The sequence below is a fragment of the Anser cygnoides genome, chromosome 4 (genome assembly GCF_040182565.1).
Source record: "Anser cygnoides isolate HZ-2024a breed goose chromosome 4, Taihu_goose_T2T_genome, whole genome shotgun sequence".
Taxonomy (NCBI): Eukaryota; Metazoa; Chordata; class Aves; order Anseriformes; family Anatidae; genus Anser; species Anser cygnoides.
Window position 1 is genome coordinate 11,210,730 of NC_089876.1, and position 1,010,653 is coordinate 12,221,382.

The 1,010,653-nt window shown below is 38.8% G+C and overlaps 7 protein-coding genes and 3 long non-coding RNA genes across 51 annotated transcripts; 4 read left to right on the forward strand and 6 right to left on the reverse strand.

Moving 5' to 3' along the window:
• Positions 1-13,064: 13,064 nt before the first annotated feature.
• On the reverse strand, positions 13,065-37,361 carry HTRA3 (HtrA serine peptidase 3). Its single transcript, XM_013179211.3, is given in 10 exon segments — positions 13,065-14,068; positions 15,028-15,123; positions 16,751-16,799; positions 22,069-22,183; positions 22,820-22,852; positions 25,531-25,725; positions 26,401-26,623; positions 28,370-28,469; positions 36,792-37,178; positions 37,181-37,361. Coding segments are annotated over 10 exon segments (1,398 nt in total). The 5' UTR covers positions 37,215-37,361; the 3' UTR covers positions 13,065-13,902.
• A 32,890-nt stretch (positions 37,362-70,251) lies between these two features.
• SH3TC1 (SH3 domain and tetratricopeptide repeats 1) lies at positions 70,252-106,502 on the reverse strand. Of its 8 annotated transcripts, none has more exons than XM_013179231.3 (18): positions 106,163-106,502; positions 95,343-95,612; positions 93,026-93,100; positions 90,444-90,571; positions 87,269-87,374; positions 85,331-85,474; positions 84,449-84,626; positions 83,559-83,632; positions 82,508-82,703; positions 81,472-81,599; positions 80,511-80,552; positions 77,368-79,056; positions 76,486-76,666; positions 74,862-75,012; positions 72,628-72,750; positions 72,187-72,337; positions 71,080-71,276; positions 70,252-70,859 (listed from the first exon to the last, which is right to left on the reverse strand). In XM_013179231.3, exons 2-18 carry the CDS (start codon positions 95,569-95,571, stop codon positions 70,629-70,631), a joined length of 4,023 nt encoding a protein of 1,340 aa, XP_013034685.1. In that variant the 5' UTR covers positions 95,572-95,612; positions 106,163-106,502; the 3' UTR covers positions 70,252-70,628. The 8 variants fall into 8 exon arrangements, with proteins under 8 accessions (XP_013034685.1, XP_013034691.1, XP_013034696.1 ...); XM_013179237.3 differs by having other exon boundaries at positions 106,053-106,502; XM_013179242.3 differs by lacking the exon at positions 106,163-106,502 and adding an exon at positions 105,570-105,661.
• A 7,428-nt stretch (positions 106,503-113,930) lies between these two features.
• Positions 113,931-265,205, forward strand: ABLIM2 (actin binding LIM protein family member 2). Of its 15 annotated transcripts, none has more exons than XM_013179255.3 (22): positions 113,933-114,236; positions 160,177-160,320; positions 174,659-174,842; positions 184,541-184,656; positions 189,056-189,182; positions 190,612-190,705; positions 208,583-208,670; positions 211,961-212,019; positions 215,195-215,272; positions 219,970-220,116; positions 222,985-223,017; positions 225,758-225,878; positions 227,556-227,654; positions 233,456-233,557; positions 234,694-234,747; positions 239,755-239,807; positions 240,415-240,562; positions 246,292-246,350; positions 248,630-248,684; positions 250,040-250,104; positions 250,278-250,358; positions 263,445-265,205. In XM_013179255.3, the coding sequence occupies exons 1-22, from the start codon at positions 114,131-114,133 to the stop codon at positions 263,556-263,558; spliced, it is 2,127 nt and encodes a 708-aa protein (XP_013034709.2). In that variant the 5' UTR covers positions 113,933-114,130; the 3' UTR covers positions 263,559-265,205. The 15 variants fall into 15 exon arrangements, with proteins under 15 accessions (XP_013034717.2, XP_013034709.2, XP_013034747.2 ...); XM_066996547.1 differs by lacking the exon at positions 113,933-114,236 and adding an exon at positions 114,293-114,528; XM_066996546.1 differs by lacking the exon at positions 113,933-114,236 and adding an exon at positions 152,462-152,620.
• Positions 138,865-146,897, reverse strand: LOC136790635 (uncharacterized). Of its 4 annotated transcripts, XM_066995620.1 has the most exons (3): positions 141,997-146,897; positions 141,510-141,614; positions 138,865-139,709 (listed from the first exon to the last, which is right to left on the reverse strand). In XM_066995620.1, the coding sequence occupies exon 1, from the start codon at positions 143,706-143,708 to the stop codon at positions 142,752-142,754; it is 957 nt and encodes a 318-aa protein (XP_066851721.1). In that variant the 5' UTR covers positions 143,709-146,897; the 3' UTR covers positions 138,865-139,709; positions 141,510-141,614; positions 141,997-142,751. The 4 variants fall into 4 exon arrangements, with proteins under 4 accessions (XP_066851721.1, XP_066851722.1, XP_066851720.1 ...); XM_066995621.1 differs by lacking the exon at positions 141,510-141,614; XM_066995619.1 differs by having other exon boundaries at positions 141,510-146,897.
• Positions 140,343-147,036, reverse strand: LOC136790636 (uncharacterized). Its single transcript, XR_010830952.1, has 2 exons — positions 146,897-147,036; positions 140,343-142,068 (listed from the first exon to the last, which is right to left on the reverse strand). It is a non-coding gene; the product is annotated as an uncharacterized lncRNA (long non-coding RNA).
• A 2,773-nt stretch (positions 265,206-267,978) lies between the features above and the next one.
• On the forward strand, positions 267,979-272,747 carry LOC136790773 (uncharacterized). Its single transcript, XR_010831380.1, has 3 exons — positions 267,979-268,921; positions 270,010-270,122; positions 272,111-272,747. It is a non-coding gene; the product is annotated as an uncharacterized lncRNA (long non-coding RNA).
• A 3,240-nt stretch (positions 272,748-275,987) lies between these two features.
• On the forward strand, positions 275,988-395,965 carry AFAP1 (actin filament associated protein 1). Of its 6 annotated transcripts, XM_066996541.1 has the most exons (20): positions 275,988-276,112; positions 327,975-328,103; positions 332,868-332,965; positions 346,127-346,235; positions 350,905-351,116; positions 354,043-354,222; positions 367,651-367,743; positions 368,734-368,818; positions 371,686-371,835; positions 375,121-375,332; positions 377,160-377,305; positions 380,887-381,004; positions 382,513-382,770; positions 384,309-384,423; positions 386,200-386,364; positions 386,914-387,104; positions 387,858-388,019; positions 389,830-389,892; positions 389,986-390,036; positions 392,587-395,965. In XM_066996541.1, exons 2-19 carry the CDS (start codon positions 327,977-327,979, stop codon positions 389,989-389,991), a joined length of 2,490 nt encoding a protein of 829 aa, XP_066852642.1. In that variant the 5' UTR covers positions 275,988-276,112; positions 327,975-327,976; the 3' UTR covers positions 389,992-390,036; positions 392,587-395,965. The 6 variants fall into 6 exon arrangements, with proteins under 6 accessions (XP_066852642.1, XP_013034802.2, XP_066852643.1 ...); XM_013179348.3 differs by having other exon boundaries at positions 389,830-390,036; XM_013179353.3 differs by lacking the exon at positions 275,988-276,112 and adding an exon at positions 321,496-321,665 and having other exon boundaries at positions 389,830-390,036.
• A 13,669-nt stretch (positions 395,966-409,634) lies between these two features.
• On the reverse strand, positions 409,635-954,284 carry SORCS2 (sortilin related VPS10 domain containing receptor 2). 13 transcript variants are annotated; one of them, XM_066996538.1, is made up of 28 exons: positions 953,762-954,284; positions 776,758-776,825; positions 643,423-643,522; positions 519,955-520,119; positions 515,341-515,414; positions 505,677-505,741; positions 503,400-503,518; positions 499,231-499,320; positions 487,550-487,729; positions 481,725-481,871; positions 480,242-480,344; positions 469,899-469,975; positions 461,337-461,428; positions 460,176-460,283; positions 447,118-447,238; positions 445,511-445,644; positions 444,784-444,912; positions 442,542-442,713; positions 438,853-439,039; positions 434,141-434,274; positions 432,647-432,770; positions 430,606-430,718; positions 428,860-428,985; positions 423,930-424,029; positions 422,308-422,410; positions 414,343-414,446; positions 412,014-412,075; positions 409,635-411,664 (listed from the first exon to the last, which is right to left on the reverse strand). In XM_066996538.1, exons 1-28 carry the CDS (start codon positions 954,248-954,250, stop codon positions 411,641-411,643), a joined length of 3,510 nt encoding a protein of 1,169 aa, XP_066852639.1. In that variant the 5' UTR covers positions 954,251-954,284; the 3' UTR covers positions 409,635-411,640. The 13 variants fall into 13 exon arrangements, with proteins under 13 accessions (XP_066852639.1, XP_066852638.1, XP_066852634.1 ...); XM_066996537.1 differs by having other exon boundaries at positions 411,996-412,075; XM_066996533.1 differs by having other exon boundaries at positions 414,301-414,446.
• Positions 954,285-962,217: 7,933 nt separating this feature from the next.
• Positions 962,218-965,266, reverse strand: LOC125179968 (uncharacterized). Its single transcript, XR_010830953.1, has 3 exons — positions 964,949-965,266; positions 963,174-963,314; positions 962,218-962,492 (listed from the first exon to the last, which is right to left on the reverse strand). It is a non-coding gene; the product is annotated as an uncharacterized lncRNA (long non-coding RNA).
• Positions 965,267-1,000,010: 34,744 nt separating this feature from the next.
• Positions 1,000,011-1,005,995, forward strand: GRPEL1 (GrpE like 1, mitochondrial). Its single transcript, XM_048047291.2, has 4 exons — positions 1,000,011-1,000,168; positions 1,000,629-1,000,797; positions 1,002,380-1,002,461; positions 1,004,783-1,005,995. Exons 1-4 carry the CDS (start codon positions 1,000,104-1,000,106, stop codon positions 1,005,127-1,005,129), a joined length of 663 nt encoding a protein of 220 aa, XP_047903248.2. The 5' UTR covers positions 1,000,011-1,000,103; the 3' UTR covers positions 1,005,130-1,005,995.
• Positions 1,005,996-1,010,653: the final 4,658 nt, after the last annotated feature.

Genomic DNA, 1,010,653 nt, shown 5'->3' on the forward strand with positions numbered 1-1,010,653 from the left:
AGGAATCAAAGAAAACTGAATAAATCTTGTCTTCTATTTTTCTCCTGAAAACTGGCTTGCTCAGAAGTCTTGCCAGTATCAAAATAGCTGCCTGAAGAGTTTATACTGCATAATGTGCACAAATTACTTGCCTTATATTAAAGTCACCTGTTGCTATATCATTTCGTGCATAAAAATAAAGAATACCAGCCAGTTTGTGCATAATCTGCTTTCTAACAGATTTACGAGGAGGCTGACAGGTGACTCGTAGTTAGCCACTTCCAGCGCACCTTAAAGCTGTCAGCTGTTTTTCATAGCGCAAACACTCCCAGCTTTCCAAACAGCTCCCAGATGTCTCCGACCTTCCAGAATCAGATGCGTTGTTAACGTGCGCAGATATTTATGAGGATTTTTTTGCTGTTCCTGGTTGTTCACATGTTGAGATACTTTGCAGATGGCCGATAATGAAGGCTGTTTGCCAAAAAAGCCGACCGTTTCAGACAAGCGCCTGCTCTTGTTGTTGCGGATCGTTGTGCAGATAAGATCTGTCAGCACAGGCACAATTTCTGCACAATAACACTTTACAGAGTCAGCCAGGCCCTTTTGCTACTGGCCACGGGCACACTTCTACCTGGTTGAGATCAGTCTGGGGGACACACCATGTTCAAGTTCTTGACACAACCTAGAGACGTGATTAAGGCCATGGACTTCAAGAACTTGCCATTATTTGGTGCCCTTTTATTTTCTTGGATGGTAACAGATCATATTAATGGACCTCTATATCCAAATATTAATGCAATCTTCTTTAAATATTTCATAACATGTAGGAAAGAGAGCAGCAGGTCACATTTTACAAAATATTTCCCATTGGAGGGAAATTTCATTTGGGACTTTTTCCCTTCAAGTCCTATAAAAATGGAGGGCATCCTTTCCCTTTGACTGCTTCCAGTTTTTATTCAAGTACTGGACATTTCATCTCACAAAGTTAAAAGAAAGTGGAAGATCTTCAATCAAGTCTGAATTTATCTTGTTTGGCATTAGCTCTGAGTTTTTCCTATGAACTACATTAGTTTACAGAGGTTAAAAAAAGAAAGGTTCAAGGGATACTTTAATTTTTTTACTATTCTATCTTAAAATTATAGGAGCCTTAATACCCTGTTTGAATTTTCTGGCTGAAAATTGACACAAACCAAACATACATAAAAGAAAAAAAAAAAAAAAAAGTTTTCTGACAAAGGAGAAACAGAGAGCATGAAATGAAGCCAGGAAAGCAAAACCCGTTGGACAACGGATTGTGGCTTATCAAGATTAAATAATAATAATCAATGAAATTTAAATTGTCAGCTGAAATGCAGTCCAAATTAAACATTGGGAGGCTTAGAGACATCATCCTGGGTAATTGGGCACGTTGCCTTTGCCCCACTGAGACACTGAATTCAGACATCTATAAAAGCACATATTCACAGTCATGAACTATGGTTTCAGTGACGAGACTGAAAACCAGAGAGGAGGCAATCTCCATTTAGACATCTATCTTGTTGTAGACCACACAGGCTCACTGAGCCTCTTTTTTTGGTGGTGGTGGTGTTTTTCTTTTTTAATCACACAGAGACAGCATTTGTGATTTGATAGCAGAATATTATTTGCCTGAGTGCTTCATGTCAGTAACCAGTGACAGTAAATGGATGGGGCTGAAGCATAAGGAGTGTTGAACAACTAATCCAGCATCAGTCACACTATGGAATATATTTGAATTGCAAACCTCCTAAGTTTCAAATGAGTTGCAGAAAACGTTTTATCTGCACTAGAGTTTATTTACCTTAGCCACCTCCTCCTTTGCCTTCATACTGTCACAAAACTCATTCCTGTGATCTGCATAAAATGCAATCAAAATCTTTTTTTTTTTTCTTCCCCCAGACATTCAGATCAGTTTATCATTTCCAATTTCAGCTCATTATATGAGCTTCTAAGTTATTAGCATGACTCAAAGATCTCATCACAATCTACCCTTGGATGCTTATTTATATGCTTATTAATTAGAAGACCTTAAAAATGTCAGGGATCTTCCAGTCTCACCTGGAGCAATCCATGGAGAATCTACAGTTCAAAGGTTTACAGAAAATTAACATGAATCATTAGACAGCTTATAAAACAGCTGGATAAGAGTCATCTGAATCTGCTGATAAAATAATAAAAAATAAATAAAACAAAAAACCTAGCTCTACATATAGTTGTCTAACTGCACCCTGAGTTACTGTTAAACTACAAAGAATTTCAACACCATCCTATAAACTGATCACCACATGTGGTGTAATCTCATTTGATAATACCTCTGCACTAATCACAGAAGGAAATACCTGTCAGACGATGTGTTTTCTGCACTACTGCCAATACTCTGAGCAGGGTGTTTTATCTGACAAGGGTCAGTTAGGACAGCTGTTTTTAAGTTTCCAGTATCAGATATGTTAACATCTGCAAGGTACAGAATTCATCTTTCATCTTTGTATTTCCCTGATAAATACCTCTGCAATTCTTTTATTCTTCTGCATATTCATCTCCCTTTTTATATGTTATAAACGTATAGACTGTACACATGCATGTGAAACGAATAAAAGTGAATGCATCTTGTATGTTTTATAGTATCTATAACCTGGGGTTAATTAGATTTGTGTGCTATGTTGTCACTCATAAGATCAGTGATACCATGGGCTTGCTACCAGTGGCAGACGAAATACTTGTTGGAACAGCAAACTGTGATCATTCACTTGCAGAAATTTGCAGGGATGTTTTAATATTCACATCGTGAGAATTGCAGCATGGCCCAGACTGCAGAGTTCACTGATGTACTGATCATGTGCTTAACTTCTAGCATATGTTTTACTTCACAGATTTTAGGATCAGGCCCTAGGTTTCTAAGGTGCACTCATACTGGAGCCACAGACAGACTGTTTATTAAGCACACCCAGCTCCAATGACTGGAACTCTTGGGAGCAGATGAGTATTAATTTAATGGATAATTAATCTACCTGTTTTCTCTTTCAGCTTTTGAGCTGTATTACTTTGTCAATAATTCTTCCATTTCAAACGAGTCAAGGTGGTGTTTACCAAGGCTCTTGAGACTGCATGAGGAAAATGAGCAGAGTTATTTTGATTCATTGTTGTAACAGATTGTAAACCTCTCCTCTGTTTTTAGAAACATTTACCATAGCAGCTGAAAAATGATTTTTCAAAATACTATTGCTACTGCCATGGGATTAGATTTTGGGTTTAATCCAAAACACCCTCTGTGCAGTTAAAATCCCCTTTCCTAATCTTCCTAATCTCTGCATACACAGAAGAAGAAAGTTAAATAACACATTTACAGGATTTTTCTTTTCTGTTTTGGGTGGATAATTTCAATCCAAACCTACCGTACCTGCGTAGCACATTACATTCCACACAACTTTCTATTTGCTAATCTTGGCACAGAAACAGGTGGGGAATTATCAGTGAGAATGAGATTAATCATTTTTGGTACCAACAGCAGAAACACTTCTGCTACACAGTGTTTGTCAACCAGTAAGCCTTAACTTCATGCAGTTCTTTCGTATTTTGTGTAACTTTAAAAACTGGACATGAAGCAGATTCTCAGAATGGTGCAATTTAATTTAAGACTTTTATTAGAGTGAAATTCGATTTGTTTCCTATTATTAATGTATACCTGCCATTAAAAACCTGATAAATTGTGTACAATGTCAAAATATGACTCTTATGGTTTTCTTTTGCTTGATTGTAGGAGACCAAATATTGGTAAGATTTCTTTACCTACTGCTCACATATAGTGTGGGATTAAGATATATCATATACTTATTAAAAAATTTCTGTGCATTATAATAACTACCCATACACAAAATAAAAATGCCTCCTCTCTCCCTATCTTCAATCCATGGTCTCAGTGGGCTCTGTGTTGTAAAGTACTCTCATTTCTGTCTGAGCTACTGCTCTGGTTTTGGGAGATAAATACATATATTGAAATGTTTCAGTGTGATTGGAATTGTCAAAATGAACTGGTGGGAAATCTTAGCCCCAGGAAAGATGTTTACATTCTGACTTTTTCTCCCATAAATCAGGACACAGACCAGTGCTGTGGTGTCAGAAATTGTCATACACATATAAATTTTATTTTATGGTCAGTCTCTAGCAAATATAGTACCCATGAGCCACACACGGTGAATCACATAATCTATAAGGTATTCAGAACATACCACCTACATCTTCTGGAGAACCTGGAACTCAAATGCCATCGGAATAGGTTTGTATAAAGACACAGACAGATAAATAAATCTCTGCATCATCCAGCCACTCCTAATCCCAGGCAGAGCCCGCTGACACTTCGCTTCCTCTTCTTCTTCTTCACCCATGTTAACAGAGGAAAGGGGTCAGCGTGTAGCTCTTTTTTTTTGCTCAGAGACTTCTTCCTTTCTTTTTCTTCTGTAAAACAAACATACAAAAACAAAACAAAACAAAACAGGACCACAGAGGCTTGATTTCACAGAGGGCGCATCTGTGACTCATAAACCCTTGCTTGCACATACAAAATTTAAATGCATCAACATCAAAATCTTTTCTGTTCAAAACCTAGGATTAAACAGCAAAACTCCTTGCTGTCTGTTCATTGACCTGAGCAAGACGATAACTGTAGCAAATTTTTACCTTATAGAAGAGGAATGGCAGTGTCATTAAAGGGGAATTATAGTTTTATTGGAAAACAGAAAACACTATATTTTATACTATTTTATCATCTGCAGAAGCACATTCCTGAACTTGATCAGATGGAGGTGGATAAGGAACCTCTTTTACTTGAGTAAGCTGGGAGAGATAATTTCTGCCCAGATGTTGTAATTAATAGCAATTGCTGCAAACCCCCACAACCATTACAATTACCTATTGGCATCAGGCAAAGGTATGCCTGACCTGCAGCAGCCCACAGAATTACGGTAATCTACCCAAAATCCAAAGAGGGTTTTGCTAGTTGATGGGATAATTTTTAGGTGTCCTTTAGAGAGCCATTGTGCCTTAATCTTTCATTTGCCTGACCCCATGCCATTATGGTTGACAGCATTAGCAATTAACTCTACTGGCTCAAATTTCCTCAGTACTATGCAAAATAAATGTAGTGTTATGAAAATATGTCCCAATGAAAAAAAAATACTCTTAGACAAGGTTCACTTTTCTGTTAAGAAAATAACAATTTTATTTAATTACCTATCCTGTTTTGGAATACAGTTGTTCAAAAAGTATATTTTGTAAATATTGTCCCAAGTTAAGGTAAAGCCATAATGCCTATCAGTGCAAAACGAGTACAGATTCCATTTTTTCTTTTCAACACTTATTAAATTGCTTCAGTGGTACAACTAATTTGTAGAAAAGCTTGCTGTATTTTAAAGGGCTGGTGGTGATTTACAGGAGTTAGGCAGGCTGCTTTCAGAGGCTGCTCTTTTTCAATTTGCCAGGATTTACTCATGTCTTTCTTTTTTCTGCAGCTGCCGTTGCAGATGTGAGGCCAAAAAAAAAAAAAGAAGAAAAAAAAAAAAAAAGAAAAAAAAAAAAAGAAGAAAAAAAAAAAAAGAAGAAAAAAAAAAAAGAAAATAAAGAGCTCCCTCAGCTCCCTCATACCATGCTAGATTTCTGTTTGTGGTTGTTTAGCCTCATACCAATAACATTAATGGTATTGGTCTGCAAGAAATCAGAGAACTTTTACTTAAAAAAATCTCACTAGTATTCAGATAATTTATTTAAAATAAATAAATAAATAAATAAAAACAGCAAAACCAGCAAAAACATAGACCATATGTATATACATTTTGGTGAAAGAAAATGTGGAACAATGGTACATATTTATCACTGCACCTCTCATCACTTTCTCACACTCTGCCCACTGATTTCTTCTCTTCATATAACATCTGACATCCCAAACCACTGAGAAGCTGTAAAGGGCTTTTCAAAATATCAGAACTCCCTTGACTGACCACAACATTTTTCCTGCTTTCCCCTGAATGTGGGATTTCATTGTAAGATTTATAGGCCAGAATGGCAATATTTTAGTACACCAGAATGGCAATATTTAATCCCAGAGGAGTAACATATTTCATATGTTGAAATCTTTCTGTAGAGGCACAGCTGGCAGCTTTATGCCCCTAATGTAAGCAATAGCAGGTTTTTCAGGGGGATATACAACTTGCAGGAGGTGACCTGCACAACTTGCAATGAGAAACAGCACCGGTGTCTGATCACAAAGACTACCAACATAATGGACTTTCAAGCTCAGATATTTTTATGTACATAAAAAAGGTATTTGGGAGTATTTTTTGTGGTTTAAATGTATTTTTCCTATGTTCCTTGCATCTGGACTTACAGATGGGAAAGAAACAGCTTGAGAAGTAACATGGCTAGAAAGACGAATGTAATTAATGTATTTCAGACTCTGATCGGATAACTTCTGTCAGATAACATTTTGTGTAAGGTAGGAACCATCATTTTGTTACCTTCAATTAAAAAAGGTATCCAATGCTTTTCTGAATATACCTTCTAGACAATACCATGAAATATCACTTATTACTACACTCAGAGTTCATTTTTCCCATTGCCCCAGAGCTTTATGAATTACTTCTCCTGGACTTGAGACAACATTCAGAATTTTTTTTACTTATTTGAAATTAGGATTGAAATTATGCTGGTAACCAGAGGCAAAACCTTTGTTACAGCCTGCTGTAAGATCATTGGGTTGAAAGTCACCTCACCAACCTTGAGATTTGTATGACCCAGACATGTACATCAATTCTAGTCATCTGAAGTTCTCTTTACGGGAAGGACGCTTGTAGTAAATAGCTTTAGGATACAATTTTTGGATCTGTTTTACACTTTCTGAGGAGAAGAAACTACCATTTCTTTATCTTGATGCTAAGGGACATCTAGACAGGTAGCTCAGATGAAACAACTGGCAGTCTACCTGACATCAACCCTGATGTGGGTTTCCTCCTGCCCAGAAGGAGAGCAGACAAGTTGGCACTACTGCTGTATCAGTGCATATCTTCAAGACCAGCTGAGAAGCTAGAAAATCATCTTCAAAGACATTAGCACTGTATTCTCAAACTTTACTGTCTCTGCCATTTAGGATCTTACTGAGAAGATTGTTGAAGGCTTCTTGTTTTCTTGTTGTGCATTGGGTTAGTTGTCAGGGTTTGATTTTGTTTTATTTTTCCCAAGCTGTATCTGGGATTTCAAGCTGCAAACCATCGTGCCCAGATATTTATAGCTATGGAGGTAGAAGTTCTTTTCATAGTGGAGCACAACTTCAGATGGATGCAATCGAGAAGTCATTGAACTTCGCAGCTGTGCAGCTGCGTCACCAAACCCCTCATGCTGCCCAATTATTTTCCTTGGCGACTGCTTCCTTTAAGAACTTGTTTTTTCCTGACTATGCCTCAGTTGGCTGTTTGCGAAGGCTGGCTGGTGTTTGTTGAAGAAAGAAAGAGTGAGCAGTTGCTTCTGTTATTCTCTAGAGAGCCTTACAGGGAAAATGCTGTTTAATATTGACATATTCTCACAGTCTCCAAAGGAGCCCTTTGACGGAGAGGGAGGGGAAGAGGAAGGAGGAGTGGGGGAGACCTGCTTTGTCTGATCTTTCTCTCCAGAGGATAAAAATCAAAAGAGAAAAAATAAATACCTTTTTCTCTCTCTCTTTCTTTTTTGTTTGTTTTGTATTTTGTTGAGCACTTTTTGGTAGAAAAATGCAATATAACATTGCCCTGCATGCTTGCCAAAAGATAGAGATTTAGACCAGCCAACAATCTCTTCTAAACAGCTCTGCTTTGACTGCTGGTGGTTCTGCTTCTTTCTGCCTAGGTTTACACTCCATGGCATGGCCAATACGGTTTTCTACTGCACAACCCCAACAAGCTGTGTCTGCTGATCCAAGCACGGGGAAGGTCTGGATACAAGACCAAATCTACTATTTGTGGAACACCAAAGTTGCAAAAATAATCTGCTACTGTGGGAAGAAGGATGAGGACAAACACAGACCTGGACGTTTCCCCAGGCACCTTCAGTTAAACGAAGATTACAGGAACCCAAGTAAATAAAGGGAATAAAATAAAATAAACATGCTGCTACACCCCCTTTTCCTTCCCTTTTTTGGTCTTCTTCCCACTTCAAAGCAATCCTCAGACTTTAGCCCTAGATGTGGGTACAGGGAGCACACCCATACTATCCATAACACCACCTCTGGGATAAACTCTCAATCTTGCATGTCTTTGAACACCAGTTCCTGGCTAGCAGTGCCTGAACAGAGGCAGCATCATTTTCTATATCCTGTAGTGTCTTCAGTTTAAAAATAAAATAAAATAATTCACCAAACCACTACCCTACACTATGTTATGGTCCTGAAATGCTCAGCAAAGCACTCCAGACTTCAGAGCTTATGAAGAAATAAATAAATAAATCATATTTATTCTTGATTTCTGGTAAACCAACAAAGCCCCAAGCAAGAAACAAGTAGTCAAAACAAAATTAAAATAGTGTGAAACTGCTGTCTGGGATATATGGTGCTACTGAATAGCTGGTGCAAAACCAGTGGAGAAAAACAAACAGAGCAGCTGCTGTAGAGGGCAAAATGCAGAGGTGCAGAATAGCCACGTTAGAAGAAGCTGTGCAGAAGAGCTTTGCAAAAAGGAGCCAGTTCAGGAGCAGTCAAAATAGATATATAGAAAGGAGGGACTGCTGGCTGCCTGTGGTTGTGCAGAACAGATACAGAACAGCAAGCAAGGAACAGGTTCTGCAGAAGAGCTGCTGTGCATTTTCCTTTGTGACCACTGAAGCTCCTCAATAGCTCATATTTCCGCAACTTTTTCAAGACTTTACAGATCCCCAGAGGACAAAATTCCTGGAGGTGCGACGGGTACGGCTGTCTGGTGTACAGCTACAGACTGCAGATCACTCGCTTTCCTTGCCTGCCTTTTACATGCAGCATGCTGCAACTCATGCACCTTGTTTCATGTCAGTTCCTTCACAGAGCTACAGAATCCTCTGGAAGCGGAAGGCACTCCCTTGTTTTTCATTGCTTGCAAATAGAAAAAGCCTGTCTCTCCACTGACATCATATTTTTGAACTGATATCAGAGGTACAACTGTAACGGAGCACTTGTATAGTGGAGGAGAAAATAGGCAGAGATCATCAACCACAGGAGCTGCTGCTGAGGATGGGGCTTAGGAAAGGTGAGAAGGCGTGTGCCCCACTGACTGCAGTCTCTCTCTCTATTACCTGTTCCTCTCAAGGAGAGTTGTGCATGTTTAGGGATGTTACCTCTCCCTCGAGCCAAACTGCTCTGAGGTTACAGAGATAATAATAAGATGCCAACCCTGCAGAGAGGGGTTTTCAAATACCTAGTTGAGGCAGCTGTACAGCAGTCTTGGCCCAGTGTCATGCCCATGTAATTATATAAAATATTTTTTTTTCTTTAAAAGATTTATCTCCTACAGGGAATATTTTTTTTCTTGTTATTCCATGCTTCATCCCCTTCTTGTTTTCTACTTCACGCATACTTTGTAACAGCCACCATTGCCATTTACTAATGGTGTTGTATGCATGATACCATCTCATTCCTGTCTTCTAATGTACACTGAACCTGGAAAGTTGTCTTTAACTTCCTCAGTCCCACAGCAGCCACAGGTAGGCAAGGACGGTGAGAGGGAGCTTGGAGTCAGGGGTTAGACTGCTACAGTGCTGTGCAGGCCTTGCAGGCCTTGTAGGCCTTGCTGGGTTGCAGCATAGAAACTTCCCAAAATGCTCATGTCCTTCAGATTGCCTTTCAGCAAGGCTTTTGATACTGTCTCCCACGACATCCTGCTAGCAAAGCTGAGAAACTGTGGGATAGATGAATGGACAGTAAGGTGGGTTGAGAACTGGCTGACTGGCCAAGCTCAGAGGGTGGTGATCAGTGGCACAGGGTCCAGCTGGAGACCTGTGACTAGTGGTGTTCCCCAGGGGTTGGTGCCGGGTCCGGTCTTGTTCAACATCTTCATCGACAACCTTGATGAGGGAATAGTGTTCACCCTCAGCAAGTACGCTGATGATACGAAGCTGGGAGGAGTGGCCGACACCAGAAGGCTGTGCTGCCATTCAGTGAGACCTGGACAGGCTGGAGAGATGGGCAGGAAGAAACCAAATGAGGTTTAACAAGAGCAAGTGTAGAGTCCTGCACCTGGGAAGGAACAACCGCATGTATCAGTACAGGCTGGGGGATGATCTGCTGGAGAGGAGCTCTGCGGAGAAGGCCCTGGGGGTCCTTGTGGACAACAGGTTGACCATGAGCCAGCAGTGTGCCCTGGTGGCCAAGAGGGCCAATGGGATCCTGGCGTGCATAAAAAGGAGCATGGCCAGCAGGTCAAGGGAGGCGATCCTCCCCCTCTACTCTGCCCTGGTCAGGCCTCACCTGGAGTACTGTGTCCAGGTCTGGGCTCCCTGGTACAAAAAAGACAGGGATGTCCTGGAAAGAGTCCAGCGGAGGGCCACAAAAATGATACAGGGCCTGGAACATCTTCCCTATGAAGAAAGGCTGAGAGACCTGGGTCTGTTCAGCCTGGAGAAAAGACTAAGAGGGGATCTTATCAATGTTTATGAATACCTGAAGTGTGGGAGACAGAGGGATTTGGCCAACCTCTTTTCAGTGGTTTGTGGGGACAGGACAAGGGGCAATGGCCACAAAATGGATCACAAGAATTTCCGCACCAATGGAAAAGAAGTTCTTCACAGTGAGGGTGACGGAGCACTGGTACAGGCTGCCCAGGGAGGTTGTGGAATTTCCCTCTCCAGAGATATTCAAGGTCCGTCTGGACGCCTACCTGGGCAGCCTGCTCTAGGGAACCTGCTTTGGCAGGGGGGTTGGGGACCCAATGATCTCTTGAGGTCCCTTCCAACCCCTACAACTCTGTGATTACTGATCTCTCTACTTCCTTACTTTTGCTCATTAGGCCTTGCAGAAACAATGAAGTGGCTTTAGAAATCTTTGTGGTAATAAAAGGGTTGTTGGACAAATGAATACCAAAAATTTTCATCTTCCCAGCCCAAACTTGACTTGGAAAAGCTGTAGCTGCCAGTTTCTTTGAAAGATTGAGATCAGACTTCTGTAAATTTTTTTTTTTACTTTTTTTTTCTTTTTTTACCTTTTTTTTTTTTTTTTTTTTGAATGAGGGACAGGCAGTAATTGCATACTGCAGAAAAGTTGCCTGAATATTTCTTTTTGTAAAGAGACACCAACTGCCATTTTATACGCCAAAGATCTTAGCCCAGAAACAAAGATAATAAGGCTGTATTATAGATCCAGTGTTAACTGCTGGCATCGGTGATGCTGACTCTGTCTTATGACAGAGCAATTAACCTTTTCAGGGAACAAGTGGCAATTAATAAAATCCGCTCTCATATCTCAGCAGCTAAGGGTCACACAACAGCTGAAGTGACACATACACTATTGTGTAGAAAGGAAATGACTGCTTTTTTGTGTTCTGTTTTCTTTTTTTTTTCTCCTAAGAGAACCACATCTGACACATTTCCTCAGAGTAAAATCCCCCCAATGCAAAGGCACATGACACTGTTGGATGTGTAAACTCCACAAGATTTTCAGACAGAGTTTTGAAAAATGGGAAGTGTTGGTGGAACACAAGAGTTTTAGATGAGTAGTGTCTCTCCTCTGTAGTGTGATGACTGAAAGGCCAAGGCACTCTACAGAGTGCACTGCTTAAATGTTAACATTACTCTGTCACTTTCAGACTCTGTTCAGTATTATTGTAACAAGAGTTGTAAGAAATTTATTTCAAAGTCATTGTTGTGTTACCAGGAAGCAATAAAGCTTCTGTTACAGTAAGAAGCACCACAGATATGGCTAATCACTCTGTTGATCTTACCATATACTCGGTCAAAAATTTGAAAAATTAATAACTGTTGAGAATATTTAAACTTGTCTAATATTAATAAGTGGATACAAACAGTCCAGCATCCTTCATGAACTATAATATGGTAGTCCTAACATGGTACACACTTATGTATAGGCTTGAATTTAGCTGTGACAGTATCTTTCTACATGCCACAGTTATCTTAAATTCAACATACTTATGTTTTTTGCAAGCTTAGATGCAAAGTTTGTAACTCATGGGAAAGTAGTTAATCCCCCTGAACAGGGAATACTATACAGATATAACTAAGTCACATTTGTTGACAGGGTTAACAGTTCACATTTTAGTGACAACATGGGTGTCATGCCATTACCAAAGACATAGGCAATAATGTGATGGAAGAAAAAACACATTCACTTTCAGGATTAATATAACCTATCTTTCAACTGTATAGCTGCAGTCACAGATAGCCAGCATGTAACATGTAACAAGATTTCTCTTTTCTACATGCTTGCTATCATACAAACACAAAGGCACAAGACTTGTAACAAGTTAGTTGGTATAGCCTGCATGTCTAGAGTTGACTGCTACCTAAAGAGGAGCTTCTAGTTGCCCTAAGGATTTTGGTTTGATGAAAAAATGTCTTAAATAAAGACACAAGTAATCTAGACGCAAGTCTAGAAACCACAGCTAGATGTATAAAATGCTCTAGATAAATACTTGCTGTCTCTCTCTTTGGTAATGGTAGCAATATTCACTAAGAAAGAAGATAGGTATCCTAAGCCTCAAAATTAGATCTGGATTTAGCTTTCAGCAATTTCTGTGCTGTATTTATTACACATATCTCACATGCTCTAGCTGGAGGTTAATAGTGCTTCCTTTCTGCTTCTTGTCACGTCTTTGCAGAATAGAGCATAACAGGAACCCAGCTAGATAGTCTCTAAATGACATCAAAGCATGATTCATAAATATGGGAAAAAAATAGTGTAAATAAATGACTTGTGTACAAAGCATTTCTAAACATAGCCTAAATACGGGCTGAATAATCATACCATAGGGTTGCAAAGGGGTTTCATAGCATCAGGGCCCAATTTTCTGCAAGAAGATTTTGGCTTGAGAGAGTCTATTCCAGTCTGACAGAATAGGGAAGGTAGAAAACACTTGTTTAAAAAGAGGTTTACACCAACACTTTATTTGTGTAAACTTTAATCTCCTTACAGTAGAAACTTACACAGTACAAGCCAAAAGTAGTATAACAATTTTACAGCAAAGCTTACCAGTAAAATGCAAAACTAATTTGTATCAATTTTTTTAAAAAAACTGTGCACTTTCTCAAACTTAACTTTGTTCAGCACATTGTTTTGATTTATATATAAGGCATTAATTCTATAAGAATCATTTACTATATTCCAAAATCGCATGACCTAGGTGTAACACTCTATAGCCTGATACCATTTTTGTTCCTTTTGATATTTACAGATTTAATCTACCTGCGTTGACATGTAGCATACAAGCACTAAGAACAAATACAAGCTTTGCCAATAGTAGTTTCACATTGAAGAAGTTATACAGAAAAAAAAAAAGCTCAATTGCAATAGCTTGGTTCTGCTGCAGCTATGACTGTAATTTAAGAATAATTTACCCCTTTGGCGTGTTTTCTAGCTTCCAGTTGTATTTTCATCTTTCAAAACGAAGAATTAAACCTGCTCTGAAATCTCCTCAAACTGGAAGTAGGCACCATTTCCATCAGCTACCCAAAACTTACTTTCCTCCTCCCCAACCCCAGAACCTGTGTCTTAAATTGCTTTGAAAGTCAAACCTGCAATACGTGGCATAATTGAATTCATTCTAGCTACTATGTACAGAAATGGTTCAGGCAATTAAGTTAGTCCACCTTGTCATTAGTCAACAGGAAGTATAATTACTGTAGCTGTAAAGGAGGTATCTAGTGTTCCAGAATAAGTGAGTTTAATTATGGTGGGAGCTTCCTCAATTCTATTTACATGACAATTTCAGGCTCAATGTTAAATAACAAGTCATCATTTCCTCTTCGGACTTCAAGTAGTAGAGGTGATTCATTCATCACAGCCTCCTGCAGGTCACTGGAAGTCATCAAAGGACGCCCATTGACTTTAACAATAATATCTCCATCTTGGATCCCTCCTCTGCAAAGACAGAAGAAACAGACAGTAAGTATGCCTTCTGTGTAGAGAAGTACCAAAACTCACCACCTCTATGGCTGATGAAATGAATTTTTGTGTGTTTTAGTTTCCACTGAAGGGGAATTTCACCCTTCTGACTGGAACAGAATAAACTGTAGTGCTGCTAAATGCAAAGTTAGTCTTGCAATATTTCATTGAGGATTTTCTTCTAAAACAGAAAACAGACCAACAGCTAAAGTAGTCTAATTCTCTTTGTCTTCATCAAAACTACAGCAGAGGAGAAATAGAAAAGACTTTTAGCCAAGACTTCCTCACTCCATCCATTTACAAGAATATGTTTTTATCTCTAGAGTATGTACGTCAGGCATTGGAAATCGAACACTATCAAAATTTCAAGAAAAGCAGTGGTGTACCAACTGAACAATAGGCAAATTATTTTTCTCTTGCTGTTCAAAGGTAGGCCACAATAGCCAATTTTATTGCCTTTGCATCTTTTCAATAATTCCTGAAATAATTTATAGAAATGCTATTTATTTTCCGGTTTTTCTGTAAAATAGTCTTTTCCTCTAAGATAAAGCATTGTCTCAGACAATAGTTCAGACAATATCTTATGTGAGTGCTATCCTGTTTCCTGTTTAAACTCAGTCCAAGTTTCTATTTATAAATATTCAACATACTTTTCCAACACAAATTTGGTTCATTAAATGTAGGGTGTTGTTTAAATTTGCACACTGTTCAATACTGCCTGGTGTCATTTAGAATAGTTCTGGTATCGGAATATTTCACTGCACTAGAATCTTAGCACAATTTTTTTTTTTTTAAACCCACAGGCACTATTTTAAATTGTTTAAACAGAAATCAAGACTGCTATAATGATGTACTTGAATACGAATAGGAATACTACCTACTAATATCTATTTGGAAATTTGTTTATGATGAAGAGAATAATGTGCTCTACATACCTATGAGAAGGTGAGTTCGGAACAACCTCGTGTACATAAATTCCACTTCTGACATCAGGAAAATCAGCATTATTGTGTTTCAGTTCTTCCACCAAGCTAAAAAGAACACAATCACATAGCATTTGATTCCACTACAAAAGCAGTAGCATTCAAAAATTCATATTTAATCTCAAATTTATTTATTCTCAAATGTTTGTGACTAAAAATGAATGTAGCACAGAAATAGTAGCACTGTGTCCTACGCGCTACAGAGGCAAAAGACATTTCTGCCCTAAAGAGTTAACATGGGCGATAATGCAGAAATTTGCTAATGTTTTTGCATTTTTACATTTTACAAGATAGTCTTAATTCATATAACAACATAGCTTTTGACAACTTCAGTCATCACGTAGGAGATTAGAACTGTGAGTTTTCCAGGGAAACTTCATCTTCCTCAAATTTTCTCACATATAAAACAGGTTGTGCTTGCCTTTTTAAAGAAAGACGACAGGAACCAGCTGCAAAATAGAGGCACTAAAAACATCCTCTAATTTCTGAGATGACAACATTATTTCAGTTCTGTGTACTGTGTGGATTAAAACCCACTTCCAGAAACAGAGAATTTTTAACTAATGATGGATTTCTCTGCTGTCAGTCATGAAAACCTGGGATCCCTCAGATTGAAAGGAAGCTCACATGGCTGCACAGAGCTTCACTTTGTTTTATTTTTTATTAAGAAAGCTAACATAATTACATGACTAAAGCAAACACATGGAAAGAAATAGCCTTTTCCTGAAAATAGGCCTGGAGACATCTTACACTGGTTCATTAGACACCTCAAAGCCAGTAAAATCTCACGTTGTGTTCATGTCATAGTTACACAGAGAAACATTCTGAGTTCCTCTTTATTGGTGGCAGTCCAGTGATGTTAATGCCATTCCACTGATTTGTTCCAGCTGAGGATCTGACACTTTGGGGAAGATTGCAAGAGTCTAACTCAATAAATAAAGATGGCTTTACTACAAGCCCAGCTGGAAATTGTCTTGTTTAATTTTTTAGTCTACTGCCACTTTGGAAACGTGCCTACTGCTGAGAAAGAACAAAAGTGTAAGAACCCTCATTTGTAATCCCAGGATCTGTCTGGATAACAGCAAGACACAAAGCAGTATGAGAAAGAAAAGAGTAAAAAAATAAAATAAAAAAATAGGAGGAAGGTGTCCATATCCTGCTTTTGTTAACATGTAAGCATGAAGCTTTAGTTTTGAATTTTAGCAACTACTTTCTTCCCAATTTGTGGTTAGACATAAAATCTCACTTCATATAGCCTCTACTGGCACTGAAAAAAACGTCACCAAACCCTCAGGCAGCTAATCTGCTACTGGCACTCAGAGTAACCTGAATGCAGCAGCTTGTTTAAATAACACCTAAAACCTGGTGTCACTGCAGACATCCTTGTCAAGAACAAAAGGAAGTATTCAGGCCCTCCCTAATTTCCCTCAGCTTCCAATAGGTCATTCACAATTCCCAGTATTTAGAGGCAGTGCTTTTTCAAGTCTGAGAACACACATTTCACCAATACAATTAAAATGTTAACAGGCTTCCAAGAAGCTAACTGTGTAATCCACATACTTCTGGATTCTCTGGAGATTTATAGCAAAAGCTGAATGGCAGAGTTCTGAACCACAACGTATCTTGCCATTGATGCTATGCATAGTCATACAGATTACCTTTCCAAGATACTTACGCAGGTGTTATTGTCAGCATTCGGATGCCAATGAAACGCTTCTTGCTATCTGAAAATAACATAAAAAATATTGAAGAAATTCAGACAAATACTGCAAATATAACTATTTTTCCCCCAAAGTACTTGTCAATTAAAACAGGAAGTATCAAATCTAAAAACAAGTCATACACATCTATACTGAGGCCATCTTTTCTTTCACTTAACCTTGGTATATGGAATGACAATCCTGCTCTCTGCCAGCAAGTATGAGAAACTCATTTATGCTTTGTAAGAGTTTTCCTTCAGGAAATTCAGGAAAAATTCAGTGATTTAGTATCATACGACTTCAGTAAATAGAAGATTTTATAACCAACTACCATTTCATCTGAAACTGGTCAAAACAATTTAATCATACAGTATCCTCATTAAAATTGTAGAAATGGGATTTAAAGAAAGGGAAATTTCCACCTTTCAGAGAAAAGACAGCCTTATAAAGATGCAACTGAAAGGCTCACAGTGAATTCTACTCCAAAGAATGAAAAGTAAGTTTAAAAAATAACAAAACAACAGCATAGACCTTACCCAGGACTCTACAGAATTTTAAATCATCCAAATTCACTCCTTCAGGAACAGCACCAAACTCCTGTAGTTGCCTTTTAGCAGTCATGATATTGCACAGCTGTTTTGTGAACAAATGCAGTCTGATGACTTCCTGAAGTGAGTGCTTCAGTAGTTAGTTATATCCGGTATGAAACAATATTTCCCCTTACTTGTTCCAGCATAACTACTCCACAATTTCTTTGAGCTTCCCTATATTCTCATGTGAGGAAAAAGATTGAAGAGGAGTTGTAGAGCCTCCTCTAACTCTTATTCTTTCCAAGAAAAATAGTCCCAAGTAAAAGAATTAGTCCTAAATTTTACGCATGTCCAATATTCCCATTAATGTCAGTGAAAATCTTGAGTACTAAAACAGGGAATTTACAACACTCTAGACAGTCATATCTGTAACCGTCATCTCTGCTTTTCCCTGAAATATTCTGTCTCTCTTGTATTCTCTTGTATTAGTGAAACTAATGAGATCACAATCAGCTATAGCAGAAGCATCATGACGATGTCCTATTACTCAAAACTGAAGTCTCATAAGCTTTGGGCACAGCCATGAACTAGCACACTCATAGTGCTTCACAAGTCTACACAGGGTATACAAATCTTTAAATGTTCACTTTAAGAAAACAAAAACAAAACAAAACCTAAAAATGGTAACTCCAATACCTGAAAAATACCCCACCCCCCACCTCCACCCCTTTTTGCAATGTGGACAGTTAAATGATGAAATTGTGAAATTGTCTTCCTTAGACTGCAGTCAACCACATAGATGACATATTCTCTCGGGACAGTTTACTGTCTGTATTAAATACTTTGCTGTCAGTCATTGCCTGTGCAATGCAGAATACAAACAATAAGCTATGAGCTATGGGTTATTTAAGCTGCAGAATCTAGATTCCTCCCCTTCCCAATCACTGTCATTTTGTAAACCAGAAAGCTTCCGGTAAGAAAAGTAAAGAAAGTTTTAAGCCTTTTGTTTTGCTCATGTCCATCCAATTTAAGCCAAGTGAAAAGTCTTACGCTAAGTTTTCATGAACAAGTAAAATTGACTGCTTGTTGTTGTTGTTTGTTTGTTTTTTAGAAATATGAACAGAGACTGAATGGGCACAGACAACCAGTTATACTATCTTATCATCACAAGGGGCCTTGTGATGGGTCAGGATTGAGTCATACAGGCAAAACAATATGTGGCACCTGGAACTACCTGCCAAATATTATATTTCCTCTGCAAATAAAAAGACTCAAAACCTGTCATTTTGGCAATTTGTGCAATCACGAGGCAGAAGAAAAAAATAATTGAGAGAACCGGAATAAAGGGAGGTCATACATTTAATAAGCACATCAACCAGCGTGAAGTCCCAGCAGAGGTTAAAAGAAGGTTAATATATTACAACAGTCAGGCTGGACGATTGTGAAATCACTGCAGCTTAAAGTTTTAGTAGAGCATGGCAGAGGGAGAGATTCAAATCACATTTAGTTTTTGTGAACACCTGGTCAGCTTGAACACTGATTCCAGTGGTACAAAGTCAAGTAAACTAGCCTCAGCCATCAGCTTAAAATTAAATCTGTTTTGTGTTAATAGAAAGTGACAAGCAGCTGACACCAAGTATCTAGATGCAGTTCATTATTTAAGGAGCTTTCTGTTGCACAGTAAGGAAAGCATTTATTTTACTGTTAAGCTGTTTTTAACTGATGCTTCTAACAGTATACATAGATTGTATATAGATATACAAACCAGCTAGATAAACAGAGGCTGAAGACAGAAGTGTTTATAAACTAGCAAAAAGAACCAATAAATTTAAATTAAGGAGTCAGTCACTCAGACTCTTCATGGACATGAACATCTGTCACATGAGCATCCCCACTACAGTTAATATCAGTGGGGCCAGGATATCACCAAGGTCTGAGTGAAGGAACGAAACCTGCACTCTTTATTCAAATGGCAAACACAATTCCTACTTCTCCACTTGCTCCTTTTACACTTAGATCATCTTGCAGGTTGCATGAGCAGTCCTGAAAGCACTTACAAAAGATATTCCACCGTCAAAAAGAAATCAGGAAAAATAACTCCAATCTATAATGCTGAATTATGTGCAGTGTATCTTCAATACAAACTGTATAGCTTAATTTATTCAATAGCAAGAAATTCCTATTGGTTACTAGCAAAAGGCACTGAAGTAAAAAAAAAAAAAAAAAAGTGAATGCCAAAATATATAGACTGATTTCCACACGTAAAAACACAACACACAGATGATTAAAATTGAGACATAGATGGAAACATTTAATTTCATGCACCAGTTTAGGAATTCTTAACTATAGAAGTAGGTTGACATTATGACTTAAATTCAAAATTAGCAAAATTAGCAAAGTTTCAGACCTTTCAAGCAGTAAGCATAATCTGTACAAAGCACAGTAATTTTTTGGTCAAAAATACAAAATAATTTCTAACGTATCAACCATACAATACATTAGGTAACAAAGAATGTTTAGATAATTCATTCAAATGCCATTCTCTTCTACTTCCGCCATGCCCCGTACTTAGGTAGATTATATATTTGTATATTTCCAGGTATATAACGGATGAGACTTCGAGAATTTATGCCTTCTACATGAAACTGGCAGTTAACTGATCAACTGAAATTTAAAAGACTCAAATCAGACTTATTTAATGATACCCTGAGTATCTCCTATAAGCCAAAGTGAATCTGGAAAGAGATGTTTCCTCTGGGAATTTTATCATCTTCAGGCAATATGATATTTACAGCAAGATGGTAATACCCTTAAACTTATTTCTATGACCTAATTGTACCATAAGGGTGGATCCCACTGAAACTACTGAAATGTAACTGGAGCAAAATAAAGCATGATAAAAACATCCCAAAAATTCTACTTACATAAATTCTTTATGACAAGAAATAATGTCTATAAAACAAAAATTAAAACTATTACCAAATGCCTAAAAAATGCAAACTAAATTTCAGACATTATGAAAATATCTGCTAGAAGTTCTCCTCCTCTATGCATCAAGGGCTTTAAATGACTACTCTTCTAACTGAAGTGAAAGTACAGGGTTCTTCAATAAGTAAAAAAAAAAAAAAAAAAAAATTGCCTGTGCCAAGAGCCTATGCCAAGCAGTGGAACTTGATGATGCTAAGAGTCAGTGTGAATCCTTTTCTTTTGATTACAGGGTAAAAAGAAGCATCAAAAATCATGAGTGTCACATGCCACCTAAACTTAAATCCTTCACTATTTTTTTTAGGGGTCCATAGGCGGTACCATCTCTAGGTCCTCTAGCTGGGCCTAGCAGGTACACCACTTTGCAGAAGCAAAGGTGCCTGAGGGTGCCTAAGGAAACAAGAGGGCTTGTTTCAGTGGTGGCATATCCAGCCTTCACCTTCCAGCCACAGTGACCAAGAACCCGCTGGCAGGTGGTAGGCTTTCAGCCTCTATAACCTGCAGGGTAGACCATCACTCTGCCTTGTCTTGGAGCGAGCAGTTTGGTTCTGCAGGGCAGCATCACCAACAATATAGGCTGCTTCTCTCAGAAGGCAACAGAAATGGAACAGTGGTAAACTGAGTAAAGAAACAATTTTTTGACTTGTTGACTGAAGTAAAATTATGTCAGCTACCTTGAAATGCACTTTTCAGTACATAATTAGTAACTATTTTCATCATTTTTTTCCAAATCAACAAGGGAAAGCAACCTGATTTGGGGAAAGCAGCAAAGCTTGAATGAAGGAGACCCAGTCAGAACAGTGATGGTCTCAAATATATAGGCAGATGCATAACTTTGAAGTCTCTAAGGGAAGTTTCTGAATTAAAAGTGTCTGATGGAACACTGAGCGGACAATGGTGTAGGGAAGCAATTCTGGCATCAGAAACTGGATGAACTGAGGAGGAGAAGATTAAAATCAAAAAGATTCAAGAAAAGCAGCAGCCAGCAGTCATGAAGAAAGATGAGTAGCGTGTGGACAGATAAGTTGGCAAACAAGGTAAAAGGTTTGGCCTGGATGAAGTATTGCTAGATCAACGTTGGCTGTGTAGCACATACTATGACACCTACTAGTACAGTGTTAGACACGAGGCACATATGAAAAGCCCAGAGCACTGTAGTCGCTGATACATTTAGAAGTATATGTTCTTTGGTTCTGAGATATTTTTTTTCTCTCCTATGAATCCCGATAGAACCCACATAGTTCTTTAGGAATTAGCACGTAGTTGTTCTTCCCCATGGGTCTGAGGATCTATCACAATATTCAGTTACATAGCACAGACATAGATGACCAGGGCAAAGAAAGATCAACAACAGATAACGTGCACACCACAAACCATTGTTGGATAAATGTTTTATGAGTTTGCTCCTTATTGTCCACAGTACATCTTAATATCCTTTTCGCTTGGACAATATGTGAAAGAGGAGGAGAAGACTCGTTGAGTCACCATCTGGTCTCAAGGTCATTTGAGACTGTCATGACTCATTTGTGACCACAGAGGTCCTTTTCCCCAGATTAACACAAGTAATATCTACTCTTTGGGGCTGTTAATAATAAAGCAACACTCCCTCTTCTATGAAGAAGTCTTCTATTTTCAAGTCCAAGGTGTTCTATATGGTAAAATAATGCTACTTCTTTCAGCAGTAGGATCCCAGACCTGTGCCTTTTTGCATTTCACCCGGACTTCAGTTAGAGTAATAATTGGAAGATAACAACATCACTGTATCTTGCAGACCTTACCTTTATTTTGTTTGTCAAGTGACTCTGTAAGGAACTGAGTGATGCGGTCTGATGGAATAGCAAAGGAAATTCCAGCTGTAACCTTCAAGGTGTTAATTCCGATCACTTCACCATCCTGTTGGGAGACAGCACTCAATTAATGTGCTCCTAAGTGACAGGATTCAGCTCACAACCTAGCCTTTCATTTTAAAGTCTGGTGTAAGTAACTGTAGAGTGTTGTAATCACTCAAGAAATAAACATTACTTCTAAGGGAGGATCTGGGCTCTGATTCACAATCCCTCTCACATTTATCTGTGATGGCCAGAGAGATTACAGTACAGTTTGTTCATCCAAGGTACATCCAACCACTCATCAAGATTTCCTCTCTGCCAAGCAGGCAGTGGAGTCAGAATTCACTGATCTACAAAATCAGAGCTGGTTTTAAGTAATCTATTTTAAAAGCAGTTGTGTAGATTGAACAAGTCCCATCTTTGCCTTGTACCCCAGGTTTCAGATCATGAAAGAAAATAACTGCTCCTACCAAAACCTATTTTCCTCATTGCTGTGTAAAATTTCCTGTACACTACAGGGGAATGTTTCTTGAAGGTGTATGAACTGAAACTCAATTTGCGTTGCTTGTATTAGCTTCAGGTTATCTGCCCACCATTAGCCTGAATAGCTGGAGGTTGGTGTAGTCTCTGAACCTTTTGAAAGAAATATTCTTCCACTTATTTCAAACACTTTCTTAAAAAAGAAGTCACCTGGACTTACCAGATTAACTAGAGGTCCTCCAGAGTTGCCATACTGTAAAAATGACATAAGGGAACAATAAATTTTTGCTTCACTGTAGGAAATGAAGATTGCATTTCAAGTAGTATTTTGTTTGTAAGCAATTGAAAGAGAGCAAGACATTTCTTAGGCAGCACTGAAGGATTCAATACTGATCACAGAAGATTACAAGTAGGTTTTACCCCACCTGCTCACATCTCTTATGATTTTTTTTTTTCCTTTTCAGTAAATGGCATTAAGCTAGGAGCAGTAACTTAAAACTCAGAATAGTTCTGCCTTAAATTTAAAGAAGAATCACTAAATCACTAATTAAAATGGGTATTTTGATTATTCTAAATACTGTTAGAACAAGGTTTTGAAACAAGTAATTGCTGGTTAAAGTTATATTTAATTGAGGTACATTCAGCATATGCACAGTTTTTAAGTAGTTTTATTCATCAGTTTGGTTTGTGGCACTGTCAGTCTCTCATTTTCCACTGGGGAGAACACAGTGCTTTGGAAGTTTAATCACCTATGAGGTAGGTTCTACATGAGGACTGATTTAATAGCCACTGAGATGCACTTCCCTCTAGGGAGAGCATATAGCAGCTCTGAGCAATCTGAAATTACCTAATACCTAATGTCCTTCAAAGGAAACATCCAACAGGACTACAGGAAGTGGGAGTTGGAGAATTTCCTTGTCCATCTTCATGTTGGCTCAACAAGTTTGCTTTTGAGCAAGGCCAGACTTTTCAAGTAGGTCTACTGAACAGCCAAAAGCAGCAACTTACCACTCAAAATAAACAAAAGCTAAGTGATGCATGACAGCAACATGAGCCATATAAACTGTTTACACTTAGATAGCACTGAACAAACCTTATAGATTCTCAGAACAGTAAAACAGACATTAAAGTTTTAAAATAAGCTTCAAAGTTCACGTTTAAACAAAGAGATCAGTTTCTTACAATGTACCTTGTCAGTGATCAGAGGTTACACGCTTGGTTTGTTTTATGTCTCACTGACACAAAAGAATTGAGACTGATTTTTCAGCCTTGCTCAGCCTACCATCTTTGATCCACTTGTCCTCTGCTTGAAGGATCTGCTTAGTGAAAGAACTTTAGCACAAGCAATATAGCTCCATTTGGGAGCTTACGGCCCTGTTTTCTCCTGCTCCATGTTCCTGCTGTCCTAGCATTTCTCAGAAGGCAGCTGCATGCACATTCCTACAGTAACGTTTTGGCTAAGCCACAGGAATGCTCTAAGTAGACCAGCACTCAAACTCCTCCCATTCTCAGGAGAAAACTAGTGCATTAGCTAAGTACACAGCATCCCTATGCCAGGGACTATCTTCATGTTTTGTGGTCTCTGATGGCAACTTACACATGTTGTCATTTTTCTTACCTACTCTACTATCAGTATTCCATTTGCTCTAGTATTATCTGATGCACTGTTATCCTTGTGTAAACTTGTCCACTAGCTTTTGAGTGCAGTGAATGCCTAAGTATATGCAAGGAAGCAGTCTGATCTTGAGGAATGTGCACAGGCGTGAAGTCAAGAATCCCATGTTCTAATTTTGCCTCTGCCACCAATTCAGTGTGTACTTCCAAGTAAACCATTTTGCATAAGTTTTCCTGTCTTCTTTTTACAACTGAAAAAATTAATTCCAATTACATGTCTTAGGACCTTCAGCTTCTGAATCATACGAAGACCTTTTTCAAAAAGTTCATTTTTATGTCATATCTTAGCACAAAAGTATAGTTACCCTTGTTTTTTCATAAAATTTATCTCAACAGCTCTGTGAGAATACGTATTTGTCAGGAGATTTGCATGTGTAAATGAGTCATAATGCTTAGTGTTTATGTGAAATTTGGTATCGAGGTCCAGCAAATAAATGCTGGAAGTATTTTTCTTTTAATGTATAACAGATTTAAGCTGTAAAATTTCAGGCCATTTCCCACCTCAGATATGCATGCAGTGCTCTTTTTAGAATCACTACAAGTTATATACACACCCAAGGACTTCGCTGAATCACTCTGGATCTCTCCAAGCTGAAGATCTGAAGAGGTATTATTTTCATGTTTTTCTATACAACAGGCAACACTAGGGGGCTTTAACTCTGTACAGTATTTCAAAAGTTTAACTTCTTTTACATCTAGACTCTTATTTGAATTATGTGATGCTCAAAGGGAAAACAAAACATGAAAACACCCTCCCTCCCCCCTAGTCTCCTTAAAGAAAAACAACAGAAAAAAAACTTTTTCTTAAGTTCTTACCTTGGTGTTCTCATATTAAATTCAAGCAGATGCTATCAACTTGATTGCTCCATCTGGTTCTAATGGATGGAGATGAAAGAAACTTTGGCTCTATTCTACAGTATGCTGGGCCAGACCAGCTGAACAAGCACAGAGAGAAATGTGTTGATTTACTGTGGGTCTATATAATCATGTCTTACTGCACAAGATCTACAGAATGAGATGGGTCTGTCATATGTAACATCTTCATGGACAAACTCAGAGAGGTCCTTTTTATTTAACATCCCTTTTATGACATTAATGCCTGAGTGCAACTAACAGACAGTGTGTAGTCTTATAAAAATAAGTGCCTATCACTGATTTCAAACACAGGGTTCATTTGGTGGATTTATCTGTTAAATACGGAGGGATTTCAAAGTCCCAGGACTGTGAAGCTCAGTTTCTCTTGTACCTAGTACTTACATTGATAATAGCATCTGTCTGAATGTAATCCATATCAGAGTCCCGCAAGCCAAGTTCTTTGCCATCTCGCTGAGCAGTGCTGACAATACCTGTTGTCACAGTGTTCTGTAAGGCAAAAGGGCTTCCAATTGCCACCACAAATTCTCCTGGTCTCAGATCAGCAGAATGCCCCAGTAACAATACTGGCAATTTTTTCTTAAATAAAACACAGAAGAAAGAAACAGCCATTAGTTTATATTGATAGTAACTTGCTTAGAAAGATAAAAAACTAGCATGAACTTAGGAACACATACTTTCCATTACATTAATGTAACTCTCTAGCATATGCCCAAAACTTACATCAGATACCATTAGTATACTACAGGGCATTACTGCCTTAAACTGTCTTCAGAAACAAACTGCTAGCAGCAGTAATTTCAGAAAAAATGTTAACAAGATTCTGAACCAGATTTCCCCATTTTCCAGCAGATTGTTCCCTCCTCCTCCTGGAAACAGCATATACACCAGCTAGAGATCAGCCTGCCACTCCCCCTACATTACCTGCCAGGGCATGTACTGGCTCTAAGCTAGAATGATTAACTAAGACATCCTGTGTCTTCAGGTAAAGACAGGAGAATATAGCCACATACTAGCTGAGCTATATTCCAATCTCCCTCCCCTTTTTATTTAAGCATTTTCTAGTACAAAAGACAAAGTAATTTAATTCTAAGAGAGGAAATTTTTTCCAGCCCAAGAGAAACTGTTTGTTCAGTACATTGTTGTCTCCAGACAAGGAATCCCTAAAGTACATATTCCAGTCAATATGTCTGCACTAAATGAAATTGAGATAAAGTTACCAAATTAATTCATCCAGGTCTTTTTGCTACTCACCTTAGGGTGAATCTTTATTGTTGCAATGTCAGATTTCTTGTCAATGTCTCTGATGGTTGCTTCATAGGTGTCTCCATTCTGTAGCTGCACTTTCAACTGTTGTCTCCCTGATATAGCGTTGGTACTTGACACCACGTGGGCATTGGTCACAATTAAACCAGAATCAGACATAATAAACCCTGATCCACTGGAAAGTGGGACATTTCGACCGAAGAGAGGGTGCCTATATAAGAAGCAAGTAATTGTAACTCAAAAGGGAAACATAACTTAGAGATGATTACATCAGAAATCATTTACCACCTTTTAGCCAATAACAAAGCATTTGATCACCGATGTTATAACCATTACCAAAGCAAACAACAACCCCACAAAAAAACACATTGATGGAGAAAGTATTTCTTGCAGACTGATTGCAGTCAGCCAGGGAGATAGAAACTGAGCTTTTTGGATGCCTGGCATGGTCCTTTTCCTTTGGTTTCCAATTCTATCTTTATAGGTTTCTTTGCAGAGGGGCTAGGTGACAAAAATGGAAGGAGGAGGAGCCCATCTGACCCACTAATTGCTGCTTCCATATGGGAAGAAAATGACAATAGTAAGGCTGACAAATGGACTGATCCTCTAATGGGAAAAAGCTGACCAAGGACAAAGAGGAACCTTGTGGCTGGACAGAGGAGCAAAGGAAGAGGTGACGTCTCAGGGAATCATGAAGCACAAGTGGAGAAAGGCAGGAAAAAATATGTCTGGAGACTGAAAGGACTGGGAATGCAAAAGACAAAAGAAATGAAAAACACTAACAATGGGTAAGATTTGGTAGAGAATGACATTTGTTGCAATATAGACAGTTAAGACTTTATAAACTGTTTAGAGTACTATGACTTTTCTCTGTGAACAATTGACGTTATGACCTTAAATTTGTTAGGGGAACAGAAAATGCTGCAGGAGATGAGAAAAGGTCCACAAATTCTTCCTTCTTCCAAGATGTGGTCCGTATTAGGAAATTGTTTGAAAGTTCTGGGCTATTCAGCATTAAAGAACTGGAGTCAATCCCAGGCAGAAGGCAGTGCTACAATTAGCACCCAGCAGGCTGCTGGACAAACATTTACTTATAGGGAAAGAACAAACAATCTTTACTACATATAGAATGCAAAGATCTTGAACATATTCAATTGTAACGTTCTCTCATAAGACCAATAGGACTATGTGCATAAAGCAAGGTCTCAGAAAGCCTGATTATCTTGATTTTGCGTAATAAAAAAGCCTGTAAAAATATCTCCTGGGTAGAGAGATATTCAGGTAATGGAACATCTATAATATTTGCAGTAACTTGTTCTGACAGCTGGTTGGCTTGAATACTCAACATCAAACCTGGCTTCTCAGCTTCAGTAATACTGAATATCAGTATGTCTTGGTCAGCAAATTTAGAACATTTTTCCCTATCAGAAATCATTCATGTGTTTAGATAGGTTAGAGATGGTCAACAAGGCTCTTAATGTTCTCCCTGACAAAATAAAACCAGCTGACATTATGTCTCACTGAAAGTGGAATAAACAACAAGGTGCTATGTTTTTTCAGCTTATTTTTGGACTTGTTTTTTTAAACTCTGGAGATATTAAACATAATCTAATAAGCAACACATCTTAGTTAAGGCTGAAGAGACATCCAAAGATGAAATAGACTTATTTTTTTTGTAAAGTACTTTAAAGACTCTAAAACCAATATAGTAGATCTACTAAAGAGGAGCAAAACACAACTTGGGAATTGTGTTATTCATGTTATACCTCAATTTCACAATCTTTGTATCTTCCTTCTCTGAATAAACGAGTCTGCTGTAATGTTTCAGATTATTTTGTGAATGTCAAGAACTCAAAAGTTAGCACACCATTCAACTTGGTTGCAAACAGAGGAAAAGGAAAATATTTAGACCTTCATTAAACTATGCAATTACAACTCAAAGACTTCAAAGCATTACCTGAGGAAAAGTTCAATGTGCACAACTGCAGGTGCAATCTTTTCCACCACATCCGCTATGAAGTTGAATTTATATCTTGGGCTGCTGGACTGTAGGTGACCTATACTAGCAGAAAGAATTGGATATGTTAATAAGACAATACCATTTTTACTAAGTAGGTGAGATGAGGAAGAGGCTCTACATTCTAATTTCTAAATGACATCAAATTATCAGAAGCAATGCTTTGTGCCACCATGATTTGCTCTAAGTTCAGCTCATGCTGAAGAATGACCTCACAGTAGGTCTTGTACTCCAAGTCAACACCTGGTCTTCAGGAGTACTAGATTTGCCTATTTCTAGATGACATAACATAGTAATAGGTACAGATAAAGTCCCAAGTCTTTAAAAGGAAAGGGGGCATGGGGCATCACCCAAAAAGGAAAGATACACAGAAAATAAAGAGAGAAGTTTGATAAAGAGATCTCGTGCATTTTGGTATGCTGCATAGTTCTTAATTTAAAGGTCACTTTCACCAATCCATATCTACAGATGTATTACTGACCATCAGGCCGCACCTCGAGTACTGTGTTCAGTTTTGGGCCCCTCGCTACAAGAAGGACATGGAGGTGCTCGAGAGAGTCCAGAGAAGGGCAACGAAGCTGGTGAGGGGTCTGGAAAACAAGTCTTACGAGGAGCGGCTGAGGGAGCTGAGGTTGTTTAGCCTGGAGAAGAGGAGGCTCAGGGGCGACCTCATCGCTCTCTATAGGTACCTTAAAGGAGGCTGTAGAGAGGTGGGGGTTGGTCTGTTCTCCCACGTGCCTGGTGACAGGACGAGGGGGAATGGGCTAAAGTTGCGCCAGGGGAGGTTTAGGTTGGATGTTAGGAAGAACTTCTTTACTGAAAGGGTTGTTAGGCATTGGAATGGGCTGCCCAGGGAGGTGGTTGAGTCGCCATCCCTGGAGGTCTTTAAAAGACGTTTGGATGTAGCCCTTAGTGATATGGTTTAGTGGAGGACTTGTTAGTGTTAGGGCAGAGGTTGGACTAGATGATCTTGGAGGTCTCTTCCAACCTAGACGACTCTGTGATTCTGTGATTAAACCTTTGTATTCAAGTTGTTTACAAGTTACAAGATTACAGCACCATGGAGTCTAACCCATTTCCAAAAAAAAAAGTCTTCACTGATCTACCCGATTCTTTGAATTAATTCATAAGATACTAGGTAACAGAGAGCTAGCTGTAATAGTTTACATCGTCTTTCAGATGGCTTTCACAATAAATTGTTAAAGGACCTACAAAGTCAGAAAGTGAGGGACTTTACATTAGCACAATATCTAGACAATATCTTGAAGCAAAGACAGGAACTTTGGAACTGACACACCACCAGTATGAAGGAAGAAAGTATTAAAGAAACCAGATCAAGACAATTAGGCATTTCTCCATAGAAGTCCATGAGTTCTTTTTCCTGTTACTGGACATGGGATTTACTTTTGAGGGTAAAGAAACCATGCTTACATTTACAAGCTAAATTTATATGGTATGGTATAAACAGACGGAACAACTTGGCAGGAGCAGATTCAGCCTATTATTTCTATGTACATTCTCACGCACTCTGAAAAATCCTTCCAACCAATTGAATATACTTCTTTCAGTATTTGGTTTAAAAGAAACACTGCAAACAGGAATAGCAGAGGTCAGACACATGTAAGCACAATACACTTATTTATTTTGCTTTCTGGGGCACTGAAGATTGATCTTACCTTCAGCTCACAAGCAGCTTGCCAGATTACGCAGTATATCCTTTGAAGTCTACTAACATGACTTTAAATGGTTGCATACACAGCAGTGTACGCTGACAGGATATAGTATTATCATCACACTTATTATAATAGAAATGGCTACACATCTATGAAAATCAGTTGGCAGGACCCTCAGCTGATGAGCTATCAGAAAAGTGGGGGGCAAAGCATTGTGAAGGCAGGCTTTTTTCAGTTGGTGTACATCAGTGAAGCTCTATGTGAGTCAGGGCAACTACAACGCTTTGTATCTATTGAGTGCTGAACTGTTCCACCCATGCCAAATTGTCACAGCACCGCACTCGGCCAAAAGCAGAGGAGGAAGCCTGCCAAAGAACTCAGCTTCACACTACTGCTGACCCACCACCACGCAATCATCATGGGTGGCAGTGGCTTTCCAGGTACAATTTGGGGTAAGCAGAAAGATAAAATCTGAACGAGACAGCGGATTAATGTAAATATTGAAAGAGTGGAAGAAAATAACACGCAGTAAAAAAGAGAAGAGACTGTAAAACTGAAGCAAATCTTCTCTTCTTTCCACACCACACTGAAACCATTTCTGTCTGAGCAAAGTCCAGAACCTTGGTGCTGGGGTGAGAAAACATGAACACTCAGACCTGAAGGTGAATCCAAACCTGTCTTCCTTGGAGGAAGGGGAAATTTCAAACAAAGGAGATTCAAGAATAACAGACATGCAAACTTTGAAGGAAAAGTCTAGCTGAAGATCTCCTGGCCTGATGAAAGATGAACTGTTCGTATTAGTTTCTGGTGGGGGCTAAATACTGCTGAAAACTAAGTTACAATCTTGAGATGCTTGCATAGAAACTGACTTTTCTTGAATCATTTTCTGCAAGCTGGGAGTGACAAGAAGCTTTAGCCACATTAGATGGCATCCAAGGAAGCTCAAACTGTGGACCAGGAAGAAGTAACTGGCAACTAATACTTGGTCTCAGATGTACAGACTGATTTAAGGGAACTAAAGTGTTGGTTATTATTAAGAAATAACAGTGCATTGCACAGTTGTTAAACCACTGCTTTTCATCAGAAGTTCTCAATCTGCTTTAAAAGGCAGGTATTGCAGCCTGAGAAGCAGAAGAGGGAATGAATGTACAGCGTTGCCTAAGCTGTATAAAGTCATCCTCAAAGAAGTGTCACAGCTGGAGCAATAGAAACAGGGTTTTATGTCAGACCTTCAATCTATCCTTTAATTTGCATTAGGTGGTAAGGACTAGCTACTGTTCTTACTAAAACATAAAACTAATCACATCTTTTTCCTTCCTCTCCCCTGCCAGACATTCTTGCTGTCTCTCAGTTTCATGCAGCTCTCAGACCTCTGCTGGACTGAGAATGTAAAAGCTCCACTTTTACAGCAGCTTCAGGTTTTTTGACCTATTGACCTAATGAGATTTCCTGCATATTTTTTTTAAAGGTCTCTTAATAGCATCCATTCTTTTCCATGTTATTATTGCATGTTCAAGATCATATCACAGCAGTCAAAGCTAATTTATCTTGGCAGAAAGGCAGAATATGATGCAATTAACTCTCTGTAGAACAGCCAAGACATGAAAAGTGTTGTGAGCAGGTTGTACCTGAAGCAAAAACAAACGTACATTGTCAAAGTCTTTAGCTCTCTGCATCTTTCTTAATCAAAATAACTAGATTTTTTTCCAATCCATACCCACAAATCAACCAGACTCAGCAGATCTGAAATCTCATCCTACCATTTAAATCAAGTGATTAAATCTTGATAAGCTTTCAGGCACCTCTAACGGAGAACTCAAATTCCAGACTTGGGTATAAGTGTATGAACTGAAGTTAAAGATGTTCAGTCTACTCTGTTAAATTTGATCTTGCGTTTCCAGTTCTATGGGTTCCAACTACTATAGATTTACATCCAATTGGCTAAAGCTAAGCAACCATCAGGTAAGAGCCCATTATTACCAGCTAAAGACTTGGATAGTAGCATTATCTACAGCATATGAGTTCCTTTAATAGCTTTATATCTATTTTCTTGCGGAGGAAATAGACTCCCTCCAATCACATTAGCACCGATGTAAATCAGGAACAACTTCAACAAATTTGTGGAGTTAACTAGTATGAAAAGAACTGGAAAAAAAAATTAGTAGAAATAAATTGTCATTATCTCACTGAAGACAATAAAGCTTGAACTGTTTACAGTTGCAGAAGACCGAAAGTTTCTGAATATCTGCCAACTTATTCCCTGTGGAATCAAACCAAATTGTATTCAACGCCTTCTTAAAGACAATACATTTTATCAAAATCCACAAATTTAAATTCATTAGGAATTTGTGAGCCTGGGAAACTCATTCTTTTGAGGCTGTTCCGCCATTACCCTTCTAAAACCAGCTTCAGAAAGGATCTGTATGTTCAGCAAAATTATTATGTCTAAGGGAGGACTGCAACCTGGCAGATCCGATCACCAGAGATAAACACTGTCCCTACTGCGCTTTCATAGAAAGAAACGAAAGACAAATAAAAGATTATAACGTCTCTGCTTAAAAAACAGAAACATCTGCTGGAAACATAGGTTCATGGGCAGCTTTTCTGATGAATTCAGCATTAAGATCAAGTTGCATAGCTGTGCACTGACCATAAAGCCTTGGTGGGTTTAATGCCACTTTATGGTTCAGGCAACTTGCTTATACAGTGGATGTCTACCATGCACAGATGAAAACAATTTTGTGACCCAACACCAAAGTGGCTTTCTTGTGCAGTACAGCAGTCACAACAGCCAGACAGAGAGAGATTGGCACATGCCTTCCTGCACAGACACCTAACCACCTCACTGACTTCAGAAGCTTGTTATTCCTCCTCCTCAAGTGACTCTCTTAAGGAGACGCAACAAGAACATCTTTTTCCTGTCAGATATCTTTTACAAAAACAGTGAAGTGCTACACTCTGAATATATACCAAACATTGTACTATGTTCATCCTCACCTGCAGGAACTCAAACCAAACTCAGACATAAAGAAAACAATCAGTAAAGGAATGTGACTAGAGTTTATTTCCAGCTAATACCCTGCAATGCATTTCCCTAAATACAGCTGGAGGCAGGTGTAAAGCTTTGATGACAATAATACCATTAGGAGACCTCAGTATCTCTTACTGGGCCAGTTTTTCAGAAATGCAAGTAATGATGTCCTCAGTTATTCCTCTGCATCTTCAAGGTTACACTCTTGCACGCTCGAAATGCCCTAGGCAGAACAGTGTGCAATGACCCTGCTCAAATTTTAACTGTATTTTCAAGTGTTTCTTTTCAGGAATGAAACTTCTAGACTCCTCGCTTGCGAAGATTTGACTGACATGGGTAATGTTTTATATCACGACTGCTTTCTGACAGTGACTTCAGTTATGACTTCAATTCACAATGCAGAGGGCAGACTTTCTCAGGCAGAACCCTGCGAAAGATCAGTATTAAGGCCAATGGGTCTTGTTTCCTGGAATTTATTGAATTTATTTCCTCAAAGGTTTTCTAATTTTTTTCCTTGTTGCACTGATGAAACAACACCTTTATTTTTCAAACAAATTCTTTTTGTTTTTTCCTTTGCTTCTGCATCCTAGGAGAGAAAACCCAAATCGTTTGACATATGACCTGCCTTCCAAGAAACCATTAGCAAAATAACATTGCAGAGAATTATTAACTGTACCGAGAATGTTGTATTGAGATCTGATAAACAGCCCTCTGTGCAAGAAAAAAAAATCTGACATAATTTGGCAATAAATCGCAGGTGACCTCATGAATACGTTGGGTGAGGAGTTTGACACTTTAATAGATTGATATGTGACATTAAAATTTCAATTTGCTACAGCGGTAAACAGATCTCTGTAAGAATGGGTCTTTGACTACAGAGGTTGTCTTCCATAAATGTTTATGCCACTACTTACGCGCTAGCCTGTACTGCTTTGTCTTTGTGACAGAACGTGACAAAAGGCAGGTAAAAGCTAGCTGTTTCAGAAAGCTACCATACCATAAGGTACCTTGTGTTGAACAAGGAAAAAAACAAACACACAATTATATGTAGTATATAGTTTAAATATGTCCATAAGTTCTGCATACTATTCCCATCGGTGTCTTCAATAAGTCCATGGGTTTGCTCAGATGCATAAGGCTGATTGCATGAATAGCCATTTCAGCACACAGGCACACTGAAGAAAACCCATAACAGAGTTCCTGCATCTCCATGCAGTGCCCGCCACCTTGCAGTTCCCTGCATCTAAAACTTTCAACGTAGCATGGTGTTCTTCAAGCTAATACAGGTCCTTAATAAGGAAAAAATCATTTTAAGGTTTGTCAGCTTTGGAAATATCACTTGCTTTGTCATTCTAGACACCTCCCTGCCTTTCTGTACCTACTACTCCTTTTTTCATGAGCTCATTCACCAGACTTCTGTCACTATGAAACAAGGGCTAAATTTGCTTAGCCTATCTTGGTTTATCACAGCCTGAATCTAACTTAGCTTCAAGGTAAGCAACTGAAAATGGACACAAGCGGAAGTTTCAAGAACTGCTCTCCAAGTCATTGCATGTTCCGAAAACAACCTAAGTCCTGCTATGTAAGGCTACCATTATCTAAGATTGTTTTAATGTATGCATGGTTAAGTAAAATTGGATTTACATTGTAACTAGTTTAGGTCTCCAACCTCTGAGTCATCTGAGGCCAGATTTCTTTCATGAACAGGGAAAATAGAGAAACTCAACAGCAATTTTAAACTGTCGATTTTCTTCTAAAGCCTCTCATTACAGCCATTGCATGTTATTGTTTAAAAAAAAAAAAAAAAAACATAATTGAGTTCTATTCCTGGCTCAACCACCAACTCAGTTTGACCTTGGGCAAGACACTTGGTTTCTTTGAGCTTCAGTTTGTGCAGCTGAAGAATTGAATAAAAAAAATTAAAACTTCACAGAGAACCAGATGCTTCATCTAAGCTGTGGTTTACTGGGACAAAAAATAAAGCCAAAATAAAGCGAACACTAAAATAGTTGCTTGGAAAAAAAAATTGTTACCTCTACCTTACTGCTCTGAATTCCTAAGCCTATTAAACAGTATACTCAGGAGGATTCCTTAAAGAAAATGTCATGTATACCAAGCCCCAAGCACTCTGTAAGCCTAAGATGCAAGCTAGCTCACCCATTTTGGTTAAACATTCTTGTTATTTTGAGTGGATCAGTTCCAACCAAATATTAGGAGTACTAAAGCTAACGGATGCTTATGAGAAAATGAACAGACAAACAGCAATTTATGATTGCTAAACACTGGAGAGACTGATTATCGCAGCTCCAGCTAGCATTGGAGCAGTTTTTGGCTCTGACAAGCCAAGAAGTAACTTCAGGAATACCATTTTACCCCCTCCCTCCTTCTGCCTCCATTTACTTTCTCAGAAAAGTGGGATATATGAAAGCCCTCCTATTCACAGAAAGGTTTTAAAAGGCCAACAACAGTTGCCCTTTTCCCTCCGACTCCTCCCAATAATTTTTAGCAAGCTTGCAATCTATGAATAAACAGAATGGTTGGTGGTTCACCTGACATAATGGATGCACTAATACATGATTTAAAACCCCACTATGCATATGACTTTTCTTTCCAGGAACGGTATTAGAAAGCTAGTAGAAGCACACCCTTAAAATAATATACAAGGAAGTATGGAAAAAGAAACTAGCAATGTTAGCCCTTCCATAAAGTGACCAATTTTAGTAACAAAAAACAAAACAGAACTCCAACATGGGTGATTACTAAGCTTTCTGATGTTATAGCCTGAAGTTACCACTGATATTACAATATCGTAGGTCAAGCAAAGGCCTTAGTATGTTATTGCAAAACAGAAGACTGCTTGGTATCGTGAGTGTCGTCATTTTAAACCATAAGGAAGGTTTACAGGCATCGTTCCCCCTTTAAACTCCACAAGACTCTAGCTATAAGACTTCTTGTGAGAAGAAAGTAAAAGAGACAAAAGACTACATTTAGATGTTTTACATACTACCTGGTGCTTTTTTTGCACTGTCTGAGCTACGCTACTTTAGCAGGCACTTTCTTGCCAGGATACGTGTCAGGGGAATCAAACTAACCTCTGATAACATCCCCAGGGACAGTCCCAGAGCAGAGGCATTTCCAGCTCGGCACCCTGTGCAGGACATGGCACCATGGTTTTGCAGCACAGCCCACGCAGGCGATGCCATTAGCAAGCATCAATAATGAAATAAACGTGATGCCAGCAGTACTGGAGCAAGCTTGTAGCACTGCCCGGACAGCGTGCCTTGCACCCTGGCTTGAAAAGGGGCGACCGACCTGAGAGCCTAACGCCTGCGCTCACTGCCATGCGACAAACCACGCTCGCCTCATGCTCAGCAGCATTCACAGCACTGAGGTGCCTATGGCCATGCTATCCCAGGGCAGCCTTCCCAATCCTCTAAGCCCACCCAGCGGACAAAGGAAGGGGATTTGTGCCGTTCAGAGAGGACTTGAGCCCCCCACTAACCCCTGCCCCGCACCACAGCGAATGCTGACAGCAGGATGAGCTGCCTTGCCCCTGGGGAGCCTCGAAGCCCTCCAGAAGCCCCCAGCCCCTCATTACAGCCTGTCAAGCAGCACTCCCCACACCACCCACCCCAGGCAGACCCCGCCATGCTCCTACCCGATTCACAGGCTCCCTTCTGGACCTGGGCGACAGCGGGCAGGCCGTGCTGCAGCGCCTTGCGGCTCACCGCCTTCAGCTGGCAGACGTTGTCGTAGGTGCGGCCGTCGCTGCCACACACCTGGGCGCTGAGCTTGCACTGGCAGACCCCCTTGGCGAAGCGCTTGCCCATGGGGTAGCGGCAGTCCAGGCTGTCCCCGCAGGGGGGGTCCTCCTTGCGGCCGCACGAGTCCCCCTCGCCCGCGGCGCAGATGAGGCAGCAGTTGCAGCGGTCGGGGACGTAGCCGCTGGGGCAGCTGGGGCTCGGGCACTTGGAGACATCGCAGCGGGTCGGGCACTTGGCTCGGGCCGCCGGGAGCTCGGCGGAGCCTCGGCTGCAGCCGAGGAGAGCAGGAGCAAGGGGCTGAGCAGCGACACCCGCATCCTCGGCGGTGAAGGGGTGCGAGCCCGCCCGGCCCGAGGGGAAGGAAAAAGGAGGAGGAGGAGGAGAGGGGAAAAAAGTGCGATCGCGGTGCAGCGAGGGAAGGGAAAGTCGGGCTTGGTGCACACACGGGTGGGAAAGTCCGGACTTCCCCGAGGAGGAGCGAAAAGCGGCAGATGGAGAGGAGGAGGAGGCTGCGGGATGAAGAAGACCAGCTCCGTCCGTGCGAGGCGCGGCGCCCAGCTGCTCCCCGGCACTAGCTGGCAGCGCTGAGGCGCCCAGCCATGGCCAAGCCGCCGCGCAAGGTGGCCGGGGGAGGCAGTGAGGACACACAGGAGCGAGAGGAGCAAGGGGGGTTTTATGGGGGATGTGCCCCGGGCCGCCGCCGCCTCCAGCGGCAGTCGCCGGAGCTCGGTGACCGCCAGGCCCCACCCCGGCCGGGGAGGGACGGCTCCCGGCGGACGGGCGGAGCGGGGAAAGCCTGCTCCCCGCAGCCCGGCCCATGCCGCCCTCCTGCTGGGAAATCACTGGCCAAAAGAGGGGAAAGGGTGAGGGGGTGCCCGGCTGCAGCGAGCCACACCGGGGCAGGAGGTCGAGACAAAGCGAATGTCCGTTTGTGTGGCAGTACACGTGGGGTTGTGCTCTCTGGAGAGCAGGGGGTAGGAAGCCAGCCATTTTGTCTCCCCTCACGCTCGACGTTAACGCTGGCAGCGTTAGTAAGAACTTGTCCCCACTGCCACAAAAGATTGATTGGGGTTTGGCCCTTGCCTTGATGGCAAACACAGTGGTGGATGTGAATCCCCTTTTGCAGCTGGGAGGGACACAGCTAGATGTGCCACCTGATGATCACTTGTATGGCACGAGGGCAAGTTGTACGGGACACCTAGCGAAGGGCATCCATCTCTCTGTTGTAACTTACTTCAACAGAAGATCTGGTAGCTTCTGTATAATGTAATATTAACTAGAAGTATTGATGAAGTCCTAATCCTTGGGTGATTGTTTTCTTTTTTAAGCTATCCTTTACTACAAAGTGTTCAGCATCATTCTCATTTGGAAGAGTATCCGCCAAGCTCTATTAACTAGCCACTGACAGTCTTCATAATGTGCAGAGTAAAACTTACTGATGTGCACCATCCTTACCAACAAAACGTGCTTTCAGGTAGCTATTAGTTGCAGCTTTCAAATTACTTAATTTAGCTATGGCTCCCAGAAACCTTACCCTAACTTAAGCAGAAAAACTTCCAACATAACTCATCTGAAGACCATAATGAACATGATAAGCAAGCCCTACTCACTGGGTATGACATACATTTCACTTCTGGCTGCAGTTCACTCTTCATGTTGGGGATACAGCTTGCTGAACCCTGCAAGGCAGTGCCTTGGACTTTCTCCTGATGGGATCCCATGAACCAGCTGTAAGTTGGCAATGGATGACTACAGTTTACTGACCATCTGCATCTGTCTATAGGGTCATACCAAGGGAGAAATGCTGTTGCTGTCTTCTAATTAAGAACCTTGAATGCAGTAGGCAGACTCTAGAATCCCCATCCACAGTTAGTGTTTTGTTGTTTCCTGTGTTATACAGACAGAAGTGGTTCAAGACTGGATTCTCCAGACAGCTGCAGTCCCATTTACAAAAGAAAAAAAAAGGTTAAATGTGATAGCTAAAGACATTAAGTGCCTTGTGATAAGAAAACTCATAGACTCATAGAATAGAATCATAGAATATCCCAAGTTGGAAGGGACCCATAAGGATCATCAAGTCCAACTCCTGGCACCACACAGGTCTACCCAAGGATTCAGACCATATGACTAAGTGCACAGTCCAAACACTTCTTAAACTCCATCAGGCTTGGTGCCGTGACTACAACCCTGGGGAGCCTGTTCTAGTGTGCAACAACCCTCTCAGTGAAGAAACTCTTCTTGATATCCAGCCTGAACCTCTCCTGTCGCAGCTTGACACCATTTCCCTCAGGTTCTATCACTGGTCACTGAAGAGAATAGATCAGCACCTGCCCCTCCACTCCCCCTCATGAGGAAGCTGTAGACAGCGATGAGGCCTCCCCTCAGCCTCCTCTTCTCCAGGCTGAACGGGCCCAGTGACCTCAGCCGCTCCTCATACACTTTTCCCTCTAGATCCTTCATCATCTTTGTAGCCCTCCTCTGGACACTTTCCAGCAGTTTCACGTCCTTTTTGTACTGTGGTGCCCAGAACTGCACACAGTACTCGAGGTGAGGCCACGCCAGCGCAGAGTAGAGCGGGAAAACTGTAAAGCTTTGTTGTAGAACACATCTTGTCATTTTTATTTTTATTTTTTTGAAAAGGTAAGATTTACTTTTTCGTATAAAGCAGTACATAAAATATGAAAAATGTCTATGTTTTGATACAAACTTGCCCTTTAAGGAGACAGGAGACTCATAAAATGAAAAGTGTTAGGTCTGAAACATAGATCAGAAGGAAACAAGGGCTCTGTGTGTAAGTAACATGAATATTTTCGTTATTTATGATGACAGTTACAAGGAAGAGGTTGGGGAAAATGTTTCAAATTACAAATAGCAGTCTGTGAGCTATTGCTGTTAGGCTATGGTTACCTCTTTTTTTTTTTTTTTTACCTCTATTGGTTACCTCTTTCTGTAGTCATTCTTGGAGACCTCAGACAACATATAGGATATAAAGGACAAATACAGACAGAGAAATAGAGCAACCTCAGCTGAAGTGCTTGCGATCTAGGATGAGTGTAAGGACTTTCACAGAATCTTCCATAAATGGCATATTGGTTTGCATCTTATTAACTTAGAATGAAAAGAAATCAGAAAGGTATTTTCTCTTGCCTGTTGTCATAGCCAAAATAAAACAGATGCAGTTTCTTAGAGAAGCTTCTACTGTTAAGGCTAAGCATTAGTTATATTCTGAGGGGTATGTGTTAGGCTCCTGTTTATTATAGGAGACAAAACAAGAACAGTAAAGGATATTTAAGTCTCTGCAACTATTTTTTTTCTTCTTTCAAAAATTATTATTCTCCCTCAAAAAAAATGACACATAGAGCAAGGCTAGGAAAAAATAAATAATAATAAAAAAATATTATGTCCAGTATTGGGTGCTTTTCTTTGGAAAAGTGAGTAAGAGGTTTCATGGCTCAGTACTACTTGTTGAATGCCTTTCACTTGAATTTTAATTCATGCAAAAAATCAAAAGTGGTATTAAAACCTATTCAAATGATAACTCATTCAGTAAGAGTTCTCCATCAGTTGGAAAAATGACTGTTTCATGGGTTCTGAATCACTTCCGTCTGGTGAAAATGATGCTTACTGCATAGCTGGAAGGGAGGTGCCTCAAGACAAATCCAAAGCAATGAAGGAAACGTTACTGATGACTCAGTGGATCCTCTCCCTTAAGGGCCAAATTGTGGTTTCATGCAAGCCCCAAAGCACCAGGAAGCATGTAGTTGCCTTGCCCTTGAGAGAACACCATGAGTTCGTTCCAAAATTTACCTACTGCATTCTAAAACCTCTTCTTCCCTTTCTCAGATTAGGAAAATAATCCCTGCTGGTTTTCTATGTCATTAGTTGTGCTATTTTGCCAGCTTATTTTCCCCTCCTGGTGTATATGTAGGACAGGTATATGTTTCTAGGTATGGGAGCCTGGGATATGTATTGGAGACATGGATACTGATGTATTCTGTGCTGTGTAGTCCTCATAGTCATGGCTGCAAAGTAAGGCAGCACATGACGCTGCATAGAATTAATAGTGATATAATGCCTCATCTTAGCACTGCAATAGGGATCTATATGCTGCTGATAAAGAAAGTGCCATTTAGATGATGGCAAATTCTAAATACATGGTCCAGTAAGCATTAAAATGCATACTGAATAGCTTGAGTATAAGAATATTTTCTCCTCTGGCTTGTCCCAATCCAAACTGGATAGTTAAGTATCAGCTAATTTAAACATCTGTTTGTCTGTCTGTCTGCCTCTTTTTCTCATTTTAAATCACAGCATATTCTAATCCACACACTCTCCTAAATCCTATTATTCTAATTCATCTCTGCATATTGATAAGTCTTATAAGCTTCTTTGGAGTGAATCTCTATATCATTAAAATTTGTTGTTACTGTTTCCTTAAAATGGTTAGAGTTCAGAAACATTCACTTACATTATAACCTCGCTATACAAATTGTGTAATTTAAAGACCACTCTGACCTCGCCATTGAGGTCTCTAAATTAGGAGCACATGTTTAATATTCATTCTCAGTTCCTTGTAGTATTTTGAAAAGAAATCCAAAGCACACTTTAAGCTCGGGTAATAAGCACTGTTTGTTTATCAGATTGTCCACATTTCATTTCCTGAACTAAACAGCTAAAGTCTGTTTGCACTCCTGACATTGCAAGTCTCACAAGCTGATCCAACAGAACATCTGTCAGTTTGTTTTCAAGACTGGACATTGCAGGAGAAAAATAGGGGTGGGGGAAAAAAATAAGACTTCCACAAACACATCGATTCAAACAAAGCGAGAACTTTCTCGGCTGCCTTCATCAACCAGGCAAGGTGTGTCTTAGAAATATACTTTTAAGGACAACCTCTTTCTCTTTCCCCCATCCCCTAACAGCAGTTAAATATCACGGCATCATTTTTCTTCTCTATGGTCTGCTCAAACTGATGCCAATAAATAATGTTTTGGAAGTGTTGATGAGTCCAAGTCATGCATTCAAGCAATACTTCTGCAAAGTATACTGAAAGCAAATTAAAAAATCAATTGGTTGTTCTCCTTTAACATGAGAGACAGCTAGTCTGAACTCATTGCACTTGGTGCAAGAGAAAAAAAGGTAGGCTTTTGGCACAGACACAGGATTATTTGAAGGAAATGCCACAGCCTGCTCTGTTCTTCAATATTTCTAGCCAAAAGAACAGTTTGTGTTGGTATGCTTAAGGGGAGGAAATTCAGACCGTTAATAGCAGAACTGGCCTAAAAATCATATGCTTTAAATTCTTTCACAGTCTTAATAAGTCTTTTTCTAACTGTAGAAGAGGGAATTCCATCTCAAACTTTAATCATTAAATGTAAGATCTGCAATGAAAAGGTAAGTGTGTATTTGAGCAGATGTCTGGGGCAAAAAAGAAGTCACTTCTGCTAGAAAATACTGATTCATAAAAATGAAGGGTATCTAGAGGAAGAAAACTTGTGTTTGGAAGAGCTGTTTGATGTGTGACAGTATGTATAAGAAAACGGGTAGATCTGGTCAAAGCATATGTTTGAAGAGATAGGGATGGAGAATGAAAAAGGGTAAGAAAAGACCCCTTTGTCTTTCTCCTCCAGGATATCCAAGAATGAAAATTTGGAGATTTTCTTCTGAAATATAGAAAACTCAGACTCAATTCTCTGATCTTTCCGGTCAATAGCAAGGACTTGAATTTAGTGTTTTTTGTGTTGTGGTTAATTTTTTCATTTGTCTTGGAGGATTCATTCATTTTTCTTATATGAGGTGTTAGAAGCCTTAGTTTTTGCAGAAGCAAAGTGAAAACAAATATCAAACCTGTTGTCACATGCAGACTTTTTCACATACACTCTCCTATAGGGACTTCTATGCCATTCCATTAGTCGGGCACAGGGGTTGTGTGAAGAGCCTTTTGAAAAGGGCCATCTGGTTGTGCCAAGAAAGCACTCCGCCACTCTGTAAGAGTGTAAGAGACATTGCACCAGGTCTGAAGATGCAACGTGCAAGCTCAGTTAGCTACTGAGAGGGGTTAGGTGGACAAGTCTGACTGATGGCAAAGGCACTGCTCAGCCGGATACGTGAGTTTGCAGTTCTCTAAAAATGCTGCTGCCTTGCCTCCTGTTAGCTCTCCAAAGAGATATTGTGACACCAACTGCTATCAGTTTAGCATGTGTGGGGCTATCTGAAAGAAAAAGAAATCTCCTTCAATTCAAACCACGCTTTTGTGGGTTCTTCAGACAAGACACGTCGCCAGAACCGCACCGCAGTCTGCTCTAGTTCATAGATTTGTGTGTGTGATTCGAATTTGTGGAACCAGCAGTCGCATGGAAATGATCATGAGTCACAGAAACGCCTTATTCTTCTAATAAACAGCTAGAGTGGATTGGAGGAAAATACACAAACGTAAATGGAGTTTTATTTTTCTGTGTTCTGCTTCATTACTGAGAAACTGCTTCAAACCTCATCCCATCTGATGTGTTCCTGTGAATACATGTGTCCTGCAAGATCCTGCCGATGTGTGTTAAAGAAAGAGGAATAATTTGAGTAGAAAGAGTTAAAGAGTCACTTTTAGATGTTTTCTATTCATCCAGGCCCAATAAAATTCACCTTAGGAAGCACTTAATGAACTGTCAGAAGCAGCTTAGAAGTGCTGTTCACAATAGAGTGAAAATAAAGTGAGCTTGTAAGCCTCCAGAAGACAATAAAGTGGTATAAAACAGTCATTATAATTAAGAACATATCATGTCTCACCAATCAATTTTTTTCTATAATTGAAAAATAGGAATTGTAGAGAGGGTAAAAGCTGTGGATGTCATAAATGTACATAAATAAATACATTCATATTTTTGCTACTGTGTTTTATTATACTATTTTTGTAAGCCAACAGTGAAATTCAAATCTGGTGAAAAATCATGCTGTATCATTTCTGGTAATTCTGTTGTCCAGAAAGTCATCCTTCCTTCATCGTCTACCTGGCATGTTGTGTCAGGGGTTTCCATGGGGACATAGCCTGAGTCCAGCACTATTCGTATTAAATCTGCAGTTGACCACAAGATAAAAAAATAAAAAATTGAAATTTAAAATGGTTTTTTTTTTGCGAATTGGAGGCATTGTTCTCCATAAATATGATGCAATTCAATAATGACAAGGGCAAAGTACTACATTTTGGCACAACTAATGAGCAACCCATTAATAAAACAGGGAATGACTGGCTAAATAGAGTTCTCCATAAAAGTTTTCAAGTTTACGAGAGACCATCAGTCTACATAATGGAGGGTGAAAAACATCAAAACCATCAAAGCCTCCCCCCTTATTGAAATACATAGATCCTTGGTACGTCTTACTAAAAACAAACAAAAAAATCTTTCCCTTTTCCTCACTGATTGTAAAGTTTCAATTGGAATTCTCTGCCAGTTTTGCATCTCCCACTTAAAAAAAATAAATAAATAAAAATAAAGTGAGTCAGTAGGAGAGAAACCCCAAGACTAGATCATTAGGGATCTAAAATATGCCTTACAAGCTAAGCTTGAAAGAACTGAAATTGTTTAGTCTAAACAAAAGACAAAAAGGGGACATGATAACAGTCTTCAAATATGTAAAAGGTTGCTGAAAGATGAGGGTCACAAGCTGTTCTCCATGTTCATTGGTGTATGACAGGAAAAAAGCTCAAAATGCTGCTAGGAGTTTATGACTGATATTAGGAAGAAATTTTGAAATATAAAGGTAGCAAAGCACTGGAAATGACTTTTGTGGAGATGTAGAATGCCCGTTTTTTTAAGACCTTTTGTATAAGAAAGCTTAGATAGCCAACGTTGAGAAATTCTTTGTAATGAACCGACCCTGCATTGAGTAGGTAGAATGTTGAATTCCCCTCTTGCTTTTTTTTCTGATTTTGTGATGTTAATGCAGACAATCTGCCATATTAAATAGTATATGATCAGATAGCTGAAGTCCTACAAAGAAATTAGGAAGCTGACTCAGAAGTTCAAGAAGAAAGGAAGAAAGAGGTTAGAATTTGAGATGAAAAAGGATTCAGTTAAGAGTATTGTAGGGTAGTAGTTTCAGTCGTGTGATAAAACCACAAGGCAAAACCTAAATAGAAATACATTGAGATTGAAAGTGAAAATGGTTGTACAGCTATGTGAACGAGCACATTCAAGAGAGTTTGAGGTCTAGGGATGATCATAGGATAAAATGCTGGGGGTGGGAGAGATCAAAGAGAAATAAATAACAGATGGGACTGTGGGGGAAAGAGAAACATTTCCTCCAGATGGCATGTATTATCTCCTTGAAAGATTGGCAAGATTAGAGAATCTTGCCAAAAGGAGGATGCACTGTAAAGAGAGGTATAGCAAGTGTATTATATTAAATTCTATTCAGCAAGAAAAAGCTTCCTGCAAATGAGTTAATGTTTTAAATATGCCAATTCTATGTCTTAATCAAACTCCCTGTGTGGCTATTGTTATTGGTATCACTAGTTATTCGATATATAGCTATGAATATTATCTAAAGCATCACAAAATTAAATTCCTTCTGCCTTCCTTCTCTTCCCTAATTTTTCTTGTTGATACTGTCCCATTTTCTGTGACTGCTTTTTTTCCTCCCTGACAGTGTAACAAGATTCAGGGGCCTGCAGATTTTATGGATCTTTTTATGGTGGCTTGGCATCGTAGCAGGATGGTGTCGATGTCACTGGATATCAGCCAATCTTTGTGAGAGGGTCTGCAAAATGGATGCCAAGAGTGATGAGGGTTGGAAGGCTGAAATATAATTATAGAATTAATTACAGAAACAAATATAGAATAAATTATAGAAATCAGGGTAAGTAGTTTAAATTAATGAAGAAAGCTTTATTCTACTTAATCCATGAATGGACAAATGGTTCAATCTCACTTGGAAAATATTAGATTTGCCATAAGAATATTTCCTGCTTAGGGTATGCAAAAAGCCACGATATGACTGGCTGCTTTTCTCATCAAATTTATCTCATTAATCAGTCCAAAGGAAGACTGATGAGGAAAGGTGGGTTTAGGAGTACTGCCAACCTCAAGTTCCCAAACTCCTGACCCTTTTCTAATTACGAATTTGAAAATTAATAATCTTTATTCTGTTTCTTTTTATAGGCCTAGAAGTTATGTTTTTGAGCTTCTCTCCATCAAGTGAGAGCTGGAAAAGTGTTTTATTATGGAATGGAGACTCTCAAGTTACTGCAGGAGTTAATGTTTTAAGAAAAACACTACATTTTCAAGATTTGCAGTAAAATTATGAGAGTTGGAAGCTTTAGTCTAAGTCCTAGAACTTGAAGATAAGTAGAAGTACTTATGGGGAATTAAAGGCTAAGTCAACATCTGAGGAAAATTAGAGTGGTGCCTGACTTTTCCCTGTGAAGGCTGAATGACGGCTAAAGAGAGACGCTAGCAGAACTCAAAAGCAATGGTAGGGGGGCTGATAGGATGGGTGAAAGCACGGACTGGGGAGCAGTGATTCAAGAAGATAAGAACGTAAGTGTGGTATTACCAGATCAGTCCAGAGAGATGGTGTCCTCTCATTTATGGTGCCTAATAACAGATCCTTGGAGAAGAATAGGACAAGGCTGAACTTGCCCACCTTAGACAGTACTGATTTGGGAGCAGCAGTTTGCTCGCATCCTTCCACCTGTGTGACTCTTTAAACTGGAACTCTCCACCAATGTGAACCAGCCTAACTCTGAGCAAAGGCTGAACTGCAAAGAAAGATGGTTGTTAGAGTGTCATACCTGACCTGTGAGCATTTTTGTCAGCTTAGCCCTGTGAAATAGTTGGCCCAAGCAAGTTAGGAAGACAGGTGTCACTGTTAGATGAAGCTGTTTGCCATAGGGTTTTATTTGCTTACCCTGGCACGATTTATATGATGTCAGCACACAAAGAATGTCTCTGCAGATAAAGCAAACAGCAAATGATTTCATGAGCCTGTTTGTGACAGATGTGTGCAGTGGGAAGAAACGCTGTAGCACAAACTGCAGTACTCATCAAGATCGTGTTATTCCAGCTCATTAATCACATATCTCTGGTTCATCTCCATGCATGGTTATCTGTGAAAACTCACTAGCAGTCCTGACAAGGCTTTCTGCTTGCCACCCCCTCTGCGTGGCTGCCTGTCGAAATTCTGTGCATCATTACCGAGGCACACTGAAAGGCAGAGATGGGCTCTTTCACGTCTGCTTCACAGTCCTCTTCTATTCAAGGCCAAGATCTTCCCTGTACTTATCTCCCGCAGTTTTTCTTGATGAAAAGATTGTCTTAATTGGTATTCTCAACCAAATATTTTTATCAATGTGCTTTAACCAGATAGATTAATCTGTTACGATTTTTGATGATGACCAGAGAAAAGAAGGGCACTGTAAGTTAGATAATGACCTAATGAAATTACTTGCCTAATTAAATTAATGAATCTTATTACTACAGTGCACAAAATATATTTGGAGAAGTGCTGAAAACGAAGGGTCTTTTTGATTGGGGGGGGGGGGGGGGGGAGGGAAGAAGAGATGCTTGCTTTCTCTCAACTCCAAGAAACCCAAGGGAATGCATATTTAGTGCTATCCCCTGGACTTCTGTGTGCTCCTGGCCCAGTCTTTGGAAAATTTTACTAGTCAAAGAGTCATGCATGCCTGTTTTCTCATCCCTTACTTGTCATAGTGCAGCTGCATTTCAGAGTTGTCAGAACAGTGACTACATATGGAAGAGAACAAGATGAATATATCAGTATTTACAGTTGAAATCAAATCTGAGAAGAAAATTAAATAATGTGGTGTTCATTGTTTCAAGAGAAAATCAGGATTCAAAAATTCCATTTTTAGCAGTGAACAGACTCATGAAGCTTTTGTCCGCAAATGTTTGTGGCAGGATGAGCCCTGGCTGGAAGGACAGGTTCTTTTCTGGATATGCCAGTGTCTTGTTATTCAGGGACAACAGCAATGAACCAGCCGGGTCCCAAATGTATGCGTTTCTCTCCATTGAGCTACCATTTGGTTAGCTCAAAGATTCTCAAAGCTTTGTGTTCACTCAGTCCCCTAGTCCTTCTTACAGTTCTCTATAACAGTAAGAAAGCACTGCACTAATCTACAAATCCTTTGTTCATAGTTTCATCTTTCACAGGTTGTAGAGCGTTACACTGTGCCACAAAGGCATGGGGAACTGAGAGGAGTTGAATTCATGATGAGGTAGCTGAAAATTTTAGGAATAGGCCATGCGTGATGTTGCTGGCTGGCAATCACAGCAGTGAAACAGATTGAGGAGTAAAATCGCTCCCGTGCTTGGACACCTGAGCGTTGTCTTTGGACATGTTTGCCTGCTCCTCTTCAGAAGGACAAGGAGGGGTATTCATGTTTTATATAACAATATACTGATCAGAGAACTCGTCCAAGAAGCAAGGGGCAGGATTCTGGACCATTTTTACCCAGAGAAGATTTTGGCCTGCATCTCCCACTGTTTCTTTAGACAGGCTATTGGCAAATGTCTTTGAGAGCTCCCACCATTTTCTCCGACCATAAAAATGCAAATGTCCAGATGGAAGATGGCTTCTATAGTCTAGTGTTTAGGATATTCAGCTCAGTGGGACAAGTGTGGAAAAGCCTTCTACACAACGTTTGTGTCCGGTAGCCTAACAGTGCCAAACAACTGTCTTCCCTTCAGAGACTTTTTTCTTTTTTTTTTAAATGGGTGTCTCCCTACTTCCCCTTTCTGTGAGACCTTATCTAAAATAAACATATGCTATAAAATTCTGATGTATTAATGGTTTTATGCATGTGTAAGAGGAAGCAAGACAATGCTTTCATGTTTTTTGTTTGTTTCTTTGTTTTAAATTGACTGAAGAAATAGAATTCCAGTCTGCAAAATCATAGTAAATGGTAGTCTACAGCAAGATCCATGTAAATCTTGGATCCACTACATAGACCATGTATCACAGAGTAACTTAAAGCAATAATGTCTTAATTTCATTTATAGGCAACATCATGGGTTAAGGGAGATATTTTAGACTGTCCCCATGTGGGATTTCAGAGGTATTTGCTGTTGGTGCAGAATGCTGCCATTTTGCAGCGTGACTCCCTCCGCTCCCTCTAACTCATCACCAGGCACACTACTTGAAACTTTCCTACTAATGGCCTCTCATTATACACTTGTTCTCCTGAGTTGAAATTCACACTTCTTATTCCTATTCCAGTCTCTAGAGACATAATTTCTTTTCACCTCATCCACACCAACTTCTCTTGACTCCTTATCTAATTACTATCTAATCACAACTACTTCCACTTCCACAAGTTCTTGAGAGGTTGCCTCATCAGAAGTACTTTCTTCAACCTCACCTTTGTCTTTTCATCTGGCTTCTTGAAGAATCCCCCTCCCCCTTACCCCATCTCCTCCCCCTCTTCTTTCCCCACATTTAAAGAGGTGACTTATCTTAGATATCCCTGACTTAGTTGTGATGAACACTCAAATAAATTACATTATTTGTTGAAGTTAGATCAGTCCCTTTTCAATCTATAGCTAACTTTCCCAAGAATTCTGTGTAATGATCTCATATTATAGTGTTTCATAGCAGGCTGAAAAGTTTTTTGAATGGCAAAATATTCCACGCAATAATGAAAAAACTATTCCTAAAGGTATATGTCAGCTTAGGGACAAGTTGAGTTTTCAGTGTATATTCACACTGGTATCTCAAACACTTAGTGCAAGTATCCCAAAGTTTTAGTTTGCCATAGTAGTCAGTCAAGTCTGCCTATTGTGTGCCCCATCAATCCACTGAATTGTGACTGTATTTGTCCCTACATTTCATACTAAAGATATTTTCAAGTTTTGCTTGTTCATATATAAACCAACCTGTCTTCCTTGTCTTTCCCTTTTAAGTATTCCACATCTTGCAATGTTTCACAAAAAAAAAAAAAAGGAAAAAAAAAAGAAAAAAAAAGAGAAAAAAGAAGAGAGAGAGGTGAGAGGCGAAAACCTTTATCACTTTGAAATGTTTTAATCAACAAATGACAACTCATCTGGTATTAATATTTAGCAAGTAAATATGATTTAGAAGCACTAACATAAAATGTTTTCTTTTTTTCCATTTTTATAGTGCTATTTTCTTGGAATATACTAAGTGCCAACTATCTGTTTTCCTATTGTAATTGATGCTTTCTTGTACAGGCTTATTAATTGCAGTTTTCTAAAAACATCTGCTTATGGATGCAGTCAATTGGGATTTAGCTTGCTTTTTTATTTCCACTTCTTCCATTGGAGTTCAAATAACTCCCACTCACCTGACAGCATCAAAACCAAAACAAGACAAAAAATCATCTGCTTCTGGTGAATTTCCCAAAGCACAGCTGACAGCAGATCTGAAAGGGAACTGCTTCTAGGGCCAAATCCTATGCAGCTCTAAGTTTGTAGAACTCATTTGAATTCAAAGGATACCAGGAGAGATCCTGGCACCCAGCTCTGAGTGAGGAATGCACAACTAGGCACAAAATGTTGGGGACTTGACTTTATTAACACCACTTAATTTGGCCAGGATACAAAGGTTAATATCTTTCCCCCTGCAAAAAGTTCCATGAGATCTTTAATTGACTACAAGTCACCAAGAGTCGGGTTTATCTTTCACAACAGAACAGGGCCTCTTTGAAGCACACTGGGCAGTAGTTCAATGCTGAACCTGTCGAGAATCACAATGCTGCATCCTTCATTCAGAAGATGCTGTCTTCTGAATCACAACCACTGTTTTCCTGCAGCATCTGGCAGTTCTGAGATCCCAGCTTCCATACGGATTTTAGCCGCTCTGAGCCTGCATTGCTTTACAAGATCTGGAAGGATCATAACTTGAATTTGTGTAGTGACTGACTTCAAGAAAATACCTTACAATTTTAGAAACCTCTAAACAAACAGCTGATAACTACACTCATTATTATGCAGGCATGCTAAAATTTAGAAGAGTATGTACGAGTTCCACAATGCAGATACAGCTTTCAAGGCACAACTAGGAATATCAGACTGAGTTAGCTAGTCAAAAGACAAAATGTACAGGGAACTTAGATGTCCTGTTAAAAGTTTGTCTCTTAAAACTGACAGCTCCCTCTTAGATAGGTGATTCTATGCTTAAACTGACGCAGCTTTACTCAGTTTGGTGGAGATACAGAAAATGATATGAGTTGGAGAGCCATGACAGTTTCCTGAGGAGAGAAAATCTTTACGTTGCAGTCTGGAGGCACTGGCAGAGAAATGAAAACTTGAGCACAGTGTCAGTGGTCAGCCATAAACCAAAAGCTCTTTAGCTGTTTTTACCATTGTGGACTTCAAGTTACAGAAGAGCAGAACATTTAGTTCTTTTTATCTGTATAGTCAATGGAGTATAAGGTTCAATTGATTTGATCAAATGTGTCTGCCTGTTTAAGGATTAGACAAAACTTTCAGTGACCTTCAGTGCTGGAAGTTTTTCTGCAGTATCATACATTACTTTAATCCTGCTGTGCACAACCACAGCTTATAGTTTCTCATTCCCTCTGTGATTTCTCTGTATTGTCATTTCCTCAGATTCCCTTGTTACTTACATTCTGTGACCACCTGATGTCCATGGCTTTAATTTTGCCATGGATGGAAGATATAATTAACAGTAGCTCATCTCTAAGCTTTGAAATAAATAACATGGAAGTTCCTTCAAATGTTCTTTTGAGAAAGAACTTACTTATGAACTAAACATTTTGCTTTTTCTCCTGTTCTGAGAGTTGTTCACATAGGATCATGTCGGCATTGCTCAGATGGGATTTAACAGCTTTAGATACCTGCAGTCTAAGTGTGTGTGTAGATTTGATAATAGAGTAGGACTTTGTAATTTTCCTTGTTGATGAGATTCCTTGTGTTTTTGTTCGATTTTCCTTGTTCATGAGATTCTTGTCAGCCCACCTCTCCAGCCTGTCGAGGTACCTCTGGATGGCAGCATGACCCTCTGGAGAATATTTAGACAGCTGAATTCAGTCCTTGAGGTTAGGTGATAGGAATAATATGCATTATGTCTTGTTTCAGCTGAGAACTTCAAAAGGATTTAGGTCGTCTTTCACAAGACACTGGCAGTCTTTCCATGTGTTTTGATGGGAATTGGCTCAACTATCTGTAATAGCTGGGAGTCCTCATAACTGTCATTATTCCTTTTTAAATAAAAGTGAAGCTTGTCAGAATCAAAACTTACTCTCATCTAATAGCTGTTTGGTATCTCAGTCCTGTAGACACATATTGACATCCCCCCAAAAAACAATGAAGTTCACACTAGTTGTGCATACAAGACTCAGATTTTATAATAATGAGAAAAATGAGGTTTGATTCAGCTTGCTAGCCGCAGAGTTCTGTAGTTGGACACTAGTTGTTAGCGTCAGTATGCAAACCAGTAGCAAAGGCCAAACAGGCATGGCAACTACCCTAATTACCCTAACAGCTGATATTTCTTCCACTGTGGTTGAGACATATTGTGTATTGGAAAGATGTTCATATGACAAAGCCTGATGTACCTTTTCATGAATTTCTGCCAGAGACTGAACATCCGTACTGCTTATCAGATTCATTTTCTTCTCACAGATAACCAGCAATAGGACTAGAGGGAATGGCCTCAAGTTGCACCAGTGGAGGTTTAGGTTGGAAATGAGGAGACATTTCTTTTCAGAAAAAGTAGTCAGGCATTGGAACGGGTTGCCCAAGGAGGCGGTGGAGTCACCATCCCTGGGGACATTTAAGGAAAGGTTGGACGTGGTGCTTAGGGACATGGTTTAGTGGCTGACGTTGGTGGTAGTGGAATGGTTGGAGCAGATGATCTTGGAGGTCTTTTCCAACCTTAATGATTCTATGATTCTATGAAAGAGGTTTGAGAAGAGCTAGAGGAGTCTTAAAACGTGCCAAATGACCTGATAAATCCACTCCCTTGCTGACAGCAATGGAGGCCTTTCCAGTATGAACAGGAGGGGGACTCAAAAGCACATTCTGCTGCCAGAACTCTCCATGCAGAAGCTCATTATAATGCACCAAATTGTATCATGAGTTGAAATGCAATACAATTTTCCTGTTAAAACTTCCATATGTATGTAAAATTGTGTTCCTTGGGATGTGTAAAATTGTACTGTCCTGGCAAAGCAGGACATCTAACTGCCCCTTTCCTGTTAGAGCCCCTTACAATTCACACTGTTGGTATCTTCATGCTAAATTCCTTTGATGCATTTGTTTTGCTAAGCATGTTTGTGTATACACAGAGAACAATGAGCAGCAGCCACTGTTATATTCATTCATTAGTCCTAAATTCATGCAAAAACTCAAAAAGAAGAATGTGGATTTAACATAAAATTAATATCTCTTTTTTTTTTTTTAACTGTATTTCAAATTTGGCTTCTCTTTGACAGAAGAGAGTGGTAGAACACATAGGGTTTATGAATTGTCCCTAGCAAACTTGTTTCATCATTTAGCTACATTTTTTTACATATGAAAATAACATCTGTTCTTTCCTTTTACTCAATAAGACTTTTTAGAAGAGATTAAATGCAACAATTTTCTAAAAGCCTAGTGTAATGAAACAGCTGAATGAAAAGCTTAAAAGAAGGCAACAGAAAAATAAATGCATTCCCAACCATGACTATAACTCATAGCTATATTTTGTGAGAACTCTAACAAGATAATCCATCTGGTTTTGGTTTTCAGTCACAGATGAACTAATAGCCTCTCATTTAAGTTACTGCATGGAACCACTATAAGCTTAAAGAAGCATTAGTCATTTTATGTTCTGTTGGTTTTCTTTTTTTCTTTTTTAATGTGTAAGGAATATCTCTTCCCTTAAGAAAGGAACATAGCCTGAATACCAAGGATTACCAGAAAGGCAGGAAAATCTGTGTTAGCTAAAAAAAAATTGATTACGTGGACTCATTTGGTTTAGACAAGGCTTCTACTGTGTCATCAATTCCATTCTACTGCTCCAGTACCAAACTGATAATACCAGTTGGATTGTGGGATTGAAGAAAGCATAATTTTGGAAAGAACGAACCTAAAACTATTTCAGTGTATGTGTATGAAATCAATGACCTCAAACTGTTCTGGTATCTCTCCTGTAGAAAACACTGGCAAGATTTACATCATCTTTTCCAACTTTCTCCCCGGTTTCCTACTTTGATACTCAAATGACACATTTAAATTCTAAATATTTATTGTCTCTCTTCTCACCATTTCTTTCAAGAATGTTATGAAAAGCCCTTCAGCAGGCAGTCTTGAGTCCAATACTTGAAATGTAGAACTTATACTTTTGCCACACAGCAAAGTAGGTAATATAGGACTTCAGTTTGTCTGCTTCACTAAGGCCCACAGCAGTTAACATTGCTTATAAAAACAGTTTTATCTATGGAAATATGCATTTGTTGAAGGAAACCCATACCATAAGGAAGGAACTTTATTCACAACAGATTTCCTCCTCCAAGGACTTTTTCAATTCTCACTGACGGCACTCCTAGTTTTTCCATTACTTCTGTTTGGCATTGAATCAGGCCTCTTCACTGATGAGTTTGAAACCCTGATAGATAGGAGAATATTTACTCTATGCAATAATAATTCCAAAAATTACTATGTTACAGTGGAGTATAATGAAGAATTTTGCTGTCATAGGAGTTCTGGTCCTTCATTTTGGTTTTGACCTAGAAATTATCTGACATGCTATAGACAGATAAATTGCTGCCAGTTTTTGATTGTATATGTAGTTTTAAATAGATCTCATGTTTGCTTAATCAGCTGTTCTTTAATGTGCTCTCTGTTTATTCATATTAGGCTCATAATCCTTTAGTCCAGTGCTATCATTATAGATTTCATAGAAAGGCAGAGATTATCCTAAAAATAATTTTCAAATTACACTATCCTAAATTTACCACCAATGTTCTTAATTTTAAAAAATGTCATTTTCTCAGAGGCAGATAAAGCAGTGTATGCTAGGTTCAGGACTGCGTTACCTTTTATTCAACATATTCCTAAGTCAAAATGTATTGTTTTTCTGTAGACACAAAACCAACCAGATATATATACGTGGCAATACAGCTTTTGTCTCCCAATCTCTTACATTGTTAGACATTTACTTTCCCATGGAACTGTGGGAGACAATGTCTTTGATCACAGCAAGCATTTTTAGGATATCATTTTGTGAGATCTCAGGGAAAGAGACTGCATGTGTCTACCTTCTCAAAAAGCTCATGGAAAAGGACACCTTAGGAATAACTTAAGTGAAAGGTGCCCAGCCTATTGAATGGAAGGACAGAATGAAGCTCTGAATTTCTGTAGCTTCTGTGAAATACTGATTTCTCTGGTCTATAGCATGGCATTTATGATGGTCATTATTTCATTTGTTTGTTTGTTGGTGTTTTTTAATGTGTTCCTTACAAATTCTCACTAGTGGCTCTGTGACTTTCTTAGAAGCTTCAGTATGGTGTGACTTTTTCTGTGGCCCACATCTATCATTAGCTAATTTTTATCATTTTTATCATTTTTATTCTATCATTCTATCATTCTATCATTTTTAATTCTTAAAAATTATGTCACAGTTGCTATTGGGTTATAACTCTTTAGAGAAGGAAATTGTGGTCTTATTTCTACAGGGACAATTTTTGCGGCAGACCCAGGAGTACATAAACATCCATGTCATGGAATTTCTTTTAATACCTTGTAAGTGCAATTTTTGTTTCTCTTTGCAGGCTTCAGAGATCTCTCTTCTGTGTGGTGTCTAATCTAGGTAATATTGGTAGAGATCCCAGAAGCTGTTTTTGTGAGAGGGTAGAAACTCAATTACTTAAGCTCTTATTCTCACAACCAGCTTCCTAGTTCTCTGTTAAAGAAAGTGTGTTTTGTTTTGCCTTGCTTTAGGCCTCATGACGTAGGTCAACATTTTCCATGGACAAATATAATCAGACTGGTATCATTTTGTAACTCAAAATGGCTCCTAGGCCCACAGAATTTTTCCATTGAAGAGAGATTAAAATCATTCTCAGAAATCCATTCTTATGAAACACACAGGCAAAATCTTCTTCAAACCATCTCCTTTTCTATACAGGGTAAAAGCCATTTTGTCTGAGGGTACATTTGGAATTGTAAGATTATCAGGTTAGAACTTAATGGAAAAGAGTAAATTTACAGTGAAAACAGAAGGGTAAAGAAAGGAGTTTCTCAGTCTTCACACCTCTGCCCTCATTAAGTCACTAGTTCTATTTTAAGGCAAAAAGCTGCACATCTCTAAAACTGAAAATACTAAATACTCTATTTCCCCAGTATTTTATACATTTACCTTTTTCACTAAGAAGACAGTAATTTTTTGATCAAAAATGATTTGGAAATAGTGCTTATAGTAGTAGACAGACTATTCTCACTAACAGAACCAGGACCACATTTTCTTTATGCCACATAAGGGCAAATATGATGGTTGCAAACCATAGCCACGGTGTTGTCTTTTGTTTTGCTACTGTCAGGCACAAATATGGATATCCATTAGAATTAAAGGAGTTTAGTAAGAGTAATTAGAAGATTGTAGTTAAGATCAAAGGCTTCTTATAGGCATATACTGTGAATAAGAGCAACCAAAATAAAAACTGAATGCAGTAATTAATATATATATATATTGCTACATTATGTCCAGCACCTGTGAAAGATAGCAGTCAGCCACCAGCCTGTAAATTTCATGTGTTTTTATCCACATAAGCAGGTCTCAGTTCTTGCAGACTTGCTTCTTAGCTTTGCCATTACCTCACTGAGGATTTGTGCTCACGGGTGTGTTTGTGTTTGTGTAAGCAGTGGAAATTTTTTTTAACAAGTATGAAAATAAAGCCTGTGTGTTTTTCAGTTTTGAAAATATTTTCTTTGGCAATGAAAGTGATAAACTCAGTGGCTAAAAGTGGGTATATTTCTAGGGTATATTTCTTGGTTTATACCTGAAATAGGACACCAAACTCAATGACAACAAATCTCTCAGCTGGCAAAATTAGTACAGTAGCATGAACTCTACCAATTAAGCACAAGAAAGCTGTCATTAGTCTAGATTTTTGGAGGTATATAATGGTGAAGACAATGTACTGCTCCTATTATTAAGTTGAAACTATGGAATGGTTGATTTTATCTTTGTAAACTTCACAGTGTTACTGGTATAATACCACAGCCACTGAAAAAACAAGCAGTCATCATTTAGTCTTTAGAGTGTTTGCTTGAGTTTTCATCAGCATCAAACCACAGTGTCCAAAGCTGAAAGGCCAATCTAGGTAAATCAACAATGCCAGTTGGAGGTGTAATGGAAGTTTACAGCACTGGGGTCATTGTACTTTTCATGCAGCTGAGACACAGCAAAGGGAGGAATATGGTAATTACCCCACTGTTTTAGTGGTGTCCTTCCTCTTCCAAAACGACTTTTCTTCAATAAGAACCTTCTTCTGGAACTGCAAAGCCCACATATATTTATCTGGGACTTTAGGATAAGTACTGATATTCAGTGGCGGTGCCCATAAGTTTATGCTAAAGGAGTACCCAAACCATTAAGCCACAGAGATTCCATGTGATTTCACAGTCTTATTGGTCTACTGGGGGCATAGTTGCCCTATTTTCTACCAGCCCTTTCCCAAAAGTAACAATGCCTCATGATTAGGATGAGAAACCTCTTTCAGTTATTCTTTTTGGAAATAATGACTTATTAAGAAAGTTTGAAACCGTTTTCTGGACTGAGATGTCAAACAAAATAAGCAAAAGAATGTCTTGTTAGCAGACTGATGGAACCTAGATTATAGAGAAGTTTTGAGCTCCTCATGATGCCGTAGCTATAGTTGCATCACAAGAAGAATATCTAGTCAACAGAATGTAATGGCCAAAATCATAAGGATTTACAGACTTCAGAATGCTTTATGCAGCTCATAAGCAGGAGTTTGGAGAGCCAGAGCTTTGGTGTCAGGTGCCTAGTGTCTGACGTACTCATTCATCCATGTAGCCCACACTTTAGTATTTTGAAGTATTTTCATTGAGGATGACAGATGGAAGAGAGATGTGAGCCAGCAGAAATACATAACAAGAAAGATTACTGGATGAGCTTATGTCATGTTTGACTCACTACTGAATCTGATTCTTCCTGACAAGTACTGTAAAAATCAGGAAGTAGCTGCATTTTTCAGTTAAAATTAGAGCGTTAATTCTGTTGAAATAAAACTGTGTGTATAAAACAATTCTGCTTATCAAAATTGTTTTAAAAAGGAAATGAATTGCTGAACAAACCAGTAACAGGCAGTGGATGTTAGATTTCTTTTCTAAATTATAGATTTAAATTCTGTCTGAGATGTTAGTGACAACTGTTTGTTAGCCTACACTCCTTTCAATCTCACTTCCTAGTGGACAGACATCTTTATCAGAATCATCAGTTTCTGTTAAGTAATTGTTTCTGCTTCAGCCTAAAGACTAAACTATCCTCTCTCAAAACTGAGAAAAAAATTTTAGCAGCAGTATTGCCACTGTGGTTCATACTGTGCTTGTGCAGATAAAGAAATAGTGTCTGTCTCTTCTGCTGTCATATCTCGTTTCATTCAGAAGCACTAAGCTTGTCTGAGCTCAGCAAAATCGCGGTAATAATACAATGAAAAAGCTAAATCTTCCAAAAAGATTTTATATTGTTTAGCTTGGGTAGACCAAAGCCCATTCAGTCACTGTAGGATATGGGATTCCTTACTAAGCATCTATCCAGTGTTTTGGTATAGCCACCATTCAAAATCTCTTCTCAACAATTCAGCCTGATTAAATACCATGTATGCTTATGGTTTTGGCACTGGTCACATACACATCAGCACTGACAGTGCCAAAGAAGCAGCTATACTCTTACAAAATTGTCAGAAAACAGGTTTCCCATACCTCTCACTCCACTGATCTAAACATGGTTTGTCCCTGCAGAACACAACCAAATGAGCTGTGATTCCGTGATTCTGAGATAATGCCCTTTTACTTAGTGGTTGGAGGGCTAGACATGAAAGAGTCTGAATCACCATCTCCCTTGGCTTATATCCACTTTGCTCTTTGACATTTAGACAAATGTCTTTTCATCCCTTCATAGCTTACACTGTTCTATTTTGTCAAATGAAATCCTGAAAGCATGAAAGTTCGAGGGATCACCAAGAATCCAGTGAAACTCTGGTGCACAGAGGCAGAAATGAACATAATTAGGATATTTATCTAATGTTTTTAAAAAGCTGCGGTGAAGGAGATTCTCCTTCCATAACAGATTCTGGTGCTTCATTACCCTACTATTATGAAAATACACAATATAAATCTTATGTTTCTTTCCCTTGCAGATGAGAAGAACTATCTTCTTTAGAAAAGGCATTGTGAAGACTGTTATATCTTCCCTCAGTCTTCTCTAGACTAAACAAACATAGCTCCTTCAACCCATCTTCAAAGTTCATATTTTCTAAACTTTGTATCAGTCTTATTGTTCTTCTTTGTACTCTAATTTGTCAACATCTTTCTTGTGTTGTGTTGTGCCTAAACTAGACAGAGTTCTTCGTCCAAGGCCTCGCTGGACAGAGAGTAATTTCCTTTGTTGTCTGTGACACATCCACTAATTTGAAGTTTGCCGTTTTTGCATTACCACCCTCAACAATGCATTTTACCCTTTCCTGTTTGCCATCTTCAGCAAATTATAGACATCCAAATTTCTTCAAATCATTTAAACAGGCCCCAAAATTTTGCTGTGCAGGGACCTGTTTGAAATCCCTTTCATTTATAAAGTGTGACGTCCCAATAACTAATTTTCATTTTTTTAGTAAATCACATGTTCAGGTCATGGAAGTTTTGAGACAACATCCCATATTCTTTTACAGGAGAATGCATGATGTGAAACTGTTATACATTGTCTGGCATTTATGATTTCACCTTCATCCGCTGTCCCATTAGATAACGTAGTTGTCCCAGAAAGCTCTTTGACATGTGAGTTCTAAGACCATTTACCATCATCTTGGTATCAATACTGCCAGTTGCAGTCTCACACCGGTGGTGTATAACATGTTGTGTTTTTATAAAAATCACTTGTGAAGTCTTTGGGGTTCAGAGGAAAGGTGGATACCTAGATTAGTGCTACAGATTTCACAAAGTATAAGGACAACAGTAATCTAGGAACTGCAAAGTTATCAAATCCAAACTGTAGAGACTTTGCGTTTTTGTACTGGCATCCTTATAATAATAAAAAAGTCTGCCCAAGAGCAGCCTCTTGGGAGTGAATCAAATTTGTATGTTCTTTGGAAAAGGGTGTGTGAAATAAATCTGTAACAAGAACTTTTATTTTAATAAGTTCAATTATAAGTATATACACTTATTTCTAAGTGATGATATAAGCCTCCGTAATAGTGAAATGGTTTATTTGCACAGTGAGTTCTTCCAGGGAGTTTTATTAGTTTGTTTTTATTCATGAAAGATGAAGTTAGGGAATGAACTTGATTTTAATGTACGGTAATGTATGGACTAAATGAAAAATGATACTTGACTCCACCTAGCAAAAAAGAACCACCTCCCCTTAAAGGATTGAGCATTCAAAAGGAAGAAAAATAGCTTCAGGATATTTTCAGATGTTTTCTAAAATTGGATGAATTTCATCCACTTTGTTTCCCACCATTTATTCAAAAGTATTGCCTCAGGACATAGATGATTTTCAACATTGATATACTACCACACCCTGTAGTATGAGGTACAGCAACTGAGCATGCTAGTAAAAATTCAGACATTGGCCAAGATTGCTTCCATATCTGAGATGCTTACACATGGCTGACTGAATCTGTAGATCTTGGGAACTCAAGGGTCATAACTCTGATACTTTATTCCATGAGGTGTAATAGCTATCTTGTTTTCCATATATCTTCTTCTATAGTGATCCAGTCCTCTTTCTCCTTTATGAAAATAAGTTTTGCAGTCATAGAATGGTTTGGGTTGGAGGGGACCTTGAAGATCATCTAATTTCAACCCCATTGCCATGGGCAGGGACACCTTCCACTAGACCATGTTGCTCAAAGCCCCATCCAACCTGGATGTCACTTCAAGAAAAATAAAAATAGTGTTAAAAATCTTAAAATGAGTTGTATGTTTGCAAAAAAATACAAACACGAAGAATTTCTGAGCTGGAATATGAGAATAGAAGTATCTAAGACCTTGAAAATAATCAGGTTATCCCAAATCCTGGTTCTGCCATCTTCTACCTTGTTATGTCTTTTTTTGTACACTTAGTTTTCACCAAGGACTTCATTGAGGAATGTAGCTAATGAATGTTTGAATCTTAGTGGCCTGCATTTTCTTCAGTTAACAATTTAAGCCTCTTCACTTAAACTACTTGACTGCCAGTGCAGATAGTGGTTTTAATGGCTTTGTTCTTTACTTGCTCTGGCCTAAATAATTGATACCATGAGAAAAAAATTATAATGTTTTTGAAGAAGTGATGAAGATATTAAAGATCTGTTGCTCTCTTGTGCTTGTCTAGTTCACAAATTTAAACTTTTTAAGTCTGAAAGGAACCATTTGAATAACTTATTCTAGACATTTCTGTTTGATTTTCATTGTTGAGCAGGAATAAAGCCAATAGAAGCAATGCAGTGAAACTGTATTAGACAAAAATGAAAAAAGTGAGAATCTTCAAGTGTCCTGAGACTGTTTTTCTTATGTTTGAATTCTCCAAAGTACTTTGACCACAATGGAAAAACACTGCTGATTATCCCACACACATTGTTACTTTAATAAAACACCAGACTAGACACATATTCTGTTAGATGCTCATAAGAGTATTTTAAACTAGCTGAGTGACACTGAGAATACATGTGCTTGCTTAATCTGAAACTTTATATTAAACTGTTTCAGCTTTAAGTTAAAATTTCTAAAATTACAAAAGCATAAACAAAAATAGCACCCTCGATAGCACTTTTGAGAAATGAAAAACATTCAGTTTCCCTTATAAATTAATTCAGGGGAACTGAAGAGTTAATTTTGCAATTTCCTGTCTTACTGATATTCAAAATCAAATGCAGGATAATTTTATCCTCTTATTGATTGTCTATCAGTTAGTCATTGACAAACTGTATGTAAAGTTTCTGCGTAATATAACAAAAGAAGTAGTGAAAAATCCAAGCTGAATTTTTTTAATTGCACTACAGTCAAATCAGCCAAGCATCAGCTTACCTAAAATGTAATCAGAGCAGACACTATTGTGACTTACAAAATCTGGAATGGAAGAAGACTACAAAAATACAAATTAGCCAATAAACGATTACACTTTTTTTTTTTCCCCCAGCAGATAGAAAGAAAAAATTCTGTAAGATCTTGAATAAAATGGAAAGAGAGGATTGTTTTAGAGCACGCACTTGTAACCTTCTTCCAGAATCAGACCTCCCTAATGGGTCTTACAAACCAAATCTTGCAAAATGTGGCCTACTCTGTAGCCCTCTTCCCAGTAGAGCCTCTCACACTTTGTACAACAGTAAAGGGGAGGGAGAGGTCATGGAGAGGACAACCAAGGAGGAGGATTTGCAGGAATATGCCAAAACTTTGGCATCCTGTGGAGCCGTGTTCCACGTGGCTTAGTGCAGACACAATGCTGAGGAAGTCTCTCCAGTGTGTCCATGCCCACACATCCCGCTCCTCTAGACTCTCACACGGGAAAAGAACCACACAACAGAGCTGCTCAGCAGCTATCGGATGGGAGGAAGATCGAGTGTCTCAGCCCACATACACTCGCTGGTTGTAGGAGTCCCTTTGACTTGGACCTTTATGCAGGACCTCAGCATTTCATTCTAATCTCCTGTGGCAAGGGAATGTCATGTTAGACACGGACCTTTAGCCAAATCTCAAATTGTTAATTTAACCCAGAACTGGAGTTTTATTTTAATGGAGCTTAGCTGATTTATGTGAACTGAGAAAGTGGCCTATTGTCCAAATCAAAATTCCACGTCAGCAACTGAGTAAAATAAAACCTTAAATAGTGCACGCGGAGGTCCAAAGGCAGCAATCTAAATATTTCTAAATGCTTAATCTAAGTTTATGTTAGATTTTGCTTGTTATAAAACATATCCAGAGTATTTTTATACAAGGCCAAGAGATAGTTTATCAAAATTTACTAAAAAAAAAAGAAAAAAAGAAGATAATTCAGAAAAGATGAACAAATGCATTTGGGTAATCCAGGTACAGGTTTAAAAGGGAAGTTCAGAAGAGCTAGAGGACATGGAGCTTGCAAAACTGAAGATGTTTGCCTGTTACAAAGACAAAGACCACAGAGAAACATATTCAGGACACTGCTTTAAGTTTTACCTCTTGCCATTTAAAAAGGATGTATTTCGGTCTGTCTAACAAAAGACATCAAGGAATTCTGAAGGTTTTAATATATCATTGTTGTAATTGTGGGAGACTGGATGTGATGCATCTTCAAAAGTATCTCCCTTCCCATTCAGTCTTGGTATCTGCTACTTCAAAACTAACATAACTTAGAGTATAAGGGGAATGCTAGGCAATAATCCTTTACTAACATAAATAAAGATTGATATGGGATACCTGCAGTCTAAATGCAATTATTAAACATTGTTAAGTACTCAGAAAATCCACTAACTAATGTTGTTTATGCATGTTTACTGTTGTTTATGCAGTGTTTACTGCTATGATACAGCCTTTGGCAGCATGGTCAAACATTTTCCTCCCAAATTCTTTCTCATTTTGGCCAGAGGGTAAGCTTAGCTCATACTTCCAAAAACTAGTCTCTTATTATCTGTTGCAAGGCTCCTAGCTTTATTTCCTTTACCCTTGTAACAGCTTGAAGCATCATACACATGGCAAATCCTACTCAATTGTCCAAGATACAAGTAGCTCAAGCTCTCTCAGTAAGCATTAAATTTTGGTAGCACATGTCAAAACATCTTTACTACACAAGTTGTAATTTTTTAAAAGCTTATGATAGGAATACTTTTAGATGGGAGAAAGTCCGTTCCTAAATCAACCCCACTTTGCTGCTAAATCCCTGCTCCTGGTCAGTCAAGCTTTGTAGAAAACAGGTAACCAGACTTCACTCAGTTTAAAATAAACATTGACCAATTAGTGTACTTTTTTCCAGACTCATTCTTAGAAATAGGAATGGTTTGTTTCCAGTATTAACTAGTATGTGGCAGACACCCAGGACTCAGCAAGGGTGATGAAAACTCTGGCAGACCTAAAAACAAGTAAAGATGGTGGCTAAAAAAGGAAAGCAATAGAGCAAATATAATTGGCAAAAGGTGCAACATGGACAAATTTTCTCTGCTTTAATAAGAAATTGTGATTCAGTGACCCAGAAAATCCCAGACACAAATTTATACACATTGATCAACTGGCAGACAAAGAAAGGAAACTGATAATCTAACAAGGTGATTCTATCCAAAAATTCCACATATCTGAGAAAGAAGAAAAAACATGTCGGAAACAAAGAGTCTGTCAAAATCTGTTAATAAAATACAGAATTTCAGACGAAGATACTTATTGACATGCAGCTCAGTTTTCCTGAAGCTTCTTGTAATCACAAGTCTTTTGAGATTCTAGCAATCATATAGTTATCAATAAGTAAAATAAAGTGAGAAACTTAGAGTGGTTGCTCTCTGAGATAACAAAATAATATTCAAGTATTCTAATTATCATTACTTTGTGGTGAATAACATTTACTCAGCTATATGTTTGCATGTGAGACTATTGTTATCTATGGTATGCAGGAAAAACAGGAACAACATTTTTTATATAATGTGTAATTGACAGACCTACAGCAGAGCATAAAAGGGAATCATTTTTGAGTTACTTAGTAAGCAATTTACAATTGTTTTTTCTTGAGTTCAATTCATCAGTATGAGAGAGCACAAATTTTAACCAAGTAAATCTTGACCAATATGAGACAAAGGTTTAAGATTTAAAGAAAATTGCAGCATAGCATTTTTAGTCTACCAGGCAAATAAATGCAAGTATGTCAAGAGTTATGAATGCAAGAAGTAATGCTTTCTCACGTGCAATAGGTAGAGGGGATGTATTTGTTTTACTATCCTGATTCTTTACAGTCTAGTTGTTTCTACATAGTTAATACTAATAGCAACTTTGAAAACAGGAAAACAAAATTATAGAACCACATATTTCAATGATGCTTCATACTTCTATTATGTGTTGAGGATCAAATTGCCTCAAAAAATCATATGTCATTCATGGCTGAAGATACTCTTTAAAAAGAAAGTAAACTAAAAGTAATTAGAATTTACTTCAGAATTTCAAGCAAATATGGATAATTCCCTGCATTGGCACTGAAAAATAGCAGTGTAGCTCTATTGAAATTTTTTGCATGTTATTAAATGGATAGGAATTGCTGAAAAGAAATTATGGGAAAGTGAAGAAATTAATTTAGGAGTTCAGTACGTCACCAGATCTATGCCACCAGTTGCCATAAAAACACATCTCTACGCCTCCATGAGTATTCATGTCTGAAGGCCAAAATGTACAACTACTACTCCAGGAAAAGGTGATGGCATTTTGGGTCCATTTTGGGTCAAGGTCACTTCTTGGGTGTTTCTTTCTATGTCCTAATACCCATATGTTGTTGCTTTTTGATATTACACAAAGTGAGCAGTTATACTGTGTTAGAAAAACCCTCTTCATGGAGAGAAAGAAACAGGTGTGTTGTGTCTCACACACATGGCCTATACTAGTTAAGGCAGGGACACAGAAATGTATCTACACTTCAAGCAGAAAATAAGCAGGTGGATGATGGTCAGTAATAATTCTTGGTAAAGTTCTTTCCTGCTTTGCGAATGGATTGGCTTCTGTGAAGTTTTACTTTTCCCACAGTTTATATCTTAACTCATAAAAAAAAAAAATGTTATATGATGTTTAACAAACAGCCAGTGGTGTTAGATATAGCTCAGAAAACATTCAGAAGGGAGCCATGTTATTTTTAAAGAAGCAGAAATGCTCCATTAATCATACTCTTCACAACTTCCAAAAAAGTTAAATTCCTTGCAATGGTGAAATTCCCTTCTGTTGACTTGGCAAAGAAGGAATACTTTGAGAGCAGATTTTGTACATCTGCCACATCAGGAAAAACACCTGCTGAAAATTTTCAAGAGTTTCCCAGCACATAACTCTTTAAAATAATTGTGTCTAAATGCCACATAAGTTTTATGATAATATAAGTCAGAGTAATCTTGTTTAGTTTGCTTTTTTTATGCAAAGATTCAATCCATTTAGTACGTCAGTGCACTGCAAGGGAAACTTAACCTGCCCACTTAGTGATCAAAGTGCTGGCTGGAGAAAAATCTGCTGAGAAATTCATTATTATCACTCTTCCCTTCACCATCTGAAATAACAAAAATAAAGCAGAACAGCATTAAAAGTGAAATATTTAGGGCAACATCTCCTTTGCACATCAGCAGACATTAACACAAGGAGGGCAATTTGTATGTACAAAACTGCTACAAAATCTGCTAACAGGTTTAGTATATTTTCCCCCCAAGAAAGTGGTTTGCCTGATCTCCACTTGTTAACTATTTTGAATATCACTGCCTAGAGTACTATAGCACCAGGCTCATACAAAGGAATTCCGATGGCATTTATCTTAACAAAACAGGTAGCTGTCAGAAGTTGACCATTTTAAAGTAACACCATCAGTTTGCAGTGCGTGCCTGCCTCTGGCATCATTTTCTAAGTTTCTCTTCTATCGCAGTATTCTATATTTGCACCCCAGTTTTCTGAGTACCAAATAAAGACGTGCAATACCTCAGAGCTGCTGACTTTATCTAGGTTGGCTGCAGACAAGTCAGTCACAACAGCTTTCAATATTTCAAAGTAGTTTAAAATTATCTGCAGCTCTTACTCCTTGCCTTACTCCTTGCATGTGCTCTGTTGCTTTCCTGGAGTATGTTTCCTTTGTGGAAGAGCACACAGATGCTTATCTGGGGAAGATCAATGTTTCCCTTGCTCTGGTAAAGGGGCTTTACCAGAAGAGTCCCTAGAAAGGACCTCAGACATCATTTTTGAAGGGCTTGGTTTGGTTTTACAAGGTGTTAGCTTTTGCTTGGAAAGGAAGAGTAAAGGAGGAACCATGTGCTACATTTTCAGGTTTCTGAATTCTTTCCTTAGCCTCCAGGACTGGAAACCACTTATTTAAAGCTAGAGAGTGCCACCAAGTGGCTACAGGTTTTTTAGGCTAGCAGTGGCTTAGATTCTGGTCCTGGAAAAACTGAAGCGTTAATATTGAATGGCTTAGGTCCTGCTAAAACCAGCATGAAGCAGGTGTAACTTCTCTGAAAAGGCCAAAATTGCAACAAAACAAAACAAAAACAAACAAAAAATGGTACTCTTACTCTAATAAAATTAATTAAATAATGGACACCCAACATCCAGAAATCCTGTGTGCCAGTTTCTAATCCAGAGAGTGTATGTTATGCAGAGGTGTTAAATGCAAGTCCTTCATAACATAGGTGGTGGAGCTCAACCTTCCTTTACTCCCAGGTGAATTCCTGAGAGGACAAGGTCGAGCTCCCTATTCACAGGCAGCCAGAGGGCATGCAGAATTTGGCACATCTTTTTATCTAACCAGAAGAGATGGAGAGAAGGACCAGACCAAAGCCTGCATGTCTGTGTCTGTGTGTCAGGGAGACCCCTTTCTAGTAATTATGTATTCTGTACAATGATCATAGTATTACATCCTCCCTAGTCTCATTTTCAAAATGAAGGGATGACACTTGATATCCATACCTGGATGAGGAACCACCACAGGTGTGTGCCTATATTTGACAGGGTTCTAGGTATGTAGCTGCTCACAGGCACCAGTTCATAGTTTCCTGGAAATAGAAGCTTGTTATTTTTTCAAGTAGAAATACCTGGTGTGCCAGTAGCCTGCAGAGCTTTTAACGGCCCAGAAGGGCTTTTTGGCTCATTAAAAGAATATCAAACTTTTTCTACTGTCTGGCTATATAACTAGCATTGAGTGTAAGCCCACTGAATCTGCATCTGCTTTCTGTGTCTTTTTCTTCATTTAGTAACCAAACATCCTCTTCCTCAGTGGCTTTTCTAACAAACATCCTCTGCAGAGGTATGTTTTTTCTTTATCCCCATCTAGTAGGCATCCAGATTCCATGCTGTTCAGCCTTTTTGCTTCATTAAGCTTGAAGAATGTTTGATCATTTACATAACAGCTGTGGCAAAACAGAGTGGAAGTCTGATTATCTGAGACGTTATATAGACATGCACCAGAGAGCGTGCCAGGAAAGATTCATCTCACCCACCTGTAGAATTCTGCCTTGTAGCCTGCTGACCATTCTCTGATGCTAAGGGGAGCACAGCCATCTGACAGGTGTCTTCCTGAAGGGAAGATGAATCTTACCATTCCTGATCAAAGGGAACACAACTAAATAGTAAAATCCTTTAGCCCAGATTCAGTTCCTCCCAGAATTTGTAAATTCCAACTTTGCCATTCAACTGCATTGCATTTGCTCCCACAGAATCATAAAATGATGTTGTACTTTCTGGAGAAAAGACATACTTAGAAGTCCAACAACTTTTGAATACCTAAATGCCATTTAGACATCTAATAGAAATGCAGCTCTTTGAAGTTCCGTGCCTATGAATCACTTTAACCACGTGGAGTAGAAAAACACAGAATTTCTCAGAGCAAGGGGAGAGAATTCAGGTGCTATCTTTTCAAAAGTTAGCTACGTTTTTCATGCTGTTCAACTGTCTTGAATGCAGGGCCCAAGAAATGGTTGTTTTAGACACTGCACAAGCACAATTTAACATTAAAGTGTGAGTTAGTAATGAAGGACTGGATTGCTATGAAAGCAAAAATCCTGTGGAATCAGGGCAACAAAAACTTTATCTAGTCTGAAAACCCAATGGAGAGTAGACTGCCAAGCACTGAAAAAAATCAAGCTATTTTACAGAGAGCAATTTTCCCAGCTCTACGGAGAGATACAAGATTTACTGGAAATACAAGATTTCTGTTGAGTTTTCAGGCCAAGGCAAGGAAGAAGACATTTCCAATGCTTATTGAGACAGTATGACACCAGAGTGAATGTGTTTATGCCTTTAGTGTAAGTTCCCAAGCTACCTGAACATTAAAACTTCCAGCTTTAATGCTTAGTTCAAGTCTGATTGCAAGTGTTCAGAAAAATTGAGTGGAATTGCTTTCAGCAGTACACACTCCTACAATCAGGGGTCTGATTCATTGTCCAACATAATGCTTTTTCTTTTTTAAAAGCAAAGTGCTAAGCTATATTTGGTGAGTGACATATTTACAAGCATACTCTATTCCTTTAGTGGAGGAAGTCAACAAATGAATGAGGAATTCACAAGGTCAGGAAGATGGCAAAAATCAAATACCCAATTGCATATGTGTAAAGTTTCAGAGTCTGCTGCGAATGATAGTTTTAGGAAAGAAAATAGATTCTTGGGCAAAGAACCAAGACGATGAGAATACATAACTACACAGACCAGAAAATAAGTTGTTTCTTGCACCTCTCACTTCCCCCAGGTTTGACAATAAAAAACAAAATACAATACGTAGCCGACCCTCCCCCCCACTTACTGAGTCTGTGTGCATATCTTCCGTTGAAGCTTCCATTCTTTCTAAAAGTCCCTTAAAAATATGGCAAAATATAGCAAAAATATAGCAAACTGTTTTTATATGAAATTGTTACAGAGAATGAAGAGGCATGATTTCAAAATTTCTCTGAATGTTTTAATTGAAACTAACAGACTTTTTCATAGATATACACATTCAGTATATACAATCTACAATGTTATTTCTAATAAAGCTTTAATAAGAAAGTGTTTTGAGGCACAAAGATTTAGAACTACCAAAATTAACAATCTAGTGTTTTTGCAACTAACATGAAAGAATACATTTTTCTGAATATAATGTAATTATATGTAAAATTGTAGGAAATGCTGTGTTAAGTCATTGCAGACAATACTGACAATTCTGAAGAAGGTCAATTAAAAATGTCTTTGGAAAGAGAGAAAGAGAGCCTTCACATGACAAATGAAATCCACGGAACAACATGCATATTACTGGAGACTTCATTTCTGAGCACCGGTTAGTTTTTACAATATACAACATCAGGATTTCACAGATAATTAGAGGCTCTGAGTTCTGCAGTAGGTTAGTTTGTTGGGAAATGAGGGGTGATTGATTGCTAGGGAACTGGATCAAACTAATTCTCAAATACTGCATCTAACATGGTTGCGCAAATACTTCTTTGGCATCAATTAAGTTAAATAGAGGTAGGTCAAACAAGAACTAGGTCATACAAAGAAAGCCAGCTTGTACGGAGTGCTATTTCTCTACAATGCTTTATTAAATACTTTTCATCACATATATGCATTGATCATTTTCCAATATGCAACTAGGCAAAAAAAGATAGCAAAGAAAACTTTAATATTAAAAAAGAATAAAGGCTGATGGGTTTTGGTTTTAGTTCATAGGCTGATCCTCAAATAACAAGTGCAGGACTGTATCTTAGAAATGATAAAATGCAGTCCACTGTCATGAAAACAGGTAATTTATCTTGGGATGCTGAACTCCTGCTCACAGCACATGCAGTTTGAGACACTGAACTCATTCTGCATGCTCCTGCCAAACCCATGCAATATTTCTTTAACTATTTCTGTAATTGCTAGATTGCATTATTTCAAAGTTGTTTATAAATTCTTATAACACTGATCAGGAGCTAGATTTATTCTTCTAACATTCAGCTCTGTTGCAAACATTCTTGCCTTTTGATAAAAGAAGAGAGACATTTCCCGATCCACAAGGAAGTTGTGGTAGATTATTGCAAGTCTTGTGTAAATCTTCAGTTGAGCTTTTTTATTGCCCAAGTCCATGGCAGCAGCGAGTGCCAAATGATAATAGCCTGCTGCATCAAAGGGATCCTGAAATTAAAAAAAAAGAGGTAGTACCTTCTACAGTACAGCTGTGTAAGAGGACATCCAAGCTCAGTTTGTTAGGTAACAAACCAGAAAAATATAGTTTCAGATCTTCTCCCACCTTATTAGTTACATTCTAAATGCATAACAACAATTTAGTAAAGTGATGTGATGAAACATTACTCAGCATAATGATTTTTCCACAGCATTTTTTAGTATGTCTTACCTTAAGGTCATAGAATATTATGTCTCCTAAGTTCAAGTACACCTTGACATAATACAATGTTTCCTCCTCAAACTCCAGGGGAGAGGAACAGAGGGACAAGGCCTTTAAATAAAAGTGTTCAGCTAGTTCACAGTGACCCAAATGATGATGGATGGCAGCCAGACGATGATAAGCTATTCGTTCATTTAGCTGATTTCCTAATGAGATAATGTACAAATCAGGATAAAATCAAAGAAACAAAAGTGAAATTTTCTCAAACCAGGATATATCGGTAATATTTATTTTTTTTTTTTTAGTTTATTTCTATACAGTATTTTGTTGATCAAAACTATTTTTGTTTTGATACATGGCCAAGAGATACATGGCCAAGCCTGCCCTTTTCCTTAAGAAAATTCCCAGAAAATATCTGATTTTTTTCGCTGTTAGATTTGACTGTCTCTGGGATTTTCTAAAATAACTGCATTCATACCTTTCACGTATCACACACTGTGTGTATTTACAAAGAACAGATTTTTTTTTTTTTGGAAGTTTTCAAAAGGGTAATAGATAATGGGATTACAAACTTCCTTAACCTCCCCAGTGAAAACTTTATATTAGAAATTATATGAAAAAAGATCAGACTGATCAAAATGATCTGTCCGTGCACGTACAGAGGGACAGGAGCATTCTTAATCAGTTGAACAGTTCTCAAAAACAAAGAATATCATTTTGGAATCTAGCCTTATTGTTTTTAATTACTTTTTCCTTGATCTGTTCACCAGCAAGGCTACAAGCAAATCTGAATAGAGTACATGATACTCATAAGCATCTTGGCACAAAAGTATTGATCAGTATTGCAGCTTGGCTATAAGAAAGCACATTAAATTTGGGCTTGGAATCCCACACTTAATTCTGTGCTGTACACTTTCCATATGAATTTAGAGTTTGAAGAGGCAACAGTAACATTATTTTTTCTTGAACAGAGGCAAAAATAGCAAGGAGAGTATTGTTATGAATTCCTGTCAGGAAATCTGACTGAATTTGAAGGACGAAAACATCTTATTTTTAGATTCCTGTCTTAAATTGGAGATATCACTCATATCCAGCTGTAACTGAAATTGGTCTTACCTAAATTTACACTAAGCATAAGAGATGCTTTTGCATATTCCAGACTTTCCTCGTAAACCTTCAGATTCACCAGCAATTCCACCAGTTTATTATATAATCTGAGCTCAGTGTTTTTGTTGCCAATCTCAACAGCAAGTGGAAGAGCCCTGTCCTGAAATGCACAAGAACAAGTTAGGTATTTATGAACCCCAAGTTGTGCGCTGAAAAACTTCTGTTTACATCATGTCAAGCAATTTCTGGTTTTCTTTTGCTCTTTGAATATATCACATCTTAAACAGAGAAGAAGAATTACAACAGGTGAAATCTACTAATAGCATGGCATAAAGTACTCAGTTACAATAGGTTATAATCTTGTTTGCTGAGAGATTCAGGATTTGTAGAAATCTGTGACAAAGGGAGAACATGTAATTATCGATGCTGTAAAAAAAACAACACACAAACCTTGTAGAAAGTCACTGCTTTCTCCTTTTCCCATGAACCATTGAAAAATATGTCTCCAGCAGCTTCAAACAATTCCATTGCTAAATTGGGATCTCCTGTATGGAGAGCAGCATCCTGAGCAACCTGAAAACAAGGAATGGGGTAAAAAAAGAAAAAAATCTTGGTAATTTCTTGATTAAAAAATTATAAATACTATTGATTGAAAAAAATGATCTTGTTAAGGCCCCTCTTCTTATTAGAATATAGGAAGAACTCTACTTCATGAGACCATACTTTGTCTTTTTTTGGTACGCTCTTTTTGAGTGGTAGATGCTGAAAAAGGAATATAGGAACCAGGGCACATACAGAATTATAATTTCCCTTTCTCTGTCAATAATATCCTACTAACTTTTTCAGCACACAGCGGAACAACAAGGGAAAAAAAATGTACTGTTCTCAATAGTTGTAACACTAAATTTAATTGAAATCAAGTTTATCATAGAAATAAATGATTGTGAGTTAGATATAGCTAACAGCACAGATTTAAAAGCCTATGAATTCTGTAACTAAATGCAGCTCTACCATCCTGGCTGCTCTGAACTAAATGTATGCCACATTAGCAAAAAAGGCTTAATGAGAGGAAGCATACACCCGCCCCAAAGAAAGTAAGTGATATCAGGATACTCAGTTACTGATAGGATAAGTAGTAATGGGAAAGGGGACTTGCACACAAAGCAGGATGTATCTTGTTTTGTTTTTCAAGTTGCATCAAACTAATACAAGTGCAACTCCCAACTTTGGCTCAAAGGCAGTGCTCCTTTTCAGAATGTTTTGGCTTTAGGCACCTAAGAACTATTGTTTTACGTTTTTGGAAGTTGTACTTTACATGCAAGTTGAGTTGTGATAATTTGCACAAATTACTGGCCCTGTGGTCTGCCTTCTAGTGGGCAGATTCCTCTTTTAAGATTTTCCTTAAGCAGAGGTACTCAGTTCTAAATATCAGATTCCATATGTACATATTTTGGAATGTACGTGCATGTCCCTGACCCACCCTTCCTCTTGAAGAGGAGTGTAACAGAGAAAGCCATCCCACACGTTGATTTAGGTTTTGCACCACCAGGTGAATGACTGACTTGGAGGCTATAAGATAAAACCGTTTAGTAAAAGAAAAAGAAATAACACGTCTATAGCACAGTTCCTTCCCATAAATGCATTTATTCGGTCTTACTGGCGTGCATTCAAAAAGCTAACAGAAAAATTAATTAAGTTAGCCAACAATGTGTCTCAGCACATTTGAAACATGAATTTGTTCCTTATGGTTTCCTGCGTCTTTGTGTATTTTTTTTTTCAAAACATCTTAACAGTAGGTGTCACGTTATTTTATTTCATGATCCTATTTTGGTACCACTCATACACCAACCAAGACTCAGATCTTGCTATGTGAAATGCTGTATATATACTGTGCTACAAGGCAGCACTCTCCCTTACGATGGGGAGAAGGATTTTTAAACCCTTTAACAAAAGCAAGAAATTAATTTCCTAAATACCTAAGTGATTGGCTAGAAGCTGTACAGATCATTACAAGACTCAGGTCTATGCTGCAGTGCAGCTCCAAAAAAGACTCCAGACAATCCAGCTGCAACAGTCAAGGCCTGGATCCCAGCTTCAGGTCATCTTTCAGTCTGCTAGCACAGCAACAGAAGCAGCAGCAGATCCTGCTCAGCTGCGGGGGGTCCAAGCTGGCAAACCACCAGCTCGAGTGCTGCAAAGGCAGCAGCAGCTCCAGCTGGCCCTGTGCCATGCTGTGCACAGCCATGGAAGGAATGCTTTAGATGCTCTGGAAATGCTTGCTGAAGAAGCTGCTCTGTTTTCCTGAGGATCTGGCCTACAAGCCAGCACACTATGCTAATCATGTTATCCACCAGCACATAGCACACATACATGATTCAATTGCTGTGGTGCTGCACAGCTGTTCAGACAATGAGGTAATAGGATGAAGAGATGCACAGAACACAAAATTTGCAACAAAGCAGGCAGTAAAGGTCACTGCCCAAGATCTTTCCAGAGTCTAGAAACAGGTTAAAATGGAACACCACATGAAGATGCTCAGACTTTCAGCTGTTAAGCTTACTACATGAATGGTGTTACTATGTGTTCAAAACATCAGTTAGCAAAATCTCTGGGATTGTTATATTTGTTTACCATGCCACCTGCTCCATGCCGATGACATGTGTATGCTTGTGCTGACAACATACCTGAATATAAAGATCCACAAGCTCATTCTGCCTCAGAACGTAATATATCTTTCCTGCCCGTAGCCAAGCGTATGCTTCTTTCTCTTTTTTCTGGAGATCTATAAATATTCCAAGGCTTCTTTTGGTATATTCCAGAGCTGATCTGTAAGCCCTGAAATGGGGGAAAACTCCTTATCACGGAATGGCTCTTCAGAATGGGGAATGTTTTTCATCATAATTAGAGAAGTGTTATATTAATGTAAAAGACTGTTGGTTCAAATCTGTTTTCTGTTAGATTGTTATCACATTATGTTATTTCAGAGTGATTTATTTAGTTTTATTTAGATTTTTTTTTTTTACCCTACCTCACACTAGTGACAGGTAGAAAAAAATCTTTCCTCATCTTCATCTCTTCTATTATTTACTCTTTTTCCTACAAGCCTCAGAAAGAAATAATGTTTGTAATTTTCTCTTTCTAAATATCATCTAGGGCTTTGACTTATGCACAGTTCAGACTAATCCACCCTTGTACAAAATTTGGGAGTGAGATAGGGGGGAGAATATAAATTATGAGGTCACTGGGCAGCACTGATTGCTGCTTACAGTGCTTGATACCAGCCACAGAAGCCCAGCCACAGAAGCCCCAGATTTCTTTATTAAATCCTTCTCTATCTATCTTATGGTAAATTCCCATCACCATGACCAGATGCACTTTCCTCCAAGCACAAGGCACAAACACATTAAAATATACCATGAAGTACATGGTTGCTTTTACAGCAAATGGAAGCAGTTAAAGCAGAATAAATTAGATGGCATATTAGAAAAATTAGACGCTTGAGCTTCAGCTACTTTAAGCTAAAATAAGCATCTACTCTCTCCCCACAATCAAGCATAATTTTTTCCTATACTGAGGTATGCCTAAAGATATCTGAATCTAAAGTGACTCCAAGTGAGATACAGTAAGAAAAGAATTCAGACAAAGCAGACACAATCTTAAAAAAACAATCTTTGTTGTTGTTGTGAGAACCCCTTAAGTTTCTCAAGCACCTGTTAATCACTATAGAGCTGTGCAGTCTATTTTTTCTTTAATGATAAGCCAAAAAATGGTATTCCGAGAACAAGAACAGGGTAGAAATTTCTGGAGACTGACACTGTGCAGTTATGCACATAGGTTTTCTGTTTATATAAATTTTGAAAAACATTTCCTCAAAGGGAAACACTTAGACAGAGACAATTTGATATCTTACTTGGAATATCCCGTTCAGTTTCCAATGGAAAAATTGTCATGGAAAATTTATCATCGCAAACTAGTCACCTACCAGCAATAATCCTAGTGATGTCACAGTGAAGTGTTGCATAGCATATAATTTTTTCAAGCATTTACTTACATTTTAAAAATATTTTGGCTCTTGAAGTGGTGCTAATCCCTGTTGAACATCTTGTCTCCCTTGGGAGATGATAGTTACTTAAAAAAGCAAAATCAGAAGTCTTCACTAGCTCTGGACCCCCTTCAATTATAATAAAGTGTGTTGGCAAAGCAGAGAGAAAAAATCAGTCACACTCAACTGCTGCAAAAATTGAGATCCTTTAGCATGGCAGAAAAGTTAAAATCAGGATAAAAGCAAAGTCATTCAGCATGTCTTACCTTTCTGTTCCTAAAGACAAGTAGAGCTGACTAATGGTTTCCAAAATTTGTCCCTCCAGAACTTTATTGGACATCTTTCTAGCTAAAGATAGTTGATATTCATTGTAGATGACACACTGAGCCTCATTGGGAACAACTGTACTGTAGAACTGACACAGCAGTTTAATTGCTTGAAGCTGACCTAGGGGAATAGATATGAAATACTGCCATGAATTTCTATTTTAAAATGAAAGTTAAATTATTTTTAAATTCCTACTGTTTCATAAGCTCAGAAGTCAGTGAATAACAATATAGAAGTCATGACAAGAAGATTCCACCACCAGCTTCTTCACCCTCAACAAAATTAACCAAGGCTAGAGGTTACTTAAAACTTGATTTCTAGGATAAAGTGATAAAACAGTCACCTTACCCGCATAAACTGCCTAAATCAGCAAACACAAATATAGCATGGTTCTTCTAAATACAACTATTTTATGCAAAAGTAATCCAGAGTATCCATTGTTTTCATATATTTATATTTGAGTCTTTTCCTGTTTGTACAGCCAATGATATCGTAGCTATTATAAATATTATTGAACATCGATATTATAAATAGTATTGACCAAAGAAGTCTCTAGACTTTATAGTAATTTATTTAGTTGTTTCTTAATGTTTACATTTTCTCCATCATTTCTGACAAGCCTGAAAAGTACCAGAAAAACAAATAAGTATTTATTTTCTCCACCATTACAGAATGGAGCAGACTTTCATCACAGCTGTCATGTAACTGAACATAAAATGTTAAGGAAAAAACATTATGTATGGTATAAACCATTATATATAACAAACATTCCCAAAGAGGGTATGTTTCATAACTTCAAGAGACAAAAAAAAACAACTTACTTTCCAGATGACTTGTCTCCATTGCAACTAAAAATGCCCATTCATAATAAAACCTTCCTTTTTCTCTTTGAGTTCCACTAATGTAGTAACATCCCAGTTGAAGGAGGACTTGGATAAACTCTTGGCCACAGTCCATGCTTGAAAGTTTGGAGAATAGCTTCACTGCCTTGATATAATAATGTTCTGCCAGCTTATTGGCTTCTGCATGCAGGCAGAGCGCCCCAAAATTAGCCAGGGCTATAGCTTGGTTATGGGTCATATTTGCCTCTTCAGAAAGACGTAGAGCTTTGTAGCAGCTTTCAGCAGCTTCCTTTGTGTTGTTTGTTCTTTTCAAAGCAATAGCAAGCATATTATAAGCAACACCTAGTTGTCGAGGATTGCTCCATGAGGAGTCTACAACAGCATTTAAAATGGTTACTGCCACATCGTATTGCCTGTAAAGAATGTATAACCAAGCAAGTGAAACCAAATAGTTAATAGTCTCCTCTGGCTTCGCAGATGTATCAGAGTCCAGCGCTTTCATCATGTAAACAATGGCTTTTCCATACCGTTTGTGGTGGCTGTACAGTTTTGCTAAGCTGAGATAGATGGTGCTGCATAGTCCTTGTTGCTCACTTGTAAATGCAGAAGACAGAGCTTGTATCAGGTAAGGTGCAATTTGGGATGGAAGTATTTGTTTGAGTTTTCTCAAGCCATAGAGCTTCGGAGCATTTTTGATGACTAAATCAATCCTTTTCAAGGAATCCATTAAAGTACTTGAGCTCTGGGAAGAGGAGACTTTTATGCAACTTAACACAATGTGTGGCAAACACTTCTCATTGTAGGACTCTGCTAGTTTGAAATAACAGTTTTTGGATAAGTTGTTTTGTAAACCCAAATTATTAAGCAACAATTGCAGCCTTTCTAAGAAGGGCAGTGCCTCTTCATGCTGTTTGCGTGCAGTGTAGTGTTTTACCAGTAGAAAGCACGCCCTTGCCTCCGCATGTTTGTTCTGGCTCAAAATTGTCCTCTTCAGAGCATACTTCAGAATATCTGACTCTAGGTCAGCACTGCAAATGTAGTTGGGAATTCCCATGAGAAGAGATGTAGCCTTGTCAAAAATATGAGCACATTTTTCTTTGTTCTTCTGTGTCAAGTAGATGGCTGCTAGATTTGTGTAAAGGGCAATTACAAAGTATAAATCACTAAACCCTCCACTTACTGCCCCCAACGCTTCCTCAAAATAAACCCGAGCTTGGGAAAACTTCACCTTTTTAAAACTTAGCCTGCCTAATAGAAAGCATAGCCTTGCTAGTGCCCAGGACATACCTGCTTTCTTTGCTAACTCCCTTGCTATGCTAAAAAAGCTAACCAGTTCGTCTTCTTCTGAAAAGCCATAAAACATGCTATTAATAAACGGATAAGAGAAATCATACAGGTTTTTGAAATCTCTCTCATACTCTTCCCTATTTAAGAAGAGTAGCAATGACTCAAAGACATCAGATGCTTGACCATCGTCTTGATAGATGTAGAAGCAAGGTCCTGCAGGTGGAGGAAGGATTTCCTGATTTGGAGACTTGGCAGAATCCTTTCCTTCAGTAGCTGGCCCTCCTGCCCGTGTGACCTCCAAATTCTTGAAGTTCTTTAAGAATTCTTCTATCCTGCCATTCTTGCTAGTGGATACCATGTTAGAGTGTGAACATGGAATTTCTGCAATTCAAAAATAATTCACAGATCAAAGTTTCATGGGTGCATGTACACAATGATCTTTCAGACCAACAGAAACATTTATCAGTAGAGGATGTTGTTAGAAAACACTATATAAACATAATGCTTTCTCAACAATATGTTTAGGAGACAATCCAAAGGTGGGGAGAAGAGAACAAGATGGGTCAGGGAGGAACAAACATGGGAAATGGAGGAATGGGGATAAAAGGACTTGCCACACCTAAGCACACTGCTGATTATTACAATTATCTCACCTGTTCCTGATCACCAAAGTCTGTTCCATCCTATTTAACTAACACAAACTTTTTTTGTGTTTGACTCAAAGTACACTTCGAGTGTATATTAAAGCAAGAGCAAGCACTACCAGAGAATTACAATTCAGACACCTGGTAAACTGGAGACCACCAGAATCTGGAAAAAAACAGGGTCTATAGTGGAGGCTGAATAAAGGGCCCAAGGTCTGGGCATGAATATGGGATAGATTTAAGGTTTGAATAAGGGTAAGCCTAAATTCTGCTAGAAAACTAAGGCAGGTTAGCCAGGGAGGGTGAGATGGAGCTCTGTGTGTTGTTAAAGTCTGAAGTGGGCGCCTGTGAAAGTACTGTACTCTTGCCCACGTTATTTCCACGTGGACAGTCATGCCTGTGTAATAGATGTAATAAGATTCCGTTGTCAGATACCAAGCCTGCTTCTCTGCTGGTGCAGATCATCTTTCCTAGAATCACAAAGTTTGTGGTTATCATTGTGGTCACTGATCTAAATTCTTCTAGAACTATCACTACTGAATATATTATAAACACAAACAAGACAAACATGCTATCATTTTTCAGTTCTCCCACTGTTATCAGGTTACATTCATAGTCAGTGTAAAGCTTACAGCTGAGTATCAACAGGAGTTTATTGACCTTGCAAATTTGAAGAGCTCAGTTTCCTTAGAACTCCATTTATGAAAGTGTTCAGCAGAATCATAAACATAAAAATTGATATTTAGAAAAATGTTAGTACAATGGAAGTAATGGTAGTAACAGCTTAGTAGCTAAATTCCAGTGGGAAATAATTCTGCATTCTCGAAGTGTCTCCTCTAGGGAATATATTTATGGGATGTTTTCTAACAGACTGAAGATATACTAGAATTCAAACTGGGCACTTGCCAGGTGTTCCATAAAAAGTACTTTGCCTTCTTAAACAAAATGTGTGGTCACATCAGTAAAAATAAGTCATGTACTTTGCAGTAGGATAGCAATGTCTGAGAAAGGCATCTGATACTTGTGAAAGCTACAACATCTTACAGCCAAACCTAGTGATAAGGTAGAGAAGCAATGAGAGAAGAAAGAATGTGAAAAGACATCAGAAAGACAAAAGCAAAAAGATTAGAAGCTACATTAGTTTTAATAAATAAAAATATTTTAATAAATAAAAATTTGCATATTTATTACCACATTCATGAGTTTTCTGAAATTCCTGTTCTTCTAACTGGTCTGTAAGAAAGAAAAAAAGCCATGTTAGCTTACCTCGTATCTTACTTCTTTTTCATCTCTAAGTATTCTAAAATATAACTTTTTTTTTCCGGTTCCATATGGTGGAAAAATTGGATGTTCCCTGTAAGTTTAGAAAAGATTAATTTCCTAAGTCTGACCCAAAGATCTAGATTGAAATGTCTAACATAACACATCTGTAGAACATTTAAGAATTACTTTCGTATGTAGAAGATATTTCTCGGGATATGCCAGTTGCCATGCTGATTATTTTCACTGTCTTGCACAGCCTGTGGTGGGATAAGAAATTGCTGCTCCTGGTCAGTTTAGCAAGACAGTTAATTATATTGACTACCTTAGACCAAGTCTCTACAGAGGAAACCCCGATTGTCGCAATTACTTTATGTGAAGCATAAGCACTTCGACAGATAACAGCTGTAGAGATGATGTAGCTAAAAGTAAATTATTTCTTTGTATGAATAGATTTTTCTATGCCTTTGATAGTTAAATGAAACACGAGGACGTGTGTGTTTACACTACCCATCAATAATTATTATGCCACATTTTCTAACAAAAATGCAAAGCAGATATTTAGCTGAACACAGCCTTTTCTAATGCAGCACTCTGTCATTTGAAGGCTTAAAGATCTGTTCAGCTCAACAGCAGTATTTGAAAGTCCTGCTGCTCAATTCACTCAAAAATGGACAAAAGAGGATTTCTAAATGCTCTGCTGGGAAAAGTTTTGCATCAGCAGGAAAATAAATCTAAATGACGTATCTACAATCAAACTGAACACCAATATATTTCAAAGGAGCTACAAAGTCTGGAATCTCATTAAAATAGAAAAAAAGTCACTTACAACAAGGATATAGGAACAATACATGTATCCTGGGCAGCAAAAAGGAGTAAAACACGTACTTACCTATTCTATACACAGAACAAACATCTGTGATAGAAGTTTGCTTCAACAAATGTATCACTTCTTCTAATTGTTTTTCCTTTGAAAAACAAGACAGCTCTTCTGCTTTAAGAAAATCCAGGTCTTGTGCTCTAACAAAGAAAGAAGCAACTTAGAAGGTGTCTCAAAGCAGATTTGGCTTGAGGAGCTTAATGAAGTTTGAATGCCTCACTAAAATTTGAACTTGTTAAGAGAAACCAATACAGGCTTCCCATTACAGGTCCTGTTGTGTTCAAAATTAATATCAGTCATCATATTTACAAACATATATAGAAACTAATGATACCTAATGATGCTTGCAAGCTAACAGTTTCTGCCATATCAGAGTAAGTTTTGTCTCTATATCACGGTATAGCATTTTATGAGAGAATTTATTAAAAGCACAAATATTTAAGGACATTATGAAATTGATTTTCTAATAAGCTCAAGGTTACATATCAAACTGCAAGCAACATCTAAGAACTCCTAATTTCAGCATGCAAGCAATCCAGACATAATAAGAGCAGCCTATTTGTCCCAATGCATTCTGAAATGCACATTTTTACAGGTTTCTTTTTGCATTATGAACAATTATTCATAAGTGAACCTCATATGAAGCAAATTAAGGCCTATGGTGATGGTACTAGCAAAATCAGAAGTTGGATACTTTAACATAGATCTTGACACCAGTAAAAATGGAATCTTCTGAAACAGTAAAAATTCTTGGATTATGTGATCCAAAGAATAGACACTGAACCAGACATACACAACTACAACAATCCCTTTTCCCAGTAAGAAACTCAGGTACAATGTGACAACACTTCCCAATATCTAAGCTAATTTCATATTCCCATTTCTTTGTGTTTGTTCTGACTGATACACACTATGGCAATTTTTATCAACAGGACACACAAAACCAAACCAAAAAACTGCAAACTTAAGTTTAACATTCAGTATTTTAAAGCTCAAGAGACTCTTCCTAAGCCTCTTTTGGTTTCCAAGCTAAATACGTAACACTTACTTATTTCCAGGTAAGTCCAGTTTAACATAATTCGTCTTTACAAAACCTATTTGGCCAGTAAGCAGATGTCTTCCAACAAACCATTCCATGCATTCAACGAGGTAACCAAGGATCTCAATTTTGTCTCCTTCCTGGAAACCAATCTCTTCAGGCACAGTACTTTCATAATTCATCACAGCTAGACAGGATCCCGTTGCTGTGTAATAGAGATAAATATTATTTGCAGATACAGTAGTTTAACAATACACTTACTATAATAGCAACTCAGCAGAGAAATGTATTTAGTGAAAGACATTCCTGGAACCCGAGTTGTATAATCAATGCAGCAAGATTTAAAGCATCTGTATGGAACCAGTTTGGTTTGAGCAATTAAAATTGTGAATAACAGCATAAAAATCTATACTAGTAATTTCCCAGCCATTAGAAAGCAAAATCTAAAATCTTTTCAAAAATCTGAAACAGTGACAAAAAGGAATTGCTCTTAGTCCCTACTTTGTCTTTTGTGCTGCCAGGCCACAGCACAAGCATTTGAACCAATTTATAAAATCTTTAAGTAAATATGCAGTTATATACCATTCCATACAGTATTGAAACTGACTTATATGGTAGAAAATAAGCCATGTTTACTCTCTAACCTGAGCCCGACTGTATGTGTTATTTTTCTGTCAGTATTAGCTAAATCAGTACGTGTGAAAGATCCACAAAAATTACAGTGGTGTGTATTCCTATTTAAAGTTTATCATCAAATCTACAGAGGCATCAAATTAATTACTTTGTATCTACTTAACACAACATATAGGAGACAAAAAAAGGAGACATAAGCCTAAGAGTTTAATTCAAATTAGATATGTCGAGCCACTTATTTTGTAAAACCCCTTTGTCATAGACAGAGATTTATGCTCTCACTAATTTTATAGCAATGCAATTTTAAAAGCTGTTTTCCCATCCTAATACAATGAAAAGAAATATTGAACCCTTCAGAGTCTGTCCTAGTGAAATCATAGAATACATTTTTTTTTTTACATGTTGACATTTGAATGGAATTTCTTACCAACTTGCCTGATGGATTTACATTCAGTTTTGTATGTAACATCAATAGGATCAGAATACACTTTAAGAAACCATCTTTAAGTAGAAAAAGAAATTGTAGTTAGTGCACGAAACACCTTATTAAATCTTGTAACAGTAACAGTTATATTTTAAATGCATTTAAAATCAAAAAGATGTACTCCTCCCAAATATCTTTCAATTTCAACACTGACTAAACTTCAGATACAGCTATATTTTGAGCAATGTTAGCACTGAAAGAAATATTACCTCAGTTCCTCATGCAACCTAGCAGAAAAAGCCTAGCTACTTCTCCCTGCCCAAGATCCACAGAAAAAATTACTGCTTTTGAACTACTGAGAACACCAAGAATGACTGATTTTTTGATTATTCATAAAATAGGGAGTAGATTAAGCCCACTGATAAAATTTTGGCTTTCTAGCAATTACGAGATTGGATATGAACTTGAAAGAAACTGCAATATAACTGCAGATGGCTTCTGCTAATAACATTGAGTAAAAACACTGCTGTCTTGTCCTCATCCATATTTCCAAGCATCCCACCTGTTACCATCCACACTTCCAAGCATCCTGAAAAATGAGAATTGTCAATTTAAATTATTTTAGAAATACTAATAGCTTATATTTCAGACTCAGAAAAAAAAGGCAATATCTAACTTACAAGATGGTAAACCATCTTCATTAAAAGCTGCACTGCAGGCATTGGAATTAATTTCAATTACTTGATATGGAAGGAAATAGAGCATTTGTTCCCATTGTTGATAGAAGATGGATGTTCCATAAGAAACCGCCATTTAGATGGACCTTTCTCTAAGCAGATACATACGCATGAAACAGATGCATATAAAAGAGGTAGTTAGGGTCAGGTACCTACTGATGAAAAGGGATCAGTGGCTCCAGAGAAACGTTAGACAGCACGGTCATGTCACCATCCACAGATCCATCTGTTACATCTTCAGTAAAAGCTGCAGTCTCAAAATAAGTGTTTGTTTCGCAGTCTGTAGCCGTTATCTTTGTTACCAGATTGTCAGGATGTAAAACAAAAAATGCCCCTAAAAAGAATGCAGTGTAGCAGATGCCATTTTATATAATGTTTTAATGCCGTACAAGCTTTAAAATTCTCTTCAAGAGCATCTGTAGCATTCAATTAAAGATGGATAATTTGAGATTTCACAATTATTTTCTCTCTCATTATTTATCAGATTTTCATACATTTCTGCCTAGTTTCTATTTCAGTAAAATGAAATGTTCTGTGAAGTGTAGAACCCTCTTCTGCATTATTTTGCAGCAGATTACCTGGATACGTGTGTCTATATTCCCTGCAGAACACAAGAAAAATTCCTATTGCATTGGTCAATGAGCTATCTAGCCCAGCATTCTGTCTCTGACAGTGGCAGCAGATGTTACCGTTTAAGAGAAGCACATAAACCTGGCAACTATTTGTAATCCCTTTTACATCTCCAGGATCTGCAGTAATATTAACCAAGTTGGAATGCACATCCCTATCTAATCCTTTTGGTATCCATTCATGGACCAGTTGCACTTGAATTTATCTAATCCCCCTTTGATTCTACTGAACTCTTTCTGAGCTGCTCCTTTCTCTTCTCTTTTTCATACACTTGGATTTAATAGATTTAAATTTCCACTTAACTAAGTATTTGAGTATATCTTAAGATTTACTTTCAGGATTTTAAAAAAGAGCTAAAAAGAAAGGCACTTCTCTAAATTTAACCTTAGCGCATACAGTCTTCCTTACCTTCTTGTACTAGCAGACTTCTGTACATCAACTTCAATGATTTTTCATTTACACAGACTTCAATGCCTGTTTCTTCATCCTCTTGAGAACAGAGCCAGAAGGACTGATCTAGGAATAAATTCTCCATGCAATGATTTATAAAACCTAGGAGAAAAAAAAAAAAGGAATTTGTTTTCTTTGCAGTGTTACTGTATTTTAAAGAAAATAACTTTCAAAAAGTCAAACTGGGGTATGCATTCTGACAGCTCCATTATTGCTTAACCCATAGTGTATAACCCTATTGTTACAAGGCAAAATTACATCCATTGAGTCACGTGCATTACAGCTACTTTTGGTGCTTAGTTATCACAAGCTACACCTAAAAGGCGCAGAAGTTCTTTGTCTGTTCTCATTGCTGAAAAAGCAGATCATGTCCTCACATTACAAGGGTTCCACATGGTTTAGCTGTATTTCAAAGGTTTTCACTAGCAAGCTTTGAATAACAGCTGCTTAGCATCCCATAATAACAGGTGACTAGAAATAATCTCTTCATAAATTTCTGTTGCCTGAATCAGCTATGTCGATTTAAGTAGATACTGTGCCTGGGAATCAAATTCCTGAAATTTCTTTGAGACAGAAATAATACTGCATATCAGAGTTAAGTAAGCCACGAGACAGTGCTTGATCTTGGAAATTGGGACTCCTTACATAAGGATTTACAGCTTTCAAAGCTATATCATGGTTACAGGAACATCTGAGTTGATGTAGTATGGTAGTAGTGTATAGTATGGTGTAGTATGGTAGTATGTTATAGATGGTAGATTATTACTTCAGGGACCAAGATTAGAACATTAGTTGATCCTTTGAGTATACAGTTACAGTGGAGAGGAAGGGGTGGACAGAGCAGTGATCAAGGTGCTACTCTGCAGTTTGGAAGATGCTAATTGATTTCCTTTCAGCCAGTCTCACATAAGAAACTTCATCTTTTTGTGCTTTCTCTGTGAATTTGGATAAGAAAGGTATTTTTTCTATTTCACTAAGGAATGTCTTAAAATACAAAATGACAAATAAATAAAAAAATTAAAAAAAATTCATTAGATTAAATTTGTCTGATGGAAACAGACAAAGAAGTAGTGCACACAAGGTTCTCTATACACAAAAGAAAAATATAATCAAGTGAACAAAATTAAAAGACAAAATCTGATTCAAACTCTATTCTTCAGAAAAGACCCGTGAAGTTATAGGTTATTAAAAATGGAACTCAAATCAACAGCACCATACTGCTACAAAACATATGCTCAGATTTAGAAACAGGACCAAAGCATGCAAATCTGTTTTACTTGATATTTCATCTGAAGCCTTACCAACTCGGTCCAGTTTGCTCATTACTACTCAGGAAAGATGTGGACCAACTAGAGGAGTCCAGTGGGGAACATGATCAGAGTTCTAGAAAATACACTCTGTGAAGAAGGATTAAAGGAATTAGGGTGGATTTTCCTAAAGAAAACAACACTGAGGGAAGCATGAGTTAGAAGCCTTCACTTAGGTCTGAGCCTGGTGCAAGGAAAGAATTATAAGTTCTCCATATCTATGGTGAGCAGAAAAAGCTGTGAAAGTATTTAAGTAGCAGTATGGATTAGGCACTACGGCACAAACACTTGGATTAGAATAAACTGCTTGGAAAGAAAGCATGATCTGATGCGAGGGTATTTAGACTAAACACCATCCAGAAATGATAGCTGTTACCTGCTTTGGTACAAATGCAGGTTCTCTTGGAGGTGGGGGATGTCTCTCCAACCCTATCCCCAGTACTACATTCAAGCACGTTATTTACTGCTATTAGGAGTTATCACATTGAAAATCTCAAGATCACATTCAACATATTCCCAGTCAAACAGAAATTATGTGCAGAGGAATAAAAAAAGCATATTGTACTGTTGTATGGTAAAAGAGCTTTACCCAATGAATGATAAGTTAGAAACTTCCATATTTCTTCAAAAGTTTTAAATGTCACCACTATTAGATCTTGATCGCTGTGAATAGAGAGCAATCTAGCAGAGAGCTCCTAAAAAAAATCAAAAACAATATTTTAATTACAATTTTACCAGGCTCAAGCAAAATTTCTCACTAGTTAACATTTATACTAAAACATTATGTACTAAGAAGGGTAAAAAAAACAGGATTTGGCCTATATAAGATACCTCTTCTTTAACACATACCTACAACATACAGCCAAACAAATTTTAGTCCGATTTATTCTTACCAGTTATGCTAATAATTACTCTGTAAATTCACAACTCTGGAATTAAGACTGGATGAGACCTAAAGGCCTGTGTTTCAGACCTGTCTCTGTACAGTGGCCAATATTTACCATATGGAGTGTGAAAGCCAGGCAGGCATCTAGTGATCCTTTCCAAGAATGCCCTCCTAGCCCAGAGCAATTTACAGCTTAGGAACTTCTTTTGCTAGGAGAACAGGCATTAATATTAAATACCAGAAGGATTTTTTTTCCCTGATATTTTAAAATATCTCTAGATCATTTGAGCCACTGTAAATTTTTAGGATCCACGGCATCCTATTGTAGGTTCGCCTCAGAGCTCTGTACACATATGACAACATACCTCCTTTGATGCATCTTTGACCTCAGTCTTGTGCCAGAGGAGACATGGAACAGTCATTCCCTTGTTCACTGGTTCCATGCATTAAAACTAATTAAATATGTTGGAATATTATTTTTTAGAATATGCACTAAGATCCTTTCCTCCTCATTTGTAACAGTTCATAATGTTGTGAATTTAACAAAGAACAGCAATAATCTCATTATAATTTACAATGTTGAATTTTATAAGGACAATGCTAACGGTGAGAACTACATAAACTTTCAAATTAGTGTAAGAAATATACATTTTAATGGATTCTAGCCAAAGATCGACAATGAACAACTAACTGACGTGCAAACAAACTGTTTAAAAATGGGGCTCTCCGGTGCTGTTGGTTGCTATCTTTCAGGGAAATACAAAGAAATGTGGCACTTTATGAGTCAAATATCTGAACCAGTATCTCAGAGAATAAATCAGATGCACAGCTAAAAGGTATAGTCTTACTGTATCATTTCCCAGTACTGTACCTTTGATCCTGGCACATCATAAATTGAAGTGCAACTTTAAAAAAAACAAACGAACCCTGCTGGGCAGCTCAACTCCACCACAACTGCGCCTTCAATCCCCCTCCTCAAAGGAAGAGGGGAGATTAATATAATTTATTGCCTATCACTAGCAGACTAGAACAGTAAGAAACTAAAAGCAAACACCTTGCCCCCATCCACCCTCTTCCACCTCCCCCCAGGTGGTGCAGGGGAACTGGGAATTGGGGCTGAGGTCAGTCCCTAGCACTTCATCTCTGCCACTCCTTCAAGGTCACTCCATGCCCCTGCTCCACGTGGAGTACCTCCCACGGGATGCCATCCTTCCTGAACTGATTCTGCAGAGGCTGCCCACAGGCAGCAGCTCTTCAAGAATTTCACCCCTATGGGTCCATACCATGGGGTCCATCCATCAGGAGCAAACTGCTCCAGCACGGGTCCCCCACGGGCGGCAGCTCCCCCCAGGCTCCCTGCTACTGCGTGGGCTCCTCTCCACGGGCTGCAGCTCCGGCCCAGGGCCAACCACCACCACTCAGGGCTCGGCTCTGGCCAGCAGCAAGTGCCTTTTGGAGCCAGCTGGACATGGGGCAACTGCTGGGCTCTGTTCACAGAGGTCACCCCTGCAGACCCCCTTCTACCAAGCCCTTGCCACGTAATCCCAAGACAGATCTGGAAATTGATTTTAAATCTACAAGTTCTCCCTCAAACTTTTTCTGTAATCTAAGCACGACAGAATTTTATCCACTGTTTATGACTTATGTCTTGATTTTAAAAGTTCTCTGAAATAATTGTTTAATTTCTATCTTTCTAATTCATGCAACATGAACACATTAAAATAGTAATTCCTTTTTGAAAATAAAAGTCCAGTTTAAGCCTCTTCCAACAGGCACGCCTCATCGCTACTTTGATCTTGTGCATACTCTTTTCTTCACCAGATTAAATATTAACAAGAGCCTGAAATCTATTAATAAATTGCCAACACATGCTAAAATATCTGAGCCTCAGGGGCTTTATGCACTGCTGAATATCAAAACAACATTCTAAGGAAATTTATCATTATAAATCTTGTTTCCTTCAAAGTTCTTTTCCCAGTCTGTTTCTAATAAGGCCACGAATCTAGCCTATTTGCATGCTCTTTTCCTTCTCATCACCCGTCTCTTCCTCCATCTCCTCCTAAACAAAAGTTAGAGCAGAGCAGCAGGAGTACAGACTGTTTTCACAGTCACAAAATCAGCAGGCTGGTGATGTAGGGTTCATAACATATGAAAGGAAAATCATGTAGGAACATATATATCTAACAGTCATAAAGTCATAACTAATTAAGATTTCAGTGTTTGGCTTGCTAGTGAAGGAGGCTAAAACAGAAAGAGGATGCCAAAGGTCAAATGGTATCATCCTGCTTTTTTCTTCAAGAGGAAAAGGGAGACTAAGTTGTATTTCTAGCAAACCTCAGTGGTTGTACAGAACATGTTTCCTATATACTAACAAATTAAAGACAGTAATAAAAAATGTTTAATGCTCATGTGCAATTTAAACCTATAGCTATCTAGCCCTATGAAGTCCAATATTTATACTATTCTCCTTCAGACTTCCACTTTGGCTTTGCAGTGGATTTTCTAGGTAACTTACATGCCAAATGACTATAAGCAACTGTAAACTGAAAAGCCAGTATGAGGGCAAATTAATAAATCACACAAAAGACAATTTCCTGTGATGTAAATCAAAGGAGAAGATATTTTAATTAGAATTCTTAATAACTTATTTAGCTAGGTTTATTTGGCATGAATTTGGTGTTGCTGTCTCTTTCAGTGGTTTGATATTTCTAATGTCTGTACATCATTTTGTGAACCAAGAGAAAACTCTGGTCATTCAAATTCAAGGATACAGCATGCAGATGGGCATGGAACCCAAGCATCTTGCTGATGAGTTCAGTAGCATAGAGCTGTATTCTCTGAACAAATAAACCTCTCAATTCCAAAACAGTTGACTTACACTGAAAACTGCCATGACCTCCCTGCTGTCATTTTCCAGAAGACGGAGCTGTTCTCTGAGCTGTCTTTGGAGTCTGGGATCGGGACATCCACTCTTGCGCCTTACCATTGTTAACTTCAAGGAGATATCTGGAGAAGGATATCCATTTATAGTGCTACAAGTTTGGTGATGAAGAATCAGCTTTGTAGAGCCAGAAAACCCCTCAAAAGCAGAGAATCTACATTAAGAAATATTTTTACAGTTTCGGAGACAGACACACAGAAAATTGAGCCGCTGCACACATGGAATTTTTTCTTCATTTTTATTATCCAGTAGGAATAATGATCTAGCATAAGACAAGATTTTTTGTGGTATTATAACAAAGGCTTCAGCTATGCAAAGGATTTGATAGTCTGAAGAAAATTTGTAAAACAACTGTCATGTTTGGGGATGGAGAAGAGAGAAGAGGAAAAATCAAGCAGATTGGTAATTTATCAAATCAGACAGCTCTACAGGCATTGAGAACACGCCCAGATTTCCAAATATCCTGTGCATACTTTAAAAGTCAAGGCAAACGTATTAGATAATGGCATCTCAGGAAAAGACAACCATAGTTCAGTGTGTTACAACAATGCTCAATGCTAATCTTAAATTCATGGTTATCTGACACATCAGCCCCACTACTTCAGAAGGCTTCTATAAATTGAATATGGGAAAAGCTCTTTCACAGCTAAGCTGGTTGAGCAGTAACAAACCAAGATAAGTGGCCAAACTAAAGGCTCACTTGCATGATTTCCTCATCACATGTGAAAGAATCTGGATACCTATGCTCAGACCTTAAAGTGGTAAATGAGAAGCTTTTACAACAGCTAGGGGTATAGTTGTTGCTAGCTCCTCTCAGATAAAGAGGATCTTCAATAAAGTTGCTTTCATTCTTCTGGTCTGTTAATTTAACTCAATAACAGTAAATCATATTCATAAGGTTTCAGATACTTTGATAGGCACATAAGCCAACAATACCCACTCAGGAAGAGTTCCAATTGCAAGCATGTGTATAGGTCACGTTTCCACCAATAACTGGGGTTGTTGCGCATCCTAAAATATTCCAGCTCCTCTGAGTTTCACCTTTTAATCTAGTAAAATAGATACTTTCACATTCTGAAGTGTTGCATCTTAATCTGTTTTCAGAGTGCTTTCTGTTTCTGGAGTTTTAAGACTGACTTGAACCTGAATTAGTCATTACTTTAATGTCAGTAAGAAGGGTTTCTCAGAGATACAAAGCAGTATTACTGAATTACAAGACCTCTCTGTATAGCTGTGCTCATACAATCAACTGTTAGCGCAAAGAACACAAATTAAAGCCTTTGAATGTTACTCAGATCACTTTTAGGTAAGAGCATTGTTGATCTTTTCATTTTATTCAAAGCCATGACAGATGCTGGCACAAGAAAAGACTTACTTTAAGAAAAGTTTGCCTAAATTATTTTACATAATCAAATTACCTTCAAGTTAAATACTTAACTCTATAAACATGGTTTAAGTCTTATATGAGTTAATAAGACTGAAATAATAAATGCATTGAACGAAAGGGACTAAAATATGTCTGCTTCTGCCAAGAGAACAAATAATAATGGCTTATGGGAATGAAACAGTCCAAAACCCAATTGCACCTGTGGTAATCTTCCTGTCTGTCCTGATCCATACCTTAATTAAAAACCCAAATTCTGTGTGGGTTAGGCAAGCATGTGCTTAAGCATGAATAATTTCCCTACAAACCACCATATGCCAGAGCACATCCCAGTGTTGTTTCCAATTTCTTTATCTCCAGAACAGAATCCAGGAGACTGGGTTCAGGGGCTGCTTTAAATTCAGTGAGTTAAGTCTGCACCCTTCATGCAAATACTGAAGCCAGACAGACTACAAAGGACATCATGCACAGATATTTCTCAGATATCAACATCTCGCAAATTATCAGAGAAGTAATTGATCTGTTGGTATAAGAGCACCTAGTTTGCTTGCAGGAAGGGAGAAGAAACTCCCAAATGATGAGGAATTCACACATTTCCTTTAAGAGTCAAATATTTTGATGATAACAACCAGTCTGTTTTTTTCGTTTTCCATAAGAAAATTTAAACGTGATTACACCCTCAATTCACAGAGTAGGCCAGGAGCCCACCTGAAGAGAAGCCCGTTGTACCTGCTTCCTGAAGAACTGCACTCAACTCCAGCTTTATTAAAAATACAGCATTTTAAATTTTGAGACTTGGAAGGGCTGCAAAATTATAAATAAGGCATTTGAAGAACTGAAACCCATACATAAAACAGTGAACTTTTTATTTGTTTTTCTTGTTTTTCTTAGCCATTCCAGTATAGTCCATAAACAGTTTCTAGCTTTTATTGCAGTTAATAAATTACCTTTTTTTATGAGAAATTGTCAATCATAAATCTTATGTAGAAGTTAGACACTTCATAGGTGCCATGAAGCATATCATAAAATTAGAGGAGTGACAACTGCAAATGCTGTTGTTGTAGCTGTCTCAATTTGAAAAAGCAATGAGAGAGCATTGTATGATTGCATGATATAAAGGCAGAAAAATTCTTACCAGTTGGAAAATTCTCAGCTTGACTGGGAAGGGTCCTTGAACTGACATTTGTGCATTTTTCATTTTGTGGATAATCTGTTATGATAAATAAATGAACAGTTAAGTGCATTTTTAAAGTCCACATAAAAAATATTTCATTTGATGCACTGTAGAAGTACTAGAACAAAGATTTTTTTCCCCCTTTCTGCTTTATAATTCTCCAAAAATATGAAAAGTATCTGAAGATCATTTCTCTCCTACTAGGGAGAAAGTTAAATCTTGGTTTGATCATTTTAACGTGAAGCTTTAAGATGGAATTTTCCATCAATTGAAAATTGATGGAAAAGAAAACTGAAGTCCCATTTGGGAGGGAGCAAAAGTCAGACACCATTGTCTCTTCACTTACACCTATGCTAAAAAGTGGCCTCCGCTGAAGTTTCAGTGGTATAAGTTACAAATAGTATCAATGACCCATACCAATGCATACACAAGGAGAAATAACCTTCTCTTTATAGTCGTTACAAATTTAATACTTGGGAGGGGGGGTAATATAAAAAAATGAGTGATATGAAGTTTTAAAAAATTAACACAAATAGTCTTTTTTTTTTTTTGACTCATATTTTCCAGTCCTTTTGGAAATAGTAGGTTTTTGTGCTAGAAAACACCCACCCAAGCGAGTTCTGTTTTCTCAAAGTTCCCTGAGCAAAAAATCAGTGAAGACAAGGCTTGATATTTCTAAGGAAGAAAGTGGTAAAAAAAAAAAGTCTATTTTTTAAAAAAAAAGAAATTTTCTGATGCAATTTTCATGTATCTTAAGCCATTTTCCACTGCTCTGCTTTTAAGAAAATGGTTGCAATATAGCAGGATGTGGAAATATCTTCCCTTTCAGTGCTTTTGTTGATGTTATGTGAACAAAGGCACATGATCAACTAAGAATACAGAAGCACAGAATTTTCCTACTTCGGAAAAAAGGCAGTAGGCAGTAAAAGTGTCATCTTCAAGGCTAATTACTACTATACTAGCATTAGAAATTGCAGTTCCCAAGCACTTTAGATTTAGCAGGAGAGCAGGTGGTGTCATAGAATCAGAGTCACAGAAATGCTTGAGGTTGGAAGGGACCCCTGGCGTTCCTCTGGTCCACCCCCCTGCTCAGCCAGAAGTACAAGCAAGACAACTGTCAAAACTCTAACAACGTGTTATCAATTTTATCATTATCCAATAGTCAATAAGGGCAATTAATTAACAGATGTTTCTGGTATGTGAACTAGTCATTATTATTATTTCTATAGTATCAGATAGAGATTTTTCTTGAAAGGTATTTGCTGAGATGCTAATACCCAGCAGGTAATATTTTATGTTAAAACTAAACCTAATTTCTGTTACTTTAAGAGAAATCAAAAACTATGAGTAAGCATTGTATTACTCAAGGGAGTTTAATTACAAATAAGGGTTTGCTATAAAATTTAAGTTAAAGCATAAAAGTTGCTATAAATACATTTTAAACATTTTCTGAAGTTCTATAATTAGATTCAAAGATTTAACGTGCATTCCATGCCCCATTCTTAATGAATGGATGACTTGCATGCTTTTTGGCAAACTGAAAAGAAACTTTATACTGCCCTGGGATACTTGTACCTGGTATTCCTGGATGTCAGGAGAGTTGCAGCTGTGAACAGAAAGACATTGTCTTTCTAAGCCATAGGACATACAATTTAAAATGAAATAAGTTTTCGTGGTTTCTCAAAGTATTTTCACATTCAGAAAGCTCACATTCAGACCTACTGTAAAGTAGGATTCTGGCCACTGGTTTTGACAGACCTATGCCACTCCACCAGTCCACCCAGAAAGTGTTTCTGACTTGCATATTTTTACAGTATGAAGTATGTTTTCATTTGCAGAAAAATAAAGATGGTATGGTAAAATGGAAACATGCAGTCTAACTCATCTTTACTTCCAGCTCTTAGAGATTATAGTAAAAAGTGCTAAGCAAAGTACCTGCACTTCACTCTTCTGGCTCTTGGGTTCTGATAATTTTCATCTCAGCTAATTTTAACTAACAGCTAAAGCGGGTTTCTATATAGATCATATAGTTTGCCAACCTATGCAGCATTGTCACAGAGGAAATACAGCTGTTGGCTTTTTACTGTAGATGTAGGTCAGAAAAAAGCTCAGTGGAAAAACACAACAGCTCTCTGCTTGCACACTGCAAGCAATATTTTAAAAAAAACAACACTCACTCCCCTCCCCCCAAAAAAACAAAAACAACGAAAAAGCAGCAATTTAAATGCAAAGGTAAGTCAAGAGCAGAGTGATCAGGATGTATCGATAGAGGTCTTACCCATTTGTTCTTGCAGTGTGTCTGTCTTGCCTCCATCCCTGGCAGTGCTCATGGCAGCATTGGCTGCCTCACATTCCCAGCCAGGCACATACATTCCCTGCTCTGTTTCTTTCCTTTCCAAGTTACTGCCTTGCTTTCCCTCTGGACTAGGAGCAGGGGTTCCCTCCTCCATGGTGCCATCAGAGCTGGGCACAGACACGCCACCTCCTGCTGCCAAACTTGCCATCATTTGCAGTTCCTCACAGTGATGCAATTAACATTGTCAATGATCTGGGGGGAGAAAAAAAAATACGGATTTAAAAAAAATCTCAGAATACATGCACATATGCAAGAGCTGTCCCTCTACTGTGGGAGTTATTTTTAATTGTAGAATACATTAAAGTATTATTTCACAACCCAACAGGATTGGAGACCCTGTCTACTAAGTAATAGAGGACAGAAAAGAGAATAAAGGAAAGAACATAACAGAGAAAAAGCAATTACTGTGACAGCACCAAGATGATGTTGCTTTGTTGCAAGGGACAGTTGATCTGGGATCAGCTGTACAACGTGACAGGAAGGGAAGAAGCACTTGGAAACACAGCAGCTGGCAGGGGAAAGCACTCAAAGCTATTCTGCTGCTGCTTGAATCTGAAGATACAAATAGGGGTGGGAAAAAGAAAGGAGTGCTTCCCCAGGCTGGGTGTTGTAAAACATCCCACAAAAGATATCCAAGTTTCATGTGTAAGCAATCTGAAATATTCTAGAAATTTCTCTAGAAACTACTCTGGAAACAATGAGGAAACATCCTCATTTTCATACCTTAACCCTAATCCCGGGCAAGACATTTTACCGAATGAACACCTCAGTCTCCCTCACTGCACATCTGGAGTGAGGAGGAAATTAACATTACTACATACCTTTGGGGACAGGGAGGTCTGAGATTCACTAGTGTTTGTCATTTCCCTTTTGAAAATGCTGCTTGTCACCTTCTGATTTACATTTTAGACTTCTTTCAGACAGAACTGGTGCATAACACCCAAACTCATCCCGGAAGAAGCTCCTGCAGTCAGGTGTCATTGGTGCTTTAGTGACAAAGCACTAAGTAAATCTGACTAATAGCAATCCAAGGCCTGAAGTGAAAAGTACTTGTGTCCACTGCTAATTATTCATTCCTGGCCAGATCTAATGCAGAGCCTCCAAGGGATAGCATCATTCATATTAACATAGGCAATGCAGGAGAAAACATTTTCTGAAGGTGGCAAGGATGGAATGGGTACTGCATGCTTAATTGAAACAAGCACGCAAATTTTTATAAATCCAGTTAAAGAATGAATCCTCTGGAGGAACCCCCAGTGCTGGAAGACTGGTATACAAGCATCCAAGTATTTCTTTGCAGTAAAGCAGCAGAGATCCACTGAAGCTTGAGGCTGTTGGCAGCAATACTGTTACTGGCATGAACATCAGGAAAAAGGAATAGAAATGGAAGTAGAGCACAAGTAGTTGCAAGCTTCATTGCTCCCTTTACAAGTTGCTGACTTGAGATGTCCTGAAGATCCCATTTCATGGGTACAAGCTACTTCAGTTTCAAAAGCCAGTTTTAAAGGTTGGACTAAATCTTAGAGGTCTTTTCCAACTGAACGATTCTATGTAAAAAGTGCAACAGCCATCATCCAGTGCACCTGCGAAGGATGCAGCTCATGTAGCCAGCACATGTCCCACTGATATTTAGACCCATTTCCTCAGTGGGTTCTCACATGCCTCTTTAATTGGTTCCATAAAGCCACAGGATAGATTTTCCCTTAGTTCTGTCATTCGGACTTGAACCCAAATTCCTCTGTGCTTACTCCAGCCATGCTCATTAACAAGCTACTGTCATTGTAAGTATACCAAACTTGTAATCTTTGTGAAATTTCCTCTGCTGCTTCTTTTCCAGCAGAAATGGGTTAAAACTGAAGCTGCAGATGAAAAATTGTTTTTGCTCTTCCAAAACCTCAGACTAGTGCCCAGTGACCCTAGTGTCCTGTTACGATCTGCCTTCAGACTAGTCTACAAATCTCTCCCTTCTCTATTGTAGTGGGTTTATGTGGGCAGCCCACGCAGGATCAGTTTGGGAAGGATGGCATCCCATGGGAGGGACCCCACGTGGAGCAGAGGATCCATGAAGGAGTGGTGGAGATGAAGTGCTATAGACAGACTGCAACCCCCATTCACTGTTCCCCTGCGATTTTACTAGCTTTTTAGTAATAGGCAATAAATTTCTCTAATATCCCTACAGTGAGTCTGTTTTGCCCATCATGGTAATTGTTGAGTGATCTCCCTGTCCTCATCTCAACCCTTGAACCCTTTGCATCACATTTTCTCCCCCTTTCCCTTTGAGGAGGGGGAGTGAGAGAATGGTTGTGGTGGAACTTGGCTGCCCACCTGAGTAAGACCACCACATCTGTTCACTATGAAATGGGGTATCTTAAAGCACGTACGTTATTCTAGTTTGCCCTTTCACACACATGACTTCCAGCACTTTGCTCCCTACCAAGCCTCATGTCATAGGTCCCAAAACCTGAGCAAACTGATGGCCATTGTGACCAGTGTCACCATCCCCTCTCTGCCCGCTGTGGTGGGCAGACACACAGGACAAGGCAGCGATCTGTTTGCACAACCTCCATCCTGTTCTGCAGTCATGAGAACTTTAGCCCACAGAGCACTTGAATAAACAGTAAAATATGTATAGACAGAAGAATGTTACACAATTATAACAAATTAACAAGGTATACGTGCAGGTAGTATGACCAACTGAGAGAATTAAACCACGTAAGTTAATGAAGTATGAAGAGATCTAGGACGGACATTGTTTTAATATTTTCTTTGTCCCCTTTCACTAATTAAATATTTTTTTTAAATGCCTGTCAGAGCAGCAAGGCTGGTTTTCAGAAGACTGTGCTGTAGCTCCATGGTTCTCAACATAAAGTTGTACAAAATTTTATATACACTTCCAAAACACAGACAAACTCAAACTCAATGGATCTTAGTGACTTCTCCCAAAAGAGTATTTCCACTAAAATATCTAGGTAACCTTGCAGTTCTTACTTCATATCTTAATTTCTTTAACTGTCCTGTAAAACTTCCAATCTGCCCTTATGATCTAATTATAAATGATTAAAAATACAGGCCTGCCAGAGCCTGAACTTACATTACTAGAGATATGCTTATCCATTTATATAGCTGATCTTTTCCTTAGAGTAATATCAGTAGCTAACACCATTCCTTTTCGTATCGTACCATGATTATATGTATTTTTTTCACACTTAACAATTAAATGCTTCTGTATCTATGTGTGGTGTCTCATGAAGAAATACTGTGATATTAAGGATAACTAAATTCCAAAGGTAGTTTAAAATACTGTTCTATGAATTCCAAACCCAATTTTTATTTTTAGATCAGATTATCCTTAATCCCAGAAGTGAAATTCAATATTCAGAATATTAATATTTTCCATCATCTCCTATTACAAGCAGAAATATCTTCCTTTAAAAAAATTACCAAAAACCATACTGTAACTTGTATTCTTAGAATTCAGGTGAGTTAGAGAACAGATATTGATTAAATCTTCCTGTCTTCTGCATGAGCGCCTGCCTGTTGGTAAGGGTAACATATATAAACAGGATTATGAATGAACCTATAGAGCATGGCACTGCAAAAACAAGAACAAGTGGGACTTTTGAATGAATCAAGATAGATATGATCTGTTTAAGAAGCCATAGTATCTAAGAGCCTAAGGCAAGGAACAAAATCAGGATGGGGGAAATAAAAGTGATAAATTATCAACATTTTCTCTTCTTTTCCAAAATACACAGAATTAAAACTAAGGTTTCAAAAAGCTTTGACAGCCATGCTCAACTCTGCAGTTTTGTTTCCCATCTGTAATGTTTACCTTAAAGTGTCTGCCTATGTAGCTATATATAAGCACTGAGAACAAGATTGTAAATCACTTCACTGCAGGTAGGCACCTTCTCTACCCACACACTTTAGAATGATGCCTTTTTTTTTTTTTAACATCTAAACACATCTCAAGGGATACAAATTTGAACCCAAGTGACAAATCTTTCACTGAATTTTGCATCACATCTATTCTTGTACTGTTCACCTTTGACTATCAAGTACCCCAAGGAGAAAAACTGTAACATAAAAACAATGCTAAGGTATGTCAGAATCTTTATTATGCTTGATGTTCTCTTATCTATTATCAAATAGTTCCAGTACAAGTTAAAACAGATTCAGAGGCACCGAAGCAGGGAAAAACATTTCACTACTATAAGATTTAGAAAATATTAACCCTCAGTGCTTGAATCACTCAAGTTTTTCATAAAAAATTATGGATCCTAACTTCTACTATTGTATTTACTATCAACTAATTAGTTATTCATTGATAGCAACAAGTACAAGATGACGAAGAAATGGAGTAAAGATTTTTTTTTAATATCTTGAATACTAACTTTGTCTTTTATAACTAGTTCTATATTTGTGTGCACTGACAAAACATTTTACTTATATCTCATGCTCTTTGAAGCTCAATGAAGAAATTCATATTTGGTATAGGATGCTGTCCAAAAAAAAAAAGCTAATGATCTTCCCATTTTTCAACACCAACCTCTATTCAAAAGCCGTGCACACAAGAGGTGGTCCTCCCAGCTGGTCTGGGCAAGTCTCACTTTCTAAGGCAGTGGAGAGGAGTGGTGGGAGAGGAGGGGCGATGCTGGACAGTTCAACAGCCCCTGTGGTAGGGCTACAGGGTTCACTGGCATCAGACTGAGCTCACTGGACATGCTGCCCTGCACAGAGCCACTGGCAGTACCTGTCCAGTCTTATAAGGCTCATTCTGCCTTCTCACCAAGCACAACAGTCTGGAAGGCTCTTGAACATAAGACACTTTATCCCTACTGGAAGTTAAATAGAACAATTCCATTATCATGCAATTTCCTTCTGTTGCTGCTTCCTTTTCATTGAGTGCCTGTATCTGTTTTCAAAACACAGTTAACCAGAAGAAAAAACACATAGCTTGACATTTTCCATTCCCCTGACTATGGAGGTGGAGGGTTTTTTCCCTGTTTTTTTTGGTGTTGTTTTAAGAGAAGTTGTGGATGACAGGAACACTGATTTTCACTTCAACCAATTTCTTCCAATTAAAGAGGATTGAAAAAGAAAACTAATAACATCTACTGAACAGGTTCTGTCTGTATCTTTAAAGGTGTATTTTTAAGTCTGAGAAAGGTGCCCAGTATATAAAATTGGCTGTATTTTAACTAGTTGCTAAAAAACTGCATGCAGCAAGTTATTTCTCTTTCACTTACCTTCCCGCTGGGAGGCTCAGGACAATTTATTAACCTGTAGCTTCAAGTTACCAGTGGCAAACGTAATTCTTTTAGTTTTACAGAGATGGGAATAAAGACAGATTATTTGTGGTCATACAGGAGTGCTATAGAGGTGCTGGAGAAATAGCCAAAGAATCCAGAAGTAAATGTAAAGTTCAATTAGTTTATCCAAGGGGATAATTCGTACATACTGGGAATGTTGCTGTGATTGCCCCTTTTGTGCATTAATTCCTATCTCTAAGGCAAATGAGCAACTGCTACTTTCTTTCCCTCCTCATCTCAGCTCACCTGCGCCCCTGGTGGATCACGGACAACTCTTCTATATTTAAGTCTCCAGCCTCTTGTGTACCCAATACAACAGAGCACTGGTAGCCCCCCAATTTTTACTCATATTGTGGTGCATTGCATTCCTGAGGGGCTCCAAACCAAGCAAGGCTGGTAATGAAACCTGCATTACACCTTCATTTGGAGCACATTTGACTGTATGCACATCCTTGATCTTGTGCTCTGCTTGGATCCAAAGTTAAAAGAAATGATTTTCCCAAACTGATGCTAGATTATTTTATTATTCCTTCTTCTGTGTTTCTCTCAACTCACATTTGCTTCACATCTTCTCTATTAGGCTAGAACCATCTTATTACAAAGACCATTACAAACTTTGTACTTAGAATAAATCACAGCCTTGATCTTCATGAAAGTCAGTCATGGGCATGACTTTAAAAAAAATCCATACTATGTACTACGTAGGCAAAAATTAAAAGTGAGCTTTTTTCCTTCAGTCCTACTATGTATTACACAGAAATGTAAAGCAAATCTGTAATCAAGTTACATGGATTTAGACATCTGAGCACTCTCCAAAAATGTAAGACAGACTCCTTTATCCCTGAAGTAACTTTAGGTTAGTTATCAATTCTTAGTAAACTCTGTTGCAAGCAGTATCATTTCTCATGTTTAGTCTACAAACAAAAAAGCCCCAGCTTCAAATCTGAAAGGCACGATAGATTTCTTCAGAAGTTTTAACCCTCTCATGATTCATTTTCTTCATACCTTCATAGCACTGAAATATTCTTTCCACACACGGTTCAGCTTTGAATGCACAGTAAGTCCAAAACTTCCAAGTTTTGACACTGAGATTTGTAGACTCAAATCTAGGACTGCATAGCTGGTTAAAAATACACAGAAGTTTTATGGGTGCTTCAAAAGAAAATCAGATCACCACTAGAAAACTCTAAAAGATATCTGTGAATCTCAACACTTCGTTTTATGTGTTAGATCTGACAGTTTGGCCTCTGGCAGCTAACACAGCAGAATGAAGTAGGAGGAATGCTGTTGTCACAGAATAGCTCACACAACGTACTCAGCTCACACAACACTGCCCAGAACAGCTTCTCAAACCCACAACAGATCGCGTTCACACATTTTGCAGTACATTATTGGTACGCAAAAGTATTTAACTACTAAAATGATCCCCCTTAACTGGCTGCAATTCTAACGCACTGATGATAAACCTCGAGTCAAATGCTAGACCACAAGTACCTAAATGATGGTGAGAGGCAGAGGTACAGACACAGAGCACTGATTTCCTACCTTTTCCACGTCTGATTTGCTGCAACATGCCAGTAAACAGCAGGCAGATCTGTGCCTTCCTCCGCTCTGCTCAGAACTGACTCCAGCACAGCTCTTCCTGTTTGACCTTCTTATCTTTCCTGTTGATTGCACAGCCAGACCGGGATGTGGTATGTACAAAAAGTTGTCTATTAACTGATACTGTTAATTGAAAAGCTTTTTTTAGGGGAAAAACCAACATTCACGAGCATGGAGTTGAGCTACTAAAGTTCATTATGCAAAGCAGAAATGTATCAAATGTGCTGGAAGGTTCATTCATTTATTCCTGCTTTTCAAAGCAATAATTCATTTTGACATTTTGCATTAGCTGCTAAAAGGTTTCATGGGACATATCCAGGCCCTTGTGCTAAGCAAGCGTTGTTCAGACAAAGTAACAAATAGACCTTTAGATGAAGCACCAGGCTTTGTTTCCCCTTTGCTTTTGATCACAGAATTAGATTTCTTCCTATCATTCCAGCTACAATAAGCCTCATGAAGATTTATTTGACAGTGAACTCACTCTGATACACTTGGTTTTAAATTGCAAAGTGTAGGGCTTTGCAGCTTAATCATGCAATCTGCAGCCACATAGCATTAAATAAGTTTTGGAAGTTAAGGAATACATACACAAGGCTTTATCAATGATCCAGAAGCCACAGCCTAAAGAAATGACCCACAAAGGCAAAGGAATAAGAATCCATCCCACTTTAAATTTGTTGGCTTTTTGTCCTCTACACTAAGATGAAGATGACTTTATCTTCTTTTTCTGCCTAACACAGTGAAAATTCCACACATGGTCACCTTGCTGGTAAGCACTATGTACTCCCAAATGCCAGTGGTGTGGGCTGTCCTCAGCATTGCAGCAGGCACTAAATGAGAACAGAACGAAGAGAGGGTGTCTGCCCCAAAGTCCATACATCTGGTATCTCAGACATCCCCAGACAACAAAATCACAACACACATTTAAGTTGCTTCTTGACTTTATAAACTAGTGATTAATTACAAATCACAATCTTGTTTACCTTACTTCAGCCAGTTATACTATATTAACATGAATTATAAATGCTACTTCACACGGATTAGCCAATCTGTTCCCACAGTATGTTTGGGAACACTCCATCCTTCAAGACATTATAAATTTGGAATTCTTTTCAAGTGAGTGTATAAATCACACCTAGTCAACCATCCCACAGGACTTTTCTCTCATTGCCATCGATATGATATTGCTCTATAACACCATACACAAACTTGTGTTCTAGTGCCACTTATAGCTACTTATATAGTAGCTATGCCCACAGCATGAAATACCATATTTCTTTCACTATTTTACAAACAACTAATTTTCTATAACTTTTATAAATGTCTAAATCTTTTTAGCACATTTATTTTGTTTGTATACTAAAGGATAATCTTTCATCACGTTATAACCTCAGATCTTTGCTGGTCTTCCTTTGACCTCTTTTTTTTTTTTTTAATGTAAACCCAAGATAATTTAAAAAAAAAAAATATCTAAACCTGTTTTCCTCAGTGATTACCAAACTTCCATCTTATGTTTCTATGCCCCAATCACTGCAGAATCCATACACATCTATCACTGATTTGTGTGTCCCTAAAATCTCAAAAAAGCACAAACAATTATTTTAGAGAAGTGAAATCGGGAGAGACACATCTTGCTTAAGGAAACAAGTTACAAAATATCAGCTGAACTCACAGTTCCTTAACTTCCTTTTCAGTACCTTTTTCTTCATCTGTCTTCTATGATTTTACTCTAAAGTGCATTTCATCATGCCATCCATGGTGTATAATTTCTTGGGGATGTCTACTGACATGTAGTTTAAGCGGAAGCAAGAAAACAAATTTTTCAGCTTCAGGGTAATGCTATCAGAAGTTTGCTCCCTCATTTTTTTAAAACAGTACCAATCCACATGAGATGTTATTCAACATTACTGAAGTTGTGAACAGCTGCTCTCATGAAATAACTCTAGAGACCAATATACTGTAGCAAACAGGAAGAAGACAAAGTTAGCAGGGTGGTTTCCGTATTAGTAATCACATCCATTGGATTTTAATCGCTAAAATTGCTGTGTGTGAGTTGTGCCACCTGGTCAGGTTTCCTTATGTGAAAGAACATGCTTCAGAATCCATCTTGTTTAACTATTAAAGTTACAAGCAGACTTGATAGCCCTGTTTACGTGTGGTTGTCCCTGAGCTTTTCAGGATCATTAAAAAAAGCTGCCAGGAGGACATTGCGTGTTGAAACAAGAAGCTTCCTCTAATTGTCTCTCTCTGTCATTGTTTTTCATTATCCTGTTTGTCTGCCCTTCTGCAGCTGCTCCAGCAGCTTTTCATTAGAGCAGCTTGCATTGGGAAAAACAACACATTTTAATATTCAGGCCAGGCTACACCTTCCATTATAACTACTCTTCCGTCACAGTTGGAGACATACCTATGAAAGAATATTTTAGCCTGCTACTAAAGGGACCAACTTTAATGCTTAAGCACATTGAAATGTAGCTCATTTGGAACTCCTGTTAACTGATATCTTGTAGTAAATATCAGATTTAGAAGGGGTCTTTCTACCCGCTTTACTAAATTCCTGCCTGATACTCTTTCATCTCAAGCTCACTAAATGTTACGAAGCCTACTCCTCTTTGCTGAATCCTATAATAAAAAGATTCTCTTCCATTTAATGTTTTGCTCAAATTAGCATTCGTCACTTCAGCTGGCATGACAAGCTTGAAGTCATGCAACATACTGCTTTTTTGGCTGAATTAGTCTCTTCGTTTTGTTTCATCCAGCAGTTGAAGTATACTCACAAAACAAACAAACAAAAGCAATACAATGAAATCTGAACTGTGAATTTAAGAGAAATATCAACTCAGCACACAGATGTAAAGTCTATACAGCTTGGAGTGTGAGCCTACAGTAGCAACATTTTTTTTAAGGAACTCACCTAAATAACTATATATATTTTTAACAGGCTTACCAATATACATGTTGGGTTCAATGTTTCACTCTAGGGCTGCATAAAACTTCCTTATAAATAGGTTTAGCCATATGTTTCCTTTTGATTAGCGCGTTATCTCACCACAGTGATTGCACATAGAGCTAGGTAAAGAGTTAAAGTGCTTTCTCCCAGAGTCCTGTCATCTTTTCCCCTGCCTGGTTGGAACCCAGATAGCTTTACTTCCCCCAGGGCTTGGAAAAAACACCACCCCAGCTCCACAGGCTGGGTTAGAAAGGCAAAACAGAAAACATGAAAAGAAAAATATACTCCCATCCATCTGTAAGGAAATGCCGTCGCCTTGTAGTCTGCAGGAAAATGCTGAGTCAAAACATCCAGCTGTTACACTGCTTCAACACTGTTCCTTAGCTATTTACCTAGCTCACTAAATAACAGCTAAATTTACTCACAATTATCACACGTTACTAATAGTTTCTATTGAGCTCGTTATCCCTCAACAAACCACAACATGGTACACTCCTGACAAAGCTTCCTCCTAAGTTTAGCAGCTCCTGAGAACCACTGTTATTTGCTTGAGAACATTTTTGGCCACAGACCAAAAAGCCAACAAGATCATACCAGTGAAAACATTTGGGCTCATATCCCAGTCCAGGCAGGCAAGAAGGTCATGATAGGACTCCCTGTTCTGTTTCAGCCATGACACGGATTTTAGGTCTCTCACATGTTACAGAAAAAGAAACCTTCTAGAATAGTTTCATCAGCTCACAGTAAAAATCAGTAATTTACACTTACCACTCAGAAGATTTATCATTTCCTTCTTTCTATATCACCAAGATTTATTTTCTGACCCACGGGTGTAACAACCTCGCATAATCAGGCATAAACTTTTGAGTCACACGTACCGCAGAGAGCTTTTATTTCTTCATGACCCCCAAACCAAAAGCATTCAGGGCTTGTATTCACAAGCTCCAGTACAGGGAATGAGCTTTCTCTATTTTATTTTTAAAGCTGTTAAATAAAATTGAATTCCGTATATCTTTTCTTAACCACTGCAATTAAAAAACCACCTAGAAATTCAGGTCTCTAAAAAGCCTTAAGAATTTAGGAAATGTATTTTGACATAGAGACAATAATATTGCTCTTCCACAAACCTACAACTATTAAAAGTGGAAAGCTGAAATAGAATTATCTAAACTTAGTTCATTTTATACTTTAAATGCCATAGAAAACTTTTTTTTTTTTTTTTTCCCCCCTAACCCGAAGAGACACCTTTTAAAGTATTTTGGATAACTTAAAGGAAAATGAGCACTTCCTTTTATAGCCAGGTGAATTGATTTTTTTTTTTTTTTTTCATTAAAGGCTGACTTATGCAGCTTCTTAAAGTTTTCAGGGAGAAATAAGACTTTATTCTTAAGGACAAATTTGTAACCTTCCTGTGGATTTCTAAGGAAAGCTAATGTGATAATATGTTATCTACTCTGTTCAAATGAATGTAATACTTCTTTTCCTTTGAAGAATTCTCTTCTTTTTCATGTTAGGCATTCAGAAAAGGACACTAATCAAGGTTTTTCACTGAGTGAGTTTTCTTATTTATGTTGTCAGAGTTTTTCCTCTAGTTTTTAAAACATAGAACTATTTCAGTATATCTGAACGTGTTTATTGTGAGGACTTAAAACCAGACTGGAGTAGGAGGCCATGGCTTCTACTGTACACTGAAATCTGCAGTACTGAAATTTCAGCAGTCTGTTAGGTGATTCTGATTAATGCTGGAAAATACAGTGTGAAGGAACTGTACTTATTGGAACCTGAATATATACGGAATACTGATATTTTATAAGCTAATTTTGGTATTGAGCAAGTAAATTTTGACTTAGGCATCCAAAGTGGAGGAAACCACTATATATAAATATATATTTCAATGTAGATTTATTTAGTAGGAACAAAGGTTTGCTTTTGTCTCTGCTGATGCTCTCCGAAAGGATATGCCTGAAGGAATACCTGGAGGATCAAAACAATAGATAGCCACCACACTAGAAATGATCATAAAACTGTGATTTATCATCATGTCATCTTTGTGCCACATAAAAGATGCAAGACAAGTTAGTATAGGTAGCTTCTGTGTTCAATGAAATGAATACTGGTGGTAGGCATGCCATATAAGGATTTTCCTTTTGATAAATATAGCATAAAATATTATTTTCTTATAATTTGGGATTAATGCCTCCAGTCCCTGAAATGTCTACAAGATAGAAAATCTTATATTGATAGTTTTGACTTTAACAAATGACCATAAATTTCTGCACTCATATAAAACTAGCAGAGAAAACTGGGATTTTTCCAAATTACTGCTGCCCTCTAGTTGAGACCTGAAGAAGGGCTCATGTGTGCAAGCGTCCAGTTTTTGCAGTTCTGTCTGTAAATCTCAGCTACAACTTCTCCTAGGAACACCTTTCCTCTCATATGTATCTCTATTGAACAGTTGTCCAAAGACACCAAGACTAAGAATATGAAATGATGGCAATAAACATAACAAGCCCAACATTTTCTGCTACTTAAGTGTCCAGCCTTGGCATGCTTCATGCAATATTTCTTAGAAAAAGAATAAAATAGTTAAAAGACACAGTGAAATCAACAGTCTTGTGAAATATGAGGAAAGATTTTCTATTTAATAGAGAATATCTGAGGCACAGTGGAGGATTTGTCAATAAGGATCTGAAAATCTTTGGAACTCAAAATGCTTCCAATTTGAATTTCAGCTTTTGAAACATCTTACAATTCCATTTATGGACTTTTGATTAAGTGAAATGTACTTTACACAAACATAAAGCTTTTAGTTTTGAGACTGGAGGTACTTTATTTTTATTTCTGTTAGTGCCAACAGAAGCTGTAATTATGTGAAGGTGTGATTGGGGAGGGGACACGCTATAAAGATATTTTTACTACATTTAAGGGCATGCAACTGAAAAGAAAAAATATAATAAGCATTATCACTTGCTGGGCTCACTGCATTAAATGCACAGTATGTGTCTTATGTCCATACATTATATTCAGTAATGATCCATTTTTCACCATTTTGGAGAAGTAAAAAAAAAAAAAATCCTTTCTTCCTTATTTTCTAATTGACTTCTCTGCATACATTATCCACAACCCTCAGCCACCTTTAAGTTTTCTTTTTGGTAGGCTTGGCCCAAGCCATTACATAAAAACTAGGGCCTTCGCTGGTATCATTAAGCCTGGAAAGCAATACTGATAGCACGAGACAGCTTTGATGCAGTTGAGGACATCCACAGAAGCGTTCAGTCACAGCTGCATTTTCCTGGGGTCTGATGCTTTCAGAACCAGGTATATTCCCTGGCAGAGTGCGGTGAAAGGTTCTGTAAACTGTCATGAATCTCAGGCAAGGCCTTGCTTGCAGATGGTGCTACGTGAAAATTTTGTCACCTAGTAAGAGTCTAAGTTCTGCTAACACGGTGCAGAATTTTTTTAGATTAGAACAGTGTTAGAGATGCAATGCAGGATAAGCAACAGCAAATCTGCATATATCAGCTTGTTCTTCAGAGTACAGAGTTAAACTGACTCAGGGCCAGTGGGCTGTAATATCAGCTACTTGAAGTGAGAAGTTGCAGCTTCACAAAGGCAGTAATTTTCCAAGGAGTCACATCTGCAAGAGATCACACTACGCTTAATAAGTGCTAACCTCTCTGCAACAGGCACAAAGGGGACAGTATTAGAGTTCACGCTTGTTTACTACAGAAAGCACAACATTATTTACAAATTTACAGACAGGGGTACTGATTTCACTGGCTACATAAACTGTGTAACATTGCACTGGAATTCTTGCAAGCTTAATCTGCTGTTCTCAAATTCAAATTATTTTTTTTTGGCCCATGTTTTTGCACGTGTAGTTGTGACTTTTATATTATCCATGCCTTATCTTGACTCTTCCCAAAGCCACTCTTTGTACTTATATTTCTGCACACCTCATTTCTATAACCTGTGTGGTTGTCATTCTTGGGTATAAATTATATAGCATTACCTGCTAGACTTCCTGTCATATGCAGCAGTCTCTGATATTAAAATTTATTTGTTCTGACCAACTTTCCAAAAGCTGACTGCTGACATGAGAGAACAGTCCCTGATTGTCTCATTGTAACAGAGAATTCTTTCATCCTCAGCCATTGTTCCCTTTGATGTTATTCCATTCTTTCTGTTTTCAAAGTTTGCCTTGGAGTTGTATTTGACCTACTGATCATAATGCATTTAGGTTTGTAATGGATAATTGATGTCTAAGTTAAAACTGCTGATGTAATATTTATATTCTGCCCATGGTGTGAGAGGAGCTGTACATAAAAGTTGTTACAGACATCTTGATATTGCAATGCAGACATCTCCATATAGTGCTCTGTTATTATTTCATTACAGCTGCTCCACACTAATTCATTAGTTACAAACATGTGTACCTCTGGCTTAGTAAATAGCTGGCAATTTATTTTCATATCCATAATCTCATTTTAAGAATGTTATTCTTTGTAAACTTCAGACTTGACTTACATCTTGTTTACTATCAATGCCCAAAGCAACACGCAACAAACCCAGCAACGTGGTGAGGTACCCACTGTCACAGGCACCAACACATTGCAAACACAAGCCTGGCCTATTTTGGCAGCTGTCCCAGAGCCAGCAATTCCCTGATGTAGTAGCCTGAATATAGTAGCCTGAATGTTGAACAAGTCATAACTTGAACTGGAAGTAATAGGAAAATTACAAATTTCTGGAACACAATTGAGGGACAATTTGTCATTTAAAACATAAGCTCTTCAAAATAAATTACTATGGATTGCAAGATTACTTTTCATCTTTCAGGAGATCTAATAGTTGTCAAAAGACAGCAACTTAGAGTAAATACGAGCCTAATAATTAAATTTAAGGTAACAAATTAAAGAAATGCCAAAGTTTCTTGGCAGCTTAAGCTCAGTTTTCAGGACTGCCTCACAGACTTCAAAGGCATGAAATACAGAGATACACAGTAGATTGTGTTTTGGTTTGTTTTGTTTCTTATTTGTTTCTGAAAATCAGTTTAGGTCATTTTTTATAGGAATTTGCACAACTAATAGTATAACTGCCACAAACTGACTCTGACTAATCTTTTTTTTTTTTTTTTTTTTTTCCTTAAGTTTCACTCTAAGTTGCCCTGAATACCCTGTGGTACTATCTCAGCTTTGAACGTGAAGCCAAGGAACAACTTCATATCCTTCATCAGGTATTTGAACTTGTGGTCTCCTCTATTCTGGACAAGAATGTCAATAACTTCTAGTATCTGTCTGGGTGATTGGTTTTTCACAGGTGACTGTGTTGTTTTTTTTGTTTGTTTGTTTGTTTGTTTTGTGCTGAAGAGACAAGGATTCTGCTTCATTCCCCATGCAGAGCAGCAAGTTCATGTAGATTGACCTTCCATCATTGGGATGCTTTTAAAATATGAACCCTTTCATACTCTACTAGCGATGACCTAAAAAAGCTTTGCAGACAAACAATTAAATAAAAGTAATAATTTTGTTGCACTGGGGAGCCTATGGCTTCCCCATTGTTGGAAAGATCAGGAATTTCAGAAACAATCTTTCTTTGTTTGCTTCAACGGGACTTTCCCAAGAAAAATTCTGAATAAAAATATCGTATGGCAACCTTGCTGTGAAACTGAATTTTAAAATGCTAGTATTATTAATTGAATACCACCCCTATTGAACTCTCTGAATTTTAAGAGCAATAAAAAAGAAAAAGTGAAGAAAGGTAAATATAAGCAATGTGCTTAACTTCACTTAAATACGCAGAAAAAAAAATAATGGGGCAGCTTCTGAAAGAATGTATATTTTGTCAGTCCATAAATCTGCAGTGTACTTAAGATACAGAGGCATACACAAGAACAAGAACATACACATTGTCAAGTGTAATGCTAGTATCTATTCATGAATATATGCTATTTTGATTGTTTTGTTTTATATTTAAAGTGTTCACTCCTTTTTCTTTTACATGAAGCCGTACATAATTTCAAGTCAAGCACACCACAATATCACAGAACTTGCCTGGCAGTCAGAACCTGACTATATCCATCTGTTTTCTGGAAGCAGAGAAAATGAAATGTGAGATGTATTCCTTTATTTGTCACGGATTCATTTCTGATATTTCGGGCGGTTAGCAATTCAGCAGAAAGCAAAGATTTTTATTCCAATAGGACTAATGTAATAGAAGAAGATGTATGAATATAAGTAAGAAACACACAGTTTAAACACCCAGGGACAGTAAAATGCAATGTAAGTTCCTAGAATCATGGAATGGTTTAGGTTGGAAGGGACCTTTAAAAATTGTCTAGTCCAATATCCCTGAATAACATTAGTGAAGAAATGTTAGAAAACGTTCATATACTATAAAAGTAAAGTTTTTGCCTTGCACAGAGTTTTTTAATCTCTCCCTGGATGGCACTGAGGGTTTGGTGGAAGCCAGCCTATCAGGACTGTCAAATGCCAGTTCAATTTCCAGTAACGACAGAAGTGGTGCAAAATGCTTACATTTTGGAGGCTGATCTTCGAGGTTTCTTCCAACCTAGATGATTCTGTGATTCTGTGACTTTTCAGCCTTCTTCGCAGTGGCTGGACAAGCTGATCACTTTTACAAACATTGTCAGGAGATGACTGCCTATTAGCCTGAGATTTTAATTGGTAACACGAGACTGAATCTTGCAGTGCCTTGATGACTGTGTGCCCATTCTCAGGATGCATCATTGTCCTGAAGGATCTCAGCTGCTTTATCTATGAAACAAAATGCTCAGTGTAAATTTGTAACATTTAGTGTTAACCTTCTTGCCAACTCTTTCCGGATGGTTTTAAAACTACTAGTATTAAAGTACTTCCAAAAGTCATTCAGGCAGAGCTTTCCTTTGCCCTCTGTGTCCTGGATAAGGTTATTTTAGATGATAGGCCATGAAAGCAGGGATTGCTCCATGGTCTCTTGGTTGGAGTAGTGAGGTCCTACCCAGTGGTAGCATATGACTTTTGCACTGGGTCACAGGATCTCCTAATAAAGCTTGTGGCAGGTGGCATTGTCTTAAACAAGGAGAATTTTGAACTCCAAAACCTGTTTCTTACAGCATTTCCTAAAGCACATTTGTGCCATGTGCTCAGCGAACCGTTCTGAGCATTTGGGGAGTAATTGGGCCTTTTGGTTGTTTCCATGACCGACTGAGAGAACTTCAAGAATGCACCCACAGACCTGGGGTTTTCTCTGCAATGAATAAGCAAGGGTTTTAGTGTTCAGTCTCCTTCTGCACTACTGCCCAGCAGAAGGGTCCGACTTTAGCAGCCTTGAAGCCCAAAGCAGTTTCCTCTTGTTATACACCCAGTACTGATTGCACATCCACCATCTTCAACACAGTAAGTTATGTCTAATTTAGCTTTCAAAGCAACATTTCTGCATAGCCACAGGCTTACTAGCATCACTCAAAGAATGCCTTGAACTCATGATGGTTATTATATGCAAAGATATTTCATGATTAAACTGTTACACAAATTGCAGTGATGCTGGAAGCCAGATCTTATTAACATGAATGCAGAACAAAGACAAGATGGATGCTGCTGCATTGCCACAGTTGAGATGCTCTACACATTTGTGCTACTGTGATATGTAACAGACATAAATAAACACAGATATTCTTGTACCGTCTGCAACCTAGTGAAGTTCTACAAGGCCAGCTGCAACTCCTCTGGCATGCTTCAGCACAATTGGGCAGTGCAAGAAAGCTTTCAATAGCAAATGGGTGACAGAAGGTTGAAGGATGGAAAAAGGGCAATAAAGGCAGGTAGCAAAACATGCTATTGAACAATTAAAGATGAACTCTGCAAATGACAGAAAGGGATAGCAGCATGCTACTGAAGTTACAAGTCATGAGTTTCAAGGAATGACTAAGCAGAGTAGGAGTGAAGGGTGGCATCTGATAGGACAGATTCATGAGTGACACAGAGAAAGTGAATAGGGAACAATATGTTTGCTCTCTCTTCCACTACAAGAGTGAGTTGGCACTGAATAAGATAGCAAATAGCAGGTTCAAAACAAAAGCAGGTGGTTCTTTGCAGCACCCATAGTTCAGCTGTGAAATGTCTCAAGCAGGGTGCTGCAGTTGCTTGAAGTGTGCATGGGTTGAAAAACAAAACAAAACAAAATAAAAAAAAATAAAACAGTTGGGCAAGGTAATGGAAGAAAATGCATGGAAGGTTCTTAAACATGCAGAAAACTCATTTGGCTCAGCAAGTCCCCTCTGCAGATATCCACTGCCAGTGCCTGTCAGCAGTGGGGCACCAGCTTGGATTGTCTGATCCCATATCACTGTGATGCCTGAGTGCAGGTCCACAGTCTTCCCAGTGGCAGCAATTATCTCCAGGATTCGCCTCATTTGAGCACAGAGCAGCAGTCCTCTGCACGCTCCTGCTTCCTCACGCTGGTAGTGTTACGCCAAGCTGCCCTGCACGCAGCTGTGCAACACGATGTGCTTATGTAACTGCATCTGGATCTTGCTGGGTTTCTTAAAATGGAAGTTTGGGTGCTGTTTTATTAAAAAAACATTATTGCTATCAGAATTATAGCAATTATTTGTTAGATAGATGGAATACTGGACAGGCTGGCTTTCACAAAACATTGTGAGTCTTTCTGATTTCACAAATGAAGGATCAGTGAGGTTCCCCTGCTCCAGACAGCACTCCCTTCCTCTCCTCAATAACCACACTTGCTGCCAAACGTCTTCCGCGGTGCAGCGCTGCCTGGAGTCCGGGCCGAGCTGAGGAAGAGCTCAAACACCCCCATCCTCCTTCCCTGGCCGTTCCGGGGACATGCTAAAACACCTGTGCAGCGACCCGCTTTGCACAAACGTCGGCGACCTCACCAGCCGAGCACCAGCAGGAAAATGCGGAGGAAGGGGAGCTGCCGAGGAAAAAGGTGCGAGCGGGATGCGGCTGGGGGGAAACCGGGGGGGGGGGGGACAAGGAGGGGGGTCCCCGCAGCCCCGTAGAGGGATGTAACCCCCTGGAGGAAGCACGGAGCTGCCGAAAACCCCACGGTGCCCGCTGGGGTGGCCGGGGTGCTGGGCACCTGCGGCGGGGGCGGAGCGCGGCGGCGGGCGGGGATGGGGCCGGGGCCGCCCGCGGGGCCGCGGAGACGGGCGGCGGGGACGGGCGGCGGCGGTGGCGGCGGTGGCGGCCCCTCCTGCGCGACATGAGCACCGGCACAGGTAGGAGGCAGCGGGGGGACCCCCCCCGTACCCCCACATATGCACCGAGCCAGCTATCGGGAGGGGGACGTTGTTGCTTTTTTTTTTTTGGGGGGGGGGGGGGGCAGATGGAAATTGCGGACTGTAAAGATTTTTTTATTTTGATATATATATATATATTTTTTTTTTCGTATGTATTTGCATCTCCGAGGAGAGCTCGGAGCCCGGGCGCCGCCCGCACACCGCAGGGAGCCCCGCGGGGTGGGCTCGGCAGCCGGTGCCCCCCGGTACCCAGCCGAGCGTGCCCCCAGCACGGCAGCCCCCAGGGAAGAAGCCCGCAGCTCATCAGATGGGTTTGGGGTTGAAATATTGGGGTTGAAAGCTCGGCCTCTGCTCCCGGCTGAGATTGCGTGCTGGCAGGGGAGGTGAAAACCACGCAGGTTTCGTCGGAACACCAGCTACGATTTCCACCCAGGAGATCCAGTTGCCCAGGGCAATACAGAAGTATTTTTTTTATTATTATTTTTTTCCCCCTGTGATACATGCAGGATTTGTGAACGGGCTTGGAATTGTGTTTTCCAGCGATTCAGCATTCGTCTGCATTGGGTGGCACTGGGGGGTGATTGCTTCAGAGCTCAGCTGATCGCACAATATTACAGTCTTTAAGGCAAACACAGGGTTGTGCATAGGGAAAGGGGGAGGCTTTCAGAGCTGATTGTATATTTCATTTCTGAGCATAACTGTAGCTGCTAAATATACCCTCTGCCACAACAACGGGGAGACGTTGAATAGCTACAATTACGTGGTGACTCTGTATGTCAACACGCTTAATCACACCACATCCTCGCAGCGAGCCAAATGAGAGCCTACTGCAAACAAAGAGGAAGACAGGCTCCTTGTTAGAGCAGTGCGAGACCCAGGGTCAAACACCTGCTGGAGGCTTCAGATAAAAACGGAGCTTTGCATTTCCTCAATTGAAAGCGTAGCAATTTCCACATATGCCTATCAGCTGTGCTCCCGTGTGGTCTGTGCACGGAAGGCACACTTCCAGCCTGCCAAGTGCCCAGGCTGGGGCAGGTGGGAGTAGAGTGAGCGCGTATTCAGGGGTGCTGGAAATCCCAAGCCTTTCTTCTGCCTCTAAAGGGATCTAGATGGTTAACGCAGATGGTGACATCTGCACTGGAGATGATTAAAGTCGAGCGCAGAATCCTGTCCTGTTCCCCATCTGTAATCTCCAACAGAAGAATATGCAGCACTGTGAAGCATTTAAATTCTGTAGCAGTAGAGCTGAGGCTGAGAGAGGGAGTAGAAAATTCCAGAGTTGCATCCTGAGAATGTTTTAAACACAAATTTGATAGATTGCAAAGTCAGAAACACAGAAGAAAAGTTAGTGGGTAACAGTCTAGTACAGATGAGACTTGACACAATTCTGTCTCCATAATTGCACCAAATACAGCATAAATGAAAGAGCAATAATGAACAGTGCCAAGATAAAAATAACATCCTGGGAAAAAGGGTGGAAAAACCCCTGAGAGTCCTTAGCTCTCATTTGAAATTACAACTGGCAGTTTTAGGAGCGTTGTTTTTAAGTATCGCTTTAGCTTTGATGTTTCCAGATTTTTGATTTACCGTGTCTGTGTGGACTATGTAAACAATTTACAATCAATTTCTATGATAAATTAAATGTGGTGAGCCCACCTCTATTCTGCAAAAGCAACGGAAATTTTCTGTTAACATCAGTAGGGCAACTATCGTACAGCAAATGTAATGCCACAATGCACTTGAGTAAAATTACTGCTTACAAAAGATTTCCACCAAAATTGCTCTGGAAAGGCTGTAATTCAAAGCTTAGTGGTGGTACTGTAGCAGAAGGATGTTTCTGTCTCTGCCAAGAAAACCAGGGTGAAATGTGGCATCAAAATCAGCACCACATAAGGTTCAGGGCATTGTTGTCATGTTTGGTGATCCAGGAGTGATCCATCCTCATGAGCTGGAGTCAACCTTTGTGGATCTGTGCTTGCTGCTCCAGAAGCCTTCGCTCAGTCTGAGTCTCTTGTGCTGATGTGCCACATCATTAGTATCCCTGCCTGGATCCCTGCCATGCTGCCTTACTGTTTTAACCATAAGGTTCGGCTTTAGATGTACAAACAGTTACATTTGGTACTGTGATTTAGTTTATGATACATAGATCCAGATAATACCACTTAAAGTGGCCCTATAGTACTTGCTTTGAAATGTCATTCTGTATCAATGAACTACAGAATCATGGTGTAGTTTTACATCTAGAAAGCATATGATCATGTGGCATAGGAAAACACAACTCAAATGTATTAGTATTTATGGCATAATTAGATTTTCCCACACGTGATTATCCTCAGCTGAATTCCGTATACGTACCTCTGACCTCGTCTGAAAACATTTCTAAGCAAGGGCTCATTCACAACCCCTATATACCTAGGAGAGTTGCATGAAATGGCTGTGTATTCAGGATTCTGAGTGTATGTTTAATAATTTATAATATGGTTATCAGCCTGGTATCCCAGTTCTTCGCTGTCTTGAAATCATAGCAAAAAGAACAAAGTAGGTTAAAAAATAGAAATTGAGAAAACTAGGTTCCCATTAGTTCCCAGAAATAGGGTAAAATGGTGTTGATTATTTAAGTGCAAGAAGAATCACAGAGCTAATTACATACTAGGTGAATTATCTCAGATTAGATTAAATTAAATGTCATGACACAAATTAGCTTGGCTCTTTAGTCTCTAAACTGTTACATTAGAGGGAAAATTTGGTTGTGTGGATCAGAGAGCTGCTGACAGAGGTTCACAACCCAAATGGCACACGGCCATAGTGGCACTGGTTACAAAAGAGGTTGCACAGGCTGGTCACACTGGTTTCTGCCCTGCCGGGGAGATGCTTAACTCCTTTTCAAAGTTCACATGTAAATAGGCCAGCAGGAACCCTCCCCAGAGACAATAGCCTGGTTGTTTCAGACTAGTATATTTTTCTGTTTTAATTTTGGCCCTTCCTTTTGAGCACTGGTAGCAGAGAGCATTAAGTTACTTGATGGGAGCAGCAAGAGGTCGCCTTGCCTTGGAGTTCTCTAACTAATGAAATATGTATGTGTGAAGATTATAATGTGCGGTCCTCCAAGTTTAGTAATTAAACAGAATTAGAGCTACTTCATTTCCTTGCCATTTTAGCTATGGTACGATCTCCCTGAGAAAGTATACAATGGCATGTAACTGCTGATAGTAATTCTTGCTCTGAAATTGAATTGCGTGGAATATATATATATATATGGATTGTAAAAAACCAGGAAGCTGTATCTTAGGCTTCCTTAAGGTTTTTTTGGCTGAAGATTATTCTTTGCAACATCATGTTCTTTGATGGTAAGAACATACAGCACTGCTACAAGAGGGTGAAATAGGTCAGACGAGATTATCAGGTGATAGCTTCATCAGCCGGTAACTTCTGACTGCAGGACATCCCGCCTGCCACAGGCCTTTCCGTGCTACCCAAGCTCTGCTCAGATGGGAAAGGTAGCTTGTTCCGCTTTAAAACACCCAGACATTTTGCTCCACGAGTGAGGTCTGCTTCTTGCCAACCTGCCCGTCTTCCGCGTGGTGTCTGTGCAGCACCGAGCACTCTGTGTGGCTGCTCTTCTGGCTGCAGCTGGCTGCCACTTCAGCATGGTGATAAAGCACTGTTGGTTTTGCTGCACGGGGCTTACATACTTAATGCCCAATATTCAACTTTATGATAAAAACAGAGGGCCAAAAATGTAAAGAGCTAAAAAAATAATTGAAAAATCAACTGAAGTGTGGCTGTTGAGGTACCTTTTTCCCTCTTTTTCCTCTTTCTGAGACATGGGCTGGCCAATATTCAACCAAAGTGAGGAAACCCCAATCATAGTAGTTTTGCTGATTTTGACAAACCGTTCACCTTCTACCCTCCGCAGACCCCCAAATCCAGTCTGTGGAGATGTGTCTCTCTTGACTGTTGTTAACTTGAAGCTCAGCAGCGTTTTCCAGTGCTGCTGGGGGGCTGCCGGTGCCATTAACTCACCTTCATACCCTGGGTTTTCAAACCAAGGGATCACAATAGTGAATGAAGTGTATTTGGGTGGAAGTGGAGCATGCTGCTTAGAGCTTTTGCAGGTCAGGGATGACTGCTGGGATGGGAGCGGGCTCAACCATCAGCGCTGCTGCGGCTTCCTCATTCATCCCTCCAGCAGGCTGGCGTCAGACATGGCAGCGGAGGGGCCTCAGAGATTATCGGACAATTTGCTGGCTCATTGTCTGCATCCTTAAATATATCCTTCAGGCAAATATTTCCGAATTTAGATGATTCCCTGTGTCAAGATCTATTAGTGGTGTGTCAGGGCCTTGAGCTGTTACCGCCTGAAATGTTGGAGCTTTTTTTTTTCACAGCTGGTTAGTTGATGCTCGTGCTCTGAAATCTAGATAGAGTCTTGTTTTGCAGGAAGGACAGTTATTTATTTTTCCATTCTAGAGAAGGAATCTGAGAGGAATATAAACTCCATTCAGTGAATAGTTCTGTCTGCGTTAGGAACATGTTTTCTCCTTTTCTCTGTAAAAACAATTCTACTGGCATTAGCCATATTGATCAATACCTCCATTTTGGAGATTTTCCTGATAGTATAGTACAAGTTGCTTGATCTGTAGTGAAGGAAATCAAAGTGTTACTGCAATTAGCCATGAAAAACAAAAATAAACATTTCTGAATAGTAAGATATCACTAAAGATGTTTTAAAAAGACCTTAATGTTCCCATAATATGGATTTTTTTTTTTGCTATTTAGAAACCATTACTTTTTGAATTAAGCAATATTGTCACTGTTAAGCATAACAGACCACAATTGCTCCTCATGGTAGATAGGAGAAGAAAGCGTGGTACCTTAGTTACTACTGTATGGTAACTGTTCACAAACACAGCATTCCTTGGAAGTTTTTAAGTATCTCTTCTGTCATTTCATTTCGAGCATTGGTCAGTCTCTGAAGCATCAAGAGAGGATGACATATGATTGTCCTGTGTTCTTCTTCCCTCTTCCCAAATTCTTATTTGGGGGACAAAAATAAATATAAGTGTTAAAAAAAATCCTGCTGGTTTATGGAGGGAAATAACTGAATATAGCATAAATGTGGAGCAGTAAGCATACGGTAGTTGCGTTCCTTCAAGCCCGTTTCAAAGGATACGAAAGTAAAATCAAATCCCTATGGCTGTTTATAGGGTAAAATCCTTGGGGAAGAGGGAGAAGTTAAAATTTGATACATATCATACGCAGAAAAAGTCAAAGAACCTGTTATGCTTGAGTGTGTCATACAGGAGCTTTGGCAACTTCAGAAAATAAGTCATTAGAGCTCCTTCCCCTTGCAGGTGTGTGACTTGTGGATTCACAGGTGGCAGCAAACCTCAGAGGTAATAAGTAAGGCACTTTACTAGTTGTTGTCTAAGTACTGGGATCTTCTCTAAGCAACGCTAAATGGAACTAAATGAACATGCGGTGGTTAATTCAGGGAGTTCTTGATCAGAGACCAGTTTTTGCTTGATTTATTTCTACTTCTGTCAAGAGAGTTCACTGAGGTACATTTATAAATCCCAGATTGTTGCAGTATTGCAGTTTAAAATTATGTGAATGATCTAGAAGTCATGAAAAATATTTTTACAGTTTCATCTTTGTTTTCATCTCAGTTACTTGTGTTTACTTTGCCCAGTTTACAGATACTCTAGGTCCCTTTTCCTTTCCTGTTGGTGTTCCCAGTGTTGCAAACTTATTTTGGATCTGCAAGTTATTTCTCTTCTTTACCTTGTAACAGAGCAGTGAGGGGTTTTAATAGAGTTCAGCTGACAAGTTTGCTTTTAATAGTCTGGTAGAGTTTGCCTTGCTCCTGTGTTTCTTTTGGCTTTGCAATACCAGCAGTGTTAAAACAATTGCTTGATCACAATTTAAGATATAACACAGATACAGAGGACCTAATCTTTAAGGTTGTATGTATATAATTGTGTAGGGCATGGAGACCGCAGAAAACCACAGAAATTGGCCTTGATGACAGGAAGGCAGGAATGGAGTAGGATTTGCAGCCAATTCACATAAATGGAGTTCAAGGCAATCTGGAACAGCTGGGCCTTCGTATGTCTGTACGGCGGCGGTCTGGAGCGAACGTCTGGCAGCGCCTCCAACACCTTGCCCCTGTGACTCGCACATATGCCATCCGTTCTGCTATCTGCTAACCTGGCTGCAAGTCGGGCTCCGGGTGCCAATTTTAGGGTTTCTGCTTGTGGCCTGAGTTCCAATGTGCTCACCGGTTCCTGCCCTACTCAGGCTAAATAAAGCGTAATGGACCCGAAAATAACGCGCTCTGCCTTTGCCTGGGGAGCAGGCCAGTGCTGCACCTGAGCATGGGTTGTGGGTATGCGGTGGTGGTGACAGGCCAGCATGGGTTTGCGTGCCATCTGGAGCTCATCCATGGCTCAGTGTGCCTTTGGGTACAGAGTTCCCACCCGCTTGGTTAACAAATCCTGCACGAGGGGGAATCTCACTGCTCTCTTCAGCTGGAACCACCCAGTGGGTGGCTGTAGGGAAGATGGAGCCAAGCTCCCCTCACAGGTATGTGGAAAAAGGGCATGAAGCGACAGCTAGGAGTTAGAACACAGGAAATTTGTGCTGGCTGTAAGGAGAATAAAAACAGCAAAGGGAGTGCCTGAAATCTGGAAGAGTTTGCCTGGGGAGGCTGTAAAACCTCCAGCCTCAGGGTTTTTCAAAATATATTTTGCAAAGGTCTGAGCAACCTGACCTAACTTTGAATATCGACCTGCTGCGTGTTGGACCTCTGGGTGTCCTATCCAGCCCCAGATTTTCTGAGGATCTCTCTGCTGCAGAGACATACAGGCAGATTTGTTTTGAATGCCTTGCTTATTTACTGACCAGTGTTCCTCCTGGCTAGGCTTTGGTGGTTCATTCCTATCTCAGGAAATTGGAGGAAGAAATCTGCTTCTTCTAGTGTCAGCTTTGTGTAGGAGCATTTCTAAGTTCTCCTGCACCAGACCCTGTGGAGAAAGTAATTTTATGGACCACAAACCTGTTGAACGGTTTCCCAAAAGATGCAGGCCCACTCTCACGGGCTGCGTATGCACAACCGCAGAGCCCAGGTGTGACAGACACCAAGCGTGGTGTGAACATCTGGCTTCTTCATCCGTGGTGGGACTTTGAGAAATGATAGCACCTGTGGTTGAGATCACTGAGAGCTGCAGAGTGTTTCTTCCCTCTGCAACTGGGGCATTTTTTTTTGTGACTAACTGAAGAATCAAAGTAAAGATTTTAACATCTTTAATAACCACAGCTTCTCATGATACAGAACTAAGATAACATCTCAGAGACTGTCTTAATGTCTCATCAGCTATGTCTTTACAAGCCATAAGACGAAGCATTAACACTTCGTTTTGCTGTATGTCACATTCGTTGCCATTATTTAAGATCATAGCAATGCCTATACCAGATCAAATGCCTGTGTGGCCCAACACAATGTGCCCAGCAGTGCCCATCACCCAGTGTGGTTAGCAGTGGCTAATAGTAGTATCTTGAAAATTGTGCAAGACCAGGATGAACTCCAAGTGATGCTTCATCCAAGTGCCTGATTTTAGCTCTTTTTCAATATCTTCGCCTAAATTTCTTTCTCTGCAGAAAGGCAGCATAACAATAAACTTCAGTATATATTTGTATCTTAATAGAGCTACTCTGAAAATCAGTTATACTGCTGTAGATTTGATTTTGTCTGTATTATTTATTAATTGGGATAATTGGGATTGAGCTAAGAGTGAAAGATAGGTTGTGCTGAGGACCCATAACTCCCGTTACTTCTAAACTCAGAGTTAAATAATCTACCCAGAGTGAACATTGTAGTACACTATTTTTTTTCAGGAAAACTGCAATAGTGGTAGGCACTCATTTCAGATTCAAATTTCTTTCCTTAGAGCTAAAATTTTAATTTGTGATATGCCTGAGCTTTTTTCAAGGTCAGTGTTGATTTTTCCATAGGAACAACGTGGTCCATGTCCTGAAAAGAATATGGGACTAACATTAGAGTGATGCTGCCAGCTCTGCAGAAATGCTCAGCTGGGCTTTCTGCATCCTGTCTCTGAAGCACATAAGGTCTGCATAGATCTAGAAGCATGCCATAGTCATGGCTATTTTAGAAGGCAATACATAGCACTTGCTGTAAATTGAAGTTGGCAGAAAAAGCCTGGCTGTTAAGCTAGAGCTGTCAGAAGCTGCCATAACGTTGGTTGGATACTTGCTTGATTCACCCGTTACAAATTAGAACAAGGCAGCTTCTCAGAGTCTTTGTGCATACAAAGGTACTTAATATTTTTGGAAATATATAGGAATGCTATATATAGGAGGCACTCTCAGCTTCAGCTCTGATTTTGATTTTGTGCATGTTTCCTAAGTGTTGTTGTGATCCGTTCAATTAGGAATGGATGATTTCAGTATAGCTTTTGCACTGCAGACATCAAAACAATTCACCAATTTCAGATCTGGAATTTAGGCTGACTTTTTGTTTAATTCTAGTTATTAGTTTAAGCTATTTTTATAGCATTGTGTAGGTTACAGGTCAAATTCAGTTGCTTAATCATCTAGTCTTCTACTACTTCTCTGAATAACTGGTTGTTTGCACTCGCATATTCCAGAACCGAGTTAGAAAAAACAGAGCTGTCTTCCCTATACACAACAAAAGATAACAAACCTACCACTTCTCCTGATAGTCTTTTTCTGTACTAGTCACTCTTGTGCTTAGAAAGTACTGTTCCCTTTCATATTTTTAGAAACGTTTCATTTTTTGTTTTCTCTAGCTGAACCTATTTTCTTGAAGTGAGCCTGTGAATGTATTTTAAGTTATGCACCCAGTGTTACTTAGAGAGCCCTAAGGACAGTTGGTAAATAGCAAACCTTGACACGGTAAAGAAAGCTGCCTACTCTTAGCCTGCCCTGAGGCTTCTTGCTGTGGTTCTGGAAGGCAGGTGGTGGCTCCAGTGCTCCGAGCATGCTGGAAGGCAAAGGGCCGCAGGTTAACAGGAAACTCCTAGGAATTTGCTAGGGAAATTCTGGTAATTATGGTGTGGAAAAAAACAGTGGTATGGAAAGTATTATCACTGCATTGACATTATCGGACTGTGAAGAATTAACAGTTACCGAAGGTCCTATATTGGTCACAGGCTATTTGACATTTCAGCTTGACAGCTATGTATAGCACTTGAGCAGTAGGGAGCAAGGACTTCTGATGGACAGTAAGAGCTACACGTCCAGGAGAGTGCGGTGGTACTAACCCACGAATTGGTCGTCCTATGTGTTTCACTCCATCCTTTCTCTAGGCTGTGATCTCTTCAAAACTGCTATGTCTGAGATAATGTTGCATCTCTATGTTGGCATTTAAAGCATCTTTTTATCACTTCATTTTTTTTGTTGTTGTTGCATATTTCGGTGTAAGCATCCTAAAATGTTATGCCCTAAAGAAATTGCTAACGCAATAAACAAATGGAAAGCTCTTCTACATACAAATAATGTAATTAAGAGGGTAATTACTGTTGTTAATAATTTTTCCTATACGTCATCTGACTGCAGTTTATTTAGCTTGTAAACTTTGAGGAGGAGGTTCTGTCTCTGTGTACCGCATAAACAGCCATACTATTTTTAGTCCCAAACTGAAAAGTAACTTCATCTACTTAGGAAATTTCTCCTCTATTTGGCAAGAATTCCTTCCATTTTTGGTAGGATGGATCACTCTTTACATTTATGCTCTCCGATTTTAGGGTTTCCTTTTGGTAGAATGTTATTGTGGTGCTGTTGGAGTTGTGTATTTTTATAAAGATGTTTAGCTTTTTGCTAGTACTGTTCATCAGTGTGCTACAAAGCTCTCACAAGAGAAGTAGTGACTTAATTCACTTATACACCATGGGGAGCTAAGGACAGATTTGTGACTTGTGTTTTGTAGGATTGATCAAGGGGAAAAGAATTAGGAATACCAAAGTCTGAGTTAAATGTTGCATCCATTAGGTCACTGGCTTCATAAGTATAAAACTTGATATATTTGGGGTTGTTTTTGCCATTGATGTAAGTGGCTGACATTTGGCTGCAGAAGTAAGAAAGGAAAATGAACTCTTGTCACCTTCCACCAAGTTTTGAAAAATAAAATCTGGTCCTTAGGTTGTCCAACAGCTAAAGGAGGGAAAGAGAAAGGGAAGAATTGGGCTTGCAAAAAAAAATTTAAAAAAGAAATTACAACAAAGCCAGTTTCCAGCTGCTGATTCCATGCACTGGACAGCCTGGGTATTCCCCTCCTTGAGCTTTGTTTCCATCTGGCTAGTATCCATGAGACTTCATTCCACAAAAAAAATCAGGATTGCAACCGATGTCACCTGTCAGACATGGTTGTGCATGGAAAATATTTAAAGCAAACAGACAAAAACAGATACAAAAAGCTAACCCTGGGTAACATTCTTATTTTTACGTGACACGCAAGGGCTGCATGTGCTGGCACACGGGCTGCAGTCGTGCAGCCCCACCAAGGAATCTGCAGCCCACAGCACGCTTGTCCCAGCAGACCCCTGCCAGCAGCTGCCACTGTCACTTGCTAGTTGTTTCAAGCTGTTTAGAGGTGACGTAACGTGTCAGAGAGATAACATGCCGCTCTTTGCTCTAGGGGCAGGGTTAAGCTAATATTTCCCTAACGCCGAAGGCCAATGTTGTAGATACATGTAGAAATAAGGCAAAGCCCCTGCTCTTTTCTCTGCCCATCACCATTTCCTAGCCAGGTAAGGAAGCTGGGCACTGGGACTGGTGACCTGGTGTGTGCAGCAGTGGGAGCAGGACGCAGACATCAAGGCAGGTCAGCAGTAAGAATGGAGAGAAGCCAGGGTTCTGCTGGAGGGTGTCAGATGGCTGAAGGTTTTTGTAGTCCAACTGAAATAAGAGCCAATTCCTGCAACTTCCATCAGTCATGGTCACATTAATACAATAGGTAATTTGGAAAATATTTTCGATTCAGACTGATAATGCCTCTAAGCTTTTGTATCCCCGGTAAGCTGAAAGCTTAGTTACTGGGGTGGAGATTATGGCAGTCCTGAGGGCTTGCACTGAGTCAGACTTGTTTACTGGGTAAATTTGTCATGGTTCCAGAAGAGTATAACCACTGATACCAAATATTTGTAGAGGAAAGAGCATCTCATGAATAAGGAGAACCATTCAAATAAGACTAGGAACACACAAGGTCACACCAGATGTTGTCCCTTGGAGACTGGTGCAGTACCAGCATGGCGTGGTTATAGAATCATGCAATAGTTTGGGTTGGAAGGGACCTTAAAGATCACCCAGTTCCAACACCCCTGTCATAGTCAGTGACACCTCCCACTATACCAGCTCATCCAGCCTTGGCCTTGAACACCTCCAGGGATGGGGCATCCACAGCTTCTCTGGGCACCCTGTTCCAGTGCCTCACCACCCTCATCCTGAAAAATTTCTTCCTTATATCCAATGAAGAACTGAAACTCACTTCAGCTTTCTGTGTTGTTTGAAGCCTGTTTATGTGCTTGGCCTTTGTTCCAGATGTGGCTCACAATGGTTATACCTTGACCTAACAGGTATCTGGGTCATTGCAGTCTAGTTGGTGAGGAGGAGTCATCTGGCAACAACCAGTTGATTGGAATTGATGTAAAGCAGAACGCAGACAAGTATTTCTTTGCTGGAAACTGGACTTCAAACAACAGATGTTTCAAAAGCTCTGTTTTGAAAGGTGTTCTCAAAAGTTTGTTCAAATTTGTAGTTGAAGAAATTTCTTGAAGCTTATTTTCAGAGCTGTGCTCTTGAAGCCACAGATGAAACAACTGCCAGTCTTGAAGCTTACAGTCCCCATAAGGAATAGCTGTCAAAACATGCTGTGGCAGAACATCAGAATAAGGTGCTGGCAAGTTAAAAGTATCTTATGCATGTCCAGAGAATCTCAAGAAAGCATAAGTGCTAATGCTGGGGATGCTGTCTTATCAAAGGAGTGCAGCTATACGCAAAAGGATTAATTTTACATGCTTTGAGCTAAGAAGGCTCCACAACCTCAGATGCAAATCCACAAATGAGTTAAATTTAGTACGCATTTTATTGTGCCTTTGTTTTGAAATGGGTGCTGTTCACGTTTACAGCTTGGCGTTCTTCATTTGTAGTGCTCATCATGTTTTTTAAGTTATTCTAAAATTGATTCTAAAATGGATGTTTTTGAGATTAATAACTTTCAAGACTAGATATGCTTTTTGTCACTTGTCCTATTGAAGCATAAGAAAATATACAAATATAAAACCAAAACTCTTTTGATATAATTATTAAAAGCTATTCCTTGTGTTTTGCTTTCAAATCTCTAAAATCCTCTTATTTGAATCAACATTCTTGAAAAAGATTCTTCAATTTTTGATGTTACTCACAGACCATTCCAAATATAGCTTTGGTCAGCTTCCTTGTGCAGGTATAGATACTAAACTGTTATCTCCCCAAATCCCTCATCTGTGAAGTACTGTGTTGCAAATTATTAACTGGTTACTTTATTCTGGAAGTTTGCAGATGTTTATGTCATTTAATGCAAATAAATTGTAGATAAAATATGTTAGGACATTAAATGTTTAAATGTGCTTTTCAGATAATAGTTCTGTTTATTCAGCGTGTGGAAACTATAGGGGAAGTTGTGAGCACATTAAAAAGCACAGGTATGAAGCAAGAAAACAGAAGGTTTTGATTATTATTTAGAATAAAATTAATAAGTAAATAGGTCTAGAATAAAATTATGGAAGATTGCTGTAGGTCACTGCACTGGTATGTTAACATACTAAACTATTTGGAGGACGACACATTTTCCACATCAGAATTAAACAAACAGCAGCTTAATGCATTAAGTCATTTTGGTAACATCTGCTCTGTCAGTTGCCTACGGGCTTGAAAATTAAGTATTGTGGCAAAAGCTGCGCAGACAAATCCAGCAGCTCAGGATTTAATGCTCCAAGTGGTGAGGCCAGTTTTGGGTCCTTCGGCTCAGGTCACACTGGTGAGATGTTTGTGGCCCCTTCATCCTGCCTGGGCTTGCAGGAGATGTTCAGTGCTAGGCATATCACTGCTGTCCTATTTCTCCTCCTGCCACAGCACTAGAATTGGTGAGGAGCTTTAGGGGGCTGTTTCTGGTGTTTCTACTGTGTGCAGTTCTAGGCCACCAGCAATGAGGAACAGGAATATAATGAGCTGTGGGAGGATTTTTTATTATTATTTTTTTTTCTGTAATACTTTTCCCTGTTGCGGGGAGTTGAACTCTCCAGGTTACTTTGCTCTTCCCAACACCCTGGGTAGGCGTCTTTACGACAACACTCATGAGACTGTAATTCTTGCTCCAAAGCAAGGTGTCCGAGTGTATCTCTAGGACTTTAAATAGTTTTCTACAATTTCTTTAGTAATTTTAGTATCATAAGTTTACCAGATAAACAGGATACATATTCTTGTACTGTACAAGCAGAAGTGAAAACCTTACACTTACCCCTGAGATGTAGCTATCAAGTAGGGTAGGGACACAAGCAGGGAAACTGGGGGAGAGATTGCAAGCAATATGATCTGTATTTGAAAAGTAAAAAGTTGGAGCATCTTTTTTTTGCCATTAGGAATTTGTGTTGTTCAGATGGGAATGGCATGAGGAGACTTAAAATGGTAAAAAGTTGCAACCTTCTTCTGCAACTAGAACAGTTACAAACAGATAATAGTAATTAAAAATAAATAAATCATAGAACTGTTTGGATTAGAAGGCACCTTAAAGACCATTCAGTTCCAACCCCCTGCCATGGGCAGGGACACCTCCCACTAGACCGGGTTGCTCAAAGCCCTGTCCAGCCTGGCCTTGAACACTTCCAGGAATGGGGTATCTATCATTCCTCTGGGCAACCTGTTCCAGCGCCTCACCACCCTCTGAGTAAAGAATTTCTTCCTAATATCTAGTCTAAATCTATCCTCTTTTATTTTAAAGCCATTACTCCTTGTCCTATCACTACACTCCCTGACAGAGTCCCTCTTCAGCTTTCCTGTAGGCCCCCTTTAGGTACTGGAGGGCTGCTATAAGGTCTCCCTGGAGCCTTCTCTTCTCCAGGCTGAACAACTCCAATTCCCTCAGCCTGTAGATTTCTGCAATCACTAATCTTGCAGTGATGGCACTTAATTTAAAACATCACGTATTTCAAGGCTGTGATAAAATTGTGAGACTTAACAATGCTTCTTATATTGCAGTCCCAAAGTGGAAGAGTCAGCCAAATTTCAACAAGCATTTAGATAAGCAGCGCTAATCACATTGCCTAGCATTTGAATTGCAAGGGAGCTGTGTAGCATGCAGAGCCTCAATGCTGGATACGTGTACAGTAATATCTGTGCCTAAGATTGTGCCCTGTAGAACATGTGGTTCACTGGGATCCGTATTTACTGCCATAAAATTGCTACAACTTTTCTAATGTCTAGCCCTGCAAAATGCAGTGTTAAATGTTTAATATTGTAAACCAGATTCATGTCTTTGTATGTGTGGTATATGCATAGATTTTAAAAGATGGCATTGTTTCTCCACTTAACTGTGACTTTTTGATGATGGCATTTCCAAGGTCATTGTGAGTCTAATATTTTATTTGTAGGATTGGAATGAAATTCCTCCTGAACTCTCTCTGGGTCTAACCTGGAGCTAGACAGCTGCAAGTCTGAAGGCAAGCAGTGTAAATGGAAATACATATTCATTGTGACTGACAGCACTATGGGATAAGAAATTCATTTTGACATTTATATCTTAAAACAGCAACAACAACAAAAGAAAAAGAAATGTCATTCATTTAGTCACTTATATGAGTGTGCCTAAAAGTAGATTCTGTTCTAATAGAATCCAGTGGTCTAAAACTACAAGTTCAGATGAGAAAAGTTGACCCCCTGCCAGGATATCCCAAATTCCTTATGTCAGATCGAGAGAGAAAAGTTTGGCTTTACTACTTGTGTTCTGTAGTATAATATTATGATGGAAGATGGCCTTGTAAAAAAAAAAAAAAAAAAAGATTCTGCAAGTTAAAGGTGTTCAGCAGCACTGAATGCCACACTGCTTTTTCCATAGATGCTGAATATGAATTTGGGAGCCTAATTGTTAGCGCCTTGCTGCAAAGAGTCCTCATGCATTTGTGGTGATGTTCACGCTAGAGAGTGATTTTAGACAAGTCTGTTTTGCTGTCATGTGAGGGTGTCATGCAGAGTCCTGCCCCTGGCACAAAGTGGAAGAGGTCCACGGGCTGCTGGGGTCTGGGTGTATGAGGAGAGGCTGTGGAGCCAGGCTCCGAGGCGAGGCTGAGAGGATGTTTACATCGCTGTCTTCCACTTCCTCCTGGTGGACTGTAGAGATGGTGGAGCTTCTGCTTCTGAGATCTGCTCCTCAGAGGTGCACGGCAAAAGAACAAGAGTCAGCAGTGCAGCATTGGAACTTCTGATTAGATATAAGGGGGGAAAAATCCCAGGGGACGTGGAAAAGCACTGGAGCAGGTTCTTCAGGGAAGTGGTGTCCTTCCACCCTTCTGTCAGATCAGAACCGGACAAGGCCCTGGGCAACCTGATCGAGAGGGATCCACGCTGAGGGGAAGGCAGGACTCGATGACCTCCAGAGGTGCCTCCCAACCTACATTATTCTGTGGTTCTAAATGTAGTGTGTGGGTGTGCTAAACTTGACTTTGGTGTGATTAAATTTTTATTTAAAGCTAGAGCAGAAGGGTAAGTCAATGCTTCTGGGACTCTCATGCAGCGCTTCCAAAAATAAAAGAAAAACTTTCAATGGAAACTTAAGTTCTTCTTTAGCATAATGGTATCTCAGCTAAGAGTTATGTGTCTGTTTTAAAACGGTAGCCATGTCTCAGAGAGTGTGTTATGCACCTTGTACAGGGTCAGATTTAATTCTCCAGGTCATAAACTGAAGAGCTAAATGGATTCAAGACTTAGATTTCCCATTCTGCAACAGATAATTAAAAGATCTAATCTCTTATACAACTGACCTGAGTATAAAAACAATACATTTCCAATATTCTGTAGATTTTCTGCATAATAGAATACTCAGCTTTTAATTTTTAATTTAATGCCATTACTACAGCTAGGCCAATTTTAAGATAGTGTATTGATTTTAAAGTTGAATCTTGAGATCATTATTTTCTTGTGGACTGAATGGAAAGCATATTGTGAATTCCTAGATATCTACTGAGGAGAGGTAGAAACTCATTAATAGAAAACCATCTGTAAAATGATTGTAAAATATATTGTAGACAAGGAGCTGTTTAAAGATGAGAAAAAATCAGTTTTAAAAGAGCAATATTTATTTTATTACATTTTCCAGTTATGGCCACGCTTCATCATGCAGCTAATAAATGGATTGATGCATAACTGAATTTAGGATTAGCATATAGTCATTAAAGTCTTTGAGTAGATATGAGTGTTTGAAAGGGTTTGGATTGGTTTTAAGTAAAATAATTAAATCTTTCTGTGTAAGTAGAAGAATGCATTTTAAAGGGATCATTGTAATTCTGCCTCTGTGCAAATGTACAAAAACATAATCTCACTGCTTTAAAAAGAAACATAGACTATGAATTAAAAACTTTGTCTCAGTCACCTTCAGCTTGATTAGAATTATTTTATTTTCTGTCTTTGCAATTTCTAATAATTATTATCGGACCAAATGTGGAAATGGTAACTACACAGCAGTGTCAGTCTGCCAGAGAATCCCTGGGGGGCTGCTATCATACTGCTGTAGTGAAGGGCACATTGGTTGCATGTCTAGAGAGCAAAGAAATGATTTAGAGTCATTTTCCTTTATCCTTCCCCTTCACTAAGTGGAGCTCACAACTGAAATCGGCCCAATCAATTGGCAGCTAAGTGTTGATTACATCAGTATAGGGATAACGAAGCTAGAACTGATTGCATGACTTAGGTGGATTTGACCTGCAACTGCAAAGAAAGTGAAATGGGAGCTTAAAAGAAGCCGTTTGTAAAGCAGAACAGAAAATATTCTTGAATATAGGTGCAGGGATTAGGCTACTTTCTCTTGAATGCCACACTGAATGGCATATTTATTAATAAAAATAAAATTATTACTATATTTATAGAAAACTTCCAATACACCATCTTGACCAATAATGTTTTATCAAAAACTCGATGGATTGTAGAGTGATAGATGTCAGTCATCAAATGATACAGTATTGCTCCTATTTTTTTTCTCAAATGGTAAGCCAGCATTTGGAGCGCTTTTTATTCTTTTGATTAGGAAGAAGAATTGACTAATGGATGCATGTATTCCTTGAAAAAAAAATAAGAAAAGAATGTGAAAAAAAGACCATTTTTGTTGAGAACAGTAGGGCCAAAAAACAGGAGGCAATCTTCTCAGTCAGAAATGTTGCTTTCAGCTATTTCCCCACTGCAGAGTACCTGTTGCTCTTCTATTCCCAGGGAGATGAGTAATTTTGAGTAATTTTTTTTTTTTTTTGTCGTATGGGCAATGCCTGTGTTTGCATGCATTTACCAGGTAATTATATGCAGAGGTTTCCTATTGTTTTCCAAACCTTACTCTAAAAAGGCCAACTTTCCTTTTCACTGAAAAATCATTCTTTTTCACTTATCTGTAAAGTTTTCTTAAGAATGTATGTTAAAGAGACAGTTTACACATGTATTTAATATATCCTGAACTTGCACAGTCAGGATCTGGAAATAAAAATTTGTATCATTTGGGGAATATTTATTCAGAAAGAGAGTTCCTTTTTTTTCCATTGCCTAATTTTAAAGCTAAGAGGTTAAAGATGTTTCACGTTTGTGATATAATGCTACATATTGTTAATTCCTGTCCAAGAGTTATGCTTAAACCATTATAATACCTCTGTTTTGAATACACATACACAGTGGTCTTTGTGTGGAAATTACTTTTTTCTGATTAAACTTGCATTGCTCTTGGCAGTATTATTTCAGCAAACAAAAGCTGGCATCATACAGAGATAAAATGTAATTATGAACTTGCCTCTGAAGAGTTGATGTTTTGACCTGCCAAACCTATCAAGATAGGTATCTATGAAGGTCTTTACATATAGGAGTATTTCAGCTGACTTCAATACAACTGAAATATTGCACTAACATTTTTCATATTCATTGATGCTCATGTTAGTATGCACTCTGTTAGTATGAGCATCCAAAAATATGAAAGACAATTAATGAATTCATGTCTGCAGAGGAAAAACAAAGAAAGAAACTAGAAAAAGACTCAACCAGTAATTGGGATAATTCATGATTAAAAGTTCATAATTATCTAGAGGTACTCGAAGGAGAAAAATAGCACAAAAAGGAAGAAAATGGTGCAGTGCGTTGGTGAAGTAATAGATTGAAAACTTGGTTCTGAGGTCTTATCAGCCTCCAGAAATAATGATATTTGTTTAAAGTAATTATATACATATATATATATATATTATTTTTTTAATGACTTTCCTAACTCTTGGATGCTTAGAGTTAGGTGAGATGATGTCCATCCCATCAGACAAGGGAAGACAGAAATTTCAGCTTATTTGTCTATTTGTATAAAGCTTGTGTTTTTGCACAGTGAAAAGCTGAAAACTCATTCCTTTAATGACTACAATTGCAGTTTGAAATGTTACTCTTCCTTACAGTGCTTTGAAAATATAAAACTGTCTAAAAACATTGTCATTATGATATCAGTGGCACAATCCATAGCGTTAAAGCCTCTGCCTTCATTTGTCAGTGTGGTGTTAGGTGGTGAAACTGTGATATGATGTGGGTCATTAAGCTGTATGGCTTGGGGCATAAGTGCACGTCATTCCCATCTTCCAGACTGAAATTCAGACCATGCTTTTCAACTCTATTTCAACTCAGTGCAGGAAGAAATTGAGATAGCACTGGAATTTCCAACTCTTAGTGAGACAGAAAGGTATTACTAGTTGAGTAGCTTAAAGCGATGGGACTGATATGTGACTGACAGTATGAAAGATGTTGTTAGAATGACTGAGTCTTCAAGTTAGCTCAAATTAAGGGCTTCTGCAAGTCATGATGGCTAATTTAGGGATTTGTGCTTTTGGTACCTTATGTGTCACTGGCTGGGGTGAGTGAGGTGGTTAATGAGCAGACAGGTACTTCCAGAAAATGTCTCATTTTGCACAGCAGCAATGACAGTTGGAGCTAAATTTATTAGAAAAGCAAGGATTGGATTGGATTAAGGAATTGCTCCTAGTTCTTTGCTTATTTAACATGTTAGCCATTACTGTGTCTTTTTTTTTTTCCTAGCTCTTATATAAGAAATTGTATTGCTGAGATAATTCAATCACATCCTATCATTTTTCATACCCTGAGGACCTCATCAGTCTTTTCACAGTGTTGGATATCATGCTTTGAATATGAAATTGATATTCACTTCTTCTAGCTTGATCAGATTAACTTTATTAGACTATGTTTTTTTAGGTAGCTTACTTAGTGCTGTGCTCATATCCATGCTTTAAGGAAGTACTCAGAAAAGCAAAATAACTTTTTGAACTTCAGGCCCGTTTCTAGAGAGTCGCTTTTAAAACCCAGAGGTTTTGAAATATAGATACTGATAGTGTTCAGCAGTGCAGAAAAACTAGTCATACTGGCGCAAATGTTTATTTCATTCATTACAATGCAGAATTGTCTATCTTATTCAGTGGGAGCAGGGCTGTCACTCTAAATGATAGAGAGGACCGGGGTGCCATAGAATCGGTATTTACCCTCTGAGTCATGACTTGCTTTATGACTGTTTGGACTGGGAGGAGAATTATCTTTGCTTATATTCTGTTTTTGAAATAAACACTGGAAATGTACTGTGGTAGCATGGATCGCTTGCTTTTTCTGTGTAGCATATTAAACTGAAGTTGGACTGCTCTCTTATTAAAACCATTATTTTTGTGTGATACCAGGGGACTAGAGCAGGGCTGGATTGTGCCTGATGCTCCTTTGGCATGCGGTCCACAGTGGGGAAGGATAAAAAGAGCTCTTGTGTTTTGCAGTCCTGCAAGTCAAAAGGCAGGCCAGCCTCCTCCTGCTCCCCTGCCTCCCATGGTCCACCAGGCTTAGCCAAGCATCATTTATCCAGCTTCTGCAAAATACCAGCTGGCCACACATTGAGCAACAGTGTCACAGGTTGGCTGTGGCAATGGGAGCCAGACAGACTGAGTCTCATTTTAGCAGGTTATAGGTCAAGGAATAGCTACTTGCATCCCACGTAATCGTCATCTTAGTATATTGTCATTAAAGACCAGAATCTGTGGGATTATTGGCAATTGGAGCAAATTGCAGGCAGATGAAGATGCGCAGCTCCTTCCCCTCGGTGTGACCTACATCTGCCAGGAGCTGCGGCCTGTGGGATGGGTGGCGGGGCATTGGCCACCCATTGGCAGAAATTCTTGTCTTGGGGATGGTAAGAAGGGGGTCTCTTGAGGCAGAAGAAACTGAAGGTTTTCCTAATGCTCTTGCAAAGACAGCTGGTCAAGTTCAGGCCTTGGCTGTAGTCTTAGGTTCCTCATATTTTTTGCATGCAATGAGAGAATTTACCAGATTCAGTCACAGTGAAACTAAAAACACATTTAGATTAAGAAAGTTCCTTAAAGAGTTCTTTAAAGTGTTTTCCTCTGCTTTCTTTTATTTTGAATTGAAAAGTGCTCTTTAGTGCTGTCCTCCAACCATATTTTACAGTTTTCCCCTTGACGAACAGAAATCAGTTTCTGAATCCCACTTTTCATCACACAGGTCTGCATTTTTTCCTTCTTTTCCCTCTCTCTAGACACACTGACACAGGCAGCACCTGGTGGTGCTCCCCACAGCCTCACCCTGCCCCGGTGCTGGGACCAGGCCGCGGCACCAAGTTCCTGCACCTCCTCAAAACAGAGGCCTCTGTGTAGAGCAACCTGGGCACAGGGGCTGGAAGGGGAGTAGAGGCTCCAGCATCTCCTGCCCGCACACAGCATACATCTTGCTGTTGTTCCTCTGTCATGGGGAACATAATTTGTCCAGGTTTCAACCCTATTAAAATCAGAGGACTCTTCTGGCACAGGATTTGGTATTGCGTTTTCATCTGTCCTTCAGTGAGTTGCATTTCTGTACATACCTGGGAAAAGTGCTGTGCAATACCTTTCCAACAAATAGACACTTTTTTTTTAGGTGATGTTTCTTTTTCCCCTTCTTTCCGTGACAGGTTTGTATAAAGCTCCTGACCAAAATATTTGGTTTTACGTGAATCCACTAACAGTATAAGCTGGCGTGTTGCAAAGTAAGCAAACCAAAAACTCGATCTCGTGTGCTCAAAGACTGTGTTGTAAGCAGCTAATAAACAGTGTCTGGAGGCAGTAAAAATGTGGTTGCAGAGCTGTGCAAGAAGTAGCACAGTGGCTCTAAGCTCAGGGGTTGTGTTTGTGTGAATGTAACACGTTTCTCTTATGGATGCAGTTTTGGAAGACAAGTGATTGCAGAAATTGTGTAGCCCGAATGTGAAAATGGAGGCAGTGTGTTGATATATCTGGTGGGAATGAAGCATAATTTGACGCGTATGCAACTGAATCTAGGAGGTTTCATGCTGTGACCACAGGCGGTGACAACTTCACCAGTGTTAACTAATTTGCACCTGTTAAAGTGGTGTGACTTCAGCTCCAACATTTCAGTAATGTGAATACCTTTATATATTTGAAGTAACTGTGTGATTGCAATAAAACAGTGGTTAATCCCATCTTAATGCCAAATTAAGCATAGCAAATAAAGCCAGGAGGAGTTCAGTTTTATATTGCAGCATTAATTATTCAAGACATTTTTATATTCAGCAGAATAATACATAAAAAAGAAAGAACCTTTGGAAAGGTCCTTAAATTATTGTTTGTAATCCTTTTAGAAACTCCATTTCATATAACATTAATGGAAAGTGAGTACCTTATAGAGTAATCAATGGTTGAGGGTAATTCATTGTGTCTTAACTAGCAAGATAAATTACTGGGTTTTATGTTATTTTATTTTTATTTGGCTTTTTGGTGTTGCTATAACAAGTAGGCATGGCTGTTGTTACTCTGTTTGTACCAGGGAATGGAAAGAGAAATGAGCCATGGAAATTTGTTCTAAACTGTTTTTTCCTGGTTCCAAACACTTGCTCATTTCCTAGCCAGGGAATTTGCTTGTTCCCCTCCTCTGCTCTACAACACAGCTGAGAGCAAATATCACCGTGAAAATGAGGTGGGAGGATGCTGAGCAGGGCCATAGCCTGGTCAGTACTACCAACCGGAGGGTGGGAACCAGCAACAAAACAGCAGGTTCTGATCTACAGCATCTTCTCTATGGTTTGTTACCCTAAAGATGGGCAAGAGTGTGGCTTCAGTAACCAGTGGAGGTACTGGAAGTGACTGTGGGGCAGCCAGGGAGCTGCAGAGCAGATGCAGTTCCAGTCCCTCCTTTACTGCCCATCAGCCGCAGCCTGTGTGGGTCTGAAACTGTCTGACAACAGCTGCCTTCAGCAGGACACTCGTATCAACAGCCCTTTCCATTATCTCGAGGTTACACATATTCTGCAGTTTCACAGCTTTCTGTGAGCTTCCTCTTATGATAAATCAGCAGGTAGTGTTAAAGTGTTTTGAGCATTTATCTCAGGTTCATGCTGATACACTGGTAATAAGAGTCCAGGGTTTTTTAATTGATTCTTTAAAAAAGAGGCAGTTATTAATTTTGGAGCTACTTATGCTGGCAGTGAACAATAAAGAATATCAGTAAATATGAAGTACTCCAAGAAAAAAAAATCTTTTTGCTTTGTTTCTTGGTATTAAAGTCAGCTCAGAGACAATTCCCTTTCAAATGCTGCTGATGAGACATTGTAACCTTAGGCGAATAGGGAAAAGGCTGAACTTTCTGGTAGTGAAAAATAAAATGCTGAGATCAAAACTTAGCTGAACTGAGATGAGAAATTAATGCTGTTTAAAGTCTTCCAACTGAATCAATAGTAGTTTCGCTGGTGGGCATCACTGGGAGCAGGGTGAAGTCCAGCAGCATGAGATTTCCAATGATGACTTCTTTTTTATCTTTGCTTTCTAAACAACAGGCCATACTGTTGGCAAATTCCTCAGTGACCATCAACCAAAATTAATGTATTCAAGCAGGCTTTGGATCTGTCCTGCTGTTTTGCAGCTACATTGTTTTATGGAAGATGGGATTTGGAAAGCAGGCAGAAAATTCTTTTCTGGCTTGGTCACTGTGGGTTTAAAGTGCTAGGAGTTGGGTGCACATGCAGGGGACGTGGAGAGCACTCAATCTATACTATCATTTGATGATCCTGTACAACAGGTAGCTTATGACTTCAAAATTATGGAAGTGGCTGTGTAACTTTCCAGAAGAGAGCAAAGCAATTAAGATCCTTTAAGTCTATGTAATTACTTAGTTAATAGTTCATTTTATTCTCTATTTAAGCACTGGAAATTTCCATTGATTAAAAATCCAGGCAATTTAAATGGTAATTTTGTGTGTAAAACAATGATAAAATAATATTTAGTGATCTCTTTCTTTCTTTGTATGCATGTGTAACATCAGCCCACACAGAAAAATCCATCCTTACAAACCTGCTCCGTGCATTCATTTACTCCCAGAAGAAATACCCCCAAATGATCCTGGCATCTTCACAGGGCCTGTCTTCTTTCTTGCACTGTTCGCGATCCTCTAAATGTCACAATTCACACCGTAGTATAGTTCCTCCTTTATTAAAGGTATATAAATTAGCTCTTCTAACTTCCAAGCCTTCTAGGGAGAATTTTGGTCATGCTGACTGCCATTTATTGTCTCATCTGCTCCTGCCATTTCCCTCCCATAAAGTGCCGAGCTTGGATTCTGGGTTTTATCTTGACAGTTCTTGTTACGGTACCATTTTATTGCTGCCAGGATACCTTCCCTTAACACAACACATCCCATTCTCCTGATTGTGTTCCTCATTTAGTGCCAGCTATTCAGCAGAGGGTTTAAGTTTCCCTCCCTCTCTCAAATCCTCTCTCATTAGTCCCTTGTAGTGCCTGACCTTTTAGTAACGAATACCTTTTGTTCATTCTTTGCCTCATCCATATTACATGGCAGTTTTTCTGCTCTAAATAGCACATGTCAGCCTATGACCTCTACTTAAGCACGTCTTGTCTTTTCTGACATCTGCTCCGTTTTCACTGGCCATCCCTATCAGTTTCGCAAGGTCAGCAAATTCTCTGTGCTGCAGGTCTATTTGTTAGCGTTCATGAAGACACATAATCCACAAAGTGATTATATGAAGGTGCTTTATTAGGCGCCGGAAGTTAAGGGCATGCCTGCCCAAATCTAACTTCGTCCGATTTGTTTTCTTAGTTCTCTTTTATCTGCTAAGATACTACATATGCATTAGGTTTCACAACTCATCTATGCATATTCATTTCCTAGCTCCACCTAGCCTCGCTTCGTATGCTAATTATCTTATCAGTCCTTCTGCGCTTGCGTATCACTCTCTGGTGGTCGTCCGGGTGGTCGTCGGGATGAAGTAAGATGTCTTCATCAGAGTTGAACTTTTTAACCTTTCCTTTTCACGCATGCTCTCTGAGCCCTTGGTCTCAGTCCAAACCGCAAGGTTGGTTTGACCCAGTTCCCAGAGTCCAAGAAGCCCCAGTTATCTAGATGTCTTGCAAATTGAGCATTCTTTTAATCCTCCTTACTCCTCATCATGAATTGGTGCATTCTCATGTTACCCTTGCACATATATTTTGTATCTTCCAAGCGCAGCCTCGTAACAGTACATCGCAAATGTAACATACTAAACAATATTGTATTATTTCTTCTTCTATTACTAACATTTCCCCCCTTTGAAAGCATTTCACTCCTTTCGAGGAGGGCAAATGCTTTCACTAACTAACTAAAATATTTTACACTCAGTGCTCACCAATAATATAACCACGGAAAATTACATCAAGAATCAAGGAAATTACAAAGATTAGGATTGTCACAACATTTCATAAGTCCACCACTTCTGCTTTATGTTACATTCGCTCTTCTGGTTGGGTTCACTTGATCTGAAACTGATCTTGTCTATTCGGTTTTCATTCCATTTCACCTCCTGGGTTCCTCAGATTCTTTCTCTGAAATCCAAAGTTGTTAGATGCCGGTGGAGGATATTGAGGATGTGGTTCATTTACCGAGCAATAGTTTGCATCACTGTCCGGTTCCAGGTTGTCTTCCTTAGAATCAGACTTTTCAGCATTATAAATGTTAACCAAATTAGTACCCCTACAATCACCAATATAATTATTGTCTCCAGTAAGGACTTAACCCAATTACTAATATTCCATCCACTAAAAATTTTATCCAACCAGCTTGCTGTCATATCTTTCTCTTCCTGTTCTGCATCTTGTTCCACTCGAGCCAGTTGTTCTATGTCATGTTCTACATCAATAGTCACATTTGGAATGTGGATGCAGCAATGATCAATACGATCTTTTAGAAATCCACATACTCCATGTTCCTTTAATAACAGTGTATCTAATGCCAATCGATTTTGTAGCACCATTTTAGTTGTAGATTGTAGTTGGATATTAAGGTCTCTAAAGCCTTCTTTCGTGGCTCTCGTGCCTACTCACTTGTCCTGTAAGTTTATAAATCATTTCCCTATTTCGATAAGTAGCTACCTGTGCAAATAGAGATTCTAACGCCCAACTGAATTTTACTCCATCCGAGGGTTCATGCCATGTATCTTCATCTGCCCCTTCTTCTAAACTTCTTTTTGCCCTACTAATTTGTAGGGTTTCCAACTTTCCCTTAAAAGGAGACTTTTTCCATATTGGACGCAGTGTGGGGAGGGAGTCCTAGAGTTATTTCTTTTACTTCCCCATCTATCGGCGGGTGTGTAGTCCAAGTTCCATTACTGGCTGCCCATACAAATTGTCCTGGACTTTGTATGGTACTATAGCTACAATCCACTGCGACTTGACTAGCCTGGCTATTTCTTTCCGAATTGTACTTAATTCCTCGGCAAGCACATCCTGCCCTAAGAGCTATCAATACCGGAAGTAAGTGCTTGATATCTTCATTATTACTGTCGCAACTATATTTCTTCTCACAAGTCCACCAAGCTACCTTTGTTGACTCTTGTCTACCACTACTGTCAACCCGGCTTACTGTATAAAACTGATCAGTTCCATTCTGCTTTCCCTGCCATTTAATACACCATGATGTATTCCCTCCATACTGGAATTTCTGCAATAAACTTACTGTCCAATCACTATCCCACCCTTTCATTCCTTTTGGCTTATTTTTCTCTTGACATTCCCAAACAATCTTTTCTCTAACTCCTTCTACTACACGTAGTTCATCGTAATAACACTGTCCCACATTCTTAAATCTGCCTATCATTATGAAATGGTAGTTCTTCTTCTTTTCACATTCAGACCTTGATGTTGGGGGGCTCAGTTTCCTATAGTATTGTGTAACATTTATCCTCTCTAGAACTTTCACTTCTTTACATTGAATTGTTTCATTTCCTTTTACTTGGGGCAGTGGCAGGTGGTTATACCCCACTCAAGCGGGTCCCCTGTTGCTTTTGGAATGGGCAAACAAGCAGTAATTCTATCAGTTCCTTTCATTATGGCAAAATCTTTAATCAATCCTACCAGTAAATTCTCTGATGGTTGCCTGTGTGGGATCTGTACCACTTGTGTCCATGGTACCTGGCCCTCTCTTTTTCTTCTAGATCCTTTTCCGTGGGCTACCAATATTCCTTTATCCAATTTCGGATATACCAATATTTCTCTTATCCCGTAATCTGTGCTATTTTCATGTGTTACCATGCACCGGTAGTTTCCTTTGTTGACTTTAGTAACACTAAACAGGGTTCAGGTGGTAGCTCCTCTCAGTTGTTGGCCCAATTCTATGGTTTTACTTACGTATGCCTTCCCCTTCCATCCAGCCTTCAATCCTGTATTGTCCCTGGTTGTGTCTACGTATATTTCCTGGCTCTGTCCGGAGTCACTTATTTTTTCCCAGACCACCTGTAGAGAGCTAATTGTTATTGGTTTATCGTTGTGCATTCCACATTCCAAAGTAACATTTTCTCCTTTGAATATTTCCTCTTTCTTATATTTTTCTGGTATTTCTAGGAACTCAATTACAAGGTATTTACACAAAACAATTACTGTTATCGTTACTGTTGTTAAGAACCCCAACATTGTATGGTTATACGCGCTTCATCTGTAGTTTTATATCTCCGATTGCTCGCACTGACCAAAATTCGGGAACCTTTTTCACCCGAGTATAATGAATCCAAGCATCCACCCCTTCTACCTTTAAAACTAGTCAATAATACTTGATAAGGTCCGGCCCACCGTTCTCTCAGGGGTTCTTCATTCCAGTTTTTAATGTACACTTGGTCACCTGGCTGAATGTCGTGGACAGGATTTTCCAGTGCCAACGGTCGGTTCCACACCAGAACACTTCGAAGTTGAGCTAAAGTTTTACCAAGAGACAATATATAATTATAAACATCCTGGCTCCCTGTTATATGCATATTAGGATTTGGTTCTGGGGATTCATAAGGCTTTCCATACGTAATCTCGTATGGGCTTACTGACATTCCACTCCTTGGCTTTATCCTTATTCTCAGTAAAGCTATAGGCAAAGCTTGTGGCCATTGTATTTTGGCTTCCTGGCAGATTTTACTGATCTGTCCCTTTAGAGTTTGGTTCATCCTTTCTACCTGTCCACTAGATTGGGGTCTCCATGCGGTATGTAAATTCCAAGAAATTCCTAATAGCCGACTTACGTCTTTAACCACAGATGAAACAAAGTGCGGCCCCCTATCCGAGGATATTCCTAATGGTACCCCAAACCTCGGAATGGTTTTCCGCTATATAACCATTTTACTGTCTCTTTAGCTTGATTGGTGCGACAGGGAAGGGCTTCTGGCCATCTGAAAAAGGTGTCAACCCCTACTAACAAATACCTACATCCCCTAGTCCTAGGTAATTCTACAAAATCAACTTGCCAGTAATCTCCTGGTTCTATTCCTACTCTAACTCTTCCCATTTCAGTATGTTTTCTTGCTACTGGATTATTTTTCAGACAAATCTCACACTTTGACATTACTGATTTTGCCATTGTTAACATATGTGTAGAGATAATGCTACGTTTTAAAATGTTACCATTGCCTCTGCACCCCAGTGACACTCATTATGTCTTGTCTGAAGTATTTCTCGCATCACCAAGGGGGGTATTACTACCTGGCCCATAGCAGTTACATAGCGTCCATCAGAGTTCTTTCGGGCCTTTAGGAGATGTGCTAATTTCTCATCCTCTGGTGAATATCTTGGTTCCTTGGGAAGATTAAGACAAGTGGGGCCTACCTTGAGTGGTACCAAAGCCATTACATTCCACACCTCCTGAGCAATTTGTCGAGCTGCTCGATCTGCCAGCCGATTCCCTTCTGATATTTTCAAGGTTCCTCCTTGATGAGCTTTACAGTGCATAATAGCCACTTGTTTTGGTTTTTGCACCGCATTTATCAAATTTAACACCTCCTCTTGATATCTTATATTGGCTCCTTGTGAGGACAACAGCCCTCTTTCTTTCCATAATGCTCCATGAACATGGACTACTCCAAAAGCATACTTTGAATCTGTCCAAATATTTACCATCTTTCCTTCACTCAGTTCCAGTGCTCGAGGTAGGGCTATCAGTTCCGCTCGCTGTGTTAATGTTTCAGGTGGTAAAGGTTTTGCTTCGATTACTGTCTTCAGGGTTGTTACTGCATACCCTGCATATCGTGTTCCATTCTCCACAAAACTACTACCATCAGTAAAAAGTTCCCAGTCATACCTTTCAAGGGGTACATCCTTCAAATCCTCGCGGCTCGCATGGGTATGTTCAATTATTTCCACACAATTGTGTTCCAACGGTCCTTCTTCTGGAACAGTTCCTAGAAATACTGCTGAATTTAACAGGTTAGTTGTTTTCAAGGTTACATCATCTTGTTCAGTTAGTATTGCCTGATATTTCATCATTCGGCTGGGTGATAACCAGTGGCCCCCCTTTTGTTCTAAAACAGTTGTTACCATATGTGGTACAAAAACTTCAATATGTTTTCCCATCTGAAGGCAAATAATTTTCTACTATCTTTATCAAGAGGTATGCAAAAGAAGGCATCCTTTAAATCTATCACAGTAAACCATTTATATATCTCTCTCACAGATGTTAACAATGTGTAAGGATTAGCCACTACCGGGTGAATGTCCTTTGTTATTTCATTTATTGCTCTAAGATCTTGTACCAATCTATACTCACCATTCGGCTTCCTTACTGGAAAAATTGGAGTATTGTATTCTGATTTACATTCTTCCAGAATCTGATGTTTGAGAAATTTGTCAATAATTTTCACTGTCCCCTGCCTAGCTTCTATCTTAAGTGGATATTGTTTGATTCGAACAGGTTTGGCTCCTTCCTTTAATTCCACCTTTACCGGTTGTACCAGTTTCAACTTCCCTGGTATATCTGTTTCCCATACTGTTGGTATAACTGCATTTTCTACTTTTCTTGGAATATTAACAAAGGGTTTATCTTTGATCATTAGAATTTGTCCTACTTTGGACTCAGGTACCTTCATTATTAATTCTCCATCCTCAAAGGTTATTGTTGCATCTAATTTAGCTAATAGATCCCGTCCCAAGAGTGGAATCGGGCATTCTGGTACATACAAAAATTCATGGGTTAGTTCCTTACCCCCAAAACGCAAATCAAGGGGTTGTAAGAATGGCCGTTCCTCCTCCTTCCCTGTGGCTCCAATTATTGTAGTTGTCTTAGTTCCCAATCGTCCTTTTAAACTATTTAACACTGAATATGTTGCTCCTATTACATTTACAGCCTAATTAACACAGAGAAAGAAGCTCCTGTAACCAACAACAACAAAAAATTCAAGCCTCTCTCTTCGTTTCCTAGCTTTATTTCAACTAGTGGACCTGCTAGGGTAGATGTCCCAGGTCCCCGTCATTTCTGACTGTTGTAAGTTTATTCTGCAGCCTAAGACAAATTCTTTCTGATATCAGGGGCTGATTGCCCTAGAAAGAGGCTAGCCAATTGCCTCTGTTTGTTTTCTGAAGCCAGGTCCAAATTTTCTGTCTTTTTTTTTTTTTTTTTTTTTTTCCATTGCATTTCAAAGTTGGTCCAAAAATTCAAAAATTCCATAGGGTTTTCTTTTGGACCTTGTTGGAACAGATTCTCAATTCCCAATTTAACCAGATTTTGGTATTTACATAATTTCCGGGGTGGTAAGGGTCTCGGGGGGGGGGGGGGAAGGGGTCGGTCAGGGGAATGCAATGGTTGAAAGTTCCCTGAGCGGTCCCATTGGCAATCTGAGCTCACACAGGAACTCAGGTTGTTTTAAGAGTTAGCTGCTTTTCTGTTTCCATGACAACTCTCCCGGACCCATCATGGTCCCTCTGCCCCAGAGGGCTCACACCGCGATTTTGAGATCTCAGCCTCGGGTTGAGGCAGAACTATTAACATTCCTACATCCTCTTTCCCTGCTCATTCAACTTCAAACAGCTCTGTTAAATACTACATGCCACACAGCCTTTAACACCTTCAACAACCCTTTTAACACTTCCTTTATCTTCCGCCAGCCTGTACTTTTCTAATGCCAACACCAAAGGCTCAGTCAGGGGCCAACTTAATTCCATACCTTTTCCCTCCAAGATGCTGAAACAACATATCAGTATACAACATTTCATCCTATTTTCCTTCTCTCCTCAAAAACAACATTAATTGCAAGACACTGTTATAGTCGATTGATCCATAAAGCGGCCATTTAGTTTATATATTGGCCACAATTGATTGCAATACTTAGTGGAAATCCTCTTGCTTTCCGCGCCCCCCCCCACTCCCCCTTCCGACAATATCCTTGCAATGTGCCAATATACACCCAAGGAGGCTTTCTTTAAAACGTCTTTGTTTTGGATATTACCCATTTCCTTGATTTCCCATTCCCTTTTATTTATTTATATTAATTACTGTCCCTTGTTTCAGTTTCCACGCAAACCTTTTTATTGCAGGTTTTTACTGTGTTTTCCTAGTCTTCTCAAATGTCCCAATTCTCTGGGATTAAACTCCACATACAAACTTCACTATTTCAGATTATTAATGAGCCCCGTTCCAATCGTAAATCCACAGGACTTCGGAAAAACACCTGAAGCACTCAGCCTTCCGTCTTCTAGACAAACAATACCACCTTTTCCACAAAATTTACATTTCAACAAGGCCGAATTTCAAGCCGAATGCTAATTTTTCTCATGCACTTTGTTAGTAAGCCTACACAAAACAAGGAATCACTCCTGTGTATCCATCAAGACGGGGGTTTAAAAGGTATTGAGGCCTAAATAAATTCGCTCTCCCCCTTCTTACCAAATTCTCAGGGCTCAGGCCCGAACCACCAAAGAAGTGGCTCTCCATTCTACCGCTTTGATAATCAGTCAGCCCCCTTCCCCCGATACTTGGGAAACCGACCAAACACCACCGCAAATATACCGAAACTTTTAAACTGTTACTTAGATAATGCTCCCACCTTCCTCCTTGTCACACTCAAAACATTTAAGAACGAAATAGGATTGCAAGATGCACCGCCGGGCCCGTGTATTGGGCACCACCAATCAACATTTGGATAAAGCAGCACTTCTTTTCGGTCTGTCATGCGCTTCGTTCGTCTCCGGCCGCTCCCCTCGCGGAGAATACGGAACCGCGGATCGGAACTCCGCACTCGCTTCGCAGCGATGCTGCGTCTCACTCACAACACAATCACGCAATCACACAGAGGGGCCCCTTGCACTCTCGCTCACAAAATAACATTCATTGTAAGATAGTATTGTACTGTAAGGTTCCGTTTTCTGGCCAACTTTCTTGATCTTCTAGTTCATACTGCGGCCACCAAACATTACAGTAATCAACCAGCTTACCCTTTCGTAACTCCTGCCCGAAACACCCCTCCTTCCAGTGTGCTAGTAAACAGCCCAAAGGGGAGGATCGCGGTACCGAAGCATTACCGCCCAGAATACTTTTAAGTTTTTCCATTATCAGCTATAGCTTTTACCGAACCGAACCAGATGCTGAGCCTGCAGCAAAACCAGACCACTGATGCCGAACCTGCAGCGCTTTCGCGACTGTCTGACGGACGGCGCCTAGGCTTACCACGGGAATTCCCTAGCCCAACCGTGCGTGGCTTTCGCCGCGTCTGACCGGCAGGCTCCCAGACCAGATCGGTACCGATTACCAGAAAGCACCTTTTTCTTACCCTTTCAGAGGTACGTTGTGAGCAGCGGGGGTCGGTCGCGGCCGATGGCTCCCCGAGAAACTCCTCGGTGCCGGCTGGAGCGTGATCAGTTCGCGAGCCGCCTCAGCAGTGCCCACGAGGTCCCATCTGGGTCGCCAAAATGTTAGCGTTCATGAAGACACATAATCCACAAAGTGATTATATGAAGGTGCTTTATTAGGCGCCGGAAGTTAGGGGCATGCCTGCCCAAATCTAACTTCGTCCGATTTGTTTTCTTAGTTCTCTTTTATCTGCTAAGATACTACATATGCATTAGGTTTCACAACTCATCTATGCATATTCATTTCCTAGCTCCACCTAGCCTCGCTTCGTATGCTAATTATCTTATCAGTCCTTCTGCGCTTGCGTATCACTCTCTGGTGGTCGTCCGGGTGGTCGTCGGGATGAAGTAAGATGTCTTCATCAGAGTTGAACTTTTTAACCTTTCCTTTTCACGCATGCTCTCTGAGCCCTTGGTCTCAGTCCAAACCGCAAGGTTGGTTTGACCCAGTTCCCAGAGTCCAAGAAGCCCCAGTTATCTAGATGTCTTGCAAATTGAGCATTCTTTTAATCCTCCTTACTCCTCATCATGAATTGGTGCATTCTCATGTTACCCTTGCACATATATTTTGTATCTTCCAAGCGCAGCCTCGTAACAGTACATCGCAAATGTAACATACTAAACAATATTGTATTATTTCTTCTTCTATTACTAACATATTTGTAAGATGTGAGGTACATGGTGGCATCTCTGCGGCTTTCACTGTCACTTTGCTGCTAACCAGAGCATATCCATTTACCCTCTGACCTGTGTCACTTAGCAAACCACTTTCTGGATGTGCTGGCACGCCGTGACCTCATTATGAGACAGGGATTTTTTTTTTCCCCAGTTCTCTTAAGAATCTTCTTGCACCTCTTTGTATAGTATTTTTGCTATTACGAAAGCTTGGCTAAAGGCATTGCAGGCTGTATATTTGACCTCTGTGCACCATTTTGTGTGTATTAGTACGTTTTTTCCAGATAAATCTGGAGGCTGGTGCTTGTGTTGTAGTTGGGACAGTAAAAGGGGACAGCACGTCCTTGAGTCTGATCTAGGTCTGCTGTAGAGGGACCCATGTGAGAAAGAAGCTGGTAGTGGGAGAAGCTGCGGTTTCATTCATCCGATGGGCTGGCCAGCAGACAAGGGCTGTCATCACCAGTTTCAGGGCTGAAGAAAGCTCTTTATTCCCAAGAGATAGCAGGGAGCAGGAAGGGACTCATGACCCAGTTACCTCCGGAGCGAGCACAGCTACGTGCTATTCTATATGCAAAGCTCAGAGTGAATTCTCTGCCTCATCTCACATTTGAAGTTTTTCTGCTTTATAAATATGCAGCATGTTCAGCATCTTATAATTCAATGCCTTGCACTACAAGAAACCACAAATTGCTCTTTTTCTCAGACTTGCTTGTGTGTGTGTTTCAGTTAGAGACATCCATGTATGTTTCATTGCTGTGCAGATGTTTTCTCTTGCTTGAGGATGGAAGTGTTTGATAGTCAGAAGAGAAGTTAGAATTTGGGCTACTTCTGCACAGGACAGATTTGGCAGGGTATGTCTGGTCCCAATGGATGCAGTTGGGTGGTGCTGCAAGTCCATTTCCAGCAGGAATGGGAGCTGTGCTTGGTAGCAACAAGAAAGGATGGGCAGAAAGTCGGAGGACATGGGTTTCGTTGTAGATGCACCATTTATCCTACTTTATCTTGTTAAACCTTTACCCTTTTGTTGTTTGTTTTCACTTCCACCATATGTTTGTCGTCTTTGTTTAGATCATAAGTGCTTGAGGGCAAGGATCATTCAGCAGTAGTGCCAACTTTGAACACAACCACTACAGATTACTTCAACTAACAGATGATGATAATTAAAAGGAAATATGTTTCATTATTTTTGTCCTAGTGATCAAGCATTGCCAAAATCTCTGTACTTACATACAGGGATGTACTCCTATTGCTTGCTTGTATGTTTGTTTGCGATCATTCTATCCTCAATGGAAAATCCAAATAAACACTATGCTGGGTAGCACTGCAGCCAGTTTTTGTGACCTAGGAGGAAAGATAACTTAAAGCATGCTGTGAACAATCTGTGAAATATTTCTTGTATTTTCCAGTGTACTCGAAGTAAAATTCATCAATTACAGCTTGTGTATAAAAAGTAATTCTTTTTAATATCTAGCGAGAGTGAGCTCTGTAATTTCCATGCGCTGTTAAAGTCATATAGTTCAGGGACGTTCAGACCTCAAGCAGCATGGGAATTGCTGTGTGCAAGCAGGCACATGTATGTAGTATATTGCAAAGTCCCTGAATCTCAGGTGTTAGGTTAGCTCTGATTTTTTTCTTTAAATTCTCAATTAGATAATAGCTCATTTTTTTGTAGTGAAGAACAACTGCATTTTTCCATATTTAGTAAAATAAATATTTTTATTTTGTAAAGTAAATATTTTTTCTAAACATTTTCTAAAACAGGCTATGGAAAAAAAAAAAAAGCTCAAGATGGGTCTAGAAGAGTGCTCTGATCATGGGAGAATGGGAACAGTGTTAGATTGTATACTCTCTCCATACTTGCTGCTCGCTTTTAGTGAGAAGAGTGAAGTGAGTATAGAAAAAAAGTGAATTAATCAGGAACAGATCTGAAATCTTTAAAAAAAAAAAGCCATTTATAACCAATGGCACCATCAGCTCTAGAGAGTTTTCAGCCTGCTAATCCATTTCAGCGTGGCCTGAATTTGTTGCTAAGCTGTCTGGCTGCCATCAGCAGAGGCATTGACCTCAGTGATGTAACCTTGGTTAAACAAAACCCAAAGCAGAAAGATGGTGGGGGATGCAGCGAGGGCAGTGCTGTGGCTACCAGAACGTGAAGTTTCAGGAGGAGCCAAGGGCCTCTTCTTTTTCTGTACCAAGGGTGGTGTATTGTTACTGCCTTTACAATGGAGGAGTTACAGGTGTTTGACTTGTGTTGAGCTGAGAAATCAGTTTAAACCTGTAATGTTTTATGTCTCGTTTGCAGCAGGAGTGTCAGCGGTTGGTATACGAGCTGTCCTGCTTGTGCTGCCATCACTGTTATCTCTTGCCATTGCCTCCCCTTGTCAGTAAAGCACATGAATGAGGGGCAATAGTCTGCTAGTTTGTGCCTTTTAAGCCAAGTGCTGGAGTTTCACTGTAATGCTATCAAAAACATTTCAGTTATTCATGTATGAGTTTTCTTCTGCTGTAGCCAAGTTGTGAGACCATAGGGGAGGCTCAAAGCTTACAAGCGGAATTGTAAATACAAATTACTACAGTATTCGCCTGTGTTATGATTGTCAAAATGTAGATGATATAGCATTTAGCCTTGAAAAGCAAAAGGTCTGGAAAGTGGAAGGAAAGGCTGTATTAGAGGGAAAGCTCTTTCACATTTCCTGCCTATTAATTTACCTTTCTTCTGAGTGGTGCTATTTAGCAAAGTGCTTTCTGCCTCTCTGCCAAGCTGAAGCAGCCTCTGGGAAAAACTACAGAGGCCAAATCCTGACAGTGTCTGGAGTGCTCAGCCAGGACGTCTGGTGGGGATCCAAAAGACTGCGGGGAAGGATCTGGCCAAGCACAGACAGCACAAAAGTATTGAACAAAATAAAGTACTGTCATAAGGTTTTAATGCCAGAAGTCAGCTCCTGTAAGATAGGGCATATATAATACTGTTAAAAGTGAATTCATGGCTTTAAACTTACTTGATTTCAGATATCACACCTCATGTCTGCAGCTTGTGGTGCACGTGAGATTATGGTTTCAGTGTGCAGAATTTGGGCTCAGGAGCTGAGATCTTGAGGCTTGCTGTCTGAGTCCCAGGCTGTGTCTGCCAGGGGCTCTGTGAAGTTATGGACCGTGTCAGGCATGGCCCAGCGACACCACAGGGATCTCTGAAGTCCGAGCTCCTCAATCGTCCTTATAGACAAGCTTCTTCCATTCCCCATAGTCAGTACTCGACAAACAAAACAATGTTTTATTTCATATCTGTTGTGAAATGTAAAAACATTTTGTGTAAGTAATAAACTAAAGGGCAACATTCTGCAAAAGTGGTGGAGTTACTACTAAGTGGTGGAGTTACTACTAATTTCTGCTTTAGTTGATAGTCAGGTCTGTAAGATCTAAAAACCATCAGCTGATTCTGGCTTATCATCATGAAGTATTTTGAAACTTGATCATAATTGTATCTCGATGCTTATGAAGCATGGATGCTTTTGTTTTGAAAAAAAAAATAAAATAGCCTCCACCTACCTCTTTCTATGTAGTGTTTATAACAATTCATCCATAGTGAGCTAGTAAGAACTTAGAGAAGTTCATAAGAGCTTCACTGAGCCTTCTTTAAATTTCCACTTTATTCTGCACAAATAAGCTTGAAAAGATAGCTTTTTTTTTTAATGGAAATCGGAAGATTTTGAACTTTCTATGAAAAGATTCAGCATCATCTTTAGATGTTGGAGGAGAATCACCTTTAAACGTACGTGCAGCTAGGATCAGTTCAATAGATTTTAATATATTTTGGTGCAAAATATTCTTCAACCTGCATAGCACAGTGAACTGTGGCTCTTGCACACAGTGCTGCATAGTATGTGTTGTTTTCCCAGCCCTCCCTCAGCAGCATCGGAGCTGAGGGGATGTTTTCACATTTACACCCCTGATCAGTTTCTGTTTGTTGAAAGAGAAAAGAAACTGTTTCTTGGCAGCTTTGTAACCAAGCAGGCAATGACAGGATAGAGGATGGTGAACAGGGGAAGAGGGGAAAGTATTTTGGTGGCTTCAGAGACTGCAGGAAAAAATAAAATCTTCATGTAAAAGGCAGATGCAGTCCTATTCCTGTCCCAGCACTTTAGCTCAGGTTTAGCCAGGTTGTTCTCCCTGCCATCAGTCCCCTTTTGAATATACAGGCCACCTTACTGCCTTCACACAAAGTTCGTCCAAAGCAAGAGCTACAGATTGTAACGTATTCACATGATAACTGGGTAAGAAAGTATTGCTTTAAATAGCTCAGCACATCACTGTTACTCCAGTGATGCACAGTCCAGCTCCATATGAGCAATCAGGGGAGAGATTTTGGGCTGCCAGTTATCTCTGTGACTGCTTTTTGGAGAGAAGTGAGCTCTGAGCATCTCCTTCTGAAATCAGTGCTGTGCCTTCCTGTGCACAGGGACGGGGAGCGGGACAGCCTGTATTGAGGGGGTGGCTAGAGGGGTTTCTTCACTTGTGCTAAATACCATATGTTTAATTTGTCAGCTGCCCGTATTTTTAATTTTTGTCCAGCCAGTTAGAAGGTTTTCCTTCTTCAAGCCTTTTTTTTCTGGTGCTGCCCTGCAGTGCCTATAGGAGGTGGCATCACCGGTCCCTCTGTGTCCCTGCCAGCGGTGGCCCACCGCTGGACGCCCTGCGGACGTGTGAACATTGAGCCTTCTGCAGGGCGCTATTTTTACACGCCGGCGAGGTTTTGGCTCGCCTCCCGCCTGTGCGTGGGTGCTGCAGGAGTCATCTGAGCCCTGGCCGCAGTTGTGCCGGAGCTGCTCTCGTGACAGCGCACTGCCGCAACGCCCGCTCGTCCCACCGCCGGCAGCTCCTCGCCACGAGCAGGACTCGGGAACGCGTGGGGGCATTTCCCACGTCCATGTCCCAGTAGAGCTGGATTAATGCGGGAATGCCGGAAGATACAGGTATGGTTGGATGACTCCACGTTTTTGGGAGCATGGACCTGAAATGACTTGTTTTTCATCCAGAACCGTGGGAACTTAATCACTGGTATTGTCACAAGAATGTTTATTTGGGGGTTACGTGAAAATTCTGTAGAGTAGAGAAAGATAGTTAAACATTTACTTCAAATTGTTTCAGATAATTTAATTACATCAGTGAAGATTATGAAGTTACGATGATACTAGCGCTTATTAGTTGACAGATCAATTTTTAAATTTCCCTATTATTATTGAATATTAATTGACTTTAGACTTCATTATATTATAATGGAAAAATACCGATCACTTCATGCAGATATATTGGAGAGCTGTTGCTCTATTCTTTCTCATTGCAGTCTCACTAGAAGCCATGCAAAAATAGCCTTTATATTGCTGCACTAACAGTTCCTAAAATTCAGCAGAGATTTCTTTCTAACTGTACTTGGATTCAGTAAATATTTTATTACAATGATGAGGGCAGGAGGTTAGCTTGTGCTAGGCTTGTTTATGTGATGCAAATTTTGCACTGAGCATATGGTGAGATTTGGAACTCTTGTGTGATGAGTGCTTGTGCTGTATTGCATGTCTTGTGTGAGCATTGCTTCGCATTCTGCTGGGCAACACTTCTCATTCATCTCTGGTGCCATAAACTCTGAAATTAGCCAAAGAATCACAGGTTGTTTCAGTCTTTATGTTAACTGCCTGCTGTCCTGTATCAGCTATAGATTTTTGATTTGATTTTGATCCATAGGAAGTGCTGGAAAATGCATGCAATCCTCTCCCTTGTCCCAAAGGAAAGGCACTGTGCAAGCTGTTGTTTATAAACAGTAGAAACAGGTTTGTGGTTCAAAAAGGAACATGATTCTCAAACTGTGGTATTTTGTCTTTTTGGACCACATTAGCGAATTTAATTAAATAGAGGCCTATCACATAAAGATTTATTGAATTTGCTGAATCGCCTGTCTTACAGAATATGAACTAAAGAGGGGAGCAGTAATAGGAGTAGGAGTCACGACAGAGGTGCTGGGAGAAGCTGTGAGCATTTCTGCAAGAGCAACCACAGGTGGCTGGTGCTGCAAAGACCTGCTTGGGAGGGCAGCTCACTTGTGCGTGCTGGGTGGGCACAGTTCAGCCCTCTGCATGGCTAGCTGGAGTTCTCAAGGGGCTATGTGATGTGGAAACGTAAGGCAACACTTTAGCTTTCCCTTTCTCCTTGTTAACTGTCTGTTTTGTTGTGATGGGCGAAAGGAAGAGGTATTGCATGATAATGAAAAGGCACCACAAAGTGCACAAATGCATTATCCTGAAAAAGGTTTTAACACAAACCACTGAGAAATATGTTAGAACAGGCCACCATGGGATATTTAACGTGCTGTTGCAGGACCATCAAGATCTTACAGCCCCACAGAGCTCCTTAATGAATCACAAGTTCTTAGGGAAAAAAACAAAAAAACAAAAAAAACACCTTGTCTAAGGGAAATTTGTAGCTCACGCCCATATAGTTCTTCAAACACTGTGTGTATTACCTTATTATTTACTTATTACTGTATTATATTATCCCTGTGCACGTGCCAGCATTGGAAGTGCTCCTAGTCGCTGTATTTTACACGCAAACATGAAGTGGGGAGGCAGCAGAGGCCAGCTTTAGACACCTAAAACCACAAATAATGCCTAACAGGACATTTACGGGCACTTCAATGCTTGTTTCCTTTGCTTTCATCTGGTGGTTTTGAGTCCAGCTCTGAGTGTTTTGATTGAAGCAACACCAGAAATGTTTGGCAAAATAATAACTTGAGCTTCAGTCTCTAATTCTCATCTGATTCTCCTCTAATCTTCCTCAGAGAAGATTGCAAATTTAATTCCCCTCCAGGCTGTCCTGAACCACACCCTCCCCAAGTTGCTAAAAACAGGGTTTCAACAATCAATACTTCTGTCCTGTTTCCCAAACACTTAGTAAGTAAATGGTATTTGTGTATCCTATTTGTTTATTTTGATTTTCAGGAACCATCTCTAGCTGTAGACATGACAAGGTTCAGTGTCAACACTGCTGAGATAATTTTCTCTTAATCCAGTTATGCAGAACAATATTCGTTTTCAGAATGATAACGTGTGGTTTTGGTTTGGAGTTGGAATGTGGCCTTTGGCTTTGCTGTATCTTTTATGAACCAAATATCTGATATTGGTAACTTTATATGTTATTCTAGATATTACAAATTGTTTTTTCTTTTTGCTCAAGCAAAATGTTTCTGTCTCATGAAATGAATAAAATGGGTTGTGAAGTAGGAATGTTCCTGCTGAATTTACAGACGAGCTAATAGTGCTGATAGTTATTGACGAAAAAATCGTGTAACTTTTCTTCTGATGGAGGGTTGCTATTTGAAGACAAATGCATTTACATGAGCCTGAAATGAAAGAGTTGTCCCTTTTGAACCCAATTTCAAGAAGAGAAGGAAAAAAAAAAAAACCACACACACACACAAACAAAGGACAAGCAACCAAAAAAAAAAGGCAAAAAAACAACCAACACAAAAAGAACAGGAGAGGGGAACCACCTCCACATCCCAACAAATCCCTCCCGTTTCTCTGGTTTTCCTTTTACTTTTGACTTTAGGTTCTGGTTCTACAGTATCCATCAGAGAACCTTGCTGAAGAATTAGCACTTTCCATTGATTGAGAGGTAATTGTTGGGACTGATTTCTTTAGGAATAAAGTATTTATTCACATCAATGTTGCCTATCCATTCAAAATGCGCTTTATTGTTTCTCTCACAACACTCTCGAAAATATCTGTATCACAGAACAGAAAGCAGCTGCCAAACCAATGGTTAAATTGTGTAATTTGGTCCTTTGTTATTTCATGCTTCTATAGTGACCAAGAGTAGGAAGTCTAATAAACATTTTTTTTTTTAGAACAGTGTCAAATAATATGGAGTAAACGGGATGTGTGTCCTTATTTGTGTCCATACCGTGGTCAAAACAGGTGGAAGTCTTTATTATTAAACTTCATATTCGAGGTCTGATCTGAAACTGAATGTATATTCTTAAGCGTGACTCTTCTTAACTTTTCAGTACTTTGTGTCTACGCTCAGTAATAGCTTCTGTGGGTCCTTATGTTAAGTTAAAATAAAAGCACAAAACTGGAAAAAGCATTAGGACTATGTCAAATTATGTAGTTTCTGTCCGTATGTTTCTTCATAACGTTTGTAATCCACTATGAAGATTTCTGTCATTTGGTTAAAAGACAACATGATAGCAAAGTGGTTTGTCATCCTCTGCGTGGACTAGTCCTAGATGAGATCTTTTGCCAAGGATTTGAATTCTCCATTCCAGGCTTCAGAGCAGAGCATGACCAGGGACTCGCAAATCTCCCTTTCTGCCACCACAGTTTCCTTTGTGCTACTTCCAAAACACTCCTGTCTCAGCTAAATTTCTTCTTCAGCCCCCATTGTTGCTGAATCCTATTTAGTTTAGCAATGCTGAATGAGACAGGTTTATTCAAAGAATTGGGGGGTTTTGGACCACGTATTTGTGGATTGTTGCAAAACTGTGTACCTGTCAGAAAATCCATCTCCTTGTCAGCCTTCACTCCAAAGTACTTCCAAGGTGCTATTCTTTCTTTTTAACATTGCAGTTTAATATATTTTATCCTATTCTAATTTTTCACCTTTATAAAAAGCTTAAGCAGTTTGTCTGAAATTTCCTGTAAAGACATGAGATTGAGAACACCAAATATGAAGAATGCCAGTATAAACGGGTGAAGTATGGCAAAGACATAAGAACATTGAAAACATGATTTTACAATTGCAGTAAGATTTGTAAAACAGCTTTAATAATGTGTGATATCATTATCCTCTCTTCCCCATAGTGCTTGTAGCAAGTGTGTATGTCTAGAGCAAACAGAAAAGAAGTAAATCTATCTGAGGAAGTTATCTTATTGCACTTTTATTTTTTTTATTTTTTAAACAAACCATACTTTTGCCAGAGTAGAATGCTGCCAAACTGGGAGGACGCAAATTTTGGAAAATCAGGCATTTGTTTGTATTTCGAGTCAGAACGAATCATTCAATGTTAGGAAAGAAATTTCTAGTTTGATTACATTCTGCAAACCAAGGTATAATGTAATTGTTTAGTTTTTAATGAGCTCCTTATTCAATTGTGATCAGATAAGTAGTCTCAGATCATTACGTTCCATCAGTAATTCACTATTTCACTCATTAAATGTTCATTGTAACTTCTGCATTGAAGACTGATTTTGATATAGAAAGGCATAAAAGAAGAATAGTGAAAATTACCATTTGAACATACTTACTTTAAAATGACTCAGTACACATAAGCTAAAATTTTACGTTGGCAAATACTCTCAAAATTATGTCAATTGTTATTTCAACATAAAGCACAATATATTTTTAAATCTTCAAATGTAAACAAATATATTATTAATTACATCATTTTGTTGTGCTAGAAGAAAGTATTTGAAACTGTTCTTCAAAAGAACAGTTTTATAAAGAGCCCAAAGGCACTGTATTCCTTCTTGGTTTTTGTGTGAAATATTGATTAGTTTAGGTCTGAAATGAGAGGAAAGCAAAATAATTATTCATCTAACATGCATATTTTAAATATGATTTGTGTTACTTCAATATTCGTAGAATTCCAAAAGAAATACTACATCTTTTTTCTTACAATTTATTTTATATCCGAGGTTGGTTTGTTTGTTTGTTTAATTCTATACCTTGATAAGAAGTCATGCATAATTTCCCCCTTCCAGTACCTAAAGGGGGCCTACAGAAAAGCAATAGGAAAAGGGATAATGTTTTTAACTAAAAGAGGGGAGATTTAGATTAGATATAAGGAAGAAATTCTTTACTACGTGGGTGGTGGGGCACTGGAACAGGTTGCCCAGAGAAACTGTGGATGCCCCATTCCTGGAAGTGCTCAAGGCCAGGCTGGATGGGGCTTTAAGGTCCCTTACAACCCAAACCATTCCATGGTTCTGTGATTCCTGATTAGCTAGGAAGCAGAGGTTATAAAAATCATCATTTGACATGAAAAAACAAGGGAAAAAGGTTGGGGTGGTCAATTCTGTATATGCATAGTCAGAACGTTTTTTGTGTTTTGAAGAAGAAAAATATAGTTTCCTCTGAAAAGATAAGAATATTTTGACTGCAGTGAAGAGCAGTTAGTCTTGCCTGGCAGGGTGCTGCAGGACTCTCTGGTGGCGTGTCCGGCACCTCTGGTATCTTCTTTTAGGCCAACGTGTTCTGGCTAGTCAGCTATTTTTAAGTCTAGTATTTCATGAATTAAATGCTACAAATTTGATGCTTGTGTTAATAATTCTGGAGAAAGAAGGTTCTTTCCTCCACAGTTATAAGCTAGTACTGTGCTCAAGAAAATAAGTTGTTTCAGTTTCTTACAGGGCTGGTACTTCCCATGTTTCGGGGTGGGTAGTTTTGGGCAGGTTGCAGTGAAGAGAAATTGTCATGTCAAAAGTTAAACACTGCAAAGTTCAGTTTCCTCTGTTTTCTTTGGAGGAGTAAGGCAGATGCTCATATTAGCTTGAACTGTGTGCACTGTTTGTGTAAGTTTGAGCATCTGCCTTTCTATAAACTTCTAATTGCTTTTTGCACTGTGTTGTTTTTATTGGATATGTACTTAATTATAACCAGGTCTTCAGTAATAGCTCCAAAAATCACATTGCTTTGAACAGGACTTTTTGACAGTCAGAGAATGGGTGATTTTAGTAGACAAGACAGAATGCTAATGGCTGGTGAATAATGCTACAGGCAGCTCAGTCCCATGCATGTCGTAGGACAAAAACAAAACAAGCAAACCAAGCAAACCAAGCATAAAAAACCCAACAACAAACACTTCTGTTTATGGGAGTATTGTGTGTCAGTTTGGGCAAAACTTCCAGAAACTTCCCCGGGAAGGCTGAGTGGGAGGTTCAGCATCTCACAGAACTGCTGACTTGGTGGACACGGAAGGGGCTCTTAGGTGTCTAGAGGTGGCAATGAGGGTGAGAATGGAGGAGGAAGTGCAGCAAGGACAGACATTAGAAAACTGAATGAGACTCTCTTCCAGATTTTGGTGTAATTTGTTATCATACATGTTTATATGACAGTACCGTCACAGCCTCTCTGTATCTTCCATACCTATGGTGAAGATACAGACATCACTGTGGGTTTTAGGTTTTTGGTTTTAATTAAATCAATTCTGTGTTGTTGTTGTTGTTGTTTTTCCGTCTTATTATTATTATTATATTTATTTATTTATTTATATCATACATCTTTCTGATGTTGCAACTCTGATATTGCAGTAGAAATAGAAATTAAAGGTCTTGGCCAATCTTGAGTTTAACTCAGCCTCTTATAAATTTATTAATCATGTTGCAGCAGTCTCACAAAAAAAGTTGTTTCATTATGTGTTTTTTTGTTGGTGGTAATGGTGGTTTTTTGTTGTTGTTGTTGTTAATGGAAGAAAAGGGTTGTGCAGCAGTGACATTATTCCCTCACTAAAACCTGAAAGGGAAACATGTTTTATTCCCTTTTGTACTTAGTGTATTTGCCTATGAGAATTTGCACAATGGTGTTAAGTTTATTTTGAAGTAAATTTTTTTAAAAATGAGTCACTTTGAAATAAGCAATCCAACCATGGAATAAACATGCCACATTAAAGAGGAATGTCATTAATTATGTAATTTACTTAAACTGTGATAAATTCTTCTGTTACTAATTTTTCTTCAGCTATGAAAAAAGGACATCTTTCGAATTACAGTACAGCCCCAATATAATAACTGTCATGATGTTTACTCTCTAGACTCTTACTTACTACAGGGCAATATAAAAACCATGCATATACTGCAGCTGAATTGAAAGAATAAGGTCATATCTCACCTGTTCTGCATAATATGTTGTAATGTCAATTTATATGGTTATATCAACAGTCTAATAAATGCAATTTCTAATTTACATCACAAGATGGCAGCAAATTTTTAATTCACTTAATCTTTTACTAACCTAAATAAGCCTAATCTCTTGAAATCAGTTTTCTTACAAAATGGTTATTTAATGATCAGATATATGTGTTTACAGGCATGTTAATGTTTCAAAGTATAAACTCAAAACGTACAGAAATGTATTTCTGCCTTAAAATCAATTAAAAAGGTAATTATCTTGAATGGTAAAGATCGGTAGCTCACAGTGTAGTAGTTATTAAATCCCATTGAAGGTATTTTGTATAAAAATAATAGCTTTCATCTGCAGTTTTTGGGTACCTGAAAAGAACATACAACAAAGCAAGCAATTCAAATTTATGTTTGAAATGTTTGTAGTTATGAGCTTTGAAAGTTATGAAAGAGTCTCAGCTCATTCAGAAGATATTTTCTCCTTTGCTGGCCAATTACACAAACTAAAACTGTTCTATTAATATGACATGATTTGTCCCAAGTGATAAGTGTCATTATTTGTAGGTCTTACAGAAGATGGCTTTATTGCAGTTATGCATCTGATGGCCTTTAAAATGCTCTACCTTTGTTTTACCTTGCAGTTTCGCAACCCCAGGCTGTACATAGCCAACTGGAGAAGCCATCAAGTACTGCAATTCTCTGCAATACCTGTGGAAACCCATGCAAAGGAGAAGTTTTGAGAGTTCAGAACAAATATTTCCATATTAAGTGCTTTGTTTGCAAAGGTAAGTGTTTGTGACAGCTGTTACTATGAATAGTGCATTAACACAGGACATGTGACTTCATGGTATTGGAAACTTCATAAAAATAATTTACAACACAATCCATGCCTGAGAGGATTTATCGTAAACTGTACAACTGCTTACTGTAACAGTGTAAACATCCTAAATACTAAAAGTGGAGTATGTTTTGAATGGATATAAACCCTTGGATTTTACTATGGAGTTGGGACCTGAAGAAGAGCAGGTTGAGGGAACTGGTAATGAAGGATAGTATGGGGTAGGAGAAAGCTAATATTTATGGAGAAACTCCGACGTTAGCTCTCTCCCAGCTTTCCAGTGCATGCCATGGGGTGAGCCATTGCCTTGTTTGTTCAGACTGTCTTGTGTCACAGTGTGATGTTTGAACCCTACTGTGACCATCTGTGCTTTTCTGTTTTGGGGAGGGAACTACTTGGTTTGCTCCAGATAGGCACCTGGAAGGGATCTAATATTATATTTCTGTCATCCACAGTGTGTTGTGTCTTGCAAAGAGACAGGGAATTAACTGACAGACAAACATTCTGTAGGTACATGGTTGTTTGAAAGATTACCTGGAAGTTGCAAAGATCTAATCTGAGTGTACAAATGAATAAAATGTTAACTGACATTTACTGAATAGTACATCACTAAGCAGTACTTAAAATGGCATTTATCTGTGCCTGTAGCACCACCTAGAAATAAGAACATGGTCCCAGCTCTGTTGATGTGACTGTTTCCAAGAGACACTAACTTCATAGGATAGAAACAATCTAGAGGGACAAAGATAGGAGAAGCAGGCAAAAAAAGTGATGAATCAACTTGCCAATGGTAACAGAGCTGGTTACTGCTAGATCAAGGTTTAGTAATTTCTGCACTGCACCTGTCTACCAGGCAATGTGTGCATCTCAATAATAAATTGAGTGCTTCTTCAATGCTGTTTAAAACTTGAGCAAAAGACTCTCAAGGAAATAATCAGAAAGAAAACTGTCATTATCTGTCAGGTACAGTGATACTTTTATAAATCCCATATATCGTGTTTAATACCTGAGTCAGACTTTAATGAGTAAGATAGATGGTATTTAATGTCCAGCTCAGTAATAGCATTTGTTGCAAAATTACACAGCAGAAAAGTAAGCATAATGTGCTATCCTAAATAGCAAAAGTATTTGGGTTGCCTATTCAGAATCAGAATGGTATCTGAAGCAGCACACAACCCATACTTATTCTTTTCTTTTTTAAAGTCACCTGTTCTTTAGGCTAATTTTATCATCAAATTAGTTTTTAATACCTTACTTGGTAGGAGAGCAGCTGAATTATTATTCAAGAGTCTTGTTTCCTTCCTGAAGTCTCAATAACATATTGGTATATCCTCCGTTTAATTGTCTTGATGAAGTCAAGTCCCCTTTTATACAGATCTGCTATGAGAAAACAAACTGACAAGTCCTATGGAAGGGACTATAGAATACATCCATGTGTTCATTTCACAGAGCACCTTCTTTTGCAGGCTGTCACCCACAAATGCAGCAAGCTGATTCTGAAACTTTCACTGATCCTTTCACTAAAACCTTCCTGGATTAGGAAGTACATTAATCCTACCTCTCCTACCTGCCTGATAGAGATCAGTGGTAGTATGTTCACTTCAGGCAGATCTTGGATAAAATGAGAAAAAAGAAACCACCCCACTATATTAACAAGCAAGAAGTAGGGCAGCTTCTGTCAGCCACACATCAGACTCCCAATTAGCACACGAGAGATGGTATAAGAGATGCATGGTTACACTGCTTCATGGTATTAGTAATTTTGGTAAATACTAAATTTACAAGTGATTTTTTAAATTAATTTTTGTTTTTCCTCTTTAGTTAAATGCCATAATTCTTTTTGTTACTTTTCATTTCCATCAGTTAGCAGACATATTTCTGATATCTGTTTTTATTTTGTTTCTGGTGTTTTATGTTATTTATGAATGGTAAGTTTATTTCCAATGTGGATTTACCACATTGTTATGTGAGATTAGAGATAGACCAGAGAACTGAACATACATTTCACCATCTAATGTAATGATAAAAGAAAACTAGGTTAGACAAATGTGATTTGGGTTTTTAATCATGTGCTTAAATCAGTGGATGTTAAAATGTAGTTAATATGTTACGATTTAGCAAAAAATGTTTCTCAGTTCTCTTGGTCAGTTAACCACTTACCTCCCTTTAGGCTTGAAGGAGAGATTCATGCCACAACCCCTTTTCTGAACCCTTCTCTGTCATGCCACTAGACTGTTGTGCATGGACAGAGAGACTACCCTGAAAATATATTTACATTACAGTTGACTCCTCCCTGCAGTGCATTTATTTTGATGGTACTCAGAAATGTAGTTTGCCCCCTTTTGCTTCATCTGCCAAAGATAGCACCTCGAAAGGGGATGTCCATCCAGTGCAGCAGCAGGACAGTCCCAGGACAGCTAATCCTGGGTGTGGGCTGGCAGAGCTGTGTGCTGCCTGCGTCCTTAGGTTGACTGCCTCCATATTAAACCATCTCATAGCCGTCATCAGACAGCCTTAAGCTTAAGATCCTTTCAAGACTGCAGAAAATTGTTTCTCCACATGTATAGGTGTAATAGGACGAAGACCACAAACTGACTAAGAGATCATGAAGAAGTACAAATGACCATGTCTTGAGAGGTGTCTAGAGGTATTGGAAGTATGTTTAAATGACTTGATATGTTAGAAGTGATATTACACTCAAAGAAGTTGTGTATACTTTTTGAATATGTGTGAAATGTGAAACCACTTATCAGATAGTGTTGGAGTTTTGGATAAAATGTGAGGTTTAGTAGACAGGGCAGCATAGACATTTAGGTGTTTCATTTTTTTGGGGGTAGAAAGATAGTTTTGTGTATCGCTGTATTGCCATCTGATTATTCCTATGAGGACTACGAGTTTCAGAAATGCTCAGAATGGTAATGGCATGTATGTAGGTGCTGTTTACCTTTAAAATAAATGATACAACCATGCAAATCTAAGGAAGGTTAGTATAAAGTCACTCATTCCCATCCAGCTCTTCCTGAATTCCCTAGATAATGCTTCTAAAGAATTCTGAGAAAAGTTATCAAATGCTTCTTGTTCTTGAAATGATTGTTGTTATTATTCAAGATTCTTGTTCTTATTCAAGAATGTGAGGTACACATCCAGGTTAAAATAATGTAATGGAAATACTGTGAACACCTGCTATTTTTGTCTAACATCAAAGTTTAATAAGATCTATGGAGGTAAATATGCATGATTAGCAATGCTTATACTCGTATCTATTTGTATATATTATTTACTGTTAAAGTGCACAACTAATCTGCTAGTAAAAGGCTGTAGGGAACGTGCCATTGAGTCCCACTTCAAATTTTCACTCAGTCTTTAAAATATCTCCCACTTTAATCAGGTTTAATAAAAGTGCAGTTACAATTGAAGAAAATGCCTTTGAAATATAAGGCAAACATTTTCTTCATTAGACTTCAAAATATTTAGTTCCCTTACTTGCAAATTTCAATATTATTTCCTACTTCTGTAATGTAAAGCAACAGGGAAAACGAGAAGAGGTGATCAAATATTGACAACTCAGACAATAAAACTCAAACTAATTGCAATGTCTAGTTCATTCTGAGAGTGTCTGTCAGGACTGCTTCTCATACTGCATACTGTGTTAGGCAAATGCTCACCTGGAGCTCATTTACAACAGCATAATTTAGTGATCCCTGAGAGGCACAGACTAACATAAAATTGTAGATAGGAGAGATGTAGGTGCTGTGATTATATTATCCTGAATAACCTTTTTGGCCCTACGTAAAGATAGAAATTACCTTGTTCATAGATGTTTCTCAAGTTTTTCTTCTTTTGTGGTGTAATAGCATCCTGACATTCACAAGGTAGAAGTAGCCTATGGCAAATGCAGTATTTAGGAAATAAGGAAGTCTGAATCAAAGCCCAGCATTTCTAAGGGTATGGGTAATATGATTACTATTGCTTCATATAAAACCAGAAAACATACTTTACAGTATTTTATATACTCTCTATATATAATACTTTATATACTTGAGCAGACTAAATAATGGAAAATCCATAGCAAGTTTGCAAATCAATTTACATGCAAAATTTCTGTAGCCTTCACCCGAGTTAAATGGGAAAGTCCTGCAAAGCTTGTCTTTGTACAAGATGGCTCATATGTAAGATGAACTGGTTTGGTCCCCAAAAAAAAAAAAAAAAAAGAAAGAAAGAAAATAAAAACAATGCGACCATTGTGCTATATAAGCTTCACTATGTATGTATCCATAGGTTATGTCGCTTGACCCCTAATCAGAATTCCCTGGATTGCTGTCTTGTTACGGATGCAGAATGTGCAGTCTTTCATGGCAGCATGGCTGTTAGGTTCAAATACACTTTTTTTCCCCACGTATTCTGATTTATTAGTTTAATTAACCTGGTAGAACATTTCACATCTTCAGCTGGAGTTAAGTAAGTGGGTCAATGTTTATCTTGCAGCAGTACAACTTCCTGGGAATTGTGAAAGAGCCCTGGTCTGGGTTTTTAGATCAATATTAAGGCCATTACATGCATGCGTTTTTCATTAGAACATACAGTGCAGCCTGGATTTATACCATTTGTTGTGAAGCCATATTAATGGGAAGGGCTAGGGCAGAATATTTGTTGAAAAGGTTTAAAAAGTAAAGTAACTTGGTAGTAGGAGTGATTTGTTTGTTAGATCAAATGCATCTGCTAGGATATAAATAAGTATGTTAAAAGCTATGCTGTGTGATCTGAGGGACTGGTATCTGAACATAGCTAAGGGGTTTCACATTTCAGAATGGGAGTCATTTACGGGAAACTCACTCGTAAGATTTCTGAGTCCCAGCTTTTGGCAAAGCAGTGGGGTTCGTGGCATGTGTGGTATCTCAGGCATTGGGTTGATATGTGGTGGCTCTTGTTCATCAGGCACTCTCAGCAACATGCCCATCACTTCCGAAGTCCTTTAGGATCTTGCAATTCCACACTAACTCAGTATAATAGGGAAAAAACACACTTTTGACACAATACTGACAAAGTTTTTCTTTGACAGTACGGTTGGTGTAGGGCTGATTTAGGAATGTCGTGCTAACTTTACATTTTCTATCACTGGAAAAAAAATCACTTCTGCCAACGTACAAATGATCTACTGCAGTGGCCAGTGGTTATGTTGTGGTTTGAGATTTTTAAACTTTAAAAATCACTAATCACTAGCTTTCTAAAAGCAACTTAATAATTAAAGCTTGCTTTTATTAAGTATGGAAAAAAAAAAAAAAAGGTAAGTCAATCACAGAATCATCTAGGTTGGAAGAGACCTCCAAGATCATCTAGTCCAACCTCTGACCTACCACTAACAAGTCCTCTACTAAACCGTATCACTAAGCTCTAAATCTAAACATCTTTTAAAGACCTCCAGGGATGGTGACTCAACCACTTCCCTGGGCAGCCCATTCCAATGCCTAACAACTCTTTTGATAAGGAAGTTCTTTCTAATATCCAACCTAAAATGAGGTCTCTGTATCATAAAGTAATTGATAATTTTTCTGTTGTTTTAATCACTTACTCTTATTAGTTGCAACCTTTCTTTGGATTCATAAAGAACATACTGAAGCCCCTCAAGTCTTGGTGGTATAGCAACCACATCAATGCTTTAGTGAAAGCTTTGCTTCAAGGCGTATATTTCATCTACAATCTAGTGATATATTTTTTTAAAGTATCATTCATTAATTTACATAATATTTGTAAAGTTTGGTGAAAGGGACAGAGTTACAAGTACCATGGTTGCAAGCACTGGAAAAGGAATATCTTCCTAATATTTAAATAGAGCTTATCTAACCATCAAACACAAGAATCCAAACTTTTGTTATTTCTGGTTTCCCACTAGGTTCATTTCATTTCATAAAAGACACAGTGTGTGGGGCCTTAGTTTTTTTAGGGCATAGTAAAGCTGTACTTGCTCACTCTAGTCTTTACACCTAGGATACTGCCCAGTATTTTCTTACTAATAGACATATACATTTTTCTTTAGTCCTTCCATTGCCTTACTTTTAGCCTTAATCCCACCCTTCTAGTCCAAAGATGGAGCAGTTATACTTGAAAGCAAAGTGCTTGTTGAAAACACGGATCAGATTTTTAAAGAAGTTATTGCTGAAACTTCTGGGGGATGATCCAAACCACAGATACAGCCATGTGCATAAGGCAAAACTGAATGCATTTTAAAATGATGCTTGATGTTCATTAAATGAAGTGTTGGATGGAAACATAAACTTTGCAGGCAGTAAAGTTATTATTCAAATAAGGCAATTTTGAGCATACATAATTTCAGCCCACATTAGATAGTGTCACCCCCATGAAAAGCCTGTAATTCTGTTGAATTACTCAAGTTCTCTTCTTAGGGTGAAGTTTTTACCCACGCAAAAGATGTCAGTGCAAAGTTGCCTCAATGGAGAGGGACTTTGCATCACGCTTTTTCACACGGAGGTACAGCAAGGATACAGACACCATGCTGGGGTAGTTACTGGGCATTTCAGTGTGCCAAGGTGATGGGAGGTCTGCACAGAGACACAGAGCTGTTGCATAAAATTCATCACTGCCACAGTACTGTTATTGCACCTCCCGCTTTCTGCGACTCATTAACACCAGACCATCTGCCATATCGGTGCGTAGTCAGATGAAGCACTATTTAATTTGCAAACCTGTAATTGGCACCCAAAGCATCATTATAAAAAATTAGAAAATATTTAATGTTTTCGCTTTACATGTTTGTTTGTTTGCTTTTAAAAAAAAGGAAAAAAAAAAGAGACTCGCTGTCTTAATTAGTCTGGCAAATGAGAGCAGTATTTTGTCAGAAATGTCAAAGGTGTTAGGAGCTACAAACCGGACAGTTTTTCTAGATTTCCTGGTAGTTGTTGTGGTATCTTGGAAGAGCCATGTACATAGTGCTATCTCTCACATGTAACACTATGTGAGAGCTTTTATAGGACCGTTATGCCGTCTTTAAGCTATTGGGAAATTCTGCTTTACAGGAGGGAAGTGGAAAATTGACATGCACTAATGCAAAAATTATTAGATATGTAGTTCCAATAAATTAAAGGAGTCAAGTTACATAATGCACAAGAAACTCCCCAAACTCTCCTTCATTTTAATTAGTGCACCTGAGTCTTCAATATTTCATCAATCTCGTAAGATCACTCAGGCTCTCTAAGGGTTTTCCTACACTGAAGTATGTGGCTCGAGAGCTAGACTGTTACCAATGCTACACATGTACGGTGAAATGTTGCAAGATGGAGAAGGTATATTCCCACAGTTCTCTGTGTCTTATCTGCTCCAGAAAGCTGTTCTGGTTGTACCATGCTAAAGCTGCCTGCTTGTGTGTTCCTATTAGGAAGTGGGGGAAGGGTCCAGCACACCTGTTCTGATGCTGCATGCTCCTTCTTTTGTTTGCCACAGACTTTAAGAAATGAGATGAGATTCCAGTCCTCGAGATTACAAGTATTTCAGGTATTATGAGGCAGAAGACTTCTCCAAAACTTCTGTGAGAAGTTTACCAGGACTCATCAGCACCAAAGCACAGAGCAGAAAGCATCACAGTTATCTTCTGGAAACTGGTTTAGACCACTTCAAATTAATTGCAAGTCAGTTTGAAGTTAAGTCAAAATTGTAGCAGTGGAAGCTTGCCAGGTGATTGCTGTTGTTTCTCACGGGCATAGTGGCCATGAGAAATGTTCCAGAAATAATAATGGGCTTTTGGAGAATGGGCTCCCAGACTGCATCAATGGTGTATTTCTGCCAAAAGAGAACTATGTTGGCAGTATACTTAGCGTATCATTCTTGGGATCTTAGTCAGCCACCAGGATCCATCTCAGAGATGGAGGGGAAATGCTAGAAATGGACTTAAACCACGGTGCTGAGGAAGAAAATTTCCATTTAGCTGTTGGGAAAGCAGCTGTTTTTTTCCTTGTTTAGCCTGTAACATTATGGTTGTGTTTTTCTTCCTTTTATTTTCAGGGACTATGCCTCTCTCTTCTGTCTTGTTTTCATGCCTGGTTGCTTGCGTCAGGCAACAAATGGGAAAGGAAACAATTTAAAACAAACAAACAAACAAACCACCTTCATACGTGCATTTACAGGTTGATAAGCAAAATGCTTGCTTGTTTGGCAGACTGAAAGCAGAACAGCTCTGCTTGGATGACAAGAGGACCAGCGCATTTTACTGTTACAGCCTGTTGTAGCATACAGCAGCACAGCAAGCGCAGCATCCTCTGAGCCTCTCGGGACACAGCTGATTTTCAGGCCCTGCACACAGCCAAAAAATTAATCTTCTTTCACTAGTCTCATTTGAAAGCAAGGAAAATAGAGGAGTGCAAAAGGAATACTGATGGAATGCAATAAAAGGGCTAGCAGTGTGCTTAAATTTCCCTAATTAATTGCTATTATTTATCTTTATAGGATGTAGGCCTTATGTGATGAACCACCCATACAGAATTGTGGATTTAGACTGTGAAATCACACAGCATAAATGACGGTGCTCCAGGTGCTGTTACAGACACCAGGCTGGGGGGAAAAATAGCCTTTTTCTAGCAAGTAGAGGAACCCCTCAGATCCGTAGGAGGTATTTTGGTGTCAGGTAACTGGAAACCATCTCCATGAGTGGAAATACCGAGCTGTGGGAGAAGGCATCCTGAGGTACCCTCTTCAGAAACAGTGCAGCTACCTTCTTCTCAAGTCCCCCACCACATGCTGGTACTGGTTTGTTGCCAGAGACCATAGCAGGACACAAACACTTGTTTATTCACCGCTTAAAAATTGCTCCTAAAGCCAATTACCATTCAGTGTGGGGCATTGCCTGGCTGTGCAGGGTAATGCCATGACAAGCAGCTTAGTTTCTCAGTGTCACTGTCTCTTTATTATCACAAGTGCTATATTTGCAATGCTTTCCTTGTTTCAGTAAGAAGAACTTCAGTAGTAGTGGGAAGCTGTTTCTAGGTTTTAAATAACCCTACCTCCAGATACTCATTTCGGGTGACAAGTGTTGGGTAGGAGTGGATCTGTGACATAACGCTGATTTCCTATCCTAGAAGAGTGAGGTCTGGTGAATGCCTTCAGATGTGCTCCCCAGGCCTCCTTCAGGTTTCCTTTCCCTGATTTCTTGTTTCTGCAGGTGTGCAGGACCATCTCAGCTGGGCAGTGTGTCTCTGTCCACATCTGCAGCAGGAAAAGGGGCAGCATCTCACCCAAGGGAGAGCCATTGGGTCTTTTTTCAGATCTTCTCTTCTCAGCTGTAAACTGGAACTTCTTTTAATATTTAAGCCAGTGTTTAACTGGATTCCTAGTGTTGTCCTCTGTCAGCTGGGTATCAAGTTAAATCGTATCAAATGGTTCAAAGAGTGCAGGATGTAGTGAGGACTCATGACTTGGGCTGTAGGTGGCAGAGCATAGCGGGTGGGGGAGCAATGTGCCAGGAGCAGAGGAGGGTTGTGGAACTTCACCCACACTGCTAGGTCGCGGGGTGAGTGGGAGGACATAACCATGGCGACTCTGTCGTGTGCCCCAAAGTCACTCATGAGCTACGTTTTTCCCCATTCATGAATAAATATTAAGATTTTGCAGAGGGTAGCACCTCTGTGCACTGTCACATAAGTGGTGTCTGTTATGGACACGTTCTAAAATAAGATACAAAGGAAGGGCCAAAAGCCCATTCTGCTCAGTTTTCTGTGCAAAAAAAAAATAATAAAATAAAATAATTATATATATATATATGTTAATAGACTTTTTTGCATAGCTGTTTCATAGCTAATCAGTTTAGAGGAAAGTCGTAGAAGGACTGATGACCATTGTCAAGACTTGAGATTAGGGGGACAAATGTGGCATCAACATTTATTAAAAATTACTTTAAACTGCTTAGAATGCTGAAAAAAATATTAAAAGTGATGTTATTGATACAGAAAGTAAACTGTTGTGTGATAGCTAAGCCTGTTTGAAAACTTTTCATCCCAGCTTTTTTCTGTGATTAAGTATCTTACAATGTACCTGGTGTTTTTGCCTGAAAAACCTCTTTTCATTTAAAAGCAAAAGTTAAAAAAAAAATCTTTAGTATGGCACCTGTAAGATTGCTTCAGCCATAATCTTCACAAGCTGTGTTTTAACTGACATAAAAACAGCTGAGTTTATAAAAGAAATATTCAAGGAAGTTATAATACTCTTCCATAAAAATGTTCTTGTAATAAACTGAATCTGTAGTTACAAAGATGTACACTGATGAGGTAATAGCCTTGCTGAGCGGAAGAGGTTATCAAATCTCCAAAGAAAAATAAGTATCTCGGCCAGTAGTGACATTTCAATTTGTTACAGATCTAATTGGTTCCAAATAAATTTTTACTATAACCTATTTATATCAGTGTATTTCTACTACTGTATTACACAGAAAGCAGTATTATCCCTTCCTATGCACTTTCCATTGTAAGTATAGCATTCAAGAGGTTGACATTTTGTGCGTTATTGGGGAACAGTTGAATAAGGCTGTTCAGGTTTTTCTTATATTGTAACATTAATTAAGTGCTGATTTATGGAGGGTGACAGATGCATCTGCTTAATTAAGAAAAAGCATTAAATGAAAGAAATGTATTTTAAAATGTTGATATTTGTATTTCACGGATGTATTGGATTTAAGGTACACAATCCCAAAGATATTTAATGTATGTATATTTATAATTATATGTATTTATAATTACCTCCTAGCTCATCTCACACTTCATGCTTTTTATTATTCTGTGATATTTCTTACCCTTAAAAATAGTCTCTTTAAGCTAACATTTCAATCAATCACATCTCATAATCCCTTTTTAATATTGCTCAGACTTAATACCAAAGCTGTAGAGATCTGAGGCCTTTTTTCCTTTTTTTCTTTTTTTTTTTTTTTTTTTTTTTTTTCATACTTACTGGTTTCCTGTTCCAAATCCACTTGCCTGTGATGGTTAGAAACACTTCTATTAATTTCCTCCCTTGTTCTTGTGGCAACATTCTCACTGGGTGTAAATACCTCTTCATCTTTTCTTTAACTCACTCTGTTTCAACCTCAGATTTATGTTTAGATATTAGTTGTTTTCTCAGGTTTTGCTACATTTTGTTTTGGTAGGCTAAACAAGCTAAATTCTGCTTTTCTCTTAAAATAGGCTTTCTTTTTTTCATGTCATCCTGATAGCCATCCTTACACCTGCTCTGGTGTGAATCAGTCTTTTGTGAAAATAACTGAGCAATTTATACCCTATGTGCTAGATGAGGTCTCACAAGGTATAGTGCCTCCAGTACTCGCTAACTCCATGGGACCTACTTGGCACAGTGCATCCAAAGCATTAATGACTTGTAGTTCTCTGATTGCCAGTATTTGCAAGTTTTTTCTTTCCTTCTGCCTGCTCCATGTCTCAAGGCATACAGCCCCCCCTTACTGTCATGATCCTCTCCTTTGCATTAGTGCAAAGGGATGTGGAGTAATACACAAGAAGCCAGGGTAATTGTAACCTTTGTGGCAGTGATGGGAAAGGCAAGTACTTTCAGGGTGAGACAGGGACCCGTCTAACTCCAGTGGCAGGGCTGTCACTGATGCCACCTGCCCAGAGCCTCAGCAGTGGGGTCCTGTTGACAGCAATGAGACAGAGCCTGTGTGGACCCACGTCAGCAGGAAAAATATTGGTTTGTGTTTGCTGCATAAACAGGTGAGTATCAGGTGGGTAAAGATTGCAGGACAGAGTAGCGACAGATAATTTATGAGTGCATTACAGTCTCCTCATCATCTCCTTGTTTTGGAAGCCAAGCTCCAAGTTACTTTTGGATGGCGCAGGCAAAAATGTGTAAGTCATTTCCTGCCCCGCATCTCCTGCCAAGCTTGGTCTGTGAGCGGCTGTGGCAGAGGGCTGAGGGGTGCTGCTCACCTGGTGAGGGTGAAGGCAACGGGCAGTTAAAGCTTTTTGGAGCATTACGAACATCCACCTCATTCTCCAGACAGCTGCTACTTCATTGTGCATTTTGTATGATTTTGTATAAAATCTGTCTTTACTTTTTGCCAAAGCATCTCTGTCTATGTTGCAATCTTGTCTTCATAGTTCAGATGGCTATAGTAACTATTAATCTTATGATATAATCTTGCCCAAAACAGTTCTGGGTGGCTTTTTCCAGTTGCACTCTAGAAAGATATGCCACTGCTGGCATAAAGAAGTACTCTATAGGGAAGCAACCTCTCCCTGGTCCCTTCAAAAACATAATTATGTCCTTTAAATTTCTTCACTTATGACCCACTCGGCAAGCTTAATCACTATCTAATACAATTTAGAACTATTACATCATTAATATCAGCTCAGCATGCTGCTCATCCTCGTCTTAAATCCGTATCTGATTTGTGTTTTTGTCACACCAGTACATACGTGGGTGAAATATATCAACAAAAAGAAACTTGTAACACTTAGCAAGTCTTGTGAAGAGTTTGTACAAAAAATGTGTCATTACTAAAAATTAGACCAAAGGCGAAAGAAAGGTGAGGAAGAAAAATGTTAATGCATACGTCTTAAGCCTGTGAGGTAAGGCACACGAACAATGTACTGCAAGATGAATCATCTAACCTATTGTTGTTGTCCATGGTAAATGCAATATAATTGGAATTATTTTGGCTTATAAGCCAAAGAAAGGTTAATTAAGAAAGGTTAATTAACCCAGGTTCTTTTGTTCTTATTCATATACTAATACATTTTCAGCATGATTGTTGTTTTGTCATGTAGCGGTTAGGGGCATCTCCAGGGAGAAAGAACGAGATTTAGATGCCCGCTCAGGTTTTAAATAGGGCCTTGAGTCCAGGCCTCTTGTGCCACAGTCTCTAGCTATTAAGCAAGATGATAAAAAAAAAAAAAAAAAGACATGACTGGATATGGTTTTGAATGAAAACAACAGGGTCCTATGCTTTCTAGGATTTTCTGTGTTGTAGGTACGTTACTCTGTGCCTCGAGCATGCTTACTGGACTCGTTTCTCATTGTTTACGTACAAAACATCTGATTTTGGCCATGCAATCAGGCTTTGGTGTGAACAAGGAGCTTTACTTTTAAAAAACAGATTGTCTGTGGACTCTGGTACCTAAGCAGGAATCTTCGTCCGGAACATTTTTGATGTTTAAGTACCTCCACAATTTTGGGACAGCATCATTTCCACTCTTCTGTGTGCTGCATCTGAGTAGTGACACTGTCACAGTCTGCTCTGCTACACATCTCAGACTCATTTGACTGTAAGCACGGTTTGCTGCTGGAAGCACTTCCCAACGTGCATGTCCCCAGGAGCAGAAGACTGTAGTAACATGTATTATACTGTGACTTAGAATAAGAGAAGTGCAGTGCAGAATCACCATTTTCAATTTCAGTTGTTGTAAATCAGTTTGATAGGTTTTCAAAGATCTTGGTCTGTATGGATGAAGATCATCTCCTGCATCTCTGTCTACTTCAGCCACACAGGAGAGAGAGAGAGAGAGAGGCTGTTGTCCCTCTCCTATTTTATAATCTCAGGATGCCAGCCTAGCTCCATTCCTGGTGCAATGGAGAAAGCCTCTTGAAAACTCTCACAAATAATTGGTTAATCAACTTTAACCCTTTCCTACAGCTTCAGCTTTAAAACTATAAATTGACAGATAGGATTAAAAACTCTGCTTTTGCTAGGGGCAGATGGTTCTGGAGATCTCTCCAATTCATGCTTGGTGCATGACTTTTATCAGGTAAACCTAAGATCTGTTTTAAAAGATTTTGCAAACTGCCACAGAAGTTTACAGCAGTTGTCATGCACACCAAATCCCATACTTAGAGGGAGTGGTATTTTATCCACTTTTGTGTCCAGGAAGAATATCAAGCAATTGTAGAATAATTTCAGAGACATTGGTTGTAACATTGGTGCTTTGGATTATGAAGGTTGACATCCCTTATGCGTTTCCTTTAACCTATTAAATATAATTGTGAGTATTGTTTATGCCAGCCCTGTACCCAACTTTTAAAGACTTAAATCTGTACTAGCAACATCTGCACCGAAGTTAGTATTTTTACAAGGAATAAATCTCAACTACTGGTGTACAAAATACACCACTGGTGTAATTTACTATAAAAGCGGTGTTTTTCAGATACAAAACTGTCTGTGACCATAAGCCCATGTATTGAACTGCTAAAATACTCCACGAGGAACCCTACTAATCAGCATCATCTTAGAAAGAGAGCTTTCCTTTTTCAGCCTTCTGAGTCTGCCTTTTTTCTTCCTGCAGCTTGTGGATGTGACCTGGCTCAAGGAGGATTTTTTGTGAGACAGGGAGACTACATCTGTACTTTGGACTACCAGAGACTCTATGGTACACGATGCTTCAGTTGCGATGAATTCATTGAGGGAGAAGTGGTCTCAGCACTGGGCAAAACCTATCACCCAGACTGTTTTGTGTGTGCTGTGTGCAGGTATGTGTTCTCTGAAGCTGTATTTCATTTAAAAATAGATTTTGAAAGACCAATGCCAGGCATTCAAACTTGTAGCATATATATATATATATATATATAAAAATCTGTTTTCTATGATCTGTTCCATAAAAATTAGCAGATTAAAAAAAAAATCCAAATTCTGAGTACCTCATTTGTTTTTTTTCAATGCTTTCTCTGTTTTATGGTATTTTATATATGAGGTTTTCAAGGTGCTTGAGAAACTGCCACTGTGTCTACAGTCAAACATTTTTCCCCAAATATTGTCTTATTTCTCTGATGTCTTTTATTTTGTATTTTGTTGACTGAAGTTACACAGGATTCAGAAACCATTGACTGAATCTGAGGCAAGCCAAATGTATACAGTATGAATAGACTTAAACTGAAATATCACAGCGCTGCTTCCCAGAAACTACAGTAGTCATTTAAAATAGAACAGAAAGGCCCTGGGCTCACAGACACTGATGTATGTGTTGGATTTCACGAAGATTCTTCCACAGGAGTGTAGGTGACAAGTGACACAGCATACAGGTTGTCCCCTCCCTGAGCAGCCTGGTGGAGTTCACTGGGATAATTTCCTGTGCATGCACATGTCATGTTGTGACCCAGTGTTGGTGGCAATGTTTGCAGGCTCTGCAGTAAAATATTGATGTTTATTGGAACCATATCTTAACCCTCTTCTGTGGAAATGGCACAAACATATGTTGAAGACTCCTGGAAGAAACTTTACATACACCAAATTTCCAGGAAATGCACTGTTGTTGCAACAGTTTGAAGTAAATGCAAATGCTCTAATAATTTCTCTGTCTAAACTGGAGCCTGGACCAACACAAGAAGGCAATCCCACATTTAAAGAGAAAGCACAAGCTTTGTTGCTCTGAGTTACGGGGCACTGAGGCATCACATTATAGATGCCGTGCAACGTTCAGATAATTGTGCAGCTCAGATGTCCTCCTGTGCCCATACAGAAACAGGACTTGCTTCAAATTCCTGAACAGCCATGCTTCATGGCAGGATGTCTGTGTAGCCTGAATATTTCAATTGCACAAATAATTAAATAGCTACGTTAAGGGGAAGTCTCCAAGACTGACAGGCCTTTGTTAGATTAAATTATGTCTGTTCAGGTTGTGCCATGATTAGTAGGAGATATTTCTTTTTGCATAGTTTAAAAAAACATGAGGAGTGAAGATAACAAATAAGCTTAAATATATGTGTATATTTAATAGGAGGTAGAATGATTTACATGGCTATTTGTGACACTTGTGTTAAATGCTGACTGTACATGCTGTACTGCAGCCTTTCAGTATTACAGCTCATCTGCAAAGGAGCACAGGTAATTCGTGGTACCTTTCTTAGCAGTAGTACCTTCTTGTAAAGTGAGGTACTTCTTCAGCTAAGAGGAGAATAAAAACACATCAATTCTACTTTCCTGCTAAGTGTAGTGACATCCTCAGCTACACGATTAGGGCTTAGCACTGGGGCCTAATTTATGTGCCTGTGTGTTACTGTACTTAGAAACTTGTTAAATCACACAGGTTTCAATCAGGCTGTTGCTGAACTAACCTCTTGCTGTATTTAGTCAGTCCTTCAGCTGATAGTAGGGAGCTTTGTGGTACAATTTGTCTCCTTTCCCTAGAAATTCAGAACAAGCTTCCATATGACTAAATTAGTTAAGTACCTAACAATTCAGGTGAGCTGAATTACAATACAGAGAAGATACTCACAGGAAAATGCTACAAATATCACATGTAGTGAAGACATGCCAAACCTAGGTTACAATTTTAAACATAAAGTTGCTGATACAATATTATTTCATATTTAAAAAAAAATAAGAGATATTCCCTAACTTTCATGTGTAACTAAATTATTGGATTAAAAGCTGTTGTACTGATAAAGCTTCAAATTGCTGCTGTCTAAACCTTCATTAGAAAGACAGATATGCTTCCTTTCCTTAGAAGGACACGCAAATTCATGTAGTCTTCATGAGAGCTAACTAATGTCCAGCTGACTTGCAGGATTCAATTTGTGTCTCCTAGGGGGGTTGTAACACTGACTTGTGGTGTAGATCAACAGAAGAATACTATCATCTGTTTATATTAAAAACACCAGACCAGGTTCTCAACTGCTTTAAATCAGCCTTGCTTCAATTATGCTAGTCTTTGTAAGCCAAACGTAATTCATGTTTTTTATGGGAGTCTCTGATCTAAACATCATCAGCATTTATTTTATTGAGTATTTATTTATTTTATTGATATTATTACTCAGCAAAATTCAGGTGGGTAGATTGTAAATACATGTGGTTTAAGCTGACATAGAATTAGGTTATGTTTTGTGGTTTTTTTTTTTCATTAAATAATAAAGAAAAAAAATAATTAAATAAAAAAGGGCAAAAAAAGCCCCAGAGACATTTGATTAGGGGTACAAAATTGCAAAGCACATTTCCTTGGCCTTTTCTTTGGAGGAAAGGGTCTGGAGTACCATTTGTGTCCTTATTTCTTACAGATGGTCAGAAATATTAAATAATGGACCAAAAGCACACCATCTTATGCAGCTGGCTGATCACACAAATTGTGTCTGACATTGCCTATTGCAGCTGAACTTTAATGTGGGCTCTCTCTTAAACGTCTGACAGCTAGAACAGTGGTGACTGCCCTTCCTGCTCTAATGGAAAACAAGCATGGCTCTTACCAACTTCAGCTGCAAAAGAAAACATTGACAGCAGAAGGCACTTGGTGCTCATGACAAGGGTCTTCAGCATATTGCAGGATTGTTATGGACTTTAAATGAGCACTTTTGCAAACCATATTTCTGTAGCTGCTGAAGAAACTGTTCTGCATCGAGTAGTAAACCAGTGACACTAGCAACTCTTTTTTTTTTTTTTTTTTTCCCACACAGAATCTCTTGATTTGAACAGAAACCGGTAGGAAGTATGTCTGGCTTCAGATGGTAAAATCAGTGAGAAAATCTAATGTGCACACAGCTAGGTGGAGCAGGGGGAAAATGCCAATGAAATAGCTCCATTCACTTTCTGGAGCTACTGACATTACTACTTTTGAGTGCCATGTGACCCAGTGTAACACAGAAGAGCTGTATTCCCTCTTACCATCTGCACTGTGTTGATAAGCTGCTGCACTGCTCTGTGAAAAAGCTTGTGTCAGAAACCCAAATCTTCCCTGAGGCATCCATTGGGACTCGGATGTTCTTGCTCCCTCAGCTGCCAAAATTTGAAGTGAAAAAATTCATTATCGATGAGAAAAACTGACTGTTAAAAATACAACATAACCTAGTGTCCTATGTGATTTTTTCTCTCTATCTTGCATTGATCACTTGGCTCCTAAACAAATTCAGGTTTGATTTGTGTTTGCTCTGCTGGCATAGTTTGAGGGCTTAGCCCCTTCTCCCAGTGCTGAGTGTAACTGTTTGCAGCTGTCACGTATTGTGATGATATTGCCTAAAACCAGGAAAGCCTAGAATGACAATTTAGATTGAAAAATGTTGCAGATTAACTTCTTACTCTGAACTCCCAGGAAGAGGGTAAGCAGACCTGTTCTTACATTTTCATTAACTGGAAGTGGCTGTGTCCTGCAGAGGACTGCCAGAGACATCTCCTCTGAAAGGTCTCATATCTGTAAAAGTGAAATAAAAAGAGGGAGATAATTAAGGCTATCTCTATCAAGAGAAGCTGAGCTTTATTAACATTGTTCTCAGAATTCTTATATGGTGATCAGAGACAAAACTTTATGGCTCACAGGAGCAGCTTGTGTACAGTGTGGAAGGCCAGGAAATGGTGTTCAAAAAGCAATGGGAAATCATTACCTGTGATGGTAAAAAAAAGTACTTTTTAAAATGGAATTTTCATGAAAAGTCTTAGTGTGATAATAAGTTATATAGGTATATTAATCATATATAAGATATATGGTTAAACTATACATAGACACTGTGTTGGATTTCAGTGTTACTAACATGTTATGTGTGCATAGGGCATCAGTCTAGGTTTTGGTAATATGTGTTAATATAATTAATAAGGTTTGGGATGGGAGTTATTTATTCACCCAGTTGGATAAATGTATGTAATTGTCATCCCTATACTTTCACAATTCTTATAATTAGTTATAAACATTTTTTGTGTGACATGTAAATGATGAAGAGGGAACAATTTGACTCTTAAGTGGGTGATAAATTAGCATGAATGTTTTGGGTTAATGTCCAAACAGCTTCATGTTTGCTTTACAGAATTTGACGATACAAGTTCTGTGTTTCATCTGAATTTAGAAAGTTTTCTCTTGAAGCAGTGGATCGACAGAAGTAGAATGCGTGCCCAGAGGTGAATGATGGGGGGAGAAGGAAGAGGCACAGTTACCTGCTCTTCAAGGGGCTTGTGCCAAATCCATACCTAAAACTTCTCTCAATCCATATATATTTCTGTTATCTTCAAGAACGTAACTAACTGTAGACAGGCAGTCGAATATAAAAATTCAGAAAACTGAAAACTTTGAAAAAAAAGGCGTTTCTTTTTAGTTGTATATAACACTGCTATTTCTAGAAAGAATTTATGGGCTTTTGTATATATATGACTTAAGAATTGAGACAACACTGAAAATTAGAAGTTAATTCAGTTCATTCTGGAATGTAGCAATTATGTCACATTTTGAATATGCTAAACCTTTTTAATTGCTCACTTTCTTAGTGCTGCGGAAAAATGAAAGAGTTTGGCTCCCACTTAGGCAGCACTGGGCATTTATTAAAGCATCTCATAAAGCAGACTTCTTCATCTGGATGTGGACACCAAAACTTTGAAATCAAACTGAGTGTTCTTGGCATTGTAATTGGCATTACAATCATTGCATTGATTGTAAAACAAATGCATTTATAAGGTGCTTCCTGAACAAATAACTCTTACTGTCCTGCTCTTCAGGTTTATGCATGGAGTCTACCTATACCGTAGGCTCGTGGAAGGGACCTTAGGAGGTCCTGTGGTCCAGACCCTGCTCAAAGCTGGTCCAGTTTGGTCAGGCTGCTGAGGCCATTGACCAGTCACATTTTAATTATGTCCAAGGATGAAGATCCCACAGTCTCTGGACAGCCTGTTCCAGCGTTTGAATGTGCTCAGGGTATTTTATTTTTTTTTTTAAACTTTATACTGAGTCGGTATTTCCCATGTTATGGCTTATGTCTGCTGCCTCATGTCCTTCCACTGTGTACCTATGAGAAGAGTCTGACTCCAGGTTGTATACACACTATCAGGTAGTTTTAGACAGCAGTAAGATCTCCCCTGAGCATTTTAAGGCTGAACTATTCCATCTATTTCAGCCCCTCCTTGTGCATCTTGTGCTCCAGCTTTGGGCCTAGCCACCTCCACCGGCCTTCCTCCAGTATATCAATGTCTGTCTTGTCCTGAGGAGTCCAAAACTGGGTACACGACTTCAGATGCAGTCTCTTGGGTGATGAACAGGAGGAAAGATCACTTCCCTCATCCTGCTGACTGCACTAATGCAGCCCAGGATGTGGCTGACCTTCTTTGCTGCAAGGACTTGCTGCTGACTCATGTTCAACATGGTGTCCACCAGGACTGCAGCATCTTTTTATGCAAAGCTGCTTCCCAGCTGATGAACCCCCAGCATGTACTGAAGCACAGGATTGTTCTTCCCCAGGTGCAGGCTTAGCTTTTGCCCTTGTTGAACTTCATGAAGACAATAGATAGCAAGTAATGTTCACTTTGTCTCATCAGATTTAGCATCCTGGGTCACATTCTGCCCTGTGGAGCAACCTTGAGGGATGTGATTGTACCTGGTACAGATTAGAGTACAATATGATCCTGTAGGTCCTCAGGTTACAGTCTGACATTACACTGACCCAGTGTAACTGCAGGCTGCTGCTGAAATGGATAGCTTTGCTCTCCTCACATTCCTGATCATATGCTTCTGTTAATTTTCTTATATCAAATTTAATTGACTGTTCAACCACGCAGTCAGATCAGCAACAGAAAGAACAGAAAGCCATCGGTCTGCTCCAGAAAAAATGAACATCTTCGTTTTGGCCCAGAAAGTTTGAATGACTTGCCCTCAGCTGCATGGGCTGAGGCATGGTGCATGGACAAGACGAGGGCCAGACCTTTAAGTGTCAGCACACAGTTACCCTGGGTTAGGCTGGTGGTGGTTTGATGTTTTACAATATAGTTTCATTGGTCAGCCCCAGTCATTGCTGGCTTTACAAATATTGGAGGCAGGTGGATAAAACAAAATTCACTGGGAAATAAATCATAAAAGATGTAACTTACAAGACATTTCAGAGAACTGATTTAAAGATACTCTTAATTCTCATATTAAAAATAGATTAACCAACTGTGAAAATCACACTGAATATTTTTTAAAGGGATGTGTAGCTAATTAAAACCCATACCTAGCAATGTTCAGAGAGTAGCTGGTTGTGACATGTCATTATATTCAAAGGCAGATATGCTGCTCTTAACCTACAATGCTATATATAGTCCTGCTCACAAGTTAAAGAGCTCAGAAACTGAAACCTTGTTAATTGTCTGTTCTCACATTCTGTTGTGCCTTCACTCCTACTGGCATTGAAATCCTGGAGTGGGGCTGCTTGTGAAAGGGAGAGGTCAGATGTTACAGAAATGCTCTCAAGTGTATGGTGTATGAATTTTGGATTCCCAGTGAATGAGATAGTGGAGCAAATGCCAACATTTACTTATGAGTTTAGAAAACTAGACAGTTGCTGGTCAGGCCCTGCTGCCCACGCTGAAGCAGCAAGGGACAGAAATCTGCTTTTGGGAGGATAACCTCCAAGGAGGATTTCCCAGCTTTTATAGAGCAAGGTATCTTGCAAACATGAAAAACTTAATGCAGAAGTAAATTTATTGCCCTTTCCCCTATGAATGAAAGGGCATGGTGATTAGTTACTAAACTTTGAGAAAATAAAACAAATGTTTATGGGATAGCAAAGCCCCCCACACCTTCCCCCTGAACTAGACTCTGTGGCTTGTTGTGGTGCCTGCGAGCATTGGCATGTTTTGTGGGTGTCATCTACCAGCTGTGTCTTTGTGCCATAGGAGGTCAGTTATTCTGTTAGTCTCTTCTATCTTTATTTGCATTTGCTTTCAGATTGCCATAGATTGCATAGATGAGTTAGTTTAAAGTGACTGGCCCCCGCTTCTGCTTTACTTCATGTTTAGTGCATCTGTTTCAGATGGCTTCTATGTTCAGCTGGATTATTGTCAAGCAAATCAAGTAAAAAAAAAAAGTGATACTTCTTCAAAGATGTGAATTATTCATGGCTTCCACAACATCATTATCCGTAGGATTATAAACAGTGCAAAGACTTTTGTTTTACTGAGACCTCACATGATAGTCCAGTTGGCTCATTAGCTGATTCCCAGCCTTATTCCCATTAAAGATTATGGCAAGCCATAATGGATGGTAAAATCCTGCCCAGGGAATTCAAACATTCATAAGAATGAAAGATACTGGGGTAATTGTTTGGCAGTGTAGTTGTGTGATTGTATCTGTGGAGCAAGTTACCTTTTTGTGGGGTTTTAATTTACAGCAGATTACCAGCGGTCCTGGTAAATGTACGTGGATCTGTTAATCAAAGTGAGTTTTCTTTCTAAAACCACGTAGGAGGTTTATTACGAGTTCTTGTCTCAGTTCTGGAACAGTTGAAGTTCCTTGCCTTGTGCCTTTCAAAGTGAATGAATAGTGCTTGGTTTTAGACTTGGTTTTGTAATATCTTATTAAAATGAACATATGATTAAATGGTGTCTTTCACATTGGCAGTAGAAAACTAGGAGAGCACTTGAATTATATCACTCCACTGTTGAGACATTTTGGGGTAATTAGTCCTTAATTTTCGTTATCTATATAGAAGTGTATCACATATAGTAATTTTTATTCAAAACACTTTATGGTTATTTCAATAAACTTCTGCTTTGTACCAGATGACCTCCAGAGGTCCATTCCAACCTCAACAGTTCAGTGACGTTCATGAAACTTTTTTATTCTACATATTAGAAGGCTCTGTGACTTCAAGCAATATAAAAATCCATTGTGAATAATAATATTGACCTATAAAGAACATTTTATATATATAACAAAGGAGCTTGCTGTTGTTGCATTGCTGCAAGATGGGACAGACTCACTGCTCACTGGAGCAGTTTGGCTCCATCACATGCAGCCTGCTATACTGGAGGCAGTGTTTTCTTCTTCTAATCAGTTTATGGAGTAAAATCAATCATAGAAAATCTTCTGTTGAACAGGTGAAAACGTAGCACTCCCTTATCTGTACTGGCATGGTTTTGGGACTCTGTATCAGAATCACACATGGACTATTTAGTTGAATAAAAGAGCAAGACAGTTTTAAAGGCTATTGCCGTAAAATATTATTCATTAGCTCAGTGTAGGTAAGAAAGAAGGAAGCAAGTATTTTGAGTGTTAAGTCATTAAAAGATGAAAAGCAAAATCCATATAACAATAATTAAACTGCTTGCGTCCTCATAATTTTTTAAGTGTTGCCCGTGGTCCAAAATGGACGACATTGCTGAACACTTATCTAGCTGGGTTTAAATAGATTTTAGCAACTGTATTTACAAACAAAGGATGGCATAGCTTTCGTTCTCTTTTTAAGCACTTAAATTTTTCATTTAGATGCAATTCAAATGTAGAATAACCTACTCTCAGACAGTTTAGAGAGCAAAATAGTGTTTATACTTACCAAGAAGTATCTGTGTGTCTTGTAGCAAAGACAACCTCTCCTTTAGTATGAATCTGATAGCTTGTGTGGGGGAATGTCATGCAGATTTTTAATTAAATGTTAATGAATTAATCTGGTCAGATACACTTCACAGGGAGGCAGAAGGTCTGCCTTATGTTTATGCCCTACTTAAGCCATATTTTGGTAGCTCGCTTGGGATTTAGTTGAGCTTTGAGTAGAGTGAAATGTGCTTCTAAACCCTACCATTCTTTGTTGAATTATACAGTGATTTGTCCATCTGGTCCTCCTACAAAGAGAAAAAAACCTTTGTGTTTCCGTATGTAGACAAGAAAGCTCATGGCAGAAAACTTGTTGTTTTAAGGACATTGATAAAAAGGAAAGATTTAATTAAGTGTAAGGAGAGCTGTTCTTGGGTAGAACAAACAAGTGATATAGATGCTTCTGTTTTTATAAGAAAGATATGTTTTCTCTGATGAGAGTCCACTAATATTTGCTTTCTGTATAAATGGATTAAGTGAAGGACTTTGATATGATCCAAGTTGGGAGGACAAATGCTGTCATCTTTAAGGTATAAAATCATCATCCTCAGGCAGCATTTTCTTACTTTAATAACAGATGCATTTGCTGGTACTTGTTCCCTGTAAATCCAATTTTATTTTCATTCCATAGCTGATCCTGTTAATGACCAACCATTGCTGATACATTTCTTATATATGCAAGAATTTGGACTTGAGTGCTCAGTGTCTTTTTGTATCTCTTGATATAAGTAGCTGTAACAGCAGCATTTGCAATTGTCCCTTTGATACTTTAGTCTCCAAGTGGCTGAGAAATGGGGAATGAGAACTGGGCAAGTAGAGAAAAAACAACTAGAGTAATAATCAGTACCTTTATGGAAAGATATTTCATTTCAATACAAGTGTGAGAATGTAACCAATATGCTTTTGTTTCCTCTGTTTTAGGTTGCCTTTCCCTGCGGGCGACCGGGTAACTTTTAATGGGAAAGAGTGCATCTGCCAGAAATGTTCCCTGCCCCCTTCCAGCAGCACTGGCTCTTTCCCAGTACAGAACTTGCGAAGTAAGTGGGGAGTTGCGCTGTTTTCTGTTGTTACTTTCTAGCCTTCACATACTTAAAGAACAAATTTTACACCAAAATGTGTAACTGCATAAAAGCTGTCAACAAATCCAGTGTAGTCGTATGATGAAATACATGGCAATTTTCTGAGAAATCTGATTTTAAAATGAATCACAAATGGTGCCGCTGTAGAATTAGTAATACACAGAACCTCTCAGAACATTAGTTTAAAACTGGAGTAAATCAAAACATTTGGAGGAAGGCGTAATATAGATGTTAATATTTTTGAGGGTTTAATCCAACTCCAGCTAAAATAAAATCCAACATGAGATTTAGTCATTAGTATGTTTTCCAGGATTGATTTAAAAATATCAGTGACATGGTTGCATGTCTAAATACTACACAGAAAGGGTTAATGAATGCAATGTAACCAAGGGGACATTCACCACTGTCATGTAGTATTAGAAGATACAAACACTACAGAGAAGTATGATTGTTTCATAGCACATTTCTTGCAGCAAAACTGAGGTTTCGTAGATTAGCATTGCTGGTCTGAATTCTATCACTGTGCTCATTCGTTCATGAGCAGCTACCACACTTTAACAAAAAGAGTAATCAAACAGCAACAGCAATTTAATTAAATGATGAATACAGAAATATTTTTAATGACTATCACATCACATCAAGCTGAATTTAGCATGACTGAGGAAAAAACACCTAGATTGCTTATCTTTGTATGTAAAGAATCCAGCTCACTTCAGGGAGAAATCTCTCCCCCCCCCTTTTTTTTTTCCACCATTTTTTCCCCACAGCTCTCCTTTTACAGAAGTTTTCACCATCTCCTTTCTTCTGTTTGTCACCAAAGCTGCTGTGTAAATGCATTGTGAGACTCTATGCTGATTCCTTTCTTGCTACTGCTATTCTCTTTAGAGGAGGCAATATATGTCTCTTTTAGGTGCTTTCTCTTGTCACTTATTCTGGAGACGGATCATCCTCAGCCTTGAATCTAATCCATTTTGTCTGGCTGAATGTGCAGATCCATACTTTATGGCCTTTAATTGCCTGTCTCTTTTTCTTAGGGGAAAACTGGCTTTGACTTTAATGGAAATGATTTGCCTGCTTAATTACTGACAGAACAAGTTCATCTGATTATCTATGATACAGAATCCTTTAATGTACTTAAATTCTTTCTCTGTCCACACACACGTCACAGAGACTGCTTCCTGTGTTGTATTTCCCCAGTTCACCTAGGTCCCTTCACCATGCCACCCCAGTGCACAGCTACTACAGCTCCTTACCTGCAGACCCTTAGCAAACCACGTGCCTCCAAGAGAATGAGCCCTGGAAGCACGCCTTTATGGCAAAACCTGACCTTTGAAAACAAAAGTTTGGCTTTTCTCCAAATAAAACCTCAAATACATGCAAGTATTTAAACCTCAAATACAGGTCTGCTTTAAGTCTCATTAGAAAATGAGGAAATCTTTCTACAAGTTTCAGTGGAATTGGGTAAGAGTTGAGGTTCAATAATATCTTTAATATCTGCCATGGTATGTCCATTCTTGTCTTTTTCTTACTCCACTACCCTGGTTTCTTGCAGTGCTGCTGCAGGGCAACATCTTCTGATTTCAAGGTAACATGCAGCACCCAGAAGCTGCAGAGCTTAAGGGCCTCAGGGAACTGGGTTGCAATGGTGTGGGAAATAGAGCTTTGAGGGATTAAGGGGAAACACTGCAGACACAAATGTGTGGAAGTGTGTTTGTGTATAAGTAGCTGGATACATAAGTCTGGCAAATGATGATATGCAGGAAATTAACCAAATAGCTAAAAGAATAACAATGAACCTCGACAATATTCAGAAAATAATGCAATATGTAAAAGAGAAATGTGGAATAACAGCTGTTTTTCAATCACTTACTAATCCTTAGGATAGAACCAGCATTTCAGGAATAAACAAGCAGTGACAAGACAACTCAAGCAGTGTCAATGACATCATGGTTGAAGTGCAAAATTGAAAGTCCAGAATGGTTGTCTGGAGCTACTCTACATATTACATAATGCAATAAATAGCATTAGTATCTTCCTGTTTTAACAACAGTCTTCTTGGAAAAGAACTTCATGTTTTAAACAAACAATTCTTTTTATGAAAGAACAGTAGTGCACAAAAACGTGTCCTCAAGCAAGCTAAGTAAAGGAGTAATATGTGTTGAACGACTGTTAACATGGTTTTGTTCTTGCCTCTGAATGCCTGATGTGTGCTATGTATGCTATTTGTTAGTCTGTTTATCTCTGAATTGAGCTCAAGAATGCTTTGAGGAGATGTCTTGGGACTTACTGAGCTCCCAGCATGACAGCCACCTCTGACCACATCCTCTGTTTTCGTCTTCCCCATTTGGTTTTGACCTCTTCTATACATTACATTTAGAATAAATAAAGAACGTGAAATACTTGCTTTTTGCCCTAGCCCTAGAATTTCTTATGATTATATAAATGCCTACATACCTCTGTTATTCAGTTTATAAAACACTAGCTGTGAAAACCCCTTGTGGCAGTGATGATGCTGAAAGAGTACTCAGGGAAAAATATCAATATGTAGCAACAAATTGGTGTGCTCTGCAGAGTTATTGGTTGAGATTAGGTGAGTCACCAAAGAATGCTGCATCCAAGACAGGAAGACAAGGGCATCACATCAATAGGCAGTGTTGGCATAGCAACCACAATATTTGTTTTTACTTATCTGGAACTTAATAGAGAAAACAGCAGCCCCCAGAATGCTGCATTTCTGCACACCCAAGCTTAAGCAATATGAAAGGCAAGTGACATCTCAGCACACTGTCGTATTAAGTTTGCAAAATAAACTTTCAACTAGAGAGATTAAATTAGATTACCAGATAAACCCCTGGTGCATGGGAGATCACAAACAAATTTCTGATTGCAGTTAAAAAATAGATACTGAAGTTTTTATTGTCTTGTGGGACTAAATGTAGGCACACACCCAAATGTTCTCTCTTATTAGCAAAATTCAAATGTTCTGATCTGTTCTGCACACACTTTTGTGCTGGTCTTGTTTCCACATATTGGTGCTCTACAGAGTGATATTAAAGAGACATGGTATTACTCCCTTAAACCATTCCAAATCCACTAAAGGAAAATAAGAACTATCCTTTATTGTTTTGTGCTCAGAAATCAAACATTTACAACTGCACTAACAGAGTGTCTCATTAGGGTCATGTAATGAACTAAACAGAATCTTAAATCAGAAAGTTTTTAAGAGGACTGTTTAAATCTTTTAATGAGATCCTATGTTTGGAGCACTTTCTTAATAACAAGATAAATCTTTGTTGTTGTTTTTTCTTTTTTCTTTTTTTTATGCTTTTGTGTATCTTTCTCTTCCATGTAAGATGGTTTCTTTTTTCTCCTCTGGCATCTTTAAATGACTCTTTAATGTATCTTTCAGGTTTTGTCTTTTCTCTAGCAAACTGTATACATGAAGAATTCCTCCAAAAAAAAAAAAATATTTTCAGATAAGATCATACAAATCAGAAGGATTACTCTGTTGTTCATACTAGAATCAGTATCAATCAAAAGCATCCATCTTTTTTTCTTAAAAATAAATAAATAAATATTTTTTAAAATACAATTATCTTCAATTAATAAAATAATTTAATAATAAAATAAATTATCTTCAATTACTGTTCCTGGGCAGTAAAGCACTACTTCACGTGCAGCCTGTTTAATCAATTTAGTTTAGGCTATATTATCCAGTTACAACATGGTTTGCTTTTAATTTTTCTTAGGACTTTTTGGAGCTTTATATAAGTGAGTTTCTATAAATGGTGTCTATATAGCCAGCCATCATTTTCACATGTTGCATATCCAATGTCACTATGATTCAGGAATTTCTAATGCCTCTTAAGTTTTGGTATACTTTTCGTGATTGCAGAAGCTCACATCAGAATTTCAGCTTATTTTTTTCCAAAGTTGCAAAAAGAATTTTGAAATATTAGCCAACTCTCAGACCTAGAAGAAAGTCTTACATATATATATATATTAAAAAAAAAAAGTTATTTATTTTAGTCTTGTAACTTTTAGTCTTTTTTAAATTATTTTTTTTAATTGATTTGCTATATCTTTAATCAGCAAAACTTCTTTTTTACATATTTTTTAAACAGATTGTAAAGAAATTGCGATAAAACCTAAGTCATTAGGAAACCTAAGTTAGTAGGGTTGTTTGTTGAATGATTTGTTGTCATCTAGGATATTAGGACAGGACCACAGCAGTAAGCTGTAGAGCATGCACAAGCTGTTACTAGGAGAGCAATGGATTCATATACTGCAGCGATGTGTATTGTAGCTTGAGCATGTAAAGCACGTGATGCACTCATATTGGATTTTTCTCTTGCAGATTGTGGAGGCTGTGGTTCAGAAATAAAAAATGGGCAGTCATTGGTTGCCTTGGACAAACACTGGCATTTGGGCTGTTTTAAGTGCAATACATGCGGCAAGCTACTGAATGCAGAGTACATCAGCAAGTAAGTTGAGTGGGAGAGCTCAGAGCATTTTCCCTTGTTTTCAGCAGTCCAACGATAGCAAACGATTCATTCAATGCTGCATATCCTTTAGTTTGTGTTTATCAGTGGTTTTAGAGATATTAAAGATTAGCAATCATTATCTATGGTAAAAGCAAAAAAAAAAAAAAAATCAAGTAGAAGTAGAATTTGTCCGTTTACCTGGTATGGGACTTACCAAAGCAGCTATACTAAAGGAAGGCAATGGGTGGAGTATGCTTCAAAGCCGTGCTATTCTATGCATTCTGTGCAGTGCTGCAATGTGAATAATGTTTCCATGTGTTTCATGTAAGCAAAAACATTCTCTAAATGTTCATTAAAGAGGTATGTATCAGACTTTTTACACTACTACAGACCCTCATGCTGTCAGACTTGGACTGAATTTGATGACAGCAGTGAGAGTCAGCACAAAGCACAGACACAGACAAAGTCTCATGTCAGCACTCGTATCAGTCTGATGAGATACAGGGCTTTCACTGGCCAACGCAACTGGGATTAATTTCTCCTTTGGAGAAGTGTGTTGATACGATGAAATTTTCCTAAACAGCTAACAACCACCAGCGCCCAGAGATTCAGAGATGATGGGATTTCACAGCCAATGTCCCACTGGCTTTCAACAATTTTCTGGGTTTAGATTAATACAAGTTAATTTTACAGAATGAACCAGAGACTGAGAAAAAAATATTTTTAAAAAGGGTGTTCTTAAACATGGTTTTGCATTATCTCAAATCCTATGTTATTCTGCTGAATTTTGGTACATTTTGTTTGTTTGTTTTTGATTTTTTGTTTTTTTTTTTTTTGCTTGCTATTTGTTAAGGAAAAAAAAGTGTTTTAAATATATAGTTACTGTGAAATCCTCTCTTTAAAAAAAGCTAAATGCCAAACAAAACTGAAGAAACATCCTTTCTTCAAACAATTCAATTAATTATTGTGGTAACTTATAGGTTAGTCTCTAGCATTCCAGTTCATATGCTATAAAATTAATACTTATTTTTCTCCAAGGAAAAGTCCAGTAAAACTGTGCCTCTGCTAATCTATCTGATCATCGGCTCTTTTAGCATATAATGCACTAAACACATTTAACTATGTTTAATTTGCATTTCACACAGGAGAACAGTCTCCAGTTTCTTCTAAAGCATTTTTTTTCATTCAGTTGTTAGTGATCTAAATGTAAAATTTTGAAAACTTGTGATATAAATGCAGAATTAACAGATAGGTTAATTTCAGAGAAATAGGCCAGGTTCCCTGATTCCAACTTTTTAGGAAAAAAACAGCTAAGACTCCCATTCTTCATACTTTTAAATTGTAATTGTTAGCATATTTTAGCTGTACAATCCCCCAGAATACCTGTAAGCCTATTTAAAGCTCTGTGTTGCCTGTCCTTCTTCCCTAGAGATGGCATTCCATATTGCGAAACAGACTATCATGCAAAGTTTGGTATCAGATGTGACAATTGTGAAAAGTATATCACAGGAAGAGTGCTCGAGGTAAGGAGAATCTGTCACTTGAACAAATCTCAAAGTATGCAAAGAGACTTGCTCGTTTCCACATATTCCTATGCTCACAAATGAGTGTTAATGCAACGATTTAATGTTATTTTTATGAAATACTAGGAATTACTTCTATAATTGTTTCCTGTTTCATCTGTTAATGATTTGATAATGCACACCCTAAATAGATGTTTGTGGTACTGAAGAACATTCAGGTAGCAGAAGTGGGATGTGAATGGGTTATCAGGCAAATTTTAATACTTACGCTAAATTCCTTTGTAAATTCTGCTCTTTGATTCTGTTTGACATTCTCCAGAGTTATGAAGAAGACGGTGAAAAACTAGAATGAGTTTTATTTTTGAGCAAAGTTTACAAAATTTATCTTTGCACCCAGAAATGAGCTATGCTGCAGGGTTTGTTGTTGGGAGGTTTTGTTTGTTTGTTTTGAGCAAGGAGATTGTTTATTCTAAGTGCATGTTTATGCTTTAGCCAAAAGAGATTTCCATGTAAGTGACCAAAGGTTCGAAGTTAAATTTCTTTGATTCAAATAGAATTTTGCCCTGGATCCAAGTGTGTGGTGATCCAATCAATGTTATCCTTTATCCACTTTTTATATCTGCCCTTTCCCTGTACCTTGTTAAGCCTTAGAAGTACTGGAATTAGTAAGAGGTTCCCCAGATCTCTGCTTCCTTCTTTTCATCAGCTCAGAGAACCTGGAGAAGTCCCAATGGACATCCGCCAGAGAAATAGCTGCTAGTCATACAGACTTAATTATCCAAATGGTAGACGATAATAGCTGTGGAAGGAATTGAGAGGCAAGTGGAAGGAAACTATGAGTCTGTACTTGTTGGCATAATGTGTTATTGGGGTTAGTGCATGGGAAATATTTCAAATTATTATTGTCAAATGTTTTATGAAATATTTCAAATTATTATTGTCAAATGTTTTATAGACATCCCAGAAAACAGACTTCTAATAACATCTGTACAAAAATATTATTTTTATTTGGTAGAATTTTACCCACAGTTTGGTTAACTGGTTAATAACATGTGGTGCGATGTGCTTAAGAACTGGGTCCTTACTATCTCTCTGGATGAAGAAAAAAACAGTTATAAAGAAGGCCTGTGTAGTAACAGAGCTCAGTTTGCTTTATGGAGTCTGGGGGCATGTACATCTCTATCCATTTCTTGTAATTACTTGGTGAGAGTGTATTGAGCAGCACAAGAATTCCTTGTTTTTGTTGCAGATGGACCACAATAAACTTGAGAAAAGATAATTCTTTAAAGGCATTGTAGGAGTTTTACCATCACTGATCGATTGACTTTTGGTTAGTGCATGCATGACCTCCCTTCCCCTGTCCTCCCTGCCTACCCCCTGTAATGTGGCTCTGATGAAAAAGCTGTAGCATCGATACTCTTAGTATTTTGGTACTTGTGCAGGTTGGGAGCGACTTTGATTGAAGTCTGTAGGATTTAACTGTGGATGAAAATATCAGCTCTGATTCTGAAAACACTTCTAAGCAGAGGGAGCAGATAAGTAGGAGAGAGGACTTTTGCAATCTGTAAAAGCACAGCAGCAGACTGTCACTTTCAAATAGGAAAGCTAGGATGAAGTTAGTATGAAATAGGCAATGGATTAGAACAGGTACATTGATATTCAGCAACTGGAGGTTTGTTTTAACAGTCTGGAAACTGGACTGTCCTGTGTCCTAGCATTTTGCTGCCATGATAATTCCAGCTGTGCATCTTGAACTCTCCCAAACCTGCTCATTTCCTCTCAAATATCTCTAGTGTTTTTCCTTTACATTTCCACCACGTTTACATGGGCAAGAGATGATAGATAATGTGATACCTACATGGTGATCAGTCCACTGGCTGGAGAGTTACCACTGGTGCCTCCCCCTGATTTGACTCTCAGCCCTTTACCAACCTGTGATTTCCACCAGCCTTTGGAGCTCTTTGAGGGATCTCACAAAATTCCCATTGAGTTCTTGTGTCAGCAGTGGAGAACAGCCAGATACGGAGGTAGTGCATACACCTTATTTTATGAGGAAGAGAGATTAAAAGTCGTGACTTAAACAAGCAAATTTGAAAGAACATGGAGACTACATCCATCGCTAACACAGTTGTCATTTGTTGTTTGCCTGTAGCAGACAGATTTATTCAGAAGGCTTGAAGTTGGGGCTGATCTCTTCAGTCTGTCTGGTATCAAACTCAGGGTGTGTTTGTCACTGGCCAGCTTGTTGGGACATTTGTGTACCTCCTGGTCAGGAAGACAGATAAAGGAAAAAAGAAAAAAAAAAAAAAAAAAAAGAAAAAAAAGTAGCTGTGGCTGCTTTTCATTGTATGAGGTTTTGGATAGAATTGTGTGGAATCCTGAAACATTTTTCAGTACTTCAGTATTTCTTTTTGTGGTCTTGAATATAATCTGGAGATACACAGAAATAATAGGGCAAATTACTGTTAAAGAGAGGAAGAAATCTTGACAGTGATACTGTCTAAAAGTATCTAAAAGTATCCTAAATACTTTTTAGTATTTAGGAATAGTCCTCCGGGGAGCTGCTGGAAGCTATCATTTAGATCATATTAAAACTAGATTGGACAAGGCATTGGAAAATCTACGTTAGGGAACAATCCTGCGATGACAAAGGGTGGGACTATATGACCTAATAGGATTTTTTCCATCTCTGATTTCTGTGATAATGTCAGGAGGACAGCTGCTTCCACAATTATTCTGTGTCCAGATTTTATAATACTGTCTCCCTTTCCAACACTTGTTCATTTTGTGTTTATTCAGCAGAAGAGGAAGGGAGAGTCAACTAGTGTGAATTACTGATAACTTATTAAAAATATGGCTGTTTTTGTAGGTTGGCAGCCAAATACAACGATGATTTAGTTATTTAAATTCTTTCTTCAGCCCATTTTCTGAGGGCCAGATCCATTTCATGTAGTAAATAGGCTTAAATGCAGGATAGCATAATTCCTTTCTTGTGCCTTCTTCCTCTTTAGTCCACCTTGTCTTGCCCTCAGCCTCCCAGGGAACTTGTACTGAAAAAGACACAAAAGGGGCCAAGCAAATGATTTATGGAGACCATAAATTATTCTATTGCTTTAAATAGCAACAATTTTGCTGTTATTTCTACAAAAACCCTTCTCACCAGTGATTGTATCGATAAGGTTTGGTTTGCTCATGAAAGCCTAAAGAGCACTGTTTAACGCAACATCAGCCCTGTCCTGCTTTCTCCTCTGAACATATATATTGATAAACCTCCCATCTAAAATGGGCAGGAAGAGGTGGCTGGAGTTTGCTTTGTAGTTTGACTTAAACTGCGGTGTATCTGAGAGACTTTAGGGAAAAGAAGGCTTTATTCTTTGTGCTATAGCTATCACACGTAGCATGTGCCTATGTTGCAGCTCTGTTCCCCATCCAGCAACAGTGGACACCATGCGATAGCACAGAAAATAAACACATTTTAAAATAATAAGCTGTTGATTTTTTTTATAACCATTCATTTCCCTTTTGTTGTGTTGCAATCTATTCCTCTTCATTTGGCACTAAAAACATTTTTTCTCTCTTTTTTTTTTAATATCACAAGCAGTTACTTATTAATTAAATGTGCTAATAAGCATATCATAAAAATAGACAAAATAAGTGTAATTGCTTTGTTATGAAAATAAATATACTGTATTTCACAAGATAATCCAAATGCTGGTACAAACTCTTTTCAGTCCAAAGAATGCTTTCCATTTATTTAGTGAGCTTTTATTGATCTCCTTGTTGTGTTTTGCTCAGAGGGAACAGAGGTGGGTTCCCTACCTCCCAGTCCTTCCCACAGGACAACCTGTGCAGAGGCTTGGAAGGCTGATGCGGTGTGTAGAGGTACTGTGTGGCAACCAGCAACTTCTGGTCCTCTTCTGGGAATTGTGGCTGGGTTTCCTTAACCTGTGATAATTAGAAACTTTATCTGAATTCCAGCACCTTTCTATTTGTATGTGGTCAGTCTACAGTTGCTAATTCTGATAAAGATTGGTTTTTAGCTTTTTTGATCTTCTTCATTTTAATTGATGAAGTCTAAGGAAAATTTATAGAGAACGGTCTTAGTTCCTACCAACTTTTGTTTGCTAAAATGAACAAGCCAAATTCTTCTCTGCTTATAAACCAAGCTCCAGGCTCATGTTGTGATGCTGGTAGACTTTCTCAGTGCCCACTGCCAGCTGAAATCACCATCTCTCAGCATGGATGGACATTGTACTCCAGATGATGTCTCACCACTACCTTGTGCAGTGATAGTAACTCTTTTCACTGTTTCTAAAGGAAGTGCCTTCCCTGGAACATCTCACACTGAATGTGGTGCCTGTATTTTTATTTATTTATTTATTATTTTTTTCCGTGGCTTTGTTACTACTGACAGCCCATAGTAAGATATAACTTGGGGATGTACCTCTTCATCTGCTGTTTCAGCTAATGATTTCCTAGGTTGATAGAGAAAACTTCATATCCAATATTAATCTCCTGGCGATGTTTTGATGGCAAACTCATTGTAGACTGTGAGGAAATCAGGTGTGCTTGCTTAAATAGGCAACTGCAGCAGTTATGGCCAGGCAGAGCTGCGTCTTAGCAGCCTCCATGACCTGTAGTGGTAGCTGATGAACAAGACGATTCTCTGTCACTACTAGCTGGTGTTTTGCATTTCATGTGAATAAAAGTTGATGGTGTAAAATGTTGGAGGATATTCTTTGGAAAGGTCTCTTGGGACTTATTTGCATGCAACCTAATTAACCTAATTGCTACTGCAAGCACTGAGGGATATTTTCAGCTCTTGACTAGACTTTTGTCTACAACTGTCCCCTGATTTACAGCTACATGGCTGTGGCATAAACGCGTCCTACATGAACTGGTGATAACAGCCATATCATTTGCTAAACATAAAGGTGGGTCTAACCGCTGTGTCTGACATGGCAGCATGGAAGTCAGTATATGGGGAAGAAAGGGTTAACATTTTGTTGTTCTACATGTATGCTTAAATATGTAGAAAATATAATCAGTGTATTTTTTAAATCTATTAATCATAACCGTATGGTGCTTTAAAATGAGGTAACAAATGCAGTAGGCACTAGACAGGACTGAGACTAGAAATGTCAATTATGTATATGTCAATTAAATGGCAATTATACCTCAGTGGCATATTAATTAAAACATGAATCTTTTTCTTTGTAGTTTGCTTTTTTCTTTCCCCTAGGGTTGAGCTGGTTTTTTTATTCACATTCCCATCCACTTTGTAAATCAATTGCCTTTCCCTTTGCAAAAGTCTCAGTGTAGCAGAGAGACGAGACTAATTCTTTACAGCAGGGTGTACGAATTTCTGCCTGCAGTGTGGAATAATGGTTCATTCTGAAATGTCTGTTCCCCTGCTGTTTCACTAACAACAAAACCTAGTGATGTGTGAAAGGTACTTCAGCAGCTTATAATACAGGCATTAATACTGAAGCACGCAATAAATGTGACTCCGTCTATTTGAACAAAATATTTCCTGTAGCATGGACAGCCTTGAGAAGGTTGTCAGAGCAGCAGAAGGATCTAAGTGTCTGTACTGATCCTCACTTAGAAATTGTTCTGCACGCCAGTTTTCTCCATCACGAGAGAAGAAGGAAAACTGTTGGAAAAGATACATCTAAATAAATCAGCATTAGCTCTTGCCAAAGGAAACCATCAAAGGTAGGAAACATTAACTAGCACTTTCAATGACTAGTGTTTGCTAAGGTGCAAGACATTTTGCAGTTTGAGAACCATCTCTGTTTCGGTGCCACTTGCATTTGTCAGGAGCTGCTGGTTTGCAAAGGCAGGTTAATCATCAGTGCATTGTATCTGAACTTGACTGGGTGAGATGACCTGGGCTTTTTGCTTTGAAACTGCCATCATTACAATATTACCTACAAGCATATAAATAGCAATGCAAACATTTTTAAGCTTAGTTTTTAGCCTTTTCTGCACCCCAATTACAATGTTTTAGGTTCATTCACCTAATCTGTCTCCCACCCTCATCCTTTCCCTTTTTCAACAGCCTCTTCCCTCCAGAAGGAGATACAGAGCTACTCTTATCTATACTTATTATCCAAACTATTAAAAACTCACAGCTCTTTAGATGTCAAGAAAAACTAGCATCTATTACAAGGAACTGATTGCAGAATTTTACCCTGTAAGTCATTTTTGGGGGGTTCTTGAGTAAGTGCAAGCAGTGGCATTTCTCAACAGCTTAAGCCTGCTACATTTTTACCAAAGTAAGAGATTCTGAAAACTATTTCTGAATAATACAAATGAGAAGTTCAAAATATGAGGGAAATTGGTTGATATAGAGGTAAAACTTACTATGGTAGATTTTATTTTTTTTCAATTGCATGCTTTCTTTTATTGTAAGAATTCCAGTTGTATGCATGGAAAAGGTCCCTGATAGCATTGCTGTGCAGTTTTGCCCATGTGGGTTTGTGTGTGATAGAGTTCTAGTGCGTAGTTAGACTACAGGCTCATGGTTAGACTCCTGAAAGGCAGGTGAGTGATGTCCACTGCTTTTCATTATGCAAAAATGTAGTATCAGTTCACTGAAACTGCCATAATTAATTAATTACATTAGATTATTAATTAGTTTTGAATATCTCAATCAATTAAGACCATTTTGCATCAAAGCAGTGGCTTCAGTATTCACCCTGTACCTCAGATACAAGCAGCATACAGTATGCCAGTTACAATGCCCTTCTGAGCAGTGTTGCTGTGGTGATGCATTATTATCTAGCACTATTTGCCAGCATTTGAATATTTTGACAGTGTGAAATGTTGCGAATTTTGGACATCTTCAGTTCCTCATCCTATTACTTTGCATAATTTCTCTTATTGCTGTTTCTCTTCTGATTCATGCCTTGGGCGCACTGTGGTCAGCTAGACAGCTTCTCTGCTGTGCTCTGTAACACAGCCACGATCCAGCCACCAGCACGCAGCCTCCCTCCAGCTCTATCCTGTAACCATGACAGTGGTGTAGCAATAAGTGCACTTAGTGACAAGTGCCTGTGTTGATAAAGCATCTCCAGTATGCTCTGGCCCATGTGACAGTGGTTCCACATATCTGCTATTAGCAGGAAAGCAGCCTATATGACTTATTTCTTGTATTACTAAGTTTTTTCCTGCTACCAATCTTTGGCTTTTTTTTTTTATTATTCAAATCTCTTTTTCACCCCAAAAAAGGAACTTGTGAATTGTACTTTGACCTAAAAATGTGCTCATGAATCTGAAAGCAACACATTCCTACTCCCAGGAAGTACTATTAATGTCAATTCTGTATATGACAGTGGCATTTCTGGTCCCAGCTAAATCTGGGGATCCAAAATATCAGCCCTTACTCAGGCACGTAATGAGAGACAGCTTCTGTCCTCAGAAGTTTGCAGCCTCGATCACCACAACCGACATGAGAAGAGCTGTGCAGGCTTCATTTGATAAATCATCCTGCCTCTCCAGGGCTGTTCAGTGTTGGTTGTGGCTTCATTCTTCCTGTCTGAAATGGGTGGGTGAAATCCACAGCTGCAAAGTTGAAAAGGAAGGGGAATATGTCTGCAAGCCATCTTTCTCCTTCTTTGCTCTCTCTCCCCTGTCAAGGGATGGCAGAAGTGAGAGCCAGCTGCAGCTTGTCTTGGCCCATAAGTGGGTTTGAAGGAGTGGGAGAGGAAAGTTGAAAAGAAACGAAGGAAGTTGTTGAGCAAATGGAAAACAGAAGGCTCTTCCAGTCTCAGTGGGTGGCAAGAAAAAATTGCAAAGCTAAGTAGAAAAAGACAAGAGATCACTCATTGCATAACAAAAGCAACTGAGTGCAAAATTAGTGATTTTTAGGCATGTTTGACCTTCACAATATCATATACCAAGTTCTGTAGAAAAATTGCTCTGCTGGCCTTTCTCAGCTTTTGCCTGACTGCGGCAGGGATGAAATTGCTCCTGAGTCAGAACTTGTTTGCAGGTGTCACAGAATGAGATTACAGTTATAACAGTGTTTAGCTTTCTCTATTCTTTCTTTTTCTTAATTATTCCCTTTAGTATTTATTTTTATTATTATTATTAACCTCCCCCCCACACCCAAGCATTAGAAACTTCTACTTTAGAGCAGCCAGTCTATCGTAAGTTACTATGACTCTGAGATATATGTCCCTGTTGGTACATTCGATTCTGCATTTTATACCTGGAAGAATAAAAAGTGTGTGGGAGGCAGTAAAAATGACTCAAATGTGGGTGGGAATTCTCAAGGCTCTGCAAAGTACAGGGGGATGAGCCAGAACCAAGACAGTATGAAATAGCTGCACATGTGAGAGAGCTAGAGCTGTAAGTAATGCTGCAGATGCATGTGCTGAACAATTCAAATGACTGTTTATTGGCATCTAATGGGAAGATAAATGAATCCAATAAGGAGAAAGATGAGAAGAATTTATTCAAAACATTACACAACATTTACACTGGTGTAAACCCCATTGAAAACAGTGCACTTGCCCTGGCACACTGTTGAAATGACTCAGTGGTGAGTCAGGTGCACTGTGACTAAGAGAATTAGTAAAAGTTTTCCTCCACATAATTTTCTTTTTGTCTCGTGGCTGTCACATTTTTCTCTCCTCAGCACTGTTGTATAACATAAGCAATTGATATTTCACTGAATATCTCTGCATTGTTAATGTTGCCTGTCCCTTCATACTCAGTAGATGACATGAAAGCTTTTTACTAATTTAACCATTACTGTATGCCCCTGTTACTGTTTAAAGTTTCAGGTTCTTCTGTAGAATATGCAAAGTTCTGACTTTGCTATAAATGTGAATGGAGATTTTATCTGGTTACTCCTAAAGCTGGCAACCCAGCACAGTAATATACTGCGAGCTGCAGTGGTTATCTGATTTTCTGATCATCACCACACTTACTTGATAATGCCCCATAGACTCCAGTTTATAGAGACAGTATAGTCCACATACTGTGCTGCTATGATCGCATGCAATGGCAGAGTTATTAGGGTGTGGCTGCTGAACAAAACTTGATGGCATGGTGCTGTGCACCCTCTCCCTAGTACTCTTGAGATAAAAACAGAACAACAATAATAAGCAATAAAAAGTCCTGATTTCAGACTGGTAGGTGGAATACCTAGGTACGAATGTGTTCTGGGCTAGTTCTGTGCTGTTAGGTCGGTCTGTAATTAAATAATAACTAGTATATTTCTTGGAGCAGGATCTAGAAATTTAGCTCAGCTAGTCGGAACTGCATTTACTTACAGAAATTACACGTTCCTCTATAAATCAATGCAATGACTGGTTGGGTTCATTAACATTAAAAAACTGTATCTCATTTAAAAACTTAATTGAATTTCGTAAAGATAAAAATCTGAAGTTCCTTTTTATACCTGTATTTCATTATCAGTTTCCTGTACATTTCTACCACCTGAGGGAAAAAAAAAATAGTTCATTCACATAATAATTTAATTTCCCAGTAAAAACAGTCATTTTAGGAATGAATGAGGAAGTATAAACAAGATGAATTAAATATCAATTAAAGGAGTTTAGCTTTTTAATTTGCGTGTTCTGTAAAAATTCTCAGTGAAGGTAGATATTTCTTAATGCTGAACTTAAAATGATAGATAATGATCTTCCTTTACTGAGTGTTAAGATGTTGCTTTTCTCCCCAGTTCGACTTATATGAATCCATGGAGATAAGTTGAAAACAGTAGTGAATTTGTTTATCAAAGAGCTATATCTTGATTTTATGTTCTAATTCAGTGTGATGTACAATGAAGCACATCTTGATTTATTCTTTTGTCTTGTATTAATATATCTGTGCTTGGAAATACAAATAAGATATCTGGGGTCCTGGTGGACCATCGTCTAAACCAGAGAGTAGTGTGCCCTGACAGCAATTAAGACCAACAGCATACAGAGCAGTTTCAACAGGAGCACCCCCAGTAGACTGAAGATACTCCCTTTCATTCAGCATTTGCTAGACCACATCTAGAATACTGCATTCAGTTCTGTGCCCTCCCATACCAAAAGACACTGAATAGCTGAAATGAGTTCAGTGAAGGGCCACAATGATATTGAGGCCGCACCTTGAGTACTGTGTTCAGTTTTGGGCCCCTCGCTACAGGAAGGACGTGGACGTGCTTGAGTGAGTCCAGAGAAGGGCGACCAAGCTGGTGAGGGGTCTGGAGAACAAGTCTTACGAGGAGCGGCTGAGGGAGCTGGGCTTGTTCAGCCTGGAGAAGAGAAGGCTCAGGGGCGACCTTATCGCTCTCTACAGTTACCTTAAAGGAGGCTGTAGAGAGGTGGGGGTTGGTCTGTTCTCCTACGTGCCTGGTGACAGCACGAGGGGGAATGGGCGAAAGTTGCGACAGGGGAGTTTTAGGTTGGATGTTAGGAAGTACTTCTTTACCGAAAGGGTTATTAAGCATTGGAACGGGCTGCCCAGGGAGGTGGTGGAGTCACCATCCCTGGAGGTCTTTAAAAGACGTTTAGATGTAGAGCTTAGCGATATGGCTTAGTGGAGTACTTAGTGTTAGGTTGAAGGTTGGACTCGATAATCTTGAGGTCTCTTCCAACCTAGAAATCTGTGATACTGTGATACTGTGATATCTGGGAGTCTGGAGCACACCTCCTGTGAGTTGAGGCTTAGGGAGATGGTTTGTTCAGCCTGGAGAAAAGAGATGACTCGAGGGTATGCTTGACCTCAAGCATTCCCATAGCTATGATGAGATCCTCAAGAATGTGGAGACAAGCTCCTTACAGAGGTTCATGGTGGGAGAACGGGAAACAGTTATCGTAAATTGAAAGAGGGGAAGTTCTCACTAGATAAAAAGCAAAAAAATAATAACTTCAAGGATAACTTAGCATTGGAGCAGGCTGCTACTGCTACTGGCTGTACAGTATCCATCCTCGAAGGTGTTCAAAACCTGACTGGACAAATTCTTGAGCAGAAGAGTCTGAATTGAGCATCAACACTGCTTTGAGACGGAGGTTGGATTAGAGGTCTGTTCCAACCTGAATTGTTCAATTATTCTGTGTTGCGCTTCCTGTCTTTAAACTGAATGATGTTTCTGCTATTAGCTGAATTACAAAGCGTAACTGCAGAAGTCTCAGTGACCTTTAATGTAGTCCGCGTTAATGGAAAATATTAAGAAAATTGGAGATGAAGTATAGAAAAGAGAAAAAATTATTTTCTAAGTTAAATTTTAAATTTCTGTCCATCGCTACATTACCTAAATAAACTCCCAATTAAGCAGATAGCAGGTGTCAAGCCGTATGTGTTTAATAAAAGCTTTCGTACTTCTCAGCGTGAGAAGCTACCTGATGCAAAGGTGTTGTTTGTTGGTATTTTTGTGCTTTATTCTGTTTCCCTTTGCTTGAACAGGTGGTTTTTTGGTGATGACCCAACTCTGTAGTAGATTTGTACCATGGAAAAAAGACTGTAATGAAGAATCCTTTATATGAATCTTTTGTTGACTTTGTTTCTGGTTCACACAACTACAACATGCGTCAGCATAACAGCAGGTTCAGTGTTTTGCAGGCTGATTTCCATTATCTTTGCCCAGAATAGGGTGCAATCAGGACCTCATCTGAACATTTTAGAGTATGAGGATGACAGGATTCAGACCTGTATCAGTAGATGAGACTGCCGCAGTCTAACTTTTTTTTTTCCATTTACATGAGCTCATTACTCCCAGTAGTAAAAGAGGTCAGTTGCTATTGTGAATTTTGATAATGAGATAGATTTTGTTGTTGTTGTTGTTTTAAAGGAGGAATTTCACTGAAAAATTAATTATAAGGACAGCAACCCAGTAGTTACAAGTTTAATTATTTAACACATTAAAAGATTTTGTCTACTTTCTGTCTTTCCTTTACAGACAACTTTACTAAGTCAATAATGCAGTGAGATGGTATGTACTTATGCTTCACTTGTGAGACAGTCATCAGAAATCTTGAGTCTTCTCTCTGGTACTTAGTTCACTCTTTGAGCTCTAGGCCACTCTGGTTTAGTCCTTCGAGTGTCAATCCACAAGCAGCTATTGCTCATCACCTGCAGTAAAAAAATGACATCTGTCACGCTTCCAACAATGGCATGAGAGGCCAAAATAGCAATGTCATTGTGATAGTTTCAATTACTGTACATACATTCTTTTATATATTTTACCACTTCATCAATTATTGCAGCCATCGCAGAGGTTTTCACTGAGCTGTCTATGATAATGTAATATCTTTTCCCTGAGTGATGACAGCTAATTTAGAACCCAACTTTTAGTAGTTTAGGTTGTTCTACCTGGTACAAATTATATCGTATGTTTCCCAGGCATGATGTTCATGCTGTTCTCGGTTCCCTACAGACGCTAGGATTACTCCCCTTATTGTCTTCAAATTGTGCTTTAAATTATGTGATTCACACTTATCACATAAAATTTATTTTTTATCTAGTTCAGTCCCTAAAGGTATGGGAAGTAAGTAAACGCAGTTGTACACGCTTTTTTTTTTTCTTTTTCTTTTTTTTTTTTTTTCAGAGACTTCTACTCCTGTTCCTAGTGAAACTTGGGTTTGGTTGTTGATGTGCTGTGGGACGGACAGTAACTGCAGTGTCCCTCATGTTTTGAGTGGAGAGTGTGGATAGTTGTCAGTGGTCTTTATCCAGTGTGAGAACATTTCTTATGTTGATGCCATCCAGAAAACTGTGCTTACTACACAGAAGAGAATTACCATAGGATGCATTCCTTCATACCTAAGAAGAACGAAGTAATTCATAACACTTTTTTTCTCAGAGTTTAAGGACTGTTTTGATTCCATCTTTAAATTGCACACCAAGACTTTGACTCAGTGATTGTGGAAAGCTGGTGTAGTCACTTGAAAGGAAATTAAATTGTTGGTACTGTACTGTGTTGCTCAGGACACACTTTGCTGTTCAGGTTTGAGGAAGTCTCATTTGCAAATTAATCTTTAAATTGATCTTCATAATAATACTTTCTTCACATCCGAATGCCTGGGCACAAAGACCAGGTGCAGTCTTGAAGGAAATGTAGGATACGGAGAAGGAACTCAAATGGTTAAATGGTTACAGTAAATAGGGTTACATCAGGCTAGCAGCCAGTCGCTAATGGGGTTCTCCAAGGCTCCATTTTAGGGCCAGTTCTCTTCAATGTTTTTATAAATGACTGGACGCAGGACTGAAATGCATACTAAGTAAGTTATGGACCATACTAAATTGGGAGGAGCTGTGGACTCCCTCAAGGGTAGAGAAGCCATGCAGAGAGATCTTGACAAATTAGAGATCTGGGCAGTCAACAACCACATGAAGTTTAAAAAGAGCAAGTGCTGGAATCTACAGCTGGGAAGGGGCAACCCTTAATATATGTATAGACTGAGGGATGAGAGGATGGAGAGCAGTCCCCCAGATCTGGGAGCTCTGGTTGGTGGTAAGTTAAACATAAATCAGCAGTGTGTCCTGGCAGCCAGAAGGGCCAACCGTTACCCCGGGGAGTAACAGGCACAGCACTGCCAGCCGGTCGAGGGAAGGGATTGTCCCACTCTGCCCTGCGCTGGTGCGGCTTCACCTCAAGTACTGTGTGCAGTTCAGGGCACCACTGCATAAAGACATAAAACTATTTGAAAGTGTCCAAAGGAGGGCTACAAAGATGGTGAAGGGTCTAGAGGGGAAGGGTATGATGAGAGGCTGAGGCCCCTTGAGTTGTTCAGCCCAGAGCAGAGCAGGCTGAGGGGAGGCCTCATGGCGGCCTGCAGCTCCCTCACGAGGGGAGCGGAGGGGCAGGCGCTGAGCTCTGCTCTCTGGGGACAGCGACAGGACCCGAGGGAACGGCATGGAGTTGGGACAGGGGAGGGTCAGGCTGGGTGTTAGGGAAAGGTTCTTCACCCAGAGGGTGGCTGGGCACAGGGACAGGCTCCCCAGGGCAGTGGTCACTGTACCGAGCCTGCCAGAGTTCAAGAAGCGTTTGGACAATGCTCTCAGGCATATGGGCAGATTTTTGTGTGGTCCTGTGCAGAGCCAGCAGTTGGGCACAATGATCCTTGGAGGTCCCTTCCAACTGGGATATTCTATGATTCTATGATAATCTACCACTTGAACAATAAGAGATCTCTCAGAGATTGTTGTTGCTTCATCTGTGCTGTGTGTGTGTAGATATTTTATTAAATAAGCAACACTGAGGCAACAATCTGTCAAACTGATCTTTCAAGCTGTGCAAAGAAGAAACTATATGATTATTTTAGCTGCATTAAACTCCCTCACATCCGTATAACCAAGAAAATGAAAAATAACAAGGCCATCATTACAACTAAATTGAAAACATAAAACAGTTACTGCCCTAAGCTTATAAAATTTCTGAGTTCTGCTGGAACCAATTGCTCATCTATGAGATGAAGCATCTGAAATAGCCTGAAGAGGGACACCAATGAAAGCCTTTTTGGCACGTACCCAAATGAGGTTATGGTTTGCATTCAGACCCAACGCACCCAGGTCCCATGGTCTAAATGCAATTCATGGTATCTAATGAGTCTAATTGTATAAACCTATTACGGAATATTATTAGTTAATTCCTGCATGAAGTTTGTAACCTCAGATTTAGTTATCACCTCTCATTTAGAAAGATGGTGTGATGTTTTAAATACTTAGTGATAAAGAGTCTGGCATGTCTTGTGTTATGTGCTTTGGTTAGAAGAGGGGTGTAATAAATTTAGTAAAGGGTGAAGCAAAAAAACAATGTCAGCACTAAGAGTTATATGAAAAGTTTGAGTATGTCCTATTTTAATTCATAGGTAATGATACAAAATCAACTGGAATTATTCAGATGTGAGCATCAGCAAATGGATCACTGCACCTTTCTTCCCGTATTTTTCTGTTGTATTTTTCATAAAAAGAGGTCTCTCTGACATTCTACAGCTAGTCAGTATTACTTTCTGTACAGAGTGAATTAAAATGATGTATTTGGTTATGTAGTTATAGTTGGGGAACTATATTTTATTCTGTGATGCATCCAGGTTATATGAGAATGTATTCTGACAGTTTATTTTAGCAAAGTAGTAATTGAACTCCCTTAGGTAGTGTTAGCCTGGGAATTATATCAGCTGTGTCAAAGCAATTGAATTATTGAGGCTATACATTGCATTAGCAATGCTTGTGCGATATGAATCTTCCAGGGGAAATTATATTTCTTTCCAGCTTAATATTATAAATTTAAGTTCATCTGGTGATAGTTAAATACCCTTCTGTGGCTAAACACCAGCATTCATGCAAGCAATTTTAAACCTCTGAGGTTTAAACCCAATACTGATACTTAATGGCATGATAACTTAAGGTGTTGACATAGTAAATAGTGTTCAACTTCCATTCCTTACGTTGCAGAAATCACTCAGCAGTTTGCATAAATGGTATCATAAAAAAGAAAAGTGAACTAGAACAAAGCTGTTTTCAACATGGTAATTCTGATGTGATGCGTTGCTCTTCCTCATTGATGGTTTAAAAAATAGGAACAAGTTTTCAGGTGTGCATGAAGTTTACATTGGTTAAGTTTGAGCAAGTTGGTCTAGTGGATGGTGTTCCTGCCCATGGCAGGAGGCCTGGAACTAGACGATCTTTAAGGCCTCTTCCAACTCAAACCATTCTGTGATTCTGCGTTTCTGTGAAGTAGAAACGAGATTTTTTAACCTAAATTATGCTCCCATATTTCAAATTGCAAATGGCAAAATAGCCCCCAGACCCAGATTATGTTCTTCAGCATAAAAACCTCTGGAGGCTTTGGCATTCGTTCATTGAAAAAGATTGATAAGCCATCCCTGTAGTAATAGTGTCAAATTTCTAGATTAACAGAAGGTGTAATACTTTGAGAGCATATTTACATGGTGAAGATAGTGGGACAATACTTGATAGTAATTTGTTAAATGTACACAGAATTCTAATAGCCCTTTCAATCATCTCCAGGTTAACAGGCTCTGAAATATTCAACATAAACTAAATTTTCATATTTTTAACTCAAGGAGAACTTCTGTTGGAGTCAGACTCAGCTTTAGAATTACTTGGTCTCTCTCTCTCTTTTTTTTTTTTTTTCATAATGGAAGCCACATTGACCTCAAACCCAAAACCATGAGCCATTCTGTTGCACGCAGAATAATGCAGGGTGAAAGAGGGAGAAGATGACAAGATTTGGCTTTTGGTTCCATAGGGGTTTTGAAGAGCAAGGGCTGCTGGGAGCACATACAAGAGCTGGCTTTGGGTTGTGGAACCTAACACGGATCTGTTATACATAGGGACCACATGAGTTGTGGGTGAGAACTGTGCGTTAGACGGTTGTATACCTGAAAGGAGGGTGTAGTGGGGACAAAGCAAGGCTATTTTCATTGGTGCCTGGTGCTAGGACATGAAGCAATGGGCACAAACAGGAACACAAGAGGTTCCCTCTAAACATCAGAAAGTGTTTGTTTTCTGTGCAGGTGACCGAGCACTGGCATGAGGTGCGCATAGAGTTTGTGGAATCTCCCTGTTTGGAGATATTCAAAAGCTACCTGGACACACGATTGAGCAACCTGCTCTAGGTGACCATGCTTGAGCACAAGAGCTGGACCAGTTGACCTTCAGAGGTCTCTTCCAACCTAAAAAATTCTATTGTTACATGTATGTGTATACACAGCAGTGCAGGGAGAATATTTCACACTTCATTGTTTTAACATTTCTGTTTTGTGAGTGTCATCTGAAAGATGGTTCAGGAGGTACATTTGGCGAGATGGGGGAGCAAGGGATGTCACTTGCCCACTTTGCTTGCTCAGAAGAGCACAACTCCCTGGATGCTATTTTTGTCACTGGCTCATTGCCTTGTGTTGCTGCTGTCCTTGCCAACAGGAACCAGAGCTAACAAGTTTGCCCACAGTTGACCACAGAACTGAATTTTGGCCAAAAAGTTAACAAAGCTACCAAGCTTTTTTTGGCCAAAAAGTTACCAAGCTACCAAAACGTTTGCTGCATAAATCTCTTGTTCCTGTTCTTCTTTTTTTTTTTTTTTGATGTCTCCTCTTGAAAAACACACTGAAATGAGTGGTGAAACAGTTGAAATTAATGGGGTTATAAGATAATTGGAAATTGAAACTTATGAAAGTTGATGACCTACTAACCTTTTCTGAGCAAATTTCTGTTCTCATTCCAATAAATGAAAACGGTGGTATTAAATTACAGAGATTACTTGGCAAAGCTCCTGGCTTATCTATGTGAGGAAGTTAGTGCAGAGTACCTGGAAGTGTAAGCTCTGAACTCACAGTGCTATTGCCCAGCCACACACATCCCTCATGGATGAACTTCAGTACCTGTTAACCTGCAAGACACTTCACTTTCAAAGCAGATACAAACATTCCTTGCAGAAGATGGTTCTTGATAAGCATGAAGAGTTTATGTGTAGGGGGGTTGTGAGGAGCGTGCAATGAATTGCAAATCCATGCTCAAGGTTATGACCTCCCACCTGCCTTGTGCAGGTAAGTCCTAAGCTACCTTGCATTTGGTGCACAGTATGATTGTTTACAGGAAAATGTGTTCTCTATATTGAATTGTTTCTGTTTCGTAAATTCACAAACTTAACTAGTGAGTGTTAACATTTTTTACTTTTTGGTGTATGTGTGTAGGGAAAACGACAATTTCATTTTATAAAGTAAAGTGTCTATAATCAAAAATCAAAAATAAGCATTGTGACTCTAGAAGTTTGTTGAACTAATTAACTCTATTAACTAATTTACTGAAATTAAAAACATTCTAGATGATGAAAGAAAAACCCTTCTCATAATAAAACTGCAAAACTGGTCAGTATACTTACTCAACTGTACATTTTTTCCCAAACAGGCGGGAGAAAAACATTATCACCCAACTTGCGCACGATGTGTCAGGTGCAGTCAGATGTTTGCAGAAGGAGAAGAAATGTATCTTCAAGGTAAAATAAACAAACAAACAAACAAACAAAAAAAAAGAAAGAAATAGAACAGTTACACCAGACAGCATGCCCTCTTGTCCATACCTGCTCACATGGCTGAACTTTATTGTGCATATTCTGACTTCATAACTACCAAAGAAAGTGGAGAATGCAATATGTAGGCTAAGGAAAAGCAACAACAACAACAGCAACAAAACTTATTTATTCTTATTCACTATTATTTCTCTCTTGATTTAAATCACAGAGCAAGTGGGAATCACAGGAAGAATGAGCAGTAGCAGTTTTTTCATGCAGATGGAAGTGCTTGACAGTGAAGATTATGAACATTTCCATTTACTAGAAAATGTGACTTTTCTGCAGTGATAAGACTTCCACATGAAACTTAACACACATGCAGGACAGGACGTTTCCTAAAGCTACCATTGCTGATGTAACACCAATTCTGTACCCACTGTCCATTTACATACAAGGAGAGAGTCTATAGAACCTTATCTGAGTTCTTAGTCAGGCCTAATGACCCTCAGAGAATGGTGATGATGATGCCATGGATCTGAAGTCTGTATCAGACAGTGCCTGTACTGGAGACAGCCATGAGCTTGCACAGAAGAAATTCAGTGTTTCTTGTCAGGGAATTTCAGTGGTAATAGGAATGACTTGGTCTGTAATTTATTCAATAATAATAATAATAATATTTAACATAGATATAAGCTAAAATCTGCGTTTCAGGTGTAGCAAATTTTAGCTGTACTAAATTGATCAAAGAGAAAAGCTGTATACACAGTTAAATATAGGGTTGGTCACCAGAGAAAATGAAGGCTTTTGCCTACATTTTTGACTGGGCCTATGTTTTCAAAACAAAACAGAGAAGAGGAACTCAGTAGGATGTGGGAACTGCAAGGTTGGTGTATTATCCCAAAATCACATGCTTGCCCAGGTCTGTATTACAACTTATGCAATTGTCCAGAGTTTTCTAGAAGTGTACTTAGAAATCATTCTTTAAGCTGGAAAAGTTTGACTTTATTTAAAACAAAACAGTGGTCTCAGTAAGATCTAATTAGAATTTAGTACGTTATTCAAAATGACAATTTTATTGTCACTTTGGTTTACAGCAAGAACTATCTCATTAAAGGACATAATGATCCTTGTCTGTGCTCATGCATTGTCTCTCAGGAGCCAGAAAATGCTGTGGTTCTTCCAATTGCAAAGTAGCTTAGCAATGATAAAACCCCCTGGGAAATCAATACTTTAAAAAAAGATACCAAACTGCAGGTTTGTTTCTAGATTTCAAACCATCTGAAATTGCCTTGCAGTGAATCCTTTTAAGTTTAGTTTGTTGTAAGGATGGATATTAATTTCGGTCCAGATTTTCAGTTCAATAGCTAAAAAACTATGCTCTGGTCCTACTAACTTGGACCCATCTTATTCACTTTATTTCCTGATACATGAAACATTCCTACCAACTTGTTATCATACACTTTTTGTCTTCATGTAAAGAGGAGTTTCCATTAGAAACTTTAATGAAAAACTTAACTTTGTTAAGTGTTAACTTTGTGAAAGATCTGTGATTAGTTATTTGAACTGCCTGACCTGATGAGTTAGATAATTACAAAAAAAATCCTAGGGGTTTATAACATGTTCTTCATCCTCTTAATAAACTCATGTAAAGTTCCCTTAGGTGTTGCACGTTCCTTAGCAGAAATTGAGTCTTCTGTAGACATCCAGCAGATGACTTTGGGGTGAAATGACTTTTTCTTCTATATGAAAAGTTTCCTAGCCTATTTCATGTGACCACAGACAGGAGTAAGTCATTCAAAAAAGTTGATCTAATTACTATTTAGAACCACTTGGAAGATTTACATCAAATTATGTGGCATTTGAGACAAACTCTTTCAGTGGGCAAGCTCAGACCCATTCATAATTGGAACATAAATTAGCATTGAATTCGAAGGTGTTATAAAACCATTTCTTAGTGGTTCAGTCCCTAGAAAACTTCAGTAACTTATTAAACTTAATTTATCCAGTCAGGAATTGCATATAATCTTCTACTGCTTGAGTCTGGGTTCATCTGGATTATTCTTGTGAATTGAATTCTGATGATCTCCATCTGTCTTCTGGGAAATAGACTTTCTGTTTCTATCTTGTTTCCAAAATCTACTGGTGAAACTGCTATCAAACTATCTGCTGGAAAACTATCAAACTGCTGTGAAAACAAAGCATTTCCTATAAATCCTCTTGGTGCTCTCCACCCAGTCTAAACACTAAACGTTTATAACAGAAATTCTCAACTTCCCAGTTACTCAGAAAAAACTTGCAGTACACTGATGCTATTTATCTGTGTGGAGAAATGCTTTAGCTTGTGTCTTGTCCTATGTCAGCCTGGCATAAACATAAAGGTTCCTTTTTGCTATTAAAATTTGCATGTAATTTTTCATTTTATATAGGTACACACATTCCACTCCTCTGAATATTGAACACGAGTACTAAATGTTATGTTGAACTCTTAAAAGATTTTTTTTCTTTCTGACAAATTCAAAACCATTAAGTTTCTTTCTCACACTTCTGTTGACTTATATCTCTGGAGTTTGTAGTCCTCTATTCAACACATATATACAGTATAGGATTGGTTTGTTTGTGTATTTTCTGTTTATTGAGGATGGATATTCCCCTATATTAAAGCAGTTCTTTAATACTTAATTTATATGACACAAACATGTAGTGCAAAGTCAGTACAGTGAAGAATTTAGAAAAAAAAAAAAAAAAGGACGATTTTCAGCTAGTTTTAAATGCCACAATGATGTTCTATTCCATCACTAGGTCCTCCTTAATAAGACCTGGGCCAACCTATTACAAGAATAGAGAACAGGAAATTCTGAGTACGTATAAGGAAATACAAAATTACCACGAGAGTGGAAAATGTTGTCCAGGAGTGCTGTGGATCTCCATCCTTGGAGATGGTCAGAACCCAATTGGGCACAGCCCTGAGCTGCCTTCTGAAATGTGATCTGCTGTGAACAGGAGGTCAGGCTGGAGGAGTTCCAGAGATCCCGTATAATGTTTCTTAGGACACAGGTTTTGATGTTAATTTCACATATTGAAGTCCATGTAGCTTTCTGAAGTGCACGTAGTCTTTAAAATGTATGTGGTCAGTTTTACTGATGAGTTGTGGTCATTTTTAGCTTTGAAAGTATCCACAAAATTGTGATGGCAGTCAAATCAGTTAGCATGCTGTATTTTATAAAAGCCTCTTATTTGGTAACTGAATTGAGCAAAACTTTAAACTTACTCTCCAGGTACATCCATCTGGCATCCAGTTTGTAGACAGGCTGCCAAGGCTGAAGAAAAAAACAAGGTAAAAATACCTTATTTTTACACTTTTATACACTTATTTTTACACTTTTAAAATTTTATTCTCTATCCCTCTTTTTTTTTTTTTTTTGTAGTAGTAGATGTAGAGGGAAAGATTTGGAATTTTTTCACTACTGGAATTTTAAACTTTAATGACAGAAATCTATTTGGTTAAAGTACTGTTTTATATTCTGCTTTTACTAGTGATTAAAGGAGAATCCTGACCTAAGAGTTATATATGTAAGCTGAATAGGAAAAAATATGAAAATATGAAGAAATAAAGTTAATTTTTAACTTCTATCTGATTATGATATAATCAGTGCATGACCTTTTCTCTTTTTATGTGGCTCCACATTTAAAAGATCAGAGGACTTTCACTTAATTTATTTTTACAAAAAAAAGAAAAAGTACCAATTCTCCTTGGAATTTCTTTTTTATTGTTTGTAAGAAGTTGGCAAGCCAGCCACAACTTAATTTAATCTCTGGCTTGAAGTACCTCCTTAAGTTGGATGATTTGTGCATCTGTCTGTGTGCAAAGGGAAGAGGGGGTTGTTCTGGCAACTTTAATAATTACAAGGTTAGCAGATGAATAAGCTGCCCTTAGGAAATGAAGAATTAATCTGTAGCTGGGGAAATGATCTCTCAGAAGTGGTGGGACTGAGATACAGCTATCTCATTTAATGCAGAGGCCAACTATGGAGCTTTTCAGTTCTGCTTTTCTCTGATGCTCCAAGTGGTATCCTTGGTATCCTGTTCAAAAAAAGCCTTGCTTTGATTCATGAAGGCTTGGACACAAGTCACATGGGACAAGTCAGAACAGGAGGCAGCAGCTATAAAAAGAGTGTTTACAAATCTGGTGTGTTAGCAAGTGCAACTTTGACTAAATTACAGTTTTGGAAAAATCTTTTTTGGGCCTTACCCTGAAGGATCTTGGCTGTAGTTTTTGTACCCATGTGTTAGGGAAGTGATTGCTCTGGCATTCTGTGGCAGGCTCTGAATGCCAAGTAAGTGGTGTTTCGGTATGTATATATATATAAAAAAATAAAAATAAAAAAGTGTATTGTCAAAATATTTCAGTTTAATAAGTTCTGCTGATTCAGTCTAGTAGCATTATGCAGCATTTCAGGCTTCCTAAGGATTTTATTCTGACTGAGTAACTGAAATTGCAGGACTAAAACCCAATGTACTTTATTGAAAGTGTAGTGGTCCTTTTTTTATCTCTTTCAAAGACAGACAGTGGATACTATTGTACAGGGTTCATACTGGCTGTCTCTTCCCCACCAAGGAAAAGAAAGCGTGCTTGTAATATATTGTGTAGAGGCTGACACATGTCATTCATGACGCATCTCTCCTGAGTGCTGGGAGTCTGCCCCTTCCCCAGCAGAGGAAGATACCTATATCTGAAAGTCAGTGGGAGTCTTACCTAAGTACAAATAAAAACCAGAATGAAACTCAAGGAATTTTTCCAAGCCTAGTCATTTTTCCTTTTCTTTGGGGTTTTCCTCTCTTCTTTTTTTTCTTTTTTTTTTTTTCCCTGATCATTACATTCATTAATAAAACAAACAAAAAAAGAAGAAGAAAGGTTGCTTTTTCAAATTGGGTAGTAAGGGACTTTTCAGCATATCTAGTAAAGCTGGGAATAGGATATACTGGTGGTGCAGTCTTCTGGTCAATCTGTGAAGAGTGTTGTTTCTAAAAAGTCATCTCTCTATGTATTTATACAAATATAAGCACAGCATGTAACTGAAGTAGGTAACAAAAGTAGGAGGAGTAAGTAGCAGCACACTACAAAACTTTGGAGATGGAGTAGAAGGAAGAAGAAGTGAAAAAGTGTGACAGCAACAAGAAAAATTTTGGAAGAATGAGTAAACAGAAGAGATAAAGCTGGAAATGGCAGAAGAAATCAAAGTTCATCAAAGTGATGAAGAATATATAGATATATTTGTATGATTTATGGAATTTTTACTTTTAGCCATTCTTGCTACTTCATAATTAAAGAGTTTTCTGTTCCATGTGAAAACATTTAACAATTACAAATAATGTTTCACCCCTCTCTGTAAATGCTATGTTATGAAGTGATCATTGTTTCTCTACTTGGTAAGGGATTGCTGTGTTAAACATTTGTTTTATGGTTCTCTGCCAACAAATTGAATAATATGGGCCTTTCTTCAGGTTGTGTTAATACCTGCCATACAGACACTTCTGAGTTAAGGTATATTCACATATCGCTTCTAAAAGCTAGCAAGTATTTCAAGAAAGACAAGTAGTAGGAAGGGTGCCACCTTGACCTGACAGCTTAATAATGTTAAAAGGGTTTGAGCAGTTGTAACCTCCAGATAAGAAGTGTCTGCATTTGGTGAAATAGGAAATAACAGTCATTCTTAACAAATGGCAAAATTCTTACTTTTTGCAATCAGGGACAGTTTTAGATAGATGGGAAAAAAATATTTTATGATAAATTAACATATCTGGGTAAAAATAGGGTATAAAACTTTTAGTAAGATTTGTATAAACTTCAGTTAAGAATGTCAAGTCTGTTCACTCATTGTCAGTATCATTGTTTCTCACAACCCTTTGTTACTTATCAGCAATTATGTTTATCATCATAAAGGAATCTACCAAAAGCAATAATGATCTGTCACTGAATGCCAGAATGATTGAAAACAGAAAACAACTAGCTGAATATTGAAATGAATCTCTTACAATCGGAGAGGGCAAAGCTAACCTATTGGTTTTCTGATTCAGGATGTTCTGCAGGATGTCATGCTGTTTGCTCTGAGTGAATGACACAGTACCATGACACGTTCCAGTAGCAATGTGAATTGGTTTGACATTACAACCATAGAGTAAAAATACTGCAAACAAATCATCTTGTGACCCCAGATGCAGTGCCCCTGTAATGTCTCTGATAGTGTCCAAAGGCTGTCCTGGTAGCCTAGGAATGCCCCAGGCCATTCTCTTCTGAAAGGAAGAGGGGAGAGCAAGTTATATGTAAAATCATTTTGCATTTTCAAAATTATCAATTGGATTAAGTACATTTTTTTGCAAGTTTTTGATACGCCTGTACATTTTTAGCTAAATATAATATGCCATTTTTAAGTGGTAAACGTTAAATTAAAAGAAATGTCTCTGGCCTGTCTCCCTATTTCCTCTGTTTCACATCTCTTCTCCTGCCACAGGAAACAAGGACTTCCTCTGAGAGTATTATTTCTGTACCTGCTTCAAGTACATCAGGTTCCCCAAGCCGTGTGATCTATGTAAGTATTTTACTGTGAAATGCATTCTGTGAGATCGGGAAAAAAGCCCATGCTTCCTCCTGCAGTTTAACATGTATGTAAAGTTAATGTATCCAAACCACTACAGTTGGTGATTCCTCTAAAATGGAATTTACTTACTCATGTTTAAAATGTTTGAATACTGCCTTTACCATAACAGACTTCTGGCAGTTTCTTGTTATTTTTTGTGTGTATTTATAGCACTTACATTACCACTAGAACTGTTTTGTACCACAGCAAGCAAAATACCACAATGCTTTCTAAAAAGAAAAGTTTAAGTAAACAGTACAGCCCACAGGTAGATTACAAGCTTAGATTTGAATACTACTCGTCTAAATCAAGCCTTTGAACCTGCCTCTGATGGCTTATGGAAACACTTGTGTATGATTACAGGACTCAGGCCTCTACAAATTCCAGTCCCTAACCTCAGGGGACCTTTGATGTGTTTCTGGTCTAATAAGTGCTAGCTCTGGAAAGCTCAGAGAGTTTAAAATAACTTCACAAATATGATAAAAGCTTATGCTGAGTATTTTTTTTCAGTACCAGGTGTACCTTAGTTGTAATAATTGCTGTAGATATTGTTCATGAGCAGAGTTTCAAGGCTACCACTTGGTAAGCAATAAATGAAAAAAAAAATACAGAATTGTGGCATCTGTGTAAACATCTCTGTGAGGTCTTCAGTATTCTCAGGACTATTCTTTGTCCTGTCAAAGATTTCTTTGTCCTCAGACAGGTAAGTCATTGTCACTGAATAGTACCAGAGGGAACTGCTGGAGATGCGATTGACTGTCAAAGAGGTTGTTATACTAAAGATAAGGAGTTTTATTTACTGCACTGAGACAAGTGAAACAGTGCCTTGAAGCCAACTTGTCTTCTTTCTTCAAACAGAAATAATTTTGAAAGCAATATACCCTTTATATAACCTACTAGTGTAGGAATTGCCCCTTATCTAAAAGGCCATCAGTGCTTCTGAGTTCTCCTTCCAGTAAAGCTCCATGCTTTTGTATACCAGGGTATATTCCCTCTTAAAAAAATGTCATTTCCATGACTGCTATGAAGACAGTTCATTGTGGTACAAGACTATTATCATGTAAACATTTTCTTTGGCCAGATGGTCTCTATCTCTCCAGCCATGTGCTGCTTCATTGCTTTTATAAATCATAAGCATTCTTCTAAGATTTATATATTTCTAATGACATTTTTTCTGTTAGATGGTACTGTTTTTCTTGGTGTTTGTGATTATCACTTTAAATATGCTTCATAGGTTGTTAACAGTCAAGGACAAACCTCCATTTTCTTTTTCTGTTTTTTCAAAGAGTATCATTAAGTTAGCATACAACTCTAGTGCTTGTTACTGTAATATACTTTTTTAGAGGCATCTGGGGCTGTGAAAGAATAAAGTTCTCAACCAAATATGAGCCAATTACGAAAAAGAGATTTCCCAGAGGTGTGCAAGTTCTTGCTATATCTGTCTCACATATGACTGCTTAATTGTCAGAAGGCTGTGAGATCAATTAAATCCTATTTCAGCTTTTATGAACAGAAAAGTAAGAAGAATCAAAAACATGGTTTTTAACTTCTATATTATCCAAACGATCCTTTGGCTATCTTTTGCATCTGTTTTTTATTACAGGAGTGTTATGACATACAGACATGCTCAAAATTTGTCTTGGGTCCTTTCATGATTGCTTTAGCCAAATCTAAATACATGCTGCCACTGAAAGGAAGGTCCCTCTTACACATGGTCCTGTTCCTCTCCAGCCCTGCCTTCCTGTCTCCTCTTTGGTGCTAGTTGGTACACAGAGATCAGTCAGCTTTTAGACTATTTTCAGCTAGAAGAATAACCTCAGAAAAAGATTTTTTGTTATTGTTAGAAAATAACCCATGAAAAAGACCCAGCTGTCTACCATGTTTCTAATGCTAGCGGAGATGAGGGAAGGCAGAGCAGAGTGTAAAGCACATGCAGGACAGGCACTTTCAGCAATAACATGCATTTGTGTAATTAAAACAATTAGTGAAAATGTACATTAACAGCTGTTGAACTCTTTGAAGAACTGTGTTTGACAAAAGAGCATTTTGAGAAACAGTTAAAACTTAGGAACCATGATTCTGTGGTACTTACTCTTTCAAAGGCATCAAGTCTGAGCGACTTCAGACTTGTTCTGAACCATCTCACGGGTGATGTGCTTCTGGGTCATGGTTTACTGGTCAGCTAGGGAAAGAGTAAGAAAGCATGTTTTAACTAAACCTGAGTGTGGTTCATGCAGAGTCTTTACTAAAACTGTATATCTTTTTTTTTTTTTTTCCTTCTGTTGATATCAGGCTGTGGTGTATTCTTGTACTGAGAGAGGGCATAGGTTAATGCCCTTTGAAGTTGACAGTCATCTTTCCATTAATTTCAGTGATGGCTGAGCTATATCCAGACTGAAATTTACTCCAGTGCAAACATTCCTTCCGACTCACTGCATACCACTTAAAAATCAGTAAATTTCTAAATCACGCCATTAAATAGGGTTTAAACAGAAGTCCTTTTTTATATTTAGCTAAATTCTAAGTAGATTTAGGAGTTCTCTACAAAGATAAATCTAACCAGAAGGTTTAGTTTAGGTTACAAAAATGTGTTGTACATTCTTATACTGGGAATATAAATCACATTATATTTTCATACAGAAACATATTTGTTATTATACAATTGTAGAAGTACATAGTCCAAATGAAAAAGATACTCTAAACTTAAAGCATGTTTTTAACAGAATCCAAAATACCGGATTATTGAAAAAATGGCTTAAAGACTCTTAGCTGTAATTTGAGTCATCTCTAGAATATTTAAATTCCACTCAAGTATTTGAAAGTAGGTAAAAATAAAATAGAAAACGTAGGCTGAATGCTTGTAGAATGGAGTGTTTAGAAAGCAACTGTATCTCTAAGGCATTTTTTTATCCAAATTTTCCTACATTTGGATATTTAGAGTGACATGAATTTTGTAAGTAGGTAAGTTTTACTCTTGGTATTTTTGAAGTTTTGTGGGAGGATCCAAAACTGCACTTCTACACAGAGAGATAAGGGCTAAAATTACTGTAATTCACATATTCCCAATTTTGAACTTTTTTGTTTTCACTAGAATAATCTGCACAACCTGGATACCTTTAAAGAGAAATTATCACAGCCCCCCTGGTCCTTCCTACAGTTCTGCCCAAATTTTTCCTAGAACAGACCTGCCAGACAGGCTTCTGATCTTTGAATGACCTGTCCCTGCATCAGAGGTTGCCACTGGCTTCTCAGCAGGGAGGGATTTTCACTAAGGGGCTCTTTCAGTGGTCTTTAGCTTCTTGAAGTAGATGCAAGAAAAGTGATATCTGTAGGACACTGTCATCTTTAAGAATCAAATATTTCATTAAAAAACATTTTATCATTAGTTTTGAAGATGAGAGTATGTGTTGGTTATGGTGGCTTCATTCCACTTTCTTAGTTAAGAAAAATCTTCCTCCTTCCCATGTTGCTTATGTTTGTACAATTCATACATTGTTTTAGGAAAAGGGATAAATGAAAGTTGTCATGCTAAACTTCTGTATAATTAATCTAAAAGAAAACTTCCCTGAAAAATCTATTGAACTTTTCTTATCTCATACTGAGTAAAGAGATAATCACCACACACATAAATCTTGGATACTTTCATATCTTTTGCGTTTGGAAAGCATTATTACAGTTTTACAGCTGATCGTACTGAGAACAGTGAGTTCTCAGAGAAAAGTGAGATTCAGTCATCATTTTGCTGCCAGCGAAGAACTTATCATTCCGTAAAGCCCGAGGTAGGAACTAGGCAATTTTGCTGCCCATTTCTCTCCTCTCAGTGTGGGCCGGCTTGTCTTCATATCTACAAGCCTAGTACATACATGCTGGATACAGTTTTACTGCAAGTTACCATTATCCTAAGGATAATCTGTGAAAATGTGGCTTTTGATAATCATGCTTTTGGAATAAGGATAGCAAGAGGAGAATGGAGAGTGAAACAGCTGGGAAAGAGCAAGCTTTTTTCCTCTGTTGGTTGTGTGAGTCTCCCGAAAGGATTTGAATTTTACTTAAGTGGCATCTGTGATCTTCCAACTAATCTACCACAGTGCAAATCCGTCATCTGCTGGTTTGTGACCTGTAATTAAGGACTACTTAGAAATAGTCAGGAAAGGAGGTGAAGTTGTGGGATACAGCTGAATGGAAAAAATTAAAGACCTGACTAATGTTTGTCAGCATCTGGAGAGTATATGTTGGAAATACACATGTGATTATTCACTACTGCTTGTGGTAGGGGAACCCTGCACACCAAAACCACTTTAAAATGAAGGGTGTTTTGCCTGAAAAAGACTTCAATATCTGTCCCACATGTCTCTTTATGCAGCTAACAGTAAGCGGGATATAACCAAGGGAACTGGAATTGTGCCATGCTATTCCTATTAGCTAAATGTGAGTGAAAAAGAAAAGGAGAAAGCACCAGTATCTAATAAGAAAGCAACAGTAATATTTAGCATTGTGTAGTAAATATAAGATACTTAAATTTGCACAAAGAAAAAGATAGCCTATTACTATGATGATGACTTTTCTATCTATATATATCTGTCCTTTTCTGATTGTATTCTGATCATATTCTTTCTTATTCTCATTGCTTTCTTTCCTCCTTTTCTTAGGCAAAGCTTGGAGATGAAATTCTTGACTACAGGGATTTGGCTGCTCTTCCTAAAAATAAAGCCATCTATAACATTGACCGCCCAGATATGATCTCCTATTCTCCATATATCAGTTACTCTTCAGATGACAGGCATAGTTACGGGGAGGTACTGAAACATGGGTATTTTTTTTTTAATATGAATTTGAGATTTAATGTCATCATTAAAAGTTGCTGAACACTAAAATGTGCAGAATTAAAAAATACATATCTTTTATAACTTCAATTAATTGAGTCATGTCATCCATTCACCCACAAAGCATTTTAGCCTTCTAAAAATACAAGTGAGGCTTTCATTTCACTTTTTAGTTCATGGAAATTAAAGAATTGCTTTCTGTGATCATTTTTTAAACAGATGACATGTAATTAAAATATGTTTTTCTATGAGAGGAGTTCTACATGGAAACACGAGCCATTGCTAATTATAATGCAAAAATCAGAAGCAAAGCCAAATGTCTTTCATGATTTTTTTTTTTAAAGTGTACTATGTTATTTTGGTAGCACAACAATGGTATCACTTTGCTATGCACAAATTTCTTTCAACTGTCCCTTACTAAAGTTCATCCTCATGTCACACATGCATTTCAATCTATTCATATGCAGAGCTAATGTTAAATAATTTGTGGTAATGAAATCTAATTTAACATAATCTTATTAATTCTGACTTTTTTTGTGAAGCATATTTGTATATAACTCCTGTCATTCAAGTTTGCTTTTCTTCCCTAATCATACCTTCCTTTTGTTTCAATTTCTAATTTATTTTATAATTTTAGATGCTTTTTGCAAATTAAACCTCTCAGATATACTAGATATGTTAGTAAGTTATATACTGTCTAGAATGGAAGTCTTTTTTTCTCTATAGGTGTAAATGGATGGATAGAAATAAATACTAGAAATAATAGCAGTACTATTTTATAATAGTCCCAGTCTTGCTATCACCATTGCCTTTTATGCTTAATCAGTACCACTGAAGTCTCCAGTGCTACTCTCAGGTAAAGTGCAGTACATATTAGTTCTTGCAAACTCACTTCCAAATCCTCCCCGTACAGTGCTGAACCACAGTAGCTCCATTATACTGAGTGCTAAAAAAAATAAGGTTATATTTGGTAAAGAGTTTAAATGGTATTTAGTGGTTTCTGAATTCATAAAACTGAAAGCTGCTGCCTCACCCTGAACCTATACAGTGTAAACACTTCCTTTCGATGTCAAAACTTGTGGGTGCTGATAATGTTTGTGTCCTTCCTCAACTGCCCATTCACATCTGACCTTTCAGAGGTGACATCTAGATTTGACAGAGGTGCATATGCTCTGCAACTTTCTGCCCAACTCCTCTGAAGACTCAGTCATTGCACATGCTTCAAGGAGATGGTTATAAAACCATCTCACCTGCCAAAACCTATGCTGCTGCTGGAGGGAGTTTCTCCCATCCACTTTCAGCAGGTCCTTGGCACATGCTGCAGTTCCTCTCCTTTGCTGGAGTGTCTGTGTGGCTGAGCTAGGCACGAGGTTTTGTCTGGACCCCTGGAGTGATCTGACCCCATGGCTGTCACTCAAAGGCTGGAGATGCCAGAGGTGGGACAGCCACTCAGAGGTGCAGTGAAACTGACTGGTTTGGCGGAAGCCCAGTTTTGACTGGGATCCAGCGGCTGCAAACTTTGTAAACCTCAACACTCCAATTTTAGCAGTGGGATAGGAGGCAATTGCAGCTGAGCTCTTAAAAAAAAAAAAAAAATCAAAGAGGGTATTGCTGCCTTTAGTGTATAGCACCTGCCTTTAGTGTGTAGCTCAGTGGTTATCCTGCTATAGGAAAAGTTTATTAGGACAGCTGGAGTCATCGCCCTTTTCGTAAGATAAATACGATGATAAAAATGACCACATCATAAAAGAGGGCCTTTTCCCTTGGGGCAGTAGGAGATACACTGGTTCACTTGGGACCAGCGGCCCAAAACCTGCCTACAAAACAGCTGTTTTCTTGCTTGCTTCCAAAGACCCAAGTGAGGCTCAGGAGTGCATGTCCCCTTCAGCCATGGTTGCTAGCATACAGATATATTTGAGCAAGCTTTAAGCTAGATATATTACTTACCAATAACAATTAAGATACCAGTCTTAACACAGACTTTACAGCCAGTTTTCTGCCTTCACTCATGGACATGCTTTAAAGCATGCACTGAGTTTCATGTTGCATTTGTTCTTCCCCCCATATTTGTAGCACTAGATTAAAGCTTGCTTAGGTAGGTCTATGTTGATGTAGCTATTTGTGTCAGTAAGACCTCAGTGATATCTTAAAAAAGAAAAAATAGGATCTGGTTTCTAGATGCCTATACAAGGAAGAGCATTTGGGGCTGTGCTCTCAATCCAACGTGCACGTTTTTGTGATGCTCTAAATATTTTACATCCTTGATTTCGGGATGGTAAAAAAAAAATTAAAAAATCCTGATTTTCAAACTTCAGCATCCTGGCTATATGTACAGCTCCAGGAGTTTCAGTAGAGTTGTGCTCAGATAATCAAGCTTAAAACCCACTAATTTTGAAAGGAAAATGAGTGAACAGTAAATTATCAAATTACATGACGTTTAATTAAAAATAAAATAGTACAGGAATTTTTGTTTCCCTTAAAGCAGCTAGCTCAGAGTAACAAAATCATAATCCAGATTTTGGTAGTGCTTCAGGCAGCTGCTTTAAATGTGGGTTTTCTACTAACAGTACTCTGTGATACAGGTCTGGCCTCACCAGGCCACAGGATTTTGTAGTAATGAAATCAACAACAGCTGTATATGCAAGGATTTATAACTTATTCCTTCTTACCTTGTTTAAGAACAAAGAAAAATAAAAAATTATTCTAACTTACCTGACAGTTATTTTTCTTAACTATATCATGTGTTATACATGGATATTGATGTTTTAAGAGTAGTTCTTCTCACAAGTAACATCATGCATGAATTTGTATCACTAATTTGTTGTGTGTTGCTGTTTGCAGTCACCTCAGTTGCTCTCTCCAACACCTACTGAGGTAATCCCCAGTGCCTTTGTTCTCCTGTTCTGACCCATTTTGTGATGCATTAACCTGGTCATACTGATAACCAGCAGCGTCTGAAATGTGGGGTTTGCCTCCTGCCTCTGCAGTGCATGGGGTTTTATAATTTGTTTTTAACAGTGTTACTTGTGTTGAATATGTGCTCTGCTTCTGGATTGTCATCTGTATTCATCTATCTCCACTGTCATCCATGTTTCAGCTTTCCAAAATAAAGGTTGTATTGTGGTCACTTCTACAAGCTCTACTGAATAAATTCCATTGGGAAACAGGATTTATTTTAACATTTAAAGCTGCCAGCATGAGTTGACATGAATTAATGCTTGGTATGGCTTTCTCTTTTATTTAGTTTTATTTTTTTATTCCACAGCCAGTTAAACTATTTATACTATTTGTACACGTATACTGTTGAATCATGTGCACATACCTGAACTTATAAGTGTATCTTGATGTACGTTAATGATAGAAGCCTGTCATTGTTTCAAGAAGTATCACCTTATTACAGGCAGTGAAAGCATTTCACATAACTTCCCAGATATCAACTCAATTAAATATCACAGGCCTGGCTCATTTCTCCATTATTCCAATTATATGTAAAGAGAACTGTATTGCAGAATTTGGGTAGTAGAGAAGAACTGGAAATTTCCATTAAAGATTACAAATCACCAACTGTTGCTATGAACATTGGCTAAGCAGAGAATTTAACCAATCCAAATGTAATTTATTTGATACTTTAAAAATAAAAACATGCTTTATTTAATATTGGATTTCATGAACTTGATTGACTGTTCATTACAGAGACCAAAACTACACAAAAGGTAAGGTCTGAAATAATCGATATGAACTCTTGGTGTTGTGGAAGATTACAATAATTTCCTTTCATTAGCTATCAGTTAGCTAGTTGTCATGCTGTTTAATTCCAGAAGTGGCACTAGTATGGAGGTCAGTGCTGCTGTTACCTATGTCATACGAATTATCCCAAGTTATCCAGCTTTGCTGTTTCCCGTCTTTCTCTAAAGAATCTATGATCAGGTGCTTAGGCATCATCCTCTGCAAACTTGTCACCAGTTTTGTTGGAGAGGGTTTTATCAGAAAAAAATATTCACTGTGCCATACAATTGGAACTTCAAAGAACATTAGATAACACTCATATGGTATGAAGATATCACCCCAAGACTTTCCAGGGATGTGGCTATACTGACATGTAACTCTTTTTGCATGGGTTAGAATGGGTATTAAATAATATAGCTACATAGAGGGGGAAACATTTCAAACTGAGCGTGGAGGAGTTGGTGGCAGAACGCCTGTAGAATGCCGCATGCTTGGGAAGGCGCCAGTTGTTGTTCTTCCTTTCTTGGATAATTTCTGACTTTGAAATGGATATTTAAGCAATAATGCTATTTACTAGTATGCAAAACTGATCTTCAGTATTTTTGAAAATGCAGTCACTGAGTCTGGGGTGATGTGGAAGGAACAGAGGACACTTCAGCTAGAGGAGAGAAAGTGGTGACTGAGATGATGTTGTACATCCCCAGTGTCAAGGGTAGTCCCAGAGCAGCTAAACTGGAAACTGCAGGCAGGAAGAATCTAAAGATGAATGGATAGATATAATTAAGTTGTCCTGATAGGAATCTGGAAGATGATGATGGGGCCAAATAGGACCTTCTGTGTGTTTAAATGATGACTGATCCAGTGGGAATTACAGATGCCTGAAGATGTCCCAAAATTCATGACAAGTGGCTAACACCTACTATGGGATAGCATGCTCTTTACTCACTCCTACTGGAATAGGAGGAGGGTAGCATTTTTTGGAATAGCACTTTCCATAAGGGAGCATCTGTAGGTTACATTGATTTGCTCTAATCTGAAGTTAACTGAAGGCATTCCTCAATTTCCTTAAACAAGAAAATTGAATTTGCTTTTGTAGCTATTTGACAGAAAGTCATTTCCTTATCTAATTCATTACTTAATGTTTTTTACTGTTAAGACACTGTGCAAATTACAATTGTAATTTAACTAGCTATAGAAAGTGAGGGGCTTTGCATAGGTGTACATGGTTTTAAGTAGTTGAAGTCAAGGATTTTTTGGGGAAATAGGTTATATATTGTACAATTTTGCAGTGTTAATTCTAATGATATTTATATAAGAGTATTTATTATAGGTTACCTAGCTAATAATGACCATGTTTTGCTTGTAGTACAGTGTGCTGGGACAATTTATGCAGCAGACACAGTAGTTTCTGCGATGTAGTAAAGCCAGCAAGTGCTGATGTTGTGTTGTCTGTGACCCTTATGCTGTACAGCCATTTACATGGGTACAAAGTGACCATAGTACTATCACGCTAGCCTGATTTCACCTTCCACCTACCCATGTATGTTACGTAAGGTGGAAGAGAGTAGCGAATTATGCTGCCCTGAAACAGTACTTCTACAGTGTTATGTTCTTGTCAAATGATACTGTCGTTTTAAATTCATGTATGTGTTGACTTTCCTGTGAACACGACCATTCTGTGAAACTTGGCAGTTCCAGAGCGCCTTTGGTCATACAGCAGTTGAGGTGCTTACAGCTGAAAGCCACCTTGTTTCATTGGGATTGCATGGAGCATTACAACAGCATCAAGTTCCATCTACACAGCACAGAAACATGTGAAATGGCATATTCTGCCTGCTTTGGAAGTGATTTATATTCCCTAATGATAGATTTCCTCTCTTCCTCTCAGGGTGACCAAGATGACAGATCTTTCAAACAGTACAGGACATCAAGTCCTAGCTCTGCTGGCTCACTGGGTTATGGTCGCTACACTCCAACGTCCCATTCTCCTCAGCATTACAGTAGACCAGGTAATTGAGAATCAGCCCTATTTGTTCTCTAGATTTTTCCCCTACTTTGTCTCATGCTGTAGGCAGGGTAGACTCCAGGTTTTTTAGGTGGAGGCGTAGTTCATTATAGTATTTTGTTTATCGTGAACAGATTGTCCCATGGGGAGGAAGGAGAAAATTCCTCAGGTATAAACAACTAAGAAAAAGAAAACAGGCATCCAGAAGGCTTGATTTTATGTATCTGTAAACAGAAGATAGACTTAATCCTGGTCCCAATCTTCCTCATATTCAATCCACAGCTCTTTCCTGGTTCAGCATAGTACCAGTGAATGCGCACAAAGCCAAGAGGGTGCTCAGGTGATATTGTGTCCCTTCTGTACTGCAGGTTTATGGTCCATAGTGGCTCTCCTCACCACAGTGCAAGAGCTAGAGGAGCAACTAGAGGCACTAACGACTAGTTTTTGAAGTCCAGATTGCTTTAGATGAGAAGCTGTCAGCAATGTTTATTGATGTTCTTCTGCACAAAGAGGAGGGATCACCCTCTTTTGATCTTTGCATGGATGCTCCATACTAATGCCCATTCCTAAATGGACACTGTGCAGAATTTTATCCTTAGAATGATCAACCAAATTGCTCAAAATTCATTCTAATTTTTCTCCATTTCATCATCTGAACTGAAAACACAGAAATTCAAAAAATTTCTATTGTTTTCTCAGTGTCTACCAATTTCATTGGGGATACATTATAATTATAAACTAGTTTAGAAAAAAATATGGAATTATTAATCTTTCCAATGGAAATAAAAATTGTATGGGTAACAGAAACAGAAATTATTTGTACTATGTAAAGTCTTTGGTAAAATGAAGATGAGATTGAGGATCAAAGATCTATTAGAGATAGGAAGATTAGTCTGTGCTGAAGGTCTGGCAGCTGTGTCATACCTAAGCTTAGCTGCACACTATTAAAGGAAGGAGCAAAGATGAAAGAAATTCCAAATTAATTCTTATGTCATACAGCTTCACTGAAAATTTAGTCATCATAATTGCTATTTTTAATAGTTGTCTATTTGTCCTCCAAATACATTATCAGGAGGTTGTTACAACACAGCAAACAAAGAAAGTGACTTCTAAGAATATTTTTCTAAGTATTTAATTACATGTATGACTTTCAGAGCTGAAACAACTCGAGGACGTTTCTTCAAGTGCTTAAATTAGCCATGCACTTGAGTGTCCTGGTACATTGTGGTCTAAATCCTACCAGTATGCACCGACAGCAGTGAGAACTGGACCCACTTGTAAAACAGTTCTCATCACAGACAAGGCTCTCCCCATTTCATTTCATTAGATCCATTATAAGCATATATCATTCCCTCTTGCAGCTTTTTTAATATGCAGAATTTCCCTGAGTGCAGCTATGCTTTTTGTGGTTCCTTTCTGGAATATTTTCTGATGCATTACATTATCAAGGCTTTATACAATAACTCTCTGTTGAAATCCTTTGTCCATGGCCAGCCACGTAGTATGGCCACTGTGATGTTTTTAAACATAACCAGAGAAAGATGAAATCTTACATATAAAGTATATGTTTTTGAAGCATCAGGAGGAAAATGTTCCTGAAAAGAAAGGATGGCATTGTAATTTGTGGCTTTCAGTAAGTGAACTAAATAGTTTATTTTCACTTACTCTCTGTTGCCCCCAGCTGGTACTCAGAGTCTTGGTACCAGTAGCTGCATCTCCCTGCCCCAACACCCAAGCCCTACATCTACATTCAGACATCATTACATCCCTTTCTTCAAAGGTAAGGTCCAGGAATGCAAAACCGTGCTGTGATACTGTAGACTTATTCAGATGTGTTTCACTTTTTTTTGTCTGTGCAAGCATGGCTTCCACTTGGATAAAATTTGTCTTAATTTTTTGCAAGTGCTTTCTTGACGTATTGTGTAGTTTTAAGAAATGAGTGGGTATGAGTTGTTTTATTTATTTATTTATTTATTTTCAGTGAGTGTTAAGTGTTTTTCAAAGGAAATAGATTTTATGATGAAAATGAGAGAGGGAAATAATTTTAAAACCTGTTTGTTCTAAGATACAATGTTTATGTTTGCCCTATTTTGGTGTTGCTAAATAAGTATTATAACAAGCTTATATGTTGGATCCAACATCAGACAATCAGTTATTTAACCTTCTAACTTTCATTTAGAGATTATTATTATTATTTGCAGCATTACCAGAAATCTTTCCAGATAAACTGGTTAAATCAATATAGTTGCACTGATTAGCAAATAATCTGTGCCATGTATTTTGAAACAGAGTAATTGAGACTAGTCTCCTTGCCATTACATTTTTTTGCATTGGATATTAACTGTTAATGAACTCCATGTTGCAGACAGGAGACAGTAATGAGGAATACCCGTAAGCCTTTCAGGCAAATGCTGTTCTTTCAGCTAGCTACTTAAACATAAGAAAGAGAAGACATTCAATTACGTGTCTTCCCCTGATTCTGTCCTCTCCAGGAACAACATGAGCGTGGAGGAGACTTGAATGGCAAACATTTTCAGTGCATGTTCCCCAGCTCTTATGTACCATTTGATTTAGTAAAGCAGAACTGTTCTCCTTGTCATTGTAACCTTTACTGAAAAGGAAGTGACCCTCTGCAGGAACCAGATTTACAAATAGGTCTGACATACAAACTCAAATCAATTGCAGATGCTCATTGCCTTTGGAAAAAATAACTAATGCATCTTGATTAGTCTCTAATGTATCCAGAAACAGTTCTGTTCAAAGTCAGATGAATTTCACCAACACAAGTAGGAACAGAATCAGACTTAAGTGCTGCAAATGTGATCCTTAAGAGAAAATTCTGGAAGAAAAAGCTGATGAGATTAAACCGATTGTCATTTTAAAGTCTACCGGCAAAGCTTCTTTCCCCACCCACAAACACATACCCCCACCTGCATTTCTTGGAAGGCTGACACACACCTGTAGCACTGCCTGAACATTTTTTTTCTATGTCCTCTAAATTTGGACAATATTATCCAACGTGACGTACTGAGTAAGAAAACCTCATCACTGTGCTGCATTGCCTGATTTCACTGTACAGAAAGCTCTTATTCAAAAGCTTGCAGTTGCTTAGCAGCACTCTTGCTAAAATGAATTTCTGTTCAATGCTACCTGCTGTTGCTCAGAGCAGCAGCAATTACTTATTGCTGATGTTTGTAGGAAGAAATCCTCAAGTGGCAGCTGTTTTTGCCCATACATTTGTTAGTAGAGTGATCAAAATTATAATATTTTGCAATTCTGCAACACTTTTTATCAAGAAGCTAAAATATCTTGCAAGCAGTAATTTATAATGCTTCACAGCACTCCTACGAGGCAGGCAAGCATGTTTATAATTCTTCTTTATAGGTAATTCTGAGCCCTGCAGAGGTTGTATAGATTATCCACTGCTTTACACTGAGTTAATGTCTCAGCCTGAAAGGAGTCAGAAGATTTGCCCTATCCTCTTCAAGTTCTCTGAATTCTTTTCTCTGAGTTGAAGACTGCATTTTTTCCTTATCTGGAGAAGTCCTTTGAGAGTGTTGATGTACTATTTTTTTCTCTTCAAAGTGGTTAGTGTGGGAAGAATGGAGTTGTAGGACTCCGTGCTTTGTATCCAGACCAAGGTTATTGCTGCCATTTCAGCTTTTAAAAAGCGAAATCAAACTAATTTAAATAAATAAATAAATAAACTTTGATTAAATCCAAAAATAATACACTGGTTAATAATAATAGAACTAATCTTTGTAAAACTAGCTGTCCACAATCATAATAAAAAATTTTCTTTAAACTTCTGGCTCACAGATTTTTTACTACCCAAAGAAAAAATAAAACCTGCCAAAATATTCCTTTTGATTTCACTGAGTTTGTATCATGTTCTTCCCAAAAGCTACATAGTTCATCATTTTTCCAACAGAAATAAGATAACTGAGTTTCTCTTCTTTCTTCAGTACACTTCCTGTAGAAGTAGTCTAGCTTCCATGAAGAGTAATAGGATGAGCTGCTCTTTATCATGCAGATAAATTACTTGTGTGTTTTTTTTCCCCCTTTTAAGAATTTCTGTCTTCAAAATATCTTCAAGATAAATTCTGTAACAGTCTTGCATCAAGAAAGCATCACAGTTCATGCCCTTGAGAATCATAGTATGTGATCTCCAGAGTACATACGCTTGGTATAACTCTTCCTCTTGAGTTGATGGAGTCAGTGAGCATAGAGTCAGTGAACATAAAGTCAGTGCTTAAGCCCCAGTGAAAAAATGCTTACTTGAAACACGGTGGAAAGCATCTTGCCAGCTTCCAAAGCCCATTTATTTGGCTTTGAAAACTTGGAGAGAGTTCATAATTAGACTTCAAAAAACTTTGTCTAGTTTAATGCACCGTGTGCCAACAGATATTGAAGGATCCAGTTTCAGGAGTAATCTCTGATGTCTTTACTTGGCCAGTGGTATCTGCTTGTTGTTCAAACCCAAGTCAGGAAACTTAGACAGCACTTAATGTAACATGTTATCAAATTTCTTATCCTACCAAATAAGATAAAAGCCAACAAGGAAGGAGGTATAAGCAATATTGCACTTTTCCTGACAGTCCCTTAAGCACTATGAAAAAGGAAGCACGATTTGAGCTCTGGTCAGTTGTCTACAAAAACACACAAGGTTAAAAGAGCAGCCTACCCTCTCCGCAGCCAAAAGACACAAGAGTTTTGTGGTTGATGCTGAAGTTCAAAGTAAACTTTTCCAGATTCTTTCCAAGTTAAACAAAATCCAGGGAATAGTTTGTGATTCTGGTTTTTCACTCTACGGAGTGACCAGTAGATCAGATCACATCCTGCAGCTGCTTGTGGTAGAAGACAAAACCAAGAGTTTGAAAAATTGCTCTGTCCAGTAGTTCTGTTTTCTCAGAGACCTTATTTGAAGTTCTTCAGTGTGTACCAGGCAAACCTTGAAAGAGACAAATTCTTGGCAGGGTCTTATTTTAGAGACTTATTATAGGCTAGATTAAAAGAGTGTCTGGAGTTTCAACATGTGAACTTTCTACCCATATCTTCACTTTTCTTTATTATTAAATACTTATTTTCATATGCATAATGTGAAATGCAACTATTCTTTTGTGTTTGTCCAAATCAGTGGCAGAATTTTAAATATAATTTAAATATACATCAACTTGTACGAGTGAGCTGCTAGAAGAACCTTTTCCCGCATTCCATCCATAATTCTTCCCTTTCAAGCAAATTAGAGGTGATCACTCTGCTAAGTGCTCCTTGCAGGTGATGCTTACATAGAGGAGTTAGCATATTTGTTGTTTTCTAGTACTTACTCTTGCTTCCTGTATTCTTGCAAGTTTATTCACCCTAATTAATGCTTCCTTCCGGCTCCCTGAATATGTTACTGACACCCTACCCCTGAAGAATGACTTTATGGGTGTATAATGCCAGCACCTGGGGGTCACTGGTGCTCACTGAAGTGGTTTTTCATGTAGATCATATATGAATATGTTTTTAATAACATGCTAATTTTTAAGTAAATGAGGAATAAGTACTCTGTGAAAATCACTTGAAAACTTTCCTTTTCTTTTTAAACTAAAAAAATTCCAATGAGTAGTCAGGAAATTTACTTAAGTAAGTAACTACCACTGCTCTTTGTATTCAAATTTGGAATGAAATTGAGGCTTCTTTTGCTTAGAAGGGATGGCCAAGCATCTAAGCAGCAAGCAGCAAAGAAAGAAGGAATTAATAAATGCACAATGAAAACCTGTCACCACTGCTTTTTTTCCAAGAGCAAAGTGGGAATCAAGAAACTGAATAACTGTCTGGTTCCTTGTCTGAAGACAACTTGACTGCAAACTGATTGTGGTGTACCAAATTTTTAGTAATTCTGTAATTCTTCCCTTACTTTTTGGAAAGACCATAGGCCACCACTGCCCACAGTTGTAATTTCAATTTCTCACCTGTTCTGATTATATTTTCATAGAATCAAGGAATGGTTTTGTTGGAAGGGACCTTAAAGACCATCTAGTTCCAACCCCCCAGCCATGTACAGATATGCCACCCACTGGCCCAGGTTGCCCAAAGCCCCATCCAGCCTGGCCTGAATACCTCCAGGGATGGGGCATTCAGAGCTTCTCTGGGCAACCTGTTCAACTGCTTCACCAGCCTCTGAGTGAAACAGCCCCAGCTCTCTCAGCCTTTCTTCACAGGAGAGTTGCACAGGAGAGTTGATGAGCTTTGTGGCCCTATTCCAAATGGAAATCACTGTTCTTGAGTATGCAGTGTTAACAGCCAAATAGTTTTCAATTTCAATTTTTCACCAACTGTGAAAGTAAGAATTTAGAATGGATAACTTAATGTATCATCATGATTTCATCTGGCCTGCTTCTGCTACCATTGAACTCAGTAACACTACCCTATTGATTTCAGTGGTGCATGTCCTGGCCGTGTTTGGTTACAGACCATTGATCATACACCACTGCTAGTCAACAGAAATCTGGCAAGGGTTCAGTGGATACGCCCTCCATGGGCATAGCCTAGATAGTTATGGCAATCCAGTGGTTTTATGGTTATAAAACTTCCACTCCCTGAAGGCAGAACTCAGTTACAGATCTAGCACTCTGAACTGCTGCACTTCCTTTCCCCAAAAAATCTTGCTATAATTTCATTATTACTATCCATTAAATTTGTGCTCCATCCGCACTAAAATAATAACAGCAAATTAACAGCCCTTTTATGTTAGAATAAATGTCATGTTTGGCTTCCAGTTGCTTAAAAGTGCTGTAAATTAATTGGATTTTACAAGTCCCAAAAAAGTAGTGCTTTACTTTTTTGTTTGCCAAGCTGTGCTATAATGCCATAGAGTGTGCTTCGGGGAAATAAACTAAGAGGAAATGAATGGTACTTAATGAGTATTTGACAAAACAAGTGGAAAAATGGATACCGATCAATGTTATATATGTCTTCAAATTTTGTCAAGTGACTATGGCATTATAGATCTATGACTTGATAATCCAACTTTGCATAAATATAAAATGCTGTGGCATGTTATCTGTGGGGAATGTTTGCAATTTACGAAAAATTTCAACATCTAGTTTTGTCACTGATATATGCAGGGGCATTTGACTTAACTGTAACATCTGTTTTTTGGTCTAGTGCTGCTTTGAGGTATTTTGAACAGTACTGAATAATTTCATTACTAGTTTTAAGGGCAGGCTATGAGCCACAGCATTAAATTTTTCAAAATCTTGATTGATAGGTTATTCACTTAACTATGCAAAACATACTACAAGACTGTGGATGTGCTCATCCTTTTATTTTGTTCATTATGATGTTTTTAAAAGAGGAGCTTTAGTTTCAAAGAGTGGATGCAAGACTGCAATTTAATCTGATATTATCTATCAGATATTAAGTGTTGATGAGATGTTTGTAAATTGAGCCAATTCGCTGTGCTGAAAATGGTTTCCCAGTTATTTAAAACTGTTGGATTAACAAGTCATTCTGAACAAGCTTTTATGCTTGAAATACTCTACTTTGCCTTCCATTTTTTTCTTTTATCTGCTTTCTTTGCTCTTCCCCTTGGAGGCAGTGAAAGTGGTCGGAGCACTCCAAGCTTATCCATGTACTCAGACAGCAAATCTTCATCTTCTGTCTATCAGCAGGCTCCTAGACATTTCCATATTCCAGGTAGGCATTCACTGCTTAGTGTTTGATCTTCAATTGCTGACACCTGTTTATTCTCTTCTAAATGTTGTTTGTTTGTTTGTTTTCCCATTAATTTGTGAATTTAGAGCTTCAAAAGAAGAAAACTACTGAGTGAAAATCTGTAAACTGTCTCAGAAATAAAGGAGTTAGTACTGCATTCTTAGGTATAAAAATTTGCATTAGATGATGGCAAATGTTATTAAGCCTAGCTGCAGAGGTTTTTTGTTTTACTTTTTTTCTTTATCCATTCACTTTCTGAACTAGAGAGTCACACAAATACAGATTTTGAAAACTGGTGAAAGACTTTGGGCCCCCGTGAAGCTCACAGAGGCTGTGTCTTTGCATACATACTATGCTGTTTTCAAGTTCACATTCAGTTACAAGCATACTACATTTATATTCACACTGCTTAGCTTTTGACTGCTAAGTACACTGACTGCTAAGCTCAATGGTATACTTTGTTTAATTATGTTTAGCTTCTGGGATTAGTGTTTCTATAAACACACTGTAATTAGGAATTGTATTTGCCCAGGTCTGTAGGTCTAAGTAACATCCGACATCTCTACAACATGATATGTGGACTGTGGCTTTGGGGGCTTTCCAAAAATTCCTGAAAGGCCAGGTCAACTATACAACTCAATATATGGACAAACTATAGAATTTCATATTAGAATATTAGGCATTTCCAGTATAAACATCTATATCTTACCATGTATACTGTCTTTTTAATTAATGGAGAAATAGTCCCTTTTCAAGTTTGACGCTTTTATAGTAGTCTGTTCTACCATTATATGAATTTTATTTTAAATAGTGACAAGTATATGCAGTTTCTCTGTTGTCTATATAAATTGGTAGTGCAGCACTCAAGGTATCTGAAAGCATTTTGAGGGACTTAAGAGCGGATTAAGCTATTTAGGTAGGCATAGGCACTGTTTTAAACAAAGTTGATGGGTAAGGCTGCATTCTCTTTTAATAAGCACTGAATGACAAACCAATGAAGTAATCAGTAGTCTTTGCTCAAGTGTTTGCATTTTAGTGTTGTTGAGAGGAGACGAGCAGCATAGTCTGAACTGCTTGCTTACTCTTTTATTCTTTCCTTTCTCTTTCCTCTTCCTCAGACACTGGTGTAAAAGATAACATCTATAGGAAACCTCCTATCTACAAACAGCATGGTACAGTCTGCCTTTCTCTATTGCAAAAAGATATTTTGTCTTGTCTTGGTAATTTAGAGCAGATATTAAAAACAGTTTTCTTATTTATGGGATGGTATAAAATATGTAAATATAGGAAGTTGCTCTCCTGTTTTAACAACATGCCTTAGAATATCCAGTTTTGGTAAATAACTCTTCTATATTGCTAGAGGGAAAAAAAAAATGTTTATTATTAACTGGTGTATATTATAGAATCATAGAATATCCTGAGCTGAAATTGGCCCACAAGGATCATTGAGTCCAACACCTAAATGAAATACCTACTTCTCATCTGCAAGTTCTTCAAGCTGTATAATATTGGGATCTAATGTAATCACACCATGGCAGTTAGGAACAAACTCAGTATATGATAACATTGGCAAGATATGATTGGAAAACTTCTGATAGACACAGCAACAAGGTTTCTGTCTGAGTTTCCAAACCATGGAAAGAAATATATGATGCTTTATGCGACTGAGGATCTGCATTGATGCTCTAGTAAATATAAAAAAAATACAGGATTATAAGGTCAGCATTCTTCCATTATTATTTAAAAATAATAATTTATATTATATTATATTATTATTATATAATTTATTTTATATTTCACTAATTAATATCACTGTAATTTCTTTGTTTCGGTGCCTGCTTCTGTTCTCAGTGATGTTTGATAATTATCTTTGTTTGTAATACAGGCTTAGTAATACAGAATTCATTTTTCTAGACTAAATTCCATTATTAATCTGTGGAAGCAAATGTGTAGGGCATATGCTGTGATAGGATGTCTGAGAAGTGCAGAAGTGCATTTCTGATGAAAAGAATCATGAGTACTACTGCCCTAAACCAAAAGCCATGATTTATTCCCCTGTTTCGGAAGACGTGAGAGAATAAAGTAGATGTTCATCACACTGTGAGCAGTACCTAAGACACTTTGGAGATAAAAGCAATACAGATAGCTATGTCACTCTTCATGGCAAGGATGGGTCTCTGTTGGAGCAACTTCTCCCATCTTACTAACTCCTGCAACACTTTCTGCACAGAGGTGACTTCCCACTTTGTATACAAGAATGAGAAAACCACGCATATGTGTTCTCACATACTTTAACTGGATAGTTGATAGCTTTCCATGAGTGAAAGGTTAGGAAACTGCAGATTTATCACTGTCTTCATGATCAGAATAAGGATAATGCATTTTAAATATTTTCCCGTTGTTGTAACAGAGGGCTTTAGCTGATTTTAAAATGCTCAATAAGCATAGTCAAAAGAACTATATTTTTATGTAGTTAAAATTTTTATACTACCTTTCATGGAAAACAACACTTATTTCTGTTTTGGTTAAACTTCTGGTTTGTATCCAATACAGTATTAGTAGAAACAAAATTGACAAATGTTATGTCCCAGCTGGGTGAAACACTCTGCGTACATTCACTGTAACTGAAGAGTTTCATGCTCAAGTAACTGCACATTCAAATCCTTAATATTTAGATGACCTCTGTGGTGGTTCTGGTTTTGAGCAAAGTCAGACTTGCTGATGTTTCAGTGCACTTTAGATAGATTTTCTGCTCACAGTATCCTAATCTTGGTCAAACTAATGCTACCTCCAAGGGAAAAAGATAATATCTGTTTGATTTAGTGCTTGATTTAGTGTCATCTACAAAATTTACAGGCTGCCCAAGCTGTCCAATTCTTTCTTCTCTTTAGATACACAAATCATTAGTGTAAAGTACTCAAACTGAGCAAAAGAAGCTACTCACAAAGGAAGAAGTTGAATGTTACAGTGATGTTTGGAAAGAGCAAATGCAAAGTTACAAAATAAGTGTCAGAACTTACTCTGATATAAGTCAACATAGCTTCAGCGATTTACAAAATCTGATGATAGGGCTCCTATATTCTGGCTGTGTCATTTAATTTTACTGATACTTTTGGTTTGCAAAGATTATAAAGAGCAGCTTTTTTTTTCTTCCAGGACAGGGTTTTTTGTATCAGTTTTCAGTCAGTTGGATATGCAGTTGAAGTCTGGATTTTGTCAATTTTGCACTGCTCTATGTCCACTAACTTCAATGGAGTTGTTCCTAGTAATCACTGGAGTAAGTGGAAAGTGAAATTATTGAGTCAGCAGTATCTATACATTAAGAAGGATCTACATTTTAAACTGTCTTTTATACACTATAGATATTCTAAGTGTGTGGATTGCAGATGTGTTGAAAATATGTGCTAGTTGTGTTTCTGCTGAGGAGCAAAATTTAATTTACTCTAATTCAAAAACAAACAAACAAAATAGATCAATGAACTTTCCTTCCATTAAAAAAAAAAAATACAGCGTTTACCTTTTGTTCTGGAAGAACTCCCAGCAGAAGTTCTATAAATCTTTCTACTAAAGCATGAACACATGAGCAACTGATGATTCAGCTCCTCAAGCTAAAGGGACACTGAACTAATACATGCTGAAAGGGAGCCAGAGAACATTCCTTCGCTGAAGAGACCAAGTTTGAACAAACAAGCACAAAAATGTTCTTTAAAACAAAAAGTGCAAGAAGCTCTTCCAAAACATTTGGCTTTGGAAGGTTTTAGTTACAAGAGTGCCCAACAGATTTGCTATAGCTACAGCTTCTGTGTTTCTATTATAAACACTTAGCTGCAGAATGGAGAAAAAAAAAAAAAAGCTGGTGGAAAACTGGTTCATACAAGAGATCAGGCTGAGAGTTGGTGTTAGAAATCGAAGCATGCTGGAGCCTGCATGGTCTTTATTTATTTATTTATTTAGCGCATTGATATTTCAACAACATTTGAACATAATACAAAATTAAAAAAAAAAAGTTTGTTCTGCAGCAGTGTTGGCACTGGTCTAAGTGAAATGTGTAGTTCACATCAGGGTTCACAGCAGAACCAAGTATCCCTTGTATTGGAGAAGCTAGTGCTCAGTACTGATGAAATTCAGGCCACTTGGATTTATCTGCCAGTAACGTCAGGAACTTGGGAGGGGCAGGCTTTGCAGGCCTCTGTTGATTTTCATTGGACTCCTCTGGACCTCTGTGTAAAACTTGGGTGTTTAACTATTTTGAAGATCGCATGGAATGTTTGGAATTTCTGAATAACACTTTGGATACCACTTTTTTTTTTTTCTGTAAAAGCAGCAATGTCTTGAAACAAAAACAATTGCAAACATGCATCAAATTCTCTGCATGGATTTCTCTTGAGTGTGAAGGAGATCCATCCATATAACCTGGAACAGCTTGTTGACTGGGGATTTAGGGTATGTTCCCAAAATATCAGTAAATCAGGTCCAAGACCTTCTTGCAACATAGCGTAGGCACTTCAATTTTTCATCTTTCTATTATTTCTTTCTCAAAGAAACAGCTTGCCATATCAGAAAAATGCCATGGTCAGGATGCCATTAGCAAACTGTGAAAACAGAGTTTTTTCATAATGTTGTTTTTACTTTATGACCCAGCTTTGTTTTGCCACATTAAGTTGAGGAAAAAAAAAAAAAAAAAAAAGGCATTGAAATATTTTCACCTCTAACTCATGGATATTTCCAAAATGACAAGTAAAAATTTTTCATTTTTCAAGTATCACTTTCTTGACAAAACCAGTTAAGGTCTAGATGCAAGCTGTGTAATGGCACCTGAAAATGAAACAGAAGAGCACTGAAATGCTAATGGTAGTCGCCTTTTGACTGTGTTGTTTAGATGCAGGGCAGATCGTCTGCAAACATGCTGGCTGGGGAACTGGAGAGGGCAAAGTTGTTCCCAGCTAGATGGGAGTGTTGCAGCACTTCTGAGGGTGCAACTTGATCTCCTCCTCACCTCTGTCTCTGAGCAATCTAATCTGTTCCTTAACTTTTGTATTCTCATGCTACTTTTATTGTTAATAAATATATTTTTCTGGCTGCCTTGTTGTGCATGGAACTCTTCTGTTGCTCTTGTACGAAGATATTGCAGACAATTCCCTTGTTATAACCTCTCATGGGTTTAAAATTATGCAAAGACATTGCACTGCTCCAGTTTTGTACCATTAAAACTCTCCCCACAACAACAGAGTGATACAAAGGCAAGAAGGGTTCAGATTTTTGGAAGTAATCTGAAATGGCATGAAATTTGGCACAAAATCTTTCTGTAAAATTCTGAGTTATAAATCAGTCTCTGATACAAAACTCTGGTAGAGAAGACCAGGAAAAATATATTTAATGGTTGGGAACTATTCAGTGAATATCTTGTAGGTTTTCAGTTTTTCTTCTCAGGAAGTTGGCAGGTTACAGGATAATACAACAACAGGTAAATATTTGTTGATAATAGACTCTTACAGAGAGCAATATAGTTGAAAAAATTGAGAGTTACACTGTGAATTTGGGAGTCCTCTTTTACTTTATCTAAGAAATGATGAGTGTAGCTATGTGAAGGTCAGGACCACCCCACCCTTACCTACTCTCCTTCACTCTCACTTGTGCTGACACAGCCTGTCTTGCAGGTATCATGAAGAGGTAATACTAAATTTGTACCTATCTTGTTTGCCATCATTGCCTGTCCTTCTGAAGAACGTAGGAGGCACAAATGTGCAAGACCACCATATAGCTATGTAAACACATGTTCTTTCATGATCATGGTAACAAAGAATAATGGAGATTTGCTTGCAAATGACTTGCTCCTTGGTGCAGTGACTATATAGATCTGTCCCTAAGTTATGATGTAGTTTTTTTACCACCTGTCATTCCACAAAAGTAGCTTCTTCCTAAAACATAGCTTAAAAATCCACCAGGAGTAGATTTTCTACATTTACTGTATGCCTACAGAATTAGTATTACCGTAATCTTTTCCAAATGTTAAGTAGTTCTGTGACACCGTAGCCCTACATATCCAATTATCTGCCCAACTTCAGATTCATTTTGTATTGTTTTTTCCCCTTTTGAGAATATTTAGAACATTACTTTTTGTTTTCTGTTTTGGCTGTGTTAATATCTTCCAATTTTTAAAATTAACTTTAATCTTCCAGCATCAAGAAGATCAGAAGGGGAGGATGGAAGTTTGGATCAGGACAGTAAGAAGGTAATGACCAGAAAGAACAAAAGGTGGTAGTTTGTTTGAGTTTCTTGAGGCAACTGTTATGTAAAACCTGGTTATGTTTAAAGGTATTATTTTATATAACTGAAATAAGCATTACTGATTTTAGGTCTTTACAAAAGACAGTTTCAGGAAGATTTATTAAGCATAATGTCTCACCCAGAGTGTTTAGATTTTACATTTTGCAGTAAAGAAAGAAATAAGGATATTAAAATAAGCAACAATAAGTTTGTGGTGATTCAGCTAAGGCCGTTGGACCCTTGCTTAGTGTGTGTGTTAACATACAACAAAAATGTTATAACAGATTAGTAGTAAGAACGTGACATAGCACATCTTCTAAAGTGGGCCATGGTGGACAACTTATTTTAAAGAGAAACTATCCTCAGCCCAGATGAAAGTTAAAAGTTTTCAATAGCCGTGGCATCTAATGTGGAGTCCTGTTACATAGTCAATGTCTATAATTTGTTAAGTGTTGGTACAGGCTGTACTGAGCATAAACATTCAAGTTAGCAAGACTTCCCAGGCTGGTGAAGTAGGACATGCATTTGGATGTTAAATCCTGACTCATTTAATTGTTTTTTATTCATTTCAGCTAAAGACCAGTTGGCTTATTCTGAAAGGGGATATGGACACCAGAACTAATTCCCCAGATTCAGAAACTCGGTCCCTGTCTCTCACTCCTGGAACTGACAGAGAAAACTTCCAGAGAACACAGGAGGGTACTACTGCCACATACTCCCGTGAGTACTGCGTCTTGGGGCTGTCATAGCGGGCAAGAAGGAGTGTGACAAAGGAAGATAGCCCTGCTGTAGACCTCTCCAAATAGTTCCCTAGTATGCTTTATGCTTCATTTCCCTATCATGGTTACATATATTTTCCAGTTTAGCTATGGCTTGTAAGCATTCAGTACCTTTGGATTTCAATATTGAAACTATTTTTAGTCCTCTATTAATGAAAGAATCATAGAATTGTTTGGGTTGGAAGGAACCTTAAAGATTATCTAGTTCCAACCCCTCTGCCTTGAGCAGGGACACCTCCCAGTAGACCAGGTTGCTCAAAGCCCCATCCAGCCTGGCCCCAAATACTTTCAGAGATGGGGCATCCACAGCTTCTCTGGGCAACCTGTTTGACTGCCTCACCATCCCCAGAGTAAAGAATTTCTTCCTTATATCTAATCTAAATTGACCCTTGTTCAGTTCAAAGCCATTCCCCTTTGTCCTATCACTACACCCCCTGACAAAGAGACCCTCCCCAGCTTTTCTAAAGGCCCACCTTAGGTACTAGAAGACCACAATGCAGTCTCAGAGAGCCTTCTCCAATCTTAACAACCTCAACTCCCTCAGTCTGTCTTCATAGGAGAGGTGCTCCAGCCCTCTGATTATCTTTGTGGCCCTCCTCTGAACTGATTCTAATATGTTGATGTCCTCCTTATGTTGGGGGCTGCACCCCTCCAGGTGGGGTCTCACAAGCACAGAGTAGAGAGGGAGAATCACCTCCCTCACCCTGAAGGCCATACTTATTTTGATGCAGCCCAGGTTGGCTTTCTGGGTTGCAAGCACGCATTGCCAGCTTATGCCGAGCTTCTCATCAATCAACATCCCCAAGTCCTTCTCCTCAGAGCTGCTCTCAATCCATTCTCCACTTAGCCTGTATTTGTGCTTGGGATTGCCCCAGCCCATATCCAAGCCCTTGTTCTTGGCCTTGTTGAACTTCCTGAGGATCACAAAGGCCCGCCCCCTTCTGTGACTTGGGCAGTGTGGCTAGAGCTCTTGCCAGTGAAGAGTGACGCAAAAAAGGTTGTTGAGTATCTCAGCCTTCTCCATATCCTGGATAACCAGGTCTCCCATTTCCTTCTGAAGAGGGCTTGCAATTTCCGTAGTCTTTCTTTTACAAAACACTGATGTAACTATAGAAGCCTTTCTTGTTGCCTTTGACGTCTCTGGCCACATTTAAATCTAATAGGGCTTTAGCTTTCCTGATCTGATCCCTGGCTGCTCGAATGATTTCTCTGCATTCTTCCCAGGCTACCTGTCCCTGCTTCCACCCTGTATAGGCCTCCTTTTTCTGCCTCAATTATGGCCAGGAGCTCCTTGTTCATCCATGCAGGCCTCCTGGCGTTTTTGCCTGACTTCTTCTTTGTTGGGATGCATCGCTCATGAGACTGGAGAAGGTGATCCTTGAATATTAACCAGCTTTCTTGGGTCCCTCTTCCCTCCAGGGTTCTATCCCATGGTACTCTACCAAGCAGATCCCTGCAGGGCAAAGTCTGCTCTCCCAAAGTCCAGGATAACAAGCTTGCTGTGCTCCCTCCTTGCTGCTCTCAGGATCCTAAACTCTACCATTTCACGGTCACTGCAGACTTGGCTGCAGTGCTTATATACCATAAGAGGCATTGCTTATACAAAGAAATTGTGTTATCTCTCTGTGGAGGAGAATTTCCTTACAACAAAAACCTGCCCCTCATTAATACATAAAAGCACCTATCTATATGCTACCTATTTTAAATAAACAGGATAGTAGTATCAAGCATATTTTTGACTTGTGGTAATTACTCCTTGGTATAAATTATGTCTTTTGAATATTAGTACAGACATTTTTTCCATATCATGATAAAGCATAAGGATCACTGAAAGTTTAACAGGTAACTTGGACATTTATCTCCCTGCATCCTCCACTTTATGTCATAAAACAGTAGAAGGTCATCTGGGGTGAAAAAGCTGGGGAAGCAGTTTTCCAAAAGAATGTATCCACTGTGAGGCATGTCTGGCAGCAAGGCTAAGATGTCAGTCTTGTGGGCATTTTGGTAATGTGATAGCTGGCTCCATCAACTTCTATTAAGGAAGTTATGGCTTAGCTATGCAAGGAAGAGGAAAAACAGTTGATACAAAGCCTGTCACAAGGGTGTGACAAGATAAAAAAGAAAAGTTATTTTGGGTCATCAGTCTCACTAGTCTAACCTGAAGGGATTTGATTCCTTAGCTATCACCAGACATTGCATGCATGTGCTCAAGATGTTTTGTAGAAAATCCTGAGCAAGAAAAACTCAGGTCTGATCACCTCTCACACCTGACATCTATCATTTACAGTTACTAACATCTGTAATTCATCAACACCTAAACAGTAGCTTTTCTCCCTCTTGCACTTATGGTTAAGAGTGGCCTGATCTTTAACCTGACCTGTTTCTGTGGCATAGTCAGTGAGTATCAGAGAAAATAAACTTTTCAGATAAAGGTTTGGTGCAAACAGTTACATACAGAATAGAAGGGTTAGCAGTCATCTGACTGTGAATCTCTGGCAATGTGTCCAAACATTGTGCAGAGCACTGCATTCGTTCATCTAGCCTCTGAGCAAACCAAAGAAGGGTAGTCTGCTCTAGAAGATATTTAGGTACATTACTCTAGCTACGTTCCCAGAAGAATATATCTGACATCAAAGTACTTAAGTATGAGGCTTGTATAATTGGCAGATATCTGGAGTGGCGCTTGCTTGTGTCCAGCCATGTTGAAGACTAAGTGACAGGGACAGCATCTCCTTACATCCACCTGCATAAATGTGTCTTGTTTCTGTATGTGTATATTTTTTATTGTTTACCATTAGTCATTATTTTAACTTCACATGTGTAGGACGTTAGATATCTAACAAAGTGTGTAACTCCTGCTGTTAATGTGTACCTGATGTGCTGAGAAACAGCCTCAGAATATCCAGGTTAGAGTGAATGTCGTATTGGAAAAAGCGGGAGCCATGCCCATGCAAAGAGTATCTGATGTTCAGATAGCACCTAATTAGAGAGACAGATTACTGTATCTTGACCAGTTACCCCAGAAAATTTGCTATAGAGGTACAACTGCATTTGGATGTGATAATGAGCAGTATGTGGTTGGTGGGTTTTGGTGATATATTTTACCTTTATATTAAAATAATAATAATAATAATAAACTTCACAAATAAGTTCTTAGGAACCAGAAACTAAGTGAAATGTTTTTCTGGCTGGAGTCACTGTCTCTTTTCTTATTACTATGGTCTGAGTTCTTTCAGCTTTATACACCTCTTGGGTTTCTTCCAGCCAGCCACACGATGTCGCTTGTGCCTGTAAATGTGGCTCAGTCCTGGCAGCCTGGGAGGCAACTCCTGAGCTTTTACGTGCTAAAATGAATTGTGTTTGTTTTCAAACCATGATCTTTTCCTTAGTGTGTTTTTCCCTTGTAACTGACAAATTTGGCAACAGAACAAATCCCACTCACCTTCTCTGTAGCCAAGATGCCAACAAATTGAACTGATGTTCAACACTGGCATCTTTTTCCAAGCAGGAATACAGATGACTATTACATGACACTTTCTTCTCTAGTGTCACTGCCATTCAGATAACAAACAATGACAAATTTCCAGTTTCCAAACTGGAGTAGGTAAGTGGTCCATCTAATTCAATATTCACCACTATGTCTCTGTATCAGATGTCAGAGCCCACAGTGGGACCAACAAAGGAAATTCTGCTCACAATTTATACCACTCCTCAGATGATGTTAGATTTTGTTTCTCTTACTTTTATCTTCATTTTGCTAGATTAAAAGTCAATTTCCTAAAGCCATTTTACCTATGATGAGCTTTCATTGCCCCAGTTATCCTGTAGACCACTGTTCCGATGAAGTTAATTTAACCCACCTGAACAGAACATCCTTCCATGATGTCCTGTCACTACAATTATTTCCATATCTTGAAAGTATCAAGACAGCCATTTCCAACTTTTGTCATTTTTACACTTAAGTTAATAAGTGCATTTGTTATGGTCACAGCCAAGTTTATTAGCCCATTACTATTTTTGGTGTCCAATTTATTAGTGAAAATATTCAGGAATTTTAACTCGACACCAGTCTATGCTGACATTTCCCTCACTCAGCACTGCTCAGTTCTCAGTATCTATTTCTCACATTTAATTTTTTCCTTACTGACCCTATAATTCCTCTGATAAACTCCATCTTCTTAAGTTTTGCTTTAATTTCATCTTTGGCAACATATGGAATATTTTAATATTTCATTAGATGAGATCCAATAAAATTTATTTTGCGTAGAAGCTGTTTCTCTTAGCAAAGAAAACTACCAGGGGAGTGTGACGCTGTCTCTTTAACTTATGTTAAACCAGTCAAAATCTACATGAATATAATTGATTTTCTGTTTACTTCTATGTTTTTGTTTAGTATTTCCTAAAGTTTTCTGTTGGAAACAAACTGATAGGTCTTGAGTACCTTTTTCCCTCCTTAAACACAAAAACTGTACTTGCTGTTCTCTAATAATATAAGCAATTGGACTTCCAATCTTTTGTGAGCTTATTGGCTCCCTGTTTAAGTAGAGAGTGCTTTGAATTATGTTTCTGTCACAGTTGTGATTTATTTGCATACGCTTATTGCATTAGGTTTTTCTCTCATTGCTCCATACTCTAAATTTGTTCCTAAAAGCTGAGGTGAAATAATCCTTTAGTGTTGGAGTCCTACCTAGGTTTCTTCTTGTGTACTGACACAGCATAACTCCCAGTGATCCCATTTCTTCTTTCCTTGTTCTCTTTTTGTTTGTGTAGCTGCAGAACCTTTTGCTATTTGTTTTAATATCATTTTCAATGTTTAACTCAGCTTGACTCCTGGCAGTTCTCACTTTATCTCAGCACACCGTGAGCTCTTTGCTGATCCATCTTTTGTTTTTTCTTTCCATGTTCTTATTCCTAATAATCTCCTTAGGGTATTTATTAATCCGGTCGGGTCTGAATTCCCTTCCTTCATTCCCCTTTGGACACAAATTGCTAACATTTTTGTCAGAAAGAAGACTTGCACATTCAGTTCTTTGAGCTAAGTGACTTCTCCTAACTCTTTGCCCCAGTTTAGCACAGTTTCTTGTACTGAAATCAATAGTGTTTACTACAGACACATTTCTTCATCTTCTGTTGAATTTAAACTGATTCAACCTGCCACTTCTATACAGCATTATTTTTATAAACCAAAAACTAGTCTGAAATACTTTTTGTCCATTTACTGACAAAGAGAACACCCAAACTTTCTTACTAGCCTAGATATTAAAAGTAAGGCTTTTCACCATATTAAATTGAATCTGTTCATGGTAACATCACTTTGTGAATTTTATCTATGTAGAACCTTTCTCTTCAGTATTTATGCTCTCACTTACTTCCTTTTTCTATTGCCATACTTTCATTTATGCTTTTTATTTTTTTTCACTTGAAGCAGTAGAAATTTTAAAGAATTCAAAATGTGTGTTGTTTTCTTGTTTGTTTGTTTGTTCTTAAGTGATAAGATACTAATCCTTCTGATATGAGTAGTACTCAGTTATATTTCATCCCATGAATACAATATACGTAGTCACCTTGCAATTGCTGTTTCTGGCTGTTTTCCTGATTTCTGTGTTCTACAAAGTTGTAAAGGACTTTACAAAAAATATTATTGTGATATATATATCATGTCTTTTACAGGATTTCCATATTCTAAATCTGCTTCTCTACCTGGTTATGGAAGGAATGGCTTGCATCAGGTAGGTATACATTTAAATGTGTTCTCCATGTAACAGTTTTTCATAAATAGGCAACTAGTTAAAAATCTACACAGCAGTAACACTTCACAGTGTTTTGGCTGCCAGCCCTGCCTGACAGATTCATTCCCTGTGAGGGTTACAGTTTTTCTGCCTGCAGGAGTAAGACTGGGTCTTTTCGTTTTGATTGTGTGTGGCATGAGCATTGGGAATCTTGATTCTCCTTCCAGAACCAAGGTCCAAAATGTACAAGCTGCATATATTAACAGACCACAGTATAACTTGAATTAATGATAGGATGGGTTAAACCTTTCATTAGGCAAGTAATGATCTTAGAGCAAAGGTGGAGCAGCTCATAACCTTTGCATTTCTTAAACCACTTTTTTTTCTTTTTTTTTTTCTTTTTTCTTTTTCTGGTTTGTGTGTATATATATACACGTAGTCATTATATAAGGCAGGAGGGAGCAATGCAGAGAGAATGGCAGGAAGCAACCTAGAAAGCAAAATACATAAATTTATGATCAGATTAAGACTAGGAGTTCATCTTCTAATTCTTTATTATGTATCTTTTGTAATTCCTCAGGAAAAATCCATCACTGATACTGTGGTCTCTCTCTCTGGCATTCGACATTTTGACTTCTCAGTTCATGTCTCATATTTTTTGGTAAAAACACAGTATAGTTAATAGTGATAAATTGGGAATACGTAGACACACTTGCATTTTGAAGATTGATTTGTGTCTAAATTATATGGATAAGACCTCATTCAAATTTCCTCCTTTCTCCAAACAAAGATAAGAAAGCTTCAGAAGTATATAAGCAGGACTAAACTTCTCCAGTGATGAGTAAAACTATAGGTTATTAGTAGGAGCTACAGGAAAGTAATTGTAAGAGAGCAGCTGAACTGATTTTTCTGTAGTTACTGTCCATCCTTTTGAGTTAATATTACAAGACTAAATGTGCCTGTGATACTCCAAGTACCTGACTGCTTGAATTCCTCTCTGAAGAAACCAATGGCAGCACAACTTGACCAAATTAGATTTATGAATTTGAAAATGTTTGGATACACCCGTCCCCATTTAGGAGTCAATAGCTTTTTTTCTGACTTTTCAGAATAACCGTTACTAGTAACCTGGACCAAGCGAAAGATCAAGTTGCGCACAGCCCCTGCACTGTTGAGGAACCAAAGCCATCAGAAAGTATAGATGCAGTGTTTGCTGTACTTTTGCAGGTTTAAGTCATGTAATGTGATAGGAAAGCAGCAGATGGCAGCATTTGTCCCATATAAGGGGTGCAACCTCATCTCTGAAAATTTCAGGAAAGTTGAAAATGATCAAATCCTTTAGATCAAATTCTTCTGAGAATGAAAGTGCTCTGTTTAGATTGAAGATTCATACCAGCTTTTTTGGTATGTTTTTTTAATCAACTATCCCATTGGTGCATAATGCAATAAAACAAAAACAAACAATAGGGAACCTTGCTGTTTGTTCTGAGCCTGGATGTGCACATGGTGTATATGCTAATGGGGAAAAAATAAAAATAATAATAATAATAACAATAATAATAATAATAATAATAATAATGCCTTTCTCCTGTAATAATTGTCATCATCATAGCATTTGCCAGCAAAGAAAAAGACAGTAGATCAAGCAAAGCTATGATACATATGGACAGTTCTCCCTGATCTTAGTGGCATCTGCAGTTGTGAAGCAGAAAACATAATAAGACACACAGGTTTCAGTGCAGCATAAGTGATCGGGTCTCCTGGGATGACTGTCATAAAAGGTCTGCATTGCAGGGGAAAGCATTTGTGGCTTACCTTCGTACCAGGTCTTCAAATGACAGTGGCTGGTGGCTTTCTGACACCTTTCTACCTGATTGGAAGTTGCTAAGAATCAGAGCTTAAATCATCCACAGGACTTAGGGGTGAGATGGGCTGATAAGACTGTGCAGTTGCTTCCCTGAATGACACCCAAGCACCAACTTTCACTGGTTCGTGGAAATTCACAGTGTAGACAGCACACTGCACCTGCACTACTTCCAAGTTTGATGCACACTTATTGACACTCCATCCACTTCTGCAAGCAAAGCTCCTTCTTTGCTCCTGTAGATTGATGGGTGTTGTGAGTGCTCTGGATACCCACTTAGAGCAACTAGGTCAAGTTCTAATGAAACTGCTCTCTTTCTGTCTCATAAGGATCTGTATTTTGATTGTACACGGAGTGGTGTGGGTTGGTTTATGGTGTATTTTGCTGTTACATTGCTTCTTTTCTTCTCTTTTAGCCTGAAAATATGGGCCAATACGAAACAGACCAGGAGGCGAGCTGGGGGATGAAAGGTATATTGCAGTAGCATTTCCACTCCACTTTATGTTTTCGTCCTTTGAGGATGTTTGTTAACATCTTCCCAAAAGGGTTACTATTCTGGTATCTTCCCATGGTTCATGTGATAGTGATAGCTAGCTAGCTCAGTATTGTGTTCATCATAGAGAATCTTCTTTTTGTCTGACTGAATATAAAGGCCTGACACCTGCATCACAAAGTGGTGTAACAATGTTGAGTTTATCCCCGTATTCTGAATATATGGCAACAGCCTCCATGATTCTCTTTGCTTAACAGGTGGTGTTCTCTTATCAAAGAGAGGAAGAAACTTAAGCTAATCACTCCTTCGAGCCATATCTGATAAAAAGATATAGTTCATTGTGCTTCTTTTTGGTCCTGCAGTAGGGCTAAGATGTACAGAATTCAAAAAGCAGAATTTCATTACATTAATTTATTTTATTACAGTTTAAGTGGACTGTATGCTTAATATGGAAGTTGGGTTAGGATTTTCAAAAGAGATGAGCAATTTAGGAACATGCATCTTTTGATGGGGAAGAGTAGGGTGTTTTTTTCCAAGTCACTTAATCTTGTTTTTGTTTTTTAAATCTTACTCCAATGCTTCACTTCATGCCTCTGTGTTGATAAAAATCTTTGTCTGAGTAATTGACAGTATAGATTTTGAAAAGTAGACTTATCTTTGTTTTTCATTTTTTGACCATAAAAAAAGTCTATGGAAACATACTGGCTGTCTTGGTAGCATTTAATCATTGATGTATATGAGAATAGATGAACATACGGTAGTAATATCTATTAACACTGGCCTAGCTAGAATACTCTTGTGCTAATTTAGATGCGGGAGCACCCCACCCTACCCCCCCAAAAAATAGAACAATTGCTATCATTATTTCCACTGTAGTTGTCCAAGTGCAAGGTGTTGGCATCTTGGAACACTGTATTAACTTAATGATTTTTGTGTATGTTCACAAAATGACATGCCTGTAATAATCAATATATTTTAACTGTTTTCAGTAAAGAACAATATGGGCGGGACTTTTGGATGACAGTCTGACTTAACTCTGCACAAAAGCCTCTTATAAAGAGAAAATCCCAATTTTGCCATACTCACAGTGTATCAAGAGATGGATTTTCTGTAATAAACCTTTGATTTCAAGGACTGTTGCTTCAGTGTTATAGGCATTGAGACCATTGGGGTCAAATGCTTACAATGCATGCAGTTATCCAACAACTATTGAAAACTGTAAGAGAAATGTAGTAGGATAACAAATTACTAATGTACCTATATGTTCATTATGGTGACTTCAAAAGCAGCCTATAAATTCTAAACTGTGAACCTATTCTCATTCTCTTGCAGAATACAAGGTAAGAAGGGCTTTTCCAACACTGGAAGAACAATCAGATTCAGCACTTCCTAGCAAGGTTACATGTGTTTCTTTTTTTTAATTTTATTTTGTTAATTTTGTCCCAGTGAAATATTTGTCAAATAAGGATGCAAGTATGTACCATTAAAATTAGTAAGTTCCCCACGCAGTCATTTCCACACATCAGAATCAGATTTGTCTGGAGTTCATATGTTCTTGTCTTTTTAACAGATTTATCCTTATGAAACCCTTATTGTAACAAACCGAGTTCGTGTGAAATTGCCTAAGGATGTGGACAGGACCAGACTGGAGGTAGGAATGATATTTGCTTGATGGCTTTGCAAGTCTTTGTCCTGTCTGTTTACCATCTGAGGTATTCCTAAGCTCACGTTAAGTAACAGCAATGAAAGAAGAGCGAAATAACACTACATATAATAATTTATTTGAAAACACTAGTATATCACAGAATCATAGAATGGTTTGGGTTGGAAGGGACCTTAAAGACCATCTAATTCCAAGCCCCCTGCCGTAGGTAGGGATGCCACCCACTCGATCTGGTTGCCCAGGGCCTTGTCCAACCTGGTCTTGAACACCTCCAGGGATGGTGCATCCACAGCTCTGGGCAAGTTGTTCCAGTGGCTCACTACCCTATGAGTGAAGAATTTCCTCCTAACCTCTAATCTAAATCTCTCCTTTTTTAGTTTAAAACCATTCCCCTTGTCCTGTCATTATCTGACTGAGCAAAAAGTTGCTCTCCATCTTTTTTATAAGCTTCCTTTAAGTATTGAGAGGCTGCAGTGAGGTTTTCCCAGAGCCTTCTTTGCTCCTGGCTGAACATTCCCAGCTCTCTCAGCCTTTCTTCATAGGAGAGGTGCTCCAGCCCTCTGATCTTCTTCATGGCCCTCCTCTGGACCCACTCTAATAGGTCCACATCCTTCTTGTGCTGGATGCGGTACTCCAAGTACCTGGATGTGGTACTCCAAGTGGGGTCTCACAAGAGCAGAGCAGAGGGGCACAATCCCCTCCCTCCACCTACTGGCCACTCCTCCCTTTATGCAGCCCAGGATGCAGTTGGCCTTCTGCAAGTGCACACTGCTGGCTCATGTCAAGCTTTTCATCCACCAGATGAAAGTCCTCACCAAGTCTTTCTCAGCAGCGCTGCTCTCAATTAGTTCTTCTTCCACTCTGTGCTCATGTCTGGAATGCCACAACCAAGGTGTAGCACCTTGCACTTGAACTTATTGAACCTCATTTCACATGGGCCCACTTCTCAAGCTTGTCCAGGTCCCTTTGGATGGCATCCCTTCCTTCTGTTGTATCAACTGCACCACTCAGCTTGGTGTCATCTACAAACTTGCTGAGGGTGCACTCAATCCCAATGTCTGTGTCATTGAAAAAGATATTAAATAGTACCAGTCCCAAGGCAATTGTACATATTATATATATATTATATTACATAGGCAATTTAACTGAAGTGGAGTAGCCCAAAACCCCCAAAATATGTGATAGAATGGTGTTTCACAAAGACAGAAATGAAACCCTTTAGTATTAGATGATTTTACAGGGTATTGGGAATCAAAACTGGTAGGTAGAAACTTATTCATTTCAGATCATATAAAAAGACTCTCCTAGAATAACCTGAGAATTATAAAATAAAGAGAAAAGCTCCAATTGTCCTTCTAATATATGGACCTATGTTTCAGGTCTGTTATCTCATTCAGCCTCCCCTTTTGGCTGTATGGTCTATGATCACATGAGAATGTACCATAAGTTTGCAGTAGCATCCACCTCTCTCAACGAGTAGTAATGTAAGCTGGAGAAATGCAGATATAATTTATTATAGAGGGGAGCTTTGTTTCCAAAGGCCAAATCGTGAAAGTTATGTTCAGGCAAAATTCACAAAGTTAATTTTCTTGCTTGAGTAATGATAGGACTGAATAAATTACTAAACTTTTGTACCTTTGTGTTAATTATTATTAATAAGAGATTTCAACAATAAATATGTGATTAACAATGTTGGACTTTGGGGAAGATTTATATTTAAATAAATTTATGGTATTATTAACTTGATAACTTTATAAGAAATGAAGAAACTAATCATAAAGCAAACAAAAACAACAACAAAAACATGAAGTGGCAGCAAGTTTCTGCTTAGAGATCAAATTAAATAAAAAATCATATATAGAATTCTTAAACATACTGTATGTTTTGGAAATGCTGTACGTTCCTTAAATAGTTTAATGTGCTTATTGCTTGATAACCCCACAAATGGTATGGATTTGACTGTAAGGATAAGAGAGCCTCAAAAGTGTTCTCTTTTAAGCCTGATATATAGCAAGGTATGAGATCCATAATAAAAAGCATAATGAATCCAGAAGAAGGAGCAGGGCGTTGGAGGGATACTCATCTGGACACATCTTATAAAGGATTCTTTTATGTACACATATATATGTTTGTGTATATTAAAAAATAGAATCTTTGTTTAAAGACATCAGGCTCGTCTGAATACCAAATGCAGCTCCAGCTTGCTTTTTTAAGACAACATATAGTTTGCTTTGGATGGATCGTGCATGTCCTGGCTGCCATTATCAATAACTCATACACTGTCCTCAGCTGCGACTGCTGTTTGTTTAACATTGGAGTTGCTCAGTCTGCTTTGCACCAGGTGCAGCTCTGTGCCTGATGGCTCAAGAAGCACAACCACTTCAAAGATCTCACAGAGGTTTGCAAAAGAACAATAAACAAGGTCTGCTTCAAACCTGCACCAGAAAAGCGATAAGGGGACCAGACTGATCTGCTGATTGTTGCACTATGTTAAACATGTGCGTCTGCAAATGGCCCCTTTGTAGACCATCTTACATTTATTAGGGATTGGTAGGTGTTTTATTTAAACAATTAAATTAGCAACATTTTAAAAGGATTATAACTACTGGAAAAACAGAGACAGGAGCTCATCTACGCATTCAAGCCATATGCAGAGTTGAGTGACAGGAATAAACTGTTGCCTTCCCTTGCCAGCCTCTTCCCCTCCTCTCTGTCCCACTCTTTTTGTGTTAAAGGATTGCTGGAAATAAGTAGCTTTGGGTAGAAAAGCAGTTTGTCATTATTTCCTCTTGTGGCAGAAGAAGAAGAAGATTGTAACTTGGTTGCTGACTTGTGCATTCAGTGCATTTCACGGTTGGGCAAGACCCCGGACTTTGGAAGCCCAAGAGTACATGGGTTTATAGGTTTTCACAGGAACAGACAGAGATTAGACACACATGCACATGCATATACACAGCCCATTAGTAGAGGACCCATTTAGCATTTTTTGATATCTTCAAGATTTTGGAGGCAACACTGTGAATACTGGAAGCAAGCATTAAGGTTAGATTTCTAACCTTTCTTAAGCTATGTTTCACTTTCACTAAAAAGTGTGATTCGATGCTCACAAATCTCCAGGAGGCAAGTGCTCCCTCCGAGCAGAATCGGTTGCCAGCTTCTGTTTTCATCCTGCGGAGCCAATTCACTCTTGAAGGGGCTGTATTTTGCCTGCAGAAATGGTGAGGATGATAGCACGGCCAAGCCTATGTATTATCCAAACTGTAGAGTGGTTTATCTCGGAAAATATTTTCAGAGTCAATGTTCTGATACTATGGCTTTATTACCATCAGTTTCTCAGGCTGAAGTTTTACATTGTTGCAAATGTGAACTAGCTCCTAGGTGTGATGGATGTGGACAGGAGGATAGAGGTGATGTTGGCAAAAGGAAATGTTAGAACCATTGTATTTAAATTACCTGTCAAACCTGAAAGTGATCTTGCCTTGTCCTCAGGCAGTTAAAATCTCACACATCATATCACTGATTTCCTCGTCTACTTAGTCGCAGTAAGATCAGTAAATCTGCATGAGCTAGATTTCTTTAAAAGCCCTTGTAAGTTGACTTGAAGCAAACTCCTCTTTGTGAAACAGGGTTTGTTATGAACTTTGAATGATACAGCATAGATGTCATGGAGAAGGCAGTTCTCCTCTGATCCCTTATTACAAGGGAAATTTCCTGTAGAGAATGTTCCTATCACGAAAAGTGAACTCACATAAAAGGTATTAGCTCCTTGAGTGAGATTAAGGGAGGCAGCTGTGAAAGTCTCTGCTAATGGTCAAGGATTGCAGGAGGGTGGGGTTTTAATGGTTGGTAGTGTTTGCCTATCTTTGCTCCCATTGTGAGTATTTTTTAGATTACTTGTTGTGTAAGAAATCTATTTCAAGGCTTATAAATAATATTTTTTCTAAAAATGCATATTTTTCTAAGCCTAAGAGGCATCTGGAGATTAGGAGGGCTCAACTGGTAATAAATGCTTTAAAATAATAGGAATTATTTCTTCAAAACCACATATATGTAAACGTAGAAACACTCGGCATGTTTTTGTTTGATTGTTCTAGCTCAGCAGTGAGGCAAAAGTAGCTCAGTTCTTTGTGCTCCTAGAGGAGATGTTTATGCCAACAGTGAGCTAATACACACAGCATTGAGAATCAGTTATAATAAATGACCTGCTGATTTTTAAATACATTACCAGCACTCTGACTTTTGAATGAATAGCCTGGATCTTCTGATATAAGCTGATTAGAAATGTGAGAAATTTACAAAAGATAAGGAGTTGGCCCAGGATTTTTTTTGAGAAGTTTCTCTTTACCACACTGCTTTTTATTCTAATGTTAGATGAATGCAACAGCATTCCCACAAGCAATTCTAAGGGGAAATGGTGAAGAACAAGTTAATTTAGGTGATATAAACAGTAACACGGGACTGGATTATACAATGTGGGTGAAGAAAAGGAATTGCACTTTCACCGTGTTGGCAGATGACACAGACTGGAGGGAGAGTAGTTGATACTCTACAGAGCAGCTCTTTCATTCAAAGAGACCTGGGCAGGCCAGAGGAATGGGTCAACAGTGACGTCATGAACTGCAACAAAGATAAACCATGATTCCTGCTCTAGTGATGGAATAATGCCATTCAGAAACATAAGATGGGGAACAGCTCTGCAGAAGGGGTCCTGATGGAAAATAAGCTGAATGTGAGTCATCAGCACAATTTGGCAGTAAAGGGGTTATAGAGAAAACATGCCCATCTCAGATGTAGGCTCTGAAAGGTTGAGAGGCAGCAGTTATGAGTTGCAGGAAGGCCAGTTACAATTAAATATAAGGAAAAAGCTCCTCACTGGGAGAGTGAAGCACTGGAACAGGTTGCCCATGAGGCTGAGGAGTCTCTATCTGAGGAAGCATTTAGAATTCGGCTGGACAAGGCCCTGAGTGATGTGATTAAAGTCAGCCCTACTCTGAAGACCTTCATAGCTCCTTAATTTGCTTAGCATGATATATTCTGTGGAGACAAGGCCTTAATGTAAAGTAATCTAATCACAAAATAGGATTCTAAGTTGCTTTTGCTGCAATAGCATTTGAAAAAAATAAATACTTTGATGCATTTGGAACATTTTATCAAAAGGTTCATTTTACTATGTTAAATATTGACGTTCTGGGGCTAAGACATCACCTTTGGATGGTATAAATAAGCACATTCCTTACCTGCTCTTTTTCCAGTAGTGTTCCATGTGATCTGTATTTTTTCCAACAGAAGTTAGGCTTATGGACACTTCTGAAAATACTTGTGCCACTTTTAAGCACTTGAATACCTTTTAGGGTTTAGTCCTTGGGCTCCTAAAAGAATGTGCTTGATACTTTTAGCTTACACTGGATATTGCTTGCCTGTTGTTGAGTATGGCTCACGCACAGCCACATAGATTGATTTATTTTTCTCCGGAAGTTGCTTTTATCACAGAGGATAAGATTTCTTTCATGGTCACAGGCTGGTAGTTTTGAAAGCCAACATAGTTAGAGTCTTTTTTGGGAAGTCCATTTGGAAAGCATCATTTATTTTTTTCTTTTGATTTTCTTATCTTGATGCATCTTAGTTTCTTTAGCCTTTTCTTTTGAATGTCAGAGTTAAAAGCATTATTCATTCATGCCCATCCAATACAGTAGAAAATATATTATTCCACTTTTGTTTGAGCCTGTTCATTCTTTGCTTAACTGAAACAATTGCTAAGGAAAAAAATATTCTGGAATGTCAAGTAGCAAACCTTCATCTGCCACCTTGTTCTCTTGTAAACAGAAATCAGAGATTTAAACATGGGTGCGGTCTTGTTTGAACAGAGCACTTACATTAATTCAAACATGCTTTTCCTCCTGAAACTACTTGTCTGGATCTGTTTTAAGGATGAGATTTTTTCCACAATTTTTATTCAACAATTGCCCTGGGTTCTAGCCATTTGGGCTGCAACCATTTTAGGAATGGATTCCAGTAATTCAGTTTGAATTTATAACAGCCCCAGCTTGTAGATGTCATTCATACAAGTAATGTTATGTGTGCCACCTCCTCTATAGCTCGGCTGGGGAAAATCAGGGCAAAAGCAGAATGTTGCGTGTTTTAACATGGAGAAGAGCAGTTTGTAGTTTGGAGCTGAATTTGAAATTACGAGTTCACTTCACGATGAAGCTCATAACCTGGCATGAAAAAGTACATTTCACTGACTTTAGTGGAACTTCACACTGTTTAACTTGCAAAACATTCATGCTGTGTTTCTTATTCTAAGCATATGCTTGTGTTGTAATCAGTGCTGGATGTCTACATCAATTTTCAAAGTCCTTATGAAAGGAGCCATTGTAAAACAAAAACACACGTTAGAAGTGACATGATATGTAATAGAGCTAATTCCTATCAGAGTGGAACCAGTGTGGAACTGAAGAGGGATCAGATGTGGAGAATTAGTATTGTGGCGACACAAAAGCCGAAATTAAGGGAAACTGGAAAATCTGCTTTAGGAGCAAGGTATTTTGAACCTAAAGCAAGTGTATGTGGAAAGTTTCATGTTGACTTCAGTGTACTTTTTTTGGATAAGGCCCAAAGACCACAGACAAATCACCAGAAACCAAACCTCTGAGCCCCAGGTGTGAGTCTGGGACAAATATCCAAGCAAGTGTTAGCACTAGCATTCATGAATACACAATAAATAACTTCATTGGATTTTCCAGTTTAATAATCATCTATGTCTACCTCTTTTAAGAAAACTGCACTTACATGTCTTAAATTTTTGAAACTCAAGATCTTCTATATATTTTCTTAATTTACTATGGATTCATAGTTTTAATTTTATTTATGAATCATTTTCTTAATGATACAACATCCTTATCAGCAGTAAGTTGAAGGCAATTACTTACATAAATGGCAGTGTATAAAAGCTCATTTCGTTGAATGACAGAATGATGGGATAAGTTATCCTTAGAGATGTTCTACTTATACTACTTTGTAGTTAATGTATTGATATCACTGAGTGAAATACTTACATCTTTTCAGCTTCTTGCATAATTACTCAAACATGAATGTACAGGGCTACTACAGAATATTTTGTATATGCCTTCTTTTGTGACAGGTTGAACTGTAAGTACCCCGTAGTAGTGCTGTTCAGTGGAATGCAGATTCTCTGTGGAGTTTCATGATACCGTGAGATACTAAATGACATATATTCACAGATCCAGGAGCCTTGTATGGATGCTAGGTATTACACTGGGAGGGGACAGGGGTTTCAGACTCACTTCCTTGCTGCTTCTGTTGTACTGCTCTTTCTGGGAGCCTTCTTGGGGAACCCACATTGCTATGGGGAAGCAGAGAAGAAAAGGGGGTATACACCTCCTGCCAACACTCGATTGAAGAAAGTACCCCAACTAGTCATTTTTGTGACTAAGTGCCATGTTCCAGCAAAACCACAATTGCAGCACCTCCTACCTTATTCCCTTATAAATGGAGTTGCCCTGGTTCTCTCTTCATACTTTTAAAGTTCATGAGGTGGCAACTCCTGCCATTTCTTAACTTTCTTTTCCTGTATCATATAATTACTTAATAGTTTAAAATATTTATTAGGCATGAAGCTTAATTACTCAGTAGATGAGGATAACATTCAATACTCCCTTGGGAACATGGCACATGGCTAATTATAGCTTTGTAATGAGCCATGCAGTAGACTTAAAAGAAGCCTCTGAAAAGCCTGCTGAGCCCCTGCAGTGCAACAGAAAGAAGGCAGAAGAGTGTGCATCTTGATGCTGCAAAATAAGGATCTGAAATTCAGTACATCAAAGAGATTTTTTTTCCAAAAACATGTTTGGGCATCTGAAAGTTACATTTGGTCTAAATTCTAGAGGAATGGGAGAAGGGAATCAGGGGACAGGAGGGGAAGAATGGAGAAAGGAACAGGCTATTTTTATTCCAAATATATTCAGTTAAGATACGTCTAGCGTCCTAAATTTTAATACAGGAAGTAAGATTATATCCCAGCAGTACAGTCTCTGCATTACCCTAATGAACTAAACTTTGTTTATTTACATGAATGCATACCCATGGATAATTTTTTGGATAAATTCAAGTTTAGTTTGAGTATTTTGCATTTTCAAGACTCTGGTAAAGATCCTATAGCTTTTACTTCTAGATTTTGTGGAGCAGAAGTTGGAAGTATTACAAGGACTCTGAACAAAAATTAATTGAACTGGACAACTATTTAAAATTGCATTCTATACAACAGAGTGCACAGTAGCAAAGGCAATATAATGCTTAGCTGCAATTTCCTATGTACATAAGGTAACAAAAGCAAAAACCAGACATTTTAAATAAGCCCTAGGAATTAGGACTTTGATTTTTCTCATCTTCAACTCATCAACTCCTGCCATCCACTGTGTTGGTTCATTGGTTCAGTATTGACTCATGAGGAAGTATGATATCCTCTGAATTTCCTACATCAGCAAGTTTTCACTTGAGGACTCCCATACAATTACTGACACAGAATAAACACGGTTGTGTAGCATGACCTGGTCACAGCTTACTACAGTACAGCTGTAAGTTAATTGCAATTTTTCCTTACTGTGACTTATTCACACTAATGCCATGTTCCTAAGTATTAGTTTTGAAGATCTCTGAATTTCATTAAAAGCACAATTATTCTTGTGCAAAAGAAATCTCATTGAATTAAATAAACATTATAACTCTATTTAGAATGATTAGTGGCTTTTTAGCGTGCCACAGAAAAACAGAAACAAGCCTCATTAATTTACAGCAAAAAGCATCACTCCTTTCTGAGTTAACACTGTGTAGCAAGTATTTGAATGTGCAACTGATTACTTTTCTTCTGGGAGATTAAAATTGAGCACATATCTATATCGCTCATTTTAATGATCATGCTTAGTTGAACATGAGGATTTTCCATTTTAGTGGTTGCAATGCAGTAGACAGATTTAGCTCAGCCCTTAGTTCTGTATATCATATTATTAAAGCATTTGCATTTAAATTATTTTGCATTTAATTCTATATGTTTTAGGAGAGCTAGCTACATGATTACAGCAAAGGTATGGTTCCCCTTTTCACACAGTACTGTGCCACATTTCAGATAACATCCAAGTGAGGAATTACGGATATAGTACTTTGCTGAGCTTGAATCTCACTGTCTTTTTCTCTTTTTCCCATGCAAGCTGACAAAAATGCTGTCCAGAAGAAAAGACTGAACACTACTGACTTTAGAAGGCTCCGATTAATATGATTTTATCAAAACAATGTGATGCAGTGGTCCTTTCCAGTGTGACAATTTGACACTTAAATATATCCAAAACGTTTAACGTTGCAACCATCCAGTGGCTTCAGGTTAGCAGCCATTTCAGTGAAGATCCATATTTAAGTTATTTACATTATCTGTTAGGAAGGCTTTATGGCAGCATCATGTTAACATCATTATGCAGCTTCCAACCTAAGCTAGTCTAAATACAGCCAGTTAGGATGTGTTCAGACAGGGGCCTTGTCCTTGTCCTGTGCACCTCTCCTCTGTGTCAGCACTGTGTCCAACTTTGCCATTGAAGCAGAGCAGAAAAGTAGATTGAATTGAGCTGTCTAAATGTGTCCAAATTGTCACAAAGGGAGTTAGGAATTGGTTCCTGGCATACCATAAAACACCCAGACTTCCTTTGTAAACAAGGCCAAAACTAGGGAAAAAAAATAAAAAAAATGAATGAATGTTAATTTTGCTCATAACTTGGGCTTTTCATTTAATGGCCCAATTATGCAGCATTAACATAGCTGGATATTTTAAGCTGATCCAATCATAAAAATAAAAAGTAAAAAACAAATCTGAAATCACATTCTTGGCCTCATATGTATCTTATCTCATACCTCAAGATGAATATCCTGCCCTATTCCCTATGCATGATTTTCAATTTCCCTTCTTTTGTTTGACTAATGAGATAAGGCCATGCTTCCGCATGAGAGCATTTCAGCTAACACAAATTAACATTCAAATACCTAAGAAAAATCAGTCTAATATTTCTTAGCAGTCTATTTTCTCTGCCTTTGGGAAGAGCTTTAGGTCTGAAAGCTATAAGGTTTAAGAAAGTCCAACAACAGAGCAGACAAAATTTAACATCACACATATAAAGAAAAGTATGAACATAAGCTTCCCACACTGGCCTATTCCCATGGTGTTTAGACCCTTCAAGTACTTGTAGACATTTACCATATTTTCCCTTAGTCATCATTTGGCTACAGTTTTACATACTTAGGCCTTTTAGTCTTTCCTCATAAATCAAACTGCAACCCATGATTATATTTGTTGCTTTTATCTGAAATGTCGCCAGTTTGATGACATCTTTCTGGGATCAAGGGTTATTCCAAAATCTGCAGACAGAACTGTAATCATTGCTGCTTCTAGGGTTGGTCCCAAAGCCCATGATGCTTAAAAAAGGAGTGGTGAAAGTTCCTGAGATGCAGGAAAAGCAGTGGGAATCATGAGACACTGGGCATAGATGGCTGTCCTCAGAGAGGGTTCAAACCAAAGAGAAAGTTTTTCCTTCTACTAGAATTAATTTTGCCTTCTACTAGAATTAAGTTTGAGTGTGGGTATTGCATTGATAGTGTAAAAAACTTTGCTGATATTGCAGTCTGGTAGCTTAGTCCTTGAGATGAGGGACAGTATATAGAGCAGAATTAGAAGCAAAAAGTAACTTAGTAGAGTGGGAGGTAGAAAGAAGAGAGCTCATCCTTTCCCCGTCTCAATCTCTGCTACTAGCTGGTATTCCTGGACTGGAAACTCTCAGCTGCTTTTGGAGCAGGCTGCACCAACTGAGAACTTCTGTGAGGAAAAAAAAATGTTGCTGGTATAAAACCAAACTTTAGTAGAATTAGAAAATTAGTGCATGCAAGGAATGAAAGTGATGTCATCTGCATATAAGCAGGAGTAGAGAGCATATCTAATTTATATTGGCTTGGATAGATGCATGTGGACTGAAAGCTCATTAACTCTGAGGGCAGAGCAAAATGATAAATATGAAAGTTTTGCCTTGGAGAGGAAAGGGAGAATTGCAGAGCTTTTTTTTGAGGTTGGTGGCAAGCTTCTTGCGGTGGTGAGCTGTAGCAAGTATTCGGCACCTTGCAGAAAGGACGTGTGGCCTGATGTAGCACTTGTGTTTTCTTTCAGTGTTGAAATAGATCTGATGAGACCATAGCAATTCCTAGGAAGAAATCTTGTAACACAATTCAGGAAAAAAAAAAAAAAAAAAAACAGGAGAAAGCATTCTTTTTAAAATCTTAGTTTACTATGGTTTTGAATAATGGTCACTGGATTTACCTGCAGGGTATAAACTTTCTGATTTTCTTCAGGAATATGAACTACAGTTTGTCGCTGATTTCTCTTGAGATGATATCTCAAGAGTTATCCACAGTCTAGAAGCAAGATAAAACAAACTATGATACCCTTTGCTCATCCAGACTTTTTTTTTCCAACCCCACAGCTCATAGACATGTTCCTTAGTTTGAGAAAATAAGTTAAGCTTGCTAGAATTTATCCACTAGGTTACCAGAAAAATACAATGAAGTTAGTGGAGAGAGACGTTTCTTTTTCTTTCCAAACACAGTAGAATTAAATTCTGTCAGTGAGAGATTGTTTCTAAAATACATTGTCAGATGTTGCTTATTTCCATGTGAAACAGGATCTCGTCTGCCAAATATGCATGGCGTATTTGTTCCATGCTATGCATAGTGCTTATGTTGGGTTGCTATCATTGGTCAAATGAAGAATGAAGGCTCACTTCCAAACTCTTAGTCAGTGTTGATTTGAAAATGTGGAATCTCAAGGGAAAAAAAATAGAAAGGCTGTCCTTTTTTAGGAAACCGTAAGGGCCCACAGTGACCATTCAAAGTAATTAAATATAGTCATATTTTGCAAACAATTTCATTAATTTTCCTTGTGTAATTTACATTACAAAGACAAACTCAATGTTAATAAGTGGAAAGTAAAATTTTGCTTTCAAATTTGTCAAAAAAATAGCTGTGTAAGATAGGGCCAGTGAGGTCATGTCCACCCTAGTCAGGTAAACCATTGTGGCATCATCAGGGCATATTAGCATGCTCCCTGCCAGGATTTTGGATAATAACAGAAAGGTTTCAAGGAAAGTTTTGTGGAAAAGGAGAGGATGTGTTAAAAAAAAAATCAATTTGTAATTTTCATTGCACTGAATCTGTCCCTTTTAGATGGCGCGTGCTTAAGACAATGGAAGCAGAACCTTGATTGATAGTACTAAAATGCTTGAATAAGGGTTAGCCCACAGTTATCGAAAGAATTTTGTATGCTTTTCATTTCTAATTCACACATTTATCTTTTCAGCCTTTTCTGCATGTATACTAGTAATTGTTAGGCAAACTCTATATACATTCATTATCCTACCTCCTTCTTAATGTTGTTTTTCTCTCCTTTTTGTCTTTGTCTCATATATGAAAACATCAAATAAAAGCATAGTTCTTGGCATTTCAAAAAAGCTTTATCCAACTTGGGCTCCTGGTACAAGTCTATCCCCATGGATAATCACATTCTGGATTTAAGAATTTAGCAATGTGCTCTCTCCTTTGTTACAAGGCTGCTATTAACGAACCAGTGTGATGTCCATTGCTCTCATTAAAGATCAAGGCAAAACAAATCCAACTCTGAAATTACATTGTTAATAGTTTCTTTAAAGTCCTGGAGTCACTTAAATTTGTCTCAGTGTGCTCTGTCATCGCACATCATGTATAAATACATCTTCTTCCTGAAGACTGTAACTTCTACTTAGTTGGAACTAAATTGAAAAGATTTGTTTTTTTTTCAGAAGTTGCTAATGCTAACGATTTCATTTCCCAGCTGTTGTAAGCTGGTTTGGTTTTGATGTGTTTTCTTCCAGAATTTGGGAATTTAAATGTAAATACAAATGCATTATTTTGTGGTATGTTTTAAAACTTAGGAAGGGCAGAAATGTTCCTGTGCACAGAAGAGCTTAATGATACCTTTGTATTTTCATTTTCAAGAGGCATTTGTCCCCTGAAGAGTTCCAGGAAGTCTTCAAAATGAGCATTGAGGAATTTGATCGTCTGGCACTTTGGAAGCGGAATGACCTGAAGAAGAAGGCCCTGCTTTTCTAGTCGCTCATGGATAAATATGTGCTTAATCAAAACAAAAATAGTCTTGCCAGAACTATCACATGCACTTGCTGTTCAACCATTGTCCAGCTTCATTGTGTTAGTATGTGTCAGGGGAAACAGGACAGATTAGATGGCAATGCGTTGGAATACAGAGAATTTGCTAAACATGCATGACCAGCTGGTTTTGTCAGTAACTCCTGGTCCTATCCAGTTTACAACATGCAAAAATCTAGCTTTAAATTTATTGTTGCTTGCAGTTATTGCTTGATGCAAATCAAAATTCTGAAAGGAAGAGAAAAAGTGTAGCTGTGACAAAGGAAATGCATCCAACATTTTGTTTCATTGTGTTTTACAATACAATTTTTATGAAATCAAGTGAGTAATTACTATAAAATTCACCAGTGGGGGATCACATGCTATTAAAAATGCGGTAAAAGCCAAAGAAAAGCATGTCCACAAGCAATTATTGCAGCTTATGTTTATGTGTGGTACTTTTTAAGAATGAAAGAAAAAATATGGAAGCACCTTAATTCTACTTCTTACACTTTAGACACAGCCTACTCTCTAAAAGGTCATATTTGTCTAAATGGTAACTAGCTATCTTTAATTACAGCACAAGAGTTTTTATTTTATTAAGAATATATTGTGACATAAAACACTTATAATGACAAAATGTATACAGAAACCTCCTTAAAAATGTAGTCCCATTCGTCAGGAAAACTGAAGCCTTATTACAATACTGGCATAGGAATTTATTATGCTAGTAAACTGTGTTTTCCTACTATTTTAGGATGTTTGGGGGACTTTTTTTTTTACATTTCATGCTGATAAAAATGCCATGTAATCTTAATTATATGTAGATAGATATCTATCTATAAAAGATTTTTTTTCATTAATATATGTTCTAAGTAAAGACATTTTTACTTTCTCCACTATCTGGCTTATCATGATAAGCCATGAGAACTGTAATAGCATTGGTAGGTGTGGAAACGGAACAGTTCAGCATAAAATGTAACAAAAAAAAAGCTTGGTGTGCTCTATCAATAGTCTATCAAATTATAATCAAATATAGGAAACCCTCATGCATTACTATTTGCATGTTTCTGTACAAATCAATTAAAAAAAAAAACACAACAACCTTATGTGATACCGGTGCAGTACCTTGAAACTATCTTAAATAACAAAGCTAACAAAATCTAAGCATTTGATATGAGCGTTAGATCTTATTATCTCTTCCAGCTGAAAGACTGTATTAAATTTAATAATTTCATATGGTCACAAGTATGGTTGCTGACAAAGAATGTTTTAAAGTGAGTTGCTAGTTTTGTGTGATACTAAAAGAGCATTACAAAAGTACATTTTTCAGCCATGTGTCAGTATTCTGTATTTTTACTGCCTTGAATGTTTGTACTCACTTCCTATTTCGCTATGTCTTTTTGCCATTTCCTTGAAGTAACTGGTTAATATATGCACTACTACACACTGTTTCAACTGCCCCAGCATCAGAAAAATCATAGCATTGAACATGCCTTCTTCCAATAACTTTCAAAATCCATGCTGTTGGAAATAAATATTTTCTCATGACCTAAATGTTTTGTCTGATGATACAAATGTTTAAAAAATCATTAAAACAAAGACATAACTGGATGACTATACTAATATGTGTGTATAATTTTTTGACTGTATTGCTGCTCTGGATAGGTTCTTCCAATAATATTTATGTTACTAATACGTAATTTCTGTTAGATTTGTCCAACGAGGATAAAGGATATCTTTTATTGTGAAGTATACCTTTGAATGTCAATTTACTGCAAAGTTTGTCATGATTTAAATGATCCATTTAGCAATGGGCACACCTCACCAGGCAAGAGCTGTTTTGCTGGAGGTGTTCAGTGTATACGGCCATAAGCTAGTCTTAACTGAGAGCTCCTGATAACCTGCAGGCAGCATCCCTAATGCTTTTCAACCTCAGAATAGCTTGTTATGTGTTGCATATTTGTGAGACCTGGCTGCGCACTGAAATTGACCAATTCAAAATGTGACCAGCAAAGTCCATGGGATACTATGAATATCTAAATCCAGGAGAGCAATTGTTGGAGAATGGTGATTAGTATTTTTGACGTTGGGGAAGACCACCCTCCTCATTTATACCTTCCTGGGGCATCAGATTGATTACAGTCATCTTCTCAATGAGAAAAAAATTGCAGGTTGATTGTAGAAATCCACATAATGGTACAGATCAGGTTTAACATGGATCTTCATAAATAATGTGAAAACTGCGTAACCACGGCAGTTATTGTACCAGTGCAAGGAAAATGTGCATAGCTAATCAACACGTGATCAAGATCTCCATGTTGCTGTATTGAGTTGCACAGATCCGTGGCAGATGACAAGTGAGGACAATCAAAGCATGTGAGCTCTGTTTGACCCATTTATACTGTTTTGAGCCAGTTAGTCTGTCACAATGCCAACAGCTTAAAAATGTTGGAGGTTCTCATCCTTATTTTTATCAGAGCTAAAACAGACGCAATTCTTATTTTGCATACCCTCATGTCTATGCTTTAGCTCGTGAGCACCAGTTATGACAATTCACAACTGTACCTAGGAATGGTACCCCGTTATCCACCTATATTTGCTTACAAGTCAGTGGGCATCATTCTGTGTTCCCTTTTATGGTCAGTCAAGAGAAAAAAAAAGCACTTTGATCATATCCTAGTGTTAAAAAACAGTTGTATGAATTGCACCTATCATATTTCTGTCCACTGTGTATAAAGAAAGCCAATCCAGCTGCAGACATATGCATTGCAAACTACCTAATCTTAGACAAAATTAATTTTTGTGCAAGTGAAAGCATTAAGACAACAATCTCACTAATCTGGTGAAATATCAATGTCGCAACCATTGGCAGTTCCTAGCCCATGTTACCAAATCACTTTCAAGCCATCAGGATGGTACTTTGAATTGCACAGATCTCATAAAAGGCCTTGATAAAGTAATTCCTTGTGTTCACTATATACTCACCAAACAGGCATGTATTCAGTGCCAAACACACAAAAATGTCTCAGAAGACAGTCAGTTTATCAACTTAAGTTCTACTGCCAGCCAAACCAAAAAGGAGTTTTGGCTTCCATACACAAAACCTTTGCTGACATTAGATGAACAAGTATGCTTGTGTATCCTTCTTATTTCATTTTCCCCAAAGTTTGAAATGGTCTGTAGATGTCTGGTTTGTTCAAAGTTGGCATAGCTCAATAAGCTGTTCCGTTTTTCAGGTGGTACATGGCAGTGTATCACTCTATATTTAAAGCATCTACTGTCACATGTTTTATAAACCTAGTTAGTTGTGCTTTCTAGCATATCATTCTCATTTACGGCATGCTACTGAATGCTGGATTTGGAACCAGCCAGATATACCTGTGCAAAAGGGCCATAAAGTGTTTTAATTCACTTCACTGCTACTTCTTCTGTACATCACGTAAACTCCATAAACCAGAACATGGCATACCAGAGAATACAACATTTGTCTTTATAAAATTTATTATATTTTCCCCATTTTAAAATTGCAAATTGAAATTTTAGTCATATTTTCTACTTTCAATAACTTAGAGTATCTTGTTACGCATGAATAGATTAACATGTGCATAATCAATGTTCTGGTTTATTTCTAGAATTCCATATATTAATCTTAAATAGCATTATGAAATGGAAAATGCATTTCAGAATAATTAGATAAATCTTTGCCAGAATTTTCCATCTAATAGCATGTTCCAACATTGGCAGCAAGAAACTCAGTGTCTCAGCAAATCATTGGCTATTCTTTAGGATTATGCCCTTTATCATTAGATATTGTTCCATTGCCTTGTTTTCAAGGAAATGCTATCTTTCAGCATTGTGGTAAGTATGGGTTCAGCTGTGCAGCTCAAAAGGATCAATTTAATTCTTGAAGGAACCTCTCTTGATATATGTTCAAGAAGTAAGGGAATTCTGTCAGAGATTTCATTTTCATACCTGGATCTGATTTGTATGTCTCAGCTGTTCATGACAACCCTGATGTATGACCTAATTCTCACCTCATGTATTTTAAAGGCATGTCTCAAACACAGCAATGAAAGAGCCAACTTATTTCATCATCATACTCTTTGAGACAAAGGAACACATGGCTTTTTGTGGTTGACTTACTAATGCTGAAGCATATCTGACCAACAATTCCAGATAGGAAACCAGGCATGCCAGATTACTATTATAGCTGTCTGAGAAGGCTGGACATTTTTGTCTGACCTTCTGCTATTTCTTTTCCTTGCAGTTCAGTGGAGTGCTCTGAAAACTGGAATTGCAGAAACAGGAAAATACATAATTTTCAGAAGCTACCTGGAATCTAATAATCCCCTAAGACAAGGCTAGTTTTACATAAGCAAAAAAGATGCAGCTCACAGCAAGAGAGGCACCTTGTATTAAATTCCTCATTTTGTTGAGGAGCCACCTATTTAAATTTTCTCAAGTGTGATCAACTCAGACTATTAATTTTATTAGCCTTTTCACAGCTCTGCTATTTGCAGTGATGAGATCCTAGGCACTGCCGTATGCGTGGTGCATGGGCTTCAGTGTCATTTTCCTGTCCCTTTGACTTGCGAGGAACAGGGTCATATTCTTCTAAGCTTTCTAATATCTAGATTGACGTGACCAATTATTTGATAGCACACAGGCATGGCTACCATTTTTCAACTATCTTGAGTATCTGAAAAGACAAAAAAAAAAAAAAAAAAAGATGACTTTTTAGTATCCTAATAACAGACTGCAAACCTCCTGTACATGTTAAATAATACTGTAGGTTTGCATTTTTGTCATATCCAGACTACCTCTGACATGACAAAATCATCACAGGCTCACTGTGCAAGTACTGGAGGTGCTTGCTCAAGCTCTTTGAGTCTTTGCATCCCTTCTCACTCTTTCTGTTCTGAGAAAGCCATGTTGGAAAAGGTGATATTCATGAAGAACATATGCCTTTGAAACGGTAGGACTCAGTAGTTTACTTCTCTGGTGGTAAAGCTGTGAGCACACACAGCAAGCTGAAGTTTGTTTGATGGATTACTGCAGCTGGTTATGTTTTTCTCCTCACACCCACCATCTATCTGATTAAAGCTAAGAGACGTAAATAATTTCACCTGTTTTTCTAAGTGCTCTTTGATCATTTAGCACGTTTTCATCTTATTCCTCAGTGCTGGATATCCTGACATCTATGTATCCAGGCATTTGTAGTATGAAGATTCCATTTTTAAATAATCAAACAAATCTCTGCAAGATTCAAGAAGTTTTGACCAGCCAATAATTCTGTGCCAGACACCAGCTGCTCTAGAATGATCTAGGTAAGAAACCAAAATCAGGCAAAAGACAGCTGTCCTAGGTATCATCTACACATACAGTGATTCACAGATTTAAGGATGAGTTTTTCCTGTCTCAGCTATGTTATATTTACTATTTGTTTGAAGAAATCTGCATATCCTTGATTTCCTGTCCTGAATCATGTTAAAACTGTGTCCTGAATGATTTGCTGTTGGTCTGTTTTCTCCACTTTTTCTGATGAGCATTGCATCCCCTAACTCATCTTTCCAGTAAATATTGTAATCTTTTCAATCTTTTTTTGAAATTAAAACCTTTTTGTGCCCTTGATAATTCTTCTCAGACCGTTGTACCTTGTGTTCAGGAGGTGGGCTGACCCAGAATAAAGGCATTACATTGTCTGTATTATGTCAAACATTCTAACATCCTTCAATTTTTATTATTATTAACATTATTATTTTTGACGGGGAAAGAAGAATGACTTTGACTTTTTTACTACAAATTTGCATTTTGGAGAAACTCTGCTATTGCAAGCGTCTTTGCCTGAATGGACATGCTTCTGAACTCTAAGAGTGTTTTTAAGTTTTTCCACTGCAATCCTTACATTCCCTTATAATAATTAAATAGATAACATGATAGATGCTAAGTCAATCCAGGTTTCTAATGGATTTTCTGAATTTCTTTATCTGGCCTGGAACAATGTAGTTGGGGAACCAGGTTAATACTATTCTTGTCAATTGACGGTTTTGCTACTTGGGGTTTAAAGAAACTCTATCAAGTTAAGGACACAGACGCTTTGGACACCCCACTTTTTCCAGTATTATACTAGACATTTTTCATCTCCCAGCTAGTATTTAATAAATGGCAGTATCTGCAGCACTGTATGAGTCACTGAATAAAATATAAACAACATCAAATTTTTCAGATGGCATTTTTTTTTTCAATCCTTTCTTCAGTGTAATAACTGGTTATTTGTTTAGTGCAATAAAAATAACAGTAATCAAAGGTTACCAAATGACTTTTTTTTTTTTTCCAAATGACACATGAGAATATAAATGCACAGTAGAAGCAGAAGCTGAAAGTATTTTTTACTGTTTTTTATTTTTTTGAGTAGGGGCTAACATGAAAGCATTCTGCGGAACATACTGGTGTTGTAATTAGCAGGACAGCTGGTATAGGTTGTTGCAAGGAGCTGAATTTCAAGACAGATATCTTCACCCAGAGCCTGTAAGTGTTTTTGAAAATGTCTTATACAAATATAAATATCAGATTACGTGCTTTCACGTTTACTTTACATTTGTACCTCTGAAATAGGCTCTTATATAAATTAGCACATTTCAGGTCTTCTGTGCTTGTCAGATGACTAAAATCAGTGATAACTAATAATCATAAGTTTGGCAATACTAACTCTGAAATTAGAAGTATGTATGAAAAATTTCTTGACTCCTGTCTTGCCTACTAAAAAATTAATGGCAAAACATTAAAAGGAAATGTAGGAAATTCCATAAGAAATGAGGAGGCCTACTACTTGTAAAGCAAACCTTACAAAGATGCCAAGTCTGCATCATCAGACTTTGATTTCCAAACACTACAGAAAGCAAGCATTAGAGTAGCATGTGTACAACCACAAACAATGTCTTTTTCTTTCAAAATCCTTCTAATTCATTAGCATAAATGGAAAAATCAGAAATGTTTTTTGGAGCAGAAAAACCATAAAAAGCATGGCTTTATTACTTTTGAAAGGATCAAAGTAAACCTGGCTATGCTTCCTTGAAGGACTAAGAAAATTACTCATGTTTTAAAAAAAAAAAAAAAAAAGAGACTGATTGTACCACAGTCAGTCAACTCAAGAGTAAATAAGATATAAATAAGGAGTAACTTGAAGTAGCTTTTCCATTGCTTATGTAAGTGAGCTTCAGGAGGAAAGAGTGTGAAGAACCAGTGTTGTAAAGCAACACAGTAGGTTTAGCTGAATAGTGGAGATTTTCAACAGATTGCCCAGGCATTATTTTGACAGATTGTAAGTTTAAGAACTGGTTGTTCTGTGATTCTGATGATAAAGGAGAAGAGGGGTATAGAGTTTCACATGTTGTTGAACAATGCAGTTTAAAGAAGAGGCAGGGAAGGACTGAGATTCCATTTTTGGCACTGTCATGCCTCTGTTTGAAGAAACTGGAGACGAGGAGGCAAGTTTTACAGGAAATCTTATCCTGCTATGTTTGACCTTAATGTAAAAATAAAAATAATGAGGCCAGCCTTAAAAATAAATAAATAAGTTACATTCATACTACACAAAGGTGGAGCTGCTTTTCAGTGATTCTAGGAGTTTAATATGCAAAAAATAAAAGGATTTTAGCATAGCATTTTAAAAATGTCAGTTGTTAAATGCTAAGCCCACTGGAATCAGTGGAAGTATTACTTGCTCAGCACCGCAAAGGTCAGGTTGTATAGAACATCTGAAAGTGGCATCAGAAGAGGGGATTGTTTGTTTGTGCTTAGCTCAACCAGAAGGGTGTCAGTGGGAAGTAACCCCTTCAAGCTATGCATTCAGACTCTGGAAAGCATACAGCGCTTTTGTGATTCCTTCACTCACACTGATTCAAAATCAATTAATGGTGGAATGAAGACAATAGTTTATTTTACATTTGTGAAGAGAGTATAGTTGCAAGTACTTTTGTTACACAGGAGAAGATCTACCTGTGTAGAGAGTCAGGAGAGGCACATGTGTTATTTAAAAGCTGCATAATCTCTCTTCTTGAAGTTTCTGTGATGCACACTTTTTAAAATTTGCTTTCTGCAGAAGGGTGAATGGCATTTCTGTAACAGGGAATTTTACCTATATAAGAAATCCTTGCAGGACACATATATACTCAGGGCTAAGTGAGAGTCCTCAAGCAAATTTTGAATGTATGTGTAAAATTGATTTTCTTCCCCCAGCAAACCTGTAAAGTATGTGGGATTCCAGATAAAAACAACTTGTTGAAGAGCTACTTCAGAAAGATACACTTAAAAAATTCAGAAAGATGCTGAGCGTTTTGTTATTAACAATAATTGAGTCGGTAGTAACAGGATCACAGTACATGATAAAAGAAAACAAACAAACAAATCCTTGTCCACAACAAATAGCTTTCTGTTGTGCTTACAAGACATTTCTTCGAGTTTGTAAATGTTTCAAGCCTCTGAGACAGCTGAAAGGATTTTTTTTTTTTTTACAGAAAAATCACAGTTTCAAGGTGACAGAAGATGACTTTTGTTCTAAAAAGCCGTAACATGCTTTCTGTTTTTGAAATCCTGCCATCGTTATGTTTTACTGAAGACAGTGGGAATTACCATAATATTACTCTGTGACTTGACAGCCCAGATTGCACAGTATTTTTGCCTGCTTCTCAGGCAAAATGCCCTGAGACCATCCGTTCGCGCCCCTGCCAGTAGGATGGGAAGACAGAAGGTTGGACACTGCTGGAGGCAGTGGCATCAAGGCTGCCACCACGAAGCCCTGACTCCCCTGCCCCAAATGCCAGTGTCTGTGATGTGGAGCAGTGTCTGGCCACTACATGAAGTGTCAGTTCGCCAGTTGTGGGTGGGGGGGGGGGGGGGGGGCAGATCGACTGTGTTGACAGCCTTTTTGGTACCCAAATGACAAGAACGTACAGATTGCTTCTTACAGCTTTGATTTCACTGAGGTACTGACAAAACCATATTCTTGTTTAGGCATCTAGACAGGTCTTACTGAAAAGTATTGTGCAGACTTTTGGGGGATGCATCGCTTACATCATTCAATAGCTTTTCTAAAATATTTTCTTTTTCTCTTTCCTTTTTTTTTTTTTTTTTTCCACAAGGATTTTGCTGAGGTTTTGGGGCCTCTGATTCTAGCAAGTTGTCTGTTCATGGACTCAGTCCAAGGCAGACTTGAAGTGTAACTGAGTGTATTTTTAAAAACTGACCCATGCTTTTAAATGCTTAAAGTACTGTTTTCCTGCCTTTTTACGTTACTTAAGTGAGCCAAATCCAAATTGCTCGGAGTTTCGTACAAGACATAAATCTCAACAAATGGTTGGGGATTTTTTTTTTCTCATGCCTGTGTTTCTCAGATTTCATCCAATGTTGATTTTCCAAGGGAAAAAAATCTTCAAACATGCATAATAACTCTCCTAAAGATAATAAATATGGCCTGTCATTGTCATAACTTTCTTCCTTCAACACACTGGGGATTATCTGATAGTTAAAGACCAATCTTGTAAACAACTATACTGAGATATTTTACTGCCAGGAGTACTCTTTTTTTTCTTCTTTCTTTTCTTTCTTTTTTTTTTGCTATGATTCTTATTTATTGATTTTTTTTTTTTTTGTGATAATCAGTACTAAGAATGCTAAGAAGATTATAGGAAGATAAGGGTATCAAGGCTTCACCAAGTATTGCCTAAAGCTTGCAAAGACTATTCCTACATTAATGAAGTTACTCTTGATAGAGTAGCAATTTATTGTGAATTATTGAGAACAAAGATGGTATTCGGAACATCACATGGATGTTTGTTATAACCAGTAACTTGTCATTTTTGTAACTTAAAACTAGAAGGCACTTTTCAAAGGTGGAGGACGTATGTTTCAAATGGGGGGATTTGTACCAATTTACCTTGTAGAGCTTTGTGTTAGAAGATGATTAGTTTAAGAAGTTTATTGGGTGCAAGGTATGACGTACAGTTACTGTGAACCACAGGTTTCCTATTAATGAAGTGACTTCAGCTTCCATGCAAGAAACTCCTTAGTAATCAATTGATTTATTTTGATCATGTTGTGTTTGAGGTGAGTTATATGCTGTTCCTTTTAATTGTATAGAATAGATTTTGTGTTTAAATAGTGTCATTAAATACTCATGGGTAAGAAATTCACTGAATCTCTATGGCCTGTTTTGCAGCTGAGGTAGCTCAGAGAATGCACATGGCCAAACACAGAGTTGGGGGGAAAAATGCCATTTAAATATGATGGATTGTGGAAACTAATAATTCAAATGAGAAAAAGTTCTTTGAGCCCTTTAGCTTTAAGGGGAATTTGTCTCCAAGAGGAATGGTTTGTGCTGGCTAGTGTTCATCTCCATGAGAAACAACCCATCCTTTAGTCCCTATGGAGTTACCACCAGAAGACATGAAGTCCTTACCAGCCTCTCCAACAGCCTAAGGACAAGCACCTTGTTATCTCACTCTCTCACCCAGCATAGGGCATAAAGTGCTTGTTGTCTTGTCTGTGTTGTTGCAGAGCTTTTAAGTCTCTGAATCCACTCTGGAAAGGCTGCAGAAATTACCATTGGAAGTTTGATTTGTTTTGTTGCCAGAGCTGGGACACTAACTAGTAATTAATCTCACTGTCATAACAGCTTCATAACATCTTCAAGACATTTCTTTGGAAGAAATGCTCTGCAGTATGGCTAGCCCCAGGCACCCCGCTTACAGACTGCAGAGGGGCCACACAACTTAGGCAGAGGCTGAGCATTGAAACATTACTTAATGTAATGTGTGCATTAAAATTCATCTGTCCAGAGGCAGCAAAGCCAGCGCATCCTAGAAGTGCTTACTGCAATTGTACAAGTCAGTGGTACTCTGCACGGATTACACTGCATGTGCCAGAGCAGCCAAGACCTGTTCTGACTTTTCCAGCAAACTGTTTTGGACTGTTCTTGTTAGCTCTCACATTTTGCAGGTCCTGATACTAATCAAATAGCTCTATGACATCAATAGCTGAAAGCAATTGAACTGTGGAGAAGAGGAGCTACGGTTTAATTTTCCAAGGCCGACAGAGCCGTTTAATATTGCCAGAAAAATCACTGCTTCTAAGCACTCCAGACCCCCTTCCTGCCAGCTCCCAAGAGGCGTAATGCAAAAAGGCAGGTAGGAGCAGGCTGCTGCTTTTGGAAGAGCTCATCCTGGCAGCAGTTCCTTCCCTGCCCATACCCAAAGGCATGCAAGGAAGGGAGCAGCTGGAAGTGAGATTGAGGCTCGATAAATTGTCCTGACAAGGCGGGGCCATGAATTAGGCACTCCTGTTTTAGGCCCCAGAGAGCTCATCCATTTCCTAGCTGGTCAAGCACTGTAAATGCTGAATAAATAGAACTTTCCCTGGTCTAACTTATTACTTTGGTTATCACCCTATTGCAATGACTGAGGATGATAAAACTGGACAGCAGACCCCATCAAATTTGGTGAGATCAGACTGAGTTTTATTCACCAAATTTAAAGATTTAATGAGCTGTATACTCACAGATGAGCTACATGCTTGTACAGAAGGATGAACTTGCATATAGTATGCTGCAAAAATACTTGTTGCAAGAGAACATTTGTGTAGCCAACTGTTACAGCTGAAGGAGAGCTAAAGATACTCTAACACCCAGTGGACTAAAAATGAAGAAACATGCTCTTGCTTTAGCAACGTTTCTGTGGCTTCAGTTTTCCAATTTCTTTATGGAAAGAGAAGAAAATAAAAATGTGAATTTATCAAAGCTGCAACATGTTTACCCACCATGGCACTGTGCACAGGTTCAGCCTGCAGCCTTGTCAAAAACCAAAACCTGCTTTAAGCTCTCCAAGGGAACTTTCAATAAAAATTTTAATCGATACAACCAGCCTTACCTTGTGCTTTTGCCTCACCTCTGTCTTGTGCCAAAAGTAGATGACAGCGCTTGATTTTAAATCAATGTTGGCTCTGTGCGTGATTTTACACCGTTTTAACAAAAGGGCTTAAATCGTGACTTTAGACAGATGGCAACGTGCTCGGTGTGCCCCGCAGCCGAAAGCTGGAGTAGAGCATCACCTGGCCGGGACCGGGACCGGGACCGGGACCGGGACCAGGGCAGGGAAAGGACCGAGCTGCGGCGCTTTCCCGGGGGCTGGGGGCAGCCTCCATCCCCCAGCGGGCGAGCAGCCTGGCAGCGGGGCTGCTTGGGGCTGCCCTGCCCTGGGGTGCTGCGCCCTGCTCCCCCTGCCAGGGGGGCAACCGCGCACCTGCCCCCACCCCCCCCAAATCCCGTACCGGGGGCCTTTGTTCCGCTGGCTCCTCCCCGGCCCTGTCCCCTCCCTTGTCCCCCCCCCCCCTCTCCTCCTCCTCCTCCTCCTCCTCCCGCTCCCGCCCCGGCGCGGCGCTGGCTGCGCTCCGCGGGGCTGCGCCCGCCCCCGGTACTGCGCGGAGCCCGCTTTGTGCCGGCAGCCGCGGCGAGGACGGCCCGCAAGGTAGGACGGCTCCCGCTGCCCCCGGGCAGCATCCCCCTGCCCAGCTCCGTGGGCTGGGAGGGATGGAGGGAGGGGAAGGGCTGGGCGCAGAACGGGGCTTTTTTTCTGCCGAGGCTCCGCTGCTCCGGGCTCAGTGCTAGCAGGCAAAGCTGTGGGCTTGCTGGGAGCTTTTCCAGCCCAGGGGCGAGGAAAAAGACGTGAAGTCTCGGTCGTTTTCTCGGCCGGGAGGAGAGCACGGAAAAGGCTGCGAGCCCGAGCATCAGGCGGAGGCTGCCTCCCCTCGGCCCCGGCACCGCCGCGCCGTGCGGTGCTCTCCCGGGCTCTGAAGGGGCAAAAAAACCCGGCTGAGACCCCCCGGAACCAAACCCTCCTCCTGCCGTCCCAGAAACTCGCACCTCTGTCCCAGGGAAAGGCACCAGCCTGGCTGCCGGGGGAGCCCGGCGCAGGCGGGCTGCTGCTTTGTACAGCTGCGAGTTGCATTATTTTCTGCCTTTCAGGGTGGGAAGAGGTGGTCTCTCTGCAGACTTTGCCACTCAAACCCGTTTCATCATAGCGGGGAGGTTGCATCATGTTACAGTCCTGGACTCAGTAAGGGCAAAGGCGAAAAGAACCGTCCTTCCAGATCTATCCCATTGGCTTCACCATCTGACCCCCTCCTTTTTATTTCCTGTTTAACAGAAAGGTTAAAACTAAAAAGCAGCGTGTGATTGGTAGAAGGCTATTCAGTTCGCAGCGACGTATTTTGATTTCTTCCACTGAGAGGTTTTTTGGAAACTCGATTTTCACTTTGTCGGTTCTGTCTGTGTATGGGGAGGGAGGCATGGAGGAAACTTGCCAAAGATTTAGCCAGTAGGAAAATAATGGGCGGCAAAAGACAGAGCTGGATAAACAGCCAAAAGCAGACGTTGCTTTATAAACTATGAGTTCTGGAGTCGAAGGAATTGGTGCATTCAGGCAGGCAGCCCTCAGAAAGCAAGGCATTCACCTGCCCCCAAACACCGTGTGGGTGAATGGATGCACGCTTCCGAAAGGCAAGACAAGGCAAATGTCAGGAAAAGTATTTAGCTAATCTCCCCTCTGGATCCTCTGTGAACAGTTTGATGTAACAGACACTTGCTGTGTTTGTGCCTGTTTTATGTGTCGTACCTGTGCAATGACTGATCTTTTCAGCTGAGGTCTGCCTATTATTTTATCAGCTTTCTTGCTTTGAGAAAGATCTAATTCAATATCGTACAGCAATCCAAAGCTTCCTCAGCCGATGGGCTCTGCTGTTCTTTGTGCAGTTCTTTGTTTTGTTCCAGGGGAGGAAAAATGTCACAGCACAGACTGGGTCGGCTCTCAGAGGTATTTTCTTTCCATAAGTGTGGTGTCTCACCCTCGCAGGTGCTCTGTGGCCGTGGGCTCCAAGCGTTGCAGGGCCACACTTTTTTTGTATGAAAATGGCAGTATTATGAAAGGCTTCTCCTCTGTTTCCCTTGGAAGGGCTGGGGCAGAGGGACAAGGGAACAGCTTGGCAGCCAGATGGATCCATCCATCAGCGCTCTCCTATATGGGCACTTGGTGCCCTTCAGTCATCCCTTATGCCTCCTGGTGGTTTCCACAGGAAGAGCTGCACAACTGCTTTCTCCTTTTGAACAATTCCTGTTTCCTTGTGGAAATGGGGTGGAACAGAACCGAGTCCTGTATTAGAGCCGGAGGGAAAGCAATCCTGTCTTTCTAGGGCTATAGGGCACCAGATGGGGCTAAGAAGATTTGAGATGAATTCTGAAAAAAAAGCATCTACGTATTTCTTTGTGTGCCTGAATACCCAGTGATCGCAGTGACAAGCCTGCACGCAGAACAATGAGCAGACATGCACTGCCTTCGGTGATACACGGAACTGTTTGGTGTTTCCCAGGAAATATGTCAGCAAAACTCAAAGTGGTGTGTGATGCTCCTGGTTCTCAGGTAGATCTATAGATAAGGGGATTTGGAAGGTCTTTGGGGTCAAAATCACAGTGTTTCTTAAAGCAGTGGCAGCAAAAAGGGGAAAAATACAGACAATTCAATAGGTCAGCCATTCAGATGACTTAAAATCTTGCAACCTCTGTGAAGGGTTTTTTTTTTATTTTCATCTGCTGCAGCTTTCAGAATTGAAGAGAGACTTTTCAGAGACATCAAAAACATTTGCAAGTGTCACTGCAATCTCAGTGGGGCCAGGCTGTGTTTGGTACACGTGTGACTAATGGTGCTGCTCCTTTCAGTGGTGCAAAGGGAGCCTTCTGTAAGGTCACAACAGGAACTGTCTTGCCCAGCTGCTCACTGCAGACTTCCTTGAGACATTGCCTCAGGACAAAGAGCCAGCATTTCGGGGCTGGTTTATGCAATCTGGAGTCAGCCAATTTAATTTCCCTCCTTTTTCAAAAGTTTCATATCTGATACCCCAGTCAATGAGAGTGCAGGTAAGCAAGGGCCTACTTGGTTAACTGCATTGTTCAAAGCTGTGCTCTTTGTGTGGTGTGGATGGGGCGAGGAGGAAGAATGGATGTGCTTTGTGTTCATCTGTAGGAAATCTCTGCCTGGCTGAAGTGGGAGGGTGGGATGCAAGGACTTAGCTTCCAAACTCCCAAACAGTTTAGTTAACTCTGTGTTATTGTGGTTCTAGTCGCACCAAAGCCTACGGTGTTAAACTCCTTGAAAAATTCGTGCATCCTGAAGTTACGCAGTTCAACTTGTTTTACATGTGAATGACACCTAGCTAGTGGTATGGCCCTGGATTTCCACTGATTCATCAGTTTATTGGCAAATACCATGTCTCATTTGGCACAGGAACTTCTGTCTGGGCAGGGCAGGTAAGCATTTTACACAATCAGTAGATAATATTCCAGGTTAATATATCCCAATACCAAATACTCTTAGGCTCCCAGAACCCTAATATTCAGACCCATGAAAGATAACAGAAAAATGGAAGATAATCAAAGCACTACAGCATTACTGTGAACCAGGACTGAAAAAAAAATGAGTCCTGAATGTGCTCCTAAGTCTTCCTTAATTGTATTGAAATTTTGGAGGAATTAATTTTTTTGCTATGAAGTGTCCTAAGCTGGTCTTAGAGCAAAAGTTTTTAATATCATATCAGATGTCTTTCTGGGGAGTGTCTGCACAAAGCAATACAGAGAATTGTCCATCAACACTATGAGGCAGTAAGATAATGTGTAGCTGTGATCACATGGCAGTGACGTACATGGCTGTCAGACAGCACCTACCCATGCACGTATATATGAAGGTCTGGTATTTGTACTGCATATGCAATGGTATCAATTTAGAAGAACTCATTGCTCTTACTCTCTGATTAAAAGTTAACTCTGGACTCTCCAGGTCATGAAACACGTGTTGAAGCTAGCAGTGCTAATGGATACCATCGCAGAACCATAATGAGGGTTAGTGGAAGGGAAGGTATCTCATAGTAGATGACAAACGACACAAGGGACATAAGCTCTTTTTTCACATATGGCAAGAAATGAAGTCCTACATGGCAGAAGAATAGAGTTGTCTGCCTTCCATTATCCCATGCTACCTTGACAGAAAGTTGCTCACAACATACAGAGTGTAGTGAGATTTTGCTGTGTGAGCTGCTGAGCACCCTTAACACACAACACTGTCAAAGTGAGCTAATGGGTATCATTTCCCTTAGAGTAGCCCTGGGAGATTACCCTAGGCTGTGAAAAGGATGAATCAATATCTGCTATAAGTTTCACTGCTGTCCATCAAGAAATCTAGGAAAGAAATTCCTAAGAGGATGTTTTATAAATTTGCTTTCGTATAGGTGTGGTGGTATCTTAAAAGTCGATGCTGTATGCTTGTCAGTAAAATAAGCAGAACTGCATAGGACCGTCTTTTTTAAATGTTTTTCCTAAACTGAAAAATAAACATTTTTAAAAATCAGTACATTATTCCTTTCATGGTGACATAGTGGTGGATGTTTTTTTATTATCTGGGGTTTTCTGTTGCCGGCATCTCTCTGCTACCGTGTATTTTTGAGTCGTGTGATAATAGCTGTCTTACTGTAGGACAGATGTTGGTAATGTCCTTTTTGTGCCAAAATGTTTGTGAGTACAAAATGCTGAATAATAGTATGTCCATCCATTGATAATAAGCACCATAAAAGAGTGCTCAAGTGATCTCAGATTTAATCCGTAATCTAGCTGATGTCTCAAAGACTTTTAACCCCAAAAGGTTTTTACCTCAAGAAGTACACCACTTTGTATATGTGAGGTAATTGCCATGAGTTGCACTGAATATGTATTATTCATTAGGGGACTGCCATTATATCATGTTTGTGAATTCCCCAAAGTCTCTTATCACTTTCCTAACCACATCTAAACACTTAGGGAAGACAAGATTTTGGTGTCCTTCTACTCGACTGACTGATGTTCTGGCTCAGTGAATTTAGCCTGTGCTGGTAGCCACTGCTAATGAGCATGCTGGCTTGGTTCATCTAAAATAAACAGACTCTGAGAAATTAGCTTAATTCATGTGAATTATCAGGGACAGCGCTCTTTCTCAAAGAACATGTAGTATTACGTTATCTCAGATTTGCAGAGAAGCAAATAGTAAAAGCTCTTTAATGTGTTGCTTTCATGCAAACTACTATAATGAACTGTCTTCCAATCTATTAAGGCTCAATATTTGACCGGTTGCTGTGGGTGTTTTTTATTTTTTTCTCCATTCAAGTATGTTTAAGTATCTTTTTCAAACTTATGTGATCTCTGAACGGTTGCACATGCTTGTGGTGTTGCTGCTGTCCAAACAGGGAACTGAAGATAAGGAAAGGTAAGGAAGGAATTTCCACATTATTAGCAATTAGCAGACCCAGATTTTATTTTGTTCAGCATTTCTTACCAGGAGCAGCTGCAAACAGAGAATTACAACATGACCTTCACTGCATTTCCTAGTGCAGTCATCAATCAGATCTGGCACGAGCTTTATCTCATCTGTCAGTGTGGCTCATGAGCCACATGCTGTCTAGTCTGGGGGGAAAACAAACAAACAATGGGAGCTACTGTAGGTTTTGTTTGAAATAAAACAAACATGAGTGAGCTTTTCCCATGTATGCCAGCCTTGTAGACAGACTTCATTTTTTAGCATGTGCCGTTGGTCTGATTAATAAAATACGATGGTTGGAAAGCAGTGAAAGAGACTCACACTAAACCTCGGTGTCCCTAAGACACCACTCACAAACCAGGGCATCCTCAGCCTTTGTAGTCATTGTTCTCATTTCGTGCTAATGCTGAGTTTTACTTTTACCAAGGAGTTAATGCAGTTAGATTATTTTAGGTAGTTTCTGCATACATAAGCATGAGGGAAGGAAGAAGGGTTTTCAGTGTTGTTGATTCTTGGATGAAATAACGCAGCTCTGTCAAACGAAGCAGTTTGTTGGTTTTGGTGGGAATGTGTGTGCCTTTACAGGCTTTTCTGGAGTTTACATTTGGAGGCAAGTTTATTATAATGGCCAAGGTCAGCTCATGAGCTGCAGCATCCCACTTTCTAACATGCAAAGCATTATTCACACAATGTTAAGTGCTTTGTTTGTTTGCTTTGTGTTTGTTTGTTTGTTTTTCCCTACCGGCCTTGGTCTGCGTTTAGAGTTCTACTGGAGTTCAGACCAATTTGTGTTCTTAGATCACTGCTACAAGCCCATGCCTTTTTCAAGTTCCTTTGCTATCCTTTTTGTGCCAGCTGCAGGAAGTGCAACCTTCTCGCCTTCTTTCTGAGGGCTTGGCACAGGGGCAGGTTGTCACTTCGTGCTTTGCTTCCAGTTAAATGGGAGAGCAAGGAGCGACTGGACAGTCAGATGTACTAGTGTGCAGTCATAACTTCCTTGGTGAGCCTATGCTTGTGTGTGGACAGGTGGACATTGAGAGAGAGTGTGTATATGTATAGGTGATATATATCACAGCTGCAAGTGTCACAGGTTTTTTGAGAGAAATGGCTAATTACTAATATATATTTACTCTTGTTTCAGCACCAACTACATTGAGGCTCTGAATTGCAAACTGGTAATGTTGCTGGCCAGGAGTGGGGTATAATCTCTAATTCATTTTGGTTTTTAACCAGCCAGTTCTTGGCAGAAGTTACCTTTGTACCAGATTTGGGCAAGGAATCTGAAAATGCCATAAGAAATGTGCAATTGCAGGTGTGAGGAAAGCACTCAGAAAATGTGAAACAATGTTAGGCAGCCAGGGGGAAGGGTTCTGAAGTGTACGTGGCTGGTGTTGGATGGTGCTGCTAGCCGCTGTGTGCCCGTGGTGCCACCCTCACTGCTGAGCCAACATCACTCCTGGGTCCCAGCCCAGCGCCTCTGCCTGAGCTCAGGATGGGGCATCGGCAGAGGCGTTTTGGGAGACGAAAGCCATCAGCAGGGCCCACAGCAGCAGGAGGCTGAGGTGGAGAGGGGAAGCTGCTAGCCCAAATCAGAGCCGAGCCCTGTGTCATCATTTGGGTGCTTCTGCTTCATGTGCTTCAAGCTGGCTGCTTGGCCCTGGCATAGACTGAACAAAAAGGTGCCCTTTCAGTAAGGCAGTCAGGATGGGCTGCAGTGCGGAGATGACAGAATGGCAGGAGCTGAAAACAAGATAGACGATGTAAGAGGCAAAGTCGTTAGGTAAGGAGAAGAAGGGCTGCTAAATGTCACCGAGGCTGGGGTGGCCAAGAGCTGAGCTGCAGAGGAGCCACTCTGATGCTGCTCCGCCACTGGGGCTTAGCATAGATCAGACTGAAAGAAATTTACCTTGTATGGAATTTATGTATGGTATGGAATTTATTTTTTTAAGCCAAGTCTGTGATAGGGAATAGAGTTAAATACTCACTGGACGTTGTTGCTGGCTGTAGGAGATATAAGCAGAGGAAAAAAAAATACATTTAAGTGTAAAAACAAAACAAACAAACAAAAAACCACTTTTAAATGTTTAGAGTTTTCAACTTTATCAAAATATATTATCAAAGAATACCCTCTGGAATTAAAAGGCTGAGGAGCCTCTGTGAATATACAGAGCTCTTCTCGCCTCATCCCTCCATCTGCACCATGTGTTTGCAATTAATTAGGCCCATGAAAATCTGCAAGTCCCCTTGGACAGGGGATGATAGGTGCATGGTGGGTCCTTCAGGAAGAACCGGGAGAGCTGGAAGGAGGTAGAGGCTAGGTCAGGCCACAGCATTTTGTTTTGAGCTTAACAGGAATGAAATCCACCCTGAAGTGTCTTGGGGAAAATTCTGGATGAGGGCCGGTGTGAATAATGCTGAGTGCAGTTGGGTGGGACCCCACCTGGTTACAAAAACAACCATATTTCCAAGGTTAGTTAGTTCTGCTGGGAAGGAAAAAAAAGAAAAAAAATGGAAGAATATTTAATAAGTACAGTTTTATCTGTAAGGAAAAACCCAGTTGGAAACCTTAAAAAAAAACACACACACATAAAAAAAGGCAAAAAAACTAAGTCTGGCACTTCAGAAATTAATGAAAGCAAGCCCCCAAATATGCAAACAACTGAAATCACACAGCAAAAACCTCAGATAAGCAAAACAAGTGTCCTCCAGGGAAAAGAAGTGCTGTTCCCTCTCTGGGAAAGTTTGTCTGTTCCTGTGGCTTGTGAACTTTTCATCTTCTCTGGGATTTTCTGCTGTCCTTGGTTCACTTTTTGCAGCTCCTTGGTCTCCTGCACTTCTTTCCCAGGAGCTCTGAGAAGTGTTGATGCAAATGCCTAGCTTTAAGTCAGTGAATCACCTCATTTGATGTCAGTGAGATCAGTGCGTTGGGTTGTACGCGTGTTTATGTTGCTTTGCTGAACGGGAGCTCCAGCAAACACCAGTCAGCTGGGCTGTTGGGTACCTGGCCAGCTGGCACTGACCTTTCTGCCCCCCAAATCAGCTGTCCTACCAACCTCTACTTCTGCAGATGGTAGCCAGCCTGACGCCTTTTCCCAGAGCTGATCTGGATCAGACCTTGTCCAGCAAGCCTGGAAGACACAACAGTTAATTTTAACCTGACTCAAGGTCCAATTAGTCTCTTGGTAACTGCTGTTCCCATCTGTCTGTCTGCCATGACTGAGCCTCATACCCATTCAACGCAGCCATTTCCTTCACATCCCTTCGGATGTTCTCCCTTATGATTGTTTACAAAGCACTCAGTCTAGATTTTGCATATGTGGAAAGACTCGCTGAGAGCTGTCACCCCGTTGACCTCATCGTCTCCAGATCTCTCATTTTTCTTTCCTCTTGCTTATAGTCCAACTATGTGACTTTTGAAAGCAATTTGAGTGTAGAGGTCAGCTACCCTGAAGGCTTCCCTCTATACAGTAGCTCTCTGTACAGCCTAAGGGCAATTACGGGTATGTGCACGAGGCCCATGCACTGCCTCCCCAAAGAAAGAGCTGAAATCCTGATTATATTGCAAGGAAAGAAAAAGCTGTCTTGAAGGGTATGATTTGGGGGGTTTTAAGGGATCATAGTGATTTTTAGGGATCTTCTTCAGCCCTCCTCTTCTTCTGTGTCACAGTAATATCATTTTAATTATTATGGGACTAGATCTGCTGTACTTGCATTTTCTGTTTTTTTGGTCGGCATATCCATAGATGTGCTCCAAGTCTCCAAGATCTAAGTGCAAAATCGGATTGCCCTCAAGTTTATTGTACTTTATGAGAACAAAGGGTAAAATCAGTCTTTGAGACTTGGGGTCATTTGGGATAGGTTTCCTGACATACCAGCCCTTGCAAAAAAACAGCTGTTCTGAGGTTGTCATTCTGCCAGCCTTAAAGAAAAACAGCCAAACAAAGAAAAAATACCCTGCCAAATAGGGATTAGACCTTAGCGTGGCTTGAGTGTGCTTTAAGTAGTCTCAGTCTTTGCATTCACACTCATTAAGTTCTTCTCCCCTTCAGGGAGCTGACTTGGAAGCAGTATTTATGAACGAGTCCGGCCCTCTCCCTGCACATTATTGGAGGGAAGGGCTGCTTCCTACTGAGGTCTAAATGCTTTTCTCTGTGAGTCACTATCTGGCCAACCCAGAGCAAGATCTAACTGTAAATACCTGAAAGTACAGATATGTGAAATGAAGGTGCACACCTTGCCTTGGTGTGACTGCGGAGATGTTCTTGGCCAGGAGGCATCACCTGCATGGTCCTGTGGCCTGGCTCAGCCAGGACCAAAGCTGCCTAGAGATAACAGAGCAGGAATGGGAACTCACCTGAGATATAGCCTGAGCTATACAAAGAGCCAAAGAAGTATGTGTCCTTCTAGTAAGTTGTCATTAGTGACCTACAGAGCACCTACCTAGAGCAGCTCTTTACGTGTTAATAACTCATAAAAAAATTAACGACTTTGTGAGATGGGATGGGGATTAGGAACTGGAAATGGCAGATATTCAGGGTGCAGAGGGAAGAAGAGAAGTAGGTTGGTTTCCCTGAAGGCTTGAAACAAATGCCTAGCAAAGTTGTGAGGATTTTGGTACGCTACTTATCTCTGGTCAGCCCCACTAGTGACTCAACACTCACAAGATTTCAGTAAAAAACCCTAATCAAACTACATTTTAATGAAGTGTATAGGAGGGTAAGAAGCATGTAAGAGTCCTATAGCATCTCTTCCTGCTATAGTCACCTCTCTTTTACAAGTTTTCATCTTAACTCCTGAAACTCAAGTGAGTTCAGCAACACTTCTAAAAGCTGGGATAAACAAGCATTTATTTACTTTACTTGGGAAACAATTTATTTAATAAAGGTGGATGTTATATCCACAACACCATTTGTCACACTACTTTTGAGCTGCAGTTAATTAGAGTCTAGCCCACCTTGCCCTTCTGTCAAGCAATGTGTGGAGAAAAATATCTCACCTGCTGTCTTACAGCCCTGTTCTCCTAACATGAGTGGTGTCACTTAATTCGATATTATTTGCTATTAAAATCACAGACTAGCAAGCCAGTCAAGAAGAGACGTGTGAGTTATCTCACTGACGTGAGACATGCTGGGCCTCTCCACACATACATGTGTGTTTTTTTCTTTGATTGTATTCACTGAGGTCATCTATAGGGAGGTCAGGACCATCCTAGATCAGTGCCTTTCTCCATAGCAGTCTGCCAAAATAATCTTTCCCCTGTTCAGTTCAGCTCTACCCAGTGCAATTAAGCCACTAAAATTATGCATACAGTTCTTGAAGGCTCTTGTCGGCTTCAAGAAGGGTGGGACAAAGTGTGGCTCTGTGTATCTTAGCACTTCACAGTGTGTACTCAATTTTTGTTTCAGAAAGGTATAAAATAATTGTAGGCAACCATGCCTGTGCGATAACAGATTCTGTTAGAGTATAACTATGTGAAAGCAGACAAAGAGCATTACAAGAAGTTTTTTCCTTGGATTGGAAAAATAGCTATTACTGGCATAATTTTTCAAAATTGTAATCATTGGATATTTTCTGAAAATGTGAAATTTCTTTTGTTGTTGTTTCTATATCAAATTGAGAATTTCCTCCCAGTGAGATTTTTGTTAAATTTGAAAATCATGAGGAAGTGGATACTCCACATTCACCAGTGGAAGCTGTCCAAAGCAGAAGGGGAAAATGCCATTTCAAACTGTTAAGAACAAAATGATAAAAGCCACCTGAAAAAATAAATGTTCAGTGGTTACAAATTTCTCATTTAAAGTGCATTTTCTTTTGGAATTTTAAGCAATTATTTATACCGTAGAACACCTACAGTTTATGCTGTAGTAAACCTACAGCATTTAATAATTTATTCAATTTTTAATTCAGAGTTGTAATCAGAGTGGTGATTCGTTCTTGTGCTTAAAAAATAGCATCCATATCTACAATAAGTCCCTCTCCCTGGCCCCCTTCCCCACCTGTAGGAAGTGAATTTTTGTGACTGACTAATAATCAGAGGATCATTGACTTAGGACCCAATAGTAGGACTGCTGGAAAATCATTGAACTCCAGCAGAGTGTGGATTTTCATTGTCTGCTGCCATTATCTTGCTTTACATTCAGCTTGTCTTCTGGCTTGCTACTAGTATTAAAGATTACTAGAAGCTGTGCTTTTGAGGATACCATTATTTTCCTTTCTTTATCTGATCACACCATGGAATTATGTCACTAAATTAAAATTCTGGTGGTGGTAGGCTGCGTGTCCTCAATGATTAAAAGTGTCATCAGCACAAAGTCGTGTGTTCTTTAATTTAAGGATCAGAAAGTTGCATCCCATCTGTTCCAAGTGTGAGAGCTAAGAAATGGCATTATTAAGCTAGCTAAACAACTGTAAAATGTATATGGACATTTGCAAAGGAATTGATTTATGCAATTTTGTGTTTCCAGAGACTCTTGATCTTCCCATTTTTTTTCTGCCTTCTTCATATGTGCACCAATTTTCAGACTCTTTCAAGGGAAGAGCTGTATATTTTTCCGGTATACTGTATAAGATAAGTAATCAGTAATATGTCACCTTTCTTTTGCTGTGTTGTTATTGTAGGATTTTTGCAAAGGTACTTGTTAGGTCAGATTACTAGCAGTTTTCCAGATTGAAAATTGAAACATCTGAAGGGAATATTTAAAATGGTGTATTGACTGTGACTCATAGCTACTTGTCCAAGCATATTTTCAAATAATAACCTATCAGCATCTACTCATATAGGATACTCTACAGTGTAGGTTGAGCTTGATCTAACTGCGTTGTCCAAAAATGACAAGATTCCTGCTGGATTTGGAAAATGTTAAACTGATTCATCTCCACAGTGAAAACAATGCTTGTAAATATCCTACCCCAGAATAATCATAATTATTATGTATATTTACCTTGTTCTTAAACAAAAGTCTGCCCTGTATGTCTCTTTGCCTTATCCTCTGTATAACTGTCTGATAATTGCCTGTCATATATATACATATGTGTATATATATATATATACACATTTTGTTTTGCCTTGCCTTACTCTGTATTTGATGGAGACCTGCATCTGTTGTGAAATTCCATGTGATAGGAGATTATGGAATCAGGATCCTGACAAATTGCTTTATAAGGTAAAGGATGAGAAAGTTCCCCATTGTAAGAAATGTGACCAAGGTGCTCCAGCACGGTAATTTTCAGTCCCACCATACAAAGACTTGCCAGTGGGAATTTGTTTGGGTCTGATTTTATTTATATATTTATTTATTTTTAATCAAAAGGCCATAGACAGAAATTATTTAGGGGATTTCATTTCAGATTATTTTCAACCGCTGTCCTTCAGGGACAGCATGTGACTTGACATGTGCCAGGTCTGCAACCAAAGGCAAAGTGAAGCAGAGGGCAAGCAACTTGGATATTGATCAAAGGATGATTTCAAACAGTAACAGAGAGGGAGACTTGTGAAATAAATGCATTGATGTTTTTCATCGGATGTAGAAAAGTAGTAATGGGTATAGAACTGTTATTCACTGCACTGTGGGATCTGAAGCTCCATTGATGGAGCTAAATTTGTACTGAAAAGCAAAGCAACTGAGTGCAGTGTAAGTCCCTGCTTATCTGTGGCACTTGAGGTAGTATATGTGACATTTGTTCAAATGATTTTCCTTATTGTTGTGGTGGCTGTTGCATAGGTTGTTCCTGATGCTCAGGAGACAGCAGTACTCTCTATCCCTCCTTCCCTTGGAACAGTGGGATGAAACCTCCGCTGTGATCCTGAACATGACAAAAAAGGGCTCTCAATGTTACCAAGTAGTATGTACTTCAGAAAACCTAAGTCTAGATATTTCTCTCATTTCTATTCCCTGTAAAACTGGTTGAGCACAGGTAAAAGATGTCATAAAGATGGTAGGTAATATTTGCACTATTAAATATGTGTGTGAAAATAACGTGGCTGTATTTAAACAGCTGTCTTATTATCTTTAAAGAGCTGTCTCATTACAGTAGAGCTATTTTTCACTTTCTCTTTAGTAAATATGGGATCAGATTTTCAAATTAAATGCCTGTGAAAGCCTATAGGCACTTACAGTGGGATCCATCCTGCCAGACCTGAGACATACACAGGAGAGCAGGTCTGTAGCTGAGCTTGCTCCCTATAGACTCCCTTTATGATCAGTGGATAGAGATTTGTTTCTTGAGGATGTAATTAATCTGTTCTGTTCTATATGTCTATTTTAGGAAGCCTAAACTTCTCCATTGACTGTACAGTGAGCCTAGGGCAACTAGCTCAAATACAGATGACTACATTGTAAGTGTTGGCATTTAGTCAGAGGAATGTCACCTCTGAAGTTCGAATGGCCTGTCTCCCTACTTTCAGCCATACAAAATGAGTAATTCTTCTAAAGTTAAATAATTTATTCAGGAGTTATAAAACAAGATGATGGCTCTTTGGATTTGCAGAGATAGTTTTTTTTTTTGATAGTTTTTTTGTTTTTTTTTTTTTGTACTCTCAATTTAGGCTGGCGTGGCACTTACAAAAAAGTTTATCACAATGTACTTATATGGTTACTTAAATACTTAGAATAATCACAGGACTAAATGAAAACATCTTTGAAAAGAGATTTGAAATGCAGGAATGATAACAGAGACAGATTTCTGGAAAATGAGTTTTATGATATAAAATTCTTAGCTGTGTATTTCTGAGAATTGCTGTTTAATTTTAGTTCTCTGTTTTACGAGAAATTTGCCACAGTGCTCTCATAGAAGATTGTTTGTTTGTATACCAAATGTTCGTTCATTCAGCTGTGAGATTTTTATTTATACTGCTGTGCTCCACGCCTCACTAAATAAAATGTCTTGTGTTTTGATGACCAAGGTTCTCAGGATTAAATAGATAAAATAATGAGCTTTATTATTACTGCTAAGAATTAAAATAAAACAAAAAAAAAAAAGTGTGCTGTCACATCACGGGAAAAAAAAATATTCTGAAGACAGAAAAAGTGAGAGGAAACTAATTATATTGTGCCTTGGTAGCAATCACTTGAAAGTACATGGGAAACTATAGCTAGAATTCGGGAAAATTTTGTTGCTTGTGTACTTAGAAAAAGTGCACATCATAGGCAATGATTTCAAGAAAACATATTGCTTTAGGCAACAACATGTTAATCAATTTAAACATGAACCCTACAACTGAGTAATGTCAGGGATTCAGGATTTTGCAAGGAAGTCCAGGGAGAACCAGTGGCTTGAATTTATTATCAAAGCCTGTGTTGTATTAGTGTACTTCAGATCTGGATATAGAAATACAGGCATAGATACAGGGAATGGCTTTCTTTAACAGAAATTCATATATGAAGTATTATATTGCAAGCTGATCTCCGTAAAGGCTGTATATTAATCAAACTTTTGTTTGGTTTTCAATTGTATGTCTAATATATTACATATTATGTATTTCATATTTTGTAAATATTTATGTATAACATATTTTTCTCAGGAAATTTAGTACAGCATTAATTTTCACAGAATTTAGCAAGGAGATTTCTGTGGAAGTGTCTGGAAGTGCTGTTTCTGTATCCCACCTGTAAACATGCAGTAGCACTCAAATGACTCCAACAGGAGATGAACACCTATGAAAATAGGGTTTTGCACCCAAGAACCAATCCAACAACACCTTTTACAAGTGTGAGAGTTTTCATTTAAGCCAATGGGAATATTCAGAGGCTGTTCATGTGCCAGAAGGTCAAATAAAACAGAAACTTCTTTGTACCGGGGTGAACTTCACTCTTAAGTCAGACAGTGTACACAATCCTACGTTCACTGTTTCTTTTCCTGTTGACATTTGTTTACTGGTATCAGTCCTTGTCTGCCTTTCTGTTGTTGCTGAAGTCTTAAAAATAGTTCAAAGACTTAGAAATAGTTTAAACTATCTTTGTAAAGAATGTAGTCTTCATCACTATTTCAGGCTGAATAATTGCTATCTAGCTACATCTTGCTTATGTTACCTTCTGTGGGTGACATCCCGTTATTGTTCAAAACATGACGATTGCTGTACTGTTTTAACTAAATCATTTTTGTTGAAGGAAAAAGATAAGTTAAATATTGTAAGGAGCTGGAGAGGTAAAGCGTTTGTTAGAAAGTGCTATTCATAAACACATCATATTCACTCAAGTGTAGACCACCACATGGTTGCTGTTTAGTTTAGGCGAGCATGCATTTATACATTCTTTACAAGGGCTTATGATACACTGAGCAGCTGGAGTTCATGCTAACATTATGTATTAACCACAAAGACAAGACAGAGCTAAGTGAGGGCATCAAGTCTTAGTAGATGTTTGTAGTCTTTCTCCAAAACTGTATCCAGATCCTTAGCAAAACACCACAAGTTTCTACTAGCTTTGGTAGAAAGAGATCTATTGAAGATATTCACACCACCCTCCTTGCCCTGCTATCCAGAGAACTGCTGATATCTGTTAAAGATCAAGACCCTAGATGTAGCAGATTTAAAGGACTGAGCAGGGATTAAAGAGTTTAAGTGCAAGGAACAATCTTCTGGAGATACCTAGCTTTTACTACTGGCCTTGATTTGGAAGAAAGTGGTTTGTAACTACAACCATACAGTGTATAGATGCTTATACCTTTTTAGCCCATTAAGATGTTAATACTACTACTTTGGATAGGATTTCTTGGCTGAAAACTAAGTTGCATCTAGTCGTCTCCCAGGGAAGGTAATGAAGTTTGACCTCATAAATCTGGTAAAGTGTACTGCAAAAAGTGTAAATCTGGAATAAAGTCCTATATTATTCAATAAACCTAAATCAAGACAGCACTGACAGCACAGGCTTTCAGTTTCCAAAAGGCAGAAGCATCTAAATTATTTTTCTTCAAGCAGCCTCATTTGTTAACCGCAGAAATGTTTGTGGAGAATTGGTGCCAGCTTCTTATCAGATGACTAGCTGGTGCCCATCACTTTTCCCCCTATGTTGCTATTCCACTATCGATATCTTACAGAATGTGTGCATATATAAATATGTAAGTATATATAAATGCGTGCAAACATAATACATAGTGACAGCACCCCTTCTGTGAGGAGAGAGGAGGGAAGCATCATCACGTGTTGTTTCCTTGGATGTCATTGTTGATTTGGTCAAGCACATCCAGCCTACTGACAGCTGGTCCTCTTTGCTATGTAAAATGTAACACTCTTTTCTACACTATTTCATTTTGCTCATTGCTTGCACTGTGAAGGTCTGCAGCAGGGATTGGTGACTGCTGTAGGTGTTGTTCCTACAATCTTGTGCCTTTACTGAAGAACCACTGTACCCCAGGAGCTCCTCATGGGTCAATGGAGGATGGCTGAGAAGGCATGCTGTTGAATGACATTCAAATCCATGTCTGCACTCACACTGCACTGCCTCATCCTTGGCATTGAGATTCTTCTTAACTTAGGCAAACCTGCCCCTTTTTCGTGAGTCCATGGTGGAGATGTGGGATTTTCCTGGAGAAAAAAGAGCACTAAGGAAATACAGATAGTGTTTCCAGCTCATGAATTTTTTGTACCTTGAGATGTGTCAGAGGAAAGACACAGTTACTTGTGTTATGAACAGCTGGTCTTATATACAAATTAATGTACGTGTAGTCTCTTGCATGTAGTCTGTGTGCATTTATGCTGTGTAACAGACTCCATACGTAAGCTACTAGAAATACACTATCCTAACCTGTTGCAGTGGAATTCTGATGAGCAAATTCTTCCTATCATTTCAGATATATTTCCATTTTTTCATCTATTGGAAGCACCAAAGCTTTACTCTTGGTACACTCAAGGGGTTTCTTTTTGCTTGCTTATCTTTTGTTCTTTCTTTCTTTATTATTTTTTCCCCTCATTTTCTACATTCATTTTCCATGGTATGCTTGTAGGTTTCAAAACCTTGCCAGGAGGTACTTTAAGAATTGCTGACTTCTCCTTGTTGTTACATGTCAGCACAAATCAAAGTGTATGTCAGCTTTCTTTTCCAATAAATAGCTTTATTAAATTCATCTTATGGTGTAGAAATGTGTGTTTATTGCATATTGCTATTACTGTTTCTGTAAAGGTTGAATAATATGTTTGAATCATACTTCTAGGAATAGAATAATGTAGAAGGAACTGTATATTCAATTTCATCTGGAGGATAACATTCTGAGAGTTAAAATACATCATAAATTACACAAGTCTCCTTGAAATGAAAGATTTGAATAACTGTGTACATTGCACTATAATAACATTTGCTTATCCAGTTTCAGTCTCTTCTGTTTAATTATCAATGAGAACCACAAAGTAAAAAGGTAAAAAGGAAATGGTGGGTGTGGCAGCCCAATGCTTCATTATTTTATACATATTATATATATGTATGTATGTATGTATAAATCTCTACTGATGTTGTATTTATTGACTGTAATACAAATTTCAGAAAAGAAAATAAACAATCTCCCTAACTTAAAACAACAAATACTACTAGACTGTTTAATTCTCATAGAGATGTTCAGAATGAACTTTACTATTCTTTGCATGGTTGCTTTGTAGTCTTTAAAAGCACAGAGCTGCATTGTTATCAGAGCAGCTAATGCTTTCCACACAGATGCAGGATAACACTCGTGTTTGGAATGCACTGCCCCAGGGAGGAGAAAGCTAAATGTGAGCCTACTTGCAGCTATTGCTTTCATTTGAAAATAATTATAACTTTTAGGCTATTGGTGACATTGCCTCCAGTATTTTCAGCAGTTTATAGTGCCTGAATGTATTTCACATATACGGATACACACAAATATTTTGCATATGTCTTTAATAAATAACATGTTTTACCTTCAGGTGTTTTGTTACAGTATGGTCTATCCAGCCCAAAATTTCCAAGTCATGCATGCTTCAAGAAGCTGAGTATACTTGCTTCAGTAGTCCTCTACTGCATAATAAAACAATTCTTATTCTTGCTTCCACATAGTTACTGAGTCCAACATGTAAACAAATAAAACCCCACAGGAATAAGAACTGTGCATGAGAAGTGGTTCTCTGAGGACCTCAGGGTGAAACGCAGCCTTCCTGCCATGCCCCAGAGTGCAAGATGGAGATGTTTTCTTACTCCACTCACATCCTGATAGTTGTGTGTCCACCCACAGCAACATGAAGAAAGTCACGTATGTACAAATATTAGTATATGCATACGCATGCGTTTAGGACTAGACCATCTGCAGAAGTCCCTTCCAACATTAACCATTGTGTGATATCTATACTAGAGACAGTGGTTTCACAGCAGCTTTAAATCTAATTATAGGCTGCCACTAAAAGAGTCAATCAACTCTTGCCCCCTGTTCTTTGCTGCTTGCTCTTGCCCTGTGTGGGTACTAGTGATCCTGCGGGCATGTGGTAAGCTGGGTCTGTGCCCTGGAAATGAAGGATAAGAGAGGAGATCAGCGCCTCTCAGCAGCAGCCCAGACATAGGTTAACTTAAAGTTACTGTAAAACCACAGCTTGCTGGGAAGACAAGGCGAAAAAAGGCAGAAATAACCATCTCATCTGAAATACAAACATATTTGCACACTTGTATGTGCTTCTTTCATTCATACAGACTGTGTTGAAAGTCATCTCAATATCTAAGAAAGTGACTCTCAATATCTCAGAAAGTGACTGTTTTCACAGTGGGGAAAACAAACAAACAAAACAAACATTGGTAACTGGTTTTATGCAGAAAATCTGGCCTGAGCTAAGGATTGCAAGTTCTCTTACTAGGAAATAGTTAAGCTGAAAGTACCCATGAGAATCTTGGAAGGGAAGAAGAGAAGTGAATGAAAATCAAGAAAATCAATGGGAGGGTTGTTTTATTATTTATGTACAATTATACATTATTTTCTCACAGTTATGTTGTTTATCTGATGTCAAAGTAAAGACAAGCAGATTAATACTTTTTGAATTTAAACTGTTAGCAATGTCTAAATTAACCTTTTTCTGATTTTTCTGGCTGTATTATTTGGATAATGTTACACCTAATGTCTAAATAACTGCTATCCCATTTACAAGTATCAGATTGATTTCTTAAGAACTTGGTTTCTTCCTACTTCAACAGCACTCTACATAATCAAATCTAAATAATTAATGAGAAACACTTATTTTCTGTGAAAATGATACCGTGTCATAAAGCTAGCAGCAGAGAAGAGGGTCTTAGGCAAAGATCAGTTACTTGAAGTTCTGCACAGACTTCCTTACTGGTAAACCTTTCAAACCCTACTTGATGAAGAGCTATGGTGTACCTTTCATGACCAACTGAATTTAGTACTACTTGTGTGTGGCTTAACTACCTGAAATGCTGTGGCATTTAAATTCTGACCAAGAATGGGGACCTTTTAAATTAACATGACTCTTTCAGCTGCAACGGCTCATCAGCTGAAATAAGACCTGGTAGAGCTTCCAAATATGAGGAAGAGGGACAACAGTATTCCTGGCAACTGTACCAAGGTATGTTCAAGCCCTGACAGACCCATGTCATTCTTTCGAGCCGAGCTGATTTTGAATGGCATGTATAGGATTGCATCCTATAAATATTCTGCATCTTTCCCTTCTTGCTTGAACTTTTGGAACAATTCAGGACAGACTGAAAGGAGCCTATAACCTATTATCTCCATGTTATAATAAGGCTTTGTCCAGTGTCCACTTATTTGCAACCTATTAATCTGTCACAATAGCACATCAATATTTCCTCATCATAACCTTTTTTTATGATGAACAGATAAGGTTAGTTGTGTTATGTATATATTACCACTGTTAATACTTCAGACAGATGCACGCTGCTCCTCTGATTAAAATGATTAAAACAATACCAGGAGGCGATAGATTATATAATATTATTTCCCCCAGTGCTGACCCCATTACTCTTCAAACATTCTGTAAGCAGAAACATAGCAAGGATCCTCAATACAAGTCCAGGATGAAGGCTGTTCTTGGACTCCTAAGCACCCGTATTATCTATTTTACCATGCAGTCCCACCTCTTTTCATCATTATGCTGCTCATAAAACTGACTTCTATAACACTGTGAAGGAGTCTTCTCCAAATTCTGGGCATGTGGGAAGGGGTGTCTCAACCCAGAGTAAAGCCAGGTTAGGAAATATATTACATATATTACATAATGATACTGGCCTCCAGCTTTTCCATATAACTTTATATTTGGAAATACTATTCTTTTTCTTTCTTTTTTTTTTTTTTTGTGTTGAAATTGAATTCTGCAATTCTTAGCAAAACTGATAGATTTTTTTTATTTTTAACTTTGATAACAGCTGCAGGACTAATTGCTTTGTTACCTCTTCTGTCCAGCAGCACTTTCTTTTCTCTCCCCCCTATTTGTGTCTGAAATGGAGCTGGTGTCAGTTCAAAGACAAGGCCAGTGGCCTACTGGGACATGCTTACTGTTCACTTCTTCCAGTTTTTAGGGGATGGCATTTCTCATTCCCTGATGAAAGGAGCTCATTGGGGTCAACCCACTACTATGCTTATCCCTGTGAGATGCAACCACTGAGGGATGTTATTTGCAAAAGACAGTCCCCACAGAGTAATTGAGATTATTAAAACTTGTTTTTTTGGAAGAAAATATCCAATTGAGCTTTTAAAGGAGTGAATGAGAAGGATTTGACTGAGGGCACATCTCATTCTAGTGCTTTGGGGTGTCCTTGCTTCCCTCTGCATCTGTTGTCTCTTCCTGCTTTCTGTGATTGCTGTTGCTTTAGAAGCAGCTTTAGTAGAAGTATTGTGAAGATACCATTTCTAAGAAAACATGGTAAACAAATTTTGCTGAGAGAAGTTGTGGATGCCCCATCCCTGGAAGTGCTAAAGATCAGGCTGGATGGGGCTTTGAGCAACCTGGTCTAGTGGGAGGTGTCCCTGCCTATGACAGGGGGTTGGAACTAGATGTTCTTTAAGGTCCTTTCCAACCCAAACCATTCCGTGATTCTATGAATACCTAGCTTTCTCTTCCTTTTGCACATCCAGTTATCTTGTTACAGTATAGCAGTGATATCTGTGTTTTTCCCACTCTGGTATAACTTGAAAACTTTCAGTGACATTTATGATGCAGTTACTTTTGGCAGACATTGGTTCTCCACGTTAGACCCACACACTTGTATAAACAGGACTGGCTTCAAGCTGTGTTAAATATAATCACTTAGCTACAAAAACAGAAAACAGATATAATGATGAAGATTAAGATTCCAATTTTTTTATAAACACTTTGGGCTGAAAACAATGGTTTGGAGTAGCGATCACACCCTGCTCACAAGTATTTTCCCCATTAAATTTTTCACCTCTTGCATCTTTTCCTATTGTCATCTGCTTTCTCTCCGCTAAAGTACATTTTTTTCTATCCTAAAATCCACAGAAACAGAGTCTGCCTAAATCACATCTTAAACACAGAGACACATGACAACAGGAAATATAAAGCAAAACCTGAAATATGACACCACCACTCCATAGGGAAAGGAATATTGAATATTAATTGAAATCCTGGGCTTGAGCTGCTGCCTAGAAGCAGCTTGATGACTGGCAAGCATAAAACACTGAAAATGTGGAAGGGACACAATCAGCAAAACTATCCAAAGAGTACTTTTGCTTTATTTTGATGTTTGTTTGTAAATGTTTATTCTATGGTATGAGTGAAATAAGAAAAAAGGAAACTAAAAAAAAGAGTTTAACAAAAATAAAATCAGTGTGCTGGGAAAAGAGGAAAAAAGGAGAGAAAGAGGAAAAAAGGAGAGAAAGAGGAAAAAAGGAGAGAAAGAGGAAAAAAGGAGAGAAAGAGGAAAAAAGGAGAGAAAGAGGAAAAAAGGAGAGAAAGAGGAAAAAAGGAGAGAAAGAGGAAAAAAGGAGAGAAAGAGGAAAAAAGGAGAGAAAGAGGAAAAAAGGAGAGAAAGAGGAAAAAAGGAGAGAAAGAGGAAAAAAGGAGAGAAAGAGGAAAAAAGGAGAGAAAGAGGAAAAAAGGAGAGAAAGAGGAAAAAAGGAGAGAAAGAGGAAAAAAGGAGAGAAAGAGGAAAAAAGGAGAGAAAGAGGAAAAAAGGAGAGAAAGAGGAAAAAAGGAGAGAAAGAGGAAAAAAGGAGAGAAAGAGGAAAAAAGGAGAGAAAGAGGAAAAAAGGAGAGAAAGAGGAAAAAAGGAGAGAAAGAGGAAAAAAGGAGAGAAAGAGGAAAAAAGGAGAGAAAGAGGAAAAAAGGAGAGAAAGAGGAAAAAAGGAGAGAAAGAGGAAAAAAGGAGAGAAAGAGGAAAAAAGGAGAGAAAGAGGAAAAAAGGAGAGAAAGAGGAAAAAAGGAGAGAAAGAGGAAAAAAGGAGAGAAAGAGGAAAAAAGGAGAGAAAGAGGAAAAAAGGAGAGAAAGAGGAAAAAAGGAGAGAAAGAGGAAAAAAGGAGAGAAAGAGGAAAAAAGGAGAGAAAGAGGAAAAAAGGAGAGAAAGAGGAAAAAAGGAGAGAAAGAGGAAAAAAGGAGAGAAAGAGGAAAAAAGGAGAGAAAGAGGAAAAAAGGAGAGAAAGAGGAAAAAAGGAGAGAAAGAGGAAAAAAGGAGAGAAAGAGGAAAAAAGGAGAGAAAAAAAGAGGAAAAAAGGAGAGAAAGAGGAAAAAAGGAGAGAAAGAGGAAAGCTTTTAGCTGTGAGACAGAAAAGATTACAGTTTTTATTTTTAAAAAGGATCTTCAGATGTTAGTTAAAGCACCTCCCACACAATCCTCCAAAGTACTGGGTCATTTTAGTGCTTGTTTGAAAGTTAAAAAAATTATCCCAAAGAAGGAAAACAAAACAAACACAGACACAAAAATCCACCTCTGCTCTTTGAAAACTGACACTAAAAGCATGGAAGTGTTTTTTTCTTACAACGGAGGTCAAAACAGCCTCATCACTCCCCCAGCATTGCCCAAACTTGAACTCGCTAAAAAATGCTTCCTGAAATTCAGAAAACCCAGTTGCATATTACATGAACATCACAAGCTGTAACAAGAATTTAACTTGCTTTGTATTTGTCTTTGTAATTCCAGCCTTTAGTTTAGACAAAAAACAAAAACAAAAAAACTACTGTGCCAAACAGTAATATTAAGCATTGTGTTACCTCCCAATTAGTTGTAGTTCTGGGGGTACTCAGACTCCAAGAAGAACTGAAGGACAAGCTCTTTAGGTGCTGCTTCTACTGAAGGCATCTCTCCAACAGTTACCTGGGTATGAACTTGTCTAATGCACTTCCCAAGCACACTTGAAAAGTTCTGACCTGAATTTGGTGCTGCTTTTAGTACAAGCAAGCAGGTTGGTATGAACAGATAAACTGAACTGATAAGTTGATTGATGCTGTTGTGTGACTGTGATGTGGAAGAGTAGTTACTTTTCTTCTGCATTCCCATAATTTCCTATATTTGCCTGAAAGAACATGCTGTGCCCATAGAGTTATGCTCCCAGCATCCCTCCAAAACCCACCTGGAAAGGCAAGGGTTATCTTATACCTGGTAGGCAGGTATATCCCACACCTGAAACAGGTTAGTCCATCTAGCAGTAGATCAGATGTTCTTAGAGCAGAAGATATGTTTTAGGAGATTTAAGTAAGAGTTCCATGAAGATCATGTCTTAGTTGGTTGATTATAAGAAAGGCATTAACTACTGAACAGCCTCTAAGAATTTGTTTAAACTGTAAAATTCATAGCAAATTTCACTGAAATGTTCTGAGCAAGAATTGAATAATACTTCAGGATCCTTTCTAGCTGTTTTTATGACCTGGGTATCAATTCAATTGTAAGTTGCGTTATTATTTTCTTAATGGATGAAAATATTCCAAATTTCATAGCAATATAGTTCAATATTTGAGTATTCCAGAGGGTTATTTTCCCTGTGATCCAATTTGCTCTGTTGATGAAGAGGAACATGTGTGGTTGTTATTACTAGAGAAAGTACACACTTTTTATTGATGGCACTACTTTAGTTTGCCTGGTTTTGGAAGACGTGGATTTACTTAGGGAAGATCCAGATGCAGATGATTAGATGAAAGGGAAAGCTACCAAAAACAATAGGATGAGTCTAAATCTGTGGAGCCACCATAATATATCTGCGTATCTGGATTGCTATTCTCTCATAATGAGTAACAGGACCCGGAAACCCTTTAACATATGTTGCATTCATAGTGAATCAACCCACGGTTTTACTCATATCCTTTTTATACTTTCATAAAACAAAATTTGGATCTGGTTCCAGCAATTTAAAAGAGTTTTATGGCAACTGAGTCAAAGAATTTGGCATGTTTTGCAGGTTGGAAGGCCACTGGACTGTTTTGCAAAATCTCTTCTAATGTCTTAGTAATAATGAGGTAACAGTAACAAGCTTTTATGTGTTGCAAAAGTAGGGTTCTTTTTAATTTTTGAGTATTTAGAGGCTATTCACTCTCTAGGAGATTCCTGTCTTTTTTTTCTTGCATTTAAAATGATAGATACTCTGTACGGATAATATTTCAGGAGTCCATGGGAGATTTCTTACCTTTTTTTGACATTTAAATTGAGATGGATGATTTGGACTGTTTTGTTAGTGTCTTTGTTCAGAAAAGCTTGTTTAAAAATAATCGCAAAAATTTTTGGCCTCCTTACTTGTAAAAATTAGCAAAAAATAATGATAAGTGTATACCGGTTTTCTAATCTTGAACTAAGTTTTTCTGGGGTGTAACTGCAAGAGAGTATAGGATAGAGTTTGTATTTTTAATATAAGGGTCAAGAAGGTGCATAGTGCTTTTTCTGACCTCTCTGGAAATTGTGGGATTGTCATAACATCAAAAAAGTCTCACCACTCTTCCTTCAATACATAAAAGTGACTGTGAACAACCATGTCCAAACATTGAATGTTGCTGACATGTTTGGCATAAATAACAGGGTGTTTTTTTCTATTAAATTTGCTCCTTAGCTTTCTTTGGGTATGTGTGTTTTTTGGCTGTAAGTATTAATGATTCCCAACAAGCAGAATCAGTCACTGATTGTGCACTTTTCCAGAAGTGCTGAGATGAGAAATGAAGCAACAAAAATGGAAGAGGACAAGGAACTGATTTCTCACTGCCACTGTATTGTGCTTAAAATTTTAGGAATACATCTGGATCTTCCTTAGATGAGAGTAGAGCAGGGAGTAAATTCATCAATGTTAGCAGAATTGTATGTGTTTGAAGTTGCTGTGTAAAAAGTGTTAGTTTACTTACTCCATGATATCAGCTAATTTGACACATTACAACCTATTTACTTTGTGTTCATACCTGTAGTATTTATATTATCCAGTAGGTGTATTTAGTGTCTATATTTGAAAAGATGAAGAGTTTGATGTGATGGCTTGAAGAGGCATGTCGGCAGTGTGAGCACTTCTGGCACTTTAATTAGAGGACTTCAACTCATTGTAACACTTGTGAAAATAAGATGGCAATGTGTTAATGTTTTCAGAGATGTTAAATAGTATAAACATGGGCTGTACTGAAAGACCATGAGGAACCTGGGACTAAAATGCTGCAATCTAAATCTCCAGCCTCCCCTACATGATCATTGAAACTACTGGTTCCTGATTTTTAGAGGAATAAATCTTGAAAACAACCAGGAACACAAGCAGCATTATTCCATTTTTACATTAGCTTAAGTAGAACTGGAGTTACACTGAACTCTTCTTGTACCCACCCAAAAGGTTACTTCTTGGCTAGTAGTGAAACTATCCATTTTTTGTTCTTATAGACCTTGTGACTCAACAATAATCTGTGAGTAGCCTTGAGGCTTTGACCTCCTCATTATCTGGTATCTGTCAGACATGTATGCCGCTGAGACACATGCCAGCTCTCTTTTGGGTTTCGTATCCCTTCCTTTCTTTATACTATCAGGATTAAAATATGCTTGTGATCTGGTGTGCAGACCAGACTTCCAGGTTGCCTGGGCATTGTGTTTCATAAGCAACCGATATGCATAAATGCAACTACTCAGAAAGGAAGAGTGCTTTCTCCTTCATATTTTTGAGAGTTAACAGCACTTTAGGGAAAACTAATGTTTGTTCGGCATATTAGTATTTTGTCTGAAATTGGTAAGTCCTTTATTCCAGTTGTTATTCTAGGTGATTAATTTATCACTTTTTTTACCCTCTTTTTTTTCTTTATCAGCTGTTAGTTTCTGTGAGCATGTTTATTTGCAGGATATGAAGCACATTACTGCTGGAGCATTAAGAAGGAATTAGGTCCAATAACAGCAACAGACTTTCAGAAATTAGAAACAAAGAAGTTAGGGAAAGCAGAAGAAAGAGCAGACTTAGACTAACCTTTAGTGTTTAAAGAAAGCTGTATTTACCTCAAAGCCTGTCATTTAAAATATATAATAGTAGATCATCATACAGTTCCCTCTTTGTTTTTGTTATATTTTTAGTTTTGATTACTCTCTTTTTGGTGACATATAATCTGAAGTAATTTTAACTAGCACTCACATCATAAACAATCTCTACAGGTTTTCTGTTCTTGCAATTTATATTTACCAAATACTCATTTTGTTCAAACAGTTTTGGTTTATTCATAAATTATTTACTTATATCAAAACAAAATGTGAAATTGGGTGTGGTTTCATTAGATGCTCAAGAATGAGATAAGAAAGCTGGACCACACAATCATCCTCGGGAACTGTTCTGATTATTATTTTATATTATAACATGCTCTTATTGAATATCTTTTTGATCGGTCACCAAACCTTCCCTGAACTTTTAAGACCTGAAACTTGAGTCAGGCATGTCATTAGAAAGATTATAGTCGAAATTTGGAATAAGATTAGAATTTTATGTGGATTTGACTTTGTGGCAATTCTTTTTTTATTATTATTATTTTTAAATAATTCTTTAAACCAATAAATCTATTACTAAGTTCAGTTTTGAAATAAAAGAAATGGTTTCTGCCAGCTCAGCTAAGATTTTTTCCTGTTTTCTCTCTGAATATAAAGATAAGTATTCATTTAATGCCCATTTGAAGGGACGCAATTAGTAATAGGATACACTGTATTGTTCATCTTTGGGTTATTAGTTGAAATCCAGCCAGCTTCAAAGCTATTAACATGGTTGAGGCTGTTAGTAGCTACTGCGAAATGAGCTGGAAGTCTCATGCAGCTATTAATAGGCATCTACAATAGTCATGCTGCAACTGGTGTAGAAAATGTATTTCTAGTTGGTGTAATTAAATACATGAATAACAAAATAATGCAACTTCCTAGAATGTGAAAATTTTTTTTTACCTAGATTTTATTTTATTTTTTCTCCAAATCACATTTGAGGTCTGTTAGTGCAGCATCCTCTGAAGTTTTCCATTATGTTATCATGATATTCCTGTTGGGCTTCTAAAAAGAAGTCATCAGTTTTCAAGACTGAGGTACATTTTAGACATAGTAGACTAACCTCACTATAATTACTGTCTCCATGCTTGAATGTAACCTTGAGATGAATATAACTTTGATTCAGAATGGAAAGGATGTAAGAACTGATTCTTTCTACACTAAAATAAGTATGGAAGGCAAACATGACAACATGCAGAGAAACCAACTTAAGCATCCAATCCTTCAAGTGATGGTAATGTATTCTTAACAATAAAATAACCTCACTTCATTTCAGCCCATTTTGTAATTTTGGGGGAATTATCATAATGAAAATAATGTAAGTATTGTCAATGTGCTATAACTGTCAGCAAATGCTACTGAGCCCTGTGGCTGTTCATCAAAAGGCTTGTTCTGATGGCATAAGACTTCTGCACAAAGATCTCTGTGTGTACTTCACAGTCCAGGCATTGGCATTCAGATAAATGAATTGAAACAGATTAAGTTGAAAAAAAAAAAAAATATATATATATATATAACATTGTAGTTGCAAAATTGTAGAACTAAATGTGTTGAAGTTTAGACTTGTTAGTGGGATGTGATCTTTTACAACCATAGATAGTAGAGGGAAAAAATTATTTGCAAATTAGACATGTCCCTCAGTTAACTTACAGAGACATTTTTAGCCTGAAGACAGTCTTTGGCATTGGACGGGAGGACTGAACCACATGAAAGAGACTTGCAGTAGTTTTCAACCAGTGAGACTAAGAAGAGACAGGGAGCGCACTGCCTCTTTGTCTTGACTGAGCAGGAGCAGTGCTGGGACTGTGGAGAAAGATGCTCCCTTTTTCTGGAGCATGAGTGATAGGTTGAAAAACAAAACAAAACAAAAACAAAACCAACCAAACGAAAGCACTTGAAGATCTGCAGGACACATTCTCAGCCCCCAGCAGAAGTTGTTCAGTGCCTCATGAGATGCAACTTGACCAGGATCAAATCTGTAGTTTCCAACAGACAGTGACTGAATAGCTAGCAGGAAGTATTTAATAAAAGCTTAAGAATCTGTTCCATGAAGACAGCTCATAATTATCTCTGTCTTAACAAAACATTCTCTTAAAATAATGATGACCTGCTGAACTGCTTATCATACAGAATTTAACTCTACCCTCTTTTGTAATTTATTAAAAGAAATTCAGGGTGGTACAATTGAACAAATATTGGAAGAATGCACTTTTTAAATATACATGGGTTTTGTGATTAAACCTGATTATCGAGAGATTGAATTCTTGACTTCAGAGTAAGACATTAGCAAGCAGAACAAAAAGAAGTTGGAAATTTAGTAGCTGCAGCATCATTGTAAAATTAAAGTCAGAAGTCCTGAAGATTACAGCACCTGACTGGACTGCTTTCCCAGTGACTTTGTTGGATTTGTGATGGATGCACCAGATCTTACAATTGTGCAGCTGTACGGTGAGTTGGTTCTTATTCAAGGAAAATGAATCCTTCCATTTGCACTGAACTGAGGCACTCTGCAACTATTCAGTCTAGATCTTTTTATAGGGGAAAAGGCAGAAATTGAGAGTAGAAAGTGGGATCAGGGCAGCTCCACTCTTTCCCAGAAGTCCACAACTACAATGCAGGAGGAGCAACAAGAAATTGCATTTTTAGGTAAATGTGTCATAGGAGGACAATTCAGGTTAACTTTGGGGTTTGCTACAGGTTCTACAGATCTGTTCAGAGAAACATTTCCCATGTCTGAAAGAAAGAGAAGTCTTTTTAGAACTCTTTGTTTTACTACAATTGTCTCTCTCATGTAACGGGGATTTTTTTGAATGTTAAACCATATAAAAGGAGTACATTGTGGTATTTGCTCTAAGACTATGTCCAAATTAATATTTTTATTTTATTTTAAAAATGTTCCAAGCCAAAGGCAAAATACCCCAAATCAGCTTATAAGAAATATAACCCAAAGAAAAAACTGTTCCCTGGATGCAGCCCAGCTCTGGGAACAGAGGGAATTAGATTATCTTCCTAACTGGCACCAGGTCCTGCACAGCATTTGGCAGATTAGTTGGGTCAGACTTTAGGCATAGTGTTTATGATTAAGTGGATAGGCTCTGGTTTCCAAACATACTAATAATATATAATGATATTTTAACTGATATTAAGGGCCAATTCTCAAAAGTGCTGAAAACTTTGATCTTCTGGGGAATTTCAAAATGAATCAATGTGATTCATTAAAAAAACAAACAAACAAACAAAAATGTAAATACTGATGTAAAGATACAGACTTCAGTATCATTCTATTTCCAAAATTATTCAAAGGTGTTGTAATACCAAAAATTAATAGGCATTAAAAATATATATATATATTGTTGTTAAAAAGGTACAAACCAGCCAAAAATAATACCAAAATGTTCTTTTTTTTTTTTTCCCCCTCCATAAATAAATAACTTCAGTATAAACACTACAGTTAGGAAGATAGTGCAAGTTGAAAAAAACTTTATGTAATTTATTTTGAGATACAATTGAAATTAATTTCTGCTTTAGAACAAAAGTTTAGAGGAGGAAAAATGGAGTTTATCTTACGGCAGATGATTTTAATATACTTTTAATGAATCTGACTCGTAGCATACTCATTCTTCTGGAGTCTTACTGGAGACTGCCAGGGCAGAAAGTTCCTGAAAAGTCACACTTCCTTCTGGATATGAGTAATAATGTGTGTGTTTATTTAATGAAAAAAATCTTTTATTTTTAAAAACTAAATAAAAGACTTCTTCAAAGACGAGAAGCTGGCAAGAAGCAGATATTTGCTAGTAAAACACACGTGAGGTTTCCAGAGCATCTTTTTCTAATATTTAATACTGTATCATTCTGAGGTGAAATAAAGTGTTGTGCCTTGAAGGCATGAAGAAATAGCTCTGAAACACAGACTATAAATGAGGAAATCTTCTGACTCTATCTCAGTAGCTCAGGTTGGTGGAGTCTTATGTTTTGGCTTGATAAAAGACTTTTGAACTGGTCTTTGGTTCTCAAAGGTTTTCATAAAAATGCTTTTGTCAGTGTACTGACCTGGAATGGAGGAGATGGGAGCAAGGAGATGTGCCCCATCCACCTCCTACACGTGCCAGAGCTGAACAAGCCTGTCCCCAGGCTGGTGGCACTCTGTGGGCATCCCCAGGTGCCTGCTGCCCATGCTCGGTGCTTTCCAGCTTTCTGTCCAGACGGACCATGTGCCTGGCACGGTGTTGGTGGCCTCTCACCACTTTGTGTGATCCTGCTGTGTTTGGTATGTTGTAATCTTGGTGTGGAAGGACGGAATGATGGAAGGATAGGAAGCAGAGTAGATAACCTACTCCTCATCATGGCATTCAAGTCCTGCTGAGGAAATGATCATCTAACCCTTCACAACCTTCAGCAGAAGGGGCTGTGAGGCTGAATTCAAATGAGTCTGAAGCTCTTAAAGACCCTTTGCTGTGATATATGTATGTGTTTATATACAACTGTCTTATACTGGAGGGTCTCACAACAGCTTGATTAACAGGAATACGATGTTACAAATAGGGAAACCTTGTACTGATGCATCTGGTTCCTTTCATCCATCCCATTTGCTGCCAGGGGGAAGTTGGTGGCTATCACATGCAATTCAGCATATCTTTCAAGCAAAGGGTGTAGCTGAACGTGTGCACTCCCACCAGGCTACTACCTAAATGCCTGTCAAAATTACAGTTTACCTGCTTTAATGTACGTAGGTCTTACTGTAGAGGAGAGTTCTGTTTTCATGAGCAGAGCATATTCTTTCCCAATGCCAAAATAAATAAAGGGTAGGAAAGAGGGATGAAACAGAGCTAACGAAGATTTTTCTGCTGAGTGGATGTTTGGATTGTAAACTCTACAGGGGTTTGGACTGTATCCACACTTGTGCTCGAGGAGGCTGATCTCACTATCAGTGGCCAACAATAAATAAGGTTTTGCAAAGAGAATAAATAACGCTTTGCAAAGAGATAAGGGTGAAGCCTGTCCAAAACCAAAAGGCAGCAACAAGTCTCATAAATAGGTGCAGAATTCATAAGAAAACACAAAAGTACAATGCTCTGAGAAAACATGCACAGAATTTAATAGAATTCAGTGAAAGACTAAATAAATAAATAAATAAACTATGGCCCAGACAATTAATTGCAGTCAGCTTTCTCCCTTGTCATCTCTGCTGTCCTTTCTGCTGATTCCCTGGCACCAAGACATGCTCCCAATGTAGGAGCCCAAGAAAATGAAGGCAGAAATAGAGACAGTAGGAATCAAATACCATCAATATGATGCCAAAGCAAATGCAAAGCTTTCCTCATATCTGCCCTTTTCTGAGTGCATTGTTGCCAGAGATCCACCTCATCTAACAAAATGCACAAAACAGCATGCCTCAGTCTGTGGTGATCTTGTCATAGCCCCCCCTTCAGGAAGTTTCTTCTTCACCTACTGATAAACGGAGAGCCCTATTTGGTCTTTGTCCTACCCAGAATTATTAGCAAAATGTATATTCTCTGCATCTTTGCTGACTTTTTACTATTCATAAATTTCACATGAAAATTTGATGCAGTCTTAAACAAAAATTTCTTTTGTCTGTTGACTTTCAGTTTTATTATCTCCTTGCTCTTCAATTATTCAGACAAGTAAATAGGAGCATACCAATGTTGTGTTTTACATCATTATCATTACACTTTTGCCTTTCCTAAAACAAACAGCTTATGTTTTTGATATTTTCTCTGAAGCAAGTTTACCTGGTCTTTTAAGCATTTTAATCATCTGTATGTGGGTGCTGTGAGCAGCATGTAGCATTATAAAAATCAGTGTTTTTTTCTGTTCCATCGTTTACATTCCCTGTTCTGTTGCTGAATGTGGTACATGAAATAGACATGTTCACTGAATTTACCCTTTTGTCTGTTGGGATGGAGTTTGGACTTGAGGGAATGACATGGAGCTGGGACAGGGGAAGGTCAGGCTGGGTGTTAGGAAGAGGTTCTGCACCCAGAGGGTGGTTGGGCACTGGGACAGGCTCCCCAGGGCAGTGGTCACAGCATCAAGCCTGCTGGAGTTCAAAAACCATTTGCCATGGCTTGCTCTCCTCCTGGCTCTTCCACTTAGAGACACGCTGAGGAAGAGCAGGAGGGAACAAGGCAGGAGCCCTCAGCCCAGAAGATCTTGTCAGAATGGGCATTTTGTGGTTGCTCGTGGGTGGACATGAACAACCTTTCCCAGCAGCATCAGACAAACCCACAGCTAAGGCACCCTGCATGTAAAAAACAGCTTTTCCGAGCTTCTTTTTTATATACTTCCTTCCAATTTTCCCCTTCACAGACAGCATTTTTAAGGTTTCTACCATCTGCATTGCCTCACAGCCCTTTTTCATTGATTTATTTTTACTCTACTTAAAGTTCTTAGGTTACTTAGCTTCATATTGTTTACTTTCAAGTGGGAAAGGCTTGAAGATATGTATTTATTTGTTCATTCTGAGAGACCTCACCATTGCTTAGACCACCTAGAAGTTTAAATCCTCTCAGGGTACCTATGACCTCTTCTGTGTCATTTACTCAAAGGAATAGATTGCAAGTGGGGTTAAATAGCATCTTTTTTCTTCTAAAGCAGGGAAAGTTAGAAAGGACTGAGGGAGTAACATACATTTAGTTGCTTGCTGGCAGAACTTTGGGATCATACTCTGGTCACCTATGTTTGCAGCACTTTTTCTTATTGCCATAATTTCATATTTGTGTGGTTGAGAAGTCATTAAACTGTAAATTTGCATATACAAGAATTCTTATGTTGTTTTCGTGTGCATGGTTTAAAAAACAAAGCAAAACAAAACAAATCAGTATAATGGTGTCTAACTCTAATGTGGTGTCTTTCTTTAGTAGATATCAAGGCTGATAACAAAAGGGATTAAAATGATTATTTCCAGTGATGGGGGGACCTAGAGGGTAGAGAGGAGATACCACTCTCTTCAGTGCATCTCACATGAAAAAGCTGCAGCTGATCTACTGAGTCCTCCAGTATCTTCCTTTTAGTCCTCTCCTTTCAGGAGAACTAAGGTGTTGGAGCACAGCACACTATTTGATTACTTTCTAGGCTTTCCACATAGACTGCAGCCAGGATTTTTTCTTCTCAGAACAGGTATTTGAGAAGTTATTGAAGCAAAACTGATTGCCCCAGTGTTTGGATGGATTCTCTATCTTACGGTTAAAAAAAGCAGTTGCACCTGGGGAAGTGTTTTGTCCTCAGCTAAAAATCAGTATATATGGGGCTTGCATGACACTACCTGACAAAATACTGCTTTCCAAGCTTGAGATATTTTCTGAAAAAATGCCATCTGATTGTGATAATTGCCAGAGAACAACGTTTTTAAGGTATTGTTGCTGAACCTAAAATTTATGACAGGATCCCAGTGAACCCTGTTCTCTTCCCTTTTAATTTGAAGCTCTGTTGACAGCACTGCTTCATTGATCAGCTGCATGGATCATTGCACTGTGGCCTTACAGAGCACACTTTTGGAAACTGCCACCAGAGCTCAACAGGGCGACATTAGCTCATGATTTGCTACGGTTAAGTAGTGCTCCCAAAGGACCAGGGTACTGGAGTGAGTTTTCAGTAATCTGCATTCATTTCTGGCTTTGCCATTTATTTTTGTAGTGGTCTTAGGTAGTTGCTTTTCTCCACAGTCACTTAGCTGTTGCTCTTTTTTCCTTAAAGAAAGATGATAATTGGCAAAAGTACTGATGAGGCTTTGGAGTAACTGCAATCCTCAAGTTCCACTTAGCTGTCTGAAGCTGCATTTTTATGCCTTGCTTTTTCCTTCTGTAAAGTGAAGATATCAACACTCCAATCTGAAACCTCCTAAGCTGGGAGGTTTAATGAATATTCATGCAGTACTCTGAAGAATAAGTGCATAAAAATTTTCCAAATAGTAATCACACCTGCTGGCTTTTATTTCAAGCCCCTTTCTATCCTTCTTCTTTCATTATTTAAAATTAATTCTGTCTGTGCCGCAGAACTGAGGGCATGCCTTGGAATTTTATAATGAACATTTTGGAGTTGTGCATGTGGTTTGCTTGTTTATGATGATGATTTTCACCTCTCATTTTACTCCTCCATGTTCTTGTTTCATTGTTGTAGGCTGAACTGATAGGAGCGGGATACAGCTTCACTGTATACTGTGAAATAATTTTCTAAGTGTCATCATTGCTGAGAATTATGCCAGCCCCATGTGTGCAGGCTGCACGCTGGCACGTGCAGCAAGCAGCTGGGGGGTAGTGGAAGAGGGAAGATGTGTTGGCATGGCTTAGCGTTTTTATTCCAAAACATTTATTCTTTCTCAGTGCAAGAGGGTAAAAAATGAAATCCAAGTAATTTTAATTAATCCATGCTGCAAATTATGATTGGCTTGGCTTGAAACCCTATCCTATTCCTCACCACTCTTGGACCTAGGTGAGCAATTTGTCTGCAGGCTAGTGCAAGCCAGGAAGGTAGTTCTGGGGACCGAATGTGGCCATGACGGTCCTGCCGGGCTGGCCTTCTTGGAGTCAGTGTGGTCACTGTGTGGTGAAACTGGGTGTCTCCCCGAGCCTGCGGCACTGCAGCCTCCTGCTCCGTGTCAGGATAATTCGGTGAGGGGCCCCGGGGGCTGCAAGCGCTGCCAGGACGGCTGTCAGCGTCTGACTTCTCGCCAGCGGCGTGAGGCAGCTTGGCGCTGGAGAGCGGGGAGAGGCTGGAAAGGAGAAAGTCGTGAATGCTTACATGGTTCTGCCATCAGCATCGTCATTACTATTATTTATTAGGCAGCTGTACATCTGGTCAAGCCGTGCTGCAGCATGCACGGAGCCAGGTCCTGCCCTGATCCACAGGGCTGTGGTTCTGGGAGAGCCCTGCAGCACCAGGGAAACCTGCCAAGTGGTATAGACGTTTATTAATGAAATTAAATGCTATTAAATATATTAATAGCGTAATAGGATGTTCTGTGCATTTTAAATATTTTTATCTAATTCTCTAATGCAAATACCTAACCATTTCGTAAAATGTATAGTTTGTTTTGTTTGTTTGTTTTCAGGTTCAGCGAAAGTTTATGGCTTTAAAAAAAAAAAATCCTTAAGGCCTTCCCACCACATCCAGGTCACGTGACTCAGATCCACATTTTAGTTACAAAAGCCAGAGACAAAAATAGCCAACATTGTCAAAAATGGATAGAGTTAGTCAGATAGCCGGGGAGGGCCACAGTATGATTTGGATTTTCAGATGTGCTGAGGGTTGGAGATTATCTCAGCAGCCGTTGGCACTGGGAGAACTTTGCCTTTAATGGGAATGGTTAGACAAATGCTGAGCAGCTCTGAAATTTTGTCTCAAACAGAGGATGGTACACACTCAAGATGGATACAGTTGGGTCTGTAGGGCTAATTGGGAGCTATAGTGCAGCAGTGGTGGTGTCACCAAGTTTGTACATTTGGAGAGCTGCAGAACACGCAGTTTACCCCTTCATTGCTGGTGTTCCTAGGAGGGAACATGAAGTTCTCCTGCTTTAGGATACGCACAAAACTGGCCCCACGTGCAGTGTGGATGGGACACTGGCTGCATGCCTGTCCTGTCCATCCCCGGACAGAGAAACCGCATGATTCTTACAGGCACAAATTTCCTGCTGTTGCCTGATACCAGAATAAAAGCGATTTCTAAGCAGCCTGAATTTGGGACTGCAGTCCCATGAGGTTCCACAGAGCATCAACATAAGATAAATGTAGTCTGTATGCTGCTGTTCCACCATGAAGTTATTCTAGCGTAGCTAGGCGTTGCACCTCAAACCGTCATCATTCCCCTGCTCCAGCCATCAAGTAGATATGCCAGCACAAAGAAGAGGTGGGAAGAACAGCCTAGGCATGGGAACGGCACATGTGGCTGCTCCTCTTGGTGGCATTGAGCCTGCCAGTTTCCCAGCTGTAAACTAGAGAGTGGTGCTCTGCAGCCCAAAAGAGTGGCAAGAAAAATGAGATACTTAATGTGTCTACGGTACCTTGAGAGCATAAATTGCTTTCTAAAAGTTAAGTGATGAATTATTTGCTCTCCTCCTCTCACCTGAAAAATTTCAAAGGCTTTTTTTAGAATCCATGCTAATTTGTTTCTTGATTTGGCTTTTCACCAGTTTGCCATTTGGAATGAAAAGAAAGGATAATATGCTTTTTTTTTTTTTTTTTTAGTATGTCTTTTAAGAAAAATTAGTTGTTGGGGGGGAGGAAGCATAATCACAAGAAAAGAGATTAAAACAGCACAGAAGAGAAAACGTACTTAGCACAAATGCATGTTTGTAACATTCCTATAGACAAAACATTGTACTGAGATAAACCTTTTTGTTTTTCTTGAAGGAATACCGTTAAGGTTCATGGATGCTGGTTGTCCCATCTCTCTCTTCTTTTGCTTCTCTTACTATGGGATCACCTGGCCTTTTTGAAGCACCTTTCTGCCACTCTCAAATGGTCTAAAACAAAGGCTTATTTAAATAGTTTCCATTTTCCCTGGCCTTTTCTGCCTTTTGCCAGCTGTCTGTCATTGGTTTGCTGGTGGGCGGGTAATGGAGATCATCTCGCATTATTTTTCTGCTAATGTGTATGCACGTCATGAGCCTCTGCAAACAGGGGGACAGAACTGGAGAGGACTAGGACACAATGGAGCATTTTATCCTTTCTTACAATTTTGTTGGTTTTAGCACCTTATTCACTATAACCATGGTGCTCAAAGTATAGTTTAAAAAAATTATTGGCAACTTTATTCTTAGAAGGTTTCTTCACTGCATTTTATAACTTCAAACAGGAGGTAGTGCTGTTTTGTTTATATATACATTTTTCTGAAATTCCTCTAAAATCTAAGAAAGTGGATTTGGCTGCTTTCTTTCTTATTGTAAATGATTTCTAACTCATAAGAAGAGGCTGTGAATGATGACGAATACATGTTATAGGGTTAAAATGTTCTTACTAAGAGGCTGTTTAAAAATACGTAGTTTGCTAATGTTCCTATAAGCATTTTCCAGTGTGACTTACATGGGAACGAAGGTAAAAGATTTCTATCTCAGAGTTTTTCCCCTGAATTTTGTGAAATTAGTCCTTATGTAAAACCAGGATGTTGTAATTTATATCTAGGGAATAACTCTTTGAGACTTTCTTCAGATTAAAGGCTACAGAATTGGGATTCGTATGAGTATGCTAAGCTTAAGGACTTTTATGACAATATACACTCGATTCTTCTCACATTTTCCCTTTTGCAGTGCAAATCAGATGCAAATAGGAAACTATTAGGAATAAATGAACAAGAGGATAAAGTGAAATTTCAATTGTTTTCTTACTGTCCAAGACTGGCAAACAGCCCCTAGAAATTGGGCTGGGAGATGTTATTTATACAAGCAAGACCAGCCCTGAATTTTCCATACATTTGCTTATGAAAGACCTTTTTGTGTTCTTTGAAAGAGATTTACACTTTATTCATTTACTATTTAACTCTGACCAAAGTACATAGGGGAAGAAGAAAAAGAAGGGGAAAAAGGGAGCAAAGAGTAGTAGTAGGAAGATTCACTTCAATTTGTTTCAGGGTCTGCAATTGCAAATGAAGCATTTTGGTCTCTCCTTATGAAGGAAGGAACCTGTCAAATCAGAGGCCATTGTCTCCCCATTTGAGTTGCAAAAAGGGTTGTATGCATAGTCTAATAATTATCTGTAATGTTAAGGAAGACAGATGTAGCATTAACTCCTGATTCAAGCAACATCCGTATTAATTTTCAAGTGAGCAGCAGCAGAAGCAGATGGTGAGATGAGGGAAGCATTCAAATGCTGGCCATCGATAGCTTTTACCTTTGTGTCGTGGATGTGGCTGAAGCTGGGCTGATGGGTGCCCCGGTCGCACCAGCTGCTCCCTGCCCATCCTGGCTGCGGGGGGCTGCTGCACACTGGTGTGTGCATGGTGGCAGGCGCGACACGTGGTGTTTGTGTTCTGATGCAATGGGATAACATTTATATAGTGTCAGCACATTTTTGATAATACTGAGACCAAAAGATGCAGCAGTCTGCGGTTTCCTAGTTAGGTTATGAGTCTGTGAAAAGCAATGTGCATAAACCCAAGAAAATATGCAAACTTGCTATAAACTAAAATCCTGCTTTTTTTGTTCTTGGGGGAGGGTGCTGGCTTTTTGCTTTTGAGATCTCAGTGGGAGGATATTTGGCAGTGCATCTTCTTTGTTACTTAGGAATACAGGAAGAACCAGGAAGCACCTTTTGACAAATATTGTTAAACAAGCCATTTGGGAACATATCCAGGAACATAAGGCATGTGTTGGATGGCTTACCGAGCTCTTGGAGAAGCTCATATTGATCAGGATGTTTCCTCAGCCATGACAGAAGTCTGATGAGAAGCGGAGCCACAACCTCCTAATCACAAAATGTGGCTTCCCTTCCTGAGTAATACCACTGAAGTCTGGTCAGAAGTAGTTGCATAATTTGAATGGAGGGTTTTGCTCTGGACTCAATGGTCCATTTTTATCTTCACGGTATACATCAGCTGATAGAAGCAGGCAGTCATGAGGAAAATATGCTGAGGATATGTATAATGTAGCCAAAAATGAAGTTTCTGGGTGGTGTAACGGTGAGAAACTGGTGTTTGTCATGTTGCTCGGTTCGGTGGCAGCACATTTTACAAATGGTAGATTAGCTCATTAACCTTAAAAAATGCCCCCAGACTCATAGTGAGTAAGAGTCCAGGCCGACATCCGTTACAGTTCTCCTGGAATGATTTTTTGCCCTGGACTTTGCTGCCTTGGCTTCTTCAGCCACAGCCATCACTACTGTACACCCCTGGTAATGCTAGCATTTTGGACATAGACCCTCAGAGCTTTGCAATGCTTCTGTACAATGGGAGAATAAGATGTTTTTTCATGTGCCTTTACTGCCATTAGGGACCAGCTCTGTGCAGGAGGATGGAGCCGCAGGGCAGGGCCTGGGCATCACTGCCGAGGGCAGTGCTTCCCGGCCGCCGACCTGTTCTCTCCTGCTCGTTACTACATCCTCCCGCTTTTGGCAAGGCAAACAGGCATCCAACTGTTTGTGTATTTTGCTCCCGTTGTGCAGAAGTGAAATTACTGCTTTTTAGCTGTTAATAACTAAAACACAGATATGTTTTTTTTCTCTGCAACTCATCTTGTTGAGGTTAGTGGAACCGATCAGAAGAATGGGGACTTTTTTTTACCATGGGAAAGTGTGTGCAAGGTCTGGCCTAAAGGTAGATAAAGAAACCAGATGCATGACGAGACACGGCCCAACCGCTCGGTGAGGGAGAATGTGAGGATTATTGTTGAAGGGACTGCTGAAAGAAAGAGGGATTTCATGGGAGTGAGGAGGCTGCTTGGCAGGGAGAAGGGAGGCTGATCCAGACATATGGGGCAGTGTAACCAGATGCAGAAGAAATGGATAATGTGCAGAAAGCAGAAAGCGGCCAAGGGGAGTGAAAACCACAGAGGTAAATTTTGCCTAAGACCTGTAGGTAAGCTGTCTTACAAACCCCCTATCACAAAGAGGGACAAGGGGCATGAGGATCATGATCAGAGTGAAGAGGAAAGGTGTCTACAGCAGCCCAAGAAAGGCAGCAGTTTAATAGTGTTTGTTAAACATTCGTTTTCTGTTTTCACAATAAATTCAAAACACATCTGTCATTAAAATGAAATCTCTACAATACACGAGTATTAGATATATGTCCTAGGTTGCAATGAATTAGTGCATCACAGAAACTAAGAGAACTACACCAGCTAAGGACCCAAGTTTTTAATTGTGTATTTTTCTTTTTCTTCTCTCTGACTCCCCTGCCTTTTTTTTTTTTTTTTTTTTTTGATAGTGGAATTAGCTCATTTACTTATTTCACTAGGTAACCTTAGAATATAAATATAGATTTATGTTTGTTTAGTCTGGTGAGGGAAGTTCAGTTTTAAGCCCAAGTTTTGTATACAGGCAGATCACATATAAACCCAACAGTAGCTAAATAAATTTGTAAGAATCTGCATTTTTTCAAGCAAAAGTTGTTCCTAGATTATCGTTCTCTAAAGAAACATCCCAGCAAACAGAACTAAGAGTGCTGTAGATCACTTTGGTGTCTGACCTAGCACCTCATCTTTCTGCTCATACAGCTCAACACGAGTCTTCAGAGTAACTGAAGTTAGGATGAGAAAGATGAGATTTCCTTTAAAGGACAATGTAGCATCCAGGGTTTAATGTTTCAGGGATCTGCTTGTGCATAAACTTTACCAATTACAGTCATTTGAACCACCTCACAGAGATCCACACTGTACGTTCAGTGATTAAAACAACATACAACTTCAGGACTTTTAAAAAGGAGTTCGTGGTTTTAATTTTATGTCATGACCTGCTAAAGTCTTTTGAAATCTAATGTTCTGATATTTTGTTTTCTGCTTTATCAGTGCTGGAGATAAAATACAACATGTATCAGTACTCAGACTATTGACAGTATATAGCTTTACAATTAATTTATGTCCTGTCTCATTGTTGGTAACATAGTAGTGTCACAACTTCTCACATCAGAGTTGTGGGGTCTAAACCCATTCATGAAAATTGTTCTGGAGTGTTTGTGATCCTTTCTTTGCAATATGCTCACACATATTAGTCTCAGGCCCTCTCACAATAATATTGTCTGACAGTGTTTTGCCAAGGAAGTGAACTTCACATGCATACAGCTGCTTTTCTTTAAAACTATCATAGGCACCTCCAAGCGTTGTCTTAGACTATTTAATTGAGGAAGTGTTCCGGCATATTTTTAAAGCTGGCAGTATGAGTTTTTGTGATAAAATAGCATTTTTGAATTCTCACAAAATCCTCAGCTCAACTGGCAAAATTTCTGTTGACTTACTGAGCCAGCTTATCATTGGTGCAGTTTTAGCACCTCTTTTCTAGTCAATATGAAAAAATGCACTTTTTTGACTTCTTCTTCTTTCTAAGGAAGCATATCATAATTTAGTTTCTTGGACCCACATTTTCATGGATTTTTTTTTTTTTAAACTGTACTTGCTAAACTTATCTTCTTTTAGAGTGAAAGACTAACCTTCACTTATAAACACATTTATGGAGCTGAAAAAAAAGGGGCCTTGAAGTTTGGTCGTTGGAGCTCCATTAGCAAGTGTGAATTCCACTTTTGGCTCATCCCTCATGTCAAGTTAGTGCATTTGCTGTGGCTCTTCTTTGAGCAGTGTCTGCCCAAGCCCAAGGCAGCTGGACCAAATCCAGGCTACCGGCACTCACTGTGCAGTCGGCACTGATGAGTTACATCAGGAATGTTTGGTCGGTCTTGTTGGGCATGCTGTATAGCATGCACTGAAGGAAGGAACTGAGAGGAGTAATTTGGCTCTGGGTAGCTGAGCGTGACTTGATATATATATATATACAATTTTTATTTTTATTTTTTGAAAGAAACTATATAATTGAAAGTTGATTTGCTTTCACTGTCTGTGTAGTAATCATGAAGGAAAATCAGAAAGAGAAGGCAAAACCAGGGAGACATTAATCCATTTCAGTGAATTAACTCAAGGGCTACAAGTAACAAAGGGAATTGAAATTCCCTGTTAGATAATCAAAATTTTCTATTTTGTCAGAGCTAGCTGAGTCCACTGTTGAAATGCATTTATTATTATTTTCAGTTGGGAATATGCTTCATGGTTACATTTATGAATTGGGTATATCAGAGGTCCAAGTGAACTGTAGCAAAGTGATGTATGTTGTGTATGTGCATGCTGGAAAAAAAGCTTAGAAGTCATAGCTTAGGAGGAGAGCTGTTCCATGCCACCCATTGATGGATTTGCTTAGCATACAGGGTCTGCCACCAGCCTTACCTCTATGTCACCAAATAGTATGTCCTCACTTTCATTACCTAGCTGGTGCTGGAGATCCTGCTGTCTTATCTTCCACTGCAGACTGGTGTCAGCTTTGATACCAAAAATATTCTCCATGGGTACCACACAATTCCAGTGTGAGGGGCTACATGCTGAGCCATATATTATAATCATCATCACCATCGTCATTATTACATTATGTGTGCTTCTTCGTGAACACTTCATTTACTGTTATCGTCTTGACTGGGTCTTGGTTTGTGAGATGTTTGCAACATACTGATTTTCATCTCTCTATAAACCTACAAATTGTTCCTCTTTGAGCGTCTGACTGGGAAAAGCTGTTGAAATTATAGTTTAGATAGGTGCTTGAGAGAGAGGCCCACTGTTACGTAAGACGATGCTTCCTGCTAGGTATTCTCCCTTAAGGTCTCTTACATTTGGAACTGCTTCCCACTTTGGTCTCTGAAAGTCTATGATAGTGATGCAGCAAAGCTCACTTTCTTTCTGGCTTGGAAAAAATGGGTAAGGGTACAGACTAATTAACAAGGAATCTTCGGTGATATTATCACGATAGTGGGATTTTATGAAACATGTTTCATAGAGCAGAGATCTAAGATGAGTCAACTTGTGTAGTGGGAGAAGGGATTGACTTTAGGGCACTTGTTTATGTGTCCTATAAGTTTTCAAAGGAGGCAAAGAATTGCAGCAGAGAAAGGATAACTAATTTTTCTGGCAGTCTAACATTGCCTTAGAGCAATGGAATGGATCCACTGCCTGGATCCTCTGTGTCTCCAGAGTTGTATGAGAAGCCAAGTATTTTAGACCTGACTTCCCAGGAGGCTGCCAGAGACCAGGTTTTTGGCATTCTGCCCACATAGAAGTCAAAGTCCTATGACCTACCTGATAGAAGTGCAGAGCAGTCCTAATCAAGTGATTAGGAAAGGTGTGCAGGAATGAGACAAGTTCTGCATGGTTCCAAGTATTTTGAAAAATCAGTTATTTCAAACGGGATCCAGAACCAGCAGCTCCTTTTCTCTCTTTCTCTTTTCACTCTTTCCTTATTCTAGTTCCATATCTAAAATGAGAAAATATTTCCTGTGAAATTGTGCTTTGTAGCAAACTTATTTTGCAAATCACTTGGATACTGTAAGGGTGAATACCATAGAAAAGGTCACAAGAAAACTAATGTTTCTGCATTCCAAGTAACACCTAAGAGAGTATGAAGTCCCTAAGAACCAGAGATACTCTTGGATAAGGAAGAGAGGGAACAATCAGAGAATCATATCATGGCATGGCTCAGGTTGGAAGGGACCTTAAAGAACTTCTAGTTCCAACCCTCCTGCCATAGGCAGGGATGCCACCCACTAGATCAGGTTGGCCAAGACCCCATCCAGCCTGGCCTTGAACACCTCCAGGGATGGGGCATCCACAGCTTCTCTGGGCAACCTGTTCCAGTGCCTCGCTACCCCTACAGTGAAGAATTTCCTCCTAATGTCTAGTCTAAATCTATCCTCTTTTAGTTTATGACCCCCCTGCCCACCACCACCACTTTGTCCTGTCATTATCTACCCAAGTATATGACTGCTATATCTTTAATATTCTAAGTGTTCGAGCATTTTTTGCTATGAAGGATTTGCTGAAACCTCATGGAGCATTACTAGGTATGTCAGGATGGGTTCTGTTGGGGATTCCTGCTGCGATCTGATAACTCTGATAATGTAGTGTTCATGAAGTGTAAGAGAAGACAGGAAACTGGAAATAGGAAAGACTTACAGACTTTGTTTGCCAGATTTTTGGTTTTGCTTTTCCCTGGCATTTAATTTGCTTATCATTCTGTATATAAGCTATGCAATCGTCTTTTGAAGTGCAGCAGTACATGTTGCAAGTAGTATTAATACAGAGTGCAAGTACAACATTGCTTGTGCACCTTCTTTACAGATTTAAAAAACAAACAAACAAACAAAACAACAACAACAACAAAAAATAACACATTTTTTTCCATGATTCTTCACCTATGGATCTTGAGTTTCAAAGCTACCTCAAGATCTATTTTTTTTTCTGTTGACAATAATCTGTCTCATAATGAAATTCTCAAAAAATAAGAATGAAAGGTTGCAGTAAATTAGACAAATTTCTTAGGATACTGCTGGAAGGTTGGGAATTTTCCACATGAAGGAGTATCACATTTCTGACCATTCTATTCTCTATTTGTGTAAATAATGTTTCTTTGATCTTATTTTCTTAACAGAAGGCAGTATCAGTGTGTACATCTATTTAAAGATTTTTTTAAAAACCCTAAAAAAAATCAGAACATGCTTCTCTCCATACAATAAGCTATGTATAGAAGTTACTCATTGCATAATGGACCCTGCAGTGAGAACTGTGCTATAAAAAAGTGTTACAGAATACAAAAAAAATATATATTTTTTTCATCTTCACATTAAATTGTGAGGACTTCTGGATCTGTTCTTATAAAATACAATATTATCTCATTTCTGGCTTTAAATTAGCTGCAAACTAGAAGTCTTTAACACCAGATCCATGATCATACTCAAGACTTTTTGAATCATTTTTAAGTTTGGTATTCAATATGTATAATAAAAATTGTATTGATGAATAAAAGGAATACCAGATGCAGCTGTGCAGTTACCACATACAATTGCCATATTTGTATTTCTCTGTCATTGGTTCACTACTCTGTTTTTTCCATTCCATTAACTTCAACAGTTTACTCTATTACATTTCTTCTGGCTACGTATCCAGCAGAGTCCAGGTATATTATCCATGACTTTGAAAGAAATTCTAACCTACAAACAGATCTGTGCACAGCTGAGGATCTCAGTGGAAGAGGACTTAAAAGGTGTCCCGCAATGCTTTTCTTTCTTTTTACTAACTTGAGTTATCTATTTCTGTGTGTCTCAGCCTTAGCTGAGCCTCATCTGCTCTTGGGACCTGGAGTCTGGAGCAGACTTTCACCTCCTGCCACAGATTTTCTGTCTCTTTTTTGCATTATGAGGAGACTGTTGCTTGTTTGGAATTGGAGTCTGTTTATTAATACTGTCTGTCGTGGCTGCCTATCTTTTGTGGTTTGGAGTAATGGAGGAGTTGAATTAATGCCGGAGCCAGCAAGCAAGACCTGGGATGCCTTTTCCTGACAAGATGATGTCACCTGATACATTTGGAGATGATTAAATGGAAAAAAAAATAAAAATCTCCATTTTCTGCCCTAGTAGGGTAATGAGGGTCTGAAAAGGAAACTGAAACTGAATGCTCTCTTTGAGCACAGATGCAGGAGGGTGAGACTTGCCTGGGCTGCTGAGCATGCAGAAGGAGTGAAATCCATGTTCTTTCGCTTTACAAAGTTTATTTTGGGAACAAAAGGAATCTGATGTGGAAAATATACTTTTAGAGAAAGCCTTCAGCAACTTGAAAAAATTGACTGTAAGTTTCTGTTTAGTTAGTTATCAGTATTTTCTTTTTCTGGCTAACATCTTGAGTTCAATGTAGATAATTAATCCTTAAACAGAAACAAATGCCTGTAATACTAAATTCTTTCTTTTTTTTTTTCTTGTGAGTCTATGAACTTGCTTAAAAGGAGGCATTCCTTTCCGAGGTCTGTAGCAGTGCTTAAACACTGGTCTGGACTTCAAAAAATAAACTCTTTATCCATCTACCTCATCCTAATGGATTACACTCCTGCATTGCTGTCACTCATTGCATGGCTTTAGCTGATTGAGTAGGATTTTTGGCAGCTTGTTTCTTGTCCAAACATTCCCTAATGCTTTCCTACCTCTTGTTTTATCACCCAAGCACTGCAACAGCAGTATTTGGAGCTCTGATAGCTTTTACGGAAAGCTAGTTTTGTAAAAGCCAATTCCTCAGAAACTGAAGAAGAAGGAAGAAAGAGAAAGAGGAATACATGTGGGTTGTGGCTGAAACGATCCCTTGACACTCGTTGAGGCTGATCATAAATATGCATGAGACAGGAGGAGTTTTTAGTAGCTGTGTGTTGCTTCTCTTGCCCTAAGCTGTCTGGAAAGAGTCTGTGACAGTCTGGAGAGCTCCAAATTTTAAACAAAAGATCATTGTTATGATTTTTTAGAGAGGCTCAAATACAATTATTTTTATGTTAAAACACCCTAATGACATTCCTTGTATATGTTTTACTTGCTCCTTGTTAATTCTTAATTTTTAGGGCTTCATTTGTTATTTAGGGTTCAACCCTTTTTCATGCCCCTTTGCCATTGTTTCTTGAAATACCATGCACACCCAAAATGGTCTTCTCTAGTTTATAGAGCAGGTTTTTAGTATACTTAACAGGATACATCACACCTCATATACTATAGTCAAGAGAGCAGCACAGAAGGGACTGTGTGAGAAAACTGTCCTAGTGAAAAGTCTCATCTTCTCACTCTTCCTCCCCCTTCCTTTCTATATCACAGATCCCTTTTCAGAGAGACTGGGTATTTAACAAAGAAGTCAACTATGAGGAGCAGGAGCTGAGGGCTGGGATGCAATGAAAGGATGCCCTCAGTAGCAAGAGAAACTGTCTCCAGGCAGACCAGGCACCGTAGTGTTGTTTATCTTAACGTTTAAGACCATACCAGTTGATTCTATTTGCTTTCTTTTTCTCTTTGATAGTAATGCAAAAAAGAATTTGGGTCCACTAAATCTTTCTCTCCTACTATCTCGCTCTGCAGATTTTACAGTGAATACAGAGTATAAGGAACAAGAATTCACTTTTCACAAGTACTGTATTCATTGCCTATAAATGGTGTGTCTGCTATCTGTCTGTAATTACCCTTTCCTCTACAGGAAACATCGTCTTATGGTAAGGATATAACAAGCCCCAGGGATGCACTTTCTATCCCATCCAGCCTTCTTATGTGATCTTGGGCTAATGTAATGTAGTCATGCAGTCTCTGTGCCTTTGTTTTTCATGTGTAAAATATCAGGGATTCAGCACCTTGTCATTTGTCATAGGCTTTAGTCATCTCAGTAGCCTTCACTCAGCTTTGTCAATATCTCCTTTGTACCAGGAAGGCCAGAATTGGGCACACTACTCCATGTGTGGTCTCTCTGGTGCTGCTTAGAGGGGAACGATCACTCCCCTCCATCTACTGGCTTTTTTCTTGCTAATGTAGCCCAGCAGGTGGCCCCCGGCTTCATGGGCAAACCACTGACTGCTGCTCTACTTCTCCTCCAGGCTGGGATACCCATTTTGAAAACCTCTTAATGGTTACCCAATGTAGTGTGTGTGTATGTGCACGATTGTATGGAGTTGTATTTGGGTTGAAGCATACCTATTCTCTGTAACTGATTTTTGCATGTAGCTTAAAGGTTGGCCTCAAGATGATACGTAAATCCAATCGAACTTTTTTTCAGGAAGTTAAATGGGATCTCCCACTCCACACCCCCCAGCAAAGTAGAGCTCAAAATGGTGGCACATGTTTTTTGGCTTTTCTGGAAGAAGTGTTTTTAAATATAAGTTTCTGTGCTAACAGAGGATTAGCTAGATGAAATTCTCTAGCCTGAATTGTATAGAAGATCAGATTAGATGATCTCTTCTAGAAGATCTTAATTAGATGGTCTGTTCTGGTCTTAAGCATTTGTAAATCACAAACTAAATGGAGAATGAAAGATTTAAACCCAAAGAACTTTTATTCAGCAATGTGCAAGGAAGTGATCAAGAGCGTTTTCTATAAAAATTAAACTCAATTTTAATTCATATTTCTGTTATAGTTTTGTTTACTGATAAATTTGAATACTTGCATTTACAATAGATGTGAGCATGAAAATGAATTTACTTTGTTTCAGGTTTGTATTGTACTGTTCCTAAAGATGTTTTAATCAGTTGAGTAAAATATTTTATATTCTTTTAAAAAAAAATGATATAAACTAGTGCCCTTAAATGCAGATTTGGAATAATTGCATCATAATGCTGTTTCAATTCCAGTTGGTTTTCATTTTGGTTTGGAACAAAAATTGCAGCGTGATGTAATTGCCTCTCTATGATTATTTTTACCTTGGTGTATTCTTCTGCTGGCTTGTGTGTATAGTTTTTATGTGCTGTCATTTGAAAAACTTTAAAACTCTTGAGAGCCAGACCTGGAAACCCTTCTGGATGTATCATTGCTTTTTATTTGTACATGCCAATTATATCAGCACATTGGGGGCCTATTACTCCTATTGAGCATAGAATGGACTTCTCATCATTTAATATGGAATGTGATTTTGCTCCTCAGTCGAGATAAAATCTGCTTACTGTTGTGATTACCATCCCTGGGCTCCACCCCGCCTTTCACCACCTGCCATTTACAAGTAATTCCTTTGACAATGAGAATTCAGCCAGAACTGTCAAATAAATTTGCCCCTTTTGGAGAACCTTCTGATTATTATTCTTATTTTGTGGTGATGTCAGATTTCCAGGGGTAATCTCTCACTAGAGTAGTATGTTTTTCTTTGGGACTTGCATCACCCTCTCATTTTTAGTCTCCATTTCAGAAGTAATGATTGCTTACTGAAAATATGCATAATGTGGATTTTCTATTATTCAGTTCCATTACTTTTTGTGAGCACATCATTACATTTCTAGGAAGAAGAAGAGAAGATTCTTTAATACAGAAAACAAGCCAAGGGTTGAAAACAGATAAACATGTTTTTTCCCAACAACATTTATTTATTTATTTATTTATTTATTTATTTGTGTATCTTAAGATTTTGCAGATCCTTCTTATTTTAAATGCACTTAATGTACTTCATGATAGTATTTCTATTCTATGCCTATTCTATTGAGCCAATACCAGCTCCCAGTAGTCTCTCCAGCAGCAGTTTCCTCTTTCCTCTTCTTTTGCTTCTTTTTGTCTTTGCCTTGTAACTCCATCTTGGCCTGTTTTCACTTCTCATTTTGCTATCTATCTATTGCATAATAAGCTCTCGACTACAAGGGTCTGATAATTTTTAATAACTGAAGAAAGTTACACACACTGCACACTGGCATTTGCTCTTGTTTGTTCCTCCTTTCCAGAAGCCAAGGTTCTAGGCAAAGAAATGGTATTCCTCTTGTACATTATATTCACTGGGAAAGAGGAAAAAGGAGAGCTCCCTTTCAGGTTATTTACAGTCTCTTGCCTTAAAGAATCCAGAAAAGATGCCAGTTCAAGTAAATTTGATTGAATACATGCAATTGAAACTGCCCTATTTTCTACGCTTGATGCCTTTTTTAAGAACATATATTCTAGTATGTACTGACAGTAATTGATATGGCTATAAAAGTAGTTGAAAAAGTACACTTCTAGTACTGTATACTGATTAGATTTCACAATGATTGCCTAGGTTCTGTGGTAATGATTACTTTTGAAATTAATATCACATAAGTAAATATTAAAAGATTCATATATTCCATGATAGTTTAAAGTAATCTTATAATCAAAGTAGACCTAAAAGCAAAAGACAACCATAATCAGACTCATTTACATATTGGTATACCAGTAATAGAATATACATCTTATTTCTAAAAAAACCAAACAAACAAAAAAAAACCCACCAAACAAACAAACAAACAAAAAAACACAACACAGAGTTGATTACTTGTATTTCGTGGTGGTGGTGGTTGCTTGGTTGTTTTTTTTTGTTTGTTTTGGTTTTTTTTTGAAGTTGTAGGTCTTCTTTATTTGTTTTCCTTGAGTCTGTGATCTTGCTTACTGGTCTGCAAATCAGATTTAAATAATCGCTCTGAATCTCTTCATTTTGCCTTCAAAAGCTATATGTTCATCTGTAATGTGAACAGCTAGAAGTAATGTAGTAGTCCTGAATTATCTTTGGATTTCTAACAGACCCCTAGTCAGCTTCAAGTATGATTGTAAAAAAAAAAAAAAAAAAAAAAAAAAAATTTTAATGAGCTGCTTTGTCAAGTGATGTAAACAGGTTTACTGTCATCATTTTGGATACTCTTTTTAGTCTATATGTAAAAGGCTTTGTAAAAAACTTTGAGAAACGTACTTCATGTAAATGTGTACTGTTTACATAATGGCAGTGATAGTAGTCAGTTTAGTAGAAAAACATATTCACCAAGAGAAAACTTGATCAGGATGGATATGTATGTGTAAATTAACAGTGTGTTTCAGAAAGATTTGCCCAAGTGCACGTTTGTAAGTGATTTTTTGGTTGTTGTTGTTAAAACATTATCATGCCTTAGCATTGCCAACTACCATGTCTTCTGGTGCCTTCTAAGAGTGTGTTGATTTTGCCAGTGTACGCTGAGGTACAATCATCTGTCAATAAAAAGTGTCATCTGCATTCATGTGTGACAAGAAGAAGCAACAGCCTCTTGCAGGTGTATAGTAGACATCTGCAGGTTTCCCTGCACTGTCCTATTTTCGAGAATCAGATAAAACTAATGTATCAAGACCAAGGACCATTTAAAAACCCAAATGTTGTCAGAAATGGAAGAAATAGATTCCAGGTTCACTTGGGTAAACAACCATATCAGAGAAGGCTTTAAGAGTAGGGAAGAGCTGGTAAGGGAGTCAGCAGCAAAGAATGTGCTTTTTAGAAGTCTGAAGAGACTTAGCAGCAGTCTCCCTGTTAGGCCCTGAAAAGACTATAAAAACAAAAGTGAGTAAGCAGAGAAAAACTTAAGTAGAGGCATTTTGGAATGAGGTTAGAACTGAGATTAATCCTAGGTGCGGCCCTGAAATGAAATGAATGTTTCCCCTCATCTTTTAATGAGGATAATGTCCTCAGATACAAAAAGTATGGAAATGTGAACTATTCCATCCAAGCTGAAACCATAAATAAAAATAGACAATCCACTTAAGTGAAGGGACCAAGGAATCTCAGAGTTATGAGTGAACTGAAGCATGAAAATGTGGTTCCAATACGCACATACTATAATACTATATATTAGGGCCCAAATACTATAGATTTCTCATAAATCTGCTGAATAGGTATCATATGATTAAGCTGTAAAAAATGTGTTTAGGTATATGGTCTGAGCTGCTACAACTATCAAATCAATGCAAGTCTTCAGGGGTAATTTTAAAGGAAGGAAGTGAAAATTTACTCATAAAGTTTGTTGATAACAAAAATGAGAAAAATTGTGAATATGGAGAAGGAATGTGATTTTTTTGTACAAAGAATTGGAAAGCCTTGAGATCTGGAATAGCAGAAGTAGGGTGAAATAAGAAGTGCATATTTTCAGTAAATCTAGGGAATAATAAGAAATTATGTGACAGGTTGGGAGCTCGAGTTTGAAAAATGGTAGGAATATGAGTCACTGTAAAAAATGACTTTCCCACTGCAAACAGAAGAAATAAGGTGAGGGAAGTAGAGACTTTCACTACAGTTTTTGGAAAATATCAATGTGTCTGGAAGTTTTATCAAGCTTGAATTTTGTTGCGCAGTTAGAAATTGTTTGTTAAAAGAGAGGAACCAGAGGGGCACTGCTAGAAAAACTTATTGCTACCACTCCCGCACTTTTGTGCAGGACTGGCTTGATGACGTGGTATGTGAAAGAATAGTGTCTTTTCTTCACTAATTTTGAGGTAATTGCTAGATACACTTGTAGTGCTCACTAATGAATTAGTCTGTTGGTTTTGCCAATTAATGCAGTCTATTTCCAGCAGGGAAGAATGTACACTTTTAAGAATTGCTAGAAAATAACTATGAATATGAATAAATTACAGTTAACTCTGTCTTTTTTTCTAATGGGATTTCTCAGAAAAAAGTAATTTTCTTATTGTCTTTCAGCCATGGAAGAGTTAATAGTTGAGCTGCGCCTGTTTCTTGAACTTCTGGACCATGAATATCTGACTTCGACTGTCAGGGAGAAGAAGGCAGTAATAACTAACATTCTCCTGAGGATACAGTCATCAAAAGGTCAGTGTCGGGTGTGTTTTCTTGATTGCAGAATGCACAGAATAAGTCTGTGCTCAGTGAAATTGTTTTAAGGGGTAAAGACAAGCCCTAAATTGAAGAAAAACAGAAAGACAGGGTGAATCCAAAATGGAATTTTCCTGAATGCTTTCCTTCACAGTCAACAGTAAAATATAGCAAAAGACATAAAGGAAGTAATTTCATTGCACATGGGTGAATTCAGCCATAAAATAACGTGATAGATGAGTGTTTTCACCTCTGTTGATATAGCAGTTACTTCATTTTATTTGTGGCAGCAATTTTATTTGTTAGTTTTGATGCAAAAGTAAAGGAGTACTGGCTACAGCACTGTGCATGGTGCTACATGCTACATCTCTGCCATATGACCCAAATCAAAGAGCTTGATTTCGATGTGGACTCCAGTGCGTGACTGATACAGGAGTGCCAAGGCAGAGCTAGGAAATGGCTGTCAACGTGTTTGGTTTGCATTTTGCAAGTAGAGTAATATTCACTTTCCCTTTGTCTTCCTAAAAACATTTTGATTGCACAATCGCTTTTATCTCCAGCAAGATTATGGAACTGAATGCAGCATGAATGATTGGCTGTATACATCAGCCTTTCAGCAGAGCTTTTACAAAGAATGTTCCTCACTATTTTTCCTAACAGTACTTTTATATTTCCTTACAAAATTTCATTTTTTATAAAGAGGCATCAGGACTATGAGACCTCTGTGTCTCCCCAACATTTGACAGAAATGCTGTCACTGTAAACCCCCGTTGTTTAGATTTTTAAAAATACTAGAGTGTTTTGAAGAAAAATGCCACTTTGCAAGTAGCTGCATTTCTTAGCTTTCTTCTGCAGTGCTAAAAAAGATATGGTGTTTTTTGATGCAGTGAATAAATGTAAACAAATCACACCTGCTACAGGATTCAAGTTCAAGGAGATCAGCCTGGATGTGGCACTTAGGAACATGGTTTTGTGAGTAATATTTGGTGATAGGGAAACAGTTGGACCAGGTGATCTTGGAGGTCTTTTCCAGCCATAATGATTCTAAGAGCACCTGTCTAAGAGCTGTAAAATGATCATTGTCCTTCCTTCTGTTTTCACATTCTTAAGGACCCATCATTATTTTTTACTTTACTAATAGCAGAAGGAGGCAGGTAACAATTTCACATGTTGTGGAAGGAGGCTTTGTGCTCCAAAAGCTGATCAAAATACCCTGCACTTCTCAAAACAAAAAACTGTAGGTGAGAACTTGCAATTTGATATGTTTTAAAGGAGTTCAAAATACCTTCTACAATACTGACCTGACAGTGTATGTTTTTCTTTTAATCTTTTCAACTAGATTTATTAAAAAAAAATTTTTGACTTTCTCAAAAAGTCAGACAGCATTCACAGAATGTGAATGTGCAAACACAGAAAAGAAAGATTGTCGTATCCTTTCGTTCTGGATTGTGTGTAGTTTTTCAGGACATAAAACTACAGCTGTTGTAGGAAATTAAACGGTGCTGGGTACATTTTTGGACCCTGCAAGTCAAGCATTGACACTGTGAAATTATGGAGTGGTACTTGGCATGGGTTTGGCCTGCACTGACTCGTTTTCTGTATCAGTTCTTAGGTGTGATGTGGGAGTTATCACAGGCAAAGATCTGTGCCTAGCAAGCAGTTCAAAATTGCCACCATCCACCCTGGTTTTGAGGGTGAGAGATTTTAAACGTATGGATATGGCTTTCTCTGTATCAGAGCATCTTCCCAGACATGTTTAATTTATGACTATAGATGTGGGTGATGATAAAAAGATCCAAGGCCCATAGTTTTCCACCTTTCAGCACCTACATCTTACGTTTTAGAGCCTATTTCAGAATCTGTGACAAGATCCATTACATGTTATAATACAGGAACAATCCATTAACAAGATCCATATAAGATCCGTATATTAAGTGGCAGAGCTTGGTTCAGTGCAGTTGTTACTGGAACTTTATACCCACATCCAGTGCCTGTATTCAAGGAGACACAATTTAGACATGTCAAAAGGAAGTCATAAAAGTGATAGAAGGTCCAGAAATATGCGTTCAAATTATCCTTAAAGGAGGTATCATAATTAATCTTGATGTAGAAAAGGGATGACTGAGAATGAACTCTTAGACTTACACAACAAAAAAAGCAGTGTGCAGTTGCTGGATGTTTATTTCAAAGTGGAAATAAAGCACATGTTTTGAGCATTGACGATATGAACTAATGGAAGAACTTAGTAAGGTCTGCATGCCATTGCTGGCATTTTATCAAGATGGAATATTTTGCTAAAAGATATGCTCTAGTTCAAAAAAAGAATTAATTCAAGGAAGTCCTATAGCTCAGTTAAGCAAGAGGTCATAGGATTGTACGTTATATGCCTATAAACTCTAGTTTATGGAGCTATAGTTTAAATAGAGTTTAAGCCAGCATGGCCTCTAAAAACAGCATCTTGTTTCTCTCCCCAGGCTACTCATTCTTGCTCATCGTGTACTGTAGCTTCCTTTCTGCTAGCACAAGCATTATTTTGCCCTTTTTTTTTTTTTTTTTTTTTTGCTGGTTTATTCCTAACCAGTGTCAGTTCACTGCTCTGGTTCAACCTGAGGCCACACACATGCTTACGCTGGCACAAAGGAGAGGTTGGTGCAGGGACAGGAACAAGGCAGGGAAGGAGCTGTACTGCCTCCTTGGGAGCTCGGCCATCTCATTCCGGCTTAAAGTGTGTGTGAAACTACAGAGGGAGTAATGCACATTAATGGAGATGACCCTGCTGCTTTTTTATCAGCTGTAACATTCAGTACTCCCATTCCTTTGAAACTATTCATCTCTTCATTAAAATTAAAAGCAGTAAAAGGCACATAAACCCTCAGTACTCTGTAACTGAGCTGAACTGTCATTCTGAGTCTGTTTTTCAAGATGTTGCTTTACTCCACCCACATAACTCCATGAGAGCTCTCAGATCGCTGGCATGGTTTCACAGGCCCGAGGTCTGTGCTGAGTTCAGACTCTTTATAGGCATTTGCAAAAATCAACTGCCTGAATCCAACAGTGTATTTTGATTGCTGAAGCAAACCATTGAAGAACAACAGGGAAAGGTAATGAAGGATCAGTGCAGCTGGGAACTGCCCGGATTCTTTCTAACATCTGGAAGTCAACAATTAAGTTTTTCTTTGTAAAGGTGTGGAAATTATTATAAAGTTGAATTTTGGTAAAACACTTTAAACTGCAGCTTTCTTTTCAGTAAGTTCTTAGTTGTGGAATTCTTCAGAAATCTTTTGCCTTGTGTTCTTATATCTCCTAAATGCACACCGTTATCTTCACTTCGTGTCCACCAACCAGAGCGTACTGGGCCAGTCAGATATATTCTTCAGGTTGTAGTTGCCTGGCCTCAGCCTGCACCATGTCCAAATCAGTGGTTACTCTGATGAGCTGGCAAAACTATGAACTTTTTTTCTTTCTTCCTGAATCTTGGTATGCCCAATGTATTGTAGGCCTGGACAAAACACTTGGCATTTCCTTCTGAAACTTAGACTTCTAAAAGGCAAAGACACAGTTTATTTTGGAGTAAGAACTGTTAATTGATTCAGTCATTTATTATGACCATCAGTGTTGCCTGTTTTCCTTAAAGGGTCTTGATGTCATAAATCTATAATGCTGACTTTGTTGTGTAGTTTGGTAGAAGAATACAAATATTAAAGAGCAGGTCCGTGCTTCACCAGACATAGTTTTGGAGGGAAACTAGATTTACAGAGGAAATAGAACCCACTTAGAAAACAATTTTAATTTTTTTTCCCAGTAAAATGTACTTCATATTTGACTTTTGGTTGCATGGGGGACTTGGATATGGATAGCAGTCATAGTATGGATTCATCCTACATAAAGAATAACAAATGAAAGTTATATTAAAAAAAAAAAAAAGAACGTTTCTTAAGACTAATCACCTCTTCTTTTGTAGGAAGAAAGAAGATTCTATGGCCCTTAGCCCTTAGAGACAGTTTATTTTATCAGTGATGATTTTCAATCCAGGACTTCACAGCCAGTGGGATTGGGTTATTATGACAAGAAACATTTCATCACTGATTACATTTTGGAAAACTACATGATCTTGACCAACTTAACTAAACATGAGGAGCTAAATTCAGTCTAGGGGTGCACAGGGTACATCCCATTGACTGATTTTTTTTGTCAGAGCATTGAGATGCACTCTAATCTTGCTTTTGATTTTTAGAAAAATAAACAATACCATGAAGTGTGTTCGACTGGGATTTAAATGATTATGCCAAGAAAACGTGGAGGTAGTGTGTCACTCCTTTTTGCCCAGGGATTGAGGGAACCCTGTTTAATTTGCTCCAAGTTGCCATTCGGACATTCACAAGTGTGCTGTCTTCCCCTCATCAATGGTTTTATCTCTGTGATAGATGCCAGGCAAATTGTTTGAATTTTAGGTCTTTCAGTTCCAAATGGGTAGGCAGTTCAGCATGATTTCCTGTAATTTTCTTCTCTGTCTGGTATTTGTTAATCCAAATATCATATATGTCATTATCATATATAGTAGGTATGTGTTTGTTCTGCTTGATTAAATTCCTGAATTCCCAGCATTCTTCCAGTTCTTCCTCAGTAAACAGGCTTGGGAGGTAGGTTGTGAGCAGGACTGCATGTCAGATTCCACTATGTGATGGTAGTGTCCACGTGTAGAAAAAAACGTCCCATTTGCCTCCACCAAAGCATTAAGTGACATGTGTTGCTCTTCCACAGGTTTTGAAATAAAAGAACATGTGCAGAAACCAGAAGTTGCCAACAGTTTGCCAGCACCTCCTCAAATGCCTCTGCCAGAAATACCTCAGCAGTGGCTGGTGAGTGTTAATTTAAGTACATAAATATATATGAGAGAATATTTTAGTGGTAAGCACTAGCAGAAATGCTTACAAGGGGAAGGAGCCTGTGTGTCCAAGGAAATGATTATTCCTCTCAGCTCCACCGTGGTTGAGGAAATTGGGATCAACTTGCAGAAGAGAAGGCAAAAAATCCCCTGTGGTGAAATAAGCCCAGGAATAGGTCACCTGCAAGTGCTGTGGAATTGCAGTCCTTGGCAGTTTTCAGGATTAGAGCAGCAAAAGCCCAAGCAACTTAATGCTGTCTTCAGAGATTGACCTGCCTTGTGGAGATCGTTGGCCTAGCTGAGCCCATGGGTCCTAGCCAGTTTCTTATGATTTTAAGGACCAGCTTTTCCTGTAGCAAGTCGTATGAGAACACTCATGAATAATGAAGTGTAGAGTTTTAAAGTCCAGAAAGAATGCTGCTTTTTTTTCATAAAGTCCTTGGTGCCCTTCTGTGCTTGGTCCCTTGGTAGGAAATTCCCTGCAGAACAAGCAGCAGTTTAAGTTCTTGGTGATGTTTATATGTTTACTGGCTGCAAATTCAATTCCTGCAGTTGAGAGCAGCTGTCTTATTAAGCAGTAAACTATAAACAAGTTTTAATTCTCCTCTATTACTGCTGTGTTACTACTTTAGATTTGAAGAAAACATTTGCAACTTTTTTTTTAGAGAAGCATATGCAAATAATGGTCTATCCTGTTGAAAGGTGAACATAATCTTAGCCTTAATATTGATGAATTATCCATCTTTTTATTAATTTGTGGAAAATTTTATGTATTGATAAGGACAATCTAAAGCTGTACCGAGGAGGCCTTCATTCATTGGTCTGAGGCATGAAGTACATGTGCAGCTTACGGATTAGCAGTCTGTCTTCTCATGGTGGAGGCAGAAGACTCCAAAAAATGGAAAGCATTCTTCATTTTAATGTGTTACTCTGTTTTTGCATCTCTGCCCAGATGTTTAAGCAGCTTCCCTATTTCATAAGCCAATAACAACTTATGAAGATAAGTACTAACTTATCAGATCAAAATCTTGGCCATCCTTTTGAAAGTGAATAATACTAGATACAGCTGAACAAATTAAAAATAAAAAAGGATATTATATAAAATATCTTAACCATAGTTTGTTTCTAAGTGCTGCCAGCTGCTGATTTGTGACCTGGAACAAGATTTCTTTTTTTTTAAATTTCAATTCTATGTAAAGTAAAGAAGTATTCTCAAACCATTATAGGAAGGGAATGTTTGTGCTAGAAACATCCATGTTGAGAGCCATACATATTGTAGCATAATTCAAGTAAAATGAATGTTAGAAAATCATTATGCACAGATTTGAGTGGATGCAAAAGTGGTCTTATTAATATGCAGTGAAACCTAGAGAATCCATTTCATGGTTAACAGTGCCTGAAAATGATTTTTTTTCTTTAATTCAAGATGCACGTAGCATAAATTACAAGGCAAGTTGTTGATGACAGGGAGGAAAATTATGCAAAATATACATGACTTTGAAATGTAGACTGTAGGTGCGAGCTTCATAAACTCAAGCCAGTTGAGTTTCTTATTCTTTCACATTTGTGTAGGTTCAGTTTAATAAATTGCCTACGAAGAGTCAAGTTGTTTTAAAGACAACTGACCTGCATTTCCTTTCTCATATACTAATGTGAAAATTCCCTTAAAGTTGGTGCAGCTGCACTGAACAAAATGTTGTGAAGTATGAATTTGGTCCAGTAGGTCACCACTGTTTTGCAGGAGTTATATTCAGTTTGGATTTCAAAGTAACAAAAAATATTTCTCTGAGATACAGTGAGAATTAATGTGGAAGTTGACACAATTAGAGCTGGTTGATCTGGGGCATGTGCTTGCTACACAGAGTCTGGCAAAGTGGAGTTTGGACATGGCCTTCCCCTCTGACCTGAGAGTAACACTGCAGGCACTTCCATCTCGGTGAAGTTATGAAGCTGAGCTGTTTTTTTTTCTGTAGTGGTGGAAGCCCATTTTGGCCACTTTTCCTGTAATTCTATTGATGCTGTCAGGCAGTGGTGGTCCGTGCCTCCATTTCTGGCGTTGGTGTCACTTTGAGATCAGCTGGAAAATGTTCCAGGCTTCTTTTTGTCTTCTGTTGTCCAAATACAGACTACAAGTGGTGTTATTTTAAGACACTAACAGATCATAATTTGAAAAAGAGATGACAGACTGCTGATGTCCTGCAAAAGATCAGGTGGAGCCAGAAGGGAAGGGCAAAACTATTAGCTTTTTGACTTTTGAACACTGATGCAAGCTCAAACCCCAATTTGACTGTTAAAAAAAATTAACAGTCAATGAGACAATGGAATTGATCTTTTTTTTTTTTTTTGGAAACCTTTCTCTGCTAGAGGCTTCTTTGGTAGACTCTCATTATCATTAGATATGACCAGATTTATCTGCTCGAGGGAAGGAAGGCTCTGCAGGAGGATCTGGATAGGCTGGAGCGATGGGCTGAGGTCAACTGCAAGAAGTTCAACAAGGCCAAGTGCCAGGTCCTGCATCTGGGGCATAACAACCCCAAGCAGCGCTACAGGCTGGGAGATGAGTGGTTGGAAAGCTGCCTGGCAGAGAAGGACCTGGGAGTACTGGTTGATAGGCAGCTGAATATGGGACAGCAGTGTGCTCAGGTGGCCTTCTTGGCCTATCCAACAGCATCCTGGCTTGCATAAGAAGCAGTGTGGCCAGCAGGTCTAGGGAAGTGATTGTCCCCCTGTACTCGGTTCTGGTGAGGCCGCACCTCGAGTACTGTGTTCAGTTTTGGGCCCCTCGCTACAGGAAGGACATGGACGTGCTCGAGCGAGTCCAGAGAAGGGCGACCAAGCTGGTGAGGGGTCTGGAGAACAAGTCTTACGAGGAGCGGCTGAGGGAGCTGGGCTTGTTCAGCCTGGAGAAGAGGAGGCTCAGGGGCGACCTTATCACTCTCTACAGTTACCTTAAAGGAGGCTGTAAAGAGGTGGGGGTTGGTCTATTCTCCCACGTGCCTGGTGACAGGATGAGGGGGAATGGGCTAAAGTTGCGCCAGGGGAGGTTTAGGTTGGATGTTAGGAAGAACTTCTTTACTGAAAGGGTTGTTAGGCATTGGAATGGGCTGCCCAGGGAGGTGGTTGAGTCGCCATCCCTGGAGGTCTTTAAAAGACATTTAGATGTAGCCCTTAGTGATATGGTTTAGTGTAGGACTTGTTAGTGTTAGGACAGAGGTTGGACTAGATGATCTTGGAGGTCTCTTCCAACCTAGACGATTCTGTGATTCTGTGACCAGAGACCGTTGCATCATCTTTCTTTGTACACCAGGCTGGACATCAGTGATAGTGGCTAAGATCTATTTTTCCCTGCCATTAAAGCTCCTGCGTAGTGATTTTCAATCTCCTCTTAACCAGCGGGCTCCTAAAAATGGGTAGATGATGTTGTCAATCTCTATGGAAATTGTACGTAATTACATTGCTCAGTGACACCAATGTGCTGCCTTTCATAGAGACTTTTCATAGATCATGCTTTCACAGCCCAGAGAAAGAAAACCATTGGGCTCACCTGAGGATAGGAAATTCTGCTCCAAGGTGCCCTTCTTCCCATTGCAAGTTAGAAGTCATATTATATGTCACCTCCTTTTGTCAACTATTCAGCACAGAGACCAAGTTCTTCCAGTTGGTCTCAGCCTCCGGTAGAAACACAATGTGCTGCTGGAACACAGCAATTTACTGGAAGTGGGAATCAATAACTTTAAATAAGCTATGCACTGTTTAAAATCTAAGTTTTTAGCACATCAGTTATTGAGCATGCTGGAAATTAAAGTTTCATTTACACCACTGTTTCTTTTTATGGCACTCAAGGGATTGTGCATTCAAAAATGTTTAGTCTGAATTGATGTTTAAGCTTTTACTTATGTAAAGATGTGTGGGTGGGAAGGAATTCAATCCTCCTTAAAGTAGTGCCAGGAGCCAGAATTATGTGTGGGCAGGTGCTGTGCGAGGTTTCCTTTTCAGATCTGTAAATAGACCTGCATATTTGCTCAGGCCAAATCTTATATCAGTTTTGTTATTATTCATCAGCCTGTGAACAAAGATCATAAAATTCATTTTATTTAGAGACATGCTGTTAATATTTAAAGTGAAGTCTCCAGTTATTAAAATGTGTTAAAGCCCAGAGAATTTTCCTGGACTCAGTGGGCTTTGGACCAGGTCTTAAAATCCAGGGACAAAATTGGACCTTACATGTACTTGAATAAATCACATGATCTCTTAGAAATTCTTTGTCTGTATACATTCCCTTGCCCACATCTGGTCTAGCAGACTTTCTGTCAGGCTTAGAAAGCACAAATCTTCCCATGCTTTAGCCCATGCAGACAGCTCCTTCAGATGGCCAGCAAAGTAAAAGCTTCAGATAAAGAACATGAGCATGAGAGGCATGTCCGAGTCCTGCTGCAGAACTCAACTCTTCCTTAGATATGAGAGAGAAGGAGATCATCTTTTGAAATAAAGTTGAGATGCTTCTCCATTCTTTTAGCCTGCTTTCTTCCTCTCCAAATCAGCACCCACTTTTATGATATATCCGTGCACTGAAAGGACAGGCAGCAGTGCTAGATGAGGGGTTTGGAGCAATAAGAAAGCCAATACTCTGTGTGTAGCCCTCACAGTGCTGCCGGGGTTTAATAACTGAGATCCCATCACTGCGCTATCACCAAGTTGCCTTGAAGTCCATTTTACACTGAGGCAACAGAATAATATCCGGTATGTCCTGCTGCTCTGATGTGCCGGAGGAATACTGGCATAAATTATCCACAGCATGACAGTGACAGAATACTTCTAGCCTCCAAGCATTTGGTTGTCTTAGTACATCTGACATTAAGTGATTTCAGCACATTGTGCAGTCCAAGAAAATCAAATACGAACAGCACACTTAGCTCTTTTGCATGATTTTCACTGTAAAATTGGATATATGTTTTGTTTTTCCTGGAATATTGTCAATTTAATGATTATTTAACCGCAACAAGTGTCCAGCAAGATGCCAGAACCCCTGTAGATGTAAATCAAAAGCATAGGTCATCTTCCTCCAACCCTTTCTTGCAACATACACAGTCACACCGTAGGAGTGTTTCATATAAATGGGCTTCCTATTGAGGAGAAGTGATATGACAGCCCCCCTTTATCTGGCTGCCTGTCAGGTATACTCTCAGATATTTATTAGAAAATGCTGAGAGGAAATAGCGTCCTTGGAGAAGAAAAAATCATCCTGAAATCAAAAGGATTTTAAGGTGATATATTATCAATTGTATTAATCATTCTTCAAACAATCAAACAAAAAATGCCAGTATTCAAGATTATCTCAAATGTGCAGTTAGTCTTGTGACAGCAAAAGCAAGGGGTTTGTGTACCCGGTGGGTACTTAGGAATCTTTGTTTCATCTTGTTTTTTTCTTCTGATACTGGAAATCAGTTGTTAGTACTTCTTAAAAAATAATCTTAAAATAGGGTTGGCTTTGGAGTTTTTTTCCTCTTGAAAAATTTTTAGAAGCAAAAATAAACAATTCAACAAGAAACTCAATTGTTTCTCTCAGAGCTGGCTAGTAGCTTCAATCTGAATGAACAAGTCCTTCAGTAATGAAGGAACAACTAGAAGGTCCTTTTTGATTATTGAGTCCAGTTGCTCTTACTGCGGGCAATTAAAATACAAGCTCTTTCAGAAACTTAAAATCTATTTCTTACCATTTTAGGTTTCTTTAAACCACTATTTCAATTTAAAAGGCTGTTCCACCATGTTCATTGTCAGCCTTTGTCCTTATGTCTAAGTAGTTTTTTTTCCTCACTTTGGTAAATCCTTTCCCATTTGAAATCACAGTCATATTCTTCTCAGGTTTCATTTCTATACATTGCATGTAAGACAGGCTCTGTTAGTTTCAGTTTTGAAGTATAGTTTGATCCTGTTGAACTAGTTTCCATTATCTGTATTTCTCCTATGCTCTAGTTTCATATTCTAGTTTGACCAGAAGTGACCAGAAGAGCCGTCCTCAGGGCATGATTTCATTGTGGAATATTTCCAGTGTTTATATGTGATTGAATAAGGAATAAGGACGAATAAACATTTACAGCCACTGGGTTTGTTTGTTTGTTTGTTTGGTCTTTTTTTGTTTGTTTTGGTTGTTTTTGTGTGTGTGTTGATCTTCTCTTGCAGGACACCACATTTGCCGTTCACATTTTCTCTGGGTAGGGTTGGTGTATTATTGTTGATTATTTATTTCACATTTGCAAACGGTATCACAGAAAAGTTTTAGTTACAACAATTTCCTTCTTATTTAATTTTTAATATTCCTTTATAACAGTGACCATCACAATATTTCAAAGCTTTCTTGATGTCTAAGCTGACAAAATGACTGTTCCCAACAACCTTTACCCAGAATTTGCATTTAAACTGGATGAGCTCTTTGGGCTTAGAGTGGGATGGAACTTTTTTACTTCAGATTCTTCCTATGATCATTGTGAAGCTATATGACCTCTTCTCTGTCTTTACTAGTTGCTCATGGTCTTTGACCTTTGTAAAAGGAAGCTATGAAATTACCAATGCTACAGATTTGGTAGGATATTATCCCACCATTTTCCATAACATGTTCACAATTGTAGTCTTAGGTTTTTGGTTTCTTCTTTCTATGTTATACCTGTCCATAAAAACACCCTCCCTATGCTGATAGTTAGGAAGCAGCCTATTTGCTTTCCTAAACCTGCTCATTAGTGCGCTGTGCACAAATACACGGGAAAGGAGTTAGGCCAGTAAGTACCAAAGTCTCTCGTTTTTGTTTGATGCAGTTCAGGCCCTTAGAGAATATTGCTCCAGAGGAAATGGTGTTTCTTTATTCACAGTGCTGCTTGTCTTGTCTGCACAAGTACCTGGATGAGCTTATAAACTCCTGGAGTAGGAAGGTGACTGGGGAATAAAGGCACTTCTTTGAGCTAGAATAACCACCTCTGATTGAGGGCTCTGTGCTGCTTAAATTCAGATTCTTCTTTCTCATGTAATACACATGAAAATGTTTCTCAGAATTAATTAAAGACCATTTCTTGCTACACCCAGACCCTTTGCTCGATATGAAACAACTTTTGTTTAGTCTGAGTGACACTTCCAAATAGTTGTGTAATAATCTTTTATTACAGAATCTGAACGAAACAGAAATACCCTGTTTGTGTTTCTGCCTCATTCTTTTTTGCATTTTTTTTGAGTTATTTCCTTAGATCTTCTGTTACTTACATGGGGTCTGCTGTTTATTTTCACTTCTGCCTTCCATAGATTTGGGATGAAACTCTTTCTATGGTGCATCCTGTGCTGCAGTTTTCTCAGTTTTATTTAATATCTTAAATATCAATGAATTAAATGCAAATTAATTAAGTAACTCTGGTCCTGGTGTGATTCCTGTGTAAGTACTCTCCAGACAGTCTTCAGATCAAATTGTGGAGCCATAGGACGCCTTGAGTCATTCTTTAACTGTGACTAAGTCTGTTCAGATCCTTTCCCCATCATCAGGTTGTGGTTTCTGAGGCTGGAATCTGTAGTCACTGTAAATACCAATCACTTTTCCAGGGATACCTTTAATTAGATATTCACTCCTGCGTCAGCAGGCACACTCCTAGACAGTCTCAGACATATTTCCATTCTCAGGAGCAGTGTGCAAAGCCTGTACCTTGCTGTTCATCTTAAACCTTCCACTGTTCAGAATCATCCTGAACACAAGCTTTGCTTGTGCTTATTTTCATCCTCTGCCTGGTGGTCACTTCCACTAGTAGGCAATCCTGCACCTGACTGCTTCTCTGAGCACATCCATCTCTTTTCTGTATCTGCAAACACCAGACTACCAAATGCTGTTGGCTGATAGTTTTGCAGTATTAAAAGCCTTATTCCATCTTGGAGACAACTATAAGAGTCTCTTACTACTCCTTACTAGTCCTGTGAGCCATACTTGTTTGTTATCTGCCTGTCTGGTTTGCTGTCCTTTGTCAGATGTGCTCAGAGTCTGAAAAGTGGAATTGTTAGACTTTTTTTCATGTTATTTGGCTCCCAGTTTCTTAGGGTCCAGATGACAACCTGAGAAATTGTCAACCCTGAAAACTGAAACCTTGGAATACAAAGCTGTGGTCGCATGAAGAATTCTCCTTGTCTTCTGCATCTCTGCACTCAGGCTAATATTTCACTCCTGCACAGCGCAACATGCTCTTAATATCCCATGTAGTCAGCGTTTTTGACCTGAAAAATCCATGGTCCATCCACGTCCTCAACTGCTGGCAATAAACAGCAATTTATTTTTAGTGCCTTAGTGATTTTGAGTTTTTCTAAAGACTTTCATACCAAGTCCAAGTGTGTGGTGAGTACTCATGCCCAATTTCCAGCCTTTACTGCGGTGTGATGAAGCCTCGTTGAAATGTACCGTCAGGAATTTTGCCAATTGTATTGGTGCTCAATTTCTCAATTCATTTTGCCTTCTGGACATTCACTTTTTTTACATCTGGGGAGTGCGATCATAATTGCACGAGCACTCTTCCCCCTCCCAGACTGAGGATGCCACAGGGCTGTCCGGAGGTCAGCTCAAAGCTTGCTCTGGCACAAATGGCACATGCATGTGTCAAGGTCTCTTGAAAGCCCACATTTGCCTGCTGGCTTCTGAATAGCTTTATTATGCATCACCAGTGTGTGACCACTCTTCCAGTCTCATGTTGCTGCTTTGCAGCATTGAGGGGTAACATAGCAGCTGGCTCCACAGTCCAGCTGGATCTGAACTGGTGGCTGATCTAATAACACGTGTGAGCACGGCTGTGGAATTGCTGGCAGCCCTTGGCTCCAGCATGGGTGTACTGACAGTCTTTTCCTCTGGTAAAGTCAATGCTTTTCACAGTAAACTTTCACATCCTAAATCATTGCATAAACAGAGGTGTTTCTTTCTATTTCCTACATAGTGTAAGGCTTCATTGGGGTGTAAAGTGATTTTATAACCTCAAACTCTGGAGGATGACATTTCTTTTCCTCTGCCTTTTATACTACTTTTCACATTATATGCTAGCATATCTTCAGCAGGTATCAGATAGACCATCCCTAAAATAAATAAATAAATAAATAAATAAATTATTACCTACCTTGGTAACCCCTGGACAGAAGAGGGAAATGAAGTATTTTGTATCCTAGGATAAAGAAAGAAAGAGTGCATTTGTGGTCCGTGGAACACAGAGGGGCAGGTGGAGAGGTAGACCATAACAGACCATAAAATTAATGTCTCCCTAAGTCTGCTTCATAGTATCCAGTAGAATAGTGAGTTTTTATATCTAGGTAAGTATTGCTTATTTGGAGATATTTAATCCCTCCTGTAAATTGTTTTTGGGCATCCCATGGACAACCCGATCTTTAGTGTCTTCAGAGATCTCAGTTCTGTAATATAATTATCACCCCTTACGATTCTTCATTTCAAATAAACCATCTCTCATTTTGTCTCAGACCCAGCTCCTGTCAAACATCTTTATCTGTTTTTTCAGCGTCACTGGTGTTATTGTGGGCAACAATGTCTCACTCATTTTTGTCCCTTTTCCTTCAGTGATATAAAAATAATGGTAATTTTTTTCTAACTCAGTTCTTATTCCTGTGATTGAACAAGATTATTTGTCTTGAAAGGCAGCATTCTCTCATTTTCTTCCCTGTGGTCCGTTGTAAAAAAATAAAAGCAGAAATTTGCGCTAATGCTTTCTTTGCAGGTTGCCAGGTCTTTCCTCCTGATACCACTCAAACTACACATGTTCTATGGTTGTTTTTTTTTTTATTTCTGAGACTTAATCCTTTTATATAATACGTAAATAGTTTAGTGTTTTTATGGACTTTTTATTTTCAGATAAACTAATGAAAAATTATTCAATCAAGAATTATTCCAGTTCATAATTCATAACCTCACCACAGGTCTTCCACTGAAAAACTGCCAGGTTGCCAGGTTAAAAACATTAAGCAGTACAACTAACAATATTAAAAAAAAAAAAAAAAAAAAGTAAAGCACTGTAAATATTAGTAAGTAATATCAAAATGCTCACATGTATTTTTTATATTTCTGGATGCTCAAAGATATACGTATTCCATAGCTCCCCAAAGATGTAGTTGTTTATGATACAAATTTGAACAAGGTATTTTTGTTTTGTATTTAATCTGTTGGATTTTCTTTCAGGATTAAATCAGCCTGCTTTAATCAGAAAGTATTCAATGTTGGATGTTTCTGTTTCTCCTAATATATATATATATTTTTTTTTTTTTGTGAAAATGAAATCTTTTTATAATTGTTTTCAACTTTGTTATGGCAAGCACTGCAAAATGCATTTCAAAATCAAGGGCCGGTTAATTCAGCAATGGATTCCATCTGTGTTGACATTGGCTGCACAGCCCAGCCCGCCCCAGCTGCATGAAGTAACTGGTGCTCCAGCAGGGTCGAATTCAGACAAGCACCATTTGTGTTTCATTTCCTTTTTTCTTTCTTTCTGAATAACATTTTGTCTAAAAACAAGTATTTTTTTTCCTGATCTTTATTGGAACCTCTTATTTATTTCTGGATAAAAGATAGCTTTGATACCTTGTTGCTATGTCAAGTCAAAATTGGAATGACTCTCAGGATGGGTATTTCCTGGGTGAATTAGGTTTAATAATGATAGGAATTTCATATATCATCTACACACCTGGCAGGGAAAATAGTTTAAGGCTAGACCAAAATATTAATATATCTGTCTTATGAAAGGGGTAGTATGAATCTGCACTGCCCCAGGAACAAGCCTTGACCCTGACTCACTTGAGCAAGGCTCTGCCCACCTGCCTGAAAGAAGAAAATGCATACTCTTTTGAGGAAGTTCTCCCTATTGTACCCAAAAATTCAGGCCACACAGACCAGACTTGTGCAGGTGTGTAGGGTAAAATTCACAATGTGCTGTCAATTTTCCAATGTTAACTAACATGTAATATTATGTAATGTCCCTTATGTCTGTTGCACAGCAGCAGGTAACCTTGAAAGGCTCATTTATTTTGTGATGATGTGCAGATTTGCAATTTGTGTTTTTCAGCAGAATCAAAAGGAAACTACAGTAAAAGTTGTATTTTTTCATCATTTTGCTTATTCAGTGGATAACTTCTCTAGCAAAACTGGTCTGTGATGAAAACTCATTTGGTTCACACTGTAGATAACAGTAATTGCTGTCTCTGAACTGTAATTGACTGTGACATACTAAGTTTGCTACATCATTTGATATAGAAATAATATTAGTGTAAATGTCAATCCGGCCAAGAATGTTTGTGTTTAGGTACAAATCAGTTCATTAGTCACACGGAAATTTTTGATTTTACTGGGCAGCTTGGTGTGCGATGGCAAGTTGCTGCTCGATCGTCTGAAGTACAGATTTATTCCTTGCCTTTGTGCAAACTGGGAATTCATAAGCATGTACCTGTGAGGCGGAATAGCCTACTGCATATAAATGTAACTACAGAGTGCTCTAAGACTCATCTTGCTGAGTAGCTGAGAATTAGGTGTCTGGCACAGTTGTTTAGTCGGTGTGGAGGTGTCTGGCTATGAAATGTGGAAAGATGAATCCAGCCCTGAAAGTGCCAAGGAACTAATTTCAAAACAGTCAATGTCACATGTTATTAATGCTCACGTTCCTCTCAGGTAATTTTAGGCCTATAGCCAAAGAGGAACATAGTTACAGCGGCTTCACCTACGTTATGTGGAAAAAGGCTTTATGCCTCTCCTAGACTATTCAGCCCACCTGAGATCTGAACTGTGCTCTAGAAATGTTTGTCCATCAGCAAAGCCCACATGACTAATTTCTTACTTAGATATCTCTGTTGATTTCCTGATGTTGAGTGGATCAGTCCAATGAAGACAAACGCCGTTACATCTATTTCATTACATGACAAAGAGAAAGATGTATTCAAAAACAGTTACTGCAGAAATGAGACTCTGCTTACAAGTTACATTTTTGTAATAATGCAATAAACCACTCGTATTGGAAAAAGACTGAAGTATTTCCTCCAATATGAAAATATGGATCTAAAAACTTATGGCAAATATGAATGAGTTCTATAAAATGCAGTTGTTTTGGTCCTTGCTAAAGAAATATAACAGTAAAGTCATATGGAAGAAGTCATAGAGTACTAAATTTACTTTGTTACTATATCAGCATACCAGCAGTTGGTCAGTTTTAAATTTAAAACAGGCTTATATTTAGAAAAGAAGCATTTCAGAATTTGACCTGGTATTTGAAATATTTATTTTATCATATAATAGTTTCTTGATGTTCCAAACTATTCATCGTTTGTGTAGCTCAGTTTTCACCAAGTAGAGGTACTTTTTAAAAATGAATATCTGTATTAAGAATTGATTTGCCATTGAAAAACAGAATGCATCGTTAAAACACGATCTAGATTATCTATCCTTGATCTCTGCCAGACCAGGCTATTTAACTTTTCTAAACTGTGCAACCAAAGCGATGCTTGCTACTGTAATATGAATTATTTTAGATGTAGAATACTAATAAATAAGCCTAAACACTATAAAAAGTCCTATGTACATAAATCACTTTGGTGCATAGATCCTTTACTTTTTTAGTCCTTAAATAAAGAAGTATATCTTTTCAACATGTTAGATCGTATAGTATTTATATCCCTGAAGGACTCAGTTGGAGTACATGCAAGAAGGTTCTGCTTCCTTTCCATGAATGGAGGTAAAGGGATTGGCAATAATGATAGGTTGTGAAGTGTATCATTATGTTTTGAAGCATAAATAAGTCACTTCATGTCTTCAAATCTCAACCTCTACGTATTATTTTTTAATTATAGCATCATAAAAGGAGCTTGAGATTTAGATTTTTTTTTTCCTTCTAAATGCTGCTACCCTGCATGTCTTATTCAAAGGACAACATCTAATTCACTCCTCCAGAGATTTGCCTTTAGAGATAGTTAAGATATAGTTACATAGTTATATATATATAAACCCAGCAGCTAGTCCTGACTATATGTATATATGTGTTACTTGTAAACTGATAATGAGCAGACGTTCCAACGATGTTTATTTTAACACCTTTAATTGCTTTCTCTTTTTTTTTTTTTTTGTTTTCCTTTTTCCTTCCTTTAGCCACCAGATAATGGGCCTCCACCATTACCAACATCTTCCCTTCCTGAAGGCTATTATGAAGAGGCAGTGCCACTTAGTCCTGGGAAGGCTCCTGAGTACATCACTTCCAGTGAGTAGTGTATAACCAGATCAGTTTCAGAGCAAATGGTAATTCTAGTGTCCTTCGGCTTTTTTTAGGATTCAACAGCTACATCTCTTTTAGTGCCATGGTAATGTGTCATATGCGTGGTTTAATTGTCCTCACTGTCATAGGCTGTTTTGGTGTGCACAACTGTTTTGGTGTGCACAAACAAGGCTCGTTTTAGAGAAAACTAAACCTGCAGCTCCAAGTTAGGTGCACATGTGTTTTGACTGCTATTGGAGACAGAGTCCAATTTAGCCATTAATCCTTTGGACATATTTGAAGCATGAATGTGATGGGGACATTTTTACTAGGGATCCAGAGTTAAGTATTGTCCGGAGTAAACCCCTCTAACCTACCAATAGTGCAAATGTAGATGCCTCAGAACTTGGTGCTGGTCTGCAGATCTCCTGGTATGTTCCTATTGCACTGAATTACTTGCCTAAGTAGACAAAGAAAATAAAAACCACCTTTTCTAAAGTGAGTAACTATTGAAAGGATGTGATCTGCAGCATTTCTGATGATGTACTGTGGTTAGGGGTAAATCATTCATACTGGCTCCCATAAGCCATGCTTGATGAACATGTCACTATTTCAGTGACTAAATATAGAACTTAGAAGCATGATTTAGTGGTGGACTTGACAGTACTAGGTTAAAGGTTGGAGTAGATGATCTTAGAGGTCTTTTCCAGCCTGAATGGTTCTATGATTCTATGACTGCTCGTTTAGTGCAAAAAGCATAGGGTTGTCTCCCAGCTGACCACCAGAACTTCCTTCTGCAACACAAACACTCTTTACCAAATTCCGGTACTTGTCCAAAGACTGATTGCACTTAAGAGGAGACAGGATGAGAACACTGATGAAACGATGAAATGACTGCTGTGAGAATGTACACAGGGTCAGTCAACCCAGTTAGCTGTCATTATGTACTAACAAATTGAAAAGATTTTCCTTTTGCTGCTCTTTTTTATTGGCTGGGGTAATTTCTTACTTGTGTATGGCTGATTTATCACTAACAGTTATTTTTTTGTGGCCCAAATATTAAAGGGATATCAGCCCCCATTTTATAGCTGTTTTTATTATTTTAACCAGAGCAAATGAACAAAATAATATCTCTGTCCTTAAAACACATGCATAGGAGTCACCTTGGAACATTAATTATTCTTTTGTACACTGTGTGGCAGGGAAATTTGTCATTGTGCATTAGCTCTAAACATGATAAACAAACCAGGGTAGTTGGCAGCTCTTAATTTACCTAGGAAATTGAAGGTAAGAAAGAATTTTATATAACGCAAAGTAATTACAGGAACTTAGCAGGGCAGCAGAATCACTCCTCTCCTCATGTCTTCCCTTGGTGGGTGGACATGATGGGTGGTCCTGCTATATACCCTGTGAACTGCTGACTTGTGTTTTGTCATTAAACAAGAGCCACGCTCAGGCAGAAAAACATTAGTAGCACAAAAATTAATAGCACTGCTAAAGGATTACCTAGGAAAAAATACGGCACAGTATGAAACTGATATCTTATTGTACTTAACAATCCAAACCCATAAAAATATTTAGGATATCAGTCTTAAAAGTTCATTAGTAATTCTGTAATATAAATGTATATATATACCCAGATATCTAATGCTTTTTTTTGTTGTAACTTATCATCTGCCCTGCTGTGATTTTGTTGTACATTCTTATGTCCTGAATTCATCACCTTTTAAAATTCGTATTAAAAGTTATCTATTTTTCTTTATCCATAATAAAGTTGCTTTTAAATTCAATATTTATCTTCATTCAAGCAAAACTTCCACTGAATCTAGTGTGTGTGGTAATTAAAATAACCCAACAAAGTACTATATTAACCAAAGATTATAACTATATTAACCTGTACTTTATCAGACTGATTGAGATAAAGACCGTATCAAAGAAATGTTAAAAGTATAAGAACTGCAATAATAAACTGTTAAGTAACTGTAGTGATAGATATAATTATCTTTAGTAAATATTCCCACTGAGTCTTTTTGTAATATCATTAATAACAAGGAGGCTTCCGTACTATAATATAATACCTATAAATGGTTAAAGTCAATCAGACTTTATTGATTTGACAAAACTGCTTCATTTTGGACAGACCCTTTTCATTTTTTTCCTACAAAGTCTCTCCTTTCTCACCACCACCTCCACTCCAAGACAAGAGTGTGTTTACTTGAACATATACACAAGACGTTTTCAGATCTTAACTGTAATTTCTAGTCCAGTCTATTCCCTTAGCTGTTGTGATCAGGCAATAAGAGACAACAGGATTTAGTCACTAGTAGCCTTTACGCGGTTTAACACAATTTAGCATATTTAAAAGGAATTTTGCCCTTTGCAATTATACATACATGCTGGATTTTTCTGGATAACTTTCTGAATGTCTGCTAGATGTATTATGTATGAGTAGTAGAATGCCTATGCTATTTATGTTAAAATAGTCACTTTACCATGTGAAAGGAAGATAGTCTGTGTCTCAGAGCCTAAAAGCTTTGTTTTGGTTATCATTTCAATGTTTAGAGAAGCAAAGAATAGAAGTGGGATGTGGCAAAGAGCAGCAAAGGCTTCAGCCCAGACTAAATGAGTACTTCACAGTGGACAACCTTCTTGGTGTGAGTCACACAAAAACCTCTTCATCTAGCCAAGAGTCCTGAGACCCAGAACAGAAACATGAGCATTTTCTGGGCAGGATATGGCAACAGGTCCCCAGAGATCCTCTTTTTCTCTCTGAGGACGGGAGTCCAGAAGTGTCAGCCTCGGAAGTACCTGTTGGCTTTCATTCTCCTATAAACAGAGATTTGAATGAACCTGCAGCTGCTGTGCCAGCAGAGTTCCACTGCTGATCATACAACTTATTCCTATCATGAAGTCTGCACTTGAGCTGCTTGTGAGCCACTTGGGAAGTACCTGTATGATATCACATATGGTGACAATATCTTATGTAGTGAGATATGGTAATACTACTCTGGTGGCATTTTTTCATTTAATTGGTAGTACAATATTGGCAGAGTATTATCTGAACAGTATTAACATATCTCCGTATACAAGTAGTAACTTGCTCTGCTTCTTGTCAGCCCGTATAAATTTTGAAGTTTAAGAATGATCTTATGGCCAAAAGTGGAACAATATCACAAGTGAGGTAAAAGATGGTTGTAGAAAGGAAGCAAACATTAAATGAACATTATGACAGTGGTGTAGCTGCAACAAAAGCTCACTAGTAAATCTGAAAAAGGGACGAGGAAGTTATGTTTGGACACCTAAGTATTATTTTTCTTGGAAAGGGGGAGGGTGAAGTTAAAGATGAAATGCTTTATGTGAAAGACTACCAGTTCCCAGAGGGACAGCAACTCTAGGTTTGTCTGTTAGCCCATTCATGCCTTTGAAAGACGGCCTTCTTGAAGATGCTGATTTAGTGACTAGATCTTACATCTTCATATTTGGTAACACCACATGAAGAATTCTTCCTCTAGTCCAAACAGGTTGGCATTCTACTCTGTGTTTGAGTTTGGCCGATGAACTGCCAAGCATTTCCTGATGTTTCTGTGTGAATGTTTGTGGATAGCCACTCCAAAAGGAGGTCAGAGGGAGAACATTTTGGTTTGGTTTTGGTTTGCGTGTTTCTTTCCTTTTTTTTTTTTTTTGTTTTGTTTTCTTTTGTTTGTTTTTGTTTAGGATTTTTTTTCTGCTTTATGGGTAGAAAGTTAAAGAGAAGAGTCTGGTGACTTCTACCAAATCTTACACATTCTTTTAAACAAATAAGAAAAAAATAAATGCTCTGGAATAAATGTTTTCAAATCTGTCATTTTAAACATCTAATCTACATTTTTCCATCTGTCTCTTGATTTTTCTAAAATAGGTGAAAAAAAATGTTGTGTTTTCCCATTGATAATCATCTGTGGCATTTACCACTTTCCCATATGGAGCTGCCCCAAACCAAATCCTCAATAGTAGAATTGACCAGAAGACAACAATTCATTGTCAAAAAAAGTTTCATGAGCTTGAAATATATATATTATTTTCTCTTTGAAATGAAGATATAGTATTCTATATAAGCTTTGTGAAACTACAAAACATATCAGAATATTTAAGCTTGATTTGGAGTTGTAGATAATCTGGGTATAACCCATTGTGACTCTGCACATAGGTGGGGACTGTTTCAGAATGAGCTCTCCAGCCATTTGATCTCTTGTTCCCTTCCTAGTTGCTGCAGGTTTCCCTCTTGCGTCCCGAATTGTGTCCTCAATACCTAGCTAAAGCAAATGAGAGATTTTCTTCCTGGAAATATTTGGATGAAATTTCAGCTATTGAAAATATTCCAATTGTTTCTTCTCCATGAGAATGGAGAAGCACCACCTAAAATTCTAGCTATTTATTCCAAGCTCATTCTTTCAGTTAAAATTCCCAAGGCGTCAGCACAGGTCTTCTGTAAAACTTCATAATGGAACTGCATCTTTTATTCAATTAACTTAATGTAGTGATATTACTAAGCACTGAAACAGTAGTTTGTTGGTGGCTGACATACAAAAGCCTTAACTCAAAAGGAACCCTGTTGAGTTTTTCAATTATTTCAGTATACTTCATGGCTAAATGTTTTAACTTGACACTTTTATGCTTAAAAATCCTTTTCTTAAAGATTATGACTCGGATGCCATGAGCAGCTCTTACGAATCCTATGATGAAGAGGAAGAAGATGGAAAGGGGAAGAAAATGAGACATCAGTGGCCTTCTGAGGAGGCCTCTATGGATCTGGTGAAGGATGCCAAAATCTGTGCCTTCCTGCTTAGAAAGAAACGATTTGGGCAATGGACCAAACTGCTGTGTGTTATCAAAGAAAACAAACTACTGGTAATTTTTATTTTTATCTGGCTGTATTTTCTTTCTACCTTTTAGATGATGTATTTATTTTTATAGGAATTTAGGTTTTGGAATATGTTCTGCAAACAGTGGCCAAGTCTAGAGTAACCTTACCAAAGAGTTCGGTTATGATTTACCCAAGAATCAGAGAACCACTATAATTATAAGTGTATCATGTAGCCACTTAGAACTTAGATTTTTATTGCACTTAAGCCCAGTCAGTACCCTGATACAGGAAAGAAAGTCTACCCTATTAGCTTCTACTATATTTCATTTGAAAAAAAAATATGCTGAAACTGTAAATCCAATCTTTCATTCCCTGTGGACCAAAAATCTCATAGGGAGCTTTGTGTATGAACTGTTGGATCAGACTGCTGGAGAGAAAAGTCCCTTGTTAGACTGAGAACTCACTTGGCAGCATATGCTGTTGTAATGTATACACTTTAAACTAAACCTACACCATCTGTTCTGCAGTAATTACAGATGCAGTATTCACATGATGCACAGCTGCATTATAGAAAGGAAAGAAACAAGTGGATGTATTCTCTTAAGCAAATCTGTTATGTTTCTTTCTAATGGCAGGCACCAGTAAAAGATTCTGAAAGTTAGTAAATTATCTGCTCATAGAAGTCTTTTTGTTTTTTGAAAAGAGTCTAATTAATGGAGACATTCATTTCTTTGACATTAAAAGCAACCTAAGGCGTACCATAATAAATCATTTGGAGTCTTAGACACTCCCTGTCTTCCTATCTGGTGCCTGCAACAGTTATAGCTGTTTATGTAACTGGTATTTACTGTAATATCCCAAGTATTAAAAGCTGATTAACAGAGGATAGAACATTTTCTGTAGAACCTCATCATTCCATACTAGTACAAGACAACTTAGGTGTGTTTGTTTACAAGTACATTTATGCTTATGGCTGTGTAGGAAATAACAGGATATGAAATAGCAATATCTGGGTAAGAAGTTTCTGAAAATATAGTTGGAATTCATTTCTAGTTTCCCATGGTTACAGAGGATTTAATTTTTGCATCCAGCTCTATTTAATTGATAAAAGGAATGTTGAATATGATTTAGTTTGTATTATATTGTTGTAATGCCATTATCCTTAGCCCACATTTTTATCAGCATATAACAGAATCATGTCAGATTTCAGGACCATCAAATAACAGCTTGAAGAGAAGAAAGAAGAAAAAGGGAAAGAAACATTTTCTCAGAAGTCACACAGTATTTCTTATAGAATTATGTTTGTTGTTCTATATAGAAATATGCTATCTTTTTCTCTTTTCATTTCCTTTAGCCACATGTGTGCTCTGAAAAGCTTTTTTCTCTTTATAGAGAGTGTCTTTCAGTAATTCTATAATGGGGATTAAGAAAATAAAAATCCCTATAGGAGTCTAATGACTAAATTACACAAGATTGGTTTATTGTTTGAAGGAGATATAACTTATGAGATATGCAAGTGAAACAAATAAATGTTCTTAGGGATTAGTAGTTGCCTGCATAATCATGCAGCTGTCATCATAAAATATTTTAATTTGAATTAGACATTAAGAATAACACTTAGTAGGGAATTGTTTTTCATGTAAAGTCACTTATACATAAATACTTCAGTTTTAGTAATTATAAATAAAATTTCTAATTTAATGTAAAGGAAAACATATGCTATTGATTGCTTCTTGAAGAGACTAATGCTATATGTTTTCAAGGTTTCATAGCTTGAAAACTTAAGTTTTTTAACGTTACAAAATTAAAATCTGTGACCAATCTGGAGAAATTTTAAGTTAATTGGCCTTGGAGAGGAAGGGAGGATCATGAATGGTTTGCAGAGAGTGGCTCTATTTGTTCAGCCTAAGTTGAAGTGTTTATAACCTCTAACAGTTACTGTACTCCTGACAGTTGCATCATGGCATGAACACTGCCTCAGACATGTAAAATCTGTATGTGTTTTTCCGTTCACATTCATACTCAACTATTCTATGTATGCATGTACTAATCAGTGCTTAATATCAGATACCGTTTTAGCTTTCATGCTTATTTGTATGAGTAAAAGCCCAATTTACATTAGTATATAAAATTACTGGACATTCATCCACACAGTTAAACCTTGCTCTGTAGTCTGGCAGTCTGTGACAGCTTTACAAAACTCATCTATACTGATGTGTTAGAGGAAATAGGGACTAGTTCAACAGGACGAGTGATGCAATGTGAAACCCTGCATCTTCAAATCACCAATTCAAACATAGAGCAAGTCATCAGTGATACAGCATGAAATGACTGTTCATTGGCAGCACTTGCTACTGAGGGAAAAACACTGGACAATTCACATAGTTTTAGGCAGGACCTTAAAGGGTAAACCAACATTTATGTGATTTTGTGCAGTGACAGATTAAACCAAATTAGTTGAAAAACTACACTCCTGTGATTTTCCCTCTTCTCCAGACTGCAACAAATTTTGTTACTTATCTCAACAAGGCATCTGCCTGCTCCTTTGTGAGGGCAGCTTGTGAGCACTGGTGTAGGTTTGCCTTGATATGCTGGAGGGCAGGGTAAGCATCTGGGTTTGAAAGTCGTAAACTGTACAAGTGTATTCTGCTGGTACATGTGAACAGATATCCAAAATCGCCCTCTTCCTACCTGATGAAGGTCAAGGTTGAGTCATAAAGATAACACAGAGAAGCTTAATGCCCTCCATATGTTGTACCTACAATAAAAGATCTCTATTAATGTCAGTCTGGAAGCAATTTTGCTTTACAAAGAGGATGAAGAAAAATGCAAAGTTAGCATTGGCTGAACTCTGGGGTATGTGGTAAAGAGATGTGTGGAAAATATTAAAAATAGCATTTCTATATAATAACAGCTTTTCCCTAAAGTTCAGAAAGGTGAGATTTAACTTTTGACCTTTGCATTTTGCAGTGTTACAAAAGTTCCAAGGACCAGCAGCCCCAGATGGAGCTGCTCCTGAATGACTGCAGCATCACGTACATCCCCAAAGACAGCAAAAAGAAGAAGCACGAGCTGAAAATCTCGCACCAAGGAGCAGATGCACTGGTTCTGGCAGTACAGAGCAAAGAGCAGGCGGAACAGTGGCTAAAGGTAAGGAGTGACTTCTGACCAAGAGCTTTCCCACCAACAAAGCACTTCTATTGCCTGCTCATTTGCTGTTAAATCGGAGATACAGACAGTAGTTTTCAGGTAATCTAGACCACTTAAATCCCATCCAGTCTGGGACTGCAGAAATCCAGACTTAATGCTCAGGCCTTGAAGCAGCTCTTTGGGCAACCGTAAGCTCATCACTACACAGCCGCTGTGGGTGCATATGTTTTTCACTGCTAATTGCACAATAGTCTGGCACCAAGAAGGGAGGTGGCAATTCCCTTCCATTTACATCTCCAGCTCATTATCTGGAAAGCTTTGGTGACTCAGATTCCCTAATATGAAGGGACCTGGCACCCAGCTTGCTTTTTGGAGTGGTGCATAAGCATTGCTGACAAGGCTGTCTTGCAAAAATTCAACATACCACCGTCACAGCCATCATTTTTTAAACAAGCTAAGCTTGAGGAGATACCTGTCTGAATTGTTCTGGAGGGAGAAAAATTATTCAAATTCTAGAAGTCAATTAAAGTTGGCTGACTCTCATTGAGCAACATATCATCTGTTATGGTTTGTTCTGGGAAGACAGAATTCTGAGAAATAGGATTTTGTCATCTTCAACCCTTTTCTGTTCAGTGTCTGAAAATGTGGAAAATCCTGGTGCAAGGGCTGCAGTTTTACATCCCAACCAGATTACTAGTATTTATACTGGACTTTGCCAGTTTCAGATATAGAGGTCAGTGAATTAAGTAGTGTGGGAAACTATCACTACATTTTTAGTGGCTTGTTTTAAGACCTTTAAATCCAGCCTTTTAAATGCATATTAAAAATCTGAATGCATAAGACTCATCAGGCATTCTCCATGCTGTGCTCTGATCTAACCTTATATGGTACTTATGTGCTAAGAATAAATTGTATTTTTCCAAACACAATTGAATTAATCACGTAGGAATTTCCTGATGACAGTTTTTTTCTGTAGAAGTGGGAAGACATAAAATGCAGCTTAGGAGGTATGACTTCTGCTGTGTGCTAATTGACCAAGTGGAAAATTAATCTGTAATTTCCTATTTTGCAATATTTGAATATACCTTTGGGGGGTTTGCAGTATGTCTGCTTTTGGTTTTGACTGGGAGTTTGTATCTTATCTTAAAAATGCACTTTGTGTTGTCATTTTAGTGGAAACTAATCTGTATTTGTTAGGCTTCTTCTAACTCCAGTATCTTGTTTTAAGTTGTAAAATATAGTAGCATCCAAGTGTCCTATTAACTCACCTGGAGTTTGAGAAATACTGACTGAGATGAAAAGAAATTCATCAGTCATATTCTTTTCCAAGGGAATTCCACTTCAGTTAGATCATACTAACTCCACCATTATTTCCTGTCTTGTTCTAAACTTGAGTTTAGTAGAGCTGAATACATTGGCACTTATCAGACTTTATTTCATAAAAATTGTTGTGTTTTTGTTTTGTTTTGTTTTGTTTTACTTTGTCTTTAAAGCATTCTTCACACAGGCAGAACAGTGCTAGGTTTTTCTATATCCCAGATGCACTCTTGCTATTTAAAAAAAAAAAAAAAAAAAAAAAGGTTTTGCACATTGCATGTTAGCACAATTGTGTGTGCCAGAAGTGAATGGCTGGAAAGTATGCTTATCTGCAAAGCACGTGGAGACAGTCTGACAACACTTTATGTAGTTTCTTCATGCTGCAAAGCTCTCTATTAATAAGCCTCTCTCAACTACATGGCAATGCTACTGTGTGCTCAACTTCCAAGTCCTCAGTGCTGCTGCATTCTGTACAGTACAAATTAAATTGCCAACCCAGCAGCTAACCAAAAACGGTTTGCGGAGCTCTTGCAACAGCACCAGGGTTTTCAAGAAATATGGCTCTTCAGAAAACAAGAAGCATTCATTCTGTGTTTTTAAAAATTTAAGAAAACTTTTTTTTTTCTTTTTAATTTCGAATATATCTTTTTTTTCTTCATGCATCTCTTACTTAAAATGAGCTTCTGAAACTCATGTGTAGATTTATGTAGTAATTTCTTATACCAAGCAAGAGATCACTGTTTTGTCTTTGAAGAAGTGGTATGAGCTGCTTCTGCCTGTCATTCAATAGGGCATGAGCTCTCTGTCCCCCCAGCTCTCTGTCATCTATGCGTGATTTCTGTAGGTAATAAAATGGACAGATTCAGAGACTAATGATGAGAAGGGTCTCTGCATCCATATTTTTTAATCCTAACACACCTCTGTCAAAGATACTGTGCCAATACATGCCAGTGGAGCCATGCTATCACTTGGCAACAACAGGTTCTCATGAATAAATTTGTATGTAAGTAACAAATTAAAGCTTTACTCTTGAGCCTGAAAAGCTCAAAATGGATTTGGAGGCTAGACTTTCCCATGAAAGCTAAAACAGAAGATCTTTTTAAAGTCAGATGTAATCAGTATAAAATACATTTGCTTAAGCAAATAATTTAAAAATATCGTTTGGAAGACAAGAGATATTAGAAGAAGTAGAACTGAAGTAAATGCAGAATATTTTAGACCTTTTTTTTAAAGATGACACCAAGAAAACAGCTGATAAAGCTACTGCAAATTGAAGTCTAGACTGGAAACCACAAAGGGAGTTTCAGGTTTACCAGCTAACAAATGCTTGATGAAGAAAAAGATAGCTGATGTCACCAAAGAGCCTGTCAAGATTTCAGAGCATCGAGTGTAACTAGTATAAAATCCAGCCTAGAGCTGAGATCATAGCAGTAATACAGTGTGCAACATAAAGCGGTGGAATTTTCCAAACTTGAGTCCTAAAATGTTCCCACAAAAATGTACATGAAAAAATGTATGCAGTTACACACTCTGACCCAAACATAAGCTTTTTCCATGTGCGCTTGAGTATATGGGCATCTGTGTGCACTTTTGTGCATTTGTGGTCAAGTGAGGTCTTAAATCTTCCTGTTTGTCTCAGCACATCCAACAGACCCATGGAAACTACACACTTATTTGTCAGGATCCCTGGGACATGCTACATTAAAAATAAAAGGACTACTAAGAAGATTACAAGAAGATGCTTGTTTAGTGGCTTCATTCATCCAGATGAATGTGTTCTGTGTGCAGGACCTTCAGACAAGGCCACAGAAAACTGCTCTTAGTATTAAAAATAAGTGGATGCCAAAGAAATTAAGTTCTGAAGCAGCTTCTTGTAGAAGACCAGCGGAAGAAGGAAATGGTCATGGTGTCCAACCCCAAGGCCTTCCCTTCCTCCTAGCAATGCCTCCTGCAAAAAATGTATTTCTGATTTATCATTCATCGTTTATCTATTGTGCATCAGAGGTAATCTATCATTTGGAATCCTGGCCTTGATTTTCTTTTTTTTCCTAACATTATGCACCCTTGGCTAACTTTTCTTGTTTATGGTGTGCAGCCATTTTGCATCATCTCTTCATTTTAGGGTTTGTAAGAAAGAAAAAAATCAAGATTGTGTCGTTCATAGACCCTGCAACACTCTTCAGGACAGTTATCCAGGTTGACCTACCCAACTTCCATCTCAGATAATTGTATGTCATCTCCAGTAAAAGTCTTTGAAAAAAATCTTTTTTCACTACACGGAGCTTAGTGAGGGAGCCAAGTAACTTCTGGGCTCCAGTCTTAATGCGGACTGAGTTTTACTGAAGAATAAACTACTGTCACAGCTCTTTGTTTACCAGTTTAAATCAGCACAAAACTGGGCTTGTGACTGTAAACATTGTATGCTTGCTTTTACTTTCTGTGGGAATTTCCAGCCGAATATCTCAAAAGACTTCAAACATTACTTTCTTGGCTTAAGTAATGTTCCCCAAAGAGGTTATTATCTGTGTGGCGTAGCTGAGTAAAGTCAAGTGCCTTTAGAGTGACTGGATAGAAGTGTTAGGGGATGCGTGCTCAGTACAACTGATTTCCATACAGTGCTTCTTGGTTTACAAGTAACTTCAGGAACTCACGGTGTCAGGCTGGGCTCATTCTGCACCACACATCACCGCCAGCAATGGAGGCATCACCTGGAGGTTCAGAGGGCTGAGCTGCATGTCAGAGCTGTGGCCAGCCTGCAGGATTACTTGTACACTTGGACAGCAGGAATACCCTGGCTTTGCAGGGGGTGGCCAGTGACCCCGTGAACCAGTGTGTTTGTATGACTGGCACCTTGAAAAACAATGTTACTTTAAAAAAAAAAAAAAAAAAAAGGAACTACAAACATCCTATTTGCTTGTTTTCTCAGAGATAAATTTTCTTTACATTCCTGGGTAAGATCTCAAATACAAGCTGTTGCAGATCTCAGAGCAGAATCTGTGAGGGCTGTGACATGTTCCCCTGCTTTCACCACTAGACAGTATTCCTTATCTCTCCTACTTGCAGCTTGGGATGGTAAATTATTTAAACCATACCCAGCTCAGATGTATGGCCTAAAATGCAGCCTGCATCTCTGTGCCACCTTGCAGGGGCAATGCTCCCCGTGCAGCAGCGATGCCTCCAGCCACCCCATGCCTCCTGCCCTGTCTCGTCCAGGGGCCATTATATGGCCAGTCTTTGTGGTAGTGATGCAGAAGAAAGGATACAGGGTTCGTTTTGTTCAAACATGCCAGAAAAGTATTTTTAAGGGGATATACAGACACTAAAGGCTTGCTGACTACTAGTTTGCTGGAATCTCATCCCCAATTTACTCAAATGGCAATAAGACAGAAAGATGAATCTTTTCAGGCTTGAGGATGTTTTCCAGTATACAAGGTAAAGGACATTTCTTTTAAGGACTTACAGCACGGGTAAGGTGAAAAATTTCCGCTTTTCCTCTAATTCCTGTAATTTCTAAATTACAAATTTCATGGTAAACTCCATGGGGCGTCTCTTCTACTTCTCTGTAAAATGCTATTAGAGCTTTGGTGCTCTGTTAAAGAGGATAAGATTAACACTAACATATGTAGTGCGTAATGAAATTAAGCAAATGTACTTCAAGAAATGAAGCAAAACTATCAGTTTTCTCCCTAATTACTTCTGAACTTACTTGCGATGTTACTCCTTTCTTTGCCTGGCACGGGAGACAGTGGCAGTCATTAAATTCCTGTGAGTTTCATGAAAACAGGTACTGGGTGGACAAGAGATGCTATATGATCACACCCCTGTGGTAAGCACAGTCTGTGCCTGAACTCATCCAATGGTATCCACCAGGACAGAGGTTCACAAGCTCCTCAAACACAAGGCGGGGCTTTCAGTCTTATTCCTTATCAGGTACCAGAGAGATTAACCACAACAACCCAGCTGCAAACTTAGTACCTTTACTCAGAATTTGCTGGTCTTTGTGGGAGAGTATGGTTAGCAAGCAGCTGACTCTTTTGGTTTTACTGCATAGCTCATGTTTTTTTTATCTGGTGACATGGTGTTTGAAGGTAGCTTGAAAAATCAAATTTGATTAATCTGACTTTGCAAGTAAAAAGAATGAAAGTAGGGTAAGTTATTTTGCATGCAGTCATAGTGTGTCATTTAAAATAAAAAACAATAATTATATAAATTTGTAGGTGAACGCAGGTATGAAGGTTTTATAGTAAACTCTACTGCTTTTGTAGTAAGATCTTTTAAAACAAAGAAATATTCCAGACGCACCACATGGCAAAAATTCCACTGACGTCACCCTTCATTGTCAGCTGACTCGGGCAGGGAATCTTTCCAGCTGCGTACCTGAAAATATTTCCCTTCTGTTCCTCATGTCAACAAAGTCAAAGCAATTCACTTCTATATCCTAAACCAGTGGGGGATTCAAGACCTTCCTATAAGATAAATAAGTAATTGCAATACAGTTCAGGCTGCACAAGCTTTTTCCATATCTGCATTTGAAAGAGGCAGTTCTGAAGTCTACTGACTGTACTATTGTAACAGCAATTGTCATATTTAAAATTCTTGTGATGGAATAACAGATTATTTTAAATGCATTTAGTTTTGAAGCTATCCAAAGATATGAAAGGTCTTCTGTTTTCTGATTATATTTTCTCATATATTTTAAATATTTCAATACATAGTGTGTTTTCCTGGCAGATCCTGTGCATGAATGTGTGTGTGTACGTAAAATACAATGCATTTGTGGTAAGAAAGAGAATGATTTCCCTTTTCTTATGTGTGGGAAAATTTAAACTATTAATGGAGCATGGTCCATTACAAAGTATTCTCAGAACAGCCTTCCAGTTTGTGTCATTTTATTAAAAATCACACATTTGGGGATTCCTTTTATTTGCTTTCTAGTTTTGGAACCATTGAGATATTTGCCCATATATTCATATGTTTCATTGCAGCAGATAAAAGTTTTCTGACCTCCTCTCCCCACTCCTGCTCACAAGTATTTTTTAATGAAAATAGCGTTTTGTTTTCATATGACTCCAGGAGATGGAACATCATAGAAAAAATTGACAAGGACTCTGAGTCTTGTGATTGAAATTATGCAAGTTGGCAGCACTGGTGGAATGTTTTATCCCTAAAATTTTGAGTTAAAGCTATAAGCATGTGAAAACCGCATTTATAATGGCAGCTGTCTGCAAACGTAATTATAGAGAGTGCATCCAGGCAACCATTATATATTAAAGACATTTCATCCTGGTGAGCTCTGAAAGTATGAGTTTTACGCTGTGCATAAAACTCAATTATACTGCCTATAGAAGGTGATAAGCAAGTCTTTGCCAGCAAACCCCTTGAGCCGAAATGAAGTGTGGAATCCTTAGATGTGCATTTTCTTCATATCTTGATGTGAACTTCTATTTGAGAGTGTCATTTTTTTTAATCAAAATTTAATTACAACCCAATTAAACACTTTAGCTTCTCCTTAAATATGTGAGGTATGATAAGAACCGTATTTACTTGAGTGCATGACTTTGCACATACTATTCAGTTAGTGCTGCCAAATCATTTCCCTCTGTTCTGTCTGTAACTCCAATTACTATCTGCCTTTGCCAAAATTAACTAACTGTGTGGTGTGAGCAGATGCTGAAAACATGAGCCATTGAATCAGGGTCATGCAGGAGACAGAAATGAATGTTCCCAGAAACTGTATGGTCCCATTTCTCGAGGAAAACAGCAAGTTTACACCAAACTGAAGACCAGCAATTGAAAGGAAAGCAATATACAGAAACAATTTCTAATGTATTTTGGGAGAAACTTAGGGCTAAGTTTAACTCCAAGATGCAAATATTCTGGACCAGACACATCTAAATTTTCTGTTACAAAGCATGCCAAGTGCCATGAATTTGATAGTACTGTGCTTACATTTCTGAGAAAAGATACAGAGAAATTCAGACAGCCAAGAAAGAATACTGAAAAATTTTAAGATACTCGCTCAGAAATAAAAATGTAGGTTCATTTCCCTCCTCTGCTTAGATTTTTTATGTGACATTGAGTGAGTGATTTAATCTTTCTTTCATTCCCAAGTTCTCCATCTGTAAAACAGGGTTGGTTTTCTTCCTGTCTTTATGGGATATAGTGCCTTTAATTCATGATGTGCACATGAGTTGTATCATTAGGGTCTCTGTAAGCCCATAAGCATTTTTTGTTTGTTTGTTTTGTTTTGTTTAGCTTTACCCTTAAATAGAATTTCAGTGCTGCGAAAGGAACTTTAAAACTGTGTTCGGTAATGTCTTCATCTCTTTAATGGTTTCCACATCAAAGCTGTTCAGTTCAAAACTGGAAAGAGGTTGTTTGTTGTTTTTCTTCTCCTCCCTATTTAAAGAAATTTGGATTTTGACAGTAAGCTAATTGCTGTTTTCCCTGGAACTGGAAGTTCTCAGGCCAGGTCCTCCTCACTGCTACACAGACTTGCTATAAACAGGGCTAAAGGAGGAGCCATGTGAATTTAAAGGGGAAATTTTGCATGTCTAGCAGGAAAGCTTCTGGCAGGATAGAATGCCTTTCTTTCTCAGCTAGCCTGTCTCTGCTGTCCTTGTGTGGCTATGTGAGTGTAAAGAGTAGTGTATATAGAATAGAATCACAGAATCACTTAGGTTGGAAAAGACCCTTAAGATCACCAAGTCCAATCATCGAACACTACCAAGTCCACCACCAACCATGTCCCTCAGCGCTACATACAAACGTCTTTTAAATACCTCCAGGGATAGGGACTCCACCACCTCCCTGGGCAGCCTAACCACCCTTTCTGTGAATAAATTCTTCCTGATATCCAATCTAAACAACCTCTGGTGCAACTTGAGGCCATTTTCTTGTGACCAGTCACCTTTCACCTTTTCACTCTCCTCACTGCAGCCAGCCTGCTGGGCCAGTGCTGTTAAATGGGCTCAGTGTCCTGGGCAGCCCCAGCCAGTTTTAAACTCCCTAAAACTGGTGAGTGACCTTGCTTGGTGGTGAGCAGGGCTGGGAGCCTGGCTGCTGCATCTCCCACCTGCCCACAGAGTGTCCAAAATGGTTATTCATTTCCTTCTTACATCCGTTCTGGGATGCCTGTAATTTGCAGCGTTAGCAGTGGTTAGATAAGTCCGAACTGGGCCCAAATGGTCAACGGGGTGAGATGTTCTGCCAAACGCTGCTCCCATCCCGTAGGGCTGTAGGACTCCTCTGCTGGTACCTCCAGCTCCTGGAGCCGCTGCTCTGCGTTGGCTTGTCCCTGAGGCTCGTGCTGGTGCAGCAGTCAGCACAGGCAAAGTCCTGGTGTTCCCTGATGGCACTCACCCCTGTGCAGGGGGCTCCCCACATGGAGAGCTTGACCTCTGCCTCCCCGCAGTCATCCTGGGCAATGATGTTGGGCTCCCAGGGCATGGTTCATACTCAGATTCATACAGTACACTGGCAACATGCGGCACTGTGGAGGGTTCTGAGCTATTCTCCTTGCCCTGCTGGAGGAGCAAGGACAGGCAGCAGAGCTGTAGCTCCAGAATGAGCGATGAGCGCAGTTGGAGCCCACGGAATCAGCTCCTCAGCAAAGTCCTCCCCGATGCTGTGGCAGCCAAGCTGTCAGCACCTCATGCCCGCATTTCCTGACCAAGTGTAGTACAGACACTCACAGACAAAGCATTTGTTCAAGTAAAGAATATATATTGTAGTTTTTGCAGAGGTCAAAGCTCACGGAGTGAATGGACACTTCCCAGGAGGCCAGGTGGTCACTGTCCAGCTGGAAAGAGGAGTCTCTGCTTCAAGCCTCCCTGCAGCAGTCTCTTCAGCTGCATGGGGTGTGCCTCTCCCAGGGGTGGTTTTGCTGTGGAGAGGACACAGAGGAGCAATTCCCACTGCCCACTGAGCAGCATCCTCTCCATGGGCAGCATGCTCAGCTCTGGGGCATGTGGCAAGCAGGGTGTCACTCAGTCATCTTTGTAGCCACCATAATCATCGCTGGTGTGGGGCTGGAAATCCCTCCTGTGCATGCTTGCCACAGAGATGGTGGTCAGGAGGTGCGTGACAGCTGTCTTCAAGGCATGGGTGGCAAAACTGGTGCTTAACAGGATACAAACACAGAGCTGCAGATGTCTGAGGTGGAAGGTGTGCCGAGCATGCCTAGGTGTTTCCTGAAGAATCTCTGGCACAGCGCAGCTCTGTGGCCACCTCGTGGTGCTGCTAACAATGGCCTCTGCCTACTCGAAGGTCAGGAAGGTGTCTGAGTTGTGTTGCTTTACCCCAAGCATGATCTCGATGGAGAGGGTTTCCTTGGAGGCGTTGGTGAGCCTGAGCTTGCAGAAGCGGGTGGAGGGCAGCACCATTAGCTGCAGTTGGGATGACTGAGGCATAACCACGCAGGCTTCTGTCACCAGCTCCTAGAACCACTTTGCCATTTTCTGTACATCCAAGTAGGAGCCACTGCAGAGGGTGTCCAGGAGGTTTGGGTCCTGATTTTTCAGCTCATCCTCAGGACGGTGGAGGAAGCACAGCATGTCCCCCAGCAGCCGCTCCTGTGTGCACATGCACTGCAGCTCCACGCGGAGGCAGGAGTTCCTCGCCAATGTCTCCCCTTCGGTGCCCAGCTCCAGTCCCCACACAGGCCCTGGCATAGCCTGAGTGTCGGAGCTCCTTGAGCTCCCTTTGCACGGCCTGTGGGAGCCCCCAGGGCCGTCTGTGGAAAGAAATTTGGGTGATGGAGCCTGTGGATGCTGTGCTCCTCATGTGCCACCTGGTGAGACGGGTCGGCTCCCTTGGTGCTGGCCTCGGTGCCTCTGTGGCAGTGGCAGCTGGGTTCTGGTGGCCATGCAGGTGGTGGGATGGGGCCTCTCCCTGGCCAAATCTGTGTGCCTGCTGTGCCGGCGCAGTGATTCGGAGGAGACATTTCTGAACGGGGACAAGGCTGTGTGGGAGGGGAGGTGCCCTGCGCTGCGGGATGCTCGTTCCTCCCATGCCTGCCTGTGAGGAAAAATCTCAATAATTTTTTCAGACAGGATCTTCTGTGAAGCTATTTTATTCTCAATGGCAATGTTGAGCATCCTGCATGCAGGAGTGCCCAGTGAAAGTCTATCACAACCTTGTATTCCCTATTCGCAGGACCTCTCACAATTATTTTTCAATGGTCTTGGGAATCTGGAGAGGTCCCAGCTGACTGGAAGCTGGCAAATGTTGTGCCAATTTTCAAGAAGGGCAAGAAAGAAGACCCTGGTAACTACAGGCCTGTCAGTCTCACATCAGTGCCTGGTTAAATTATGGAGAAATTTATCCTGGGAGTTATCGAAGCACACCTGGGGGACAATGCAGTCATAGGTCCCAGCCAACATAGGTTCATGGGGGGTAGGTCCTGTTTAATGAATTTGATTTCCTTTTATGATAAGATCACCCATCTAGTTGATCAAGGGAAGACAAGGGATTGTCCCGCTCTGCTCTGCACTGGTGCGGCCTCACCTCAAGTACTGTGTGCAGTTCTGGACACCCCAGTACAAAAAGGACGTGAAACTGTTGGAGAGTGTCCAGAGAAGGGCTACAAAGACGGTGAAGGGCCTAGAGGGGTAGACATACGAGGAGCGGCTGAGGTTACTTGGCCTGTTCAACCTGGAAAAGAGGAGGCTGAGGGGAGGCCTCATCGCTGTCTACAGCTTCCTCACGAGGGGGGTGGAGGGGCAGGCATCAATCTATTCTCTTTAGCGACCAGCGATAGGACCTGAGGGAATGGTGTCAAGCTGCAACAGGGGAGGTTCAGGCTGGACATCAGGAAGAGGTTCTTCACCAAGAGGGTTGTCACGCACTGGAACAGGCTCCCCAGGGACATAGTCGTGGCACCGAGCCTGTCAGAGTTTAAGAAGCGTTTGGACTGTGCTCTCAGCCATATGGTCTGAATTTTTGGGTGGAGCCAGGAGTTGGACTCGATGATCCTTGTGGGTCCCTTCCAACTTGGGATATTCTATGGTTCTATAGTTGTAGAGTGATCAGGTCTCCCCTCGGCCTCCTTTTCCCTAGACTACAACAGGCCCAGTTCCCCGAGTCACTCCTCGTATGTCTTGTTTTCTAGTCCTTTCACCAGCTTTGTTGCTCTTCTCTGAACACATTTCACGACTCAATGTCCTACTTGTAGCATGGGGCTCAAAACTAAACACAGTTCTCAAGGTGTAGTCTCACTAGTGGCAAGTACTGAGGGACAATCACTTCCTTAGGCCTGCTGATTACTTGATTTCTGATGCAGGCCAGGATGGCATTGGCTTTCTTGGCCAACTGGGCACACTGCTGACTCACGTTCATTTGGCTCCCAACCAGCACAGCACCCTCAGGTCCTTTTCTGCCAGGCAACTTTGCAGGCACTCTTCCCTGAGCCTATACCACTGCATGGCATTATTAGGACTGAAATGTAGCACCCAAGACTTACTGAATGCCATACAACTGGAAACAGCCCATTGATCCAGCCTGCCCAGATTCCTCTGCTGAGCCTTCCAGCCCTCAAGCAGATCACCTTCCCACCCAACTTGGTGTTGCTTGTAGACTTACTGAGGGTGCACTCAATCCCCTCATCAAGTTTGTTGTTAAAAATGTTAAACAAAACTGCCCCCAGTACAGAGCCCTGGGGAGCACCACTTCTGGCTGGCTGCCAACTGGATTTGACTCCATTCACTGTGACCCTTTGGGCCTGGCCACCCAGACAGGTTTTAATCCAGCTGGCAGTATGTCTGGCCAAGCCATGAGCAGCCAGTTTCTCCAGGAGAGGGCTGTGGGAAACAACATCAAATGTTTTGCTAAAGTCTAAGTAAACAACATCCACAGCCTGTTCCTCATGCACGCAGCAGGTCATCTTATCATAGAAGGAGATCAGGTTAGTCAGTCAGGACCTGCTTTTCATAAATGATAAGATGTGGTAAACACTGATTAGATATGCTGAACACTGAAGAGCTCTCCCCACACACAAAGGGTGTGTTCTAATTTCTCTGTCTGCTGCTTTCTAATTTATCTGCCCAAATATCTACTTAAAATTTTTATTTCATGTGCGTCTGAAAAGCTTTAAAAATGATAGTAGTGCTTATTGCTGCTTTCCCTAGCCCACTTTTTCTGACTGCTCATGTAGACCTTAAGCCTGTATGTCATCACAGTCAGAAGGTAAGTTGACAAAAAAAAGAGTAATGAGTAGCATGTGTGACAAAAAAAGTGTAATCATTCTCCACATTAATCGACGTGAAGATTCAAGATCTTTCCTCGTCAGCGCTAGCAATTTCAGACTGATAATGGTCAGGTGGGAACCTTACTAGAGGGGAAAAAAAAAAAAAAAAAAAAAAAAAAAAAGTAGTGATGTCCATAGGGAATCAACAAATGTCTTTGCTCATTGCATATTTTTACATTTATTTAGTTTCAGGTTTTGAACTTCTTCAATTTCTATCAAAATCTCAGTGATTTCTAGGTTCTGGATTTTTATTTAACATTTTAAAAACAGGCTTAACGCCATTCCCATTTCTGAAAACACATTTACAATTACTTTGACCTATACCTTTATGTCTGTATGAAAGTATAAAATGAAAATATCACAAAATACCACTCCAAGGTATTCATTGGCACTTCCTTAGATCTTCAATAGACACCACCACCACCACCAAAAACAGCTGGGTAATATGCTATGCAAAACTGTTCTCCTTGTCATCATAGTGCAAGTAATTTGGTGGTGTCAGCTGAGTTCATATTGCAAAACTAGCACATAGAAATCACTAGCACTGTTGGTTTCTTTACTCAGGAGAGCCTCGGAGCTTAACTTGCCTAGAAACTGAAACCTTCCACCTCTAGACATTATGTCTCCTCCAGGTCACACATGAAATGACTTAGGGAGGCAGCATGGAGAGCTTCATATAGTGGCAGCCTGCCTAACACATTGCTGTGGACAGGGAGATTTTCACATTGATGCTTTGCTAACCTGCCAGCCTACTAAATGGCTGTGTGATTCTCCTTCCTATTTCCTCTTAACATTCATACATAATTTCTCTGATTTGTATTTGGTAGCTAATTAATTTTTTTTATATTTTTTTTTTGTCTCCTAAGGTTATAAAAGATGTGTGCAGCAACTGTACAGGCACTGTAGACTCCGATGGGCCGTTGTCTAGTTCTCCAGTACACAAGACAGAACTGGAAAAGGTAAAGTTATCAAACCGATAATGCTAACTTCCACAAAAACTGAAATTGGATTTAGTTTCTGGATTTGTTTCTGGATCAAACTTCTTCTTGTTATACCATATTCTAGGGAGGTTATAGATAAATATTTGCTGATTTGTGTTGCTGTTTTAAAATACTACCCCCTGCATTCTCTTAATTTATTTGGATATGTGTGTATATCCTACAGTTAAAAATTCTGCCCTGTCTATTCATTTGGTCATGAACAACCAACAGACTGTCTTGTGTCCAATATCAGCTTCTCTTGAGCTGCTAAATGGTGCAGACCAAGTAGCTGTGCTGTGTGAGCTGCATTGCAGAGACACTCTGTATAGTGCAAAGTGCAAGCAAGGCTGTAACACTCAGGGAAGAATAGCCGAAGATGATAGAGGAGTTTTGAGGGGAAGTCTTTTCTTTTTGAGAATTTAGTTCTTAAAGATCTCCCTAGGCATGCTGTCAGTTTCAGCAGACCATTTCAAGCATTTGTGCCTTAACACAAAAACTTGTAAGAAGCTACCACAAGTAGTTGTCTCTGCTTCCTCTACTCAGCAAGATATTTGAGCAAGAATTAGGAAGGAGAACAAATCTGCAGTGAATGGTCAGTACTTTACCAGCACTGATTAAGCCCCTCCTATGTTAAGGCATCCACATGAGCAAATGCCTCTGTAGGCCCTACTTAAAAGTCCTACTGACAAAGGCTTTATCACCAATTTCCTGGGAAGGAAAATCTTTTTACTGTACTTCCAAATACGAAGTTAATTTGTAGTTTCTGTGCTATTCTAAAGCCTATATGGTAGTACTAAAAACAAACAAACAAACAAAAAACAAACAAACTTTTTACAAACTTAATTTTGTCTTCAAGTGGATTGGTGCTTAGAAAGTGTTTTACTTCATAGCAAGCATACTTTTACTTTGACTCATGACACTTAATTTGATGAAGGTGACATTATATGGCAGCTTTCTTTGTCCTTGCAGAAGTTGTCATCTGAGAGGCCAAGTTCAGATGGGGAGGGTGCTGTGGAAAACGGCATCACTACAGTGTGCAATGGAAAAGAACAAGGTAAGTCTCAAATGTTGGAGTCTTGCTGTAAAGAGTGTCTGCAAATACAGAGAGTAGTAAAATAAGTATTGATTTTTATTTTTTTTAAATAGGTAGTAATGCTTTTGAATTGTTATTGTGCGGGTAAAATCAATATAATTAGTACAAGTAAATAGAATACAGAAATTTCAACTTGGCCTTTTTGTGTATTCAAAAGTACATTTTTTTCAGGACAAGCGCAACCACTATAAGCATCTAACAGTTGCTTGTGGTAATTGTATACAGCAGCAACATGAATAGTGAATGTAGATTTTAAGCAAAAAAAAGCTATCACTGAATACTAGAAAGACAGAATTGTGCATATTATATATGTATGTATAGACATACATGTCAGTCTATATGCATGTATTTATACACACATGTAAAAATGAGTACTATGTATGATTATATGTATTAACATATTAAAATATACCTAATCATGTAATATCAGTGGGTTTATATAATAATATAATTTTACACATGCTACTTTGGAGCTGTGTATATTTTGTATTCCTTATAATCTGACAAAGGCACATCCCAAACCCAGAGGGAATTTTGTCTGAGTTATATGTAAAAAACTCAACCCCTATACTTCCATCCCCACATCTCACCCTCCTCCCCAAAACAAAGAAACCTCTGTGACTTCCTTAGCTTGCTGTGTAGCAATGGTATCATTTAGATACACAAAACTGACATTTTTCTACAGCTGTGAAGATGAGGGTAATGTGAGCCGCAGAGAACACAATGTGTCAATACTGGCTTTGGTGCCAGCCCTGTCTCGCCTTTTGACTCTCTCACTGTCTTCTTCCTGTGTCGTTTTCCAACATTTCCTGACCAAAAATATTTCTTACATACCCAACAGTATGGCACAATGCCAGCTATGGTGGTTTGTAGAAGTTGCAGCACATGGTCAGATTCCACAGCATGAAGTCTTCCACTTAGCTTTCAAAAAGCTCAGTACTGTTTTAACCTCTGGAGCCTGCTGAGCACCTCAGTGATACACAAGCTGAATGGGTGTTGTCCAAGATGTCCAAAAGTGGCTGGTAGCTCAGGTGGGCTGCAGGAAGCACGCTGTTGGAGCATGCGCTGCTAGAAAGCCAGCACACCTCAAGATTTCTCAAGAGGGGTAATTAAAAATACCATTTGCTTTGAAAATTATGACCTTCAACTGTGTAGTAATAATATTAACAGGCATTAGTGACTACAAAGAGATTAAAATATTTTAAGTGGTTCTGGGTGAAGTTGCAATATTTTTAATTGGTTTTAAACAATGGAAAGGAAATACTGAAGTGAGCTTGCTTTGCTGTACATCACCCATAGACCAGCCTTTCTGCCACTCTTAACCAGCTTCTTGTTTTGCTGTGGGAAGGAGAAGAGAAGAAAAGGCTTTTGTGACAAAAATCACTTGCAGTCATGCAATCAGTATATCCCTGAGACTCTAAAACATAAAGCCATGAAGGCCTTGTTTCTGCTGCCTCTCAGTTCTACAGCAGAATAAAATAGCTCCCTCAACCATGGGAGTTTGTTTCATGTTTGGAAAGCTCTAGGTAAGTTGTAAACAGCCTTTCCTTAGGAAGAGAGAATTGGACCTTTGCTTGCACACACTGCACTGATGTTTGCTGGAGCAAAAGCTATCCACTCCCCAAAAGCACCTTTTCCCCCTCAGCACTGCACATAGCAGGTGGCAGATTTATTTGTACAGTCTTGGCTACAGATACAATTTCTAAATTGTTTTCCATGTTTGCTAACAATTAAACTAAACATGATAAATTGTGCCATTGTGAGTCCCAAACTGCTACTCTGTTTTCCATGCATTCTTCTTCCCAGTTCATCAGTTCATAATTATTTTTCATGTGAACATTTTGTCCTATTTCTCTTCGGCTTACACAAGTCCATAACCACTAAATGTTCTGTTTTGGGGAAGTAGCAAAGGGAGTTGGTAGGTCAAGGATAAACTTAGAGCAGCTCAATCAGTAACTATTTTAAATGTATCAAAATCATAAATCAGTGCAAGTTCATGGGTAAATTTGCTACCCTGACAGTTAACAGAGTAACTTTTGCTCTGTTGATGGAATTCAAATCCACTGAACATCGTTTCTGAAATGAAGACTATTTCTTTTGGGGGGATTCTGTTTTGCAAATAAAAGATTTTTTTTTCTTCTTTTTTAATTCTTTTTGGCTTTAGAAACTTTTTTCCTTATTTTTCAACTAGTTAGTTAGGGTTTTAGTCAGGTAGGCACTTCTTAAAATGATACCTGTTGTCTTTGCCATGTTACCTTCAGTAGCTCACTATGGTTCAATGCATACAGCTGTAATTTTACTAGTAGCATGTTAATGGAAGCATAGAGTGGCAGTTGACAAAAATCCTTCCTTTCAGCAAGCTTTTTCTTGTAAGCCTGCAAGATAGCAAAAAGTGTGAACTTTTAATCATTGAATGCTTATACTGATCCCATTAATTTAATTGTTAATTGCTACTTTATAAGTCTTGTCTTTCTAAAAGGCCCATTGTGTTTATATTCCTTAATGGCAGGGCCACTTTTGCTAGGCAAGTATATTCTGTCTTTGTTAAATACTTAACTGTTGAAATATTTTGAGGTAAATGTTTAGAACGGTAACTGATCATCTGGCTGGATTTTTATTCTTGTGTATATGAGGTAAGTAGTTCATTCATATTGATAAGTTAGATGATGACTGTTTTGGAAAGAAACTTTAAGCTTGATTAAATTAAATTGAATTAGAAGCTTGATTTTTGTTTTTCTGGATATCTGGACTACTATTTTTAGTCAGGTTCCCTCTGTTGATTGGATAATTTAAACCCACTAAAATACACACTTTTGCTTTCTTCATAGTGAAGAGGAAAAAAAGTTCAAAATCAGAAGCCAAGGGCACTGTGACGAAAGTAACAGGGAAAAAGATAACGAAGATCATAGGTTTAGGAAAGAAAAAGCCATCAACAGATGAACAGACCTCATCAGCTGAAGAAGATGTTCCAACATGTGGTAAGTGATTTTTCTGTTTAAGTCTGAAATGCAGCTTGTGACTAAAATCTTATAAAATTCTAAGCTAGAAATTCCTATGAAGTTTACTTTAACTGCTGTAATTCTTACCCCCACATCAGAAGGATGCACCTGATGAAAGAGGAGGAGAGTGATCAAGAGCTTATCACTTGAAAAGAAACTAGAAGTGCTTGACTTTTTTAATAAAATGGTAGCACAGGCTCTGAGGGAAATGAGCTGTTTTCAAACAAACTGGTATAAAATGAATATAGACTAGATTATAAACTAAGTTTACACTAGGATTTAGAATAAGGTTCTTGGGAAGGCACCAGGTCTTTTTTTGATGAGGTTATATGCGATGGCAGTCATGAGAGCAGTCAACTGGCCTCAGCTAAAGTGATTTGACTGTAGTTGTGGTTCCCAAAGTGGTACTTAGCGGCAAAACTTGAATGAAGTAACAAATTTAGAGTAAGCTATTTTCACTGATAATGTTGACTATTCCTAATGACAACTGTACTGCTTGGCAACACCAATAAAGTATATTTAAAAAAAAACATCCAGAAAATGCCTATGTTATGTATCTGAGCCGTTAATGTTTGCTTACCACTTAGGACTTTGTGTAATGCATTTAGCTGATGTCATCACAGCTCTGCTATTTTCAAACAACGCAATATATTTACATTCTCCTGTTCTCCAATATTAAGTAACACCTATTTATTTGAATTAAGTTGATCCCACTCTTCTTCCAGCCTTCTCCAAAAAAGTTCCATAGCAAGATAGTTGTGAATCAGTTGCACTGGATTTTGAATTTGGATTTGCCTGTTCCCCTTTAATTGATTAGGAAAACTCCGGGAAACACAGAAATCTGTGATTAGGCAGCAGCTGGCAGAACTCCTTGGTGCACAAAGTGTGATGGATGCTTACCCAGTGTGAAAGAAGCAGATCCGTAGACCACCAGCAAGAACTTCATAGATGGCAGGTGGCTCTCAAGCCACACTTTGGGAATCATTCCCATAAGCAATCTGTGATTAAATAAGTGTATGCGTATATGTCCATACATCATCTAAGTACAGATGTGATTTATCAAGCAAAAGAACAGCTGGTAAAAGCTGTGTCCAGCCAGATGCATTGTCCGAAGCATCTGGCTTCCATAAAACCTCTAACTTCCTGGGTCTCATAGTCTGTTGATTATTTCATATTATGTGATATGTTAACCACAGCTGTGCAATAATTCCTAGTACTTCTATCATTATTTCAGAAATGGACATAAATACAGCCATTACTATTGTCTGCATTTGGCTCTACTCTACACCACTTGCAAATTTTATAGAAAAATATATTGTAAGTGTCTAGGCTTTGGTCATTGCAGGAAGTCTTTGCAAAAGGAGTTTCTCACCACCAGAAATTTGGCTGAGTGCAATACCCTCTGGGAGGTTGCTCCATAGTTGAAGGCTTTTACACTTTAGAAGGCTGTCTACCATGAACAAAGGGAAAAGTGCAGCGGGGCTGCAGTGGACACCCAGCTAGAGTGGAAATGGAAACCCGCCTGAACTTGGACTCATGGCAAAGTTCTTCCCTACAGTATCACTGGTCTTTGGCCACCTGGACTAAGATGAAGTGATAATGCCCCAACTGGAAACACACTCAAGGCATTTTGGTTATGTCAAGCTCTGAAGCTTTAAGTAGGGATATTGTGGAGGACAAATATGCAGTCCTGATTATTTAAGTGAAGTATGAGAGTTTGGAAGAGTTTTCTTTTAGAGCTGCACTGGGAGCAGAGGTGGGGGAAAAGTACTGTCTGAAAAAAGGACTCTCTTCAAAACAAGCCAGCTGGATTGCACATGAAGGGTTTTCCATTTCTGGGGATTCTATTATAATGCACAGCTATACAGGTTTTTGTTACAGGAGGAGGAAGGAGAGTTGGAGTGTGATCATCACAAGGAGCCAAAATCACAGGATTGTGCACATCCTCCTTTTTTATGGCACCTTCCAAGATGTGCGCAATTCTGATCTGCTATATCCTGTTGGATCAAGTTTTGACATTGGAATCATAATGTTGGAAGGGAAATCCAGAAAAAATAATGATAAGTCATAGTTTTAATGAAAACCAAAGAGATAGTTATCCAATAAGATTAAGTGCTTAAATGAAAATCAGACCTGAGAAAGAAGAATTTTTTTTAAATAAATTCTGGCCTGTGCAAGGTATTATTTGTCTCTGTACATGCTGTATTCAAATAACTGTAATTTGGAAGCAAAAGATAGTTGGAGGATTTTTTTGTTTGCCTTTTTTTTTTTTTTCTATTTACAAGTAAAACAAGACAGCAATATTGGACGTTCATTTTCCTGATTTTAACATCTGAGTCTGGAATGATTGTCGCTATGGGACAGGGAAGGAAAGACACTCCCCATTTTCTGACTCTATATGCCTAGATACTGTCTGCATCTGTTACAGAGCATGATATGAAAAGCAGAGTTTATTTAAAATGCAATTTAGTCATGAAATTTTTATTTGTTCTAAGGGTATTGTAGTATCCTTGGGGAAAAAAAAAAAAAAGGGAGAAGAAAAAAAAAGCTTGTGTAAACTGTAGTTAAATTTTATATGTATTTATTTCTTGATTTTTAAGCCAATATTAATTTTATTTCTGTTGGCATCAGTAGTGACCCTTTAAATTCTTCTTTAGAAGTGTTGCATTCTTCTTTCTAAATGAAATCAGAACAGGTAACATCATTGTGTACAGTTAACTGTGCTAATTGTTCCTTCTGGCAAAGCAGAGTGAACCGTCGTTGAGTGGAAGGAGCTTAGTAGGTCTTTGGGACTCTGACTGTGGATGTTACAGAAGCCAGCTCACCACCTAATTATATAATAGCAACTGTGGTTTTCCCAGAAAATTTGGGCAGTCACAGTTATCAAAACCATTATACACTAAGAAAGTGGTTCTTTTATGAAAAAGCTGTGTGAGCACATCAGCTGTGTATGTACTTGTTACTACTCTCCCTCTTCCCTTCTTACTAAAGTCTTGGGGTTTGGTGAGCTCCTGCTCACCCAGCCACTGCAGTGACTGACACAGAAAGCCATTTGCAGGTGAGCATGATCACATCTTCATGTGCTTTTTGCGGGGCAAGGTCATTTACTTGTCTTCATAAAATCCATCTGGCCTTTCTATTGTAAGAGCAATAAATTGTTTAAGTTCTAGCATTACATTGAAAAGTAAGTTGTAGTGTTCTTTTTTTTTTTTTTTCCAAAAAAAAAGTCAGGAGTAAAACATCTCACATTTCATTTCATTGCAGGATATCTCAATGTGCTCTCAAATAACCGTTGGCGTGAACGCTGGTGCCGAGTGAAAGATAATAAACTCATTTTCCACAAGGACAGGACAGATCTGAAGACGCACATTGTTTCTATCCCTCTCCGTGGCTGTGAAGTCATCCCAGGACTGGATTCAAAGCATCCCCTGACCTTCCGTCTTCTTCGGAACGGGCAGGAGGTTGCTGTGCTTGAGGTGCCGTGGCTGCTAATGGCTATGACTTGTAGGGACTACCACAAGCTAAATTAGAGAATCACTTCCATACTAACTGGCTGTTTGAAAAATCTTTGGAGTAATATTATTACTGAGATGGATAACAAATACTGGAGGGAGAAAAAAAAAAAAGAATTATAGGCAAAGGGGGAACTGAGATTTAGGGCCAAGTTGCATAATGCAGTTCAGAAATCTCTGTAAGATTTTTTTCCCTGCATTGGTGTTCCATTGACTTGGTACTAAAATCCCTGTGATCCTTCTCTAGGCACACTTTTGTATCAGAGTTACAATCACTTTGGGTAAATAACTTATTAATAATTAAATAATGGACCACTGTTGATGGGAACTCGCAAGATCTTAACCCTCATTTGTCTGTTACTTACATGAACTACTTTTGTTCAGCCTGAATTCCAGTTAATGTAGCGCTACAGTAAGAAAAGACATTATGCCAGCAACTTGGTGAGTCTCTTTATACACTGCATGTGTATTCAGTGACGTACTTCTAGCACCACAGAAGTCATACCCTCACCCGTGTTAGCTGCACAGTAATGATGTGCCTGGATGGATGGGAGCAGAGAAGAGCTCAGTGGTAGTCCTTGCAGCCTGGACAACTGCTGATCTGACCTGGGGAAGGATCCAGGCTGATGAGATCCCAGTTCTAAAACAGTAGGCAACTGCTGATGACTGGCAAACTGGTATAGGAAACCCATCTGATCTAGAAAATTGCCTTCAGTGGCTATGTCTAGTCTTATTTAGAGCATTTAACATCTCTGCCACAAATTCAAGTGCAAGATATGATTGAAAAGCCAACATTAAGTTAAACAACTATGTCAGATCTTGTTTTCAGATCTTGTCAAAACTGAACTTTGAAAAGTGATTTTTGCAGGGGGCTGTATTCATTATATTTTGAAAGCTGAAATGCAAAGCCACTTAAAGTGAAGCAGAGTGAAGATTTAGCAGGAGGCAACCTTTTGTTTTCATTGGCACAACAGGCACTTTGACCACTTTGGTTTTCCCACTGCAGGTCATACTATTCTCATGTCCTTGCAAAAAGTCCTATTGCATGTGAGCAGTTCAGAGAATTTGAAAAACTAGAAAGCAGCTGAAGAAGCTATGAAAGGCCACGAAACGTTAAAAAAAAAATTAATAATAATAATTTAGAAACCACACACTTTCTTTTTTCCCACCCTTTTTTCAATTATTTATTTTGCTGCTCTTTAACTTTGCAATTGGTGACTTGAAGTAAAATATGATTTTAAAAAAATATATTTTAACAGTATTTGTTTTTACTTGTGCCACTAGGAAAATAAATGCCATCAGCTAGACAAATGCAAGTGGAATTTTTTCAAAAAACAAAGCTAAAACTTCTTCTACTGTTTCATTATTTTCTTTCCTTGTTTCTACTTGGCAATAATACTTTATTCTCAGGATTCATCCTAACTAAAATCCCCCAGCCTATCCTAGGAAAATAATTCTGTTACAGTTTTCAATTTTCTGAGGTCTAATATAAGCATGACTTGAATTTAAATCAACTAGCCGTAAGTGATTATTTTTTCTTCGTTTATGGAGATTGCCCACTTTGTATTACATCATAACTGATGAGCACATGGCTTACTTAAAGTGCACTTCTAGCAAAGCAGATTTAGTGAGAAATCCTGGGTTTTCTAACTTCAGCAGAAGAAAGCCAGAGCTTCTCATATAATATGGTAGCAATTTGTCAGCCAAGAAGAATGCAACATTTTGAAATAATTCTGTGACAACCCCAATTTAGTGGCTGACTAAAGACCTTATGTATGCTTCTCCTTGCAGGCATCCTCCTCTGAAGACATGGGCAGATGGATAGGGATGTTGCTGGCAGAAACAGGATCTTCAACAGACCCTGGAGCTCTGCACTATGACTACATCGACGTGGAAATGACAGCAAGCGTCATCCAGGCTGCAAAACAGACCTTCTGGTGAGAGGCATTCAGCTGCCCGCGTGTTTTCAGTACTGTGAGAATTTATATCTGCACATTAACTCTGGTGCCAACAGAGCTTATCAAATCCCCCCAGCCCTTTACCAGATTTTGAAATCCTTAAGTGTCCCAGCATCACAGCATGATAGATGTGTTTAAGATTATCTTGTTGGCATCCTGCTAAAGTTCTGTAAAAATGCAGACACAATCCAACTTTACTCAAATCTTGACTCATTTTTCATTTTTTTTTAAGTGTCTCCTTATTAAATGCTATATTTTAATATTTTATTTTGATTGAAGCCTTGGAGTTATCACTAGAAGAGGACAAATGCTGAAAAGTAAATAACTATGCATCTATGCAGTTTAAAATTATTTACTTCTTGGCTATATTAATATTTGTATCTGAACAGAACCACTAAAAATGTGCAGCAGATTTACATCTTGAGTAGTCACCTTCTCGGTGTTTCCTTCTTAAGTTCTTTTTTGATTAATTAAAAACTTAGTCAAGCTCCAGTTCAATTTATTTCTAGTTTTTAATTTAGGAGGTGGAAATTGGGAGGGAGTCTTGGGTACAGCCCAGAAATTCTGTTTAAAATGCAAATCACTCCAGTGAATTCCCCATCACCAATCCTGTGTTGAAAAAAGTAATGCATACTTAGCATATAGAGTGATTTACATGTTCAAAGTAAATTAATTAATTAATTTTGGCATTAAAGCAGTCTCCAGTGGGATGAGACTGTCATTTTTCCTTGGCTAGATAAGATTGTTTAGAAATGGGAACGAAGGAACTAGTGGGACACACGACATCTCCTGCTGCAGATGTACTCTGGTTTGCTGGGGTCACAAGAGGGGTGGCCTGGCAAGACAGTTTGCAGAGGCGTCATCCCTCATCTCTGCCAAATGAGACTTCCTTCAAATTCCACAAATATGGAATTCGCGTGACAGTACGTTAGAGAATCACACCCATCTGCCTGTCATAACTTTAAACAGACTGAATATGAAAAAAAAAAAAGGCAAAAGCTTCAGAGTTTTCCAAAAGAAGGCTCTTCTTCCATTAGCTAGGTGTTAAAAGAGCTTCAGCAAGGGAAAATGCAGTTTCATTCAGGATCTAGCTTGAACTTCTTTTGATAGGAAATGACTCAATGTTACCACAATCCCAGTTTTGCAAAAAAACAGATAATTTTGATAGAATCAAAATGCACTTCGCTTATAGACTTATATTAATATTTGAAGTTTATAGGGTTCAAAAAGTTTATCCTATGTTGACATGTATTTTTGCTTCGGTCAGCATCTCGCAATAACCACATTTAAGAAAGAAACAGAATGGAAACCTTTTCCCCTTGAATACTGCTTGGCTTTCCTTTTCTGAACAAATGTGATATTAATTGGAGCCAAGTGAAAAAACATATGCAACTAAACCACATGTTAGAAAGGAATGTCAAACAACTTGCAAAATAGCAGAATTCCCCTATTAAGAATTAGTTAAAATTCATTGGGTGTCTTAAAAAGACTGTAAGAGCTTGTCAATAAGCAAGTAGATTAGCCATCTGCTGATTTTCAACTACTCCTAGAAAATAAGGAGAAATGACAATGATGCTTGTGTAAACAAAATATTATTGCCACTCTTTATAGGACAAATATCAATATTCCAAATTAACAACAGTTATCATTACAGCATTGGTTATCATTCAGTCACTTCAATTTATTGGTTATTCTTTTCCTGAGGCTGTTACTGTGCCGAGTGATCAGCTCTTCATTAATAATCCCATCAGTTTCGTGTATGTAAATCATTAGGCATCTAGGAAAGGCTGAATAAAAGTTGTTTCCAAATTTTTTTTTCCATTGGCTTTCCCATCTAGCAGTTTCAGAATACAATTAATTTACATGGATATATCTGTAAACTGGTTTAGAAGGGCTTAGTGAAATAATGCTTATGAAGTGTTTGCAGATACTTATATAAATGTTAGCTTACTGTGGTGGTGGAAACAGTTAGTGCAGGTGCATCAGATGTTGTTAATGAATATCCCAGTTTTCAGACTTGGCTATTATGCATTACTCTCAATGAAGATACTTAAATAAATAAATAAATGAAGCTACAATAACAGCTCCAAATGCAGTCCTTTAGACTAACCAGAAACACTTGAGTAATGTTCTTCATTAAGAGGAGCAGTAAACAAATGCAGCCCTTTAATAATGTCTAATGAAGTATGAGATATGATAAACACTTTTATCATGGCATTTATCTTAGGCTCTTTACTGTTTGTTTGTTTTAACAAGAAAAGCTTGTGGCTAATGATTATTCCACCCATGCACTGCCTGTGCATTCACTGGGGCTGTGGCAGACCTAAGAGGCTCGCACTCAACCAGGCAGGTTCATCCCTCCTGTGAACCTGGCTCTCCCATGGCTCAGGTGAGCCATAGCTGGATGAGGTCTGTCTCTCTCTGAATAACAAATTCAGTGAACTATATGTTATTCCAAAGCCAAAAGAAAGCGAATGTTGAAACCACAGAACTTTTGAGCTCCAGCCAGCACTACAGAAGACCCTCTCAGGTTTAGTAGGGCTTTGTCATATTTTATGAATATCACCACAGAGCCTGAATGGTCCCATTGTTTGAGATGGAAAGCTTTGGTTTCCCATTCACATATACCCGAATCTGTAGGAATTATTTGGGATCTCACTTGATACCTCATTCAATTTCAGAGGTTGCTAGAAAGGACAACTAACTCTTGAGGTCATTATTGCTATTGGGCCTGATTCTGTCAGTCTCTGCATTGTTAGATCTTTGCTCCCAACACAAAGCCCACTGTAGTCTGTGATATTCTTCAGAATTCCAGTAACACAAGCTACAAGGTAGAGTTTGGGAAGAGAAAACAAAAGGAAAAATATATATATCCCTTTTGAAGCATTCAGAGGGCTCACATCCACTGTGTGAAACATAGCAATAATGAGAATAATGAATATTTGCGTGCAGTTACCCAGAGAGCTGGGAAGCATAGTGCCATTGTGCAAACTCTACCTAGCCAAAAGTTCTGACGTGGACATGAAAAATCCCCAGAATTTGGGGAATAAATTATTCTGCAAATTTTGATGGATGTGTTGACTCAGATTTTATCCAAGTTCCACTTCTTTTTTCATTTTTTTTTTTGCTGGATTTAATTATTGTTCCTCCGGATTCCAAATTCTCATCCCCCCAGACATGCGTGCACTCAGAAACACCTGCTTCTCCCCCATGCAGACAACAAGGGAACATTTATGTGACACTGGCAAGCTGGTTTATAACATAGATCAGCAGGTTCCCATGTAAACATGCCACTGAGCAGTTACAGCTGTTGCCATCCTGGCTTTCACACAGCCTTACCCCTGCTGTAAGAATACAGTACAGAAACATATGGTGTAATATTGGCTGCTAGCAGTAACATGTGAGTAGCAAAGGGAAAACTGTCCTCAGCTTTCCTGCAGAAGGAGAGAAGATATGTGCTTCCAGACTACAAAATCAGATACAGGGAACATACCACTGAATCATCATTTAGACTCGGTTCAAGTGCTGTTTTTTATTATTTTTATTTCGCTTTTTTTCAGTTTTATGAACAGGCGAGTTATATCCACAAATCCGTACCGGGGAAGCACTGCCAATGGCTACGCATGTCCGAGTGGAATGGCACTTCATTATGATGATGTTCCCTGCATAAATGGATCGGTAAGAATTGAATTTACACAGAACAAATGGTTTGCATGTGTTGAATGCATGGACATCTGAAAATTATATTATCTAAAAAGGCCCACTGGGCAGTTTCCAAATGAAGTCCTATTTTTTTGATTGGGGACTGCAAACTTCTCTCACACCTATAGGGTATTAGGGGCGTGGGACATATTGCTTACATTAACCTGCATGTGAGCCAACGTGCATTTAGAAAGCAGTTGCCTGTTGACGATTTGTTGCCAAGTCCTTGAATACAGTACCGTCTTAAGAGGGTATTTTTCAATCACACTGGACCTGGCAAAATTGAGTACTCAGTTACACCAGGCATTTGTTGGTCTCAATTGAAAACAAACAAACAAAAAAACAGAACCCTTTTCCATCCTTGGGGCTGTGTTCCTCATGAGAGCAGGTACTGCAGATCCCAAAGGAGAGCCACAGGGCTCACTTCCATCCTTCTAACTTGCAGAGCTGATCATAGGCAGCTGTGTAATAGCACTTAACACATAATGGATATTAACCCAAAGTAATATGTGGTCCTCAAGAAAATTTACAGGCAAGATATGGAAGCCCTTAAGTTGGGCTGCTTCATAAAGGTCCCCACTAAGGCTGAGCTCAGAAGAATTCATTGCTTCAAAGTGCTAAGCGGACTGCAAGTACAGGCGTCCATCATGTCTGAGTAATGTCAGAAAGATGGTAGGAAAAAAACCCTGTTGGGAACTGCACGCAACAGCATGGGGGGTGAGTAGTCTCTGTGTGTAGTTCTTGGATGTGCTTAAGCCTTTGTATGAGTAGCATACTGCCACAGCCAGGATGGATTAAGGAAGGATATTTGGCAACCAGGCCTTTGGTTTCTTTCAAGATTAATTGAATGAATCACTGGAGTATTGTTGTTGAGCTTTTCATTTTCTGAAGAAAAAAAAAAAAAGGAAATGGCCAAATGGCCTGTAGCTATTTTAGATAGTTAGCTCAGAATAATAATCCTCCAGCAAAGAAAATGTAATACTAACATTCCAGCAGCTGGTATTCACTGGAAAGACATAAAACCTGAAGAAAAAAAAAAAAAAAAGGAAAAAAAAAGCCAACAATTCTTAGCTTCAGCTAGCTGTTAGGCATTATTACTTTTACCAACTTATGTACCAGATGTACAGCCCATGAGTATCCCTTGTTAACACATTCTCCTTGTGTTAACACAGTCTCCTTGTGCCCTCTCAGTGTTAGAGATAAAAACTGATGGTACAATATGTGAACAGGGAGAGTGCTAGGATAGCACTAGCTTGCTCATTCTGTTTGAAATGCAAAGGCTATAAACCATGTAATGCAATGCTTCCTTTCCACACTGTGCCTTCTCCCACCTTACTAAGTAGTTAGCTTCAAGTGTGAGCAATAAGCATATGCTTGCTAAATGCAGAGGGCTTGCTATGGTCAAAAATCTTACTAATGTTTTAATTTCATTTTGGTTCTGCATGGTGTATTGTTTACTAACTGCCAAAGTGTGTGTGTTGCAGTGGGAACCAGAAGATGGCTTTCCTTCTTCCCGTAGCAGGAACATTGGAGAAGAAATGCTTTATGATAATGCAGGCCTGTACGATAACTTGCCGTCTCCAAAAATCTTTGCACGCTATCCGCCAGCTGACAGAAAAGCCAATAGGTTGTCTACTGACAAACTCTCCTCTAACCATTACAAACACCCTGTCTCATCCAATCTGTCTTCTGCTCAGTCTATCACTAATACCTCTGCTGTGGGGAGGGGATCAGTCTCGCAGGTACTGTACTATTTAATACTTGACAAAACTTTTTTTGTTTTTTGTCTGTTCTGTTTATCTGGTTGTTATCTTAAGGATGTTGGGCTATTTCAGTCAATCTGAGCACTGAAGTGCTTGGGGTTTAGCCATAAGTTACTGGCCATAAAACAGTTTTGCTAAGCTGTAAATTCTGCTGTGGAAGCATTGTCTCCTCATGGCTTATGGGGAAGGCCTTCCCAACACGCTCTTGACAATTTACAGATTGCAGATAACATCAAAAAATAAAATATAGCCTTCCAAACTTAACCTGAATGCATATTGTGACACCTTCTATCTCCTTAGGCAAGGAATAATGACTAGAAAAAAAAAAAAGTGATATATGGCTTGGTTGTGACAGCAATTTGGTTGTGACAGCCTGTAGCCAGTCTCCGAAAGCTGGTCATTGGCATAAGCCTGTCAAAGTATCACAGAGATGTGTGGCCTTCAATCTAATCTGAAACTGCACAGTTAGATAAGAGTTATTTCCCTTGTGTCAGGTACCTGTTTTATTGTGCATTAACTTAAACCCTACAAAAACCTCATATTCAAATAATAGCATTCAGTGAAGTTGCAGAATCAAAGATAGGGCTTCTACAATAAATTTCCCTGATTCTAGTCTGCTGCAGCAGGCTTCTCATTGCACTCTCAGTTCAGTCCTCAAAAGCTTTTAGAAGCAGGTGAAGATACTGTGTCACGGGTATGCCTCATGCCTGGCTAACACTTTCCAGATTGAAACACCAGGAGTAGGCAGGACAGCATTTCTCATCCTAGGTTTCAGTCCATACTGCTCCCCTTGGATGTAAAACATACTTTTTCTGGTAATTTTATAGAATCATAGAATCATTTAAGGTTGGAAAAAGACCTCCAAGATCATCTAGTCCTGTCTGGCCATTATAAGAATTTGCCTTTTTTTAAGTAGGAAAACTTTTAACTAGTAGCTAGAGATTGTAGAAGAGAAGGTTAATGCATTAACTCCTAATATTTTAAAATGTGTAGTAATTTTATCATTAAAAAAATTAATAAATAAATCCACATACCATGGTGATGGAAAGACCATATAGTAAATAAGAAGGTGTCGAATTTTTGTATGGCAAACCCTGTTGGATCTTTCTGTATGCAATTAACCTTGAAAAACCTGTGTTTCAAGAATCTTTACTGTGTGAAATTATTTTGAGGTAAAACTCTTCTGCCTCATAATGACTTAGTACAGTAAATGCCAGAGTTTTGAATAATTTGGAAACCAGGATACCACTAGAGATGGGGTGCTCATCCACTCATTATCCTGTGTTTCCTGGTGTTTTCACTTCTGGAATCCTGCTGAGCAGGCAGCTTTCAGAGACAAAATTCCTGAAGGATGCACCATCTCCAGCTGGATCAATGCAGTCTGTAAAGGTTCTTTGATAAGGCAACTCTTTTTTTTTTTTTTTTTTTTGTCAAGCTTTGCCCTTGATGAAAGGATAACTGCAGTGCTAGTGGCACAGGAATAGCCAGAGACCATTTGTACTTTTGTTTTCAAACAGTTTAAAGGCAAGAAACCTCCTGCGACTGCTAATGGGATCACAGGAAAAGTGAGAACATTAAACAGCCAACCGAAGAAACCTGAGTCAGTGTCTTGTGTGAAGCGCACAGCCTCCAGTAAGTATATCTCCTCACTGGTGCCACTGTGAATGCAGACATGACGATACCCAAGGCAGCTGTCTTCTTGGCAGATGATAAAGAACCACTGTTTTAATTCAGTGGCTGAGAGACTAGGCAGGAGATGCCCACCAAGATTTTGAATAGGAGATACTGTGTACATCGGTTACTCAGTGTTACTCCAGCCATGCCATGAGATAAAAGTTTGTCAAGGGCAGAATGATAAATATGAAATGTGGCCCTGTGGCTGCAAAAAGTCATGAGAGCAGAAGGGAAAAAAAAATATATCAGTAATGATTCTTCATTTGAGGCAAAGAATAATTCTGTATTCCTGTTTAAGAGCAGGATGAGAAGCTAGGAAAGATGTTAGAACATTATATTGTTCGTAAGCAGAATTACTGTTATCTTTAATGAAAAAGAAAAAGGTACAACAAAATAATGAAGACAACTATAAAGCTCAAAAGCTTCCTTAGAAGAGATTTCAATCCATAAACAGCAAATTCAGAACGTGGATTCTTCTAGGCAGGTAGATTGCCTGTAGGTAATATGAAAATATGCTTTGTGAGATGAAGGCTCAGTAAAGGAATTTTAGGAAGAAAGGAATTTATGAGGAGAAACGTATCTAATTCCCAATACTATAATTTTTAGCAATTAAAAACAAGCCTCACAATGACAGTTTTCCTTAACGAAGAAGAGACAAAAAAAGAGTTATAATTTTTAAGATATAGATTCCAAAATTTGGCTTCTGCCAATGAAGGAATGAATGTGGCTTTTTCAGCTCATGGTAATTTTTTAAGAAGTCGTGGATTTAACTGGAACATGGGAAAGTTGGGTTACACTTTAGGAAAAAAAAAAAAAGTGTCTTTCTAACTGTACAGGTCAATTTGTACTGGAATAGATTGTTGGAGTAAAGGTATCTCAGATGCTAAAGACCAATTAAAACTGGTTAGACAACTGTTGGTCAGGAATGGTTTAAGTGAAGTTGACTGCCTTCTGTGTGGTGACCTATTTCCTTTGGGTCTGCAGCTGGAGCAGAGGTATAGAAGTGGCTGTGAAATAAATTAGAACACATACGTGAGCCAGGAAAAGAAAGCATTTGTATGGAAAATTATAAAATCAAATAAAATAAAAGAAGAAGAAAGAGAGCTCTTAAGTATCATTGTGTTCTGTTCAGTCAGGTGAGAAAAGATGTGTGTTGTAGGTACTTGAAGTAGAAATGGAAAATAGGTAAAAATGGCAACCAAGAAGTTTTATCTTTGACCACTTCCAATTAAAAATCAAGGGTTCAGAGATAAAGAGAAGCTTCCTTTTCTTCCTCTGAACTACAGAGAAGGGCAAGGCCATTTTTAAAAACCAATGTGCTAGAAAATAACTGGTATTTCTCATCTTTCACGTATAAACCTAGAGAACAAACTATGTATCCCATAGTATTTCTGTAGCTGTGCTTCAGAGCTCAGCAGGAATCACAGACCTTCAGAAAAAGCCCATGGAAGAGTGGCGTTAAACCAGTTTCTCAGAACATGAAGTGCTTCATGCGATGTTCAGATATAGGGCATAGTTTTGGGTTTTACTGTTATTTTAACCAAGTCATTGAGGTAATGAGCTGCCTGAACAGCTGAGGCAGCATCTGTACAAAAACATCTATGCCACAAAACCCTGATTAACCCAAAGTTAAATTGAGAAATCTACATTTTTTTGTCTCCCATTTTAAACTGTGATCAAAATTTGAATGGGAGCAGGCAAATGAAATAAATAACTGCCATCTAATATGTACAGACGCAGAACAGTACAAATATGGCAAAAATCGTGTGGAGGCAGATGCAAAGAGGTTACAGAGCAAAGAGGAGGAACTGCTAAAGAAGAAGGAAGTGCTCCGGAATAGGCTGGCCCAGCTCCGAAAAGAAAGAAAAGATCTACGCGCTGCCATTGAAGTCAATGCTGGTATGAGGTGCTTTTTTTGTGCTGAATTCTGCCCACGGTAGGCTTAATTTCCCAACCTTGCACTGTGGGACGAAGGTGTGGTTCTACACGAGGCTTGGCTTTGATGTTAAACTATACTCTGTAATAACTATATTTGTTTTTTATACATATATACATACATAATGTATGAATATGTGTGTATATATATGAATTGATGTGTATATATACATATATATGTATACCTATGAGCTAACAGTAATGGTGACTTAAGCAGAACACAGGAATAATTTTATTGCGACTAGCTAATTATATTTTCATGACATGGGAGAGTAACAAAACAAATACTGATTTGCAACTAGACTAGAAATCTTGGGAAGCAACCTGAAAGAAAGCATTTGGTTTCTGTTACTAGATTTTTACATGGAAAAATGTTTTTTTGCAAAATATGCAACATTTTTGTGAAGTCATTGATTTTTTGAACTCTTGTTCTTTACTTTCTTAGAAAGAAAAAAAATTTTTGAAAGTGTCAGTTTAAGCTCATTGTTGAAATAACATTTCTGTGGATGACAGGCAGGAAGACCCAAGTAATTCTTGAAGACAAGTTAAAGAAGCTGGAAGAGGAATGTAAGGCAAAGGAGGCTGAGCGTGTAAACCTGGAGCTAGAACTCACTGAGGTGAAGGAGAGCCTTAAGAAAGCCTTGGCTGGTGGCATCACACTGGGCTTGGCTATTGAGCCCAAGTCAGGAACATCAAGCCCACAGGTATGCCAATCCACTGAATATGCAAACCCTAGTACCACTGGTTAGAAGGGCTCCATTAAAATGGATGTTATGTGAGAGTTTTCAAAAAGTTTGTTAAGCACACGAAATAACAACAGAATTAATTATTTCCTTTCTGCATTGCTTGCATTCTTCACTTACATCTGGTATACTTTCTAGAGCAATGGGAGCAGGAAGACATGGGAATCACAGGTAGTATGTATGTAGCTATTATTTATGATACGATAAGGCACAAAAGTCGATGCCTCATTGTCCTCAATTTTTGCAAGAGCATAAACTGAGACATTGCTCCATCCTAAGGAAAGTTTTAAATGCACCAAATCATCATGCAGTGGCTGAGACCTACTTGTTTTGGTCCCACTGTCACCCTTTGCAATGGCTGCATCTCACACATTCCCGATGGAATGTGGCAACCTGGCTCATGCTATGGAGCTGTGCCAGAAGCAGCTGGGTAGCTGTATTAGAGGGATCTAAGAGAGATGTCAATTCCTCCCTATGACCCATTGTTACTTCATGACAGAAAATGAACTTTAGTTTTCATCACATTCTTTTTCTTTTGTTCTAGCCCCGTTTTCATTTATTCAACATTATCATGAGTATGATTTCTTTAAAAATAGTTTCTGGATTTCTAAGTCTAGAAATCTAAGATTTCTAATCTAATCTAATTTCTAAGTCTAATACTGCCTGTGTGACTATTTGGAGGAAACTCAAGGTAGGGTTTTCACTCTTTATTAGTCTCCAATTTTCAAGCACCGAACTTTGGAAAACTCTCCAATCTCCAGTTGTGATACCAGTGATACCGAGTGCTCAATACCTGTGAACAGCGCAGCAGCTCTGAAGCGACCTCCTTCATCAAATAATTCTCCATGTCGAGGCCATGTACTTCGAAAAGCAAAGGTGAGAAGATGTGTAGCTTTCTTTCTCTGTCCTTCTTCTTACTTTTTTTTTTAAAAAAAAAAAGTCTTATTTGCATGTAGAGGGACAGAGGTAGAGAGAGGGAAAGATAGGTTCCTTCTGCTTCTGTTGGTAAAATTTAGGTTTAAGAAGAGACTGTACAATATCTAGATTATTTGTATTACTTTATAAATACTGCATGCTCGTCCTCCAGTCAGGGTTGGTTTCGGGGAATTGTTTGCAGAAGAATTGATAAGTACTTTGACAGACAGATTTAGTTCTACTTCCCTCTCTTCCCCTGTTTTTCTCTTCTCCTTTATAAATTTAATTTGCGAGGTAAGTGGTCTGTGGTGTAGACAGTCCATCCAAAATCCACTAAGTTACACTAACCAGTATAGCTGAAAAGTGGCTGAAAAGTTACAGTAAGTGCTCTGATGCAACACATTTTCAGGTTTGGTATTTGCCAGCTGACACAGAACAGAATGGTTCTGCATTACAGTAATTGAAAGTGCATTATGCAATTTAACTACTCTTAATGTACATTTCAAGTAGAAATTAATTTAATGTAATCTCACAAGATCAGGCTGAAGTTTGCATTCTTGTTGTATTGTTACATTTTTTTTTTTTTCAAGTTTTGTGCTTTACGTTCAATGAGATTTCCATGACCATTGGGCTAAATTTGCCAGCAACATAGGCACGTGGGCAGCATATAACCAAGGGTGACAGTAATAGCACTGCCCAGAGCTGTTGTTGATTTAGAAGTTCACTGCTTATTGTAATCATAAACAATAATAATCTTAGACGTCTGTCTTCTTTGAAGTCCCTTTCTGTTCTCAAAATAATAAAATACTCTGCAAAATAGGGATTTTTTAAGTAACTTTCATTAAAAGTATTTACAGTCTTCATTGATAATACGCATTTACAGTGATAAATGTGTTAGGCATAAGCCTGGCACCTAAATGTACTAGATTATAAAACATCATCAGCTTACCAAATGATTTGATTTTATGACACATCCCAGTTTCTCCCTGTGTTTCTCCCAGCGCCCATTAAATTAAGCTCTCTACATTGCCCAAGCCATGAATTAATTCTCATGCTGTACCTTATGTGAGCACTTTCCCACCCACCTTCCTCCCTCTTTTCCATGGGCATCAATGGCCTTTTCTGTCATTTAAGTCAGATAACAATAATTATAACTGGGAGTAATTAGTTTCAGTGCTATTTAACTTTGAAGTTTGGTGTTTGTTTCAAAACTGAAGAAGGATTCATGTACTCTGAAGCTTATCTTTGTATGCCAATTATACTATAATTTGTCCCATACAGATGATCTCTAAAAACACATTTTGTCTTAGATTTGCATGTTAGCACAGCATTACTGGTAAAATATGGTCTAGCAGTTAGAGCACAGGCCTGACGAAAGGGAGTGTGGATTTGTTTCACACGTGCTACAGACTAGACAGGCATATTTAATCTGTAGAGCGGAAGAAACCTGGGCACTATAAAAACCTGAAAAAAATTGATGTAAAGAATACCTTCCAGCTGTAGTTAATTTTTGTGTGCAACTTGCACCATACAGGACGCAGCCTGCTGTGCTGTTTGACATCACTACACTTTGGATGGCACGATATTTTGGTCATGTCCTTTTGTGGAAGAATCTTGCATATAAAATCAGGCTAATCTGAAAGGCTATGGAGCTACTAAGTGTATTTCCTACCCTGGGAAAAATAACTCGAAAGTATCCAATTCAGCTTTAACAGCTTTTTCCTAAAAACCTCATGCGCTAAATATTAACGGTGAAATTTTGCTGAATTAGACGGTGCAACCCAAGCTGTGCTCAGCCCCTTCGCAAGGAGCAGCAGCCAAATCCTGCCATCAGGTATGCATCTGCAGCACACCCCCCCTTCAGTGGGAGTTAAATGTGCATATGCGAGGGTGGAATTTGGCTCTCAATTCTTTTGGCCTTTTGCAGTTATGAGTGAGCCCAGGCCTTATAGATGTGGCTAAACAAAGGGAGTCACACGTGAGTATCCCAGAGCAGAACTTACTTGGCTCTTGGTGCATGAATGTCAGTGCAATGTGTGGGAGTGAAACGGATTTCATGTCCGTGCTAATGCTTGTGTGTTCAGCAACTGGCAAATCGCCCACTGTTATGGTTGTATAAGCATTCAAAATGCCTTTTTTTTCTTTCCTCTTTTTCCTCTCCACTATGCATTTAAATGCACTGAATGCCTCCCTTCTCACTCCACCCTTGCACCCAGGATGCTGAGCTTGTCACCAGCCACCCTTTTGTTTGCAGCCACCCTCTTGGCACTGTTGTGCTCAGCAGCCCAGAGCACTGCGCCCTTCTCTGCTGGGGCAGCTGCTGCTGCAGAATGCGTGCGCTGTCCAGCCTGCTGTGTTAGAGTGTGTGGCAGAGTGCTGCCCCCAGGGGGGTGGTCTGCTCTGACAGAAATCTCTCCAGATGCATCACCATGAGAGGGGAATAGAGAGAGGAGTAAGAAGACAGATCTAGGGATAAATCTAAAAGCAGCTACAAGGTGGTTGAGTACTTAAGACAAACACTGTACATATCTATGCATACAGTTATCTGGATTTTTTTAGCTTTTCGTGTTGTAACATCTATTTTTTTGTTTGTTTGTTTTAAGAAAAAAAAGGAAAGCAAATTTTTCAGCAGTCAGAAGGATTTTTCTCATTGTGATTTTGGTAATCTACTGTGCTGGAAATGGAGAATAACTAAAATGTAGAAAACAGCAATTTGCATTAGCATTGTGAGTTAAGTAAAATACTCCCAATATTCTTGCTGTGCAAGAATAAAATGATTATCTAAGTAGGTCAAATGACTTTCTAAAATCAAATTTTTATGTGTAGCAAGGAGACTGTAGTGATTGCATCTAATTTGTTTTCAAAACTGTTGGATTGGTGAAGGTCAGCAGTTTACATTTTGCTCATGTTTGAGGCTTGGAGAAGAAAATGAGCACTCCTGGTTTCCCAGCTCTCATTCAATTTGATAATGTTGACTTAAACATTCTTTCATTGACTTGAAGCTGATGGAGCAACGGAAACAAAGGAGATGTTCCTTCTACACCTGCAGAAGAAACTGCTGCTTTCAAGGCTTATTTAACACATCTTACAAAAAAAAATCTCTTCCCAGTTGCTCAGCCAAGGACTTCCTTTAGAGCTTTGGCAGCATAGACTTAGAGAATATATATTTAGCATCCTTTTTCAAAGTAATCTACAGTTCACCAATCCTGTGTTTTAAGTTTAGGTTTACCATAATTTAAAGCTCTAATTGAATACTTAAAAATGCTTTATATCTTAATAAATGGAAAAAAAAATACCCAGGATTTAAAAAATACTAAACTGTTCTATACCTGCTCTAAACCTACTGTTTTTTTTTTTTTTTCTTGCATTGCTAAAATCACTGACTGTGAGTTTAGTGGTGCTTTACAATGGTTGAAGAGGTGTCACGGTCATGCAGCTGTTCAGCCAAACTAATGCTTTTACTGCTTTCAGCAGCAGAAACAGATATTTACATACATAAGTAACAGTTTTCAGCTAGAGCTCTTAAATAGTGTGGAATGAGTGTTAAACTCAGGAATTCAGCTTGGGAGCCAACTTAACAGGCTGCCTGCAGAGTATCTCTGCAGAGTTGATGGGTGGGAGAGGAATTTGTAGACCCTGGTTCCTGGCTAGGAACAGCTGTGGAATTGCTCCACAGAGATTACTTCAGCGAGAGGCCAGCTCCTTTGGCACTTCATTATTTCCTGATCTCTGTACGGATGTGTTTAAGGGAGTTGGTACATCATGTATGTCCTAGGCTCAGCCCATCCTTCTTCACATCTTCTGTTCTGATGTAATATTAGGAAGTACTGTAGTTATCATCCCAAGTCAATAGCCACAAGTTTCATTAAATGAGGTGTTTACCTATAGCGATCTCATTGTGACTTTTCACTTCTGTGGCAGAAGAAATGGCAATAGCGATACCTTTCTCTGAAATACATGGATGAAAGCATTATAGATCACATGCTTTGCTGTGGATGGTAGGTGTCATTATCTGCAATTAACAGGCAGAGAAACTGAGGGATGGAAAAGCAAAGGGATTTCTTAAATTTAATAAGCAATCGGTCAACTTGGATTCTGTATATGGGAAACAAACGCAGTGTCAACTAACTTTACTCTACGCTGCCTGTAAGCTTCTCTTTTTAGCCATAATGTGTGCTTACCAGGAATTTTACAGTAAAAAATTGAAGAGTATGTAGAACGACTTGGTGTCAGCTATGAGAGAGATTGAGTGCTTACTTCTCTCTCACGTAGGTAACTTAGAAAGCCCTAGAAAGTACTAGAAAAAAGTTGCCATATGTAGTTGCAGAGGGGTGGAGGCTGTGCACAGACCGTATCAGGACATACTTGTTAACGTTCCCTAACTAATTTGTGGGTAGGTGGCTGGATCCAGTAGTCAATGGAAATACTGTTACTGACCTCAGCTGGTTTTGGCTTAGCAGATCTGATGACATCAGTGAAATATCTTGATTTTTCTAACATTTTCCATATCTTTCTTTCCCCCTTCCAGGAATGGGAGATGAAAAATGGAACATAAGTATAGAAAAACCACTCACTTTCCATAAAGGCCTTACCTATTATGGACCAAGACATAGGCTGCAAAAGACTCATCCAAAAAGTGGTATCAAGTGATACGCCAAAAGAGGTTTTATAATTCTGTTAAGTTAATGGTAGCTTGGCGCTAATTTGCCTGTATTCCCTCTACTGTATTCTGTGTAACTATGTGTGCCCCTTTTTATTACCTGTAACTCTTTATTTCCAACTTCATTGGTAACAAAAATGAAAACCAAAAAGCAAAAACCAGCCATAGTAAGTAAAAAGAGGCATATAGTTGCAATTGGAAGTTTACTTTGCTGAAACAGTATAGAGCAGCAATGTTAATTACATTGCATCAGATGGCCTGAACAGCACTGAAGATCAGTGCATTCTTAAAGAATGATGTGAAATCATTTCAGATACGTGCTCTTGCAGGTAATACTGCCTCGGAGAGCTCTGCTTGCCACAGAAGTTGCTGAGCCAAGGCTTGCTCATTAGTAGTCACACTGCTGTCCATGTGGCAAAAGAAAACTGAAGAGATGTGTTCACGGGGTCATGACCTTCTTGAACCGAGAAGTCAGGAGCTCTTCATTGCCACTGGCCTCAATGGCAGTGAGAAACAGTGGAATGACACAACTCAGCTGTGAAGAGTTCTCTGATACTTTTTAAGACAGTTGCTTTTGTCATCGGGAGATAAAAAGCTGCCCTACTTTGAAAAAAAAATGCATTTTAGTACATTCTCTTTATTCCGAAGCACCAGTCATTTTCAAAGGTCATGTTGTCAAGCAATGATTTGTTCCTGACTTTTTTAAATGGCAAACAGGTATTTTTAGATATTGCTTCTTTTCTATACTTTTTGAAAAAGAAAAATAATTGAAATTAATCAACAGATAATGGCAACTCAGAATAGCTTATGTGGTCAGTCTTTTTTTTTTTTTTTTTTTAAATAATATAGTATTGTAAAACTTGAGTTATAGAACACTGCTGTACTTAGTTTCCTTCGTCTTTTCAGACCTCAGCTATTATTTTTGAGGAAGATGAGACTGAAAGGATGATAATTTTAAGGCTCTTTTTATAAACCTTTTTACAAGGAATTGGGGATTTTTCAGACAGGAGTCCATTTCTGTTTACTAGGAAATTGTGTCTTGCATTTTAGTCTGTAAAATTGTAGATATCTGTTCTTCTTTGTCTCTATCTACGTCACTCCTGCAAAGTTACGTGCAGTAAAATGCCAGCTGAAGTCCTTCAAAATCTCAAGATTGGCTTAAAAAAATCAGGAAGGAGAAAAAAATATATAATGAGTTGGGTTCTTTTAATTTATTCTCTGTGGTTTTTTTTTTTTTTAAGACTTTGGAGAGCTTTCAATCACATTCTCAAGATTTTTTTCCTCAGCTGTGAGGATTAGAAAATTACTTTAATTAAAAAAAATTAAAAAGTACTCATATTTTAAGATTATCAGAGATATTAGTGCTGGAATCTTGAGAGTTACTTAAGACTTGCAAGTAAAATCACAGAAGTTGGCAACACAGTAGTTATCAGGGATCAAATTCCCATTATGGTCCAGCGGTCCCGTTATGGACACCGAAGGACTTCCTGAAGGAACTGTTAGGATTGGCAAACCCAGAGCCCATGCGCAGAGCTATCAGAAAGACCCAGCACTTAGCAGCTTCCCCAAATCAGGTGTATGCCAAGTGGTTTGAAAAGCGTGTCCATAATGGTGCACACAGAAGTGCTAAATCCTGTTCCCAAATGTGCCAGGCATCACATTGACCCTTAGCAGAGGAGAAATGGGGTCCAAGATTGGAAAAGGCTCTTTGCTTCCTGGGACTGTGCAATTGTACAAAGTGCCGCAGGAATGCAAATACTATAGGGAAGCAAGTGTCAGTGTGGTTTTCATTGAAAACAGGATTTTTTTTTATATTATTTTCAGTCATCTGCTTACTTATTATTGTAAGTGGAGGGCACATTCTATGCTGTATGACTATGGACTAAACATTACCAAGTTCCCATAAATATTAGCAGAAACAAATTTGAAGCAAAAATAAGTTCATTTAGGCTTTTTATTTCAAATTAAGTTATTTATTTGTATATTTCAATAAATATTTAATTTATATCTGTACATATTTATGATGCAAATTAGGCTTTAGTAAACATTTGCAAGGATGTAACAGTTACCATTAAGAAGTGGTCCCGCATCAAGTAATGCAGAGTAATCAAAAGCCAAATTCCTTTGAGTCAGTCTTATTTACCTAATATTAGCATTGTATCTTCCATCCCCTTTCGCCCAACCTCCTGCAGAGGCTCCTTAAAGCCACTTCCCCACCCCGTACTGTGTAATGGCATGTCTCTAATGGTAACATTGCAATTAGCCTTTAGTGACATGTCTATTCTTTGTAATGGCCAAGGTTTTCAAAGGAGGAAACAAATAAACAAAAACCCTCTAGAAATAATCTCTCAATGGACCACATCTAGTGCTGTGAAATATGTTCCATTTTTTTTAATAGTACTGTTGCTGTGCAATTTTTATAAAAAGCAACAGAGCTTGTATTTTCAATGTTTTCAGGATTTCAGGGTCACCAGGCAAAGTCAGTAATAGAGCAGTATGACTTTTTAAAAATGAAATTTATTGTATTTTAAAACATTGCATTTCTGTGTCTTTTGAGAAAACGTTACACTTGTGCTTCCTCAACAAACTCCTGTTACTATACCAGGTGCTTTTTTATTTTTTTTAATGGGTGATGCTTTTTTAAAAAACAGATCATAATCTTAGGGGATCAAAGTGTTTTTTTTTTTTTTTTTTTTAAGAGATGATTGTGGCAATTTGAGTTTTGAAATAGAGAATACTTAATTTAGTATCTTTTTTTTTTTTTTTTTTTCATTTAAGACACTTTCAAACTAATTGGCCCAGGCTGTATGTTGTAAGATAATGTTCTCATATTAAGAATGTAATTATTTCCTTATTGTATTTTTTAAAAAACAAAATCATATTTAAAAATTTCTGTGAAAAAAAGCATGAAAGAAACACAAAAAAAGTTTTTGTTTTATTTTTGTTATTGGATATGTTGGCAGTGCCCATTATAATTGACTGTAAATATAGTCTTTCTACTGTATTTCTCAATGTATTTAATATTTTTGGCACACATTCATGGAAACTTCTGTAAAAAAAAAAAAAAGTCCAAAACAGACCCACCTACAAATGTGTGTCTTAGCAGCTTCAACTAACTTTATGCCTTTCTAGTTTATTCTTCAGGAAGTCTTGCAGAGTGTGAAAAAAGACTGGCACCTGGTAGGTGCGACAGATACAAGACCATTATTAATAAAGTTACCTGTCATAAATAAAAGAAGTATTTGCATTGTTGTTTCTTGTTACTTGAAAATACAAAAAAAAAAGTATATAAAAGTAAATATATTTCTTTGTGTCACTTTTGTCCCCATTAAACTGTGCAATTTTTCTTCAACTTGAATACACTATATCTAAAAGAAAGCCCAGCAATGGAAAATGATAGTTCAATGCATTTAGCGCTCATAGCGGAAGGTACTGTTTATCTAGTATCACTATATCTGTTTGCTTAGATGTCAAACCAATTAATAAGATAGTGTACATTTTTATGTACAGCGATAAAAATTACCCCTGAGAAATTAAAATAGATCAGAATCAGACTGCACTAATTATCAGGCAAGATAACTGTGATTATAGCAATTCCTTATAGATGACTGAAAGATGAGATTACATAATGATGTGCCATAAGCATTCCTTGTTGCTTTTTACTAGATTTAGCTCTCACCACCACCACACTAAAGTTATTACTAAATGTCGAGTTTTAGTAGAAAATACATTTCATCTTACTAAATTCATGGAAGCAGCCTAATTGGTTTCCTTTCTGTACTCAGAACCTCTTTGACCTAAGGAGAAAAAGATGGTCAGCGTATGTAAAACATGTCATGGTTATATAACTAATAAGAATTGTGTCACAAGTAGACACAGCTTTTTGTTTACTTAATCAAGGCTTGTAACATTTCACTACCCTTCATGCAATTAAAAAGCCTTCCACCTCAAAAGCAAAGCAAATTATTAATATTTCTATAGAGAAAGTAAGAATTTTTTTTTGTAGAAAAGATAAAGAGAGGACAAACTGTATATGCATATTTTATGTAAAATGTATTTATTTAGAATAGTTGTAATAAGTAATATATTCTATTATTACAGTATAATAATATATAAACAAAAATTAGAAAATTAGTATCTTAAGTTACTTAGGCTCATGGCCTAAAAATGCCTTATAAACAAACTTAATGGTGTTTTAAACTCTATGGTATTAAATTATATTTAATATTGTGTCTATATAGTTGCATACCAAAGGCATTCAATGATGTGAAAGACCTCACCAACACCTTAGCTTACTCCATTGAGGCACTGAAATTATAAGTATTGCAGTGCTTTAATGTTAGATTCTTTACCACCCCCATGACCTTTTCTAAAAAAAATTGTCTGAAAGTTGAGAATCATCAGACATTGCTTTTACTCTGGGATGTCATTAGTCATGAAGTTCTAAGAGGTCTGTGAGGCTGTTAAAAAGCATCTAGAAAAATAACATTCTGGTTGGATTTTTCAATACACTTTTGACAAGGTCCATCACAAAGGAATCTTAAATAGCTACTGGATAAAAGGAAAAGGCTTAGTAGGATAAATAACTGGTTGTTTTAAAAAAGAAAAAAAAAATACATAAATTCTTTTTTTTCCACTAGCCCTGAGCCTTGGGATCCCACGAGGCTGGGCTTTGGGCCTTGTGCATATCAGAATATTCAGAACTAACTAAAAAAAATAGAAGTGAGATGAAAAAATTTGCTGTTACTGTTTCAAGACATTAATGCTAAAATCCAGCTACAAGGATTTGCAGATACTTCACCAGTGATTAAAATGTCAGAAGAAATACAACGTCAATAAATGTAGAAAGAACTGCCAAAGGTAAGAAAAGATAAACAATTCCACAAAATAATCCAGATAATTATGAGTGCTGACATAGCTCTGACTACACCCAAAGATGGTCATGGATCATAGTTAGGTCCAAGAAAATATCCATGTATTGATGTATTGCATAGAAACAATGATAATGATAACAAAACAACCAGCAAATACCCTGTGGTCTAAAATGCAGCACAGAGTTCTAGACCCTGCCTGGTTCAGACATATGTAATAACATACGCTGTCAGCAGCAAAACATCTTCAGCTGTAGCAATACGTCATCCAGGCACCACATGTCCCCATGACAAAGATGAAGATAACACTCAAACAACTGCTGTGCACAAGAATTTGCACAAAGTGGTAAAAGAAGAAAAACATTCTGATATCTCCACTGACTTTTTTAGGATTTAAACAAAGTCTGGACACTGAATGGAATAAATAGATATATTGGTGATGGTACAAGAGCAAGAGAGACCCCATCATACAGGGAAAAATATTGATATTAAAATGAAATCCAAAGGGGGAAAAAGATAAGGGCTTCTTCTGAAGGAAGAAATCTGGAGGAGGGGGAGGAATGTGTTAGGAGGTTATAAAAAATGGAACCAGAAAGAGAGTGTGACTAGGGAACGAAATAGTCTGTGTCACTAATAGTACAAACTCTCAGGGTACCAAAATTAATGGGGCAGGTTCAAAACTACACAGAAGTACTTTCCCTCATTGCATGATTCAGCTGTGGAACTCATTGCCACAATGTTATGGATGCTAAAAGCTTATACAGGCCCATAACAATAAAGAAAATTCATGGCAGAGAAGAATGACTCAAGGCTATTCGACACAAAGCTACCACAAAGCTACCAGCTCTGCTGCAGAGAGGTCCAGCTCCACAGTAAATGGAAGCTGGAAGCACGCACTGGGTAAGTATTATTGTATGCTTCCTCCTCTTCCCCTGCCATATTCCTATTGATAAATGAAGCTGGTTTCTCTCAGAACGACTATGTAATTTTTCCAACCACCAGTTACAAAAACATTCTTTCCCATAAAATAATGTATCATATTCTTTTCAATTTGATTTTTAATGCAAACATCTGTCTCAAGATCAAGACAATGCAACATTATTGCTTCAGAATATATTAGATAATTGAAATAATTAGAGGAAAGATATTCCTCTTCAATGAGCTCTCTTGATGACAGGGAAATAATTTTCCTATTAGATTTTGCTTCACACAGTAGAATTATTACTACATGGTCTCAAGTTGAACATAAGTGAAAAGCTTCATTCCTGGTTTCATTATTAATTTTTCAATAGATGATAACTGCTGTCACTGAGTTATTGATTGGAGTTACTACTTTTTTAACATTTTTTTTAGCATGTACTTTTTTTTTTTTTTGAGGTCAGCTTATGGTATGATGCTGTAATGATGAAATGATAAGAAAGAACCCTTTTATCATGTTAAAAATATACTGGGCAGCATTTGCAGCATTTTGCATCATCTTCTGAAAACCATGAAGGTCAGAGTACAGTAACATTTTCACCACAGCAGCTGGAATCATATAAAAGCAAAGTATCTTTCAAGGCATAAATCACAAAAAGAAAAAAAAAATCAGTCTCTTAATGGAAAACAGGAAAAAATATTGGCTGATGTTTATGACTCAGAAGTTTTATTACAGAGACATAATTCATGATGATGTTGAAACCAACTAGACTTCAAAATAACATAGCAATTAATATGGCTTTGAGGAGGACAGCAAAGAAAACGGAAGTGAAGCGATTATCTTATCATTTTTTCCATGGCAATTGGTTTGTGAAGTAAAGTAGCCCTTTAGGTTAAATGCTGGCAAGTTTCTTGAGGTGGCTCATTTACAGGAGCATCTTGTCTCTGCCTGTTCTCACTTCTGTCCTTCCAAAGCAGCTTTCCTCTGAAAGAGCTTGTGGAACATCATTAAAAGTAAGAGGGTTTAGGGTTTCTTTTGGTTTTGTTTTTATTTATATCAGAGCATGGAATTTGGAAAATGAAACACAGTCACTTGAGATTCAACAGGCTGCATTTTTTTAGTGACAGATTTAGTTTAAAGTCTCAGCTAGCCACAATACAGGATTAGAGAAATTGAAACGACAATCATCAAAATGTCTTCAAGCTGAGCCGCTCAAGTAGGGAAAGCCTCAAGCTCATTTCTGAACCCAGCTTTACATTTAGCAGGACGTGCCATGGGGTAGGATCCCATTCCCCATCCTGCACGGCTCCTCTAACTGCTTTGTCTTCTGGCAGTGACCATCAGAAAGTGCTGAACCAGGGCAGAGCATTCACCCTAAGAAAATTAAGTTTTTTTTTTTTTTTAATTTCAGTTGTTCCTTTGCTTTTTATTTTACCAGCTTCAGGATTTCACTGGGACAGCCAATCTGCACAGCAGCAACCACCTATCAGCAAAACTAAAACCGTATTACAGCGGTAAATCTGAGCTAAGTATGTAGCAGGCCTCCAAGTTTTAAACCAGGAAGGAATTTCCATATTGCACGGCTGCACAGAATATTCTGGCCTTAAAAGTACAATGACTTTAGCAAAGAAAGACAGTTCTTGCTAGGATCAGTCACAAGAGAGCACTTTGAGAGCTGGGGCCAAATCCTTGCATACAGCTAGCTCAAGGACAGGTTTGGATTTGCCGACCCTTCAATTTTGTAAGGAGGATGCAGCTCCTACATAGCACAGGCAGGAAGTGAGTGGGATAAAGAAAAGACAATACAGGTAATAAAGAAAAAAGGAGTAAATAAGAAGTAAGTAGTGTGTGAAGAAGCCAAAGAAAACAGAAAAGATTGAAACAAAGACACAGGAAGGTCAGAAGAACACACAGCTTTGTTCTACTTATGGCTGTTTATTGCTGGGAGATCAAGGTTAAAACCTGCTGAATTCTTTCATTCTTTAGCTAGACAGAAATTTTCAGCCTTTGATTCAGTGGCATTCTAGAACTAACTTTTCTTTGGCTGTAATTGCATGGCTTTCTTCTCACCACAGAGTGTCACCCTCACACCAGTTATATCGCAGCTCACCTCCACTAGGGGAAAAGGCAAAAAGAAGAGGTGCTGTTCTATGTGCAGGAGGATGAGATGAGGCTTTGCTGCAGCCTTACCGTACAAGTTTGCTGCTAACGACTGACAAACCTAAGCGCCCACAAACTCTGGGGAGTGCTAAAACCGTTTCGCCTCCACAAAACCCATAAGCTGCTTCACTAGAAAACAAAACAAAACAACAAATAGTTTAGAACCAAATTTTATTAAAGAAAAACCTGTAGTGCAGGTTCTCGGGACAAATGCATACCTTTGGATGCAGTGGAGTACACAGGTACGTATACAGTAGTTTGCCTGCTACATGTTTGGAAGCTGAAAGAGACTGTGATCAACTGCTCTGCACAGTTCATCATCATCATTAGAAGTTGTCAAAAACTTGGTTGTGGACCACTAACAGATACTTGGTTATGTGTGTGCACTACATATTGCACAAGACTTCTGATTAAGCTATTAATTGTGCAATTGAATCACAGTTAAGTGTTACATTAAGCATATTCAAACATATATTTGTTTTTTTTTTTTCTTCTCAAAAACAGCACGTCACTACAAAACTGCCATTAAATGTTACATATTTACAAAAATATACAAATAACACTTTTCCCCATTTACGACAATGCACCAGTTATGGATTAATCTTGTTCTTCCCTTAAGTCCTGATATCGTATACAAAGAAACCTGGTCAAAGTCAAGGTCTCCCGAAAAAAAAATAAAATAGGAAAAGTCTTGTATGGATTTCACAAATACTAAAATGTGCAAAGGCAAAAGGAGAGGACTGCACACTTGCATCCGTTAAAGGTATGGACTACAGCATACTAATTACTACTAAGAGCCTGTACCTGGACTGGAAGGGCCGCTTTATCAGAAATCCATTTAGAAACACAGTGTTAAGCATTTGTAGATCACACTCTGAAAAAAGCAGTTGTGATTAGTTCAAAAACTAAGTGTTGCCTTCATTGTAATTAACTTATGTGTATACAAAATACCCATGTGCTAACCATGGGAGTAGGAATTACAGGTGAACATCAGTCGCTCACCTGTGTGCATACGGATGCAGTGAGATGACAACTGGTTTTAGCCTGCAGGTAGATTTCAAATTCACTGTGGATGAACAGTAAGCGTTCTTCTGGAACAAAAGGTTTACCTGACAAAGTCTGTGAACCTGCTTGGCCATAAACTAGGGCAGAATTTGGCCCTGTGGGGCCTAAAAAGTAATGCTGCACATGAACAACGTGGCAGTGAGGAACGCTTTGTGAATCTTCACAACTAGCATGTCAAGCCTACTTCTTACTTTATTGGCTTTTCTATCTTTACCAAGAGCTGAAGCTCTAATTAGCCTGAAGATATTATTTAAGCTTGGTTTGAATGTCTTTTTTCCCCTTTATTCCCATGGGCAATGCCAGCAAATCTATATGATTTATTTGTCCAAGTCAGGAATGAGAGATTTTGGACCCGCATGCATTGGAACAGCCACAGATGCAGTGTAAATAAGGCAGCATAAATCCTATACTCTTAAAATGGAAAATTCTCCCATTCCAACTTTCAAATCTCAAAACCTTTTTCCAATACCTAATCCAGGGTGAATTGATATTCCTAGTGTAGATTCATAAGTGCAGAGTTATGACACTATCATACTTTAATTTAAGTGAGAAATGGTGATAGCTGATGCCTTCTAATGCCGCATTTGCAATATACTGGTGTGATATTCTTTAGAACCACCTTCCCTTTTGCAAAGAAACACGCCAATGGTTAATGGAAAGACAAATCACAGTAGCTGTACACAACTGTAAATTTAAGTGGTAAGTAAAGCACAAAAGGTGTAAGCTTCCCAAAGAACCCTACCAGCTAATCAAATTCCCTACCTCTTCCATGCTGCTATTCCCTTGCAATTTTTTCCTTGTATTTTTCTCAGCCATACAAAAGAAGATAAAAATGAGTTAATCCCCCTTTTGACTTCAAACCAGCTGGCTGGCAGAACCACAATCAGAGCAAAGTAACTCAGAAGAGACTGGGATCAAGAGGGGAGAATTCAAGCGTACTTCTCCATGTGATTAGGTTTTCCCTCCAAAGTCCTCTGCCCTGCAGCAAGTGCATCTCATGCCATACACCCATGCAGAAATGAATCATAACATGTCAGTGACAAATAAAAAAAGGAGCTGTACTCAGATGTCTGGTGTGTATAGGAAATATAAGAACTCTGTGTTCCTGAAACTAAAATGTCTAGTCACATGTTCAGAAAGTCCAGTGTCTGGTGTTTACCCTTAGGAATACTACGCCTACTCACCAGCTCCATCCATCCTCTCTAAACTTTATAAAATTACAGGTCATAGAAGGATTTTAGCAAATTACATTTAATCACTATAAATTCAAGACACATAACTAATCCATAAAATAACTCTTCTCCCTTGCCTCTTAGTTCAGTGCCATGCTAAGGAGGAGCATCATTAACAAATGGCCTACAATCATCTCAGAGGTAAAAGCTATATTGGAGCTATCTCTGAAGCACACATACATGCATCCTGGCTGCTGGGAAGCAAACACTTTTCCATGTACATTAAGCATGATGTTGCTGTGTGTCAGATCCCTCTAAATTATAAGTAGAAATTAATGCTGATAATTTAGCATTGTCGTGTTCCTGGTGCTGCAGCAATTTAGATTCACAGTTGAAAGCCTCTGTATGCAACCAACAAAACTTAATATATGTGTCATTACAAATTAAAAGAAGCTCCAAAGCTTAAGAAAAATATAAAATAAACAACTTGTGGAAAAATCATATACACTGATCATATTGCCTTTCTCCCTGCATTTCCCTGTCCCGTATAATCTTGTGCTCCTCTTCCTCCTGCATCGCTCTTACACTTCCTCTCTAGCCTAGGTTCTACCCTACAAAAATAGCTCTGAGCTTTTTAATTACCTCTTCCCTGTCATTTTTTGCAAGCTCCTCCACAAGAAGATTCCACCAAACCCATATGGTTACAGCTTAAACTTGCATATTAATGAGCTTAAAAGAAAGCTATTTGCCTCTGCATCCAGGAAAGGTTGCATACAAACCCGACAAACTATTCCCAAGACTGCTCCTTGGTCCTTCTTTTCCCTATAGCAATGGACTCTATCTCACCTATTCTTCATCTTCGGGTTGTACCATTATACCTAAAAGGCTATGTAGTACCTTGGTTCTCAGCAGCCCATACTGAAATACATACACAGCCTAGTGGCTGTCAGGATGTCCCTGCCCAACTTTGCTGCTGCCCTGTATCTGCCACTTTGAAGGGCAGGCAAAGAAAGCCAGCCCTTGCTGTGCTCCAGAAGGCTCATGTAAACACCATGTCTCACCCTCGTAACCTGAAGTGAGGCAGAAGGGGCTATTTGGTAGATCATGGGTTTAGTTGTCTGCCAATTAAATGTATTTCTTCCAATGCAGAGAGACAGTAAGGTCAAGAGAGAAAATGGTGGTTATAGTTTATCACTCCTCCAAGGAGGACAACACTGATCCCAATTTCAGGAAGAAGTATCTGCTCCCTGGGACAAGGAGATGAGAGGAGGGCAGGAATGGCAAAAGGGAAGAGTTCCAGAAAGATTTAGAGAAAACGAGAGCCATAATTTAACATGAAAATATTAAAAGAAATGAAAGTGGGAAAGAAACGAGAAGAAAACGCAGAGAGCCAAAGTGTAGGGAAGTACATCCGCTGAGATAATACACCAGAGCTGAGAGAAAAGACAGGGATGGGGAAGAGATGGTGATTCCTCTTGTTAGCATTCAAGACACAGATAGAAACAGAACACAAAGCAAAACAAATGCAAGGAAGAAAGAAAAGTGGACTGTGGAGAACTGTCATCAGAAGGAGGTGGCAGGCAAGGCAGAGCAACAGGTAGCAGCAATAATGAAACAGAACAGCAGGAGAAAAAAAGAGTATGGAGGGAAAACAAGGAAAAATAAAAGAGAATGGAAATTCAGATAATTTTTTCTATATAGTATCACCAATTACTGAGGAAAAACAAAAGAGAATGGAAATTCAGATAAATTTTTCTATGTAGTGTCACCAATTACTTATCAAAAAGTTCCAAGCATTAAACAATGCAGGTCACCTCTCTGAAGGCAGCACCTCAAAAGATAAACCACAAAAAAAAAAAAAAAAAAGAGAGAGAGAGAGAGCAGTGCATTTACCAGCAAGTAGAGATGGTAAATTGAGCGTTTTCCTACGTTTGTGATGATATTCTGTAACTGTAACCATTTAAATGTCCTTCTGTGAATCTGGGGCATATAAATAGTGTATTAAAAAGTTCTCTAGTTTTATCATTTGTGAATTGCCTACTGCTGTTTTGGATGTACACCTTCTGCATAGTCCTGCCTGTTCATAATCCATAACAAGACTGTCTGTCTCAAAAAACATGTGGATACAAGTCTGCTGTTTTTTCTGTACGAGCTGTTCTCATTAAAAAGCATTGCTTTCACAATTTCAGAAAGATTTACTTTCTAAACTCTTTTAACTTAACAAGCAAATGGTGAGAATGAATATATATATATGTTTAAAGAGAATAAGCCAATTCTTGCCCTTTGATCTGCAAGAGCAGACAGTGTCAGACAGAAATAAATATAAGTACCAAAAGCTGGCTAAAATTAGCAACAAATTACATAGAAATATAAGACATGCTAAGAAATTTACTTGGAATGCCTGAATTTACCAGCGATCAATAAACTCATTATAGCATTAAAAATATGTGCATCAAAGGCATCTACTGCTGCATGTATTATTGCTGCACAACGAGGCTTTATGTCCACTGCATTGCAACAAATTGTTATAAAGATGCAAATTCTACAGAACCTCAGAAATCAAGTCTGATTAATAAAGCTCAAGTTTACGTAATGCTTTCAATGTGTTGCAAGGAAATAATTTTACACTAAATTACTTGTGTGAAGGAAACAATCTACTTCTTTTTCAGGACTACTAAATGTCATTCCTAAAAAGAAAACTAACCTAAAAGAGGGAGGGACAAGAATATGCAATTAAGTATATGTATTTGAAGAGATATTTTATATCTATATATATTAAAAGAGAATATTTGAATATAAACCATAACACCTCTTTGATAAGAATGTCGTTTTGTCCAGTATATTCATAGCCTAGCACTGCCTACAGGGCTATATCGTGCATACAGAATATGTATTTCTAAGCCTTCCAGTATTTCTTGTCTTAAATACTGTCTCCAGAAGATCACCACAGCTACTGTCTTGTAAACTAGCTGAAAATAGTAATTCTGACAAGCCTAAAAAACAAGGAAGAAAAAAAAAAAGAGAGATGAAAACAATGAAAATCTTTCAGTTGGTCATACATTGCTTAACAATTCACATTTTACATACTTTGTTACTCCATTTAACAGGAGAAAAAAAGTGAAGTACTGAAGACTTAAAGAAATAAGACCTTGCATATTAAAAGGCATGAAACTCACTCACTGTAGGTATCAATTTCAGGAAAAAAAAAAAATTCTGAAAATACATTCTTTAGTCTTCAGACCATCATGAAGAACAATTTGTGCAGATTACTAGTCTTTATTTTCCTGACAGTATATATAGTCCTCTGCACTCTATGCAAAATATTTGAAATGAAAGGAAAAAAAAAATAGTCCATCAAACAGTTCCTGTTCAAATTTGGGAATCGACTTGTAGGCTATCTAGGCATTGTGAAACCCTTCTGCACTCCCACCAGCTGGAGGCAGCAAAAAGAACGGGAAGAAAAGTTGCAGAGGCGGTCAGCCAGGTAGGAGGGCTGACTTATGAAAGAAGATTAAAAAATTAAGGAGTGCACAGCTTGATATTTTCCAAAGACTGCAGGGCTCAGCTTCTAATAGCAAAAGCTAACTGGAGGTCTGAGATACTTCAAAACTTGTCACTTTGATGACTGTAGTCTGAAAATAAGTGAAAAACATTATATATGTAACCACGAAAGGAATAAACACTTATTTAAATGGCAGTCAGAGGGCTAATACTGAAATACTGAAAGGAAATAAAGAATATGAAAATATAGACAATGTTATAAAAATGTTCTAAGCAGACGCTTTAACTACTTCTAGGCACTTAAATGTTCTTCTAACGTAAGTTTTAGAAAGACTTTCACAGACTAGTAGGATTAGGCTATATGCCAGTCTCAAAGAAAGTTGTAGAATAAATAAGCAATTGGGGCTAGAATAGAGAAAATATGCTAGGAAGCTACGATGGTCTAGAATATCCATCAAAGTTTTGCATCTCAAAAACTAATATTTATAAAGGTAAACGCTAATAAATTTCTTTCTGGTGGTAAGCCAGTATTTTGAGAGAAATTTGCACTTTCTTCTAAAACTCTGAAATTAAAATGAAGATGGAAACAACACAGCAATATCAATCGACATATAAAATCAACTCCAACTGTAAATAATCAATAATGAAATAAAAATTCTAGTCTTCTTTTCCCCAAAGCCGCATTAAAACTAACAGCCACATCATAGTTTTAGAGAAAACAAAGGAAAAACCTTCAACTGACATTGTCATCAATGCTACTGACTTAGCAACGTTGTATTCAAATTTAAATAACGTCAAAATTCAAAACATATCAGAATCATTGCTTTGTCATCAAAAAGCTACTACAAACAAAGGCAGTAAATTTAATTTATTAAAAATGAAATATGTATATATATATCTTTGAGCATGTATTTATGTAAGGAGGATAGAAACCAATGCAGTTCCATTCTGCTACTCTCTATTAAAGAAGCGACATGCCATAATAGAGTATTCCCACTAAAGGGATTTCTCAGTGGACTTAAAACAGATAACCAACATAACAACGTCAGCTGAAATCTGCTTTGTACTTCGAGCTAGTAATCACAAAACATTGATTTGTCTCTGTCTGTCTAGAGGACAGTAATTTAACAAATCATCTACTTTACGTGAATGAATGCTGCTCTCACTGGTCAGTGAAAGCAGAAAACTCGTCAAGAATAATATAATATTCAATGAGAATATCCTCAAAGAGTTCAAAGAAATTGGGTATCAATTGGAGCTATAACAACATCTTGCCTCAGGCTGGTGTCTTCTATTTCTTCACAGTTGCTTCCACCACCATCTTTTAAAGGGTATAAAAATATACATTGGTTTATATTGCTTTTATTTTTAAGAAATTAATTTACACTGTGAGTGTGTGGGTGTCTGTAAATGTCTTCTGAGCATTTCTGAACATGTTATATGAGTAGACGATCCTAAAGCTGTCTCAAACGTCCAGTGTCAAAAGGGAAACTACAGTTAACAACTGTAAATCTTGATGGCTTCATATCAGAACTCATTGGAGCATTCTTAGAAGTACCTGGTGTTTTTGAACTTGCAAATACGTGCGAGTTTAAGAAGGCCACAAGTTCTAAATGATACCAATACAATACCAGTTTTGTTGTTTCTGGTTTTAGTATAGTTCAGTGTCAATGCTGATAGGTATCATTGTACCCATTGTATTAGGCTTTTGACCAAATAACACTGCAGAAAGTAAGTTTAAGATACTGCGATGCAAATTAGCAAGATCACAGCCCATGTTGCAATGCTACTCTGCATATGGTCCAATAACAGCTTTCAACTGAAATTACCTTTTTTTCTTTTATTTTTTTCTTTTCTTCTTTTTAACAGTTATGTACCTGTTTCGTTTATGGATTTTTTACGTGTACATATAATTGTGGTTGGTTTCAGTATACTACCTTAAATTACAGCAATAGTAAGAAAAAAAAAGAAAAAAGAAAGCTAGACTATTAATATTATATACTCACATAATTCTTTCACTCTAAAGGTCCTGAACGAACAGTAATTAATTTAGCTTCACAATGCTCCTGTGAGGTACATAATTACTATCAGCCCCATTTTACAGGTGGGGAAACTGAGGCACATACAGGTTAAGTAGCTTGTCCAAAGTCTGGGTACAGAATCTAGGTACCTGACACCCATCTTCCATTTCTTAGCCATCAAATCACCCTTCCTCACTAACACGTTTAACTGGAGTACATACGAATACTGCATGTACAAATGCATACATGTGTGCCTAGCATTTGTGCACAGAAAGAACTCTTTGTTCTGTATATGCATGTAAGAGGATTTTAGATATATATCAAGGATGTGTATATATTTACATAGCCTTTAAAATGCTAAGATGTCCTGGATGTAGTTCAAGAGATTCAAAACCTAGTGCTGTGAGAATTTTCATTTAAAGATAAACCATGAATGGGAAAATGGGCATGGTATTTTTCTCAATTTCATAATAACTCATTTTAAAGTTATTTTTTCCAAGGAATCAAAGGCTTCCTTTATTATATGCTGGGTATTGCTAATACAGTTACGGCGACACTGACATCCCTTTAGAAAACAGTGCTTTTAAGACATGACAAACCAACCTCACACAAGTGCTGCATGAATCAGATTAATTAGCTTTGAAAAACATTATTACAGGCACTATATTGTGCTGTGTTAATTAGAGTATCGAGCAGTTAAATATTCTACGGTTTTCCAAAAGACTCCTGTTGTCAGAGACACAAATCACCCTGTATTACACATACAAAAGTAGTTGTTAAAGCATAAATTAGATGTATGACCTAGTTCCAACAGTGTCCTTCACTAATCAGATAATCTGTGGAAGAACGATCCCAAACTAGGATTTCCACCCTACTCCTTGTTCATGAGGCTAATCCCCCTACTCACCTGCCCCATACCTACTACAGATTTATTTCACAGGTATAAGCAAGCTCTTTGCAATACTATTTTACTCTTTTCCAGCTCATTCCCACTAGAAAGAGCTGGTGAGAAGGGGAAGCCTTTGGTGCAACAACCGTGAGAGTTTCCGATGCAGAGCACTTTTTGTATTTGCACTTCTCTTCAAGAAATGCAGACTCAGACAAATGTAACACCTTGGATTTAAGCATGGTCCTTCCTGCGTACACATCAGCTAGAGCACTGCTCCTCTCTGGATCAATTTGCACAGCACTCTACCACTACTTAGGCTTCTTTTTTTTTTTTTTTTTTTTTTTTGAAAGATTTTGGAAATTATTTTCCTGAGCAGTTTGCAAGCACTTTCAGAATCTTTAACTTTTCCACCCAGGTCCTTACATTACGTTTCTAAACTAGAATTTCTTGTGCTTTACACATACATCCTGTAGGGTTTGTGAGAGCCTACAGTACTGCACTGAATTACTACATCCCAGTCTGTTGCATTTGACAACCATATGCTTTAGGCCATCAACAGATACATGGAAGAATGACTCCAATGCACAGGGTAATTTAAAGACAGGTCTCTTCTGTCTTGCCAGCGCTCACTATTTACTGTTTGTTTATTCAGAAAGATGCAGATAGCTATCTGTATCCTCCTTAAGCAAGGTGGTGTGGGAGCTTGCCAGTAGCATTGGTATGACATTCACTGAGTAAAGAGCTATTTATTCTCTATTGAAGGCAAAAAGTGAAGAGATTATATAGGTTTCTGAGAGGAGCGTCCTAATTCCAGGCAGCCGTGACACAAAGGATGCCAGATGTTTGAACTCATCACACCACAGTCCATTTCCTACACAGCTCCATCAACCGCGGGGAAACCAGCAGCGAGGTGCGGATTCACCGCACTGCCTCTGCCTGGGGGTGCAGAGGTTGGGATTTGGAAACTCTGAGCTGATCACAAATCTGGAGCGGGGAACCTCCAGGCTGACCCCCGAGACCTTCTGCAGGATGCTCCTTCAGAAGCCCCACTGCCCAACCTGCAGGCGTAGGGACCAGTGCTGTGCTAGGGACCGAGTGACACCCTGTGGTGAGAGAAAGGAAATACGAACTCAAACCACAACCGGTGCTCCCCAGGGCCCTACAGACTGCCAGAGCAACCCAAGCAGAGTTCAGGTCAGGGTTTGCCCACCCCTGCCTCCAACGGCCCAAAGGCAGGGGAAGCCCCAAGGGTGACACGGGTGGGAAGGGGACTGTGGTGTTCCACCTGGAGGAGAGCTCTGACCTTCCTGGCATCTCTGCCCTAATGGAAATTTTTTAAAAAATAACCATACAAAGAAAGCAACCTAAAGAGGTATTTACACTCTCTGGAAATTTAAAAAGAAACAGGCCATCAGCACCGTTTTTTTTTTTTTTTTTTTACATGATAACTGATCTGGCAGCTGCCATCGTCCTAGAGGTGCTCGCTCAGAAGACAATAGGAGAGCAAATGAAATGACTGTCTGCAAGTGAAGGCACCTGGTCTGGGAAAAGCTTCACGCTGGTGTTTCTCTTTCACATGGGGTGGGATCGGGGGATATACCTATGCTGATGGTTTGTCAGGACTTGCTACACTTAAAGGAGAATTATCCTATAATTACGAGATATCCTAATTAACACTTTACTTCCTGTAATCCACAGAAGGGCGTAAGCATAAATTCATTAGATTGTCTCACACATTTTTAAGTTAAGAGCTTGTATGGCCTAGGAGTACATAGGACTCCTTGCTCAGTCCTCTCCCAGTACAGAACCACTGCTGAGTTATGGCCTTCTGACACAATGTCATCGTGAAAACCATCTATTCTTGTCTAGTCACTTGTTTAGAAATCACCTTTTCAGGCTGAAGAGTCCCAGCTTCCCACTGAATACCTCAGTTAAAAACATAGTTAAAAAGTTACAGACAATCGTCCTAAAAATAAACATAGAGAACTAGAGCATATACAGGAAAAGAAAAAAGGAAGGTGGCATTGAATGTGCCTAGGGCTACAAATTTGCTACCATAGTTTGAATTTGAATTGTAACGAGTTCCCAGGCCATAGAGTGAACACAAGACGTATTATCCTTCTCCCCTGGTAACTGATGATGGACGCCTTTTTTCCACGGGACTGTTAGGGAACCTTCTCTCCACCAGCATTTACAGCCATATTCGCAATTTTGTGACATCACCAGGGAAAAATAAAACGATACAGAGAAGAGTCTTTCGGTTTTTGTGTTCAGCTGTAAATATCAGCTAACCAGGTAACTGTGCATCTCTCTGGAGTTGATGCTCAAAACCACGCCTGAGTGATTGCCTATGAAAATACAGAAACAAGAGGCCAGCATTAGTGTATTTCAGGTACTTCACAAGAAATCCCCCTTTTATTGCAGGGACAAGTCAATCACATAAAGAGAGTGGCTTTATCAAGCAGGTGAAGGCTGGTGCAACAGCTCCGTGTACCTACAGGATACTTTCACTTAAAGCTTTTGCTCATGGTGGTGAGTTTGTGGCGAATTCCTAGGGTTTCTATCCCAGTGACAGCATAAGGTGGTTCTCTTTGCAGCTTAAAAAGGTGTAGTTGTCTCGAGGGGTGCAGGTGAGGTGGGAGAATGGCACCTGAGGCGTCCATTCAACATGCCACTGACCTGGGACTGGACACTGACCGGCATCAGCAATAGGGGAACTCTGTAGCTGTTCAAGTTGCCACTTCTCCCAGAAGGAGTCACTGCAAGGTAATGGTGTTGAGGAGTCCCAAGGTGGGGGTTGCGATAAAGTAGGCAACATAAAATATATAGAAAACAAAAAAAGTGGATGGGTGAGTCTGGAAATACTGTACTGTGGAAATTCAAAAGTTATGAGAAGAGAGAGAACAAACAGAACCCTAGGCCTGCAAAACCCTGCTGTGCATGGGGCGGGGGCTGTTACAGACCTCTCACAACAGGGAGAGAGAAAGCTCACCAGAATTAGAGGGGATCTCCATAGCATAGGAACCTTCTGCAAACAGTGTTGTAAAATGGAATTTAATATAGAGCAGGGATTTTAACACGTTTCATACTCTAGCCAGATAAAATAGAAGAGTATCATTAACAGGAATATTTTCTTGGCAGTAGTGAGTGATACCGGAGCTAGTGGAAAGCATTGCAAGTAACAAAACAGCACAGTGAGCTGAAGTATTGTTTTACATCTTAAATAAAGTCTTGTGTCTAAAAACTGTACAGTAGCTGATGAATATAGATGATTATGATCCACAGAAGTGAACTCTTTACGCTCTGCTTGAAATGCTTCTGGTGTTGACAACCTGGCAGAAGCACAAATCATCTCGAGATCTGCCTTTGCTTACTGTCTTACATTTCACATCAAAACATCACAATCTTGCACCCTTTAACCATAACAATACTCTGCCCAGATACAAGATTTCATTTTTTTTTTCTCTGTGTAATGAGTGCAGGATCAGGCTTATGTAGCCAGCTATGAGCAAGTAGAGATTATTTCTGAATGTGTCACAAATTAGGGTAGCATTTCTTTATTACAGCATCACCAGCTGCATTATATAAATAGACCAAGAGGGATTTTCTACCATTAAAAGTAATATTTTTGCACATTACTAGAGGTGTTTGAATGATCCACATTAATAGGCATGTCTACATGGACTTTTGTTAGCAATCAGCTTTCTCCTCTAAAGAGCCTGGAGATAAGCTGATCAAACAATTTTAACACAAAACTTGTTTTTCCAGGCTTGTTTTTGGAATTAATTCCAACAGTCAGAGGTGAGATCAAGGCCTTCTTGCAAAATCTGAATAAAACACAGTGATATGCATATACAAAGTTTGTCAAACAAAATATAGAAATACACGAAGTTACACAAAGCAAAGCTGGAGGATGGAAGCTCCCCTTGTGCTTAAAGCTAACAACTTCAAGAACATAGAAGCAGCACATGGTTCAGCAAATGCAAATGAAGACATCTGCAACAGAAGGTAAAGATGAAACCAGGGACAAAGAAATCTCTCCTCTGCCAAAATTCTGTCCTACCTCAGGTTGCCTCTGTCACAACTAAAATAGATCCCTTTCTGTGGGTACATGAAGACATTACAGTTGCCTGTTACAGCATGAAGGGACTACCACAAATTCCAAAAGCTTTGGAATATCTGATTTATTTTCACAAAATTTGTATGAATGAAATCGGAGAGCTTTTCCCATTGTCCTACACCTTTCAGACTTTGACTTCAGTGAACTCTGAACACAATGGTAAATTTCACAGGAACTTTATGGCTCAGTACTCTATGCTACATTAAAAATAACCACTGGGGGCCAGGGTATACACTTCTACCTGACACTGAAATCATTACTCAGAGAGTTTCACAGGAAGTTTCCCTTACAGGTTCCTTATGACCACCCCATGAATACTAGCAAATTAATAGCTAAAATAGGGAAGACTCATAATATTTTTTACACAGGAATAAATTTAATGTTTCTAATAATGAAAACTTTAAATGCCACTGGAATATAATGACCAGTACAGCAATGGATATAGTTACAATTCATCTGAAATCTTGGAAATATTGACTGTAAAAATCCTTCTGGTCTTCTTGATTTTCCACTAATTCAGGGGATTCTTGAGTTAATTCAGATATTACCAATTATATCCTGTTCTACCAAATATAATTTCTCTAATTATAAAAATTGTCTGTCTCCTGACATTAAACTCTATTGTCTCTGTACCTGTGTTCTACATAGCATGCCATTCATACATTAGCCTTCATTACAAGCAAGCAAAAATAAGATAATTGAGATAATCCTTTGTCAGTAGTGTACTATTTGCTTCATCCCAAGTCTGAGCAGAAAATGAAAAAAGAAAACAAAACAATAACCTAAAATGAAAATGAATATCAAGTAAAAATCAATTACTTACGAAAATTTATAGACTAAAAATGAAGTTACCTCTTGCGTTACCTAGTGTTTGAGAGTCCAGATCATCATCAATAAACTCCTCACCCTGGATGATGTTCTGGGTGTCCTCACTATGATTGACAGGGCTTGTCATCTCCTGTTCTTTTTCGTTGTGCATCTGGGCATAGACATTCCTGCCTGGCAGTTTCCTAAATTGGACAAGGAGAAAAAGTCTTGTGATGGAAGTCCTTTGTGCCACACACATGCTGGCACCAGAGCAGAGCTCTAGCAATGACACAGTACCAGAATCACATCATAGAACCAATCATATCCATCCCTAATTTTGTGTTCACAATCTCAGTCATAAAGTCATCAAGACTTTATTCTAAGAGTTTTATTTAACTCTCTTGAGCCTTAACTGCTCAAGAATTCTGCACTGATGATTTCTTGACTAAGTCTGATACACAATAAACTATATTAAAAAAATAAAATAAAATAAAAAATAAAACAAAACAAAATAAAATAAATAAAACCACACAAAAAGTGATTTTTGTGAAATAAAGCAATAAAAAGGCCCAACATAAATTCTTTTCTGGTACCAGACATCTTTGCAAACATTAAAGCTGGGTCACAATCAATTAAGCCCATCTCCCTGGTCAGGTGGGCTGACACTGAAGGTTGGTGGTAGCATTCAATGGCACTCTCATAATGTATTAGGGTTGAGGAGAGAAGCAGGAGAAATCCAGGAGACAGGGAATGGGAAGGGAGAAGAGAGCGATGCAGCAGGAGTCCAGGAGAAAGAGGTGTAGAGTAAGGAAGTAACCCAGCATTGGTAAGGGCAAGTAAGAAAGTAGTGCTTCTGTGCAGGGTTAGTTGGGTAGAGATAAGCAGGCAGCACTAAAGCACTACTGGGAAGTGCCGATTTAAACAAACTTTCCATGGAAAACAGCATTTAACTTATTCGTTCTGATATGAATCTAGAAAAACAAAAAGCATGTTATTAAACAGCTTTATCAGCTCTAACAGACAATTAGCACCATAGCTGAACTTGGGAAGCTTTAAAGTAAGTATGGTAAAGATTTCTTAACTAGATTTACTTAAATTAGACTTTGTAAAATCAAAGGGGATAAATCAGGGGTTTCTAACTTTTGCAGCAGAACTCATGGTTTAAACATTTCTAGAGAGTCATACCCTCTGTTGTAGCTGTGTTCATCTGAAATCGGCCTGGGCACACAACAGCATCCGTTCCTACTCACCAAGCAGACACTTCTGATTAGGGAGCTGCAGGTTATGAGCTCCTTGTCCCACATAGTAAGCAGCAGCTTGACAGCTTGATCAGCATGACAGCAGATCATGGCTGTTGAAGTCTGTGCTCAAAAGAAATGGTTGCAATGGGCAGACAACAAGAAAAAAGGGAAAATGGGGTTCAACTGCTGAGGTTAAGCTGGGGTTTCTGCTTTGCTCCTTTATCTACAGGGCAAAGACAGAAAAACTGACAGCAATTTTTAGGTATCCCTCTAAAAATGGCCAACTTCTGCTCCATATTCTGGCAGCAGTATGACAACTGGATAAATACATGAGTTGCTCTGCTTTCTTTTGGCTTTCAGAGATGACCTGTGTTTAAATGTTATGTTAGAAGAAAGGTTCTGTTCCACGTGGCACCAGTTTGAGGTAAAAGTTACTGCAGCATCCTATTTTGAACAGCAGCTTTCATTGCATCACAAATAATTACAGAAAAAAATATATTGTTAAACAATGAAACATGAATGAAAGGGATCTCCTCCCTATTGATGAACTGCATCCTATATATCTAAATATGTAGACACACATCTGTATAGCTATGTGTGTATGCACACATACACACATACATGTATATTTATAAATCAGGCATTTTATCCCATTATTTAAAAGCAGCACAGAGAAAGAAATATGTTTGGTTTTACTATTTTCTGTACCCCACTGAGCATGGAATAAATAAAGCACAGGCACTAACTAATCCCAAGGATGGGAAAAGGGTCTGGTAGCACAATGTTATGCTGGTATGACTGCTTTAGGACGTCCAAAGGCTCCTCCAACACTAACATACTTTGCCAAGCCCTGCATCATTGTCCTCCCATTAACTGGAGTAAAAAAGCCACATTAAAATGGAGAGGGACATTCCTTCCTCATTACAAAAACAAATGCATTAGGTAATTAATTGTGATTTTTTTCTCTAGGGCCAGTAACTTCAGACAGTTTATAATGTGTCTGCTAATGAAACTAGCCATGTGAAAACAATATCTGTCTCAATCAGACCTGCACCAAACCTGTCAAATTGCTTTCCTTTCAGTCCACCATCAAATGTCTATGGGAAACAAAACCCAAAAGAATGACTTTGCAGCACATCTACAGAATTAGCACATACCTTTCTACAGGAATTGGGAGACCTTCTCAAAGATGTATTTCTGACAGATTTGGAAGCATCAATAGCATTACCAAAATATTTTTGACATAATGACAATGTTATCCATCTCAAACCCATATGGCATTCCAGATCTTTACAGTGAGAGCTGCTAACCTACTTGTTGTCTGCCTGTGTTTTCACAGGCTGAAGGACCTGCCTGAAACCAGGTCAACAGGGTGCATCCTTTGGTATAAAACCTGAGGTTTCAACTGTTGTATTCAGTAAATCTTACTTAGATCACCATAATCCCAATACACACTATTAAACATGCCTGAATGAAGAAACCTCACAAGTTCACAAGTAACCATTAAACTTCTTGTTGTTAAGAGCACTCCTTTATGGGTTATGGATAAAAGGAGAAAAGACATAAGCTGATATTTCTCACTCAGACCTCATGAACCTGGTCCTGTTAAGCACAGATCCTTAAGGGAAGGTATAAAGTTGAGATACTCAGAGTAGTATCTTAGATTGTATCATGGAACATGGATGGGAGGAGGGGGAATATTACAAGTCTTGTGAAGGTCATCTGACCTTTTATACATTATAGAGATCTCTATGTGTTTTATATTGCTTCAATTTTACAAGAAAGAGATTTATCCGATCTCAAGAAAATGCCAGTCCAAGTCTTTTCAAGACGCATTTTTTAACATGTGCCAGATGTTCTGTTTACACGGGACAACCACACTGTGGAATGAAACAGGATGTGGATACTGAATCCTTGCAAAAATATAGGCCTAATTCTGGCAATTTTCCAGTTGCTCCACACTGCTGTAATATGTAGGAAGGAAGCTGCTATCCCTAATTATTCCGGAAAAAAAAAAAAAAAGTGCGTACCCTGATGTGTTTTGCTCTTCTTAAGGAAGCAATTTATGTTGAGTCCATTGTAAGTGTATGAAGTAGGCAGAGCTGAAATGCTTGGGTCTACATAAAAGACTACTGTGAAAACATGACAAGACATGAAATTTGACCCAAGAGATTTATATCAGCAATATGAAAATTGAAAGCATGTTTTATCAGAACAGAGAAAAAGATTGTGCAATGGTTTCTTTTGGGGGTTTACTCTTCAGCTGCAAAATGCCTGTGCTTTGCATCCATCACTGGAGACAATTACCTCTGCTGTACTGCACTCTATGGTTTACATTTTTAGTTCCTATTGTTTTCTCTGTAGCATTTTATTTCAACCATGAGGAGGAAGAAATATTCATGCCTGCTTTGAGAACCATAAAAACATGAACAGGAGACTTCATTCTGCACAGAACTATTAATGAGCATCCCAGCACATGGCTTTGACTGAGCTCTCCAGGTCCCAAACCTTTTAGAAGATATTCTAGGAAGCAACTTTTTTTCTACATTCACAAATTCTAATCAGTCCATACCAGGAACTGTTTGTACTTAAAAATGTTCAGCAGTATGAAACAGCAGGAGGGGGATGAGATATTGATTCTCACTCCTTTAAACTCTCTAGTTTATTTGGCTTTCAATTCCCGCCTTGTGGAGCCAATATTCATTGGCCTTTATACAGCTTCACTCATTTTCCAGAGGCTTGATTAAGATTCTGTTTAGTATAAAAAATAGGAGCATATTCACATGGCAAAGGATATGGAATAATGCATCATGCTCTTGGAACTTAAATAAAACTAACAACAACCATAATCCATTAAACAGAATATTTTATTGTGGTGTTGGTTTTATTATGTTTGGATTAATGTTCAGATGAATGGCTTCTTTGTGCTTTGAGATGCTCCTGATTTACTTCCCTCTTTCATTTTGGAAATCTTTTATACAAGCTATTACTTTGATTTCAGAGGAAGTTTTTATGAAATATTACAGATCATTAAATTAGTGCCTTTATATATATGTATATAACTAAGTGGCATGAATTGGGACTAAACTTGCTCTCATGGAACATAAAAGTAGTATAAGCAAGGTGGGGAAAAAAGATAGCTTTTCTTCAGAGACTGAAAATGAGATAGTAAGTCAATGAGGCAGAAAGATAACACAGTTCTGCTCCACATTGTGGAAATGGCCCAGGAGAGGGTTCATTTACCAAAAGTGGCACTTGACAGTCCCAAGAAAAAAAAGAATTATGCATGAAATGGTATAAATTTGATTGAAGTAGACTCACAGACATTTCTGAAAACACAGTATTCAGCTTTAGGATACAGGCAGTAGTTTGCATACAAATTAAAAGAGGAAGATTTTCATACTTTTTTAGAGAATCAATTTTTTTTTCCTGTTAACCAAGTAAGGCACTTAGGCAGAAAAAATTCTTATCTGCTCTGGTTTGGTTAATCTAATACCCTGTTGTTATACAGAAGTGAAAAAGTAAGAAAAGGATGATTTCACATCTTCTACTAGTAACATAATGATTATATGGCAGCTTTGATGTGGCTAAAATACAATTTTCCTTTCCTCCACTTTGCTTAGTGCAGACAGTGCTATTTGCTTTCTCTATAATGTTGCCCAGGACCCCTCACTGGGGAAGTTTGCTCTGAAAGGATGAAGAAATCTTTTCTGGGTTGTGACTTGAAACCCACACAGAAAAACAAACATTCTTTCAAAGGGAATGGAAAACGTTTACCTTTACTGAACCAAATTTAGTAAAGATGGGATGGTACAGAAAAAAAATATATATGCAGGTCTCAGATCTGTATTAAAAAAATGGGCCTGATTTCTCAAAAATATTTTCCATCTGCTTCATATTGTTCTGGTCTAAAGAAGCAGCTTTCTGGTCTAAAGAAGCAGCAGCAGTAGTCCATTTTTACCTGGATGGTTAAACAACTTAAGCGTGCTAGTGAGTATTGTAACACATTGTTTGCTTGAGGCATCAGATTGGTGATTTCCATACCCAGAACGTAAAAGCAAAGAAAAAGAAAATTATTCTTGGCTTGTCCAATATCCATGCTTGTTGTCTGCACTGTCTCGTGTCACAGCCACAGTGAGATTTAGCAGCCTGGGTATTACTTCTCTTTCCTTACTGCTATACTGAAAATTTCCCCTACCCAAAACATGTAAAACCATCTTTGTTCACTCATGGAATCAGACTAGAATTAGTTTTTATAAACCATCAACATTAATCATTTAAAACTTACTTCTCTTTTACCAGGTAAATCTTTCCAGATACCAAATTTAACATTAAGAACTATTTTTCGTGCTGGCAAAGAAAGAGAATAATCCAAGTCATGTTCTTCTTTGCCTGTGTCCCAATGCCAATTGCAAGTCCTGTAGACCCACGTATTGTAGTGACAAAACTAAGATTAATAAACATTTCTCTGAGGATAAATGGAATTTTAACGCTTTTCTGAAGGAAGTATCTGCCTATCAGCTTACACAAATGAAAGGAAATCACCACCACACCAAATCTCTTACTTGTCCTCCTGTATAATTTTCTGAATTATACAAAAATTATGGACAGTATTAACACTTCAACACCTTATACATGCCTATAATTTATAAGTGGAAATAATTCATATTTACATTTGCATGTGTTGTCTGAGGTACCATAGGGCTTAGAAAGTGTTATTCTGCTGAAATAATCTCACAAATTTGAACATTTTTTGTTGCATATGGCATTCTTTCAGCAAATTCTTAACACTGACAAGCCTTCATGCATTTCAGGTTGGTTTATAACTAACGAAGGACACCTCAGTTTCAAAACCTCAGTCCCTATGGGCCAGTTTGTAAACTTACACACTCACTGTTCTGACTTTAAAGGGACTGCACTTGTAAGAAAGTACTCCATGGGGATCCAGAAATTTATTGTAAGTCCACATAAACACAGGAAAGATTTCCTTTTTAAGGGATTTTTTTTTATGGGATTAGATATTTGGGTGGGAGAGGAGTTCACAGGAAGCACACAGGGAAAAAGTGATTCTTCAAACTGAGCACTGATTAGGCACTCAACATGCTTTGAAAACCAAACTGTATGAAAAAGATGCAACTAAAAAAAAAAAAAGGCATCTTGGAAAAGCTTAGCAGGAATGTTTAAAAATAATTCTGTCAAATATCTCAGAAAGAGATATGGTACAGACCCAAACTGAATATTACTGCATGGTCATTCATCAATGCCAACAGCAGTTTTCAGGCTACTGAGAAGCATCTGAATATATCTCACATTTCTGCTCACTTGCACTAAAATTAAACGCCCATAAAATTCAAATGCAAATGATTTTCACAAATTACGTATGGAAGTGTGCGAGACATTAAAGCTCACAATTTGCAAATGGTACTGTAGTTTCCTCCTTAATAAAAGCTCTATTTATAAAGCAATGGTTCATTGGGCATTTTAGATAGGACTTAAGGAATATAATTTTTTTCTTCCTTTCTTGAATATTTTATACTTCTTTTGCCACACAGTAATTGTGTCTGTTATTTAATTGCTCTCATTTAAGAGCTAATAAAAGATATAAATCATACTGCTTTCGAAACATATCGCAAGCAAGTTTTATGATTCCGTACTACAACCAACAAATCCTCCATGTATTGCTACTGAAATAATATAATTACATCACATCAACCATTTTTATGCCTTTTCTTGCTGCAGGCACCTAAAATAGGGAAATGGATTTTTATTCAGTTATAGACAGTCTGATACAGCATTATGTACTTTGTGCTTTAGAGCAATCAGTCACCATGGGCCCTAAGAAACTTATGTTCTGCAGGGAGAAAATGAAGAGATTCTTGACAAAGAAGGTTTCTCTATTGACTTAAAAACGCTCATCTAAACAAACTCTCACTTAAACGTTACCTATGCTTTTTGTCATCATAAACATGGTGCCATATCTACTTCTATAAACATGCTCATTTCAAATAAAAATCAACCCTGAATAATATGACAAATTGATAGAAATCCTGAGTAAAGATTTGATGATAATGAAGGTTTCTTTCAATATTATCAAACTCAACAGCTTCTAAATGCCCCAAAGTTATTAAAATGCTAAGAATATAGCCAGTGGTAACACAAACTCATGAAAAAGAACAAAATTCTTCTTTAAATTGCACAGCATCCAAGTAGTTATGATAGAAACCCATTGCAGACTAAAGATCTATCAGACTGCCGAAGACTAGCACAGTAACCATTGTCAATTTTGAGGATATGTCTCACATAAAGGCCACCTCTAGAATTATTTCTTCCTTTAACACATCCTAGTGTCAAATTAATGCTTATCTATTACCATCGTTTATTCTATGTGGCATTGTCCCAGCACTTAAAACATAATGTGTGCAAAGAGAAACTCCTCAGAGTTGTACATTTTGATATATATATATACATATTTTTTTTTAGCAAAGTGCATTGCAGATGCTTGTGATAACTAGGCTTCATTCATAACTGCTAAGAGTAATGAGATAGAAATTATGAGATAGGAATTAATTAGGAATAATATTTTAGTTCATCTTTCTTTCGTGATGATATTATTTAGACAAGGTGAACACTCTCCACAGTTCCCATATTGCTACTGTTTCCTTGATGTCAGTTCAGAATGAAGCTCAGAAAAATATGATTTTCAAAGCGGTGGACTTCTTGCAGTTTTTCAGTCTCCTTTTGGAACAATAAACTCTTTTTTTGCTGATCTGCGGGTAAGTCTAAATCTCAAAATGTATATGTTGTTGATTAAGGTTTTACTTGCCTTTTGAACTTGTAGAGGATGAAAGCCCCAACTGCAACTAGACAGATAACAAAGAGAACCACAATAGCCCAGTAGCCACTGCCTCCTCCAATCCTCTGAGAGTCTGAAATAAAAAACAGCACAACAGCTTAGCATGCCCTCTTTTAGATCAGTCATAGTCTTGGGGTTTCTCTTCTATTTAATTGGTAGGTCAAAAGATTTGTTCCTACTTGTGTAACCTCTCCAATCCATCTGTAGCCTCTTCAAAAAGGCAACAACACAAAATTAATTGGTGACTTTCCACTAAAGAACAAAGAACCAATTTGAAAAAAAAAATACCCTGAAGATTTAATTATTTGCACACTGAGTGGGGTTTATTTTTTTTGTTTTTTTGCTTGTTTTGTTTTCTGTGAATCTAAAGTTATCATAGGAAATATCACATACCCTAAGTAAATATCATGCAAAAGCAGGGCTGTATTAATTTCACAGATGGAGAAACTAAGGCTCTGAACAACAAAGAAGCTCATCAAGATCATATAGTGGTAAACACTGGAATGTATGTGGGATTCTTTCAACTCTAGCCTTTTAAGCTGGTAAATGGATGTTATTCCTTTAAGTGAATGTTTTCTAATGAGATCAGACATGGTACCACAGTGAAATTTATAGCATGATTCTACCTTAAAGAGACTAGATAACAAAAAACTTTATCTTCTACAGGGAACTGACAAATAAAGTATCATTTACATCAGTATTAGCATAAATTGATTGTGGTCAGCTAAGCTTTTGTTCCACAGCACATTCAAATAAGAGACAAGAGTATGTTACTAGAGATGATACACCAAATCTATGAGACATTCTAATATGTGGTTTAAGTCAAATTTGAACTTTCTGGTTAAAATATCATGTTAACACATCTCTGTTCAAAATATACACACACATATACATATACACACGCACACTCTTCACCAGGTCCTAACTACAAAGGTAATCTGGAGATGGAGGAAATGCATTCCAAAAAAAATGTTTCAATTTGTTTTAAACAGAGAATACGTAGATCATTTGTTTCAGTATAGGATTAGCAGTGCAACACTCTGTGGAGACCCTACAGCAAGCTTCAGATCTGTAGATCCATCTGTGTGACACCAAGCAGAGATAGAAAGCCATGTCACAGATGCATGGAGTTATATTAGGAGAGTTAATGGCTTCAGAAGATCTACTTTCTCAGTAGCTAGTGCAGTCAAAGTGCCTCTAGTTCAACAAGTGTTTTTTTGAAGCCTTCCTTCATGGCACTGTTTTGTACAGAATAGATATTAATGTCATGGCTACACAGAAAAGATCAAAAAAGAAAATTTGTGAGACAAATCATGATATATGACAAAACAGAATTATGTAAAAAACATGTATTTGGTGGTGATGGTTATTCACAACTATCGAGTAAAAAAATATATACGCATATACATATATAAACATACACATACAAACGTGTGTGTGTAGCTATACGTCCCAAGTAAATATATGTACTTGTGTATGTATATATATGTACACATACATATACTGTTACGAAAACTTTCTCCTTCACCTATCACAGCTCTAATAGGCATCCAGAGGCTGGTCTGTCAGAAGCTTTGTTGATATATATTTACCTGAATCGGAGTCCGCTAAGGTCACCAAGACCCAATATCCTCCCCTCAGAAAGAAACTGATGTTGTGTGCATTCAAGGCCTGCTTTATAGTTGCTATTCTCTGAAAACACAATAGAGAGAACGTCTGAGACATCTTTTACTCGGTTCTACTTTGAGAGACAATGCTCTGAATAGGACAACCCCTGGTTCATTGTAGTGAGAAACTCAGAAAGCACTTGTCATTGATGAGCTGAAATCTTAAAGAAATTCCATAGTTAAAAATCATGTAAAACTCCAGAAGCTGTAAATGCTGAAAATGTCAAATCCTTATAGCCAAATCTTTCTGCTTACCAAACCCTTTAGGTTTACCGAGTATGTGACAGACAACATGTTATATTTGCACGCACTGTTGGGTTTATCTCAGTCATAACTCAAACTATGCATAAGCCATATTATAAACTCTATCCATTTTCCTAACCCTATCAGAAGACAATCTGCAATGTCACTTTAGATTTCTTTACTATGAAAAGTAACTGTTATTTGATAATGAACTGCATGTTGTAATTTAACTCATCTCTTTCGCTACAATTGGATGGATTCCATTTGTATCTAATTTTTAACAATACTCTATAGAAATATATACATCCATCCATGTGGAAAAAATAAGGATTCCTTCTATTTTTCTCCAGTGGACAGAGCATACTAATATATGGTCACTTACATTTTTATGGAGCAGAACCATTAAATATACCATCATATCCTAACTCCAGATGAAAAACTGGCTGAATTTTCCCTTCTACTTCCTTCTGTCTTCAACACAGGCAATTTTCTAAAAGATCAAAGCCAGTTTTATACTCTATGCCTTATAATTTAAGATACGATTTCCCACAGTATGCCAAATTAGAAGTATGCTTTATATCCACAAAACCTTCACAAGAAGCTCCTTTTATGATATTATCAATTACGGTGCTCATCTTTGACAAGCCTTTGCAGCATAACACACAGAAATCCCTGCAGTCTTCCTCGTATTATGGAGAGACTTCACAAAAGTTCAGATTCAAATATTCTTGCTCTTACTGAGGAATATCTAACTTCCAAAGTCATTCCATTGACTTTATTAGATTTTTTTTTTTTTTTTGGTGAAGGAATAACTCGACCTAAGGATGATGTGAGCATGGCCACAGTTATTTCACAGGAAAATTACTCCAGATAGCTTTTAAGTATTTATCTTTTTACCCAGTGTCTGAAAAGAGAATGAATATGAAAACTATATTGATTAGCAGCCTTTAAAGTGACGCTGACACCACTGAAATAGTCAGTTCAGGCTCAATCACTCATTCATGGGATAAAAGGTGAGAGGGAGCACTGCTTTAGGCTAATCTAACTTTCATCCAGTAAATGCAGTTACTGAGCCCTGTAATTTACCTTTGGAAACATCATATTTTCCTGGCAGGTATTTGAGGAATCCAACATTTGCTCTGTTTTTTTTGCTCAAGCAACTAAAACTTGTTCATTATTTCTCACCCCACCCCTAGGTTTCCACCTAGGTCTATGTAAACTACACTTCCACAAGTCAAAGATATGAACTCCACGTGAATCCAACCAAAGGTTCTGGCATATGTATTTCACTGTTAGACTGATGTTTGTTTCAGCCCTGATGGTTTTTGTTTGTTTGATTGATTCCCTGCAGTAGGTTTTGAGCACAATGATTCTACTTCAACTTTAAAAAAAAAACTAACCCAGTGTTTAGAGCTCCTAAGGTTCTTATAATGGCATTTTAATTTATCTTCTTTTCCTACATCCTTTCCAATTATAAAATTTGAAAACAATGGATCCTATATAAGAATGCAGAAATAGCTTTACTATTCAAACTCACTCATTTGGTTACACACCTGGGGATCTGACTCACCCGTTTTATAAAAAAAACTCAGTGGGAATTTTCATACAGTAGTTTGTCTAGATACAATCCTAAATTTTCCTCAGAGCCACTGCTTCCCAGGCTTTAGTTTAAATGCACTTTAATTGACTCAACTAGATTTATACCACCATTAGACATGTAATAGATGTGCATAAATTAAACAACCAAATCTTTCTCTAAAGTCAATGATATAAATGAAGCACTTCTGAAATTGCTGTGTTCTTAAAACCAGGCAAAAATCACCCTCACACCCTCACCTGTTACTTTTACATGCATAAATTTGAAAGAGAGCTTTTGCCTAAATGGAACCAAATGACAGAATTATCCAAGGGGCTCCTACTACTGCCCTGCCAACTTATTTACAATCTTTATATCACCAGCTATTTTTACCAGTACTGACATCTAATCTAGATTGCTAATAAACTTAATAAATAACATCACATCACAACATGCCTTGTAAAATGCCATCACAAGCTCCACCAAATACTTGCTCTCTGCCTGACCTAGAAGTTATTGCCTTTAACTATCCTTCTGAAATTACATAATATCCCAACTCTAAAAGGGTGTTTACCAAGAAGAAATAGTTTCTCTTTAAGGGAAGAAACTTCATAACTATGTCTAAAATAAGGATTTCAGGGGTACTCCCATCAAACATGCAGGAAACATTCTGAGTTGATGAATTCTGACAGGAACGCCACAGGACTGAGTTTGAAAACTGTCAGTAGCAGCATGACAGAGCACATCTTTTCAGTAAAACATGAGAAAAGGATTATGATGAAGACCCTCAAAATTCTCTTAGTTCATATTTAAGCATGTAACACCAAGACTCTTTAACTGTTGATTTAAATAGTTAACGCTTCTAAGTTTACATAGGGTATATATTTTCAGAATTTTTCATGATTCACCACAGATAAAATACATATTCCCCCAAAATGATGACATTCAATTCTAAATCAACAAATTTATATACACATATCCACAGCTAAAGTAGTGTCCCTATGCACCTAGCACTAGAAGATTGACTCTAAAGCTTTGTACTCTATAAAACAACCAAACAGTTAAGATGCAATACTAGTGTAGCTGATTTTTTACCACTGGATAGCATAGGCCACTGTAATTGCTCCTGTCTTTCTTTGTTCCTACTCCAACCAAATGCAGGTTGAACCATATTTGGTATTCCCATACAGGTAATTCCCAGGCACCATTTGCATGACCCAGTCTAACCTAAGTATCAGAAATGTACCATTCTTCTCCAGAAATTTTACGATTTCTTTCACCTTTTCACTCTAGTTTCAGAAAACCTTTGCAAGGTCTTTCTGGAAGAATACTTATTACAGGAAGTGTGTTCTCCTAAACTAGTGTAATTTCTTCATAGCCCACCTAAACAGAAGTTTTCACAAATAATTTGCAACATATGATTGTTCTTCTTTATGCTATAGAGTAACTCACAGGGCATTTCACATAGAACACAAAAAAAAAAAACAGAGACAGCATTGATTATAATAATATTCTTCAAGGTGCCTTGAAGAACAGTGCTAATATAACAGTAGAGATTTAAAGGGAACTAATATACATAACATTTTGCACTGATGTAAAATGTTTGCAGAACCCAAGAATCAATCACCATAGTTCATTTAAATTATTAAAGGGATCCATTCTATATACACTTGGAATAAAGAGAAAGAATTTCCTTTAGAAGCTGCACCTTGCCTCCTAAAGTAGAAAGATACAAATAATTTTGAAGAGGTAATGCTCACCTGGCCAAAAGCCATAGTTCATGGATAGCTCATTACTAAGGAAACAACCTATTATAATTAACTGTTTCCTGCAATATAATCAGGATTTTAGACTCCCAGGAAATCCCACTATGATTACAGAGTGAGAACAGTAAGAATTTGGGGTTACCACAGGGTGAATATTTTGTTTATTCACACAGCTCTCTGTGTATTTCACACCATTCTCTGTGCAAAACACCTGTTCAAGTACTTGGACAACATCAGCTTACCCCTTTGGACCTTCCAAAGTGTACCCCATCAGTACCATAAACACTCTACTGGTATCGTGTTAATATGATGAGCTTTGTCTTATCTACTTCTCCAGCCCTTTGAATACTGTGACCTTGCCTCAAAGAGTAGTAAAATGCCCTTCAAAATTAACAATACTTCACGCTGTGATTCTTCATAGCTGCCAGGACTTGAACTGCAAGATACTGGCACGGAGTTGGGATCTGTTCCTTTTCTATCACAGCAAAAGGACAAGTATCATAAATAGTAATTTAGAAAAAAAGACCAAATAGTATTCTGATTTTCTACTGGCATATAGTTTTTATTATGGAAGGGATATGGTTTAGAAAGAGGGAGGGTGGAACTAATTTCTGATTTTCATTTGTTTCTTGGCAATTGAAAAGGATATTTGCTCATAAAGACAGAAACTACCTGCTTGATGCTCTTCAGGTCAACTATTACAGGTCTACTGTTAAGGTTCTTTTTCTATTGGGCCTGAAATCTAATTTGCTTTTGAAGAAGTGAAAAAAAAGTTTGTCCCTCTTTAGAAACATCAGTGTTCTGAACACACTCTTTGCTCTATCTGATCTTCACGGACTGACATGCTATCGCCATTGTTTCTGTTTAAAAAACAGATCAATATTATTTATTCTTCAGAAATACAGAAATATCACTAGATTATGCTGTGGAGAAGAACATGGGCTACTGTGAAAATGCTGTATGTCTGAAAAAGCATTAAGAGGGAAGAATGGTTATTGTGGGTTGTCATTTAGGTGAATAATAATAATTTCTTCTCCTCCCTCTTCTCATGTGGTAGAATTTGTTCCTTAATATAGGAAGGTGGTCTAAACACTGCCATACACAGCAGTCATACTTGTTGCCAGCTTTTACATGTCTCTTGTCAGGTGGGAATGAGATCTTTACATAGTCAGGGAGAAACTTAATTCCACATAAAGACGATGAAAGTACAGCCAGTGATTTAAAAATACGATGAAAATTAGCCTAACCAGACATACATTGCTCTGGTTACCTTATCACTAGTTACACTTCTCTTCCTTTTAGGCTGGTTTGCTGGTAGCAGCACGTGCAAGTCAGCAGTTGTGGGCAGACCAGGTTTCACAACTGTCATAAGTGTTTCTTCGGGTATATTGGTTTCCTGGGAAGACAAAGGTATATGGCAAATTATAGAACAGGGTGCTTTGTATTTTATATAAAATACACAAGCAATTCCTCATGGGTCTTTCATTCTTTAGTCTTCAGATCCCTAGCATTTAGAGTGGACTCCACCAGAAGCTAAAACATGAACAAAGCCAAACATTAATTAACTGAAATGTGAGCTGCTCTTTGAAGATTAGAAGAACTAAGCATTGTTATCATATTGAAAAAGATTTAGTGGCATCATGGAAAGAAGCAAAATGAAGTGGTATGCAGTTTTAGCAAAACTCTGCAATGGCTTTGAATTTTTAGAGTAACTAAAAATAATTCCTAAGCAATTTAGGATCTTTTGTCAGCTGTTCAGACACCTAGTAGACTTAGAATAGGAATTATAGCCAACGTCAGCTTAGGGAGGCTACTTTTCCTTCTGTGTTTAAGGTACAGGGAAAAATCTCTCAGGGTGAGATTAAAAGCACCTAGGCTCAGTTCCTGAGATTGGTATGAATACGTGCACCCCACACTGAAAGTCAAATCCATCCCTTTTTAAAGTAGTTTGTGCAAATTTTGTTTTCTGACTCAAATTCCTCCATGTGTTATGTAACACAGTCACAAAATTCTAAATGACAACACTCAGGGCATTTCCCATTGCCTTTCTCGGAACAGATACTGAAATTGCATTAGATTGTCCATATTCTTTTGCAAATGATTTAATAACTAAAATGCAAGGGCAATTTTATAAAGTGGTAAAACATTTGTTAGACTGAAACTGGTTATTGAAAGTGTGTAAATGGGAATTTAATTTGACATTTGATGTGAAGTTAAAAAAAAAAATAAGGCAGGAAATTGTATAAAGTCAAAATTCCAAAATTTGATGTGCACTACTGCAAATCAAGGAAAAGTCCAGCAATTTCAAACACAACCACTTTAAAAAACATCATCAACCTGCAACTCAGTGATACCATCTTCACAAAATGTCTGTATGTGCATGCTCTGCTATGGGCAGTGTGTATAGCTGAAGAGTATAGCTCTAAACCTCACAGATTTTATGGAGTCATCTTCGTTTAACTCACAGAACTGTTGCATGGCTTTTTACTTGATTTAATCTACAGGATTCAACTGCTCCCAGTCCACATTTCTTTTGCAAATATGGTCTAAAAAATACCCACAGCTGTAACAACTGTTTGCCTGTTTATTCTATCTAATTTTTGACTACACATCTGACACTGTAAAGTCTCTCTGCTTTTTTTCTACACAAAGACTATATCTTTATATTACACAGTATCCTTTGCTTTATGCTACATATATCACATTTAAACTACTCTTGCTGTTTTGGAGTCAGCAGTATTTGCCATGATGTCTATTCCTAATCCCAGAGGGCAATATTTAGCATTAATTGCCAATTAGGCTGTGTTAGAACTAAACTTTTGTATGTTACAATATCATCATCTACAGCTTGCCCATAAAAATGACATTAGGCTCAAACTTGTTTGGAATGTGGCTCATGAGGTTCATTTTGTTATTTTGCTCTGCGTCCTTTTTTTTCTAAATGAGAAGGCATTAACTTAACCTTCAAGGTTTACGTCTGGAGAGGGAACATTTTACGAGCAATCTGAAAGAGCACCTTTGCAAGAAGTCGTGTTACTACCCGCCCTATGTCTTCCCTCCACTCTGGTATGTCGGGGTTGTACATGTCCAGGTGCTTAGTGAACTTCAGAGGAAGAACATGAAAATGATCTAGAAAGACAAAAAGAAATGTTTTTGAACCATTAAAAAAAACGATTTCAAAAACAGTTTTGTATATATTTTCATATTTATTAATTCATATATATATACATATTTATACATCTATATGTATATGTGTATGTATATATATATATGAAAAAGAATGTCTATTTTCTGTGCAGTGCTGCAGTATGTAGGAACCCCATTGTTATCTGTTGTTCAAAGAAGAAAAGAAAAAAAGTGACAAACCCTTCCCCAAGGAGCCTACAGTCTACAGCAGCATGGAGCAAAAGTACACTCCTGTCAGGCACTCAATTTCTTTCTGTATTTTCGTCAACATCATCAAATTTGTGCCTAAAGATAAAAAAAAGCAGTAAGAAAAAAATAAACCAAGCAGATTTACATTCATTTTCTGGGGTCATAACATTCCCAATAAATTTTTTTAAAGACAATACACCACACAAACATGGTTGGTTTCTTTTATTTTTAATGGGAATGTGCCAATGGATTCTATTGTCACTGAATCATAAACATATGTTTTTTTTGCCTATTACATGTTCCTATTTGTCATGCAAAACGAATACCTTGCGTATTCCATAAACTAGCTACAAAAATAAGAACAGAAATGATATGCCAAAGGCTAACTATTGCCCTCTCTGAAAAAAAGAAAAATAAAATACTCCCACAACATTTATCTGGATATTTTTCAAAATATCTGAAATACTAGAAATGGGCTATTTCTCAGTAAAGAGTCTCTAAACTCTACTCTTTCTCCTTACGGGCTCCTTGGAAGAACACCTGGGGAAGTTAATGCAAAGCAGAGAAAGAGATCCTTTGAAATGCAGGCATGACTCAAACGTGCCCTCTCAAACAGTTTGGACAGAATTGTATTGTGTTTTATTATAATTGTGTTTTTCTTTTCCAAGGCTTTCTTTGTTTCCATCATGACCAGTACTTTCCTGCTCTTTGGATCAGAATTTGACAACATGAACAGCAGAAGCAATGTTAGAAAGCCAAAGACATTGATTTCATCTCACTAAGAGGGCATATACTTTCCAAAAAAGTGGATGCACTTTTAACTTGTAGCAGAAATATTAAATCCATTTATCTTAGGAAAAGAGAGGGTTTATAAAAGCTCTGTTTAGCATGAGTGTGGTTTTCATCATTACTTTAAAAAGTATACTGAAAGCAAAACAATCTTCTTTCACTGTTCAGACAAGAGATACGTCTCATTTTGTGTATTTCATGATATCTGAAAGCTTTTAGGCCTGTATTAAAGAGAATTTTTTTTTTGCATATCACAATTCTCACATGTGACAGCACAAATTCAAATGTAAATAATTTGTCAGCACTACATTTTTCACAGTATATTATGCCTTGTCACCGTATTATAAGACACAGAAAACACACCAGGCCACAATGTGAAACATGAATTGAAGTTCAGCTTCTTCTATCGAAGAGTTCAATATTTACAACAAAGCAACACTTGATTAAATATTTCAGATAAACATCAAAGGAATGGTGGTATATTGTCATAGAAAGCAAATATTTCATATTATTTATTAATACTGAGAGCATATACATAACTTTTTTTTCCCAGAGATATTTAGACTGTTGTATTTATAAATTCTAACAAACTCTTTAGTCATAGGCCAAAATACTATTTAAATGTTATTGCCACATATAGCAATTGGGAACCACAGCAACTTTTACAATAAGCAAAGGAAAGAAAAGGTTTCAAATGAAACCCTTCTATACAATCACACTATTCAACTTCATGAAGTTACCAAGTGACACTTTAACCCTCTAACTTTAGGAATTAAATGTGGCATTACATATAATTGTACAACAGGTTCAGTTCTGCCAGGACTGGTTTAAAAGTTATATAAAAACATGCACATGTGAAAATAAATAAATAAATAACAAGAGTAAAGTCTTACCAAAAACATGGACAACTTTTGAATCCTGAAGCATGGAGTTCCCACAGGAAGCTTGCACTGTCACTCTGATGTCACCTGTCACAGCAAACTTCGTTACCAGAAAATTGTCCAATGTAAGAAGTGGCTTTAAAAACAAAGAAAAGTTGAAAATAGAATTTCAACAACAACCACAATAATAGCATCTGAATAGAGAGTCACTAAAAATATAAGCAGAGAAGGTTTCATACCAATTACTTTTTAGAATGCTGATCAACATTTTATCAAATTACTTGATTATAATTTTCAAAGACTGTTTATTTGCCCAGATGGATCTTTTATAAACAGAATAACCGCCAGATTGGGCAAATATTTCTGTTAGAATAATTGGTAGAATATTAGGTTTTCATACAGATCCCACTGAAGTAAATAGATTTTGAGTCAGGCTCACAAATCTTTACAAGATCACATTCAGCAAGTCATTTGCCTCAAAAAATGTGGGGTATAGCCAAGGTCAGATGGATTACTTCAGTCAACTGAGAGCATGACCTATGGAAGTGCGCCAGTCTATTGTAACTTCCAAGATGGAGCTGTTAATCTGCTCACTGACCACATCTGTATGAATTACAAAACCCTCCGCAGGACTAAATCTATCTGCAGTGCCTGTTCTGGCAATGGTAAACCCAGTAACAATGAACAGATACAGACAAGGATTATGTTAGACCACACATTTGCAAGACAAAAGTTTACTGCACTTATCTGAAATCATTCCTGTGTCATACTTTGTCTCCCTCGTAAAGAAAATATTTTATGTATCTGTTATTGAAAGAATTGCCTTAAAAAAAAATAACCCAGCTAGACAAGTATTCCCAATGGCAATACTTGGTTATTTATTGCTCTAGGCTATGTGTATCTAGACTTTGTACTCCCAAATAAATAGCACTATATTTTTTAAGTGCTCTGACTGTTTTGATACCATTTTTTGATATCCTCGCTATTTTTGATATCACCGTTTAGTTTAGACTCCCTGTTTTAGGCTCCCAGAAAGTACTTAGGTATAAAATGAATATATACATATATATATTTCTGTGCAGTATTTAGATTTTCAGAACTTCACACAATCAACATGGAAGTTCATAAATCCAAGTTTTATCATTCACCAGTGCTGTGATCCCAAATGCACCTCTTTCCACAAGTTGTTGTTCTCCCCTGCCCCCATCAAGTAATTAAACACAATTTTTCCTGCAAAATGAATATGGTTTGGAAATTTAAACCAGTTTTAGAAGAGAAATTTCCATTTCCACATAAGTAGGAATAAAGGGAAATGAACACCTTAAAAGCATGTGGTAAAGCAAGGGATGTTAGTTACTCCTTGCACAGGATATAGGTGTCTATTTGGAATGAAAGATGGTCCAAAAGAAGTCATGTAACATGGTAGTATTTCCATTAAAATAAAGTGTCACTCAATCTTTACTGAAAAGAGATTGAAAATAATCTCAGCCAAAACAATTCATGTACCTGAAGATTGTTTCCTATCCACCAGTAGAAGACTGTCAAATTAGGATTCTTGGGCAATATGATGGCTGTCAGATTCACCTCCTGGTTTCTGCCAATGACTGGAACCACTTCTAAATTTAAAGCCTGCAGTGGAGCTGAACAAAGTTCCCAAAACATCATTGAACCATCACTAAAATACAATTGAATCCATCAATTTATTACTGCTTTTTTTTTTTTAATAATTATTTTTTTTTTATTTTATTTTTTGCCAAAGGCTTGTCACCTGTGCAACATAAGGTCCTGAAATTATTTTTCTCTTTCTCTCCTGCCTTTACCTCTATGTTGAAAGCTATGGGTATAATTGGATGAACTTAATTTCAACCAAAAATGAAATAATTCACAAAAATAAAAATAAAGAGAGAAAAACATACAAACAAAATTGTTGAGCAATGTGATGGATCATAAAGATGCACCTCTATGTTGTACTTTTTTTGGTGCCTGTTCAATTTTAGAGACCATATGCATACATTTCAGATAAAAAATAAAAAGGCAATCTCAGCTTTATTTTAAGTAATAAAGGATCAAATGAATAGAAATCTAACAAATCTTTCAAACTGCAAAGTGAAAAGCAGAAAACTGAATAAAAATGTTGCTGAGTATTCATTTTCATTATAAAATATCAGCTGTAAGGCTCACCACACATAAGCTCTCATTAATGCCTGCTTTAAAATAAATGGGTACACCAGGGAAGCATTTATTTGCAAATCAAGACAGATAACCTCTGTACTCTAAGTGTGCATTTTGAATAATTTTGTCCCTTTCAGATTTTTTTTATACAAATGCTGTACGCATTATTATTTACATAAAAGGTGTATATAAAGAGGACTGGAGTACCTCTCCTATGAAGATAGGCTGAGAGGGCTGGGGATGTTCAGCCTGAAGGACAGAATGCTCCACGGAGACCTCATTGCAGCTTTTCAATGCTTAAAGGGGGCTTATGAAAAATGGAGAACAACTTTTTGCTCGGGCAGATAACGACAGGACAAGTGGAACCGTTTTAAACTAAAAGACAGGAGATCTGGTTTAGATGTCAGGAGGAAATTCTTCACTCAGAGGGTGGTGAAGCACTGGCACAGGTTGCCCAGAGAAGCTGTGGATGCCCCATCCCTGGAAGTGCTCAAGGCCAGGTTGTATGTGGACTGCCCACAGTCTGGTATGGTGGGAGGTGTCCCTGCCCATGGCAGAGGGGTTGGAACTGGGTGATCTTTAAAGTCCCTTCCAACCCAAACCATTCTCTGATTGTATATAAGAAACACATCATTAATTAAGATGAATTTATCTGATTTTATCTTAATGGCATATTTTTCTTCAAAGTACAATAGCATTATTTGAAAGTATATCTTTGTCTCAGAGGCCTCTGAGTGTATATTTTTCAGAATATCTGATGATAATTTTTTTAATATATTATAATGTGACAACTAGAATTTCTTAACTTCAGCTGCACGATCTGTTCAGGATACAAAAATGCTGTGTAGTCAAAAACGCATTCACTACCCAGAGTGAATACTAACACATCCTTTTTTGTTCTACTTTAAGTATCTTTTCATTCACACAAGGTCTTTCATCTCATCATTTCAAACTTAAAGGTAATTAACATTGGTTTAAGGCCTTTCTCTCACTCTCTTTCATTAACTGAATTCACTTCCCATTCACTTCCAATGCACTGACTAAATTGATTGAATTTCTCTGAGAGAGCAAGTTGTTTAGACTGTGCACATCCTCCTTTTCCACCTCACTTCAACCTGACTTTGTGCTGCTTCATCCAAACATGAGGCTCTACTTTCATTCTGCATTTTCACTGAGGACTCTTTAACCATCTACATGAATTCAAGTTCAATTCATTCTAGATGTTTAAACAAAAGGTTTCTTCAATAGTTTCTTTACCAAAGCTGAATTAAGATGCTCATTCTGTTGCTGGTGTCTTGAAGAAAATTCAGAAACTGTAGGAATTCCATTAAATCTTCTCCTCCTAGAAAACAGGTTTTCTTTCTGATGATGCAAAATACATTCTGGAGAGAATCTGCATCACTGTTTGATTTTGCCATATATTTCCATTCTCACAGAGGAAACTGATCATTTTGAGATACGGCTTTGGTCCTGAAGAAGGTTACTGTCTTTTTCTAAATTTTGTTTATAGGGGAACTTGTTTGGCACTTGAATCATGAGTTTGCCATTTCTATACAGGAAAGAGCTAATAATAATTACTGCAAGTCGTTCTGTTCTTCTCAGTCATATCATTCCATAATGCATTTGAACAAGCTTCATAGCGCTTTCTAATGTTCATAATTAGGAATGAAGTTGACTTATATTATTTCTGTTTAACCATTTAACCAAACTATAATTTCAGTGCACTTTTAAAGCTTCCTGTTATATCATTTCCATATCCTTTTCTACTACTACCGCTCCCCCCCCCCAAAAAAAAATATATATATATTATATATATATAAGCTTTCATAGTCACGCACTATAGTGACTCTGGTTTCATGTCATGAAGAAGAAAATGTATGTCTACTTCTTCTTGCGTTCTTTTTATTCTGCGTTATCTATTCACATTTATACTATCAGACTTGTTCTAGTCTATCTTACAGTTTATTAACAAGTTGTAGACTTTGTCATCAGGATCAGAACGCACAAATCACAGGCCAAATTTTATATAATTGTCCTGTATTACATGGCATTTCATACCAACAGAACTTCATGGGATTTAAAAATATTTCATTTGCCATTTGTCCCTCATAAAATTTCTCTGTGAATACATCAGATGGAAATAGAGTGAAAGAAGGACTCTGGACTTTTTGCTTTTATGATATTCCACAATAAAAACTGGCCCTGAGCAGCTATTATTGTTTCTCTAAAATGTAGAAATATCATATTAATTTGTGCCAACTAGTTTCCTCAAATCTCATAATTTACTTTAAAAAATAAACACTGTAAATCCCATGTGAAGTGTTTACTCAAGCATGCTGGGTAACATGTGTCCATGTATCTTCTGGATCATTTGCAACATCCACAGAGAAGCTCAAGATGAATTCAGAAATAACCAAGTCTGCTTTTAGTGCTCCACTGCCTCTGTACTTCAGTACCAAAGTCCTCTTAAAGACCCTGCCATTTTATTCTTGAGAAAATACCTCAGGCTACTGCAATTTGTAAAACCACTGCATAAAACACAATTGACGTATTTTATTTTTACTGTTTATCCAGATGTAGGTCAAATCAGAACCACATTTTGAGAAAGCAGTTGTTCAGCTTTCCATCAGGGCTTGTTACCATTTGTCATCCTCTGAACAGTTAGAAGATATTCTCCTGGGAGAGAGGATGTTACACGTAGTTTTTGCTGTTCATTGCTTGTAAAGATCTACCAACTGTGCTTCTACCTACAGACTTCTGTGTTTAATCTACTTCTCAATTTGTATAAGCTCCTAAAAAATAAAGGTAAAACTGTAAGTAATTTATCTGAGCTCTCTGGAGTTGTCAAATGATTTAAAAAACAAACACAATGAATAAGCAGATAATGAAACAGAGATGGAGAATTAGATTCTGACCATTTCCATTTGATCTTAATAGGAGATTGGACATTAGCATTAATGGATTGGGCTCCATTTGTTAATCAAAGCACAACTGGAAACTCTGCACTCAGATTCTGAAGAGCAAAATGCAGATATAGCAGCAGCCCACCAGAAAGACTGACATAAAACACAAGGATTTGTGCACAGCCTTGTATGAGGTTCCAGTGCTTTCTGTTGCTTTGGGATTAGGATGGAAGATACCACTCCCACCAGTGGAAACAGACACCTGAAGAATACAAAATGAATATATCTTTTCCTTTGATGTTACTTGTTTCTGAATTTTTGACACATCTGAAAACAGACAAAGCAATGGCTGTCTTGAATCTTGAAGGAAGAGGAAAATTCAGTTCCAGTTATGAGTTTCCTTCTTCATTTCAATTATGAGATGACTGAGGTACATTAAGCCTGTGATGGTGCATGATACTCCATGTGCCATGCTAGTCTTTTCTTTTGAATCTATTTGTCTTTTCTTTTGAATCTATTTAATGTGGTTTTTTAGGTCTTAATTAAGAAGAGAGGGAGACAGGTTTAAGTCAAGTAATACTGCCTGCCAATATGAAATTAAATTCGAGTAACACTTTAAAACTTTGTGAAAATTAATGATCTAAAACTAGATTCAAGGACTTTAATAAGTAACCTGACTTTTAGAAATGTTGAGATTTTGATCCTTCCATCAATTTATACTTTGTTAAAATTGTATAAGAGATCATACTTTCCTCAATATGTCTGTTCACTTGCTTCATACAGCACCTAAAATCTCCTAAAAAGACATAGCCTGAAGTGCTAAATTTTAGCTGCTTAGACTGACAATAGGGTCTTGAGTTGGGAAGAGGGTTCAAACCTGAGATTTGAACTGAGGAATGCTTGCTATTTAGAAGATCAATACATCATCCTTCTTCCAAATCTAAACAAAGCTAACTCTGACCTTGTTATACATTATGTTTACAAGCCTCTACAGTAATAACATACAGCAATGGAAGATTGCATGAAGCTACTGAAAAAATATGTGTTTTTTCCTAATTGTGACTAGTAATTCTTTACTTCATAGTTGTCACAAGGTTTGTATGCAGAAGTAAGAGTAAAAATAAAAATAAAAATGTAACTTACAGTTAACTTGGATGAACACCACAGCCTCATCGCGCCCAGCAACATTTTCAGCTTTCACGGCGACACGGTAAATCCCAGGATTCTCATAGCGGTGACGAATGGGTTCTCCAGTCATTGTAAGGTTCACATATATTGCCTTAAAGCCATCACCAAGATCTACCTGGTACTTGGTATTCAATATGTCACCCTAAAAGGAGAATATATCAAAAATATTTAAAATGGTCAGAACCTATATAGACAAGACGCATTATTTTAACCATTTCCTGAATCACAGCATTTCTAGCCCCAGCCAGATGTTTTGACTCAATTGCAGTAGCTACAGTAAAAACACTGAACTCTTTGCAACGATTTTAGAGCAATAAATGCTGTATGCTAACTTTCTGCAGTAAGGCACTACCTTAAAACAAAACACTCCAGACCACTAAGCCAAGTTGTATGACACAGAAACCATCAATCCTATCTTAGTGTATCTGGACATTAATTAACATAATGGTGCAAGGCAGCCCTAAATTCTGGTGTTATGCTCTTGTGATTGCAAATTATGGCTTTTCCAGTGGCTCATAGTAACTGATTGACTGTGAACTTCTAGCCTATGCAATTATAAAGTAAAATTAAGTGGGCTAGACCATCTTCACAGTGCCTTCTAACCACACTCTCCAAGTGTCAACTGTATGGCCTCCAGAATTCAAGCTGATACCTTCTTCAGTGTTGTACTGCATTACACAGAGCTCCCAGCTTGTCTAGAACTAGCATGGTCTACTGCAAAATTAGATGCATGTTTAATGAAGCAGAGCATTGAGCTGAGTTTGGGAAAAACTTTAAAAGACCAGCCAAATACTTCTGACATGTTAAGCATCTCACATAATTTACAATTCATTGCACTTCTGTTAAGTGCTCCTTTAAATGATACTGTCTTCCTAAACTTAGGCCTAAAATACTGCAATGACTGATACTATTGTCAAAGGACAAATATATGCCCATCACTCATGTTGTCATGGTGTGGCTGCTCACGGGAGAAGTCAGGCCTGTGCTACGTGGACTGGCCATATGGATGGAATCAAATGGAAATTCATTTTAGCTGTGAGCAGCAACACTGTCTTAATACTCCTAGCAGCAGTGTCTTAGTGAGTTGCCTTTTCTCCTCTATCTTCAGCAACATGCTCCTTCCTGCATCTCACAGCACACTGCCATCACAGTCATGCAGTTAAAACAGGTTGTGGGACCAGGCTTCATAGAAAATCCTTCATATTATAAAAGCACAGTGTTGGTTTAAAAATCATCAATGCCTCCAGGAAAGGAATAAATACACTAGTAATGTGACCTAAATGGCAATCAGACCAGAGAAGGATTGACACCCTCTGAAGGATTCAAAAAACACTTCACTTCCCCATAAGCCATTTTCTGAAATAGTTTTACATCAAAATCTAATACCAAATAGAAAACATTAATGTAAAATCAAAGGAGGCAACAAAGTCTAAAACTTTCAAATGCTTGCATTACAAAGGGAAGGAAAACAGACTATTTTTTTTTTCTCCTTTTATTATTTTGCAGTTTGGTTGATTTTCTTCCATGTTTTATCAGATGAAAGAGCATTGCTTATCATGTAAAAGAATACTCATAATAAGGAACCTGTAGGGTTATCAAACACCTAATACCATATTTCAACACATATAAAGGACCTTGAAAGCTTCTTCACTGTGAATATTTTTTTTTCCAAATAGCATCTTTATTTTGACAACAGATGGGTAGAATTTAGCAGAGGAGATAATATATTATTAAAGTTTAAAGCTAAAGAGATGTCTTTTTGCTAGCAATGTGCCAGTAAGTTGAATCCATTTAGATGGCATTAACTTGCAAATAGTTCTTGTTAGCTCTTTCTTATGCTAACAAGTATATATGTATATTTTCTCCAGGTGAAACAGAAACCAATGTTAAAAGCCAGTGGATGTAAGTTTCTCTCAATGTTTTATTCTAATACCTTCCCTAGTGTAAAGGTGGGAGTGCTGTCTCCGAAACACCAAGGCATTTCTGCTTCCCTGACCAGGAAAGGCAGAGCAGTGGACAGACGAAAAAAATAATCACATAGAAGAAATTCAGCCTAATTCCCCTAATTCCTAAAGGAATTAGGACTTTCATTTCCACACAAAATTGATTATTTTTATGACATTAATTATTCAATACAAATAGCCAACAGAATTTGGAAGAAATAATTGATAATATAAAAATACATATGTATAATATAAAATAAAATGTAATATAAAAGTAAATTATTATTTCTAAGGTCACTTGCAAGCTGCCCAAACATACACATCCTGCTTTCTTTACTCCCTGATGCCTGGCATTCCCACATCTAGTAGCATGCCTTCACATAAACCAGTAAATTAATGTTGTTCGGCAGGGAAAGTGGTATGTTTTGGTTTATCTTACTGTAGTTTCTTTTTAAACTCGCTAATTGTTAAGAATGCTCATGAACATGTCTAGGAGTATTAAGACAGTGTTGCTGCTCATGAACAGCAATGTTCAGGACTTTTGAGTATAAATATTATTCTTAACCATAGGGGGCAGCAAACTGTTACATTTCTTCTAAATCTCCATTCCAGTTCTGTGTACTGAGCAAAGGCTTGAGGAAACACAGCACGGGATTCCCTTCAAGACATCTGACTTTGGAAGACTTTTGAATAGTTAAGTTTTACCTATTGCCAGCAGAGATTCATGAAAGCTTCAGAACGTTTCAGTAGGAAAAAAAAAAAAAAAAAAGTGAAATTGCCAATCAAAATCATTAGATTCCAAATTACAACCAAATGCTCTAGTCTTCCAGTAAACACTTCAAAACAAATTAGAGAAAAGAGAAGGAAGCACAACTTGCCATGCAACTGTTACTGCTCTGCAAGCTTTTGGAACCAGAACCTGTGATGGGTTAGCCAGCACTGTGTCCTGCACATAACTCTCCTGATTCTCTCAGAGAAATAAATCCCAAGTGCTTGACTTATAACACACAGATTTGCCGAAATATGTGAAGTTTTTGCAAATAGTTGGGGTTAGGCAGGAAATACTCCTGTAACCTGAGCATAACAGTTAGAACCTAATACCAAAAAAAGCAAGCGTTAAAAAACATACCCAGGGCAAACACCACATCTGAAAGTTACTCCTTGCCTTTGGTCAGGGCCTCAGGGCATTGCCTCTTCCAATAAAAAGTAAAAAAATGCAGTGGGAGGGAACCTTTGGCAACATAACTAATACATAATAAATGTACTTATGTTGTGCTATTTGCTGATTTCTGTAAAGCTTTGCCTGATTCTTTACTGAAAGGCAGATTCTCAAAAGCACTTAAACGAAAATATTAAAGGTTCTCTGCATTTCTGATCTTCTCTGATATAGCAGTTGAATTTTTCAGTTCAAGAAGACTTTGGTAATTTAGTTCCTTTGATTTCCAAGAAGCTGATGCTTTTAAGGAATAATGTCTGAACATGCTGCTGAGGAGGCAAATCCCCTTCTCTGGACAAAACTTTGTGGTTCACTGAGTTTACAGGATTGCCCGATTCACTCGGAAACGGAAGTTCCAGTATTTAGAAAGTCATTCATCTTTGTCTCAAGCACAAATTAATCTCATTCAGCAGCAAAGCAGGTAGGAGAGAAACGAACCCTAAAAATAGCAAGGAAACTTTCATAAAGCCAATGTTCATTACTACCTGCTCTTGTCTGACAATGAAGGTGATGTCTTCCCCAGGCTTAACAGCCAGGCTTTCTCCTCTGATGCTGATCTGAAGTCCCTTGGGAGCAATCAGTGGACACATATGCTGTGCTAAGTTCTGCTGCAGGTCTATGCCACCTTCACACACATTAGAAACAACTTTCCTGTACCTGCAAAAACAATAAGCAGCGAGCACAGTGAATTGGAGGTGAGCAGGAGAACACCATCAGAGGCACTGAATGTGGCAGTAGCTAATGAATATTACTTGGGTTCATAAACAGGCAAAGACTGCAGATGATAAAAAAACAACTTGTGATGCAAAAAAAATTCTCAGGGACATGCCTCTACTGAGTGAAAGCTGTTGAAAAAGCAGACTGAAGCATGATCAGGATTTAATTTGTATGCAATGGAATTTTCAAATTTAGAAACATACCTATCAGCCTTCCAGGATCACAGAATGGCTCAGGTTGGAAGGGACCTTAAAGACCATCTAGTTCCAACACCCCTGCGATTGGCAAGGACACCTCCCACCAGACCAGGCTGTCCAAAGCCCCAACCTGGCCTTGAGCACTCCCAGGGACGGGGCATCCACAGGTTCTCTGGGCAACCTGTGCCAGTGCCTTACCACCCTGTGAGCAAAGAATTTCCTCCTAACATCTAATCCAAATTTCCCCTCTACTAGTTTAAAATCATTCCCCTTGTCCTATTACTATCTACCCATATAAAAAGTTGTTCTCTGTCACTTCTATAAGCCTCCTTTAAGTACTGAAAGGCCGCAATGAGGTCTCCCTGGAGCCTTCTCTTCTCCAGGCTGAACATCCCCAGCTCTCTCAGCCTTTCTTCATAGGAGAGGTGCTCCAGCCCTCTGATCATCTTCAGGGCCCTCCTCTGGACCTGCTTTAACAGGTCTACACCTTTCATGTGCTGGGGGCCCCATATCTGGATGCAGCAGTCCAAGTGGGGCCTCACAAGGGCAGAGTAGAAGGGGACAATCCCCTCCCTTGACCTACAGGCCATGCCTCTATAGATTTGCTATCAACAGAGTATTCTCCTGTCCTCTCTGCCATGCCTCTTCCTAGCTTTCATCAGGCTTCAGTGCTCAAGAGATCTTGGCTCCAGGATTTTGCTGTTTAAATTTATTGTCAAACTCAGGACTCTATCCCATCCCATTCTACTTTTGCATTAAATATGGTTGGTTCAAATCCCAAAGATCAGGAAGAAATTAAACCAAGAAACATATGTCAAAGTAATTTCTTATCTATGCTTATCTACTCCTCTCAAATCTATGCATTTCTTAGAACACTTGTAGCATTTATTTCACATAACAATATAAAAGAAGAGTAAAAAAGCTAACACCTTTCAAGAGCTAATAAAGAACAACTTGGAAGTGTACAATAAGTATTTACAGATCAGTTTCACTCACGTACATTATTTTTCAAACGTCCTTTAAAACTGGAGTCAGATTTCACTCTACTGAATTCAAACTCTGCATATCACAGCTGTCAGCCACAACCCAAAAGGCATCATTTTCCTCAGTAAGGCAAATATACACAGAGACCATGATTCTATTGCCAGATTTGACATTTCATCATTTGGTTCTCATCTCCACAACCGACAGAGATGATGTTATGATAAGCCAGAATAGATGCCAGCTGCAAGTTATTCTCAGCACAGACGTCAGACTACATTGTAGTGTACATTCTATGTGATATTGTTTACAGTTACTAAAGCTTTCCTTTGATTCTGAGTGTCCCATATGGTCATGAAAATAATCCGTTCTCTGTAGAGCTCCTTACCCCTATGGAAGTGAGAGACAGTGGAAAATTCTGTGAGATGTTACTTATTCCGTGGAGTAAATTAATTGGATTCAGCCTGAAAAGTGGTCTGGGGGCTAAAAGAAAAAGCTTTGAATAGGCAGTTGTATCAGAAGTATAGCAATGCTTATTAGCTGTCCCTGCAGTTACTAGGAAAAAAAAAAAAAAAAAGGAACACGACAGCTCCCCCTCTTCTCAAATTGGTTAGTTTTTGAGCTGCTGTGAATGTGTAAAGTAACATTTATCTTTCATTAGTCTGTAGGAAGCCTCTGCACAAGCTATAAGTCAGAGCCAGCGCAGTTTACCACTTGCATTTAACATTTTTTTTTTTTTTTACAGTTTGCCCCATTTACATTTCCTTAACACCACTCCTCCACTGTGGAAGCCTGCACTCTTGCAAGCCAGTCAAATACAAAATCAACTTACCCAGTGCTGCTGGTGTATGCCTGCCCCAGCACACAGTCTTCGGGAGGTGCTTCTGGATTAAACCAAAAGTCAGCGAAACACTTGCTAGACTGTGACTTTAGAGGTGCAGAGCGCTCAAACCCATAATCACTGAAAAACATCAACACCAAATGCATTATTATCCCCACTTTATTCACTAATCTAATTGGGATAGATGAGACTACTTCTTTAACAGCAAGGGAGATTTGTTTAATATTATCTCCTACTAGGTGGACACATATCTTTATGAAGGTAGTTCTGTTTTAAGTGTAGTTTTAACAGGAGTTGTGTACCCATGGGGGCAAAACTGGTTGCAATTACTTTGTCAGTTCAGCAAAATTAACTCTCTTGGTAGCTTAGATTTTTAAAACGTATCCCTTGCCACTTGGACCAATGCATTTCTTCTGTTGTTGGCTTAATTTGTAAATAGAATGGGTTTGCTTGCCCTATAAATCAATCCAATGGTCATTTTTGAAGTCTTGATCAACAGAGAGAAACATCAGGATTTGTGAGACAAATACTTAAAGCATGGTAATGTTTTTAAACAAAAGCAGACACAAAAGCACCCTGTTATTCTATGTATTGCATTGTTTCTTGGTTGTTTGCACACAGCTATGCAGGGGGAGGTGCAAAAGGAGGAAAACAAACCCATCAAACTCTATGTAACATTTCTCCAGTGATAAATCTGAAGGTCCACAGACAGACTCACCATAAGAAATCAGAGCTCATGCATTCACAGACTTTGGATGTGAGAGCTGATGTGAAACTTCTCCCTTTAATGCACCATGATGAAATCTTCCTCTTCCGAAAGCTCCTCTGCTGACCCATGATGCATCGATCACCCTGGACATCAAAACACCAGACTTACTGCACAGCATAACCTACACCATGCAGATGTGATTTTAAGTTGTCATGGGAAAGGCTGGTCTTATTGCCAAGACTGGACACTGGTATCAAGCCTCAACTCAGTCATCAATTTCTAGAGCAATCTATAGCAAATTATCTATGACAAGAGTATAAATATGTGATCAATATATCTGGAACTTGAGACTGTAGGATAACAGACTCATCAAAGGAGGAAAAAAAAATCAATTCAATTCAAATGTGTAAGTATACAAAGCTTTCACATCCACTGCTGGGACATTATGGGGTTGTAACATACACCATATTTCCGGGCACAAATCCAAAGATATGCATGAAAATTCAAGTGCAGTTTAACCCATGTTTCACGTGTGCATAATCTAGGCACAAGCCTACAAAAGTACATTTAAAAATTCAGTCTTGATTCAGATGGCTGAAGTTCTATCTAAACGACCACATCTTGTGTAGGCAGCCAACACGAAGCACTAGGCACATGTTTACAGGTAGAATTAAGACCATCTGAATCTAATACTCCACTGGTAATAGGGCAGCTGTAAGTATGCTATCAGAGTCATTTTAGTAGCTTTTATTTTCTGTAAGACATTTAAATGTTGATATCCCAAGAAAATGTTACTGTCTAGGCTCAGTTGCACATTACATCCTTTCAAAATACACAGCAATTTCAAAAAAGAACAATAAAATTATGCATGAGAAACAGCAAGTGAAAGTTGGAGAAATATAATAACACAAAGTAGTATACAAAAAGAAAAAAGAAAAAGAAACATGCAGAGAGCAAGAGAACAAATATACAGGAAGAAACATAAACATAATAATTAGAATGATTAAGAATAAATATGACTAATTCCCATTTAATGCAAAACTCCTCACATTAGTCTGTTTAATCAATACATTACATAGAGAATGTAGCTTCCCAAAAGTGGAATTGGCCAGAGCACCAGGATTAGCACAAACTTAATGCATTATTTCTGCAGAAATGGTATTGCACAAAACAACTGGACTCTATTATAGCATCAGTCTACTGAGATCCTAAATTATGTCTGGAATGGGCTTTACATATGGCAATTTATATATGAATACAGTATGTGGTCAAGAAGTTGGCAGAACATATGACTGCATGTTGAAATTGCTTCAATCAATTATACAGATTTTAGTTTACGGTACATTGTTCATAATCCAGTAGGACCACCTATTATTATGGCAGACCACCACATATATTTCCACTTTTCCCAGAACACAGTTCACACAACTAAAGGGAACACAAAATCCTCCCACTTTTTAAACAATTGTAAAATCAAAAAAAATACCAGCCTAAGGAGATTAAAGCTTGTGAGGTGTAATCCAAATTCTATTAGAAAATATTTTCCTGGCACACAGCAGTACATGAATCTTTCAGATACATAAAAGTTATGGCATTTAACATAAGACAGTGCATACCTGTAGATTTGTGAGATCCCAGGATTCATAGTCATCATCAGTACACTCCCTGGGGAAGGATGGCCTGAAGTCCACCTTCACAAGTTCCCAGTCTGAACGGTAACTAATGTGTCCGAAGACTCTGAACAAAAAGATCAAATGTAAAATCTTGAAGGAAAGAAACACCACGCATCTGAGATTCCAGTTTTATCTTCTGCTTTCCATGGTCATGGTTCCCTACTAAAAGGTCCCTGTTTTTTTTTTTTTCTACTTTTACTCATCTTCACATACAATGTGTCTAGTTAGAAAATACTTATCAATTGTCTATGTAACTATACAAAGAAAAAATATAGCTCCTGGACCAGAGATTTTTTTTCCCCCCAGCAAACTGTCCGGGAGTTTAAATGGAAATACACCACCTTTTCTAATTTGGAACCCAACATTTTTGTCTATTATCTCATTACATGAAACACCCTCTGATTTTGACCTGGATTTTTGACCTTTCTGATCAGGGATCAGAACTCAGGAATGCTGAATTCAGTTTCCAACTCTGTCACTAATTTCTTATGATGATGGTGCAACTTCTTCACTTTTTATTTCTTTTTCTTTTTAATTTCTACAGATTTCAGATGGCAATATTACTATTGTTCAAACTCACAGCAGTATCATGAAATTGCATTCCTTTCTAAGGAATAGACTGAATATACGCATTGTGCTGGAGAACTCTGACTCTCCTCTTCATTTCGGATAGTCCAATCTCAAACTAAAAACAGTCATAAACTTTAAATTTCTTTTTGAAAAAAAAAAAAGTGGAAATCTCATAGCTTTAAAAACATGGCTTCACTGCCAAAGCAGCCAACATTTTCAAAGCCGGAATATTTATTTCCAAAACAAAATGGGCAAGTATGACATTCAGCAACAAATTAGAAAGGATAAAGACTCTATCTGGGCAAAAGTCAAATGTATTTGTGGTTTGTATTAGGCTTATGTGTCTTACTTGCCAAGGAATTTAAGGTTGATTCTGAAGCCAACAATTCCTGTGCAGCTCATGCTGCACAGAGTTCATATTCCAAACTTTAGTAGCATTCTCCAAAACTAATTCATTCCTTTTGTTTTGTCCTCTGTTTTGTCCAAATCCAGACAGAGCAGGAATGGTATAGTTTTGCTAAAAGCATTCTGCCGCTTACACGCATTTCTGTTGTCCTGAATACCAGGTTCAAAGTGGAACTAGGGTAGAGCAGAAGCGAGGAAATGGTGAATTCTTGGTAATAGAGGCAATATCTTTGCACCTAAGCCTCTTCCCTGGTAGATGGATATAGAGGTCTGAAGTCCACCAGAGAGGCTGAAAAAAAGTTGCAGAGACTAAAGATGTACAGTGATTTCTTCCTTTTTTTTCTGGTGTCTTTGCTTTTCGGACAAAGCGCAGAGATGTAGGTATAATTGATAGATTACTGCCCACACTGCCCATGGTTGAACAATCCATGCTCACAGGAAACTTCACCATCAGAAGTGTGCTTATTTAAACAGAAACATCGGCATTTAGTTCGCATGTTTTACTCTTTTCATAGTAAGGTTCTGAAATTAAAGGACTTGCATCATCTACTCTATCTCCTTTTCTCCCTGTGGTTCAGAAGTAGAAACAACGCACAAAACCAAAAAAACTGTGGCTCAGTCCACTAATTGTATGTGAATATAGGTGTGTGGTCCCACTTCTCTAAGCAGGACAACTGTCCTGCATCGAGAGCTACAGGTTTGGTTCCTTTTTCTGGTTCAGCTGGATCCTAAGAGCTGCTGTCACCATATGCTCTTATTCACTTGTACTTACATATACAATAAAGTGACTGCTTAGGTGGTCTCATGCTTTTTCCACAATGCCTGCTTCAATATGACTGTCTTTGCTGACAGAAATTAAGTGTCTTTTGCATGCTAAATACCTGTTTTTTTTTTTTTAATCTTTTTTTTTCCTCCACACAGGGTACTAAAGTAAGGCAGACTTTACCATGTTTTTCTGCAGCTACCTACCTTAGTGAATGCTTCTCCAGGCTCCAAAAAACTTTACAAAACAGCTACATTTCTTTTATTAACTCATTTATCAACAAATACATTCAAGTACAAGGATCCAATTCCTCTCAAAGCCTCATTCCTGACTCAAGGAAAGTATTTTCTACTGAAGAAAAAATTTTCTTCATTTGTGTTAGCTATCTCAGGTAGGTGAGTCAAGGGAGAAGGAAGGAGATGGCTGGTTGAATTCAAAGTAGAAGAGAATCAAAATTCTCCTGAAAGCATGAAACAAAATCTATGGACTATCAATAAGTATCTTTGAGACCTTACAGTGGATGAGGTTGATTCCAGATGACTATAAAATAGAGAATATTTCACCTATATATTTAAAACAAAAACACAGCTCCCCCCAAACTCCCCCAATAAACAAAAACAAAACAAAACAGAAATGATGTGAAAAAAACTAGAGCCCAGGGAGTTACAGAATTCATTTTGATACCCACAAAGATACCAAACAAATTATTAAGCTATCCACTTATAAGCACCTTGGAGATAATTAAAATGATAACAGCCACCATAGATTTGTCAAAAACAAATCATGTCAAACTAATGTAATTTCCTTCTTTTACAGGGTACATGGCTTAGTAGATAAAGGAAAGTAGTAAACGTGGAATATTTTGACCTTTGTTAAAACAGTTACACAGTTCTAGGTGATATTGTCTGAACTTAAAAAAAAAAAAAAATCAGTGCAGATAAAATCATAATGAAGAATGGGATTGCATATCTAATTAGGAAAAAAGAAAAAACATTTTCAGAAAGTAGTTATTCAAAGAGGAAGACATTTTGAGATATGTATTACAAAGATATGATGGGACTACATTCAATATTTTCATTAGCACCTTCATGGTCAAAGAACAAACACGCAGAAACTTTTCTGTAGATAACACAGAAGGAAGGGAACAAATGGCAGTGCCAGATGGAAGGAATGGTCAGAAATCAGCATGATAAAATACTCCAAAACCAAGTGCAAAAAATACTCCTAGAAATAGAGAAATCAAAGATACAAAACTGACATGGAGAATAACTTTCAAAAAACAAAAGAAAGACTTGTGAATTATATCAAGAACACAATTTTGCTGCAAAAGAAGAAAAACTAATTCTAGGTTGTATTTAGAACCGGAAAATAGAAGACATGGAGGTAATTATTTTGATAAATTTGGCACTGATGAAGCCTGTGAAAGAACATGGTGTCTGATTTTGGATGTTATATGCGTACTTATACATCAACTAAAAATGGATTTGAAGAAGGGCAAAGATGACTCACAAGCTGCTTAGAAAACTTAAGCAATAAAGATATATGGAAAGAATTATTTTTTTCCTCTGGAAAAAAATGAAAAACAACAAAATGTCTTCAAAGAGTCTTTCTATAGGTTGAAGAGCTGTCTTCAAAGAGACCTGGAGGAGGGGCATAAAGGAGGAAGGGCATAAAGGAGGAAGAACAAGAATTAATAACTTAAAAGGTACAGCTACAGAATTATTCACAGGCTATTGAGGTTCTATTGTTTCTCATAGAAGTGAGATATTAGTGAAACATGGGGAATACAGATGACATTTGGAGATATTGCCCAGTCCAACATCTTATAATGAAAAAAAAAAAATTAAATTAAAAAATCATGGAAATTACTATAGAAATCATGAAAATTCCACAAGAACAATATAGATGCTATGTGCAATCTATATGTGTATATTGCTTCACTAAGCAAATCATAAGTCTCTCTTTTGCAGACTTTTATCAAAAGACAGAAATAACCTTTCTGCCTTGTAGCTCAGCCTCTTGTAGGAAAAACAAACAAACAAGCAAAAACCCCAAAACTTATTTCCATTATGTTTCTTCTGATTCTATACACCAAAAACCACGTTCTGACAGAGACAGTACCTGATTCAAACATTCTCTCAGTGAAGTAAAATTCCTGAGATACAAGGAAGTGTCTCATCATAACCACAAACTCCATGAAAACTGCACGCATACAGCTTTGGAATTCCTGGGACACATTTCCAAAGGAATCCAGCAATTTGCACACACCCAGCTTTACAAACTGTTTGAAAACAAGGCCTCATGATTATTAATGCTGTTGCTGAGATAAAAATTGTTGCCTTATTGAGGACGGGGTTTTGCAGACATGTCACAAGAGTCCACTCAAATGTATTGCCAAATATCACTAGGATTAAAAAAAAAAAAAGTGTCTTTCCAAAGTAAAAAAAAAAAAAAAAGAAAAGAAAAAAAAAAAAGGCATTTTTATAGTAGGATTCAATGGATTAGAGAAAAACGTAAGCTACAATAAAGTGATACGTAACAGCAACCATAATCTAATGGCTCAGATGCAAAACATACATGTCCAATAAAATCATATGAATGGAAAAAACTCATACAGTGCAGCAAGGGTAACCAATGATTAAAAGACAAATATCAAGAAGATAATAATTCATAAGCTACTAAAACATTCTTCTTGAATAATTATATTTCATTAGAAAGCCATCAAATCAATTCTGCTTAAACTATGAAAGATGATGCTGTGATACGTAATTTTTGAAAGAAATTCCAATTACCTTAGAAATTCATTTCCGTTTTATTTGCAAGGATTTGGGATCCATAATTTTAACTTCAGTATTTCAGTTGCCATAACAACTTTTTACATTTGTTCCTGGTTCATTTATGAGCACATCATTTTTAAATTTGATTGCATCATTTGATAGCTAAGACAGTTTAATGCAGTTTTTAAGCAAACTCATTTAAACTATTTGCTGGAGGATTGCTTTATTTTTATTTTTCTTTCCTGTTCTTGATAAAGCTCATAATCAGGAAGAGCTAATTTAATAGAAATTATATGCAATGATAATCTCTTCCAGTAAATTCATATTTCTATTCAATAGAAAAGGGCATCTATTCAATTGATGTTCTTAGTTTACATGAACAGTAATAGCTGCATTGCCTGCTGTCTGTGTCATTAGAGAACCACCTGACTAAAGCTATGATGGTGCTGGTGCTGAAGTCTCCCAAAGACTTAGCAGGTAAACATTCAGCTTTCACGGCTTCATTCAGGAGAAATGAGCCAGATTTTCACACTACACTGTTCATCTCAAATATCACAGTAGCTCTTTATATTCGCCATGCTTGCCTTCCTCTTTTGTTTTTCTCCTGTGTTCTTCAAGATTTTGTTCATGGGTTTTCACAGCATCAAAACACATTCTTTGCCAGAGCAGATGGATTTTATCTATTGTGCCCCATATTGTAGATCTAATGCCATATAAATTAAGATATGCCTTGAGCAACTTCTTTCATACTACATTGGTTTATCTTTGTGCTGTTAGCCCTGTTCTAGTAGTCTGGACAAAGGAAATGGTTTTGAGCAGCCTGATGTCCGACAGACCCACCAAATACTTGGAGCAGTGTACCTGAACCTGCAACACTTTTGCTTTACCGCTGAATATCTGAGAACAATCAAAGATCTCTGAGTGGAGGAAGTAATCCTGCTGTACCTCAGCACCAAGGTCATGAAGACAGCAGATGTGGAATTTACTCAGATGTTTAACGTGGCAACTTAAATTGTCCAAGTTTTCCAGTTGTATAGAAGACTGGTGATGACAACTATGTGATGCATAACTACTTTTGTTTGAAATCAGATGCCTCTTTCATTCTAGACGCGCTCCTTTAATCTCCCAAGTGCTGCATTAGCTTTTGCACTCCTCTATACATCTTTGTCATCAAATGTGATGTTTGAAACAGTATGCTGCCAGGTAACAAAATTTGCCTGCACAGTCCCTGCTGATACACACTGCTACCTTCACATGCCATCTGGGAGTGGAAGAGAACCTCTAGTTTTTTGGGAGATCCTTCAAATGTATAAAACTATCAACAGAATAAAAGCTAGGATTTGAATCAGGAGTGCCCATATCACCTATACGGAAGGTCATGTCAATAGCTCTAACTTGGATAACGCATCTTAAACCATTCTTCCAGGCAGCACCAAAGCAAAGATGTCAAAGCATTGGATGTGTAGGCAGGCACCTGAAACTCTTTTTGGATCTTAACCTCAAAATTGAACAGTGAGTGTGTGACCAAGCCGAGAAAGGAAATGAGACTTACAGAGCTGCTAGCTACCTATTTTAATAACTCAGTCTATCTCTTGGAAAGTATTTAAATGGAACTAGTCACAGAGCTATGCTAAAAAAGTGGTATTTAGATTTTGTTCCTGATGATAAGGCTTCCTTTCCAGTAGTAAATCATATTAGTAGGAACAACAGTTATCAGAGAATTTACTGTATCGTTACAGTATTTTTCTAATTGTTACATCTCCTCGATTATTTTTATAACACAATTGAAATTTCAGATTGAATGCTTAATCTGCCTTATGGTTCAGTAGATATCAGAGGCCACTTACACTACCACAGCAACAACTTTCTCAGCTGTACTTTACACAAAAGCAATACTTTGGTAGAAGTTTCTTGTCAGTTTATGATGAGCTCAAAGAGCTGAGACTCCTTAGCTTCGTTTAGATCTTTACTACAGATTGTGACAACATAACTGAAACAACAAATGTTGCCAAACAAAGGTCACAATCATTTTGTTGTTGTTTTGCCTGTTGCAGTTTGTATTACTATAGTACCTTTGAATATAAAGCAAGACACATGGCCACCCCATGCCAGGATCTCTAAAGAAATGATCAAGTTGAGGGAGTAAAGTGATAAGGTTCTGGCACTGGGAGGATGCACTTTATCTCTAGTGTAACCACTGCCAATGCATAGTGCTCTTAACTCACAGAAGTGGTGACATTATTAATGAAAGATTTTCACAGGGATATGGGCTAGAAGAATGTGTTAGCCATGACTATGTATACAGTGCTATTTTTGAAATGTGACAAATGAATTTTTATAGAAATGCTTTATAGACTTCTAACAATTGTCTTCACTTCCTTTACACCATTGTAAAATCAACAAAAAATGTAGAATGGGATCATACTAGTAAAATGGATGAAAGTAATGTCACATTCAAACTGCAGTCTGTTACGCATCAAGATCATAATTCAGCATATTTTTCTAATTGCCCCAAAAACCATAACAGAGGTCACATTATCAATGGCCTTCCTAAATTGCAACTACAAAAGTGATGAATGCTTCCATGTGCAAAAGTAGACACCTGCCTACATAAAACAACTGCATATAAACAGTGCTTGTGTACACAACATAGCATGTGCAAAAATGCTTAGACACTTATGATTTAAGTGCTTTAAACTACAAACACATGCATATACTTAATGCACTAAAGAGAAGAGTTTTTCTTTTCTTCCTTTTTTTTTTTTTTTTTTTTTTTTTTTTTTCCCCTGGTTTAGCTGCCAAAATGAAAAATGAGGGGAGGAAACAATTTAGTTGAAATTGAACCAAAATATGTTTTTTCATGTTCCCTGCCCCCCCAAAATAATAATTGCCAATCATTCTTTTATGCCAGAACATCTTGGTTTCAGCTCTCTTGGGGAAAAAGAACGGAAATGAATGCGTAGGTTCTGAGAAGTGTAGGGGAGGAGCAGGATGAGCGCCTCTCCATTTTATCCAAAGGTTCAGTGGCTCCGTGATGTTTGTGAATTACCTCCAACATTTTTTTTCCATCTATTCAGTAAAATCCTGTCCAAGAACAATCTTTTAGCTTGTAACCCATTTGGAAAAAAAATGTAGATTTAATGCCTAGCCTGATGCCTTATGCAGAAGTAAATACAGGGTGGACTATGAAGAAAATAGATTAATTTAAGGAGAAACATATGGCATTATAAAAGATAGCTTTGCATCAATCAAATCTCTGGTGTCATCTTATATAAAGATCAAATCAATCTGTGTAATTTACTATATTTTATAATTAATTCTCTAGCTAATAAATTTTATTTTTTTTTCTACTCACATATTTAAAAATCAGAGCTCTTTTATTACAGATAGGAAATTCTTTATTCAGACTTCACCTGGCTGAGCCAGAGTAAATAGCTTATGGTCACCTAAATAGGAGGAGGTAACTCCTTCATTTTAAAAGCAAAACATAGCAAAATGAAGTTTAAGGCCCCACCTAAATTTAAGTAAAACGTTTGAATAATTTTATTGTTGGCCAAAGTTTCCAGTGTCTACCTCATTATCACCACTTGTAAGAATGAGAAACAACTGTCTCCCTGGAAGCAAAGTTAAGAGCACCATAGATACAGTTGCTCATTTAATGATAGATTCCCAAAATGACACGAAGACTCCGCCTGAATAAAAGAGTCCTGTGTTACCCTTTTTAGCTCCTTCTGTCCTTTAAAAAAGGACAAGGTGAAAAAAGATTGTTTCAGGACACTGATTCCTAATCTTTTGGTTCCTCTTATTTAAACATATTTCCAGGTTTGCCCTCAAAGTGCACTAAATATGGACTGTAGTGAGCCAACAAAAGCACCATGTTCCATTGCTTCTGAATATTATATGCCAACTTTATGGAAAGGGGAATACAAACAAACAAACAAACACTAACCTTTACACACTGGAGTTTGAGCAGATAGAGACAGAGGCAGTCCCATGGTCTTGGCTCCAAGACCACAGGTTGGCACTACAACACACTGACTTGCTCTGCTAACACCTGTGCCCACAGAGATAACAGAATTAGCTGAGATTTGCCACTAAACTATCATCCATAAATCTGAGTTAGCTAACTTCTAGATTAGATTGAAGTCGAAGGCACCATTTTCTTGCTGGCTTTCTCTGTTTCCTCCTTCTATTGACATTGAGGCATGTATATTGTGCAGAGAGCAGAACAATCATTTCATAACTGAGCAACACTTATTCAAACTGCACTCAGACAAGAAATCAGATGGCTGCAAATAAAACCTAGAACTCACCCTAGGAAATCAGCTACTTTCTTACGAATTGAGGTTTTATCTACTATTTAGCCACCTTTTTTAAGGGTTACAGTAAGAGGTTAATCTACACAAGATCTTAGGAAAAATATCCCTCAAAAAAAAAAGAAAAAGAAAAAAGAAAAAGACACTTGTCCACACGGAAGATTTTGGTTCTACCTGACACAAAGAAAAGAAGGTCTTTTATGTAACCTCTTACTAAAACATGCTATGGGCTGAAGTACCATGGTTATTGTGCTTACTAGATTTAAACTGCAGTCTCAATAACCTGGTTTGGTTAATGTTTCCAGAAGCTGAGCTGTGATTAAGAAATCATTTTAACAGATTTGAAACTTTCATTATATGAACTACTTCCTTTGAAGAGGAGCAACAATATTTCAGGAACATACAATTCTTCCTTTTTCCACTACGTTGGGCCATTACTCAATCCAGTGTTGTGTTTTGTTTGTTTGTTTTTTCACAAATATAATATGTTGCAAATGATAAGATTGAGTTTCAGTAAATTTCGCTCTTAAAGAATTTTTTAAAAAAGTCTACTAGAACACGTACTATTTTGATGAATTTAACATATATCAAATTAGTTGAGAACATTTCTGAGCATACCTTACTTATTCATTTAGCAGTAAATGATGGATTTGAGCTCTTCATTTAGAAAATGATTTTACACAGAATTATTTTCCTAAACTGTATGAATACTTTATTGCTCAAAACTCCTAAAACTCGTCACTAGGTCTATTGCAGAGCACAATGGAATAAAATATATTTTCCTTGGCATTTGACAGTACATATTTTGAATACTGCAGGGGATGTGGGTGAATGATTTTGATTAATGTCAACTGGCAGATGACAATTCAGTTTTCTGAAAACTTTTGACAAGTCAACAACATTTGCTTTTTCTCTGTTTTGGAGAAAACACAAAACTTTCTGAAATGAAGACTTGAGGCAACCAGGTTCATATTCCCCTGTTGCTTCAGTAAAGCTTTCCAGACCACTTCATTTTGGATAAGTTAGGACAGAAGAGAATTCTAATGACCTGTCTTGAAGGGGACTTTCAATGTCCCAGTCACCATGCTGGAGAACAGGAAGTCACGATGTTACTGGGTCCCTTAACGCTTTTCCCAGATAGTGTTGTTGTTTTTCAATTCAAATTAAAAATGTAGAAGGAAATCCCTAACCTAATTTCAGTGGAACCAGGATTTGACCCTACAGTAACAGATGCTTTCCATATAAGTAAAATATTCTTTAACCCTTTTGTGAGTTTATTCTAGAGGTTTTAAATGCAAAAGTCTCTGTTCCACAATATTTCTGTACACTCTTTCAGTTGTTACCTTCCCATTTCAGAATTTTGTTCACTCCGCTAATCTATGCTGATTTTGACATTGCACTCTTTATTCAAAGCCCTTATTCAAACAAATTCCCCACCAAAGGGAGAAAATCACAGAATCACAGAATTGAAGGGGTTGGAAGGGACCTCAAAAGATCATCGGGTCCAACCCCCCTGCCAAAGCAGGTTCCATATAGCAGGCTGCCCAGGTAGGCATCCAGACGGGCCTTGAATATCTCCAGAGAAGGAGACTCCACAACCTCCCTGGGCAGCCTGTTCCAGTGCTCCATCACCCTCACCATGAAGAAGATCTTTCTCATGTTGGTGCGGAACTTCCTGCGCTCTATCTTGTGGCCATTACCCCTTGTCCTATCCCCACAAACCACTGAAAAGAGGTTGGCCAAATCCCTCTGTCTCCCACACCTCAGGTATTTATACACATTGATGAGATCCCCTAAAATAGGTGAGATCCTCTAAAAGGGTGGTAAGGCACTGGAACAGGTTGCCCAGAGAAGCTGTGGATGCCCCGTCCCTGGTGATGTTCAAGACCAGGTTGGATGGGGCTTTGGGCAACCTGGTCCAGTAAGAAGTGCCACTGCCCATGGCAGGGGGGCTGGAGTTAGATGATCTTTAAAATCCCTTCCGGTCCAAACCATTCCACAGTTCTATGATAAAATGAAAATCCTGTACAAATAAAAACTGTCAGACTAGGTCCTTAGTAATGGATTTCAGGATTGTTCAGGGTGAAAGGCACTGTATGAATTTATTTCCATTATCACACATAAGTTCATCTTACCATGCTCTCTCCAGAAGTAAAAACACTTCTTATCTAAAAAAATGGAAAAAATGGAAGAGTTGATTTTTTTTTTCCCTCCTTCAGGCAGTATGTATCAGAGGATGGCATTTCTGAAGAGCAGCAAATTACTGTAGATAAAGTCATGCCCAGCAACTCAGACCAAGTATGAAGTTTTAGGAGGAAATGACCTAAGCCAGAAAGAACAATGAAAGGCCCTGATAGAAAGTCAGGCAGAACACCACCAGGCAGACTGTCGCCCTGAAGGTAAAACCCTACCAAAAGTGGCAAGACAAGGAAGCTGATATAACAGCAAAAGGGAAACACATACTGCAGGTTTATTCTTCACAGTATCTTTGGAGTCAGGTAGGAACACTGCAAGTGCTTTCAGTTCCCACCTATGATAGTAAGTGCCTGACATCCTCCATGTTCAGTAGAACCAGTTGCAAAGTAAGATCCTGCAAGACTGATGTTGAGATGATGGAGTCAGACTCTTGTTCAGCCCTTAGAAACATACAAACCATATCATGCTTATTTGTCAACCTGGTCTTGTATCAAATCAAGCTGCAGTTTGGTATATTTCAGATGGATGATTTCAAAAAAGGTGTTGTGTTTTTTTAACATGAGATCTTTGGCTATTCATCCAGATATTTAAATAAATTTTCACAAAATCACTGTTTTTAACAAAACAAAACACTACAACCACAAACAACACCACCAACAAAAAATAACAAACAGAGCATATAGTCATCACATTCTTTTCTATCTGCCAGTAAGTATAGTTTAGTATAAGCTTTTGATCCCTGAACTTCCAATGAAGGCAGTGGAAATCCTTCATTCAGAGTCATAAGTATCTCTGTGTAGAATATATTATACCATAAAAACCTATGCTTGAGAGAAGAGGAAGATGCTGGAATAATGCTGCTGTTCTCAGATCATACAAGTTAAAATGGAAGAGAAATGAATGGGATAGTGGAGAAAGAAAGAATGGACTACCAGTATGCCAAAGTCATCCCTGTGCACTACAACATTGTGAACATGGCACAATGCTTTTAAGTACGTTGGGAAGGATTTATTTATTTATTTATCTTTCTGCAGATCCTTTAAAAACTCCATGCTTGGCTGATTTTTTCTTTTTTTTTTTTTTCCTTGGGGAAAAATGCTACTGGTGCACATTAAAGGCAGTTCTGCTTCTAATTCCTAGGAGAAAAAGTGTGTCATGAGCATGCTGAGCTCCAATATAAAGGGTTGCACAAGCTGTTCTAACTGATAAGAGCAGGCATATCATCTTGCACATCTCTGAGTGCAGGTATATATATTTTTTTCTTGAATTCACCTTTACTACTGCAGTCAGCCTGTCCCTTTCTCTAATTGGCAGGTGTTTTTTACTCTCAGACACTTGTAAAAATTAGCATTTATCCTGAGACAGAACAAAACCTGCAGCTCAGATCCAGCTGTCCCGAGCTCTTTGGAAAAAAGACTGACAAATGTGGGCTTGAGTTGCAGAATTTGGTTATTTTAAACTCTATTTGCAGCATATGCCTCAGTCACTGCACAGAATTAAAGCATGTATTTGTTAGCATGGTGTTTGGTTGCATAAAGTAATGCAGTTACTAAGACAACAATATAGTTGTTTACACTGTGAAGACAATTTTCACAAGAAAGGATTGATATTTAACACTTTTAAAGTCTGCCTAAGAATCTGTAGAAAACAGGAAAAATGCAAGCTATAGTTATTTTTACCTATATTTCTCAGATTTAGATCTGTAGTCCTACTATTCCACACCTGGTTGCAACTATGTGAAATCTCACACAAACAGAACTCTTCATCTTTACAATCTGAAATATTGCACTCAGGTAACTTCAAAGACAAGCTGCATAGTGCTGCTATTTGGACATGATCACGCTAAGAGCCTGTGTAACTGCAGGAAGCAAAAGCCAGTGACTCAAGGACTATCTCAAACATCCACAATTTAAAAACTGCTCAAGTGCATATTAAGAGAGAGTCCTGAAAAAAGAGGTGAAAACAGAAACCTACGTCATGACCAGTGTCTCATCTCCAGGTTCACTTAGTAATCCGTCTACGAAGACTGAAGTGCTGGTAAAATTATGTGTACTCCAAGTCTGGCCTTCGTCTATGCTGAACCTGTAAAAAAGCAGAAATGGATTTCATTTACAAGTATTATATAAATCAGAATTCATACACTCAAAAAAAAAAAAAAATCTCGTAACTATTAAAGCCCTGGATTTACAATCAGCAGAAGACAGTTTGCACGGGTAGTATATCTCATTAATGTGCCAGTGACTCACATTATTAGGAGGTATATAATAAATTTGTAACAACAGTGGAAATTCTAAGGCAAATAAAAAACAAGTTCTGCCAAACAAATAATCTTGCTGCTTTGTAGGTTCAAGAGTCAGTAATTTACACTCCATTCTTTCTAGTAGTCCCCAGGCTAGAGACCTGTTAAGCAGAGGTCAGTGAAACATAAGTAGGGAAAACAGCTCAGTTGCTAAAACACGTGGGAGGTGCAGTAACTGCAGGCACCATGATGATGGCCCCTCACAGCTATAACTATCCTTTTCATTTTTTTTTTAAAAGGTGCTGAATAATCAGCAAAATGTATTTCAAATAGTCTCTGCACCCAGAGTTTATGACTCCAATTCTCTCGTCTTGTGTACTTTTCTTCCAGGTCTTTGGATTCTAGGTTAATGATGACTTTCACTCCAGCAAACCAAGTGTACAGCCATGATCATATTAGTGTAGGGATTATCACTGAAAAACGAGCTTTATTACAGTATGAAAGCACTATTCTGACTGGATACCTAAGCCACATATGCACAATAGGTGCAAAAAAGTAGCAGACAATAATCATGTTGAACATGGTTGTACTTTAGAGTTCCAGGCTGTATTAATCATTCTTGTACTTCAGAGTTCCAGGCTAGCTTTTTAAGCAAACTAAAAAGATCTACACTGATGCAAGAAAATCTTGTTATAATTAATGCATTACGTCATGGTACCAACAGCACCATAAAGTAATCTTTAAGAAAACATCCACCTGAATTCTGTCAACTTAATTAATGTCAAATTGACTCCACTTGCATTTCATACATGATTACATTGAAATGTTCATCTTAAACTCTGAGCTTTGTCTGAGGCACTGAATACACAGTAACTCTACTCTGATTGTAGGATTACTTGAGGATTTTCAGTGGGATGGAGGTGTCTTTGATAGCCACGATAACTCCGCCATGGTCCAGGTACAAGATGTGATGCTCTTCTTCAAAGACCTACAAGTCAGATAGAAAAAAGGCCAACTAAGCAAACGCACAAAACAGCAGAAATAAAATGTATGAGCAAACCAGGGTTAAAAGACTTATATAATGTCCACACTTCAAATTGAGAAGGACATAAAAGTCAGTTTAACTCATACTTCCCCAGCTGTAACAGAAAAGAAAGTTAAGCAGGTGAATCAGAAAACGTTCAGGTTCAAATCACAGTCAGATAAAACTGTCGAAAGTGATTTTATCCCAAGCTTATATTTCTCGCAGTGTGCATTCTGCATTCCTTCCTATTATATATCACCAAGTGACCTATCACCTCACTTCAGTATTTGCCATATTCTGTGTATCTTGTAAAATGACATGCTTTGTAATCTAATTCTAAGAAAAATATGAAAATTATTGCTGTCTGTGACTTTCTTGCATGTTCTTCAGGCTCCATAGAACTTGAAATAATGGGTGCTTGCATGTTTTCTGCATTTCCAGTGTCAATGATTTATTTAAATTCAAACTTTGTGTGATCTCACATGGAGGCTGCTCTAAGTTCTGAACCAAAATATATGCAATATTGATGTAATGGTATTCAAAATCTCCTAAATTCTATTCATTCATTTTCTAGAGGCCATTAGCAGTACTAAAATAAATGAATAGGTAAATATCCTCCCTTTTCCACATCTGACATCAGTTTTAAGATATGGTTTACTTGTGTTATTAGTCTATGAAAGTTCATTTAACATAAGAGCAGGTAATAACATGCGAGTTACTACACATGCATAGCAGTTAATAGATGAACATACAACCTCCTACACACTTTGACAAACAATGGTGAAAAACATAAAGGTTAGCTCTACTTTATCTTGTGAATAAGAAAATACAGAGAACACTAAATGCTTCTTTTTTTTTTTTGACAGTACTGAATGCTGTATTTAGAGAGTTTATCAGCAAGACTGAAATAACGGGGGAGTGGGGGGAGTCTTTATCTTACAATACATTCACAATTACTTCAAAAATAGCAAGCATTTAATTTGGGTTCAGAATTCAGTCTTCCTCTCCTCTAGTAAGAGCATATTTTACGGGAATCCTAGGTCTTCAAGTGTCTGATCAGCTTTTCAGTATTGCCAATTTACTGGCAAAACCCTAATATGAAGCATTTACAGTCCTGTCTACTTGTTCCACACAGCTGCATATTTTAGAAGAGAATACAGTAAAAGGCAGACATTAATTTTAGATGCAGTTCAAAAGGATGAGATCAGTTGGACTCAGATAAGCAAGCAGAGTTTTGATCCTCCTCTAAACTTTGTTTGAACACCTGCTTAAATCAAAATGAAATAGCAATACCAGAACATCAAGTCTCCAAAAGCTTCACCTTCATACTGAAGATAATGGAAGCTGGTATCTGCACGACTTCATCCAAATCAGGTTTTCCCAGTTTGCAATTCCTAGAGCACCATTTCAGTATGTCAGCTTTACCCTACTTCCACGTAAACTATGGCACACTACAAGGCACAGCGGACTCATTACAGGCATAATAATACCATGTTTATACCATGCTCTTCTTGCACACATTTCAAACATTTTATAAAGAAAATGTATAAATTCTTTCATCTTCAGCAAATCAAAGTGTATTAATAAATTCATGCTTGTGGAGATCAGTACAGAAGTAAATATTTATCTCTACTTTTTAAAACAAGACCTAAAACCAAAACCAAGACAAACAGTTTGCAAAGATGTTGTGGTTTAACCCAGCAGGCAGCTGAGCACCATGCAGCTCATGCTCCTTCCAAACCCCAGTAGAATTGGGGATAGAATCAGCAAAAAAGGTAAAAACTCATAGGTTGAGATAAAGACAGTTTAATAGGAAAGAAAGGAAAGGGAAAATAATAAATAATAATAATAATAAGAAAAGAAAATACAAAGAAAGTGATACACAATGCAATTGTTCATCACCTGCTGACTAATGCCCAGCCCGTCCCTGAGCAGTGGCCCCCCATTTTTTTTTTTTTTTCCTGTTTGTTTGTTTAACACGATGCCATATGGTCTGGAACATCCCTTTGGTCAGCCTGGGACAGTTGTCCTGGTTCTGTCTCCTCCCAGCTCCTTGTGCACCCCCAGCCTCCTTGCTGGCAGGGCAGCATAAACTGAAACATCTTTGAGATAGTGTAAGTACTGCTCAGCAACAACTAAAACACAACTGTGTTATCAGCATTATTCCCATCCTAAATCCAAAACACAGCACAATACCAGCTAGGAAGAAAATTAACTCTATACCAGCCAAAACCAGGACAAAAGGGTTTATGCAAAGATGGTCCTGGTATCAGAGCTGAAGTCAAAATCCAGGAATAAGTGATATGCATATTCACAGTCAGCCATGAATTCTGTCCTATGCCTCTCCACTAACTGAAGTCAGGTAATATATGTATTATGACCCTTACAAGTAGCCAGCCACTACAGAACTTGATTATTATAATCTATTTCTACATCTTTCCTTCTCTGATTTTTTTGAGAACTTTATGTCATAAAGTCAATGTCTTTTATCTCCCTCTGCTCTCTCTGTTTGTTCCTGTGTCTACTGTAACAACTTCAGCAGCTATTTCAGGCCAGGTTATCAACTGGGAGAAATTAAGAGATCTCCATGAAATAAATGAAACACGTTTAAATGATCCAAGAAAAAATTATTTCACACAATTTTACTCTGAGATGTCTAAGTTTCAAAGGTAATCCAAAACACCTGAAGTCATTTTCATCTCATTTTTAAGATGTCTGCAGGAAAAACAAACAAACAAAAAACACAAACACCTAATCTTGCTTAAACAAATACATTCCAAATTACATTGATACAAAAAGATTATGAAGCAGTGGACTGGAGATCGGGATATAGATTCAGTTCCTAGACACACAATAGACTTTCTTTGTCACCTTAGTAGGTTAATAGAGCATTTTGTGGTTCCACTAGATACTTCCGCAGCAGATCCACCATGAAAGTTTTTTTGTTCTTGTCTTTTATTTAAGCCATTTCTTTATAGAACCATAGAATGGCTCAGGTTGGAAGGGACCTTAAAGATCACCTAGTTCCAACCCCCTGCCATGGGCAGGTATGCCACCCACTAGATCAGGCTGCCCAGAGCCTCATCCAACCTGGCCTTGAACCTCCAGGGATGGGGCATCCACAGCATCTCCGGGCAACCTGTTCCAGTGCCTCACCACCCTCTGAGTGAAGAATTTCCTCCTAACCTCAAATCTAAATCTCCCCTCTTTTAGTTTAAAACCATTCCCCCTGTCCTCTCATTGTCTGCCCAAGGAAAAAGTTGTTCTCCATCTTTTTTTTTTTTTTTTTTTTTAAGCCCCCTTTAAGTACTGAAAAGCTGCAATAAGGTCCCCCCAGAGCCTTCTCTTTTCCAGGCTGAATACACCCAGCTCTCTCAGCCTTTCGTCACAGGAGAGGTGCTCCAGCACTCTGATCATCTTTGTGGCCCTCTGGACCCACTCTAACAGCCCCACATCCTTCTTGTGCTGGGGGCCCCAGACCTGGCTTCATCACTCCAGGTAGGGCCTCACAAGGGCAGAGCAGATGGGCACAAATCCCCTCCCTCCCCTGTGGGCCACCCCTCTGTTGATGCAGCCCAGGACGCAGTTGGCCTTCTGGGCTGCAAGCACGCACTGCTAGCTCATGTCAAGCTTTTCAACCACCAGAACCCCCAAGTCCTTCTCTGCAGGGCTGTTCCCAAAGAGTTCCACCCATTCTGTACTCATGTCTGGGATTGCCTCAACTCAGGTGCAGGACCTTGCACTTAGACTTGTCGAACCTCATTAGGTTCCATATGGGCTCACTTTTCAATTTCTTCCGAAAGCCACTCTTACTCTGCCCTATTTCAGACAAAACGTTGTTAACACATGCAGTTGAAATAGCAGTGGCAGCCATAACGTCAACAGAAATTTTCTTTAAAAAAATAAATAAAACGTACTCATATTATGCATAAGGTCATTCTTAACATTTAGCAGAGCATCATAAAATCTCATAAATCAGGACTGAAAAAACAGGTCCCATAGGGAAAAACAATGTTTAAAACCTGTATGTTCTGAAAATGTGTTCAAAGATGGTCCATTTCTCCCAGGATGCAAGATTTATTTATCTATCTCACTCACTATCATTAACACATTTTACGATATTGTTTTGCTGGTATAATAGACAGAGAAATCTTCCAAATAGACATATCTATCCCATGAGTTCACCTTAGGCTACATCTTCATGGTTCACTTAAGATGATCTAAGCCCACGTAGTTCATAATGTCAAGGTTGGGGTTGCCTCTTCTCGCATACAATCCAGATCACTGCCACTGCATGGACATTTAAGCTACTTGTCAATCAGCTCCTAAACCTCTGCTGTTTACAGTGCCATGTTGTACAGTACACCATCACAAATTTCATTTTGCTATAAAATGTTATACAGTAAAGCAACAGCGTTTTCAACACAAAAGTGTTTTCAAAAGATGTTAATAAACAACTCAGGCATCATGCAACAGAAAGGCAGAACAATTGGAACCAACCCAAGTTGTATCGTTGCTAATGAGAATTTTTTTTCTTTTTTTCTTTTTTCTGTTTATAAAAAATATTTACTTAATTTTACAATTTTACAAAACTCTTGTTTTGTAGTGGGTTTACGTGGCAAGGTTTTGGTAGCAGGGGGCCATAGAGGTGGCTTCTGTGAGAAGAATCTAGAAGCTGCCCCATGTTAGGTAAGGGCCCCGCTGCTGACCAGAGCTGAGCCAATAAGCGATGTTGTTTTGTACCTCTGAGAGCATATTTAAGACAGGGAAAAAAAAACGCTGCGCCACACAGCAGCTGGGAGCGTGAGAGGAGTGAGGAACAGCCTTGCAGGCGCCAAGGTCAGTGAAGAAGGAGGGGGAGAGGTGCTCCAGGTGCCAGAGCAGAAGTCCCCTGCGGCCTGTGGTGAGGACCATGGTGAAGCAGGCAGTCCCCCTGCAGCCCATGGAGTACCACGGTGGAGCAGGGTTCCACGCTGCAGCCTGTGGAGGAGACCACGGTGGAGCAGGTGGACCTGCACCGACGGAGACTGCGGCCTGTGGAAGACCCCTGCTGGAGCAGATTCAGGGCCAGACCTGTAGCCCGTGGAGAGGAGACCATGCAGCAGCAGGTGACCTGGCAGGAGCTGCTGCCCGTGGGGGATCCAGGTTGGAGCAGTTCGCTCCTGAGGGATGGACCCCGTGGTACGGACCCATATCTGGAGCACTTCTTGAAGAGCTGCTGCCTGTGGGCAGCCCATGCCAGATCAGTTCAGCAAGGCCTGCATCCCGTGGGAGGGTCCCCACAGCACAGGGGACGAGAGTGACCGAGAAGGAGCGGCGGCGAAGAAGCGCTATAGACTGACCATAACCCCCATTCCTTCATTCCCCTGCGCCGCTCAGGGGGAGGAGGTGGAAGAGGGTGGATGGGGGGGAAGGTGCTTTTGGTTTCTTTGCTTTGTTTCTCATTTCTCTACCTTGTTACTAATAGGCAATAAATCTTACTATCTCCCTATGCTGAATCTGTTTTGCCATTCACGGTAATTACTGTGCAATCTCCTCATCCTTATCTCAAACCTTGAGCCCTTTTCATCGTATTTACTCCCTGTTCCTCTTTCAGGAGGGGGAGTGAGAGAGCGGTTGTGGTGGAGCTCGGCTGCCCACCCGAGTAAAACCACCACAGGGTATTTTTATTTCTGCCTATCAACGCTAGCTATACATCCTGCCATGAATGGGACTCATAGTAAGTCTTCCTGAATTCTCATGTAATATTACCATACACAAGCTATGGAAATACAGGTTGAGTTGAAATCATTCCAAGTGTATAAAATCAGTTAAGAAATTGAAGAAAAATGATGAATAGATGTTCTTTAACCTAGGGATGCACTACAAATTCAGTAACTCAGGGACTGGTCCCTGTTACAAATCACAAACTGAATCTGAGTCAACAATATGATGCTAGTGCAAAAAAGAGAGATTTTCTGAAATAAGGTGACAGAAATGCTAAGACAGCAAGGGCAGGCATTTAATTCTGTTTAGTAATGATAAAATTTGTAATTTTGCATCCGGTTTTACCATGCTTCAGGGAGAGCCGTCGTATTAGATAGTCCAGCTGATGAGCAACAAAGGGGAAAAGCAGTTTAGAAACTAGATCCATTAGGAAAATTGGTGGATTTGAGAGGGCTTTTCTTCCAGAGGGGAGAGGAAAAAACAAACAAACAAACAAAAAAAACCAACCATCAACAACCTATGCTATGGGTAGACATAATTGCCTTTCAACATCTGAAAGGTTATTTAAAGCTGACAGGAAACCACTGCTCTCCAAAGACAGGAATAAATCAGCTTACCTTGCATAATTTATGAAACTGCAAGAACAACCACAAAAAACAAGGATATGCAAAGCAGCACAAAAAGCAGCTTATGCTAAATATTCAGAAAAATCTATGAAGAACAGTGAAACAGCACATAGGTAGACTACAGAATCTTCTACAGTGAAGGTTTAACAAATAGATCTGGCAAATCTCTGTTAAAGATGTTCCTGGTACGTTTGATGTTGCTTCAGAGCAGGTGGTAGGATTACACAATCTTTGACCTTCCTCCCTGTCCTATATTCCTATAAGTCTCAGTGCCAATATTGCTATGACTTCAGGAAAGCTTTTATTTAATTCCTTGAACTGCCTTTTCTCCTAGGTTCTTTATATTTACTTTTCTATGTTGCTCTTTCACTATACACAAACACATATAGCTTTTCTTCTAGTAGAGTTTGTAGACAGCTCTGCAATGTCATGTGTGGAGCGTGAAAAAGGTGCTGGGCACTCACCAACCACAGCCGCAAGGTTTCTAAGCAAGTGACTTAAAACCTCCTTCGGAATTGTAACAATACATGAGCTTTGCTCTCCTTTTGCCAGCACAGGAGACCTGTAATTTACTCTCTAAATAATTCCCATATCATTTCACTTGAATCTAAATTTTTATTTTGATCACAAATATTGAGTAAGCTCTTTCAAAGGTTTCATAGCAGCTTTAATTAAAATCAAGCAAGCAATGGTGTTTTTCATTTTGACTGTCATAATGAGGATCAGTTTGTTGCTGGTTTTACAGCTTGATCAGTTATCTTAAGGTCAAGTTCCATCACAGATCATTTGCCTGAGTGCCTCACAAATAAAAGCAGCAAAAATACAAATTTGATCATTTTTTCTCTTTCTGTCTTGTTTTTCACCCCATCAAGACTACAGAACTCTGGAAAATGGTGATGGTAAAATATTAGAGAGACCTCTGTTAAGTATTAGATAACATAGTACAGGCTGTAAATCCTGGAAGGCTTTTGCATTTAACCACCTCTTTATCATCTGCTAGAATACAAGAAAGATTTTGGCATGAACTCTCATCTTTTAAAACTCGAAGGACATTATCACGACAAAAATAATATATTTCTTTTAAAAAGCCCTTCTGTGGAGTATTAATGGCACCCTGCAACAGCAATATAAGAAAATGTCTGTATTTTGCTCTTTTTATCTCAACAACACTAGTGAGAGCATTTTCACACTTACTTGTACTTAGATTATAACACGACTGAATTTTAATTCAGCTGAACACTAAAACACCACTTTAACAGAAATCAAATGACTTTTTGATGCACACTTTGGAGCTTTGAGGGCTTTTTTTCCTTCTTTTTCTGAATATACATCAGAAGTAGTTTAGAGAACTTGATCATGCCTTATGATCATTACTGTTGTTGATATTTACACTCAAAAAGAAAATATCCCAATGATTAATCATTGCTGAGACAGAGCAATTTAAGATAAAATGAATAACAAAGGTACAATGCTTAAATCAACGCTAAGCACTGGAAGCATAAGACATCCAAAAATCAAATGCCATTTCAACTACTACAAGACTGTGTTGTTTGTTGTTTGTTTTTTTTTAATACTTTAATGATTGTAGTCCTATAACTGATTAAATCATACTAAAAGACATTAAAAGGTTTATTGTTCTTTTCAATCTCTTTTTGCTTTTTCATTTTCAGTGGAGAACAAAGTTTAAGCTTAAATACCATTTTTTAACTGTGAAGTAGAATTTTTCCCTTTCTACCTAAACCACGTCTTTCAGCTTGGAATATTTGTACTGCAAGATTTAGCCAAGTCAACTTCATCATTAGCATAGGAAGATTACTGAAACTATTAAAAAACCTAAATGGACTGCACGTTTCTTATGCAATATATTTGCAAGCTCTGTAAAGAGACCAAAATATTTGTTTCAGCAGAACCTGACAGCCTAACCAATTTGAGTCTTTGTAAATCACCTCCTTAATCTCTCAGTTTCCAAGTGAAAGGGGAATAATAATAGCCACCTACCTCAAAAGAGTGGGTGTATGAAAATAAGTTAATCATTATAAAATACATCATATTGGTTAAATTAAAAATATTTCCAGTTGCCTTTGACTATTTCTGTTTCCTACCTGACGCCACGTGTTCCCACAGTCAGATGTGATGTACATTTCTTCTTTATACTCAACCAGCTGTGACCCCAGGTTACCTGTCACAAAAGAGAAGGAAACAAGGGTGCCACCCAGTTAGCAAGAGAGATTGGATCCCATTCTGACACTAGTCAGAGTAAGAATTAAACTTAGATGATTGCTAGAGCCTCTTAAAAACATATGCGCACCTTTTTAACTTTTTTTTTTTTTAACAGTGCTAGATGTCTATAGGTGGGACCAATGAAGTTTAACTGTACTAAAATATAGGCCAAAATAACATTTTAGTTTTGTTCTTGCATGCTTAAAAAATTGGTAAAAGAACACGTATTTAAGATGCAAGTATGAAATGCACATCAACTCAGAAGCCATACCTTAATCACATTATGTAAAATTATTCATACTGAATTGTTAAAATAAAAAATGTTTTCTGCAAGACTTCATGGAATGGTAGGAAAAAATCAGAATCAGGATAAGTATGTAACACTGAAAAGAGGGGGGTTGGGATCTGAAAGGCTCTGTAAATGCAAGTCTCAAGCAGAATTACTTAATTTACCTAATTATTCACCAGGAAGCTATGGAATATTTTTAAAAATAGCACTGAAGAGCAGCAGCTAGCAAACAAAAGTCTTAAAATGAGCTTGTGAAACAAGATCTTAGAAGATGCAATCCCAAATAGCAAGATCTCCATCTTTTAACATTTTTTGTTTCAAACGGCAAACTATTGAATCACCAGACAGTTGTAGTGCATGCTATTCCTTCTAAATGATGTCCTTCAGGGGATTTTGACTTAAATATATGGTTTGCGTTCTTTTGCAGTAAAAAGGCAAAAGTTATCAGATTCTCTTAAGCAGAAGAGATGAGGAAGCAAAACACTTGAGATTAGATTAGCAGTATGAAATTTCATTTGTGTTACATAAATAGCTGTTTTTACCACCAAAACAGATCTGTCTTGACAGAGTGTAGTCATTAGTGCTGAAAGGTTCCAGAGAGGAATGACTCTGCTTACTGCTCAAAATACACACTCTATTTAGACCATCAAGACTGCATGTGTTTCATTACTTAAAAGTTTAACTACATTATTTAACCATGCATACAGCCTAGATAAGATTATGCTACTTTTTAAGTAGGATCAGCGAATTTATAGGAGGTTGTTCATTTCCTTCAACTGCATCAACTGTTTCAGAAGATCCTTCTTGCTTTTTCCTCTTCCCAACTAACTCCATGCCCTCAATTTATTGAGTGGTTCAGCACAGATTTAGTTGGTTGTGTCAATTTGAAAATAAAACCCTGTTCCTGTAAGCCATTAGGAGATTTGATAAGGTCGGTATAGTATGAATGAAGGTGATGGGGACTGAATACTCATCTAAGAGCCAGGCTTGTATGGATGAAGCGTATATATATATATAATGAATATATATATATTGCAGCTTTTCAGTACTTAATGGGGGCATATAAAAAAGAAGGAGCTCAATCAGATAATGCTCAATCAGATAATGACAGGATAAGGGGGAATGGTTTTAAACTAAAAGAGGGGAGACTTAGATTAGAGATTAAGAAGAAATTCTTCACTCAGAGGGTGGTGAGGAACTGGAACAGAAGCTGTGGTTACCCCATCCCTGGAGGCGTTGAAGGCTGGGTTAGATGAGGCCCTTAGCAACCTGATCTAGTGGGTGGTATTCCTGCCTATGGCAGGGGGTTGGAACTAGATGATCTTTAAGGTCCCTTCCAACTTTAGCCCTTCTACAATTCTATGATAAGACCAGTAAGATTAAAAATGTGCCAAAACCAACTTAGACTCAAAGTGCAGAGATGACCCTCATGGCTGCTACTGGATGTGACAGCAGTTGTACCAAGCCATAAGGAAAAAGAAAACGAAGCAGGTAATTGTGGAGTATACAGCCCCTATTCCTTCCCTGAAAAAATCAGTCTTCAAAAATGGCCTAGCACCACATCAGCAACGAGGCCATGGGGCCTCACCAGGAGATCTCACCTTCCCACAGCTGTCTCTACCAACGTGGTCCATGTAGTTGGGCTAGTAAGAGCAATCAGTTGGCTTCACAACAAAGTTATTGCTTTCACATAAGGCTGTCTAGATTTAAGAAAGGCCCCATGATACCAGCATTCAAAATGAAACCCCAGTGATGGAAATGACAGTAAGTTGCAAACACATTTCATGCAGGCAGAACTTCCAGTATAAGAAAAAAACAAAACAAAACAAACAAAAAAAAAACTATTAAACATTGTTAAGTCCTGAATATTATCAAATGATACAGATGCAAAATGAAAGCTTCACCTTTGAGTTCAGTTATATTTCCTCCCAAATTTTAAGTTTATTTAAAACTATTTGGTTTATAGCCATTTTCACTTTATCATTACTTTGAACCTTAAAAAACCCATGTCAGCAAAGATCAGGAGGGTTGATCTGATTTTCCTGAGCCTTGAAGCTCTCATAGGGAAGTAGGACCAGATTCCATCAGTTTTGTGTAGCAAAGATCAGTCTGGCCACTAGAAGGAGGTGTGAATGAGAAAACATCTTCTCAGGATTTGTAGGAAGGGAAGAGAGATTTGATCTGCTGTTTAAACAAAATATATATTTCTTTACTCTTTTGATATTCTCATTTTCATTGCTATTCTTACTTTCCTTATACAGTTTTCACTGGCATATGTTCCTGTAAATGCTTGTGATTCTGCAATTACAGAATTTTTTCTTCGGGATAGCTGGGGATCAAAATATTTATTTTCTTGCTAGGTTGCAAAGTATTTCTTTCAGTCTACACCTTTCTTTGCAGAGATACCTTTTAATGATTGCATTGTTAGTTTTGCTCTTGGATAAATGCCAATTATTCTGTCTTACCTTTTACTGAACTCTACTTACATGAGTCGATCTTTATTTTGAGAAGTGATATGGAGATGCACCTTAAAAAGTGCAGTGGTAAATTGCCTTAGCTAATGGAGAATTAGTCTGTAAACTAAACATCATCAACTTCTGCTTCATTAGAAAGCCTCTTACATCCAGCTGATATGCTAATGACAAAGATATTAGCAAAAGCTTTGTAATTGCAGCTCTGTAACAAGACAGATCTGACTTCTCCTAGCTTTGTTTTTACCTTTATTGTCTTTTCTTGGTAAACGAATAAAAGACGTTGGACTCAGTTGTACTTACAGAGAAATGCCATTCTGTCAAAAAACACAACTGATGACAAACTTGGCATGGAGGCTGGTGTACTGCTTTGGGAAAAGGCACTGCTCTTTGACCTTTGAAAGTAGTCCATCCCCAGTTCAAGGGTTAAAAAAATAAAACAAACAAACAAACAAACAAAAAAACGGAGGTGATGCCTGCAAGGACTTCTGATTGCTGATGTAATAATGCTCTGTGCATTAATTAAGGCTGTAATTTCTACTACCTCCAGATTTTTTTTAAAAGTGATTCCATTAATTTTGCAAACTTTATAAAGTCAAGTCTGCAAGCATATAAGAAAACTCTTTTCAATTTATTTGCAGTTTGCTATTTGGTAACTATATATTCGTACTCGTTGAAAAACAGTCTCTGTGGACTGGGAAGGAAAAAACAGGAGAAACAGCAAGCGGGAAACCTGCATGACAAATGGAGACAAGTCCTTCAAAAAAAAAAAAAAAGTGGACTCACCACAGTTTTGTTTTCAAATCTTTCTATTTAATCTATGTCACGAAAGAACTAAGAGCTCTGTATTTAAATAGTTACATTGATTTAACTTTTTTTCTGTATTCTACTCTATTTTCTATTCTATTTTTCTATATTCTAGTAAAATGTAACTTCAAAGATACAGCAGATTGTTATTTTTGAGTGCACATTTTAACTTCAAGGCTCTAGCTACCTCACAGAGTGTCACATTACTGAATTAAACCTGCTAACTAGACAAAGCATACATAATAACACCCCATAAACTCATCTGCAACAGCTCCAATTCACTTCAAACAAAAAAAAAAAATCCTGACATTAACAACATTGCAAACAAATGACTGCAAAGTCATACAAGCACTCAGAAAACACAGCTGAAACATCCTAAAAGTTTCCGTGCTGTATCTGAGTGGAATTATGAACTATAAGTGTGGCAGCCAGTAACACATGTGCACAACTGACATCACAATCAAGCGATGCAGAAGGTGAGAAATAGCCAAATTATACTCAGCCCTAAGACTAAAAGCCAACACTTCAAAGACATTAAATGTCTTACCCCAAAAAGAGCAGTTCATAAGTACCACTCTGCTACCCGCCACACACTGATGTGTTCTGACAGTAACGCAATCCACAAATATCAGTGAATCATTCCAAAATCTTTCCTATAGCTGTAAAAGTCCAAAGTAACTCTTCAGATGTGCCACTGCAATATGGAAACCTTTTATCATTTTATTGGGTCTGTGTTAGATCTCAAAATCCATCTGTGGTAACAAGTAAACGTAATAATATACTGAACGCAATTCAGCTTCATACTGGAAAAGGTCCTGCATCTTTTTGTAGGTAACCAGCTTCAGACTATGTTAGCCAGAGTTGTGATCGGTATCATTCTAACATATTTTTTTGATGATCTAAATGGCCTGAAAAATCCTCCGACACACAACACAGTATTTTGCCACCTAGTCTTAAAACTTTCACCTGTGGTACAGAACCTTCTCAAACCCGGGTTATTTTGTCCTTTCTGCAGCTAAATGACAAAATAGAAAAGATGACCCTTCAATTACTGAGACTGTGTGTTTCAACTTTGCTTTCTTCATTTCTTATTCAATTTTCAATGTATTGCCTCATCTTTTATCCCTAATGACGAGGTGGCATTATTGCAAACTACATACATACATTAAAATAAGGGAAGGACAGAGATGATCCTGCAGCCCTGAGGCCAGCTGGCATCACTCACCCATGTTCACAGCGTATAACACAGCCCAAGGTCTCACCAGGTGGTACTGCCACAGTAAATTTTTTTGTGTGTGTGTCTGTGAGGATTTTTTGCTTTGTTGTTGTTGCTGTTTTGTTCTTTTTTTTTTTTTTTTTTTTTTTTGAGGGGTTCTAATTACCTAAAAGAACATGAGGGTTATGTTATAGGCCATGAAAATGGGGTTCTTGTGTCATGAAACTGAGGATGTGTCATAGCACGACCCTGGTCGTGATGGATGTGTCTGAGGGTGAAAAGCCAAAGTATGACAGTTTCAGTGCGTTGTGTAGGTGAGGGAACCTAACCATGGTAGATTTTTTTTCCATACAACTTATCAGAAACATTCCTGTGTGTGTGCTTTCTCCCAAATCAGGGCCGGGTTACAATACACACTTTCACCATTCTTAACTACCTCCCCAAAAGCTTTTGCTGCCAACAGAGCCAGGATATTGTGCTAGAGACTCTTGGTGTGAACCAGTATGGCTCTGCTGTTATGTTCTGACAAATTGTTTGCTGAATTTAGGAAACACAAGGAAACATTTTGCTAAGAATTTCAGATTTTTTTTTTTTGATTAAACAGTCTTCTTTCATCTCTGCTATTTGCATTCTTAAAAAACCTTTCTTTGCATTCTTAAAGACCTTTTCAAACTGTGCTTTGGGATATAGTAAATCTTCACTCCTATGCTTTCCCTTTACCTTTCCTGAATAAAGGATTAGGTAAGGTAAATGGGTAAAATCACATTCCATCCCTGCAGGGGTGGCAGGCCTGCAAGTTAGGCTACAGGGGCACCAACTACTGTCCCACATATTTATCTAAGCTACTCATAATTTTGCACGTCAGATTAGCAGTTGGCAGTGATCTGATTTCTGAAAGAAAATAATGCATTTTAATGATGGCCAGTGGACAGCTAAACTCTCTGGAATTGTGGTATAGTTGTGAAAACATATGCAGACCTCAAAAGAGTTAGCTAATTAGAGTTTTTCATTGCTCAGGCATTTTGGCAGGTTCCTGCTGGGTCACAGAAATATAGGAGATTAACTTCATTTAAAATTTACTACTGATTTATGTGTTCTAACCACTACTTATCACTGCATTTACCCATATTTTTTATGTGATTTTAGACATGCTTACTCTGAGAAGAAATAATCCCCACATGCAACACTTTGATAATCCTTCAAATACGGAAAATATTTTCCAGATGTTTAAATTTAGCATACAGACAGATACCTGCACCAAAAAGAGGAATGCACCTTACCTGCATTGCCTGGTAATCAATACATCCATAGCATCTCTTTAGCCAATGAACAAGCTAAAAATTCATAGTTTGTAAACTACCAGTCAGTGTAGAACAAGCATGTGACCAATTTGTGTTTCAATGTCCCAGATAGGCTGTTTTTGCTTGACAAACTGAAGTAGTGTTTAGCTGAGAGAGTGATTCACACAAAGTCAAGGGACATGTTGACATGAGAAAAATCTTTAGGAATTGCAGGATCTTCACTGCGAAGAGCACTAGGAAATGCTCTGTCATCTCCTTGTTATCTCATCCTTTTTGTAGTGGCAGCTCGGTATGCTACTTTGGTGAAAAACTATATAAATTTATCACGATGCATGCAATGTATTTGGGCCAGACATGACAAAAAGTAAACTGAACTTTCCATCACTTCCTGAATTCACACAAAAGTGCAAAATTTACTGTTTGCTTGACTTGCCATCTGGATTGGAGGCTAAGCAGAGAATTATAGTAAACTAGCACCTGAAAAATCTACACTTCTCTAAACATTTTTCATAGGAAAGTCTTTCACAAGTTTATAGTAAAAATTTACACGTCAATTGACACACATTTCATAGCTGATGCTGTGAAAAAAAAAAAAAAAGCTGCTGCCAAGATTAAAATGCACAGAAATCAAATGTAAATGTGAAATCCTATTACATTTCTTAAAGGGAGCAAGCCAGTTATTTGAAAGAACACTTTAAAATGCAGCTATAAAGTTTAATATTAGTCTGCACAATTTAGATATATATTTATAAGCTACAAATATACATACCTCATAACTATTTATGCAACTTTAATAGAGTGCAATTTTCACTTGTAAATGTGAGTTTGAAAAGGTGCAATTTTAACATCATATTATTGCATTTTTCCCAAATGCTCAAGGCTTTAATGCTGTTTGCCACTTAATTATTCTTTTAAGTTAAAACAATATTCAGTAGTCTCTGTGCTCTGATTTTCAAGCATAGTATCAAATCTATCCACAAGTCACGGGTTAGGTTTTCAACTGTTACAAGCGTGTTATATAATGTTTCTATAATGTACCCAACTCCATTTTAAAGGATTTTATTATTATTGTTATTATTGTTGTTATCATTATTATTTTGGCTTGGCCTTTTGATTAGTAAGCGCACTGCTCTTATTGAGAGAAGCAGTTTCACTGCTCTTATGGTTAGAAACTTTCTCTGATTTCCAGTTCTTATCCAGTTGTTTACATCATACATTAAGCATCTCTTTACGGACATTTGTTTCTACCCCATGGTTACACTTTCGAGAAAAATCAGATTCTTTACCAGCCTTTATTTTTCTCAGCTAATGAGGATCTCCATGTAAATAGAACCTCTATTTCCATCAACTGCCAAGTAGTCCTTAGCACCTGCTCATTGGTCCTGAAAATTGATTATCAGAGTTGTACACGCTGTTATTAGTACAGTATTTTGCTGGAGTATTAATATTTCCCTCTCTCTGTTGGCAATTATTTACCTACTTCACCCTCAGAATACATTTCCCTCTTCCACAGCACAACACACTCATGGTTTGTAGTCACACTGTGATCAACTGACATTCCTGGATCTTCATTCTCATCTGCCATTTCCAGATGATGTGCTCTCACTAAATCTAACAGTAAAATTGCAACAGTGTGTGATGTGGCCCAAATAATCTGATTTCTGTATGTGCTAAGAAACTAGTACTTCTGTTGATTTGCATGTGATTATCAATGTTGAGAATCAGTCCAGAAGAAATACAAGCTCGTTGTATATAAAATATTTCTGATAAGAAGGTAAGTTTACAAGAATATCAGGTTTTCCAGATAAGACTGAAGATGTGCACTGAATCTAGATGATCTGAGCATCTAAATAATACAAATGCAAGTCAAAATCTGAGCTGAGACAGGTCATCTGCTTACAAGGGGCATGCAGCTTCTCTTTGAGATTTTTAAGAAGTCCTTCTGCTCTGTTTACAACTACATGACCTTCTACCAGAGAGAGGATGTACTGCCCTATTCCTGGAAATATTTTTTGTACTTTCACACCATTCTTCCCATCTTTTTAGCCAGCTGCTATGAGTGGTGGTACCTCTACCATTTCAATTCTGTTAGAGGTTGCTCAACAATCAAGTCAAATTTAACAAATCAGTCTAGTTCTTAATGATATCTGGATGACATTAGAAAGAACATTTCCTTATGTTGAAGAAAGCTGTTGGTAAGTTTACCTACCAGATATGCTAAAACAAAGTCACAGTGATATAATGTCACAGAATCATAAAATCATTTAGGTTTGAAAAGACCTTTAAGATCCTCAAGTCCAGCCATCAACCTAACACTACCAAGCCCACCACTAAGCCATGTCCCAAAACAGCACATCCACACATCTCTTAAATACCTCCAGGGACGGGGACTCCATTACTTCCTTCTGCAGCTTGTTGCAGCATCTAACCACCCCTTCCATGAACAAACTCTTCCTGACATCTAATCTAAACCTCCCCTGGTGCAACTTGAGGCCATTTCCTCACATCCCATCACTTAACACCTCTGAAAAGAGACCGTCACACTGTCCACTGCAACTGTCTTTCAGGTAGTTGTAGAGAGCGGTAAGGTCTCCCCACAGCCTCCTTTTTCTCCAGAGTAAATCCCAGTTCCCTCAGCCACTCCTCATGTCTTTTTTTCTAGGAAATGCACTCTAGGAAGGAATTAAGGGCAAAGTATTCTTCTCCAACCTGCCATCCCCGATATCTCAGGACTGTGCACTTCAAAAATACACACAAAACCCAGCCGAATGAAAAAAAAACAAGATCTCAAAAACTATCAGTTTACTACATCAGATTGTAATGCAAGGACAGAGAAAAAAGAAGTGGAAATAACAGACTCATTAATCAAACTACTGCTTAATATGCTAGTAAAAAGTGTGCAGGTTCAATATAATAAGGCTAGAAGTAAGAACCTACATTAGAATAGGAGTACCTTTATGTAAAAAGAAAATCCTTGAGAAGAAAGTTATTTTCTGAATTATTGGAATATATTAAATGTGAATTAAACACCTACTTAGATACTTCCCAGAAATGTAAGTACAAAGGTACTGTATAAATTCTTAGTCTCATTCTTGTCACTAAAAACATAGCAGCATTTCCCCAGGTAGGTCTGCCTCCAGTAAAATATTTTGAACTCCATTTACACTAAGGGAACACTTGAAATCTTCAGTTAAAGTAATAGGAGCTGTCATTCTCATTCAACAGCAAATATGCTTGTCTTGAAATTCTTAGGAAATTTTCAATTTAGAAACCTTTTTATAAGACACTATTATAAGCTAAGGTAAAAACAGTTATTGATTAAAAACATATATTTGTAGGAAAAGATAAGTAGTACACTTGTGTATTTCACCTAAACATAATCTAGAACATAAGACTAAAATAATGTGATTTAAAAAGCTCTTATAACAGTTAGCATTTCAAGACTTTTGAAACAAAGAAATAGAAAATCAAAAGAAATAAATAGATGAACTACAAGGGTACAAAGTAAAACAGAGTTGTGAAATTTTTTTGTGATGAGTAGTCAATAAAAGAAATTCCATTGGAATATTAAATTTCACTTCACAGTAACATGGTACAATATGTATGTTATAATGAAGCAAACACAACCAGCATTGTTCCCAGCACCAAGACACATTTGCCTCAGTCACTTCATCTCTCTTTAGGTGGAAAGGTATTAACAAATATTACAAGACAAACTATCTCTATGTAAGCTTCAAGAACAAAGGCTTAGCCACTGTTTAGATTAATTTATTGGATTTGCTGTGCTATTATTCACGCTGGAGGAGATGTTAAGGCTTTTCACTTCCACAGAAAAACAGTGCAGGACAAGTCCTTCAGCCTTCATCACTGCTTCATACTGCACTTATAGGGAAGGAGATACTACACAGCTGAGAGAAGCATAATGTATAGAGGCAACTGTTATAGATCTGTCCTAGAGCTCTTGGGACTTCAACTTTTACTAAATTGCTTGATAAAGGGATGCCACAAAGGAATATTCTGCAGGGAAAGCCTAATTTTGTTAACGTTTGTAGCTCTATAAATGCTACAATCCAAAAGACTGGATCTACGCAAAAAACTCCTGCCACATTCCAGCTCTTACAAAATAATGTCATGCATTTACCTGCCCCCATGATGAGCCCTGGTGCAGTATCCTTTGTATGGACTGTTCCTGACACATATGGATTGTCTGCCCAGCGGAGATGGAGGTGAAGGTAGCAATCAGGCTTGTAGGGGAAGAAGAAGATGACAGGTGTTAAAAAAAAAGTTAATAATTAAGTTCATATGATAATGAAAGCTCAGTCAGAGAGCAGCTTCAGCTATGTGAGTCTCTATAGAGAAAGAGAATGGCTGTTTCCCATGGAGCCAAAGTCCAGACCAAAATATTAACCTAAACTATCTAACAAAAATCTCTGATGCTGTCCATAGTCCTCTGCTGTCCTCTGATAATTTCCATAGTATTTCACTGCCTCAACAAACAAGATTTGCAAACTCATAGAAGTCAGCATGAAATTATTGTATAAAAAAAATCCTTGTGACAGAACTGCTTAAAAACTAACTAGCAGCAATGGCAACAATTGTTACTTGTTTGTTGGTCTCAGGTGATTAATTAAAATGATGATTAAAAATGAAAAAAAAAATGTACTGAAATTTTTCTTTTAGAAAAAAAACAATGTGAAAAATAGCTTAATGAATTTTGGATGATCATCGTCTCTGCTTGCTAAGCAACTTACTGTTTCTTGCTCTTTCTACTGTGGCACTTGGAAGTTACTTTTGCTGTCAGTGAAGTTCACAGCAATCTGTCCATGAGCAAGCAGCCAGCACTGCCTGGGAGCTGCTTCCACCGCCATCCTTCCACTGATCCCAGAGAGCTCAGGATCAGGGCCTGCAGTCCGTATAGCACAGCCTTGTTCCCTTCAGAAGGGAACCAGCATCTCCAGCCCTCCCTTTCTATGTGGAGAAGGACCAGGTCTCTGCCAGTGGCAGGACTGAAAGCATTTATTTTGCCCAGCAACGCAGAGCTTGGAGTCCCCAGGAGCAGAAAGACAGTGAGAAAAAAAAAAGGTTTTCAGCACAGCCTAACAAAGAACAAAATATTATGGGTAGCTGGGACACATAAGCAAATGGAAATAACATCCTCTTACAAAAAGAAAGGATTTTTTGATTCAATTGTGATGTTTATTTCCAAGCAAGAGTTCCCTTTAACAAGATTATCTTGGATTAAGATGAAACAAAAACATGAAAGATGGAAACAGAAAAAGGCATTGGTAAAATATGTTTGACTGACGATGCCTTATGCCCAGACACAACTTACTGTTGTCATGATTATCCGAAACTGAGTTGTGCGGTTGGCACACAAGAAAAATGTCATCTTTGTGTCAAACTAAGCCCTAAAATATTCTGCAGTGCTACAGACAGTCATGACTCACTCTACAAGATGACTGGACTAACAGTGTACCAAACCAGTGCTCGTGTCATGTAAGTAGATTTGTCTATTAATTTAGCTAGTAAACACTGCACAAAGCTCTTGGGCTGCCTGCACTACTGCACATCCCGCCCATACAAATAATCCTTGTGGACTTCAGAGAGAGGATAAGACCACTTACAGGTTTGCAGTTTGTCGGTTTGCCATTCATATCAATGTCTGGAGGGTTTAGAAAATCCCAGTCACGGCCTTTGTTGTAGGTTATTAAAGTTGTAACTTTCCCATCAATCTTCTGGTTAGCCAGAAAGACTCCTTTTACACCTCTGACCTGAAACATAAATGAGAAAGCATTAATGACCAGCACATACACATTTTTTCAGCAAGGATTACTGCTGATCAGCTGCTCTTTTGTGGCTCTAAACTGTGTACCTCTGGTAGTTTCTCCACTAGGAAAGTGAATAATACCTTAGTGTCATATTCTACGCTACTGGCAAAATTCCCTAATACATTTCTGCATTTTTATTTTTAACATGGACATATCTAAAACATTATTCTGCAAATTACAGAAGCAATTTATAACTGCAACATGACTTCTACACTGCAGTCATGTGACCCACATCACATAAATATTACACAGAATGGTTAAAATAACAAAATATAATGTAACATCCTTTAGAAAATAACACTGAATTAGGAAGCACACTTATCCACTGCAGTAAATAAATGCAGACAGATCTTCTGGGGCAGAAATAGTGAGGACTGAAATATCCTTTCAAGCATCTGAAATGATTCCAGACCCAGCCTAACTCCACAAACTCCCTCCATGGGTTTAACCTCTGAAAAAAAAATAGGTTACAGGCTCTCTCTTTTCCTGGACACATTTAGTTGTTTTATTTCAAAATTATCTGTGTTAGAAAGCTATTACAACTTAGAGTGTCAAAGGTAATGTGTATCATTTTTCAGAAGTGCCCTTGGGAGTATTTGTACCTTAATGTGTTTAGTTCTAGCCCTAGCATCATCCCTGATCTTAAGAGACTTTCCTTCTATTTAATAAAAAAGTCAACAAAAATGAACTGCAAGAAACAAACAAAAATCCATATGAATCTTTCTATGGATTCTTTCATAACTCCCACTGTGCTGACAAGATATACTGGAGTATCTCTCCTTTGTAAGCACCCTCGGCCTACTAATGAATTACATCGGTCTTAATGCCAGTCCGTCTCCTGAGGAAGGTAAGACAATCAGGCCCAAGACTTCACGCTTCCCAGTGGCAGCTCCTGTGTCCTTTCCCTTCCATGACTGCTGGTACTACCATGGAGGCAAAACCCAAACCAATATAATAATGCCCTTAATATATAGCACATCTTTTATTATAGGATGTTCAATATAATATCTATGCTAAAAATAATCTTATTTGTACCATACCTGCTGCAATTCTGAGTTATAAACCAGGCTTTTGCCTTTGCTTACAAGCAAAAAACAACCACAAAAACAGTACCTGGGTTCACATATATACCACAGGCTGTGAGATTGTAGCAGTATGAATGTATTTACACCAATTGACACCTTCTAAGGTCTGGTGCTAGGGATTTGTATAGTTATGTTATTACACAACAAAGTATACTCAAGCTCTTTGGTACTCTGCGTGATCAGTACGAAGTGTTTAAAAGAAGACTCACCAGTTAAGATATATAAATATCCCAGGACCTGTTCAGTTCAACACCCTGACACCTCCACAATAAGAGTCAACCAAAAAAACTATGACTGGCCAAGGCCTGGGATTTTTTTCACCAAGAAGACACTTATGTGACAATAACTTTGCCATGCACGTCTGATACCTTCCATGGGCAAAATGCAGTGACTCCAGATGGGAACATTCTGCCTAAGAATGCTCTGATTTCTATAGATTCTAGTTTGAGTCATATAGATAAAGTGCAAGAGCATCAGTCATGGTGAGCATTACCTATTTTTCCCCTTTGATAAAAGGTTGTCAATATTTTAAAAATCAAAGAAAACTTGACGTTGATGTTAATGTGGTAATGTCTTTGTGTTAGTTACAAGACAGCAAATTCTGACATTTACTTAATATTTTAATATTTCACCCAGTGGTGTGAGGTAAGATCTTGCATTAAGTTTGAAGGTTTTCTTAAGAGTGCCCCTGTTTACCTTACAGTTATTTACAAGGTTTTTTGAATTTTGGAAAAATTCTAGAAAACGTGTATCAACTTACACCAACTTAAAAATGTGTATCATCATTTACAGCATAGTATAGCAACATGTAGCAACACTGAAGCAGTCATTTCAACTAAAGGCACAAGACAGCCAGGTCTCAGCTTGAGCAGGAATATTTGCCTCTTGCTGACATGATTCAGTCTTGGACTTACTATTTGCTTTTTATCAGAAACACTTACTGGCTTTTAGTTGGTTTTTTTGTTTGTTTTTTATTTTTTTTAATTTTTTTTTTCCCCACTACAATTTATTAACTCCCTTTGACATTCATTTAAGAAAAGATCTACATTTAGGTTGAAGAGAAAGCATCTAAACAAGCAGGCTACAGACTTGATACCTACTGTTCATAAATATATGATTTATTTTGTTTTCTTGACTGAAATCTACAGGGAGTAAGAGAGTTCTGCTGGTTACTGTAATAGCCTAGAACCTAGAAATATATTTAAGTCTAGAGAATCAAATTTTCTATAGATCTTTTGCTACTCTCTCATTTTACATCTCTCTGATGAACTCTTTCTTACTTAAACCCCATGCACATGTGATCGACTGACTTTTCCAGGATGCTAGAAGCTCAGCATCACCTCCCAGTCAAACATAACAGTAAGGTACTTGGCAGTGCAGGTGATAAACTGAAACAGAAGGAGAAAATAAGGAACGTGCATTCTTTACTTTCAAAGATATTTCAGCTTGCTAGGGATTTATTATGTATTCCACCTTCTGAAGACAGCACAGAGATGAGTATGAGTGAAATGCCTAGCAGTTCAAATATGTGCTGGGAAAGGTAGACTTGGCTTTCAATTTCTGCGCATGCAGTTTTTTGCAGTGAAGACTATTAAATATTTAAACAATAATTAGATCAGGGACTGCAACTGAAGTTTTCCTCTTCGTATGTGGATGGCAAAACCAGCAATGTATCATGAATATTTTTGTTTCTTCTCTCATTCTTGTTCAATGAATATTCAATCATTCCATATAATCATTCAGTGAGAGTCAGACTGAAAATGCTTTCCATTCCCACTCCCATCTCTAACCTAACCAAGTGGCCAGGGTAACCTCTCCTCTCCAGAATGTGGGAGATAGAGATTTGAATCCTATCAGGCACAAAAAGGCCATGAAAAAAAATTATTCTTCTGTCCCAGTTAACTATTCTCACAGTTGCTTTGAAAGATAAAAGCTGACCAGGACTTCAGCAGCTTTATTTTGAACGAAAGGCATAACCCTGCCTGAAATAATGAGATTCCAGGCATCTATCTTCAAAGAAAATTCAGAAGTATGATATTTGGAGAGGTGTATTAAGCTAAAAAACAAACAAACAAACAAAATATAAAAATTACAGTACATAAAAATGGCAGCTTTAAAATACCTCTCTCCCTGTATAGCATTTTCTATTGTATTTGTCTTGTGACCTTTGTAAATTCACACCTGACTCTCTGTAAATATTTTAAGTGCTATATGTCAAATTTACCTTCTGGATTCAAATGTGACGGCAAGGCACCAAAATTCTTCTGCACTTTCTAATTCAGTTCCCTAGTCTAACACCATGAGATTAGTAACTTTCTATGAAAAAGGGAAGAGTCACATACAGCAAATAAGGTGCTATGTGAAAGAGGACATTTAAGCACTGGGGAGTGCTCAGCTACTTTGATGAGCAGCCCAGTAGTTACCTAAGATACAAAACTAGAAGCTATCTAGAGTAGTTACCCAAGGTAGGAAATTCAAAAATGTCTTTCCTTTGGTTTTTCTTGGACCTTTGGGTTAGGTCTCAGAGCACCTATTTTTCAAAACAGTTCAGGGGTTAGTGGTTCCCCAGCAATTTTTGAAAAGCCTCATAAAACTATTTTATAAATGGTTTTGCTGCTATGGCTGTGTATTCAGTGACACATCATTTTCTGCACTGTTTGATTTTCTTTCAGTAACAGTTGAATAATATTCTATATTAGTTGGGAACCAAGAGGCAGTATTCAGATGGTCCCAGAGTGTTTATTAGCAGCAGTTACTGAAATACAAAAAATACAACTATATAACATAAGCTTGTGATTAAAATTGAAATACCTAAGATTTGTTGTTTAGGAAAGAAAGTAAATATGAAGAATGTATGCTGCCACTTGTATAGCTCTTTTTCGTATAGGAGGCATAACAGGATCCAGCTTAGAAGTAGTATTTTCAAACATGCTTGTGTCAAATTCCTTACTGGTTCATAGTTTGGCAGCACATGATACAAATTTCAAGGGCATGCTGCTGTTGTGTAGTCACTTAATACTTTGCCTTTCCTTTCCTTTTTTTTTTTTTTCTTCTATGATGGAAATATTTGACAATTATTTCACATTCACACTTGCAATGTGAGCAGAAATGAAATATGGTACAAAAGATAAAGTGTATAAGAGAAAATTAATACAGACAAGTAAAAGAGTTTATAGCAGATGTACAAGTAAAAGATGAAGTGAGGTCAGCAAAAGATAATGAGGACAGTGCAAATTTTAAGGAGAATTACACACTTGATAATTTTGGAAATTATCAACCATCAAGGATCATCTCTGTGTTGCAATGGAGATTCCTGTCCCCAGGTTGGGATACATGCATTAAGATGTCCAAAGGGAAAAAAAACAAACAAACAAACAAACATGAATAAACAAACCAACCAAACAAACAAAAACAAAACAAGCAAACAAAAATAAGACTAAACAGTATCTTGATCCCAAGGACTGTAACGTCTTATCTTTATTACCTATACAGCGTAAATTATCCATACGTTACTTGTAGATATGATCAGATGATCACTTTTAATAAAGAAGATGAACACTATTTATTTATTGTACAGGCTATCTGAAAGCTGTAGGCTTTCTTACTGTAGATAAATAAATTTTTCCTCCTACAATGCAGCTCTAAAGACATGGAATTGTCTTTCAATTATTCTTTATCATTTGCACAACTTCTTTTTAATGCAACCCTACAAATTACTCGAGTTTACACAATAATCTAGGATATCTCCCTCTTGTGCATTATCAAATATATCTTCAGTAACACTTGAAATCCTTGGTGAAACTGAGTTAAGTAAATAACTCTTGTAGACAAAAGGACAGTGAGGGATGGCATCTCCGTACAAGTGATGTGAAATTACATGCTCCGGGTTATGCAAGGAGAAGAGATAGTACCTGACTCCCTTTCAGCTTTGCTTCCTGCAGGAGTGACCAGGAGCAAAGATCTGCAAAATAATGCTCTCGATAAATCACCCTGTGGGAATGTGGCTACACACAATGTGTAGATTCACTCATTAAGAAGACCCATTTCTAAATAGGGACAGCACAGAAAATAATCAGTGCCTACATTGGTAATTGGTAAATGTTTTACTACAGCCATTTGATAAGTAAAAGCTAAACAAAGATGAAGGAGATAAAGGCAACAACAACAAAAAAACCACTATCGTTTTCCCACACCAAGAAGAACCTAATTAGAGCCATATGTAGGCAGCTACATACTTCTTACTTCAACAATAAATTACACTGCCAGATTTCCTATCTTACAGAAACCCTTGACCAATTCTGGTCTTGCACATCCTTGTAACCCAATCTAGTTCTTGGAGCCCACAGCACACTACAAGGGAAGGAAGAAAAAACATAAATAGAAACGATGCACTATCAACGAATAAGAAATCCTAGTCTTTTCACATTAAAGATAACTGTGAAAATCTACTAACATAAAATTAATTATATCCCTAATCAAAATAAAAGAATGAAACCTCCACCCAGACTACAGACACTGGAAGAGATAAAAGCCTACCTCCAGAATATCTATCAGGACATTCTCTTCTGGTTGCTTTGTGCTCCGGACGTTCTCCAGCAGGATGGAGTAGTAAACACCTTGTGGGTCAGACTGGTACAGGTTGTATGTGTCTGTCTGGTACCATTCCTGAACAGCCACAAATACCTGGTTTTCGTCTGTGCTGATTATCTGTAAATCCTGTAGAAAAAAAAAAAATAAAATAATTAAAAATATATATATATATATAGAGAGAGAGAGAGAAATTACTCACTTTTTCATCATTTCTACAAAACAAATAAGCCTACAAGAAGAGCTGAATACCAGAAGGAGTGGAGGGAGCGTGGGGGGTGGTAAAATGCACCTGAATGCTAGGTGACAGTAATCTCCCAGTCTAGTACTAATCAGCACACTGCATCCCACCACTCTAGGGTGGTCAGGCACTGCCTTCTGGATAGAGGTTATCAGAGAGAGTACAAACCAGCTTAGTAAAGACCAAAAATCACGACTGCGTGAAAGCTGCAATCTGCTTTGGCTTTTACATAATTGAATAAAAATCATACCTACTGGGTTTCAACATTAAAAAAAAAAAAAAAAGCTACCAAATCTAGCAACGTCATTTAGGTCCATGGGTGAGAAAGAAAAGTGAATGATTTTCCAAGCTCTGGATGACAGTTGATAGAAAACCTGTATGATTCATAACACCATACACAAAGCTAACCTAAAAAAATAATCATCAGATACTCAAAGAATTAAGAATTATTTCATCCAGGATAATGCATAATATAGCACAAAGACAATCTGATACAGTTTCCAGCAGTCACACAGAGGAAGGAGTATGTATTATGCACACAGCTGATGTATATTATAGTCTGTAATGTTAACCTATTGACAAATGTAGAAAGATTCAGTCAAATATTCAACAGTAATAACATGAGAGTCAACATTCTACATTCATTTCTCAAGAATTTCAGGCATGGATATTGCAACAGCTTTCTTTTAGTTTCTCCATCTCCTCCACTCCAAACTTCTTAGACATTAAAAAAAAACTATACAGCCGGGGAAAATAATTTAACAATAACATTAAACAGAAGAAATAAATCAGGAAGTGGTATCAATGAACTAAGCTTAACAAACAAGAAAAGGACTTAAGTTTGTAATTGGAAATTGCAACCAAAAGGCAGATGTTGGGGCTACACATGAAATGACTTCCAGTCATAGAGATAGAAAGCTTGTAAACTCTTCATAACCTTCTTGATATTATGTATACAGTTCTGGCCACCTTATTACCGAAAAAATCACTAAAGTGATGGAGTGAATAGGAAATAAAGCTACCAAAACTGTTAAGAGAACATGAGTGGGAAAAAAAAATCAGCTTTTTAAAAAAAAAAACAAAAACAATACTTCACAGAACTCTTTCTTATAGAGAAATAAAACTAAGTCTGTAAGAATCAAGTTTAAACTACAGAAAATGTGAGCATGTGCAACACTGAATACTTGGCAGAGCATGGCAGTCACACTTCAGGCAAGATGCACGATGTGATTGAGAAACTTAGATTCAAAAAAGGCATTAATAGAAACAAAAGAGTACATTGGAAAGATTTTAACATGAACAAAAGATGGTTACTTACTAACTAACCATGCAGTTAAAGATTTTTTTATTTTTTTTTTTAACATATCTGTCATCTCAACACAAAAGAACCTAACTGCAGTTTTCTATCAATGACAGCTCCCAGAGCTGTTTTCAAAGTCTTTCATGTTGAACTTTGTACTACGGTAGATTTTTGTTTAACGTTCCATTAGTGAATCTCTTTTTATCTTATACTCAAAAATTACTCAGAAGCAGGGAGTCTGGCAGAACTTTTGATTCTTTCCATCTGAAAGTTACTAAATAGTAACTGTTCTGGTGCAAGAACGCCAGCAAAACACTTCAACTGATCCCAATGGGTTCTTTAAAAAGCCTCTTAAATGTACACAGTGCTTCATCTCCTGTCTTAAACCACATCTAATATTGAAGTCACCTTTTCTTTTACAGTGTGAGAAAAGTTGCCCTGATTACCCAATAAGTAGACAGAAGTGAAGCAGACTCAAACAAAAGAGTGAGAAATACAGTACTTTTCTTCTTTCTTCTACGTGTAAACCTCTAAAAAAACCCTTACTCTTCTGTGATGCCAGGGCTTGCAGCAAAATTATCATTTACTTTATTTTGTAATTAAAATAACACATCCATACAGCCCCATAAACAAATGCAGAACTCTACTGAATGCAGAAAAGGCCCCTTCCTTGCCCCAGGTACACGTGTGGTGGCAGTAGCTGCACGGGGGGCACTTGCTGGCAGAGGGGATAGCAGATGAGACAGGCTCATTTGCAGTTCTCATCCCTCAGGCTGTCGTAGGAGCTGCAGAGCCAGTGGAAGCAATACACGAAAAGCCAAAATGTGTGGTGCTGAACGGAAATATTAATTTTGGAAAGACTGGAGAGATTGGGTGAAAGCAGGGTTAGACTGGACTATTTTACTGCAACAAATGGAATTTACTTCTCTTTTGGCTGTGACTGTTATCAAGAAAGAGGCCCATACACTTAGCCTTTTTGATGGTATATTTTTCTGAGGCAAGAACTTATAAGATCCTGGTTTTAGCAACTGAAATCACCCTTCCACTTCCTTGAAGTTTGCTCCTTTCACTTATCATTTACACTTTCAGATTTCCAGTTCTACTGGAAGGTAGAAATTTCTACTGGAAATTTCCAGTTTCACTGCTATTTCTTTTCACAGTGATTTCTTTTTCCCCAGGAAGCAAAACAGTCCTTCAGTTATACTACCTTGCACTAATCCTGCACAGCACTTTCTGCCCACAGTTATGACATAATCCCCTGTGAAAATTAATTGACAAAGTAAGGAGAACTGCAAATTTCATGACTGATTCTTAAATATCCTTTAAAATTACACAGACTGTTTAAAATGTAGCCGGAAGAAATCTATACTGTCTCTCTTTTACTATTCCTATTGCTGTAAAATTTAATTTAAAAAGAAGAAGAAAAAATTGATTAAGGAATACAACAGGTCTTCAGTGTGCCAAGTCCAACCCATCAGCCCAACTGCCCACTGTTCAACAGAGGATAAGCTCACGTCAATGGGACGTCAGCAAATATTGCTAGACATAAATTACTACCACTAAAGAGTTAACTAGTAAGGACATCTGAAAAAGAGGAAATATCTTGATTCAGGGAATGCAAGTTTTTATTGCTCTACCTAATTCATGGCCACAGATACTGCCTTAGGCTGTAATCTCAGCAGATCCTATAAGGAAAGCATTCGTTCTGTGATGATTTCATGCTTGGACTGTTGCAATTGCCTTCTTGCTGGACACTGTGTTTTCTCTCTCCACATTCTGCAGGCTATTCAAAGTCCTGCTGATCATGTAATTTTCCTGTAATTGTGCTATTCACACGTGATTTATTCAAATTCATTTATAAAGACCTTCTTTACTGATGTTACAGCACTTCAGGATTTGAAACATTTCTGATTTTTGTTTATCTCCAAGGTGCTTTTTTTTTTTTTTATATATATACATTAAGTATTTGAGATCCTGTGCTTTCCTTTCATTTCCATGCTCAAATGAGAGTCTGTGCTCTTTTAGGTGTCCCCATGCAGAATCTTTCTCCAGGTTTGTCATACCATTGTGTTGCTTCCTCTACGGCATGTCCATTACTCCGTGGACATCCTTTCTCCCATTCTACCTACCACTTTTGCTTTTGCTCAGTCCGGTTTGTCAGCTATTCTGATCTTCCGTGTCTTGCTCACCAAACATCCATGTTTTCAGCATTCCCACTTCTCTCCATCTCTTTTTATATTTTTGCAAAGCTCAGCAATGGTAACTTGTATGAGAAATAAACTGTCCCTCCCAAATACAAAATTCCTAAGACCAGCCAGCTAACTTTCTTTCTGCTTTATCTCATCTTTTTAGGTTATAAACTCTCGTGCTGCTCTTAGAATACTCATGATACTGCTAGTTGTACTATCCCAAACACCATGAGACTTCTTGGTTCTGTTTGCTAAGGTGCTTCTTGTGCAGTACATTCTGCAAATTCCATTGCCATAATATTTCCTTCATCTTCCTCTCTTTAACGTATAATGTAATACCCACAGAAAGCACAGATATATGTATCTTCATCTCTAAAAATCTGTGGAACTACTCATAGGTCCAAAACAGTGGCCAGAGCCAGAGATAGGTTTACAGTGCAACCAAAGAAGCCCTACAAAGTGATCCAAAATCCACTACTCAGTCGGGTCCACACAGTTGTTTCTCTGTGGATGGATGAAAGTAGACATAAAACATCCTTCAAATAATGTAAACAGCCACCCTGAGGAACACAGAATAAATTGTGTTTTGTGTCTACCTGGAGTTAAGCAGTGAGTATAAATCACAGCTAAGGAGATTTAGGTTAGGCATCAGAAAATTCTTCCATAGTAGGGCCTGGTCATAAACACTGAGGATAAATGTTCAGGAAGGTAAAGTACTCTTCATCCTTGGAAGCTGGTAAGAGTAGATCAGACAAGGAACTGTCAGGATTGGTTTAGATGATCATGCTTTGGAAGAGGACCTCTCAAGATCCTTTCTATGTCTATTGTCTATGATTCTGTGAAAATGGGGAAAAATAAAAACACACCTTACTGAGATTACTTGAAATGTTGCACATACAAATAGGAACATCATTAAAAAAGACAATGTCTGTTTTTTATTTTGTTCAAAAGCAGAAACAGTTAAGAGTCAGGGTTTTTTAGAGCTGAGGGTAGGAGGAATGCAAGAAGTTTAGAGGAGGAAGGGAAGAGAAACGGTTTGTTTTCACTGTATATGGCCACGTACCATCTACATTTAGTAACTCAACTGCCTTTAAAACTGCTAATACCTTCTAGAATTTTATATTCAAGAAACACTCAGTATGGTTTACTATGTTACTAACTGCTAAGAAAACCTGCACTTATTACTGTGCTAAGAAAACCTGTGACACAAATAAATAGGATTACACCCTGAAGACGGAAGGATATAAAAGATGACAAGGATCATAGAGCAAGCCACTGCTCCTTTGTGTAAAATGTGCTGATGACATAGGAAATGTCATCAAATGGAAACACTGCAGGCAAGATTCAGAATAGGCTGTATAGTGCTACATAGACAGGACTGTGGCACTTTAGTCACCGAGGAAGGTTCAAAAATAAACTCAAAATTCTCATTTTTCAAATCTTATAATTCTTAATCCAATGTCAAAATTCCACCCCTTGCCCTGCAAATGGTTAATGCTTAGGCTGGGGTACACTTTAACCTGAACAAGTGAAAAATTAAACAGAGAATCATAAGGAGTAAATTTATCACAAGTGCAACAGATGTAAGCACTCAAAACTCTGTAGTCTCAGCCTTGACCTCCAGATGCACCACATTTATACCCCTGTAATCTCTTAAGTACAATCAAGGTAACTGGATGGCACATATCCCAAAGATAATCTCCCTAATCTTCCTTGCCTGGCTGAGTAAAACGATGCAAGGAGAGAAATCAATAACAAGCTATGCTGTGAAGAAGAGTTCCTTGAATCCACCTTAAAGGGATTTGTGTGACTTGTGAGCCATTCAGAGTGACGGCTGCTACAGCACAGGTTCACTTGCTGGTACCATGACACCTCCCAGGAAAGGAATAACTCTACTGCTTCAAATATCACCACTATCTGTATTTCTAACACTAGGTGTTAATCAAATAAAAAGAAAATATGGAGTCGGTAAAAAGCAGGTATAGGAAATTCATGCTACCATGAATACATTAAAGACATTCACTTATGTCTAAGGTAATGAGATTTCTTTTTCTTCTTTTATTTTTATTTGTTCCATGTACTCTCTTTTATCTTAATTACCTAAAAAAATTCATTTTAGTGCTTATTTCATAAGATAGAAAAGACGTACAGAGATCAAGATAGATGAAATAAGCTTTTTCCACATCATATCTTTTCAGAACTAAATATATTACTTTCTGAATTGCAGTAGGATACAACAGACAATATAGTTGCTCCATCATTGAGTTTTTGTAACTGGCATGAACAAATGCAGAATCAATGAATGTCTTGTATCAGTTGATAAAAGGAGATCATTATCAATGGAGTTTATTTACCAGTGCTAGCAAAGGGACTCAGAATAATTAAATTCTTCCAAACTGCAACAGTAAAACTAACATGACTTGCAGCAAATTTCTTGGTTTGGTCAAGATTTTTTAAGACATTTTTCACTTAAACTGAAGAATGAAATAGTTCCCAGTTTTACTGTTAATCACATTAGGGAATAACTTAACATCCCAAATAAGAACCAGAAACCAACACAATTCTCTTCAAATTCACACTCTTCCCGGCAAGGGCAATCATTGCTGCAGGACCTTTTGTGCAATACAAGGGTGATGACGGATGGGGCTACACCCTGTTCCCCTTAGCAGAACTGCTCTACCAGTGGTAGCTGCCGAAACCCTACTCTGGGCTGAAAGCAACCCAACAGGGATTGCTGCATATACCTAGCAGATCTGGGTCCCCTGGAACATGTTTTCATGGACAGGCAGCCATCTAACAACACAAATGCAATCCTGCTACTCTTGGCTTGATTTTGGTATTTGCTTCCTATGAGTTACTCACTTCTGATCTAGCTTTAGCAGCAGAGAACAAGAAATCTTGGTAAAACAGAATATAGTTTAAAGCCAACGCAGTTTTAAATCAATAGCTCCAAATTTCCTCTCCTGTTCTGGGGAGCATAGAGGCAGCCTTTGATGCTGACCACACCAATCTGTGACCATTGTCTGGCAGCAGTCGGCACATGACTCCTGACAAGTACAGGAGACAGATGTGTGATTTGACATATGTCACTGTCAAACATGCTACAGAAAATCTCTCAACAGCAGGGAAAAGAGCTAAAAAAAAAAGAACAAAAAACACTGAATTCTGTTCTTTAGGTGGCCACCAACAGCTCTGTTCTGTACATACATGTAGCTATGATGTGTTACAAAAAGTCAATCTAAAGTGCACTGTAAAGCTGGAGCATAAAAGAAACAACAAATAAAATGAAGCTTAGAACTTGCAAAGCTTGGCTGGAAGCTGCTTTTATCAGCCTTTGACTCACGAGTAAGGAGGCCTTGAGATATGTCCTTTTAATCCTTTTCTGCATTTTTACTTTGAGGCTATATTTCGACAAATACAAACACAAATGCAAATACAATTAAAAAAATGATCTTTTTTTTTTTTTTTTTTACAGATTTACAACATCTACATATCGAAACGAAAACATGAGACATCAACAACATTTTTAATCACTCAATTTGAAAGCGCTCATTCTACCTCCACATTTAAGATCACTGTGAAATGCATCTGTGCTGCAAAAAAAGGAATATCTGAAGAGCCCAGTGCTATTCCCTCAGGCTAGAGCCTGGGGCTCTCCTGATGTTGTCAGACAGATTCTTGACCAGCCCGCAGTATCTTCTGACAGTTTTTCCTTCCCTATACACAACCACTGCTCCATCCAGATTTTTTGAAGCTTCATTCCATTCTTTTGAGAAAAAGGACATATAGCCTATTTCAGTCCTGCTTCATATCTGGGTTAGGCAGAATCTAAGACTGAAAAACCCTGAAACTCAGTTCTTTGAAAAGCTATAGCTTTTAATCAAACTTTAAAATTTTTCTTTGTAAAAATATTTCATTTTCTTTATCTCCTATCACCATAAAAGTAGCAGCTTCACTGCCATGTCCTAGATGTACTGTGTACATGTCAGTGTCTTTGCTGATATTCTGCTTCTTTCCAAAAGTTCACTAGTAATTTACTGATATTTATCTTTTCCTTCTGTTCAAATTAAACTGAAACATACATTTCTACTGCAGTCTGATGGTTCCCGCTGAAATTTAGTGGGATGAAAAATTTCAGAGCTGTGTTCTTATTTTGTGTGGTATCTAAAATATCTGCTATAATGTAAAGATAGCAAATCACTTCAAAAAAAAATGGATCTTTTACAGAAGGCATTAAAATCACTCACATCTACTGCTGTTCTAATGGATGTCTGGCTTCCAGGCCCTCTTAGTGAAATTCTCAGCTCTGCTGCGTGCAGACACCAAAGCAACTTCTCTTGGAGGTGTCATCAAAATGCTAAAAGGATACAGTTTATTTCGTTCCACTCATCGGGCACTGTCTCAACTAGGAACAACACAAAAACACCCTTTTCCAAATGACGCAGTCATCCTGTTCCTAGCTAGCTATTTACTCTATCCAAAATGAAACCATTAGCTTCTAATTTATTTATTCAGTCAAGCCTGGAGTTAATCTGCTTAGAAGTTAAAAGACAAATAAACAAAACCCACATTTTCCAAGAATTAAAGAATTCAGCATGCAGCACTATTTCAAACAATCCAGACAACATACAACAGAAAGACCAGTGAGTTACGACTGACACTGAATATGTCAGAAATGCACTCAGTAAGATCATATGCCTAGTAAACTAAGCATCCTTTTCACATGGACTTTAAGGCTAAAAGTGATTATTAGATCCCTTAGTTTTCTCTCTTCACTGTCTTTCCAACCAGAGAATTTCCAACTATTATTTCTGCACAACTTACAAAGCGCAGACAGAGCAAATAACTTATGTATGGTTACAGCAAATCCCCCAGAAAAGCACTCAATTATGATTTGAAAACTTCAAAACCTAGAATATCTGTCACTTTCCTTGGCACCTTTTCAAATAATTAATCACCAACACTATTAAGAAGCTCAGCTGAGTTTCTAATTTGAATCAGACTTTCTTCAGCTCCCCTCTATGGGTTTCTTCTCTCTACTAAAGCACTTTTAAGACTCTTAAGTATTTTCTCCCCACAAGGAGACTTCTTCACTATAATCAAATTGCTTCTTGACCTTCCTTTTCGAAAAACAAATTATACTTTTCTTAAGGCTATTTTTCACTGCACTGATCTTGTTTGTATGGTGGCCCCACAAACACTACAGAGGTCACAGTGGACTGCAGAAGAGCGGTAGAAATGAATGACTGAAGTGAACTTCTTAAACTGGGTTTGCTGCCAAGGAAAGCTCCATGGGACTGTGATCTAGGTCCCCCACTGTGTGGCTTGTTTCTAGCCCTTCAATAACATTTGCTGCTGTTCTTCACAATGATGCAAGCCTATCTACTGCAAGCATGGATGACTACAAGAACTAGACAATTCATTTAGTTCTTGGATTCTGACAACCTCCGCCCATTTATTAAGATGTACCTCACAGCTAGATCTGAACCAAAATAACACATCCTTTACTAATATAGTGTATGACAAATATTGATATTTAAATCAGAGACATCTCTTGAAGGAGGTAAAGTCTGCATCCTGCTTATTATAAATAATTCACTTTCTTGAATGCCTGAAGTACTCATCCACATAGAATATGAACTACTGTCTGTAATCATAGCACACGGTGCAACTCTCACAGACTTAAGTTAGATGTTCATCTCCTTTGTGATGGCAGTAGCAGGAAGCACAAACTGTGCTGCAGTAGATTACTGGGAATCATAATGAAACTGCAGTGGAAAGGTACAGATTTGGTGGTTGGAACTAGATGAACTTTAAGACCTCTTGTAACACAAGCCATTCTATGATTCCTGAACAGGCCATGCAAAAGCACGGGAAGAAATGCTCAGCTCTTGCATACAAGATTTCTACCCTTCCATTTCACAGAATCATAGAACTGCTTGGGTTAGAAGGGACTTTAAAGATCACACAGTTCCAACGCCCTGCCATGGGCAGGGACACCTCCCACTAGACGAGGTTGCTCAAAGCCCCATCCAGCCTGGCCTTGAGCACCTCCAGGCATCCACAGCTTCTCTGGGCAACCTGTTCCATTTCCCAACAAATAACTGTTTTGCAACACAAATTAGAATCGTCAACACTTGCACTAATGTGCTGGCGCTTCTTCAGGAATTTTGACAAAACATTCAAGACTAAGAGAATTTTACTTGTTTTAATTTATTGACAACACATTATTAATTACTGATTTGGGTATAGAGAAAAACAAAGAAAAAACAAACAAACAAAAACATTTAAACACTTAGGTAAACACCCTTCCTCTCCCATATCCAGGCTGAGCTCATTGAAACACCTCTTCTACCCTCTTCATAGCCTCAACTTCCTTGTTTCCACTTTGTGTAATTCAGTCCCACCAAACTACTTCAGAGAGATAATGGGCTGTTGGAGTCATCAGCCAGAAGGTTTATTTCCTTGCTTATTCCTTGCTTTCCTCCCTTGCTCCTTCCCTCTTTGTTTCTTCTGTCTTGGCATGGGTCACCCATAAGCTGAAGTCATCTGGGGGTCCCTGCCCCAGCAGGAGTTGCTTGTGGGCTGTAATCAATCAGGATGTCCACATTTGGAACATTTTAACATTTACATCTGGATATTCTTCTGTTGTTTTCCTAATTACAAATTCCTCCAAGAAAGCATAAAGGGTATGCTGAAGGCCTTAAAACATTGAAATAATTATGTGGAAGGGCTGATATATTTACCTGTCCCTGGCTATCCCTTTCTTTTCAAAATAAACAAACAAACAAACAGTCATCTGCATAATGTTACTGAAAACATAGCCAAATTTCAGATCCTTGTCTAAATGGTATCTGAGGATTTGATTTGAGGGTTTTGTTAATATGCTGTATATTTGAAAGCAGAAGTCTTCAGACCATCACTTAGTTTAAAAAAAAATAAAATGCTAAAACAGCATTTAACAAATCCTTTGCTTTGTAAAAATAACAAAAAAACAAGTAAATTCAGTGTACTCCTTTGTCCTTTACTACTTGGGCAGTGAATTAACCAATGCATTTCAAGACACGCAACGGTGATATATTCTAGTTCTCTAATATGTAAAATGAAGGAATCCTAAAGAATCACATGAAAACGGAGAGACATCATGAGGTCAGGAGAACAATTTCTTCATGGAAGCAAGGTGAACTGTGAGGCCAGATCAGGTTAGCTGGGTTTTATCCACTGAGTCTTTAAAAACCTGCAAACTATTTCAGTTCAGGATTGCAGATGCTTACTAACTATACCTAAAAACATGAAACATATTGCGTGCAGTACAAAATTTCAATTGCATCATTCAGACTGTATGTAAATATCTGTCTGTGCTTTACTGCACAAATATAGAAGCCTTGTCACTATAAAAATATGCTAGACTGAAGGAATCTCACAAAAAACTCTGCCTTTCTGTTAAGTAATTAAAGTCCATATTGGGACTCTTTAATGAGATAGAGACCCATCCACTGCTAAATTTCTCCAATATTACTATTCATGCTTATACCAGAAAACACCATGTGGAATTAAACTGTAATTGATTCTTGGAAGAACACTTGCTCAATATCATTATATTGCCATAGGGTATGTAGCACAGCTTCATGGAAGCAAAGCTCAGAAACTATTGTGGTGACTGACGATGTATAAGCTATCCTATGTTCTTGTCCTCTATGGTTCACAAGCTATTACTTTCCTAGAATAAACATACAAACAGTAGGGGAAGAATATACCAAAAATGGGATTTAGAAATCCATTACAAGGAGAAATTATCATCTCAAAATAATGAGGTTTAAAAAAGAAAAGAGCAAAGCTAGTTTACTGTGAAAGTGAAGAAGAAAAATACAGAAGTAGAAAGAAAAACATGTATACTTACTTTTGGCAATGCATATTTTGGCAACTTCATCTGTACAAAGCCATTTCGACGGTAAGATACGTAATACTTTGTCCGATTTGCTGATGTTGTCTATACAAAGGAAAAACAGAACCCTGTGATAGTTTATAGTTTATATTAAATGTAAAGAGGAAGATTTTGGAAGATTTTTTTTTTCACTGGAAGATTATTTTTTTTAAATCTGCAATTGAAATACATAGCTATTACTTCTATTACATAGGATTAATTTGCACAGTATGCTCCTAAAATAATAAATCAAAAGTTGTGAGAAAACAGACTCCAAATAGAATCAACCCCCTCTCCCCTTCTTTAGGAAGACGAAAGAGATTTAATTCCCTCTTTTTGTCAATTCAGCTGCCTTGAGTGATACCTGAGACTTCAGCATCTCACTGACCTCAGTCCTTCTGATATCTCTGTACACTGTTCTCCCATTGGCCTTCCACATTTCTGTCCTTTTGTAGAAACCCTGGCAGCAGGACTCACCAGACAGGAGGCAGGGAAGTGGCACACTGGCTGTGAACGCCGATACCTCAAGGGCAAGTGGTTCTCCAACACCACAATTCAAGGCAGTTCATAAAGGACTGAGTAACTCATGCTAACATTGTACAAAGAATTCACTGTATTTTACTGTTATTTTCTATACAGGATAAAACATTTCCAGTGCAAGATGCTGACATGCAGCATGGAAGATAACGACGCAATTCCCAGTTCATTGGTCAGTCAGTTTGAAAATCAGTTACATGTCCTGAAGACACAATTCTACACTTAAATAGAGAGGTAAAACATATTTCAACTGTTTTCATGCATGGAACTGAAGATAGATTAGGTTTTATGTAACATACCTGGGGTTTTATGAAGATTTCCACCAAAGCAAGCAAACAAATGCACATTGAAAGAAACATCTGTGTATAACTATTATTCATTAGCACCCATTTTCCCCTTTGTAATAGGCAATACAGTGGTAATTTTAAGACTTTTATGTAACTCCCAAAAAATCAATGCAAATATTGTTCCAAAGGACCAAAAGAAAGATTTTAAATAAACACTGTTGAAAATATTCATCAGCATTATTTTTTTTTCTAGTCAGAAATGTAATGCCAAAACCTCATCTGACAAAGTCATTGCCATTGTCACGGGCAAAAAACATTCTTATTGTGGTTTTTCACTTCCTCTACAAATATGGATCCTGTCTAGTTCAAGCAGTCAAATGAATTTTTACTAAGAAAGATAGAGGAGGAGATGCCAATTTTAGAGGTTAATATGAGCACATCTTTATTCAGTTTTTCTACTTCACTCTCCTATATAAGTCATAGCAGAGCAAAAGAAGGAAGCAAATGGAGTAAGCTGATGGCTAAATGAAAGGTAGAAATTCAATGTAATTTATGAAAGAAAGGCTTAAAAAATAACCTCATTCAGGGAAGATACATCTCAAATGAAGATTCATTGTTGATTTCATAATACTAAAAAGAAGTAAAAAATCGAGGTTTTGCAGTTAATTGCTACTATTTAAATCAAATGGTGTTTGCCACAATGAACAGCATATTTGGCTGTAGGCCATCACATACTTAAAGAAGTATGTGTTTATAAAAGGAACCTGATTTGGAGAACAACCTATCCCGAAGCAAATAAACTTGACTTTTCTTGGTAAAAAATAAAGTTAATGTATGACAGCAGGTCCACCTGCCTGAATATTTTAAAATTATTAAAGTATTTAACACTGAAATCATTTTCACTCTTTAAACCAGTCTCCTTTTTTGTGGTAGAAAGAATGTGATGCCCTTTAGGAATGTGATTTGTTAAATGATGGATTAAAGCAAAAAGGTCACCATTTATTTAATTACTATTAAATATCAGTCTTATCCATCTTACAATAGCCTTCATGTTCATTATGCATTTATTTTATGTCACTCATTTTAAATGACTAGAGATGATGCAAGGCAGCAGAGAACCAAAGTTGAAGCAGCTAGTTGTGTCAAGCCCCACTGACGTTAAAGGCTGGTCTGTGCTTTCAAACAGTGTCAAAACTTTAATCCTGCTAAAATCACCTCTGAAACCATCTGTCTGACAGTGCAAACTGAAGAAAAGCAATGAGCGTTGGAAAGCTGCTGATCTTTATGAATATAGACATACTAAAGAAATTGGGATGAGAATTTCCTCTAAGTTGGTAAAAGTCTGTGAGCGGGGACAGTATTAGCCCTGCAGACTGAAACGCTCTGATTCACAGCCACCAGGTTAGGATGGGTTAGTGATGCCAGGGGCCGTACGACTGTCTCAAACTCATTTTTGCACAGATGACTCTGAGACATCTTCTTTCTAGCAGATATTGCTATGATATCAAGAGCAGTCCCTGGTCTGATTATAACTTCCATAGCAATACTTCAGCCTAGCTAAAAAATTAATTTTCATTTTGTTTCAGAAGATGCATAGCTGCTGTGTGGCTTCACTGAACATGCCAAAACTAGTGTCCTGCACCACATCACAAAGGTGGCTTCACTTCACATATGACTAAAGAATCCCAACAATACCTTCTATCCCTCTGTAATATGGACCTGGCTAACTGTAAACCAGTTAAGCAACAAGAGAGATTTATTGTACATACTGTGATTTACTGCAGTAAGTCTGAAAGGAAAAGACTATAGATGTTTCCCCTTTATGTGGGAACTAGAGAATGCTACCCTTTTATGTTTATATCTCTTTTACTAGCATTAATAGGTCTCAAATCAACAGAGACTATGTTACCAATGGCATAGTTTTGCAGAAGCAATTGTCTGTTAAACTCATGTGTACATTTCCAAGTTGGACTTCCATTTCCTGTTTGTCCATGCCTGCTATGAGATAGAACAACAATGGCTCCAGATGCAATTATACAAGATGTCTGGCAATACACAAATGTTCGAAGAGGAAGCAGTCTGTGTTTTGCTGAGTGCAGCAGTCTGGAACTGTACGTGGTGAGATGCACTTTTCACCACCTACAAACCGGGAAATGGATTTTAAAGCATGCCTTGTGGGAGCCACAGATAATAATAGTTTTGAATTAAATGGGTGCCACAAGTTCTAGACCTGAGCTGAAAAATGCCCACTCAAATTCAAAAATTTTTTTCCAAATCCATTTTGCTGTTTCTGTGTGGGTCCTTGAAACTTCTGCGTTGACCAAGAGGAGTGCTGATCTTTCATCTCTATCAATTTACAAATCCTTTTGGAAGGAACAACCACAAGAGAGGAAAGCTGCAAAAAAAGCCAGTCTAATGTACACCAAGACAGTGGTGTGGAAAGCTATCTACACATAAAGCTGCCTTTCTGCAAGAGTCAATAAACAGACAAACCTTACAACAAGCAAATCATATCAAAATAAGGGAAATATCATACCCAATCACTGGGGAAAGTACACGAGACCTCATAGGAAAATAAAAAAGTAAAAAACGGATAGGATATAACATTTCTTTGAGAAGTTTGCAGCTCTGGCAGATTCAAATCATGACGACTCCCAAACACTTGAAATAATATTTTCAGCTAGGCCTAAGTTGCACTTGGTTGGTGCCATAAGGCTGACAGAGCTCCAGCCCAGGTTTGTTCATGCAGGTTTTTTAGTTTGGGAATGAAATAACCCCAATGTAATTTGGATCATCACAAGTTGCTCCCAAGCTATGGCCATTCCACACTTTTGCTTCCTAAGCACAGTCATGTATCTTCTTTCTCAAAAACATCTCTTCACAGGAGAATCCATATGAAGAAGTTGAGCCACTACTCTGCTAGTGGCTTCCCTTTGATGCTCCTCTTAGGAAATCTTTTCATGGTATGCAAATATGGAAAGGACCCACAAAAAGTTGTGACCCCAGAGGTTTGTGTTCTGCCTAACATACAATAGTATTTATAAAAAGCAATTTTGAACCACATAAGCCATTTGAAAATTTCAGTCTAATTAAAGCTAGGTCAGTGATGAATTAAAATCAACTGGATACACAAGCAACCAGCTGCACAAATTAAAGATTATGTTTTTTTTTTGTTGTTGTTGTTCCATGTAAATATTCATAAATCATCATGCATACTCTGGAACAGGTTTCTCCATGCTCCTAAATTACAGTGCTGCAGTACTGTCTAAAATTTTACTTCTGAATTTTAAAATGGGTTGTCTCCCCAGAAAGTGGCTTTACCTGAAGAAATATGTAGTCATCCTGCACAGTCAGGGAATCCCGGTCAGTGCTACCAGCAAACTGGACTGTCATTGTCTTATCAGAGCAATTTTGCATCTGGCAAGTGATGTAGCGATAACCTGAGGGAAGAGAGACAGAAACATTTGACAGGGCTTTGAAGGGAAAAAGAAACAAGCAGTATAAAATGTTATTCCTGTAGGGAAAGTGCTGCCTTTGCCAGTTGAGTTAGTTGTAATATTATTATGTTAAGCCTTCGTACAAGATTTTTTTCAATTTCCAATGTACTGAAAATACATTCACTGCCTACAGTTCAGATCATTCATAGGCAGTAGCCTGTTCTCCAAATGTTGCTGGTCCAGAGAGATTAGGAATTAGATGAATGAGACATTCATACGTGGGGATAATAGAAGGAGCCTCTTTTCTCACTTAACCTATGCACATAGCCAAATTACTCATTTATAGAAATTACAGCCTTACACAACATAACTGAAATCAATAGATCAGCCCCAATATAAAACTGTGATGAGTGACAAGAGAATCAGACTCGGTTAGACAGCGTATGGAATTTGAAAGGCTATATTCAAAGCCCTGTAGAAAAGTTAACACACAGTATTAGAACTGCTTTGTTGGGCAGGACTTCTGTACTAAGAGTTAATACCTTGTTGAAAAGGCCTGCACTGATTTGTATCAGTGGAGGCTATGGCTGCTCTCTTCCTGTCCAGTTAGCCACGGACAAGGAATATCTTTTCTGCCTGGGTAGTTAGGAGAGCATTGCTGCATCTTTGATGCAATCTGCTCCTATGAAGCAGGGAGAGGAGAGCCAAAATCATATCTTAAACCAGCTGCAGCCCAACAACCTTCTCCTAGATTCAAGCCCTTGTATAAGCTCACCCTTCGCCACAATCCTTTGAACACAAACTATGGCTGTCATTCCCAAGTGCAGTGAGAAAATAGTTATATGAGTGACCCTGCGCTCAGATCACTAATGTTTTCCATGCTCCAGATAACAGTGTGAAAGAGCAAATAGTGCACCCCCACGCATGTCCTTCATTACTTTTGCAGTGATAGGAAATGCATTCCATACTTTATGGATTTTTTATTAGAAAAGGCCAAACCAGTGTGCTAAATACAAATATTTGTTTTATAATCTGGACCTGTTTAAAAGGCAGCTAGAGTCATTCCAAGTTCTCCTGCTTATTTCCAAATCATCACCACAAGGATATTTGAGCAAGCACAGCAAAAGGCCCTCATAAAGTCTTTCACCTATTTATAGTTCACAGGACATATATTTTAGTGCTTTATCAGACAGGTAGTACAAAGATACTGTTTCCACTAAAATAAATGGCAATACTTGTATTGACCTTAAGTGTGGTTAATTGAGAACCCAGCCAGGCAGTAAACATTTCATTTTTTTTCTCATTTTCTGCTGTTTCTCTTAAATTTTATATATATATATATATATATATATAAAAAATAATAGAAAATCCATCCAGCTCCTAAACAAACTTCTTACAATGTCTCTACACAAAGCAGCTGATGGGGCTGTGAAGGGCTCATATCAATGATAAAAGATTTAGGTAATTTGTCATCCAGGTTTCTTGACTTTTTTTTTTTTATAGGGCTGAAAAAAAAAAAAAAGAAAACCTTCAGGGATCAAGGAAAGTCAAACTGTGCATCCTTTACAATTAATTTATAAGACTGCAAAGGAGCTTAGATGACCTGATTCAAGGAGTTAGATCATCTTTCAACAGTACAATTGGCAACAAGAAACCATACAAAGTTTTTGAATCACGGTGACTCTACTGCATCACATCCTGACTGCTGATCTGCTTTTTCATTTATTTTGCATTTGAAGTCTCAGGGTCTAGATGCTGTAACATGAGGAAATTCTGGGAGACAGTGGTTAGTTCAGTAGGACTGACATACGCAACGATTCACTTTAACAGACACTTACCCAGCACTACCACTGCATTGCCAGTTTTATTCGCAAATCAGGAAAAAATGTTCAATGTTTAACTGCCAGAACAAATTGCACTATTAATGGAAGTTTTCAACAGAGCATAGCATCTTGATGTCAATTCATCTTAGAGTGGAAAACAAGTAAATTTTAAATTATACTATAGTTTTATATAAAAGGACAGCTTTACTGACTACAGATAAACAGAGCAAGAATCTGACTTGTACTTCTGACTAAAAATCAATCCAAAAAGTACTCTCTAAAACAAAGAGAAATACTATACCCTAGGGAATCAAATGATAACATTTTCATTTGCATACCTCCACTGGGGTCCTGGATTTCCATATGAACTAAATCAGGGTCTCCGTCAACTCCAGCAACAGCCCTGAGAACATAATATAATCAAGTTATGCAGAGCCAGCTACAGAATTGTAATTATGTGGATGGAAGACAAGAGAGGATTTCATGCTAACCAGCTTTAACATTCTTCTAGCTGGGAAATTAAAATAAACCCCATTTATAATGTCATATTACTAACATTAGATGGAAACCATTTTTTTCTGTACTTGGTATTATATTTTTCTCCTTAAATTTATTTAAAATACCTCTTACTAAAATACGCATACAAATAGGATCCTAATATCAACTGGAGAAAAGAACCAAAATAGTTATGAAATTGGAAACAAAACTTTATAATCCCAAGTTTATACATAAATATATACAGCTACATGTGCACTCATATTTACTGGCAAGCTTTTGAGTATCTTTTTACAATTACCTCTGACATTTGAGACTACAAGGCAGATTTTGGGCTAGAGAAAACTTGGATTCCATTCTTATTAGAAATACCTTAAACTTGACACATCCCTTCCATAACTAATTGATACGTCACTGGTAAGTATATTCAAAAGAAGAGTAGATTCTACTTTGACAAAGGAAGAAAGTGAAAAATAATTTTGAGAAGGATATCCTGAGAAGGAAATTCAGTCAGAATTGATCAAAGCACAGCTTAACTTTGAAAAAGTGCATGGGGAATACAGGCTGATTTTCTCCTAATATCTCCCATGTTAAATATGGTTAGCCAAAAGATGAGCTTTCTACCCTCAGGGCTTCCATCCCAACCTAGGGACAGCAGCCACAGCTGTGCTTTTTCCTGGCTCTTACATTGCCATTAGTCAGGAAGATTCTGCAGAGATAGCTTGGAGATGACACTCATGCTGTCACAAAGAAAAGCAGAATCCGTCCTCACTCCCATATAGCTACATTGCTTTTCACAAGGCTCTTCACTGGCAATGTGTGTCCATCGAGTCAGTAGATGTGAGCTGAAGACATGCAAAGGAGGTGCGCTGAGTGACAAAGTACATCTGGACTCATATACTAAAAAACCTCATTACAATACTTAGAGAAAATGATCATTTTGATACAATTATTAATAATCAAATGCAATAAAGCTAATACTTTGGATTGAAATTACATCATTGTTTAATGATTTTAATAACATTGATTTATGAGGAGCGGTGAAAACTCAGACTCAGTAATTGGTGGCTCCTTGGGAATGCAGGCCAGGGGGAAGAGACTGGATGATTTCCACTGCTGCATAACAACCAGAAATAATCACATTGCTGTTTTTTCCTAATAAGATAAATGATCAGTCTGAATAAGGAAGGGGAGGGGGAGTGATGAGCTCTGCCAAGCCTTGAGATGTGAAGGAAACTTCTACTAGGAATTTTTTAGTAAATGCATGGAAAAGTCCTGCATTTTCTAAGAAATTGTGTCTCTGAAACACAAACTATTAGAGTATTTTGGAGACAATACATTAAGTCAGAAAAGCTATTATACTCACTGAGGTCTGATAAAAGTGTATCTGAACAGGGCGGGGGTGGGGGGAGATCTGTGGACTACTTTTTGCAGTGTACATTATCTATTACACTATCTACTTCTTCTAGATATTCACGACATACCAAATCAAACCTTCTATTTACTTTGCAGTCAGCTCTTCGAAGGAAGAAAATTATGTTTGTTGAATACTTTATCTTTTGTTCTAGACCTCATGCAGCTGAACTACAAACTAACAGAAACTTTAGGCTTGAAGTTTTTTGCAGCTCAGCCTGACTTGCTGGTTGGTACCAATAATACAGCTTTGGGGTACTTGTGAAAAAAACTCTTCTGTCTATAACTCATTACACATGATTTCATAAGCACAGTTTGAGATATACGTCAATACCTTTACACACTTCTTTCAATAGCTCAGAAGTGAAAATGATCTGTCCATCATGTACCTCCTAACAGTGGCAGCTGGCACAAGTAGAGTCTAATCTCATTTCCAGTGTAATCATTTAGTGCAAGAGGTTGCAACTGATGGGTGTTAATGAACACCACATGTACACACAACATGAAAGCTTCCAACCTGCACTACATCTCTCCTTTAGATTTGTATTTCAGTAGGTGTGAAAAAAATCACAAGGAAAGTTCTTTCAAACCCTGTCAGGAAAAAGTAATACCTCTTTCGCCCTGAAGTTCAGACATTTCCCCTATTCCCCCTTTTGAAACTATGCTTCATTAAACAGGAGAACAGTTACTTCCAGAGGGTAAGTCCTCTCTTCTTAAACCAGCTGGATCACCTCCACTGACCACACGGAAGATTTAGGGTGACAACTCCATGCTGCAGTTTGACAACCATTTCTACTCATTGTTCTACCAGATTAAGCCACCTCTCTCCTGTGTTCCCAGTCTTGCCTCTCCGTCACCACCTCAGTTGTTCCACAGAACCAGCCAGGTCCCAGTGCTTGGAACTGTCTAATTTAAAGGTAACCCCACAAAGATAGAAGCCACAGAGCTGCCAAAAGAAATTATCATTACCCATAGATACCTCACTTTCGATACATCTAACATGTAAGATGTACTCTTTAAGTGCAGAGTTTATCCATTCTGAGAGGCAAAAATTAGGTAAATAAAATAAGGAAAAAAATTCATTTTTTCAAAGACAGGTTTTGTGTTTTATATTACTCCAATTGTACAGATGGCTCTCTATTTACTCACTGAAGACATTAAACCCTCAAAGTCTACTTTTGAACATCAACTATAGAGCAAGTTTCCCAACTCTGAAGTCTTTTTGCCTATTTTTGCAAACACTTAGGAACAGTCCTTTTTTCTTTCCTTGAAAAAAACAAACATCTATTACGGCTACTAAGAAAATCTTCAGAATGGAGTATAGCTAATGCAGAGAACTTGAAGCAATATCCCTGAAGAATAAACTAATCCATTCAATTCAGTGAAGTCCTCTGCCAACAGTACTTTAAACAGCAATATTGTTATTTCAACTGTGTTTAAAGGATGAACCAAAGGAAAAGGTGTATCATACTATCAAGGCTAAACAGTCTCAGTCCATCTGCTCATGCAATATAGCTTTCCTAAAATGATGGGCAAAAACCATACATACAGTAAATGATCCACTTAAAAGGAAGGCTCGGTTATGTTTTTTCATATTGAAGGAGAAATCTAAGCTTTTTTTTTTTTAAATATATTTTCATATATAAACTTATTGCTACCACAACATAGATACATCATACCAGTGTGAGGATTATGTCCACACATCTATTCACAAGCACTGCTCACTGCTCCTGAGCCACCTCTAGGACAGGATCTCTTTCATCTTACAGACACAATGGAACCTTGTAATTCAGCAGCTTCTTCCTTTTTTGTTGTAATTTCAACATTAAATTCTATTTTCAAATAGAAACTTAAGCTTTCAGTACAGCACTTTCAGTACCAAGAGCACTTTCAGTACAACAAGCACTTTCTTGGAAACTATTTTTTCTCAATTTCAGTTTTTACAACATGCACTTAAAATTTCCACTGGAGAAAAAACAAAAACAAAAACTTTAATTTTAGATCAGACAAATTTTACTGTTCTGGTTAAAGCAAGTGCAACATGCCAGCATTTCAGATCGCATTACAGTGTGGTTACAACACTTCAAAATGAAAATAGACTGACTTGATTGTAGGGTGTTGTGAATATAGGCAGCCTCAATATGCTTTTTCCCTTTCCTGTGAACACAAGTTCCCATCACCTCCCTTGTGCTAGCACTGGTACTTGTCTGACACCATGTTGAGCCTCTTGGGAAAATTAATTCAGCACAATGTAATTTGGGGAATTTTTAGAGGGATTGATTTTCTGTTTCTTAAAACATCTCACCATGAAGGCAGTTGAGCACCAATCCTGCAGAAGAAAAGCAGCACCTTTGGGTGGTGCCGTGATGCAGGGTTGCCGTGGTGCAGCCGTTGTGCATGTCTAAATTTATTTATGTCATAAAGCTCATAAAGATGCACCTAATCAATTAAAGCGCAAAGGAGAGAAAAATCAGGGCACTTTTGTTTCCATACACAAGGCAGGGCTGAATTTGGTCTCTTGAGTGACACTACAGCTTTTTTTTTTTTTTTTTTAATGTATATGTTGCTTGAGACTGTAGAGAAGTTCCAAAAGATTAGATTTTTCATGACCTTCACTTTTCTGTATTAGTGCTCCACCAAGACATTACACCAACTTGATCAGCATTGCATCAGCATAAAAATGGTGCAATGGAGTGGACTAATAAGACCTCTGCATCCATCTTGGTCTGTGTATAAATATATACCCCATGATACAGCCATTTAAAATTTTATATTTTTAAATGACAATGCTAAAATTCTAAGAATTTAAAATTTAGAGTTCTCTGTTAAGAATGCAAGTTAGCAGACATTTGGCATTACTTTAATAACAACTTTGCTTTTATTCAGCTAACTCTCTTCCTCACAAACTGCCCCAGTAATTTCTTATTCCAGTTGTATGCAATACTAGAAAAATATCGATGCTTACCTAGAATTTTATATTTATGTAATATACATGAACAAAAATTACCACTGCTATGTAATAATACATATTGCAAAATGTGAATTGTAAGCATCAATCCTTTACGTGGTAATTATTTCATATTTTACTTCTGCAGCATGGACTCATTTTGTAGAGGAGCAGTTGCCTGTGAGCACTAATCAAGTAGAGTCTGCTGTGGACATGCGTCTCCTCTCCTTCCAATAGGTCCCTTCATTGTTAAATACTCGATCCAGTTCACTTGGATGCATATTGATGAAGAGATATCTTCAAATATACCATCCAAATCCAAAACCAAATCAAAACAAACTCGCTTGCTAATGTGCCTTAGTCTCCAATGAAATGCCATCTGAAAACTTGCACATCTCCTCTATCTGCCCTCTTATCATCCCTTAAAATGAACTTTACCCAAAAGGTAACAAGTTCCCACTTTACACTGACTGATTTCTAGTGATTCACATCATTGGTTTAAGGGTACTGTCTTGCTTAGAAAGCAAGTCAAAAGCATGTAGATGCTTTCTCTGAGTAGCTTAAAATGCAATTGACTCTTGGCAACCTGATTACTCAGGGAGACAAAACCGCAATTTGATTTATATAAGCTAAAGTCAGTAGATTACAACTGATTTATGTTTCAGGCCTTGCCTTCTTCACATCTCTTTGAAAGATGCACCTTCAATGACTCAGTCAATGCCTTGCACGGCCAGTGTGTGTTGCTCCTCATTTCCTCCCTATTCCTCAACACTTTTTAATAAAAACATTTTTCCTGCCACACTTATCTGAACAGCAGGGCCAAAGTGGTTTGTCATCCCCATCACCACACAGATAGGAATAGAAACAAATATCATCCTGAATGCTTAAGTCAAATGTAAGAATGACTGCCCACGCAGATCCCTGGCTTCCCACACAAGAGCCTTTCACACAAAATTCAATGTTAAAAGCTCAATGAAATCTTCTTTCCATTTCTCTCTCCTTCAGGGCATAACACCTCTAAACTCCACTCTTTCACCTGACACTCAAATAGGCAGGAACTCGCTACACTTGACATTAATGGCTGCAGCTATGATTGATTGCTCATGTGGGATTTCATGATAAGAACAGAACTTTGGTCCCTGGAGAACAACTGCTCTACCCAAATACACTCATCATTTTTTATTTTTATGTTTTCACCTCTCATGAAAACAGAGAACCGATATCTAAAAATAAGAGTAATAGATACCTTTCACATCGGATCCACATATTCTAGTGAGCTGAGGATAAAACATTTCTAAGGCTCCAGACAAAATCATAATGAAAGTATGCTGGGCCTAATTCTCTGGTAATTACTGCTTCAAGACCTACTGTCCTGGGGTATATTTGTGCTGGTGTAGACAGCTGATTCACAATCTGTTCTTCTCTTATATATTACTAAGCTCTATTTTGAGAAATCAAAAGGAACTTAACTGGTGCATAAGCCTTAGGGACTGAAAAGAATAGCAGCAGAGGCAGAGGAATCCCAAACTGCAGAATTCTTTCTTCTAGACTATTACCACATAATATATATTTTTTATTTTTTTATTTACTTTTTTTTTATGGGCTTGATATATAAAACCGATTATATACCCCGTGATGTGTGGGTGCTTAGTGTTTTGCTGGGACAGGTTATTCTTTTTCTAAAGCAAACTCTTTGCATATGCTCCAACAAATATGCCAAGAACTAGAAAAAACTACAAGGATTAGGCACTACAACACCGCTTCAATAGAAATATTCACATCAGGACAATAATGCACGGGTGGTTGTAGTTTATAGCCAGAAGTAAAACTGGTCATGGTAACCAAAATTTCTTAATTTTAATGCACAAGAATTTGCTCAAAATTCAAACTTTTCACAAAAAAAAATACTGAAACCTCTCAACTAGTATTTACAAAAAAATTAAACAGTTATTTTTAAGTGCAGGTACAAAATGAAATTTTATTTTGAATTATATTGAAACTTAACTGATTTTCTGAAGTTAATTTCAAATCTACATTTCATGATTTTGCTTTGAAATTAATTAAAATAATTTATTTTCAGGATTTTGATATGGAAGTTTACTGAACAAGTTTTTGTTTTATTTTCCCTTATATTTTGATTCTTCATTTCAACTTCAATGAGAAAACAAATATAGAAAAACAAAGAAGTTTCTAGAATACATAAGTTTTGTAACCATCTTTACATCTGCAGCCTCCCAAGCCCTCCTAAGCTGCTCTGGGAAGAAAAACTGCTATGAAGGATTAGTCAACTTTCCTTTCCAAAAGTATAAATGAAAAAAATTGGGAAAACAGCTGGGGGGAGAGGGAGGAGGGGGAGAAAATGCCACACTAAACCACAGACGGGATGAAAATATTCTGTGCTGCTAAAATAGAGATGATAGTATACACTTTCCAGTGATATCAATAATCTTTCCATTAGTTCCACTATCATGAAAGACCAAATTCCATACGTTAGAACTGCAAAAACACTTAAGGGACATTCCAAAACACTTGAAAAAGCACATAAAGCCTCGAAGATTATTTAAATATATTGCTTAGAAATCTGTAGTATAAGATCTGCACATAAATAAACTACCCAGTCCCTACTGACCTTCACATGGAATAAATATACAAGACATCGCATTAAATTCATTGCATTCAGATTTTCAAAAAAAAAGAAAAAAAAAGAGCTTCTTCAGGAATTGCGCGAATATCTGGCTTCTGCTGGAGGCACAGGAGGAAATTGTTTTTAAAAAGCACAGGAAAATATTATGATGGATATCTGCATTTACCAGGCTGAAATAAAAATCTTAGGCTATGTTATAAACTTCTATACAGTGCCACAGCTCCATTGATACCAAAGAAGTAACATTTGCTAAAGACCTGCCCAGTGAAATGTTCTCAGCACAACCAGCCAGTATCAGCAAGACACATGCCCTAATTTATAGAGATACACAATTAATTTGAATTAATTTCACCTATCTTTAACATATCGGATGTTACATATTGCCAAGAAAACAATACTGGACTTAGTAGAGTGTTCCAGTGGCCAAGGTCTGACAACAAATCGTACGTTCATGGAAAACTACACAAATACTTGCTTCTATTCAGCACTCAGATAACTCAGGTGATGAAGGCCATGATGAAGGGTAGAAAATTTCATATAATGCTACAGTAACTTCCACAGGAAGACTATCACGTCCAACCCTCCATTCACAGCAGTTTCTTTATATATTGCAACATCACACGTTATTTTTAGAAGTATAATGTAGATCTTTATTTCTATGACTCTTAATAAGTTTTAGAGAAGGATCATACGGTCATGATGCAGTGCTAAATATCTGCCCCTGGATTTTTGCTGTTGATGGCTGATACAGTTCTTGAGAGAGATCAGAGAGGTCTCTCCACTGAAAAGGGGAAAACAAAGCCCAGAAATTATTTCTAATGCTTATAAACATACACATTCTTAGAATTTATTACTCTTCTCTGAGAGGAATGTGACATTTATGAACAAACTTTGTTTGAAGTAATATATGGCAGTTATTTCTGCCAAAGTTCTGGGACATTTTCCCTGATTGTGTCTGAGTGATATAAAGAAGCATAAAGATTCTGAAATACAGCAAAATACAGACTTAATAATGTTAAGCATATACTTGCTTGCTTTTCTTCAAAAAGCATTGACAGTTTGAGTCAGAGCAAAACCGACATGTATTTCAGTGCTAAATTTTCATAATTTCTGTGTCCTAAGTACACCCAGGATTAGACAAGAAAAACATTAAACAACTTTTCAAGGGAGTGGATTCTGCTGTTCTTCCTTAACTGTTAGCAACTTCAACAGTTTTCAGACTGAATTTATTTCAAAAGTTTATTTAATTAGAGACCGAGCTAAATACCCTCCTGATTTACACCCTATGTAATCTTCATGATGACACTTCCTAACCACTGTGTAACTACTAAGTGATTATACCGCTTGCATGATAGTTGAGATACACGTAAAGCATGTTGCCTGTAAAACTCCAGCTGCTGAGTGGCAGTAAGTTCTGCAGAAAGGCTACATTTTGCAGGAGCAAGGAGGCAGAAAGTATCTGGCTGACTCAAATATTTCAGCAGAGAAGGCTGAGACAGACAGGAGTAAATCAGATAGGTGTTACTACAAACAAACCACAGGCTGTTTTCCTATGGAAAAACATAGACTAGTATGGGCAGTAAGTAGGTTGCAGACAAAAAAAAAAAATACATTTGGAACTATAAAAACTCCCTTAATTTTTGCAGAGACAGTTCTAGAACTAAAACAAATCAAAAGTCATTTAGAAAACTAAAGTGACTGGCATGTTATGACTAATCCTGTAATAAAAAATACTAATTACTTGTAATAATATGGTTATATACATTCTATATTAATACATTGAAGTAAAACGTCAAAGGTGGAATTATCTGGACTTTTCCAATAGAAATCAGATAAATATTAAGTGTGCATATTGAAGACTTTTAAATATAAAATCAATTAAAAACACCACAAAAGTCTAATTTTGATGCAAATGAAGTTATGTATTTTGCAAAATTACTTAATTGGCAGAAAAAAAAAACAAGACTTATCCTTCAAAAATGTTGGCAATCTGCTTAAATCACTTTCTCAATGTTTTAAGAGACAAGCTAAAATAAAATCGTTTGATATATGTGTACTCAGTAAAGTCATATTTTTCACCAGTTTCCCTAATAGTGTAAGTTTACATATGACTCCAGTTAATAGGTCTGATTCAACATTTCTTAAAAAAGTTACAGATTTTTCTCTGTGAAAATACCGTTCTCCCTTCTAAAGATCAATTTTACCAGTAAAACAAAAAGCAATTTCATTGGACATTACAGTTCTCTTTAATCTTCAGCTCCATAGAACTAGACCTATTAACCCCCATATACACTGATACTTAGCATAATCACTGGCATGAGCACGAATTTGCAGTAGTGGATGCAGCAATGCTGACATACTCAATCTGCAAAAGACACCAAAGCTCCTACTGTCCTTAGTACATCTGAAAATATCTTTCTTGATTAGAACAAAATATTTTTGCTCCTCTTTTTTTTTTTTTTTTTAATTATTATTATTATTTGGAAGATAATGGGCATCTTACCAAAAAATATGATCTTTTGAAACTCGCTCCTGCAGAAGAGTCCATTTTTTCCCCAAGTCAATAGATGCGTAAACCTACAAAAAAAAAAAAAGAGAATAGGTAATAGGAAACTTAATGATATACATTTAACGATATACATCTTAAAAGAGAGGTCCCATGTCACTATTAAAATGACAGATTGCACACCAAAGAAAAAAAAATTCCAGGAACTCTCCACAATAACTTTCTATAAAGAACAAAACTCAGTGACAATGTCTTCTTGTCCACCATGAAAACAATTCACAATTCATTTTGGGTCAGATTCTTTTTGACCCCAACAAAGTTACAAAAAAGGGAGGGTACAAGGATACTTTTCTTCTCCTTCTTTCCCTTCATTGACAAAACAAGCACAAATGCTCCCTTTATGCTTCAGGCCTTAATTCCATCAGACATACTTAATAGAAAGTCAATGGATTTAAAACTCTGCTAAAACAGGACCAAAAGATATTATAGAAATACTTTTTAGAGATTTGATGAGGAAAGATGTATTTAGGTGCATGCGTCATGGATAGCAATCCGAGACCTGTGAGAAATGGTCACTCAACAGTGTGGCAGATGATGCCCTGAAGGAAGAGGATGATTCCAGTTCCACCTTCCCTCAGAACAGCTCATTCCTGCCAAAAATCAAATGCTAATGATACGGATGGATATCAGTAGAGCAGACCAAAGCTGTTTTAACCAATATAAAATGGGGAATAAAATAGCTCTTCAAAAATCTCCCTTCTTTAGCATTTGCCTTCATAATCTGTTTCCTCTAGTTAAAATAGCAAATACCTATGAGGCAGATTTAAAACCCCCTGCTGTCTACATGCATTTCTTGTTTGATCCAATTTACATATGATGGGATTTCTCTTAATGTCTTGAATAGGGGAAAAAATGCAAATAAAATTGTCCTACTCTGACGTGGGAATAATTCACCTGTTCAGTCACCAGCCATTATAGAGGAGAGAATCTTATGAGGACTAGTAAGAAATGTTTTTCTTTTAAAATTGCAGGTTCAGTGGCAAACGAATAAAACTATGAATTATGTTTTACTAGTGAAAAACAGCAATATTACTATGTAAAGATAAAGGCTGAGGTAATTTCCCTCGACATAAACTCTGCAGGTATTCATTACATTTGAAACAGAAATAAAACAGCATTTCCTACAGTTACTATGTACTTCAAAATTACTGGGCTTCGTTCCACTGCACAATCAGCTAAAGCAGGTAGAGCACAGCTGTGGTAAGAAACGATGATCAGGACTCAGATAGTTTACTTCAGTGTTGACCCAGTCAGTATACAGACAGAAATAATCCAGGAATCAAAAAGTCAGAGTGAAGAGCATCCTCCTGAGAGGGAGAAGTATGGCTTTGCACCGGCCAAACCATTCAGAGCAGAGAACCTGAGCTGTTTTTTCAAACATTTGTCACCAGGCAGAAAAGATGACCACCATTTTGACTGTGGTCATCAAAGGGTGGGCCCTGCTCAGCTAGGTACCTGCCACAGCAAACCACTATAAACCTGGAAGAGAGAATCATTTAAAGCTTTGCCCTAACTCTGGTGTCCAACCTGCAAAGAAAACAAGAATTCAGAGGTTCCTGGAAGAGGGAAAAGAGCGATTTGTGATAACAGACAACAGTGGCACATAACAAAAAGATGTATTTTTTTGTCATGGATGAATTTCAGAAGAAAATTCGAGAAGAATCTCACCATTAGAACAGTGATGACTGCAGTGGAGGACAAAAAAAACAAAAACCACCCAACAAACAAATCAAAACCCAACCACACCCTGGCCCTTTCTACTGATCCAAATAAACGTTCCACACACATTTAAATTTTAAGTGTATGGGCTTATGAACAAACAGTTTGGTTTTGTGTAGTGAGAAGCCCTTGCAATCTTACTGCAAGGGAGAACAAAGTAGGAATAATGAAACATTCAAACTGAGAGGGATTTTTAACTGATGCGCTATTTGAAAGAAATAAAAAAAAATAACCTGTACCAAACTTATGCACACATTTGAATTCCTTAAAACGAAAAAAAAATACCCATATGGCTTTTGGTTTTTAATAGCTGCATACAATAAAACTACCAAATGAGCTTAGATATGAGGTGAAAACAGTTATATTAGTGGACAGCTAAAATTTCTGGCTTTAGTGAACACATCTAATAGATGTTTATTATCACTCATATAATAACTGTAGGGAATCACTTTGAAAAGAAATTAAAAATGCATGTCTTATTTTTACCATTTTTCCATCCTTACAGCTTCCCAATGAACAATTAAAATCTACTGTATCTCTGTCAAGTTTTAAAAATCAAAAAGCATTTATAGAGACTCAGTGAATAGCTGATTGTTATTCATTATTGCTGAGGTAGCCAGAAAAAGGGAGTATAGATTTGAGACAGTAAATGGATTAGTCCAAATACATTGACTAGATTTGCATTCATTTATGGTGTCAGCCAGAGGCTAGAGCTGTATTTAAATAAAATCTAGGCTTCTGAATGAAAGAACCATGCAGATTTAGCAATATAAAATAAGGACTAAATCAAATCAGAAGTTGTGAGAAAGGCCGTGATGCTGCAGTAGACAGAGAAGCTTGCTGATTGCTATTTATGAAGGACTTGATCCTGCATTCCTTGTATTCTCAAAAGTGCCTTTGTAAGAAATCATTTGAGTAACAGGAGGTAATGGCTTCTCCTGAGCTTTAGCTCATATAACTTCTTGATACTATGTTATTTCAGTGAAAGTAAAATTAAGTAACTCAAAAATCTGGAGTATGCAATCTCTCTAGGCCAAATTCAGATTTTGGCTTCAGATTCAGACTCTCTGGAAACCTTTGAGTTTAGTACAGTGACTTCTTTTCATGTCAAGCCGCAAGTCTGATTTTCAACTCCTCCTTTGCCAATATCACTTCTTCCTGATAAGCCAACTTTGACAGATCTTAAACAAAATTGAAGCAGATTACTTGCCCAGTTATAGTCAAAGGCACCCTTCCTTCCTTAACATCTTCGGTAAAGATGCAGGGCTTGTCCAGTAAGTTATGGTTGACTCTACCTAACCTTCCCTGCTACTACTAAAGAGTTATTATTTAGTGAGTATTTTGTAGTTTTTTGCCAAGTTGCACTTTAAGTGTGGGTAGTAATAGTATCACTTGTTTTGGATAATTATCCAAGTATAAAATGCCTGAAAACCTCCCTATTGCATAATTCATCAAAACACAAAGGAAATGCCTCACTTTGAGCTCCTATCCCCCTCTCTTTCCTGACAAGTATTTTTAATCACTTTAAAACACTTGTGTGTGGATGGTTAACTTCTTCAGTACGCTATGACTCTTAAAGATTCTGCTATTTAGTTTTTTGAGCCATTTGATCTCCTAACTATAATAAAATTGGGGATTATATCTATCATCAGAAACAAAAGTCAAACTGAGAACAGCACTTTTCATAACATAGGCTTTTCATAACTTAAGGCTTCCCTGAAGCATTTGTTCACATAACATGTATTCACCACATTTGTAACAGTTAATTGTGTTAGGAGTTGAAATTGAAACTAGTAAGTAAAATACTCTGTGTAATTTGAGACTGAGTTTGGCTTGCTATGTTTTTTTTATTATGCTTCCATCCTTATTTGAAAATGCCTGTAAACACAAATTGTTTTGGGATCGGCTATTAAGTTATATATTATGGAAAATATCCCAAAGGATGAGTTGATGTAACATAACTGAAATCAACGTAGTATTTGGCTGCAGCATTAGCAACTTAGTCTGACTACTCTCACCTCCTGTGATCTCTTACAAGGGTCCATTTTTGGACTAGTGTTTGTCTAATTCCATTTTAAAACAGGAGTAACAATGGAAGACAGGCAAGACCACTATCAGGACCAGAATCACAGTGATTAAAGTTGCAATTTGGGCACTATGAAAAAGAGATGAATGACACACTTACAGATTGTCTGCTCACTTGTTCGTGTTTAGCCTAACCCATCCAGAGAGATGACTTTATAATTTAATCAGAAAAAAATCTTAAAGATGGTCAAAATTTATATAATACAATGATTGAATCTCAATGTATTATATCATGAGTGAGAGAATTAATATACTGCTGACAGAAATCTGTTTCTACAGATTCAGTGATTACCAAAATCCTCTTCTGCTGTATGACTGAACAGTTTATTTTATTTTACTTTACGTCCCATGAAAGGCCTTTGAAGGCAGTATTTCAGCTTTCAGAAAGTTAATAAACTTTCTACTACATTATGAATTAAAGAGCAATTGCTTACGTTTGGTTTCTAGGGAGGAGCACATTTCAGAGGTAGTACTCAACTCCACTTCAGGAGGATAAATACTACCAATATCCATATCAACCAAAAAGGATTGAAGTTACCGTAAAGCAAAGATTTGGACATCAATGAAATAAATATTCAAATAGGCTTCTCGAAAACTGAATATGGTTTCCTCTTGAACACCTGGTATTTCATAAAACCCAGTGCTCGATGACATATGACAACAGTTTTATATCTCCTTAAATACTTAGTGAATTCCTTGAAATTTAGTTCCTAAATTTCAAACAAATGCGATATCTTCATACTTTACCTTGCCTTCCTTTGTGTAAGCAAGCACTTTGTCTTCTTCTTTTGGGTGAAAAAGGAGAGTTTCCACAAAAAAAGTAATAGGTTGTTTCTGGAAGGTAGCTCCTTCATCCGTGCTTATGAAAAGGCTTTGGTCACGGTCATTATGCGAAGAGCTTACAAGAATGATCTAAAAGACAAAAATGACAACAAGCATTCACTCAGAAGATTGTTTTCTCTAAAACAGAAAACAAAGCCTTATTTTTGTTCCATAAATGTCAGAATTTGTACACACCTTATCTATCAAAATCCTACGGAAAAGAAACTCAAAGGCATCTTAAGATGTAGGGACAGCAAGATGCTATTAATCTTTGCTGACCTAATCTGTGAATCTTAAACTCTATAGTTTCTCTTGCAAATCACACCAAACTGATCACAATTCTCATCTCTGCTCAAAATGACTGCCTTAGATTTTGGTTCTCATGCAAGGTTCATGAAGCTACAAGAGAAAAACTCGAGACTAACCAAAAAAGATCTAATAATCATAAGGACTTAATACTCGTAAGGACTTATCTTAATATGCCCATATAAATACATCACTTTATCTAGTGAGGCTACCTTTATAAATACTAAACATAAAAATAATCTCCACTATAGTTATATAAGAATCACCACAAGAAAGAACTACTTTATAACATATTTCCATTGCTTCACCATTCTCCTCCTGCTTTCTCCTCCACGTTTTGGATAAAAGGGAAATTCGCTTCGGTGCAGAAATATAAGCCAATCAATTATTTGCATTTCCTTCGCATGTTCAGATAATACCTTACTTCAAACATAGTAATAATTTGAGCTGTTTTCTTGCATGAAATTTGTGTCAGGCTTTGAGAAACCAGGAAATTCTCCTCATATAATTTAATCAAAATTGCATTCTTTTTAACTTCTTCACCTTTTGTAGTTGCTCAGCGTGTTACAGCATGGTTCTAAAAAATGCCAATGCGAAGATCCATTTTTACTGTCTCTCCAGACCAAATGGACCCCATTTGCAAATGAAAAGGTGCCCTTACTAACTGACAGCCAACAAACAAAACATGGATTTTCAAAAGGCCAGCTGGGCTCTATTTAGCTCACCCTTTGAAAAAAATAAAAAAGTAATAATCCTAGAATCAAAATATATTTAAAATATTCAGCAATTGTCACAGAATCCTGATCGTTGCTATATAGTGACTGCAACTTGCTAACAGAGCTAAATGGCAACCAGTTATGCAAACAGGATTACAATAATATGAATATAGAGAAGTAAATACACTAGAAAAAAACAGCACAAGTCTTATGTAGTCATCTTTTTAGGGTGAAGCTGAAGTTCAAAAAATTGAAATCTCTAATGAATTGCACAGATACGGCAAATGGTTGGGGCTTTTACTGCTATACCACTACTTGGGGGTAAAACTGAATACTGAAGGATGTGTGCGCTTGTACTTGAAACACATACACAGTTTCACAAATTTCTGCATAGCTTTCATATATCACGTATTGAAATAAATTGCTGAACTAGAAACTTACACATACTTCAGGATCCATGGTACATCTCTGAAACCCCATGCTAACGCCAATGCTAAAGCCAAAACTACAGTGATTAGCTGTGTGACTAGGTCAGTCAGAGGAGCACGATAATAGCCCGTAACCTTCCCATGATTTTCCATATTTTGAATTATAATTTTACCCAAGAATATGAAAATATGTCATTTTTATTGTAAGGCCTTTATAAATGATATTTTCACAAGAGCCATCTCTTATTCCTACTGCATGTAATGGCTTCCTTTATCCTTGGTAAACTCTTCAAACAGTATCTGTTTAATTTATTAGTATATACTGCATTTAAAGATTCTTGTAACATGTTCATTCAGCAGTTTTCTGCAGAGGGCATGACATCAGACTAAAGTTGAATGTGTCTATAATGTGCTTCCCTGCACCTTTGCATGCATCACAAAGTGCAGAGAACAATTTATGCCCAGTGTGGAGACTTGTACTTTCCTTGCTATACTGCCAACTGCAACTCAGGCTCAAAACATCTAATTTTTCTTGGAAATAAAAGAATTCAAACTGTCAGCATGCTGCCTGAGCTACCTAATGCTCAATCCCACTGGTTTCTTACCAGATGGCAAAAAAAAAAAAAAAAACACCACACAGTTCTGTGTAAAAGGGTCAAGCAAACTCCCCAGGGAAGGCTGCAATAACACAAATCCTGCTGAAGCTTGTTAACGTCTGGATGGTGGACAAGACTGGTCCTGAGACTCATGCATAGCTTGCAGCGAGTACAATTTCTTCCATGCTGCATCACTAGATGCAGTATGGGACTAATTCGATATAGAAAGTTTAATTCCTTTGTATAATGTCTGCTAGTCCAAATAATTTCCATAAATGTCATTATCTTCATTTTCTCCTGTTTATGTCTTTAACAACATATACAACTAAGACAAATCCCTATAGCATACACCCCAGAAAAGGTATAAATTGCACCTAAAGAGAATAATAACCAGAGACTACAGTGTAGAGTGACTACAGTCCAGAGACTACAGTGTTACTGACCTGCTTTCCTTTTTTGGCCCAGTAAATCTTATGATCAAAAACATACCCAAAGATTGGTTTGAAAATAATAAAGGAAATAATTTTATAAATCTGGGAGTGGCTGTCACAGTTGATGAACATTGAGTATAGATATGTCTGTTTCTCATCCATAACGAGGACCAAGAAAGCAACTTTCAAAGAACATCATTCCAGAAATTGAAGTCTGAGGAAAAATGTCAGATATAATGAAATGCAAGCACACTGTGAGAATAGCTAATGGTGTCCTTAAAAAAATATTATGCATCTTTCAGAGTTAAATCTGTGAGAAAAAATATAGCCTAAAGATTGTAGACATTTAAGCGTACATGGCAGAGTCCCTTATTATACCCTTACCTACACATGTATCACAGTTCATTTAATGAAATATTTTTGAATTTCACTCAGTGTTCTGATTTACATTTCCATAGTTTAAACTGATGATTTTGTGCCAAGCATACAGATTTACTCCCCACAGCTAACGCACTGGGTGCTCAGACTTGCCTGCTGGCTAGCACTACTTATTGAGGAAAATATTCCAGAGCAAATATTGTACCCACATTAAATGCTTTCCATAACGTTTTATTTACTTTGTAAGTGCAAGAAATACCCAAACCTTCCTGCTAGCAACTGATGAAGGGATGCAACTGGGACATACTATCTGGAGAGAGCTGACTAGAAGTGCTGAGGGTTTTAACTCAGAATAAACAGCTATTTGCTTGAATAATTTAGTATCCAAAAACCAGAACAGATTTTAATCACATCTAAACCTCACTTAAGCTTCTTTTAAACAACTTTTTTTTTTTTAACATGGCATTTCTCTTTCCTGTCAAACTCTTGTGTTTCTTTTTTTTAATGAAATTGAGCTTAATATTATGCCATTTATCCCTAATCTCACTTCTTAATTTCCCATCAGTTAAACAGACCACAATAATAAACGTGTATATATTTAGATCAGATATAAATCTACAACTTCCAATAGTTGAGTGTAAGTACAATATTTCAAGGTGAGAACATAACCCATGGATTATCAAGCAAGTGAATAAAAGAGGATGCTATAGATCAACAGGGAGGAGTGCAAAAAATATTTCTTATAAAAAAAGAAAAATAGTTAACCAAGTCAATATATGAATTAAAACATCCCAAAAATTAAGGAAAGCCATGCTTTTTCTTGTTTCAGGAAAAACATAGTGAAGCAGGAAGAAATATAAAAGCCAAATAAATCTGAAAATAATGTGATTAAAGCCATTTTTATTTAATCTCTCTTTCAGGATTGATTGGTCAACATATATGTCTGTCTGCTCCCTCTACTGGGTGGAATCACAATCTGAGCACTCAAGGATAAAAAGACACTGACAGAAAAGGCTACTGTAGCTTGGGTATCATACTTCTTCTTCCCACTATTACCATGAAGACTTGAAATAATCATAGTGATTACCAGGGAGTCTCAACTGTAGATTTGGCAGCAATTCAAAGCTATGCTGTAATTTCAAGTGGCAATAAACACAGGATATTAACATGCATCATTTGCACTGTGTCTGAAATATAACCACCTCCCCTCAGCCTAGGTCCAATCAAAATGTAAACTCAAGATAAATTTGATCTTAATCAGCACTTTCTCTAAAACAAGGCAATCTTCTAACAAATTACAATTGTGCTGTCTCTTTCAGCTTCAGCAACTGATCTTAATTATAATTCTAGCTTTTATTTCCGTTCCTTTTCTCTAGTATTTAAAAAAAAATGGGGAAAAAAAGTCAAAATGTCCATCATGAAGAAATTTCTAGACTTGCAGCATCTGACTTGCTCCAGTAGAGTTCTGCAGTAAGTGGTGAGCAAGATAATACACACTTTTTTTTTAAACTATATAAGCCTGTATATGGTCAGAAATCAGGACACCCCATAGTCCTGAGCACTCTAAGTAGTACTTGGAAAAAAGAAATCTACTTTGGGCTGAGTAAGGTATTGAAATGCATGAACTCTTCATTTAAGAGTACACAGTAGCCATACAAGAGTAGTCAAGCATGCCCAGGAAGCACCTATACCTCTCCAGGCCCTCCAGTAGGCATAGAGGACTTGGCTATGGGCATTCAATCCTAAGGAGTGCTGGACTCACTCCAGCAAAAACCTTAATGGCAGAACTAATTTTAAACTTATGAGCCATCCCCACTAAGGTCAATTAACTTCCATTAAGAATGTGTAATGTGTAAGAATGCCCAGATGAAGGCTGTTAAGTGAACGGGACTCAAGGCTGCTGGGCACAAGACAACCCTGAAATCCTACCAATACCACCACATAAAACTGCACGTCTGCATGAATGTTGAAGCTGTCTCAGGGCAATATTCATATAGCTTCGCAGCACTGCAATCACACCCTCAACATTTTTTGAGATTAAGTAACTAAGTCATCTATTTTTCTTGCACTTACAGTTTACATTATTTATGTGTTATTAGATGTGCCTGGCTGATACAGAAATTACTCTAGCTCCTGGTCACAATTGTAAATGAGATGTTGCTTCTCAGACAGCATTCATAAAACAGAATGCAGACTGCCAAGGGTTATGATTTTTATCTTGGATGGTATGAAAGACCTGATAACTCAAGAGTGGCAAAGCTGCAGAGTGAAATATAGTTCCGTTACTCTCACAGTGGTAAAAACAATATCTAAAGAATCGAACCAGGGTAATTCCAAGCAGAGAGTAAAATAAAATGCCTTCCAGCTAGCAGTTTAATCTTGTAGATATTTCCTTGAAGTTGCAACCAAAATCACTCCTCACAAATTTTATAATTATTAGTGAATATAATCACAAATGAATCATTGAAAATTGAGAAGAGCTAGAAATCCAGCTTTTGTGCAACTAAATTGCATAAATGCACATTCATAGGTACGTAACATGAATATACATACATCCCAAAATATTACTTTACATAGTAAACATTAACAACTTTGAGAATTCATATTTTCTTTCTTTTGAAGAGTCTTCTCCAACTCTCACAGATATGCATTTCAAAACAGCAACTAGTTTCTATGAAAACTGCCATTAGGGAATGGAAAGTGGGAATGTTAGGGAGGACTCCCGAGAAATATCTGCTCCACTGATCATATAATCTCAGGACACAATCAAAGGTTATACAAAACAATCCTGCTGGGGCTAATGGAAAGCGTGTAGTACAGTTTCATCTCCCTTGTGTTGTAGTCAGCTCATTAATCATTTGGAGAATCACAACTGAAGCTGTAATATTATTAATCTAGTACCAACAATATGTTAGGCACGTTAGGATGTAGAGCAAATATAAAGAATTTGGGATCTTCAGACAAGCTGGTTACAAACTGGAGTAGCTGGTTACACGTGAAACATGGAGGAGGGAATGAACATCAGAATCGGTATCTAAACAGAAAAATGTTATCATAGCAATGTGATGGAAAACAAATAGCTTAAACTGCAACTAGGCAAGACTGAAATTACATAATCTGCTAGTAAGAGGAAACAGTTTTGAAAGAGTTACCTTTTCTCTAGGGCTTTCGCTATATGGGCAGCAAGTTGAAGGCTGGCTACATATAATTCTAATGAATGCCCACAGATAAACAGCTACAAAAGTTCTGATTGATGTTGATGACCAGCCTGAAAATCTTCCCCTGTTGCACTTGTTGGCAATTTGTATATATTTAAATCCTCCTGATCTCTATAACTGAACACCTCAAAGATGCTGACTACGCTGAGTCAATCTCTGGGGAATGCTAACTGCAGCTCCATTCTTTAGTTTTCCTATTTAGAGAAGTGTTGGGTAGGATAAGCAAGTTGAGACATTACCTCTCCCTCTGTGGGAGCAAATTTCACCCACCTGTAACACATTGCAACTCAACTAGAGTGGCAAACCAAATTTTCATGAGGAATGCTTTGTTCAAAAACATTTCAGAGCAGTAACTGATGCCACCGGACCAAAGATTCTACAGTAATCAACACATATTAAGCAAAGTTGGATTACGCAAAGTTGGCATTCCTGCAGTATACTGAGACAGGGAGGTGAATATGTCAAAGGCTACAGCACAGGGAGAAAGAGTACTCAATGTCTTTATAGATAGTTCTTTTTTTAATAGCAAATCTTGATATTGTTTTGATATTGTTACTTGTACCTTTTTGTTTTGTTTTGTTTTGTCTCTGCATATTTCACTTTGCATTTCTTTATGCTACTGTTTGGATTAAACTGAAAACTGAAGAGTCTTTTAGTCTTCCTGGAAGGTCCAATGTTAGCCTGGCTATTGCTAATTCTCAAGCAAAAGAGATCATTTAATGTACCACTTACAACTTTCTATACCTTAAAATAACACAATCTTGTCTTAAGATGTTTTGAGAGATGATTATCATATTGATATCTTCACATATTCATATGGTTTCATTTAAAATAATGTACTCTAGTACACCAGGAACAAAATCAGTCTTTCAGTATGCTCTAAATCAGCAGTTTGAGTGGGAAATAGCACTGGGGGAGGCATACAGCCAGTTCTTGTCACAGCAGGAGAATGTTCTCTAACCAGGTTTTATAGTGCTGATAAAATAAGGGCATTTTGTATGACTTGGAGAAAAAAAAAAGGGAGTTGGATAGCACAGCAGAAATGGGCAAGTTTTGTTGTTTCTCACCATCTCCACAAACGTTATTATTTCCAGACAGAACAGACACACTGATCTTTTTTAGTTTGGGCATTCGCTAACTAATCTAATTCAAGAAATATTTTGCAGACCTCCAATAAACCTGTAAATATATTCTGCCTGAAGACATCATAGAGCATAAATGTAGAACAATGTTTCCCAAACAGTATATTGGATGCACAAAAAATGACTGCATATATGTGTTGATCTAATTTAATGAAGAGACAGGTCAAATAGTTCCCAGCCTCCAACCGTTAATTTGTTCGGATGAAAAACTGCACTAACTTTGAAGAGAAATTACATGGATAGTAATTAGCAGATAGAGAAAAAACATGAAGGAAAGCAGTTATGGTGGTTAAAAATATCAGTTTTATGGCATTGATCAAGACCCACCGTATTGTCTAAAGGTAAAACTATTTCTTCACACTAAAAATCAGGTGTGCCCAAATTGTCCCCTCCAGTCCTAAAGTCTCAACGGATTCCTGGAGTTCTTGCAATGGCCATGTAATAATGTTCCCACGATATTCCTAACTACAATTCAAGCATCAACTTCCAGCACCTCCATTCCTTTCTCTGCTGATGCTATAAAGCAGGTCTCATGGAGATCAACGTATTCACTGACTGTACTGGAATTCATAAAGAATATGCAGCATATTCCAAAACTGGATATAAGTATATCTGTATATACAATTTCTACCCATGCGAAGGTTCATGCAACCAGATGGGATTCACCCAAACTTGTTGAAGCAGCTGGCTGAATTCACTGAGAGTTCTGAAAGGTTCTAGTGGTTGGGAAAGGTTCCTGAAGACTGGAAAAAGGGAAACACTGTGCCCATCCTAGCATCATCTGCAAAGTCTCACACCGTATTTTGAACTTGTCTGTTCCCATATCTAAAGAGACAGCTGGCACTACAAAGTGAGTTATTAAAGTCCTTACCCTTAAAGAAGCACCTGCTTCCTTTAAAGAACTGAAGGTGCTCTCCTTAATGGAGGTCTGGGCGTAGTTAAAAATTGAGCAGCTCTTCTCTTCTAAACTACGGGGAAAATAGGAAACCTTGGGGAAAGAGCTGCATCGAGCAAGTCTTTTGTACATAAGCCACAGCCGATAATGTGGTTTTGAAGAGGAAAACGGAAGGGGGAGAAGAAAGGGAGGCAGAGCAGCAGAAGCAAGCGCTGCAAAAACAGTAATTATTTTTCACTTGAATTTGGCTATATCTCCATTATGTGGACTACAAAGCTTAATTATAAAATCTCTTGCTATTGAAATATTTCCCCTTATCTTTGATATCCAGTCCAAATGGACTGGAAAAAAGCCCTTGAAAAGCAGAAAGGAAATGTCTTTTAGAGTAATTTTTGGTCCCATTAGGGTGAATCTCATTAACAGAAAAAGGACTTCACTGAAGAATGGAGCTTTTATATTCAGAAGCATACAGTACTGCTGTGCCTGATTCTAGCAGCACTGTAGATAATAAACCTCTCTCCATCAGGGTTTAGATTTTTGTAAAATACCCATTTTATATTGAGGTAGGGTTTTAGAAAAAGCACATATCTGGCACTCACAGTGCTAGTTTTCTCCAGGTGTACTTAGGGTAGGTGTTGATTGGAGCTTTTAAAATATGATTTTATTTATTTATTTATTGAAAAGCATCATTTTGTCATAACTGACGTGTTTTGCTGAAATCTTACAACAACAAATTTACCAGCATGATTCAGAAGGCCAGTGGGGGCAATAGGGGCAGGGGATATTTTTTCTGGGTCTGTTCCACCTTACGCACATAAATAGAAAGTATTTGCTGGGACAGAGACACTGACTTTGTGCACCAGTTGTTAGAGCACTCATCTGTCATTGCAGAAACATGACTCTTGGTATCTTCCCAGTCAAATGTTGCGATTCATAAAGCGTAGGCAATTCTCCACCTATTCTCATACGTTTTAGAGAGAAGGGGTCACACATCAGCAGAACCAAGACAGAAATACAAGAAATGTTCTTTTGCTCATGTGCTAGATTTGTAAACTTTGGTGCCAAGGTATATAGTTTCTGTGTTTGTTCCCAAACACATTATTTTGACTCTTATTAGAACATTTTAATGAGAAGTTCAGAAGTAGGAAAGTATATAAGATGAATGCACAAGTATAAAGCATTTCTACTAATCCTCTTTCTCTCACTTTTACTAACATTTAATCCTCATGAAAAGTTTGTAATTTATACTGGGCTGCTTCATTTTTATTTATTTATTTACGGGGGTGGGGGGGAGCATAATCTTATTTTACTGCAATTTCGAAATCGGAGAGCTTGGACCCTGGCAGTGAGTTTACAGACACAGAAGGCAGGTAGGAAGATTTCAGGAGCTTCCTGTCCTGGCAAGAATATTGCTAAAGAGATTCAGATATAAATTATAGCTGCTACTGAAAAAGCAAATTGAAGTGCTACAAATTTATTTTTTTTTTTGTCTAAATAAAAGCTACACAGAGCTCTAAAAATCTCAGGCTGAGGTTAATATTGGGGTACCAATTCTGTTCTCAGAGTCAGCGGGAACTTCACAAACTGTCTGTAATGCAGACCCCGGCATTGACACCATCTAAAGCAGAATCCAAAAGTCTTTGGTCTTACCACCAACCTGGCACTTAGGAAAATTTTGTTTTAGTATTTGAGGCTATAATGTGAATTTCATACGAAGCATTACATACATCACAGTTTCTCTAACTTTTACATCAATACCAACAGGATGGGAATAAAATTATGTATGTGCATACAGTTGGCATTAAAATGGAAATGGAAGAATCCCAGAAAGAGTGAAATTCAAGAATGGGAGAACAAAACACTGAAGAGGATGCATTGACAATTCAACAAAGAAAGGATAAAAAAATCTCTGCCATTCTCCTCAAAATCTCCATATTGTTCATATTTTGATTTCATTAGCAGCAAGTACCCGATACCACGAGTCATTTTACTGTTTTGGGCATATTGGAAGTATATATGGGGCTACTGGAAGCAGCCATCCAAAAACAAAAAGAATTATAAGAGTAAATAAAAAAGCAACCCCCCACCCCCATGTTTTTAATGAAACAAACATTAGTCACAAAAAGTTCATATTAGTACTAGGAGCTATTCTGACTTGTGAAAATGTTAGCTATTTTAATGTAACTTCAAAATTTTAAAGAACCATTTTCAATGACTGAATAATAAATTTCACCCATTTACTGTACATTAATACCACACCATACTGATGTTTTCAGTGGTCTTGGTATCTTAGAGTTAACTTTCATGAGGGAAGAACACCTCACTGCTCCAGAACTGATTTCTAATCTCAGCTGTGCAGATGTGCATGCTTTTGATTAAATCTGCAGGTCAGCTGGCATGTACAAACACAGCAAACAAAACACAGACCTGGGTGCCTTTGGATCTGAACAGGCAGTCTTAAATAACCTGGGTTAAACAGAAAAGATGAAAACAATTAATCTCAGTTGGTAATTAGCTCTTGTTCTGGCAGATGCAGTTCCAATATTTGATAAACACTGATGGATACTGCCCAGGTGTTGCATAAGAATATAGTTCTTTGACTTGGAAGTTGCTTGTTTTTAAAATCTTTTTCTTTCTTTCCTTTCAAATGAACATGCTCTTACTTCTGGGTTAGAAGTTCAGCTCTCTTTTCCGCCCCCCCCCCCCCCCTCTCCTTTGCCTGTGCTCCTTGGATCCCCTGTTGTGCTAATGGACAGGCTGTGTGGATAAATCCTAGAATGTTCAAAGAATAGCGAATAACTGAAACATGTAGGTAGGAAGGGACTTCCAGGAGTCATCTAGCTCAACCTCCTTCTCCAGGAAAGGCCAGGTAGAGTAGACATTTCAAGACTATATTCCCTTGAGTCCTGAGTATCTCTAAGGATGGAGATCCCACAGTCTGGACAGCCTGTTTCAGTGCTTGTCCTCAACATAAAAATGTTTTTCCCTGTAAGCCGTTAGAGTTTCCCATGTTCCAGTTTGTGTTGCTGCCTCTTCTTCCAGTCCATGTCTCTAAGAAAACTCTTCAGCTTCGGATACACCTGGTTTTAGACATCAATAAGATCTCCCCTGAGTCTTCTTCAGGCTGAGCAAGCCCAGCATGTCCTCCGCTGAGCTCCTGCTATGTCAATGCCTCTCTTGTCCTGGGGAGCCTAAAACTGGATGAGCTGTTCCAGATGCAGGCTCAAAAACCGCCAAGCAGAGGGGAAGGATTACTTCCCTGGACCTGCTCGCTACATTCTTTCCAAAATACGTAGTTGGCTTTCCCTGCTGAAAAGGCACATTGCTCTGCCCTTGGCAGTTCGACGAGGACCCACCAGATCTTTTCAGCAAAGCTGTTTTCTAGCCAGTCCCCTGTTTGTACAACTGCTGGACTTCTTACATCCCATATACAGGATTTTTTTTTCCCCCAGGGTTTTTGTTTGTTTGTTTGTCTTTTCCGCAGCAGATGACTCTGAAAGTGCCATCCTGAAAAAACGTGAGTAGTTGGAGCCACCTAACAATTGCTATTCATCTTGTTGGTGAAAGCTAGATTCCCAGGTAAAGTGAAGTCAATTGCCCCTTAGGCCAAGCGTCAACATATGATGAGGTAGGATCTCTGTCAAAATTCCTAAATTAGAAGGATGACTTTCCACCCTTGATCTTCTAGCGTCAGTTATAATAATTAGGAATGTGTACTGGGTCTGGCTGGGTTGGAGTTAACTTTCCCTGCAGCAGCCCATACAGTGCTGTGCTCTGCAGTTGTGGCTAGAACAGCTTTGGTATCACACCAATGTTTTGTCTACTGCTGAGCAGTGCTGGCACAGCACCAAGACTCCCTCCAAGCCCCCAAAGCCAGAAGTGGACGGGGGACATCACCAGGGCAGCTGACCTAAACCAACCAAAGGGATATTCCATACCGTATGGTATCACACTCACCAATAAGAGGTGGGAAAGGGGAAGGAGGGGGGGGCTCTCCTTATGAAGACATCTGTCCTCCCAGGCAACTGATACGGGTATTGAGGCCCTGCTTCCCAGGACGTTGCCAAACATCATTCATTGATGGGAATTAGAGATTATTTTTTTTCCTTCTCTCTGTGCTTTTGCATGGCCTTTAATTTTTATTTTTTTCCTCCTCTCTTCCTTTTTCCTTTAACTAAATTATCCCTATGATAATATATATAATATTATATAATATTATAGATATATATATATTATATTATATATAACATAATAATACAATATAATAATATAATATAACCTGTGAGCCTTCTTTTTCTTTCCAGCATACTTTCTTCTCCCTGCCCTGTTCTTTTGAGGAGGGGGAGTGAGAGGGCAGTTGTGGTGGTTTAGCTGCCCAGCAGGGTAAAACCACCACAGAATGTTTATTTGCTCAACTATATTCTAGAATGCATTCAAATAATATTTTCTGGTCTTTACATTTGTTTCAAAATTTGCTTTTTGTTCTTGTGTTTTCTTAAGCTCATAAATCTTTCCAATATATCTTTTTGGGACACCTTGTCCATCTCCTATGTTTTCGTCCATTGCTGCCCTGGACCACAGTTAGCCACTGATTAAAAGCACCAGAAGATTTATGGTCTTTTATATCAATTGCATTTGAAGTAATGTTCCTAAAAAGTTGTAAGCACCATCACTCTGTAATATAACGCATCTTACTGGGTAGAGGCTGGGCGGTGTGAGTTGATGATGATGCCAAGGATGAGCCATAAAACAAGAAGCATTAGAAGTTATGAAGAGCTTCTTTCACATAATTAAAAGTTAATTAAAAACTCTTAGTATAATCTATATCCAGGAAAAATGGCCTTTTGTCATTTATACATGCGAGTTTCCTGAAAGAAGCACTCATCTGAGACTGCAGCCCATTCCAGAGAAGTAAACCAAAAAAAAAAAAAATCACACAATAATCAACAGCCTGTCCCAGGTGGCATACTAATTTACTAACAGTTCTTGATAATTTATTGCAAGTTAAACAGTTCAGTGACAGGCGGGAAAAAAAAAAAAGAAAAAGAAAAAAAAAGGTTATTTACTCTCTTCTTTGACAGTGTCTCCTGTTCAAATCTACCTCACTTCATCAGCTTGCTCCTAGGCATTTCTTTGAGAGAATTAATAAGCAGGCAAGAAAAAAGTAGAGGAATAGGCTATAACTCATTTACTGTTACTGAAAACAAAAGGGCCTATGAGACATAAAAGACATCAAAGATGCTACATTGACCAAAAAAGCTCAATCCCAAGAGAAAAAAGAAGTCTCAGTCTCGTTCAAGAAGAAAGATTGCCCAGGTGGATGGCTAGTCTTCCCAAATTGCCTCCATACAGACCTTTCTGGTCTGTGAAATAATTTCTTTTGATTACTAAACAATATTGCATGTTTATACAGAACCAAAGGATCCTAAATCAAAATGTTTCTGAAAGTAATAACTAACATTTCTGTCAGTTGCAGCTACATAAATCAAGGTGGTGTTTGGGGATGCAGAAATAGCACAAGTTAAAATTCATAAACAAAGCAGCAATAGGATTCCACCATCTAAAACACGGTCAGCATGCCTATAGTCCTAGCTAAGTTTTCAAAAAGCTTCAGCACATCTATGCTCCTCAGTCAGCTTGATTACAAGTTGCCCAGGGCAAGACTGTCTCTCTCTTTCACATCTGGACAGTGCCAAGCTCAATCACACCTTTGCTTGTAGGTGCAACCATGATAAAAGTAAATAAATACAGCTGCAAAAACCAGACTGGTCACACCAAGTGCTGAGAGCTGCTGAGCAATTTTAGAACTCAATTCTTTTTTCTGTTTTTAACCCCTAGACGAGAACTTAGTGATTTTTAGGGAGACATCAAATATTTATGGCAAATTAATTCAAATGAGCTACACACTGCTCTCATTTCCACCACCGTAATCAGACAGCAACTCCATTAATTTCATTCATTGTACTACTACTGCTCATATACTAGAGGTGTGATTTGCAAAATGTTAAGCACCAGAAATTCCCAACTGCATCATCACCTTTCATGCTTTCCACAAATTTCAGAGATGTTTAATCTATGCCTACAGAGCAGCCTGAGTCTGCTAGGCTTCATATTCTGAGCATCTTTTTCAAGGTTTATCACTGGGAAGTTTTCAGTATCCTGGAGCTATGAATGTGAGTTTGTAAACAATCACGGACAAGTTTTGTAGGGAGCAGTGGGTATTAATGAAAGGGTTGATGTAATTCAGTCTGTTAAAATTGCTGCAGCCAGCAAGGAAGAGTAAAACAGAACAACGCAGGTTCATGCCTGAACAACCTGTCATGGCACCATGCTAACTGATTGTAATCGCTGCAAGCCAGTGAGAAGCTGAACTGTTCATCACCTGGAATACAAGCTCTGACTAAGAAATGTCAGATTGCCAACAGCTAGTTTAAACAGGATGAAACAAGAAGTTGACTTTTTTTTTTTTTTTTTTTTTTTTGCATGGGGCATATCAGTTCTGTGGAATGGCAAATCCCTGCAAACTCCCAAAACCAACAGACTCAATCTGTCGAGACTTAAGTAAGTCCCACTCATCTGGTTGTCATCGCACACTCTCTCCATGATATCAAGGGCTCAGGTTCCTCTGCTGAACTGGGCACAGGTGATTTACAAAAATCCAACCAGTAACAGCACCTGTAATACTATGCTAAGATTTTTCTAAAACAAAATAATTGCTGACTTTTTTTCTTATCCACATTCATATTTACACTTAACGAATATTTTTATAGTTTGTCTCTGTTTGGAGGAGAGTACTTTGTGAACTTACATTTAGGCCACAAATTTTCTTATGGAGTATGGTATCTATACCTATTCACTTTTCAGTGAACTGAGGCCACATAGCTCAATATAGTGCAGATCTGGTTGCCAGCTAGAACTAATTCTACAGTAATATAACTCCTTAATCTCACTGGGGGGGGGGGGGGGGGAAATATATGCCTTATGTTGAGATATTTCTCAGAAAGACAGAAAACAATCAGCTAAATTTTGCAGCCTACCAATATGTCCATATAATAACCTAAGAAACATAGATCATTTCTGTTTTTACATGTCTGCAAGGCATTGGAAACGTTCATGGGATACAGATCACATTACAATATGCATTTCAAGTTTGTATTATCGTTAGTATCCAAAATTTTCCATGCTCAGGACTGGAATTTAAGTCTTTTGTTCCTTCAACCCCCAGGTCCATCTTTTGATTTCTCCCCATTATTCTTTTCTAAATGAAACTACAAGTTGACCACCTATCACTGAAGGGAAAGGAGAACGAGCAGTGCAGGTTATAGGCAATTTAAACAAGAAACGCTCATATAAGTGTCTTCATCAAAAGCTGCAGTTACCGTGATTTATATGCTGACCTGTATCTCTATCAGATCTGAGCCCCACAGGAAAGCATTTGGTGTTCTGTAGTTTCCATTATGTAGCACAATAGCAATGGGTGATCATGCAATACTCTAAATTATCATATAATGAAGAATGGCTTGGTTTTGTCAGTATTTTGTCTATGCTTGCCTTGAGAACTGGGGAATGCACTGTAATGTTTGTATCTATTCTCCAAATCCAGCTACTGTATTTTTAGGCAAAATAATCAGCTGTGACCTTTATTAATCCATACCCACTTTGTTAAACGTAAGGAAGATAAATGCTTTCAATGGGTTTAATTCATTGGAGAGTATTTTTTTTTTTTTTGCACCAGAGTGGTGGTAGCAAAACAATTTTCTGTGAATACTGTAACATAACGCAAGCTGACAAGGTACAGTAACTGTTTCCCAAAGCACACTGCACTACACAAATGTAGATCATGGCTGCAAAAAGCACACAGCCTTTTTTTTTTTTTTTTTTTTCTTCCAGCAGGAGGTTTGTAATAAAATTACATGCTTATAAAGCCTTCGCCCTCAACACAAGATACTAAAGCTATGCCAACTGTGCTGTATTTTGAGATTGGTTGTGTATAACATCTTTGCTGAAGGTTACCCTCTGGAAAAGGAACGGCAAAATGCCTGCCCCAGTCACAGACTGGTATATTGTTTAAATCATCAATATGGAGGATAGTCATATGATTGACCAGAAGATGACTCTTGGATCCCAACAAGGACGTGACTGTGTTGTGCAGGCAGTCAAAACAGGCATTCGGGAGTCAGGATCCCATGCTGTATTTGAGATTTTCTCAGCAACTTACTATAAGACTATAAAACTAAGTGTTTACTTTACCTCTCTGTGCTTTTGGATGCACATCAACTTAATGGAGATAATACCTATGTGCTCTGTAGGACAAAGATGATGGCATTGAAATATGACTTAAACTGTCCTCTGTTCCAAGTACTTCAGAATACCCTGGCTTACACTTCTCCATAAAAGCACACAGGTTTCCCCCTGATAATTTATTTTGTTTTTCATGCTGGCATTTTAACCATTTAATGTAAAATTATCATTGTAATGTGCATAATGTAGGTCAAAAAAGTAGCCACTGAACAAGAAAACCAACACTACGATGAAGAAAAAAAACATCTTCTGTAATGTCATTATGAAGTCTCAAGAGCAGTTTTTCCAAGTGTCACCTCCACTCATCCAACCTCATAGTTCCCTCTAGAAATGACATAGCCAAGCATAAATTTGCTGAAACTCAAACAGATATGAATCTCTATTCTGCATAATAAAATTCCTTGACATAAAATCTACTTCAGTCACATCTACCAATGTAAAAATTGTGGCTAGATCTATGAAGTCAAGATCTATTGTGACCTTTCAAAAAAACAGAGTTAAGATACCGGAGGTAGGGTTCTATATAGTTTTTCTTCATTTTAACTTATGATATGTTTTACTGAAATAGGTAAGCCTTTCTTCCATAATAGGAGGCTGTGCAATCATGTTCCATGGCCAGCTGCTAAAGTAAAACAATTTGTGATAAGTGTCTTACTTTTCAGAGGTGTAAGAGTTCAGGCTGTAGAGCTATATTATCCTCTAAAGAACACCAGTATTTGCAAGATTATCCTTAGCTTCATTTCTGTGGCTTTCATATTATTAAGAGGTGGTGAATTCAATGTAACGTTAACACTTGTACTAGTAGTTCATTGTTTTTTCCCATTTCTCATCTGAAGTTAGCTAGCTGTCTGTTTTTAGATCTGAGGAAAAAGCAGAATCACATTTATGTTATGAATTCTGAATGGACTGTACTTAAATTACTCAGTAAAAAGGAATCATAAGTCATTTCATGTCAAATCATGCTCCATACAGGTAAGTATAAATAATACTTTGCCTCAGAAGAAAAAACATCATTTCATTAGCACTGTGAGTTAGCAGTGTTTCTGGATGCTAAGTTCTGAAACAGCTAATTTGAATAAATGGATCAATACATCCTGATCACAAAGAAAACCTTAAAAATACTTTTCAACAAGGCACTTGTGCACAGCCTCTATCAGAAGTTTCACTAAAAGATGACCCACTCATCAATATACATATTTCTGCACTCTGAAGAATACAAGATCAAGAGTGCCCCTTGTAGAAGGCACAGAGTTTGTGGACAATTCTTAAACCTTCCTTCAGACCAAATCCCAAGAAAGTTTTGTATCCTGCAGACACAAGCTTTATCCATTAGGCTAGTGAGTAATACAGTAACACAGAACTTCAATATCTACAGATTTCAATAACAAATAAACAAATACGTGATTTTGTACACTCTGCTGAATTATCAGAATATTTACTTTGTCTACCTCAATCCCTGATTTTCATCCTGATGTATCATCATTGTGCTCTATGGATTCCTTCAAAATAGACATCTACTTTTCCCACAGTTCAGTCAAGTGACATTGGCTTGATGGATCTCTGGAATCTCAGTGGATCCCATTGCTAAATTTCACAGAGCAGAGTGGGCTTCTTGCATGTGCTAGAGGCAAAATGAAACAAATCTACTGTATAGTACTGAATCATGCATTAAAATCACAATATCCTCAGACTAATCTGCCCACTAAATAATTAGCCAACAAGGCTAATTAACAGCTTCTGAGATTGTGAAGTAGCCTGAACAGAGAGGTTAAGCCAGAGCAGGTCCTGTTGAAGCAAATGGTCACATGTGCCTGAATCTGGGATACTTCTCTCACGAAGCACCTGGGAGGCAACCACAGTGGGCTGTTCTAAGAGCCAGTGCACTTTTCCTGAGGTCTGGACTGAAACTCAATTCTGAATTGAGCAATTGGAAAGCATTAAGTGTGTACCACAGCCTTCCCACCTTGAAATGGTCATCTTATAAAAAGATAAATGGCTAAAATGAGGGAAAATCAAATATGATTCTTACTTCAAAGCAGTATTAATGTGTTCTTACTCAGGGGGGAATATATACCATGGCAGCAAAATATGGCAGAGAAATACAGCGCTGCAAATCATTCTAAGATGTAAGTTATTTAGCTTTTACCTACATAGAAAATACATTTACTAGAGTAATTCTGAGAACCTTCAAAGAACAGTATTTTGTCGTTTGAGAAATATTATATCCCTGAGTGGTTTTTGTACAATTCATCTGGACAAAAATCCCAGAAAACCTTACCACTCCTGCTGCCTTCCAAGTAATCACTAGGGATATCATAATTATCCACTCCACATAGCCAGCTTCTCCCAAGTCATAAACAACTGTACTTACAGAATGATTGGAAAATCAAAATTTATCTTCATACTGGACTACCAAAATGATTTTCTTTATCATCTCAAGACAAATATAAAATAGTAATAATAATAAAAAAAAACCTGCCAGTAATAGAAAAGATTTTTCTTCACAATTATTACTAGATGCATAAACAATTCCACTATGCAAAAGCTAACTCCCGTCAATTCAAAAGCTGTAAGAAGTAATTCACTACAGAGCAAAAAATCAACATTAACAAACATCCACTCCCTCCTTTTTGCCCTTCCTTTTTGCCCCAAAAAGTCGGTAAGTGAAACTCTAAACCTGCCAAGGACTGAACAAAGACAGGCTCCCCATGTGGAGTGGATAGATGGATGGATGAATCATCCTTGCTTTTCTAAGCACAAGAATCTCTCAAAACTCATTTCTTCACAAGGAAACGGGACAATGATTTTCAAACAGGATCTTTATTTTCCTTTTTTCTTTTTTTTTTTTTCCCCAGTAACAAATACAGATACAAGCAGAATCGCAGTCTTACCTGAGAACAACTACGTGCGTACTTCTTCCTCCTTCTTATTTCCCTGTTTTGTTTAATTACAGAACTCTTTCCATTTTACAGGGGCAACCCTTTTTCTATTTCATTAGTGGCTCAACCCAGCTCCCTGCCAGTCAGACACAGTTATTTATTTATTTTCACTAAACATGCTGAATTAACGCATATCTCAACTTCCAACAAGCAGCAGCACTGTAGGTGGCTCGGTTCGACTTAGCTGAATTATTGACATGACAGTTACTTTCTGAATCACTTGTCAAAAGCAATCTCTAGCACCCACAGCTTTCTGCTCCTGCTTTGCCTTTCTCTCCCTGCTCCTGCACCAATCCTGATTTCAACTGAAGGGAATTTTTTCCTTTTTTTCAACCCAATTTATCCTTCCCTGTTAGGAGAAAATCAAACACTCCTGCTCCTCGTAACTTGCCTGGCATATGTATTGGCCTTCCTCTCAGTCATCTTCAACAGTGAAAAGCAGTGTGATCATGCCCCAAAAGAATAAAATATAACAGATGGATATGAAGGACTTCTGAATACATATTTGACTCTGTACCAACCACAGCAGAACAGAACTGTGAGCACAGAGAAGGAGAGAGATATCCTGAGCTTCATTTATAATGTAAATAACAGAACAAAGTAAGGACAAGGGAAAAATATCATCACTCTCCAGGAAAAAAGGAAGGAAGGAAGGAAAACAAAAACCACCAAACCAAAAAAAAAAATATCAGGAGAAATTACTTCTCAGAAAGAGTGGTTAGGCATTGGAAAGGGTTGCTCAGGGAGGCGGTGAAGTCACTGTCCCTGAGGGTGTTTAAGGAAAGGTTGGACTTAGTGCTTAGGGTCATGGTTTAGTGGGTGATATTGGGGGGGGGGGGGGGGGGGGGGGATGGTTGGAGTAGATGATCTTGGAGGTCTTTTCCAACCTTAATGATTCAATGATTCTTTTTTCTAAATGAAGACCTAGTCTTCAAAAACGATATGCATACAGCAACTGTTATTGCAACCCCATGAGGATATTTTCCAGTTATGTCAGAACTCAGTACTATAAGCTCTTGAAAGTCTGATCTTCATGATAAGCAGTAAGCAATTTTGATCCTTTCTCTCCTCCCCCACCATCCCCCAAATCCGCTCCCAAAAGGATTCTGTAAATATGAAGTCTCGTAGAGCTGGGAATTAATGCAATGCATTTTCAGTTTCACTCAAGAACTTAATACCACACATTTCTTAGTTTCACATATAAATAGAGTGGGTTTTTTTGTTGTTCATTTTAGTTTTTAATATTTATGGCAAATAAATACCTGCTACCAGTTCTCAACATATGCCATCAATACCAGTCACCTGAGGTATGGAGATACCACTCTAGAAAACCACGCTATTCTTAGAAGTAACAGTTCGAATTTCCATTAGATGAACAGGAAATAATAGTTTCTGATATCAGATTATAGCTGCGATGTCACTGATGGAAGAATATTCTGTTTAATAGAATGACCTGTGTTACCTTTTGTTAGGGAAATGTCAATTGTGAAAGGCTTCATTAAAAAAAGATAACGAACGAGAAAGACAGAAAAGCCCTTTAAGAAAGTTGGGCTGTCAGGTTTTCTCTGAGGGAAGTAACAGTTCTTTTCACACTGCTGTGTGAACTGAATTATATTTGACATTTATTCCAACTCAAACCTACCTAAAAGTTACACAGTCAATCAACATTCATTAGAGTCAAGAGTTAGGATTTATTAAAGTGTTTTTCCCTTCTGAATTGCATCACTCTTTTACAGATCCTCCTTCAGTAACTTTCCAGTTCAGCATCAGTAGAAGACAGACAACTTTTTACTGTGCTCTATGCATTAGATTTTCTTTTTTTAGTATGTTTTATGACAGTGGTATGTCATAAAACTTCAGAGATAAGTGTAATTGAGAGGCAGATATCACTGCTGATACACAGCTGACATAGATGTGCACCACTGCCCTTTACCAGTCCTCTTCTAGCCTTTGCAATAGCAACATACTGCTATCAGCTATTTGTCGTCAGGGTTTTAAAGTGAGAGTTCAAAAGGTATAGCATTTGAGATTCCTATCCTGCCTACTCAGTTTCTACCTCTTAATCAAGTTTGATAAGCTATCGCTTGTACAGCAGCTTGTGAATTTACAGATTAAACAACAGAATCAACTCAGAAGTGCTCAAATCATGACAATGTTGGCTTCATTGCAATGAATTTGAATTGTAATATGATGGTATTAAGCAATGTTCCTGTTCAAATGCAGGGCATGCTTAAGAAAGTTCAGTAAGTGAAGAAAGCCCTTTATCTCTCCTTCTGTGATACATCAAAGACAATAAAGCCCAGTAAGAAACCATTTTTTGCTGTGCCTTATTATTAACATTGAGCACCATACAGTGCTTAAAGACATTTATTATGACACTTCCATTTGTTGGAGGTACTGATCTAAAAGGTGGATTGCAACCCGTATATATACAACTTACTCAGTTATGTGTATTGACACCAAGCAATGTTTAGAAGTACTCGTTTACCATAAAAATACACAGCAATTTCAATATTTTCAATAACTATAAAAATCTCACAGATTCATACCTTTTAAGGCTAGAAGGGGCCACAAATACAGACTGTTTTATGAGTGTAACACTGCTGAAACTGCATGTGATAATATTGTTGATTTCTAATGTCACTTTTACACTTGTATAATTGTGCTGGCTTGCCAAAATTTCCACAGATCTCTATTAATTATTTATTTAATACTATGCTGCCTTTACATTTTTACAAAAACAAAACAAAACAAAAAAACACTATCATGTAGAGTAAAATTCAAAATTATGCCAGCTTATTTCCTAAATTAGTGAATGCGTTTTGCTGGTTTTGTGAAATTTTAGTCCATCTCATTAGCAGAAAGATCCAAAGACCAGGAGGCACTAGTGAGAGTTATGCTAACACCACCATACTTAATATCATAGCAAACGAATCCCCTGTGAGGGAACGCAGCAATAGTTTGGGTCTTATCAGGAAATATTGGGACACCATTAGTATCCAAGTAACCTCAATGCATCTCTACATTAATGGAATCATATTTCAACTGCAGAATGGTCTACAGCTGTCAAGGAAGAGCATTACCTACATTAGGAATTGCAGAGGTAGCCATGGCAAATAAATGATGCTCCTGAAGAAAACTATATTTTTCTGCCTGGAGCCTATTTCTTAATGCCATTTAAGACACCAACAAAATGATATACTTGATTTATATCACTCAGACCTGAACTTCCCACTCAAACAAGCTTAAAAAAAATCTACTTTACATAGCTCCTTTCTTTAATCTGTATTTCAGATAATGACCTCTAGACAATCATCCCAAAGCATTCTCTCTGGCTTTAAGAGAACACCTGAGAAACAGATTTATACAGTAATAGGCCAGATACATATGGCTGTCAGTTTGCCACCTGAATTGTTCACTAAACACAATATCTTGGTTGAAATCCAGAGACTTTCCATTAATTTTAAATGAAGTGACTTTGGAATTATGCTAGCATGAGAGCACAATCCGTCCCTTAATGACAGTTATTTGCAATAGGGAAGCTGTTTTATGTAATCAATTTGAACACCTGCTTTTGTAATCAGCCTATGTAATCAGACAGATTACATGATTACTACCAAACATTGTGCAGATACATTCTGAAAGAAGAATCCCTTGCCATTTCTCATTTTTAATCAGTGTTGCAAGGAAAAAAAATACTGGAAAAATAAAAATAAGATTCCATCTCAGCAGATAGTCATAAAAGGAATATGTAAGAGAAATATGAATAGGGCCTGTAATAAACCAGCAATCCACTGAGCACTTTATTAACTCTAACACCGTATTAGATCCACCAGTAAATACCACCAATGCATCATGATTCTCCAAAGAAGGATTCTCCATAGGATAGACATGCTTCCAACATTTTTGTTCATCACAGAAGGATTTAGGTGCCTGCAACTCCAAAGCGCAGCCTCCCTGGGAAGAGTCCCAAGGAAGCACAACAACTGTCTACAGTTAAGGAGCTCTGAAACAAGCTTTGAAGTCTGCCTGCACTGTTCACAATTAATCAGCTTTCCCAATCAGCTGAGAATTGAAGTGTTTCTGTAATCATAAACTAGCTAACTACATTATACAAACGGACATACAATCAAGCATGCTCTTGAAATAGTAAGATGACTGACCATTTTGTCAGGGGCAGAGTAAGCAAAATTATAAATGACCTAATTTTTTTAAAAGCTGCTTGTATAATTATGCATACAAGTAGATGCAGATGTGTAACTGTATCTTTATAGGAACAGCGACTGAATTTTCATCACCACTATGAACATAGTGAGAACAAAGCTCTAACCTGCGTTCTATACACCTTTATTATTTATTTGTTCTAAAAATAAGTGTGTTATTGAAAACAAAATATAGTCTTCTGGTTGCATATATGTTTGGGAGAAAAAAACACAACAATAAAAACAAAAATTTGAAACATATGATAGGAAACTCAGATTAAGATTAAATGTCAATGCACCAGATAGTTTCATTTTTTAAAATGAAACGTTTCATTTGACATCCAGAAAAATGGATGTATAAACCTCAAGAAGAAACACAGCTACAATGTATTTTCCTCAGTACTTACAATAGATCAACTTCATTTGATCTTTTCTACCAAAAGCATTTCTAGATAGACTACTGGCCCATGCAACATGTCATGATGAAACTGCACATCCTGTCTTGCTGGAAAGGAGCACATCATGTGTCACCATCACATCAGGTTGACTGAGCACAATTATATTTGTTTGGTCAACCATGCTCATAACTGCTCACATGGCTTGCGCATTGCTATATTTGTAGTGTGCTGAGCTATTAGCATCAGAATATCTCTTTTTTTCCCCTTACTAAGAGAAGCCAAATCTTGATATACTACCTCAGTATTTATTCCCTCCATATTCTATCAAATTCCTACCAGCTGTAACAGAATTTGCTGAAAATTAAAGTAAAAAAGAAGAAAGATTGCAATTTTTTGTCTTGCCAGGTATTTTGGTGCCAAGTCTGAATGCAACAAGATACATTTGGTGAAGTTAAAGTTTGAGAGTACTCATGTCAATTATTTTTTTTTTTTTGAGTGCTTTTGTCCTACAGTATTTCTGTAAGGAGGAGGATGTTTCTTCCCTCTGGTTGTATTTATTTTTTAATCATGCTCTTGTTGGAGAGCAATAGATTTAGGCAGGGGACACTGAGGTGTTTTTTTTGGTGGGCATTTTATGCTTTAAATGGGTTTCAGCTATTTTTCTGTTTTAAGTCACCAGAAGCCTTAAGTTACAAGTCTCCAGTAATCCAGTTAAACGCTGGAAACGTGTTACATAAGCATTAAATCCAATGGTTAATATCTCCTGGGGGCTGCTAGCAACTCAGATCACTCTTAACTGGCCCCTCTGGCTGCACACAGAGGACTGCATTATACATCTCCAGAGGGAGATGTGTCCAGTTATCTTCACCCACTGCCAAATATGTTTATTTATTACAGCACTTCAGTGTGTTCTCTAAGCTTTTCTGTTCAATTTTCACTCCTTTCTGGTGCAAGAGGCAGGATTAAACCAATGTTTCTCAGCATCTTTGGTTATCTTCAAGTTTTTCTACAAAGATGTGTATGGAGACAGAAGGTACCCCATGGCTCTTAGTAACACAGATGATAAGTGATCCTCTTTGGCTGTAAAACATACCTTGCAGCTGTCCCTGATTTTTACCTCAAAAGTTCACTATCCTCCTTGATCTCAATTGCACTTTACTGAAAAAGTGAGGCAAAGAAATGTCAGGCAATAAAGCAAGGTAACATCCCTTTGGCAACAATTTTCTGTTTAAAAAAAACTACAACAAAAGGAAAGACTTCATGGCTTAGTGCAGAGTTTACCAGTACCTGCTTCCAAGCAAAAGCATATTAAAATATTGTTTAAACAATGAATCTTCCTAAAGCTACAGGCTCAGCTAAACTCTACATTGCTCTTAAGCTAAACTCTACATTGGAGGGTGAAATAGATCAGGGAGCCAAACATCTTTAAAGGTACATTAATTTCCACTTACTACTGAGTGTCACTTTTTTCTTTTAACGTGCCCATAGGGACTGCTCTACAAGCCTAGAGTACTGCTAATTGGTTTCACTATTCTAGACATGACATAGCCATATAAAAAAGTGCAGGTTTCCTTTGAATGGTCTCAAAGTCCAGCCCTCTCCTGTCTTCATATTCTTTCTGGCTTCTTCCTGAAGGACTCCCCTTGAGGATTCAAAAAGGCGTATCATGACTGGGAGCACATACACAATGGAACTGTACTTATTTAACTTTTGCAATAAACTGTCTTTCACAAGAGCAAATCTAAAAGTATCCCATTCATACACTGCTGGTCTTTGGGCAAACAAAAATAAAATCTTCTGCTTGTCTAGTGTAGCTTAGTAAGACAAAATCCACATCCTAGCATTACTGGTTAGCCTAGCTGCAGACAACAAAGACATGTACCTTGCTTCAGCCTTTCATACCCTTTATCTCAATCCATACCTGGACTATAGCTGCTTCTAAATTCAAGATATTCACTGGGTAGGGGATTACCTTACATTTTCTATGCATTGCACAAACGTTAACTTATTAACATTTATAATAACCATGGGTGATTCAGCTTTTGCATTCTGAAACCTATTCAAAACCCAGTGGAGGATATGAGAAGATTCAGCTTGGAATCAGGCTCTCGTGTAACAGGCAAGTAAAGAAAAATGTAATATTCTATTAAACTTAAGACCATATAAGCAAGCCAACCTTCAAGTCAAGGTCAATTCCATTCTCTCAATTATTCACGGATGCTCCAAATCCTCTGGCTGTTTAAAACATTCCTGTTACTTCTGTTTTTGCTTAGAAACGACACAGAGTGTTACATCAAATCTTGTGGAAAGGACAAAAAGTTCAAGGCTACTTGTGGCTTCATCAAGCCATTTTATTTCTAATGTTTTAAAACAATGCTTATGCACTGAAAATGAAGGTTTTAATCAAATCACTGATAAATGAGAGCGCTTCATTTTATTGAAGTACTTTTTGCCCTGTTTGTAAAATTCACCATCACAGGTTACAGTTAGCATAGATCGTTTTCTTTAAAAAATATCTGAACACACTATTTTCACTGCCACATGTTACTGTAAGTCATTTAGTCACTTTTAAATATTCTCCTTGATACGGTTAATTAAAATGAGCAATACAAAAAAATAAACAAGGTGACTCAGTGCTACCTCTACTGTGACTACTTAAAGTTTTTAAAACTGATAAGGAACCTATTATTTAAAGTAATCAAGTCCTAATATATGGGTCTTTTCTCACATACACACACTTTTTTTTTTTTAAAGCATTTCACTAAATTTAAAACTCGATCAAACCATGGCTGTGTCTTAAAAGACACAAGACATATTTATTCTGCTTGTTAAGGCATTAACACTTTGTGCCTTACATACTTTAAATTCCTCAGCTTCAATATTTCACTTCGTGTCATACATACTTGAAATTCTTCAGCTTCAATATGAAAATTCTACATTCATTTGTTAAATGCCCAAAGAACTGCCACATTCCTCCCCCAAATCATGTTATACAAAAGAAACCAAACCATCATGAAATGGACTACTGTGATTCTCTTTCCTTTAAATGCTAATGCATAAAAAAAAAGGAACACTTTGATGAGTACATATTATTAAACTAAGTAGAACTGCTCTCATTTATTTTTCCAACACTGTGTTCAGAATTCACAAACCAAACTGGTTGGACTAAGATTACCTGAGCCTAGGTTCAAAATGAAGAAGCTCTCTTGAAAACACATATAGCCATCTGGTAGTTGAAAGGCTTGTTCTGGCAGAAGGTTGTATCAGAGAACAACAGATGCCTGCAGTATATGTTAGACATGTCATCTAGGGTTTATGTACCACGAAATCAATTATGTAGAACAAACTTTCAAACAGAGGCCAGATTTGAAAAGGAAACAAACACTTAGAGGAAAATAAAACACCTTTGCAAGAAGGTGTCATCTTCACAAAAGAAGGTTTCATCTTCACTTGCACACTCTTTCCACCACTATCTGTTACTACAAATTTTTTTCATTCCTTTCTCTTTCAGTGATGATTATTTCTGGAAATTTTGAACTTTTTTCAGTAGACAGTTGTACAATAGATAAGTTGCTCAGGCAGGAAAACACTGCTGTAAAAACCCTTCTGTTGGAGGATCTGCATTTCTTATTTACAGAGAAATAAAAACACAGGGATGATTATATATATCTCATATATTTGTTATATATAATAAAAGAGGAGTTACTGATATTGAAAGACCTCTTTATGTCATCTGCAAGTTAAACACTATCACAAACAGATAAAGGTAAGTTCCAACATCGAGCATCTAGTAAAGCCAATATGGTAAGTATTTGAATAAATGTATTGGTGCCTCCCCATCCTCACAGATCCTGGGTTAAAACTTTATTCTTACAAGCAGTCAAACAACTTATCCAGGAGAATATAACATACAACAGGAACTGGACAGACTGGATGACCTTGACCAATGGCATGAGATGCTATTATCCTGGGACAAACCTACAGTGACAATTTTAGGCAACTCTGTTTTGACCTCAAACTATGGAACCTCTTAGGGTTTATCACCTACTTTATTTAATTGCTTGACTTTTCACACACATTCAAGCTTTTCAAGGACTGAACTAGTTGGATGTCATTATTTGACAACAAGATAAATACTATATGGGGATTGGGAAGAATTTCAGCCTTTTTGTTTTTATAATAATAAAATAATAAATGTTTACTATATGAAGTCTTTAGGACTTTCATCTACAGGATTCCAAAACACTGTAGACAACTTTTATCTTACCCTTCAGCTTTTTTTTTTTTTTTTAAAATATGGTACTGACTTGAGAGGCTTATCTGTTACAGAAAGTTACATTATGTAGCTTCAAGAAATTTGCTAATACTTTAATGTCATCTTGGCCAAATTATGATGAGACATAAATATGTCAGACACTAATAATATGGGGTCAAAGTAACAGGCTAAATTGGAAGCATTTATGCTAAGCTGTCATTACACAGAATATAGTTCGTCTTTAAGTAGCATAGCTTATACAAAATCAGATACCATATAATGGTGAAAACAACTCGATTTCCTAAGAAAAATATTAAAGATTACCAGTTTCTGACTCACTGTTATTATTTCTGATGGTTTTGTCACAATGACTGAAAACGCAAAAAAGATCCTTTGGGAATATTCAATTTTTTCATCAGCCTGGGTTTGATTTGTACTTAGACTACAAACAGGACATCGGCTCTAGATACCATTGTTGCTTTGATGTTGGACTACTACTTCTGCTCACATCAGTGAGTTTTTTCCTTCTCAGTTCTAACTGAAAATACAAAATCACAAAGAAACACAAGTTACAGTGGGTGAGTCCAAGGCATGATATGTGTTTCACATTTCAAGTGCTAAATAATTTAGATAATAAAATTAATGTAAACTGTGCAGGTGGGCTTAAAACTGAAAACAGACAAGATAATGAATGAGTATGAGATACTAAGGCTACAGCCATCAGAAGAGCAAAGCAGAAGATGGAATAGTGCTATTTTCAGAGAGAACTGTTTTAAATCAGTCGGAACCGAATTTACTTATTTCTATAGGTAGGATGAGGTAAAGCAAATTCTTCAGGACAAGGATAACAAAGATTTAAACAAAAGGAGATCTGGAGATAGTAAAGGAAAAATAGTCCATGTCATGAGCCATGTCTTCAATAAAGGAATTTCATACTTTCATAGTCCAAAATCCACAACTGCATTATCCCTACCCCTTTACCTACCCCCTAACACATACATGAACAGAAAAACAAAAACAAACAAAAACAAACAAAAGTTCCATACCCAAAACACAAAAGAGAAAGAAGGAGAAAATTTCTTCATTTACTTGAAGAAATCTCCTCAAGCAGGCCTTCACTGGAATCGCTGCATAAATACATGTCTGGTGCATAACCAGATTTCTTATGTAAAAAGTGAGTCCTACTACCGCTGAAACAAAATGACTTCCAAGAAGTCTACCTGTGAACTAGTCGCTTACTGTGTACACTCAGAGAAAGAAAACACGACAGGAATTACAGATATCTGATGACTATGCTTGATGTATATCCCGAATAAGATGATAGAATATGAGAGAGAAAACTGTCCTGCAACTAAAAATTGATATTGTATTCACAGAAATGTAACTCTGAATGCACAGATTGCATATTCCCTCTGACTGGCTAAGAATACTTAGAAATCTGGCTGACTATTTATGCTCACACTTCCCTGGTAAGAAAACACAACAGCTATATGCATCTCTCGATAAATATTGTCTCATTTCCTAATCGTAGAATGGATTGGGTTGGAAAGGACATTAAAGATCACATAACTCCAATCCCCCTGCCATTGGCAGAGATGCCACCCACCAGATCAGGTTGGCCAAGGCCCCATCCAGCCTGGCCTTGAGCACCTCCAGGGATGGGGCATCCACAGCTTCTCTGGGCAACCTGATCCAGTGCTTTGCTACACTTCCAGTGAAGAATTTCCTCCTAATGTATAATCTAAATCTATCCTCTTTTAGTTTAAGACCACTCCTCCTTGTCCTATTATTATCTACCCAAGTAAAGAGTCCTTCTCCATCCTTTTAATAAGACCTCTTTAAGTATTGAAAGGCTGTAACGAGGTCTACCAGAGTCTTCTCTTCTCCAGGCTGAACATACCCAGCTCTCTCAGTCTGTCTCACATTAAATCCTGTCTTAACTCTCCTCCCAATAAGACAGCACGGTACACTGCTTAGAATTGCACCCTAGTGACCAGCCACTCTACTGCTGGTGTTTTCACTTTCTAGGTCTAACCCTCTGCTAGTGAACCACAATAGAGAAGACTCTTCTCTTAGCTGTTAAACTTCTCCATAAAAACAACAATTATAACACCTATCATCACAAAAAGAAAGGGAAATGACAAAGACTGTTAATGATCGGCACAACACTGATAATGCACCATTTAAGTGTAAAGTGTATGTCAGTTATGTCAGCAATGAAAAAGAGATCACAAAAGGATGCTGGAGTATGAAGCAACTTTTTACACTAATTCTTGGTGGAGAGAGAATGAGAAAACTGGCCTTCCCTTACGCAGCAATAAGGAGACTAAATTTATGCCTGTTCTTACATAACGTGCTTATGACAGAAAAGAGATTCCCCACCCTATCTGCTAGACGTACTATAATAAATCTCCTCCCACAGAGATCTGCCTCAGACGTGGAAGCAATCAGAATGTTTAGACTTTAAAGTGAAGATGAAAGCTAAAGAGGAAAATCACTCTACAAATTAACTTTGAACTTTGTTTTTTTGCCTGTTAGCTGTGCATATAGAAATCATCAGGATGAAACCTTCTAAACAACACTTCCACAGTAATGCAAAAACACCAAGGTAAATTTTAGTTATTTTCTGATAAAGTTTTAGTTTATTAGGATAAGAAATGGCACAATTTGACCTCCCATTAAGAAACGCAAGCAAATGTTTCTTTGCAGACAAATTATAAATAACATTTTAATTTGCTTGATTGAGTCAAAGTAATTATCACATGGCAGCAGGTACTGAGGAGTGAAGTGCGTGGGGTATCATTCTTCCCCTGCAAGGGCTGGAGGAAGAGAGAGTGATTACAATTGACAAGGCTAATCTTCCAGTCTTCTAATGTTAGGCATGCTCAGACGAGTCAAATCCCACTCAGCATTCCTTGTCTACAAATTGGTCATTTACATAAACATATTTTCTTGCCAACATATGCCGTTGTAGAAGATTACCCAAAGATGGCAATAATCCAGCCACTTATTTAACAGCCAACATTCATGTCTTTCGTGTAAACATATGTACTTTTCTAGCCTTTACATACAACTCTGGAGAATAAACCTTACTAAGGGCACATAGAGCTTTGGGTCAAAACCTACTTGACTAGGATCCCTGCCTTTGAAGTCAATCGCTATCATTATAACAGTATATATCTACATTGTTTTTTAATAATTATTATTTTATATATTTTTTCTGCTGGATATATGCTGTCCCCTCAAGGAAAATCTGAAGGCTTTGGGAAATAAAATTACTGTTAGACACACCATACACAATTTTTTACATACTGGTTTAGCTGTCCAAAAGCATTACTTCAACACTGCATCTATATTATCCACACAAAGCAGTAAACCATGGCATGCCTTCCCTCTTTGTTTCAATACAGCTCTTACATTTGTTTTCCAAATACCCCACCCTCAAGTTCTCTACTAAAACTGGGGAACAGCCTTATCTCATTCACACACTTTTTTCACATGTAGATACTGTATTTATTACTGTTCACCTCCTTGTCCCTACAAAGATCTGATTGACTTAGTTCTCAAGGGATGAGAACACCGTGCTAAGAAGATTATTTTTGATTATTTCAGAAACAGTTACTAATAGTAGAAACTGCCTATCCAGTTCCTGCATATTTCTGCGATTTCTAGTTGGATTACTCTGTTCTGTGCAAAGGGACAGACAGTTGGGGGGAAAAAAATATCAAAACCAGGCAAACAAAACAATGCACCTACTTCCTAACTAACTCTCTTTTTCTTTTTGAGAGTAATCAGACTCAAATGTTGCAGAATTATAAGTGGCTCCAAAAAAATGTTGACAGAATTTAAATAGATTTAAAAAAAAAAAAGTGACCTCCATCATGTCCTTCAAACATATTGCCAGCTATCTCTGCTGATGATCAGCTATCAGGTCTCTCGAGGCTTCAATCACACTAGAAACAGGATATCTAACTGTTGTGCATCCATCACTGAAATGATCTAAGCTTGGACTAAGAAATAAGCAATAAGCCATCTCATTTCATAGTAGATTTATTTAAAAGACTCTGATCTCTACAAAACAGATTTACTTGTACCAAAAAAAAAAAAAAAAGAACATAAGAAAACCAAACATTTCTGTGCATCCAGTGCAAACATTCTGTATATTCTGTATATGTCAACTATTCCCACACAAACACTTCTTACAAATTGTGTTTGCAATCTTCCACAGTCTGAAATTCCAATTGTCTTATATGGTGTTTTTTTCTGCTTTGCTAAGGAAATTTCTCTGACCAAGTGTCCCTGGCTTCTCACTGTAGGTCAGGTAAAGTTCTGTTAATGTTTATCACCTGCATCCTATCAAAAAGGAACAGTGATGTACTTCTTATAGACAGATACTATTCTGAAAGGCATAAAATCAAACTAAGCAAAGGAAGAAAAAGAAAATAGATAAAAGCATGGCTAAGCTCAGTATACATTTTGTTTGCTAAACTGTATCTGCTGTTCCTCCTCTGCACACATTTCTTAGTCATTGCTTGATAAAAGGGAGACAGCAATGTGTACAAATCCTGCAATATACCCTTCTCACTGCACACAATCTGGGACTAAAAGGTAGAATAACATCTCAATATCTCACACGAAGACACTTTACATTCCTAAGGATTTTACCTACACTTTGTATTATGAAAGCAAAATTGCTGAATCAGTATTTGCTTTCAAAAAGAAAATGCAAAAAAAATCAAGATGACTGGCTTAATAGAGTTACTAATAAACAAACTAAACTGGAAAAAGTAACTATCTGAAAGAAAAGATGCATTTATTCAGGATTCAGTCTGTTGTCTTTGAAAAGTTTAGTCACATCTTAAGGACAAGAGCTGTAGCTTTCCCTCCATTGTGTTTCAGAGGATTTTTCTCTCGATATATTACTGATGCATTGATACCTTTGTAGGGCTAATTCTGAGATTACACTTTCTCATATCTTTTGTCAGATAATAATAAAATGGATTCTAGGAAGTCTATAAGGATCTGTTCTGGAACTTTTCACTCTGTGTAACAGTTAATAACAGGCTCTTGGTGGTGGGGTTAAACAAGGAGGAATAGATAGTGTTCTGGCTGCTCATAAGCCACTGGATGCTGCTTCCTTTATCATGTTTTCCAGAATGATTTCTGCTGAAATTTGACATTACATTTCTGCAGTAAGAAACCCAGAAAACCAAATCATAGAATGTCCCAAGTTAGAAGAAACCTCAAAAGATCATCTGGTCTAACCTTCTGTGGGAAAGGGAGCCTAGATGAGACTACCTAGCACCCTATCTAATCTCGTCTTAAAAACCTCCAGTGATGTGGAGGCTCCAGCACACCCCCGGGAGGTTGTTCCCATGACTGATTGTTCTCACTGCAAAACTTTTTTTTTTTCCCCTCTCAAATAGTTTTTAAAATATGCGGTCAGAAGTGAAAAATATCTGCTGTCAGGTTACAAAGCTGGTATTTCATTGCCAGAGTGTGTCAATGGAAATACCCCATAAGGTGCTTCAGAGGCACCAACTGCCTCCAGCCCTCTGGAACCAGACCTCAGTAGTGGAGGGCTACCTACCAGGCTGTGCCCTTAGCCCAAATCTAACCAAAATAATGCTGGCCAATTTTGTTCTGTCCTGATCTTTGCAGAAGGAATTGCTTCACGGACTGCGTAATTCCAAAACGTGGTGAACGATATGCTCTCCCAAACCAAGCATCACCGCTGTGGCTGGCACAGGTAGAAGGGATTAGTCACCACTCAGCGCCAGCTCTCTGGAGCACTTCATTTACCAACATGACTGTAATTAACCTTTCAGCAAACACATTGCTGTTGCCATGGGAACTACCCTGGACTTAAAGACAGTTTCATTATATACTGCATATGCTGAGGAACAGTTACACTTCTGATAAGCACATCTTCATGAACGAATGTCAAAGCAGTAGTGGGAATCATCACTTTGGGGAGAGCCAGGATGACAGTTCATTGGGAAGTCATGACAAATCTAGAGAAATTAAGGCCACAAGAACTGCCAGGAAAGACAGAAAGCCATGTCACACCAGTTCAAATCACCTTTCCTTCTACTACTGCAAAGTAAGCAGTCACTGCAGAAAGTAAAAAGTTTCAGAGCAAGAGGAAAGAGTGAAGGGGAGCACTTTTCTTTATCTTCATGTACAAATAGGATCAGATTAAACAACACCCACAAATTAAAAAAATAAAAAATAAAATTAGGGCACAATAGGCACAAATTCAATAACGTTATTGTTTTTAAAAACAAATGTAGTAGCTTTATCTATCTGAGAAAATAAGAATCATAAAATCTAAACAGAATAGCACCTTACTAGGTAATATTTAGTTTGCACTCCACAATTTGCATTATAATCACCACCTACCACCTTCTCAGAAAGGATTTCTAAAGACTGACATAATGAGATTTGCAATTTACTGTGCATTACAGTAAGAATCTCAAGCTTTGCTGAAATTGATCAAATAATATTTATTAGCATTATGGGAAGCCTTTAATTCAGTATTAATCTATGTTTGTCAAACAATTTAATAAAATACATTTTGAGTCGCATTATCTTTCCTTCCTTGAAAAAAAAAAAAAGAATTTATGTATTATCTAACTTGCAAAATCCAGTGCCTATTATATCTTTCGATCATTAGCTCCTAGAAGATTCCAATATACAATTAATGAAAAGGAAGTTCATAAAAAAAAATCCATCCATAATTCTGAAAACTAATTTCTAACACGAAATGTTCCATAGCAATATACATACACTATTTATGTGTGCCTCAATTTTACCCAAGGCATATTTGTCTGTCCACAGTTAGGAAGAGGTCCAAAAAACACTCAGACATCCAAAATGCAACTCAACCAGAATTTAGGCAGGGTCCAAGGGTGAGCTATACAAAACCCTCCATACCTAACAGTCCCAGACAAGTTTGTTTGTTTTTTACTTTTCCTGTTGAATGTCTCGCAGGTGACTTCAGGTTTAATATCATTAGCAAAATTCAATTTTGCAGTGGCAATGCGGTGGGTTAAGAACTGCAGAAGTGCCAGAAGCAGCCGTCAGGATTTCAAGGGCCAGAGAGTCAGAAGGGGCTGATATGGGAAAGGTTGATGAGAGGACGCAGTAAGAGTACTGGGATCTGCACATTTGCATGGACTTGGTTTGAAGGACCAGGGATCACAGCTCTTCAAGCTGCACATGTCTCTCTTTCTCTCCTCCCTGCTCTCTTCTGGGATCTCACTCTTTCCTCTCACATCTTCTTCTGGGATCTTGTTTGTTCCCCATACTTCACGATACAGCTGTCAGCCTGCAGCTGCTGCTGAGACCAGTTTGCATTACCCTCAGCAGCCCCAGGCAACTGGCTACAGCTTTGAGCTGGCTTAGACATTCCTGTACAGTTCACGTGCTCGGACATCCGAGTCTCTCCCCGCACTTTATAAAGAACAGGTGCTGGATGATGGGCTTGTGGGCTCCATTTCTGCAGCTGGATATTTAAAAGACAACTGAGATGATCTGCAGCAATAAGTCCTTTCCTAGGTCATCTGCAGGCCTGCTGGGAGATACGAGACACTTCCAGGGAACGAAGGTGAGGATGCCTCACTGTCCCTTCAGGGGATTCAAAACTTCAAGGCACTTCAAAATAGATTAAAGTCAAGATGAAAATTCCTTTTCTGCTCTTTTTGCTTTTCCTCTGCTAGGGACCTTCTCCCTTTCTATTGAGGCTGGCCCATAAACACCGAGATCAACAGGAAGACCTGTAGTGACAAGAATCTTTGAGGAAGCTATTTGCTATTGACCTCAAAGGTGGTAGGATGAGGTCTTTTCTTCCATATGCTTGTCCCTTGCAGAAAAATAACAATCTCAAGAAAGAGTTATGGTGGCTTTCTGTGACAAAATGAAACTGGAAGAAAACTTATTCTATTGCTTTCATTACTTCACAAACATATGAAACGCTCCACAACATGGGATTATTCTGACATTTGAAAAAAATAAATTGATAAAAACATTTCTTGTGCATGTCAACAGAATTCACTGTCTGATAACCTGTATTATTGACTGGCAGCAAGTCAGCAACAACCTAGCCCTCTCTAGGCTTTTTGAAGCCTGCTCTGCTCAAAGGCTGCCTGTTTCAGGCTGACAGCTTTGAAGAGAGGTTTTTGCCTTGTCCAGCACAGACACTGCTCGTGCATGAGAACAGTTACTACAGAGAAGATATCAAAGCAGTCCTACCACGTCTATTACTAAAAGATATCTTTCACATTTAAATATTTTAACGCTTTCTTTATGGCTTGAGTACAAGTGCAACCAATGACTGTCGTAGCTGAGTTTTTCATAGTCAAAAGGATTTATAAATATCCACTGTGTTTACATATTAGAGATAGCTAATGTACTCTACCGCTAAGTAACTTCTTCAGTTTAAGATCAAAACATGATAATAAATTTTTCCTTCCTTCAAGGCAGTGTTGCAATGGTAATCAAAAATGGGAAGCAGAGTAAATTTACTTCATCTACCCTCCACTACATCACTGCTTGAAAAGCACTTAGCTACATCATGCAGTAACTGTTATCCCTTTGAACACTGACTCATTTTTTGATTATCAGTTACGTCCTCCTGAAACAAAGGTGTTGGAAAGCCACTCTAACTGCTTAATCTGAAAGCATACCATTTGAGTGGCATAAATTTCCATACTGCAGTAATTGTTAGGATTTGATACGATCCCTGTATATTCTTGCTTCCAGTTCATTTTTAATGAGACCGTGCCATCAGGTACTTAAATGAAAGGATAAAATGGCTAAGGAAAAATAGGCGTTGAACCATGATCTTAATTGTGACCTCAGAAAACTTTTCCTTGTGATTCATCAAATTCATTTGAAAAGAAAAAAAAAAAAGTGTAAAAAAAAATCTCAGGTCTTGCAGAAAATTGGTGTTGGCATCTCAGCTGTGCTTACCTTTGAGCACCATCCTATTGCAGGGTTAAGCACATAACCAGGATTTTGATTTTGTAAATTACGTGGTGTGAACAGCAAGAAGATGCAGGTGTAACCCTGAAAGTCAGCAGTGCAAATTTGATAAATCACAATGTTTCTTCAGATGTATAGTCTGAATATCAAAATCACTATGAGAATTTCAGTTAGTGAAAACTATTCTGCACCAAAAAGCTGATTACCAAAAATCTTTCTAGTTTGTTATCTTGACGTAACAAATTCATGAACTTACAATTGGAATACAAACAAAATGGTAGTAATGGAAGCAGATGTCCATCAGAGAAATCACCCTACTAAAGAACATAGCCATTTAACATCATAGTGCCTTTTTTGATGCCACACATACAATGTTTCTTTAGAATTTCCAAGCAAGGATTCAGGACTACATAATATAACACATTATTTCCAAACAATGACTTGAAAAGATGTCGTACTCATGAAAACATTTTTGCTGCTATTTCTTTCCCTGTGTCCCCACCTCTTCATAACTTGTGTTTTAAAAATTTATTGTTTACCCTCTATTCCTCCAAATACCATTTTCTATCACTCCCTGCTGTCTTCCTCTGCACTTGTCTAGAGCTTTAAGTTGAAATGGATTATCTGAGCTCAGCACTACCTCCAGGAGTCACCAAGATGACAAAATTCAAGGAAATAAAAACATCTCTGTCACTGATTAGCAGGAGAAAAGGGTCAGACAGGACAGGTTGGGAGGAAGGAGAGGTGATGACAGATTATTATAAAACTCCCAACTGCGTCATGATTAATAAAACCCTGCTCCCAGCTGAGAACTAGGAATTTAGGAATCATGGATGACATACTTCAGCAAACTGATTTACAGCATTTCCTGCACAAATATTTCCCCGTTGACGCACAACAGAGTTGCAAAGGGAGTATTTCTGTATTGTATTTTAGGATACCTCACTGACAAGTACACAGCAATACACCTTCACAGTTCAACTGTTTGCCTTAATTTATCAAGAAAATTCATGACAAAGAAATTCTGGGTTCTACTGCAGTGTAAAAATGATGGAGCTCATTTCCAAAAACAACTGAAGTTAACTAGCAACAGACTCCTCAGCCTTGTTGAGAACAACAAGCAGTTGGAAAGAAAGCATACTGATAACATCACAGACTGCATCCCTTTGTTAAAAGGGAGTTGGTGTTGGCTCTGCAAAGGATGAGGGAGGAAAAAAATAATCAAGATGTCAGGGACTGAATGAGTAGCACTGATTCAGCATGATTTTTTTAAAAAGCAAACAAACAAAACACAAAAGAACATGTCTTTGTACAGACGCATAGCTTGGTACTGGATTTTGTCTCAAAATAGACAACTTCCAGATACAACAGCCTGGCACAACTAGGAAATCACTTTATGCGAACTCTTTGTTTAGAAATTTCTTTTTTTTTTTTTTTCTTTCCATTGAAGTTATAGAGTTACAGGAACCTCTGTAATAAAATTATATTTAAATATAAAAATAAATTCTTTTAAAGCTTACACAAATGCCTTCAATGAACAGGAAACATCTTACTGAAGAGCAGCCATTATTATTGTCTCATACTATAGCAAACATTTGTTAATCTCTATGCATATCAACAAAGTATTTCTGTATTCTATGTATTATACACCTCAAAAATCAGAATATTTTACTGATATTCTTCTGATTTAATAATCTAGTATTTCAATAATAATTAAGACATCTCAGAAACAACCTGCTTTGCCTACAGATTCCAGTCATGGTATTCAGCTCATCACACAGGTGACGGTCTGATCTGTCATACACAAAAAAACATTCAATGGACCTCTGGGCTTAATATTTATGATTTTATACATTTCCTTCAAAAAGCAACCCCAGAGCAGCAGTTACTTCTTCATCACGGACTATTTCAGGTCTTATTCATATTCTTCATCTATCATAAGTCACTCCCTCTACCCTGAAACAGCCTGAGTTTGGTAACTTCATGAATACTAGTAGTCATAAGTAATTTTCCTCTGAAAAAGGAAGAGAAAACAAATGGAAAAATGGGAGAAGGGCCTTTGTGAGTTGTGCTTCTGTTTTGTGGCTGGTGGCAAGCTGGTGGCGACTGGACCTGCAGCCTGCTGGCAGCACAGACTGCAGCACACGTCCTGAACCCTCCTGGCAAACAGCCAGCAAAGACTGGCTCCAGCACAAGAAAGACGGTAACAGGGCTTTGACTGCGTCCTGTCCCCACCAACGTGTTGCCCTAAGGGCATATTTCTGGCCATGCCAAGAATACACCAAACCTAGACAGAAAGCAAGGAAAAGTATTTAAAAATAAGGAAGACTATCTACATGCTTTTAATTTTGAAGATACAGGTGCAATGGTTTGGTACAAACTACTTCTATATCACATCGGGACAGCTCTGCCACATTTCCCTAGCTTTTTTAACACACGGTATAAGGATGGTGGAGAGCTCTCCTCTCGTTCTCTTGGTGCCTTTATTGAATGACCATCTCCTAATTTCATTTTTTGTTAGACAAGCAATTTCTTAAGAACTTTTCTTTATGCCTGTTATTTCCTGGATAGTCTGCTCTTACCAGCCATTTAATATCACTTCCCTCACTCTCACAAATGCAAATAATTCTGCTAATCGTGTGAAGAGCAGTAGATGGGGATGATAGGAAAGACTGTTGTTCAATACCATTCACAAATCAGCAGGCCACTAGTGAATCACAATATCATTGCAACAAAATGGTTTGCAGGAGAAATCTCTGTTTAGGATGATCAATACTATGAAACACCAGAATTGGCAGAGAGTGACCAAAAGTTGATGGAAAAGGCCTGCTTTAGCAGCTGCAACTCAAGCAGTATTTCTCCCATAAAGCTGATAACTTCCTTGCGTAAATAAGAAGGACAAAAAAAAGTTTCCTGAGGAACAGAACACCTCCAACATTTAGTGATGACAGTGACAGCCATGCTATTACAGGATCGAGTCTCAACATCATCATTAGCTCAGAGAAGATTCAGAAGAACACAGTTTCTAAAGCAGACAATTTTCACAAATTTACAGCCATCCATTTCAATCAGAATTGGTCAAGTCTGATATGAAACAAATGAAGAGTAAGAGAGAGCCCATCATTAGGCTTATTTTGAATATTTAAAACCAGAAAAAAAAAATGGACATGAAGTTTGGAATAAATTCATTAGTATTAACACTGATTGCTGCACTTACTGTAACAAAGATTATGTGCCAACTGCTTATACTGCTTGGGATACAGGAGTGTAAAACAAGCCAGATGTAACTGCCAAGGTCTCATGAAAAGTTTATGATTTTCAATTCCCATATTTTTTCAGTTCTACTGAAGAAAGGTTTTCATTCTACAAATGAAACTTAGTTCCATTTTTTGGTCTAACTTGGCTGATTAATTTTGAATAAGAAATACAGAGGTCTACTTTAGCTTAGATCTGTCAGAGGCCTTTTTTTAGTACTTGGCAATCATTGATTCACCGATTTCTAAAGTAAGGAGTCATCAGGACTCATAGCCTGAAATCAGTGCAGTAATGGCCATGGAATGGGGCTTATTATTCTCAAGTTCAACTAGCATTTTCCTACAGCGTATTCTATATTATACAACAGGGCACCAGTTTCGAGCCAGGAACCTCAAGAGGTAAAAAGTCACAACCCATTAAAATTTGCATGCAGTATGAATTTAAAACTCTGGCTTACTGTTTCTTGAAATCTCTAATTACAATACTCATAAATCATAGTCAAGTCATATCTCGATAATTCTTTTGATAAACTAATGAGATCGCACTGTTTGAAAACCGTTTAAAAAATCCCTCAAAATATGCAGTTTTCTAGTAGTAAAACACTCACCTAATCTGTGACAATCTGGACTTTTTTTTTTTTTTTTATCATGCTGCAGAAGATTCCAGCTCTGCATGAATGCAAGAGCTACAAGGTAAACCACAGGTGACTGAAATCTCTCATCTAATTCCCAAGTCCACTGAATAATAATGGAGGTTCCTAGTGATTTTTATTCATTTGAGAGCATTACCTGTGCAGGTTAAAAAAAAAACCTGCAGTCATTCAGTCTATGTGCCCCTCTTGTCCTACTATCTAAGCCAAATAAAGAAAATATATGCAAATTCTTCCCTGATTCAAAATTAAAATTAATTAATTAATTAACTGAGTCACTTTAGAGGAGGAGGAAATATTGAGGTACTGCCTTTTATTAAATTACTGACATTAAATGCTGACAATGTTCTAATATGCTGGTATTACTTAAAAGCCTGAGAAGACATCACCAGGATGAATAACTGCAGCTGTGAGAGAGACTCTGGATGAGCGTGGACACTCGGTGAGCCTGCTAACAACACACAAAAACCACTTGAAAAATACACTGGAAAGATTTATTGTTAACCTGCCAGGACTAAAGAAGTGCTGCATCCTCCACTGCATTCTCAACTGTTGTTGAGCATTCAAAGCATACACACAGTACATCTCTAGCACCTTTCCTCCTCTCTGCAGCTGCTAAAACCTCACATCACTGCAGCTGTTACAGACCCACTGCCCAGGTGCCTAATCCACTTGTATTTCTCTAACAAATGATTTGGCTACGCTCAGGTTCTAAGCCCCTCCTCCAATTCCCTTCTCCCTTCTCCCTTACCTGTCTGCAATTCCACCTTACCAAGTGCCCAACAGAAAATCCACCAGCCACCAAGTCCAAAAAATATCCATCCACCTGTAATACATCAGGATGATGTGCTTCAGAGCCAGCTGAGAACCTAGGGGTTAATTGCCTTTCATCACACACCTAGGACCCCCCCAAAAATCACACAGCATACAAATCCTTGCATCTATTCTGCCAGTGTGATGTCATACAAGTGGTGATATTGTCATGCCCAGGAGGAATTGTAGTTCCTTTGATTTCGCTCCAGCACACTCCTTTTAACTGAAGCTGTACCTTAGGCCAGTAGCACAGAGTTGTTAGGAGAAAAAATAAAATACCTGCCGATATGTCTGAAAGAAGAAAACTTTAAGACAAGTTGTAAGCATAAGACTAAACTCTGACATTTTTGTTGAGTACACACCACAAAAGATCATTTCAGAGATGCTCGTTTCAGAACTCTGCCTATTTTACTTGCTTATTTTTGAAAGGAATGAGAAGCACAAGTCTCAATAGAAAGTCTTCAGGTTGAAGAGATTATATCTTCCCACAGGTGATATTGCTTATGTAGGGCAAAGTCACAATGAAGCACTGATCAGATAATTTTCCTTAATGTTATCAAGAACGCAACTAAACTACATTTAGTTAATTTTTATGTTTAACTGCCACATAACAAGTACTCAAAACTGAATTCTGCATCTTTCTTAAAAAAGTGTAAAAGAGAGGAAATGATACATTGAACACAACAAAATTCTCAGAAGACTATGCATACGTGTTTTGCAATGCAACTGCCAATTAAAAAAGAATTTGTATTTCTTCTTTGTAGCAATGAGCCACTACGTTCCTCTTCATCTACAATTTAATTTATACAATAAAACTTTTAGAAGATCTTCTGTTAACTACCCTGAGAACACTGACTGCAAAAATGGATAGAGATGTTATATATCTTCTAAAATAACCACACAAACACACACAAAGCCAGATGAGAGAGCAGAAGATACTTTTATCAAAAATCCATCATGCGTGTACAGAATACAATGGGGACTCAAGTGTCAAACCACACAGTGGTGGACTTCATCAAAGAAAGAATTACAGCTTTGTATCTTCTTTGAATAGTGGACCAGGATTTTCTTCAAAGCATTCAGTGAAACCCACCTCTAACAACCCCCTCAGTCACCTTTAATCTTTAAAGTCAGAACCAAAAAAGGTGCAATTTTAGAGATGTTATACAGATAAAAGAATGAATTCTTTAACCAATTGACCATCTTTACTAAACACAATTTAAATTTAACACAACTTCCTCTAAACCTAAGCAATGATGACATCTAAGAATTCAAGGTTTTCTCATTAGGAGAAGGATATCTCAAGTCTTCACCTTGAAAACAATACACTGAATGAGATCTACTACTGCAAACACATTTGTTCTCCAGAAGAAAACAAGATCTGATGTCACAGTAATGTGATTGATAATACCTTGTTACAACAGAATAAAACCTGTGATAAGATAGAGATTTCCCTGTAATGTAGTCTAAATCTGTCTGAACAAGGAAAGACTATTCCTGCTTATCCTGAAATAGAGGCATTTAGTGTAATTCTCATTGCAAAAATGACTGCAAAATTTCACAGCACAAGACATACTCCTTCCAAGATTTTCACAGCTACTTACTTTTCTTCCCACTAAAAATATCAATATGCAAAGTCAAGCTGAACTACTCAAAGTTTGTCAACACCAGTAATACTGCTTCATGTGTTAAATTAAGATTATACTCATTCAAAACAATCCAATAACACAGTACCCAATCCTGACTTTATTGGTATTTCAAACCAACTGCTTTCAATGGATTTTCATAAATGTAACTGCTTTCTGGTCACTAAACAATCTGATTGCATGTAAACATAAACATTACTGAGTTTTCATGAAGATAGTAATATGTAACATTAATACCATACAGTATAAAAGTGATGTTCATCACTAGCAAGAATAACTATGACCATGAGCTAGTGTCAGGCATGAAATTTTTCATTACAAATTTGACTACTCGATACCTTCCCAAGTGATCTTTCCAAAGCCTCAACAAGGCAGAACACCCAATACACAGAGATTGGGGCACTTATCTGTCATATGGGAACTAGAGATTTGTATCGTAGTTCTGCCTGCAGACAAAGAACTTGGATCTCAGTCTCTCACATGTTACATTCACTCAAGCTTTTTTTTTTTTTTTTTTACATCTGCTAAAACATAAATGAGATGAGAAATATATTTCTGTTAAAGCTTATTGACATAACACAGCCAGAACAACGTAATTCCAGCTCTCCTTATCAAGCTCTTAAATCTGAGATAAAACAGAGTTTCACATAATGATGAAAAGTCCTAAGTGTCTTTAAATACAAAGTTTAGTTTCAAACTTAGAAAAACTAAAGTGAGTTGCAGATGGCCATGAGGTCTCAAATGAACAGTGTCATCAAGGAATCAAAGTGTGTCATGTATTCCGGAGGGGCGGAAAAAAACCACCACCACAGGTCAAGATAAGTGAAAGAGCTGCCGTTAATTACAGAAAAATGTTTTCCCACTCGCACTTAACTTTCCAGAACAAAGAAAGTTTATACTCACCAGGAGACTCGAAGCATCTATCCTAGACAAATTCCAGTACCTTAAAATGTCACCACCAGAGGATACTGCAGTAGAGGCTCAGCTACATACTGCAGACCAGTTCAAAACAAAACTCAGTGAAGCAACCACCATCTACCCGCTTTGTGCCTTTGAGTCACTTCTGCACAGACAAGGTTGTACAAACAGTTCTTACCAGTCACAGCTTACAATGCATACAGTACTAGCTAAGCTAGTGACAAATTAAATTTTAAGGTAAATAAGTCTTTAGAAAACAAGACACATGAGTAATTCATTTTGGGTTTAAAAATCAAGTCTGTGTTAGATTAGAAGGAAAACAAACTGTATTTTGGAATTATACTAATATTTGAGTGAGCTAATAGCAAATATTCTGGCTAAATCAGTGAGGTTTTCCTATTGTGATCCTTTGTTTTTATTCACTACATTAAGCTATTTTACAAATGTTGATGTGAACTGCTTTAATGACATAGGAGTTATTGATTTTTGCATCCCCTTCTAAAAGTTGACAAATGTCCTTTTTCCCCAATTAAGGAGAAGAGAGGTGATGACTCTTCCGTCTGCTGGGACTGAGAACCTTTGTGACTGAAAAACAGCTAAGTCTGTTTTCCTCCTGAGGGAGTAAAACAAGGAAAAAAAAAATAGCCCATGTACACATCCTTTAATATGCAGTGCTTAAATTGAGAGTCTATAGCAACATGAACTGCCTTCTATAGCTGGTTTGTTTGCATCTCAGACATAGGAGCCAAGGGAGAAAGCTGCATTATTCACTGGATGTTGCTGTTACTGCAAGATAAATACAGCTTTCTTCTTTTTATCTCTGAAGTGCCTTTCAGATAAATAGTGTGACCTGAAGTGAAGCCCTTTGCTGTTTAAAAACAAGACCAAAAGAGATCTATTTTCTCAACAACAGCAGGGGCCCAAGCAGAGAGGTCGCTGTGGATCTGATGCTTACGAACACCATTTGAAACAATCCCAACCAGGGTTAGGCAAGGGGGGGGGGGGGGGGGGGGGGGGATTGCAGAGAGAAGCTTTTTGAAGCCTTTTTAGTGCCTGCTAAAGAAGTTATGAAACACAGAAACAAAAATATAACAAGATTAGAATATGCAGGACCTTAGCTGTCACATTCTGCAAAATCAGTGAATAACAAGCACTGGCCAAGAAGCATTGGGCCCAGCAGTGCTGTTAGAATGGCGCTAGGACAGAACTACAGCTCTCTAGTGGAAGCGTTGCACTCTGAGCTGCTGAGAAACACTGGTGCTGAACCAGCATTTAGAGATGGAATAATCTGTAAGAAAAGCAGTTCAGGTTTGTTCTGTGCTTCACCTTTGAAAGACTGACAGAGAGAAATCCCTTTGTTCAGAAGAATGAGAGTCCAAGGGAACACGTTCCTCTTCTCAGGTTCAGCGCATACTTAGGTAGGTTACATCTTAGTATTTTCAGATACCAGTATCATGCAACAAACATGCAATTACAAACACGCCTCCAAAAATCCAACAAGAACAATAAACTGCTTTACTCTATGCATCAGATTTTTATGTATCACTACCCTAAAGTCAAAGAGCTCCTCAAGCTCCCGCACTATTCCCCCCAATACTGAGTCCTGGTTCTTGAAACCTCAAATAATGGAAACCTCACATTTTCCCTAGGCTATCTGTTCCAAAGCTTCACCATCCTGACTGTTACAAGTTTTTTTATTTTTTTTTTTTTTTTAGATATATAACCCAAATCTTACTTGCTCTAATTCAAGTCTGTATCTCACTGATCTCCCTGTGAAAGACCATGCATGTATTCTCTACCTCTTTGCAACAGCCTTTTATGTATTTGAAAGCTGTTTCATGACACTTTAGTCCTACATTCTCTGTATTCAAAAAAAATCTGGCTCCTTCAACCTTTTATTAGTAGTCTTCTTTTTTTCCTCTTAAACAGACCTCTGAAGATTCTCATCATTTTTCTTTGAACTCTCCTAAATTGGTCCATATCCTTTTTGACCTTAGTAGGTTCAAGGAGAGCTAAAGAATTTCTTCTGCTATTTAACACAATGTTCCTGCCTTACACCCCAGATGGTGTTTAACATGACTGACAAGATATTGTTTACCTACTTTCAAGTTGAGATTGACTATTAGTCCACATTTTTTCTTGTATTGCTGATGCCTAAGGAGTCATTACCCATCCTGTGCTTGTACAGTTAATTATTCCTATCTAAATATAGAAGTTTAAATCTGTCCTTTCTACATAGCAACCCAGTTATGCTTATTTTATTTTTCCCATAGTGTTTCCAGAATAGAACGACTCAAATGTTTTTGTATTCATAGAATTCAAACCATGTCTCCCAAACATCCTTGTGCATTTTCCCATGACGTTTTCATCTGAAGATTGAATAAGCAGTCTCTATCCATTATCCAAATTATTTAGAGAAAATATGGGAATAGAAATTGAACTGAAGTCAGGCTCCTGAAAAGTCCTCTTTGATACATCTGTCCACTTTGACAAATTTTCTAACGAGTATGTGTAGAGACATATTCTGGCTTCTATCTGCCAGAACTGTTAAGCTGTAAGAATTGAGAATTAAACTCATATGACACTGGCTTTTTTTTTCTTGATTACTCTTGATTTATTGATTACAGTTATTTGCTTCCTTATCATCTTTTAGTTGCTTACAAATATTTTTTTTTTTAAATCTTCCAGTGTAAAGCAGATAACCTCATAATGCCAAGAATATGCCTCCTTCCCTTGTTCTACAGATGGCATTGTGTTTGCCCTTCTTGCCAAGGTTTTGCTAAATAAGTAGCATGGCAACAAAGACCAGCTAGATTTAAAAAAAAAAAAAAAGGACTATTATTATTATTATTTGTTTATATGCCTTTGGATCCTCAGTCTGGTAGTTGTTCTCAAAGTACTGTTAACATTTACCACTTGCACAAAAGGTACAAAAATCTGCACAAAACACAATTCCTGGAGAACAGGAAATTGAAGTCCAACATCTTCCTCTACCTGAAAGGGTTCAAATCCATGTCTCCTATCAAAGGGGCTGTAACTATGAGACCACCTATGGGGAGGATGGACTGCAGAGAAACAGAGCTTATGAAGCCTTGCATCATTGCTTACAAGACCACTCGTATCTTTTATATTAAACAGTTGTTACTTAATACAGAAGCAGAGTCACAAGACCATTCCTGGGTTTTCTTTCCCTCCTCTCTTCCTCTCTCTTTTGCTCCCTACACTGTCCACAATGGCAATTTTCAGCAGGAGCAGAGAGACACAGTGCTGTCATGCTGACAACAGTGCTGAATCTCTCTTTCATCTCTAAAGCAAATACTCTGCTAACAACATGAGACGCAAGTATCTTCAGAAGATTCCTCTAAACTACATTTAGAAGACCACTGTTTGATTTAGGACTTATTTTCCTTACTGTTTTCTTATTAGATTGCCCAAAGGAGATGGCAAATGAACTTGTACCTCAACAGCTTTTCCTGCCCGACATGCTCAATATTTATTTTGGGACACTTAGCTATTATTCTTTTAGCCTCTCTATGGTGCACCTAACAGTATGCCTTCTGCACCAGAGCTTGACAGCTATGTGCCAGAGCTGAACTCTCAAGGCTGTGCAGACTTTCTAAACCATGCAGCCTTAATGCTCATTACCATTCAGAAAGCTGCTGCAGTAACTATAGCAGTGTTATTTTAGGCAAAAAAATCCCTCAACCATCTGGTTATTGTACTGGCCAAATTCAATGCATGCAAATACTGCAGTATATGGTACCTTATACAGTGTATGGTAGCTTGATAATGCACCCATACACATAAAGCACTGGTCATATCTAACAAGCATTGCCTGAAAAGTAGTTAGATGACCAAAAAAAACCCCACTTCCAACAAAAGCACTTTCTAATTGTATTTGCCTAGTTATTCTATGGTATTTCTGTTTTCTATTTCTAATTTAATTAATTTGTTTCATAACAGTGAGCAAAAACAAAAAAGCAAACCACGCTGTACTTAACAGCAATTTTCTGAACATTATAGTCATCCTCTATATTGGACTGCTTCAAATCAAAGAAAAACAGAAGACTGCACTTATCAAAACAGAAGTATGTTGAAACTATACAAGATTCCTTGCTTCAGGACGGACACAATTAGTACAGGCAGAGCAAAAGAGCAGGTAATGAAAGCATTGGGATGTACCATAACTAAGTCAGAAAACAATAAAAATGGCTATGTTGTGTGGTACAAAGCATCAGATGCTTGCAAAAGGCATGTTCCAGATGGTCACAGAACCGTATTACAGTGAAACGTGTGTGGGTGTTCCCCTTCACATACCTCAGTGATTTAGAATCAGTGAAAATGAATACAAAGGCAGAAAGGAGAATCCTCTTCAGGCTTTGGTTTAGCCCTTCATGGCCTCCTCTGTCACTCAACTTGATCAATTGGCTGGTAGTGTTAGTAAAACATCTATTTGCATGTCTGCATGTTTATTCAGACTGTGCCACAGTAGAACTGTCAGCATCTTTAAAGCAAAAAGCTGATGAGTTTCTTGGAAGTAACCACAAGATATATAAACTACATAGTTTCTAAATCCAGACCAGTTACAAGTTATTCAGGCTGTTTTATCCGTTTATTTTTGAAGTCTATACTGAAAATATTTCACTCCAATTTAACCAAAATAAATGGTTTCCTCTTAAACTAATGGTTCAGACTGAGAACATCTTCAATACACAATCACTGTGAGCACAGGAACATATTTATTTTCTTTGAATTCCACAAAAACAGCAGCACTTCTGGGCACATAGAGAAGGGTTCAAACCTGAGCAAAATTTTGTCTTCATAGTGACGTGGAGGAAGGAACTACCACAACTGTTTTGCAGAACACAGGAACACCTATATTGCATGTTTCTCTGCTTTGCTGCAGCTTCTTTAAAATGCTGCAGTTATCTCAGGTTCACCACCATTTCATTAATAACATAAAGTTCTTTGAAAAAAGGCCTTGGGCTCATCATTGAATAGCAAAGTCACTGAAGCACAGTTTATGTATGGCCTGATCCTGGACAGCACCCACTGTGCTCCAACTGGAAGAATGGAAGGAGCTCCATTTAATTCAAGGGAACTGCTAACACAGTTGAAATTGAGCTGATGATTAGGTGCTATGCTGGAGCCAGACCACAGACACCCAAAACATCATTAAAGTTAGGTATAAGTAGAATTCAAGGGTAGGTCTTCCCTTAGGGCAGATCCTGACCAAATGGTTGTGTAGCCAGTTCTCTCCTTGTGGTCTATCATAAAACAAAATCTGAAATTCAGAGCACTCTATGTGTTCTCTAAGTTTTAAGCAAACATCTACAGGACTTTATATTGAAATAACTCCAAATGTATGACAAGACCCCAGAGAAGCCTTCCACCTTTTGTTCTCAGCTAACAGAAATGTATATGGAACCATGGGCCACGTGCAAGAGGTTACATGGCTCTAACTCCAATTTACACTAAATGGGAAAAGCCACTGACTTCAGTTAAATGCAGTAACCCACTGGAGGTCAACAAAATCTCTCTGCTATAAATGCTGAATATCTGTGAGCAGACAAAAGACAGCCAAATTTCCTAAACTTGCATAGAGCAATTAGCATAGAATTTCATTTCTTTTAAATGGATAGGAAAAATTGTAAATCGTTAGTCTTGATCTCCTCCTCCTTGGAGAGCACACACAACTCAGCCTCTTCCACTCTATCTAGAGGTAACACAACACCTGTTCCCAAATGATTTACGTGACAGCAACGTAACTAAACTCTGACAACCTGTTCACTTGGAAGTTTGCTGCTTCTGTTATGAACTGGAAAGCCCTAAATGCTACCCACCTTTTCCCATCCCTACAGTCAGTGCAACAAAAACTAACCCAGCATGTACGCCCCCCAATGAGCATTCTTCATGGAGTTCATATGCAAACTCAGGCACATTTAATTTATCAGTTGAAAACTGATCATTAAAAATATCAAATCAACCACCAATACTATCTGCTTTGTAAGTTGTGAATAGAACAGATAAAAGGCAATATTTGCAGTTTACTATACTAGGTTTTCCAGTTCTAAGCAGAATTCCTGTTTCTGTACTCAGACTGTGTCGGTTCTGCAACTCAGCTCTTTGAAGCATCAATTCAAAAACTATCATGGTGGCTCATCAACTAACCAAATAGTGAATTGGTGCTTGTAAAAAAAATAATATATATATATACATATACACACACAAACCTAGTACTACACAGACATTCTGACAGGTAGATAAATAGGAATAATTTGCAAATTTGCCAATTGCTGCTAGGAAAATAAAACAGAAGGTATAATAACCCAGGCTTCGCTACAGCTTAAAGTAATCAGCTTCTCTAGCTGTACAAATTTTACACCATCACAAAAATGTATCAAAAGGGGAAAAATCATCTAACCTATGACAAAACAAAATTTTCCCTTTCTTCTTAGCATGAATAATGTTGAAAATGTTACAATAAATTCAAGTGTTGAGATCTATCAAAAACTCCTTGCTGGAAGAGCCTTGATTTTTAGGGGAAAGAAATCCACAGAGATCTGACTTATTAATGGTTTATTAAAAATTAATTCATGCCAAGAGCACAGTAAATGTTCATCTTATTAAAGAAAATATAATGATTTCACTGAAGATAAAACAATCTTACTAAAAAAAAAGATGGTAAAAACATACTAATGGGATTAATATTAAAAACATATTGACTAGAAACAACAGATTAAATGTTAACAGGGTAACTAAACAGCAGATTTATACCAAAAAAAGTTACTTCCCATAGTTATTTTGAAATGAAACAAATTTTGGAAGTCTTTATTTTGCTGGGACTTGATCACTTAAACCCAATAATTTTGATGGGATGAAGAGAAACGGTTCAGCAATCCTTTACTTAACCCACAGTGCTCCTACACTTAATAGAATTTCTTTAATGAGTTTAACACAATGCTATTAGGGGAATTGGGATTTGAATTCCATTCCTCCATATTTCTTTTATGAAAGTAAATAATTTTATTAAAATAATAGTAACTTCCTAAAGGAGGGTTTAAGGATAGTCTTTTGAAAACCGTGAGGCTCTCAGGTATTATTAACATGCATATATGCATGCATTACATTAACATGCATATATACATATATAGATGGTATATTCATATTAAGATGTTAATATACTTCTATCAGAAGTGATATATAGTATCAAAAATAAGTAACAAAGTGGATAACGTCTTTTAAATGACAATATTCAAATATGATGCTATGCTGCTTTTACTACAGAATATTTGCCTTCTCATTGTTATACAAAGATGAAAATTGCTTCATTATGGAACTTCTTATATTTTAAAATTATCAAATAAAGTGTATTTTGCCTACTTAAATGATAAAAATTCAGTAAATACAAGAAAAGCTTATGGCTGGATAGAATGGAGGTATCCATTCCAATGCTGAAATTTAAGTTTCAGCCAGTTGTGACATAAAATAGCTGTAAATTTTTATATAAAAGATATGTACTTTTCTCAAACATACTATGTCCCTTGCCATTTATACAACCTCTTTCACACAAATCATTAGATAGAAGCATCATATCAGATCTTTTTCAAATGCAGTCAAGAAAAATAGTAAATGTAGTGATCTGCTTCGCTTTTTATTCAGACTGTTTATATTAAACTTCTGCAAAACTGAAGCATCCCTACATTACTGCAACATCATTACATTTCCCATGTACCTCTCCTTATGTAATTACATTTTAACTTTTTTCCTGATATTTTTATTCACTATTTTCCAAGTGCTTACAGTACTTCACAGGTTGGTGTTATCCAGATTTAATAAGCACATTCTTGATACATGCTTCCTTTTGACAGTGAAATATTAATAACACTCCTATTATAGTTTTTGAGCAGTTTTCTATCCACCTACAATAATTTCTTCTGCTAAAGTCAAAATATAAGACAGCTACTGCCTGTCCTTTACCCAAAAGGCCTATTATTCCATAATAGATAAAAAAATAAATTGGTTTGACATATTTTGTTCTTGGCAAATGTATGTTTACCATTTCTCATCTCTTTTATTTTTCTAGGTGCTTACAGATACTTTTAGTGACTTCCAGTACTTTTCCAGGAAATGAAGTCAAGTAGATTATAAAACCCACTGAATTGCTTAAGTCCCATGTAGAATGGAAATAACAGCTATTAATTTAAAGCAAAGAGCATTTTCAAATGCTTAGTTGATTCAATTTGCATGCAATCTAAAAAAAACGTAGGCTACTCAATCCCACCAAACTGTTTTTTTTTTTTTTCCTTAGAAATACAATTGTGACATTTTAAGAGTTGGAGAAAATGACCTTATTCAAATACTTATTTAAGCATAATAAAAGTGTAACTCAAAAACCTACTTAATAAATAAAAAAAATGTGACATTTCACTGTACTGTAATTATTTGTTGAACTTTTTAATGGATTGATTTTATTGAGTTCTTAATTATTATGATTTTTGTAAAACTCAAGGCAGTCTTTGAAAGTACTAGTACTAAAGAAATGCCATATTATGTGCATTTTCTGCCCTGCAGCAGACCAAAGAATTGTTAATGTCACTTTAAACAGGAATTCATATACATTGCCTGTCAGCTGTAATCCCTTATCATTCATGAGAGAGACAACGCTCACCTTGCCCTATTTACACAATCTATAGAAGGAGCTGTACTAAAAAGATGTTAGCAGAATTGTGTTATTAAAAAGCACAGTGAAGCCAAATCACTTCTTCCCTATTATTACGCAACAAACAAAACACAAACAGTTCTACTGGAAGAAGAAGGAATAGTTTTTCCTTTCCTTCTTTAGGACTTCCTTTTTCAGCAAACCATCTCACTGTGTGCTTGACAGAGAATGTTAAGTTTAATTTAAAATGCAAGTCAAAAACATGATCTACTTTAATTTACAGCACGGCACTTCATACTGCATTGGCAAAAATGTTACTGTTGCATCCTCTGCTATTCTTAGATCATCACTTCTCAGAGTGAAGAGGGAAAAAAAAAATAAAATCAACAAAACTCAGAAGTACCTGTACCAGTTAGACTTTTTTTCCCCACCCAAACTAGCAAGTTTTAACAATATAAAAATGGCATAACTACATATTGACAAGGGGCATTTCACTTACTCTTCAATGCTTACAGCGAGAGGAGAAAAGACTGAAACCACAATCTTTCAGTTCACCTGAGCTACATTTTCACATATGCAAAGATTTTACTTATTTTCAGTTGACCATTACTTATGCATTGCATTGATTCATAATATGCTTAAGTCATACAGTTTACTACAAATGTATAACCACAAATAAAAACAGTCATGTGACTGTCTTCATGGCAAAACTGAGGAAAGAAGATTTTATTTTCAATAGACATATCCCTATTCATAACTAAATTGTATCTTCCAGGCTAAGAGTTTTAAGATGTGTATTCTTTTTCACAGCACCAGGATTTGATCACGTGATGGGTATATTAATACCAGGCTGCCAGAAATTATTAGTAATCTTCTATGGTTGCAGTCAGCCCTACTCATGTTCGCTTCATTCAGAACACAAGGAAGGAGTGAAATGAATATTACCCCTTATCCTGCTGAGCAGAGATAGAGCAGCTTTTGCAGAGCTAAAGACCTGAAGGAGTTTGGTTGGGAACTGTCTGAAACCTGCCAAGCCTGGCTACGCTAGTGACTGCGAATGGGGCTGCTAAATAAGCCAGTTCACAGAGACAGGTAGTAAAATACACGTGCTCTTGTTTTGCATTTAACCAAGTACTCTGTACCCTCTTTAAACAACAACATCAACAAATAAATAAAAAAGCAGCAGAGCAGCAGCAAAAACTTCCAACATAGGGAGCCCCAAAATTAGCAAGGAGAAACCTACAACTGGACAACAAGTCTGCCTCCAAATTCCTGCCATGCTCTGAAATGAAGGCACCTAAGTGAGTCCCTTGAGATCCAAGTTCCACAGCTGCAGTTAGGACTCATATCTATAAGCCACATCCAATGGTGGGTGACAATAATCACTTGCAAAGTGCCATATAGATTAACACATCTAACCAGGAATGGATGACAGGAATTCTGTGTTTTCCCTTGGGTAAAAGAAACCCAAATGCATCTTCCATGCATCTCAGAGAAGCATGACTTAATCCCACCTATTTCTAGGTGTTTTCCTAAACTTGCTGAACGTTTATTGGGTATCTCTATGTTCAAGAGAGAAAGATGTACCTCCCATGAGCAATTTCACTGTAAGTATGTTCAGTGGAGAACATTGAACATTGTTTCTGTTCGTTATTGAACATACTGATCTCCTCTTAATATTTCAATTAAGTGCCTAAAATTTAGGGAGACAAATACAAGCCAAAGTGCCTTCCCACCAGGTTAAAGGAGAATGTAGTGGAAGGAGCATCTCACACCCAGCATGTACAGCATGAAGGCATTTGCTTACAGAGAGAGCTGCTACTGTGGCCTCATACTCAAGGTACTCAGTGGGAAGAGGGAGAATCTGGGTTATATCTTCTGCTTAGTTTATGCATTGTGTGTTAAACAACCACCATCTGAAAAAATATAAATAAACCCAGGAGCAGGGCTCCAAACTCAGATTTGAATCCCTGAACATTTAACTATGGAGCAGCTTGTGCAAGAGACACAAGTCACAGCACACTTACATTTAGTGTTCTTGACTGAAGCGCACTAAGCAGAACAGAGTGAAACAGTTACATCACATTGTTAGCCTTTTACTAGAGGATAATGAAAAAAAATTCTCTCACACTGTATTGCAGTCTGCTAAACATTTCATTTTTGGAATACCATTTGCCCAAGGAAAAATAACATAAATCCATTAAATAAATGTACTTGTTTCATGGCTGCAAATGTGTATTTTTCTGGGAATTGTTACACTAAATGCCACAGATCATCCTCATCTGTTTCCAGCTGTGGTCTAATGCTTTAGAGGAATGCATAAAACCCCATGCACCTGGAGATTAGGAGATTTCTCTTGCTCCAGTTGATCAGCTTGCAAACCCAAAGCTTGACAATTCATGTCATTTGTACTTTATCTTAAAGCAAGTACATGATGATCTCACATTCGCTTAAGTTTACTGTACTCACTTCTGCATTATAAGCAGTTCTCCACGTTATTTTCATATTACTAGTTATAAATTATATCTTAGAGGTGTGGGGAGGGCCATAAGAATTTGGTGTTGTTTCTAACACGGAAGGTTCTCCCCATGCACATACACACCTTCTTGAGTCTATTTAATAGCTTAAGTCTCTTTAATGAGACCAAAGGGTACCAAAATGTTATTGATGACTTTAAGATCATTTGGAAAGATCCAAACAGCTTAAAGTTAAGAAAAATAAATTGTACTGATGTACTCACACTACATTATTTGCTCAGTTTATCCTCAATCTTTCATTAAGTCTTGCCTTATGGAAACTGATGGCAAAACACCTTTGATGAGAAAAACGTTAGAGGGGAGGTTTCAAAAAAAAAAAAGTTGTATTTCTCAGATCTGGCTGCCTGCTACTGGAATGTTGTTACGCAGAAGTAAACTGGGGTGTGCTACAATTAAACAGTGCTCAGAAAACACAAAAGAAACTGGAATGTTAATGACCCAAAGAGCAAAGTTAGAATGCAGAATGAATTTGTAGTCAAGTGAAGCTTGAAATTTGCTATTGGATTCTGCTACTTGTTGACTGTGGTTTGTGTCAGGTTCTGAGGCTTCCTTTCTTTTTTTCCTTCACTCACTCTGCTAGGATTTAGCATCACTGAATGAGAAAAACGTTAAGTATATGAGTCACATAAATGTCCAAGGAAGAGGAAGCTTTAAAATTGCTGTTTCTTGGCCAACTGAAGTTGATTACACTCTCAATCCTTTGGTAATAAACAAACAAAAACAGACTGAATGTCCTTTAAGACACTGAAATTGAAAAAAAAAAAAAAAAAAGCACAGCGTGGACATGATGAACAACAAAAAAACATTTTTTACTAGCTACGTCAATGTACATGTATTTGACTGTAATCCCGCATGAAAGTAATTTTTGGTATATTTTTCAAGTTTAGCATAGATAACAATAGATAGCAATAGCAGACATATCAGCATAATATTTTTTGCTTCTGTATATGACTTTACTTGCCCAAGCATGTCATACAAAACCACCCATCTCATTTCTGCAGCAGCACTACTAGACTACTTGCTAATGCTAATGGATTCACCCTTTTATAGCAGTACCAGCACCAATCTATTATCAGCACCAATCCCGCATTTCACCATTCTGATTTCATTCACAGATGTTTATTCCATACCTATAAGCTATGGAATAAGTTTTTCTGAATCCAAAAATGCATGACCATTTATTGCAGGGGTTTGAAGTCCTTGGAAACATCAGTATGTTACCACATTGCCTCTTCTGCAACTAGATATACGTAGCACCCCTCTAACACACTGAATGCGTGGGGATAGGTCTTTTGGTTATAGAAGTAATTTGAAATTCTTAAACATGATGAAGTGCTGCCCTCAAGCCTCACAACTGCACATGAATAACCTGAAGGTTCTCTGCTCTCCATGGTGAGTTGCATGGCATATCTCTGCATCTCGCTCGCAAGAACGATAGTTGATATTCAAAACCAACACTGCTTGCTGCCTGTTTAGCTGATGATGCTTTTGGTGGAGCATTACAGCCAGATTCTGCCAGATACGCAGATCTTTTTGCTTTATTTCGTGGCTACGAGATCTCCAAGAAGACAGAGCCTTCATCTCATGGCTGGAGATGCTGTTATGTCCTTGCCAATTTTGTGCAGTCAAACTGTCTGAAGATTAATAACTTGCCAAACTTAGCTTTTCATCTCAATTCCCAGTTGTTTCAATCCATGGTGCAAATGATTGCTGTCAAATGTGGTTCACATTTAAATTAACGGCATCCCCAAAAGAAAAATAGAGGCATTAATTTTTATGGGCTGTACTTGTTGAATGGTACTTGATAATACAACTCATGCCCACCATTCATTCATACTAATAGGCAAAGACAGGAAGACAAATCAACAAAAAAAATGGAATTGACCTTAGTGTGGAAAACTGAGCTGGCATTCAGAGCAGTGAAAATGATCTGGCAATGAAACAAAACCTTTCATAGATTACTCAGAACTATAGGTACTCTTAATATCAGTAATAGGTACTATTTTTTATTACTAGAAGAGAACTGCGTAATAATCACTAGGGGAACAAGAGAAGATAAGAACTGGAAAAAGATTATTTAAAATAATTTGTAATAATGAGTTCTTCCATATTTTGATATACTTTTCCAAGAATAAATACCAAAAAAATGTTGGCAACAAAGTCTTTCAGCTAAATGTTTTAAGTAATGCATATTGCTTTTGGAACAGAAAAGAAATAATGGGAAATTTAAGTCCTGTGCTGGGTCTCCTTTATCAGTAAACTTTTATTGAATTTTCATGTTTGCAAACAATAAATAATAATAATAAAACTGAGCATTTTTATAACTGTTTTCATCCATAAACTGAGGTACTCTTTAGTACAGTTGTCTAACTGTAGCCAATAATTTTACCCTGTTGACTGGTGTGGAATGCTAAATGCAAGTGTTGTCCATTAAAAGGGAAATGAGAAGAATGAGAAGAAAGATTGTCTTGTGGTTAGTGCCTGTGACTGGGAGTAATAATTCTTTTGTTTTATTTCCAGCTCTGCCGTTGACTCACTGAGTGACCCTGGGCAAGTCACTAAGGCCAAGAGAAGAAAAGAGAGCAGAGTTAAGTTCCCACATTTGATTTAGCCACTCAATAAGAAGTTTAAATTTCATAATATCCAATATGTCCAATATCTAGAAATTCTCCTTGTGGAAGAAAATTTTGCCCTAATCTCTTGTTCCAGTAGTTGACCTATCTGTAATTTAATCTTCATGAAAAATTGAACTGGTTTAATTCAAATCAATTTTAAATTGATCTCATTAATTTGTTATAAATCTGAACTGTATACATGCTTAAATCAACTAAACACTCTTAAATAACAATTAGGCCTATTTGGTAAAACATATGTTTTATTAAAGAAAAATAGTCAGTAATTTAAGAGCTTCTGGATTAGGAGATGGTGACAATTTATCCTGATTGAGGAAATTTCCACTTCACGTGCCTTTTTACCATGCATCTACATTTAGCAGGCACTGTACCAAATCTAAGATACAAATTTCCTACCATATTATTTGGTCTTGTTCAACATATTACGTTGTCAAACTGTTCCTGCAGATTCATATTTCCTGGCCTTTGCAAATACAGCCTTATCCCACTGACACTCATTCAAACAACATTTTTATTCTCTTCTTTGCTTTTCTCCTCTGGCTCCTTTCTCTCTTTTTTTTTTTTTTTTTCCCTATACCTACGAACTACAGCATTCTTGGCTTCATTTTCCAGTCTTTAAACTACCTCTAACTCAACTTTGACCATTCAATAACTGCTGAGATGTCTGCACTTAATTCCAAATAGCTTATCTTGTGTCTTTGGGAAAAAAAAAAAAAAAAAAATCAAACCGCCATACATGAAGATGATTTTAACTGGGAACGCTGGTCTGCCAAGTCTGAGCTTTATTAATTTATTGTAAGTCATAAAAATATTCAGGACATGTCAACAATGTAAAGATTTTAGATCAAAATTTGAATTTTCTCAGTAAATGGAAAGTGGTGCTAAAAAAATAAACTGTGCTAATAAGCAACATTGCTGTCAACCTTTTCTTATTGATTATTAGTAAAACCTGACAGAATATCAATGTCACCTTATTGAAGTTATCTCTAACTGCTCGGAGATATAGTTGAGTGTCTCATGCATGTTTAACACATTTACAAGGAGATTACGATTGAGCACATACATTTTAGCATGAAATTATCCATGAATGTAACCTTCCTGATTTTCACAGCTTAACTATAAGTTATTTTTATTAACACTTTAATGCAGTGAAATATTGCGTGCAACAGAATGAATTCCTCTCCTTCCTTGCAAAAGACTAGTTTTTGGTCTGCAGTGATACCCATTGTGTTCAGTGCATGAATGTTTTCTCCTAGCATCAAAGTACCCTACTAACCCAGTTCAAGAAGGAAATTGAGTTTCAGTTGAATTTTTCTAGATGTCTTTCAGATTTTCTCGCTGTCCTCAAAACCTACATATATATCATGCTAATTAGATTGTTAAATGACAAGTGATTACCTCCAGTCTTTACATCATTAATTTTGGAGTCAGCAAAGAGCTGACTTAGAGCCTTGTAAGACACTTAATTTCTTCATCGTGAACTCATATGAGAGTCATTTAGTCAAGTTACGTAACAGAAAATAGATAATATAAATTTTATATAAATAAACTAATTGTTTGCCTTTTTGATTCTAATGGAAGTATTTCATATTTTACATTCATGCAAATAGGGTAAAGTTTTGGTTAAGGCTCCAAGTAGCACAGAGAGAACACAAGGCTGATAGTCCAGCTACTCAGCAGGTGTCTCAAGGGGGAATATCTGTCAATAAGTGAACAGAAATTTTAATTTCACCACCCCCTCCATTGCAACGGGTTCAAATTTGATACTTTTCTGTAACTTACAGAATTAACTGAATAGAAAGTGCAAATTTTGAGTAGGTTGTGGAAGTGTGGATGTTTTTGCAGAAATGGAAATTCTGTAGATAGAAGATACGACAAATATGAGAGAACAGAAGCAGAGGGTCAGAAATGTATGGGCAACACACACAAGAAGCACTGGTAAGGATAGATGGAAGTAGAAGAGAGGATTAAGATAAAAGATTTGAGATGCAGAACACAATTCTGTTCCACACACCCAACAGACTTCTTAAGCTTTAATTTGCTCATTGAAGAGTTGTAGAAGTGAATACAAAGTAGCATATAAATTATTTAACACCTTTGTGAATAAAACAATTGAAATACAGTCTGTTAGGCTTTCTACGGGGGAAAAAAAAAACAAAAACAAAAACGCACTTATTGCATTACAGCATGTTTACACTAGAACTTCACCAGAAGAAAAGCATTGCTTTATAATACTGAAGATTCATAAGATCATGGAGTAATTCAGCCCAATATATATAACTTTTTTTAAAAAAATATTAACTACCAGTATATTTTATATCAGTATCTAAAATGACTGAAGTCATTTCACCAAATTTGAACTCCATCATGACGGTTTGATCTTGAACATCACAGCACTTTCCTCCTCTCTCTCACAGAGGAGGTAAGAAGAATGGAAATATCTAAAATATTAAGGGTAACACTGAGCAATAACATAAAAGAACCTAAATTAAGTTAAACCTAGCTAGAATATTGGCATTGAACACCAAAACAAACACAAGTTACAGACTTTTTTTTAATAGCAAGTAAAAGACAAATGGGTATCTTGAGTCTACATTACTTCGTTACTATGTTACTATTACCATGACATCATACAAAACCTATCATAAACTTGCTTTTTTCACTATGCTCCATTTTCTTGTTGCCTCCAGCTCTACTGCACACTCTTAAAGGCTACCTTTTAATTTGTGGTTTGTCCTCTCTTCTGATTTTTATACAAAACCCACCAGTTTCAAACAGTAGCCATTCAATCACTGGAAAATCAGGTGATTTGCAGATAGTTTTGAGAAACTAAAACAAATCAGAAAAAGCTGTTGAAAAATATGCCATGTTTGCAGGTTTCTCAGGTAAGAACTGTGTCCTTTCCTGTGGCTTGTGTGGAATTTAAAAATATAGTACAAGTAAAAAAGTGGGAAGAACTAAGAATCTTGGCTTCTTTTATAGCACTCATTTTCAGAATATTTCTAGTGTTCTGCATGCAGATACAGAATATTAAAAGAAAAAACAAAACAAGTAGTATACGTTTATTGGAGGTTTTAGATCTTGTAGTCGCACAAGTTACTTTGAGCACTCAAATACAAAGATGTGCTTGGAATGATCTACAGTAGTGCCCACAATGGTTCAGCTAAACTTTAGTTTTAATCACCAAAGTGTTAAGCATTTATGCAAGTCCTGCACAAAGTCAACTTCCTATGGTCCCTTAGTCTCCTTATGAACAGCATATAACTCATTTCATAGAATCATTAAGGTTGGAAAAGACCTTCAAGATCATCTGGTCCAACCACCTCCCTACTACCAATGTCACCCACTAAACCATGTCCCTAAACACCAGGTCCATCCTTTAACCTTAACTAGAGTCTGTTCACATGACCTTAAAATGTCATGAAATCCTAAATAAATCAACAGATTTATGAAGAAGGGCACCAGATCTAATTCCAGAACCTCTACAGATTTGATTGTTTAAATTATTCCAAGATTATTACAACTCTGCCCAAAACTGACATCTCATTATACAAAAATGGCACGTGTACAAACTGCATATGAACACAGGCATAACATTTATAAACTGTGAATAAAATTTTCAGTGGAAAGCCCAGGAGACAAGCCCATGTTATTTGCTATGGCTTGGAATGAATTTAGTTCATTTTTAAGCAAGTATTGGGTCATGTTGCACGGTAGATTACCTTTTTCTTTCTAATGTAGGTAGCATCTGGTTAATGAACAATTCAAATACACTAGGGATTTGCTAAATCACGGAGAAAGAAGCATGGAGATAGGAATGCTCTAATTTCCTTAGAAAAAGTTCTATTAAGGTGAGAAAATGGTAATTACCCTTATAGCACAGAATCATCAGCATCTATGCTTGAGTAGCTGTAAAAAAAAAATCACAGCTTAAAAAGTAGTCATACTTTAACAGCCAAGATAGTACCTACTGCACAAATCTGTTTGGGGTTCAGACCTAAGTTGACCAAGTGAAAACAAACATAAGAGTATTGTGTTCCTCATATAACGTCATGTCTTATTTAATTCCAAACAGTCTTTTATCCTGTCCCATCCCTACATACCACTACTTCCAAATCCAGACTGATTTAGAAGATTCCTAATATGTCATTTGACTTATACCTGCTATATGATAGCCATCATCACCTCGCACTTCGTTATATATATATTTTAAAATAAGCTGCAGTTTTGTATCTTGAGTGGAATTAATCTGACTTCACCCTAGCAATCTACAGATAAAAGCCTAGTTTCTCTGTAAGGTCATACCACAGAGGTAGGCAGCTTGAAATGGCAATTCCTGCTACTCATCTTAGACTTTAGGATAGAACAAGTGATCCTCCAAGATACCTCTGTCCATTGACAAGACAGAGACACTAGAAAATCAGCTCAAGCTAGATGTGCAATTTTTATACTGCTAAGTGAGATATGTTTGAGCCTTTAATATTTGATGCTCAAAATTCTGATGGTTATGGACTATTAGTTCTAGCAACAGATGTTAAAGCCTTTATGTAAGATTAGCACTTTTTTTTTTTTTTTTTTTTTTTTTTTAGAAAAAGTAAGCCTCTACCACCATTTCTGTAGATATCCAGATGGCTGTAAAAATTCTCAAAGGTAGTCCAATTAATTGAGGTATATGGTTCATAATGGAGGGCAGATAGCCTCTTTAAGTATGTGCAGCTAATATGGAATGCCTTGAAACACCATCATATTCTCATTTAATGAACCTTTCTGTTCATGTTCCCAGTTTGTGGTACCTCCCCTTGGAAAGCAAAGAAAAAAAATTATACTGCAAGCCAAGGCAAAGGAGTTGTAGGAAAGCTTTGGTCACCATTTCAAAGAAGGTAAATAGTTTTGAAATGTTCTTGTTAGCAATACCAATATAATGGAGAAAAAGAAAACATATCTATGACTACTGTGCTGATTTTCAAGACTACTCATTTAAGTAAGCAAATTTACAGACAATGCTTTCTTTCCCAAGCCCTCTCTCCCCCTCCGCCCACCCCCCCTGCCTTTTTTTAAAACCTCACTGGTGTACACAACAGAGGAACAGGATTCATCTTGTTTTAAACTCACTCTAACCAATACTTCCATTCTGTTTGCATCATTGCAGCATACGAGGCACTAGGAAAATAGAAACTGTTATTCTAATTTCACATCTGTTTTATACCAATATCATTCACATTTTACAACACTCATAAAGAAATTTAAATCTAATACAGTGCTCTCCATCCAACTGTTTGAAAATCAAACTTGGCCTTCATTTGCACTAGTCACACATTTTTTATCGACTGCACTTTTCACTTCTCACGTCACACTGACATTTTTTTCCTGTTTTTCTCTGCACTGGTTGTGATCACTTTCTGGGTATTGAACCAGCACCAAAAGGATACTTAACAAACACAATCATGAAGTAAGCATATGTATAATATCAAAAAGTTTCAATATTTGTACTAATATGGTTAAGTGGAAAAAAAAAAAAAAAAAACTCTGAAAAACTCTAATGCCAAGGTTCAATTCAACAGCCATTAGCAAAAAGCATCTGATGCTTCCCTGTCTCAGCAGACCAACTGGAAGTGCTCCGTGGCCTGCCTGTCATTGTAAAATAGGGAAGTAACAATAATGACTTAAGATAACAATTCTACTCATCATCTGCTAATACTTAATACTGGCCATAACATGTTCTCTCTGTCTGTTACATAAGACAGGTTATTACATAGGTTCATGTTGTGGTTTAACCCGGCTGGCAGCTAAACACCACACAGCCGTTCGCTCACCCTCCCCCCTCCCTCTCTGGGATGGGGGGAGAGAAACGGGAAAGTGAAGCCTGTGAGTTGAGATAAAGACAGTTTATTAAGACAGGAAAATAATAATAACAATAATAATAATAATAGTGATAATGGTAATAGTATTAACAATAATAATGTGTAAGAAAACAAGTGATGCACAATGCAATTGCTCACCACCCGCTGACCGATGCCCAGCCTATTCCCGAGCAGCCGGCCCCCCCACCCCGGCCAGCCACCCCTATATATTGTTTAGCATGACGTCAGATGGTATGGAATACCCCTTTGGCCAGTTTGGGTCAGCTGTCCTGGGTCTGTCCCCTCCCAGCTCCTGCTGCACCCCCAGCCTGCTCGCTGGCAGGACAGAGCGAGAAGCCGAAAAGTCCTTGGCCTGGTGTAAACACTGCTCTGCAACAATTAAAACATCAGCATGTTATCAGCGCTCTTCTCATCCTAATCCAAAACATAGCACCCTACCAGCTACTATGAGGGAACATTAACTCTGTCCTAACTGGAACCAGGACAGTTCATTCTTTTATTTCTCTCTAACTTGACTCTTTTACAAATTTATGCTTTCTAAATCTTCCTTCTGAAACATTTCTTTCTGCTACAGATGTAAAGCTTTTTTTTTTTATTATTATACACCTTATACACTTACACAATGATTACAGAGAGCTTTTAGTTGCCTCTTGAGCAGAATAGATTTACTATAATTAATACATATTAAAATATAACTGGAATAACTTTGCCAATTATCCTCACTGGTTTTAGAGTTTGGGTTTCACAGTTAGAATCCTACAAACTCTCTCCCCCTCCTTCATTTACACACATTTTTTTCCTCAAGAGCTATAACACAAAGAGCTGCAATGACTCTATCTGTTTATATTTGGTGCTTGGGAATTCAAAACAAGTTCAATTTAAACACGCATTCATTCTTCTTTAATTTGGCAGCTACCAAGTAAATATATTATCTTATATAATGTTTATATAAGATGATATATCTGAACAGAGGAGAAAATATCATTTTTGCATTATGTTTACTTACATTATCACTCTTCTCTTAATAATTACATAGTAGTTAATAATGGAGCAATATACAGAAGTGCATTAAGTATATATCGCTGTGAGAACCAAATAGTTCAGAGGAAAATGTTACTTTTGAAATGACACATCTGGTAGTAAAGTTAAGAAACTTCAAGCAGAGGCTCCCACTAAGTCCAACACACTTGCATTAAGGCCTGGGAAGACAGGGACTGATTTTCAGAAGAGATGATCAGCATTACATCCCATGGACATCATACAAAACAAGACCTCTTCAAGAACCTTGCAAATCCAGGTTTTATTTGCTGTGCCCTGACTCTTTCTCCTCCTCCTCTCCTGCCCCCTCCCGTTCCCTCTCCCTTCCCCATAAGGCCACAAGACAAAGAGCTATTGTGCTTGATCATTTTACCCAGGCACTTCTCGTTATGTCAACATTACAAAGACAAGTGAGAAAAAAATATAGTGAGAATGGCTGGGAGTACCCTATAAAAGCAACAGGAAAGAGGCATTACAAGGAAGAAAACAGGAAAATTCAGGCAAAATTCTGTACTACTACAACTTTTATTGTTGTTCTGATTTAAATTTTACGATTAAGAGAGAATGCCAAGAAGTACATGAGTCCACAACATGTGAAGTAGGGCACACTAACTTGTGCCCAGCCACAAAGAAATGCTTTTTGGGTTGGTTTAGGAGAGAGCATAATTATAACATTTATTTCAATGCCACAACAAAAAAAGAACTCTAAAAAAAATTAATACACTTCATCAGTGAATATCACAGCTTGCAAGCTTTGTTTAAAATCTGTTTTACACATCAATAAAAAAGAAATGAGTTGAAAGAACGTCACTGAAACAGGAAAAAAAATCATTTCAGAAAATGGTTCTTAAGATGTTTGGGGCATGTCTATCTGCAGTATGCTCATTCAGTATCCAGCATTTTCACAGGTGATCTCTAGTTTTTACTTCAATTCTGTGAAAAACAATAGTCTTCTTAATGACATCCATTTTCCTTCAGTTTAACAAAATAAATCTAAAAGATGAATGGCCTTCCTTTTTCGAACCAGTCTCAAAATTACAGGGATTCACCAGTACAGAAGGGCAGCTGCTTTGAAAGTAACATAAAACAGCCATAAATTTAGTTTAATCTCCTGATTTGATTGTTTTTGTACCCTTCATATCAAGACAGAACAGTTGTTAAACACTAGTGAATATAACCCATTGTTCCCAGTTCTAAACTCCTTACTCTGTTCATGCTCATTCCTAGTCACATTCTAACCCAATTCTATACTCACAGCAGCAGCTTAGTGGAAATCTGGGGTTCATATTAATGTTAAGGGCTAGACCACTGAGAAAAGGGAGAGGATTTCACACAGCCAGAATACGATTCCAGATTAGCGAAAGAAAGCAAACAAACAAAAACAAAAACCAACAACATTAAAACAAAACAAAACAACAACAACAACAGTTTAGTTCCAAGCAGCTCCATTTTTGCTGCTTTACACTACCTCTAATCAATGTGCTACCTCACACACTTTTGTCATACGTTTCTGGAAGTCGTGTCCCTGTATCTTTTTCCATGGAGCTCAAATTAATTTCAGAAAACTCCTCTGTGTGCCTTCTTGCACCAACCCTGTACAGCCCCAGCTGATTCATCTTTGAGAACTGCATAATCCAATGCCACAGCAAGGAATGTGTGCTGAGACAAGAGAAATTCCCAATTTCCAAGGGGAAAAAAAAAAAAAAAAGAGGCAAGGAGGCATTTAAGAACTTAAGGGTTGAGTAGGGAGTTTGTTTACACCTGGACCTGCCACCAATTTTTAGGCTTTCAGAAAACTGTATATTCCTAATTCTTCTTAACTCAGAGAAACAGGACTTTTATGTATTCCTTATGGAACAGACCAAAGCAGACATAGGAATGTTGCACTGCCATGTTTAAACCCAACTGGAGCAATTAACTAGAGATCACATTCTTGCTAGCTGCTTAAGTCAAAATGCACTGATATTTGCAGCAGATATTTAGTGACCTTCAAACAGAACAAAATCTAAAACCTTGACCACCAGACACAAGATTCAAATGAGTGAATTCAGTTTGATAAATCTAGACTTTAGGAAGAAAAAGTACATCTGCCTTTAATTCACTTCCTCTTCCTTTGGTTATTCATATAAAAGATAATAAATTCTTATTCTCTTCCTCAGAGGCTCTGTCAAAAACAGAGCAGACAAACCCAATTAGCATTTAAAGGCTGCAACCTCCCTGAATTGCTTTGCGATTCCTTTGAGCTCATCTCCCAGCCAGACAATGTACTGAAACTGATTTAGTCCACTCTTTTTGAAATATTGCTGCTATTTTGCCCTTAATATATCACGAACAAAAACATGCCTTCATTCAGATAGAGGCCCACAATGGATTTTGCATAAGGTTGAATAAATGAGAACAGATGATAACTAAGCAATATCAAATCTGATGGTTTCAAACAGTACATTTATTTTGCATAAACAAATTACCTCTTAAAAAAATTCCTCAAAACCATTTACTTTCTTCTTGGTTCAGAAGCAGTGAAATCTGAAATTATCCCAAAAATCAAACTGCTCTAGGAGCACTGAAAATACTTTGAAAAGACTCAGAACTTCTCTCTTGGTTTTGAGTGGGGCTGCTGCATATTACCATTGCTGTAGATGTTTTGCTTGTTCCCATATGTATTTCCAGCCCCTTTTTCAAATCCTGCTAAAACACTAGCTTCAATGCCATCTTAGGAAAATGAATGCCATGGGTTAGTTATGAAATGTGTGAATAAAGTCTTTCCTTACATCAGTTTTCAATTTCCCCCTTCCAGATTCAATCAGTGTTTCCTTGTTCTATTCATGCTTTAGAAATACAGTACAAGTTCCCATCCTACTTTTCTTTACAGTAATCATTACTTTGGGTAGTTTCATTGTTTCTCTCTTACTCTATCTCTCTCTAAATAGTCCTAGTCTTTTCAACTTCTTTTCATATGAGAACATTTTCTCCATACCCCTATCATTCCCATCTTCTCTCTCAAGTACTCTGTTTTTCCAATATATCTTTCCGATACAGCAATCAAAATGAAATGCAATATTGCAGGTGATGGCATAGCACTGACTTTTTTTTTTTAATAAAATACTAGCAATAGTGTTTTCCTCCTCCCATTCCTTTAAGTATTTGTTTATTTTTGACAGCTGTTGCACAATAAACAGAAGCCTGAATTCAGCTATATACACTTATGCCAAAGTCTATTTTTAACTAAATGTCACCACGTTAGAGCATAAAATTAACTTCTAAATGTAGACATCTATATAAATACCTAGAACTTAGTTAGTTACCCAAGCTTCTCTAGACAATAAAGAGGAATAAGCAATTCTGTCGTACAGGTTAAGACTGTACATTCTATGAACTGAATTGCATCCTAAAAGTGGAATTCCTTCCACCCACTTTAAACTGAGACGCTGACATCTCCTTAGGTCCAAGGAAAAGGATTTCCTCCCCCAGAGTTAACCATCATTAATTTTTACAATACCATTGAAGAGAAGGAGAAGAGAAGGAGAAGAGAAGCACAGGGAAGACAAAAACAATTATAATAATTTTAGGGGACTTTCCTTCAAGGCTAGAAGCCATAACTTGGGTCAGTAGCCTTTATTTTAATGCCAACTTTTAGAAGTGAATCTCATTCCATTCACAAATTATCACAGACTTGCCACATTTTTCTGATGAAGTATTTAAACAATTATTTTCTTTCACTTTAGAAACAAGCTTCCATTTCATTTTTTTCAGCTTGAATTACAGAGTTGACTTCTCTTTTACCTTGTTCAGTTGACAGCACTTTCTCAGTACAGGAAGGCACATAGATAAGACATCCAAAGTGCAAACCAAAGAGATCAAGAGTTTCTCTGTGTCATTTGAAAATACTTCTCCATTTCCCTGCAATTTGTTTGCCATTTACACCATTGTATCATTGTATAGAAGTGGGGTTTGGGAGGAGAGAAAGAAAAGAGGGAAAGAAGTAAGAAAATAGAGCTGAACGTGGTTAAAAAGAGAGAGAGAGAGCACAGAAGAGAATACGTGGTTCACATTCCACACACACACAAAAAAAAATTAGAATATGATTCCTGTAGAAAAAAAAGTCAAAAAGTCAAATGTAATGATGTAATATAAGCAAAAAAAAGCCAACAGCATTGCTGCCCTTTTGTGCAAATGCTGAAAGTTGAAGAAAATTTTCATTTCCTAATGGCAACACAGGCAGATATGTTCATGAGCTTTCTGGGGTTCTCATTTTGCTTGTTTGTTTTCCAATAAAGTGGTATTGATCCACAGTCAGGTGGTACAGACAGGCTGTATAAAAGAGTCTCTGTGGAAAAAAACACAAATGTCTTTACTCACCTCCTGCCCCCTCTACCCACTTGAGTTAAACAAAGGAGAGTTAAGGGTTCTGCTGCTTGACGCATTGGAGAATAGGAAATTACACTTAAAACAGCAACTGCTGTTTGCTTACTGAGTCTTTTATCTTAAATTCAGGCCCTTTAAGAATATGTTGAGCTGATTTTAAAACTACAGAAAAAAAAATTAGAAGCTCTTGCTGTATAATCAAACATCAAAGTTTGATGTGGAATATGGTTTTGCAATAAAATTTAGTACTTTCTCATTTGCATTTCAAATAAACCATTAATATCTTACAAAAGGACTGAGAACCAAGATAAAACATACTTTACACTTTGATATGTCAGCTCTTGTTCACTCCTGTGACTTCACTTTTTTTTTTTTCCTGATACTGGAGTTACTACAACTTCTCACTTTTTTTTTTTTTTTTAAATTTAACCTTATGCCAACACAAGTATCCAATCCTGAAAAAGCTGCCCTTACATGGGATTCTAAACATCCCCCAAATCCTATGATAGAAATGGATTATGGCTTCAAAAGCTTTCAAAATGTATATGCAGCTCACTTTTCTCTTTATCCTCATTTCATGTCCTCAAAATCCCTTTCAACCCACTTTTGTAGTAGGCAGCATCTGCTGCTCTTCTGACTGGACTCTGCATTTGCCTCCTGCAGCAACCTTCTGTACTTTGAAAATGAATTTACCAGAAAAAAATTAAAAAACACCTAAGTGACCTAAATTATTAGCCTGAGCTGCTTCAGACAATGCTACCGAGCCTACTGCAATATGTAATTTAGAAATGCCGCTAGGAAGGAAAGGAAAGGTTGGATCATCCTGATGGTGCTTGCTCCCACTCCATCACCTGTATGAAATACAAACAAGCTTACATAATAAGGTCCCAAAGCAGGAGCTGTAAGTTCACAACATTAACTTATACCCAATTGTGCACAGTGCATCAAGGAGGGGAGAACAAGGAAGATAACACTTAGTGATCCAGAAAATAACTGTTTCTTGCCTACCTGACCTGATTAAAAACACATTTTTAGATTGTAAAGATTGTGATTATTCCAGAGATAATCTGCCTTTAATTCAGTGAAAGGTCATTTCTGTTTTGTTTGCAGCACATATAGAGTCCTGCGGAAAAAATGCACATCTTAGAAACACAAACAGAAAGATACTTGGAATGTACTTTGCAAGACAAAAAAAAAAAAAAAAGACTATGGCCACACCTCAGCCTCTTTTCTCAGCTGAAAACCAACAGCTCTCCCCACTAAGCCACCACAACACGTTTCTCACCACCGCAGGGATTTTTAGCATCATCAACGTAACTTCTATTAGCATATTCCTATCTGAAGCCTGTATTATCAGAACCGTATCAGACATTGAGGATAAGGATCCAGACTGCAGTGAGCCTCACCAGAACTATTCACAGAGCATCATCTGGTGATGGGTGTTCAAGGTCAAGTTGAGATAACATTTTTCACTTCTAACTGGGCCTTTTCTGTCATGTAAAGCTCCTAAAAAACACATGCATCTCTGATGATATTGCTCTTGCCTGTTCTCGATTCCGAAAGAAAATACTTCAGAAAGGTTAATACAAGATCATTTTGCCAGTTTTGAGTTATTTATGCACAATAAATTTACAAGACAAAGCAGTTTTCTTAAGGGGAAAAAAAAAGAACAAAGACCACCACCAAAACCACTATTCTGAACACTGATAAATCTAAGCCTGATATTTTATATATAGATAGTACTAGTTTGTTTGCAGTGTTGATAATGTGCATTGCACTGTACTGGATGAGAAGTAATCCCAGCTCCAAGGAACGAAGGTGATATGCGGTCTAATATCACAGGTGGTTAGGTAGTTCCCACTGAACTGAGGTTGTTCTACCTGGAGTAAAGAAGGCTCTGGGGAGACCTTAGAGCAGCCTTTCAGTAACTAAGGGGGGGCCTACAGGAAAGCTGTGTAGGGACTCCTTGTCATGGGGGTGTAGTGATAGGGGTAATTGTTTTAAACTAAATGAGAGTCAATTTAGATTAGATATAAGGAAGAAATTCTTTACTGCGAGGGTCATGAGGCACTGGACCAAATTGCCCAGAGAAGCTGTGGATACCCCATCCCTGGAAATGCTCAAGGCGCTAGATGGGGCTTTGGGCAACCTGGTCTGGTGGGAGGTGTCCCTACCCTGCAGGGGGTTGGAATTAGATGATCTTCAAGGTCCCTTCCAACCGAAGGATTCTACGACTCTATGAATTGAAAAAAAATTACTCGTGTGTAAAGTCAGTATATAAGCTCTGAACCTCTTTTCTTTAAGGGTGAGAAAAAGAAAAAAGCAGACAAAACAAAAGAACTAGGTAGATGATGGAGGGGAAAAAAAATCAGGGAGAACTTCCTATCTTTAAGAGCTCTCAGGAGAATATAAGCCTATGCCGTTGTGCAGTTATACTGCAGGATGATTAGCCACAAACCTTGACGTTAATAGGACTCTACATGGGTATCATTTCCCCAGCTGAGTTCAGGTATTTAGAGGCAAATGTACAGGAAAAAAAAAAAATATGGTTTGGAAGAATACAAAATGTTTTACTTAAAATAAGATTAAAAACATTCTTTAAATGAGCACTTCCATACTGTTAGCATTGCACATCATCTAACTCCTGATGACTGTATTCCGGGAAAGAGTGAATTGGAAATGTTACTATCCTTGCCTATACAAATATTCCTACTTGAGACACACCTCACAAGTCAGGTACAGGATTAGGCCTTAATAGCGCGTGCTTTGAAATCACCATTAAAGGTGGATTCCCCATTATTTCTCTGCATTAGGAAGGTGTTAAGTCACCTTCTCACATGAATCTCCCACCAGTGTTACCAAAACTAAAATGCACTGAACTTCATTCCTCAGGATGCTATAATGCAGGACAGCTATATGGTCTTGAGCACAGCAACAAAATTTCAAAATATTGTATCTTGTGCATACATTAAAAATAAATTACTCTAAGATCACAAAAGCCTTCTTTGGATCAACATTATACTGTTAGCAGTTATTCATTTTGGATTAAATGTATTCATTTGCTTTTGAGACTCCACCAGCTCAAATACATACTGTCTACATGAAAATTGTATGAAAGTATCTGTTGTATTTCCACATGAAATACGATAATGCCTTTTCTCCAGTTCAATGTTTTCTGTATCTATGTGATGTTATTAATTCCTAGTTCATGATTGTGAGTTTCTATATCTATAGAGAGATTTGGAAATTGCTATGAAAAAAATTGTTCTAGCACTTCCTTTGTTTCTAGATACTGAAAGTGAGAATGAAAGTGAAAAAGGGATTAAAAACTACTGCATAGCCTAATCACCTACCTTAATGCATTTTATTTCAAGTTAGAACAACTTAAAAATGAAAGTCATCTTAATAAAAATGTCTATCTCACAATATCACCACCTTGCCCCCCCCCCACACTTTTTTGATTAATAACACTACTATTTCAACAAAAACTTAAAAATAGTTTTATTAAGCAAAGTTCTGTGCCTTTCACTGGATACAACTATTATAAACAACAAAACACCTCCCAACTCTATTAAACAGTTATAAAAGACCTTTCAGAGGGGCTGACGTGATTTAACTGTTGTGCAGGGAGAATAGTTTAATCTGAACCTGAAGAGATTTTTAATAGCCAGCACTGTCGACCTGAATAGATGTTGCTAAATTGAAGGGGAAAAAATGAAAATCAATATTATTATAAATACGTTTTTTTGGAATTTGTGGTCATTGAGAGACATTTCTAGAGAACCAGATATCCATTTGTTTGTAGCATAAGCCCACACATAATAAGGTTGATGCTAATAAAACATATCTATGTCGATACTGGAATGACTAGTTACTAAGAAGGTTACAAGTGCAACAACTCTAATCCAATTTTATGGATTTTTTTTCTTTTATAATCTATATAAAAAGCTGAGGTATTAGTCTAAAAGTTCTTTTCATTCCACAGTGACAGATGAATGTGATATCATCCCTAGCAGTATCTACTGAGTGATGTATTTTTTGCTATCATTTAATAGTCTGGTTATATAAAATCAATACTCCCACACATGCTGTCATTCTTCTCTTTCTGTCCCATTCAGGACTGAGGAAGCAAAGAATCCCCATATGTAATTACAAATCCATTTAAAACAAAATATTGAACCACATCTTCAAATTTTCTTCATTCTATATGGCAATTTCAATGCAGTTGGTTATAAAACTTCCACAGCTTAAGTTACTGTGCTTATGGAATAAATATAGGCAGATTTTAAAAATGCAGATGAGTATGAAAACATATGCTGAGTTACAGCACAGGTATGCATGCAGTCCTTTGGTCACGTCCACGACGGAAGTAGACACCTACCTACCAAAGCCAAATTAACAAGCCTGCTTAAGGTGCATGAAAGTTTCTCTAACCAAGTTCCCCAAAAGGGCTTCCTGAACCAGTCCTGTAAGCAGACATGTGATGCAGAGAACCCTTGAGCTCAAACACCCATCATACAGGAACAGGTTGTTCCCTTCCTGGAAGTGTTCAAGGCCAGGTCGGATGGGGCTTTGGTCAGCCTGCTCTAGTGGGAGGTGTCCCTGCCCATGGCAGTGGGGTTGAACCTAGATGATCTTTAAGGTCCCTTTCAATCCAAACCATTCCATGATTCTATACAAACACACATGCATTGATCCTAGAGAGAGAAGAAGAAAAAAAAAAAACAACACACCACCACCAACAACAAAAGTAGTAAATGTGTGCATATTGTGCCATGCCTTTGGGGCTTCTCTCTATGGGTCTATATTAATTGTAGGTTTTTCATTGTTGGTGTTTTTTAAACCACTCTGTAGCCTGATACTGAGGCAGCAAGAGTGGGATCTACCTACTGTCAGTACACTGAAAAGACAGAGAATTGAGGGTGCACTAAAGCAAGATAAAATGATGAAAAATGCCACCTTTTCCTAGAGATTTCACACTGAGCAAAAGCCCTGAGTTAGATACTTACAGAAGATGGCATTATCAGCTTGAAATCCTCTCCCCCAAACTAAGTGCTTCATTTTTATGGACAGAAATGACATAGGTTTTTCATTTTAAAGTCAGACAAAAGGGTAAAATAATTGATATTTACTATCTTTGGTGACCTACTCACAAGGTTAAAGATTATGCCACCAACCAGCTTTCAGCCAAACTGAACAAGGTCTTGATCCAACTCGCACACTAATGCTTGGCCATCGCATCAGCAAGAGATTTAAGGAGGCACAAAGGGCAAAGTAGCAGCAGGATCCTGTCTAATTCCTCTGGGAATCATCTGGGAAGGCAATGTCCAGGATTTGGCCCTTGCTTACGGGGGTGTATTATATATATACACTGATTATTTACTGTAAAACACAAACTGATATTTAGGATACACCTCTGAAAAGTGCAAGCTCTGGTTTAATTGACTTTATTCAAAGTCCCATGATCCTGATTTTGCATTCCCTGGATAGACACCCTTATGAATTACCTACAGTTCTGTAGGTATAACAACCACTTGTAGCAATTGTAATAGCCATACCTTTGCAACACTTTAGACATGTGCTAAATATACCTACTACATTGTTGGCTTGAGGGATCAAGCACTGAGATGCCTGCTTTGATAATCACACACACTGACTGCCTCAGGCACAAGACAGGTGCCAAGACGAAGACGGACTCACCCCTAGGCTTGCTTGGCAGTAAAATCCTAGGCACTTTAATAACTCCACTAGTAGAAAGAAGTTGGACTTCCAGGGATTCTGACTTGCCCAGTGACATTGCACTCTAATTCCAACTAAACCCCGTATTTAGATGCTAAATGTTGAGCTAGTCTTAAGAGAAAAACAATGAGTGTACTATAAGAATCAACAAAGAAGTGAGTAAGTAGGGAGACGTGCTATATTTACACAGAAGACCATATCCATATCTATCTCCTGAAAGAAATGAGAAGATTTAGAAAGCTATGAGAAAATTCAGCACCCAATAACTAGTTCATTCAGTGAATCCAACACTTAAATATATAGAAAATATCACATAATAAGTTACAAGGGAATTCCATTCAGAACGTTGAGTGAGAACACGTGGAGTCATTTCAGGTGTATCCAGGTGTATTTTGGTACATCCTTCTGAAGAGAATCATATACTGCACAATGGTACTGGTTTTAAATCAAGTTTTAATTGTTTTAAATCAAGTATTTTCAGCTGTAGGAGGGTAAGCATTCAATAATAATCTATTCAGAGAACAACCATATTTAATTTAAAAATTTGAGTACTTTTATTACCTCACACAAAAAATATAGCTACAGAGAGCACTGGCCAGTGCAAGGTGCAGATGCTATGTAGGGGCTTTTGCAGGTATACTCTTCAAATATTTATAAGATTAGCCACACTGGAGCAGACACAGGGTGCATATCAATGTCTTTTCTCCCAGACCAGAAAGGAATAGATTTCTGAGGAAAACCGTAATAGGAAAGTAAACTCATGGTTCGGTAGCTTCCAAGCCAAGAATGAAAGCTTTGTGCTTAATAGTCTGGATGTACTTTTCTTCCACGAATTTCTTAATCCCTTTTTAAACCAATGCAAATTTTTAGCATCCACAGAATCCTATGCCAATAATGAAACACTCAAATCAGCAGTAGATGTAGGAAAGTAGGACTTCTCAAGCTACAGCAGCTCAATTACTTTAAAGGATTTGCTAGGGTGTTTTGTTGAAAAATCCAGGTAGACTAAAACAACCAAATTTCACCTGTTCATATATTTGGTCAGTTCCACCAAAAAGCTCCAACAGATTTTTGAGACATTCAGTTTCATATAGAATCCTTTCTATATTATTTCAATTTTATCTTTTATTTTTATTTGTAATTTTTTATTTTTTAAACAATTATTTATGGGTATTGGGCTTACTGAGTAGTTCTACAGATCACCCCCCCTCCCTCAATTTTGAGGTATATTTGAGACCTTTTAGCACTCTGGTGATGCAACAGATATCATTAAGAGGTTAAAAGGCCCAGTTTTTCATCTCTATGTTCCTTTCACATCTGGAATAATATAATACTTACCTTTCCATGGGTGTACATAGCTTAAAAGCAGAGTAACTACCATTAAGTGTTTTCAACCTAAGATGAGACGCTATCTTGGGGGTGGGGGTGGTATTATATATTACAGTACAGCAGAAAACAAGTAATTGTCCTGAACAGCAATTAAGTTCTTCTACAAGCTCAGGTTAAAATCTATTCCATTTATACTGTTTTAAAAAGCACTAAGGAAATGGATCCAATTTGAATAGGAAGGAAGAGATCAGTTTTCTTATTCTTTGCTCTCAATTTGTATAGGAGACACTGCAGTGCCCAAACTTGTGTTGTGGCAGCCTTTTCTCCTGAACTGTTTCTTGCTCTGTATGTTTGGATAAAACAATTACCCTAACTGCACTCTCCCTCTGTTTCCAGATGTATAAAATGACTGAAGAAATACCTTCAACCAGTTACTCTGTTGTAAAACTTGAGACAGTCCTAAACCAAAGTATGTGGTTTGGATACATCAGCAGCTTTGAGAGCTTAAATACAAAGTTTCAGGTTAGTCCATAAACACAAGAATTATCTTAAAATACTGAACATCTGGATTTATCCTTTGTAAAGGTATTTCCCTAAAGAATCATATTTAGGCCAATATTTCATGTTAAATTTAGAATAAAAAAACTGAAAAGAACGCAGGATTTTTTTTTTTTTAATCATGCAGTTTAACTTTCTGTCTGTTAGAATGTTTCTCAACTTTCTTTTTTTTTTCCCCCTAGAAATCCCATGGTCTATGGGATCCTTCATTTTTTCCAGCAAACTTTCTGCAGATTTAACGATATACTTTTGTCTAACAGTATTACTGAAAAGCCCTGTCATTTTTATGGATAGAGAGTTTGTTTGCTTTATGTTTTTGTAAAGCCAAACACTTTCCCTGGCAAGACTGAAACTCCCCACACAAAATATTTATTCCCTTTAAAACACACTTTCTCACATTAGTAAACTGAAATTGGAGCCGCCAGATTTCTTCAAAGCATCTTGAGGAATCTGTCAGCAGTGTGACCAAGTACATAAACTTTGTCATTTCTTTTCACAGTAGATCAAAAGCTGGACAGATGAATGATCTGAAACTGTTGTATGTGTGCTGCTGTCTTAAAGCGTTGAAATGTTTGTTTAATGGCAGACAAACATTTTTCCAGATGCAGTTATATGATGTTATACTACAATCATGATGGTACAGTCCTTAGTCAGATTTATAGTCCGTGATATAACACCTTTAGATAACTGAAAGCACCAGGCAAGCACACCACCCATTCAAGTTTCCAGTTCTGAAAGGCTGCCTTCAGTCAAGTACTTGCACAACAGATACAAATCTTCTCTGCCTCAAAAGTCTGAATCAACCATCACAGACGAGATGGTTCAAGCACTTCTTCTGGAAACAGATTTTTCCCACAATTAGCCCTAGTTGCCAAATGTTGATTTCAGGGAACCATGCCTGCATTTACTCCTGGAGTAGAACAAATAGCAAAATATGCTCAGCAAAATGCCAAAAACATCTGTTGCAATCACAAATAGCTTGTTGTTCAGCAGCACAGGAGTCTTCACGTGCATCAGCTAGAGCAGCAGAAAAATTCAAAAATGCAACCAAAAAGGAATCACAAAAAAAGGGGAAAAGGAGCTCCCCAAATGTTATCAACATGAATTAAGTGTATTTGTTCTTATAATGGAGAATTTTGACACACACACAAAAATACTTTACATAAACATGAAATACATTAAGCAGAGTAACACACAGGAACAATTTGTTGTGTTTAGGAAGCACTGTTGACTTTAAACTCCGAGTTTAGGCCTTTGCTACTCATATCATATGAACTGTGATTAGTCTCTCCTGTACTGGCCACTGCTAAGAGAAACTCATTCAGACAAAAAATCATCCAGCCATGGAGAAAAGTTCTCCAACTTAATTAATTGCCGTTGCCTTTTTCCTTTTTTAGTTTTTTTTTTTCCTCTGTTTTCTCTATATATGAGAATTCCAAAGATAATTTAGATTGTCAAAAAGTCTCAATTCTTTTAGCTACTACCTAACAGTAGAGAAGTTTTAAAAGAAAGAAAAAGGATTACTTTCTTAGATATTTCAATTACTGTTATTCTTAATTATATCAAATACATTACATTTAACACTTACACTGAATAGATTACATAATTCCTTGAATATTTCCATATATCTTCAGTACTTTTAAAAATAATATTTAATTATTAGAACTGTTCAAAATAGACTACCTTGGGAAACATTTGAAGTCACAATGATTTCTCCGACAATAAAAGGAGATACCTACTACCCACGAGAAGCACCAGTATCATCCCTGGGACCTTTACAGCATTTAAAGCTTACATAGCAGAAATTGAACAGTGATTATTCAATTTAAGTAGTAGACAGACACAGACTACATCATCCTAAGTCCTGGGCCCAAATACATGTACCAGTATTGGAGCTGACCACCATGATTTCTTTCCCAAATAAGAAACAGCTTCACTGCTATTATGGTTTAATTTATCTGTACAATTATGTGGACTGAATAAAGAAGGTATATCACCTAATATAATATCAGTGAGCAAAAGAAGTGCAAGAGTTAGTCAAGGAACCTTTGCTAAGCTTAATTAGAAAATAAGTAAGATTGGCATTTATCTAGCCTTTATGCATAAAATGGAGTAGACACCTGGTTTTTATTTTCCCAGATTAACTTTGTGTTTTTATTTTTCCTAACAGAAGAGAAAAATCTTAATCTTAGTTATACTTCAAGAATTATTTTCTTGCAGCAAAACAATACCAAATAAACACAACCATGATAAAAAGTCTACATAAATGCATATTAAAACATCAAATTACATTTATATAACACAAATTGGAATACCCTCTGATTCAGATCCATTTTATCTGAATCACCCTGATTTAGTGCAAAATTCGGGCTTCTCTATTGTTGTTCTACAGCAGCAACAAGCTATTCAGGCTTGTGGTGGGAATGTATACTCTAAAGCATTTAGTAAGGATTAAGTCCTTCTTAGCTCTCTTCTTTACTACATAAAGACTACACTTAAACAAGGTATGCGCAGTTCCTGCTATGCACAGTCATGGTTAGCAAGCACAGACACTAGTTATAAGATACATTCCGCTTGTAGATTCTTCCCCTTTAGTGCTCTTCTCAAATGCTAAAAAGCATGATACAGGTGGATGTACCAACAACCCTCTGGCCAGTTGTGAGATTACCTTTTTTGACCTATCTTTTCACAACAGTTACCATTTTTTTTTTTTTTTTTTTTTTTTTACACTAAGACTTCATTACACAGAATTTGACAATTGGAAATAATTACTAGATCACAATTCGGCAGGGGCTCAGCAAGTTTATGTTTAATTTTATCCTCCATAACTAATTCAAATGAATTTATTTGTATTGTAAAACAAGGCATCTATCATTACGTAAGAAAATACATTAAACTGTAAAACCTAAATTAAAATGTCTCTAATGCCTTGGTCCTTTCAGATTACCATTGTGTCTGTGCAACAGCAAACCAAACAAGTCTTCTGATTTGAAGAGCATACTAACACGCATTCTAACGCTCTTGAATACTCTCTCTCATCTGTAATAAACTTAGCACCAGTGCCCAGGTTGTTAAAAATAAACAAAAACAACACACTTATCTAAAAGATGGCCATTGTAATAATACCATAACATTTCAATTAGAAGTCTTAAGATGTGAAAAAGGTGGGTGTTTTTTTTTTTTTTTTGGTAAAGAAAAAAAGGAGACAGATATCTGTTCAAATTCCCGATATATGCATCCTCACCTACCCTCAAGGTATCATACCTCTCACCACTGGTTATGTAAAAGACAAGCTTTCTTTGTCTAACTCCACCTTAAACGTCATAAATACACCATAAAAGTAGCCTAGGGCAAACACAACTAGGGGTATTCATACTCTCTCACTCAGAGTATGTTGTGATCATAAATTAAAACAAATTAAAAATATAAATATTTAAGCAAGAAAAAGATGTCTAGACAACATAGATGAAGATGAGTTTACCAGTATTAAGAAAAAGATGAAGAAAGATTAAAGAAAGGATGCTATAATTGGAAGAAGCAACTGAGACAGCAAGAAGAAGTAGTACAAATGTTGTCTTTATTTATTCTCATAAATATGTAGATTATCTTTGTTTCTCTGGTGACTGTGTTGTCTGGTTTATGCTTCTCTTTGTTAAGCCATTCTAACACGCTGCTGGGGAGCTGGGCAATCCAGCAACTCCATTAAAAACCCTGACTCACTAATAGCTGGTTTTATGAGAAATACGTTGCTCTTTCTTTATCCTCAAACATAACCAGATAGATTTTCTCATGCTAGCTCTCAGGCTCAGTCTAAAGGTACCAGTACAAGGTGAATGAACAGATAGGACATTATTTTCTGACTCCATGTTTTCCACAATAATGGAAACAGTATTGTGTTGTAACAGTAATGTTACATTTATTAGATAAAGTTTATCTGGAACACACTTCTAAGATTAACCCTATTTTCAGAAATTCCTTGTAAACAGAACTTCTTCCTTTGAAGTAGGATTTGAAAACATTGATAGTACTTATCCCAGAAGGGAAATAAGAAAATGCACAATTAATGTAGCTAAAATAATGACATATTAAGAGGGAGCTTTGGTTCTCTGTCTCCTGACAGAAGAGTATAGGTCATTCAATGAAATCGAGTAGTGGTATATTTATTAAAAAATAAGGAAAACAAAACAAAATAAAAAGCCTCTTTCCCTTTCACTCTTTGTTCTAAGTTATTGACTTTTCCTCAAACAAATTTTTGCTAGATGTAGGGTACTAAACTAAGCTGATCACATTTACCTACCTTAGACTGAACCTATTACTGCAATTCCTAGTTTCTTAGTACACAACTGCACTACTAAAGGAGTTAAGTCATGTCAATACTCTTTATATGCACATTCAGCTTGGGCTTAGATTCCAAAACCAGTTACTATGGTTTATTCACCTACAAAATATCAGCTTACCCCTGGCAGCCATCACTGTGCACAGTTTTAGACGTTAACTGCAAATTAATGCACTACAACTTAATACACAGTGAGAGATACACACGCAAGATAACTTGCATGACTTTATCAGAGGCAATTTGTTAGCACAGTAACTCTGAGTTTGAGCTGTTAACACCACATTCATCTTACCTAGGGATGTGTAAGATAAGCAAAGGATAATACTTTATGTGTATAAAATGGCAAGTGGTCCTTCTACAGAAAAATGAGAAGGTCAAGCACAGGACTACTTAAAACCTAGATGGAAGGAAACATAACCTCAAAATGGCTCTCTCTCTTCTGATGAGGACTACAATTTACCTTCCTAACCTGCCATCTACTCAGTTCTTGGAATGAATCTGGGCTCTAATGCGCAGGTGTTACCCTCCACAACTTTGGTCTCCATGTTTCAAATAAGCTAAGAAAACCTGAAGGCTGATATTTCCCAAAGCTAGCTGTTTCTATATGGTGTAAGCCTTTCACTTGTATAAGCCATTTGCTAACTCTTCAGCTGGAGACAACTCCTTCCACTGTCCACTGATGAGCTGATCATATGAACGTTCCTCCTCTTCAGCACAGAGTCAGTCAGCTTAACTTCAAGTGAGACCTGATTAAACAGCAACAGTTGATTTGATAGCAAAGCTGCTGATGAGCACAACTTGTCCACTAGCAGAACCATCCTCCAGCCCAAACTACAACACAAAGGTGAGCAGTTCAGGGATGGTAACACCTCAGGCCACTAGAGCTGTTTCTCAAAGATCATCTGACCACAGCTGAAATCCCACTGATTTCACAGAACAAAGTGCTATTCCTCTGAGGAGGACAGGACCTGACTGTGAATTACAGGCGCACTGAACTAACAGCATCTCTGTTAAAAACTGTTAATAATTCATTATCATCATTTCTTACCAGCCAGTCCCTAGAGAAGAATTAAATTAAAGATGCTGCTTGAAATACCACACTTATTGGCAATAATGGGAAAAAAAATACAACTCCTTTTCCCTACCCACTGCATGCAAACACACAAACAAAATGGCCTTCTTTAAAAGAAAACAGTTGCTGACTTTTTACATATGTGTTTTTACTTTATTTACAGAGGACTTGGTCTATTGGGAAATGACATTTTTGTTCAGCTAAGAAATGGAAAATATATAGAAAAACGGTACAGCTGGCATTTACACAAAACAGTCGGCAAATTACAGAGGACAAATAACTGCGAATGTTTTCTATAACTGAACAGAAATATAAATTAAAATTCATATTACTGTGCTATGTGCAATTCTATTTATGACCTCTGGAAGACAGACTGGAATCCCTTCTGTAATCTACCTTTTCTAGCACCAATCAACACTTCGACTACCACATGGAATTTTTCTTGAAATTATAGTCTTAAAAGAGCGCAGTTATAAGTTTTTGTAAAATGATGACAAAAATATAATGTTGCATAATCATTGAGATATGTTTATATATATATATATATAACATTTGAACTAAATTGCAGATGAATTCTTATATGTTATTCAGGAATTATCATAGCTCTTTATTATATGTCGGAATGATCACATGAATATATTTATAGCCTTGAGAATACAGGCATAAAAATGAAATACTAATTCAAAACAGAATTATTCAATCAAATTATTATATTCCTCCCAGAAATAGGATATCATGCTAACAGCATACTGGGGTTAGACAGCACAATTTGACTAAAAATGCATATTTCTATTCATGATTTCTACAAACTGTCAGCAGCTGTAGGAACACAGACTTTATGTTGCCAATGATAGCTGACAGCACAAGTGAAGGAACCAGCTTTCCCTTTTCTACATGCTTGAAGAACTGTAATATCATTTATCCACTGCAAACATTTACAAAGGCCTGGTAGAGTGAGATTAATATGCTTCTTTATGAAGCAAGCAGCAATGTTTACATCCTTGCTTCTTCCCAAGCAGCATCTGACTGCAAATCCTTCATATATCAGGCTGATGTGTGTTACTGAAGGCTCAAAGAAAAAATAAATACACAAAAACATGCTTTAAAACAAATACATGAACATTAACTCTTCGTGGAAGAACTACGGAATTCAAGCAGGATTTGTTCCACTTCTGGCTTTAACTTCACCTTACACCATACAGCCAGCTCTGCCAGCAGAACTGCAGCAGAGAATTGCAGATAGCCTCATGCATTTACACTGCAAGACCAATGACATCCACCCTGAAAGGCAGGAAGACTATTCCCAAGTCATTCAACTCAAATAAACAAGAGAAAAAAAAAAAAAGTCTGCACACCTGCCAAATCCTCTGAAAACTGAAAGCAACCAACACACTTGGGTCTCTTAGGAGCAAAAAAAGTAGGTGCCTTTTACGCACAGGAATTAGCCACCTCATTCCCAAGCAACATCTTCAGCAGCCTCCAATGATGCTACAGCCAGGTGTGCAGCAAAGGGGAGATGCAGTAGTGGTAGTCACAAGTTGGCAACAGCCAGAGCACCAAGCCTTGGTAATCAGCCCTGCTTTCTGTACAAAGCAGCAGAACACCACAGGGCATATTCTGTTCTTATGTGAACACACTAGGAAGTTAGCACAGATTTGTTGAAGTTACCAAATCTGGATCGACTCTGGTGAGTGTTCTGAGCAGAAAAGGGTCCCCTGCCTATTGTTATACTTACAAAGAAGCTCCTCAGATTCTTGCTAAAAAAAAAAACAAAAACACCTGACGATTCACTTGCCTGTATCAACAGACTCACTTTTATAAACCATAACTAAAAGATTTTCAACAACTTTTCTAATAATTAAGATTCTTAAGAACTGCGGTACTTTGAGCATTAACTATAACAAATGTAATGAGAATGTTGAAGAAGGGAGCAATCAAGGGTCTTGAATAAATGTTTCTAATTCATTCCAAGGATGGCAAAAATTGAAAAAAATTCTGTGTATACATTCAAAGAACACAGGCACATGCACGCACACACATTCTCTTTCCAAAGCATCCACCACTTATTTCTCAGCCCTAGAGGTCCAGAAATAACAGGCCTACCACTGTGACTTTAGAGAAGCTCTTTTATGCCTCAACAAGTTATTTTTAGGTTGATATTTCCCCCCTCAAATCATCTTCACAGTTCTATAGAATCAAACTCCCAGTGGGTGGCTTAGCTTTAAAGAAAGAAACCAGAGACAACCATTTGCTATAAAATTATTTTTGGTTGTAATTGTAGGGTGGGATTTTCTAGAGATCTCATTGCCTGACTAACTTAGCTCCCACTGGATAGAAAAAGAAGTTTACTATGGTCTCCAGCAGGAACAGATCTAGGCCAACATCACAATTGCAGTTACATATTTTGTGACAAGTTCAAGAAACACTCAGCTGTCCCAGTTGCAGCATACACAGTTCAGCAGTGTTCAGGGTTTTTTTTCCCCCTCCATCCCAACCAGCCACCATCATTGACAATACAGATTTTTTCTTTGTAGCATTTGTAGGTGACAAAAAAAAAAAAACAAAAAAAACCACACAACACAGAGTATAAAGCAGGGGGCATATAAAGTGTGATAAAGTTGTTGGAACTGTAAAAAATAAAAATAAAAATGAAATGTTCAAAGGGATGAAAAGTCCGTTTTACAATGGACAGTCTCCAGAGCTCAATCTGGTATCAAGAGCAAACTACTTCACCCTGAAGCATTCCCTCCCTGGTACTAGGCATTCTGCTGATTGATACAGCGCAATAAGAAGAAATACAAATGCTTGGAAACTGAATTACTTAAAAGTTCAGTAATTTTAGAATAACAACATTCATTGGTACTTAGGGTAAAGATATGGAATAGAGGAGAAATACTCTTTTTTTTTTTTTTACTACATATGCATGTATGAATATCATAGCATATGAATATTATAGATGAAAGCAGAAATAAAAATACATGACAACTTGGCAAATATTGTTTAAGTTCATGGTTTCATCTCCTTTATGTTCATGTTAGTTTTAGAACTGGGAAGGGATCATACCCTACTCCATACTGACAGAGAACTGTTCAGTTGAAAGTGCTCAGCACGGGCCAGGAGCAAATACTGTCTTCTGCCACTGCTGAGGTTTCAGGCACTGGTCATGCCTGAGCTTTCTGTTTGTTTGCAGCAGGGAGTTCTTTGGGGTAGAACTGGTTTCAGCAGATGTCTTGCTCTCAGTACAACACCACTCAAAATTCAACAGGAAGTCTGATTTTTGCATGATTTCATTTGCCCCTTTTCTATTCTCAGACACTGAAATAAGGATGAGTCTGTGATGAGTCCCCATGCAATATGCAGCTCTCTTTCCTTTGCAAATAGCATCAGTGCTCTGGTTACCCTTCTACCCATCTAGCTTTGCTTATTTCCACCTCCTTTCTGTTGGAATTTTACTCATTTCTAAAAACAGAGATGAACTTTTTGCCTATGGCTTCCTGCCAAGAGCTTGCTCTTTCACATTCTTAAGACCTAGCTTTATTATTCTTGTCTATCAGTCTACCCAGAAGATGCTCTCACTAGTGAACCTGACAGGCTGTTCCTAACATTTCCTAAGACACCATCATCAATGAATTGTATTGCTTCTATCTCTGAAGAAAAATTAATATTCCCCTCTCTCCTTTACCCTATCTGTATGAAACATTCCCTCCCTGGTACTAGGCATTCTGCTGACTGATACAGTGCAATTAGAAGAATTACAAGTGTTTGGAAACTGAATTACTTAAAAGTTCAATGATTTTAGAACAACAACATTCATCTACAGTATTTTTTTTTCCTGAATATGTTAATGCTGTCTGTAGTTTCTGCTTTTATTACAATTTTAATTAATACATCTGTATTTTGGTGCTTAGTGGTCCAGGTGCAATCAGGATTCCCCTCTGCTAGGCATTTAGTCAAAGTTTGATGTTGGGGACCACTGAATCCAAAAGGCTCATTCATTAATGTGCAAAACCACTGTTTCTCCATAGATTTACATTCCCAACTTGTGCTCCAGAGGATCTAAGGAGGACTTCCTCAAGGGCAACACTGGGTTATTCGTTCAAGTAGTGAGAGGTTCTGGCCATTAACAAGTCATCTAGGAAAGGCACATGGGGGCTTACTTGACCCAGATCATGGACAAGGGTATACCAAGGGTGATACAATATCTGATGTGCCCCTATTTGCTCCCCTTGCCTCTGTAAGAGGATTTTTATTCTGCAGGTGGAAATTTCAGTAGGTTGTATTGTATTGCACCTCTGATTTTGAATCCAAAATGAAATGCAAATTTTATGAGGGTGGTGAGGCACTGGCACAGGTTGCCCAGAGAAGCTGTGGATGGTCCACCCCTGGAGGTGTTCAAGGTCAGGTTGGATGGGGCTTTGGGCAACCTGGTTTAGTGGGAGGTGTCCCTGCCCATGTCAGGGAGGTTGGAATTAGATCATCTTTAAGGTCCCTTCCAACCCAAACCATCCTGTGATTGTCCATTAAATACCCCACCATGCAACCCTCTCCATGCCTCTTGAAGTGAGGCAAACCTTTTACTGACACCAATAAATCCTAGCGCTCTTATTTACATGTTTCAATTGCTTCCTAATTCTGCATTTCTGCACATTGCCTTTTTTTAATATGACAGGAATTTCTATAACCATTCAGATAACAACTCACAATTCTCTTAAGAGGTACTCTCTCTCTCTGCATTTGATATGACATTCTGTAAGAGATCTGAGGTTAGTTTAATCCAAGCTTTTTTTCTTTATCATATAACTGAATACATCCAGAAAAAAAAGAAACTTGAGAGAAAGAAATTAGAACATCAGTATGCACTTGCCTTCTCTTCTTCCTGTAAGAGGATCTCGTACGCATCCACGTGTACACCAGAGACCCTTTCCTGGTCTCCATCTTTTTTTTTTTTTTTTTTTTTTTTTAAATCAAGTCTTTAGAGAAAGGATTTAGATCCCCCTCCAATTTCTTTCATAATCAAAGAGTAGCAGTTTGGAGTGCTGTCATTTCCTGGAAGCCTTTTCTCCCTCCCCCCTCCGGGAACAAGAGTGGTTCAATGCATGCGCCACAGGACAGAGATGTGGCAGAACCCCAGGATGCTGTTCCCACCAAAGCAGAGGACCATCAGCGATGGCACCTCAGAAGACAGGACAGGAAGAATTAGCCTTTCAGCTCTTCAGAGGGGTAACAGATCTGCACTCTTGTCATCAGCACTACTAGAAGTCAGGCTTTGCCACAGAAACTGCTGATCCAATTACCAAACTGAATTAACTAAATCTTGGTCATACATGCATTTGCTAAAGACTGGGGGGGGTGGGGGGGGTGGGGTGGGGAACAGTACCTTCCAAGCTACATAGTTCATTCTTTAATATCACTACTGTGGCATAAATTCATATCTTTGCCTGATTTATTACTGAGTAACCTCTTTAATGTCCAAGGATATCACTTACTCACCTCCGAGTATAAGCCTTGAAGCCTTCTGAAATCCCTATTGATCCAGCACTAACTCCCCTGAATTCGTAAGTCAACAGCAGCAGCGGAAACTATAGCTTGCAGGCCTAATTGCAGAAACCCATCTGTCAGAAGCCTGGTAACACACACAACTGTTTTCTCAAAGAATTGTTAATTTGCTTCCCTGCCATCTGTAACACTTTGAAGAGTCAAAAGCCAGTGCTGCTCATCTCAATACCCAAATCTCTATTGCTGCTCCTCCTCGCAAAGGTTCGCAGCACAGATCTGCACATTCTGCAGATCTGAATTTCCCTGGATAATGTGTCTTTTGGTATTTACATTTTTATTAGCAATACTTTAACACAGCAGTTCTGCTCACCCCAGAAGATTTCAAAGTCATGTACAGTGCCAATGAAAATCTCCAGCTTCTGCAATACAGTGACAGCTGACAGCTAAAGAACGTGCCTAGCAATTACAGACTTCAGCAGATTACAATCTTAGTGACAGGGAAATTAAAAAAAAAAAAAAAACCTTTGCTAAAAGAGCCATGGTTTCTAAATATCCTCATCAACCTGGTACCACATTGGTATTTCCACCATCAGTGGAACACACCTATATGTTAAACTGACGGACAAGTTGCTTCAGAAGGGAGATGAGCATCACTCATGCCTGCTGCCAATCTGGTGTGTACCACACTAATGTAGTCTGTCTATTGTGTACTTCAGAAGCCATGTACTGTTATGCAACTGAGGAAGACCCTCAAGCTCTACAAATATACCAAAGTATTTTTCAGTTTTTCATAGGTGTTAAAAATATAAAAAGATATCCTTTATGACTGATCTCCCTTCTTCATTAATCACATTGAGATTTTTTTATTGAGGATTAATTGTCAAGGAATTACTTCAGTCATACCTTGTTGACCCTCAGACAATGTACTGCGATACCCTATTAAAACAATGACAATGCCTATTGCAAATCCTTACATGCTCAAAATGACCTGCAGATGCTCTTGATCTACAAATACAGAATTACCTTTATCAAGAGGCCACCTATTTATTTTTAAGATCTTTGATTAACCTTAGACAGAACCGTTATTGTCTTCTATTCGTCATGTCTGCAGGAATACCTTCTTAACATTAATATTACCACAGTCTTGAAAGAGGGACAGGGCCCTTTTGAGAGGAACATGCAGCAAACATGTATACCCTTCTAAATCAACAGGAAATGGCCATGGACAACAAAGACTATTTAAAATGGTGTCACATCATCTTGCTGCACATTTTCTATTACATTTTCAAAAAGCAGCAACAAGTTACTTTTAGGAGTGAAGTCACTTGAGTAGAGGTGGAGTTCAAGACTAATTTTTCACGGGTGTGTACACAATTATGATTTTTTTTCAAGTAATTTATTGCTGAAAACACACACAATTGAGAAAGGCCATAGGTTTTCCAAAGACATAAGACCTGCATTGCAAGGAAACCAGCAACTAACAAAAGTAAAACAAATATCCCCAGTTCACTTCATTCACCTCCAGGCATGCTATAATCTTGCTGAATATAGGAACACTTCTAGTTTTACTATCTTCACTGCTACGCACTCATTACACAAATTTGCATCACAGTTCCCCAGGTTCAGAAGTCATATTTTACTGCTTTGAGAGGTGTTCAACATGCCTGTTGGTGCACCAAGAAATATCAACAGATCAACAGTGACAAAAAATGTCCACTTAGCATATTCTAAGTAATAATAATAATAATAATTTCTATCAGAAGAAAGGAAGATGAATGACTAAGCACAATAATATCAATCAATCATTTAAGCTAGATGCATAGCAGAAATGTAGATGGAAATTAGGAATTCCTCATTAATAGTTTTCATTTGTCAAACATGGAATAAACTCTGCAAGCAAAATTCTCCTCTGGTAGTATTGATTTATAAATGCAAACTTAACACAGGATTAGATGCTTAAGGTTTTAACAGTGATCACACACAAAGCAGAAGTCAATAATGACAATGAAAGGCCAGTTTCTAAAATCTTCTCCAGTTGTTATTTCTAAAAACCGGCCTCTCAGTGATAATATTCCCAGTCTCTAGACAAAGCTGGTCATCTCAGCTCTTTCCACATTCAATGATACATTTCAGCTGTCTCTCACCCCAATTTTACAATGCATCATGTTGAGATACTACTGTCCTGTCAATTAATTTTGACAATTAACGTACGCTAAATGCCTAACTTTCTGGATGGCTAAAGCTGAAGAGAGAATTCACATTATTATTTAGAAGTGAATTTCTCTCCTAGATAAGTAGCGTGTAATTAAGATTAACATTTGCTTTCTGGATCTGGCCTACTATTTACAAGATCACAAAACTACAGTAGCAAACATTTTAAGTTTTCATTTTTACACATCATTGAATCAAAGAATTACATCAGGACATGACATTCTTTAAATAAAAAACAAACTTAGTTGAATAATTTCTCCTGTTCCTAAATGATGGGAAACTAAAGGTCCTGTTTAACAAGCAGTGTTTCCTCCTTCCCATTCATCTTTTCTTCCATATTTTGTAAATTACTTCTCTGTCCAATGCACTTGGTCAGACAAGACTACTGTCTCCTTTCAGTGATTGCAAATAAAGAACAGAGGAATACAAATAACTGTGTTTAAAAAATACAAAGTTAAATAAGCCAGAAACACTGAACTATATTATAACAACCCTCAAGTTCAAGTTAAGGATAACATAGAAAAACAGATTTTAATATAATGCGTGGTCTAGCAGGAAGCAAGATGGGCAATACTCGTTACTTTGACTATAATACCAACAACAGGAGCAAGCTAAAAACACTGGACATGCACCACTGATGGGGAAAGCACAAGCCAACGGACAAGATCTCAAACCAACACCAGGAGACCCAAGTTATGATTTCCAACTCTTCAACCCAGCTCCTGTCTGACTTCAGAGTGATTGTTTCAGTCTCAGCTTCAAAAGTAAACACCATAACACACTTAGAGAAGGGCCAAAAAAAAAAAAATCAATCCTAAATGTGATTTGATTACTGTTTAATAGAAGGCTTTGTTGTTGGGTTGTATGGCTGAAACATCACTCCCAGTTCCATTTAAGTAGCTGTTTGCTAACCCAAAGCTTAAAAATCCAATGACCTTTTATAGCTGCAGCAACAGCTGTGTTATACTGCCAATACCTGCTCTCTCCTCAACACTATACTCATTAGCTGACATTAAGAATGATTGCCATAAAGGTGATATAGCTGAGACTGAAATGGTATCTGCATTGTCCTGTGGATAGTTTTTTTGAGCTACCCTGTAATTAAAGGCTTTATCAAGCCTTTTAAGAAATTCACTTACAAATTGAGTTAAAGAAATGTGAGTTGTTCTAAATTACTGTATTTTCACCCAGCAATTCAGCAGACTGCCAGAAAACGCAGCCAAAAATCTCAAACACTTTTTAAACCAGGAAATGAGATTAGCAACAATCAGATCACACTATTACTATGTTATTTTGAGAGACTATTAAAGGTACTGACCTAAACATCAATTACCCTTCTGCCTTACATGTATACAAATAGATGTCTTGAATTCCAGGATTTGGAAAACACAGCTGGTGATTCTGATTATTCAACAATACATTACATTCAAGAAAAAAATCAGAACCCACTTCCTGGTAGCAAAACAGAACAAAGTCTACATTTCCCACTCAAGTGTTGCCACTTAGCTATTTAAGAGACAGAGATAAGCTCAGTCAATAACTCTGTGGGTTTTTTTCGTAAGATTTAAGGCCTTTTCTTATCCTTTCATGGCTAATTCTTGCTGTCTTAAGTGTGGCTGAAATAAATTCAAAGTAAATCAAAGCAATATATGTACACAGAGACAGATTACCTGACGCCTCCAGAACTCTCACCTACAAATCAACTCATTGTCACAGCTCTTGATTTTGAAAATAGTGGCAGGTTAAATATGAGTTTTGAAGGAAGCAGCCACATGGAACATTGTATCTCCATTTTAACCTTTCTTAAGGTACTCTATGAAGTCAGCTGTGTCAGTGCCATACACGAGAGAGATTAAAGATTTATTTTTTCTACATCCATAGACATTCATTTTTAGTGCAATTAAACTGCTCTCATGGATCGATGAGCACAGATAACTGAAAGTAAAGCAAGAGCATCCACAAGCTCTTTTCATTAAGTACATAACCAAATATTATTTGTTAGGCTGATACACAAAATGCATCTAAAGGTTCTCACTTTGTTCGAAAACCTGAGGGACAGACAGAACATGTGACCTTTTGAGAGATAAGGACGTACAACCGAAGAATTCAGGAGCAAACAAGTCAGTCCTTGTTACTGCTATGAGGTTTGACTCTAATCTAATTTCTACAGGTGAACCTGTAATGAAAATATAAAACCAACAGAGGTGGTATCCATTAGAATCAGGCCTTCAGCAATAATAGTCACAAAATAAACCCAAAAGAAAAGCCTAAATACTCTGGATGCGTATAGGCAACTCCTATTTCCAAACCTTTGTCAAGTTGGTAGTTCTTCTAAATCATCACACAATCAAGAAATTAAGCAGGTACTACCCTTTAGCGAACAGAAAAAGTAATGAGTGTAGAGAGAAAGTAATTTGTGTTTTTTTGTTGTTATTTTTGTTTGTTTTTAATCCAGCTCCTGACTTTTTTTTCCTGTGTTACTTAAAATATTGTTAACACTAGTTGCAACACAAAGATCTGCTTCTATACTAACAATATATATATATATACACACACACACACACTCAAACACATAACAATATTTTTCTCATTGAAACAAGGACATCTTGAAGTTCCTTCATCAACCAAAAGTTTTAATGTTTGGAGAACATGAATTTGGACTCCGGCATTCCCTTCTGACTCCATCCCAAAATTTAATCAATTCTTGCATAGAGCTATCTTTAAAGGTCTATGCATTTAAAAAAAAAAAACTAACAAAAAAACACTTTTTATTGTGTACAGATCTTGCATGAACAGCCTTTATACCTGGGATAATGACAGTGGAATCAGCAGAGAAAGCACAAAGCACCACAGCTGTACAGTACATAAACCATGGTGTCCTTTTAATGAAACTTATGATAGCTCTATTTTTTCATTAAAAACAAAACCCACCTCCGTAAAATCTAGAACAGCAGTTTGCTAATTTTCAGACAATCCTGGTGAAAAAAGGTACATATTTTAGCTGATTTTGCATATTTCTTACATGTGAGTACTAGCAGAGTTTAAACTAATTACCACCATTTGCATTAATAGACTTTACACACTTAAATCCCACAAAGAGAAGTGAGACTATTTCCCTCAGCTTCCATTATTCACTGTTTTAACTACTAAAAATGTGCCTGTTTCACTGCCACTGCAAATATCACTGTACTAGACAAACGGCTGCAGCTATTCCAGCGTTAGAAATCTCCAGAAGGGGCATCCTATTCAGCTATATCCTCCGAAGGTATTCACACTAACTGTGAATGGCATGGAGGCCAAGACAAGGTTAGGACACCGATCTACCAATGACTCATTAATGGCTCTGAGCCACATTTGCAAGTTTGCTCTCAACACGCTGTGGCCAAAATGTCTATTCAGGTTTTCAGAATGATTGGTAATTTCAAATTTCAGGTGTAGGAAGAGACTATCAGGTCTTACATCTCTAATTATCATAAAGATAAGATTCTACTTTTCAGAAAAGGAGGACTGTAGCTGACAGGGTAATCGCAATGAACAATACAATTACTTGTTTTGGTCTTCTGTCCCTTAACAGTTGCTCATTAAGAGCCTTGATGCTAGTAAAAACTGTGTCAACATTTTCCAGTAACACAGAGCAGTAGCTTTCCAGTCACTGACTATTTTGACATTTCTAGCCGCAAGAAAAAAAAAAAAGGCAACATTTCAATGTCTGTTGCCTGTAAGGGATACAGAGAGTGGACGATCTGTTTCTTCTTGCACATTGCTTTCAAGGTTTATCAACTGGCTAATGCACAAAGAGGGGAAAAAAGAAGCAAAACATGCAAGGAAATCGGAAAGAGAATATGACAGAGAAGGTTATCTCCTAGCATAACACTCTGGACAAATAGGGTCGCAAGGAATACAAAGCATTGACCCCAATGCCTTTCTCCCTTCAAAAAGAGGAGCAGATGTGGACAGAGAATTGCCACTGCTAGGTACCCTTTGTATATCATATATAGATTACAGACAATATCTTCCACAGGATAACATGCAAACGTGGTCTCCACAATGTTCCTTGTGAAGAAGTAACGTGAAGGACATGTTTTGTGACTCTACACTGAGCAATATACTGTAATCAGAAGACAACAAAAACCCAAAGGAAGAAGGTGCGGTGATTACCACCACCATATGTCCTGCATACCTCAGTGTGGAAACGGCAGAAGCAAGCCTTGCACCAGCTGCATTCTGCATCTGCCTCCTGTCACTGGGCAGCCCCAGACCCACCTCTTAACCTGCCTGGGCTACAGCTTTGCTACATTTAAGACACAGACACCAGATTAACTTGTTTAACTCTTGGGGTAAATGCTTGCATGGAAAGCGCTACAGAGAAGCTGACAGTGGGTCAATAACATGTAAACATGTACTAAGTCTCCTGCCACGGCACTTCAAATGCTAGCTTACCCCCTTAAACATGCAGATTTGTGGAAAGGCAACAAGAGGCTACCTGAAGCTTGGTTTCTTCGCACTGCTATATATTTTTTTTTTTCATCATCTTTTCCAGTAGTCCAGAGCATTTCAGTCATTTCAGAGCATTTTCAGGCTACCCTGGCCTGTTTCTTTGCGGTTCCCTTGATGTTTTCACAGACTTGGACAAAGAAATTACTCAAATACATAAAGTGTTTTTCTGCCACAATTACTGATACTAAACAATGCCATATAACGTAATTCTTCCACTATGGCCTTATTCAGTATGACCAAAGGAAATAAAACCCAATCCACAGAGCGTTTTCTTTCAAAATGGTTTTCAAGCTTATCTATACAATTCTATACAAGGAATAGAATTTACCTAATACAGAAAAGTTGCTCCACAGAGAGACCCCAAGGGGCAAGTAAAAGCAAGAAAGCAAACAAAATAATCCCTGACAAAATACTTTCTAACATATTTAGTTCTCACACTGCAACTCCACCTGCACATATAAAAAAAAAAGATATCCATGGAAATCAACATATTATTCGGTATCTGTTAGTTTATTGATAATAAATATACAATTATTCATTTAAAGAAAGATCTGATGTCCAGTTAACATCTAACTGAACATAATTTTAAGACAAAAATCAGTATGACATCTAAAGGATTACAGTCTTATGACGACTGTTGTATTTACTGTTAACTTTCTAATCTTACTTTCTTGACCACAACAGTACAGGTTCTTCACACAGGTTAGACAGTGGTAGACATCAGCCATTCCATACCATTAAACAAAAAGTGTTAGTAAGACGACATAGCATTTGAGATAAATTCTCACATGTGGCAAGTCACCAAAGCTTCACTGACTCTGTCACAGCAAGCAATAAGGGTTTTGGTTCTCCAGGCACAGGTATATTTGACAGATAGCTCTGCTACAATGGTGGCCTTATCAATCTCTCCAGTACCATGACTACCTGCTCTTCTCAGATACAGCTCATTGCTGTCACTCTTCTTAACATTCTCAAGTCACCAAATAGTTCAGGGGTGACCCTATTTATTTTGCTGCACAGTAGTCCAGGTATGGGTGCCATTTATACATTGACTACCAGCAGCAGAAATAGATGTACCACTCTCCTCCTTTCTGATTAACTTTGGCTAAAAGCTAGGTTATGTATGGGGAAGAAAAAAAACACAACACCATGATGGGAACGAGTGCTAATGATGAGTACTAATGTGTTACAAGGAACTCAGCATCTGTACCTTAAGTCTTAAAAATTTGGCTCACTTAACAATCCAGTTTCTACTTGAAACACTAAGCAACCATGGTCAAAGAGGAAGAAAAGAAGTGAGTCCAGCTATGACAATGCAGCTATGGTGCCTATTCAACAGCTAATTCGCTGCAAAGACCTATAAGCAGATATTGTATCTCTGGCAAAACAACAAGCTGCACCATCTATTCATTCAGTCTCCAGTTTAACAGAAATGTTAGAGGTGCAATGACACTACCAAGGCCTCTTTAGTCCTCACAAACACGTTATAAAGGCTTCCCATCAATGTATCACCCGAAGTACTATTATTAGCTTAGCTTTAATATAGCATAGAAATTAAGAATGGCTGCAGCTAGAAAAAGCCTATGTCGATGTTACTTGTCTGACAGCTGCAGGCTTATTTTCAACACATTAAATAACTCAAAAATGACTCAGCCAGCTATTCACTGACATCAACCCCTGCACAGCTGAGTAAGTAATGTTAAGGGCCTGTAAATGGAAGGAAATCCTATTATGAATGCCAGGAGGGGCATCGGTCTTTTCTTCCAAGCCACTGCTCCCTGTGAATGAGGAGAACAGCACTAAGAAACAAACACAAAGACTGATTTCCAGCAGCTACAGTACAGCCACACATTCTTCAAAGGTGTGGACACTGGGGGAAAGCTCTGAGAGACTTCAGAGCTGCTGAAATACAAAAGTTTTCAGAGGCAAATCTTACAACTTAAAACTTCTACTGCAAAAGACTCAGAGAAAGAATACAAGGTAAACAACACCTAGCCATTCAAGCTTCTTGCAGGTTTTGGCTTTTTAATTTGCTTTTGCCGTTTTCTTCCTTCAGGTCCTAACACTTTGCATGCAGTCAGCCCACAGCGGGACAAGCTGAGCTCTGCACAATTCAGCCATCGGTCTGTTGCTGAGCAGCCTATGCTGAAAACTATCTTTCATGGAGAGAAGTATGTAATATTCCTAGAATTTCCCAGTCTGTTATGCCTTCCTCTGCTGGATAAAATGCATCCAGAAATCCAGAAGATGCCTTAGATGTCCTCAAATAGGCAAAAAAAAAAAAAGTGGAGTAAATGGATACAAAAAGAGAAACTTCCAGTCACCACAAAATGTCCTGCCAAAGAATGTTTGGCAAAGACTGTTATTGAGGTCCATGTAAGCGTAAGCAGATCCTTTCTGTCACTCCAGTGACTGAGAAGAGGGAGCAAAAAGAGGATGAAGGAGGGCTTACAGAAGGGAATATCCTCCTTGCAGGAATGGCAGCTAGTCTGAGCTAACCCAAAAATGCTAGAGCAGTCAAACTCAACTCAAAGCAAGTTAATCTGATTCCATTCTGGTTTTGCCTTAGCACAAATCCTTTGATTCTGCCTTTGAGTTGCATTATTTTCAATGAGCAGGGCTCAGATTATTTCTGCCCTTTAAAAAAGGACTGAACTGAGCTGAAAGTAACTACATTGGGTATTAGTACAAGTTGAGCAATGGAAAAGTTTTAATTCATATTTATCATAGTAAATTAAAACAATGTAAAAACATCTGAAGATACACAAATTAGTAAATGTCTTGTTTCCATGCTGATTGCATCTCGGGCTAATGAAGGGTTTTTCTTCTTCTTAACTGTCCTGAAATGTTTGCTTTGTCCTCCCTTCTTTGAATTTCTCTACAGTATTGCTACAATGATCATCTGTCCTAGAGGCTGCTGGACAGATCGAGCATGCTTTGGGTATAATTTTCAGGTGACAACAACTAGATTTTAATCAGGAGAGTTCACACGAGCACCACTACAAAACTTGACGGACTGAACGGCAGCTCAGTGATACGCTAATAAGGGGAATGCAGCAGCTCATCATATCAGCAGCGTCTGCCATCAGCCCTGTCACACAGCATGTACCTGCAGGCCACCAAACTGGCCTTTATACTATTTTCCTTATTAACTGCAGAACAAGAGAGCTACCCAGACAGCCCAGGGAGAGCCCTATCTCTTTATAAAAGCACTTAAAAAAATAAAAAAAAAAATAAAAAAAATAAATCTCTTCAGAGGATTACATGTTTTATAATGACATTATTTCTCCACCAAAAACAACCTGACAGCACCATTTCCTCATTACAGAAATAAGACACTAACTGCATATTCCCTCTGCTCTCACTGCAAGAATTGCTTTCTTCCAGTGCTCACACAGAGCTTGAGCTTTATTTACACCCGTAAAAATGAAGAGCATTTCATTTCACGATTATCTGAACCACACTGAACATAATTCACGTAACAAAATAAATAACAGCCATAGTCTCACTCATGCTTCAAATTTTGCTGTATCTTACATGAAGTAACATCATAAGATGTCTCTGGGCAAGACACATTCAGACTCTCAGATTGCTCCCCATTTACCACTAGAGGCCAGCAGTTCACCTGCTGGTGCTGCAGAGTGTGCACAACTGGCAGGAATTCAGTTCCCACTTCCACCTGCTAAACCAGGCCAAAACAGGCTAGAAATACATACCGTCCTACCTTACAAATAAAGGATTGGTCCCCTTGGTCATAAGGAATAGTATATATTGGGAGAGGGAAGTAACTTAGACAAACATAAATTTAAGAGAAGCATATGGACACATACACAAATCTTTAAAGAAAAAAATTAAAACTATTGCAAGGAAATTTAAGGAGTCCAAGATTTTTTCCCCAAAAGGTGTAAATCCAAGGAAGGGTACTAGTTTTTCCAAATCCTAATATGCTGTCTCTGAAATTAATATCTATGTCCCTGGATGGATCATTTAACATTTTCAGCCCTTCCCTCTAGCTACAATATGCTACCTAAAAGGCAGACTCAAATAAAGGACTTGATATCTCAATCTAGAATATCAACTTGGAGACAATCCCTACTTTAGAAAACAGCAGGCAATAATCACGTCCGTTCAGATATCCAAAGTAGTAAAGACGTTCAAAATATCTTTAGCATATTTGCCTCTATTTCTTTTGAAGACTTTTAGTTCTGCATACAGGAGTAAGCAAGGGTTACTAACACCTTTAACATACAGCTACTGCTTCAGTGTCTAAAAATTCTAGACTTAGATATTGACTCTCTTCTTTTGCAGCCACCTCCCATGGATTTTATAATTTAAGAGCACTACAAGAAAACCACATGAAAATAATGAGATTAAGCTGTTCATTGACAACTTCTAATATTAAAATAATAATAATTTCTAGAGAAGATGGATTCGTCTAATGAAGAAAGCCAAAGGTATAGTCTCCCTAAGCAGCAAACAAACTGGAAAACATGAGCCTACCAATTTCTTTCCCGTATTTCCACCTACCTCCAGAGCAGTGGCTAAGACCACAATGCAGATACACAGATACTGCTCACACATAAATATCTTCAAAGCAACAACACAGCTTTTCCTTGAAAATAGAACATCCTCTTAAGCACATCTACACTGTTAAGTGAAAAAAGATATCCCATGTATTGATGCCTACCTTAGGGAGGTTCAGTATCTCTGAGAGGCTGGTGCGTAACCAGCCAGGAAGACAGCCCATCGTGCTCTTCAAGAGCTAGGAAGCATTAGTGGCTGCAATAGGTCAAATTCAGGAGACACTTCAAACTCGAAGAAAATAATCGCTAAGACTTAAAAACAGCTATTTGCACTATCTCACTGTAAGCAAAACAACAAAGCACATGTGAAAATAGCAGCTACAGGCTACCCATCAGTCTCAGAAAAGCCCCAACCACCAGATCCTCAGGTTCCTATAACGAGCAACACTCCCCTCAATACAATCTAATTGCATCAATTTATACCAGCAGTGAATCTAGCACCTGTTTTTTTTTCTAACTCTCTGTTAGCAGCTGGGATAATTCTGTTAAACCTGTGCCTTAGCACAGTTCAGCTGCAGGTCATTCTGTTTCAAAGAAAACAAAGATGATAATTTTGGAGAAATGGTTGCCTGAAATTTAATAAAATACTCATTAGGAAATTCAGGCTGCTTGTACCCTTGAGAAAATTTATTAAGCCTAGCATTAGGACCCTCAAATCATTTCTCTCTGCAACATAAAAACAGGCCTGTTTCTCTGATGCCTTCATTTTACATTGTCACTGAGTTAGAAGAGTAAGAGGGAATTTGGAGCTTTACCTCTCAGTTTTAGAGGTCATTAAACAGCTTTGAGGACAGTGGAGAATCATGACCCAAGACTACCAAAATTATTTTTTAAAGGGACACAACCTCCTAAAAGGGGGCAATTCAGCACCACTGAATCCTTCCCTGCTTTTCCCACAGATTCTCTCATTATATGATATCTGCACACCCAGCAAGAGGGAGGGTAAAGTGATTATATTTACCAAAAGAATTTTTGAAGGCTGGTGAGAAGAGTCTCTTCCAGCAGCAGCAAAAGAAGTGCAGGAGAGGGCATGGCAAAGACAGGGCTCAAAATCTGTAGTGTTATCAGTGAAACTTCGTCTATGTGTCAGCTGAGAATCTGTGCTCCAGAACTAAGGAAATAGGGAGGGAGTATCTGTAACTCCCTAGTAAGTAGTCAACTTAAAGGAGGACATACTTCAGAGATAGTTAGTAAGTACACTTTAGTCCAGTAATTGCAGCATTCTTATAGCAGTAAATAGATTACTAAAAAGCAACAGCAATTCTGGAGAAAATGTGATTATGGGAATGGAAGTTCTCATCTACCTATTTTGCGTTATTTAGCACGTATTTTCCTCAAGAGTTGTACATGACCTGAATTTTCAAAGAGGAGATGTACCTGCTTTACCAAACCTAGGGAGAAACAGACGGTTGGAGAGACTTGTCCATTAACATGTAGCACAGCAGTTTGCAGATATACAGATCGGCTTGATTAAATGAATTAATTACTCTCATCTCAAAGACTTTAACATCAGGTTTTCTTGACTGGCATTTAGTTTGCTCAAGAGGTCCAACACTTAGTATTAAGTCCAGAGCTTTTATGCATGCTGGAGACCTACTACTTCACAAACTTAAAACCGACATGCCTAACAATATAGAAGAAAACAGCAGGTATGAGATAACAACATATAATGCATCTATCATTCCTAGCAAAGTCTTGGCAATAGCAAAAAGTCTATTTGCGTTCCATAAAATAAAATAAAATAAAAACTGTGATAGTGTAGGTCCGTTGAACATACTACAGTATCTTAATTTTTTTACTATAAATTTGCTGCATTAGTATGCTATACTGAAATAGTCCACCTCTTTTAAGATACCTCACTCAGCTGTCACAACCTAACCTCTTATAATCTCAAAAGATTTGTTTCATATTATGGTCACTGCTCTGAAGACTGTAGTGGTGGGCTCAGATTGTGAAAAGCATGTTTCTCCTTTTCCACTAAAGAAAGTCCATCAACTCACAGCAGTATAAGAGAAGAAAGAGATCTGAAGTGATCCAAACCCTGCCTTACAATACATGCAAACTGACAGGTGTGGCTGGGTATAGCTGGTAGAAAATATAGTACGCTGTGCAATTACTAACTTGCTGTTTGTCTCGGGAAAAGGGAATAGTGTAATCAGTAAATCTGAGTTTTATTGATCTAGACAGCAATGTTGCCTCTTCAGAAACCTGATGAAAATGCCAACACAAAGCCCATCAATACATGTTCTGCTGTTTACTGGGAGAACTGAAAGGGGTCACCAAATGTGCTGTACAGAATGCACTTCACCTGTAGGCACATTAGAGATTCTCACAGTTTGCCTCCACTAAAAAGACTTCAAAAAGAAAAAGAAAGGAAGAAAAAGGAAAAAAAAAACGAAGAAAGGAAGAAAAAGGAAGATCTGTACAAGTCTACCTTCAATACTCTGTGTCAACAGCGAAAGACTCAGCAGTTCGTACACTGAACAGTGAGAATATATGCCTAAGTAACTAAGGAACTAAAGGTTGAGAGCCAGGTCTATTAACTGGAATGCAATCAGCACTCTGCAAGCCATCCATGATTCAGTCACACATGGTGTGTGACCTGCCTCAATTCCCTCTACCTTTCTCTGTGTCTCCTTTTCCATGAAAAATTGCTTTCCAGCACCTGACCCTCACTTTTGCCAGGGGTTGGATACAAATCTTTAGCATGTTTTGATATCTTTATTTGAACAACCTGGAGGGAGGGAGGGAAGACCCCGTCAATAAACAGCAAAGTATGTAATGTTATGCAAAAGGAAAAAATACGCAGGAGAAGGCACTGCTCTGTAATGGAGTGAATACTCCATTTGCATACTACAGCTTGCTGTTTTACCAGTGAACTTGGTACAAAGTCACTTGCAAACCTTTTGCTTGAAGGGAAACCATAACTAATGGCATCTGCAACAAGAACTGTGCAGCATTCACTGAATTGCAAAGCACAGCTTCATACATCTTTAACTCCCACACAATAGATCACCAGTGCCTCTCTGGTTCAACTTGTCTCCAGCGTGCCACTTAGACTTCAAATCAGGGAGGTTGTTAAGTGACAAGTCAGCCAAGCGACAAAAGAACCAATATCAATATACATAATGCAACAAAACCAAGTGAACTTGGGTCATCTTGCTTACAACAGCGTGGTTTTCCATCCCTTGAGAAATCAGGATGCTCTCAATCTAACAAGGCTTTGCCCCATCAGGGGAAGGGGAGGAAGGAAATGCTACAGTTTTGCAAAAAGTCTAGTTCAGATACTTACAAAGGGGAATGGATATCAAGGAAACGAGAAATAAATAATTAAAATGGGGCCTGTGACCAAATGGAGAATTGAACCAACATTTTTTCATACCACGAGCAGTAAGAAATTGTTAACTTCAAGACTCAGAGGATCTATTTCAAGGATTTATACTGCATGCTTCATAGCATTTTCCTTTCTCATGGTGTTTTTAACTCTACAATATATAACCGGATTGTAAACATAAATGGTGCAATTCATACTGCTCGTCTTATCTGAAAAAAACTCATAAGCAGTCTTGAATTCAAGTTAAACAAATGGACATATAAAATAAAAATACATTAAGTAAATCATAACCTCTGACTGAAAGAACCATGGAACTGAATTCTGAATGTGTGTGTCACTCACTAACCCCAGAAGCCCAGCAGACCTCAGGAGGTCGCCAGTCCAGGTTTCTGCTCAAGCAGACCAGGCTGGGGGCAGAGGTAATGATTAGAACTGCTCTTTAAAAATAAATTGTAAAATATACTGTAAAATAAGTCATTAGTTCATGTAACATCTTTTGAATAATGCAGAGAACTTAAACCAGCTTGTGTCTGGTTCATCACCATTAGACAATACATGCTGCAATGTACAACCACTTATCTATTTACTGATTTGTATTAGTAATATACCCAAAGGTAATAAACTAAACCTTTATTTTGTGGGTTGATTATATCACCGGACTAGTACGAAGCAGGTAAATATGCTCCAGGCTTTCTGGGCCAATATTTCTAGTCCGCTTATAAATAGCATTCATGAAACACTTAGACCAAAAAAAAAATAAATCTGACAGGATATATTTTTTAAGAACCATATTTCAATCACTGAATGAATATCATGTTCACGTTCACAGAAAAACAGTTGCACTTCTTTAACAGGCAGCTTTAATGAGGCTATTTCCATAAAAATGCTTGATTTTCAGTTTCAGACCACTCCAATGCCCTCCCTCAACTCCCTTGTTAGGCATCTTATTAAAAAGAACTATTACGGAAAACATTCATTATTTTATCTACCTGTTTCTTATTCCAGGACCATTCCCTAATAGTACCCTTGCTCATTTCCAATAAAACTCTCCTACAGAATCAATCCCTTGCTGATAAACAGACACACAAACAACACACTCATTTCAAAGCACATGGATTAACCTGTGTATTGTGAAACAGTCTAATTTTGCTTACAACCTTTTCCTACTGCTTCTCATAACAGAAGCTTAAAACCAGCCCTCACTATTGGCAGCACTTTAAACTACTTTCCATGTCTAAATGACACTAAGAAAGGCAGTGAAGAAACAGAGACCCGAATTCAAGCTCTTCTGGAAGAGCCCCCACTGAACAGCCGACCAGGAATGTAAACACATTACAATACTCCTTTAATTCATCTAGAAAAAAATAAGACACCTTTTCTCAGGCTATAAAATTAATACAGTCATTATATATATTACTGCATTTTACAATTTAACATTGCCGCTCTGATTCATAAGCAATACAGGAAGGACAGAGAAAACTAAGAACTCTGCCAGGCCTAGTCAGGACTGTTTTGGATTATTTTCAGGAGTGTGCAATTGCTTTCAGAGCACTGAATTGCCTGCCCATCATTGCTGAAGATGTTGCTTCAAGAACAGGAAAATTCACAGTGGTTTTAGTCCTTTTATCTCAGCAGAGGTCACCCTGAAAGCTGCACTGAGGAAACAAAACAGAACATGATGTAATAAGCCTAGCTATTTAGAAGGAAAAGCCCCAAAACCTTGAAACAAAGTCTTCAGCAAAAGATTTCTGTGTGCCCTGTGGCACATACAGCCAGCAGCAATTTATGGCTTTAAAAAAAAAAAAAAAAAAAAAAAAAAAAAAGAGCTAATGGAAGGCTTCAGATAAACTGCATTTTGCTGTAAAACTGTGACTTCATTTGCTTGGAAAATATCTACTCTTCTCATTTATAAATTAAGACATGGAGAGGTTGCTCTCCCGCTCCTCTGGTAATGACTAATTTTTGTGCATTCCATTTTATTCCCCAGTTCCCAAATGCAATTGTGCAAATGCTTAACCTTATGCGCTGAACTGAAGTCAATGGCATCATGCACATACTTAATGCCAAACATGAACAGCTTAAACTTTTTACCGAACCAGAACATAGAAACCAACCTGAAATTCAGATCTCCAGTCTTCCAGTTCTTGAATTCCTACTGATGCCAGGCACTGCATGGCTAGGGGACTATAAGGAATGCTGTCCTTAACATCCATCTGGGAGACAGAGTGACTGAACAAAGAACTGAGAAAGGAGCCCAGGACCTGCAGCTCCTCTTCATTCCAGACTAAGTCTTTAGTTTCTTAGACCTGCTTGGTAATAGAGTCGTTTGTTAAGCTGCTTCAGTACATGTGAATTTATATCTTGCTCCAGACCTTTGTGGAAGCTGCTTGAATTAAGCCCAATGTAAGCGTCATGAGAAACAGAGTACCAGAAATGTATCAGAGGTTCCTTAGGCCAATTTCTTACTGATTTTTACAGGACACTCTTGAAAAGTTGAAAACCCAACAAAGAAACAACAGACATGGACAAGCAGTTTATCTTTAATAACTGAACACTTTTAAAAATGTGTTCGCCTAACTTTAACATGTAAACGTATGAAAATGCATACTGCATATGCACTTGTATAAAGCTACTTGACATGCAAATACAACTGAGACAATGAGTAGCAATCATTCCCAGCAGAGTCCATGGAAGGAGATGCCCAGCACCTGTGGGAGATGAGGCTCACTATCCACAGCATCATCTCCCTGGAGCTCCAAGAGACTGACACGCCTTTTTCCATGGTTTTATGCTCCAGAACTAGGGAGAGCATATGCCTTTTCCAAATAGTGAAACCTGGCCTGAGCAGGTATAAGGAGCATGAAACAGGACCCTTTCTTTAGCAGCAGCTTCAAGACACAATGTGCAGTGACACAACGCAATAAGGTGTCACAGCAGCAGCATTTAAGCAGGTCTGAAATATCCAAATGTAAGTCAATTCACACTTAATATGAGCTTAAGATTCATAAGCTAGCAAAGATTTTGAAAATTAAAGTATTTTCCAAATATTGTTTTCCAATAGATAGACCAAATCTTTCAGTCTTAGCAGAAGCATAACTTTACCACATTTCAGCTCAAAGACTTGTCCGTAACTAACCAAATACCAGCACCTCTTCTCCCTTTCTTTTACTGAAAAATCTTTTGTTGTTGTTGTTGAGGAAACATGTATAAGGAAAACATTTGAATCCCTACTGAGAAAAGTGCAGAGCATTTCACTTTCATACAAAAACATGGGCAAATCAGGCTTATTTCTTTTAAAGAATTATCAATCACCTCGATGCTGTTGTCACACCAGGCCAAGGAATAAACTAATTTTACCGCGTTGAGACTCAGGAATGTCTTTCTTTGAGCACAGAACTTTTCTGAACACACTGCAGCTCTGCTAACAGCCACCAACCCTCAAGTGGAAGCCCTTGGAGAGGTATTACCCTGAAAGCCATTTATCTTTTACTTCAATTTGCAAGCAAACACCAACACAGAGAGCCATTAGAGAACAAGTGCTCTCTGGATGCAGAAAATCAATGGAGGAAAATTAAAAATCAACAAAGCTCTCACATACAGCCTCCTAAATGAAATGGCCTGTGATCCAGTCAATCCTTGTTAAGAGGAGAGTAAAATAAATTCTTAATCAAAGATGAGCTCTAACGACACTGCTTATCATATTTATATTGCATATTATACATGTCTAGCTATATTCTATGCTGGGAGGAAATAATCTGATTTTAAGAAATGTTCACAGTGCCCAAAATAATTAAGAAACTATTTTCAACACTCAAGTTCTAGTGACGGACAAAAGGTTTAGGCTTGTGATAACGTGTAAATGAAATTATAGGGAAACAAATAAACATAGCAGAAGTTTTGTACAACTTCTCACTAAACGCCCCTTTGCTCAGATGTGAAAAAGTAAATCCACATAATTTACTTAAAAAAAAAAAAAAGGAAACAAGCAACAAAAAAAAACCTGCCTGTTATGTTCTTCTATGTTGTTCACAGCCATGGAAAAGCCAAAAGTGAAAAAAGTAAAAATATTTAAGAGCGTTGTCTACCTGCTGTCTCACCTACTGATCACTGCCACCCACAAGCCACCTGAACCACTCATCCTGTGACCAAGTATTGATACGATGATGTCAACAGAATGCAATCTCACATGTACAAACCACTCTATTACCTTGATCATTTTAATTAACACAGAACCACAGAGGTATGCTGATGAAATAGGAGGTCATTCATTCAGGCAATTATTAGCCATCCTAATATAAAAATTTCTTCATGATAAATCAGGCACAACTAAGTGGTTTCATCCAACATGTATTGAGATATTCTATATTGATTGATTTCATTTTTCTTTATTATTTCTGTATATAGAACAGGTCAGTCTTTCTACTTTCCACTACTAATTACCTTCCACAGGAAGAAGACAGAAGATGAAAGGGTTTTCTTTAATCCTTAATTTCCATTATAAACATGATTTCTGTGAGGTTAAAAGGTATTCTGAGGTTAAAAAAAATATATATCAGAAATGAAAAGCCTCACACCTAAGGCATCTCTTCTCATTTGCCTACACCCTGTTCAGCACATTGTACTAGAAGGATGGGTTAAGAAAGTAAGCACGGCAGTTTTGATTCAGGTGAAGCAAAACATAAACAGGTTCAGGGCTCTAAGTTTTTTTTTTTTTTTTTTTTTTACCTTTTACGGGTTGTTGCAATTGCTTCTAAGTGGATTTGACAAAAGTACTGCATTACTCCATGCTAACAATTGGTTTGCAATAGCACTAGTAGATGTGTTCAAGCAATGAAGCTGTTAATTACTCCAGAAGACTGGAAAAGTCTGAGCCTTTGATACCAACATAGTTACGTATTTTCCATTAATGAATGGGTCATAGCCCCAGCTGAAGCTCTTCCACTAAATCATCCACAGTTAGGTGTTGTGAAAGCAGCCTCTGCTTCCACCCTCAGCCAGCTCAGTCTAGGCAGAATATGGTTTCTCTGCCTAATCCTCTGCTTCTGTGGTTCGGGCTCTGCTGTTAAACTTCTTTACCACGCACCTTTTACTCAGACAATAATGGAATTACAGGTCTATCCAAAGCAAATAACCCCTCAACATACTTTTATGTATGTTACCTCTTTTGACCAAGCCACTTTCACCAGCAACAAATGAAGTCCCTCATGAAATTGCTCAGCCTTGTAGAAACCATATGGACTTTAAAAACCATTTCACACACCTTTCATGTTTATTTTGTGCAAGGACTGTCTACTCTCCATAGTGTTTTCAAGCCGCCAGGCATAAAAAGTCTCTAGTCATTACCATCTCTTCTTTATCAGTGTGAGGGTGCTAAAAGCGTGGGCATCATTGACATGTTCTACTGCAAAATACAAACCTGAAGGGTCACAAGTAACAGTTCTTTTAGAAATCACGAAGACAGATGGCATGGATATCTGAACATGACAAATTTAGGACTACGTACATCTGCAGAATTGACTCCTTGGGGTATTTGTTTGGCAGTCAAAGTGTTATTTGAAATTATAAAAATAAAAATTGACAATTTACTTTTTCCAGATTAGAGACAAGCTCCATGGGTCTCCCTTCTGATTTACTAACTAACTCAGCAAATCTTGGGTGACAAACTCAGTAATTTTTAATAGGTGAGAAAACAGAACCAAGAATACTGCCTGTTTTTTAACTTTTTATTTTCACTTCTAAAGTTAAGATTTCAAGATGGTTGTGTGAGAGACATAACTGCTCAGGGCATCTTTCTTTATTGTTAAGCTCAAGAAAACTTGTGAGAAACCACAGTGGATTTTCTGTGCTTAAAAAAGGCAAAGGTAAAAAGGCAGTTGCCAAAATTTTGAATATGTTGCTTGCTCTTCCCTAGCAAGGCTAATTTGACTGCAACTTGACTCATCAGATGTTGTTTTAACACCTCTTGAGATGCACAAAGTTGATGTCTGTGCTCCCCTGAAGACAAGAACATATTTTTCAAGGCTCTAGGCTGCCAGCCACACCGCAGTGAAACATATGCTGTCCTGTTCCTTCAGATAACAAATGGCTTCTCTTTTGTTCAGTGATTCAGCCACACAGATAACTTATTTTGTCTCCTGAGATTTTTGAAATGAGTGAGTCTCTTCAAAGAGGTATCAACTGCATTGTATTTTCTGGGTAATACACTTATGGCTAGACTACTCCAACCAAGGTATGGTAACTGAGCTAGGTTTTATAAGTAGCAGCTGTGGCAATTGGCTGTGACTCTGCTATTCCCAGTGTAATCCTAAGGGAAAGACCCTATAAATATTGCATACTCACCATTACATGTGATGAACAAATATTGGCAGCATATTGTATTCTGAAATAGCGGTAAGTAACCTCATTCAGGTAAGAGAACCCCATATCCAGAGTCTTTTAGATCAAGTAAATGTATGAAAGATTACAAAGGCATCTGGTGCCACAGCTTTAGAAACACAGAGTATTGATATCAGTCACCAGCTCAATCCCACAAGACACCACTGCTCCTCATATTCTCATCTAATTGACATGGAGAGCATTTAGTTTGGATCATAGGTGCCTCACACAGAATTAGTGTCCCATAAAGAGGCTCACAGGGGGATTAAGCATACCACGGCAACCATCACCACACTTCCTGTCTTTGGTATTCGTAAGCCACCTATCACCATGGTACCCCCGTGCGAATGGGATTCATACCCTAGAGCTTTAGGAAGGGAAGAAGGAAACTTACACAGAATTTTGAACCGGACAGTGCCAGCACATTTCTTTATCCTAAGGAAAGGGACAACATGTTATCAAACCACAGCACCATTTTGAAGCGATTCTTGACCAAAATTGAATTTGATATGCAATTGTGCACCTGATATGCAGCTCGGCTTCTGACACTCTGCCATTAGTAGTGCCAGTGCAAGGCTGCTTAGCAATGCAGGCTGGGTTGAACACTGCTGCTCCTGGGGTGCTGGGAAAGGCCCCAGTGGGCAGATCTGCAACAGGCAGGTTGGGAAGGAAGAGAAGTGGAATGGAAAGAAGCCGGAAAGGAAAGCTGGAGGGAGAGCTGGTTACAGCCCGCAGCTCCTGGGAACTGACTGTTTTGCCTAGAGCCATAAAGAATAAAAGCAAACCAGGTCACAGTGCTGCCAGACCTCCCCAGGTTATTATTGCAGTTCGCTCTATCTGGAAAATCAATACTCAAAACACACGAAAGCCCAGATTGCAGCACTGGATGCTGTTAAACAACAGCCCTAGATGAAAGGTCATCAATCTGAAGTGTGCTTGATTACCATATAATATAGTGCAACAGAGATGGGCAAGCCTAAATGGGCGGTTTCCTCCTGATTCCTGCAGATCCTTAAGAATAAAAATAAGTTGCAAACTCAAATCCTTCAGGGAAAAAGCACAATAATATCTTACTGCCCAGCCACCACAAATATTTACTGGATTAAAAAGTGGGCTGACAAATTATCGTGCATTCTTATGTCATTCTTTCACCTTTCGATGATCTGCTAAAAATAACCACAGCTTTAGGAATAGATCTGGTTTTGAGATTTTGGGTAACAGCCTACAGCCCCCTGCCACGGTGGATGTCAGTGACAGTTTACAATCACAGTGTTCTCTGTGGGTAACTGTGTGAGCTCAAGCTTATAAACTAACCTCCAAGGAAGGCAGAAAGGGGGACTCACACAGTGACTTTTAAATAAACTTATTTGCTGTCATGAGCATTTAGAGATTTTGCCTCTCTCTGGGTTTTAACTGAGCAATATTTAGCTTACATTTGTTAACATGGCTTAAATGCAATGGCAGGCGACACAGTAGTATTAAGGAACAAAGAAGTGTCCAACCTCAGCCACTGACAAGGTGCATTAGCTTCTCCAGACAGAGAGGGCTGATGAGAGAGAGGAGAAAAAAAAGAAAAAGAAAAAAGAAAAAGAAAAAAAAAGAAAAAAAGAAAAAAAAATATTAAAAAAGGAAAAAAAAAAAAAAAGAAGAAAAGAAGAAAAAAGAAATGTGCTATCAAAATATTCAAAGATAAATGACTGATAATTACCTATATCATGGACCACTGAGTACAAAGGAAAATAAAATAAAATAAAATATAGCAGTGTTACATGCAGTCTATGAGTATCAGTCTGATGAATTTGCCTCCTCATGAATCAAAGAATCCCATGGAAAGAAAAATATATAAGCAAAACAGAATACATTAATGCTTTGAGGTAAACTCAGAGTCATTAATATTATGCTAGTCAAAAATGTACCAGATATCAGAGAAAAAAAAAATGTATAAGATCCTGGCACTTCGCTAGCTATTAAAGATGCCAAGGCACTTTCTGAAAAAAATAAATTTTGGTCAGAAAATGCTGATGTGGCAAAGTCAATGTTTTCCAGTGCATGTTTTGATTTTGACAATTTTCCCAGTTCAAATATTAATTTTGAGTATTTATGATTTTTATAAGTAAACCTCAAGATACTTTTAAGACACTACATTTAAGAGAGTCACAATTTAAACAAAAATATCAATCACATCTATTTTTCCTTATCTCAGATAGATCAACTCTTTTCCATTTTTTTGTTTTCATCTGTAAGTCCAGATACATTTTTTTCAGAACTTCTCAAAGGATTGAAAATCATTTCTGACCTTATCCTAATCTACACATATTTTACATGGTAACTGAGTTATAGTACATGAATATTAAAATAAAGTGAATTTTAAAAATAGTGCAGAAAGAGGGCTAATGTTTTTCAATAAAGTACCTAAAATTATGGTTCTAGATGTGAATTTATCTCCCTTCTTTCTTTTTGAATATAAATTTTTAAAGATGCAGCTCAAATTGCCTCTACCAGTTTTTAAACTTCTCTTGTTATTTTCACAAATTAGCTTGCTTTCTTAGAGAAATTTGGCTCAAAAGTCACATCTTTAGTCTTAAAAGAGGTTTTTCTGAACATTTTATCAAATTCACTGTATTTGTCTATTTAATCTTGTTGATTCATAACACCAAAAAATATATATATAGATTTCAGTACTTTATTCTACAAACATTATCTATTCTGTGTGTTGTTTTTTTTTTTTTTTTTTTTTTTTCAAAAATAAGCTTTCATATTTGACTGGTGATAATATTTACAGTATCAGTAGATCTTCCACAAACCCATACTCTCCTTTGAACTGGTAGAAATGCATTAGATTTAAACAATCTATTATTTTCTTGAGGGGCAGAAGGGTTTCTTTGTGCTTGAAGCTGAGAGGCTGGCTTAGACTCACAGCCTATTATTAAATTTCTCTCATTTATTTCCCAGGCAAGTCATTTACATCTTTCTGTTTCCATGTCTGTAAAATGGAAATCATATAACCTCCTCAGAATTCCCAAAGCTATTAACAGGAGACACAAAATCATCTACAAGCATATAAAATTCTGAGATCTTATGGCAGAGTACAACTCACAAGTGGATTTAATATGGTCTTACAATATACCAAACAATATTAGAATGGAACATTAGTACCTTCGGAACAGCATTTTATCCCAGAAAGGACAGCTTTATAGAGTTTGTCTGCCTAACTCAAGCAAGAAGTTATGGCTGGCCCTTGCAATAATATACATTGTGGGAGAGTTTCCGAGGAGCCTTTCTGCTTTGCAGTCCCAAAGCACGGCAGATACTCTGTACTCCGGGGCTCTGCCTCGCAGTGGAGGCCCAGATCTCCTGCTCCTGAGCTACAGCACTGTGCAGAGCCAAAAGAAAGCATTTCTCTAACCTTCCGCTGCAGCACGTAACAGAGCTGTTGTCTTTGCTGGAGCCCACAGAAAGCACAAGTTGCTGCATGCTATTATTCTCACGGACAGACTCGAACATTTAGCCAAAAACGCCCTTGTTTATGTTTGCCTGCACTGCATCACAAACAAACTGTAAAAGCATTTAAACACAGAAAATCCTATGAAGTGATGCAATGTGGAAAAAAATTTACTTCTCAGGTATGACTGAATTAAATAAACAGAACATATACTAGCATATTAAAGATGACCAACTCCAGTGCATTTAATACCTTAAGTGGACACGAGATGTTTGCTTATTCCCAGTGATGCTGGTCCAATTCCTGTAGTCATAGTTACCCTGAAAGCAGAGCTTTTTACGCAACTAGCAGTCGCCGGTTTTTGGCACCAAGCTTCACAAGATAAACACTCCACAATCCCTCAGTGCTACCTGAGGCACTTCTCCTGCCAGACCTTTCCACAAGATCTCCTTGCATAGGCTTAGAGTCTTCTGGAAAAGAATAAGAGCATTTTAAAGTCAAATCTAAATGTCATTTCAATGCCCAGAGTGGTAATATTGTTTAGAGGACTGAGAACAGGACTGTAAATCCATAAATTGTAGTTCCAGCAATCATAGCAGAAATTAATCCTGTTCTGTTTGGGGCAAGCAGCTTAATTTCCTCGTTTATGTGAGAGCAGAAATGCTACTATCATATTCAAATTATTACCTATGTCCTGAAACAGCCATGCCTGATAAATGCTAAGCAATACTGAGAAGCACATGAACTTATTTATAACAATTATTTTCAGTCTGTTGCAAATCTTAAAATGCTGTTCAGTAATGCAGGAATATGACATAAAAAATACCTTATAAATATGCGTTCTTCTCAAAATGGAATCATAAAAATACTCAGCCTTTATTTAAGGATCACAGGTGTGTTGCATTTCAGTATTATTTTCTTAAGTTTATACATAAGGAAATGAAACCGGACTTTTTCTATATTTTTGTAAAACCTTGTAATCTGACCTCAAGGTAGACTGTCAAATAATGGCATGGCATAATGTTTTAGCACAAGGCAAATGATATTGCGAGGTGTGAGGCAATGGGAAGTCAGGCTTCAGAGCAGTTCAGGACTATTCAAGGTCATAGAGACTGAAGTCAGGTCTCCTGGCTAACAGCTCCCTGATCGAATCAGGCTGCTATTGCTGTTGAAGAGGTTCATTTTATGAATTATGGTTAGTAATTTGTCAGCGTTTTTTATTATCCCAACAAATTTATGATTTTGAATAGAAATGTAGACTATCAGTTATATTTTTCTCAGTAATATCTTTCTTCAATGATTGTAACTGTGAAATAAAAAGATTTAGTTCAGTCCAGAAACCACATGAAAGGTATAAAAAGGAGTAATGCTCAGCAATGGAAGAAAGAAAAGCAGGAATACAAGAAAGAGTTAGAAGAGATTAAATGTTGGATGGACAGAAAGAGGTAATGAAAGGTTGTGAAAAACAATTATGGAAAAAATGGGGAGGGAAAAATACCGGTTAGGCACAGCACAAAACAAGCTTGCAGGAGAAGCTAGATAGGTAGGTAGACAGATAAATAAATAAATAAATAAAATAATCAGGAATAATGAATAATCCACCATTCACCTGACAGTAATCTTTGGTATGAAGGGTCTATAGCAGCCTGGTGCATTACTCTCACAAATGGAAAAAATCTGTCTCTAGAGTGAGAGTGTGAAAGAGGCGACTGTCAAGAAGGCTTCAGAGATGGCTTAGTTAAACATATGAGATCGCAGTTTCCATGAGTAAGAATCTTTCCCTGCCTGACAGAAGCGCATAGCGTGAAATGAAAAAAAAATCCTTTTCTATGTTTGCATGAATTTTTGATGACTATATTCAAGTAAATGGTACAGGCTGCGTGAGAAAGACATGATTAAAATGTGTTTGTCACACTGGCCCTGCCTTTTCAGTAGAAGTTTGCTGCTGTAGAGTGCTGAGGCTACCAAGAATCAGTACTAATTCCAGAAATAGACACAAGTAAAGAAACAGCTACATTCATCCCTTCTATTAAATGCCACAATGCACTGTTTTAGAGGTTGGAATAAACAAAATCATGGGAATATAACTGTGAGATTCCAGTAAGTTTAGGAGTCCTTTCAATTTTATAAATATTTGTGCCAAATGTGAGATTGCAGCAGCTGACCAGTGTAGCAGCAGGTGTATTCATAGCAAGGATGGGGGCAGCAACCCCAGGGATTCTCAGTGGGGTAAGCACACCGCCAGCCCTGCAAAATGGGGTGAGCACGCTGCCAGCAGTTTAAACCCTGCTCATTTCCACTGTGCTTCCATGCCAACCTCGGGGAAAAAAATCCTCCTTCATCTCTGCTCCTGAGAGAGCAAGAGAAGTTTGTGTGGTCAGCACGAGTGGGGGGAACTCGAACAGTTGCAGTGAAGAGAAGCAGAATCTGACACATCAGTAGATTGGAAAATGCTAACAGAGCATGAAGCGTGGAAGCTGGGACTCGTGCTGCTGTTCCATCATTGGGGAAATGAGGAGGAAACGCACAGGTCCCCAGGAGATGCAGAAGATTCATCAGCAAGCATGATGAATATGTTTCAAACTCGCTACACCGTCATTTCCAGGCTGTCTGGGGAATCTGCCTACTGTATATTGTCCTTGTAGATCTGCTGAACAGTGTTACTCATCTTTCTTCAAATAGTGTTTAGAAGTTTTCATGTTATCTCCTAAAGATTGTCTTGGTGCTTAGTTGCTGCTGTAGTTAGACTGAGTCGAGATGAAAGAGTTCCCAATTTGTTCCCTTCTGCAACAGAGGAACCCCAAGGCACATTGTGATGCTCAAAAAATTGCACAGAAGTCATCTCGACACATCTCAGAATAATTGCAATGGATATAAATAGAATTCATCACAGAAAGGCCTTTTTACACACTGGTTTTAGCAGAAATCTGTTCTATGGGCACAACTGTATCCATTTCATTCTAGCACACAGGGCAGCCAATTACTTACTCAGTACTGTAGGATGCCTGCTACTAACCCTTAACCGCTCCCCCTTTACAATTACCTTCTCTCTTTTTTCTCCTCTTTCCTTTCACAAAGTTTGAGCACTGCTGATGTAATAGCCTCTTCTATTCTGGTTCTTTTACCCATAGCAGACTTCATATGGATACCTTCTCTTTTGGACAATATATATTACCATTTGCCTCTTTGTTGTATGTAAATCTGTGAGCTTCATATTGCATGAGAAAATCTACCGAGATTATGTCCTCATAGGAACATACAGCATTCAAAAACTGTGTGATTCTCAATAGCTATTGACCAGAAGACTGCAGTTGTAGCTGTAGCTAGGATGCAAAACGTTGCTGCTTGTGTGCCAGAGAAAAGCCAAGGTCTTCCTCAAGGACAATTTTGGTTGGTGTGTTGATTTTGGTTGGAGAGTTGATTTTGGTTTCCTTTTCAGTTCTCTTCTGAAGCAAAAAAGGAATTAACTCCTTTCAGGCCAATGAGTTCATGGGCAGACTAAACAAGGAAACACATCATCTGCCCAGTGTATCTATCAACAAATCTTAGATTTTTCTCTGGCATACAAGAGGGACATAGAACTACTGGAGAGAGTCCAGAGGAGGGCTTCTAAGATAGTTAGAGGACTGGAGCACCTGTCGTATGAGAACAGGCTGAGAGCTGCTCCTGTTTAGCCTGGAAAACAGCAGATTGAGGGGAGATATCATCAATGTGTATAACTATCTGAGGGGAGGGTGTCGAGAGAATGGAGTCAGTCTCTTTTCAGTTGTGCCCAGCAACAGGACAAGAGGCATCAGGCACAAACTGAAGCACAGGAGGATCTTCAGAGGTCCCTTCCAACCCCAGCCATTCTGTGATTCTGTGATATGACTCAGATTTGGATTTGGGCCTAAATACAAGAATCTACATTTTAAGATAAAGAGCTTTGAAATGACAGCCTGGTCTAAATTCTGCAAAATTCACCTTATTTTTAAACATAACAAATCAAAATCCCAGATCTTAAAATCTCTCTCATGTGGAACATTAAGCTTTCTGGTTTAGGGCTCCTCTGCGACCAGACACCCCTTCAGTAGCACACAGTGCCACAGTTGTAGAAGGTAGCTTCGGATATACTTTCTACTGCATGCTCTTGATTGACTATTTCTATTTCTCCGGGCAATGCCCTGCTCATCCTAACAGGAAATCAAACCTTGCTGAAAATGCGATGCTTGGATTCCTTCTCTTCCCAGAATTACTGGAAGGGAAATAGATGTCTTTTACATGCAGAATCGCACGCGTAATGGTCTCAACGCTTGCTCACAGGTCTTTTCCATTTTCACATAAATCTTTTTTTTTTTATGTTGTACTCCCACAAACTAGTCTTTTTTATTTTTGGCTTCACTACAGTAAACACAATTTAACATTAGGGCTTTTTGTAGTTGTTGGTCTGCATTTGTGATTAATGAGTTTTAGTCAGGAAATTCATAAAAACAGAACAAAAGAATCTATAATAAGTATGTGGTAAAGACAAGAGTATTTTTCCTTAGAGTAATTGTATGCCTGAGCACAAAAGAGTGCAAAAGTTACACATTAGGACATAAAATCACAGCTGAAGGTCAATTTCAAAAACTTCAATTGAGATCTCCACATTAAACGTCAAATAAATTATAGGATACAATAATAATATAGAATGTCTGTTCAAGTGTTCACCCATTTAGCCCACATACCCTCTACCTTAACGAGTAATTGTCCTACATGCTGTGGCAAACCTACAGACTAGTCATGACTAGACTTGTACTGTTTGCCAGGTTTGTTTTGTTCCGTTTTGTTTTTTAATGAGGTGAAGCCTTTGACCATGGTCTACTTCATGTGCTTGACTATAGAACATTTGGAGGTCAGAGAGCAAAACTGAAACAAAAAAGTATAAAAGCAGCTTCAGACAGCACGGTTCAGTGTTCTAGCAGAAATGCATGCAGACAACAATTCATCTTTGTCGACAATAGAAGGGATTCCTGTAAAGCTCCACATGTAGAAGGCCAGGATGAAGAAAAGCACAGAAAGTGTCTGCAAATCTTGTTACAGAAACCAAACCAAACCTTTCTCCATCACACTATATAGAAAAAATGTATTCAAAGTCTATTTAAAAGACATGGCCTATTTAAATACTGTAATACTGCAATACTGCTGTTATATTTGACTTACTGGAGGTGTTCTGAAGAGTTAGAATGCAAAAATCTTACTAGAGTTATGTATTTCTGATGCAGTCCTGTTTACATATGAAGCCTGAAAAATCCCTGGTTTCTCAAACATAGCTGGAATCGGTCAGACAGAGGAAGCTGTAGTTCCTAGCCTCCATTCTGCCAGTACTTAGCTCAATACTTTTCTAATAGCCGTATTCCTAGTAAGTGTTCCATATATGTTCTTAATTTTCAGCTACTTCACTCTCAGCTTTTCAAACCTTTATTACACTTTTTCCACAACTATGTATATCAAATAGCATCCATCAAATCTTCTACCCAAATGGATATGTTTCAGTGGTGCTACATGAACCTCTGTTGCGGATGGTGACCCCTAATAAACAGCTCAGGGAAAGCTCTGACTGTTTTAACCTATTTTGTTCTGCTTCCATACAAGAGCTTCCCAGACAGGCCATCAACTGATGCAACTACTCATCAGTTGTGTGTGAATACATCTGGAATTTCTGCATAGGATTGATTCTCACAGCAATCCACTTAGTAGCAAACTATGGGTGGAATTGATTTTTAATTACTGGGCATACTTCTGGGAGGATCTGGAATATCTGAGGCTGAACTGAGCAGTGATGGACAGAAGTTTGAAGCTAAGTGACACAGCCAGGCTACATTTTGGTGGTGCATCACTAGAATAAAACCGAATGTTGACACTATTTATAAGGAAATAATACATCATGATGATGCATCACAAGATACAGATCATATTCTGCAATTTCACAGTCAAACCTTCCTGAAGAAACTACTTGGGTTATTGAAAGAAATATTTCTTAGTTGACAACAACTACTAATAAAAGTGTAAGATAATTCTGCTCAGTACATTTCAAGACATTCTGGTATGGTCTCTAAGGAAATTGAAACTCGAGCAGAATTATTCCTTACAAGTAAATGTAGCCATGCTGCATTTTGACAACTTCCACTACCAATTGTTTTGCTCTCAAAGACAAATGTCAAAATGCTGTAGGACTGCATTTACCTGTTAGTGATTACAAACATTGCTCAACCCAGTTGCATCTTGGGAAATGCTTTTATAGCTGTGGCAAATACCATTTTGCTATCATGCGTAAATTATACTATTTTTTAAGGCACCCGGAGTTAAAATATTGTAGAGGATAGCCTATATCCTTACTACTATTTTACATGTTCTGCAAGGTTTGTCAAGCAAGAGTACGTCTGTCATTTTGCCTTTTAGCTTGGGAAAACATGCAGCTATTGGTTATTGCGACAGCTGAAGAATGTAAGTGTTCAGCCCATTTAACTATTAAGTCAGCATAGACACAATCGACATTTATTTTCTATTAACATGAAAATACTGAATATAAACTGCTTAGCTGCTTCTTTTCCAGAAGTGTGTAAACAGAGGATGGATGCGTCAGACTCATGTGCATCAATGAAAATTAAAATATGTGCTCAAGGTGGGAAAAGAACAGCATTTTCATTCAACTCCTGTCCAGCAATATTATAAAAGCAGATTTAAAATAAATATGTAACTTCTACACCCAACAACATGTACGACCTATAAAAATGTTATATGTTCTGTTGTTAATTTAGCTCAGTGAATGTGACTTCTGCTAATTTTTGTCTTCTATAGGAAAAAAAATTTACTTTGTTTATCTGACTCCAGAATGACACTATGGAAAACATAATTCTGTATTCCGTGAACTGTGTGCATCACTTCATAAGCATAATTATCATTCTGGTTTGTTGAAAAAATAAAAATAAAAAATCAGAGGATACAGATCAAATTGTTTTCTCCACATGGTACATTCTAGAAAGCCTGCAATGTTTGATGCTATCAGCATAGAGTAATTACTGCAAAGTTGTTTCTGTTGTTTCAAGTGCAAGAACATCCCTTATCAATGCACAGCACTTCAAGGCCTGCATAAACTAAGGGTATTTTATGTCACAGATCAATGAAAAATTAGTTTATATGCAGAAGTTACTGTCAGAGAGAACGCGTAAGAGATCTCACCCACATTACCTTATAACTTTCCAAAACCATGGCAGAAAAATGTGATTAATAGTTTCCCTGTCTTTGGTTGCAGATTACTACTATGCTAAAAGCAGCCAGAATACAAAGCAAATAATGCATCCTCAGGAAGTGTGAACTTTTAATTAGTGTGACCTCTCCTATTACTCCATTGTTTCACAGCTATTCAGGGTGAGCCTACAGAAGCTTTTGCATGTAGGTGTGAATGTCTTCTTGTGCTGCTGGCTGACTGCAGTTCAGTTCTGATTCACAACCAGAAGAGTCACAGCTCACACCCCGATGCCATGATTTCATCAGAAAGGTTCATTCAGAGTAATGCAAAACACCCTAAAGCTCTACCCTCAGATGTTTGTCATCGTTTCTTGTCAAAACTGGGTTTCATAGGTTGAGTCCTGTGATAACCACAGCAACACAATTTTTACATCAGAGTTCTGCTGCATTCAGGCAGAACAAGAACCACCTACAAAAGACTGTGTAGACATAACCTTGATACAATTCTATACTGATTCTTCTTGCAGACCTATGAACAGTATTAATCACAACCCACTCACAGAAGAGTAACATAGAAAAGGAACACGTCACTTCTTTGGATGCATTCAGTGGGGTTTGTAAATTGACTTCCTTCCTTCCACCAGCTACTTGAAAGTCCCCAGCATTCCTATAGCTTACCTTGTAAAATTATTATATTTTTATTTAGAAATACAATCACTTTTCCATGGAGCACTGCGTGAAAAGGATGTGGTTCTAACCTCTGAACTTGCGAATGCACTTCATCATAAACAGCATTATGATTCTGTGGAATTTTAACTTCTTAAACAATGGTGTTGGGAAGATAAGAATTAAGGTGTTTTTTTCGTCTTAAGAAAGTACAAATGAGCAATTCACAGGATCCAAAAATTTCCAGTATAATTTCACATTTTCTTTATAAAGCTCACTTACAAGTCCATTAGTCTTTATGGTATAAAATTACACCTCACAGACTGCAGCCCCATTGAGTGAAATTCTAAGGCCTTCCAGGAGCTGGTATATAGGCAGAGATAAACTGAAGAAATAATGTCAATCCAAGAACTAGACTGGAGCCTTCTAGCAAATATTTCATTTAATAACATTCCAAACCAAAAACTATTTTCCGTCTCTTCATTTCTCTTTGTAGGAAGCTGCAGTGAGACTCACTGCAGACCCATTAGAGTCACAAAATCTTTTACAGCAACCTCCACAAGACCATTCAGTCTTATTCTCATATGTATAATAATCTATGACTTTAACAGGATGAATTGCCTGGAGGTATCCAAGCTTTTCTATTGACTACAGAGGGAGGGGACTTGACAGAACGCCTAAATTCAGGTGAGATTAAAGCACTGATGACATTGAGTTGTAAAAGATGAGCATTATATATGCAGTATCAGTTCTTCCACAGATGAGATCTACAATAGGTAAACAAAATGAAAGCACGGAATAGTGCTTAATATGCAAAGTATTCAAAATATCCCCATCAATGTCTTTTATCTTTGCTTTCATGCATATTCCCGGTCTCTAAATGCTAACTGGTAGCATGGGACTACTTATCCCGTAAATTTAAGTGCACGCTCAATGCCAGTAAGCACAGTCAGCACTCCAGCACAGCTCCCATTTTCAGCACATTTCAAAAGATGTGAACTTGCTGAAGAAAACCCACACCACGGTGATCTGAAGTCTAGTAATATCAGTAAAAAGTCAAAACTTGAAACTTTTTCTCAGCTCAGAAAAGAAAGTCTGAGATGTAAATGTTTTCTTACACCCTAGTGCATTTGTCCTGAAATGGACGGTAGGGAGAAATTTTCTTCCATCTTTCCAAATGATTTCTGTGAAATCAGACATTAGTCATTTTATCCTAATCATATGTCCAACACCAGAAAAGTTGCCATTTCAACTGACAAAGTTCTTATGACACGGAGACTTTCTGCTTACTTGATATGTGTGACCACACCACCTCCAAGCCAAGTTTGAAGATGTTGGCTACACTGTTTGACTCCAGTGCTTTCACGTTTTTTTGTACCATGTATGTGTGTACATCTGCACGTATACATATATCTTCTTCTGGCATAATTTACAGTCCCTAGAAATCCTTCTGTTCTTCTGTTTTTGTTGTTCATATACTATCGAACATCATCTTCAGAAAAACAAAACAGCATAAAAATAGTGTATTTAATGACTAACAACAAAAGCATTCTCTATAACCAGTGGATTGCAATACAATATCAATTTACTAAGCCAGATATGTATCTCTAAGGACTTCAAGTTGCCTTGAGCAGAAAATAGTGTTGTTTTTTTTTTTTTAAGACCGGGTTAACATGAGATTTTTTGTAAACATCTATCTTCAGGCTTGAAATTCAGCAGTCATCTTACCATTTTGCCAGACAACTGGCACAATCACACAGGCACTGACATGCTTCTGTAGGCTTTTATACTGGGAAAAATTCTCCACAGAGCTGTCATCTTTCTCATACTTTCAGCTTCCAATCCGGAAACTGAAAATGGATGAAGCTTTGTTGATTCTTTTTGGACCTGAAATCATCAGCAAATTTTAGCTCCAACACAGACAGTGCACAGAAACTTTGTGCTTGGTAGTAGTTCCACTCCAAGAAAAAATAAAAAAAAAAAAATCTGACTTTGTAGCAGATTAAAAATATATTACCAGGGAATAGCATAGCTTGGTCACAAAAACTCCAGTCACAATTGCGAGAGAAATAAAATATGTACTTAATCATCCAGGCAGTCTCAACAAATTCTACTGATTTTTGATTAAACAGAACAGACAGATAAACACAACTAAAATTGTCCTTCCAATCGTGGCCTCTGCATGAAATCAATTCTTCTGTATTACACTGTAGCTAATAGGTCCCTATCAAGAGAAAGTTCTTATTTCATGAAAGACCTACTGTGCTTGTGCTATTCACAACGTATTTCACAATTCCTGCAGTTTAAATCACAAGCATTTTGCAGACTTAGAAGGCTTGTTATTGTTTTTTTTCTCATAATCATTCTTCTTGCCACTTCTAATATAACATCCATTCTAAATACACTCAATGGGTCGATTTCACTCTCACTTATAAAGTCCACTTAATCTTCCTAGGTACATTGAAAAGCTTTTTGGTTCAGTAATGATGTAGGAACATGTTTTTTAAAAAATAGGTCCAAGGAGAGGTGGGGTTTGTTTTTTAATTAAGGTTTTGCACAGGGTAAACATCATTCTCAATGACAGCCTGTCCAATCCCTATACTTTATACTCAGAAACATCCAAAAGGACTTTTAAATTGTGTATGAAGGATAAAGAGGTTGAATGCTAGTCCCAGAATTTGTGTGGATGTGTGAAAACCTACAGAGGTTGCTTTTCTCTTCCTGGGGAAAATTCCATGGAAGCTTCATTTCCAGAAGTCAACGGCCTCAAAAGTTTTCATAGTCCTTCAAGGCCTTTTCCCCTTCTATACTATTCAGCAAGAATAAATATCCCACTTGCATATGTCACAAATGTACCTAAGGTGACCAGCAACTTTGTGAAAAACATTCCCCTATATTTTACAAGCTAATAAAACACATTTCACATAGTCGTAGAGTCTCCATTGCATTATAAAATGTCATTTTTTTTTTACCACATACCTTCTTTTTGTTGGTGGGACAAATGTAGAAATTGTCAATAACAGTGGCAATCCCAGGCTGCAGATTCAACTTTGTGTATAACGTCCCAAAATCTGAGGACCTGAAAGAAATCAAACACCTGTAAGTGTTTTCCTCTAAAGGCTTCAGCATGGAAACTCTTTAGGAAAGCAAAAAACAAACACAACAAACAAACAAACAAAAACATACATGCATGCTTTGTAGCACTAACTATCCATTTTCAATGCTTCTCTGCCATCCTTTTGTTCTTTTCATTGCTCATTAGATACTAAAAGAAACCTGCCTCTGTAAGAATATTTTTCGAGGTCTGAAAAAACATTGCTAGTCTTGCCTGTATTTCACAGGTCTGTGCAGTGCTAGCTTTCATCCTGACACTACCCTGTGCAGTAAGAGAAGCACAAAATATATACCTTTCCATCACCACCCACAAGTCGCAAAAAAACTGCTAGGCAGAGCAAAGGCTTGTATGTGAGTACTAACAGCACCTGCTCAGCTATGTGGAAAAAGAAAAGCTAATTTCAGTGCCTGGTGTTGCATAAAAGAACAATTTGGCCTGAGATCTGGAAGGCATTAGACTTGACAAAGGTATCCACTCCTCAAGCTCTTTTTCAGAGGATCATTACAGTTCTGAATAAATAAAAACAAAGTAAGTTCTTGACCATCAATATGTCTTCCACACAAAGCTATGAATGTAACAAATGCAAGCACAAGCAGAAATTGCCTTGTATTCCTGAAAAACTGACAGCAAGAAATGGAATCTGTTTTAGGTACCTGCAACTGCGAAGTCTAGTATAAAAACAACAACATTAGTTTAGCAAAATGTTAATAAGCAAAACTCAAAGCAAGTCGCATCCAAAATTAAATCACTGTGGATGAACCTTCATTTGTTCTGTACAGGATCAAATTGCACCATATGGTCTCTCCATATTTTCCCTTCTCATTTGGAAGGAGACTCATCTAAGGCACCTGTCCCTTTCTCTACTAAGAAGCCTTCCCTAGGACAGAGAGTTGCTGGGTGGATTCCCACTCCATGTTCCCTTTGCTTCAGTGGAATAACACTCTTTGTCAAAAGCCAGGAGTGAAGGTGCCCTGTCAGGTACCCCTGGGTTATTCCAACATGTGGGAACATGCAACAACTCTCTTATCCAGGTTATCCAAGGGAATCACAATGAAACCTTGGTCCTTCCCAGCGTGACACTGAGGACTGCCTATAACTGATTTCTGCCCCACGTCACCATTCTCACATTTTCATTGCTCCTCAGCAGGCTCTGTTGTTGCATATCCCCTGCCCAGGTGAGTTATTGCTGAAATTCAAAGGCATGACTGCATACAGCAAGAGTGAAAAGGGAGATAACAAATCCCTGGCTAACCATGTCCTTGACAGGTGGCTCAGAGCCGAAGATCTCCTTCAAGCTACATAAAGCAGAATGGTCCCCAAGGGGCCACCTGCCTGCAGAAGTGCACCTGGCCTCCATCTCCCTGTGTCCCCATCCCACCAAGAACATCACTTAAGTCAGAGTACACATGATATGAAGCCAGAGATGGCTATTTTACTATCACACATCCAGCTGCCCACATGTTGCAAGAACCTGTAGCTGTGGTCTTGGATTAGTTTTTATGTCTCTGGCATCATCAAACATACGAGGCACAGAATGGTACGTCTGGATCAGTCCCAAAGGCACATCAAGTAAAGAGCAGATCATATTTACCTTATTTTTCTTTCCTCTCTACCAGTCAAAAAAATGACTGTGACACACAGACCATACCCACAGCCCAAGGTTGAGATCATACCTCTTTTATAGTGATGTCTGAACAAATGCAATCCTTTTTTTTTTTTTTTTTCCCATAATGTTGTTTGGTCTGCAGATACACAACAATGCATTACAGAAGTTAACATAATCATAGCAATTCAGTTTTGACAAATAATTATGTAGAAATCAAACACACACAATTGCACTGCAGTGGGTATTCAGCACGGAGCTAATTAAAATTCTCAGGAGAATAGGATGGATGGTGCTAAACTGATTTTGCCAGAGGTGTTTGACAGAAAAGAAATTAAAGGAAAGACCAAAATACTGACTTCAGCCAGATGTACTGAAATCACACACAACAAGTATCTATGCTGGAAACAAAGCCTGGTATATTCTCTTTGAGGAAAGAATATCAGGTCAGCAGCTTGCCCAGTAATAAAATCCTGAAATAATTCTCTGAACCTCAGAGATGATCCAATTTACTTTGAAGAGGCAATTCCAGGATTAATACAATGGGACCACTGGAGAGTGACACCACAGGAGTGATGGTGACAGCAACCGTATCAAGGTATGAGAGCAGTACAGGCAGGAAGCCTGAAGAGGATAAGCCATTTTAAAGATTAAAAAATCCAGTCTAAAACTTCCTGTTCTAACTATTATGACTTATAAAAGTTACTACAAAGAAATAATAAAGTTGTGACAAAAAGAGTACACTAAATTAACAAAAGTATTTTCAGATAAAGGTAGAACAACTCTAGTCAAAATTATTTTCTCATACAAATTAGCTATCTCAAGGGGAAAAAATCAGGAAAAAATAAAAGGAATTCCAATTTCAACATGCTAAAACAAGCTAATATATATCCATACAGGTGCACCATGCCCAAGCAGGAAGACTCAGATTGGCAGAAGATCTGTGGATCAATAGGGAAATTTATTCAGACTGTTTTTTTACTGTGACCTTGCCTTGAGGGAACCCAGGAATGCCAGCTACTCCTTGAGACATCTACGTACAAGAGGACATAGCTCAAGGACATCGTTCAAGGGAAGCTCTTTCCAAAAAAATCAGTTGGTCTTCCAATTTTGCTTTAATCCAGAGAACACAGGTCACCACAAATTTTTATTTTAGATATAAGTTCCAAGTTCCTGCCTGTGAATATATAAAGAGTTAACGTTTTATTAACAAAGTCCCTGTAATAAGTCGGCTATAGGGTTGGGGAGGATAAATTCTGGGATCTCAGAGTATGCCTGCTTTGGAAATATAATAAGCAGCAATACAAAACATGTTTTGTACCAAATTCAGGAGAGGAGGAGCCCTTTACTCTCTTCCAGTCATAGAATGACTTTTTTTTGTGTGCGCTAAAAACCAAGCTTGTGGTAAGTGTAAAGTAGAGAAAGTAAACAAAACACAAATCTGTGTTTATCAGAAAAAAAAGAAAAAAAAAAAGTATTCTCTTTCCTTCCTGAAAATTCATGAAAAGATATTTTCAAGGTAAAATGCAAAGAGGATACACATGCAACTGATAGGAAGAGTAAAAAGAAAAATCCTTCCATAGCATGGTTTATTTGCATTGGAAGCACAACAGCAGAACTCCATAAACCTGAGCAAGAAGCGTAAAGGTTGAATTCTTAAACATGGGCCTGACTGCAGCTCCGAGTGATCTGGATCCAGCTAGTGACTATTTTCTCTTCTGTGAGACATTCCAGCGGATACAGCAAGCTATCCACATGTGCTTCTTCCTTATCCGCGTGTACACTAAGGGCTACAGATTGTGTGGATGTTTCTTAGTACAGCAAAACTCAGTAAAGTGGAGGACTCATAAGAAAAACATCTTTCTGTACTTTGGTGATGGGCCATTCCTGACAGGCAGAACCATCAGGTGCTGAAACTATGTGATTATTCACGTACAGATGCAGACATCACACAGCCTGACAGGCCCTACTGCTAGGTAACAGCTTCTTTGAAAGTATGCCTCTGCTGAAATACGTGCCATTCTTCTTCTTTTTTTAATTTTTTTCTCTTTTTTTTCTTTTTTTCTTTTTTTTTTTTTTTAAGGAAAAGTCACTTGCCACTCTAATAACAGTGTGTTGAAATAGCAATCGTCAAAATCAAACGATATTACAGCACAGACAGAATGATGGCTTTTTATCATGTTTTAATGCTGTGAGTTCAGACTATAGTTGGGAAAGCTTCCAACTGGTAGAGAAATGATGGGGGGGAACACTCAAAACTGCCTAAACTGTGGAGAAATTTGGATCTTGTCTTTAAAAATGTATCTTTCTTATACTTGAGCTGAAATAAATCTATGCCTAATATAATTTGGAACTGTACCTAAACTCTGAGTCTTGACATCTTTTAACAGAAGTATTGAGAAAGAAGAAGAAATTTAACAGATACCAAAAGAGACACAAAACAAATGTTTGCCTGTCTAAACTTCACTATCATTATAGAGCTCTCCACTGATGACTCACACTTACGATTCAGTATTACTGCTAGTGTTAGTTGTTTTTCCAGATGGTATTTACAAGTATATAGAAAAATAGCTATAACAAACATATTAAAATGTAGATAGTTAGATGTTAAGGAAAAAATTTTGAGAGGTCAAAATTGCAAAATTCCAAGTAAAATTTAATAGTAAAAGAAAACGCCAACTGAAAATGCTCCTTTCCTTTCCTTTCCTTTCCTTTCCTTTCCTTTCCTTTCCTTTCCTTTCCTTTCCTTTCCTTTCCTTTCCTTTCCTTTCCTCTCCTCTCCTCTCCTCTCCTCTCCTCTCCTCTCCTCTCCTCTCCTCCTTTTAGTGAATTGAAGAGAGGGACTATGGCTGGAACAGTTAGCACATACGTGGATCAGATTTCCTCTACTTTTCCTCCTTGAAGATTAACTCAAAAACTATTTTAGCCAAATGAGATATACTGTACAATCTCTATTATTTGAAAATCCTGGAATACAACAATAAAGAAGTTTCAGATAATTCACAAATTAGTTAACTAGCCAAATAAAAAGAAAGCACTTGTTAAAAAAAAAAAAAAATGCATAGGAAAGATCTGCTGCTGTAGATTATTGATACATTTTTGGAAAAAAAAAAGATTCAGTTGAGATACACATTACAGTATCAAGGACGAGTGGATCTGTTCATAACACTCACTAGACTTCTTCCCACCTAAATCTTTTCCAGATTGTACTGCACATCTTCTTTCCTTCCCCTTGCTTTGGTCACAAGAACAATCCAGTATTTACATCATTCACACACACACGCACACACACCAAAAAAAACCCACCTTTCTTCACAGTAGAAACACATTGTAATGGTTGAGTTCCAATACCTGACTCACCTATTTAGGAATTCATGCAGATGAAAGTTTCTTCAACAGCTATACAAGAGTATGAATGCTAGCAATCCAATTAGCAGATTACTCATCAGCTACCAGCTCTGTGTAAGTATTTCAGTCTGAGGCTTTCCAGAAAAGTTGAGCCTTTTTGAAGTTACATGATATTTTTCCTCTCAGAAATAGAGAAGTTATAGAAATGTTTCTTTGACTTAATCCAGTTTTACACTAAACAATCAACAGTGCAGTCAAGAGCTAACAGATAAACAGTTCACCCACTTCAAATTTAGGCAATATATATAGTTTACTTTTTTATTTTTATTTTTCATATGCACTGTGAGGATGAACTTATCCTGGTTTTATTTATCAATCCTTTATTGATAACAGTAGCCAGATTTTAAAGAAATGTGGATTATCACAACAGCCTTTTTGGCTAAAGTGAACTCCTCTGTAGTGCTCTGATGAGAAGATGGTGCAACCCAGCATTTATATACTTACAGAGATTCCCTCCCATTATTACAAATATTACATGCACAAGAACAGTCCTACAGTCCCAGTCACTACATGCAAGCACAATAAAAGACAAGCAGCTATTTGCAGAGGCTTTTCAGCAATCTGTAAATATATATTCATATTTGACTGTAAAACACTGCCTCCAAAAAAGCCACAGAATAAAACAAAACACTGAACAACTGCATTCATATCCAGTGAGAACTCAAGGAGGATCAAACAGTCATTACTTCTAGCACTGGACTTGTACTCAATGTTTAAAATACACCTTACTCAACCATCTGCTCTGAGAGGGAAAAAGTCCTCTGTAGCCAGTAATAAAAGTAAGGATTAGCCTGCTGGGTCACTTTAGCAAGACATGTCCTTCCCCAGGGACTATAGTTACTAACTTCAAAATGAGGAATAGGATGCTGCCTTGTTTTGCAATGCGCTTAAAAATCAAAGACAAACTCTAAACAACGTGACACATTAGCTTCACCCCTAAGGGGCTGACAGTGTGCTCCACGATGCAGACCTGGTCTGGCTTACCCATACTGGCATGTCAGGCTACAACTTTCCACCGTGATGCTGCAATACTTACCTCTGCAGAAAGTATTTCCAAGCCCACCCTTTCCAGGAACTATTCTGTCTCAGTTACCCAGACACAAAGCTTACCACAGTACAAGAATCACTGACAGGTTCTTATGAGGGAACATGGAAGGTCGCAAGTAAACCGTGTATGTATGGGGTGTTATTTGGCAGAGAAATCTGGCACAGAAATTTAAGCACCGATTCTTCTTTATTTACATATTGCATCAGGTTTTCTCTTACTGGTACCTTCTGTCATTGCATTTATCCATGTATTTTTATTTGATTATTAGTTACAACCAACCTACTTGTTCTGTACAATGTAAACATTTGCACACACTTAAACTCCAGTAGTAAGCAGAACTGTGTCTTCAATATATACTACGTATCTTTTAGGGCTGTATTTAAATATTCCTGCTTTGCATACACTCATTGTACACCACCACAGTTATCTTTTGTAGCCCTTCATTAGTCCTTCAATATACCACAAACATCCTGCTCATTAGCCTATTATCGAGCTCCTTATCAGTTACATTTCTAAGCTCCTCATTACTTTGCTGCACAGCTCCAATAATTAGACTTCATATTTTACTGGCCTCCACAACACTGCATTAGCTTCTATTAGCTGCAATCACCACCTTTTCTCCCAGAAATTGTTAGTTTAAGTAGGACATCTATTTTGAAACTACTGCCTTGGTGTATCAATTCAATCACCAAGGCACAGAAGCCATTGATGGGCACGTATTAGGGGATATAGTCTGTAGCCACACTCACCGTACATCATATTTGTGAGGAATCCACTCAACCATATAACATGTAGTGTTGCAGTGACAAAGGAGACGAGACACATCCAGGAAAACAGGGATACAAGGATACAAATCACAAAAGTAAAATCTCATTACTTCTTCCTTTCTACCTTTGCAACCCAAGCTGGGCTGGGGCCAGCAGGAGCACACACAGCCCTCGTGATGCAGTCACTGAAGAATGCAGACATCTCTGGGGGACACCTTAAAAATCCCCACCAATCTACCCCCAGCCATTTTGTCCTGCTAGAAACAAGGCAACTGAAATGATCCACATCCAAATTATAGTTTTTGAACATTTATTTTTAACCTCATTCATTTCAATAATCCTGTTAACAACTCACTCCCTCAAATACTTGTAGTTGCCTAAATACGTAAGTAGAAAATGAGAATGAAATGGTGGAAAATACAGAAAGCTTTCTTACCACACCTTCTTCACTGAATTCAGCATATCACGTAACTAACTGTTAGTGAACAAACATTTATTCTAAGAAACAGTCCTGTGTAGATTTAGTTTCAGTAGCTGCAAATCCAGCATTGCATTAGCAGGTCTCAGCAAGGAGTGGAGTACTTAAGAGAGGGTTTGAGGGGGTTGCTGCTGAGAAACAGCTCTGGCATATTAGAAACATAAATAAAACAGCAGAACTGATAACTCAATACAGCGATACAAAAATTATTAATATTAATTTATTTTCTTTCATATCATAAAAATACTGCCTGGATTAGAACACAGGAAGAATTTTACTATTAGGTATATATTTTTTAATAAAAAGGCTTTCCTTTACAACCTCAGTTTATTATTTCTGAGGGTACTGTATTGAAAAAAGTGGCTTCACTTAACTATTACGTTACTACCTAAAAAAGAAATGAATACATTACTTCCTATATATTATTAAATTTCTTCCACCGATTTTGAGAAAAAGAATGTTTGTTGACAATTTAGAGAAAAGAAACAAGGAATAAAAGCCATTGGTGCTAAAGCACAATTTTTGAAAATCATGTTTACTACCAAGATTGCCAAAAGCAGAAACATCCTTAGATCATTTTCAGTACAATTCCTCTTTTATGACTGCTGTGATTGAAAAAAAAAAAAAGTAATTACCAAGGAAAATTTCTCATCTGACATACTTATGTTCTTTGGGCAAACTTAGGTTGGTTTAAGAACATTTTCTCAAGGTTTGCAAGAAACTTTACAGTTCTCCATCATGGAAAAATACTAGGTATTTCCCACAGTCCAGGGCTTTTATTTAAACCAGTACACACAGCTGAAATATTTCTGAAACAACTTTATTCTCCTAATATGAGTCAGGCAAGGCAGCTCCTTGGAAGGCAATAAGGATGTTGGGATGTATGAGACGACAGAATTTGGCTTTGTGCTTTCAGACCAGAATACAAAATTTCTTGTAATCGCTGGAGAGATCCAGCTGCAACAAGAACACTTAGGAAATTAAAAAAGAACTGATAATCTTTTAATAATTGTATGTGCATATTTGCATGTGATTACGTATTCCTCTAGTAATGGGCTCTGCCAACTATAATGGTTGGCTACTGAACCTTCTGTATGTGGAACTCTTCTTTGACTCAATTTATAGAAGTTTTGACTCAATTTATAGAAGTTTTGACTTTTCCTCCTAATGTGCTGACCTCGGCTTTATGATTGCTCTCAGTGAGGGGAGCAGTGAGCACTTTACACAAACAGGTTGTAGCACTTTATAAAAAGGTAAATAAGTCAATGTTTTGTCAGGGATTTGACTGTTACTCTGCCGCTGAAGCCAAATGCCTGGCAGAGCACAGGGGGTAACTGGGCATGTTTATGAACAGAATGAAAATATCCTCAACCAGTCAGTAAATACAGATAAATAGACACTGTAAGGTGTCACGCCTTATGATGAGTGTATTAAAGACTTACCAAGTCCCACACAGTCATCTCTTGTGGGTTTATCTGGCATGCTGCTCTGAATCTGCTTGCACACATCGTGAATCGAGGCTGGACAGTGTCCAGATGGAGTACAAGTTCATGTAGGATATCAGTTCCTACGTCTCCATTGTTAAAGGAGTGATTATTGTAAGTTATTAAAATTGCTGCAGGAACAAAACCTCTACAAGAAATTTTAAGGCATCATTTTGAATCCCTCTCCTACCATAGGAGTTCACTGCCTGTATCAAAAGCACCGCCTGCCTCACCCACGTAGGCCCAATGGCTGCGGTGATGTACATGAAGTCACAAAAATGTCCAGACAGTTAAGCAAGATGAAGTTTTCTTAACAGCCATTAAAATCACGGTGTGTCTGTGCCACCTGAACTGCTTTGCTGAGCGCAGTGCTTACATGTGCAGTTACTGACAGAGAAGCACACCTTGGGAGGCCGCAGTCACTCACCGGGGCGACCGGGGGAATTTGGATGCTCACTACCACTTCGGTAGGATTTGTTTCTTTTACTTGCTAATGAGCCCAGTCGTAATCTCCTAATTGCTTTCTACAATTGCTGAAGCCTTTCTATATTTATTTTGTGTAGAGTTTTTCAGCAGCCAAATTTCCCCTGCAGTCATTCTCCTGTAACTGCAGTGACACCTGGGGAGGGCCGGGCCCATCAGCTGTAGTTTGGCCTGCTGTTGAACTTGGCAAGCCAGCAGAACATAAAACCCCAGCAGATGTTTCTGCTTTTATAGCAGCTCTTCCAAAGCCTTGGCCAGACATAAATCCAAAATAGATCCAGAAAAGACACAAACAGTGCCACCATCATGGCTCTTAAAATTAGAAGGCAGAACCAACCTTTTCTGCAGGACTCCAAGAGACCATTAGCAGCAGAAGGTGCAGTGAAGTGTTCCCATAAATTATGCAGACAGATTACAAGGGCTAGCCACAGCAAATGCAGCACATTTTGCACTGCATCACAGTTTGCTAGGAAACAGAACCCGAAGACAAATAGACGCATTTACATAGGAGTTTCCAAACTGAGAAGATTACACTTCATAGCAACAAGTACAGGAAGCAGGCGATTTTACGGCCATTAACACTTTCAGATGAATCTACCGTGCTTCCATACCATGATAATTAATGTTCTAAAAATAAAACAGAAAGGAGACGATCCTTGGCAGAGGTTGCGTTCTGCATACATGCCATGTTGGATCTATTTTGTAAAAAGAAAGTCACGCTAAGAGTGCATTCACAGCTGACGTGGTGCTTTACAGGAGAGTGGGTTGATACATGCCAGGGTGACACGCTAATACATTTGTTCACTTGATGATGACTAACTGCTCTTAACAGAAGCTCAGTCCACTATAAACTGTTGCCATGTAATTTCAAATGCAAGTGAAAACAACCCCCACAGAATAAGATTAACTCTCTACCTTTAAAGTAACACAAAGCACTCAAGGAGCTGAAAACTTCAATCACACTCTTGTCTGACATTCAGGGAGATCAGGAAGAGAAAAAAAAAAAAAAAAAAGTGACCCTGCATGTAAAAATAAGCTCTTTTTGAAGGAGTGAGGATTATTACGTGTTGCCCTGCTTCCCCTAGCATCTACCACTCAAGGTCAGATGAAGCTGCTGGGAGGTAATGCAGCTCTGCTGGTCGAGGGCTGCAGGGGTGTCTCGGGTCTCTCACTGGGGCTGGGGGCAGCAGATGGCCTCCTTCCCTGCAGGAGCTCTGTGTTGGTGGAGGTTCTGGGTCATCAAGTGAAGAGCCGCAGATGTAAGTCAGCAGCCTTCACAGCATCCACAGTGATGGGAAGGAGATCCATGGGATCCTGAGACACTGCAGGTACAAGAGCCTGAATCCTCCTCCTATGATGACGAAGGTTGGAAGCTGGTGAGTCCTGGCACAACATGGAGGACAGCTCTACCTCCATTTACAGGGCTATGACCACAGAACACCTTCAGTGCCCTGGAAGCAGCATCCATCAACGCATTTTGCTGCCTGTGTCTCAGCACGCAGCAGCTCCAGGAGGAAGTGGCAGGTGAAAGTAGTTGAAGACTCCCCACTGCAGTGGCTGGGGGCCCCCATCTGCTTCACTGAGCTACTGTCTAGGGCGTTTTGCTGCTTGTCAGGCCTTGGATCTGGGATGTGGCAGATATGGTGCTGAGGTGTGGAGCTGGATGTGGCCTTCGCTATCCATGAGGAAATGGTTGGCGACCTGCTACGGAGCTTGGATGTGCGCAAGTCGATGGGGCCGGATGGGATCCACCCGAGGGTACTGAGAGAACTGGCGGAGGAGCTGGCCGAGCCGCTTTCCATCATTTATCGGCAGTCCTGGCTATCGGGGGAGGTCCCGGTTGACTGGCGGCTAGCCAATGTGACGCCTATCTATAAGAAGGGCCGCAGGGCAGACCCGGGGAACTATAGGCCTGTCAGTTTGACCTCAGTGCCGGGGAAGCTCATGGAGCAGATTATCTTGAGGGTCATCACGCGGCACTTGCAGGGCAAGCAGGCGATCAGGCCCAGTCAGCATGGGTTTATGAAAGGCAGGTCCTGCTTGACGAACCTGATCTCCTTCTATGACCAAGTGACGCGCTTGGTGGATGAGGGAAAGGCTGTGGACGTGGTCTACCTTGACCTCAGTAAGGCTTTTGACACCGTTCCCCACAACATTCTCCTCGAGAAACTGGCTGCTCGGGGCTTGGACTGGTGTACGCTTCGCTGGGTTAGAAACTGGCTGGATGGCCGGGCCCAGAGAGTTGTGGTGAATGGAGTCAAATCTGGTTGGAGGCCGGTCACTAGTGGAGTCCCCCAGGGCTCGGTACTGGGGCCGGTCCTCTTTAATATCTTTATTGATGATCTGGATGAGGGCGTCCAGTGCACCCTCAGTAAGTTTGCAGATGACACCAAGCTAAGTGCGTGTGTCGATCTGCTCGAGGGCAGGAAGGCTCTGCAGGAGGATCTGCATAGGCTGGAGCGATGGGCTGAGGTCAACTGCATGAAGTTCAACAAGGCCAAGTGCCGGGTCCTGCACCTGGGGCGTAACAACCCCAAGCAGAGCTACAGGCTGGGAGATGAGTGGCTGGAAAGCTGCCTGGCCGAGAAGGACCTGGGAGTATTGGTGGATAGTCGGCTGAATATGAGCCAGCAGTGTGCCCAGGTGGCCAAGAAGGCCAACAGCATCCTGGCCTGTATAAGAAGCAGTGTGGCCAGCAGGTCGAGGGAAGTGATTGTGCCCCTGTACTCGGCTCTGGTGAGGCTGCACCTCGAGTACTGTGTTCAGTTTTGGGCCCCTCGCTACAGGAAGGACATGGACGTGCTCGAGCGAGTCCAGAGAAGGGCGACCAAGCTTGTGAGGGGTCTGGAGAACAAGTCTTACGAGGAGCGGCTGAGGGAGCTGGGCTTGTTCAGCCTGGAGAAGAGGAGGCTCAGGGGCGACCTCATCGCTCTCTACAGTTACCTGAAAGGAGGCTGTAGAGAGGTGGGGGTTGGTCTATTCTCCCACGTGCCTGGTGACAGGACGAGGGGGAATGGGCTAAAGTTGCGACAGGGGAGTTTTAGGGAGGTCTTTAAAAGACGTTTAGATGTAGAGCTTAGGGACATGGTTTAGTGGAGTACTTAGTGTTAGGTCGGAGGTTGGACTCGATGATCTTGAGGTCTCTTCCAACCTAGAAAAATCTGTGAATCTGTGAGGTGTTTTGTTGTTGTGTGTGTTTTTCCACTTATTAATCCCTGCTGCTCTTTCTCATGCATGAAATAATATCTTGATCCTCTTCAGTGATCAAGGACTACTAGAAAGAGATGAGAACAACCTGACCAAGTGGGACAAAAATATCTTTGTCTACAGGCTGTCTGGCCTGGTAAGAAGAGTTTACCCAAAAAACAAGTGTTTTTGCCCAATGAAAGCTTTTTTTTTTTTCTTTTAACGTGGTAAAGCAGTGAAAGTTCAGCACAATGCTACTCATCTACAAATGTATGTACAGATCGCAAATGCTAGCCACTAGTCCCACCAGGCATATTTATTAAGTACTTTTTATACATCACTTGGAAAGCAATAAAAGAGCATCTACCTCTAACTTCACAACAGAAGACCTGGGGCAAAAACTGTATATTTGCATTTCCAACAGAAATGGTAGCTCGAATGCTGCCATGATATAAGTGAGCACCAACACCAAATCAGTAAATTAGTATTCTATTTTACAAGTAATATTTGTAAGTGCAGTGTAAATAAAAAATAAATAAATAAATAAACTTCTTGAAAAGTCTTGGATTTTCACTGAAGTAACACTGGTCAGAAAGAAATCAAAAAAATACTCTAGCCCCACCTCTGACATTCTGTAAACCTGTATAGCACTTGTAGTGAATGTTACTGAGATCTTATAGGAAATAAAACAGATCCTTATGTGAGAATTCCCTCTGGACCACAGAACTGCACTTTACTCTTTTTGAGAAGAAAGTGATGTTATGAGCATTATGCACAGAAATCATATGTATTTCTACTTGTTGACTTGCGATCTTGTTAAATACTATTAAAACAAATTGGCCGTACCGATCCAGATTATCAATATGAAAACTTCAAGATATCACTCAGTTAAAACAAGAGGCATCTTTCACAACCAAACTCTTCAATACTTTAAAACAAACAAACAAAAAAAGTACAATGGCTTCACAGCTGCCCCAAATGTTTACCAAAACTGGAAGCGACAATTACTTTGCTCAGTCATTTATGTCAGGAAACGTGCCTGAGGGGCATTATAATTCCTGTAATTAGTCTCTTCACATGACCACTTCCAATCTTCATGGTATTTTCCAAGCACTAACTATAACAGCAGATCTTGAGCTAATTAAAAGCAGACAACAACCGTCGAGCCTTGCAGTTAATTATAAGACAAGAAAGGAGGGCAGCAAGGATGTTCGACACTGGTCTACATGTACACCAGAACCAAAATTATACGGTTACAGAACACAAAAATGAAACTGGGGAAAATCTGTATGTCTGCAGAAATGTTATATATCCATTCTTTCCACTGAGCAGGCAAAGTACTTCATTTTCATTTTAATAAAAGGAATCACTTAGGATTCCCAGTAATTTTCACTTACTATTCATTACTTTTTCATTCATTGTCTGAAGAGCCTCCAGTTCAGAGATGGGCTCTCGCTTGGAAGGCCCTGTATAGATGTGGGAAAGACTACACTATATCTTGAAAAGCTTACCAAGTAATCTAATGAAAGATAAATACTGTTAAGCCTTTGGGGAACCAGAGGGGTTAGCATAAGAGGAAAAAGCTTAATGTCATGCAGGAAATCTGCAGCAGACCCACAGAATTGCACCATGTTTACCAAAGATCTCTTCCAGTGTTTAATTTCAAGGACAGAGGGTGTTTTTTTTTCTCTTCTCCTGAATCAGACTGAATCTCCAGATATGAACTTCCTATTCTTTTCTTTTTATTGAGACAAACTCTTATCATCACCATTGAGATAATGACCAGCTGAAAAAGCTTTGCAACACATCTTAAAGACATAATACCTTCATGTTGAATGCTTCTGAAGTCATTTCACATGTAGGCACTTTGTATTTTGTCTAATTTTTATTATCCTATGCTAATAAAAATGAGAGATCTGAATCATAATTTTGTTGTTCCTATACATTTACTTATTGAAAAGGGGAATTCCTTCTTCTAGGGTCATCTGTCTAAATTTAGATATTGTCCTACTGTTAAACTGGTAGATTGGCTGTAGTTAACATTATCACTTATCACTATCTGCAATATCTAATCCTACAGAATCAATGCCATTGAAAATTTAGGGAGAGGAAACACAGTTGCACCACTGAGCAGGCTAAAAAGTTCTAAAAACTTTCAACAGAAAGTTATTGGAAAATGACCTAACTTCTGAGCTATGTATTTGCCATATGCCTTGACAGCATAGCTTGCATGCTCATACAAAAGCATATTTAATAACTGAAAGAAAATTACTTTTAAGGTAGTAAATTACCATCCTTGAGTGACCACTACTAAAATTTGATAATTCTTAGATAAAATCTACCCATCTTACTTATTTTAGTTACTTTAATATATCTTCTAGCAGCAATACAATAGAAAAGAAAGATTTGACACAATAGATTTTTTCTATTTATGAATTTCACTTTAAGACTTTGACAAGATCCCTTTGAGCAGTTTTCAACTGCAGAAAGGGTTCTTCTACAATAGACTGCCATATTTCTAGATCATATGTAACAGTTGACATTAGTTCTTCATTAACTACTAGTCCAAGGATACCAAAATGGACATCATGCACATACATTTTTAAAGATATTATTTCGTCACGTTCAGTTCTCTTTTCTTTATTAAGAAGTTGCTAGTAAAACTGATTGATGGGTAGTCTTATTGTACCAGGAGGACTTGTCATTCAACTCTTTGACCTTGTCTTCACACTAACAGTTGAGTGTCTTTGAAATCTGTTTACTTCAGAATTTACAAGAGTATTAATGACAAGATGTCAGCACTTTTCAGGTTTGAAAAGATCTAATAATAGTAAACGAGTTAGGACAGTAGGGTCATCTGTAATGTACTTTAAGCAAGACAAACTTCATTATTCCACTTTATGATTAAGGACAAGTACAGCAATTCTTAAGCCACTTTTTATTCTTTGTGGGTTTTCTTTTTGTTATTGAAGAACATTATTTTTTGAGGCCAAACACAGACCACATTATGTAACAAGAAAAAAGCTATACTAACAGACAGAGGACTTAAGAAATACAAAACCCTTTCCAGAAACATCTACAGAACCCAAAAAGCTGAGTCACTTGTTATTGAGCAAACTTTGGGAAAATTTGAGAAGCAGCCTATCTGATGATGTATTATTTCATCATTATGGCCAATGCATAAAAAGGGGGCTATTTGTTCCTCTGTCACTAACACTGGGGACTCTATTCCTGCAGTTCAGATGCATGAAAATGAGACAGATTGGTTTAAGGAGGGAGGAAGGAAATCCTTCTCATTTTACTTAGCAATATTACACACACACACACAAAAAAAAAAAAAGCAATTTCTTTTTCTTGTATTTGTTAAAGACCCTTTGCTTTGCTGCATAAGTATCTCAGGAGGAAAAGTGTTCTTTAGTTCCAACTCTCTCCAATATAGTTGCACTCCTCATGTTTACTTTCTCACAATTTCATCTACTGTACAGCATGAGATTAGTAAGAATAATACAAAATATGATAATCAGGTGACCCATGAAATCCCAGAGAAATAGAGAAATTGTCCTCAAACATTAATGCTTTGTCTTCAGGAACTGACTAATCTGGTGGAACAATGAACAGTCACGTCACACCTGTATTTGTATTGGCCATATATGGCCTATTCAGCAGCTATGTGTGGACAGCATTTTGATTAGCACTTGCAGATTCCATTTTTTTTCCTGGGTTTAGTTTTTGCATCTACCTCAGATTCTTCTAACATTTCACTTATTTACATAGATAGATGTACATTTAACACAACTGAGCTTCAGATTCCTCAAAAGCCTTCAAACTTTGTAAGACGTTGAAGCTTCTGCTTTTGCCACAAAGCATAAAAAATAGAACCATATTGATACCTGTTGCCTCTAAGACACTGAAGGACATAAAAGTGAAGGTAACTACCATATGATCACAGGAAGTTGTAAATGATTATTAAAAGGTTGAATAAGATGTTGCTTTGAGTCTCTTATTCTGTTAAGAATGCAAATTGTAAGTAAGGGATATTAGCTAATGTATTGATAAGAAATTTCAAGTGATTCCAAACCAATAAGTTATTCACACTGGTATTCAAAATGTAATTAATTTCAAACCAAACAATAGAGTTGAACTAATGCAACAAATACTTTATGAGCAAACTATGAGTTGTGCCTATTATGATGCTTTGTTTACTCACAATTTCATTTCTGTGGCTTTACTAAATAACAACAACTACAATAATAAATAACACCACATTCAGACTCTCAGATTTAAATGCACATTCTGTCAAGTGCAAAAGGAAACAAAAGAAGAATATTTATGTCATATTTTAATGCAATATCTGAAAGAAAATACAGCTCGAGTTACGCATACTGAATGTAGATATTCAGGCTTCAATTTCATGCTTTACAATTGCCTCTTCAAGTTTTTAGGTATAGAATTGAGGGAAAAAATAAGATGTTGTGTTTGTTAGTAAATGTGCCAAATGCCACAGAATAACGTGGGAGGGAATTAGTTGCACTGTTCCTCCATTGCTAGCACAGTGGTTACACAAAGGCAGAGGTATAACAAAACAGGAACGGAGCATTCTGTGCCTTGAAGATGTAGTAAATAAGCCATACTGTTAGGTACATGATAACTAGAAGCGTATGTGATTTCTTTATGAAAAGACCTAATGTCTCTCTAGGGGAAAAATATTATCAGCTACCTTCTGCTTCCCACCCCATTCCTACTTGTAACTTCCTGTAAGCCTCTTGCTTTTGGTCCCCCTCCTCTCCCCGCATCCTACAAGTCCATGAGAGGCAGAGCAAAGTTTGCCTTTGGAGATAGCTGACCTTTAGTAATTGCTTTTCAAATTAACATCACAGCACCAATTATACATACAATCTTCCTTTTATACCTATCTTTTCTTTGCCTTTTCCCCATCAGAATAGCATTGGTTTTTGCTACTGTTCTTTTTTTTTTCCCCCATTTTATTCTTATCTTTTCACTGTGATTACAGAAGACTCTGTGTATAGTGTCAGCAAGGGAAGAAAAATGCATTATTCCTTATTTTGAAAGCTGGGCATGCTAAGCACAGATTTCATCTAAATTGCAGGTAGAGCATCACTGACAGTATTGATAGCAAAGTCAGGCATCCTTGGCACATGGATGAGAAGACCTATTTGTATTTGCTTTGGAATTTTCTATTATGTGCTATTTTAGCATATCAGTGCTTGATTTCAATTTACTGTCCCATCTCAGGGAAGAGAAGAAAAGTGCCTTAAGTCCATTTGTCTTTTGGCAAGTGGTTCCAAAAACTTCGGATAAGTGCATCTGTCAGAATATTTCAAATACCACTATGCTTTACATTTCCAATTGAAAATAGCATACCTGCAATGTATTTCCACAGATTATCTGTGATGCATTGCCCACAAACTTAGAGATCACCAGCGATCTATCCTCACTGTTTGTGAACCACTACATAAAGGCATTGTACAGATACCTCTAACAGCTATCACTAACTACTGTACAGTTTTGGTACCCTGCCATCAATTCTGCAGAGAAAAACATGACAGATGGCTGGAAAATTGTTCATTTAAATCTACAGTAGTCTGCTTATTTTACTGTGTTATCTCCATTTACTTACTCTGGATTTAGCCTATCCTCTCCAAATTCACTTACCACCCTCACCACCCTAGTTTCTATTATAAGAGAGAAAAGGAAAAGCCCTGAGAACGGTCAGGCAAATTGCCTTTTCTGAATATGGTAAATATTCTACAAAGATGTACACAAGAAAGGAAGAGATGCTGAGTGGTAGAAGACAATCCACCCTCCAAGCCTGTAATAAAAAGTAAAATGCTTGGAATCGAGACTTGTGTTTTCTATGCATATGAGCACTAAATACTTCCCAATACACAAGAATATTACTGAATGTTGCATTCTAGTATTTATTCAAAAAAATGTCTTTTCTGTTTGTAAATTATGTGAAAAATAAACAATACGTGTCATTATTTGTAAAGGAATTCTTGATCTGTAGCTTCTTAGCTGTGTTTGATGAAGATACATGAGCTCTGATAGAACATAAGGTAACATGTTGAGTTAGTTTTTGCCTGATCGGCTGTGACTTACAGAATCAGGCTTCCCTTCTGAGCATTTGTGATTATAAACTCCAGTTACCATCCTGGAGTATTTTGGAATGCATACTTTAAGTGTATTGATTTGGCAAATCCTACCATTTGCTGAAGCCTATTTGTAGGAAATGAACACAAGATAGGTCTAGACAGGATTGAAATGAAATAATTTTCAAATGTGAGCTAATATTCACAGAAAACTCGCAATTTTCTGCTGCTCTACTCAACCATAACAAGTGATTCAATTACTTGTGTGGCTTCTTTTGCATGTTCTGTATCTCAGCAATGTCCCAGTTCCCCAGCCCACTGCCATATGCTTCCTGTTTGAAACCAAATTCAATCACAACCTCAAACACACTGAAATATAGGGAAGATTTCCAAGGGAAAATTAATGGCCATAGAGACTCCTCTGATTCTACAATGGTATTATTTGGCTTTTCATTTAAACCTCAGTATGAGAGGAATGCTACCATTCCTGCCCTTGGTTTTGCTAACAGGTTCTGCATTGCAGGGAATATTGCCAGAAATTGGTTTCAAAAACCGGCAGTACAAAAACTGGAATTTGCATTACATTCCATAAAGCCTGTAGTAGTAACTACTAGCAGTACTGATTCTGTTAAATGCCCCACTAAGTGCATGTAGGAGCTTGGAAGAACTTGCAGCAGAGAAGACCTACTGACAGCAGCCCTTCTTGGGTTATCACAGGAGCCAGAGCCACTGTGCGTTCCAGAGAAAAGCCACTTACTCCTCCAGAGCCAAGCAGATATTCCAGTGTTGTCCTATTTGTCTACTAGCTACCACTAACCATGCCAATAGGGAATAACATACTTTATAAATAACAATTAATGCTCTAAAGAGCACTTCAAAAAAGTGTATCCTGTAACTGTTACTTTCCTATTGTATTCAATATGTAGAGCATTCATAAAAATAACTTTCCTCCTAAACTCTACTTATCCAAGTTGTTAAGAATCATTTAACTGAGAAGTTATTCCATGCTAAACTAAAAGTTATTGTCATAATCGAAGCGCATTTGTTTCTTCTCAGAAACTCGAGTCAAACTCAGCAGAAGAGTGCAGGCAGAGCAGTTCAAGGTCTACAGAACAAGGGTTTCTTCATCTGGTGCACACTTGTGCCTTTTTGGCAATGTTTCACCACTCAGAAACATCCTGAATTCAGTCTTAACCTTGGAATTTCATGTTCTAATGTAGTTTGGAATGCTCCAGCTTTCATAAAAATTTGATTTCACTACAGAAAATTACCAATGTCATCAGTCAGTACCACAAACACATCTTGGCTCCTCTTCTTCACATACATATGGAGAGTGTTCATATATGAAAGTGTTTTCAAGTGGTAATCATTGTACAACACAACAATCATACAACAATCATATAAACCAAATTCCAACTCTCATCTGGCAATGCTCACAACCTTGAGGAGCTGCAGTGGGCTGCTGTTATTACTACAGCCATTGACAGATTTTTTTTTTTATTTTTAAATGACAGCAAGCATTGAGATTGAGTTCAGTTATAATGGGATCAGGTTTCAGTGCTTTACCTTTACAGTGGAGCTGACATCTGTGTACAGTATCAAATTCCTGTAGAACTTTGCACGATGCTCTAAGCCAGCTAATGCAGCTAAGTGTTTGCTGCTATGTGACAGGATAAAACCATGAAGCAATGTGGCAATTCAGAACAAAAGAGCCTTGTGTCTGTTCTTCAAAATCTAAAAGATGGATGATATTTAAGGTAACAAAAGGAATTGAAAATACATTTGGACAGAAATGTGAACACATGCAAAGCATGAAAAATAAAAAAGCAGCTTCTCGATTCAAGTATAAGTTGCAGTTTGCTGTTAGGATTCCAATTTTCTATCACAGTGCCTATAAATATTTCACTGTTGTATACAACTGATGGGAAAATATCTTTTTTCTATTTTTTTTTTCTCAGTAAAAATGTTTTAGCTCTTTATCCTTCCATTACTTAATTATGGATCTATTTTATGGACTGAAACACCAGTTTCCAGCACACTCGTAATCCACAATGATGTGATCCACACCTCTGAGGATCAAAAACTTGCTTTCTCTAGCAAGTAAGTGTTTTATGGTGTCCTTACTAAGGTACCTGGATGCAGAGCATGGTTTGTACACACTTACTGGGGCACAGTCCATGCTGAAGGATGGTCTTCCAGAGCTCTGGAATTTATTCTTAGCAATGCAACATCAGGCTTTGGCTGGGTCCAGGCTCCTGAGCTGATTCTGTTCTATGTATACTCACCCCAACTTGAAATTACTTGTTGGTTAGTTGATTGCATTTTTGTTTTGTTTTTCTAAAATCATAGGATGAAAGGTACTGGGAGCAAGCAGAATGGCTTTCAGTCTGTGGGATTTCTGGTGACCGCTCACCTCTACAAAGGATTAACTCAGATGTCCTACATTAAACAACACCTGGAGCCCTGCCTGTTGTGCTATGTCCATCTCTGGATGGGAAAGCGAGAACAAAAGAAACAGAATCCTCATCAACAGGATCCCAAATCCTCATCAGATGCTACTAAAGTTATTCCTCTCTGTGATGTTATGCTACTTTCCAGTATTATTTTATGCTACTTTCCATACAAGTTTCATACCACTTGTAACACCGCATCTGTATGAATAAGACCAAAGACAAAGAGCCAAATTCTGCTTTATTGTAAGAACTTCTGCTGAAGCTAGAAATAAAGTCTAATCCCAAATAGACTAATGTGCCTATGCAGCCCATTAACAGTTTTGTGTTTTCCAAATTACTGCTTTCAGGAGGTCACAGTAGTAATCAAAATAAATCTAACACTTAAAAAAAGTGTCATAACACTAACATTATATTTTATTTACCATCAAGATATCAGAGCAGATAAAATCAGATAAAAGCAGTTTGTCCTTATAATCACAAAACAAACAAACAAAACCTCTTAGAAAACCAAAAAACAGAATTGCAAGTTTCTCCAAAAGAAGACTACTCTACTTCCACTGCAGCCAAGGCTGGTGAATCATATCTCTGTCATCCCTAACAGATGTTGGTTTATATATTTATTAACCTCTGGTAATGAGGATTTTATAACCTCCTCAGGCAAATAATCCAAACAGCATATTATTCTGTAAAGTCTTCCCTAATTTCTAAATTGCATCATCTAGCACTATGCATGTGGAGACTGTATCCTTTTTGCTGATTTTTTTTTTTTTTAACATATTTGAGGGCTGTTACCAAATCTCTCATTTACTACTCTTCTTTAAAACACATAAGTCACATTTTTTTTTTGGTCTTTGTCACAGAACACATTTTAGATCCTCCATCATTCCCAATGCTCTTCTCCAGACCCACTCGGGGAAATTTGAAGCTGAACTGACCAAAAGGACATCTTCACATCTTCTGCATTTAAACTCAGATATGTATATTTCCAGCATGAAGTTTGGCTTTTGTGCATCACTAGGACACGACTGCAGTTCAATTTGTGTTTCTGTAATACCCAATTTTTATTCCTGTAAGTTGTCCACAACATTAGTACCTGTAAAGTTGGCAATTCCTGTTGAAATGCAATAGTTTACACTTATACCCATACACTTATACCCACTAATTAATCCCCTCTCTTTACCCAGATCATTTCCTCAGTTTGTCAAGATCATTTTGAATTCTAATTTTGCCTTCCAAGATACTTACAAGCCCTTCAGACTCCTTGACATATATATGATGCCTATTCCATCAGCCAGGTCACTAATAAAAATTGATTGACCCTGAACACAAGCAGATCTCTAGAGAATCCTATTCATTTCACTTCTCTGTTTTCCCAGTGAAGCAGTAATGAGTCTTGCTAAGAAAGTTCTCAGACCAGTTCTGCATCTACTCTGTAGGGTTTCTTTTATGATCCCCTAGATTTTTTTATTTTTTATTTTTTTTAACTTTTTCTTTTTAAGCAGGCTATCAAAATCTTTGGAGAAAAATAAAGAACTCGATATTCCTAAACTACTTCATGGAAAATGACCAAGTAAAGCAATAGCATTTACACGCTTTTTGCTGAATTTAAACTGATAATCTCATCATCCTATGTGCCAAGTTTCCATTGACTTCAGTGCTCAGGATTGGATATTAAAAATTTACGTTATAATTCTAGCATTGTACTCACAAGAGATATGCGCTACAACAAAGGAAATAATTTATTGTAGTCATTTCACACCATCCACAGGAGAAGGAAAAAAAATGTAGCAGCATTGGAGGAAAAATGTGTTCTATACACTAACATAAGTTGACTTTGTGACTAGAACTATTTTTGGTGGAGAATCTGATAGTAGATTATAGAACAGTCACTTGTAACGTATAATTCCTTTGGGAGTTCAGATTTCAGATATGGCTCTGCACACCTACCCTCTCCATACTTTTGAGACTTGTGTCCCTGGCTAAGAAGGTCAGAAAACAATTTGAAACACCAATGGGCTGCTTTAGAGAGTCCTAATGAGCTACACTTCCTCAGTTCACGATTCAAATGCATCACTTGATGCATCATTTTCTTGGGCTGGCTTTATTCAAAAGAATTATTCATATTAATTTGTAATATGCATATTAATGCATAAGAGAAGAAATAGCAAGACATTTGGACAAAAATGAAATAAAGAGCAGATGTGGTTCACCCTAAAACTAGAAAGATCAACCTAATATAAAGTCAGGCCAAAGAGCTAAATCCATATAGTTTACAAAACGATGAGTTGAATAGGATTTTAACACACCAAATACAACAATGCCAGCTAGTATAGCGTGCCAACTATTTAACAGAAGCAAACAGCCTCCAATGTTGACATATTTAGGCCTCGTTAAATCCAAAATACCAAAGCTTCTCCATATTTAAAGCAGAGGCGGTTTATTCAGCATTGAAAAGGCATTTTCTCTCACTTCATTTTTACTGGGAAAGTATTTCCCAGGTTTCCACAGTAACACCAGCACATGTTCCAACTAAAAAGCTTAAAAATTTCAAAATACTCCTTCAGCCTCCATCATTCTGTGCCTCTCGGGGTAGGGGGAATTTGTCTCACAACTAAAAGGAAAGGAAGGACTTTTTTGTATGACATGAGGGAAATTTGAAACAATTTCTAAGAAGGTGCTTTGTGATCCAAGTTCAGGGAAAGTCAACATTCCTCTTTTTCCTTCTCATTTAATTCTTTAAGGCGGTGTCTGAGACAATGCAAACTTAAAACTACTCTGAAGAAAGAACCCAATTACATTATATTTCATAATGTTCCACCACATCCAGAAATGAGAACTAACAGAAAGCATTAATAGAAACCAAATTTAAAAAATGAGAGAACAGTGCAAGGAAATTTCTGCAGTGCATCTAGTGTGTACTTTCTCACAAGAAAGACCACGAAAAAATACAACACGTTTTGGCAAACAGGATATATATGTATATTATATATATATGTATATATATAATATATATGATATATTATATGTGTATATTATATATAATATATAATACAATATATATAAAATATATATAAATATATATTTAATGCATGTAATCATGCCATTGCTGTCTGTGACCTGAGAGGAAACAGCTGGAAATAGATAATAACTGCCTATAACATACATGAAAGAAAAGCATAATGCTGTAAAATCAGTGATGTTACAGACTTAACAAATGGCAACTCCATTTTTGAACTAATAAACCCCAGAGCTATCACATGGCAACAGCCTTTAGTCAGTTTTAAATTCTTGGTCACCCCTGTAATTAAATTTCCCCACTCTGCCTATACACCAGAGGATGCCTTCTGCTTGATATATAATGTGTGAGACAAGTCTTAGATACACATTTTTAGTCTGGCTTCCTAAGAAAATAAGACTTACACGATCATTTGTTTTCTCTTTCATTTCCTTCCCTCCTCCAAAGTAGCTTTTGGGCCCAGATTTCAGAGGATGAGAAACCCCCCCCCAAACTCCTGCAAGTTTCTTGAATAGTAATAGTTGGATAAAGAATACAGACCCAATTAGCGTCTCTGCTGAGGGAAAGACAAATGGAAGAGGCCATTATGGGGCCTGGCATGCAGCAGCCACCTGGCTTGCATGCCGTCATGTCACTTGTAACCAGCCACAGAACGCACTGTGAAAGTCTTCCCCTTCCAAAAAGGGCACGGAGACAACTACAGAGTCAAAGAGTGCTGCAGGAGTCGAAGAGAAAGGTCAGGGGAGCACAGCAATGAAGTTTCTTGCTACAGTGGATAGAAGAAAATCCCACAAGCAGGGTGTTCTGTGATTCTACCACCAGAGCTACTTCCACAAGAATAAATTTTAAATGACTTGTACAGTACAGAAGTTTACTAGGACAAAAAGCACAATGTCTTAACATATAGAGAGAAATTTCTATGGCCTTTCTATACAGTGACTGGGGTTATCAGTCACATTCCTACAGTGCAGTCTGTTACAATAAACAGTAGAAGCTGATCATTCACCTCTTTATTGATAACCTCCCCCTTAACAATTGGTTGCGAAAATACCTACAAGATAATCCTGAAAAAAAAAAAAAACAAAAAAAAAACAAAAAAAAAAAAAAAAAACAGTCCACCTACATTCCGTAATGTCTTTTAAAAAGAAGTTATTTCCCCTAATAATAAAAATACCTTCTTAAAGCAAAGGTCATACATTTTCTCATTGATTTTTTAATTCCACCAGAAAAGAAATATATATAAATAAATAAAGAAGAAAGAAAAGAAAAAACATGTCATTATGAACTAATATTTATTTACTTATTTTTCTTTACATTCTGCCCAGAATACTATGGTATGACAGGTCTTCTGCACAGGTTACTTAGTGTGGTATACTGCATATGCTAAGCCCCTTTAGGCTAATTCAATGTCACACCACTTACCTATTTAAGAGGTCAGATCTCATGGCAAGGTGGTTTACATTTTTATTATTAATTTGGAAATTGGGTCAACCTGCTAATACATGATTAAATTACTGGGATTGTATCATTTCCTTTACTAACATTTCGTAATCTTTCTCATCTTACAATGATGCCTCTTATAGCTGGGCAGGAAACCATTTTCTTGTCACATGAAAGTTTTGAGACTCCATAAATTGCCATGGTTTGAGTTAGGATGAAAATAAAGATGAAATAAGACCTGCCAAGGTTTTTTCTCAATCAGCCCCCCACTGGAAAAAAAAAAATTATAAAAATAATAAAATAAAATTAAAAAAAAAAAACAACAGCTTTGTAGTGGAGATACCCACTAGTCCTATACAATTTTTGGTTCAGCTTCCAGATGTTACACTGGCTACAGGACCAACTCACTTCTTCCAAGATAGATGTTTGCATATCTATACATGGTTCCCTCTCTTTTCAGGGTGGGGTTTCCAGTCATAAAGCACAAATACTTGTAAAAGCATTTTTTGCGAAACCAGTTCATTTCTGTAAAAAAACTTTCCTTCCAGTAAATGTACATTCTAAAAAAAAAAACGACCATCAGCCACTTTCATACTGACCCCTCATTTTATGTCCTTACTGAAATCTGGTGAAAGCACAGACCCAAGAAGAGAGTACACACACAGTTTCGCAAAGTAACTGCCGGTGTAGTACTAGTAAGTTCGGATATGAAAACCATCTCTATTTAAGTCTGTAACTCATTACTTTGTTTTAAACCTATTCAGAGCAACAGACTGATAATAAAGAATCAAACCCATTTTCAGTTCAATTACTAAAATATTTAAGTTTTTTAATATAGCGCTTTTTAACCTGTTTATTTATTGTTAGCTTCCAAACCTGTAAAATCTTTATTTGTGATCTTTTTTATTTTAATCACCCTAGCCATCTGCAGCACATCTGTTACTTGCTAGTATTCAGTAATTAACTTAAATGTGGACTGGGTACTATTCTATATCAGCAGACATCAAAGTACCTGCTTTGATAAGAGACCAACACCTCTTTATCAGCTATAACAGTTAATCAGGTTAAATTAACTATCACCTATACCTTAAACTTACCTGATATCTCTCTGTGTGGTAATTGCAAGCAAACATCTGAGTTTTTTTTAACATTCTCCATTCCAGTGCCAAAATGCTGTATTCTTGATCAAAAGACCTCACATTAAGAGACACATATTCTGATACTAGTATTTATTTGTTTTTAAACATAAAAAGTGAATGGTTTGCATTCACTCAATTAGACATCTTGTGTCACTGCCGTTTTTCTGCTGACTGTAGAGAAATGGATACATCTCTCTTTGTGATCTCTGCTGAGAGAGAACATTTAATGAGTCCATTAAGAAAGTTCTCAGCATCGTAACCAATATATTAGGTTTTGAAAAATTCCTCATTATGCTAGATTCACATAACTACCACCATTTGGGAACTTTGTAGTTAGCCTTGAACTAGCCACAAGATTGCAACTGCTAGATTTGCAGGCCAACAGGACCTATCTTTAATTGCATACTTAGTACAAGTCAGTTTTGACTTATTGTCACTTTCTGACATATTTTAAACAAGATATAACTGAATCCATCATGAATCCCTGGATAATTGCATTTTGTTACCTTAGAGGTCTGCACTGCCTATAATTAATTGCATTCTTTTTTTAAGTTAGCCCAGAAAAGAATGGCCTTCTGCCGAGAAAGTGTTTATAATGTTCAAAGAACCATTCTGAGGAACAGCAGGTGCTCTTTGTTTTTATTTCTCAATGTGCTAATGCCAGAGAAGCAGGGCATTCAATTTCCATGTGTCCACAACCTAATGCTCTCTCCATCTCGATAAAAGCAGGAGATTATTGCACCGTTCACAACAATACCCCCATAAACACAATAAGGTTTGGACTATTAGGTAGGCTGTTTTGGGAATTTGTTCTCTTGGGGAAACACAGTTCATAGGTTGATGTGAAGTAAGTCTGCTACAGTATGTGGTGCATCAAACCCTCCATCACGTACATGTTACATCCATAGTGAGGGTGCTCAGCCTGTTAACTCTCAGAACACAAACCATTTCACTCTGCCTTCCCTGGGCAGCAGGGAGCTCATTAGTATCACCAGCTCACCATCTGTCTCAGAAGGAAGAAGAGACAGAATTAATATATGATGGAGGGAGAAAAAATAAAAGAGGAACAACAAAAAAAGGTTGCAAAGCAGCAGGATGCTATCCAGAAAGGCACAGAACGTTTCCTTTTGAAATCGTCTTGCCTTCTCTGCACAAAACGTGGAGAGCAGGCTGGGCACAGCTATGAAATGTGCACAAAAGCATTTGTTAAAACTGAATTTTGATCATTTTAAATACTGGATCTTCCAAAATCCACAGAAGAGCATCATGAAACACAGCTGTGCACAGACAAGTCCTGTGAAACCTTCCTGGTTCTGTACTGCCTGAACCACAGGACAGGCAGCAGCTGAAATTGTGCCTTTCTGACTTCAAGGCAGAATGAGAACCACATAGGGAATGAACAAGACCACCTCCTGGTACACACAGCAGTCACCCTGCAGCACAAACCACATGTGGTGTGGGTGACAGTGGGGGAAAGAGGGAAAAAATAATCTGCAAATGAGAAGCATCACGTCTGGTCTGCACACCTTGGATGAAAGCTGTAATTCCCCAAAATGCACAATAGTCTCCTTCCCAATGATAGGGAGAGCAAAAAAAGGCCACAGGAGAAATCCCAGGCAGTGCAGAGCCACCAAGGATAATGACAGGAAAAAAAGGACTGAAATAGAAGAGAACTCCACAGGACAAACACCAGGCAGAGCACAAAGTTTTCAGATGAAGAACCAGCCTTCTCAATATTGAATTAATCTTCAAGTTCCTAAGACATCTCTTTCCTTATGTTGGCCATTTTAATCCTAATACAATTATCTTTGTAAGAATATTAGATATATGCACATTATGCGATATAATATATGCATTCTCTAGAATACCTAATGCAATAGGACAACATCTCTCTGAGTACCAGAGAATTAAAAACTCATATTTCAGTTTTGAAAAAAGCTCTAGGACACAAATATCTGCCTTTCAACTGATCTCATAGACCATCAGGTCAATGCAGCAACTTCACATACAAGGATGAACTGTTCAGATATTAAACATACAAAATCTGAGACTCAGACACCAATTCCTTCACTTCTCTGCTGGTTTATACTCAGACACTTCGATCCAAGTCTGTTTTCTGTGGCCATTAATTCTTTGTCAAGTGAAAAATAGGAAGACCACCCTCCAAGCCACAAAGAGATCATGACAAAAAGGTAATGCATAATTCTTAAGTCAGTCAGAGGTATTTACACTTATGTACCTAAGCAGATACCTTGAGTTTTGGAATAGCTGAGCAACTGCTGATTCAAGTTGTCGGCACCAGCATTTTTTGAAAAATCCAGTCATTAACCTACCTGCCTGATACAAAGTACTACAGTTGGCTTTAGAGTTTTAAAATGTATGTATTTCAAAGCTGTGTTCTGTTACAAGGGGAAAAATGTGCCTAACTGTGAATGCCAAAAATTTTAATGGTATGACGACCTTAGTTTTCTGCTGATCATGAGCTACATGGAACTTGTCCAATAAACATAACAGAGTGGGAAAATGAGTGACCAAGTTCTTCAAAAAACAAAGTGAGTGTATGTCATCAGCACACAGAGCAAATGCATTTCTGTGCTACTTTCTGGGTCACAGACGCTCTCACGGTCCACAATATTCTCTTCTTGACTGACACAGTCCTGTGGGTCTGTTCTACCTTGACCGTACACCATTTTATCATAGATGTAACTTCCAATAAACTGATGTAGTTACAAAAGAAACACACTAAATTAGTACATTCACAACATCAAATCTTACATATTAAGAAAAACATGTTAGTAGGTCAAATTCAGCTGAAGTAGCTCCTTTAATTTAATTGGAACTGCCCCAGAAATGCAGCCACGGAGCCCTTCTTAACATGAGTTTAACAAAGAGGTGAATACAGATCTCTGCATATGCGCTTTTGTATTTCCTTGATAAAGGAGTTCTCAAGGTTAGAGGAGGAAAAAAATATCATTTCTGAAGTTCTACTGTTAGTGATGAGCAGATTATTTGGTTGCATTACTTTTTTTTTTTCCCGATTCTCATGGTCAAGCTTATAGCAGTGAGATAGAGGTGTAGCAACTGGTGGATGCAAATCCCCTGCAGAAAATACAGATATAAACTAATCCTGAGACAGTAAGACAAGACACTACTGTTCATACTGGTGATCTATCACAGAAATGAGTAGCTACAGCACTAAAAGGCACATGCTGACAGGATGAGGTATATAAAAATGGAAATTTATATTTGTAAATAAATAATCGTAAATATGGAGACACAGGGCAGATCAGGACAAATAGAATTGTACCTGTTACAAACAGGTATTTGCTTCATCTGAAAACATTTCCATGAGGTTTATTCACACCACTGCACACTCCACTTTCATTGTTTCAGTGTAGATATCTGTTCATAAAAAAATAAATGAACGCTGACCTTTACAATATATTGTAATACGTTGTAGTGCATATATATATACATATATATATATATGTATTTCTTGTATACAATAGCAAGTCTCTCAAGATCTGAGATCAATAAACTTCGCACTGTCCTACTAAATCACCACACTGTCTGCCTGTAACACAGAATAGTTGGGTCCCTAAATGCAGTAGTTGACTGTGCCAGTTGATTAGTTTGCATACAAAAAGCAGCTCTGTAGTGATTTATGGCAACTGATTTCCACAGCATTAATATTTTGGTTCTGGTCAGTAAGTAGGCTGGTAGGCAACAAAAGCAACATGAACCCTTTTGGTTAATTATCGTGAGATGATAATTCTGAAAAAGGTGGTTGCCCATTTTTGCGTAGGGACTCTTGTCTAGAGAGATGACCTCCACAGATCCTTGTAAGGGCCTGAAGAGCAAAAAGAAGAAAATCACTTGACAGAGCCAACTTCCCCGTTTAATCAATGCTGTTGTAGAATTTTATCTAGTGAGTGGCAAAGACAGATGCCCCAAAGCTGGAAATATGTTCAGACACGTAAGAAAGAGGGCAGAAATACCTCCAGTCCTGAAGGTGAAAGTTCATAGCATTTTTGTTCTGATGAATCTCTAGCAAACAAACAAAAACGTCTATACTTGTAGACCATTTATGTATTGCTATCATACCCTGCATAAGTCTTCAAAAGGGGAAGAGAAAAGTACTCTCCCCTTTAGTGGCATAGTCTCAAAGTATATTCCCTTCTTTTTCTTTATTGAGTTCTTGCCTTGAAGCATTTTTAAAGGTTCTTTATTATTTATAATTATGCCAGGCCTCTTAAAGGTTTAGAATCTTGTTTGTTCTAACAAATCACGGTCATAATTAATGAATGTGCTAAACCTACTGTCAACCTAACCGATGAGGAAAATTTGATTGGTTTCTAGTAAGGAAGGTTTTTTCCCTGTTTTGCTTTTTTAAAAGGAAAAAAAAATCTACTTCTGTTTGAGGAAAGAGTAATAAAATAAAAATAATAACAGTAAATATGTAGAAACATTTTTAAATCCCCCAAAGTTGAAAAAGAATAGGGTTTTATTTTGATTTAAAATCATGATTGGAACTGAATTTCAACTGAAGTTGAAACCAGGAGATGATTGTCCCATTTTATACATTGCCTCTCTAAGATGCAAACTGATGTCTGACACGGTCTGCTGATTCCCTACCATACTATGGTTAGTATTTCTCTCTCATGGAAATCTATAACTTCTTTGCCCAGAACAATCTAATATCTAGCCTTCTGCCTGCAACTTGCTCCTTTGCCTCCTGCCCCCTCATCTCCTTGCCACAAAATCTCTGCACACCCCATATTCCTTATACTAGATATAGGTGAAAAGCTAACTACAATTGCATCTGGCACAACTAAGCCATGAAAGAGAAGCCACAGCTAGGAAATACGCACGTTGCCAGCTGTACACAGCCAAATCTTTACCTATCTAGGGAGTGTATTATCTCCATTTTGTTATCCAGCGCACAGAACCTTATTCATGGGGCAAATGAAAAGCTGATGGGCCCGACTGATACTGCAAAATCACTAACATAACTGAATCAGAAAGGGATTTTGTGTTTTGTAACAATGTGCTTGAACTTGACGTGTGCATTTGACAAGTGATAGGTAAGCTTATCTTTGGTACAGCTCCTTGTATATTATAGCACTCTATATACCACATAGATTGCTGAGCAATGGAAACTGACTAATCCCAGTGAAACTAATAATCCCATTGAAAACTCTCAGACATCATCAAAAGGAACATACCAAGACCTGGTGATAATATTTAGGCTCCATGAAATCAAAGGCAAATTAGGAACATAGATGAGTGCTAGCAGGCTAACATGCAGTTGTGCAGAAGTGCCCTCCAACATGCCAACCTAATGGCAAATCACTGTAAATCAGTACCTGTAATGCTAGACTTTATTTTCAGTGCTAGGGGAGGGAATTGTGAAGTCCTCAAAGAAAAAAAAAAAAAAAGACAAGTTAATAAGAAAGCTTTCAGTGTTGATGATTTTAGTAGAACTGCACTAGCACTAACCCAGCCATTTGTCAGTTCAGAATGCAGTGGAAGACTTGAGAGGGAATTAACATCGAGAGCTTTGGGGGTAAGGAGGCATATCATACAAGTTTTCTACCCTCAGAATAACAATTACCCTCATCTCTAGGGTAAAGAATAAGGCAAACAAAAGAGAAAAGGAAATGTAACGTGAAAAGCCCTCACTCCTTAACAGGTATCAAAACTCCCATGTGCTAGAAGCCTAGCAATCCCCTTGTCAGCTGTTAAACTTGCTAGACTTTTCATCAAACATTGTGCAATAACTACTTATCAATATAAAACCACACCAAACACTTAACATTCTAAAATATGAGGACTGCATAAATATGTTAAATGCTTACTTATCCTTTACTGATGGCTTATTTAATTGGTAAATAACTTATTACATGAACTAGGTGGGCCTTGGAACCAGGTTCTAGTGATAATTGCATTTGTCAGGAGAAAGATGAGAGCCATACTCCACAATTTCACTATAACATTCTTCAGAAGAATGGGTATTGATTCAACCTAACCGTGGTTATCTAATTGTGGCTACAGGCATTATGGTGCCATTTTCATCATAGAGATTGATCGTAAGTAAGTGAAGAACATGCGTATAATATAAAAATAAAAACAATAATGCTATTAGGTTACATGTTATGCTTTAGAAGCTTGCCTGGAGAATTCCCTCAAGTGAACTCGAGGATAATATTAAAACCAGTGAATCATAACAGCTGTCATAGGGGAATTATCTGGTGCAGTATCCTGTTCTGGTAACCTTGCACCCCATGGACAACTTGGTACACGAAACCACCCTTGAGGGGGGGAAAAAAAAGTCTCCATTTCTCTTATGTGCTATTTTGTAAAAGCCTAAGGTGACAATTTACTATTTGCTGTTCTAGCTTTTTTTTCCCCTTCTTAACCACTAAGCCTCTCAGATTTAACTTTCTGTTAACAATCCTTAGCTCAGGGCCACAGAAATACAATTCTTGAAGGACTCCCTTCACCTGGAATTTCTGTAACTAAATGTACACCTTTCACTAGGAAAGTGTGAGTTTCTGATTTCCTAACCATGCTACTGTGCACACACTCCTTGTGTCTCCTCAGGCTCCATAGCAATACCTTGAGTCAGAATAAACTATTGGGTCTGACAGCAACACATAGGCGACATAGTAAGTATTGCCCAACTCCACAAGAAGATATCCCCAGCTCCAAAGTATCTAAGTTTCTGAACAGAAAGGTGACAGAGTAACGAGGTATCTTCAGAATAGCACAATTCAGAATACCCCAGAATATATGCATTCAGAACATACATGTCTTTAAATAGTGCTAAGCAGAGAGTCTGTGCTGTACTTCTACTCGTGTTATTCAGTATGGTCTGTCCCTACAAACAAAAACTGCACTCCAGTATTCCAGAAAGTGGGGCAAAATCATAGAATGGTTTGGGTTGGAAGGGACCTTAAAGATCATCTAATTCCAACCCTCCTGCCATGGGCAGGGACACCTCCCACTAGACCAGGTTGCTCAAAATATTCTGTTTTAGCCCTACAGCTACTTATATCATACGGCATTTCCACAAACTTGTTTTTAATTGCTTTGTTCATATACTATACTCACAAATGAAATGGGGTAGTGAAAACAGGACAGATTTGACAGGAGATAGCAGGAAAAAGAAGAAAAAATAAAAGTATTTTCCACTTCACATCAACGAGCATACATAGCAACTACACTGAAGAAAGGAACAAAATTTGAACAAAGAATTACCCTATTGTACAGAACTTCTAAAGGTTGCTGCGAGCTGGTGAGAATCCACTATGAAATTCCTTCTTTTATTAACTTCCTCAGCAGCTTTAAACATTTTTCCAGTCTAATTTTATGGCTAATAAATTATCATTATTTTGAATTGCTTGAAAATCGTGAATCAATTTAGTCACAAAGCAAATCTGTTCGATTTAATGTTCTTGTTACTCATTGCCTCAATGTTGCAATTTTCCCCCTTTGCTTCCTTTATTTCTCTGCCTCTCCTCACATTGCCCTGTTGTAATGCCTTTAATATAAAAGATGGCCTTCATTCTCATGTACTATTTAAATTCATCATGTCTGACCTCTTCAAATGCAGTGAATGCATAATTAATTTTCATTATAAATTTAAAATACTTCCTGTCTCTTCTTGCCAATTCAAGCTTCCTTTAGCTTTCTACTGCTATCACGTTTTATTTTATATTCTTTAAAAAAAATCTTTCTTGCTGTCTTCTTTTCAAATTTTACTTCACATATAATTTGACTCTTTGGTGCAAACATGCAGCTGAAACCTGCCCAGAACCTGATGCAAGAATCACCACTAAAAGAATGGGCATTTGGTGAATAACTAAAAAACAGACCATACTCGTTGGCTAGAAAAACAGCTGGCATACCAGGCTCTGTACATCATCTTCTCAGTAAAGAGAGGTTTTAGGACTACTGCAGAGTCCTTGCTGTTAATGCCACATATTTAAGAAACAGATACAGCACAGAGCTAAAAGTATGCGTTTCTTTCTCTCTTTAAACTGTGCTATTACTTCAGCATTTTTTCTTTTTCACAGTCGTTACGAATGCTTTCTCCATACTCACACACATTTCCAGAATCCTGGTATACGGGCTTTATTTAGATATTGGTTCTCTTGTTAAAATAATTGAAGACTTCTATTTCTCTAAGATGCTGCCAATTGCATCTTCAGTATGACAGTGGGTGGCTTAACTTGAATACAGGAGACAGTGTTATCAGCCTGAGAGTACAGGAGAGGAAAGCAGCTTGCTCATTTTTTATTTCAGCAACTTCTATGTGATGGGGATGACTGCTTACAGGAACTTCCTTGCAACATTATAGCACGCAAAATCAAGAACTTTGCTGACCAACATCAGTCTTATCTAATTGACCAGAACAGTTGTGAAACATGCTTCAAGCTGAACAAACAGACTTGAGCAACTGTAACCCTCAAAATGTTTTCCCATGAAGGACGCAGAGGTGGAAGATATGTTTAACACACATTTATTTCTGCTCCCAGTTTGTAGGATAAGGATAACAATATATTCCAGTAAGCATTAAGATTTGACCAAACCACCACATTTCTTTTATGACACTAACCTGGATTTCTTTGTTCCTGCAAAATAGTCTTCTAAAAAGCGTTGTAGAAGTTCTAAAACTATTGCAAAAAAGAAATAAATGAAAAAAAAAAAAAAATTAACAAGCAGTGACTAGTCATTAGGACCAGGAAGATCTCCAGGTCAATTAGCTGGTCAATTAGCTGTATAAAACATACCAGTTTAGGACTGATGCTTTAGTTGATGCATTGAATCTACTGTAACACCACAGGAAAGCTTTCTATATGCAAATTAAATTAAAACTTTGTGTAGCTGTGCTACTTTTTCAGGACAACCCTCCACCACACTCCTCCATCTCTGTTATCTCATTGACTTTAAGAGAGCCCTGCCTCAGACCAAAACATGAATTGCCTTTAAGTCTCTCCAGACGTTTTGTTAAAATACTTTTTGTGTAAAATCAGAATGGGTTCCCATATGTAATTTTGCTGGCATTTCCATCCTACTGTCCAAAGATATCAAATTTTAACTAATAGGCAAGCTCTTGCCAAGTTAGGTCTCAATGACATGACATCAAGGAAGAAAGGTCGCACATTGAGAATGCAGTAGCAGCTGTATTGTAATTGTTGTTTTGATAGATTGTCTTATGAGTAGGTTTTTATGGCATGAAGTGTTGAATTTTACTGTTTATCCATCAAAAAGAGAAAGCAAAGAGACAGTCTGCACAAATACTGTGCACTTTACCTTACGAGTATAATTCAGACAAGGCTACAGTAGGCTAAACCAGTCATTTCCTAATGGAATGCCATCTGCTACGTGCATTCTATCGCTGCTTCTATCTGCTTTGTTTGGGTTTTTAAAAGCTGTAATATGTAACTGAACAATGTTAAAAGCAAGTGAACTGCACAAAGTCCAGAGATTTAACTTATGCAATGGAGATTACTGGAAAATTGGAAGGACAGCTGTTTCATATGTAGTATCTGATATAAATAACAAATATAACACACCCCTCCCCCTGTAAAAACACACACAAAACCCACCAGCGCCAACAAGAAGAGCCCTTAGATAAAGGAATAAAGTTATGCCAGTATCTTAAACACTGTCTTGACAAAGCACTACACACTATGTAGACTGCAAGCCTGAAGGTATGACTAAGTGTCAGGAGTACACTTGTATCGCTTTCCTAGTCTTGTATGTGGAAGTTCTTCCTAAGGAAAATGGCATTCTCATATGGTTGACTATTAAGACAATACGCCGGAAAATATCCTCAGGTGAAGGAGAATAAAGAAGGGAAATCCTTAAGTGGCAAGAAGATTTATTGGATAATTTAATAGGATTTTCTCATCACTAAATTCTATTTTTCTTCTGTCCCTAATCACCTTTCTTCTACCTCATTAAATGCAATTTCATTTCATCATATCCTTCTTTCCTCTCTCATTTCATAGATCATCATATAATTTCTCTCTCACTAACCAGCATACTTTCTTTTTGCACCATTCTTTTTATATGTACTCTTTCCCACCTTATCATTACAATGCCTCTCTTTCCATAAACTGGTCACTCCTATAATGATGTTCACCCTGCCTTTTAGCAGTATTGTGAAAATGCTGTGTATCTCTTCCTTGCTCAATTTCTTCCTTTCTTTTAGCCAATTTGTTGACTGAGCCATTTTGAATTTCTTGACTTTTTCTGCTTATTTCTAGAAACAGATACGTATAGAAATGATGAAGCCATGCCATACAATCATTAAATCATATTATAGGAAGTTACATCCAAGCTCCTGCACTTATCATTAACTATACTGTGGGATCAAAACACAAGAGTAAAAACAAATCTGTTATTTCTGTGTAGTTTAGATTGATCTGTTTTATTCGTGCCCCTGAACCTTGTTCTATGTTTCAGCAATGAACTTTTCAGTAATTTTGTACATTTTCTGATTTTACATAAGGAATGAGACAGGCTATACATTATGACATCTTGCAAAGATTCAACAACATACTTGAAGCACCATTCAATCTTGTCTGCATTGGAAAGACTGAATATTGTCAAATAATGTCTCAATACCATGTTTTGTCCCTCATATATTTCTCATGAAAGTGAAAATCAGATGACTCTAAAAGTACACTCAACAAAATCCTTCCTAGGTCCTGTTCCACATTTCTTAAGGTTGTAAAGGAAAATACGAATAACTACCAGCACTGATAATCATTTAAATTTTATCACCTTTGAAAGAGTCCCTAGACTGTCATTTTAGTAGATCCTCAAAAAAGAGGCAATTATCATCTAAGGCAAGGAAGGAGACTGGCACACTCCCAAGAAGGGCAAAGCCCCAAATAATCAGAAGAGGTTTGACTTGTTCCTGTACTAAATGCAGCTGTCTGTAGTACCTTGGGTACTACAGCTTGGCTGAGGCGTTTGCACTACATTACCATAAGCATAGTGTCATGTAGTCAGCATATTAAATGAGTGTGGTACATGGAATAAATCCTCCTAGAAACGGGAGCATGGGAATGTACTCAAAGACATCCCAGCAAGACCTGGTTAAATATCACCTTCATGATGTTTGCCTGACACATCCCAAAGGGAGAGCTTATGAACTGCAAGATGATGCGCTACCAAAGCCCCCCCAGAGCCTTTGTGGAGGTGCGGGGCAAAGGCAAGGGCTCCATCTGGTCCATGTGATCAAGATTAAGCTGGAGTCTGCAACCAATCTTTGACCCAAGCTGGTGACAGACTGAACAGGACCCCCCTAAAAAAGCGTACAGATGCATTTGTGCAATGTGCTCCTGAATCCTAAACTTTGATTGCTCTCAGCTGTCCCTGCACAAAGCCAGTTCCCAAGAGATAACACCAATCATTAAACAGCAGCTCTTTAGAAAACTGTATCACCTACCAACCTCTTTCCTAACTATAAAGTAGTTTTGTATCTAGGTCACATAGCTGTATTTGCACTTAAAAGAAAAAATAAATAAAAGAACGGGGCAAAATTCATATTTTTGTAATACCTATGTAAGATTGATGTAAGATTAACATAAAAACATGTTGATCATATGCAAAAAGTGGGTTCAGAAAATAATTCGCAAATCAATTCCAAATTGTTACGTACTATATTTTCCAGTCATCTCTTGTAGTCAAGGGTCTAATGTCATGTTTTATAATATTTACCAATGTACAACTCCACTGAAATCAACTTAACTAATGAGATGTCAAAAATGTACTTTGTTACATTCATCTAAGTTAGTAACAATGTCAAAATTCCTTTAATGACATACTAATGTATTTTCATTTTGCTCTCAAGGCATCTTTGAGGTTCTATTATAACTGAATGCATCTGTTGCATTCAATTTCATATGTAAAGTTACATTCATCATTTGCTTTAGAAAAAAACTTCTCAACCATAACACTGCTTCATCTAGACATAAAACTGTAGAACACCATGGACAGAAATAGGAAGAAGAAATCATTTGGATATAAAGATACAATAATAAAACCTGATGCACAGCTACATTAAAACATACTGGTGCTCAACTTTATTTTTGAGTTCACCATATCAGTAGCTAGTGATTAAAAACCCAAAAACAAGGACTCATTACTCTTCAATACCACACACCAAGAAAAGCAATATAATTCCACATATTTCTGCTTCTGATTTTATCTGTATAATAAAGAAAACTTTCATATTTCAGGCCATAAGTGCATAGAGAATGTGGAAATCAACATACAGATGGCATCAGTCAATTCAGTGCCAGCACATTGACAGCTTTTATGAAGAATAGATTTTGTTTGGAGACAGATACTAGATTCAACAGTCTAAGAGAGGTTCTTATACAGAACCAAGAAGATGGAAACCCGCCCCATGGGAGTTTGAATTAGATTTCTACAGAGGAAACAAACATTCAGTGAAATGAATGCAACATCTGTGCTTCAGCCTTGGAAAATGTTTTGGATTTAGGGCCTGATAGCACCATTACACACTCAGACATCACACAAAAGTCCTCTAAGCCTACCAAGCATAGGAACCTAAAGTCAATATTGTAGCAACCACTGAATGAAATGAGTGAAAATAAAGGCAAATAGGTTCTCATCTGTCACAAGCATAAGAAGATGACAGAATTTAAACAACACGATTTTAGTATTTTACCATGCAATTTAGATTTCACCAAGAATGCAGAAACTTCAAAGTCTATCATAGAGAAAATGTTAATTGGTGTAAAGCATTAACTTGTCAGTGCTGTTTTTTAAAATCTTATGAGCAAAATATCAGCGGGGAGAAGAGAAGAGATGTAATTTTCGTTCTGCAAGGTGTTTCTTAAATCTATTCTGCTTTCAGGTAATCTTCATTGTACTTTAAATCTTCATTCATAGTTGTCTATATTCTATTTTCCTTTTAAAGCCTTTTTTTTTTTTTCCCTAGGCATAACTTTGTATGTCTCTGCTGCATCATTTTATTAATAGCACGGGACTGGCATTTGCTATTTTCATTCACTTTGCAATTTCTTATTTTTCAAACAGTCATGAATCCAGTTGGGCCTGCTTACAGTCTCAACAGAGAGTGGGACTATAAGTATTTAAATCTCCAAAACTGTCAATTTATTTGGAGAAAACTGATGTTAAAACATGCATTTAATGCCATTCAAGGCTTTTGTACTGTGGCCTCAGTCAAATTCCGTAATTTCTCTGTTCTTCAGTTTCGTAGGTGTAAATTGGGATAATATTATAAGGGTTTTTTTTGTTTGTTTGTTTTCCAATCACACACAGTTCCTGTTGCCTGATTACAATGTGAGGTCTTTCAGATACCAACTGTATCACACACTTGCACATACCTACACCCTATGGCATAAAGGACTCTCTCCCTCAGGAAAACACCTAACTACATACTAAGAAATACTTCATACATACTAAGAAATGCTAACTAATGTGCATCGACTTCACAGTACAGCCTGTAGGAATCAACACTTTTCACAGCAAATAAAACTATTTTTCTCTGAATATAGCTCTATTATGAAATCAAGAGAATACTAAATTAATTATGTGTATAGCCATATTTTTTCCTCTTGAGATGAGCGCGTAGTTTGGTGATCTCTTCTACCAATGCTGCTTTGCCTCACCTGTGAAAATACACTATTTTGAATGACTACGGTGTAATAATGGGCAGAATAATCTTCCTCGGAAGGAAGAGAGGCTGTGTTTTAAAAGAACACTGGTGGAATGCTTAAGAGGATGTTACAGAAAGACCATATAGAGACTGTAACACTGAGCAGGTCTCTTCACTGGTGCTATTAGCACTATCCCTAGAAAAACAGATTTAAAACAGACAGATATTGAAGGGTTCAGTTCTTCCAGTCCTCCTGTTAAATACCCTACTTTCATCTACCCTTACACACCAATATTCTGCTAAATCTTATTTCTTCTTCCCTGTTTCAACCACACAGTTGAAAGAATGTCACTTCTTGGAACAGAGTGCATGTTAAACTACATTTGTACTGACTACTGCTGTCTCTATCTGTAATTGCATTCTTTTGCTTTACCCATACAGAAAATTGTGTATTTCCTTAAACTGAATGATATTTTGTTCTACTGCAATAGTTAAATATAATAAAAATACTACATATTGCACAGAAAATGAAATGCTAAAATTAAAAAGGCCAGCATGCTTTCTTGCATATTCACATTACAGATGTAATTTTTTTCAGAACTATTTTAATCAGTGGATTTCAAAGAGTGGCATTACTGCTTATTCTTTTGTCAATTTTATGCCCTTTTCCTTTCTTCACTGCCAATTAGTTTATGTAACAAAGTTCTTTGCCCTTGCAGAGATTAAGATTTCACAGTTAAGTCTTCCAGAATGGAGAATTACACAAATATTCAGATGACAAGTATTATTTAAAGTTGTAATGTTAAGAATCATGCTAACATTTTCAACAAACCAGGCTTCATAACTCTTCAGCAATATTTGTAATATATTTTCAGTTTTCTAGGCAAATGCTATCTGTATCAACATTTAACTTTTTTTCATGTCACAAGTTGTATTATCCCATTAATCAAATTGATAGTGGTGGCTTGAATTTCACATTAAAATCAAAAGTAGTAACTATACAACTGTGAAGAAATCCTAGATTGCCTGTCAGTCATTCTCTGAAGTGAGCACAGCATACCATTCAGTGTATTTCATTTAAAAATCATTCTAATGTCTGTTCTAAAATCTTCTAAAATGTGATTCAGGAGCCATCCCAATGATTTTACCTAAAATTCTTCTACCAATAAAATACCTTGTTTACTTCCATTAGGTTGAGAATAACAGTAGCTGTAAGATTCATTTTAAGTAGTTAAAAATAGGAATCACCTTTCACACAAGTCCAAATTAAGAAAACAGAGAAGTAAAATACCCCATATATTAGTCAACAGTAACATGATTTCTTTGGTGATGGTATCATGCTCAATTCTGCATACAAAAAGAAATGAAGATAGGAACTCTGTCCCAAGAAGGCTATAATCAGAAAAGGTAAGCCATACAAGACAGACACATAAGACATTACAGAGCTGAAGATGACTTTATCTCAAACTATAAATCATTTTAAGAATAACTAAAATAAAAAAATTTGCTTGGCATGTTGGTATCACATATACACAGGAGATGAGTTCTTCAAATGGGTATGAATGAAGAGAGCTTATTTCCCCACTGAATGGGGAAAAAATTCCAGGTGTAAATAAGAAATCAAAGTTCAGAGTGGAAAAATAAAACAGAGACAATTTTATATGAAGAGTATGCCACAGAAGCAGAAAGTGAGAAAATCAGAAATGTAAACAGAAGCAGAGAGCAGAATATAAATGGATTATACATTAGTTTTGCTAGCAAAGGGCAAGCCTGGTAGAGAGATCCAAGGAAAAAGAAAGTGAGTAGTTGTGAGGGCAAGTAAAGAGGGCAAGGCAAAGTCAACAGAAATGAAGATAAGAAGTTCTAGGTTTGGGGACAAATGTAATTCCCTCTCAAGAAATTACAGGTGAAAAAACGCAATAAAAATAAAAATAAAAATCCCAGAGACTCAAGGAAGAGAGCTTAAAAAAAAGCTATTCTTGAATATAGGATCTTTCCATTAGTATTTATGGCCACAACAGAAGACTCATCTGAAGATATTGATCCATTGTTATGCTGGGTAATTGAAACTTTAATTTACAATTGTTGTTCGTTTTATTAGAAAGGTCACTTAATCTATCTCAGCTTCTGCTTTCTCCAGCATTATTTATGCCTGTTTTCATATCTGGAGAACAGTTCTGTATGTAGAAAACTAGAGCAGATAAAGATTTATTGTATATGGACCTTACATGTTAAAAACTTTCTACAGAGGAGTGTAGGTGCTATATCTCCATTTTTATTAAACTTCTGTATTTCATAAGGCAATTTATATGAGTCTAGAAAGAAAAATAGTAAGCACTGATTATACTTTGGTATAAAACAAAACTAAAGATTGTGTAAGGCTGCTAAAACTATGAAAGAAATTTTCATAGACTATTGTACGAGTGCACTATTGCTAAGGGAAATCATACAATTACGGAATCACTAAGGTTGGAAAAGACCTTCAAGATCATCTGGCCCAATCATCACCCTACCACCAATATCACTCATTAAACCTTTTCTCTAAGCACCACATCCAACCTTTCCTTAAACACTCACAGGGACAGCAACTCTACCACCTCCCTGGGCAACCCATTCCAATGCCTGACTGCTCTTTCTGAGAAGAAATTTCTCCTAATTTCCAACCTCAACCTCCCTGGCGCAACTTGAGGCCATTCCCTCTAGTCCTATCGCTAGTTATCTGCGAGAAGAGGCCAACCCCCAGCTCCCCACACCTTCCTTTCAGGTAGTTGTAGCAAGCAGTAAGGTCTCCCCTGAGCCTCCTCTTCTCCAGACTAAACAACCCCAGTTCCCTCAGCTGCTCCTCACAGAATTTGTGTTCAAGGCCCTTCCCCAGCTTTGTAGCCCTTCTCTGGACATGTTCCAGGGCTTCAATGTCCCTCCTTCTACTGAGGGGCCCAAAACTGAACATGGTACTCAAGGTGCAAACTCACCAGAGTTGAGTAAAAGGGGACGATCACCTCCCTGGTCCTGCTAGGCTACACTATTCCTGCTAGGCTACACTATTCTTGATACAAGCCAGGATGCCTTTGGCCTTTTTGGCCACCTTGGCACACTGCTGGCTCATGTTCTGTCGAGCATCAGTCAGCACCCTCAGATCCTTTTCTTCTGCACAACTCCAGTCACTCTCCCCCAAGCCTGTAGTGTTGCACGGGGTTGTTGTGACCGAAGTGCAGGACTTGGCACTTACCCATGTTGAACCTCATCCCATTGGCCTCTGCCCATCGACCCATCCTGTCCAGGTGCCTCTGCAGGGCCTTCCTACCCTCCAGCAGATTGACACTTCCCCCCAACTTGGTGTCATCTGCAAACTTACTGAGGGTGCACTCAATCCCCTCATCTAAATCATCAATAAAGATATTAAAGAGGATGTGCCCCAACACTGACCCCTGGAGACCGGCCGCCAGGTGAATTTAACTCCATCATGTATGTATACTGAAATGTATATTGTTTGGATCAATGGCTGCAATAAATTCAACAAAAGGTCTTTTCAGTATATTTTAAAGTTTATTTTTGAAGCCCTATTTTTATTATTGCCCACTAAGCACCTCATACTGGTCTTTCACGGGGAAAGAAAACTGGGCTGGCAAGACCTGTGACCTGACCAGAGTCGCAGTTTTTATGTTCTTTCCTGAGCAAAAATAGGACATCCTTAACATAAAAAGATAAGGCATTCTGGAGAGAATGCCACTTAGAGGTTGTTAAACTTCAGATTTTCAGATTTACTAGAAGGGAAAGGATGAACTGGACAATGCCTTTGCTAGCCATCTTGTAATTATACTGAAAAGTGTAAGCAATTTTATAAATCATCATAAAGTAGAGTTATGTCAAAGAAAAGCAAACCTGAGTCCAAGAGAAACAGATACAGAGCCCTATCCCAGTTTACTGTTAAAATTGCACACAAATTCTCCAGCCATAAAATAGAGTTTGAGAAAACAAACGATATAGGCTACAAAATCATACAAGTTAAAAACTGAAAAAAAAATAATGATGTCATTCATATTTGCAGTATAGTTTTCTAAAACATATTTTCTGATGTCTCTGTGCTAAAGCAAATTCAAATGATTAGCATGTCCTATGCCAGAACTATCCCTTCCTTTTTGGGATTACTGTTAAGTCTTAAGACTAGAGAAACTACTGAAGTGATGAAGAGAAGAGGTGTAAAAGGGTGCTTTAAACATTTTTCCTCTCCCAAAGGGTAGGGATTACAAAATGTCTATGGATTGGTTTTGACAGTCACCTGGGGGTTGAATATAAATCCAAGCCCAAAGCTCTGTTTTTCCTAAATATAGCAGAGAGATATCCTGTGTCATTATGAATGAATGGTATCCTAAAGCCTAAAATGAGAACACAGCCTTTTGATTAAAATCCTAAGGGTAGGAAAAGATATTGAACAGCCAACTTAGATTAGAAAAAGTCAGTTTTCCCAAAACAAAACCTGGTTGACGTTCATTAATAATGGTGGAAAGATTTTCATGTATCTGACAGAATAGTTTCCGTTGAATTTTAAAAGAGGGGATGAAAATTTACTTTGACTGACTTCAGATGCCTCAGGGTAGGACTTTATCAGTTTTAAGAAAAAGTAAGATGTATTCTAAGTATAGAATACAACAACTGATATTACACGTTTAACAGGTTGTCGTAAAACAAGGAACATCTATCAGTAATTTATTTTATAAAGGTCAGCCAGAACCTCATCAATATCTGGATTTTACCCACAATGTTGTTCTTCAATTTGGCAATTTCAGCTGCAGGTAAAATTTCATTCAGTCAAATCCCATTTCAGTTATGAAAGGGTATGATTAGCATTTCAACATGGAAACTCTAAGTGTTGGAGTCTTTCCGTTAGAGTTTTGACAACTTTCATCGATTTGCTGCTGGTAATGTTCCTTATGGATATGGATCTAAGCAGCTTTCACTCACACAGCACTGCGGTCAGTGGTTCTCGCATCCCTAGCTGCTTTGATGAGTTCTTGTGCAGAAGTGGTTTCTTACTGTTTAGAGCATTAAGTGACAGAACTCCAAGTTATTCTTCTGTAAAACGTGTTGTGAGGTGCAGCTCATTTCAACACAAGCGCAACATGGCACTGAAATAAATTACTTCTCAATTTGTATTCTGCATGGCCTTTACATAGCCTTGTCAACTGAGAAGAGAGCTTGCATACTAAAATCAGCAATCAAGTAAGATTTGGGGTTTTCTAACTTTGCAATGCCTATGGTGGGACTCATCTTGCCAAATGTTACACCTCTACAGTATAAGTGCCAGCATCTGAGTCAGTCATCTGGTCTTGCTTCATCACCAGCAAAGAGGAAAGGGCATACCAAGGCTCTGTTCTGGAAAGCTGCTTTAAAATTAAGTTAATAGTGCATATAAATTTACAAATTAGATTTATGCAAATCTGTCTGAACCAGAAATATAGACAACAAACACGGACATCAGTGACATTTAAATTAGGCCACTAAGTATCTGATTCCAATATCTTATTTTTTTTTTCTTTCCAAATAATGCCAATTTATTGTTACTTGCTTAAATTACTTGGTTGGGATAAAACACCAAAACATGGCCTTGAATAATTTTTAACATGTTATGTTCAGAAAATTCCTGTGACTTCAATGTTTTCCTGCACTACTACAACCCAGGGGATATCATTCCCTCCTGTAAATAGGGTGAAAGCAGTTGCCTTGGCATTTTCAGTGCAGCCCTAGAAACATGGTACACATTCATAAAGTCTCCAGAGTCAATCCGCAGATGCTTTTTTTTCTTTGAAGTACTTGCAAAGAAGATCCTCTCCACTCCGAAGGACTGGATAATTTTACAGTTACAATTCTCAGCCATTGGTGAGCTGCTTGCTTCATTTATAACTGAGAGCCTTTTTCTTATTAAAGCAACTACATGAAGTACTAGAGTAAGAAGCTTAATTCCCATTTCATTTCCATCACAATGTATTGCATGAACTCTACAGACCTTGCCCAGATCCTCAAAAGGATGCAATTAAAACATCGGGACCTTAGATTTTTTTCAGTAAAAAGCAGATTACTTAAAAAGCTGTAAAGGAACCCAGATCATAAACATAAATACAATATACATATACAATACAACCAATAAACATAAATACATATGCTTCACAACCAAAATAAAGAAACAAAAATATAGGAGGAATATGCCAGTATTTGCAAGGACATTTCAGTAAGTTAAAATACTAACAGAAGGCAGGCAAATAATCAAGGTATTGAATATTTGTACTGTAATATGGGCAAAAAGGTAGATCTATGCTTTAAGACACCCTACCAGGAAGGTACTGAAAATTAAATAAAGGTAGCCTTGAAAATGTATACCATGCTGAGTAATTAGGATTTTTAATGCTAGGAAGTCTTACATCACCAGATGGCTTAAAGCATTCATCGTTTTTATCATTTCATGGCATCTATTACAGATATATGGAAGAATCAATGGAAGAGGAAAACAGAGACAGAAGGTTTGCTGAAGAATTAAAGCCCTTCTCCAGCCTAGTTAGGCACAACAGGAGGAAGGTGTTAAATTATTATTGGTGTATATACACATATTTAACTGAAGCTACACCCAGAAGAAGGTAATTCTTCTCTGAGTAGCAACCCCAAGACTGTAAAGGTATTTCCTAATACCTTTTTCCATCTGGGATTATAAACATTTATCCCCTAAAATCACGAGCCCTGTGTAAATTACAGCTTGTCTGTTGCACAGACTACGGACCACCCACATTTCACAGAATTCTCCCTTCTCTCCAAGACAGAAAGACTGTAGTTTATACTTCCATTGTTTAGCAGAGTGATATGATATTTTTTTTTTCAATTTATGGATTCATTTTAAACTTGAGTGTTATGCCTCTAAACTCTTGCACAGATTAGATTACAACAAGCCAACTCCTGTAGAGCAAGATTGTTTTTTCCATTGAGAAACTATGCACGTAGAAGTCAGTAATCTGTTTATAGATTTTAGAAAGGACTGAACATTCTAACTCCCCCTCAACCCTTTCTTAAGACTCTCCGTCTTCCCAGTTCTTTGCTTTCTCATAATTTTAGGAAATGGTTATCTGTTCTTATTTGAAAAGAAGTAATAAATAGAATGAACAACATTAATTACAATTGTTGATCATGACAAAGTTGAAATGCCTTCATAGGTGAAAAATGAGTCTCCTCACAAAAACAAAACAAAACAAAAAAAACACTAAAAAGCAGAACGCTTGTCTTCCAACCACACAATGCTTATAAGTTTATCTCTACAAATAACATGTTTTTTTAATAAGAGAGAATAAGAGAGAGGTATGGAAAAAATGTGTAACCCACAATATGTGCTGGTAAAGAGAAAGTAGAAATAAGTCTAAAAGCAAAATATTTTTTGTATCAACCCAAATCTTATTGAAATTAATGAAGACTCTCTCCATTGATTTCTGACATCTTTAGATGACAAACATGTTATAGATTTTGAGGCATTTTAGGAACAAATTGCATCTCACCAGAGTTTTGGCAGTCAAACAAATGGAAACATCCATAAATGAGAACTCTAATTGGAAACAAATTAATCAAATATCAAAGTCTCTGCAATATACCAACTGATGGAAACTTACTGTCTCTTGAAATTCCAGTCAAATTAATGGGAAATATCAATGTTTCTTACTAAATTATAACAGCCATGTCCTTATAAGCTCAACAATTTTGCCAATATTAAACATAACATTTGGGGGATTATGAAAGAGGCCATACACTTCTCTATCCCCAGTGATAGACTATAGGTCTAGTTTGCAGGGAAGAGAAGCTTCCACTGTTTTGTTTTCTATTCAGATTTCCATCCTCTAGAAAATTCTATTTATCAACAATTTAAATCAGAAGAAAAGAAAACAATTAGTTTATGATAACTGTCTCTCTTAGCTTCAATAGCTTTTACAAGCATGTGAAATCTTGGCTCTGAAAGCAACAGGGCTGATATATGCCTAAGTAAAATATATTTGACAACATGAACTGAAATTAAAACTGGTTGAAGGGTATATTTTATGCACGACAAAAATAAGTTATGCTTAAAAGTACGAATCAAAGAAACTGGTCTTCTCCCATAGCCACTGTGTTTGAATACTGAGTGCAGAGCTGTCATGGTTAGGCATTGTCATTTGTTACTTAATTTGATGCCTAGAATTGCATTTCACAAAACAAAAGAAACCTTCAAAAACATTATTAAGCACCGGCATAATTATAATGTGATTTCTTAACAGCAGAGACATAGACATAAAGATGCTTCAGCATCTCTATATTAGTCTACACAGTTGAGATTTACTATACCAGTATCAGCATTACTGAAAACAACTGCATTTTTAAACAGGTAATAAATTAACAGAAATGTGATGCATAAACAAATCACTGTGAAGAGAAAAATCAGAAAAAATTCTGTACAGATTAGTAGGATTGGAACGTTTCTGCCTACAAGTTATTCTTAACATTACAAGTTTCCAATGTCTGCACTAGAGGAATTTTATTTTCATAATCAGTGATCAGAGAATTTGGAACTCTGAAATATGCCTGGAAATTTATCTTCATCTTAACTTCTTTTTTACATATGATTCAAGGTGAATGATTTTATTAGTCATAGGACTATACTGGGGGGAAAAAAAACAGTTGAAGGACAGGAGCAGTTCTTAGGATTTTGATATATGATAGAATAAGGAAAAAGTGGTACGATTATTTCACTAGAGATGTGTCTTCCTAATAATACACCTTGATATGCTTCATAGGATGGCCCTGCTGAAAAGCTTCATCAGGATACTTGCTATACATAAGCTTCTGCAAAGGGCATCTCTTGTTATTTTCCTAAATACTTTGAATAAAATCCCTAAAACTTCCCAGTGATAATTAGACATGAGATCTCATTGTACATTTGCCAATATTAAACAGGGAACCTCTTGGAGCTCCAAAAAAGCATTATGCTTCACTTTATCCCCTAACACTAGGGTCTGAAATTAAAGGTCAGACCCATTATTTCACATCAGTGCTGAAGGCAGGAGAACTTATTCAGTACAGAATTAAAGATTAGCCAGCTGCTTCACCAGGCATATGACTGTTCATAACTTAGCAGACAATAAGAACAAGTCTAAGAGTACCCTGTAAAGCTGACACTGCCTCCATTCTTTTGCTGGACTAAAGAAAGAGGCCGGGGAACTCAAATAGCAAAGAAGATATTTGTATTTTCAAAGCCAACCTTTCTAGCATCATCCAGCTCTGACTGCAATTTGTGCAGTACATCAATTATCAGGACAAAGAGGGCACATCTGTATATTTTGACAAGTGGCAAAATGGCACAAAAACTAAAATTATTCAAGCTACCTTTGTACGTAGTGTAATTAAACAAAATAAACTCCCCATGTTTTCCCTCTCCCTGCCTGGAAGATAAGTAAACAGCAATAAAAATTCAGGGTTGTCTAAAAGTACTATATTTCAGTTGTTTCTTCCCTTCCTTTCTTTCGTTTTTCTTTGGTTAGTAGATCCATATGGTCTTATTAGTTTCCATTCTAACTAGTCTACCACCTAGCTTTTGCCCAACCTTTCCATAATATTTCCATTCCTTGCCTGCTATTGCCTAAACCAGTGAGATCAACAGGATCAGACTTAGACCAGAAAACCGTTAATGATATAATTCTCTACCCTATCATCTCAGCCTGTTTTTCTGCTGGACTGCTTTCTTCATTTTCTCATTTTACCCATCCTATGAGATTCTGTCCCATGCTTGCCCTTGCTTGGATTAAAGGCCAGACGTTCAGAAAACTTAATTTAATGCAATTTTATAAATTTAGAAGGGTGACCTCTTTCCTGTTAACATTCTTGATCTCATGCTCTGACAAGATCATCATTTCAAACTGTTCTCTTCAGCATTCAAATTTATAACATCCATAGGTGTCAGATGTTGCTTGGAGTTGCCTTAGCAGAAACAGCAAATAGTAAAGTAAATAAAGTAATAGCAAATAGTGAAGTAAATGGATTGACTTTAAATTTACACCAGGCTACATGAAACCATAATTAAGGTATCTAAGATTTTACTGGGGAGGAAAAAAACACACTACAACTTCTATTTTGGGAAACATGTACAAAAGGCCTCAATACCAAGGCCTTAGCACAGGAAATATTTACTCAGTATGTAACTCTTGATTCCCTTCAGTTCTTGTTGCACCTGTCTTCTCTTGCTCTTGAAAAGGGATGTATTTGCTTTCTGCTCCAATGGATGAGCAGAGTTGCTCCATCCATAACCATGTCATTACATTTCCAGCTCTTAGGCACTTCTTGGTCACTCCCTCAGGCATTGCAGAGCATGACCCATTTCCATAATCTGCTTTTTCCACTGCTGTCTCTCCAAATGGGACATGTTCTCCTTTTCTCTGAGAATCTGTAGATCTCTCATGCATATCCAAAATCTTCTTGTTTACAAGTTTCATCATTGTCTCACTCGTAGTGACGTACTAGCACCATTATTCAGACAAACTAAAGCTTGTGAGTCAGAGGTTTCCCTAGTGATATGAGGTCAACTTAACCTTAATCCCAAATGTGTAGATTGTAAAATGACAACAGATTGATACTGTACCAATGATTGTACATCATGCATAGCATCTTAATAGTTTGTTTCCTAAATAAAATTCTTAAGTATTCCAGTCATTTTTAAAGATTAACCTTTAAATGAATTAAGAAAGCAATTTTCCCCTTAAAACATGTCAGAAAACGTTACTGTTTCCCATCTGCTTAATGCAACTAAGGTAAATGCATCCAAATATGACTTACCACAGCATATTATTAGATGTTCTTCTGGTTAGTTTAAGATACGGTTCTTCCTTTCTTCCCTATAATGCTATCAGAGCATTATTAATGCAGGCACCACAGAATGTTTTGATACCACCATGAGCAGGCAGGAGAACACAAGCATCATGGAAAGCCCACCAACCTCCCCTGCCACCAGATGTGATTACAGAACATAGTTTGGTCTGAAAACCAGGAGCACGAGAATTTAAAATGGAAGTTTTACTCACAGCTTCTTCACTTACTGGGAAATGGACATCAGTCTTTGTGACACTAAAGGCAGGGTCTATCTGCTGTTTAATTTTTTCTCTCAATTTATCTTCCAGCTCATTAATCCGTTTCCCAGCAACCTGTCCCCACTTTCTATTCTTACATGCAATTCTTCTCTGAGCTCCTGCTGGGAGGCATCCATCTTTCAAAGCAGTCAAGCTTTAATTTCTTCTTGTCTAGCTTGAGCTACATCAATCCTCTTCCTTTTTTTTCTGTCCTGCAAATTCAAGACTTGTTCTTGAATTAAGAAAACGGTGCTGGAATTGCGACAACTAGCCTGAGTAATGGGCACCTTTCCTTAGAGAATAAACTTCCAAGTAGCTAGAAAAGGAACGTCCCATTTTCAAGCAGAAATGTGATAACACCTCAATAAATAGAGCTTCATTTAGCATGGCAATTCTTCAGAGAACAGAGTAAGTCTCTTCAGCTGTAAAGCACCTTCCAGGACACAATGATATATAAAAACAATTTTTAAATGATCCCATCTAAAAAACTAATGCATGTACTATTTGGTTCCTACATTTGACACTTTATCTAGAAAACAGCTAAACAATTCAGACATTATTATTTTCAATTCTGACTGCGCTGATAACATTGTGTATATAAATAAATGAAATTTTCTTTTTGGAACATTTGCATAAATTGCCAATGCATATTTGTGCTGTGCTACATTGTTAGCTTTACTGCTAGGCTACATTGTTTGCTATGCTTATCCTAACAGGGGAAAATATTTCTAACAAAGTGCTCCAGGTCACTTCTTGTACCTGATGCAGAGAGAGATAATAAAAGGTGTTCTTATAAAGACTCCTTCACTTTCAGTCCCAGCTCAATTAAGAAATGTGTTTTCTTCGCACACAGTTTTCCTGTTCCCATATCTCATTTCTCATACTTAGGGATAGCTGCCTGACTAACCAAGCCAGTCCTTCTGCTACTGTGATGACCACAGGGAATGTAATGGGACTCCTGGTTGCTTCAGTGAAAGATGCTGCTACTGAAACATTTTGCTTTCTTACCCCTTCTGCTACTGTTTATATTGTGCCATTTAGGCGGACACACCATATATTTGGAGGTATCTATAAAGTGTTGTGTTTTGGTTTGTGTTATTAATTCTGGGGACCTTTTTTTCCTGCTGGCAGCACGACTCCAATGTAGAGCTGTGCCTGCAAACAAAAGATGGTTTGGAGAAAAGTTAAAAGATATGATTAAGGGAAAAAATTGATTTCCCTCTCCAGTACTCCTTTTTTATTATTATTTTAGGGTTTGAGGCATGAAGTAATTCCCTTATCTGGACCGATATATTTGGCCAAAAGTAGTTCAAAGAATAGAAGCAGCAAGAAAAACTACAGAAAAGAACAGAGAGCAAAACTATTGGAGACAATACACCTGGGGAGGCTCTACAAAGGCAGAGAGAAGGTGGATGTGGAAAGCCACAGGAGACATCATATTGAAAATGAAAAAATGAAAGATGAGGAATAAGAAGCAATAGCCTAGCTTGAACCTTTTCGTATTTCCTCTATACTCCTAAACCTGGACAGCACACACCACAGATTCCTTCTTTATTATTGTTGTTTCTGTTTCATCAAAGATTCTAGTCCCACTAGAGGTGCTCTGGCCATGCCTACACTTGCTTAGGGTTGTATCATCTTTCCACATTTTCTTTGTGCACAGCCTGAAATCCTGCTACCTACAGAATTCTGTCTACCTTTTTGGCATATAAACGTGGTGGACATGTAAGTAGTACTGCATAAATGTCTGTTACATGCGTGCCAGTGCCACATGAGACTACCAGGCTGTATACAAATAAATGTGTGCTGAAACCTAGGGGGTCCCAGAAACACTGCTGGGTCAACGCAGAAGCAACCCTGAAGGCATTTGAGAAAGTTAAGTATACAGGTAATGAATCTAGCCTCAAGTCTGGCCTGGAGGCTGCTCCTGCACAGCAGGAAGGATGCAACCTGCATGTACAAATGCTCCCTGCTGTAGAAGTGGTATCATATACTTCCAAAGAAAAAATTTTTGCAACCTACAGGCACTATTAAAGAATACACTGTCTTTCAATATTGCACAGTTTACTCAGACTCCATGTAGGCTGACTAACTGTTAACTGTGACTAACATAAAGACAGAAATGTGATTAGATGTAAGGTTTGTTTTTTTGTTTGCTTGGTTTGGTTGTGTTTTCTGTTGTTGTTTTTTCCCCCATGTATCTAAGCTAAATAATAATTCACAGAGAATACTGGGCATTCAATGCCATGTTTACAGATATAAACTACTCTGATGCTAACATCATCTGAATTAGAGTACACCTTTTTCCACAAGTAACTAGCATTGATGATTCACTGACCTTGTGTTATGAACAGTTTGCTGCCAGTTTCATTTGAAACGCTATTATTATGAGTGAGCAATTTCTAGAGAGTTTTTGTGCAAGAAATCCCTCCAATACTCCTTAAAAGTTGCAAGGTCATAATTATAACTAAGACGGATGTCCTGCATTCTGTGCATTTATCACTGCAGTCCTCTGGAGAAGACTTCTTTGCTGTGAACAACAACAAAAAAATGAACAGACAAGCCAAAGAACTGGGAAAAATGACAGACTACAGGATTCAGCAGCCTGAAACAATATAGACTAAGCATGGCACATTGAAGAAGAACAAGTCTATTTCACTGCTTGATGGAGTAACTCTCACAAGCTCTGTATCTTAATTTCTCCTTTTTTCTGCTTGTCTTCCTGCTACTGTGTTTTGTTGTTTTTTTTTTTTTTTTAACCTTCTTGTGCTTGATATTCAATATCTCTCTTTTCCCCTCCAAAGGTATTTTTTGTACAATGTGGAATCAACTTACCCTTACGTGATCTATAAAGCAAATCAACAAAAGCACATGATTCAAGCTGTAAGTCTTTGTAAAAACAAAGAAACAAATATTTATAACACAACTGTGTGCCTACATCTATATATTTTATCCTATGACAGCGTCATAAGTTTATTATAGAGCAACAATCACTCCACAGTAGGTTGAGACTGGATTTCAGCTACAAGCCCCATAAAATATTTTAGAAATTAAACTCATCTACCTCTCTACTACACTGTAATGTGATGTTTGCTTTGAACACACATTATGTCCCCTCAAAATAGCAAAATATACGTGCAAACTTCAATAGAGCTAATTTCCAGATCATGAGTACAAAAAATATGCTTTCAATTGAAGTGCAAAAGTATACTGGAGGCATGAAACATTTCATTATCAATAACTTACGTAACCCTAGAATGACACTATGTGGCTGCTAAAACACACATTAGTCAAGTCTCTATTTGCTTACATGCAATCAGTGTACTTCTTAGCAGCACCAGCTGAACTGCTGCCATTTCATTCATCAAAACCTATTCCTGGTACACGTGAAAATCTACAGCTCATAAATATAACACACATCGTGTGACTATGGCCCTTTCAAAACGTTTAATTTTTATTCAGGATCAAGACCAAACCTTACTGAAGTTTTGGAAAGTTTCTTATCTAGTTTTATGGTCCTCGTTTAACCCACTGGTCATTGTGCATTGGCCCAGTTCACGGCTGCTACGGCTGAAGACCCTGGTTTAAGCTCAAGACAAAAGCATGAAGATTTTTATCACCATCTCCTGCACTAGCCAAAAGGGAGCCATCACAGATTGATCAGACTCATAAGAAACTCTCCATGCTATATTAAGGAGTGTAACTTTAGATTTAAAAGAAAAGAAGATGAAAAGAAAGGTTTGACAGGTGATGTATTTCAGTGGCATACAGAGTAATGAAAGAGCACATTAAAAACTTGCTAGATCCCTCAAGCTCAAGACATCTCTAAACTAAGTGTATCCCATCTGACTTTTACAATTTAAAATAGACCGGAGAGAAAACTAGAGAATTATACACCTTCAAATGCATATACATTGGACTAGTAGAAGCCAAGAGCTAATTGTTAGTGGCTGATAAGAGCTTAACAACACCTTGGGCTGAGAGAGTGAGGGAGAGGCAGTCTATACACTAACAAACAAACTCTGAATTAAACACAATCTTTGTCTCAGAACACTGAAATACTGCTTCTTAGTGTTCTCAGATCATAAAGCAAACCAGAGGACAAGAATACTGTTATTTTTACCCACTTTGACTTTCAGAAGAGACCATGAAATCTCCTCAAACTCTTACGTATCATTATATTTATCCAGGGCTCTCAGAATGCAGTCTCCAGCCTGCTTATGGATCCATGACACAAAAATGGCAAGCTTCCACAGATGGTTCAGGAAGCTATATTAACTGATGATTTCCAGTGTAAAAATAGATAAATAAATAAATAGCTTTTATTTAAAAAAAAAAAAAAAGTTCATAAGGCAGCCCAAGATTAAAAAGGAAACACTTTGAAAGTATAATTTCAAGCACTGCTTACAGCCACATTCAAATGCTATACTGATTCACGTCTTACACTCCTAAATAGCCCCAACGAAAGCAGCAGGATGACAATATATGATGCAAGCAATATGGTCTTCAAGTTAATAAAAGACAGATTCTGCTAGGTATACTTTTATTACGATGAAGCTCAAAAAGAGATTAAGTGGTTCTGAAAGGCTTTTTTTTTCCTTCTTCCAAAATCCATGGCCCTCTTTTCAATTTCACTTCACGTTACACGTTTCATTCATTCACTTTATGAATATGAATGCAGCCTTACACCACGGATCATGGCCCCTCTGGAAGGGGGGCAAAAGAGCTGAAAGAAGATGGAGAATTGCTAAGCAGCAGCAATCTGCAAAAACTCAGTTCTTCCAAGGTGGAGGAACGAGAGCAGGCTGTGATAAGTGACTGCAAGTGGTTTCACTAGCAGGGGACTGCTCACCTAATGCAATTGTTTACGGCAGATCAGATCCTCCAGAATGGTTGAATGAGCCCATAATTACAGCTAAGTCTCAGTACTGTAGAGCAAATAAGTCACTGTCTACTCAGGGGGTCATATAAAGACAGATAAACCAAAAAAAGGTCAGGTATTTCAGTCTGAAAACACCAAGTAGCCAGATTAAATATGCTTGAAGTCTACAACAGGAAATATTGCTGGGTCATAAACAATGATTCAGATTTCCATAAGCACAAGTGACAGAGGCTGAAAGTCAATGGGAGTTAGGCTGCAATTACACATTCACCAGCAGTACTGCTTAGAGCAGCTTAAGTAATCACATCCTCAGTCCCAGCCACTTACTCCTGCTCTTGCGTGGCCACAGTACTGTGCTCCAGCAGGTGTTTGTGTGACTGATGCATAGAATGGGGAAAGTGGTCAAGCTGTAAAACAACTCCATTAGAAAAATAACAGTGATTGTTATTACCAGGGCCAAGGCAGCACACAGAGACAGCCCAGAGAAGGAACTGATTAAATCATGCTGCTACCACAAAGCTCTTCAGCAGCTACGTCCAATGAAGAACAGTTGCCACACATTCCTGAAAAGCTGACAATCGTGTGTCAGTGTCCAAGATGCAGAATTTTCCATTCTTGTTTTAAGAGGAAGAATATAAGAATAATATAAGAATAACATAAGAATATAAGAATAAGAATATAAGAATAATATAAGAATATAAGAATATAAGAATAAAGAGTTAAAACAAATAACACACCAAGGATGTCTGCAGCTCATTATATTGGCCTTTACATGTTAACCTTTCAAAATTTCCATGTATTTGGCTAAGAGTTTATCTGTGTTTACCTGAATTAGAAAGGATGCTGCATCTTCTACTGCAAACCAGCCTAAATTGTCACTGTTGATGGGCAGGCTTTCTTTGCAAAACAGGTTAATCATTTGCTCTTCTTTCATAACAAAAACAACCTTTTTTTTTTTTCTTCCCAGAAACAAAATCAAAGGCAACATCCCAATGGGTTTAAGGAGTCACATAACAAAATAGCAGAATATTACAGAGGCAAGATACCCTGTATAGAAAGAAGTTCAGCCACCCCTGGCACTGTATTCACATTAACAGATGCAATTTTGTAGTTACCACAGTTTAAATATCAGAAAATAAGTCTTTGCCTGTGATCTTCTGAATCAACGCAATCTATTCCCTCTCACAGGATGGGTTGATCTCTCTTCGTTCTCCGGTCTGTGTTCCAGACTCTAGGCCGACATGGCACATTTCCCAGCAGGAGGTTAATTACCACGATAAGGAAAAGTAGTCTTTCAGACTTCCATTTTCAGACAGAACATTCCCTTTAAATTGTTTTGCAGAAGCAGGAAACAGAGCATGCAGTTTGTGTATTTTGCCTACTTTCCTCCCTTATCAAGATTTATAATAAAATGAACCTAAAGCAACTACTGAAATACTGGGGGAGATACAAGAATGCAGTGTAGACTGGATTGTAGTGTTCAAATTCATTCAGAAGTAATTCTTACTGCTATAAATACATGGAATTATCTTTAATTTGTCAGGAAGCAACAAGGGATGACTGCTCCCGGAGGGCCAAGGAGAAAAGGCGAGGACCTCACCAACCGGGGCCACGTCCCACTGCACCAAGTGAAGTGAGTTGGACAGCCCCAGGGATAGTGGCCAGGTCCAACCATGAGTCCAGATCATAAGGCAACATCACATGTAGAGGCAGGTCTGAGTTCAAGCCAAGTCAACCTGCATGTTGGTGTCCAGATCATCACAGCCCATGGCCAGGAAGGGGCACACAGTGCCAAAGCTGGAGGCAGGCACAGCTATGGTATAGCATCGCTCAAACAGGGGCTGGAAGTCCAAGGCTGAACTGAACCCAAGCTCCTGGGACCACAAGCAGGGGATGAGAGAGGTTGTTCAAGGTCATTAAGGCCCATCAGTGCCTTCAGCAGGGCCCTGAGGATTCTAGAAGGATTGAATGTTTTTTTTATCTTTTTGACTTTGTTTTTCGAAACACTGCAAACAGAGGAGATTATGCTTAAACTGTCCTGAATGCTTTCCTGAATGGAGGTCTTCACAATTTCAACAGCACTTCCCTCTAATCTAGTGGATTTGTTTTGCTTTTAGAATATATTATTTTATTTTAGAAATAGAAAAAGGATATATGTGTTTTTCTGCAAAATATCCTACTATTTTATGCTTAATTCAAGATTAGATAACATAATCACTACAAAATTTTTTTAAAGACTGTGAAAATAATCCACATAATATCAGGTGTCTTTAAAAGATAATCATGGGGTATTAACTAAATATTATTGGTAGTCTGGGGAAAAGTCTTGCATTAGTGTCATTCCACATTTGAAATTTGCTGCTTAACCGTTATTAAAAGAGTCTCCAAATGGCACTGAATCCATAATGCTCTACAGGGACGACGAAATTAGGACCAGTGGACAAAAAAGTGGAAAATGGCTTTGCCACAAGTACATTAGCCAATTTTCTGCCACCTACTTATACCAGTTTGCCGTATAATCTCTTTCACAAATCTGTGCATTAACAGCAAATATTTTTTATCTTCAAACACAAAGAATTTGAAAAAAGCTGAGTTCTAGTGTGCTGGGAGCTGCATGCTACCATGGATATGCTTTAAGCAAATCTTTGAAGTGTTTTAAAAATCTCAAATAACTATAAAATGATTCAGAAGTTGCTCTCTATTTTATTTCTGCCATTTCTGAGTACTTTAAAGTTCCACCTTTTTTCTTCTGCAATTTTCTTTGCTTTTCTCTATTTGTCAAATCATAATAAAGCCAAGCTACTCTTTTATACTAAAATTCAGTGTGACATGCTTGATTTTTGCTGCACTGAACTGAAGTTTCTCAGGAAACTATTTGTAGAATAGCTCTCAGTTATTTAAATTCCTCTTGGTCCAAATGCAAATACCTCTTTATACTCCTTCGCACATCTTACTTTTGATATGGTTTCTCATCTTATGCTTTAGAACAGACTTCTGTGTACTTGCCAGCACTTTTCCAAGTTTTTCAACTATCCACACCTCTTTCAGCTGCAGTGAATCATAGAATCATTAAGGTTGGAAAAGTGATTGAGATGCAACATATTTCTTGGGACTTTTAACCTTTGTTGACAAATGATTCCACAGAAGTGACTAGTAGTCATTTTACTGCTGTTATAAAAAAAAATAATTAAATGTGATAGACATAAGGCTATTTTGAAGCAATGTGTTTTAAATGAACTCTAAAGAAGAAGTAATAAGCTGTACACTAGCCAACCAAATACCTTGATATAACTCCAGATATTCTATTAATTCTGAATTATAGGGCTCCTTCCTAAATCTTCTTTCAGATCTCAGTTCCTTAATATACAATAGAAGAGCACTTAGGGGAATTGGAAATAGAGCTTTCATAGTTATGGCTGCAATTCATTTTTTTACTAGAAGTCAAAACCAGCCCATCAGTCAAAGAAATACCATCTTCTATAACCATTCATGAGAGATGGGATAGAATTTTTCTACTACTTTCAAAACACATTATGAAATGGCTTCCCTAATTGAGAAATCCTAAAATCACAGGTAGTAACCAAGACCAGAATGACTTTTCACTTTGTAGATAAATAAGAGACAGGAAAGAGGAATTACAATAGTTTTGACTAGATGAGAACATTCAGGACCAAAGTCTGTTGAAGTTTCCCTTCAGAATATAATGTCAGAGATACTTGATCTCTAAATTCTGATGTATCACATGCTACAGGACTGTTTTAAATCTATAGTTTGATATTTTGAATTTCCTTTATTTACAGCAATGAATAAAAAATAAAATGCAGAGAATCTACAGGCCTAAACTAACATAGAATTCCACTAGGACTATGTTATCTGTATCACTCAATCTGAGGCAGACAGCAAAGCACAGAAGAAGAGGGTCTTGACACAATGTCTTACAGACTAGGCTATTAAGAAATTGAATATGAAGTCAAAAGAACAAATTGCTTGTTAAATAATTTTAAGTGATATTTTCTATAGTATATTCTTCTAGTAGCTTATTAGAAGATTCAATGTCTCTGTCAAAATTCAATGTCACTAGTCCCACAAACTGTGGCAAGCCAATTAATAGCAGGAAAAGTAAAGCACTGTTATCTTTCATTGACTAACAGCCAAATGTGTGGCCCCAGCTAAATGCTTTTTTAAATCTTGCTTTTTAGAAGCAATAAAGTCATGAATGAAACCACTCCAGATTTTACTCTTGACATTTCATCTCTGAAAGATTGTGCTTTGACTATGCTCGTGTTGTTAGACGTGGAATAGGATGGAATAGATATGGAATAGGATTCAGGTAATAACTGCCATATCTGCCTGTTTAGCAGGCATTCCTTGGTTTGTTTTCAACAAATGTCTCTCTATAATCCCTCTTTTTTTACTGACAAATTTCACTCCCGCAATCCTGGCACGTGGACAGAAATGGATTGGAGTTACATTGACATTCTGAAAGGTGTTTGTATGTGCTCTCCTTTCAGCTTACACCATTTCAACCATATTTGTTTCAACTTAGCCAAAGCTGCTTAAGAAATATTTAGGGTAAATTAAGTTTAGACATGTGAACAAGAATACAGATATAAATGCTGAAAACTCATGAGCAATAGTATTAGTCTTAGATTAAACCTCTTTATCTCAAAGACAGGTAAAATCCCACCTCATGTCATATTTGTGGTGGACTAAGAGCATGGATAAAATTGATGAAAATGAGCTGATGAGCAGAACTTCTAAACTTCTAAAAATCAATAGCATTTCAAAGTCCTCTTAAGGCTTAAGCCCTCTGCATCAATATAACTAAGGAAAATTGTCATAAGACAAGACTATATACCACGTCATATACCACAAAATCAAAACAAAACAAAAACACAGTTGAACTATTCAAGACCACATCACCTGAAATTTGTTTGCACAAACTATTTGGCACACACGTAAGAACATTGGATGCTTTTGTGGAGGCTGGATCAGTTCATTAACAGCATATGGACTGAATTATTCATAGAAAATAAATTATTTAGCACCTGTGCTTCAAAGTACTGCATGCCATTTTGGGCACTTATTACAAAAAGGACATTAATAAATTAGAGAGAATCTAAAGGAGGCAAGCAAAACAATGAAAGGATTGTAAAGATAAAGGCCAGAGGTGAGGGAATGAGAACACTTTGTTTATATCTTGAGGGAAAGGTGAGAGTACACCTTTTAAGAATAATACCTTTTTCGTAAGGGATTAGTTACAATGGTAGAAGAGAGAATTAAAATAAGTGAGTAATAGCTTGAATCTAAAAGTGGTCTATATTAAAATTAATCAAAGACTCACAAATAAGTAAACAGGTTAAAAATACTGATAATTTAAACCAACAGTTAATAGAAAGAGTAGCAGTAATAATATCGTTAATGACCTGGGAACACAGAGACATAGGCAGATTAGTATTTCAGCTATTCTACAATAGTCTACAGAAATATGCAAGCTACAAAGCCCAGATTAGATTTAAATAATAATAATAATAACCTTTGTAATCATCTGTTACAATATACTGAGGATAAAAAAAATTAAGAGACAAAAGTCTAAAAGGAGATCAGACAGTTTGAATCAGTGTCATACTCAAAATAAAAGGAGACGTTGTCTCCATTTCCCATGGAGGGAACAAACTGGCCACAAAACAAAATGTAGGGATTCCTTCTACGCAAAGCCTTGTCCATACAACATATAGAAGAAACTGTCAGGCAGCTATAGGATCTCATACAGGGGTTTAAAATGTAGTATCTGAAAAAAAAATGCCGTAGCATAAAACCAGGAATATAGCTGAATAATGGAGGGCCAGGGAGGGGAGCAAACTTTTCAAGGCTGTGGATGTACTTCTTCCATAAAAGGTCTTTTCTTCCATGCACTTTTCCAATATGTACAGGATCTAGTGAACAAAGCAGGTGACAACACCTTCCTCTGCGTCACAGACTGTACCCCGGTTTACTTGACTATAATAATGGCTGTCATCAAAAGCATTTGGATGCAAATGAAATTGAATTCATAAACAGGTCTGAACTCTTAGATGATGTTTTATAGCAAGCTCAATGCCTCTATTAATGCTGTAGTATTACCAGTAAGATACCACTTTCAGCAGTTTTACCTAACCCCACCCTTACCATCTGGCAACAAGTTGTTTGGCTTGGCTGGTGAGCTTTCCTTTTCCTCTTTCACATAGAAATTGTTCTACTCTGAGATGCTATCATTCCAATATTTATACAGTCCACAAGCACAACTTCTATTATCTCTTCAAAGAACCGGATTTAAATCTTGTTCTCCACTAAACTAATTTACATGAGGAGAAATTCTGCACTACCATCAGCAAGTACCATGCATTCTGAGTAGTATACAGATCAAATGACTCATTTAGTCACTTAACGCACCCCCAATTTGATAGTACAGATCAAGAAAGATAATATTATGTAGTAGGACTGTTCAGCTGGGTATTTTGTTACAAAGTACAGGCCTGAAAAATCATCAGAAACACTTAGCTAATTCTCAGTTTGGCTCAAATTTTCCAGCTGGGGAAAGGACTGGCCTACTAAAAAGGCTATGGCTATGCACTAGAGCACCAGAGCTGTGACATGAAATTCCTTGCTGTTCCCAGAGCTTGACACAGCAACCATGTATGCTGGTACTTGAGAATGGACCTGATACATCAGCTTGGTGAAAAATGTTCGAGTCCTTTGCCTGGCAGGATGAATTGCAATTGTCACAGAACTACAAAAGAAATTTCAGAAATATTCTGAAACATTCCTTATCAGTCAATTAAGCTACAGGAGAGCTTTCTAAAGGAAGCATAAAGAAAAGCCTGTAAATGAGTGAAAAATCACTCTTTCTTAGAGCACAGTAGTAATGTTAACACTGAAATTTGTATCATGCTCTACATATCTAACATCTGATCTTGCATCCAATGAAGTCAATAGTATTTTTTTCACTAACACCTTGAATGTTACGCTTCTGTTGCTACGTTCTGAGGTCAGGCTGTTCAGCATCATCAAGTCTTTGAGCCAAATGTCTGCTGTTATATATATCAATAGCCAGGCACCCCATTCTCAGGAAACAACAGGAGATTCCCATAGCAGCTTGCAGAGTAAGCACTTTGACACAGGCAGGGGAAGATGAAAGACTTTCTAATTGTTCTGAGACTGGACAATCATCCCAGAGGCTGCAGCCAAGGCCTGGACCATAATTTAGACATTTTGCAGACATAAAACAGTTTTTCAACTCATGAAATCACAAACACGCCGACTATGAATTAGTTCCATGTTATTTTAACACAAGCTACAGAAAGACTTTATTTGGTGAAAGATGGGAACCTCATCAGCTGCTAATTTTGTACGCTGTATACTTTTATCCCACAAAAAGTATGTGCAGCCAAATCAAAGAGAAGTGGAAAGTAACAGTGGCTGTGAGAACTCCTGTACCAAATTTTTTATAATCTATCCTCTATAAGTAACGGTGCTTTTCCACTTTGTCATCCAAAGGTGAGAAATATATAATGGACTAATTCCATAGTGGATGTGAAAAGGCATCGCTTCAATGACCTGAAGTTTTAGTTATCATGACTCATTTGTTATTATAACACATTTTTCTGCTGTAAAAACATTACAGAAAATTTACTCTCCATATTGTCAGCACGATCAAATTCAGCTCCTTGCAATACAGAAATTTATCACACTTTTCTGCTTTCTATTGCATTTGAAAACAGGTGGTTGCAAAGAAGTGGCATTACCAGCTGCAGTTCTTAACTACTTAATGATTTCTAATATACTTCAGTCTGATAAAATAAATTAAAATCTTATTCTTCTTTCATTATTAGGAAGAAAGGAACGCTACAGTTCTTTAAATAGAATTCTATAAAAGTCTTGTTGTTTTTAAAAATCTAGTATTAAACTTGCTCTATAAACAAATATTGTTTGATAAATCACAAGTTCAGTTCTTTCAGTGAGCGTCATGGCCCATAGCTTGCTGTCTACCCTGACTCAAGCACTACAGTATGCCTTCCATTTGTTACAGACCGAACATTTTTTGATTTACTTAAAGCAAAAATCGGAAAATTGTATTTCAAACTTCATATGTTTTCCAAGTAAGTAAAACAAGTAAAAACAGAATGCTACATTTCTCCATTTTTAATACTTTTGGCCAATGATACTGTAGATCCAAGAAGTATTGATGACTTAACACCTATTTACATATATTATAATTCTCTTCAGTAATGCCTCTTACTCCTAGTACAGAACTAGTGTAACCAATTTCATGCCGGTGTTGGAAGAATCAGTATGCATGAAGTGTTGGGTTTGCTCCTGAAAAATTAATTAGTGCTATTTGTATGCATCACTCAACTTTTTGTAACAGTGAACAAGAACTGCATAGCGATTTCCTAAATTTTGCTCTAACTTTTTCTGCATTATTTTAAAATTCAATAAACACAAATCACTGCCGTTTTATACAACTAAACAACAAATTGCTTTGCTATGACTCCTACATCTATTTACTTAATGGAGACACTTATAATGGAAAACCCTTTGAATACCAATGCTTGTTTCCGTAGAGGCTCTGTCCTAATTATAAAGATTGGAAAGCTATCATTACAGAAGAAAAATGTAAATTACATTGCATCCTAAATTCCTCTACATTTTTCATAAAGTGTGCCTGTAATGTCAGAATTCACACTTCAAGCCTGAATATGGCTCAACTTCTCACTTAAGCACTAGACACCACGTCAAGATGTTAAGACAATTGATAGATGTCCATGTCTCCAGCTGGGATTTGCATGTCAGATCATGTCACACTAAGGGAAGAATGCTGCTGATATCAACTAACGAAATCTCACAAAGCAGCAGTATTTTTACTTTACAGATGTTAAAAATAATTCTTACATCAGTTAGCATTGCTAACATTCACAGCATTATAAAGAGTGTGGTTAAATACTGGATAGCCAAAACAGCATCCTTCACAAGTTTCTCAGCAAACGGACAAAACTCTCAGCAGTGAGAGATATTTCAATAATGAAATTTAAATACAGTACCTAGAAGTACTATGTATTGCAGATTATTAACACAACAATAAGACATGAGTTATTTACTTCAGCCTTCAGTAATCCTGTATCATATCACATCATTATCCCATTCAAGATCAATCCCAAATGCTTAAACCTTCCAGGTGGCCTAATGTTGCCTCTCATTCTTCATTATGGTCAGAATGAAGGTTAAACTAAATGATTAATGGAGCATTTCATTAGTTTTTTCATCTCAAACTGTGAATAGGAGTTTCCATCTGACTGCCCAATTTCATTCCATTTGGAAAAAGGAGACAATATTGGCTGGATCAGTTGGGACAAATGGTCAGTAGAAATTCACATGCAGTGAGTTTGCAGTGAGAGAAACTCAGTGAATATAGATGGAGCAAAAGACCAGAACAGTAACAATGACCATCCTTCCACCACGCACTACTTGAAGGCCAAAGTACCAAAGTTTCTGTGAGGAATATTAATGTATGGCTATTTCCAATTTTCTTTTCTTTTCTTTTTTTTTTTCCCCCAAACATGCCATATTATAAGAAAATTTTGCTAACATATTCACACACACAAAGAAGATATAACTCTCTAGACCCTGCCTATGAGGTTAACAGTAGCCTATCCCTGAAATTCAGTCATACAAGCAACATAAAAATTAAAAACTCCTTCAAGTAGCCATCGGTAGGTCTTTAAATTTGAGAAATTCTAAACATACCAGCTGAAAATTTTGTCCACTAAGTCAATGCAAGTTGAAGTTAAGCATTTGCTTAACTCTACATTGGTAACGTGTAAATGGCTGAGCTGAAGACAGTATTGTGTAACAAAACAAATCATTGCCTGATAATATCATGTCTTCTTCCTGAATCTCAAGTTCAGCAAAGTTTCTGGAAGCTAAAAACTTAAGGCAAACCTCTGAAAAGTTAAATTCTACAATTCCTAATAAAGCTGAACATCAGGAATAATCTGCAGCATTCCAGATACATTCAGTACTTTAGGATCAGCTAGCGCAGGTTGGTAGTGCAGTACTGAAAATAGGGAGCAATCTAAGATCAGTTCAGTGCTTAAGGAAAGCCATTACACCGACCCCTGGGGTCACCAAAGGAGCAAGCATTTTCTGAAATTTCTACTTTATTCTTCTTTCCCAAAGGAACAAAAATATTTTGACAAAGGCATGCTACAAGAATTGTTTGCTTTTATTTCTGATTTCATTATGTTTGGTATGATACCAGAGGACAGCGGTTTTAGGAAAGGTTCAGTGATGACTTCAGCTTACACCTGCATGAAAACTAACAATCTAGAAGTATTTGAACCACTTAAGTTAAATAATGTAAATTATTTGGCCATGAATAGTGTGAATCATTTGGTTTTTAGGACCCATAATCACACATACTCAGATCACTCAACTTTGATACTAAATATCACTTTAATTATAATTCAGCATAGTTTCTACCAGCTTGGTTGAAAATACCATGTCATTCAGAGCACTGAAGGGCCAACCAAACCAAAATTCACTTTTGCAATATGCTTTGTTCAAGAACTGAGGGAAATAAACAGCTCTAGCATCTACAGGTAAGGTATATATTCCAGAACTGCATTCATTGAGAGATCCCAAATCAGTCATGTTAATGCCATATCCACACACATAGCCCCAAATACATAAATGAGTGTGCATACACATTTTAGAGAACTTTGGATGGTGAGCCTTCAAACTAAAAGCAGTTCTCGACTTTATCTACAGTGATAATTCTGTTCTAAGACAGTAGTCTCTGCTAGTTTATTTTTGTGTGTGTAGGCTATACCATCTGGAAAATTCACCTGAAAAGCAAGTTCCATCTAAATACCTATGAGTGAATATTCAGCTGAGAATAAAATGGATTCCCACTGAAACACATCTAAACTAAGCGGCAGATTTTTTCATTCCATTTAGTTAGGCTGTGAAAGCTTTGAGTTTCAAAACCTACATTGTGGGAATAAAACATACCAAATCACATTGACTCTGATCAAGCTTAAGGGAGTGCATTTGATGCTCCGTTTCTAAAACCCATGTTAAAACATAGCATGCTAAGAGCAACAGCCATCTAAGTAAAGGTATTTACGCAATCACTGGGTACTACCTCATACCAAAATAAATACCAAAATTAAAAACATGTTAAGGATTAATGCATACGATTGTGAAGATACCTGTAATTCCCAAGAAACTGATATTGAGATAGATACTGTGCTAATTCATGTGGGTTTAAGGAGTTTTTTTTTACTCCCCTCTTAGTGCTACAAACTTTAATATTAAATATTGGGAAGAAGAGAAAGGTATGTAATGACATGCTAGATTCTATGTAAAGCTCCAAATGTTATTTGACAGCAAAATTTAGTGAGCACCTCATATCGCTCATATCCCTTTGTGATGCCTCACTTGCCCCTTATTCAGTTACAGCCTACCACTGGAAGCTCTCAGATAATTCCAACTTCTCTCTTTCATTTGCAAGACATTCCCTTACCTCAGGGCCATTTCATCACACCTGTGGTAAGGCTTTGACTGATCCTTTCCCATTTTAAGACTTGAGACTAAAAGCCAGCGTTTGTGCAATTCTGAAAGGCTCCACTAAGACATGTGATGGATTAAAGCATTATCACAAGACCCTGGAAGTATTACACTTTCCCTTCTTCCCTCATGACAGGTTTAGAAACTTAAGAATAAAGCAAACTGACCCTTGGCTGAGTTGGCTGTGAACAGCGTGCCTAAACGACAGCATGACTCCCAGCATGATATAATCTCTCTTCATACTGGTTACACATTTCCATCCTATTTTCCCTTGCTTCAGCTCCATACTGGGCAATGCAAAATTGCGGATCTGCTACTGTTTTGAGGACTTAAGCCCCAAACTCCTCCCCCATCTGCTGCCAGCCATCCCAATACTAGCACAAAAACCTAGGGGAACATCTGGAACAGTATTATGTACAGAAAAATCTAATGACTACTTCTAGCACTATGGAGTCTTGGTTGGATTCATTTTCAAAGTGACTTTTATCAGCAAATACTAGAATATGCTAATTAAAAAATATTAATTCAGGTTTATTATTTTGTTCAAAAAAAGGTAAATTTAACTATATTTTGCTGAGTCATAAAACACATTTAAAGTCTGTAGAGGCAGAAAACAAAGTAACGGTTTCATAGGAACTAAAGCAAGGTAAAATGTATTCCTCCTGGAATATGAACTAGCAGAGCATCATTATAATTTTTGAAAAAGGCTCAGATGAAACACTGATACCTAATCAAGAATGTATCTGCAGATGGGTACAGAGATATTTTTGAAGAGATCAAAAGAAGGTGCATGAAACTCAAGCAAATACCAGAATACCTAGCAAATCCCAAATCAGAGGGAACCTACGCCACTTCCCAGTGAAATACAGCAGATGGGGTGCAGAAGTAAGAATATTAAAATAGCCAAAAATAGTATTTCACTTTTTTATGTCAACCAACATTTTAAAATAGCGCCATAGGAAACCATGTATCAGCCTTGATCAGTACCTAAATTCATTAGCACCAGTACTGCTGTCCTGAACATCCTTTCTTATCTATCCCTTGAGCTACTTTTGTTATATCACAATGCTAACCTGCGCCTATACATGAAGCACTGATTGAAGCACTGATATACATGAAGCTATTACTTCCCGAAGCAGAAACACAGGCTGCTCGGAGCCATGCTTTCCTGCCACAGGCCACCGGTCCCTCCTTTGTACCAAAACCTGTGGCGAGACAAGTGAGCAACAGCAAGAAACCCATCTGGCTGCAGGCTGATCCCCTTCCCAAAGCTGTCAGCCAGAGCCACGCTCTGCCCTGCCCATCACTGAGCTGCACCAGCGCAAGCACCAGCACCAGGTACGTGTGGTCTGTAACTGGGGAAGGAGGGAGGCATAAGCTGCCCTCGTTATGTGCCAGAGGGACTTCTGGTCTTTAAAATGATGGCACAACCCCAGCCCTGATATATCAAAGCCAGCAGAAAGCACGTGGGATGTATTGAGCACTAAGAAACCAAACACAGCACCTAAAGCATACCCCAGCTTTGCACTTGCATTCCCACTTCGAAATAATTTGAAGCCATTCGTAGCAGTGCTTTTTATCTTTTTCAGACAGTTTACAGTTATATGAAGACAGTGCTGCTGTGGGGAATGTGTCCACACAGATGCTCCATTATCTTGTACAAGGGAGCCGTGTAACATATTACATCCAGAGATAACTGATTGCACATTCATCTAATCCACGTGACTACCCTTTCATATGCAGCTCCCCCAGATATATATGCACGTAACAAAGCAAAATGTCCACATTCATCGCACAAGCAAGATTATATTCAAAGTCAGACTTCTTTTTCAGAAAGATTAATTTTAATGAACTTACAAATAAAACCAATGAAGGCCAGACAAATTGAAGAGATTAAACTGTAAGACCAAGATGGGCTAGAGAAATTGTGCTGTGAATAATTAATCACAAATCAAAAGTCTTCTGAAGCCAATTATTTTTCTAGACTTCTCTCAATTGTGAATATCTACTACTGAATGACCTATGCCTTCCCCACTTACGCATCTCTGAAGCACATTACAGGTACTACTACCTATATCAAAGATCTCCTAATTCAGGACAGAAATCCTTGCATTAACAGGGTTTGGGGGTGGACATTTTTGGTGATTGATAAATCTTATGATTAACTCCTTTGGATAGATCATCAGCCATGAAAAAATTGTGAGCATTCAAAAGCTTACAGAGCACAATAAATCTTGGGTTTCCCATCAGTTCTCAGTGACAGGATGGACAGAAGCTGAAATAATTTTGTCCACGCAGAACTATGGAGGAAAGCTCATCATTTCATTAGTACAGGGGGGTACTACACACGCACATGCACAGATTACTAATGCAAACTGAGTGCAACACTGCTCAGGTTCTCAACAGCAAATTAGGAACACCGACCTTTTTTGCATAGTTCACTTTTTTTTCTGTGACACACATTTGCTTAAGCAATTACTGTCTGGTATGTTCAGTGCACTAAGCATTTAGACCAGCCTGCCTTTTTTTTTTTTTTTTTTTTTTCTTTTTAACCTCTCCAGTACATCTTCAAAAACAAAGTTTCAGCAGAATCTTCTCTCTTAATTGCCTAGTCTTATGCTTTAGTCTTTTCAGCGTGCTCACTGTGTTCTTTAAATATTTAAGGAAGATACAAATGCCTTCATCTTTTGAAAAGGCCAGACTGTCATCCAAAATTCTTTGTTCCAGTTTGAGGCTCCATTGAACTTGGAGCAGTAAGTCCAGGAAACTGTCTTGATCTCTTGTAAAATTACTCCCCTGCCTCCTTCCTCCACCAACAATGCAAATTCCTTCCCCTCCTTCCCATGCCCCTCACACATGAGAAACTCTCTTAAGCGAACGATTTCTCTACAGATTTCTCATTGCTCACATCCTTCCTAAAGACACACTAGTGCCATTTAGATTATAAAATAAAATAAAAAAAGCCCTTTCTAGTAGGGGGCTTTTTTTTGTTTGTTTGTCCAAATACTGTGCTGGTATGTGGTAACCTCTTCAACTGATTGCTTTCTCCAGTGGTGCTTTTCAGCTTGTAAGTTCTCCAGGGAAGCGTCTCTACCACATAAACAAAGGGCTTAGTACAGCACATAGCCCCAACAAAAACAATGCAGGCTAAATACTGAAACTCGGAAAGATGCATTTATCATTAATTTGGCCTCCCTCTTTTGTTGTTTTGTTACATTTCTGACATTAGGGAGTCTCAGAGGAGGACTGCTTCTGAAAAGCCTTATAGAGTCAGGGTAAGGATATGGGGTGAGGTTTTTTGATGCTGAAAGTGAACAAAGGAATTCAGACTAGAAAAGGACTGGGGAAAAGAGACAGAAAAAAGACACAAGGAAGCAGAGAAAAAAAAGATACTGTATTTGGGAAGGAAGTGTGAAGGCAGAGCAGGCAGGGAGATGAGAATGGGAAATGCAAATAGCAATCTCAGCAAATCCCTGAATGTTAAAACAAAATGTTCACAGTGTAAGAGCTTGTCCAAACACTTCCAAAGGTCAATACAAATTGGCTCATCATGCTTTAGCTACAGGACAAAGCTCACATCCTCTTGTACAGGTTACCTCATCACTGTCTCTCGAGTTAGAAGCATTTAGGTGAAGTCACGTGTGGTTGCACAACATATAAAAAAACCAACTCACTGCATCACTGGAGCTGCACAGAAAAAATCTACTGCCAAATGCATGACTAGGAAGGGATTGCCAGATAGTCTGTGAAATACGTTTGCTGAATGTTTAAAATACTGATATAGGATCTAGTGCTGTTTTCTTCTTTTTCTGTTATTGAAGTGCCTTACTTTGGAGTGATCAATAACTCAGCTCCACTCTCGGTTTGTGAGAAGCTTACAGGAGCGGAGAGAGTAAGCTTCAGATAAACACATGAAGTGGAGCTGGTTTTGCTTTACAGATACAGGGCAAGCGTGGGGGAATCTGATGATTTCCCAGCATGGAAACACTTCTCTCTGAGCAATTCACAAAGCTACTATTATCGAATCTAAAAACTGGGGACTTCACAGGTTTCTTTGTGTGCTTTTCTATAACTGTAATTAAAATACGCTTTGCCTGATACATTTTCCACGCTGTGGAAAATTTTCACTTTTACTTCTAGTACCACTTCTGAAGGTTTATTTCATTGTGAAGGCTGCTTTTTTAAGTGTTTACTGAGGAAAGAGAAAACAATTCTCACCTCTCCAGCCTCCCACAAGGCCGCCCTGTGGAAACCTTTCACAGCCAGCACATCCGGCCTGCACCCGCTCCCCCCCACAGCAGCTCTGGGGAGGGAAGGCAGAGGGCAGGCACAGGAAACAAGGTAAAAACAAAGAGAAAAAAAGCAGAAGAAAAAGAGCAGGTTCAAAAAGTGATGACCTGGCTCGGTGCACAGCCAGTTGAGACTGTCAGCACAGTCAGGAGCAGGTTGTGAGGGAACACAAGAATCAAAGGATGTCCCAGCTGCACCCGCAGCACGGCACCTGCCTGGCATCCCTGCCGCCACTAGCCTCGACAAGCAGATCTCTGGTACGGATAAAGAGAAAGAAGTGCGGGGGCAATGAAGGGTAAAGGAGGACAAAAGAATAAAAGGGAAAATGCTGGACTAACTAAATGATATTTTTACGAGATACTACATGCACAGCTTGGCCAAAGGAATTCAACATACACACACACAGCATATCTGCTACTTCACCATCGACTCTGAACACAAGAACAGATTGCCAACAGATTCTCCCATACTTGCATCATTTAGCATCACCTGTGGCTGCACAAACTTTTAGGTTTCAGAATCTATTCCCAAGCCTCATGGTGACACATCTTCGGGATGGAGGCAGGGAACAGACTGTCCTTTAAGGACCAACTGCTAAACACCGGTTTTCAGTAGCCATCTTCTCTGGAGATGTTGCTCAGGACAAACAGAATGAGTAGGTGACACAGGCAGGGAAATCTTGAGAGAGAAATCTTTCAGAGTGAAGGTTTTGCTTCAGCTAAAACCAGATGAAACAAATCAGAGAGAAATATGCTTGCAGTCATTTATTGTTTTGATTAATAAAGTTAGCTATGATATCACATTGCCTTTTGCCCCCTTAGTGTGCTCAGAAACCATTAACTTGAATAAAAACTTGCCCTGCCTATCTCAGATACACATAATTTTAAAATACAAGACAATGTTACGTGGTATTTACATGGCAACGCTAGCAAAAAGGATGAGATATTTACTTAAAAATATCCCTTCAATAAAACGTTTTGATCAAAACAGACCTCCTCTCACGGGAACAAGGCTACCAGCACGAGGCCTTTTTTAAAAGATGGATTCAAATGGGAAATATGAAAAGTCATCAGACATAATAAGAAAAACCATTAATCCAACCACAGAGATCCCATCCTTCAGAGGCGTTGCCAAAACAGGATTACCCCATCTGGGGATGCAGAAGAAGCCAGAAGCACAGAGTAATGACTCAGAAGGCTGACCAAGCCCTGTAAGTGGTCTTAGCAACAACATCTTTAAGATTTCCGTATACATTTGTCAGCGTCACTCTTTTTGTCACTCAGCAATGGGTGATTCAACTGTGGGAAAAAATAAAAAAGAAATGTGCACATGGGCAATGCTCGGTATTTGAATAATGTACCATTTCCATTAAGTTGTAAAAAGAATGTAAAATTGTACAGTGATCTATTAATCTGATTTAGTGATAGATAACTGAAATGATTAATATGGATTATATATTATTAATGAATATTACATTTAACGAGCATGAACATCGGTGAGTGTGAACATTAGTGAATGAGTAGTTGGGCTTATAAAGTTTGGGATCTGACAAACCTAACTAGAGCTCTTTTTAGCATGTGTATTATTAAGTACCTTGAGATTAAACAGTACCTATCGAAGCACATAATTGTTGACAGGTAAAGCGATCTTAACTCATGTAAGCAGTATGTTTCCTCTTGTTCCGTGGATATATTTTAGTATCCATGTTGCACTACTCGAAAATATTTTTCCCTTGGCTAAACAGCGCTGATCTCTTTCTTGTCATTTACCAGACTGGCAATGAAAAGAAGAATGAAAAATATGGGGGTTGCTCAAATGTTAGTACAAGCTGGTTAACAGGTATGAAAGGAAAGCCCAGGAGAGGCAGTGAAGCTGAGTTCCACTGCAAGAAAACCAGATGTCAAGCTGTCCATGCTCCAAGTAAACAAGTTCTGGAACAGAGACCCCTCCACCCCCCTGCACTAACCCAGCCACCCTTCCAGCTGCCAGGCTTGCCTACAGCTGTTGATCTCCTCCACAATATCCCAAGCTGCTGATATCCAAATCTAAGCATGTCATTTTTCATCTATTCATGGAAAGTGCGATATATACACTTGCTAGTAGAGCTCCACTGGTTCTCTACCCATTGTTGTAGCAAACAAAATTCACTTTTTTATTATTCTTCTATTCTTCTTCTATTCTTTTATTTTTCTATTAAATACTTAACTCTGTGGTATCACTTTTTCTCAAAGAGCCTAGACTTGATCCTGTTCAACATTGTCCTCTACCCCTTGTTTCCCTTTTGTAGTCTTATGCTGCAGTAGTCTCAGTGGGTGAAACACAACCTCGTTCTCCTTCTCAAAGCACCTATGATCCCTTTTGAAGGCTGCAGTAAATAAATAGCCTGGATGACGGCAATAAATTGCGCAGGAGTTCCTACACCTACAGTTGCTATTTCACTTCAGACATTTGTCCTTCACCAGTCCTTTACTCTGTTATTCCCACTACTTTTTCTGTATCACGATGGCTGGGCACTGCAAGTTGGAGACTTGAAAGCAATGATCTGAAGTTACACAATGGAAATGATGCTTTAAAAGAGAGAGCGCAAGGTATCTTCAGGTGAAAGGTAGAAAAGCTTGCCCTATTTGCAGATAGAGAACACCCAAATCACAGCACAACAGGCCCTGAGAGGGGTCACTTGTGGAGCCAGAGACAGAAATCCACATTTCTTGGCTGCTCGTAGCAGGATCTCATCACTTGACCTCCTTGTGTGGTATCTTTAAATTGCAGTTGACATGTTCTGGGCTACTTCTCTGTTTTGCTACTACAGAGCTTTTTAGCCCATCCTTCCTCTCAACTTTTCCCACGTATTTTGATCTTAACTCCCCTTTTTTCCCCCATCAGCTACTTCAACCTGCGACAGAGAAGTTAGTAACAAAAAGCCATAAGACTTGGCTAAATACCACGCCAGCTTCTACCTTGCTTATAGTTTCCCAACATTGTTAATTCAGCCTCAGGGCCCACTATGCAACGATAAATATGATGCAGTCCTTTGTTCCACATATCAGTGAACACTCTTTTCAAGAAGGTGGTTTTCATTTTATTTAGCACAACTGAGGTTTGTTTCTTTTTTCGTTTTCCCACCCTAGGAAGAACAGTCTGCCCTGAACCTCGCTGGTAAGCAATTAAAATCTGGACGCTTGCCAGACACTGTGGTACTGTGAATTCATTTCCCAAGTAGACATGTAATTCTTGGAGCTGAATTTGAGACAATAAAATGTGTAAAACTTTACTATAATATGACTCCTCACTAACCGACAAAGCCCCTTTCATATAAAGAAATTGGAGCAAACCAGTTGATAATGAGAAAGTGCAGACACTAATTATTTTATTACAAATCTGGAAATGATGCATAATTTAATTTTTGGAAATTAAATGTTCTACTGATAGAATAATCATTTTTTCAGGCCTGACGTCATTAGAACTCCAGTTGTCTTTAATATCTCTCAATAACATTTTCAGCATTAAAGCTGAGCAATATTCCAAATGTCTGGACTTCAAAAGCTCCTACTCAGTTGGCAACTATCAGCTTGATACTCTCCAGATACTGCAGAAGAGAAGAAAAAAAAAAACAACAACAACAACAAAAAACAGTGGATAAGGAGAAGGGACATTATAAAAGCAATGTTTTAAGGGTAGCATAGCATAGAAAATGCAATTAGTGAATCTTTGCCACGTATATTGAATGAAATGCAGAAGAAATGCAATAGAGTTGTTAGGGAGTTCATGGGAAGGTCACGGCCACAGATGTCAGTACCCCAGAACAGACACTTCTCACTGGAAGGCTAACCACTACCAGCAACTTATCCCTGTGGATTGGAAGTGGATTTGGGAAAGCTTCAGGTTTCGGACTGGGAACTGAAGAAAAAAGGGGAGGGAGAGGGGGAGAGACTGCGAACCGGCAGCCAAACCATATTACATTTCCCAGCGCGCTCCCACTTCACAAACAGTTCAGACCTTGAAAGAAGGTAATCCTAACAAATCCACATTATAAAATGTTTTTTCACGTAATTCATACAATCATTTTATTGTTTGTGTATGTGTACCTATCCCTTGCAAAGATTTAAACTGTGGTGTGGTTTACGTATATTGGAAGATTAACAAGGCTACTACAGCATAAGGCTTGTTAGAACCAAAGAGAACAGATTTGTTCCAATGTCCTAAACTGTTTTAAAATAAATTAAGTTTTTCACCTGAAATCCAATATGGTGTTTTATGCTATATAGTCACCATTATGACATTATAGCTAAAGGTCAGCCCAGGTTTCTTTTATAACCTTTGATAAGTGGAAGATTTACTTTCTCATATTATTTGTATGCCAAAATTTAGCACTGTATCATTTAAACCATATAGTAATAGCAAGTTTGCTTCTAAAATGTGGTGTTGAGGCATTAGGGAGCAAAAGAAAACTTAAGAACTGAAAAAAAAACTCACATATTAAGGCGGGAGTGCACAATAGGAAAATATTAAAAATATTTATATATGATATGCTCAGTAATTTTATTAACTCGATCCCAAAATAGCTAATAGGAAATTAATAACATTCATTCACCAATGTCTGCCTACTAATTAAGAAACACTTATGATTTAACCAATGTATTCATTCAGGCCAGGGCTCAGCAAAACATTAAAGTACAAATTTAAATCCATTTCTAGTTGCAGAATGAGTCTGCTTTATGCTTAATCCAAATTGCTAAATCCATTAATTAGAGAGCTGAATGGGGCTTTGTGGGGGGGTTATAAGATTAATTATAGAGTGATAGCAGCACTCCCTCACAAGGAGCGATTTAAGAGACTGAAATAGTTTATTTTACAAAGATAACATTAGAGGGAAGATGATAAGCATACCGTATAGCAAAATCACAGGCTACAGGGGGCTGACCTGACACTTTTTTAATGCAGCACAGCGACAAAGGTATACTTAATGAAATAATCTATCAAATCCAACTTGATAAAACAAAACAATCTTTCTCTAGCAATGAATCCATGGATTTTACTGTCACATAGAGAAATCAAGCAGAGAAAGACTAAGAATGCATAAGAAAGTTATTTAGATCATGGCATGGTATTTAGAGAAATAATGATTTCTAGAGTTGCTGTCAAGTCTTGCAGCACATTTTGGAAACCTTACTGAAGCCAATTCTTCAGGGTCTCAGAGAGTTTAAATACCAAAAGAGACCTCTAACAGATTACGAACTTTTTCTTGAGCATTTGGTACTCAGATGTTATTAACTGGACAAGCTGGTCATTGGTCACCGAGAAACCACGAGATACTCAAAGATCAACATTTTCTTGTATCAGCAAGAAAAGTAATTAGGTAGGTTACTTGAAAGTGTAATTGTACTGTTACAAAATATTCCATTTCTCCTTTTCCCTTTCTTTTCTTATACCTAGCCCCAATCTTGTATTTGTTACTCTTAAGTACTTGATTTCCATGGTATCTCTCTCAAAAAAGGATTTTTTGGTGTTGATGATTTGGTCTTTTGACTATGGAAGAACAGATGGTTTTCAGACATGAGTCAGCAGCAGAAAACTCAGTCTCCAAACCAGATGCTTATAAAGATCAGTGGTCACTAGATCAGGTATATTCAACTCCAGTGATTCATTCATCACTGAAAATTAGATAAAAAGCTTTGTGGTAGATGAAGAAAGAAATCTTGGTTTCAATACATAGTCTTTTCATGGTAGTGTTATTTCTTTTCAATATAACATTGCTTTTTGTGCTATTAGGTTTAATTTTTAAGTTTTATACTTCTTGTGAAACATATAAAAACAAAGCTAAATACTTGATTTACATCAGGATTTTAATTATTATTAAACTCATATCACTAATTTGAACATTCACATTTTGTAGCTCTAAATTCAGAAAAAAATCAAATACAGAAAAAAAATGCTACAATAGCATAATCTTGGCTGTGGAAATAAAGCATTTTTATATTCAAGGACTTAGACTGACCCAATTAAAAGCATCTATTCTCATATGGCTGATATCTGTTCAAATATACTTTTCTACATACGCTAAGGATTCTCTTCAGAGATGCAAAAATTGCATTGTTGTGTATTTCCATACTGCTCGTGTCAACCCTGATTGGTACTGCTTCATGTCATTGCCATTGAACAGTTAAATACTTATCTACAATTCAAATGCTCAAAAAAACCACTGCACATACATTTGTTTTTGTAATACCACAGTGAAAAAAAGATGCAGAAGATAACCATTCTTATATCATCCTATCAGTAAATTTTACTTATAGTCTGTCTTTTCAAAAAGAACCATATATATATATATATATTTTTTTTTTTTTTAAAGAGGTATGGAAAAGAGTTCAACAAAATTAGTACATAATTCCACAAGCACTTACTCATTAAACCTACTAGTCTATCCTATTCCCTATTCCCCCGTTCATATAAAGGAAATCCCATGCAGTGAAAAATCTCTTCCTGTCAGATTTATTTTGCTTTTCAGAGATCAGGACCCATAGGTTATATTTTCGCTCCGCCCTGATTTGTTCTATAACCTAGGACAAATGACTCAATGTCTTTGTCTTCTTTTATAAGTAAACGGGGGCTATTAATACTTCCTTTAAGATGGCAATTGCAAGGATTATTAATGCTTTGTGAAATGCTTTAAATTTCTCAATATAAAAACATTGAATAAATACTATCCAGAGCATACTGCTATAGTGTAAGAATCGCTCACTTGAATTATAAATGTAAATTATAATTATTTTGAGAACTAACAAGCATAATATCATGAAGACTTAAATTACATCTTTAAAAGAGCTATGTGAATAGATTTATATAAGAAACTAGGCAATTATTGTTTATGATCACTTGGCTTCTTAGGTTGCTTTAAGACTAAATTGTCTCAAACTATCAGTCAAGAATTTAGACTGTTCTCAAACCAAGTTCAAGCAACAGTTATCAAAAGAAAAAATGTGCCTGCCTCTCCCTGCCACCCCATCCATGCCAACCAAAATCAAAGCTCTGTATTAGGAAAACACAAAGCAGGCAAAGCCTGCTTATGTTTTGATCCTCTTTAGGGAAGGGGACTGCCTTTACTGAAGAAGGGAATTGCCTTTAGTGAACCACAAAAAAAAAAATTTTAAATCTCAAGATAAATTTCTAGGAAACCTGCCATTGCAGAATCACAGTCTTCAGTCCTAGTATGTTGCTGTCCTACAGAAGTTGTTCGAACCTCTGTGGCCAGACCCTTCTGAAAGGTTCCCAGGAACGGAAATGTTCCAGGGCTCACCTTCCCAGCTCCTTGCACTGAGGGGGTCCTGCTGCCATGGGGCAGCACCTAAGAATATTTCAAAGGAGAAATATTTCTACTCTTCATAAAAATGAATATTTTCTGTCCGCTCAACCTAATCAAAACACCCCACTATGTTCCGAGGCAAGGATTTCTCAGTCCCAAATTTTATCTCTCTCTCATTTCTTATTTAGACTTTTCAGTTTTTTCTAGGTCTGTACAATGAAAGCAGGGACAATTGCTCTATTTAGTTTTCTCATGTCTCTGCATAATGACTAAACCATTTTGGCTTGAGTTTAAAAACAGAAAAAGACCCACTCCACCCCCTAACCCACACACAAACAAAACTTTTGCTCCTGGGCAGAGACCAAGCATGGACAATTAGAGCCTTTGTAGATAAGTCTTGGAAAGGAGGAATCAGAATATAAATGTTTTGCAACCATCATTAGGACTTATGCCTATGCCCTAGGCATAACTATTTTACATCTTGCATCGAGGGATTTAGTAGGCAGTGCAGTTGCACTAAAATATTACCTTCTCTTTCAGTAATGTATGACAAACTAAGATCTTCTGAAGGTGTATTAGCCAATGCATTGCACAGCTCAAAAACCAAAAACACAACTACAAAATAACTGATCCAGAAGCCACATCAGACTAACCCTGTACCTGGAGTACAAGTGATGCAGGCCCACGACAAATCAATTCATAGCCACGCTACACAGCACTAAAAGCACAATCCATATACTGCCAGTGAGCTTTCACTAGGGCCCTTGCAGGTAATGGAAAATATTTCACCTACCAATGCCTTTATTACCCATCTCTTCTGACACACAGTTGTCATTATAGGTTCCACTCTGACCTCAACCGCGTGCACCAGAAGTCACCAGTGGTCATACTTTAACAAGACATTCTGCCTTCATTCTCTTCATTGCAGAGCTTCAGAGAATCCTTCTTTGTAATACTGGAATACGAACAATCAGCAGTTTGTTAATTCACAGTCTAATGCTGTCCTTAGTATCAGGATAAAATTCTGCTTGAACCTATCATTATAGTCTGATGTCCAAAATTGTATGTAAAATTTCACCTAAAGGTCACACATACAGAAAGCCATGTTTTCTGGGAAACTACATGGAATTCACCACCCTTTAAAATTATTTTAAAAGTCTATCAATCACATCTATGGAAGCTTTTTTTTCATTATCTTTTCTTACAGAGGACTAAGAATGAAGGAGGAACTATTTGCATTTTTTTTTTTATCTATTGGTAAGGAGGACTCACTGCCTTGACTTCAAATGCAGACAAGGAAACATTTGTCCACACTGGAAAAAAATACTCAAAACTTAGGTTGATCATTAGTTGGAAAGACTCAAAAATTTACAGAAATGACAAAAATAAACAATTACAGTAGCTCCCTACTGTGCCTTAGTCACCAACAGCAGCTGCAGTCACTACCTGCCACAGTCTGTGTATTCAAGGGTTTAGTTCCTAAGACACAAGCATTCGTGGTTCCTGTTGATGAGAATTCAGACCATTCATACTTAAATGTATAATTCATTTTCCTCTTTAAACACCATATCTACAAAATAAAACCTGTCAGATTGATTTAATACATGTGTTGTGAGAATGATCAAATGCATCAAAAATGAGTATTCACTGAACATATTCTTTTTTTTTTTTCTTTTTTTAACATCTTCAGCACTTTTCTGTCCCAGTTTGAACTATTTACTGTATTTCTCCATAAGATGCATGTCCTCTTGGACAATGGCTTATCCAGCTATATCACCAGAGATTATAGTAGCCAGTTTAAAAAATAATAATAATAAAATAAAAAAATAAAAATAAAAAAATCAACCACTTCAGCAACCACCATTAAATTCTTCAGCAAGCCATTCTTTTTCTAGATAATGAGATCAAAAGTTACTTCGATATAACTTACAGCCTAACTTACTAAAGATTTGTAAAGCATTTAACAGAGTTTTCCCTGCAGAGCTCTCAGCATGCCCAGACCAAAATCAGGAGCAAAGATGCACAAAAAGAAAGACAAAGGAAAAAGAGAGTAGCCTAGGCAGCTGAAAAGGAAATTGCAATAATGTACTTGAAAGGAATAAAGCTTTCATCAATCTTAATCATTTAATTTCGATTCTCTGATGTTAAAAAATGCATTAATAATAATAATAATAATCTGATTGGATTTGTACCACAAATATTTAAACTGAGATCTTTCAATATGGTAAGAGATAGCCTACAATTACTCCCAGTTTTAAATTTTAACATCGGTGACCAAAAGACCCATTGGCAGCTCAGTGACCAACTGCTGGGACATTGGACTTCTCTTGTCTTTTATGAGGAGCAGTATTGATCAGCAGTCAGGTCAGTAACAGAATCAGCCCCTCCTCATAGAGCTGCCATGTTCTTTATGGGATTGAGGAAAGAAAGAGATCAAGCAAAAGATAAACTGCATAGCTGTAGAAAATCACTTTTCTGCATGGCTGAAAAGTTTGATCACAACAGGACAGAGGCAGACTGCTGACAGTGGCTTTAAGAGTTTTGCATCCTTTCTAAAAGAGTATTTCCAGAAACCCTACCTGTGACTTCTGGCACATGGCTGGTTTTTAGCTCAGTTCTAGCCATGTAGTTTAGCACAAATACAATTCAGTCTGAAACAGCTCTTTTATTCAATTCTTAGCAAAACAGTATTTGTACTTCTTTGAAGACAAAACAATTTTCAAAATGAGGTCTCCAGTAAATATTCTTTTTTTCCTGTTGAACTGGACCAAGAGAAAAACTACAAAACTTACTATGAACAACTGTGTTTTTTCCCAGTGAATACAGAATTCTTTGGATATCTAATGAAGGACTAAAAATCCATGCACTAATTACATACGCTAGTAAAGAGGTCAGATAAACCAACAGTTTAAGGGAGAGGAAGCAAAGACATAGCATATGACAATATTGCAGGAGGGAATGAACAAGAGGAGAAGAGGTGCAATCAAACAATCATTACTAGTTATTACAATAAATTGATGTTAAGACGCAACACTTCTTTCTCCAAGAATCAATAAGAACAGTGTAGTAGAAGACATCATAAGCTAATGCATCAGCTTTTTCACTCTGGAGGTCAACAATTAAAACATTCCTCAGTCTTATACATAGAGAACTTTAAAGCAGAGGCTGTTCAGTTCAGCGTAGTTCAGTCGTGAGCTGGCACAGGGAAACTGGCACAGCAGCATCTTTGTGCAATTCCTTACTACAGTGTTTGCTGCACTTAAACTCAATTATTATTTAAGGAAGGTAGTAACATTTCAGGAAATACGATACGATAGAATGCATCATTTAGAATACTGCAAGAACAAGAGTACAGTTTTGACTCATTTACCAAAACAGTACATATGTATTTGTAGTACAGTTGTTTTCAGTTAATTTACACCACTACATAGGAAAAATATCCATCTAAAAACAGTCAGAGAAGGGAATGATCTTTCATTTCAACGCAATGTACATTTTCCCGAACTTCTAAAAATGTCCCCATCATAAAAAAGGAACACCCAGTGATGCCCCAGTGATGCAGGAGGTGAATGCAGCAGAGTCTGTAAGGAAATATCCTTTCCACATCTCACTTCAGGGAGAATGGATTCCTACAGGAATTTTATAGTGCCATAGAGGTTTTTCTTACTACATTTCAGTAGTTAATTTTAGGCACATTTGCTCAGCATTGTCCACATGCAACTAGCCACTTATACCAGTCAATGGCAATAATTTTCCCTGTCCATAGCAAGCATGCACCCATTTTAGCATGTACTTTAGACCAGAAGAAATCATGGTGAGATCCAGGTTCTTGCACCGTACTTCAAGTTGGAAACATGCAATAAACCACTATTTCTGACACATTACAAACCAAAGATATAGCCTGGTTCTTTCAACAGTTTCTAGAAGAGCTTGAATCAGCAAACTGACTTCAGCAGGTCAGGTTGGGTATGCAGCTAAATATGGACAGTTCAAGCTTTTGGGACCAAAGGGCTTTTTACATTTAAAAAATGAGAGCAAAGCCTGAAAGAAGAGGTGTTTAACACCACATAAGAAATTTTAGAGTACATGAAGCATTATTCCATAGGAGTCAAGTTCTTTGTAAGTACAGATATGACCTAAATAACTGAAATGAATTCAATTAAAAAATAAATTTTATAAAAAAAATCAAAGTAGTGTTTAAGGAAAAAGCTCAGTTTATTTCAGATGCATATTTCTGATAAGCCAGAGCTATTTAGCTGCGTACCGAATTTTCGCCACTAGGTAAATTTAAGCTGGCTCCCAAACAATATCTCATGATTACTGTAAGCTTTACTCACTGTCCAGTTCATGAAAAAAATACTTTGATTTAATGTGGTCCTAGTATCTTTAAATATTAAGAAACTTTAAACACATCTCTTCAATCAGAAAATAATATTACCTCTGCTTCCACAATGTGGATTAACAGTACTGTCCAAAACCAAAGTGAGTCACGGGCAGAGCTGGGAAGGAAGTACTTGGGATAAATGCTGAGCAAGTCAAACCTTTATCTTTAAAGAAAAGATATATCCTCTTAAAAAAATATGATTTGCAAAATGAGGTTTTTCAGAGGTAGTATAGGTAAACCTTCTGGTATGCATATGGCATACTAGAAGGTTGATAACAAAGTAGGTTATAGAAAAAGTTGGACAGCTTTCCAAAAGATGTGTTCGTAGCAGAAGCAGCAAATTTCTATGCCTATGATGTAATCATGGAATTGCAAAGGACAGACTTCAACCCTACTGGTTCTCTTATAGGTATTCCTTTGTATCGTATCACTAGAGGAGGATTCGAGAATGGCTTCAGTAATCCTCATGCAGTCTCTGGTTCAGCAAGTCTAAAATGTTGACTATCGGCAGAGGCAGGATCTCTCTGAATGTATAACCTATGTTATTTTCACAGTTTCCTAAATATCTGCTGTTGGGCATTGCTTGTGAAAGAACACTGGGCCTCAAAAACCCTTGTTCCAAACATTTTCCAGTTTTTACAAGGATTAAGGTTTCTTAAATCACTTGCGACTGTGTTGAATTAGTTTGGTAAAAATGAACTTCCTGTGAAATTGGGCATGATGCAAAGACTGCAATTATCTTGCAAACTGTTGGCACTGAAGTGTCCCCAGCTCAATTTCTGCTATTAGGTATCAACATCATTGAGGGACAGTGTCACGAGGATAACACACTTCTGTTATGGGGAACAACAGTTCGATCAAGAAAAATCACTGAGAAGAACCTAAAAAACCTTTCAGGAAAAGTGACAGGGTTGTAATCACATCTACAGGTATACAATATTACCTGCTACAAGAGTAGCACTAGACACATAGCTAACTCACTCTGAGAGTGAGTTTCTCCTGATTATGAATGTGCGGTTGCTTCCCCCCCCCCAGGAAAAGGTTATCTTGGGATGCAACAGTGATTGCTGGAATGCAGAAACTACTTGCTCTGTGGGTATCATTATCTGCATAAAGACTGCAGCATCTAAACCACTGAGAGATGAAAACGTTATGATGTTAAGTGCTATGTGTTCAAATGAAGACACTAAATAACAGGCCAAAAACTCCATCTCTCCATCTACAAGCAACTGTTCACGATTGTCATCTGACTCCTGTTCAGCTTAATATCTGTCTAAATTTTCCAACTGATTGCATCAGTACCCTGCCTTGCCAGAGAACGCGCAGTGCAGCAGAGCTGACATCCATACGTGGCTACCACTCAAACATCTCTTAGATGTGAGAGCATCTGTTCACAACCCAGCTCATCCCGTGCTCTCGCATGCCACGCTCCACTCATAAGCATTATCATCTCTCCTGGAATTCAGGGACACAGTGCTTCCATCCTCGCGTCTTTCTCCCTCGTGTTCTGCTTGCTTCAGCAGATGCTACCAAAGGCTGCTGCTTCTGAGTAATGCAAAACAGGCTTCGTTTTCACGAAAGGTTACACTGAGTGCCTGCCTGCCCCAATGAGAAGGCTAGACAAAAGCATTTCATCTTCCACTCAACTGTTTCAGCATTTGTACACTGGCTTCATAAGAGGTAACTTCATTTGGACTACGGGTGGTGTTAAATTCTACGAAGTTCAAAACACCCTTTGCATCTTGGTTGTACATTAAAACCCAAAGCTTTCCATTCCCTGTTTGACTTATTTCAACATTAGTTTGGTTATACTTAAACCAGTAAAAGGGAATCCTTCAGCACCACTCACACGCAGATTGTGGGATACACTGGAGGGTATTTTTAGTCTTTTTATAGTCTCTTTACCATTAATATGACACTTATTGAAAGAATAATGCTAACCCCTTCATTAACTGAATTACACAGCAACTAATTTTGTCACATAAAGTATTCCAAAACCATGCAACGAGACTTCGAAGAAATAAAAATTATCGGAAAATAAAGTTTAGGATCCATGTTTGCACACTTGTGCGCACCTCAGAATTGTGCCCAGTTCAGGTACAATAAAGCAAAAATTTGTCAAATCAGTAACTTACTCTGTGTCCATTTCACATATTAGTAGGCAGACTACATGTGTCTGTACTAGAGCTTTCATGTACCTTTCCAACCCACAAACTTAAGATCAAAAAAAAAAATCATGGACGACCCTCAGCTAGATAGAGGGCTTGCACATAAGTTATTGGCATGGAATTAACAAAGAAATATAGGAACTTAATAAGTTTGCTCAAATTGAATTAATTTTCATATAGCTATATATATTTTTTTTAAAATTAGATGCGTAGAGCAGGTTGACCATTTTTTCCCATTACCAGCAGGCTTTATGTGAAGGGGAGGAAGCAGAAAAAGATTGAAAACCAGAAGCAGCTCATAGGTCACCGTTAGAACACATTTTATTTCTAGATTTGAGCAAAAGTGAGCACCAATTTAAAAAGATTAGGTGAATCAGAGGGAGGCCTTAGAAGGCAACAATTTTCCAGATTTATACCTCCTGTTTGTAGGATATCAAAAAGACAAAGCTCAGCTTCTGTCTTTCTGTTTTCACTTCCCTTTTATTTCCTTTTTAACCAAAGGGTCTCAGTGGCAACTCTGGAACACCAGAAAGATTTGCTCATAATAAAAATCTGTGCCTATATCCATATGTGGATGTAGATGGATATATCCATATATATGGACAGAGATATATAATGATAGTGTGCAAGGTATGATACAATCTTTATCATTTAAGGTCTAAATTCTACGAAAATTATTTTTATTAATGGAGTAGGGAGAAAAAGGGAAAAGCAGTATCAGAAAACTAACATGAGAGAAAATATCAACTTTAATCAATATACTTATTCACATAAATATATATAAATGAAGCTATATAATAATGCCCAAATAAGTAAGGGGGAAAAAAATGATAAGTTGTAGAAGACAATTATAACAAGGATTTGTTTAGGGCATAAGTATACACGTACAAGACCAGTTCCCTTTTTCACCATTAGTGCTGTGTTATGCATGTAAGCTGATGAACAAAATTCCAGTTTTTGGAGGTACATTACCTGTTTAAAGCTAGTTACCAACAATCTAGTATTTGGAAAATAAATCAATGTCAGACCCTTTGACAGCAAAAGTAGCCAATGGATGTGAGGAGAGGGTGTTCAGCTCAATATCTTTACTGGCAAAAAACTGTAATGGAAAAGCTAACCACTTACCTAAAATATTAATTAATATTAAAGTGAAGGACAAAAGATGTCAGGTCCCCTCCACACACACAGACAGCTTTTGAAAATAACGAAGTACATAAAATATGCTGTTTTCCTTGTCTCATTAATGCAAAGCCAGATAAAGTTCCTATAGTGACATCATATTTTGGGTGCTGTATTTGGCCACTGGTTTCTGCAGCAGGAGTTAGAGCTAGAACTGCACAGAGCATCCCCTCCTCTGAGCTGAACACGCTCTGAATGCAGGGCAGGGGCTCGTGCCTGCACCATCGGTCAAGCAGGAATCTCAGACACGAACCGAAGTAACAGACACCAATAGGGCTGAAATTTGAAACAGAAAAACCAGATTTTTCCAGCAAATCACAGATATGCAGGAGCCCAACCTCCACACTAGGGAAACAGAACGTTCTAGGAACAGGTTTCTGACTAAGGCTCTGTCTAAGCAGCCCTTGCATTAGCGTGTCCAGCAGCCACGCTTCCTCCCCTTGTCCCTCTGCTTTCCCATAGGTACCTGGCAAAATCATTTTCTCTTGCTTGCTTGGTCTCTGCACATAGCTGCAGTGAGTCAAGGCACGTTTTAGTGGTTTCACCCATTCACACCAGCAGACTGATAAAGGCAGCAAGAGGAACCGGCAGCCTGCCCAGTGTTAGCCCTGGGTTATCCCTGCCAGGGCGCAGGGAATTCACATCCTGGGTGCCACGCCACAGGGCTTCTGTGGGGACTGCAGAGGACCTACAGTGCCTATAGAGCCCAGCACAGCACGTCTGCAGCCTCAGGATGTGCAGCCTCACAGGGCTCTCACATCTCCTGAATGCAGGCTTTCAGCTGACTCTGACTGTCACATCACGCCAGCTCTCCAAGGTTAACCTGAACATTGCCTCAAATATTCTTAGCAAAGCAATCAGTAACTGCTAATGCATTCCATACACTAATTTCCTGTATTAAATATTCATATCAGCTTGGGTTTAAATTGTAAGAAATTAATGCTATTTTAAAGGGCCAAAGTCTGAAGCATTTAAATTTAAATGTTTACTTTTTTTACATTCTTGAACAGACCCTTTTTTCCTGTCTGTAAATGGAATTTTGCGCTGCCCTCAATGCCTGTGATGGATCGTGTATGATGGATCTGACAATTTCTACTTTTTATAGCACGATTGACTTTATTGTATGGTAAATAGCCAATGCTACAAAATGCCACATTATCTAATTATAAATACCACTTGGGTTGAATTAGAGTTGGATACTCAAGTTTTAGTTTCAGCTTCTTGATGTTTGTATATGTTCTTTTTCGCCCTTACTTAACACAAGCCATGAGCGTGTGACTTGCTTATTTAGCAGTATCATCAGTGCTCAGAAGTGAGAAAAACCTAGAGACAAGGAAAAGCAAACAAATAAACAAGTTAAGAAATAAACAGAAAAAAAAAAGAAGGAACAGAAGTCTCAGGCTGCTCTTCTTGCAGAACAAACAAACTAGCCTGGCCTTCGCAAGCAGAAGATATAAATATCTTGAGCTAGGACTTTCAGACTTGAGGAGCTTATAAGATCTTTAGTTTGAGGCAATTTGAGCTAAGTCATCCTGAACCAAACTTGTAACTTACTTGACACAATGTACTTAACAGCAATATATAGCTCGTGGTACACAGAAACAGGAGACAAACTCTTTGAAGAGATCATATTCTTCCCATATTAAACGTAATTTCATGTCACACTTGTAACATAGCTATAAAATATAGTAATGCTGCTTCTAGAAAAACCAAGACACTTTGGGAGAAAAATATTCTTTCTTAATTAGAAAAAAGTTTTCCTTTTATACACTAAGGTTTGTCAAAGCAGTACCACATTGCTTTCCTGGCTTTCCAGTAACAAGATGTACCCAAAGCAGCCAGGGGGGCTCACTGAAGTCATTTTTGAAGGAAAGCAGCTGTATTGTGTGAGTTTCTTTGCCAATCCACAAACAGTAACAGCACTAGCTCTGTGCTATTCATAAAGGGGAGGAGGAATCAAAGATTTCAGGAAGAAAATGTCCTGTCCCCACAAAGGTACACCTTTTATGTCAGATCTAAAAATTACGTCTACCACAGACAGAGAAGTGAGGTAACGCTGACCCTGCTAGGGCTAGATGTGAATCGCAGCTCGTGTCAGTGGCTTGCCCTGCTGTCCCACACAGCCTTGCAGGTGGGGAATGACCTTGCTGCATGCAAGCTCAAGGGCCAATGTGAGAAATACTGGAATTCAATGGAAGAATCTAGCATTTACTGCAATGTAGGGAAATGTGCATTTGCAGCACACTTGAAAACAAAGTGAACCGTGTATTAAATAATCAGGTCAGCATTTACTGCTATATTTAATTTTATACTACATTTGACTGACTTTGGCTTTGAAGATTTAAACAGCAACAGAGAAACTTTTGTGCTGAAAATGCACAAGGACATTATAAATACCCATTAGGAAAGGCACCAGGAAAGCAGAAATTCTGATCCATGGAGAGGAAATACTGGAAGGTTTTGATACCTGAGGAAGCCGTCTGAGTTGGGAAAACAAGCATATTACTTAGTTAATTATTTCATCGCCTAAACTGGGCATGAAAGAGCTGCTATTCACACTGGTATCATTTGATTTTTTTCAAAGGTTGACATCCCAGGGAAATAAATGCTTGCACCCTTTAAAGGCTATTCATACAGTCAAGCCTTAAAAATCAGACAAGCAAAGATTTTTTAGTTTACTCTTCTAACAAGTGGAAGAATATACTTAAGAAAGATGAGCTTGGATTTTTTTTGTGGGTTTGCTTTACTTTGTTGTTGGTGTGGTTTTTTTTTAATAAATGCTTTGCTATGGCATCAGATTTTTTTCCCAAAGAATCAACTGCAGCATATTCTGTGTTGCACAGAAAGTTGCAGAAAGTTCCTCAGCTATCCATGCATGCATGTTCACTCAGACTCCTGAACACTTACAGGTCAAAGCAACCTTTCTGTCACTCCTGGGGAGGCAGCAGGATGCAAGGTCAAAAGCTTCTTCCAAACTCCAGCACAGGAAGAAGCAGGTAAAATCAATGAGTTTTAGAATCATGTGTCTAATTTCTTGCAGCTCCTTTCCATTTCACTCCAATGTCTCATGCCCTGAATTTTACCACTGACTTTGACTCTGCCTTACTGCAAATATATGTATTGAGGCAAGAAATAAAACAGCAAGGGAAATTTTTCTTTGCTTGAGGATGCAAAAAGAATAAAGATCACTGTGGTGAGCACACTTTACATTCAAGCTGCCAGGACTCTATTTTAAATTTTCTTCTTCTACTTTATTTGTTCTGATTGTTTTAGCTGCAGTGGGAAACATTGCAAGAGCAAACAGAGACTTGTATAGCAAAAATACTGCAAAGTGAGCCCCTCCGTCAAACCAGAAACTCCCTCCTAATAAAATGGGGAATAATATATTAAACAGAAACTCCCTCCTAATTAAATGGGGAATAATATATGAAGCTGTTTTGCATGTATCTGTAGGCTTCCACACCACAGAGGCAGGCATTGTTTCCTAAATTATTTTTCTGAGTTAATTAGAATAAAGAGGTTTTCCATTTTTTCCCTCATCTCTTTGGTGCCCACAAGCACTTTAGTAAGTTCCTAGCCTGATTTTATCAATTAGCTAATCAATCAATTTTCTATTAGGGAAGTAAGCATTGAACACGCTGTTGAAGTCCAAGGTTATTCAGTCTCCACACACTCGGTGACAGCCAGAAAACAAAGTCCGTCTGTCAGCAGCCAACGACTCAGGGAAGGGAAGTGATTAAAAAGGGTCAAACAAACCATAAAGAGCATTTGTAATTGTATTCATAATAAAGTCATCTTTACCACAACACTCCGAGCAGCAGAGGATGTACTGGGATCTGCAGGAATACTAATGAGAAAGGGAGGAAAGCACAGGACTCAGAGCTGAAGTCCGAAGAGGTGGGTGGGACGTATAGAAAATATTTTGGGAAACATGTCAGATTTTCAAGGAGGCAATTACCCTTAGAACATCAAGTCTGCAGTGGCTTAAGTCTCTCTTAATTTGCAGTTAATGTACTCTTTAAACTCCAGGACATAAACCGAACCATTCTCTCGGGGCTAGGAACAGCATATAGGCAGCTGAGCCACTCCTACATGCAATAGGTACCACAAATCAGTACCCACAGTTCAGCCACTGGAAGCCACCCGGAGTTACAGAAAGATTTGTGAGACCAAGCTGCTGCATGCAAGCATGTTCCCCTCGTTCAGACATGATCACCAAACTCAGCTCTTGGCTTCCCTTTCTCTGGTCCCACCTGTTTCTTACAAAATCTCCGCGGACATCCTTTCTCTGAGGAGCAGACTTCCCAACCCGCCCCACAAATCTCCCTACACCCAGCCCCTTCCCACCGTGGCAGCATCTGAGCCTACGTGGGCTCAGTGGAGGAGATGGAAAAAGGAGCAGCCACGAGCAGATTTTCTGTCACAGGACGTCTTGGGTTCACACCAGACATCAGTCACTCCAGGGTATTTTGCCTTCCCTCTGTGGCATTTCCTAAACGTAAATCTAAACCCAGGGGGCTACAGACCTGTTTGCTGCCCAACAGACTGAACGCTGAGGGGAGGGACTCCTAACCACAGCAATCCTGCATCCGAAGTAGACACCAGGCTGGTACACGAAGATGTCAATACAGTTTAATCAGACCCGCGTTATACCTCCCTGAACACTGGGAGAGTGGGAAGTAATATTAATTCTGCTGTCTGCAGTTGTGCCATAGGAGGGACAGCAAGCAGGAGATCTAGCATGTTGCATTAACAGCTCACACACAAGAGGGCCTGAATGAATGCTTTTGACCATAATATTGTGTAAATACCAGCAAGTATCATTAAAGCGATGTCGTATTTGCAGACACCAGCTGCTGTAATTCACTGATGGCGCAGAGCCCCCACGCTGGCAGCACAGCACAGCTCTCCACAGGCCCTGCACCAGCTGACATGCATAGCTCCACCAAGAAAAGCCAAGTAAATTCTAGCAGAGACAAATAATTCTTTTCATCTGTTGCAAAGATCAACATGACAGAACCCCCAAAACTCCAGGTTCATCACCCATGAGCTATTTCAGATATCAAATGTGAAACACTGCTTTAAAAACGATGCCTGATGTCAGACTGGGATACTCCTGATTGTGACTTCACCGTGCTTACCTCGTGCAAAACACATCTATGCCAAAAAAAAAAAAAAGCACATCATAATTCTATCTAAAACCACAAACACTCATTTTGCAGGAAATTTGAAAATTTTGGAGGATAGCTTTTTCAGAAAGTAAAGCAACTGTTGGCATAAAGATTAAAAAACAACAAACTAAGTTGAAAGTTTTAACAATGTATGTTTGTGCCTTTACAAGTATCCTAAATTCCCAAGAAGTCATCGTTATCCAAAAACACACAAAAAGGCAGAGGAGATATATTTCTAAAAGCAGACATGGAGTTTGCGACACAAACAGAAGAGAAATTGGAGTATATAAAACGCTCACAGGAAAAGAGACAGAGTGTGTATGGATGTCTAAGGACAAAGAAATGTAAGTGAATGACAACATATAGAAGATAGCAGTGGGAAGAAAAGCTGCAGAAGTTCTGCAAGGGCTGAGCAGTAGAACTGCAAAGGATAATGTAAAGTACACCGAAATGCTCACATGGGTTTTTGTGATCCATATTCAGAACAAAGCCGGAGGATGCATTATCTCATGCAAAGTTGTGGATGGAACACAAAGTTTGCCATATGCGATAAAGAAGGATGTTAGGCAGCATCTGCTAAAATTAAACAACATTCAAATCAGCAGCCTGGATAACATATACCCCTGAGTGTTAAAAGGACATGCTGAGGAGCTTCCCTGAATTGCTAAAATCAATTTTTAAACAAACTGTTGAAAACTGGGGAAATTCCAAAGGAATAAAGGACTGCCAAAGGACATCCAATATTTAAATAAGGATAAAAGAGATGGGCCACAGACCTCTAGGATAGTTATTTTACATTCAGTAACAGGAGTGATTAATTTGGAATTTCATCAACAAAGAATTAGAAGCTAAAAATCTAATTAATGTCAATCAGTTAGTGTAATGGAAGGTTGGTCTTGTAAAACAAACGTATTGTCTTTTTGTGAAGAGATAACAGGTCTGGTTGACAAAGGCAATTGTATGCTATACTGTAGTTGATTTCTCCATGGCATTTGACTTAGTATTACATGACATCTCAATTAAAAAATGATGATGTGGAATTAACAGAGTCTACTTCAGTTGGATTAAGCTGTAGTGTACTCACAGGTCTTGAAACGTTCTTGATACTGACAACTCATTTAGTGGAGCAATGAGGGATTAATTCTTCATCTAAAGTTATTTTTATCTAAAAATACATGATTAGGTGAGATAGCATCTCAAAGATTAGTGAAGAAAATGTAGTGTCTGAGAAGTGATCCAAGCTGCTGGCTACAAGGAGAATCTAATGGCATTCATTCAATAGAACCAAATTAAAGGTGTAACAAAGGGAATTAAGAACGGATGTTTTATGTGCCTAATGGTACTTAGGATGGTACTTGACTTGTCTTCTTAAGAAATTTAGTTTAGAAGCTTGTTAAAGTTTTTAAAATAAGAGCTTAAGTTTCCTACAGAATTATAGAAAAGAGAGAGACTTCCAGAACCGGGTGCCTGAAGGCTATCATTTCATCACTGCTGTCACAACCACTCACTTTGGGAACTCAGAGAACTTCAATGGAATGGAGAAATCCTGAAAGATTTTCTAAGTGGGGACAAAAAACCTCAAGTAAAAGTCAGGCAAACTGAAATTAGCTTTTTTTTTTTTTGTATCATTTGCGAGACCTCTGACAGATGTCAATGTAGCGTCCACAATTTAAGAAACATGTGGAAGTACTGGAAATCATTCAAAGAAGGGCCACAAAAATGACTCAAGCCTAGAAACCATGATTTACGAGGTGAGGCCTCAGAAACGGAACATATTCAGATCATCAAAGGGGAGGTTAAGGAATGACTTCATCACCATGCACAGGTATTTTCACACATAAAAGCTACGTAATACCAGAATGGAAATAGTTAATCATGCAGACAATGGCATAACTAACTTTCAGTCACTGGATCTCATTAGCAAGTTAAACCTTGAAAGAAGCTTTTGATTACTTTCGCAGCTGGGAAAATCAAATTGAAATGTTTTACCATGGGACTCCGCATTGCTTGAAGTCTAAAAGAAAATTATGCTATTCTTCTAGAATATAGATCTTTTCTTCTTTTTCATTTTTTTCCCCTACAGATTCTTAGAGAAATTTTCTGCAGTTAATGAGCTTTGGTGGACTGGACAGGAAAGATGGTGTTTTGACTTTCAGGGCCAGAAAGACTACAAAGTAAACAAACTCCAAACCCTCTGCCTAATCATCTCTTTTCCTCCACAGGTTACAGGAAAACGGCATTTCTTTTCTCTCCCCCAAAAGAGTCAGAATTATTTCTGTTCTCCTTTAAGAAAATCATTTTTTTACTGAAATCTCATATTTTAGGGCTTCCAAAATCATGCACTGATGTCAGAAACAACACGTCTCCCTCCTTTGCAGCTATCTAGAGTCATTCCAAAGGCAGAAAAGGAAAGGACTGTATTTAACAACATCTACAACATCAGAGATCAAGCAGAAGTAAAGCATAAAGTAAGAAAAACGGTGCTATGAAAATTTTTTTTTCAATGAACTCATAGAATCATATCTAATAAGTTCTCCATCATTTCAAGAGTATCGAGCACTGAAAGTTTCTTGATCTCTCCTGTTCTCTGGCTCAGCTCTTCCGACGACAAAAATTCTTTAGTCTGAACAGAAGAATATTTGGGTATAACAAAAATTACTTTTTTCTATGAAGTTCTCTAATGAAAATAAGAATTGCATCATCTAGTGTTTCCTATTGGCCTGAATCACGGGAAGTACAGCTTATGTCTTCCTAGCAAATCCGATGCTTACATGGTTTTCGTATCAAATCTCAGCATGTCAAAAACTTCACATGAAACACAGGTAACGTTTTGAACTGCCCTCATGGAGACTATAATTGTACTTAGACAATAACAATTATAAACAGAGAACGACAGTGCCCAGAAAGATAGGATTGCCCAAAAGCGAGCACTTTGCATGGGATTTGAGAAATGCAGCATTTGTGTACCACTTAAGCTGTAAGTGATGAGAGCTTTGTACACAGTCCAGGAAATCACTTTCCCAGAACCATGACTGACCTTGAAGCCTTTTGCTTCCTAAATGTACAAAACTGGCCATTGAGATGCTCTGTAGATGCTTAAAGAAAGCTCTTTGAATAGCCTCCGAGAGCACCATGCATGAACTTTACAGCAGAGCCAAACCCCTGACTTATGCCTGAACCAGAAGGTTACCCATCTATTCTATCTCCCAGAATAGATGCAAAAATAGACTGTATTTTGTTCTCCTCTGATTACTCTTCATTATTCAGGGCTAGGCACAATCCTGTAATGCATCTCTTAACTTAACAGATTGTTTTTTCAGGCTATTTAGTAACCTTTAGTATCTTTAAAAGCAGTTTAAAAAAACGCTCAATGAATACTCCAAGCAAAGAAAACATTAGTCATCACATACAAAGAAGGCTTTCAAAAGAAACAACAAAGAGAAAATGCATGCTTTGTTTCTAAGACTAACAAAGCATCATTACCAGCAAATACTAGCATACACAACAGGTGGGTCGTGCCTTCATCTGGTGATTTCCAGAATCATCTGCCTAGGTAATAGGATGTTAGAGCTCTGAGTTACTCTTCCTCGCATTTCCACTTGAAAATTATACATCATCTGTTATTAGCGGTCTTCATCATGACTGGATTTCCACAAACCTCAGTCATAGCCCCTGTGATCTGCCAACAACATCATATCATCCATCTGGCATCTTTCAATACTTTAAACAGGCCACCAAGATGAGCATAGCACTTCCAGCCATGAAGTTACCCCAGTGTTTCAAACACTGCAAAGGTTTCAAAGAAAGGAGCTGGCCTATGGCTATGTATCCCCACCTGGAAATCAGATTGCCTTATACTCCCTTAAAAGCATTACAAGCATTACATTAAAAGAGTGCACATGGAAATAGAAGAGAAAATAGGGGTAATACCATCATAAGGCTTAAGGATCCCACAGAACATGTTATTCCTTGGATGGGCCACAAGGGTCTTCTCTACATGTCCCCAGGAAATGTCATAACACAAAACCAATCCCACCTCTTAAACTTGCTGAAATTATTACATTAGAATTTAAGTTTAGCGTGCATGTGGGTTTCTTCATACACACTAGAAAATGACTTTTCTTCTTAACTAAATCATTTCCTTGGGTTCAAAGAAGAACCAGAACGATTTTATCTTTAGCACAGCTATAAAATATAGCACAGCTGCCACAGCCATCCTTCTTTCTGTAAATGTTTGGATACTCCCGACATACAGTTTCTTCCAGTCAGTAAATGTTTGTACGCCAGGAAAAGTCACTTGACTTCCTTATCCATTTTGTCACTGAGATACCAAAAAGCATTAGGTTTCTTGCAAAACCTGCTGTTCCTTGATCTAGTTCTACTTCAGAAAAAAAATCAGGGTGGAGAAAGGCAGGGAAGGAGCATGAACCCAGACAGCAAAACCTTCCAAAAGCAAATAAAGCCGTCTGTGTTGTTACTGAGATCTATGTACCTTCTAGCCAAATGGTGGTGCACGAAAGATTATTTTCAGTATCAGAACTGTTTCTAAGAGAATGCGTATTCACGTAATTAAACTAATGCAACACCATCAGGATTTGGCTCTAGACAACATCCCTGACATTTTATAGCACTTATCACCACCAGTTAAGTGTCACTGACAAGGTCTGTGGAAGGTGAGCTGAGCATGGTAGTGACACTGTGAAGTTTTAGGCTCCCAGTGTCAGTTCCTTCAAGGACCTGCTTCCATCTCCAGATCTCCATGACTTCATCTGCAACAGCTCCAGCGATCTCTCCCTCCGCAAGCTGACAGCCTTCACTCACTGGTTTGGGGGGAACGAAAGCAAAATCAAAGCAAGCAGCTAAATCACATTTTAAAAACAATAAAAGTTGTTGCACAAACCATACATCCTTACACTTAGCAGCAACACATGGTGGGAATTTGCAGCTCCCATATGCTGCAGATTTTTTTTTTTAAGTCCTATTTAACTTTAAAAAAACAACAACAAAAATCACCCTAGAACATCCAGATGTTTTTGAAAAGTCCAAGACTGCTTCCCTTTCACTACATATATTATGTCATCATCTTGATGTTTCAAGATACATTTCACATTACCTTTTCAAATCAACAGCCTTTTCTAGCTTAGATCTGTGGGCTCAGAGCCTGAGCCTGTAACACCTCTGCAAGTTTTCCAGTTTGGCTTTCTCCCATGACTGGCCATAATCCAAAAAAACAACTTCTAGCTCACAGCTGCCATACTACCCCTCATTTCCATTCTCCAATTTTGATTCTGTCCAATGTCGGGCCAGGAGAAAGGGGGGAAAAAAAGTTAAGGTTTAAGTTAAATATTCAAGAGGGATTCTGTGGTTTCTTTAAAGTTTAATTTAATTTTGCAGTTTTCCTAAAGGAAGCATATTCATTTCAGACTGCTCTGGCAGGACAGATAATTCACTCCAACACCTACGAGAGAACAAAAGGAGTGAGTTATAGGAGTGAATACAAAAAGCACCAAAGACGGAGTCACTACATTAAAGCTGATCCCTTACTTTCAGGGGATAATCCACTGGGAGAAAATGCCACCAGTTCAAACACAATGCTCTGGATTATTAATTCACACAGGGCATGACTGACGGTATCCCACTTCCTTCACTGGAACTGGCTCTGCCATGCCTGCAGAGGAGGAGGATGTTCCCAATACAAGCATCTGCTCTTCCAAACAGTGCTCAGTGCTGGCCCTTCCATCTTCAACTCCTGCAGAGGGAGATTTGAAGTACAGCCAGCCTTCTCTAACCAGCTACGTATTTTTTGTCCGTGACATTACATAAGTGAGATAATATAACCCTTCTGGTTTTACCATGTGCCTGACTCTAACCCATGCATTAGACAGTCATTCTGTCAGAATAAGGGAGAAACAAATGTATTAGCAATTGTTAATGATTAGTGCAATCTACTTGTCTGTTTCCTACTATTACAAGATCAAACAGAAACCTCAGCCTGGATACATTACATTCTCATTAAGCCTTTAAGCCAGAATGGAACAAACTATTGCTCAAAAATTCATTTAGTCATGAAATTCAAACCAGTCAGTCAGCATGGTATGGGGAGGACAAGCAAATAGCAGGCTTTACTAGTTACCGAATTATGGACAAATGGGCAGATCTCAGCTCTTAAAACCTAGACTCAACTGAACCAAGTCATGCCAAACACTAGAAAAAGAGGTTTTATTTTTTTTTCCTTTTATGGCAATGGAACACACATTTGCTGATGTACACAAGTAAACTAAAATGTATGATTACGATATTAGAATAAATAAGGCCACTGTCTCCCCAGGTCCTCTCCTGCATACAAAGCAAGACAAGAAGATGGCATTTAGGAAGGAATCCAAACTCAGAAAGTAATTGCAGATACTCGTTTACTATAAATTACATAGGTCATTATGAAACTGCACAAGAGAAGAGGATTTAGAAGAATATTGTCTACAGTCCATTCCAATTTGGGTTTTGTAAAGCAGACTATATAAATCTAATATTAAATTCATTAGTATCAGAGTTTGTAGGTTTGCAAGCTTAGTCTAGTCTTGAAAGGAGAGATACTTAGCATCCACTACAAATAGGAAAAAAATAGATATTTCCAGAGCAAATATTACTCCTTTGAATCTTAAGATCCAAAAAATACAACCAACTAGAAAGTGCTGCTGGTGAATTAAAACTTCCACCACTTCTCAGCCAGCTTGCAGAAGCAAGGATATTCAAATACCACTGCTTAAGATCAACACCAAGCAAGGAGAAGTTAAAATCTTCTTCAGAGGCTTCATTTTTAATATCTAACATACCATGTATTAATACATGATGTTCTAATACAGTCTAGCCATATAATACTTAGCCAAGTTTACTTAACAAAGGGAATCCAACAGCATGAGTCCAATTGCTTGCTCCCAGTCTAGTTTTCTTCATGTTAAAAAATGCTTGCATTTGCAAATTCAGAAGTTATACACCTCCAGTTGCATTCCTACAGATTAGCCTAGATATCGCTATTCCAAGTTAAAAGCAGTTTGAAAAGAGACAATTTAAACTCACTGTGGTATTTGCTCTGCTCCTAAGCGGTGCTCCTGTACTGATTACACAAAAGAAACCCTAGGTTTTCTCTGTCTGATGAAACACGTGGATCCTGAATGGTTCTTCAGTCAATCTGTTGCTTCCTATAGTGTGAACCAAACAGCTCAGAGGGTTCTCCACATGCCCACAGAGTCTATAAAAAGCTAGACTTCCTTGCTCAGTGGACACATATGGTAAGACCACTTAACTGCACTTCTGTGGAAATGGTCAGTGACAATCAGCACACATCCCTTGCTGCTTAAACACCCGCATATTTACTGTCCCCATGAGAGTGACAGCCCTGCGCCAGGACACATCACAAAGGAAGAGCTGGCTGGGGTCAGCAGGGAGGAGGGCATCAAGGCAAGAGACCTGGAGCTGGACTCCAAATGCCATTACTCACTTCCCATAGTCCCGTCTCCTGAGACTCACCAAACCCATCAGAATAGGAAATACCTTTATCATGGCACAACATCCCTTGGCTGCAGCAGTTGTGGGAGGTTACGGAGAGAAAAAGGAACACTGTCCTGTGAACAAGCCAGCCACGTCTGCCCGTGGGAATCATCTGCTTCACACCATGTGAAATCTCACAACAAATCTGAGCATCATCACAAGACTTCAGATTTTAAATTACTTTTTTTCTTTCTTTTCTTCAAATGACCTCTTTCAGTGAGACACAATCACGTGGAAATCACAAGCTTTTTCCCTCTTTTTTTTTATTTTTTTTTTTAAATTTAAAATCACTGTTATTCAAAATACAGATCCTAAAGGCAAAAATGCCAGAGGACAAGCAACAAGAATTCATAATTGATTAAGCCAAGCTTGTTTCTGACTTCTGAATGCACGGGACTGAGAATGCTGCTGAGAGTCTTTTATGACCCCCAAAGATTAAGGTCATGTGGCATCCTTGTATACAAATATAATTAATTCATGAAGATATACTTCTCTAGTAAGCCAGGAAATATCTCAGGAGTCATGTATTTCTAAAGTGACTTGAATTATTATTCGTCTCTGTTGAAATCTCTTTTTCAATTTAATTCATATGTAGATTAAAACAACTGGTCTTTCTAAATAGTCCAGGCATTCGCTATGAGAACTGATGGGAATCCGATATTGCATATAATAAAGCCATTCTGCATATTTATGATATTAAAGCCGCATCAGGATAAGTGGAATCTGAGGTTTCAATGAAAAGTAATGCAATATGCACTACTCTGCCTCAAAAAAAAATTTCATTGTAACCTGATGTTGCTAGGTGCCTACCTGCTGTTGTGGAGGAACAGCACTCTCTCATAAGGGAATGGGGAGCACTCACCAAAATTTGCTATTTAATGAGGACAGAACATGAGTTCCTACTGATGATTAATATCCAAATTTTCATTACTTTCAAGTGCATCATTAAATTCAGGGATTTGTTCTGATCCTCCAGAGAGGAGCTATCCAGAAAGCAAAGACTGAGTCTAGCTTTTCCCCATTTCCTTTCTTAAATTTCATCTCTGGGAAATATTATGCCCAAAAAGAGCAGATGAACTGCAATTTACCAGAAAATTCATTGCAAAATAAGAACTAATTATATTAAGACACAGGCTCCAAGTGCAAGTCAGATGCCCACATACATATGTAGTTATCAAAGACCTCCATGCAGTATTATAATTAAACATTATAAACAAATAAACAAATTTTGCAGCAGAACTCTGGATTACAATGTGCATTCTCTGTGTCCAAACAGGCATTAGAATTTCTTCAAAAAGAGGAAAGAAATGAACAGCTTTGTGAATGTAAACATGAATTGAAAAATCTCCAGAGAATTACACATGGACACACACAAAATAATTGTGCTGGCCTTGCACATGCCTTATTTAAAGGCAGTTTAGCTAATAGCAAAAGTTTTTATATTTTCCAGTAAAAGTAATTATTGTCTGTGTGTTCTTTTGTCCATAAGTCTTAAGCAGCAGCCAGCAGAATTTCATTTTCTTCCTTTATTTCAGCAATAAATTTCCTTAAAGAAATTCTCTTGTGCCCTGACAGCAGGAGTATTCATAAATGAAAAATAACAAAAATTTAAAAAAGGAAATTTTCCCCCCAGTTGACTCATTTTTACAAAATAAACACAAGAAAAGCTGCTGAGACCAAGGCAAAAAAAAAAAAAAAAAAAAAAAACAGAATTTTTAAGGGTTCTCAAATCTGGTAATAGATGAGACAGGTCTCTGAACTCGAGCCCACATTATGAATGTCCCCTCAGTCCTGAAACACTACTAGTATTGACTCTATATCAAACCCCTGGCTTTTAGCAATAAGAAGGGATGCTCACAATCTGCATTTGGATCCAGTGCTAAACTTTTTATCACAACTTAGAATAATTATAACAGGAACCTCTAGTTCATCTAGAAAACGTGTTCAAGCAAGAAACCTCATATGTTTTCTAGTTCCTCTATTCATTTTTAAATTGTGCGTAAGTAAAGCTTAGATGGGTATTTATATTTCTACGATACCTCTCAAAGATCAAATTAAAAGGCTTTTTGCCTCTTACTATAAAAATGATAATAACTTAGTATCAAATTCTTCTTCCATACAAAGTTCTACAAAGTACAGAAAGAAAGAATATATCAAGTTCTGAATATACAGCAAGTTAGTCTATGGAGCATAAAGATTCACCACTTCCTAAATCAATATCACGTTTTTCTTTCCATCCATCATTGTATGGTCACAAAGTGTAGGAAACATTTTATTCTGCTTTATGAAATGCCACAAGGAGTTCCTGTGTTATGTACCTAAGGTTACTGTGTGGCTTGGGACAACAGGTACTGTTGAAAATTCACATATTTTTTGAAAGAAGGAGTTAAAAATAATCTCCCCTCCTGCAGCAGGATGGAGACAAAACAGATGATCACCTGGGTTTTCTTTCAGACAAAATGTGTGGGAACATCCTGGAGCTTTAAAAAAAATTATTTGAAAAATTAGTATTACTTTGCAGATTAGACTCAAATGAAGGTTAGTGAATGGCAGTATGCCAGGGCACTCAAGCTGAGCAGTCCTATCAAAGTGGTGATCCTTCCAATAGCCAAGAAAAATCTTGTGTTCTATTAAGAAGCAGGAGACTAGGTTTTCCCCCCATCCCAAGATCTCAATTTATATCCTGAAAACTCTCAGCCCCCTATTTTCAGTATGTACAGAAATTGAGACTCCTCCCAGACATATCCTTAGATAATGGAAATTGAAGTAAAACTCATCAGAATTAATGAAGCCAAGCTCACTTACACCTTCAAAGATACAGCTCATCATCTATCTCCAGTTGCTTATTACGCTATTTACTTACTTGAGTTGGTGGGCAAACAACTGGGAGAGCAGATGAGTTTATTAACACCTGCAAGCATTTTCTGTGTGCAAGAGCCCACAAATCAAAATGAGAAAAACAAATTATTATTTCTAGATGCTGTTAGTGTTTATTTCCCTCCACGTGCTCCTAGGCCACATGCATCAGTTTCCAACTAGTTATCGGCATTAAACTATCTAATTTGGCACCGATGCAACATAAGCATAAATGTTTTCTCCCAGACTATGGGTAACATTAAGTCAACTAGCAAGGCCAAAGAAAGCAATGTGAATGACTTGAAAAAGTAATTAGACTCACAAAATCTACCACCACAATTAGCACTAATTGACAGCCTTGTTGGCAATCTCACTGGCAAGATGTCAGTGGTTCAACAGGCAACAGCAACAGAGCCCACACCCTCCCTCTGCTGGAGGTGGTCCCTCTGGACAGGGTCAAGCTGGGAAACTGTTCCTATCATGACCTTTGCTGAACTGGTTCTGCACATAAAAGAAGGAGGCTTTCACTTCCCAACACTATCATTCTCTCATATTTCAAAACCACCTGGGTTTTTCTTACGGTATCTGAAGGAAAATACTTAAGGTATTTAGGAAACAGTGCAAGAGGGAGTTCACAGCTACTGTCCACCTTCAAAGTAACATTAAAGGATAAACACATAATACATTATAAAACCCGGAGTGCCCTCCAAGTATACAAGCTTGATTTCCACCTCCATACAATTTCCCATATAACTTTGTATGTGCACTTCTTTTTCTTATATGGAAAGACTAAAACCAGTCTGTCTTCACCTAACACATGCTGGTCAAATATTGCCATTGTCCCTTCCAGAAAAAACAAACAAACCTACCCAAATCCTGTTCGGAATAATGTTGTAAAAGACAGAAGTGGAAGGATGCAAGCATCCAGGGGTTCTTATATGAATACACCTCAGTAGCTCAATCCTTCTCACAAGCCTGGTTTAAAAGGTACCTTCATTACAAGGAAAATACATTGTATGAAAATAAGAAAACACGAAAACATAGCCATATGAATAACCTCAATACCCAGCCTCACAGATACAACAGTAATAATCCTTTACCCCGGTCGAACAGCTGCTGATGGTGAAATTACCCAATGCACAGATCTCAGGAGGCTGCACTACATAACTTCCAGAAGTCACTTCCAGCCAACATGCCTGTGATTCTGTGATCTTGCTTTTACAGCTCACTTACCCCTTCCTGTGAGTTTAAACCATAATTAATAAAGTCTCAGAGACTAGACCACACACAAACAAAGGGAGCTTGTGTTCGTCTTCCATCAAGAGACTTCCTGAACGATCTCTGTGCCATCTCTCCTTAAACCACCATCACTGGACCACAGGCAGTTTGGAGACATCCTTGGAAATGCCTTTAGCCTGGCTTCATCCTGACACCTGCTGCCTCCATTGCACTCTGTGGCACAGGGACACAGAAGTCTCTCTCACCTGGTAGGATGTCCAGGTTCCCAAAAACCCCAGGGTAAAGAAATAATGGCAGCAATTTCAAACATACCCCTACTGAGGAAAGAGCAATGAAAAGAGAAGCCTGAGCTTTTTGCACTTTGTTCTGGCACTGAATGAAGACAGAAAATCAGCGGCAAACAGGACACTTGGGTTTACCCTTTTCCTTCCCTGCCATCCTTCTATTTATGTCAGCTCCACATTTCAGCTATGTAACAGAGTTATCCTGTGGTGATTTCTCATTAACAGAGCTGAAGTTTCCCTCTAGTGTCCATTTCCAAAGGTAGGAATCCTGCCTCTAACTTGTTCCGCCAAGACTTCACAAGATATTGCACAACTGGGTAACTCCAGCTGTGACGCTGATTTGGGGTACAGTCTTATACATAAGACTATCCCCTTCAGAGCTCATAAAAAGGTCCCCTTCTTTGGTGTATGAAATGGTTCGTCTCCTTTAGACATCACCAGAACTCTACGTCCTCACTTGAAATAATCCCAAGAAAAAGTGGGGGAGGGAAATTCTTCAGTGCTATCAACCTTGCAGGGAGGACCCGCTAGCAAGATGTGGGTCATTTGTTCAAATAATCTACAGCTGAAAAATGGCTTAAGAGTTCAGAAGCCTGAGGGGTAGCACAGGAACAAATTTCACTTTCCAGGGAAGACATCAAAACCAGACGTGTCTGTGGCAGACGTACCAGCATATCCTCTCAGATCCCTTTGAGTACATTTTCTCCTCTTTGGATTTGAAATCTTGGAGGAATAAAACAAGCTCTCTTTTTTTTTTTTTTTAATTGAGTTTCCCGTAGGCAAGGTTGAAGAAGGAATATCAGCAAATGCCTGCGAAGTGGGAGCTAGCACAAAGCCCCACTAATAGTCCCATTGACCTAGCCTCAAAGTAACATTCACAGGCTTTATCATTATTAAAAGTTTTCCACCAATCCAGGCAGCAACAAATAACAGGCTCTGATGTTCTTAGTAGTGATATGTTATCAGGGAATATACAATCAACTATTATGTGAAAGGGTTGACTCTCACTACTCTTTAAAGTGTATTTATGTATTCTATTCTCTGCTTGCAGTACCAGAGTACACACTGCATATTCTAATAGGATGAAATGGAACTATTGTTCAGCTGCTGGTGGTTATTCAAACCCTATTTGGGCTGAATTTTTGTAAGATGGAAATGATCTCTTAATCAAAGGTGTGCTTACTAAAAGAAAATACTATTTGTCATGAAGGCAAACCTGTTTTTCTTTCACAGAAGGAAAACTCACATGGGATATAAGACTGTACATCAGACAATAGGAGACTTCATGAATAGTGCAATTATTTTTGATACTGGATATATATTCTTGCCAATCACAGTTTACAAACTGGCAAAGATTGGACAGAGGAACTTTACCTAAGGCTAACCAACTCTTAAGGAATAAACAGCAGATCAGGTTTACACCAAATCCCTCCCATATCCTGTTGCTTTTGGAAGAATTACTACGAGAGAGTATACCAAGAACTAAGCATCAGTGATTTCAAGTCCAGATACTTAACATTTCTTTATTGCATGAAGTTTTTGAATTCTAGTTATACCGAACTATTAGTGCTGCTACTCCAGGAGAGGAGAAATGCAAAGCAAAGCACCAGGTCTATTTTCAAGTTATAACTATCACAGTAACTTTTTACTTCGCTCCATACTACAATCAATAACTAGCTGGCCCATACCTCCAACCCTTTCCAAAATACTGAACTACTTACTCTGGTCCAGTTTGATATATTTTTTTTTAATCTTCTAGTCAAAAAATAAAACAATGGCATTAATTCTGTCCTCAACTGTGCTGTCTGTATATGTTGCCTGTTCTTGGAACCTACTGGACTCTTACAGTTTTCAAATAAATGGATTAAGTAAAGATGAAACCACACTGTTTTTCATCAAAAAGTCACTATGATACTCAGATGCAAAACCCTGACCCTAGGCAGAGAAGCCAGAAGATGACAGTAGTCACATTTACATCACTTTGGTTTTGTTTTCATTGAAATATGCAGCTGAGAAATTAATGCTTCTCTCTCTACCTCTCTATGCAGATAAACTTATAAACAAACAAAAAAAAATGAATAACAGGATAGGTCAATACCAAGGAAATAATATCTTCTAGAAATTAGGAAAGGGTAGGGCTTACAGAATCTTTACCATTCTTTGCTTTGAATATAAATTAAAACAACAGCAGGGAAAACACATTGGTAGGCTGTGAGATCCAAATGCTAAACTTCAGGAACATACTTGCAATACACACACACCCATATAAATACACACACACAAATTTAAAAATATGTAAATACACACCTTTATCTGACTGAACTCCAAAATTACAGGTCACAACTTACCTAGTATACTATTTTAGCAAAATCAACCTGCCAAGCAAACTTGTCAGCTGGTAGAGCTCACCTCTACCCTTTCCAAGATTTCTAAAATTTGTTTCAGGAAAGCCTTGAATGTACATCTCCATTATTCAGGCACTGAAGAAATCCCTTCACCCCGAAGGTTATCAGCAGGCCACTCAGACTATTTTATGTACTACAACCTGAAAAGGAAAATACATTTCCCAGGTTCCTCCTCTAAATAGATTTCAAATGATGAAGCATAGCAACAGTAAGTGAATACTTCAGTGACAACCAGTTTAAAAATGAGAACTTCCTTTGTTCCATACAGTACAGAAAATACTTGATATGAGCACTTAGGTATACATTTTTTCAGGTGGGCTGAACATTTTCATTAGCAATTAAGCAATTTTACACCCTAAGAATAACAATGAAATTACCAAATGCATTGTCAGAAACAAAAACAGTCTAAAATACACAATTTATTGAATTACTTTATACGTGGTTGAATTTTCAAAACAAACCATGATACCTTCACCAAGAAAAAGAAAAATCATTTTACATTTTCAGTATGGTTTTAGGCATGCTGGTATGCCTATATCAGTAAAGTTATATTGCACAGTAATTAATCTAACAATATGCAGCTATAACGCTGTCATGAAAATATAAAAGAATATATAAGTTATCCAGGGGAAGGTCATAATTTTTTATTTCTTGTTGATTGCATACCATTTCCCAGCAAGGGTTAAAGTGTGTATCATGCTTTCTACTTTCCCACTCATCTTTCCTTATGCATTAATTCTCTTTCTCCTAAAATATTTGTGTTGCCAATCTGCTCAACCGGCAGATGGAGATGGCACACCAAGCTGTTTCTTTCCTTAAGACCAAGAATTGTCCCTACCCAGACAATGAGAAATTTGTTAGGAAGAACTGCAGTATCCATTTCTTTTGGATACTTCCTCGAAGGGGAAATCTAGCAACTCAATGAACAAGGCAGGAAGGGATGGCAATAACAACCCTCTTGCATTTAAAAGCACTACAGTCATGGTTACCATCAGCTACATAGCAAGACCTGAGGACACAACATACAATCAGCAAATCTTTTCCTGCTCCAGAAACACACTGCACGCACTGGAAGATAGGAGTAAACCAGGCATGAACATCACCCTAAAGGTATTTTGAAGATTAATTTGGTTTGCTACTGTTTTTCTCACTCTGGGTCATTCTCCTATCATATCTCCCACCTTCTTTACACTTTGCCTAGAAGGGCCCATAGATGAACATACCCCATTGTCCTGGAGTTCATAGAATCACAGAATCATTCAGGTTGGGAAAGACCTCTAAGATCATCTAGTCTAACCTTTAACCTAGTACTAAAGTCCACCACTAAACCATACTACTAAGTTCTACAGCTATACTTTTCTTGAAGAACTCCAGGGATGGTGACTCAACCACTTCCCAGGGCAGCCTATTCCAATGCTGCACAATCCTTTCAGTTGAAAGAAATTTCTCCTAATATCCAACCTAAGTTGCTCCATATTGTTTGTTTGGTTTTCCTCCTTCCCCTAAATTTATCTCAGATCATCATCTCTGACTCCAAAACAACAGAACTGGAGAGCTGATATCTACTGATTCCTCCTTTCTTCTTTCCTATTGGGACTCTTAGGATCCAGATCCATCCCTCTTAATGTTCTCCTTGCAGGAACCAGTGGACACTGAAAGGCAACTGCAGTGGTCAGCTCAGTACTCCCAAATCATCCTCTGGAGACCTCTACTCATTTCTAGTAGCAATACATGTGACCTCAGGCAGCTACACGTCTAATTCAGGCATTTAAGTTCACAGGAATGTCTGGGGCTCTCAGTCATTTGGTTCATTTAGAGGAGAGTCTTCCTTCAAAGAATAAAAACTGTATGGAGAGGAGAATAGGGAAATTGAGTTAATTACAATTCCGCTCATTAAGCATTAAGTGTCTTTATTTTCCTTGCCTTCCTCTAGCAGCACTGCTATATATTTTAAACAGTTTCTGCTGGGCAGAACAAATGGATTCAAGGCCCTACTAATAAGTTCCCCAAGTCCAGATTACTCTTTGACAGTAAGAAAAGTAGCAAAAGCGACAATTTAAAATTTATAACATCCTTAGTATTATGTACAGTCTTCAGGAAAAAACACAGACAAAGCAAGCTAAAAAGCAGTTAAGTAACAGTGGTCCATTTGCCATGCACAGTAAAGGCGCTTCCACAGAATATTTTTTTCTGTTTAGCTCCAGCTGTCTGTAGTTTGTGGGGCTTTTCTGACACAGGCAAAGAGGAATTTACCCAGAAATCTGAAACCTGTTTCATTTAGGAACACATTTATGTGCAGTAACTAGGTGACTGATGACTTCACAGGAAGCTTCCAAATCTATATAAAATTTAGGAAAACAGCTGGAAAGAGATTTCTATTTCCTGTGTAATTTGTCTACTGCTAGAGAGAGAGAGAGAAACACACACACACACACACAGATCCTGTACATTTCATGGTCTCCCAGAGTACCACGTATATAAAATCTTACATATTTTTGTACTAACACCAATGTGATATTTTGCTGTAGCTTTAAGAAAATGCATTCGAAAGCAAATTATTGAAATAAATATGATGCATGGCAACAGGGGCTTTGGGTGGCTGAGATCCTACAACTGCTGGAAGTTGATTGTGTCCATGTAATCTCCAGGGATTATTCCTCCTCCCCATCCAGGGGATGCCAGCAATCCCTGGATGCCAATGTACTGTCAGACAGAATAACGAGTGTTATACAAGAAGGAACAGAAAAGATGTTCAAAATGCCTGTTCAAAGCTTAATTTCCTTCCATCCCCGAAGAGACCCAACCAGCACTGCAGATACTAATTCTCACCGTGTCAGAGTTCGCTAGCATACAAGGACAGTCTTTGCAATCTCCTCTAAGGCTGGCACCGTTGAGCCTTTCCAGCATTCCCCATCCCGACTTTGCTGACACGCTGCTTATTTGTTCTGACATTAAGGCTGATGGAACAGCCAGCTTAGGAAATGGATAAGCTGCCTCCTCCAGTGTAGGACCACTGGAAATTTCTCTTATGCATTGTCCAATTTTCTACTCCACTCTATTGGATAGTAAAAGAAGCCACAAATTAATGACAAACACAAAAATACTGCCAGAACACAGTAGAAAAAAACACTGAGAAAAATATTCATGGAGGTATACGTGAAAAGGACCAAATGAGCCAAAACCAAGAAGGAACAGAAATTCTATTTGAAATTGCTGCTCCCTACTCCTACGTGGAAAATGACAACATCGTAGTACCCCCAATCCAACAAATAACAAAAGTACAGTAAGAAATACACTTGGATCTCTCCTTGTAAAGCTGTTGTACGTTGATTTTTTTTTGTTGCCAACACATGTAAAAAAATGCCATAAACAAACAAAAACAAACAGCATGAAAAACAGCTAGTTTTAGAGTAGGGATTTAAACTCACACAGGCTAACACTCGCTCCTTTGCATTTTAACTTGGTTGCTGTTTTCCACTTTGAGATACATCTGTCAAATAGCAATGCTGCTAGCATTTAGATTCACTTAGTTTTAATCTGGAAGGAATCATTAGCTCACCTAGCCTGCCGCGTAAAACCAGCCAGAGCATTTTGCCCAAGTGCAGCCCAGTAAGAGCACACCAACTCTTGTCTGACCAGCGCCTGTCTTTCCAAAAGCTGCCTGGCCTTGACCGGAGGAATTTGTCACTGACTTTGGTTGGTTTGTTTCAGTATATAATTATGCATTATAAAAACGTGTGCCTGATTTCTAATTTGATGTTGTCTAGCTTCAATTCCTACCCATTGCTTCTTTTCGTGCCTTTTCTATTAGAGCGTAGGCCTTCTCAGTACTCAATATTTCCTTTCTTTGAGGGTACAGTAAATTTCTTCCAAATGATATATATTAGTGAATAAAAAAATGCATGCATACAGGCAAGTACACAGAGCATAACATCATTATTACCTGTGATAAACACCTCTACAAGAACTGAAAAATATGCATCTAGCAGTTAAATGTATCCTCCTTTCACAAAAACTAGGTTGCCAATAACTAAAGATAATGATTTCATTTGCACGTTATCAAAGAGACAGCACTGGTCACTCAGAGGAGCGTCAGTGGCGCAGCGGCCGCCTCTCCTCCGCACTACGCTCAGCACATAGCTCCAGCTTTGAAACAGAAGTGGAGAAGGCTGCCTTACCCTGCTCACTAGGTTATGGGATCTGACAAGATCACAGCTTGAAGTGATTACAGCTCCACTGCTGAATGACAGAACAGATTTCCAGCTCACGGCAGACAAGTTCATTTCTGTACATACCTGGCACATCCTGAAGCCCCATCCTAAACTGCTGACATTGGTTGTAAACGCCAATTTAAAAGCACTCCTTGGTGCTTAGATCTCGTTTCGGTCCTGATTTTGAGGAATAGTGCAAAATCCCAAAGGAAGGACAATCAGTCCTTGCTTACAAAGCACTTCACATTCACAAGTAGCCCGTTTGTGCAACCATATACCCCTCAATACACACAGTTGAGCTGACATACACAAGCTAACAATGTAATGACTATGTAAGCTTTAATATGTGGTTTAGCTGGCAAACAGTATTTCTATATTGTACATTAGCATTTTCTGCAGAGAAAAGCTGTGAAATAGTCTCTTAGGAATTCCTCCCACTTATCTTTTCTCAATGGTTTTCACCTCTATCATCCTCTTCTCTCACCCCAGATACAGCATATGCAGGGATGTGGGAAATGAATCATATTTTTATATATTTTTTTTCTTCCCCTGACAGGTCTGATACAAAGCTCTATCCCTGCACTGGACTCCTTAGCAAGAAAATGATTCAGTCCCTTTTTACAGGAAAGTCATGGGCAGAGTTTAACTACTGCAAAAACAAATAAATAATAGCCATTTTCTTAAAAAAAAATATGAAATCATGTTTGGAAATGCATGGAAATCTCAAGAAATTTCTAGGAAATTTCATCCATGATTCCCCTCCTGGAAACAACCATGAACTGTATTTATTCTTAGAAATGTTGATCTCCTGTTATTAGTATTTCTCCTTATATTCTGAAACACCCTGAAGAAAGACAAGATGGGAGAAGCCTCCTCTCAGGTGAAGGAATGTAAGAGATGTCTTTCTATAAAGGAGGAGCCAGGAGCAGCAGAGGTACAGATGTGGAGAAAAGGACCACCAGACACTGCTTCACAGATCAAATACAGACAGCTTTACAGAAAGGAAGATGACAGAGAATCTACTACAAGCACAAATAGCAGTGAGATAAACTACAATCCAGATGACTAAGCTATTTCTAGGTATAAAAACTAACGAGTGATAATATTCTGGAGGTAAGAGTGTGAGGCACTAAACAGCAGTTTGGTTTTAAATGATGCAAATTCATGCCTATGCATGCAGCTTTAATTGAAACGCCAACTGAAAGTGTTGGCTGCTACATGGAACGAGTGTGGGAAGCTGCTGCAGACATGCAAAGTCTGTTTAATTCACGTGCACTATCTTTGCTTTTCACCAGAAGAGTCAAAGACTCCTAATTCTGCTTAGTTTTAACTTGCTTTTATAGCAAATGTGTAACTTAGAGAAAAATAGAAAAGAAAAAAAAATGAAAAAAAAAGACGATGACAAAATGTACAGAAAACGCACAGCAAAGGATTTTACAAAGACTTCCTTGCTCTTAGCAAGAATTTTCCCAGGGAAGCTGCCGGACTGAGGGAGAAAGGCAGGAATGCTTTTGAGCTGAGGACCCTCCTCCCTAGAAAGACTTTTGTTGCCCCCCCCCCCTTTTTTTTTTTTTTTTTACACTTCCATTGTGCAAACTCACAGTCATAGGAAAAACAGAAAATAAAAGAAAAGAAATCCCCAGAATATAGCAATAGTAAGATATTTTAGTATGTGATAATATTTAGCATCACTGGCTTTTTTTTTTTTTTCCACTGAGGAAAAATAATGCCGATTTCTTGCTGTCAGCATTCTACTTACTAGAAGGTTTGAAGTCAATAATGTTGATATCCACATCATGAGAAAACAAGTTAAGAAAATATATAAAAAAAGTGCTGAAAGGCACAGAAGGACATGCAGTTTGGGACAATACAACTTGCTAGGAAAGGAGTCAAACACCATATTTAGGCAAAGAACAGAAGAGGCATTGGCAATTCTGAAATGGTAGTTGGTTAAAAGCAGTCAGATAAAAGGAAGTACCGTTTAAGCAAGCAGGAAATAATAAAAATAAGACCAGAAGATAAAGTGAACAAATTCCCTTCTATATAAATGCTAAATTTCTAAGAAATGAGCAGATTGTTTAAGTACCTGGGGAAAAAATACAGAAAAAAAACCTGAGTAGCTATCATGGGTGCTATCCATCAGGAAAAGCTAAAAGTTAAATCAGATAAATACGCTAACTGTGTAAGTAGCACACAATCCCTGTGGATTAGGACTTCAGTCCCACTCGGGGCTGGAAGTGCAGCATTTAGTATTTAGCACGCCACCAATGGACTGCCTTGGGTGGGAGCAGTGACTAGGATTCGCATGGTGAACTTCAAGGCTGAAAGATCAGGAAACACACCGGCAATGGGAGATTTCAATGACCCTACACAGATGGGTTAAATGTTATATTGAGGCATGGTGCCAAGAGTAAATTTTCAGGCACTGCTTCACAAGCAGCTAGCCAGGAAACTTCGAGGGGAAGCAACTCTTCACTGTGTCTCGGCAGGGCTGTCAGTGAGTCACTCCGTAATAGCGATCGTTGCCGACGTAGATGCAACAGCTGTGCATAAGCAAGGAAGCCAAAATATCCCCAGCAGGAGTGGATTCAACAGGATTCTTGCCCAAGAGTGAGGAAACTTGGTTAAAAACGAAAAGCGAAAAGAAGCCCCGGTTCAAGTAAAACATCTGAAATGTCTTTTTAAAGACAAGATACTGAAGTTTGGAGCCAGTGCATAATTACCTTGAGTGGACAAAACATAGGCAATAAAAGAGCATCACTAGAAAAATGGCTACTTGAAGTAAAACAAAACTTTAACAAGATGAATTTTTGTCCAGCTGAAGATAACAGAGGAAAAAATAAATCCTTAGAAGGATAAAGCTCGAATGAAATAAGCCAAAATAAAAACCTTTGAAAAACAACTTTGAGAAGTTTACCCTGTAATAACAAATCTTCTGTCAACCTAGCAAAAGACGAGGAGCCTGCCACAGAAACCTGTGGAGCCAACACATGAGCAAGGTGAGAAAAGAGCATCCAGAGATGAGGCCAGAGCAGAGGAGCCTAGCTAATGTTTTGTGTCTTCGTTCACTCTGGAGCTGCTTTGAAAGGTTCCCACGTCAGAGCTCTTCTTTTCTGTGGCTGTGTTAAGATATGTCTCATATTAAAGTGTCAGTGAAAGACATTTAACACAAATCAACACTACTCATCTGCCCAAACCAGATGGTAGTCATCCAAATGTTCTGAAGGAACTCAAGGATGAAATTACTAAGCCATTAATTGCAAAGATTGTCTTCTCATTTAAAATAACGTTTGTATTAGAGAAATGGATATTGCAAATACAGATTCCAATTTTTAAAGGTCGCTGAGAGCAATTTAGAGAGGTACAGGGCAGTAAAGTTTGATGACAGCACTAGGAAAATTAGTAAAAACTATTCCAATTCTGTAATTTGACACACAGAAATAAAATGTACTGAACAACAGTCTACACGACTTTGGAGAGGGAATGCATGACTCATTAACTTCCTAGGGTTTTTTGACAGAATATATGAATATATGAAAATGAAAATTCAACTGAATAGCCTACGCTAAAAATCTTTTAGAAAGATCTCCCACAAAATGTGCTCAAGAAACTAAATCACAAGATGATAGGAGGATAAGAGGACAGGTCTTCATTTGGAAGAGTAACTATTGTAAAGATGGGAAACGTAAGGTTTGATTCATTTTTGGTTACCGAGAAAAGTCAGCAAGAGTCCAGAGAAGGAATATGGGCAATGCTATTTAAAGTATTCATAATTAAAGAAATAGGGGCAGACAGTGACAAAAGTCTGCTGATAACATTACAGTACTCAAGCAGGGACGAAAAAAAGGTTGAATGAGCAAAGCTGCAGAAGAACATTGTGACACTGAGACACGAAGAGACTAGTGATTAAAATGGCAAAAGAAATTCATAGTAGATAAATGTAAAGAGATATTCACAGGGAACAGTTCTACTATGAAATACAAAATGAGGGGTTCTGCACAAACTACTAGCATGCAGCAAATGCACCAGATGGTATGATACACAGTTCCATGAAAACATCAATTTACCATTCAACAGCAATTCAAAAGATAAATCAATTCTGACTTCTTGGGGAAGGTAACACAGAACATAATACAAAATATCAAGATCACACTGTATTAGCCCCGTACCGGCAGCGTACCCCATGGGTTGGTATTGGGGCCAATACTGTATAACATCTTCATTAATGACCTGGATGATGGCACGGACTGTGACGTCAGTCAGTTTGCAGGTGATATGAAACTGAGAGGAGTGGCTGATACATTGGGTGGTTGTTCTGCCACTCAGAGAAACCTCAACAGCGTCGAGAAGCAAGCAAATAGGAATCTCATGAAGCTGAACAAGGGTTGGACAACTCACTCTACTACAGACTTATTCACTTTTCTTATTGTTCAGAATTATTTCGTATCACCCACTGGCAGGGACAGAATACTGAGCTGGGCAGTCCTTCATTGGAACCTCCTATGGTCATTCTTGTTTTCTATAGGATAATTTACTGTAAACTATTTTACTTTAAATTCATTAAAATGCATATTTTTATCTGGAATCTTAATGCAGAATACTTTCTCACTTTGATTAATATTTTCAAAGCTTCCTAGGTTCAAAAAAGAAAAAAAAAAGAAAAGAAGGGAAAAAAAGAAAAAGAACACCACACAATATACCTTTCTTCCTGCACAGAAGAATCAACTGTAGAGCAAATCACAAATTAAAGCATAAACCTAATGTTTGCTTTCTTTCACCTCATCTGATTAAAGCCATTAAATTTGCATCATCCTTAGCTATGCAATTATTATCACGGAACACTTAGCCTCTTAAATTCAATTCTCACATTGCAAAAGCTTTCCAGGGAGTGATTCTCCTTTTCATGAAACTTCCCCAGGATTTAAATGGAGTTTATATTATTTGAAGAATCTATTCTTCTTCTTTATATTCTTCCCAGAGAAGAAGCTGTTCAGAACTGGCTCAGAAGGACCCAACTGCTCCTTATCCCAACTCAAGAATACAGGATTGAAAATGACGAATGCACACCCGAGAAGGACTCTTGTATTACTTTGTACTCGGACTCTCACCATACTCAATGCATTTATTCTCACCTTTCTTCACTCCTCATCTGATAGAGAAAAAAGAAAATTGACCAAAAAAGGGGGGAAAATGCAAAAGAAAATTTTCCAATAAGAGTAATCTCCCCAAAAGTTGTCCCTGCATATTCAAGGTGTTTTGAAGGGTATTTATAGTAAGGGTTTTCAAAATCATATCCTCCAAAAGAGAACTAATCTTGATTTATTTTTCTTCTTCAAGCCCATTTATTTTAAAACTGAACAAAGCTTCAATAATTATTCCAAGCTTGAATAATAGAGAAGTAAAATATGAACTGCTTCCCCAGCATGGATGCTACTCAAATTGACCATTAAGATCTATCAAAAACAATCTCTGCTCAGGTAAATGCTACACATACAAGCTGTCCAACATCATTTTGTAACGTCTCTATTTCAACCTAAACAAAAAATGCATACTTACTAGTGTTTAGCATAGCGTTTCTGAATCACTAAGTCATTTGTTCTCCCTTCAAATACCAACCCCTTCTCCTAAAAATTAATTCCTAAACAGTACCTAAAAAGTAACTGAAATTAGAGTATTTCAAATTGTTAAAAGCTACAAATCTAAGCCACTGCATGTTTCATCTCTGTATTGGGATTCTTTCTGTAAACAGCAGTGACACAGGAGACATGAGGGAGATTCATTCCTTTAACGTTTTCATTCACGTAGCATTTGCTGATAGCCTTTCCATTTAAAATATCTGGTTTCCTTTTAATTAAGACTCTCTTGAGAAAACATTCCCACTTGAAGTGACAGATTATGTGGATAAGAAGGAAGCAAAACAGGAATTATATCTTTACCTCTGCTTTCAGAATCAAATCCCAAAGTCTCAGAGTTCAGTAAGCATCCTTAAGGCAGACAGAAATGCGCTGTACATGTTCCCAGTAAGCAAATCTCTATCACCCTTGCTTGAGTCTGGATTCCTTGCTGTCTCTGTTGCACAGAGGCGATGAGACTTTCTTACTTCGCATGGTCTTAAAAGAACCACCTAACAAGGTTTCACAGTTTCAAAATGCACTGTTGATGAAACTAAGCAAACAAAAGAAGATAAGCACAGACAAGAGAAGAGAAGTGAGTATCCTGCTAAGGACCAAATCTCTGGGATGAGTTGTCCACATCCAAGGAGCAGAACATATTTCACAAATACTCCCCACCTTTCATTTTTAAGGAAAACTACTAAAAAGTAATTCACAAATAAGCCTGTTGGGCTAGTGACCAAAGAGGCAGAAATGTATTTTTGGTCAAAACAGATAAAATGGGGATTAACAGAGAAAACAAACTAACAAGAAACAACTACAAAAATGAATAGAAACAGCCCTAATTTCCCAGCAGCCTACTGGCTACGGCAGTCACCTAGGACCAGGCAGAGCAAAAGTCAAGTCCTACTATAAATGTAACCATTAAAGATCTCATCACTTCCTTCTGATAAGCAAAGAGACTAAACTCTGCACATCTCTCACAGCACACCATTTACACCAGATTTCAAATGTTCCTTGTGACTGTTTTCAATTTTTCTATATGCTTTTGAACGTACGGGCAGGAGGCCTAGACAGGTAATTCACCATCACTTTTGTAGCAGCATGGTCAGAAAGCAAGTTAGTGCTCTTCACCCTGCTGAGGACTGCGATTTACAAGAAGTTCCTAAGGGGCCATTTACCCATAACACAACCACAACCACACTCTGATCCCCTGAGCCTTTTTACAGTCACAATTTGCTACCATTTGCCAACACATTTTGTCCATCATATCCCACATTTCTTGTTCCCAGATAAATAGCATTCCATTAAGCTGAACTCAGTTTTAACGTGCCAACTTAAAGCTTTTCTGCTGGTCCAGTCCTCATAACTGTTAATTACTTTTTGTCACCTATAACTGTAATAAGCAATAATTTCTATCTACTGCCAAACGAGTGGTTAACATATTCACCAGAACCAAGGCTGATACTGATCTCTACTAACTCCAGACAGTTATGATTATCCACTCAATGCTAATTGATTTTTTTTTTTTTTTTTTTTAAGTTCTGTGAATTAACCAGTTCTTTATATATTTACCTATGACTTACTGACACTGCACAGGGATGTTCAGTGTTTTGTTGTTGGTGGTTTGTTGATTTTCTAAATAGAGAGTGAACATCAGGAAGTTTCAGTTTAAATAAAAAGACAGTAAACTCAGAATACGATACAGGAAAGAATCAGTGAAGATGAATATTCAAGTTCAAAAACTCCCAGTCTAATTTCTAAAGAAAAAAGCTTAAGTAGAATTTTGGCAAAGATGTGGAAAAACATAGTGGAAATCAAGCAAACCAGATCAACTTTTCTTTCCTTTATACTTCTGATTCAATTGCATAAACAGAACAGTTGACATTAAAGCGCAAACTTGGTGAATAGTAAATCCTCACTGTTTATCAACTGTGCTTTTTCATGGACATCTCCCCATTTAATTTCAAAGATTATAATTTTGTGTAACTCCCATTCTGAGTATTCAGGTGGAAGAGATTTAAGGCGTTCATGGTAACTACAAAGTACTGAACATCCAACCTCTGAAATTGAGTTGGTTATCTGTAATTACTTGTCATTTATGGAAATATTGGGTTTATTTATTTAGTATGTGAACAAGTACACTGACCAAGTTAAGGCGCATTTATATCAAAGGGTGCACAGATAATGGCTTTAGTGAGCCTTACACCATAGTCTAATTTCAACAGTTGCTTAGCCTGGGTGAGTCATGCACTGATTTTAAAATAAAACATGAGTGTACCAGATGCCATGCCAAGTGGAACTTGCCACTACCACTGATCTAATTCTGAGCAGTGTCCTCAAGGCTGAAGGCATTCTGATCTCTTACACTTACATTTTAATATTCATATATTTAAACAAAGGAGGGATTGGTCCATTTGTTTGTTTTCAGCATGGAGCTAAGCCAGGTGCCGCAAGCAAACTGTGACAGATAAAAATGATTGTCTTTATGCAACCAGCAGTCTCACTGTGTGGCCAGGACTGAGTTAAGCCTGGCTGGGGGAGAGGGACTTGGTTCAGCACTGGGATTCCTGCCATTTGCTATCAGATGCAGAAAGAAATCAGGAGCCAAGCATCTACTCCAGAGCCTCCAGTGTGCCTCCTTGAAATCTTCTGCCCTTCACACTAAGCGACAAAATGAATGGTAAGGAATGAGTCCAGAGATCCTTGCTTGAGACAGAGGAAAGAATAGGTCAGAAAGCTGAGAATGAACGTATGAGGAGTCGTAGTCCTAACACATCAATTCTCCCCACAATTATGTCTAAACACAATAGTTATCAGATGCATGGAGGAATGCCCAAGGCTTTCAAGCAACAATTTTTAATCATAATAATCAAACCTGTACACAACTGACATCCCCTTCCTCCCATCCCATTTAAGATCACCCAATTTCTGCCTAGATGAAGATGCTTTGCGTTTAAAAAAAAAAAGAAGTGCTGTGCAAACTCTCAAGAGGAGAAAATTCCTGATGTGCTCAGGTTTAACTCCTTTTCTGTTGCAAGACTTCACCTGTGGGACAGATACTCCAGTAATCAAAGAAATGCCTCCTTTGAAGCTACCAAGCAGAGTGAAAAAAAGAATGCAAACCGATGACCACCACTTCCAACTTCCATAACAGATAGCGTAGTACTCCACAAATGTTTCTTCTGAAAAATCCACAAGGGTATGAATGGTAGTTGAAGGCTATTGCTAGCTATGGGACCTGACTTGTAACCTCTGCAAATCACTGTAGCCCTGCTACCTCCAAAAGAACTAGCACTATTTACAGCAACACAGCCGATGTGTTGCCCCCTCCCCAGTACCACATATATTTGTGCCCTAAAATATGGTTTATTTTCAAGGAGAGGGCCATGTGGGTTTGCATTTCCCCAAGGGTCACAACAGCCAGTTGAGTTCCTCTGGAGGGACTATTTTCTCCCAGTTAAAAATCTTTGTGACTTGCAGACAGGGAGATCTACCTCACTGTGAGTAAGGCAGTGACAACATACGGTACTTTTCATGTGAACTTCACAGAGAAGGTGCAAAGGAAAATTAAATATTGACTATGCAGCACTCAGTAAAGCAAAATGAAAAATGGAAGAATCCCCATCTGGTCTAGGCTCTGAATTACTGTCGTCCAAACACCTGCTCTGGGGTGTGCAACACATAGTAATTCACTTTGAGAGAGTAGACTGGAGCCTCTCCACAAACCCCATTTCCAATCAGCCAATCTGAATATACAGATTCAAAGCTGCACAGAGTCATAAAAGATAATAGATTTGGTCCTTCATTCTTTATTTTTCCCCTGACAAAACGCTATGGAAAAAATAACACATTTAAGGGAACAACCTCCAATGGAACATACGTGATTTTACTCAGTTTTGTTTCCCACACCCAGTCCTGAACATTCTTGTGGCTAAAACCTTTTTGTAACTTGCAGTGTGAACAGAAGCAAATCCATTAGCTTTGGGGTGGCTACTGTATGTTCTGATTTTCAGGGCTAACGCTATATATCATCCTATTTCTTTCATGCTGTTTCCTGGTTAACTTGTACCTACCACATACTCCACAAAAAAATCCATCTTTGATTTTGAAGATGTCAAGACACAAGAAATTTACCAATGAGTGCTGTGCCTCTTATAATTTATGCTTAGCTCATAATCACACATTAAAGCAATCAGCAGTTCCTACTCCAGCAATTTCTGGTGTCTACATAAGTCCCTTGAAACCTCATCAATCAAGACTACACATGTATAAAGGTATAAACCAAGCTAAAGATGATCCCAAACTGTTCAAAACTTTGTAAATCCAATAGCAGTGAAGACTGATGTATGATGTCCCTCTCCAAATAAGACTTTAGCCTTAGCCACATCCTGGGATTAGTATGTGAATTCTTGCCTTCAAAAACTCTGCTTTGGATGTTTCAATATTCCAACTTAGAAAAACTCTCTTCTAGTTGAAGGACCATAAAAAAAAGCACGTAATTCTCCTTTTTTGCCTGGCAAAATTAATCTTTCTAATGTTTGTAGACACAATAATGCTTACCTGTGGCAGACATCTTCCAAAAAAAAATACTTTAACCTGTCAAACAGTCTGATTAATGCTTTATTTAGAAGAGACCACGTTACAACAGATTACAGCACATACTGCCTAATCACCTGGGAATGGCTCCATAGCAAACTACAATTCTGTGACTAGAAACAATAGGCTTTGTGTTGGTTAGTGGACTACAGCAGCTGCAGCCAAGAGATGTCATAAATAATGTACCAGCAAGTAAATCAAAACCCATAAAACCCATCAAGAATTCACGCTGCATAACAAAAGTGAGGGCACAAAGTTAATGCTGGCATCCCCACTGTTCCACACTTGGAGGTTCAGTACAAGCAAGACCAATGTTATCTTTTTCAAGAGGTAAGGAAGTGACTTGGGTGTCCAAGTAGTTTTTAAAGAGATGAATTTCCATTTTCAATGATTTTGAGATTTAGGGATTTTTCTCACTTATTTTCATATTCAGATAAATAAAGCAACTGTTCTAAACTATTCGCCCAAGCATAGCCTATTTGTGTGGAGAAAGCAACAGAGGGACTTCCAGAGGGCAGGTCATCCCACTTCCACAAGTGGAATAAAATACCTCTGTTTAGTTTTGCGTTGCTTCATAAAAGTGGGAGCTCAGCAGCCTGGAGCAAGTCCAGTGGAGAGTCACTAACATGGCAAGGGAGCTGGAGCACACAGCATGCAAGGAAAGCCTGAGGGAGCTGGGTTTTGCTTAGTCTGGGAAGACAGGCTAACAGGGGATCTGATTCCAGCCTTCCAGTACCTGAAGGGAGGTTAGAAATAAGAGAGGACCAGGGTACACAGTGAGAAAATGACAGACGGCAGGCACAAGATGTGAAGTTCCAGTTGACATAACCCTTCATGAGAGCAACAAAGCACAGACAGAGCTTGCCTGGTGAAGCTGTGAGATCTTGGTCCTGGGACACTTTCAGAACTGGACAGGACAAGGCACTGAGTGACCTGATTGACTGCTGCAGTGAGCCCTGCTTAGAGCAGCAAGATGTATGAGGTGACCACCAGAGCCCCTTGCAACCAAAAGCATTGCAGTACAGAGGAAACGTCCCAGTAAGGCAGTCATGGAGGTGATCACTGCGAATCAGAAAACTCACGTCCTATTCCCAGCCCTACAAAATGTGCTCAAGAAAAACTGAAAATAATATTTTTTTATTTTTTTTATGACAACATCAATGTTTATCCATTCCCAAGATGAAAATCTCAACAAATTTTCATAAAAAACTTAAGTATTGGGAAGTACCAAGACCAAGACTCCAGTTAACATAGGAGTGAGGAGAAAACTAGTTTCTTACACTTATTTATTAAAGCACTTTACAAAAGTTAATGTGCCTTAACTGTGCTAAGTCCAGTTAACACTGTAAAGTTTTGGGGGACCCAACTCTTATCAGTACACACTCAGAGATGTGGCATCAGAAAAATATTGAAGTAAGGAGTCAAGGTCTCTTCTAATTTTGACCTATTAAGATAACGCTGTGATAGGAACAAAGGAAGGGTGTTTTACACACCACGCTCGCAACATACTTTTCTGATCTTTAAATAATTAACTTTCTTACCTTCTTTAATTGTATTTAAATTTGCTTCTTGGATGCTTTCCATTCTGGAACACTGACAACTTCATAGACTCACCAGAGGCCACATGGGAAGCCAACGCACGAGATTTTTCACCCTGAGCTCCTATGCTTGCCAGAAAGCACTGCACTCTCATAGTGCGGAAGAATATTTTTACCAGCATGTACTGCCCATTAGCACAGAGCAGAACAGACAGCAAGCTGTGGTCTGAAACAAGAAGCAAATTGTACCAAAATAGCACCAAGAATTCAAGTGTTACACACCTGAACTCATCCTGCATGTAACACCTCTATGCATATTTTGCTTCTGACTGTTTATAAATGAGGATAAAAAGTAAAATACTATTTTTTTTCTATATTTTTAAACGTCAAGCTAAAGAAAAAGCAAATTACTGAAACATGAGAGACCACGGTTTGGCACAGACACAGCCTAGGGGTAGGGCAGAGGGAGAGAAATTTCAAAATTGAGACAGTGTACTTCAGAACAGCAAAACTGTACTTTTCAATCACATTTTTCCATATACACTGTATCCCGAAGAGACATTACAAAATTAAGGAATGGACAGCACATGGTAACAATTAAGATAAAACAGTGATAAGTCTTCAAATTCTTGGAACAGAGTAAATTTTAAAAATTATTTTCTCTCCCATGTGTTAACATTTTATGTTGAAGTGTTCAGAACAGCCACAATCCTATGGACAGCTCAGCGTTACAGAAAACTATGAATCGTACAGAAAGCACGAGTGAACTTCCTCTTCCTGCCAGAAAGGAAAGCTTGAAAGACTGGATATCAAAAGGTTGAACTATGGAGATTCTTTTGAGACTGACTGAACTGTTAGTCCTTTTGATATTAAGAAAGCACACTTTGTTGTATGTCTGTTTTACATGTTCCCCTGGCTGTTGCCCAGAAGTGGCTGTATTTCACTGATAAAGCAATGTCTTTTTATCAAGGGGCATAATTCGAACTCCATGCACCCTCTTGAAGAAAAATGATATCCATTTGGCAAAGGAAGTACATACCAGAATTGAAATAAATAAATAAATAAACTAATGCTGACAGGTGCTTTTCAACAAATAGGTGATAACAGGGTTTCTTCTCTCCCCTCAGATTGAAATCACAAATTCAGATCCTGTGATAGAAAACTTGGACCAAATGTGCTCACAGGTCATGGAAAAATCTACGACCTGCCAAAGCAACTACAGGGGAAAAGCGCTGCCATCAGAAGAACATCAGCTTTGGAACAGCTTCAAAAGACAGCACTGGAGCTGACACGTTAGGCAAAAAGCAAAAACGCAAAAACTTCTTGTAGGCACTTAACACCCCATCCAAAAAGCAGTTTCTCCAGTCTGGACTGGAAAAGTCAGTCCTGGAAGAGACAGAAATCTAGCCCCATGAAAAAGGGAGGACAATAACTAGCAAGGAGGAACTAGGTGAGAAAGCAAAATACATTTTCTAAAGTTTAGCTCAAGAATTGATTGCTATATGTTGAAGCAAAGTAAGTTACTAACCCCCTCTATATGCAATAGGACGAAATGACACTGAAGTGGAAAGGGAACAGGAGTAAAATGGAAGGGAGGAAACCAAACACTACATGGGGGAAAGAAAGAGAGAGAGGAAAAAAACAGCTGGAACAGAACTTCAAATTTTTGGTTAACTACCAATCATCTGAACAGTGAGACGTGGCAGGGATAGAAAGGAAACCCCCCCCACTAACCTTCCATAACTCAGAAAATCAAAAAGAATCAAGACATTTAAATCTTGCTGTATGATGAGTTTCATTTTTGTAAACTACCCCCCCAACACACACACATTCTTCAGCACACAGGATTATACTTACATTTTAAAACCTAGTTTGTATGGATTTTTTAATTTTCCCAATCCCTACTAAAGTATACCAGAGGAAGCTGCCTAACATTACAAAGTTCCTAATAAATAAGTTATGTGGGAAACACTGCCTCAGTTCTTCTCACATTGAAAAATATATCCCGTACTGCAGGGATAATGAGAGTATAAAACATTAACACTACATTTTTCTATACCATTCTGCATAATTAACTATGCAGCTGTTCATTCATTCAGTCCCAACAACCAAATTAATTTGCAATCAGTTAGCAGGGGATGCACTAGAGCAGACTGCACATCCTAGAGAAGTAAGGCAGGCTGCTCACATGCCACATCCCACAACAGTAACACAAGGTACCCAACACCAAGAGAAGCAATGGGGGTTTGCAAAACAGTATTTTCAAAATAGGAACTGAGAAAAATAAAATAAAAACTGTTGATGCTTGTGCAGTCATTAGCTGCCTTGTTGTGAGACTTCAGCTAAGTGTTTTCGGGTGGCTATCACTGTATGTCAGTGCTCTCTGATGGCCCCAATCTTTCTCAGGCTCAACCCCAAAACTCTGGGAGATGAAACACAAAATGTCCCTAAGCTTTACAGCTCCTTCACAGTATTTGTATTAATGCAGCATTACAGCCCCAACACTGACTGTGCTTGTACAATCAGTTCTCCAAATTACTTCTACTCCAAGGAAACAAATCAGGCAAAGACCAAGAGGAGGAAAGCACAGGCACAGTCAGTTCTTCAAACAAGGTCACACAGTAGGCTGAAGGTGGAACCAGTAGCATGACTGGTTTCTGAGTGCATTGCCATATCTACTTTCCCACATGCTCCTCTGAGCCATGACTTTGTCCTTTTTCAGTTCTTAAAAACTTATCCTCTTCAGGTTTTTATACCTCATTCATCATCATAAAAATGTGATGAGCAATGAAAACTGCTGCTTTCATTGTGGTTTCTTATTTATTCCATTTTGCAGAGTGGCAAAGGAAACATTGCTTAATATATATATGGTGTCATTCCATCTGCCCCTAGGTTATGGGCTCCACACCTCCCCGCTGCGCTGGCCTGCTGACAGTGGGAGTTAATGGATGACAATGCAGCAAAGTACTTCTGATTAGCTAAAAAAAAATGATGGCCCAACTATTTATATGAATTTAGTACAGAGGAATCATGCCACAATAAAAGCTCCGAGACTGCAGTTCTCAGTTTGATCACATACAAGTAGACCGTGGGCAGCGCCAATGCAAGCTTCCTTCTTTATTCTGAGCATGCTGGCAGGGAGGATGACAACAACACACTCACAAAAAATTAGAAACCCCACGGATGGCTAATGCACAGAAGGGCATTGTTTCTCCTCTCCTTATCTTGGACCTGCCTGCTGAAGCTAGCAAGAAAGAACATTTTTTTTTAATAGAGGCCTGTGCAATAGATACCATGACAGATCTGAGCAGAAGCCAGTGAAGTGGCCTTTCTGAACTTACTACTACTACTGAGTTGGATGGATTTGGAGTAGAAAAAATGCTTATTTTGCTTATTCCATTAACATCAACCCCAGCTAAACGCAACTCACTTAAGACACAAACACGTATTTTATGGGATGATTCGCACACAGCCTGCGCCCATAAAATACCAGTTTTTAAGACTGTTCCAGTTCCAGTCATAGCAATCAGAAATTCTATGACATAGGATCAAGTTACTAAACAACAGTACAGGATTCATACACCGTTTTTGCTAAATGATTATTCTTTCTGAATAAATTGACTTACTACTCATTGAGATAAATCTCACTCCTTTTCCAGAAGTTAGAGTGGATTAAAAAAAAGAAAAAAAGAAAACAACCTGAAAAAAGAGAGAGATCAAAACCAGCCTGTAAAGTAGAAATGTCACCATCCTCCAAGATAAATTGAACATGCTCAGCAGCCATGCTGTAACCAGCTTGAAGAGACACAAGCACCCTGCAAGCAAAAGCCTTTTCCTAACTACATAAATCACAGCTTTGCAAGTGGATCTTAATCCATATGTCATATATTCTTTGTGTATTCACAAACTAGTTTAGAAACATATAAACGTTTGAAATCATCATCATCACTCCAAGTTGAAGGCTTGTAAAAATAGTTATGACACAACACTGTCATCTGTGAACAACAGATCTTTAGTAAAGAATTCTGGATAGAGTTTTCTGGTAGCTTTTATTTGCTTGAGGGATTTTTTTTTAACAGTTCAGACTTTCATACATACTAGACATCAAAATATACAAAAGCTGCCATTGCAGTAACAGAGGACACAGAAGGACTTCCTTATGTCCAGTGCCTATGGACAGCCATTTAAAAGACATCTCATTCAGAGGTGTCTACAGAATATTGGATCATGATCATCTCACATATTGGTTTGCAACATCTGCAATCAAAGTTGATTCCTTAATAAATGGCCAAAAGCTACGGCTAAAACATGTCAGGATGAGTGCAGCATCAAGGTGACATCAAGGTTATTGCCAGAGTGCTGGATCTCTGTCGTATAAACGAATACGGTGGGCCACGTGTCCACTGGAGTACACACCGCAGAAGCACATTTCAACATTGGCACCCTCTAGGTATCTAAATCAATACAACTGCCTGTTACAAACATCAATAATCATCTCTTCAACATCCTGCATGTTCAAAGGCTGTCGAGATGGATTCCTTTCGCTTTGTCTTTTATGTATTTTCCTTACCTGACGACCATACTAAAACATTGCTCATAGACTGAAATCTACTACATTCAGTTCCTAACTCTGGTTTTACAGCCTGTTTTAAATGCCCCAAATAAATTTAAAATAGAAACTCTCCTGCACAATTCAACTCATAATGACACACTGCAGAGTATTAGCAAGACAGAAATTGCAGCAAACATAATGGAAGTCTTAATAATGTTATTAGGCGAATATGGAAATATGATCAAAGAGAGTATAGAAATCTGTTGTTCAATAATGAAAATAGAGTTCTAACTGTAGTTCTGCCTTTTCAACTGTATTGCCCAAAACCTTTTCACGGCGGAACAGGTGTAAACAAGGATATAATAGGAGGGCAAAAAGAGTTGCAGTATAATTGAGGGCAATCTATTTTGATTGCAGAATCTGCATTACTCAGGATGATGCATTAGCCAGAGTAAGCACAGTTAGACATTAGATCCCAAGCTGAGTTTGCTGGGCTAATAATTAGAAAGCCATTTCTTTTTTTGTTTTTACTTGGAAAAAGAGCAAATTTGATATGGAAATCACAGACTCAATAACTCAGTCCCTTGGGGCCGTTTCTACAAAGTCACTTTTCAAAGCAGAACCACAATATAAGACCATCTGGAAATGCACATTGCTGCAGAATACAGTTGCTCACATAGTAAGCAGCATTTCACACCACAACTGAATTTGACTGGGGCACCAGATCCTATATTGTTGGGCTTTTTGTTTTGTTTTTCTTTTTAAATTAATTTCACCTACAAGTGCTAAGAGTTTGGAGACAAATGCCTGTACTCGTTCTCACACTCCGTGAGCCACAGAGTCCAGAAATTGTACTTTCCTGAGTGGTATTTTGTTCACTGCATCTACCTTAAAAGACTCTCCTGCTCTTTGTAGTCTGGATTTTAACCTTGGTGTAGGCATACACCTTTGTGTAAATGCCCAAAGCACCGTGTGGTCACTGTGCATTGATCATTAATGATGGGCAGTGGAATTGCATGACTGGGTCTTCCCAGAACACAGGGCTTTTATCTGTGGGTGTAGATAAAACAGTTGTGCCATCAAAGAGAAGGATTTTTCTGACTCCCTGAGTTTTGCCAAGTGTCATGCTGTCAGTGAGGCTCAGATATTTGCTGTCGTGCCCAGCTGCCCAACCGCTGACCTGAACCCTCACAGCTTTGCTCCCAGCACTGCATCTTCACTCCCTGTTCAAGCTGCCTTCGGAGCAGGGAGTCCCAGTACGTTTGGCCATGCCTAGATGGGCTGAGAGGTCTGTTTCTTCATTCAGTTCATCACTGACAACATCAGGTGAAACATCCCAACATCTCACCAATCGGCCTAACCAGGGTTCAGGATGCAGCGCTGGGAGGAGGTAACAGCGTAGCTAACACCCAACAATGCGGTTTGTTTTGCTGTGGTGAAGCAATAACAACATGGGGATGCCATTGGGAACAATGGCAATTACGCAGCAAGTCGAGTTAGCACTACCCTATCATTACGCTTGATAATATGCAATCAAAACTTTATTAGCAATCATCATCAGCATCTATTATTCATTGCATAGATCAAGTTAAGAAGGAAAGGCTGCATACATAACAGAAACAGGAGTCAGAGCCAGTCTGAGCACAGGGCTGGAAGTCAATTCCATGGCCACTCAGTGCTGAGTCACTGGATAACCTGCAGCAATCAGGTAACATCTCAGTTGCCCCATTTATAAAATGGAGATAATAATATACATCCATTTCCGAGATATCATCATGATTAATTAACGAAGATCTGCAGATAATTATTAGTATTAGTTTCTTAGTGGCTACCAATTTAAAGCTAGAATATTTGATTTTAAGATTCAAGTACATACACCTAAAGTTGCACGCATGCAATATATGCATGCAGGCACCTGAGGTTGTAAGATATGTGCACCTATATATTTAGGTACAAACAGGCCCATAAAGCATATGGAAGCACATGATCAAGTATCTGTTTTCCTAAACGCTCTGTTGAATTCAAGACCTTCATATGCTAAGCATGCTGTCTAAAGCTACGTGCAGACACTCTGATATAAATAGCACTAGTATGTTAAGAATCTGCACTATATGCACAATACACGAACAGAGTTTTAGTACTTGAATTTGAAGTTTTACTCTGGAATATCAGTTTTTTCATTAAGTTAATGAGGCCTGAAATGACAAGCAACTCGTGTTCCCAAGATATACTACAGTTTAGAAACTCTTAAAATAATTCTGAAAACAATCTTCTATTCCTTCTCAGAAAGTTACTTTATATTCAAGAGGCAACCAATGCCATCGCAGTTTATTTCCCTACCTTTAGTCAAATAGCTCTCCATTTTAACCCTACCTTAATAATTACTTAATAAGCAAATAAACGAAGCGTCAGAACTAGCTGACTACAGAAACGCACACTGATGTTCTCTAACAGCACGCTTCCGTTGATATTTGTGTCTTCACCTGGCCAGGGTAACCAGAAGCAACCACTACTAGTAAAAAGACTTTCATTATCCAGCACCATTTTCACTGATTATTAAGCAATGATAAGATTCCAAGGCAATTAAAATTCAGACATCCCAATCATGTAACCTGACCCATAGGGGCAGGCATAAGTCACCTGTATAAATTAACAAAGGTCTGCAAACGTGCAGAAATTTGCCACCTGGAACCATTTCCAAAAATCTGCTTTCCTTGTATGCAGCTCCCCACACCCCCACCAGAACGTACCTCAAACTGTTTTTTTTGTTTGTTTTTTTCCGCCATCATTTGCATTACTCTTGAAACTCTGCCTGCAATGCCAAGGTGACCGAGAACAAATAACCGTCACTAGACCACCAAGTCACCCTCCCCTTCTCACTCCCTGTTCCACCAAGTTATCGCAGGGAAAAACAACTATTTTGAGTGATGGAAGAAAAAAAGAGAGAGAGGTGAAGAGAAAATATGTTTTAGAGGAAGAAAATAAAGATGTATTTTCAGGAAATAAAAGGACGGATAAATGTCAAGCTGTGGTAATATTTAGAGATTGGTAAGATAAAAGTGGGAGATAAACAACATTAAAAAATTAACTTGGTGGGGACTGATTGGGTTATAAACAAGGTTTATGTTCACTTAGAGAATATTAACTGCCTGGTATGATGTAGCTGGGCAAGATAGGAAGAAGAAAAACACTGGACTGAATCAGGAAATAACAGAATAGCATCCATTCCTACTGGGGCACAGAAACCTCACCAAGATTAATGGCTTTTATCCACGGACCAAAAAAATCTATAACATCTTTCACACCCATTTTACTGTATATTTGTTCTGATGCAAATGAGTGGAGTGCAGAAGAGAAACAAACCAAAAAGCTTAAAAAATACATATGCTTTGTGCATGCTGGGCAGACTGCCAGCATGAGTACAACACCATGGTGAAACATGCAGCTTCAACAATTTACACCCAAACTTTTAACATGTGAAAAAAATACAGAACTTCCCCGACTTTACAGTCTGCCTTGTTCAGTATTTATTTTGATTTCATTTACTCCATACATTGAGCTACATCTCAACAGAGACAGGCACATTTGATATTTTTGCATGCTAGTCTTGGCTGTGCTTTTCTAACTACAGCCACTTCCTAAGTCCCAGTCTGACAACTCTGTGTGCAGCTCTCACACCCCGACGGGCAGAGACAGAAGCAGGAGGTGAACCCAGAGCAGAACACAGCCAGGATGGATCAGCTACTGCCTCTGGCCCAAGTGCTATTCTTAAGCACTCGTTTCCTTTCAGCTTTTCCATCCTACTTTTATAAACAACCAACGCATGTGGCAAATCCATTCCTCGTGAGGAAAAGGACCTGATTTTCCTGTAACGCAACCTAACATCAATTCTATTCAAATACAGTTCACACCAGATCTTCTTCACACCAGCTGTCAGCAAGGGCTGAACAACTCTGTTTAAAATGTTTATGTTCTCTAAAGAAAGCAACATTATCTGAAGCCTGTTTTATATTTATTTTGAAAGAACACAGTTTATTTTGAAGAGTCTGACTGGATAAGTTTAAAAGACTTCCATGATAGATTGTACTGAGGCGTGAATAGCAAAACTTGAAACACATTGTTCATGCTGCATCGGCCAGGGCCATGCAACAGGAAAGCAGTGAGTGCTTACGCAGCTATGAGAGCATACGAATTTCCATTTGGTTGTCTTCTTTACACAAGATGTTGGACGAAAAATAAAACAGAAACAAATGTGCAATTAAATTCCCATCTTGTAAGTTTAAAGGATAATTACAAATGAACCATCATAGCCCTAAAAAGGCCAATTCTTAGCCAATACTAAGCATTCTCCATTCGATCTTACTCTCTTTCCTGCAGACACCTTTTTAGTGACTAGAAGTTTTATTTTCTACTTGAAAACACCCTTGTGTTGCATGCAGCACTGCACTTGGCTAGACTTGACTACCAGCAGTCTGAAAACAAGGTATCGCAAAGGTCTGCTGCTGCCATGAGAAGTCTCACAAGATTAAAACAACGCAGCCTCCTTCAAAAAGAGTAACAAGACTGCTATGCACCACGTCCTGGTCACAGACTTCTCTCACTCCCTATTCTGTCACCCACTCCTTTTCGTGGACTGTCTCTGTGAAGCCTTTGTCTCTGTGAAAAATAAAGCTTTTGGGAATGTATGATGTTTACAAGTACCTAAACCACAAGGTATTACATCACTCATTTGTTTCTAGACCTGACGCTTATTGGCAACTTAAGCAATTCACATAGACTTCTGAAGTAAGTCTCCTGTCATTTCTAACAACTATTTAGATATCCAGGCAGAGTATTTCAAGAATACTTCTAGCACTACATATAACCCAGGAAAACTAGCATTGGAAACACTGGAGCAATTTTATATTTATTGATAACAGCAAAATATTTTCAATTTTGGAGTGTACATAATGGGTATTGAAAATCTGTGGTAGAAGACTTATAGAGATAAACAGAAAATTACACAGAACACACAAAGCCTACCGAGCAAAATAAAATGAACGTATCAAAAGACAACCAGATTTTAGGTGTCAGGTGTAGGAGTTATCATTCAATACTGAAGCACCTAAATAACTACAGGTAGGTTCACACTTTTTATTCTATAATCATTCAGGTGCACACATCTCCGCTAACTAGGTACCTGTTAACCATTTACCTTGAAAAAACAAATCATCTCAACATGCAAAAAATAGAGCGTATTGTAGCAATTTATCTCCTATTGGCAAGCTTAAAACAAGTACATTTGTGAAAAAAGACAATGTGATAGGAAAGTACGGATCTTGATCTATGATGTTGAATTAGGGTAGCACAGGCTTACCCTAGCCCTGTTTTTGTGCTGATAAACATCCAGTGATGCAATTTGTGTGTGCACAGGCAACAAGCATATTGATAATCCTAACTCACAGATGTTAAGGAAGTGACAATCAATTTATAAATCTTATTTGAACTACTACGTGTTTCCAGTCATCATAAGTCACAACAGAACCAGCACTGGTATTATGTTTCACATGCAGACGATCATGACTCCTTCCAAATCAAGGATTACTCATTAACCACAATACAGTACTACAGAACAGCAAAAACTCCCATCAGGGACATCAACACAAGAAGCAACTCGAAGACTTCAAGTAACTTAGAGGTAAAATTTCTAATAAAAGGAAAAGAAATGGCATCTTGTAAAGTGACATGAGGAAAGTACCTTATACTCTCTGTCATTGTTTGCTTCTACTGTTAAAATTCATTTCAAGCTCTTTCTTACTGAACTGCAGCTCATTTAAGGAAGAAAAGGCGTAAGCACTATTGAGACTCTGGGTAATACCACTATATTAACACCAGTCAGCTGTTAGATCAATTCAGCAGCAATTTCTAATGGGAAGAGAGACAGATCTACTCTTAGAAAAGGGGGAAACATTATAGGAAAAGCAGAGAACTTACCTCCACAAAGAGCTCTCCAGCACTTTTCCCATGTCAGTATGGTAATACTTGGTAAGAATCAGGATCACCTAAAAAGACAATGGAAAAAAAAACGTGTATTTATATATGTTCACTGATAAAATAAATAGAAGTAGATCATGGGCAGTTATTCTGGTGAATGTGAAGGTCAGGCTCCTGAAAATCTGAACTGTGTTTCATTTTATTTTTCACTTCTTACCAGTTTTACTTTTAGATTGATGGGGTGGGTTTTCTCCCTCTTTCTGGGGAGAGTGATTTTAGCACTCAAAGTTTTCTGCAAACCTAGTGACCTTGTGAAAGATTGCCTGTTTCACATGAACAACGGAGTTGGAATAGTCACATAAATCCCCCTACCACATGACAGCCCCCAAGCAATTTGGATGACTTTCTCAGCAGGAAGAACTGATTTGATTGCTAATTTAAATTTAGGAGGCAGTTGTCTTTGACATCTACAGACACTATTATTATTATTACTATTTTTTTTTTAAACACAGAGTGGTAAACAACGGCAATTGACCTTGATTATCCAGATAAATTCAGACAGAAAATGAGCTTTGGTCTTCTCTAGAAGACCAGAAATGAGAAATTCGTGTCTGTAATTTTTTGTTCCTAGAAGTATCACTCATTTTTCTTCCTTCAAGAACAGCTCTGCACTCTGTAAATTATTCATCTGGATTACCAGAAGTCATCCAAATACATATTAACAAATTTCATCCACAAAACATCTTCGGCCTACGCAAAGAGCCAGGAGGAATCTCATCCCATTCATTCAACATCTGACAAATTCACTGGTCAAGCAACATAAAGCATTAGTCCATTACTAATGTATCAAGCTGAATGCTATGTTTTATACGTAGACCACCTAAAACAGATCTCCCTCACTCGCTGCCAGTCCATATTAGTGCTTCTTATCCCCAAGTTACCATAGCAACCCCACTGAGGGAGAATTGGGAGAACCTTGCACAGCTGTTAGTTTTCTTTAATGCAGGGTCAACATCAGTCCCCAGCAGCTTGGAGCATGCTGTTATTGAGCTGACACTTCCCTCTGTTCCTGACCACCAGATGAAATCCCTAGCAAACAGCAACTGTAGACGTCCACTTTGATTATCCAGATAATTAATATGCTGATGCTACATTTATGCAACAGATCAGTGCTCGGGTCTCTGTACACTGGAGATTATGAGAGAGCAGAATCCTAGACCATGGGTGTTATGTACATGGTTGTCTTGGAAATAAGATTTCGCAAAACCGAGCTATAATACCAGCCACCCTCAGGGTGATCTAAGCCTAACAAATTCAGAGAAAGTATCACTCGCTGCATGTATATTGATATAAATAAACTCAGAATCTATCCATTAATTCACAAATTATATTAATCTCTCCTCTTCTCAAAAGAATCAAAATCTACCAGATCACTTTTTTTGGAATTTGATGAGAAGGCATTATAAAAATAAAGTCTTGGTTTAAAATAAAGCAAGCAAGCAAAAAAAAAAATTTAAAAAATCTCTTACTTTTAAATAGGTTACTGTAAGACTTACAAACACAGAAGAAAGAAACATTTCCCAAAGGAGAAAGTATCTACTGATGAGATTCCTGGCTACAGCCCAAGCACGCTCCATCAGGTCAGCTATTTATTCTATTGTCAGCGTTCTAACTACAGCTTTCTGCTGGTGCTTGCAATTAAGGAGGAAAAGAAAGAAACATCACTACTGGGAGCACCAATTGGCTCTAATTATTAAGGGAGAAGTTTCAGACCTTGCTTTTTTGAACAATTGAAATTCTTCTTAGGCCACAAGAGTTGACCTAGGAGATTCTCTTAATAGATACAAGAATGTATATGTGGTACTAAAAAAGAAAGTTTCAAAAGATATACGAGAGTACACTTTTTTCCTTACACTCATGCAGAACAAGAGACTGAATCCTGGATTTAGTAGTCCAACATTTTTCTTCCTTTTGTATCCTATAAGCATAACTTTTGTTATTTAGATGATTTTCAACAAAGTACATTGGAGCCCCTCCACCACAGGGCAAGCTTATTACCACACACTGAAGATCCCCAGATCCACCTGCTTTGAACTTAACCTCTACCAAGAGATCAACACAGTACAGTCCAAATAAGCCATTTCTGTTGCTCAGCACCTGTCCTAAATATTAATGAAGGAAAAATAAAGAGATAACCAGCCATCTTTGAATTCTTAAACTGTCAGCAGATTCCTGTTGCTACCTGTGACGTATGAGGCAGCTGGGGGGCTGACCACTTTTTCAGTTATGCCAATGGATTTCATCCCAGCATCTGAAAAAATACAGGCCGTCTGCTTTCCAAATTTTAAAGCATTGTCATTTGGACTGTGTTCATCTTTACAGGTTAAACAGTGATCCTGTTAAACAGAATGGTATTTCTCCCTCAATTAATAAACAGATCCAAAGAGCAGAAGGAATAATTTCACCCAAAAAAAAGTGAAGGTCTTTGGGATCTCTGGATTCTCTGCATCATTTGTAAGAGCAGAGTCTTGATTCACCAATTTCATTTCAGTGCAACTCCGCAACTGAGAGCATTTTTACGGCTTGGATGGTAGCCAGCAGCTCATACACGCTGCTGCCCTAGTGAAAGTGTTTGGATTGCCTGTAAATGGAGAGAGGCTCGGAGCACAACAGTAACTGAGCAATGACCAAGGGTGGGATTCGTAACCAGCTCCTACTATTGTTAGCATGGACAGCTAAAAAGAACGGCAATGGAGGAGAATTTAAATACAGAATCTGGTGAATTTAAGATAGATTTATACAGTTACCTAGAGATCTCCTAGTCCATCCCACCTCCTGTTTTATGGGGAGACTCATAAAACTGTTTTGAACTATTTCATCTTAAATTCACCCACATTTTTTTGACTTAGTTGCCAGAGCATGTCAACGGAGGTGGCGAGAGTAATTTCCCGTTGTGTGCTAGGGATCTAGCATCACCACAGCTGATAGTGCGTCTGGCCAAAAATACCTAAGAAATGTATCCTTTCTTCTTTAATTGCCCGAAACAGAAGTCCCTCAGCATTCTTTCTTCCCAGATTCCTCATAAAGCGTTTGTTACCAGTAACAACACCAAGGCTATTCTACCTGCAATCCCTAAAGGAGGGAAACTTTAATGAAGCTCTAAGATTGGATTTTTTTTTCATTTTTTGTTTTTCTTTTTTGTTTTCTTTTTGTTTTTGTGGATTTTGTGGTTCTGTTACTGTTGTGGTTTTTTTTTTGGTTGGTTGGTTGGTTTTTTTTGGGGGGGGGAGGGGGGTGAGGTAGTGTTAAGTAAATACAAATAAAAATAAATACATATTTTGGCCCAAGGTATAGACATGAATGCCTGGTGCAGTTTTCTGGCTTGGTGTTTAAGCATTGCACTCTTCTCTTAGGTGCAGTCCTTACTGTACCTTACAGGTTTCTGATTACATCTCTACAGCTTGCTCAGAAACTAGCTCCTTCTGCCCCCTTTACAGCACTGTTGCAGACCATTGGAGTTTCAAGAACATTAGAATAAACAAGCATCACATTTCCAGTTTCCTGCCAGGTTCCCTGCAAAGAATTCAAGAGACAATATTTTCACCTCTTTCTTTCAAGTCATACTGCATGACAGGCATACACCAACTATGTGACACAGTAAAGATTTAAAACAGAAAAAGGGGAAAAGGAAATTTAAAACCTTCAGCTTATGTCACAAAAACAGTGCTATTATCTTGCTCCTTACTAGAGCCCTTTACCCCTCCATAAAGCCAGTGTCAGCCAGTATTTCTCCATGCGGGCTGAAGTACAGAGGATAAATTCCTCAGGATTCCTAAAGTCATATGCAATGTGCATTCAAAGCAAGTTTTCCGTGGAAGTTCAGAAATTACTCTAGAAACAGAGAGAACTGTGAATTGCCAGAGATCTCCCATGCTATTCTCCTGCTTCCCTAACTTAATTTGTCTTGATAGATTCTTATTGTTACAGTAGCTACAGCTCAGTGCTGTTCTCCAAAGGTGCTGTAGCAATTTCTGTCCCCAAAATCCTTTCTGGAAATAGGCCCATCTTCATGAGTGCACTGGGTTTTCAGTGAACGATAGACAGCAAAAACAAAAGGAATATTCCACAGATAACAGTACCTATGAGTAATTAAAGTTAGAATTATCTCCTTTCTTATGCTCTCCTTTTCTCTTGTTCTCTTCTGAAAATACATTGCAGCAAGGCTGAATCAAAAAGAGTAAACCTTCCCTTTAAGAGATTAAAATATGCTTTAATCAATTCCTAATAAGTTTTTGACTTTAAAGAAGCCCATTTTAATCCTCTCTTTTCATGACCATGTCACCTAGGATGGGTGAGAAAGGAAAAAAATATCTATATCAATCACTTTCCATGTTGTTTATCTTTTTCTATCTACATGAAGATTCTTGTGGGTTAAGCTTTATTTGACCCCTGAAATTTTTGATTTTGTAGATTTGTTTAATTCTGGCATCTATTCAGAAATTTAATAGAGAAACACTCCTACTTTCAAGGGTATACTTGCAGGTATGACTGCAAGTTTTGGTGTTTTCCCAAGTTTATTAGAAGGTGAGAGCACACTGCAAATACCAGGAAAATTACTTCTCAGACAGACTCGTTTCTGGAAACTTTTTAGCATCTGCTTAATTTAATTCATGTGAATGAACCCACTGAAATCAGCAGAAGTGTTTATGAGAGTCACTAAAAGAGGCACTTAATACTCTGCATGACTGGAACGTAAGTTGCTATTTTGTTCACAAATACAGCTTAATTCATCTTTTTTAGCTATTAAACTATAACTTTTTCACCGTAAACTGTAACTATTTCAGGGAGTTCAAGATGTTCTAGGCACAGCCTATTAATTCATCACCATCGCCTCCCGTACTTCCAGAACTTCCTCGACAAGTGATAATCAAAAAATTCCAAAGCAAATTATAGGTAATCACCTACTGCTCCAGTCCCTCAAGCCGATTCCACTTTTGCAGCAGGCAGGTTACTTGATCATCATGTTAAGGCTAACATTAGATTACACATTTATTAATTAAAAAAGACACTTGTGAGAAAAGTGAAAAACAACAGGTTATTAATATGAAGATATATTAACATGGGTATATTACATGGACCAACTCCCATAGTACTATTAACAACTTTATAATAATTTGATTATGCTGGAAGAACTATAAGTGAGAAAAGAGCATTTAGGTTTACTCTGTTGCAGCATTGTGATGAAAGGTGAAATAGGAGACATTTAGACCATTACTAAAGCTATTAAGAATTCACTGTATAAGCTTCTACTCCTCTCTGTTAATAAAGTTCATAGAAGCAACCCATGATTTAACATGAAAGACTTAAGGAGATTAGATTTATAGTTCTTCCAACTAAATTGTATTGGGAGAAGAGAGAACTTGCTGTGTATGAAGTCACTGACCGGACCAGTGCACTTATGTCTTAAGCATTAGTAATAATTCTGTACAGTGAATTTATTCATAATTCAAGGCAAGACACAATAATGGGTCAATTCCTTTTCTCTAAAAGGTATTTCTATCCACAGGAGCTGAGTAAGTGCATGTTCTTGAAAGCAGTGGCTGTGATTACTTCCGGATTCAAAACCGTGTGAAATTTAGTACTTTACACATTGACCCTGCAAACACTTATGCAAAAGCGTAACTTTACGATATTTAATACACAGCCTACTACAGAACCATATTATATTGTGTTCACACTGACTGTATAAACACGGAACAAAAAGACAACCCATTGCCATCAAGAACCTATAATCCAATTTCAGAAAACAGGTCTTCACACCAACAACTTATCTCAGATTTTCAGTGCAAGCTCCTAAGAAAATTATGCTGCTATGCTAAAAAATTATGCTAAGAAAAAACTATGGCACTGCATGTGTATGCAGTCTCTACTTTATAACTCTAAATCCAATGATTTCAATCATATTTGACAGAGATCCTGAGCTCCAGGAAGTCTGTAAGAACTGGCTGTTGGTTCAAATGAACAATGCTAAGGAAAAGCTGCAATGAGACAAAATTATGAATGTTCAAATGCAGCAAAAGTTTCAGTCAAAGCTTGTACCCTATCTGAAAATCAAGGGAAAAGCAAAGGAAACAGCTTCCTAAGGAGTTCTACTCAAAGAAATAATTGGTTAGAGGTGTCGCTGCAAAGGAAAATATGAAGGAAGTATCCAAAAGAACAATGAATCATAGAATCATTTAGGTTGGAAAAAAACCTCTGAGATTATCTAGTCCAACTTTTAACGTAGTACTGACAAGTCCACCACTAAACCATGCTATAAAGTTCTACATCGACACGTTTCTTGAAGACCTCCAGGGATGGTGACTCAACTACTTCTCTGGGCAGCCTATTCCAATGCCACACCACCCTTACAGTAAATAAATTTCTCCTAATATCCAACCTAAATTTCCCCTAGCGCAACTTGAGGCCATTTCCCCTCATCTTATCACTTGGTTCTTTTCTCCAGGCTGAACAACCCCAGCTCCCTCAGCCACTCCTCATAAGACTTATTCTCTAGACTCTTCACCAGGTTCATAGCCCTTCTTTGGACGTGGACTGAAATGACTTTTTCGGTCCTCCCTCAGCACTGGGTGGGGAGCCTTTCCAGCCAGGAGGTGCACAGTGGGAAAGCAACATGGCAGAAAAGGACCTGGGGGTCCTGATGGACACAAAGTAGAAGATGAGCAAGCAAAGTGTCCTTGCTGCAAAGAAGGCAAATAATAACTGCTACTCAGGCAGTTGGTCTGCTACTCACTCAAGCAAATGGGAACTCAACTTAAAGGCCACATAGTAACAGGAACCAAAATTCCAGATTATGTATGAAATTTAGAAAGCAATGTCTAATGTTTTGACTAGTTGTTCCATTGCACTTCCCAACTGTTTTCAAAGAGCCCAAAACAAAGTGGCCTCTGACACAAAGATCTCCAGTTCTTTGCCATTGCCTTTTTCTAGCAGTGCATTTTTTTTTTAGGTTTAAATATTTGACATTGCATTTTGTAAGCTCTTAAAACCATATCTGCGAACATGCCAAGAGAATAAATTTCCAAAGAATGAAGCAAGAATATATTTCCTAGTTTTTAACAGTCTGGCTTGACTCCTAATTGTAAAAAATCTTGAAATATAGATTAGTTTTTACATATCTCCTCTAATAAAGTATTCTAAATTGAATTAACAATCCTGCAAAAGCAAGCCTATTGTCTGAATATTCTTTTTCATTCCTACGAAAATTCAAGAGGAAGCAGAGCTGACACCCACAGAAGACATATGTGAAACATTTTTGCTGTCCTCTGGATATTTCAGGAATCCAGTATTATGGGTAAGCAATTCACCTTGGTCATCAGTGTTATATAACTATTCACCACCAGAGAAGAAAGATCAAATTTTAAATGCTGTTTGGGAAATATTTCCAGTCTGTCATGCAATGTTATTGCCCAAGAATAAAATATAAAAATTGAAAGTGAACTTCCAATCCGCATCACTAAATCATTTTCCAAAGCCAAAACTATTTTCTTACATTACCATATAAAAGTAATTAAGTGCTTCATTTCAAAAAAGAAATTATTATGCAAGACATATGGAAACATCTGTAGAGGATACCGCAAGCTGGGAAGGCTGTTCATTTGACGCAGAGATGTTGGCAGATCTGTTCGTATTGGTTACTCTCCCTCACTGCTGCTGTCTTCACCCGAACCACAGGATTAAATATCATTGTACCAGATAACATCATATTTACCACAGGTTGTATCAACCTACACTGACCTCAATATTACATTTAATTATCTCTGAGAATGGCTTATGGTGCTCAAGTAAGACCTAACTGCCTATCATAAAGGGGCTTTATAAGACTGCATATGGGAACAAGGTCTTTGATGCTGCATCAAGATGAGCCAGGGAGTCACAATGTTTAATATCCTTCTTATCATGAAGGAGGACTGGACTTTATATTTCCTGGATGTTGTAGGTACCTGAATTCGTTCGTTACAAATTAGAAAGTTAAAGATGGTCATATGATGTACAGAAAGGGACCAACAGCACACTCCTACCTGAAACGCATACTGCAAGGACAAATATGCTAAAGAATATGGTGGTTACATTACAGTGATAGGGTTATGCTGATTAAAATTTTATCCAGAAGAGTGGAGACGCAGGAAAAGCAGATGCAAAGCTCCATTTGCATTTTTTTGTGATGTGGAGTGTACATGTTGCTTTGGAAATCATCAGCATACTCAGGGGTGCTTCAACACTCCATAGTCCAAAGATAAAATCATGCCTAGACAATGACACAGAAACAGAGTGGAGAACAAAGGGGGTTGCCTAGTAAAACAGGAATAATAATAAACACATCTTGGCCTCTTACTTCAAGTGCCATCTAAAAAAAGTCCTCTAGTACCCCAGCGCTATCACCCTCCTCATGGGGTGGGCCCAGATGCCTCTCACAAGGACCGTTTGCTCTACAGCTTCACACAGGGCCAGACCAGGCCCAATGCTACCCTTCCTTGTTCTTTTACTGGGTGAAAGTTTGTCTCTCTACGTCTGCCTTTCCTATTAACTGTTTTGTTCCTACTTTCCTTGTTAAAAAAAAAAAAAAATTTCAGCAGAAGTACTGCCACACTGTCCCCAGTACGGCATGGAAGGGAACCCCTTACCACTCAACTTCCAAAGCTGTCTACTCCCTGTGGTTAAATTCAAAATAAATTAGCACCACCTCAAATGTTATTCATAGAATTCAGCTACTGCAGAATAATGGGAATGGTCCCCTTTGAGAGGAAGAAGCATGAAAGTACATTTATCTTTGACATTATTTGTGAAGCAGCAGAAATTCATATCTGTGCCAATGGAAAGGGCGTGAAGGACCAGCAGGAACATCCAACTGGGTGAGGAGACTATTAGAAAGGGCTTAGGAGCTGTTAGGAAAATTGGTAAAAGGCCAAATATGTCAGAGAAAACATTGGAAGGGGCTGGGGGAGTGCTGGAGAGTTCTCTACATTCAGTCCAAAGCCAAACCAGAAGGTTTCCAAGCTGTGAGCACAGAGTTTTTGCCAGCTTTCTGTGTTTCCTCAGACGACTCCTCACCCAGCTTTGTCCTATGTGTTCATTACTTTAGGCGCCATGGGGCCATCAAAACTAAGTGGAATTATGCAGAATTATCTGTGAAAAGAAATGACTATTTCACCAGGCAATGCCATGTCATTTTTGATCCCTAGCTAATTTTGTCCTGTCACAGACACAGTACTTCTAGCCAGCATGAAGAATATTAACACAATCGGTCATCTCAGAGCCAGGTTTCAAATTAGCCTTGCATTCCAATCTTAAACCTCTAATATATTTTAAATGACCCTCAGATCAAGTAGATACAAGCAGGAAAAGATCGTAGGCCCTGATAAATGAGATCTATATTTCTTTATTTTACTCCAGCAAAGAAGTGGGCATTCAACAGATTCTTTGGAGACAGTTTTTGTATGTCAGCATTTATCTGGCTACAGTTAGAGCCGCAAAAAAGTTTCAGTAACAAACACTTAAAGGGAGATTTTCCCCTCAGAGACTGATATTTTTCATGCTTGGTCTCCCTCTGTGTTCCCAGATTGTTTTAAAATGTTAATAACTTTTTGTCTGTGTTATGAGATCTACTCTTTTCAATCTTCACAGATATATGCACAAGTTTAGCCACAGAAGACTTGGAAGGAAAATATTTTTAATTCATTCCTGGAACACTTCTGAACAGTTATCTCTAACACATACACCCTCCCATGACTCTTTTCTCTAGAGATGCACTAATTACAGGCTTCCAACATCCCCTTAACTTAAGGTAGTATCACTATCTATTTTATAGTTGGGAAATGGAGGCACAGATATATCACTGATTTATCCCACCTAACTTTAAGATGAACCAGCCCCTAGAGACAGACAGAGACCTCTGGAGACCAATTTTGCCCGTCTGGATCTCAACAGCCCTTTGGAAGTGTTTCTTGTTTCCTATTGACTACTGATCCCAAGAACCTATACTTTTAGCTTAAGCCTCCCAGAAAAGCTGGATGAATCCATGCTTAAGTGAGTTGTGGAAGAAGTCTACACCGAGCTGAAAACAACACGTAAAAAGGGAACAAACTGAGAAGCAGACAACAAATTCTGTGTGCCATGAATTATGAGGATCTTCTTTTGTAATACTTGGTGCTCCCGGACCCAATTCATACAAGACCCATTTAAGACCACTTACTGTAACCTTGGACTTGTGACTTACAGCAATGCGAGACTTTGCAGACCTAGGAGGCCTGAAGTACAGTAATGTGCTTTTGTACCACAGATCTCTTAACTGCTATGTAATATAAGCTATGCCAAGAAGTCAAAATTTTCATTATTGGAAAAATTCAATTTCCTGACAAGGAAAAAAAAAAAAAAAAAAAGGAAATCTGAGGAGTTAAAAGAAACTCATGCAACTATATTTTGTTTCAGAAGGTTCAGAATAAGCTTTGTAACTACCACAAACATATTCAATTTATTGAAAATGGCATATATAACTCTGACGTGTTTTGTATCATGGTACTGCATTACAGAACTTAATAGTATTAAACAGTTAAAAGTTCTATACAGTGTACATGACATTTACTGTTGTCCTTCGTTATACTAAGCATCTCTCTGCAACTGCTATTTATTTTCCAATCTTTTTTCCTAATGAGTTTGTTCTATATTTGTATTATAAATGCCTGTCTCTATTTATATTCTATTTCCAAAACTTGCAGCATAGCTTCATCTGTTTACAAGTCAATAGTCCTTTTCTTGTGGAAATTACTTTATCCTAAAACAAAGAAAAAAATGCTGAAGGCTCAAATTCTTGCAAATTGTTTTTCTTTAGTTTGGAGTCTGGGGTTTAATGCCGTGACAGAAAGGCATTAATACTCAGAGCGCACAGGATATAGCCCAAACCCAATGGCAACTTTTCAGCTTGATCTTGTTACCAACTGGATGTTTTTCTTCCTCCCTCCTCACCCTTACACACCCATGCGTTTAACTTTTGAGTCTAATCCAAAATCTACTTAAATCAATGGAAATCTGGATTAAGCCCACTCTAAACAGATTAAAATAAAATCTGATCGTGAATTTTCTTTCACGAAGGGAAGGATTCAATTTTGATAAAACCACTATTTGCAGAAGTCTCATACATTCTATGCACAGGAAAAACAACGAATATATGTGTCATATTTTCCACAAAATGCATATAGCTTCACGAAGTTATGGCTTTAAATGTCAAATTATAAGGGACATGACATTACCCAAATAGAACAGCTAGGGTTACAGTTAATAATGCAATTTTTATTTTTTTTTATCCTGTAGGGGAAACTAACATGTCAGAAGCTCTTTCTTAAACAAAGATTTCTTAAAGTGCATTTTCAATGTGTGAGAGAAAGTGAGCAGAGGTAGACTACTTGAAATAATTACTGGTAATACAATTGTATTTTGCAAGATTAAAGGCCAAATGAAAAATATCCCATACATCTAAAAAGACCACAAGAAAAGTATCCCATACATCTAAAAACAACATTTGGCTCCTTTAATTTCCTCACTTCTGGTAATTTTTTCCCCACAGTTTGGGATTTTTTTTTTATTCCCCAAAAATAATATTTCCTCAGCATAGAAATAATATTCCAACCTCTCCTAATTTCATTATCTTCTTAAACAGGGCAGCATGCCTATGTTTTTCAACAGCAAAGAGAAGGGACAAGATGCTTTCAATGCAGCCCATGAAACAGCTTGCAAAACTTTATTTTGTGGACATAATACAATGAAAAAAATTTCTATTCAAGACTGTTCTGCCACCTCCTGAAGACAGAAGCATGTCAAAAGCTAATGAACTTTTTAAAAAAAAACTTTTATTGTTCCTACGTTCCTGCCAATTCTTCAATGAACTCTTTCTTTCAATGAGAGAAGAATGACATTTCTTCAAGAGCAGCATTAAAAAAAAAAAAGAAACATGAACAAATGTTAAAATTTATTTCAGCTAAAATCTGACAGCCAAACATATGGATGCTAACCCAATGGTTCTTAACTATTTTCACAAACTACCCAGTTAAGAGACATCCATAGAAATCTATTTAATTTCAGGGACACTGATTCCCTATCAGGCCAGAAAGAAATCAAGCCCCCTCCATATTTCCTGCTGCACAGAAGGTGAAAGCATCCTTTAATCTCTGTGACAACAAGCAGCAATTTATCTAAAGTGGTATTTTTGGAGCCTCCCTTTCTCTTCCCCAAATCATGGCACAAGCAGAGCATGGATGTAAAGGAGATTAGAGAACTACAGGGAAAAAAAAAAAAAGGAACCTTCAGGAAAATACCTGGAAATAATGTGTATTTCCTATGAATAAAATAAGAAAGGCAGTAAGTCTGTTACAAGTGAAATGTATCAGCCAGGAGGGGGACATGCTCCAAAACTGAGTTCTCTGGCTCCTGTTCCATTCAAATAGTGCCCGTTTTCTCAAGGGAATAAGGTATTTGAAGAACAGTCAGTCCCTATGAAATATTCACTCCTCAGAGGCTTAAGAGAAATAAGAGAAATAGCTTAGGGAAATAGCATAGGGTCTGTGGTCGCTGTTTCAAAACTCTTTTGTATGGTTGGTTTTAGTATCCTGGTACCTAGGCTTATCCTTCCTTCAAAAAGAAAAAAAAAAATCTCAGAGCAAAGAATACTAACAGTTTGTGGCTGTGCCTGACTGGCTAATATGAACAAGAACTGTGAGATCTGCAAACTGAAAACCCAATTCATTATATATACCTATATATATATATATTTTATATATATTATATATACACCGAGAAATGGCATTCAGTCTAATAAGAAGCTTAGACTGAAGTTTCCAAAATGTGTGTTTCTAAAAATCAAGAATAGCTACTGACTTTTTCTTAAGGAAAAAAAAAAAGAGAGAAAAAAGAAAAAAAAGAAAAATTCACACACTCCTCCCCCCCCACAAATCAATGCATTATAGATACATTCCTCTGGATCCGTCTTTAATTATTAATTACCATTCAGCTTTGCAGTGACTCTCATGGTTATTTCACAGTGGCAGACCAGAGAAAAGAGTCCATCTCACTTCAGCTAGAAGGGGATGGAGAGAATGGAAAAAAGTAAGAAGGGGGAAGAAATCAGTAAGCCTCCAAGACAAGCTGTTTATTTGATAGTTTCAGAAGATGATACTGTTTAAAATTTTATTTTCAACACCAAATGAAAAGGACAGAAATAAAAAATTAAATAACTGCCTGTAGCTAAATACTTCCTATTCTGAATGCTTAGAACTGAGCTGAAAATCCATGGAAATAGATATTTCTTGAAAGAATTGCAACTAAAACCTTAATTCCAGTAATGTTCAATACAGTAAAGTATAAAAGTCCACATAGCAGGTAATGGCAGATAATGATCACAACAGCTAAATGTTTTCTGCCTAAATTCATAATAAATCCAAGTGGATAAAGGCTGTGAGGTAAATGCTTACTAGACTGGTAGAAAACGTAATTCTTGCTAAAAAGAAATTGAAGGGAAAGGAAGGAAAAGGGAAAGGAACAGGAATACATGTTATTATAGAAATATAATATTTTGCTTCCCAGCAGTGGTTCCATTTTGGTGTGAAGTGAATGATTTCTGTATGTAGGCATCTCAGACAGCTTGTAAGGCATTTTGTAGTTTAGCCTTTAGAATCACCAAAACGCAGGTTTGAATTCTGAAGACATATCTGTAGTCTAACTTATCCTAACGTTATTTATATTTTGGGTGGGATCCTATGATTGCTCCTGAAGGTTTAGGCATCAGAAATAGAAATGATATTTTGATTTATTTTAAGTGTTTAATTTCACATTCTACTTTTATTGGGGAGGGGTGTGTGTACACTGACTTTTAGCAAGAAAAAGCCATCAGATCATTTCATTTTACTCCCTGTATCATTTTTTCTAGACTAAATTTGTCCAACTCGAACATTTAGATATGAGATCTTGCTGTGCCCTTACATATAAGACTAGAAGGCCCTTACTAATGAATATATTCTCCATACATAAGTAATTATACATGGCAATCATCACCTTTTGATCTTTTCTCTTTGATAAGGTTAATGACTGACCTCCCTACAACTCATTTCATAAAGCTTATTTTCCAGCATCCTTTGTGGGTCCACTCTGCACCCTTTATCTTCAGAGTGTGTCCTCTAGAAGTGAATTGAGGCCACCAGATCTTCTGAGGTGAGGGCACCAAAGTCAGAGGCAGATACAAGTTCATTTTCTAACTTGTACCATACCATTTACAGACAGCCCGCAAACAGCTTAGAGAAGCCTCATCGCAGGTTTCCATGATTAGGGATTCTGGGATAATCCAGCATACTGCTTCTTTTGGAAAGCTGCATTAAACATTTTGTTCTTCTCTCCCTAAAATGGAAAGGTTACTTGGCAAGCATGCCTTATAAAATTAGTGCATGCATATTGGGGATTGAACCAGTGCAGATACATACAAAAATAATCAACAGTTTTTCATCCACACCACCAGGTTCTCCCCAAGAATCCAAGAACATTCCAAACCCAGACGTAATTCATCTCTCAGACTCCAAAGAGCTGTTTCTAATCAGACTCCTCTTGTTTAGCCTTAGGCTTTATAGATCTCCATCTACGCCTGCAGCAATAATTATTGTAACTAGCCTCTGCTTCCCTGGGCTAATTGCCAGTAGAATCCAACAGACTTTCTGCAGAAGAAAGAACAAGTTTGTCAAGAAAGAGTCTGCAGTCAGGGAATCAGAAACAAGAGAAGAAAAAAAATGGAGACAGGAAATAGAACAATATTCCAAATTCCATTCACAAATACAAATAGAAATTTTGGCATGAAGAACAAACTTCATGAGCTCTCTTTGCCATACCAATTCAGATAATGGACATGTTGAACAAGTTATCCCCAATAAATTTACAATGACTTCTGAATTATCCCCAAATCCACATTCCACCCTAAGAGTCATAGGTCCATTTTTCTTAAATCCTGATGCACTGCTCTGCATCTGGCTGTATCAAAATGAATTTTGCTGGAACTTCATCATCTAATCAGCCATTTCAGATTATCCTTGCAACAGCCATCATTATTTTAGCAATCTTCATGCCATTTACAAACTTAACAGGAAAAATCATGTCAGTATCCTTATTAGTGATTAAAAATACAGAATTACTGACTAGCATTGGATCCAGAACTAAAGCCTAGAAACTAAGGTAATTCACAATTTTGAGTTTCCTCACAATAGTGAATTACGTCCGTAATTGTGAGATATCTGTTGTTTTTTTCCTGGCACTTGCCCCAAACAGACTATATGAGCAGGTGGAAAGTAATACCCTACTTCTGTAGTTGACAGACCTGCCTTGGATCGTAATCACCCAAGATCTTTTTTTCAACACAATGCAATCATTTCACAGAATCATCTAGGTTGGAAGAGACCTCCAAGATCATCTAGTCCAACCTCTGACCTAACACTAACAAGTCCTCCACTAAACCATATCACTAAGCTCTACATCTAAACGTCCTTTAAAGACTTCCATGGATGGTGACTCAACCACTTCCCTGGGCAGCCCATTCAAATGCCTAACAACCCTTTCAGTAAAGAAGTTCTTCCTAATATCCAACCTAAAATTGAGATTTGAACTCACAGCTTTTAAGGAAACAACATGTGCTGCAACTGTCATATTTACCCAACACTAAAAAGCCTACCAGGAAAAATAAATTTTATTTTCATAAAGCAATGGGTTACATTCCTAACTGCAGAACTGGAAATGGTTAAAAAAGTGTTCATGGTATTAAGTCATGTGTAACTCTAAAGTGGCTCCAGTGTTTCACTTAACTTGAGAGCTTGCAATGTGCTTGCTCCAATCAAAAGACAGGCTCTTACTCATCTCTCCATAACTCATGTCTTCATCACCTCTCCAGGAAAATGAAATTTTAGAATTTGTACTTCATATTGCCATTATAACTGATCACTTGCTGCCTTCCTCTATCACCATTAGAACTGACCACTTGCTGCCTTCTTCTCATATTTCAGACTGAGTCTCTCTCCCCTGTTCCTTTTTTCTTGGAACTGGAATACAAGGTGCAAAGGCAAGATTTTATACAATTCATGCTTCCAGGTTGCATTCAGCTTCTCACATTAGCTGGCAAGTTTGGCATACAAACCAAGTTCCCTTGCATCCAGGTAGCAGTGCGGACTTACCATTTATGCTTTAACAATTCTCTATCAACAACTACACATAAAATCTAGAATACTGTGTATACTTTTGGGATTCTACTGCAACAAAGACTGAAAGACCGAGTAAGTAGAGAATCACGGTTAGAGGACTGAAGCACATGACATACAGAAAAGTAAGAGAACTCCACTTGTCTAGTGGAGAAAAGAAAACTAAGGGAGCATCTTCCACTACTTAAAGAGAAGAAAGCAATAGGCTCTTCTCAGAGTTACATAGAAAAGAACAAGAGGAATGAGGGAAAAAAAAAGTTGTAGGATAAATTCCATTGGGACATAATGGGGAAATATTTTCACCATGAGAACGGTTAAGTACTAGGACAGGTTGTCCAGCAAAACTGAGGACTCTCTATCCTTGGGGATCTCAAAATGTATTTGGACCAGGCCCTTAAAAACTTCATCTCACTTTTGATACAAGCCCTAATTTGAGCAGGCAGCTGGACCAGATCTCCAGATGTCCCTTCCCACTTCAATTATTCAGCAATTCTATGTCACATGAACTGCTTACAAATGTATCTCATGTGCATTAATATCTCATGTGAATATCATATTTTAGAATCTTGATCAAGAAATCTCATGTCCTAAGGCCAAAGCTTTGGAGGAAACCAAGTATATTTTATCATCATAACTGTTTTCACCACTTCGTAAAAAAAAAATTTAATCTTTTCATAATGGCTTCACACAAACATATTTAAATAATTTATAATGTATCAACTGTACTACTCCAGTTAGCTCTTCTCAGTATGGTAAGCAGACAGTAAAGGCCATGTTTTTCCTGAGATAAAGCAAGGTTGGAGACCAGCATTTCTATTCAGACTTTACAATCCCTAATTCAGTTTCATGGCATAATTTGTGGGCAGAGAACAGAATATATTGCTAGGTTTCATCTCTCTCTCTATTTGCTGTTTTCATATCCTTGCTCATTATCACAGTACTTCAATAGAAACCCTATAGCTAAAATAACTATAGCTTAACTTAGACCCCTCAAAAAACATTTAGCATGAATATACTCATTTACTACTGCATCTGATGAATAATAGCTCCTTCCTCCCTATATACTAGTGATACTATATAGCTGTGCACTATATACTGGTGATAAACAAATGATCTTCCAAAACATAGTCTATAGAAATGTTTTTAAAATATTCTGGATGAAACACTGCACTGAAATATAGTGCCATATCACATACTGTCATTTTAGAGGTAAAGCTATATTCTGTTGCAGTATGCTTTTCATTCAAACACATAAATAAAAAGTAAGGGAAGGAAGGTAGTGGCAGGAGTGTTCATTTTAACAAAGTACCCTGTAGCAACCATATCAATTAGGTTTGCATAGATCTCCAAGTGCGAGGCAGTTAATGAATCACTGATCATTTTTCCCAAGTCTAACTTAGACATGTTAATTAAAAATTAGAAGAAATCATCATCATATAAAATGAGTTCACTGAGAGAGAATATAAAAATACCTACCAGGCAGTGCTCTGTACACGAGACTTCTTTTCAACACTAATTAAAATGGATATTTCTGCGCATGCAAGTCTACCCAATGAAACGCAAATAATAGTGTGAGTTTAACATTTAATGATTTCTCAGTTAAAGAGAAGACTTTCATTCAGGAATGCTATAATTTACTCTGAGTAAGATCCACTTAATCATTATGTTTACTGCCTCCTTTTTCTTCCCGCATTTCCTTTTTCTCACCAGCCATGCAATTGGCAATTTAAGATTTAAATTCTGACCACTTAAGCCTTTATCTATCGCATTTCCCAGCCCCATCTTTATTTCCCTCCTTGCAACACGGATGATCTTGCTGAAAGTCTCCCTTAGCTACCAAAACGAGCCGGCTCCACCAGAAAATCAAACACTTTGGAGCAGAGCTTCACCCCCCAGCTGAGGCATTCCCCTTGGCAGCAGGATTAGTTCGGTTCAGTTGCACAAATGAAAAGCAGGAGGATTACAGAGAGCTTTGCAGAGGGACGGAGAAGCAGCCAGGTCACAGGGGGGTATGGAGAAGAGAGGAACTGGTCTGCAGGTCACATCCTCAGCTTAGAGAATTTGGATCGAGTTCCTCCAATTGTAAATTTTCAGCCTCTTAAGGAAGCCTCCTTCACCTTACCTCCCCATGTGAGCAGAGCAAGGATACAGTAATCCTTTGTCTTCCCTCACATGGCCCTGGCCTGCTAAAACTTTAGGGTCTTTCAGACAAATGCTTTCTCTCATACGTGTATAAAGCATTTAGTGGGATGAAATTCTGACCTTGACTGAGATCTTAAGGCAACACACAGTTATAAGCAAACTTAAAGGATGCCACATCACGCACTCCACAGAGCAGTAGCGCTAGAATGGAAAACATGACATCTCTGTCACCAGCACCTTTCGCCTGTCTCCTCCCAGATAGCCCTGTTTCCCTGTCTGCTGTGGAATCTCTTGTTATCCCAATCGGCTTCTCATGCCCATGCATCGGCAAGCAGAGCTGCTAACTTAGAAGAGCCTATTTTTAGATAGGGTGCCTGGTTTCCCTGAGCGACCGGGGGCTAGAGCTGCAAGGTATGTCTTTCCCACCTCCTGCCGAGTGAGATGGAGCAGCCAGACCTGGCCACCGAGCCGCCAGGGCAGGGCAAGTGAGCACTGAGCCCTCGCCGGTCTCCAAGCTAATGGTAACTCCTCCGAGTGCATGAGCTTGCATGAAAATGTATCAGGCTGCAACAACCTGATTGAATCTATACCCTACACTCCCTTAATGCAACTTAGATCTGTCTGCGACATGATTAAGCAAGCTTATTTTTATTAGGATGTACATCTGAGCGGATGAGCAAGGGGAGATGAGTCACTTATTTTTGAGCCAAGAGAGAGATCTCGGTTAAATCAATCCTGCTACTGCAGTGGATGTGCTAGGAGTCTGGGCTAGTAGCCCTCCAAGAAGAAGGAAGAAAATAATGGGTTATTGTGAAAACCACAATGCAGACTGATGGCTCAAGTTTTTATGAATCACTGTCCTAATCAACATTGCTAATCAGAAAATTAAAAAAAAAGGCCACTGAAAGTATTTTTATTGTTAAAGTGCACACAAACACCGAGAAGACATCAGAATATTTCAGAGCAAAAGGACCCGCAGCTTAAGGGGAAAAAAAAAAGAAAAGCAACGCAGCTGCAGCAAGTAGCCACAGCTCACTGCAACAAGCATGGACTTGTTCATCTGCGAGAGCAACATGTTCCGAGGTTGAATGGTGACTTTCTCCAGTGCTCATCATAAACTCAAAATGACCCTCCCGTACCACCCTGCACAGGGTGCTCAAAGGGGACAAAATCATGACCTTTAGGAAGCAGGGAAACACAGGCTTCTGTTTCACAAAAGCAGTTTAATATATTAGATGTGCCACAGAAGGGACAGGCAAGTTCACACAGTTCCCCCACTGCACAACACGTCCCTCAACAAAAAAAGCTCAGTCCAAGCATTTGGGATTGCCAGGATCTGAATCCCCTCCAGCCAACGCTCCGTAACAGCCCAACGGGGAGGCACTGGCAGGAGCCAGCCCTGTACTTCCAGCACAGAAACCATGATTCAGCAAAGCCCTTAGGCACATGCAAAGTATTTATTGAATTAGGGCCTAAAAGCTCAAGACCTAAAGCTAGTTGTCTAAAGGACAACTGTGTTACTAAGCTAGACAGCAGCAATTAGTTCCAAAACAACTTTTATACCATCCATATCATAGGCTACCAAATGTCATTCATCAGCTGCAATTTAAAATTAAAGAAAAAATGCACTGCAAAACTGTCTTTTTATTAGTTCATTTCTTATCTCTGATATTGCTACTGCAGGAGTCAATGCTTCAAACAGGACTGATTTTTGATGTAATAAGAAAAGTGCCATTTAATTGATGCTCAACTAAGATTTGTTTTGTAATACGCACAAGTATTTTGTGAGTGATTTCCTACATACCTCAGCTCCTTGGAAGCACCCAATGTTTCAAATCTACTTACAGTATTAAAACATAACTGGCTAAGCTTTGAGGTTGTCTCTGTCATGCTTCTGTAAATATCAGAGGTGTCACGGGCAAGTCTTTTTGCTGTTTGTTTTTTAAAAAAAGGTGTTTTATTTCAGAATCTATTTCTTACCCGCAGGATGATGACTGTATGTTCATCACTCCAATGAATTTCTGCTTTTAGAAAGTTTCAGTGTGAAAGAATTAGACTGGCAGATGTAGTTAGGATAAAATTCTTCCCACAAAACCAAAATTGGCTGGTCTGATTCTTTTTTCTTTCCTTCTCTGTAGACTCAGTCGGTGTTACATGAGTATCTCCAGCTACATGAATGTGATCACTTATACAGTCCATTGTGAGGCATCAGAGCAAGTACCATTAGATTCTACAGGTATATTTAAAAAAAAAAAGCCACTATATCTTGTTCAAGCTTCTTTTCCTTTTCTAAACCAGATCATTTATTTTTAAAGAAAGCATTGGTGGCCTGAAAAAAAAAAATACTATTTAAAATGTCATCTGTCCGCAAGCCAGGCAGTGTACATGTAGATCATATTTTTAAAAAAAAAATCACATTACTTTATATATTCTACTATTCTAACATCTGGTTACTGCAAAGTACTCCAAGTCACACTAGAAAAAGCTAACAATAGCCTGTCTCCAAGAGGATAATGCCAGACATTTTAAAGGAAGACATCTCCCCATAATACTTCTAATTTTGCAATAGTACTGCACCATGAAAGGGAGTTCATATCCTTAAGACAATGGTCTGAGAGTCATTGTAGTTTCAGCCTAGAAAAATAAACTACTTTTGTAAAGAATAAGCCTTAAAATTTACAAAACATTTGTACCAGTGAGATCCTGCTACGGATATCTACCCTGCAGAGATGTCTTTCTAGCAACTTCTTCAGTAGTCTGTAAAACAATAATCTGGTCAAACATTGTCACTTTCAAATCCTGATCAGGTGCAAAGTATTAACTAACTGTAAAATACCACAAAAATACATAAATTGGACATACTTCGCACCAATTTTCAACCAGATTTTCTCACAAAAGTCAGTATGATGCACACTTCTGCTGCTCCTTCTCTTTTTTTTTTTTTTCTCCAGAAAACCATACTTGCAAGCATTCTTTTATGAACACAGTTAACCCACTGGAAAATTATGAACATTGCCCTTAAATTGTTGTTGATAACGTGAAGGAAAACCTCACTGTGATGATTCTCTTCCCATTATGGATAAAGGGAAAAAAAGGAGCAAGCTCAAAATGGTAATAGCAAAATCTAAAAAAAAATAAAGCTGAGAAATAAAAAAGGCATTCAACAGCGTGCCCAGTTGTGCTTCATTTCCAGTTGGTTTCCCCTGATGGCGCTGCGTCTGGGTGGCACGCCATTAGGCAGGCCCCTACTGCTTTGCTTTAACTCTACAGCGAGGATGAGCTGAGCCCGACTGCCGGCTGGGAAGAGCTACAGAGCTCACCGAGTGCAGATCTCTCACAGTGAGCGAGGCTGCAAAAGCAGTCAAGGAGATTTAAGCACCCGTTTTCTTTCAGGGTTCCACCACTAGCTTTACATAGACAGCTGCTGAAGCCGAGTTAGGCTGCGGGTTGATACCACAGCAGAGCTACCCTTAGGGCTCCTAAAACCACCACAGGACCGCTTCAGCATCACCTCCCCCTGACAGTTCAAATCTGAGGAACAAACCCTGAAAAGTTAATTTCGTACTGTCGAGCTCTGTGTCGGTTCAGGTTTCACCCGTCCGCATCGCTCCGATGGCTCAGGTAACATCTGTCTCCCGGCAGCGGGCACGGAGCCAGCAGGGATTTCACACCGCGCCGCCTGGCTAATTTGACAGCGCTGCTCCGCATCGCACTTGGGCTGCTGGATGATGAAGTGGCGCCTGGACTGGGATTAACGACCCAACAGTCGGACTCTCATTTCTAATTCGCACCACCCTGCGAGAAGCAACAGGCTTGAGAGCGTACAGAGCAGCAGCGTGCTGGCCAAAATGCTCCTTACCCACAGGAAAAGCCCCAGGATGAAGGAGAGAAGGGGCTGTGCCCTGAGCCCGCACAGAAAAGCCTTCCCTCAGGCCTGTGGTGGGAGGTGACCCCACGCACAGGCATCTGAAGGCGGTCAGAGGCCACTTCAGCACCGTTCAGCTCCAGCAGTCACATTTCTCTTACCCAGCACTGGCACAGCCTTCCAGCGAACATCCACCAGTGCTGAGGGGTCAGGAACTCGAGCGAGTTTGCTCTCTGGTCATCCTCCATTCAGAAGAGTCACAGAGATGTAGTTTTGAGCAGACCACAGGCTGGATCGTGTGGTGTCAAAAAAAAAAAAAAATCCAGCTAAGTATTGCAGATGCTATCCAGGCCATTTGCCTGGATACATTGCAGATGCCACCCAGGTTATGTGGCGGAAAGAGCCAAGGCACGCTGTCAATCCGAGACCCCGTTACTGGACGCAATTTAATGGTGTTATGAGCTGATGATAAAGATCCCTGGCATTGAAATTTCCTTTTTCCTTAAAAGCTCCCAAGACAGAAAGGGCAACACTCTGTGAGCAGATAACAAACTTTTGCGGACCATGAGTACGTGTACGGAGACTGCGCACAACCCCGACAGGGAAGACAGGAGGCAACGGTCTCCGTTTCCTGCCAGCTCGCAGGCTGGTAGCCAGCGGAGTTCTGCTCATGCTGAATTTGTCCTAATAACACCACAAAGCCAAGGCAGAACACAGTGGCACAAGCACATTTGGTGCAGTAATGTTTGTTGTAACTCTTATGTGCCCCAAGAAAAACTTCCATTGCAAGATTTATTTTCCCTAAGCCTCACGGCTAAAGGGCCTGAGCACGAGTAGCCCTCTGAAAACAGAAGTTCCTGTACCCAGATGGTTTTCATGGTACAGCAGGAATGAAGGCAACTGAGTCGTGTCAGTCAAACTGGCGGCTGGATAATTGGCATATTAACATTATCCGACTCCTACTATTGAATTTTTCATATTAGCATCACGTAGTTTTTGCTAATAAGTAAGCGTCACCAAAACCTTCCAAAGTTACTTGAAATTAAATATATGCGCCATCATTAGAAAAAAATCATGAAATTCTCCCTTAAGCAGCAACTGCTAGACTCAAATCCCCCATTTCAAAGTCATACTGAGCTAAATGAGTATTTCCATTCTCTATACCATACAAAAAGAGCGCTGTGAGCCATACGCTACTACAGAATCCCTGCCCCACACACAATGTCTGATGTTTATATTTTTTTAATTCTTGCAAAGAGGTGAGAGAAAATATTAACTTTTTTTAATGACCCACACATTTGTTTATCTAACAAACATGAAGCACATATGTAAGTTCTAGTGGTGATTAAGATTAGATAGTAAAATTAAAAAGTAATAGAGAAACTAAATATCAAGAGATAGAAAATGATGCACAAAACATGCGTAAAACACAAATAAAAACAGTAAGATCTAGAATCTATAATTTAGATACAGCCCAGAAAATAATAATAATTAATATATATATATTCGGAAAACTTGAAAGTTTTGTTTTTTTTTTTAAAAAAATTAAGATGCACATATCAGAAATCTTTCTACTACCATTAGATATAAAAGAGATGCTCAGAGGTCCATTGTCAGAGAGCATTACTCAACTTGCTGCAAAACAAGCAAATTGAGATATTACATGCTGTGGTTTACTTCATGTACCACTAATGAATCACTGTGCTTTTAAAGCAACATAAAATCAGGAACAGATGCATTAAGTGTCCACGGATGTTTATACCAGGTAGCGTGGGCGACTTGACATTTCGCATTTGTGACAGCACCGTAACTGAGTCTCCATCTCAGCAGCGCTCTCTCTAAAAGCAGCTTTCCATAATATCTCTGCCCTCCTGTTTTAAAAACAAAGGAGCTCTTTTAAAAGATCTCCCCTCCTGAAGTACCGTGGGTCACTGAAGAGGTACCATCACAAAACCACACAAACACTCCGGTTTTAGTTCAACGTGATCCTTGAGAAATGCTACTTTCCGCTTGGCACCTAGCACAACAAGGGCCTTACCAGACACCATGACTGGAAAGACAGCAGCAAGAGAAAACCCTAAGCACAAGAGCCGTCACAGGGGGGTGAGCACAACTCATAAAGATGGTGACAACTACTGGCCATCACAAGGCAGGGGGAGTGTGACAGTGGAGTAAAATGCTGGCAATGCTGTCATTTCTACCCAGATGTGGTCCAATTATTCAAGCTGCCAATTAATTGCACAGGGTTATGGATATAGCTCTGTGCAGAGCACACTAAGGTTTATTAGCTCAGATTGCAGCGACAACACATTTTTTGCTGCTTCTTGCCCAGGTTTTATCTAGAAGCGGAGCAGAGGTGTTTCATGTTCACAACCGGAGCTAATTAGCCTTTCCAGGAACCTGGGGAGCTCAGCGCAATGACTCGAGGTCTTTAAATTGCACTCTAAGCACATCTTGTATTAGGTACGTTACCAAAAGCCTGTGCCAACCGCCCAATGCCCTGGATAATGGAGAAATGACTACGACCATGATCTCTTAACTTATAATGCAAAGGTCTAATTACTATACCAAAAGATGAGAAAGGATACGTATGGCCATATGGGGCTTTTTATAGTGCTACAGGTCTTTGGAAGAATAAATTATATCAAATACATGAAGAAATACAATGTACACAGCAATCCTGAGCTTTGCATTACAAATTCATTTGCACTGTCCATTTAAGTATGGGTGAGAATACTGACCAGACATAGCTTAAAATAGTCTAAAAGAAAACAAACGTGGGTCTTCCCAAAACCAAGGCTTCACTTCCATTTCCAAGGCACTTCATACTGCTACAAGCAGTGTTTACCCTTTGTCATCTCCTCTGTGCTGGTTCTAATTAATATTATCTGAGGGTGTCACCTGAGCTTCTTAAATTATCTGCTGGCTGCTTAAGTACATTTCATTTTATTCCTGTTCTGTTTATTCAACACAGGCTTCTTATACCAGTCCTGAAGACATTACCTGAGCACACTCCAGAAGTATATGACACTGTGATTGAAGCCTGCTAGGTATGAGCCTTCCTACAGCCCCCTCAGGCCAGAATTCTGCATGCCACAAAGAATTTTCTTTTAGAGTTTTCAAAGATAATACCTGTATAAACTGCTGTGTGTTTGTTTGTTTTTAAAGGGAAAAAAAAAAAAGCATGCCTTGCACACAGAAAAGAAGTTGAGGAGCTTTGTGGTGGTCCAACATTACTGAGAAATATATGTATTTCCACAGCCTACACCTGTTACCTCTTACTAGTCAGTAGGAGCAGCCATCACATTCCGCACTCTGAAGTCCAACCAACTCCTTTAGCCAAAAGATTTCCCCAATCTCATGACTGGGTTTGCTTCTGTGTTGATCCTCTATGGTCTAACTCTCTGGGGGGTTGCCTTTATCTAAAATCTGAAGTAATGATCATTAATATTCCTTAGTGTTGAGACTTGTGACTGCCTCACATTCTCTACAAGGGATTTGTTTGCCTTCTTGCACCTGACATATGTCACCTAACCCACAGAAACCCATCTGTCTAGCATATAAATACAATTTACTGTAACCTTTCCTCTTTATAACCATCTCTGTTTTTCTTGGAAGCATGCTTGTCCTACCAGTGAAAACCATCACACCAATGAGGTGGGAAAACTAACAAACAAAAACCAACTAAGTAGTTTTTATGCATGATTTGGCAATACAGAATCCAATTTGGGTCACAAAAGACCTTTCTTTGTTGTGTTTTTTGATTTTTTTTTTTTTTTAAATGAAACAAAGTCCCTGGTCTCAGAACTTTCCTGGCTTTAAGGCCAAGAAAATCCTTAAAATCCTTTAAGGCTTTTCAGAACACAGTTGTCTCTCAACTAGGGAACAGCATCACTCATTTATGACAACACGACAGTCCAGGACCTTTCCATCAAGTTGACAAAGATGCACAACTTAAATAAAAATTCACATTCAAATTATCAACAAATGAAAGTTAATGATGGATCAAATTTGGCAGAACTATTCTAACATGTAACACAATTTGGTCCTCAGCTATAAGATGTGAAATTTAAGTGATAAATGGTTGCTGGAGACCTTTTCAAGATAATTGACATGCTATGGTGCATTAATATTTCTTTCATTAGTATCAATCTAGAGCTCTCATCTGTTGGCAGAAGGCCAACTGCATTGTGTAAAAAATAACCCTACCAAAAGAGTATTGTACTTGGAAAACAAATGACTCAGGAAACGAAATATTTTTACTATTAGTCAGATAGTATAAGAATCTGATTTTTGACCTTGGTTCTTCACTGTCATCTCCTTTTCCTGGTATTGTCATTTCCGTAAAAGATACAGGTGCAATCAGTTATTATTTTAAGTACTTGATCTGTGACAGAAATTGGGTATTTTGACATGAATATGAACTGAATATCACCTGCAGTTACTTTAACAGATCAAAAGCACAAAGTAAAGGACCAGATTTTGGAATGCCATGCTTTCCAGGCAAGTGTGATGTAAGTCTATTGATTATTTTCAGAATAATTCAGCTACAATTATCATCTGTTATTAGCTGTTCTGAGACATTCTTTCCTCTCTCCCTTACCAGTCTCCTTTAGTGTACAAGGAGTCTTGCTGAGAGGGCATGAATTTCAATCAGAGGTCATTATCCATTTCTTCCTCCAGCCCACTGTTGCAATGATATCATCTCCTCAACATTTTCCCCCTTAACTGCTAAGTCTGAACACCAGCATTCACTTACCCCATGTTCTTTATGCTCATTCTCACCACAGTCAGCATCGCTAACCCTTCAGCTCTACCGGGCACTTCTAACTTGTCACAATCACTTTGGCCGTAAGATCTTCCCAGTAAAAACTTGTAGAAAGGGGAATTTTTCAGAGTCCTGAGAGCACCAGTAAGTTTTATCTGCCCTTGGCAGCCTCACCTTGTACCTAGCCCACACACTCTGTCCATAACACCAGGACCTCAATTTCAGCTCAGGCACAGGGTCCTAGCCTGAGTCACAGGCCTGCTTGTTCCTGTTCCTCCTCCCTGATGTTCCTGAATCATTGCTTGGGTCTCCCGGGCTGACCTTGGACCTGTCTTGTTACCTTGCCTGAAACTAGGAAAACATTCATTTTGCATTATTTTCTAACTAGGTTTGTTATTCCCACATGCAAGTTAAAAAGCAAGCAAGGCAAAGTTTTAAAATATTCAGACACTGGTTTACCAGTTCTTCCTAGCTTACTCTGCAACACTCTTCAGGGTTCTGAGCTGTGGTTACAGCATTTACTGGCAGCTGAGATGGAGACAAAGCACCAGAATTCAGCAAATGTTAAAGGGATAAAAAAAATACTTCTAAACCAATCATTGCTATGAAGTCAAGTAAAATAGAAACAAGATAAATCCTGTGGATTCCCCTGAGCTAGACAAGCCTTAAATTCCCAGCTTCAATAAAAAGAACAGAAAAAGAAGAAAGAAATGCAGTTGTCCCTTGTGTCATCATACGGAAGTTAAAAAGCACAAGACCCTTTTCACCCTGCACAATCGCAGTTCGCTTCTGTTTGAAAAGATCTGAAGAATCAAGTGAGAGATGAAAATACATCTATTTTCTGCTATTACAACCACGGTAGAGCAATCCTTGCATGGGTTTCATGCCCACACACAGTCAGCTAAAAACAGCGAAGAAAGCATTTGCTACCTGAGAACGGTAGCATAAATAAAGAGGACAACACCATAGGGTAAGATTCTGGCAGGCGAAGCACGTAGCTGCTGATGGTGTGCTGCAGGTACTGCTATGGGACCCAACTGCTGCCAACCACTTCAACCCTGGCAGCTTTCATCGTCTGGAAAAGGAGCATAAAAAAGACAGTTTTCTTCTATCACCAATTCATGGCAATACATACGGATTTAATGGGAATGAGACTAGAGCAAATCCAAAGTGTCCTGGAGAATATGATTTTAGCATGGGAGACTTAATTACTTATATCACAGAACTTTTTTTTTCCCCCCCCCCACAACAAAGCACAACTGAACTAATGGCCTGGGAGAAAAAGCTAAACAAGCAGCCAACAAGTGCAAGTGGAAATGAAGATGATGCTAAACACGTGGGAGAGAATTCAGAAAAGCAAGAATGCTACTGAACAAACAACATGAAATCCACCAAGGTAGACTGCCACACAAGGGAGGGAAAAAAAAAAATCAAAAGCCTAAATTAGAAAGAAAATGGGGTAAGGTATAATATAGATGAGAAAGACATTAATAAAGAAGAACATGTTGTATGTTCCTTCAGAGTTATACAAACCCTATTGCCACTGTGCTTAATTCTGGTATCATTCCACGGGATATGAATTTATCTCAGGATCCATGCAAATCTGCCTTTTTCAGTTCCCATTCTCCTTCAGTTTTGGCATGCATCACATGCTAGAATACAAATTTATTGCTTTTTCCAGCCATGCTGATCCCTTCCTTTTCCTGGCTTCCTTTAATGTTTTCTATATGCCCCTTCCCTTGTGTAGTTTTTGCCCATTTGAAAATTCAGTAATCCCACTTGCAATTATTTTCTTTTTACCTTATTAGGTTTTGTTTTTACCTTACTCAGTAATCTTATTTTATTTTTTTACTGCTTAGAAACTCGATCAGTCTATCTGAATCCATGGAGTTTTCAGGGTGTGATCTGTACAAGAAATAGTATAATCTACCTGTATGAATGAATCCTGAACGGAAAAGCATTTAGCAACAGGGACCTTTGAACTCACGCCAGTTCAGCTTACGGCTGCACGTCACAAAACATATACCAAGCTCCACATATTCTGATGATCAAAGTTATAGTGCCAGTAACATATAGCGCCAACGTGAAGGGGAACAAAATAAAGAGTGAATTACAAGACATACATCAACTGTAGGATTCCTTCAGAAGACTAACAGGCCAAATGCACACGTATCTCTGATCAGAGCAGCCCTCAAAGTATCATAGAATGGTTTAGGTTAGAAGGGACCTTAAATATCATCTAGTTCCAGCTCCCCTGCCATGGGCAGGGGTGCCACCCAATAGATCAGGTTGCCCAGAGCCCTGTTCAACCTGGCCTTGAACACCTCCAGGGATGGCGCATCCACAGTTCCTCTGGGCAACCTGTGCCAGTGCCTCACCACCCTCTGAGTAAACAATTTTCTCCTAATATCTAATCTTAATTTACTCTCTTAGATTAAAACCATGATCCTTTGTCCTGTCATCACAGGCCCTGGTAAAAAGTCCCTCTACATTTTTCTCATGAGCCTCACGGAGCAGTACAGAAGCCCAGCACGGTGACAACTCCACAGGAAGATCCTGATACATACAGCAAATTCAAATACCACATGAACTTTGTCACACACAGAGAAACAAAAGGAATCCTGTGCTATGATCTCTGCCTATTGCGTATATCACAGAAACGGCTGACTGTCTCAGCTGGGATAAATCCTCCTTCAGTTGCATTATGGAGGCATGACCCAGCTGGACTTCTGCTACTGGATTTGAATAGCATCTCACCCATCCTAACATCCATCTTGACTGACAAGCTGCTCTTCATAGGTATGTTTATTCCACTTGGTTGGGTGCAGCTGCTCTTGATCTGGCCGAGGTGATCAGGCTGTGCTTCTCTAGCGAAGTGATACATAACAAACCCAGACATAACTTTTGTAAGGCTTTGATATAGAGCAATGTTCAGGAAGGGTAACAATAAAACAGCAGGAATCTTCATTAATCCTATGGGGAAAGGTATATATTTATTCTGTTTTCCATCAGATAATGGAAAAAATAAACCAGCAATATAGGAATTCCAGTCCTTGAGTAAGAGCCTCTGTAAAATCAAAGACTAAATTGAAAAAAAAAAAAAAAAGATTAAAAGGTCTCATGTACCTCTGAAGTACAGTAATTTGAGACAGGAAATTGATATCACTATAGCAACCAAAGTAGTGTCATGAATGACTGAAAAGAATTTTAACCTATGGGGTAGGAAACCATGGATGCTCAGGACATGAGAGGAACATTTTACTTGCAGTTAAGCAATAAAAAATAATCAGCCATATATTACATCATATTTTTAATAAATTTTCCTCAAACTGTTGGCGTTATGCTGATTTATTATGTCTAATTAGTGAGAATTCTAATTACAGATCCCAGATGGTGAAATCTTCAATTGGAATACAAAGAGACTACTTTAATCAGTCAGCATCTTACTTCGGTAAGTCTGCAGGCACAATATCCAGATGTAAATAAAATCTAAGGTACCAAAATATCTTATGTGAAGGAATGACTTGCAGGAGCTATCAGGAAATGAAAGCTTGCAGTAATGAGACTAAATTTATATGGAACCACACTATGAGGTTCCTACAGATAGCAGCCTTGCCCAATGGGTTGGAAATTTCTCTTCCAAACAACTGGCAAGAGAGGCAAGAAAATGATTACAATTTCCCCTGTCAATCAAATTTCTTGTTAGTGATGAAAGTCCAATCAAGGGTAAGGAAAATTGTTCTAAAGCCAAGAAAACAATGATGGGCCCATAACAATGGGTTAGGAGTTCAGAAGTGTTCTGAAGGGGGGGAAAAAAAAAGGAAATAACTGACTTTCAAATTGATGGGGAAAGATGAAAGCATGTGAAAATAAATGGGAATGGCAGGGAGGACAGTCAAGATGGTTAGTCGGGGGAGTACTATGGAGCCATGAGTGTCCTCTGTAATTGCTCTCTTGATTTATCTGGAGCTATTTAAATACAAAGATTTTATGAGAAGACAGTGAACCTTCTAAAGATAGGTACCAGATGGGTGAAGAGAGAGACCTGTTTTTTTTTTTTTTTTGTGTGTGTGTTTGTTTTTAAGTTGACCCTGAGTTATGACAAACCATTAGTTTTCATGATTATGCCCCATAATCTCCATATGATTATGGAGATATTAGGTCTCCATTTGAAGGGCATGCCCCACTGTGCTAGATGGTGTCTGGGTCTGTGTTTGTGCAAAGTTCCAGGCCCCAAAAAACTTACAAGTCCAGATAATCCTATATGTAACACACACATGGCATATCTAACAATATTGCAGGGCCATAAAGCCCTTATGCCTATCCCATGAGCTGAGGAGACATGAAGACAAGGGAAGAGGAAATTCATTTCACATGGATGGAAATAGTATTGAATTACTCAGTCCTTGTTTAGTCAAAAATGTGCTTCCAGACGCAGCAACCTCTCCAGCTGAAAAGCCAAGCCAACCTTTCCATAAAGACCACGAAGTAGGTACCCATGGAAAAGCAGCCCTTGTCAATGGTCATCATGGGCCCAGAGAAGCAAGTGAAACTGTAAATCCATGTGGAGGATGAGGGACATCGTTCACATTCTCAGAGGAAAATGCCTCTACCTGTACGGATCTGCCTGGAAAAAATAAGTCAGAAACTACATATCCCCAAAGATTGAGAACACATTTCCGTCTCATTCCATAATCAATCATGTCTGTGTGTTAACAGCTGGAGCAAAATGAAGCACACCTCTAGAAGAGTAACATCAAGGTTGGGCCCAGTGTTGAGATGGAAAAGCAATGTTCAGCAGGCTTTCTCAGTGGTTTGAATACCCAAAGAGTGCATAATTTCAGGGGGAAAAATATAAATTAAAAAAATCCTCTAAAATTGAGCACTGTAAACACCAAAACAGGGTGCTGGATGGGAAAATTCTCCAAAACCAAGTGGTAATGGAGATTCCTAACAGCAAAGAACCAATGGCAAAAATCTCAGTTTACCTAGAATGTTGTGGTTGTACTTTTCCACACTTACCAAACGCAGACAGTTTACAGCATAAGGCAACTGCAGCATTCTCAGCCACAAAAAAAAGAAATATGGTTTTATTTTTTTAAAAGACGGGTTTACAGCTAACAGACAGAAGCCATGTAATTTCTTTGTATCCAATCCCTACAAACAGAGGAGAACCCTTAGCTGCTGCAGTAGGGCTTTAAAACAAACACAAAAATGGAAAAAAAAAAACAGGCAGACATTTCTGCTACAGCCAGGAAGATTGCGCATGATGCATTCAGATGAGACTTTTGTGCTAGGACTTGTAGCAATTAAGGCAGTCTGAAATGGAGAGAAAAAAGAAGATGGAGAGACTCTCCTAAGATGAAAAGCTGGGAAAGACTCTTTGAGAGAAAGTGTTTTTGCAAATATTTCAGTCATGAGACAGGTCACATTGTTAGACTTGCAAAGCCCAAGAAAGCACTGAAACTATTTTCTACTCTCCTGCTTATAATATTTTCCTAGAATACCGAATATCTTTCATTATCATTATGGTTTACATGATTGCAACTTGAACATAATCAGGAGCAGAACAGAAAATTTCTGGCAGGAGAATACAGAATGTTATAGAAACTGCTCAGAACCCGCTTTTAGATGTGTGTTTCTTGGCTAAGATGCGGTGAGAAGTATTTGTACTCTTTTACTGGTGGAGTTAGCAGAAAGATCATATCAGCAGTAGGAAATTAAGTGCCTCTACTTTATAGTGCTGTTTTGATTAGAAAAGTAGGGGGAAGTACCTGAAAACTCAGTATTTTGATCACTGTATATTTACCACATGCGATGCTATGAATATTACACCTGATAGTATCATCACACATTTTATGGTTACCATAAATATTCGTAATCCCTAATGATTTCAGTTTATGCAACATGATATTTAAATTGCAAGACACATAACTCAGAGATAAATGATAACCAAGCCTGCTTCAGCAGGAGTCTGCCACAAGACTAGATTTTCCATTCCTCTGATCTCCATTTAACTGAATTCTGCATTTCCACTAGAAGTAGCTGTAAACCTTAGCTAGAAATCAAGCTATAAGATATAAGGAGGTTTTAAAGAAAAAAAAAAAAGCTCCTAAACATAATTTTTCATGTGTAAGGAATTTGCATCCCATTTCACTTCAAACATCTGAGTCATATTACATTACTGAAATGAGAATTTTAATAAGGTTACTATTTTGCTTCTGATTAGTGTTATTACTAATTGCAATGATTAATATCAATTGTAAATATTAATATAAGACATTTAATTCAGGGTTACATTCAGGCCAAACCATGATTCAAATCCACCCTTTATTACATTTAACTGTGTTTCTCTGATACGCTGTTCAGCTATCAGATCTACATGGGATGAATGATGGCTCAGATTACTCGGAGCTGCTAAGGAATTTAAGGAAATTTGGGATTCTCCTCCCCTCTGAAACACAGATATTTCCTGTTAACGTAAAATCAGTCCTGAATGCTCAGTCTGTATCGCGGGGTGCAGAGGGCAATGTAGAATCCAAACAACTGCCAGTAGAGATGTTGAAAGAAAAGCCTTTCATGCTTTTTTTTCCAGGAGGAGAAGAAAAATGAGGGGAAATTAGCTCAGTTTGTTGTGTCCCTGCTACACCCTTCATTCAGAATTTCACAGCTGAAAGTTCACCACCCATGTAACAAGTCTGCCAGAAGCACTGCAAGCTCCAAGCTTAAGAATTCACTGTGAATGAATTTAAATGGAAAATTAGAGGGGAAAAAAGCAAGTCTTAGCAGGATTCACAACAGGGGCTCTGAAAAGTTCAAGCCAAACTTCCAGCCCAGACCCAGACGCTAACGAAAACCACAACACAGTACTTTCCTCTGCAAATAAAAGCTGCAGGATGACAAAACTACTTGGGTTTGTCCCTGACACGACTGTCCTGCATTTTCCAGCAGCTGAACTTCCTTCCCCACAAAAAACCTCAAGAGGCATGTGTCTTCTACATAAAAATAAATCAGAGCGTGGCTGTGGTCGCAGCACAGCCTGCCTGAACCCAGCTCACGCCAGCCGTGCGGATCTCCAGCGTGTCACATCTCCAGGGCTATAAAGCATAAGCTGCGAGCGGGACTGAGGGCTAAGGGGAAAACAGACGTGATCTGAGGTAACTTAGTGCCACGAGAGAATTGTGGATATCAGCTTGTTTATAGCATCACACGGGGACGTTAAGTCCAATAGAAACAGCGATGTTTCTGACGTTTCTCTACCAATGAAACATATTAACGTTGTTTGTCAGAAGATATGCTCGAGCAGAGAGTGAATTTGAACTCCACACATCCTGAAATTACTCTGAACTGCATGGCAATTTCCCAAGACACACTCAGAATATGAAAGCTCTATGGCTTTAAATAAAAATTGGAAGAAACAAGCAACAGGTAATAGCCCTCACAGTGATTTATCTAGTAGATTTTTATTTCTTTTTAATAGCCTGTTCTTTCTTTAGAGGGATGTGTACATTAAGACAAAAAAACAACGTCAGATCATGTCAGCAACATTTTCTTAAGAGATGTTTAAAGCACATAAAATGCATCTCAAACTTTAAGCCCATTTCGAGCATTTATTTCAGTGCTACCAGAATACAACACTGCTGCTGTGCAAATTCCTCATTTACTGCATGGAATACGAGGCCTAATAAAATCCATTTTTAAACTTTGTCTCCCAATTAAAAATAGAGATTAGTGCTCTCTAGGGAATTTGAAGGAACATTTTCTTTGAGTTCTAGATCATGAGATCTATTTTCCATCTCAAAGGCAGTGGATGCCAATAACCTTGACTCCAGTCAGTGAGGACTAGAGAGGAACTCCTGTTAAAGATTTCCTATCAGAGCATCTTCTTTCACAGCTTACATGGAAAGCCCTGGAGCACTATAGGAAATGCTGTCCCACCTGGGGAAAGGGGTTTGATCACGGCCACTTGGGACGAGATGAGTGATCGATGTGTGCTGGCTGTTTTGTACAGTGATGATTTTGAGCACTTTTCATTCAAAGGGTTAGAGATTTTCATCCTCTGCATAGACGCTGAGTACACTCAGTGCCTACAATGAAATGAAACAGTAGGAGGAGGTCTCACTGCATCTGCAGGAAACACTGTGCAGCCAAACAGCAAGACAGAACAGCGAGTTCTCTTTAGACTTCCAAAAAAAAAAAAAAAAAAAAAAAAAGTAAGTTTTCTCTGCCTCCTATTTCATCTAAGATCTTGTGAGTATTACAGGTCCACGTCAATAAAATGTACATCAGAGACAAGTTTTAAATGACCTTTCCAAATCAAAAGGAACTCAGCATCAATGGTTTTAACTAGCATTTTTAACTTTCAGGATTTTATTGCAATTAAGCCATTTTCTGGAATAACTGCTTATCTTTTCTTGATTATTTTCCAAATTCTAACTGGTTGTGTCACAGCAATTCAGCTGAAAGAAAACTTCAAAAAAAAATGTAGCATGCCTACTCGAGCCATTCAAAGGCCAGAAAGTAAGCACTGATAGAGATATACACACTGACTAGATGTTTATAGTTACACTAACTATATATTATACTGATCACATATCAAATATATATATATATATGCACATATATTAAGCGCTCGGTAAGATGCTTGCCGATTTCTAAATGAGTTTAATCTCCTCATTTTTGATCACCTGCAGTTTGCAGAATACTACAACCTCTCTGCTTTCACATCACTTCTCTACCAACAGGCAGATCCCATTGTACTCCATGTGAATGTTTCCTGCTCTTGAAAGACACATTTATGCTTGCATTTTAGCATGTCGGGCTGGAGCTGACTTGCAAGAATGACTTTACGACCTTCTCCTTTCTATAGGGAAAGTACAATACATTATTTAAAAAAAGGTAATTTATAAGAACCTGAATTTGTTCTTAAACAATACAGTATCTGACTTAGATTCTGAGCTAAAGCTGAAAATCCAGGTTGACAACACATTCAGCCTCCACTCTCATTACTATCTAAATGAATAACAGGACAGATCATCAACATGACTTTTCAGCCTTAACTCTGATTTTTTTTTTTTTTAGCTTAAGCCAGTCGATTCACTATTTCTTAAATGTTGGTTTATGTTCCTTAGTGGATCTTCTTTCTCTCTTGTGTTTTTTTTTTTCCTTTTCTTTCAGTAGTACATTAAAAAATAATAAAGTTTAACAATAAAAAAAACTAACACTTTCATTTTCTACACATGCTTTAGCAGTCTTAACTACCTATTTCCTCCATAATATTGTATTGCCTGAAGCTGTTAGATACTATTAAGAAATGCATTTGTGTGTAGTTTAAATGAATAAAAATAAAATTAGGGCTTATAACATGTGATGAGTGGGGAAAAAAAAAAGAAAACAACACTGAACAGCTCCTTCAGGTCTGTAAGTGATCAGGGTCTTCAGAGCACAGTCCTGTGCTCCCATACTGCATGACAGACTTTGCATGCACTAAAACCCACTAAAATATTAGCTCCATCAAAGAGAGAGCTTTTCATACCCAAGTCAGAGGAGTTTGGTTTATGTGACAGCTGCAGGATTTGACCTCTACCCGTTCCTGCTGCCCATCCTACAAGGAAGCTAACTTCTAAAGCTTAGAAGAGGAAAGTCACTGAGATGTGCAGTGGTGAAAGCATGTGCCCATTTGTGTGTCTGTGTTTTTTTTTTTTTCCCCCTCTGTATATTATAAGCCCTGCACAGCTTCTCTCTCATCAACAGGAAAACTAAGCTAAGTCCAAGGCCACCTGTGCTAGCAGCATATCCCGAACCACCGAGACCTCCTGCTCTCAGAAGCTGAGTGATGGAGGCAGGACGCAGAGCCTTTCAAAGCTAAGCTGCTGCAGAGGAGCTGGGTTACATTTCAGCTTCTCAGAGGCGTAGGCTAAACTGAGTTTTGCCATGCTGGCAGAGGAACCCCCCAGCCTCCCTGACTGTCGGTGCCTGCCTTTACCCGCAGCCTCCGCCAGCACCCACGCTGCCTTCCCATCCCAGAACATGCTGCTCGCCAGGGTGACAGCAGCAATGAGGCTGGCTGCAGCCCCCTGCTCCTCTCCAGCATGCGGGGAAGCCTCTGCCCCTGTGGCAGAGAGGAGACGCTGGCAGGCTCCGCAGGCAAGCTGGGTCCTTAAGCAGCAGGGAACACAGTTATGGGCAGGGATATGGGGCCAGGAGCTTACTCAGGCTTGGCTCCCAGCCACCTTAGGATGGTGCTTGGCAGAACATTACAGTGACATTGTTACCTCCAGACACCTACTCTGCCTTTGAAGAGGCTTAGAAACCTGTCCGGCTTTCGGGTTTTCCATAGCAGAGTTCAGTACAACCCACAAGCATATGGTGCCATTTTCCCAGACTGTGCTACATCTTGGCTATCTCATTTTTAGGAGTGCAAAAGGTGCTTTCTCTCATTACAAAACTGCTTTATGCATCTCAACTGCCTGCCACGAGGATGCTTTCCTAATGCCCAGGCAATTGCAATTACTGCTAATGATGCAATTACCACCACCACCCTGATTTGTCCTCGCCTTTCCTGGCTTGTTATTTCACTCGTCTGCTAAATCCGGTTTTCTAAAGAGCAAGTTTTCCAAGGCTGTACAGTTATACATCTCTAATATAATAAGGATGCAACTTGGTTGTGATTACTTCATTTAAGGGGTAAACATTGATGCTCTGCCACAGAGTTATACTAATAAAAGCCCCAAGCTGATTTGGCCCTTTTTGTTTTGACCTTTGCAACACAAAGCACAGACAAACAATGATTTCTATGGAATGTTGCTGTTTACTTGAAAACGTTCTTCTTCCTTCTTACTCTTTTCACAACCCGAAATTCTCCACTTTGCGCATATCATATTGGCTATGTTTGTCAGTGCAATTTGCTGTGTCACTTCTGGAAGAACTAAAACAGCAAGCTAGCTGCATTTGCCCCCCAAAAGAACAACATATCTACCCATAGCCAAAAGAAAAACAAACAAATAAACAACAAAAAAAAAACAGGTCTGTATCTTAGCATTAAAGCTGGATAACAAGAATGGCAAAAAAAGTAGTTGCATCCTACCTCTGTATGTAGAAACTATAATTTTCCCATGTTCCAAAACTCTGATCTTTGAAAATAATAATTACAAATGCTGGCAGCAGATTCAGATGGTAAAAAAAAGCATTTCCAATTGAGATTAAGTTTACCAGTCATGCTGATCAAACCAAGCATCTCTGTATTTGAATTTTGGAGTTGTTATTTTCTGTATACAAAAGTACTAAAGGGAGAGCTGCATCACATCTATCAGAATTATCAGCAGTTGAAAGTGGTTTTCCAGTGAGGGTCTTAGAGATGCTGATACAAACTTACAGCACTTCCAAGCAGGGGAGGATTCAGGCAAGACCATCTCTCTGAAACACCGAAAGGCATGGCAAGCCAGCAGGCAGACAGGAGGAATACTCTGGATACCTATTTATATGCACTGCAAACACTTCTATGCAGTTTTCCTCGTGCTCGTGCCAGTTGTCTTAAGAGAGAGCTCAAGGGAAGTGAAGCCAGCTGTGCCAGCTCTAGCAAGGGCAGCCCACACAGAGCTCCGTGCCCAGATGCACGACATAAGAGATCGTCTGTGAAAAGTCAGCTTGCAAGCAATTAGCAAAGGAGCCCCAGTGCACTGGTGAACAGTGCAAACACACTGCACAAAGCTACAGGCCAAGCTGTATGCAGAGTCATAAAGCAGAAACTGGGCTTTTCTTAAAGATATCAGCGCTCATTCTCAGCCTCAGGGCAACCACTTCACAGCAGCTGTAACAAGTTAAGGAATAACTGCTAGGGATGTGGATAAACACACTGGAAGAGGTCCACGTGCAAGCTATTCAGTGGTATCCTGAGGACCAGATGAGAAAGATCACTTACAAGGCAAGTCCCCAACTGGCTGACATTTAGAGAGAATGTGAAGTCAGGACACTGGAGACCGAGCTGCAGCATCAAGGCATGAAGTGGCTGGTGCAAAGGGTAACCAGCCACAACTAATAGAGCAGCCTTACGTGAAAAGTTGCCCAAAAAGCTGTTACTAGACACAAGGAGACATCAAGGGCCATAAAAAGAAGAAGAAAAAAAAAGAAAAAAAAAACTGAAGTATACATATGTAAAACCTCCTCAGCTAGCAATGAATGGAGATTTTTTCTTCATTTACTTTTTCTAAGAGTTAAAGAATAGTGACCACTCATCGCTGGCCTCTGCAATAGAGAGGAGAAACTTGGTTCCAGTGGAATAAGAAGTTTCTGCTTGCTGTACATATAATGATTTTTAAAAATAAATTTTTCTAATGCTGCTGTACCAAATAAGTTCATCCACTGATGAGAGCATCATAAGAATTCCTAGCATACTAGCAGAATAAACTTGCTACTGGAAAACTGTTAAGGTGTTCTCACCGAACCTAAATACAAGGAAACTCCCACCAAAGCAGTCCTCTTTCATTCTCAGATATTTTTAGCATTCTTACCAAGTGATCAATTGCTCGTTGATAGTTTAGATTACTCTATGTAATAGTAGATTATACTGTTACTAGTGTAATCAAGTCGTGTCCCTAAGGATATTGTTGCAACAATGCTGGAAGAGGTTTTTTTTCGACTAAAAATCTCCATCTGAGACTGCTTTTTCTACCAATTCTTGCTGCCAGGTGGACAAAGATAAAGACTGGATAAGGAAAACTTGTGCAAGTCATCAGTAGGTACAGCTGGGGGCAGGGGGTGAGGATGAATCCAAACCCTAGGACAGTGCCTGAAACTCGCTCAATACATGTTTTTCAGTGCACTACTGGCCTGGAAAGAGAAATGTAGTTTAGTATTCTCTCAGCCTTCTGAAAGGAGCAAAAAAGCATTAGATTGGTCTTCTGACAACATGAAGCATAAACAGCTTGAGGAATTAGTGTTGGTCATCGATATATCTACCAGAGGAAACCACGACTGCTGAGAGTGGAGTAGTTCATAAGCAATTCAGTCTACTGATCTAGTTAACAATTTGCTCTGTGTGCAGGTTTTTTGGATGGTGCTCTCAGTCAGGTCACTTAAAACAGTACTGGGAAGCTTCCATAATAAAACAGAGGGTTTTTTTTGTATTTTGTTGTTGTTGGGAAGATATTCAGTGCAGATCTTAGTATTCACAGCTACTTAGATATGACTTCCAGTATTTCTTTAAGAACACCTTTTCTGAGGTTGTATTGGTTCAGACAAGCCGGTTTGAAAGCCTGCTATCTTCTCCAAGTATGCAACTGAACAGCTGCAGAAAAATAAAGGGGCAGAAGCAATTACAGACACAGCAATGAATCATATAATACTTCAGAGTGGTCCACTAAGCTTCATAAAATAAATGCAGAGGAATTTGAACTAATTTAAGAGGTGTGGCTGTTCTTCCACTGTATTCAGTGCTGGCGAAGTCTCACCTTGAATACTGTGTATAGTTCTGGGCTCCACAATGCAAAAAGGATGTTGAGGTCCGTGAAAACATCCAGAGGAGGGCAACAAAGCTGGCAAAAGAGCAGGAAGGCATGTCCTATGCAGAGCGGGGAGGACACTTAGGTTGTCTGGTCTGGAGAAAAGGCGGCTCAGAGGAGACCCCACTGCTCTCCACAACTTCCTAGGAGGGGAAGGTGAGAGGGAGGTGCTGGTCTCTGCCCCTGGGGACCCAATGACAGAGCAGGAGGCAACGGCAACAAGCTGTACTCGGGAGGTCGGGACTGCAGAGTAGGAAACATTTCTTTACCATGAGGGTGGTCAAACACTGGAACAGGCTTCCTAGGAAGCTGGTGCATGCCCCATGCCTGGCAATGTTCAAGAGGTCTTTGGAGAATGCCCTCATCAATATGCTGCTTCTTTTGGTTAGCCCAAAAAGGCAGTTGGACTTGGACTTTGTAGGTCCATTCCAGCTGAATTATTCTGTTCTATTAAATAACCAGCGTTGGGAGTAGAACTGCCCTCCGTACAGTAGTTTGGGATAGGAGGCAATAAACCATTCATTCCAGGCATTGTTTTGAATGGTATCAACAAGATGTGAGCACAGGGACTTTTGCCGTCTCTTCCAGGCACCAGCCAGTACAGAACAACCTGCCCCTCTCCCTCTGATTATTTTTGTCCTCTCTAAATATAAATTCCACTGTGATTAAACTATTCAGACAACAAGGGTGGAAAAGTGCCTTCCTGCTCACAGGTGAATAATATAACAGTGCTTTGTGGTTTAGGGACAGCACTCATGAACATGAAAAACTAGGGATGTTAGGGAAAATTTTTAAAGCAAATAAATAAATAAATAATGATATGCATGCCTTACTAGGGAGGAGAGGCCCTGCAACTGAAAAAGTAAACAGGGGAAAAAAGTGGAATATACTTTTCTCTTTTCTCTTTTCTTCTCTTTTCTTTTCTCTTTTCTCTTCTCTTTTCTTCTCTTCTCTTCTCTTCTCTTTTCTTCTCTTCTCCTTTCATTTTGGGGGGAGGGTTATGGAGAGTGGCTAAAGCTTTCACATAGTTCTATCACTAGTTCATACATCAGAACATATCTCTGGATTCTCTGAAAGGAAGCGGAAGATGAACTATTCCTCAGGGATGTAAGGAGGAAAGTATGGCAACACCCCAGCATGCTTCAATACACAGCAGTGGGTAATTAGTTTTGAAGAAGTGACAGAATAAACCCAGAGCCTCAACTCACTGAAGTCTTCAAAAAGCCTTTTTACTGCCTAACTATGGTCTCTTTGCTCTTTCTGATACTTGTGGGCAGGTATATTCCCCTCCTATATACGTGAAAGACTAAAGTATTTGGATTCCTATGGGGAAAGAACTTCTAGTTTTGCTTTCAAATTTTTATTAAAACAGATATACGACCTGGTGAAAGCAGTCTCTGCATCACTAGATAGTGCTACCCCTTTACCTTCGGGGTCTTTGTTGCTATATTGTTATGGATGAGGATCAAGAATTTGAAGAATGTTAATTACTGCTGATACATATCAACAATTGCTACTTCTTGAATTCCAATAAGCTCTTTGATATCGACATGTGAATATTACAGGAAATATTCCCATTGAAATGACTAAAATGACTGGCAAAAGAGGTTTGTATTATAATACCAGAACGGAAAGCATGTGGAGATCAGCAGTCGAGTATGATGAATAGGCTGAACAGGAAGCCATCACAGCTCTTGCCAGCTCAGTCTCTTTTGATCTGGGTTGCTTAGGAAATGTAGAGGCACATCCTTACCTCTCAAGCACATAAGGGGAAAGAGTGGAATTTCTTTGGGGGCCTGGAAGGAACTGAGGAAGTCATCTGGCACACAGGGGAGTCATTGCATCATGGCCATTCAGAAGCAAATGGGGCTTCAGGGGAACAGAAGAACCAGCTTCCACTTTGCTGACTGTTTCAACCAACCACAATATCTGCAGCTTTTGTCTTTCTTGCCAGCTTCTACTAAGATAGTTTTTCCATAGTCGCCACGTATACACATTCTTACTGGTACTTAACCAGGCCCGTGCTTTTATGGCCTACCAGCTGGAGAGGCCTGGTGTGCTGTTCACGTGCCAGAACAGAGGTTCTTCTCAACCCAGACCAGTTCTGACCAATATCTCAAAGTATAGCTGAGCACCAGCTGCCAGCATGCATAAAAAGAAGTCTCAATAAAACATCAAGTATGACATTGGAACTTGAAGTCCTTGTCGAGCAGTTGGGGACCACCCCTGCAGCTGCATAATGGCAGCTGGCAAAGGCCACAGGGACATGGAAGCACCACCATCAGGTTGAGGGTCTTCTGTCCTGACTTAGCGGTCTCACATTCTTACAAATCCAATTGTACCACACACCCCTTAAGAAGCCAGTACCATTTTTCCTAAGCACTTACCTGCTTTCCTATCCAAAGTAGCCCAAATCCCCATTATTTACATCTTTTTCTAATGGAAACTACTCAGATTCTGCTAACACCCAGTTGTCAAATATCTGTACAACCTGTATGATCTCAATTGTCACAAACAGTCTCACAAATCCACTTTCCTGGTGACTGTAAATACTCCATTCACATCCAGCTTTACCATCAGATGCCTCAGACAGTCACCTACTTGCAGAAGATGACAGTCATGGACCATATTTCTTGTATACTTCCACAGCATCTGATGCATCCAGTCCCTCCCCTACACATATAACATTTTGAACAAGATTGACTGATGAAAATCTGGATTTTTATTGTAAATTCAACTCACAAAGAGAGAGATTTTATTTCATAAACCCTGACAGAACAACCTGCATGACATTTGACAGTAACTTTTTGTCTTTACCTAGCTAAGTCTTTTTTTATTTTTTATTGTGGGACAAATTGTGTTGAAGTGATGTTTTCACAAGGAAATCTTAACAAGTATAGCATTATAGCTATTTATAAAATTAAATCCCGGCGTTGACAGTTTTTCCACGAGCCCAATGTTTTTTATGATTAAGACTGCTATGTTGAAGTCAGAAGTTCTATACTAACAAAATCACAGATGCTAACCAAAGTGTAGCACTAAAAAGTATTGATATTCAGCACTATTAGCTCAGATTAAAACAGCTAACATGCTTTTCCGCAGGTAGACAGGTTATCAACAGTAGGAGGGAATACAAAGCAAAACAACTGTATGCACTTCAAGTTACAACAGCAGCAGTCCCCATTTACAGCTGCACAAATACCTGCCCACATTAAAGTTTGCTGCATAAACCACCATGACCACTCTTGTGCTACTCTTGTCCATGCTTGTGCCAACAGACCCTGCTGAAGTTAATTTTCTGGAACTACAGTTATCATCGTAAGAGGGTTTGCATCAGAAACTGAGGCTGTGTTTATGTCAGACTCACAAATTTCTATTTCTTTATTGCTCAGCAGGAAGAGGCACACTCTTACCAAAATTTAGTGGAGCTGTTTAAGTTAAACTCAAGGAGATTTATATGTGTTCAGAGATTTTTAGTTTGCTTTTTTTTTGCTAGCTTTATTTATTGGTTGATTTACAACTGGATACAGAGGGGAGGAAACACTTTCCCCATAATTTGTCTGGTTTCGGTCAAGATATGTTTGCAGTTGTAAAAGTCTGTGTCCATCAGCAGTGCAGCCCTCAGTGCTCTGCCCTTCATGTTGGATATAGTCCTGTATTAGTTTTGCTGATGCTGGATTTTTAAATGGTTGTCATTCATTAGTAAGGGCACTAGGACAAAGATGATGATGATGATAATGACAGCTAAGAAATTAGAAAGATTCTATATATGGCTTTCAATGAAAGGTTAAAAAAAATAAAGTGAAGACCCACAAAACAAAAGCTACGTCCTTAATATGAGAATAACAGATCATTTCCCTAAAGACACAACTTCAATATCTAAAATATTTAGAGCATTTGCTATAATACATAACTGTATGCACAAAGGAATCATAGATTTTTAGCCGGCTTTATTGTTTTACTTTATGTGAAACTGCTAAGATGCAGAACAATGAATCTTCATGTTACCCATCTGCAGTCAGATGTTGTTACTAGCAATTTAGAAGCGACAGTTTTCATTAGCACACACCCAATGTCCCTTCTAAATGTTCAAGTTAGACACTTTGTAGACAGCACTCTGTACATCCACATCATTACCCTTTAGTTGGCCAGTATGAGAAGATGCTATGATGATTCAAGATTATAATTAAGTATGTACAGTTGGGGAATTACAGTCAATATATTTCAAACTAGGAGAATAGCAACCCCCTCTTCTGTCATTTAGACGCAATCAGGCTGATTTCAAACTGCAGTAAATAATCTCCTCTCCCCCTGAATTCAGTAAGAAGTGCAAGTTATCAGCATTCACGCAATCTAAGCAATTTCTGTTTAGCAACCTAAATTAATTTGAAAATGTTTACCTGCTGGGCCCAAACCTTGAGTAAATGACTTGTGACTTGAACAACGTCTTCCAGAACATAATTAAGAACATTCACTGGTAACAGAGCACTTAACAAGGCACCAGGGGGCCTACACGTAGCCAACAAATCGGGGAATTTCAATTAAGTTGTAACTTAACACAACCTATAAGCAAATAGCTGCTGAACAGGAAGATTAGCCAAAAAAAAAAAAAAAGTAGGGAGAAGAGCTACTGCAAAGGAATATTTGGATAGATTCTATAATTTATATATTGATGATTATTTTAAGCTCAGGACATCTCTGCTTCAGCTGCTGAGCTCTTCTCTGTTAGACTTTGCTATAACCATGCCTTCATATGGCCTTCTTTTCTATACAGAGAAGCAGGCAGACAAAATAGTACTAGCATCAACAAAGCACCCTTACAACAGAATATAAACCCCTGGACTTTGAGTCATGCAGAGGAAAGGTGTCAGAAATGTAAATATTGAAAGATTCTGCTACACGTTAACAGCTAGATCAGCACAGCCTTCACTCCAGAGATTGGTGGAGATTTCCAAGAAGGCTGCTGGAAAGTTGAAAAACTCATCTCAAGGCATCCAGCTAGCACATGGTCAAAAATTAGCCCTGTGCCTGGAGTCCTCTCCACTCCCATCTATGCAATGCCTCAGTGTTTCTCAACACTGACCTAGCAGATTTGTGCTGCATGGTAAGAGCTTTACTAATTTTTTGGGGCTCAGTCTCATTTCGTGAAAAGATGTTGAGGCAATGACTTTCAAGCGCATCAAATGATATTTATTGACACCAAATAGCATCAATGAAATTCTGCTAAAACTAGATGAGGGAAACCATTGTTTATTGTTTTAGACCTCCAGCAGAAAGCAGAAAAACCTTAACTAGCAGCAAAACAAAATAAAAATAAATAAAATCTGAAATAGCAGGAAAAGAAAAAGGCACTTTAAGGAAATACTGATATCTACAGTCAAATCTGTAATACTATGAAATTTACTCCTGCTTTACAGAGATTTTTATCATACACTTTCGCATGCAATTTGAAAAGAAGTCAATAACTATTCTATATAGTACACTATAAATGCCAGTCATAGAAAACAACTTGTCAACCTGAAGAGACATCCAAAATAAATCCCACCAGGGCCCAGCATCTAGCACAGAAATACTGAATGATTTTGGTTCTGACGTAATTCCTTAAGGCTTCTTACCAAAGCACAGGAGCAAGTTTTCAACATTCACTCCTTCCCCCAGAACAACAAGAAGTGTTTCCTACACAGAAACTCAATACAGAGAAGTATGTGCTACGTAACATATTTACTTCAGTTTTCCATCATGCACCTTTTTTCAAAGGTTAAGCAGTGTTCCAAGAATTCGTAAACTAATGCTTGTAAAAAGTTTTGAAGATGAACATTACTAGATAAGGGTAGCTGTTATTTTCCAAGGACAAACAAGTATCTAGCAGCTTTGTGCTGCACAGTAAGAGCTTTACTAATTCTTTTGGGCTCAGTCTCATTTCATAAAAAGATGTTGGGGCAAGGACATAATACTTGTCAAGCTCACCAGATGCTATTTACTGTTACAGAAACATAATGGCAAAGAAGGTTCTGGGAAAAAAATAACAAGTTTAAAAAATACAGAGTTATTTTTCCAGTTAAACCTTACACCAAACTTCCACTGAAAATGTATAATGTTGATGGATAGAAACATCAATTTCATCTATGACTGATGTTGTATCTTTGGTACTTCCACCAGCCTTATAATTCTGCTCATTGGTGACAGGCATGCACCTCTCTACCTATATAACAAAACTGAATTGAAACAGGTCTGCATTAGTTGCCACTTGAATTTATTACAACATAAAACTCAACAATAAAGCAATGCATCTGTTCAGAAGACAGATGATACGAAAATGTTAATGTTGCTGCAAAGACCCAAACCGTGTAAATGCAGGATGATTTCTGACTGCAGCAAGAGCACATGGACATGCTAAGAACATCCTAATTTGAACTGATCAGCAGGCAGCTAGCTCCTCTCCAACAGCAAGGACTCGGGATTTATCACACTTCCCTCAGTCTGTTCTTTAAACAGACAGAAAAATGGTACAGGAACCTGAAAATGCATCTCCTAACAATTGGGGCTAATTACCATTCAGGCTCCTGCTCCTATCACAGCTGCTCAAGGATAATTACCGTTAATGAAAGTGGTGGTTGCAGGCTTCTTGGCTCTGCTAAGTAGCCTTATAATAACAGACTGCCGAATGCATTTGGCATTCTGTGCACCTTGCCACAGAGGAACAGTATTGATCCACGCACCACGGCATCGCATTCAGACTAAGGAATTCATTTGCGAAAAACATATGATACACTCAAAAGCAGAGGAAAACATCACTCTCCAAGACCAGACAGCTTCTCTGTGCCAAGACGCTGTCTGAAAGGCAGCCTGCCCACACGACAGCACAATTCCTTAACACGAAGCCATTTCAAGTGACAGAAAAGTAATGCTCCTGTTTACAGAACAGCTAGGTGAGAGAGATGCTAGCGAGCTTATGGAGGGTTGCGACAGACCCTGACCTCTTCGGCCTCTTCCGTGTAAGGAAAGTTTCACCCCTACAGCTATACTGCTATATTACAGCAAAAAAATCACTCACTGTGAAGATGTGGTTCATGGGGACAGACTGGTGATTCTTGTCATCAGGAGCTATTCCAGCTCAAGTGTCCCCTCAGCTTTATGTCGGCTCTTTTGGCTAAAGCACCCTTTACCATGAGCTCTTCATCCTGATTGTCACTGGCACAGCAACCTGAGCTGTGAATCTCACCTCTGCCCGGTAGCACTTTGTTGTGCAGACCCTGCCTGAGGAGGCACTGACAGTGGTCACCAACAGCTGTCCACAGCGGGTATGAGTGTCCCATCCACCTGATCACACTCACAGTTCACATACGTAATTATTTTGTACTGTGAAAACAGAGAATAATCCCAGGAAACACCAAAATCCATTCTGCTTACATTCCATCCTGAAAGTATTTCTGAAGACTTTAGAGGAACTGAAGTGAAACTGGAGCCAACAGCACTATTTTGGTGCAAGAGATATCAGTAACATGCCATATTAAATTTTCAGCTCTAGAAAAATACTATCAATATTTCCTTATCAAGATCTTTTTCTGTGATGGCTTTTCTTTATAAAGAAAGTGTGGGTGGCAGCATCAGACTTGCTGACATTTTTCATAAGTACTGTTTCTCATTTGGTTTAGGAGAAATAGCAGAAAACTAAGCCTGCTCGCTCTCCTTTTCTCATAACCATGCATGTAACCAACAAAGACAAGCCAACCTCAAGATGCAGTAGTGCACAACATAGCTGGGAGCTGATCTAGAACATTTCCAGAAACTGAGCCTTGTTTTTGCAGGGAGGAAAGCATCCCGAGGAATTAACAGAATAAAAGAAATATTAGACAACTTCATATCATATTGAGATTTTCAAACACATTGTGCCCCTATTGTTTTTCAGTTTGAAATTACATAATTAGTGATTATAACATCAAAACAGAGCAGAATGACAAAGAAATGTAGTCAGAGACAGGGACAAAGTAGGAAGATAGATTATTGGACAAAATGTGAAGTACGCTGGACAGTCACTAAGGTGAGCTGATAAGATGGAGATACACAAATTATTTATTCCAAATAACAGAAACTAGAGATGAGGAATCTCTGTGAGACCAGGAAGACTTTCTGATTTGACAAGGAAGCAGTCATCAGGATGCAGGCAGAAGAGGCTGGGAAAAGTGATAAAGGGAAATACCAATCAAGAATGTGGAGGATTTGGGAACCATGCAGGCTTTTTTTAAAAATGTATGTGAAAATCATTGAGTCCTATCGTTATTGAGATGAAGTGATATTTTTGCCTCAAAATCTAAAAAAGAAAAGGAATAAATACTATGATGAACAGCTAAGAACACAAAGTCAATAAAAACACTGGTTGAGAGCATATCTGATCAATACACCAGCTACTGTTATAAATAACATTTTAGAGAGAAGACTATTCTGCTTTTTTCATTTTGCATATGATAACTCTCAGTAATGTCGAAATTCATGTTTATTTGGCAGTCACCCATTACGTGTTATAGCCCTGCCTCTGGAAAAATTGAGTACTGTCTGACAGTAGAAGCTATAGTAATCACACAGTTGCTTTGATGCAGCATTGCGAGTTTTGCATGGGTCCATATTTGGCTTACAGTTGTGTTCAGAGTTTTGCCTAGATAGATGCCTAGGGGAGTGGTCTCTAATTGCACAGAATTTGATTACCTCATTGCTAACTTTTGTATACACGCCTAAAGCACTGAGGTTTATAGTTAATATATAACTCTGCCCATTCTGGGTACCCATTCTGATACCGTTTCTTGACACTATGAAAGCCTTTGGAAGCCAGCTCAGTTCCCTGCTGCATATATAAGTGAAAACATACCATAATAAGAGTCCATGTTCCAAATAAGTTATAATTGGAGGCCCCAGAGACTGTAGTTTCCTATCACTGTTGAACTGCAGCATCAAGACTATGCATTGTCACTTACAGGATTAAATAAATAAATATCCAATTTGTAACTAAAGTTAAATACAAGCCTCTTGAGTTACGATCATAACTATAATGTCCATGACAAAAACAAAAAGAAATTCAAAATCAGTGCTAGGAATCCATTCTTGATGCTCCTTCCAGTGTTTGCGTGCTAAGTGTTCTCAAAGCACTGGATGACCTCAGTAGGAAGTAACATGGTTAAATTGCAAAGCACTTCCATTTTTTACGACATACAAAAGAGACACTGCAGACAATGTAGTGCAACAGAAACAAACTGTGTCTTAATTTTGTAGTTCCTTGCTATGGTAAATTTATATTCATCTTTGCTGCAATTTATGAAAAAGATTTGAACAGCATTCCAAATCCCTCTCCTGTGCTTCAGACAAATATTTTGTGCTTAAAGCATTTAAGGATGTGCACGTACAAGCACACCCACCCCTGTTTAGAAAGAACTTACTCTGATCTGAGAGTACCTGCACTGAAGTCTGTTTCTTTCTCTGAACCAAGCTGTCGACCGACCGACTGACTGGCTGACAGAACTTTCTTTGCTGTCCCTTGGAGATTAACAGGTTTTCTCTGATTCTCCTCAATTACAGGCATAAGAAATCCCCAAGTCCTCTCACATTCATGCCATCCATCCAGCATGACAGCCTTCGCCTGCTATGGTGAAGGAAAAGAGGAAAGAGGATCTTTACACTTGCCGGGTCCCGCGCAGAGGGTGATGTGTGACATCGCCACCCAGTCCTCAATAAAGATCACCTACTCCACTGCACTCAATTTGCTTCCCACCAGCTGTAACAAACGTCACTTTACTTTTCCTGTGATTTCTCTTCTCTAGGGGAGAAAATAACAACCCTAACTAAATTGGGACTGCTAGTAGGAAGCCACAAAGTCCAAACAACAGAGAGACCCAATGATCTTTCTTTTAACCTTATTCCCTCCTGCAACCCTTTCACAAAGCCTGGTGATCTGAAAAGTGAGACATAACCTGCAGATCTCTACATTATTCAGCTGACGGAAAATTCTCCCTTGAAGCCCTCATGCACTTACTACTTCAGTCACAGCCTCATCTGATTTGAACGGCAATGGATTAAAATTAAAGGATCGACAGCACTCCAAATTACAGTCTTCTGTGTCAGCTAAGTGTAATGCAAGGCAATAGCTTGAGTCCACTCATCTGTTCTTCAGTTAGCGTAATTCTCATTTGGAGAGCACCCACCCTTAATCTCAGTGAAAGGCTCTGCTGCTTTGTCTCACTGCCAGGCTACTTGGCCTTCGTACAGGTATCACCACTCTACAAATGGGGAACAGGGGCTTCTAGGATAAGAACCACGGGGTCCCTGGTTTATTTTACTACACAAATGCCCAGCTTCGTCAAGGTCTCTGCGCTCAGCTACACAAGTAGAAAGGCCCCGCTTCATGACACTACCTGAGCTTGATTCAACACATTTTAATTATTGCTAAAATCAAATAAGCAGCATGCTATTTCTGTCTCCTGGGAGAGACAGCAATTTACATCTCCAAAAATATATGTATATAATTCACAGCAAAATTGAAGTCCCAGTGCGTATAATAATTTTCTAAAATATACCCACTGCTGTCAATCAACCAAAGCCTATCTAAACCATTCTCTAATGCACCAGATAATTTAAACACTAGAATATCCTTTAAAATCCCATAGAATAAATACAATACCTCATCCAAGACAAAGTGATTATCATTTTCATTTCACTTCTTAGACGGTTCCTAATAGGGTCTATTCTTCTAATATATGTGTGCAACATCCATTAAGGATAATGAGAACAATGCACATGAATCAAAAGGGAGACTTGCAATTCACGTTTGCTGTTATGGACCAGACCATAATCTCCTTTACGACACAAGGCTAGCTAATTCAGCTGAGCACAGTTACTCTAGATTTTGGCAAATGAAAATAGATGAGAATCTTACCCTAGATTGCTAGTATTTACATAAGATTAACTAGATCAAATATTTCTTGGACTAGCTTGATAGGAAGCTCAAAAGTCTGTGTGCAATACAGAGAAATAAATGAAAATATCATTACCAGCTGAAGACAAGAGAATACAAATCTACTGCAAGTTTGCATCTCAATAGACAGTTATACCTCCCTATAAGCTACAGAGCAGGTCTGAACAATTACAGTTATTTTGATATGAATATATGCTACTATTTACATACCAGTACTTTTAATTTTTTTTCTTATCTTTTACTCTGGATGGCAACAGACCAACAATGACATTGATCAAGGAACTGAGTGCATATTCAGTACTTGAGGAAAGGATTATTATATCCATAATTGTATGCTTCCTTTCACAGCTGCAGTGGAACCTTACTCTAGGCACCTGAGAAGGTCTACCAAATCCTATTACATTCTCTGAAGTACTGCGAAGATCTCATTCATTAAGATTCAGTGTCAGGTTTATGTTTTGTTTTGTTATTTTTAACAATACCATGAAGGTCAGTTTATAAAGCTCCACATCTGCTGGTGGTGTCGTTCTACTTAGTATTTTGAGCTGCAACATGAATTTAAGTAAGACCAGTCTTTTGTAATAGATGCCGGTGTGCATGATGCTAGGGGAAGCTGTATGATGCAACACACACACTAGAAAAACACAACCTTTAATCACATTGAATCATAGAATATGTTGAGTTGGAAGGGCCCTGCAAGGTCCAAGAGTTGGGCTCTATGGAGAGCCTGCTGTCTTTAACATAAGTGGCCAGTGCTGTGTCATTTTTCTAGTCCATCCACAGTCCAAGGATGCCCAACAGGAAGAAACAACTAATAGCCTATTTGATGAGGCAGTCTTCCTATTGTGGAGATGGCTTATACAGAGTCCCATTACACTTGGTGCAGGGCAATGATATAAGGAGCAAAAAATCTCAAGTTGGTATGGGGGAAAGTTATTTGTTTTTGTAGGTTCAGCTCAGCACTGAATCTATTCATGTCATCTCTTATTTACTTACCAAAAAAGCTGCTGCTGGAACTAGCAGACTGTGATGGAACATTTCATTTAGGGAGCCATGGTGTTAGCAATGGTTCATTGAGACTATTTCTCATAAACTAACACTGAAGTACTCTTTGTGATTGAAATGAACAATTAAGCATAAATTAAGTTACCAAAAATGACATTGCGCAAAAGCATTTGCATGGATTAACTCCAATAACCCTGGTGACTTTACACTAGGGAAGAATTTGGAGCTAGCAAAAAAATATTTTACTTGACGGGCGACTTGGAAGGAAAAAAATTAATATTTCAATCCTATTTAATTGAAAATACATTTATTAAAGGCATTCATCCTAATCCAGACTCTTAAATAATTTATTGAATATCAAAATATCCTGAATTAGAAAAGTCATTTTAAAGCAGTCACCTTCCCAAACAAAACAAAGGAGTTACTAAACATCTGGTAAAATTCTTCTAGGATTGCTGTTCTCCTGTTACAAACAAGTCTTTTCTGTTGAATAACAAGGAAGAGAATTTGGTCTTTCTTTTAAAACTCTGTATGGATTATAAGGTTGATTATGTTTATGTACACATGCCCCTACCATAGTTTAATATATGCTCTAATTCATCTGCAGAAAACTGAATGCCAAAAAAAAATCTTTTACATCTTTCAGTGTAGAAACTAAATGAATACTTGGAATCTCTCTGTCTTCTTTGTCTACATTTCCCATTTTCGAAAGTAATGGGTACTAACAAATCTGAAATGCGCATGCAGCATTTAAGAAATAAAGAACAAATACTTTCTAAAAAAGTATGTAAACTAAATATTTTGAATACTTCTTGAAGATTTTGTGCAAAATAAATACCATGTTTAAAACAAAGCACTTCCCTGAGAAAAAGGAAGTGAGAGTGCAGTGGATAAAACTGAAAAGTCCATTTGGTTTGAGGGAAAAACAGCATAAGACAAACAATACATATTTAAAAAGTGAAAAGGAAAAGTATTTTTAGTAATAAATACTATAGGCACCAGAGAAAAAGGAAAAGTATTTTCCCCCTAAAATAGGGAAACATTTTCTGGGCCCAACCTACCAAAGTCAATGGAAGTAACAGTCAGATTATGGTAAATCTACAGTCCTCAAAGTCCCTGAAACAGTAACAGTACTTATCAGTCATCATCATTTTGTTTAAACCCAGAAGTGAATTGGTGCTTCGGAAAGCATTTGTCAAAAAATGTATATAATCACCAATTATCCTTTTAACAAACTGTATTGCATCAGCAAGGAAGCCACTTCCCTTCTGCTGTAAGAGTAGCTCCAGATGTGCTGATCAAGTTAAAAGAATCACATGGAAGTGGCCGACAAATCTTACTGGTTCTGTGAACAAAATCCTCACTTTCATTAGTAGGTTTCGTAATACACTTTCACGTCTTTAGACTCTCTATTACTCACACTTTGATGACAGGCTGCTGATACGTTAGTGTATTAAATGTACGTGCCCCTGAACATGATCATCATCAGAAGACAGCAGTATGAACTTTGCTTTGTTCAGCACACGTTTGTTGCAAGGCACTGTGGCTTTCACTTAGGGCTTTATCTTGGTGCGATGATTCTGTGCATTTTACAAAAGCTGGGTAATTGCTTAATAAAGGCGTGCAATGCCAATTTGATGACTGACAAGAAAAAATAGTTCGTATTCAGAATCAAATACCATCCCTGCAGACTTCCCAGATCATGCATAGAATCACTTGGGACACACATCATGATTTCTACAGCTATTTTCCATTTACTCCAAAAAGACCAAGATTGACAGATGTGAACATTTAACGCACTTCAGTTTTTTCTTATGACCTCTGATATGGCCACCCTCATTCTTTATTATTCTAGTATGTGCAAAAACTGTGCATTGACTGAAAACCATTTGTGTTGACTTATTTCATGGATGGATTCTATTCCACTCTGTTCCAATCTGTTCTACGTCCTCAAATGGCTGAAGACATTCAACACCTTTTACCTCACACTGATTTACCTCCAAGGAGAAGCTACTCAGTGAAGTATTCAGGAACTGCTGTAAAGGCATATCAAATTTCTAAACACTCAAACATAGGAGTTCCAGTAACAGAGAGAAAATAAATTCCATCTTTGACCTTTTTAAAGTGCTCTTAAAGAATCATTCTGTAAGGCTGAATTTATTTTTCTGCTCAGTATATTCCATTCAATGGCTGTAAGGCATTAGCTAGGATTAACATCAGGTCAACAGCACTAGGAATAAACAGCATTTTCACCTGAAGAATATAAAGGCAGCAAAACACCCAAAATTGCCATAACTAATCTGTTTGCTCTAAGGTTCTATATTTTTAGTGGCAACTCAATGTTCATCCCGCTTTCCTCAGGAAGAGTAATGATGACCACCATTTAAAAGGCAGGTATGTCACAGAAGAATATGAGGAGGTCATTATGGGCTTTAAAGGTGGATAACATAATGCCTAGGGGCTCTGATCAGAACCAGAGTACCTCTGTGCTGGTTATTTTTACAAATAAAAGGACAGAAATGGAGCCATCACACAAAAATGTACGAAATACATAGATAGCAGAGAATGGGTCAGGGCCTGACCTGCCCAAAACACCAAACACCCCTTTTAACTTACCTTGTCCTTTGCAAGTAGTGTGTCTGCATGTTAGATGGACATGACACTGTGCAGTCAAGTGGGGATGTCACAGCTGTGCCTAAAAAAAACTTCATCAGTGAGGAGAGAAGTCTATTATCTCCAGTTATGACCACTTCCAATTAAGGTGGCTAAACTATATAAAATATGTAATACTTTTTCCCCATCTCCCCCTAATCTCTAAATATGGATATCCCATATGGACATTCCAATTATAAATACATGGATATCTCAATGCATTGTCTGAAAATATTACCTGCTGTTTCAGCAGGAAGTCCTCTATCACAAGAACTATCATCTGGTTGTCAACCGAGTGAGATTAAGACCTCCTGACCAAAAGCAATAGGTCTACAATATGTGCTGAAGAACTAAATCCACTTGCTGGTAGTTCAAGCGGACTTATACTGTTGGGGAATTAAGTACTTTGGAGACAAACGCAACGTATTCTTGGCAACAAGTCACACCAAGCCTGTGGGTTTATTTGGGCTCGTACGGAATTTGAATGCACAGCTCCGTAGTATACAGATATGTACCAGTGCCCTCTACTGGCTGTTATCACAAAAACTAAACAACAATTAATAAAAAGGTTGCGTCAGACCTCTCCTCATGCTTATTATTTTATGTGACTTGTCAGGCAGAAGGCTGTCAATTCAATTTTAGTATTGAATAATTTAGACACTATTCATGACACATATCTGTGGTTAACCAGTGGCAGACATATTAGCCCATGACTGACCACAGATAACCATGGGTTTTTGGGGGTGATATGCATGCACTGTGCTTCTAGATCTGACATTATTATATGCTGTCCCTGTGTTTCAGCAAACGCATGCCTGCTTCATGGCATTTTTGTTGGAAATCAATACAACATCAATGATGAAAACCAGCAGTAGAGAGGCAGTACGGTCTAGTGGCCAGGAAAATATGCCCTGGAGCCTGGTTTCTGTTCCCCCTGCCTCTATCTCACCAGGTGATCGGCTGCTGTGCATTCCTTGCACTGCTGTAGCATCCAGAGACCTCTGGGCTGGGCACTACTATGGTACGAACCATAACAGAAAACAAGCTTGGCTTTCCTAGGTGATGATACAAAAGAAAGATGAAGTAAGTATATTGTAATAGGTAGCCAAAAATACCAAGTCATTAATCTGTGTTCCAGTTTCCCTATCTGAAAAGCACTCTGGGGGGTTCATGTGAAAGGTGAACCTGGATTTTTAAATACTGGTGTTCCATTAGTTTTATTTTTGCTGCTGTTTCTGTTTTGTTTGGGGTTTTTTGTTTGTTTGTTTGTTTTTTAATGTTTTCCCACATTATTTTTTCCACTAGAACAGGTGAGATGGAAACTTTTGTAGATAGTGTTTGCATGATGACAGGACTGTTCAATACATTAATTTAATGTTTGTTTTATGTTTAGCAGGAGGGAAAAAAAAAAAAAAAGAAAAAAAAACACATCTTATACCTTCTTCCTTGGTACTTTACTAATCCATAGTTGCAAACAATCACTGCTTTTAACTAGAGAAAAAATCAGGGGCAGGAATTCCAGGCAAGGGTTTTGCTATTGAAACAGATGCACATTGAGCTGAAAGGAGAGCATATCGATTGAAAACCTGAGAAGTTAAAACACACACACACAATCGCCACATCAGATTTTCTTTCTTTTGATCCCCCTGCCCCCACGTGTCCGTGGTCCTCTTCTCCTGCCTGCACACAGACACACAACTAACGGCAATACAAATTTAATCCTCAGTATCAGGCTGTCATCACACTAAAATTAAACTGCTCGCTTTTAACCAAAGGAAGCTTTTTTATGACTCGTCCCCCAATAAAGCCATCATCCTATGCTAATGAGGTGTCCGGAGACAGCTCCCACGGCCAGCCCGAAGCGCTGCTGCTGGGGATGAGCAGGAGGTGCACGGCAGCCCAAGCTGCCCTGGGATGCGCTCAGGCGTGCATCGGGAGAAGTGACCTCCTTCTGACCCCCTATAATCTCTTTGAATCCGGTGCTTTTGGAGCAAAATTAAGAGATGTTCCACTGGAATGTGGTGCCACAGGCAAATATGCTGTAGGAAAGTAAGAAGAGCTATTCAGATGTGTAAAACCTTGCAGAATGGGGCCCTGTCTCTTATCTTCCCCCGATACTCTTATTTCCAGTTCTCAAAAGCTGGCTGCTTTCCTGCCAGACCTCGAAACTGCAGCTACCACATCATTTATGTTCAAATGAAGGGAGCTGTGGATTTTGTTTTTTGTTTTGTTTCAGCTGGTGGAGCTCTCTGCAGAAGACTTTGAGGAAGGAGTGTGCATATGTATGCACACACGTAACACGATGAAGATGTAAGATAACATTATCATACAAAACAAGACCAATATTCATTATTCTTATGAAGACAGTATTATGGGAAAAAAAGAAAAAAATAATAAAAAAAAAGAATATTTGGTTGTAATATGCTGGAAATCATAAAACATGCCAATGACCTGTTAAAAGAACTCGCAGCATTTTCCCCACATGCTACCTTGGCACAACCTGCCTCTTGCCAGTCTCTGTGAGCTTGTGAATCACCATCAAAATCCCCACCAAGGGCTAACATCATGGTAGTATGTGTACGCTAGGTCCATTCTTAGCACAGCAAGGAAAGAAGACTCAAAGATTTTTCCAGCGATTGTAAAGGTCAAGTAGGGATGGACCCCACCTTTTCCATGATAAGACCCACCCCAGTGAGGAAGTTGATCCATTTGTCTTGATGAAACATATCTTGAAATAATTCACAAGAAATGCAGCTGCCCTGTCCACCGTTCAGTTGCAGATCTCCTACCACTGAAGTCCGTGATTCCAACAGTAATGAAGGACAGATCTGAAATGCCTTAAGTTCGGACTGAAGGGCTGCTGTAAAGTCTAGACTCTTTCCATGCCCTCTATGCACCCCCTGAACTCTTGCAGGATTGAGTCCATAGTCTAGTACAATTCTAAAATATTTCCTGATCTGCTAACGTGCCCAGATCTTTTTTCTCTTGACCTTCATAAACATGAACCTCACATGACTGCAAAAATATACCTGGGAACTACTGACTGGTGAAGCTAACTGAAGGACTATTATACTTCTAATACTCTAGACAACCACAACTCTAGAAACATGTGCTCTGAGGAAACCATTCTCAAGTAAACAGGTATTTCACATACGCCTTCTCCAACCCAGACAACATAAAACAGTTTGTGGTCCCCATGGCCTCTGATTTTATTTGGGACCCAAAACTGAGATGTGGAAATACACTTCTAACATTATACTCGTGGGCTGTCCCAATCAATTTAACAGGAAACGCAAAATTCAGCTGGATGACTTGCAAGGATCATGTTATGTGTGTGTTTAAAAATTGCAAGATTAGGGTCTGGCAATCCATAATACAGCCTAGGACAATGAATCACCTTCTTTCACATAATGAAGGTCAACCGACTCGGGTTTTGTGGGACTGAGGGTGGCAGCAAGTTTTTAGACATAGATATTCATGTGATGTCTAACACAGAGCCTATACTTTGTCCCTGTTAATAAATGTGTCCTTGTAATATCCCTGTGAAGTAGAAAAGTAGTGTTATCCTGATTTTTCACAGATGGAAAATGGAGACACAGAGAAATTAAAGGGGAGAGGCTGTCTCTAGGGTAAGTGTGACGCAAACCAGTCAAATCTTTATAGGTCAAAACTGCCACTTTGAATTGCACCTAGCAACAGATGGGAAGCCAGATTCATTCCATTGTGTGTCCTTTTCAGCAAGGAGACAGCAAATAACCAGTGTAAAATATACTCCTTATTTTTGCTATTATTGTTGTTAGGCATTGTTAGGATGTTAAAAAATGTACTGTGGTGAAGATGGAGGGGAAAACATTGAGTACTGGAAGGGTAACATTTACCTACAGATCTTGTAATCAAGGAGATGCTTTTTGCCCCAGTTTATTCCCAGGAGCTCTGAAATTTCCCAGACGAGTAAAGACATTTGGTCCCCAGCCCAGTGTTCACTCAAAGGCTGTATAAACAGAAAGCAGGCAAAAAGGAACAGTCATGCTTATCAGACTGTTGCTGCTCTATCTATCTTGCTGCCTTCCACAGTTTGCAGGGCACATGAAAAGTAGAATAAATACCCAGTTACATTTTGCTTATCTGACACATTTCAGGAAAAAAAAAAAAAGGCATCCACTGAAGGTTATTTCTTTTTAATTCTGTCTGATGCTGACAGAAGGGGTGCTCAGAATTAGACAGGGGAGATAAAATGTTTTTAAATATGTATATATTTAAGAGGTTATCTCAAAGGAAAAAATATTTTTCTACTATGGTTGGCTACTATCTCAGCTCTGCTTTAAACATTTATCTGAGGAAATCTTTGCATTCCTCAAAAGAGCTGGTTCATGAATCCTCAGATTCTTATGGCTAATAAATAATTAAATAGCCCAAACTGTACAATCAACAGTAAGTGTCTGACTCCATGCCTAGTTAAAAAAAACACCAGGTTTAGCGTGCCACACCACCCTTACTGGGATAATTCACTCTCAAAATACAGACAGCAGGATGAGATTTTGTCCAACCACTTCAACTCAGTAATCGATACACCACTTCAACCATGTGAATTCATTGTGGAGCTGCACCTCCAGGACAGAGGCATTGACACTGCAGAAATTACAGTAAAATGACTTAAGGACTTCAGCTTTTATTTGGGATTACCTGCTTTTATAAACATTTGGAAGAGTGTCAGCTTTTTAAGAACTAAGATCTTTTTTTGAGATTCCAGAGTTTGAGACCCTGTTTTTATAGCTATATTGGTCACCCCACTTCAGACAGCCATACCACTGCTCTAAAAATTGGAAGAGAATTTGCTAATAATTATAGTACTCTGGCATCCAGGTGTCACAGCATTTAAGAGACATTCGTGAGAGAAAATTCTAAAAACTGCAAATCACACAGGTAATGGCAAATGGCGACAGTTACGGATAAGTGAAATGACTTCCATGAGGTTAGTTGAACATCTGAAAGTCTAGATCAAGTCCTTTACACTTCGCTTCCATGTGTTTTTATTTCATAGTAATTTAAAAGCTCTGTACGGTTTGTTCTGTGGTACAGCAGTGTCAAGCACAGTGTGCTGGGAACTGCTGCTATTGTTTCACTGGCATTTTTATCTTCACGTTTTGTATAGCATAACCTGTCAAATTGCAGGGGAGGCAGAAATGTACGCAGTACTTTAGAAGAAGAATTGCAAGTAATTAAATGATTTCTACATGTACCCAAAAGTAGGAGGGAAAATTACTTTAAAAATAATTGTATTAGATTAATTAAATCTGGAACAAGACACGTAAGGGAGGAATAATGTGAATTGTCATCACTTTACAAACATTCTCGACAATAAGCTGTCAGGCTGATGGAGAAGCAGAAGGATTAACAAGAGATATGGCCATAATGGTATTTTCTATCCAAAGAAACCTCTGATGTCGACCAATGTACAATTGCTCTAACGTGTTTCCAACACTTCACATTTACACACATAATGGTCTACATGTGTCAGAAGCACTGACCATTGGTTTGAGAAGCCAGTGGTCTTCCATGGTACCTCTCTTCCCTGACAGAGTGAAAAGAGGTGGCTAGTACAACAGCCACAACCTTGGTTACCTGAGGACACAATTCCAGATGCACGTAGTCTTCGGAATGAAAAACGTATGCTATTTGCTAGGCTCCTACCGATCCTGTTTTTAACGTGATAAGAGAAGGCTGAAACATCTGCAAGGTGATCTGAGCAAGATACTAGCTCACGTTTCCTTCAGAAACTGGTGAAGAAGGGGAAGATCTTAAACAAGATTAATGTAATTAAAAATAATCTAGTTGCTAGTATGCAATTGATGGAGGTGAGCAATAACAAGCTCCATGAGAATTAGAAAGGTTTGAAGTCAAGCAGTTTATCTGCACAGTTTATCTGTAATGGCAGAATGCCTGCCTGCTCTAGAAGGAGCTTGGCCAAATCTGTACATCCAATTCAGTTTCCTAACGGGTACCACTGAGAAACTTGCAAATTAATTATGAGATAATTAGTACCAAGTACTAATTAGTACCAATAAATAGTACCAAGATCTCTTAGACCTAATGCCAGTCAGTGTAGTAGCCAATAAAGGACCTGCAGGAAAACACAGAAGAGAAATTGGGAATGACTTTTTACAGCATCTGGAGCTTTAAAGTGAGCAGCCCCATTCTGCTACATCTCACCATGTGGTCCTGACCTAGCACCTCCGCATGTGCCTTCTCCTTGATTCCTTAAACGTGGGCGTCACAACAACAATATAAGGGACAGGAGTAAATATATTTATATATAATATATATATAATATACAATATATGATATATCACATATATCATATATATCACATATCATATATCATATATATCAGCACCTCTGAAGCTCACGGAAGGTCTACTCAAGCCCTGACCAGTACAAGTGAAGTGCAGTGGGTAAGATGTACCTACCTGAATGAAAAGGAAAGAATCTGTATTCTGCATTTTAGACATGCCAATAGCTCACTGCCAACCTGAAGATCAACAATTATTAAGAAAAGTCACAACTGATGCTATTAATCATATCTAAGCTGCACTTGGAAAAAGATCATAATAAAAACTCACTTGCTGTAAAATGTTAATTAGCAGAGATAGAAGATGTTTGGAAGGAGCTGAAGATGAGTCATGGCAGGTTGAAGAATGGACAAAATAGGTCTGTATTAGCTTTTCCTTCCCAAAAAGCATCTTCACCAGGAGGAAACAATAAGAGCAGCTGCACAACATGCAAACAGAGCCAGACAGTTCCAGACAGTTACAAGTCTGAAAACTCACTTGTATTTTGAGTGGTTCTCCATAACGACAATTCTCAATACACCGAGGCCATCACAGCATGTATCCTCTGTCTGAATGTAACTTTTCCTATAGCTCACTTAACAAGAATTAACTTGAAAACCATGCCCATATGTTAATTTGGCCAGTTTTGATCCATCTGCAGTGCCTGAAAGACGTTCAAAATTCTGCACTATATATCTCGAAGCTCTTAAGTTGTCCAATCTAATGGAAAAGTTTTATAGTCCACTTTTATATGATGCAAAATCCCAAACAATTGTAATCATTCTTCCCTTGTGTAAGTCCTCCTTGTTTGTAGCAATTAAGAAAATGGGGTCCCAAACTGACTGCCCTTTTAATACCAGCCCAGAAAAAACGAATGATGAAATTGCACAAATGCTTCTGGAAATTACATCTCCAAATGTCGCCCCTGAGTGCAAAGGTGGACAGAAAAGAAATAAAGCTAAGTCAAACTAGTCAAGCCAGGTGACAGGGAAATAACCATTCTCCTTACATTACTATGTAAACATACAGTGGAGAGAATCTAACATGTGGAGATCACAGTGAAAAGCTTAACAGAGGTTGAGTATAGCCAATGATTCCCAGAAGCCGTGTCGAAGAAAGAGCCCTGAGTGAACAAATCCTTGAGTTATCCCTACTCCAGTCCAGTAAAAAAACTCGTAATAAAAATACGTTTTAGACTACTAAAATGGCTTAGTGAATCTAAGTGGAACTTTGCCATGTTTGCTCTTATTTAATCAAGTGAAAAATTTAATTTCACTGATGTTTATTCTGTATGATTTCATCAATGCACAGCAGCAGCAAGTAACTTAAGTGTAGGTGTTCCACGGATCTTAACCTTTACAATGTAGTTTTTAAATTTGCCACTTTCCTATTTTGAGAGTCCTAACAACAGAGCACATTCACTCGGTCCTTTCCCAACCAAGCAAAACACTCACTGGGATTTCCTTTTCAAGCCTGCTAATTGAAAACATTCTGCAGCTTATTAGTCACCATACAGATTATCTGCTGACATGCAAACTCTCACTCATTCCAGACTTGTTAATTAACACGTAATTACTAATCCCACAGAGACTGGACTGCAGGTGTGATGCGCTGGGTCCTGCTCTAACAACCGTTCCTCTCGGATCCCGGCACAGATGGAATACACAGCAAATGCACTTTCCCAGAACACCATCCCACCCTCCCCAAAGCGCTCAGCCTCAGTTTTGTTTTTAGTAAATGATTTTTTTTTTTTGTCTGGGTTCATTATGTCCAACATCCACCCACACCATATCACAGAAAAAAAAAAAAAGCAACAAAAACCTGCACTCACATCATCCTGGCTCAGCAGGAGCTGGCCTAGGGCAGCTGTTCTGCAGTGAATTTAAATAGGAAGACCTAGAGGAAAAGAAAGGGAACGAAGGAGAGAATAACAAGGAGAGAGACAGATATGTCCAGTCATTTCTGTGACTGCCTAAATGACGATCTTGCCTACTGGTTTATTCAATGCAAGATGATACTCAGTGAAGTCTTTGATACAGCATAAATCTTGCCATTAAAATACTGTCTTCCTTCAATTACTCTTATGTGAAGCCTCATGTTACCATTACTGTTCCCTCTATGCGTTCTTTCATCAATGGAGTGTGCAAGAAACTTTTTTCAAATCTCTTAAAGCTGAATTTCCTGTAAGACTTGAAATGATTTAAGAGTCTTTGCTCAAGTAAGGAAAAAATGTTATCAAAGCGTAATAGTGAGAGTAGAAAGGCATTGCCATGGAAAGTTAGGTCAGATGAAATCACAAGATTATAATTCCTTATTAGCAAGGTTATATTGGTCATGGGATATGGTCAAGAACCAAGTCTAGAAGGAACTTTATTAAGCAAAGCACCTTTGCCAGGAATAAGCGTATCCAAATTTAAAATAATTAGGGAACTGGATTGTTAAGAAGCATGCAGAGTTGGCATGCAATTCAATTCCTACTGAAGTCAGAAGTAAAATTACCTTTGATGCCCCAATGAAAGCAGACAGTACTCTACATTTTTGAAAATTCCATCTTACATATATAGAGATTAACAGCAAATAATTTCCTTATGCTGAAAACAGAATCTCTAATACAAACATGACCTGAAGTCATAAAAATTCCCACCTCAGATGGAATCTCAAAATTTGTTGCACAATGCTTCACTATGAACCGCTGAAGATGAACATGAAAAACGTTAGCTTTCTGTATTATTTCCCTATCATGTGATAGGAAGCAAAGGATTAAACTGTTCTAGGTAGAAGCCTCATTTAGTTTGAAAGATCCAGTTTGATTTACTGAATTTCAAGAGCAACAAAACCTTTACAACTAAGGACCACTATTAAGACCTTCAGCTGCCATGGAACAGCATCAACTCATCTTTTTATGCATTCACTGTCAATTATGCTCTTAGTTTATGAGCCTTTTTAGGAGGAAATGGATAAGAAAAATAGTGCCAGTACAAATAGGTACGAAGAGTCACTAATTAAATCTGGAAAGGGACCGCTAGAACTAATAAATCTTTTTTATGGGATAGTGATACTATCAGGGAAGTGGCTGTACATTTACATCAGAGGAAAGAGTGAGTCCATCTGGAACAAAGGTGCAGAACCTGCCAACAGGAGGAGATAGGAATGTCCTGCATGAGAGACGATTCAGAGCGATTGTCATATCTGGGTCAAGGTATTAAACCGGAACAGAAGTAGTTTCTTTCATTAAACATGGCACATTAAAGGCATTGAAGTCCAACAGTGCTTCAACATTCTGGAAGGAATACCAATTCCAACCATGGAATTGGTACAGAAAGGGCTGTAGCAATGTGAATCTTTCAACAGCAGAGCAGTGATATGTCTCAGCCTTGTCTTGCATACAAACATTATGAAGGACACACCTCTCCAAGTCACTGGCTTAAAAGACTTGGCATGCAAACACTAGGCAATAGGATATGTCACTGCTCAGTTACAGGTTGGTAGCCACCTTTTGAAGCTTTGACAATTCTTGGCATACTGTGTTCAGCCAAGCATTTGGTCCATGGTCACTATTACAACCTGATCTTTCGAACTGCTCTCACTACTACGGATTTGCATGAGAAGGGTCTCTTGACAAACCTGACTACAAAGCTTTCAGAACAGACCCCATGCCATAGTCCTCTCACAGATGAAGTTGCTGAAATCAATGGACACGTGAGGGACCGCAAGAAAGTTTGTGCACTGGAATTTTAAGATAATTCTTCCTTTGGCTGGTAGAAAGTCTTTTATGCAATTCAGTAACTAAAGTGACCTGAAAAGAGAATTAAAGGTCTGAAGAAGGGCAACATTAGATAGTTGCTCATGAAGCGATGATAGGCGGGAAAAACAGATTTATATAATCAGTGATTAAGGTGATGTATTCTGCTTGACAGTAGACACTTTCTGTGAACTGCTGCATGACAGTCAGCTGAAAATACTGCCTACTGAGCAGAACCAAGAATGAAACTCAGCTCTTCAAGAGTTAACAAAATTCTATGAGAATGAAGCAAATTCTGTTTCTGACCCTGTCTGTGACACATCGGTCTTCATCATCTATAAGTGGCCTGACCTCTTCCTCCTAGCAGGATGATGAAAGACAGCTACTAAAGGTACTCGATCTCAGATCTCAGCTTCTAGGAAAGGGGCAGTTGTCACCCTTTCTGAATAAGAAAACATGGGAAAGAATGACCAGAAAAAGTCACTGTCAGCCACATCTAAGAAAGGTTTCAAAGGCTTTTTATCCCAGATAACATTGGAACAAGCCTGCCAGGAGAGCAGCAGCACAATACTGTGCCACAGAGAGGCTTCCAGCCTCAAGCTTGCTGCTGAGAAAGTGGGGCAGAAATGGTCAAAGGAAACAAGTCAGGTACAGTCCTATTCCTATTTATTTTTACTTTTCTGACACCGTTATTCACAGAAGCTAGCCTGAAAGTGCTCCTCTACATTTTCAGTTCTAGTCCTCAAGTGCTTCCCTCTCTACAACCATTCACTTTCCTTTCATTTGGTTTCAAATAATACCAAAATGCCTTTTGGGAAGATCACAGAGACCATCCACTAAACAGAACCACATAATGGCAACTGAAGCACATTCTTTAAATTGTGCTTTCAGGTCTTGGGCCCTTCCTCCTATAGATTGCAATGCTAATATAAAAAGTATCCCTGGGAAGAAGAGGAAAACAGATGATGTCAAAAAGAAAATGCACGCACAGTTCTGTCTTCAAAATAAGGCCAGAGAAGACCTGGCATGGAAATGAAATGCATACAGAGGCTCCTCAAGTTTAAGTTATTTTTATAAGAGAAAACTTGTGTAAAGGATTGATTAGAAATTCTTAGTTCTTTAATCATAGAATCATTTAGGTTGGAAAAGACCTCTATGATCATCAAGTCCAATATCTCTTTCTTATTTGTTAATCTCAAAGAAAAATATATATTATATAGTTCATGGTTGTTTTGTTGTTGTTGTTCTTGTTTTCTAAGATGAAATTCCACCTCTTAAAAAGTTATTATGAAGCTTGGTCAGTCTGGTATTTCTGCTCAAGCATTAGTGGAAGTAAATGTAATCTGGAAAGAAAGGGGATGCAGACAAAAGGGAATCCAGCTGTGTTATCTAAACTATTGTTCATAAGACTGAGAGAATTGCCTTAATTAGCTACTGTTTCAGTCTTAAGATTTACTGATCACTACAGTACCACAGAAATCTTTCAATATTAAATACACAATTCTGACTCATTTCCAGATACTTCCTCAAGCCACATGCTTATTTAATGCATTCCCCAGCAGAGCTGTTCTTTTGAGTAAGCCTTGTACACAGACATTATTATGGAGTCTATGAACACAATGACAGTAATAGAGTTGAAATTTTCATCAAATGTAACCTCATTAACCTCATTAATTGTATGATCATATCTTAGTTTGACTATTTGAATGCATTAATAAAAAAAAATATTCTGCTACACAGTATTAAGGGTCCTATCTTGGTTAATTTCCTAAAAAATATTATTACAGCTTATTTCTTCATCTTGATTTTTATACATCTTAATTTTAAACACCTAGCACTTGAACTTGAAAAGAAGTTTAATCACTGAAATAGGAAACCTGGCCCTTGCCCTACACTGTTGAAGTCTCAGAAGTGTACTCTAGATTTCTACGGACTCGCTTCCCCCTACACACTGACAAACTGGAAAACAGAGAACCAGATGGAGAGAGAGGATGGAGTGACAGCATGAAGTCTGCCGTCCTCAGGTTATCAGCAGCGTGACGCCGGTGTGCACAGCCGCTCTGCTGGAGACACAGACATGCGACTCAGAGCTCACCCAAAGGGTGTTTGTTCTCCAGGAGGACAGGAGGACACACTTTGGTTTGACTCCTGCAGCACCATCAGATTGCCACAGCTTTGGAAGGTAATATTTATGGCGTGTGCGGGAAGAAACATGCAAAGATCTTAAAGCCTACTTTATACAATCCAAGCAACTGGGAAAAATAACAGTACTTAAATCAACTGTGCTGCATCTTACTGAGCTGACTGGGTTCAAGTCAGTGGGGAATGCCTGTAGTCCCGGCTTCCAGATTTCTCTTTCCAATTAAGCACTATGTGAACATACTATGGGCAACTTTTTGAGACAGTGCTGTAAACTAGAACGTGAGCTGGGAGCACCGTTTCACCTCACAGAGCCCAGGTCAGAATATTGGTTTTCAACATTTCAATCTCTTTGAAGAATTCAGAGGAGACATTACATCTGTAAGTAACAGAAACACCACCAATTACAGAGGGTTTGAATTGCCTCCTCCTGACCCGTATTGTACAGACTTCAGTCCCTGAACAATTCTTTCTAACCTGTGGCAGTGTTTTGCTTTGTACAGGTACACAGAGGTGATCACTGTACGTGAATACCTGTTCCAATGCTCTTCTATTGCTGTATGAGGTATTTTAAGAAAACATATTTTAAAATATGTATTAATAGCTAAGAATCAATTACAGATTAAGTTAATATCTTTAAGATAAATGGAAGGCATATTATGAATATAATATACTTTGGACCATGCCCTGAGGATGCTAAAACTAGCCTCACATTCTATTAAGAACATAAACATATGGCTTGTTTTTGAGAAGTGCTCAACAATTAGCAACTTCCAATGATTTTAGTATATTGAGTAAAGCCCCAGAAAATTCAACTCTTCTGAAAGATACCAAGATATGTAATTCAAACTTATAAATAAATAAATAAACCACATGAACTCAAACCTCTTACACTGAGATTTAAGGTAGATTATGTTATTGGGTGTTCCTTACTGCACCTCAGATGGCACAGAGTAATTTATTAAGCTTTACTAAACTGATTACAAGCCTGAGCCCTAGATTTGTCCCAAAGATATGAGCACTTCTTCAAAAGTCGCAGAGCTACAAGCACTTAAGAAGTTACCACTTCCCAGCTGTGCTGTGTGGGAGCTTATATTGAGCCTCACTACAGGTGGCTTAAATTGATTTGCTTTACCTTGCACTGAGTCATTCCATACTCAGTTGTGTCCATACCAAAAACAATATAATTTCAAACTGCATTATCAAGCCCTATAGGGTTGCCCTTAAAAAGCAAATCTGACTCATTTAATTTCTGTAAGTAAATATTCAAATGCAAATTAAATCAATGTAACTATTTTTAAAACAACATATAGTTGTGCATGGAAGAATGTGAATCCAATCAGCTTCCTTTTACCCATTCTTAAATAAAAATAGACTTCAAACTAAATTTATAAGTATTTAAATTGGTAGATAAGCATAGCAGAGCTCTAAAAATACCCAATTAATTTCATATATCTACTTGGCTCGTTAAGGATTAACAACCATAATAATTATCAAAGAGTAAAAGAACAATTATCCACATTATTCTTTAAATCATATGAATTTATATAAAACTTTATAGGGGAACCTTCATTGTATTAACATAGGAGATCTCTGAAAGCTAATCCATTAAGGAAAAGTTGAATTAAATTTAATAATCCTTCAGGAACTGACTGTTAGTGACTTACTGTAAGGTTTGAATATAACACGCTGTTCTACTATTTCAATAGTAAAGCAGCAAATCTACAATTTTAAATTAGCGTACCTGCAAATAAACCAGGAAAACTACATATTTTTTCAAGAGTCTGTGTACTTCTTGTCCACAAATACTGACAATACAATAGAAAATGACTGGTGCAAGACCTACTTCTCTGTAAATTTATAGTTGTTATCATTCCAGAACAAAAAAGACTAAAACTAGATAAAGTGTAGCCAAATCTGTGATTTTCATAAGCAAAGTGAAGATCTGTTTTTTTTCTAGAACTTCTTTCCTCAGCTGCAGAACTGAACACATGAAGAGAATTTGGAACCAAGAACAAGAATGTTTTCATGTAAACTATCAAAATACTGTGCCAGTGGTACATGGAAGCATTTGTCCACTTTATGTTGCAGTCATGTATGGTAAGGAAAGTTCTGTAAGGGTGAAGCTGGAAAGGAAATATTTGCTATTTATTTAGCACCCGTGTAAACAGCCATTGATGTTCTAGGAAGAAAAATATCCACAGTCAAAGTTGAGTTTATCTACTAGCATCCAAGGATAAATATCAGATTGCCTTAGTATACAAGAAATAATTACAGAACAACACATCATTGTCACTTAAAAACATTCACTCTGGCTGGATTTGACTAACTTCCTCAACTGGAAAAGAAGAATGATAGAGGACTGCACAAAACAGAATTAATATATACCAAATTCTTTTCAGAATCAAAGCATGAAGTTACAGATTTATAAAATAATCAGGTTTTATAGTATTTAAACAAGGTTTTGAGCTGTTAATCTGTTGTACCTAAACGTGTCTGCCTATAACGCGAGGACGAAAATGATGAACTGCAATCGAGCTTATCACTGGAAATTACTAAATCACTAAAGATTATAAGAGAGCAGCACATATTTCATTATGCTAGTCTAGATTCTGGTTGATGTGATACCAAGCAAAGACTTCCTGCTTTATCAGAAAAAGCAGGCAAATGTCTCCTGGATTTTGGCAGAAGATCAGTCCAGAGCTCTTGGAATATAAAACTATTTGCAAGAATCCTAGAGTCTGCAGTTGAAAAAGCCTGACTTTCTCCACAACCCAGTAAACAACTTCATGCTAGTAAAGGAGGAATGAAAAATGTATATATATTATCTGAATCATTTCTATCTCTCCCCAAACTCTGTGGACATTTAAGTCCATGATTTGGTTCATACTTCATTATTCTAGGAAATTAGAATCCAAAAAGGTTAACTCAAAATCAGAGGAATTCTGGAATCCGGGTTAAATCATGCATGAATCCATACAATATAATAACTGCAAGGACATGATGCAGAGCATGTAGAAAAACAACAGTTTTCTCCATACCTGCACAGTCTGTCCCCTCAGCGTATGGAAACCTACGAAAGATGTTATTTTTAAGAATTATTCTGGAGTCTTGTTTCAGCACCGTGAGAGTTTGCAAAAAGAAACATGTCCCAAATTACTGCGCTCCTAAATGCGGTTACATGGCATTAAAAACCAGAAGCTGTATGTGCGAAGTGTAGAGCCTGCAGTGGCTGGAGCAGCAGGGAGCTGTTACTCACCTCATCTGCTGCAGAACAAGCCAGGCAGTCATGGCACAGGAAAATGAGTATTGATGAATCTATGTAACACTTCCTTGAAGCGATGGCAAGCTGACATGCGGGTCCAATCAAGGCTTTCAGTATGCAAAAATAAAATCAAAGCAGGGCCCCTGGGGTACTAAATATAGCTCCAACTCCAAACTTTCTGAGAAATGTTACTGTGGAAGAAAATTGATTTATCCTAATGCAGAGTCTGGAGCTACAAGTGATCCTTGGACACCCGCCTATTGAGCCACATTTTAACCAGTTGTCTCCAGTGTTCACGTCTTTCACTTCTCCTTAGAATGGCTTTACAACAGCTACCATCAATTTGAAACTGGCAGCACAATCCACAGCCTGGTGCTATTAAAACAAAACATTGCACAGGGTTATGTACTCGAGCAGGCTACACACCCTGAACACATTTGCTGACAACCTATGGCATTATAGCTTCGAAAACAGAGTAGCAAAAGATTTATGTGTGTTCTCACAGACATATCCATTCATGAGCTCATATGCATGCACACACTTTGCAGTGGCTCAGGTATAAAAACGCACTACTCTTCACGCTGTGAGAGCAAAGGACAGCATGAAACTCTTTGATCCGTGAGCGAAGCAAGCTCGACTGGTCATTTTCTAACAGATCAGGTCAAAGAAAAGTGAGTGAAGAAAAGAACAACTACATAAAACCTGCAGTATGGACACAGCGATTTACACTCCGAAAGCGCTACATTAGGCAGCAACTTCATTTGGGGAAAAAATAAAATCAAATAGGAGCAGGCAGAGCAGTTCAGCAGAGTTATGGCATAAACCTGGGGTTGTCCGAGCTCTCGGACTCGGGTCCGGTTGGTTGTTACCCCCAGACAAATGCATTTCCTCTCCCTGTTTCACAGTCTGTACCCCCGGACTACACGCCTGGCTCGGTGATGCATTTGGCGTGGCATTTCGTCTGCCAGTCTCACTCTCTGACAGGCACTGAATTTTGCTACAGCTCCAGTTAAAGTCTCAGGGCGTTACACACACATGATCAGATTGATGATTACAACCGTGAGAGGAGAAGGAAGAGAATAGAAATCAATGACTTACTGTACCACGAAAGAATCAATTATTCAGCAATTCTGCTTTTGCTAATTCTGTCACATAATCTCATCTATTAAAGTTCCATCGTTATTTGAATTAATTGTTGCTGTCACAGCAATAATATTCACAATCAGCCACTCTCATCCTGCAACTACCTAGTTTATATTAGATTCAATCTAGGACTACTGCTTAGCATCTAATGAACTGGTTTGTAGTTTAATTACAGTGCTTACCAGATAATGTATTAGACAGCAATAAAGTTCAGATTTACTGCTCATGCAATATTGCTGCATTATTAGAAGATGTATACATGAAGCTACATTTTGCTCTCAATTACACAAGTATAAATCTTGAGCAACTCTACTGAAGTCAACAATTATTTTAAATTGGTATGCGGCGACATTGCATTCAGAAATCTGTAATAAAGAGCAGAGTTTTGTTCCATGTGTATGCATTACTTATAGCACTCCAGGTGGTTACTTTGATAATGATGCAGAATATTTTTGTACCGTCGAAATAAATGGCAATCCTGTTACAGAAAGTGGTTTATTATAAGGAAAGAAATAAAATAAATGTTTAGTGCAAGAAGCAACATTCAAATGATTCCTGGTATACATTCAAAGATGATTAACTAAAAATGAAAACTGCTCTCAAACAGGTGTATTTCATGCACCTTAAAACCAACTCAGTGAAATATTAATGAGCAGAAGCTATTGTATTGAAATCGGACTTTGAGATTAATTAAAGTATTAACTAAGCCAACAGTATATAAAACACTGAAGCTTGCGCATAGATATGAATAAATACAAGCAGAACTAAACAGAAAGAGGAAGTATAATTAAAAATGTAATAAAATTTGTCAGACTACCATCCTGTGTGCTTTAGTTTGAAGGCCATGTAGGACCCAAACTCCACTGTTTTTCAGCAGAACCTGGACAAACTCCACAAAAACACATAAAACTTCTTGCTTTATTTAGAATAGTGGTGGAATTTCATAGCTGCTTTGATTACGTGTAACCATAGAGCAGCTTGCAGTCTTCCACAAACCTGCCTTCTAACTAAGCAGCTGTATTTGATGCGGTAGACAGTGATTCTGATCGCATCTGTGTGGTGAAAGCTGAGAAGGGAATTACTGCGAAAGCAAGAGAATTCCTGTGTTAGCCTTAGAATCCCTCTCTGGGATGTCTGGTTTGGGAACGGCATAAAAAGCTTGATTCACTTCTCTGTCAGTTCTCCTTCACTAAAACGTGGGTTAGAATACATATCACATCGCAGGTATATGGGGAGATGCTTCTGCATTATTTTAATAATTCTTCCGCATTACTTTAATAATACCTTCTGCATTATTTTTAAATAATTCTGGCCTGCTCAATGGCAGACCCAGTCGGATAAAACAAATTCATATTTTCAGAGATTTCACAAAATGTGGGCTCTGTTCCTGCCATGAGCAGGCACAGAACAAACAAGTCCAAATCACTGAATTCCTCCATGCTTATATCCCCCATTTGGAAAGGGAGATACTAATATATCCTTCACCTACTTTGAATGCTTGTGTATTTAGGCTGCAAACCTATTCAATTGCAATGGCTTCTCAGTGGTTTTCTGTAACAGAACAAGGTACTAATTTCTGGCGGAACAGGTAGATGCCACCAGCGTAAAAATAACTAAGGACACAAATAGTAAAATAGGTTCTTCTGAATGCTGCATGGCATTTTTGACCATTGGGAAAAAACAATAACATGCACTAATTTTAAAAAATTAGGAAGCAGGAAATGCTTAGTCTTTTAAAAATCATTACACATTCTTTTCCATGGCTTGCTTTTAACTCTTCACTTCGATTTTTACTGAAGGAGAGCCTTTTGGCTAGAACACCCTGTGAGATCTCAAAGCTCACAGTGCCTTGCATCATACCACTAACTTCAGCCCAAGCTGTGAAACTTTCGCAGACAGAATGACTTTGAAGTAGCTGGAGTTCTGGGAGAAACATGGTTTTGACCTAAAATTTGGAAATTTCAGAGAGAATAAGCTTAAGTAAAATTCCAATGGCATCCAACCTCTGCCCTAGCCCTTATGAGTGTGACTTTCATTTCTCAAACACTGTTTTTACATTGAAGCTGGCTTTCTCCTCAAGGTAGAGTGCCTTCAAAACGTCTGTCTGTCTGAAGAACAGACTGCTGGTTTAACGTGCATACCTCTGTGTGGACTTGTAATTCATAGTATCCTACATATGCTGGAAATGGCCAAAAGGCCTTGGATGAAATAGGAGAAAAGGAAAATTACAGAAAAGAGAATTCTAAAATGCGTGGGTGGTGGGGAAGGGAAGGACGTAGGTATGTGCACGTTCAGACACACACAAATCAATACTAACTCATTTCCATTTCAAAGTGCCCAGAGGTTTTAAGTCAGACTATTCCAGAGTAAGGGGCTCTTTGCCAAGTTAGATCTGAGTTTGGATTTCAGATACACATAAAGCTCATGAGCTGGGCTCACCAGCAAATGAAAAAATCGTCTGCCACACACACGTTTTCTGTCTGCACATTCACCACGTCAGACTCTACCCCTTAATCCAAAATCCCCAAATCCTTCAATGTACATGCCATTTTCTGGTGTCACGTGTAACAATGAAAGGAGAATTAACAACATTGAAATAGATTAATTAATTAAAGTGAAACAGATGAGAAAGAAAGGAGAGAGAGAGAGAAGAATGTGTGGGTGGGAGGATGGCACTGTTCATTTTCATCTCAGCATCACTCAACCACATATGCACACTGAATAAATGGCAAGGAGGGCATTCACAGACCACTAAGCACAAAAGAAATCTAATAGGGAGGGTCAAAAAGAACTGAAAATGGTGAATTCAATCTATGCTCCTATCTCCCACCACTGAAGAGCTAGAGGTATAGCATCCTTGGTGAGACCACAGTTGCCGCTTTCTAGGACAGCTAACCTTGCTGGACCTTCACTAGAGAAAAATGATTAGATAGCATTTTATTACTTGAGTTTAAGCTCTCACATGAGGCCACAAAAATTATGTTCATCCATCAATCCCTAAAAGCCACCTCTATATATATATATTGCATTTGGAGAAAAAAAAAAAAGTATTCAAGCAACAAGCTTATTCATGGCCTTTCTTGTCTGTCTTGCATTTATATACTGATCTTCTGTGTGCAGTGACCACATGGCTTTAGCATGCTTCAGTCACCTTCATCTGCCTCATCTGTGTTGAATCATTTATAAAAACGGAACGATCAAAGGTATTATTGATCCTTTCTCCACGCTAAGGGCAAAATCTTGTCTTTTCTTTACTGAACTCCCTTTAGGCTGTCAACTCTTGGTGTTTGTCACGGAAAGGAAATATACATTTAGTACCTTCTATATACTATATAGTACATACAGTATATATATAAGATGCCTACAGAAAGCTGAACGATGTCTTTTAAAATGCTGAAAATGGTTCCTCGATCATATCAAATACAAAATAAATGTGACATGATATTAATAAATGAAGTAGGACAGATTAGGAGGGCATTAGAAGCCCTTTTTCCACAACACCACACCAGCTTTGGACACCAGTGGAAAGCTGCTGATCCAGTGCTTGGAGTGCTGTGAGTGTGATGAGGATTGGGCTCATGGCCCCGGCCTATTCACGTCTGTAGTTTCTTATTTTGACATGTATCCCATCTTACCAATAAAGCAAGAATCTCTCCACTGACATTTAAAACAAACAAGTGTACTTTTGCAATTGTTCTGTGTACCACAATGTAATAAAATAAACATTAACAAAAAAAAAAAACCAGCACATTGCTCACTGCCAAGTTAACAATGAACAAACACAGAAACAATGATAGCAAACATGCAGAAATTGTTATATTCTATTAAGACCCTTCATACTAGACTTTTGCCAAAACTTTAGTTAACTTTCAAAGCTTACAATTCTTGAAAAGCCAGAAGCTTTGGAGAGGTTTCCTACTCGTCTGAATACTCGATTATTCTATGTGCATGCAGCTGACTCTGACAACTGAAAACAAAGCATTATTTTTGCTTCAGTAAGACAAACGCTATGCAGTAAACATTTAAGACAAGATTAGAACTATTCTTGATTAAACATACCATGGAACTGGAGTGGAAAGGGCGAACTCATCTTGAGGTCCTGTGCAGAGGCTAGGAACTGTCAACTAATCCTCTCCAGAGCAGAGGAAAGCACGAGTACCAGAAAGATCTGCAGTGAAATGCTGACTCTCATCATTTCACGAGTAAGTTTTTCATCTACTTGACACTGAATATGCAAGATTTATTCTGTAAGCAAACATAAGGAAGGAACACCACAAAGCATGTAATGAAATTCATTTTCATGTGATCACCGAAAATCAACCTCCTGAGGTCCTTTACTAGCCTTCATCTTCCAGCACCTAATACCCAAAGCAACCCCAGACCAAGGTACCAAGGCTCTGCCCAAGTCAGTACGTCACAGATCTCTCTGGGACTTATTTAGTGCATGCAGCAATTTATTTTAAAACATGTTGAGTGACTACATTTGCTTGTCTGTCTTCAGAACCTTTACGTGGGTCCTACTTGGGGAATTAATCTCATGCTGATTAACCACGTAGCTGGTACTTTGGACACGCATGGACCTACACACATAAGGCAGGGTTTGTAAATTGTGACCTGCACTGCTGATTTAATTGCCTTAACATACACACTGTGCATTTTAAAATTTGAGAAGAGGAATGAGATGGCACAAATATGGTCAATCATAACAAAACCTGGAAATTATTCTAAATTAGGATGTCTTGAGTCAGGTGCAAGTGCCAAGTTCAGACCTGTTACTGCCATGAGCCCTGGGTCAAGACTTTGCTTCCCTGAGTCAACACTCAGCTAATACGCAGCTAATATTTTAAATTAATTGCATGTAAGAGGACACGGCTATGTAAATCTGGACCCTCTTGGCTTACAGTGCTTTCAGCAGTAAATACCTGGAAAAAAATAGAGGTGCCCAACGTACTCACAAGGAATGAGCTCTCCCATTTTTTGACTGCAGACACTACTCAATGCACCTGAAGATGGCAGAGCTCAGGTTTTACCAAGCAAGGAACACGTCTGTGTTGGAGAGCACTGTGCACAACATCATGCTAGTCATTAAGTGTAAATCTACAGTCATTCTATTAGCAATGCTGGAAGAGCACCACTTTAAAAAAGGTGAGATTTAGAAGGGAATTAGGCAAACAATTTGTCTGTTTTGTTTGCATGGACCAATTAACAGTAACTGCAAACTGTACTAATGATGCAGGCCTTCTCTAAGTGCAAGCGGCAACAACCAACCTCCTAAACTATTCCCTGTCTAAACATTAGCTCTTCCTCAAACTTAAAAATGCATTCCGTACCGATTTATTTTAATTACCCATAAGCAACGGGGGGGGGGGGGGGGGGGGGGGGGGGAAACACTCACATTTTAGTCATTTAAGCCCAGATTTCACTAGGATAGAGATGAGTTACAAAGACCTCCATAACACGGCTCGGAATGGAAATACTGACAAGCTGTTGAATCTAACGATGCAATGGAGAGATTAAATTTACCTCACAAACCATTTGAATTTGGACAGAGACAGATGGAGAAAGTATATCAAGTGCCTGTATTTCAGGGGGAAAAAAATGGAAATATCGAAAACATAATTACAAAATCAATTTAGGAAACATTAAATCTACTAAGGTTTGCATCCTCCAGTCAACAGAGGTTTCAAATGCAACTGCTGAAGGATCAACACTGCAATTTAATTGTGCAGATATTCTGAATACGTATATTGCAAATAATAGACATTTCTCTCCAGCTGCTCTGTACCCCATGAAAAAAGAGCCGAGCCTCATTGTCCAACCACAGGACCTGGCTTCAAATTCTGGCTCCAAATCTTGGCTCTGATTCTCCTCCTTTTGAAGACTCTGGGAGAATGATTTAACTCCTAATGGCCCAGTATTAACGCTGATTAATCCCACACAAACCCTCTGGCATATCGAGTTTTAATTACGGAATCATTTCTAAGCATGGAATTTAACGTGATGCTCCTTTCTCTGTCCACTGGGATAGCAAAAAATCAGCCTCTAAAAGGTTTCCTGTCTCACGGGGGAGCCTTGAGCCACAAAGTCACGTCTCAGACTTCTCCCTTGGGAAGACCTGCACCCTGCCAGACTGCATGTCGTCTGGCTGCTCCATCGCTCAGACACATGTTCAGGCAGACCAGGAGCCACAGCAACCTGTAGCTGGCCTGGGAATAAGACAGGCTCCTCTCTCAGTCAAATGGCATCCTAAGAAAAGCTCATCTAAATTTCAGTTGTCTCAATTTTTCTGCTTTACAATTATAAGCTTAATATTACTTGTCTTCATCCAGTGGACACGTAAGAAGTCATCTTACTTAACAAATCCTGGTTTTGTCACTGCATTCAAAGTGATTAAAAAATAAAACAATAAAAGTGAGACAAAATCTTCTAGTCGCACTCAGCTACTTTGAATACCGTCCTGCTTGGCTTTAAACAACCATTTCAACTCGTCAGTGATCTTCATATGAATAAAGTAAAACCTTCCTGCTCATGTGCAATAGACTCTTTCCCTCAGATGCTGTTTAACCTCTGCTCACTGTATTTTCATGCTGCCAACAACTGCGTAACTAACGGGGGCAGCCTTCTGTCTGAGTGTTTCACCTATTCTCTGCCTGAAATTAAAGGATGTGTCCTGCACAGCACAGTCCACTGGCGCCAGAAGTGCTAGCAACACCACATTTAACTGCATACAACATTAAAACCAGGTGATAAACGTCCCTCCTCTTGCGCCTGACCTCGGCTCTCTGCAGGACACCCTTTACTCGTCAGCAAAGAGCTGCCCACCTTCAACCATGACCCTTCTCCTCCTCTCCCTGGCCTGGCAACCAGCATCCTTGTTAAAAGCGACAAGAGAGAGGTTGGGGATCAAAAAGTTCTTTTCTTAAAGGAAGGTTTCTTCAAGAAGAGGGCTGCAGCAGCATGTCCTTCAGGTGCCGGTGGGACATCAACACGCTGCTGTGCTTTCACTCGCTGCCTGGGGAGCTGGTGGGAATTGGAAATAGGAAAGAGAAGTGCATGCAGAGATGTGCTGAGGCTGCCCCGGTCGTACGCACGTACCAGCCAACACACACAGCTGTCGAGGGGGCACAGAAGATGATATGGCAGCCGTGGCTGCACCACATGCTGTACTGGATTATGCGGGTCTTCTGAACCATTCCCTTGAAGCAGGCAGATAAGCCTCTCTCTTACCGGCTCCTCAGGCTCAGCATGTAGGATGAATCCCACAGCCATAGACGAGAGACTCACAAAGCTTACCAAAAACGTTTTAGACTCTGACTTTAAAACCAGAAGGACTGCTGTGATATCTCATCTGACTTCTCCTCTGACAGAATGAAGCATTTAAATCCCTGAAATCGTTCAGTCCCTTCCAGTACATCTTTCAGAAAGCCATCCCACCAAGGTGAGACATCAAGTGATGGAGACAGAGCAGCATTCCCTGCAGAGACGTTCCTATGAATAACAGCCCCCTGCACCCCGGTTAAAAACGAGTGCTTTTCCTTTCTCTTTGAATTTGTCTGGCTTCAGTTTCCAGACACTTGATCTTGCTCTGTCTCTGACACCTGGATTGAAGACCTCTCTACTCTCAAAAATTATTCCCGGTGTGGGTAATTATAGTTGTCACGCCATTCAGGAACACGCTAGATGTTCTCACTTCTACCATAATCATTTAACAAGTAGAAGTAGTCTATTTATTTTAAGTAGAAGTTTGTACACAAAAAACACTTCAAAATCAAAAATATGAAAAAAAAAATCAGAAGAGAGATTTGGAAATTTTGTTTAACAAGCTTTGACAAAATGGATAGGTCTCATTTCTCCACTGTTTTTTTTTTTCTCTTCTTTTCCCAAATCTTCCCACATCCACTCATTCTTCAGTAGTGATATGTGAAAGAAGGAAGCAGCTAGATGTAAAAAACATTTAAAACTCAAAGATTTTCAATTATAAACCCACAAAATTTAAAACTTGAAGTTTGAAAATTTCAGTACAAAATAGTGCAAAAACTGAAATTAGAAATAATTTCCTTTTTGTAATCCTTCTAAGGTTTAGGCAACTTTGTATCTTGGTAGGTTACAGTGTTCCATTAAATTATATTCTTGAAATTAAAAATACATTTCTGAAGGGGTATTCTCACCTGCTACCCATCCTCTGCAATGCTCTTGGCCTCCTCTGTCTTAGATTTTTTTTCCCTCTGTTTTTATTGTTTGTGAGCCTTTACAATAAGTTCTTCTGTTATGAGACACAAAGAAAAAAATTCAAATGCCACAGAAGGATAAATGTATATAGAATCACAATCACGAGCAATATAAATTTATTACTTCTAGCTGTACAATGAGATGACCTTATTTGCAATATGTCACATTAGTTGGCTGTTACACAGTGGCTTTTTGAAATCTGTTAATTCTGCAATAATGTCTTCATAACATCAAACTGTGTACATTAGATAGAATATATATTATCTCACGTATTGAAATAATTTCTCATCACGGGATTTCCTAACTCCTACATCCCCATTTGACAAACATTTAAACAATTTTTACCTCATATTTTAAAGTATGGCTGACAAATGCAGAAGATGAATACTTGCAGGAAAATAGGGGAATAATAATGGGTATACTTTTTATCTATGACATTGCATTTTTCTGTTTTCATTGTTCACAGTGCTAATACAGCCTGAGGAAGAGAGCGCTATTTCAAAATGCAACTAGTGATAGAAGAAAATCAGTAATAATGGCACCTTCTTTTTCCAAGTACCTGCTCCCTTAAATCTGAATGCATTCAAAACTAAATTATATTTTTAATATGGGCAGTACCAGAAAGCCAATCAAGACAGCTAGGCTTTATTTCTTCCTGTTTACTCACCCAGCAAAACTGCCATTTGGTTTCTCTCAGGGAGAAAAAAATAAAAAAATAAATCACCTTTCTACTAACAATAACAGGAAGAAAAAAAAAAAAAAAAAGATTGATTTTCCAATGCAGAATTACATTTTTAAGACCTGAAAGTAGAGGGAGGGAATAAACATGAAGCTCGCACAAGTCGTTTTTGCAGTCACCTTCCTAACCACACACCCATTTTTCTGACAAACAGACCTACCCTAATCCAGAATAGACGTTGACAATGATGTCAATGTGGTCACAACACTCCATTGTATCTGTCGAATATCAGTTTCTTTTATTCATCACGTCCTTGTGTTTTGATCTCCAAAGTCACTCAGGTGAATTTACTGAATATATTTTCACAACAGTGTATCAACTGGAAGGGCTTAGGAACACATAATTATTCCATATCATTGCCTTTTACTGCTGAGATGGGAAAAAGTTATCCAACAGGAAAAAAAAATGGAGAAAAAAAAAAAAAGACCCATTCCAGAGGACAGAAGGTTTATTTCTTTCTATTTCTCTCTCCCTTTTTTTTTTTCCAAACGTCCCTTGCTCTTATACTTTCATAAGCAAAATGATTCAGTGCAGGAAATGAAGCGTTAATGCAGCGTCACGACATTTTGAAGCTACAGCTGTTTCAATAGCCAAGATTCTAGCCCTGAATGTACCAGTAGCACTTGGAGCTGAAAGCATCTATTGAGTGAAGAAGGGCTTGACCCTTTGCTCAGTGACTTCAAAGTTGTGAGTCATATGGCCCGGAAAGAATCCCTGAGGTCTTTAGAAATAAAAGTGCAACATTACCATTGTGCTCCAAACGGCTTCTGTACAAAAATATATTTGCTCCTAATTTATCATTATGCACCAAACCACGTTAACGAGTCTGAAAATTTAAATTGTACCTCTCAAGGGATAAATGCACAGGAGCTGGAAGCTGCAGCCATGGCCAGCCAGGTCTCCTTGACCTAGCAGGAGCTGCTTCAGCGCCACTGCCACCTGGAGCACCACAGATCTGGGCTGGGCTCCCACCTGCAAACCCAGGCCAGAAGGAAGACACCTCTTGCAAGGGAGAGCTCCGCGACACCACAAAGGCTAGTGCACCTTTGTGAGAGGGCTATTTGGTAACATCTACAGGAATTGCTTTGCCAAAGAGTGGGCAGGAACCACAAGTGCCAACAACCTCCCTGTCTGCGATCTTCTTCAGCAAAGATTGCTCCGTGTAGTGTTTGAAGAATGCTCTTTTCTTCGCTAAACAAAAAAGTCTTGCGTTTGGTATTATGGGAAAGACACACTTTGATCTGTCACCCCACCTCCGTTCGAATGAAGAGGCATTGTTTAACTGTCTCCCAGAGCATGTTAGTTCCAACAGACCCCAAGTAATTCATGATTCTTCTAAGACATGAAAGAATGAATACTAACGGATACAACAAAAACTTTGTCTTCCTTAAAAGTGGTCTTTTAATTCAATGTATCTACACACAAAAAGTGACAAAGCTGAATCTGATGTGGAAAAAAAAATAAAGGCAGATAGACCAGTAACAATAAAACCCTCCCTGAATGACTGGCTCGTCAGGCATGCAAGATGCACCTGTCTGGTGACAGCTCATCCTTGGTTTTCCTGCCTGGGGCTGCTGTAACACTTCCCTGTGTCTGCAGACTCTAAAGGGCTAATTATATGAGGGTTTTGCTGATTTAAAACCCTGTGCAACCCATTTCCTTACACAGAACATCTCATGCATTGTGCTAGCACACAGTGACACTGCTCGGAAATTTTTAAGATTTAATTGTTTTCTGTCTTTGGTTTCAAGCTTTGGCTAGGGAAATGTTACTGTGGGAAAACAAAAATGTTCTGCTTAAAAAACACAGAATCACAGAATCATAGAGTAACCCAAGCTCGAAGGGACCCACAAGGATCACTAAGTCAAACCAAAATCATCATCATCAAGTCCACCAAAATTACTCAGGGTTTTTAATTCATCTCTTCTGGACTTCGCGTGGCACAAGCTGAAGCAGAATCTGGCCCCTTCCATTTCCCATAAGCTTACAATAAATCCATGAAATGTGGCTTCATTACTCTCTTCCTCGGATACAGGAACAATACCGGGTTAGATCATTAATGTCACGGGGTCACTGAAGTCCAAAGCACTACAATGATTTTGACCAGCTGAGGGAGCAGGTCTCTTGTTCCGTAATGATTCAAAGGGTGATAAATCTGTTCATTCTGGAAGGATGTTGCTATCAAATGTGCATCGACTTCTTACGAGGATTAAAACATCTATTTGGATCTGAAGAGATACCTTTTCTAAATTAAATGTGTGCTTACCATCTAGCGTTTTCTCAGTAATCAAACAAGAGGTCTGAGAATGACACGGCAGCCCGAATGCTGCTGATGCTTATGGTTGTGGATATCACAAAGTTAACACATCTGTAATTGAAAACTATTAATAACTACAACAGCAAACACTGCAAGACCCAATGCTCTCAGAAAAGCATGAAGAATAAAAACAAACAGGAACAAAATGCAGGGGGAGGTATCTCATGGAAAGGCAGTCTGTGGCTCCATCTAGGCTTGCCAGGCCTCCAGCTAGGCCCTCCGCCATCTCCCACCTGGGTCAGGCAGCCAGAGTAAAGAATAATCTGCCCTGTAAGGACCTTGGCTGATTTATTTAGACCACACCACAAAAAGAAACTTGTCATGAAAAAAGACCTACAGAAGGTGGAGTTAATTCTTTCCAGGTTTGGATCCAGGCAGATCTGACAAGCTTAGCTTTGTCCTACAGCTGTTGGAAAGACAGAAAATTTGCTTACACCTGGCATCAGGAAGGCAGCAAAATATTGGTGGCTGAGCAAAACTAAGGGTCTTGTGTCCAACTTGTTCCTCAGCCTCCAGAAGCCAAAGCTCTAAAAGATTACGGTGCCTCCTTGCTGGAAGACAAAAGCAATGTTCTACTAAAGCTGCTGTGTCATGGAGGATTTGCTGCCACGTACACACATCCTTCCAAGTTAGATGAAAGTCTCATAAATAAAATTAACAAAACTGCCTCTCTCCCTGGCAGGTCATTTTTTATCATAGCCAAATTTCTTAACAAGTAGCAATTACTAAGCCACGTTGCTTGTAAGTGCACCCAACAGTCACAGACTACAGGATGACATATTATATCCATGAATACCTCACAATTGAAATACATTTTCCCTACGGGACTACATCACTGCTTGATTTAATTTTTCCTGACATTTGGCCTGGAGCTTCTTTAAAGAAATGAACTTAGGATGGCTTTGCTGACAGCAAAGGACAAACCACGGCTATATACTCGAATCTTACTTAAATCATGCACACTACCCTTTAAAAAATACTAATCCTGCAAAAATTGCAGGATAGGCACTGAAATCTATTAGTCGGAGTTCATCTTCTACTGTTGGAGGATGAGCTAGAGGTCCAAATATGCAGTACCAACAGTCCAGTGTAAATCATAAAACTGCGAAGGAATAAATACTTTCACCAGTGACAAATTTATAGATGTGGAAGGAGATATGCCAACTCGTCAGAATCCCTACCAGTGTTTTTTACAACCTCAACAGTTCTCACTATGAATCATCCGTATTCTGTTTTGGACTGGCTTCTTTTTCCTTTTTCTCCATGATGTTCTCTAAAACACAGGAACTTTAAAAATAAATAAATAAATGAATAAAAAGCCATTTCAGGAGTAGTCTTTATAAAGAACGGCAAATGGAGTAACTTATTTTAAACTGGGGGAGAGGAGATGGATTAGGAATAAGAACACTACAGGGCTTCTAATAAATCTCCTTTTTGAACAGTAGCCAAAGAAGTCCACATTCATTCTCCAATTAGGTTATATCTTTGTCTTTAACATTAGGAAGCTGTTATTAATATTATGGAGTTGTGTGTCTCTCCAAATATTAAATTTAATGCCTATTAGAAGTGACACATTGACAAGTTCAGAGAAGGAAGTCCTCTGGCTGTGATACAGGCACAGCAACGCCTATGCAGCATTTCCAAGGGTTTCCTGAGAGCCCAGCTCAGTCCTGCGCCTGAGGAGCACCCTGAGGCTGTATGATCTCCACTTCTGTTTGAATCTCGGTTTCAGCGTTGAGGAGAGCTGAATATACCATAAAGAGAACTACATAGTTTCGACTCTGAAACTACAGGTAATTTCATTAATTTATTGTCACAAAACCAGATAGAAATGGGTCATAAAGGCTTAGAAAAGAAAAAGTATGAAGAAAAATAATATTAGGGCTGAATCAGTTTTAAGAGACCAGGCTCTTCTCATTCCCCTGAGGACGGTTATCTGAGCTCTGCATCTTCACCTTGGAGTGACCCAACAGTAAATGCTGCTCAACACAAGCAGATCTGGGGCTGGCGTTCGGTCAAAACGGCACGTGAATGCAGACATCCCAACAGCAGTGGGAAGAAAGTCATTCAGGAACCAGAGAAACACTGTGCCAAGTCAAACCAGGGCACGTGTTAACTGTTTGCAGTTACCATTGCATTAGATGCACCCCAGGTTTTGTGACGCTCCTTTGAAGTTTTGAAGCACCTCACAAAATAAACAAGTTTCTCAAGTTCAGTATGATCATCTCTATACAAGTACCTCTAAACTCAATTATTTCTTAAGCTCCTTTATTGTCCTTCCAGTCCTCTTTTCTTCCTGCTTTCTAGGGCAACCTGACCACCCTCCAAAGTCATGAACACGGAATAACCCATCTCTGGGTCACAACTGGTCAGTTCGGGACTAAAATCTGCCATGTTGGCCAATCTTTGAATGCACGAATCTTTGAATCAATGACAGAATGCTTGAAAGCAGATTAGATCTGCCTCAAGAATAGCAAAATAGAGAAATTGGGCCTAAATTTGTCATGCATTGAAATGCCCACGATTCCCAGCCTACCCATTTCTCAGTCTTGCAAGTGCACGGCCTGCTTGTTTGGGGAAACCACAGGACACTACGCTTCAGGTTTGTGCCTTAAGAATCATCTCTTTCCTTTTTCATGTATCTCTAGGATTACTTTTGTACCTGTCATCAGGGTATCTTTTATGCCCTGAGCCATCTTCAAGAATGCGGAGAAACAAGCAATTGAGTTCCTATTTATCAGACAAACCTCGGTCACTGACTAATCAAGTGTTCTCACTGAAAACATGAAGCAAAATGCATTTAAACAAAGTAAATGGTTTCCTAGTAAAAAGGTTTCCTAGAAGAAATATTGCCTATATCAACCCTGTGTCATACAGTGTTGGTGAAATTTGCATTTTGGAAAAAAAAAAAATCATCTCCACCTTCATAACTAAGTCAAAAAGTCTCAATTGAATCTTTGAAAATACTTAATTGTGGAAATGCCAAAAACGCCTTTTAAGCCTTTGAGTTTGCACAGAAGACTAGTCTGATTTCTCTCTCTCAAGAACAAACATCTCATTCCAGTTCAAATGAACTGAATTCTTCTTCAGAAAATCAATTCTTTTTGCTGAGCTTTTACTCTGTTCTATCCATCTAGCACACCTCAGCCAAGTCTCCCTTTGCCCATGTTACTCTCAGTAATAACGATTTTCACTCTACAAATGCTGTAACTCAGGCTCCTCGTCTTGTCCTGGGTTTCTTTCGCTTGAGGCAGGCAGAACAAAAAGACAGATCGCCTGTCTTAGGACTTGTATTTTTCTCCTAGGGATATAGGAGGGCCTTGGTGTGACCAAAGCAAGTCATTTAGCTCTCTGCTGCTGTCTCACATACTTAGGGCAGAACATCATCAGGCAGATAACGTCCCTGCACCACAGCTCTTCACGCTCAGTGGAACAATAACTTCATTAAAGGACCCGAACTGTAATCTTTCCGTGCAAGATTTTAAATTCAAACATGTCTTGGTTTGCAAAATGGTAAGTAAATTTGTTTCTTAACAACACTGTAAACCTCTTAAATCATGTATAAGCAGCAGAACAAAAACACAACTTTGCTAGGGCAGAAAATGATATTTTAGTGCCAACTCTGGTCCATTAGATTTTAATTGGCTCCAGCTGGCAGTCCCATAAACTATAACATTTTTTTACCTGAAGCTGAGCAGCTGTCCACACAAAGAGCATAAAAAAAAAATCCTACCCAGGAAAAAGAAAAAATATGTTGCCTGTAACTGCTTCCTTACAGTTTAATACTGAACCACAGTCAGTGTAGCACAGCGAACAGCTCTTTCAGAGCACCTTTTTATCCAAAACCCAAATCACCTGAAAAACTTAAATTCTGCAATATATTGAGAAGAAAAAAAAAAAAAATCTCAGCTTTACCTGCCTGGCTGGATGCACCATGGGAAAGAGTACCTCAGTTCTTCATGCTGGCAAACTCAATAGGCACAATGGCTCAGACTGGGCAACTCCTTCAAGTTTCCTCACTCAAGTAAAAAGGACTCAATTGTGGAAACTACGGAACTAAATTAGTTCTGCCACTGCAACAATGAAGTATAATTTTAGTCCATGTAATTTACAGGCAACTGTCCCCATATCACCTATATATGTGTAGATAGATAGATAGATATTAATTATATACAGTTCACAAAAAACATAGCAGCTCCATCAGATTATAATATAAATAATAATATAAACCCAAAATAAAGAGCAAACCAAAGAGATATTGCAGATTTTCACTGGATGACAAAGATCAAAACGTGGTCTGCTGGATATAAATTGTAATATTATCTTGTTCTTTCATTTATTTCCCTTTGAGAATGGAAAAAAAAAAAAGGAATTTCAGTCTGATCTAAATAAAAATCTTGAACCCCTTGGAGGAGGGGCTGCTTCAGAGAAGGACAAATCTTTCAGATATATGCCACACAAATCATTTTGTGACAACAGCCTGCAGCAGTCCCCATTGCCACTGCTGCGCTTCCTCCCACTAATAAACAATACAGAGATGATCCCACCAAAGTCTGCCAGCACTGCCAAACGGTCAACACACGGACAAAGAGCTGCAAAAATCCCCTTCAGCAAATGAGATGTGAAAGACCCATAAGAACAGGGATTGGAACCGACTCCCCTTTAAAATCTCGAAAGGGGCATTATGCTCCCTGCCTGCTGAACACACCAGCACTGCTCTGCCAGCTCCCTGCCCTGCTCTCCTGCTGTCACAAAGCTCTTCTGAAGAGCCACAAAAAAAAGTAAAATAAAATAAAAACCACTAAAAAATGTACACCTGCAGACGTACACAAGCACAGGCCCTGAGAGCTTGAAGCCTCGGAGTTTTTCTCTCCTGCTCAGGGAGTGCCTCTGAGGATGCCCAGCTCGGCTTTCCAGCCCGCTCAGAAATTAAGAGCACCCCGCTCTGGCATCCCTCCTCCCAGCACTCACTCCAGCAATAAAGCAAACAGACAAGGCTATTTAAAAAATGACCCTAATGATGTAAATTAGACAAACATTAATAAACTCAGCAGGTTATTTCCCTACTGGAAAACCCACCGTAGATCAGAACAGCTCTCGTGTTGGTGATTCATATTGTTATACAAGGCCTGCGTCTGAAAATAAAGGTTCCACAGGAGGCTTGCATCGAAAACACCTTATCCGCCAGGATCGCCTTTATTATTGCTGCACTACAAAGAGGCCAATAAAAGAGCTGTATTAAAACAGGCCCCCCGTTACCAGAATGCTGTGATTAAATGTTTGACTTACAGTTTGCTTTATTAAGCAAAGCAAACACCAGCAGCTTTCCAGATTTTTGAACTTTGAGTCACTTTGTAGCATTAGGGCTGACCCAAACCTGCTCACATCCTACGAGCCTGGAAACCACACGTAATACAAACCTAGAGGTTGTATTTTATCCTACTGTAAAATGTTAGGCACCTGATTACAGAAGGGTTAATTTTCCTTTACAGGGATCTCTTAGAGCTGCAAACACAGAGCAAGGAAACACTTTCTTTGCTCCTGATGGTAAAAGGTTTATGCCAGACAGCTACAACTTCTCATTTTAGAAGAAATATATGGTCTTATATTAATGTCTAGTCAAAAAATTCTTCTGTTGGTTAATTAAGTCATTTCTGTATGTGAAATACTACATAATTCTAAACAGAAGAGAAAAAAATATCAGCCAGAAGACTGAAAACACCGAAGTAAGCACTCTTTTCCTACCTCCATGCTGGAGGGAAACTTGTGCATGAAGAGAAGCTCCTAAAACACCTGTAACAGGACTCAGATCGATGGAGCTGTCAGTGTGACCGGTGAGCAAGGCCACCCAACACCTACCAGTCAAGCTCCACCTTTCCAGGGCCTTCTCCAAATGTACTGCTACACCTCATCCTGACTTTGGAGACAGGATGCCCATTTTGGCATTTGAGAGCCGTCCCAGCGCTGTCTTCTGAGGTATCCTAGTACGGATGGCTAATATTGTACAACAAACCTATTAAATCAGATGCTGGTAATAAAAAATACGGAAATGGACCAAACTGCATCTCCAAATGCTGTTTTTAGATATGTCAGCGACCACTGCACAATGCCAAAGCCCAAACTGTCTATATTTAGACATCGATCTCTGTTTCACTACCTACATTTATTGTGAAGGTCCTATGATAGCCTCAAAACCTACAGCTCAGCTGCTCCTTCAGTCCCGCAGGTGCACAGATGCGCAAGTCTGTATGCAGAAAACAAGGCAGCTTTGGCCCTGGGCTGGTGAGATGCTCACAGGTCCATCACAACAAGCCAGACCCTTCTCACCTGCTGTGCTGCAATGGTCCAGTTCATTCTATGGGTTATTAAATGCCATATTCATCTTGCTGTAAACTGCAAAAGGGGAGGCTTGGATTCAGCTTACAGATGGATACCTAAATATAGGCACCACACGCAGATGTTCACATGTGAATAACTCACCTGAGCGCTCAACGGAGTCCAAGTCAGCTGCTCAGCTCATCCTAAAGCAGGCACTTAGATTTGGTTAGCTGAACAGCTCTAGTCTGCCTTGCTTCAGAACCTGGATGGCTCTACACTCCTACAATGAGATCTTCATCGACTGTATAAAGAAGCTTAGACTCCTGCTTCACATGTAGACAGCTCTACTTAGATATTTAAATTCACAAACAGAATCTTAACCCAAATTCTAAAGAGATGATAGAAGCGCAGGTTTTACTGAACGTTTTTGTCATCCTGTCTTTTCCACCCCAAAGGGATAATTCCTCCTTTATTAGGAATGTGGGAAAGCTTACACCAGAGACAGATTTTACAATATATCTATTTGTTAGTTACAGATGAAAGAAGTACCTGCTGTTCCTTCTGCCTGCAACTTGTAGGTATAAACTAAATTTCAGAAATGTGACTTAGCCATTGTTCCTCACTTAAGGTATAGCTGTTCTGCTCCACTGCACCATTCAGTACCATCAAATTTGTGAGGCCACAAAGGATTTAAGCATGTCATTTAATCATTCTCCAAAAGGCATGCTGAACAATGTCACATCTTTATCATTGCATATGGCATCACTTACCCTGATAGCTGTAAAAGCAAGAATCACTGTTAAGCATTTAATCCTGTCAGACAGGGATATTAACCTGCTATTTTAGAAGCCATTGCCATCTGATCTGTGCAGTACTGACAATGATGGCTTCCAAAGGAACAATTCTTTCTGCCAAGAGAAAGAATCGTACAAATAGCTCTGATGGAGGTGGAACTCTAGACCTGCTGGAGAAAACTTTTGATGGAAGTTATTTCAGTAAAGGCAGTGTGGGGAAAAAAATGAGTTCTTTAAAACATTCATTACCTTCCTGTCATACATAACAGATTAATCTCTTTCCCTCATTTGTAGGTATACATGCATACATTATTCACTTATCTGTGCCTACAAAGAAAGCCAAAGAATGGCCTCTTGCCACAGTTAATGTCCTAGCAAAGATCTCAGCCCTAAAGTATGCTTAAGGAGGGAGAACAAGTGGGTAAACAGAAGATTTTGAATCACACATTAAACATTTGCAAGTACTGCACCGAGACTAAGCACAACAACTGAAGGAAGCAACTGGACTCTGGATTCTGGGCACACCATAGCCCTACCAGCTGGATTCGGTTGACAATGACTCTTTCAGACATGAGATGTTTCATTCATATTTCACACAATGGCTACATGAGTAATGAACAGATGGTTTTGCTATTCGCACCACTTAGTGGAGCATGAAATGATGCACTGACAGGTAGGAGAGAGAAGAATTCAAAGCAGGTGTTGAAGTAATACTGTGTATACAGGACGTCAAAATGCAGGGTGCAAAACACTTAAAAATTCATTCAGAGTCTCCAGCCTTAGAGGTGTTAATAACTGAATCCTTTTTGTTTTGGAGGGGGCAGAAATAAGAACAGGCAAGGGCATTTTGGAGTGAATTCTACAACTAATCCATCCAGGCCTGGATGTTCTTCCATGCTAATGGGAGAGAGACAGGGTCATCCACATACATGACCTCCAAGCCTGACTACATGGGACTGAAAGCTGGAGGTCTAAACAAACTCCAGCTGGAGTAACAGGCAGCTGCTGTCCAACTAGTAGTAAATGCATGGTCTTCATCACTGCCCTGGTCACTGTACTGGCTGAGGACAGTACAGTCCAAAAAAAAAAAAAAAGTTAGAAAAAAAAAAAAAAAGCAAAGTCCTGATCTTCAAACTACCCTACTATTTGGCAGTTGCCCTCAACTGGAAACCGCACTAGTGAATTCCTGCAACCATGGGATGTTGTCTGGGGCTGGAAGTTGATTCCTCCTCAAGTTAACATGCAGACAACCCAAAGCAGTGCTTATAAGCACTGCTAGTTTCCTTTGAAGGTAGTCAAACCATGCAGAACCTCACACAGAAATCATAATAATAATAATATTTTAAAAAAAAATCAATATACATTTTGGTTCTTCTTTAAGTTTCATGCTTGATTTTGATATTTAAGCCTAATTCATGGATTTAAGACTGAAATTTTTCAATATTGTAACAAGAAACCCGGTAGGATATAACGAATCTCATTTCTTCTAAAATTTTATTAAAATATTAAACAATAAACTAAATACTAGTTAGCACTAAAATACAAAGTAAATTATTTTTAGTATTATAGTAAACATTTCAGGGTTTTGCTGCAACGATCGCTTAGCAAATGAAATAAAAAATTTACTTCTCTTCCGTGAGGCACTCAGTCTCCACGTGAGGAGCAGCACTCAGAGCACCACACATGCTCATTTTATTCATTTATTATTCATCATTAAGGTTTTACCCATAATACTTATCTTCATGGTCCTTTTATCATATTTTTGAACAAATACTATGCTAAACATTAGATGTCAGGATCGATTCCCCATCCACACACACATGAGGAGCAGCTCCACTGCCCAACAGCCCTGTGCAGCCAGCTTTAGTGCGACAAGCCTTGGACCTCAGGTCAGCATTGTTTCCTGCAAACTTTACGGTATAATAAAAATAGAAACTGTTAACTAGGAAAGATGAGATGCAATCATGAGAGTTACAGCCTACTCAGGTGGAAGACATCCACTGCCACGAAATCTGCAGCGATCCCAGCCGATGCCAGTTGATCGGGGCATGGGCTTTGTATCTTCTCCAAAAGAGGGCATCTGCAGAACCGCCGCGCAGCTCCGGCTCTCTGCCTCTGCATTGACTCGGAGGAAAGAGACTGCCATCTACTGAGTTAACCCCTCTATTAGCAAAAATAGGAGCTAAAACAATGAAGAGGAAGTTAATGGTTAAGGAAAGGAGGTTAGAGAGTTTCCATTGATATCAGCTGTCCACGCTAACAAGGATTCAACAGGGAACCATGAGAACAATTTTAAGTAAGTCCTTTTCTTTTCTTCCCTTCCTCCCTAGCTGCTTTCCCGTAGTCAACAAACAGGTTTTCTAATGGGAATTATTCATCCAGTGTATACTTTCACACCATCTAACCCCTGTAAATCCTTTGCTCTGAAGGACAGAGACTGCTGTGTCTGCTATTTTGCCACACTGAGGAATGAAAGGGAAAAGGCAAAATATCAGAAAAATAAAAACAGAGGAGAGGGTAGTAGAGATCTGCAAGAAAAGGGGAGGCTTTGGGGCACTCACAGAGTTCATTGAAGCATTTATATGAAGCAGTCAGTAGAAAATACCAGAGAAAAAGCCGTACAACGTCATGAGTAAAAGAGCATTGCCACAAACAGCTCGTTCCCACTGACGGTGCATGGGGTTGCTGCCATTAAGACAGAGCTTAATAAGCCTTAGCATTTTAACAGCTCCTCAAAGCAAAGATCCCAAAGCAATCACAAACATTAATATCCTTGCTTCCACCACGTGTTCTGCATGCTCATCTATTAATATCCATCAGAGCTCACCATGTTCAATACCTTGCAGTACCAACCTCCAATTGATTAAAAACCTCCAAGCAACTTGATGAGGTATGAATTATTGCCTCCAATTTAGCCAGGAAGAAACTAAGAAGAAGTAATTTCAGAAGATGCTGTGAGCCTCCAGGTTCCACTAATTTTCCTTGCAACCCAGAGAGTTCCTACAGCAAAAATAAAGCTGAAACGTTCAGTCCCAAGTGCCTGTATCGATAAACAGTTAATTACCCAAACAGCAAGTGCTGGCAATGCTGGGTGTCCAGCATGAATAACAGAGCTGTGGGTTACCTCAAGAAACTAGGTGGCTTATATAAGCAGCTAGTTGCAGAACAAGTAAACTCAATATTTTCTCAATGTGATTTTTTTAGATGTCATCCAGCAAGTTGATATCAAGGCTGGGATTAGAATATTTGGCTTCGTATTCTGAGCCCCAAATGCCAATTTGTTTCTCTCGCAATGGAAAGTGAACCAAAAACAAGAGGGTAATTATTTTATCCCAGGATATCTCAACTCCATTTAGCCAACTCTGCCCTCAAGGAAATAAAACTTTTCCGCTTTGCTTCTTCCCAGTGCTGTTACAACGGGCATTACCATATAATTTCAGCTGGCTGCACCTGTTCTTGACAATGTCACTTTCCAACTGTGCAGAGATTTGGAAATGGTTATTAAACACTCATCAAAGAATAAAAACAAAATTGAATCTAAATGGACTGTGCTACACTCCATGGAAGAGAGACAGCTGGCAAAGCTATAGCGCACTGAGGCGTCCTGTCGGGCTCCGTAAGGAATGCCATCAGGCTCCACTGGTGGCATCGTGGCTGGAGTGACAGGCTCCCACATCCCAGCCTATCAGTTCAAATCGATTTTGCATACATAGTAAGAGATATCTTGCTTGGTTTCCTTCTAACGGGCTGCTGAATGTGGCCACCTGAAGGGAATTAATTCAGCTGGTTTGTTAAAAATAAAAAAAAATTATTAATATCACCGATCACTTTTTGTCTTAGGCTCTTTTGAGAAGAATCGCCCATTCTCACTCATCACTCAAGGCAGAAATGGCTGGAATAAAAGTAATTTCTTATACTGTACTGTCTCTGGGGAAAAAGAGATAGCCTCATGGGGAAGTCCGCCGCTTGCTTATTACAGCCAGCATTATGTTTATTGAAACAAATAGTGCCTTGCGTGGACTGACGAGACGCCACACTCTCCCATCTCCTAGGGAATTCATGTCAGACCCACGTGGCTCAGAAGAGCAGTGTGTGAAGTGGCTGACAAACCAAAGGCTCTTGAAGATGCACTCGGAGGAGACACAGGCTTCCACGTGCCAGCTTGCTGCTGGTACTGCCTACACGGTTGGGTTTAAAGGCAGCTTCTGGGAAGCCTTTAGCAATGCGCTGATAGCACAGCCAACTACTGTCTCGGAGGAGAAAGCACTAAGATAAGGAGAATTACTGCACTCCTTGTAACTGATCAGATTTCGAGCTGTTGCAGCCCGTTCAGAAGTTAGTGCCTCTAAACTCTGCGCTAACAAACTCAGCAGCACCTTGTGGTAATCAAAAGGGCTCCAGAACTAGGGACTGTAAAACACGCTGAGAACTGCAAAGGATAGACACAAGAGGCCAGATTTTCTGCCACACACTATAAAACCTACAAGAATCTGGTCTACAAGTAGCAAAGATACCGTTCTCAGACAGAAGAGGTGCAAACAGCAGGAGATATTCATACACAGCGCATCTGTGTCATCTCAATTTGGTTGCAAAGTTATCGGCTACAATTCTTCTGCTTGCTGCAGAGTCATGCATATTTCTACCCATTTCAAAGCACGATTTGGAGCTAAAGACTGTATTACAGAGATGTTGTGACATTTTTCTGCTCAACGACTGGAAAATGTTAGTAAATAACTGATTTCTTTGCTATGCAAACTGTCAAGTTACAAATGGAGAGGGTGACGGAGGAAACCTCAGGGGAATGGCCTGATCGCATCGCTTATCAGCGGTCCGCTTCTGCCAAATGCAGCCGTCACAGAAAGCGCATGAATCTCAAACAGTTAAAATTGGAAAGCCCAAATATCCCCAGAGACTGGCTAATGGGATACAGAGCTTTTCACCTCCGGGTCACTGGCCCAGCTCCGGCTCCTCTCAGGAGCAATGACACCATCAGACAGGATGCTCAGCTGGGTAAAAGGGTATTCCTAAACCAGCTGAGGACTTGCTGCTAGTCAGCAGTTTTGGAGAAATAATCCATCTCACCCCAGCCCTACTCTTCGAGCAGCCTTCAACTTCTGCATGCACAATGCCCTGCTATCACAACCAAGGCATATTAATGTTGAGGATGAGGTAGAAATACACTGCCCAGTATGCTTATTTGAATTTCAACACTTTCGTCTTCTGTCATGGTTGACAGTTCCCAATTCAGTGTTACGTATTAAGCTCTTTTATTCAAGATTTTTTTTTACTGTTTCCCCCCACTAATCTGCTTCCTATAAATGGTCTGACAAACTCATACCAAACCAGAGAGGGAAGGCAATGGAGAGGAATGCAAATAAAAAAGTAGATAAACTTTTAGGCTACAGAAGAGTGTTTTTTCATACAATGATACTGTAGAACTGACTCCCACACACTGTTATAGATGTCACATATATAAATGGATTAGAGAAATTAGAGAAATAAATCGCAGTCGTGAAACGTCTGATTTAACGGGCACTGGAACAGGACTACAGACACTAAGAAGTTGTCTTAATTCCAACTGAAGTCAAAATGAACAACTCCACCTGCTCGAATAGCATGAGGACTGATCTAGTGGAATAACAGAAGTGATAAATTTATCTCCAAATATCTGGATGTGTATTCAGAATCATGGAATAAAGGGGAAAGGATCTCTGGAGGTCATCTGGTCCAGTGCCTTGCTCAAAGATGGGTCAACTTCCAGGGTAAAGCTGGCTGCTGATGGTTGTAGCCAGCCGAATCTCCAAGGACGGGGATTCCACAACTCATCTGGGCTCCTGTTCTAATGCTTAACCACCAATCGTTTGCATGGTTGAAAAAGTTTTTCCTAATATCTAATGGGATTTGCCCTCATTGCAACTTGTGTCTAGATGAAGTCCAGGAGGCTGGCCCAGCACACCTTTCAAATGTTGTTGGAAAAGATCACTCCTGCCTTACCTGGAAAGGCTAAAAATCTGGGACTCTTCCATTTGGAGAGAAAGCCAAAAAGGGACGTGATTCTCAATGCAAAAGTAATGGACAGGTGAATGCCGTTCATCAACGCCGGCTACTTCTGAGAGGCACACCCAAGGAAACGAGTAGGAGATGGATTTAAAACACACAGCAGGAAGTATTTCTTTATACAGCAGTAGGTTGTGGAGACACAATCAAAAAGGGATTACAAAAATTGGCATCAGCAGGTCCGTAATCAAGTATTAAGAGGAATAGAGAGGGATCCATCCTCTAGCACCCTTCACTTAATCATCGTAGATATTGGAGTACATGAACAAGGGTGAAGGAAGTGGCTAGTGCTAAATAGTGTCTCCTGTTGCCACTGCCTGGGGCAAACCACTGGACTAGACAAACCATCGACATGACCTTGTACAGCATTTTTATCCTCTTGTTGGCAGCAAAAAGGATTAAGAATGTCCCTGAACCATTGCTATTCCCACCCAGACAGGCTTCCTGAGGCCTAATGACATTCCGTATTCTCTGTTCTTTTCTTCCTCTTTGACAGGAAAAAAAAAAATGCAGCTGGAAAAGAAAAAGAAAACTGCTTGTTTGGCATTTCAGAATCTATGACGTTAATTGCTGTGATTCCTCCCAATACCAAGAATCAAAGTCTGTGTAAGCAGTCAATAACACCAGCGTCAGATTTACAGATGGCGAAGCAGCCTCTAAGTATCCCCTTCTCAGAGGCACGACATGTACGTTTAATCCCGTTAATATCTATCCTACGTACATTTATGGTTTGAGTAATTTCCATCCTGAGGTACCACTCCTGTTATTCGAGACACCGCAGATATTGTGCCTGAGGAGGTTATTTCCACAATGGCAGGATAGTTTTTGTGACTACACAGTTTGCTGCAGGTGATGTTGTAAGACATAAAATCCCTGCTATATTAACTTCATCACAGTAGTCCCTTGGGATACTTTACTGGAGTGTCTTCTTACTATAAATCTCCATTTTTAAAACAAAAATGACCAGAGTTAAATTTAGTCCTCTGTTCTAACTGAGCAGCTTCAGGCACTGTCAGAACTATACCTCCGATGTCTTCAGAAATTTGGTACTTAGCAGTACCACACAACAGCACGCATATGGCCAAAAATGGTTCTCACAAAGCAACTGATGGTATATAAACTATAGCATCATTTCCTTCTACAATATGTTAGAGTATTAATGACTTACATATTCAAAAGCTTTTGACTAACTCTCAGACAACAGAGTGGAACAGTGTCAATATTTATGAATATATGAATACATTAAGATAATAGCAACGAGAATTCTCTCCTACTAATCGATTCCTTTCCGGTAAAGATTCAGCATGAACTGCAGTCCTCTTAGTTGTCTGTTCTGCCTTGATTTGTCTCTGACAGAAAGATATACATATTCTCAGGCAAATTCAGGATTATTAGGGGTGTATGTGGGGTGGGAGGGGTTGTTTTGTTCTGTTTGAAAGGGAGTCATTTCTATTTGTAAATGCACTGCAGCTCCAGTGGAGAATTATTCTTACACTAGGCATTTACCAGTGAACAATACCCACCCCGGAACTGCTGAATTTCTGCTGAAAGCTTAAATTTTCCAAAATAACTGGTGATTTCACATGCCTAACATAAAAAGAAATGTTGAAAGGCCTTGACTTTCACAAAGTGTTGCGGATATGCTCCCTCAGAACTGCACCTTTTTATGGGGCAACAAGATAGACATCCAAAATCCGTAGTGATTTTCCAAAAGATAAATCAGTGAACAGCTCCTAGGATCTCAGGCCCAGGAGACCGAGCAACTAAAATTATGTACTAATGTAGGATAAGACGCGAGTGCAATACCTTATCCAGCTGAAGCTGCAGACAGAATTCAGGTAGACAGCACATAATTACTCCCACTGGAACTTTGCCAAGATACCCAAGTTAACAGCCTAGAACATACATACCATGGGTCTTTAATTACCACAAGTGCCCGTGACCTATGTTTTATGCTTCATGTCTGTGAAGTGCCCTGGGAAATAAGTAAAATATCCAGTATATAAGATTGAGTAAAAAAAAAAAAATAATGACCTTGGTGACTGCTAGGGAAAGCACTGGTCCGTGTCTGCAAGGATTTCTCTAGGAAGGTAATACGAGAGCGAAATATGATTTCGGTCTAGAATGATTTGCATCTAGCAAGATATCTTGAACAGAAAGACTGTGCTCAGACAACCAGCCCTTTCCTTTCATCAGTCAAAGCAAGTCTGATGATGCTATCTCTTGTTTTAATGTTGCTCTACCTAGGTATGAAAGGGCATTTCAAAACTACATCACTATTTAAAGAAACTCATACTGCCTTAAAGCTTTTAGAGAACATATTGATTGCTTTACCAAGAGACAAGAAACACTGGCTTTTAAAGAACTCTTCTGTTTTTACCACCTTCACCTGAGTGTTATTTTATTCTATTTTTTATTTTCTTGTGCATTGCAATGCTTAAGAAGAATGAAGTGTTAGATGCACTTCTTGTTGCTGAAAAAGGATTTATTTGCTCATCTCTCTTAAAACACGTTGAAGCACTCTTTTCGGTATAAGTTAAATTATTTTATGCAAAAAACACAGTTTAGAAAAGAGATTTAACAGAGTTTATAAAAGGCAGAACAAAACCAGCTTCTTCTTTAGCAATAAAGTAATTATTCAGTGAGCTGGCTACTTTTTAATCAAACTGGACTATCTTGTCTGTTCACACAACTCCACTGCGACAGTACCCAAGCATCACTGAATTAGTGCTCACATGGGAGTAGGGACCAAGGGGCAGAAAAAACAAATGGCTCTAACCTGGTTTAAAACATTTTATTTGTCCACTGTTGTTTTTTTTTTTTAATTCACTTTAGCCTAGAATTGGAAAAATCATTATTATTCATTCAGATTTACTCATAAGACCTAGACTAGGTCTTTGGGCACACGACCATCCATCTTACTCATGCTGGAGCTAGGGAGGTGGTAAATGAGGCACCAGTACAGCCACATGCAACCGTGTAGGGGTCTGACTCCAGTCTCTGACACTGTGCTGAATTTCATGGGCTGCAAGGTAAAACGATGTGTTCATTTCCTTACTTTTTCCTTGTTAATGTGTCATTCTCAGGTTATTTTTTCTCAGTAGGTTTTGGCTATAGCACAGATGACCCATTGTAGTTTGTCTGCGAAGCCTCACTTTGAAGGTTTCAGATGTTTGGTTTTACTCAGAAATGTGACTGCATAAAGATTTCACATTTTTACTGCTATTTTTCTTTTCACTCTACTGCCCATGTAGAGCTTGAGTGAAATCTGCTCAGTGGAATAACACAAGCAGGGCATGCTACTTTCTACTTCTGTTAAGTCTTGCAAATCTAACAGCTAACAGAGGAGGAACGGGATTTTATTCTGGTTCACACATCATCACTAGGCCTGTTAATGAAGTCCCAGCATTTTCACCTGCACAGCCACATTAACAGAAACTTGTACAACACTGCAGCAACAAAAAGCAAAACTACAGTAGAAACCCACAGCGCTGCTCTGGCATTCACCTTATCCTCCAGTTCTCTTTGAAGGAAGGATTAAATCCACAGCTGAAATAAACATCCCTCTTGCAAAAAGAAAAAAATAAAATAAAAAAACCAGAATCCCTCTTAACTATCTGTGTTAAATCCGGCTTTTCAATAGCATTACCCTCTGCTGTAAAATCAAATAGGATCAGCAAATCACAGTAATTCCTTAAAAAAAAAAAAAAGGAGATTTGTTAGTTGTTTATGCTTTGTGTTACTATTCAGAAAAACACCCTGTCAGAGTAAGAAGTTGACAGTTTTGAAACCGCAAAGGTTTTCTCAGTTTCTGGTTTTGCAAGCAAGTAATAAATCACAAGGTGGCAAATACACTGACTTTCTTCAGAATACAGACATTTTAGTTGATTTTTTTTGGATTTTTTTTGTCTTTTTTTTTTTTAATTCCTACCTATAGTAGATTATGATATCAATAACAGAGCTATTTTGCTACTTTGGAGGGAAAAAAAAAGTCAAACTTTTATCTTAATTGAGATGCACGGGCACCACTCATGTCAAAGAAGGTATTTGGGATTTCATAGCTGAATGTAGGTCTACGAACAATCAGGTTGCCAAAGTTGTCCTATGACATTACAAAAGAACAAGGAAAAAAATCTGGGAACTATAAATTTAAGTCACCTATCACCACACGCATTTAAGTGCGTGCAGCACAGGCAATTAGAGATTCAGCAAGCACCCAATAGCAACTGAATTAGTGCTGTAATTCCGATACCCTCTTTGGCTTTTAGGCACATATTAGAAGCTTAAAGTTTTTGTGAGGGTTTTTCCTACAATAAGCCTTAACATCTGCAAGCTGTGTTCAAAATCCTATTCATTCCCAATGCCAAGAATATGAAAGGACATTACCCGGCACACACAGGCAGGAGCCAATTCATCTAAACTCAGCATGAAAATGTGCTGTTACTATTCAAACCAGAGGGTACAACAGGCAATGAGGCACTGGCTGGCCTTTGTTGCTGCAGTGCTGATCAAATTATCGAGTAATATACATTCGGATTTAAAAATAAAATTTTTTTAAAAAAAAAAAAAGAAAGAAAAGAAAATGGTAAACTGAATCTTAAGATGAACAAAAAATAAGCTTTCTCTGGGACTGGCAACTGATTTAAAACTTCAAGCATATCTCTGACTTTGGAGTAACTAATGCATCACTGAAAAACAAAGAGCGCAGACAGCAAGCTTGTGCAGTCAGTTAAATCATGGAGATCAGACTCAAGATCTCTGTGAAGCAATTAGGACCCACTTAAGGGCTGAAGCTCATGATCAAGCACTCACAGAAAGTTACCAGAGCATGGCTGATTTACAGTAACTGGTGAAGCAACAATACCTATTGTGAGTTTGAGTGCTGCGCACACTGAAGGACTACGGTGCATGGAAAAATAAGACTCAGTTCCCAGAAAGCCCAAATCTGGAAAGGCATCAGTTAAATAGCAGCAGAAGAGCCTTGAATAGCCAGAGCAGCTATCCATCCTTCCCTCACCTTCAGAAGCAAGGCTCCTCGGAGACACCCACAAAGCACACCCCAGCCTAGGGAGGCACGCCAACGCCACACACATCCACGGACTCCAGGAGGAAAATGAAGCCTCCAGAAGGCAATTCAGAATCTGAGCCTATTTCTTCCTGAAAGAGGTGGACAACTATAAAATCTGACCCCTTCATGAGTTAGCTCATGAATGCCCCTTTTAATACCATTCGATGACTGCTATCTAAGCACAGGGCCACAGACAGCGAAGTGCAGAGACGTCATGGTACCAGCGTCACTCACAGGCAGGAGCCCAGGGAAAGCCACCCCTCCAGGCAGCCCCCGCTTCAAACACATGCCAGAACAATTCAAACAGAAAAGACTGAAAAAAATATTCAGCAATCAGAAGGTTATTTTCAACCTTAATTGACCAGAACATTGTATACGATCTGTAATTTTATCCAGACAAATGCTGGGTGTGTGGACCCTGCCTTCCTAGCTCCGCTGCTCAGCACAGCCGGGCACCGCAGCCCCTCGCTCTGAGCTTACTGAAAGCTACCCCCAGCTGGGCAACTGGTCCAGTAGCCACGGCACCCTCTTTAATATTCCTGTATTCAGATAGTTCACCTATGTGGTGCTTAAGATACCAAAACATATCTGGTATATAATGTTTAATTATATAGGGAGGGAGCTGCAGGCCTCCACGAGGCCTCCCCTCATCTCCTCTGCTCTGGGCTGAACAACCCAAGGGACATCAGCAGCTCCTCATACGTCTTCCCCTCCAGATCCTTCACCATCTTGTAACCCTCCTTTGGGCACTTTCTAATAGGTTTATGTCCTTCTTATACAGCGGTGCCCCAAACTGCACACAGCACTTGAGGTGAGGCCGCACCAGCACAGAGCAGAGCAGGACAAGCCCTTCCCTCGACCGGCTGGCAGTGCTGGGCCTGATGCACCCAGGGTACAGCTGGCCCTCCTGGCTGCCACAGCACACTATCGACTCGTATTCAACTCGCTGTCAACTAAAATCCCCAAATACCTTTCTGTGGGGCTGTTCTCCAGCCTCTTGTCTCCCAGTCTGTATGTACACCCAGGGCTACCATCACAGGTGCACAATCTGGCACTTGCTCTTGTTAAACTTCATGCGGTTGGTGATTGCTCAGCTCTCTAATTTGTCAAGATCTCTCTGTGAGGCCTCTCTACCCTTGAAGGACTCAACAGCTCCTCCCAATTTAGTGTCATCTGCAAACTTACTCAAAACACCTTCACATCCTACACCCAAGTAACTTATGAAATCATTGAAGAGAACTGGCTCTAAAATGGAGCCCTGGGGAACCCCACTAGTTACAGGCCGCCAGCCTGGTGTAACCCCATTTACCATAACCCTTTGAGCCCAACCCGTCAGCCTATTGTTCACCCATAGTATTATGTTTTAATCTAGCTGTGTGCTGAACATTTCATCCGGAAGGATATATGTATTTCACATATACTCTTCTCCTTGAGCTTTCATTAGATAATCCCAGTATAAACCTCCAGTACAACTGGGCAGTGATTTTAACCTATCTGTCTGGTATTCTGTTCCCCGCTGTAATAATCTATCGCCCAGCAAACTGCAGGGTAACTTTTTTCTTCTTTTTTTTTTCCGCTCCCCATCTCTTCGGCAGCCCAAGGGAAGCAGGCTTTGGATTAACTTTCCGAGACTCCACGGAGGAAGTACAAAATATGAGAACTCATCCAGCCCAATACCTATTTCATTTAATGTTCACTGAAATATTTACGGGTCACGGGATTTTGTTAAACATGAGACTGTATGCAAGGGCACTTTATCTTAAAAATAAATCTGCTCAGAATAAGGTATTGGGATACAATGTATTTATAGATTTTTTTTCACAGCATTAGCATATTTGTCTCCAAGCAATTACTTCCAATGGCCAAAAAGTACAGGAAAGTAGAGAGAGAGCTTATAAAAGCAAATCTAATTTTGTTTTGCCAACCATTATTAAAAAGTCACTCTTGAAAAATAAAAGAAAGAGCAGGGAAGAGGTCAGGTGTAATACAACCTAGCAGCTCAGGAGGAAAATTCCCATGTTGAGTGCAATGTTAAATCAATGAAGCTTAGCAAATTTTAAAGAGGTACATTTACAGTTACTTCTTCATAAACTAATTGAAACATGTTTTTGCAGCAGCTTCTTCCTTTGCCTTTGCTTTTCTCTTTGTTCCTCTCAGAGACAGCTATGCAAGATGATTTGGTATAAACAGGGGATTAGTTTCCCCTCTCATTGCTCATTCCCTATTTGCTCTGTTTTGACAGGGCAGCATGTTACTAACACACACACACTCCTCTTTGCTTCACCGGACACAGGGGCCGCAGGTACTTTTATTTACAGAAATTGAAGCTGAAAAGGAGGATCAGTGAGCCAGGTTATCCCAGCTTCTACTGGGATCCTCAAAAGCCAGAAGAGAGAAGGGAAGGGAAGGGAGAGAAGGGGAGGGAAGGGGATCATTGCATTGCTCCCCTTTACACAGACCCGTGTACAGGGAATGCAACAACCCCACACTGCTTTTTGGAATCTGTCTGTCTGTTAATGCTGCCTCTGAAATCTTCTAACTCCGCGTTACAGCTCCAGCTGAGCCGTAATGTTACCGCTAAGTCATAGGAATTCAGAAAATTAATACGTTTGCATAAATCATGTCAAGTTTTCAAGTTCTCCCTCCTGCACACAGCCTGGTCATGAAAACAATGAGCAGTTTCATTTTCTAGGTTCAATACAGTTGTTTGTGACAGCTACGTACATCTGGAAGCTGTCCGCATCGCTCTAGATTTACACCGATGGAAATAAGAGCAGAATCCAGCCCTATGGTTTCACCCTTTTACATTTTTCTGTTGTTTCTTTTTGCTGAAGTGCTTTTCATTTTGGATTTCCAGTGCCCCAAGGACTCAGACAAACAGAAATGGCCTTTATCAAAATTTAAATCGTGACAAAATTTCTTATTATCTTGGGTTTCATATCTCCTTCTCTTCCTTTCACCCCGGCTTGCTGAACAACGCCTATATTTAGAGCACAGGTTGCGTGTTTTAAAGGTGCTAGAGAAGAACAGACATTAAAAACTCTTTTCTCATGGGTCAGGTGAACAGAATTTGGCCCAGAATCCCCGATGGGGGCAGAGACCAAAGGCAAAGAAACTGAAAATGAGAAATTGAATTCCCCAAGGCTCAGTGTCACCATGTCAGCATCAATGCGTGCACCGCTCCATTTTATTTTACACAGAGATGTGAACTTTAGCTACATTAAAAGCCAGCTCTATCTACAGCTGTTCTTTGATGTCTAAGGCCAGATGGTTTCCAAAAAAGACTTATTCAAGCCATTGTAATCCACACCAAAATGGAAGCCAGTAATGCTAATAGCAGGATAGTGTGAGATAGCATTCAGGGAGAGAAATGGGGAAGAAAAACAAAGCTGATCAAAATCAGTTGCTCTGCTCCATCTATTTGATGTACGGCTGCTGCTTAACCATCACAAGTTTCATTATAACACGTACCCTTAGTGTAATTCCATTTTTTCCCTTTTTTAATCATACAGGCTGTGAAGGCCCAACTTAATTGTTTCTCTGCAGTACGTACCATTTTGCCTGATTACCACTGATGTTCTGACAACAAAAAAGAAAAAGACATTAACTCCTGACAGCATCGCACTTGCGGAGTTGGCTTCAGTATTTGTTTTCAGCTTTCCTTATCCTTCCCATTTCAATTTTTATTCTCTTGCATATTCAGCAACATGCTTTACAATGCTCCCTGCCCCCCGCCCTGCTTGCTAACCAAGCTTTGACAGTGTTCATTGCTAATCCAACAGTTTGCACAAGTCCATAGCACAAGGTCAAGTCTAATTATCTTCTCCGGTTTTCCCCCACTCCCTCAAGGCGATAATAGCTTCAGGGAATTAAATACAGGATCAAAAATGAGAACTCTGCTCCTATTAATTGACCTGCATTTTCAGCAGCACTAGAAGTGAAATGTCAGGGTCTCAGGTGCAGCTGAATAGAGATATTAGCACCCACTGGCACACGTTAGGCCTCCTTACTCCATTTGTAATGACTGGAGCTCAAACATATTGCCTAGACAATATGTTTCGAGTCTTCTGGCAGAGGCTGCGAGGAGTTTAGGTTACCTACCAGATGCAGAGTTATGCAAGCTATCATTTGATCAGAATTTTTCCCTCCAACCTTGTTCTAGCTGCTCTGTTCCATCTTTCTCTGCATACCTTAATTCCTCATCTCTCGTGCCCATCTCCTTCCCCTTATGCAGAGAATTGTACAGCACCCAAAGTTCACTGAGTCCCTTAAAGAAGGCAGAAAGACCTTTTTTAGATGAAGGTAGCGTTCCTGTTCTCTCATGATTTAAATAAAGAGAAGTCTATAGGAACAAGAACAAGAATACTAAGAACAAGAATAAATTAAGCAAAGGTCAGATTTTCAAGATTATAAATTCCCTTGTTTGTTCTGGAGGCAAATCATGTTCTGTGAGAAGCATGCCATAACGTATTTCACAGTGTTAGGATTAGAATTCATGTTTAAAAAAGCAGTATTAAAGAAAGCAAGTAATTCTTTTTATTAAAAATTAAGACAGATAAAAACCTTCAAAACCAGCCAGCGAGCTAAGATTTAGAAAAGTATCTCCCAGTTCATCTAGAACCATGGAATAACATCTCTAGGATATTTCCTCACAGATGTCAGCAAACCAGTTAAATTTTCTCCAGGTCTTCTGCTGCTGTGTTCTGCCACATATTGCATCCCCTTCATGGTACTGCCCAGTGTGCATACTTGCCATTTTTGTAGCACCCAACTCACCTCCACAAGGACCTGTGCCCTGACACACCATTCTTACCACTAACACCTATTAGCTCTCATTCACGGACACGTGCCTTGTCCCCTGCATCAACATTAGCACACCCTATGCTTTCACTACTTGTCTCACTCCAGTATGGTCCAGCATACCAATAATGGCAACCTCCAATAGTCGTTTGCCCTCTAGCACCTCAAACTCCCCCTGGCACACCTAACGCTAGGAATGCTGGCTCGATACTAGCTGAAGAGGTTCCTCTCCAAAACCTTGTTCTCTCGGATGTTAACTGTGTCCAGATGCCACTTCCTCCTGCTTACCTTTGTAGGGACTGGCATTTACCTAGCCAGGCACAGGTCATATCATGGTTGCCCTCACCACTTTGCATTCCTTCATATGCTTTGAAACGTCTTATTTTAATAAAGATCACAAACTCACAGGGACATAACTTCTCATTCATTGTATGTTTGCACAGTTCTCAGAACACCACAGACCAAGAATGCTCAGTGCAACTAGAATATAAACACAACAACAGCAACAACAGTTCCCAATTCCTGTTTATATTAGAGAAGCATAAATGCCATGGCGTCTTCTTTTTAATCAGCAAATGAACATATTTTTTCTATTATCCTAAATTCCCATGTAACCACTCTGAATGACTCAGTCCACGCTGAAGACAGAACTCTTTCTACCTTAGTCTTTTCTTCTTCGGGAGGTTTGCCTTACGTGTCTGTTTAGGATGAGCACCACTCCTCTCCTTGTTCCATAAGCAAAAAGAGACATGCCACTGCCTTCTCTGATCTCTTGGTGTCAGGGAAGGGAGAGACAATGCTAAAATCTTAGTTGACAAGAGCAGACAAATAGCTGCAGCAGAGGGAACCGCACCACAGCAGGGCTGGGATACTGGAGGCGGAGGGAGGTTAGTGCTCTTCTCCCGCCAACACTAACAAAACCCCTAGCAGAACAGAAAAGACTTTTGTTCTGCAGGCACAGGCTCAGCTGATGCCTCTCTCCGATCCAAACCATCCCCATCTGCAAGACGGAGAAATCGCTGGACAAAGCCTGCTGTAATGCACACAGCCAGTAGCACCGAGAAGCAGCTGCAGAGGGAAGTCTGGACATCGCTGTTGTCATCGGCATCTGCTTTGCACAGCTTTTGCTCACCGTGTGCTTTGCCCGGGATGGGTTTTAGCTCTTGCGCTCTGCAGTCCCCAGGGAACGCCCAGGGCAGTGGTGTGGAAGGAGTTAAGATAAGGAGAGCCATCAAAGCTACAGGGGACTCTTTCAAATGGCTTCTTGTGGGGCAAAACACAAATGTTGAAGTACACATTAATTTTCTTCCCCATAGCAGGAGCTTTGCAGATACTGACAACTCTCTCAGGATGAAGCTTACGGCAGCTGCATTAATTTATACTATTGAGCTATAATGCTTTTAATTTATTTTCTAATTTGCTTCACATCCCCAAATTCCCTAAACTGCTTCTGTCTGTTTAATATGAAGGTTAGCCAAGGCTCCACCAGATAAATCCACCTTAAGGCTATCAGAAACCTTTTGTGAAGCAAGAGCATTCTCCTTCCAAAGAGGCCTTTCTTCTGTTCATGAAAAGACTATTAATAACACAATTATTCCCGTTGAAAGAAAAGGCCATAATTAATAGACTCAAGAGCAAAACATCCATCCTAAAGGAAAACGGACTTTCTGCTCCTGGAGGCAATATTTTAAATCCAGAGTATTGCTGTGGATTTAGAAGCAGCTAAATCTAGAGAATAATGGAAAATAATAGAGACCTAAAAAAAAAAGTTGTGGATTCCATGAATAGCTCAGCACTGAAAGCAGAAAATGAGAGGCTACATTTCCTATTTCCCAGCAGTCAACTAGAATTACCTTTCACACCATGGCTGGAGCCAAATAACCTGCAAATATATTTTACATGCGTTATACTAAGGTGCAGCATTTTAAGCATCCAGGTATATAATTTAAGTATATTGCTACTTCAGGAGAAGTAGCTCCCTTACTTGCAACCTTATTCTGCTAGCCAGTAGCTGAACAAAATGCTAACAAGTTTTCTATAAAGGACTAGAGGAAAAAGAGCAGAGAAAGAGTGAGACAAGTGAAGAGCAGAAAACAGAGAGATGAGAATTTTTTGAAAGGACCTGATCTCCTAACTTTTGCAGCTGTTCAAGATCTCAGTTGTACCATTGATAACCAAGCCACTGTCAGCTGTGCTTGGGGAGAACCCTTTGAGCCTGCTCCATACCTCACCACCTTATAAAACACAGGCTTGCAGAAGCAGAGGCCCGTTTTGATTTGAAGCGAAGCTAATTAAATGGGATGCATGCGGGGAGATAGGGACTCACTGACTAGGTAAAAAGCAGGAGCCTGGAGTAGCAGTGATAAAAGTGAAGCACGAGGGGTGGCACCCCAACCAGCTGTAAGTTCATTTCAATTCCCTAATATTTCATTGGCGTGACAGCTGCTTGTCTGTGGCACTTCTAATCAGCTGCAAATGGCTGGCGGGCTGTTGCGTGTCCATTTGTCATCACTGTCTTCTCCTGACTCACATACGGTAATGCCAGCATCTCTGCTTCTCTGCCATGGTAATCACAGCGCTCCCCTCACTGCTTGGGGATGTGGGGTGTTCATTATTTATTTATTTCCCCTTGTTTCCATATAGCTTTGGCACTGGAGAAAAGCTCTCTTTTGTTCTCCCTCCTGTCATGATTTACCACTGTTATCTAACTCTACGCAGTCTTTCAGCTTTCCCCATTTTCAGCAGAAATGTATGCCTAAGTTAGGAGACACTTAAAAAAAATAGCTGAAAAGTTACTGTCTTTTAATTTTACTATGTTGCTGGAGATTTCTTCAGGACAGACAGTGATTCAGCATCTTTGTTGAACAAAATCATGCCAAGTTGTTTTGTTCCTCTCTGCCTGAACCTCTCTTCCCTGTGGTGTATGTCATGCAGCGTTCACCCATTTGAAACAGTGTGAAGTCACATCACAAGCACCACAGCTCACACCTTAGAGTAAAATGCATAAACCAGGACAAAACACCACGCTTGTGCTGCAAAAATAAAGTTGCTGTTCCCGACAAGCGTGACCTTTAAGTGCTCAGTGGACAGCAGAAAAAGGTTATTTTGCCACCACCTTTACAATGAAAGATCCCTGCTATGTTCTGTGTACAGAGAGTCCAAAGCCATAGAGCTGTACACAGTGAAACTGCTCTGTCAATATTGTTAATTATACAGAGGCACATACTTTGACAGATGCTGTAACATCTAATCTTTTAAAATAAGTAGTTACCTATTTCATTCTTGTATTACAAATTCTTATGGTACTTTACCATCACAAACAAATCAACATGGAGCACTGCATGAAATTATTTCTTAATCAATTTAGGATGAGAGAAATTAAGAAATAATCTGATGGGCAAAGAGAAACCTCAGGACAGCTTTGGCTTTGAGTATGCATTTTGTGAGGATTGGTTATTTAATAATTACAAAGTGTTTTGCAGGCAAAAAATATGTATCTTTCTACATACAAAGCCAAAAAGCAATGGCAGTATTGTTGGGTCTGCTCTTGGTTTGCCTGCATCAAAAATGCATGCTTCACTTGCAAAATCTCATACGACAACAGCTATCGCTAAAATCTGCTTATTCTTTATAATGAAGTGTTGTTTCAGTCGTAGTGCATATCCTCCAAAGTGACAGGTTACGCAGGCACCCTTGAGGGAAAAATCTGCAGTGTATTATTACATTTGGATAGCCAGGCTTAAGGAGAAAACACTCATCAATATAAGCTTGTTAGCTTATAAAACTGTTTGCTACGAGGCTTAAATGGGGAGTTCAAAAGACATATGCTGAACTCAGAAGACAGGATCCATTGTAGGGAAAGGTGGGTGAAACTCACTGTGCATTAATTCAGCATCCAGTCCCCCCAGACTTCCCTGTCAGGAGCTGGAGCACGCAGCTATTCTGTGACTGCCCCAGGGGCACAGTTAGCAAGCGGTTCTGCAGCATCCCGGCTCCAGTGGCACACCGAGCCTACGGAGCTCACCCTGTGCCCTGCCTCCCTCCTGCCCAGGCACACATCTGTTATTAACCTCACCCTGAAACTCATCAACACCCAGCTGCTGGGACACATCTGCGGGATGAGGCAGCAAACCAGAGTTCAGCAGAGACACAGAGGTGGTCCGTGCTCTCACCTCTCGTAATTCCAGACATCACATTTCTAAACACAAACCTTTTAGCCCTTCTCCCTGCAGCTCCTGGGTGTCAGCTGAGGGACACGGCATGCACGTTTTCCACATGCGTGTACATGCAAGCCAGGTTTTTATAGCACATGAGGCTTCTTTCGCTGATCTTTTTGGAATTTTGACTATCTTTTATTAGAAGTCTGCGAAATACCTTATTTGACATCAGGAAGAAAAAAAAAAAAACTTATCTGTCCCTGCTAGATTAACTCCTGTAGGTTTCTTCTTTACAGAATTTATATACATATAAATCAAGAGACCGCTGTTGTTAACCCTCTATAAAAGAATGAGACTCTTTTATCTTTCACCCACAGACTGGCATGACATTCAGATGTCTCTGGTTTTCCCACTTCCAATGTGAGTGCAATCGACTGCATTGAGGTCAGAGCTTAGCTCACCTCAGCTATATCTAAGACAAGAGCACTCCTCTGACTGGAGAAAAAAAAAAAGAGAGAGAGATGGAAAGCAGCATCAAGAAGAACGAAAAATCTTTCATTTTGTAATCTAATTTTTGGTCAGTGGAAGTTGCTTCTCTATGGTGATGCTAATTTGTTTTTTTAAAAATGAGACTCCCCCCGCGATGAAAATCTCCTCAGAGGGCTCTGGCCTTTTGTTTCAAATTCCTTGTGAAGTCCTTAGGGTTGAAAATGCAGCTGCTGCTTAATACATTCAATTTTCCATGCATTAGGGTCAGTAATCCAGTCCCGTGCAGAGCAGGGTCTCCCAGTTGGCTCCGAGCTTCCATGACGACAGTGAGCTGAGAGAGAAACGCGACAGAGACACAGAGCCGCCACAAGCAGCACCTTGCATAAACCCTACCCAGACTGCCTTCTCTTCTTTTCTCGTTAAGAAAACCATCAGTGATTATCTGCTTTGCGATTATGTTCCTATGAGAAGCCATCTGACAAATCATAATTAAAAACTGTAGGAAAAATCATTCACCATGTTTTTAAAATGCTTGCAAATCCCCCTTTAGACTTCCCTACCTATTTTGGGTGCACAGTGTATGTAAAACCTGGCACACTAAGGGAGAAGTGTTCATCTTGCACCACTTTATCTTTGAAGAGCTGATAAGAGGACCTAAAAATGCTAATACGTTTGGAAACTCCCCACAGAGCCATGATGAACAGTTTTATAGAAACCTCAGTATTCTGCCCGTGTCTTGGGTGTGTGCATTCTTCACTAAAAGCAGTTTCCTTTCTCATTCATGTTGCAAGCTTCAGAGAAGAAACAAGTAGCAGAGCAATGCTTTCCTAAACCTACGCTTACTCTCCCTTTCTGCATGTACCTATGAAGAGGTTACACACTGAATCCATGCAGTCCACCTGAATTGTCCAGTCGCCATACTGCTGGGAGGGAGAGGGGTAAAAAAAAGAAAAAGCTAAGTCAACCTTGGTAAAGCAGTGTTACTAACGCACATAAATGGGAGAGAAAGTGGATCAGCCTAACCTGAGGGCAGCATGTGACTCCCTGGCAGCCACAGCAGCAGATGGCTTTTTCATCAGCCTCTCTGTTAAAAAGGGTAGCAAAGTTGTCTAGTGATGAAAGCTGCTGGGAGACGGGAACCTGACCACTGAGCAAGATGTATAACCTTCAAGAAGGATCTTAGTACAGATTCTCAGTTGCTACATCTGTAAAATAGAGATAGCGTTATCCCCTGATCTTTATGAAGTGGGAGTAGGTTCCTCGATGTTAGCTAAACACATACATTTTTGGAAAAGAAAAGGAAGAAGTTAGAGAAGTGCTTAATGCGCTCAAGGAAACAGTACGCTAATAAATGCACTTCTTGGATGATAACAAATACGTGGAAATGTCACGGCATTTTTCATCAAGCGATGTCACAGTATTGTGCAATGGATCTCTGCCTCCTTATCTGTATCTTACAAATGAGGACAATAAGCAACAGAAAAGCTTTGTCAAGGTCATCTGGTAGGTCAAAACCATCACTAGAGCACCAGACTTATATTAGCTACCAACTGCATGAAGCTTAACAAGAGCAAGTGCCAGATTCTGCACCTGTGACGGTAACCCTGGCTGCATGTACAGACCGGGGGATGAGAGGCTGGAGAACAGCCCCACAGAAAGGGATCTGAAGGGTTTGGTTGACAGCAAGTTGAACATGAGCCAGCAGTGCGCCCCGGCAGCCAGGAGAGCCGGCTGAACCCGGGGAGGCATCAGGCCCAGCACTGCCAGCGGAGGGGAGGGATTGTCCCGCTCTGCTCTGCGCTGGTGCGGCCTCACCTCAAGTACTGTGTGCAGTTTGGGGCACCGCTGCATAAGAAGGACATAAACCTATTGGAGAGTGTCCAAAGGAGGGCTACAAAAAAGGTGAGGGGTCTAGAGAGGAAGACATACTATGAGTGGCTGAGGTCCCTTGGCTTGTTCAGCCCCGAGCAGAGCAGGCCGAGGGGAGGCCTCATGGCGGCCTGCAGCTCCCTCACGAGGGGAGCAGAGGGGCAGGCGCTGAGCTCTGCTCTCTGGGGACAGCGACAGGACCCGAGGGCACGGCATGGAGCTGGGACAGGGGAGAGTCAGGCTGGGGGTTAGGGAAAGGTTCTGCACCCAGAGGGTGGTCGGGCACTGGGACAGGCTCCACAGGGCAGTGACGTGGCACAGAGCCTGCTGGAGTTCAAGTTTGGACAACGCTCTTCGCCACGTGTTCTGATTTTTGGGTGGTCTTGTGCAGAGCCAGGAGTCGGACTCGATGATCCTCGTGGGTCCCTTCCAACTCAGGATATTGTATGATTAACCATCCTAACAGAAAAAACTTTGTCTAAGAGAACAAACTTGACCTGGACTTTCGTGCATTTAATTGCCTTCCTAAAATTCTTCCTACCCTGCCGTGTATAAATCACTATTTTAAAGGGGAGGGAAAACTGAATTTAATATAATAAAATAATTTTAAATGCACATGTCTATTTGTTCCAAAGAATTTCCTAATTTTTAATATGCCTTACCAGCAACATCAAGAAAACAAGGTGATGGAGGGGTATAGAAAATATCTGAAAGTGATGGAGGAAATGTGGCCATGAACTCTAAGATGAACATACATTATTGCAGCATCGTGTGATTTTCACAATGGTACAGAAAACAAAGGAACTGGGATTTGTAATTGTGTTATAAAAACAATCCATTCATGTGTCCTGCTCCTTTCCTCCTATACACGCTAGTATTGTGCCCACAGTGCAGGAGAGAGAAGTTTTGTTGATCCCATTTGGGGTCTTTGAACCACAAGGTCTTTACAGACAACAGACCCTAATCCATAAAATAAATGTCACTTGTATTTAATGGCATATTTCTGTGTCTACCTTGTAGTAAGTTTGCTTTCCTGTATTTGTGTCTAAACGTTTCTGCCTACCTGACCCCACCTGACCTTTGTTTATATTTGAGGCTTATTCATTTATTTATTAAGTAAAGGAATTGGTGAAGTCAGTATTAAATATAAAATCCAGCACATTTAATGGAGACTATTTTTCCCATTGTCTGAAGCACAGAGAGGCTGAAGAAAAGGATTCTCAATTCCAGTCACTGAGCTGGGTGGGCATCCCCTCTGCAGTTAGCATGGTAGTTCAACAGGCCTTCCTACAGAAGTGTTTGGATCTGTATTATTGCAGCTCCGCTGTACGTGGGGAAGAAGAACAGGGTGTGAGAAGACCATCAAATCTAAATGCTACAGTGTAAGTGCTGACTATGAACACATTGCCTTACTCCTACTCACGGGTGTTCCAAAGCACAGCACACCGATCATTTCTACTACGACAGATACATTTCAGTAGCAAGAGGATCAGGATATGCTTGGCACTTCAGAAAATCTTTAGCCCTAAGTTTCTATCCCTTTGGTTCAAGTTTAAGCTGAGAATGGCCTCACTTCTCCCAAGGTCCTGGTCACTGACAGGGATAGATACAGCAAGATCTACCTAGAAGTCATTTGGGTGAGTACGAGAAAAGAACAGAATCATAAAATCCTAGAATCATTTAGGTTGGAAAAGACCTTCAAGATCATCAAGTCCAACCATCAAGCTGACCTACCAAGTTCCATCACTAAGCCATGTCCCTTAGTGCCACATCCACACTTCTGAAATGCCTCCAGGGATGGGGACTCCACCACCTCCCTGGGCAGCCCGTTCCAATGCTTGACCACCCTTCTCCATGAAGAAATTCTTCACGTCCAATCTAAACCTCTCCAGAGCAACTAGAGACTGTTTCCTCATGTCCTATATCATTTATCACCTGAGAAAAGAAACCAATGCCACCCTCACTGCAGCCTCCTTTCAGGTAGCTGTAGAGAATAAGGTCTCCCCTCAGAGTCCTTTTCTCCAGACTAAACAACCCCAGTTCCCTCAGTCACTCCTCATGAGTCTTGTTTTCTAGTCCCTTCAGTAGCTTCATTGCTCTTTTCTGCACATGCTTAACTAACTTGTTATCTTTCGTATAGTGAGAGGCCCAACACTGAACATAGTATTTGAGGTGCGGTTTCACCAGTGCTACATACAAGGGGACAGTCACTTCCTTGGTCCTGCTGGGTACACTATCTCTGATGCAGAATAGTTCTCAGAAGGCAGAATAAACATCCATTTGTTTAAACTTTCTCTTAATTCATTTCAGGATTATTCCCAGATGACAGCAGGGAGATAGACACACAGGCTCTCTGCAGATTCAGGCTCCTGACGAGCAGCACTGCATTATCTCTACTGCATTAAGGCCGTACAAAACTGCCTAAATGGCCTTGGGATTAGGTCCTAAGGGAAGTAAAAACAAAAGTAAAATACTTGACTGCAGAACTAAATCAATAATCCTGAAGCTTTTTATTCCTCTCAGTCAAGAGTCAAATGAAAGACAATCAATACAATTATTGTAACTTCTTCCTGAAAAAAGCACCAGATAATCTATTCTGTGGAGTCTGAGGAATCCAAAGCACAGTGCAGAAGATGAGTCCTCTTCATCATGAGAATTGTAAACGATGTTCAGTGCTTTCCTAGCCTGTCCTGCCAAACTCGCAGGAAACAAACAAATTCCAGGTTAATGCCGTCACCATCAATGGCTGCGTCCTAAAAGAGGCTGCAATTCTCCTCATCATTTAAATCTGCATGCCGAACAGAAAAGCTCATGTACACCAAGTTCAAAACAGAATTTCCGCAGACTAAAACTTTCATCAATAATTATTTTATGCTGCAGGACAAGAAATGTTCAACAATCCAGTTTCTCCATTCACATTCACAGCATTTTCGACTTGTTCATCACCTCCCCATTTTTTTCAGTTCACACCCACAGCTACCTGTGCAATAATTCCCTCCCCACAGATGTCAACTGCAGTAACAAGAACAGAATATCTCTCATTATTGGATCTTTTTCAGCCACAGGCCCCTTATTGAGACTAAATCGCCTACAAGCAGTGTACAGCAAGAAAACAACCTTGGCACTGAAAGGGAAAATGTCAAAGCACCTCAAAGGCAACTGAAGAGGAAATCTGGGAGTTATGACTGGAGCTTTTAAAAGAGGTGACAATTGTAGCTTTGTAGTAGGGATGTCTTTTTTTTGAAGGCGGTTTTCATAGCAGTAGTTCTCCAAGCATAAAAAGCACACAGATTTCCTCTACAAAGATCTGTCGTCCTACTAGTTCCCCCTCTGACAGCTCCGCACTATTTGTGGTTGACAAGCCCAGGAGGCTCAGGTGCACAAACACACCTGCGAACTGGGGAAAGCTGCTCCCAGCTGCTCCTCGACTGCAGCTGGGAATTAACCTACAGTCTGACGACCCCGCTTCGATTGACAAAGACTGGCTCTAGGCACAACCTGGCAGCAGGGTAACAGGAATGTTTCCCAGAGACATCTCTGCTCTGTCACTGCAAAGCAGCACAGTGTCCAGTTGCCACGCATACCGAGCCTCCTCCCACCTTACACTGCTATGACATTGCCTTCACATCCAAATTTAGAAATATCAACTATGATGGCTCTGCCAGATTTATGCTTTTGTGTCTTCATCGCAGATCCATCGCTTTTAGCCCTTTAGTCTAGTACGTACGACTCGCATGGCAGCAAGAGAACAACTCTTCTAACGGGTTGCCTAAGCATCTGACTCTTCCTGCACTACCTTCCAATAATGTTTTTCTGTTTGCTTCTAGCATTACTGCTGTCATTATGACCCCTCTATGGTTTCTTTTTGGCTCTATCAATTAGTAGATTTCCCCAAAGAATTTTCCCAAGGACTCTAAGGAGAGCACTTCATATCAATGGCAAAGGCTCAGATTCAAACCAGATTCTCTTCCTGTTTTCACCAATAGTTGTACAGAGCAAGTTTCATTCAGTAAATTCAAATATCTGAAAGCAGCAAGGAAAATGCAAGGCTTCCTGGCAGAGTTGATAATTCTGAATTCAGTTATGCACTTACATTCATTATTCTCAAATTTTTTCACGTGATTCATTTCTCTTAATTATTCACAATTCTGTGTAATACAAAGGAGAAAACATTTATCCTGTAAATACTGGTCCTATAGTCAAACCTGCATCTCTTGATTTCGTAGAAGGTCCTCTAACCACCAGGTCATTAATAACACTGGAATATATATATTCTCCAACACTTTTAGTGCAAATGTAAGGGACTATTTAGGTATTTTACAATAACAACAAAAAAAAAATATTAAAGGAGAGGGGAGAGGAAAATAAACAGCACAAAAAGTACTAGGACCCAAGTTCTCTTATGACCCTAAAAAACTTGCCTATGGTGGCACAGAAAACCTGTAGAAAATTGAGTCTCACTCCCTCAAGTTTCTTAGACATCAGGTAGAAAGGAATTTCTATGAACAGCACAGATTCTGTATTTGCAGCAACAAACAACTACTGTGATTGATATTCTGTGTTGATATCTGTGTTTAGAGGTGATAGGTGAAGCTATCACCTCTAAAAACAGCCTGGAGATCTACAATGGCTTGAAGAGTAGTGTAATTGGAAACTAAAGTATGATAGGTTGTCATTAAAACACAGTGGGATAGCCCCAAATCTACCAAAACAAAGAGGGAGCGTGCATGAGAGCATTCAGGAAGGCCTCACTGCCTTTTTGGTACACAGACATTTTCCATTTGCTCACTATTTTCACACCAAGATCAGAAGCTTGCAGCGTCTCTAATGCTCCAGGGTATCATTATGTGAGGTTGGCCAGACTTTCTCTTTATCCCTGCACTGTCTTTAAAAGAACATTATTAATGAGGAACAACATGTAATTTTGTGCTTGGAAGCAGATGAAATCACAAATACGTCCTCCTGTGCCTTAATGCGCAATTGGAACAGACCTGTGAGTTAGTCACATAATGTAAATGTAACAGCTGATGCTGCATTGTCAGAGTCTTTCTCCCGGGAATTTAACTGGATATTTGATTATGAATAAGTAACTAAAAGGGATTTATCATGGCTCAAAATCTTGAGAACCACACCTCAAAGCCTCCTCTTCTCCTATGTCAAAAAAAAAAAAGGCGGGGGGAGGGAGGGGAGTAAATCTCAGGAGACTTATTTGTAGTAACATGTTAGCAATAATAAAAATATAAGAAAAATAGGCCACAAGTACAAGTATGGATTTAAGTATAGGGATAGAATTTCATCTGGCATTTTATCTTGGATTCAGAGTCAAATTCCACAGTTTTTCTTTGCTTTACAGTTTCTTGGACTGTACCAAACATGTAAACTTCCCTAATACACAAGAACAGAAGGAATAGCAGGAGTATGCAGACAGTTGTCTCAGGTCCACACATCAGACTCATATGTTTTCTTTTATTTTAAATCAGGGATAAGTTATGTCTCACACTATCTTGCTTAATTAATGAAAACACATTTTAAGACAATTAGAAGACCACAATATCACAGTATCAATTTGTATTTAAAAAAAAAGTAATAAATTCATGCAATATAATTCTCATCAGAAGCTAATTCATGGTTGTTTCCCATAAAACTTCACTATCTGAAAAGGTCTTGATGTCGACACTGTACATCTTTATCTGACTCTCCCAATCACCTCATTCAAATCAGTTGTTTCAGTAAAACTAACAGGAAAAAAAAAAGAATCATCTGCCTCAGGTAACTCTCATTTTAAAGTGATACTACTATTGAAAAAAAAAATAGTATTTTTGTCAACAACACTTCCTAAGAAGTGATTGACAGTTCATCTTATATCCACTTTGCTGTTCATTAAAAATGATTGAGCGACACACATTTCTATGTAGTGCCTGACACAGAAATCATGCCTTTGGTGCTATCTTATTCCATTCGAGACAATAGCAAAATTTCTAATGATTTAGAGGATGTAAGATAGGGCCTTCTCAACCATAAATTCATCTAGAATGGCAGAAGTAAACAGCACTCCCTTGAAGACAAAGCTGAAATAGGAAAAGCATATTTGAAAGTCCATGAAATACAGAAATGTATTTGCGAATATACTGTTAATCATATTTACCTGTATTAACATATTAACACAACTGAAAACATTTAAATCACTCTTCTTGGCCATATTAGCACAGATGCAGTTGGCAAACCAACACTTCAATGCATATCGTTATTTGAAAAGTGTAGATAAATTGGAGAGTGTTCGCAGGGGGTAACAAAAAAAATGACCAGGTCTGGGATGACTTGCCTACAGTGAAATGAAAAAGAAAGGTAAATCTATGAGGGTTGGGATGAAGGAAAGAGAAGGAAAATGTAGCTGATGATTAACTGTGTGAAAAGTAGAAGGAAAAGAAGGAAAGAATTTAGTACACCTAAACTTGAGAGGAAAAGGAGAAAGAGTTTGAATAGCTAAACTGTACAATGATCTTCCTATATAAATGACAGCAGACATGACTTTTTAGATATGCAAGAGTATTGTTCTGTTCTGAAGAGCTTCTACATAAAGTGACACACTCTTTCCATGGCATCTGCTCCTTGCAGACGTATCTGAAGAAAATGAAATATTACTGTTTTCATCCCTCATAGCCTTGTTCTCACTGCATAGTCCCGCTACCTTCAGTGGGTGAAGTCACTAAAAGCATCATCTGAACAAGTGGATTATTTTTTTCTGATGACAGTCAATGAATGACACAGAGCTTAATTCTAACATTTCAAACTGAGTTTACGGGTTTGCAGAAAAAAAGAAGTATTCACCAGTACTTTTGATACTTGAAACACTGAGAAGTTACAGGTGCCAGGATGAGTTGACAAATATATGAGAGCTGAATTTGTAACTAAACAAAACCCAAAAGTAACCCATCATGTCAGAGCCAACATTCACCCAAAATCACAGTGCTCTGATGACATCATCAATGGTATAAAAATAGTTAAGAGCATGGAGCACATAATACACCAAAAAAATGTCCTCATTCATGACAACAGTTACTTTCAATGCAATAAGAGTGATTCACAGGCATGTCATAGCTAGACATCGGTAAGACAACAGTGTTATTATACATTTCAAACCATTTGCTTAGGCAGTGTTAAGATGTAAGTTCATGCCTGAGACCCAAAATACTAATTTATTAAGTAATTTTTTAAAATAATATTTTAAGCAGTGAATAATTTTATAAAACAGATTTATGGCCTGTGGCAGATACTCACAGAAGAACAATTTCTTCTCATATAGTTAGTAGTTTGCAGCGGAGTTTGTTCTGATGTAAATTTATAAGATAAGGAATACGAACTAAATCTGGATTTCTTTTAATTGGGATCCCTATTCAATTAAGTTTATTAATAACAATTAAGTAGTCTGAATTTATATCAAGTAAGAGCATTAATTGTGGAATGGGGGCTGATATCTGTCTCCCAAAAGGCCATTTAGAGTCGTATTTCTGATCTGCAGAGGGTCTCCATTTTGAGTGCCATAAACGTCAATTAAAAAACCCAGAACCATTTGAATCCTAATATCTCACAGTATTGATTCTCTTGCCACATTTTAAAAGATGTTAAGTGGAAGAAGATATTGGCGATGATGTTGAGACACATGAGAATTCAGTTTCAATGCCATTAACAGCAAAACAATCAATATGAACTAAAGTGTATATTTTTATTAAGTTAGTATCAAGTGCAGTCAGGGCTTTCCCAAAGATTCTGCTGGTATTATAGTGGGATATCAGAATTCACCAGTATGAAATATAAAGTTACAGTTTTGAAACCAAAGCTGAGGGGGGATCATTTATAGGTATTTTCTTTTTTTTTTTATTCTTGCAGCTTGTGATTATTGCTGCTGATTATTTGATCCCAAAAGAAGCAGCATGCAGAGAAGAGAATGGAAAGAAAGGAATGGGTAGACAATTATGCTCCATCAGATGTACCTGAAATCAATCACGATTCAGTTTACCCAGGCTGTTTTCCTGAGCATACTGTCTATATGAACTGTTCAACGGAGAACATTGGTAATGATCTGGCTTTCTGCACATTGATTTTTAATGGCATTGTCATTTCAGCCAATAGAAGTCAGGTAAAGACAAAGTGAAAATGTTTTCTTTTATTGGGGAACTAACAAATGCATGTAGGAATTTCCACCCCCCAAAAAAAGGGAACGAAAACAAAAGGGATGTCTCCCCTCAAAATTACTGGGCAGTCTGAAATGTAAAAATAAGTGAAGGAAGCAGACAATCAGTGAAAAGGAGAAGGGAATATTTCTTTTTTATTAGTAAGGTTTTTAAATGTTGATTTTTCTTGCATATATGAAGCGTTCTCCAGAGAGTAATTATAAATGTCACCAGTCAGTGCATTTCTCTGTCTGCTCACCAGCTGCAAAATGTTCTGGGTTCTACTGGGGGATTACAGAATAGCTCAATTTATGCCTCTGTGCATTAAAATTTGGTGACAATGGGGAAGCTTTCCCAAATTTAAGATGAGGAGAAAATAATCTAGTATTTATTTATTCGTGAAAAACAGACTTTTTGTGAAAATCTCTCATGTATATTTGCAACTCACCAGCCTTAGGACAACAGAATCATACAAAGGGACAAACACTGTGTAACAGTTGACCCACCAGTGTTAAAGAAATTCCAGTAAAAAGTACAGTAAGACATAAGCTGATTTTTTAAATCATTTTCCAACTTAATAATTTTACACACTTAAAATCAAATGAAAATGTTATTTTAAACCACCTTTAGTCTGTCTAGCGCCCAAAAAAAAACATTTTAATAAAATGAGGGGGGGAGAGGGTAAGAAGGGGAGAGGAAGGTGTCCATTTCAGCAACTGATTTAGTTTTATTATTTTAATTACCACTAAACTCAAATTGTATGTAAACTCAAAAGTATGCCAGCCCAGCAAGTAAAACTGTCCGAGAAGCTGCACACTCCAGTAAGAGTTTTGCCCGTGCACCGGCTGATACTCCCCCAGCTGTCTGAATCTGAAGTTCCACTCACTGCAAAACACAATCTGCACCCTGAAGGCTTTCAGGATCAGATCTTCACTTCTGAGTGCGAACACTCAAACTCTTCACATTTTACTTTCAAAGATAATCGAACACAACAGTAAGGCGATTACTAGAGAACGCTTGTTACATCAGTAATACATGAGACTGACTTCATATTCCAAGGGTCAGATATGGGGATGATTGATGAGAGGTATGTAATCTGACTCTAAACCATACAGTTACTTTGTTTAGAATGAGCAAATTACATTAATTTTGTTTTCACACAGCAATATTGGCATCTAGGTACTTCTAGTTCTAATCCAGAGATTGTTCTTCCCTCTCAGTTACCCCAGCAGTAAAAGAGGGATAAAACTTACCTTCCCCACTCAGCGGACGTGTGGATTAGCTAGCGAGGCTGAAAATGCTTTGAAGATGAGAAGTGCTCATCATTATTATCCAATGCCAGCATTCCAATTACAGCCCCTCGTCCTTCTTCCTTTAGGAGCTGTCAAACATAATATACTGTTCCATGCGTCACAAAGATTAAATATGTCTAATGTGACAGGTTTAAGATGGACAGGATATTATCTTAACAAGGTTACATGCAAATATAATTACTTGTTTGCTAATTCGTTTCATTTAACCTACAAATGCTGTCAGTCTGCTTTCTGCCAAGAAGGACCCCGGAGTGGTGGCAGTTCAGGGGACGTTGTTTCTTTGGCGGCTGTGGGAACACCACTTGTTCGTTGCCACCTCCACCATATCAGACTGACGGAGTTCGTATCGGTCTTCTGAAGGCATTACGAGAATTTCATGCTTCTTGGATTCAAAATGGAAAATACTTTTTGTCCTCAGGACATTGTCCAACTGCCATACATTTTTGCATTAGAGAATTAATTGTGGTTATTTTTTTATTTCACCAAAGGAAAATCTAGAGTAGAGAAGCCACAGGGAAGATTTTAAAGGCATTTAGGTACTTGTAGTAACTGCAGGCTAAGAACAGGTTCTTCTTCAAAGTTTCACAAGGTCTCTACCTGAATTTTTAATTGCTTACACACCCTTTAAAAGCTTTTTTTTTTTTTTTTTTTTTTTTTAAGTCAGAGAAAAAGCATTTCAATGAATGAGAACTAGAATTACTCCTTCCACTCACAGTGCCTCTCTTAGGGGGGCAGGTTTTCTGTTCTAACCAGAGTGCATTTTGAGTCTTGTTTCTGCATAACCCCAAGAGGGTTATGCTCCATGAGGGTAACCTCACTTCCGACCGTGCCCCTTGGGCTCCCTCCCTTGCTACCGGAGGCTCCAGCTCTGCAGGACACAGTGGCGCAGCAGAAGGCAGGCGGTGCCCCAGCAGCCACAGCCTCGTCAGCACCGCAGCCGCTGCCCTCGATAGCAGCAGGATGAGGCCAGGCGGCCAGGTGCCCTGCGCTACTGAATGACAGACAGGCTCTGCTTTGCAGTGTAAGGAAGGAAGTAAAGCAAGTGAGAAGAGCTCCAAAGGCATGCGACTAGGAGAAAGAGAACGCAGGTTTTTTTTCTTTGCTTTTTTCTCAAAATATTCATGTCAGTCTAAAATGAAGAGCAACCACCGGCTGCCAAGCCTCAGTTAACCTGCAGTCAAGTTTGACAGGTTAAATTCAGCGAGTGCTTCACAAATCGACTGGATACCTTATGGCAATCCAACTTTATCAAAGACTTTCCAAACATACTACAGCTAAAAAAAAAAAAAAAAAGCAGGTGACACCAACTCTAGCTTCTGACCTAGATACTTTTCTTTACAGAACCAGATTTACAGAAAGCTCTACTAAAGGTGCTGGTCTTCGAATCAGTTTAAGCCATAAAGAACGGGATTTTTAAGGCTCGCTTTGCTGGGAAACTACAACCCTGCACATTTATGGGGCTCTGCAGGTCAATCCAACAGCACCTGCAGCAGGCAGCCAAGAGCTATACCAAGATACACAGCGTCACAGAACAATGCTGGCTGTTCAGAAATAGCAAGAAACAGCATTTTGACTTGCTCTGGATGCCCTGCTCATCACTGAGTGCATCAGTTCCACGGAGACTTTCTTCCCTTCGATAAGAAGGGCTTGGTAGAGAAACACAGGCATGAAGAGGTCAGCGTGGACAGTTTGGGGTTCTGCAGTTTTTGTAGCCAACCTTCTCCGCTAACAATTGTTAGATTTTAAACCCATGTTTCATTCTTGTTCATGACTTTATGAAGTCACAAAGTGTTATGGGTGAAGGAGGGTGTTCACTAGAATTGTTATTACCAAGCCATTTGAAACCTGTTTTTGCAGAGAAGTACACACGCGCACTTAAACGTTTGATGTACAGACCTACAATTAATTTGCTATCATCTCATGACAGCAAAGAGAGGAGCTGGGAAATGATTGACGGATTACACTTCGGAGAAAGAGGGCTGGCTGAGCAACTGAGCGCCTTGTTGTCGGTTACTTCGCAAGAGGCTGACCTTTTTCAATTGCCACATGAATCTGAAGCTAACTTACAGCAGAAAAGGCTTGCTACGCAAATAATACTGACAGCTAGAAACATATTTTTGTCTTCAGACTAGAACACGCATTCTTTTATCTTAAATTCTTTAAGGGCGAGGCAGCAAGGTTTTGGCCAAAAGAGAGCCCGCTGGGATGGCGGTAGCAGCCCTGGGGCCAAGCTGAAGCAGGACAGCCGAACCAGAGCGTAAATCCTCTGCCCGGACCCCTTGCACTCGCGTGCGGCTCAGCAAGGCTGGAGATCCACTTTCAGAGCCATCCATCTTCATCTGCTCGATGAAGTCCCGTCAGACTGCAAGTCTCAGCAGGCAATATTGCATTCTGATTTAAGTAACTTCCAACCCTGACCGACTGTCGCGCCGGCCACATCTCAGTAATAAAGACAGCAAAATACCGTAACTCCAAGGGCTGTGTCTGGCAGAAGACCAAATACAATAACGCCATATCTATAAGGGTTTATTTCTACCATTATGTTTTCATCTCTTTAATGGGTTAAATATCTTCCACTTCTCAGATATACATGCAAGCTATATGCCTTGTCTGTACAAACCACAATTTTCATTGTTGGTGTCCACACATCCACAGCAATTTTGTAAGTGTGCACGATAAAAGCAACAAAGGCAGCACAAATTAATCCAAAACCTTTCCCATTCCCTGAAATATAGAGCAGCTAATTTGCTTTAACCATCTGCTCTGTCCCCCTTAGACTAATCCTAATCCACTGTCTGGTCTGAAAGCGACCTTTTGAGGTATCCAGAGCTGCGCTACACAGAGCAATAGGTGCAACATTTCCATCACCACACTGGCTGCCACGCTGAGACCCACTTGCTTGGGCTGCTCAGAGGTAGCTGCTGCCTTTATTTACGATCTCCGCTCTAGCTCAGCCCAGATCGCCTGAGCCTCAGAAAACTCAGAAAAGGCATATTTTAAGTTATGCACTGTATTGAAGCCATAGCACACACTTTAGAAGTCTATCGTCAAAGCGTAATTGGCACGGTTGCTACACCTTAGGACCTGCAGACTGGATTACTGAATTGACTTTTACATGGAGCAGCTGTTAAGAGTTGCAGGCAAAAGGAGAAAGCAGCTATCCATAAGGAACACATCCTAATAATTTCTGAGACCTGTTTTCTGTTAACCCTAGGACAGTTCAAGATGTAGACGTTGAGCTACAAAATTCTTTATATGGGTTAGTTAGGTCTAAGCTATTTTTACGATTACCATTCTTCCTCATAGTCCCAGAACTGTTAAAAGAAACCTCCTAGTTCTAATTAATAACGCCAGACACTGGACATTTCTGTTCAAGCAAGTTTGACAGTGGACTATTGTTCCTGTACCGATCTGGTACAGCCCTATCTGTCTAGCATGAGGTCCATAACTATGAAGACATGCACAGCAAGAGTCTGCACAAACACATCTCGTCAGCATGAGTGCTTCTTTTTAATTTCAGAAATATTTCAAAGCCTTATCTTAAATTCACAAAGCCTTTAACCAAGCTGTCTCTACAATCCCCTCATTTTCCATGATCCTGCAGGATAGCTCTCCTCGCGAGGAACAATGCAGCTTTGAGAGAAGCAGCAAGGACTGTGTATTTTCAATGGCTGGGTGCCAAATATGAAAATCCTTGTCAAAAGAAATTTGACGAAGCCTTCTGCTTAACTCCAAACACAAGCTACGTTTTGGGGAAAACTTCTTCTAGGTGAAGCTTCAATAAAAATCATCACAAGTGGGAAAAGGAACTTTCCAGTCTTATGCTTGTAAATGCAAAGAAATAAAGATCTTGATGGGAATACATATTGGTATTCTTTTTTTAAATAAAGCTTAACAAACATCTTGAGTTTCATACCTTGTTGGAAACTAAATTGGATTTCTAAATCTCTGTCTATAAATCATTGAAAGTACTAAGCGTCTGATGTCATGGGATCACTATTCAATGCCTTTGAAAATGAAACTCCCTATCTTCCAAGGCCCAGAGAGGATTTGGGAAGGTAAGTTTAAAAAAAACAATAATAACGAAGAAAACCAAAACCAAACAAACTTGAAAATCTACCCTTCAAATCATATATGCCTGAAGAAAGGAAGAGCTGCATGGTGGTTGTATGTTTTAATCCTGGCACGTGTATATTTAATTTCTCCTGCCTGTGATCAATAAGCAGCAGAAATCCTTGCACCTCGGAAGTTAAAACAGAAATCACAGCCCAATTCTGCACGTTCACCCATATACTAAGCCATACTTCCAGAACGGCTCCTGTTGAGGCAGGACTGCATGCAGGGAAGTCCTGTTGGGTATGAAAGAAGGCAATGGGCTCAGGATCAATACATCACCCGGGAAAGATGAAGACAAACGGCACCATCCACTACAGCACAGGAGGCACGTGTTTTATTTGTGTTTCCGTGGGTGGCTCAGAGTAACTATTTACAGCACAGTAAAAAAATATGAACCATGAAAACCATAATGGATTGGTATCGTTTCTGGCCACTTTGTGGCTTTGCTCCCTCAGCCTCTTCCCCACCCCCTGAAAAACAAACAAGTACAGCTGCGAGCTCCTTGTAAATGGGAACACGCAAAGCCTCCCCAACAGCTGCTTCATCTGCTGGCTCTGAGATAATATCGCAAGCCGAAGCTCTAACCCAACTGCTGTAATAAAAAGGCTGATGCTGTCATTTTTCTAATGGCTTCAACAAGCTACAGTGTACACAGAGTGATGCTTACATACACCATGCTCCCTTCACTTGCAGAAAACTGATCACCCTATGGATTGCAGCTTTATATCCGGACTTCAACAATGAAAGTCTCTTAAGCTTAGAAAGCCTAGCCTTCTGGCTGGTTGGTGCCCTAGCAGATAATTAGTAGAGAAAGACAGGAAAAAAAATATATCAACATCCACATTAAAATCTGTTTCACTAGAAAATTCCCCCCTTAAAAAATAGTGTTTTGACCCGCTATGCAGTATCTCCACCAAAAAGAGTAATTTCTTCCTTCTCTGCCTAAGACAGAGAAGAAGCATTTCCAACTGCAACCCGTAATTACAGATACAGCAGTGCCCTGTTAGCAAGCCCAGCAGGAGCATTATGGCAATTGCATAATTCTCTTCCTTGAAGAAGAAAAGGGTTATTTTCAAAGAACAGGCAGCACAGAAAGACCTCAATGTTACTAAAGAAAAAGAAAAGAGATAACAATGGCTCATGCTCTAAAATTGGTGTCTTATAACTGTGCCTTCATCCTGGGCCACATGCCTTTGCACTTGGATGGTACCAGATCCCGAATGCCACCAACCACAGACCTGAAATGGTGAGGGGAACAGCTGCGGGCTTGTCTCATGTGCTGCCAGCCCTCTCATTATGAGATCAAGCAACATGAGATATCCCAGAAAGCTGTTTTGGTAGAAATGGATCATTTATTCATCCAAAATGTTAATGTGTTTATTTGGAGGTGGTGGTATTTCAAATGCAGGCATGTATTGGAGAAGAAGCACACTGTAAAACTCCTGGTGTAACCACCAGATGAAACAAGCAAATTTATATTCTGTGATTTTTTAATTCTATTATTTTTTCTTATGTTCCTCCCAAACAGTAACTATCACATGAATTTGACGATGCAGGTGTGCACCGCAAGTTTCTGCACTATCAAGGCATTATGGAATTACATAAACCGAATAATTTCATTGAAATAATCAATAATTACTTCCCAGAATTGAAGCCACATAGGAACAGCACCGGGCTTTCCTTCAATATGTGCTAGCAGCAATATCCCAGTCTTGTTAACATACTGCAACTTTTTGTATAGGCAATTGTTCACAAGATAAATCAGTCCCTATTTTTCTGCAGTACACAAGTCACTAATTCACTGCATAACAAATCTTTCACAGGCATACTGAAGTTAAGTTCTCTTTTTAAGAATGCACCCAGCTGCCTAATACATTAGAAGTGTCTCTTATCAGTGGACCAAATTCCCAGTGAGGCTTGCAGAGTTCAGGTACATTCCAAAGCAGATCTCTTCAAGGAGTTAAGTGAGGCTGGAGAAAACCATCAATGTTCAGAGGAAGAAATTCAACTGTTTGTTTTATGAAGTTCCTATAAATTTGATAAATATCTTTTAATTATTATTTTTTTAATGGTCATGAAAGAGTCAATCCTCTAAATTATTTGTTCAAACAAATAAAATCTTCTATCAAATCAATTTTTTCCACTTAACCTTGTCACCTTGCAAATCCACACGACTACGTATGGAAGCAGGCCCCATTCAGCGCCATATACAAAGAACAAAATCTGTTTCTTCAGTGAATAAGGCCAGACCTGTGCTATCACTTGTACAACAAAAGCGTTGCATTAGGAAATTCACATATAAAAAACTTGTGCTTTAAAGTTTAAGTTTTTTAAAAGACCAAACCGTCTAGGTTGCCTATGGAAAGAGGTGTCCTCACAAACTGAACTCCCCACAGTACCAAAAATTAATTAATGAAAGCCACACACATGGTAAGGAGCAAAAGCATACAACCAAGAGATCACTGGATTCTGAAACTTAAGAATTACCACTACACAAAGGGCAACGCCTCTAAACAGGGGCAGATGCACAACAGCATGGAGCTGCTGCAAGTCCAGAAGACAGGGATGCACGCTGCCAACCTCACCTACGCACTGATGTTCAGCCCTGCTCTCCGAGGCAGCTCTGGATAACAAATATTGAGGCTGGGGGGAATCATAGCTAGGTCTTCAATCTGCAATATTCACTATGGTAACTCAAAGACTGCAAGATCAGCAGCTGTGGCTGCTCAGGAGATCGTAGATGAGAATGGAAGGGAGGAGTGAAAGAAGATAAGAGCGGCTAAAGAGATTATACATCCATAAAACTATTCCAGAAAACTGCAGTGATGTCTACAACAAGTCACTGAAATAAAGGCTAAGATTCTGAATATTTCATCCTAAAGCTGGAAAATTGAATCCACATTTCTCTAAGTATCTTGTTTCCAAATGATGAACACCATGAAACTCAGGAGTCATCAGAGGCTGCAGGTGCTTATCACCAATATAAATCAGGTCCCTTAGTTATTTAAGAGGGAGTGACAAAATCTTGGATGTAAGAGGGACTACACATCCCAGTTTAGGGGCTCTTCTCATGGGCTGGGCTGATGTGGCAGTGACACATCTGAGTGCCTGTGTACAGGAGGAGCTAATCCCCATCTCCTCTGATCCCTCTCACGAAAAACAGAAGGGAGGCAGTAGAAATAGCCCAGGACTACCAATCTGATTACGCTGATGTACCTTCTGATATAGCCTTTATTCAAAAAAATTGTTTGCTACTACTTTATGCATGAGCAGAAGCACTCCTCTTTCCAACCCCCCAGCATGTAATAAAAAAACTAGTAAATCAATAGCTGCCATTAAATATGAAACTACTTCTGAATCCTCACAGTAAATAAAGAAGCCATGTCTTATCTAGCTCTCAATATAAAAGGATATCAAATTCTTGAGGTCATATTTTATACTCCCCTGATAGCACACAGTACAATTTATTAGCTTCTGGACAGCAAAGAATATCTTATGATGTATTAGAGTAGACAGAGAATAACCCACCTCAGCTGGTTAGACCCAGAAGGCACTTAGAAGTTTATTTTACTCTAGCGTCTTCCATTCTGAAGAGCTGGGAAAATCTGAATCCAGCTGATTCCACTGACTCGTCTTCTCCACGTAAATAGCAATTTAGAAGACAGAAATGTTAAAAGGCTGCTGTCTGTTGAACTCAATATATTACATCTGGAGAGAAGGCCATTATTGACCTGATAAATTGAAACTGATAAATCTTAGGCTGTATCCATATCATGAGAAAAAATTAATCATGTGGACTGAAAAGAAAATCATACTGTTACATTGCATTTGCCTCATCTCCAGGAATATACCTAGACACGTACATTTCAGGAGTAAAACAGGAACTATTCAGCAACCCCTGTATTGTGGTCTCTTTCAAAAAATGACTATAATGTGTACATCAAAAGCGGAATTAAAGAGCGAGTTTATGCAGCATTTAAATATTGCTGAACTACAAATGTAACGGCTAATTCAAGACAAAAAAAAAAAAGTCATATATTTCTCCAAGGTCCAGCAGTCACGAGGGTCTTGACTGGTTCAAATGATAAAAAACTATAATTGGAGTGTTTCTCTTGAGCTGAATGGTTAACACACTATCTGCTTTGCAGAGTAGCAAGCTGCAGGCCATATTACCTGGGGAAAATGTCCTCGTGTATGTTCTCTAATTCTCCTGTGCTTTTGTTTTACCAGATTTGTACAACACAGATTTTCCCTCTCTTTATTTCACATCCTTTAACACCGAGGAATGTCCTCAGGAATTATAGTGCTCTTTTTTTTCAACTGATTCAAAAAATAGCTATGACAGATAGCAAGTTTTACAAATATTTAGCTATGGAGGGCAAACACATTATGTAGCACATCCAAGGCTTAAAAATTCAAAATATCAGCTTTAAATATAGTCAGTAAGAAAATACTAAGAATTTGCAAGTTGGACAGAATATCTTTCTTAGAACTAAAATACAGAGTTGACATGTGCTTACCACTTACATTGCAGAAGTACTGACAGGCCAGCTGAGCCTGTTACGTCAGTAAACTCCTGTCTTTATATAAAAAAACCAGTGTCTGGAAAAGTTGGGCAAAGCATTTGGGAAGGCTTCTCAATATTACCTGGTATTCTTCTAGCACATACTCTCAGGGTAAATTTAACACGTCTGTATGTTCTAAATTGTTGTAAATATAGCCATTAAAGTGAATGACATTCACCTGGGAAGGAAGCTTCTTATTCTTGATGGCGACACCCATGAAATAGCACTGACTTCTGCAGGATGGAAGAAAGGCTACAACTTCTGCATAATCCTCCCTCTATTCACCCTAAACTGTCTCAAGTAATTTAATTAAGAGAGTGAGCACAGGCTCTGAACTGGAATTACTCTACGGCATTAACTTCCGATTACAGATGGATATAAATTTTGGGAAATGAGTCCAGTCAGATCCACGAGATAACTGCTAGGACAAAGAGTGTCATTAAGCAAAGTCAGCTTGCCAGACATTTGTCTTCTCTCTGCCCCAGTTCAACAACAAAATCTTTCAGTATCTTTTTTTTTAATTTAGAAATGTTTCTAATTCCTCAAAACAAACCTTTTGGGGCAAAACACACAACAAGGCACGCAGTTGTAAGAGGCAGCAACTGAGGTACAATCATTGCTGTATCTTCTTAGTGTAATTTATAATGTTGAGTTTATCCTTCTCCTGCTGATTTTCAGAAAGAGGAAAAACCTCAAAGTGTAATTATCCTAACAATTGCAGGAGTATTGGCTAACTGTTCCATACAGGCACCCGACCCTGCTGTGCCTGCGAGGCCTTCCTGCCCACAGAGGTCCCCAAATCTATTTTCTGCCATCGTCAACAGCTCCATTATCAAAGTAAATATTAGTGGGGAGAAAAGGACTCCCATGATGGTCATCTCAACGTAACCTCTCTTCTGACCCTTGCTCTGGCTTCAGCTTCAAGTGCCTTCATCCGTATCAAAAAAAGCATACACAAGCCAAAAAGCATCGTAAAAAAATTGACTTCACATGGTTATTAAATTATTTCAAAGAATCGAGCTGAAAACAGACGCCCATGCCTTTTTTGAGAATTCAACAAAGCAGAGAACATTAAGTGACTGACAAGTGTTTGATGAACTATATCCCATAAGGAGTCTCAATCTGACTGGAAATCACTATTCAAAGACTCAGAACACATCTTTTCGTTTTGAAGTCCTCACAGAAACATCTGTACCTGGGCTAATGAAGAGAACAGGACAACACAAAATTCATCCTAGAAAGTTCCCTGCCCTACTGGAGGCTTGAAAAGATACCAGCTGTCTCTGGAAGAGTAATTCAAATCTCAAAGTAGGTTAAAAAATGGTTCGTTCTGAACATTTGCATTCTCTCAAAATAATCATCTTATGTTACCGTACAAAAAAAGTACTTCAGATGTCTGCTTCAGTGAGCAAACTCTCAGAAAACACACACAAGACAACGGGTCCTCCCCTTGGCTGTTTTACATCGTTGTAATTAATTCAGGTACTGAATTTCACCAATTGAGAATCTGGTATATCAAATAATTTAATTTCATGGATGGCCCTACATGATGCAGTTGGATGTAGCTGCTGCTGATACACAAACATTTGTTGGTTTAATGAGATCTGCTCCTCTCTGGGTTGCAGACGGGTGCCAGGAAGCAGCAGAGCACTCGGTGCCCATCTCCTCTCATGTGCACCTGCCCAGGGATGGCCACAGCCTTTATAGGTGCACGAGAGCACCAGGGCAGCATCCAGGAGGCAAGCACAGAGCCCAAAGTCCAAACTAAGCAATGCAAAGCAGGATTGCTTGTTGATCTTCAACGTGTGCAAGCTCCCTGCTCGTTCATCCCAACATTTAAAAATCCTCGTACCGCTCTACCAAGGAGGTATAACAAGAGAGATTCGTCTCACCAGAGACAAAGGGTTTGAGAATTAAGAAGAAGTGTGTTGCTGTGGTGATGCCGATGACTCACCGTCGGTCCACGGCTTTGTACTCAGCTGCCGTGGCACAAACGTCACACAAATGACACGAGGAGATTCTCGCACTTGTGTGGGGAACAGACTCCAAGTCAGCAAGGCGTGTAAACCCGCGCTCGCTTCTCCTGGTAATGCAGTGGGACTTGGTCATGAGCTTCAGTAACCTGTTGACTAAAAGTGGATTCAACCCATGCCTATACTTGACTGCATGCTGAAGTGCTTGCTTGGCTGGTGACAGCCATAAATCTTCCTTGAGTTTAACTTGTTTTGCTTCTTTCATCTGTGTAGATTTGTGGTAGCAGTTTTATGGGTTTATAGACAGAGGGATAAAGATTTTTCTACTGCTACAACATCTCCCAGGACTGGCCGGGAGTTGTGAGGCTGAACAAGAATGTACCGGTAACACAAACCATAGATCACAACCCGAGTCTTGCAAAATGCGCTAAAATTAGCTTGCACGATTTTATTTTCAAAACAAAACTATTCAAAGGCAGGACAGACTCCTGAACCACCCAGCAATGCTTACTTTGGATCTCTTGAAATTTTTCGGGCAGCTGAGTATCATTAGAGGGATTCTAGTAAAGAAAGAAGAAAAACAGGGCTCCAAAAGCAATGACCTGACTCTGATCTCAGTTATTCAGGTGTAAAAGGAAAAGAACTCCCCTGAAGCCACTCGAGTAAAGGCATTGTCATCTCCTTAATCTCAAAGGAGTGCGCAAACAACTTTCAGTGTTTGACAAAGATCAAAGGTTTTAGACTTATCTAAAAGAGTGCAGAACTGTCTGGCCTGCAGAATACGAATCTGAGATTCTTAAACAAATACGGGATCAGAAGTAATGCAATACTTACACCACTGCCCAGCACAATCAGTGTTTTGTAGGCAGTTACAACGGCAAGAAACAGTTTGATGCTTGCATACTTAGAATCCAAACATGGCAACATTACAACAGTTAACGTTATGAAGGGTCATGATATTCTATTGCCCACGTCCCAAAGCTGATCTATGCTGCTATTCTTATGCAAAACACAGTAAGTCATCACCTATTCCAGCAGCTGCAACAGGAACATTTTTGAGACCTGAAAAAAAATTAAATTAAATAAAAAAGTAGGCAAAGTGTTCAACAACCACTCTGCACATAAATTCCCAGTGAAAACACTTGTTTTGCTTTGCCTGCCCTGTAAGATGTCTGCTATGAGAAGAGTTTGGCAGCACCCTCGATAAACTGTCTGGGACAGCCTGCTCCCAAGCAAAGATTTAAAGGATCTTTGAGAAGAAGGAAACAGGGAGACACATACAAACCATGGCAGTTTTGATTCCGGATGGTTGCCAGTGTTCAGCACAGCTTTAAAGTTACAACCCAACATATTTTTCTGTGTATGGATTTTATAACATGTCTCTGATCCATGGGATCCCTATATCTCATTCAAACATATACAATATAAACAAACGTGTAGAACTGTTTTGAAGGAACGAAATGCAAATTGCATTTCAAACATAATACAAATATCCTGACATACACAAATTCATTGCACAGGACATTTCACATCATCTGAAAACACTTACAGCAGAGAGGGGTTTGCATGTGTGCACTTCTGTTCCTTTCTAAGCAGCTAGTTCACTGCTAAGAAATGCTGATGAAATGTATTTTTATTGATCAGCTTCATGGTTCATCTAACATACTAGGATGGCTGGTGCCTGATCCACAGTAATTGAATAATCAATTTCTTGCTTCCTTAATAAATTAATTTATTAAATGCAAAGTATGTACAGCTGATATTTCAAGGAGCTAATTTGCAATCTAAGCCCACAATGGGATTCTTTAAGTAGCTGATCTCTGTGTTTCAAAAGTCTGGGGACATACAGTAAAAAAAAAGGGAGTAGCCAACAAAGTAATAACATATTTTAAACATAACTGTATGAATTTAGATAACAAAATTTTAGTATCTGCCTTAGAAAAAATAGCCTGAAATAAACACACTTACTGATAAGGAATGTAAATTTTTCCATCTAATTATTTTTTTTATTTCAATATGCCTGTTTGAAATGTCTCTCCTGCATTCTCAGAACTGTCGGAAGTTTTATTTTTAACCAGAAATCGCAGAATAAAAGGATAATACATCACTCACTCCATAACAGAATTAAACTCATCAACTGTTATCATCCACACCTCTGTACTAGTGCTCATCCGTCTGAAAACGGAAGAAAAGATGCCAACATCCAAGTTGTTTTAAAGGGGGGTTGGACCAGATGACCTCCAGAGGTCCCTTCCAACCTTACCCTTCGGAGAGTCTGTGGGGAGGAGAAGCGGGGTTATTGCAATCACCTTTTCCTCCTTTCGAAGCTCTTGCTGAGCGATTCCACCCACAGCTCTCCACCCCTAACCTCCAAAGCGCTGCCGTGTCAAGTGCTTTCTGGAACAGCAGCCTGCACACGTCCTCCAAGAAACCATCAGCTTCTCACTGATGGAGGGCCCCACACAGGAACGGGCTAACTGGAGGGCAGAGGAGAGAGAAGAGTTAAAACCCTCCAAAACTGCCTGCCCCATGGCAGAGCGGGTACTGCAGGTGAGGGGATGCAGCTGCCGCAGGGTCTGCTCAGCTTTTCTCTGTCTCACTGCTTCCATCACACACATGCTACCTGCTGCAGGTCCCGCAGCCTTTTAAACGTTCAGACACAAAGCCTGTATCTGAAAGAAAAAGTTCTTACGGTGCTACTTGCCACAGGCACTAAGATGTCATTGCAAATTCAGCTGTTAAAGAACAGGTAAATATCTTCAGGGCAAGCAGCGGTTATATTCTCTGCCACGACTTGCTGGCAATCTATTTAAATGACCTCCCCTCCTTCCCATCTGCGGTAAGCTGCAACCACCCAGCCCCCATCTGAACTCCAGTTTCAGCCCTTTCAGAGAAACAAACGCAGTCCCATCAGCTACAGCACAAGAGTGGCACGTCTTGATGCCAACGGCGCTTAAACTTTTCTGTTTGCAAGGTCTCCTAAAAGAAGTGATAACTAGGAAAATCTGTTCCTGATGCCTGTCCTTGATCTCACGGAGACTCACGGACAGATCTGCACCGTGGCATAAGCAGGTAGCAGCGCTGAAGACAAACAGGAGAAGTGCTGCTGTGGAAGTGGTGCTTAATCCACCACCCCTACCTGCCAACATAAAGACAGTTCCTTCACACGAACAAGTGTGCAAGGAGACCTAGAGCGCGCAGATACCGAAAGCTGCTGCAATCACCTGAACAACCTTAGCTGAAGGTGCAGTATTAGCCATTTAATGGACAGCGGACGTTTTTAACGAACATGGGATTGACTTGGCACTCTCAGTCAAGCATGGTGGCTGACAACGTACCCTCCTAGTCCACGCGACACGATATAAAACAAGGACACTTCACCCTCACAGCAAGTCTTTTAAATGGGGCCATTTGATTGCTTGCAAATAGCTCTTCATCTGGGTACGCTTACTCTGGAATCAGAGCAGAATATTTCAATTTAGGTACAAATTTGATTTGTCAGTTCAGGAAAAAAAAGAAAAGAGTTGCTTATTGCAAAATAAGGATATCCCCCCAGGGACGTACACCAGTAAAATTGCCATTGTTTAATATCACACTTTAATTTTTCCAGTAGAGCTTCTTACAGGCTGTTTCATTAGCTTGCCATGTGCAAGCCACTGAGTGCCCAGACTGTGAGAAACAAATTATAACACCTTGAAATACAGTTACAATAAATTAGTATAGCCATTCCTCCAGAAACCATGATTCATGTTTTCTTACAGACTGACGGCAATTTTATAAAAAAACATGGGGAAATACTTTTGGTTACAAGAGCTGCGAGCTCCCCAAAGGTATTAACCAGCCAGGAAAAACAAAAGTTTGGAGGAAAGGTCTTCCCACATTCCAGGCATACCTTTGCGCACAAAATGGGAGCTTATGGAGATACTCCTTATTTACATCTCCCAGCAAATACTCACCCTAATATCGTGGAACCAGAGTCATTTTGATCAAACTCAAAAATCAAGTCAAGTTTTCTTAGGATGGGAAAAGCTTGAGTTACCAATGTAAGTCAGACAAATTAGATCAATCAGTTGGTATGGCACCAAAATAAATCTGCTGAGTGGAAGTTTACAGGACATTTTCTACAGGCAAACGAATTGTTTCCAATCCCACCATTTCTCCTTCTTGTCCATTTATATCGAGAACTCCCCTATTACATTCTATTTTGTACAAAACAAAAACGTCAAATTATTTTTAAAAATGCTGAAACAGGACTTTGCAAGTATATTTAGGAATAAATCTCAGAAGACTTGCACTGTCTCAGCATTTTTATGTCAATTTTATTGTATTTGTGCCGCTATCATTAAGCATTCTATCTCGCGGAATTTAAATGCAAGCAATTCATAATAGAATATTTGGAAATAAAGCCATGTAGCGCATTAACTCCAACTTTGAGTTACACCGTGCAATTTGTCAAATTGCCAGCAGAACAACTCATTTGAAAAGACAGATTGTTGCTTATTCTTCAGCTGTCACTTGCGTTCCTTCACTCCAGTTACCTCTGCCTGACACTTGGCGCTGAGTTAGTCAATCACGCTGACGGCTGCCTGATGATCGCTGATACACCGCGCAAACAAAACAGAGATTCTAGCGACTCATCCATCAGGCCGCAGATAACTTCATGCCCCACACGGCAGCTCCAGGGAAGAAACCCCCGCCAGCCACGCATGCCGCTAGATATTATTGACACGAGTTAGTCGCAGCATCCTGCCCATCACTGGGAAATTACTGGGATAAACTACTTGGATTTGCTGGATTAAAACATACCTTGAGATCCTCAATCTGGGCATCTTCTGCTTATTTTTGCAAACTCCACCTGTTAAGAGCATCCTTTGAAGTTAAGGGATTTAAAACAGCTATCCAACAGGGAAAAACAAACAACTTTTGAGACTTTGTAGAGGTTCTCTGGGCTTGCTCCAAACACCTTTGGAGATCCAACCAGACACCTCCCCCTAGGGACTCCGCTGAGCCCCCCACCAACCGCTGGATTAGCCACCAGCAGTTACGAGGCCACACGAGCACCCTGCCACTCTGGTCTCAGAGGCTCAACTTGCCTTCCACGTGTTTAACTGATCCAAACATTTTCACCTCCTGCCCAGCATTCCCTAGGTGGAGCACAAATAAAACCTTATAAAATGATGCTGTTGTAGAAATAGGAGCACGTCCTACCAGATCGCTGTCTGCCACCTTCCCTCTCCCTCTCTTTCACAGGCGCACACACAGCAATAACCTTCATGCATCTTAAAGCCGGAACTGCTCGCTCGTGTGTGAAAATGAACTTCAAACTTCCACCAGCGATGAGGACAGAAGCCTAATGGTTTCGCCCAAATTAGCTCTTGAATTGGGTCATATATATTTTAATGAAGTAGACGCTAATGTGGGGGCTGAAGTGGAGTCGGGAAACTGGATGCTAGATGAGAGCCCGTGATTGCTTTCGTCCTTGGTTTGATTAGTTTGGGCAATCACAATCATTTGCATAAAGTGTGAATATCTTACAAAGGGGGAACCACATGCCAAGGGGGTGGGAAAAAGAAGTGCACAACCTACTCATAAAAAGCTTGTGATGTGCAGATAAATACCGGGTAATTTTGTGCTCTGCCATGAGACTACACGTGTGCTCCTCATTGCTAAGGCACCTCCAGTAGCTCAGGCAGTCACGCTGGGCAGGGCTGCCTCACCAGCCTCAACAGAGACTACCATGGGAACCACGATGAACATCAGGTGAAAAGAGACGGAGTTCTCCCTCTCATCACAGCCAACAGGTATGCATATTCTAGCGACAATTCTACTCTACATCTAACACACCACTAAAGGAACATTTAAATTCTGCCCTGGTTTGTTAACGCAGCCTCACCTCATCAGGTTCGCTTTTCCTGAACAGCTCTGCAACCCACCTACTTGGTCACAGAGCACAACCGTGCACAGAGAATGGTGTTATCCAGAGTTACCCAGTTTACAATCTGGCACGAATCCTGGTGGAATTAGACAAGCGCTAGGGTGCAAAGAAACTTCCTTTGCCCACAGAACTGACTGGCTGGTGTGCTTTCAGATATGAAACCTGTCTACCTTTGAGAAGAACACAATGTGCATCCCTACTGCTCCTCCCTGGACTTTTTAGCCAAGTACTCCAACTTCATTCACTGGAAACGGTCCTTTGGCATCCTTCTTTCAGGTACTGGACTGAGACAGCAAAACATTTCATCTCCGCTGAGCAGCAGTTAGCGGGTGTTACCAGCCTCATGATATTTCCAATTCTTTAAGGAAGCCTTTTCCCCAATATTTTTATGCGTTGCACAAACAAGTCAACATTATGTAAAGTTATGTATTCATAAAAATAATGACAGTAGGTCACAGGTGACTGGACTGGGTATTAAACCTGACTCAAGGGAAATATCAATTTCAGCATACTAAATAAGCGCTATCATCTCCTCTAGGAAATCGTCACCTTCCTGAAATCCTCAGAGGTTAGAAACGCTGATCTGGGAATACCCCAATGATCTCAGTCCCTTACATGCTTCACCGAAGGCATCACGGCTGTGTCTCCTTCCAGGAACTAAACAGTGCCAGGGACCGGCCCCAAGCACCAGAGCTCTCCCATCTGTGCTGCCAGCTGCGGAGGGGCCCCGCTCCCACTCGGCTGTGCCAGGGCTCAGCCAGCCCCAGACACTGCCTGAGAGCCACGGGGCCAGGGACCATGGCCAGCAGGAGCAGCAGGTGGGGCTACCCCAGTCTGGAGGTGAGGTGTGGCAGGCTAGGGGTGGGTGGCAGGCTCCCACAGCTGTCCCCCTCCGTGCCACATGGTCCCAGGATGGTAGCGTGGGTCTGTCCTGTCTGTGGGCTTCTTCATTACCCCAAGGAAAACCGTGGGACTCTTTGCCAAAACATGTTATGAACATCAGGATCTTACCCGGCCTTCTTCAGAGAGCATTCAGCTTCACGAAGGACTCGAGAGACCCGCTGAGAGTTACCGTATAAATGAACCACAGCAGGTTCAAGAAATCCCCCGAGCTAAAAATGGTTTGAGGCTGAGAGAACAGCCATGGAAGTCTCGTACATGCTTGTCCCGTTCTTACCCCCTGGGCCTGCTCGTTACGGCCACCACTGGAGACAGGATATTGGGTGAGATAAGTCTTTGTCTGAACCAGTACAGATGTTATTATGCAGGAGTGCTAGCATCCAGAAGAGTTCAGTGTGACAGAGCAGATGTGAGGAAACATTCAAGAAAACAGAGAAGCTGAGAAGTAATCTGGCGAGGAACATTTTGGCAGCAGCGCCGGCTTAGCCTCCCTTCTCCCTGACCTCACCCAGCGCTTCCCACCACTCCCTCCTCGGTGCTTGTACAGCTGGTTGCACAGCCGCACGGCCAACCAGGCTAGAAAACCCATTTCGGTGAGACAACCCTCTTCTTCTTCCTATTTCTTCCCCTTTCTCTGGGTTATTTTTCAGCCAGATCAGTATCCTGATATAGCTGCACAGCTGAACAAACACTTTGCCAGGACAGCACAAGAGGCAGCCCAAATCAGGCCCACGTGTCCGGGACCTGGAGGTGTTTATGCTGAGATTAAGCAGCACTGTCACCAACACCAGCACACAGCCTGCGACTCCTCGGAGCAACGGGAAAAGCAGCTCGGGGTGCAGCGGGAGCAGGGCTCCCTACCCTGCCCCAGCAGGGGCTCGGAGGGCTCCCTGCCTACCTGGTCTCGCAGGATACAGCTTAAGAACAGATCAGACAGGGACAAAGCCATTTGCACAGACGTTCCCTGCATCGTAACGCAGACAGAAGGAAGAGCTCTCTCGGGAGAAACCAGGCCACGTTCAGCTTAAAAATGGGACGTGGCCTGGGTACCTGTAAATCACCTGAGGATATTCCTGCTAAGCCGAATTAAAGTGTCTCTTAAACAGTAGTTATTGACTACATTTGGCTTTAATTAGTTCTCTGGGCAATTTCCCCGATTAGGAACATCCTGATTAAGTGGAAAATGATACACTGCCTTTGCATCCTCTATAAACAACATATGGTAGTTTACTACCGAGGTGCATGCAGAGGCTGAGCAGGAGCATCGCAGCACAAAGCAGGGGAGGGACTTGGGTCCTACCAACAGCTGCTTGCTGAGCACAGGCATCAAATGACAACTCACCTCCATCTCCCTCAGCAATCCAGTCTGGCACCTCTGCCTCACAGGAGACAGGAATAATGCATTAGGGACCCGCAAGATGCCATAAAAAGCGTGTCGTTTCCTTCTTGTGTACACAGCACTCAAAACCCTAAGTCCCACATTTCCTTTCCTAACAGGCTGCCAGAAATAGGAGCCAGCTCCTGCCAGAGGTTGCGTTGCTTTGACACAGGTAGACCAACACAGCAAAATGTAGTACTCAACCGAATACATCTACTGGCTTAAAAAAAACAGTGGCATGCATGCTGGCAACCAAATTATGTAGCCAGAATGCCTGGAGGGCTCTGACTGTATAAATTAAACTTTTAAGTGGCATCCTACCACACTGTGCTATTTCCCATGCCAGCTAGAAGACGCTAGCAGAGGCTGCATGTGGGTAAATTAACAGATGCACCGGGACACTACAGACAGCTTAAACTCTGGACTTCATTATGTTCAAAACACAGGCAAAGACAAGTCAAACACATAGCAAACAAGCATTAATCATAGTATTGATGTTGTCAATCTAGATTGTCTCCTTCTGATAATCTCTTTGAAGGTGAAGGAGTTTGGTTAATTCTGCCAGAAAGGCCGTAAATGCTGTGTTTCTGGTCAGGCTGTACAAAACCACAGGAGAAGAAACAGAATCCAGACCCAAAAGCTAGTTTCTAAGAAGCCGAAAAAGAAATTCACTTCACCTCTCTGAACGTCTGAGATGCAACTTGCTCTGGTAAATTCTCCCAATACATACATACCAGCTAAAATTAGGCTCATGATTGTGACTCATCCAAGTGGCTGCCAATCTCTTCGTTAAAAAAAGAAACAATTCCAGCAGTTGTGTACCGCACACAGCACTGTGCTGCATAAGGCTCTTGAATCCAAACTGGAGCAAAGCAGCTTCAAGGCTCTGGAGTGAGAAAACAACACACGCAGTGCATTTCTTAAAAGCCAAGATCCTTTCTGATACATTATTTACATACGCAGAAAGCACAATTGATTACTCTGATTCTGCTTAACAGCTGGGTTTTGAAAGATTGATCAAGTATGTGATAAAGCCATTTGCTTGAAGAACATTTTCCTGGTAGTCAGAAGGATTCTGTGCCTGTACTGCTTCCCTACCTGTTAAAGAAAAACTGCAACGTGTTAATGAAAATAGACAACGCTTGCAGTGGTAACCCAATTACGTGAAAAGCACTGTCACACCTCCGTATCAGAGCACGAAAACCAAACCTGACTTAAGACAGGCTCATCAGGAGCCAAGGGAAAAATTGTTTCTGAACAATTACGCCTGTCTGTCTAAGCTGGAGCCTTCTGCAGCGAGGAACCCCATCTTCCAGGGTGAGCGGGGAGCAGTCGGCTCATGTTTAAGTCACGGGAAGCAAGAGGCAGGCAGTACTGCTGGACACAAACTCCTGAAAGAATAAATTCTAACAGAAGGAATCCAGCGGGGCCGCCGCTGCTTTTAAAGACAAAATTCCCATTGAATTCATCAAGACAAAAGTAGGCTTTGATACATGCCCCGTATAAAGCTGCGGCAGACTTTGGTCTGTCCCCAGAAGGGGCAGGGCTGGCACAGCAGCCACCAAACGGGAGGCAGAGGGATCCTGGAGTCGAGGCGCCTCCGCCTGCAAGCAGAATGACATTGACCAGGAACCTCCGGGGCTTAAACCTGCACCAAGCTGAAAGCTGCATCTGCTTCCTACCATCACATCTAGGCCTTTAAAGTATGCCACTGAACTCACTCCCTGTTACGAAGTAATAGTAACGTACCCTTGTCACTGTAAACCAGAACAAGAGGAATTTTAAATGGAGAACACTGTATTTTGGTCCCCATGTGATGAAAAGGAAGTTGAGTTTCCTTCCAGCATAGTTCTAAGCTCCTCTGTTCTCTGTGCCAGAGATATGGGGTGAAAAATGAGATCAAAATGTGCCCCCAAAACTTTACCAAAACAGTGGATTATTTACTTTTTAATAAAATGCTCCAACAGGCTGACCCAGCCCATGCAGCCAGCATATTTATGAGTGCGGAGCACCACAAAGGAGCCCTTATCTCCTCACCCTGATGCTGCACATGTCTCGGAGAAGCCATCTAACCTCTTGCTGAGAAACCGCGATTCATCCGTTTTGGTGGAGGGTGGATCAAACCAGGCTGTGTTTAACAGCCCGGTCTTGACATTTAGAAATCTATCAGCCAGCTCCATTTGCACATGTCAGCTGCATCATGGGCAATGGGTCTGAAGAAATCTCCTCCTTTATGTAGCAACAATAACTGTCTTTATTCATAAATTGGAAAATAGCAGCTACTGGTTGATCAAAACACTGCTGTAATAAGAAAACTCACAGCCCGTCAGTCCTGCTGGCATCCTCTTCAGGCAGGCAAGCATCACCACGTTGGCTTTACAGAGGGGCAAAAAATGAAACGTGTGTAGGTCAAGGCTGACATTCCCAAACTCGGATGTCTTAGGTTCTGCTCCTAAATTCACATTTAGTTGTCAGCAATGCTGCAAACCCCCACACAACATAGCACATAAAGACAGCGTGGGAGTCAGTGCCTATAAAAATCAGAGCAGCCCTACTTACTTGCTTAACTACAGATTTGGATGTCTAACTGCAGACATCCACATTCAGAAATGTTGGCCTAAGCAACTTATTTAGGGCTGCAAAGACAGTCGGGGTTAAGGACAGGACGTGAAGCCAGATGACCTCCCCCATGGTGCCTCTGCCTAACCAGAGCCCTCCCAGCAGGCAAATACACGGCCTGCACTGCATGTCTGTGGCCCCTGCACAAAGCTAAGAGAAAAGAGAGACAGCTGTGGAGGAGGTTTCCGATCTACATGAAAGGCATCATGCATGGAAAACTCTCTTTCCTTCCATAAAGGGGCTTAATACACAAGGTCCTGAAACAAATACAACCTCTCCCCAAAAGGAATTACATTCAGCCTCTCCAGCAATGAACTTACAGAGCACACCACTCACTCTGAGCTCCTGCAACTTGCAACTTCCTTGAGGAGATGCATTCAACAGCAGCACACAGAAAAAAAAAAAAAAAAGAAAAAAAAAAAGAAGCCACAGTTACTATCTGTTCCTCACTCTATTTTATCAGACTCCAGAAGGAAAAGTAATAACAATTCTGTGAGCTGGGTTCTGGCTGCTCTGGGCAGGAGAGGAGACCAAGAAGAGCCACTGTAGCGTGAGCTTGCAAGTGCCACTGCCCACAGCCCTGCCCGTGTCTCCGGGAGGCTGGAGCCACATGGGACATGGAGGAAGCTGGAGGGGAGATTTGGGGATAAAAACAAGGGCACAACACTTAGTTTGGCTGAACAATCTTTAACGTCTCCTATTTCTTAGAAGTAGATGAATATTGATTAAAGATAAAGATTGATTAAAGATATTTCATACACTAGTAATGTTTTGCTTGAAGGTCTCCTTGCAAGCATTGTGATACACTCGAGTTTTGAAGGGATAAGGCAATGAGAAATATTTCAGGCAGTGGGTTCAGTACAGAAAGGGTCCAACAGAAAAGTGGCCAAACGCAGCTTAACGAGATAAGAAGATGGTAGGACTTTTCATATTATGTTAAGGTGGCAACATGAGGTTTATTTCTTCAAGAGATGGGATTGTTTCTCAAGGAACAGAGCCAAATCCAACAAAAAGCTAACGAGACACAGACAATAAAGTCCCGCCAGTGAATCTAACAGCTGTTTCTCAGCTCACTTAGTTTAACCTGTCCTTGTTGGTTTTTTTTTGTTTTTTTTTTTTTTTGCAGAAGACTTTTGATTTTAGCAAGACAACTAGGATTTCACAGCAATGCTGAACAAACATGTTGTAAAGAACATACCAAAAAAATATTTCTGCATTCTCCATGCACGGTTTATCCAAGACGGACACTGGCTGTTTCCCTCACCTTGCTCCATTTGAAGTGAAGGGTAAAAATCCCAACAAGGAGCAGATTTAAGGCACTGAGAAGTGCTTCTGAAAATCTCACTCTTGGTGTGTTCGGTGTTTCTCTTCACCCTCCCATGAGGTCGTAATTTATTTTCTTAAACAGTCTACATTGTAGCTAAAACCCCTTATTGCAGGTAATTCTTAATCAGCTTCATCAAGCTCAAGTGAAAAAATGTTTAGCTTGTTTTAAAAAGTTCCAATATTTGCATTTAGAGGATTATTAAGTAGAAATTAAATCATGCTCCTGACGTACCTGGGATTTGATTAATAAGTAATAAAAGTGTCTACATTAAATCTTAACAAAATCCAGAGTTGCTGCCTTAATAAAATATTATCATGCAACTTAAGCTTGCAGAATATTTCGCAGATTTTAAAAGCAAAGCCCTTGTGCTGGGTATGCATTAAATCACAAGATATATATTTCTTCTCCTGAAAGGAAGATGAAAGGGGCAGCTGGACTAATGTAAGAGTCACCTGGCCAGAGCAGTAAAACAGCAGAATATTCTCCTGGAAGTTCAGGGTTCCTCCACTGCTAAATGTTTCTTCTGATGCCAATAAAGGGAGGATGTGTCACAAGGGGAATATTTGCCACTTCGGCTGTAATTAAACTTGTTGCTGAGTATGATCCACGTAGAAGTATTTCTTGATCCACTTCAGCTGGTGATTATTTCCCCGTGGAAAAATGAAGGACTTTTAGCTGGCAGGGATGAAGGCCCGGGGTTCCACTTGGCCTGGCTCTGGCCCGCTGGAGGTGTGCTTTAAAGCAGGGTACAAGAACCTGTTGGCATGTAGGACTACTTTCAAAACAAGCCAATTGCACCTCCTCACCAGGAGTCGAAATTGCATCTCCTTTAGGGCTTTTCCCTGATACTTGGTATTTACCAGGCTACTTATCACAGCAAAATCATGCCTTCATTTACAGCTTTCTGCACTTGGTGCTTAATAAAAGGCTAGGGAGTTGAGTATTTTTCCTAAGCACAGGTGATAAGTCGCTTTTTCTTTTCTTTTTTTTTTCCTTTTTTTTTTTTGAGTTATCAACATATTTTACTTAATAAGTGAATAAAATGCAGTTCAAAAGCATCAGGTGATGTTCATACCCAGCTAAAATGAAACTTGCAGCTACCTTATGGCACATTACTTAACCACGACCAGATGTGAGAAAGGAAAAGACGGAGGCACTGGCAAAAAGCTTTAGAAAAGCAACAATTATGGCGAGCTGTGGAAATCAGCACTGATACAAAACTTCACCATGCCATTCCTGGTGGGCTATTCTCAACATCACCTGAGGATCAGGTGTAATCAACTTACACTTAAACAGCTGGCTTACTCTTCTAGGTATTTTCTTAGAGAACATGAGTTTGGTAGGGCTCAAAAAAGACACAGCAGCCAAAAGTGAGGAGCACATCACTGGAAGACGCCAACATATTTCTGTGGTTCCACAATGCCCTGTATGCATCCTCCCTCATCTGAGCTCTTGTCCAGAAAACTACTGAGGACATTTCACCCATTACCGTGACGTTCAAGCCTATGGCATAACGTCAAGTCTAGCTTAAGCTGTCTCCTAATTAGTGTATCTCTATCAAAATTCATTAATCCTTTCATAGTTTAAACAGAGAAGGCTGGATAGCTATGGAAAAAGTGACTCTTTGGCAATGGCATTAGCCTAGGACTTCAGATCAAGGCCTTGCTCCACAGACTTCTTGTGAAAATCCCCAGCAGACCCATTAACCTCGCCCACATCCTCCTGCTTGTGAGGTCGGGTTATCAGTACTTCTGTAAGGCCACTCTGAAAAATACTGTACGCTAAAAAGCAGAGATTAGGGTAATTGGGGCCATGTAAGTACCCACGATACACAGACTTGAAATGTTAGAGATGGTACACAAAGTATGTGGAAAATAGCTGACTTCTAATCAGACATTGCTTTTTCTGGCACAGTGGCTCAGATAAGCATTTGAGAAATTAAAAGGAAAATGTGAATAAAACTTATATGGGGAACTGTTTTGACTGCTATTTCTTGTGCTAATTGCTTTAAAAAGGATTTTGTTTTACTGTTTAAATAGCATTTTAGGAGAGTAAAATCCAGCACTGAGACAGGTCTTTGAGCACTTAAACATTTCCAGTGGGATTTACGGACAAAATCTTTGATGATCAAGAACAATCAAATACAATCCAAGTCCTGAATCAAACCGCTAGCCTACTTAGGGCTTTTCATCTCCCTTGAGAACCCATGGTCCCTTGAAAGACTTTGGCAGACCTGGCTGGATACTTCAGTACTTAATATGCAACAGCAAGAGCGAACAAGCTTGTGAACAGCCATTAAATCACAATCAAGGAGAGAGTCTAATCAAGGCTAAAAAGAGCAATGCTACGTTTGAGCATGCACTTTGTTATCAGCTGAACACATTAAACCATTAAAAGCATTCACACATGAATCTGATGAATAAATTCATAGATAGATGATACCAAAATTTGAATACGAATACAAGCCACAGACTCGATCGGGGCTGGAATGCCTGCACCTCAGCTACGCGGCAGCACCAGATACAATGCAGGACACAAATGTGATGTTAAGAGGAACACTGTGCAAAACAGGCATCCAAACAGGAGATGGAAACAGCTTCAAATTTCAGATTAATGCGACAGCAATGTGACAGAGGGAACTCTTAAGCTACAAAACCTGAAAAGGGTTGTAGACGTGCCAGATTTTCCTACCTCCATTAACCAGTTTCCAATCCCCAAAAGGGAAAATCTAGATTAATACCGAATAATGATATTGTGCTCATTTTAGGGAGATACAGACACAGAAAGGCAAATTATGTCTCCACCTGAGGCCACAATAATAAATAAATTAATACTTTAGGGGTACAATGTGTAAAGCACTCAGTCTTTCGAAATATTAACTCTGACAGCAACATGATGAGGTTTATCTCTTTCAGTCCCTTGTACAGAGAGATTAAAAGAAGCTAGGAAAAAAAAATGCATCAGTGTTTCTAAACAAGGACCTCAAATCAGGGTCCTCAACATCAGACAGGCACAGATTTTCAAAAGTGACTAGTGAGCTGACCCACACTCATCTCCATTTTAGGCAACCTTAACTAGACCTAATTTTCAGAAAGTACTGTGTTCTTGGCCCTTTCAAATGATCCTTTTTAAAAAGAAAAAGCTCAAAATGGGTTTCCAAAAACCTTAAATATTGGAAATAATTCAATAGCTATAAATACATTATTATTATTACTTGCTTTTAAAATTCTTTGCTTTGATATCTCAGCTTATTTCCACAAGAGCTAGGCCCTTGGTCTTAGTAAGGGTGAAAAAGCAGCACAGCACTTCTGAGAAAAAGCAGCCAAGTGCGTTTAAATACTTGAGTATCAATTTTAGAAAATTAATTTTAATGATAAACGTTTGCGAAGTTCTCCCCAACCTCTGTTTTGTGATGTGTACACAGCACTTGGAGCAAGGAGGTTCAGCTCCCTACCACGATGCATAGATGGTGCAGCAACGCAACCAGGAGACGACAGCAGCAGCTCAGCAGGATGGCCAGCACCAGGATCCCAAATTCTGCAATCCCTGCGTCCTGTAAATCTGCTCGAAACACAGAACCCATGTCCCAGTTCGTGAGAACAGTTTATTTTATTCCACACTAAATTTAAAAGTTAAGATGGGTATGGCTCTTTCTTCAAACTGCCTCTGCTTTGGAGCAAGTCGGCAGGCAGAAGGGCAGCGTGAGGGCACACCAGCGATGTCTGCAGGTTCACTGAGCTGTCAGCGCTCACCGCCTGAACTGATCGCCAGCGCGATCCACTCCTGCTAAATCCACCAAGTCGTAAATAAAACTTAATGAAGCAGCAGCAGTGCATTTCAAGGTCCTAAGTCTGAATAAATAAATAAATGCATAAAGAGTGGATGCTAAAGGGAAAGGCGTTCGGGATGGGACAAGGGTTAGGCATACAGGCTGCAAGAAACCAAATCAATGTGCCATTAAAAAAATATTTGGCTGCAAGAAGTCTTGTGGGCCAACCAAATCTTCACAGATTGAAAGTTTCTACTCCTACAGAGAAGGGTTCCCATTAGGGAATAGTAGATAGGTAGTGGAAAACTTCGCTAACAACCTCAAATCAGTTACAGGCCTGAGCTCAAAGCCATATGGAGAGAACAGTTAAAAGAAATAAGAGAGAGGAAAATAAAAGAACATATAATGAAACTTAAATACTGAGCACTGCGATATATTTCAGCATGGTCACAGAGTCCTGTGGGATGCATTCAGCATCTGATCCATGGCAAGGGCACTGAGAACTGGCAAGAGTGCCCAGCACACCGCAGGACCGAGCTCTCTAACACAAAGCAGAGCTATTGCCATCATGGGCATTTTAAAATGTAGTCAAGGCACAGGCACATATCCAATGCATGGTCAATGCCTGCTGGGAAACAATGAAAGAAATTACTTCACTTTTGTTTTATATTGGACCAGGACTGAAAAGGACAAATTCTCAGGTTCCAGAGGAAGAGTCACGCCAAATGATAGCCTTGAAGAAAACCAAGAACTTCAGTTCCACTTCTGACCCTAACTCTGTGTCGTCCACAGCACCAAACTTTAGAAATTCTCAAAAATATCACAACCTATTTTCATGATTTAATTTTCATGATTTAATTCTCAGGATAACAATATGAATGTAAGGAACTATCGTTATTTCCACTGTATAGATTCAGAGCAGAACATCAAGATCCCAGAGACCAGCCCGCTCCATTTGGCTTATGTTGATCTAAAACCATGATAGCCACCTTCAAACTCAAACGATTACTATTGCTACAACTGAAAGGACTCTATGTAAGCCGAGCTTCTAACTAAATTCTCAAGAAATTCTATGTAAATTAAAAAAAAAAAAAAAAAAGATACATACTATTTATGCCTCTGTCTAAACTTAAATGATTATGCACTGGTTCCACAGTACGGTTGGACTCAGCGCCAGCATCTGGTTTAATGGAGAAGATGCAGTCCTAATACACCTCTCCAGATTTATTCTCCAAAACCAAGTGGATACCACACACTGTGGATCAATGAACGTAGTCCCTGCCTGTGATCCCAGGACTAAATATAAGCTTGAGCTTAAATTCATACTTACTTCTTAATGTTGGACCCATTTGTTTATTTGACAGCAGGTGTTTGTAACCACACAAGGCTGGAGTCCACGTCAATGACAGCTAAATGACCAAAAAAGTAATTTATATTCAGGCTAGCAACACAGCCAACATGGGTGCACTCAAAATAACCACTTCTAAAAATTCTGTCCTGCAGTCCTTAATCAGGGAGTCAGTGATTGCTTCATTTGAGACAATTATCGATACCACAGCTAAAGACACTACTTTAATCACCACTTACATACTTTAGCCAATGGTTCTTTAAGGAAAAGGTATAAATACGCTGTACAGCAAGCAGATGCTCCTATAGCATCCTGCCTCCTCCTGCTTGTCCTGCATCTGGCCCCATTAAGCCTTACGTTCCTTTTTACCCAGCAGCAAAAACTCAACCAGGGGATGCTAAGTAGCCCCCTTCCAGTCTCACCTACTATTGATCAGGGAGTAACTGGCACAGAAAGGAGCTGGATACTTGTCAAAGAGTGAGTATGCTGAATGCACTCAATACAGTAAATTATGGGCATATTTACTTTAATTTAATCCCTACGCATCTCCTTAAATCGGGAGGTAGGAAGCATAACCTTCTCTATTCCAAGTATTCATACTGGTCCCTAATCATCATTTTAATAAAATAATAACAACGAGCTGGTGGAAGGTATTTCTTGCAGCTTTTATGAACTCAGCTACCTTTTTGGTCCCCATCCCCCTTCTTCCCCTTTAATGTTAGGCCCCAAAAAGTCTGAAAAGTTTACTGTATTTTCATAGAGAGCACGGGCAAACACTTCATGTTGCTTGTGCAAATAAACTCTTTTTTATTCATGTTATGCAATATAAAAGACAAGACAATCAGCTGGCTATTCAACCTAGAATAGTTATTGGAATTTCTCTGTGAAACGATGCAAGGATAGCAAAATGGAGTTAGATGGCAAGAGCCAGACCATCTCCTCTAATTAACATCACACTAGCTTTCTGGTTTCCTGGCAACTTTGGAGTTTCAGCCTTGTCAGATGGAAAGTATTTGCTTGATAAAATTTTCAGAAATTCTCATCATTCTAATTTGCCAGTAAAACAGATTTTTACAGGGAGGAGGAAAGGAAATTAAATTAGATCCTGTTTTCTTCTCTAATCAGGTCAATGAAAAAAATAATAGAATGGTGCTGATAAAATATTATGCCAATTTTATCATTTATCGAAAACCTGCCCCTCGCTTCACATGAAAGACCCAGTGGTTCGACCTGGGTGTGTATAGCTCCCCTGGACATTCTGTAATAAGACCTTAATCTGCATGAGCGAATCTGACTTCTTCGTTTTTGCCAAAAAACCATACACTCATTTGTGAACATAACAGCAAGCACTTAGTGTCTCAGCCATTGGTACGATAACGAGAAATGCCCTTTCCACTTGGCTGTTAGAAAGCTTGTAAACTTCTGAGCAACAACACTAATATAACCCCACGCAGATGGTCCAAATTTAGAGCAACACAATCAAAAAAGATGAGGAGGCCAACCTCGTAATGTGGCCAGAGAATTTGTTGTCATATAGAAGAGCGCAATTAACTCTGTTCAGTTCTGATTACTATACGGCACTTCTAAATAGAGCATCTGAGCATGTCTGCACAATAAAATGGTAATAGCTCCAATGAAGTCACAGAGAGTTGGATCCCCAGAGAAAAACCTTCACAATATCCCTGTTCTCTTCCGTGCCATATGGCCCAACTCACGGCGCAATTTAATAAATGCAAGACTATTCTATCCCTTTGGTCTCTGAATCAGGCTCTGCATCCAAAAGTTTCCATCTTGCAATAGGAAGAAAACAAATCTGTTTGAAAAACCTTTCGGAAAAAGCATGACCGTTCCCGATCTCTACTTCTCCCATTCAGCTGGTCCAGGCTCACTTCAGTGAAAGCACAGCACGCCTGGGCCAAGTCCCATGAAAAGGTGCTCTTGGAACCGCGTCAAAACTCACTTAGTGGTAATCCAGGCACAAATCTTGCTGTTAAAAATATGGTGCTTCTAGGATGACTTTACTAAACACCTCTTCTACCAGCATCTAAGTACTGCTAAGAGACCTTGAACGTTTGCTCGATAGAGTTATACTGAGCCTTGGTTGTAACCAAAGTCCTTTATGTCAATAGCTTTCTCGGAATTTGATGGTAAAATGGTCAGAATGCCTACAAGTGCTTTTGAAGCTTTACATCCATTAGCCCAGCAGATAGTATTAACGCTAAAAATACCAACTATCCTTCGACCAGACACAGAAAGATGGGTTATTCTCACTTCAGTTATCCCAAGGGCCAAATCTTTACTTTGTTTTGTTCTGTTTCCCAGCTACAAAGAGCAAAACACGTCCTTTCAGTCTGGCTGACTTTCATCAGTGATTAAGGGGAGGAAGCAGAAAACCTATCAAATCTGGGGGATAGGCAGCAAAGCCAAAATATTCATCCCTTAGCGCCGCGCTCAGACTAGAAGAGCACTCACCCCGTGTCATGGCAGACCACCAGCTTTTACAACACACTGTCCCGGGGTTTTGCTGCAAGCAGAGGGATGCCAGGAGCACAGGAGGGCAGCCAGAGATAGAGGACTGCTTGCTCCCAGCCCCTACTCGTACGGGCGCTGTTTGGTGCACAAGTCCATCTTTCTTCCCAAAGGGGAGATAAGGCTGAGCAAGCCTGCAGCACAAGGCAGCTTGCTCTAAAGCAGCCAGAGGAGAAAGGAGCTGCTGCCCGTGCTGAACACATGAGCAGAGAGATGTCTGCCTTTCTGCGAGGCAGCAGTTCCCAGCTCCCACCGAGTTCACATGCCAATGCTCCACGTTTTTATTTTGCAGCTTTGAACATTGCCCAACTATGAGCCATCTTTCTGGGGGGAAATAAAAATGTGGAAACTATTATTTAATATGTAGAATATACAAACTGACTTTCCAGCTGGCCTTGTTCTCCCATTCATATGATAATTTTCATATTCTTCTGGATTTCTGCTTACTTGAACTGCTGGGATATGGATGCCAGCCACTTTAGCTAAGCAAGCAATCTCCATATCCATCACTGACCTGCAGAAAAGGCATTCTCTGTTTTCACAGTTTCTTTGAAAAATCCATCAAATCTAAAGATATTCAAAGCATCATGTCTCCTGGGATTTTTTTTTTTTCCACTAGTTTGTTTGCTTTCATTTCTTTATTTATTGCAGAAAACTGGATCCTGCATAGTTAGGAAAATGGCATCTTTTCCTTTTAATTTATCCCACACAGCACGGACATCCAGACTGGTGGTTCAGCAGAAAGGAGGTCAATGTACAAATGGAATCAATAAACTTAAGTGTGATGAAGCAACTGCCACTTCAATTACTGTACAAATCATACATCACGTTCAAACTCAAAGAAATGTCCTTCTATCAGCAATCTATTTGTTTAAGCAATTGTTTAAAAATCAAAGTGTGATCTTATAAACATTTTTGGGCTCGGTTACTCTGTACGTCTTACTCATAACTTCTGCTTATTTGTCATTCTTATTCCCCAGTGACTCAGAATCAGAATAAAGCAAAGACAAGCTGAAGGAGTATTTACAATTAGCAGTTATGACGAATGCCTCCTCCTTCCCACTTTTACCCTCGGCTCCTCAGTTAGTCACAACGGGATGCTGTGACAATAAATCTTTCTCCCAAGAGAACTGGGAGCACGGAGCCATCTGTGCCCACTGTGAGCCACTGCTGTCACCCAGGTGCAGAGTGCACCGGCTTCAGAGAAGTCTTCTGCAAGCATCAGAAGCCCTACAGGCTGATGTCCTGTGTGCTGATACGGACCAACGGCTAAGTAGTCCTGTTAAGCTCTACATGCTCCATCCCCCAATATGTCTCTAACTGAGCAAGCAAAGGCACAGGCATTTTTTCCCACCTAGAAGTTTAAAATATGCTCCCTAAATGACAGGAAGTCCTGCCTGCCCGAGTTAAAGACCAAGAAATACCGCAGCATGATGTTACATGGCCTTCCCTTAACAGCCCTCGCTCCCCAGTGAAGGGTATCGCCCGCTCGCTCCCTCTGTCAAACCCTGAAAAATGCTCGCTGCCACAGAACAGCCCGAGCAAGGAAGTTCAGAAAGTGATTATTACTCATTAACAGCAGTATATACACAGCGCAATGAGGATGCACAGCAACCCTTAGATGGAACAAAAGCTTATCATCCTCTAGTCGAGGACAGATAGGAGTTATTACACTGGAAGTGATAACCACGAACAACATTAATTATCCAGCCTGAAGCAGAACAGAATCACAAACTGGAATCACAAACTGCTGAAGCACAGATTATTAGAAAAGTGGAGCCGACGCTCTCTCTGCAAACTTTTTCTTAAGGTCTGTTACAGCTCAGTAGGCAAAATAATTTGCACCAACTCTACTTTTGGTGAACTCTTCTCTCTGTGCGGTAGGACTTGAAAACGATGCTCAAATGTGGGATTTCTCTGTGCTTTGTGCTACACAAATGCATGGTAAGAGACAGCCTTTTCCCTGAGGTTTTATCTAAATAGACCAAAAAAAAAGGGTAACAAAGAAAATAAAAGCTAGATTATCAAGGTCAAGAAATAGATCGATTACATGACTTGTTCAAAAATCCAATCTAGCTCTAATTTTTGCTCTCCAAAGTAAAAAAATGAGCCTTATGGCCCATAACACACTATCACTTTTCCCATCACAAAATTCCCCACCTCTCCAAACACACTCAAACTTCCAACAGGACTCATGCCGGACCCTCATTTCAGATCTCAGCTTCTTTGGTCTCAGAGAGGTGGGAGATTTACAATCACAGTGGCAACTGCCGCTGGCAAAATCTCCTCTGTTCTTTGTTTCCAAAGGTCTCCCAAATTATTTTGGTAGACTTTGTTATGTAATGACATATTTCACCTTTGTTTCTTCCTCCAGCAAGAACAGCACGAGCTCCAGCAGCTCAATGACCATATTAAAAAACAATCCAAGCAGTAACAATGTCAAATTCAGAGCCTTCTTTAATATTCAGGAAAAATACCTAAAGCCAATTATTTTAGGATTTCTTCTGAAGACCCAAACCCTCACTTCTGGCATGCTAAGTCTCCCTTCAGCACTTTCTTAGAGACCACTGGCCTTGCACAGCCCACAACACCTGGAGAAGCCTTTGGATTCTACCAGAGCAGAATCACGCTGGCTGTAGTGATGTCTTGGTATGAGCACCAGCAAGGCTTCTCCTTCACTGTGCTCAGCAAGCGATGAGCTTCTGCATATCTGAAAAATCAGTTTAATTGTTTCAGACATGAAGCTCATCAACATTCTCATTTTCTTCCGCCATTGTCTGAATGTTTCTGTTAAGGAATTCCTCAGCTCTGTGGCTTTAATCAAAAGCTTGGTTTTACTGTAACTCACGGTGGCTGGGCTTGGTCATAACTTAATTTCATATTGCTCACAAAAGCTGTTTGGGATTCACAGCAGGAAGGGGGTTGTGTAGCTGTCAATGTTATCAACTCACATTTGTCACATCTTCCTGTAAACACCCAGAAGGAATCTACTCCACTCAATAAACTCCAGATATCTGTCTAGGAAGACAAAGGGACACTTAAAAGCTGTGTCACAATAATAATAAAAGTGAGAAGCCTGCCCCTGAACTTCTGCTCTGTTTAATGCATTATCATCTGTTGGCTATTATTACCTGCTTTACCATACCACCCATATGCCCTGCTCCAAGATCAAAATCTATGCCATACTAAGCAACAGGTAAGCTAATGTTCGAGAAGTATAGATCTCACACTGGCCACATGGACAGAGACAGAGAAAGTTAAACACAGAACCACGGCGACAGAGGTCATTATTTGTTAACATTTCAATGATCTTGGAAGAAGAGAAACGAGAGGTTAACCTACAAAGTATTTCAAGTGAAACAAATATGTATATATACATATATACATGCACACAGAGCTTCTGATCCTTCACTGACTTCAGTAGAACTTATTTTTCCTAGTTGTTCATTTTACATTTACCTACAAATGTCTACAATCCATGAATGTTTTGTGATGCTCATACCGTTTGAAGAAACTGGAAAATGTTTAATCATTTTGTCAAATCAGTTCACTGATGCGCTTTACCACAAGGCTGCATGAGGAGTGGTGGTGCCAAAGCTCAGTGAAATTGGAAATCATTAAGTGGCTGGAGATGGAGAAAGATGAAAGAAGGACTTCGGCAGTATTTTCATGAAGAACAAAGCAAGAGAAGCATAGATAAGGTGGAGATGAACATCATCCTCAAATTTTTGAACTGTTAGAAGTTTTGAGGTTGTTTCACTCACTTCCTAAAGAGTTAACATAAGATGGAGTGCACACCAGTTGACCAGAAAAGAACAGATATTGAACCTATTTTTATAAAAAGAGGAGAAGGGTCAGGAGGAGGCTGGAAGTTACCAACTAGTCAGTGTACTCTCAATTCCCTGAACAATTCTAGAAGCTAGCACCAAATAAACTGTGTGCAAGCAATGAGTGGAGTCCAATTTGAAATTCTCAAAAGCAAATACTATCAAAATGATCTAATTCCCTCTTTTCATAGAGTAACAGGCCTTAGGGATAACAGAAAGGCAAACAAGTGATCACGTCCTTAGCCTGGTATTATTTGACATCTGCGTGAAGCAGCTACACTTATTAAATGAGCGTATGACACCAAGCTGAAAGATGTACAGGAGGGACACGATTAGAATTCAAAGTGATCTTCACAAATTGGCAAAATGATCAAAAATGACTGGGTGCCGTTCAGCAAGAATGATGACATTCAACGAGCATTAAATACTAAAGTGCATATAATCAGAATAGGCAAGAGCAAAGTACACTCAGCGGAAGAGCTCTGAATGTTAATGAATCATGAGACAATACTGTCTGTCTTTTTCGTAGCAGCGTGGCATCATAAGGTAATGGACTGAGAGGCTGCGAGACACATGCAGATGGTGAGACTCAAAGGAAACTTCCACTCCAGCCTGAAGCCCTCAGGTGGAAGAGTGTTCATGCCAGAGCACCACAGGACTAATGCGGAATAATTGAAGAGAGCCTGCAAGAATGTAATAAAAATGATGAGAGGTCTAGAAAAGCCTAGTGAGCAAGAAGGAAAGGATGAAGAAGTTGAGGCTATTAAATCTGAAGAATATAAGACATAGGAGAACCATAATAAAGGCTTTCAGATATATTAAAGTGTGATGAAAAGAGACAGGGAATAAACTTTTCTCCACACTCATGGTGGATAGGGAAAGAAGTAAATTGAAGCCAAGCAGGCTTAAATCAGACGTTAAAGAAAACAGTCTAACCCAATCATCCGGGTTCTTCCAGGATCAATTCTCCAGTTCAGCTCTGCACCCAGCTCCATTAACAACTGTACTGACACCAGCTGAGAGGGTCTGCACAGGCCTGGAAATATTTTGTAGTTGCTTAAGACAGCACCGCTACCCAGAGAGACAGGCAGCAGACTACACTTTAAGGAACCTAGCACACAATACGCTGATTCAGCAGTGTACTTTCCACGGTTCCCATTTCTCAGCCGCTCTGGGCTCTTGTTCTCAGCTCTTTGTCAGTGCCCGATGCCCTTTCAGTTGTGCCAGTGCAACGGCACGGTATGCCAGGACAGTGAAATGAGCCAACTTCAATACAACTCTGCTTTTGGAGGGTTTGTTTCAAGGAGCCATAAGCTGGGAGAATGCAAAATCAGCACACCACAAAGCATCAAAGCCATACAACAGACAGGTGAACCTGAGTCGCTCCCACAAATGGGGTGTGCATACTGCTTTTTGCACTCACAAGTTGTGTACGTCCAAAACCTGGACAAGAAGCTCTTACCATGCAAAACAGAGCTGGGGGTTATTTAACCACAAAAACTTCCAGGCTTTCTTACGGATTTGTACCATGATACTTACAGGACTGTTTCAGAGAAAATACCTCACGTCTTGTATGCTGCTGCTGAGACCGAACAAACAGCACTTTGGTGATGGCAATCGAGTGGTACGATGAAATATTCTAAACCTCAAACATTTGCATGACTTTCTCCTACACACTCCCAAGTGAATGGTGGCGCTTCCACTATGCTGCAGGGAGTTTCAAAACAGATACACTTTGAAACTTAAGGCATCACAACTATTAGCAATGCTAATGCAATGCCTGTTAAATAAATGCATTTTCTACAGACCATAAAAAAAATCCCTTTCAACAATTGAAAGATATCAAGATAAATATCAATGTTTATTAGGGCTACAATGATAAACAGAAAGTTACCTAATACTAAGCTATCTAAATATTTAACCTTTCAGGGCTCACTGCAGCACTCAAATGATCTATGTTGTCCAACACACATGTTGGTCCCAGGCCTTCCTGAGTACTGATTACAGTGATTACAAAGTAGGTAGATTAAATTTGTTGTCTAAGTAGCTTAGGAATTGACCCCGAAAGTAACTAAATATAAAGGTGCAGTTAATTTTAAAGACACACAGATTAAGCTGCTAATAACAGCTCTAACAGCCAGAACAGGAACAGAGAGCACTGCCCAAAATTACAACGACAGTTCTGTGAAAGATTCAGGAATTAAAAAAGGGTCCTCCTGTATCAAGTTTTAAGCTTGCTTTACCAAACCACAGATATCCCTCATTACATCTTCAAGACCTCATATGGCAATTAGTTTAGCCCAAAGAAAAATTCTGCAGCACTTCACTGATTTGTAATTCTTCTGCTCTGGAGGAATAGTCATATTCCTTAGCAAACAGTTTAAATACTAATTATTTCTTTGCTGAACCCTGCAGTGAAACTTGTATCTAGAAAGGGCCATGTGAAAGCACTTCGAATAATTTTGCTGCTCAAAGAGCAATAGTCTTCATTCGCTTCAGTGATTTTCTACCCAACAGGTACAACACTGAAGTAATGAGCATTATAAAACTTAATACAGTGCCATAGTGCCATATATGTTTTATGGGTCTGTAGATCCAGATCAGAGAACATCCAGATTGTTTTTGCAGAACTAATGCCAGACACATTTCAAATTATTGTGTATGCAATCAGTCTTCTAAGAAATTTACAACTCTTACCAAATTAAAATTTAAAATGCGTATAGTTGATTAAAAGAGTGAAAAAAATCCCAATCTTTTATGGCAAGGTAAAATTTCCCAATGATTTTTAAAGTAGACGTTATTATGAAAGAAAATCATATACTTCAAAATAAAAAGTGGCTTGGTAAGAAAAACATCTCACCAACGCAAGCGTCAGGCATTAAAAATGTACATAAATGAAAAATCATTCATACGTTTCTCCTGTTTTTGCAGGACGGCATTTGAAAAGCAATACCGTGTAGGATGTAAAGCCACATGAAAGCTCTGGATAAGAAAGTGTAAAATGAGATTCCCTTATATCAGATTAACATAAGAAAAATCACTTTCCTGTGTAGCTTGCCTCTCTTTACCCTTCTGTTTACCTAGGGTAACACGATCACACAAATTTCCAAAGTATCCAAACACTTCATGATCTTTGATGTTGCCCTTATAACCAGAGAGGCAGAACAGGACGTGTGTGTGTGGAATTCAGATACAGAAAGCTTCAAGTTACCAGCTCGAGGTTGAACAGAAAGCCTCTGGCAGCCCAACAAACCCAAAGTGTTTTTTCTGAAGCCCAAATGAATGCAAAAACAACTGGACCCTCTGTCCACCGTTTCTGCAGGAACTGCCATCGTGTTGCCACCACTGGCGAGTCCTCTGCAGAGGAAGCACAGCTCACCTGGAGTCGGCCTTTGAACTGACGTGGAAATTACAGAAATGGAGGCTGATGCTATTGGCAATCTGAGCCAAAATGTCATATGGCAGGAATTCACTCAGGAGAAGGACTGGCTTTGGATCAATTACAGCCCAAACGGTTTGAAAAAAAAAATACCCAATGCCCAGATACCAGCTCCTGGGGCGGCTGATCCACTACCCAGCCCAGCCCCGTTTAGCAAACTCTTACAAGAGAACACGCTGTATTAAGATTACAACTTCTGCTCTTTGGCTTTTCGAAGAACAGCACTTCAAATTGGCATTAAATCTACAAACTACACAGAATAAGTGCCGAACATTGGCATATATAATTTCATACGCAGCACATACCCAAAACGTGCAATACCTTCTGTGCAAACACAAAGTTGAGAGAATACAGACTTGGAAAGCATAAACTTCATCCAAACTTTTCCCAAACGTATTGAAAAGTAGCTCCGTGCAGAACTGCTAATGTAGAGTTCAGCTTACACCAAACACACGGGGCTTCAGGAACAGGGGGCAGGACCCTGCTGGCAAATGCTGTCCCACGCTGCTCTTCTGACCAGCGCTGGGCAAAATAAACCTGCACGCAGCCACCCCCTGGGAGAAAAACTTGGCTTGTCTAAGACCAAACATCACCATTAAATCCCAAACCACCTTACCCGAAGAGCAAATCTATGATTTAATTATTCTGTGATTGGACAGACACATTTTCCATCATGCCTATTTGTACAGAAAGAGAAATCTACTATTTCTGCAGAAACAGCTGCAGGCGTCAGCTCTCTCAGCTGCCCAGGGAAGTGATGGAGTCACCAGCGCCAAAGGTATTGAAGAGATGTGTGGACGTGGCAGCTACGGACACAGCCTAGTGGTGGTCTTGGTAGTGTTACACGATGGTGGGACTTGATGATCTTAAGGGGCTTTGCCATCCTAAATGATTCTGTGATTCTAGTCTATGATCCTGCCTTCTCTATGGTTTAAGAAACCTGATCAGCATTCTCCAAGGGACTGATTTTACTGCAAGTTACACGTCTGAAGTTTATTAAAAATGTCGTCTGGAAACTACTGAGCACCCTCTACCTCTGCTCATTAGAGCATGTCTCAGGCGGGCATGTGGAACTTCCCGGGAACACATTGTAATACCAAATACACTTCTGGCTGGGTTCAGTTAGGTTACCTCAGCACAGCCCGCGCAGCCGAATTAGCCCTGCAGGTACGGCTCAAGCAGCATTGCTCAGTGCGCTCCGCAACTGCCTCTACGAAGTGTCGAATGAAGGACAGAACAACACAAACACAATCATCTTTCTTCCTATTTCATTTACATTTTGAAAAACTGGAAGCATTCCAAACTATCTTACTGTTTGGTGGTTAAAATAGGAAAATCCAGCATGTTACAAATGGAGATCAGTCCAATTAAACACGTTAGCTACTGAAGATTTGCCTACTCTGGAGCTGCCCTTAAGCATGATGAGTCAACGGATTTGTCTGCTAACAGTGTCGTGTTTATAATGACTAGAGTTTGTGACATTAGCAAAGACCCTTCAAGAATGAAAAGTGCAACAAACTGCTGCAAGCTTTGCTTTCTAAACTTCTGATTGTTCCTAAATATGACACAAATAAAATCAGTCTAAACCAATTCATTTTCCCAACATCAGTTAAGGTCTTTTAAAAGGCCTGTCCTTAGGGACAATTTGTCACGTTACAAAATGATGACATTTGCACCACGGCATGCTGACATTATACTACCCATCAACAGGAAAATGTCACAACTCGTGACATAACCACTGCCCTATGCCAACCTTTTGTTAGCCTCAGAGATACCACATACAAATATTTGACCGTGTAATATAAAGAGAATCAATGACACCTTTGGGACCAGCACGGAGCAAGTCCATCAGCCAGTGTGTCGGCTTATTTGCTTCTAAATCTACGGTATCAGAAAAGCCTCAAGTGCTATGTGCTGCGAGCCAGCGACACAAAAACCCTACCTCACACCTGGACGAGAGGGGTCTGACACGCACATGGAGCAGTAACAGAACTCAAGGGTCAACACCTCTAAATGCTAACAGGGAAGGGTGAATCCAAATTAGCCTTCTAATGGCTTTCTCTTTGGCTATTTAAGCCATTACCTGAGTTATACAGCACAGTGACCTGAAAATTTTCATTAAAGAACAGATCTGCCTTTCTGCACTCCTGTTCCTTCACCAAAAAGTGAGAGAGAAGAGCAAAACCACCACGTTTTTGCCTCATGCTGAATGTAATAATGATGCCTACTAAAACAGTATGTCATTCCTCATAATTATTAGTGTGCATGCAGTACAGAAACTATGAAAAGCAGCTGGATATACTAAAAATTATGAATAAAATTGGCCCTGCTTTGTCATCAAGATGAGCCTCATGCTGTTAGCTATGACAGATTCCTTCCCATGCTTTTGTAGCTTAAATACCTCTTAACTAGTATGGTGACTAGTATGGTGGCTGACTAGACAGCCAAAATGTTGAATTATTAGCTCAAGGACCTGATCCAAAACACAGTGAAGCCTGCTGCTGCTATTTAGGGGCTTTGGGTTCAGGAATATTGGGTGATTTGATTTTAAAAGCACTAAGTAGCATTGCTAAGTGATGGCAGAGTGCATCGGTGAATTCTGAAGAATAAGACTCCAATTTAGGGAGCCTTCTACAGCAGGGCAGTGATGAGGCTTCCACTCTCATTTCTCTCTGTTAAATTGATTGCCTGTGCGTGGAGATTGATGCAAAAACCAATTCGCCCACCCCAGCTGGTTTCCCACTATCTGCAGTGATGGTAAGTTGGTCGGGATATTAGTTCCCTTCAGCTGATGTGCCTTCCATCTGTAACATGCTGACCCTGGTGATGCCAAACAACCCAATGCAGCAGCTAGAAAGATTAAATTAACCGAACCATAGAAAGTAAGGGAGAGGACTGAGAGAGAGGGAGAAGACAAGGACAACAAACTACAGACCTCTGCTAGAGTTAAGAAGCTTGCTTTCTCTAGTTAAATTCAATACTATATAAATGTTTAAGGAAAAAAAAAATCATAAAGAGGAAAAAGAGTAAAAACAGAACAACGTGGAATTCAACATTTAAAATATAATTCTTGTGGTATTACCTGGTTTCTGTTTACTTTTCCCCATTTTTTAGGCTTCTGCACCTCTTCTTTTCTGTTATGTGAAGACTCCAATAACTGTGAGAAAAATGAAAGCTACGAATCCTTCCATAAGGGGTGAAATTTAAGTCAGTGAAATAGTGCCACTGTATACTTGTGAGAAACCTAACCGATGCATGGGTTCCCATGGAGCCTGCAGACCGCCCCCTATAATTGAATGTTTTTTCTGATAACCTCCAATCCAATATTAATAATTAAGAGAACACTAGAAGTCTTTAAAAATCATGACATATTTGTAAATGAGAAAGAAAATTCTCAAAACTCAACTTCAACACTTCTTGAAATCTAAGAATCAGGACCATGATGTTTTAATAACTGGCCTTAGAGTAACTTAAGAGAAAAGGATTTATTTTTGCTTTAACAGGATCACCCATTTTTGCAGAAAAAAAAAGCTTAATTTTGCCATGCAAACTTGCATCGAACAAGGAGAAAATCTTGTAAATATCAAAACAACTTCCTCACACAAATCAGCTGTTTAAAGTCAAACACTAAGACATCAAAGGCCTTTTTTCATACTTACAAACATTTCAATACTCTCAGGTAAACTTTCATAAATTAAAAATGAGACTCAATTGTTGATAAGAACATATACTGTACTGCTTAAGTACCAAGAGAATAATAGCTTGGAAATATAATTAAACCTGGCTCAGATGAGGTCGTCCATTAAATGAACATTAATTCCACTCTAAATAATGAAAGAAAACATTCAGTGTACTTCGAACTTTTTTCAGATGATAGTGCCATCATCCAACACTCCTGAAAAGATGCTTCAATAAATTCTATAAAAACAAAAAGTCACCTAAAAACTACTTTTGCCGTGCATCTTTCTTTGCAGAAATGGCATTCACTTAAGTGAAATAGGATCCTTTAAATTTCCCAAACTGATGAGAAACTCACGGTAAAAAAAAAAAAAAGTACTCTGTCAATTATGCGCTGATAGGTCTACTTCTTATCTTCTGTAATTTTCTGGAATTTAAATATTAAATCAATACACTAAGAAATCGCTTTGAAATTCTACAATGTAGCTACAGAACACAAAATTTAGGTTGCTCAGAGATCAAACCCAAAAAACAGACTCATTTAGATCTGGGGAAAGGATGATGGTCAACAGAGATTCAGCGCTAGCAATTTTGGCTAACTGCTGCATTGAGGTATGTAAACTCATCTTCCCTCTCGTTTTCATGTTTATAACAAGGTGTTTTTCTTGCACCTGAAAAGCTTTCCTGTTACTCCCGAGCCACAAATTGCTGTTGGCCAGAAAAGCTGTCTGGTGAAGGATCACAAACCAGCCACCTGAGCCTGGTGCTCTCCACTAGACATCCACGGATCTAGCCCCGCACAGACCTTCTTATCTTCTTCTCCTGAGTCACTCCCATAAGAGAGTATCAATTTCATGTTAGATAAAAGCACTCTAAGGCTGTTCACCTTCGAGTCCATGACTGCACAGCAAGTGCACTTGCATCAGGGCAAGGGGCTATGCCAGAAACCAAGACCTAGCACTCCCTGCTGCTGACTCCCGTGTTTTCAAGGCTCAGCCAAAGCCGCAGAGCTTGCCTGTATGAACCGCACGGCTTCCCTTCCATGACAGCTTCGCTCTCACTTGCTGTCTCTGCTTTCCCCAGCTTGCATTTGTTTTCAGAAGATGCTTCATTCATTTAAATTCTTGCAATAAGTGACTGCTTGTAAATATTTCATTTCTTTTAAGGGAAAAAGAATTCGCTGCCTGTAGGTTGCAGAAAGGAATAATGAGGCGTACTTGGCAAAGTCCCATATCAGTGACATCACCCAAATACCAGAATGACAAGCACTAATATCTGAACTAAGCCTGAATAATAAAGCCCACGGTAATAGACATTTCAGAAGTTGTGTTTTGCTCGCAATACCTCATTTATGCATTAAATCTAACACTGAATAGATTATGATTATTTTTCAATTAAACTTGGATGAGCAGCAGAGTAATTCCAGTGATGGGCAATATACAAATTCTTATTAGATGATATGTGCAGATTATAGAACTGGATGACTGGAAATGGGATTTTGAGTCTTTCATTTCTAATTATGATCATTTAAACTCACCCAGAAGCTTGCCACAGCAGCAGCGCATTTCACTTCCTCTCCCCAGTCTACCTTCGAGTTTAAGAGATCACTCTGCAGCTTTAGGCTAGGGACACGAGGTGAAAGACACTGCTCCTGGGCCACTGGCAATTTAGATGATATTTTGGGGACTTTTTTTTTAAACATCTCTTATTGCTGTCTTCCAGAGCTACAGATAGTGCCATGAACATAAGCTTTCCTGAAGCAATGCTGCTGTGTCTGCCCAAGCCCTCACACAATGTGTGACCGAGTGTGAACATCTCTGCTCGCCGGAATGGCAGCTCCTGCACTGATGACACGTCGGTGTCATTACTGACTACGTCTTTGAAGATCCTTTTTTGCAGATGGAATGGGGAAGATGATGCTATTTAAGCCTCAGGGGTGAGAAAGGTGATTTAATACAGGGAAGAAATGAAGGCAGAATAACAAAGGAGACTCAGAGACAGAGAAAGGAGGGAGGAGGAATGAGAGCCGTACAAAAAAGCAGACAGAAAAGTAAGGGAAACAAAGGACAGACGTAAAAGTTGCCTAAAGGGGAGCCGAGTTTCTCGCTGAGTGACAGCGATTGTGACAATCGGGCTCAGTTAATAACTACAAGTCTATTTAGTTGCAGCAAAAAAATAAAAAGCTTGCATATTTTGCGCACACCCTCCATGGATCAAAGACTAGGAACTCCTTATATTATTTCCTGGCACACAATCTATGTCTAAATGGGAATTTCAGTGCTCTCATCTCAACGGGCTTGACTTCTGAGCTACCAACCCCTGTGAAACATCACGCCCGGCTGAGTCCTGCTCCCTTCGGGAGCCTCGATATACTTCGCAGAATTCAGCAAGGCAGTGAGCAGACCTGCTGGCAGCTTCTGCAAACAAGATGATTTCCTTCTCTAACTCTACGTTCCCATCTTCACCAACAGTCTCTTTGCAGTCATGAACGTTAGAGCCAAGATGTAATGGCTCACAATAATATAGACGTCGATTCAAACTTCTTCCTGTGCAGCTCTGGTGTTGGTAAAACATCTCTGGCCTCACCAGCACACACAAAAGCAGCTCAAACATTCCTGGGCGCCGGCGGACCAACCAAGCCGAACCAAGACCACCAGCAGACGAAGAAGCTTGGCTTTCATTCAGGTCTTACGTTGTGCCAGTTCATGCCAGTTTAAGGAGCAGCTTACGTGAAGTCAGCTAAACTAAGCTAAAACACGCTTTTGTATTGATAATTTAGCAGCTAACACCCTAGCTCTCACACTGATTATATACAGTGGCCTGATAGCAATCTCCCATGGCGTGTAAGGCCTTTCCCTGCCCCTCTCAAGAGCTTTTAAATAAACAAACAGAACACGGGGCACGAGGTGCTTATACGAATTCAAAAAATGCTGTCTCTTACAGTTCTCCAGGATCAATGACATTATTAAAAGAAAACAAGGGTCAAAGCCCTCTAAATGTACTCCACGTTATAAAAAAAGTCTGTTTTGTACCCCACTTTATAAAAAGACATCTGTTTTAAAGCAGTTATAGGAAGGAAGGAAGGAAGGAAGGAAGGAAGGAAGGAAGGAAGGAAGGAAGGAAGGAAGGAAGGAAGGAAGGAAGGAAGGAAGGAAGGAAGGAAGGAAGGAAGGAAGGAAGGAAGGAAGGGAGGGAGGGAGGGAGGGAGGGAGGGAGGGAGGGAGGGAGGGAGGGAGGGAGGGAAGATGTTGTTAGTGGCCCTCAGTGCTCTGCACAGTAGCCCTTGAGAGATGCTGCATGAAGAAGAACACATGTATTTCATTAGGAACTGAAAACACGTTCGCTGAGCTGCATCTTGCCATTTGTAAACCGAGGTGTCCAGTTCAGCCAAAATGCAGGGGAATGCATTCCTTCTATGTCTTCCTTTGCAGGAGCTGGTGAGAGCCAACAGTTTGGGCAGTGAATCACAACTGGGCTTCTCAGACCTACAAAAATGCTGTACGGCTGATGTGCAACACGCCTTCTTGCTTCTCTTCTTTACAGTTGTTTTAGAGTTTCATAACAATCGCTGAGACCCAAGAGAAACTTAAAACATTGATAATGGGCCACTTGCTCAAAAATACCGGGCACTTTTGCTCCATCTACAAATCACCCTCCCTCCTGCTTGTGCTCAGCAGCACCTCAGTGGCTGTCACATACAAGAGAGGGAAAAATAACTCTGGATTCTCTCATGTTTGCTTTTCCTACCAGGCTGGGAAACCTCAAGAAGAACAGGACCAGGTCTCAGCTGGCTCTGTCGATAATGGTCTCCCTCCCTTTGTTTTGGGGAAGCAAAGCTTGGAACTGCCAGCAGCAACAGCTTCCCAATTTTCCACCCCCTGCACCAACCCAGCCAAGAACAAGCAGGAGTTCAGTGCCACTCCTCCATGGTCCATCACTGGTGTGCAGGACACAGCTCCCACTCTGAAGCCACTGTACTCCCGACATCGAAGTTTTCCGTAGTCTCTGTTCATTTTTTACTTCTCGCTCAGGGCAAAGAACATGTTTTAAGACCCCTCTCAAGACAGCTGAGATCTCTGAATATGCTCTCCATTATGTGGTTGGATAACGGGCAGGGAAACATGGGAAACCACTGATTAAAAGACAAACAAACTAACAAAATAAGAAATTTCCCTCTAAATCAAAACCTGCAACTCTGATGAAATCCTAGTGCCCATGGGAGGCGATCTGGGTCTGGGAGAGGAAAGCTTTTTAGTTCGTGTGCCTGCTTGCTTCTTAGCTCTAACCACATGAATACGACAATACCCAAGGCTCCAGAGTCCCATACATACCAATTAAACTTGTGTGGTTTACAAGACTAAAATGAGAGCGGTCAGGAGGAATGATGTTCATGTAGCGTATCCACGAATCAAGATGTGGCAGCCAAATCTAATTTTAACCCTACTAACCTCAACGGTGCCCCATAAAGTGCTGAGAAAGAACAGAGTGGGATCACTCTAAAAACCAGCTGGAAACATGGATACGCCGACACCAACCTGCTGTGGCCTGGGATGCTGGGGTTCAGTGAAGACCCATCGCAGTTAGGCTCAATGTCAGAGCAGTGTATGTGTGCACTGCACTCCGATGGGTCCCCATTGCCCCGTGGATGTAACCGATGGGTGATGGTATCTCTGTGCACCGAGAAACCAACCTGTTGCTGGCATGTGTTTGGTTTCGTTCGTTTCATTTCTGGTTTGACGCCTCATTCATGGAGCCCCTCAAGAAGAAGAGCTGCCTGTACAAAAGGGGTTCAAAGTTCCCCCAGGGTTATTTTCTTACCTCTACCTATGCTAGTGCTGATGCCTACTTATGCTGAACCCTCAACACAATACCTAAGAGTACAAAAGGAAAAACCAAGAACAAAATATTCTGTTTTCCATAAATGTAAGATTTAACAAGTACTGCTGCAGATTTAGATGCCTTAGACTCACAGGCAGTTTCAATCCTCTGAAAAGAGCAAGTTACAAGGTATTTTCCAGTAGCAAACACGGGGAAAATATCTTATTGAACTTAGACCCTGGAGAATTTTATGGCAACCTACCATCCCTTGATACAATTGTGTTTCCAATGAAGAAACAACTATTTCTTCAGATTCAGTCACATCTAACATTGTGAAATGCTGCCCAAAGCTCAAAGAGTGATTCCAACACGCTCCTGTAACCCCCCAGCTCCAGCCCCTTGGGCATCTGCCTTGCAGTGACAGCTGCTCTTGGAGGCAGGCATGGAAATACATTAACCATAAATAGGTTGTTCTTCAATACCCAAGAAAAGCAACTTTTCTCCAGCGTGGCTCAGTTAGGGAGGCTAGGCGAGGCACTGCTACAATTTCCAGGTGGCACAGCTCGATTCTCAGCCAGCACTGGCGTTGTTTGCTGGTATCACAGCAGCACCTAAATGCTACCACCTCAGAGCAGAGCGCCGGTGCAGCACAGCTCGCTCGTGCGTGTGCTGGGGGAAGACTGCTCCTTCCCTTGGGGCACTTACAGGCTGGGAGCAGAGAAGAGACAGCAACAGTAATAAAAAATGTGTTTTCACAGACTGCAGCTTGCCATCTGCTAAAAGTGAACGTGCTGGCCAGTAAACAGGGGCTCACTGCTCAAAAGGCACGAGGATGCATCCTGGTAGCTGGGGCTTGCAAATACGCTGCTACCACACCGCTCTCTGATGAGCTTCCAAGGACCATGGAAGAGCTAAATTTCATGAAGCAAATGGGGAAAGGCTAAACATTAATTACAACTACTCCATCTACTAGTGCAAACTTTTAACAATGTTACTGCAGAGAAACCACAGCAATTAGATTTTGCCTAATGACCACATTGTTCAAGGGGTTTTATGGCTTACCACTTAAAAACAAACGAAAAAAACCCTACTTACTGTCCTACGATTTTATTTTTAGAAAACACAGATAATCACAAGGACATTGGAGAGACTAGAGGGAAACCAGAAATGAACAATCATTCCTGTGTGCATGTACATTTGTAAAAATGTGCCCGTCAAACACGCGGCAGGTAAATACAGCTACATGGAGATACTGTCCTATTCAGATGGCGCGATTAAAGAGCTAGCAGAAGTGAGTTGGAAAGAAAGAAAATTTAAAAGGCTAAAATAGTAGTTATTCAAGAAATAATAACTAGTCTACAGAAGCAGAAAGGTGCAAACAGCGAGAAAGAAGCAGAGTTATTTCAGCTTACCGGTAAATGAGGGGAGGGGAGGGAACCAGTTAAACACAGGTTAAATTGCACTGGAAATGTTTGCAGTCACACAGTCTGAAGTCTATTCAATGGTCTGAGCACTGAAGTGCCAGAGTCTAAGCATTTAAGTTGAACTGGACTATGCATTAAAAAGTGCCCTGATCAAAACGAACACCAGAAGCAGGACCGAGGAGGAGCGCCTTTTCTTCTCCAGCCCCTAGACTGTACTGAAAAATGTCCAACGGAGCCAAGAAACCACAGATGTGATTTTCTATTGTCCCGCCTCTTTTAGGTGTTTGGGCAGTAACCATTACTTTCATATCAAAGTGCCCGGCTTATTGAGAACGCCATCAATCCTCGATCCTAGGGAAGTACCATCATTCTCACATCACAGGTAGGAAACTGAGGCATAAACTAACCTATGTGCTACAAACGGTATTTCAGAGGAAACTGGTGAAGAGTAAAGTTCTTCAACAGTCCTATCCAGCTTCAATTTAACCCAAAAGCCATTCACTGGGCACCTTGTATTCTACCTCCAGCCAAGCCTCGCACTTCCCCTGATGTATCCCCGTAACAGGGCAGTGGGGCTCACCGAGCATCACCACGGGCTGCAAGACCGCAACGTCAGAGCATCTCTCCTCTTTGCACATCAGCTTCACCCAAGGCTGACAAAATCCTGTAGGATCCATAAACATGGCACTTCTCTGCTTACCCAAGCCAGCGAGTCCAGCAGAAGTGGCGCTGCACACACGTGACACAGCATACAGTGCATGGAACAACTCCCTTTGAAACGCAGCTTCTTGGAGGGGAAATTTCAGGCATTGCTCCAAACACTGCTTATGTATGAGCATTCCAGGTCGTTAGAAAAAAATACCTAGCTGCAGGAGCAGCCCTTGGACTAAAACTTAAGACTTTTGTGTAATCTCTGTCAATGAAAATCCTTTAAGCACACAATTCTGTTTCTTAAGGACAGGCACAGGCAAAACTGCAATCACAAACTCTTCAGAGCTGCGACCGCATTTTTGCCAGAGGCTTAGTCCGTAACTGAAACTCTAACAGCCATGCCGCGATAAGGAAGGAAGGAAGGAACCGCAGCAGCCATAAACACCGGTTATTCGGGTTAGGGATAACTTTAACCAAATTCTGTGTTTCATCTAAGTTAGTCACCCAGGCCCCTCTAAAATAAGCAGAGAGACATAGGTGCACATTCTCCTGGGACAACTCATCCCAGCTTTCTCAAGCGTGTACGTTACGATTATCACCAGTGAGATCAATCCAAGGACCATCTCTGTCTCCTTCCCACTGCAGAAGTCCAAGCTTAGACGTGAAGACCGAGGTTCGACATGACAAAGGATCCCATCCATTACTTCTTTCAAGCATTTTTGTCATCGGTGATTCGTCAGGGTTTTAAGTTATTATTACTGGGGCAAGGGGCTGTGGATGGGAATGTTTGGTAAAGAATGTGAGGCTACAAGAATAAAAATGCTGAAGGAATGTTGCAGGTCATCAAGTTTCGTCCTGAGCTACTGCAAGCAGCCATACGTTGCAGACTACTTCCAAGCAATGCTTTCAGCTTTTGTTTACTTGAATTTCTGCTTCCAGGAACGAGAAGGATCCCACTTGCGTTGTGCTGCAGATTGTCTCACCTTACGCCAACACCCTTTGGTCTTAACTGACAGAACCACAGAATGTTTTATTTGGGCATATAAAGGGCTTGGCATGAGACAACTCCACAATCTGGGCAGTTTTATGATTTTAATTCATAAATTTGTACATACCTGCAATATGAAGTTCCCCCTGAGACACGTGACCCTGCTATCAAAAAGCAAACATGTATTTAGTGATTAAGCCAGATTTGGCTCATCGTGCACTTGTAATATATCATCAGTATCAGAAATACGATTTCAATCTTGTGTGTGCCTGTGGTGCTTATTGCTAATTTTCCCTCCTAGATTCAAACTCTCGGAGCACCTCCCAACATCAGCACAGCAGCACCTGCTCACGCTAAGGCTGCTTGTAGCTTGCTCCTATGCAAACCGGGTAACACCAGTTAAACCAGCAAAACCAGCTAAAACAGGAATGACTGCAGGTGTGGAGGGGTGCTCACAGAGGAGGACTCTGAGGCATGTTTAAAACAGGAGGTTTGTAATTAAATTATGTATCAATTCTCGGTGTCTACCCAGGGGACAAGAGGTGCTCCCTCTTTTCATCAGGTGGAATTTGCTGAAATGTGAGAGAGCTCAGCAGGCAGCAACATGAGTAGCAGGCTGTAGGGCTGCAAGAGAGGGAAAACGGAGGCTGAGAGAAAGAAATAAATGAAGCTAGCCACAAAAATCACATCACGATAAAATATATATATATGATGTTAAGCTCCTCAGTTACTTCAGTCAGCTTTAAATCAGTTTGTTTTCAGTGTGGGATTCTGCTCTTCCATTCAAATATGATTACTGGATTTGGTTCCTGTTCTTTTTATCGTGCTATCATCTCAAGGAATTAAAAAAAAAAAAATCCTCCCTGTGGGAAATCTGCCTTCCAGTTGACGATGTATCTGCCATTTATCAAAGGTCTGAGCCATCGGGATTTTTGACCCCGTGTTCCTTTTAGTTCCTTAAAAGTAGCCTCGCTACTCTTGAGGAACAGCACCAAAACCTTACCACAAATGGGCTTTTGCCCAGTTTGGGCAGATAATTACATTTACCGTTACAGACAGCGCAACGGTAATATTGAAGTCAATGGTTTTTATAGATCCCCTCAGCACAATTTATTGCAAACTGAGCAAAACAGAAAACCAATTAAATAAAATATCTTCCAGAAGAATACATTTAGTGATCACTGAACACTACAAATGATATACAGTGAAACTGTATTACAAAGAATAATATTTTTAAAATTAAAGAAACATTTGATGTCTGGGCATCAAATACAAAAAAGCCTGGACCAGCTGAAGTTTGCATGTAGCAATTTCTGTGGATGTGCAATAAATCTTCCCCTCTGGTAAGGTGCTGCTAAATACTGAGTCTTGACAAGACTGTGTGTATTTTTATGTTTATTTCCCACAACAAAGAGCTACTCATTTAGGAGGGATCATGACATCAACTTTCTGGACAAATAAGTGCCTGCATGGGACTTCATATTGTGACAGCAAACAAAACGAGGAAATACTGGCACCATGAAGCTGCAGCCTCAGAACTAATTGGCCGACATCCTGTTCACGACACTTTAGCAGTCTGCACAGAGCGTGCAGAGCATCCTAGGAACCAAAATCAACCGTGGATATGAGTCTCATTCTTCCTCTATTTCTGTTTTGGCTTTAATTTTTTTTAAAAAAATCAACTGGTATTAATGCGAAATGGGAATTCTCCAGGGGGGTCAAAAAATACAGTTTTGCAAAGAAAGTTGTTCACCTAGCACAAAACCAGAAAAGCTTCTGGGAATACCGTAAGTAAGGTCTCCTAAAGAAAATGCTAAAAGTTTTATCTGTCAAGTGCCTATCTTCCCTAAATCTGAACGGGCAGTGTACTTTGAGTAAAGCCAGGAGAGCACATATTCAACTTAACGCAGTAAGAGGCTGCTCTGTAAGCGTGCACAGCTCCCCGTTACTCACCAGTTACACAAACGTCAGTCACGAGCCCTGACCAGAGCACGTGTGTGCCGCACCACCCACCTGCCATGCCTTCGGCTTATGATTATTGAAGACTGGAAAGGAAATCAGTTCCACTTGCGTGAACCTTTGTTTGAAAGTAATAGTGCACAACAGATTCCTGTGGACGTAGGGGACAGAGAACAGCAGCACTAATTGTAGGAACTCACCAACCAGATACACCCTCGGTGTTAAAGGACTGGGTCTGCAAGGCTTGCTTCACTAGCGGCAGTTTTAACTATGCAGCCCGCTGTCAAGAAAGGTCAGGGAGAGGCTTACCGTGTATGGAATCTATAAATAATTTATTATCAGACTACAAAATAAAGGCAATGAGGACAGAAAACAGGAAGCAATTAGCATAGCTCCCCACGCAGCTCTCTGGTGACAAAGGCAGGGAGCATACCGCGATCTTCCCAGTGATTCAAGCTCGCTTTGCCATCAGTTCAACCACATACACTGCTGTGCTATCAAACCCATCAATTTCCCTAATTCACAAAACGAGCGGCATTATGAGAGGACATCAGACTTCTACGCTACAGAAAAGAAGGGGGAGGAGAGAGGAACAATTTAATTTACAGCCTCCCTCGTTTCTTTCAAGGCATCGCATGCAACCAAAAGTCACATGCTCCTGTTATGGAGGCGCAGGAGGATTTACAAGACGTAAATACATATTTTAAAAGCTCCATGTGCACATCAGCCTAACCTCTGCCCCCCTCAAAGTTATTTATTTGCCCTAGATCCACACTTGAGGTGCTCCCGATGAACTATTTGTGCAGGTGATTGTCCCCCAGAGAAGCAGCTGCCCCCTCAGCTTTTACGGTTATTTGTCTCCCCATCACGGAGCTCAGAGGAATAATCCCACTGCATATTTCTTCTTCATTTATTTCACTAGGTGAGGTGTTTAAAAGGATATACGGTCATCTGGAGCTCATCACTGTCAAATTTTCAGCCACGCAGCTGTAAAGGGTAAAGGAACTAGTTTAGCTCCATGGTTTACAAAGCGCTGAGTACCTCCAATGAGGTGCCAAATGTCTGTGGTGACACTTGAAGATTGCTTAGTGCCTCATGAGGTTCACGGGGCCTGATCCAGCCCTCGGTTATGAGCGACGGTCCTTCCATCGACGGCAGCATGCCTGGGACAGAACAGCACTTCACGTTTCAAGCCTGTACCTCCGCAGCAAGGGAAGCTCTCCTAGGCTTTGGACTTACAGGATAAGGTGCCAGGGTCAAGAAGAGCTGGATGTTAGCATTGCTACCTCCAAAAAACACCCAACCCAGAGCGAAATAAACAAACAAACACTCAATACTACCTTAAATATGTTTTGGATCGGGTATTTATTTTCAAACGTTTTAATCTCAAACACACAGAGGCAGCAGAATTCCCTCCAAACCCCGTAAGCCCATCCTGCTTCCACTGCGCTTCATTCATTTCTTCCGCTTTCTTTCCAAGGAGGAAAAAAGAAATCTCTTTTACAAATCATTTTTCTCAGGAAGCGTTTGTTAAAATCAGCTCTTCTGCTGGAAATGTGCAATAAAACAAAGCTAACAAGAAAAGGAGGCACAAAAAGAACTGCTGACAGTCAGCCTTTAAAACACCCAGTGCAAAAAGTCTGCCTGCTCTGCCTGGGCTAGGACAGCAAAGCCTTTCACTCCCAGGTCACTCCTTCAAACCCAGTCTTGCTTGGCAGTAATCACCTGATGGCAGGCACGGCAAACAGCAGTAACTGCTTTAAGTAACTCTGCAAAAGCATTTCTTATTGAATGTGTAAATACCGTAGAGAATATCTGCAGGCATTCAGGATGAGAGTGCCACCCGGCAATGCTGAATTAGTAGATAGCAAACAAGCAAACAAAAAAGAACTAAGAAGTTGCATCAAAGACCACGCTTCTTTCATTTCTTCTGACAGTTGCCATTTATCTTTGCTCTCGAACAGACTACTTCATACTACGCTAGCAAGTGAACTGTAGCATACTGTGAAAAAATCAGAACGTTTTAGCAACACAAGCCTTCGCTGCAGCATCTGTTATTAAATCTTTGCAGAGAGGTGCGGAGAGACCACCAGCCATAAACATGGATTAGCAAGGCTCTACTATGTTCATTTCAGAGCGCCAAGCACTTTGCATGAAAGCGCTATCTTGCCTTTTATGTCAAAAAATGAACTTCTGCCAACTTTTTAATACTGGATTCTTCAAGGAGGCAATCCTAGCAGCCTGCAAGCACCGTCCGCAGGCAAGGAACGGCAGCAGCCTACCGGGGAGGAAGGGCAGAGTCAGAACAGCTGATGCCGCTGATTTGCAACGCGTTCCGCGAGAAGAAAATGGCCATCCTCTTACCCTTCCTCCCCCAGCAAATGAGAAACCGCCTCTGAAAGCGTCAAGCTTTGTGATGTTGCCTCCACCTCCGGCACACGAAAATGCGTGGTAACACAAGAGCTGTGCTCCCGGGAACCGCTGCGTCCCCACCCGCCGAGCCGCAGCCGCCACGCATCCCGGGTGAAGCCCTAACCAAACAGGTGGAAAGCAGGACCCGGCACCCCACGGGAAGGATGACAGCTCGCACGTTTGCGAGCACCACAACACCGGCGCTCTGGACCGAGCCGAGTTTAAGTAAACTTTATGCTAAACTCACGAAGTTCAAGCAGGGTAGGAGCTCAGCTGAACTGCAGTAAAAACACCCGAGGGTTTTCCTGAAACGCTAAAATCCTCTAGGGGAAAGTTGATCTCGAGCCTTCCTACCATTTCCCTGCCTGGGAAGTTATGCAGGCAGCGCAAGGTGCCGGGTACCGTCTGCCTAGGACGCGCACGGGTACGAGGTGCTGTCCGCGTGCGGGAGAAACCGCAAGCGGCAAAGCCCCGAGATCGCCCGTGCAAACGCGCAGCCATCGGGGTCGGTACGCGGAGAGGCGAGGGCTGGAGGAAAACGAAACCGGGCTAAAAGCGGAGCGGGGCTCGCCGCGAAACTTCGGGGCTAGAAGTGCTCAAAGTGAGGAGCCGCGGGACGCTGTGAGCGCTGATGCTGCAGGGCGAGCCCCGCTCCGGGCGCCGGGGTCTCAGGCATCGCCGGGGCTGGGACACAACCGGGGGGTGCCGGGGGGGCGAGGAGGAGGGAGCTGAGGGGGGAGAAGCCCCCGGGGAGGGGCAGGCTTGGGGCCGGAGGCAGGCGGGATCCCGCGGGTGTCCCGAGGGGATGGAGGAGCCGAGGGGGCGACGCGAGCTAACCGTGCGGACCATGGAGAAGGAGATCCCTGCGGGGTCCCCTCCCCGCGGAGGGCAGCGCCTCTCCTTCAGCCGGGGGTGCGCGCCTCGCCGCGCCGGGAGCGAGCCCTCCTCCTCCTCATCCTCCTCTTCCTCGCCGTCAGCCACCCTCCTCCCCGCAGCACCCTGCCCCTCCGCTTTCCAAACTTTCCAAACTTTCGGGAAGCGGCACCTCGCCGCCCGTCGGGGCGCTGCTCGCCCGCGGGGACCCCGCCGGGCACCGGGCACGGACCACAGGGCGAGACGAGCCCGGCGGAGCGCTGACACCCCCGGCGGCCGGGACGCAGCCCCCCTCCCCGGCTCCCTCTCGCTTCCCCCCCCCCCCCCCCCCCCCCCCCCCCCCCCCCCCCCCCCCCCCCCCCCGGCACTCACGCTGCTGTTCTCTCCCGTCCAGTGCACCATCGCCTGGTTGTGAGCCGCGTCCCCTTTGAGCACGAAGGAGGTGCTGAGCAGGGCCACCCGCTCCCGGCCCCCAGCCGCGGGGGATGCTCTCCCGGCGCGGCCGCCCCCCGCCGCCTCCCCGGCCGTGCTCCGCCGCCCCCCGGCCGTGCTCCGCGCCCCCCGGCCGGGCGCCGCGGGACCGGGGGGGCCGCAGGGCTCGGCGCAGCGCAGAGCGGCGGCGGAGCCCAGCAGCAGCAGCAGCAGCAGCGGAGGAGGAGGAGGCAGGCGGGAGGCCACGGCGGTGGCGGCGGCTGCGAGGGACACGCGTGGCCCGCCGTGCGCCATGGTGGCTCTCCGGAGTGGCAGTGACAGGCGGGGAGGTGGCGGCGAGGGAGACACCGCCGCGGAGGGCGGGGGCTGGGGAGGGTCGGAGCCGGAGCCGGAGCGGGGCTGAGCGCCCGGCCGGGGCGGCGCCGCCATCTGCTGGCCCGCAGCGAAACGCCGGCACCGGGGGGAGAGCCCGGGGCGGCCCCGCCGGGACCGGGGGAGGCGCGGGGGGGGGGCACGGGGCGCCCCCAGGGGCGGCCGCGCTGCGGGGTCGCGGGGGGGCGCGCACAGGGGCGGCCAGAGGGTCAGGCAGAGGGTCGCCCACCGGGTCACCCACGCCACTACAGGCCGGGTCCCACTCTGGGTCACTCACTGGGTCACCGACCGGGTCACCCACTGGGTCACCCATGGGGTCACCCATGGGGTCACACTGCAGGTCACCCCCAGCGCTACACGCTGGGCCACCCACCAGGTCACCTCCGTGGCCACCCAGCGGGTCACCCAGCGGGTCACCCACTGGGTCACCCTTGGGGCCACCCACCAGGTCACGCTCCAGGTCACCCACGGTGCCACACACTGGGTCACCCAGCAGGTCACCCAGGGGGCCACCCACGGCGCTACGCATTGGGTCGCACTGTGGGTCACTGACCAGGTCACCCACCGGGTCACACTCGGGGACAGCGACCAGGTCACCCACCGGGCCGCAGCCACACACAGCCGCCCGTACCCCGGTGGGGACACGCTTCGGGCAGCTGGGACTGACCGGGCTCCAGCAGCCCTGCCGCATCGCCGGCTGCTTGGGGGCTTTGCCCGCGGCACCGCAGGGAAAGACAGGGCCAGGGCGCCCCCAGCCACCCTCACGCAGCCCCTCGGTGCGGACACGCTACCTGCGGACCGTGGAGCGGGCACGCCTGGCCTCTCGCAGCACGGGGTTTGGCCGCGAGTCCCGGGAAGGTGCAGTGGCAAAGCCAGAAGGGCTCCGTCAGAAGCTGGAAGCAGAAGAATGAATGAAGCAGTTGCAAAATTACAATTTTCGTGATTAAGATAAGGAGCGCTTCAGTGGAGAGCGGGAGCGCATCCTTTCTTCTGCCCCGCAGCTCCTAGCAGGCAGCAGGCTCGTCACCAGCATTTACCAGAGATGCTCACCCATCCAGTATTGCCTGTTTTGGGGACCTGGGACTTGCAACCTGTGACCAGCTCGTGGAAGCCCCCAGAAATGCTAACTGCAGCTGTGGTCGCAGCTAAGGGCAATGCCCGGGTCCTTGCAGTGCGGCACAACTGGAAATAGGCAGGCAGAGGCAGATTTAGGCACATCGATGCTCTCCCTGCTCCTCTGCAACGTGAGGTGTAACTGTGAACAAATTCGTGCCAGGGAAGCTTTCTGGTGCTGTGACAAGGGACGTGGTGGAATCGCCAACAAATTTAGGCTGGCAGGGACCTCCGGAGGGTCCAACCTGCCGTGCAGCCCAGCGCCAGCTCTGATGCTGGATCCAGCTTCAGGGTAAGGTGGGGTTGCTCAGCCCACGTCTGGAAGGCCAGCGAGGGAAGTAAGGATGGCAGCTACAGGTCGGCATGTTAGATGGAACGTAACAGAAGAGGTCAGGGCTGGGCAAAACCACGGTGAGGGAAGTCAGTAAAACAGTTTCGGTTGTAATCTTCCTTTACCCTAATGGCCTACAAAATTAGGATTACAAAGGCATTTCTAGGAGGATGAGCAGAAAAAATAGTATCCACTGTTATAACCATACCATTTACAGGGCTGGAACTTCTACCGCAATTACCTGGAGTAACCTGGTCATCCCAAATTCCTGTAAGAACGACTTGCAGTAGGCATACACCTCCCTGTGAGCTGAACATCCATGGTGCTGGCACACCTGCGGTAACCTGGCCTGTTATTACTGCGGTGGCACAAACTAGAAGGCAGCTTCAAATGCAGGATGACTCCCACATTTCAAAAGGAATTAAGATTTCCTTTTTAAATAAAAAATCCCGTGTGCTTTTTTCCACAGCTCTGAAAAAGCCCTCTTTCATAGTCCCAAGCACAGCCCCCCAGCCTCAAAGGAGCCTTCCTCCCCCTCGCTCCTCTGCCACTGATTCTGAATTAAGGGAATAAAGAGCCTGCACTCGGGGACCTCAGCGGCAGCGCTGCTGACCCTGCCACCAGGCCACGGGCAGGCCCACATCACCAGAAGCTGCCGCTGGGGCCCATTTTGGGGTACTGCGTATTAAATTCATTTCTCAAGCACTTTGTCTCTTGTATATAAAGCAGACTGGTCTTTTAAAAAAAAAAAAAAAAATCTTGATTTATGGAGAGAACACTGGAGCAGCAGGGAAGAGATGATAACATCCTTAAAAGGCCTCTGTGGCTATAGGAAGCCATGTAATGAAGTTAAAGACAAGTGTGAGATGAGAACAACCCTTGCATGCAGTTAGTCTCCTCACATTACCTTACTCCTCTAAACCACCAGCCTTTGTAAGAGGAAAAGCACCTGGCTTCAGTGGGCAGAAAGTCAGTTTTCCAGACAAAACCCCTTGGCTCTGGCAAACTGGTATCAGTGACAGGCGGTGGTAAAACATTTGTTTGAATTTTTACTGTGTGGACGTGTTATTTAGGGGTCGGCTTGCAGAAAACACACAAGTGACAGTGGGAAGCCATTCCTGCTGGGCATCACTTGCGTATCGACTGCGTCACCTTCCGTCTTGCACCTCAGCCTCAAAAGAGAACAAGGGAAAAAATATAACCCTGAATTCTTCAGGAAACACTGACCAACCACAGTCGTATCAACCAATATGAAGGGTGATTTCTCAATTATTGAGTAATTTTTGTTCTGGCATGACGGCCATCCGACATTCCCAGACACCGCCTGTGAAATTGTGAAGATTACTCAACATTTGTATAATAACCTAAAAATACTCCGAATAGAAGGAAAGGCCTGAGTCCCTGCAGATTTAAACTTGCAGACAAGAACCAGTGCTTCAGCTGAACGCCACATTCAGATGAAGCTGGGCAGTGCTGTGCTTGCCCATTTTGCTTTCACCTCAGTGTTGGACAGACAGGGCTCCCAGGGAGCAGCAGCGAAGACAGGAGATAACATCCAGGTTCCCTAGGGGCAAGCTCCTTACACCTGGCAGGAACTGACATTTCCAAAATGAAACTGAAAAACAAAACCAAAAAGCAATCAGTTGCCCTAGAACTAATGACACCTGGCTTCCTCCAGCTTTGCACGTCGTGGGTCTGCAGACGTTTTCCCACTGGCAAAATATCTTTCCCATACATCTCAGAGGATCCTAACGAATCCACCAATGAAGTCCTCCTTGTCTGCCCCAAGATTTTCCCCTCCCTGTACTTGCTAGTTACTCCTGTGACCTCCCCCGTTTGCCAGTTTACTCGGAATTGTCTTACAGGTTGAGAAGATGCTGCCCAAGGTGGATGGAGAGAAAGCCATCGTCTGACTGCTCCCTGACAACACAAAACATGTTATGAAGATATTTGCACCACCTGTGTCTATGCAGCACATTCTCAGGATAGGTACAGAAAAAACTTCAGCCGCTAGGTAAAAGGCTTTTACCCAGCCACTTCAATGGCTTTTGAAGCCATTTTTACAGCAGCCAGATTAATGCACACTTACAGAACCTTCTAATCTAATAAATAATGTATATTTAATATATCCCTAATTCACTATAATACAGTGCTGTAACTCTAGGCTAGGGATACGGCAGCAACAATACCAGTTGCCCTATATCACTGCTGTGCGCGCTTGATGACAGTACAGCTCAAAATACGAGTATCAGCCAGACTGGGAGAGAAGGCTGAGATCTTTCAGTAAAACTGAAAAAGAAGTTTCTCCCATTAATTTCTTTCAAAGTCCTGTAGCTAAATCACCTCTTTCCATTTATTCTTTTGGTCCAGGTTTAAGGATTCCTAAAACAAAAAGGCTTTCCTAAATTTCTGCCACCTTTTATCTCTCCCATAAAGTCTGGCCCAGCAAATACACTCAGACACACAAGAAGAAAAATAACCCAGTATCAGACACCTCTGAGCTCCTCTAGTCCCAGAATGGAAATAGTAAAAGCTTGAAAAAGAGTTAGTGCCTTGTAAATCCAAGACAAGTTTCTTCCTGTTAATGGCAGAATTATTACTGCTATACTAATAAAGTCTACTCACATTTTTATTGACTGTCAGATCAGATTAAGATTAAGAAGGCTTCAGTTAACCACTTGATTTTTAGCAGGTTTGTTTCTGATCAGACACTGAGGAGTATTACAGAAAGTCGCAAGTCTGCTTGGGCAGAAACCAAGATGCAATGCTAATATTCCTCTTGTTATCGGATGCAAGAAGAACTCTTGCAAATAAAAATATCGATAAATTTGTTCTGTATTTCATGCTCACAGGCTTCTTAGCACAGTAGAGCAAGATGACCACAGAGGCACAACGCTGTAGAAAATCACAAAAGAATCACCCATGCAAGCATGCTCCTTATGGCTCGTTTACCTATTTAAAGGTCGATTTAAATTAATGTATCAAGATACATTTAGGACACTTTATTCTATAGATTCAATACAAAAATGATTGCCATTTACATTGTGTTAATGTTAACACCATCACTCAGCGCACAGTGACCTGCAGGGTTTCCGACAAGCCGCTCATGCATGAGAACACCGTCATCTCACACGGGTCGTGTCAAAGCAGCCTGCTTGCTCCCACCGCATTGCCAGCTAACAAATTAATAAATGGCAAAGCTTTATTGCCTTGTAACCCAATTAACAAAAACCAAATGCCTTCTTCTCTATTATATGTAAATTATCATGCACAATGCCGTACCCTAATTGCCCTAATGCCAAACAGCAGTTTTTATTTAGCATGGCCGCTCAGGATCCAAAATAATTTCTGGTTGTATTGTTACAATTACAAAAATAAATAGAAAGAATAGAATAGTACTCTTTCTATAGTCAACAAATCTAGGTGTCTTTCTTAGCACTTTTCTCAACAATGGCTCCATTTGGCAGCGAAAAACCCAAGCTGCTGTCAGGCTGATTTGTTCGTGCTAGCTCATTGCTGCATTGCCCTCAGCCGTTAGCTCAGATGCCCACAGAAGAAAACCTAATTAATAGCAAGATATACTCATCACAAGAAAAAAAAAAAAAAAAAAAAAAAAACTTTACTTCTGTGAGCAGTTCTGAAGTTAAAAAAAAGAAAAATAAAGAGAGTGGCTGCATTTGTTCTATGAGGGTCTAAGCTATAAAGTATGCTCCCAATTATCCTATTCACATTTGAATGATATAAAGCAGAGAGAATTTCAGTACGTGTTATCTCTGATTATTGCTGAGTGCTGTGTTCAAGTGTGAGTGTGCTGACACATGCACACGAGAAAAAACTTGGAAGAGCTGCATGGGATTTGGGGGAAAGCTAACTAGCTTTTCATTTTAGCAGTACTAAACTGTCAGCCAGCGTGCATGCCGAAAAACGGACACAACCAGCCGCCTTTATAAGGGCTGGTAGCCCGTCAACAAGAAGTCACTGAGACAGAAGAGGAACCTATTTCTCTGAGCATCTTCAGCTCTCACCTAATTCAATGAAAGTAACTGGTATTTAGTATGAACAGCTCAGCATCTCGCAGGATTTTCGCTAGCAAGTAGGTAAAAAAATGCACACCATAATTTTCTCTAGCTCATAAACTGAAGTTGTCAAATTTCCATCACTTACAAAACAGACTAAGAATGAACACAAGCTGCCTTGAGCCCCCAAAATTTTATCTTTTTTTTTTTTTTTTTTTAAAAAAGCAACCTAACCTGCATCAATTTGTTATGCCACAGAACCTGAAGTAGTGGTTTAGTCTGAACTGAAAACACATGGTGAAAAATGCTCTGTGGTACCTATTGTAAGATTATCTGTCTGCAGCCTTCATAATTTCTCACTGACAATTAATGAGGAGAGGTCTGAAAACATGAGAGGGCTGGATTCATTGTCTATACCGTAAGAGCTCACAACAGAACAAGCAGAGCTTTTTCTTTCATGTGGCTAGCTAGACTGTGGGAATTTTCTCACAGAATAGCTCTGCAATCATTGTGCTCTTTCATTCCCCAAAATTTCATGAAGCTAATTTGAGAAAACATGGAAAGCTGGAAAAAAAATGGGGTATTTAGGTAAGAAAACTGTGCTGTGAAGGAGGTAACACTCAGGTTTACATTCAGCTTCATATACATACAGATACACAGTTCCTTTTGTCTTGAAAGTACTGTTAATGCCTTACCAACCACTTACATGCTCATCTAACCTACAGTATTTTTACCCGTGTCGTTTTGTCAATCAGTTCGCTGATACAGCTGCATTTCTGAGAAAATGATATCAGAAAAAGAAATAAACATTAAACTCAATTGAAACCAGTCCGTTCTGAATCAGTCTTATGGTCTTTGGCAAAGGACCCCAAAGACACCGCACAGGAGATCTGCCCAGCCCTTACCTGTTCCGTGCCCTGGCCTAGCACGATTCCCTCAGGCTCTTCGTGGAAATGAGTAGGCTCCAACTCATGGGTAAGAGGCTTTGACCCCCAGAGCAAATCCCAAATGTTGTAAGCAAACAGGCTTCAGTTGGTGTGGGACTGGGTGCTGACCACACGCCTGCTGGATGCGGGGAAGGCTTTTGCTCTAAGTTTTCCAGGCAGGTTGCTAATTTTCATCTCATGTCTGAGGTCTCCAGATGGTAGCAGTGGCCGGCTCAAAACCAAACCAGCAAGAATGAGAGGTTTTTGCAAAAGCCGTTTTCAGCTAGAACATCACAGAAGTCCACGCTACTTTCAATCCATGAAATAGATTCACTGATAGCAGTAACAACCTTCAGGAGCAGCTGGTTTAAACAATGACCACAAAAGTACGTTCATTTTGTTTAGGTGGTACTTTTTTCTGAGATGGGTTATTCTTTTCCATTTTTTTCCTCATTTGTTTGTGTTCTACATTTGTGTGGTCTAGAGGAATGGATAAAGATGGATTTTTTTTTTCTCCCCAGTGAAAAAGCAAATTACTGGAAGCAATGTAGCACTGCAGAAATGTGTACGATTAGATGCCAGAGACCCTGACTATCACACATTATGGGGAAGACCATTTTCCAAAAAAGCCATATGGGTAACAGTAAAAATTAAAGTAATAGAAACATAAAAGACAACTGGCGCCTCTCCTTCAAGCTATTTTTCCTGAAAAATGGAACAGCTGAAGGCAGATGTTTTGCATAAGCAAAAGGCTGGGGGGCTTTGGAATCACAAGCTGGAGAAATACAAAGAACTTCACCTTTTCCAAGGCTCCCCTTATCAAATCGATTTCTATATTTAAACGTTGCTTTCCTTTAAATCACTCTTGTTCTGCTTTTGAGCTTGTAAAACAAAACATATATATATCTCATAACATCTTAAAATCTTGTTTTACGCATCAAGCAAGAGTACGTATACCAAGATAGCATACCGGTTCTCCCAAAGAATAGGTAGCATTGTCCTATGAATATACGATAACCTATCTCGATAAAAACAAACGAGTGCATAAATACCACACTGTTTTGAACAGTCCTATACAAATTACACTGTCAGTACTTCTAATCACACATAATGAAAAAATATCCAACAGAAAGTATTTCCCTATCCTTTTTTCTTTCCAGCGCAGTAGTTTCTCTCCAAGCCCAAAGAACTGCAGCCTTGCCTGAAGGTCCCTTTGATGCAGTTTTGCAATAGCCTAAATCTGTAAAGATGCAGGTAGGCATTTGCAATGCACTTGGCTCCTAACTTGCACAAAGATCAATGGGGAGCTAAGAGCTCAAATGCTTTAGAAAATGAATTTGCCTTTTGAAATCTGGCACAAGTGGCTGTTTCAATTTTCGCTGGGATTATCAAAAAGCAGGGAAGTCTGGGAAACGTGTATGTTTTTCCATATGTCTGCTATACGATTCACCTGAAAACTGCGAATAAGCACTGTGTGAGAGGTAAATAAGAGCAAATGTGTATCTATAGGAAACAATACACAAAGCTTTCTGCTTATACAGCAGCTGACAGACTTGCAAGATTTTTCTTAGAGCTCCAGCTACTGGAATCAGGAGACTGCATAAAAATCTCAGTGTTGGCATCTAAGAGTTCGCTAGCCTTTGTGTTTTCAAAGATAGAACACACAGAGCAAATAAATCCTCTAGAAACAGGGAATCGGAAGCCAAAGAAGGTGGAGTTGAGAATTTCACTCGAATGTTACAGTCTTTAAGACAATCTTGTGATTTTTCAACCTTACAGTTTTTCTCTGGCAGTGCTAAGGCTAAGAGGTCTCGCGTGGTTTTCTCAACATCTTCCTTCTCCTGCCTGAAAAAGCTTTTGGTGGTTACTGCATTCCAGGATCTGAGCTGATTTCTTCTGGTTTTGAAATGATACTGTGGAAATAATTTTTAAGAAAAGAATAAAAAGAGACCTAACTGGGATTTTGTTTTCATCTCTAGCTGGTAATACCTTACCCTGATCTACAGAAGATTGGACCAGAAATTTGGGGAATATGGAGAATTAAAAACAAACATCTGGCAAAACAACTCTGCTTAGGGGTCATGAAGAACATACTAAATCTGAATTACATAAATTGTAAACATTGACAAAGAAACAGACAATTACTTTTATATATATTTTAGTGGCAAAACTCCTACTTCATGTATGATTCAGAGTCTAGCACCCAGAAAATCATTTATCCACCAAAATATTTACATATAACCAGAAAGAAAAAAATCCAGTCAAATAGAATGATCACATCTTTTCTCCCAAGAAACTTGCTCAGGAAAAAAAAACAGTAAGGCCACAGATTTGTTTCTGCTATCATAAAGATTCTGCAATTTTAGTCTGCTGTAATCATCTAAATTCATCCATCAATAAACATAACTACACTCAGTCTTATTCAAGAAAAGTCATTAAAAATACCTGAGTGGTAAAGCAAAGATAGCAGTCTCTGACAAACAAACATTCCTTCCATAGCTATTTTTATAAGGACTAAAACACCTACACCATACTATCAAAAATTACTTTTCCCCATGAATTTTAAAGCAGTTTCATGTGGCAAAAATAATCACCTTTTGTGCCTATAGTGCAGTGTTTATGTGTTTTCCCTTGTTCAGCTCTCAGCCCAGGAATAAATCATTGTTCCTGCAATTTTCCAGCAGTGCTCTTGTAGTTTTAGCCTGCATGGAACTGCATCGCAGGACACAAATCTTCTGTTTCGGGAAGAAAAAATAAAAGACTTCTCATGGGGTCTCTGTTGTCAGCAGAAAAAAAATATTAGTGAAGATACTCAGTTGTAGCTGGCTTGATGCAGAATTTTTCTGATCCTTAATTTATTTCTACCAATCTATCTTCAAAGAACCTTCATTTTCTAGGTTCTCCACTCTAGCCGTATTAGTAGCTACTCCTAGGGATACGAGTATTACTGTGAATCAGATGTGTATTTCACCTTTTTTTTTTTTTTTTTTAATATTGGTTAACTGAGTCAATCCCCATCTCCAGAAACACACGCTAACTTCTTGTGAATCTCTGCAACATGGCACGTGGCCCCTGGACTTCATTAGTTCGATCAGTCACTGGTTCCTACAGCAGCATTTGATACACTGCTCGTCTCGGTAGGGTTATAAATTATGGAAAATATGTTGAATACATTACTGACTTTGCGGTGACAAAGAAGAGCAATAAAGGAAGGTGCTCAGCCAAGGCTCACAAATCAGCAGAGACCTTATGCGGACATTTCACTTAAATCATGCAAGTGGAGCCACAGACTTCACTAGGAATCTTCCTCTGCGTCCCTTGAAGCAACATATTTCTGTGAATTTTTAAAAAGGGTTAAATATGGGAAACCTCCTGGCTTCACGTCCAGTGCAGTCACCAAGCATTAGCATTTCAGAGGAGGAGGGCTGACTCCGTGGTACTATTTCCCATACTAATGATGTGCCAATGCAGGCTGTCACGTTTGTCATTTGGACATTTTATTTCCAGCTTGCCCTAAAGGCTCAGCCATGCTCTGACCCCTAACCTAGGTTGGAAAGCCATAGTTAAAAGGAGTGGCCAGTTAGTAATCTGAGGGCTGAAACTCTTTGGTTTGCAGGTCTTACTGAAACCTTAGAGGCACCTGGATTCTAGGACTGCCGTCAGGTCAACAGACCCACCAAATTAAAGGGCATCGCTGAAAGGGGAGGGTTACGCACCAGGCACTAATCAAGGACAGGTCACGCAATGCCACAGAAAGAAAGCTGCTGCTTCTGGTCACCAAACAGCTACCGGAGAATAGAAGTAGCCTCCAGCCATTCAGAAGTTAACCACTGCTGACATACATCACATTTAATCATGTCTTAACAGCTACTGCCATTCACTTATTTCTTCTCCTGCTACAAATGGTTGGTTCTGAACCTTAGAAATATTTATTGCCATGCAGACAAATGAAGCCTACAGTGATCTTTTTAGGTGGATATAGCAACTAAATGAGCTCTATCGTAAGCAAATGTGGCTCCACTAGCGCCACAATGCAAATAAGATGCTTTTCATAACTGTTCTGCTGTGACGCATTTCATTCTTTCCCTTCGTGCTGTTTATACACTCCAAATACCTGCCAATACTCCCCAGCATCATCTTGTAATGGTGGTTTCACCAGAGTTTACCCATTAAGCCAGATTCACCTCTACTGCTAAAAGGGAAAACCAAAGCAGCTCTGAAGCAGCCCAGCTGTGCTCTCCTCAGCTGTGCCACCACCGCGCTGCGAGCGTGCTAGCTTAGGCAGCTGAAGCTCTAACAGTAACCGCGCTAACTTCTTCCCAAATTCCTCGTCTCACGGGAAGCCAGGAAGGGATTCACCAGCACTTACATTTTCCTTAGGGAGCTCCCTGGGTAGGGCAAGTCAGGATCGGACTCTGCTTGATAAAAGGTTTATCGGTTATAGATGCTGTGGATCACTTGTGATCTTCTTATCTCCTCCTTCACCTCTGGAAGTCACATATTAGGTGTCTGTATATCCTGTGCTACAAAGACCTTGCTTCTTGGCAGCTGAGCTTTCAGCAGAGTCTGCGCAACTTTCAGTAAATGTTATTTGATTGCTGATCCTTTTCGCAAGAACACTTTACCAAATTCCTAACTTATTCTGGACTAATATCTTCAAAAGTACAGTGCAGCAACCAGCGTTCAAAGTAGGTTTTCTTACCAAAAAAATGACATCATTAATGCCAGGTTTTGCATTTGAAGAAACAAAGCCCTATGGATTATAAATTACGTGTCTATAACATCACTGAAATCTGTAGAGTAACATACCACTTACTCCTGTGGTTATTCTGACCCCGCAATTTTGAGTGTTAAAAAAAATTACGAACCTACAATAAGATAACAAAAACAATGCAGAAAGGAGGCAAGTGAAAATATTTAAACGTCTTCCTTAAAACAGACAAACAAGGAGATATTTGCAAATATCATAACTGCAACTTCATGTTTGTGAACAGCAACCTAATGAAGTATTGCTGGGACGCAGCCCATTAAAGACTAGGAGACGAGAACATTGTCATTGACTTTAGCGCGAGCAGGATGAGGCTTTGTAGATAATCATATAGCAGTCTACTGAGACACGGCCAAACTTCGCAGGTAATCAAATACCTCCTACAAGCTGCTGTTCTGATAAGCACAAGATCACATCACCTTCTGTGTAATACATATGCTCTACGCTTCTCAGAATAAAATCTGTGTCTTTTATATACATGTGCATACCTCATGAGTGTTTGGGTAGGGAATACTTGGGCAATAATGGTTTAGAAGAGCTTTTGTTGGATGTATTTATTTCCCAAACATGTGCAGGTGTGAGAGGCAGGGAAGTTTGGCTCTTAATACCCAAACATTCCTCATTTGCACACCTGCACTTCTGGCTGAAGACCAGAATGCTGAGAGCCTGCAAGAGGCACCGCGGCGTGATTAATATTAATGTTTAACATTTACTAGCCCTGTGCACTGACTGAGCTAATCAAAACTGAATAATGCGTGGCACTATCCAAATGGCTAAAAATATAGCCCATTACATCAAATTCGTATCCCTTATGAAGTCAACAGTTAGTTGCTCCAAATACCACGTGTGCTGAGAAGCTCAGGCTTTGGTGATAGACCGAGTACAGCTGCAGCGCTGACCAGGACAGAAAAGGCATTTATCTGCCATGTTGTCTGAACATCCTTCCTTCTAAATCCTCACGGAACCGTGTTGGATGAGGTACTTAAAAACAGGCTTCTCCTCAATCAAAATTTCAACACAGCATCTGCTCTTTCATTGTGTCCAACGGCAGCCAGACCATCCACACGTCCAAAATCTGTCACCCCCCCAGGATTCCCCTGCGGTACACACGATATCCTGATTCGCTCAGGATGCTGTCGTACGGCGGGATTGCTGTGCTAAGCTTTCTTTTTAGAGCACTTTATATTAAGGAACCTGTGAGCACTCATCTACTTCTTGAAAAGCACTGGGAACAGCTCTTACTGATTGTTCCATATGAGGACCGAAATTGCCTCTCCTCTATTTTATGATGTATTTCTTCAATACCTGTCAGTAAGCACGCCGTTCTCAGGACACTTCAGACTCAACATTTTCAGTCTAGAGTTCACCAGCTGCAAATATTCACCCTTCCACCAAGTTCTGTTCCCACTGATTTCTCTTTTTCAAGCCGGGATTTTCTTCCAGGCTTAACATGGAGAGTCGGACAGTTGTGAGTGGCTCCTAGATATCAGGATATCAGACAAAATAGTAGCTACCAGTAGCTATCAGACTGATGTGCAAATATTGTTGTGTAAAATAAAAAAAAAACCTAGACAGAAATACGGCACCTGTACCTTTTTGCCACTAACCCAAGTTCCCTGTCCACAGAGGTGAGCAGGTCACTCCAGACCGGAACCCAAGGGCTCTGGTATTAGGGATGATTGTGGGCGCAGGGAAATTGAAACTAATGAAATGAAATTCAAACTTAAATGGCAGCAAGGTCTCATTCTTATTAGCCAAGGATGTGGATGGAAATAAAGGGTCAAAAGTGCAGGAAGAAATACGAAGGTGAGGTACGAGGACAAGTTCCCTAAGCTGAAGTGCCGACATTTGGAAGGGAACGCCCCTGGTGACTGCAGATCGCCGTGCAAGTTTAAGGACCAGCAGAACAAGGCTTTGCCAAGAAAGGTTTAGGTACGGTTGATTCTGGCTTGGAGCCAAGGGGTTCACCAGATGGCCGTTACCAGACTTATTTTGTACGGTCTTATTTCATGTCAAAACACCGCAAACGGGAATTTAGCCCTCAGCTGCATAGCTTCCATGCACACAGAGCAAAAACCCATGTAAAACCTGGGGCTCAGCTCTTCCTTGACCCCTTTCAGCCAGATTTTCCTTTTTCTTCCTTCAAGTTACAAACCATTATGTATACATTAGTTTCCTGGCTAATTTGCACAGATTTTTTCAAAGCTCTTCTATGGTTTAGGCTTATGTTATCACTTAGATTTCCAGTCACTCTGCTTGCCAGCTCCTTTACCCTCCATTACCTTGTCTGATAGAATTTAGATTGCTGTTGCCGTATCTACTTCACCGAACCATTTAAAAGTCATTCTTAAGCACTCCTGTATTATTTCTATAGCAACTTTCATTTATTGTCCTCCCAAACCCTTATGTGTTGTACTTACAGGTCTAAGATAACACCTTATGTTAAGATGCTATAAAAAAGTACTAGAATAAAAGTGTATCTCAGATAACAGTTTGTTACTAGTGGAATATCTTGTAGCTTTTCCTTTAAGCAAGTGATTCTTCTATCAATAACAACGTTTTATCTTGTTATAGGTTTTAAGACATCCTCTGCATAAAACCATGAACACAACATTATGACAAGGTGTGCTCGTTATTAACCTTACGGTGTATTTATTTAGTATTTTTATTACTTTAGCTGCAATCAGAGATTTTTTTTGAAGTCTTCACTTAAACATGGGGCTGAGGCACAAGGAAAATGTCTCAATTTTTAACACTCTCTCACCTTAGTGGTGCCCACATCAAACTTTTAAGTCTGCCTAACATAAACACAAGACCTGTGCCTTCCATGCTGCGTTTCAGTACTACAGGTCTCAGGCTCAGACTCAGATCTATGTCTACTCTCAGTGCCATTGTGACCACCTCCGGTTTTCACGGTTCACTGCTCTGCTCCATTTCCCTTGTCAGAGCCCCCCATTACCTTTAAGTTATCTAGTAAGCTCTTAGGAACGAGGATTACCTTTTCTGACATGTTTGTATGCTGCTTGACAAAATGAGCCCCAGACCTCCAATCTCCCATCACTTAAGCACTTTACCATTGATTTGCAAAAAAAAGAGATGGGAGAGAAAAAAAAAAAGAAAAAAAAAAGCAAAGTAATGCAGAAACATGGAAGACCCTGACAGGGGAGCAGGGACTGAAGGAAGAACACGGTGCTCTGGGAATGTGAAAGCAGTCAGAGGAGCAGGATAAAGCAGAGAAGCAGAGCCAACCGACTGGCATGTGACAGCTGGGAAGCACCTTTGCATACAGCACTCGGGGAGCAGTAGTTACAGCAAACAAGCAAACAGCAGTAGCTGCTTGTGAGGCAATGCAGGGAAAGAGCTAAAAGAAGTACTGGTCAAAGAAGTTACTTGCTCCAGAGCCAGGCACCCACTGGAGAGAATTTGGCCCTCTGGGAGCACTGAAACTCTTAAAGATCAAGAAAGGGTGTATTAAAAGACATCAAAGGGGTAAGGTCTCGTCTTCCTGGATGAATTGCACGACTGATTAAAGCCATTGAAGCACGGCTTTTGACCTTGTAAATGGCATGACAAGGCACTCAGACATTCTCTAACATCTACAGAAAAGAAATTGAAAACAGACGCAAAGGCAGTTTTCATTATTGCACAAAACTATGGTGTGCCTACACTTTAAATACTGCATGGAGTGCTGATCCTCACCTCAGAAAGGATGCAACAGAACCAGGAAAAAGAACGGGCAACGATGACTGAAGTACGAGCAACATCTGCATGAGAAAAGGCTAGTCAGACCCTTGGGCTTGGAAGAGGGATAACTGAAGAGTATAGTTCTTGGAAATAATTGATAGGGACAAAGTAGCTCATGAATTCAGCATGGAGCAGGTCTAAAACAGAAAATGAAACACTTCTTAACATAATTAAATTCCACATGAGATGCTGTGGAAGACAGAAGTGTAAAGAGACACTAGAGAGAGGTAATGGCGCATCAAGGCTTTTGAGCATCATGGTATAAATGAAACATCCAGGTCTGAAAGTCCCCAAGTTGCCATTTGTAGAAAGGTTGAATAGCACCGGGGAAAGATTATTCTGCATTTGCCCTGTTTCTTTTATTTTCCCCTAAACATCTGTTACTGGAGATTGTGAGACAGTACTCTATTTATATCTCCTTGCTCTGTCTGTACCACCATTTAAATTTTTTAAATACAAAGAAGCTTAACTAGAAAAGGAGAGAGCAGCAGCAAGCACACTTCTCTATCTCTATGAAGCTACACTCAGATATGGAGCAGTATTAACAAAATAACAGCACAGGCATTTGAAATTCAATTATTTACATGCCATTTTGCACTACTTCCAGATGGCATTATCAAACTAGCCAGACTGCTACCAGAACTGTGCTCTGGTCCCATTCACTTCATGGGACAGAATTCACTTTTGCAAGACATTACGCAAGGCAGCCACAGAAGCATAAGGGTCCCCAAAATTTGGTGTAAAAGCACTGAGCTTAGTTTAAGGCTCCCCCTTACTGAATATGTTATGTCAGTGATGGTGCAAGATTACCAAGTTGAAAGAATCCATCATCTAGTCACAGAGGGATTTAGGGAAATGAAATGATTCAGTGTCTCAGAAATTGCGAGGGTGGACTGGAGTATGTGTTCTGGACAAATAGGATTAAAGACATAATGGCATAAACAGGACTGCAGAACGGGAGTCTGTATCTGCTGGATAGATTACCGTTCGTTAATGGATATTTTCAGCAACAATTTGGGTTCAAATGAATGAAACCCAGTGCATAGTGATGGTAAACTTCTAGTAACGCTCACCAAGAAGAAGGACCTGCAAACCATTAACCTTCTGAACGATCATGTTTGGGCCCCTTGGAGGGTGACAGCTTCAGAGTTTTTGCTGTTCACCCATCTTCTCTATAGTGCATACTGCTCTAAAGCATCACACGGCCCCTATCTCCTCCTCTGCTTTGTAATGAGGTGCAAAGTCTGCTCCAGACAGATTTGGGCAGTCTTGTCACCAACTGATAATATCAGAAATTATAGTCTCTGCCAAATAATGAATACCCACCTGAATAGAAGATGTAGTTGTACTCATTAAAAATCATAGATCAAAAACCTGAAAAACATGTATAATTCATTACGTAGAAAGAAAGCACATTCTACTAAAATCAAGTGTACTTCCATTACAGTGGTGAATGTGCTGTTACTTATGGTCTGCATATGACTTCATTTAATTGATCGCCTTTACTGAAGAATTTGTTATCTTAATTTACAACCTCAACACAGAAAAGGTGTTGGAGGCTTTGATTTTACTCTGTTTAATGACTAATAAATATTCTGAAAAATATTGGCTTTGTTGCTTGAATTAAAACTTCTGTGTATGAAGTTTTGAATTTTTCCCTTCCTTCATGCCTATACCCTTAGTTTACCTGGTGAAAGACTGATTAGTAAGTTATGGAGTGCAGTGTATTCAAATAATAAAGCAAACCAAGCCTTGTTTCAACAAGGAGAGACAAAGAGGATGAGAAATCAAGCGACAGTAATTCCAGTCCTAGTGATCCAGAGTTTAGTAAGGTCATTCAGCATAAATAGAAAGAACACTCCAAAACCCACAAAGGATAGCTTTCCAATTGCAGCCAGACAAATCATAAAGTTGTAAAGATTAGGAAGACAGGATCGATATGGTTCCATCTCCTGGAATAAGTCTGCATTAAACATTTACATTCTGAAAGCATCATAATGTACCTGTTTTCTGAAAAAGGGATCCTTTACAATTTCAACAATTAGTTCTTGTGCCATATATAGAAGATGCATTCAAAAAGCTATCCGATTTAGAAAGAGGAAATTAAGGAAAAAGGGACAGAGAAGCCACTTAACCCCAGACACAGCCTTCCAACGGTAAATGGCCATTTAGAGAGTCCCCCTGCTTAAAATCAAGTACTTCCACAATTACTAGAATTAAGTAAACCTCCTACTCAATATGGATTGACATTGATGCAAATGTAGAAGGTTATTCCCCTTCACTAACCAACCCGTTCTCACAAAATTCACAGGCATGTAATACTTTGGATACCTCTACTCCCTTTCAAATTCAGGTGATTTAAACATGTCTATTGTACAAAACCAGACTTGGCTCTGTCATTTCCCTAAGAAAGCAAGTTGTTATTATTTATTGTCACAAAACGACTCCAACAAATTTCTTAATGCTGCTCTGAGGACAAAGGAAGCTTAAACTCCAAGTGGTCCATACACCTGGGAAAACACATCACCCTCTAGATAAATAGAATAGACATAGCTGCAGAAAGAGGGGGAGAAAAGGATGTTCCTATTAGCTCAGCATCTGCCCCTAAAGGAAGGAGCTTCTTGTCATTGAGAGACTGGTTGCAGAGGAAGCTCAGGACATGACTTCACAACGGCAAATCCATTCCTGTGGGTATGGGGAAAGCAGTGAGGCCACTTGGTCTGGCACATGACAGTGCTCAAAAGATATAAAAGGAGTCATCCAACAACATCACTTCTTCCATATCAGTTGCATCTAGAGCTGACTTTATGTCTGTAGCATTCTCTTGTCCTTTCAGATCATGGAATAAAGGCAAATAGCTTTAAGCAGTTTTAAAATCAGAAAGATGATTCTTCTCTAAATGATACCTAAGAAAATCAAAAGCAGTGTCGTTGGCAGCACACTAGGTCTGTGTAGGAAAAAAAGTAGAAATACAGCTCTATGATACCTTGAGAACAGAAGGATAATCTTTGCCTCACATCCCATGATAAAGAAAAGAGAAAAGCAATAAATAACTCATATCCCACAGGAAAACAGAAAATGCATTTAAAATGGAAAAATCCAAAGACTCTTCTATAAACTTGAGATGAACATTATTTTAAAATACCAGTTGCTTAATTTAAGGAATAGTAGATTCTATATTTTACAATCACAGCAGAAGACTTAATAAACGTAAATAAAAACAAATTTCTCATGAGATTTTACTTTCTTCTCATAAAATACTGATAAATCCTGAGTTCCATGCAGAATGTTTATAAGCAGGAGCAAGTAGTTTGAAAAGATGAAAGCTGCTCGAGTGCTGCAAGATGTTGGCCTTCCGCAGCAGATCGCTGAGCGATGAGAACGCTGTGATCAGTTTGACAGTATGCAGACATACTGAGCAGTAACAAGACAGAATTAGAATTTTTAAATATATCACTAGAAACTGTGGCTATGGCATTTGCAGCACAGTGAGCCAAGCTAAAGATGAACACGTAACAGTCAAGACAAACAAAACTGTAGTAGCTGGTTGATATCACACAAGCTGCATAAACCATGCAAGGAATAGGAGGAAGGTTGAAAGAGTGCAGCGTTTTGCTACCCAGTATGCTAAATCAGGTTTTTAGCATCAAGAAAAACTATCAGTTCAGGCACCTATGCTTTGCATAATTAGGATGGACGAAGTATGTGAAGTTAAGAAAAATAAAAGAACAAGTCTCAGTCTGTGTGATGACTGCCAATATAACCAGGCCGCTCTGTGGATTCAAACCAGGAGAAGACCAGGGCAAGGGAATGAAACCGATCACCTCTGGAGGTCTGCTTCAGTATAAGTTTTTTACACTTCCAGAATCAGTCAGCCACAGAGAATTAAATTCTTACCAGGTTAGAGCAGTAGCAAATGGATTATCCTTTTTTTTTTTTTTTATCATTACCTGTGCCATGATACCTAGAAGAATAGAGCTAACGTTTAATCAAATGGCAGGTTTCTATTCTCACCCTTGCAAAAATGTGCCCTGATACATGCATGTGTATATTCTACACATATAATGGCCATTTGTTTTGAGTACTTAAATGCTTCTGCACTTCTTCCTTGGCAACTTCAACCTTAGGCTGTAGAAACCCTCCCACCTGTCTTATGCAGCATTAAACACAGAAGAGTCCTGGTCTTCTTCAGGTGCTCCAGAAGAGGCAGATATTGTTAATAACGGCAATCAGGGACAGAGTTCTGAACAACTCCAGGACTGAGACAGAGTAATGTCTATCTAATGTCATCTGTCTAGCATGAGTCTTGCATGGACCGTAAGGATGAATGCTGAACTTGTAAGTAATATCGGACAATCTAGTACGAAATGTCACGGGAGGTTGGCTCATGCCATTCTTTTATAAACATAGAAAATATGCCATAAACACACAGATTTTTCACTGTTTTGCACTTGAAATTTTTAGAGGAATAAATTCGTTTTTCATCAGACGCAGTGCTGTCAAGACAAAATTTGTGCAATTAATAAGATTTCAGATATACACTAGGCAAAGTTTTTTTTGTTTGTTTTGTTCTGGCACCTAAAATATATGCAGAAGTACTAAACCTATCAACCTACCCCCTGTCTACCATCAATAGAATTTAAAATTATAAGTCACTTCTCATACATTGCTATTCCGTGTACTCAGTGGGTTGTGTCTGCTTCACTCCTTGAATACCGTCTACATTCTTGCCATGAAGTGAGATTTCCATCCCTCTCTCTATATATATCAGTATATATATATATATACTAGGCTGTACACTGTATTGCTGCTGTACAAACATGTATACGTTGTTCATTTTAAATGTTTTGAGGTGATGGGATGTAAATGGTAACTTTCTTCAGATTTTTCTCACCCTGCACTCTTGGGCATATTGTTGCCTATTGATGCTAATTACTGTTAATGTATTATTAATGTTGGATACTTTGGCCATGCCACAGGCACCAGCACACCTTTAGACTGAGCTTGGTTAGGTTATTAAAGGAATGGTAATAACATGGCCGTCCGATTCATTGACCCAAGGAGCAAAGGACACTCAGAACACCACTTTGGAGAAGGGAGAAATATCATTTAAGACGGACTGACATAAACCAAAAATACTTCCCCAGGGCTTATTTAGAATGAATAATGCAGAGCAAGCAGCAGTGTCAGCGTTTTCACTCTGTCACCATTCAGACACCTACGCCAGTCTTCGCCTCCCAGTGAAGATTTCCTACAAACATACCAATCATGAAAAAAGTGGCTTTTTTCTAGTAAGAGCCAAGACGATACCACCACAAACTCCATTCACATTGGTGACAACTCTGGGTCCCTACTGTATCAACTAAATGCCCTGGAACTTAAAGGCATTGCGTGCTTTCACCAGTCCCCTCAGCAATGCAAGAAACAAGGATTTTAATTCAGAGTTCACTATACCTTAATCCAGTTTGAATTGCTTACACAATGCTAAAGTCTAAATTAATTAGAACCTTTCAGGAAAGAGACAAGAGCACTGCTGTAAACAGATCAAATACAAAAGCTTCTGGTCAACACACAACTGCAAATAAAGAGGCAAACAATGTTAGGATTATGGGAGAAGGAGGGGAAAAGATGATTTCCTGAGATTCTCAGCCTTATTTTCTGTAGTGAAATGATACAGAAAAGAATAAAAATAATGCTAGCATGCCATTTTATTATAGTCATTAGTATGCCTTCAGCTGAAATAGTGCATTTAGTTCTGGGCATCTAATTTTCAAAGGTAATGGAAGAAACTAAGTGCTTCAGCAAGATGCCAACATGAAGACAATGATGAAGATACATAAAATAATCAGTGGTATAGCCACAGTCAGCCATGGGTCTGGTATACCTTCATTCAGAGAAGTAGCAAAGATAAAAGGCAGAAATATTTAAAGTAATAAAATTGTCAGGTTAACCTCTAAAACTCATCACTATAAGGCATTAAGAGCAAAACTTAGATGTTCATATAAACAGGAAGAACACCCAAGTTACATAGCAGAAATAAACAACAACAAAACATTTCCTTCAGGTGAAACACTAAACTTCAAACTTGGGTGGGTTACCCACTGACAGACATTGCAAAAATGCCACCCCCCAGAGAAAAGTCACTGTGTGATGATTCAGAAAAGAGCTTCTTAAACCTTACTCTGGAACAGGACATTGCCTAACCTACGATACTGGATTAGATACACAATATTTTGACATGAATAACAATTCTTGTGTTCATCTGCTTCACTGCTCACCAAAGTGCTAGTTCATTTTGGCTCGGGCATTATCTATTTTCAGTAACATGGTAGAAGATAACACAGTATCAGCAATTTTATCATTTTACCCACTGGTAAGCAGCAGGAGGTACAGAGCCGCAGAAGTCTGTTACGGGGATTACGTGATTAAATTGCCTACAAGAACATGGGAAACGATTCACTGGTGAGCTAGGACCCTTCTGGTCCTGAATTACTAAACACATATGGTACTGGAAGAGGAAAGAGTGTTTAGATTTCTACATTAGAACCATGATCACCATTCTAGAAAATCTGCATCAGTTATGCCTGAATATCAACCCGTTTGATTCTGCATGCAAAGCACAAATACAGAAGGAACTCCACACCTTTAAATCTGAGCCCAGTAAAAAAAAAAAATGATGCAGTGATGCTTGACAGAGTCTGAGCCACTGGCAAGACATCTGTGCTTATTAAAAGCAACAAAATATGAAATTCATATTAATTTTTTGTTTGATCAGAATTTGAATTTCATATTAGTTATGTTTGTTCAGATTTAGAAGCATCTGTCATCTGAAACCACCAATCAATATTTTATTCATCACAAACTATTTAAATCCATTGAGAAACAACCTGAAGAAACAACACAGAATTTAAAAGTGTTACAATTAAAAATAGAGCTCAGCCTTCCCTGTCCCAATTAATAGGCTTCTGAGAGTTTTTGTTGTTGCTGTTTCTGCATGAAGTCCATATCCAAAGGTAAGCTGCTTTTGGTGGCTCAATTTCCTTACGGCGGTCATTCTATTTCTATTTACTCATAGCTACAAGTACAGAGAAAAGCATTTCCAGGCATAAGAATGAAAAACATGAAACTGCACAAGACCATTCATAGTCTTAGACTACCTAAACACCATATTACTGCACAAGATGTTGAAATAAATGCAGGCTCCCGTAGAGTAAGTCAGCATTTCAGTATATGTAAGAACATTTCAACTCAGCTGCAACTGCTGAATAAGCGTCTTGCCACTGAGGAATTACTGAAAACACAATCACCAGTCTCCTCCTACAGAACTTTTTCTTCTATTGCCCATCTTGCCACAGAAATTTCTACCTTGAATACTGAGATTGTCTGAAGGGTAAAGAAAGCTAAGCCACCAGCTTTGAATTCCTGATAATCCATTTTCAGGTCCTGGAGCTATGCTGGTAGTCACAGATTTTCGTGATTATTTGAATTATCAAGTAGAAAACTTTAAATAATCGTTACTCTTATTTTGTAATTGCATTAATTAGTATATTTTCATTGGTGGTGTGCATTCTTATTTTCTCTTTGTTAACCAAATACACTAATTTAAGACTTTATTTGGGCAGTATACAATGATTCTGAGTCTTCAGGTTCTTGGAGTCAGACTCCTGTGAATAGCACTTCTCTTGTTTACCAGATATCTGCACACGGGTAATCTCTCCCAGATGGGATTAGATCAAAAATCCTAAGTCTGCCCAAATGCATAACGTAACATTTGAAGTTATTTTACAAGTTAAAGAAAAATTTTCAACCTGCTGTATACCTGAAATTTCTGTCAACTCAAATTCTCTGTTCAAAAACATCTATTTGTTAAAGAAGACTGGACTCATCTAAAAGCAGCAAACCAATCTGATTGTCTCTTTTAGCTGCTGTCTCCAAGTTTTTAATTAGTCTGATCCTCCTAGCAAGATCTGGGAGAGAAAAGCAAGATTTTCTGCTTTTTCAGTAGAGGTCAGTTTCTCAGCTTACAGTCAAATAATTACTGAACTGAACTGTTTGAAAAGGCCAAAATAAGGGTTTTTTTGTGTGCGCTTGCAGAAAAACACTAATCCTAGATTAGAGCCTCAGTAACCTATGATTTCAAACACACAGTGACTTCAGTGGTTTGACTCTTGAAGATATTGACACCAAATTAATAAACTTTCAATGTTTAAAAGAGCTAAAAGTATTTTTTTTTTAACTAAGCCAAGGGCTTAGCATACACTCATATTTTAAGGATTTTTTAAAAATAAGTATTTTCAAAAGAAAATGTTTAATTGCAGTTTTAAAATAATTTTGAATCATCTGCTTTTTATTCTACTTACAGTTAAGTTTAATATCATCTGAATTATTTGTTCATTATCACACAGGCCAAGAGAGAGTAAGAAAGACTTATAAAAAAAGTCTTAATTTTGGATAGTCATGTAAAATACACGCACAGTTTGTGCACTAACATTATGATCAGTATTGTTCTCATGGTTTGCTTTGACCAGATTGAAGTTGAAATTACGGGTAGAACATTAATGGAGACAGAAAACTTTGTAGTTTTCAAATGTAACAGCAGAACAAGCTAAACCCTTGGCTTTATTTCCAAAACAACCCCAGCTTGCACTTGTCCTTGTTGCTTTTGTGGGGTGGAGGTGGGCTCCTTAGCGTTGCCATGCTGACATGCATTACCCAGAATGGAAACACTAACACAAAAGAAATGTCCCTTGATAGCTTTTCTCTGGAGTCATCCATGGGATTCAGCTTTCCCTGGGGTGGCATTAATGAGCTCACTTCCAGACCCAACTGCAGGAAGATCCCCGGACCCACAGTGCAAGCATCCAAGTGGATGGCAGCCTGAGAGGTGTGCTCCCACCTGAACAGCAGTTCACATCTGCGTAACAGATTATGCATTCACTGCGCCTCCCCAAAAGTGCAGTTGCTGTTACCAAGAGAAGCTTCATCCTGCTGTGCTTTGTACAACACTGCCTGCCAGCCCCTTGCACCTCGAAGCTATCCTGTTGTTAGCAAGCTCTTGGTACAGCCACTGGTTATTCTGCCCCCAGAGAAGTTTTCAGCTTTCTCACAGTACAAGATAATGAACACAGCTATGTTCCTGGGGCTGCAGCACATACCTCGTTGGATCCTCTGGGAGGCAGAAGCAGCAGACAGACCATCTGGAAGGAGAGCAGCGAGGTGTGTGTGAAATAATAAGAGGGGGGGAAAGAGAGAGACAGTGGAAGAAAGCAGGGTTCTGCTCAGAACTAGGTTCAGCAAACAGGGACTGTACCACAAAACAGTGCTGATAAAGAAAGAAAAGAATACTGAGGTAGGAGTTGTCCCAGAAAATAAAAAAGGAGCAAATCTGAAAGAGCTGAGGAGTGGTCAAAAACAGCAAGCATCAAGACATACATTCCATGTGGGCCTTTGTATGGCCCTAGAAGCACATTCAGAGCGCTGCACAAGCTCCCAAAAGTTCATGAATCTTTTCTTGGTGTGTGTCTGCTTCAAGCTTGGGAACTTCGTGGTGCTGAGGGCAATTCACACTTTCAGTAGTCCCCAGCATTAGGGAGTGGGGCACATTTGGTGGATACCTGCAGCAGATCATCTGGTTTGGTTTCCTCTGAAAGCAATCTCATTCATCCAAATTGCAGCTGCTCTGTGATGCAAATAAATGTGCAGTAAGTGATGCCAGCTGGGAGCTCTGCTTCAGAAACACCCTCCTGCTTCAAAAAGGGCTATCAGCGAACCCACCAAATGACACATCGCTGGGCCTTCCTCCCACCTGCACCATCATGTGGGTCCTGCCACACGGCACGGTGTCACGGCACGAGAGGAAGAGGAGGAACACGGCTTTAATTACGGCATCACACGGAGCCTGACCTCCCCGTTTCACGTGCTGCGAGATGGGAGCCCTTAGTATCCGCGTTGCACCTGCCTCTTTTGGGACGTTCATTCTGGCATTTCCTGAACAAATCTTTTGGAAGCCGTTCAAAATATGTTTGTGTGTAATTAAATGCATCTGCAGAGCTCCACAGTAGCACAGGGGTGCTGATCTTAAGAAAACTCTCCTTTCTTACATACAGGCAGATGGGGGTGTGCAAGGAAGCAGTGAGACACTATTGATCCGCACGATAAGCAGCATGCAGAGAGGAAACCACAGACACAAAATATGGGCTCCAGTTACAATAAGGTTCCACTTATAAATATTTTATAAAGGTTAAATGACTACAACATGTTAGAAAGATGGTGTAGTTGTAAGATTTACGCGTTAGAGCTGATGGTATCATTAGAAGGTTTAATGGACAGTTAAAGGCAATGATTAGAAGCAACCTATTGGACTGTAATTGCTGATTTGCCTTTTACTCAAATATCTATTAAGTCTTTTATTAACCCTCTGTATGACCCTCACTATAAATTCCGATCATAATGATTCCTGGTTTTTGGTCCTATCCAATTGACAATTTTCCCTGATTAGAAAACCCATTGTAGTCAGTGCTTGTAATTAAGTGTTATCAATACACTCTGTTATGCCACCGAAAGAAAACCTACGTTTACTGCAGTGCTTTCCAACAGTTAAGCTCCTGGCCACTTGGGAGGACAGCGTTGCTTACAGAAGGCATGTTTCAAAGCAGTTTAAAATGAGTTCCTTCTTCCTGCTATTATAGTTTACTGGTGCTCTCCCCTTTTCCTTTCACCGTGTTCCCCTTGGGATATATGGAGCCAGTAACAGTGAATAGAGAGATTCAATTCAATTAAATGCAGCAAGCTTCATCAGGCACAATTCCTGATCCTGCAAGATGCCAAGTACTCTCAAGTCAAGATCAGGTACTTAGAGCTCTACTACAAAAGAAACAAGCATAAAAGACAAAGGACTAAACTCATTAGTATGGAAGAGGCACAAAGAGGGGCACCTCTCCCCTCACCTACAGGACTACTACCGAATCACTTAAACAGTCAATTACCCAGGACATCACTGCAATATCAATTTCCATCCTTGACTCCCATTGTCCTATGAAAATCAATGATTATACCATTGGTGCATATTGGCTTTCATGTACTTTGGCACTCCTATCTCCCAAAACTGCTGAAGCCAGTAATTGATATTACAGTCTGTTCTTTATAGGATGCTTAATAACAAAATAGGTTTTTAATGAGCCCAGTCATACCCCATTGTTTTATTTATTTTTTCATAAAGCCAAGTAATGATAAGGGAGCTGCCGAGGATAACTCCACGGGCCACATTCGCAGCAATGCCTGCTTTTCCTGGCATTGCCAAAGAGCAGATTTTCACTTTTATGACACCATTCATACGTGGATTTTGAAGCACTTTACAAACACCTCCCGTAAGGAATAATCAGACAAGCGGTAGCAAAATGAAATTCAGAGCCATCTGAGTCACCTGCAATATGTTCACAGTAGCTCTATTGGAGCAAAGCTGAGCAAAGGACAAGTTAATACAAACTTAAGACTAGTATCTATTTGATAAATACCATTCCCAGAATAATTTCAGTCACAGCTTTATACCCTCAGTAGGTGAGAATCCTTGGGGAATTCTGACCAAAAATTGCTAGGACAAATAAACATATTTTGAAAAGCTGCATCCCCATCAGATCTAGGCTTAGTGCAGTTTGCAAAAGGTAAGGGAATCAGTGAGCACAGTTCAGAGTTCCCTTGCCTGACCCCCAGAAATTAGGCCGGTGGCCGTTGCGTGTGGGAGCAAACCCCCTCAGGGGGCTGAGGCACCCGTATCACATCCCAGTCACACCCCCAGCCACGCAGCCCAGGAGAAGGGAATGACACAGAGCTACTCCATCACCTGGGGAGCACCTGGGGAGTCTCTTCCGAAAGCGAGCTAATGTGCCCCGGCCGTGGACCAGGCTTTAGGGTTGCTCACCCATTGCCTCAGCGGTGGCAGTGCAGTGAGAACAACTTGCTGGGTCTCTGAACTCCTCAAGCTCCTCCAGTTGCCTCTGTAAGGAGCTGCCAGAAACACATGCCTACAGCGTGATTGATCTGGCATTTCCTTCCATTTCGGAAAAGGAAAGAAAGCAAGCTGCAGGACTTTGCCAGAAGCAATTCTAGTGGCAGCAAAGTTGGCTAGAAGAGAATCTCCAGAGCCTGTGGCAGCAGTCCACACTGGTTATTTTTCTTAATTCCAGCTCATAAATCCTGTAAGCACTTTACATCAACATTAATTGGAAGTCAGGGGTTCACAGTACCCCGCAGGAATTAACACTACCGAATCAACACAAAGCCTTCCACCATGCTGCATAGGCATTTCAGCCCCACAAAAAGCCTCAAAACTTTGTTTTTATTTTGGGGCGAGTGGAATTTTATGAGCAAATACAGATCTTCTGCTTCATCTTATTCCATTAACTGTAACAAGGCTCTTCAACCTCTCTCCTCCCAGATTACTCTAATTCAATGCCAGTTTCCAGCCACTGCTGCTAACATTTCAATACCCAGTACAAGTTCATTTAAGCCTCTTACTGGGAGCAGTACAGCATTGAGGACTTTAATTTTCTCTCGGTCTTACATGACTAATGGAGTCTGAGTGAAATTCCAGCTGTTTACTTCACGTTTTAACAGCACTGTTCATCTCAGACAGCATTTTACAAAAAAAAACCAGCACTTACAGCCATACCCCGTGTGAGGCCAGGGCGTGCTGTATGCAAAACAACTAGTAAGAAGATACTTCGTGATCCTAAAAGTTTGCAGTCTAAATAGGGAAGGAATGGGAGGGTGAAACAAGAGGGACTTGTGGATTAGGAGATCAACAGCATGGTCGAGTCTGGAATGCAGCTCAGAGTGTCAGTCTTGTGTCCTGTATGCCTCTATTGAGGCATTAACAGAGCTCTGAGATATCTCTAAAGGACTGATGCACCCATGCAGATCAGGAGAGCTGAAGAACCAAGAATCTCCCACAAAAGCCCACAGAATGATTTCCAAATCTCAAGCTTCTTTCCCATCTCCTCCCTACATCTCAGAAGGATGTCACGTCCACAGGTTAAGGTATATCACGGAATGGGTTAATTACAGAATAATTTAGGTTGAAAGTGATCACCAAGCTCGAGCTCCTCCTCAAAACAGGGCATGTCCCAAAGTGAAATCAGGTTGCTCAGGGACTAACCAAGTTACAGCACCTGCAAGGACAGAGACTTCACAGCCTCTCTGGGCAACCCATCCCAGTTTTGAGCACCTTCACTGTGAAATAAAATTACCTCACATTGTACCCATTGCACCTTGTCCTGTTTTCAGGTTCCATCCCTCTCTATATCCCTCCCTGAGGTAGTGGAAGATTGCAGGTGGATCCTCCCTTAGCCTTCACTAGTCCAAGGTAAACAAGCACGGCGCTCTCAACTTTTCCTTGTGCTTTCTAGCCAGTTGGCCCCCAGCCTGTACTAATTCGAGTTGGCAGAACAGTGCATTTGCCTTGTGAATATCATGAGGCTTCCACCAGCCCACTCCTTCCACTCGTTGAGGTTCTTCTGAAGGGAAGCTCTGCTCCAATCTGAGTAGCAACTGCTCCCCACCCCACAATTTGGTTTCATCCATGAACTTGCTGAGGGGACATGGTGCCCCTTCATCCTGATGATGTTCAACAGAATCAGCCCCAGTGCTGATCGACTGTAGCTGCCTGCCAGCTTTACTCCAAACCATTCATCAAACCATTCATCATCATTCTTTGAGTCGACAGTCCAGTTTTCTGTCCACTATCCCATACACGTCTCCCCAGGTTAGCTTTGGACAAAGGGCATTGGAGACCATGTCAGAAGCCTTGTCACCGTAAACAACACCCACTGCTATTTCTTCATCCACAGAGAAGTCATTTAATTCTAGGAGGTAATGAATTGGTCAGGAATCACTTGTCCTGCTCCGTTTGTGCCGTTCTCAGTTATCTTCTTGCTCTTTGTGTGCCTGGGAAATCGCTTCCAGCATGACTTGCTCCATAAGCTCTTTAGGGACTGAGGTGATGCCGCCCAGCCTGCAATTCATGGAGTCCTCCTCCTTGCATTTTTGTAGACCCTCATTCATTTAAGAAACTTGTGGGAGGCTGGATGGGAAGGAAAATTTGAGTAATGAGAATGAAAAGCAGCCCAGTGGAACATGAAACCACAAAGTCCTTACAGTGTTTCCTTTGCTTTATTTGGTTGCAGGGGGAGAAAGAGTATCCTGAGCTGACACCTGCTGTGCCAATTTTCCACCTGGAATGCTATTAACAGCCAAAGTACACAGCTTTGGAAACAGAGTTATTAACTGCCAGATCTTTCCTAGGGTGTCACACAGGAGAACACTATAATCAAGCAGGTATCTGGTTAGAACTGAAACGAGAAAATATTTCTGCTCAATATTTCAACTCCCATTGTAGACTGGAAGATACTTCTCTGTAAAATCTGATGTTCACAAAGAAAATCAGGAAAGATACTTAAAGTTGTAGAAAGGAAACTGAAAGGAAACTGAATGCCATTACCATTTTCTTTTCCTTTGAGAAGTCCAGCTCCTGTTAGCTAATAGTGTCTCCTACTGCTTTCAGTATGTTAGACTGAGTGCACAGCCAACATCAAAGAAGAGTCAAGACCGGTGCATATAAAATTAGCATTAGAATCTGATGTTGCTGGTTCTGATAGAACAATAAAAACAACTTTTCTCTAGAAAACATTATGAAATTTAAAGATATCAACTTAATATTTGACAACCAAACCCATCTGTATTACTCTGAGAACACTCAAGCAGAGCCTGGAGAGAGAAAAACTGGAAAACACTATAGCATTCAACTCAATAAATTAAACAAGGTGTTCATTTTAGCATTAATACAACTTCAGTGGAATATTTCCTGGAAAACTTTTAAGTACACAGGAGCTGAACTATGCTTAAGAGCTGCAGGAGTGTCTGTCTGTGTAGGTAACATTCCCTTCTCAGAGCTCATCCAGCGTTTGACACCCTTACTTTCTTTGCCATAGATCTTTACTAGGCATTCTGGTCACCTCCAGTTTAGCAGCCACTTCCTCTCTCAGACTCCTTTCTAAGGTATCAATATTTAAAGAAGAAAAAAATAAAATAAAATCAGAAATGGATGGCCTGGGAGTGACTGCTCCTTTCACAGGCATTAGCTTAATCTAGATAATTTCCCAGGAAGATTCAGTAACATGTATAAAATCAGTCAATATTTAGTACAGAGCATGACATTTAAAATAACATGGGTTACCCAGGAGCCAAGTCTTATTGACTTTCCATGACATTTATTCTTCCTAATACCTCAGTTGATTTAGAAAGTGGAACTTGGTAATTTTTGTAATGTAGTACAGTTTCTTCCCCTCCAGATCTCTCTGTGCCTTGCATGGGCTTAATGAATGATATTTTGAAGTATTAGACATGATTATGACATTCTTGCTTTACATCTAATCTGGCTTAGACCTGTGCAGTTTGCATCTGTTTCTTTGATTTATAAGACTTTATACCAATATTGTTGTGGTACAAAACTAACAGAGACCATCAAACACAACTTGATTTTCAGCAGCCGTCTGGAGCAGTTTAAGGTGTTACTGCCCTAAAAGCTGCTGGTTGCCATCTCCTGGCTGGAAGTTAGGAGGAAGGAAGATGCTCTTCCTGCATCCAAAGCCAACAAGCCAGAATGTGGGAGGCCTCCTCGTTTGCTCCAGGGCAAGGTCAAAGCCTTGAAGCATGCCAGTGGTGGCTGGCGCTACGCTGGCTGATTTTGCACTGCACTGCACCATGACCAACCTGACACTCTGCAGCTGGCGTGCTAGCCTCCAGCTATGGATTTGTTTCTTTGGCCACCTTCTAGGCAGCATGTCTGTCCACATCTCCCCAGTGTCTACACGGCCTGATTCAAAGGCACTGGGTCAGCAGCAAACCCAAACTGACAAAGCAGGCAGGGCAGTTTTCTGCAGAAACTAACACCTCAGAAAGCATTGTGCTAATTACTGGTAAATGCTACCTTAAGAACAAATAAGAGGATGTCTAACTATAGAAAATCTGACTGTGTATACACCATACAACCATTAGGATTCACATGATAGCTATCACATGGATAGCACAAATCCCTTTACCTACCGTGGAAAGATCCCAAAGCCCCTAGCCCATAGCTCTGCAATCCAGCAATTTAAAACAAGGAAAAAGAAGTGTTCACTGTTAGTAGCTCATAACAGAAGTCTTCTGCATTCACATGCAACCTGCACCACAGTCCCGATCTCAAAGATACAGAAAAAATGAGCTCATTCGTAATGCTAGAAGTTGGTCTTCTATTCCAAAATTAGACTCAAGGATAAAATCAGGCCATGATTCACATTCATGTTGCAAGAAAGTGTGCTAGCATAGGTATTATTAATTTACAGTGGCTGTCACCATCCCTCGCCTCCAAACCTTTGTTGGGAGAGGAAACAAGTAGATGTTTCTCCTTTCCTTCAGCGCAAAGCTGGCAGTCTCTTTGCCGGGACAAAGGTTCAAGAGCATCTGTGCAAAGCCGAGCTTTTCATTAAGCAAAGATTCCTAAATTAAACTTGGTGATTAAAATTTGTGTGGAGAAGAAAAGCCTGTAAAACATTTAAAACAGCAACAAAGCTATTAAAGCAATTTCATGTTAGAACTCAAGTTAACAGTGAAAGAAATAATAAGCTTACTAAGTCAAACCCTTCCCTGCAATGCCTGAATTGCTTTCAAGTGAACTCTTCATGACAGCATGTGACTTAATTAGGAAGCTCCACATTTTAATTCAACATTCACAGCCTGCAAAACTATCAAAAGGTGTCCATCTATTTATTTTATATAATTGCTAGAATTTAAATGAAAGTGGTAGAATACAAATAGAGGCTCCGGCTTGGTTACCGTAAAAGTGCTAATAGACTCTGCAGGCATTTTACAATCAAGAAGTAATTGCTCGAGTCGATACTAACATCGTGCACAGCAACGTTTCTGGATTTTGTTTGTCTGTTTATCTCTGCTAGGAGAGACCACCAATTTTATTAAGTGGGTAAGGAACTCAGCTCACTGAATTTTTTTCCATTCTATTTTCAAAATGGAGCTCTGGAGTCTCATTTATATCCAAAAATAAACATTAACACTAGACTTCATAAACTGCATGCTGTTGTGGTTTGGTTTGTTTTTTACGAAAAATCTTTAGAAATAGGATAGGGAGAGAAATTTGACAGAGTCAGATTTGATCTTTGCCTTTATCTATAATTAATGCTGTTAGAGTTTAGGTTTTTTAGCGCACTTATTGATTTGTGAACTACAAACAGCACAACACAACTGGGTTGCATCCAACGTTCTTCTGCTGTAAGATATCACGGGAAGCATTACAGGGATCAATTAACACGGCCACATCAGAAGCTTGTGAAACAGGGAATGTGGCTCTGCTAAAAGCCAACCCACTTAGGACATGAATTTTGCATACTGACAAAAGAAGAGTGGAACGCTGTGACTTCTTAGCAAATACATCCCATAGAAATAAAAGAACCTCACTGGTTTTGTGAAACATTTTAAGACAAGAAATCAATCAGCATCACATAACCAAAGCAAGCTTTAATTCTAGATACTCAGTGAGTCAGAAGGCATAAAGGTGAGTCTGCAACATTAACGATCTCAGGTAGAAAGGTACCAACATAAAGACATGGGCTTCCAGGAGCCACCTCTAATGCACAGGACACTAACAGTAAAGGTGATATTTCGGTAGATTGCAAATCAACAAAATCTAAGTAGATTTTCATGAGAGCTGCAGAAAGGAAGCCTCCTTGCCTTCTGAATCACTACTGAAATGCAACAAGGAGAAAAGCAACAGGAGTACGCAGGAGTGATACGCACCCAACCCAGCCTTCCAACTCCTGTTTTGTGAATATGTTATAATACTGCAGTCGAGACGAAGAATCTGAGCAGACTATGCTTTCTAAAATCTCAGCTGAAAGACCCAGAGACATGGAACTACATGAATCGTGCATCTGTGCTCAAAAAAAAAAGGGAAAAAAATGATATCCCTAACAGGATTTAAACCAAGGGATCAACAACCTGAAAGTGTCAAAACTAGCGCTGCCATCCATTTGTGACACATGAGGAGTCTTAATAGAGTTTGAGGTCGAAAGGAGTTGAGAGTGCTTTTATTTTCCCAAAACAGCGCAGTTACGAAGTTTTACATCCTTTTAATACAGGGAACTCCAGATCTTTAAACCAAAGGGCTCAGAAAGCTTTCCTTGAACGTATGAAGCTTTCGTAGTCCCCTGCCATCCTTCTAGCAGCCCTGCTCTAGCAGAGGCTGAATAGAGCTGTTAAATCAGTGTACGTGTCCACGCGACCTTCAGCATGGAGTGGTTTTTCCTGCAACCATGAAGTGTCTACAGTGGTGACAAGTTATTCTCTGAGTAATCTGGTGTGTATATATATCACCAGCTGATATGAGATTTCACGTAGTAATCTTACTCTGCTCAGCGGAGTTAGCGTGACATATGCTGCTTTGTGATATAGAACGGAGTAAAATTGAGTTTTATAATGTAAGTGCTGACAAAAATTCTACGTGAAATACCAGTAGTGCAATGAATACAGGGCAAACAGAGCCACCATTATGGGCTCGGTAATATCTCATACACAGTCCTTGATTTTCAGAATTAATTTCACTGGGAAATGGAATGTTTGACAAGACACAGAGGGGATTTTTAAGAGGGCTATTGGCAGAAGCGACCTCAATTTAACATATCAGCTGAAAGATAGTACCTCTCATCGCGTAGCTGCTTCTAAAATCATTCTTCAGTGACAGCACCAAATAAGAGTCAAAGTCCTGGGGCAAAACTACAGACAGCCTCATAACTTTCTGCTTCAAAAGTGAGTCCATAGTGACAATTAACGCTCTGCCATAGCCAGGGACTTCATGGATGAATAGAAGTTCATCAGGACTTGCAAGTAATGCAGAGACCATTTTTCCATTGGGCAAAACTAAAACCTCTTTTAGCTTCAAACGTCCCCAAAAATACTTCCGCGAAGGTCTTTTCCAACCTAAAAGATTCTACGACTCTTCACCTCCCAGAAAGAGGCACCAGTCTTATTTCACAAATAACCCAACAGAGGCTAAAGGACATGGGTTGGTGAGAGATGCTAAGGCTGGAAAGGTGAATTTTCAAGGACTTCCTGGCAGGGAACTCTCAAGAAGCTCAGTGAAAGCTGTGTAACTGGGAATTTTAAAAATCTGCCTACACTCATTTGCTTAGCATGGCACATTAGGAGTAAAGTAATAAATTAAACTTGTGGGGACCAGCCCTGTGCCCCTCCCAGCCTTGAAGATGACAGCTTAGGCCTCTTATTGTCTTTGTTTCACAATCTGAACATCCTACATTTCCATGTTCTTAGGCTGCTTTATTATCACTACAGCACATCTTTCCCAAGATACGTTGCTTTCCACATTCTTAACCCCATATATAATTTGTGTCACCTCGGGAGCAGGAAGATTTCCAAAGCAGCGTTAACATTTCAGTTATCAGCTTCTCATTTTTTAAATTAATATTTACAATATTCATAAAAAATTCATACTTACTACAGCAATCTGTATTATTCGCATGCTAATGATGAGAGTAAAAGAATTCATTAAAAATAAATAAAAATCAGCAGGCAGAAAAAAGGAACCATAAACATTTCTAGACACATGATATTTCCAAGGAAGGAGAAAAAAAATGAAGCAGCTCTACTAAAAATTCAGATTTTCATGTCAATACAAGGGAGACTGGAACATTAAATGCTGGGAGTGAAATATGAATCTTCTGTTTACAGAGAAATTGCTCAGCTGGGGTCTGTACAGCCTAACAGGGAGACATTTGATAATTTCAAAATAAAGACTAATGTTAAATCTCAGTTTAGACCAACTTCTGTGTAAATCTTGTTCTCCACTATTTCTTTTTGACACACTTGTTTCATTAAAACAGAAGCTTTAGAAAAAACTCCCATCATCCTATTTTCTTTTATATTACTCTTTTTTTTTTTAATAACCACAACAGATTCTGATATTATAATTATCTAAAAAATCAAAGCCTCTCCCCCACCTCCCCCACTGTGATTTCCGAATACTCTGTAGGAAATATCAAACCCGAACGGCTCGTGGGCACCAACCCTCATTTGTTTCTACGGAGGGCTTCTGCCTCATCGGGTACGTGGGGGAGAATTGCAGACTAAGCTACAGGATATGAAACGGCATCCTTTCTCCGAGGCAACGCAAGCTTATCTAATCCACCTGAAAGCCACAGATTTAAGTTACTGTGCCCTTCTATCTGTGCTGCCTACAATCATACAAGCAGCCGCAGAGGTAAGCACAATTTGCCCGTATGGGTGTATTCAACAGAGGGGAAGAAACCCACCCGAGCGTCGTCTGTCCTAAGCAGCAACACAACGAGAGCAGGTCACTCCCGTGCCTAGCAGGGGAACACCTCTGATTTCAGAAAACTAACAGCAAGGATAAATTTAGCGCTGCTTAATGAAGATGAGAACTGTACACCCTCTCTTCTCTGAGTAGCAGTAAAACGTCAGAGGATGCATTCTCAGTATGGCTTACATTTGTTTGTTTTTTATTTGATGCCAGTCAGCGTCAAAAAATATAATACTTTCATAGCAGTAAAAAGCAATTACTCCTATACCTCCTACTCGTCCTTAGCTAAAGGAAAGAAAATATATTAAAACATCACGAATTGGTGTTTTCAATAGAGGATTTTTACCTGCAATGACTTTTTTCCAAACGTGAATAAATTTGAGGAAAAGGCTTGCTGTCCTTGCAAACACAATGAGTGAGATAAAATTTGATTTTACTGATTTTCAAAGGCATTTACAGAACACAAGCAATGTATAAGAAGAACATATTACTTAAATATTTTCACTGGTGTGTTCCTTTTACTTCAGAACTTCAGAAAAATAATTTAAGATCTTTCTAACTGCTGTATGCTGGCCGTCACTTCCGTGTGCCATATGAGGCAGCAGCATTTCTTTATAAACACGATGGGTTTTATTTTCAATATGGTCCAAGCACTGGGTAAACATTTATGATTAAATCACAGAAATCAACCTTATCCTTCTTTAATCAGTAGGAACAAATACACCAACTTCGACGTGACTGAAAAGAGATAAAAACTAGGACATGGGGATTTTTGTAATGCCATTACTAGCGCTGTGTGATTTCTAAACAAGGAAATATATTTTAAGTGTTCAGTTCAGTCTGAGATACACATCGATATGCCCGTCAAAGAGACGTGCGGGTACCCTGACACTAGGTCAGCCCGACCGTTGTGGCTATCTGTGCACGTACTGTATGCACACTTCACCTCTGAACAGCAGAAAACACTTTTTCATTGTGAGGGTGACAGAGCCCTGGCACAGGCTGCCAAAAGAGGCTGTGGAGTCTCCCTCCTTGGAGATCTTCAAAAGCCCCCTGGACACGGTCCTGGGCAGCCTGCTCTCAACCTGCCTCAGAAGGCGCGCTGGAAAAGACAACCTCCAGAAGTCCTGCCCGACAGCAACCAGCCTGTGTGATTCTGTGATCCCTGGCACCAACAGTGTTGGAGAGAACAAGAGACATCAAGGATAAGCAATGAGTACTGCAGCATGTCACAAATGTTGCTGAAGAAAGAGCTGAAATGGAAATAGCAAGCTCAACTTTTGCAAACGTGTATGAAGTTCTTCCTAAGGTCAAAAATCTTTTTCACTCATCCCTAGTATTCAGTCTTCCTCCCTGTTCATTTAACTAGTTATTCAAAGAAGCTACAGAAGGAGGCTCTCGAGCCCTGAGCTTTCTAGATTTTTCTAGATACATTTGCTACAACTGACATATGAAAAGCGATTCAAGTGCCTAGAGACAGGTATCTCAAAACATTTTAAATGAGACATTAGCATAGGTCTGGTGTAAACAACACAAGACCTACCAAGACTTGTGTCCCTCCGGAGCAGCTGCCAGAGGCCAGGTGGGATACGTGGGGTGTCTACAGAGGGGCTACACACACTTAGCACCTGAATCGCTCGCTTTGTAACTGTCACGGTGGAAAAAAACAGAGTTCTGCTGCCAGCCCTACCAACGGATACAAAAGCTGCACAGTGGCAGTGCTGGTAGAACAAAACGAAGCCTGACACTCAGGTTATGCCTTGACACTTTGGAAGTCAAAACTCTGCTTGGTTTTAATAACATGTCACTGTTTCCAGACTAATACACTGCATGTCAGCTCGGCTCCTCTGCTCCAAGCGATCTTTTCTTCCAGAAAGCAGTGAGCTGTATTTCACGTAAATGCAGGAGTTCAAATAAAGGGCACTTACATGGCAAGTGGAGGAATGCTGCAAACGATGTTCCAGAAAGCCCCTAACGGACTGAGATCTCACCATACAGCACTGAATTTTCTAGAAGAAAACACAATTGATTCTACAGGAACAAGTTTCTCTAAACTACAGATTTATATTTATCTAGGGTACAGACTTCTCTAAACTAGAATTTCACCAAAACATAGAAGGAAAATATATCATAACACGATGAATATACAACTCCTGTTGTACGCAGTCTGACAGTGATCAGACTGCCACAAATTTTCTGGAGCTGCAAGAGGAGAACATATGCGAAGACCAAAATATTTATGTGCACACACAGAGATTAGATGCAGAATTTCAGCCATTGCATTTTAATTTTTCTTTTTGCTCATAGCTTTCATGAAATTTATTTGGAGTTTAAAATACTGGTATTTCTCTGTGTCAACTTGGTACATGCATAAATACTAACTAAAGAAAACAGGAGAAGATGCAAATAGAGTCAGAGTGAATTTACAGCTTGTGTAGCATTTACCCCTCTAGGGCCAGCCCTATCTTTTCTTGGGTGTACTGTGTCTGCAAGAGATATTTTTTCACAGCAGCCTGCATGGTGCGGTATTTTACATTTATAACTAAAGCAGTGCTGTTAGCACGCCAGTGTTTTAGCTGTCACTGAACAGTGCCTGCCCAGCCACAAAGCCTCCCCCAGTTTTCATCCTGCCCCCCCCAGCAGCTAGGCTGGGGGCAGGCAGGAGCCAGGGAGAGGACAGGGCTGGGACAGCTAACCCAGTCTGACATGCCATGCAGTGCCATGCTCAGCAGTAAAATTTGGGGGCGTCTTTCCAAGGGAGTCTCTTCTCGAAGATCGACTGGGCATCATTCTGCTGGGAGGTGGTGATTGCTTTTCCATCACTTGTGGTTTTATTCCTTCCTTCAATTCCTAAATTGTCTTTATCTCAACCCAGTTTTTTCTTGGTTTTGCCCTTCTAATTCTCTCCCCATCCTGCTGCAGGGGAAAGTAAGCAAGCAGCTGGTTGGCGCTTAGTTGCTGGCTAGGGTCAACCCATCACGTTGTGCAAACAGAGCAAGATAAATGTGTGCTGTCTCTGCCATTTAGAGACTCTGCCTGAAGGGTGACACTGCCTTAAGCCATCATCTACCTTCTCTCAGCACTTTCCACTTACTTGGTGATCTGCAGAGCCCTTAATAAAGGGAGGCAAAATCTGAGAAGCAAAGAGCTGGGTAAATTTGTTTGCTCCCAACTGGGAATGTGTTCCTTACAAAGCAGGAGCAGCAATAAGGATATTGCCATTAATGCCCAGCTATTTCCTGTGCTGTGCTCTTGCCTGACCTTGCCTGTAGGTGTGCTGGCCAATTGCTTGCACGATCTATGTGGTATAGCTGAAGTTTACTGAAATGCTGGCTCTGAAACAATCATTTGCAATGTAGAGAGGTATGAGAACAGGGCCTCGGAGTCTGTCGCAGTCTTTGTCAGAAGATTACAGCACCTACTTTACAGAGATAACTACTCAGTTATCTCTGAAGGCTCAAATTCTTGTTAGTACATCTTTTAATTCAACTGGTATTAACAATTGTTATTGAAAGACAAGAAGCAACAGTCCGAAACATCTCCTTCTGTTCAAAATAACAGAAAAGCTGTCGAATCTATGTGCAGACAGTCACTGATATGTCTGCAGAGCAGTTCGCAGCTGTCTGACACAAGCTGCCTCAGACACCAGTTGCCTTCCAGAAGTACAACCAGCTCAGGGCTAGCCGGCGTGACTTTCTGTGCTGTGACACAAGGAGGGTTTTGCAGCAAATACAGAATTCTTTGCTACTTCCAGGCTACCGTCAGCGTGTGACTCCCGCAAAGCTGGCCTCAGTGGATCTGTCCTACGGAACACGCATCACGGTAAGAACAGGAGAGACAGACCCTTTGGTTTCTGTGCATTACACAGAATTAGGAAGATTAACACATTAACAGTTTGTAACTGCAACAGATTCTGACAAATATTTTTCCTATGTATTTGTCTCATTTTACTTAAAATAACTCCAGGCTAACTGTATTTCTCATTTGCCTCAGCTCTTTCAAACTTGCATGCCTCATTCCAAGGAAGGAGTGGATTTTTATAGCTGTAACCCGACAGTAATTTTATTCGTTAAGACTTTGCCAGCCAAGGCACTTGGGAAGCCATAGAACAGTAATAAACACATATTTTAAAAGACACGATAGAAATATCATTTTAAAAATAGACTTAAAATACAAATTAAGAAAGCAGAAAACTACAGGACAGCACTAGTCAGCAAAGAAAAAAAAAAAAGCTTTCAGCTCTTTGAAATGGATGAGCCTGCTTTGTTCAGTAATAAAGATGAAATAAAGAAGCTACAGTGGTTCTCCACCTTAATGCTTCACCACAGCACAAGCATAATTATCAATCACCACTAAAATCATGAACACATATAGCTCTAGAAATGAACACGGTGCAGTTGAAGCAAGATACAATATCAAAAAGGTGCTGTTCTTGACCACAAATAACCATAAGATCTACAACAAGGATAGCCTGAGCACAACGCAAGAATGAGTGCGTGAGCAGAGAGGGAAGCCGTGTGGTGAAGAGGCTTTTCCATGCCAAAGAAAGCAGACACGGCAATAGGAAGTGCAGAGCAGGAGGTAAGAGAGGAAGAAGGAGAAAGGACAGAAAAGCCAAAATCAAAGGACCAGCAATGGGTTTTACAGGGAACAAGAAGCAGCTTCTCCAGACAGGTCAGTGCAGAGAGAGGCAGCGGGAGCTGGTCACGGGTGCTGAAGGAAAGACTACGTGGCTGAAACTGCAGCAGCAGAATTCCTGCTTAACACAGAGACGTACAGATTCTCTTCCTGGTATTTTCTTTTATAAACATCTATCACAACAGCATTCATGGTGCTGAACCATTAATTTTCTGGTTTCTGATTGATTAATAACACATTAACCTGAGGTGATTCATAAATCTGAGGTGACCTTTAGAACAGCAGTGGAAATACTTTGGGGGACGACTCTGGCAAAGCTTAAAGCAGCCACACTTCTGCTTTCTGAACAAGCTGCAAGTCCTGCGGATGTCAAACAAGGGCTTTCACTCACTCCTGTCTGTACCTGCCTGGCACAGGTTTTACACTCAAATAAATGCCAATATACTACAGATAACAAATATAGAGAGTTGTATCACAGATAGACATGACGGAACCCAAGAGATTTCAAGGAAAATCTACCACCACCACCCCTTAAATTTTGCCAGTCTAACTTTAATGTTGATATGAGCTCTTACAACAGGGTTGAAGTTGTGTGTTCACCGATGCTTGTGGAAAGGAAATAACACGTGAAGTCCTCATTTGGAGACAGCTTTGGAAATTGTGGCCTCTACAAAAAGCACCAAAAGGGCAGCTGGTAGATTTTATTTATGTGGAAATCAGGTATGTGGAAGCGTTTTATTCCCTCACAACTCCAGGTATTTTTAGCTGAACTTCTTGTCCCTTTTCTGGCAAGACCCACCCAGCTAGATTAGGGCTGAATGCAGAACACCCATTGTCTCACCAGAGCATTCATCCACTCATTAACTAAGCACAGAAACACAATTAAAAGCTTCTAAAAGGAGCTGGATAAAAGCAGAAGATAACCTTTTTAATTTTTGCTTTGTGCTTCATGTCTTCATAGCTCCTGAATAGACTTGCAGAGCAGCAGCAGCCGGAGCATTCCTCCTTTGTCAGCCGTCCTGATGCAGGAGGAGCAGCCTGCCCGTGTCACTGAGCTGTGAATTAGAGCGCTGAAACACCATGCCTAAACAGAGCTCCGTGCACTGGCCCAACCAAGCATGCGGTTTAACCTCTTGTCAGTCATCAGAAAAAAAAAAATAAATGTAAAAAGCAAGAGAGAAACATTTGCACAAGTCACACTTGAGCAATAAATAGCCAGGCCTCGGGCTCTTACAGCACTACTGGCAGCCTATTTGCCTAGCACCTGGCTTGGCAGTCCTTCACCATACAGCATTCCCTTTGACTAATACAAATCACTTGCACACGAGGGCAGCAGGAATGAGCCCACAGCAGCTAATTCATCAAATCTTAAAGAAAAATTAAGAAAGAAAAATGTAGATCTGCATGTCCAAATACCATTCCAATAAGAGCATTTCTGCCTCTGTGCAGAAACAGACCCAACTTCTGTCTTCTTGGCAAAACCCGAATGTAACAGGAGAGGGGAGAGAACAGGCTAACGCAGCTGACCTCCTCTTCTGTCAACTTGTTCTGGTAGTTGAAAGAGAACAATTTATTTTTAAGAAAAATATTAAGAAAATCAATGGCACCACACTAAGAGTCTATGAGAATCACAATTGATTTGAAAACCCTTTACCCAAAGCTCAATAATTTTGTCTCAAGGCATAAAGTCACATCAGGATGATAAAAGATTGTTTCTGTACATGTGAACAGCTTGGTTCTGGCTGGTAACTAGTTGCTTACTTAAGAAGACAGACAGACAGAGCTTGATTGACAGAGTTTTTCCATTTCCATATCGCCAGGAATGTTACAAGACATATACGAGTGTCCCTGATAACGAGGGCTAAAAGAACAACCCATAATAGATAGCCATTTACAAATCCTTGGGATACCAGATGACTTATGCAGGAATATTACAATAAATTTTCTCTGAAATTGTTGCACGCTGCTTTGGGGTAGGATCTCTTCTGCGTCCTCCTAGGAACAGAATTTTTGTTATTCTAAATTGCTCTAATTAGCTCTCTTCAGAGCCCTGTGGCTATAGCTATTAGATTTCCAACACAGCGACAACCTTCTCCAGGCAACAAGACGGTTACAAAATGTACCTTTCAAATTAGTTAGCAAAAAGCTATGTGAACTCGGAGAGTACTCTACAACCAGAATGAGAGGTACGATTCTGTATTTTCAGCCTACGGAGAAACTCGGCAGAAAGTAGGTATTGCACGTTCTCTCTTGGGAGAGATTTCTTTAAATGTCTGCACTAAAAATTATGAATTTTGAACACAGATTAATTATTTTCGTAGTGTTCTCATTAAAAGGAAGGAAGGCTACACCCTCCCCACCCCACCTGTATCTACATGGGACTTAGAGTTTCTGGATTCGAGTCATGATTTAATCTCCATTGTCCTGTCTGAAATGTTTCCAGGGCACAGCTGATCCTCACGGAGATTATCTATTTTTTATTATTATTCTGCACACAAGAATCTGCCCCTTAACTTTACAGTAGGTATCTTCCTGGAACAGGCTATAGGATACTACAGGTAAGTGTTCTTTTCCAAGATCTTTTCTAAAGGGCACAGGTATGAATAACAAGTTTGTTTTCACCACTGAATAGTTCAGTAACAGTCTAACAGCTAAATTAACATTTTTAAATTTGATTTCGTTATTTCCTGATAACCGGCTTGAAAGGTCACTGCTAGAATATTTACAAAGATATTTCGTCATTCCACTTGCTCCCACCATCGTTCGATATTTGGTTCTGATTAGGCTGACATATATCTGATCGGGGAAGATATGATACCCTTTTGCGTTAGCCTCAAAACATTAATAATACAATTCATATTTGCAATACAAGTGTAAGGACATTCTGTTTACGGGTTGCATACCAGTAGATAATATCTTAGCATTAGGAGACAGGACTAGTACTCTTTTTTATAGAAATAGAAATGCCTTAGTTTTTCATTTAATTTTTTGAGCACAAATCTCGCATTGATGGCATTTTTCATCTCAAAAGATTACAAGTCTCTTTTCTACACGGGTAAAGTTGATTACAAAAAAGAGACTTAGCATTCCTTTGACATTTTGAATTTTCAAAATATCACAGAAATTCCCTTGTGCAGTCTGAACAACTTTCTTGCAAGGTACTGAAAGTTTACTACCCTTGATTTGTAGTCATGTGGAAATTAGGTTAAATAACTGCACATTGCTACAAAGTGAATCACTGGAGGAACCGGGAATTATGTCCAGACTACCTGGTTCTATCCCTGGTTCACACAAATCAGAGGTTAGAGTCACTTCTAACCACACCAAGTTGAAAAGCAACAACTGCTTTATGTTAATGTTTTAGAATTGAGGATAAGCATTATTTGTCATCAAATAATACTCAAAACCAGTATTTATGTAAAGAGCAAAAGACCGTGTGATATAGAGAGGACTACTCAGGAACAAAACTATGCTTGTTATTGAACATATGTGACTGCCAACTATGTCAAGCAACAGATGCTGAATACTAATTAGTTGAGCATTAAAAAAAAAAAAAAAAGAAAAAAAGAAAAACCCCAACACAACCCACTAGGTGGCACTACAATTAAAACAAAACAGACTACAACGGTGTAAATAAGAACAGAGCAGGGAAAAGTCTTTTTTTTTCTTTTTCTTTTTTTTTTTGGTCAAAGAGTCTTCCAAAGTGGGACAGCACGTACAGCCACCATCAGTCATGATGCAGACAAGCTCTGGGTGATCATGCATGCTCTTGTTTTGTGCTGCTCATGCTCCTCAGTCTTGACCCAAAATTCACTTTCACTGTAGATTATCTTGAAAATTTGCTTGCAAAAGGCCTACGAACTATCATTTGGGGTAAATGGGTCCTAATATACGAATTAACTCATTTCAAAACTCTTGAACCCAATATATTTTACTCAACTCTTAAGACATACTGGCAATGGGCTCTTTCCAACCTTCTCTTATCAGTTCTGCCATTTGCTGATCAATCATTGATCAAGCTCAACTTCCAGAGATGGTAGGCAGCAGAGAACAAAGAAAGGCTGACACAGGAAGCTACGTGCTAAGGGTTTCAGGAAAATCCAACGGACAATGAAGATAAGACAGGCAGACTGGTTGTCTAGCCTTTGTAAGGAACCAGTAATCTTTCCAGGAAACATTTTAGAAACTTCAGACCTAAAGACCCACTTACCTTTTCTGTCTCATTTCTTCACGTCTTTCTGTGGGTAACCTCCTTTATGGTTATTCCCATTTTTCAACTTGTTCTCTCAGATGTACTCCACAGCATCATCAGCATCTTTAACAGATTTCCTCAACTACATCTTAATTATGAGGATGAAGCTTGGGATTTGTGTCTTGACAGACAGCAGGAGGCAGACACCAACAGCACTTAAGGTTGGACCAGCACTAATGGTTGGACCAGATGATCTTGGAGGTCTTTTCCAACTTTAATGATTCTATGATGATTCTATGATTCTAAAGCCACACTAGCCCATGGCATACATGCTCTTCCTCTGCTTTCATGTAAAGGCAAGCTGTTGGACTGTATCATTATCACATCTCAAAACAATGACTACCAGACTGCAAAACTATTTGCTTAATTCTGCTCTTGGAGATGTTGCCTGTTGTCACCCAGGACTGTTAATGGTGTGCTTCTGGCTCTTCCAAATTGTCCCTCAGGAGCAGAAATGCACCTCAAGGTAACTGTAAGCGACAAGTCTCTTTGGAATATAACAATTGTCATGATAAAAGGCCACTTGCCCCGTTAAATCATTTATCCTCCTTTCTGCAGAGGCCGTGAAGTGGCACATCATAAGTGAGCAAACTGTCCCAAATGAAAGCCGTGACGAAAACTTAGTGCAGTCTGTCAAAGTTTGATTTAATTTAGCAAGGTCCTAGCTTTTGCAGGATTCTCATGTGGCAAACTAGAAATTTCTTCTGCAGCTTCTTTTTAGTAACACTTTAAATCATACACTTGAATGTATCATTTGCTAAACTTGCATTATGGTATCTGCATCTTCTTTATCCTTCGGACTTATTTTGGAAAGTGCAGAAATGCCTGCAGAAATCAGGTGAACAGCTGGTGTTCAGGCACCTGTGAGTAATCTAGCTGTCACTTTGGGACCATGCAATACGTGTGTGTGGCTTTTGTTCTCTTGAAAATGATGATCACAAAGCGACTGACAGGAGTGATGAGGTTAAGAGGTCATTCAGGTGTCACCAAGCTGGATTTCTGTGGCCTCCAGTTACACAGGACACCAGTATAAATGAGTTGCACAAGCAGGCTGCTGTGTTTGAAAGTGTTAGCAGAGTTATCCTTTCCAATAAAAAATTCAAGATTTTAGATTGTGATTGTTGTCCCAGCGTGTTACAAACCAGCCACAGTGGACATGTACACACACATATGATGACAAGCTCCAAGTGGAAGTTTGAAAACAAACCACAGACAGTTCCAACAAGGAAAAAGGGCCTCTCCCACAGCCTAGCGTCCCAAGGAGGTATTACTAGTAACGAGGCCACTCAGCAGTTACAAAAACCGAACTTCAGCTCCCCACTGTCAGCCACAGCTGCAGATTCAAGTGTACAGACTGGACCACCTGCGGCTACCCAATCTCCTCGTTTTTATGCTGACCAGCTCTGACAGGAGACCCCATCCTGACCTCAGCCAGCACCAGGCCAGCAGTCTCTCCCGTCACTTACTGCCCCGCAGCGGGGTGAGGAGAGCCCTGCCCGCCCGCCGCAGAGCCGCCCCCTTCCCGTTCCCCTCCGCCTCCGCCTCCCTCCCACACAAAATGCCGCCGCCGCACCCCCCTCCCACCACAGACTGCCCGGAAGAGCTACAAGTCCCGCCCCCTGCCCTCCCTCCCTCCCCTCCTTATGGCCCGACGCCCTCATCCTCCTCGCGGATTGGCCGTCGGCCGCGTCCCTCACGGCCCGTCTGCTCGCTGATTGGCGGCGGTCGGGCAGGCAGGAGCCATGGCGGCGGTGGCGGCCCGGGGCGCGCTGCGCTCGCGCTGCCCGCTGCTGGGCTGGGAGCTGAGGTGAGGGAGCGCCGCCGGGGCCGGGCCCGGGGGGCCCGGGCCCGGGCCGCGATCGTGTCCGCGCTAGGACGGCAGGGCCAGGCCGGGCTCTCCCGGGCCCCGGGCTGGGTTAAACGGGGCTGGGAAGCGTCAGCGAGCCGTGAGCCAGCGCTCCGGGGCCGGCCTGGGCTCGGTGTCGCGTGTGGGATGTGGCGGGGAGGGGAAACAGTGCCCCGGGGGCGGCCTGCTGCGGCTAAACGGTGAGCTGGGCTCGGTTCGGCAGCGGGACGGGCCGAAAACTAACGCCGCAGACCGAGAATCGTCGTGTTAGTTCGTGCTTTAACGTGAGGGTCCTGTAAGTGTTGATTTGTGAGGCGAAATGTCCCATTTATGAGGTGAAGCTCTCACTATGTCCAGAAAGTGCTAATCTCTTACAAAGCAGGCACCCGTTTAACGTTATCTTCATCTTTCTTTGCCTTAGGACATCTCCCCGACTGCTCTGTGTGGCGACGCAACAGAAAAACCCCGGCCAGAACGTGGACGAGGACCAGAGCCAGAGCCACAATGAGCAGAAGGCTGAAGCCAGCCCCGCTGAAAAGATGTTAACTGAGGAGAAGGCCAAGCTGGAGGAGCAGCTGAAGGAAGTCACTGTGAGTGTCCTGTGGTGGTCGGTGTGCATACCTCCCAAACTGCACGCCTAACTGTCTTGATGACAGCTTCTCAGTGCACAGTCTGCACACAGTAACGTGACTGCGGCGTAGCTGATGTAATGAAGCTGTAACTCAGTGAGTTCTTTAAACGTAAGCTTAGATACATTGCGAGACCTGAGATGCAGCCCTTCCTGGTCCAGAATGACTCTGGGCAGTTTCATTCTGATTTCTGAATGTAGTTGGACCTCCTTCAGCCTGGAGATTTGTTACTTGGTTTCACTGATTTCATTACGCTGAGATTTTTGCTCAGTGGAGAAATAATTTTTGGAAGTTCATTTAAGGGTTAGAATGCTTTTGAGGTGTGTATTTTTGTAGACTTCTGAAAACAGCTGCTGACTCTTCCAAAGGTTAGAGTTAATGATTCTTAGCTTTCGTATAATACTGTACTTATTACGTGCTTTCAAAGTGAGAGTTTCAACCCATCTCTTTTGGAGATGTCTTTAAACACAAGACTAGCATGTCGTGTTCCCTATCTGACCTAAAGCATCTTGCATTCCGTCTCGTGCATGACTTAGCAGAGAGTGAAGAATGCCCTGAGAGGTGGCAGATGTGGATTAAATAAAGGCATTGTTTTTCTGGATGAGTGCTTTATGTAAAGCGTCTTTCTAGAGCATGTGGGACTCAGGGAGGTAGCCCAGAACCTTCTGTGGAAGCAGTGCCTATACGTTGTAAGTGGACTGAGATTCCTTTCTGCTGCCTTTACCAAAACACTGAAGGACAAAACAGAGATGTCCTTTAATGCTTCTATTGACAGCATTTGCTATTGGCTACCTAAGAGGTCTCTTCAGTCAAGTTATTGACTATTTTTAATCTGTTTTGTAATTCTTCACTTGCACGTGAAAGTTTAGCTTCCTGAGTGTGAAAGCCCAACGCAGAGTTTTGGCTTAGATCGTGGAGCACTCAACCTCAAATGCCACAGCTTATAGAATTTAGTTCTTAGTACATTTACTGCATGGACATCTTGCTAGGAACACACCTAAGCTTAACAGAGTTCGAGCTTAACAGAGGTAGGCTTTGTAGTTTGTAAGGTTTGAAAAACTTGGAGGACACTCTGTGGTACTTATGTAGAGGGAAGAGAAGGTTTGAAAGTAATGGTTGGGTTGAATCTTGTTTGCCACGGTGTCAGAATACCTTATGGCTTATGAAGGCTTTCTGTGAACACCTACCAGAAAAAACAGAAGTCTTCAATTCAGAAAGGTTCATGTATTAACACTTCATGTTGTTAAAAATTTTTCCAGCTAAGCTGTTAACAAATACTGAGTCTGGAAGTCTGTCTTACTTTCTCTCCTTCACTTCTGTCTGCACTGACGCAAAGCAAACATTTGCCTTTGTAAGAAGGATGCTGTGATAATTGCCATGTTGTCTTCAGATTGCTCTTTAGACAGAGGATTTGGGCAATGTAACTGTTTTTTTTTAAAAAAAAAAAAAAAATGTTTTATACTGAATTTTCAGTTTTGAATTATCGTCAACTACTCGACCGCTTGGAGTGAAATCTCTTCTGTAACTTGTTTTTCTTCTTCAGGACAAGTACAAGCGTGCCTTGGCAGATGCAGAAAATGTGAGGCAAAGAAGCCAGAAACTAGTAGAAGAGGCGAAGTTATATGGTCAGTGGAGGCTCTTTTTGACTATAAGACACAGGAATAACAAGATAAAGTGCAAAGCCTGAAAAATTGAGCTGACTGTCTGGCAGTTTTGACAAGTTGTACTTCCCAGTTATTCTGGATACTGGGTTTAAAAAAGATGTACTTGAGGGAAAGAGGTTTAAATGGTTCCCTGCTTTGTATCAGAATTGTAATCATCTTACTCTAGACAATGGCGAGACTGAGCAAGCTGTAGCCAACAATTTGAAATGTTCGTTACATTTGACATGATTCCTACGTGCATTGCATTTTAGATTTTTCTTTAGTAAGGTTTGCAGCCTGAAGTTTGCCTTTTTCACGTGCTTGGTCTCAAAATAGTGCAAAAAAACAACCAAGAGCATGGAATACTAGCTTTATCTTTTTTGTTGTTTTGTCATTATCGTTGTGTTTGTTTTACCTTTTACATTTGAACAACATCCCTGTTCTGTTGAAGGCCACAGCTGTCAAACAGAGGTAGTACACTGCTAGGAATGTACACTCACTGGTTTTGAGGCGTGCTAGAAGTGCACCTTTCTTCAAGAGTCACTGACATCTGGTAGAGCTTTTTGACATTCCAAAACAATTTCTGTTGTACAGAGTTGTGCAAAAACTCTGTAGCAGAGGAGTGCTATATCATTTAAGTGTTTGGCTGTCACTCCAACTTGAAAAATTAGTTATCCTCTTTTGCCACACTACACACAACTGTATAGTCTTATTCTGAATGCAAAAGTTCTAATTTCTGCATACAAGATCTTCAGTTAATATGCATGTTTAAAAAAAAAAATCACTCAGTTGCATGGTATTGTACAATTTTTATGGATGTTTGAATGCTTCATCCTGAAATTCTTTTTCAGTAAGCACCGTTTCACTAATGTGCTGTGTATTGCAGAAGGGCCTTGAGTCATATCTGAGTCCAGAGATGCTATCATAGAAATAAATATTCAAATGCAACTTCTCATGAAAAGTAAATTAAAGATAATCTGCATGATTATAAGTTTCCTCATTCGTACAGGATTGCTCTTTCTGTTAGGGAAGAGAAACTCTGTTTGAGACTTGCGTAAATCCACAGAGGTGCAGTCACAGATATCTAGAGAGATAATTCAAACAAACAAAAAAACAACGAGAAACTTCTTGAGGAGTCTGGCTGTTAGGTTTGATCCAGATCACTGGACAACTTGTTAATACGTGCTTTAGACACTTAAGCCCTCACCATAGTTTTAGGCTAAATTTAAAGTTTTGATTCATGTGTTAATATTTTTCGAACTAATTGGATGCTTTTCGTTACAGCTCTCTAATGAGCTCAAGTCTCCAAAGAGTTGTGCGGTTGTTAAAGTGACTTTTTCCTGAGAACTAGTTGATCCCTGTAGATCTCGCAAGGTGCTTCTGTAGTTCATTTTGTTTAAACCAAAGACTTGTCCTCTGGTAATGCTGCTATTCCTTCTTGGTAAGGGGGGGGGGGGGGGAAAAAGTAAGAATTAAAAAGGCTGAGTGTGATGAAAAGAAACGACGAAGGCTACCAAAATGCAGCGTACTTTGTCATTGCCTTAACTCTACGTAGAAATGTTATTCAACGAAGTTGTTTTGATCTTTCATGGTTGCTTGAGACAGTTTACGTGAAGTGAAATTAGTCTGGATTCTTCTAGAGTGAGCCAGAGATCAGCTTCAGGACACGGGCTGCTGTTAGTTTAGGAATTACTCACTGCTTGTGAAGCTCAGCTTCTGACTCAACTGTAAAAGTGGTTTGTAGTGGGAGGGAGAGAGACGAGCTCCTTCATTCAAGGAAGAAGCCTGTTCATCTCTTCAGAGCCCTCACCAGTCTGACTACAAGCTTTTTCTTCTGCAAATATCTTTAGTGCATCAGATTAAAGGGGAGGAGTGGGGCAACACAATGCTTTGGACTTCAGGTGAATCCCCCAATGGAGGAGGCAAAAGATACGTTCCTTAACATGAGGAAATGACATTAAGCCATCTGAAGGTTTTGGTAATGTCTGTTAATATTAATTAACAGTTAACTGTTAATGTCAGCTCACCAGCTTCAGCTCTTCTGAGTATTAGTTGAGACACTTTCTTATGTATAGCTAGAGGTGGGGTTTTATGGTATCTGTAATAGTGCTGTGTCATCAAGCAAAACCAGGAAGGATTTTTTAATCCCAAATGTTTACTGCGTTACACCTTCTCAGTAACCTAAAAGATTACAGGTTAATGCTGTGGTGTTTGGTTTGTGTTTACTTGTTTTTGTTGTTGGTTTTAATGCTTGCTTCCCTCACCAGACTAATCCTGTTCCTGCCCCTTCTATTTCTTTTTAGGGATTCAGAGCTTCTGTAAGGACTTACTAGAAGTTGCAGACATTTTGGAGAAAGCAACAGAAAGTGTTCCAAAGGAAGAAATTAAGGATGAAAATCCTCACCTGAAGAGCTTGTATGAGGGTCTTGTCATGACAGAAGTACAGATTCAGAAAGTGTTCAAAAAACATGGCCTGCTCAGACTGAATCCTGTCGGAGCCAAGTTCGATCCCTACGAACACGAAGCGTTGTTCCACGCTCCCATGGAGGGGAAGGAGCCGGGCACTATCGCATTAGTATCCAAGATTGGCTATAAGCTGCACGGGCGTACGCTGCGGCCTGCCTTGGTGGGTGTTGTGAAAGACGCTTAGCTGCTTAATCAGAGAATCTAAAATGCCATACAATTATTAAACAGCTGGATGGTTTTTCTCTTACATCATGCTTTCCTTATTCCCCTGTCCCACAGGAGGTTTCAGTGAATCCGTTGAGGTCTCCCAGTCAAAATGAAGCAAACAATGAGTTTCTGTTGCTTAGTGGCCTTCAACATTGGTGTTCTTTAAGCTCTCTTCTTTGAGTAATACTTAACTACAACCATGGCTACTGACGGTGCATTACATTGAAAGGAAGTAAACGCTCACAAGAACTTTGCAATCTCACGTTTATCACAGCGTAGATTGAAAGTCCACACAGTGGTTCAAACAGTTCCTTTTGTTTTTTAGAACCTAACGTTGCAGAAGCGGGTGAGGTAGTACAGATGGCCAGTTCTCTGCAAGTATCGATCAGCTTTGCATGCTGATGTGTATGTTCTTTTTTTTTTATATAGTATGCCTATTCAGAAATACTCTCAACATCTGAAACTGAAACCTTTGTGACTTCTGACCTGTAAATAAAAGGCAGTGGAGAGCAGACGTGCTTTGTAACTGTTCAGCCCTATTAGTTCTCCAGTAAAGTCGACTCACGAAAACCATCTAATACTTGTATGGCATTGACGAACCAATAGAACTTATCCTATCTCTGGATTTTTAATTTAATATTGTATAAATTGGTTTAAACAATTTTGATAGTCTTGTAACTTCCAAGCTCTACAATCAGTTTGTTATGCAAACTGTAGGTAAAACCCTGCTGAAAGTCAGAATACCTAAAGAAGTGAGTAGCTGGGAGTTCAGTACCTACTATATTTTAGAATTACATAAATAATTGCATGTAAGTGGCTCAAACAAAAATGTGAACTGTTTCATCTCCGTTTCTTTCATTTATTCATCCTGGGTCTTAGGCTGCAACAGAGCTTTGCCCGCATGCAGCTCTTGTCATGTTTAGCTCTACCTGCTGCTCCCAGTTGCGCAGAATCAGGCTAAAATACGGTACAGCGATTAACAGAGTGCTTTGTTCTGCACTGGCCTGGTCACCTGGATAGGAGTGGATGGGACTTGGCAAATTACACAGCTCACAAAGTGTCTGTCCTCTTACATCCTCAAAGCCCACGTGTTTAACACACAAGACAGAAACATCGAAGGTATGCATCTTATTTAGGACCTGGTGAACTAACAGGAAGTACTTCCGAATTTTTCACCCTCCCTTCTGGTTGTCTTGGGTTAAGCAGCTTCTTACCTTAAGGCTCAAGTATTTTTTTATCTTTGAAAATTCAGATGCAGCATTGCTAACAGTTTACTAAACATTAGAACTACTCATAGTGAGCAGTGATTATTTAAGATTTTTACCAATGCTGGTTTGCCCCATGAGAACCAGACAGGTAACTAGGAACAGCCAAAGTGCATACAGCTGTTTGGGGGTTAATCATGCTTTGAGATTCATTTAAGTCTTCCTCAACTCTAACAAAATCAATGCTTTGGCTGGATAGAGGAGGGAGAGTAATTTTTGGTGACTGTGTGAAGGCAACTTGACTGTTAATTTCTTAAGCTAATCAATTACGGAGATGAAAAGGCAAAGATTGAGCGTAAAACTACAGAAAAAAAGGGATTCCATACAGCTGAGGTGAATTTGGTTGTAACTTCCTCCCATCTTAGTTAGCTCATGCTGTGGCTGTATCAAGTAGGATGAAGTGGTTTTTTTTGTTGTTGTTGTTGCACTTTGGGTTGGAACCTTTGTTCAGCCGTGATATGCCCTTAAGGGACCAGTGTCAACTTATGTACCTTTTTTAAAGCAAACAAAAAAAAAAACTTAGCTAAACTAAATTTAACTTTATTAGCGTAGAAGATTTTTCCAGCAGGACAGCTAAGGCAGAGGGCCAGGTTCTTCCACAGCAGATCGAGATTTTGTCAGTGAGCTCCAGCTCCTCACAGTGTCTTTTTTGACTACATTACTTCATTTAAGGTACGGTTAAACACAACTTGCCGTTAAACGCTCAGCACAAGACTCAAACTCGTATCTTTAGTAGCAGCTGAGTTGATTTGTTTCTTTCCCTCAGCCTGTGCCTTCAGAGAGGCTGTCAGTACAGAGAGCCTTTAGGAGGAGCTCAAACCACCACTGTACAGCAGAGCGTACAGGTCAGAAGCACTGAAGAGACCAAAGCCCAGGTGGTTCTGAAGCTTAAGCATAAGAGAGAGCAGTTGACAAAGCTGCCAGTGCCGCTGCCTCTGGCTTAACTGATTGGTCAAGATCATTCCTCCGCCCACCACCACTTAGCTAAAAACCATCTCTATTTACTACTGGCACGATTTTAGCGATTTTCATCACTCTAATACAAGCTACGTTGCCATGAAATCAATATGGAAAGGAACTTTTAATACAAGTTTATTTACCAATATACAATGCAAAAACCTAGTAAAACACTGAGTGCGCACAACATCAGTTAGGTTTTACATGATTTCAGCACAGGCATTTGTGTGCCTGGCACAGCGACACCAGTACACCACTCAAATGAGTGCAACATTCCCTTTAAGGAAGCAGCTGATGAACTTAAAGTGCTCACCAGGTGCCTTCCTTCACAGTATTTTAATTCATCATCGCTTAAGAGCAACCGGGGCACATGCAAAAAACATTTTGCAAGAAAGAATAGGAAACCAAAAGGCGAAGGAAGTCAGTTACAGTCGCAAAGAAATTTGATGCAGCCACCACACAAGAGAATAATGGCAGAGTGCTTAAGTTGTGTGATTAACGAGGCCGTTTGTGGTCAAAGACTTGTGCAAACCACTTGTGGTGTTCTTACTGCTTGCTGGGACCGGGCAGGAGGTCTGCATCCAGAGCACTGCCCTGCAAGCCCTCTGGGCTGGGTCGCACACAGAGAACAGAGGTTACTGCTCCTTCGTTACACAGTGAGCAAGCAGTACTGTAAAGCATCACCGGACTGATGGAATTAAGTGAACAGCATCAAAATGGATTATTGCTGCCTCGACCAGTAGCAGAAGATCAGCATTTTGAACAGCTGATGGACTGTCACTTTTTCATAGGCTTACATCAATGCTGTTAGGACAGATACTATCATTAGGAATATTTTTAGTCAAGAAATAGTCAGGAGGTAAGCATATCAAACACCTTTTCATTAGCAACATGAAGCCTGGAGTATTTGTACGCTACAGGAAACGCTGCCTGATAAACACAAGATACAAGCTGAAGAGCGTTTGCCATGGTTGTTCTCAGCCCCTTCACCACACAAGAGAAGCAGCAGAACTCGAGTAAATTGCTGGATTAAGATAACTGCATCTCAACTGAAGAAAACAAAACAGCAGCTCATAACAAAGGAATGCTTAGGCTAAATCGGTTCCACGTGAAAATATGGAACAGCAGCATCCTCTAGTGCAAGTCACTTTTAAAATTAAAAGCACAGCTGACACTGAGACATTGCTTCTAGGGAAGCCCTTTCCAAGGGAGCAGCATTTGCTAAAGCAAACATTTACCACCTTGAATTTGCTTGCAAGTATAAAATAAATATTGATATCCATATTTCATACATTAAAAATATTTTATTTTACATTCATTTTGATGTTCAATAAGTTACGTCTAGCACCAAAGAAACATTTTGGAGGGGCTGAGGAATTAAGCAAAGTGTAAGCACAGAATTAATTTCTACAGCATTTAAATGACTCATTGGTGCCTAGGTTTTTTGTTTTTTAAGTTATTGTTCAGACGGGCATTAGGCTATTGCTTCAGTTAGACTTAGGTGTGCCGAAGCACTGTGGAAATATAAAAATTATATTTGAGGGAAAAAAAATCAGAAGACCCACAATTATTTTAAGCTCCCAGCTACACACAGAGCTGAGGCTCCCGACCACCACCAGTGTTACGGCAGCTAGGAAACGGGGTACGGGAAGAACCACATTGCATAGCCACAATCCCAGAAAGAAAGGCTGAGCTGCCTTTCCAGGGGAGTAGGCCAGAGGAAATCTTGGTTTATACCTTCTGAACTTGGCTTGTGTGCCCCGTGTACGTGCGTGTCGGGTGGAAGGGGTTGGTGTTGGTGAAGCTGCTCGGCGCGCACAGACAGCTACAGGTCTGCCTCAGGGACCCGACGGCACGCCGCTCACAGGCGAGCCACACAACGCCTTATGGCAGGGAGGACAAAGCCCTTCCCTTTTCCAAGGGACAGACTGTCACAAGCTCAAAAGAAAAAGGCACTAGAGTTTGGTTTCGTTTGTCTCCTTAGAAATGCTGGCTTTGTATCTGTACCCTCTTTAGTCTAAACTGCCTGCTAACACTGCTTTGATAATGCTGGCTCTGCTAACTGAAGGCCCGTTCTGGTCAGGGTGCCTCTGGCACGGTGCAGACTTAATACTGGTTCTAAGGTTTCACGGTAGCCTCACTGACTGCAGCCCACAGTATCCACACAAGATTACATTTCCGTGCATTTGTTCTGAACCCTGTCAAGTTCCATGTTTTGGCACAGCCGCGCTCCAGAAGAGCCGCCCAGCTGGCCTCTCCGTCACCGCTTCCTGCTCTGGACAGCATCAACTTGTTTTTTCTAATTATTCATTTGGGTAACCGCCAGCACAGGACCTTAAGAACGAAGTGAGGATAAGAATCCTTTCCTAGTCGTCCTTCAACGTCGCTCCCTTAATCGGCACGTATTGCTAGAATACTGGTGCGGCTCAGGCGGTGCCGCCACGTGCTGTGCTACGCCGCAAGTTCGCGCCTGCTGCGGGCACCCGGCTCGCTCTGCAGCCCTCTGACAGCTCACAGCACCCTGCCGAGCGTGCCGTCACCGCTGCAGCGCGCTGAAGTCACCGCTCTGCCGGCCGCACATCAACAGTTTTAACTTCAGCACGTCCGGCCCTGTGCATTTCACAGTACGTGCACTGAGAAGCCTGGAATGGCTTGAGTTATGCTTCTGTGCTTCAGGAGCACAGCAGCTGTGCATTTTGATCTCATTTACTTCTTGTTTTTGTTTTTAAAAACCAATCTTGGGGGTCACTATGAGCTTGAGAACGTAGCTCCTGACCAAGTCCAGGAGGCTGCTACACGTCCTCAGACCATCTGTGCTCAGAAACCCCAGGCACCAACGGAGGAGGCTCCTCCAGCAAGAGCTAACAGCGATTTTTGCTGCCTGAGGCTCCCAAGAGCTGCGAGCCACCTACCTGCGTGCTCTCCTGCACCGCCTTTCTGCCCGGAACCCGCCACTTCGCAGCGGCGCTGACCCCAAAGCACAGCACCACCACAGCTGCCTCGCGCTCCTGCAGCTTTGCTCCTTAACACTGAAACCTCCTGTGGGGCGTTTCAGCGACAATTCAAGCCCAATCTACATCCAGAGCAGCTGGGTGCAAAGGCAGCTCTCCCAGAACCCTTCCCACAGAGCAAGCACCTGAAGGCACCTCGCCCACCACCCTCCTTCCTCCCCGCCCCCCATCACGGCTCATCCCTGCCCTACTCTCTGCAGAACCTCTCGCCCCCCGTCCCACCACCCCGGCTGTAGCTACTAAGGAGAACGCTCTGAAAGCTTAGCAA

Bases quoted from the DNA above. Each gene is read 5' to 3' on its own strand.
- ABLIM2 (XM_013179255.3), top strand. From the start codon at position 114,131: ATGCTAAAACACCTGTGCAGCGACCCGCTTTGCACAAACGTCGGCGAC. The intron at 212,020-215,194 runs GTAAAAATACCT...CTCCTGCCACAG, and splicing joins AGGCTGAAGAAAAAAACAAG to GAAACAAGGACTTCCTCTGA. The intron at 239,808-240,414 runs GTAATGACCAGA...TATTCATTTCAG, and splicing joins TGGATCAGGACAGTAAGAAG to CTAAAGACCAGTTGGCTTAT.
- GRPEL1 (XM_048047291.2), top strand. From the start codon at position 1,000,104: ATGGCGGCGGTGGCGGCCCGGGGCGCGCTGCGCTCGCGCTGCCCGCTG. The intron at 1,000,169-1,000,628 runs GTGAGGGAGCGC...TCTTTGCCTTAG, and splicing joins CTGCTGGGCTGGGAGCTGAG to GACATCTCCCCGACTGCTCT. The intron at 1,002,462-1,004,782 runs GTCAGTGGAGGC...ATTTCTTTTTAG, and splicing joins AGAAGAGGCGAAGTTATATG to GGATTCAGAGCTTCTGTAAG.
- AFAP1 (XM_013179348.3), top strand. From the start codon at position 327,977: ATGGAAGAGTTAATAGTTGAGCTGCGCCTGTTTCTTGAACTTCTGGAC. The intron at 377,306-380,886 runs GTGAGAGGCATT...GCTTTTTTTCAG, and splicing joins GCTGCAAAACAGACCTTCTG to TTTTATGAACAGGCGAGTTA. The intron at 388,020-389,829 runs GTGAGAAGATGT...TTGCTGAATTAG, and splicing joins ATGTACTTCGAAAAGCAAAG to ACGGTGCAACCCAAGCTGTG.
- LOC136790635 (XM_066995621.1), bottom strand. From the start codon at position 143,708: ATGGGAAAACATATTGAAGTTTTTGTACCACATATGGTAACAACTGTT.
- SH3TC1 (XM_013179231.3), bottom strand. From the start codon at position 95,571: ATGATGGCAAGTTTGGCAGCAGGAGGTGGCGTGTCTGTGCCCAGCTCT. The intron at 90,572-93,025 runs GTAAGAATTTTT...ATCCTTCTCCAG, and splicing joins AGCTGAGAATTTTCCAACTG to ATATCTCCTTGAAGTTAACA. The intron at 76,667-77,367 runs GTAAGTTGTTTT...CTATTCCCCTAG, and splicing joins GGAGACAAGTCATCTGGAAA to GTCAGCTTCAAGCAATTAAA.
- SORCS2 (XM_066996530.1), bottom strand. From the start codon at position 954,250: ATGGCGGCGCCGCCCCGGCCGGGCGCTCAGCCCCGCTCCGGCTCCGGC. The intron at 445,645-447,117 runs GTATGCACTGTC...TTTGATGTCCAG, and splicing joins GGGATCTCACAAATCTACAG to GGTGATCGATGCATCATGGG. The intron at 422,411-423,929 runs GTAAATATATAT...TTTTTATTTCAG, and splicing joins CTTAGCGGACTCCGATTCAG to ACTCTCAGAGGATTGGAGGA.